The sequence below is a fragment of the Halichoerus grypus genome, chromosome 14, assembly GCF_964656455.1.
Source record: "Halichoerus grypus chromosome 14, mHalGry1.hap1.1, whole genome shotgun sequence".
Taxonomy (NCBI): Eukaryota; Metazoa; Chordata; class Mammalia; order Carnivora; family Phocidae; genus Halichoerus; species Halichoerus grypus.
Genome location: NC_135725.1, coordinates 44,253,150 through 45,296,285, shown reverse-complemented (window position 1 = coordinate 45,296,285; position 1,043,136 = coordinate 44,253,150). Strand labels below are relative to the sequence as shown.

General features: G+C 39.8%; 2 protein-coding genes and 3 pseudogenes across 3 annotated transcripts; 3 read left to right on the top strand and 2 right to left on the bottom strand.

The window, feature by feature from the left end:
* Positions 1 to 16,555: 16,555 nt before the first annotated feature.
* On the top strand, positions 16,556 to 50,267 carry SAXO1 (stabilizer of axonemal microtubules 1). The gene is made up of 3 exons (XM_036084788.2): positions 16,556 to 16,643; positions 33,758 to 33,960; positions 49,000 to 50,267. The coding sequence occupies exons 1-3, from the start codon at positions 16,621 to 16,623 to the stop codon at positions 50,004 to 50,006; spliced, it is 1,233 nt and encodes a 410-aa protein (XP_035940681.2). The 5' UTR covers positions 16,556 to 16,620; the 3' UTR covers positions 50,007 to 50,267.
* A 20,316-nt stretch (positions 50,268 to 70,583) lies between these two features.
* On the bottom strand, positions 70,584 to 974,668 carry ADAMTSL1 (ADAMTS like 1). Of its 2 annotated transcripts, XM_078061266.1 has the most exons (30): positions 974,443 to 974,668; positions 729,199 to 729,318; positions 423,479 to 423,606; positions 401,512 to 401,557; positions 355,213 to 355,449; positions 315,914 to 316,040; positions 303,088 to 303,162; positions 299,662 to 299,819; positions 294,345 to 294,456; positions 290,476 to 290,614; positions 278,600 to 278,650; positions 273,767 to 273,971; positions 272,389 to 272,536; positions 269,571 to 269,655; positions 251,940 to 252,241; positions 245,004 to 245,133; positions 213,257 to 213,467; positions 197,811 to 197,990; positions 192,402 to 192,555; positions 190,363 to 191,488; positions 169,414 to 169,541; positions 152,209 to 152,337; positions 143,644 to 143,823; positions 138,046 to 138,180; positions 99,262 to 99,474; positions 97,468 to 97,648; positions 94,433 to 94,640; positions 73,087 to 73,196; positions 72,087 to 72,307; positions 70,584 to 70,845 (listed from the first exon to the last, which is right to left on the bottom strand). In XM_078061266.1, the coding sequence occupies exons 1-30, from the start codon at positions 974,527 to 974,529 to the stop codon at positions 70,739 to 70,741; spliced, it is 5,433 nt and encodes a 1,810-aa protein (XP_077917392.1). In that variant the 5' UTR covers positions 974,530 to 974,668; the 3' UTR covers positions 70,584 to 70,738. The 2 variants fall into 2 exon arrangements, with proteins under 2 accessions (XP_077917392.1, XP_077917393.1); XM_078061267.1 differs by lacking the exons at positions 729,199 to 729,318; positions 974,443 to 974,668 and adding an exon at positions 456,264 to 456,439.
* On the bottom strand, positions 277,231 to 277,388 carry LOC118531025 (U4 spliceosomal RNA; annotated as a pseudogene).
* LOC118531020 (reactive oxygen species modulator 1 pseudogene) lies at positions 349,584 to 349,964 on the top strand (annotated as a pseudogene).
* LOC118534178 (akirin-1 pseudogene) lies at positions 673,528 to 674,103 on the top strand (annotated as a pseudogene).
* Positions 974,669 to 1,043,136: the final 68,468 nt, after the last annotated feature.

Genomic DNA, 1,043,136 nt, shown 5'->3' with positions numbered 1-1,043,136 from the left:
TCAATTTCCTTAGTGGTTATAGGTCTGTTCAGGTTTTCTCTTTCTTCCTGGTTCAGTTTTGGTAGTTGATACATCTCTAGGAATGCATCCATTTCTTCCAGGTTATCTAATTTGCTGGCATATAATTGCTCATAATATGTTCTTATAATTGTTTGTATTTCTTTGGTGTTGGTTGTGATCTCTCCTCTTTCATTCATGATTTTATTTATGTGGGTCCTTTCTCTTTTCTTTTTGGTAAGTGTGGCCAGGGGTTTATTAATCTTGTTAATTCTTTCTAAGAACCAGCTCCTAGTTTTGTTGATCTGTTCTACTGTTCTTTTGGTTTCTATTTCATTGATTTCTGCTCTGATCTTTATTATTTCTCTTCTCCTGCTGGGTATAGGCTTTATTTGCTGTTCCTTCTCTAGCTCCTTTAGGTGTAGGGTTAGGTTGTGTATTTGAGACCTTTCTTATTTCTTGAGAAAGGCTTGTATTGCTCTATACTTTCTTCTTAGGACTGCCTTTGCTGCATCCCAAAGATTTTGAACAGTTGTGTTTTCATTTTCATTGGTTTCCGTGAATTTTTTAAATTCTTCTTTAATTTCCTGGTTGACCCATTCATTCTTTAGTAGGATGCTCTTTAGCCTCCATGTATTTGAGTTCTTTCTGACTTTCCTCTTGTGATTGGGTTCTACTTTCAAAGCATTGTGGTCTGAAAATAGGCAGGGAATGATCCCAATCTTCTGGTACCGGTTGAGATCTGATTTGGGACCTAGGATATGATCTATTCTGGAGAATGTTCTATGGGCACTTGAGAAGAATGTGTATTCTGTTGCTTTGGGATGGAATGTTGTGAATATATCTGTGAAGTCCATTTGGTCCAGTGTGTCATTTAAAGTCTTTATTTCCTTGTTGATCTTTTGCTTAGATGATCTGTCGATTTCAGTGAGGGGGGTGTTAAAGTCCCCTACTATTATTGTATTGTCAATGTGTTTCTTTGCTTTTGTTATTAATTGGCTTATATAATTGGCTGCTCCCATGTTAGGGGCATAGATATTTACAATTGTTAGATCTTCTTGTTGGATAGACCCTTTAAGTAGGATATAGTGTCCTTCCTCATCTCTTATTATAGTCTTTGGTTTAAAATCTAATTTGTCTGGTATAAGGATTGCCACCCCAGCTTTCTTTTGGTGTCCATTAACATGGTAAATTGTTTTCCACCCCCTCACTTTCAATCTGGGGGTGTCTTTGGGTCTAAAGTGAGTCTCTTGCAGACAGCGTATTGATGGGTCTTGTTTTTTTTTTTTATCCAGTCTGATAGCCTGTGTCTTTTGATTGGGGCATTTAGCCCATTTACATTCGGGGTAACTATTGAAAGATGTGAATTTAGTGCCATTGTATTGCCTGTAAGGTGACTGTAACTGTATATTGTCTGTGTTCCTTTCTGGTCTATGTTGCTTTTAGGCTCTCTCTTTGCTTAGAGGACCCCTTTCAAGATTTCTTGTAGGGCTGGTTTCGTGTTTGCAAATTCCTTTAGTTTTTGTTTGTCCTGGAAGCTTTTTATCTCTCCTCCTATTTTCAGTGACAGCCTAGCTGGATATAGTATTCTTGGCTGCATATTTTTCTCTAATTTAGTGCTCTGAAGATATCATGCCAGTCCTTTCTGGCCTGCCAGGTCTCTGTGGATAGGTCTGTTGCCAATCTAATGTTTCTACATTTGTAGGTTACATATCTCTTCTCCTGAGCTGATTTCAGGATTTTCTCTTTGTCTCTGAGACACGTAAATTTTACTATTAGATGTCGGGGTGTTGACCTATTTTTATTGGTTTTGAGAGGGGTTCTCTGTGCCTCCTGGATTTTGATGCCTGTTTCCTTCCCCAAATTAGGGAAGTTCTCTGCTATAATTTGCTCCAATATACCTTCTGCCCCTCTCTCTTTCTTCTTCTGGGATCCCAATTATTCTAATGTTGTTTTGTCTTATGGTATCAGTTATCTCTCGAATTCTGCCTTCGTGATCCGGTAGTTGTTTCTCTCTCTCTTTCTCAGCTTCTTTATTTTCCATCATTTGGTCTTCTATATCACTAATTCTCTCTTCTGCCTCATTTATCCTAGCAGTTAGGGCCTCCATTTTTTATTGCACTTCATTAATAACCTTTTTGATTTCGACTTGGTTAGATTTTAGTTCTTTTATTTCTCCAGGAAGGGTTTCTCTAATATCTTCCATGCTTTTTTCAAGCCCAGCTAGTATCTTTAAAGTTGTCATTCTGAACTCTAGTTCCGACATCTTACTAATGTCCGTATTGATTAGGTCCCTGGCAGTCGGTACTGCCTCTTGTTCTTTTTGTTGAGGTGATTTTTTCCGTGTTGTTATTTTGTCCAGAGGAGAATAGATGAATGAGAGAACAAAATGCTAACAGGGTAACAACGTCCCCAGAAAATATACACTAGACAAATCAGAATAGACCTGAAACTGGGGGGCGGGGGGGTGGGAAGAAAGGGAAAGGAAAAAGAAACAAAAAAGAAAAAGAAAAAGGTAAAAACAAACCAAAACAAAACAAAAAACAGAATATGGTCAAATATGATCAGGCTGGTGCATGGATCAGTGCCACACACTAGATTTTTGGCGTATTTTGGTCTTTTAGAAGAAAGTGCCTCCCAAAATTTAAAAGAGAGAACAGATATATATATATATATGCCAAAAATAAGGGTAACTACTATGAAGGGATAGAATATGACTCTAAAAATGAAAAAATAAAAAATATTTTTTAAAAAAGGGATTGATAAGATGTTGGTTGAAAAAGGGAAAAAGAAAAATTCAGAAAAAAGTCAGTTAAAAAAAATTAAGTTTGAAAGACTAAAGAATCATGGGAAAAAAGCCATGAATTCTATGTGCAGTATTCCCCTAGCGATGGAGTTCTGTTGTTCTCATTGATCGGTAAACTTGGTCTTGGCTGGCTGTTCTCGCTGATCTTCTGGGGGAGGGGCCTGTTGCCGTGGTTCCCAAATGTCTTTGCCGGAGGCGGAATTGCCCCGCCCATGCCGGCTCTGGGCTCAATAATCTGCTTGGGTTTGCTCTTGGGAGCTTTTGTTCCCTGCAAGCTTTTGGTACAGCTTTGGAGGCCGAGAGTGAAAATGATGGCCTCCCAATCTCCGCCCAGAGGAGCCGAGAACTTGGGGCCCCGATCCTCAGTGCACCCCCAGAGAAAAGCAGTCAGTCACTCCCGTCTCCCTGCCTCTGGCCGCACCCCGTGCTCACCCGGCCTGTGACCGAGCGTTTCTATCTCTGTCACCCGACCCCGTGTGGAGTCTCCAAACCCAGCAGATCCCTGCAGTGCGCTCCTGCGCCGCTCCTCCCCGGGGAGGAAGGGGAGTCTCCCCGGATCTGCCGCTTGTTGGGTCCCTGCTGGAGGAGCAGTGGCCTGACTGTGCCGTGGATCACGGTTTATGGCAACCCTGAGCTGAGAGCCCATGTCTTGGCTCCGTCTCTGCAGCCGGCTTCCCCGCTCGGATATCTGGGAGCTCTGCCACACTCAGGCACCCCCGGTCTTTCTGTGACCCTGAGGGTCCTGAGACCACACTGTCCCAGGAGGGTTCCACCCCCCGCTTAGCCACCGGAGCGACGTCCCTCAGTGGAGCTGACTTCTAAAAGTTCTGATTTTGTGCTCTGGGGCTCTATCACTTGCCAGAAGCGGCGGATGGAGGCCCCCTCCCCCACTGTCTATCCTCCCGAATATTGCCTCGGATTCACTTCTCTGCATGTCCTACCTTCCAGAAAGTGGTCACTTTTCTGTTGAGAGAGTTGTTGCTATTCTTTTCTTCGATCTCCTGTTGAGTTCATAGGTGTTCAGAATGGTTTGATCCCTATCCAGCTGAATTCCTGGGACCAGACGAAATCCAGGTCTCCTTGCCCTCCGCCATCTTGTTCCCCAAGGTCAGAATTTTAAAGAGTATTTAGAATTGTATGTATTTGTTGGTTTGTTTCAGAATAGTTTCAGGGCCCTTGGGAAAGAGGAGCGTATCCTGCCTTGGAAGATTCTGAGTGTAGTGAAGGGGAAGGGGCAGGTCTAAGAACTGCCTAATACCTGCCTAGCAGCCAGGAAACAGGTATTTAGTACAGGCTAGCACCCCCTGAAACCACACAGTATATGGCCATGATTAAGGGCGCAGGCTTTGGAATCAGGCAGAAGATCTGGGCTTTTCGTCCTGATTTCATTGCAGTCTGGTTATGTGGCCTTGAGCAAAATAGCACCTCCTATGTCTCAGTTTCATGTTTATAAAATGGGGATAATAGTGTCTTGCTTGTAGCATTGCTGTGAGGATTAGATGGAATAACATATAAAACTCTTAGCCCATGTGGTGGATAGTAATTGCTCAATAAACAGCCTATTAATTTCAGACTGCTTGCCTTGGACTGGGCTAGGCATTTTATCTCCAGTATTTGATTTAATCCACACAATCCTACTAAGTAGAAATTATCTACAGATCTGGAAGAAATTGAAGCTCAGAAGAGTTAACTAAGGAAAAAAAATTCCTGAACATTACACAAGCAGTCAGTGACAGAGCTAAAATTGGAAACCAGATCTTCCTGCCTCCAGAGTCCCTTTCTGCCACTTGCACTGCCTCCCAGAGTGAAAGAGAGCCTTCTTCACTGCCCACACCAGGCTAAGCTTGGGGGTGGGGGGAGTCTGGAACACCATGATAGAGGCAAGAGAAGTCATTGATATCCATAGATGCTATATTGTTTACAAACAGGTTATGATCTAAAAGAGGATTAGGAGTTTCTTGGCTTGAGAAGTCCTAAGTTAGAGTACACTGGCCATTATCCATGCTGCTTGTTGGTGGCAGGAAGAATTGCCATGCTTTTCATCAGCTTTTTGCCATGATGAACATCTGTGTTTGCAGCCATGAGAACTCTTGACCTGAAAGTTTATGAGTAGATGCCCGTGCAAGGCAGTACGGAAAGTGTCCCGAAAGAGGTAGGGACACAGAGCCATGCACACTCAGAGAAGAGAGTGAGTCAAAGCCCCTGACAGTGCAGTGGTATTTTTAGTAGCTTCCTGGTTGTTGTTGTTGGTGGTGGTAGGGACGGCTTTCAAGATGGGCCTTGAAGAAGGAGGAGCATTTTAGGAATGTGGAAGAGGCAGGAAAGAGAGCAGCTCCGGAGAGCATCACAGGTGCGTGGAACTGAAGCTTGGCTCTGTGGAGTGAGAAGTAGGGAAAATTCAATTTTTTCATGTCTCTTAAGGCCTCTGTTTATGTCCCATGAAGGCAGGTCAGAGAGTCTGAGGAGGAGATAAATACGATAATAGTCAAGAAAAATATTTCTAGGTATCTTTTTCTTTATTCCACCTGCAGGGAAAACCAGCATCCAAGTGCCACCACCGCATGTGGCTACTGAGCCCTTGAAATGTGGTATTCTTTTTTTTTTTTAAAGAGTTTATTTATTTATTTATTTAGAGTGTGCATGTGTGGGTGGGGAGGGAAGGGGGCAGAGGGAGAGGCAGAATCTCAAGCAAACTCTGCGCTGAGTGTGGAGCTTGATGTGGGGCTTGATCTCACGACCCTGAGATGGTGACCTGAGCTTAAATTAGGAGCTGGATGCTTAACTGACTGAGTCACCCAGGTGCCCCGAAATGTGGTATTCCTAATTGAGATGTGCTGTCAATGTAAAACACCTATTGGATTTTGAAGATGTAGTATGAAAGTAAAATATCTTAATTTTTTTATATTGATTATATGTTGAAATGGAATATATTGGATTAAATAAGATATTAAAAATAATTTTACCTCTTTTTACCATTTTAATGTGGCTCCTAGAACATTTAAAATGATGTGTGTGGCTCTCCTACCTGGCTTGCTTTCTATCTATCAGGTGGTGCTATGCTAGAGGTACTTGTCATATCTTTAAAGTTCTTTCCTCCATTCTATGGTTCCTTGAGACCTAGATGTCAGGAAATGAATCTGGTCATTCAGATGCAAAAGAGAACTAGATGCTGTCCATGGCTGGGTCATGTATATTGTTCTCTGAGCTTCTGATTTTTTTGTCAGCATTGTAAGGACATTGGATCAGATATTCTCCATGGCTCCTTTTAAAATTTAATTTTTAAAATTCCTTGGTTCTAGCTTGGAGTCAGTGCTCAGAGTCAACTATTATTAACCTTTTCTGTGTTCTTTTTTTTTTTTTTTAGTTTTTAATTTTATTATATTATATTAGTCACCATACAGTACATCATTAGTTTTTGATGTGGTGATCCACGATCCATTGTTTTCGTATAACACCCAGTGCTCCATGCAGTATGTGCCCTCCTTAATACCCATCACTGGGCTAACCAATCCCCCCTCCCCCCTCCCCTCTAGAACCCTGTTTGTTTCTCAGGTCCATAGTCTCTCATGGTTCATCTCTCCCTCCAATGCCTCCCCCCCCATTTTTCCCTTCCTTCTCCTAATGTCCTCCATGTTATTCCTTATGTTCCACAAATAAGTGAAACCATATGATAATTGACTTTCTCTGCTTCACTTATTTCGCTTAGCATAATCTCCTCCAGTCCCATCCATGTTGATGTAAAAGTTGGGTATTCATCTTTTCTGATGGCTGAGTAATATTCCATTGTATATATGGACCACATCTTCGTTATCCATTCATCTGTTGAAGGACATCTCGGCTCTTTCCACAGTCTGGCTATTGCGGACATTGCTGCCATGAACATTGGGGTGCATATGGCCCTTCTTTTCACTACATCTGTGTCTTTGGGGTAAATACCCAGTAGTGCAATTGCTGGGTCATAGGGTAGTTCTATTTTTAAATTTTTGAGGAACCTCCACACTGTTTTCCAAAGTGGCTGTACCAACTTGCATTCCCACCAACAGTGTAAGAGGGTTCCCCTTTCTCCACAACCTCTCCAACATTTGTTGTTTCTTTCCCTGTCCATTTTGGCCATTCTAACTGGTGTAAGGTGGTATCTCAGTGTAGTTTTGATTTGGATTTCCCTGATGGCTAATGATGATGAACATTTTTTCATGTGTCTGTTAGCCATTTGTATGTCTTCTTCAGAGAAGTGTCTTTTCATATCTTCTGCCCACTTTTTGACTTGATTATTTGTCTTTTGGGTGTTGAATTTGAGAAGTTCTTTATAGATTTTGGATACCAGCCCTTTATCTGTAGTGTCATTTGCAAATATCTTCTCCCATTCTGTGGGTTGCCTCTTTGTTTTGTTGACTGTTTCCTTTGCTGTGCAGAAACTTTTTATCTTGATGAAGTCCCAAAAGTTCATTTTTGCTTTTGTTTCACTAGCTTTTGGAGATGTATCTTGAAAGAAGCTGCTGTGGGCGATGTCAAAGAGGTTACTGCCTATGTTCTCCTCTAGGATTTTGATGGATTCCTGTCTCACATTGAGGTTTTTCATCCACTTTGAGTTTATCTTTGTGAATGGTGTTAGAGAATGGTCGAGTTTCATTCTTCTGCATGTGGCTGTCCAATTTTCCCAGCACCATTTATTGAAGAGACTGTCTTTTTTCCATTGCATGATTTTTCCTGCTTTGTCAAAGATTATTTGACCATAGAGTTGAGGGTCCATATCTGGGTTCTCTATTCTGTTCCATTGGTCTGTATGTCTGTTTTTGTACCAGTACCATGCTGTCTTGGTGATCACTGATTTGTAATATAGCTTGAAATCGGGCAACGTGATGCCCCCAGCTTTGTTTTTCTTTTTCAACATCTCCTTGGCGATCGGGGTCTTTTCTGATTCCATACAAATTTTAGGATTGTTTGTTCCAGTACTTTGAAAAATGTCATTGGAATTTTGATCGGGATGGCATTGAAGGTATAGATTGCTCCGGGAGCATAGACATTTTAACAATGTTTATTCTTCCGATCCATGAGCATGGAATATTTTTCCATCTTTTTGTGTCTTCTTCAATTTCTTTCATGAGTGTTTTGTAGTTCCTAGAGTATAGATCCTTTACCTCTTTGGTTAGGTTTATTCTGAGGTGTTTTATGGTTTTTGGTGCTATTGTAAATGGAATCGTTTCTCTAATTTCTCTTTCTACAGTTGCGTTGTTAGTGTATAAGAAAGCAACTGATTTCTGTGCATTGATTTTGTATCCTGCCACATTACTGAATTGCTGGATGAGTTCTAGTAATTTGGGGGTGGAGTCTTTTGGGTTTTCCACATAAAGTATCATGTCGTCTGCGAAAAGAGAGAGTTTGACTTCTTCTTTGCCAATTTGAATACCTTTTATTTCTTTTTGTTGTCTGATTGCTGTTGCTAGGACTTCTAGTACTATGTTGAACAATAGTGGTGAGAGTGGGCATCCTTGACGTGTTCCTGATCTTAAGGGAAAGGCTCTCAGCTTTTCCCCATTGAGGATGATATTCACTGTGGGTTTTTCATAGATGGCTTTTATGAGCTTGAAGAATGTTCCCTCTATCCCTATACTCTGGAGAGTTTTAATCAGGAAAGGATGTTGTATTTTGTCAAATGCTTTTTCTGCATCAATTGAGAGGACCCTATGGTTCTTCTCTCTCCTCTTATTAATGTGTTCTATCACATTGATTGATTTGTGAATGTTGAACCACCCTTGCATCCCGGGATAAATCCCACTTGGTCGTGGTGGATGATCCTTTTAATGTATTGTTGGATCCTATTAGCTAGGATTTTGTTGAGGATTTTGGAATCCATATTCATCAGGGATATCGGTCTGAAATTCTCCTTTTTGATGGGGTCTTTGCCTGATTTGGGGATTAAGGTAACGCTGGCCTCATAGAATGAGTTTGGAAGTTTTCCTTCTGTTTCTATTTTTTGAAACAGCTTCAGTAGAATAGGTATTATTTCTTCTTTGAATGTTTGGTAGAATTCCCCAGGGAATCCATCAGGCCCTGGACTTGTTTTTTGGGAGGTTTTTGATCACTGCTTCAATCTCGTTACTGGTTATTGGCCTATTCAGGTTGTCAATTTCTTTCTGTTTCAGTCTTGGCAACTTATAGGTTTCCAGGAAGGCCTCCATTTCATCCAGATTGCTCAGTTTATTGGCATATAGTTGTTGATAATAATTTCTTTTTTTTTTTTTTAAAGATTTTATTTATTTATTTGAGAGAGAGAGTGAGAGAGAAAGAGCACAAGAGCGGGGAGTGGGAGAGGGAGAAGCAGACTCCCTGCTGAGCAGGGAGCCTGATGCGGGACTCGATCCCGGGACTCCAGGATCATGACCTGAGCTGAAGGCAGTCGCTTAACCAACTGAGCCACCCAGGCGCCCTGTTGATAATAATTTCTAATAATTGTTTCTATTTCCTTGGTGTTAGTCGTGATCTCTCCCCTTTTATTCATAATTTTATTAATTTGGGTCCTTTCTCTCTTCTTTTGGATAAGTCTGGCCAGTGGTTTATCAATCTTATTAATTCTTTCAAAGAACCAACTTCTAGTTTCGTTGATCTGATCTACTGTGTTTCTGGTTTCTAATTCATTGATTTTTTTTTTTTTTTAAAGATTTTTATTTATTTATTGAGAGAGAGAGAATGATAGAGAGCATGAGAGGGTGGAGGGTCAGAGGGAGAAGCAGACTCCCCGCTGAGCAGGGAGCCCAATGCGGGACTCGATCCTGGGACTCCAGGATCATGACCTGAGCCGAAGGCAGTTGCTTAACCAACTGAGCCACCCAGGCGCCCTCTAATTCATTGATTTCTGCTCTAATTTTAATTATTTCTCTTCTAATGCATGGCTTAGGCGTCGTTTGTTGCTTTTTCTCTAGTTCTTTAAGGTGTAGTGTTAGTTGGTGAATTCGGGATTTTTCTATTTTTTTGAGTGAGGCTTGGATGGCTATGTATTTCCCCCTTAGGATCGCCTTTGCAGTATCCCATAGGTTTTGGACCGATGTGTTTTTGTTCTCATTGATTTCCATGAATTGTTTAAGTTCTTCTTTGATTTCTTGGTTGACCCAAACATTCTTGAGCAGAGTGGTCTTTAGTTTCCAAGTGTTTGAATTTCTGCCAATTTTTTTCTTGTGATTGAGTTCCAGTTTTAAAGCATTGTGGTCTGAGAATATGCAGGGAATAATCTCAATCTTTTGGTATTGGTTGAGACCTGATTTGTGACCCAGTATGTGGTCTATTTTGGAGAAAGTTCCATGTGTGCTCGAGAAGAATGAGTATTCTGTTGTTTTAGGGTGGAATGTTCTGTAAATATCTATGAGGTCCATCTGGTCCAATGTATCATTCAAAGTTCTTGTTTCCTTGTTGATTTTCTGCTTAGATGATCTGTCCATTGCTGAGAGTGGAGTATTGAGGTCTCCTACAATTAACTTATTGTTATCAATATGACTCTTTATTTTGGTTAACAGTTGGCTTATGTAGATGGCTGCTCCCATGTTGGGGGCATAGATATTTACAATTGTTAGATCTTCTTGTTGGATAGACCCTTTAAGAATGATATAGTGTCCTGTGTCTCTTATTACAGACTTTAGTTTAAAATCTAATTTGTCTGATGTAAGAATTGCTACCCCAGCTTTCTTTTGAGGTCCGCTGGCATGGAAGATGGATCTCCATCCCTTCACTTTCAGTCTGGATGTATCTTTAGGTTCAAAATGAGTCTCTTGTAGACAGCATATGGATGGGTCCTGTCTTTTTATCCAATCTGCAACCCTGTGCCGTTTTATGGGAGCATTTAGGCCATTCATGTTGAGAGTGATTATTGAAAGATATGAATTAATTGTCATCATGTTGCCTGTGAAGACCTTGTTTTTATAGATTGTCCCTGTAAATTTCTGTTGTAGATCACCCTTGGGGTCTTTCTCCTTTTATAGAACCCCCCTTAATATTTCTTGCAGGGCCGGCTTAGTGGTCACATATTCTTTCAACTTCTGCCGGTCATGGAAGCTCTGCATCTCTCCATCCATTCTAAATGAAAGCCTTGCTGGATAAAGTATTCTTGGCTGCATGTTCTTCTCATTTAGTATTCTGAATATGTCTTGCCAGGCCTTTCTGGCTGGCCAGGTCTCTGTGGATAGGTCTGACGTTATTCTGATGTTCCTCCCTCTGTACGTAAGGAATCTCTTCCCCCTAAGTGCCCTTAAGATGGTTTCCTTGGTTCTAAGATTTGCAAGTTTTACTATTACATGCTGGGGTGTTGGCCTGTTTTCCTTGATCTTAGGAGGGGTCCTCTCTGCCTCTAGGACTCGAATGTTTGTTTCATTCCCTAGATTAGGGAAGTTCTCAGCTACGATTTGCTCAAATACAGCCCTCTCTCTCTCTCCACTCCCTCCGGGATTCCAATTATTCTGACATTGGAATGCCTCATGGTGTCACTTATTTCTCTGATTCTATTTTCATGGATTCTGAGTTGTTTTTCCCTGGCCTCCTCTTTTCCCTTTTTATCTATTATACTGTCTTCCAGATTGCTTATTCTCTCTTCTTTCTCAGTTACCCTAGCTGTTAGATTATCTAGATTGGATTGGATCTCATTGATAGCATTTTTAAGTTCTGCCAATTCACCTTTTATTTCTGCCCTTAGAGACTCTATGTTGCCATTAATTGATTTCTCCATTCTAGCCATTGTCTTCACAATTGCTAGCGTGAATTCCATCTCCGACATCTTGGTTATGTCTGCATCCATTTGTAAATCTGCAGCATAAGTCATAATCTCTGAGTCTTTTCTGTTTTGGGTGCTCCTCCTCCTAGTCATTCTGTTGATGGGTGTTTGAGGGAATGTATAGAGTCCAAATTATTGACCAGAACCCAAGCAAGATGCACCTGTTTTCTTGGGACCTTAGGGTTGCTGGCCTCTTGTTTTCCCAGCCTGTCTTCTGCGGGAGGGGCCTGCCGCACTGTTACTCAGGCAACCCTGTTTGGGCGGAGTTGCCCTGCCCCCCTGTGGTGGGGGATGGGCTCAATGGGAATCAGTCTTTGGGGCTTTTGTTCTCTGGCGCCTTTCCCTGGCGGCTTTCTGCCTCTCTTCTGCGAGTCAGAGCAGAAGAGACCGTTTCCAACCCTCTGCCTCAGAGCAGAGAGACCGCAGTCTGTTCTTCAGTGAGCTCTCCAGGCCACACTGTCTCCGTTTCTGTCCGTGCTGCTCTAAACTGCAGCGGCCTGGGTTGTGCGCCCCTCCGCAGCGCCCCCAGTCCTGCCTCCAGGTCGGGCACGTGTCTGCCCTTTGTGCTTCTAAAACCGCCAGCCGCTCCCAGTTCGCGTGCGCACGCGACACTGCTGCTTGGGGTTCTGTCCCGGGGACTGCAGTTCGTGTGCGCGCGACTCCGCTGCTCAGGGTTTCCACCCCCGGGGGTTGCAGTTCACCGGCACAACCCCGGTGCACCGGGTTTCCGTCTTGGAGGCTGCAGTTCGTGTGCGTGCGACCGTCGCTCTGGTTTCTGTTGGGGGGGCTGCAGTTCGCGTGCGCGCGACCCCGCCGGTCTGGTTTTCCACCCCGGGGGCTGCCCTAAAGTTCTTTCCCGACGCTACCGGTCTGCGAGTCTGTGCCCCATCTGCAGCGCGCGAGGCTGTCACTCACCGGCGGTGTAGGATCCCCATGTCCAGGCACCCTCCCGCCGCCGTTTATCCTTCGATATCTGCCGGCAGAATCACGGCTCTCCGCTTCGTACCTCAAAACCAACTGCCTGCGATATTCTGTTTGTAGAGATCCAGATCTTCTTACATCTCAGGCTGGTTTCGTGGGTGCTCAGAGTGGTCTGGTAGATATCCAGCTCAATTCCGGGGACCAGTTGAAATAGGGTCCCCTACTCCTCCGCCATCTTTCGCCTCCTCCCCTTTTCTGTGTTCTGTTGAAAGGTTTCCACTATTCCCTTTACCAAATATCAGAAAAAGTCAGGATTATTTCCTTTTTCCTGTGGTTATTTAGTAAATTCTGGAGTGGAAAGAAAGACTTTAGAGAGTTCTGGTAAGGACGCCTCCCTCCCCTTTGCCTTCTCTGCCTAGTGGCCCCATCTAGGCTGGTTGGAGTATGCGCTCCCAACAGGGTGGTCACGGCAGCTCCTCAGAGGATGCAAGTATCAGAGAGTTTGAAGAAGTCTCCTTTCTTTGGCTCATGACTGTCAGGCTTACTTTATTTTTTATTTTTTAAAGATTTTATTTATTTATTTGACAGAGGGAGACACAGTGAGAGAGAGAGCACAAGCAGGGGGAGTGGGAGAGGGAGAAGCAGGCTTCCCGCTGAGCAGGGAGCCCGATGTGGGGCTCAATCCCAGGACCCTGGGACCATGACCTGAGCCGAAGACAGGCACTTAATGACTGAGCCACCCAGGTGCCCCCAGGCTTACTTTAAAATACCCCAAACATGGTGATTCCACACACGTTCTTCAATCACTGACTAGGTCCGCTAAAAATTAAGAACTGAAGTGATTTCCCTTTTAGGAAAGGGGTGGGCAGACCAACAAGGAGGAGATAGGGTGCTTGGTGACTTGAGAGGGATACTTGGGGTTTGGGGTTACAGGTAAGGCAAAGGGGGTGGCCCTAGGAGCAGACAGGTAGTGAAATGTTTACTTCCAAGTAAGAGTCTTTGACACTTCCAAGTGAGATTTTAGTTAGCAATGAGTCAAATAAAACTTGCCCCCCCCCCCCCCGAGATAGATAACATTCCTCTTAAAGGAACATTGGTGTCTGGGTGGAAGCTTGTTGCAATATTAAAATCCCCTCTCATGATACCAATCACAATGTAGTATTTTGCCATGGAATTTATTTTTCTTTAGGAATAAGTCTTTATACTGTAAAGTCAAAAAAAATAACATCATGGAAGGGGGAGCTATATAAAAACAAAGTTTTACTGGTTTGCTAAACAAGGGCACCGGAGAGGGAAAACATTGCTATGCCTGTGGGGTCGATTTTATTGCAAGTGCCTGAATCAAAGTTATTATTAATAAAATCTTGACTTTTTTCTCAGAGAGTGGGTAAACAAAATAATCGGTGGAGGTATTTTTGGTAGCCGGCAGTTGTTGGCTTTTGATTTGTGGTTTGTAGGAATCCTAAAATGATAGGTTGCTAATTGGTTCAGATTGAAAACTCAGATAATTGGATGGATTGTGAACACAGAAATGGTAATAATATCTAATGTTTACATAGCATGGGGTATGGTTATTTTGTTTACTGTGCAAACACAACAATTACCTCTTGAGTGGACAGAAGATTAAAGCACTCGTCAACTTATGTACCCATGATTAGGGCATATTTTATTAAATATATAAAATGTTAAATACACAATCATCTTTGTCCATGAAATGCCAATAATGTACATTTTGAAAAAGGACAACTAAACTTTTATTAAATGTACTTAACACTGAAACTCATACCCTAAGGACAGCATATTTATGGATGATTTCCTTGTAAATAATTAGGAGAATCTAAAATATTTACCATGAATGAGTAGTACTTTAGTAATACAAAAATAAAAAGTAGAGGCGCCTGGCTGCCTCAGTTTGTGGAGCCTGCGACTCTTGATCCTTGGGGTTGTGAGTTTGAGCCCCACATTGGGTGTAGAGATTACTTAAAAATCTTAAAAAAAATAAATGTGGCAAGTTTATGCCATCTTAAGGCTTTTCTGATACACAAACTTACAAAAGAGAAAAAAATCATACAGGGATCTCCCTCTTTTTTTAAAGATTTATTTAGAGACTGAGTATGGGAGGCAGGGAGAGAGAGAGAGGGAGAGAGAGAATCTCAGACTCCCTGCTAAGCATGGATGCTTAACTGACTGAGCCACCCAGGTGCCCCACAAATAGGGATCTCTTTAAAGGTACTTGCTAATAGGCAGTGCTAGCCATATGAACCGTACTGGTGTTGATCGTTTTCTCTAGGGCCTGGGAGGTTGAAGAGAGGTATGTAGTAACAACAGTGGCAGCAGCAAGTTTTATATAGAGGGTTGAACTTACTAACAACAGGAATAGACAGCATGCTAATTGTTGCCTGGAAAATAGCTCTAGATGAACAGTGATGAATTCTCTCTCTGTTTCTCTCCTTCTCTCTCTCTCCCCCCATGTGGTGCCCCAGAATACTGGGTATTTTCGTTTCTCTAATTAAAATCAGTGTAAAAAATGTTCAGAAATATGCCATTCTGTGCTATGCCTCGATAAAAGGAAGTTGGAACTGAAGACAAGGGGTGAAGACAAGGGGTGCCCCAGCTGGGTTATAGGAATTGTGTGCGGGCATATGAATAACTGACATACTGTTTAGGTTTTGAAAGCTCCAACAGCTGTGCTTTGTCCAGCAATAAGTAGAATCATAAGGTTCATTTATTACCATGCGTGTAAAATGGGAAAACTCACCATAAATTATAACTTCAAATTTTTTTATTTTTTTATTTTTTATTTATTTATTTATTTTTAAAGATTTTTTTTATTTATTTATTTGAGAGAGAGAATGAGAGAGAGCACATGAGAGGGGGGAGGGTCAGAGGGAGAAGCAGACTCCCTGCCGAGCAGGGAGCCCGATGTGGGACTCGATCCAGGGACTCCAGGATCATGACCTGAGCCGAAGGCAGTCGCTTAACCAACTGAGCCACCCAGGTGCCCCTACTTCAAATTTTTAAAAAAATTTTTTCCTTTTTTCTTCTTTCTTTTTTTTTCAAATTATTTTCTATCATCTATTTGTGTAATGAGGCATCACATTTATTTAATAATTTATTTACGTATTTCATCATTTGTTCCGTAATTGTTTATTGACAGCCTACTATGTACCAGTCAGGATAAGGGGCTCCAGCAGTGAGCATGATAGAAAAGGTCCTGAGCTTGATAGATGAGACGGACCATGAAGAAATTCACCAGCAAACCTGCCAATGGAAGCAGTAAGCAATGGGAAAGGCATGCACTGGGATGAGAGATCCTGTGTACCAGGGTAGGGCTGGTGGGTGTATCTTAGGCAGAAGATAACCAGTGGAAGTCTTTCTATGGAGGCAACAGCTGAGGCGAGACCTGAAACATGAGCCAGACTTTCAATGTGAAACAGGTTCCCATAGTCAGTGGTGTGTAGCGTACTCAGAACTGATGTGGTTTTGCTCTGCATGATGCCACTTGTATGGAAAGGTGACATTCTGAGTTGACCCAGGAACCAGGCAACTAGGAAAGGCTTAGTGCACAGCCCTGCAGCACACTGTCAGGTCAGGTGTTGAACCCTAACTGCTGGGTGATCCGGAGACCAGCTGGGAGCATCACTCGAAGGGCTTAGGGCCACAGCGATTTACCCACTATGGTACCGGAAGTGTTTCGTATTTAAACAGGCAGTATGGCATCTGTAATGGTTGAATATTGGTCATGCTTATGTGTAATTTTGTGATTTAAGGAATTTTGATGATTAGCCAATTGCAGTTATACATCATTAAAAAAATCCTGTCCACTTCATAGTTTAGTAGAGAAAAGGAAAGTTAAGTTCCTGTTTTCAATGCTGGCAGTCTTGATTTTAAAACCTGGGGTCTCATTTTGAGGAGGTGGCATTATCAGACTGGATATGTTGTTTCCAAGAAGGTAACAGACCTAACTTCATTTCTTTTTTATAGGCGGCATCACTGTCCACATCTCCCTACCAAGATTTACGATAAAATAGAGAAACCATGTCTTCTCTCCGAATACACCGAGAACTACCCTCTCTATCACTCTTACCTGCCCAGAGAATCCTTCAAGCCCAAGCTGGAGTACCAGAAAGGGTCCATACCCATGGAAGGCCTGACCACATCAAGGTGAGCACAAGAAGAATAAATATATGAATGCACACAAATAATGTCCAGGGCTAATGTACAATATGAATATAATGTGCAGTCTTAGTGCATCAGTGTACAGAGTCAATGTATAGTATCGAAGTCTTTGATGTTAATATACTGTATCTCGGAAAGGAAATCCTACATTTGTTAGCCTGCTCAGTTTTTCCCAACCTCTTCTTACAGAGAAGGAATTGTTACAGCTGGTCTAGGGGTGAGGAAGGCTAAAATGATCTACATAGCAAAGGGTTGGAGGTTAAGTAACGTATAAAGGGATGGCACAGTTGGAGGGGAGAGGGGGATGCTGCTAGAAAGTGAGTTTTGGACTTTGACACCTAAGCTCCAGGTCAGCTTGGGCCGCGTAGTGATGGTGATAGTGATGAAAGGAAACTTGATGATACAGAGGGAGCTGTCTAGGAATTATGCCGTGGACTTTGAATTGGGATCCCTTTGAATGTTCTTCAAGAATGAACAAAGACTACAGTTGACCCTTAAACAACATGGGTTTGAACTGCATGGGTCCATTTACATGTGGATTTTGTTTTTTTCAATAAATATAGCACTGTTAATATTTTCTCTTATGATTTTCTTCCTAACTTTTTTCTAGCTTATTTTATTATAAGGATACAATATATATAATACATATCACATATAAAATATGTTAATTGACAGTTACTGGTAAGGCTTCTGGTTAACAGTAGGCTATTAGCAGTTTGTTTTTGGGGAGTCAAAAGTTATATGTGGATTTGTGACTGCATTGGAGGTCAGCATCCCTTACCTCTACATTGTTCAAAGGTCAGTGGTATTTCCTTTTAAATTGCTCTTGACCTCCAAACACAGATTCTTTATTTTATTTTATTTTTTTAAAAGATTTTATTTATTTATTTGACAGAGAGAGAGAGATAGCGAGAGCAGGAACACAAGCAGGGGGAGCGGGAGAGGGAGAAGCAGGCTCCCTGCAGAGCAGGGAGTCTGATGCGGGGCTCGATCCCAGGACCCTGGAATCATGACCTGAGCCGAAGGCAGACGCCTAACGACTGAGCCACCCAGGCACCCCAAACAAACACAGATTCTTTAGAGAATCGAGTTTTAGAGACTGAGCCACCTGGCTCAGTGTGGTAGGGTTGCAGAGGTATCTATATTGAGAGGGTGGGGAGACTGATCAATTTCAAGTCTGCTCTGCATGTTGCAAGAATCTGCCACTGACAACTTGGTTAGTGACCTCTGGGTGGTGACCTGTGATTGGTGACCCAGTGGAGTAGGAACATCTTTGAGTGCGGTTGAGCAGTGTCCCAGATTGTATACTTAGAGCCCAGATGAGACCTGAAAGAGAGATGCCTTCTCTGCCTCCGGCATTCCTCATCCCTACAGGGCAGGATTGCTGGGAGGAGATCACAGAATATGTAAATTAATGCAGCACAGAGCTTGCACATTATAGGACTCAAGACCTGGTAAATTTTCTTCCTATTGCTCCCCCTTTGCTCATAAGTTTGTGCTTTCCTAGTAAAGGTCCCAGATGATTCAGGTGAAGCAGAATAGCTCTAACTCATTCTGCCTCCAGGTTTTCCCCACGATGGGCCTGGATACATCCTCTTTTGAGATTATGACTTGAATCAGATCATCTCTTTTTCTTTCCCCCTTGGCGCCGCCCCCCCCCCGCCCCGAATCAGATCATCTTTATGCTCGACAGATCTCTTATATGATTTTTTTAAGCACAGTGTTTCTGAGTACTAAAATATATATTTTATGCAACCTTTTTTTTCAACCTATGGCTTATAAAACATGAGTTTGGGCTTCATTTTACCAAAAAAACAGCACTCTTAGATTCTAAGAGTCTAAAGACTACTAGAGATATGTACCATTCTCGAGCATTGCTTTTCCTTGTAAGAAACCATGGTCAGTGCTGATGAAGAGTCCTAGGCCTATGTATAAGAGACATGTAATGGGTAGAGAAAGATGAGAGTAGCATTGAGGAATAGCTTGTAAATATCACACTCAGCCTCTAGGTGCTGGTCTTCTCTTCATACCCAACATGCAGGAAATTGAGACAGGACAGCTTCAGTTGTTGTTATATTAGGGGTAGGTTTTCTGTCCCAGAAAGGATGCTTTGAGGGTTGGGTGTTGGCGGTTGCTCTTTATTTGTTGTCCACAAGCTTAGGAGGATGAGGACAAATCCTCTCTCTGCAGCAGGAGCCCTGCCCCATCACCTAGCTCCGAGGTCCCCAGACGGAGCCCCACACGCCTTCCTTCCTCCTGATGGTGCTTTTCAAAAACAAAAACTTCCCCTCTGACCTGTCCTCAGTTATCCTTGTCTCATGTCACTAAGAGCCATAAACCTATCACCCAGAAGTTCCCTCTGTCCCTGCCAGAGCCACAGTGACGATATCATTCATGTCAAAATGTGGCCAAAGTGGAGGACTGCAGATACTAAAAGAATTTCCAAAACAAGTTGTTCGTGACCATAAGGGCCTTAAAAGAAAAGGTGGCAGGAGCAAGGTTACCCATGGGAAGGAAGAAGAGCAGAAATGCTTCTTTATGTCCTTCCCCAGAGACAGAACCCAGGGGGAAAATGAGCAGAGGGCATGTCTTTCCTCAGCTGTACCTCGAGTTTATCATACCTCAGCCCTATGCCTGCCATGCTGGGCACTAGTTTTCATAGACGGAGAATAAAACTATGTCCCTCTCAGGATTAATTTTTTTAAGTGAGCTTTTATTGAGATAAATGAACAAAACCCAAGATTTTACCAGCCATATTTTCTGAACTGTATAAACTTAGCAGAGACTCTGGCCAGTGTACTTGTATGTACAGCACATCATTCCATGTGCAGAAATGTAGAGAAATCATCATCTGAGTGCTCCAGCAGAGGCTTCCGGGGAAGGGATGGGTCAGCCCTGTGTCTGCACACCCCTCTATCTACATGGATACAGGTCACTTCTCTGCCCTTCGAACCCTTGTTACCTGAACGTCCCACCCACTTCTCTATGTAAAGGGACCCAACTTAGTTTCTGAGATTGGACATGGGGCTGCCACCTGCTGGATGAAAAGTCACGTGGCTCAGGGCTTGGCTGAGTTTGGTGATTAAGTCCAGACACAAAAAACACCTGGTTTCTGGAAAGGTTATCATCCCAGCATGAGGCATGATTACAGCTGCACACAACTCTTACTGACTGTAAATCTTAGGGATTTACAGCAGGTGCCATGAGGGGAGTGCTTGTGATTTTTAGGCCTTCTTACTATGAAGCAGTTTCTTGCAGCCCATGGTGATTTTCTTCTATAGGATCTGCCTTTCGTTCAGATAGACGGGAGATCAATTTATGCATAAGAGGTTTGCACTTCAAGCCTCATTTCCCCTTAGGCATGTCACCATGTAAAACACTTGGGCCCCAGGGCGCCTGGGTGGCTCAGTTGTTAGGCGTCTGCCTTCGGCCCAGGTCATGATCCCCGGGTCCTGGGATCGAGCCCCACATCGGGCTCCCTGCTTGGCGGGAAGCCTGCTTCTCCCCCTCCCACTCCCCCTGCTTGTGTTCCTGCTCTTGCTATCTCTCTGTCAAATAAATAAATAAAATCTTTAAAAAAAAAACCAAACAAAAAAAAAACACTTGGGCCCCATTCTGGGACATTATTTTGTTAGTTAAGGCAGATTTCTAAGGATGGTGGAATGGATAACCTGAGAGGAAAGAAGTAAGTCTTCAAGATGGTGTTACATCTTTATCCTAAGGGGAGTGGGACCATGGGGAGAGTGAACTGGAGGCATAGGAGGGAAGATGGAATAGGGTTCTGACTTGATGGGTTTGGCTCAAGGGCAGGGGGTTGCAAGTTGGTAGCGAAAAGAGCTAAAAGGCATTTGGAATCCTCTTCAAATGCTAGGAAAAAAGCAGGAAAGTTGGTAGTGGGCCTAAGTCTTTCCCTACTCATTGAATTTCACCCATTTTCTGTTTAAATACATACTTCTCTACCCAGAGCTATACCCTTGGGGATATACCTACTCCCCTGCCCTGTAGATTGGGCCCAAGAATTAAGAAGAAATGCAGAAAGACGTCTCAGCATTAGACTTGCCTGGGCAATTTCGGAGCCTTTGATGTTGTGTGTCTTTGATTAAATTTGGGAACATCTTGACCATTATTTCTTCAAGTACTTTTTCTGTCTCTGAGACTCTGTTCATTTCTTTCTGTCAGTCCTTTTTTTCTGTTTATCAAATTGGTAGTTTCTATTCATCTGTCCTTAAGTTCACAGAGTCTCTCCTCCAGGTCTATTTTGGTATTAAGCCCATCCAGTGACTGTCTTATTTCAGATATTGTATTTTTCAGTTTTAGAAGTTACCTTTGATTATTTTTAGATAATTTCTATTTCTCTTATGAATTTCCTACATTTTAATTTATTATGACCTTATTTTGCTTTTTATAACTTAGCATAGTTAGAATAGCTGCTTTAAAAATCTTTGTTCGCTAATTGTAATATCTGGGTCTGCTTGAAGTTACCTTCAGGATTATCTTTTTTTTTTTTTTTTTCTTGAGAATGGGTCACATTTTCCTGTATGTATGTCAGTGATTTTAGATTGATCCTGTACATTGTTAAAGTTATATTGTAAAGACTCTGGATATTTTTTTACATTCCTACAAAGAGTTTATTAATATTACTGTTTTTTTAAGGCAGATAGGAGGTAATTTGATTTGATTCAAAATGTAAACTCTGTGTCTTGGGTGGCAGCTCCAATCTCAGTTCAGGTTTTGTTTTTTTTTTTTTTGAGAGCACGCAACCAGGGAGGAGCAGAAGGAAATCTTTTTTTTTTTTTAAATTCTATTATGTTATGTTAATCACCATACATTACATCATTAGTTTTTGATGTAGTGTTCCATGATTCATTGTTTGCGTAGAACACCCAGTGCTCCATTCAGTCCGTGCCCTCTTTAATACCCATCACCAGGCTAATCCATCCCCCTACCCCCATCCCCTCTAGAACCCTCAGTTTGTTTCTCGGAGTCCATAGTCTCTCATGGTTCCTCTCCCACTCCGATCTCCCCCCCTTCATTTTTCCCTTTCTGTTACCTTCTTCTCTTCTTCTTCTTTTTTTTTTTTTTTAACATATAATGTATTATTTGTTTCAGAGGTACAGGTCTGCGATTCAACAGTCTCACACAATTCACAGCACTCACCATAGCACATACCCTCCCCAGTGTCTATAACCCAGCCACCCCATCCCTCCCACCCCCTACCACTCCAGCAACCCTGTTTGTTTCTTTTTTTTTTTTTTTTAAAGATTTTATTTATTTATTTGAGAGAGAGAATGAGACAGAGCATGAGAGGGTCAGAGGGAGAAGCAGACTCCCTGCCGAGCAGGGAGCCCGATGTGGGACTCGATCCCGGGACTCCAGGATCATGACCTGAGCCGAAGGCAGTCCCTTAACCAACTGAGCCACCCAGGCGCCCCAACCCTCTTTGTTTTTTGAGACTAAGAATTCCTCATATCAGTGAGATCATGATACATGTCTTTCTCTGATTGACTTATTTAGCTCAGCATAATACCCTCCAGTTCCATCCACGTCATTGCAAATGGCAAGATCTCATTCCTTTTGATGGCTGTATAATATTCCATGGTTTATATATACCACATCTTCTTTATCCATTCATCTGTCGATGGACATCTTGGCTCTTCCCACAGTTTGGCTATTGTGGACAATCCTGCTATAAACATCGGGGTGCATGTGCCCCTTCAGATCCCTACATTTGTATCTTTGGGGTAAATACCCAGTAGTGCATTTGCTGGATCATATAGTAGCTCTATTTTCAACTTTTTGAGGAACCTCCATACTGTTTTCCAGAGTGGCTGCACCAGCTTGCATTCCCAGCAACAGTGTAGGAGGGTTCCCCTTTCTCCGCATCCCCGCCAACATCTGTCGTTTCCTGACTTGTTAATTTTAGCCATTCTGACTGGTGTGAGGTGGTATCTCATTGAGGTTTTGATTTGGATTTCCCTGATGCCGAGCGATGTTGAGCACTTTTTCATGTGTCTGTTGGCCATTTGGATGTCTTCTTTGGAAAAATGTCTGTTCATGTCTTCTGCCCATTTCTTGATTGGATCATTTGTTCTTTGGGTGCTAAGTTTGAGAAGTTCTTTATAGATTTTGGATACTAGCCCTTTATCTGATATGTCATTTGCAAATATCTTCTCCCATTCTGTCGGTTGTCTTTTGGTTTTGTTGACTGTTTCTTTTGCTGTGCAAAAGCTATTTATCTTGATGAAGTTCCAATAGTTCATTTTTGCCCTTGCTTCCCTTGCCTTTGGCGATGTTTCTAGGAAGAAGTGCTGTGGTTGAGTTCGAAGAGGTTGCTGCCTGTGTTCTCCTTTAGGATTTTGATGGACTCCTGTCTCACATTTGGAGTCTGTTTTTGTGTGTGGTGCATGGGAATGGTCCAGTTTCATTCTTCTGCATGTGGCTGTCCAATTTTCCCAACACCATTTGTTGAAGAGACTGTCTTTTTTCCACTGGACATTCTTTCCTGCTTTGTCGAAGATGAGTTGACCATAGAGTTGAGGGTCCATTTCTGGGCTCTCTATTCTGTTCCATTGATCTATGTGTCTGTTTTTGTGCCAGTACCATACTGTCTTGATGATGACAGCTTTGTAATAGAGCTGGAAGTCCGGAATTATGATGCCGCCAGCTTTGCTAATCTTTTTCAACATTCCTCTGGCTATTCGGGGTCTTTTCTGGTTCCACACAAATTTTAGGATTATTTATTCCATTTCTTTGAAAAAAGTGGATGGTATTTTGATAGGGATTGCATTAAATGTGTAGATTGCTCTAGGTAGCATTGACATCTTCACAATATTTGTTCTTCCAGTCCATGAGCATGGAATGTTTTTCCATTTCTTTGTGTCTTCCTCAATTTCTTTCATGAGTATTTTATCGTTTTCTGAGTACAGATCCTTTGCCTCTTTGGTTAGATTTATTCCTAGGTATCTTATGGTTTTGGGTGCAATTGTAAATGGGATCGCCTCCTTCATTTCTCTTTCTTCTGTCCTGGTGTATAGGAATGCGACTGATTTCTGTGCATTGATTTTATATCCTGCCACTTTACTGAATTCCTGTATGAGTTCTAGCAGTTTGGGGTGGGGTCTTTTGGGTTTTCCACATAAAGTATACTATCATCTGCAAAGAGTGAGAGTTTGACTTCTTCTTTGCCGATTTGGATGCCTTTTATTTCTTTTTGTTGTCTGATTGCTGTGGCTAGGACTTCTAATACTATGTTGAATAGCAGTGGTGATAGTGGACATCCCTGCCGCGTTCCTGATCTTAGGGGGAAAGTTCTCAGTTCTTCCCCATTGAGAATGATATTCGCTGTGGGTTTTTCATAGATGGCTTTTGTGATATTGAGGTGTATATGCTCTATCCCTATACTCTGAAGGGTTTTGATCAAGAAAGGATGCTGTACTTTGTCAAATGCTTTTTCTGCATCTGTTGAGAGGATCATATGGTTCTTGTTCTTTCTTTTATTAATGTCTTGTATCACATTGATTGCTTTGCGGATGTTGAACCAACCTTGCAGCCCAGGGATAAATCCCACTTGGTCGTGGTGAATAATCCTTTTAATGTACTGTTGGATCCTATTGGCTAGTATTTTGGTGAGAATTTTTGCATCCGTGTTCATCAAGGATATTGGTCTGTAAGTCTCCTTTTTGATGGAGTCTTTGGTTTTGGGATCAAGGTAATGGTGGCCTCCTAAAACGAGTTTGGAAGTTTTCCTTCCATTTCTATTTTTTGGAACAGTTTCAGAAGAATAGGTATTAATTCTTCTTGAAATGTTTGGTAGAATTCCACTGGGAAGCCATCTGGCCCTGGGCTTTTGTTTGTTGGGAGATTTTTGATGACTGCTTCAATTTCCTTAGTGGTTATAGGTCTGTTCAGGTTTTTCTCTTTCTTCCTGGTTCAGTTTTGGTAGTTGATACATCTCTAGGAATGCATCCATTTCTTCCAGGTTATCATCTAATTTGCTGGCATATAGTTGCTCATAATATGTTCTTATAATTGTTTGTATTTCTTTGGTATTGGTTTTGATCTCTCCTCTTTCATTCATGATTTTGTTGATTGGGTCATTTCTCTTTTCTTTTTGATAAGTCTGGCCAGGGGTTTATCAATCTTGTTAATTCTTTCAAAGAACCAGCTCCTAGTTTTGTTGATCTGTTCTACTGTTCTTTTGGTTTCTATTTCATTGATTTCTGCTCTGATCTTTATTATTTCTCTTCTCCTACTGGGTTTAGGCTTTATTTGCTGTTCTCTCTCCAGCTCCTTTAGGTGTAGGGTTAGGTTGTGTACTTTCTTGTTTCTTGAGAAAGGCTTGTATTGCTCTATACTTTCCTCTTAGGACTGCCTTTGCTGCATCCCAAAGATTTTGAACAGTTGTGTTTTCATTTTCATTGGTTTCTGTGAATTTTTAAAATTCTTCTTTAATTCCCTGGTTGACCCATTCATTCTTTAGTAGGATGCTCTTTAGCCTCCATGTATTTGAGTTCTTTCTGACTTTCCTCTTGTGATTGAGTTCTAGTTTCAAAGCATTGTGGTCTGAAAATAGGCAGGGAATGATCCCAATCTTTTGGTACCAGTTGAGACTTGATTTGTGACCTAAGATGTGATCATTCTGGAGAATGTTTCATGGGCACTTGAGAAGAATGTGTATTCTGTTGCTTTGAGATGGAATGTTCTGAATATATCTGTGAAGTCCATTGGGTCCAGTGTGTCATTTAAAGTCTTTATTTCCTTATTGATCTTTTGCTTAGATGATCTGTCAATTTCAGTGAGGGGGGTGTTAAAGTCCCCCACTATTATTGTATTGTTGTCAATGTGTTTCTTTGCTTTTGTTATTAATTGGCTTATATAATTGGCTGCTCCCATGTTAGGGGCATAGATATTTACAATTGTTAGATCTTCTTGTTGGATAGACCCTTTAAGTAGGATATAGTGTCCTTCATCATCTCTTATTATAGTCTTTGGTTTAAAATCTAATTTGTCTGATATAAGGATTGCCACCCCAACTTTCTTTTGGTGTCCATTAGCATGGTGAATCGTTTTCCACCCCCTCACTTTCAATCTGGGTGTTTCTTTGGGTCTAAAATGAGTCTCTTGCAGACAGCATATCGATGGGTCTTGTTTTTTAATCCAATCTGATAGCCTGTGTCTTTTGATTGGAGCATTTAGCCCATTTACATTCAGGGTAACTATTGAAAGATACGAATTTGGTGCCATTGTATTGCCTGTAAGGTGACTGTTATTGTATATTATCTGTGTTCCTTTCTGGTCTATGTTACTTTTAGGCTCTCTCTTTGCTTAGAGGACCCCTTTCAATATTTCTTGTAGGGCTGGTTTCGTGTTTGCAAATTCCTTTAGTTTTTGTGTGTCCTGGAAGCTTTTTATCTCTCCTATTTTCAGTGACAGCCTAGCTGGATATAGTATTCTTGGCTGCATATTTTTCTCATTTAGTGCTCTGAATATATCATGCCAGTCCTTTCTGGCCTGCCAGGTCTCTGTGGATAGGTCTGTTGCCAATCTAATGTTTCTACCATTGTAGGTTACATATCTCTTCTCCCGAGCTGCTTTCAGGATTTTCTCTTTGTCTCTGAGACTTGTAAGTTTTACTATTAGATGTCGGGGTGTTGACCTATTTTTATTGATTTATTTATTGTGGGTTCTCTGTGCCTCCTGGATTTTGATGTCTGTTTCCTTCCCCAAATTAGGGAAATTCTCTGCTATAATTTGCTCCAGTATACCTTCTGCCCCTCTCTCTCTTTCTTCTTCTTCTGGGATCCCAATTATTCTAATATTGTTTCGTCTTATGGTATCACTTATCTCTCAAAATTCTGCCCTAGTGATCCCGTAGTTGTTTCTCTCTCTTTTTCTCAGCTTCTTTATTTTCCATCATTTGGTCTTCTATATCACTAATTCTTCTGCCACATTTACCCTAGCAGTTGGAGCCTCCAATTTTTTTTTATTTTTTAAATTTTTTATTGTTATGTTAATCACCATATATTACATCATTAGTTTTTGATGTAGTGTTCCATGATTCATTGTTTGTGCATAACACCCAGTGCTCCATGCAGAACGTGCCCTCTTTAATACCCATCACCAGGATAACCCATCCTCCCACCCCCCTCCCCTCTAGAACCCTCAGTTTGTTTTTCAGAGTCCATCGTCTCTCATGGTTCATCTCCCCCTCCAATTTCCCCCCTTCATTCTTCCCCTCCTGCTATCTTCTTCTTCTTTTTTTTTTCTTAACATATATTGCATTATTTGTTTCAGAGGTACAGATCTGTGATTCAACAGTCTTGCACAATTCACAGTGCTCACCATAGCACATACCCTCCCCAATGTCTATCACCCAGCCACCCCATCCCTCCCACCCCACCCCCCACTCCAGCAACCCTCAGTTTGTTTCCTGAGATTAAGAATTCCTCATATTAGTGAGGTCATATGATACATGTCTTTCTCTGATTGACTTATTTTGCTCAGCATAACACCCTCCAGTTCCATCCACGTCATTGCAAATGGCAAGATCTCATTCCTTTTGATGGCTGCATAATATTCCATTGTATATATATACCACATCTTCTTTATCCATTCATCTGTTGATGGACATCTTGGTAGAGCCTCCATTTTTGATTGCACCTCATTAATAGCCTTTTTTATTTCGACTTGGTTAGATTTTAGTTCTTTTATTTCTCCAGGAAGGGTTTCTCTAGTATCTTCCATGCTTTTTTCAAGCCCAGCTAGTATCTTTAAAATCGTCATTCTGAACTCTAATTCTGACATCTTACGAATGTCCGTATTGATTAGGTCCCTAGCAGTCGGTGCTGCCTCTTGTTCTTTTTTTTGAGGTGATTTTTTCCATCTTGTCATTTTGTCCAGAGGAGAACAGATGAATGAGAGAACAAAATGGTAACAGGGTAACAATGACCCCAGAAAAATATACGCTAAACAAATCAGAGGAGACCTGAAACCGGGGGGAAAAGAAAGGGAAAGAAAGAAGAAAGAAAAAGAAAAAGATAAAAAAAAACCCAGAATATGATCAAATATGATCAGGCTGGTTCATAGATCAGTGCCACACAGTAGATTTTGGTGTATTTTGGTCTGTTAGAAGAAAGTGCCTCCCAAAATTTTAAATAAGGAAAAATTTATATTATGTACAAAAATAAGGGTTAATATGATGAAGGGATGGAATATGACTGTAAAGATGAAAATTATAAAAGATTTTATAAAAGGTATTGATAAGAAGTTGGTTGAAAAAAGAAAGAAGAGGATTTAAAAAAAAAAAGGGAGAGAATGTGATCAGGCAGGCCACTAGAACAAAGCCATACACTAGAGCTTTAGGGTATATTTTGGTCTGTTAGAAGAAACTGTATCCCAAAATTTTAAAGAGAGAACTATATATATATATATATATATATATATATATATATATACCAAAAATAAGGTTAACTACTCTCAAGGGATAGAATATGACTCTAAAAATGAAAAATGAAACAGATTTTTTAAAAAAGGGATTGATAAGATGTTGGTTGAAAAAGGGAAAAAGAAAAATTCAAAAAAAAAAAAAATTAAAAAAATTAACTTTGAAATACTAAAGAATCATGGGGAAAAAGCCATGGATTCTATGTGCAGTATTCCCCTAGCGATGGAGTTCTGCCGTTCTCATTGATCGGTAAACTTGGTCTTGGCTGGCTGTTCTCGCTGATCTTCTGGGGGAGGGGCCTGTTGCCGTGGTTCCCAAATGTCTTTGCTGGAGGCAGAATTGCCCCGCCCTTGCCTGGTCTGGGCTAAGTAATCTGCTCGGGTTTGCTCTCGGGAGCTTTTGTTCCCTGCAAGCTCTCTGTACAGCTTTGGAGGCCGAGAGTGAAAATGACGGCCTCCCAGTCTCCGCCCCGGAGGAGCCAAGAACTCGGGGCCCGCTCCTCATTGAGCCCCCAGAGAAAAGCAGTCAGTCACTCCCATCTCCCGGGTCTCCGGCCGTACTCAGTGCTCACCTGGCCTGTGACCGAGCGTTTCTATCTCTGGTGCACGACCCCGTGTGGAGTCTCCAAACCCAGCAGATCCCTGCGGTGCACCCCTGTGCCACTCCTCCCGGGGGAGGAAGAGGAGTCACCTCGGATCTGCCGCTTGTTGGGTCCCTGCTGGAGGAGGAGTGGCCTGACTGTGCCGAGGAGAGGGAGAATCTTAAGCAGGTGGGGCTCGATCATGACCTGAGCCAAAATCATGACCTGAGATCCTGAGATCCTGAGATCATGACCTGAGCTGAAATCAAGAGTCGGCCACTTAACTGACTGAGCCACCCAGGCGCCCCATTAGTTCAGTTCTTTATCTTTAGTGTGGTTGCTTGTGAAGTCAGCGGGAGACCTGGGTCCAGTTTATGTACAGAAGCCAGAGCTTCCTGTCTTGGGTTTTCTCCTTTCCAGGGTTTCTTCCTTACTTTCCAGCACCTGTGGTTGCCTCAGACTTGGTCCTCTGGTTCTTCAGTCAAATATGGGAGGTTTTCTGTTTACTTACAGCTTCTTGGCTTGGTGCAGATTGGAGCCTGCCTTCAGACTGGAAGCTTTGGGAAAAACAAAGATCCCACCACAAAATGGAAACTTACACAGAGGCTCATGCAGTACCAGTCCGTTCTTCTGCCTGTTGGCTTTGCTCCAGAATATGCCTATCTTGGTCGCTCTTTAGTGCTCACAGCTAGTGCTTCATATTTTTGTGCAGAGCCTATGTGAAGTGGTGACAGATGTTAGCTTCAGCTTTTGTGGGCATTGAGGAGATGAGAGAGTAGGGCAGGAGACAGATACTGTGTAACTTGAATCCTGGAGGCTGGTCCTTAGAATCCTGTCTGTCACAGCATAGGCAAGGAGGGCTCAGTGTGTCCTTATTAGGATCAGGGGCATGAATCAAGCCCTGTGAATCTGCCTCAGGATCTATCTCAGTGTGCGGGGCTGGGCTCCCAGCCTGCCCGTGATGACATAATGGTTTTCTTAGAGGTTGCCTTTTAACCCTGGGAAATGTTAGAATTATGTGTGGAAGGCGTGAAATCAAATCAACTGACAAAGAGCCAAACCCTGTGGTGTATATTGAGAGAGAGGACAAATCATGAGGAGGAGAATCACTGAAATCAAGGGGCGAGTGTTCAAAAGATGAGTCAGAGTATGGATGCTTACCGGATGTTCAGGAGGATAACGGTCTGAAGAGCAATGACTGGATTGGGAAACCTGGTGGGACTTGGGGTCCTGGGTTAGAGCGAAGGGTTAGCAGAACCTGATTGGATGGGGGGAGTGTGAGTGGGAGGCGAGGGAGGCAAGTCTCTGTGTAGTCAACGCTTCCTGGAAGAGAGAGGGGAGGGGAGGGCACGCCAGTGAGGGTTGTGTCACTTTATTTTTTTCCTTTAAAGTTGGGAAAAACTGAAGAATGTTTACTGAGAGAAAGGAGCCGGTAGGAGAAAAAGGTTAACTCACATACTAGTATATGGACCGCTTCCTGAGAAACAGGGGATTTAGGATAAGGGTGAAGAGATTGGCTTTGGGCAAGAGGAGCAACTCTTTTTAAAATGGGCTCCATTTATAATGAAGTACAATATGGTGACTAACATAACATAATAAAAAAAAAAGAAAAAAGGGTTCCATTTAATTGATTAATTGGACACACTAACAAGTACTGAAGTTTTTGGGGATAAACATCAATAGGTTAAAAAAAAGTATTACATGGTTTCTTTATCACAATGAAAATCTCCAAGGCTCAGGACCCTTGTTGGCCCTTACGATATTTCTTCCTTTGTCAGACTCCGGTCAAACATCTTTCTTTAGCTTTGCCTAACGATTGGAAGTCAAGTTGTTATGATTTTCCCAGCAGGGCCACTTTAACCTTTGCTTAACTTGGAGTTTAACTCTTGGCCTTCCATACTATATAATTTTTTATGGCTATGCACCTAAAAAAGACTTAACATCTTTGACCAATATTTTTCTTGGTTCATAGTCACAAGGGGCACAGGCACTAGGTAGGGAATGTAACACAGGAAGAAAGGGATTTTTTTTTTTTTTTTTTTTAAGATTTTATTTATTTATTTGACAGAGAGAGACACAGCGAGAGAGGGAACACAAGCAGGGGGAGTGGGAGAGGGAGAAGCAGGCTCCCCTATGAGCAGGGAGCCCGATGCGGGGCTCGATCCCAGGACCCTGGGATCACAACCTGAGCCAAAGGCAGACGCTTAACGACTGAGCCACCCAGGCGCCCCAGAAAGGGATGTGTTCTTAAAAAAAAAAAAAAAAACAACTAAATTTGAGCAATTTCTGGGAAGAAGAAAATACTTTTCTCTTACATGACCTTAAAAGCTGTTAGATTATGTGAGATTGGGGACGTGTAGTTATGTTGTGGTTAATGGTAGATTTCAGTGAATGTCCTCAACATAAAAACATAATGAGGAAACACATATATTCTGATCAAATTCACTCTTTTTTTAATTTAAATTCAATTAGACACCATATAGTAAATCATTAGTTTCAGATGTAATGTTCAATTATTCATCAGTTGCATATAACCCCCAGTCTTGATCAAATTCACTCTTCAGCCACAGTAAATACTTTTGGGCGGGGTATAAGTGAATTACACTTTAAACTTAAAACTTTGCCACTCTTCAGAAGTAGATCACTCCCCCACCCCCAACTCCTGCAAAGATCCTTTGCTTAGTTATAGCTGATCAGTAAATACAACCCTAGGTGTACTTTCACAAAGAGACTTGAATTTTGTACCAGAGAAGGAGATTCAGTTAACATTGTCATTCCCTAAATACGGTGAGCAAGGATTTTGCTGTATCAGTTTTTGTCTTTGAGTAACCAACTTCAGGATAGCTCATGAGCTGGTCAGTTTGGTTGGCATTTATCTGTTCTTTTCCTGTGGAAACAGCAGGAAATAAAGGCATTAAGCACGTTTTCATTGTCATTGAGCTTGGCGGCCCTTGAAGGAAGGTTCTGACAGCCTCTCTGAGGGGGGAGTTGGTTCCCTAACTAAAATAATGGCAGAAGAGGATGTCTCTGTGCGAAGGGTCCCAAAACATGGTGGGCCTGTGACTGGAAATCACTCCTGGCTGCTTTGGGGTTGGGAGTGTTCCATGGGGCAGCTTGGACACTCAGCTCTGTTCTTCTTTGCTTGCCCTAGATATCTCTTGCTACTCCTTCTTGCAAATGAAGAGGGCTGACCCCTTGGGTTGCCATCAATGAACATGGGTTTATGTGGGGATGTGTGGTCTCAGGCTGTCACCACCCCTTTTTGGAGTGAGGAGAGCTCACCTCCCCTTTGGAAGCACACTTTCTGCTGAAGGCCATTTTGCAGCTCTGCAGCCTAGGGCCGCCACTTCTCGTTCCCTGCTGCAGTTGGCTAAGTATTAAACAGACACCAGCATGAGGTACTTGTACACTAACGAGAGTAGAAATATGGAACTGCCCCTTGGCTTCTTGTTTAGCCTGTTCCCTCCATAAGCCCCCAGTTTATACAGAGTCAGCTTCCAGATGCATCAGGTCACTCTGCTTCCTCTTGCTATTTGCCAACATGGGGCCCTTGGGAAGGGAGCCCAGGCTGAAGACCCTATAACTGCTGCTGAGAGATATTTTTAAATGTACGCAGAGGGAGGTACTGGGAGTTCAACTGAAGCATCTCCCATTTCCCCCTTAGAGCCCTAGAGAGACCAGTTCTCCTGCTTCCTACCTGCCTCCTCCCATCCCACCAAGCGCTTTCAGGTCCCAGCTTGGGTTTATTCACAATCATGTGTATAATTCATGCAAGACAGGTTACAGTGGAGCGTGTTACCTTTGTTATTCAAGCATGGCTCAGTAATGCTGCTCCAGATTTTGGCCAGGAAGTAGGTTTTATTGGTGTTTGGGCCTGATGTTTTCCTGTCCGGAAACTTCCCCCTTCCCTTGGCGAGGTTGTTTTGGCAAGCACCGTCAGGGAAAATCTCCCTTCCACTTGTCCAGTTGGATAAATGGGTTCCAAGCAAAAACAGGCTGTTGTGTAAATCAGAAACCCTTGGGGGGAAATGTTTGCTTAAAAGAGTTTGCATTGAGCAGTGGGGAGTCAAGACTGCTCTGGCAGACATTGCGAGCCCAAGCTGAGCCCTGGTTTTGCCAGGATCATTCCTGGTGATGGTGCAGTTAGCATCCTGGCATCTCTGGAGCTGTAGGATGTTCTGGGAAGGGAGTGCTTCCTATCTAGTTGAAGACCATCATGCTTTTTCTGACCTATTGTTTCCATACTCCCTGAAATAATGGAAGCCCTGATGCCAGAGAGCTGAGAAATGAAAGACTCTGTGTCTCCATTTATTGTGCTTTTCTGCCCTCTAGGTTTTCTATAGGGTCAAGTAGAGGAAGGAGATCAGTATCTGCAGGAGAAGCTACTGAAAGCACAGAAGAGGAGGTGGTGGGTGGTACCTGAAAAATAAAAGTTAGCTCGCCAGTCAAGTGACTGGAGGGAAAGAAGCTGGAGAGGGCAGGGACAGAAGAGAGGCCTTCTGAGTGGTTCGGTGTGGTTGGAGTGGAGCGTGGGCCAGGGGTGGAGGTGGGAGATGAGGCTGGGGAGGAAGGCAGAGGCAGGTCCAGGAAAGCTTATATGCCATGCTAGAGAGTCTGGTTTTATCTGGAAGAGTTTTCAGGTGGGGAGTGAAATGATCCCATTTTGTGATCTCATTTCAGAGAGTTTACTCTGGTCACACTATGGGGATTGATGTAGAAGCGGTGGGAAATGCAGCAGCATGTCCAGGTGGTAAATTGTCACATGAGCCAAGTGAGAAATGGTCAGGGTCTGAACCAAGCGGGAAAGACAAACCAATGAGATGGGGGGGCTGCCCTTGGTGAGTGATTATCTGGAGCCGTGATGGGGTGGGTCCAGGCGGGCATCTGGGGATCTGACTTGGGTGAGAGAGAGGGGAATGGTCGTGCCTTTTGGGAAAGTGGGCAACAGAGGAGGAAGAGCAGTTAGGGGGATAGAGTAGAAGATGACTTCACAGCAAACATTTGTAGAATTGGGTTAAATGGAAACCCTTATGAGCCTTCTCCTGGGTCAATGGTGTATGCTTATTTTCCTTTCAGGAGAGATTTTGGGCCTCACAAAGTGTTACCAGTGAAGTTTTACCAGCCCGACCAGTTTGTCCCAAGTGAAGAGAACATGGATCTGCTCACAACGTATAAACAAGATTATAACCCCTACCCTGTCTGTCGAATGGACCCCATCAAGCCTCGGGACAGTAAATACCCATGTGGTGACAAGATGGAGTGTCTGCCTACTTACAAAGGTGGGAGAGTGCTTGAGGGGCAGGTTGGGGAAGGATAGGCTGAGCCTGTATGCAGGCCAAGAAATGGGTTTTGCAGGTACACCCTCGGAGTGCAGGGGTCGGGGGTACTACATCCTGTGGGCCAAATCTGGTCTGCAGCCTGTTTTTGTAGAGCTGGAGAGCTGAGAATGGTTTTAAATTTTTGAATGATTAAAAAAAATCAGACTATTATTTTAGGAAATGTGAAAATTACTTGATGTTCAAACTTTGGCATTCATAAGTACATTTTGTTGGAGCATGGCCACACTCATTTGTTTACACATTATCCGTGGCTACTTCTGTGCTAGAGCAGTGAATCCGAGTGGTTGTGATGGAGATTCTATGGCCTGCAAGGCCCAAGACATTTAATACCTGGTCTTTTATAGAAAAGATGTACCAACCCCTGCCTTAACTTGCTGTTAGAATTTTACACTGGGGAAACGTTTCAAGTTTAAGTCAAGTTTAAGTTAGGTTCCATTGCTGATTGAGTCATTGATTCATTCATCCATTTAAAAAATTATGGAAACCTAATGTACATACAGAAAAACGTACAAATCTTAATTATACAGGCCAATGAACTTTGAGTGAACACATTCCTGTAAATAGTGCCCTGATCAAGAAATAGGACACTGATCCCATCTAGGATAAACCATTATGCTGACTTTTAACACCATAAATTAGTTTTACTAGTTTTGTACTTCATATAAAAGGGATTGATTCATTCTTTTTAAAAAAGATTTATTTATGTATTTATTTGAGAGAGGGGCTTGGGGAGGGGCAGAGGGAGAGAATCTCAAGAGACTCCATGCTGTGTGGGGAATCTGACGTAGGGCTCCATCTCACAACCCATGAGATCACGACCCGAGCCGAAACCAAGAGTGAGATGCTTAACCAACTGAGCCACCCAAGCGTCCTGGTTCATTCTTTATTGAGCATCTGTTAACATCCCAGGCATGGTATTAGGAAGCATAATGATCTGCCGTGACTTAGTAGTCCTGTAGGAGAGATGGGATATGGAGTGGTAGGGACAGTGAAAGCAGTGTGGCAGTCACTCTGTGGGGCACAAGCCACAGGCTGAGACCATGGGGATGGAGGCCAGTTTATAGTCCTTAACTCTTTTGCTTCTGATGCACGTGGCCCTAGGAATATATGTTCAATTGTTCATGTCACATGTTTGTGGATCCCTAAATGACTGTGCTAATAGTTGCTTTTATTTAGTCAAGCCAGACATTTAGGCAAGTGGAGATAGGGAGGCTTGCGGGGATGTAGGAATCCTCCTGAAGCCCTTCTAGGGACTCTAAATCTATCATTCCAAAGACAACACACATGGGCGAGCTTCTCTGCTTCTTCCAAGACCCCGGACCCTTGTCATTTTGCCACCTCATCTTTAATATCTTTCTCTTCCATAGTCACCTTCTGCCAGGCTGCATTTTGGACATTTTCATACCCTGAAATGGCTCCTCCTTTATGCACCCCAATATCCAGTGCTCCCAGCTTGCTCTCTTAACTATTCCCACCAAGACAGTTTTTGGCCTCACTGGGATCCCTTGTCCACTGGGGCCTCAACCTTCCATTTCCACATCAATCCCTCCTGTGTCTGTGGCCCATGTAGCCTATTCTCTGGTATATCATTGCAGCCCATCTTTTACTCTCTCTCTCTTCTGTCCTTTCGTTGCTACCTGCCAGCAAAACCCGAATCCTGCCTTCTGCATGTCTACACCTGAGTGTATACCTGAGCATGTCTCCAATCTTGTCTGCTTTTATCCATTTTCCACAGAAAGGAACCAGGGAGATCTTTTAAAAATGGCAATATGATCTGACCCCTTCTCTGTTTAAACTCCTCAAATACTGTGGTTCTTAGGATAAAATCCCAAATCTTTACCATCTCCTCAGGTACCTTGCAGATTCTGGTGCCTCCTCCCGGTGCCCCTCTGCTCTGGCCACAAGACCTTCTTTCAGTTCCTTTCCTGCATTTCTTTTCTGTCTCAGGGCATGTTGCACATGCTACGTCCTCTTTATAGAGCCCTCCACCCTTCCTTTGTCTAGCACTCCTCTTTCAATGAGCAGCAGAAATATCACACCCTTTGAAGCCTTTCTAGACCTTCCTCCATACCAGACTATATACATCCTATTAGATGCCCTAAGAGTGCCTTGTAATCCTCTGTTTTGTAATTCAGTGTGTAATTTTTTTTTTTTTTTTGCTTAACATTTGTCTCCTTGGCCAGGCTGTAATCTCTAAGATGGCAGGGATCTGTCTTTTTCTTTGCCAGCCACAAGGCAGGCACTGTAGTAGATGCTTTACAAAGGAGTCATTACAGCCAGGTGCATTCTGGCCTCTACAGGGCTCCTTCATCTCCCTTTCCATCTAGTGTTTACAGAAGGCAAGAAAAGGGGTGCCATGGACCCTAAAAAGGTAGGAAGGAGGCACAAAACTAGAGTGAGCCCTTATCGCTGATGGGAGAAGGAGCAGGGACTCTGGTAGGGTATGTCCAGCTACAAACTCCTTTCCTTCACATGCTCCTTATGGGTCCCCTTGTTTATGAATCTTGGTGGAGTTAGAGGCTCTTCAGTACAACTGCCTGCTCAGCTCAATTCCCCCTTCCCACTTTGCCCTAGGTGCAGAGAGAGGTCTGGGAGTGAGAAATGGTTTATTCGTTGCATTACTTCCCTATGAGATAGTGGCTTCCAAAAGTGGGCCTTGATAGCCCAACATATGTATTCCCATCATTTAGCACAGAGGATGGCACAACAAAGGTATGTTTAGTGAGGAAATAAATGAATAGTCTGGACCATTGTTTACAAGGCTCCAGGTGACACAGTTTGGCATTAGATTTATGCAAACCCCCACCCAGCCTATTATTCTGTGGGTCCTGGCTAAAAGCAGGAGTGAAGCTCAGGGAAGACCCAGGACATTTACTTTCCCCTTGGGTCAGTCCTGCAAAACTTCACGCATTGTGTGAGAGGACCACACCCTTGCCTTATCACTTGGTGTATCACCTTTCCATGACTTGTCTGTCTCTTGTGGACATTTGCTTCCTTAGGAAGTCTTTTCCATAGCAACCTTCATGGTTTCATGGACATACATTGATTCTCCTCCCAAAGGAGAAGAAAAACCGAAGTCCAAGGTCATTAAATGTGTGTATTTCAACCGGTGCCATCTATATTATGTCTCTATGTTCCACTTACTGTAGTTCTACAGGAAAAATATGCAAACTTTTTTCTCCTATTATGGTCAGCACCTTTAGTGGGGTCCAGAAAACCACCCTTAAATATGCTCCAGCAGCATTTGGTTGTAATTTTGACATTTTCAAAACACTGTGCAATTGGAAAGATTGAAAGTGTAATTACTTGATGCTCAGCTTTAGGCTTAGCTAAGTTTTTTTTAAAGACATATTATTGAATGGAATCCCTTCTAAAGAGATTCTTGCCAATTACCCACATGACACCCTGGCCCTGAAGGGCTTTACTGATGGCTTTTCAGGCATGTACATAGTTTGTCATGTGGAATTCTGAGGTTTTTAGGGTCCTATGCAGGCTTTTTTGTAATACATGTTGGGTGAAGGAAGTTAGGAGGTTGGATAATAATGTGGTTTTGACTGTATTGTTGGGTATCAGAAATCACATGAGGCAACTTTCAGCCTAGGAACCTGTTTTCTTAACACTTCATCCATCACAGAAGAGGGCCAGAAAAGTCCTGTCCCACCCACCCCCAGGCACCTTGAGGCAGTGTGTAGGCATCTACAGGTAGATGCCCCCATTTTAGTGAGGGCTGAAGTCTGAAAGGGAAACATGTGGTTTATATTCAGCTAGATGGTTCCCTCTAAGGCCCCCTAATGCTTTCAAGATGCTGATAGAGCCATTAATGGCTCTCAGAGAAAGATTAGATTCTCAATTAAAATGAGGCCAATTTAAAATAAATAGTTGGTAGTATTATTGGCCTAAAATAAACTTAAAAGTGTGCCTGGGGGTGGGGATGTCAGGACTTCTGGAGGGGTGGAGTGAGGAGCTCAGTAAATCCTCTTCCTAAAAAGCAACAAAAATGGACAAAACAATAAAAACCAACCATTTTAGGGCTCTGGAAATCAACTAAAGGCACACAACAAACTGAGAAGCATTTATTCAAGAAAAATTGCTAAACCATCATTATAAAAAGTCAGAGTTTGTGGCGTTTTATCCTGGGACTCATTCCATCACCCCTCCTCCCAAGTTTGATCTGTGTGGTGGTTCTGCCTGGGTAGGCTGGGCTGTGAAAACCAGCAGCTCTGCTGCTAGTCTGGGCTAACTTGATTTGGAGTAGCGTACATACCCAGAGGTTTCAATAAAAACAATAGTGATCTCAGTAGCAAAAAACTCAGTGAAGACAACTGCAGAATTAGTTGGGGTAGGCAGCAGACCAGACAGAAATCTAACAAAGAGATCCAGAGAATAGGAAAGGCCTTGATAAGCTCATACATATTCCTTATGGCCTAGAAGACTGCATATGGGCAAGGTAGTATACAGGCTCAAGAGAGATAAGAGACGGGGCTAATGATCTACTCATCATCCTGGTTGAAGATGATGCCTGGTCCAGGTACAGAGGAGACATGAGAAATCCTGGAAGAAACTAAAAGCCAAGGCAGAGTTGTAAATGGTCTGATCTTTGACTTTGTTCCCTAACCCACACACACACATTCATTAGCAAAGGGATGAAAGCCTTACTGGCCTAAGGTGTTTAAGCATAACTTTTGATAATCATTGGCTAATTACTAAACAATGCTATCACAGGGTAACTTTCAGGAATCTTGGCTTAAAAACAATTAAAAGAAGAAACTAAGCAAAACATCAGTCGTCACACACTGCTGGGGAGAAAAGACTCCATAGAATTACTGCAGGCAAGTCACTAAACAGCAAAAACAGCTTGCAGTGGGGGTGGGAACTAGCATATTATCTGAAATGGTGAGTTCTTAGCAAAAAATTATAAGGTATAAAAAGGAACAGGGAAATGTAATCCATGAATAGGGGAACAAAGCAGTAAATAAAAACTACCTCTGAAGAGGCCCAGATATTAGACCTAGCAGACTATTTCAAAGTACTTATTATAAATATGTTCAAAGAACAACAGAAAGCAATGCTTATTTTTATTTCTTATTTATTAATTCTTTTAGAGAGAGACCATGTGCACAAATGTGCGAGACTGAGGGGAGGGGTGGGGGGTGGGATTGGGGGACAGAAGAGAGGGAGAGAGAATCTTGAGCAGGCTCCACACACAGCACAGAGCCTAATGTGGGGCTTGATCTCATGACCCTGAGATCATGACCTGAGCTGAAATCAAGAGTTAGATGCTTAGGGGCGCCTGGGTGGCTCAGTCAGTTAAGCAAGCATCTGCCTTCGGCTCAGGTCATGATCCTGGAGTCCTGGGATCGAGCCTTGTGTTGGGCTCCCTGCTCAGTGGGGTGTCTGCTTCTCCATCCTCCTCTGCTCCTCCCCCTGCTCATGCTCTCTCTGTCTCTCTCGCTCAAATAAATAAATAAAATCTTAAAAAAAAAAAGAGTTGGATACTTAACCAACTGAGCCACCCAGGCACTCCAGGAAACCATGTTTAAAGAAATAAAAATATTACAACAGTTTCCTATCAGAGAATGCCAATAAAAGGAAGCCATAAAAATTAAATGAAAACACTGTAATTGAAAGGAGAATAACAAAATAATTATAGGGACTTAACACTAGGTTTGAACTGGCAGAAGAAAGAATCAGTGAAAATGGGGATAAATCAATAAATATTACCCAATCTGAAGAACAGGAAAAAATTAAGAAAGAAACTCAGACTTGTGGGATATCATCAATTGTACAACATACTCATGATGGGAACCCCAGAAGAAGAAAAAGGCAGAAGAAATATTAATCTATATATCCAAGAAGCATAGTCCAAATGGAATAAACAGAGATCCATACTTAGTCACATAATAGTTAAACTGTTGGAAGCCAAGGCCAAAGATTTGGAAAGAAGCAAAAGAGAAAAAAATACTTATCACATACAGGGAAATGACAATAACAACTAAGTTTTCATCAGAAGGTAATTATGTAGGTAAATGTCTACTTTTTTCTATTTTAAAAAACAACCAATAATTATAAAACTGCAAGGATTGTATCAGGAATGCAAGGTTGTTTTAACATCAGAAAATAAATTAATATACCACATTTATAAAGTAAAAGACAAAGCCACATGATTAGTAGACACAGAGAAAATATTTGACAATATCTGATAACCATAAAAGCTCTCAACAAGCTACCATTAGAAGGAAACTTCCTCAGCCTGCTAAAGGGTATCCACAGAAAACCCTATAGCTAATATCATACTTAATGCAGAAAGACTGAGTGCTTTCCTCTCTAAGATTGGGAACCAGTCTAGATGTCTGCTCCTTCCCCTTCCATTGAACATTGTACCACAGGTTATAGCCGGTACATAGTGCAAGAAGAATTAAAAAAAATGCATCTAAATTAGGAAGACACAAAACTGTCTTTATTCTCAGACAACATAATCCTGTATGCAGATAATCCTAAGGAATTCACAGAGAACTACTAGAATGAATACATAAATTCAGCCAAGTATATATAATGTATATTTCTATATATTAACATTGACAATGTGAAAATGAAATTAAGAAAAAGTTCTCTTTAATAGCTTCAAAATTAATAAAATATTTGGGATAAGTTTTGAAAAAGAAGTGTAAGACTTGTACACTGAACTTTGAAAACAGTGCTGAGAGAAATATCTAAATAGATTGTGAGACAATCCATGTACATGGGTTAGAAGATACAATACTATTAACATAACATAATAAAAAAAAATAAATAAATAAAAAGACCATGAAAAAAAAAACAAAAACCAAACCAATACTATTAAGATAGAGTTGCTCCCAAACTGATCTAATGAGTCAATGCTGTTTCTATCAAAATCCCAACAGACTGTTTTTTACCCCCAGAAATTGGAAAGCTGATCCCAAATTTTATATATTAAATTGAAATAAACCAGAATAGCTAAAATTTTGTCATTTTGTCAAATGATGCTGGAAAAATTGAAGATCCACATACAAAAAGATGAACTTAGATCTTTACCTCACATCATACTCAAAAATCAGAAAGGATCAGAGACCTAGATGTAAGAGCTAAAACTATAAACCTTTTAGACTAAGACATAGGAAAAAAATTTCATCTTAAAAAAATATAAAACTTCTGTGTGCTTCAAAAGACACCATTAAGAAAATGAGACTATAAGTAATAGGAAAAAATACTTACAAATCACTTATCTGGTATAGGACTTGTATCCAGAATATGCAAATAACTCATAACTCAATAGTAAGATGACAATTAAAAAAATGGGCAAATGACTTGAGAAGACATTTTACCAAAGAAGGACATATGAATGGCTAATAAGCACATGCAGAGATATTCAACATTGTTTGTTACTTTTAAAATTTTTTAAATGTCATTTGAAATATATAGTTAACATATAATAAATTGGTTTCAGGTGTATAACAGTGATTCAACAATTATATACATTATAAAATGCTCATCATGGTAAGTATATTACACATTATGGACTCTATTCCCTACACTATACTTTTCATCCCTGTGACTTATAAATGCAAGTTTGTATTTCTTAGTCTCCCTCACCCATTTTGCCCAGCCTCCATTACCCTTTTGGCAATCACCAGTTCTTTGTATTTAAGTCTGATTTTTGTTGTTGTTGTTGTTCGTTTTGTTTTTTAGATTCCACATACATGCAAAATCATATGGTATTGGTCTTTCTCTGACTTATTTCACTTAGTGTAATATCCTCTAGGTCAATCCATGTTGTTATGCATGGTAAGATTTCATTCTTTTTACGGGTAATATTCCATTGTATACATATAACACATCTTCTTTATTCATTCATCTATAAGTGGACACTTGGGTTGCTTCCATATCTTGGCTATTGTAAGTAATGCTGCAGTAAACATAGAGATTCATATATCTTTTCAAATTAGTGTTTTTCTTTTCTTTTCTTTTTTTTTTAAAGATTTTATTTATTCATTTGACAGAGCACAAGCAGGGGGAGCAGGGAGGGAGAGGGAGAAGTAGGCTCCCCACTGAGCAGAGGGCCCGACGTGGGGCTCAATCCTAGGACCCTGGGATCACAACCCAAGCTGAAGGCAGATGCTTAACTGACTGAGCCACCCAGGTGCCCCAGTGTTTTTATTTTCTTTGGGTAAATACCCAGTAGTGGAATTATTGTATCATATGATATTTCTATTTAAAAAATTTTGAGGAACTTCCATACTGTCTTCCAGAGTGGTGGCACCAATTTATTTAACTTGGTTAAGTTCCCACCAACAGTGTATGAGGGCTCCCTTTTCTCTATATCCTCACCAACATTTGGTTTTTCTTGTATTTTTGATACTAGCCATTCTGACTGGTCTGAGGTAATATCTTATTATGGTTTTAATTTGCATTTCCCTAATGATTAGTGATGTTGAGCAACTTTTCATGTGTCTGCTGGCCATCTATATGTCTTGTTTGGAAAAATGTCTGTTAAGGTCCTCTCCCCACTTTAAAACTGAGTTGTGTTTTTTTGCTATTGAGTTGTAGGAGTTCTTTATATATTTTGGATAATAGTCCCTTATCATATATGATTTGCAAATATCTTCTCCCATTCAGTATGTCACCTTTTCCTCTTACTGATGGTTTCCTTTGCTGTACAAAAGCTTTTTAGTTTGATGTAGTCCCAATGGTTTTTTTGATTTTGTTTCCCTTGCTTGAGGAGACAGATCCAGAAAAATCATCCTAAATGTGTCCAAGAGGTTACTGCCTATACTTTAGAAGTTTTATGGTTTGAGATGTCACATTTTGGTTTTTAAACTATTTTGATTTATTTTTGTATATGGTTTAAGAAAGTGGTCTAGTTTCATTGTTTTGCATGTAGTTATCCAGTTTTTCCAGCACCATTTATTGAAGAGAGTGTCTTTTTCCCATTGCATATTCTTGGTTCCTTTGTCATAGATTGATTGATCATATATGTATATGTCTATTTCTAGGCTCTGAATTCTGTCCATTGATCTGTGAGTCTATTTTTGTGCCAGTACCATACTGTTTTGATTACTATAGCTTTGTAGTATATCTTAAAATCTGGAATTGTGATACCTCTGTTCCTTCTCAAGATTGCTTTGGCTGTTTGGGTTTGTATTGTGGTTGCCTACAAATTGTAGGATTATTTGTTCTAGTTCTATGAAAAATGCTATTGGTATTTTGATAGGGATTACACTGAATCTGTAGATTGCTTTGGGTAATATAGACATCTTAACAATATTAATTCTTCCAGTCCATGGAATATCTTTCCACTTGTGTCATTAATTTCTTTCATCAGTGTTTTATAGTTTTCAGAGTACAGGTCTTTTGTCTTCTTAGTTAAGTTTATTCTAGGTATTTTATTCTTTTTGGCACACTTGTAAATAAAATTGTTTTAATTTTTCTTTTTGCTACTTTTTTAAAAAAAGATTTTATTTATTTGAGAGAGAGAGAATGAGTGGTGGGGAGGGGCAGAGGGAGAGAGAGAGAGAAGCAGACTCCCTGCTGAGCAGAGAGCCTGATGCGGGGCTCGATCCCAGGACCCTGGGATCATGACCTGAGCCAAAGGCAGACGCTTAACTTACTGAGTCAGATGCCCCTTTTTGCTACTTTCTTACTACTGTACAGAAACACAACTGATTTCTGTGCGTTAATTTTGTATTCTATAACTGTACTCATTTATTCTAGTAGTCTTTTGGTGGAATCTTTAGGGTTTTCTCTGTATAGTATTATGTCACCTGGAAATAGTGACAACTTCTTCCTTGCTAATTTGATTTGGATGTCTGATTGCTGGGGTTAGGGCTTGCGGTACTATGTTCAATAAAAGTGGAAAGAATGGATATCCTTGTCTTGTTCCTGATCTTAGAGGTAAAGCTCTCAGTTTTTCATCATTGAGGATGATGTTAACTGTGGGTTTTTCGTATGTAGCCTTTATGATGTTGAAGAGTGTTCCCTCTAAACCCACTTTGTTGTTTTTTAATCATGAATGGATATTGAATTTTGTCAAATGCTTTTTTTTTTATACATCTATTGAGATGATTATATGGTTTTTAATCTTTTTGTTGATGTGCATATGTTGACTGATTTATGAATATTGAATCATCCTTGCATCCTTGGAATAAAGCCCAGTTGATCATGGTGAATGATCCTTTTATGTACTTTTTTTCCCAATTTTGAAAACACCACTTTATGATTTTTTATTTTATTTTATTTTTAATTTTTTTATTAACATATAATGTATTATTTGTTTCAGGGGTACATGTCTGTGATTCATCGGTCTCCTTTTATGTATTTTTGAATAAAATGGTTTGCTAATATTTTGTTGAGGATATTTGTACCTATGTTCATCAGGGATATTGGCCTGTAGTTCTCTCTCTCTCTCTCTTTTTTTTAACCTCATTATTTTATTTAAAAAAGATTTTTATTGTTATTTAATTACCATACATTACATCATTAGTTTTTGATGTAGTGTTCCATGATTCATTGTTTGCGTAGAACACCCAGTGCTCCATGCAGACCGTGCCCTCTTTAATACCCATCACCAGGCTAACCCATCCTCCCACCCCCTCCCCTCTAGAACCCTCAGTTTGTTTTTCAGAGTCCATCATCTCTCATGGTTCGTCTCCCCCTCTGATTTCCCCCCCTTCATTCTTTCCCTCCAGCTATCTTCTTCTTCTTCTTCTTCTTCTTCTTTTTTTTTTTTTTAACATATATTGTATTATTTGTTTCAGAGGTACAGATCTGTGATTCAACAGTCTTGCACAATTCACATAGTTCTCTTTTTTCATAGTGTCTTCGTCTGGTTTTGGTATCAGGGTAATGCCTCATGGAATGTATTTGGAAGCTTTCCTTCCTCTTCTATTTTTTTTGGAGTAATTTGAGGAGAATAGGTATTAACTCTAACTGTTTGGTGGAATTCACCTGTGAATCCATGTCGTGGTCCTGGACTCCACTTAGTGCCATTTTGTTAATTATTTTCTGGTTGTTTTTTTAGTTTATCTCTGTTCCTTCTTTTCTTGTGGTTTGTTCTCTTCCCTTGTGGTTTGATGGCTTTCTTTCTTTAATGCTATGCTTGGTTTCCTTTCTCTTTATTTTTTGTGTATTATAAGTTTTTGGTTTATGGTTACCATTGGGTTCATGTACAACCTCCTATGTGTATGGCAGTCTATAGGTCTATTTTAAGTTGGTGATTGCTTAAGGTTAAATACATTCTAAAAGCACTAATTTTTCCTCCCCATCTACAGTTTGTATACCTGATGTCATATTTTACATCTTTTTGTGTATCCCTTGACTAATTTTTGTAGATATAACTGGTCTTACTACTTTTGTGTTTTAACCTCCATACTGGCATCATAAGTGATTAATCTACTACCTTTACTATATGTTTCCTTTTACTTATGAAATTTTTTCCTTTCACAATTTTCTTCTAGTTGTGGGACTTTCTTTCCACTTAAAGAAGTCACTTTAACATTTCTTGTAAGTCTAGTTTAGTGGTGATGAATTCTTAACTTTTGTTTGTTTGGGAAATTCTTTCTCTCCTCCAATTCTGAATGATAGCCTTGCTGGGTAGAGTGTTCTTGGTTGTAGGTTTTTTCCTTTCAGCACCTTGAATATATCACGCCAGTCTGGCCTGCAAAGTTTCTGCTGAAAAATCAGCTCACAACCTTATGGAGTTTCCCTTGTATGTAACTGTTTTCTCCTCCTGCTCTTAAGATTCTCTCTTTATCCTTAACCTTTGTGACTTTAATTATTATATGTCTAGGTGTGGATCTCCTTGGTTCATCTTGTTAGGGGCTCTCTGTGCCTCCTGGATCTTGGCTGTTTCATTCCGTAGATTAGGAAAACTTTCAGCTATTATTTCTTCAAATAGGTTTTCTGCCCCCTTACGTCTCTTTCTTCTGGGGCCTCTATAGTGTGAATGTTATTATGCTTGATGATGTTGCAGATATCCCTTAACCTATCCTCATTTTTAAATATTCTCTTTTCTCTTTGCCTTGGTTGCTTTCATTATCCTGTCTTCCAGATTATTGACCCATTCTTCTGCATCCTCTAATCTGCTGTTGATTCCCTTGTGGTGTATTTTTAATTTCAGTTATGTATTCTGTTGTGACTGGTTCTTTTTTATATTTCCTGTCTCTTTGTTGAAGTTCTCACTGAAAACTCTTCTCTTGGGTCCATTGAGTATCTTTATGACTTCTACTTTTAATTCTCTATCTAGCATATTGCTTATCTCTGTTTTGTTTAGCTCTTTTTTTGTGTGTGTGGCTTTGTCTAGTTCTTTCATTTGGGACATATTCCTGTGTCTGCTCCTTTTGTTTAACTCTATGTTTCTTTTTATTGCCATCACGAGCTATTGGGGAAATGTAAAGTAAACTGCAATGGGATACCACTAAACACCTACTATAGTGTCTATAATTTAAAAGAAAGTGTTGGTGAAGGTATGGAGGAATTAGAACTTTCACAAATTGCTGGTGAGAATGTAAAATGGTACATCTACTTTGCCATATAACCTAGCCATTCTGCTCTTGGTATCTACCTAAGAGAAATGAAATATATATCCACACAAAGACTTGACCACGAATGTTCATAGCAGAAATTTTCCTAATAGCCAACAGGTAGAAACAACCCAAATATTCATCAGTCGATGAATGGGTAAACAAAATTTGGTATATCCATATAATGTAATACTATTCGGCAATAAAAGGAGTGAACAGATACATGCTACAACAGGGATGAATCTCAATTATGTTCCATGAAAAAAAGCCAAATGCAGAACACTATATGTTGTGTAATTCTATTTATATAAAATGTCCAGAAAAGGCACATCTATAGAGACCAAGAGCAGATAGAATGGTTGTCTGGTAATGGGAGTAAAGATAAATTGCAGATGGGCTTGATCAATATTTTTGGGGCAGAAATGTTCTATAACTGGATTTTGGTGATGGTTGCCCAGCTCTGTAAAAGTTATTGCATAATTAAAAATGTAAGATGGTGCATTTTGTGTTATACAGATTATATTTCAGTAAAAGTGTTTTTAAAAAGTGTGCCTGTGGACTCCCCTTGTATTGGCTGTATATAACCAAGGCTCCTGAGAAGCTGCTTTTGTTCTTAATGCTTTGTAAAGCTGTAAGCAGGAGAATTCCCTGTGGATTCAGAGGGTTCACTAGGATTTCATATTGGTTACTTTAGATCTGGTAATTGATGGACACAGTGGGGGCAATGTAGGACTTGGGTGTGAGCCCAGTATTATGAAAAGAATGGAACCATTATCAAGGTGTTTGAATGGTATGGTTTGCTATCCTATTTTTCTCACCTAGATTTTTTTTTTTAAAGATTTTATTTATATATTTATTTATTTGAGAGAGAATGAGAGAGAGAGAGAGCGCATGAGAAGCAGGAGAGTCAGAAGGAGAAGCAGACTCCCTGCTGAGCAGAGAGCCCGATGCGGGACTCGATCCCGGGACTCCAGGATCATGACCTGAGCCACAGGCAGTTGTTAAACCAACTGAGCCACCTAGATGCTCCTCTCACCTAGATTTTTAGTTTCAAAGCTGCCCCTAGGATTTGTGTGGGGAAGTTACTTTAAAAGCATCCTATAGTGCAATTTGAGGACAAAACTTGCTCCTCAGGATGCATGGAGGCCATCTTTAGGGCAGATTTCCTTTGGGTGCAGGCCTTGTATTATTGTGGCCATGCCAGTCCCACAGCAAAGGTTCCTCTTGAGACAGATATCCCCTAGATATGGTTGGCCTATTTTCATTCTTCAAGCATTCTGAAATTCTTCTTCTTCTGCAAATATTCTCTGATTATATTTCATTAGTCTTTCCTTAAACCTTCATTCTCTCTAGATATATTGTGCTCCTAGCTGTAGTAGAGGCTGTGGGAAGAGCATGAGTTTGGAGTCAACTGTATGGTTTAAATTCCAACTCTTAATTCCCTAGCCATATGACTTTTAGAAAAGTTTCTTAGGCTCTCTGAGACCTGATCTTGGAAATTGGTAAAATAGAGATAATTACACCATACAAAGGATTATTGTAAGATGAAACAAGGTCATGTATGGAAATCCCTGAGCACAGTTAGCTGGTACATAGTCAGTGTTCCTTGATTGTCAGAACCAGGTAGTGGAGTAGGTCCAGTGCATGGATTCTGGACCTGGATTTGCAGCCATGCTTTTTCACTTCTAGCCAAGCGACCTTGGGCAAGTTCCCTAAGTTCTCTGTGCCTCTCTTTCTGCATCTATAAAATGGGCATATCGAAAGCACCCACCTGATTAGGCCTGTCTGAAGATAAAATAAGTTAATATAGAAAGTATTTAGAATATTGCCTATCACATGATAAACTCTATGCATGCGGCAGCTGCTGTTCTCTCTCCAACCAATACAATGCCTTTATTCTCTTGGGGCAGCATATTTGATTTATGTGGATTAAATGTGTGGGTTATAGGGATGTAATCATGGTCACCCCATGGATGAGAAGGGAGATCTGCTTGGTCTGGCTGGTGGCCCACCAGCAGTGGGTTGTGACTTGCCTGTCTCACCATGCTCATCTTCCCACTCTGTGCTGATTCAGAGAGGGCCCCTTCCCCATAGAGGAACAGAACTGTTCTTGGATCAAGGTACACCAGTGGTTGCACTCCTCAGCTGGAATCAAATTCCTAGATCCTCCCACAGCTGTGGACCCTCTAAAATCCCTGCATGTAGCATTGTGGGTTATGATGAGACTCCTGTAAATTTATCTGTTCTGCATAATAACTTGCAAATACCATAAAGTTGAAATATTAAGCCCTTGGTTGAGGTAGTGGAAGAGATCTACTCTATTCTTCCTTTGTCTCAAGGATGATCTCATTGGAGACTGGTTTAAGGTTTTGGGGCCCCTTAGAATACATGTAGGTTAAGTGGACTTGATTTAAAGTAATTACCACTATTGTTTTATCTTCAGCTGATTACTTACCCTGGAACCAACCAAGACGAGAGCTCCTTCGTCCAGAACACCACTACCGGCCAGCATCAACCAGGTTTGATAGTAGAACTACACACCAGGATGACTATTCTGTAAAGGGCCAAGTGAACACCATGAGCTGTAAGCCTCTGGCCATGCCCAAGCTCTGTAACATACCCCTGGAGGACCTGACTAACTACAAGATGAGCTACGTGGCCCACCCTATGGAGAAGCGCTTTGTGTATGAAGCAGAGAAGTTCAGACCCTGTGAAATCCCCTTTGAAAGTCTTACCACCCACAAAGAATCCTACCGGGGCCTGATGGGAGAGCCAGCCAAGAGCTTGAAACCGGCAGCCAGGCCCTGTGGTTTAGACACACCTTTCTCTAACACCACTGAGTTTCGAGATAAGTACCAAGCTTGGCCAACGCCCCAGATGTTCTCCAAAATTCCTGTCACCTATGTCCCTCCTGAAGAAAAGATGGACCTTCTGACAACAGTGCAGGCCCATTACACATACCCTAAGGGTGCCCCAGCTCAGTCCTGCCGACCGGTGCTCTCAGTCAAGAAGGGTGGCAGCCGCTTTGAAGGCTCCACTACCACCAAGGACGACTATAAACAGTGGCCTGGCATGCGGCCGGAACTAGTCAAGCCTGTTCCCCAGCTGAACATTCCCACCGAGCCCTTGGATTGTCTGACCACGACTCGGGCCCACTATGTGCCCCACCCACCCATCAATACCAAAAGCTGTAAGCCTCCCTGGGCCGGCCCCCAAGGAAATATGCCTGTGGAGGGCCAGACCACATACAGCATCAGTTATACCCCCAAGGACATGGGCAGGTGCCTGGCTTCCTATGCTGAGCCCCCTGGCTACATCTTTGAGGAAACGGACGCTTTGGGGCACAGGATATACAGGCCAGTTTCCCAGACGGGCTCTCTGCGGAGCAGCCGTTCTTCTGTAGGTGACTCGGAAAACCCCAACCAGCGGCAGCTGGCAGTGTCAGCCTGATTTTTAAAAATCGTTACTTAGAAATTGCACAATACTTTTAAAAGCGGATGATTGAGAGTTATTCATTGGCCAAAAAAGAATTCCCCAAAATGGAAAAAAAAATAGTCTTCATCATCATTTCCAGGACACTTGAATAAAATGAGAATCGCTTGACTCAAGGAAAATGACATTTAATCACTGGCTAAGTATTCCCCTTAACCCTCCCTCTGCTGCCTCCCCCACTTGGGTCCTTTACCTTGTGCTGATGGAATCAAAGCTGGTCTCAAGGGTTTTTCTCTGAACCAGAAATATTTTATTAATTTAATCATTGTATGAATTGACATTGTAATTAACCCTTGCCAAATATGAAGTGCTGAAGAATAAACTTTATTTTGGGGGGAATGAATCTGCGGGTCTATGTGTTCACCCCCACGTGGTGTCTATGCAGAGGACGGGCTGTGTTCCTTGGGACCTTTGGGGAGGTTTCAGACTACAGCCCCCATTGCACTCCAGTACTCATGGGAGTGCTTTGAACTCAGTCTGGAATTTTGTGTTCGCTCTGCCCAGGGCTGCTTTACGGGGCATCTTTCTACCTTTTCACACCATGACATACTGGTAAGAATAGTGCTGTCTGAGTGGGGCTTGGGTTTTTTTAGGCACAGGAAGGGGAGAGGGGAGAAAGAGATCCTATGGCAGTCCCAGGGGAGCATGGACTTGCCAGGTCTCTCTTACCCCCAAACCAGTGCTGGCTCTGATTCCAGGGCGAGGGGGAGGCAAAGGGACCCTTGGCAACCGGGTAGTTGGCAGGCTCCCCCTGGGCTGTGAGCAGAAACTGTGGGCTCTCTAAGTACTTGGAGCCTGAAAAAATTGCCCTATGCTGGGCTGGTTCTTAGAAGGCTAGATCTGCTTTTCCTAAAATAACAGCTGTGACCAGGTGACAAAGCTTGACATAGTGATGATTTGGACCTGGCCCTGGAGAAAGGGCTGGAGGTTTCTCTTTTGGATCAAAGGCTTGATTCTAAGGCTAAGTAATTCGGTGATTTAAAAAAAATTTTTTTTAATTGGAAAGAATTGAGGAAAGATTTTGTCCAAGAGGACCTATGCCAGGTCAGATGGGTTCACGGTGTGGGTGAACCTCACTCAGAGCGATGCGGGCTGACACCAGGGACACTCACCTCCCTTCTGAGTCCACAGAACCCAAAATCTACTCCATGGTCTGAAAAAACTTAGGAACGGTGTGTGAAGGAGGAAATTTCGGCTCAAGTCTGTAGAGCTGGGTTTAGGTTCAGTGCCTGGTTCATGGGTGAGAAACCTGTATCTTTTATCTGGGGTCCTGTCTTTCCAAGGGTCTTCCTTACCTGGCCCAGACCTCTCAGGTCCCCGTGCCTTGCGGCCTCCCTATGGGGTTGGTTTGTATCACTGGGTTGGGATCAAAATCATTTAATACTCTTGTTGCTTATTTGGGGTCTGGATACCTGCCTCTATGGGGTAGAGAGGCTCAGGGAAGTTATGCACCTTGCCCAAGGCCATACAGCATGGAGAGCACCAACGACAAGATTGGAACCCAGGTGTCAGATTCAAGATCCAGTGCTCTTCCCATGGGGCCAGGTACCTCCTAGCTGCTGTGTCCCAGATCGCACGGCTCCACCAGCACATCAAACCACATTTTCTCTGCCTGAGCTCCTTCCTGGAGTGCGTTAAGCTAAAGGAGACCACTAAGGAGGGTAGATTTTATTACTTTTATTTCGTAAGTTTTACAAATCAGAGAAATATTGGCAGTTGACTTGAAAAGGCACATAGTGCTAAATGCTTATAAAAATGCAACAATCTCTTAGGCTCCAGCACCTTGGCCTCCCCCCGTTATTGCTTCCCCATAGAAGAATTTAAAATTATTTTATCTGTTTCTGCTAATATTTTCCTTTATATTCCTAAGTCCTATGCATATACTATTGTTGGTTAACTTATGGATTTTAGACATGGTCTGTTTCGGTAGATTGGGAATTTTAATTCGTTTATACTTCCTGCTTCTCTCTCCCCCTTCTCAGTGTAGTTATAGGATAGTGCTCAGTATATCAAGACTGATAAGCTTTTCTAATGTTTCTGATGAGTACAAAGAAGCTGAAGAAGGATGGATGGACCTGGCTGATTAAAGAGTGCTAGCCCTCTTGGGGTGAGGGATTTCCCCCGAGTCCTTCCTTTGTGCCATGTAGGGGTGACCTCCAGGGTGACCCCAGGCCAGATGAGCCACTTAGGGCATCCCTACCTTGCCAACTTCTCCCAGAATTAAGGAATCTGCTCTCTCCTACTACCTGTCCTTTTTTGGTCTCAAAATATCCTTATTATTGTGAAAGTGGTTAATACAGTGAAAAATACAGGAAACACAAACTACATAAAGGGGATACAGGTAGCTATTACAGGGACTAGTGGAACCCAGTGGTTAGCAACATATGTGTAAGGAGAAAGTCCAGCAGACCTGGGCTTGCTTCCTGGCCCTTGTCACCCATTGGCTAGGAGACCTTGGTCAAATTCTTTAAAATGTGAATAATAGCAGTAGTGGCCCCATGGCTTCATTGTTGGTGTCAATGATAGAATATATGTCAATCACTTAGCCCTGGCTAATGGTTAACTCTAATTTAGATATAGGTGAGGATGATAGTGAGGATGATGAGGATGATGAAGATGGCTGTTGACTTCTGCCTTGCTGAATCTACTCATGATTTTATTGGCCATTGTTTACAAGTGTGAAGGTAAGCAGGACTGCTCATGTGTTCTATTTGGCCTAATTTACAAAGGAAAATACTCACTTTTTTTCCCCATATAGTTTTTAGTTTTTCTGAGTTGGGGTTGCTCCCTGTGCTCCCTGGAAATGGCATCTTCGGAAGTAACTGGGGCCAGGAGGAGGGAAACAGGGGCTTCTTGTTAATCAGTTCTGTGTATCCAGCTTCCATGTAAGAGTTTGTGGGAAACAGCTCTATTAAAACACCCGCACACGCGTGAGCGCACTGCTGTAGCACGTGATAGTATTGTGTTCGACAAGCCCTGGCGATGGAGGACTTCAAACACGTGGTCTTCTCCAGAAAATATGGACGAATTTATAATTAAGATTGTATAATTTCTCACTTGTGAGAATGAAGTGGGAGCTTCATCACCTACCACAGCCCAGCATCTCAAAGCTTTATGCACATTAAGAAAGAAAAATTATTAGAGAGCAAAGAGAGAACACGTCTTATGGCCAAGCAGGGAACCTGCTCCAGTGGAGAACTCAGTATGCTCTGGGGATGAGATTCCGGGGAAGAAAACAGTGATAGGACTTTTGAAGCCAAAGATGGCCAACTCTTTTTTTTTTTTTTAAAGATTTTATTTATTTGAGAGAGAGCACACAAGCAGGGGGGAAGGGGCAGAGGGAGAGGGAGAAGCAGACTCCCCGCTGAGCAAGGAGCCCAATGGGGAACTCGATCCCAGGACCCTGAGATCATGACCTGAGCCAAAGGCAGACCCTTAACCGACTGAGCCACCCAGGCGCCCCCAAACTCTGTGTTATCGGAGGAAAGCAGAGTCTCCCAGTGAGGCCGATGGGCCAATGGGCTGCAGCTAGTGGGATTTGTTGGTGTGGAAGCCCTGCACTGGTTGGACATATGGTTTGAGGTATGGTGCCCAAACCATATGGTGCCATGGATATGGGATGGGATCCCACTCCCTGCCTGTGCCGTGCACAGGGCAGCCCCTATGTGGGCAGGGCAGGTCCTATCCCCTGGTTCGCTGGACGGTGGGCCACCTGCATGAGTCAAGGCCCCAGCACATCACTCTCATTTTTTGGTGATCAGGAACCCCCTCTCTACTTTGCCTCCCAATTAAGGTATAAACACAGCACTAAGAACAGGTTAAATGACCCTGCATTCTATTACTTGTTGCATGTTCACAAGGGTCAGTGTCTTGAAGGAAGAGCCTCCCTTTCTTGGCTTGGCTCTAAGGTCTTCGGCCTGGCCAGGGCTGGAGGGTGGAGATGCCATCCCCATTGTTAGCACCATTTGTCCCCCTGCTTTCTACGGTAGCTGGTGTTTCCAACTCCAAACCCTGGCCGGGCTCTGCCTTGCACACCTGCTCCCTATCAGCTCCAGCTCTCTCGGGACAGTTTTGGTTGAAGCTGCGGCTTCTCCTTCTGCACTTGTCAGCCTTCATTCTCCCATCTACGTCTTGTCTCCTTCACCTTTCCTGAAACCCCTTGTCCACTGACGACCCTCCTCCCATCTTCTTTACTACGGCATTTGATAATTTCATTATTGCTTTATTATAGCTTACTATGGTGTGTGTGAACGGGGCAGGAAGGAGACCAGCACAAACAGGTAGGCTGCCCCTTGACCTCGCATAGATGGAGCTAGGTGAAAGTGATAAAGCACAAATGGGATTTTGTTGGCATTTTCTTAACTGGACAGCGTACCTAGAGGGTGACTTTCCCCCCTGACTGGACAGAAGGGCAAACGTGGGCAGTGTAGAATAAGTACCAGGCCAACCGGTGTGTACAGGTGATGGGGGCCCTGGTGTGGGCTGTTTGCTTCTGAACCACAGGCTTTTTCTAAGCCTGTGCACATAGCATCAGACGGTGCTCCCCCACCAGCATCCTTGGCCTCAGCCGTCCTCCCTCCGACCCTTCTTAGGTATCACCAACAGTTTCACAGAGGGAGGGTCTGGGGGGCTCGGAGACAGCCCTCAACTGAGCAGAGACCCTGCAACCTGGTTGCGACATGAGGGGGAGCAGTCCTGGCCTGGGCCAGGCTCCATGCTGGGGGTGCAAGCACTCTGTCTCACGGTTTGCTTTCACGTTGTGCCCTCCGAACACCTTTCATTGCAGTCTCAATGCCATAAACATATGGGAAATAACCTACATAGTTAGAATCACTATCCTCCCCACCGCACTCCAAGCTTCTGCCTCTAAAGCAGGAGTGAAACTGACAACTCCAAAGCAATGGGACTGGCACGCCCATACCTTTCCACAGTGATGCACGTTTTTGGGATCTGGTCACTCAGGGCATAAAGATGAACTGAGGATCGGTTTCCTCGCAAAGTGCTTTTCAGTTGTGCGGTTGCCAAGAGGAAGTAAGCAGGCCAGGGGGGGTTGTGCACAGGTTCTAGCTGCAGATTAAATGGCGCCCTGGCTCCTCAGGCCTGCCCTGCCATTCCCCCAGCCCACATCTGGTCAGCAGCCTGGAAGCGGGAAGACAGAGGCCCTTCTGAGCATAAATACTGGGGGTGGCGGGCAGGCAGGGGTGTTTTCTTTGGCAGAGCAGGCTTGGAATTTCCACACGGCTGGCCTAGCAGGTGCTTGGCTCCTCCCCACTTTGGGGGTGCAACACGAGCCCTGGAGCCTGTAAACCTTCCAGAACATAAGCTCTGGATTCTGGAAAAGGCATCAGGGTAACGCTAAGCTGGGCTGTGCTTTACGTCCTACTTCTGCATCACAGGTGCCCCTGGTCCCTGTCTCTGGATCTTTGGACACTGACATGAGAAGTCCTGATGGCTTTTTCTTGTCAAGACCTGGGGTGTGGCAGCAAACCCAGGTTGATGTTAACCAAAAGGATTCAGGAACTTTCCATGCCTGTGATGGAATCTAACACTGATTTTCTTGGGCTTTTGGTGCCCAGACCAGCCTGCCTGTCCACCTGCACCCTGCCCACCTCCCCATGGCCAAGGCTATTCTTTCACTGGCAAGGGGGCAGTGGGGCTACTCCCTCACTGTCCCAATCTCCTTCCATTTCATGTCATAGGATCATAAAACAGGGGAGCCCACAAATACCGTTGAAGCAGGCAAGTAGCGACTTGAGAAACATAGGCAGACGGAATGCTTGAAAAATGACTAAAATTTGGTGTCTCTGCCAGTGAATGACTTATAAACTAAGAAATGGAATTTTGAGGATGATAGGCTCTCCCAGACTTAAAAAAACCCCACAAACCTCACTTTTCGTTTTGAAGTTCCTAAGCAGAGTTCAGTGCTTACTGTCAATTTGGAGCAGCTCTTTGTTTGGCTCGGTGTTGTAACACCTCCCATATCGAAGGCCAGTTATTTGGAAACTTCCATGTCCAAAACTGAGGCCAGAGCCTGGACACACGCTGCCTTTAAGTTGCCAAAATCCCTGACATGCGTTTCATGTATGGAAACTCAGGTACTTCATGCAGTGTGCACCCCCAATCCTGGCGCTCACTCTGCTCATACTGGCTCCTCTCCCTCATTTTTCCTTCCTTTTTTTGCTTTGCTTTTTAAAAAAATACAGTTCCAATGAGCTTCTCTTATCTGGTTTACTGGCCCTCAGAAGAGCAGCAGGGGTTTCTGCTAGAGCCAAAGACCTAACCAGAAAGGACAGCTTGGCAGTGGGGTTCGAGACCAAAATATGGTTTCAAATGTAGAACTCAACAGTATGGCAGCTCAGGAATCGTGACCCCAATGTAGCAATTAAAAAAGTGTATGTACACACACAGTTGCACGTACATTTTATGAAGTCTGGAAAAATATACCATAGTTTATGCTTATGATCCCAATTTAATACAAATGATTAATTATACACCTACATTTTTAAAGTCTGGGCAAATGAATCAACAGTGCTGGACACATGAGTTCCCATTTGTCTCATTTGTCCAGAATTATAAAGGAATGGAGCTTTGGAGTATTTGAATATGAGGTTAACCTACAGGTAATTATCTATTAGCTTTTCTGAAGGTGTTTTCTATGGAAGAGAAACTGTGATATGGTCTTCAAAAAAACTGCATTGGATACCTAAGTTTGGGAGAGGCTGCAGATTATATCACCCTGTTTGAGATTCATACTGCATAATAATATTTTGAAGGCTCTGTGAAACCCTATAGTAAAGGAACCTTGTTTCACTTTGTATAATCCAGTGCATAAGTCCGTATTCTTGCAGTTACAAGTGCTCAAGCAAAAAAGGGAATTTTTTGGTTCAGGTATTCGAACAGCCTAAGGTTTTATCTGTGGGATTCAGGCACAGCTGAATCCAGGGGCTTGAAGGAGATGTGATCAGTGCTTGGTCTTCATCTTTTGACTTTATTTTCTTCTGTACTGCCTTCTTAGGCAGGCCCTTTCCATGGGGTGGTTTCTAGTGATCCTTTCAGCTAAAGGGCTTTTCCTTCCCAGTGATTCTAGTAAAAAGCCCTGAAATGAGTCTCTCTTGCCTGGCTTGAGTCTCATGCTGCTCCCTGAACTGATTGCCATGGCCAGGGAGGAGGAAAATCCTCCTTGTCCAGGACTGAATCAGGGTCCCCTCCCCCGGACTGAGTCATATGTATGGGTGGGGTCAACCCTGTGCAGACTACAGGAACCGTGGGAGGGTTTGGGAGCGGGGTGGGTCCCCAAAGGAAGCTGAGGGATAGTTTCCAAGCAAGGGGAGGGATGAATGCTGAGCAGGCAGAAACAACAGTTCCCAACTCTGACAATAGAGCTCTTTTATTGTGTAAAACCTGTTGGAACACACATGGAGAAACCCTGCCAAGTGCTCATCATACATTTTTTTCGAATACGTTTAGAATACAGTAAAATATGCCGGCATGCGTACATGTGGTCGAAACTTTCTGTGATGATTTAGAACCCCCAGCGGATCCTGCTGTGCCTCAAGGTCAACTCTTGGGTGTTGAAACATCCTGGTCACTGACCGTTGAAATTGTTTGGCTTCTTGAGAAATGGGAGGTTCTGGCCCAGCCAGAGTGCAGGTCATAGGGAGCCTGGGAAAGTTCATTTACCAGACAGTGGACACGGGTGTGTTCTCTCCGGTGTGGAGTGCTCTCTCTCTCTCTCTCTCTCTCGCTCTGACAGCAACAGCACAGGACCTCTCACTGCATCCACACCTGCCTCCTGCTCTTGTTATCCCTCTGTTCAGGTGGGGACTGGAGGCTCAGGCAGGTTAAGTAACTTGGGGCAGTGGAGGAAATGATGTTTGTAGAACAAGTAGGGTGAACAGTGAAATGACGCTGTGGATTTGAAAGAAGGGGAAGGCTGGAGGGATGCAGGAGGCTGTTGTTGAGAGAAAAGGGTGAATTTTCAAATGCCTTTCTGGGGCCATATGGCGTACAGGTGTCTGAGCTCGGGGAATGGGAACTCTGTGTGTGGGTGATTCTCCGCTGCACCTTGTGCTCAGCACTCAGACTTACTCACTAATTGCTTCTGGATGCACACAAATAGCTACAAAATATTGATTGGGTTGCAACGGGACTTCTTTACACAATGCTAGGCTAATACATGGGAACAGATGATGATATCCAGGAGCTGAAGGTTATTTGAAGGGATCTTTAATTTTTTTTTTTTTTTTTAAGAGAGCAAGATTGTAGGCCCGAGGGGTGGGGGAAGGGGCAGAGGGAGAGAGAATCTTAAGCAGACTTCACACCCACCATGAGCCTGACCTGGGGCTTGATCTCACAACCCTGAGATGGTGACCTGAGCCAAAATCAAGAGTCGGATGCTCAACTGACTGAGCCACCCAGAAGGGATCTTTAAATTTTTAAGTTCTTCGTTAGAAATAGTTACTCACATTAAGACTAGCTTCTCTTCATTGTAGAAAAAACATCCCTTGGGTTTTTTCAAGGAAAAAGGTATTTTCATCTTGTGATTTGGTAACATGCAGTCATATCTGTTGTGTTTGTTTTACTATAATCTCTCAAATGGTGGTATTTAGGGAGATTTTGCCTCTCGGTTACCAAGCTCTTGAGGATTCCACAGCTCTAAAGATGCTGTATCTCTTACCTTTGCCATCCACCCTGGGGGCCCATCTGACTTGAGGCCATCATGGGGCCGTTTTCCAGACTCCTGGGCCTGCTGCCGTTCTAGTAAGGTCATGCTCTGGGGCCACCTCCTGAGGACCTGCCCAGATGGCCTTCAGTTGCTTTCTAGCATCTCCCTGGCTTTTATTTTCCATTACTCCATCCAAGCAGATCCTCTCCTGAGGGGTAGTGACTGTCCTCTCCTTCCACACATCCCACCTTACATGTCTCCTCCTCCTGCACCCCACAAACCCTTTCTTAGCTCTGGTCATCAGGATGATGATGACCATCCTCCTCCTCCTCTCCGTCTGTACATACATACATTTATTCATTCCTTCACAAAATCTACTTTGGGTGCCAGGCAGTCTTCTGGGTGCTTTGGACGACATCAGCAAACAGAGCACATACACGTCTTGCCCTTGTGGGGCTTACAGTCCTAGTGGAGTAGACGAACACTCCTTAATAATAAACAATGAATAATGATATATAATAATGTATGATGGATACCAAAAGTGAAATAACCAGCACGTAATAAATGAAAAGCATAGTAAGTAACTTGTGTGGTAAGTGACAAGGTGATAGGCACCATGGGAAAAGAACGGGTCAAGGTGGAGAGACCCAGGAGTTCTGGGAGGCCCGGGTGTATATAATGGGATGGTCGGGGTGGGCCTCACGGAGAAGGTGAGGTTTGAGAGTCTCGAAGGAGGAGATGACTGCAGGGAACCCACAGAGTGAAGGCCCTGAGGTGGGTATATTTCTGTGAGGGCTGTAGAGACCATGGCCGGGAATTTGGCTTTTACTCTGAGGGGGGGCCAACATGAAGCTTGCAACCGAGAAGTTCCCAGATCTGGTATATGCTACGACCATCCCTGTGGTCACCCAGGCCGCTGTGAGGTGGCTGTGGGGGGCCTGGCAGGAGGTTTACTGCCTAGAATGTGAGGCAGCCCACACTTGGCTGTAGAAGGGGGGCTGATGGGAAAAGCGTCACATCCTGGGCGTGTTCTGAAGGCAGCTGCAGGGAGTTGCTGACTGGAGGTGGGGTGAGAAGAAGTGGGAGTCAAGCGTGACTCCAGAAACTTTGGTGGCAGAGACGAGGAGGACTGAGTTTGGGGAAGCCTGGGGGGACATCTGAAGGCTGGATGGCCAGCAGGCTGTTGCTGAGAGGTGGGGTGTAGCAGGGTCTCTGAGGAGGCTCTGCACTGAGGCCAGCCTGGCCCTTCTGCTTACTGCCCTGTCCCTGTGTGGTCCCTGGGAAGGGGTGCCCAGAGCATCCTGCGATTTCTAGAAACTTCTCCTCTTTCTGTTTCCCCTTTCTGTGCTATGACCCATAGGGAGAAAAGGGTCTTCTCTGAAGTACATGAGGATGGATTTCCTGAAGTCAGGATTACCAGGAACCAGGATTAGACAAGTCACTGTCATTGTGCCGAGTGCCTTGAGGGAGGAGGAGGAGGAGGGCAGGAGTCCGCCTGGAGGGCAAGCATGGCTTCCTTGAGACTGTGACCTGCTTCTCCTTCCTTCCCTCCCCTGTCCCCTCTTCCCCAGTCTCTCCAGCCACATTCATCCAGGTCTTGTCCCTCAGGATCTCTCTGTCCTTTTATCACATCATGCAGTTTAACTTTTCCTGGTCACTTTCTTGTTTATTCCTACCCACCATCATCATTTTAGCAGAACAAAAGATGATTGTTTTGGGATCTACTTAAAAGAGTGGATATTGTATATATCTTTTCAAATAAGTGTTTTTGTTTTCTTTGGGTAAATGCCCAGTCGGGGAATTACTGAATCATATGGTAGTTCTTTCTTTAATTTTTTGAGGAGCCTCCATACTGTTTCCACAGTGGTTGCACTAATTTGCAATGCATGAGGGTTCTCTTTTCTCCACATCCTCGCCAATACTTGTTATTTCTTGTCTTTTTTTTTTTTTTTTGGAAAGATTTTATTTGTGAGAGAGAGAACACAAGCAGGGAGGAGGGGCAGAGGGAGAGGGAGAAGCAGACTCCCCGCTGAACAGGGAGCCTGATGTGGGGCTCAATCCCCAGACCCTGAGATCATGACCTGAGCCAAAGGTAGATGCTTAACCGACTAAGCCACCCAGGTGCCCCTATTTCTTGTCTTTTTAATACTGGCCATTGTGACAGGTATGAGGTGATCTCTCATTGTGGTTTTGATGTGCATTTCCCCAATAACTAGTAATATTGAGCATCTTTTCATGGGTCTGTTGGCCATTGGGATGTCTTCTTTGGAAAAATGTCTATTCAGGGCCTCTGCCCATTTTTTAATCAGAGTTTTGTGTGTGTGTGTTACAATTTTTTTTCTATTTCGGATGTTAACCTCTTATTGGATATAATTTGCAAATATCTTCTCTCATTCACTACATTGCCTTTTTGTTTTGTTGACGGTTTCCTTTTGCTGTGCAAAAGCTTTTTATTTTGGCCCCAAGAGTTTGATTTTGTTTTTGTTTCCTTTGCCTGAGGAGACATGTCCATAAATATGTTGCTAAACCCACGAGATTACCGCTTATGTTTTCTTTTAGGAGTTTTATGGTTTCAGGTCTCAAATTTAGGTCTTTAATCCATTTTGATTTATTTGTGGGTGATATAAGAAAGTGGCTCAGTTTCATTTTGCTTGTAGCTATTCAGTTGTTCCAGCACCATTTATTGAAAAGACATCTTTTCCCCATTGTATATTCTTGCCTCCTTTGTCATAGATTAATTGACCATATATGCACCCCTATGTTTATTGTAGCATTATTTACAGTAGTCAAGATATGGAAGCAACCCAAGTGTCCATTGATGAATGAATAAAGATGTGGTGTATATATGTGTGTGTACACACACACACACAATGGGTGAATATTATTCAGCCATAAAAAAGAATGAGATCTTGTCATTTGCGACAACATGGATGGACCTAGAAGGTATTATGCTAAGAGAAATAAGTCAGAGAAAACCAAATACCATATGATTTCACTCATATGTGGAATCTAAAAAACAAAATAACCCAACAGACAGACTCTTAAATACAGAGAAACACTGGTGGTTGCCAGAGGGGAGGTGGGTGGGGGGATGGGCAAAATAAAGGCAATTAAGAGGTACAAACTTCCAGGTGTAAGTTAAATAGCTCACAGAGATGAGAACAGTCTATAGTCAGTAATATTGTGATAACATTGTACGGTGACAAATGGCGACTGCACGTATCATGGTGAGCGTTGAGTAATATATAGAATTGTTGAATCGCTATGTTGTACTTTTGAAACTAATACAACATTGTGTCAATTATACTTTAGTAATAAAAAAAGCAGAGGGGATATTGTAAATAATTGTAATTTTATTCTCTTTTTCTGCCACAAGTCCAAACCTGGCCCTGCAATAAGTAGATATGTGCCATGAGGGAAGAAAAGAGGGCTAGAGGAGGGGAAGAGAGCTTTGTGAACCCAGGATTCCCTGCCTTTGACATTGACTTTGGGTCTCAGGCTGTATCCATATCTGTGGGCTGTCAAAGGGCTGAGAGGCCCAGCTGTCCAGCTTTGCTGCAGGGCAGCGGAGGAAAAAGTTGTAAAATGCAGCAATCTTTTTTTTTTTTAATTTTTTATTATGTTAATCACTGTACATTACATCATTAGTTTTTGATGTAGTGTTCCATGATTCATTGTTTGCGTAGAACACCCAGTGCTCCATTCAGTCCATGCCCTCTTTAATACCCATCACCAGGCTAAACCATCCCCCCACCCACCTCCCCTGTAGAACCCTCAGTTTGTTTTTCAGAGTCCATAGTCTCTCATGGTTCGTCTCCCCCTCCGATTTCTCCCCCTTCATTTTTCCCTTCCTGCTATCTTCTTCTCCTCCTCCTCCTTCTTCTCCTTCTTCTTTTTTTTTTTTTTTTAACATATATTGTATTATTTGTTTCAGAGGTACAGATCTGTGATTCAACAGTCTTGCACAATTCACAGCGCTCACCATAGCACATACCCTCCCCAGTGTCTATCACCCAGTCACCCCATCCCTCCCACCCCCCACCACTCCAGCAACCCTCAGTTTGTTTCCTGAGATTAAGAATTCCTCATATCAGTGAGGTCATATGATACATGTCTTTCTCTGATTGACTTATTTCGCTCAGCATAACACCCTCCAGTTCCATCCACGTCATTGCAAATGGCAAGATCTCATTCCTTTTGATGGCTGCATAATATTCCATTGTATATATATACCACATCTTCTTTATCCATTCATCTGTTGATGGACATCTTGGCTCTTTCCACAGTTTGGCTATTGTGGACATTGGTGCTATAAACATCGGGGTGCACGTACCCCTTCGGATCCCTACATTTGTATCTTTGGGGTAAATACCCAGTAGTAAAATGCAGCAATCTTGAGGAAGCGTTATGGAACAAACATTTTATAGCCTCCATATTTGTCTGTCCTGGGTCCCAAGAAAGACCTCACAAGGGGAGAGTACGTGGTGGTGGGTATGGTGGTTGGCATTCTATGGCTTCTGGGAAGGTAAGAAGGGGAAAGGGAATGGATCATGGAGCTTTCAAGGAACTGAGGCCAGTAGCCCAGAGACAGTGACCAGAGATGAGGTCAGGACATTTTAAGGAGTCCATTCCTTATCCTGACAACAGTGGGAAGGTATGGAAGGTTTTAAAACAGAGGACTGGTATAACCCAAACCATCTTTTGAGATCTCTTTGTGAATGGATTTAAGCCATTTTGGCTTATCACCGATTTCTGGGTCATCTTGGTAATACGGGTAGCTCAATGGAGGGAGGCTGGAGCTCTGTGTCTCCATCTATGCAACCTTACTCCCTAAGGTGGTGTGTTTCACTGAAAATAATCCCAGCCCAAATTGTGGCAGAGGCATAAATACTAGAAAACTGGCCCAACACAGCCCTATAACCTGCTCTTTGAACTCAAATAAGTCCTGTTGTCCAATCCTAGGCACTCTGACAGTTACTCCAAGGGGAGTGTTCCTACAGTAAGATCAACCAAAAACGTCTCTAGTCCAGTCAAGCAAACTAAGCAGGGTGGTGATGGGGGTGGGGTGGGCACAGAACCAAAGACAACTCTAGACTTGGGGCTCCAGGCTGTTGGATTCGCTGGATTCTTAGACTGTTTGTACAGGGCCACTGGTGCCGGGTACCCTTTCCAGACCTTTAGAACTGCTCATTTCACTGGTATGTAATTAATGAACTTTGTTGTAATGAACAAACCCTCTGTTGCAGACTTAGATAACAGTATTTGAAAGGCTTGCAATGGTCACTTTTGGAAGGTGAATTTATGATTGGGTAATTAAATGTGAGCTAGCCACCTCTGAGGTATAGATTTAAGGTAATTTTACACATCTGCATCAGTTTACACGATGTATTTGCAGGCAGTATAACAATAGTTCTAGCTGCCGTGCGGGGAGTGGATCAGGAGGAGAGAGTAGGAAGAGTAGATTTATTCAGTCAGGATACCTTTGCAAAGTCCCACTGAGAGAGGATGAGGAATAAAAGGAGCAATCCCTGGGTGCTGACTGTGGAAAGAACCAAATGAGGAAGAAAACTGAGCTGGAGATGTCCCCCAAACTTGGGACTTCACAGAGTAGGACATGTTGGCTTTTGTGGTGAGATACGTCTGCTTTCCTGACTGGACTCTGAGCTCCCTGAAAGCAGGGACTTGGCTTTCACCCCTGTGTCCCCAGGGCCCAGCCTGGGCCTAGCACAGAGTTGGTGCTTAGCAAGAGTTTTTCAGACTCTGAAGGAAGGAGAAGGTAAGTGATAGGAAGAAAAATCAGGGAGGAGATGAGATGAGAAAGGATAAAGCCTTATCTGGCCATGGGGGGGTGGTGGTGAGGAGGGCGGGAGGTAGAGTGAGGTCCACTAGGACCAGATGAGGACTTACTTGTTTTCCATCTCAGCAAGACCTTGGTGCAGAGGCTAGACCTTCACATTGCAGACGGAGTGGAGGATTCACATCATGGGGGGCTTGCTCTCAGGTGGTTACCGTGAGTATCTCCATTCTAATAGGAAGGGCCTGTGCAGGTGAAGAAACTCAGCTCAGGAGTGACTGGCCCATCGATCCAGCACCTGCTCTGGCCTTGGCTCTGTGACATGCTGAGCTCCAGCTCTAGGACAGAACTACCTAGATGACTGACCAAACAACTTTGTCATCCTTCAGTGACCTCAGCTAAGTCATTTCCTGGCCCCTTCATTGTTATAAAGAAATGATGGTGAGGATTGGGGAGCAGAAAATCAAGCCCATGACACATTTCATCACCATGCTCCTCGCCTTGACCATTAAATATTTCCTAGAGTTGCTCACCTGATAACTAAGTTGTTCACAGCTTGTCTTCTTTCCTTTATGGGATTTGTAACAAGGTCAACCCTGGCCATCCTAAAGACCCCGAGGAGGGCTGTTTATGTCATCTTGGAAAAGGAGGCTCGTTTCCCAGGCATGCTTTTTGGTCTGGATGCTGACCGTGCAATCTCTCAGGCCCTCCTAAGCATTCTGCTTAAACAAACATTATTTATGTTCAGCAGGAGAACCATTCCCCACTGTCTGCTTTCTCTTCACTCACATAAAACTGCACATTTAATTTCTGTTTACACATATATAAACCATATCTTTAGGAGCAGCCTGGGAAATCCTTGGTCGAAGATGGATTTTGCCTTTGGAAAACACAGAGGTGAGTGACATCTGTGTATTGTGTTATCACAAGCGTGACACATGGGGTTGATTGGGACCAGGTGCTTCACAGAACCCATCTGAGTGAAGTTGTAAACCTCTAGTTGACAGGCAAGGTGACAGCCCAGTCTGGCGAGCGAAAGCTTGAGTACCGTCTCTGCCTTCCTGGTTAGAGGTAGCAACCACCAGTGGAAAACCTTGGGGTGCTGTGAATAAGAAGCTGAGGTTCAGCCAAAGATAACAGTCTCTGATCAGCTCATCCAAATTTGACCTCTAAAAGCATCTCCCAGTGGACAGCACGGGTGCGCGGGGACAGACGATAATTTGGGGTTTATCTTAGTCTTACAGAATGGGTAGATTCATTGAGCATTCAACTCTGTACTGATGAAAGCTTGTGTCCACACCAGGACTTTCCTCCTTGGCAGTATGTGACACTGGTAGATTACCTTCCCTTATTTAACTCACAGTCAAGTGTATTCTGAGTCTGAATCCTGAAATCTTCTAAGTTGTGGCTGGCTCATTGAACAAAATGAGGGACAGAGAGAGACCAAACCAAGGGGATGTCACCTTATTTTGTTTCCTAATTTATCCTTCCTTGGGTAATTCACCCAACAGGTCAGCTTTCGTTGGGTTATTTCCAAGAGCTTCATCCTTCTCTTCACCTCACAATTCCCTTACCCTTTGTGGATGAATTTAGCTGTTTTGGGGAGGCCCACAAATAGATTATTGAGCTCTAATTTGTGTCACTTTACCTGAGAACCATTAATAAAATTGGATTGTTTTCTTTGGATTTATTGGCAGGAGGAGGTGAGGTGAGAAAGTCTACCACTCGGTAAGTGAGATATCCTTAATTTTAGCTCCTACATTACACGTATGTTTGCTCTTGAATGAACATTTCTCTGTTATTTTTAGTAAATCAAAGGAGATGGCAGCTACTTGTACATCTGGGTATTTTGAATTGAAACTAGACTGTCCCTTGCGAATACAGGACAACATCTGTTCTGGGAAGTGTTTCTGAAAGCATGTGAATATTTTGATGAGTCTTTGAGTTGGTTACCTGGGCTGTTCTGTTATTTTCCAAAATATAGATTTTGGTTCACTAAGGCCACTCTTATGGATGCTATTGTGTAGTATTGAACTGTGATGGAATGACTGATGTCCTTCCTAGTCAAAAATGAAAACATGGGGATAGTCTTTCAAAGCTGACGATGGGAATATGAAAGAGCACAAGTGTTGTCAAGCTCTGCCCCTCACCCCCCTTCTTCAAGGTAGCTTGGATGGTAAGAGTGGTTAACATCCAGTGCATGCTTCAGTGATGTGCCAGGCGATCACAGATTTCCTCACTGTGAATTAACTAGTGTTCTCACAAAAACCCTATCCTGTGAGGTATCCTCTTTTTAAAGGTGAGGAAACTGAGGCATGGATGAGCTTTGGTGATTATTGATCATTCTGGTCTGGATGAGCCCCACATTTCCTGGGCTCACCTTGTCAAAGGCCTGGAAACTTCAGAGGCTAAGCAGGGGACTCTGGTATGAGGAGTTCCAATGCTGGGACTGGCCTATGGTTAAGATTCCAAACTTTTACACTGTGTTTGGTGGCATCCTTCTAGGAATCTCTCTTTTCTCCCTGCTGAGCTCTGTGATTGTGGCTGGAAAATTTTCCATATGCTCTGTTAGAGCCCTTCCCACCGTTTGAAACTTCCTGGGTTTTTGCTCTGGCATCTCTGACTCATTCTGGCCCCTGCCCCCCCCACCCTCCCCTGGGGTCTCTGTAGGATATTATTTGGTTGCTGGTATGTGAGTATTTATAGTTCTAGCATTGGCTTTTTCTTTAAAGCAAAACCTAAAACTCCTTAGAAAATAATTGGAACTTCAGGAAGAGCTTTCTGGCTTATTTTTACACTGCTTAATAGACTGTGATGTGCTGGCGAGTTGCTGGAAGACAGACTAGAGTTGGGCTTTGAGGCTGGGGCTCCTCTCAGGCGCCTCCTACCAAGGTCTTTGTGTGGACATCCTCTGGGCCTGGGGACCTGCCGCCCTTCCACTGGAGCCAGTTGATTAAAAAAAACAACTCCACAATATGCTTTTTTTCTGCACTTCCTACCGTAGCCTTATTTCTATTAAAATGCTTTAAAAAACCAGGAGCTTGGGCCCTGGAATGCCATCAGAATTGATTGTAGGGGATGAGAAAGTGACAACTCCAGTAAAATGTCCCATTGTCCTCAAGCAGTAGGGAAGAATGGTGCCCATGAAGGTGGCCAGGCGTGGTCCGCTCCTATGCGTGGGAGCTGGAGCCGGCAGAGTGGGTGAAAAAAAGGCTCTGGCTAAAAAGCCAGGCTTCTAGGAGTTTGATCCCCGTTCCACAGGCTGGTTGACCCTGGGCTTCTCTGGGCCTCTGTCTACCCATATCCAAATGGTGATAATCCTAGGGCTCATGTGAGGATGACATGTAGTAATGATCTATAAATGTGAGCTCCTACTAATGGTGTTCATCCAAAATTTCAGCTCACACCTACTTTATATTGTGCACGCCCCTGTTGGCGGGAGCCCGGCCTGGAGGGAGGGTATCTCTGCACCCAAGTCTGCATCTGCCCCCAGAGATGCCGAGTCTTCTTTCTGAAGGTCCTGTGGCTCCCATCTTCCCACCACGCAGGGCCATAAATGAGATGATTGTCAAGGGCAGTCCTAAGCCTGAATATGAGCACGTCCACAGACATAGCTCCTTTAGGGTTGACTTACAGAGCTGGCCCTTCAGGCATGGGCCCCCAGCTTCCCAGGCAGAGCCGAAAAGTGCAATTCTTCCATGTCCGCTGAGCACACGTGAGTGGCTGGGAACCACCCTCACCCCCTTGAGCAGAACAAGACGGGAGGGCTGGGCTTAACAGAGACTCGGACGACCAGATTTAAATAAATAAGCTGTATTATCTGTACAAAAAATATAAATACAGTTTTGTGTTTTAGAGGAGGAAGTGCCTCCTTCCACATTATTTAGCCGCTCTAATCATCTTGTGCTGCTGTTGAGTCACGATTCACAGAACAAACAGTAAATGTACATTCATCTCATGCAAGGAGCATGCTACCTCTTACCCCAAACCTAGGTTCTCCAGGCTTGCTCTGAAACCCACTCCAACTGCTGCAGCCTGACACGAGGCAGAGCGGGAGGACACCTGCTATTTAGGAAACATAAATATTGGCCACTGGTTTTCCATAGCTACTGAACTAGAAATAACCAACTGCATTAGTTTGTAGTACGGAATCGGTCTTCTTCATTCCATGCATAACTACTGCCTCTTACTGCCCTGTCATCCCATGTTAGATTTACAACGTATTCTGTACACAGTGAGTGGATCTGGAGTTAAACATCAGGTTCTATTAAAAATAGGAACAATACAATAATTACCACTGAGTAATTACAGGAACACAACCGCAGGAAGTTAATCAGAAGTCCCCCAAATACTTTGTTTTCCAGATGACAATGTACAATTATTAATATTGCACTTTTTTACACAAGAAATCCTAATAAATATTCACAAAAGATATACAGACATAGAAAACATTCTCTTTTATTTTAAATAAACATGACACTGATTTTTAGTAATGTGATTTCTTAGAGCCTATTGTGGTGAGGAAGAAAGAGACCCACCTTAATTGTTCATAGCTCCCCTGGGGGGACACAGCTTAATAGCGTCTCCCCCTCCCCATCTCTGACTTCCAGGTGCCCGGGTATCAGGGGTGGCCCTGGGGCTGAGTGGCATTTTGTGAGTTCATGTGTGGGAGGTGGGGGGGCAGTTGATCCAAGGGGTGAGTGACAGTGGCCAACAGGGGGAGGTGGCCAAAACCACTCACCCAAAGCCCCTCTGCTGAAAGAGCAATTTGCCAAATAGTCCCAGAATTTCAGGTTTGCCACTAGACTGGGCCACGGCCATTTTACTGTAGCTGACGGGCCCTTCTGGAAGGGTGTGTGCTGCCTTGCTCACTGAATTCCTAAAATGGGTGGTATTCATTCTGGTAGGGTTCGTAGTATTTCATTGTGTGTGGGGAAGAGGTTGAAAAGCCTTTGAGGACCCTCTTGCAAGCTGTCGTTACCCTACGGCTTCGCCACCGCACCCCGCTACCCGCCCCAAGCTGCTGTGAGAACAGGAGGGCAGCTCTCGTGCTCCTGGAATGGCCCGCACAAGCCGGCTGTCCGGCCCCTTGTCCCCTTGTCCTGGCCAGCTCCGGAAGTGGCTCCTATGACCTGATGGATCCTCTCTGGCACACTGACCCCAATCCCTGGCCCTTAAGTGGAGCAGCATCGGCCATCGAGGCAGAAGACCCAGGCTATTCACGCTCCAAATGCCCCTGGTCCCCATCAGCAGTTAATCCTGGGTTGGGGTGGGGGTGGTGCGGAACTCGTGACTTAGGGAGAGATGCCAGGGGTGGCCTGACTGCGTAACCAGACCCCGATGTCTCACTAGCTTTGCTGGGGGTGTACAGGCAGAACGTTCGCTGAGACGGCACGGGGAAAGCAGACTCCACCCCCCCCACCCCAAGGGGAGGGTCTGTCTTCTGCCTCGCAGCATGGGCCCCCAGGGCCTGTGCCCTCTAGGAGGGCGGCAGAATTTGGAGTGTCCCTTCCCGGAGCCTCGGGCCTGCTCACTCCTCTTCATCTACCTGGCTTCCCCGCTGAGGGCCGTGCACAGGCTTCTTTTTGCTTCCGTACCCTTCCCCCCCACTTTGTAGAAGTTCTGCCGCAAGTGTGCCGTAGGCCCGCCTGGATGGTCTCCCCCCGACTGCTCTGTATGGGTGCTTTGAGTTCTCACGGCTCCGCACCGGAAGCGCAGGGTTGTGGCCTGGGTTCTGCCTCACGATGGTGTCCTCCCCTCAGGCGGAGGCGGGGGGATAGAGAGCAGCAGGACACTCCTGGGTGGACAGCGTGCTGCCAGGGAAGACACAGCTGGTTGTCCCAAGTCTGCATCGAGGCTTTCCAGACGCTGTCACCCTACCCGCCTGTCTCTCGTCCGCTCTTGGCCCTGCCTCCCTGCTGTCCCCAGGAGCTGTGCTGGCCTCTTGCTTGGTCTGTCTGGGACCCGGGCTGGGGAAGGCATCTGCTCCGCAACCTCCTTTAGACCCCTTTCCTTGTCTTTCCCCGACATCCTGTCCTCCAGCTAACAGAGAGAGAGGACATGCTGAGGCCCTCACATCTGGGGTGGGGGGAGGACGTCGGACGAGGGCGTGTGTGGTGGGGGCAGGTAGAGGGCAATAAATAAATAAACCAAGAAAGCTTAAGTTCTGTCCAAGGTGGTGGCGTGAGTCCTCTGTGTGGCCAGGGTGGAGTTCCTCCCTGGGCCCCGTCTTCACGCTTTGCCACAAGTCCCACAGCAGCGAGATTTGAACTGGCTGAGTTGGCAGAGTTTCAGCTGTTTCACCTTCTCGCAGTACCTGGTGGTATCTCTGCACTCCACTGGGAAAGGGGACAGAAGAGAGATGTGAAACAGAGCCCAAGGGCTGTGGCCACGGGGTGCTTGCTGGGGTCTGCCTCGGGCACTGGGCTCCGGGGCTGGAGGGGCCACTGCTGTCCAGCGCCTGGGGGCTGGTCTCACTCTGGTGGAACTCTGCCCCGTGCCTCCCAGGCTGCCCCCGGGGTTCCAGTGGCTGGCTGGATGATGGGGGCCCCCTCTGTTTTCTTACCCTGTCCACCTCAGCCCCTCTCCTCCTTCCCCTGACCGGGCCTGACCTGAGCACTGTGGCATGCTCGCTCAGCACTGGCACAAACGAGATGGTCCTTAAATATCGGTGCTGATTTGGGGGGTGGACATCTATGATTAACACTGTACGTCTGAACTACTTTGATTGAATTGATAGTACGGATGGTGGTGAGCTCTTGACACACAGATGGGTCGGCACCACCCAGAGAACAAAGATCCTCTCTCCCCGGTGTATAAGCAAGGGGACAGTGTGCCCACAGGCATCTGCCTCAGCCTTAGCAATCCGATGCTGGGAGAGGCCCCATTTGGGGGGAAACTGCATGGCAACGTTTTAACATTTCTTATTCTTTGCCTCATACTTTGTTTTCGTCCCCCCTCCAATTTGTTTTGGGTCCAGAGGAAGAAAAAATACCCGACCGGGATACAAATGCCAATGTCAGGCGGAGGAGGATCCAGACTCGAGGCAGGGGGGAGTGAAGGAGTATCAGATCTCGAGGGCATGGGCTCCTGCACAATTTCGGTGGGCGCCCCTGGGGCGGCAGCTCCTTGTTCCATGAGAGGCAGAGCCATGATGGGTGCAGGGCCAGCTGGGCAGGAGGCGCTCGGCATGCTCGTCTCGTGTGGGCAGTACTTTCTGTCTAGTGGCCTGGCCCCCGGGAGGCATTGTCTGGTTGTCCTCTCTGGGTCCCAGCCGAGCAACTGCAGGTGAGCTGGAGGCCGATGTCATTTAGCACCGGGCCAACAGCACCTGGCTTTGCTCGTGCCTCGGGGCACACTCAGCCATCCTTGGGGGCCTGGACATGAGCATACACCTCCTTGCACACGTCTTGGCTTGCTTGCAGGCGCCCCTCTGAAAACACCCAACTCTGGCCCCCAGCTCAGCGTCCCTGGGAAACCTGATCCAGTGGCCTAGGCTCAGGTTCGGGCCCAGGGCCTGCCCTCCGCCCCCGCTGGCCTATGGGGACCTGGCAGAAGGCTCTTTGGGGTTGGAACGTACTGTTTTCACATGGTGTGATGTTGCAGCGCTGCCAGTTGGCGGGCCGGGGCCCCCAGGAGCACAGGTGTTCGGGCACGGCCTTGTTGGTGCGGGCGTGCACACACTCCACGCGCCGGGCCTGGAAGCCGTAGTTGCCGCACGTCGCCGTGCACAGGCTCCACAGGCTGACCCTCCAGTGCACACTGCAGGCCTCTGACCAGCAGTTCTGGGTGCTCACGGGCCTGTGGGAGGAGCGCGGCAGGGTTAGGGTCTGCCGCCGCGGGGCCGGGATCGGGGATTGGGTGTGAAAACCGCGTTGCCAGCCCAAGAAGGCCGGGCCACTCTTCAAGTCTCTTGTGCTACCAGAGGTGGGTTCTGATCTCTGTTCGTTAGGGGGTGGCTGTAGGATCTCCGAAGGCCGTTTGCTCTCACTGGGCCCCTGGGTGCTCAGCTCTATAAAGTCCGTGTCACTGCGTGAGCCAAGAATGCGGTCTCTCCAGGATGGGGGCTGGTAGAGGCAGGGCCTGGGGCGCATGGTGAGCCCTCACCCCAAGGAGACATCCACAGGCCAGCAGGACCAGGAATGGGGACTGGATAGGAATGATAGGTTTAGACCCAGGGATCAGCGCCCTTATTTTAGTGTAACTTCTATTGGAGGGCCAACAAGGGTGGGGGCTGCTGGAGTCCTTGAGGTCTGGTGGCCGCCGCGTGGACCTCACATCCTGCCCACCTCGGGGCTAGTGCAGATGCCCTGCGGTATCAGGCCACCCTCAGAACAGCACCCTCTGTCATCTTGATCTCCAAAAGAGGAAAGCCCAGCCTGGCCCATTCAGTAAGTGCAAGGCCACCACGGGGCCATCTATGTCTAGGGAGAACAGGGGTCTGGGGAGAACGAGGTGAAAGGGAAGGGCATCTGACCACCAGGATTGTGGGATGTTGGAGGATAAATATCTGCTCAACACTGTCTTTCCGTGCTATTGACATAGGGCCTGGGGAAAGGAGGTCCATGGCTTTCTCTTACCTGGGAAGGGCGCTGCACTGCTCTGATGGTAAAGTGATGCCATCCCGTGTTTGGCAGAACACTTGTCTGTGTTGCACGGCTAGGTGAGGCCCGATGCAAGGCCCGTTGCACTGGGAAGCAGATAAAGGTGACACGTATAATGTTAGCCAAGTTAAGGGGGGCAGCTGCAATGCTCAGGCTGCATGGGACACAGAATCCTTCTGAGCATTTTGTCTGAGACCTTCCGATCATTCATCTTGCCCCTCCTTGCATCCACTAAAGGACATTCACTGGCACATTTTCTTTTCTTTGTGCCACGGCAGAATGGTTAGCTTTCCCGTGGTCTATCAGCATTCTGTTAGCAAACGGCTAATGGTCGTGTAGAGCCGGTCAGAGAATGTGCGCTCCCTCCCCAGATGAACCATATCAAAGGGTTTGTGGCAGAATGCACTAAGAATGTGGTGTGGTAAGCTTTAGAGCAGAAGACCTCTAAGTGCCCCTTCAGTCCACAGGGCAATTGGGTTTGTTGTTTTCTTGCTAAATTCATTCAAGTTAACAAGTCCATCATTTCTTTCCTTTCTTTGGCTTCAGTGTTTCCAGGTTAGACCCAGCGCGGCTGAACAGAAGTAGACTTAGGTATGTATAGTTAGTCCCTGCTCAGATTCTCCTGCTAGGTGCCCATAGAGATGGTTAAGCCTCTCCCTGAGTTGTCAGAGCCAGACTATCACAGGAAATACCCCATCCCAACAACAGTGTCTGTGAGCCAGCAGGCGCTTAGCCAGCATTTGCTACTTGAGTAGAGTAAGCAGACAGACATCCCTTAGAGGTCACTTTCAAAAAAAAGCTCTTGGGGGATCTTTGGACACCAAAGGTCCACAGGGGAGCTATTTTTTTTTATTTTTTTTGTTTTTATTTTTTATTATTATGTTAATCACCATACATTACGTTATTAGTTTTTGATGTAGTGTTCCATGATTCATTGTTTGTGCATAACAACCAGTGCTCCATGCAGAACGTGCCCTCTTTAATACCCATCACCAGGCTAACCCATCCTCCCACCCCCTCCCCTCTAGAACCCTCAGTTTGTTTTTCAGAGTCCATAGTCTCTCATGGTTCGTCTCCCCCTCTGATTCCCCCCCTTCATTCTTCCCCTCCTGCTATCTTCTTCTTCTTCTTCTTTTTTTTTTTTAACATAAAATGTATTAGTTTCAGAGGTACAGGTCTGTGATTCAACAGTTTTGCACAATTCACAGCGCTAACCATAGCACATACCCTCCCCAGTGTCTATCACCCAGCCACCCCATTCCTCCCACCCCCCACCACTCCAGCAACCCTCAGTTTGTTTCCTGAGATTAAGAATTCCTCATATCATTGAGGTCATATGATACATGTCTTTCTCTTTTTGACTTATTTCGCTCAGCATAACACCCTCCAGTTCCATCCACATCGTTGCAAACGGCAAGATCTCATTCCTTTTGATGGCTGCATAATATTATATATATATATACCACATCTTCTTTATCCATTCATCTGTTGATGGACATCTTGGCTCTTTCCACAGTTTGGCTATTGTGGACATTTCTGCTATAAACATCGGGGTGCATGTACCCCTTTGGATCCCTACATTTGTGTCTTTGGGGTAAATACCCAGTAGTGCAATTGCTGGATCATATGGTAGCTCTATTTTCAACTTTTTGAGGAACCTCCATACTGTTTTCCAGAGTGGCTGCACCAGCTTGCATTCCCACCAAGAGTGTAGGAGGGTTCACAGGGGAGCTATTAACTCTCAAAATGATAAGCAGAAATCTTTAAAAAAATTTTTATTTTTTCTTTTTAACCCCCTTCAACCATTTCTCTCACCCTCGAATTCCCTGTCTCTGGCAACTACTACCAATCTAGTGTGTGTGTGTGTGTGTGTGTGTGTGTGTGTGTGTGTGTGTGTGTGTGTGTGTGTGTGTGTGTATTAGATTCTAATATAGGAGAGAGCATATGGTATTTGTCTTCTTTCATTTAGCCTAATGCCCTCAAGGTCCATTTATGTTGTCACAAATGGCAAGATTTTATTTTTTTTATGTCTGAATGACATTCCATTATATATACCACATTAAATAAATCCATTATAAATTATATATATCTATATATCACACTTACTTTATCCATTCATCCACTAATGGCCATTTAGAATGTGTGCATATCTTGTTTATTATAAATAATGCAATGAATATGCGGGTACATATGTCTTTTTGAGTTAGTGTTTTCGTTTTCTTAAAGAAAAAAAGATACAGTAATCAAAACAGTATGGTATTGGCATAAAATGGAATGGTATTAATTATCAGGAAAATGCAAATCAAAACCACAATGAGATATTACTTCACACCTGTTAAAATGGTTATTATCAAAAAGACAAATAGCAACTGTTGGCAAGGATATGGAGAAAAGAGAACCCTTGTACACTATTGGTGGAAATATAAATTGGTGCAGCCACTATGGAAAACAGGAGGGATGTTCCTCAAAAAATGGAAAATAGAACCATAATATGAACCAGCAATTCCACTTCTGGGTAGAATTTATCCAAAGACCATGGAAACAGTATGGTATTGGCATAAAATGGAAAATAGAACCATAATACGAACCAGCAATTCCACTTCTGGGTAGAATTTATCCAAAGAAAACGAAAACACTAGAGACTGTCCTTTCCTCACCATATATTCTTGGCTTCTTTGTAGCAAACTAATTGACCATATATACATGAGTTTAATTCTGGGTTTCTATTTTGTTCAATTGATCAATGTCTGTTTTTATGCCAATACCATACTGTTTTGATTACTGTACCTTTTTTTTCTTTAAGATTTTATTCATTTATTTGAGAGAGAGAGAGTATAAGGGGGGGGGAGGGTCAGAAGGAGAAGCAGACTCCCCGCTGAGCAGGGAGCCCAATGTGGGACTTGATCCCGGGACTCTGGGATCATGACCTGAGCCGAAGGCAGCCAGGCGCTTAACCGACTGAGCCACCTAGGCTCCCTGTTGATTACTGTAGCTTTTTAATAGAGTTTGGAATTAGGGAGCATGGGGCCTCCAGCTTTGTTCTTCTTTCTCAAGATTGCTTTGGCTATTTGTTTTGTTTTGTTTTGTTTTGTAGTTCCATATAAATTTTAGGATTATTTGTTCTAGTTCTGTGAAAAATGCCATTGGAATTTTGATAGGTATTGCTTTTAATCTGTATATTGCTTTGGGCAACATGGACCTTCTATCAATAGCACAGGACCTTCCAATCCATAAGCACAGAATATCTTTCCATTTATTTGTGTCATCTTCAATTCTTTCATCAATGTCTTCTGGTTTTCAGTAATCACCTCCTTGGTTAAATTTATTCCTAGGTATATTTTTCATTTTGATGCAATTGTAAATGGGATTGTTTTCTTCATTTCTCTTTCTGATAGTTTGGTGATTTTTGTATATTGATGTTGTATCCTGCAACTTACTGAATTTGCTTATTATAGTTTTTTGATAGAGTCCTTAGGGTTTTCTATACATAATAGCGTGTCATTTTTGCTTTCACTTTTTAAATTTGGATGCCTTTTATTTCTTATCTAATTGCTCTAGCTAGGACTTCTTATACTATGTAAAATAAAGATGGGGAGAGTGGGCATCCTTCTCTCGTTTCTGATCTTAGAAGAAAGGCTTTCAGAGTGGTACCCTTTGTACCACTGAGGATGATGTTAGCTGTGGACTTGTCATATATGGCCTTTATTTTGCTGAGGTACAGTCCCCTTTATACCCACTTTGTTAAGAGTTTTTATCATGAATGGGTATTGAATTTTGTCAGATGCTTTTTCTGCATCTCTTGAGATATGATTTTTATCCTTCATTTTGTTGATGTGGTGTATCACATTGATTGATTTGTGGATGTTGAACTATCCTTGCATCTGAGGTAAACTTCATCTGCTCATGGTGTATGATTCTTTTAATATATTTTTGAATTTGGCTAGTGAAAATTTTGTTGATCTTTGTTTGCATCTATGTTCAGCAGGGATACCGGCCTGTAATTTTCTTGTGCCTGACTTCTTTCAGTTAATGTTTTCAAGGTTCATTTATATTGTAGCATGTATAGAATTTCATTCCTTCTGAAGGCTGGATAATACTCTATTGTAAGTATACACTACATTCTGTTTAGCCATCCGTCAGTGGACATTTGGTTGTTTGCACCTTCAGGCCATTGTGATGCTACTGTGAACATTAGTGTACATATATTTGTTCAAATCCTTGCTTTCAGTTGTTTTGAGTGTACATCCAGAAGTGGAATTGCTGGATCATATGGTAATTCTATGTTCAGTATTTTGAGAAACTGCTGTACTGGTTTCCACAGTAGCTGTACCATTCTACATCACCATCAACAGTGCACAACGGTTCCAGTTTTCCCACATTTCCACCAATGCTTAATTTTATTTTTAAAAATAATGAAGTAGTATCTCATAGTAGTTTTAATTTGCATTTCCTTAATTGCTAGTGATGTTGAACATCTTTTCATGTGTGTATTGTCCATTTGTATGTCTTCTTTGGAGAAATGTTTATTCTAGGCTTTGTGTTTTGTTGTTGAGTTGTGGTTCTCCTCTCTATATTTTGGATATCAATCCTTTATCAGATTTATTATTTGCAAGTATTTTCTTACATTCTGTGGGTTGTCTCCTCACTTTGGTGTCCTTTGATAAAGAAAAGCTTTCAATTTTGATGACATCCAGTTTATCTAATTTTTCTTTAATTGTGCTTTTAGTGTCCTATCCAAAAAATCATTGCCAATCCAGTATTATGAAGCTTCTTCCCCATGTTTCTTCTAAGAGTTTATACTTTTAACCCTTACATTTAAGTCTTTGATCCATTTTGAGTTAATTTTTGTATATAGTTAAAATAAGGATCCAGCTTCATTCTCTAGCATGTGGCTATCCAGTTTTCCCAGCACCATTTGTTGAAAGGCTATTCTTTTATCTGATCATATGTACAAATGTTTATTTCTGGGCTCTCTATTCCATTCCCTTGGATTATATGCCAGAACTACACTGTTTTGGTTATCGTAGCTTTGTTTTTTTTTTTTTAAATTTTTTTTTTTATTTATTCATGAGTGTCAGAGAGAGAGATAGAGAGAGGCAGTGGCAGAGGGAGAAGCAGGCTCCCCGCCTAGCAGGGAGCCCGATGCGGGACTTGATCCCAGGACCCTGGGATCGTGACCTGAGCCGAAGGCAGATGCTTAACCATCTGAGCCACCCAGGCGTCCCTGGTTATCGTAGCTTTGTAATAAATTTTGGTATCAGGAAATGTGAAGCCTCCAACTTTGTTCTTTTTCAAGATTTTTTTTGGATATTTAGGATCTCTTGATATTCCATCTGAATTTTAGGTTGGATTTTTCTTATTGCTGCAAAAAGTTCTTGGGATTTTGAATCTCTAGATCAATTTGAGCTGTACTGACATCTTAATAAGTTTTCTAATCCATGAACACAGGATGTCTTCTCTCTTTTTTTTTTTTTTTTGGTCTTCTTTAATTTCTCTTAGTAATGTTTTGTAGTTTTCAGTGTACAAGTCTTTGACCTCCTTGGTTAAGTTTATAAGTATTTTTGGGTGTTATTATAAGTAGAATGATACTCTTTTTTGTTTTTGGCACTTTAGAGCCAAATTTGTTCTTTAAAATTTCAATTCTAGTTAGTTGACATACAGTTCAATATTGGTAACAGGAGTAGAGTTCAGTGGTTCATCATTTACATATAACCTCCCAGTGCTCATCCTAATGAGTGCCCTCCTTAATACCCATCATCCATCTAGTCCACCCCCCACACACCTCCCTCCATCAACTCTGTTTATTTTCTATAGTTGAGTCTCTCATGATTTGTTTCCCTCTCTCTCTTTTGTTCCCCCTCTTGAATGTTCACCCGTTTTGTTTCTTAAATTCCATATATGAGTGAAATCATATGGTATTTGTCTTTCTCTGATTAATTTATTTTGCTTAGCATAATGTACTCTAGCTCCATTCACGTTGTTGTAAATGGCAATGTTTCATTCTTTTTGATGGGTGAATAGTATGATTTTCTTAATTTCCTTTTCAGATTGTTCATAATTCATGTATAGATACGCAACTGATTTCTAATTTTTGTATCTTGCAACTTTGTTGAATTTATTAGCTCCAAGAGATTTATTCTGGTGTTGGTATTGGGATTTTTTAGGGTTTTTACATATGAGATTGTGTCATCTATAACAGAGATAATTATCACTTCTTTTCTAATTTGGGTGGCTTTTCTTTCTTTTTCTTGCCTAATTGCTCTGAACTTCCAATTGTATGTTGAATGGAAGTGGTAAACATTGCATTCTTGTCGTCTTCCTCATCTTAGGGGAAAGTGTTCAGTCTTCACTACTGACTATGATAGCTATGGGGTTTTTTTAGCTGTGGATTTTTCATAAATGGTGTTTATTATTTTGAGGTAGTTTCTTTTTATTACTAGTTTGTTGAGTTCTTATCACAAAAGGATTTTGAATTTCAGCAAAGACTTTTTCTGCATCAGTTGAGATCATGTGTTTTTTTTCCTTTTATTCTGCTAATATGGTATATTATCATGGTTAATTATCATATGTTGAACCATCCTTATATTACAAGAATAAACCCTACCTGAAGGTTTGTAATCCTTTTAATATGCCACTATATTTCATTTGCTAGTATTTTGTTGAGTCTGCAGTAATGGAGAGAATGAAGTGGGGAAGGAAGCCATAACACATTCCAAAGTGGAAAAACTTAGTCCTTCCTTATCATTAATTTAAAAGGGAAAAAAACTCCCCACTTAAAAGGCAGATATTAGCTTAAAAGCTTAGATTTTGATTTTTTTTTTAACCTCTCCACAAGCGACACTGAAAGTAAAAGTAAAGTATGGAAAAAGATATTCCATGCAAAATAGTAACCAAAAGAGAGCTGCGGTGGCTATCCTAATAAGAAAATATATTGATAAAAGGCCAAGCTATAACAACTATTAACATATATGCATAAGCACCAAACCTCCAAAACGCATGAATTAAACATTGACATCTGAAGACAGAAATAGACAGTTCTACAGTAATAATTGGACACTAAAATACCCCACTTTCAATAATGGATAGGACAACCAAAAGAGCAATAAATAATTTAACAAGACTATAGTCCAGTTGGACCTAAGAGACCTATACACAAAACTCTACCCAACCAGAGCAGAATACACATTTTTTTTTCATCTTAGGCCACAAAACAAATCTTAATAAATTAAAAAAAAAAAAAGGAAATCGTATCTTTTCACCACATGAATTTCTGCATCAATAATTAAAAGGGATATTGGTCTTTAGTTTTCTTGTACTGCCTTCCTCTGGCTTTGGTATCAGAGTAATCCTGCCCTCACAGAATGAGTTAGGGATTGTTAGTATTACCTCCCTTTCAATTTTTAGGAGGAATAAATTTAGGCATAAATTCTTCTTTAAATATTAGGTAGAATTCACCAGTAAGGACATTTGGGCCAGGGCTATTCCTACTGATTGATTGAAACTCCCTATTAGTTATAGGTCTATGCGTATTTCTACTTCCTTACAATCTGGTCTTAATGGGTTGTGTGTTTCTAGGAAATTGTCTATTATATCTCGGTTATTCAATTTGTTGGTGTACTGTTGTTCATAGTATTGATGTATTACCACTTTTATTTCAGATTTTAATAATTTGAGTTTTCTGGTTTTTTTCTTAGTGTAGCTAAAAGTTGGTCCATTCTGTAGATCTTCTGGAAGAACCAACTTCTGGTTTCATTGATTTTTCTATTTATAGATATTATTTCCTTTCTTTTACCAGCTTTAGTTTGCTCTTATTGTTTTAGTTCCTTAACGCTGGAAGTTAGGTTGTTTTTTGAAGTCTTTCTTTTTTAATGTAAGCATTTATAAATATATATATTTTTTCCTCTGAGCACTGTGTTCTCTGCATCTCGTATTTTCCAATTTCCCAATATTTGTGAATTTTCCTTCTTAAATAACAGTTGAAAAAAAACCTCTCTCCCAGTTTTTGTATATACTCTGTGCCTGGGCACTCCTCCACTGATTGATTAGCTGGGTGTGCTCTGAGCCTGGGCATCAGTCTGCAATGAAAGCTTAGGATACGCTCAGGTCTTCTCTGTGAGCATATGTCTTGCCTGGGCCTTGCATGTAGTTTTCTCAATTTCCCTATATATATGTCTGCTTTCTAATGTCTTAATTTCCTAGGGTATCTCACCCCAAGTTCTCAGGGCCTTCGGTGGTCTATTTTATGTCTTTATCTGGAATCTCTTGCTCCAGGTGTCTGCAGGTCTGTAGTCCTCCTTCAGCTTTCACAAGCAGTGGCTGCTTCCCCCATTTGAGATCTTAGTTGAGACAGAGACCATTCTTTTAGGTGATTCCCTGATAGGTTAGAACATTGCAGATAGGGTTTTCTGTGCTCCCTATGGATTGAGGGAGGGAAATGGACTGCTGCTGCCTCGAGGCTGAGACTGTGCCATGCTGAGGCGAGGGTGGGGAAGGATGAATGAAAATGCCCCCAAATTTCCTACTTTCTTAAAGGTAGATTTTTATTTGGGTGTTTGTTTGCTTTGTTGTTGTAGGCTTTTACCTCTATAGGGTTAGTTCAGCCAATTTGTTTTTTGATGTTTCCATGGGGGAATGGGAACTTAGGGCTACCTAGTTTGTCATTTTGCTGATGTTCTTTGACCACAACTGGAAATTACTCACTGCTGATTTGACTTAATTGCCCATTGACATACTGAAACTGCCCTTCACAAGTTGCCAGTAACTAACTGCCTGTCACTCAGGTTCCCTTGGGTACCAGATAATATTTACCTTTTCTTGTTTGTTGCTACCCCGATCCTTCCTTCTTTCTGGAAACTCCTTTGTTACTCTCCGTGAATATACTTTCTTTTTCTACTCATTATATTATCTTTCTTCCCCCTCCTGTTTCTGCCAATTAGTGTTCCCGAAGGTTCTATCCTGTGCATCTCATGCTTTCCCTCCTCTTAGGTTACACTACCCTTTTAAGTGCCAGATCAACATCCAACTGCTGAATGAAAATATCTAATGGGATATTTCACAAATAATACTAAACAGGTTTGAAACAATTTCTTACCCAATTCACCCTCTTATTTCTGTTTTCCTACCTAGTTCAGTCCATTTATAAATGTGTCAGCTTCTTCCTCATCTGTGATATCCAAGCACTACTGAAGCCATGTGAATCAAATTTTCATAGAATCTATGAGGTCTCTCCATTGCCTTCATTTCTATCAGCACCATTTCTCCAGTAGTTTCTCTTTGTCCACTCTTGTCACTTCTCGATACTATGCTGCTAAATATATAATCTTTTAAAAGTCAAACAAGGTGGCATTCATAATAAAATCCAAACTCCTCATAGAGCATACTAGATTAGATTACTCATGATCTGGCACCTGTTTTCCAGCCACATTTATATTTCTAACATTCTGGGGCTGCTTTCAGTTTCATTCCTTCACACATGCTTGAATGGAACACATTCCCCACCCAAGACAGGTGAAAAAGAAAGTTGAATTATTACATGAAGCCAGATTGTTAGAGCTGAGAAAGTGGTCTTAGACACCAGCATGGTTTCCATAGACTTCAAAGAAGTAGGCACATGAAAGAACATATATTTGCATGACACTATTCCAAAAGGATTTTCTTGTCAGAAACCATTACCATTTTCATTCTCACAAGAGTGGAATGTGGAGGTTTGGAGGGCATCCATAGCTTGAAGCACATCCCAACACTATCACCAATAGGAAAATACCAACAGGATTGTGAGATCAAGCAGTACCCTCTAACTTGTAATACTTCAAATCTTGCTACTCTTTCTTTAAAAAAGCTTTTAGAAATCCAGCATGGATGAATAAAGATAGATCAACATTGTGAGAAACTTCAAAAAGAGATAGAAAATACCAAATAGAAGTGAAAGCTGAAGAACACAGTAACTAAAGCTGATAAATATAATAGAGGGGTTCTGAAGCAGAAGGACCAGTCATCTCAAAAATAGGCAGTGGAACTCATCCAATCACAGGAGCAAAAAGAATGAAATAACTGCCTGAAGATAGTTTACAGGACAACAGCAAATGGACCAATATTTGCTTCAAAGAGGATGCAGAAGGAACAGAGAGAAAAAGGAGAAGAAAACTTCTTAAGAAATCTAACCTGGGGAAGGAAGGAACCAGATAATCAGATCCAGGAAACCCCAAGAATTCCAAAGAAGATGAATCTTAAGAGGCCCACACCAAGACCTATTATAAATAACATGTCAAAATTTAAAGATAAGGAGACTATTAAAAGTAGTAAGAAGAAAAAAAAAAAAACCCCACAACCTGTTACATACAAGGGAACCCTGATAAGACTATCAGGGTTTTCTCCAATTTTTTTTTTTAGCAAAAACATTGAATATACTGTGTCATTGTCGTCTCACCTGCTGAAAGAAAAAAACTCCCAACTGAGAATACTCTACCTGGCAAAGTTATTATTTAGAACTGAGGGAGAGAGAAAGTTTTTCAGACAGGCCAAAGCTAGAGGAGTTCACAATTAGCCAGCCTTAAAACAAATGTTAGAAGAAGATATCATATGTCAATTATATTTCAATTAAAAAATAAAAACATCTTCAGTAGCAAAAGAAATCTCACAAGAAGATATTCAATTTTAAAAACATTTACATAAGAATGCATAATATAAACAAAAAATGTCAAAGGGTCAGCTTCACACTAAAACCAAAGGGCACTAATTAGTAACTAGAAAACATGAAAGTAAAAACTCGCTGGTAAAGATAAATATATAGAAAAGGTAGTGGATTAATACTTATAAACCTAGTATGAAGTACAAAAGACAAAAGTAAAAATAACTCAACTGCAATAATTAATTAGTTAAGGGATCACAGGAGAAAAAGATGTAAAATATCACATCAAAAACAAAATGGGGAGAGAGTAAAAAGGTAGAGCTTTAGAATGGAATCAAACAAGTTGGTATCAACTTAGAATAGATTGTTATAGGTATGTTGTTATATGTACACCTCATGGTAACCACAAAGCAAAAGCCTATGGTGGATACACACAAGATAAAGAAATCTAAGCATATCAATAAAGTCATCAAACCACAAAGGAAGAAAGGAAGAGATAGGAACTATAAAAAAAGCAGTAAGTACACACATACCAATTATGTTAAGTGTAAATCAATTATAAATGCTCTAATTAAAAGACGGAGGGTGATTTAATGGATAAAAAAAACCAAGACCTATCTAAATGCTGCCCATAAGAGCCTCACTTCAGAAGTAAAGACACACACTGGAAGTGAAGGGATGGAAAAGATAATCCATGTAAATGGAAACCAGAAGAAAGCAGGGGTAGCTATACTTAGAGCAGACAAAATACACTGTAGTACAAAGATTGGCATTACATAATGATAAAGAGGTCAATCCAGCAAGAGGATATATCATTTGTAAATACTTATACACCCAACATAGGAGTACCTAAATATATAAAGCAAATATTAACAGATCTAAAGGGAGAAATTGACAGTAATACAATAATAGTAGGGGACTTTAACACCCCACTTACATGAGTAATATGTCCTAAATGAAAGAACAAGTTGTTTCTTTGAAAAAAACAAGACAAAACCACAGATGAAAAGCTAAATGAGTTCAAAGTAATGGTGGTACAGATACTAGACTTGAGAAAAGAGTTGAGCTCAGGGAGAATTTCAACAAAAAGAAAATATAAAAAAAAAAACAACTCAAGCACTGAAATGAAAAATACACTAAAGAGAATCAACAGATTAGAAAATGCAGAATGGTTCAGAGATCTGGAAGATAGGGTAATGGAAGCAACCAAGCTGAAGAGCAATTTTAAGTGAGGATCCCAGAAGGAGGGGACAGAAAACTTCCCAGACATCTAAGTCTAGGAAGCAGATCCCCAAATAAGATGAATCTAAGGAGGTTCACACCAAGACATGCAATAATTAAAATGGCAAAGATTAAAGATAAAGAATCTTAAAAAAAGCAAGAGAAAAGCAAACTGTTATATACAAGGGAAATCTCATAAGGCTGTCAGCTGATTTTTTTAGCAGAAACTTTGCAGGTCTAAAGAGCATGGCATGATATATTCAAAGTGCTGAAAGGAAAAAAAAAATCTACAACAAAGAATACTTGGCAAGGTTATTGTTGAGAATTGAAGGAGAAAAAGAGAGTTTTCCAGGCAAAATTTAAAAGCATTCATCACCAATAAATCAGCCTTACAAGAAACACTAAAGGGAATTTTTTAAGTGGGAAGAAGGGGCCATACTAGAAAAAAACTTCAGTGGTAAAAATGAACATATAGTAAAGGTAGTAGATAATTACTTATAAAGCCAGTGTGGAGGTTAAAACATAAAAGTAGTAAAATCATAATTATCTACAAAAATTAGTCAAGGGATACACAAAATAAAAAGATGTAAAATATGATATAAAATGTGGAGGGGGAATAAAAATTTAGTGGCTTTAGGATGTGTTTGAATTTAAGCGACCATCAAATTAATATAGACTGCTATACACCTAAGATGTTATATATGAATTCAATGGTAACTACAAATTAAAAACCTAACATGTATACACAAAAAACAAAGAGGAAGGAATCCAAGCATAACACTGAATAATGCCATCAAACTATAAGGAAAGAGAGCAGAAGATGAAAGGAACAGAAAAGAACTAGAAAACCAAAATGGCAATAAGTACATACCTATCAGTTATTAAGTGTAAGAGGACTGAATGTTCCAACAGAAAGAATAGTGTGATTGAATGGATTAAAAAAAAACCTATCTATATGCTGTCTACAAGAGACTCACTTCAGACCAAAAAACATGGGCTGAAAGTGAAGGAATGGAAAAAGATATATCAGACAAAACAGACTTTAAAACAAAAAGTATAGCAAGAGACAAAGAAGGGCATTATGTAATGATAAAAGGATTAATCCAACAAGATGATGTGACAATTGTAAATATGTATTCACCCAACATAGGCGCATAAAAGTATATAAAACAAATATTAACAGACATAAAGGGAAAAATTGACAGTAATACAATAATAGTAGGGGACTTTAATACTCCACTTACCTCTATGGCTAGATTATCCAGACTGAAAATCAACAAGGAAACAATGGCTTTGAATGACATATTAGGCCAGGTGGGCTTAACAGATATACAGAACATTCCGTTCAAAAACAAAACCAAAAACAAACAAAAAACAATACACATTCAACATTCTCTAGGACAGATAACATGTTAGGCCACAAAACAAGTCTCTATAAATTTAATAAGATTAAAATCCTATCAAGCATCTTTTCCAACCACAATGGTATGAAACTAGAAATCAATTACAATAAAAAAATGGAAAAACAAAGACATGAAGGCTAAACAACATGCTACTAAACATCCAATAGGTCGATGAATAAATTAAAGAGAAAAATCAAACAAAAATAAAACAACAAAGAGGTGAATGAAAATGAAACACAACAGTCCAAAATCTCTGGGACACAGAAAATACAGTTCTAAGAGAAAGTTTATAGTAATATAGGCCTATCATGAGAAACAAGAAAAATCTCAATCTAACCTTATACCTAAAGAAACTGGGCTTTGTTCTTTTTCCAAAGTTAGTAGGAATAAGGATATAATAGAGTGGAAATAAGTGGAAATTAAAAAAAAAAAAGAAAAGATCAACAAAACCAAGAGCTGGTTCTTTGAAAAGATAAATGAAATTGATAAACTTTTACCCAGACTCATCAAGAAATAAAAGGACTCAAAATTAGAAAAAATGCAGAAACTGACACCACAGAAATGCAAAGAATTATAAAGAGAATACTATGAAAAATTAGATGCCAACAAACCTAGAAGAAATGGGTAAATTCCCAAAAATATACAGTCTTCTGAAACTGAATCAGGAAGAAATATAAAATCTGAACAGACCAATTACTAGTAATGAAATTGAATTTGGTAATCAAAAATTCCCAACAAAAAAATTCTACCCAACTTTTAAAGAAGAATTAATACCTATTCTTTTCAAATTATTCAAAAAAAAAAAAATAGAAGAAAAAGGAAAGCTTTCACACTTACTCTACAAGGCCAGCATTACTCTGGTACCAAAACCAGACAAAAGACACTACAAAAAAAGAAAACTACAGGCCAGCATTCCTGGGGAACATAGATGAAAAAAATCCTTGAAATATTAGGAAACCAAATTTAAAACTATATTAAAAAAAGATCATTCACCACAGTTTAGAGGGATTTATTCCAGAGAAGCAAGGGCAGTTCAATATTTGCAAATCACCAATGTGATACATCACAAAATCTTATGATAATCTCAATAGATGCAGGAAAAACATTTCACAAAATACAATATCCATGCATGAGAAAAACTCTCACCAAAGTGGGTTTAGAGGGAATATACGGAATGTACTTCAACATAATAAAAGCCGTGTATGAAAAACCCACAGTTAACATCATGCTCGATGGTAAAAAACTGAAAGCTCTCCCTCTAAGATAAGGAACAAGACAAAGATGTCCACTCTCACCACTTTTATTCAACCTAGTACTGGAAGTCTTAGCTGCAGCAATCAGAGAAGAAAAAGAAATAAATGGAATCTAAATTGGTAAAGAAGAAAGAAAACTCTTCACAGATGACATATAATACCATATATAGAAAACCCTAAAGATGCTACCAAAAGCTATTAGAATAAATTCATAAAGTTACAGGATACAAAATTAATACACAGAAATTGGTTGCTTTTCTATACACTGATAAAGTGGCAGAAAGAAAAATTAAGAAAACAATACCATTTACAATTTCACACACACACAAAAAATCTAGGAATAAATTTAACCAACGAAGTTAAGACCTGTACTCTAAAAACTATGACATTGATGAAAGAAACTGAAGATGACAACTGGAAAGGTATACTATGCTCACAGATTGAAAGAATATTGTTGAAATATCCATAGTACCCAAAGCAATCTACCTATTAAATATAATCCCCATCAAAATATCAATAGCATTTTCCACAGAACTAGAATATTCCTAAAATTTGTATGGAACCAAAAAAGACATTGAATATCCAAAGCAATCTTGAGAGAGAAGAACAAAGCTGGAGGTATCACAATTCCTGATTTTTTTTTTTTTAAGATTTTATTTATTTATTTGAGAGAGAGAGAGTGAGAGAGAGCATGAGAGGGGGGAGGGTGAGAGGGAGACGCAGACTCCCCACTGAGTGGGGAGCCAGATGCGGGACTCGATCCTGGGACTCCAGGATCATGACCTGAGCTGAAGGCAGTCGCTTAACCAACTGAGCCACCCAGGCGCCCTCACAATTCCTGATTTTAAGATACGCTACAAAGCTATAATAATCAAAGCAGTAAGGCACAAAAGTAAACATAAAGATCAACAGAACAGATAGAAAGGCTAGGAATAAACCCACACTTATACGGTCAATTTTCAACAAAGGATACAACAATATACAATGGGGGAAAAGAGGTTTTTTTCAATGAAGGGTGCTGGAAAAAGTGGACAGCTACATGCAAAAGAATGAAACTGGGCCACTTTCTTATATCATACACAAAAATTAACTCAAAATGGATTCAAGGCCTACATTTGAGACTTGAAACTATAAAACTCCTTAAAGAAAACAGGCAGAAATCTCTTGGACATCAACCTTAGGAAGATATTTATGAATATGTATCCTTAGTCAAGAGAAAGGAAAGCCAAAATAAATGATTGAGATTACACCAAAATAAAAAGCTTTTGCACAGTCAAGGAAACCATCAACAAAACAAAAAGGCAACCTAGTGAATGGGAGAAGACATTTGCAAATAATATATCCAATAAGGGGTTAATATCAAAAATAACTTATACAAGTCAATACATACACACAAAACCCATGAAAAAATGGGCAGAGAACCTGAATAGACATTTTGCCAAAGAAGATACACAGATGGCTAACAGACACATGTAAAGATGCTCAACATCATTAATCAGGAAAATGCAAATCAGAACCACAATGAGATATCATCTCATACCTGTCAGAATGCCTAGTATGAAAAAGATAAGAAATAACAAGTGTTGGCAAAGATGTGGAGAAAAGGGAGCCCCTTGTGCATTGCTGGTGAGAATGTAAATTGGTATAACTACTGTGGAAAACAGTATAGGAGATCTCAAAAAATTAAAAATAGAAATGCCATATGATCCAGTAATTCCACTACTGAGTATTTACCCAAAAATCATGAAAACACAAATTCAAAAAGATGTATGCACCTCTATATTTATTGCAGCATTATTTATGGTAGTTAAGATATGGAATCAACCCAAGTGTCCACTGATAGATGAATGGATAAAGATGTGGTATATACCTATACAATGGAATATAACTCAGCCATAAAAAGCAATGAAATCTTGCCATGTGCAACAACATGGACAGACCTAGAGGATATCATGCTATGCGAAACAAAGGAGACAGAGAAAGACAGATACCATATGATTTGACTTAAATGTGGAATCTGAAAAACAAACCAAACCAAACCAAAGCCAGACATTTAAATACAGAGGACAAACTGTTGATAGCCAAAGGGGAGGTAAATGGGGTGATGGGCGAAATAGATGAAAGGGATTAAGAAGTACAAACTTTCAGTTATAAAACACAAATCATGGAGATGAAAAGTACATCATAAAGGAATATAGTCAATAATATTGTAACGTATGGTGACAGCTGGTGACTGCACTTATTGTGGTGAGCATTGAGTAGTGTATAGAATTGTGGGATCACTATGTTGTACACCTGAAACTAATAGAACATTGTATGTCACTATACTTCAATAATAAAAAATAAAATAGCAAAAAAAGTAGGCATAGAGAGAATGTACCTCAACAAAATAATTCCTATGACAAGCCCATAGGTAACATACTCAAAGGTGAAAAGCTGAATGCCTTTCCTCCAAGATCAGAAACAAGACAAGGATGCCCACTTTTGCTACTTTTACTCAATATAGTATAGGCAGTCCTAGTCAGAGCAATTAGTCAAGAGAAAGAAATAAAAGGCATCCAAATTAGAAAGGAAGAAGTAAAACTGTCACTATACGTGCAGATGACATTTTATATAGAAAACCTTAAAGAGCCCCCAAAACCATTTAGAACAAACCAGTCAGTGAAGTTGTAGGATATGCAATCAATAAAAAAAGTCTATTGTATTTCTAGACTAATAACAAATTCAGAGAAATTAAAATAATCCCATTTGTAATTGTATCAAAAAGAAATATCTAGGAATAAATTTACTCAAGGAGGTAAAAGACCTGTAAACTGAAAACTATGACACGAGTGAAAGAAATTGAAGAAGATGTAAGTAGATATTCTGTGTTTGTGGATTGGATGAATCAATACTGTTAAAATGTTCATACTACTCAAAGCATCTACACATTAAATGCAATTCCTGTCAAAATTCCCATGACATTTTTCACAGAAATAGAAAAATCAATCTTAAAATTTGTATGTAACCACAAAAGACCCCAAATAGCCAAAGCAATCTTGAGAGAGAACACAAAAGCTGGAGGCATCATGCTCCCTGCTTACAAACTATTAAAAAGTTATAGTAATCAAAACAGTATGGTTTGGCATAAAACCAGACACACAGGTCAATGGAACAGAATAGAGAGCCCAGAATTAGACCCACATATATATAGTTAATTAATTTATGACAAAGGAGCCCCGAATATACAAGGGAGGAAGGACAGTCTCTTCAATAAATGGTGCTGGGAAAACTGGATAGCCAGATACAAAACAATGAAATTGGACTACTCTTACATCATACAGAAAATTTCACTCAAAATGGATTAAAGACTTGAACATAATTTTTGAAATCACAGAAATCCAAGAACACATAGGCAGTAAGCTCTTTGACATCATTCTTGGCAATTATATTTTGAATCTGACAGGAAAAGCAAAGGCAACATAAGCAAAAGTAAACAAGTGGGACTACATCGGCAAAGGAAACCATCAACAAAATGAAAAGGCAACCTACTGAATGGGAGAAGATATCTGCAAATCATATAAGGGGTTAATATCCAAAATACATAAAGAACTTTTACAACTCAATAGCAGAAAACCAAACAATGCAATTTAAAAAAGGCAGAGGATCTGAATAGACATTTTCCCTAAGAAGACATACAAATGGTCAACAGGTGCATGGAAATGTGCTCAAGGTTACCAAGCATCAGTGAAATACAAATCCAAACCACAGTGGGATATCACCTCATTCCTGTTAGAATAGCCAGTACCAAAAAGACAAGAAATAAATGTTGGTGAGGATGTGGAGAAAAGGGAACCATTATGCACTGTTGGTGAGAATGTAAATTGGTGCAGCCACTATAAAAACCAGTATGTAGGTTCCTCAAAAATTTAAAATAGACCTACCATATCAACCAGCAATTCTATTTCTGGGTATTTATAAAAAAAAAAAAATGAAAACACTAACTTGAAAGATATATGACCCTCATGTTCATTGCAGCATTATTTACAACAGTCAAGATACAGAACAACCTAAGTATCCATCAGTGGATGAATGGATAAAGGAAATGTGGTGTATACACACACACACACACACACACACACACACACACAGAGGAATATTATTTAGCCATAAAAAAGAATGACATCTTTCCATTAGTGATGGCATGTATAGACCTTGAGGGCACAAAAGTCAAATAAGGCAGACAGACAAATACTGTATAATTTCATATGTGAAATTTAAACAACAACCCCTCCCCCCAACCATAATAAATGCAGAGAATAGACTTGGTTGCCAGAGGTGGGGGGTGGGGGTAGGTGAAATATGTGGAAGGGGTCAAAAGGTACAAACTTCCAGTTATAAAGTAAACATGTCCTGGAGATGCAAGGTACAGCATGGTGACTATAGTTAATAATACTGTATTGTATATCTTAAAGTTGCTGAGACTCAATCTTAAAATCACAAGAAAAAGTTTTTTTCTAAGTATGTATGGTGATGGATGTTAGATTTATTGTGATCATTTTGCAATGTATACAAATATCAAATCATGTTATACCCCTGAAATTAATATAATGGGTATATGTCAATTATACCTCAAAAAAAAATTCATTATCTAAGGCTCTGCCCAGACCTGCCATATCAGAATTTGCATTTTTGACAAGATCCACAAGTGATTCACATTAAAGCTTGAGACATACTTGCCTAGAGGGTATTAGAAGAAAGAAGGGGATGAGAATGTTGTTTGAAGGCAAGAAAGGGGGAAGGACCTTTTTTCTCTCTTTTAGAAAAAGTAATCACTGAGAATGATCAACGTGCACGATGTATATCCCCTTTAGTCACCTCAATGATACAATGCAGAAACATCTCCCGTGTGAAGCCAGGTCTGTTCCTAATTGTAATTTCACAAACTGCCAGTAAGCCTTGAAGGCCTAGAAGCAGAGCTGCCTTGGGCAGAATGAAAGCTAGCAGAAGTGGGCTTTTCCAGGTAAGAGAAAGATGATATCCCCCAGGCATCAGAGCAAAAGGGAGCTCATGCCTCTTTGATTATGAAGCACATACATTAGGTCACTGGAAATGAGGGGGGTTGGTAAGGGTGCCAAAAAGGAGCCTTAGGCCGAGTGTGTTGATTGGCCGGTGTTGAGCATTATCCCTGGACTCACCTGGGACACAAATGGCTTATGGATTGCAAGTGAATTCTGTGGCCAGATTTCCTCCAAATAACATTTGATCTTCATTAGAGATGGCCACAGTATATTAACTTAATGGGAAGTTCCAACTGACTGTTTTTCAAAGTACACACCTCGGGGTGGGGACGGAGGAACATGAATGCAGTAATGTGTAGACAGCCAGTTCCAACATGTTTCGAGTTGCTAGCTGCCCAAGACATTCCGTCACATTAGTTTGTACAGTTACACAAAGAATCAAGGGCCTTGTGGTAGTTTTGGGCTGTCCCAGCAGGCCAAGCTTAATGGCATGTTTCAGACACCAACCAATCACAAACTATGTCTGACCAATCAGAATGGTTAGCCTAGCAATTAGTGCCAGCCTCTGACAAACAACAGATGTCACCACACCGTTGGTGGGGTGGGTACTAGCTGATTATCAGCCCTGGCAGGCAGCTCTTAGATGCTAAGTAGGTCCCCGGTAGGTTCTGAACACAGACTTTGAAGGGAACTGCGCATACGCCATTACGTCACTTCCCCCAAGCACCACACTGGATTGTTTTTTCAGTGCCAACAACATTCTAAAACAGAGAAGGGGTCAGATGAGTAGGAAAACTCCTCTCTCTCTAAACAGCCTATGTACCTGCAGTGGGGAAAGCCTAGGCCTCTAATTACAATGCGAATTCCTGACTGGTGCTCAGTCCCACCCAGCCCAGAAATGATGTGAGATCAATGGTAGGGTGACTATCGGCACCTCCCATCCCTCCGAGGCTGCTTCTGTCATGGCATAGTGTCCATCATTGCTCAGGTTTGTTCTTCCCATAGAGAATCTTTAGTTTGTGTAAATTTTTTTAAGTTATAACTAACCATAAAATTTCCTTTTCAAATGGACAGAGTCCTGTGGTTTCTTCCTATTTCCAGAAGAGGCCCCATCCCTACTGGGGTCCTATGAGCCCCCATTTCTGCTGTGTGTTGAGCAAACCTGGGACTTTTTTGGCCATCCTCTGGCTGAGAATTGAGAAAGGAGTTGGTGGTTTCAAAGTGATCCAGCTAGGCTTCAACTCTTCTTGGCTCAGAAGAGTGGTTCTCTACGCTGCCTGCATACCAGAATCTCCCGTGTAGTTTCGAAAATTGCCCATGCTCCGATCCCGCCCCTTAGCAACTGACTTAGAATCTCAGGGAGGTGCAGCCTGGACATTGGTCTTTTAAAGAAGTTTCTCCAGTTTCTAACCCAGTTGAGAACCCCTGGCCCAAAACAACCCTGCACCCCCCAGATGGATCTCACCAGAGCTTTACATCATCACCCATAGGACAACCAGTGGGAAGAGGTAGCCTGACAGAAAATGAGTCTGAAGAAGCGGTTGCTGAAGATTGGCTAATAATCTGATAAAGGGATGAGCTTGGGGCGGGGGGAGGGAAATCAATAGGGAAAGTGTAATGGCTGTGGGACGTATGTTCGTATTAGAGAAGAATCATCAGAAACACTAAGCTTTTGGAAGGACACTGGGCAGGTGAGTTGATTGACAGATGGGATGTGAAAGGTCTGATATCACAGAGGATTGGCAGTGGTGGACTTTTACTTCCTACCGTGGCAGGGTCCGCACCTTTAGATTTATCTTTCAAATAAAATCCCCTCACCTGGCCCCAGCTGGAGAAGGCCCACTCCACGCAGAGCTGTTGATTGCAGGCCTGGGTGTCTACTGGCCGTTTGGCGAGCTGTGTACACAGATCATTGGACACAGGGGTGGAGATCCCAGAGGCTTTCAGCTTCTGGCAGGTCACCCGGCGGGTCTGGACGCCTCCCCCACAGCTCCGGGTACAGGCGGACCAGGAGGTCACCATCCACCTGGGGAGAGGAAGAGCAAAGGGTCAGGCTTGGGCAGAGGAATGATGCCATATGTTCTCAGAAAAAGAGCCTGGGCATCCCCTTATTCTCACCACACAGCTACTAATCTCGGGGCATGATACACATGGAGTGGAAGGCTGAAAATGGTCCCCCAAAAGATTATCTACATCAGATCCCCGGAAGCTGGGAATGTTACCATATTTGGACAAAGGGGCTTTGCAGATATAATTAAGGACTTTGAGATGCAATTATCCTACATTATCTGCCTTCACAAATGTCCTTAGAAGAGAAAGAGAGATTAGAGGAGGAGACAGTGTGACCACCGAGGCAGAGGCTGGAGTGATGTGGCCACGAGCTGAGGGATGCCTGGAGCCACCAGAAGTTGGCAAAGGCTTGAGAAAGTGGCAAGGGGTGCAGCCCTGCTGACATCTTGATTGTGGATTTCTGGCCTTCCAAACTGTGAGAAAATAAATGTCTATTCTTTTCAGCCACCATGTTTGTGGTAATTTGCAGCCACAGAAAACAAATACCCTTTGGAAATTGACTGCAAAGGTGCATCTTGAAAGAGTGGTCTGAACATCACTTGTCTCACTCGTGACGCTGGCCCCCAAGGCTGCGAGCCTGCAGAGGGAATGCTCTGGGAAGACAGTCCTTTAGCTAGTTATGCTGCACTGTGGTTGTGGGACTTCCTGAACCGTCCAAGTGCATGGCAGAAGGGGGACAGTCTCCTAGGGAAGTCAGATCCACACTGTGTCTCTGGCTCTCCCCTGAGTCAGTGTTTTATCTGCTAGTACTCATTCTCTCTTCTACCTTCGGTAACCCATGTCTCACTGGATTTTGTTGAATCCCTGAGAAATAGGCAAAGTTCCTTCTGGCTTCGTGGAGCAGTTTCCCATGAGTCACAGCGCACAGGCCTTACACCTCCTCGAGGGCTACATATGTGGAGCATGTCCTTTCTCAGGATGTTAGGTTCTGGCCACAATTTGGATCGTCAGAAGTGAGACTGACCAGGACTGCACAAATGGCTTGTCTCATAAAGCCAAGCTGGAATTTGGGAAACATGCTGGAATCCTTGGTCCAGATACAAACCCGTAGGGGCTCTCTGCGAATGTTTACACCGTGGGCTAGTTCTCAAAGAAAAGGGGAAAGGGGGACAGTTTGGGGGAAACGGAAAAGCCTTGGGGTGTTCCAGCCATCTTATTCAATCTAGGGAAAAAGACCATTCTTGGGTTTTAATGCCTGAGACAAAGTTTATCTAAATGAAATGGCGGAACGATCACCTGGGTCAAAGCAGGACTCTCCGGCCCTGTTCAGAGACAACCAGGGCGATCCTTGTTTTGTTCAGAGAAGGCTGCTGAGGTGCCCAAGAAGCCTGGCAGGGAAACCAGTCAAAGGAGAGGCAAGTAGCAGAGACAGGGAGCAAATTCCTTTTGAATCTGGATCTGTGACTTATTTAGTTTGATGGAACCCCCCTGATCCATTGGCCCTGGAGAGAGATGACTGTGTGCAGATCTCCAACCCCCAGGAGCAGAGCCACTTAGGAAGCAGGCACGAGGTGGTGTAAAGCTCCTGGGGGCACTGAAACCCAAGCCGACATGGCCATTATTTCATTTGCAGAAGTAAATGAGCCTGATTGACTCTGACCATCACCGCAGCAAATCAAAAAGTCCTTGGCACGTCCGAAACTTCGTCTTCATTTCAAATAGCTTGGTGAGGGCAGTCTTCCAGCCCCTTATATCCCTGGTGAATGTCAGGCCTGCATTTCAATCAACTTTTATTTCCAAATATACATTTCAGCAATTTTTCAGGAGCTGGGGTGGGGGGTTTGAGAAAGGCGAGGTATGGCTATGTTATAGTTCAGGAAGGGTATAAAAGGACATTAATCATTCCCATGGAAACCTTCCCGTCAGCAAGTCAAACTGCTGATATTAATGAGCGTGTTTCATATTTCATTGAGTCTCTCCTGGTTTCAGCTGCTCCTTGTGACTCAGCTGGCAAAACACAAAGCGGGTGCCTGAGCAGTACGTGAAAGTCCCACGGACAGGTAGGAAGGGGGCATCCTGAGGCCCAGCCAAGTCCCCCCAGGCTCAGGATGCCATGCTGGTGCCAGCTCTGCACCCATCCATTATCCCTTTAGCGACTGCCTGCAAACTGGGGGAAGGGTGCTCTGTGGGACTCACAGCTTCTCAAAGCTGTAAGGGGCAGAGACGGTGGGTGTCATTCTGGGGCCAGAGGCAGAGGACGTATATCCAACATGGAGGCCACTATAGAAAAGGAAGATTTGTTTTGACTTCCGCAGGATGCAACCCCCTTCGAAGAAAAGAAAGAGCAGCAGGGAGAGGGAGAGGGAGAAGCAGGCTCCCCACTGAGCGGGGAGCCCGATGCGGGACTCGATCCCAGGACCCTGGGATCACGACTGGAGCCGGAGGCAGACACCCAATGACTGAGCCACCCAGGCGCCCCTAGGGAGCAAATTTCTTATTGCAGGATGCCAGCGAGCTCTGGCTAGGGCCTGGGATGTTCCTGCTCCTTGAACAGACCTCCTCAGGCACTTGGGATGCCCCAGGCAGTCCTCAGCCCGCTGAGTGGTGAGGGAGCAAGCTGCCGAGGGAGGAGGCCCATTCTGAGGGATATTTTCTGCAGGGTGGAGAGGCCCGGCAAGTCGGGGCCTAGAGAAAAGAACAGTGCCTTGGATGGCAGGCCCCCTCGCCCGCACTCCGTGTCTCTCCCTCCGCAGTACTGGACAGAGGCTGGCCACCGACTTGACTAAAAGCCAGGGCCCAGCGTTGGGGTCGGGGAGGCCTGAGCCCGTGCCTGCCACACTCACCGAGAAGGACAGTCTCTCCGGTTGCAGGCGACGGGCTGCACAGCAGGGCGCACCTTCCCGGCACAGTGAGTGGGGCTGACCTCTGTGCTGTTCAGGAGACACCGCAGGCGGGGCTGCTGGACGCCCCTGTTACCGCAGGAGGCCGAGCAGGCTGCCAGTCTGTCCACAGACCACCAGTAATCTGTCACAGGAGGAGCATCGGCGGTGAGGAGAGGATTGCATGCTTTAGTGCCCATGCTCTGTGCGCACGAGGAGCTCTCGAGAGTGACACTCTGTCCTTCGGTGGGCTCCCTTCCCAACTTAGGTAGCCAAGTGGCATGGCGTCTAGGAGCCTCAGTCGGCTTATCCATGAAGTGAGTACAAGACCCCTACCTTGCAAAGTTACTGTGACGACTGGATATAAGGAAAGCAAAGGGCGGAGCCCGGGGACGGGCACATACAGAGTACTTAACCAGTGGCTGTAGTCCTTATGCTTAAATACACTTCCCAAGTACTTTTTCTTCCTAGTGGGTCACCAGAAAGTGACTTTCTTTTTCAACAAAGAGATATAAAAATATCAGAGATACTTAACAATCACATTTGTACGTGCACATTTGAGTTGAACTTTGGAAATGTTACCAAAAAAACAGCCTACCCAGAGAGCACTCATTTACATGTGACAATGACGTCAGGAAGAAATTCAATTTCTGTGGATTTTCTATCTGGGGGTCTGGGACTCACTGGTAGGAAAGCTGTTAAAAGTAACTGTGGGCTGGTAAACTGTGAGTGCTTATTTGCAAGGTCGTAGATTACAAATCTTGCAGATGGGCACTGGCTTCTGGTTTCCAGCAGAGAATGGCGGGTTGGCAAGAAAATGCAACATTGACTTTCCTGTCCAGAAAGCCAAATGGCAGGGGAGGATGTTTAAGGGGGAGAACCCATTTGCTCCCTCCTCGTGTGCTACAGTGGCACAAAATTCTGGCCCTTCCCGCAGAATCCCCCATTTTAGAATGCATGCAATAGAATTTTCCTTTCCCTAAAAATAGTCACCCATGGGCCACAGGGAGAAATAGCCTATGGAAAACTTGAAAGCCTCACTTAGTTTCTATAACAAGGCCCAGTCTGGGTTTGTTTCCCACTGTTTTGGGTTCATTCACAACCTTTTCCTGGTGTAGCTAAAGCCAGGCTTCTCCCAAGGGCTTTCTGACCCGCCTGTGTTCCTGGAAGGTTAATGCACAAACCACAGGAAAGGTGCCTGCAAAACACTTAGCACATGACTGCAGCTGAAGACTCGTTAGCCCCATAAGCAGGTCCTGGCAGCGGCCTGACTCTCCCGGAGAGAAGGCAATAGCCAAGCAGTTCGGATCAAGAGGTATTTTTTTTTTTAACCAAACCAACAGAGAAAACTTGCATTAGTTTAACAGGCTACTTTGCACGCATGCATGTGTGTGCTTGCATGCATGTAGGGGTGTGTGTGTGTGTGTGTGTGTGTGTGTGTATGTGTGATTCTTATTAGTTCAGCAAGCATAAATGAAACTTTCTTGGCTTTGCTATATCATGATGTTTCCTTGGCCCTCAGTGGTAGCAACATGATGAAGCAGAAGGGCCCACTGACTTTTCCAGATTCTGCTGGGATGGAGCCTGGTGGCTCTTCTGAAGGGCCTCATTGTACGGAGACATGGTTCCGCTTTGATTTTCATGCTCTAGGAGCCACTGAGATCAGAAATCACTTTGTTTTACTAGAGAATTAGATTCTCAGGTGGACTTTCTTATTCAAGAACTAAGCCTGGCTCCAAAGCCTGAAGGGTTTCTTACCTTGGATCACCAAAGAGGCCTTCTGCACGAGCATTCCTGCCTCATTCTGAGCAAGGCAGCTGAATTCCCCTTGAGACCCGCCACTAAGGTTTGCAACCTGAAGAATCTGTCCAGCTGCCAAGATATGATGTGTCAGTCCTGGGACAGTGGCGACTGGCTGATCACCATGGAACCAGGTGATATTGGGGGTAGGGTGACCTTTGATGGGACAGCCTAGAAGGAGAGGATGAAAGAGAGAGAAGCCATTAATAAAGTGAAATGGGGATATATATCTGACAAGTTGTTTTAGTGTCTCTGTGGCTTAGAAGCCACACATACGGTGTAGTCTCCTTACCGATGGCATTTTTCTTATGTGTGCCATTTCCAGGCCAGTAGATGTTTCTACTCAGGAATTCTGGGAAGGTGACTATTATTCATTCAATTAAGGAAAAATTCTTGGAGTACACAAAGTGCCTGTTTCTATGTCCTTGTATGAACTTTTAAAAAAATGAAGCAATTAATATTCACTCATTGAACATTTTTCAAGTTAATTAGTTCCTATACTGATTTTATACTAAAGAAATCACTTCTTCAAATGCAGTGAATTGGAAAAAAAATGCTACATAGTAATAGTTAAGAATCAAATTTTAAGTGGTAAAAGTCTAATATTTGCCACTGTTTTACTGTGTATGTGGTTTTCAAGCCAAATTTTTTCAACAGAATCTAGGAAAACAATTGTAAACACTGATTTCATTTTTCTGTCAGTCAAGAACCTTGGCCTTCTAACAACTCTTACCAAGCCTGCATTGGACATGTACCTATCTATGTAGTCACTGAACATACTCTGATACATTAAAATTCTAAAATATTAAACTTAGATATTGTGTCTACCCAAGGTTTGTAGCAGAGAATTACTAAGGTAAACTGATTGCAGTTGTAAGAAAAAACCAAGTTTCTCTAAATTCAGAGTACTTGCTGAATTTGCTGTTGTGTCCTCAACAACTTAGCTTTCACAGAATTTATTTGGAAGTTTACTTTTTATTTTTTTAATTTAAATTTTAGGTAGTTAACATACAGAGCAATATTGGTTTCAGGAGTAGAATTCAGTCATTCATCACTTACATACAATACTCAGTGCTCATCATCACAAATGCCCTCCTTAATGTCCATCACCATCTAGCCCATGCACCACCCACCTCCCTCCATCAACCCTGTTTGTTTTCTATCATTAGGAGTGCCTTTTAGCTTGTTTCCCTCTCTCCTTCTTTTCTCCCTTCCCATATGTTCATCTGTTTTCTTTATTAAATTCCACATCTGAGTGAGATCCTATAGTATCTGTCTTTCTCTGACTGACTGATTTCACTTAGCATAATACACTCTAGCTCATCCATGTCGTTGCATATGGCAAGATTTCATTCTTTTTAATGGCTGAGTAATATTCCATTGTTTGTGTGTGTGAGTGTGTGTGTGTACCACCTCTTCTTTACCCATTCATCAGTGGATGGACATTTGGGCTCTCTCCATAGTTTGGCTATTGTTGATAATGCTGCTATGAACGCTGGGGTGCATGTATCCCTTCGAATCTGTGTTTTTGTATCCTTTGGGTAAATACCTAGTAAGTAGTGCAATTGATGGATCATAGGGTAGTTCTATTTTTAACATTTTGAGGAAATTCTCTACAGTGGCTGCACCAGTTTGCATTCCCACCAACAGTGCAAGAGGTTCCCCTTTCTCTGCATCCTTGTCAACATCTGTTGTTTCTTGTGTTGTAATTTTAGCCATCTTGACAGGTGTAAGATGATATCTCATAGTGGTTTTGATTTGTATTTCCCTGATGATGAGTGTTGTATCTGGTAGTTATGTGGATGTCTTTTTGGAAAAGTGTCTATTCATGTCTTCTGCCCATTTCTTAACTGGGTTATTTATTTTTTGGGTGTTGAGTTTGAGAAGTTCTTTGTAGATTTTGGATACTAACCCTTTGTTAGATATGTTGTTTGCAAATATTTTCTCCCATTCTGTAGGCTGTCTTTTAGTTTTGTTGTTTCCTTTGCTGTGCAGACGCTTTTTATCTTGATGAAGTCCCAATAGTTCATTTTTGTTTTTGTTTCCCTTGCCTGTGGTGACTTGTCTAGTAAGAAATTGCTATGGATAAGGTCAAAGAAGTTTCTGCCTTTGTTCTCCTTTAGGATTTTGATGGTTTCCTGTCTCACATTAAGGTCTTTCATCCATTTTGAATTTATTTTTGTGTATGGTATAAGAAAGTGGTCCAGCTTCATTCTTCTGCATGTTGCTGTCCAGTTTTCCCAACACCATTTGTTGAAGAGACTCTTTTTTCTATTGGATATTCTCTCCTGCTTTGTCGATGATTAGTTGACCATATAGTTGTGGGCCCATTTCTGGGTTCTCTATTCTGTTCCATTGATCTGTGTGTCTGTTTTTGTGTCAGTACCATACTATCTTGATGACTACAGCTTTGTAATATATTTGAAATCCAGAATCATGAGGCCTCCAGTTTTGTTTTCGTTTTTCAGAATTGCTTTGGCTATTTGGGATCTTTTGTGGTTCCATACAAATTTTAGGACTGTTTGTTCTAGCTCTGTGAAAAATGCTGGTGGTATTTTGATGGGGATTGCATTAAATGTGTAGATTGCTTTGGGTAGTATAGCCATTTTAACAATGTTCTTCCAATCCATGAGCATGGAATGCTTTCCCTTTCTTTGTGTCCTTTTCAATTTCTTTCATATGTGTTCTATAGTTTTCAGAGTATAGATCTTTTACTTCTTCTTTTCTTAGAATGCATCTTTCTTTTTATTATTTAAATTCAATTAGCCAACATATAGTACATCATTAGATCTTTTACTCCTTTAGTTAGAATACTTTTAGGTATATTATTATTTTGGTGCAATTGCAAATGGGATCAATTCCTTGATTTCTTTTTCTGCTGCTTTGTTATTGGTATATAAAAATGGAACAGATTTCTGCACACTGATTTTTTTTATTATGTTATGTTAATCACCATACATTACATCATTAGTTTTTGATGTACTGTTTCATGATTCATTGTTTGCGCATAACACCCAGTGCTCTATGCAGAACATGCCCTCTTTAATACCCATCACTGGGCTAACCCATCCCCCAACCCCCCTCCCCTCTAGAACCCTCAGTTTGTTTCTTAGAGTCCATAGTCTCTCATGGGTCATCTCCCCCTCCGATTCCCCCCCCCCAATTTTATATCCTATGACTTTGCTGAATTTATGTATGAGTTCTAACAATTTTTTGGTGGAGTCTTTTGCGTTTTCTACATAGAGTGTCATGTCATCTTTAGATAGATAGTGAAAGTTTGACTTCTTCTTTGCCAATTTGGATGATTTTTATTTCTTTTTGTTGTCTGATTGCTGAGGTTAAGTCTTCCCTTACTCTGTGAAATAGTAATGGTGTGAGTGGACATTCTTGTCTTGTTCCTGACCATAGGGGAAAGGCTCTCAGTTTTTTCCCACTGAGGATGATACTAGCTGAGTCTTTCATATATGGTCTTTATGATGTTGAGGTATGTTCTATCTATCCCTACTTTGTTGAGGGTTTTTATCAGGAAAGGTTGCTGTATTCTATGAAGCCAGCATTACCTTGATTCCAAAACCAGACAAAGATTCCACTAAAAAGGAGAATTACAGGCCAATATCCTTGATGAACATGGATGCAAAAATTCTCAACAAAATACTAGCAAATTGAATTCAACAGTACATTAAAAGAATTACTCACCACGATCAAGTAGGATTTATTTCTGGGATGCAAGGGTGGTTCAATATTTGCTAATCAATCAATGTGATACACCATATTAGTAAAAGGAAGAATAAGAACCATATGATCCTGTCAATATATAGATGTTTAAAACATATGATAAATCATTCAAAATTAAAGATAGTGGTGGCTTTCCCTCAATTCAGTTAAAAAATATTGATTTTGTGTCTACTGTTCTGGGATAGATAAGATAGGACTATCTTCCCTCTTGCAAGGAGATCCTAGCTGGTATTGGATAAAAAACAAAGCACACTAATAAAACTGAGATGTAAGGCAGAAAATGATGAGATCTGTGAGACAAAAGAATGGCTACCTGCATGGATGTGTGTGCCTATGGATCTGTAAGAGAAGGAATTTTCCAATGTTGGCTTGTTTTCTATTCTGGGGGAAACACTGTTAGAATTTGTATAGGATGCGGGGTTAACACAGGAAAGGTTCTTAGAGATTGTCTAGCCTAATGCCGGAGGAGGAAACTGAGGCCCAGAGATGTTAAGACGCTTTCCTAAGATCAAGTGACAGGCCTTCTGATTCCTTGCCTTGTGTTCTTTCCTCTATACCTGCTGCTTGTTCAGGTGGGCACCAGCAATTTATCTAGGCATCTTGTTATCCCCTTCCTTTGCTCATTCCTTTTGTCCCTCCGCCCCCCCCCCTTTTTTTTTTAACATTTTCACACTAATTGTTTGGTTAAAGTGCTTGAAGCAGACTACTTTGAAGGGCCCTGGAAAAATAATGCTAAAATTGACTGTAAGAAGTTCTTTATGGGATATCATTGGTACAGAACCCCGTTCTTCATTCCTCCCTGCATTGACTCATTTTGCCATATAACTTTGCAGTGGCCTTCGATGATGGGTGGGCTGTAATTTCCTACCTCCTGATTTGGGGTTTGGCCATGTAACTACTTTGGCCAATAAAATGAGTCAGATGTTACACTAATAATCTGAAAGAGAAATTAAGAAAACAATTCCATTTATAACAGTATCAAAAAGAATAAAATACTTAAGAATAAATTTAACCAAGGAGATGAAAAACGTGTACCCTGAAAACTACGAAATGTTGCTAAAAAATTTAAAACATAAATGGAAAGCTATGTCATGTTCATGGATTAGAAAACTTAATATTGTGAAGATGTTAATACCCCCAAGTGAACTATAGATTCAGTACAATCCCTATTAAAATCTCAGTGACTTTTTCTTCTTTTATTTTTTTGTAGAAATAGAAAAGTCCATCCCTAACCCTCAAGGATACTGAATAGCCAAAACAATTTTGAAAAAGAAGAACAAACTTGGGGGTTTCACACTTCCTGATTTCAAAACTTAGTACAAATCTATAGTAATTGAAACATTATAGTACTGGTATAAAGACAAACATATAGACCAATAGAATAAAATAGAAAGCCCCCAAATAAACTCTTGCTTATATGGTCAAAGGATTTCCAACATGGATGCCAGGACCATTTAATTGTGCTGGGAAAACGAGATAGCCACATGCAAGAAAATGAAGTTATAGCTTTACCTTACACCATGTACAAAAATTAATTCAAAGGGATCAAAAACTTAAACCTTAGAGTTAAATGTATAAAACTCTTAAAAGGAAACATAAGCAGAAGCTTCATGATATTGGATTTGGCAACGAGTTCTTGGATATGATCCTAAAAACCCAGGGCAACAAAGAATAAACTGACATCATCAAAATTGAAAGCTTTTGTGCATCAGAGGACACCATCACCAGAGTGAAAAGGCAACCCACAGAATGGGAGAAAATATTTGCAAATCACAGATTTGATAATGGATTAATGTCCAGAATATATAAAGAATTCCTACAACTCAACAACAAATATAAACAGCCAAACTAAAAAATGGGCAAAAGACTTCAATAGACATTTCTCTGAAGATATAAAAATGGCCAATAAGCAAATGAACAAATGCTTAACATCACTAATTGTTATAGAAACGAAATCAAAACCACAATGAGATACACATCACATCCAGTAGGATGGCTATTAAAAACAAACAAACAGAAGATAACCAGTGTTGGTGAAGATGTGGGGAAATTAGAATCCTTGGGCTTTGCTGGCGGGAATGTAAAATGGTGCAGCCAAGGTGGGAAATAGTATGGAGATTCCTCAAAAAATTAAATGTAGAATTACCATCATGATCCACTAATTCTATTTCTGTGTATATACCCAAAGGGTCAAAAGCGGGGACATGAATAGCTATTTGTACACTAATGTTCACAGCAGCAGTATTCATAATAGCCAAAAGGTGAAAACGACCTGAATGTCCATCAATAGATGGGTAGATGAACAAATGTGATATATATATGTATGATGGAATATTATTCAGCCTTAAAAAGGAATGAAATTCTGATGTGTGTGACATATGAACCCTGAACACATTTAGTGAAAGAAGCCAGATGTAAAAGGACCAATATTGTATGATTCCACTTATAGGAGGCACCTACTATAGTCCAATTTATAGAAACAGAAACCAGAATAGTGATTACCAGGGGCTGGAGGAAGGGGAGCACAGGCAGTTATTTTTTTAATGGGTACAGAGTTTCAGTTTGAGATAAAAAGTTCTGGAGATGGAAAGCATGATGGTTGCACAATGATGTGAGTGTAATTAATGCCACTAAACACTTAAAAATGTTTAAAATAGTACATTTTATGTTATGAGTATTTTACCACAATAAAAGAAATGAGACAGATGTTCTGGTATATGAGTTCCAAACCTAAACCTCAAGAGACTGTGTGTTTTTGCTTGTGCTCATGTGCCTTTGCTATCACCAGCAGAACATGCTTGGACTGGCCTGATGATCCCAAAAGGTGGGTGAGAGAACTGTGGAGAATGGCCAAGTTCACCCTAGGCAAACTCGGTTTAGATCAGCTGAACTGAAGATCAGTAAGAATAAATGATTGCTATTTTAAGCCACTGAGTCATTATTTTTTAATGTGGTGATAGATAACTGATAACACTTAGGGAGAAGGGATTTCCACAATTCCCCTAGGCCTATGGATCCAAGGCTTGGGGTAGGGCAGAGTTTCTACCTGTGTGCTGATCACCTACGTCTTCTTATTCAGATACATAGGAGGAAGCAGTTTCCCTGCATGCTCCTGGTGGCACCTAGGCATCTATATGTTTTGAATTTCATGGTGGTATCATTATACTCCTGTCTGAAATGGGGCTAAGAATGGCCTTGGGGAGAAGTGTGTAGAAATCAGTCAGCTGAGGAACAGCAGTTCTCCTGGGAACAGCAGTATTCAACCCCCTCCAGTACCAAATGCAGTCCGGAGTCAGATGCTGATTTCATTTTCTAATAAGAGGCAGGAAAACTGTACATTGATTTAGGCAAAGAGCATGATTTAAAAAGTAGAGCTTTTCAGACTTACTTAAACAGGCCAATATATGTCTCAATCACATCTGCTTTGGGGGAAAAAAAAAGGTGTCATAGACTGTTAAGATGTTGGTTCCAGGAATTATTCGGTTTGGTCAGTGGGGACAGAGCCCTCGTGAGGCTGACTATATTCTAAATTGATAAATAAGAATCTGGCTATTCCCAAGGAAACATGAGATATTTGGCAAGGAAATCGCTTATATTTAGCCCTAATCTTCAATTTTCCAACTCCATTAGGATTGGTTTTCTGAGAGAGTTTTTAAGCAGAAAAAAGAGCAGAAGCAGCCTCAGGCTTTTTCCTATGGCTGATGAAGTTACTTATCTGGGAGCCAGGAATCCTAGTCAGCTAAATAAGAGGTTCATTTGCATAATAATTTACATTTATAATCCTCCCTCCTTCTTGGAATCAGAGGCCATGGTGAGCAGCCAGGACATCTCTCTTGGCCTATCTGAGTCTTGGGTCTTGGACATGTTCCCAGGGTCTTCCAGCCCGGTGCCCCCAGTGTGAATAAGATGGGGCAGAGTTCCTTCCAAGGGCAGGCCTGAGGACTGACATGATGTGAAGTTCTTAAAACTCAACTTGAGAAAGACCCACAAGGAGCGGCAACTAAGACGGACGTCTGAGCAGCAACCTTCCTAGTAACCATGCCTCTCATTCTGAAACTTATCAGGGTCAAGATCAGTTTTGTAGAAAGTTTGAAAAAGAAAAGCAATTTGGTTACTTTCAAATGCACTGACACAGATTCATGACTCTCCAAGAGGAACTCTAGATTTTCATAGGGTTCTCTGGTTTCAGTTTTCTAATCTGTAAGTGAGAGTATTGAGTTAGTCAATGGTTTTGTAATTGATAGTTCCCTGGGGCCCTAAGGGTCTGTGGAGGTACCTGGGGAGGGGCCTTTGAGAGGAAATCTGCATAAGGTAGGGGCTTTGGGGCCTCTATTACCATTTTAATCACAAAAGAATCTATCGGGCTTCTGGTAAGGAGATTCCACTGTGGATAACCACTGAATTAGATGATTTTTAACATGCTTTTAAGATTCCTAGATTTCTCAACATCATCTCAAACTCATCATCCTCATCCCTCTTCTCCCTGCCTGGAGATAGCTAAATGCCAAGGGTAAAAGAGAATTATTCAATCTATATTGCTTAGATCAATGTGTAGTGAAACTGAACTATGCCAATGAAAAATTCATGGAAGAGATGTTATATATAAAGGTTATTTAGGATTAAGGTAAGCTGAGACCAGGGATAGAGAGTAGGAAGGGGAGGGCAGCCTAGAAGAAGCTGTGTGAGCAAAGGTACAAAGATGAGAAAACTTGTGGTGTGGCTAGAAGAAAAGACTAGTTGACTTGGCTAGAACACAGAAAACATAAATGAGGTTGGCATGGTGTGTGGGGAGTTGCAATGGGGAGGATCCTGACAGCTAGAATCTAGTCTCCTGTAGGTTTCTGAAGAGAGGGAGTGATCTGATCTAGGTTGGATTTGGAAAGATTATTAAGGTAGTTCTTTGTAAGATGCACTGGCTTAAGAGAAAGAATCTATGATATCAGTTCAGATGTGGTAAGAAATGAAATATATTTGCAAAGGTAGCTCTGACAGGATGTGAGGAGGAGAGGAATGGAGGCAATGAGGGAAAGCTAATAAGATTGGAACACTAGTGAGACTATTAACAGAAATAGGTAAGTCAGGAAGAGAAGCTATTGCTTATCTCCACCCCTGGAGATAGATTTTAGTTTTAAGCATACTGACGTTAAAGGTTGTGATGGAACCGCAGTATAGAAAAATCCATCGAGATAGCAGAGATAAAAATGGAAGTTAAGTCAGAGATTTACTAGAAACAAATTTTGGGAACCAATTTCATAGATTTATATGGATGAAGTCTTCAATGAAAGGAGATCAAGCAAGTCTCAGGACAAAACAGTGGGGGAACTCTAGTATTTAGTGGTTGAAGGAGGAAGAAGAGGTATTAAAGAAGTCTGAGAAGAAATGGTCTGAGAGACAGGAGGAAGACTGAGATTACATGATATCATGGAAATCCAGAAAGGAAAGAGATTAAAGAAACTAGTTGTTAGGAAATAACTGATTAGTAAGAATTTGTGTAATGAATGAATAGCTTCATTTGTTTATGAAAATAACTGAATAAACAAACATTTCCCCCACAGTCCTCCCACTCCCTGCCCAGGCAATGGGTAAACTCATTCTAACTAATTAGTTCTAATTAATAGAATTAGAAATAAAGGTGTCTATATGATCGATACATCCCATTCAATGCTATGCACACCCATTTATTGGGTTTAAGAGAAAATTTACCTCTGGGTGTTGAATCTTTAGAAGCGGACCAACATCCACAACCCAATAACCATGGGTTATTAAGAAGATAAAAAAAAAAAAAAGAGATGCATAGGAATGCTTCAAATGTTGCAAGACAGGAACGGAGTAGATCTTGACCAGGAAACTCTTAAAACAACTTGACTGGGGATTCTAGCTTCCAGTAATGGTGAATAACTTGGTTGGACTAACCTTCCTGCAAATAACAATCATAAAATCTAAACAACAACAACCCCCATTAAACAACTTTTTGAAAGCACTGAAGAGTGACCAAAAGTAGTGACAGAAATAGGAGGGGAGTGTATCCTAGAAACTCAGCAACTGCAACAAGTGTGATTTGTCAGCTTATAGCTTTCTACCTGGGGAAATTCCTCAAAGCCCATGTGGCTCAGGGTGGTGGCTTGAGATGTCAGAAGACAGAGCCTGGGGGCTGTCAGAACAGCTGAAAAGTTAAGGGGGAAAATCCTGGAAGAGTCATAGGGGGGGATAAACCTCAAAATCTGCATAAATCCTGCCCAAATTGTTAGAAGACAAAACCTAGGGGACCCTGTAAAAGAACAGCAGCTAGAAGCTGAAAGAAAAGGGTAGAAAATTCACTTAGTGTTCACTGCAGGGAAGACAGAGGTTGGACTTTGAGTCCAGCTAAGTTAACTGTCCATTAGAACAAGAATAAAACACTCTTTTAGGGAACATAACAATTCAGAGTCTCTACAATATCTCACGACCTCGAGATCATGACTTGAGCCAAAATCAAGAGTTGGATGCTTAACTGACTGAGCCACCCAGGCGCCCCTCTATGCTTTCTCTATGAGGGTTTAACAAATTTAAAAAATTCGCTGTTCCAGCCTTTTACTTTCAGATATTTCCTCAAATGCTTTATAATCTGCCCAACTTATAAATCCTTACTGGTAGGTTCACCTTCATTCATTTAGCCCTGTTGAAGTCAGAGATCACTTTCATTTGTATTTCTGTCATCCTTGATTCTAACAACTTTAAAGATTTTTTTTAAAAAATTTGACAGAGAGATAGCGAAATCAGGAACACAAGCAGAGGGAGTGGGAGAGGGAGAAGCAGGCTTCCCATGGAGCAGGGAGTCCGATGCGGGGCTCGATCCCAGGACTCTGGGATCATGACCTGAGCCGAAGGCAGACGCTTAACGACTGAACCACCCAGGTGCCCTGATTCCAACAACTTTAGTTCAGTTGCTCTGTATGGCAGAAACTGCTAGTGATCCCATCGTAATGGTCCTCTTCTTCTTGGAGTAAAAGAACCCCTGAATTTTAGTTAGGTATATAGCTGCCTGGAATAGAGACATTTCCCATCACCCCCTGCAATAAGGTGTAGGACATATGATTGCATTCCATGAAACGAGAGGGAAAGTGATGTGTACACTGTCTGGGATATGCTTTTAAAGGAAAGAACTTGCTCTTATTCCCCCTTCCTCCGTCCTGCTATTGAGAACATGTATGTAGAAAAAACCATCTTGGCTTAGGTGGATAAGGGCAACACTCCAGGATGTCAGAGTGATAGGAGTTTCAAAATTTTTTTGCCTGGGTCCCTAGATGACGTGGTAGGTTGTCAGACCATGCTTGGAATGCCTTCCTCTGGACTGCTATGTGAGACAGAAATACGATCTTATCCCGTTGACTGCAATTTTGGGTCTCTGTTCTAGGTTGTTGAATGTCTATCCTAACTATGACACTCGTAAATAGTCTTTCCTTGTTGAGACAGTGTCCTGCTATATATATATGTCCTTCCCATCTGTATAGTGACCAGAGAGAATGTACTTCTAGGAAGTGTTGACTACTCATTTTGAAAATGCTATTAGGAAAGTCTGCTTTCAAGAGTAAAAGCAAAGTAAAGACCGGAATAAACTAATTATAACTAAAGCAAAAGAACAAAATTACTGGCCATCTGCCTTTTCTATCACTAAACCGTCTTTCAATGCTTTTAACTGAATACATAGCTCATTCTCCTTAAAAACTTACTTTGTATCCAGAAGTCGTATCCTCCTCTGCACACATGTAGTGCAAGCCCTCTGTGCTTTTATGTACATATTTATGTGCATGTCTGTATGTGTACACAGTGGTCTCTGAGGTTTGCCCACCGCAATAGTCAAAATAAGAACTCTAACATGAATTCCCACAGTGTATGTTCCCAGTGAATAATTATCCATGTTTGACTGCTAATGAGAAAACCTGGCTTGTAACAGGGGTTCCTTTCTGTCACGGACATTTCTCATTTGTTAAAGTAAAAGAAGTATCAATCATTTCTTGAGGGTGAGCAGTCTCTCTGTGTGCCATTTACAAGGACACCAAAACCATGGGCTAACATGTTCCACACCTCCGGAGAGACCAAATGATGAACCACTCCCCTGCTCCCTCTGCTTTAGTGAGGATGTTAACCATGTCTCATGCAGGGGCTAGCATCTCCTTTTCTGTTTCCCTCCCAGCTACATGAATGTTGGCCATTTCCATCCTCCCAACCTCAATGACCACCCCAGGAAGCAGTCAATCAGCAGGGAATGACAGTGCTCTTTCCTCAGACCTCAGTTATGACAGGTCTTGAGTTGGTTAGGTGTCCGAGGAGGAGGCAGTGCTTGGGAAGGCTGCCCAGCTAATGAGAGTTCTGGCAGCACAAAGCCTCTCTCTATCAGTCCTTTGTAACCAGTGAAGGAAAATATTGCCTGTAGGCCTCCATTCCTAGGTCTACCGTGGCTCTAAATTGAGCCAAAGCCAGGTGTGATTCATACATGTGTGAGGGTTGTTTTTCTCCTAGTTTTACCTCCTGTTTTTTAAAATACATTAACTGGAGAGTGATAAAAGTTTAGAATGAGGGAGATGTGCACAACAAGAAATCAAGTTAAATATGACATTGCATCCACTGGGAGTTAGTTAGCTGGAACCTGCCACTAGTTGACATCCCTGGTTAACTCAAATTGACCTCACTGACATTCTTCATCTCTGTTTCACACTGGTTTCTGTAATGAGAGTAGCCTCACTCAGGAAAACAGGCTGATTCAACAGATGAGGGAACCATGGTGGGGGGGTGGGGGCAGAAAACTGGGAGGCCTGGTGGTCCTGGTTCCACTTCCTTGAACCCTTTGGAAGATGCTGGTGAGATAGGGCTGCCTTTGAGGCACCTCTCTAGAAAGAAGTTCCAAACTCATGATGGTCATTCCTTAGTGGGTATTTTTGTTGAACTGAAGGGCTGAAAATCAGCAGGATCTCTGGTCTGCTGAACGAGAGGCAAGCAGCTTGATTTATGGGCTTCTTTGGAAGTTAGATAAAGCTAGCTCAGGCATGTTAGCTGCTCATTGCCTGAGCGAGCCACACATCCAGAGGGGAATTCCATGAGCTCTTAGCTTTCAGCAGAGGAAGACAAGAGTTCAGGGTGCATCTTCTCCCTTCTGTCCTCCCTTTCCAGCCAAATAGCTCAGGAAAAGGCACTTGAGCTTGATGACCCAATTGTACAGAGCAAAAAAACATAAGCAGACTGAAAGAGGCCCATAAGGAAGAACGGTTTTAAATGGGGGTCCACAATCTAAAAGGGGAGGAGAAAAAAGTAGTGCTCTGGAGGGTTTCACTTATTTAACTGCTATCTCCAGGAAAAGAAAGCAGTGGCAGATTAGGACGTGCTGTGTAAAAATGTTAAAGACGTGGCATTATTACTTCATGAGCTGGCGCCAGGCCTGTCAGCATTTCTATTATAATCCTGTATTTTTCACGGAGTTACTTACTATAAAAATGATGTGTGCTGGGATGAAACTTGGCACTTGGTGTAGTCAGTCTGGGAGTCCTTGCCTTAATTTAATTTTACAAAACTGGAAAACGCTCAGCCATTTACATTTACGGAGGGACCTCCATGCTGTGCGCGGTATACATGGTGTGTACTGGCCTCACTCTAAGGCTGCGGGGTGACAGACGAGAGTAGAGAGGCTGCCCCCACTGCAGCTTCTGGCTGCTTCCCCTTTCAGGTTTGGTGTCCCCTTGACTTTGAGAGATGGTCTCTAAAGCAGCACCGAATGGGTGGGCGCTGGCACTAGGCAGCAGGCTGAGACATGATTAATTCATATCGGAAAAAACTCAGTTCCTTACTCCCCATTTGTCAGCTGGACCCCAGAAGGCTGTGGGAGAAGACACACAACTTTAATTTTCACTCCAATTTTTGGGACCTCCCAATAAGCTGGTCAAATAAGCAGGCCAAGACTATTCCCATGTACATTTGCCCAAAGAAAACTAACTTTAAAACATTCCTGGAAAAAAAGAACTCTACAAGCCCATTTTCCATTCCCCAAATGTCTTTTTACCCCTAGGGCAAGCTTTGGGTTTCCACTGGCAGGGGGTATGCGAATGTCTCCGTGCTCCTGGGCATCTGGTAGAAGAACGTGATATATTTCTCAGCATGAAAAGTAGCTCCATCCAGATTTATGACTTGATTAAAGCCTGGCCTTCTCCAAAGTGGTCTGGTTATTGCTTGGCCACTGCCCTCATCCATAACCTTCGAATCTGATTACTCTTTTACAGGTAGGGAAGATGAATGCCACTTAGGATGTCCATACATACAGAGTCTCGGCTATGAGCGCAGAATTGCACTGTCTGACTTAGAATTTGGCAGAACTGACAACATGCTTATCCAGGGTCGACTGGGCCACCTGGGGCCCTGGGGCTGGTGGTGGTGGCTCTCGGAAACTGGTCCAATTTCTTTAAATTCACGTTAGTGTTGATGGGGATTGAAAGTATCTCAAGTGGATAATACACAGAGTTCCCATGTGTCTTTCTCTGCCAGCAGGCTCTTGGCATAAAACGCACCTTTAAAAACACATCAGCATTTTTTTGAAGTTTCAAATTTCTGGGTTTATAAGTCCCTGATTGACTCTACCCTCAGGCTACTGGCAGGTGCAACCCGGCCTGCAGGAGGAGAGACTGGGGTGACCCCAGAGGAGGCCTGGCTGGAGGCTGTCTGGAGTCCACTTCAGTCCACTGATGAGATGGCCTTTTAATGAACCCCAGAATGTGGATCATGCTTGGGCCATACCATCCTCTCGAGCCGGGGCCCAAGTCAGAACTCCCCTCTCTGTGTCTGTTTAAAGGTTACACCCACCAAGTCTAGATTCTGTAAGGAATGAGACTGATGTTGCACGTTTGGCCCAAAAGGGGACAGTATTTCAGGGCTTTCAAGAAGCGCTCTGTAATAATCAAGGTGCTACCTGCTCTGAGAGAGAAAAGGCAGTTTCAGCCTCTCTGAATATTCTCTTCCCTTGAGGAATACAGCGGTCCTCACCCCCTCACTCCAGCCAACGGAGAGGCCAGCTAGAAAACATCCAGATTCGGGAAAAAAACAAAAGCCAGCAGCAGCTCAGAGCCAACATGCCTTCATGAACTCAGCCTAGGTTTGGCTCGTTTATGGGCCTGAGTCTTTGCAAAATAAATAAAAACCCACACACGCACAAGAAAAAAAAAAAAAAAGAGCCTTTGCACACAGCCCCGTACGCACCCCGTTTCAGTTCTCCTCTGCTGCACCAAAGCCACAGAACAGCAGTGGATGTGAAGAATGGCTAATATTCATAGCAGGTATCCTCAGAGGCCTGACTGGGGCACGCCACAGAGTTCAACGGCAAGTCACAGGAAGGAGCAACTGCTGAGGAGGAATTCCAGGGTGAGCGCTAGGGGTGGAGCTGCTAGGGGAGCGTGAGGACCTTGCCCGAATTTATTATTCCCATATAAGCCTCCTGGGTCTTGAGGCTCCAGAAACTCAACAAAGCAAAGAAAAGAATAAACAACGTGGGTGAGGTGAATAAGGGGAGGGTTAAGCAGGCGAGCTGAAGCGGGGCTGCGAGCCATGGGGAGCAGGCGAGGAGGGGGTCAGTGGTGAGTGTTTGCAAGGACACCGCTGGCTCACTCTGCTGGTGTCATAATACGTTCTGGCAGGTGAGCTCTGGCCTTTGGCAGCCAGGCTGGAAGAACGTGTAGTTTGTGAAGGGCCCATAAATAGAGATGTCCTATGCAGAGGCAGTCAGACACCTACAACCCGGGCTGGAAAGGCCATCACGGCAACGGGACATGGATCTGGAGAGCAGAGAGGGGCTATCCAAATAGCCCTTCTTTGTCTTGCAACATACATTTCTGGTACTGATTTGTTTTGGATTCTAATCCTTATTGCATTTGGTTCTCAGATCTGGCTATATAGTCCAGAGGCTCCCTTGGAGCCCTTAGTGGGCTCCCTGATGGCTTAAGGGAGAGGTGACAGGTTCACATCCTCTGGGCCAATTCTGACCTTGGCAAGAATCACCTGGACTTAGAGTCCCGAAAACCAGTGCACTCTCCTTAGGAAACTGGGGATTCCAGGCAAACTAGCCCTGGGTGAGGCAGAGTACATGGTGCTTTTCTGGAAACAGATAACTTCTTGATCGAATTGGTTCTTTATGGGCTTTCCCATTCCCCAAGCACTCACATCAGGTGAAGGTAGAGGGTCTAGAATGGAAGATGCATTTGGAGACAGGGCTGTTTACCTAATCTCTGTACAACTGATGGATGTGAGAACTAATGTTCCCACTGTGCTTCTCAAAGGCATTCCAAGGACAGCAGAGATATGAAAGGCTAAAGGTCCAGGCTTGGGCAGAGCAGAAACACGCAGTGTGGGGACAGGTTATGCCTGTTATTCAATAACCTCACGGGGCACCTAACTCCACATTAAAATGTACAATTAGCATTCCGCTAGAGTTTTGTTCCTAGAGCTTTCTAAAAGACTAAAGCTGGGAAGTTCCAGGAAATGGGGAAGGAATTAACTTTTCCTATAGTAATGAGACTTTTTTTCCCTCCTAAAATACATTTTTGGATTATGATTTTGCAGAGATGGGATGAAAGAAAAGTGTTTCCAATAAGGTGCTCATATATTGCTATCTCTGTCAAAATAATTTCTTAAAAACTAAGCAGTAGAAAGCTTTCTTGTCATTGTTGATAAGAAAGTCCAGAGCAAGAGTTGGCAAACTTTTTTTTTTGGTAAAAGGCCACATAATAAATATTTTGGACTTTGTGGGTCATATGGTCTCTTTCACAACTATTCAAGTCTGCCATTATAACTTGAAAGCAGCCATAGACAATATATAAATGAAAAGGGAATGAAATGAGTGTGGCTGTGCCCAGCTAAAACCTTACTTACAAATAGGCGGTCATCTAGACTTGGCCCAAGGGCCAACCCGGCTCTAGGGTATGAGATCATTAGAGTTTCTGAACACTAAGAACACACAATGTAGTAAAACCACTAAACAAATGCCCATGCAAGATGTATTTTTACCTCCAAAGGCAATGACCATTTGCACAAGAGAAGAAAGGTGAATTCAATACCTTTTTTGCTAGGTAATAGGCTCAACTTGTTGTTTTAAAAAAATCCAGTGATAATTCATGATAGATTAGAAATTCAGAAAAATATAAGAATAAAACAATCCTAATCACTATGAATGTTGTTCCTTCTAACCATACATGTGCACATGTATCACTGGATAGGTTGATAAATCTTAGATAGTCTCACCAATGAATATATAGGTCTACATCATTCTTTTAAATTGCTGCCTAAGATTCTGTATGTGACTGTAGCAGAACTTTTATTTAATCAAATCTCTATTTATAGGTAATTATGTTGTCTCTAATTTTTCACTAATATAAACTACATTATTGTAACTTTCTCAGTATATATAATCTTTGTATCCAAATATCTCCTTAGGTTACATTACTGAGGTGGCATTGCTGGATCAATAAGTATCATTTAAAGATATTGGTATGTATTGCCCAGTTGCCCCCCCCCCGAAATGTTATACTAATTTATGCTTTGGGCAACAATGCATGACAGTACATGTCAGTTGATTCTTGGATATTGTGGTTGGTAGGCAGAATAATGGTCTCCCCAAAGATAACCACATACTAATCCCTGAGACCTACAGATATGTTACTTTGCATGGCAAAAGAGACTTTTATAGATGTGATTAAGAAAGGATCTTGAGATGGAAGATTATCCTGGATTATCCAGGTGGGCACAATGTAATCATAAGAGTCCTTATAACGGGAAAGGCAGAGGGTCAAGGTCAGAGAGAGATGTGATGAAGTTGCTAGATGTTGGCCTTGCAGATAGAAGAAAGGCTAAAAGAGGTAGGTAGCTTCTAGGTGCTGGAATAGGCAAGGAAATGGATTTCCCCCCATAGAGACTCCAGAAGGAACACAGTTTGGCCAAACTTGATTTTAGCCGATAAGACCCATTTCAGACTTCAGACTTCTATAACCATAAGAGAATAAATTTGTGCTGTTTTAAGTCACTAAATTTGTGGAAATTTGTTACAGCAAATACAGATTTTGTAAATGTTTTTCATCTTTATCAGTCTCATCATATTCAATAAATACTATCTAATTCTTATTTGCATTCCTTTATTAGTAGGATTGAATCTGTTTTTGAGTTTTTAATGTATAGCAAATTGTTAATGTTGCTGGCTCATGAATCTCTTTGGGAATCTGAAGAAAATTGTGGGTTCTTGCACCTTGCACCCGAGAAATTTGTACATATGCTAGGGAGCTTACAGCCGCAAAGCTCAAGAGCCCCAGGTTAAGAGTTCTTAAAAAAAAAAAAGAAAGAAAGAAAGAAAGAAAGAAAGAAAGAAAGAAAGAAAGAAAGAAGAAAAAAAAAGAGCTCCTGTATTAGACAGCAGGGCTGGAAAGGGTACCAATGATAGATAGCACTGTCTTATTCAAAGTCAGAAACATAAAACATGCTAGCACTCCCTGGCCACATAAGACTTGATGTAAAAAGTACCTGGCTTAGAGCGCAGTAATCAGTGATCTGGCCAAGCAGATCCTTCCTGCAACACAGAACACAAAGACCGGATACTGTCCAGAGCCCACTTTTGTTCTCTACCTGTTTCACCCTCTAGCTTCTAAACCTGGAAGCAATTTGGTTTCTGTTCAGAAATTCTTACACCAGCCATTTCTTTTCCTTTTCCCTTCTTTTCATAAACAATTCAGTCTAAAAGCCAACAGGTGAAGCCAAAGGCAGCAGCATTCATGGGGGTAGGGGGAGAAGGGGTTTGGGGAGGGTAGTCATGGTAGACCAGAGTGGGGCACTGGGCCTGAGCAGGGTGAAGAGGGTGGTGATAGCTTGGTGAGGGGTATCAGAACCTGAGTGGGGTGAGGACAACTGGGGGGGGGGGGTAAGACAGTAGTGATAAGAGCTTAGTTATATTGAAAGGGTTTGATTAAATAAGTAAATCTATTAAGGACAGTGGGAGCCAGGTTTGCAATAATTGCAAATACTGAAAGGGTAAAAAATAGAATCAATCCTGTGGTGTTGGATAATAACTGGAGATGCACAGGAGGACTCATGGATCCCAGTGTATAGATATAGAAATACACCAACTATGTTTGCCCATGTGTGTATGTATATATGTGTAGATAGAGAGATAGAAAGTCTTTATTTCTCTGCACTGAGAGGGACCGAGAGCAGTGATACTCCAACAGCAGCAAACAGACCTGGTACACAGATCTTGGTTTCTCAATACTATTCTCCAAGACAAAGTTCAAGGTGAGCCAGAGAGTAATGAAGTTATCAAAGATTCATATGGACATATTAAGTGGTACAGGAGCTACCTGAAAGGAGCTCTAATGGGGGGGCGGAGCAAGCTGGCGGAGGAGTAGGAGACCTAGATTCCGTCTGGTCCCAGGAATTCAGCTGGATAGGGATCAAACCATTCTGAACACCTACAAACTCAACAGGAGATCGAAGAAAAGAAGAGCAGCAACTCTCTGAACAGAAAAGCGACCACTTTCTGGAAGATAGGACGTGCGGAGAAGTGAATCCGAGGCGATATTCGGGAGGATAGACAGCGGGGGAGGGGCCTCCGGTGGCCGCTTCTGGCAAGTGATAGAGCCACGGAGCACAAAATCGGAACTTTTAGAAGTCGGTTCCGCTGAGGGACGTCACTCCAGTGGCTAAGCGGGGCGTGGAACCCTCGTGGGACAGTGTGGTCTCAGGACCCTTGGGGTCACAGAAAGATCGGGGGTGCCTGAATGCGGCAGAGCTCCCAGGGATCAGAGCGGGGAAGTCGGCTGCAGAGACGGAGCCGAGGCGCGGGCTCTCAGCTCGGGGTTGCCATAAACCGTGATCCGCGGCACAGTCGGGCCAGTGCTCCTCCAGCAGGGACCCAACGAGCGGCAGATCGGGGGAGACTCCCCTTCCTCCCCCGGGAGGAGCGGTGCGGGAGCACACCGCAGAGATCTGCTGGGTTTGGAGACTCCACACGGGGTCGTGTGCCAGAGACAGAAACGCTCGGTCACAGGCCGGGTGAGCACAGAGTGCGGCTGGAGACCGGGGAGATGGGAGTGACTGACTGCTTTTCTCTGGGGGCTCACTGAGGAGCGGGGCCCTGAGTTCTCGGCTCCTCCGGGGCGGAGATTGGGAGGCCGCCACTTTCACTCTTGGTCTCCAAAGCTGTACGGAAAGCTTGCAGGGAACCAAAGCTCTGGAGAGCAAACCCGAGCAGATTACTTAGCCCGGACCGGGCAAGGGCGGGGCAATTCTGCCTCCCGCAAAGACATTTGGGAACCACAGCAACAGGCCCCTCCCCCAGAAGATCAGCGAGAACAGCCAGCCAAGACCAAGTTTACCGATCAATGAGAACGGCAGAACTCCAGCGCTAGGGGAATACTGCACATAGAATCCATGGCTTTTTCCCCATGATTCTTTAGTCTTTCAAAGTTGATTTTTTTTAACTGTCTTTTTTTTTTTTTGAATTTTTCTTTTTCCCTTTTCAACCATTATCTTATCAATCCCTTTTTTAAAAAACATTTTTATTTTTCATTTTTAGAGTCATATTCTATCCCTTCATAGTAGTTACCCTTATTTTTGGCATATATATATATGGCTTATATATATATATAAGTTGTTCTCTCTTTAAAATTTTGAGATACAGTTTCTTCTAACAGACCAAAATATACCCTAAATCTCTAGTGTATGGCTTTGTTCTAGTCTCCTGCCTGATCACATTCTCTTCCTTTTTTTTTTAAATCCTCTTCTTTCTTTTTTCAACCAATTTCTTATCAGTTCCTTTTATAAAATCTTTTATAATTTTCATCTTTATAGTCATATTCCATCCCTTCATCGTATTAACCCTTATTTTTGTACATATATAAGTTTTTCTTTCTTTAAAATTTTGGGAGGCACTTTCTTCTAACAGACCAAAATACACCCAAAATCTAGTGTGTGGCACTGATCTATGCACCAGCCTTATCATATTTGATCATATTCTGTTTTTTTTTTGTTTTGTTTTTGTTTGTTTTTATCTTTTTCTTTCTTTCCCCTTGGTTTCAGGTCTTTTCTGATTTGTTTAGTGTATATTTTCTGGGGACGTTGTTACCCTGTTAGCATTTTGTTCTCTCATTCATCTATTCTCCTCTGGACAAAATGACAAGACGGAAAAAATCACCTCAACAAAAAGAACAAGAGGCAGTACTGACTGCCAGGGACCTAATCAATATGGACATTAGTATGATGTCGGAACTAGAGTTCAGAATGATGATTTTAAAGATACTAGCTGGGCTTGAAAAAAGCACAGAAGTTATTAGAGAAACCCTTTCTGGAGAAATAAAAGAACTAAAATCTAACCCAGTCGAAATAAAAAAGGCTATTAATGAAGTGCAGTCAAAAATGGAGGCTGCCTGGGTGGCTCAGTTGGTTGAGCATCTGCCTTCGGCTTGGGTCGTGATCCCAGGGTCCTGGGATTGAGTCCCACATCGGGCTCCCTGCTCAGTGGGGAGTCTGCTTCTCCCTCTCCCTCTGTGTGCTCGCCCTCGCTCTCTCTCTCTAATAAACAAATAAATCTTAAAAAAGAAAATTAAAAAAAAAATGGAGGCACTGCTAGGATAAATGAGGCAGAAGAGAGAATTAGTGATATAGAAGACCAAATGATGGAAAATAAAGAAGCTGAGAAAAAGAGAGATGAACAATTACTGGATCACGAGGGCAGAATTTGAGAGATAAGCGATACCATAAGAAAAAACGACATTAGAATAATTGGGATCCCAGAAGAAGAAGAGAGAGAGGGGCAGAAGGTATATTGGAACAAATTATAGCAGAGAACTTCCCTAATTTGGGGAAGGAAACAGGCATCAAAATCCAGGAGGCACAGAGAACCCCTCTCAAAACCAATAAAAATAGGTCAACACCCCGACATCTAATAGTAAAACTTACGAGTCTCAGAGACAAGAGAAAATCCTGAAAACAGCTCGGGACAAGAGATATGTAACCTACAATGGTAGAAACATTAGATTGGCAACAGACCTATCCACAGAGACCTGGCAGGCCAGAAAGGACTGGCATGATATATTCAGAGCACTAAATGAGAAAAATATGCAGCCAAGAATACTATATCCAGCTAGGCTGTCACTGAAAATAGAAGGAGAGATAAAAAGCTTCCAGGACACACAAAAACTAAAGGAATTTGCAAACACGAAACCAGCCCTACAAGAAATATTGAAAGGGGTCCTCTAAGCAAAGAGAGAGCCTAAAAGCAACATAGACCAGAAAGGAACACAGACAATATACAGTAACAGTCACCTTACAGGCAATACAATGGCACTAAATTCATTATCTTTCAATAGTTACCCTGAATGTAAATGGGCTAAATGCCCCAATCAAAAGACACAGGCTATCAGACTGGATAAAAAAACAAGACCCATTGATATGCTGTCTGCAAGAGACTCATTTTAGACCCAAAGACACCCCCAGATTGAAAGTGAAGGGGTGGAAAATGATTCACCATGCTAATGGACACCAAAAGAAAGCCTGGGGGGCAATCCTTATATCAGACAAATTAGATTTTAAACCAAAGACTGTAATAAGAGATGAGGAAGGACACTATATCCTACTTAAAGGGTCTAGCCAACAAGAAGATCTAACAATTGTAAATATCTATGCCCCTAACATGGGAGCAGCCAATTATATAAGGCAGTTATTAACAAAAGCAAAGAAACACATTGACAACAATACAATAATAGTAGGGGACTTTAACACCCCCCTCACTGAAATCGACAGATCATCTAAGCAAAAGATCAACAAGGAAATAAAGACTTTAAATGACACACTGGGCCAAATGGACTTCACAGATATATTCAGAACATTCCATCCCAAAGCAACAGAAAACACATTCTTCTCTAGTGCCCATGGATCATTCTCCAGAATAGATCACATCCTAGGTCACAAATCAGGTCTCAACTGGTACCAAAAGGTTGGGATCATTCCCTGCCTATTTTCAGACCACAATGCTTTGAAACTAGAACTCAATCACAAGAGGAAAGTCAGAAAGAACTCAAATACATGGAGGCTAAAGAGCATCCTACTAAAGAATGAATGGGTCAGCCAGGAAATTAAAGAAGAATTAAAAAAATTCATGGAAACCAATGAAAATGAAAACACAACTGTTCAAAATCTTTGGGATACAGCAAAGGCAGTCCTAAGAGGAAAGTATATAGCAATACAAGCCTTTCTCAAGAAACAAGAAAGGTCTCAAATATGCAACCTAACCCTACACCTAAAGGAGCTGGAGAAAGAACAGCAAATAAAGCCTAAACCCAGCAGGAGAAGAGGAATAATAAAGATCAGAGCAGAAATCAATGAAATAGAAACCAAAAGAACAGTAGAACAGATCAATAAAACCAGGAGCTGGTTCTTTGAAAGAATTAACAAGATTGATAAACCGCTGGCCAGACTTATCAAAAGAAAAGAGAAATGACCCAAATCAACAAAATCATGAATGAAAGAGGAGAGATCACAACCAACACCAAAGAAATACAAACAATTATAAGAACATATTATGAGCAACTCTATGCTAGCAAATTAGATAACCTGGAAGAAATGGATGCATTCCTAGAGATGTATCAACTACCAGAACTGAACCAGGAAGCAAGAAAAAACCTGAACAGACCTATAACCACTAAGGAAATTGAAGCAGTCATCAAAAATCTCCCAACAAACAAAAGCCCAGGGCCAGACGGCTTCCCAGGGGAATTCTACCAAACATTTCAAGAAGAATTAATACCTATTCTTCTGAAACTGTTCCAAAAAATAGAAATGGAAGGAAAACTTCCAAACTCGTTTTAGGAGGCCACCATTACCTTGATCCCAAAACCAGACAAAGACCCCATCAAAAAGGAGAATTACAGACCAATATCCTTGATGAACATGGATGCAAAAATTCTCACCAAAATACTAGCCAATAGGATCCAACAGTACATTAAAAGGATTATTCACCACGACCAAGTGGGATTTATCCCTGGGCTGCAAGGTTGGTTCAACATCCGCAAATCAATCAACGTGATACAATATATTAATAAAAGAAAGAACAAGAATCATATGATCCTCTCAATAGATGCAGAAAAAGCATTTGACAAAGTACAGCATCCTTTCTTGATCAAAACTCTTCAGAGTCTAGGGATAGAGGGTACATACCTCAATATCATAAAAGCCATCTATGAAAAACCCACAGCGAATATCATTCTCAATGGGGGAAAACTGAGAGCTTTCCCCCTAAGGTCAGGAACATGGCAGGGATGTCCACTATCACCTTTGCTATTCAACATAGTATTAGAAGTCCCAGCCACAGCAATCAGACAACAAAAAGAAATAAAAGGCATCCAAATCGGCAAAGAAGAAGTCAAACTCTCACTCTTTGCAGATGATAGGATACTTTATGTGGAAAACCCAAAAGACTCCACCCCAAAACTGCTAGAACTCATACAGGAATTCAGTAAAGTGGCAGGATATAAATCAATGCACAGAACCACTCTGGAAAACAGTATGGAGGTTCCTCAAAAAGTTGAAAGTAGAGCTACCATACGATCTAGCAATTGCACTACTGGGTATTTACCCCAAAGATACAAATGTAGGGATCCGAAGGGGTACGTGCACCCTGATGTTTATAGCAGCAATGTCCACAATAGCCAAACTGTGGAAAGAGCCAAGATGTCCATTGACAGATGAATGGATAAAGAAGATGTGGTATATATATACAATGGAATATTATGTAGCCATCAAAAGGAATGAAATCTTGCCATTTGCAATGACATGGATGGAACTGGAGGGTGTTATCCTGACAGAAATAAGTCAATCAGAGAAAGACATGTATCATATGACCTCAATGATATGAGGAATTCTTTTTTTTTTTTTTATAAGATTTTATTTATTTATTTGACAGAGAGAGACAGCGAGAGAAGGAACACAAGCAGGGAGAGTGGGAGAGGGAGAAGCAGGCTTCCTGCAGAGCAGGGAGCCCGATGTGGGGCTCGATCCCAGGACCCTGGGATCATGACCTGAGCCGAAGGCAGACGCTTAACGACTGAGCCACCCAGGCGCCCCGGATATGAGGAATTCTTAATCTCAGGAAAGAAACTGAGGGTTGCTGGAGTGGTGGGGGTGGGAGGGATGGGGCGGCTGGGTGATAGACATTGGGGAGGGTATGTGCTATGTTGAGCGCTGTGAATTGTGCAAGACTGTTGAATCACAGATCTGTACCTCTGAAACAAATAATACATTATATGTTAAAAAAAAAAAAAAGAAGAAGAAGATAGCAGGAGGGGAAGAATGAAGGGGGGGAAATCGGAGGGGGAGACGAACCATGAGAGCCGATGGACTCTGAAAAACAAACTGAGGGTTCTAGAGGGGAGGGGGGTGGGAGGATGGGTTATCCTGGTGATGGGTATTAAAGAGGGCACGTTCTGCATGGAGCACTGGGTGTTATATGCAAATAATGAATCATGGAACACTACATCAAATACTAAAGATGTAATGTATGGTGATTAACATAACATAATAAAAAAAACGGAGCTCTAATGGATGAATTTGGGAAATTTCTTACATCAGAAAAGAAGATAGCCATGGATTATAGCCCATTCAGCAAGATAGGAATCTCTGAGTCCAAGCAGATATATAAATAAGTCAATGAATAAATCCAAAGTTAAATGAAGAGTGGAATATTTACCATAGTCTCAAAGCATCTCTTTTCAAAAGACATACTATAAGGGGAAAAAAGGAAAACTTTAGAATGAAAAAGCCTGGCAGATAGAACCTTAATCAAGTGATTGGAATTAACATCAACCATAATGGTATGATGGCAATTGTGATCACGTGATTGGGTATAACCAGAGGAGTCCAGCATCATTTCTGTGATGTTTCGGCCAGAGATGCATAACTTGAATCTAATCATGAGGAAGCCTGAGACAAATCCAAATTGAGGAACATATTTTAAAATAACAGGCCCATAATCTTCAAAACAGTTAAGGTCATGAAAGTCAAGGAAGCCGGAGGAATGGTTCCAGATTGAAGAAGCGTGAATAGACATGAAAGCTAAATGCAGTGTGGGATTCAGGATGGATTCTTTTGCTATTAAGGACATTCTCGGGACAACTGGCACAACTTGAAGGGAATACACACTGGGTGATGGGCTATTGTGTTGTCAACTCATTTGGATCAGGTTAGAAAAAGTTCTTTGTATTATACTTCCAATGTTTTTTGTGAACTTGAGATTATGTCAAAATAACAGTATGGTAATGAAAAAAGCAATTCTTATACCAAATCAAGAAGTAAAACATGTGTGAGAGAAAACCCTTCTCCATCTGCCAAGACCTCAGGATTTGGAGGATTGGGGGTTTGATAAACATGAGCACCCAAAGCAGTAAAATTGCTGATGGCTCAGAACATGGGGTTGCTGGAGCTTCATTTCACGTATGTTTAATCAGATTTTAAGTATTTTTAAAGATCTGAGAAAAAAAAATCATCAGCAGCATTTGAATAAAACAAAGTTATTATGTTCCAGGCTTTGATTTGTCTATAGTGTTTAATGGGCAGAATAGACATTTTCAAAGGGGAATATGGGTGGAGAAGGGAGGGAAAATCCTTCAAAAGTCATGGGACAGGATGAGTTTTTTGGTTTATTAAATATTAAAAGCTTAATGAATCATGGAACAGTACATCAAAAACTAATGATGTAATGTATGGTGATTAACATAACAATAAAATAAAATTAAAAAAAGCTCTGTAAAGACTTAACAAAAGTTTTATTTTACCTCCAATTTAACTTTTTATACTATTTTTTCTTTCATAACTACACCATCTTGCAAATGATTTCAGTGTGCCTCAAAGAAATATCTTTGCCCAAATCTTGAGGCCCTCTCTATGTCCCGGACATGCATTCAGAGCTGTGATGAGTCACTCCCTGAATTACGGCTTTGAGCAAGGATCCGAGATGCCGCGAAAGTTCATTAAAGTCGAGAACAGCAGGATTACAAGGAAAAGAATTAAGAGGCAGTCTTTATTGTTCATAGAGGAACACTGTGGTCATTTTCTTCAGGGCCTAAATTCTTTTTCTGGGCTCAGGAAGCTGGCAGGACAACAGACAGGCGTGTGCTGGCTTATCTCTCTTGATACCATTTCAAAGAGTCACACATTAGATACAGCGGTCCCCGCCACGTTCCAGAAAGGGCCTTGAATGAGTTTTTGGGCTTATCTCCTGGCAACAAAAGTTACAGGGAGCTCATTATTTCTGAGCAGGCACTACCAACAGAGAAATGGAGAATTCCATAATCATAATGGATTTTCACATAAAAAGGTTCTTGACAGAATGATGTTTTTGGAATGAAACTTGTCTTTCTACATACCTTTCAGAGATAAAGTATTAAAGATGAATGATGAAAGAGAGTTTGAACTTTTAAATAGATACAGACATATTACTAGGTTATGTTTCTAGAACTATTATCATCCTTTTTTCCCTTTGGAATACACTTTCTAAGATTGGCTCTGACAGGCTCTCGTGCCTAGGGAAGAGCAGATGGTCAACAAAATCCTTTTTAAGCTGGATAGGTTTTCAGGGACGGTGCAAATCTTCTTCTGTTTTTAGGAATGTTACTTGCGACCCTAGCATGGGGATATCCTGGCAAAACGTCCTTCCCAGAATGATCATGAAAACGCTGTAACAAAATCAAAACCCAACTTTACCAGTGTGTACCTCACTGGGATTTTAAGGGTGCTGAAATGTGATTCCAGCTCCCTGCCCTGCTCCCCTTTCTACCAGCAAATGGGAGGGTGTTTTCCCAAGTTGTTTGTCCTATGTATCCATAGAATGGGAGACCCAGACCATAGCTGAGTCAAGATGTGTAATTCTTGGCAGATAGTAGAGTTGTAAGAAATATTTGTGGAATCAAGCTAGGTTTCCAGTCCAGATTTTATTCATTTATTCTTGAATAGTTAATACATACACGTGATTCAAAATTTAAAGTGTAACTAAATGGAATGCTGTGAAATTCTCCCTCTCTTCCCCCTCCCGCCTCTTCTCCAGCTACCTGCCTACTCTCCTCACAGGGAACCAGCATTCCCAGTTTCTTGCGTACCTGGAAAGTCTTTTTTTGACATAGAAAAGGATATTAAAACTGATGCCCTGAAGAAAACTGTACCTTCTTCTTGTTTTCTTTTCAAGAGCAAAGGACAATTAAATGGACGCCTTTTTTTTTTTTTCTTAACTCTAAGAGCCTTAAGGTCTAAGGAAGCCCTCAAATTATAATGTCAAGGCCAACACCCATGGCAACAAGGAGAAGTTAAGGAGTGTAGGAGACAAAAAGGTATTATGAAGCAGAAGCTGGGTGGTAGTTCTGCCTCACAAAAGAGAGAAGAAACTGAAGCAAATTCTGGTAAAAGGTTAAACAAACTTGATTTCCATAATATTTGCCAAACTCAGCTTTTCCAAACGTTTCCTGAACACAGCAGGCGTAACACATGAAAAGATACAAGACTGCAAACCTCTACGCGTGGCAATAGGTGACTGATTCGAGACAAGATCCTGACTGAGTTTTGACTCCATTCCATTTCATTTGGTTTGCACACACAAAAAAATGAGTCCAGACGTCTGGACTCCATGGGCCAAGGCCGGCTGTGGAACAGCACCTTGTCCTCTGCTCTCACGAGGGATGCCTAACTCACACCCATGTTCCTTTCTTGGCTTGTCTAATCCCATATATCCTCCATGGTGCTGCTCAGGTCCCACTGCCCCATGAAGTCAACTCAGGTGCTGTGAGTCCTCTGTAGTTTATGAGCAACACTCTCCAGGAGAGTCAGCATCCTCTCCCCAGGTCCCTTAAAAAAACAACAATGCAATCTACATTCCAGTATGCAGTGAAGAGGAACAATAAGGAAATTACTCTTGGGTGGAAGCAAGGGGCTTCACAAGTGGTCCAGAATCTCCCCTGAGACTTTGCCTTCTCCTTGGGGTCCTAGAAATCCTACCTTTACTACCATCCTCACCTCTAGCCCCAGGATCAAGGCAACAACTAAGTTTTATAGAGTACTTTAGAGTTTACAAAATGTTTTTACATATTTAATTTCATTTGACTCTCAAATCAGTCCTGAGAGATGGGTTAGCAACCCATTTTACTAAGGAGAAAGGAAGACTCATAAAGGTTATGTGACTTGACCATTGTTCAAGTCCTATTCCCAAGTTCATGCCATTTTCATCTTTTTGGTTCAGTAGTGGGCAAAAGCCTTTTCCTTTATCTTGCTTAATTTATCTGAGAGAGGTTGAAATGGCCAAAGGGAACTTGACTAAAAAGTATGTTAATTGGTAAATATATAAAGGAAATATAGATAGCATAAAATGGGTAAGTTAGTGAAAAGGTAGGTTATCTCTGCCTTCAGGACCTGGCCTCCAAGGGGCCTTTTTCCCCCCTTTTCCAACTTTATTGAGATATAATTGACATACCCATTGTGTAAGTTTAAGGTGTACAATGTGTTTATTTGACACCCTTATTTACAGCAAAATGATTACCACCATCGCTAACACCCCCATCTCCTCACATAATTCCCATTTCTGTTTTGTGGAAGACCTGTTAAGATTTATTCTCTTAGTAACTCGCAAGTATATAATATGGTATCCCCAGGGCATCCTTAAGTTTCCTGGTTCCTCCACTTTGAGAAGGGGAAGCCTGGGGCAAGAACATGTATTGCCAAGATAGTAATGACTAGCATTAGCTGAGCATTTACTGTGTGCCAAAGCGCCATTCTAAGCACTTTATATGTATTACCTCATTTACTCCTTCCAAAAGCCCTGGAGGTATATGTAGTTATTACCTCCATTTTACAGTCAAAGGCAAAGAGAACTTCCAGAACTTGTTCAGGGTAGTAAGGCTGTTACCACACGGCCGAGCCAGGCTTTCTGACTCCAGAGTCTGCACTCCGAACCACTCTAATGTGCCTGGGAAGGGTCCCAACAAGAGCATGGGCCTTAGATGGAGAAATGGGAACAGAACTTTCAGGAGAGAACTGAAACCTTGGTCTTTTATTATAAATGCACAGAGCTGGCATTCAGTACTCTGTTTATTCTTCCTCCTCAACTTACATTGCTTTCTTACTCTTCCTTCTGTGCTGATGGTTTCTAACTAGGTAAGAAGTTCCTTGGTGTCAGGGGGCACATACATCATGCTTCTCTGTTCCTACCTAGCACCTGGCGTAGAATGAACCCTTCAGTAAGGCACCTGTCTCCTGAATGATTTTTTAGCCAGTAACTTACACTCAAAATGGCAACAAGTTCTGGTCCTATAAGGAAGAACTTGTGCCAGACACCACAGTGAAGAAGAGAATAGACTTCTTGGTTCATAGATTCAACAGGGAAGTAAGGGATGGAGGCAGGAAATTAACATCTATTAGCAACCACTTTGTACCAAGCACTAAACTGGGCAGGTTGCTTATGATATCTCATTTAGTATAATTAATTCTGCAAGATGGGCATTATTGTTATGGTCTGAATGTTAGTGTTCCCCCCCGCCCGCCCCCCCCCCATAATTCCCACCAGATTCATATGCTGAAATCCTAATGCTTGGTGTGATGGAATTAGGACATAGGACCCTAGGGAGGCGTATAGATCATAAGGTGGCACCTTCATGGCAAGGTTAGTGTTCTCCTAAAAGAGACCGCATGAAGATCCCTAGCCCTTTCCACATTGTGAGGACACAGCAAGAAGGTGCTGGCTTTGAAACAGGAAGAGGGCCTTCACCGGAATATGACTGTGCAGGCACCACAAACCTGGCCTTCCAGTTCCAGAACTATGAGAAATGCATTTCTGTTGTTGATAAGCCACCCACTCTGTACTGTTTGTTATAGCAGCCCGAACGGGCTAAGACAAATTATTTATAATAGAGGAAGCAGATGCTGAGGATTTGGAAATAGGTCTTCTAGCTGAGGTACCAGCACTGTCCCGTCCATTGTGCAAATGAGGCAGGGGCCTTAGGTCATGATCCTGTCTTCCCTTCCACCATCTGCCCCCAGGCCCTGGGACCGCCGTAAAACTGCCTCTAGCATCACACAGATGCAAGAAGGCACGGAACCGGAGTGTGTATTTTCAAAAGCCAGTGCAGGGCTGCGGAAGGATTTATTAGGTAAAGCGTAGAGTTCCTCACTTTCCCACTGATGGACTTTCAATACCTGTCTATTTCTGGGACATCCGACTCATTCACGTCATTCCCGTTAAACATGGTAGTGAGGGCAGGCGGGCCTGGGAATTGTGTCCTTGTGCCAGCAAAGGGCAGGGGCAAGTGTAAGTTTCTCAAGGTCCCCATTTCCTGACTACTTGGAGTCTTAAAATAAGCTCGTGCCTGGATGCTTGCTGTGGCTTGGGACGGTGGCTAGGCAGGGAGATTTACTGCCTCGCTTTCTGTGTCCAACTATTTTAAGTGTCACTTATGTTCTGGTGTCTTTTTAAATTTATGGATGTTCACTCCGATCTAAAGAACCACAGCCCTCCTTCCTGTGGCTTCCTCACAAATGCCCGCTGCAATCCTGATTTAGTTTTATGGTAATATGTGCTACAGAGCTTCTTGCAGGCCCCGTGGGTCTCTCTTCTCTCCTTTGGATTTTATTAAAAAGAAAAGACAAATGTGCATAAGCAGGTGCCATAAACAACGACCAAATGCCGACCTTTCTTCTTAATAGCAAAGTATATTCTTTTTGTGGGCAAAGCTATAGGAAATCAAAAGCATTTTCCTTGTGACATAAAACCTCAGGTTTTCAATATAAATGAGAAAACAGATGCCAACTCATGTCTCTTCAAAAAAGGTCAGGATAAATTTCTCTTCTTTCCCTCTCCCCCATCAAGTGTGCTAGCCCTCTCCTTTTTTTTTTTTTTTTTTGCCTTTTCTCCGCACCACTTTTCTGGCCATGTCTGCAATTTCTGATGGGATGGGTCTCCATGGTGCATTAATTTTTATCTAACTGTTGGCCATCAGAACTTGCCGTTCCCACAATGATCTTTAGAGAGGAAGCAGTGATGATCTTAGTCTTCCGAACAATCATGAAAAAGTGGCTTCCCAACAGGTGTGGCCGCGGGTACTGACTGACCTTTACTGTGTGAATTGCCTCCTAATGGGGTGCAGGAAGTGCTCGATCCAATCTGTATCAGAATAATCAGGAAGTGTACAGGGTGGGGTGAGAGTGGAAGTATGTGGAACAGATGATAAAGTTTTAATTATAGGAGAAATGAGATGGAAATGACTCAAGAGACTTTCTAAGCCAAGGTCCTGCTACCTAATCCTGTTTTAAATCACCTGAGAGTATTTATTTATTTTTTGAGAGAGAGACAGTACGTGTGAGAGGCAGAGAATCTTAAGCAGGCCCACGCTCAGCGCAGAGCCCGATACGGGGCTCAATCTCACCACCCTGAGATCATGACCTGAGCCGAAATCAAGAGTTGGATGCTTAACCGACTGAGCCACCCAGGTACCCCTCACCTGAGAATATTTATGCAGCCTCTTTTCTCCCCAGGACCTAGAATCTAGTTGGGAGACATGACATAGATGGGAGATACCTTTAATAATACAAACGGTGAGGTGCCTGGGTGGCTCAGTCATTAAGCGTCTGCCTTCAGCTCAGGTCATGATCCCAGGATTCTGGGATCAAGCCCCACATCAGGCTCCCTGCTCGGCGGGAAGCCTGCTTCTCCCTCTCCCACTCCCCCTGCTTGTGTTCCCTCTCTTGCTGTGTCTCTCTCTGTCAAATAAATAAATAAAATCTTAAAAAAAATAATCATACAAACGGTGGTCTGCTCGGTGTCCTATCAGTGGTCTAGAGCATGGGTTGACTAGCGATGGCCTGAGCGCCAAACCCGGCCTTGTTTCTGTAAATTAAGTGTTACTGGACCACAGTTCCACCCATTTGTTTCTTATTGTTCATGGCTGTTCCACTCGGCAACTGCAGAGTTGAGTCCTTGCAACAAGTACCTTGTGGCCCTAAATGTGTAAAGTGTTTCCTTCCTATCTGGTCCTTTATGGAAAAGGTTTGCCCAACCCTGGTCTGGAGTAGGTGCCTCAGGAGGTCAGCAAGGCGGGATCAGCTCAGGCTGAAGCACTACAAGAAGGCCTCACAGAATGGCTTGGACTGTGCCTTGAAGACTTCGGATTTAGCTAGAAAGGAAGGGACAGGAGGGTATTCCAGGCAAGAAAGGGTCAAAGCCATGGCAATTACTAGGGAACAGTTTGATTGGAATGGAGGAATCATTTGTGATAGGAATAAGATAGAAAGATCCGTATAGAGGCTATGTCTGAATAGCAAGGAATCTTGAAAGCCAGGCTAAATTTTTTTTAAATGATAAAGCCTACCATTTCCCCACCCCAGCCTCTATATGAATAGAAAGGGATGTGGAAGTGACTTTTAAAGTCCATTCAAGCTCTGAGAATCAGTTTTTAAAAGTACTGATGCGTACCCCCACCCCCAGAGATTCTGTCTTAATTGGTCTCAGGGGGGACTTTTCTTTTTTTAAACTTCTCAGGGGACTCTAGTGCAATTGGGAACCTCTTCCTAGATGAAGGAAATGGCCAGGCACGTGCCTGCAGAAGCCCAGCTCAGGGCCAGGTAGAGGTAGCAGGTGCCCAGCACATGTGAGTCAAATTAAGTCAGCAATATTGGCTTGTACCAGAGCCAGCCTGATAAACCTCTCTTTTACTAGAGTCAGCTATATAATATTCAGTTGGCCACATGGTTTCCAATAAAAGAAATCACTTCTGCCTGCCCCTGCCTAATCCTGGAAAAGCCCATGATGCTCAATGCGATATTGAGTCTGTTTATAAATTTGGGCATTTATAGTTCTCTCACTGCTATTTTAACATGACCATTTACAAGGCCTTACACAATTTGCCCTCAGCCTTGTTACGTCTCTGATCTTCTCTCTCCCACACACAACCCCAATGACTCCATTCCTGCCCCACTACACTAGCTTCTTTGTTGTCCCTTGAATACACTAGGCATGTCCCTGCCTCAAGGACTCCACACTGGCTCTTCCACTGCCTCCCCTCCCCTCCCCTCCCCTCCCCCCTCCTCTTATCTCTCTTCCCTTCTTCTCTTCGTCCAGACACATGCAAGGCTCAACAGTTCATGTTCAAGTCTTTGCTCAAAGATAACTTTCTTGATGAGCCCTGTCTTGCCAATCTAATTTAAAATTGCATCCTCGTTCCCACACAGGCACTATCCATCCTTCCTTCCCTGCTTTATTTTCCATAGCACTTATCTAATATACTATGCCTTCCATACCTTCTAATATACTATGTCATTTACTTCATTGTGTTTGCTTTCTAGTTCTCATAGCACAATGAAAGCTGTATGAGAGAAGGGATTTTTATTTTGTTCTCTGTTGCATCCCCAGTGCCTTCGATGGTGCCCAGAACATAGAAGTTGCTCAGTAAGTGTCTATTCCATCAGTGCTTGGAATGCTTTTACTCATCATTTAAGACTGAGTTAAAAAGTTCCTCTCTGAAGCCCACTCTGATTTTCCCTTCGCCAAAGAAAGGGGTCCTTCCTTCCCTGTTCCCTTTGGCTTTTTCTGCAACTCTTTAGAGCTTTTTCTCACACATGACTGACTTTTCTCTCTCTCCTACTGCTTCTGAGCTCCAATGCTGGGGGAGGGCACAGGACCCTGCATCTAAGGGAGACTGGACAGGTGTGTGTAAAGGAAATGAACCAGAATTTAATAACAAAATCTTTGACTATCTTTTAACAATGCTTTCTACAGTTGTATACCTAGGCAGTTCTCCATTTTATTCCAATGTGTTGACTTGAGTGGTCTGAAATGTGTCATCAGCACATAGCAGGTTCATGAGCTTTCCAGAGAATCGTATGGACGACCATTGGCCCCTGACGTTAACCTACTTACCAAGCCCTGTCGGTGTTACATCTTACAGATCCCTGAATTTGTTCACTTCTTTCCATTCTCTCCAGCTCTCTACTCTTACCCATGGTTATCTCTTACCTGAAATACTTCCTAAATGGTGGACTCTATCTAGTCTCTTCCCTGGAACCCATCCCCTGCTCAGTAGCCAGAACAGGCTTTTAATACACAAATCAGATGATGTCTCTCTCTTGCTTTTAAACCATTCAGAGACTTCCCATTGCAACTAGTGCAAAGTGTGAAAGTCTTACCAGGGCTCACAGAGTGCCAGCAACTTGCTCCTGCTTCTCTCTTTACCTTCATCTTAGGCCATTCTCCCCTTAGTTACTGCTGTGACGCTTCCTTAAATGCTCTAGGCTTTCTTGCTTCAGAACCTCTGCTGGTTCCTCTGCCTTGGAATGCTCTGGATCTCCTCTGTCTGGGATGCTCGCTCTTCACTTGGATAGCTTCCAGTCTCTCTTCTAATCTCAGCTCAAATATCTCCTCAAGAAAGCTTGCCTAAAGCTCAGGCCAAGGGTGCTGTTCTGCCATATGTCCCCAGAGCACCAGTAGTTACTATTTTGATCACAGTCTTCTTACTTGAATAACTCTCCCCATCAGACTTGAAGTGTGTACCGGAATTCAAGCCAAACAAGGGCAGGTATGTTAATCTGCTTGTGTGTCACTGTATCTTCAGATCTAGGTCAGTGCCTAATGCCTAGTAAATGCTCAATAAATTTTTCTGGACTGAATGAATGAGAGCTAGGTTTTTCTGTCGTATTTACTGTGTATCCCCACCCCAGCATAGTGTCTATATTAGGCGCTCAACAAATATTTATTCAATGAGCAAACTGATCTATCTTTGAGATATTGCCTCCTTAGGCCCTTCACCAAGGCTTTCAATTTTGAACATTAATATTTATTCAACTGTTTTCTGAAATATCCTCCTACTTTGAGGGGTTTACATGAGAACAATGACTATAAACTGCACCCTAAACTCCAGATCTGGGTCTCATACATTCCAGCCACAGTTCCCTCATCGGTGTGGTATGATTTGTCGGAACTGCATCTAGGCCAACCATGCTCTGCAGTTCTTAGGTCTTCAAATGAATAGAGAAGAAAATGTGCAGGCTGCTGGTCTCCGGTGGTCAGAAGGAAAACACTACCGCCTGGCTGTCGTGGGTGGGCCTTGGCCTCACTGCCTGGCTTCTCCAGGGCTGGAAGGGCTCTGAGAAGTGGAACTGTTCCCATGCAGGGCCCTGGAGGGCCTGCTGATGCTGCTGAGAGGCTGCTGCGTGTGCTGGCTGCGACCCTTGAGCCCCCGGCTGGGGAGAGGGGCCAGGCACAATGGCTTCTTTCATGGGAAAACTTTACTCTGCAAACCCAGGTTTGAATGCCTGAATCTCTCTCCTCTTGGTAAATCACAAGGGACGAGAAAAGGTTTGTGCTGTTTGGCTCTCTATAAGACTAGCTTGGCATGAGGTTCCAGCAGAGAAGTCAGGAGTCCCTCTGCCTGGGCATTTCAGCTTGCTTGCTCATGAAGGAGAGTTTGGGACTAAATATAGGGGGGCGGACCAAACCCTATGGATATATTCTGTGAGACATCCTAACAGGTTCTGGACCTAAATAAGATAGGCTGAGAAAAGAGATTGAACTGCTTTTCTTAAGCCACATATAATCATGTGTTTTCTTATTGGAAGCACCCAAGGTCATCTAATTTTGACAAAAATCTAGGGCCTCTCTTTCCCGACCTTCCTGAGAAAGACTTCTCCTACTATAAGTCAGGTTTGTTGGCTTGCTTTTTTCTTTCAGGCTATTTTACTTCATGGAGAAAACCTAACCTAGTGACAGCATAAAAGACAGAGTGGTACGGTGCAAAGACTGGTCCTCCTCAGAAACAAGAGATGTGTGATCACCACCATAGACCTTGGTGTTCTTTCTACATAATGAGGTGGATGGACTAGATCAGCGATTGGCAGACATTTTCTGTAAAGGACTAGAAAGGAAATACTTTAGGCTTCTGGGCCGTATGGTTTCTGTCACAAGTAGTTGACTCTGCCATCATGGCATGAAAGAAGTCACAGACAATACATAGGTAAATAAATGGGCATGGCTGCATGCCAATAAAACTTTATTTACAAAAACAAGCAGTGACCTAGATTTGGCCCAGGGACTATAGTTTGCCAACCCTGTAAGACATTATCTCTTAAAAGTGTTTATGTAATAATTCTAGAATGTGATTGCCAAATTTACTGTCAGCTGAGTCTAGGCAAATATTTAAAACATTCACATCATAAATATGTGTGTGTGTGTGTGTGTGTGTGTGTGTGTGTATGTGTTTGATTTCTATTTCCCATAGCACAATGCTGGCGAGGCATCAACATTCACCGCTAGAGTCCATGTTGCCTAAGCAGTTACGTTCAGGGAACTTATGGTTACTGACTCGCTGTCCCATTCAAATGGAACAGTCTGGATGTGAACTAGGGTATTACAGTGTCTCTCAACTGTTAGAGTTAAATACCAGTCTAAGGTAACAGAGCACTATAAACTAGCGATGGAATGCAGCAACATAAAGCACAATAAATTCTTATTGCTTATGACTACAATGAGACAAAATATTATTCCAGAATAGGGAGAAAGAAAGTAAAACTATCACGGAAAAATATGAGCAGGTTAATTTTTCCAGCATGCTGAATGGCACCTGAGTGACCCAAGAGTTACTGAACTTGAAAATAAACCATTGCTGCATACTCTGCTAGTGACTGGGCTATGATTAATAGTTATGACAATTTCTCATAGTGATGAGTCTAAAATAAAAAAAAGTTTACAATACTCACATTTAATTTGGAATACTTTTACCATTTATAAGCCAAAAGAAAGCAGTTTGAAACTTCCATGAATTCTGATTAACATGATGTGGAAAAACTCAATGCCAAGCTTGTGTAAGTTATGGGAAGCAGAATAGGGCTACTTGTCATTATATGTGTCTTATTTTTAGGATCAGATCAGAAACAGAGAAATTATAGGCTTTTTCCATATGCTCATACACTATGAGCATTCTTTGTTAATTTTAGATCATAATGAAACCTGAAGGTAATCTTTCTGTTTGTAATCCTATACCAGTCCCTGTGGCCATGTTGATAAGTCTGACTTAGCAACATGGCCAGTATGACTAGGCACCCTTTGGCCTCCTGCTCCTTGCTAGGTGGTGGGGAGGAGAAAAGAGAAACTTGCAACTTTGAGCCAAAGGAATAATTTTAGTTACCATTAGCAACATTTGGGGCCACAAAGAGTTAGCATGGTGATTTCCCCCATTTTGTAGACCTGTTTTTTTTTTCCCCCCCAGGCTTTTGAAGGCAGATAATTCTTCTCTTCCACCTTGACTTGACCCTCTCCAGAAGCCATAACGGGAGTACAGAGGTTCCTGTGGCATCTCCATGATTCTGGTGTGAAGGGTCCAGGGCCTGGATGCCCTCATAAAGCTCTCTGCTACCAGAGGGCACCAGCCATGTGGGCAATAATTGGTGAAGGTTCCCATTGACAGATGCCAGAGAAGCTATACTTGGTAAAGTTATTTAAACACTTGTTTGAGGAGTCCATCTGGGTTGGTTTCAGGCCCTACCTATAGAAGGCTAGCCTAAATAGAATTATCTAGCTTTTTCTTCTTGAAAGCTGATGATAGCTCTAGTTTAGTTATGAGGAGGTCATGGCGGCACACTGGGGTATGGTTGGCAAGGGGAGAGGAGATATAGGAGCTATTTTTACTACTCTGCTTTTTACTTACTTACTGTTCAGTGAGTCAATCTGATTGAGAGGATCTTGACTGTGGTATTAGCCCAAGAGGATTCAGAAAGGAGCCATGTTGGAATCTAGACAAGCTAGAGTCCAGACTAAGATCTGCACTCACCTCACATGGAAAGTCAGCCAAGTTTCCACTGGTGAGTCTGGATTCTGTAGGCAATTTAGTGATTTCCTGTTGGCCACCCCTCCTGCTGCCTCCCTCCCACCTGCACGCAGTCACCCATCCATAAATCCTGTCCAGCCCTGGATTTCAGCCCAGTGTTCCAGAGATTTGGACTCACCAAGGAGAGCGGAATTCCCAGGATCCAGGACCAGCTGTGCTCCCAGAGGAGATGTCAGCACTGAAGGAAGGTTCGGTCCAGTGGCTGAAAGCAAGGCCCTGATGTCTTCCAACTGTGTGGGGACTTGGGGGGGATCTGTGGGAAGGCAGATGGGGAGTCAGGCAGGTTAAAGCATAAAGGCTGTATTAAAGGGGGAAGGGAAGATGGGCATGTATTTAAGGCAGGCATTATGGTTGCCTTTTAGCATCATTTTTTTCCCACAGAGAAAGTGTACCTATCAAGGTGAGTCAGAATTTCAAGCTTAGTATTTGATGCCCAAAACAGTAAGGTCAGTAATAAGAATCAGGCATGTTGATTTTAGGAGTTCCTTACTGTATACCACTTTATACCACAGTACCACTGGGTCTCTATAAATGTGTAGGCAAATTAAACTATATTATAAAAATACTCTTAAAAAGCCAACACTTCTTCAGCATTTATTATATGCCAAGTCCTGTGTTAAATAGTTTTCATTCCTTTTTTCATTTAACTCTTACGGTATCCTTTAGAGCACTCTGTTACTGTCCCCACAGATATGGATACATCACCACAGGAATTTTTTATCTTAGAGGGAGAGCGAGAGAGTGCACACACATGTGTGTGTGGGGGGGAAAGGTAGAGGGGGAGGGAGAGAGAGAATCTTAAGCAGACTCCACACCTAGCACTGAGCCTGACACGGGGCTCAGTCTCACGACCCTGAGATCATGACCTGAGCCAAAATTGAGTCAGATGCTTAACTGACTGCACTATCCAGGTGACCCAGGAATTTATTATTTAAAAGAAGCCTACCAGTGACATTTTCTATGAAGAAAAAGGTTTATTTATGAAGTTGATAAAGTGAATTTGCTTTGTGGTCTGGATTTTTATGCCCAGGTAGGACCAGATAAGCAGGACAGGGATGATTTGTTCTTTAAAATCTTAGAAGGAGTTAGGGCTGAAGTCATCAGGGGTCTAGTTAACCAGAGCCCAAAGTGACACAAATGGGAAATAGAGTGGCTTATCATTTCCACTGGACAAATAAAGAGGAGAGCACCTATTGAAGCTGGTGGTGAGAGGACTCAAGATTCTCCGAGAAAAGAAGCAGAATCCTGTTTCCCCACTTCCTACGTCTCCCAAGGTGGACTCCCATCTTTTTCTCTAGAGCACTTGTTGGAGTCTGAAGAGAAGCAGGGGTATTTCTTTTGTAACTGATGGGTCATTTCAGCAGTGTTCAGTGAGGGCCTATTTTGTGCCTGTCACCTTGTCAGATACTTGTTAAGGGTGGCAAGTAAGTCATGATGGCTTCAGAGTCCGCTTCAGAAATATGCCTTCTGTCTACTCTGCCTTGACTGCAAAAAACCATTGCATTCAGGAAACAATGATGAGCTTGAGATTTTTATATCTGTATCTATCTCTATATATAAATTATAAAGACATTATATATGTTATATATAATTTAAAAATCTTCTTTATATGGTATAGGTGAAAACACCATGTTTGGGTTCGGGAATGCTCTATTTGAGCTGTGGCTGTCATTCACTAACTTGGGCAAGTCACTTCATTCCTCTAAGCCTTAGTTTCCTTGTCTATAAAATGGTGAGGAAACTCATCATTTCCTAGATCTCTTTTTACTCTGAAATACCAGGATTTTAGGAACTGATGGTAGTAGTTTACTCCAGCCTAGAGTCTCTTCTTCCCATCTTTTTTATTTTTTTAAACTTAAGTAATTAATTTTTAAAATTTAAATTCAAGTTAGTTAACATATAGTGCCTCCCTGGTTTCAGGAGCAGAATCCAGTGATTTACCACCCACACACAAGACCCAGTGGTCATCCCAACATGTGCCTTCCTTAATGCCCATCACCCATTTTTTAATATTCCCTTGAGGATATTGAAATTGAATACTGAATAGTCCCTCAAGAATATTAAACTCAAGGGATGCCTGGGTGGTGTAGTCAGTTAATAGTCAGCTCTTGGTTTTGGCTCAGGTCATGATCTCGGGGTCGTGGGATCCAGCCCTGTGTTGGGCTCCCTGCTCAGTGGGGAGTCTGCTTGAGTTTCTCTCCCTCCCTCTGTCCTTCCTGCTCATGCTTTCTCTCTCTCAAATAAATAAATAAATAAATAAATAAATAAATAAATCTTTAAAAAAAGAATATTAAACTCAAGAAACCTTTGCTTATTTCCTAAAAGTCAAAAAGGGAGGTTATGTCCCATCTTCAAAACCATCAGATCTTCCTGGGCCAAATGTCAGCCCCTCCTAATGCCCTTAGAACTTTTATCATATTGTTCTTCTTTGGTGCATGTCCATTTGATCTTCCGAGGGAAACCGTAAATTCTCCAAAGACAGAGGTCACCTCTTAAATTTATCCCAACGCTCGAGATGGAACTTAGAGGCAATATGTCATGAATATTCGTTCAACGGCCACAGGAATAAATGAATGAAAGTCACATTACACATCAAGTCTCCATGCTACAGGTTAAGTCACAGAGCTTGGCCTGAAAGCTCAGTTTTATACACAAAATCCCTTGTTTAAAAATTAAGCCCCATTTTTGGCTGATTAAAATAAAAAAAGAGACATTATTTCTATGTTCATAGCCACCCATACAACTAAAAATACTTGGATTAATAAACCAAGGCTTCAGATCAAGAAAAGCCCTCCGCTTAAGAGTCTACACAGTGATTTTTTTTTCTTTCCCCATCACGCTTGATTAAAATGGGAAGATGTCCTACTCATCCAGCTCCATGTTCACGGTCACACTGGTCTTCAGTCGCAATGCTGCAAGAGCTGCCTGGCAGAACACACGCCCTTCATTGGCATAGCTACTGTAGCAACCACGCATCCTAGGCTCTTCTCTGTCAGTGCAGGTGACAATCAAGGCTTATTTCGGGAGGAAAAGCCCACAGGAAGCCCCGTTAACTCAGTGTGGGGCAACCGTGCCTGGGCCCCGGGCTCCAGACTCGCAAGCAGCTCAGCCGGATGAAACCCAACACAGAACAAATGACATCTGTCACGGAGCTGCCTTCCTGTGGCTTTCTAAGATGACTGGAGGTTTATGCAGCCACTGGTGAGAGGGAAACCCGCCGGGGCCTCTCTGAAACCTGAGCGGGCAAGGGCTAGAGACCCTAGGCTTTGGTCTATCAGCAATTGGAGGTATGGAAATATGAGTATAAAGTTTAATTATTTTTCCCCAAGGAGGTCTCCAATATATGAATGTGTGTGTATGTATGTATGGTGGGTGATTCTTCATACTTCTCATAGTTTCCTTTTCTTCTTAGAACGATAGCTTTCTCTTAGTGAGAAGACTAGCATGAGGGCTCTAATCATTGCTTTTTTTTTTTTTAACTTTCTTTTTTTTTATTATTATGTTATGTTAATCACCATACATTACATCATTAGTTTTTGATGTAGTGTTCCATGATTCATTGTTTGCGTGTAACACCCAGTGCTCCATGCAGAACGTGCCCTCTTTAATAGCCAATCACCAGGCTAACCAAGTGGGATTTATCCCTGGGCTGCAAGGTTGGTTCAACATCCACAAATCAATGTGATACAATACATTAATAAAAGAAAGAACAAGAACCATATGATCCTCTCAATAGATGCAGAAAAAACATTTGACAAAGTACAGCATCCTTCCTTGATCAAAACTCTTCAGAGTATAGGGATAGAGGGTACATACCTCAATATCATAAAAGCCATCTATGAAAAACCTACAGCGAATATCATTCTCAATGGGGAAAAACTGAGAGCTTTCCCCCTAAGGTCAGGAACATGGCAGGGATGTCCACTATCACCACTGCTATTCAACATAGTACTAGAAGTCCTAGCCACAGCAATCAGACAACAAAAAGAAATAAAAGGCATCCAAATCGGCAAAGAAGAAGTCAAACTCTCACTCTTTGCAGATGATATGATACTTTATGTGGAAAACCCAAAAGACTCCACCCCAAAACTGCTAGAACTCATACAGGAATTCAGTAAAGTGGCAGGATATCAAATCAATGCACAGAAATCAGTGGCATTCCTATACACCAACAAGACAGAAGAAAGAGAAATTAAGGAGTCGATCCCATTTACAATTGCACCCAAAACCATAAGATACCTAGGAATAAATCTAACCAGAGAGGCAAAGAATCTGTACTCAGAAAACGATAAAATACTCATGAAAGAAATTGAGGAAGACACAAAGAAATGGAAAAACATTCCATGCTCGTGGATTGGAAGAACAAATATTGTGAAGATGTCAATGCTACCTAGAACAATCTACACATTCAATGCAGTCCCTATCAAAATACCATCCACTTTTTCCAAAGAAATGGAACAAATAATCCTAAAATTTGTATGGAACCAGAAAAGACCCCGCATAGCCAGAGGAATGTTGAACAAGCAAAGCAAAGCTGGCGGCATCACAATTCCGGACTTCCAGCTCTACTACAAAGCTGTCATCATCAAGACAGTATGGTACTGGCACAAAAACAGACACATAGATCAATGGAACAGAATAGAGTTTTTTTTTTTTTTTTAAAAGGTAAGACAAAAACAAACTTTTTTACTGCATCCCACCAAGTTCCAGACTCCCTGGGGCAGATAAGCCCAGGGTCCCTAGTCCAGGGGATGGAAGGATTATTGTTCACAACATGGCAGAGTCCAGCACTGGGCAACAGTGAATATTAGATGGTATCCCAGTGGCTGTTATTTCTAATATCTGTGTTATGCCAAGAACTGTGTTAGACTCTTTAGTCAGGGGTTCTTATATTTGGGGGTACTATAGTCTGAGTGTCTGTGTCCCTTCAAATTCATAGGTGAAGTACTAATCCCCCAAGGTGATGGTATTAGGTGACGGGGCCTTTGGGAGGTGAGGCGGAGCCCTCACAATGGCCGTTAGTGCCCTTATACACGAGACCCTGGAGAGCTGGCTTGTTCCTTCTGCCATGGGCGGAGACAGCAAGAAGCCAGTGGTCTAACCCAGAGAAGGGGCTTCAGCAGAACCCGACCATGTTGGCATCCTGATCCTGGACTTCCAGCCTCTAGAGGTGTGAGACATAAACTTCTGTTATTATAAGCTGCCCAGTTTGTGTTTTGTTTTAGCAGCCTGAAAGGACTAAGACACGGGGGTACCCATGTGGACTTTAGGTAGGCTGGACTATGAACTTCCTGAAATTCTATGAAAAATTTTATATGTATGAATTTTTCTGGAGGGGGTCATCAATAGTTTTCATTTGATGCTCAAAGAAGTCCTTAATGCATAAGAAATTAACAATAACTTCTTTACTTCTTGAGCCTTGGCTGACAGCCGCCTCCCCCTACATGGACAATCCCCATCGTGCATCCACATCAAGACCAGCATCTAAGGCTCAGTAAGGTAACTGAGTTGCCCAAGGTCACACAAGGTCACACACTGAATAAACAGTAGAGTCAGCATTCAAAATGATGTCTGCCTGGCCCCCGAGTCTGTGTTCTTTCTACTGGAAGGCCCTAAGGTGGGAGGAAGGGAAGGCATATTGCTTTTATGTAATTAAACGGATCAGGGATAAAGGGAGGGGGAGGGTGGGCTAGACGGTCAGCCTCGAGGTGTTTACCTAGGATCAGCAGCTGCGTGTTCTCAGTCAGCTCTCCATGGACATTGGCTGCCCTGCAGGAGTACAGGCCCTGATCCGAGGGGGACACGTCTGTGAGCAGCAAGGAGCCCTCGTGCCCATGGGGAGGGGAGCCCAGTTTGCTTTTATTCCTGAACCAAGTGACTTCAGCTTCAGGCACACCTAGGAAGAAAAAAAATAAACACATCAGCAAAACACACTCAGGTGACCCCGGAGGCAGTTACCACCGCTTGGTGGACCCTCCCAGGGGCTACTCTGCAGGAAGCATCTGCATGGGCGTCTTCTACCATCCTCTGGCCAAACTAAATAATACCTGCGACCTCTCCGTGGTCTCGAGAGCTTTAGCCTTTTAAAGCTCACACTGAAGAGGCAGGAAGAGAGAGGCCAGTTAACAGAACAGGAAGTGGGCAGCTGGTAAAGGGCACTTGCCAAGATGGAAGGAAAGTACCCAAAACTTTGTGGGTGAAAGCAGGGATAGACATAAGCCCCAAATCTATACAGCGGTGAAAGTGAATGATTGACAAGTACATGAAACAAACATTAAGTAAGAAAAGCTGGACGCAAAAGAGTACACCCTGGATGATCTCATTTCTGTAAGTGACAAACAAACCTGATAATATCAGTCTACGCTGTTAGTAGTCAGGGTGGTGGCTCCTGTGAGAGGGAGGGACAAACAAGGAGGCATTGAGACTAAGCGGGGACAAAGGGCTCGGTCGCGGGTAATTCTCTGGTTCCTGACCCGAGGGCTGGTTTGGTGGGCTTGGTACCTTTATGATATGTCTCCTTTTCTGTACAGATACTACACTTCAGTGAAAAGTTAAAAGCTATAAAATATTAGTATTTTGTCTAGTATGAACCAGACAAAAGAAAGCTGCTGGAACCTTACCAGAACTGACACTATACATGGAAAACACGCTTGTAATTTTTGGATCCTACGTATTTTCTTAGAACAAGAGAACACAGAGCTATGGCCATAGCACCCCAGAGAAAGAGACAAAAGAAAGAGACAAAAAGAAAGTACTCTGTTCTTTCTTCAGTCCAAGATTCGTGTTTGTGAGAGGGAGTTGGGGAGGGTGTGTATGAGTTAGGATGGAGTACCTGCCTTTGGAAGTTGGGCTCTGTCCTTTAGGGGCGTCACTGATTGAATGTGTTTCTCCACAAATTCATATTTTGTTACATTCTAACCACCTCCAATGTGATAGTATTTGGAGGGAATTAGGTTTAGGGGAGTGGGGTTGTCATGATGGGATTAGTGCCCTTATAAGAAGAGACCAGAGAGCGAGCCCTCTCTCCCTCCATCGTGTCAGGACGTGGTAAGATGGAGGTCTGCAATCCAGGAAAAGAGCTCTTAACAGACCTGCATGGGCTGGCGCCTTGAGCTTGGACTTCTCAGCTTCCAGTACTATGAGAAATATATTTTGGACATTTAAGCCACCTCGTCTATGGATATTTTGTAATAGCAGCCTGAGTAGGCTAAGACAAGGGGGCAGCCGTCGTGCTTTAGGAAGTTCCCTGGTGGTTGCCATGCTGGCAAGCAGGCCCCGGGCCAGGACAAGCCTTCTGAGATAGGCTGCATAGGGGGCCCCGCAGGAGGCTGAGCTCGGAGTGGGTTGGGAGACAGAAAATCTGTGGCATCAATTCACAGGTCTCTGGGGAGCAGAAAGCTCCATTCCCCGCCACTCAGCCTGCTGGCCCAGTTCAAAAAGTTTACTCAGAGCTCTTGGGTGTATATCCAGGGTATGTTAATAATGTCAAATCCCGGTCGATGGGGGTCAAAGCCAGGAAGAGTCAAAGGGCTTGATCTTTTGTCCTGTGCTTTTCTGAGTTGGGGCTACATGCTGCATTTGGGGCAAGGACAGTGTTGCCCTTAATGGGCAGCCTAGTGGTGAGGACACAGACGTCCTCAAGGGATTGCCTGTGTACCTGTTACTTGTCCTTGAATCTGCTGAACAGAATCTGCCAGCAGTCTACTCTGTAACACCCAGCTCAGTGGCCGCCCTAATTATGGCCCCCTGGGCACTTGCTGCTCCTGAGCTCCCAGCAGGAGGAAGTGGGGTGGAGGCGGGAAGGTGGTCTCACACTCCCTCAACAATGATGAACTGCCTCGTGGGAATTCACCGGTATCCTGCCTGCTCAGCTGCCTCAGGTGGGCCTGGAGCGGTGCCCCAAGGTGGTGGTCAAAGTGTCTGGCCAATCTGTAGAGCCTTCCTCCCTATTACAAGGACTAGAGGAGTGATTCTCTCGTTTTCTCTTTTCTCCCAATTACTAATAATTTAATGAAAACCACTAAGAATCACCAAACTGGCTGGAAGGAGGAGGCAGGGCTGCTGAAATGGGATAAAGACTCAGATACTGCAAGCTTGGCACATCGGGAGAGGCATACCTCATGATGCCTGATGCTCAAATGCAGGACAAGGACCAGGCTGGCCCGGCCTCAGAGTATACCTGGACAGAAGAGGCAGGTAAGGGGCAGAAAAGCTGATTTTTCATTGCAGCACCACTAGGGAGAGCAAGAGCATCATGATGTCTAGCCATGCTAGCTTGGACTTTGGACCTTGAGCTTAGTTTTTACGTAAAAAAAAAAAAAAAAATCCACAGCATTCAAGAGAAAGCCTCCGAAAGGTAAACTAAAGAAAACATTCCCTGCCATTTCTGTCCTGAAGACACAAGGAGAATCAAGGTCCTACAAATAATTTTCTGTCAGTATTTCCCTTGTTACGAAGCGCTCACATGCAGCGGGTAGGGTGGCATGTTCTTTTGAAGAGCGCTGTGGGTAGCAAGCACACAATCCCCGCTAGGACCTAAGACTGTTCTAGAGCAAGGCAGGTAGAGTAAGGGAGCTGGACTAAATGGGCCCTCGGTTCCACGAAGTCAACGGGGGAGCGAACACGCTCTCCACCACTGTGCTGATGGGAATGGTGCGTGTGTCTCCAGCGCCGACACTCCTGAGGATCTCTGCAACATGGACAATCCTGCAGCAAGTCTCGCGGCTACTCCCAGTGCATCCTTCTCTGGAAGGGCCCGTGCTCCTGCCCGACAGCCAGAGGCAGAGACACGGAGGAGAAGAGAGGAAATTGGGGGGTGTGGGGGGTGAGAAACAAGAGGCAGAGGGAGAGAACCCAGGCCCTGAGAGAGACCTGGAGCCATTTCTCACTTCCCCAGGAAGTGGGTCCAAGCCTCTTCCATTCCCTTAATCACTCTGCCTCATGCCCCCCCCCCCCCCGCCCCCATGAAATCGGAGTGTTTGCCAGCATAAGACAGGTGCTTATCAAAAGGACTGAATTCTCCAGGTAGGGTAGGGGGTGGGGGGCTCATGGGAGAAATGCAAACGTTCAGGGTAGCAAGGGGTCGCAGGAGGTTACCTCCAGTCCCTGTACAGCTAAAACCTTAGAGAAGTGATGGCTATGCCAAAGGGAGAGAAATTATGTAGGACTCGTTCTTTAATATATTTATTAGCAAATCTCTGTCAGGCTCACTCCAGCATGGACCTGCATCGAGAATTTGCTGATGGAGGAGTTGTGTCTGGTGGCACATGTTGGGGGCTTCCTGCCTGGGACTGTGGGCCTCAGGCAGAGGGTGACACCAAAAAGATACTTTAGAATCTCTTTAGTCTCTTTCACAACTGACTCTGACATCTTTCAAACATAGAAGAAAGGAAGAGGAAACATTAACGAGGCCTCAGAGAGCTTTTTTCCCTTTTTTTTTTCCCCCTCAAGAGATGATAATGAGCCTGAAGAGAACATCACCAGCCATTGTTTAAGCCAGAGTCCCTTGAAAAGGTACCAGATACACATGCCCAAGACCAACGTTCAGAATAGCTGAACACAGGGAGTGCACGACGGTCAGGGACTGTGCAAAATATCCTGAACATGTGAGAGGAGAAACAACACTTGGTGAACATTTGCTATAAGCCAAACATTTTATAAAGATAATCACATTGTTCAAAGAGATGAAAAAATCTGCCTAAAGTGATGTTAGTTTGAATCCCTGACTGATTACGTGGGGACATAGCCTCTGTCTCTCCCTACACCTCACCCCATGGCCAATCAGTGACCTACAAATGGCAGGGTGGAGATCCACACTCATCCATTTGATGCCACGGATCCCCACCTTACCCTGTGCACCACGCTGCCTGCCCCTGGACCCAACTGCCTCTTCAGAGAAGATCAGAAATGCTACGCTACTCTTTCTGAGAGCGCCGAACCCTAACCACTAGACCACCAGAGATATGCTACTCTTTCTGGATCATCAAATTCTTATTTTCTACTCTAGAATGAACCTTTCTGCTGGAGCTGTAACACCAAGATTATTGTGAGGAGGGATTTCTAGAACCCATGTGTGCTGGCTTTATTAGCTCTCTTCTTGTTGAGAAGCTGGTCAGGTTGTGGGAGACTTTTTTTTTTTTCCTAGGCTGTTGTGATGTGACCACACATTTTACCAAAAGAAATGTCTAAAAAATGACAGAAAAGATACTCTACCACAGAACACAGTCCAACGCTATGTTGTTGACAAGTTACTTGGATAGGCTCCACAGTCTGGCCTCCCTGCTATGATCTGTGTATAAAACAGAGGAGGAAAAAACCCTGCTTTGCCTTTTTCCCTTTGGTGGCATATCTTATCAACAACACAATGCTCTCCCTGTTGCTTGAAAGAATCAGTAAATGAGTCTGGTCATAATGGGTTGTAACTTGAGATGATTATAAGGATTAGTGCCTTTCATCTCCACGGGGCTGCCAGGTAGGGTGATGCTGTAATATTCTTTTTTCAATCCCACACAGGATATTCTTGCTAACCAGACCACTTGTTATATTTGGAAGGCTGCTTGCACCACACAGCCTGTCAGCATCTCGAGCTGGGGTGTCCACTGAAAGGTGCACCTTGACATGATGCCCTTGAGCAGCTTCTTCCGTGGCTTGGTGCAAGAAAAGGAAAGGATACAGTAACTAAAACGTCAGCCGTGGCAATTATTCTAAAGAACCACGGAAGTCTGGAAAGGAGGTTTTCAGCCTTCCACATTTCTCTGTACTGATTGGGGCAGACATTGATAGTGGTTCACCAAACCGGTTTCCCTCTTTTGCCTGGGTGCCCATCCAGGCCATGTTGCTCAATATCCCTTGTGGTGGGGAGTGGCCAGGTGACAAGAGGGACTGTGAGAAGTGGTAATATGTGTTGCTTCCAGGTGTGGCCCTTCAAAGCCTTCCCAACCACCCTCCATGCTTTTCTTTTCCCCCTCTTCTGGTTGACAGGTTAGAGATAACCCCTGGGGAGACCTTGAAGGGCATGTGTTAGAGCCACAAGCATTCCATGACCCTGACTGTGTGGGGCAGCCAGCTCTCTGGACTCTTATGTAAATAATAATAAACTTCTATTGTGTTTGATCCATGATATGTTTGGGGGTCTACTTATTAGCATAATCTAGCCTACCTTAATGAATATACTACCTGTCACTGATTCCTCAACTATTTATTTCTGCATCACCAGTCCTAACAATTTTATCTCTGAAGTCCTTCAAAAACTTCCTTTGTTCTTAGAAGAAAATCCCAAATTGTACCATAATCTATGAGAGCATGTAAGATCTAGCCCCTGTCTGCTCTCCCCCACCCTTCAGCCACAGGTCATGCTACTTTCTTCTCTGTTGTCTGAACTACAGCCACCCCAGCCATATTCTACTCCTTTAGAGGCAGCCTGCTCTTTCTTTTTTTTTTTTAAAGATTTTATTTATTTATTTGACAGAGAGAGACACAGCGAGAGCAGGAACACAAGCAGGGGGAGTGGGAGAGAGAGAAGCAGGCCTCCCGCAGAGCAGGGAGCCCGATGTGGGACTCGATCCCAGGACCCTGGGATCACGACCCGAGCCGAAGGCAGACGCTTAACGACTGAGCCACCCAGGCGCCCCAGCCTGCTCTTTCTACTTCAGGTCCTTTGCACATGCTGGTCCCAATGACTGAAACACTCACTCCTCCCCCAACCCTTTATCTTCTACTAGGTCTCCTGAACTTTTCTCAAGTAGAGAAAAAGTATGGGAGTGATACACTGGATTGGATCACTTTTCAAAAAGAATGCTCATCATACTCATTGCTTAATATTTGTTATGTTTAAGGGTTGGGAAGAATTTGTGAGGCTGCATCTTACAAGGTAAAGCATATATGTATAAAAAGTTATTTAATGAGAAACTGCTAACAACTCATACATAGAGGACATGAGTTACTCTACATAAATTATGTAATATTCTTAATATGGACTATAAAATAGCCATTAAAATTACACCATAAGAGAGCCATAGAGCCACTTGTATTAGTAAAGTAAAAGTCATTCCTACTGCTATTGCGCATTACAACACTCAGTATTTTGATGGGAGACTCAGCTCAAGGATGATTTCTTTGTCCAGCAAATTCACAGACCAACTGTGTAATCAAAAGCAGGCTCTTGCCCACCACTTTGAATAAATACCTTATTTAACAAAAGGCATAATGACAAAGATACACAGATTTATTTTAGTCAACCATGATTAACACACATAGTTCTATGCATAAAAATCAAAATAAAGACTGTCATGTGCAGGGCCAGGCAAAAAGTGGGCATGACAACCTGAGATCTCACGATGAGGTCACCAAGAGCGAGTCTCTGGATGAAGTCAGGGAGACAGGGCACCAAGTGGCAAGAAAGAATTGGCCAAAGCTGGTTTTAGTGTCCCTGGTTCCCCACGGTAAATGCTTCCTCACCTGGATTCTGGTTCTCTCAGTCTCCTTTAAGCGCCCACTTCCTTGTTGCATGCCCCCTTGCTCTCCATTCTCTTACTCCTACCCGTCTCATCTCTCAAGAAGAGATCTAGCATGGTCCATTATATCTCCAGTCAGTGTTGTGTCTCTGGGGCACATGTTCACAGTGGTCCGGGGTGGGGGATGATGGTTGTGCACAGCAGGCCCCCCATGCACCATCAGTCCCTGCATGAAGGCCAGCTCCTTCATGGGAAGCCCTGTCAGAGGGTTTGTCTACTCCTTATCTGGGAGGGCCAGGCCGGAAGGGATATGACTGAGGAAGGTTTCACGAGGCTGGACACACAGGCCAAGGGAAGTGTTACAAAGAGAAGCTAATGTATGATGACAGAGATAGATTTATAGTTCTGATTTCCTGGAGCTACCAGAATATTTCAGAGAAAACCAGACTGACTGTTCTTTGGAAACAACATGCTTTAATTGGGTTATGTGGCCTATAAATCACAGGCGGAGGTAAAACCTCCGATTTTGGGGTGGAGATTTAGGATCAAAGAAAGCCCCAGAGAAGGGCTGCCACCGCCTGTCCACTCTGTCCACTGAGTATGGCCAGGGAGCCCGGCTTTGGGTTTGCCACAGAAGGGGATATCTGATGAGGATGGCAATCAGGGGCTGGAGCTGGGCCCTAGAACAGCAGCTGTTCATTTCTGTGCACTGTGGGCGTGAAGACCCTTAGGGTAGATATCACCCACTAGTGGTCCAGAGGAAGGGAGAATCAGCAGCTGGGCTTTGTTTGGCTCTGTGTTGGTGTTTTTGCCTTTTTAATGGAAGGTAAATACCTTTATAAAGAACATACTACTACCCCCTATTGTCTACTCCTTCTCTGCTTCCTTCTGACTTTCTGTTCCTTATAGGCCTCTGAGTTTGCAAGGCCAACTGGAGGGCAATTCCTATATATCACAGCTCCTAATAGCACTGTTTTCGTTCATGACTCCTACCCACTTCTGATGAGAGTAAGGTCCAGATTCCTGTTGGTTTTACCTCTGCCCCCTCTCTATTGTTCCTCCACCCTTTATCTTTCCATCACCACTGCCCTGAGTTTGGGCCCCCATTATCTCTTCTCTAAACTACCAAGACAGCTTTTTTTTTTATGATTTAAGTTTTAAGTCATCTCTACACCCAACACAGGGCTTGACCTCACAAACCTGAGATCAAGGGTCACATGCTCTGCCCACTGAGCCAGCCAGGCACCCCGACTACTAAAACAGCTTCTTAACTGGCCTCTCCGTCCCAGTATTTCCTATCTTCAATCCATTTTATGCACTGCTGTTGGCTTACTCTTCTGGAAGTCTGGCTCCTTAATGCCACTCTCTGTCTGCCTTTTTCTGAACTCCTTGGCCAAGCATTTAAGGTCTTCCATGGCGCAATTGCAACCCAGCATACTAAAGCTTAAGCCCCTCCACGCCATTTCTCTACTCTGGGCCCCAGCCAGACCAAAGCACACACTGTTCGCTTACAGTCTTGGGCTTTCCTACTTCCATGAATTTTTCACACTCATTTGTTCACTTGGAACACTCTTTGCTTCCATCTTGGCACATGCAGTGTGCAAGGCTGAAATAAGAAACCACCTCCATCCCAGCCAGAATTCATCTTTCCTCCTCTAAACTTCTGTAGCATTGTCCATTTTCAGGGTGACTGAGGTTCTTGCCTTAGCTTTCCTACTAGCCCTAAGTCCCTGAGAGTAGAATCTGTATTTATCTTTGTATCCCTCAACCTAGCACAGGGTTCCATTAATATCTGAACAGATGAATTACCACATGAATGCATTTCTCACCTGCAACTTGGCAGTTAATTGTTACATTCACTCCTTGTACTGTTTTGATGGTGCTTCCCACATCAACTGTGATGGCAGGCTCCTCGGTGTTGATCACAGTCCCTCGTGATGTCTTCACTAGTGGTTTTCCTGAAGGTGGGAAGGAATGTGAGATTTTACTAGATGGTGGCTGTAGGCTTGGGGTGTTCCCTTGAAACATGGGCTGACCCACAATGAACAACTGGTATACCCAGGTTTTTCCCACTAACCATGTTTTCCTTTGAAAAAAACTGTAACTGCGTGATATGGAAACCATCCACCCACCCAACTCATCCACCATAGAATTGTCAGGAAAAGAACACAGATTGAAGAATCTGAGGATGGAGCATAGTATCTAACAAGCTGGGATGATTTGTGCATTTTATCATTAAATTTATAAATGATATTTCTCTTATTTTTTAAAGGCTTTTTTAAAAAAGATTTTATTTTTCTTTTTAATTTTATTATGTTATGTTAGTCACAATACATTACATCATTAGTTTTTGATGTAGTGTTCCATGATTCATTGTTTGCATATAACACCCAGTGCTCCATTCAGTACGTGCCCTCCTTAATACCCATCACCAGGCTAACCCATCCCCCCACCCCCCTCCCCTCTAAAACCCTCACTTTGTTTTTCAGAGGCCATAATCTCTCATGGTTCATCTCCCCCTCCGATACCCCCCCTTCATTTTTCCCTTCCTACTATCTTCTTCTTTTTTTTTTTTTTAACATGTAATGTATTATTTGTTTCAGAGGTACAGGTCTGTGATTCAACAGTCTTACACAATTCACAGCACTCACCATAGCACATACCCTCCCCAATGTCTATCACCCAGCCACCCCATCCCTCCCACTCCCACCACTCCAGCAACCCTCAGTTTGTTTCCTGAGATTAAGAATTCCTCATATCAGTGAGATCATATGATACATGTCTTTCTCTGATTGACTTATTTCGCTTAGCATAATAGCCTCTAGTTCCACCCACGTCGTTGCAAATGGCAAGATTTCCTTTTATTGATGGCTGCATAATGTTCCATTGTATATATATACCACATCTTCTTTATCCATTCATCTGTTGATGGACATCTTGGCTCTTTCCATAGTTTGGCTATTGTGGACATTGCTGCTATAAACATTGGGGTACACGTATCCCTTCGGATCACTACATTTGTATCTTTGTGGTAAATACCCAGTAGTGCAATTCCTGGGTCGTATGGTAGCTCTATTTTCAACTTTTTGAGGAATCTCCATACAGTTTTCCAGAGTGGCTGCACCAGCTTGCATTCCCACCAACAGTGTAGAGGGGTTCCCCTTTCTCCACATCCTCACCAAATCTGTCGTTTCCTGACTTATCAATTTTAGCCATTCTGACTGGTGTGAGGTGGTATCTCATTGAGGTTTTGATTTGGATTTCCCTGATGCTGAGCGATGTTGAACACTTTTTCATGGGTCTGTTGGCCATTTGGATGTCTTCTTTGGAAAAGTGTCTGTTCATGTCTTCTACCCATTTCTTGATTGGATTATTTGTTCTTTGGGTGTTGAGTTTGATAAGTTCTTTATAGATTTTGGATACTAGCCCTTTATCTGATATGTCATTTGCAAATATCTTCTCCCATTCTGTCGGTTGTCTTTTGGTTGTGTTGACTGTTTCCTTTGCTGTGCAAAAGCTTTTTGTCTTGATGAAGTCCCAATAGTTCATTTTTGCCCTTGCTTCCCTTGCCTTTGGCAATGTTTCTAGGAAGAAGTTGCTGCGGCTGAGGTTGAAGAGGTTGCTGCCTGTGAAGAACGGTAATCTTTTTTGATTTTTTTTTTTTCACTCAGAACAATTCTTTGGAGATTCTTTGGGGTCTCTCATGGTACCATGGTTGTGTGTATCAATAGTTCATTCCTTTTTACTGCTGAGTAGTATTCCAAGGTATGGATTTATTACAGTTTCTTTAGCCATTTGTTTGTTGAAGGACATCTGGGTTGTTTCCAGATTGTATCTATTCAAATAAAGCTGCTACAAACATTTTTGTACAAGTCTTTGTGTGAACATAAGTCTTCATTCATCTGGGATAAATGCCCAGGAGTGCCACTGTTAGGTCACATGGTAGTTGCATGTTTAATTTTTTAAGAAACTGCTGAATTGTTTTCCAGAGTTACTGTATCATTTTACATTCCCATCGGTAATATATGAATGATCCACTTTCTCTCCATCTTTGTCAGCATTTGGTGTTGTCATTGATTTTAATTTTAGCCATTCTGATAGGTGTGTAGTGATATCTCATTGTGGTTTGAGTTCCCATTTCCCTAATGGCTACTGATGTTGGATATTTTTTCATGTGCTTATTTGCCATTATATCCTCTCTGGTGAAATGTCTCTTACGTCCTTTGAACATTTTCTAATTGGATTATTATTTTTTTTTTCTGTTGAGTTTTGAGAGTTCTTTCTATTCTAGATATTAGTCCTTTGTCAGATATGTGGCTTGCAAAGACTTTCTCCCACTTCTGTAGCTTTTCATCTTCTTAAACAGGATCTTTCACAGAACAAAAGTTTTCTTACCTCTAGAAGTCTCATTATTGAATTTTCCTTTCATGGATCATGCTTTTGATATTAAGTCAAAACTATTTATCTAGACCTAGATCCTGAAGATTTTTTCCTATTCTTTTTTGGTAAAAGTTTCATAGTTTTACATTTTACATTGAAGTCTGTGATACATTTTGAGTTAATTTTTTTTAAAGATTTTATTTATTTATTTGACAGAGAGAGACACAGCGAGAGAGGGAACACAAGCAGGGGGAGTGGGACAGGGAGAAGCAGGCTTCCCGCGGAGCAGGGAGCCCGATGTGGGGCTCGATCCCAGGACCCTGGGATCATGACCTGAGCCAAAGGCAGATGCTTAACGACTGAGCCACCCAGGTACCCCTTGAGTTAATTTTTGTATAGGTGTGAGACTTCAATCAAACTTCACTTTTTTTTTGCCTATGGATGTACAATTGCCCCACGATCATTTATTGAACAAGCTATCTTTCTTCCATTGAACTGCTTTTGTACCTTTGTCAAAATAGGTTGGGCGTATTTTTGTGGATCTCTTTCTGGGTTCTCTCTTCTGTTCTACTGTTCTGTGCATCTATCCATCTACCAATACCACATAGTCTTAATTATTGTAACTATATAATTCATCTTGCAGTTGGGTAGGTTGATTCTTTCCACTTTATTCTTCCTTGCTATTTCAGTTTCTTTGCTTGTCTACATAAGGTTTACAATAATCTTATCAACAACCATAAAATCTTGCTGGGAATTTGATAGGAATTAAAGCACTATATCATTTTGGGGAGAATTGATATTTTTAACTCTGTTGACTCTTCCAATCCATGAACATTGTATGTCTATTTATTTAGATCTCCCTTAATTTCTTTCAGCAGAGTTTTATGATTTTCAGCATACAAATTCTGTAAACATTTTGTTAGATTTAGACCTAATTATAAATTATATTTTCAATTTCAGTGTTCATTGATAGTATATAGGTATACAGCTGATTTTTGTATATACCGTGACCTCGTTAAACTTACACGTTAATTTTAGGACTTTTCGTGGGTGGATTTTTTGGTATTTTCTAAGTAGGTGATCATTTCATCTGCAAATAGTTTTATTTCCTCCTTTCTGATCTGTATGCCTTTCATTTCCTTTTCTTGCATTATTTCACTAGATAGAACTTCCAGCACTGAGTAAGAGTGCTGAAACTGAATAAGAATGCCGGATAAGAGTGGTGAAAGTGGGTCTGGAGTATGATGAGTGATTTTCAATTGAAACCTGGACATTTTCATATTACGTTATGCAAATCTGGATCTTATTTAAGCCTACTATTTTAGCTGGCTTTCTCTGCAACCACTAAGGTGGGGGAGCAGGGAGGGGCTGCCTTGTTACTGTGGAAGTAGAGGTCCAGATTCTCCACCTGGCCTCCTCTGTCACTCAAGTCGGGGGCTCCTCATTACTGCTGAGCAGGGGTGGGACTTCTGGCTCCCCACTCAGTCTCCACTGATCCCACCACGGGAGGGCCTCATTGCTGCTAGGTGGTAGGGGAAAGTTCTGACTCCCCAAGAGGCCGACTGTCACACCACCCTAGAAAAAAGGGTAAGGAGGGTGCTGCAGGGTGAGGATGGAATTCCAGATTCCCCGTGTCCTTTCCACATTACACCCTGCATGGGTGAAATCCTTCTTTTCTGACACCACTTCTGTAGGGGCACTGAAGAACGAACGTCATTTCAGTCTGATGAGGTGGAGTCGAGGTTCCCCACGCAACTTTTGCTGGTGTGGGTGGTGATAGACCACAGTATATGGTTTTGAAGTAGAGCTTCCTAAAAGTTTTCTGTCTTGCTAGGCCACCCGTTTCCTGGTCCTTTGGCTAAAGAGAGCAGTCTTTAGTTGAGGCATTATGTGTGTGTGTGTGTGTGTGTGTGTGTGTGTGTATGTGTGTGCTCCCATTGCCTTTCCTGATGGCTGGCTTCTTCAGCTCCAAGTCTGGGAGTTAGAAGGCAAAAAGAAAACCTGAGGAAGTAACAACTGTGTAGTTCTCCTCAGTTCCCAAGGTCTCTAGCCAGTCTGCTTTTTCCTCTCCACTTTTTAGTCTTCTTCACTTTGTTCCATGGATCATCTCCATGGATTTTAGTTGTATTTAGCAAGAAAAATAGGGAAAAATGCATCTATGCCATCTTGCCAGAAGTAGAAGTTCTGTGTACATTACATTTTAATAGGCCTTTATCAGCTGGGGAGAAAAATCCAGCACTTTGTGTACCTGACCACAAAATACAACGAAAAGAATCATATATTGAGCACCTTGGGGGAAATAAGGGTCCACATGAAATCGTTTTTATATATCCTATGCTTAATTCTTTGTAAGCCAAATGGAGTTTTGTTTTAGTTTAGTTTAGTTTTGTTTTAACCATTTTATAGGCAGGACACGCTACGATGGTATTCACTCTTCTGTGCCTTCATTAACTGTGAAGAAAACCATAATTCAATTCAACCCTTTAACCTGTTTTTTATACTTTTTGTTTTCTCCCTCATCTATTTATCATTATTCCTGCTTGCCCTGTCACACAGCCTCCTGTGCCCCTCTTTCTTTTCTTCTTCCCTCTTCCCTTTTAACTGTGCTCTAGGTTATTAAGCTCATTAAAACTATGTTCAAAGGCAGAAACTTGAGTAAGGTCTGAAGATGTACATAGGCTCTCCGTATCTGTTGTGACTGTTTAGGGGTCTTTTCCCTTATTTCACCTGTATTCCATATATTTGAGACTATGTATGAGCTGATGTGAAGATGAGTGACTTGGTACTACAGTTTCTGAGAATAATGCAGGGTGAGAATAGGGGAATGCAGCTGGAATGACCCTGAGTACACCTTGGCTTATCTACCTTCCCTCCCTACCCACAGGAAGCTCTCCAGCTCGAACTCTAAATATACCCTAAATAGAAACCCTGGACCCACTCTGTCACTATGATCTGACGCTGCCACCTTCTCTGGCTGGACTGCTGCAGAGCCTAACTGGTCTCATTTCCATGTGTCTTTCACTACAGTCTCTTCTTACGTCAGCTGGAGTGATCTTTCTCAAACACGAATCAGATCATGTAACTCCTCGGATTAAATTATCCAGTGCTTTATTAGTGCGATTAGAACAAAATTTCAACCTCCTTTTCATGACCAGCCGTGTCCCCTACGTGTTCCTCTCCTCCCTCACTGAGGCCACACTCCCCATCTATCACTGTTCCAGCCATACTGGCCTTCTTTCCCTTTCTCCAAAAGATTAGCTCATTTACCACAGCTCTTCCCTTTCCCTGCCATCCTCCAGTTACAGACTTCTGCATGGCTGTCTTCTTCAGTCATTTCTCAGGGGCAAGTAGCACCTCCTAGTGGGACATTTCCTAACCACTCCATCTAAAGCATGTGCCCCTTTATTCCTGGCCAGTCACTATGTATCTCACCACCAACTTAATTTTCTTCATAAGCAAAGAACTATCAGAATATATAATTTATTTGTGTATTCTCTGTCCCCCACCGCTCACCACATAGCCTCCATAAAAGCAGGGATCACATCTCTCTTGTTCTTTTTCATTCCTACCACCGAGTCCTGACAGAGGGTAGGTCCTCAATAAACATCTAGTAAGTGAATATATGTGTGAATGTGGTGTGCTATGTGCATTATCTGAATTTGTTTTTGCTTTCATAACAAGGCAGGTAAAGTATTTCTTTTATGTAATCAAGGAACATAGGTTCAGAGAGGCTTCATGGATTGTCCAAGGCCACAGAACAGCAAGGAATAGGGCTAAACTTGACGCTAGATTTTGACCTAAAGTCCAGTGCTTCTTATAGGGGATCTCAAATCCTTGTCTGTGTATTGGCTGCCTCAGAACTCCCAGGGTACTTATTAAAAACATAATCTGTCCTGCTATACTACAAGTCACCTCACTGTGTAATAAAAAAATACTGTGCCAATGGAGGAAAGTAGGTTAGGGACCAGAGAGTTTCAGACTCACAATTACTAAGTTATTTTTCCTATAGGAATTTTAATAATAAAGGTGGTTTTTATAGCTGCAAGTGTATAGCTATAAAATTCAAATGTCACTGAATTAAATCCAGCCCTTAATTAATTATATTGAGCTTTTGCTCAAAAGTAATGGCCTTTTGTCCTGTCACCAGAGGGCTGTCATTAGCACAAGCTACTTGTATGTTTCTTATTACCTTCATGATCCACTGTTAAGACAAATCACAAAGTAACCCAAATATTTATGATCAGTGGAAATATACAATGAAAATAACGTTTCTTAACCACTCAACCTCTTACATGTATTGGAAAAAGCTTGTATATATTACTGAGTCCCATTCTAGATCCACTACATTTGAATCTCAGGTGGTTTAAAACCAGCACACAGGGCCACGACTTTGACTCAGGACACGAAGGTTCTCCCTACCCCAAGAACAAGGCAACCATGAGATGGTTTCGGGTGCCTTCTGATTTACTCCATCATGGTTGCCAAGGAGACAGTTTCATCCAGTGTGTATAACCATCCCATTCCAGTATGCACAAGCAGAGGCTTCTCCAGGACAGAGCTCAGACTGCTCATAAAGTTGTCTGTTCTGGGACAGAAGCTGTAATCTCTATTTTCAGCAAGTTCATAGGTAATTCTGATAGACAGCCAGGTTCGAGAATCAACAAATTACACTCTTCTGGTTTTTCTGTAACTGATTTCTCTGATTTCCTGGTGAGTTGGGGAGATTTCTTTTGAGAAAAGAACTACTAGTTCCCTATTTGAAATTTTCAATTTGGAGCTCTGATTTTCATGGTCAACTAACAACAATAACCAGCACAACAACAAAAAATACGAGCCTATTTTAGATCACCTGGACGATCACCTAGTAAGTTAATGCTGCTATATGATGCCATGCCTAGGTTTGTGTCTGCTTCTAGTCATACGAACGAGTCTGACTTTAATTACGGAGGTTAAGAAGAAAAAAAGTAGAGATGCAGAGAGAGTGAAATGAGAAATTATATGTTTGTGCGAAGACAGTGCTAAGAAATAAAAAGTCATGGCATGCTGTACTAAAAAAGGCTTTCATAATAGGCAAAACAGAAAAGAAATACCCTCAGCGTGGGCCGTGACCGCTGGACCTGCGCAGTGTGAGCCGTGCCTGGGCTGGCAGGCGTGTGCGCATGCGCCGCCGGCGGCTACGCCCTCCCGCGAGTGCGCTCAGCCAGCAGATCCCATGTGTGCTGCTTCCTGATGTGAACCAATAGGGCTTCTAGATGACGCTTTCGTTTAACCTGTGAATTTGTGTTACATTCGAGTAAGCTATACAGAAGGAGATTATGCCTCGTTTTATATGCCCAAGAAAAACAAGGAAATGGGAACAGAGGCAAGTGTTTCCACTTATTGGGTCTAATGTGAGGAATCAAGCTTGTCCGAGAGAGTCGTACTCAGAGACAGAAGCATTGAGAGAATCGTTTTTGCTCGGTTCAGACCTCATACCCCTTAGCTTTTGGATTATGGTTCGGGTTAGAAGTAACGCGGAACAGGGGAAACAGAGCCTCACTCGTGGTCAGCGAGGGCAGCCCCTGTCCAAAGCGTGAACGGGAGGCACGGCTAAACCTTGTGTGTCGGTACCCAGCCGTGTGCCTCCTCGTGATGCCTTTACAGCGGAGGGGCTCGGCCCCCCAGGCACTGTCCTCATCCTGCAGCACGAGCCATGGAGAAACAGGCATGGACAAATGAGCAGCCCCAGGAGCAAATGCTCAGAAATACATTCCTGTGTAGTCTGGGCTCTGGCTCATGCCTCTTTCCTGCATGTGTGACTCTGGGTAAAATCAAAACCCAATGGGAAAAAATCTGAACATATGTGCCTGAAAAATATCTTTGGCCCAGTATAAAGGTGATTGAGAGAGGAGCCAGAGGAGATGGAAGGTTTGTTTTTTGAGTGCAGCCAAGAACAGAGAGCATTGTAAGTAACTTTTTCTCAGGGCCCAAGGCCAGGCCTCTACTAATAGGAACTTTGTTTTTAACGGCATGATGCCTTCCATTCTAGAAGCCACTGCTGACACGGATTTGCTACTAACCAAACTCTTTTCTTCTTTCTGGTCACACAGCTAGGTCACTTTCCAGACTCTTTGCAATTAGGTGTGAGCAAGGTACCGAGTTCTAGCAGATGGAATGTGAGAAGAATGCCACTTCTTGACCCAATCTACAAAAACCCTTTTGAGCAATAATTTTAGACTTTATGTGAACAGGAATAATCTGTCATATTTTAGCCATCATATATTTATGGTTTTGTTTGTTACAGTAGTTAGCAAATGCTAATCCAGGCTTAGTGAATATTGGTTGACTCATTAAATGAATCAAATGGGTCTTCTTTCGATTCCAACATGAGTCACAAACATCATTTGATGGCTATTATTAGCCATCAAAAATGAATTGTACTTTAAAGGCTTGCAATTCTGACTGCGGAGCTGGGGGTAATCTATGCTAGGAAGTGCGCATGTGCATGTGTTCCCAGGCACGGTGAGACATGTTGAGGATGGCTGGGATACAGGGCAGTGACAAAAAAAGGGACTGCAGGCGGCGGGTTTGAAGACTACTAAATGGCCAGGTTTGAGATTCTGAAGTGTAAACTAGCAACTGGCAGAGTCTTTCTAGAGTACCACTCAGGTACGGATTCTGGGTTACACGCATGAGGACTGAGCAAGTTATTCTTGCTTTGGTTTTCTACTTCTATAGCTGTAGAGCTGAGGAATAAGTACATTAATGCATGTAAAGCTGTTAGAACGATTCCATAGCACAGTGTGAGGTTGGAACAAATGTTTGCGATCATCGGCATCAGCTCTGCTAAACCGGAGAGGAAATGTTATGACGGGTGTTGATGAACTAAGAAAACAGACAGAAAGGGAAAGTTTAAAGAAAAGAAAAAGGAAAAGGACAGGAAAGAGGAGCAGGATCAAATCTGTTGCTGAGAAGGAGCTCAACTGCTTCCATTTTGAAGAACTATGAAGGTTTCAGAATAATTAGGAGAAGTAATTTAAATACAATGGATTCTCCTGAAACTGCCATCAGCATCTGGACAGACACAGAGAGCTTAAACGTCACCCCAGAGAGCTTAAACATCATTGGAGACCCCAGAAAGTATCTACTTGCAGAGAAGTTGTGAGACCTGTATGCCAGGCTGATTTGCTGGGGACCCCCGCGTCACTGTTCAGGAAACCAGCTGTGATATCCACAGTGGCCCCAAATCTCAATCCGAGAGAAAGGTGAATAGGGCAGTGACACCCACTAATGAAAATATTAGAGTATACAGTGATGCGGTGTTATAAATTTCACATACTTTCAACATCTAAAACTAAACAAATTGCATTTGAGGGCGCCTGGGTGGCTCAGTTGGTTAAGCGACTGCCTCCGGCTCAGGTCATGATCCTGGAGTCCCTGGATCGAGTCCCGCATCGGGCTCCCTGCTCGGCAGGGAGTCTGCTTCTCCCTCTGACCCTCCCCCCCTCATGTGCTCTCTCTCATTCTCTCTCTCTCAAATAAATAAATAAAATCTTAAAAAAAAAAAAATAAACAAATTGCATTTGATCCAGATTTCATCAATGGATAATGCCTTGTAATAAGTGAGAATAGTAAAACAATGCCATAAGAAATGCTTGCTTCTGCAATTTATCACAGGCTTCTCACAAGGGCCACTGGAATTAAATCTGCAAAAACTCCCTGAGGTGAGAATTCCTAGTTGAAGAATTTGAGACTCATGAGTTAAATAAAGTTTAAGGGGCCACGATCAGTGTGATCCCATGAAAGCCCTTATAAAGACCAACATCATCTTATACATCTGAAATGAGTAATGACGGATGCGGATACTGACTATTACTAGTTACCATCCCATGCTGGCCAGAAACATCTCAGGATCTGGCTACCTGGCCATTTCAACAAGAGTCACTTTGTTACAGATAATAGTTATATTGAAATGCATGATTTCTTTTTTCTTGGTCTGGTTCTCCTTCCAAATGCCTTTCACATTTTATAGCTCAGGGATTTTTTAACTCCTTCCTGTCCTGCTGTCTCTCACGAGGTCTCCTTCACTTAATTTTTACCTCCTGCCTTGAGAGTTGACATCTGACCTTTCAGTCCACTCTGCTTACCTGGTACCCTTTCTCATCACCAGTCGTCTGGGAACCTTTCCTCTCACCTGTTATTTTTCCAAGACATCACTGGCAAAAGCTATAATTCTATGCTATCTAGTCTTCTAGTCTCCCAAAGATAAAGGAAGTAAATTTGTAAACGTTAGAATTTCAGGTAAGGGTAGCTCGTAGTTGTGGTGGCGGGGGGACTGCTGTTCTTGATTTGTATGTAAGAAATTCGTAGAACTCTTAGGTCTTCAAGAGACCCAAGTGTGTATCTATTTAAAACCCCTCTGTTTATAATAAGGACACAGATTTATAGTTCTAAATCTGCTTCTAAATTTTGTAATGAGGCAAATACTTTCCTTAGAATCTTACTTATTCCATTATTACAATAAGCTTCCTTTTTTGTAATAGTAAAAAATAAATGTTTCTCTTTCATCCAAATCATTACATGGTTTTAGTTAGTATAATCTAATAAAATAAATTATTACCCTTTGCGTAATACTCTGACTACACAGGGAAATGTGGTGTAATATCTGATCAGAGAATACAGGATATGGAAGATTTGACTGGAGGGTACTGGTAACCTCAAGGCTATGTTCACAGCACAGCCATGTTTAGCCTGAAAATAATTTTTTACAAGTTTGAATTAGTTGGGCTCAGTTAAAAATGGAGAGATTAAAAGTGTGTGTGTGTGTGTGTGTGTTTTGGTTTGGCTTATCTGGAAAAATTAGAAAGTCTATCTACATTAAATTTGCATTTTTCTATGGCAACAGTTTGATGAAAATGAGCTGTGCTCTTCAGACAGGGTATGGTAGGCAGAATAATGTCCCCCCCCCACCCCCCAACCCAAGGTGCCTACATGCAATCCTTGGAATCAATGTCTATGTTATGCTACATAGCAAAAGGAATCTAAGGTTGCTAATCAGCTGACCTTAAAATAGGGAGATTATTCTAGGTTATTTAGGTGGGCCCAGTCTGTCACACGAGCTCTTAAAATCAGAAGAGGGAGACACAGGAAGTTTGTCAGAGAGAAGCAACATGAGAAGGGCTCAGCCCGCCATTTCTAGCTTTGAAGAAGGCCAGATGCCAAGGAATGCAGTAGCTTCTAGAATCTGGGAATGGCACTCCATTCAGTCAGTAACAAAATAGGGACCACAGTCCTAGGTCACAAGGAACTAAGTATTGCCAACAATCCAAATGAGCAAAAAAAAGCATTCTCCCCTAGAGTTTTCAGATAGGAATGCAGCCTGTTGACACCTTGATTTTATCCTGCGAGACTATGCTAGAGTTTTGACCTACAGAACCTTAAGATTGTATATTTGTGTTGTTTTAACAAAGTTATCACTACAACAAAAAAGATATATAAATGACTAATTAGCACAAAAAAGATACTTGACATCATTAATCATTAGAGAAATAGAAATTAAAATCACAGTGAAATATGACTTCTCATTCATGAGCATGGTTATAATAAAAAAAAGGATGATAACGAGCATTATTGAGGATGTGGAGAAACTGGAACCCTCATGCATTGCTAGTGGAAATGTAAAATGGTGCAGCCACTTTGCAACACAGTTGGTAATTTCTTAAAAAGTTAAATCCAGTGCAGAATCCTTGTCAAGGGACCGCATACCTAGAACAAACATGTGATGCTGCAGCCTCTCCTAGAAACGACTAACCCAGGATATGCTATATCCCACTATCTGTCTGACCATGCATCCTCTTCCCTCATTCCTTTGGATAGAGGTGAAAATTGCCTTTTCAGAATTTGAGATGGGCTAGCTTGGATCATTGGTACTTCTTTGCTTCCTTTAGTCTACCGAGGAGCAGAGCAAGTTGGCTGGATTCTCCTGCTATATTCTTACCCATTTTATCTAAGTTCTATAAAAGCTAGGGCTCTTTAGTGGGCATGCTCCACATATGTACACATTGAACAAAACTTAAGGACGTTGATTACTCAGTATTATATCAGATAATGAAATCCCTTGATGGCAACTTGGATTAGTCAATGGCCATTACACTGTTGTTCACAGCACCACCTGAAATATAGCCAAACATGTCCACCTTTGCCTCTGATCTAATGCCCTGGAGAAAACCTTCCTTTGTCCATCTTTGTCATTGGTGACAGGACCCTCTCTGAGTCTAACTGTCTGTGAAGCAAAGTTCTCCTTTGGTTAACAGAAATGCTAGATAAAAATTTCAGAAATGCCAATCTTAAATGACTTATGTTATAAAAGCCTTAAAAAACTGCTTGTCTTTTATTGCAGCTACTAAATCATGATAGGGAAGGGGTAGAGAAAGAAGAATTTCAAGGAAAATGGTCTTTTTAAATTTTCCTTTTATTTTATTTTCTGTGATCTCTTTATTAGACACAGTATGTGTCAGCTATTCAACTCATAAAAAAGCAGAAAAGCATGCCAGGAAAGGAGAAGTATTTTCTGTCTCTCTCTTCCTGTGAAAACTTCAGATGAGCTCATCTGTATTCTCCCCTTTCAATGAAAGATACGCTCATCCCTCATCTTCTTCTCATTTTCCAGTGATGATGTCAGGCAGGCCTTAACAGTATCTCTTTTGTGATCTTATAAAATCAGTGACAACCAAAAACGTTTCCCTTATGGCTATGACCTCATCCATGGTCTACACCTGGACAGTACTCATCTGCATTGGTAAGTAGAGCTAAACTCCACTGATCCAGACTGAAGCAATTTACCAGCAAACTACTGCTTTCCTTCAAAACGCTGCCTTTGCCATTCAGATTGGAAGGTTCCTGAGCAACCTGGCTGAGTGTTGAATCTGACTAGTTGAGATGGCTCTCCCATCTTTGCGCCCATCTCTGTACACACCAGAAACTCTCCTTTATCCAGAACTGTTTATCCTGATGTAAAGTAATCAGTACTTCAAAATGTTAGGTATGTGACATTATGGGGACATTCTTATACTCCTCCCTACCCCCATTATCTTCCCATCCACAGTATAATACTGTCATCTACATTCTGAGCAGTGAAATAGGTATCCAATTAAGTCAGTTTAGGACAGAAGGGAATTTTGTGGCCCTGTGTTTACCTGGCTGTGAGCTTCCGTTCTGAACCAGGGAGGGGGACAGGGAGATGCTGGTTATCTCCATGCTGACACACACTTGCAAAGTACCCTCAAATCTCTGAGACTTACAGATAAATCAACACGTAATGGATGAGTTTGGAGAAAAGCAAAAGGATACCAAAGACATTATTTTAGAGGCCCAAAGAAGGCAGATCAAGGGAAGGGTTTGGCTGTAAGAGAATGTCTGAAGCTGAATGGTGTTTACATGTTTAAAGAAAAATTGTGTATGGAGTAGCAACGGACCTAAAATGAATCTGAGAGGCAGAATTGTCAACACAGCCAATCCAGAGGATGGGGTAACTCAGTGGAAGAGGTCTGGTTGTGGAGAGTTCATCAGGCCCATGTGAAATATTCCTTACCACAATCTATCTCCCTTGCTCTGAATCTAGGAAGTCCAGCCCTTTCCAGATGGCTAATCCAACTTCCTGGGCTGGCATGGAGACATTGAGGGTGAGGTGCCCTCCAAAGGCCTTGTGAGCATTCTACTCTCTGAAAAGGAGTCTCCTCTACTGTAAAAATAACTCGGCTTTTGTTTTATGCATTATCCTCACAATAATAATAGCTAACAAATATTGAGTGCACAATTATAAGCATTTTATATGAATGTATTTAATCTTCAAAGGAACCGTCTGAATCGAGTATTATTTTATCTATTTTTATCACATTTACAAATGAAGAAGCCAAGGCAGAGAGAGCAAAGAAGTTGCTCAAGGTTATATAGCCAGGAAGTGACAGAGCCAGGATTCCACTCCAGACTAGGAGGCTACAGAGCCCTCAGGCTTAACTGTCATACTCTGCCTGCTCTTATGAGTTACTGTGAACAAGTTTCCCTACCTCTGGTCAACTCGGGCACACTGGCAAGACCAAAGTTCATACCTTCCTTACAAAATCATGGGGACACCTGAGTATCTTGAGCCTCAAAAAGATTTTTTTTCCCCTTTTGGTCTAACATCCATGCAGAAGTCAAGGCAAAAGTCTGCAATGTTTTTGGAAGTACAGAAGCACAGAGATTTACCATGAAGATTAGACTGCATTTGAGCTGAGTCAGTTCCTAAGGCCATACTTGAAAAATTTCAGTGTGAAGACTTATAATGAAAAATACATGGAAGCCAAGTTGGACTAATGTTTTACACATTTTAGAATTGCTTTCAGGATGTGTTTCATTTTAGAAAAGCTAGAGAAAGAAAGCGAAACATTTATTGAGTGTGAACTATGTGCCTGGCATGGGGCTAAGTGCCATCTTATTTAACTCACAACGATCCTATAAGATATTATTAATTTCATTTTTATAAATGAGAATGAAAACTCGGTGAGGTTATAGACTTTGTTCAAGGTAAGCAGCATAATTGGTAAACAAATCTAGAAATGCTTGACACTCATTTTCCCCTTAAATGTAGTGTATATATTAGGGTGGTATTTTATATGTCACTACACAGGATCCTGATGCATACATTTGAAGGAAATTGTAACTATCTCTCCATTCTAGGTAGTCTGTAAGCCTTATGGAGCACAAAACTCAGGGCTTATTTATTGCTAAGTGTCCCACAATACTTGGCGGAGGGTGCGCTTAGAATAGTAGCGGGTATGCCACAGGTGTAGATGATAATCCCAGGTAAAGACACAAATCCAATCTCAAGGCATCATATTAAAACGCATTTTGAGCCTTAATTTTTAGTGGGACTATCAGATTCATCAGCAGATCTGAACAAACCCCAGTACTGAAGTATAACGACCCAGTCCCCTAGGTCCTAGGTGTGGTGTTTGTGACCTACTTCATCGGTTAGCCCTTTCCTCCCATTCCTCAGTACCTCTTAGGCTGCTCTCTCTTTTCTGGCTTTGAACACTTTGGCAGCCTCCACTAGCTTTTCTTCAAAGAGCTGAAGACAAGTCTGATGTTACAATTGCCTTACTTAATTCCAGACAGGTTTCCATTCATCGTATTAAATTCAGGTGAACAAAGGGTATTTAGTCTGTGATGGAGCTGAACCATATCTGGATAAATATAAACAAGAGACTTAATCCTGTAAGAGCCATTATTTGCCAGCAATGGGAAGGATGTCAGCAGTGCCCTTGCTAAAGGCAGGTTGGAGTGTGGAAGGCAGAAGAGCTTTTATGAGATTGGTGCTGAGCATCTGGACTCTGTATAAAGAGGGGAATAAAGATTGTAACTGGAATACATTAGGAGGAAAGCAAATGTTCTGCTCACTCAAAAAAAATAGGCATTAATAATATCAGTCTTTAATCCACTCCAGGGCAATCTTAGCTTGCCTTATTCACTGCTGACTTTCATCTTCCCTGGAAAGCCTCCTGCTAAAGGTCCCTTTCCAGATCAGCCTCAGGTCATGGGGGCAGAAATGCTGTTGCTAAACAGATATGCAAGGGAGTAGCATGTGTGACTAGAGAACAGTGTGACAACATAATCCCAGCATGGACCGATGAGGTCAGTGTGGGGTGATGTTGGCTTTTCTAGCATCTACTGAATCATCTGACAGGAGCAGCAATTGAAAAAAATAAATACAAACACATGCAACGTACCACCAAAAAGACTGCATGGCCCAGATCTGAGAAAAAGGATCCTACTTTGGTAGGATCACTGGGGAAATGGAAGGAACAATGAGCTGGGAGTCAGGAGGCCTCAGTTCCCTTCTTACCTCCACAACTAGCTGGGTGCTTACATGACCTCAGGTTACAGGACCTGGCCTCTAAGAAATGAGGGCACTGGTACAGTTGGTACCTAAGGTCTTTTTTAGTTTCAAAGGCAAGGATTTGTGTCCTATGTTAAGAGAGGTTTTTATGAAGTCCATCATGACAAGACCACAACCTTGGGAGATGCTGTACTCTGCACTGCAGTTTTCTTAAATCACCATGTGCAGAATGTTTTGCCTAACTTTATAGATAAAGGGAAAGTGTTGGCAGGTGCGTTAGAGCAAGAGGTTGAAATAAAACAGCATTGGAGAGAACAACACTCCTGCTCCAAACCATGACTGTGGAATTCCAACTGCCCGTGTGTCTTCAAGTCTTCTTTGCAACAGGTGTAACAAGGAGAAATGATGGGATCCCAAGTGAGCATTCAAGATCTCAGGTCACGACTCGTGTTCCCGAACACGTTACTTGTACACAGCTCCTTTGCTCATGTTGTTCTGTCTTCCTGGAATATTCCCCCCCATCTCTGCTTATCAAAATCCACCCATTCTGACTCTAAAACTCTCCCAGATGGAATGAATGTCCTGGCACACTCTTAGGTTATCATTTATACCACGTATTTCATTCTACCTCCTATTGTATACTTCATCTCCATTTAATTGTAATTATAGGTTATAATCTCTCTGAAGGCAGGGTTTGAATCTCATTTATCTACGTGTTCCCGGGCCTGCTTGGTACATCATAGGCATCTGCTCAAAACAGGGTCATTCCGAATGGAACCACACAGGATTTTCACATTACCTGCTAATGTGACAGCGATGGAGACAGAGTCATATCCCAAGGCATTTGTGGCGTTACAAGTGTAGAAACCCACGTCAGCTTCCACTGGTGCCAGGATCTGTAAGGAATCATCTGGCTGCAGAAGAATCCTGGAGGAAGAAATGGAGACCTGATCAGGTCAGTTGATTCCTTTTTGGCATTCAATACTGGTAAGGCAGGAAGGAACCCTGTTTTATTTCTATTTCTATTTATTTATTTAAGGTAGGCTCTATGTCCAGCATGGGGCTTCAACTCATGACCCTGAGATCAAGACCTGAGCTCAGATCAAGAGTTGGATGCTTAACCAACTGAGCCACCTCTGTGCCCCTGGAACCCTGTTTTAAAATAGAGACAAACGAGCCACAGTGACATTCAGGAACCCAGGCTCTCTTGCCACTTTGATTGATGTGATTCTGAGAGCAGCCCCAAATGAGATTTTTTTTTTTAAAGATTTTATTTATTTATTTGACAGAGAGAGACACAGCGAGAGAGGGAACACAAGCAGGGGGAGTGGGAGAGGGAGAAGCAGGCTTCCCGCTGAGCAGGGAGCCCGATGCGGGGCTTGATCCCAGGACCGCGGGATCATGACCTGAGCCGAAGGCAGACGCTTAACGACTGAGCCACCCAGGCGCCCCCCCAAATGAGATTTTTGATTGCCTATGCAGCTTGATTACTTGTTGATTACTTGATCTAAAAATACCAGTTGGAGTAGACAGCGTATGTTTGCTGAATACATATTAACACCCACATCACGGATGAGAGGGGAGGCTGGAATGAATGGTGCAGATGGGTTTGGGAAAGGCCTATTAAGGAGAAGGAAAAATCATAAAGGAGCAATAGAGCTTGGTTGGATGGTGGAAAGTAGGCAGGGCTTCCAGACATGGAGAAAGGCATCTGGAATAAAGGCTTGGAGGTGCGTGAGAGGAAGCCAAGAGTCAAATAGTGATGAGAGGATCCTGATGCATACGTTTGAAGGAAATTGTATGTCTAACTACATCTCAATTCTAGGTAGTCATACTTATATCTATTACCTTCATTAGTCTGTAAACATTATGGGGTATAAAACTCAGATCTTATTGTTTCCCATAATACTTAATAAAGGACCCTTTGTAGAGAAGGTGCCCAGTAAAATGAAGGCAAAACCTGCCCTTCAGGACAATGGTAGGAATTCCAGAATAATCACCATCTAGTTCCAACACTTTGCTTTCCCTGAAAAGAATTACAAGCATCACATTGTGAGTGCCTAGCAAGAGCTTCAAAACCCACTCCAATCTTAGTCTACCCTTTGTTCTTTTTTGGATTTATGCCATTTCTAAGGACCACTTGCTACATCATGGCAGTTAAGCAGATCAGTGACTAATGATGACTTGAAGTTTATGTCTCAGTGACTTGATGAGGTCATGACAACTGGATTGTATAGGTGGAGGTGGGAATGTAGAGGGGGCAGGGAGGAGGGGAGGACTGGAAGCTCAGAGATCCAGTGCCTGGACCTGCCTGGGCCTTAGGTCAGCAAACCATTCAATGGCACAGCAATGCCTTACAGGTGGCTTATGGGCTTCTAGAGTCAGTTATTTCCATCTTTGTGATAACTTCCACCTCCTTAGTTTCAAAAGGCCCAAAGATCTATTCACGTAATATCATGTTAACATCCACCCTCAGAACGTAGGCTGGAAACAGGGGTCATTTTTCAGGAAAGGTGGGGGGAGGGAAAGCATGCAAACGTCAGAAGAACTCATGAGACTTGGTGGTGAAATTAAGACTAGGAGTCCAACCTCCTGCCCCAGCAACATGTTCTCCCCACTATAAAATTCTTTCCTTTCTTCACTATCTCTCTGGCTGGGTCCTCTGCAGACTCTGTGTGATTGACACTTTGGCACCGCCTCTCAGCAGCTTTTAGTTATTCTGCGGTGGGCAACAAATCTGGCGATGTCACGCTTCCTCAACTCCATTTTTGGCCTTGAGCCGATTGCATTGCTTACTCTTACCTCTTGGCAGAGGGAAGGCAGGAAAGAGGAAAAGCAAGGCTTACATGTATCAGTCTTCAATCTACTTATGCAGTTCTGATAAAAATGGGGAAGGAAACAGAAAACCTCAGCTAAAGGGAAGTTTCTGGATGGTCTGTGTTTGACTCAGTGCCATTCCACACCATCACCACAATTGCTGAGGAGAGTCAAGATTTTGGGGCACTGAAATGGAACTGAAGTTTTGTGAGGGGTGGGAGAGAAGCCATGAGAGATTGTGGTAGAACTCATCCACTCATTCATTCACACATCCATTAAATGCTAAGTGACTTTTTTTTTTTTTTAAGATTTTATTTATTTATTTGACAGAGAGAGACACAGCGAGGGAGGGAACACAAGCGGGGGGGGGGGGCGGGGCGGGGCAGTGGGAGAGGGAGAAGCAGGCTTCCTGCTGAGCAGGGAGCCTGATGTGGGGCTCGATCCCAGGACCCTGGGACCACGACCCTAGCCGAAGGCAGACGCTTAACGACTGAGCCACCCAGGTTCCCCCTAAGTGAGTTTTCTCAAACAATTACATGTTAGTCTATTTCAAAGGAGCTAATAAGAGAAAGATGAGGATACACACTTATCTTTGGTAAACTAAATAATATGTAATAATGTCACTATCTTAAAAAAGAATCATAACAGAAACAACTATATTATCATTGCTAAATGCCTTCAGGTATTCAGGCTGTTTTATATTAAAAAAATTAAAAATTGATTTTATGATTTAAGTCATGATGATGTCCCAGGAACATGTATGCGTCCATAATGACTTCCAAACAGCAATAATAAAAGTAGGCTTAATCAAATTTCAATAGAACTGACTACTCATGATGATTGTGTTTAGTCCATTGTTACTCAGTTTTATTGCACTCAAAAGGCAGGGATTAGAATTTGCTAAATTCCCAAGTCCATTGGGATGGCTGTCTCCCTAAAACCGGCATCATCTCTCTCTTCCCTACAGAAAGCTTTCTTCAATTGAACATTCAGAGCAGGAGGCTAGAATACCGGTCTTCTGAACTTTATTTTGGTCCTGCTATTGTTTAAGTAGTCACCCCTGGCAAACCCCTTCACCTTCCTACATTTCAGCTTATCCACTTCTCAAACCCAGTTGAAGTAGGTTTTCCCTACTCAGCAGAGGAAGCTGTGAAAATAAGGTATGTAAGGAATTTCCAGACCATTTTTTGGCATTTCCAGTGATGCTTTTGTTGGTAATGTTGGACACTCTGAATGAAGAATTAAATGTGAGGAAGGATGGGAGTGGTAAAGATTGTCAGAAAGGAAGAGAGGGGCGCAGGCTATTGGCTAATTCTCTGTAGCTCCCAGACAATTTACTAGATCTCCATATTCAGGTCATCCCCGCCCCCCCATAGAACTACTATATCTGCCTGATCTCATGCAGGAGGTATAAAACCCACTCCCAACAGTGGGCCTGAGCCACCCATTTTTTAAGGTGGGGGGTGGTTAACTTTTGTAGCTGCACCACTCATAGGCACGGGTGCTACTGAGTGAGCCATAATGCTTTCTGAGCAGGTCTGAAGCTTGGAAAAGATTCTCACAGAGGTGATGAAGAGGAGGAGGAGAGCTTCTGGGGCTGAACTAGGATGGGAATAGTGGGAGTGAAAAGGAACGAACCTAGACCTTGAGATTTACCATTTGCATGTTCTTTTATTCCATAAAATGTATATACAAAGACAGAAGATAAAGTACTCACCTTCATAAAAACATTCTTAAATATTAACTTAGGACAAAACCTACAGGGGACAAAAGCTGAATTTGTCACTTATTGCATATGCTTACAAATTATTTAACTCATAAAACTGAACTCTTTAGCTCAAGAAGTACAGTTATTTGGTTGTAGAGTTGGAATTTGAAATAGAGATTCTTGGTCTAGCACTCTTCTTTTTCAATTTATCATGTCTTTTAGTATGTCCTCAACTTTGGTAGATGGGGGTTTGGAGGCTGCCACCAGGGGGAGCAGTAGTTCTGAAGAGGGTTCCCATGCAGGGCTCTCTAGGAAACATGACAAAGCAAAGGGCTTTGCTGTGGAGCCTGAGGTCGGCAGTAGTCTCTCTATCTAGCCTGGCATCTAGGGAGAGAGATTCCTGGGGAAAAAAAGTTTTCTTTGTATTTCAGGCGTCAGCTCTATTAATTTAACTTAATTTGTTAGTAGCTGATTTCTGCTAGCTTGTATTTTGTTTTCGGATTTGACAGGCCTATTTTAGAATGCACAGACACAGAAAACACAGAAACACAGTGCTGCTTTCCAAGCAAAACCAGAAAGATTTCTCTGGGGTTGTTTTGGAATTTAAGGAATCAGAGAATGAGAGGACATGGAATGGAGCATAATTAAGGCCTACATAGAAAATGGTCCTGTGGTCACATTAGGGATATTAATACTAGCTGCTTTACTCCCATACCCACACCCCACTTCCCTTTTGGTTTACTGAGCTAAAACTTACTGCTTTATTTCCCTGGTCATACAGTTAGCCAGAAAAGAAAGGAGTTTTGCTTTTCTGATGGCCTTTACTTGTGATCTTCTTTGTGACAGCATGTCTTCTCAAGCATTCTAGCAAAGAAGGAGTGGCTGAGAGTAAAAATAATTGTTTTAGTTACGTAAGTATGGCCCTTGTCCACCTTGTGAGTAGGATTTGGACAAAGTGCCCATGGGCCAGTTCTACCAAGTATAAGCTCCTTGAGGTGAAGTTGTTGCCTCTGCATTTGTAATGTCCTGTGAGAAAGTACTCTTAGTTGAAAAGGAGGCAGCTCTGGGTGTCTAAGAGAAAGTCTCTAGCAATTCGGTGAGCGGGATGGCATCATGTTCTGTGAGCGGGGTGGCATCATGATGCCCTCTGAATCCTTGGCTCAACCATGACCACCACTGTCTTGTGTGGGCCCGTCTCTCAAAGTGATCTCCATGAGCAACCATGTCAAGCTGCTGCAGAGAGGAAGGCTTCTGACTTTAGTCAAGAGAGACAGAGGTATGTGGATGTCTTGGGTGAGCTTTTCAACTCTGGGCCTCTACATTCTTTTGGCAAATGGAGGATAATACTGACCTCAGACAGTTCTTATGAGGACCAAATAAAGGAGTATATAGACCCATTCTTACTGTTTTCTAAGTAAAAAAAAAAAAATCAGCTTCCACATCAAATGCAGCTAACAAATTAGTATTTTTTAAAATGATGCAGGTGGTGCACACCTATGTTACCATCTTGGAACTCCTCCTTATCAAGAGGAAATCTTCAAGTTCTGTACACAGGAATACCCATCTGCTACACGGTCATGATGTTGCACCATCTCAGGCCTATCGACCTGACAAGCATGCATTCTTAAACCCACTTTAGGTCCCAGCACAGGACTGGATGCTGGAAATCATAGGTACATCCTCTCTCTTGAGAACAGTATCTTCCTCTCATCTTTGCGAATTTACCCATCCCACATCCCAACACTAACTTGTTTCTCTCATCAAGGTGGCCTCTTTGACTCTCCTTGTCATTAACTTGGGGATGAAGTCATGCTCTTTCTCCTCCCATCTATCCTTCATGATTGCAGGGTTGTAAGATCGAGCCCTGCGTTGGACTCCACGTTAGCCATTCCATTAAGAATGAGTCCCATTCTACCTCCCGTGTTACCATGGTCCATGAGAATTTCTCCCTTTCCTGATCTTCCAGAGTTGTTCTGAGCTGTACTACAAAACTCTTTCTGCTCTACAATGTCTTATTTCTTTAGTTAGATTGGAAACTAATACTGCAAGGGCTGAGACTCTTGCTTCTTTCATAGTTCCCTCCTCAGTATTCAGCACAGGGCTGGCATGCTGAATAGATACTTGTTTAGTTACCTTCAGAGCAGTGGAGCTCAAAATGATCCTACTGACAATACAGCAGAGTGGTTAAGAGCCCAGATGCTGGAGGCAAACTGCCTGGGTCCCAACCCCAGCTTTACCACTCACTTTGTAACCTTGGGCAAGTCATTTGCCTCTTAGTGTCACAGTTTCCTTATCTATAGAATGAGGAGAATTATAGTATCCATCTAGGATTGTTGTGAGTATTCTACCTGAGCTCAGGTATTTAAAGGATATAGACAATAGGTACCTGGGTGGCTCAGTCAGTTAAGCTTCTGACTCTTGGTTTTAGCTCAGGTCATGATCTCAGGGTCATGAGATCGAGCCCTGTGTTGGACTCCACATTGGGTATGGAGTCTACTTATGATTCTCTCTCATCTCCACCCCCACCCCCACTAGCATGCGCGCGCTCTCTCTCTCCCTCAAAATAAATAAATAAAGAATGTAGACAGAGTGCCTGATGTGGTAAGACCTATGGAAGCACAGGTTGTTGCTGCTGAGATTGACACGACCATCGCCATCATCATTCACTCTTCATGTCCGAGCATATTTATTCTGGATGTTGTGATGAACGGTTCTGACAAGGGTAAAGGACTGAGAAATGTAGAGCTTTCAAGGAATAACACATCAATCAGGCACACGGGGAGGGACAGGGGTCTGCTGTGTGAGTGAGCCACAGGGCCTTTACCTTAGTGGTAGCGCTGGGGACAGAGAAGAGGTGCAGAGACAGGCCGCATGGCACATAGGGTTGGCAAGCAGCTCAGTTCTACTCTTGACTCAGAAATCTCTGAGTAAGTACAACTACATATTTTCCTAACTGCTACACTATGAACCAGATACTGAAATCTTAGAACACTTAAAAAAAAAAGCCAGAATCCTGCTATTGAAAAAAAATGTATATAAATAGAGAATAAAGGAATGAAATTTGGAAAAAAAGTGAGCTTACAAGCAAATATGTGAAGTGAAAGGCAGCTGTGCAAAGAACATCAGCTCCAAATTCCTAGGAGGAGATGCTGAGGACTTTTACTTACCCTGAAATGCAGATTTTGTTTTTTTTCCTGCCTAGGAATTTTTTAGATTAGGATCATCCAATCTACCACAAAGGGACAGTGGGGCCGTTACTTATTAGACAAGTATATAAGTTTTCCATAATTTTATTCTGTCATGTGACTAGACTGATATTTTTATCGCTTTTGAGAGAGGAAGCAAAAGCTCAGAGAAGTAACTTGCTCAGCTAGTGTGCGGTGGAATCAGGAATGGGGAGTGACCTTTGACCTTTAAAAAAACTGACCATGTGCAGGCACCCGCTGGGACCTAATAGTAAGGCATGTGGTTTGGCTTTATTTTTGGTGGGGGGGTAATTTGTGCCAAGGTTTGTAGTTACTCAGGGAAATGGACAATCACTAACAAGAATATTCTGGATTTTAAATAACTGGAAGGCATGTGGTTTGGCCTCATTTTTGGTGGGGGGTAATTTATGCCAAAGTTTGCAGTTACTCAGGGAAATGGGTAATCACTAACAAGAATATTCTAGATTTTAAATAGCTTGAAGCTGGAGGGGAAAAAAACAGAATGCTGTGAGAAGACCTCCTCTGTGAGCAAGAATTTTTTTTCCGAAACCAAAAATTATCGTAGCCCAGAGACTTGCAAGGGAGAGTTTTGTTTTGCACAGATATTTTGGGGAAGAGATTTGAGGTTCATGAAGAGTTTCATATCACCACTTGGCTAGGGCAACTTTTTATAACCTTAGCTGTTTTTAATGTAATTGCCAACTCAAAGTTATTTGACGCTGGAAGCTTCACGATTGCTCCAGGTGGAAGTATAGAAAATATTCTTGGAATGGGAGAGGCCACCTGACCACACATTCTTAACCCTGTCCTAATACTTTCTGCCAAATGCTTCAACTTCTTTCTCTGCAGCAACTCATGAAACCTTGTATTTGCTAATACGTGTAGTTTTATTTGCTAGCTGGGTAATTCATTTCGAACTATCAACCTCTGCATGAAATGACTCTGACTTGATTTCCATTTACCTGGGAGGGGGATCAAACTCTGGTCAGCCACCACCTGCTTTTGTCACCAGAGTTTTACTGGAGCACCACCACGCCCAGAGAAAGTAAGTGCTTTCTATGGCCGCCTTTGGGCTACAATGGCGGAAATGAATGGTGGACATGGCCTGCTGTGCATAACATATTTATTATTTGGCCCTTTACAAGAAAAGTTTGCTGACCTGGACAAAGAACACGGACGAATTTTCCCTTCTGGTTTGTTTCGGTGCCTCACTTATATAACAATGTTAACCACTTTTTTCAGAACTCTGCCTTTTTCTAGGACCACTTTTCTAAGAAGAATAAATGAACCACGAAGGGGATCTTTGGAGAAGCCCTAAACTTTCAGGGAAGAGTCAGTGCCTCACTTGTGACACTGCTTGTCACTCTCTTGTGTCCTCTGATGCTCCTGTGACCTTTATATTGACCTTCAATCCTTTTTTTCCCCTCGAGGCCTACGTATTTACTGGGATGGCCCCTGTTCCTCCGACTTGCTATTCCAGTTTTCAACTGGGAAAAACATTGGTCATCCCCACTGCCGTTAGTTCTACAGAGGAAATAAGCCAAACCAAACTGAAACCGGTTTCTTCTCTCCCTATCTGCCTTGTGTCCAGTTTTTATGCAAACTTGGAAACTGCATTTCATGTGCTTATGACTTTTACATATAGCGTTATTCACAGCTGTGGTTCTGATATTGATGCTGGAGGCATTTCCCATTTGATTCTCTCTTCCATTCTGAGAAGTTTCCATCTGTAAATACTCTGTGTTGCCCAGGCCAAAGCCTTCCAAATAGTCCTTAATTCATCTCCTATTCAACACCACTTTGGAAAGTTGTCCAAAACTGTCTGGGAAGTATAAGCATGGAGAATATACAGATTTCTCTCTTCTACTAGACCAGAAACAATAGCAAAAAAGAAAATGTCAGAAGAATATGAGCATCCTCTCCTATTGCCTGGATTTAGGCTAATTCTCCATCACACTATGTTTTCTTAGCTACCCTTCTATCTCAACTCTTTCAACAACTGCCTAGGTTGTTCCTAGGTTCCTCAAAATGAGAATAAAGCTCCTTATTTGGTGACGTCCTGGAAGGTGGTGTGACATAATGACCTCATATCTATATGCCAGTAATTATAGATACTGACATACGAGTAACCATTGTGTGCCAGGCACTTTACAGATATTATCTGTTTTTCACACTGTTGCTCTTCTGCAGAGCAGGTGTAATTATTTTTAACTTAACTAATGAGCAGACCAAGGTTCAGAGGGATTAAAGTGGGCTCACTTCATAGGAAATGGCAGAACTGGAATTCCAGCCCAAGTTGCTCTGATTCTAGCCCTATTGTCCTTCTACCACTATGGGCTGCCCTCTATGTTAACTGATGCACCATCGGACTGCTTTTCCTAACCAAGGGGGTAGTCAGACATGACCAGCACAAATCAGGCAGCCTAGAATAGAAGGAAAACAGGGACAGGCTTAGGGGCTAAAAGGCAGAAATTCCTTGGCATTAGCCATTTCCCTAGGATTCCATGTAGATAGAATATTACCTGCCACTTTTCACCCCTAAGAAGGAATCAGTACTTTCTTCAAAGCATCTAGTTTCATATGATTCTTCATGTTCACCTGCATTCCTTTGAAAAATCCCCTTAACCTTCAGGAAAGTCTTGTTTAAATGCTTTAAGCCTTTTATTAGCTGAGCTAATGCAAATTATGTCTGACTGGCAGCTCAGTCTTGGGCCAAAGTGTTGAACAGTGAGCCCGGACTTCTCTGTCAGTGCGGGGCTATCAGCAGGATTTAGGTTTTCTCAGGGGAAGGATCCCTCTTCAGCCAGATTTTCTTCCCGATTTGGTAATCTGGCTTCCAGTGCCAATTTTAGAGAATCTGGATTTTCTTTTCTATAAGAAAGTCAGCAGTGTTCTTACAGGTGGTATTGTTTCTGGATTTGGGTTCAGACGTAGGAATATGGAATGTACATCTGTCCATATTACACGAGCCTCCTGATATTAGATGTGGGGAAGAGTTACTTGTGAGACTCTTTGGCCAGTGTTACACCCTATCCAAAGGTAAACTGGAGTTAGCTTCTGCCTGAATCTCAGCTCACTGTGGTGAAATGCAGGAGGGCCCAGTAAGTGTTCAGTATTTATGCAGAGTAACTGAAAAGCAAGGAACAGTTTAGCTTCACCTTGCTTGTGGTCTAGGTCTCTAGATGCACACGTGTACAGGCCATCAACACTGTAAACACACACAGAGATGCAAATGCATATGTCACAATTACAGTGTTTATTGAGTAGCTATTATGTGCCTAATCCTATGCATGTTGATAGCTGGAAATGTCCATGTAAAGGTAGAGTGATAGGAAATAGAAGAAAGGCTTTCCCTAACACATGTGCCAAATAAAAATGAAAGTCTCACAGATTGCAAGCCAGCTGGCTAGAAGATGGAATGTTAATTTATGCTAGATCTAACTGACCCCAGTGGCTTTTTTTGAAACAATGGCCAAGTCCATAGATTCAACTAAGGTTAAAATCAGCACAAAGAAATAGTCCCTGGAGCCAGACTTCCTTTGGTTCAAATCCCAGCTCCTCTATGTATTAAGTGTGAGACTTTGGGCAAGTTAATCTAACATCCCTGTGCTTCAATTTTCAATGTCTGGAAAATTGGGACAGTAACCTCAAAACATTATTGTAAGAATAAACGAACACCTGTAAAACACTGAGAACAGCACCTAACTCAAAGCGAATGGTCACTACATGTTAACAATAATGATGATGATGTCTTCAGTGGCCTGGGTGTGATAGGAGGTAGGATGCTACAAGGTGTTTATTCTTGCTACTTATTCATTCTCCAGTAGGGTTTTTCAAATTGTAGTTGTGTGCCACAGGACCTCAGGGTTTCCTGACACTTCTGTAATGGAGAACATGTGGGCAGGGCAGAAATGTTTCGTTGGGATCGGGTACCACTCTGGAACTCTGCCATAATTGCATATTAAATACTGTTCAGATTATGCACAACCATGCAAACTACAGTCTCCAGTAATTAGGAAACTTCCCTGCTAATCACTAGTGTTCATTCTTTTATTCATTCATCCATTAGTTTATCATCCGTTGAGTGTCTATTGTATTCCTAGAATTGTGGAGAAATTGACATACATTCTTAAACATCTGCCCTTGAGGAAGATTAATATAATTTAGAAGGTAATGCAGAAAAACAAATAGATAATTCTAACATGTAGTGGGAGGCTGGGCTGAGATAGAGTACAACGTATAGGGTACTATGTGGGTTGTGGAGGGGGTCATCTTGAGTTCAAATTACAGCTCTACTATGCCAGCTCAACCGAGCCTTGGGGATACGCTTCTGGTAAGGAAGGATAGGATGAGGCAAATCTAACGCCCCAAGCAAATTGTGTACTGCTGAAAGGCATAGCTCAGGGGGGTGAGATGGGGGGTATGGTAAGAGATCAAGCGAGTGAGAGAGACAAATGTCAGATGATAAAAGGTGTTGCAAATCATGCGAAGGCACTTGGAACTTATCCTCAAGTGACAGCAAGCCATTAAAAGAATTTTAAGCATGGGAATAGCATGGACAGGTTTGCTAGAAAGATACTCTGGCAGTAGCATGTCAAATGATCTAGAGCAGGAGTCAAAAATTTTTTTCTATAACAGGACATATAGTAAATATTTTAGTCTTTAGAGGGCCACCTATAGTATCTGTTGTCTATTTTATTTCTTGTTTTCAATAACCCTTTAAAAATGTAAAAGCCATTCTTTTAATAACCCTTCAAATAACCTGGGTTCAAATCCCAGCTCTACCACTTACCGAGTATGAGATCTTGAGCAAGTTGACTCAACAGTTCTCTCAATAACCCTTTAAAACCCCTTCTTAGTAACCCTTTAAAAAATGTAAAAGCTACTGGGTGTAATTTGCCAAGCCCTGGTCTAGAGAAGGCAAGTACAGAGTTAGGGGGCTGTTGAAATCATCTAGAGTAGACAAGGGTAAACCAAAGTAGAGGCAGTGAGAACAGAGAAAGGTGGAGGAATGAAAGCCGCTGAGGAGTAAGAACAGTCTAGAAATATTTTGGCTTGGGCAGCTGGATAGGTGGAAGTACTCCTTCCTGAGTGGGGATTGAGGAGTTTAATTTTTGATATACAGAATTGGCCTCTTTGTGACACATCTGGTAGGGATGTCCAGTAGGCAGCTGTGCATAGGAGTCAGAAGAGAGACTAGGGCTGGTGTTGGACACATGACAATCGTTAGCATCCAGGGGAAGTCTGGAACCTTGGGGGTCATTTGTGTATATAAAGTAAGACTCCCAAGAGGGTAGACAAGAGGCAGGTAGGGGAAGAGAAATGCACAAAGACTGAGAAAGAACACCAGACATGTAGGAAGCAAACCAAGTGTGTGTGGTTTCTAAAGAAGCCAGCATGTGTTTTTAGGAAGATGTGCTTAGTTTATACGGAATCCTGCTCAGAGCTCAGATTAGATAAGAAATGTTTTCAGAGACCACTTTCTTCTTTTTGAACAAACAACATTTTGGGTGGGGGGAAGAAGTTCTTTCCGAGAAGTGTATGTTGCATGCAGCCTTATAATATGAGGTAGATAGGAAACCATCAAAATCCTAGAGGAGAACACAGGCAGTAACCTCTTTGACATGGGCTGTAGCAACTTCTTACTAGATAGGTCTCCTGAGGCAAGAGAAACCAAAGCAAAAATAAACTGTTCGGACTTCATCAAAATAAAAAGCTTTTTCACAGTGAAGGAAACAATCAATAGAACCAAAAGGCAACCTATGGAATGGGAGAAGATATTTGCAAGTGACATATCAGATAAAGGATTACTATTCAAAATACATAAAAAACTTATAAAACTCAATACCCAATGGCTCAGTCAGTTAAGCACCTGACTTCAGCTCGGGTCATGATCTCAGGGTCCTGGGATGGAGCCCCGAGTGGGGCTCCATGCTCAGTGCAGGGTCTGCTTGTCCTTCTGCCCCTTCCCCCACTCATGCTCTCTGTCTCTCTCAAATAAATAAAATCTTAAAAAAAAAACAACACCCCAAAACCAAATAATCCAGTTAAAAAATAGGCAGAAGACATGAATAGACATTTTTCAAAGAGGACAAATGGATGGCTAATAGACACATGAAAAGATACTCAACATCACTCATCTCAGGGAAATACGAATCAAAACCAAAATGAGATATCAATTCATACCAGTCATAATGGCTAAAATTAACAACACGGGAAACAACAGGTGTTGGCGAGGATGCAGAGAAAGGGGAACCTTCTTACACTGTTGACAGGAATGCTAATTGGTGCGGCCACTCTGGAAAACAGTATGGAGGTTCCTCAAGAAGTTAAAAATAGAACTACCCTAAGATCCAGCAAGTAGGTATTTACCCAAAGGATACCAAAATACTGATTCGAAGGGATACATACACCCTGATATAGCACTATCAATAATAGCCCAATTATGGAAAGAGCCTAAACGTCCATCGACTGATGAATGGATGAAGAAGATGTGGTATGTATAGATAATGGAATATTACTCAACTGTAAAAAAGAATGAAATCTTGCCATTGTGGATGGAGCTAGGGAATGTTATGCTAAATGAAATGAGTCAGAGAAAGACAATACCATATGATTTCTCTCATATGTAGACTATAAGAAACAAAACAAATGAACATGGAAAAAAAAGAGAGGCAAGCAAAAAATAGACTCAACTATAGAGAACAAACTTATGGTTGCTGTAAGGCAGGTGGGTTAGGTAGGTGATGGGGATTAAAGGAGGGCACTTGTGATGAGCACTGGGTGATGTATATAAGTGATGAATCAATCACTAATTTTATACCTGAAACTAATATTACGCTGTATGTTAACTAACTGGACTTTGAATAAAAATTTGGAGAAAAAAATAAAGAAGGGACCATATATTTAACTCTTTGAACTACAAAAAAAAAAAAAAGAATATGAGGTAGACAGAGAGAAGCCAACTCTATAATAAACTGAGAGGGAATACTAGGTGGGACTTAAAAAATTCATAATTAGCAACCCTGGGGGGGCACCTAAAATAGCCTCCTATATGTGGAATATTTCCAGGGTATAGGCTGGCTACTCTAGGGCTATCATATTAATGTTTTTTTTTTTTTTTAAGATTTTTTATTTATTTATTTGACAGAGAGAGACACGGCGAGAGAGGGAACAGAAGCAGGGGGAGTGGGGAGAGGGAGAAGCAGGCTTCCCGCAGAGCAGGGAGCCGATGCGGAGCTCGATCCCAGGACCCCGGGATCATGACCTGAGCCGAAGGCAGGCGCTTAACGACTGAGCCACCCAGGTGCCCCCATATTAATGTTTTCACACCATTCAGGTACCATTAGTGCACGAGACCCATGAGATGAGACTTTAATACTTCTTTCCTGATGGACCTTGCAATATGGTGAAACCAGTCAATTACAGGTCCACAGAGCTAAGGGTTCAGCAGTGAAAGCAAAGGGAGAAGGAGGCAGAGTTCTCTTGTTTTCTAAATCAAGTGGCATCACAGCCTGTGAAAATCAGTTTCTAACCCACCCCCATGACTGTGCTGGAAAGTCCAGTTCTTTGTTCTCAGGCTGAACCAGGTGGTCACACTTGGTTATTTTAACCAGTGTGGTTAAACTAGCCAGTCCAGAATGTTTCCCGAATACTGGCAGATTTGGAGTCTGTTAATTTCCACCATGTCTGCTTCCTTCACACACAGGCACTTTGTGGTTGGCTTCAACTCCAAGGCCCGGTATGAACTCCATCTAACCCATGTGCAAGTGTGTGGGTTGGTGGGAGACTGTGAGGGAAGGCGGGGGGCAGGGAACGTGCCTGGAATTCCTAAGTGTCACTTCAGTGTGGAGTTGTATCTCCTGCCACCAGATCTTTTAACAGAACTAATAGCAAGGGCATTATTCTACTCTGAGGTCCACCTTCCTCCCCTTTTCTCTCTCAATGTGTTTCTTAATGGAGGTCCTCGAACCTCCGGCCTCAGAGTCACCTGTGGTGCTTGTAAAGTGTGAATTACGGGGCTCTGCCGTACAGAGAGTTTCTGGGGTAGGAGAGGATGTGGGAATCTTCATTTCTAACAAGTTCCTGGTAATCACTGTGCACACTGAGCTTGGGAACTCCTCCTCGACTCACTTTGAAACGTTTAGAAGTTTTAAGAGAAGTATTCTTTCCACTGGAGTTGAAAACAAACTCGGGGCCCAAGTTATTTTATTCCACGCCAGCCCTTCAGTGTTTCCTAGCTTCTGGAGAGCAGTGACTTTTATTTATTATCTCATGGTCTGGTGCCCACCGCTGTATCTAAAGCCAAGCACAGATTTGTGGAGTTGAAGGGATGACTGCAAAGGACAACTTACTAGACACCCCCCTCCCCTGCTTCCACTCATGTTCCTCTATGATCCACTGGCCACAAAGTAGCCAGTGTGAGTCTATAAAAATGGAAATCAGATCATTTTACTTTCCTAATATCCTCCAAAATCTCCCTGTGATACTCAGATTAAAAGCTAGAGTCCTTCTCTTGTCTCTGATTAGCCTCATGCCTCATGCCACATACCCTCTACCTTTTGCCAACCACAGTCCAACCAAATGAACTTCCTTTGGGGTTCCTTCAACACACCAAACTCATTTCACTTTGGGGGTTTTACACTGCTTTTCCCTTGTGCAGGGGTGCTCTTCCTCCTGATGTCAATTGCTGGACACTGGTCATCATTCACATCTTGGCTTATAGGTAACCTCCTCAGAATACCCATCTAGAGTGGTCACCAAATCACTCCCTATCACCCCTGTTTCACTGTTTTGTTCAACACTTATCACCACCTGATACTTGTGCACTTTTCTGTGTTTACTGTCTTCATTCATTCATTCATTCATTTGTATCTGTTTGGTGCCAGGCACTATTCTCAGCACTGGGAATACAGCAGTAAATAAAGTCTCTTGCCCTTATGGACAGGCAATCAACAAATATCTATCAGATGGTGGTAAAATTCTGTGAATAAAATAGCAGAGTTAAAGGGATAAAGAGGACTGCTCTTTTAGATAGTGACCAGGGAAAGCCTTTCTGATGCAGAAATTTGAGCAGAAATCTAAATGTAAACTGCAAGGGAACGCAGACTTCTTTTTCATTTACAATATTCCCAGTGACTAGTGGTGTGTGTGTGTGTTGGGGGGGCATATAATAGATAGGCTAATAAATTCTTACGGGATGAATAAATACCCATACTGATCTTTTAGCACTTCTACACTTCATTTACTTCTCTGGCTTCCAAATGAGACTTTGGGTTTCACTGACAGGGAATGAACCTTCTTTTCCTCCATCCCCAGTATCTAACGCAGGATCTGGCTCCGAGGATGCATGGGAATGTTTGTGAAATAAAGGAGAAGCAGCGATTATGATGAACCAGTCTGTCCTAATACATTCAGGAACATCCCATAAACTATTGCTTGAGAAGTTGGCATGTGCTTCTAAGAATCATGTGAATTCAACTAGTAAATTATATGTATGAGGAGATACAGTAGTAACTGACTTGATAGTGATTCTTTCATATAAGCAATTTCTTTCAGATAAAACTTTGGCATATTTAAAAGCTAAAGAAGTAGTAGACTTTTCCTTGGTTACTTTCTTCCTCTCTTGACCTATCTTTCTGGCTCAGGCTACAAAGAGTATACTTGAATACATTGCAAAGTCCTACAGACCAATAGCCAGCTGAATCTTGCAGATCCTTTCAGAAAGATGGATTTGGTACTAAGCAAAAACAGACTAACTGAACTATAACACTGGGCATTTCAGCACGTCTCTGTGTGAAAATAAATGAGCATTTCTGAACTGCTACCGGACACAGGAATGATGAAAAGCAATGAAACCCAACACAGAGGGGTCACAAACAGCCCATAGCAAAGCAGTCCCAATGGCAGCGCTGTGCAGATATATTCACTTTCTTTTCTCAAACAGGACTTGGAAAACCCTATTGAAAATGAAGCTCCAGTCATATTTCTTTTTGGTCAGCTAAGTTAAATGCAGAAATTATGCTGTTGGAGATCAGTATCCAAAAGCTCTTACTTTTCCTTACTGTGTGCCATTGACTTGCATCGGAAAGCCATGTCAAGGCTAGATCTAGAAAAATCTCGAGAGTGGCAAAAACTGTAAAGCTGTTTGCCCGTGCCCTTCATGTGCTCTTTCCCTCTTAATGCTACTCCACCCACACTCCCACCAATGTCCTGGTGACTGAAGAGCCAGGATTGGCCCTCTGCTGTCCTAGTCTAGCACCTTTAGTATCTTTATCACCTGGCTGCCATGTGTCTTTTTCTAGCAAGATTCCATGGAACCCTCTTCATCTTAAAGACATTAGGGCTAGACTCTCAATACCCAAGGAGGTGAAAATTAAAAGGTGAAAGTAATATTTCCTAAGTGGTACTTCAAGAACTCTTGGTATCCCTGAGATGACAAGGGCAAAAAACTGTTCATTGATCAAAGAACTACTTGGAAAATAACGCATCCTATATTGTTCACTTGGAAAGCCACAACACATGTTGGAATGCTTAAAGGAGTTAAAAAAAAATGGAAAAAAGCAAAATAATTTTCAATTGGGGGATAGTTAAATGTGCTCAGGAACAGTAATCAGCCATTAAAAATGGCGATGCAGATCTCTACATATTATAATGAAATGTCTCCTGGACATGTTGTTGAGTAGAAACCACGTGAAATTTCTAAACATGAGTAATATCCCATTAAAAAACCAAATCATATGTGTGTATATGTGTTTTATATATAATACAATAAAATATATAAAAATTCCAAAAGGATGTATACCAAATTATTAAGAGAGACAGACTCTGGGGAATAGATGTGGGAGGACGAGGGAGACTTGCATTTGTACTTTATAGATTTAGGTATTATTTGCATTGTTTTATAGTCCCTTTATTGCTTTTATAATAAAAATGAGAAAAAATATCAAGCACTATATTAAAGAAAGTAGAAGTAAAATCCAGCAGTAAATACATATGTTCAGCTTTAAGTGAACATGTCCCAAACTCATGCGATCAGTGAAACCCGTTTTGTGGAGCACTCAGAAACAGCTCATGCAACAGGGTTTGAAGTTGCTGGGCTCAAGGCTCTGCCCACTTCCCACCAGCATATGGGTTTTTATCTTCTGAGGCCTTTTGTAAAGGAATGAAGGAGGTAGATGGAACCTCAGAGATGAATGAAGGAGGTAGACGGGACCTCAGTCCCTTTTATGATGAAGGGACTAAGGCCACACAAAGTGAAGGGCCTTGACAAGATCAGCCTGAAGCCCTCAGTCCTCATCTGACTCCTTCTGCATCCTATCTTTAGTCACCAGGTGACCCAGATGGGCTGTGACCCTTGGACTTCATACAAAATATCTCCAGCACTCAAGGAAATGGTCAGGACCTCTGAGTAAGCCATGGGCTCAAATGTTCTCCCTGAAGTTCCAGGCACAGCAGAGTCCTGGTGACCCCTTTCCCCCTTCCCAACAGCCTGCCTTGTCCACAGCTTCTAGGAGGAAGGAGGGGAGCCTGGAAATAGCTGGTAAACAATAGCAAGGGTCTTGAGGCAAGTTGGCATCCCTAGTGAAGTACAGATGCATGGAAACATGAACTTATTCATTCACCCAAAACAGCATGGGTTTGAGTTGGGCAGAACTGGGTTTGAATCTGCCCTCTTGATTCTGTCTTTTGCTAGCTAGCTAACATCATCAAGCTCCTAAACTACTTTGGGCCACAGTTTTCTCATCTCTGAAATAGGGCTAACAGCTCCCATGTTGCACCCTGTTGTGGTCGTTAACCAAGACGATGGCTATGAAAAAGTTGCTAGCATGGAGCACTAGGTCTGTAGTTAGTCAAGAAATGCTAATTCCCATCTTTTCCTGTGCACAGCCAACTGTTACTCCCTCAATCCCAGTAGTGCAATCCTGGGCACGAGGCAAAGGAAATATGAATAAATGGTCCCTACACTTCGGAAGCTGACTGGCTGGTGGGGAAGATGACATGATTAGGTCACAGTAGGTACGAAAGGTGCACTAATAGAGTTCCAGTGCACCCCCCACCCAAGCACAAGGGCACCACTCTTAGCCTGCACCCAACATCCTGGGGGGCCCTCTGGGGCTACCTCTCATTGACTCAGTGACCTCAAGGGGATTTACTCCAACTTTAGCTTGACCCCAAAATGTGTTGTAAAGATTTCTAGAAAGACCTGCAGGAATCATAGCAATTATGTTGATCAAGGAAAGTACGAGCTAGGGAGGACCAAGGAGCACACAAGAGGAGAGGTTCTCAAGGTGTGCATTCAAAATGCCTGGCACATGACTCCTGCATTCAAACCTTGTCTCCAGTGCTTCTGTGTGGGTCCCACATCTGTGTCTCAGCCTTCTCATCATTGATGTGGTAACAATCATAGTATTTACCCCCTAAGGTTATTTTTGAAGATTAAATAAGATAATGCCTTTAAAGCAGTGACCACAGTGTCTGGCATATAGTAAGAGGACACAGGAAAAATACTTAGTATTGTTGTTATTAAAGTTATTTGGCCTATAAGTATTAAGGCTGGGCAGCAATATTTTCAAAAGGCACAAAAGATGTGGGCAGGCTGGACAGAGTCACATTTGTTCACCAAGTCTCAGGAGAGTCGACAGAACTGTGTACTCTTTGGACTCAAACTTGATATTGAATCCTTGGTCTGGCTCTTACTAAAGTGTGATCTTCTTGGGTGAGCTGCTAAGCCTTGATTTTCTATGTGAACCTGGAGCATAAGGTCAATCTTGGGGACTGACTGTTAGAATAACAAGTGCAGTTACATATAAATAAACCTGGCAAACTGCCTGGCACAATACACCCTGGCTGCTTTCTTTCCTTACCCAAAACTAGCAAGCTAGGGACGAAGATTGCCGAATAATAGTATTTAGGATTCTATTTAATGAAAAGAGCACTCTACATGGATTCTGAGCAGATAAAAATTTAAAACAAGGACCCTGGACTGGAGGACCTTACAGAGCCCTCTGTCATCCAGAGTATAGGATTCTTCCATTGACCGCCCATCCTATTTGGGTCACCTACCTTGGCTTTGCCACCTAGTGAATAAGATCTTTAGCAAGTTTCTAGGCTTTGTTTCCTCTTCCATAAAGTGTGGACAAAAACTGTACCCACCTCTCAGGGCTACTGTTAGAATTTGGTGAAATAAACCCAGAAAGACCCCATTTGCCTGGCAGATAGTCACTCCTCGATTAAGGCTAGCTATCATTGTTGTTGTCAGGGCCACCATATTGACTAAAAGAGAATGGATGGCAGGAATTATGGCACAGTTCTTGGCACACAGTGTTCAAAAATATTATCATTATAACTTCTACCACCGCTATTGATTTTACATTACGAATGGCTGTGGCCCAAGGAAGCAAGTAATACATGCTGTCATCCTGGTAACGACACATCAAAACAGAGACACCAGGAGATATTAGGATAATTAATCACAGGTCTGACTGGGAATAAAAGCTTTCTGGAACAAACAGCGTTTTTGGGCCCAGACAGAGGATGGGCTCACCCACAGGGAGCAGCAGGTGCTGCCTGCCCTCTCTCCCCAGCCCTGGGGGACCACACACATGGGGACAGCATCCTGATGTATAAGCTTTTCAGTGGTCCAGCTCACAGAGTGGTAATGTGATAATGCCTTGGCCTGGAATGATCGCTTTCTGCCAAAAGTTCAAAGCTATCTGGGGAGTATCTCATTAATCTTTGGGACCCTATGGGGATTGGGGTGGATAGGCATTGTTGCTATTACCTTATAAAGAGGACAGCATACGGTTTAGAGAAATTAAATACCTTGTCTCTGCTCCGGCAGTCCTATTGGTACTAAAAGAGGACTTGAAACTCAGGATGCCATCCCAGAGGCCCAGGGCTCTAAGCCCTACCCTTGGAACCACCTTGAAGGAAGAGGGAATCAAGCGCCCCGGGGCCAGATGTGGCCCCTTGCCCCCCCCCCGCCCTTCCCAGACCCGGTAGCAGCAAGGCTCACCTGTCACTGAACTGCACCTCTTCTCCGTTCCTGGCCCAGCTGATGGTCGGCCTTGGGTTGCCTATGGCCTCACAGTGCAGAAGCACACTCAGCGTCCCACTGGCCAGGGCCACAGTCTGCCCGAGGTGGGTGACCACCTCGGAGGCCGAGAGCTGCTGGGCAGCCGAGATCTTCCGCAAGATGGTGGGCTTGCGGTGGGGCCGGCGAGAGCCACCCCCCGCCTCCCCGGCGGCCGAGGTCCGGAGGGAGCTGCTGAAGCCAGACACGTGCTTATGAGGGGGGATGGCCACGGGGGGTCCCCGCCGCTCAGATGGCTTGAGCAGCACGTCCTGGTGCTCCAGGTGGCTGCGGAAGATCTCCTGGGCCAGCTGGGCCACCAAGTGCTTGCTGTAGACGTCTCGAAGCTCCTCGGGCTGCTGGGAGAGGTTCCGGAGGATGTCGTCCAGGCGCCTCTGCTCGGTCACCATGGTGAAGGGCAGGTGCCAGAGGGCCTGCTCGGCGTTCTGGTCCTCCTCGGAGGACGTGTTCCTCTCCGTGGAGTCCTGCACCTCCCACGAGGCGAGGAGCTCCCCGGGCCAGCCCCCCTGCTCCAGCAGCCGGGAGACAAGGTCATCGTAGCGGCTCCCCGGGTCAGCGGCGGGGCCCCGCTTCTCAGCCTTGCTGCCGTTAGAGAAGATGCCGTTCTGGTGTTTGTGCGGCTGCAGGGCCTCCTTCGGGCTGGCCTTCCTCACTGCGAGGGCCTCCTCCTCGCTCCTCAGGCTCAGGGGCCGGGCCACCAGCTTCCGGTTGCCTCCAATGAGCTTAATGACAAACTGCTCCCGGGCGGGTCCCGCGGAGCAGGTGTAGATGCCCGCGTCGGAGGGCCTGAGGCGGTGGATCTTCAGGTAGCCAAAAGGGGCCACGGTGACGTGCGCCGAGCTGATGAGGTGCTGGCCGTCCTTCTCCCAGGTGATCAGGGGCTTGCGGAAGCGCCGCGTGGGGCAGCGCAGCACCACCGCCGTCTTGGGGAGCAGGTAGGCGAACCCCCCCACGACGAAGTGCAGCTTCCTCTGCCTCCGGGTCTGGATGTAGATCTTCCTGGCGGCCTCGATGTGAGGGCTGTGCTTGGTGGATGGCCGCCCGGGCCCTGGAAGGAAGGGAATGCAAGGGAAGCCAGACAGATGGAGAAAGAGAAGGGACGGCAGAGGAAAAGGAGAGTGAACACAGGGACAAGAGAGAGGGAACAGAGAGGACGAAGAGAGAGAGGAGGGACATGAAAGGGGAGAGGGAGAGAAAGCGGCTTGAGTTTATTTTGGCCAGGGCTTTCATTTACCCCCTTAGGCTTTCCAGGGAGGAAGTGGCTACCAGCTGTGGACCATCAAGCTGCTGCAAAGCAATGCTCCAACTAATGCAGTGCACTGGGGTAGCCTGCTATTGCCCCGCTGGGGCTTTCTACCCCTAGAAGCTGAGGTGCAGGTTCTAGATTGGGGGAGGGCGGGATGCCAGGGGAAAGGCAGTATCTCTCATTAGAAGGATTAAAAAAAAAAAGAAAAAGAAAAAGAAAAAGAAAGCAAGCATCATAAAAAGAGGCAGAGGACAAAGGGAAGGAGAATCTCTCCCTTTCCACCTTTCCCCTTTGGGTTCTGCAGAGCACCAGGGCCCCAGTGTACTGGGGGAGGAGAGCCCAGAGGTGTTATAACTCTAGGGATTAATATTAAACAGAAAAAATCTGTTTGGAGCATTTTAAAACCCCAGAGTGGACAACATTAGACTTCATTAGTAATATGCTGACTCCAGCTTCCAGATCTCTCTATGCCAGAGAGTGAACTTTGCTCTACCCCCTGCAAACTGTTTTTCCAGCAGAGAAGAGAATTCCGCCTGGCCATGTGTAATTAAGATTCCTTTGCCATCTCCAGCTGAGCTCACCAGCCCGCTGCCCTCCTCGGGCTTTCCTGCCTGACGATCTCCCACCGGTCTTGGGTTTAGGGAAGGCTACTGCGTGGCCACAGCTGCTTCTGGGTGGGTCGGTCTCCCCATCCCCAGAGCTCTGACATACTCACGTGCACAGGTTGCCAGCATGCAGGGCCTGATGGATGAAGAGAAGGGCAGGGGAGGGCACAGGGAGGAATTGACGATAGCCGAGACCCCGGTTTTCAGCACCTTCCGGCAAATGGCACTTCGAGTCTGCGTGCCTTCTCCGCAGCTTGTGGAACACTGGTGAGGAGAGAAGGCCCACGTGCATGTAAATGCAGGGAACTAGAGGCTACTGGGTTTTTGTATGGACTCTCAAACTCACCAGAATGTGAGAAAAGTTGCTTGGAAAAGCAACAGTCACTAACAGAGAGAGAGAGAGAGAACTATTCTTTATGTAACATGATGGGAAGACACGTCCATATTGTAACCACATTCTAAGATTCTTCTACTCGAAAGTTTCCTGTAGACAATCTACCTGTTTTTTACTTATATGGCCTTGGCTTTAGAGTTACAGAGTCATAGAGTCCGTTCCAATCCCAGCTTAGTATTTTACCAGTTGGCAACTCAGAGTCTGTTTCCACTTCTTACACTTAGTTTGCAAGGTTGGGAATTAAATGAGATAATATATTTGAAACTTCACACACAGCAATGACACTTGGTGTGAATTTTTCCCTCCTTCCTTCACAAATATAATACTTTAATGTCAAGCATCAGATACTTGTCATACATCTATTTTGTCTGAGGCGGGGTGCTAGATACTATGGAAAAATATTTGTGCAAGGTGGTTTGTAACCTCAAGGAGCTGTCATCTCATAATGAGTGGGGCGAAATCCAAATGCATTGTTAAAATGAAATACCATATGAGGGAGACAGAAATCAAAACCACAATGAGATACCACTTTTTATCCCCTGGAATATGGCCATAATAAAAAAAGACAGTAACAAATGTTATTATAAATGTAGATGTGAAAAATTAGAACCTTCCTATATCACTGGCGGCAACATAAAATAGCATAGTCCTCTTGGCGACAGTTTGATGGTTTCTTACACAGATAAACATAAATTTTCCTTATAACCCAGCAATTTCACTTGTAGGTATCTACCCGAGAGAAGTGCAAACATCCATCCACACAAAGACTTATATGTGAATGTTCAACAGAGACAAAAAAGTGGAAACAACTCAAATGTCCACTGACTGGATGGATAAACAAAAATATGGTCTATATACAATGGAATATTATTCTACCATAAAAGTAATGTTGTTCTTTTGGATAGGTGGTAAACAGATAAACCTTGAAAACATAATGTGAAGTTGAGTTTTATAGTATGTAAATTATACCTCAATAAAGCTGTTCAAAGAATTAGATAGTAATATAAGAATTTAGTAGAGATATAAAACTACATGACAAGTGAAGTATTATAAGATTAATGCTAATGATGGTTGAATGCTGATGGTACGCTAGTGATTTCCTAGCCTAGGTATTGAAGATGGGTAGAGTCTGAATGGGTGGAGAAACCGGGGATAAGCATGGGAGGCAGGGGAATATCCAGAAGGAAGGTCAAAGAGTTCAGTGCAAAAATCCAAGGCAGGCCTGGGGGGCAGAGCTAAACCAGTTTGACTGAACAGAGGGAACAAGTCGAGAGTGTCAGGAGCTCAAGAGGTAGTTTGGGGCCAGACGTTGGAGACTTTTAATTTTCAGACAGGAGGCTTGGAATTGGTCCACAAGGCAATGAGGAGCCATTGGAGGGAGGAGTGAAATGATGAAAGAGGTGTTTTGAGAAGGTTAATCTGGCAACAGTGTCCGGGAGGGAAGGGAGTAGGAGACGTATGGCAGGCGGGGATGTCAGTTAAGGAGGCTGCCACAGTAGTCCAGGCTCGAGATGATAAAGACCTGAACTGGGGTCATGGCAGTGTGCCACGTTAACTTGAAAAATGACACTAAGACCAAAAAATATCTTATATTTTCAAGTTTTATACGCTAACCCACTGAAATGAACTATTCTATGCAAGCTCTGATATACGACACCCTGAAAGACATTTTGGATGCAAAAAATGGAGGTAAGTAACCCATTGCTTTTGTTTCCTGATGATCGTGGATTCCAGATCCCCACCCATCCCTTGTTTTATTGTAAATGACAGCACCAAGTCCCGGGATCAGGTGGGATGGAGGCAAAGAGCCTGGAAAATTTAAAAGCATGGTCCGTTTAGGGCTGCCAAGCAGAAAAATAGACTGTGTGTCCGAAGATTGGTTTATGGTTTTGGTCAAGTCTAGTTCTTTCTGGAGGCTCAATTTCCATATCTCTAAAATAACACTAAGCAGGAGTAGGGATTTTTAAACCCTGTTCGATGTTGAGGAAGTGATTCAGGGGCTTTTCAGGTGATCTGGAGATCCAGCCTATGGAGATCTGGGACCCTAACCCATTCTTCAACCAAAACAGCTCTGATTTTATCTATTTCAGATTCTTGGCTTCATGTTACATTTCATTTGAAAAAAAAGGTTCTGGGGCTTTAAGTTTTAAAAGAACAACCAGGCTATAGGATCTTCTAAGTTCCTTCTAGCTTTAAAACTGACTACTCTGACCTTAATTTCTTTTATATTTTTTAGGGGAAATGACTTTCATAAAAATATTATTTAAAAATACATAATAGCCAACTCTTTCAAAAGATGCAAGGAATTCTTTTAAAGAAGTAAGAACTTTTAAGGGGTCTTATTCTCAGAATAGAATCTGAAAGTAATTTTATTTGAAGTGTCTAAAATTTTGGCTTAATTCTGTCTCTGAGGGATTCTGTGCAGTAACTGTAAGATTGAGCCCAGATAGTTGAGGATGAAAAACACCCATAGATCATTCAGGTCTTCCTTTCTCCAAGGGGAGTCTTGGGGGCGGGGGATGTGGAATGCGTGTTTCATCTCAGTCAGAGGGCCAAGGAAAGGGCTGTTGGGATGACAGGGCCGACTAGAGCCTCCACGAACACCCCCAGAGCTCATTTGTATGGCACCAGTTTGAGTTGAATCCTAGTGAAAAGGTGATGACTTCCTACCATTCCCAGGCCCTCCCCAATGTTTGGAATTTCCATTCATCAACTGAGATAACCCAGAACCTAAGGACATTCCATGGATAAGGGCTAAGTTGTCCTATTTCCCAAAGTGTAATTTCCTCTTCCTAGGAAGACTGGTAAAGCCTGAGGGAAGCCTAGGCCATGACCCTGAGTCCAGCCAGTCAAGGTAAGCACTTTCTTTTATTTCCTCTCCTCCTGACAATGAGCAGGGTGGAAGAGAATCATAACAATAAGAGGGCTAACTTTTACTAGGCACAAAGTAGTTTATATGCATCGTTTAACTGAAGCCTCCCAAGAACCACATGAGTGGATATTATTATCTCCAGTATTCAGATACAAAAACTGAGGCCTAGAAAGCTTAAGTAATGAGCCCAAGGTTATAGAGCCAGTGGGTGGCAGAGTCAGGATTAGAACCTAAGTTTGCCTATCTGTGAGTCTAACTACTTTTGTAATCTTTTTTTTTTAGAGAGAGAGAGAGAGCGTGTGCGTGTGTGCAAGCAATGGGGGAGGGGCAGGGGGAGAGAGAGAGAGAATCTTAAGCAAATTCCACGCCCAGTGCAGAGTTCAATGCGGGGCTCCATCTCACAACCCTGAGGTCACGATCTGAGCCAAAATCAAAATCAGATGCTTAACCAACTGAGCCAACCAGGAGCCCCTGTGAGTCTAACTCCTAAGCACACATGACACTGTTCTAAAGGTCTGTGATACTTAATGGGCCCCAGAGGACCTCAATTCAGCAGTCTCCTTTTCTTAATGCCTAATCACAAGGGTCCCTGCTTCAAATCTACAGGCCTAAAAGGATTTTTTCTGAATTCTCTGTGTCCCATGTGCTCAGAGGCCACAAACTCCAGGAACATGGGAGGACAATTATAATACACAAGCCCCTTCCTCAGCATCCCACTCATGGCAACCATCACCCATAGACTTAGTGGAAGGACACCTTTTACAATATGGCCCTGGGAGGAAGTCTTCATCCAGAGCCACTCACTTGGCAACTACATTAGTGCGGTCTCCTGCTCTGTTAGTTTCGTTATGATTATTCCCATATAATACCATACCCCAAATCAACATTCCATGGAAAAACTGGCACTAACATGTGCATGCACGCACGTGTGCACGCGCAAACACACACACACATGCTGATTTTACATGCTTTAATCTTTTATCCTGCTGAAAGAAAATTGTTTCCAAAATTTGAGAAAAATAATCATACCTACTTCTGTTCTGAGACACTTGGGGTGAGACACCACCAGAAGGCAATTTTCTTGCCAAATTATAAAACCTATGATGATGTAGGTTAACTCACCCCTGCAATGCCTTAGTAGACACCATCTGAGGGAACTCTACGTGAGTTGATAAGGGGCAAGAATTCTAAGAACTGAGGTTGAAAGAGGTGGCATCTTAATTTTCAGGGGCAGCTTTTCCCTCTGTGGAAGCAAGTGTCCCTGTGCTGGGTTTCAACCCACAGCAGCCTCATCCTGTTGTGTACATACAACATACACACATACAACCATACCAAGAAGGCCATGGGTTCAGCAAGGCCCGTTCTAACGGTTCAGTGCAAGAGAGGGCAGGGTCTTGAATCTGTTTCTGACACAAAGATTTTTACTCCAGGTCTGGCGATTCCGTTCTTGGCTAAATCTGCTTAGGAGGCAATACTTTTGGGGGGACTTCTTTATGGGAGACACACATGCCTATGAAGCTGGGGGAGTTGTACGCAATTCACAGCAGGAGTATAGGGGCTGAAAACCAGTGAGAGCTGGGTGTAAATGACTTAATTTATGCTAGTGCTCGAGTAGGAATTATTTAGAAAAGTAGGTTAGTTGGGGGTATATCCCTAACTTATGAGGCAAGTCAGGAATGGTGGATGCTGATGTAATCATCCCCCCAAATGCAAGCAACAGGGGAAATCAAGTTCTCTTGCTGGGAAGTTGTTAACGTCTTGGAGCCAGGAAACTGACAGTAAAGAGGCAGGATTTCCCTGGCCTTCTTTTCTTAATAAATCATGTTCCTTATTGTCCAGTAACTTGGAAGGGAATAACCAGAGAGGCTTTGCCCTTCCTGAGTAGAGACTAAAAACATCTGGGAGGAGGAGGTGCCGGGAGGTCGGGAAGGTGGGTGTGGGGATAAAGGTAGAACAACAGGGTCTTCTGAGAAGAATTCGGGGCCAGACAAGGCCTGATTTTGTTTCATGAGGAGCCCTGTTTACAATTCCATGCTTCTGATTGTTGAATAAGGGCTGGCTGCTTACCTCAGGTCCCTGCAGCCTAGTTAATAGCTAGTTACACGTTGTGGTATAACTGGTTACAAAAACACTGTTCCATAACGCTAGGAGGGTTAGTTCGTTCTGTTCTCATCTTCTGTTTGTGTAAGTTTGGGGTGCCTTCTTTTCCTCCTTAGGTCTCTTTCAGGATCTCCTTCTGAGGAACATACATACCTCCGTCCAGTCAGAGAGGAGCCACTCGCTGGGACAGTCATCCTTCTTGCAGGCTTGCTGGGAGGCCAGTTTCGAGGCTGAACAGAAGGTCTCAGGAAGCTCCAGGAAGCTGCCGTCAGCCATGCGCTGTTTGCAAAGAACTTCACGCTTCTGGATGCCCCCTCCGCAGGTCCTGGAACACTGGGGAAGGAAGAGAAAGTCATTTTAACCTAGGACAGTGGTATGTTTGCCTGCCAATCCTTATCTTAGTCTTGGCTGAGTAAAGAGTGGAAAAAACAACAGAAGAAGAAAAACCAAGAACCGGCCCAAAGGATTTTGCTCCCTTTTCCTGAAATGAATTTTGCAGCAAGATCTACACCCTCCAATCTTAATTTCAAGTATTTAACTAGAGCATTCAGGAATTTCAAGGGCCTTTAAATCATAGAAAGTTGTTCCTCAACTATGATTTGCAGCCCCCCAAGACAACTGGTTTAAAAGGTTAGTATAATAGGGTGTTAAACATATTTACGACCCAGTGAAAGTAATCTGTGCAGCTTCCAGAAGGAACAGGAGAGGGCTCCTGCCATCAGTGTAAATCTGCAAGAATTAATCTGCACGGAAGGCAGGCCTTTCTCTCTAAGTGTAAACATCCATTCTACTCTGTTGGAGGGACATTAGATGGAAGGCCTGGTTTCCCGGAAGAACTCCCCTGGAACACTTTTCTTGTAGGACTGGTGATTTCTCAGGGCAGTGGGAGGGAACTAGAGCCATTGGAATTTGGGATATAGGAAAATAGTCTTATGTCTGTGGTTTTCAGCGGGACCCCAGTCAAGCACATTGTTGACATGTAACTTAATAGTTACAGCCCCGTTGCACGAGGGGGAAGGGGGGTGCTCTCAGGCCCAGACTGTTGGCTGTTGTCCCATAGCCCCCTCCCTTGCAATAGCAAAGGAACCCTCAATTTTTAGTTGGGCACACGACTTCCCAGCATACAGACTATATTTGTCGATCTTCCCTGAAGGTGCACCTGGCCCTGTGACTCAGAGCTGGCCAATGAGATATACATGGCAGGGTGGTGTGTAATTTCAGGGAGATGACCCTAAAACGAGGGTGACATTCCCCCCTTCCCTTTCTCCTTCTTGCTGGTTGGAATGTGAACATGAGGCCTAAAATTTAACAGCCCCCTCCCCGCCCCCCACCCCGTCTTGGACAGTGATAGGTAAAGAGATGGAAGCAGCCTATCTTCCTGATTGTGAAGCCATCACATGGACCCTGGATGGTCTGGGCTTATATGAGCGAGAAATACTTTTTTTCTCTTATTTAAGCCATTGTGACTTTGGGTTTTCTGTCATCTTTAGTTGGATCTAACTTTTCGTCATTTTTAGATCAGCAACTGATGACTGCTCTCTGCTGGGAATACTTTACTGGCAACATTCTAGGGAGTGCTCTGCTTTCTTCCAGAATAGTCCTTTCGCTTCCACCTGCTACCCTTGGTCTCGCTGGGACATGAAGCCTGGTTATACAAACCTGAGAGTTTTTGCTGGAGGAGTGGCTCCTGCTGCAGCAGTGGCCTCTCAGAACTTGTGTGTGTGTGTTTTGGGGGGTGGGGGGGTCTGTGCTCAGTGGGCTGTACTTGGAACTGCAAGGGGGATTTGCGCTCACAGGTCAAGGTTAGGATGGTGATACACTGAGTATAGTCAGAATGCAGCTGTAGCCCAGCCGTCACCCTCTCTTAGTGGTCCCAACCCTGGATGCACTTTAAAATCATTTGGGAGCTTTTCAAAAGTACTGAAGCCTAGATGGATCCCATCTCAGATCCATTAAATCAGAAACTCTGGGAGGGGGTCGCCTGGGTGGCTCAGTCAGTTAAACGTCTGCCTTCGGCTCAGGTCATGATCCCAGGGTCCTGGGATCGAGTCTGCATCAGGCTCCCTGCTCAGTGGGGAGCCTGCTTCTCCCTCTGTCTCTGCTCCTTCTCCCTGCTCGTGCCCTCAATCTCTCTCTCAAATGGATAAATAAAATGTTAAAAAAAAAAAAAGAAAAGAAACTCTGGGAGGTGAGTCCCAGGCGTCAGATTTTAAAATTAAAAAATAATAACAAATCTCCCAAGTAATTCTGTACAACCAGGTTGAGAACCATCTCTCCAAATGAACCATCTCTCTACCCCTCCACCATTTCCAATGGGAATAAAATAAACATGAGGGGCGCGTACAACCCAGGGAAGCCTCTGTTAGAACCAGTGATTCTTCGGATCCCGCCCATGCAAACCTGCCCTTTGTTTGTAGTTGTGAGTGGCTGGAGGTCACAGAACTACTGGATAATGAAGTTAAAAAAGCTGTGAACTTTGTCTAGTTAGGGCTTTTAACCCCAGAGCCTTCTGACCAAACCAGTGGCGAGCAACCTTCATTTGGATTTAAAATTTTAGAAGTTTGGTTTGAAAATAACCTTACTGAATCCCAAAGGAAAAAAAATGTCTTTTCTTATGGCTAGATTCAACTACCTAACCACTGAATAAAAAGAAGGCTAATGGTAAAGGCAAAACCATCCAATGAGGTAGATCTTATCCCCACTTTACAGATAAAGAAGCTGAGGCTGGAGAGGAGAAGTGACTCAACGAAGGCCACACAGGGGCCGGAACTGGTTTACTTCCATTCTGTGCAACATTCACCCAGCTCCTACTGAGCACCTGCTCTGGGCTGGGAGTGGCAGACCCAGCTGGAGAACGAGCCCAAGCTCAGTTTCTCTTTCCTGTGGCTGTAGGAGCTGCTCTCCATTTGCCATGGGAGGGTATTCTGGGGCTGCTTCCTGCTGAGGGTCCCAGGCCTCCTAAGCACCAAGCCAGCCAGAGCCTGGTCTCACCGCCCCCCCCCCCGCCCCCCCCCCGCCCAGCTGGAGGGTCAGTGCTTTGCAATTCAATCCTCTGCCTCCACTCCCTGACTATCCCTGATGGGCAGGAGCAGGTTGATGATCCAGGTTGGGGACCAACGTTCTCAAATAGTTCATCTACACTGGGATGGCCCTGGAAATGTGTTCTCCCTAGACCCTTTGAACTCAGAGCCAAAAGGCTACATTTGAACCTGGCTTCTAGGCTGTGCCACCAAGCTGAGTGTGGAGGTAGACCGTAGGAGGTGGTCTGCGGCCAGTTGTTACCCATCACAGATCCAAACAGTTCCTTCCAAGGGCTTGTCTAGCATGTTGTTGAGCCTTAATTGAAGAAAAATCTAGAGCCTCAGAGCTAATGATTCAAGCTGTGAGTGCGCCAGGCCTTTGGCTTCTCTGGCTCATTTCAATGGCTCCCTGGCCTTTTCGTTGATTGCAGAAGCAAACCTTAATTTTAGTTCTCGTTTAGTAGCAGTTCAATAAAGTCTCAAAGGATTTTACTTCGGCAATGCACTTTGTACCCACACTGCCTAGCAGAGTGCCTTCTGCGAATGTAAATCCTCAATAAATATTTGTGGAATTGAAGTTGGTGGTTGGGGGAGATTTAAATTAGTGGCTAAGAGTTCCATTTACTTAAAGTATGCCTTCTTGTTATACAGACAGCTAAGGTTTTAAATTTGGTTTTATAGTCTTTTGTATGACTTCTTAGGTTCAGCCTTCCCTTATTTTTGTTGAATCCTCCCTTCCAACCACCCAGTTATTCTATCATCAGATTAGTTTTAACCTTTACCATTCAGCCCTTCTTTGGGACTCCTTTATAAATTATACAACTAACCATGTGGATTGCTAATTCCTAAAATTTGCCAAACTTGGGGACTGTGTTCTCCACAATTCTTTCCATTCTATGAATTATTAAAATTTTTCCATGAACTTAATGTAATTTTGTTCAAATTGTAACTGTCTGGAAAAAACAAAGTTTATGCTGGTGAGTCAAAAATTTCAGTCTTAAGCTCTGACCTCTCCCCTCTGCTTACTCAACATGACCACTTAAATGCAAACAGGCATCTTGACCTAAATATGTCCAAAATGGAACTTTTGATCTTGCCTTTCCATCCTTGCCCCAAATCTGCTCTCCTCTTAGTCTTCCCCATCTATTTGATGGTGCCATATCCAAGCCAGAAACGTAGGAAATGTCTTGAGAGTTTCCTTTTTCCCACCACCTCTTCGCTGACACTCAATCCATGAGCAAATACTTTCAGATGTCCCTCCAAAATAAATAAGCTTTACCTCCACAACAAATAAGAAATTAGGATATCATCATCTCTTGCTTGGACTACTACAGAGCTTCCTAACCAGTCTCTAGTTTTCTCAGTTCGGTCCTAGCAGGATATAGATGGGGTACTCAATTTGAAGACAGCCTCTCTCCTGATAGCCTGCTGAAAATGCCATTGGTTGAACACAACTAGAAGCCAGAGGGTAGAGTCTATATAGGTCAGCCTCCTGAGACACAGGTGGAGAAGGGAGAGCAGATCTACAAGAGCAACGGAAGATATTCAGCATATCTATAGTATATTCTCCACACAGTAGCAAGAATGATGTTTTCAAAGCATACATCGGATCATATAATTCCCATGCTTAACAGCCTTCAATGACTTTCCCTGGTGATTAGAATAAAATCCAAACTCTTGGAACCCTGGCCTGCAAAGCCCTACACGTTCTGGTCCCTGCCCTGAAAGAACTTTTGAGACTGTCTTACTCAAATTTTAACTTCATTCGTTCATTTGACAGAAATTTATTCAATACCAAGCATGGTTCTAGGTTCTTGGGTCTAGCACTGAACAAGCAGAACCTGACACACCTCTGCAATCTTATACAATTCTCCCCTTTCCCTGCTTATTTCAGCCACATTGGTTTGTGTGTGTGTGTGTGTGTGTGTGTGTGTGTGTGTGTGTGTGTGTTGTTTCTCCCACATGCCCAGCTTGTTTCTCCCACAGGATCTTTGCACTTGCTCTTCTCGCCACCTGGCCCACTCTCCTCTTACATCTTCTCATGGCTGAGTGTTTCTAATTAGGTTTAATTCCATTCTTACCTGCTTGGAGAACCCATCCTTAAACTCCTAGGCTAGGGTAGCCAAAGTAGTCTCTATTCTATTAGCCTCCTTTTGTTTATTTATTATTTTTTATCTTTAAATAGCTCTTTTAAATAGCTCTCATCCCTCTGGAAATTATCATCCATTATCCTGTTAACTCTATGAAGAAAGGGATTTTGGTTCTTTCATTGCTCATATTAGTGTTTGAGAATTGCATTCAAAAGTTTCCCCCAGTGTGATAGTGTTACATCTCAAATGAGAGACCTTAGGATTGGATGTCTCCATCTCTAGTTTTCTTCCACACCTTCTCTAATTTTTTTCTTTTAAAATTAATGATTTTTTTTCCTAGTAAAAAAGTGATCAGGGTATGAGCTAAACAGTAGCTCATTTTATAACTGATGCTGGAGGAATACGACATTTAGGTATGGTGTATAGTACATCTACACTGTAGTGGAAGTGCAGTGTATTTTTCTTTGAGAGAAGTACTAGCTGATTCATAAAATCGTTATCCCCCTAAACCTCAAAATTACATCAAACCACTTTTCTTCTAATCCTTTGATTATAACTCACAATCAAATTCCCCATGGGTCCTGTTGAGTCTGTGAGGCATAAAGAACATGCTCTTAAAGTTTCTGTTACCTGGTGACTGACGTTTTAGGCACTTCACTAGTGATGTTGGATTTGTAGGACTACAGATCTCTTCAATGCTTGATGGCCAAAGTTTTCTTTTTCTAAATATCTAAGAAGGCACATGGGCTTCCATTCAACTTCAGTAAATGCTCCCCAAACAAGGAGCTGCATAAGAAGAGTTCTCTAATCTAAGCTGCTCAGGTAGCACTTCTTAGTGAATGTGGCAATAAGGAAAAATGCAGATTAATTTTCTCTCTCTTTCAAACTGAGGAAATAGATGAAGAAAGTCATTGGTCTTTTTAAAGGGTGGCGATGTAATAAAATTGTGCTATAGAGGGTGACCATTCATGAAACATAACCTGGTCGGGTTATCCCTTGGCAGATAGGACCTGATTTAAGGGACAGACCCTCAGGGGATTCCCCTCAGTGCCGTGCACAAGTCTGTAACCTTATGGTGACAAAGAAGCTACAACAAAATGAAGAAAATCAGCTTATTGTTTGGGAATTTGATCTACAGAGAAAACTTGTGGGAAGTTCTTAGCACCCAGGGGGTAAGGTTCAGACTCGTGAGAATGCCCCGGAGAGCGCTCACACTGGAACCCATGCTGAGCTGCCAAGCCACTGTTGCTTGCTGGCTTGCCATGGGGACAACATGCCCTTCTCTAGGCACACAGATGCCTTCTCTGCTCAGACCTTTGATCACCTTGTTCACTCTGTGAGCAGTGCCCTTTGCCTCTTTGCCTATCTAGAAACTTTTAAGACGCCTTTGAAGGCCCCATTCAAAGGCTCAAAGAATGAGTCACCACCCACCCTGCCTTAACCTGGAAGGGTACTGCGTGTTTCCTATAAGAGCTAGTTGTTTATGTGCCTGCAAACCAACCCCCCCCCCCCGCCCCGCCTCCCTGCATGCACACAGGATTATGCATCTTTTGACGAAAGGGAATGCACGCCTCTTTCTATTCCCCAGTGTCTAGTGTAGCATCTGGCAAAGAGCGTGCACTTCATAAATGTTTGTTGAATTGATGATTGGATGAACAAAAGATCCCCAAATCCAGATGTTTAAAAGACGTGACACAAACAACCAGCTGATGGGCTGAACATCCACCTTTTATCGAGCTGTTTTACCATTACCAGAAGCTGCTTCTAAGGAAGTCAGCAGTGGGTTTTAGCCAGACACTGCACGTGCTCTGTTGGGTGCTGTGACCCTCCAGGTACGGTAGACAACCCTCTAGCTAAGCGAATACTGTCAGGGAGCTGGCTCTTCAACACTTGTCTCAGCCTTGCTCAGAAAGTTCCCTTGGTGTGTTTACATTGCTGAAACGGTGTTTTTAGAAATTTTTAAAAACCATAGATAAAATTTCAAATTAATAAAGCTTCCAAAGTCTGTGACAACTCTGTGAACATGTTGAGATTACCTGACGAGGCTGATAGTTCTGAAGTGAGAAGCAGCATGCAAAGAAGAAAATTTTAAAAAGAGAACAGCAAGAGAAATTTAATAAAACTAAATGAAAAATGTTTGCCTTTATGAACCATTTAAAATGATATTGTGGTATGAAGAGGCAGATCTCTAGTAAGGGGTATTATTTTTAAATATGGGCCATAAATAGAATAAATCACAAAAAATATTATTTATGTTGCTTATCTTCGCTGCCATACATGTTTCATGATATAAGGTCATAGATTCATTAGTTTTATAAGAAAGTAAAACATATACAATAAGGGGAGCACTTAAAAGTTATGTTTCTTTTTTTATGATTCATTTATCTTGAGGGGGGAGGGGCAGAGAGAGAGGGAATCAGATTCCGTGCTGAGTGTGGGGCCCCACTCGGGGCTTGATCTCATGACCCTGAGATCATGACCTGAGCCGAACCATGAGTTGGATGCTTAACCGACTGAGCCACCCAGGTGCCCCTAAAAGTTATGTTTCTATACAAAATACAGTGGCCTAAGTGTCTTGTATTTTTAAAGATTTTCCCATGATCAGCATACTAATAAATTCGCCTGTATTGACCCCTTTGGTTTCATCTTGGTAGCTTCATTTACTGAGGGCTGAGTTCATATCTTTGGTCCCTCAAGTCACATTATTGAGCCCAATACAAAGTGACATTTATGTACTTTCTAAAGTCAACTTTCTAGTTTCAACATAAGATGCTCTGCTTGCAGTTTCTAACTCATTACATTCCTTTCTTCATTCACTCATTCATTCTTTCATCAAACACTTAGTAAGTACTTGCTGAGTGCCAGGCGCCCTATTAGGTGCTGGGGGTTTAAGATGACTATAAACTGGTTACTAATCCTCACGTAATTGCAGTCCAGTGAGGGGTTAAAATTATTATCAAATGTGATCAGCTTTACTAAAGAAGGAATACAGAGGAGAGGCAACTAAGTCTTTATAGAAAATCAGGGAAGGCTCTACGGAGGAGGGGACCCATGAGGGTTGGCCAGGGAGATGAGGAGTCCTGGCAGAGTCACAATACGTGTGCACAGGGTGTGAAGGAACATGGCATCTCTGAGGAGACCTCAGAAGGGAGAGCACAGAGTTCATGGGGAAGTTGCAGTCAGAAAATGAGATTAAGAAGCAGGGTGAGGGGCAAACTGAAGGGCCTTGGGCATATCTGGACAAAATCTCAAACGCATAGGGTGTCATTAAGGATTTTAAAGTAGGGGGTAACATGATCCAGTTTGTAGAAAATGATTCAACGAAGGCTGATGGGTTCTAGGGAGTACTACCCTGTGAGATATTAATAGGTATACCATGGAGAAAAGGTTTCCTGGTCCAGTGAATCTAAATAACACTCCATACTATCTATTTGGGGGCCCTCAGCACACGTTAATATTTTAAAGGCTCAACAGAGGGCATGTAGTAAATAACCACTGATCCCAAGTTGGGGCACAATGGATGAGAAATAAGACAACGCAGGGATACCAAGGAAAAGGCTGTTTGTAATGGTTTAGTTCATTGTGAGGACTGGAACCAAGGCAAGGGGCTAGAGAATATGCTAGAAGGTGGTGTGGCCCAGGAGGGAAGACTGGGTCTGCTGGCAAAGGTGGTGGGTAGCTGTGTTTTTGAGCTTGGTGTTAGGCCTTTGGAATTCGAGGTAACTTGGTGATATGCACGACTGAGAGGATCAAAAGACAGTTGGAGAGACAGTGGCTGGTATACAACAGAGGCCAAACTGAGCCACAGTGAATTAGGGCTCAGAGAAATAAAGAAAATGAGGACTGGAATCTGGCTCAAAATGATTAAATGAGGACAAAATTTCTACCCCAACCATTTTGTGGATTAGCATTGCCTGGAAGTACAGTGTATCTTCTGGGTTTAATATTCCTGTTACTATATGAAGCATGGGACTGCACACCCACTAAAATCCAGGGCAATTATTACAAAGAACGTTCTGCTAATAAATAAATACAAGTAAAAACACTGCACATGTGAAATTTTACTTCTAATCTCTGTTTTGCTTACATTTATTGTTAGTTCTAAAGGATCAAGTGTCCATTTTCTTATAAAACAACTACTAAAAATGAGATAAAAACATCCTAATAGGCTTTTTTCCCCTTCCCTGGATACAACACGTTAAATAAGCATGGTTTCTAAATTGTGAGGATTTATATTTTAGTCACTGGAATATAACAAAACTGATGACTCAATTGATTCTTTCTGCCAGTCTTCAGCCCTCAAATCCAGACCAAAGTCATTCTTTTCTGTGTGTGTGTGTTTTAATCTAAAAAATGAAAAAAATGAATTCTCATGCATTTGTAGTTGTCATTAAAATTCCTCTTTTTTCTTCATATTACCAGCAGGGACTCTTCTTGCATATACCTTTTTATACAGCTACACTATAGACATTTTGTATTGTAACCCTGATTTAAAAAAAATTCTATATGGAAATGGCCACATAATCACAGTTCTAAGCAAGGGAGAAAACAGGGGCCGGGGTGATTGTTTCAGTCTCTGCACAGATGTGTGCAATATGTGTGTACAGTTGGGTGGACACAATCCTAATCATAAAACATGCGTAATACAGAGAAATATAAATGATGCTTCAGAGTGTCCTCCCTAATTCATTTCAGTTAACCCTTTGAGCATCTATCTCTTTTCCTCTCATTTCTCTTTTCAATTTATTTTTTAGAATAAAAATTAATAAAGGTTGATGCATACGAAGCTCACAGAGAGTGGTGAGCAGAGTGATAGTAGAAGGCAGATTTTAATCTCAAGGATCTTGTGCCAATAGAGATTAATGCTTAGTCAGCCCATAATCTAAGTACAGACTATAGTAGGCTGAGCAGTGATATCTGTGTCCTAATCTCTGGAACCTGTGAAAATGTTATTTTACATGGTAAAAGCGACTTAGCAGATGTGATTAAGCATCTTGAGATGGGGAGATTGCCTGGATTATCCAGGTGGGCTCAGTGTCATCATAATGATCCTTGTAAGAGGGAAGAAGGAGGGCAGAGTCAGAGAGAAAGGACAGAATCAGAGGTTGGAGTGAAGCGCTTTGGAGATGGAAGAAGGGGCCGTGAGCCAAGGAAGCGAGCAGCCTCTAGAAGCTGGAAGAGGCAAGGTAATGGATTCGCCCCTAGAGCCTCCCGAAGGAACGTGGGCCTGCCAACCCCTTGATTGTAGCCAAGTAAAACTGATTTCAGACTTCTGACCTCCAGAGCTATAAGATAGTAAATTCACATTGTCGTAAGCCACTAAATGTGTGGTAATTTGTTATAGCAGCAATAGGAAACACGCAGAGATTAACTGCCCTGGATAAGGCAACAAATAGTGACTTTTATGTAAACTGCTGACTTTCGGGCTGGTGTCAGATTTCCTCACAATTTAATACTTTGGAGTAAATGGTAAAGAGGTCTCGGGAAAGCTGAATTGCATAGCGGAATAGAGAATGGGTTTTGAAGCCTCCAAGCCCCCTTTGCTTTGATTGGCTATGTGACCCGGGACAAGGACAACCTCTCTGAGCCTCCTTTCCTTGCAGGGTTGCTGTGGGGATTAGAAGAGAAAATGTGAGAACAGTAGAAAGAGTTCTGCTACATGAAGTTGGAATTCATGCTAACTTCACAGTGCTCTACGTCCCTCATCCATGGAATGGGAGGACAGTAGTAATGGTCACGTAGGATAGTGAGGGTTGAATGAGTTAAATCTGTAAAGTGCCTAGAACTGTGCTTGAAACATAGTAAGTGCTGCTCTTATTAAAAAGAGAAGGTCCTGAAATGGGGCAAGTGCTCAACAAATAGACTGGCAGACTTGTCATGCAACTTTCCAGCACTAAGCTCTATGCTTTACATACCTGCTCTAAGTGTTATGGGGTCTCACTGAGACTTGGTCTCTGTCTCATTGACCTTATGGTTTAACTCAGAAGTTACAGGAAAGTGCCCATCCAGGTAAGGTAGTATGTGACTGGTCAATGAGCAGCACTGACCATGAACATCCTGTGGCTTCAGTGCAGGAGGATAGCGGAAGAGTCCTGGTAGAGGAGGTGGGACTCCTGCCCAGTTGGACAAGCAGAGGGGAGGGGAACTGCCTGTGGGCAGGGAGAAGCATGGGCAGACAGGAATGTACATGCAGGGGTGGGAGAAGCGTGGCGGGAGATGGGCAGGAGCAGATGTGCAGAGGGATGAAGGCCCGACTAAGCCATCTGGCTTTACTGTATGGCAATGGAATGTCCCTGAAAAATGTCCTAGCCGAATACCATCATGATCAAAGTGTCTTGGATGGACTTATGACATATATCACAGTGGTTCTCAATCACGGTGCTGTACCACACCAGTGGGATATGATCCCTAGTGAGGTGTATATAAAATAACACATAGCCAGCACCAAAGATGATGATGATGATGATGAGCGTGTTTAACCAATTAGAGAAGATTCAGGATACCTATGCACTAAATATGGGTTTCAAAAGCCAACTAAACACAAACCAACAAGGTATTTAAGCTACACTGATAAAGGTAAATGAGTCATTCACACAAGACCAGAGATAAAAACCAAGGGATGCAGTATTAAGTTGTTGAACTGAAATAAAGAAGGCCCCCTAAGCCAAAGCTAGAATTTGATTTTTGTTTCATTTCTACTTGTTTCTAAAATAAAATTTTAACATATGTACCCAGACTGCACACTAGTCCTCTCCAGACCTGCAGAATGGGTAACTGTTGGCTACTTGCCAGCTGTCAGGCAAATGCTCTATAAAAGACAAGGGAGGTTGCATTTCTACCTGGCAAATGACAATTCATGTGGTTGTGCTTTTTTTTCTTCCAGGAAGAAAAGTGTACACATGAAGTCAGTGGTAGCCCCGTGTTCAAAGGGCAAGGAGAAGGAGTTACTCCCCTCAAAAGCCAATGTTCGTCACGGTACTATGTCGTCTTTCAATGAAGCATTTGACACCACATCTACTTTTCTTTCATCTGAAGAAAGACTTAAGGTGGGTGTTGAAGGATTAGAGACCTCAGCACTATCCTCTAGTAGATCCAGATAGAAAAGAGCATATGAGTGCACAGCAGGTTCCCTTGTGCTAAGAAGGACCAGGGAACCAGAGGGCTAATCAGGCAAATGGACAGTCAATAGCTGGTGTCTTTTACTAAGGGGGGGTCCTAAGACAACAGCCAATTAGCTTGGAGCCCCCCAAGTTACTCCTGACTTATGTCACCATATGGCATAAACAATGACTTCCTTTCCTTTAACAAGTGGTTGATATTAGCTGCTTTTATCAAACAAAGCTTAACTAAAAATGTAGTATTCTAGGAAATTATGTAAGAAGAATAGTCTGTTGTTTTGTCTAGGTTTAGAAAGATTCCTAAAAATGACCAAGGATTCTTAAAACAGACCCTACACACCACATGCCTAACAGGGTTTTTCTCTAGAGGATAGAATCACTTTCTATGTTCTTTATTTCTTATTGAATATATTTCACAATGACTATGTATTACGTATAAAGAAGATACTTTTAAAAAAAGATCTTAAGAAGGCGTAGTTAGTAGCTCATTGGATGAACTTCAAAGGGCTGTTTACTATTAGTTTCCTGATCTGAAAAATGAACTTAAATCTGACTCAACCTCAAAGGCCTCTCCCTAATGGAAGGAAGGAAAAAAAAATTTCAAAACAAATTTGTGTCTTAACAGGCCTAGGAGATGGAAAATGGAAGAATAATTGACTTTTTGGAAATCTGTATTAAATGGGGACATTGGGCATGGGGGTGGTGGCGGTGGTGGTGGCAATAGACCAAAAAAGGTCCTGTATATGCATGTGCTCTAAAAAGTGAGGAAAAAAAAAAGTCATAGGTCACTGCCATTATTCAGCAACATGAGTGGCTATTACAAAGAGGCTGGGGGGCGGGTCTCCCTGGGTGGCTCAGTTGGTTGAGCGTCCCACTCTTGGTTTCAGCTCAGGTCATGATCTTGAGATTGTGAGATCGAGCCCTGCATCAGTCTCTGTGCTCAGCAGAGAGTCTGCTTCAGATTCTCTCTCCCTCTCCCTTCTCCTCTGCCCCTCTCCCCGCTCTCGCATGCTCTCTCTCTCTCTCAAATGAATGAATGAATGAATGAAATCTTAAAAAAAAAAAGAGGTTGGTGTTTCATTGAGTTTCACTGCTAGGTCAATATTAGAACCCATAACCATAAGACATTATATAATATATAAAGTCAGAATTTTCAGGGCATGTGGGGCAGTATTCTTGATCTAGTCATTCATTTTGTCATTCAATAAACATTTTATCCAGAACTTACTATGTACCTAATAGAGACATGCATTAATAATCTGATGACTTAATACAGCAATGGAGGTTGATTTGGGTTGATTCCCGGTCTTGTCTTAGGGTTGGCATTAGTTAGTGGTGCAGTTTGAGGTCATGGATTTATTTTAGTTAAAGCTAACAGTATAAATATACTAGAACCAGGAGACCTGGGGTCTCAACCAGGCTTTATGATCTTGGCAAGGCCATATCTAGGCCATAGTTACATCGTGTGTAAAACAAGGGGACTCATATATAATCCCTGATGGCTCTTTAGGCCATAGTAGTCTGCAACAATGAGGTATAGGGGAAAGGATCACATAAAACTGGGTTGATGGCCAACCCTAAGTTTGCTACCTGTATGAGCCTCAGGTCTCTTAAACCTAAAATGAAGATAATACAACCGACTTTTCACTGATTGTTGTGAGGAGTAACTTCAGTTAGGTGTGTAATAATATTTCTTCTTCTTTTTTTAACAGAACGCTGGTACATAGGCATTCAAAATATATAACATCCTCTTGATTTCCACAAACTATCACATAGTAGCATGGTATTTATGAGCTTAGCCACATATATATTTAAGCTCTAAAAGGAAATAGTCAATATCTTTTTCCAGATGCTTTATATTTTAGAGTTTTGCTCACTGATTACTCTTTGATTCATTGAGTGCTTTACTAAATCCTAGTCCCAAGATGAGCAGAGAGAAGGAAGGGGCTCTGCGAAGTGATAGTGGAAAAGCATCCTTTGAGGCATGGCAGTCTAGAAACGGCAGCCCCCTCTCAGCACTAAGGCAAGGGCGTGTAAGCTGCTGTGCTCTCTCCTCAGTTGGATAACCATATAATTTATCATTTTAGTTGGGACACTTAAAAAAATTTTTTTAAGATTTATTTATTTTTAGAGAAAGAGCAAGAGTGAGTGGGGGCAGGGGCAGAGGGAGAGAATATTTAAGCAGACTCTCCACTGAGTGTGGAGCCTGACGTGGGGCTTGACAGGGGGCTCAATCCCATGACCCATGAGATCATGACCTGAGCTGAAACCAAGAGTTGGACACCTAAATGACTGAGCTACCCAGGTGCCCCAATTGGGATAATTTTGAGAGTGAAAAACTGTTTTAGTAAAACTGGGATAAGCTGGGATGCATGTCCCTCTCACCTTTCAGGCTTACTTTTTGTGACCATTGTTGTCAATTTATAGGTACCTCTGATAGCCTCATGGAGAAGAAATGAAAAATAAGGTTCTATCCAAATAATCTAAAATTTCTCTCTGTTTTTTGAAGGCATGGAAAAAATTACTTAACTGAAGTTTGATAAATACATATTAATTTTAGATAGAATATTATGATAAGATAGTTGTGTTTGTATTATTATTATGTATGCTCTTGAGGGGGGTCAGTGAAGTTTTTCTGTGAAAGGACAGAGTAAATATCTTAGGTATTGCAGGCTAAATGGTCTCTGTCATAACCATGTAGTTCTGCCCCTCCAGGGCAAAAGCAGCCATGGCCAATACATCAAAGAATGGGCATGGCTGTGTTCAAATAAAATTTCATTTATAATAACTGCTTGTGAGATGGATCTGGCTTTGGGCTGCAGTTTGTCAACCCCTGCTTTAAAACAATAGTTCCTAGACTGTTGGAATTCATAGGACCAGGAAAAATTTAAAAATTCTGGAAGTGATTTGACTTCTAATCTGTTATTTTGGCAAGTAATTATATTTAAAAGAAAAAAAAAAGAAAAGTCATTGCCTAGCACCTTGGCCTCTTAGGATTTTAAAACAGCAAAAAACTTTTAGAAAGGGCACAGATTCAGAGCAAATTTAGCTTTGTGGAAAACCAACTACATTGTCCTTATTTTTAAAAAATGTTTTCTTAGTTTGGTAAAAACTTTGTTATGAATATACTCGGTTTAACAGATGGGTCTTGAATTGCTTTGGGAGGACTCTGGTGTGGAACCATAGACAGAGCACAGTATTTATAATGAAAATATCTGGATTTGAATAAGGTTGAGAGAGTACTAAGAAGGGAGGGAGGAACAGACCTTGGACATTCCTTTCACGGGACAAAACTCCTTGAAGAGAGTGTCCCTTGCCCTGAATCAGAGTTGTATACACAAACTCTAGTATCGAGTAACTCCAGGACTCACCGGTTGCCACTGTGCAGGGTACCAGGCAGGGGGGCAGTTGAAGCGGTTACAAGCTTGCACCGTGCTGGGCTTGGGCTGACGGCACAGTTCATCGGCCAGGATTACGGTTTCATTCATCTCTCTGGAAAGGAGGTGGGAGCAGAAGACATCTCTGGTCTGCAGGCCAACCCCACAGGTGAGACTGCATGGACTCCACTTGCCAATTTCCCACCTGGGAAGAAATCAGAGAGGACGAGGACATCCTTAGTACCTGTGTAGAGAACATCATGACATCAAGTGTTGCCAATAGAGTAAAAACACATACCTGGGAATGTGGGAATTTCCAGCACAAGATTGGCTAGGAATTCTACCCCAAGCCTAGAATGCATCCTCTCCTACATGCTCTAGAATTCATTTTGAATAAACAAAGAGGGTGATAAAATGGAATGTCCATTTTTACCCACAAAATCACCAAGAATGGTCACAACCATGTCTATTTGGATGAAATATACAAACTTCATCAAAATAAGGCTACTGGTATGCTAGATATAACACAGGTTTGAGTGCAGAAAGGCTTTGGGCACTAGGTATTGAACAGCCTTTCTGCTAATCTGTCTAGTCCCCATTCTTAGCAAGACTGAAGAATTTGTGCTTGTTTTTCTTTGGCTTCAAAGTGAAAGGTCATTGGCTCCAACTTCCTTCAAACTTCCAACATAGCATAGAAATGTCTCTGTCTTATGTATAAATATCATCACTGCTTGGGACTGGAGAATGTAACAAAAGTAAAGGTTGCTAAATAGATCAGTCTTCTTGAGGGGAAATAAATGGAGAGAATGGCTCATTATCTGGAAGTAGAAGTCAAATACACACAGAGGAGTTGAGTGCATAATTGGCCATTCCGAATGGCCAAGTCTTGAGAAGTACATTTACAGTGAGCTGAAGGCCTATAAAAACAATCCTACTCCATTTCCCTGTTGATGCAGCCTCCAAAATGGGAATGATAAGGAAAAAGCTGAGTTGCTTGGGCTTGGAGTAAGAAGCGTTCTTTAATCATCAGTTTTGGAAAGTTCTATTTACAATATGAGGCACAAAAATTCTACAAACAGAAGTTAGCCAAGAAAAGCATGGCAAGTAGATCCTTCAGTAGCTAGCCTTGAAAACTGGCTTAAAAATCTTTGGCCTTCACGTTTTTCATCAGACTGCAAAACAGAGTACATACTCTCTCATTCTCTTTCTGCTACTCTGATATGTAACTACCTTACAAACCCCTATTTCCACTGCCTCCTTTCATCTATCCTGTGTTTAAGTCATATGTGTAGCAGACAATTTCATTATTCTCAACTCACGCCCCCTGGTTCTCCAGCTCTGTCTTTACTCAAGCTGTTACTCTGAATTTGGAATACGTTTTGTCCTTTCCTTGCCCATCCTTCAAAATGTCTTTATTTCTGTGTATCCCAGTTTGGTCCATGTTCAAAAGATGTGTACCTGCTTCTAGATAGTTAATGTACATGGTTAATAATTTCTTGATAAATGAGCAAATGGAAGGGACCTACCAGCACAGTGGGTGCTTTACACCCATTTAATTACCTCCAGAACAACATGAGATAGACTCTACTGATTTCTCTCATTTTATAATTGAGGAAATCTGAAAATCTAGGAGGTTGACTTGCCCAAAACCCATAATTAGTAAGTTGCGAATTCAGGATTCAGACTTGGGTGTGTTTGGCTTCAAAGCCTTAGTCTATTCTATTGTACCACGCTGTCTCCAGGAAAACTGTCCTATAAACATTCACAAAATTTTAAATCAATAGAAGAGGAGAGGCTGAATTGAATATGTATTTCTTTTAGATCGATCCTTGTGCGAATTTCTATAAATTTATTTTTAGATCCCTAGTTTGGGTAAATTCCTAGCTTTAAAATGTTGTGTTTTAAAATATATCCACACATTCTTTGCCACCTCTCCCTTCTAAAGATGAAGCCTTGAGTCTGGGCTGAACTTAGTGGCTCATTTGTAATGAATAGGATGAGGCAGAAGTGAGGGTATGTGACCTCTAAGGCTAAATCATAAAAAGGATATATTTTCATTTGGCTCTTTCTTTGCTCACTCTGGGGGAAGCCAGCTGTCATGTCATGAGCACACTCACTCAGTCTTCAGGAAAGTCCACATGCAAAGGAACTGAAGCTGTTCACCAACAGTTGGCACCAACTCGCCAGTCATGTGACTGAGCTACCTTGCAAGCCGATCCGCTGGACCCAGTCTAGCCTTCAGATGATAGCACCCTCATGAGAGACCTTGAGGCAGAATTGCCTTTCCAAGGCGTTCCCAGATTCCTCACTCATTAAATGGTGAGAGGTAAAAAACATTTATTTCTGTTGTAAGCTACTAGGATTTGGGGAAATTTGTTGTGCAACAATAGACAACTAATACAGCATACCCCTCCACTCCAATCATGCATGTGTTCATCAAAAGACATATATAAGGGGGCGCCTGGGTGGCTCAGTCGGTTAAGCGTCTGCCTTTGGCTCAGGTCATGATCCCAGGGTTCTGGGATCGAGTCCCACATCGGGCTCCCTGCTCAGGGGGAGCCTGCTTCTCTCTCTCCTCCCTGCTCATGCTCTCTTCTCACTATCTCTGTCTGTCTCTCTCTCAAAAAAAAAAAAAAAAGACATATATAAGAATATTAAAAGCAGCACTACTGATAATAGCCCAGATGGGGAACAATCCAATGTCCATAAATAGTTGAGTGGATAAAAAATTATGATATAGTCATACAAGAACACTGAACAGTGAGAATAAACTATAACAAGCAACACAGATGAATCTCACAAACATAAAATTGAGGAAAGAAAGCCACAAAAGCAAAAATTCATACTGTGCTCTCATTTATATAAAGTTCAAAACCCAAAACTAATCTATGATGTTAGAAATTGGGTTGGGGGTTACCCTTGGTGGGCAGTAACTAGAAAAGGGGGGCTGGGGGAGGAATTCTGGGATGTTATCTTGATCTGGATCCATTTTGTGAAAAATCATCAAGACATACAATGTAGGATTTGTGCACTTTTCTCTATGTTTGTTATGCTTCAAAAAGGGGTGTTCCCCCCCCCCACTTTTAAGTGAAATGTTAAAATGTGGCTGTGAAACAAAATCCAACAACCATGCTCAATGCTGGTGACCACAATGTGTGTGTCTCATAAAGGAGCTGCCTACACAGTGAATGTTGTCCAAGGTTGAAACCTGTCATATTACAGGCTCTCCACTTCCACTGCCCCCATTCCTGCCTCCACCTCTGGCAGAAATTCAGTCACTGGGACCTTGAAGCAGAGGCATTTTGGCAGCCATGAGGTCACTTCAACACTGTTCGTCAAACTCACAAAATAGACATATCTGCTTACCCATGATAAAACCACATTGCATTCCCAAGGGAGGAGGTCAGCAGAAGCTATCTGTGTATTAAGTACTTTGCTGATTGAAAGTATCTGAATCAACTTAGGCCAAAAGGAAAAAAAAAAAGGGAAAGCAGACTCCCCTCCTCCCCCCTGCCCCCCATTTCTCTGCAGACGGGCTACATTTGTGAGCCTTGGGTCTGGCTGGCTGCTGATAGAACCTTCCTGCATTCTGTGCTTTTGGCTGTTTCTTGAGGGAGTGCAACAGGCCAGGAGGGAGGAGAAAGCCTGGGGGCAGGATTGGCTGGCTCGCAGCCTGTGAGGCACTTAGAGGCCTTTCCTGGGATTCTGGGGCCTGGCTTTCCCACAAGCCCAGTGATGGGAGGGGACAGGAGCTCAGAGGATGAGGGCGTTAGTGCTTTCCCCTCTACTTTGCCTGTTTCACTTTTACTCATCTTTATGTCTTCATTGACAATGGTACTTCCTCAGGGATGAAGCCCTCAGCTTGGTAAAATTCGCCTATTATATAGTCTCACTAATACCTCCCCCTTTGGAAATTTTCAACACGTAATAAAATTACTGTGGTAAGAACACAACATAAGATACCCTCTTAACAAAATTTTAAGTGTACAATATAGTATTGTTGACTCTAGGTACAAAGAGCTCTAGAACTTACTCATCTTGCTTAACTGGAACTTTGTGCCTATTGATGAGTAACTCCTCATTTCCCCCTCCCTCTAGCCCCTGGCAAGCACCATCTATTCTTTGATTCTATGAATTTGATTGTTTCAGATATCTCATATAAGTGGAATCATGCAGCATTTGTTCTTGTGTAACTGGCTTATTTCTCTTAGCATAATGTTCCTGAGGTTCATCCACATTGTCACACATTGCAGACTTCTTTTTTAAGGCTCGATAGCCTTATGTATACACCACATTTTCTTTATCCATTCATCTGCTGAAGGACATTTAGCTTATGTCCACATACTGGCTATCGTGAATAGTGCTGCAGTGAACATGGGAGTGCTAATATCTCTTTGAGATCCTGACTTCAGTTCTTTTAGATAAATGCCCAGAAGTGGGATTACTGGATTTTATGGCAGTTCTATTTTTAATGTTTTGAGGAACCTCCATGCTGCTGCTTTCTACAGTGGCTGCACCAGTTTGCATTCCCACCAACAGTGCACAAGGGTTCCAATTTCTCCACGTCCTTGCCAACACTGTGGTCTTTTGCTTTATTGATGATAGCCATCCAGACCAGTATGAGGGGATTATCTCACTGTGGTTTTGATTTGCATTTTCTTTTATTATTTTTTATTTTTAAATTTTATTTATTTATTTATTTGGAGAGAAAGAGAGAGAGAGCAGGTGGGGAGGGGCAGAGGGAGAAAATCTCAAGCAGGCTTTGCCCAGTGCACAGCTTGATGTGGGGCTCAATCTCATGACCCCAAGATCATGACCTGAGCCAAAATCGAGAGGCGGATGCTCAACCACTAAGCCACCCAGACACCCCTGATTTGCATTTTCTGATGATTAGTGATGTGGAGAATTTTCTATATACAGTTGGCCATTGGTAGTCTTTTTTGGAGAAATGTCTTGCAAGTCTTTAGCCCATTTTTAAATCGGGTTATTAGATTTTTTGTTGTTGTTGTTATTGAGTTGTAGAAGTTCCTCCTATGTTATGCAGATAAGGTCTTTATCAGAAATATGGTTTGCAATTTTTTTCTCCCTGCTACTCTGTTGAGTGTTTTCTTTGCTGTGCTCAATGAACCTGTAATCTGACTACCCTGCTCCACTGTTACCTTGATGAAAGCATGGGTCAATGTTTATTTTGGCTTAGCACTAGTTATGGGTTCAAGTGTATCCCCCTAAAAGGTATGTTGGAGTCCTAACCCCCAATAACTCAGAATGTGACTTTATTTGGAATGGGGTTATTACAGATATAATCACTTAAGGTGAAATCATACTAGAGTAGGGTGGGCTTTTAATCCAGTATGAATGGTGTTCTTGTAAGAAAGGAGAGGACTCAGGGAGAATGTCATGTAATGACAGGGACAGAGATTGCAGTGATGCATCTACAAGCCAAGGGATGTCAAGGATTGCCGGCAGACACCAGAAGCTAGAAGAGGCAAGGAAGGATTTGCCCTCATAGGTTTCAGAAGGAGCATGGCCCTGCTGACATCTTCATGTCTGCCTCCAGAACTGTGAGAGAATGCATTTCTATTGTTTTGTGTCACCCTGTTTGTGGTACTGTGTTATGGCACCCCTGGGAAACTAGTACATCACTGTAACCTCCATACCTAGAGTGGTGCCTAGAACATAGATGCTTGGTAAGTACGAGGTAACGCAAACTGAGTAGAATCCCAGTGAACTGGGTGTGCACCTTTGGTTTAGACACTTGGCTGGTCAACCATTTCAGCTATGATCACTGAGCAACCGCCAGCAGCAATTTCAAAGTCCCCAAAGCCCTGAACACCACAAAGTTTCCTTTAGTGTGGTTCAAACTATTTGGTGACAGCACTGGACCTGAATTGACATGATGTTTTTATAGGTTGCATCCCACTTAGTGTAAATATTTACACATTTTACTGCAGCAATGTTAGACTGTTGGATTATGGCATTTTCTCCTAGAATTTACTAGGGGTAATACATAATTTATGTTACAGTAATCCTAACATACTTCTAAAGTACAAAAAATTCTGAATTCCAAAACACATCTGCCCTGATGGTTTTGGCTAAAGGATTCTGGCTCTATAGAAGGATGGCAAACATGATCACTATGTTTTCTTTCAGCTTCTAGGCTTCAGGTGTTTAGCTTCATGGTTAGGCCCTTGGCCAAAATGTTATGGAGACTGGTTCCTCCAGCATTCCCTTGCTATATTGCTTTTTTTTCTCTCTGACCTTCTTGTCCATATTCCTGTCCTTTTTGTCAAAACCTGCTTGCAGGGAAAGCTCTGGGAGCTGACAGATCACAGCTGATGCCCTGTGGCATCAGGCTGGACCCTGTCCAACTCCTGAGCAACTGACTCCTGACCAAGGGTAGACAGGAGACAGAGGGTTACCTCCCACCCCTCAAGGCTGGGATTAGTCTTCCCGTCCTCTGTTCAACATCAGATGTACTTGGGTAGGCCTGTGTTTATAATTGGATTTTAAATTTTAGCCTTGGTTTCCGAATTCCACTTTGTTTCCCTGATGGTGCTGGAGTTCTGCTCAACGTTTAGCCTACTGCACACAGAGCCTGTCACTCTGCCTGCATCTGGCCAGCCCCTTGCCTTGGCCTGGGCAGAGACCCCTGGCCACAAGCCATAAGCCATGATGAGACAGCAGTCTAGCTGACATTACACATTACTGCTAATAACAATAGTAATTCTAACATTTATACAGAGCTTACAATGAGTCAGGTACTATGCTAGTTGTTGTAAATGCGTTCTCTCTTATAATCCTCTCCACAGCCCTGTGAGGCAGGTACTATTATTTTCTGCATTTTAATAACAAGATGTGAAGCCTGGAGAAGTTAAACGATTAATTAGTCATGGCCTAGAATGCCTACCGTCAGATCTCACACAGATGTCAATGCCGCATGCATCACATCCAAGTCTAACACGACTTGGACACATGGGTGCTGAGAATGGGGTTGCTCCCTATCACGGAGGCCAGCACATGCATTTTTAAGCCCCAGCTCTGCATCATCTCAGCTTCTTTCGCAGAGGTCCTAGCAAGACTCAGGGATAAGCTCACCCAAGATGTGGGATACATATATGAACTCACTTCTTACTTGCATCAACCTATGAATAAGGTACTATAAAGTTCCCCATTTTACAGGGTGACATAACAGAGGCTTTGAAAGGTCAAGTAACTTGTCCAAAGTCACACAGCTAGTAAACAGGAAAATCAGGATTCAAACCCAGGTAGCTTGGCTCCTGCATGCCTAAATATTATATTATACTAACTTTTTGGGTGAGGATGATGAATAGAACAGTACAAAGTAGATCTGAGATGCAAATTCTAGGATCCTTGGTGGCTATAACTTCAGAAATGACAAATGGCAAAATGACAGATCTATTCTTAAATAATAGAAACCAACACAATGACGCCAGCCAAGGTTACAAATACACTCGGAGTTGTTATTTCAGTAAAGTAGCAGTGATACTTGGCAGCAAATGGGCAAAGTCTGAGTGTGGTCCCCTCAAGGATATGTTTACTTTTTGTAGAGGTGGCCATCAGAGATAATGTGGGCAATCAAGGACCCATGGTGTTTGGCACTTCTTAACAGCTTGTGTTTGTATTAGCTATATAAAAGGAGGAATTTTGGCCTTCTTTTGGACAAGGGCTCATTATGTGAGTTGCCAAGGTTTTTCTCCCCTACCCTTTCAGAGAAGGCATTGGCTGTTGCCTCCAGCAACTCATTGTTGGTTGCTGGTATAAATGCACATAATTTCTAATGGTAGACTCTCCCCATCCCAATCTATGCCCTAAGAACCTTCTGTTACCCTGGTTTTTGCAGCAAAGAAGGCTTGTTTCTTTATTCAAAATTTAAAGATGCAGTTATTGAGAGGTGAAACACCACGTAAATTTCAATTATTTGTTAGAGACATTCTTTAAACTTGTGCGTAATCCTTCAACTTGATATTTCTACCTAACATTACTAACCTGTGATTTTTTAAAGTCCCCCAAAGATATCTGTTTCCTCTAGAATGTCTCTGAGGTCAGGAGGTAGAAAGCAATCAAGCAATAATAAATCAGATACCATGGAGCATGGCCAGCTCTAGAAAGCCTAAGGTAGGATAAAGAAAACTCTCTTTCCAACTGGGACACTGTTTAGGACCAGGTGCCCCTTTAAGGTTTTATACTATTACTGGTGGCTCCCAATTTATCTCTGTATCTTCCAGTTTCCAATTTATCCACAGCCCAATGATTCCAAAATGTGAATCTGGTCACTTACTTCCTCCAATTAAAGACCTCCATTGAAGTCTGAGCTGAGCTTTCAGTGGGGTGGAGACCAGGATATCCAGTGTTCAGCTTTGGTCCAGAGCACTCACTGGGGGCGAGGGGACACTATGGTGGCTGGACCTGAACTTTCTAACTGGCTTCCCACCCCAAATTCTTTTTTTCTTCCTCTTTGTAGGAATTGAATTTTAGCCTGAGGCTTAGTGTGGAGTGGTTCACTGGCATGTGACAGGGTTTAGCACTGGGCCAGGGTACCTGGAGATCAAACATACAGGGAAGATTGAACAAATACATAAACACACGAAGGAGAATGGGAGGCAGATTTTTTACTGTTGGAGAAAGGAGTTGCAAATATGGAAAGGGGTAAGACTAGAATAAACCTTGTGGAATCGGATTGCTATTGGAAACAGTGTGAACTCATGGTTTCTAACAGATGGACAGGTATCTAGATAGACATAGTCATATCAATGGATATAAATGAATGTATGTAAATATGCATATATGCATCCAATAGTTCCTAGATCTCTCTGCTGAAAGGCCTAAAAGCAATGATATTTCAGTAAAATCAAGTACATCAAGGGCCCAGATTTTGGATTCTAAATAGCATTCTCTACTAAGGAATCAGTTCCTGTATAAATGGCTCCGGGACAGGGGAATTGAAAATAAAAAAAAATGAGCCTGGAACATCTTGCGCCAGAAAACTGGGAAGTGCTCAAAGAATAATGGGGTAAATGCCAAAAGGACACAGAAGCCAGTTTTAAGGGACTTCCACTGGCCATGTCTGGGATGATTTGATAGTAATGGATTTTAACCCTTTGAGTAAAATAGAAATTTATAAATAAATAAACAAGATGAGAAAGCTCTAACTTGAAGAATGCCTATTAATAATCTAGAAGATAATTAATAATAAAATTAATAAAATTAGATTAATAATCTAGAAGAGAATTTAGAAAGTTGCCGTTTATCAACCCTAATAATAATTGATTCAGGCAAAAGCCGTCAATGAATACTAACACTGGTCAGTAAAAGATTGATAAGGAATAGAGTATTTACTTGCTTTCAGATTATCTCCCCATAAAGATACTTTTTTGTTACTTACTAATAATAAGTGCAATGTCCTTATTATTTTTACAGTGAAAACCTGGCTGAGATCATCTTAACCATATAATGAATTAACATCATCAGAAATGAATGGGACATATCATTCATTGTCTCTTGATACCATGCACTAAGAAGAATGCAGCATACTTCCGTCAAAAATTAAAAAATCATGAAGAAACATCAAGGAAACTCAAAATGAGTGACATTTTACAAAGTAATTGCCCTATAGTCTTCAAAAATATCTAGAATATGAAAGACAAGGAAAGACTGTCCCAGATATAAGGAGTCTAAAAAGAAATGCCAACCAAATGTAACATGTAACCTTGGATTGGATCTTGGACCTATAAAGGACATTGTTGGGACAACTGGTGGATGGTGATACTGAATTAATGCCATTTCTTAGTTTTGATGGTTATACTGTGGTTATTTAGGAGAGCATCCTTGTACTTAGGTAGTAACACTGAAGGGTTAAAATGCAATGGTATGTCACCTGAAATTATTCTTAAATGGTCCCAAAATGTTAATGACTATGGAAGCAAGAGAATTGGTAAAAGAGAGCTCTGTCTACTATTTTTATAATTTTTTTTAAACTAAAATTATTTCAAAATAAAAGTTATAAAAAACATCCATTGGCTCCTGGTTACCCATAAGCCAGGGTTCAATTCCTTGGCTGGCCTGTAGTGTGCTTCACAAAGGAGTCAGAATATACCTTTCTGATTTAATCTCAGTTCCCCCCTACACTCAGCGTTGCTGAGTACGCAGCAGACAAGTACCCATCTTCTCTGGCCGGCAAACTCTTCTGACTCTCAGGTTAGATTCTTTTTTTTTTTTTTTTTTAAAGATTTTATTTATTTATTTGAGAGAGAGAGAGAGAGAGAGAAACAGCATGAGAAGGGAGAGGGTCAGAGGGAGAAGCAGGCTTCCCACTGAGCCGGGAGCCCGATGTGGGACTTGATCCCAGGACTCCGGGACCATGACCTGAGCCGAAGGCAGTCGCTTAACCAACTGAGGCACCCAGGCACCCTCTCAGGTTAGATTCTAAACATCACCCTCCTCCCAGCACTTTTCTGATATCCTTCCCGTGCGGCAGAGCTAGACCTTTCCCCTCTGCAGCATGCTACTGTCTCTTTCTTCCTAAAGGCATTCTTTTCTTCCCTCAGACTCACCTTCATTATACTGTAGGTATTTGTCTACATGTCTGTCTCTCTCACTAGACTCTGCACTCCACAAAGGCAGCAATGGCTGTGACCTATTCATCTTCATATCTCCAGCACCTTCTGCAGTGCCCAGTACATCGTAGATGCTCAAGGTGGCATTGTGGAATAATGTAGATGATTTTGGGCTCTGGAATTGTATTATCCATGAATGAACTGTACTCTGCCACTCTCTAATTGCACAGCCGTGGGTGAGTTACTTAACAATGTACTCATATTTAAAATGAGAATAATAGCAATACCGACTTCAAAGGGTTTTTATGAGGTTTAAATGAGAACATCTATGAAAAGGGCTTAAGCACAGTGGCACAGATTAAGGGCTCTCTAAATATTAGTCAATATGAACTGTTATTACTGGGTGCTCAGTAAATATTTGTTAAATGCATGGTGACTATTGTGAGGATAGAGATTAAGTAAGTAGAGTGAGACTTCTTCCTGGAGTGAATCGGGTAATGTAGCCATATGTTATGGAGACTGGGGGAAAGGATGTTTGTGACCTGCCCACATTAACTTATCATTTAAGCCTTCACTGCTCAGCACTACAACAGATCTAGGAGTGGGAAACGTGCTCATGACATTCAACATGCTTTCAGCAAAGATGGAGAGAACGAACAAATGGAGACATAGCAACCAATGTTGGGTGATAGCAATGAGCAAATTGCTAAGCCATTTGGCTGAACTACAGAATTTCAGAAGACAGGCAGCACGGAGCTCATAACCACTTACGTTTATATTGCTTATTGCAATCCACAAGGTCTGTTCATCTATGTGATCTTGCTTGATCCTCCTACCTCAGAAGTACCCAAAGCAGGCATTACTATCTCCATTTCATAGATAAGCAAGCTGAGGCTCAAAGAGACAAGTGATTTCCCCAAAGTTGGGAAGGGAACTCAGCTTAATCCTACCCTGATAAGGACAAGAAGAGGGAATTGTGAAGGTCACAGATAGGAAGATAGGCAGGATTAGAAAAAGAGTTACATGACGTTAACAGATGGATTTACCACCTTCACATACAACCTCTGTATTTTAGAAAACTCCTTAAAATGGCCTAGGAAAAGAGAAATGAAAAGATCAAAGGAGGAATTAGATAATAGAGAGTAAAAATATGTTTGAAGACCAAAAATCAACCAAAAGCATATATGAAAAATAGCACTGTGAGAATCAGGGCTCTTTGTAAAAGAGTAGCTTGCACAGCTCAGGAAACAGGAGATATAGCCATTCTTCTCTTGGAAGTCAGCTGGTTTGGCATGAGGTTTTGGCTCCATAAAAGTATTTATAGTCAGGATTACCAAACACCTGAGACGGCAAAGCACTAATCTCCACTGGAAAATAGTGTGGTCAAAGTGACTATTTTAAACAGGACAGTTTGCCTTACCTTCCAAATCATTTCTTAAAAAAAAAAAAAAAAAAAAGTTATCAACATTGCAAATAACTCTTGACAAATCTTCTTTGTTTTTTTTTTAAATTAATGAATAGTTAAAAAGTGGCATTTGTAGCAACATATAGATTTACTATCTCATTATTAGCATGCCATTTGCTTTAAACCTACCTCCTTCATGGAGCATATCAAATGGCAAATGGCACCCAAATTAGGCCCAGTTGTAGAGAGTATCTTCAGCCTTCCCTCCCATACACCTAACACCTCTATTAGGTGCCACTGTCCAAGAAATGCCCATGTGCCTATTTATCTAAAGGCATCTTGATTTAGTTAACATCTAAATTCTGCTTCCCATTTTCTTTTTTTTTTTTTTAAAGACTTTATTTGAGAGAGAGAGTGAGAGAGAGATTGAATGAGTGGGAGGAGGGGTAGAGGGAGAAGCAGACTCCCAGTGGAGCAGGGAGCCCCACACGGGTCTCGATCCCAGTACTCTTGGATCATGACCTGAGCTGAAGGCAGATGCTTAACCGACTGAGCCACTCAGGCGCCCTACTTCCCATTTTCTGATCACCCTGTCCTCTAGGTGATTGTACATTACAATGACATGGTATTTCTGCAGGCTGTTAGAGCTCAGATATGAGTTTCCTGAGAAACAGGTTGGAAGGGTAGATGATCCACAAAATCACTTCTGCCCTTGGGAGTTCGAGCTTTTAGTTGGCTTGCGTAGAATTCTAGGTGGAAATTTCCTACTAAAAATAATTGCAAGGTTGTTCTCCTTGTAATCAGATCAGAGGAGGATTTACTTAGATCATAAACACAAATGTCACTGTGTTGGTTTTCTTTTTCTTCCTCTAACCATCTTTTGGTTTTTAGTCCTATTTTTCTCTACTTTACCTTAATTGATTAGCATCCTTACCCTGAAGGTCTTCCACTAAATGAACTCCCTTCCTTTTCCATATTAACTTCCTTCAAATAGATTGAGCTTCTGCCAAGCTTAACCATGTGTTGGCTTCCCAACACACCATTTTCCCTTTTTATATCTGTGAATTTGCTTCCAACTTCTGCCGAGAATGCTGTCCATGTTCCTATCTCAAGGTCTGATTCAAGTCCTTCTTCTTCAGGGAGTTTCTGTCACCATCCCAACCTGTATTGACTGTACCCTGTTTGCAACTCTATCGAATTTACTGTCATTTGGTGCTTGTTTACATTTTACAACACTGACTACATAGTGTTGTAAGAACACTAAGGAGGTGGAACATCTTATTTGATGGAATTCTATTGGTTTAACTGTTTTTCTCTAGTTATCATCCCAAGTAGAACATAAAACTTTTAAGACCTGGGATCAGTATTTTGGAGTTAAGGGAATTGTTTGGCATCCATCAAATCAGGACATAAAGATCTCATCTATTTGTTGATTTGAAGGTGGTATTCCTCACTAAAACTCCTCAATTATGGATTTTCTCCCTATTATGGGTCAGTAATGTCCTCCCAAAAAGGTATGTTGAAATCCTAACTCCCAGTACCTCAGAATGTGACTTTATTTAGAAATAGAGTATTTACAGAGGTACTCAAGTTAAAATGAGGTCATTAGGGTGGGTGCTAATCCAATATGACTGGTATCATAAAAAGGGGAAATCTGATCACAGAGACAAGGAAAATGATGGTGTGAAGACAGAGTTAGAGATGCATCTACCAGCCAATGAACACCATTGCTATTCATTGTTCATGGTGTTCAGCATGACACCATGCTGCTGGCAAAGCACCCAAAGCTAGAAAGTGGCAAGGAAGGATCCTTCCCCTACAGGATTCAGAGAGACAGAGAGGGAGCTTGGCCCTGCCAACACCTTGATTTCAGACTTCCAGCCTCCAGAACTGTGAGAAAATAAATTTCTGCTCTTCTAAGACATCCAGCTTGTGGTACTTTGTTAGCCCAGCAAACCAATACACTCCCTCTAGTCAGTTCTTTTGAGCAGTTTTAATCCATTTATTTATGTTGTCAACAGAAACCTTTCTGGATATTTATATTCATGGGATTTATCAGCAAGTGAAATGCTTGGGAAGGTCAGTCCTTTATATCAGGATCTCAGACCTGATTCTGTTACTTCCAGCAAGATTCTGCCTCTTCTTTCCTTTCATTATACTTGTTTTGTCAGTTTTGTAGACTGAATTTTTTTCTTCCACCCATGTATTTTGCTATTCATATACGTATGTGGGCCTACAGCCATGTATTCATTTGTTGAAAATGTACCGTGTACTAAATATTATGCTGAATGATGGGGACACGGAGTTAAAAAAATTTCTTGATCTTAACAGCTTTCTGAGACAACTACAAGACACTATAATATGTGCTATTCATTTATTTATTCATTCAACTAGTGTTTATTAAGCACTTTTTGTGACCAGGTTCTATGTGAAGGAGTAGAGCAATAAATGAGATAGACACAGACTGTATTTCTGTGGGGTCCATGGGAATGCAACAGATAAACATGAGGTATTAGGGAAGTATAATAATATAGACTGGGAGTCAAGAGGGAAGAGATAGAGTCATGGAAGCTTCCTGAAGGCGGTGATAATCTGAGCTGAGGCTTGAAGAGTAAGAGGTGGCCAGGCCAAGGCAGAAGTAAAAAGAAGGTATTCCAGGCAGAACAAGGTGTGGGAAAGCACGATGCAAACTTGGGGAACTCTAATTTATCTACTTCCATGCTTGGGACTGGAAAGAATATAGAGTAGAAAGTCTAGGAAGTCCTTGGAAAACTCTGGTTCTCACCCTTGTTTTCCTTGATATAAGTATGGGATGCTTAACAGAGCCTGGGAAACAGAGGCACTGTGGGCAGCCAAAGCCCCAGTGACAAAGGTGACTTAAGCTCATTAACAGTTCAAACTCACAGCTCCTAGGATGCTGCTGAATGGCATGTGCCTTATCGTGAGGACTGGGTGCCCAGCCTGCTCCCTTCCCACCCATCCTAAGGGTTGCCAGGCTTTGGAGAATTCCAATAGGCCTCTGGCACAGGGTGACACAGACAGTGCTTCAAGCAGGCTCTCCACTGTGTTTAATCAGATCACAAATTCAATTCAAACCTAGCTTGGCAGAAGAAAACAAAAGATAGAGCCATTTCCCCCCGGAGAGATCTCTCTGTCTGTCTCCAGAGTTTGATATGTGAGGAATCAGGAGAGGAAGCAGCTAGCTATTGATGCAGGGTGTGATTCATTCCATCAGTGCTGGGACTGGGACGCAGACACACAGACACACAGACACACAGACACACACACACACATACAGACAGATGTTCCATCCACAGGACACGGAGAACAGCAGCTCATGCACTTTCCAGCCCTGAAGGCTGTTTACTTGAGGAGTAAGAGTGAGGTCTTTCACAAATGTTTTCATAAGAGACCACACAAAAATGACCTGAAATTATTTTTCAAGTTAGGTTCAAAGATCTCTTCAAGTAGAATGTATGTTTCATTCTTTGATGTTTTGTTATCTCAGGGTGAGTTAAGGGATTATTATCAGGCTAAAGTCTGAATAAATTTAAATCCGCATATTAGGATTTATATTGGCTTATTAAACCCCTCATTTGTTTTTGATTATCCACAATGCTCATTTATTGCTAGCACTTTCATCCCTGGAACACTATTTTTAAACACACTTGGATCCAAATAGTAGTGACGAATTGTCCTAAATCCCTGAGTTATGTTCATCAAGTAGGAGGCACATGAGCACGATGCCAAAGAATCAGACTGATCCAGATCTTGGATTCTAGCAGACTAGGGTTGGAATATATTTCTACCTGTGTTTTATAACCTTTTGTGAGTTACCAGTTTTGAATGCCAACTTCTTCTTCTGTAAAATGGGACAACAATGACAACAATAGCTTCCAAGAGTTCTGCGATGCTCGTTACGTACTAGGTACTGTTATAAGAACTTCATATGCTCGAACTCATTTAATCCTCATGGCAACCTAAGACACAGGTACTATTAGTACGCATATATATACACCAGGATTCAATTCTAAGTGTTCTGCCTCTAGGATTCTTAACTGTATTCTTACCTGTTAGTCTGTAGTTTGTACAGGTGGTGGGAGCAAAATAGCACCTAGCAGCTACCATCAATATTATTGTTGTCATTATTGTTATAGTATTATTTCTCATACCCAACAGAGGCCAACAGTAAGAATGAGCCTTGTGTTTCCTTGGAATTAGTGCTATTACTATATCCAAATTAGAGGAACTATTTTGCCATTTGGTTGTGCTTGCTTTATCCCACACTTAGAATAATTAAGGGTTTAGCTTCATGCAGTCCAACATTTCCCAGGCCACAGAGAACTTTCCAGCTGCCCTCACATCCTCAGAGCCTGCCACCCTATTTTCCCAGTTGGGAAAAGAGAAATAGTGGGGCAACCCAGTAACTAAATTCTGAGTAGGAACACTGGAATCCATGACTTCCAAAAGACCATGCCACATGGAGGTCAACTGAATTCCTATTTCTTGATTATTATTTATTCATACTAAATTACTAGAAAAATCCTTGTGCTCTGTAAATGCAGCTATTTTTTTCCTTCCCCAGTCATATCCCTCCTGACCCCTTAACCTCTGCTCTTCACTCTCAAAGAGGAAGGAATGGTCTTCTTATTGATTGATACGTATATCTTTGGAAAGGATAAAAGATTTTTACCTGAGGTAACTAGTATCTTCTTAGCTATATATAAAATACTCAATTCATTTCTATAGTGTTAATGAGATATAGAGAAAAAAAATTCTTCCTTAGTCTAGTTAAGAGTATATTATGTCCATCTGGGTCCCCTATTCTGTCACCTGATTCCATCTCATAGTGTATCTTTAGCACTGGAAAACTCTTATACAGTTGAATCTATTCTTCAATAACGAGGCACTCACATAAGTGCCTCAAATATATTAACCCATCAAGGTTGCACAGAACCCCTGAGGTAGGTATTATTTCATCCTCATCTTACAGATAAGGAAATGAGGATAGAGAGGGGGGTAAAGTGACTTGCTCAAGGACACAGTTAAGTAGCAGAGCCAGGATTTGAACTCAGGAAGTCTGGCTCTAGATCTAAATTCTGGACTCCACCTGTTTATGATAAACACTGAGTTCTAAGTTGGGAAACATTATTATTCAGGCTTTTAGTTTGAGCTCTGCTAGGCATGGCTACTTGGGCAAGTCACTTAATACCTTTGGCCTCACTTTCTTCATAGGTAAAATAATGGGAATTGGGCCAGGTTACATTCTGGGATTCTGTAACCCCAGTTACTGAGGGAGACTCATTTATCAAATTCTTAGATTCTAGACAAGTCTGTCAGCCCAACTCCCTGCCACTCTGGGCTTTTTAGAGTGTAAAGAATAAAGCCCTATGGTCTTTTGGTACAAATAGCGCTAACAGAACAGACTGGGAAGTGATGAGAATTTGATGTCCATCAAGTTCCTCATGTGACCATGATCTTTCAGTCACCAAAAGTGAAAGAACCCAGCTTCCAATAACTGGTTGGCAAAATTGTTGGCCACAACTAACATGGATTCCCAATGCTACTTGAGGACTGCGGACTCATGGCGAAGTCTCTTGACCCATCAGCATTATCTGCCACGGGCATGGTGATTTGGAGTGGAAACCCAACCCATGCTTCATCTTTTCAGTTGATTTTTCAGGTAGAGAGAGTTCTTTGTGAACAAAGGGATACATTTGATGCTCAGAAGACCCACCCATTTCAGACACTGGTTTGTCTATTTGGAGGTTTGAGGCTCTCAAATGTGATAGGTGGCAAACAATTAAACAATTATGGAACTGGCTGTTGGCATAGGCTTACATTTAGTGTTTACTTATGCTCAGAGAGACAATGGAAAGGCAATTTTACACATCAAGTATGAAAAGATGCAGCAATATATCATATATCATAGCCAAGTATATAAGATTTTGACACACTACTTTTCTATATGTCAGGAGAAAGGAATACAATCCATGGGCCTACTTTTTAGAACTAGATAGATACACAGCGGCAGCAAGACCATGTGTGGTGAAAAGTAGTCTACCTCTTGCCAGCGTTGTTCTGCAGAACTACCCTCTTGGAGGAGTTAAGTATGCAAGGGTGAGCTGGAAAACAGCACTTTTCTTTTCTAGATCAAGGGAGGGTTAATCCAGTCCACATGTGGTTTTACTTCACTCCACCATGGGTCAGTTATATCGTCAACCTCCATTAAATTAGGGCTAAAGTACATGACAGTGCCCATTTTCACATCAGGTGTTTCTAGGTATGTCTGGGATGTGCCTTGAGAAGGCCCATGGAAGTGCCTAATCGGTAACCTAGGATAAAGAGGAGAGAAATGGAAGCTTTCCTGGCCCCCCAACTGTCATCTTACTGTCTCCTGCCAGTTGCAAACAAATTGCCTGCCATTAGTGCAAAAAAAATACCACAAACCTGAGCTTGACAGTGGGGTGCATCTTGTGAGGAAGATCTGGCTCCACTATCAGCTTCTCCCCCACATTATAATTCTGGCATCATTTTCCTCACAAAAAGAGCATTGATAAATGGTATCTGTCTAGTTGTGGTGAATTTTACATCAATAAATACCTTGCTTATAACAGTTTCCTTCTGTGATTTTTCCACGGCTTAAAAAAGCTTAAAATTGTACACGCTGTGGGCATTGCAACCTTTGATTTTGCTGGGTTGCTAGTCTGAGGAAGGAAGTGAGGCAGGAAAAGTATGGTGGGGTGGGGGTGGGGTGGGGTGGGCAAGAGACCACCCACAGAGATTTTTTTAATTCCAGGAAATTTCCCCAGTAAATGCATCAGTGATGCGTAAGGTTCGTTTTCTATCATTAAGAACTGTAATTCAACTTCTCAAAGAGCACCCTGGGCATATTCAGCAATGGTCTACAGAGTCCTCCCACATGCACTTTTGACTCTAATAAAGGAGAAACCCATGTTTGGCATGTGGGCTTTCACCAAGTCCAGAGTATAAATTTCCATTGTGTTTACTCCTTAAATTGCAAAACAATTTGAGGGTCAGTTCCCAAACTGACGTTTCTCTGTAATGCTCTTGTCTCTGTGTGCTAAGCAAATATTCTGATGGCATCTACATAATAAGCAAGTGTTTGGAGGACCGATTGGACAGCGGGGCCCTGAAAACCAACCCTCAGAAATATCTCACATGGCAAGAGATGAAGCGGCGGCTTAAAAGAAGAATTAAAAGAGAGTAATAATTTAGTATCTTGTATTTACACAACACCAAATTGCACAGAACTCAGAGAACTTTGCAAAACTGTCTAACCCAAGAGTACTTAACCCTGAATTTACAACTGAGGGAAATGGTAGGGACTGTATGAGCCAAGTGGTCCTTCTGTTTTCCATAGTTTTCCACCACTGCCTGAAGATCCAACACAAATACAATGCCTTATGCCCTAGGTCCTCTCTCGAAAATCCTGAGCCATCGGGGCTGTTTGAGGGCAGCATGGTACCTTCGAGAGGACGTGGAACTTAGATAAATAATCAGCCTTCATGTTCCAGTATTACCCCGGGACAGAGATTCATTGAAGCTGGTAGGAAGTTAATCTGGCCTATTTTAAAAGGTTGGCATCATTGCTATTGTGTTATGTGGTTATGGGACATAAATATATCAGCTCCCTGGTAATTAATAGAGAGCAACCAGAGATACTCTTATAATACAGAGGAATCAAGCACTTTTAGGCTTATCTGAAAGACTGAAAGGGGACAGAAAGGCAGGACACAAAACTGCCCCCAAAGCCTTTGAAATACCTGCATTGGGACCTTAGAAGGAATACCCAAGTAGTACATCAATTGCATGTTTAATTGGAATTTTAGGGAAAAATACTTTAACATTTACAAGAACAAGAGACTCAGCTCAGTGGTCACCTTTTCTGGGTCCTTTCCCTGATCTGAATTAAGGAGCTCCTATCAGTGTTCCCAGACAATAGCCATTCAGTCTCTAGAACGGCCATTATGACTGCATTGTGATGATCTGTTTGGGTACTAGCCACCAACCAATGTTAGTGCCTAGCCCCAGTGTCCACGTCTTAGATGTGTTTGTTTTTTCAGACCCGACAACACAGCAAGAATTTAATGGGTATTTGCTGAACTGAGTTGGCTTTTCCCCTAACCAGCAGAAAGTGCCCACTCCCCAGGGGCTGGAGCTTATAGAATAAGATATAATCAGGTATTCGTGGCTTACACTAGGCAGCTTGTCTCTGCTTCCTTCAGGAAAAAAAAAGGTGAGAGCCCTAGTTCCCTAAAGTGCACACACAACACCAGCATCCTCCAACCCAAGCACAACTTCTTACAGAGGAAAAAACCCCCACAAAAAACACACCTAATACCTGTCACTAATTACTGAGTACTTAGTATGTGCTGAGTATTATGCTAAGCACTTAATATACATATCCTCACAACAATTACCTAAGAGTTAAAGATAAAGAAAAGGAAGTTCTGAAAAGTTAAACCATCTGCCAAGGCCAAGGAGCGAGTAAATTGTATGAACTGATATTATCTCAGATTTTACACTCCCATGCCCATGCTTTTAAGGCTGGAACGAATGACTGGGATCAGCCACTTACACTTTGGGGTGAATTAGTTTAGGTAGCTTTGCTTTCCTAATTCTTAGTTGAGTTGAACTGAATAAATGGGAGGTGGGTGGGAGAAAAAGTGTTGAAAGACTTGGGGCCCTGCACAAGTGGTAGAGAAGGGTCATCCGGAATTTGGGTAGTCAGAGGGCAAGGTAATTAGAATTAAGTCTGGGGGAAAGAAAAGAGGTGCTAGGAAAGAGTCAGAGGGGACAGTGCCATAGAAAAGGATTGCACTGGGGAAAGAGACATGCATATAAGAGACACATGTATAAGAGACCAATGGTGTTGGTCATTTACAACATGAACAGGCCATCAGCTAAGGAGAAACTAAGCCAGTGGTTGTTAGTAGCGGCAGAAGAAAGATGCAAGGCTCCAAGATAACCACTTGGCTTCCAGATTCATAAGCCCAGGCTGCATCTCTCTGGATGACTTAGTATTTCTTTATATATATATATATAAATACTTAGTATTTCTTTATATATATATATATATATATATATATATATATATATATATGTATGTATTTTTTTTTTTTAGCAATTGAGTGCTTTGCCTAATGACACAGTCTGGATTTTAAGATATTCACTTTAGGTCTGTTCAGTGTCTCTTTTAGCATGTTTCATTTCCTATATATTAGCTTTGCCCTGAGAAGTGTGTGCTGTAATAAATTTTTCACTGTCCCTTAAGCACTAGCGAGTCTACTTCTATCCTTGGCAACTGAGAGTGTGAGATGAAGGTTATCTGCTGGAGATAAAGAAACAAGAGGCTGTTAACTTGTTTGTGATCTTCACTAGGTTATAACCTTCTATGGAACTAGAGGACTGGTTCTTTTCACTGTGGTAATTCCCATGCCTAGAATAGGATAGGGGGTGGATGGATGGAGGGAGGGAGGCATGGTTAAAGGGATGGAGGGAGGGATGGAAGGACAGGATGGACGATGTATAGACATCATTAATAGAGGCAAGGACTGAACCACAAGCTCTTTAGTAATGGCTTTGGAAATAAACATAGCTTGTTCCAAATCTGAACCTGCCACCAGCTAGTTACATGATCCCTCTAAAGACTGTTTCCTCAGGTGTAAAGTTAGGATAGGAATAGTAAGTCCTCATAAAACCATGGGGGAAAATTGAACAAAATAATGTACGTAAAGTGATGAACACATTGCCTGGTATACCGTAAGCTCCCCCACCTGGAAGCTGTTAGGGAAAGCCTACCTTGCTCAAAGATGGCCTGTGAAAGTTAGCAAGGATGTGGGGACAAGATGCCCTGTACCTTATCTGTACCCTGAGTTGGAATTTACTTCTTTCCTTCACTTTTTAAAAAAATTTTCTACCTTCTTCTCTTTCCTTCCTCTCCCACAAGTATTTGAGGAGACAACTGGTTAGGAATAACACTATTTATACAAGCTTCCTGACTCAAAGGCTTTTCTGACCATAAGGACACAGCTGCTCATTTCCAAGACTCACACCTCCCTTGCACATGGGCTTGACTTTCTTCAATCATATCATATAGGATATTAACTTTTTAGGAATATTTGGACCCTATTTTTCCTGCTCCCACTTCATAATCCCATTACCGTTCTTAGAAAAAACACACCTTATTGGATTGGAATGTTCCAACATCTAATACCTTTGGTAGGTGTGGTGGAATCCATGAGAACCAGCTTCTCTGCTTCTTGTTCCAGAGCCACCTAAGAAACCCGGCTTGAAGCTAGGTTCTACCTATACCCTCCCCTTTGCTCTGCTCCTACGCTAGCTGGTTAAGAAAGTTTAGGAATAAACTGTAATGACTATAAAATAAATAGGAAAGCTTTCTTATATTACACAGTTTCCTGAACAGGGATCTAAGAGGGATGGAAGACTCCTATTTTTTTTTGAGTGTCTATTACATGAGGTAGGACCTGGCTGAGCGTTTTACACATGTGATCATCTTTACAACCCCCGTTTGTGGTTTGGACAATTATCTTGGTTTTACAGTTAAGGACAAGCCAGGCTTAGAGAGGTTAAAGTAGCCAGCCTAATGGCACAAACAAATGAGGAGGGCAACATCTGCCTGATCTCAAAACCTATGATTTCTCCCTTATTCCAGGCAGTCTTCCTCTTCCTGGCAGGGAATACTGAGTTTTGGCATCACCAAGTTTCCTTTTGGTTCTTATCCGGAAGTCAAGTTCCCTTGTTACCAAGATTCCTATTAGGAAAAATGTGGTGTCTGATTTAAAAAAATTATGCTAAGAAGATCATGAGCTACCTCTCCCAGAGGTATGTATGCCACCAAAGCAAAGCATGGCTTTGGTATGTAACACCATTACTGATAGTTGATTAAGTGTCAGATTTGATGCAACCAGGGTAGAAGGCCCTTTTTGGCTCTTCGAATCACCTGAGGATCTACCTCTGGCCAGCCAGGAAGGCAGTTATGTCCACCCACTCAGGACCCAGGGTCAATAGCTGGGAGTTACAGAGAATACACCACATTCAGCTGTTCTAGAATGGAGCCTATGGCCTGTGTCCATGTCTGTCTAGGCCTCAAGGATAGTCACTCCACAAGTGAAATAAAAAGCTCCATGAGAAAGCAATGAGCATCTGGTGGGTCTGGGAGTTCCGTTAATCCAATGATGATCATTCTAAGCTTCAATGTGTCACTAACACAAATACAGAAATTCCTTGAAGCCCCAGTAAAGATAATTAGACAAAATGATGAGGAAAAAAAGGAATGGTAAAGACAGGTTTGAGGGAAGAACAATGATTCACCACAGGAAAGGTGGCTGGGCTCTGCTCTGTGACAGATTTTTCTGTAACCATGGCAGATAACCTAACTGCCTGACCTTGGGCTGGTGCCATGACAAGAATAATGTTTTCAGAAGGATGAACTGTTTCTCAATTGTATCCCCCAGGTTATTGGGCACAATTCAGGGCATTCTTTCTCAGTCCTTCATTTTTATGTTGCTTAAATATCTCTTTTTCTCTATCTCTTTCTTAAGTCTTGTTCCCACTTCTTTTTTTCCAAGTTTAAGGAACCTAGTAACATAGCAGATTTCTAACACTAAGGTCACAGAAAAGCTCTCCATCTCAAATTGCACATGAGGTCTTTGTTCAGTTTCCAAAGAAGCCATCGGGTACACTTAGGTAGCAATAATTCTCATTTCAGGGGCGCCTGGGTGGCTCAGTTGGTTAAGCCACTGCCTTCGGCTCAGGTCATGATCCTGGAGTCCCGGGATCGAGTCCCGCATCGAGCTCCCTGCTCAGCAGGAGGCCTGCTTCTCCCTCTGACCCTCCCCCTTCTCATGCTCTCTCTCTCTATCTCATTCTCTCTCTCAAATAAATAAAACAAAATCTTTAAAAAAAAAATAAAAAAATAAACAGTTTAAAAAAAAAATAATTCTCATTTCAAGTGTTGGCCAAATTATTGCTTGCCCTTAAATTATTACTTCAGACTTTAGAAACACTGGTTTATAAGAAAAGGCAAAAAAAAAAAAAAAGTGAAAAAGATTTACTTTGGGAGTTTCCACTCTACTGCTGTTGATTGATTTGTAAGCTGGAAGGTTTGTGAACTGTAAAACTCCAATGTTTCATCACCATATCTACAACAAGGAGCTATCAGGTGGTGATATTTCCATCCTCATGGACTAACATGCAACAGGATCGATGACTGGTTCAGATACGTCAGCTCTTGGAGCAGTGAAGACCGTGGGAGGATGTTTAGTTTAATGACTATCTTTAGAAGGGCAACACTTAAAAGTAGCCATGATAAGAAATATGCAATGGCTTCTTCAGGACCATTCCCCAAACTCTGCTTCAGGGAACAAAGTGGGTATTTTCATCACTGTATCCTCAGCACAATGCCCAGCGCAAAATAGGCATTCAATAAATTTGTTTAATGGAGGTTGAATGAAGAGAAATTCTAGTTATCTTAAAGGGCACTATAAAATTCTAAACTGAAAGATGCAGAATATTTTCTATTCTTTTACACATGGACAAGCACCACTGAAATATTTTTAAAACGTTCCTCATTTCAGTGTTCCACCATCCTTGCTGCCTGAGTGTGCTTGACTACATTTTTCTTACAGAAATCTAAGTCTTGTTCCCTATAGACTTCTCATGGCTCCTTAATTTATAGTTAAGGCCAGTTCCTTTTTTTTTGACTAACAGAGATGCTTTATCTTCAAACTTAAATTTGACTGAAGGTATTTTCCTAATAGAATTAACTTTTTTGTTCTTGGAAAGCTTCAGTTCTGTGGATAATTATCATTACCTTCAAAGGATCACATAATGTGAGAGCTGGAAGGACCTTCCCCTCATTTCTTCCTTCATGGTACCCTTGCCTGGGGCTCTATCCTCCTGCCAGGTGGACAGGCTGAGTCCACACCACACTGGGCTGATTGTGGGAGCACAGAAAATGTTAACATACCCCAGGCAAGAGGACATTATTACTCTCAGGGAAAATGTGATGGTGTGGATCACACGGAGCACACTATTGTGACTCTACAGGAGAAAAAGTGCAGGTGCCGATCATAAAATACAAGCTAGCCACTGTTAGCACTTCCGTTCTGTTGGGTGAGCAGCCAGTGATCTTTCTCCAAGCACATCTGACTATCTTGCTCTCCCTGTGTAACTCCCTTCAATGGCTCTCCTCTGCCTCTAGGACATAAAGTCCAAACAATTTAACCTAGCCTATCGGGCTATCCTGAATCTGGCCCCTGCCTGCCCTCCAGTACCAGCTTCCACTCTTGCCTTTCCTTCCTGTTCATGCCTTCCTTCAGCCTGCAACATCTCTCTTCTCTCATCTTTGTCTTAGGCAACTCCTACTTATACCTTACCATTCAACACAGGCATCACCTCCTCCAGGAAGCCTTCCCTCGGCCTCATGCTCCCACAGAACCCTGTGCTTGCCTCATTCACAGCAGTTACTGTTTTGCAATCTTCCTCCTCCACTAACCGGTCACAGATTTTGTCTTCTAGTCATCTCTGAGGGCCAAATACAAGCAGACTGTTGGACCTGAAGATGCCTAGCACACTTTCATTTTTTACTAAATTGAGATATAAAACATTTTCTGCCCCCCCCTTTTTTTTTTTTTGGTGCAGAAGGTTAACTTCAGTCAGTGGTCTGTATAAGGACTTTCCCAGAGTCCAGGCAGAACTATGTGGTCTGAGGGGCCGACCAATTAGAGAGATGTTAAGAAACCAGGAAAGCTTCCCTTTCAGGACTTAATTGAAAGGATTTCCCTAAAGCTGATGTTTTTATCTTTTTAGAACAAGTCATTTGTGCTTTCAGGTGACATGACGGGGTGGTAGATTCGATCCCAGATTCATGCAATGACTAAATCTACGCACGCAAAACAATTTCTAATACCATCAAAGCTCATTTCACGGAAGTTGGAGGTTGATATAACAGATGATGTGTAACCATGGAAAGGGCTCTCTTCATAAATGGAGATTGAAGCCCTGAGGCGAACAGCCATGTGACGTTTATCCTTGTTGATGTCAAAATGCTGCTGGGAATGATTCTGATCACTGGGCCAACACATTCCTGGGAAGAGAAATAACCGAGGCTGCCATTGGGCCAATCAGGTCCAATAGTTAAGAAACAGGTCTTGGCAGGTTCCTCTGCTGTAACTTGTCCATCAGTGGAAGAAAAGAGAGAGATGGTGTAATTATGCATCTGGAATTACCAAGGAGGATGACGACAGTAATAGCATTAACTCTCCGAAGGTGCCTGAATATGGCCTCCAAATCTGGACTCAATTTCTGTGGAGCTTTGGTGTGCTTTTGCTTTAAGTGCTTACAAGTTGGTATGGACAGAGCCAAAAGGCAGCATATGGAAACTTTGGGAACACAGCAGAAGATAAACCAATATTTGGAGAGCATGTTGAAACAGTAACCCTTAAAACAAGCTGTCAAAGGGGAAGGTGCCTGCAAAACTTTGAAAGCTCCATCAAATAAATTAAAGCATGGTTGTGTAAAAAGGCAACACCTTCTGCTCTAGCCATTTTCGGCCAATATAAAAGAAAATTAGAAATTGGAAATCATTTGCGGCTAGTACGCATGGATTTTGTTAGTGTATAATAAAATAGGCATTCTGAAGTTTGCTTTTAAAGAGGAGGCTCTGTGACCTTTAAGACGTTTTTCTTAACTCTCTCGTCTCAAACAGGGATTCTCAAACTTCTTTTACAGTTCTTGTTGGTTTGAGGAGCCACCCTAGGTCTGAGAAAAGAGACTGGGGTTGGGGCGAGGGGCAGAAACCAAGTCCTGTTCCTGGAATTATGGGCTTTCCCCCCCCTTTTACTGTTTATCTATTCTGTACCACTCAGCTGTTCTCTGTTGCACAGAAATAAAAGTTTAGTTTAAAAAGTATGTTAGAACAAAGCTGCAGAAATTGCCTGGAATTTCCTTCATTTTCAGCCATCTGGCTTTCATTGCTTACTTCTTTCCCCTTCTCCACATACGTTTACCAAATCTTTTCAACACACACTGGCCAAGCTATCAAATGCTTATAATTAATAACAGTCATGCTCTTTTTTTTTTTTTTTTTTAAAGGTAGTGCTTTCTGGCTTTCCTTGGGCTGTTCATGTCATTGCTAGTATAAACCAGGGAGATGGTCAGTAAAACTTAATTATTAAGACTTAGTTGAATAAGTGAGAAAATCTAATCAAATTTAAGTCCTGAATACAAAAAATGATGTTTTATTTCAAACTAAAAGTATTTCTTGCCAAGAAATGAAAGAGAAGAAAAAGAGAATTTTTCTGAGTTCCCACTATGATCCTATCTTAGAGATGAAGAATCTGAAGATCCAAAAAGGTATATAAGTTCTTAAAGGTCATGTAGCTAAACCTAACAGAGCAGTATCTGAACACAGGTTGGAATCTATCTGCTGGTTTTTATTTTGGTGGTCTCAGGGATGGGAAAGATTTTTAGGACATATTATTAAGTGAAAAATCAAGTTGCCAAGTCATATATATATATTTATAATATGATCCAAAGGGAAGAAAATCTCATGTATTTGTTCATGTTCATATATGTATATATATTCATAGAAAAGGGTTTGGAAAGGTATGTACCAAATCACTAACATGGTTATCTCTGGGGAGAAGAAGGTTCTGGAACTGTAGAGCATGGTGTGAAAAGGGGACATATGTCTTTCTTCCTTGATTACTTCTGCTATGCTTGACTTCTAAAGAATGAGAATATTCATGTAGAACAACTTGCATAATTATAATACTCAGAAAGATTTCTTATTGGGAAAAAGAGGCCAACCTGTTTCCTAATGACTGATTTTAGTTCCTTTTTGGACATTTTTCCCTTAAACTGGCCTAACCCACCCAGGAAGGTGAGCAGGGTAGAGGGGCTTCTAGACACCAATTACTCAGATGGTGGTAAAGGTAACTAAAATAATTTTTCTTCCTTGTAATTATATAGCCTCTTGCTATCAACGTTGATGCAATATTCTCATTGTCAGCTCACAAATAAAAATGGTCCTAATTTCTTCTCACCAACTTTAGGCAAGGTTGTTAAGGGAGATATACTACTTTCCATCTCTCCCGACAAACTCCTCCCTGGGTAATGCTAACAAGTCACTCAACCTCCACTATGTCCACTCTCTCCTCTATTACAGCTTGCCCTCTTACTCTTATTTTGGGGAGACTTTGCTATCCATGGCTGCTAACATAAAGGATTACTTTTCCTAAGTCTATTTATGTTTTGAATTGGTATTTAAAGCCTTACAGTTATAGAAGGGATTCTAATAATGGCACTTTCAGCATCATCTGGTGGGTGGAAGAGAGGGGGTAGGTGGATGGACAGCAGAGATAGCACTGGTGTCTTCCCAGCTATCATCAATACTCGGATCTAAATATTACTCCTTATACATTTGGTCCTGTCCGTTATGCCCATGTATTCAATAAACACTTAATCAGCCCCTGCCTTGTGTCAAACATTATGCCAGGTGCTAGCTCCACAGAGAGGAGGATTTGGACATAGAGCTGATAGCGAGGGCTTTAAAAGATAGTCCTCGTCCATAGGTAACTACTATTTTTTTAAAACGCCCTAGAAATGGAGGCAGACCACGCTCATACACACATGCGAGTGAGCGCGCACACGCACACACACACACACACAAATTGAAACAATCAGAATACCTCCAGCTTGAAAATACCCTTGTTGCTGTGGATAGCTGGGTGGGAGACTGTATCTGTCTAAACCTGGAGAAAGTTGGACACGTGCTTGTGATACCAGCCCTGCCATCCACACAGAGTAAATCAGGAGAAGGTACATTTAATCTCGGAAAGACAGCCCAGATGGGACACGCCCTCTAGGCCTACGGCATTCTTCATGTGATCGGACAACCCTGACCACACATGAAAGAAAAAGTGGCTCCCTGACAACTGCCTGGGAAAGCTCCTGCTCTTAACCAGTGGCCACCTCTCAGAGATGTATACCCAGTTACCAAGACTAGAAACATCATTTCTGTTTGTCCCAGAGAAAATGCTATGGTGTTTTTGAACACATGGACATCAGCACAGACCAAAAGCCCATCAGAAGACTCCCTAAAATGTGCAGGGAACAGTCATCCGTGCACAATAAAAATTGTGAATTAGGGTCGCCTGGGTGGCTCAGTTGTTAAGCGTCTGCCTTCGGCTCAGGTCATGATCTCAGGGTCCTGGGATCGAGCCCTGCATCAGGCTCCCTGCTCAGCGGGAAGCCTCCTTCTCCCTCTCCCACTCCCCCTGCTTGTGTTCCCTCTCTCACTGTCTCTCTCTCTCTCTCTCTCTGTCAAATAAATAAATAAAATCTTTAAAAAAAAAAAGAGAAGAATTGTGAATTAAAGATTTAAATTACTCGCCACCTTCTAGAAGGTGCTTGGGAAAACCACAGTCTCTTATGTCCCTACCAAACCCATTTTCTCTTCCGTGTACATCTTACACCTACTTTCCGAATGAGTGATGGTTTTCCCCTGACATCATACTGAAATATCTCACAGGAGATGCACCTCCATATGTCTCTCACTTTTAAGAAGAAAATCTGACTTTGGCTCTTTAACACCAGATGAAGAGAATGAGTCATCTCAGGCCACTGTACGTTGGCCCTCTCTGTTGTTTTAATTAGCATCAGTCTACAAACACTCAGCTGTGGATGGTTGGTTCAAGAAACCCCGGCTGTGCCCTGTAAGAGCGGTCTTGCCTGTCAGTCTGACGATTGGCTGGTGGGAGATCAAAGCACTGAGTTTATCTGGAGCAAATGCAATAAGTTAAGCCTAACAAGAGTCCTTGTCTGGGAGTCAATATAAAGGTCGTAGAGTAAATTAAGCTCATCTAATTTAACTGTGCTGAGTACTTTGAGGATGGGAAGTAACACCTTGTGTCCTATTCCTTCTGCTGCCCGGGAAGAATTGGATTTAGTGGCTGCAAATCCGACAAGATCTTCAGCTGGTCCCGGGTGCTGACTCCTCAGCCCATCACAGCATTTGGATGTCATTACAACCCTGGGATGTGGTTAGACACTTAGGCTTGTTTTTAAAATCACGGTAAATAAGCGGAACAGAAATGACATCAATTATCAGCCCACAGCAGTAGCTGTCCAGTTCGTCTGCCTATAGACTAACAAAGAGTCATGGGATATTTGAGCAGGATGTGGTGACCTCAGATACAGCCTGTTCGTTTTGCAGATGTGGAAACAGAAAGGGCAGCCATCTTGCCCAATGCCACACAGCTGGTGGGTGACAAAGCTCGGAGGAGAACCTCTGGACCTCCTAGCCAAGGACCTTACAGGCTCTCCATGCCAAAAACACTCCGCTTTTTCCAATTTGGGGAGAAAGAATGTAGTCAAACCGAAGGGGTTAGTATCCCTTGCCTGGACAATTAGGCTTGCCCAACTGGAGAACGGTGAGGTTAGGTTGGAGATGTGGGACCAGGTCAAACAGGGATAGGAAAGAGGCTTCTTGGGATTCTACGCACTGGATCTAGTTTTTTCTGGGTCTAGCCCTTGACTCTATTCTACTGGTCACTGTTCTCTGGGTGGAGTGCTTCTCCAAGCAATGGCTGGCTGCTTTTCTGGATGCTATGGAGATGGCCCCGGTAGCTCTCCTCCCTTCTGCATCGGAAAGGGGACGCCAGGCCCACCATTCAGATCAATCTATGGGACATTTCTGTGACCAGCAGAAATGCCGTGATCTGGCTTATAGTCTGTACCCTTTAAGTTCCAAAGGAAGGGTATTTTGCTGACTGAGAAATAAGACAAGTCGCACCTGCAAAATACTGTCTGTTCCGCTTATTTACCGTGATTTTAAAAACAAGCCTAACTGACTTTGCGTAACACATTGCTTCTTCCATGTTACTTCACAGAAAGAGAAGAACTATCATTCAGAAACAGCATTCCCTTTCGTATCTAGGATATGACCTTATCTTATAACAGTCTTCATCCCATCCGCAGACTTGAAAGTCTGGCTCTGGTTCTTGAACATCTCCCTTTGAAACCAGAATCATCGATAAGATGGTTTAGCTTCCACAGAGATTTGTTCCAAAGAAGTCTCTGCAGGCAAGTCTCTCAAGACACCATAAAATTGTGTGGACTAAAGCAGTGATTGGATTGATTAGCTAAGACTCAAGGTTGGGTAAAAATGAGACCCAGGCAGGACCGAACAATGAAATGCTCTAATTGATTTTATGCATGTGGAATGACACACATACACTCCAGAGCATGCTATAATGAATCTGCATGCTGTGTGCATACAGATTTCACAGTGGATCCATTATACCACCCAGTCACTCCAGTTTCTTATGCCCTGCAACCCATGAGCCAATCCATTACTATGGTGTGAGGGCTTGGGACCCAGGCTAAAAGTGGCAGAGACCCTGAAGCCTGTGGTTGCTTCATGTTCCCTTCAGGAGGCAGCAGCAGTGCGGCACGTGCACGTTCCGGTCATGCCACGGGGCTCATTTCAGTGCACAGAGCCTTCTGGACCCTGAGCATGACCACTGGGCTGGAATTCCAAAGCCCTGGTTTCAATTAAATTTAAGTGGATTTGACTAAAAGTTTGAACTGATGCTAATTGGTTTTCAAAACACTGGGTTTTGAACAATAAGCGTTCTGGTCTTGCCCACAGACAGAGGCACCCCACTCTGAACACACTCCTGGGTAGTAGGGCAGGCATGGCGCCCCTTACCTGGCCGGGCAGGGATCCAAACTGCAGGACTTGAGGAGCCGTGGGGGCCGGCGGCTGGTCACACACAGGTTCTCATCAGCAGGCTCCCGTGTCTGTTTGTTCAGGCAGCTCACCACAGCCTCCTGGACACCTGCGTACAAATCACACTGTCAGGCCAGAGTGGGCGTGTGTGGGGTGATGAAGTGTAGACAAGGCAGCTGGTGGGAGGCCTCTGTGATTGGTAGGGCTCTTGCTGCATGTCAGAGATTGCAGCGTGAAGCCCGGGGCTGCCCATCTTGTCAGGCATCGCTCCATCAGGGAGAAAGTACTCGTGAGCTAGTGCCTCTGTGAAGGTGCCCCTGGAGGAGGGCAACTTCCCTCATGGGAGAGCTTGCACCAGTACTGATGAAACGCTTTAAGAAAATGTCACCAAAGTTACAGAGCTGCCAAAGCTGAGATGTGATAATTTAATGCAGGAGGAGAGCAGGGTGACAAAAAAAAAAAAAAAATGTCCCAGAGACCTTTACATGTTATGTTTTAATCAACAGGCGATTGTTGTATTTGGAAGGGAGGTCAAGAGCTACGTTTTAACATCCAATATCTTGTAAACTGCTGTTCTCTTGGGGCCTCGCAATGGGGACGCCAATCTTTGTTGGTTTCCTTTTGATTCTAGTTCATTTCTTTAGTGACCTGGGCAGCTTTGGAAATTGGAACAAAGGAAGAGAACAAGGTGTACAATGACTGTATCCATGAAACACAATCTTCTCTACATCCATGGGAAACAATGTTCCCCCTGACACTTGCATGTCTCTGATACAGAGCTAGGAAAACAGGAGTTTGAGCAGTGACTGTGGTACAGGATTACTGGCAAGTCTTTCCAGGTGGTGTGCAGGACCCCTTATGGAAACCTTCATGGAGCAAGGAAACATTTAGCTGGGTATAGTAATGACCGGACATTTCATTCTGGTGCCCACAGTCATAGCGAGTCAAAATCCACGGGTTCAAGAAGAAGAAGAAGATAGCAGGAGGGGAAGAATGAAGGGGGGGAAATCGGAGGGGTAGACGAACCATGAGAGACGATGGACTCTGAAAAACAAACTGAGGGTTCTAGAGGGGAGGGTGGTGGGAGGATGGGTTAGCCTGGTGATGGGTATTGAGGAGGGCACGTTCTGCATGGAACACTGGGTGTTATGCACAAACAATGAATCATGGAACACTACATCTAAAACTAATGATGTAATGTATGGGGATTAACATAACAATAAAAAAATAAAAATAAATAAACATTACCCAAGAATTACCAAAAAAAAAAATTCATAACTATAAGTTATAGTTGTGAAAAAATAGAACCTTTTTACATGTATGAGTATTAGGAAAGGTTAGATAAATTTAATTTTATTTGAGTATTAATTACTTATTAGGACATTGTGAAATATGATTCTAACATATTTGATTCAATTATATGGAAAAAGCAAGATACAATTTGCTTTAAATTGTTTAAAAAGCAAAAGTAATAGGGAAAAAAATGATGAAAGCATGGCAAAATACAAGTAGTCTTCCTTGGAATTTATAAAATACATTTCCATATTTAAAAAAAAAAAATCCACAGGTTGTACATTATGAGCCAGGTGCCAATGCTGAGGGCGTAACATGCACCATGCAATTCTCTCAACAGCTCCATGAGGTAAGCACTATTTTTATACCATTTTACAGAGAAGGAGACTGAGGCTTAGAAAGGTGGAGGTCATGTAGTTGACACATGGTGAGGCAGTGCCTTAGCACTGAAGCTTTTAATGGCAGCGCTCACATTGAAAAATATGAAGAGGCTGCTTATATTTGCTGGAGATCTTTGGGAATAACCTAGAAATTTGTCTGGGATCATTTCATCAAAGTCAGTACAAGGACGAGGTGAGACAGGACATTCTTGATATTCCGCTTTCAGTCATACATAGCTATGTATATAAAGATACGTGCATCTAAATATATCTATCTGGAGCTAAATATTTGTATGTGGTTTTGGCAAAGTATGTGACAACACACATAATTAGTTCAAAAATAAATATACATTCTCTTGTTCTTATTTCTGTCTTGGTTTATCAATTAGTACCTAATATAGTACAACTGCCCCACTCTTAGCCCTGCTGCTTCCCTCCTCCCATCTACTCCATGTTTCTCCAAGGAGTTATCACTCCAGTCGACAGCCTAATGCTTTGTAAGGTGATGTGACACTGACTGAGGTCACTAAGCAAGACCACCATTTCAAAAGTGACATTATAAAGATTTTATTTATTCATGAGAGACAGAGAGAGAGGCAGAGGCAGAGGGAGAAGCAGGCTCCCTGTGGAGCAGGGAGCCCAAGTGGGGACTCGATCCCAGGACCCTGGGATCATGACCGGAGCCGAAGGCAGACGCTTCACCGACTGAGCCACCCAGGCACCCTAAAAAGTGACATTTTAAAGCCAGAATCTCAATCACCTTTATTTCTTCCCAGAAGTCTGATGAATCAAACATTAAAAAAAAAAATCGGTCACAGTATTTACCTTGAGGCCATGGATGTAAATTTTCTTTTTTCTAACCTTTTTATGAGCTTCGAAATTTAAATATATCGTGGCCAGTTCAAGGTGGAGCATTTGTGATTTATACTAGACATTCAAGCTACCCCGTTGTATTCTGTAATGCTGGTGACAGGGTGTTTCTCTCTTGGTTGCAGCTGGGATGAGCCATTTGAAATTTATGGTATGATGATATAGGAAAACATTTCACAAGAAATTGTTGAAATCATCATTGACACTTCCCTCTGGAATAGTCTGGCATTATTAAGGTAATGACGACAAAGTGCTGGATGAAGCGAACTCTTCCATACAGAATCTAGAGCTGTGGTTATATTGGAAATTAAGTTTTTGATTCATTTGCCTACCTGGTAATATTCAAGAGATTGTAAATGTCGCTCTAAAATAAAGTATATATATATTTTTTCAGCTACTGAACACTTTATGAAATTGAGTCGACGACATCAGCTGGAAGTGATCATAGGTCTTGTTACCTGCCCTACTTGAAAGTGCTTCAGGTGTGGACATGTGTGAAGGAGGTGCTCTCTTTCTACTTTGTGAATCCCTTGTTCATAGAACTTAGGTCCTTCTAAGACTGCAAAGAAAGTGTCGCAAGGGCTAAAGTTTCTAGAAGGATGTCAGTATAGTCCTCTCTTAGATACGTGGGACACAAATTTATATTACCCCAAAACAATAAATCCCAGCTCAAGAGAAAAATCACCTCCGAGGTTCCGAGGTGGTTAAGTGCCAAGATTAAGCAGCATTCCAGAGTTACTAAATTTGACTCTAACATATTAATACTAGGCCTCTGACACTGTGTTAAATGGCCATTGCCATAGGGGCCAGTTGCCTAGGCATTCTTAGGTGGGGCCTGGGGTGCTGAGGTAAACTCAGGACAGGGCTCTGTCATAATTAAGGAGTATCTGGGACCAGCCCTGTGGTCAACACACAATACATTTTTGGGGCATGATGAACAAAATGCCTCAAGGGCAGGGCATTCTAAGCATAGTGCTGTTTAGGCCAGGGGAGGTGGAAGAGGGATGCCTGGGGGAAGGCGCGTGGAGGGAGGGAGCTGGGGAGTGTGGGAGTGTGGGAAGTTGCAGGAGGGAGGGCATGTGAAGACCTCACCTGTGAGGTCACAGCATACTTGGCCCAGCAGAGTGGGGCCAGGATGTGAGAAGTTAGCTCATCCAGTGTGTGCCCTTTCCAAGAAGGCTAGTATATGCACTTAGAAGGACATTTTAAAACAAGACAGAACACATTTAAGTACAGGACTTCACGATTTTGAGTTTTCCTTTCTTTTTTTAATGATTTTTTAAAAAATTTATTTATTTGACAGAGAGAGAGAGAGAGAGAGAGAGAGCACAAGCAGGGGGAGCAGCAGAGGGAGAGGGAGAAGCAAGCTCTCTGCTGAGCAGGGAGCCTGGCTTGGGGCTCGATCCCAGGATCATGATCTGAGCCGAAGGCAGATGCTTAACCAAATGAGCCACCCAGGTGCCCCAAGTTTTCCTTTCTTGACAGAAGCAAAGGAGAGAGGACTCATAAGGAAGGGGAGTGGCAGGTAAAGACTTCCCCTTTCATTCTTGCCAAAGAAAATTTCAAGTTTTCCCTCAGCTCTATTTTAATGTTGATTTTACCATCTAGGAGTTCAACATAATAAAGCTGTTCAGGTTCAAAGCCACTCTCCTTGACCACACCTATTAGCTCACATACGGGAAATTCAAATATAACAAGGAGATGATAGTGGGACGCGGGACACATATCTGAGCAGGTTGGGCTCAATCTTCGAGAAAATGGGATTTTCAGTGTTTATATCTGCCAGAATAGCATAATTGTTACATGATATTTGATGACAGCTTGGGGAAACAGCCACCAACTGTAGCCTAAATTACTAACTAGTTCCTTCTGGTTGCTACCTCTGCTAGGTGAAAGGTTACTTCTGTGTCTATCCAGTTTCTGCTCTTGAGATAGGGAAGACAATGAAATTAGCCCGACCAGCCTTACGACCCAAAATTGATTTAAAATCTGTTAATCCTACATGTTTTTGGTTGGTTTCAGCAAGAATGATTAAAATATATATATAACAGTGTGGGTTATATTTTGGTGAAAAGATCAAAGTTGATAATACAATGTTACTGCCAAACACTGACTTCAAAACGTACATGTCCCATAGAGTGAAATGATTTTTTAGTGCATATGGGTATCATATGGACCATATAACCCAAGCATATTTTCACCACTTTGGAATTTTCAACTCTAACATTTTAGGTGTAAATATATTACCTTGGCACAGTTACCTAAGTGTAGGTAAGTGTGCACAGTTGTTGACAGTTAAAGACATAAGACATTTCAGTAACTTTACCCTGCCTTGGATGTAAAGGATGTACAATTTATGTTATACAAAGACGCTCAGTTCCTACAGGCAGAGATCAATTGTATATCAAACATCCAAATCTTATTTCCCAATCAGTTATCTTCTAAAAACATTTGAAATTAAAAACATTCCACAGGCTCTCTACACTTTGAGTTTTATACCCCTGGTTGATCAGCAGAATGGTTAGACTCTTTAAAGATAAAGGTATCTGGTTATTGATTATTCCATGGCTGTGTCTAGTTTTTCCATCTGCTCATAGAGTTCCAGGCTTGACTTGTAACTGAGAATCATAAGTGAGAGACCACAAGCTTTTTTTTTTTTTTTTCCCAAAGCACATGATTTTAGACTAGAGATAATGATCGTTCCATTCAGGTGATCATGGAAATTGGGGATAAACCCACACCACCTGAACTCTTGAGTCACCCGTTATATTGGAAAAGAGGCCACTGTGGCAACTGGCTGTGGTCTTTCCACTGGATTTCTCAGCTCCTACCCGGGCTCAGAGATCACCGAAACTTATTTTACACTTCTTCCCTCGTCAGCACGGAAGAAAAGATCTCCTCAGTGTGTGTGGAGCACCCCTTTAGAACAGAGATTAGCCGAGTTCCAGGAAACTCTTCCAGAATCAGATGGAAAATTTTCAGTTTTAAAAATAACAGGGCCCTCCATTAAAACACTTAAGAATTTCACGGTTTGAAACTGGAAGACGCAGAAACAAACAAGAACCTCAAGGTCAAAACTATTAAATGCTCGCTAAAAGATCTGATGGAGAAAACGGATTCTTTGCTCCTATGTACGTGTTCCCCTACTCATTCCTTTTCAGCTGTATGTGAACATTTTGGGCACATGTACTCGTACTTTCTCAATAATGACCAAAGATGCCTTTTTAAAAGAGTTTCCAAAATGTCATGGTTTAGAAAAGAGTTTTGGAAAATAATATTTTTTTTTATACTGGCTGAGAAACTTCACTGGCAATGCAGAACCTTAATGTGCCAAAAGGGGTTTACTGATAGCCAGGGAGAGGGGGCTGGCAGGAAATTAGCCAGCATTTCCTCACCTATCAGAATCTCTCTTGGGAGCAGACGTGGGAGGCTGTGGCATTATGAATCCGATGTATTTTCTATAGTGTGAGAGAGATCGTAATCTTGAAGAATTCATTGTTGACTTAAATACCTTCCTCTCCCCCCGCCCCCAAAATCCCATTATAACACCTGAAGTAATGGCTGAATCTGTTTTTACCACTGTGGAATATCCCTAAAGAACCAGGTTAATACATGTGGACACATTTAACATTAAGTAATATCCATAAGAGGCAAGCGTCAGGAATTCTCTAATGCTTAGAGAAGTGTGATGTGCTGGAAAGACTCTAGATAGAGAAACAGATCAATAGCAAGCCTAATCCCAGCTGTCACTCACTAGCTGTGTGATTTCAAGTCACTCAGCTTCTCTGCATCTTTGTTTTCTCATCTGTAAAATGGCGGTGGGGTCAGACTTTAAAGTCCTTTCTGGTTCCAGGTAACCACGGTGTTAATTGCCCTTTTTATACCCTTTGCCCTTTATGAAGAGATACTGCTTCAGGAAATCAGCTGAGTAAATCAGGGGGACTCTAACCTATTCCGGGGAAGAGCAGAATGTTTTGTCCTCTTGGGCCTTGGTCCATACCACATGCGCTGAAGCAAGGACATAGATAAATAAAACTGAATGTTGAGAGCCTTGCCAGGTCAGCGCCAACCATGTTTCTAAGTCAGATACACTGGGATACATTGCAGAACATCAGGATGACAACTGGAAGTCAAAGCATGAGCTGTGCTGGCCACTTGCAGCTGACAGGCTGGGCGCTACTCAAGCCCAAGGAGAAATACATCTGGGTTTCATCCAGCATGCTTTACATTTAGAAGGGTTTCCTCCCGCCCTCCCCCTGCTTATCATTCCTGGACTAGAGGCCGTCACGTGACACAGTCTCCTGCAGGGAGAGAGGATAAAGAAAAAGGACAAGAAGACGGTGGGGCTCTGGGCCAGAGTCCCCCTTCTTACCTCCTCCACATGACTCGGAGCACTTGGTGAAGCCCTCATATTCCCAGTCATAGAGCTCGTCAAAATCCTGCAGGCCACCCAAGAGGCCATCTGTCTCTTCTGGGTTCAACGCAGGCACTTCCCCGTGGCATGGTCCTGCATAACAGGCACGCTGGGATGCTGGCTTGGGCCCTTCACATTCGTCCACAGGCAGGTCAGCCACGGACTGAGAGAAAGACAGGAGCACCTGGCACCTCACCGTTCGCACCTGGGTCCCCACACCACAGGTAACCGTGCAGGCCGACCAGGCTTCGGGGATGAACCTGCAGTCGGCAAGCAAACAAGAGGACAGGATGAGGAGCCCCAGGCACGAGACCGTGGGGGCTGCGGAGGGCGGCATCCCACCTGTCGCCACGGCCCAGTGCTGTCCTGGGATGCGCTCAGGACTCTGCCACCCTGTCCTGCGATGGGTGCTTCAGTTTAGTTCATGGGCTCATTTGCCAAGGTTTCTGGGTTGGTTTTTTGGTGTCATATGAACTCCCAGCTGGAAGCCACATTCCAGCGACAGACCACCTGCTTTCTCCCGGCCTTGCACCCACAGTGCTAGCTCTTCAGAGCAGGGAATCAGTGGTTTCTTCTCTCTCTCTCTCTCTCTCTAAATCCCAGCACTTGTGCCTTCTGCAAGACGCTGGTTATTCTTATAGCAGACTAATACTGATCCTAAAAACTATCACAAAATAAGCCCTTGGAGATATTTAAGGAGGGTTTTTTTTTTTTTGGTCTGGCTCTCATATTCTGTAACTTTCTTTTGCTTTTCGGCTCAATGTGCTTCTCAAGATTTATTTATATATAGAAAGGGGTTCTTTTTTGTAAGGTTCCAAGAATGGAGTGAAGTCTTGTTCCTCACACATTCTTTGAATTAGTCTGGACTACAATTCTTTTTATATCATAGAGAAAAGCCATGCTACAAATTTAAATCCACAGATGTGTCACAGTAAACGAGAGATTCTGCATTCGTACAAGTTTGTTCAACAGCCCCCTCTCCCCCACCCCCTGAGAGAAGCCACACTAATGAGAATTTGGTTTTTCTCTGAGTTTCTCTATAATGTAGGACAATATCCAAATTCCAAAAAAAGACTTTCCCTCCCACTAATCAACAACGGCCATGACTGCAATGACCTTAAGAGGGACCTGGGGAAAAAAGGCCAGAGGGAACCACTAACATTTTCAAAAAGTTAGTATAATAATCTGGAAAAAGAACTTTGGAATAAGAAGTTTTTATTTTTCCATGATCCTACGGCTTTCTCAGAGAGTCGTGCTGTGGAGGCATGCAAACCTGGTCCCCTAACCTTGACTTTGGCAGAAAACGAAAGAACTGATAAGATTATAGCATTAAATCCTAGCAAGTGCAAATGGTTCAGATCTAGTTTAAGGAAATAGAAATTCTAGCAGGAAACCAATCCAAGTTTTCAAATTGGAAGGATCATAACAAAGATGTTTCCTGGGCCTGAGCCGGGGCTGTGCGTGGAGCTGGCCAGGACGGCCAGACTTCCCTGACCCCTAACAGCTCATGCTGTCTGAGCCATGAAGAGCCATCCCCTAGGAGAGAATGAAGGTCACATACAACCCTGTCAGGAAGGTGGATGAGGGAGGAAGAGCCATCCAGAATTATTCCCAAGAAATTATCATCACAATGTTACTTCCCTCTATTGTCTTTAATGCTTGATCTATCTTCCGGCACCCAGAGAACATGGGGGGAGAACAGTACTCTAAAAAATTAAAACGTCTACTTCTCATTAAATAATGCTACCTGTAGGAGCTTTTTATAAAAATAAAACCCAACTCTGCAATCAAACTAATTGTAACCTTCTTATTTACACATTCACATATATCTGTCTGGCTCCTGGAACAAGAATTACGACAAATACACAAACACCGAGTGTTACAACCCAGGTGTAGACATAAAGGAAAATGCAAACTAAATGATTTTGTATGTAAGAAAAACCCAAAAGCAAATGAAAGGTCCGCCAACCTTGACAATAGTGTGTGAATAACGTTTCTTATTTAATAATGTGGTGAATTTTATTTTCAAACAAAAAACTGACAGGATCTCAAAAAGCACCGCACCCTATTAGCTTTTCCCATGCTGGAAGAATTATTGTTCTGTCACCTCTAACAGCCATCTTCAGAGACCATTACAAGACAACAAGGATCAGCTAGCTTTTTGGGTAAAGGGCCAGATAGAAAATATTTTAGAGTTTGTGGGCCCTGTTTGTGGGTCTTTGTTGTTGCAACAATTCAACTCTGCCAACATGCTGTGAACACAGTCATAGACAATATGTAAGCAAATGGGTGTGGCTGTGTGCCAATAAAACTTTATTTATAAAAACTAGAGGGAGGGTGGTAGGAGAAAGGTCTGAATTTGGCCTGTCAGCTGTAGTCTCCCAACTCCTGCTGTAGGACCTTGAGTGGAGATACCAAACACACCAAGATTCCTAAATGATCTTCAAACTCATTTTAAGTCTTAGTTCCCATCTTTTCCATATATATAAGTTTCTAAGAGTGGCAAGCAGTTAAATTGATGTATGTTTTATCTTCCAAAGTGAGGCCCAGATGAAAATCTAGAATATAAATGATCCACAAACCAAACCCTCAGCTCTCCTTGCCTAGCATGTCAATCACTTTGCATTTGGTCTCATTCCAGGACCAGGAAGATATATCAAAAGCACACAAAGTAGAAAGGGCACATTACTGGAGCCTCATGAACTCATTGCAATGCTTGATCCTTGTTTACTTTGAAGCAGCATTTCAATGAAAATAAAGGTGTGTGTGTGTGTGTGTGTGGGCACACACACGTGCATTTGTCTATTTTTTATTATCTGGACCTTTAGGGTTAATAGCAAAAACAATAAACATCAATTTTAGGTCTCCCAAGTGAAAGTCTTATCAAATGTCAAATAGCCTTTCTGGCTTATCTCCCAATCCACTATCCTTAGGTCTTCATCAAGTTCACACCAATTAAAAATGATTTGGCTTTTAAGCGATGCTGTCTTTTGGCAGTCATCTTAATTTCTCTAGTGCATATACTGTATGATATAATATATTCTCTCTTGTTGAAGGCAGGAGATCCTATTTCAAAAGAAAAATATCTATTAGAGCAAATGGCCAAGTGAATAATAATTGTTTTTCATACGAAACTTTCCCCCACATCCCTAGATCTCCCAACTCTGTGTTTACTATCTTGAGCTTTCTGGCCACAAGTGGGAAGAAGCAAGGTCAGTTAGAGGGCAGGCAACTGAGCTAGGACGTCTCAGTGTAAGGCTTAGGAGTCTCGGTTTGACTAGTACTTGCTGAGCTAGAATCCTTAAAGTGGGACCTTTAAAATGGAGTCAGTAGGTTTTTTTTTTTTTTTTTTTTACATCATTTTGATGTACAAATGTTTCAGTGAAAAGCTCTTACTATTGAAGTTTAATTTGGGTACTTTTAAAGTTCTTTTTGTTAGCAGCACTGTTGGGGGATGAATGCAGAATTACTGGATAAGTGAGTTCTTTCAGAGAAGGGCTCGAACTTCAGAGAAGACCGATAGCATTTCTGCATGTAGTCTTCCCATCTCCAGGAAATTAAAAAAGAAACCTGGCAAATAGATGATTTATGCTTCTGTCTGGTCTTCAATTTGCAAGCTTAATTGTTCATTTCATGAACAAAAAGCTTATCCTTTCATTGGAGTTATTACCATAGTCCCTTTTATGAAACAGAAAACAGTGATAATCAAATTCACTTGTAAAATCCCAACGTGGTTTAGTTTATATGTGGCTATTATGAAGTCAGAAGCATGGACCAAAATAATAAGAACAATCACTTTATTAATATAGTGCTAAACAGAAACCATTCACTCTTGGTTAATTAATCTCGTGTCACTGCAGATCTTAGCCAGAGTTTGGCTCCAGTTTTATGCACACATGGTCTATAACTAAGTTGTTTTTTGTTTTCTTTTAAGTAGGCTCCATGCCCAATGTGGGGCTTGAACTCACAACCCCAAGATCAAGAGTCACGTGCTCTCCCGACTGAGCCAGCCAGCCTCCCCTAAGATTTTTAGCTTTATCTTTTCTACTCTTATTTTCCTCTCCTTTCTCATATACATGTTTGTTCATTTAAAAAATCATTGGGATTATTCAAAAGAATAACTTTATAGGGGTGTTATTGTAATGCTCTTACCAGCCTCACCTCAGTCTCTAGTTTTAAAACGCAAACTAAAACTTGCAGGTAATCACATGAGAAATACTTAGGGGCACCTGGGTGGCTCAGTCAGTTAAGCATCAGCCTTTGGCTCAGGTCACGATCCCAGAATCCCAGAATCCCAGGATCGAGCCCCATATTGGGCTCTCCACTCAGTGGGGAGTCTGCTTCTCCCTCTGAACCTCCTCCCTCTTGTGCTCGCTCTCTCTCTCAAATAAATAAAATCTTTAAAAAAACTTTTTTAAATTTTATTTTGTTATGTTAGTCACCATACATCAGTAATTTTTGATGTAGTGATCCACGATTCATTGTTTTCGTATAACACCCAGTGCTCCAAATTCTTAATTTTGATTTAGTTTTCGATCTTATTAAATTTCAGCTAGATGTCAGATAGGTTTTGTGGATTTCTTTGCCCTCTTTTTTTTGGTGTATGCTTGGGTATGAGAGTGGTGGCAGGATCTCAGGGTGAGGAGAGAGGAGGGAATGAACTGAATAGTGGAGGGGAAATGATAAAAGGCTTCAACATGCACCTAGGAGGTTAGTGGGTGCCCTGTCCAGTGCCTCCTTCCTAATTACTGCAATCGTGCACTGACTGTGAGCTATTTTACCACTGTACAAATTACAGAAAATGGATAATGCACGTGATTCTTGCCCACAGAAATGCAGATTAATTGTATCTAGTGGAATGCAATTGCTGTCCTGTGGACAGACCCATTTTGCATCTACTTGTAAATCCATTCCAACATCTTATTTGCCTAAATATGTATGGTTCTTTGAAATTTCCTTTGAATTGGTCGGAACATCTTCCTGATACTCTCATTAATTAATGAGGTAGACAAAATCTTGGACAGATGTTCATTTTATAAATGTAGGAGAATCATGGCTTTTCCCCTTCTAAAATTTTATCATTCAACTAGTGGCCACAGAAGGATCTGGAAAATAGTATATTAGAAAAATAAAAATACTGTATAAGTAATTCTACCCCACATTAACCAGAGAGTCTTTTACGTAAATATATCATTTGGGGGCAAAAAAAGTCAGCATACTTTATTGGTAATGATGCTGTTTTTCTACATTGCCTCATCTATTTTGAATGCAATCTTCTTTTCTCTGTTCTTTTTCTTTAGTTTTGAAAATTTGGTTCTCCTCCTGGTTCTGAGGAACCTTGAAACATTAATGGAGTAAAATCTTTAGGAGAAGGTGGTTTCCTAAACCAAAGCTAGGCATTTTGGCATCTGAACTGAAGAGGCATCTAGAAACCCGAGCAAAAGAAATTGCTGTTGGGTGGGACAGAAACTTGGAAAATGGAACAGGAGACACCGTCTTTCATCTGTCTCAATTTTACATGAGATCAAAGATCTCATGTAAACTTCTTTAGTTATTTAGTGTCTCACAATAAAGTAAAAGATTTTTTCAAAACCCTCCAAAATAAGTCAATAAACAAAAACCTTTGGAACACTACAAAGGAAGGGCAACTCTTTAATTGAATCACTTTAGGGATTTTAGAATTAATTGTAAAACCCTTAACACCAAGACAACCTTTAAATGATTCTCTAAAAATATAGCTAGGGCACTAAAGTTTTGGGAGAACACTTACCCAAAATGGGCCTCTCCATTCCCTTAGAACCACACCTAAATCATTCCAAATAAATAACAATCTAACTTATTGTGAAAAATCTTTAGTCAAGGATACTTGACCTGAATATGGAATTATGAAAATATTTCTCAACTGCTGTTGTTCGCTTACAACTCTCTGGAACCGCAAGTAATTCATGCTAGTTATGCAACTCATATTAAAGTCTCCAAGCACAATTTTTCAAAGGTGTCGGGGACATCACTCCACAAAACATCTGATAGCACCACTTTTTTTTTTTTTCATAGGTTCCTCCAATCCTTAAGTATCACACGTGGGTTGTGAGAGTCTTTCATCAATGTAAAGTGATTCAGTAGTATAACCAAGCATAGACTGATTCCAGAAATTAAAATAACAGAACACAATGAGGATTTTGAATCAACCACCAATATACCTATTTGAGAAAAAAATTCAGTCACCGCCCCGTCTGATGCTGCTGACCAGTAACAAAGAAAGAAAGAAAGAAATATGAAGGAAGGACACAATTCCAAACAGACTAAGGCAGTACTGGGAGAGCTATATATAGTGGCCTTTTCCAAGAAGCAGACTTCATTTTCTCATGATAATGATGCCCTTTTGAGTTCTTTGAGAGGCAGCTGGCCTCTGCAAAAATGCCTCTATGACTTTCTTGCAGAAACGCTCAGTGCTAGAAGTGGGAGAAGAAAGCCTGGCTGCATTAAAGGGTGCATTCTCCTTTCAAAGAGACTTTATACTAGAAGGAAACGCTGCAGGGTATCAGAGTTCTCTGAGTTCCAATGAGTCAGAGATTAAGGGGCTCTCTCAAGGCCCACAGCCTCATACTTGAGGACTCTGTTACACTCATCTTGCAGTTCTGACCTATCTTTCTCGATATGGTTCCCGACAAGGTATGAGAAAGAGTCTTACGAAAAGGAAGGATCTTGTGGACTGTCCAGGAGTTTGTTCTTCTTTAATCGTAAGAGAAAAGCCAGCAGAAAGACAGGTAATAATCAGATTCTGAGGATCCTGGCCCTATAGTGTCTGCTCTTCCCAACAAATACACCCTCAACTATCTTGTTCCCAGTGGCATCCAACATAGCTGACCATGCCTTTTTTCTTGAATTATTTTATCCTTTTGACTTACACGACAGCAAACTCTTGGCTTTCTTTTCTTTTCTGGTCAACTCCTTCTCTGTCTCCTTTTCTAGGTCTTTCTTCTTTCCTTGAACTCTAAACGTTGCAGTACCTTGGAGCTCTGTCTGGTGCCATCTTCTGATGTGTTCAGCGATTCTTGGTTTCATACACCACCAATGTGTGGGCAACTTCGAAGTACATGATCTCTAGTCTGGACTTTTTTTTTCCCCTGAGCTTTATACCCAAACTTTTTTTTTTTTTTGTAAGTTTTGGGCTTGGGAGCCATTTTACTCTTTGAAAGGAATAAACACTAATTTAACATAATTAATTTATTTATCAAAAACTTATCCAGTGCTTATGTGCCAGGCACTACTTTAAGTGCTTTATAAATAAAAACTGTTAAATCCTAATGACAACCAGATAAGAACTATTATTACCCCCATTTAATAATTACTGTATGGATGAGGAAATTGAAGTCATTCACACAGCTAGTAGGTTTCATGCTCTTAACCACTGTACATCGCTCTCTCTCCTGACTGACCACTTTTACTTTGATATTTCAAAGGCATCTCCAGGGCACCTGGGTGGCTCAGTCGGTTAAGCGTCTGCCTTCCGCTCAGGTCATGATCCCAGGGTTCTGGGATCGAGTCCCACATCGGGCTCCTTGCTCAGCGGGGAGCCTGCTTCTCCCTCTGCCTGCCACTCCCCCTGCTTGTGCTTTCTCTCTCTCTCTCTCTAATAAATAAATAAAATCTTTAAAAAAACAAAAAACAAAACAAAACAAACCAAAAAAACAAAGGCATCTCCAACCAAAAATGCCCAAAATGGAACTCTTGATTTCCCTCCTCAGATCTTCCTCTCCTATTGCTTTTCAGACCTATGCACACAGAACATAATTTACAAGTTGGATTTTTCCTTGAGGCTAGTCTGATTATTTAAAAAGCCACATCCCAGGGACTCACATGCCATTATAGCTTACAATGCTATTAGTGCATTTGTAGTTCTCAATACCTGAATGGAGTTTTTAATGCATATCATTTTCCCTGATTTTGATAAAAATCTAAAATATTGTAAACTCAGAATACTTTCCATGAACCGTTTTTTTTTTCTTCCCATGGAGTGAAATTGGTTTATTTTGCAATTTTGTAAAGGTTTCTTTCCTTTAATTCAACAAGTTTGGCAAAGCTTTCCAATGAAAAGTTCAGTTCATTAAAAATGACCTTAATGGACTTAACATATATTGGTGGTGACAGGGTCCATACTTTATTTTGGCACACACGGATCCCATTAATTTGTCTTTGTCACTCTCTGGGGCTCAGCTGAGCAATAGTTCAGATTTAGCTTTCTCAAAGTAGCTACAGAATGAGCAATAAGTGGAGATATTGGGAGGGGCTGACAAATTTAGAACTTCTTGGTTTGCAATAAAGGCTTTTCTAATGACTACATAAAAATGGCTCTGTCTGCTCTATTGAGTTTGTTACTGATTTTTCTGTCTCGGTGCGCGTTGGGAGGAATCTATGGGGATCAACTGTATTTAACCCAGAGTTGAGAGAGGATGCTTTTCTACCCCAACATTTTCTAAACTTCCTTATTAATTTTTGCAATTCCCTATAGGTCCCTTTTTATTCAAATAAAGGTAACTAAGCTTCGTCCTTTAGAATAAACTGTGGGCTCCATTCAAAGTGTGATGCTTACAAGTGAATCTGGAAAAGGCTCTGAAGTACAGAAGAGAGGCAAGATGGTGGTGTCAGTCCGGGCACCACTGGCTGAATTTTGGGTTGAATTGTACTTTTCTCTCACATACCAGTAGATACAACATCTGCCTCAATTTCTCCATATATATATAAGTGATTATTATATGTTTTTATTCCCTTAAAGCTTCCCTAGGAAGATGCATGATGCTGGAAAAGGTCCAATCATCACCCCAGTTAACATGTATACAGACCTTCCCGCATACCGGGTACTTTATAGGTACGAACTTAATCTTTGTAATAACCCTATGTTGTAGGTACTGTTATTATGCTCATTTCGCAAATGAGGAAACTGCAGCCAAAAGGTTAAGTGACTTTCCCAGGGTTGCTAGTGGTGGATCCAAGATGAACACCAGGCTAATCTGTCACTAGAGCCCACATTTCACCACAGCTGGTGCAGGTTGCTGCCCTGCATGGAAGTCTGATCAATAACTAAACTGCTTTTTACTTTGATCCCAGCAGGGCTGTGTCCTTGTTTGAGCACACAAACACACAGGCTTACCCCTCACCAACTCACATAGTTGGCAGCATGGTGTATCGAAAAAAATTTATATTTTAGGAAATTACCTATGGTTTCTGCAGCCTGTTCTCAACATACAGGTAAGGATTGCTGAAGTACATATACTGATACAAAATACCTGGTCATTGGCTATGTGAAACATCCAATAATCCTTCCTCAAGTACTGGTTTTGGAGTGAAAGATTCAAATAAGTGCTATCACAATCTGCCGAACATCAGTTCGTATCAACATCCCCCAAATTCTTTCCATGTATATTGCATTCTTCTCTCATTTATGCTCAAATTTGTGAATTACCACGTCCTAGCTTAACTATGCTAATATTTTAATTCAGAGGAACATATGGTGGTGGAGAAAATTTGGGAATTCAGTAAATAATTCTTCTATACTTCTTTTAAATCCATAACACTATCACGCTGTGCATACCGAAACATCAAATTGCATTTTTAAAATACAGCTAGCTCATTTGTTCAATCTGTGGATAAATGACCAATATTCAGCACTTTGGACACAATCCTATTATTCCCGTGATAACACACTCAAGGTTCCTTGAAGGCAAGGACTACTGGGTTTATTTTTACAGTATTTGCAACTGGCACAAAGCTTGGCACAGAGCACGTGACTTATGAGCAAATTTAGCTTCTTTCATTAGGAGATGTGAACAATTTAGCAGGTCTATGGACTTTCCACAGTCATCTAACATACATAATCAGTCAGAGAACTTTTATTAAGCATGCTGTTGCAGAGGATATGATGGAAGAGAATGATTTGGGTAGATGGGAAGGAAGACAGAAAGGAAGGAGTTGAAAGTGAGCGAGGTCATGACTATTGTGGGGGAAGGGCTGATTCAGTCTGGCCAGTATAGGGCTTTAGCGCTGCGATGTGCCAATTCTCAAAACTGAATGCTTTTGGGTTTTTTTCATCCTGTAATTCTAACGCTCAACCCTATTCTGCTTGAACATTCCTTATGTCAGTTTAATGATCTATAGATAGTATTTAAACTGCTTGATCTTAGATGAGATGACTTTTGATTCTTAAGAAATAGATGTATATATGAGATATTCCTTTTATTTTCTGTGGCCTGAGATTCATGAAGAGAAAATAATTCAGGCACCTTGTATTGAGGATATAAACAGCAAAAGTATCTGGATCCATTACTAATGTTTGATTCCTTGAATATTCTTTGGGGGAAAATATAAAAACACATGTCACACAATTAACATTTCTAGCCACTTTTTAAAAAAAATATGAATTCACATTCTTAACCAGTGAGTTAAGCCATCCACATTCTCAGACAACTTTACTGGATATAAATATGGACTAATGTAAACATGTGCTTAAATATTATATATTTAAATACTATTTCCAACAAGGTAAACAAGGCATTTAATGACTCCAGGATCACCATGGCGACTCTTATTGGCTTTTCTTTCTGTATCTAATTCCTTGTGGGTTCTGTTCACACAGATGCATGACAGGAATTTCCCTTCGCTTCTTATTGAATCAGCCCCATCACTAAGCTGATGCCATCTGGCATCCAGATATTACCGCTGCCTTTGGCCTCCTTGTTTTCCTTTTTCTTCTTCCTTTTTTTAAAAAATGGTTTACACCGAGGTTATTTATGGCAATACATTTAAGGCCTGACTATTGTGTTGAAGCACAAAAATGTTTTCTTAACCATACAATAAAGCTGTTAACTGAAAATCCGATGAGATAACCCAAGATTTTTTAAGGGCAAGATCAAGGCATAGAGGACCACCCAATCCTGCTCTTGAGAGGATGGCACTGTGAAGGCTCTCCACCCGGGACGTGCCAATGTGTGCAGGAGGGTTGGCTGGTTAAAATGGTGGTGTTGGTCACCTAGTGTCCAAAGTAATCACCCGCTTCCTGTTGCTTGCTCAGAGCCATCCAAGCAGAACTCCTGGCAACTGAAATAAATCCGGGAGGAAATTGGCTTCCTTAGGTACCCAATTAGTCCTCCCTCCCTCTTTCTGGGATGACTTGATTCAGAGGGCAGAAAGTCTAAAAAGAGAAAGGCAGAGCATCTGGAGCATCTAGGCCATAGCTTTTTCTTATGCCGCCCTTAACAGATGACACCTTCCAGAGCACTGAGTGGCCTGTTAGTGGCCTGAAGGAGTTAAGGAAGTGAACAATTGCCTTCCTATTCCAAGTTGGATCAGGCTCGTTAGAAGGGCAGCTGATTAACTTCCTGTACAGCAACAGCAGATGCGCTGCCTTCACACGTCCTACAGGACACCACAGAATCATTTTTGTTCAAGAAATGAAGCTGTCAAAGTGGTTGCTGTGTGTACTTGGCCTCAGATGCTTGTCATGTTTCTGCATATAACTCCACAAAGTGAGTTAAATATAGGAGACGGGAAATCAAGTCAGTAATGTATTTAGCTTCTACCTGATTAATGAAGACAATTATACTACCACATTGTAGTTCTGATCCCTCAGCAAGTAAGAGTGAGATTCTGAGGGCTTAAAAAACACCTAGAAATCTATTCCCCATATATTTGTCAGTGGAAGCAACCAGCTGGACTCAATCTGACATTTAAATCCTAGACAAATCAAGAAACAGACTCTTAATTATAGAGAACAAACTGCTGGTTACCAGTGGGGAGGTGGGTGGGAGGAATGGGTGAAATAGGTGATGTGGATGAAGGTGATGAGCACCGGGTGATGCATGGAAGTGCTGAATCGCTATGTTGTATACCTGAAACTAACATAACACTGTAAAAAATAAAAGAAAACGATAAAAGAAAAATAATAACTTATGAAATCTAAAAAAAATAAGTGATGAATCCTAAATGATACTTTCATAGCTGGAGGCAAATTTAAAAAGATGCACTTCACATAACAGCAAAAGAGAATTCCCTCATTCCAGCTGCCCCTTTCTAGTGCTGGAATGGCACGGCTCTTAGCCTCACAAGAATGCAACTCAGACCAGAATCTTATTATTTTTAGAAGTCCGTCTCTAACCATAATTCCTTCTGTGTTAATTGAGTAGCATGGATTTCTATGGACTCCTTAGGCAGCATCCTCAGAGGCAAGTTCACCTTACTGTATTTATTTATAAGATTGTCTGTGCTTGATCAGCTTTCCTGGCTAAAGCCCCACATGACTTAGTCTCGGTTCAGGGCTGGATCTTGTTCACACTGTCCTGTTCAATGAGGAGAGACAAAAATACCTTGCTTAAATATTCTTGCTGCGGGTTGTCAGAAAAATCTGATAAAAACATGATCTCACTGATACGAGGAATTCTTAATCTCAGGAAACAAACTGAGGGTTGCTGGAGTGGTGGGGGGTGGGAGGGATGGGGTGGCTGGGTGATAGACATTGGGGAGGGTATGTGCTATGGTGAGCGCTGTGAATTGTGTAAGACTGTTGAATCACAAACCTGTACCTCTGAAACAAATAATACATTGTATGTTAAAAAAAAAAAAAAGAAGAAGAAGAAGATAGTAAGAGGGGAAAAATGAAGGGGGGGAATCAAAGGGGGAGACGAACCATGAGAGACTATGGACTCTGAGAAACAAACTGAGGGTTCTAGAGGGGAGGGGGGAGGAGGGATGGGTTGGCCTGGTGATGGGTATTAAAGAGGGCACGTACTGCATGGAGCACTGGGTGTTATACGCAAACAATGAATCATGGAACACTACATCAAAAACTAATGATGTAATGTATGGTGATTAACATAACATAAAAAAAAAAAAAACCAAAAAAACCAAACATGCGCCTGTGTCAAGACAAACCATGGCCACTAGTGAAAAATCAATTTAGAGGGTATGACTCTCCCAAGAAGGCTAGGAAATACTTTTTTAATATTATGAAAAGATATTCACCACAATATTCCTACCTTTGCACCGTATGAATCAAATACATCATAAATAAACCCGTCTGTTGCTAGAAAAAAAAACAGTCAACGTCTAAAAGTATTTCTGAACAAAGCTGCAGCTTTATACAATGAATTCAATATATTAAGGGCATTACCATAACGTGACCTAATCGCGATACTTATTTCAGGTATTCTTTTTAATAGGTTTTATTTATATTTATTTATGTATATATATATTTATTTTGATTTTTAAAAAGATTTTATTATTTAAAGATATTATTTATTAGAGAGAGAGTGAGAGAGAGAGAGAGAGAGAGAGAGTGCACAAGCAGGGGGGGAGGGGCAGAGGGAGAGGGAGAAGACAGACTCCCCAGTGAGCAGGGAGCTCAATGAGGGACTCGATCCCAGGACCCTGGGATCATGACCTGAGCCGAAGTCAGCGGCTTAACCAAGCCACTCATGCACCCTATTTCGGGTATTCTATGTGGCTGATATCTGCATGTGTATCTTCTGCATGGCATTTGGCTCGGTGGAACAACCATACCGGTACACGCTTCTGTTCTATAAAGTTTTAGCTATTTCTTGGAAGTTCAGTGTTTACTTTTTAATCAGAGTTTTTTTTCTAAACATACCTTAGAGTGGTTACTTTCCAACATATCTGGCCAGAGTGCTAATCAATTATTATTATTTTTTTTCATTTTGGGGTTATCACAAGCATCTAATATTCAATGACAGTATCTCCATATGCTAAAGATTTTAAGCTACTGGTTTTCCTATATTGTTTAATGAGACAGGCTGGTGATAGTATTTTTATTTTACATCAGGAGAAATAAATGATATTTACCGTTTTTACTGCAGAACTCTATTAGCTGGAGCCAAAGTGAGAGATAATAGTTCTAGACCATGATTCGTGCTTCTCCGAGCAGCTCAGAAGTGATGGCCACAGCTTCTAAACATTACTATTTAATTTAAGCAATGTGAGTCTCTTTGGTGGGGGGTAAGGAAGGACTTGCTGACAGTATATCATTTTTTCATTATACTATGGAGAGTAATTATAGGTTGCTGCATACATTTAGAAACTAGTCTATGTGGTTTAAAAAAGAAAGAATTAAGACCATGCAAAATTATGTTTTTTAAATTCAAAATCAATAAAAAAATAATGTGACATGTAGGACCTTTCCTAGGGTTCAGTGCGCTAAACATGTAAAGTGCATTAAGATGTGGAAACCATATACCTTTCATTACATTATTCTACAGCTGTCACTTATTTCATTTTGGTATAAAAGTAATTATTGTTCTGAGCATATTAGTATACATTTCCTTTACCTGGCACCAGCGCTCCAATTACAATCTACTTCAATTCAGATTAATCATGCCAAGATGGCAATTCCATTATACCAAGAGTAAAATTTAATAATCTAATATATGGCTATAGTTTCAATGGTGAAAACTATGTGGTTAACTACTTTAGGGATTTTATTAAGATTAAAGTTAAACATAATGCATCTTAATCAGACCTTTAGTGGAAAACGCTCGTTACAAAACATGGTTGACAAGGGTCTATGTAATCTTTCTGCAGGGGCATTAAACTCCACTTAATACTTTCATTTGAGAGGTATCTAATAATGGGAAAGATGTTAAGTTATTGATGTAAGATGTTTGGATTTAATTTCAACTTTATTATATGATTTAGCATCGGTTATAATGCGATACTGTATATAGGATTATGCTTTAGACCAAATGACAAAATATTGTGTACAGGAGAGCAGAGCTTATTTAAGTAGAATAATACATGTCTGGTTTTAAATGTATCTAACCTAAGAATACGTATAAGGAACAACTAGCTCCAATTACACGGCATCTTTCTGTGCCTTAAATGGGACCTTAGTGGATAAAGAGCTAATCCCCCTCCAAAATAAACTGCTTACTTCCTTTCTAGCAGCAAGGAGGCCTGTCCAGCCAGGTACTAGCAGGAGAGAAACAAAAAGCTTTAAGCCTTCATATATTCATGTAAAGGTTGCACTGTGATCTTTAAACACTGACTTTCCTCCAAAGTTCTGTGGTGGTTAATGGCTTTTTTTTTAAAGTCCTTTTTTCAAAAAGTAGAAAAAGGTGCTGTAGTAACTTCATAGTACAAAAATAATGTAGGTTTTGCTTATTGTCCTTTTAAGTCAGAAATGCATTGCCGGGTGGGAGGATGGGTTAGCCTGGTGATGGGTATTGAGGAGGGCACGTTCTGCATGGAGCACTGGGTGTTATGCACAAACAATGAATCATGGAACACTGTATCTAAAACTAATGATGTAATGTATGGGGATTAACATAACAATAAAAAAATTAAAAAAAATACTCATTCTAGAATTTAAAAAAAAAAAAAGAAAGAAATGCATTGCCTAATGTGAAACCAAGTGACTGAAAAACAAATTGCATTTCTTTACAAATGAACTTTGGTCGTACCAATCTGGATTTTGAAATTCTTTTTCAATCTTTTGCTGTTGAAGGTGTGATTCGGGGACACAATTTGTGGTCTGGCACACCATATCAGATTTAGATCCAAACAGGATGGATCTGAGAAAATTCTAAGTTGCTTTTGAATATATAGATTACATTGTTAATTTATATCTCTGATGAAATTTAAACTACGGGTTGAATTTGGAGACCATTTCATATCTTACATGCTATACTCTGAGCTCCTGGAGGGTGAGTAACATGTCTTATGCACCAATGCAGAGCACAGAGCATAGGGCTTATATTAAATAAATTAATCCAGAAAATCTTCACTCTGAGAAACTGCTTTGATCATAAATGAAACTGATCATTAAAGTGCTTTCCCTTATTTTTAAAAATGATGCAACAGATATACATAACTAGTACAATTGATATATAGTTACTAATCAATCAATCAATCAATCAATCAATGTTTGTCTTTCTTCCTTGTTTCCTCTTTTGAAGCATCTGAAAAATCCATGCCTGGTAGTCTTGCAAATTTCATGGCCTTGATAAAACTAAGCAGGTAAGGGACCGTGATCAAGTGGGGCAAAGATTGGTATCCATTTGATCTCAATTGCAGCAAGAAAGGGAGAAGAAAAGCTAATATACTTCCTTTGCCCGCAGATATATTTTATCTACGCTTTACTTTTTGTGAGTGGCTATACTGCAAAGCCGGGATATAAGGAATGTGAAAAGCTGCCCAGACTTTCACATCAAATCTATGTTACATCATCAGAGGGAGCCTGGGCCTTCTCACCTTTCGCCTCTTAGAAAAGAGGAGGTCAGATTTTGGAGAAGAGGGGGAGACGCTCCCCCTTCATTTTCTTACTTCAAAACTGAAAAGTATTTAGAGAGCAAAAATGCAATCACGTGTTTTGAGAAACACTTGGGAACTGATAAATCTCCAATGTGAGAGCCCCAAAGGCTCATTTTGACCCTTGGCAAGAGGATTACACCTGATTCAAAACCCAGGGAAGCCACATTCAGTGAGACACTACGTTCTTAAAACCAGTCAGTTTCAAAAGCAAAACATCTTGTGGTTTTAAAACTTACGAGGGCTCACACATGAAAAAGTGCTCAACATCACTTGGCATCAGGGAAATCCAAATCAAAACCTCAATGAGATACCACCTCACACCAGTCAGAATGGCTAAAATTAACAAGTCAGGAAACGACAGATGTTGGCGGGGATGCGGAGGAAGGGGAACCTTCCTACACTGTTGGTGGGAAGGCAAGCTGGTGCAACCACTCTGGAAAACAGTGTGGACGTTCCTCAAAATGTTGAAAATAGAGCTACCATACGATCCAGCAATTGCACTACTGGGTATTTACCCCAAAGATACAACTGTAGGGATCCGAAGGGGTATGTGCACCCCGATGTTTATAGCAGGATTGTCCACAATAGCCAAACTGTGGAAAGAGCCAAGATGTCCATCAACAGATGAATGGATAAAGAAGATGTGGTATATATATACAATGGAATATTATGCAGCCATCAAAAGGAATGAGATCTTGCCATTTGCAATGACGTGGATGGAACTGGAGGGTGTTATGCTGAGCAAAATAAGTCAATCAGAGAAAGACATGTATCATATGACCTCACTGATATGAGGAATTCTTCATCTCAGGAAACAAACTGAGGGTTGCTGGAGTGGTGGGGGGTGGGAGGGATGGGGTGGCTGGGTTATAGACATTGGGGAGGGTATGTGCTATGGTGAGCACTGTGAATTGTGCAAGACTGTTGAATCACAGATCTCTACCTCTGAAACAAATAATGCAATATATGTTAAGAAAAAAAAAAAGAAGAAGATGATGATAGCGGTGGGGGGGAAGAATGAAGTGGGGGAAATCAGAGGGGGAGACGAACCATGAGAGATGATGGACTCTGAAAAACAAACTGAGGGTTCTAGAGGGGAGGGGGGTGGGAGGATGGGTTAGCCTGGTGATGGATATTAAAGAGGGCACGTTCTGCATGGAGCACTGGGTGTTATGCAGAAACAATGAATCATGGAACACTATATCAAAAACTAATGATGTAATGTATGGTGATTAACATAACAATAAAAAATTAAAAAAAATAAATAAAACTTACGAGGGCTCTTCTGACACAGCGGCTCCTTCTTCTAGCTCTTGAGCTTGTTTGTACCATGGAAGCTTGGCCTCTACTGGAAGCTTCTCTGAGAATTAAGTGCATGCATATAAAAGAGAAGAGGTTAGAACCAATTTGGAATTTTAGGGAAATTCTTTAATCTCCTCACCAGTTCCTGATTTTGCACTACCTAGAAACCATGTTGATAACCACAAATGATAAGTTTTTAGGTAAATTTCTGCTTCTGATGATGGTTATATCAAGAAAAAAGAATATTTTAAAATGTTTAGTGATACCAGTCTACTAGTTTCTATGTTTCCCTTTTATTACGTGGAAGAGCAAAGGAGAGTTTTTTTATTATGAAAGTCGTAACTCTAGGAACACTGGCTTGACATGTATATGAAGAGTCATCAAAGTATCTCTTCACTATTTCCTGTTAAAAAGATAGAACAATATTTATCTTTTAAGACAAACATGAAGTGCAATAAATTATACTGTAATCCTTTAATAAATTCTGACATGTTTTTCTTTTTTCCTTTGGGTGAAGTGTGATCTACGCCATATTGTCACAAACAAACAAAACTGCCACTCTGAAATTCACAAAACACTGCTTTAGATCTCTGACTCATTCCGCACCACCCCAGGGCTCACGGACAGTCGGAATATGAGCAATGGAGGGTCCATAACCCATAATTTGACTGCGTCACCTATTTATCTAGCTTTTGGCCACACAATTCAGGACAAGCTTCCTAACTGCTTCCTGGAAAAAAAAAAAAAAAAAAAACTGTGAAGGAGAAAAAGAAAGACAGAGGTTCTAACTGCTCCTACAGAAGTAAGTGCCAAGATTCCCATTTTGACACATTTATTAGGGTCATTTATAGGCATATTTGCCTTTATAGTATGGGCCAGTGAAGCTCTATCACCATTTTATGACATATAATTGTAAAGATGAAAGAAATATGTCTCTATATGCATACACCATAGAATTATATGGCATTTTAATGATGTTTAGAGAGCCAGACTCACTACTTAGTTGTGAAAATCCAGATTTTATTCTTGATAGTTAACCACAAACTGCTTTTCTTTCTCCAAAGTGGCTTGGTAAAGACAGAGCTAATAAATAATTGACTATTTTAAGTTAGGGGCATCACTTCTTTTCTTTTAGTCAGAAAACAAAGCGAGTGAGAAACGTAATACTGCTAAGGCCAGAAGGATCTGCTAACACTTAAACACGGTGACATGGTACCCACACAAACATCATTTTACAGCTAGCCCACGTCTCCCGACTAAGTGACTCAGTCAACCTCGCCATATCTGACAGGGTGAGCCATTTCTGTTTCAGTGAGGAAGTGTTCAGCTGGTACTATTAGGCCTGCGATACTTTATTGTCTATTTGAAGCGGATCCTGTCAGAGGTACTGGTGGCCTCTTCCTCCCGCATCTGAGGATGCTGATGATAGTCAGGAGTTGAAGATCACATGTGTGGAGAACTGACTATATTCCAGGCAGTGAGCTGAGCACCCTGTCTGCACTATTTCTCATGTAATACTCACATGATCTCTGAGGTAGTTACTATTATTAGCCCCATTTTACAGATGAGGACACTGAGTCTCAGAGAGAGAGAGAGAGACGCATTTATTACAATGTATCAGGGTTTTGGGTATTTTTGTTTTTATTTCCATTATATCATTTAGATTTCATGACACCATTCACTCCCACCAAGGGCAACCTATAGTAAATAAAGAGCTACACTGTGGCTGATTTTCCGAGAAATGTAATGGTTAGAGAAATAAATTAAGAAGCAAAGGGAAGGGAGGAAATCCAAAGGGGGAGAAATCAGAGAGGGAGATGAACCATGAGAGACTATGGACCCCGAGAAACAATCGGGGGGTTTCGGGGGGGGGAGGGTGAGAGGAGGGGGTAACAGGGTGATGGGTATTGAAGAGGGCATGTGCTGTGATGAGCACTGGGTATTATACTTAACTAATGAATCACTGAACACTGTATCAGGGACTATGTACTATACAGTGGCTGACAACATAATTAAAAAAAGAAGCAAAAGGGAATCATATTTAATATTGATAATAGGATAGCTTATAATAAGGAGTTCTCTACTTCTGATTGGCTTGTGACTTTGGCATTTTCTAGTTCCTTGACATGGATGATAGCAATATCAGCAAAGAAGTCCAGTTAACATGCATGCCAATCTGAGAGACCCTGTATAATTATAATAAATCTTCCTCACTCAGTAGAAATTTTCTAAAATTCGCTTTTTATAAATTATTTGCAGTATCTGTTAAATTCTGATTTATTTCAGATTTCCATTTCAAATTATGATTCTGGAATCTAGTCTCGTATTAATGTTTTAATTTTCAATATAAGAAGCAACGCCTTTCTGTTTCAGCAATTTGAAGTATGAAGCCTCCTAATGTACTTGATGCTTCCCAAAGTAGACACTCTTGGATTCACTGCATTATTTTTAACAGCAAGAAATGTGACTAGTAAATCACACACGTATTTCTCCAACATATCTATAATATCTCCTTTTAAGCAGATGTAGCTGATACTTTTCAGCAACAGTCTTCAAACAGCTTTACGATCCAGGAGAGAATTATGTAAATATGTAGTACTTAAGAATAATTTGCAAGCAAAAGGAGTGGAAAGATTTTTAGAAAGAGTTAAGTCTGCTTAGTAGAGTCTAAGCTACACAAAAGAGTTACTAAGAACACTCGGGATATTTAAAAATATCCCAAGGAGTTTCAAACAGTCCCCGAAGACACATAACAATGAAAAGACTGGTAACAGGGCACCTGTTGAGTTACCTTTGGGTTTATAGCAGGGAGTGGGTATGACACATTCCTCTTTTATGTGGGGCTTCGTTTTGGGGCTACAACCTCCTGTGTGCATTCCACGATGGTCGATGCAGAGGACCACCCGATACCTGAGGCCCTGGCCACATGTCACCGTGCACTGGAAGGAGAATGCAAGAGAGAGGAGACTCATAGCAAAGCCTTGTTTACTTTGCCTCGTTTCTCACCTGAGACTCTTTAAAGGGCTGCTTTTAGATAAGGACTCCCGGTGGATTTGTACCATTTCTTACCATTCATGGAGTCTTTGTTCTATTTGGCTATTTAGGGTGAAGCTGGCTGAAAATTAAATCACTTTCAGTTTCTCAGATTTAGATTAGTTAGGCAACATTCCTTAAGCACCCACTGCGTGCCAAGTCCCAAACCAAGCAGCGAAAAGAAGGAGAAAAGAAACTGTAGAGTGTGCTCATTTTTGATCACTAACACTGCATTTTAATTGTATTTAGTCACTTTGCTAGCTCCCACATAGACATTAACACTTTGCAAACTGCCATCATAGTAATTTTATATTGCAGCATGGCTGATCCAATTGATTATACTGACATGGTCAAAAATGTTTCAGGGAGTTGATTCAACGGCCAGATGTAGACGGCACCTCCAGGGCTTCTAGACGCCAGGGAGCAAGTCTAGATGGAGAGAAACGTCACAGCTCTGATCCTGCTGCCCCAAAGCCACATAGTGAAGTGAGAAGTCTTTTGCCGTCTCTGTGGCTCGGGGCACAGTGGCTTACCTCCTCATCTTTCTATCTCTTTTGCCATTTCAAACCTTTTGCAGTAGCAGCCAGGAAACCCCAAGTAACATATTCTTTAAGCTGCTGCAACAGTTTTCCTAACGTTCTAGAATGTTCTGCTTTTAATTATCCTACTTCATCCTCATTCTAATTATTTTGCCATTTCCATTTCATATTTTTTTTTCCAGTGAATAATACAGATAGTTTTAATTGGAATCTACTCAAACCCTTTTTGGATGTAGACAAAGTATAAGAAATAAAAAATAAAACCAAACCGTGGTCTACTGAGCTCTATCATCAGAGCAGCTTCTGGACATTCAGGATCTGTCATTTGGCCTCAATGACTCTTGACAGACACTTGCCTCTCTTTGCCACTTGAGGGAATGTTATGAGTGATAGAGGCTTCTCGAAGTAACTTCAAGTTATGCGTATTTACTCATTTACTTTTGGCTATGCTGGATTTGGGGCGTGCCTACATCAGGAGCTAACCCGGTACACCTCAAGAGAAGTGGGGAGCTGCACAGGGTAGCCGGTGGGGTCATGATGATGAGAGGGAAGAGTGGACTTACTCTCCTAATGAACAAAGAAAGAGGGCACAGTTACCGGAGACCACTCCTGTGCCAGCCATTTAGGACAGTCAAAAATGTTGCAGGGCTGCACGATGGGCATCTTAGGGGTGTACATGCATTTCCACTCTTCCACTGAGGTGACATGCCCCTGGATGTCCTCCTCCACACAGGAAACTGCCCGGCTCTGGATGCCCCCCCCACACGAGGAGGAGCACGCGGTCCACGGGGTGGCCTCCCACCTACAGAAGCAAGGGGAGTCATCAGGGCGGACATGCACATTGCCAAACCTCCTCAGTGACCTTTCCGACCAACCCCGTTCCCAGTGCCTATTGCGGCGATCGGGTTCTGAGAGGCTACAGTCAAGAGATCCGAAAGCCGTCTAGTGCCTAAAATCTGCTGAGTGAGAGCGAAAGATTCAATGTTGGCAAAAGTGCTCTGGAAACCTTGAAGCTCTAAGCAAATGTAAGATATTACTGTTTGGAGAGCTGTCCACAGGGCTATCCGTGCTGTCTGTAACCTACTCCAAAGAGGGCTATTCAGTCCCTCTCCCTATAGTTTGAATATATATTCTGTGTATAATATTTATATTATTTCATACTTTGTAAATATATATCCTGTATCTATGTTATATATATATATATTTACTAAATCCCATTAAATATCTTTGTCAAGATTAAAACTGATTACTCACTTAATGCTAATAGTTTGCACCTGAGCCGATACTTTCTATTTTCAATGCAATACTTTATCACTTAGCTTCTGGATACTTTTACATGAGAAGCTCATGAATGATCAAGGTAAACCAAACATTCATTCCCTCTCCCCTGTTTCTACAATCATCAGCTTTGGGACTACATGGGTGTAGCACAATTCTGATGTTCAAACTAGGCCATCATTACACTAAGGAGCAAAAGTAATAATGTGAGGCATTATCTTCTCATTCCCTAACTGATGAGGGATACTGGCAGTCAGCTTTCCCCTGATAAAGAACTATTGGGATTGTGAAGAAAGTTTGGTTTTGGTTGGAAGGCCGATGGCAATGGAATCTAAAGATACAGTTACGTAAGGGAGAAAATTATAATATTATCAATAACATTTAAGAGAATTCCATCGGGTTTTTTAGATCTCTACACAGCTCTGAAGCATTTGGGACCAGATGCAGAGAGATATCTTTGCCTGATTCTTTTCTCTCCTCCTGCAGATTTAGAGAATGTAGAATTTTTAAAAATAGAAATATTGGGACTGAGCTTGTCTTTCTTGCATATATTCTGCTTGTGGATGAGGAATGCAAAGGAACTTTAAGATTTCTCTTAGAATTAGGAGAGAGATAATTTTAATGAGAGATAAACTAAATGTCACCAAGTTGATCTACTTGAAAAGTTAAATGTAAATATATTGCACGGGCATATCGTGGAGACATCAATTATTCCATAAGTAGGGTTTCATGTATATTGGGAACCTGACTTCTCTTCTGCCTGAGCCTGGATACTGTGTGTTTCCCAGTTAACAGAGGATTTTCCTCCACATCTTCTCTGCACTGTTTGAGTCTAGGCAACAACTGTTCTCTCTACTACCAACAGCTTAAACATGCTGCCAAGTACAATATTTTCCTATGCATATTTCCCCGGGAGAGACAAAAGAAAATGCTATTAGGGGGAAACTGAGGCCCTCTGTTTAGCCCTTAGGAGACTTGCTGAGCCCTTTCAAGAGAACGAAGCAGCTCTGTAGAGGGCCTCTCTTCCAAAAGGTAAGACCAATTCTCATTTATCTCCATGTAAATACCTGGAGAGCTTCCCTCTGGATATGGATAATGGGTCTGATTCCCAATGAAATCGGACTGAATATATAAGTACACATTCATGTTAGATTTGATCTGACAGTGAAGTGGGACTATGTTTTTGAATGTACATTTAATCTCTTAGAACATTAAGATGCCATAAAAAGAGCACACTTCCTAATTGGTACTCTAACGTACCTAAACTTGACCCGTCTAAAGACAGAGTGATTAATTTCTGTCTCAACATTTGGACCTGACCCATAGCGTAATTTCACAAACAGTAATAAGTATCCTTTTCAGTGTCAGTGATCACGGAAAGACAAATGATGCTAATATTATTCTAAGAATTTTTAGTATGGATCCATCTTACCATCCAACTATAGTTCTATATGTGAAAAATTATTGTGTGAATCCTGACATAATAATAGGGTTATGTGGAATTTCAAGGCAAAACATGTCTGAGTGCTTCAAAGAAAGTATAATAAAAGCTGAGAGAAGGCATCAGTTAGAATATCTTAAAACAAGGACCATGTAAGTGCTTGGTGGGGGGGTGGGGAGCGGGAAAAAAGCACATATCCAAGATTCCTCTCCTGGAAGAATAAAAAATGAGTTCATATATCACATATTTTAACTCCAATGGCCTTTAATTTTTTAAACATGTAGTGTGTTTAAGAAATTCTCAAAACTAAGAGTGATGTGGAAAATTTGTATATTTTAATTATGAATTAATAAGACTCCATTCTTCTATTAAGTTCACGTATGTGTTCCAAAGACTGAAAGCAAGAAAAAAAATCTAAAAATTCATTAACTGGGCTTTGTATCTACACTTGTGGTCTAAAACCTATTTAAATAATCAATATGTAAAGCCTTCTGCCTTGATCAGAATGTAGCTGCCATTTGAGAATCATTTTTGAGCCTCAGTTCTTAACTTTGGGTCATTTTTGAGACTCGAGTCTTCTTGTAAAAACATATTTGCAGAAATTCTTCCATTTACTAAGATTTTACCAATTAAGCAGAATATCTAACTCTAGAATTAGCTCAGTAACAGAAGTGCAAGGAGTATGAAATACAGTCTGTTTATTTGCGATTGCCCTTTTCCATTGTGATGCACGGACAGGCCAATGTGTACATTGCATAACATTAAGGATAACATTAAGGAGGCTCATTTCAATCTATCATTGAGAATACTGGGCTTTTGGCATTTGGGGGAAATCAGATGTATAAGAAATGAAGTTTAACCTAAGACAGGCATTAGTCATACCAGAGAAATATAAATAAGAGAGATCATAGATATGAAAGAAACTTAGGAGTGCTATGACAAGAAAAACATAAACTTGACGTTGCTCACCCTGACATACAACTTTGCTTTTATTGTAAAATATATGGCCTTCCCACAAACAGATACGTGTGTCCTGTGGATACTTATTCTACAGATACAAAAACTGAAATCAAATGAAATCTTGGTTCGGTTAGATTAGTCTTGTTATATTTTCATTCCATTTCTTTTTTCAAGAAGCATTTACTATAGACGTTTGGTTCTGGATCAAGCCAGCAAAATGATCTATCGGTAGCATCCTAAAGTCATTTATCACCTTTATCAATATAGTCATAGAAAAGTGGGAGGGAGCTGATTAATAAGGTAACCCCTTAGTGGAAGAACTTAAAAAATACCCCCAAACAGCTATATGGAGTATAAATCCAATGCCCCTCTCTACATGCTCCCATTAGGATGGTGAAACTTGAGTTCTCTACCAGTCACTGGAAGTATTTAAGTAGAGGCTGGATGACAGCTTGTGCTGGTGTACATATATTAATCTATTAGCAATAATCGTGCCTCGGATAAACCTCATTGGCTATGATACTGCCACTGTGCAAAGCTGTACATGTATTAATCTAAATATCTGTGTGTATACCGATGTGGGAATACATATGCACTAAATACACATATATGTATATTTGTGTAAACACATACGTGTATAAATGTAGGGTGTAAGGGTGTGATTGCTCGGAAGGAGTAGGACAGGGAAGCATTTCTGGGGAGCTGAACTCAATGACCTCAAGGGCCCCTGTTTGGATTCCATTTCATGAAGCTTTTGGAGATTTTCAATCAAACTTTGTTTTATTTTGCAGTTCAGAATAAAATTATTTTCTAGGCTTTGTTCAGTTTGAGATTCAGAAAACTACCATGGGTTATTTGCACTATTTGCGATCTGATGGAAACTCTGGGTTCCAGATAGCAGCTGATGCCCTAGAGTCCAAGTGAGCAAAGAGGACTCCCGTCCTAGAGTCCAAGTGAGCAAAGGCGTCTCCTAGCACAGGGGTTCCGTCAAGCCCGATTCTAATTTCTGCTGCCTGGGGAGCTGTTTCCAATGTGGCAGATCCTACACTCAGGAGCTAGCATATTTTTCAGCCTCTCCAATTTTCGTATGAATATATCAATAAAGAGAACAAGTTCCCTTAACAGTTCCTCACTTTCATTTTTTTTTCTAGTTAAAAAAAAAAAAAAAAGACCGTCCTTTAAAAAAGCAACACAGCACATGGAATTGGATGTTTTGGAAAAAAAAAAAAATGTCCCCCAAATGTTCTGAACAATAAGGATGGGAAAACATTGCCTTTTGGTCCACAATTATAATTTCTTTGGAACACAAAGAGGATCTTTAAAGCCCCTCTGCAGAGTAGTACGACATCTGGAATCCCACATTTGCGGTACTGTGATAATACTTCAGGCTGTGTTTGCTTAACAGTTAGCAACAGGGCTTTAATGCCTAGGGTCCTACTGCAGAGAAACAGAAGAGGACAAAGGGAGTGAAACAAAGACACAACATAACCCATACACTGTATCTAATCAGAGTCAATGACTGTGTCCGCTTCAGTGTCATAAGATCCTATCTTAAAACGGTTCTTAAATGACAAGCTTAGAGTCTGAGCAGCCCAGTACTATCCAGAAGCAGAGCTCACGATGGGTTGCAAAATATACTATCTACCATCTTACTTTTACAGAAAAACACACAATCTACATCTACATAGATATATAAAAGAAGCAGAAGGCTGATTTACTAATTCTAGCATCAGGATGGTTGATTTACGTACCGAGGAAGGGGATGGTAGAGGTCATAAGGCATGATCTGCTTGTATCCGTCACTGTTAGGAACAATAATGCCAACCCTCTGAGTAGAAGGTACACACAATAAAATAAACACTAAATGATTACATTATACAAATTTTGTTAGACAAATGCAAAACAACATTAATAAATTGTCTCTGAAAACAACACTACAACAGTTCAGTATCTTTATACTAGCATATGCGTGAGGATGGGGCAAGTTCTTTGAAAGGGCACCGTTTACTATAATTAGTTCTCTGACCAAGCAGGAAATACCACTGGGAAGGGTGGTGGCAAGAAAACTTGGCACCTCATCATTAACTATGACACAATAAGCTTGTAAATGTTCTTTAATCCCCCAAATTATACATCCTATGAGGTCATTATCATCATCATTATTAATGTTACTTCCAGATGCTCAGCAAGCAATTACAGTTACTGTCTCACTCCTGATGAAGGAGAGAGCTCTGTGTAAGAGTCTGTACCTGGGGATCGACAAAACTCTGGCATGTGCATTAGCAAATAGGTTTCTTCTCGTGGCATATCTAAAGATTTTAGTAAATATCTAGAAAGCAGTCCCTGGGTTATTGTTATAAAGGGAGGGAGAACTAGCGAATATAGTAGGCAACTAGCAACAAAAGCAAGTTTCCTACCAAAATAAAGGCAGGGCAGTTAAAATAGATAAAAAGAAATGAAAAATTGTTTTTGTGGTCTATAGTAATGTGATATTATGTTAACCGATATGACAGCAGTGGCTGTGATGGTCGTGACTGTTGTTAGTATATCTAGTGCCCTGGGAAACTCGTGAGATTCAGAGATAGAGCCTAAATGAGCCATAAGAAATGACTTTGTAGGGTGTATGGCGAATGGATTCACAAGAGATGATACTATAGGCTGTGTGGAAGTCCCCAGAGGCCTCACGGACTCTAATAAACTACACTAAACTACCTCACTGATTTCAACTAAAGCTTCCAATTGGCAAGATCTTCTTGCAGCGTCCCCTGGCTTGTGGAAGACTTATGACAAATTGGTCTCAGATAAAAGGGCTCTTATAAAAGACCCTCCACCAAGAGTGGGAGACAGAGAGAGCTCAATACACAGCTGTCACCCTGGTACAGAACATGGTAGGGCAGGAGCAGAAGATACTTATTTTGCAACTGACAGATAATAGGAAGTCTCTCTTTTGAATACGGAAGGAACTCATGTATTCTCTATGTATCCCTGGGAGAGATGGATGGGTGTATATTTATATATCCACATTTGATGTAAATGTTGATATTTATATTTAAATAAATAAATAAATAAAGGCTTCAGTTTTAATCTCATTCTCTGATATAGCATGACATAATATATTCTTTTTAGATGGCTAGCAAATCTAAGCTTTTGGGTAAAACGGGTGAGCTCGGTATACTATGGATCAGACAGATAAAAACAGCACTGACTGGAGATCATCATAAATAAGAGGGAGTGATAAAGAGGGTAGTTTCTGAAGAAATGACTGAAAGGTACGAGGATACATGAGAGAAATTAAATTTAAAAGACAATGGGAAACAAAGCTATGAAAGATAGATTTCTATTCCCAGAGAGAAAACCGTTGGCATACTAATTTACTTGTTTATCTTACGTGACTAAATTTTCTATATTTATCTGTATGATTAAAGTTTTTGTACTCATTTTCATGGCTAGATTTTCATTGTGTATGGATGGGCATTCCCATAAAATAACAATATTCATGAAACTGGATGCTGCCTTTTGAGGAAAGTCAAAATCCCACAGCTCTCACAGAAAAATGGAATGAGTGCTAATGTTAAACTTTTCTCCTTGTTTCTCCAAGTTAGAGAAACTTCCCTTCTTTTCTGCCTTCTTCTGACAGACAAACTGAAAAAGACTGATCCTATCTTTTATTATAATCATGTGATCTCTTTCCAATAATTCTTGTGTCTAGTAATTAAGGGAATTTTCTTTTTCAAAGAGCTATATTTTTAAAGAATTCCAACCTTCCAAAGTTCTTCTAATAACTTTGGATATACATCTAATAGCAGTTAATTAAGAAATCATTGAAATTGACTTTGCAGTTATATTTGAGCTAACCCTAGTATTTTTACTCATGCCTACAACCACCTTCTAAATGAAAAACAGTTTGTTGTCTTCTCTTCTGAAAAATTTTATAGCTATGATTTGTTATCCTCAATATTAGAACGAACTGTTACAGAGCTCTGCCAATTGATTTATCAGCTGATGATATTTAAAATGGAGGCAATGATATTGAAGAAAACAGGCTAGAAGAAGGGAAATAAAAGGGAGTGTATATAGAATTCAAGATGTTGGGTTTTGCTTTGGACTGATTTAGAAATTGTGTTTTTGTTTGCACAAGGAGCTTTAAACCTGGATTCAGCAAAACTATAGCTATATTTGTCTTTCTATGGCATGGGTCATGGTGAAGACTCATAAAATCATTCTATGGCACCTGTGAAAACAGAAAGATATCAAAACAATGGCGCTCTGTCCAGTCTTGTTAATGCATGCTCATGTGCATGGGCTCTGCTCTCTCTAGGGGTTCATGCCATGGCCCTGGCCTTTCACTACACTGTCACAGAAGGGTAGGAGGCACTGTGCCCTAAATGTAACTTCCTATTGCTTACCTTTAAGACACTTGGTCTTTTTCTTAGGCAAAGTGTACATATTGAAGAATGATGAAAAGGATACCATTCAGGGACTTTAAGAAGCTCTTCCCCATGTTTAGGTCGTGTGTGTGTGTGTGTGCATGCATGTGCATGTGCTTGCATTCAGACATGATAGGTGGGAAGTGGTGAAGGAGGCAAAAATAATTAAAAAAAATGATCACAAGAGAAGATGTAAAAAACAGTTGGTTTGGGGTAAAACCATGCATTCTTCATTGCCTTAACTATTCTGATCCCTCATGCACTTCTTACACTGGCCAGCGACCTGACACCATTGGATTCCCCAACATCAGGGATTGTGGTGGGAAAATGCGAAGATGAGGATGAGGTCATTCTGGACTCACGTGGTATAAGTGACATAGTACTTCATCCTCTCAAAGTACACCCCTTGATGAACTACCCAATGCTGGGAGAATGCTTCCATGTTAAGACAGGCTCATGTAATGAAATATTACGCAGTCATAAACATGAAGACTTTGAGCCATCTTTAATGACATAGAAAATATTCAAATATAATGTCAACTGAAGAAAATTCAATGCAAAGTAGAACATACCATGTGAACCACAATACTAAGAAAATTCATGTGTTCATAAATCTATATAATCATTTTTGTAGCTCATATATGTGTCTATGTATGTGTAAATACATATAAATAAGTATGTAATTATACATAAGTATAATTATGTCACAGAAATATATTAGGAAAAGACCAAAAACAGTTGTTAGTTCCTGGTGTTTGCCTTTGTATTTTTACGTTTTTCTGTTTTCTGAGTTTTCTATAATGTATAGTCACAGGAACTAGAATATTCAAGCAAGACAAAATACAAGTCTGAGAAAGTATAAGGCAGGAACATTTTAAAATATGATATAAATGGATGAAATGAGGCCATCACCTCAAATCCTAAGTGTCACTTAAAGATTATCAAGTCTGTTTTGAAATCATCTCAGAAGCTATTTTAGAATAGTATCCCTGACTTTAAATGGCTTTAAAAATCAATCCATATTCAGGCTCACACTTTTTAGTAAATCTGTCTCTCCAAGAAAAAGCCTAATGGAACTATCTCTAGGGGAGCCTATTTTGTGGGGTTCTGGGTTCTTTTTATAATGGAAATGAACCAGAACAAGTCCTTTTCATGGTGCTAAATGTCCCTTTCTACGAATCTCTGATGACCTCTTGCTTCTTCTCCTGAGCTGCAGAGCCTCATTGCTGACTTCCTGACAACTGGATATGCTCTAGCTTTGTCAAGCTCAATGTGTCCAGAGACTTCATTATCTTCCCCCGTGATCACTGTTGGTGTTCAGAGCACTACCATCCTCCCATCCGGCCAGGCTACACACCACGGGACATCTTCCAAACACCCATCGCACTAACTCCACTCATCACTTTTAAGATGCTTTTAAGTATCTACTAAGTTCTAATTATGTATAAGTTTTCTTTAGTTTAATACCATGGGACAGAATCCATATCGGTTCTCGACTGGATCTCTTGACACCATGCCCTGGGCAGAGGCAATTAGTGACTATTCACTCAGTGAAGTCATGCTGTTGGTATGCAGACAAAAAGGCAAGCAGCACCACCCAGAATTAAAGCAAACAAACAAAACCAGGTCAAAGAAACTCCCCAACAGACTGTCCCTCACTGGGGACATTTTTAGTCCCACTCCTTGCGTTCCTCTAGCTCTGCTATCTGTTTGAGGGGGCAGACGGTTTTTTTTGTGGGGGGGGGGGGTTGGCAGTTAAGGAAGGCTGCTCTGGTAGCAGAGGTGATTGGGGGATTTGGTGCGGAGAGAGGACAGCTTAATGACACCTGTGCTTCTAGCCTGCTTGGCTTACCTCTGCATCTCCTCCATTTGGTATCTCCCAGAAATAGCATGACAGCTTGAAAAGATCTCTTTCCTGTCTCCCGTGTCTTTCAGATATCCTGATGCTTTGTCACTATACAACTCTCTCTGGGCAGTGTTGGGGCCCAGAGCCTAGCTGCTTTTTCTTTGCCTTTGCCATGGCACCAAGCATCGAACCTGTACCGGTTAGGCACTCAATTAAAAAAATGAATGAAATTGTGGGTGGTGGAGGGAGCTCCGGCAGAGAAGAGAGTATCTCATCTTCTCTTGACAACTCTCGGGCAACAGAAACCAATCTCTTCCTAAGCAACAGTTTAGGATGGGGCAGGAGAGAAGTGACCAAAAATTGGAAAAGACACAAGCGTTCACTTTTTCTTGGGTCGTAGAGCACACAGGATCATGGTATAATGAGGAAAAGGACCCCCTGAGGAGCTGGGAGATGGACAGTCAGTTCTCCTGTCACTTCTTTCTGTGTGATCTTGAGTGCCTTACATTTGGACTTCTGCCACATATAAGTACTGGATGAAATCGGGAGTTTTAAGATGAAGTAGCAGTGGGGGCTTGGAAACCCATCTCATGGAGCTCTATCTTACCTCTTCTATTCCTAGTGGCTGCTGAAGGCACAACTTGCAGCTCTGTAGACCACAAATTGGAAACTACTGAACTAGGTGATCATCTCAAAATCTTTCCTACTCTAATGTTTGGTGACTTCTTAAAGCACCGTGGGCTTCCCTAAGCAAGATGCGATCCGGCAAATGAGAAAATATTCTATCAATAGGTCACAATCTTTTTTTAAACCATTGTACCTAGGTGCCTCGTTAGCGCAGTAGGTAGTGCGTCAGTCTCATAAACCATTGTACCTACTAGGCAATATTTACTTATCTTTTGGAACCAGACCAAAAGAACACTGTTTCATCATCCAGGTTTTGAAAACATTTTTAAGGCACACATTCATTTTTCTGCTATAAAACCACTGGAGAGTTTTTGATCATTTGACCCCGTATATTAATATTTCCTCACATTGCTATTTCTGTGGTTCATATTCTTGATATTAATGAATGCAATTTCTGAACTGCTTTTAAGTAAGTAGGACTAATATTTCCTTGGGCTTTGTTTATCTCTTACTCTACTTTCCCAAGTGATTGGTCACTATTTGGATTGAGTAAACATCAGTATTTATGCTTATATAAAAGAGGCTTGTCTAACTTAGGTATGTGGTCATTTCAAAGACCCAGGGGACCAAACTTCACATAGACATGTAAAGTTGTCAGTACTGTACTGGTTGTGGGGGTCTACGTTGGGCTTAAACCAGATATTACAGGGTGCTAAAGGCATCATGAAGAATAAGGTGTCTGTGGCATGAATCGGGTCACCTGAGTTTACATAGTAGAGGAGGTAGGTCTGGAACTGGAAGCACTTAGACTTACAACCTAGCTTTCTTTTGCACAATCTAACCTGGGACAGATCACTCAACCTCTTTAGCCTTCAGTTTGTTTATCTGGAAATAACAGATAATAATCTCTGTCGGCTAACCTCCCAGGGATTGTAAAACTGAATTGAGATAATGGATGTGAAAGCATTTCATCAACTTCATAAAGAAGTAACATTGGGCCAGTCATTTTACAGGTTTGGCTCTCAATTTGATAATGATAGCTGACTTCTGCTGAGTGCTTGGCACCTTGCTAAGAGCTTTATATGTATTATCTCATTTAATCCTCATAGCTACTCTCTTACAGGAATATTATACTCATTTTACAAATGGCAAAATTCGGGTCTAGAGAAGTAAAGAAGTTACTAGCTAGTAAAGCCAAAGTGATAGAGGTTAAAATGGAGGATGATGATAATACCTGTTCCATTAACTCACAAGTTAATTAAGAGAATTGCATAAATAATTACGCTTTTCAAAAGTGTAAGATGTAATGTAACAAGTGATTATTGGTAGTAATGAGCTAGTTTGGTAGAAGGACTGAATCGCCCCAATAACGGAGTTATAGCTGATTGTCTGATGATGTGTGTGTGTGTGTGGTATGACTATAAACTTGGAAGGATATGACCATGCATCCTAAAAAGAACCAGAACTCTGCTTTTTTACCTCATTATAGATAATGAATGAAAGTGGACGTGGGATTTTATGGTGATCTTTCTTATTGCTTACTCTTTCGCTTCTCAGAGCAATATATTCAAATGAGGTTGACTGAAAGGAAGTTGTTACTTTTCTAAATCATTTACCCCTTGTAACAAAACAAAAAGACTTCCAAGATTAGGAAAACATTTCATTATACTTTAATTGCTAACGAGGCGCCCATTCTCTAGTCCTTACATTGAGTTCTCCTTTTTTTGGAGACATGGCATGAATCCCATCTGAATAAAATGGCAATGTCTCACAGCTGGTTAAGTGGGGATTATTAGGCAGTTGCACACTGCGATTTATGGAGATGCTAATTATCTTAATTGCTCATGGTTGTTGTACTTTAAAAATCTGATACATGTGATTTACTTTGACGAAGATATTTTTTAGGAATTTGTGTCTCTTGCTGTTAAAACAAGAGAGAACTCCATTTCTAGACCCATAGAGAATTCCGGGGCATCTTTTCCCTTCATGGAGGAGAAAGCTGATTTCTGGAAAGTTTAGCAGTTTCTCTCTGAGGTAACATCGACATTATCATAATCATGATCTTAGTCATAATAGCTGTAGCAACTAACATTTTTGAGTGCTTATCATGTGTCAGACATTCCACTAAGCTCTTTAAATATCTTAGGGCACTTATTCCTCATGATGACTCTGTGAGGTAAGTACTGTTATTTTCCTCACTTCACAGGATAAAAGACGGAGATTTAGTGAGAACAAGTAACTGGCCAAAGGCTACTCAACCAGTAAACGGCAGAGCCAGGATCCCAAGCCAGACTCTTTGCTCCAAAACTCCCCTCCTAACCACCAGGCTGTACTGCCATTGGACTAGTTAGTCACCAAGTTAGCGTGACCAGGTTTTTACATGCCCACTATACATAATGGCTTTCGCGATGCAGATTATTTCTTTAAAGTTGCATTAAGATTCAATCTGAGATTTTTGTTTACAATTTGGATCACGGCCAGGGATGACTTATGCAATTTGCTGTCAAATTAAATGGGGCTGGACAAAAAAGTCCACTGGAACTCACCAAGAACCGCCGCTCGGGGCATACAAGTTTGGGCATTTGCTCAGGACTGTTGCTCGGAATTCCTTGAGGGAAGGGGGAATCTGGATGCAGTTTCGGCTAGAAACAGATTTGTTTGCTAATGATCGTGACCATGATAGTGTGATGAGTGAGAGCTTTTTTCACTTTTCCAACCCTTGCCAATTGAAGCCCCCTTCATTACTGCCTTGGAGGGAACACTGGAGGCCCGTGCCAGAATGAATCTGCAAAGGTGCTTCTCTGATCTTCTCACAAACAATGTCTTGCACAATTTCCCCCAGACAGCATTAACAGTCATTCCGGTCTCATGGACTGAGCTACAAAAGGCCAAATGTAGCGTAGTTTACATTGAAAGCCACTCTGAAAACACAAGGTGCTTATTAGCTGAACTAAAATGATGCCTTTTTAGTTGTTGCTGGACCATAGGCATACATTTTAGGGCTTTCTCGCCACATGATGGATTTTAGCCTTCACCTGAGAGGTAAAGATGAGACAAAGTACTGCACAAACAAACAACAACAGAAAAAGGCATTAAAAAAAAATTTCCCCGTGGTGTAAGACAGAAGCTGTAATTATGACATGGCAGGCACGAGAGAGGATTTTACATTTGATTAGATTCTAAACGTCTTAGCTACAGGGGAAAGGGTCCATACTATGGGGTGAAATGAATGCAGTGGAAAACAAATAAAACATGCAGTAGATCCCTGACTTATAGGAGGGGCATGCCTCTGGACTTCTGGGAGTACCCAAGCTGGGACCGCCACCAGAACACTGGAGAGAGCCTATGCTGGGATTAGTGATGTCATAGCTCTGAGTCACCAATGAGAAACAGTCTTAATTTTTGCTAAAAGCCGTTAAATTTTTAACTTCACTCTCTCTTTCCTTCCATTAGAAGTGTTAAGTTTTGGCTTCCTTTTTGAGACCACTTTTGGAGAGGAAACAAGGTATTTTACCACTTCATAAAAATGACTGCATAAAAGACACCAGCAGAGAGCAACAAAAGCTCTCTTGGGATGGAACTTCTGGTCGTCAGGTAGGCTCAAATGTTGGTCTAGTAGGATAAGGGACTCATATTCCTGCCTCAGTAAAATGTCAAGTTACTATATATCATGGATATTCAGGCTTGGTTTAGAATAGTGGAAACCAAGAAGGCTAAATCACTGAATTCCAAGTGTCCACTGTACACAGTATGATCTCATCTGTGTTATGAGCTATAGACAAGACTGGAAAGAAATATAGCAAAAGCATTAACACTGGTGATTTGTGGGCACTGGAGATGGTTAGTGAGGTTTATTGTTTTCATTATAGACTTTTAACTCATCGACATTTCTTAGTTAGCATTAAGCATCAGAAAAAAAAGCCATAAAAACATAAAAATTATTTTGAAACCATGGACTAGATGTCAACAATCTCTTTAGCTTCGAGAATCATTAGATGAGCCAATCCACAAACCATGTGAACCAGTGCATATTGTCAGTGAGTGAAATGAGTAAGGGATGTCATTTAGTTCACTAGTTCAACTGTAAACATTTAGTTATTAGAAAGTAAATTAATGCAAACAATGAAGCTATTTTGGTAGACGAAAAAATTGGATATCAAGGATTATGGCGAATGGTCATCATAACCAGTCTATTTCTGGTTTGTTTTGGCTTCAGATGTGTAGCAATGAGGGAATTCTTATCATCACAGAGAAGCAGATGGTAATGGTAACAGTTTTTTTACAGCTCACCCTGCAATCTCAGGATACTTATTTTTCAGCCAAATAGACATATTGAAGAACTTAAGGATGAGGGCAAAAAGTAGTTACTTTGGTGGTATAACATTTTTACAACTGTTACAACAATTCTTACAATTTAGCTGAGCTTGAATAAGTTAAAATTAGTTTAACGTGTTTGAATATATGAACTTCTTGTGAGTTCTTGTTTAAAAACACTTCAAAATATATCAAATCAAATTCAGTGAAGAAACTCTGTGGAATAACAGGTTCTGTAGGCAAAGACTGAAAACCACTAACTTAATGCAACAAACAACCCTCTCACCCCCATTTAGTGGGTGAGAAAACTGAGGTCCAGAAGGGTAAAATAATAAACCAAGGGCTCCAGACTAATAATTATTTAGTGCACCTTTTGCTGTCCATGGTACTTCCCAGGCTTGACAGGCAATAAACTTGGTATGCGAACGGGATTTTGCTTTCAAATAATAGATAATAGGCCCCAAATCCTAGTCTCATACAAGTAAAGTGAACAAATATCTCAAGGGCTAGATAAAAGAAATTTCTTTTGGAATTCAAAAATATCTGACTGTCGGTACTAAGGACGTCTACATTTTCCCTCTTGGGGGTTTCTAATTTTAGATACAAAGGCGATAGTTTACTGTCATTGTGTCACTCCTGATTTGACTATGAGGCAGTTATACCTGTAGTTAGAAAGCAGTTTCTTGAGGGTTTGACTCTGCTGTGTCTAAAGGGAGGGCAGACCTTTGTTATACAGTATCTTCTTCTCTCAGACCATCACTTCCTGTTTTCTCTTGGAATTTAGAAAAGTTGCTTTGATCCCAGGGATGCAAATAAGTGCAATGAATTTCCCAGTGATACTGAAGTATCTTAACCTTGGAGCAGCAAATCTACATTTCCTAAAGCAGTTTCCTCTTAAATCTCTCCTACTGCTAAGTCTTAATTTTTACAGCTTTGTTTAATTACCTCTGCAATAAAAAAGCAGCTTCCTGACATTTGCCTCTAACTTACTTTTTCTTTCTCTTTTCTCAGTTTTTTTTTCTTAATAGCCACCTGTCCCAACATTTATACATGTGCTGTATTAGATGTTTTAAAATAACATAGGATGCAGACAAAGCATAAATTTCACAGGCAAACCTCTTTCATTGTAACATGGCCTTTTGCTTTTGGATAATAAGAAATACGCCACAAGTATTATTCTGACAGAGAAGACAGATAAAAATCAGAAGCCAGAAAAAAATTGAGTAAATTATAAACATTTTCTTAAAATTGTTAACAGAATGCTTTTATCTCACAACTGTCTTCCATGGCCATCTCTTTATGGAAGTTTTTCCCCCAGTTGTGGGAGTGAATCCCTCATTTCTCCTAGAAATTTACACATAAATTTTCACGAAAATGTGTAAAGCCTTTCAAAGTCTTCCTCTGGCTGAGCCCACCTGTCTGAATTAGGATAACTATGCTTTTCACACACTGGTCTTCTGGTATAGATATAAAGATGTATAATAAGTAGAATAATTTAAAATTAGGGGTGAATTGCATTAGTTATAATTATCTTGTCTAAAAATGCTTCATACTCTTAATATTTCCAAAATAAAAAAAGTCCAAGCAAAATTTTAACACCTCATTCAGTTTTTAAACCATATCCAATTTTTAATACATAATTATCTGGTGTAACATGAACCTAAGTTAACTTAAACTTCACCTAAATTATATAATTACAAAATATTGATTCTTTCTGTGTCTTTAATGAAACCCTGTTACTCTGGGTTCAGTTTTATGAGCTAAGTATATGAAATAGGCAATTTTGCATCACATGTAGAATTTAGAATCCATGAATATGAGACAGACAGAGTACAAGAAAATAAACTTTAGAAAGTTAACAGCAGAAAACAAAAACTTCAAAGATAGAGCAATTTTCATGCATGTTGCTCATGTACTATTTCAACTATTTCAACTTTCATTTTTATGTACATATAATTACTAAACTATGATTTAAAAATAATATTGAGGTGCTTCTCAAAAATCCAAGGAGCTTGGGGAAGGATTTTTTATCTTTTGGTGTTCACAATTAGTTTCGTAGGAGGAGAATTTTTTTTTATATCTTCTCTCTTATGCTGAGGATAAGGAGGCTAATAAAGAGGTTTACCAGGAAGTGTTGCAACTACAAAGGCGAATGTCACACCACGAAAAGACTGCTGACCTGTACTTTTATGACTCCTCATCATCTGAGATATTTCATTTGTCAGTCTGATTCTTAAATCTAAGTGAGGGCCAATCATGGTTTCCAAAAAGCCCAAAAGTCCAAAAAGTAACAATAATGCATGATTAGGATTGGACACTGGACAGTGATGCTTATTTTTCATTAAACAATTTAAGAAGCTTAGTTGGAACTTGATTTATGTTTAGGACAAATAAACTGGTAAATTTGACTGACCTGGCTGGGCAAGGATCCAAGTTGCACTCTTGAAGTTTGGGTTTGGGTTTGATGTTCTCCGGGTAATACTGACAGTATTGATCGGCAACCACACGGTTGCTCCGAAGGTCGTAACACTCTGCCGATGTCAGCTGGTAACCTGTAGCATCAAACCATCCAGGCAAGTTTAAGACACACAAACCACGGTAAAATATAAGGCAATATATTTCTTTATGCTTTTTGGCCATCTCCCATTAACGGAAATTCTTTCCCAATGCTTCAGTAATTTCCAGGACAAAAGACAGATAAATGGAAGGTGCGTTAATTTTTGCAGACCTCAAACACTATTTTTCCACTCAAATTTTAATCATTAAATTATACTATAAGGTTTGAATCAAGAAGGGTAGAGCTAGGTGAAAAGACTCCGCTGTAAGTCCTAGTCTTGTTAATTTGCTTTGTGTCATCTGAAATTGTAACAAAAGATGATCAGTATTTATTTGCCAACCATTAAATTTTGCAAGGATGCAAAATTGCCTCTTTTGTATCTGGGGCACCAGGAAGAATAAGCTCCCAAACTGATCAATAAAATAAACTCTAACAGTGCTCCCGTTGGATGGATGGGGGACAATAGGATACAGCACAAGATCAGGTCCTGCCAGCAGCCTTGGGAACATTATCTTTGTCTACATTCAACCTGAGTAGGTTAGGCTGAGTAAATGGAGGATGAAGATCCTAACAGTAGCCACTAGGAATCCCTCCAGAACAACAACAATAATAGTACTCCCCTAATGTTCAATTTCTTCTTCACCTAAAATCCTTGGCCATTGCTCCTTAAGTCTCTAGCTGATATTTTTTAGTTTCCGTGCACACATTTCCACTGTTGAGAGAATTCTTTTAAAAAATAGCATTGCTGGGTACTACTTAGTTGCATTCATTGGAGCTTTCCCACCTGCTTCTCTCTCATCCTGGGTTTCTGGTGAGATGGTGATGAAGACTGAGATTCTTAGCGTGAAAAAGAAATGTACATAGAGAATTTTTTTTTAACTTAGGCTTTTGTATTTTCTAACCCTAACCAACCTCCAAAATATATTCTCCCTGGCAGGTGGTTAAATATTGTTATCGCTAGATACGTGTTAGCAAGTCAGAATTAGAGTAATTAAAGACTTGCAAAAGATTTTAGGAGATCAGAAGGAGGCTTATAAACCAGATTTCCTGGCTTGGGGCTGTGTTCTCAGACCACCCGCAAAAATTAATTGTTCATTAAAGTCCCAAAAAAAGACCTTTTAACAATGTTACTGTAAAGATGAAAAGCATGGAAAGTAATAGGTCAGAACATATGTTCCATTAAGCTTTTATTTTATAAGAAAATCAAAGAGAAAAATGACATTGTAAATAAGTAAGTATACTTTTATTTTTCAATTACATTATACTCTAAAGCAGATAACGTTATGATAAACTAATCATTTTATAATAAAAATTATAATTTGTAATTTTATAAGCAAATCATTTTATACTTTTTATACTTTTATAATTTTCCATATAATAATTTCTACTCAAGGACAGAATTTATCATGTAGTAAAATGTGGGCATAATCAATAAGTAAATTGTATAACTGAGATTATGATTTTTAAAAATCATAATTTGTCAGCTTACAAATGTTGTCAGGCTATCCGAGTGTGTGTGAAATGAAGGTTTAGAACAAAAATGAAATAAATGACAAGATAATTGTGTTTTCAAACATTTCACAAGGTAATTGGAGTAGAGATTGTTGGTTTACACTTAGCAAAATGTTGAATGTGGAACCAGAAATATAAAAGGGAACTCAGAGATAATTTCTTCAGTAATTTTCAAACTGTGGTCGGTACAGTGGGCGGAAGGCTGGTTTCCACATTGCTCCTATCTTCATTCTGAGCAGTACTCCTTTTATCTGGGCTTCCTAGTGAACTTTCTTTTGAAGCAAGGGTTTGATCACTCAAAACATTTGAAGACCACTAATGCTTCTACTTCTTCACTTAGACGTGAGGAAAATAAGACCGAGAGGAGTTGGAAATATATAAATCTAACATTAGTTGCCATTATATAGCAAGGCATCATCAAGGTTACTGAAATTAACCTCCAACAGCAGTTCTGTGTGAACCTGGCACAGTGGGCATATTACTGAATCGTTACTTCTCACAAAGCACGGTTTGCATTTAAAAAGAAAAGAAGAGGGGCACCTGAGTGGCTCAGTCGGTTGGGCGTCTGCCTTCGGCTCGGGTCACGATCCCAGCGTCCTGGGATCGAGCCCCGCATCGGGCTCCTTGCTCAGCAAGGGAGCCTACTTTTCCCTCTCCCTCTGCCCTTGCTTGTGTGTGCTCTCTCTCTCGCTCACTCTCTCTCAAATAAATAAATACAAATCTCAAAAAAAAATAAAAAGAATAAAAATAATTATTTGCTTGGATTTCTTTCTTCAAAACTATTTCCTATGCTAGTCATTAATAGGTGTATCAAAATTACATATTCCCAAGAAACATCAAAGTAATTGGCATCTTATTTTTAAACAAAGTAATTTTTTCTTCAGGATAGAGCAGATGGAAATACTATTTTGTTGAAATGTTAAGAATGTTGAATTAATAGTTATTTAACAACCAAGTAAAAGCACTTAGAGGTATTTTTGACTAACTGCTTTTAAGCTAAAACCTAACATTATTCTATAGAACCTCATTTTTGGTGGTGTGTTCGCATTATGCAGCTGAAGATGAATTATTTCATATGTTCTTATTGTTTAAAAAAAACAAATAGGTAATAATTTGTCTCTATTTTGAGGTACCATCCTTCTTTTCTCTTGTCAAAATAATCTAGTGATTCCCATGTGGATTAACTACTTAACACTGTCCAATTAACGGGCTTCTATGAAAGTGGAGTCAGAATTTATTTGGTGTGCTAGTTTTTAAAGGAATATACATACAATTTTATGCTCATTAAATCAGCAAAATTAAACAATTCTTATAATCCACAAATACTGGCTCAGCTGGCAATGAAACTCAACTATTCATATGCTGCTTATTACCATTCTGGAAAGAATTTTGTTAATATATGCCAATAGCCACAAAAATTCTGAAACTCACTCTTGAGAATTTATTCCAAGGAAATAATTTGAAAGAAGAAAAATACTTAGGTATTAAGTTATTCATTACATTATAATAGAAAAGTTTCAATGAACTAAATCTTCTATAGGGATATGGCTAAATAAATTATAAAATGATTTGAAGCAATTATTATGTAACCATTATAATTATCAAGGGCAGAAAATAGGAAGGGGATATCTTTTCCAGTAACACAAAATGCTGTCCATGTTGCAGATGTGACGGAGTAGAGATAGGAATTCATTTGGTGACTTTTCAGGAGAGATGTGTTTTAATGAATAAATAAGGCAAATGGCATTCCATTTACGGTGCAGATGATGGGATAGGGTTTAACAAAAACTGACTCTAAGTCTGTAGTGCAGGGACTTTTTTTTTCTTCTGGTAATAAACTATTTCCTTTAATTAAATCAACCTCTGATTCTTTTTGGACACATCATGCTAGGTAGTAGGCCTGACAAACATTCTCCATTTGTCTCCTGAATAAGTAAGTTCTCTTCAACCAGATGAGTAGTTTACTCTCAAAGGAACAGAACAGAGTCAAGACCGTTTCCACTAATGGAAATTTGCTGACAGAAAATGTTCATGCAGCATCTAGAGGGAGGTATCCGCCTTACAGGAGGGCTTCAGGATTTGGCCCCATTCAGAATAAAGAATCAGACCCATCACAGCACTCAATTTCTTCCACATTGAAACGACTATTTTCACGATAGCCAAGTCTTCCCTCACAGAAGCCAACAGTTCCAAGGGTAAGTGAACACCATTACCTCCTCCACAGGTTGCTGAGCAAGGAAAGAAATCTGTCTCCCTCCATCGGTGGATGATCGGCTGATAGAAGATGAACTGGACTGTGCTGTCAGCAGGCCCTGAGTTGTGGATCTGCAGGAGATAAAAGCAAAGAGAGAAACTGGTATGACAGGGAGGGGCTTTCTTTGTCCCTTGCAACTTGGACAAGAATGCATGGTGGCACCGATGGTCTTAGGCTGCACGAAGAACCACTCTGGGAGAGAAGTGGCCATAGCAATATCATCGATCTTACCCATCAACCATATACCATTGTGACCATCACTTTTCAGCTCTTTTGCTATGGAACAAGGGATCGCAATGTCTCTACCTGTGATTCTAGTAGGATCTTTTCCCAGGCCACTTTCTCCCTTTCCCTCCTGTATTTCCAACTTCTCTGGTACAACAGGAAAAATTATGTGGATTTTTATATGTAAAATATGTATGTGTGTATTTTTATTTTATTTATTTATTTAAAAGATTTTATTTATTTATTTGTCAGAGAGAGAGAGAGAGAGAGAGGGCACAAGCAGGGGGGAGAAGCAGGCTCCCCACTGAGCAGGGAGCCTGATGTGGGACTCGATCCCAGGACCCTGGGATCATGACCTGAGCCGAAGGCAGATGCTTAACCGACTGAGCCACCCAGGTGTCTTGTGTATGTGGATTTTTAAATGTAGGTTCCAAAGTAGACAATTTATTCTGAGGAAATTATAAATGCCACACACTGCAGAAAATGAAAGATCCTGTCTTTAGTCAAGAAAAAAGAATTAAAGAATTAAATGGCTCTGCCCACTCAGAGATGTTTCCTGGCACTTTAGTGATTCATACATTTTAATGTGCAGAGTTACCAATTGGAAGCTTGCTAAAATGCAAATTCCTGGGCTCTTGCAATGCAAGAGCAATGGAAACATTGATAGTCCAAGTACCAAACTTTGAAAAACACCAACTTACAATATAAAAGCAATGTGTACTTTGAATATACATATCCTTATGGAAATTACAACCCCATTTAATTTTAAAAAAGGGGAAGTGAGGCAATAATTCTTTAATAGTTCTTAAAAGTACAAGGTTGAGAAAATATACTCAATCTAAAAGAGAAGGAAAAAGTAGCCAATAGGAGCAGTGCCTTGATTTCACAAAGACATAATGACATGCCGTATAACACTGAGACAGTTGGGCAAGGCTTGGACTATTTATTATACTAAAGGAAGTTCCATGGACAACCAAGAGGGCCACCTCTTACTTCAAGACAGTAGAGGCATATCAGCGCATCATGTGGTCTATGTCTTTATGTTTTCAAGCCTTACCGTGGTCCCAACTGCCCTTCACCTAGGATAAGCTGATGGATTTGGCCTTAAGATTTTTAAAAAAGACAGCCTATTTTCCACTACTGAGTTGAACAACTGGATTAACAACTGGATTAAACATCTAGGAACACTGGAATGCAGGGAGTAGGTGTTAAACCCTAGACCAATTTTTGGACTTCGGATGAAAATATTGGAAATGTTCCTCAGATAATCTGCAAGAGCTGGAAAAGGAGAAAGAAGAAAGAGAGAGAGAACTATAGAATATCTCATATTATGCTGGCATTCTGACCCATGAAACATCGAGGTCTTTCTTAATTAGAATAAACAGTGATACAATCCCTTACTTTAAAGCCAAAACAGCTGAAGCAATATGGTGTGTTTCACAAAAGGGGAGCAGAGCCTACAGATTAATATTTTTCAATCCTATGTGTCAGATACAGGATACCTAATTGCTTGCTCGGGGATGTACTATTAATCACATTCTTTGGAAAGTTTTTTTTTTTTTTTTTGATTGTTTTTTTGTTTTAAGCTCACAAAAGCCTATAGCTCTCTTGGGATGTGTGGTTTCCATGCTGGAAAGGTATTAGAAGAGGACTGTCATTTAAACATCGCTCTGTGAAAAAATAAAAAGACCAGAAGATTTATTTAGGCTTAGAAGGATGGATTTTTTTTGCAGAGGTCTCTTTTGGGATGCTTGAAATTAAACTAAGTCCTAGGAAAGTGGAGGAAAAAACAAAAATGAGGAGGATATAACATCAAAATCCTTGGAGAAACCTTGTTCTAGAATATCTGTACAGTGTCTGGGCTTAGTTTTTGATCTGGTTAAAGAGGAAAAAGATGGAACACATCAAATTTTCAGCTTCCTAGAAGTTACCAGTAAAAGCACCTTATGCCTTTAGAGTAAGGAATGCATGTCAAGAAGTTTTGGTGTTAAGAGGGAGTGTGAGTAAATACTATGTTGAAGGAAAGAAAACAAGGACCTTGTTTTGATGTACATGAAATTGATGTACAATGACCATGAATGCCGAGACTGTATGCCTAAATTTGAAAAGAGATTGGAAATGAACAGGGGTATTGTTATTTCAAATAGATAAAAACAGTTGTGATGTATCCAAATCTCTGACCATACAAACCTTACTTGATTCTACACTGATAATATTCCTGGTTCTCTCTTCTCTATAAGCACCTTCTTTTAATAATAACCAACAACTACCACAGCAACGAGCACTTACTACATTCCTACCGTATGCAGGGTACATTTTATTTATATTAAATCAAATCTTAGAACTACTCTGTATTATCTTTCCACATTTACATTATGACGAGAGAGATGAGTCTCAGAGAGGTTGAGTGACTTGCTCGAGGCTACACAGCTACGGAAGAGCAGAGCTGGGATTTGAATTCAGGTCTGCCTTGGCTTGAAAGCTGCCATTCTTTTCATAGTACCAAGCAATTCTGTTAGTTAGTGTTAGTGTTGTGGAGATACAGGTATTTATCTTCAGTGGTGGCCTTGTACTGTTCTTCTCAGTATCTTAATTTTTCATTTGAAAATAGGAAAATAAAAAGGCTAACCCAATGTCTAACTTTGATGGCCTAATTGTTGCTCACAGAGATGAGCTTCCATGTTCCTTGTTTCTGGTCTTATTAATTCTGGGTGGCTGGGACTTTTGTTGTCATTAGCTCTGGAGCTTTATACACCCTAAATCCTCAGACATCAGGTTCTTATTCTCCAGGATATGCTGAAAGCTTCAGTTTGACACATTAGAATTTAGTTTTAGGGAGCTAAACACATCTGGCATATGTAATTTAGGCCTCCTTAAGTTAATAAGGAAAAAGAATGTTCTGAAACAAGCTTTTCTTCCTATAATTACAATGATTCAGTGTTTCTAATTTAATATAAGACTTCTCACACTGAAAGGAAAAGAGAAGACAAAAACTGGTCACTTTCCATAGCAACTGATCTCACTATCATGATAGAGTCCCAGGACAGGACAAGTGTGTGAGTGGGTAATAGATGAACATTAGGTCCATGTAAAATCAAAGGAATCAAGAAGACATTTCAAACGCATGAAAGACATCATCAAGTACACAAAGGATCTCCCATTTGATGCACTATGAAATGCCACACTTTTTTCTTCTCAGTTAGGAAAAGGTAATTTGTGAGCCTCAGCTGTTCCCCTACTATGTTCTTTTCTCTCCCTGGTGTTGTAGAAACTTTTGCCCCAGACAAGCCAGCAAGGGGTTGGGAGTCAGGAGTCCCCCTATGTGCCTTGGCTGCTGAGTGATGCACAGGGTGATGCTCCACGCTGTTCAGAAAGACATATGAATGCATTATCTGTGTCTAATGCTCTAATTGATGCAAATGCAAGTCACAATTTTTCTACTACTTTGGTGTCTTAGGTACTCATCAGTCACTTTTCTCTATGACGTTCTTCTGAAATTTCTAGAACGGGCACAAACTGAACAGGTACCTTAGCTGCTTTCACAAGGAGAACTAAGTTGGAAGTTTTAGGGAAGGATGGACCATCACTGAAAAAAACCCTCTTCTGGCTGAGAAAGTCAAGTTCTTTCATTGGGGCTGTAGCTTCAGAAGGATGCACATGGCATGCAGCAAGGAGGAACAAGGAAGAATGGTCTTGAGATGGTATGGAGGTAGAATGGACAAAGTTTAAGGTCTAACCGGGGGCGTATAGAAGAAGGGGAAATCAGTGTGAATCGAAGGCTTCTGATGTGGCTGGGTAAATAGCATATTATTCCACAAGATAGGAGATAAAGAAGATTAAGTAGGTTTCTGGGGCTAGACAAGTCCAGTTTCGGACACGTTGCGCTGGTTGCACCTATGGAATATCCAAGTGGTGATGTGCAGAAGGCAGCTAGATATATGAAATGCCTCAGCAATGCTGTCAACTACTGACATGTGAACAATATTACTTGAATCCAGTTCACTATTTTCAGTATGTGTATTAACTCTTGCAAGGCTACTAGGGAAATGAATACAAATGGTTTGTTCAGCAGCGCTCTAAGGGTTGCAAAAAAATAAAGACTTCTCTCACTATTGTGCTGTATTTGCATATTGAAATGAAATAACCACTCACAGCATCATTTTTCTGGTGAGCTATCTTTGCTGGTTTGTAGCTTCTCATCCACACAAAGTGGCTGGCATCTGGACTGGATTAAAAAGAGCTACCATGCAGATGGAGACAGAGAACAGTGCTCTGGAACCCTTCTTCCATCCAACCTCACTGTCTATCCCATTTTCCTATGTGCATTCTTACTTCCAGCTGCCATGGGGTCATCGAGTCTTAGCTTAAATCAAATGTCCTCTGGCTCCAGGTCCCATGATGAAAAATTTATGGAGTCTTGGACACATTACAAGTTTTACAGCTTTACAGCTGACATCCTTCAGGTCCTTCTGACCTACTGAAGGAAAAAATATGTTTTATTTTATTGTGATTTTCAAACATTCTTCTAATGTGTACATTTCTCCTACAGAATGGATATGTTGCTTCCAGCAATGTGTTTTATATTACCTTGAAGAGTAGGGAAGCTCTGATAGAAGGAAACAAGTTAGTCTTGTTGCCAGTACAAGAGAAAACAGAACTTGTAATGGGACGTATGACCAAGTCTATGGATCATTATTTTGTCTTTCTCTTTGACTGAGAACACCTTATGTGAGTCAATGACTATATCCTAACTTGTTTCAAAAACAGTTTATATCCTCCAACTAATGATGTGTTGGTCTTTGAGTCTTTTTATTAAATCATATACATATATATACACACATAAGGATTTTCTTAGGACCTTAAAAATATTATATGTTCCTGAAAAGTCCAGGATGTACCTTGACACCCCTGAATTAAACATTTCCTGGATAATAGGATTTCCAAATCTATACCCAAACCCCAACTCTCTCTCTCTCTCTCTCTCTCTCTTTAGGAGATTATAAGTCACAGTTTGGATATGGCTTGAGAACAAGGTACCTAGAGGCCCTTACCTTGACAATGAAATCTGCTGTGAGTGGTCCAGTCATTCTCAGTATCTCTTTGTCTGGAAATTTCTGGAAGTCCACACTAGAATTGTCCACAAGAAAGGTGCCTGTCGAGCTGAGACTGTTTTCACCTTTAGCCCCCTGTAGGGTTTTGGTTTCCAGATCTACATGGTCAAACACATGTAAAGGAGAGAAAGATGTTCCCAGGGCTACCACAGACCACATGCAAGCAAATTTCATGAAACAGTCTACAGCTATGGAAGGGAGAAATACCCTCCTTTATATGGCTGACACAGTTGAAATTGGGATAGAAACAAAATTTAAGGGCACCTCTGGATCACAGGAGTTTATGTTGCAAATGAAATTATTTTAAAACTCATTAGCCAAGCATTCAAGGCTCCCAGTCAAAAAATCTTTGACTCCCCAATGACCTCATTAGGGTACCCCACTTTACCACCATTCTATTCCTTTAACTAAACCATCTCCCATACATGTCTTACCGATTTCAATCTCTACGGCTGTCTAGAATACGCTCCAGTTTTCTTTTTGATCCGTGAGATCCAGGGTGCCTCGCAGAGTTCCCCTCAGCACCCGTGCGACTTCATACCCATGCATTACCTTGTGTTTATTTGTACTATCTGCTTTCTTACTGCGTGTGTGTTGCGGCTCGCCATGAAGAAACAATAGTAATGAGGATAAGGAAATCACCATTCTTTTTAGTTCTCTCTCTTTTAAAAATCCTGCTGGGTACCTAATGTAGTATTATGTACATATATGATATTAGTGCTTAAGAGAGAAGAACTTCTTGATTCTTGGAGCATTCCAATCTGAATTTGGCCAATGACAAAGGTGATGAAACATCTTTTGTTGTAGGAAATGTGAGCAAGCTGGGGATGATGGTAATTATGCCATGTATTTCAGAGCAGATTAAATTCTCATGTGATTGAGAAATGATTTAGAGTAACTGCCCACTGTATGAAGAGGGACAGACTGTCTAATGGTTTCTAAAACTTGCATAAGAATCCTTAGCTTTAGTAGTGGTTCTTCAGCAGAAGGATAGAGTGCCAGGTGAGGCTCTGGGTCTCCTACCCAACATTCAACCAGAATGACTCCCTTCTTCCATGTCTTACAGATTGGGGTCCTGGGATAATTTTAGGACCTCTGGAGGTACTAAAGTACCTGTACTAAATTATTCTACATATTGTCTACTTTAAACTGGAATATCAACAAGAATGTTGGTGTCCAGTGAAATGCCCACAACGCTGAGATGAAGTCTGTGTAGCCCTTCTTCTGGAGTAGGTCAGGCTCTATCCCCCTGCCCTAGAGGAGAGAAGTCTTCACAGGAGAACATGAGGTACATCAAGGGAGAACTGGAGGGGAAACCACAGCACAGGATCTCCTTCTGTTAGCCTTCATTTCTCAAGCTGCCTTATGTGTGTGTATGTGTACTAATTTGTAGATATAGCTCCAAGACATAAATCAACTTAGTTTTGGAAAAATCCTGGGGGTCTAAGTCTGATTTGAGCATCTGATTCAGTTTTATCACCAGGTCTCCCAGCTGTCCTTCCCAAGGTATTTCTGATTGAAGATAAGCGGGGGTTGGACCAGACTGCCTAGTGTTGTTCTGGTTTGGCCCTAAATATTTCAGATTAGTCCCATATTAGACCAGCTTCTGGGAGTTAAGTGCAAAGGGTTGCAAGTGAAACAGGGTGTCATTTATTCACATATTCATTTTATATTATATATTATATTCCAGATACACAAAACAAAAAGTTCTTAAGCTACATGTATGTTGTCAACATACATGTATGTCTGTTGGGGAAAAAAAACAAATTCCATTTTGCTTTCCATCATTTATAAATATCATCTGCCGCTTCACCTATTGAATTCTTGGGACAATTAAAGCAAACGAGGCTCATTCTTTAGCTTATTAGTGATCACATAGTTAGGAAAACTGGGAGGCTCATACATTTATAAAAATGAATTTCCTCTTCAATCTATTCCTTTGGGGTCTTTCTTCTGCATTGAGGAGGCAGTCCCCCACTTGGTGATGATCTCTGCCTGGATGTTTTATTCTGAGCAGGCCTGTCACTGCTAGAAAAATACTGTTTTTGAGTGGGGTTGTTACACGAGCAGTTACCTCTGCCCAATCCTCCAGAGGAAAAGCAAATCATTTGAATGGTGATAGTGTACACATATATATCATCCCTTGACATGTGAACATTATATTTTGGGGGGTTGTTCAGGGTTAGAAAAGACCTTGGATCCATATAAGGTGACTTATCAGCATCTTCTGGCTTTGCCTGAACTGTACCTTACTTATTCCTTTCCTTCACATGACCCTTCAAATCCCGCCTCTCCCATGAAATGTATTTATTTTTATTTTTAGAAAGACTATAGTAGGCTATCTGAACTTTCACAGGCTCCAATTTATCTTCCTCTTGTTTGTCTTTCTGGAATGATTTCATTTATAATCCAATGGCCAAAAGATAATGCTCGCTACCTAAATTGGTTTCCTAGGCATGTGTGTGGGAGGGGAGAAAGAACAGAAGATGATAGATGGTTCTTTAGGAATCCAGAAACAGTCACAGTGGAGGAGATCAGAAATGCTCAAGGGACCAGCTGAAGTGAAGTCTTTCAGTGGAACTGAATTTTGTAGAAAATACAATGTATCCTCTTATACCCCTTCCCTGGGTTATAGCCTATAATTGTCTGCTGGTAATTTACAGGTCTATGTCTAAACAATAGTAAAGGCTAATAATAAAAAAGAAACAATGTGGCTGTGTACTACTGCTTGGCAGGACTGAAGATAGCAATTCTTTCTAAATTCTAGTGGGGCCATGCTACCATTTGATCTCTAGGGTTGTGATTACCCATCAGTCCTCAATCCCAATAGCTATCTTCAGTATAGGAGGGCTTTGTATTGTCCTTAATACATGGGATGTTTAATCATACCACTATGGTTTTCTTTAAAAGTTAAGGTTGTTTGGTGCTTCTACATTCCCCTGAATCGATAAAGTAATGGAACACGGGAATAGGAAGAAAGAAAGAGTGAAGATGAGGAAGGCTGGAAAGAAGAAGGGGGGTGGGGGAAGGAGATGCGAGGTAAGAAAAAGACTGAGATTGATTGGAGAGGAAGAAGAGAGAGAAGGAGAAATAATATTCACAAAAGCATAAACATGTGCTTGACTCATGAACAACCTATTGGGAGCATCTATTTTGTATTTTTCAGGATGAGTGTGGTTAGAGATAATTACCCTGAGGTTTCTGCTATCTCATCAGGCAGCCAAAAGATAAACAGAAGCACTCAAAATATCATATTATGATAGAGGAGAAAGATTTGCACTTCCGTATTTTAATCTCTTCTGGGAACAAAAAATAATAGTGACTAAAATTCCCAATACCCAAAGGAAAACAACTGAGTTTACTTACACAAGTGATCAGGTCCTTTTAAGACGAGGCGAATATGTCTACTTCCATAGGGAATAGCAACCACAGTATCATCCACTAGAGAGAAACAAAGCGATATCTTAAAGGCACATAATTTGACACAAAATTATCGATTAGCTCCTATATAAAGGCACTGACTTATATACTCCCCCAAATGATAATCATCTTTTAAGTGTTTGAAAGAGGAACACCAACATTTGGGAATCAAAATTTCCATTTTCCTCAGAAAAAAACATGCCAGTGAAGCTGGTCACTAGTTAACTTATGGGGGACCCGGCCTTTTAAAAATATATATAAATTTTGCTAGATTGAGAAATGAATTTGCAAGTTTCCATTTCTGATTTTAAAACCTGGTTTTTACATTGCCAAATTTCTCTGGATTACAAAAATGAAAATAAATTCTAATGCTCAAAGGATGACCGTATTATATCAAGATCTGAATTTCTTTCTAGCAAAGTAACTATCTTAGACCATCAGGAAAAATAAGAATAGGAGAAGATTCATTTGTTTGTATTTGTTAAATCTCTTAAGGGCAGAAATTATGCCTCCCAGTTCTTTAATATCCTTCCTTATCTACATCTAATATTATATATAGTAAGTGTCTCAGGAATGGTTATGAACCTTTCCCCCCACATACCCTCTCTGCTTGAAAATTAAAAAAAAAATTTTTTTTGGCTGAATCACAGCCAGATTTAGAAATGGGTTACTTTCACCCTACTTGCAAATTGAGACTGAATTCACTGGAAGCAGAACCTACTTTTTTTTTTTAATTAGATTTATATTCTGTGCACCCCAAACATATCACAGGCATTCTTGCTTGTGACGTTTGTGACAACACCACCTCTCATTTACATGCCACTGAAGAGTTTCACTTTCTAAATTATACCATTTACTCCTTCACCCAAAGCTTGTGACATAGGCAAAGAGGATGCTACCATCTCTCTTTTATGATGATGAAATGAAGCCTCTGAGAAGTATAGGGAGTAGCTCATGGTCAAAAAAAGAGGAGGGCATTCCAGAAGACAAGGGAAAAAGCAGGTATTTTAAATTCACCAGCATATTCAGAAGCTCCGTGGGGATTCTTTGTTTCACACATATTTTTTTCTGATATTATACATTATCATGCACTCATTGGAAAAATTTAGTTTCAATAAGAGTAATCCTAAAAGGTACCCAATGTTCTGAAACTTAGCATCATCCCATCTTTAGGAGAATCTGATTTCCATAAATGAATCTCAGAAGTTCCCTAACTTCTCTGATCCTTAGTTTCCTCATTTGTAAGACAGGGAAAAGCACACTTACCTCACAGTATTGTTGTAAAAAGATATAGATATTGATATCCATATATAGATGTGTAGCCTGGAATGCAGGAGGCATTTTGTAAATATTACTTTCCTCCCTCTCTTCCAAATCTCCTTAAGGACAGGAACTGAAAGACTGTTTATTTTTGCTGTGTTTTTAAACCCTCCAAGGCCCCAGCGCATAGCCAGTTGAATGAGAAAGAAGAATCATATGCTATCAATTCTTTCCCTAAAGAGGTTACATTTATCAAGTTCTCTCCAATGTTGAATATTCTACTCACACTACAACCTTCTAGCGGTTTTTAATGTCATAAATTGTTGAAGAAAAGGCTGAATTTCAGAGAGCCAAGACTTTGTGGCTATAAGCACAAAACATGTAAGGAGAATACAGAAAAGGAACAAAAAATGTTCAGACTGGGCCCATAGAGCTTTAAATGTCTTGCATAAAGACATGGATTTTTAAGTTTACAAAAGAAACTCAAAGCAATTAAAACAATGGGATTTCTGGAAATAGAAAGTCTTTGTTTATCCACAGGTCAAATAAAGTGCAAGTAAAAGGGAAGCTTTCTGTTTGGCTCTGCAACGCTCGGTGGTAGACTTCTGACCCACACACGACTCAGGCGGCCTCCCTCTTGTTCTGTTGAGAAGCCACTTGCATTCCACATACTGGGGCATTGACCCTAGCTTCTGGCTGATGCATTAACCCTTGTATGCTCCCCAAGGAAGATGGGGAGAAACCCAGAAGGGTGTTGGGGAAAAGGTTAGTCAAAGAGAAATAGGGAGCCTTTCAAGCTGGTGCAAACTTGAAGAATCAGCAGCACAGGGCACAGGAAGTAGGAAGAGTCATGGTCTGTTCTTCTATGGTTCTCTCAAGGGCTGATGGACAACTGGCCCCTCATCAGGCAATCAGCAAATTAGTCCACAAATATTTTTTGAGTGTCTCCTAGTGTTAGGCCCCCTCCTAGGTACCAGAGGTTCAGTGACAAAAAAGACCAGCAAAGCAGCAGCCCCACAAAATGGTCCAAGGGGAAGGGCCCCAGATAAAATATGTGGGAAAATACCACAAGCTATACCCTGCTCGTGGAAACCCATAAAGCACATTGGTTTCTTAGAAGCCCTGAACCAAAGAGCCTCATTTCATTCTATTTAATCCAGTGCATCCCCAAAATGTTTACCCAGAGAATTTATACACACACACACACACACACACAAACACATATATATAATCTGTTAACACCAGCTGATACATCTCAAAATATAATTTAAGAAACGGTGATCTTAATTTGACAAAAAGATAGGAAAAAATTGATTTCATATTCTGCATGTTGATAAAAAGCCTCTCTTTGAGTTGGATATGTATTAATAATCGTCTTATTTGGGGATAAATTCTCAATAATTAGGGATGGGCTGGGGGATTCTTCCATTTGGCATCTATTATAAGAGTGAGCACAGAATGGTGTTTAAGACATTTGAGAATGTGTGAGCAGTCTGGCTTTATCACCCACCTCCTTAGTGATTAATTCAATAGGTTTGACTGGTGGGACAGATGGGTACACCCTCTCTCACTGGGCCTCACATTCTTGTGGGTGCCCTTTTCCACAAAGGCACACTGCTCTATGACCAAGTGCATCTGGCCTAATCTATTCTGGCTTTGTTGACAGAACTATGATGCCAATAGTCAGGACATATTTCTAGGTTATTAATCAGCAATTCTGGAAGACCTGCTTCAGAGATCAGATAACCTCTTTCTCAATTAAATTGATAAGCTCTCCATGCGAATCATAAATGCTGTCATGTCACAAATAGGGGTTGCAAATGTTCTTTCTCAAGAAAATTAATTATTCTAAAGATTGTACCTAAAATATTTCCTCAAAAAGTCTACAGCTATATGTGTATTTCACAGCTTTCTATTGAATACTTTAAACTTGTTTTACAATCTCATCATACGTGGACTTTTCTGTGTCATTCATTGCTGTATCAGAGAAAGGTCATAATGATAATTTTTGAAGAGATAGGATTTCCTATTCTGATATCTGAGCTTGCCTTATTTTTAGACCTGTTGAGGTTTATGTTTTTAAGGAGTCTTCCCTCTAAGTCTATGGGACCGGTAATTTATTTTCATTTCTTTTTTTCATTTTTTTTAATGGTAATTTTTTTTAACAAAAGAGTCATCGTTAATGTGATTGGCTACACATAAAAATAGCAGTACATACAGTCTGCCAATCTTGAGGAGGTTTTAGTAGTATATTTTTTTATCTCCATGCCAACTTCATTACTTTTACAATATATCCAATGAAATAAGGTGAAGCCGAGCATTTGAGCCCTTCAACATCTCCCCCTGAAGTTATCAGTCATTACACAGTGGAGGACGTATACCTAACAGGCGAAATAACATGGATCTTCCTCAACTGTTGGGAACTTCATCTTTACAGTCGTCCAGGCCAAAAACTTTGGAGCTATTCTTGACTTCATATATATATATATATATATATATATATATATATATATATATATAATCAGCTAGAAAATCCTATTGCCACAACAGTCAAAATACCGTATTTCATGGATTCTAAGAGGAACCGTCTCTCACATTTTAACATATGTGAAATCAGAATGCAACCCACAATCAATGGTGCATTATATCCTTTCTCACCGAGGCAGTGATCCTGCCATGGTTCTCTTTGCTTGCACAGTTGCTAACACCAAAACGACCAAATGGGAGTCAGCAGCTTGGAAGAAGATTCTAAGATAATAGTGGAACACCCTTATTTAGCCTCTCGGAACTAAATAGTTGTGGGGGCTGTAAGGAGATGAGGAATCAGAAGTGCGTAATAACATTGCCAAAGTGGGAGTCCAAAGCCAGCTCGCTGTACACAATTGAGAACCTGAGTTGAAAGTCCAGCATCAAGACTTCTGGTTCCTGACAAGATGGAATAACAGCGCCCAGACTTAGTTTTCTGCCTGGAAACCACCAAAAAGTCAGAACATTATATAAAACCCTGGCTTTCAAGGCACTGGATATCAGGCAAAGAAGGGCAGCAATTGCTGAGAATCAGGAAACAAGGTAGGTGAGCCTTAACACTGCCTGGGAGTCCTGCTTTGAAAGACTTTCCTGGCTGCAGCTCAGGAGGTGGGAACCCCAACCCCAGGAGGACTCCCTGAGTTGAGGAGACAAAGCTGAGAATCCAAGAAGATCAAGGTGGCTAGAGTTGTGAATGACAGATTACCAGAGAGAAGAGAGCTACACAGAGAGACAATTCCAGAGATTTAAGAGCATTCTCCCATCACATTGTACACCTCAAACACATACAGTGATGTATGTCAATCATTTCTCAACAAAACTGGGAAAAATATTTACATGACATAGAAAAAATACTTATGTGACTTGCTAATGATATATGCTATTATATAATTTTTTAAAAATTATTCTCTTTGGGTATCCAGCAGCATACCCATGCTAATCAGGATGTGCATATAAAGAAACTAGCTGAGGCTGGGAAAATAACCACACAAAAGAATTATAGAAATGACTATCTGGCATGCATATAGGGCTGGGAATAGTATCTTATCCCACTAGACACGCTAGAAAACTTTGTAATTCATGGGACATTGAGCAGTAGCAGGGTCTTGCCTCAGTAGCAGGGGACAATTGGCACCAGCCAAACATGGCTTTGGTCTTGCCAACCAAATTTTAAGACCCCAAAGGATCAAATTGATTCCAAGTAACTTCATTGCTTCCAGAACAAAACTGAAAAAATATTTATAGGAATACAAAAATATCTGATATCAGGTCAGAAATTACCAGGCATGCAAAGAAGCCAAAAAAATTACAGCCCATCCTGAAGAGAAAAATCAATCAATCGAAATGCAGGAGACATTAAAATATTAACTATAACCTTATTCCATATGTTCAAAAACTTACGTACATACACACAAAAATTTTCAGGCCCAGAGAATTTCAATGGTGGATGCTACCAAACATTTAAAGAAGAAATAACATCAATTTTATACTATCTTTTCCAAAAAACAGAGGAGAAATCACTTCCCAACTCATTGCATGAGGTCAGCATTACACTGCTACCAAAACTAGACAAAGGTGGTATAAGAAAAGGATCCTACAGACAACTATCTCTCATGAACATAGATTAAAAAAAAAAAAAAAAGCCTCAAACAAAACACTGCAATTCAAATCCTGTAATCTATGTAAAGAATAATACACTATGGCCAAGCAGAGTTTATCCCAGGAAAGCAAGGCTGATTCTTTGTTTGAAAATCAATCAATGTTATCCATCACAATAAAAGTCTAAGGAAGAAAAGCCATATGATCACATCATTTGAGGCAGAAAAAGCATGACAAAATTCAACATTCATTCATTATAATAACTCTCAGCACATTAGGAATAAAAAAGAACTTCCTCAGTGTGATAAAAGGGATCTTCAAAAAAACCTACAGCTAACTTCATACTCAATGGTGAGAAATTGAATGCTTTCCCTCTTAATATTGGAAATGAGGTAAGGTTATCCACTCTTTCTTCTTCTATTCAACATCATATTAGGCATCCTTGACAGTGCAATAAGGCCATAAAAATAAACACGTGATTTACAATTTGAAAAGGAAGAAGTAAAACCATCCTTATTTGTAAAACAAGATGATAGTTTATGTAGAAAATCCAAAAACTTTCAGAACTAATAAGTGTGTTAGAAGATTGCAAAATACACAGCCAACACATAAAAATAAACTAGCAATATACACCTGGAAATTGAAATAAAAAATAAAATGCCAATGCAGTAGGGTAAGAAAATAAAAGAGGTACAAATTTAACTAAGGTACAGGATATGTACGCTGAAAACCAATAAAGGCCTATGAAAGGAATGAGAGAAGACCTAAAGAAATGGATAGCCATGAAGTGCTCATAGGTTAAATGACTTAACATAGTAAAGATGTCAATTCCCCACATATCAATCTATATGAATTAACAAAATTATAAACCAAAATTTTAGCAAGATTTTTTATAGATATGGACAAGCAGATTGAAAAATTTATATGGAAAGGCAAAGAAATTAATAGAGAATAGCCAAATGAGTTTGAGAAAAAGGGTACAGTTGGAGGGATCAAACTATTTTATTGAAAGACTTCCCTTAAAGCTATAGTGACCAAGACAATGTGGTATTGGTGAAGGATTGACACATAGATCAGAATAGAGAGTCCAAGAAAAGACCCATGCAGAAATGGCCAGTGGACTTTTGACAAAGTTTTAAAGGCAATTTAAGAGAAAAAAGGATAGCTTTTCAACAAATGGGGCTGGAAGAGTTGGACATCCTTATATCAGAAAAAAATAGATATAGATATACTTTACACAAAAATTAACTGAAAATAGGTCATTGATATAAAAGCTAAAATATAAAACTGTAACACTTTTAGAAGAAAATATAGGAGAAAATTTGTGACCTGGGATTAGGCAAGGAGTTCTCATGTACAATGTTAAAGGTACAGTCCTAGTAAGAAAAAACTGATGACTGGTCTTCATCAAAATTAGAATTTTTGCTCCATGAAAGCTAATATTAAGCCAGTTTTGGGGGACAAAAAGTACCTATGGAGAAAAAAATATATATATATTTTTAAAGATTTTATTTATTTATTTGACAGAGAAAGACAAAGCAAGAGAGGGAACACAAGCAGGGGGAGTGGGAGAGGGAGAATCAGGCTTCCCACAGAGCAGGGAGCCCGATGTGGGGCTCGATCCCAGGACCCCGGGATCACAACCTGAGCTGAAGGCAGACACTTAACGACTGAGCCACCCAGGCACCCTGAAAAAGTATTTTCGAATCACACATCCGACAAAGGACTTGTACCCAGAATGCATAAAGAATTCTCAAAATTGAATGGTAGGAAATCAAACTCATTTAAAAACTGGGCAAAGGATTTGAACCAACACCACATCAAAGAAGAAATAAGCACTTCTGTAGTAGGCGGTATAATTTTACCCCCTTGCTCTGCCAAAGATGACCATGTCTTAATCCCCAGAATTTATGAATATGTTATGTTAAGGGGGAATTAATATTGCTGATAAAATTAAGACTGGTAATCAGCTGACTTTAAAATGAAGAGATTATCTTGGATTATCTGGGTGGGCCCAATGTAATCACAAGGGTTCTTTAAACTGGGAGAGAGAGATAGAAGAGGAGATTGAAGGCAGAAGAAGACCTAAAGATTTTACACTGCAGGGCTCCAAAGATGCCGAAGATACCGAGGAACATAGATAACCTAACAGAAGCTGGAAAGGCCAAATCAAAGAAAATCAATTAGCCCCTAGAACTTCCAGAGGGAACACAGTTCTGTTTAACATTGTGAATTCATCTTGGCAAGACCCATTTTAGAGTTCTGACCCTCCAGAACCATAAAATAATAAATGTGTTGCTTTGAGACACTACGTTTGTGGCAATCTGATACAGCAGCAATTGGAGACTAATACACTATGAAAAGATATTCAACATCCTTAGTCATTAGGAAAATGCAAATTAAAACAATGATGAGATACTACTATGTACCAATTAGAATGGTTAAAATAAAAAATACTGGCAATACCAAGTGATGGAAAGAATGTGGAGCAAGTGAAACTCTTACACATTGCCGGTAGAAATGCAAAATAGGTAAATTACTCTGGAAAAAAGTCTAGCAGTTTCTTAAAATGTCAAATATATATCTACCATATGATCTAGCCATTCAACTCCCAGGAATTTACCTAAGAGATATGAAAGCGTATGTCCATACAAAAATGTGTACATGAAGGTTCATAGCAGCTTTATTTATAAGACCTCCCAAGTGAAAACAACCCAAATGCCTGTCAACAGGTGAATGAATAAATAAACTGTGGTATGTCCATACACTGGAATTACTATACAGCAATAAAATAAACTGCTGATGCATGCTATATTAATGAATCTCAAAATAATTATGGTGAATGAAAGAAGCCATTTGGACAAGAGTATGTATTGTAGAATTCCATTTATATAAAATTCTAGAAAAAGTAATGAAATCTATAGTGACAAAAAGATCAGTGATTGCCAGGGGACAGGGCCAGGAGAGCGCAAAGGAAGGATTATAAGGGGCACAAGAAAACTTTCGGGATGAGGGTTATGTTTGGTTTCACAGCTGTATGCATATGTAAAAATTCACTAAGTTGAACATTACGTCATTTATACAATACAGCTGTTTAAGAAAAAAAGAGTCCAGTACCAATGGATTTTATTTCTTTTGTGAGTTCTTTTAAAAATGCTGTATTACAGGTACCCCCATGACATGTGGAAATTGAGTCTAAAATGATTAAAAAGAAATTGAAGTTTGGGGAAAAGTTTTATTTCAGTTTAATTTACCAATTTATTAATTTATTTCAGGTTTTTTGTATGTATGAGTAATACATGGCTTAAAAAAAATCCAAATCTAAAGTAGATCTCTTAAGAACTATCAAGTAAAAACTCTAAGTGGTCAGGAGGCATTGTGTCATAGTTTCTTAATCTCAGTGGCAGCTTTTCTTTCTTCCATAGTGGTGCATAAAATAATGGCCCATCTTTCAGTGAGGTCTTACATTCACAGAAATGCAGTATAGAATCACTCTTTAGCACCTCCACCACTGCTGCCATGGTCCAGGCCATCATCATTCCAGGCTTACTGTAACGGGCTTACTGTAACAGCCTCCTGACTGCTTTTCTTACTTCCATAGTTGGACCAACTATAGTCTATTCTCAACACAGTAGATAGAGTAATCCTTTTCAAAATAAATCAAGTCATTCCTCTGCTCAAAATCCTCCTGTGACTTATTTCATTCTGACTAAAAGCCAAAATCCTTACAAAATCATTCTTCACCCCGCCTTGCAACCCTCCTGCCTTCATCATTCCCAGTAGGCTTCTTTAAACTGACTTCAAGTCACATTAGCTTCTTTGCACTGCAAGAAATATGTCACGATTGTGTTTACCTCAGGGCCTTTGCACTTGCCTTTCTCTATGACTGGAATTCTCTTTCCCTTGACTTTTGTAAGGTAACCTTGGATCCTAGTTCAGATGCCATCTTATCAGTGAATCCTTTCCTTACCAATCTATTTAGTATTGCAACTCCCTGTAACACCCTTGGCTGGCAGCCCAGCCCTATCTCCTATTCTTCTTTCCTGCTTTACTTTTTCCCAAGACTCCTATCACCATATGGCAATACATTTTATTTAGTTTTTTGTTTTGTCTGTTTTTTTTGTCTGTCTGTCCTTAAGGAGTTTTGGGATATCCAGGTGATTTCAAAACACACAAATTCATATGAGAGGTTTGCAAAGCTGGAGACATTAAATTGATAGCAAATAGACTGGCTGTAGTTCTAAGTATATTGCATATACTTGGAAAATATGTAATAGGGTACAAGCCAATACAATTTGCAAGAAAGCGAGCGTTTAATTTCAAGAATCAAAAGTTAATGTTAGTTAAATTTATTCTTTTGTTGTTGTTGTTGGGCTGGGGAAATTGAAAAGAAGTGACCAGGAAAAATGGAAAGATTGAATGCTATCAGGGGACAGCCTTTTCCTTTAAAAAGGGGGAAAAGGTGCCTTGATCTAGCTCTCTTTCTTGTCTGTATTTGTATTAGGCAATTACACTGTCTTCTGATACAAAGATGGTTTCTTTTTTGTTTGCCAGCAAATGGCAGCCATTGGATGAATTCCTCCAACTTCTCTTTTTCCTTCTGGCACTTCCCGCCATGGTCTTTCTCCACTCTTCTGTTTTCTCTTTGTTCCCCCAAGGCTTGATAACATTAAAAAAAAAATCTTGGCTATCAGTTCAGAAGAAAATGAGTTCAATGTGGGGAATCCGAGTGCTAGGAGTTCGCAAAGAGCATGTGGCTGGCTTGCAGTGCCTTTTGGCAGAGCAGAGGGGAGCGAGCTGGCCCAGGTCCACCAGGCCTTCGCGGGTGGAGCGCTGCTCACCTGGCCAGCACCGTAGGCCCTGCAGAGTGGTCTAATCTTCCCTGCCTGTGAGTCACTGCGCAGTCTGTAAATATAGGGTGGAAGGTTCTTCTGGGGTGGAGAAAACATAAACGAGGCAGTTTGTTCAGCATCTGCTATAGATTGTGGTGAGGTGCATGCATATGTTGGGTTGGGCTTTATTGATATAAATCATTTTGTCATGAGGCATCATCAGTGCTAAGGTAAATGAATCAATTGCATTTTGTCATTATGGATAATCATCAGGTTGCGTATTATATAATTTACCTACTCCTCTGTCTTGAACAGAGCACTTTTCATTGAAATATCTATTTGCAGATCTGGGGATGACTTATGGCTCTTAATTCGCTTCAGTTTGTTCTTTCAGAGCTTCTCATTATTCCAGTGATTGAGGCCCCAGAGGTCCCTGATGATGCCCTCATACTGATCCAGGCAGATTGTTCAGGGAGAGGGCATGAGTGGGAATGGAGGAAGGATCCCCTCCCCCTAAGCCTGCTACATAGCAGTTACTGCACAAAAGCAAGCCATCTCCTCTTTCTGTGCCTAGCAGAAATTCCTAGATTCCTAGATAATGAGCATTGATTCAATTACATGACATAAATAATTAGAAAGAGCTGAGCTCTTCCAAGATTTCTTAAAGTGTTCTATAAAAGTGACTTTTTAAATGTAACTTCCCCCCTCCCAAATATCCCACCATGACTTCAGAGATTTACAAAAGAATTATGCCTCTATCCTCTGGTTTTCATCTTCCAAATTCTTTAATTTGTCATCGTATAGCAGAAGCTACCAACACATGAAAGAAAAAAAAAAATCTCACCTGAATGTACTATATCAATGTCTAACTTACCTCATCCTTCATTCTCTCTGCCAGAGTCTTTTCCCCCCACAGATTCACATTTTTCACTGCCAGCAGGGGTGTTAGCATGTAGAGTTCCCCAAGCTGGTACCTCCAACATTTCTTGTGTTTAAAAGTCCCTAGTCTTTCTTGCTACCACCTTTCTTCCCTAGAGCCTAGTCCTTTGGGCAAACTGCCTTTTCCTGACTTCTGGGAATAGTTCTTTATTTTTTTATTTTTTTAAAGATTTTATTTCTTTATTTGAGAGATACAGCGAGAGAGGGAACACAAGCAAAGGGAGTGTGAGAGGGAGAAGCAGGCTTCCTGCTGAGCAGGGCCCGATGCGGGGCTCGATCCCAAGACCTTGGGACCATGACCTGAGCCGAAGGCAGACGTTTAACAACTGAGCCACCCAGGCGCCCCTGGGAATAGTTCTTTAATGTCCACTGTCTTTTTTCTTGACCTACAAGTCCATTTAAAGCCACAGACCCTGACAAAGTCAATTGTTTTTTCCCAGCTAGTCAACAAATAGAACAAAACCACATTCAGTAAAAGAATTCATTCTTAGTTCCCAAGCCAGGGGAGACATGTGCAATGATACTCAATCAAAGATCTATTGAACAATTCTGGATAATGGCAAAATTTGGAGACAGTCTACTGAGCAAGGTCAAATTATTCTAAAAGTGTATGTCTTTGAGTACAAGAATTGCCTTATTTCTATCTTTTTCTGATGCAGCACCCATAGCGGTGATTGTCATAGAGGACAGTGTTTTGTAAAATGATCTGGGTCGTTGTGTGACTGAGTGGTTGTCTTAGGCATCACTAGACACGTGCCATCTACCCTAGCAAGACCCAGTCAGGCAGACATCTGAGGTACCTTGTCTTGACATCTAATTGCTTTAAATGTCCCACCATGGAAATAATCCGCAGGGTTGTGGGACAGTCCAGAGGAATGAGTAAGTGCTTAGGCAATGAAATTGGACTCTGGGCTTGAATCTTGGCTCTCCTATTTTAGAGCCGTGTGACTCTGAGCAGGTCACATGATCTGTCTCAGCTTCAGTTATCTTATTCATAACATAAGGATAAACCACGCCTTGCTATGAGGTTGTTATCAGGATAAAATGAGATGACCATGCAAAGTTGCCAGCACATACTGTATAGTAAGCACGCATTTATTGTGTTAGTATAGAGAGATTAAGACATAAGTCAATAAATGGCTTCATATAATCACTGCCTGATATTAATGCTGAAAGAAGCTGTGATCAGCACCAATCAAAGGGGTCATTTTGTAAATGAAGACAGCATGGTTGCATGGTGGTAGGAGTGAATCTGTTTAGATTTACACACTCTCCCTGCTATATCCCATCAGGCGCATCACATTACGTGCCAGGCAAGGCTTGGGTGCAGTCTGTCCTCATGTTGGGCAGCATGTCTAGGTTTGTAAATGGAGTCTATTTTGATCCAAGTGTACTTCGCTCCTGCTGCACCACAAAAGAAAGGTTTCCTTCTTGGGGTTGCAATGGGTTACTTGACTTGTTCTACCTAAACTAATACACAGAGCAGGAACATGTTCAGATTCATCTTCATTTTGGTGGTGGCCTTATTCCTAGCTGCTGAGGGGAGCCAGCACAAAACCAGAAGAGATTAATTAGCCCACAAACCCCAAAACTGCCCCATCTCTGTAGTGTCTTACATTTGGTTGCGGAGAGCTGGGATTTATACTGCCCTCGGACCAGCCGGCAGGTGGACCCATCCCCGTTGCAGACTCCACAGTTATCCTCCTTGATGGTGCTTCCCAGCTGGTGATCACAGCCGACAATCTAACAGGAAAGAAAGGTGTGTAATTCAACCAGGTGCCTATTGCAGGGATCCATCGTGAGGCCCATCACCACTCAATGACCCTCCCTTCATTTTTGAGGAAGCATAAAGCATGCTTCCCATAGAGGGGAATGAATTCAGCTGGAATTTCAATCAGGCTAAGGAAGAAACAAAAACAGCATAGACAAAGATGTTTTTACAGTTCAAATATATAAACAGAGAGAAGGTTGGGGGGAGAGAGGGAGAAAGAGAGAGAGAGAGGACGGAGGCAGGCAAAGGAGAAGGTAAGGGAGAGAGGAAGAACCTGACCTATTGATATTATAGAGACTTAATTAAAAAATCATTCCCAGTGTCAATAATTATGATTCACTACAATTACAAAAATACAACCACGAAAGGAAAAATTTCATGGAAAAACCCATGAAAGTGGATTATTTTCATGTTCCATATTGTTCCTTTGATACAAGCTGTGTAGGGTAAGGGTTTGGTATGTTAGGTCCATTGATGTATTCCAAGCAACTAGTATTGTGCTTGGCAAACTGTAAGCGCTCAACAGAAATTTGCTCAATGATAATGGCAGGCAAGAATTCTACCACGGAACCACCAAGGCTGCTGAATGATAATGAAAATGGTTCCTTTTCTAGCTAGCACTTCAACTAAGAAAAGAGAAACAATCACAGAATGAGCTGACAAAAGCAAGATTATTGTATGTATGCATGGTGGGGGAGGATGGATGTTTGGGAGGGCAGCAGAGATAACTAATACTGAGGCCCTCTTAGCCTGCCTATGTCCTACCAGGCCCAATACAGATATCTCATTAATTCTGAGAACGATCATGTAACATATCTCCATTTTATAGCTGAGGCCATGAATCTGGCCAAGGTCACTTTGCTAATAAGTAGCTGAGTTATAAGCACATCTAACAAAACATTTATGCTTGGTCCAAATCAGGCTTACCAAAATCACAAGCACTTACCACGTATGCGGGCAAACTCATTTGTACTTTTACTCTTTCTTTTTCTTACTTACTTTTAACTTTTTCAAGTTAAAAAAAATTCAAATGCAAACTGTATCAAGTTGTACTTCTATAGTTCTAGTTAGATCTAGTATCAACAGACCTATTCTACTTCCAAATGACTTCCACTATTGTCTTTGATAAAAATAAAATGAGAACTGTAGTGATATTTGAAGGGGCTTCTTTCCAGAAAGTCCACACCATTCATTCTGTCTTTCAAAAATCCAGTTATTAATATGACCTTTCTTTGAGGCTTGATTTTCCTTTTTGTACTTTTAATTAATAATTGCAAACACGTGTTTAGGCAAAGGTTTGAAAAATACAATTATTTAGCATTGCATTATATATTTGCTGCATTTTTAAATGTGGTAATGTGTATTTTTTTATACACAGGCATACAGGCATCTTTTAAAATAAACGTCAAAGCAGTAATTCCTTCAACGATTGTACATTTTCTGAAATACAAAGATGTCAAGAAAACATAGTGCCCAGCTCTTAAATGGGGAGCAAGTTGGGCTGGTTCTGTCCTTAGGGGTTCATTGTGGTCAAGCTGCAATTCACCCCAATATGTTCACAGGCTGCAGTGAAGCCAATTTGGAATTCACCCAAGCTTCATCCATGCAAAGCCAACACATGCTGGCTTAAGACTTCATTGATGTGCTTCTATGGAGATGGAGTAAGATTATTTTCAAAATTTTTATCTGTAGATGAATCCACATAGGAGCTGAGTAATTCCATATTCGCTCGTATTCTGAACACAGTGTGAAATGGGCATGCAGAAGTAACTTATTTGCCACCATCACCAAAAAAATCATTTAATCATTTAGCCAACAATGATCAAGATCTGCTATGGGCCAGGCACTGTGCTAGGAGCAAAATCCAAAGGTGAGTTTAAGTACATAAGGGCCTACCCTCATGGGACTTAGAGTCTAGTAGTGGAGGCACATATTATTCAAATCATCACACACAATAAATGTAAAATGGTGATCATGATACAAACTATAAAACACAGATACATGATACTCTGAGAACAGAAAATATGGAGAATTTGATCTGGTTAGTGAGGCCAGAGAAGACTTTCCTGAAGAAGAGTCTTTTGAGCTGAGATATGAATGAGGTTCCAGAGTTAACTAGACAAAAGGAAGGTGTTGCTGTGAGTTGTACTACACATTTTAGTCATGTGCAGATACCAGCTACTTAGAAAGTAACCCAAAACCAAAGTTGGCAAAAAACAAAAATGAAAACAAACAATGTCAGAAGACTAAATCATATGATTGCTTTAGTAGGGTCAAATCCTTTGGAAAAAAAAAAGAAAACATGGCAGTCCTAATTTCGGCAGTATTCAAAGAATCATTGACTCAGCTGTTGTTCTTTGGGGTTGGAAAGAGATGACCTTAATCTTACGAGATACTCAGCACTATGGAAGGATGATAGGCAGGGGGCATGGAAATTTACACTCACAGGTGTCTCAAATATAACTATGGTTTATTCCTTAAAGAAATTTCAGGTTTCTCAAAGGATTTAACTTTCTCTGGAAAATTCTTAATGGTCTCTGATGTCTCTAATGAAGCCAAATAGGAGATTACCATGAAAAAATCTCTCTAATCCTAAAGATTTCTTATGGCTCCAAAGCCATTTTACGAAAAGAACAATCCAACTTCACAGATCCAAAGTAACAATCTATTAGGAATAGCTAAATAGAAAGTGACATACTTTAAGGCTAACTTGACCAGACCACCAACTTAGTGCCCTTGATGTAAGTTTATGGATCTCAGGATATGAACCAAGTGAGTTCTAACTGGGCTTTGTTTAACTTCAGAATTGAAAAGACAAATATCTCCCTGACACACTTTTTCCCCCTTTGTATCAAGTCCTTTTTAAGGTGCCAAAATATTCTAACTCAATTATTTTTAAAACAGGGAATACTTTATCATCAGATAAAATGTTCTTATTTTGGTCCAAGCGGAAAACTGTTTGCAATTATATCAAGAAAATCATTATTGACATATCTCAGTCTGTCTCGATCTGTTGATGTGGAATAATAGATTAATTAAAAATTAGTTCAACTGTTATTTTGAGAGCTATTTTTTTTTAATTTTTTTATTGTTATGTTAATCCCCATACATTACATCATTAGTTTTAGATATAGTGTTCCATGATTCATTGTTTGTGCATAACACCCAGTGCTCCATGCAGAACGTGCCCTCCTCAATACCCATCACCAGGCTAACCCATCCTCCCACCCCCCTCCCCTCTAGAACCCTCAGTTTGTTTTTCAGAGTCCATCGTCTCTCATGGTTCTTCTCCCCCTCCGATTTCCCCCCCTTCGAGAGCTATTATTAATAACAAAGAAAAAACAGAAATACAGAAATGGGTTTATTTGGCAGTAATAATGACAGATCGCTCTGTGCTTTGCATATACTACTATTTCTGCCTAAAGTGCCCTTCCCCAATTCTTTACTTAGCAAACTCCTATTCATCCTTCAAATCCCAAATTGTCTCCTCCTCAAACAAGCCTTTTCTAGATTCCAGAGTTAATGGCTTTATTACTCTATGTTTCCTCAGCCATTTGTTCATAACTCCATGTGGCAGAGATTACTGGTTGCCACCCAACATCCATCTTCCCTATTTTTCTCAATAACAGAACTCCAATTTTATTTGGGGTGGCAATATGTCCTATTAAACGAATACATTTTTTCATTGGCTTTGTGACCAACTTGTAATTAGTGGAATAAAAGTGGAAGGGTTGTGTGGGACTTCTAGGAAGACTACTTAAAAGAAGCTGACTTAGATGACCCCACCTGCCCTCTACTCTCTTTCCATTCTGTTGGCTCCAGGTACTATTTTGAAAAATGAGACAATCCTGAGAACGAAAGCCTTGCAGTAAGGAGGGCGGAACAGAAAGAAAGAGCCTGGTTCTTTCACCTCACTTAGACCGATCACATCTTGACTTCTTCTTTTTTTTTTTTTTTTTTTTTTTGTGAGAGAGTAAATCCTTTATGTGCTTAAGCCATTATTACTTTGGGGTTTCTTTTATATACACCCAATTTAAGTAGTTGTATAACTTATAATGGGTTTAATCTATTGATATGTCTGTTCCTATACCAGATCTTGGGCTATTTGTTTCATTAACCTTTGTATTTCATTGAACCATGTTTCATTAACCTTTGTATTTCTGCTGTTTGGCACAGTGTTTGACATGCACAGTGAATGCTGGTGAATCAGTGAAACACACAGCAAATATAATGGTTTGTTAATGAAGTCATTGTAGGTGACAGGTAAGCAGCCTTAGACTGCAGTCATTGATGACACACATGTAGACAAAAATGTGCATATATGTGCATATGTGTGCTTATTTATTTCTGTGTACACAGAGGAACAGACATATAAATGACAACTACAGGTCAAACCCAAACCTCTGTCCTGATGTACGAACAAGAATTACAGTAAAGGGCTAGTATTTTTAAGAGACTATTTCCCAAGTGCACCTATGCTCATTATTAGTGAAATGTCATGGAAGGCAATGTTCAGGCCACTGAGTTCCCAGACCCACCCCATTCTGGACAAAACATTAAAGTGAGATAATGACCACTCATAACTTTGGCAACTACATGGAATTTTTTTGTAAAGGGTGGAAAACTAGCTCAGATTTTTGACCTAATATATTTTATTCGTATTCTGCTATTAGGTGTCAACCTGATACAGTGGTCTAACCTCCTCTGTATCCACAGGGTTGCATTTTTTTTTTTTAATAGAACTTTTATCTCAGGTGACATAAAAAGTGAAAAGCTCCAAGATGTTTTTGTTGTTTAAACACCATTAGTGGGTCATCAACTTTTGCTTTGCTATCTTGATTGTAGGCTTTTTGCATATATATACATATGTATAAACACAGACATTCAGTCCTTCATCCTATTTTTGAGTAGAACATACAGATTTAACACTGCTGCTTTTTCTTTATTCTCCTTCAGGATTTACTAAAGGGAAGGAGGGGGGAACCCTCCCTATACAAAAACTAGGATGATAATATCCAGTTATAATTGACTTACAGACTTCAAGCATGTCATGTGGATTTTAGGCATCAGGGCTATTCTGTGCGCTGATAGGAGTCTCTCCCTTAGTTTTACAGAGCTGATAGCAAGTGAAGGCAGACCACGAGACTGAAATTCTCTAGACACTGAAATACGTATAATAAAATGTCTTCACTAGGAGCCACAGGAAAAAGAAAGATTATCATCTGAATAATTTGGAAAATGTAAATAAACACAACCCATAAGCCGATACCATGCCCCAAACTGATGTGCTTAGATGGGTTCACACTGGCCACATTTCAAATGGTTTCCCATAAGGACCTCAACTTCTAGCATCAAATACTGAGCCAGTGATGTCAAGCTTTTCTTGATCCAACACCATGAGGTAAGAAACTTTTAAATCCCTTTATTCTCAGCAAGGGGAAAGACAAATATGGAAAACCAAACGCTGCAAATCTGATCACAGCTGCTCTTATTTATAATTATTTAATTCAGATAGAACTTTATGGGGAAGAGTGTGCTCTTCTATACATTATAACTCATTTACTATTTATGTTAATAGGGAAGATAATGTATCCTTAACCTTATCTTCAAAAGATTTAGATATTGATTGATTTGTTTATGCTTTACCTTTTTGCAAAAATATTTATAGCATATACATATAATACAAGACAATAAAATAAAAACAAGCCCAAATGGGAATATGGGGCAAAGAGGAAAATAAGTAAAAAAGAGGAGTTAAAGCCAGAAAGGGGAGAATTATGCAGAATACATACTGTGAAGTCCTACACATTTGCTAAATGGGGGTTACATATCTAGATATGAGCCTCCTAGAAGAGAGCAATTATAAGAATAAAACATGAGCAATTATAAGAATTACAGCATTCACTGGATCTTTTAGAAAATGTATAGGATAATGTGTTCCTTGTAGGAGACACTCAATAAATATTTATGTAATGAATGAATGACAAACTGGCTCAGGAGAATCATAATTACTCAAAGTACTGAAATCCTAGATATACACCTGCTGTGAGTTTTCTGAAAGACAATGCCATGTAACAGTGTCCCAATAACAACTCAGCAAATAAATACAAGATGTTTCAAAGAACTGGCTTTTCAATAATCTTTGATGAACCCTAATAGGGAACATTTGGTAAAAGCAAATTTTAGGGAGCCAAAACAAATTATCCAGGTACAGAGCATTGTGATGGTCAGACTTAATCTATGAACAGACTTTATAACACTTAGGGCAAGGTTGGCAAAAATGTGCACGTGCATCTATTTGTCCTGCCAGGACCCACGACAGACATTACTAATCCACTGGAGCATTCTTTGCCACTGAGATTTTATGTGGTTCCACATCTTCTATGACAGTGTACTCTAGAAGCCAAATTCAATAGACTATGGCTGTCTTTGGAGGAGACTACACCAATTTACTATTCCAGAGACAGAGAAATGAGCTGGTTGACCATCTTTTGGATGATTCACCACAAATATCTCTCTTAAAAATAGCATCTTTGAGCAGTGTGAAAGAGGTGAGAATGACCCCTGGATTGACAAGAGCCCATGTGCGGCTGCATCTCCAGGGCCTATATCCTGCTGCCATGGCCACCATGCCCAAGAGAAAGGCTGAAGGGGATGGATGCTAAAGGAGATCAAGCCAAGGTGAAGGATGAGCCACGGAGAAGATCTGCAAGCTTATCTGCTAACCCTGCTCCTCCAAAGCCAGAGCCCAAGCCTAAAAAGGCCCCTGCAGAGAAGGAAGAGAAGGTACCCAAAGGGAAAAGGGGGAAAGCTGATGCTGGCAAGGATGGGAATAACTGCGGAAAATGGAGATGCCAAATGGGACCAGGCACAGAAGCTGAAGGGGCTGGAGATGCCAAGCGAAGTGTGTACATTTTGGATAACTGGGTACTCCTGGTGACTATACAGTTTGAAATATAATTTTTTATCATACCTTTTAAATACCTTTCCCTTCTAGTTTTGAGCAACTTCCTCTTGGTTCCCAGGAGGAGGAGGGATTCCTTGATGTTGACACATTTAGTCACCTTGGCACAGATGCCTTTTGGTGTGGAAAAACTAAAATTCTTTTTTTTTTGTCTTCTTCTCCCTCTCTGCCTTTACCATAGCCTTGACCCCCTTAAACCCAGAGACCTATTGGAAACTGACGCCAAGAAATGGTTCCCAGTATGTCAGGCGATCTGGACTTTACAGTGTCTCCATGGAGATAGCATCCCCCAAAGAATTTCTTTTTTAGCTTAATAATTCAGGTTGATAATTCTGCCATTTTCATTTCATTTCAGGGTCAGCTTATGAGAAGTTGTTAAACAATATGCTACATGTGAAATGTCAACCCTCACTCTAAACTTTCCCTGTTCAGAGCTTCCAATGAAGACTTCATTGGGTTTTATAGTGGCTTTCTGACTTTGGTAGTCCATTGAAGAAGGGAGTGTGAAAGTTGTTGTATGCTGTTAATGACTGCCCATGTCCTGCCTGAAATACCATGATTGTTTATGAAAAGTATCTTTAGTAAAGCTGGATACTGTTTGGCTTGGAAAAAAATGAACATTTTCTTAAGATTTGAATGATTTCAAGTACAAATTATAACACTGAAATTCAAAGAAAATAAACAACATCCCCCAAGGTAACACAGATGGAAACTAACAAAATCAAAACTCCAACTTGAGATTTTGGACTACAGGTTATAGTAGGATGTCTGTGAACCACGATAAGACACACTATATAATATTTATTATGGCAATGGTGAATGGTGATAATGAGGTTGATCATTCTTATGAAGATCACAGCTACCAGAGCAGGACTTATGCACGGGGATGAATAGGTAGCTTCATCTGTCCCATGTGACTTGGGAACACACACAGGAAGCAAATGGGAAGGTACAACCCCCTTCTATAGTCGTGCTTCACACCTCTCCAATATGAGAAAACAAAATCCCTGGCCATTCACAAAGGTGCTAATAGTAGTCCATGAGCTATGTTTAGTATTTTCAAAGCCTAATGGAAATATATTTACCTCTATAAAACCATATAAGGTACCCCAAACCCCAACCATCTCATTATACAAATAAGCTGAATCCTGATTTTTATTGCCTTTATTTTTTACTTATACTCAGGTCTTTAAGTCATAAAATGGGGAAACAAATTATTACTTAATACATGCAGTGTTTTGAGTAGATGGAAACTTCCAAAACACAAGGCCCATAGGAAAAAAATAATAAAGAACACCTTTGTGTTACAAAGTTGGGAACCACTGGTTTAGTCCTTTGTTTGTTGTTCAAATACCCTTGGGAGGAGTAACACATAAAGTTGTTGATTATACTTAAATTAAACCGAACCAACTAAGCATAAGGCATTATGCTGGTTCTTATGGTGCTGTAGGGAATACACATAAGTAGTAGGCATGGTCCCAATCTAGGGTGAATGGGTTTAATCAGATAATTTCCTCAAAATAGGTGAGAACAAAAAAGGAGTAAGATCTCTAAGACTGAAGGTCATAGAGATATGGAGGTAGAGAAAGAAGGGAAAGCCACCTAGAGAAGAGAGAGTAAACTAGTGTTTGCTGAACACTTGCTATATATATCTTCTCACTTAATTCTTTTTTTTTAATTGAGATATAATTGATATATAACATTAGTTTCAGGTACAAAATGTAATGATTCAATATTTACATATATTGCAAAATGATCACAATAAATCTAGTTATCATTTAACTCTCCTAATATCCCTGATATTATCCTCATAATATCCCTGATGAACTATTTTACAAAATAGACAATTTTTTTTTTTTACAAAAATAAAACGGAGACTCAGAAAGGTTCAACAACTTGTCCAAGATCACATTTTTGTGAATTGATGTTGCCAGAGTTGAAATCCAAGCTGAGTAGCACTATGTCATCAAGGAGTGATTCCTCTATTCCATGATGTATTGTGTTCCTCTTGGGGGTTAGAAGGGCAATGAAGAGACAGGAAGAATGAGAATGAACATGTTTCTTTCAGCCACAGCTTGTTGCCAAAAGCAACATCAGCCTACAGATCTAAGTACTAAGATGGAGCATCAAGAAAAAAGTGGGATCTTTGCATTCAGTAGGTTTGAAAATATATTTTCAATGGGCATGATTTCTTTTTTTGAGGGAGCAATTGAATTGGTTTAAAAAAAATTAGTTGCTTTTTTTCAACAGCCACACACATGCCACAGGGAAATACTGGTAAATACCCACAGGCTATTAGGCCAAATGGATGTGGTGTAGCTCTCCTATGCTCTAAAACACCACAGTGTGAAAAAAAATATGTGAAGGTATTAATTCCCTTTCTTCCAGGCAAAGAGTTTCCAAAGGGATCATCCCAATACATGGCAGTTTCTCCTCTGGGTTTACCAATCACTGATAGGACGACCCAATTTCCTCTTGAATTCACCAGAGTCCTTACAATGGCCCACAAGCTCCTTTATCACCTGAGTTACCTCTGTGACTTCCTCTCCCTCTGGCTAACTCTCCTTGCAGTTCTGAAAACATAGCAAGCACTTTCTTGTCTTAGGGCAGCACTAGTTATCGCCTCTGACTGGAACATTCTTCTGTAGACACCTCTCAAGCCTCCTTTAAGCCTTTGCTGGAAACGTTCATCTTTTCAAGAAGCCCTACTTTGACCAGACCATTTAAAGTGGCATCCCAGACCCAAGTTCTATGCTATTCTATTTTTTTTTTTTAATTCTATGGCACTCTTTTTATAATTTATTATTAAGCTTATTGTTTATTTTCTATTTCCTACTAGAATATAACACAAGTTCCTAGTGTCCAATAATATAACAAACAACTAATAAAAATTTGTTGAATGAATGAATGAATGAATGAACGAATTCTGTATATACACAAGGCCATAGGGAAGAGGGATATATTATGGTTTCAAAAAATTTTCCTCCTTATCCCACCCTAGAACATAACAACAGCTTCTACCACTTAAACTCTCTGCTACTAGTTCCAAAGACCAAAAAAGAGCTCTCTGTTAAAAAAAAAAAAAATCTCTATGGCTACATCATTTTATAGCACTATAATCTCCACTTTAATTTCTACTTGTCACTTTGCCTGCTATGTCTCTAGTCCTTTATCCACTACTTCAAAATTGCCTTGGGGTATAAATGTTTATTATTTTCGAATGAGTCTCCCTCTTACCTCTTTTCCACTAGGCACAGTGCTCTAGGCTCCACATCCTAGCTGTGACACCAACTATGACCTGGAAGCTCACTTCGTACTTGATCTCCTGAGCACCTGATTTTTTTTGGCTCTTCCTAAGAGACTTTACCTTGGACAGTCCGAGGCCTGACTCTTCCTATTACTCTTCGTGAGCTCTAGCCCTTTGGCTGGTCATTTGGCTGGATCAGAACCATAGGCCTTCTCCACCTCCAACCTACTCATCCTCACCCTCATCAAAGAGTAGGGAGTTCAACCACCTCTGTGGTTAAAATCTAAAGGAGGACTCATTGCAATGAAATGTAACCAGGTGCTGTTTTTTAAGGGTCCTATTTCTATTTTCTTTACTATTTGAGCTAGAGGTATTCTCCTGTGCTCCTTATTAGCTTGCTTATCCTGCAGTTCTAGAGATGTTGGGCAATTGCCACTGGTTCTGTGGTGTTTATCTCTTCACATTATTAAGTAAATAGAAGAAAAAGGTATGTCCACGTTAGGGGTTCGAGACAGCTAATAGAAAGAGCGGTGAATTTATTAGATTGCAAATATTTTTAAGAGTTTTCCAGCACTGCCTTTCTTGAGATCAAGAATTTAATCTACTCAATGGCTGGATAAACACACCCTGAAAGGGAAAAAGAGAATGGCTAAATCTTATTTCCAACATTTATTAAATTTCTTAGGTGCTCCCGATCTCATTTGTTTTGCTCCTTTCTTATTTATTTCAGGGTCTGGGCCAAATGCTTGTATAAATTTATTCCTAAAAACATCTGGACTTTTTTTTCTTTGCATACCATTTTTAGTTAAATTTATTTGTCTAGTAGTCCTCAGCAGAAATTCTAAGAATTATCCTAGTATAGACATTTGCACGTACAGACACTAGAATTCATTCTCGGCACATGGTCAGTGGACTTTTCTTTAACAGGCTGTCTTCTTCCCTCCCCTGCTTCCAAAATTAGGGTGTCTGGAGAATGTGAAACAAAATTATACAAAGGCATGACCTCCGGCCTTGCTTCTGTCTCTTAGACTGTGAAGTACCCAAGAGGGAAAGTGTTGAATTTGGCCTCACTTCACATGGCATTAACTGTAATTCTTTGTGAATTGTGGTGACATCATGGTATACTTTGACATCACTGCTCAGACTCCCTTCTGCTGCTGGGCATACAATACATAGTTTTTGTTCAAACACAAGAGTCCTTTGTCGAGAAGAAAAGATAGCAGCTGGTCTTCTGCCCTGGTACAAATGTGGATCTTACTGGAATGTGTCTGTGAGGTAAGTCACCACAAAGTAACCATTCTGCCAGATGGTTAGAACTCACTCATACACATATCTCTGGGAAATTCTGTGAAATTTTACATCTAGAGAGTTCAAAATTTCAGATGTGAAATTCTGAATTCCCATATCTCTGGGAAATTCTGTGAAATTTTACATCTAGAGGTTCAAAATTTCATAATTCAACAAAATTCTGCATACAATAAAGCTCTCATTTACATGTTTGGATATGTTATCTGAAGTCAATATTCCCAAAGCAGTAGTATGCTGTTTGTATGTGTGTGTTAAGAATAGAGGTGAAGAGAAGGGAAAGGTAAAGAGAGACTTATTTTTCTCCCCAAATATTTTCTCCTCCATTGTAACTTTCCAAGCATCTCAGATCCCCAGCCAGAAGGGCCTCCACCATTCCTTGGTTCTCAAATCAGTTCCTGGTTACTTCCCAAAATATATTACATTATACTAATTTGAAGCTTCTGGATGGTGCTATTAGTATTCTGATTCAAAGTCAATCAAAAATGTCCTCAATTGATATATTTATTTCCTTTCCTTTTCCTGGGTTCTTCATTGCCATTTCTGTCCTAGAAGAAAGCCTGATAAAATTGATCAAAACAGAGTTTATATAAAAACATCATCTGTTAACCACCTCTAAACTTCTGTCCCATATGACTGTAATACTTGTACAAGGCAGAAAATTTTCAGATCAGCTTGAGAAACTAAAGGTTGTGAATCTAAGCTTATTCCCAGAGGACCAAGTCATATCACAAAGTATTTGGATGGGATAGTAAACTTCTTTTACTGAAGGAAAAAAAAAAAATGAATGTTTTACTCTCTCAATGGAACAAGAGAGCTATGACATGATGCTCAGTTCTGCCACGAAGCTTACAGTGTTTTCCCCTCTAGAAATTTTACACTGAAGACCAACAGGACCGTAGTGCCCCATCTCAGCCTTTTATCTCTGGCCATTTCTTACCCTGGAACGTCCTTACTTCTACATGTTGTATAGCCCTAAGCCATGAGAGAGGCAGCATGATATCACAGGGGGAATGAACGACTCAACCTGGATGTGACGATTTATTACTTTTGCTTGAGTATATCGCACACCTTCAGTATGAGATTCAGTTCTCTTGTGACTTATAAGAGAATAATCAGATCTACTTTATATACTTGTTGTAAAGATTTCACATGATGGCTCACATAGAAAGATCTACTACAGGGCCTACCACGTCACTACCCTGGAATTTCTGGGACAGTTCTATTCTCAACTCTTCTATTTTATAGTCCCCATAGTTATTGGGCCACGTGTGCTGATTTCCTTTGGGGGCATGTGGTCATTGTGCAAATGGGAGGTATTTGCTCCTATATGTGAAAATGTGTCCAAAGTTGGAAAGGGTGACTTTGTGAGCTGAGCACGTGTAGCCTGGTTGTCCCACAGCTCTCTCTAGGTACAGAGTCAAGTTTGTAAAAGCTCTGGTCCATTTTACTTCCTCTGGATTTGACAACAACAAATATAAAGTAAGATCACAACCCCAATCCTGTGGAAGAAATAGACTCTCCTTTAGAAGGCAGACCAGATGGAGCTTCACTGAATTTTATTTCTTTCTTTTTTAACTTCCCTCTACCTTGTGAAAGTAGTCAATGAAATAGCAGCGAGCTTGGAGAATGAGAACTGGGACTTCTTAAGGATTCTGTTAGAAATGTAAAAAGCCCCTCTGGAATTGTTATGGAGTAGCAAGTCGTGTCCTCTGCAGCCCACTCAAATGAGAGGAGAATGCTTAGGATTCTTAAAATATCCTTCCTTAGCTCTCCACTTCTAGACCACTAATCTGGTTAATTCAGGGCCACTTTCAAATATGGATAAGGGAGGTACAATCACTAAATGTATTTGTCAACACAAAAGAGATTTCTCAAGTTCAGTCTTCTAAAACCTGAAGTCTGGGAAAAATATATTTTCAGGGGGTAGAGAAAGAGTTTGGGGTCCTGTTTGCTCCATGGGAGTCTGCACCCATATGAATGTGTTAATATGATAGCTGAATATAATGAAAGAAAGTGAGTACTCAGCAAATTCAATTGGTATAAGAAATATTCAAAATCTACTTTTAATGGGGAACAAACCTTGAATATGAATGTGCAAGCCAAAACAAATCAGTTAATTTTTTTTTAAAGGAAAAGTAGCCTGCTTGAAACTGGGAATTTAAAGTGTTTCTTAATCAGAATTAGCAATAAACCAATAAAATAGCAGTCATAAAGTCCTAAGAGAAGCACGGACTTGCTGATTTTTAATGGGCCCCAGATTTCCTGAGTCTAATGGAAGGTTAGCTGCTGGATGTGGTGACTGGATTGGGTGGGAAGAAGACTGACGGTTAAGTGCTTGGCTACCCTTTCAAACTCTATCAAGGCTTGTGAGTTCATGATAACCAGTTGCATTTTGCTGAGTCATTACAGTACTGACTGAGGCAAAAACAAACTGCCCCTTCTTTCATTTTAGACAAAAACAAATTCATTCAAAGGCTCCGAGATAAAAAGAAATGACTGCATACATTTTTCCCATTGAGAAAGATTAAGAAAATTCCACTAGCCACCCACTGGCATTCACAAAAATGAACTCTTATTCTTTCCTATAATAGTCTTAAGTTAAAATCAGCTGAAACTATAAATTTCAAATCTGACAGAATTCAACACTCAGCATATGTCTAATTCAAGAAACTTAAATTCACATTTAAATTTAGAAATCTTTTAAAATCCAAGTTTTTGTGAAAGTTATAATTGGTTTTTAGTCAGTTTTCTAAAATTGCCTAAAAAAGAGCATAGAAAGCTTATCTATGTGCTATCTTCTTTTTTTTTTTAAATATTTTATTTATTTATTTGAGAGAGAGAATGAGATAGAGAGAGAGAGCATGAGAGGGGGGAGGGTCAGAGGGAGAAGCAGACTCCCTGCTGAGCAGGGAGCCCGATGCGGGACTCGATCCAGGGACTCCAGGATCATGACCTGAGCAGAAGGCAGTCGCTTAACCAACTGAGCCACCCAGGCGCCCCTAAGTGCTATCTTCTAACTTCTGTAAAGATACCCAATTACCTGTTCAGTGCCCTCACCTTATTACTTCCTGGTCCCCCGTGGGTAAAGAAGAACAGAACTTTTCATGGCTCATGCAACAATCATAATTTGGCTATACTAAACCAAGTAACATTTCTTCTGCATGTATTATGTATAAGTCATATAAATTTTGGACAATTGGTTTATATTTTTAAAATATGCAGTGTGTCCTTATCAATACATCCATGTGAATCTAAAATGGAAAAGTCCCCAAATTCTGCAAGGCTGGATCTACCAAACACCACATTTGCTAGAAAAACACGATTTAACCACTGATTTTAAGGTTTTCAAGTGCTGTCATGTCAAATGGATTCTTTGCATGGTTTTGACCTCATGCCATTTTCTACATTAAAATTCCACTTTTATTAAACTATTTTTCTGTAGGTGCAGGCATGTAGCAAGGAATCACTTACTAGGATATTTATCAAAGAGTAGATGAACACATTTGTTAGTATCAGCATGATAATTTTTATGAGCATGGTGCTGCTGAGAACATGTGGGCATTGAGTTCTCAGGTGATTTGCAACCTCGATTTTTTAAATTCCTTCTAATGAAGGTGTCAAGACCAAGGACACATGGATTTCCTTTGTTGCTTGCCTCATCAAGGTGCGGTCTTCCCAGCTGAGGTCCGTGAAGCCTCCTGTTTTTGTGGCTAGTGAATGGCAGTTGCATCAGAGTTGACAGGAAGGTAGAAAATACATCCTGTCAGCCACAATTACTCTTGAAGAGTGGGAAATTATACTAAGAAATTGTAGACTGTGCCAAAGGACACTTCTCACTTAAATCTGATGTCAAGAGGAGACAACAATAAATAACCAGCGAAGGGGGAAAGAATCACGATTCTCGGGAAGTGCCTACTGTGGGCCAGGTAGTGTCAGGTGTTTTGCTGAGTTCGTGAAACCTCACACGAACTAACTGCACAGATGACAAGCCTGGGCAACTTCTTTCATCCTTCCTTTCCTTTTCCTCTCTAGAAAATGGCAGACTTGGCGTTCCAACCTCTTTCCGAAACATCATTCCTCTTACACTGGGTCACCTGATCCACCAGAGGACTTTTAAGTCAACAGTGTGTATATTCAGAGTGCAGGGAAGCACCACACATCTGTAGCAGCTGCTTCTACGAGGGCACACTGTTTTAAGACACAATTGTTCAGCGAAGTTTGCACCACTCTGCTTCAAAACCTAGCCTACCATGCCATCAATGTTCACTCAGTTTGTTTCTTAGCCCCAGCTTAGGGTATTCAAGAGGGGAAGATGCTTCCGAAGGGCAGTCTCTAGGGAGACAAAAACTTCCAAAAAAGATTCCAAGATTTTTTCCACTAGTATGAAAATAAACCCCCTGCAAATTTATTTTCAATGCTTGCCTGTAGCTTGGCTTTGGCACTAAGTCGGCTATTACCTTAAACAGAGGGAAAAACATCTCCAGTAGCAGTTGGCAAGACAAAGGGGAAGGGAGGAGGGAGGCGGGAGGTGGGAGAGATTGGAAAGAAACTGAACTCAGCCCAAACACAGCTCACATCTGGGCGGCCTAACCCAGCAGAGACCTCCCAAGCCCTGCCAGTGGCCAGTGAGTGTGACCTCCACGTGAACTTTGGAATTGCACCACGCAGTGTCAGGAAGAAGAAAACCTGGGATGACACGCTGCCAATTCTGTAGCACCCTGGCTTGAACACCCAGTTCACACAAACGGTACCTGCCTCTGCTTCCCCCACTAGGCCCGGGGTCAGAGGCCAACGCGTGAGGCAAGAAGGATGCGTTCTTATCAAAGCACCTTTACACACAGCCCTGACCCTCTCTGTTAAAGGCAAAATAAAAAACATTTGGAAAGCATGCGAACAGAGTGTTTTCATATTAGTTTTTATTGGAGAACCTCACAGAATTCCAAAAAGTGGGAGCATTGGCAGCTTTAGCTCCAGAAATGTTCAAGATTCCTGTCACGGGGAACCGCAAGGACAAAATGAGGACCATGGGAAGCGTTAGTTAGGTGGGAAGTTGGCATCCTGCTTGTGCTTCTGAAAGAGCAGTTCTGTTTCTGGGCCTGAACCAAAAGCTGTCTACCCTATTTCTGTAAGAATTTCCTAAAGTGAGGGCAGAATATAATCATGCATTGCTTTAAAGTGTGTATACAGTCAAGGTTACATTCCGGGACCAAGTGCTTACCTGATAGTTCCACGAGTCCCACTTCTTTTGCAATGGGATTAGAACTTTCTTTTAGACATCACTGCTTTCTCAACTACAGTGCTAGCCATTGGGTCTCATTAGATCTTAAGAAAAAGGCTCCATTTTTAAGGGGTCATTTAAATTGCAGACGTGGATTCAGCCTGCCAAATGTGTACATGCTATCATAAATCAACACCCGCATACATAGCAGGCTGCAGCTCTCTGAAATACCTCATTGGTATGCAAAGAGGCACAGCTATATTTTTCTTTCTTTCCTGCAGACAGCATCTCACTATTTTCATGGTTATTCTCAGAGCTTGTAAGCAGCAGAGGGAGAAAAGGTAGGGAAGAATACAGGCTCCAGGAATTCCATGCCCAAACTTTTGTAAATTGCCTCTGAGAAGCTGAAGAAATTTCAGGGCCATGATGTCCATCACAATGAGCAAGTCCTTTACTCAGCACCCTTTATGGGTATTGTCCTAGCTGTTGGAGGGTAAGCAGCTGGAAAGTCACAGCCATGCTTTAGAAAGCTTTATAAGCTAGAAGTATGGGTAGAAGAGGAGTAGGCAGAGCTAGTGAGAATGAACAATGGTACAGCTGCTGTGGAAAGCAGTATGGATATTCCCCAATAAATGGAATATAGAATTACCACGTGATCCAGCACTTCCAGGTCTGGATATACATCTAAAAGACCTGAAAGCTAGGACTTGAACAGATATTTGTAGGTCCATGTTTGTAGCACCATCATTCCCATCCAAGTGCCCATCAGCAGATGAATGGATAAATAAAATGTGGTATATACTGTTAAATTAATTAAACAAGGAGGCCATTAGACTGAGGTGGCTCTAAATCCATGGCAGCCTACATAAGCAAACCCAAATCTAAGCCTATACATGCCTCAAGGTTACAAAATCAACACAGTAAGGATAATCAATCACTAACACGCAACTAGGCTTTAAGTTTTAGCCAATCAAATAATTTCCTTTCTTTGTTTCTGCACTTTCTTTAAATAAGTCTCTCCCCTGGCTCCTGTGGGTGAGTGTTCCCATTCATGTCCAATGTGATGCTGTCTGATTGTAACTGATAAATGCCCAAATAAACTCAATATTTTTAATACGCCTCAGTTTATCTTTTTAAACAGTTCATACCACGGGATATTATTCTAGCTATAAAAAGGAAGGAAAATCTGATACATGATATAACAGGGATGAACCCTGAAGATTTTCTGTAAGTGAAAAAAAAGACCAATATTACAAATACTGTATAATTCCTGTTATATGAGGTACCCAGAATAGTCAAATTCATAGAGACAGAAAGTGGAAAGATAGTTACCAGGGGCTGAGAGGAGGGGGAATGGGGAGTAACTGTTTAATGCGTATAGAGTTTCAGTTGGAGAAGATAAAAGCATTGGGGGGATGGATGGTGGCAACCACTATAGAGCAACGTGTATGTACTTAATACCAGTGAACTTGAACTGTAGACCTAAGAATGGTTAAAGCACTAAATTTCATAGTATGTATATTTTACCACAGACACACACACACACACACACACACACAGGAGGTAGAAAAGCGACAGGCACAAATAATTAATACAGAGATGGAACTGGGTGAAGAAATACATGCACCTAAGTGAATATGTGCTATGATGTTTGCTTGTAGTTGCTGAGAACACAACTCTGTAGTGATGTCATTACTGTAATACCAGCTGGTCCTGTTGGCCTTCTTCTATGTAGACATGGACAAAACCCCATGTGTTTGTACTCTCCGTTCTTCCATCGAGCAAATTTTATATGGACCCTACCATACCACACCGTTCAGTATAGAACAGTATAGGATAGTATAATACAGTGTAGTATAGTATAGCATAGTGTAGCAGAGTGTAGTATAGTATAGTATAGTATAGTACAGTGTAGTGTAGTAGAGTATAGCATAGTGTAGTAGAGTGTAGTATAGTATAGTATAGTACGGTGTAGTGTAGTAGAGTATAGCATAGTGTAGCAGAGTGTAGTATAGTATAGTATAGTACAGCGTAGTGTAGTAGAGTATAGCATAGTGTAGCAGAGTGTAGTATAGTATAGTATAGTACAGCGTAGTGTAGTATAGTATAGCATAGTGTAGCAGAGTGTAGTATAGTATAGTATAGTACAGCGTAGTGTAGTAGAGTATAGCATAGTGTAGCAGAGTGTAGTATAGTATAGTATAGTACAGCGTAGTGTAGTAGAGTATAGCATAGTGTAGCAGAGTGTAGTATAGTATAGTATAGTACAGCGTAGTGTAGTATAGTATAGCATAGTGTAGCAGAGTGTAGTATAGTATAGTATAGTACAGCGTAGTGTAGTATAGTATAGCATAGTGTAGCAGAGTGTAGTATAGTATAGTATAGTACAGCGTAGTGTAGTATAGTATAGCATAGTGTAGTAGAGTGTAGTATAGTATAGTATAGTACGGTGTAGTGTAGTATAGTATAGCATAGTGTAGTAGAGTGTAGAATAGTATAGTATAGTATGGTGCAGTATAGTATAGTATAGTACAGTGTAGTGTAGTATAGTATAGCATAGTGTAGCAGAGTGTAGTATAGTATAGTATAGTACAGTGTAGTGTCGTATAGTATAGCATAGTGTAGCAGAGTGTAGTATAGTATAGTATAGTACAGTGTAGTGTCGTATAGTATAGCATAGTGTAGCAGAGTGTAGTATAGTATAGTATAGTACAGTGTAGTGTAGTATAGTGAGGTGTAATGTAATGTAATGCAGTATAGTGTAATGTAGTATATAAAATAGGGTAGTATAGTGTAGCATAGGGTAGTATAGTATAGTTATGGGGCAATACAGTATAGTGTAGTATAGTATAGCATATATAGTATAGTATAGTATAATGTAATATAGTATAGTGTCGTACAGGCTAGGCTAGGCTAGTGTGGTGTAGTACAGGCTAGGCTAGGCTAGGCTAGTGTGGTGTAGTATAGAGTAGTATAATATAGTGCAGTGTAGGGTGGTATAGTATAGTGTAGTATAGTGGAGTGTAGTATATAGTGTAGAGCAGTATAGTACGGTATAGTGTAATAGTGTTGGAGCCAGATGGATCTGAATGTGAATGCAAGCTCTTACTTACTAGCTGCATGACCTTGTCCATGTTCTCACATCTCTCAGTGTCTTGGTTTCTTTTGTAACACGGTTCCAATCACACTTATAAAAGCTGTTATGAGAATTCATTACAAGAATGTAAAGCTCTTAAAGTTTACCAAAGGGAGAAACTCTTACTACCATTAATTATAATGACAAATGTGGCTGTGGAAGCTGAAGAAATGAAAAAGGCAAGAAAGTAGATACTAATGTGTGTTTTTAAAAATTATTCTCTGGGTGGCTCAGTCGTTAAGTGTCTGCCTTTGGCTCGGGTCATGATCCCAGGGTCCTGGGATTGAGCCCCATGTCAGGCTCCTTGCTCAGCAGGGAGCCTGCTTCTCCCTCTCACTCTGCCCTTCTCCCCTGCTCATGCTCTCTAATAAATAAATAAAATCTTTAAAAAAAATTATTCTCTGCTATTCTTTGAAACTCAAAAATGGAGCTCTCATTTTACATAAAAATATTATTATTCATTATTCAAGGGACTTAATTTGCCCCCTCAGAAGTTGCCCATTGGTCTAAGATAAAGAAGGAAGCTGGGATTATTCAGAGAGTAGGTATCAAAAACTCAGAGAGAATTCACCACCATGAACACATTGGTTGTGCCCTTAGTTGGCCGCCTAGTCTTGCTGTTCCTCAATGTCTGACTTACTTATCTCCATGTGTCAAACACCTCTCTGTGAGGAAGAAAAGTTTCAACAGACTAGATATAATAACAGATTCCCTACAGGAACATACTCCTTTATCAATACGGACAGCTGAGAATTGTCTGTCTCTATTTGTTTGAATGGGAGAATAAAAGGTCTTATGTACTAGCTTTGGGGTACAGGTGGGACTGGTTTCTCATCAGCCTGGGAGGGGTTGATGGAGGAGGTGAGATGTGAGCTGTGAACTCAGGAATGGCAGGAGTCCTTTGGAACAATAAAGGCAAGCTGCCAAGTCCCCCCCAAATCAGAAGCAGACTAGAAGGCTGGCCTGGGGCTTGAAGCCAGGTGGGTCCTGATTCTAGTGCTGGTACTGTGCTGGACACATTCCTCCAGGCTGCACACCAGAAACTCCTTCCTTAAAGCCCCACAGAAGTCTTGCTGGAATCCATTAAAACATTGTTTGAACCCTATACTCAAGAAGAGAGGAGGCTCATGTTTGCAGCAGAAGGTTCATCTTGTCCTAGTACAAAAAGAGTTTAGTATGAACCAAGACAGAGGTTTTCCATGGCTTGTCTATCAATATTAACTTCTGAGCATTTCCAGCCCATCAGATTCACCCACTAAAGGATGAAAGATGCACCTCACTGTCCAGGGAACAGAACAACTCAGGGGGTACCTACTCTCTCATAGACAGCAGGCAGTAGCAAAATCATATCCATTTATTAACCAGGAAGAACATTCTTTAATGCACGAGCCCACACTGTAGTACCCTGTTAGAATTACTAACCATCATGGAATACGGTAGAACTTTAATGCAACTTGCAGAACTATTGCCTTAAGAAATTATTTCCTATTAGGGGAAAAGATCTGGGATATTTCTCAGACTGAATCTCTAAACAACTAAAGTTCTAGACTTTTGAAAGTTCTAAGAGCCTTTGTCAATACTTTTACTATATCTCACAGAAGCTTCACACACTCAATAAAATCTACTTTTATGTAGATGGAATCCCTGATTTAGAAATATACAAACAAAGAAAAATTCATAAAACTGTCACCATATCCACGGTCATATATAGCATCCCTAGGAAATCCCTAGTGGCCATGACCGAATTAGCTGTTCCATCCCCTAGCCATGGCTAATCTGTTCAGTAGTAGAAACACCTAGACTAGACCTGATTGTCTTCTGGGATTTAAAAAGTGACTGGAACAGAGAAAAACAGAAGTCTTCCTCCAGATCTATGCACGTCTGTAGCTGAGGGCCTCAAAGCTGCCTTAGTTCCTATGCTTCTTAAAGTCGGGCTCTTTGGCTTGTCCTTTGATTCTAATCCCTTAGTAACTGTTTTTCTGAATAAAGAGTTGATATTCCTATCACTGATCCTATACTTTCAATAATCCCCCCTTTTGAATTTTGATTGAGCAGAATACATTTCTATTGCTTGTAACCAGAAGAACTTTAACAGAGAGATACATATTTTGCTAGGAGGGGACATTTATTTTCCTACCCTGAAACTAAGTGTATAGAAGGAAACTCTGTTAAATGTTTATTCCCAGCATTTTTAAAAGGGGAGAGAAAAAAAAATCAAAGGAGTTAAAGTTTTCGAGAAATCCCATAGAAAAGAAATGAAAGTGAAGGAAAATAATGTCAAAGGAAACCAATAGTAAATCTACAACATTCTGGATTTAAAAAGCAGTAGGCTTTAAAGACAATACAAGGCTGGAATCAAGGGGAAGAAAGATAATATAAGATATATAATTTCAAGAATGGGAAATTTCATTTTTTCCTTATTTAAAATAACCTTCAGCACAAGTTAAGTATGTATTTTCTTATATTAAGGTTTTAAAAAACTGGAGTAGGTGCTCCTTACCTGATATTCAAATGTTCTTTTTTAAAGCCTTTAATGGGACCTCAAACCAACTTAGAATAAATTTTCACAAGTGTTCCTTTTATGCAAGAGGATGGCTAATATGCATTAGCGCCTGAGCTATTCCTTAGCTGAAGGATAAAATCAGAGTAGAGGAAGCCTCACCAGTGATAACCAAGCTTCCCCCTTTGCCTCTTTCTGACAGAAGCTGGAAAACTGGTGGTCCATAGGGCCCCAAATTTTTGGCATCCGGTTGCATATTCTTATAGGCCTAAAATTCGGGAAGGGTTACTTGGGAGGGAGGTAAGATTCTGCAAGATGGTATGATAAAATGACAAGTACAAGTTTTAAAGTCTGACACATCGGTGTTCAAATCCTAACTCAGCCACTCACAAGCTATATGACCTTAGGCAAGCAAATCAACCCTTTGTGTTATAGACGGCATTCCCGTGAGGTTTGAATGATAGGTCAGGTACTTGGCACGGTGTCTGGCATGGTTCATGCTCATGTATGAGGTAGATTATCTTATTATTCTTACAATTACCGTGATGATGATGTTAATTCCTTCCCCTTGCACTAGAAACATCTAGCCTATGTATCCTTTGAGGAAGGGTCAGAGATACAGACAGCTGCAGAGTCCAGGCTGCTCAGGTAGCGAAGGAGGCTTGGAAGTGTCCACGCCACTTCAAGGCTGCACCAACTATTCAGCTTTATCGGATGGATGCCACGTTGCAGTACAGACCAAATGTTGCAGATCTGATTTTTAAAAGGATATGTTGTGAATCTGAAGTTTTATTGGGACTATATTTGCATACTGGCAACTAATTTAAATTTTTACCAAACCACAATACATGCACTGAATAAAAGTTGTCAGTGGGGGGTGTATTTGGCTGGAGGATTGCTAGCTCTCAACCTCTGCTTTAGAGTTAGGAAAATCATCTGGGGAGAAAACTAAAACTATCCTCCAAATTATAGAGAGAAACCTGGAGACTACTTGGGGAAATACCAGGCTAGATTTACATAGCCCCGATGAAACCACTCTCCATACGCACTGCCTAAGAAAGCATGTTTTAAATGAGCATAAAAATGTTTCTCTGGATTAAAAAAAAAAAAAAAAAAGCCTGTGCATGAAGAGACTCAGTGTTCCTCTGATCTGGCGGGATCCTACTCTCGTCCAAACACTCAGCTCTTCAGCCTGAGCTTCACAAGCCTGTCTCTGGGCACATGTGGGGGCAGAAAAGGGCAGGTGCCCGAAGAGTTGTGCCCAGGTCACCATTGAGTATGTCTTTGCCTTAACAAGCCAAATTGTATCCTTTTTCCAAGCAAAGCATGTCCTTGCAGTCACTACTCATAAAAAGGAGGAGAAGAAAAAAAATCCATCCCTAGCTAGGTCACATAAAAATCTAGAGTGGAAATGGTTGCACAGACATTATATCATATTACTCAATAAAAAACTGTTGCCTGAATGGGAGAATCAATGGGGAGAATCAAATTAACAAGTCTTTCTGTCGACTAACAGGAATGTTGAAGTTTCTGCCTTAGAAGCTGAGAGTTACTCGATGGGAAGAACGTCTCCCTACCAGGAGAACCCTAGGGGACAGAGAGGAGGAAGCAGTCAAGCACGCAGTAGGTGAGAGCTTGGGAAAATGATACACTGGCTACATTCTTTCATTTTAATGTGACTCATTTTAATGCCACCTCTTTCCAAGCCTCACTCACCCCCTACCACTCTTTCCCTAAAATACTTGTTTGTTTCTTTAGATCACCTGTAATTCTGCCGGCCAAGAAACTAAAGTCATATTCTAATTTGGTCATAAACCTAAGTGCACATGGGACTAGCCAGTCTCCAGGTCCTGGCCACTGTGTGATCACTCCAGCCTGCAGGTGCAATAGGCTTGCACTTGGCATTTCTGCAGGAATGGAAGCCCTGTGTGTGTGAAGTTTTTTAGGATGTTTATTGTTGGCAAGGTTTTCCACTTGTATTTTCTTTTATAGTACAACTATTTTTAAGTGAATGGAATGTTCTGTGATAATTTGGCCACAAGGGAGGGAAACTTAGCTCAGGGACTGAAATGCACTCAATAATGGTAAAAGAGACTAACAAAATGAATCCTCCAAATCAAAAGATTCCTTTAAACTCTAAAGATTCTTAAAATCACATGTACAAAAAGCACTTGCACTTAGTACAGAGTAAAGAGCGCTGGACTTGGAGCCAGAACACCTCCAAGTTTGAATCTGGGCTCCATCACTTGCTTGTTCGGAGACCTTGGGTAAGTCACCTGCCTGCTCCGAGGCTCAGTGTCTTCAGAAAGAGAATGAGGAGATTCAGCTAGTGATCTCCAAGGTTCTTTCAAAGCCACTGTTGTGTGATTAGCTTTGTGTAGAGGTTCAAAATATTTTCCAAGGCCTCGGAATTTGTCTTGGCCTTTGTGTTCTATTAACCACACTGATCATTTCTTGCCTTTCTGTCTAGATTTCTCAGATTCTTAAGTGTTCCCCTGGATCACAAATAGGCATCCCACAGCAAAAACACTTTGTACATTCTTGATTTGAGCTCCTCAAGGCAGTCTAACAAAAAAAGCGATAGAAAGGACAGGTGGGGTATATTACACTAATTTTAGGTGCCTGGGTGGATTTTCCTGAGGCTGGCAAGGAACCCTTCTTCCTAGGAGTGTTCCAGGAGGGTCTTTGGTAACCATGAGTATGTTAAAACTTGGGTAAAATTATGTTCATGGCTCAAAATCTGGAAGCTATCTGATGTTTTAAATTGTTTTTATTAAGGATTTTGACAATTAAAGTAGCTACAACATTTAAAAAAATTATACCTTTTCTTGATATTTCCTTGGAAATATGCCAATCAGCCAGTGTATAACTACTTACTAATTACCTTTCGTATTTGGATTTGATTTTTAACATTTTTAACAATTATAGGAAGTGTCTTCAGATACCCAGTTTCAAAAAGGCTTCCTGAATTTTACTTTACTACTCTAATTTAACTTTTTTTTAAAACCTAAGGCAAAGTTTCAAATCTTTCTAATTTCTCATATACTTAAACCTTGCATTTTAAGTTTCTGGGAAAACCAGCATTTTATGACCCAAAACTTAACTATATTAATTATGGAAAGAATTGAACTAATTAAAACTATGTCTGAAGATCATCTAGCTTAACCATGGAATATCCTGTAGGAGAAAACAATCTCCAGATCTGTTTTCTAATATACACTTGGGAAAGAAACTACATCACAGTGGAATCCTGATTGATATTTATGGCCTTTGGAAACCTTGCATTTTGTGAGTTTAATCCCAGGAAAGATCTAAGGGCTTCAGCAATGGGAGTTCATCCAGAGAATCTGGGTGATGTACTAAGCAAACCAACAGTTACGTTGATGGCAAAGGCTCTGGGTAGACTTGGGCCATCTCCTAAGCCATGGTAAATAAAGAATGGATGGCAGGAGACCCCAAATTCTAAAGTATTTCTAGCCTAATATCATAAAACAAAAAAAAATTAAACTCACATAAATGGACTTTGTTTCACAGCCTGAAGGAAATGAGAATAAGGCCCAAATAAAAGATAAAAAAAAAAAAGACATTTGGAATGAATAATTTTTGTGATTTAGAGAGGGCTCGGTCATCAGGAGACGAAAATAGTGAACAGAGAGATTTATTCAGTTGTTGATCTGTCCATGCAACTGTCTTATACTGAGCAAATCAATCGAAAAACACAAAGGATGAGTTGGATACGGTGTCTGCCAGTAAGGGGGTCTTAATTTAACTGGCTAGATGGTCATGAAGATTAATATAAAGACAAAGGAAACAAGAGAGTAACAGATGTGAGAGAGGGAATGAATATTAATTCCCATGGGAAGTTTCCCTGAAGGATAGTGAGTGCCAGGGAAGAGGGTAAAATGACAAGGGACATCAAGGCCTTCCAACCTCCTCAAAACTGAGTTCCACTGCTCCTCCTACCTGCTCCTTCTAGTATACTCCTAGTTTCTAGCAAGATGCCTAACATTAGATGCTTAATAAATTGAATGAATGAATCAACAATACTTAATCTCTCTAAGCCTCATTTCCCTCCCCTATAAAAATGGTAGCAACATCCTCCCCCCCCACCCCGTCCCATGGGTTCACATGAGGATTCAAGGAGATAACATACATAAAGTGCTTGTAAACTGCTCAATAAAGATCAGTTCTTATTATTAATATTAGGCATGATTACCTCTGTATAGGTGAGAAAAATGAGGCTTAAAGCACCTAATATATTATTCCATACTCACACAGATAGTAAATTTAGAAGTCAGACTTCAGACTTGTATTTGACTGAGTCCAAAACTCAAGTTCTCTCTCCCTTCACATGCTGCTGCTGATTATAGTTATTCATGTTTGAGCCTCATCCCCTTAAGACTGTAAGCCTCTTGAAGACACGATCATGACTGTCCTTATATCCCCATGGAGTCTAATTCAGGACCATGTAGCAGCCCTATTTAAAAATCTGATGGAACTTCTCTGGATATCAAACATCTTAGATGTAAAATAGGAGGATCAAACTGCAAGATTTTTAATTCCCTTTTTAGTTTTAAACTGTCTTCTGTGAAATCACACAGTGAATTAAAGAGCAGAGTTAATATCCTGCTTACAGCTAACCAAATAATGCTTTGTTGAGAATTTATTATACTAGGAAAAGACCTTCTCAAGTCCAAACTTATTTCTCTTAAAAAAAAAAAAAGGGAAGATGTACAACTTCCAGCTTGATGTCACTATCCATTCATTCAGCATATATTCATTAAAGACCCGTTGTGTGCCAGTTTCCAAATCAGTTTTAATACCTACAAATACTTAGGGTCAGAAATCACTTCTTGGAACAATAATGAATGAAGGGGACACCCATATAGACTAAGGGATTAGTCATAATAACTCTGTCCAAGAGTGAGATCCTGTTACTCTCATAGATAACAGTCTTTAGATTTGGTCCATAGATTTTTGAATCTTTGTACTACATCTAAAAAGCATCTTTCTTGAGGTATAATTCACATACCATAGAATTCACCCATTTAAAGTATACAGTTTAATGGTTTTAATACATTCAAAGAATTGTGAAACCTTCACCAAAGTCTGTTTAGAACATTCTCTTTACCCCCAAAAGAAAGCTCACACTCATTAGCAGTCATTCCCTGTTACTCTAACCCCAGCCTTAGGCAACTACTAATTTATTTTTTGTCTCAATAGAATTGCCTATTCTGGACATTTTATATAAATGGAATAATAGAATATGTGGCCTTTTGTGACTGGCTTCTTTCACTTAGCATATTGTTTTGAAAGTTCATTCATGTTATAGCATGTATCAGTACTTCATTCCTTTTTATTGGAGAATAATATTCCACATAGATGGACCACATTTTATTTATCCATTCATCAGGTGATGGACATTTGGGTTGTTTCTGCTTTTTGGCTATTATGAATAATGCTGCTATAAATAACTGAGTACAATTTTGTGTGTGTGGCATATGCTTTTATTTCTGTTGGGCATCTACCTAAGAGTGGGATTGCTTGTTCATATGGTAACTCTGTTTAACATTTTGAGGACCTGCCAGACTGTTTTCCAAGCAGCTGCACTATTCTGCACATTTCAAGACACACACACACACACACACACACACACACACACACACACACGAATAACTATTTGGTGTAAATGTTGCAGTCATTCTCATGGAATCCTTGCATAGGTAATAAGATGATTCTCCAAAGTAAGAAACAATAAATAAGGGGAAGTAGGGAATGTTTTTTTCTTTAGCTCTGATTGCCGCAGAAAGCAGACTCTGGCTCCTGGAGAGGTGGGCTTGAATCCTGATCATAGCTATATGCCCCAAGGGATAGCCTAGTAACTAATAGTGAGTATTAAATATTTTTTGAACAAATTAATAGCTCTTAAAAAATCACTGCACAGTAAAGGATAAACTTTGCCCAAAGAGAGGTGTGCTCTTACCCCTAGCTCGTGGGAGGTAATCTCTAAACCCTTGTCATTTCCTGACCAATAAGGATGGTTTTGTTTGTCTCAGGGCTGTGGGCCATGCTAGATAGTCTATGCTAACAATGTGATTTATGGTGAGGGCTTTGGGCCACATGGTATCAACTCAACCTCTGGAGAGGCTGGAGACTAAGGTCAGCCATGCAGGTGGTCAACCACGTCTATGTGATTAAACCTCAATAAGAATTCTGGACACCAAGACTTGGGTGTGTCCCTGCTTGACAATACTCCATGCATATTGTCACATATTGTTGCTAGGAGAAGCAAGCACAGTCTACACAACTCCACTGGGTGAGGAAAACTGGCAGGTCTACATGTGAACTCTTCTGAACCCTGCTTTATGCCCTTCTTCCCTTGGCTGATTTTGATCAGTATCCTTCTGCTGTAACAAACTGTAACTGTGAGTACAACAGCTTTCAGCGAGTTCTGTGGGTCCTTCTAGTGAATTATCAAGCCTGAGGGTAGTCTTGGAGATCCCAAACTTGAAGCTGGTGTGAAAAGTGAGAGTAGTCTTCGGGAATCTCAAACTTTGTAGTCACTAACAATACTGAAACACTCTTAAAGGTAACTAGGTAAAATTGAGCACATTCAGTATTTTTGCAAAGAAGTGGCCCAAAGAATCATCTGTGAAACAAAAAATAATGGGATGAATCAAGAAAGCTGCCAGATCCTGGTAGGGCTTTCATTTAATGGAACACAGAATCCCCAGGTCATGGAGTTCCTTACCTGAGCTCTCTACAGTCATACCCCTATTAACAAAGAGGTGTGCTTACTGATACTATGCTTCATTGTTAAAAAATATCTTTTCCCAGAAGACAGATGACATATAATAGAGAGAACGGGACTTGAATTGTAGCTTTGCCTTTTTCTAGTTGTATGAACTTCTATGAGCCTCAACCCCCTCAGTTATCAAATGCAAATGATAAAGATATCCCAAAGAACTGGCACAAGAAGCACATGGGGACATGCACAGTGTACTCTGCAAACTATATAGCACCAAAAAGGATAAAATTGGAAATTTGTTTTTACGTTAGATTCACTCTCTCTTCAACTACTTCACCGAATCTCTTTGGAAAAACAAAATCAATCCTGTCTTTCCTGACCCATGCTTCATTTCAATGGAAAAATTAAATGAATGTAACTTTCAAAAAAGTTTTCCTATGAAAGCTATAGGAAGAAAGGTTTCCCACGTCACAAACTGAATATCAAGATGGCAAACGTATTCCCATTTAACAAAAATGTTTTCTGTGAGTAGGCATAATACATAAATTTAAAAAAAGGACCTAATTGGGGTGGCAAGAAGGAAATATCATGAGATAAATGAGGACCTATGGAATGTCACTTTTTATATCTCTTGGCTCGTCAAAGAGAGAAGATACCTCAAGGAACTTCAAAATGCTACACACTAGGATGCCTGGGTGGCTCGGTCAGTTGGGCATCTGCCTTCAGCTCAGGTCATGATCCCAGGGTCCTGGGATCAAGTCCTACACTGGGCTCCTTGCCCAGCAAGGAGCCTGCTTCTCCCTCTGCCCATTCCCCTGCTTGTGCTCTTTCTCTCTCTGACAAACAAACAAACAATAAATAAAATCTTTTTAAAAAATGCTACACACTAGTTTGACTTCAGTTCTTCCTGAAAGAGACAAACATTTAGGTTGACTTGCCATCCAACTGGTACATGGTCATAGAAAAGGTTAACCTGGCAAATTTTTAGTCATGCATAAATAGGCCTGTGACTATGCAAACTTAATGGAAACACACCTTTCAATTAAGAAGACAGTTAAGAGGGAGGGAGAAAGGATGCAAAGTTACTAAGTGAGTATCAGATAGCAGACAGTGCACTGTCCATGCATCATCTTCTCATGCTCATCACTGCCCCAAACCAACGCCGGACTCTTTTCCTCTGTTTCGTGTCAATGAATGGCAGCACCACACATTGCTCGAACTAGAAAGCCAGGCATCATCTTCAGCTCTCAATTTTTCTCTCCTGCTGCATTTAACCAATCACCAAGTCCATGAATTCAATCTCTAATTTGTATTCAAATCTCTCCTTCTCATCCCACTACCAGTTTTTGCCCTCTTCCACTCTATTGCTCTTGCTGAAAATAGAGTACTCTTTCTGAAATACACATCTTACCTTATCTTCCATCTGCTTGAATTATTTCAAAGGCACTCTTTTGCCCTCAATATTACAAGTCCACAATCTTCTTACTAAACATTACACATCTCCTCATGACATAGGGTCTTTATCCCTCCACTCTCCTTCTTCAGTTTTAGGCACTGGTTAGAGCATTTTCAGTTTTCTTCCTCTGAGTATTCCTTGATCCCATGTCTTGGTTAAATATCCTGCCTATTTACACAGCTTAAATTTCCCCCATTGTGGCTCCTACACACTATTAAAAATATATGTATATATATGCATGTATGCGTGTGTATAGGTATATATGTATATGTTTGCATTACATATAAATAAATAGGGATGCATGCTATCGTGGGTTGAATTGTGTCTCTCAAAAAGATATGTTGAAATTCCTCCACTGCTCCCTCCCCCCATTACCTGTGAATGTGATCCTATTTGAAAAGAGCCTCTTCGTAGAAATAACCAAGTTAAGTTGAGGTCATACTCAAGTAGAATGGGCCCTGATCCAATGTCACTGGTGTTCTTAGAAGAAGAGAAACCAGAGACATCAGGAGAAAGCCATGTAAAGACAAAGATATAGGCAGAGAGGGAAGATAGCTCCTTGAAGATGAAGGCAGAGACTGACTGCCACTATTGGAAGCTAGGACAAGGCAACAAGATTCTACCCTGAGTCTCAGAGGAAGCATGGCTCTGAGGACACATTGATTTTGGACTTCTAGCTTCCAGAACTGTGATAGAATACATTTCTGTTGTTTTAAGTGACCCAGTAAAGAGACCCATTGTATAAGAAATTTGGACTTTCTTTACCCTGATGCAAAAGAGTGCAACTGAAATGATTTGAGCAGATAAGAAATGAAGCCAAATATGTATTTTACAAAGAGCACCCTGTTTACAGTGAGGAGAATATAGTCTAGTGACTTGAGTGTACTTTCTTGTATTCAGTGAGGGGCATGTAGTAGAGTGATGATAGTGTAATTTTCTTTGTATTTGTCATATCTCTCTTCAGAGCGTAAATTCAGAGACTTTTTTTTTCCTCTCCATCTATCTTCAGTATCAAGCATACACATTGGTAATTCTTAAGTAAATATTTGTTAAATGAATAATTTTTTTAAATAACTGAATTTTTCACAGTAACCCTACAAAGGTATGACTCCTGAGTGAAGAGATCTTACTTAATTTGTATCCTCAGTACCTCACGTGTAGCAGTTTTTTTGAGAGAAGAAATAAACAATGTTCAGAAACTAAGTAACTTGCCAAAATTTAACTAGTAAGGTAGTAAATGAGCTCACTTTATTTTTACTGTATCCTGCAAAGGGGGGAGAAAGAAAGAATATGCATTATAGGGGGGCCTGGGTGGCTCAGTCGGTTAAGCATCTGCCTTCGGCTCAGGTCATGATCCCAGGGTCCTGGGATCGAGCCCCACATTGGGCTCCCTGCTCCACAGGAAGCCTGCTTCTCCCTCTCTCGCTCCCGCCCTGCTTGTGTTCCCTCTCTCGCTGTCTCTCTCTGTCAAATAAATAAGTAAAATCTTAAAAAAAAATAAAATAAAATAAAGAACAAGAATATGCATTACATCTTTTAAGCAACACCATGCTTCCACATAGAAGTGGATTACAAAACACAGAAGGAAAAGGGCTAACTCCTTGTTCCTGACATCACCACCTTTAGAATAACTGGTAGACATTTGATACTAGTGACTTAGGTCACAGACAGAGATGGAGAAATAATCATTCCACTTAATTTATTTCTAACTACTCACCACAGGAGTTATTAAAAATGGAAAGAACTTCTTTGTTAGAAGCACGGTTCATTGTAAGGTTGCCATAATATAAATGTCAAAACTCCATGATCCAATTTACAGCTTGTTCTTTAATTGTATTATTCATGTTAAAACAATATTCTATAAGGCATTAATTAAAAGAAAGTCTTCTCTTCCTTTTTGAAATGGTTTATTTTCTAAAATAGCCATAAGCAATATTATAAATATGTAGATTCATTACAAAAGAGCTGGTTTATAGTGACACTTTGTCTTTCTGATATACATATATTAGGTATCAACTGATGAATTTCATTAATTATAGATATAAAGCACAGTTTTCTGAATTTGACTTCAAAATAACCTCAAAATTATTTTTAACAGCAGCACATGTTCTATCTGTAAATTTATGCTACTTGCTTTTATATATTTAAAACAGAAACCAGCTTTGTGCTTTATAGCAAATATAAATGGGGTAATTTGGATAATGAAAATAAATGAATAACAGCAGTACTAATAGAGCTGATCCTATTTGTGATGGCTCATTAACTCTGGACAGGATGCAATTCACTACCCTGGATCAGGAGTTGATAATGGTACAATGTGGAGCTATTAGTAAAAGAAGGTTGCAATAGGAAATTAACAGAAGGTCTGTTCATTCACTGGGATGTCAGTATCCCCTTTTGTATGTATAACTGCATTAAACCATGCACTCGAAAAGAGAAAAAGTCAATGGCAAGAAGTAATTTGGGTGCTACTACTACTACAGGCTAGTATTTATCAAGCTTATAGTAAGCACTTTAAACATTCAATTACTTAATCCTCATAGCAATCCTATCAGGGTAGTTACAGATCTTAGCCTCATTTTGCAGATGAGGAAGCTGAGGTGTAGGAACTTGCTCCAAGTCCCATACCAATGAGTGGTAGAGCCTACATTGGAAACAGGCAGTCTGACTATTCGCAGGATGACGAATGCTGCCCTCCCTCCACTCCACCCCACTCCCGCCCCAGCTCTGCCTTATCTCCAACTTCATCTGATCTTGAATGACAACAAGCAAATAAAAATCCCAGTATTTCTCAGTTTGAGATGCAAGGTGGGGGAGAGACACCAACACAGTGACCTGCCAGGAACAATGATCAGATTCTAGGGTGGGAGGGAAAGGGAGGAATGGTTTGAAAAGATATATTCACTAAACCTGTTGTTTTCATGTATAAATGATAGCGTTAAAACTGAACAAGGTTCTGTGTGAGACGTAGAGTTGAGCGGCCGAAGCCGCGAACGAGATGCCGGTGGCCGTGGGGCCCTACGGACAGTCTCAGCCAAGCTGCTTCGACCGCGTGAAGATGGGCTTTGCGATGGGCTGCGCAGTGGGCATGGCGGCCGGGGCGCTCTTCTACACCTTTTCCTGTCTCAGGATCGGAATGCGGGGTCGGGAGCTGATGGGCGGCATCGGGAAAACCATGATGCAGAGTGGCGGCACATTTGGCACATTCATGGCCATCGGGATGGGCATCCGATGCTGATAAGGGCAGTGGTTGCCCAGTACAGCTACTCCTTCCCACCAGTCCCAGCTCATGTACTATAATAAAACAAGTCTTTGAGTAGTCAAAAAAAAAAAAAAAAAAACTGAACAAAATCTTGGCCCGTGGGATATGCTGATGAAATTACACAGGGAGCATAGTAAAAAATGTTGCTAAACATTGACATCCTCTGACCTCCAGCCTGCCATTAAGGAGCTGTAAGATCCTGGGAAAATCATACCTAGTAGCAATATTTCTCTGGGCTGGACTAGATCTTAAAAACAGTGTTTTGAATGCTGGTCTGTGAAGCACTGTAACAATTTCTGCACTCTGGATGCAAAAAAAACAAAAACAAAAACAAAAAAACTAAGTACAGGGTAGCAACTTTCTCATAAGGCAAAGTATATTCGAATTAAAGTATTGTCCTTGATTCTGAAATCAGGTTCTTACTATGTCCTTGTTATTAACATTTCAGTTATGAAATGATGACGGTGAAGTACATGACGAAAGTTCTCCTTTTCTTTTTTAATGTTCTTAGCAGAATAAGAAGTTTCTTACTTTATCTCCTTCTAGAAACTTTTTTGAATTGTTACCAGGTTATGACATGTCACACAGGGAACCACAACTTTTATGTATTTTGCAAGTTAAAATGTTCAGAGTTCTCTGCATTTCCATAGCACTTGACAGTTACGCATTTTCACGTGAATTTTCTCACTTGGTGTTCGATAGTCTGTGAGACAATCTTATTTCCCACAGATTGAAAAACAGAATTCAGGAAGGCTGATAAAGACTATGAAAGAAGAGCCAATTCTAAGCCATGTCCTTTGACTTCAAATCCTGTCTGCTTTTCAACCTATAAGTGGTCCATAAATCTGGTCAAACAACAGGATCATAAGGAGAGCGCTCTATAGAGAACTAATAAATCTGAGTTTCTGGGGGATGGGTACTAACAGCTGCCTCTTTTAAGAGCTCTCCAAGTGATTCTGGTATGCAGTCTAGTTTGGGAGCCATTCCTGAACATCAGATGGTTCCTGTCTCTATCCACTCAGCCTCACCAGAGGAGTTGGAGCTTCAAGTCAGACAGAACTTGGTGTCTCCGGGCTGGTGCTGTAACTGAGCCTCAGTTCCTCATCTGTGAAATGAAGATAATGCTGCCTAATACGGAGAGTTGTAAATACAGTTGACCCTGGAACAATTTGAGGTTTAGAGGTGCCCACCCACTGTGCAGTTGAAAATCCACATATGACTTTTGACTCTCCAAAACCTTAACTACTTACAGCCTACCGTTGACTGGAAGCCTTACCAATAACATAAACAGTTGATTAATAAATATTTCATGTGTTATATGTATTATGGACTATATTCTTATAATAAAGTAAGCTAGAGAAAAGAAAATGTTAAGGAAATCATAAGGAAAATACATTTTCAATACCGTACTGCATTTATCAATACAGTAGGTTTGTCACCTGTTTACAAGATGAAACGTCTCCATCAATATTACTTTACCGATACAAAACACTGTAGGAGATGTAGGTATTACTAACACTCAACAGCAAAAATGCAGAGATATTGTACAATCTGTGTTTGTGTGTGTTTTGGTAAGTTTTAACTTTTTATAATAGATTTGTGTGTGTCTTAGGTTAGTAAATGATAAAATAGACTGCATCTACATATATTTCATGAGTTCATGACATAACAAACTTTTTCTTAATTTTTTTTTTGATATTTCTAGGCTACCTAGTTCATATGTTTTTTCAAATTGTTGCAAATCTCCAATTTTTTTTCTAATGTATTTATTGAAAAAAAAAATCCATATATAAATGGACCCACAAAGTTTGAACCCATGCTGTTCAAGGGTCAATTGTATTAGAAAAAATAAACATAAAATGCCTAGATATGGTAGTCATTCAAAAATGGAATCTACTTTATGATTAATATTACTGCTACTACTAGAGCGAGTATACTGCCTAATAGGATGCTCTAATATTACTAAGAATCAGGCATTATTATAAATGGAAATGATTCTAGAATTTTCCTGAAGCAAACCCACAACAAATACAGACAACCCACTCAAGGTCATGACCTTGGGACAGTTTCCAGTCTCCGTTTCCTTCTCTATGGATTGCTAAGGTATCTCCTGGCTTGGAAGAGTTAAGACTCCACAGCTGTATTTAATAGTTTAATAGTTGTATTTAATAGTTTAATAGTTAAAGGCCCAGTCTGAGGAATTGGTTCTTACTTGAGCATTAAACAGGTATAACTGAAACAATTAGTACTTATAAATGACAAGTCTCTGTAGTTATGCTGTCATTTTCTATCAAAGCAAGGCTATGTCCAAAGCTAGATATTTGCTTCTTTATACTTATAATTTATATCTTTCAAGCATCAAAAATATTTGAAACCGCTTGCCAAGAAAGTTATAATAAGGCAGAAAGAAAGCCAGAGAAAGAGCTAAGAATCCCCAACAAATGTGGTAGAAATGAGGGAAAAGAGAGCAGAGAAGATGATTTTTTTTTCTCCAGGAAACTAGGAGAAGCTGTTCAAGTGAAAAATTACATATTTAAGTTAGCATTGAGCCTTTTGACAGTTTTAAAAATTATGAAAACATGGCTTTTTCTTAATGTTTCTTACCAAAGACTGAAAATATGAATACAGAGATACAAGCTAAATAAAGGAATTTTTTCTAAGTAGAATAGAATTTATGTATTTAAACTCTTGGAGGTAGTAGTGAGTGCTTTTCTTATAGTGACTGACTTTACTCTTGTCCTTCTAAAAATGTATACACTGCATTTAAATATTCCATCTTTATTCCTCTATCATCTTGCTACTGTCTGTCCCTTTCCTCTTTTTTTATAAAACTGAAGTAGGCTTTAATCAGGAAAATGCAGGCTATTATGGTAATGGTAGCAAGGATCCAAAATTATATCCATTACAAATTCATATTAAGTTGTAGTTTTTGATCCCCTGAGCATGATTAATTTGATTTATTGCTTTCTACCCTCTATACTAGTTTTAATCAAAATGAAAACTCCTTCCTGGTTTTAAGCTTAGTTTTCTTACTATTTCCTTGCTGTCACTGCCCTGACCCAGGCTCATACTTCGCCTCACCTTGGCTGCTCTAAGAGCCCCCTTTCAGCTGGATTCCTTGGCTTTAGGGCCTTGCACTTCAAAGTCCGACAACTGCAGCTATATTAATCTTTCTAAGGCAGAACTATGATTATGCCTTTTCTCCACCAAAACACTGTCTTGGCCACCCACTGTTCACAGAGTCCTGTCCGTGTGCCACGCACGTATCCATGATTTTCTCACAAACTACCTCTCTGTATTCTTACTATAGAGCTGAGGGGTGCCCTGCTCTCCAGCCAAACTGCATGTGAGTGCCTAAATGCAATCTGAGTTATTTCATCTCCTTTACTATGTTATTGTCCCTTTCAGATATTCTTTTCAGATACTCTATAATTTACATTTGCCACCCCCCCAAATCTAGAAAGTCAAACTCATAGGAATTGAACTGAAGGAGGTGAACGTCCAGCACTATTACTCCATATTTACTAAATATAAAATTCATACTTTCACTGCTGAGATAGGATTCCCTTTCAGTTGCCAACATATATGAGGCCAGCTGGCAGGATTAGTTTAGGAAAGAAAGAGGCCACGTTGAACTCCCATGCCACAGAAATAAATGAAACCTAATTTGCTGACCTGTCTTGTTTATTTTGGTCCATTCATCAGTGTAATACAGTACAGACAGCTTTGGACTAGGTATCAGGAGACTGGGAATTTAGTCCCATTTTACGATCAATCATATAACTTTCAGAAAATCATGTAATTATTCTGTTTTTTTTTTTCATTTGCAAAATGGAAATCTCCCTGGCTTTACTCCAATAGGAAACACACATAAGGAATTATTATTATTTTATTTGCCATTCCCTACAACATAGCCTCTTTTCTATATGCATTCACTTTACAATTCTCTATTATTCCCAAAGCTACAGATTTCATAATTCCATTTCAACACCAGTGAAAATCCCAGAGAAGGAAGCAAGCACCAAATATCACAAGCAATATTCAAATCTATGGCTTTTTAGGATATTGAGTAGATAATCTTAGGCTTTTCCTATCTCTAAAATTGAAATATTCTATATTCAAATTTGTATCTTAAATTCACATATCTCTTGTATATAAGGTAACCTGCAGACACGTATGCATCATCTCCATCCTCCTACCTGAGAAATGCTTGCACATGCCACAATTTCCCTGTCTCATGATTTTAAATTTTATGAAGGCTTAGCATGTCTGTCTCCCCTCTCATATACAGAAAATCATGCAGGACCTCTCACATTTCTTTAGTAATTCACACTATAGTTACTTCTCTTATATCTAAATATAGGTTTAGGTTTTAAACAAACATGTGAATTTGAAATGACAAATTACTGAGACATACTTCATGCTTATTCTTACTTTGCCAGCTGAGATATTAGAGATCCTGAAGAGAGAAAAATTTCAACCAATATTGTCTTTGGAGAAGCAAAGAGTCTCAAAATGTTTACTTAGTAAAATATAAAAATATATGGTCAAGTATAGCACACAGGAAATTATAGCAACTGCATGCTCCAAAAACTAGGCTGGTCATCCTAATCCAGAGTTGATTTTCATATAAAGATGGCAAATACATCGCAAACATATTAACTACTAACTTTCTCTCTTCTTACTAACTCTCCACCCAATTGATAAATTGACACCAGAAATCAAACCTCTTTATTATCCCTATTTTAAAGAACTTGCCTGGATGAAATCTGACTGAGCTCGCACTGCCATGCCTTTCAGGAGTTTGCCTGAGCTTTCAACAAAATTACAGCTGTAAGAATGAAGAAATAAATTTGCCCAGAGTTTACTTGAAAACTTTAATCTTACCCAGGTAATTCCGAAGCTCTAAGTAAATGAAAATCGATGCCTCCAAATACACACAGACACACAGACACACAGACACACACACACACACAGACACACACACACCACATATGCACATACAAATACTTTTCAGGGACAACCAAGGTAGAGGCAATTTTGGATCTAATACCAAAGGGACACACATATTCAAGAACTTTCAGCCTTTCAAATTCAGCTGAGACTCAAAGAAAGTAAAAATATTCCAGCCCTCTTTTCCTTAACACAAACTACAACATTTGTAGTTTCAACTGAAATTAAACCTCAACTTTCAAATCTGTCATCCTGTATAAACTCTAGAAAAAGTAACACTGAATGATTGAGAGGGCAGGACTATACAAAAGCTATTTACACAGAGACACTAAAAAAAGGAGCTGGCACTTACTTGGCACAAACCACTGATGCACATATCCAAAGATTCTGTGTAGCAACGGGTCCCATCTAAGACTTTAGGTGCTAGTTCCACAACCAGGGTTGTTCCTTTGGCCTGGCATTTGAGTGAACATGGGTTGTCGGGGTCATTAGACACAGGCAGCCATTCATAAAACTGGCCATGGTGCTTGACATCATTGTGAGCGGAGCATTGCTGAGCCCGGAAGTCGCCTGCTTCTGGTGGGCAGTCCTGGAGAAGAGAGGTGGGAGGGACACACAGGTGAAAAGGGCAGCCCAAACAGAAAACAGCGTGTGCAGCATGTGGTCTGTCAAAGTCTTAGAAAACAACACATATGTCCTGGCTGTTACAGATGGACACTCCCGTATCATCTGAGAGGTCATATGATTCTTTGGCCTTGAAAAACATAAAGCTTTGAGAAAGTAATCACCTGGAAATATATTTTTGGATTTAAGCTAAATGGACAAGTAATCAACTTGAGATCGACCTGATTGATATTGGTCGGGAAAGTTGTCACCCTGAAATCTATTTTCTGAAAGATGTTGATTGATCCATGGATCCCCCCACAATGAAATACCATTTCGATTTCCTGGTAACTTCAGCAGAACTTACTGAAGTCAGAGGGCTAGTCAAAAAACATGTCTGTTGCTTTCAGTTCTAATAATGAGAGCTAAGACAATACTGTGGCAGTTTGCAGCACAAAGTTGTGATAATTTCATTCAAACCTTCTTTGTGGAGTTTGTAAGTTTTTCTAAAACTTAGGCTGCAGAGTATCTAGAATTAAATATGGGGAAGAAAGAAAGAGAAAAGAGCATTTATATCTGAATTTCCTTAGCTTAAGGCAACACAGCAGAGTGGAAAGGTTTGGACTTCTCAGATGGGAGCAAGGCTACGATACAGTGGGTCTCTCTGAGACTAGGTTTCCTTTTGTTTAAACAGAAGCAATAATACTAAGCCCTCAAGGTCACTGTGAGAATTTCAGGGGCTTATGTCAGCCAAATACTGGCACGAGGAAGACAGTGCATGGTAGCTATTACTATGATTATTCAATGAAGCCACTGAAGAGAAAAAGCTGGAGAATTATGAGATCCTCTGAATTTGAATTTTAAATCACATTGGCAGAGACCAGTGGAAAATAAGAATGTTTTAAATGTATATCTTATAGAGGGCATTTTAAAATTAAGACTATAACTCATGGCTATTATCTAAAACACGATACATTTTAGTGAAAGCAAATGATATTCAACTTTAAAAAGGCAAGAATCACCTATCCCTCGGAAAGGCTTATGGATATATTTATTTCATTCTCCATGTGTTCAGATTAGGATTTAGTATGGAAGATTATAGAATATCCATTTGTTGGGGGTGCCTGCGTGGCTCAATTAAGCATCTGCCTTCAGCCTTCAGGTCATGATCCCAGGGTCCTGGGATGGAGCCCCCCTTTGGGCTTCCTGCTCAGTGGGTCTGCTTCTTCCTCCTCCTCTGTCCCTCCCCCATGCTGGTGCTTTCTCTCTTTCTCTTTCTCAGATAAATAAATAAAATCTAAAAAAAAAAAAAAGGATATCCATTTGTTGAAAGGCTTTTACTATAATTTTTAAAAATCTCAAATAGGGGTTTGCATATGGCCTTTAGCAGGTCTTGGTTACCACATCATCATTTTTGAGGATTCTTCTTATACAAGGTTTCTTTGAAAATCTCTTTACATGTAAAGAAGCATTGTGAGAATAGCATTACTCTATTTCATAAAATGGAATTCCTGACTCTTTTTTCAAACTTTAGTGGTACTATTAAGTAGCATATAAGGTTTTAATATTTGGAGCAGCATAAATTCTTTCTAGGCAAGATGGTAGATAAACACTTAAACACTTATTTAAGATGAACACAAAATAGCTTAAAATGCTATATGAAATCTCAAAGGTATTTTACTTATAGTATTATATATGTTCTTGGAGTGAATAACACATAGTATTAAAGGAAAAATAATTTATATAATATATAAAATTTGCTAATTTTTGCTGTTTCACTTAACATATAAGTGCCATATATATACCAAAAATATATAGGTATAGACACGTAGGTACCCAATGAAGCTTAAGTGATTTCAAATATTGTCTGAGAAAAGTATGAAGTATAAAATTCATTACTTATTAATTTTGTAAATGATAGGCTACAATTTAAAAAATTTTTAAGTTCTATCAATTAATCAATAAGCATGTTATACTTTGTCTCTTGTCTTTGTTCCTCGTGAGAACTAAAACAAAAACCACACCCTACAAAACTATGCTATGAGACACAAAACAGGTAAGTTGTATGATTGTAACACAAATTGTCTGAACTTAAATGTTTTAATGCTAGCTCCTTTCAGACCATGTGTTCCAAAATAAAAGCAAAAACGGATTTTAACAGTCACTCTTCATGGGCTCACGTTAAAAACAAGACCACAACTTGTTTACAAATCCTACCAGTCTTTGCTTAGACCTCACTCACTAGCTTCTGTCCTGCGATAACCCTATGACTGAACATTGCCCCCCAGTCTACACATCCTCTTCCTAAACTTCCCCCATTTGAGATACAACTGAGACTGTTAATAAAACCTGCTCTCTATGATCAACAAGTTTCCCTGGTGGCCACTGCATGTGAGCTCCCATAGCAGAACTGATAGTTTAGTTAATAATGTTTATTTTATTTTATTTTTATTTATTTATTTTTTGAGAGCGAGAGAGCACGAGTGGGGGAGGGACAGAGGGAGAGAGAATCTCAAGCAGACTCCCTGCTGAGTGCAGAACCCAACAGGGAACTTGATCTCATGACCCTGAGATCATGACCTGAGCTGAATTCAAGAGTCGAATGCTCGACTGAGCCACCCAGGTGTCCCTTATTAATTATGTTTAAATTAAGTGTTTTCAGTTGCATAATATCTGCCATCCCAAGAATCACTTGATTTCTCAGCAGTACAAAAGAAATATTGAGGTGGGCTCAAGAAAGCACAGTGTTGGGGAAATTGTTTAGAATGGTCACAAGCCCCTCTCATAATTAACCTTTACCTCTTTTTTCTAGAAATGAAAGTGAATCAGCTGTAAGGGAATTACAGGGTCAGGCTGAATCACCTCTGCATTAAAGTAATGAGGGTAATATATAATTAAGAGACCCCTTAGTATGAACCAGAGATAATTTTCTGCATTTATCCAATTCCGAGAAAAGTGTCAGTTATGTTTTTAAATTGATGTTACCTCATCCGCAGTCTCTTAGAGTCCCTTCTATTCAACCAAATGTGTTGAGTCTTCCCATCTTCACTAAATAAGTAAGACTCAAAGGCATTCAAAGGTAAAATAAGTAAAAAGTTAAAATATTAACACTTTTAGGTTTTCTTTTCTGTGATGAAAACAGTAAATAGAGAATCAAGGAGCAGACTGATGTTCCTATTCTCAACTCACTTGTATCTAATCGCTGCAAGTGTGTCTGTTGCAGGTTTTGTGAACTTTCACAACTGGAGAAATGTCTCTAAGAATAATAATGCTTGGGAATACCTTTACTCACTTTTATCATTACTGTCTTTTCTTCCACCCATATTTCTGTAGGGGTGGGAAAATACATTTTGCTAAATTGAGAATGTACTTAAAACCTGGAATTGAGAGTTGGAAACTGGAACTTGAACCTTTTTAACGTTTTAGTTTATTTGTACTTGGCAAAATGCAACTTCCTGTTTTAAGAAAAAGGACTTAAGAGGACTTATAAAACAGGTTCAGAAAGATTCTTGGACATCAAATAGCTCTTACAAAATAACATTTTGATGATTTAAGTGTAAATGAATCAGAAACATATGAATCAAATTTCCCTTGAAATACACATGTTTAAAAATTAAGGGAAGAAGGATTTGGCAAAAGCTTCTTTGTTGAACCCAAAACATCTCAAGCATAGTTCAAGACCCTCATTGAACCCCTGATATATCTGGGATCACCCAGCTGCAGGAGTGAAAACTCAAGCAAAGCCATCATAGCTTCTTGTCCCACCAGGATGATCATAATAATTGCAACAGAACAGCTCTCATTTGCATAGAGATTCACCATGTACAAAGTTTTAAATTATAATTTGGTTCATGAGACCACTATCCTTCCTAATCCTCCTAGAAATCAGATTTAGAAACTGATGCCCTAATTGCTTTGAAAAATATTTAATATCTTATTCTGGGCATCACCTTCGAAATATTAGCTTCTGGAGAGATGCCTTATGATACCACATGTCATCAGTTCTGCCCACGAGACGTGGTTTTCCTTAGGTTATACTGAATGTAGAATGTACTGGATATATACAATGTGATTTTGGTTCTCATAAAATCTTAGTAGTAGGAATCATGAGTTTTCAGTGGGGATAATTAAAACGAAGAAGAAAACAAATGAATTATTTATGTATTTATGCACTGAATTATTTATATATTTATGCACTGAACCTCCCTCATAGGTAGTAATGATGAAAACAATTAAGATTATTGAAAAGTCTAGTGGCTATTTGAACAAACACATCCCTCACCAAGAACCTGGCAAAAAACATGGTGTAGGAAGAATGCGCTGGATTAAAGGTCCCCAACTTCCAGCCTCTCTTATGTCTCTAGAAACACCATCAAGTAGAAATGGAGCAAGAAAGAGCAATCTAACACTTTCCTTGGCCTTCTATTCTCAACTAACTGTAATATGCCTGTGGATTGGCAACTCTGTGTCAGGTTACTGACTTAGGACTTCCTCACTCTGAAAAAAAAAATGTATTCTATTTAAAATAGTCAGATGATCCCACGAATTACTGTATTTAGCCATTAATACAATATAATAGTTTTTCTCTCCAATTTTTAAGCACTCGATCCGAACGGCAACAGAATTTTCTTTAAAAGCACAGAAATAAAATCTGACTTTTTATTTGCTCCCATTATAATTCATAAAGTCCGTGGAGTTCTGCCATATATGAATCCAATTCAAAACACTTTCTGGTTAATCAACTAGCCAGTGGGAAAGATAAGATGGATCCCAGATGTCCCCTGATGCTGAGAGGTGGATCAGATTACATTGTGGGATAAAAGAGTGTTAGGCTTTCCAGAGTTTACTCACTGGGTGAAATGTAAAAGATGATATCTCAGCAGCTAAGGTGGGAGCATCTGAAAGGCCTTTAAAATGGTTTTGAAAAAATATACAGAAAATAGATTCAGGGTCAGGAGAAGCATGCCTTTTTCTTTATTTTCTCTCTTCTTAAAGAAGACATTTTCTTTCCAGAGGGACATCTCTCTGCTTTACCTCTGTCATTCAGTGGTTGGCTTTTTCTGCTAATTTTTGCTGTTTCACTTAACATATTATATGAGTGCCGTATTCTGATTCTATGGTTTTATTTACAGAGTCACTATTAATACCTGATACTATCAAGAAAACACCAGAAAGTGTATTTAGGTGGCCACATGAACTGTAGTAATGGAAGAAATCTATGCTTCCCACTCTACTTCCCTATCTTGCAACTGTTCTTCTGAATTTCTTTATCTCCCCTTCGTCCTGCCCTAACCACTCATTCTTTATAAATGTTACCATGCAAGAAAACAGAGTTGCTTAGTAAGCATTCGCTCTATTTGCTGGCAATTTGGCATTGCTACTTCATGATAAAAACATATAGAAATTTATCAACTACTTGATGACTTTAGAAAACCTTACTAGTTCTCAGTTTTATCCTCAGAATATTAGGAATCCTCAATGTAGTGATGGTAAAATAGGAAAAGGTTACAAGTTTCCTTCACAATAAATGGATAGAGGCTCTGGAAAATATACCCCTAAAGCTCTCAAATCTTTTAGCACACTGAAGTAGATGGCAGGCTGCCTCATTTATATATTTTTGTCTCCATTACTTGGCTTTCTGCTTCTTTTATTCAAAATTAAGGTGATCATGGTATCTCCCCTGCCAGGTAAGTATGGAGAGAGCCCAAACGTCCATTGACTGATGAATGGATAAAGAAGAAGTGGTGTACACACACACACACACACAATGGAATATTACTCAGCCATTAAAAAGAATGAAATCTTGCCACTTGCAATGACGTGGGTGGAGCTGGAGGGTATTATGCTAAGTGAAATAAGTCAGAGAAAGACAAATACAATATGACCTCACTCATATGTAGAATTTAAGAAAGAAAACAGATGAACATATGGGAAGGGGGAAAAGAAAACAAGGAGAGAGGGAAACAAGCCATAAGTGACTCTTTATGATAGAGAACAAACTGAGGGTTGATGGAGGGAGGTTGGTGGGGGATGAGCTAGATGGATGATGGGTATTAAAGAGGGCACTTATTGTGATGAGCACTGGGTATTGTACGTAAGTGATGAATCACTGAGTTCTACTCCAGAAACCAATATTGCACTGCATGTTAACTAACAAAATTTAAATAAAATAAAATATAAAAAAATAAAATTATAAAGATAATATAAAAAAAGAACCCAAAGTTAAGGTGAAACTACTAAACAGCAAATATCCACTGACACAACCCATCTAATATCGTATTTAATTCTCAGAAACATAGCCAATGTTTCAATTTCTATTTCCAACTCAGCCTCCTCTCCTGAACTTCAGACTTTGATATACAAGGGCTTCCTCCCCATCTGGATGTCTGAGACATCACAACTCATCATGTCTAAACCTGAACCCCCAATCCTTTCCCTCTCCCTGGATCTGTTCCCTCCCCAGATCCTTCCCAGTCACAGTCAACTCCATCCTTTTCAAGCAGTGGTTCTCAAACTTGAGGATGTATCGGAGTCACCTGGAAGACTTGTGAAAAATACAAGATTGCTGAGGCCCCACCCTCCAGAGTTTCTGATTCAGTAGATCTGGGGTGAGGTCCAAGAATATGCATTTCTGACAAGTTCCCTGACGATTCTAACGCTGCTAGTTTGGTGACCACACTTTATGAACCACTGCCTTAGAGTCATCCTTGACTCCCACATCTAATCCATTGGGAAAGATTGGTTTTATAGGCAAAGTATGCAGAATCTGACCACAACCTCCTCTGAGCCACCATTAGGTCACCTGCATTACTGCCATAGTCTCCTAACCGATCATCTGTTTTCTGCCCTTGCTCTCCTAGAGACTTTTGTCACTGCAGCAGCCAGAATGAGCTTATGAAAGCATAAAGCAAATTGTGTAAACTTCCTGCTACCACTTTGCAATGGCTCCCCACTTCACTCAGATAAAGACCAAAATCTTCATCTCAGATGGAGGTAAAAATCTGGCCCCATCACCTCCTATTATCTCCATTATTCACACGGGATTCCCAGCTCTCTCTTGAACACTACAGGAATGCTCTTACCATAGGACACAAGCTTTATCTAGTCTCTCTGCCTGGAATTCTCTTTGCTCAGATTCCAAGTAGCTAATTACCTCACCTCCATCAAGTTTTTGCTCAAAAATCACCTTCTCAAAAAGACCTACCCTGAGTACTCTCTGTAAAATTGCAATATCCACTCCCACTACTGATTCCTCTTGATCCTCTAAACTTTTCCTTTTTCCCCAACACACTTATTCACCTTCAAGTATACCATATAATTTACTCCTTTATCATGCTCATTTTTACTTGTCTGTCTTCTTCCACTAAAGCTTAAGTTCCAGGAGGACAGGAATCTTTCACTGGCTTGCTCTTACATACTAGTACTCAAGTATTTGTTAAAAGAATGGTGACTAACACATTAAATAAATGAAACAGAGGTGCTATTTTTCATTGTAGAAAACTCCAATTCTATTTTCTCAAATTTTGCAGGAAATCTATATCTTGATAGCTTTCTCATTGATGGGACATCGAAATTTCCTTTCTTTAAAATACAGATATACAAGAATACTTGTACATTTTGGACAACTAGGAAAAGTGAGTAGGGATTCTTGCCTGCTTTCTGAATAGGCAGATTGATATTTCCTCCTCCACATAAACAAATTTAACAGGGTAATATTAAGAAACATAAAATGTGCTGAAATTATTTATTATTCCATAAATAGCCAGACATTTGTAAAGTTTATATAGCACTCCGTGTTATATGCATACACTATAAAGTGCTAATGTTAAGGTATCAAGCTTTATCTCAAAAATTGTGGCCACCTGCTTATAGTAACATCAACATCATCATCAAAAGCATTTATTTGTAAAAGACTGTTAGCTGCTACATAAAATGAAATTAAACAGACATCCCTGCCCTGTCTAGACAGTCTGTATGGAGACAATTCTATTATATTTCAAGAGCATAGTATTTAAATCTCTAACACATCATTGTGAGTGCAAAGAACAGAAAATGGGGTCCATTCTGGAGGGTGGTGCTACAGTAGGTAGAGGCCATTCTTGGCTCATTCTTCCTCCTTTTTGAAAATGCCAACAGGCTTTCCTGGGACACTACATTTTCATATACAAGATATATTTAAAAGTCCTTGTTTTTGTTCTCTTTTTTCCTGGTGTAAAAGATTTGCAGATTTTCTTTATTCTCCTTCCAAACTGTCAACACGTTTGGAAAATAACATCATTAAGGGAAATAAGTCCCTAAAAAATTAATCATTAACCATTTTAATGCCCTACTCTGGATCAGGTTTATGCTCAATAAAAGAACATCTTTACAGATTTGTGACCCCGTAAAATAATATGGAACTCTCTAGTTTATTCAAGCTTTGGGTGTGCCCTACTCTGTGCCTACTAAGTGCACACTGGTTACAGGTATATTAAACAGCTCTAAACCATTCCAGTGTGTTATTCAGGTCCAGACATAAGAGGTTAAAAATGTATGACATAATAAATCATTAACCACACCCTACTTACTCGATTAGAGCTTGTTATCTGAAAACAAATGCTTTGCCCGGCTAGTTTTTAATGACTCCAGGCATCTGAGGGCTGATCTAAGTAAAAACATTTAAAACATTTAGTTTTAAAAGTTCATTTTTTTTCCCCCTTTGGGTAGCTTTTATTTCAGTGCTTTTATTTTTTCTCCTTTGAACAATGCAGACTCTTGGAATCCAATTCCCCAGAGGTATTTGTAGGACTGGTTGTAGTTTGTCATGTTAGACTCTTAAATTCTCTCAATTTTGAAAATATTCATTCCTTGAGGCCTTTTATTATTTTTAGTCCCTTTCTTTGAATTAGCTCCAATTTCACAGTATCTTTTCTTAAATCAGCATTTCTCCCTTTTTACTATTTTTTATAGTTTAAAATAAATGTTTTCCTCTCCCCTTCCAAATTAGCATATTTGAAGTGGTCATTTGTAATCTTTTTTGGGACATGGCATACAATTTCATTTTATAAGCACACAATTACGTAGTTTTTTTTGGTTGTTGTTGTTTTCAGACTGCATTTACCAAAATATTTGTGACGGAGAGTCAGATTAGAGGAAAGATTAGTACAAGGGGAACATTTTAGCAGGTGAATACTTAAGCTGTTACTACTGCATAATAATTTCACTGTGTTTCTATTTATTGGGAAAGGGTAATAGAGCTTGACATATTACAAAGGAGCAAATATGAAGACTGAAATTGTCTTCTGGAACGTGTGGTGCTTATGCCAGTCACTTGAAAGAAAAATGGAAAAGGACACTGTCTAGAGCAATTCAAAGATAAATACCATGTTAGATAATGGAGAGGAGACCCCAGCATTCTTGCTTCACCTTCTCCCCATCACAGTCTATCACAAATCACCCGATGTGGCCTGCAAGCTTACTTCATTTTGGCTGCTACTGAATCCTGATAGCTGTCTGTTTTCCTGACACTGTATCTAATCAATGCTCCTTTTTGGAGGCAGGTGATATAGTACTGTGAATGACCTGAAATAATCCCTCGGCACTCTTGGGGTAAGGACCTAGAAGTTGTTTGCTATCTTTTCCCAGTTCCCTTTCTAAATTTCCTTCCTTTTTCCCTTTCTTTTCTTCCTAGGGGCCTAGGATCTACATGCGTCACTAATCATATCTCTGCCTTTTCTCTCATTCGAGACTCCTTTTTGTCCTGCCCAGGACAGGTCCCTCACCTGGGACCTTTAATGCTTCTTTAGCCAGCTTCCAGTTAACAGCTGTCTATTGGACCTTTGGGTGCCATTTTCAGAACCAGTGAAAGGAGTCAGCTCCTCAACAAAAGGGAAAGGTCTATCCCTGCCTAGGGTCTCAAGATTTACCCTGGTCAAAAGGTAGCTGGTACTGTCCTATGGTAGCTTTGTGGGCAAACGGAACATAAATGGGTTAGTATAAGTTTGAATCCATACGGGCATGTGGTAAGTACTCAACAAATGTATGGTATTGCTATTATTCCAATACCATGGAGGGAGGAGTGATTTCATGAGCTACACAGCTTAGGGGGACATCAGAGGGACCTCAGACTGGGCTTTTTTCATCCAGGTTTGCCTTCCCCATTGCCTCGCTGCCTCTAGAACTACTTTATTTAGTTGTTTAAACATTATTTTAATTAAAGTGACTTATCTCAATGCCTTAACATATGAATCTAATCAAACAATATAATGTGCCAAATGTACTGGGTCATAAGTTTAATGGATGACAACGCTCAACTTTGTTCCTATGTGCTCATACTTCTTAGTTTGTTGATCTTGGACCATGGACATATTTTAAGAAACCAAAAAGGAATTAGAGAAATATATTTTCTGACCCCTAAAACCCAGTGTTTTCAGGTTTCCTTTGAAACTTAAAGCATGGCCTCTGAGCTCCAGCCTCATCATGAAGAACATGTTGCTCCAAAGTTGATTTTCCTGTCCTCTGCCTGTAAACCTTCTATTTCCTCAGTGGGCAGCAGGAGGCAAAAGTAAAGAGGGATGCAACTGGATTCAACTTATCTAGAGTCAGCTTTGGATGAATAGTAATGCTTTCTACTTACTCCCAATAACTGTTAATTACATATGTTCAAAAAACAGAGACACTTGCCAAATACCAGGCTATGGGGACAAGTCAGATATGCTCCCTGTCTTTGTGATGCTTACCATTTAAAGGAGGAGCATAGGTATTGAGGCCATATATCAAGGTATAGGATTACAGGGCAAGTGGCAGATAATTTGAAATTAGAAGATAACTTTTGGACAGAGACGACCTCTCTTCCTATTTTGTTTCCCTTTAAGTCTGAATCTGGACAAGTTGGTGAAGGAAAGAGCCATGAGGCACACTGTCAGTATTACTGAGAGCTGTTTCAACCTGTTTTTCCTGTTCAGTGTGGTGTGGCAATGTGACAAATACCTCAGCAGGTTTCTGCAGGAGCTGACCATGCTTCACTGTTCTAGAGGCTCAGTTCTCCAGACTTCTCTCCAACCTCCCCACACTTTACATTAGAATATCTGCCATTCCCTCAATGCTGAGTTCCTCTGGCTGATTTTATCCAATATGGCTTCCATATTCACCGGGCTGATTCCTTAAAGCTTAGGTATCACTTCCTGGTCATCTTCTCTGACAACTCCCTATCCTCAGCCTGTGCAAGGCAACTCCCTCCGAGATGCCATAGCACCCTGTACTTACTTTCATCCTTGGACTTACCACCCTGTATTCTATTCTTGGTTTACTAAGGGCCTACAGTAAGCCTGGCACAGACTTCATGCCAGGTAAGTATCTGTTACTTAATCCAATCAAGGATTGGATGAAGGGACTTCTAGATACAACAACATGTAGGACTAGATACTTTGAGGAAGCTTCCTACTACAGAACACCTAAAAACACTACAATTCATAAAAATGAAATAAAATAAATGGACAGCTGAGTTGGCAAGGAGTTTTCCTCAGAGACAAAAGGAATGAGAAAGCACGAATCCAGAGAGGAAATTGATGGGTATCCTAAAGGGATCTGCTGGTTTCCTGGTGGTTTAGACCTTTCCATTTTCATAGCCCCTAAGAGCAAATTACAAGGGATAACATCTATGGATGGCAAGTTGCGGAAGAGGATCAAGATCCCCCTCCTAATGCCAAGACCCTAAGACAAAACCCTCAGAGAAGACTAGGAAAAGAGGGGAAAAACCCACTCTGTTTCTACAAAAGGCCAAACTATGGAGATAGTAAGATTAGTGGTTTCTTGGTTATGAAGAAGGGAGTGATAGATAGTGCATGAGGTTTTTCCTGCACTGTAACTTCTCTGTATGATTCAATGGTGGACATATGAAACTGTCCATCTGTCCAAACCCATAGAATATACAACACCAAGATGGAGCCATAATGTAAGCTATGGACTTTGGGTGATTATATGTTAATGTAGGTCAATTGATTTAATAAGTGCTAAATAAATAAATAAATAAATAGTAATAAATGCATCCCCACTCCAGTGGGGGATGCTGATAGTCGGGAAGGCTGTGCTTGTGGTGGGCATAGGCACATGGGAAGTCTCTGTAGTTTCTGCTTAATTTTGCTGTGAACCTAAAACTTCTGTGAAGAACAGAGTTTATTTAAAAAAATAAAATGGGATGACATCAGCAAAATAAAAGCACTCAGCTTCACAGAGAAAACTATAAGGAAACTTGCCAGTGAGCAATGGGGCAAAAATCTCCTTTGGAATTCCTAATAACAGGACTCAGGAGAATTTGGGACACAATTCACACAAAGTAGACAGTGAAGAACTTTGTTTAAAGTGGTCTTGATTCGTGCTGATCACCACCCCATCCCAACATTATCTCCCCCAAAAGCAAATGTAAGTTCTCTCAGAAAGTACACACACTAACTCAAGCTACAAGGAAAGCAGTCTTAAATTCCAATAATCGTGAAAGCACATAGAAATATCACAAAACATATGAGGAAACAAGGTGGCATGGAAAGGAGACAGTAGAAATAAGGAAACACAAAGAATTCATATAGGAAAATTATCAGACACACAGTACAAAATAAAATTAAAATGCTTAGGAAAATTCTTAACAAGAATGTTAAAAAGGAATGTAGGCAAATGAAATATACAGAAAGGCTTTAGAAACCTAATAGATGGGGAGACATACCATGAGAGACTCTTGACTCTGGGAAACAAACAGGGTTGAGAAAGGTGAGGTGGGTGGGGGATGGGGTAACCGGGTGATGGGCATTAAGGAGGGCATTAGGCAGTAAAATGGAAGGAAGAGTTGAAGAAATTACAGAAGACACAATACAGAGAAGCAAAGATATAGAAAACATGAGAAAATTATTTTCAAGAGTTTTCTTGGAAAAATAATTAAAAATAATTAAAGACACAAGTCCCACACCAGAAAGTCCAATGAAAATCAAACAGGATAAATAAGTGATCTGTTCCTACACAGATCATAGCTAACTGCAGAATGCCAGTAATAAAGATAAAATCATAAAAGAAGTAACAGAAAAGACAAAGGAAAAACAATTAGAATGACGGTTTCTCAACAGCAACAGTGGGAATTAGAAGTCAATGTACACCTCTTCAAAGTGTTAAGAGAACATAATTATTTTCACAGTAAAAGTAATAATTAAGAGAACTAAATATAGATATTTTACACAAACAACAAGAAAACTAAGAGCACTTATTTCTATTGAACCCTCACTGAAAGAACTTCTAAAGGATGTACTCCAGACAGAAAAAAATGAGCCTTGAATATCTAGGATTTAAGAAAGAATAGGGATCAAAAAAAATGGAATATTTCAAGTATAGCTAAATAAACATTGACTATATAAAGTTTCTAATCTGTGGGGTTAATAAAGATGAGCTGACTATATAAAGCATTGACTATATAAAACATCTAATCTGTGGGGTTAATAAAAATAGAGCCCAAACACTTGACAACAAAGGCATAGAAGTTTGCAGGAGGGTAATTAGAGTTAAAATGTTTTAAAAGACTTGAATTGTTTGATGGGCTGGTATAGATACTACTTAACTTTAGCCTTTCAGTATGCATATTGAGATTTAGAGTAACCACTGAAAGAATAGCAATGGATTTATAACTTTAAAACCAATGGAAGGGGAGCAAGATGGCGGAGGAGTAGGAGACCTGGATTTCGTCTGGTCAGGAATTCAGCTGGATAGGGATCAAACCATTCTGAACACCTACGAACTCAACAGGAGATCGAAGAAAAGAATAGCAGCAACTCTCTGAGCAGAAAAGCGACCACTTTCTGGAAGGTAGGACCTGTGGAGAAGTGAATCCGAGGTGATATTTGGGAGGATAGACGGCGGGGGAGGGGCCTCCGTGGGCCTCTTCTGGCAAGTGATAGAACAGCAGAGCACAAAATCGGAACTTTTAGAAGTCGGTTCCACTGAGGGACGTCACTCCGGTGGCTAAGCGGGGGGTGGAACCCTCGTGGGACAGTGTGGTCTCAGGACCCTCGGGGTCACAGAAAGACCAGGACTACCTGAGTGTGGCAGAGCTCCCAGGTATCAGAGCAGGGAAGCCGGCTGCAGAGTCGGAGCCCAGCTGTGGACTCTCAGCTCGGGGTTGCCATAAACCGTGATCCGCGGCACAGTCAGGCCACTGCTCCTCCAGCAGGGACCCAACAAGTGGCAGATCCGGAGAGACTCCCCCTCCTCCCCCGGGAGGAGCGGCGCCGGAGCGCACCGCAGGGATCTGCTGGGTTTGGAGACTCCACACGGGGTCGGGTGCCAGAGATAGAAATGCTCGGTCACAGGCCGGGTGAGCACGGAGTGCGGCCGGAGACCGGGGAGATGGGAGTGACTGGTGGCTTTTCTCTGGGGGCGCACTGAGGAGCGGGGCCCCGAGTTCTCGGCTCCTCCCGGGCGGAGATTGGGAAGCCACCATCTTCACTCTCCTCCTCCAAAGCTGGACGGAAAGCTTGCAGGGAACAAAAGCTCCGGAGAGCAAACCGGAGCAGATTACTTAGCCCGGACCGGGCAAGGGTGGGGCAATTCCACCTCCAGCAAAGACATTTGGGAACCACGGCAACAGGCCCCTCCCCCAGAAGATCAGCGAGAACAGCCAGCCAAGACCAAGTTTACAGATCAATGAGAATGGCAGAACTCCAGCGCTAGGGGAATACTGCACATAGAATCCATGGCTTTTTTACCATGATTCTGTAGTCTTTCAAAGTTAATTTTTTTTTAACTGTCTTTTTTTTTTTTTTTGAATTTTTCTTTTTCCCTTTTTCAACCAACATCTTATCAATCCCTTTTTTAAAAAACATTTTTATTTTTCATTTTTAGAGTCATATTCTATCCCTTCATAGTAGTTACCCGTATTTTTGGCATATATATATAAGTTGTTCTCTCTTTAAAATTTTGAGATAGTTTCTTCTAACAGATCAAAATATACCCTAAATCTCTAGTGTGTGGTTTTTTTCTACTCGCCTGCCTGATCACATTCTCTCCCCTTTTTTTTCTTTTTTCTTTTTTTTTTAAATCCTCTTCTTTCTTTTTTCAAACAACTTATCAATTCCTTTTATAAAATTTTTTATAATTTTCATCTTTACAGTCATATTCCATCACTTCATCATATCAACCCTTATTTTTGTACATATATAAGTTTTCCTTTAAAATTTTGGGAGGCACTTTCTTTAACAGACCAAAATACACCCCAAATCTAGTGTGTGGCATTGATCTATGTACCAGCCTGATCATATTTGATCATATTCTGTTTTTTTTCTTTTGTTTTGTTCTGTTTTTGTTTGTTTTTATCTTTTTCTTTTTTCTCTCTTTCCCTTTTTTTTCCCCCTGCTTCAGGTCTTATCTGATTTGTTTAGAGTATATTTTCTGGGGACGTTGTTACCCTGTTAGCACTTTGTTCTCTCATTAATCTATTCTCCTCTGGACAAAATGACAAGATGGAAGAAATCACCTCAACAAAAAGAACAAGAGGCAGTACCGACTGCCGGGGACCTACTCAATACGGACATTAGTACGATGTCGGATCTAGAGTTCAGAATCATCACTTTAAAGATACTAGCTGGGCTTGAAAAAAGCATGGAAGTTGTTAGAGAAACCCTTTCTGGAGAAATAAAAGAACTAAAATCGAACCAAGTTGAAATCAAAAAGGCTATTAATGAGGTGCAATAAAAAATGGGGGCACTAACTGCAAGGATAAATGAGGCAGAAGAGAGAATCAGTAATATAGAAGATCAAATGATGGAAAATAAAGAAGCTGAGAAAAAGAGAGATAAACAACTACTGGATCACGAGGGCAGAATTCGAGAGATAAGCGATATCATAAGACAAAACAACATTAGAATAATTGGGATCCCAGAAGAGGAAGAAAGAGAGAGAGGGGCAGAAGGTATATTGGAGCAAATTATAGCAGAGAACTTCCCTAATTTGGGGAAGGAAACAGGCATCAAAATGCAGGAAGCACAGAGAACCCCTCTCAAAACCAATAAAAATAGGTCAACACCCCGACATCTAATAGTAAAATTTACATGTCTCAGAGACAAAGAGAAAATCCTGAAAGCAGCTCGGGACAAGAGATATGTAACCTACAATGGTAGAGACATTAGATTGGCAACAGACCTATCCACAGAGACCTGGCAGGCCAGAAAGGACTGGCAGGATATATTCAGAGCACTAAATGAGAAAAATATGCAGCCAAGAATACTATATCCAGCTAGGCTGTCATTGAAAATAGAAGGAGAGATAAAAATCTTCCAGGACACACAAAAACTAAAGGAATTTGCAAACACAAAACCAGCCCTACAAGAAATCTTGAAAGGGGTCCTCTAAGCAAAGAGAGAGCCTAAAAGCAACATAGACCAGAAAGGAACACAGACAATATACAGTAACAGTCACCTTACAGGCAATACAATGGCACTAAATTCATATCTTTCAATAGTTACCCTGAATGTAAATGGGCTAAATGCCCCAATCAAAAGACACAGACTATCAGATTGGATTAAAAAACAAGACCCATCGATATGCTGTCTGCAAGAGACTCATTTTAGACCCAAAGACACCTCCAGATTGAAAGTGAGGGGGTGGACAACCATTTACCATGCTAATGGACACCAAAAGAAAGCTGGGGTGGCAATCCTTATATCAGACAAATTAGATTTTAAACCAAAGACTGTAATAAGAGATGAGGAAGGACACTATATCCTACTTAAAGGGTCTATCCAACAAGAAGATCTAAGAATTGTAAATATCTATGCCCCTAACATGGGAGCAGCCCATTATACAAGCCAATTGATAACAAAAGCAAAGAAACACATCAACAACAATACAATAATAGTGGGAGACTTTAACACCCCCCTCACTGAAATGGACAGATCATCTAAGCAAAAGATCAACAAGGAAATAAAGACTTTAAATGACACACTGGACCAAATGGACTTCACAGACATATTCAGATCATTCCATCCCAAAGCAACAGAATACACATTCTTCTCGAGTGCCCATGGAACATTCTCCAGAATCGATCACATCCTAGGTCATAAATCAGGTCTCAACCAGTACCAAAAGATTGGGATCATTCCCTGCCTATTTTCAGACCACAATGCTTTGAAACTAGAACTCAATCACAAGAGGAAAGTTGGAAAGAACTCAAATACATGGAGGCTAAAGAGCATCCTACTAAAGAATGAATGGGTCAGCCAGGAAATTAAAGAAGAATTAAAAAAATTCATGGAAACCAATGAAAATGAAAACACAACTGTTCAAAATCTTTGGGATGCAGCAAAGGCAGTCCTAAGAGGAAATTATATAGCAATACAAGCCTTTCACAAAAAACAAGAAAGGTCTCAAGTACACAACCTAACCCTACACCTAAAGGAGCTCGAGAAAAAACAGCAAATAAAGCCTAAACCCAGCAGGAGAAGAGAAATAATAAAGATCAGAGTAGAAATCAATGAAATAGAAACTAGAAGAACAGTAGAACAGATCAACGAAACTAGGAGCTGGTTCTTTGAAAGAATTAACAAGATGGATAAACCCCTGGCCAGACTTATCAAAAAGAAAAGAGAAATGACCCAAATCAACAAAATCATGAATGAAAGAGTAGAGATCACAACCAACACCAAAGAAATACAAACAATTATAAGAACATATTATGAGCAACTCTATGCCAGCAAATTAGATAACCTGGAAGAAATGGATGCATTCCTAGAGATGTATCAACTACCAAAACTGAACCAGGAAGAAAGAGAAAACCTGAACAGACCTATAACCACTAAGGAAATTGAAGCAGTCATCAAAAATCTCCCAACAAACAAAAGCCCAGGGCCAGATGGCTTCCCAGGGGAATTCTACCAAACATTTCAAGAAGAATTAATACCTATTCTTCTGAAACTGTTCCAAAAAATAGAAATGGAAGGAAAACTCCCAAACTCATTTTAGGAGGCCACCATTACCTTGATCCCAAAACCAGACAAAGACCCCATCAAAAAGGAGAATTACAGACCAATATCCCTGATGAACATGGATGCAAAACTTCTCACCAAAATACTAGCCAATAGGATCCAACAGTACATTAAAAGGATTATTCACCACGACCAAGTGGGATTTATCCCTGGGCTGCAAGGTTGGTTCAACATCTGCAAATCAATCAACGTGATACAATACATTAACAAAAGAAAGAACAAGTTTCATATGATCCTCTCAATAGATGCAGAAAAAGCATTTGACAAAGTACAGCACCCTTTCTTGATTAAAACTCTTCAGAGTATAGGGATAGAGGGAACATACCTCAATATCATAAAAGCCATCTATGAAAAACCCACAGCGAATATCATTCTCAATGGGGAAAAACTGAGAGCTTTCCCCCTAAGGTCAGGAACGCGGCAGGGATGTCCACTATCACCACTGCTAGTCAACATAGTATTAGAAGTCCTAGCCACAGCAATCAGACAACAAAAAGAAATCAAAGGCATCCAAATCGACAAAGAAGAAGTCAAACTCTCACTCTTTGCAGATGATAGGATACTTTATGTGGAAAACCCAAAAGACTCCACTCCAAAACTGCTAGAACTCATACAAGAATTCAGTCAAGTGGCAGGATATAAAATCAATGCACAGAAATCAGTGGCATTCCTATACACCAACAACAAGACAGAAGAAAGAGAAATTAAGGAGTCGATCCCATTTACAGTTGCACCCAAAACCATAAGATTCCTAGGAATAAATCTAACCAAAGAGGCAAAGGATCTGTACTCAGAAAACTATAAAATACTCATGAAAGAAATTGAGGAAGACACAAAGAAATGGAAAAACGTTCCATGCTCATGGATTGGAAGAACAAATATTGTGAAGATGTCAATGCTACCTAGAGCAATCTACACATTCAGTGCAATCCCCATCAAAATACCATCCACTTTTTTCCAAGAAATGGAACAAATAATCCTAAAATTTGTATGGAACCAGAAAAGACCCCGAATAGCCAGAGGAATGTTGAAAAAGAAAAGCAAAGCTGGCGGCATCACAATTCCGGACTTCAAGCTCTATTACAAAGCTGTAATCCTCAAGACAGTATGGTACTGGCACAAAAACAGACACGTAGATCAATGGAACAGAGTAGAGAGCCTAGAAATGGACCCTCTACTCCATGGTCAACTAATCTTTGACAAAGCAGGAAAGAATGTCCAATGGAAAAAAGACAGTCTCTTCAACAAATGGTGTTGGGAAAATTGGACAGCCACGTGCAGAAGAATGAAACCGGTCCATTTCCTTACACCACACACAAAAATAGACTCCAAATGGTTGAAAGACCTCAATGTGAGACAGGAGTCCATCAAAATCCTAAAGGAGAACACAGGCAGCAACCTCTTCGACCTCAGCCACAGCAACTTCTTCCTAGAAACATCGCCAAAGGCAAGGGAAGCAAGGGCAAAAATGAACTATTGGGACTTCATCAAGATAAAAAGCTTTTGCACAGCAAAAGAAACAGTCAACAAAACCAAAAGACAACCGACAGAATGGGAGAAGATATTTGCAAATGACATATCAGATAAAGGGCTAATATCCAAAATCTATAAAGAACTTATCAAACTCAACACCCAAAGAACAAATGATCCAATCAAGAAATGGGCAGAAGACATGAACAGACATTTTTCCAAAGAAGACATCCAAATGACCAACAGACACATGAAAAAGGGTTCAAAATCGCTCAGCATCAGGGAAATCCAAATCAAAAGCTCAATGAGATATCACCTCACACCAGTCAGAATGGCTAAAATTAACAAGTCAGGAAATGACAGATGTTGGCAGGGATGCGGAGAAAGGGGAACCCTCCTACACTGTTGGTGGGAATGCAAGCTGGTGCAGCCACTCTGGAAAACAGGATGGAGGTTCCTCAAAAAGTTGAAAATAGAGCTACCATACGATCCAGCAATTGCACTACTGGGTATTTACCCCAAAGTTACAAATGTAGGGATCCAAAGGGGTACGTGCACCCAGATGTTTATAGCAGCAATGTCCACAATAGCCAAACTGTGGAAAGAGCCAAGATGTCCATTGACTGATGAATGGATAAAGAAGAGGTGGTATGTATATACAATGGAATATTATGGAGCCATCAAAAGGAATGAGATCTTGCCATTTGCAATGACGTGGATGGAACTGGAGGGTATTATGCTGAGTGAAATAAGTCAAAAAGAGAAAGACATGTATCATATGACCCCACTGATATGAGGAATTCTTAATCTCAGGAAACAAACTGAGTGTTGCTGGAGTGGGGGGTGGGGTGGGAGGGATTGGGTGACTGGGTGATAGACACCGGGGAGGGTATGTGCTCTGGTAAGCGCTGTGAATTGTGCAAGACTGTTGAATCACAGATCTGTACCTCTGAAACAAATAATGCAGTATATGTTAAGGAAAAAAAAAAAGAAGATAGCAGGAGGGGAAGAATGAAGGGGGGGGAATCAGAGGGGTAGACAAACCATGAGAGATGATGGACTCTGAAAAACAAACTGAGGGTTCTAGAGGGGAGGGGGGTGGGAGGATGGGTTAGCCTGGTGATGGGTATTAAAGAGGGCACATTCTGCATGGAGCACTGGGTGTTATGCACAAACAATGAATCATGGAACACTACATCTAAAACTAATGATGTAATGTATGGTGATTAACATAACAATAAAAAATTAAAAAAAAAACCAATGGAAGGAAAAGTGTAATAGAAAAGTCTCAATAGTTCAAAGGAGGCAAAAAAGGAAAAAAAGAAATATTGAAGTAGGAACTAGAGATCCCAAAATCAGTTGGTAGAAGTAATTCCAATTTTATCAGTAATCATAGTAAATGCAAACAGAGTGAAGAAAGCAAAGATGAACAGATTGCAATTAAAAAAAAAGTTTACATGAGGTACTCATAAACTCAGATACATTGAAAGTAAAAGAATAGAAAATGATATAGGAGATACATCTAACATAATGAAAGGTAGACTAGCTATAATAATATCAGACAAAACAGATTTTGAGGCAAAAAACATTACTACTGATAAATATGGTCACTACGTTATGAATAAAGGATAAATTCCGCAGGAAGATAAAACCTTTTTAAAATGCATATCCAGGTAATAGGACATGTTTGAAAGAGTCCAAACAGATCACAAGGTGAGACTGGCAAATTAACCAACAAAGTAGAATATTTCAAAAATCCTTCTTTCCAGCAGGTTAAAAAAATCATTGAAGTAAGAGATTTGAAAAGCATATTTAAAATGCTTGATATACTCACATATAGAAGCTTACACCTCTGGATCAGGGACTGCATGTTCTCTCCAACAACTCATGGATATTATGTCATAAAGCAAATCTTAACAAACTTCAAAGAAATTGAGTAAAAAAAAAAAAAAATCACTTTTAACAAAATTACAATATAATTGTTAGAGACCAATAAAGATGATTTGAAAACTGCCATATATTTGGGAGTTAGAAGACTTGTAAATAACTTCCAAATTTCCATTATTTTTGCTTCAAGTTATAAATACCTAGAACTGAATAATGACATTCCCTTTATCGTACTGTGGGAAGCAACCAAAGCAGTATTTGGTTGAACATTTATATGGGAAAACAAGAGAGTCTGAAACTTAATACACTGAGCATCAGAGCTAAGGAATTAGGGAAAGTACAATAAAATAAATCCAAAGAAAACAGATGAAATATAAATGATACAAATGCAAATAATACAAAGATCAATGAAAGAAAATACAGAAACCATAGACTCAACAAAGCCAAAGACTGGTCACTTGAAAAGACTAATAAAATAGATGAACTTCTGAAAATGTTATTAAATGGTAAGATGAAGAAAACAGAAATCCCAAATAAGCACTATTAATTGACGCAAAAGGAACACAGAACTAGAGTTAAAAAGATAGTAACAGAGAAGCAAGACCAGCTTCATGCCAATACATTTGAAAATTTAGTCTAGGCAAAAACTATTCAAGAGGAAAAAAATATTCAAGAAGAAACAGAAACAACAACAATAAAAATAAATGTTTACGTAGTATTTACTATGAGCCGAGCACTGCCCTACAAGGGTTACATACATCAACTCATTTAGTCCTCATGACACAAGTATGTGTCTCATTTTAAGCTGGGACAACTGACACACCATGAGGTTAAATGACTTTTACACAGTTAATAACTCAACATTCAGACTGAACATGGACAGTGCGGCCCCAGATTTCATTCTTTTTACTACAATGCTCTACTTCATATAGCTGTTAAAGAAATTCAATCAGTAATTAAAAATCTTCCCACAAAGAAAAAAATCTTGCTCATGACTTTACAAGCAAAGTCTACTACACATGAAAGGATCAGACAATCACAATCTAAAATAAACTCTTCGAAAGACTAGAAAAAGAGAGAATGCTTCCTAATTCATTTTATCAAAACCAGATAAAGATCGTATATGAAAGAAAATTACTCATAAACATACATGCAAAAGACCTGAACAAAACATTAGCAAATCCAAACCAGACATATGAAAAAGTATAATATATGTGACCAAGTTGGGTATATTCCAGGAATACACCCACAAAATTAGACAAAAGTTAGTCATATAATATCAAGCATTGGCAAGGATATGAAACCAAGAGAATATATATAATTTTTGTGGGGCTGAGAATAGAAACAATCACTATGGAAAACTGGAATTGCTTTGTTAAGTTTGAACAACCACTATCTTATTTTGTATTTTCTGTTTACTCTGGCTTTTCCTTACTACCTTTTTCTTTCTTCCTGAACTCTATTAAGTTGGCAAGATTCTCTTTGTTTCCTAGTATTTCTTCTGCTTGTTTGGAAATTATAGGTTGCATTTCCATTCTTTTAGTGGATACTTTAAAAGTTTTAATAACCAACTTGAATTTTGTAAAAATCTCACTGTATTTGGTGTTTCTATCCTCTTCTCACACACAACAAAGGTCTTAATATATACTAAACACTGCAATGCTGTTAATATACAAACATTAAATGAGAACAAAGTTGTGTTCAACAGTTGGTTTACTGACTGTATTCAATTTCTCTCTCTTTTTTTTGAGACTTTACTTATTTGAGAGAGAGAGAGAGAGAGCGCACTAGCGAGTGGGCGGGAGGGGCAGAGGAAGAGGGAGAAGCAGACTCCCCACTGAACAGGGAGCCCTACATCAGGGCTCTATCCCAGGACTCCAGGATCATGACCTGAACCAAAGGCACAGGCTTAACCGACTGAGCCACCCGGGGGCCCCATGACTGTATTCGGTTTCTATTGCTACCTTAACCATTACCATAAACGTAGGTGTTTAAAACACAAACTGATTATCTTACAATTCTGGAAGACAGAAGTCCAGGTAGAATGTGGCTGATGGGGTCCCTGGCTTCCTTAGAGTTTCTTCCTTGAGGCCCAAAGCAAGGTGTTGGAAAGGCTAAGTTACTTTCTAGAGCCAGGAGATGAATCCACTTCTAAGTTCATTCAGGTTTTTGGCCAAATTCAGTTCTTTGGGGTTGTAGGACAGAAGTCCCTCTTTCCTTGCCAGTTGTCAGGGGCCAACATGCTCCTAGAGGTCTCTCTCTGGTCCTTGACCGTGGCCGCCTCCGTTTCAGAGCCAGTAACAGGGCACGAAAGCCTTCTTGTGTGGCAGTCTCTCTGATTCTTTTGTCCTATCTTTTCTGCCTCCAGCTGTTGAAAGTTCTTTGCTTTTAAGGCGTCACATGATTAGATTAGGCCCACCTGGATAATTCAGGCTACTCTTCCCGTCTTAAGGTCTATAACCTTAATTACTTCGGTAAATTCCTTTTGCCCTGCAATGTAATATATATTCACAAATTACAGGGATTACGGCATGGGTATATTTGGGGGGACCCTTCTGCCTACCACCACCTTAATTACAGCTGTCAGCATAGGTTAGGTGATTCTTTTTTTTTTTTTTTTAAGATTTTATTTATTTGAGAGAGAGCACGAATGAGCATGAGTGGGGTGGGGTGGGAGAGGGGCGGGGGGAGAGAGGGAATCTCAAGCAGGCTCCCCACTGAGCAGGGAGCTCTACTCAGGGCTCCATCCCAGGACCCTGAGATCATGACCTGAGCCGAAGGCAGACGCTTAACTGAGCCACCCAGGTGCCCCAGGTTAGGTGATTCTGAAAATGCAAACTATCTCCAAAATCTATTTGGCTTAATTCAGCAAAGATTTATTTCATACTCATAGAATCTCTGATTCTCTACAGCAGCTGTTATCTGTGGAGTAACTCAGTGACCCAAATTAAGAGAGGATGTATTATCTGATAGAACAGTGCTTCTCAAACTTTAATGTACAGATGAGTCATCTGAGGATCTCGTTACAATGACAATTCTGATTCTACAGACCTGGAACGGAACCCGAGACTCTTCCAGTTCTCACATGAGCCCAGCTGATACTGATGCTGCTGATCCCAAACCACCCTTTGAGAAGCAAGGTTTTGGAACACATGGTCTCCTTGGTCACTACTACAAGGGAAAAGAGCATGGACACTATGAAACTGACCTTTTATTGCTTCCTCCTGAAAATAATATACATCATTTCAACTCACATTTCAGTGGCAAAACCACTCATATATATGGTCCTGCCTAACTTGGTTAGAAAAGTTCAGTACTCCCATATGCTCATTAGGAATGGAGAACCAGGAATATTAGTAATGAAACATACATGCATACACAGACACACTCTCACATCCCTTTGGGCTCATCATTGTTTTCCTGTATGCTTCTATGGTTTCTTAGAGTCCACCTTTTTCTTTCTGAAATTCATCGTGTAATAATTATTTTAGTGAAAATCTGTGGGTAGTGAACTCTCTTGTCTTTGTGTATCAGAACACATTTTGGTTTTTGCCTATACTCTCAATTGATAGTTGAGGGTACCAAATTCTACACTGACACTTCCATTTCATTAGCACTTTGAAGATATTAACTCATTATCTTCTGGACTCTATGTGATGAAGAAGTTTCTGTCATTAGTCTAATTTTTATTCCTTTATGGGTGATCTGTTGTTTCTCTGATAGCTTTTAATATTTTCCCCTTTTTCTTTCATGTCGGACTATTTTCTGACGTTGGAGACTATGACATGTATTTTATTTTTTAATAAAAAATAAACATATATTTTATTTTTTCTCTTCAGCACTTACATCACAATTCTAGTCTGAGGACTCTTATCCTCAGAATTTCCCTTCTGGAATATTCGAAATGTCACATCCCCCATTTCCTTCTTTGGAAGCTCCTCTTCCACATAGAGAGTGAATATTTTATTTGTTCTCTATCTCTTAAAGGCTCTGTCATATCAGGTATCTGGAATTTTGAGCTGTATTTTGGGTAAATTTCTATGTTATCTTCAAATCACTAGTTCTCTCTTTGTGTCCAGTAGGGAACTTAACTCATTTAATGAGATTTTTGTTTCAATTACAACATTCTTTTACTGTAAAATTTCTAATAGTTTATTTTCTTTGTTCATCAATCTATTACTTCATCATTGCCTGGTTTCCCCTCTCATTTACTGTTTATTTTCAATAGTTACTTTTTTTCCCAGTGTGTTTCTTTTAAACACATAGTCAATTCTCATTATTCATGGTGGTTATTTTCTATCAAGTCACCATAAACACTGAATTAGAAAATGCTATCATTGCTCACAGTTCCAATGAGTCTCATACTTTGGCCAACCAACCAATACATAATCTTGTTTTATGTGTGTTTCTGTTTAAAGACACCTTATTTAATATCTTTTGATTCATTAACATTGAACTTATAGCCAAGAGCATTATAATTCATGCCTGAAAAGCTTATGTAACAAACATTTTCTCCATAAGGCACAACACAGACTTCTTGTGCTTAGAAATACCAGACAGTACTTCAGCACTATGCTTGGGGGTCATTTTAAAAATCACCATTAAAAAAGCACAAAAATGTAAAAAATTTGCATTACGTAGATTGTGAAAAGGACACTTGTTTATACTATGAGAGCTGAAACAAGAAGGCACCACCTCATCTGGGAATGTGCTGGCTGGACAACTGAAATTTTTTGCCACTCTGCATGTCTGCAAATGGCCAGGGATAAATTTCTGGAGAAATGGTGAATTCATGATAATTGGAATCCACAAATAATAAGGACCAACTGTATCAATTTTAAAGTCTTTGTCAAAATGCTATATTTGTCTAATTTTATCTGGGGTGAATATTAATTTTTTTTAAATTTTATTTTATGTTAATTACCATACATTACATCATTAGTTTTTGATGTAGTGTTCCATGATTCATTGTTTGCATATAACACCCAGTGCTTCATTCAATACATGCCCTCTTTAATACCCATCACCAGGTTAACCCATCACCCCAACCCCCTCCCTTCTAGAACCCTCAGTTTGTTTCTCAGAGTCTATAGTCTCTCATGGTTCACCTCCCCCTCTGATTTCCCCCTCTTCATTTTTCCCTTCCTACTATCTTTTTTTTTTTTTTTAACATATAACGTATTATTTGTTTCAGAGGTACAGGTCTGTGATTCATCAGTCTTACCCAACTCACAGCACTCACTGTAGCACATACCTTCCCCAATGCCCATCACCCAGCTATCTCATCCCTCCCACCCCCTACCACTCCAGCAACCCTCAGTTTCTTCTCTGAGATTAAGAATACCTCATATCAGTGAGATCATATGATACATGTCCTTCTCTGATTGACTTATTTCGCTTAGCATAATACCCTCTAGTTCCATCCACGTCATTGCAAATGGCAAGATTTCGTTTGTTTGTTTGTTTTTTTTTTGATGGCTGCATAATATTCCAATGTTTATATATACCACATCTTCTTTATCCATTCATCTGTCAATGTACATCTTGGCTCTTTCAATAGTTTGGCTATTGTGGACATCGTTGCTATAAACATTGGGGTGCACATACCCCTTCAGATCACTACATTTGTATCTTTGGGGTAAATACCCAATAGTGCTATTGCTGGGTTGTACAGTTGCTCTATTTTCAACTTTTTGAGGAATCTCCATCCTGTTTTCCAGAGTGGCTGCACCAGCTTGCATTCCCACCAACAGTGTAGGAGCGTTCCCCTTTCTCCGCATCCCTGCCAACATCTGTCATTTCCTGACTTGTTAATTTTAGCCATTCTGACTGGTGTGAGGTGGTATCTCATTGAGCTTTTGATTTGGATTTCCCTGATGCTGAGTGATTTTGAGCACTTTTTCATGTGTCTGTTGGCCATTTGGATGTCTTCTTTGGAAAAATGTCTGTTCATGTCTTCTGCCCATTTCTTGATTGGATTATTTGTTCTTTCGGTGTTGAGTTTGATGAGTTCTTTATAGATTTTGGATACTAGCCCTTTATCTGATTTGTCATTTGCAAATATCTTCTACCATTCTGTCGGTTGTCTTTTGGTTTTGTTGACTGTTTCTTTTGCTGTGCAAAAGCTTTTTATCTTGATGAAGTCCCAATAGTTCATTTTTGCCCTTGCTTCCCTTGCCTTTGGCGATGTTTCTAGGAAGAAGTTGCTGTGGCTGAGGTCGAAGAGGTTGCTGCCTGTGTTCTCCTTTAGGATTTTGATGGACTCCTGTCTCACACTGAGGTCTTTCAACCATTTGGAGTCTATTTTTGTGTGTGGTGTAAGGAAATGGACCAGTTTCATTCTTCTGCACGTGGCTGTCCAATTTTCCCAACACCATTTGTTGAAGAGACTGTCTTTTTTCCATTGGACATTCTTTCCTGCTTTGTCAAAGATTAGTTGACCATGGAGTAGAGGGTCCATTTCTGGGCTCTCTACTCTGTTCCATTGATCTATGTGTCTGTTTTTGTGCCAGTACCATACTGTCTTGAGGATTACAGCTTTGTAATAGAGCTGGAAGTCCAGAATTGTGATGCCGCCAGCTTTGCTTTTCTTTTTCAACATTCCTCTGGCTATTCGGGGTCTTTTCTGGTTCCATACAAATTTTAGGATTATTTGTTCCATTTCTTGGAAAAAAGTGGATGGTATTTTGATGGGGATTGCACTGAATGTGTAGATTGCTCTAGGTAGCATTGACATCTTCACAATATTTGTTCTTCCAATCCATGAGCATGGAACGTTTTTCCATTTCTTTGTGTCTTCCTCAGTTTCTTTCATGAGTATTTTATAGTTTTCTGAGTACAGATCCTTTGCCTCTTTGGTTAGATTTATTCCTAGGTTTCTTATAGTTTTGGGTGCAACTGTAAATGGGATCGACTCCCTAATTTCTCTTTCTTCTATCTTGTTGTTGATGTATAGGAATGCCACTGATTTCTGTGCATTGATTTTATATCCTGCCACTTTACTGAATTCCTGTATGAGTTCTAGCAGTTTTGGGGTGGGGTCTTTTGGGTTTTCCACATAAAGTATCCTATCATCTGCAAAGATTGAGAGTTTGACTTCTTCTTTGCTGATTTGGATGCCTTTTATTTCTTTTTGTTGTCTGATTGCTGTGGCTAGGACTTCTAATACTATGTTGACTAGCAGTGGTGATAGTGGACATCCCTGCCGCATTCCTGACCTTAGGGGGAAAGCTCTCAGTTTTTCCCCATTGAGAATGATATTCGCTGTGGGTTTTTCATAGATGGCTTTTATGATATTAAGGTATGTTCCCTCTATCCCTAGACTCTGAAGAGTTTTAATCAAGAAAGGATGCTGTACTTTGTCAAATGCTTTTTCTGCATCTATTGAGAAGATCCTATGGTTCTTGTTCTTTCTTTTGTTAATGTATTATATCACGTTGATTGATTTGCGGATATTGAACCAACCTTGCAGCCCAGGGATAAATCCCAGTTGGTCATGGTGAATAATCCTTTTAATGTGCTGTTGGATCCTATTGGCTAGTGTTTTGGTGAGAATTTTTGCATCTGTGTTCATCAAGGATATTGGTCTGTAATTCTCCTTTTTGATGGGGTCTTTGTCTGGTTTTGGGATCAAGGTAATGCTGGCCTCATAAAATGAGTTTGGAAGTTTTCCTTCCATTTCTATTTTTTGGAACAGTTTCAGAAGAATAGGTATTAATTCTTCTTGAAATGTTTGGTAGAATTCCCCTGGGAAGCCATCTGGCCCTGGGCTTTTGTTTGTTGGGAGATTTTTGATGACTGTTTCAATTTCCTTAGTGGTTATAGGTCTGATCAGGTTTTCTCTTCCTGGTTCAGTTTTGGTAGTTGATACATCTCTAGGAATGCATCCATTTCTTCCAGGTTATCTAATTTGCTGGCATATAGTTGCTCATAATATGTTCGTATAATTGTTTGTATTTCTTTGGTGTTGGTTGTGATCTCTTTTCTTTTTGATAAGTCTGGCCAAGGGTTTATCAATCTTATTAATTCTTCTTATTAGTTCTTTCAAAGAACCAGCTCCTAGTTTCGTTGATCTGTTCTACTGTTCTTTTGATTTCTATTTCATTGATTTCTGCTCTGATCTTGATTATTTCTCTTCTCCTGCTGGGTTTAGGCTTTATTTGCTGTTCTTTCTCCAGCTCCTTTAGGTGTAGGGTTAGGTTGTGTATTTGCGACCTTTCTTGTTTCTTGAGAAAGGCTTCTATTGCTCTGTACTTTCCTCTTAGGACTGCCTTTGCTGCATCCCAAAGATTTTGAACAGTTGTGTTTTCATTTTCATTGGTTTCCATGAAATTTTTTAATTCTTCTTTAATTTCCTGGTTGACCCATTCATTCTTTAATAAGATGCTCTTTAGCCTCCATGTATTTGAGTTCTTTCCAACTTCTTCTTGTGATTGAGTTCTAGTTTCAAAGCATTGTGGTCTGAAAATAGGCAGGGAATTATCCCAGTCTTTTGGTACCGGTTGAGACCTGATTTGTGACCTAGCATGTGATCTATTCTGGAGAATGTTCCATGGGCACCAGAGAAGAATGTGTATTCTGTTGCTTTGGGATGGAATGTTCTGAATATATCTGTGAAGTCCATTTGGTCCAGTGTGTCATTTAAAGTCTTTATTTCCTTGTTGATCTTTTGCTTAGATGATCTGTCCATTTCAGTGAGGGGGGTGTTAAAGTCCCCCACTATTATTGTATTGTTGTCGATGTGTTTCTTTGCTTTTGTTATCAATCGGCTTGTATAATGGGCTGCTCCCATGTTAGGGGCATAGATATTTACAATTCTTAGATCTTCTTGTTGGATAGACCCTTTAAGTAGGAAATAGTGTCCTTCCTCATCTCTTATTATAGTCTTTGGTTTAAAATCTAATTTGTCTGATATAAGGATTGCCACCCCAGCTTTCTTTTGGTGTCCATTAGCATGGTAAATGGTTGTCCACCCCCTCACTTACAATCTGGGGGTGTCTTTGGGTCTAAAATGAGTCTCTTGCAGACAGCATATCGATGGGTCTTGTTTTTTAATCCAATCTGATAATCTGTGTCTTTTGATTGGGGCATTTAGCCCATTTACATTCAGGGTAACTATTGAAAGATAGGAATTTAGTGCCATTGTATTGCCTGTAAGGTGACTGTTACTGTATATTGTCTGTGTTCCTTTCTGGTCTATGTTGCTTTTAGGCTCTCTCTTTGCTTAGAGGACCCCTTTCAAGATTTCTTGTAGGGCTGGTTTTGTGTTTGCAAATTCCTTTAGTTTTTGTGTGTCCTGGAAGATTTTTATCTCTCCTTCTATTTTCAATGACAGCCTAGCTGTATATAGTATTCTTGGCTGCATATTTTTCTCATTTAGTGCTCTGAATATATCCTGCCAGTCCTTTCTGGCCTGCCAGGTCTCTGTGGATAGGTCTGTTGCCAATCTAATGTTTCTACCATTGTAGGTTACATATCTCTTGTCCCGAGCTGCTTTCAGGATTTTCTCTTTGTCTCTGAGACTCGTAAGTTTTACTATTAGATGTCGGGGTGTTGACTTATTTTTATTGATTTTCAGAGGGGTTCTCTGTGCCTCCTGGATTTTGATGCCTGTTTCCTTCCCCAAATTAGGGAAGTTCTCTGCTATAATTTGCTCCAATATACCTTCTGCTCCTCTCTCTCTTTCTTCCTCTTCTGGGACCCCAATTATTCTAATGTTGTTTCATCTTATGGTATCACTTATCTCTCAAATTCTGCCCTCGTGATCCAGTAGTTGTTTATCTCTCTTTTTCTCAGCTTCTTTGGAGCTGATGGAGACATCATTTGGTCTTCTATATCACTAATTCTCTCTTCTGCCTCATTTATCCTAGCAGTTAGAGCCTCCATTTTTTATTGCACCTCATTAATAGCCTTTTTGATTTCGACTTGGTTAGATTTTAGCTCTTTTATTTCTCCAGAAAGGGTTTCTCTAGTATCTTCCATGCCTTTTTCAAGCCCAGCTAGTATCTTTAAAGTTGTCATTCTGAACTCTAGTTCCGACATCTTACTAATGTCCGTATTGATTAGGTCCCTGGCAGTCAGTACTGCCTCTTGTTCTTTTTTTTTGAGGTGAGTTTTTCCATCTTGTCATTTTGTCCAGAGGAGAATAGACAAATGAGAGAACAAAAAGCTAACAGGGTAACAACGACCCCAGAAAAATATACACTAAACAAATCAGAAGAGACCTGAAACCAGGGGAAAAGAAGGGGAAAGAAAGAAAAAAGAAGAAGGAGAAGAAAAAGAATATGATCACATATGATCAGGCTGGCGAATAGATCAGTGCCACACAGTAGATTTGGGGCATATTTTGGTCTGTTAGAAGAAAGTGCCTCCCAAAATTTTAAAGAAAGAAAAATTTATATATGTACAAAAATAAGGGTAAATACGATGGGATGGAATATGACTGTAAAGATGAAAATTATAAAAGATTTTATAAAAGGATTTGATAAGAAGTTGGTTGAAAAAAGAAAGAAGAGAAATTAAAAAAAAAAAAGGGAGAGAATGTGATCAGGCAGGAGACTAGAACAAAGCCATACACTAGAGATTTAGGGTATATTTTGGTCTGTTAGAAGAAACTGTATCCCAAAATTTTAAAGAGAGAACAACTTATATATATACCAAAAATAAGGTTAACTACAATGAACAGATAGAATATGACTCTAAAAATGAAAAATAAAAAAGATATTTAAAAAAGGCATTGATAAGATGTTGGCTGAAAAGGGGAAAAAGAATAGAAAAAGAAATAAAAGAAAATAAAAAAATTAACTTTGAAAGACTAAAGAATCATACGGAAAAAAAAGCCATGGATTCTATGTGCAGTATTCCCCTAGCGCTGGAGTTCTGCCGTTCTCATTGATCGGTAAACTTGGTCTTGGCTGGCTGTTCTTGCTGATCTTCTGGGGGAGGGGCCTGTTGCCGTGGTTCCCAAATGTCTTTCCCGGAGGCAGAATTGCCCCGCCCTTGCCGGTCCGCTCGGGTTTGCTCTCGGGAGCTTTTGTTCCCTGCAAGCTTTCCGTCCAGCTTTGGAGGCCGAGAGTGAAAATGGCAGCCTCCCAATCTCCACCACAGAGGATACGAGAACTCGGGACCCCGCTCCTCAGTGCGCCCCCAGAGAAAAGCCGCCAGTCACTTCCATCTCCCCGGTCTCCGGCCACACTCCGTGCTCACCCGGCCTGTGACCGAGCGTTTCTATCTCTGGCACATGACCCCGTGTGGAGTCTCCAAACCCAGCAGATCCCTGCGGTGCGCTCCCGCGCTGCTCCTCCCAGGGGAGGAAGGGGAGTCTCCCCAGATCTGCCGCTTGTTGGGTCCCTGCTGGAGGAGCAGTGGCCCGACTGTGCCACGGATCACGGTTTATGGCAACCCTGAGCTGAGAGCCCGCGCCTGGGCTCCGTCTCTGCAGCCGGCTTCCCTGCTCTGATACCTGGGAGCTCTGCCGCACTCAGGCACCCCTGGTCTTTCTGTGACCCCCAGGGTCCTGAGACCACACTGCCCTGCGAGGGTTCCACCCCCGCTTAGCCACCGGAGTGACGTCCCTCAGCAGAGCAGACTTGTACAAGTTCCGATTTTGTGCTCTGCGGCTCTATCACTTGCCGGAAGCAGCCAACAGAGGCCCCCTCCCCCGCCGTCCATCCTCCCAAATATCGCCTCGGATTCACTTCTCCGCACGTTCTACCTTCCAGAAAGTGGCCGCTTTTCTGTTCAGAGAGTTGCTGCTATTCTTTTCTTTGATCTCCTGTTGAGTTCGTAGGTGTTCAGAATGGTTTGATCCCTATCCAGCTGAATTCCTGGGACCAGACGAAATTTCGGTCTCCCACTCCTCTGCCATCTTGCTCCTCCTCCATGAATATTAATTTTGTTGACTTTCTTGATACAGTTATTTACTGTGTTTGGAATTTTTTTGAAAATTGGAAATTTGAAATATTTGTAGACTTATTTTCAATGGAAAGAGTTTGCTTGTCCTTTTTTTCTCTTTGTCCCCATCTGCTCTAAAAGTTTTGTGATTATCTCCATGTGGTTCATACAGCTCCCAGTTCAGAATTAAATTGCTATGCTGGAATTTTGGGTTTTATTTATTTTATTTCATTTTTAAAAAAAATTTTTAATTTATTCATTTAAGAGAGAAAGACAGAGAGAGCACAAGGAGGGGGAGAGACAGAGGGAGAGGATGAAGCAGACTCCCTGCTGAGCTGGGAGCACAATGCTGGGCTCGATCCCAGGATCTGGAGATCATGACCTGAGCCAGAGGCAGGTACTTAACCATCTGAGCCATCCGGGTGCCCCTGGAATTTGGGGTTTTATCCATAATGAGGAAGCTGCAAATTCAGCCACAGAGCCAAAGTGTCCTTTGGTAATTTCAGTCCATGATGTCTACCATCCTCTCTAGACCCACCGTTTCAGATAAAGCTCTCATCCCAGGCAAAACATCATTATTTAAAACCAAACCAAACCAAACTTCAGCTACTGTCTACACAAAGAGCCCATCCAGGTTTCTGACATGAAGTTCTCTACCTGGCTTAGGGGCTCCTTCTCATGTGCAAGTAAATTTAGCCCTGGTAATCCCTTAGGAGTTGAGCTGGGACTAATCTTTGCTTACTTCTAGTCATGGAGCCCAAAAGCCTGTGACCATCAGCACTGCTCACCATCTTGTATGTATGCTCCATTTTTGGTCTACGGACATTTTAATCTTGCTTTTGAACTTGGCTGTGTCATTGGTTTTATCATTTTATAATTTACCTGACATTGCTGCTTGTTTGGAAACAGAGGGAATACCAGATCTGAAATTCTCTTAGCTATTTCCTTATACTTTTCTTTCACATCTTATTTTGCATGGGATTGTAAATATCTGTATCTTTGGCTCCCTTGTCTTCCTGCCTCCAATTTCAAAACATTTGAGAGTAGACTATCTTGAACAAATCTTTTTGTTGTCATTTGCTCCTAGCATAATGCCGTGTACAGAGTCAATAACTAAAGTTCAATGAAAGTCATAGGAAAGTACACATCAGCTTATAAGAAACGCTCTCTTGCAATTAGCCTTGTACACAAATATATATAAGGTGGATACATTTCTTCCCTAGAAATAATCAGACAGAAACTAGAAGACATTTTAGGAGGGATATTACAAAGCAGGGGGTTTCATACTCTTATTTTGTTGCAGAGATACTTCCACCCTCCTCCCAAAGAATCTTAGGCAGGATGCTAATCAATAAAGCAGGTAAGAGCAGAGCCCTTCTGGACACAATAGGGGTGATGTTCATAGAAACCTGGCTGCTTAGCCTTCACCACCCAGCAATGAGGTCAAGGTGGCTCCACAGAAAGTTGTCTGAAAACTGATTTCCAAACTCCAGTTCTAGAAGTATCGAGAGGTTTGTCCAAGTTGCATTTCAGGATCTATAAGCATTCAAAGTAAATAATTCCCAGCAGTATTTTGAAGGAAGAAAAAGAAAAATTAAAAAGTCATAAATTCCACTTTGTGAAATGTAGTGATATATCATTTAAAATCTTCTGTTTGGGGAGGGCAGGAGTTTTTGTAATGAATATATTGTTTGGGAAAAGGAGAATGGTCCATTATAGGTCAAATGTGCTCTGACACACATTTGCTTGGCAAAGATTTGAAGGCAAAGACACCTAAATAATGCTTCCCTTCCCCATCCTTCTGTGATGACCATATTTCATTCAGGACTCCAAACAGAATTTGAAGCCCCAACTAAATACATCCTCAGAGCCATGGGTAGCTTTGCTCATCATAAGATTGTAAAGAAAAAAAATACAGCCAAACCTCCAAGATAGCCTCTTTAAATTTCACAGTTTCCTCCGAAAAGGAGGAGGATGTTGAAAATGCAGAGAAAAACATATGAAGAAAAGATTCCTAGAAGTACAATACAGTACGAAAGTGGGCTAATTAAACAATGGCCTTAGCTCAGAAGGCTCCGCACAGAGGTCTGGGAGTGATCTCTTAGAGGAAAAAGCATAGGAATTGATGTTGCCTGAGTTTCAACACATCTTGGTGTTAATTGGAAGATTTGATGCCGCTTATCATTTCGAGTCTCACGGAGAGCAGGCTGAGCACAGACAAGTATTTGCACGTTAGCAACCTATGCATGGCAGCTTGTTTAGTTTCATTCCACAAGGCACTCTGCCAAGGGAAGAACTGCAGTAGTAATTTCTTTCAAAGTCACTGTCAAATCCCCACTTTGAGCTTCTATCTGGGTCACTGGAGGCCAGCATGCATTTTGTGTAATTCAGAAACTAGGACTTGAGAGAGTAAGTTTTGAGAAGTATTGACTCAGTAAATTTATATCCTCTTGACAGGAGGAGAAGCTCAAAGGAGAGGGAATTTGGGATGTTTTCAGCAAGGATGCTTAGATTTGCCTTTGCTGCTGCATTTGAATTGCACATTTAAAATCCTCAGCAGTTCATATACTTCTAGCCTTGAAGGATTATAATTGCTATAGTAAACTTATTTGAATATCTCTTTTCCTTAAAAAAAAAAGCGTCTGTTGTAAAAATGCTTGAGGCTTAATCTTTTTGTATTGTAGTTTTGTTATTTGCTAAATGAGTCAGCCTAGATCATTGATACACCCTCTTGCATTATGCTGAGATGAACATGGGGTTTTGGCCTTATACAAACCTAGCAACACCACTAGAACCACTAGGTAAAGTATTTTATCTCTTTAAATGTCCAGATTTCTTTATCTGTAAAATCAGGGTAATACCTCTCAAGGTGGTGTGAGAATTAAATGAGTTAGTCACTAGCCCTCGGCCTGGCACCTGGCAGATAACCAAAACAAATGAGTTCCTTTCTAATTCTGATCTTCTGTAGATCTATGACTTTGCCAGGATCCCTTTGAGGTGTACGATCCGTGTTCCAGTCATTTTCTATAGAGATGCCAACACAGAGAGGAGAAAGATGCGTGCCTGTGGTCATGGAGCTAGCTGGGAGAGAGACTCACGCCAGCTTTTCTAGTCCGATAAATCCCAACACTCTAAGGAAATGATAGACAATCCTTCAATCCCCTTCATCAGGTGAATCAATGAAGGGTTTTTCTTCCCTTCAAAAATCTATCAAGCCTGGACTGGACCATTAACAGCAAGATGCACACCTGCAAAAGGTCTAGCTGACCTTTTTCCTCAGAGAGTTTCAATAATGGCAAGTGATCATGACGATACTGAAGGAAACAAATTCTGAGTTGACCATGTAGGCATTCCTGTTCGTACTAACAGCCTTAGGAAAGCAGTTGCTTGACAGTTAGCTATCAATCCACAGGAAAAGAACGTAGCTGCTATGTGAGGCACTCAGTTCTTATCATTTAGCACTACATGCGTGAACTAGAACATGTGACTACAGGGAGGCCAGCTCGTATCACTCAAAGGCTATTTACAAGTATTGTCAACCTTCCCTCTGATAGTCTCCATGGGATGTCGCTGGCTTAGAATAAACTGTGACCAACTTGGGGGGGGGGGGCAATTCCCCTATAGCCTTTAAATATACCAGAAGGATGCCAATCAGCAGAAATTAGTCATAACAATATATTTCCTTTTGTATTTTCCCCAACGATTTGGAGTTCTTCATATTATCCTGAGTGAGGGATGAGGGCAAAATCATCCTCAGCGGGGGAATTTAGCTCTTTTGGAAGACCATCCCTTACCTGTCTTTGCCAATCTAAGGTGGCAGAAGGAACGAAAATTCATTGCGGGTCTCCCATGTAGTTACATCATTGCATGGATTTTTGCAGAGGGGTACTGTGAGGTGAACATGCCCCTCATTTCCACTCATAATTGAGAAAACTGAGGCTGTGGGCAGTCCGAAGAGCTTGCCCAACCACAGGGGGGCAACGGCAGAGCAGCCCAGCCTGGGTTCTCTCCATGGAGTCATGTTCACGTCACACCCCTCCCAGAGAGTAAAAAGCTGAGGCAGAGGATAAGAAACACATCAAGAGAACACATTAAGGCGGAAGGAAAAGTAGAGAGACTTCGGAGGGGTCCAATAAAGACATGTCAGAAGAAGCATTAAAAAGAAAAGAAATGTGTGCTGCAGTCAAAAGAAGGCCTAGGGGAGAAGAAAAGCAGAAGGGCCCAACCCGCTGGGGAGGAAAAATCCCTAAAAACTTGGCTGGCTGCCTAGCAATAAGCACTGCAGAGAGATCTATATCCACCAGATCCACCAAATGAAGGAATCTGTGAATCATTAAAAAAATGTTTATTTCTTTATGCCACAAATGATAAAACAGTTAGTCATAAAATATGAGGGCTTTTTATTTTTTTTTCCCGGAGTAATTGCTGCAGATATTTTCAACCATTTATTCTAAAGGCTCGGTGTTTAACTATTGGAAGAGAAATGATGTGTTTTGAACCAAAATCAACCTCCAGTTATCCACATGGCATGCTGTATACTTGCACTTAGAGATTAATTCATTTGCAGGATGGTCAAAGCTTGCTTAGCGCTGGTGCTAACAGAGGTTCGAACAGGGACTCTGTCCGCAGGGAAACAATACAAGTCACTTAGCACTTCTTGCCCCCTAAATATTATTTTCCTTTGTTATTAATTTCAGCATAAATAGAAAGAATTATGGTCCAAGTCAGGAAAATCAAGATGTTCCTGAAAATGTGTTCCCTAAAGAAGATCCTTTTGTTTCAGCAATAGTGATTCTCAATGTTGAAAGGGAAAAACATACACACACAGAAACCACAAAGCCCTACAAGTAGTTAAGTCACCATTCTACATTCATTCTAGCTTTGTGGGAAGTTAGACTCGTTAGGGGGGGGATATTGATTGGTCCCCTGGGATATGTTCCTGAGAATATATAACAATTCCAACCAAGCATTCGTCTGGCCAAAGAAAGCCAAGCCATAAGGCTGCCAGAGACCTAACTGTTCAGCCTACGGAGTATAGTATAGAAAGTCTGTTTTCCGGGGCGCCTGGGTGGTTCAGTTAGTTAAGCATCAGACTCTTGATTTCGGCTCAGGTCATGATCTCAGGGTCCTGAGACCGAGCCCTGTGTGGGGCTCCCTGCTCAGCAGGGAGTCTGCTGGAGATTCTCTCCCACCCTCTGCCCCTCCCCCTGTGTTCTCTTTCTCTCTCTCTCTCTCTCTCTCAAATAAATAAATAAATAAATAAATCTTAAAAAAGAGTCTGTTTTCCTATACTTCATCCAAAGGAAGGGGCATTATAAGCCTGCAGTTCTGCCAGAGATGAGGACTAATATTCTTGTTCCAGAATACCTGGAACCTGTTTATTTGGCAAAATAATCAAGAAAAGTTCTCCATGATGTCACACAGTAAGGCTGACCATCAGGAATTTAAAGTGATCTAATTTTCACTTTTATAAATAGTGTATTCTCCTGGAAAGAGTACTTCACCGCAGAAAGGGGGAGTAGAAGAAAGGGACTGAGGGAGGGCACAGCCAACATTACTGAGCATGCTCACAGCCTTTTAGATGTTTCCCCATGTAATCCTCGGAAAAACTGTGAATTTTTTTCCTCAAACTTTCAAAAATAAATATATATATTCAATGACTTTCAAACTATTTTGCCCCGACCTCATTTTCTTTTTTATATTTTTAAATTTATACCTGTAATAGAAGAATACATATGATCATTGTAAAAAATCAAAAGTACTACAAAAGTATACAGAATACAAAAAGGAAAGTCCTTTTTCAGTTACTCAAAATCTCTCTCTGCACAACATCATCACTGTGATCAATTTGATATGTGTCCTTCAAGACCGTGTGGTATGCCACACACCCAGACAGACCTCAGTTTGGGGATTTTTAAAAACTGACTGAGATCATATTAAAGACATTACTCTACAACCTGCTTCTTTCACACTTGATATGTCTTGGAAAAACTCTACAGGCTTGGACATACAGATCCGACTTACTCTTTTTAATGACTGTATAGTCTCCATGGTATGGACGTACCACAGTTTATTTAACCAGCCCCTTTCCATTTGTTTCCAATTTTTCAACTACCATAAACACCGTATTAACATTCTTTGGATATATATATAAGAAGGGCATTTTTACAGGTAAGAAAACAGAGATTAAGGAATTTTGTTTCAAAAGCATGTAACTACTAAGTGGCAGCCCACTTAGAGATTACGGTTTTTCTAGTCCTTCATGTCCATGGGGTTGAAAAATGAAGTGTGTCCTTTAGATCACTCTCAGCTCCTAGCCACACATCTTGATGGCCCCTCAGAGATGGCCATTACAAGGCTAAATGCACATGGGTAAGGATAGGAGAGGCTGGCCCCAATTTTGTTATATTAACTTACAATTCAAGTCCTAATAAAGTTACTTGGGAGAGACATGTGCTGTCAGAGTTTAAAATGAGAGTGCTCTCTTTCTCAAGGAAGATTACAGTATAAGGAAAATTCCTGCTCTTCAGCTGGATGGGTCATTAATGAGGGAATTATGAATGGATCCAGCAGGAAGAACAGTTCTTAGGTCCAGTACTCCTGAGTCTAGTCAGCCTTGGGGAGGACCACTCTGGATGCCCAGGGTGCCCTCTGGAAGCTCCGTGGAGTAGGGGGAGGGTTTTGAACATTATTAGGAAGAAACCAACATTCTTTCCCTCAGAATTTCTTTCTCAGGTAAGAAACATGTTACTTGAGGTTAAGAAAACCTCCCACTGCCTTTCATATATTTCAGTCTGAGACTGACCGGCTCTGGGCCTAGAAGAGAAATGCACAGAAAGGGGTGATTAGAGCAATCCCCTTGCTGTCAGCCTTCTGGTCCTCTTGCAAATAATGCCCATCGCCCTTAGTCAGAGGCTATGAATGCCCCTTACGAATGACACTTGGGGGTATATTCAGACTCCTCAGTACGGATAAAATACCGTACCTCATAAAATGACCTACCAGTGCCTCGAGAAGCTGGGTTAGTTCATGCCTCCCCCTTCACATATACTAATGGGGCCCCAAGGTCATGTCAGAGAGAATTTTCTGACCACCCCATACACAGTAGCTTCCCCCATGTCAGTCTTTATGCCTGCTTGATTTCCCTCAGAATTGTTCACTCCAAAATTGTCACACTCCTCTTTATTTGTTTATAATCTGCTTTCTCTCACTAGAGAGTAAGTTTCATTAGAGCAGGGCCTTACCTTTCTCTGTAGCTATGATACCCCATTGCCTAGAGAAAGTGCCTGGGACACAGTAGGTCACAGCAGAAATTGTTCAACAAATTCCATTTCCATTTTTTATAACACTCTCTCATTGTAGCCTGGAAAAATTCCTATCATTTTGAAAGGCTCCACTCAAATATTACCTTATTTAGGATTTCATTCATTCATTCATTCATTCATTCGTCATATGTGTTGAAAGCCTACCACGTGATAGAGGTTGCTAAGCTTCATCTGTTCATAGCCCCTGTCATATCTCAGTAATTTTTTATAGCACCCTAGGCCAAAAGGAATACCTAACAGTTCCATTGATTAAGTCTAGGTCCAAACAACTCAATAGGTATTTGCATCTTAACGACTTAGTAGCTATTTAACGACTTAGTAGCTATTTGAAAAAAATATATAGTAGCTTTTATTTCATTCATAAATAACCAGGTTTACCTACTCATGGTAAGTTTGCACTTGTTGAGTACTGCAAAACTTCTTAATGTATGAAATCGGATTGGACAATTGCCACCCTCATCTCCGGTCCTACGTTGATTTCCTCACAGTACTCGCTTTTTTTTTTTTAAGATTTTATTTATTTATTTTGACAGAGAGAGAGAGGGAGCAAGTACAAGCAGGGGGAGTGGCAGGCAGAGGGAGAGGGAGAAGCAGGTTCCCCAAGGAGCAGGGAGCCCAATGTGGGGCTCGATCCCAGGACCCTGGGATCATGACCTGAGCTGGAGGTAGATGCTTAATGGACTGAGCTACCCAGGTGCCCCTCACAGTACTTGTTTTTAATCAAAGCTTCAGGAGAACTGGGTTTGTTGCTTATTCACCAACTTAGCAAAGATGTCACAGAAAGGAATATAGCATGATCTAGTAGTTTGCATAGTGCCCAACACATGTCAAGGATCGCTGTGGTTCCTTTGAATATTTAAAATATCCCAGGGCAGACCTGTCAGGTGGCTGTGTTCCCTGACACACTGTTTCAGAAGCTGTTGTTAGACAATTCGTGCTAGACACTGGATGTACGCTGGTGAGAAAATCAGACATGGACCTTCCGTGACCTCTTAGCACAGAATTCCCTGCCTACTCAACTCTGGAAGAGTTCTAGAAGAGATACAGAAATGTGGCTTCCAAACTCTTGTGAAGGTTAAGGATGGTGACAAAGAAACAGTTTATAAGTAACACGATATTAGTCTAAACACTTTGAAAGTAAATTTAAAATGCCTACTTAAGATCAAGGGGCCCAGATTTGAGGTCTAATTTGAATAAGCATGAAGATGTGACCTAAGGAAACCTTTTTGAGGAGTCCCAGGGATGATCTGAGACCTAAATGACCCACTTGAGTGGTTTGCTAGTTGACACCTATTGTTTTTCCCAATAGTATTCTTAGCCTTTCCTTGCAGATTGAGAGGGGCCTGCCACTTTCCTACATAGGAGCAGGGACTGTGAAATGGGAAAGGTTGAATGCACTATGTCCTTAGAAATGAAAATAGTCTACTTGGACCAGCTAGAAATAGTAGAAGAAGGTAGCATGGGGGTGCCTGGGTGGCTCAGTTGGTTAAGCATCTGCCTTCGGCTCAAGTCATGATTTCAGGGTCCCGGGATCAAGCCCCGCATTGGGCTCCCTGCTCAGTGGGGAGCTTGTTTCTCCCTCTCCCTCTGCCCCACCCCCTGCTCATGCTTTCTCTCTCTCAAATAAATAAATAAAATCTTAAAAAAAAAAAAAAGAAAGTAGCATGACTATGAGAACTAGGCAAACATCATGGGAACTTCCTTTATTGATATCCCCCTGTCTGTAGAGTGATTGACAAGAAAACCATAAAAGCATGTGAGCTGATTTTTCAGGCAATGCAGAAAAATTAGAAAAGTGAGGAGATACTTTCTCCTCCTCAGCCTCGGAGAATAAGAACCTAAAGAAATGTCATATGCGGCACCTATGAAGAATAGAAAAAGAGGGTGAATCTGTGGAGAAGAGGTTCAGAAGAGCCTCAGGAAGCTGTCAGGGATTAAGGACTGACCCTGGACACTTAGCTAACAAGAGACCCTTGAGTTCTTCCAAAACAGGTATTTAAAAGGGGAATATTTAACTTAATTGCCCTGAACTTCTTAGTTTGAGAAACTGGAATGTGATTATGAAAAGATTCTTTCTTATGAGATTTTTCATTTGTGTTTTGGCAATGTTGCTTCTGTCGTGGCCAAAAGCCAGAAAAAAAAAAAAAAAGCTTCAAATGATTTGAAGACTTTAGATTCTCATAAAAAACTCAGGGTCAGTTTGATTCTGCAAGCTGTAAAGAATTGGCTCAGGTAACACTGTGGGTTTTAAATAAAATTAGGTCTGAGTCTTAGCCTACATCTGTCCACAAAAGTGCTCATAATGATAGCAAGGAAATTGTGGGCTGTTTCTGAAGAGCTTTAAGGAAAGGGTAGGCAGACATCTGCTCATGATGCTTTAGGCATTCATCTACTCAGGAGAGTTTGGACCCTTTCCACTATTTTAAAAGCTTTTATAAAGAACCAGAATGGACATTATGGAGATTCTTAAATAACATCATGGTAGTTAAAAAAAAAATAACCCTGATATACAAGATATCACTACTTTAAAAGGGATAGTAAAGAAAACCAATGAGCTAAAGTATATTTCCATTAAACATTTTTTATACCGTTTCTAAAACAAACTCTGTCAATACCATTTTTTCAAAATTCAAGAACTACAGATTTGATTCTTCTAACCAATCGGCAGTTAAACCTATGTGGCACCTAGTGTTCTCAGTGGAAATAAGGAAATGAACTAGGCAAAATTTTCCACTGAACAATAACTCTGATTCCTAAAGATCATGTCTTCTAGTTGCGTGCACTCTCCCTGGTCGGGGGTTAAAAATATAAATACTTTTCGTTCATCTTGGTCTCTCTTGGCTCATCTCATCTGTACTCTGGCAGCAGGTCACCTCTAATGCCAGTTTTCTCTATTCCTGCCCCAGTGCACCACTGGACTAAGTCCTAACACCCTTCTCCCCTTGTTCTCTGTCAGATCAAGCTTTTTGGCCTCAGCTGAAGCCCCTCTTGGCCACCTAACAATTCCCTATTTTGCTTTGCTGGCTTCCACATGATTCCCCCGGTGGCTGTTGTAGATCTTCCTGCTCACTTCGTCAAGTTCAACTCACCTCCTTCATTTTCAGCAGGTGACAGAGAAAACTCTACAGGGAAGCTTGAGCCTGTGTATCCTGAGCAGCCTCAACTTTTCTTCAAAATCTTTCTAGTTCCTCATCCTTCCTCTCTCAGTTTACTTCTATTTTCTCAGAGTGAAGCATATGGCCTTTTCCTTTACCAAGATTCCTCTTCTTGTCACCCACTGTGTCCCCTCACCTCATATCATCAATCTCTCCTTTTAGATCAACTTATTTCTCAAGGTTTACTCATTGCAAACAGACCAACTACCCACCTACCTTTATGTGACTCCACAGATGATGAAATACCTCTGTTAATATTTAATAAGAATAGCTTATACCCATCGACTCCATTTTCTCATTGATATTCATTTTTACCCCCTGTTATCTTGATTTTTGTTCCTAGTACACCATATAAACCATTGCCCAGCAGGCTTTTTTTTCAGTGTTCAACCTATTGGCAACATTTATCCTACTGAACACCTTTAGGAATTCTTATTTCTTCTGCTACTTCTCTCATGGTGCCTTTTGTGGTTTACCTGGCACTCTTGTTCTTTCTCTCTGAATACAGACATTTACCAAAGTTCTGAGCTTTTTTCCTCTTATGATTCTACATGCTCTACCTAAGGAACTGCTTCCCAATCTTCAAATTTTATACATCTTATTTGTGTTCCTATGGCTCATGCCTTGATCCCTTTCCCGAGATCAAATCCCCATTGCACAGTTGAATATACCACCTACAAGTCCAGCCTGCATGCCAAACTCCATAGTGTCCTTAAATCAAATTTCTCATTTCTCTCTCCCAAACTTCCTCCCAATGTTCCTAGTTTTGATGATGGTATCCACCATTCTTTCAGAAGCCTGAGTATTCATTTAAATTCAGCAAATTTCTATCATGTGCTTAATAGGTGTGAGTCAACAGTTCCAGGCATGGGGGGATAAAGGGGAGAACATGATGCATGAGGTTCCTATCCTCATGGAGTTTACATTCTAGAGTGGGAAAACAGAAAACAAACAAGTAATCAAAGAATATAAATTTTGGTAGAGATTAGTTCTATGAAGAAAGTCAAAGTACTATAAAGGAAGCAAGATTGTTCTGAGAGTTGGGATTGGGCAGTGGGACAAGCACATCAGATAAGATGGTCAAGGAAACCTCTCTGAGGACGTGGCATTTGAGATGACTGGAATAAGGAAAATGCCAATCATGTAGATAGTGAGGAAAGAGCTACTCTAACAGAGGATGGGCCAGTGCAAGAGCTCTAAATATGTACACACCTCTCTGTTTCCTTAACTCTCACTTCAGTTCATCATTCTAATTTAAATTGCTTGTTAGGTCTTGCAAAAGGACCTTAATTTTTATATCTTCTGAGATAAAAGCGCTGGTTTAAGCGCTGATTGTGTCTTGCTCCCCATTGATTTCCTGTTCCACAGCATCCCTCATATCATGACAGAATTAATCTTCCTGAAGTGAAAGAAACTATAATATCATCCCCTTGCTCCAAAGCCTCTAGTGATCCCCCATCATTCACTGAAATAATATAAGCTTGGAAGACTAACATTCAAATCTGTTCAACGTGTAACCTCAAAATATTTTTCAGTCCTTTTCTTCCATACTGCTAGGCACAATCCTATCCAAATTCATATGCAGAGCACACCTTAAACATTTCTGCATCCAAAGTTGCCCATCGTGTCCCCTTTACTTGGACTGAGTGTCACTCCCTCATACTCATTGTGGATCAGTCACAGCTCTCCTGGTCCTCAAGCTCCATCTAAAACACTTTTTCCTTGACGACCCTTCAGATGTCTCTCCATTTTTAACCCACAAACAATTTTATCCCTTTCTTCGAGCATTTGTCATACTTTGTGCTAGAATGTGGTTATGTGCACATCTATCTTCTCTCTCTGCATCTCTTACTTTATCACAGTTGTTTCCAGACAGTGACCACATGTTATTTTTCCCTGTACTAGTGCAGTGCCTCACACATAGTTGGCATGGAACAGTATTTGTTGAATGAATGAATGAATTTGTCAAATCTGAGTTTGATTAACTAATATTTATTTCACAAGACCCCAGTGGTTTCCCTTTTATCATTCCTCTTATTGGTTCTCAAGGGACTTAGATGTGAAAAGTCAGAAAGCAGAGAAGTACAGAACAGAGTCCCTATTTTGAAATAGTCTAGTTAGTTTCAATCTGGCCAATTGATTAAAAGTTTATATTGAGGAACATTAAAATATCTATTTTTTTACGGTTGCACCGTCACTATAGGGTGAGATGAATAACTCTTACTGAAACACTAATTGATTTCTTGTTCAGGATACATAAAACTGCTTAGCATTATTCAGTTCTTAAAAAAATACATTATCACAATCACAGAAGCTCAATACTTACCACATTACTGCATGTTCTATATCGGATATTTCTTCCCTCACAGCTCCTAGGTGATAAAAAGAAAAACAAACTCATTACTACCTGTGAAAGGCTCAAAATTGAAACTATTTGCTTGTAAAAACAAGTTTCTCTTAATACTAATAAGAGTCTTTCTTTTCTTCTGAGTATCAATGTTCTCAGAGAAGTTCCTATCAAATACTAAACAGCGTTATCTTAAGAAGTCATGCATGGAAACGGATTTCTCTATGAGGGAGGAAACTAAGCATTCATTTTGCTTCCAAAAATTTTCAAAATAAGTATTTACAGTTGGTGCTTATTTAGCCAAATAAATATTAATGCAAGGTTTTCTGTAAATGAATCCTGTCTTCCTAATTATTTCAGGTATAAGACTGAAGAGATATTTCACTGAGAAAATGTAGATCTAGCATAAGGTAAAAATGGGACTTAATATTCAACATGTCTTAAAATTACACATCTAAGGACAGGAAAACTCAGTACTTAAAGAATTATTTTTACTTCTAAAATACATGCTCATTGTAGAGGTTTTGGGAAAGGAAGACTACAAAAACAAAATCTCCCAGAGTTGCCTCACCTAAGGATAATCACTATTATTTTGATTTTATTGATTTCTTCTCAGTGTGGAGGAAATCACATCACCTATACCATTTTGTAGTTTGTTTTTTTTTTTTCACTTAAAAATTTTTGGAAGCATTTTCCCACACTGTTAAATAACTTTGAAGACATAGCTTTGAGAGCTACATAATATTCCATTAAATGAGATAACATAATATTTGTAATCATTCTTCCATGACTTGTCATTTAAGTAATTTCCAATTAGGGGTTTGATAAATGATAGTGTGATAAACTATGTCCATGTGTATGTTTTGTTTAAGTTTCTGACTATGGCTGTAGGATAGATAAATTTCTAGAAGGGAAATTACTGGACTAAAGGGAATGAACTTTTATAAGGCTTTTGATAAATATTGCCAAATCGCATTCCATAAATTTGTACCATTCTGTACTCCCATCAGCACTACATGGGAGTTTCCATTTTACTGAATTTCTGTGAACAAAAACAATTTTTGATTAAATATTCAGTGATGACACTTAAAGCAAGGACAGCAGTACTCTGCTCTTTGCAAAATGAGTCATACTTTTTACAAAACAAGTAAAAATATAATATAAAATGCTGAGAGAATGATTATACTAATAACTAATAGTTATGAAATCCCAGGTACGTTTCTAAGTTTGTTATACATATTAATTTATTTAATCTTTTCAAGAACCCTGGGAGATAGGGTACTATTATTATACCCATTTTATAGATGAGAAAACTGAAGCTCAGGTAAGTAATTTGTCCAAATCCCACAAGTGTTAAGGAGTAGAGCTGAGATTTGAAGCAAGGCCATCCAGCTTCAGAGCTTACACTCATAATCACGATGATTTACCACCACCTAATTTACTTGTTTGTTCAGCAAATGTCCATTGAGCTCCTATTATGTGCTGGGCAATGCATTTACTTCTGGGAATACAAAGAAGAATGAATATGATTTTGTCCTTGGTATTAAGAAAATGTCGTTATAATTCAGTGTAGGAAAAGCTAGATAGTATTTGTATTAGGTCTTGAGGATGTTATCAAAAAGAGAATAGCATCCGAAAATATAATTACACAAAAGCTGTCCTAAAGAAATAGAAAGGTACCAGGCCAGAAGACCTGACTGTGACCAGTTTGACACATTAACATGCATTAACAATAGAATGTGGGAAAGGAAAGGAAGGGCTGGCAGGTGTTACAATCATAGAAAAGAAGAGAATGATGGAGATATATGGTTGTCAGTGGCCAGCCCAGCAATGTCCCAGGCCAAAGGCCAATGAACTGCATATCCTCCAGGTCCCATTGGCAAGGCTGTTGCTATCATGATATAGATGCCCCATGCTAATTTAGTGGATGCCAACAAATGTCTGTTCATCCCAGGAATACCCCTTGTTACTATGCCATGTTGACCAAACAACTTGCCAAGAGTGATCTGGTTTCTCAGGACTGCTGAGAGGCAGACTGAGCTTGTCATGCTGATGTGGGTATTTTGGTCCATATGGTAGTCCTATTTTTCACTGTAAGTTAATAAATAAACTCGCATTCTAGTTTGAAACATTAATCTCATGGACCAAGTCATTGTGAGTCTACCTCCAAGAAAAGGATCTGTTCTTTGTATGATTGCTGAAAAATACCAGATTTCTGAGTCTAAAAAGATGATGACTAGGCTCCAGTTGATGGTAAATTTGCAAGGTAATGAATTCTATAACCCAGAGGCCTCAGGTAGCATGCCATTTAGACATTGGTCTTGGCTGAATGTGGTAAGTTTTTCAGTTTTAAAATTCTGAGTACATAGGTGACATGGTGTAATGGTCCAGAGTACCCACTTTGAAACCAAAATCCTCTTTCTGGAATCTTGACCACTTCTGCAGTTTTAATATCTCAGTTTTATCATCTGTAAAATGGGATAATATTACTTATCTCTTGGGATTATCATGAAGATTAACTGTGTTAATATTTGTGAAACACTTCCAAAAGTACCTAGCACACAGTAAGCATTAGGTAGACATTTGATAAATTAATTGCAGAACAGCTATAAAAAGATAATAGATATTGAAAGAGGGTTAAGAGTATGTAGAGAATAAACCACAGGCAAAGGCATAGAGGTATAAAAAGATACGGCTTGGTTTTGCTGGAGTTTGGGATTTATATGGGGAACTGTAGATGAGAGAAATACCTTCTAATTTTGAACTTGGCAATAGACAAAGGGGAACCACCAAATGTTTTAAAACCAAAGAGATATAATGACTTCTTGCTTTAAAAAAGTGAATTCTGGTGTTAATCATTAAGATCTTAAGGCTCTATGCTTTTCACCTCCTTTTATTTTCCTTTCCTAGCCTTATCCCCAAAAGGAATAATGAAAACAACTCTAAATTAGGAGTTTGAAGATGTAGGTCATAGACTTTGCTCTTCTCCTTGCATAAGCCTCTTGCCCTCTCGGGATCTTACCCTTCTCATCAGTCCAATGTATGTTGGGACGGTGGGACACCAAGTTGTGATCACTAACTGAGATAATTTACAAAAGCTCTGTTCAAATGCCAAGGGGTTATTATCAAGATATCATTTACTAAAAATCAAACCAAAACAAGCAGAAAAAAACCTGCTTCATTAACTTAAATGAGCCTTACCCCATATATTTCCAACCACAAACACACATTTTAAAAGCATCCTTGAAAAATAGGAGATTAAGGCACATAATATAAAAGACTGATTTAAATCCTTCTTACTTAGCAAAAACAAAAACAACCACAAAACAAGGAGAAACACTTGCTGCAATTTCCAAAGAATATCCGATAATTGTCTAACACCTCATATTGATTTACAAATAATTTAATTTTTCCCCTGAATTAAGCCTTCCCTTTACTAGATAGTATTATTTTATTTAGTGAGAGCTTATTTCATTTAATTGACTGAAATATGATATTAAAGTGGTAATGCTGGATTTTGGAAAGGTCCTCGTTACTGAAAGACATTATAAAATTATGGATAACAATAGTAATTCTAGCCTTTATTGAGTGTTCTAGAGGTATCCAGCCAAGGTTACATATTCTGTGTACATTATCAATAAGCTTCCGACAACTTTGCAAGGTTTTATTATTCCCATTTAATAGATGAGAGAATTGAGAAAAGAGAGAACCAGTGACTGGAACTCAGATTTATCTAACTCCGGAGCATGTAAAACAATAAAAAAAGGAACAAGATGTGCATAAGGTGTGTAAAATATTGGGGTGCCTGGGTGGCTCAGTCATTAAGTGTCTGCCTTCGGCTCAGGTCATGATCCAGGGGCCCTGGGATCAACTCCCGCATCGGGCTCCCTGCTCCGCGGGAAGCCTGCTTCTCCCTCTCCCACTCTCCCTGCTTGTGTTCCCTCTCTCGTTCTCTCTCTCTCTCTAACAAATAACTAAATAAAATCTTAAAAAAAAAAAGATGTGTAAAATATTAATACTAGATGAAATCTGGGAAACCAAGCAGAGTTGGCTGGGGGTTAACTGCACCTTATTGTTACCGTATCAATTTATCAGCTGCTCTTCAGTTCTTAAATTCACTTTTAGTAAGTAAAGGATACCTAGACACACATTGTACATCGGGAACATCTCCAAGAGAACCACACTCCTCTATAAAATGTAACATGAAAGAACTTCAGTGCAGAGAAGCTTTTACTTTTTAAAAGTTCAAATTTATTAAACCTGAATATAAATTTTATTTAAGTTAATGAAGTGACTATTCCACCACAAGGATTTAATTCGTGCCAAGTGTGAATTTCTTCCTCCAAGGCATTTATCTGGGCACAAAAGCCTCATTTGAGGGTCAAGCAGTAAAAAATATTTTCTTCCTTTCTTTAACAGTTCATTAACATAAAACAGCCAAGTGGTTTCCTTCACATTTAAGCAAAATAAAATTCACCTCTGGGAATGAAATAAAACAGAAATTTCAATCCAAAATGGTTTCCAAAGCAAGTTATAGTCCACTGATAACAGAGATTTTAAGTAAATGCCTCCTTTTGATGTAAACTATAGAATAGTTTCAGCACTGCGTTTAGTGAGCTAAGGACTGTACCAATTAAGGACTTGGAACTGGTTCAATATGAAAGAACAAAATAGAAATATTCAAATATATTCCAAACCAGATTTGTAATGGAAAGTTCCTTATTTATTTATTTATTTTAGCACTTTACTCCTAGCCGGCCATTTCTTAATTTTGACTTAATTCCTTCTCTCAAAAATGGAAATCATCTCAATCACAAGCTATTATTTCTGAATTAGTCAGACTTTAATTCACTTATAATGAGATTAGTGCAAGCTTGAGGCACATTTTATTGGTCTCTCATTAACACACAAAAAGCCATCCAAACTCTTCCAATTCTTAAAATCCTGATATCTTAGTTTCAATTACCATAATTTGACAACCATAGAAGAGATGAATTACCATGGAAAATTAAAGCTCTCTTTCCAGGCTTTAGCAACTTGTTGGCCCCCTACTTCCCCACCCTCCCTCTTACATAACTTTAGTCTTTAAAAGAGGGAGGCATATTCAACTATCTCTCACTAAGAATAAAAAAAAAATGGATAAAATACATCAATTTTTATCTCAAAATTCTTCTCATTTCTTCCCTAAGCAAACAGATTCTTCTGGGGACATAACCAGAGTCATCCTTGGTGTCAGTAAAGAGTTTCAGGAAAGTATGGTAACTGTGTGTTTAAGACTCTAGGATTTTTTTTTTTTTAAGATTTTATTTATTTATTTGAGACAGAGAGAGAGAGAGAGAGTGCATGAGAGGGGTGAAGGGCAGAGGGAGAAGCAGATTCCCCACTGAGTGGGGAGCCTGATTTGGGGCTCGATCCTGGGACTCCGGGATCATGACCTGAGCTGAAGGCAGCTGCTTAACCGACTGAGCCACCCAGGCACCCTAAGACTCCAGGATTCTTAAATACTGCTCATGAAGCTTTGCCTTCGATTTCCAAAAAGCAAAGAGTGCTGCTCAGTCAGAACAGGTATTTCTTGGAACACCTGCTGGCTTTCAAATATGGACTCATGGGCAAAGAACTGTAAAATATGACTGTTCATCTGCTTATCTCTCTCTTTTTAGTTATCTGGATGGAAACCATGAGCTCTTCACAAAAGAACAAGTATAAAACCATATCAGCTGTTCAAGCTGATGGAAGGACTCTGGGTCCTTTAGACTGTGGATCCTAAAATGAGCATAGATTAGACAAGATAAGCAGACTTACAGCTGGAACCAGGATTTTGTGTAGTGTTGGTGCATGGTTTTCCTCCCTTTCTTCAATTTGAACATTGCAGTATTCACTGGAACTATCTTGCAGGAGGATGTCCCCAAGGAACCAGTTAAAGCACTTCTACATTTCTGGGATTTTTTTTTTTTTTTTTTACAAAGACCTCAAGAGAATAACAAATTCTGAGAACACTTAAGAGGACCAAGTGCAAATGCATCATTGGGCTGCTTTTCATTTTCCACAGACACATTACTGTAAGAGGTTCTTTCAAGGAAACAACACTTGATACCAATCAACTTAGTCATTAAGAAGGAAGTTACATGAACCTCTGGACTCTGTGTATAAAGCTATCCTCAGATGCTCACTGTCCTCATCCACAGGTCAAACCTGATGATAAAAACATAGGGTTTAGAAGAACTGGAGTCTGTGCATCACAGATGGGTAATGGTGATCTTGCCTTGCATGTGGGAGAAAAAGGAGTTAGAGGACATGTTAGTGGTGGGTGTCCTAAATCCCATGTTCTCTTCTTTCCTTTAGCTCTGTTTCACTCTTTTGCTTAAGAAAAGTAAGTCTTTAATGTTCTGCATTTTAGTCCATGTTTAAATAATTATCATTTAATTCTAATTTAGAATGTCTTTCATGAGAATCAAAATGAGCCTGGTTCATTTGGAAACTTTATGTGTGTGGGGCTTGGTCCCAGCAAAAGGAGCAAGTTCAGCACCACCCCTTCTTCAGAAAGTATCTACCTAAGAACAGAATAGAATGGTAGTTATCAGGGACTGGGTGTGTATGTGTGTGGAGGAATTGGGGAGATGTAGTTTAAGGGTACAAACTTACAACTAGTAGATAAATAAGTCTTGGAAATCTAATGCACAGCATAGTGATTGTAGATAAAAACACTGTATCATAAACTTCAAAGTTTCTAAGAGAGATCTTAATTGTTCCCACCACAGAAAAGAAATGATAACTATGTGACATGTTAGAGGTGTTAGCTAATACAAAAGTGGCAATCATATTGCAATATGTAGATGCATCAAATCAACATGTTGTACGCCTTAAAATTTTTATTATATATCTTATAAGGGGTTAATATCCAAAATATATGAAGAAATTATACAACTCAACACCAAAAAGAAGACAGAAAGAAAAAAAAAAGAAAAAAAAAAACCATTCTGACTAAAACATGGGCAGAGAACCTGAATAGACGTTTTTCCAAAGAAGACATCCAGATGGCCAACAGTCACATGAAAAGATGCTCAACATCACTCATCATCAGAAAAATGCAAATCAAAACTGCAATGAGATATCACCTCACAACCATCAGAACGGCTAAAATAAAAAAGATAAGAAATAACAAGTATTGGTGAGGGTGTGGAGAAAAAAGAACCCTTGTGCACTGTTGGTGGGAATGTAATTGGTGCAGCCACTGTGGAAAATAGTAGGAAGTTTCCTCAAAAAATTAAAATAGAAATACCATATGATCCAATAATTCCACTACTGGGTATTTACTCAAAGAAAATGAAAACACTAATTTGAAAAGATATAGGCATTCCTATGTTTTTTGCAGCATTATTTACAATAGCCAAGATACAGAAGCATCCTAAGTGTCCACTGACTGGTGAATGGATAAAGAAGATATGAGATATATATATATATATATATATATATATATATGCAATGGAATATTATGCAGTCATAACAAAGAATGAGATCTTGCTATTTGGAACAACATGGATGGACCTAGAAGGTATTATGTTAAGAAAAATAAGTCAGACTGAGAAGAGCAAATACCATATGATTTCACTCATATGTGGAATCTAAAAAACAAAACAAATGAATAAACAAACAAATAATAGAAGCAGACCTACAAATACAGAGAATGAGCTGATGATTGCAAAGAGAAGGGGGGCTAGGGGATGAGAAAAATGGGAAAAAAACCCACCAAATCAACACATTGTATATCTTGAACCTGTACAATGTTATATGTCAATTATATCTCAATAAAAAAAGTATCTACAGATAACCATGTTTATATTATATATTCATTTAATACTATATCTCTGAATAATTGGAGATGTCCTAGTATGCATCCCCAGTGACTGCTTTATTAACATTAATAGATTTGAAATTTTTTTTTTTTTTTGAGAGAGAAAGAGCAAGAGTGGGGGAGGGGCAGAGGAGAGGGAGAGAGAGACTCTCAAGCCCTGATTCACGACCCTGACATCATGACCTAGGCCAAAATCAAGAGTCAGATGCTTAACTTACTGAGCCACCCAGGCACCCCTAGATTTGAAATATTTTTAACAAACATTTAATGAGTACATGTTTACTCCGGACAAAGACTTTGAATCTCTCTCTACCCACCTCCAACAGCCATGAGCTCCCAGACAACCACCTATCTCTCTCTTTTTTTTTTAAAGATTTTATTTATTTATTTGACAGAGAGAGACACAGTGAGAGAGGGAACACAAGCAGGGGGAGTGGGAGAGGGAGAAGCAGGCTTCCCACCTAGCAGGGAGCCCGATGCGGGGCTCGATCCCAGGACCCTGGGACCATGACCTGAGCCGAAGGCAGACGATTAACGACTGAGCCACCCAGGCGCTCCAACCACCTATCTCAAGTAATAAGAAACTTGTTTACAAGATTCTCCATAACAAGTAATGTTTAGGGCACCTGGATGGCTTAGTCGGTTAAGCATCTGCCTTTGGCTCAGATCATAATCTCAGGGTCCTGGGATCGAGCCCCACATCGGGCTCCCTGCTCAGCAGGGAGTCTGCTTCTCCCTCTCCCTCTGCTCCCTACCCACATGCTTGTGCTCAGTCTCTCTCTCAAATAAATAAATATAATCTTAAAAAACAAACAAACAAGCAATGCTTAATCTGGTGACACTTGCCAATGAAAAACCGATCTTAAACATTAAACGGTGTCTTTGACCTTCTTTGTGGCAAACTTCAATGTTTTTCCTCCTTGAGGTTAAACCTCCTTCCTTCAACAAAGTCACCAAAATTCTAGAAATAATGCATCTGCAACACATACAACCAGCAACGGAAAAGTACCCTTGAAACAAGGGAAAGAGAGGTCTTTGGTGCTATGGGACTTTCAAATGCATGCATAAAAAATATCTCTTCTTTTAGGCATTTATTTGAAAGGTCCCCACATTCACGCAGAATGCCCTATTCATTCTGGACTGCCTCTTCTTCATGTGATGCATCACGTGCCTTGAACAGATTAACGCTAAGGGAGAGATTTATTTTTTTTCTGAGTAGATAGATATACAAGCCAAACTATTATGACAACTTGATAAATGTAGCTTTTGAAAACGCTTTCTGTCGTAATAATACAACAAACAACAAGGAGGCATGCTGCCAGGCATCATCCATCAGTAGGTGAGCTGGCCGGGAACAGACACAGCCCTAATGTCACACTAGCTCTTCTCAGTCTGCCAGAGGTTCTAACGCGGCCAAAGAAGCCAAAACAACAGTTGGCCTAAAAGCTGCATTTTCAAAGCAATTTTAAACAGGACGGGGGGTAGCAGAGGCCCAAATTTTAAAAGTGCCATAAATCGAGGCCTTGACTTAAAAGTGTTTCTTTGGCATAGGTAAGATATTTTTGTAACCTTAGTTTTATAATTCAACACTTCTGCTCTATACTAATCTCTCATTATAAAAACATTCTGAATTTTGTACCAGCTTGGAGACCCTGGTTCATGTATACAGAGAGGGTTACTAAAACTTCATGTAGAGAACAAATTCAACATGAATGGAAACGATGTAGGTTTGGAGAAGACATTCTGAGAAGACATTCCTTCTGCTTGTTTGATCTTTTCTCTACCACAGGAAAGTCAGGAAATTTCTCGAACTTTGACAGATTCTCTAGCAGCAGCTAAGAGGCTGCAGAGCTGTTAAATTAAAATTTAGACTCACGTGAGGATACTGTAGACTGAATTTTGGAGTTTGTCCTCTGAGTTTCAAATTGGTTTATTTGCTATTATGAGTGTTTGGTATGTTCTAAATTACAACTAGAAAAATCCCTGCCAAGTTTTTTTCCCAAACAAGTATGATTTTACATATCTCTGCCTGTTCTTCAAAGACAGACATGCTACAACAAGGCATTTCATTCTCACAAGTATGGGCTGAGGTTATGAAAATGAGGAGTAGCCTCATGCAATCAAAAAAGCAAAAAGCAAGAACAACGACAATGTAAACCATAATGATCACGCCCAACTTCTAATGAAGCCAGAAACAGCTCCAAGCATACTTCTCCGAAAATCTAATGAGAAAATGTACAGTAAGCAGTCTGACAGGGAAAATGAGCCCTCGTGCAGGGTTTCTGGCTGACAAGCTTTTGTATCATGCTTTAAGATTTATAGTCCCTTTGCACCTCTGTTGAGCTTCCAGTCTGAACTAGTACTATGCAAGGCACTGAGAAAGACAGGAAAATGATGATCTTTCTGACTCTTTCGAAGTTATAATTTCATTGGAAAAAATCCACACCGGTCCACATAAAACACACAACAGTCTACTTCATAGTCAACAACTAGTGGGTGTGGTCTGGATACTAAATACAAAAGGAGTTGGAGAGAGAAGTATTTAAGAAGATAGTATCTTAGGTGTGATGTCCCATATGGGCCCATGTATCCCAAGAGTGTGATGGGAGAAAGGGTTACTCAGAAACAGCCCTACAGCAGGTTCCTGGCCCTAATATTCTATTCAGTAAATTCATCCAACATTGAATCGGACAGGTACCTACACTGTGCAAGGCAGGAAGATATAAAGACAAGCAAGATAAAACCTGTGCCCATAAGCTGATCGTAGGTATAGTGGGAGAGAGGGCCATACATATAACTATAACACGGGCCAGTTTATAGAAAGGTAACTCAAAGCCGTGTGAACAAAAATGACTTTTAAGTACAGCAAAGTGAGACTAAGGGACATTGCGTAGGATGCAACTTAAAATAACATTAAGAATTTTGCTAGCTGGGCATGGGCGTGGAGGGACGGTAGGTAAGAGGTTCACTAGAAGAAGAGGCCAAGAGATGACAAACAATGTGGTCAGCATTTTAAAGGACCAGGACAGTCCTCTAGCTGTCTGGGACTGTTTTCACTTTAAAAAAAACCCATATTTTTGGTTTCTTTTATTTGCTTTTCTCCCCCTGCCGTCTATGTTTTGATCTCTGAGCCCCAGTACTTAGCAAAGTGCCTGGTGTATAGTTAGCACTCCACAAAGCATTTCTTGAGAAAAGAAAAGAAGGAAGGAGGGTGGGAGGAAGGACAGGAAGGAAGAAAGGGCAAATGGGTCAAAGGAAGAGAGACGATGTAGAACAGAAGGAAATGCTATCAGGAGGTCATGGAGAACTTTTGGTTTAATATTTGCTCTAAGTTTTGAACCCTGAAACCTGATTGGAATCTTTCTATAATAAAATGAAGATGAAAATGTAACATGAAACAAAATAGCTACCAGAGGAAAGAAGCTGGCTTTTTTTTTTTTTTTAACAGACTCTGTTTATTTTCACCTATTTACTCTAAATTGTATTTGTCACTGCGATGCATTTTTTTCTCTGAAAGATGGTGGGGTGTGGGGTAGGGGGATTGCTGCCTTTGGCTCGAGATCCACTAGCAGGAAGGACATGCACTTTATTATACATACACACATGCCATAAGGTTTGCAAATGATCTTACATTTGCTCAGTAGCCAAAAGAGGCAAAGAATGAGAATAAAAACAAATGTGTTTTAGCAACATCAAGTCCAACTTTTCCATCTTCCCCATGAGGAAAATGTATATTATGAAACTCTAGGACTCTCACAACCTCACCCGATACAACCCTGGAGCTGGGAATTTATGAATTATTTTGGCTAGAGACAAAAGTTCTTCAATCCGCCCATATCACCCAGATGTCCGTTGCAAGATGGGGGCCTGGAGAATAACATTTTTCTTTAAAACCATTCATATTAAGAGCAGCTTTTGTTCCTCTTCCTATCTGGCAGCAAAATGGGTTTTGACTGCATATGTGGAGAAGAAAAGCTCTCTGTCTCAGGGTCGCACATTCAATTTTAGAGTTGAAGGACACCTTAGACATTCGTTGGATATAAATACTTACTGAACACCTATTCCATCCCAGGCACTGCCGACTTGACACCATAGATGAGCAAACGAAATCCCAGAAAAACTAAAAGCCCAATCCAGTGTCACATAGCTAGAACATAGTGAGGCCAAGATTCAAAAATAGCTTGATAAAAGAAAAATTAAAGGGGATCGTCTACAAAATAGGTGAAAGATTCTCACAGAGACTGTGAAAAACACTATTAAGAGAGCCAGGTTCCCAAAGTGGTGACTCTCTCCCACTAGGAAAAGATCTCAGTCTTGACCAGTGAGTCCTACCCCAAAGCCCAGAGGTAGGGATTGGCTGCACAGCTACTTAAGGTTGGCATATGTAGATATGGGTTTCAGCTGCTGACCGCACATGAATATTATGTTACTTAGTATTCTATATTTATTCTTTTTGCCTCCAGGTAAAGCATCTTTCCCCCAGTGTATGCAATTCTGATATCCCTTGTCTTTAGCTCATAATATCTGGTGTCCCTTTAATTCCTATCAATCTGTCTCTCTTTCCATTTATCTTTCCCCCACCTCCCCCCCTCCTTCTTGCCAACCCCCTCTCCCCCAGTGGTTGAAACTAAGCAAAGCAGTTAGGGTTAGATAAACTCCTCTTTTCTATTGCACAAATTGGGCCCCAACAGAGATAACAGAATTTGAGTACTATTAGGAAGCCTATTTAGGGGTAATGATAGATGCTGAATTGAAGGTAGATAGTTAAACTCCATTCTACGGATAAGAAATTTAATGAATTGAAGGGAGGTGGATCCCAGCAAATTTGCATAAAATACCCCAGTCACTGGTTATTAACTTAGTCATTCACTAACAATCTGGAGGCATAAAGAGTCATACTTGTAAGCTTAATAATGGAATGGAAGAAAACTTGAGAAATTGCTTAGTCCCTTTGCCAATTTGGGCAAGGTTGACCTTGACTAATACTAGACAAAGGTATAATTACTCAGAATATTTATTCCCTTGGCTTGCAGAAGTGTAGGAACAATCACTACTTCTATGTCCTGATATGCTGGTGCCCAGGACTTTCCCCCCATGTTACAGATTGGATCACTTCATGGAAACTTGAGTGAGGAATGTGAACATATACAAATTTACTTATCAGAAAATCTCTTCCTTTCTTTATTATCCCAATCTCTAAATTCCCAGAAGGCTGAATCATTTTACTATCATCTCCTTCAAAAGAGCAGCACTTTTAACCCTGGATATACATTAAAATTATTTGGAGAGCTTTTTATGTATTTTTTATTTTTTAAAAGATTTATTTATTTATTTGACAAAGAGAGACACAGCGAGAGAGGGAACACAAGCAGGGGGAGTGGGAGAGGGAGAAGCAGGCTTCTCACCAAGCAGGGAGCCCGATGTAGGACTCAGTCCCAGGACCCTGGGATCATGATCTGAGCCAAAGGCAGACGCTTAACAACTGAGCCACCCAGGCGCCCCTGGAGAGCTTTTTAAAAATTTATTGAAATTAGGGTTCTACCCATGGAGATTCGAATTTAATTGGTTTTCAGCGGGGCCCATATATATATATTTTTTTAAGATTTCCAGGTGATTATTTTTTATTTTATTTTATTTTATTTTTATTTATTTTTTTATTATGTTATGTTAATCACCATACATTACATCATTAGTTCTTGATGTAGTGTTCCATGATTCATTGTTTGCGTATAACACCCAATGCTCCATGCAGTACGTGCCCTCTTTAATACCCATCACCAGGCTAACTCATCCCCCCACCCCCCTCCCCTCTAGAACCCTCAGTTTGTTTCTCAGAGTCCATAGTCTCTCATGGTTCGTCTCCCCCTCCGATTTCCCCCCTTCATTCTTCCCTTCCTGCAGGTGATTCTAACGTACAGCTAGGGTTAAGACCATTGCTACATATGTATTACCTATTTATAGAACTGGGTGAAATTCTCTTCTTAAAATATTTTGCAACTACAATCAGTAGAAACTCAAGTAGGAACTTAATAATTTGGTAAATCCCCCAAAGGAGATGCTTGACCATTGGGCCTTTTATCCTTAGTTATACCTAGCAACTTGCCTATACATGGTAGATGTTCATAAAGATTTATTAACTGAATGAATGAAAATTGAGGAGATTCACTTTTAGAAGGTTATACGTTTTCAGGAATTTACCCATTTCTTCTAGGTTATCCAGTTTGTTGGTATGTAATTGTTCATAATAGTCCCTTATGGTCTTTTTAATTTCTGAGGCATCTATTGTAATGCCTTCTCTTTCATTTCTGATTTTATTTGCATCTTCTCTCTTTTTCCCTTAGTCCAGCCAAAAGTTTGTTGATTTTGTTTATCTTTCAAAAAACCCCAACTCTTAGTTTAGTTGAATTTTTTCTATGGTTTTTCTCAGCTCTATTTGATTCATTTCTGACCTCATATTTATTATTTCCTTCTTTTCTGATAACTGTGGACTTAAGTTTGTCCTTTTTCTAGCTCGGACCAATAACAAATAAGAAGATTGAATCAATAATCAAATACCTCCCAACAAAGAAAAGCCAGGACCTAATGGTTTCACTGATGAATTCTACTAAACATTAAAAAATAATAATATCAATTCTTCTTAAGCTCTTCCAAAAAGTAGAAGAAGAGGGAACACTTCCAAACTAATCTTATGAGACTAGTATCACTTTGATACCAAAGCCAGACAAAGACACTGCAAGTAAAGAAAACTATAGGTCAATATCCCTAATGAACACGGTTGCAAAAATCATCAATACAATTCTAGCCAACTGAATTCAACAGCACATTAGAAGGATTATACACCGTGACCAAGCAGGACTTATCTGTGGGATGCAAGGGTGGTATAACATATGCGAATCAATCAAAGTCATACACCACATTAACAGAATAAAAGATAGAAACCACATGGTTATCTCAGCAGATGCAGGAAAAAGAGTTACAAAATTCAATATCTGTTCATGATTAAAAAAAAACAACAAACCTTTAAAAATAGGTGTAAAAGGAACTTACCCCAAAACAATGAAGGTTGTATTTGAACAACCCACAGCTAACATAATCAATGGGGAAAAACTGAAAGCCTTTCCTCTAAGATCCAATATAAGCAAGAATGTCCATTCTATTTAACATAATACCAAAAGTCCTAGTTGAAGCAATTGGACATGAAATAAGAGGCATCCAAATTGGAAAAGAAGAAACAAAATGATCTTTGCAGATGGCATGATCATATTTGTAGAAAAATTTAAAGATTCAACAACAAAAACTATTATAATTAAAAAATTCAATAAAGTTTCAGGATACAAAGTCAACATAAAAATTAATGGCATTTCTACACATTAATAACAAACTACCTGAAGAGCAAATTTAGAAAATCCCATTTACAACTGCATCAAAAAGAATAAAATGCTTAGGAATAAACTTAACCAGTTAGGTTAAAGACTTATACCCTGAAAACTATAAAACAACGATGAAAGAAATTAAAGACATATATACATGGAAAGATAACCCATGCTCACAGATTAGAAGAATATCCATATTGTTAAAATGTCCTTAATACCTAAAGTCGTCTATAGATTCAATGCACTCCCTCTCAAAATCCCAATGGCATTCTTTACAGAAATAGAGAAACAAACCTATAATTCATGTGGAACTTCAAAAGATCCCAAATAGCCAAAGAAATCCTGAGAAAGAAGAACAAAGCCAGAGGCACCATACTTTCTCATTTCAAACTATACTGCAAAGTTATAGTAAACAAAGCAGTCTGGCACTGCATGAAAACAGACATTTAGACCAATGGAACAAAACAAAGAGCTCCAATATGCTCACACATATTGGAGGGTCACCTTTGACAAGGGTACCAAGAACTCACAATGGGGAAAAGATAGTCTCTTCATTAAATGATGTTAGGAAAACTGGATATCCACATGCACAAGAAAGAAATTGGACCCTTATTCTCACAGTGAATACAAAAACCAACTCAAAATAGATGACAGACTTAAATGTAAGACCTGAAACTGTAAAATTGCTGGAAGAAAATAGGGAAAAAGCTTCTTGACATTGTTGTAGCAATGATTTTTGTCATGACACCAAAACCACATGCAGCAAAAACAATAATAGGTAAGTGGGACTAGATGAAACTAAAAAGCTTCTGTACAGCAAAGGAAGCAATCAACAAAGTTAAAAGGCAATCTACATAATAGGAGAAGATATTTGCAAACCACATATCTGATAAGGGGTTAATATCCAAAATACATTAGAAACTCCCACAATCAATTGTAAAAGACCACATAATCCAACTAAAAAATGGGCAAAAAACCTGAATAGACATTTCTCAAAAGAAGATATACAAATGGCCATCAGGCACATGAAAAGGTACTCAACATCACTAAACACCTGGGAAATGCAAATCAAAACCACAATGAGACATCAGCTCATACCTGTTAGAATGGTTATTATCAAAAAGACAAAAGTAACAAGTTTGGTGAGATGTAAAGAAAAGGGAACCTTTGTACACCGTGGGTAGGAAGCAAATTGGTAAATTGGTAAAACTACTATGGAAGAGTATGGAGGTTCCTCAAATAATTAAAAATACAACTACTATATGGTCCAGCAATTGCACTCCTAAGTATATATATCCAAAGGAAATGAAATCTGGATCTTGAAAAGATATCTGCACCCATTTTCATGGCAACATTATTCATAATAGCCAAAACATGGGAACAATCTAAATGTCCATTAACAGAGGAATGGGTGAAGAAAATGCATTATATACATGCAATGGAATATTATTTAGTCTTAACAAAGAAGGAAGTCCTGCCATTTCTAACAACATGGAAGAATCTGGGGGATATTCTGCTAACTGAAATAAGCCAGACACAGAAAGAGAAACACTGCATGATCTCACTTATAAGTGGAATCTAAAATAGTGAAACCCATAAAAGCAGAGAGTAAGTATAGTTTTACCAGGAGCAGAGGAGAGGGGGAAATGAGGGGATGTTGGTCAAAGGGTACAAAGTTTCTGTTATGCAAGATGAATGAGTTTGGGAGATTTAATGTATAGCATGGTGGTAACAGTTAACAATACTGTATTATATACTTGAAAGTTGAAAGAGGATACCTCTTAAATCTTCTCAACATATACGTACACATTCAGTAACTATGTAGGTGTGATGGATAAAGTATTTAGTGTATTGTAGTGATCTTTTCACAATGTATAAATATACTGAAACATTAAGTTGTACACCTTAAATATATGTTCTTTTTACATGTCAAAGATATCTCAATAAAGTAGTTTAAAAAAAAAAAGAAAATTGAGGAGAAATAAAAACTTCACATGGGCTATTGAACTAACCAAATAAAGAATTTTTAAATAAACAGAAAAAAGACAGCCAAGAGTTACAAATTCCCAATATGGCTAGTAGGGGTTATGGACACCAAACACATTTCCAACCATTTTTTATTCTAACAAACAGGTTTATGGGATAAAATAGGCCATAAATTGGTTCCAAACATTCAGTATTCTCTTTCTGAAAGGAGATCAGATCTTAGAGGGGGGAAAAAAACATCCCTCTAAGGTATATGATCTGGACTATTAGAGGACTATTAGAAGTCCTGGTAACATATTTAGATTAGGCTTTAACCCAGAAAGTAAAAGGAAGGCAACCACAAACTCTTAAACATCCTAAAATGTGAAATCTTCCCTAACACAATGAAAAGACCATCTCATATAAATGACAGAGTAGTCAGACGCATTCTGAACTTGTATATCTTTCTTTTAAACAAAAACTCAAGCATTTCCAATGAAAACAAGGCTGGTAACATACAACACTAGATGAAGAATAACAGATAAATCTTGCTTTGGGGCTCATTTTAGCTGAAAGTTCTAAAACCTCTTAAAACAAGTCCTGTGACCCTTAATTGGATGTTATGATAGAGATGAGATGACTTTAAAAGAAAAAAATATTTGTTTAAGAACCCAAATCTTAATGTTAAAATTTTGCTTTTGGTATTTATTATTATATGGTGTAGAAATTACTTGCTAACTAAAGCTTATATTACTGTAAGTATCAATATTTTTATGGGAGAAAAATTATGTTTGCAATTAAAAAATCAGAGGAGTTAGCTTACTCTCCCTTAGCACAATTATTATGAAATGACAAGTTTGAATGATCTTCCCCATTTCTGTGAGATAAGACTTCTTGAGGATGTTTATTTTAATTTTTCTGTATTTATATTGACAACATTCTGGCAGCCACATCCCTTTGGAATAATATCATAATATTCTTCTTTTAGGCACCTCCACAGTGTGATGATTTTATTTCTTGTTCATCTAATAATTTTATTCAGCTCCAAAAAATTCTATTGAACCCAAAAATTCAATACAAAATTTATTAACTTTAAAAAAATGCTTTCATCCTTTATAAGCAAGCCATTTTTTTTGCTATTTGGGTATATATAAATTTGACAAGCCCTTCATTTAATTAGTTGGGATTTAACAAAATATTCTTACTCTTAATGTATTAATCTATTATTCCATACTATTTATTAGTCTGGAGATTAATTTGGCATTTCAGAAAGTAAAAAATGTCTTAAAAGATCTTTAAGTCTTCTTCAGGCACCAATATAAAGGTTGACACCACACTTAAAAGCATCCAGCTATCTGACTCATTGCCATTTCAAATGAACTGCCATTTACCCCTTTGACCTTGGTCTTGGCAGAGACCTAATACAGTGGTACATATGACATTACGCACAGTATTCTTAAGTGCCTTATGCATCTGGAATTCCTTATGGGAAAACTTAAATTAACTGGCTGAAGACAAAGCTAGAGCTCTCAGAGACAGATCCTTAGTATCAAATTTAAAACTATATGCTTAAGTAATTTAGGTTGAAGAAAGATAGTTTCCACTAAACAAGACACACTACTAGATCAGTCAGAAAAATGCATTTGTAAAAAATATTATTTCGGAGTATTTGGTGGGGGAAAGTGAAGAATCTGAGAGAAGCAGCAGCTTCTCAAGGTAGTTGGTACACTGTTTAATTCACTTAAAATAAAGAATCATCATAAAGTACAAGTAGGTATATCTTGTTTTCTAATTAGAAAAAACAAAAACAAAAGCAGACATCATGATGCAAAAATGAAAGCCGACTTAGTGAGGCAAAATTAGCAATAGTCGTGTTATCAACTGGGTGTTGTATGTGAGTGATGGATCACGAAATTCTACTCCTGAAACCAATATTACACTACATGTTAACTAACTAGAATTTAAATAAAAATTTGGAGAGAAAAAAGTAGCTGCATTATCAGAGTTACTCAATGAAATTTAACATAATCATATAGAAATTAGTAAAGGTTGTAGAAAAAAGTTTATATGGTACCTTCCCTTATTGCTCAAACCAGGGTTGCAAGTAAAGGCAATTATCAATACTCCAATATCAGAAATTGGGAAAATTAAGCACGGCTTACTTTCTGTGAGCCTAGAAAAAAAGGATGGGGGAGAAACCAAAGCAAAGATTCTGCTCAGTATCTCCCTGGGTCCAGGCTTTTTCTCCAGGGTCAAGCACTGGTGGTGAGAATGAAGGATTTTATATTTAATACTTGTCCATATTGTCCCTCTGCTTTCCCTCCACTGATTTTTATTTTCCTGGACTCTTCAAAAGATCACTCAGAGAAAGATGTTCTCAAACTCAGAAAGTTAACCAAGCCTCTTCACAAGCTCCCCATCCATCACAGAACATAATTAACTCCAGAAGTTGAGTAGTTGTCCTTTATTCCATAAAAGCTGAGTATTTTAACTGCTGTTACAGTTCTCTCGTATTTGGAATAGAATAATTATTAGCTGATAGACTTAAAAATATCAGAGCTAAAAGTGATCTGTGAGAACATATCACCAGGCCTGGAAAATCGGTCAGGCAAATTAATTCAACAGGTGGATAGGATTTATTTGGGCTGGATTTGTATGCTTACCAGTAGACTACAATACATATTCTACTGAGCCTCTAAGGACATATACATTCATGACCTCTGATCTTTCTCAAGAGTATAAGGTGATCAAATTAAATTCGGATGTCTAAATGTGGAGTGGAGATGAGAGAAAATCCATTAAGTTGATTAGCTATTCAAAATGAATAAAAAGACCACAGATGACCATCCATGGTAGGTTCGTGGTCTGCCCCTCCCCCCATTGTTTTAGCTTCCTATCCAGCCCAGTATGAGTTTACTTAATGTATTTTTTTTCAATATTTGAAAGTCAAATAGGGACATACAGCCTATGTGTTTATATTTTTAGAATTTACATTTTACTTTTCCAATTCATTGTGAGTAGATGACAACTGATATCCTCTTTAGTATCTTAATAAAATGCTAACAATTGGAGTCTTAATTTACTAGGTGACAAAAGTGGTAATTGTGAATTTCACATAATATCAATATTTGATGCTTTGCCAAATGATAGAGTTCTACCTGTGGTTGTAATTTATCCCTTAAGTTGCTCATCAGTCTCTTACTCAAGACAAGTACAAGATTCTCACACTGTAGCATTCATATCAGTGAGCCAGTGTGAAAGTTCCCATACACTCCTTACCAGCCTTGTGAGACATGTTTTGGCTCACCCCTATAGGATATTCAGGCGCAGTAATCTAAGAAAACTGCATAACAGGAACATTTAAAATGTGCACATTTTGGCTTTACTGATGTATGTTTGTTATCAGTTGTATCTCATGGTGCTATCACCATGCAGCATCATGCAGTGCAGATGTAGGAAGTTTTTGATATTTAAGACGAAGAGAAGAGATGAATCATAAAAATGAAAGGTCTGTTTTTCCTAATCAGTTCAGGGATCTGTTTTGATATGAAGCTGGCCTCCAAAGATGACAAACAAACATGCTGGTGGATGCAATCCAATAGCTCCATCTTCAGAGTAGACCCAAACACCAGTGTGGCTAAATACCAGAATTGATCTAGTTTCTTGCAGGATATGCCCTTTGGCCAGGTTCCCCAGGGTACATCATTTCTACTCGGATCTGCCTAGAACCAAAATGGCCTCCAGTTGTCAGTGGATTCAGTGAAGGAACACCTATCTATCAGACCATGTGCAAGCCTGGGGAACACAGAAAGGAGTAAGACTTGGATTTTGATTTCAAGAAAGTCTTACTCATTAGAGTAAGTTGACATTTTTCTGAACCTACATCTTACTACTTTCTGCTGTTTATGAAAAGTCTACAAGAATCAGCAGATATATATTTTTTTCATTCTTCTGTTTCATGTTTTATAATATATAGTAATTTCAATCAAACCTCTTACTTGTCACATGTAACACTTTTCACTGTCAAATAAAAATCTTTCATTAAAAAATATTACTACTGTACTTTAGATTTTATATTTTGGAGAAAAATCTATCATAGACCACACAGCTCAAGATACAGTTCAGAATTATTATTATTCCAAGTAGACTTTCATTCTAATGCCTCAGGCCTTTACTTACAGCTTAGAACCCATTAGCCACTTTCCACCTTCCCCACTGCTCTCACTCCCATGCCCAATTCCCACAGCAGTTTCTGTTCTCCCAAATCTCCTTATATGCAAACTTCATCATTCATTGAACTGAATCACCTTAGGGAACTTCCAGCCATTATGACATCTAAAACACCAAACCAACACATCACTCATTTGCAAAGTGCTTGATGGCACTGGAATCTAACATAAACTGAATATGCTGTCAACGTTAATATTGTTGCTAGTCTTGCCACTATAATTAAGCTGATTAAAAAAGGATATTATGGAGCTTAATATACTAGGTCCATTTCTAATCATAAATTCTTCTTCCAGTTCTAACAGGAGAACAGACAAAATTTGCTTGGTAAATGAGATAATATTGCTTATCATATAAAAGTATATAAATAACCTAGCTGTAGATGCACAGATTTAATTCTTGGCACCTTCCTTCCATCTGGATTTGTGTGCAACCAAATGCTCTGCATACCCCCAACCACAAAAGTATGCATTGAACCTACTACCGCTGGGCCTTACAAACTCCCACCCCTCTGGGGTGCAGGACTTACTTGCTGCTGAGGCAGCGTCTCAGTGAGTAGGAGGCCCCTCCACCGCAGGTGCGTGAGCACTCGCTCCATGGGCCCCAAGCATCCCACAGGCCATCCCGGTCCTCCTCAGAGCGTGCTGTTCTGGAGCTCTGTGAGAAAAAAAAAGATGGTCAGTATCATGTCCCCACTGAACCCTAAAACATGTGTCCTGAAGTGTGGGTATTCTGTATGTCTGTCTATGGTAGCCTTGCTGGAGATGAAAACATGAATCAGATTCTTTCCAATTTAAAAATGTGTATATGTTTGGGGAGAGGGGTATTTGAGTTTAGGGATCTGGGCCATGACTGAAAGGGACAAGAGACTGTGCAATGGAGCAACTAGAAAAGGGGGCAAGAAATAGGAATCTGGAGGAGGAAAAGATAAATCGAAGTTACATTTTGCATTGAAGTCACAATTTTGCCCTGGGCTCATAAGTCTTCTCGTCTACTACCTCTCTGTGAAAACAGAGAAACTGCTCTCAGAGATGTTTCTGCTCTGAGAAGCTTCAAATGTGCTTAGCAGCACGACCTTCCAGAATTTAACACTTCATACAATTGACTTTTTTTTTTTTTAAATGGAGGAACATCATTTCCAGATTTCAGACTTGTTAATTAGAATAACTGCATGAAGTAACCTCGGTAATGCAGGATGGCCTCTTGACAGACAGATTTGCTTGTCATTGACAGGCTTCTAGTGAAATATGCACCTACTATATAGAAAATTGTTATGTGCTGGTCTCCATGTTGAGACTTACTTTTCTCCTAAGAGTCAAAGATAAAATTTGTGCCATAGTTAATAGAATAGGCTCTGGAGTTAGAAACCGCCTGGGTTGGATATGGATTCTGTTTTTACTAAGTGTCCTTGAACAATTAAATTGCCATCTGCCTACGCTACAATTTCCCTTTCTATAAAATGGGGATAATATTATAACCATACTATTACGTGCACACACATGCACAGACACACTATGTAAGAAGATTAGCTAAATGAACTCAGCCTAGGACTAGTTTCAGAGTAAAGCACTAATAAATATTGCCCATAATTATGTTATTATAAATCGAGAATGTCATATACGTGCCACGCAGTTGTATTAGTCAGCTTAAGCTGTCATCGCAAAATACCAGACTGGGTGGCTTAAACAATAAAAACGTATTTTCGCATAGTTCTGGAAGCTGAAAGTCAGAGAACAGGGTGCCAGCATGGGTGGCTCCCGATGAGGGCTTTCCCCCTGGGTTGCAGAAGGCAACCTTCTCACTGTGTGCTCTCATGGCCTCTGCTTTGTATGAGCATGGCGAGAGAGAGAGAGAGAGAGAGAAAGAGAGAGACGACAGAGCAAGCTCTCTGGTGTCTTTTCTTCCAAGGACACTAATCCCATTATGAGGGCCCCACTTTCATGAGCTTATCTAAACTAATCACCTTCCGAAGGCCGCGTCTCCATATACCATCACATGGGAGGTTAGGACTTCAACATATGACTTGGGGTGGGCACGATTCAGTCCATAGCAATGGTTCTACAAATAGCTAATGTAAACTGAGGTCAAATTATTTTGAGTAAATTAAAGACGATATCCTAACATTAAAGATGGTATCTTCTCATATCAATCAAGAACATACTTATGAAAAACATAACAATTTCAAAACTATTTAAATTTGGGAAAAAGCAAACCCTAAGGAAAATATACATGTTAGACAAAAATGACGATTTCATCTTTGGTTTTCCCTCTGAGGAGAGAGCACAGGCGGTGTGCACTACTGTTAAAGGATGGGACATGGAGGCGACAGGAGGGTTACCTCTTACGAAGCACTGCGGGAACCTGAGGTAATGTAAGTAAAGTGACCAGTGCATAGTAGGTCTACAAGTGGTAACTTGTATTGTTATTGATGTTGTTGTTATTTTTATTTTTAATCCCTTTCTCATGGCCTACCTAGTTCTATTCAGGGTGTTATCATCCACACAGGAGGGGGTCCTGAAAAAGAAAAGAACATCCTCTAGCCCCTCAGAAAACTGTCTGTTTTGCAGTAATGGGCTTCTTTACAGATCAGTTGCTATGCAGCTCTGTGGTCAAACTGACCACTCCTTGGACCTCTTAAAACCTGGACGAGCGATGTCAGAAACCTCACCTCAGAGTGTTGTATCAGGCTTGTCTAATGCAAGCTTTATTTAGAGTCATAAATCATTTGCAAAGGGCTAGCCCAAGCGAGCATATTGCATATCGGTTAGGAGCGGGGACTGACGGACCTACTCAGCCTGGAGTAGAATCCTGTCCCCAGAGCTGCTTAGCTGTGACCTCTTGATGCTTCAGTTTCTGATCAGAAAATAAGGATAATAAAGACTAGGATTGTGAGAATTAAAACAGTTAATATATAAAAATCACATAAGGTTGAAAACAACCTGAATGCCCATCAGTGGATGAGGGGATAACTCAGAGGTGACATATACACACAACAGAATATTATTCTGCCATAAAAGGGAGGACATTCTGACACATGCTCCAACATGGATGAACCCCAGAGACATTATGCTAAAAGAAATAAGCCAGACATGAAAAGACAAAAAGATAAAAATTGTATGAGGCTCCCCGAGGAGTCAGATCCACAGAGACAGAAAGAATGGTGGTCGCCAGGGGCAGGGGCATGGGAGGAATGGGCAACTATCTTTTAATGAGTCCACAGTTCCAGTTTGGGAAAATGAAGAGAATTCTGGAGATGGATGGTGCTGATGGTCATACAGCAAAGTGAATGTACTTAATCACTGAATAGTATACCTAAACATGATTAAAATGGTAAATTTTATACATTTTATCACAATAAAATATATATACATACATACATTTTTTAGAAGTTAATAGGGCTTAAATTAACATGATATAAGCATTTGCCACTTTTATTAACATTATTTATTGCTACCATCATTTATAAACACATATGTACTCTGAAAGATTGGAGGAGGTGCTCTGGGAAGGTACTAGTGTTTTTTCCTGCTGGGTTTAGCTGAGACATTCTACTCCTAAGGCATCATGTCTCTGAAAACCCTGATGTTCCCACAGCAGAACCTCCCAGCCACCTGCCACATTGCATTTGCCTGGTGACATGATCTGTCAGTAGTTTGAGGACCCTATAAAATGTGGGATAGAATGGGTAACAGAAACACACTGGTTACCCCAAAGTCTGTTCTTTCTAAAGGAAGTATTTAACTGAGCTCCAAAGCCTGGTTTTTAGGATTAATAAAATCAATTTCTAATCAAGGCAATATGGGACTCTCAGTTTCCAGAGTTTAATTATATACCGAGGGAGAAAAGACTCTTTGGCAATGAACTATACATTGTCCATATACTCAATAAATTCATTCCTCAGATTTTTAACGAGTTTATTGTGCATCTTATGGCCCCGTTTTAGTTTGTTCTGTGGGACTGGAAGAAGTTCTGTCGAGAGTTGTGGTATTTGCTGGATGCAGTAACTATTTGTGTGACAAACATACATTTGTACAATGCGATGTCCCTCATTTTATTCAAATTAAACAAGTCTGAGATGAAAACCAACATCACAAATGCTAGGATTCATGAAATCATTAAAATGAGTAAGATGAGTGATTACAAATTGCGATACTCTCCAATTATTACAACTGCAAAAAAATAAATATTCACACGCAACATTCACATGTGAATCCCATTTCCATGTGAGATAAGAACACCAGAATGCCAAATCTTTGGGAGGTTTCCCTCTGGCTGCTCTTTGGGTAAGATATTTTGGAAATAATGTATAGTTGAGATTTTGTTTTTCTAGAGAAACAAATTGTTTCAAACTCTGTGCTGAAGTTGCTTGTTTTTTTGTTTTTTTTTTCATGTACCTTGTCTAAAGCAGCCCCCAAAGGGCTCTCCGGTGACGCTGTACTGACTAAATCTCTTACCTCATTACAGGTTACAAGTTTTGGCACAACTAGACACGTGAAGTGCCCACGTTGCCCCGAAAGAGATCACACGGGAACCCAGAAGTAAGTCGTGGGCCTGTTTCTCAAACTGGAACAATCTCCAAGTTGTCTTTTAGCAAGTGGAATAAACATAATTCATGTCAACTGAATCTGTGTTTAATGTTAGAGAAGGTAAAGTGATTTTCCTGCTCCTTACCTGCCAGATTTTTACATCTACAACCGGAAACGCCAATGCAGCAATGCCTTGCAGGTCATTTAAAACCCACCAGCATTTGCTTATTACAGTTTTTAAGAGGGTCTTCAGTATAAACAACTTTTGTGCCTGGTCCAGATGGGACTGGAGCTTTCTCTGTCTTGGGACCTTTCTCTGTCTCTGTCTCTGTCTTGTCTGTTTGGGATGTGCATTGATCTTCACCACAGTAGCATTATTTTTTTAAGTGTTAATGTTGAATTGCATCTAGCAAGAGAAACTGAGGCAGAAAAATATAAGGACTAGATGATGAGTTGCCTAAAAGCAATGATGATTGCCTCTGAAACCAAAAGTCTAAGCTTTTAAAATAGACCCCGGCCAATGCTTTCCAATTTGATTTCTGTCATATAAATGTAATATTGTAATCTCGGTATCTCAGAAACAAGGTCATGGATGCTGTAAAGCACAGTCACCAAGAGATCACCCCTGACCCCACTGCAGGGCATTTCAGCAACAGTGTCAGGTGAGTTGGTGAGCGTTTACTACGAAATAACCAAGAACTAAATGGCAACCTCTAATTTCTGTACATAAGACCAATGTTTCACCAGTTGATTTATCCAAAAATGTCAAAACTGCATCTGATATTAAACTTGAGGGACAAGTCCATTACAAATACTAGCCTTATTACAGCACTTATTTTACTTTGTAGTCGTTGGATGGGTTAAAATAGACAATGGGCACCTTTTTTGAGCCAACATTTCAGAAATCCAGTAAACATTGAGAGAAGAAAGGCCTGAATCTTGGTTCTAAAATATTTGAAAATTGAGTATTTGTCTTGAGTTATTCAGTTTAGAAAAAGTCTAGCTATTTTTATTTTATTTTATTTTATTTTAAAGATTTTATTTATTCATTTGCGAGAGAGACAGAGAGAGAACAAGCACGGGGGGAGGCAGAGGGAGAGGGAGAAGCAGACTCCCTGCTGAGCAAGGAGCCCGATGTGGGACTTGATCCCAGGACCCTGGGATCGTGACCTGAGCCAAAGGCAGACGCTTAACCATCTGAGCCACCCAGGCGCCCGAAAAAGTCTAGCTATTTTTAGATCTGTGTTGCCACATGATGGCCTTTGAAGGTAGCACTGATGATGACTACTAAATCAACTCCTTTCTTGTACAAAAACTCAGCAATGGACTCCCCGGGTCCATCCATCCATTGCTCTGGCCAGTTAAGAGGTGCTAAGCCTCAGTCAATGACGGCTGCATGGAACGTAGGCTGTGGCCACAGATCGTCATGTACGTCCTAGGAATATTAGAAGAAGATCGATCGGAATAGCCTCCCTAAATCCCTCAACCTCAGGATAGTGTCATTTCCTCACCATTGCTGGTTTACCTAAACGTGGTTTTCACCTGATAGTTTTACAGTGGGTCTCAGAGCCAATTGCTCTAAAATCAATAACCAAGTCTCAGGGGAGCAGCTTTAAGCCTGACAGCTACAAGCAGTTAAGCACTTGGAGTAATCACGTGAAGCAAGAGTTCCCTGCACCCCACTGCCCAATAGACACTGAATCTTAGCATCACCTCCTATGGACCACTTTATCCAGAAGACTCTTTCTCGGGACAGGTTATGCCGGACTTATGAAAAACTTTGTAGGGTGAAGCACAAATGAGCAATAAAAAGACTCTGGAGCTCTATTCACTATGGATACAGAGGGCTTGGATTTTTTCCAAACGTTGGAACAAGAGGTCAAGCTGTATGGAACTCAATATAAATGGAAGAAGGCGCTGAGGGAATGGGGGATAGGCTTTTGTAAAATGGAAGTCACAGAACCGATGAAGTTACGTTCTGAGCAAACTGTTTTTCAAACACCAACAGATCTTCAAATGTAACGGGAGGAGGCAGAGAGCCATTCTTACTATTTCGAGATCAGCAAACACGCACCTGAGTCTCTGGTTTTCCTCTCCTCCAAGACAACATTTCACTTAAGCCATCTGGAGCCATGCATGGACGATGTCAACGTCCCTCTAAATTAGAAAGACGGGCAACCCCCCGGTGATGAGAGGACCCTTTTTCTGTGGCGAGCCCATGCCGAGCAGAGAAATCCACCCACACACACTGCCTGTCCCTGTACCAAGCTTTGAAAATGAATCCGCAGGTTCCATTTGTAACTCTCCTACACCTCTCAGGTCTCTATAAACCTTATCTAATCTTCGGCTTCGTTAACAATTTGGAATCCTGGTTCTGCCACCAACGTCATGTGGGAGGGGCTGAGATTCCCTGATCTGAGAGCTTACAGACCTTAAGCTGTAACTGGGCTCTTGTAAAAGTCCATTAGCTTTTTGATGTCCTTTTGTAAGAGCAGAGCGTGTGGATACCGAGGCATGGCACTTTCCCAGATATTTGCTGCTGGCTTTGCTTAGGAAATTCAGGTCATCTGGTTCTTATCACAGCTGCGCTGCTGGGGGAGATGATGAACTGCCAGAGACACAGTGCATGGTCTTTCAGAGGCCACTGCATGAAGCCTGTCCCTTGCTACCGAGGAGAAAAGTCAGTTCGGTAACCTGGTGTCAGAGCTATGCAGGCCTCAGAAAGGCTTTTGGGTACCTGTCTTCCTTTCTCTTCCGCTGTACCTGTTCATGCACGCAGCCGAGCATACACCTGTCCCATTCCCATCAGGGCGCCTAAGGACACCTAAGCCTGGAGGGTTGCTGGTAAGGCAAAAATGCTGGGGTTTCCTCAGTACCCATGGGCCAGGAAGTACGCCAGGATTATCATATTTAACCCTCACAATGAGCCACGGCAGGTTGGATTTTTTTCCCCCCTTATTTTACTAACAAGAACATTGAGGCTCAGAGAGGCTGAACAACCTACATCATCGTGTAGGAGAAAGAGCTCGGCTGTGGGTCTCAGACTGACTTTACCAGTCACGTACTAGTCAACTTGCCTTCGGCATGTTATCACGTCTCTTTGAGCCGAGTTTCTTCATCTGTAAAAGGAGAACATTGATACTTGCCTTACTAGGGTGAAGGTTAACCATGAGAACATACGTAAAGTACTGGATGTCCTTTCTGGCATGTTAGTGAATTATTTCATCTCTGCCACGAATATACACATCCCTCCCTGGACAAGTCACACGGTTAGTACCTGGTTGAGCCAGGTTTTATACCTGTTATCTGACAAACTTTTGTTCTGCCTAGCTTCAAATTTTGACCTTCCTTTCCATTTTAAACAGCATTTATCAGTATATATATTTATTTATAGAACGACAAGAACTAATGCTGCTTTTCTTTAAAAAAAATTATTTTGGGGGCACCTGGGTGGCGCAGTCGGTTAAGCAACCGACTCTAGGTTTCAGCTTAGATTGTGATCTCTGGGTCACGGGTTGGAGCCCCACATTGGGCTCTGAGATCAGCACAGAATCTGCTTAAGACTCTCTCTGGGGCTTCTGGGTGGCTCAGTCGGTTAAGCGTCTGCCTTCGGCTCAGGTCACGATCTCAGGATCCTGGGATTGAGCCCCGAATCAGGCTCCCTGCTCAGCAGGGAGTCTGCTTCTCCTTCTGCTCCTCCCCCTGCTTGTGCTCTCTGTTTCTCTCTTTCAAATAAATAAATAAAAAATCTTAAAAAAAAAAAAAGACTCTCTCCCTCTCCCTTTCGCTCCCTCCCCCACTCTCTCGCTCTCAAATAAATAAATAAATCTTTTAAAAAATTATTTTGTACTCAGGATTCTTTCTCAAACTGGGAATAACAACTTGGAGATGGAATTAAGACAGCTTCGTTACTTTTTAGGAAACAAAAACCTGACTCTGCTCGATGTCAAATGCTTCAGTAAGATTTTCATTTCAGTGCTATGGTAACTTGATTTTTTTTTGTGTTCTTTCCAAGGACAAGGCTGGATTACAGCTCATCTAAAAAACTGCTGAGAAACCTCTGGGCATTTTGGAGAGCTCCACCAGAACACAATTTCACAGCCAGCTGAATTAAAATCAATAATTGCTGATGTGAGCAAAGATCAGTGTTCAGGAAATTTGGAACTGGTCGTTAAGTATTTTGAGTCAGCTTATCTCGAGGAAAAGCATAGTAAAATATTCTATCACTGTCAGTTTCTATTATTTTAAATGCATAAACTTAGCAAATAGAAATACTCTATTTTAATACTGATAGAAGATTAATATAAATATTATTATGCATTCTTTCTGATGAAGACCGCAAACTCTAAGTTTGGATGAAAACCTTGTATATGTATATGTAGTGTATACACAAACAGGTATGTATACTGTATATGTAGATACACGTGTATGCATATTCATATATATGTCTTCTAGACTATAATCTTCCAGACCAAACATGTGTATAAAGAGATTTTCTAGGGGGCGCCTGGGTGGCTCAGTCCTTAAGCGTCTGCCTTCGGCTCAGGTCATGGTCCCAGGGTCCTGGGATCGAGCCCCGCATCGGGCTCCCTGCTCAGCGGGAAGCCTGCTTCTCCCTCTCCCACTCCCCCTGCTTGTGTTCCCTCTCTGGCTGTCTTTCTCTCTGTCAAATAAATAAAACCTTAAAAAAAAAAAATAAAAAAAAAATAAAGAGATTTTCTACTAGAAAGACCCTGTCAGTCTAGTTTTCTTTTTCCACTATAATAATTTGCTTTAATTTAATAGTTTGCTCCTGAACCTGGGGTCTGCGCAATTAGGAGCAGAAGGCTGAAACCAAAAACTCCATTTCTTTCACAAAGGAAAATTGGACAATAGGAGAATTGTATCCTCTACAAACTGTAGCAGTTTTAAAAAATCATTTATTTCTGGGGCGCCTGCGTGGCTCAGTCAGTTAAGCGTCTGACTCTTGATTTTGGCTCAGGTCATGATCTCGGTGTTGTGAGATTTAGACCCGTGTCAGGCTCTGCGCTCAGTGCAGAACCTGCTTGTCCCTCTTCCTCTGCTCCTCCCCCGCCCCCCACTGCTCTCTCTCTCAAATAAATAAATAAATAATTTTTTTAAAAAAAGATTTATTTCCATATTTGTGCCAACAGTCATCATGTTCTTGGCCCTTTGCACTTGCAGGGATAATTCGGCGCCCTTACAGTATGTCACAAGTGTGAAAAAAGCCATTTTACCTGGAGTTCTGAAAATGAAGCTGCTCATCTCGGTTGCTGTTTTTTCTATACTTAGAAAATAAAAGTCCCCAGTGGAAAATAATATGCAGGCCAAGCACCAAGGAAAACAGTGAAGAATCATCCCTGGGGGCTTCCACACCCCTCCACTCCCCCAAACAGGCATGTTTGGAACACCCCCCTGAAATGAAATTCCTTCCTCTCTCTTCTTGTGAATTCCTGACTTCCTGGTGAGCCAGTTAGAAGTTTTGGTTTCCGGTTCCATCTCATCTAACACGAGCCCTGTCCAAACTGTGACTCCAATCAGCCATAGATTCTCTCTGCAGCCCTGGCAAATTCTGCTGGAATGCATTTACAAAACATCTGTAGAACTAACGAAACATCTGAGGCTCTGGAAAGCACATGTTGGGGTTTGGAATCACAGAGAAACAATTCCTGACAGAGAAAAGGCTCACTTTGTGACTCGTTGAGGAAACTGGAAAGTTTAGAAGTTAATATGGCTTGGAGTCTGATGGACAAAAACTCAAACTGTAGTTGACAATAGAGAAGTTGCAAAAAAAAAATCACCAGTGAACTTCCTGCCACTATCAACACTCCGATTTTAGAACTTTCCCAACTCTTCCTGGTGTTGACCATGGTGTCATCTGGGCCAAGAAAAAAAAAATGTGCTGCCTTGATTCTGAATGAAGCTTCATAGGACCTGGGGTATAATTGAGGTTCTGTTCCTATGCTTGTGATCGGGGGCTTTCTCTCTCAAGTGCCATTTGGACTTTGCGGGATGAATGTTTGGAATTGAAATCTAAAACATTCTCCTTGACTCAATATTATATATATTTTTTCTTTTCTACATTCTTGATTCTACTTTTGCTTGCATTCAATTCCCCATACCCAGAAAAAGTAAAAGAATAATAAGCTCTCCACTATTTCAATATCCTGCTTCATCTGCAATTAATTGATATTCCATCCAGGCATTTTCAATTTGCAAGAATTAGTATCGAATGAGCTACATTTAAAACAAGACATTGTAGCTCTTCAGGATTATCATTTTACACACCAGTTATCTTCCCAACTAGACTGCAAATTCTTTGAGGGCAGGGATTATGCTTGCTTTTTTGAGCTACCTCAGTGATCAGTGAAATAATTATTATGCATGTCATTTAGAAGAAAGTATAAAAGGCGAAAGATTTATGCGACCTGAAGAGAAACCAGAGTAAGACATTTGGACAAATGTTTAATAGACAGTGAAAGATTTTGGAAGTATGTTCTGTTTCAAATCCTAGATTACTTGTTTACTTGTCATTTGTTTCTCAAAAACATACATTGGACATGGCATAAGCATGAGGTGGGGTTGGGGGGGACAAGAGAAGGGGAACAGAGATGGGGGCAGAGAATCTAGTTACTTAAAATTTCCAAGGGGTGTTGAATTCTGGGACTTCTTTTCTCCAGTTCAAATATGTGCCACCAACCCCCCTCTTCCACACAAGGAAATGAATTTTGTCAAAAGCACTACACCTGTAATGCAGATACATGTTTTAAAAAGCAATAGGTATCTCAGCTACCATATCTCATCATCTTCAATAGATAACATTCCCCTCTGGTTTTAACCTGCAGCTAGAGGTAGGCAGCTTGAATAATTGGAATAGTTTCACAAGTTTTGCCGTTTGAAAGTAAATCAAATTGAGGGGCTACTTATGGTCCTGATAATATTTTTCCACAGCCAATGTAAAGCAAACCAACCAAGCGTGCCAGGAATCCAGAAGCATTGTAATTGCTTAATATAGACTCAAGCTGATAGTCAACAGATTTCTTCTGCGTTTATACCCCACTAGATGCTCTGGGGCCAGAAACTCTTGTAAGTAAGGCACAGATGACAACCAGCAAGTTACCTGTTGCTCTGACATGATTGTTTGCCATCCAGATGAACAATTTCAACAGGTCCTTATTCGATTCTCAGTGTCTACTAGCAACTGTCCATCAGCCCCAGAGCATACTACCCCATAGACCATAGACCCTCTGCCTCTTAGATGGTGGAGGGACTTGTTTTTCCCATGAATATTAAGTTTTAACCCTAAATGCTTATGTCTCTGCTTCTGCTCACTCCCAGGTCCAGCCTGGTGCAGCAACACCTTTCAGAAATTTGTAATTTAGTGGGGAAGAGAAACACAAACAATAACAAAATATTTGACGCTCAACATCCTCTACCTTTAACCAGGCCTTATCAATTCCAATTCTGAAATGCCTTTCCCTTCTATTCCTACTCTCCCCATCCTTTCTTGCACTGTCTTCATTCTGGTTCTAGGGCCTCATCCCTGGCATGTTGCAATAGGCTTCTCATCTGATTTTTTAACCGCCCACCAGTCTGTCCTCCCCACTGCTGCCAGTTGTCTTTCTAGAAGACAGAGTTAGACTGTTTACTCCCTGCTAAGAGACTTTCTAGGGTTCTGTATCTATAGCTGGTGGCATCCAGTAATGGATTCCAGATGTGCTACGAGGACTCAGAAACCGTATTTTGGGTGTACGTGTGTCATTATCATACTTTTGGAAAGAGGATCCATAGCTTTCGTTGGATTCTTCAAAAAGGGTTAAGAACCACTGGGTATAGGATAAAGGCCAAATTATTAGTGTGGCACACAACACGTTTCCTAACCTGACCCTAAGTCAACGTGCCAGACTCATGTCAGCTGCTCCTGATCACCTGTGTCCTCTGCACTCCGGGGACTAAGCATTGCTGCTCTATCAGACGAGCTGCTTGGGATCGCTGATACTCCATTCGTGGTCCAGCTATGGCCTCGACCGCCCTCCTCTCCATCTTCCTCACATCTTCTTGCTTTCTCCAACGTGCGCATGCCTGTTCCAGCTTTGAGACGCAGCTCTGGTGCCATCTTCCAGTGAAACGTTCTCTGATCTCCAGTAGAATCAATGGCGGCCTTCGCCTGTGTTAATTGCAGCATGTTGCTAGGACTTTATACACGTGGCTGTTTTAGCATTTATCAGCCACTGCGATGTAGTGACTTGTTTACACATCCATCCCCAGGAAGGGATTGTGTGTTTCTTAAGGGCCCTGACAGAGATGAATATGCCTTTATACTCCCAGTACACCGGATATGTAATCGGGCTCAGTGCATATTCGTTGAATGAATAATTAACACAAGACAGGCTAGGACAAGTTGTAGTTGAGCATCTAATTCATAACGGCTGTCAGCTTTTGCTCTCATTCATATACATTCAGATTCTTTAAAGACAGAAGGGGAAATATATATATATGTGTGTGTGTGTACAAAAGCTGCAGATAGGCAAGGAAATGGAAGAGGAAAAAAATGAATGTGACCCATGGAAAAAAAAAAAGACAGTCACATTTCTGCTGACTCATATGTCTTTTGAGGCCAACTTTAAATTTATCCAAAATGTGTAAAGCTGAAAGATGATTAACCTGTCACATCTTGCCTTAATCTGGCCTAACCCAAGTCCTTGATAGCTATCTGCCCAAGCACCCTCATCACTGAGTACACATTATTTTAGGGCCCTCCTGCAGGACCTGGAAGCAGTGCTTTGTGGAGGAGTGTGCCCGGAGGAGGAGGGAGGGGGGGAATGGTGGGTGAGGGGGTCCTGACTTAAAGGCATAGGCTTTTACCTGTAGAAAAGTAAAGACTGTTTATTAAGTCATATTTTAATGAAGGTAAAACTTAGCACACTACAGATAACCATAGATCCCAGAAAAATGTAATGTTGACCAGCATTAATCAGGAAAAATGATTTGACAGGAGCAGGTTTTGATATAAGTTTTAAAGTAAGGGTTCCAGACTGGGGAGATATATTTCCATTAGATTCCATATCAAAATCAATCTAAACATCGAAATCATAGAGCTCTGATGTTTAAAACAAATTAACAGAGGCAAAATACGGAAATGAACTCTTGAAGGTAGGGAGTGTGTGATATTCAGCCTAGTCTCCCCCTAATGTCTAACACAGGGCTTGATGAAGATGTCCACGTTCAGTGGGTGTTCAGTGTTTCACTGATTTTTTTGGTGAGCGCTAAAATAGTTCAGAGGATGGATGTGAACAATACTGATGACAAAACTTCTAAAGAGGGCCACAGGCTGGGATTCAGGACTTGGCCATTGTGCTACTTTGGACATGCTTTGACTTTGCCATTGTGGTATTTTAGGCAACTTATCTCTCTGTGCCACTTACACGAGAAGAAATTTTGGCCACTTTCTAAGACATGCCTAGCCTGAAAAACGTCTGTGATTCGCAAAATTAGACTATCTCATTTAAGTAGATTTACAAATCAATTTTCTAACCTGTAAAATGAGACATAAACATTTGCTCGATTCAACTCATAGAGTTGCTGTCAAATTATTTTTAAAACAAAAGTGCTAAAGTCTGAAAGTGTTGACCAGTACAATTGCTAAAGGAAATTCAAGCAGAGATGATCCTATTGCTTCAGCTATAAGATTGTTTTATAACAAAGTAATTAATCCTTGAAACAGAGAATCTCTATGTGGGACTCCTTTTCTTTGCTAATACCTTTATTAGCACCCGGAACCTATGCCAAATCCTTAAATGACTTCTCAATAATAAAAGAAATGTTAACTTATACTCTGTACTTTTTATTAATAAATGTGTACTAGTTTTTAAAAAATCAATAAATACACGTAAGCGAAAGTTTCCCAAATGATGAGATAAAAGTTTGTAGTTTCTGTATTGACTTATTCCTCATCCAAGTACTAGGGAATAATGTTTTCTTCTTATAATATTTCTAGTATAATGGCTAACTTGGCAATTTTTCATGACATAGTTTGTATTAGAATAAAAACTCTCTTATTGTGGTTCTCTACTGCTATAACTCAGAGTGGTTATTTTTTTTAAGTATTTAGATTTACAGATATATTTTCAACACATTAGGTTCTTTATCAAAGCAACAGGGAGTCAGTTGCTACGGCCTTGGTATAGTTTTTGTTGTAACTACAGCAATCAGGATGAGCATTCTCTAGTTAAATAATCATGTATTTTATAAACATAATAGCCTGTGATTTTTCTTTCATATTGTGCATAGTAAATTGATTGCAGAAGTTCCTTATTTTAAGTCACTGTAAGAAAGACTTTTGTTTTCTAAAAGGATTTGTCTTTGTCAATTTTAATTTGTCCTTATTATCTGTAAATGGTACAGATCTACTTGTATTGAGATGGAAAATAATATTGGTGATTAGAGACATTTATGCCAGTTGTCTCTTCCTATCTCCCAGTCAAGTTGGTGAAAGGTATTTATAGTTTTGAGCCGGCTAAATTCCCTGTCCTGTTAGCATTTTAAAATCATAATTGAAAACTATCATTCAGTATTATACATATGGGAAATAATACAATCTTCCATTCATTTGTAAATTAAATGACAGTGTCAAGGAGTCCTTAGCAAAGCCACTTATTAAAGGTTTATTAGCATATGGGACACAATACATTATTTTGTGATTCTTGTGAGCCCCTCTCTGACCCTCAAGGCTTAATAAAGCAAGAGCAAAAACTGTTTCTCTGAGAATCTGTTAAGCTTATTTTTTTTGCTTTCAATGCGCAAGCATTCTGAGTCTGTCATCTTTTGGTTTGCGGCAAGAATAATTCTTTCTCCTTCAGCACCATTCAATATTACTTACTGATAGAAATACCATGTCTATGCATTGCATTAACCATGTTTAGCAATGTGAAAAGTTAATAGATGGCTGTCTAAAGTAATGTTCTAATAGCTAAAATGCCTCAGGAATATATTAAAATGGATCTTGGCCACAGACAATATCAAGATTGCTGAGACGCACCACAGGCATCTTTTTTAAAGCCTGTTTTGTAATAAGCACAGAAAGTGAAGGTGCTAAATCATGGTTTACTACCCCATTTGCCGCACAGCCTCCCTGTCTCTGCTGCTGGGCCTCAGAAATCAATTTCACACACGGCTGCTATCAGCATTCTTTGAGCCATCAGACTAAAGCACTTTCTCCTTTTTTTTATTAAAACCGAGCTCACTTTTATCTCACGGCTCCCACTTTTTGTTTTCTGCCTTTCCTTTCCACTGTGTCAGTGGTGAGAGTTCAACTGTCTCCTGCCTCCTTCCCTTTCACTTCGAAACTTCTTGAAAGGCTAATCCACGTCCACTGCACCCACTTCCTCAATACCCCCAAATTCCTTAATGCTTTGCGATCTGGCGTCTGCCCCACCACTTGAGTGACGTTGCTCCTCTGAAATTCATCAGGATCCAGTAATTCACCACATCCCTTGGCCTTCTCTCAGACCTTGCTGGGGGATATGCTCCCCTGGCTTCTTTGGCAGTGACTATTGGCCTGTTCCTCCCCTGCCTTTTCTTACTCATCCTGACTAGTAAATGCTGATATCCTCAAGGTTCTTTTCTCTCTCCTCTCCTGCTGATCTCACCCACTTTCCCTCCCTTGAACGGTCTTCTCTTTGTAGAGGATACACAAAAACCCCTCTACCTAGTCTCCAGGATTCTACTTCCCCTTAGTCTGGATGCCTTGTCAACATGTCCAAAATTAAACTCAGTATCTCAGTCCTCCATCCTTTCTCTTAATAAACTTATAAACATTTCTTTTTTTTGGGGGGGGGACATCCTAGTACCAATTATTTGTTTTTATTATTAAGGATGATTTCTTTTTTATTTTAATTACCATTTTTTTTTTTATTATGTTCAGTTAAAGATTTTATTTATTTATCAGAGAGAGAGAGAGAGAGAGAGAAGGCACAAATGGGGGGAGGAGCAGAGAGAGAAGCGGGCTCCCCGCTGAACAAGGAGCCCAATATGGGACTCCATCCCAGGACCCTCGGATCATGACCTGAGCCGAAGGCAGACGCTTAACCAACTGAGCCACCCAGGCGTCCCTATAAACGTTTCTATACAACATTTCCCCTCCCTCCAACCTCTCCACGCTTCCCCTCATCCCACCCCACCCATGCACACACACACACATACCCAAACAATTGCTTGTACTATATATTTTACTTCGGCCATGTATCTCCTTTCTGTTCCCTCTTTCCCATTCCATCGGCTTGTACCCTAAATCGAACGTGTCTTACCATCATCTATATGATACATAACTGGTGTCTCAGTCTGATTCCAGCTCAGTTCCTCTGTAGCATTGCTGTCAGTGAGTCAAAACAGCTGTAGGTAAGGCTGGAGTGATGGTCTGGGATGGGGCCTTGAGTCCCAGGTGAGGGATTGGTCCTTGAGGAGGCTGACAGCTAAGCCAGGGAAGGCTTTCAAGCAGGGCCTGCTATGATTGGAGTTTTACATGTTCAAAGTCGGTACACATATTCATTTGATCCTCATAATACTCTGATGAGGCACAGAAGGTTTGTGGGCATCTTAGAAAAAAAGGAACGACTAGGGTTGGTGGATGGAGAGTTGCTGTCAAAAGGACTAGAAAGAAATCCACCTTACATCCACTTTCCCAATGTTTAAGAGGAATTTAGAATCTTCATGTCTAATTAAGTGGGATAAGGATGGGTAAGTCATCCAGACAGGCGTTAAACTTGGCTGTTAGGAGAGCAATGGAAATAAGACCAAATACTTGATCTAACACAATGGCCATCCAGAAAAAGGAAAATAGAGAAAATAAAAAATTAGATGACTAGTATATGCAGAATACGAACTATCCTTTGAGTACCTGTTTTATTTTGTTTCTTCAAATTGGACTCAGAAAGGTTCTAATTTCTGTCTTGTATAAAATGTTTATGGTTCCTATTTTTGAATAGTTTATACATTCAAATGGCTGGTAAGTGATCCTTCGGATTACACTACATCCTTTTACCCAGGGGAGTTCCGGGTCCCTCTTCGAAATCTATGTAACATAACAGGATAATCATCTTCACATTATGCATCATAATTCTCTCTCCCTCTCGCTCTCCCACACACATATTTACAATTTACAGGGGGCATTCACATCAACTATATGAGTTCTTTGAACTGGTATAGCATCCCTATTTTACGGAAAAGGGGCTGCTAAGTTTTATTTTGGGTAGGGAGGTTTCCATAAAGCATCTTCCTTTTCTTTTTAAATATTTTATTTATTTATTTGACAGCGATCAAGAGAGAGATTATACGAGCAGGGGGAGGGGTAGAGGGAGAAGCAGACTCCCTGCTGAGCAGGGAGCCCAATGCTGTACTCCATCCCAGGACCCTGGGATCATAAACTGAGCTGAAGGCAGACGCTTAACCAACGGAGCCACCCAGGCGCCCACAAAACATCTTCAAAGATCAGAGACAAATCCCCCAACAGGTACGAAGTGTTTAGAACCTTTAAAATATTCAATTAGATCAGAGGTTATCAACTCTGGCTACATGTTTAAATTACCTGGGAACTGAAGAAAAAATTGCTGGTGTCTCAGCCCCTTTCCAGACCAACTGAATCTGAATCTCTTGGGGGAGAGAGGCTGGTGGCCACCCAGCCATTTTTGGTTCCAAGTTCCTATGGTGACTTTAAGGCAGAGGAGGGTTGGAATCCTGAATTAGACAAGCATTTATGAGTGAATTCACAGGGTGACTTTCTGGAATCAACCTTTATCTTTTTTCTGTTTTAGATTCCCTGGCTTCAGTGGGCTTCAGACCACTCACTCTTACCCCCCAACTAAGAGGGATCCCAGTTTTTTTCTCAGCCTCTTTCTTTGAGGTTGCATGGGAGACTAGTTACCAGGCAAAGCTGTCGGTTGCCTTGAATCCAGGAAAAGATGAGAATAGTTTCTGGGAGGGAGATAGAGGAATTTCAGCCAGTAGGAAGAAAGTAGTCATCACTGCTGACGTTTACTGGGCACTTGCTATATGTTTGAGGTCTGGTGCTAAGTATGGTGCACGAAATGTTTTCTTAAACATCACGATAATCCTTTGAGGTAGATGCTACTGTTGATGACTATTTTGCGGACAAGGAAATTGAGACAACGAAACAAAACAAAACAAAACAGAAAGGTCATGCTGGTGGAACCAGGATTTGAAACCAAGCAGTCCGGCTCAAGAGTTCCTGCTGTTCACAACGACACCAGTTGTCTCAAACTGGTGTATATCAGAATCACCTGGAGAGCTAATAAAGCACACGGGAGCCCAGGCTCACTGAAGGAGGAGGAGTCTGGGCCTTCATAACTTTAACAAGTGCTCAGCTGCTTCTGATACTGACCAAACATTGGGAACTGTTATTGCCTTGAGCGGACTGCTTACAGAGAAGACCGAGGCCGATGCACATCAAGAAGGAAGGAAGACCTAGCCAGGAGGTGGTTGTCCTGGGTATGGAATAGAATAGAAGCGAGCTAGCTTAATATACAAACTCTCACGTCTTTAGGCTGGCAAGCAAAGACAGGAATTCTCTGTCTTTGGTGAATGGATGGTGAAGGGGAGGAAGGAGGGGAGGGAGGGGTCTGTAATCCTATTTCTGCATCTGAATCTCCAGCCTAGCTTTGCTCCCCTCAGTTAAATATTGGAACTACCCTGACAGAGTATTCCATCGGATCCAACATACTATCTATCGCTTGAAGTCACATGATTATTTTATGTACCATTTAGAATTAAAAAAAGCCACTCATGAAACTGTTAACTGTTATCAATTATGAGACGCAACTAAGTTTCTAAAATCAGAAAAGAATGGTGTATCTTAGGATCGATGAAATACAGTACAGGCAATGAACTCTAATGAACTTGGTTCTGAAGCTGGAAATCACTCAGCACGCTGGGGAGGCTCCTGCTGACAGAGTCCAAATGACAGAGTTCCAACAACATGGAAAATAGTCTGAACTGCAGATTTTAATAGGATTTATTTGCTATAAGAATTGAATACACATACACCAAAAGCAGAGGAGTTCAAACCACTCTTTAGGGTTTCGTACTCACATTTTTTATCTGTGAAATGGGTTGTGGTGAGGCTTATCTGAGGTAAGGTGTGTCAACAAATTGCATAGTACTTGGCACCTAGGAGGAGACTGAAAATCCCATTTTTTCCCCTTTGCTAAGTCTGAAGAGATTTTTATGTTGTTTGCAGTCAGTTTTGAGAGAAGGAAGGAAAGCAAAAGTGGTAGATGTCCAAAATTAGAATGAAAGTCAGAAGGGCCGTATGATTTAAAACAAATACCTGTTTGATGCTGTTCCAACGCAAATCTACTTTATGAGGTGAGGCCAAGCTATAATCAATTTTGTACTAATACTGAGTAAAGAGCTGTGTGCACACAGGAGACTCTTCATAATTAGGAGAAGAAGTTATAGCCCCACAGGATTCCAATGCCTGATTAAAAATCCGACGCCTTAGCAATTGGATTCATAAAGAAAAAAGATCAAGAATTTATGTGACATTTAACTCACACTCTCTTTAATAAAACTTGTGGGTTATTTTTTTCTTCAGTCACATTGTGTTTTTGGTATGAAAGGATGAGTTTATGAATTTCAGATATGGATTTTCTGAGCGGTCGTCACTGTGAGTAGCGGAGGAGTGCAGATTCTGAAGACCACAGTTAATATTTAATCAGAGCAGATAACTTAAATGCAGATCCTTAATGCTGCACCTTTTACTGAAGGTTCACCTGAATCCAAAGGGAACTCCCCGTGTGGGGCCCATATTCGATAATGTGGGGAGCTACAAGAATTAGGGCAAAGGTATTTGCTGGCTTCTCACAGAGATTCGTAATTGTGACATGAATCTGAAGAGTGGAATGGGGCACTGTTTGGTGAGAAAACAGGTAAATACCCACCCCCGGGGAAATACTGCAGTCTCTCACCACAATAATCACCCAAGGTACACAAGTGATGCCATGTTAGGGGCTTTGTGCTATGTGAGGGCCACAGAGCTTTCGAAAAGCCACGAGTGCCCCCTTATTTGGAAAGCTACACTGAGACATATAAAGGGTTAAGTCACCACCGTGGAGCAATCTCTGCGGAGAGGCTGGGCCTACATGTCACTCTTCCCTGAGAGAGTGATGGAACGTTCTTAAGGTTTTGGGATACTGATACATTTGTTGCTCTGGAAGGCCTTCCATAATCTGGGGGAAAAGAATCTCTGACTGTAGGGCAGAATTTTGAAAGCAGGGAGGCCTTGAATAAAATGGTTCACTCCTTCAACATTCATTCAGCACACATTGAAGCACCTAGCCAGTGCCAGGCTACGGGCTGTCTGCTGAGCCGTGGGAGCTAAAGAGCCCTAGCATGCAGCTGGGGCCTTAAGGACCTCTGAGGCCTCAAGATGTAAGGTGAAGGGAGGTCACGGTTTCATCCCCCTCTTTTCTACCCCTGCTGCCGCCTTCACGGGCCTCTCTCCAGGAGAGAAGCAACAGTCTTCTGCAGGCCTTTGGGCCAGGCCTCACCACTCCTTGTGGCGGCCACCGGTGTCTTCCAAAAGCACAAATTTGAGTCAACCCTCCTGGCCCTGGCCTGCAAGGCCCCGCATGAGCTGGTGATGCTCCAGCCATGGGAATTTACTCACGAATCCTATACCTCACCTCCTTCTTCCTTCCCCTGTGTTTCTGCCCACCCAGTTCCCTCTGCCTGAAATGCCCCCTTTCCTTCTTGTGTCTGCCTGATGAACTTCCACTGATCCCTTAAGACTCACTTTTGATGTCTCTTCTATTTTTTAAAGATTTTATTTATTTATTTATTTATTTATTTATTTATTTAGAGGGTAGGAGCAGGGGGAGGGGCAGAGGGAGAGAGAGAATCCCAAGCAGACTCCCCACTGAGCGTGGATCCAATGCGGGGCTCGATCCCAGGACTCTTGAGATCATGATCTGAGTCGAAATCAAGAGTTGGATGCTTAACCGGCTGAGCCACCCAGGCGCCCCTCGATGTCCTTCTTTCACGTCCCCCTCACTGACCCTCAAAGCCGAGTGCCTGTCTGCCTCGCACAGAGCCTGGGAACTACAGAGGATAAATGTCAGCATCCTTGCCCGGTTTCCTTCTTTGTGCTACCGCAGCACCTTATACCCTCCGCTCAGCCTCCGTCTTATCATTTTAGAATTTTGTCTAGAATCTGTGAGTTTTCGGGGGGTGGGGAGGGGAGGTAGTATGACTGTGTCTTGTTTATCTTTGTGTCCCAAGGAAAGTGTCTGGCACCCAGCAGGCCAGGCCATTAGAAAGTTTTCACTGGTACGAAGAATTAGAAAAGATAAATCAGGACACTGGTTAGCTTTCCATAAAGCTAAACGTGTTTAGTTAGATTTTCTTCTGAAAGTCTGTACTTGGCACTTCTGGCTTATTCCAAGAACCTTTAACTTCTTGCACCGCTGAGACGGCATGGCGGGGTTGGTACAGGAATGAACTCTGCCTGAGTTCGAATCTGCACTCCGCCGCTACTCACAGTGACGACCGCTCTGTGCCCTGTTGCCTCACCTGGAAAATGGGGACAATAATCGTAACCAGTCCATAAGATTGTTATGAGTGTTAGAAAATTAGATATGTATAAGTGTTTCTCACCCTGAAGCAAGCACTCTCCTCATTTATGAAGCTAAGGTAAGAGAGCTTTATTTTACTGATGTCTTTACTTAACAAAATAAAAAAAATTAGAAACGTTGTATTTGTTTCCTATACTTCCTACCTACCTGCAAACACACCTTTATTTACTTTTGAAATTTTAGTCGTCTGTGAAATCCCAAAGTCTGGGAACCATTGTTTTTGGTGATCTAGAACTGGAAAACGGACACAAAGCACTGGGTGGGTTTCTTAAAATCAAGATCCTGGAATCTAGGGGCAAAAGCGTCCCACTGATGTGAGTCCCAGCTCCACCAAACTGAACTTAGCCAGGGGGAACTGTCAGGGGTAAGAAGGGCTGCCTTGGATTCAGGCAGGTTGGGGCTGGTAACAGGGACACGACAAAAGTATCGGGAAATCAGAACCCCTCCTCACAGAGAGCTGAGAACATGCAGATTGGTCACCAGCGTGATGCCTCAAGATTCATAAAGTTCCTGCATACAAATGGTTTCCGCAGAGCAAGCCAAACCTTTTGAGGAAAAAATCTACTGTCATTAGTGCTCTCTGTGGCACTGATTGGCTTTTTATTCACCTTAATGAGAGCCTACTTTAAGCGTAGCTCTAACGTGGAGAAGACAGGTGTTTATGTATCAATAAACACAGAGATAAAGTATACCTGCATTAGGCTTATTTCAGTATGACTAAAAAAGAGGATTCCAGAAAGTAAAAAAAGCAGAACTCAAAGAAGTGACCTTAAATATAAATCTTTAGAGTTTTAGAATTTTTCCTACACATTCTTTCTTGAATCACAATAAATAATGAATTAATGTGTCTGTTTCTTTAGGCAGAGACCCCCCTTACATCAGCAATAGTTCAATACACAGTTTAAAGAAAATTATATCATGACAGCAACATAAAACCAGTGGAAAGTACTGGCCAATTAATTCCTGCCCTCCCTGCTCCCCATCTCAATCCTTTCTGACATTATATTGGGCAAGACCCATCTTTAGAACCATGTCTGTTTTGTTCAACACAGTAGACCCAGTACTTAGCACAGTGCCTGATACACAGCAGGCTCTAATGAATATGCTAATTTGCACCGAGGGAAGGGAAGGGACTAACATTTCTCGGTGACTTACTATGAGCAAGGTCCCACATGAAGTTATTTTCACATAGACATCACCAAATTTTTCACATTTTTCGTTGATACGGAAAGCAAGAGAAATGGAATCTACTGATAGGACACGGGTTTAGGGCAAGCGACAAGTCTTACAGACCCCATTCCCCATCTTTATTGCCAGGTTATCTCGACGTTTAATAACCAACGATGATCCTTAAGTTTTTACTCAAGATGATTTTCTGGCAGCTTCATTGATTCCTTGGTTTCTTCCGCTTATGACATTTCAACATTTCAACCCCTCTCTACCAAGGCCAGCTTGGCTGGCTCTTATTTAAAGGTCCCAGAAGATATAACAGAAAGAGAATGAAGTCTTTTTTTAAAGCAGTACAGACTCGGGGCCCCTGGGTGGCTCAATTGGTTAAGCAACTGACTCTTGATTTTGGCTCAGATCATGATTTTAGGGTCATGAGATCAAGGCCGGCGAGGAGCCCTGTGTTGGGCTCTGAGCTGAGCTCAGATTCCCTCTCTCCCTCTCTTCTGCCCCTCCTCCCCTAAAGCCCCACCTTGCGCTCTCTCACAACGAAACAAAAACGAGGGAGCACAGACTCAAAGAAAAGAGATCCAGATTCCAGGATCTGGATCCCACCTACTAGGTTTTCCTGGCAAATGTGTCTCAAATCTCTTTGCAAACATTTATATTTTACATTCCATTATTGGCAAAATGAAAGGGCCGGGATAGGTGATTAATTCATTTATTCAAACAACAAACTTACATCAAACACTTTGTATATATATATCAAACTCTTTGTCTGGTGTGGGGGGTATAAATATATCCAAGACAAAATTAAACCAAACTCCTGCCTTCAAAGAGATCCCAGTCAATTAAGGTCACATTTTATGCCATCTTAAAGATTTCTTTTAGTTCTAAAATGCTGTGTATTTATGTCCTGGGGATCCAAATATCAGTGAAACTCCCTCTGTAACGGTAATATCAAAGCATGTTTGTTACCTCAGACTGGCTAGAAGCCGCAAAGTCAGAATAAAAGTGTGTGGCACGTCAGGGAAATTATATTTGGTTTCAACGACAAACGGTTGTAACAACAATAATGAAAAAACAGACTATTTAAAAAAAAAACAACAAAAAACACCTTTCCCTGAAATCTCACTCCAGCACCTGAACAGTAGGGGTTCTTATTGTTTCCATTGTACTTTTTCATTTCTGGGTCTGCGGGTGAAGTACAATATTTGCACAATGCTCTGGCACACTTCATATGGTGACTGAGACGCCGCGGGCAGAGTAGGCTGAGAAACTGGACACCCTGCCATACCTTGCGATGGGAACCAAGTGAGGTATATTTATTTTATTGGACAGTTTGAATTTATTATAGGTTGCTCATAATTTCCTGTCTCATTTCTTTAGTGCTCTTGGAATTTATGTCAGGATGTCTTAGGTTATCATACTCTTTCCCTCTTTTGTCCCAACATTTATGCCAACAGACTGAATTGACTTAGAGAAAGTCCCCGGACAAAAATTGAAGGGGAAAATACCCAAAGCTTTAGTTGGAGAATGGCAGAAGCTTTGGAAAAAAACCTGAAAAAGCAATGAAGATGAAAATGGAAACTCTGTGAAAATTAATGTAGTGTAGAATTGGCCAACATACCACTTATTTCTTTAAACAAATAGAAGAAAGAACCCGCTTATGAGGTGCACCCAAATAATTCACAGGTGGTGAAACTATTAGAGTCTTGCAATTTCTTGCCTCAGAAGTGGAATAAATCTCCTATATTATAAATGGTGTATGCTCCCACATGTGATTTTTCTGCTAGTCCCTTTATTTCAACTGTCCCCCTTTCTGTGCACCAGGCCTTTTTGGTTTTATTATAATTAATTTGTTTTAGTAAGAATTGTAGAGAAAAATCTAGTGAAGCAGGAAGATGCAACCTATTAAAGCAAAAGCACTTACAGAAATATGATTCCAAATGGATTATGCTTGTTTTTTACATGGATTTTTTGGCTATTATAAAGTAAGCACAACGTAGTAGAAACTACATCAGATCGAAGTCTGCCAACATGATGCCCCAATCATAGTGGGGCAGAGGAAAACGCCGTAGCTGCTGGTCACCCCTAAAAAACGGTAATTCTCGCAATGATAAGAATTTGTTTTGAGGAAAGTTTCTCCCTAAGGAATTTATCTTAACTAAAAAACTCTTCTAGTGTGTTCTGTGACACAAATTGATATTCTGAACTATAGAAATTGGAAACAGGGCGCCTGGGTGGCTCAGTTGGTTGAGCGACTGCCTTCAGCTCGGGTCATGGTCCTGGAGTCCTGGGATCGAGTCCCGCATCGGGCTCCCTGCTCGGCGGAAAGTCTGCTTTTCCCTCTGACCCTCCCCCCCTCATGCTCTCTCTCTCTCGAATAAATAAATAAAATCTTTAAAAAAAAAAAAAAGAAATTGGAAACAAATTTTAATGTCTGAAGTTAAATACTGTCTGATAATATCCATAGAGATAATATATATCAATAATATAATTGATATATTATATCAATTTGCCGTAATTTGCATTTATACACGGATAGGATTAAACAGAAAGTGTCTACGCAGGTACAAAAGAGTTCCTTACAACATAAGCCAGCGTGTGGGGCAACTGAAAATAGTAATGCCCTTCACAGAACCATTCTCTACAGAAGAGTGTTCTGAAAAATTTTTAAAACTAACTCGACAACAAAATGTCCAGTGAACTACCAAGCTCCTCATTGCAAGGACTGTGTCTTTATCTTCCGAGGAGCTGGACTCTGTGTTGGGTATACAGTTGCTGACAGATAAATGCCATGAATGAAAGTAATCACTTGAAGTTTTATAATACTCTGGAGTTTCCACAACACTTCCACATTTAGTGCCGCCTTTGTCTCTCATGACATCCTGGGGAGTTAGGCGGGACGGGCAGCCGCAGCACCTGAACGAGGAGACAGCTGAAGCGAGTTCCGTGACTACAGAACAAGATCACAGAGGTGGAATCCTTGCTACGGCCCAGAGGGTTGTACTCTAAAACCAGGGCTCTTTCATGACACCTGAGGCGGCTGCAAGAAAAATGTATCAGAGATAGTTGCGACTAGGTATCCTCAAGATATGTGTTTCACTTTGTGCGTTGCTGTGTGAAACATTGGGGAATTTTGCCTTTATGAGTCTGACCCCTTCCTGTCACTTGTTCACTCCTTCATCTACTAACATTCTGTCTGGAGAGCAGCACTGGTGGTATGCCTCGGTTTCTGCTTCTCCATATCTCTTTCCGTTTTCTTGGCCTTCCCTTTGGGTCTGCATGGTTCTATGTCCTTGGCTGCGTTGGTTGGTCCTGCTCTGCTCCGGGAGATTCCAGCTGTTTATCGCAGCCCTGCGTCTCTTGGTTCTTTTTCCTGGTTTCTTACTGTGCCACTAATTCCTGGATTCTGTTTGAAAAAGGAGCATGGCCCCATTTTCCTATTTTTCCTGCAGTCTTTGTGGTGTGCTACTTACTGCATACCTGGAGCGTGTTAAGTACCCAGGGGTATGCAGTGAGTTGCACACCACAGAGATTAAACCATCATGAGGATGACATGGCATCTTCCCATTTCAATTTTTCCATATAATAAATGGAAAGTAGAATTAATACTGACTTATAAGTGAGTACTAGCATGCATGACATCTAAATTTCCAGCATGTCTTAATTTAAGAGATTTCCAGTATAACTTGCAACATCTTTCCTCAAAGGTAAACAAAAGTTTACAAAGGTTTATTTCTTGGTAGTGGGTAAATGAGCGTTCAGAAATGGAATTCTGTGAGAGTGGCAGTGTGGGGTTCTGCTCCAGGAAGTCATTCGGGGACGCAGGCCTTCCACTTGGTGGCTCTGTCATTCCCTGAGGCCTTGAAGTTCCCTACCAGAGTCTCTGCTTCCAGGAGGCAGGTAAAGAGAGACAGAATGCTGAGTGCTGGGAGGATTACATGGCAGATGTGAGTCCTAGAAGTGCCACCTGTCACTTCTAACTCTATTCCACTGACTAAAACTCAATCTCATTGCACCATCCAATCACAGAGAAGGCTGAGAAATACAGTTTATCTTTGCATCCAGTCATAAAAACAAATGACTTGGTGAGTCCATAGCGTTATCTCTGCCAAACTGAGACTTTATAGCTACCTTCCAGTTTTATAAGACTGTGCCAAATACAAGTATCATTTTCTTCCTGAGGGCAAATTTCATAAAAGGAAAAATATTTGGGATCCAAATGGGTTAAACAAGACACGAAACATGCAAAATTCATTCTACTTATCAACAGCAAAAGGGATTGTTACTCACTTGTTGTCCATTGTATGAATGTACATGTTTAAGAAAGAGAAAAGAGAAACAAAATATTTATCTTCTCTTTAGTATTCATTAGGTTGTTGACTTGGTCTTACCCAAGCCAGAATTAGTGAAATGCTTCACAGGTAAAATGGATGTTCACATTTTCCCTTCCTGTTTGTACTTTACCATCTTCTCAACTTTTCTTGCCAAGTCATTCTTACCCATCCTTTTATTCATCCATTCAACAACATTCACTGAGATCTAATTACCAGGCATCCTGACAGGTGGGAGGGATGAGTCACTCCTGCTGTCACCCACAATTTCGTGGAGTGGACAGGAAGCACAGTAGGAGAAGTACAATGACAGAGATAAATGCAAGGGAGCCCAAGAACTAGAAGAAATGACATCTTAACATATAGTAGATTACAGTTTTCTGTGCCTCGGACCAACAATTACTAAATGTTATCCATACATCGGGAGGATTTGGGGTGGGGGTGTCAAACAGACATTATGGTATTTCTTCTAGAGAAGGTTGCAGTAGTTCATGAGAAAAGATATATGTCCATGACTGAGATAGAGACCATTAGTAAATGTAGGAAAATATCCACGCTAATTTATAAACACCGAGCCTCTGGAAAACCAACAAATAGCAAGCCAGAGGTCACTGGTGGCTACAGACCACTACCATCGGGACAGCTTCTTGACTGACATGGCCAGAAAATTCCTAACTGCCCTCCACATGCTGGGTGCTCCAGTTAGCTAAATCCCCGGGAGGGGAAACCACAACAGTTAAGCTTTATTCAATGTAGGTTTTAATCTTGAAGTTCGGGAATTGGGGAGAATTAGTCATTTATTTTCGAGCTCATGGAAAGAAGGGGTTGATAGCAACAGCTTACCCCAGTTAGCAGGCAGGCTCCCCACACAGCTGTGCTGGCCTATTTCACTTAGGATCCTTTAGGACTGACATCACCTCTGGTATGCCAGTCCTAAGCCGCTCATGAGCCAGTACTGCCAGTCAAGCCAAAATTCAACCACATGGCATGGTTTTTATGATGGACACAGAAAATGACATGAACTTGTCTCATTCTGGTGAAAACACAAAGTTGGAAGCCAGCTCTCTAGAAGAAGAAAATTAGTAAAAACAGCAAGCCTGAAAAACTTGATTTAGACACATTTTCCTGTGATTATCTCAACGCACTTAACTGGTAGGTTATTCATGATGATTCAAGGAATGCTCTCTCTCAAGAAAAGACGAGGGCACTCATGCTAGGCGAGGTCACTTCTGGGTTGCTCTACTCATGAGACCACAAGAAACAGGAGAATATGCAGAATGAGGGAAGGGTACAGTGAAACCACGAGATGTGAGAAACTTAAATAATTAGACCTAGAACCTGAGCTAGACATATTAAAAGCAGAGTTGTCACTTGACCAGAGAAGCTGGACTATACACATGAAGGAAACGCCACGTATGTGGAGAATTAGTGAGCCCGGTAGTAGCTTCTGTGAGTCCTTTCCTCCCTGAAGTTAGTTCACAAATAGCCCTGAAGTCTGTGTGTAAAAGGCACTCTATTAGGTGCTGCACAAAATGCAAACATTCAGAGGACACTATATTTTTCCCGAAAGAGTCTAAAATTATATTTTGATCAAACTATAATAAAGGGGAGAACCAAATGACCAGACCGTGTCTCCTCCAAACAATTCCTGTGCAAAATGCAACAACACAAATGGGGTTTTTTGTTTTTTTGTTTTGTTTTGTTTTAAATGAGTAACAGGTACAGTGGTTAACCACACTTTACTGATTAAAACTATACAAACACTGACCTTAATTTTGTTATTATTTGAACTTTGTGCGGCATCTGAGTTTGAGGACTAGCTTATGCCTGGATGTGCTAGAGGACCGCTTTCCACCTTATTCATACACATTAGTAAAGCAGAATCAATATGTGTTAGCACTCCTATAAATGCACAAACAAATATGTTCACGAGTTCATTTTCTCTCTTTTTCTCCAAAGTTTTTAATATCCATGTGGTCTTTCAAGGAAAACTTCCCTGGTGTAACAGAATTCTTTGGTAGTTCACTAGTGACCACTATTGGACATACTTCCCTCCATTTATATGAAGCGATAACACTGGTTCATATAAAAATAAGAAGGGGGCCAGAAAGTGGTCCTGAACAGACTGAAACACTACAAACAGGAGTTCGGGGAAGGAAAACTGTAGCTGACCATGTCTAGACAAGAATTCATGAAAACATGAAGAAAATAATGTATAAATAAATGCCTCGCTATGTTCTGTAGATTCGGGTGAAAAATCCTTCAACTTGATTTAAAGACAATCTAGGCAGGAGAATAAGAAATAGATGTAGAGTGAACAGTTATAGAAAGGTACACACGTGGACACACACCACACTCATTGCAGCAGCCCACAATTTGCTGTAAATAAGGGATTTAACATTCATTCCACAAGCTAATGGTGCTTTTCGCCATCCAAGATAGATCCACTTAGATAATAGTGGAGGACAGTGCCAGAGCGACCGAAGGGAATGGGCTATTGTGTTTGACTAGTTTCCATGTATAAATTAGTGCAGAAGAGAAAAAGAAATTCAACAGAAAAACACATGTACTTTATTATAATTCTGAGTGTTACTCTTGCAACTCCCACAATAGCAGGCGAAAAAGCTTAAAACCACTTAAAAGAAACAAAAAGCAAATGCAAATTTGATTAAATGCCTTTCTGACAAGAAGTGATTTGACTTCAAGTTTGGATGGACACATATGTCAATGGCCGGTCATGGTTTTTGCCACATTCCTTTTGAGCTACACAGTTGGGACAAAGGAGGGAGAATGAAAGAGGAGAACAGGGTGGGAAGAGCGGGGAAGGTGGGTGATGTGACTTCATCTGACCCGAATATCAGGATGAAATCTCTTGATCGGAATATCCCGTTGTGTGTCGAGAATACAAAAGAAGTCTGTGATATATGAGCTTTGCAGGAAAATATGATACAACAGACACGGGGACCTCATTCTTTCAGGAAGCATGCTCCAAGGGGAAAGGATTTTCACAAAACTGAGGGTGAACAATATTCGATATTCGCACACCCTCAAGAACCAAGCCATAATACAGATGATGCGGCTGTCGGTGATAATGAACGCTGTTTTGGAGTAGAAACCGGACTCACCACTAAACAAACAGGATGTTTTCCAATTAAGTTAAAGGGATCTTCAAAAGTTACATAAATTAATTCTAAGAGTAGATAGACTCTTCTAATGTTTAAAATGGTTATGGGAAAAACAAGCCAACTAGTTCAATTTTTCCATCCAGACCGAAGGTTGAGCTGACACCGTCACACTTCTAGGTCTAAGTCAACTGCTGATGAGGCTCCAGGTCACTTTCTTTTAGGCCCATCATTTAATTTTGGTTATGGAGCCAAAGGGGGCAGTGCATGAGCCAATGTAACAAATGCCCATAACATTGTACGTCACTTTAGTGGTCAAGATGAGGCAAAAACCCTAAATGTCTCCAACAAAGACTGGGGACCAACTTACGTCATTGCTTCCATCACTGCTAAACATTTTACAACCATAGTACAAAGCAACCAAGTTATTTTCTCTCCATTATTTTACCTTTGCTTTCAAATATAAGCTTGTTTCCCTATCTGCGAAATAGGTTTAAAAATGCCTGTTTGCAAGATGATTGTGCAGATTCCTTGTAATGCTTTTCAAACAACTGGTCTGGTGTTTGGTACATTCAGACCCACAATCTGTGGAAGGTATTACCAATGCTGTTATTACTCCGCACAGGGATATCTCTTGGCGTTCACCAGTTAGTTCTTGTGATTCTCAGAATCCCAATTTGTCTAAATACAGACCTAAACCAAACCTGGGTTTGATTTCATTTTATCCTCAGAATACAATTATTGTGATTTAAACAAAGTATGTTTTGTGTTTTAAATCTGATATAAACAAACACTTCTTTTTTTTCCACATAAGTCTAATTATATGCTCAAATACCGATACGAACATTCAAGATATCAAAGAGGGATATAATGCAGTTACCAAATGGGTAGCACAACAGTCTATCCGTGAATGGGACAGTTTTGCCAAAACATAATGAGATCATATTTCCATATGAAGATACCGAAAAAGCAATGTGTACTGGTAATTGGCTTTATGATGCAATTAAATGGGGGAAATAACACACACTTTTTAAAAAAATCACAAAGAAGGAAAGATGAGGCAAACTAATGGTGTGTATATAAGTAACACGTCCCATATGGAAAAAATGAGACACCTTTCATAAATTGCTTGCTCCCCTGGTCATAAAGCACACCTAAACATTCTGCTTTTCATATTCCTCCCAACAGCTAAAACTTAGTCTATTCCTGCTTAAAATTCAGTTTGCCTTTAAGTGTCTTTGAAAATCTGAAAATATACTTCTATATTTATAGCATTTGCAGTGCAGCATTATAATTTCTTGGCTACAATGATGCAAATAAGAAGTGGGAATGTATAAAATATTTAAACACTGTCTGATTACTCTATCTGATGAATCTTTGTGGAGTTCTTCAATTTGTACCAAATGGCTTGCTTCCTTTCTTCAAAATTATAGCGCAGATCAAATTTGTCAGAGTCTAATCAGAACAAAACATCCCTTTAGCATCAACGAATCAGTGCAAACTATACGTTCGTTACGTTTTTACATTGCTCCCTTCTTGCCTTATTACCTTCTGAGCGAGGGTTGGCATGCCGTAAATGTGACAAGGAGAGCTACAATCACGCTTGTTTGGAATCGGTGTGTGCAAATTTTGGAATCGAACCTTCAGATGAGGTTTATGAAGCTGCCTGCCCAGAACACTCTGGTTTAAAAAAATGTGCATTGCTATTAATATTTTGAGTGTAGATTTTTTTTGGACAGTCCATGTTCATTTTCTGCCCATAAAACCAAGTATGAGTCACAACGGAACATTTACTTTGAGTCAAAAATGCAGTGTGTGCTGATGTTCTAGAGCAGAGCATCTTATCACTGTGACTATGGAAAGCAGCCGCACAAAAAAGGCAGCCTTTTCTTCTTCTTTCAAAGCAGATCTGAGATCAAAGACCCTAATCCTCGATTCATAAATACTAGCATTAACTTGTATCCATAGAGGACTTACAGTAATTACGAGCTGTAATCTGGGTTGGCTGCAAACAGGCTCTCGTTCCCTCTTTTACCTGGTCCCCTAGCACGTGTGCAGAGAGGAAGAGGATTCATAAAAGGCAGTGGGGGAAAGCCCCTTAAAGCCCATCCTTCAAAAATTCCAGGAACACCCCAGTGAGTGAGTTTGATTTCAGGACGTCTGTTACCCAAATTCCAAGCATACACACCACCATTTATCCGGTCCGCAGCTCACGGAACTCTATGCAGCATACCCTAAAGCTCGAGTCTCGATATGATTATATACCTCTCACTCTCCCACAAAGTCGATCAGACTTTATTTTGCTTGGGAAGCTGGGGTTAAAGTTCTGAAAGAAGTTTTTCCTTTTTTTTTTTTTTTTTTAAATCGTGTAAATTATATTACCTGGTGTTTGAAGATCAAGATACACACACACACACACACACACACACACACACACGGACACACAGACACACTACCACAACAGCACCCGGACTAAGTGGCAAGAGCAACGTATTGAAATGAAAAGGCATTTACCAGGAGCAGGAAAGCCAGAAAGAGGAGCGGTGTGCCAGGAGTTGCCCGACGACGGCAGCATTCCATGCTTGGATCCTTGCCGGAATCCGAATCGGACACTGAATAAGCGGCTAAGTGCCCTTCTGCCTGCTGTCACATCCAGTACTGGTGCTAACACTCCAGCCCTGCCTATCAGCTTCCATCAGCCCCGCTCACATTTCCTGACCGAGGGTGGGTGGGTGGGTGGATGGGTGGGGGGTAAGCTGAATGGAATCTCTCTCGGAGCAGGCAGCCAGCCAATCAGGCTCCTGCTAATCAGACATGCTGAATAACAAAGCCGGGGGACAGAGAAAGTGTAACAGTGTGAGCAAAAGAGGGTGAACGGGACGAAAAAGAAAGGAGAGCAGAGCGCGCCGGCTGCAGCGAGAAGAGAAATGCAAAAGATGCCGAGCTGCCAAAGATGAAGCAAAGCCCTCTCCTTTTAACTAACCTGGTTGGTTCTTTGTGGGATACCTTTCTGTTGGCCATTTGCTTGTGCGGGTGCCTGTTGCTTTGTAAAGTACAGTAGCTCCCTGTGACTTTGTATTGTTCCATTCAGGAGAGAAACTTAATCCCTGTCAATATATAACATATGCCATAAAGGGAAAGAACCATAGACAAAAACTGACTTAATGTGCCGTTTAAACGTGTTCTGTACAACCGCTTTATTCCTTTTCCGTCAAGTTCCTCTATTTTCTCCCTTGACTTGGAAAAGGGAGGCTCTATAAGTTTTCGGAAGTTCCTTACTAAACCTAAATGGTGACATAAGTTAACTTCGGGTATTAATGACTTGATCTGTGGGGGGCGGCGCGGGGGAGCAAGTTGCTTCTTTGTAAAGTGACAATTTAAAATATCTAAGGTTTACTACAGTAAAGGTACAATTAGAAATTTAGATCCCTCTGGTTTCAAAAAAAAAAAAGCCCTTTAACAAAGACTGGGATAAGTGGGGCTGAAATTTGGGGTTGAGGAAACGCCTGGTTTTGACACACTGCCAACTCTCAACTATCTGCTTTGGCAGCAGGAGGGAAAGAAAGGATGAATTAAATCCTCAGTTAATCCCCAAACCTTTTAACCAACCGTCTCAGCCTCCTCCTTATCCAAGTCCTTTATCAAAGCAGCTACAACACAGCAGCAGAAAGGGCTGAAGTGAGTCTACCTCCTCTTCCCTTCTACTGTTGCAAGAGGCTTGGACGGGAGAGGCTCAGGAGGAAGTAAGTGCTAATGAGCAATGAAATGAGGACAAGGCCAGGAACAGCAAAGAGAAGGTCAGAAAGCTTCTATGTCTGGCTAATCCACCGGCAATCAAGATTTGACTCTACCAGAGGAGGATTTTATTACAGCTTTAGGACAGTGTCAAGTGTCAAACAGGGACATCTTTCCCCTTATCTGCTAAAAAAATCATTGAGTGTTTGAAAGAATGAAATAGCAAACTTGACCTTCCATTTCCATAGCTGTGTCACCAGGAAGTTTTTCCTTTGTAGACTTCCCGATAGCCCAGAAGTACACATGGTGGAGGTAGAAGACGTTCCTCTCGTTAATAAGAAATACTGACAACAGTCGGGAAACACACACAACTATGGAAAACCTGATCAAGCCATAATGGGCATGTGAACACAGGCAGGTCTGCCCATATACATACCTGCAGCACTGCTTCTCAGAAAGGTGAAGAAAAGCAGCTTGTTCAACGTCAGGTTACTTACTTCACATGGTCTATCAATTAAAGACAGAAGAGCTTTAAAATTCCCATTTTCAACCTGTTAGAAAAGTCAGAAGCATAGGAGGATCCACCTTGCCCTCAACCTTAAGTCAGGCCCTCAACCTTCCGTTCAATGCCCAGAGGACGCCCACCACAATATCTCCTGCTTCTGGTCCCAGGGCTCCTAGCATCTCCTTTCCTGTTGGGGATGCCCAGGGAAACTAGGAAAAGCAATTGTATGGTCAAACAGTACACAGTGCAGGGCAAACTCCAAGCTCACTGTAATTTTAGAAATGGGAGAACAAAATCAAGTTGGGGGAGGGTGATTGGGGTAAGTTTTGGGGATGAGCTAATTTCGATAATTACCGAAGTTTATGTCATCTCTGACGGCTGCAAATGGTTTTACACCCACAATCTCATTTGACCTTTATGACTATTCTTGTGAAGTCAGTTAAGTACTCACCCAATTTTATATACGTGGAAGCTGAAGCTCAGAGGGCTTAATTGACTTGCCTTGGGCCCCACTGGCTAGAACTGGCCTTTGAATAGGACCTTCTGACCCTGAATCACTCTTCTCTCGTATACGCATATCTACATATGTGTGTGCGTATATCTTCCTATCTCTCCGTGTGTGTGCATACACCTGCCCACCCACACGCACACTTTCAGATGCTGGCCGCGCTGTCATACGGGTGGGATGGCGATGCCTACAGTGAAGGTAAAGGGGCAGAAGGCAGGCTACCCAGGTTTTAGTCTGGGTCTATGGTACCTGACAGTGGAACGTATCTTATTTTAATCTACAGTTTCTCTGTCTCCCACCTTTGTCATTTCTTTTTTTTTTTTAAAGATTTTATTTACTTATTTGACAGAGAGAGACACAGTGAGAGAGGGAGGACAAGCAGGGGGAGCGGGAGAAGCAGGCTTCCCGGGGAGCAGGGAGCCCGATGCGGGGCTCGATCCCAGGACCCTGGGATCATGACCTGAGCCGAAGGCAGACACTTAACGACTGAGCCACCCAGGTGCCCCCCACCTTTGTCATTTCTAAGACTTTTTCTAGTGCCAAGGAAAAATAACAGAAAATCCGAGGTCATCTAGATCCTTACCCACGGCAGCCCTGGGGAATGCCCCTTACAGCCTGGGAGCAGGGCGTTGGCCAAGCTCCTTCTCCCTCTTCAGGTATCTACATTAAAGCCGCCTGCCAGGGTCTGAGTAGCGGGAGTCACCACAGCTGCCATAATACTGGTTACTGGCTCCCTGTGCAATAGATTAGGTGACATGAAAGCAGAAGCAAGAGACAGAGTGTCAGGGCTGTCTGAAGCATCATTCCAAATGGTATGGATTTAACAATACTTAATTTAAAAAACACCAGCTTGGACAGGAGCAAGCTGTTAACATTCAGTGTACTTTATGGCAGGAAAGAGTGAGCTAAACTCTCAGAATTTCTCTCCCTGGGGAGAATGCATTACAGCATTCACGCCAGAGCCACCTGTCTCTTCCTGAGGTTGGGCCTCCTTGCTTGGCCCTCCAGTGGCAGTCCCTGGAGTGGAGAGGGCAGAGAGCCTTCTGGAAAGAATGCAGGGGTGGGGGGGCCTTGACGAGCTGAGCAGGACCTTATCTCCCCTCTTGCAGGAGGTGGTAATGACAGTGCCTGAACCTTACTATCCTCATAGGCATGCGTGGAAGTTGTTTAATTTCCCTGGCTAATTCTGAAAATTAAGAAGAGGAAAACATGGTGTGGGGATGCATAAGGTAAAACTACAGGAAGCCCACTGCTACTCTCAGGGGCAGAGCTGGAATTGGATCTCTCCAGTTCACCTAATATCCATTTAACACCAAAGCGATTGGAACGTTCGTTACAGCTCCCAAATCATCTTTCACGCGGGACCTCATGTGACATGAGCAGAAATTCTGTAAGGTAGCGAGTGGTTATTATCCTCAATTTATAGTTAGCAAAACTGGTGCTCTTATATGGTAAGTGGATTCATCAACATTACTTATCAGCAGGTGGGAATTTGGAGCTATATCTAAGGTCTTCCACCTGGACAACTCCCCCAGAGACGTTGACTGATGAAAATAGCTGCATTTACTGAGAGTCTCCCGTGTGCCGGGCACTGTACTAAGTACTTTATTATTTCATATAATCCTCACAACAACCCGACGGGGGAGGTACTTTTATTATCTTCAAATGGATGTGATTTATGGTTGATTAGCAGTCAACATTTGTCCCAGCTAGTACCTTCTTGAGACGCAGAAGCCAGAAACCTAGAAACTACATTTCCCAGGCTCCCTTGCAGATAGGGTACCAGATGTATTTTAGATCTGGCTGCCCAGGAGTGCGCCCATAAGGTTTAAAAGAAGAAATGAGGCAGAGACCACGCTTTGCTTTCTCTGCTTGTTAAAATAGCCTAGAGCAATGCAGTTTACCTGCAACCATCCCAACTTGTCACTACCTTTGTGGGTGACTAGAGGCAAGTTTCCATGCAGTATATCAGCCGGATCAGAGAGGGTGGGCAGCCATGTTGCAGACCTTGCATTTCCAGTCAGCTGGTGGTTTACTGGTTATTGAAGAGGCAGAGCTCCTGTGGTGATCTGTTACTGCAGAGTAGCATGGAAGTCTTCAGAAAGCTCCAACTAGAGTCTTTTTTTGTTGTCAATTCTAACTTCTAGTGAGTTAGTTAATTCCGTTATAATATAGCACTTTCTACTTCAATTAGCAGGAGGAAATTCAATTCTATGAAACAGAATCCTTGACTGATATATCCCCTTTACCAGAGGAGAAAACTGAGGCATGGAGAAGTCAATAATTTTCCAAGATCACATATCCACGAGGGGGAAGGGCCAGGATCTCAGGGGCCATCGGTGTTCTGAATCACTAAGCTCCACTACCTCTTTGTAGAGCAGAGGGCTGTGGGAGTTCAGAGAAGGGAGAGATTATTGCTAGTTTGAGGACTCAGTAAGGAGGACCGGAATGGAAGAAGCAGAAATTGAAAAACACCTTGAGATATACAGAGACTTTTAAGAGATGCTAAGGAAGGCGGAAAAGCTTTGCAGGTGAGGAGGACAGGGTAAGCAGAGAGAAAGCAGGAACATGTAAGGCCAAGGCTTTTACTCACCCTGACCCACTATTTTAGGCTGCTTAAAAAGGAAGAAAAAAGTTTTTTAATTCTTTGTCTCACAATCTCAAATCATATCCTCAGCGATCTATCTCTCCCTATAAAGTGTCTAGGCCTGCATGTTACATAGGGAAGGAACTCAGCAGATTTTAAAATTTGATTTGATTCATCTTGAGTTGCCTAAAGCCCTAAGAGCCTCAGCTTACATTTCTTTTTATTGCCTACAATGTTTAATTCAGGGCTTCTCACACTGTAGATACTCAGAACGTGTGACCCTGACCAGTAGCAGAGAGGGATTCTGGAGGCTACTTAGTGCAGTGGAAAGAACCCAGATTTTGGAACCAGAGAGTTCAAATTCTAGCCATTCCCCTTATTACCGGGAGGGCTTTAAGGATATAAATTGCTGAAAGTCACTGAGCCCAGTTTTTTGTCTGTTTTGGTTTTAAGCGGTTATATGACAAGAATGATGGTCAGCACCACAGAGCAGCTGCTGGCAGTGGGGCGAAGGGTTTGCAGAGCATAGCTCAGTACAAGGTAAGAGATGAATTAATATTACCAAGCTAGTTGGTGGGCATATGAGTATCCACTGTACATGTCTTTCAAACTTTCTGGGTGTTTGAAAATTCTAATCAAATCCCGGGGAAAAAAAGCATTATCATAATTTAGATTCTAATTCTAGGACTCTCTTCCCCTGCCCCGAGCAAGCAAACAAACATACAAACTCATAACAGAGCACTGAACCACATGGGGAGGATAGGATTATTCACCACTTCCAAACTGGTGGTCCTTCTTCCTCCCTTTTCTACATTGCTGGGGCTGTGTCCTTGATCACAGAGGTTTGTTACTGAATTAGATTCAACAAACACTCACTGAGCACCTACTGTGTGCAATGCTTGATAAATATTGTGGAAGCAGATAAACCATCTCTTGTAGCCTTTTTTGACACAGAGAGACACCAGTGTAATTGCTGAGGTTTGAATTATGGTTGTAATATCCATATGTTAAACCCAAGTATAATATATAAATCTGGGGCCCTTGGTTCTTAGTTCAGTACTATTTCCATGACATCATTCTTCACAGATAAAATAATTATCCCGGAGCCAGACAATAAGGCGAAGGAGTGTTAACAGATTTATAGACAATACAGAGAAAGGAGTGGAAGTACAAGGCAAAAGCCAAATTCCTCAGCTTGGCATTCAAGGACCTCCCTGATCAGCTTCTGGTCCCAGGATAATAGAAAGTCATGCTCCAGCCCAATTGAAATACCTGATATTACCCCAACGCTCCAAGTACTTCCACTTCTGTGTATTTGTTCATCCTGTCCCTTCTGCCTGGAAGGTCCTCCCTGCCATTCCTGTCTTGCTCAAATCCTTGTTAACCTTTAAGGTATAGCTCAGAGAAATTGGCACTAGATAAATACTTGTCAAATTGACATGTGAGTTGATGAACATATGCTATGTGTACCAGATATGGTGTCAGGAAAAAAAGAAAAGAGGAAACAAAAGCAAGCAGGAGAATTGCAAAAGAACACCTGGTCTCCGAAAACTAAGTGAAAATGTAGACTAAAGGTAAAATAAAATTTTAATTTCAGAATAGCAGTTAAACCACGGAAAATCAGAGTCCTCTTCCTCTAAAATAAAATAGATCATCATGTAGTCTTCAATTTTATTCCTGTTGTATGCTGGTTATATTTGCTCATACCAGCTAGATGAATGGCCTCTCTATTAAGTCAGAAAGATTCTCTCATATCACAATTATAAACATAGTCAAAGAAGTATCAAAAACTACCAAATAAAGGAATGCTGAAAAAGAACCTATAATTAAAAATAATTTATAGTATAGTTTATTTTTCAAGTTTCTGAAAAGGACATGGAGTTTGTGGGTAAAGTTGGATGTTTTATCTTTCCTACTTCAAATGTGGTGAGCCTTTCTTTTTTTTATTTAAAATCAATTAACATATAGTGTATTATTAGTTTTAGAGGTAGAGTTTAGTGATTCATCAGTTGCATATAACACCCAGTGCTCATTACATCACGTGCCCTCCTCGATGCCCGTCATCCAGTTACCCCATCCCCCCTCCCACCTCCCCTCCAGCAACCCTCAGTTTGTTTCCTATAGTTAAGAGTCTCTTATGGTTTGTCTCCCTCTCTGATTTTGTCTTATTTTATTTTTGCCTCCCTTCCCCTATGTTCATCTGTTTTGTTTCTTAAATTCCACATATGAGTGAAATTACATATTTGTCTTCCTCTGGCTTATTTCGCTTAGCATAATACCCTCTAGTTCCATCCACATCATTGCAAATGGCAAGATTTCATTTTTTTGATGGCTGACTAGTATTCCAGTGTGTGTGTGTGTGTGTGTGTGTGTGTGTGTGTGTGTGTGTACACCACCTCTTTTTTTATCTACTCATCTGTCGCTGGACATCTGGGCTCTTTCCACAGTTTGGTTATTGTGGACATTGCTGCTATAAACATCGGGGTGCAGGTGCCCCTTTGAATCACTATGTTTGTATCCTGTGGTTGGCCTTTCTTTTGAAAATACTTTATGAAGGAATTTGGATCTTGGTAAATATGGCAAAAAGAGAAAACATTATATTGGGTAACAACATAGGGAATTGAATACAAGCCAACAACAACAAAAAGTTACCCATCAGCAGGTGCCCTGTGGGGGAAATATGGAGTGCAATTGGAAGAAATAGGTAAAAGAATCCAGAGATTTATCTTTTTTACACACGCATTTCCTAGAAGTTAAAATCCCACATTGGTTTCCCAGCACAGAAACTAGTAGTTACAGACAGTGTAGGATTCCAAGGATAAAGGAGAGAACCCCCATTCCTTAGATATGACTGTAGGGTGGGAGCTAATCACAAAAGCCTTTGGGAGCAGCTGGAGGAGAAATGAGTCCTAGCTTTGAGGTTTCTTGCATTTAAGGCTAGCAAGATACATTTGCTGCCTGTCACTTGATCATACCTCTAGGAGGACTGTAGGTGGGGGCATGACTGGGGTGCGCAAAATAAAGAGGCGGTAAGGTCCAAGGCTCACTACTTTGAGGATTTGGGCAAGGTCTCTTTTAGAGAGGCACATTCTTGTCTGAATGGTCAAAGAGGCCTAGCTTTTGGTTTGTGAGTTCGGTTACATATTTTCCCTTGGCCACTACCCCCGCCCCACCTCACCCTCTATGTCCCCATTCTTTCCTAGCACTCAGACTCTGATAAAAAAATGCTCTTGTCAGCCTCAGATGGCCTTGTAAGTAGAATGTTTACTGTAACCATATGCATCTACTTTTTCTCTCAATACATTGGTTTTTAAGGTCACGCCTACATGTTATGGGACAAAAATTTTAAATAGCATACCTGTGGCAGAAATATTAGCTACCTCTCGATATGTGTTACTATTTCGCTGCCTTGCTAACAAACATACATGCCCAACCAGAATAGAGACATTTCCTGGCCTTCCTTGCAGCTATCTGTGACCATGTGACAAGATTCTCACTAAGGAAATATAAGTAAATATAAAAAAATATATATAATATAAAAAATATATATATATAAATATATAAGGAAATATAAGTAAATAAAAAAAAAAAAAAGGTAGTGGATGTAATTCCAAGTAATGTCCTTAAAAAGAGGGGCATACCCTGCTTTACCCTTTCCTCCTCTGTCTGATGGGAATGATGATGTGAAGACTGGAAGCCATCTTGGACCATGAGGTAATCTGGAGGTGATACTATGCACCAGAAAAAGGGCCCCTGGCTGCCTGAAACTCTGGAGTATCATCGTGCTCCTAGACTGCCTACCTTCATACTTTCATGAGAGAAAGAAATGTGTTTAATACATGTATGTTTTAACATAATATCCTGGTGGCAGGATTATGCAAAACTACTAAATAAATAGGCCAAGCTGTATAGTCTTCTGTCAGCTTAGGATCTATAAACAAACATCATTTCTCTGGCTTTGACTAATGGCCACTATAGAAATGTGTATATGTAACACTCCTGAGATCTAAAATTATCTAGGACAATTTTGCTTATGTAGTTCAGTTATATAAGAATCCCCCTGGCAAATCCTTAGAATTATGGTCAAATACAGGGGCACCTGGGTGGCTCAGTCGGTTAAGTGTCTGCCTTCAGCGCAGGTCATGATCCCAGGGTCCTGGGATCGAGCCCCGCATCGGGCTCCCTGCTCCGCGGGAAGCCTGCTTCTCCCTCTCCTACTCCCCCTGCTTGTGTTCCCTCTCTCGCTGTGTCTCTCTCTGTCAAATAAATAAACAAAATCTTAAAAAAAAAAAAAAGAATTATGGTCAAATACAAAAAGCATGTCTTTGATAGGTGCATATGTTTCACTTTTTAGATAATGAGAGCTATATAACTCCCTGAGTTTCTATCTTTGTTTTGGCTACTAGGAATCTCAGAACAAAAGTTTGTGCTCAATAGTTAGATCTTTCCTCAGCCTATGGTTTTAAAAAATTTCATCACTCTTCCTTGATTTTTATATTCTGTTATTCCATGTAAGTGGTTTGGTATTTTTTGCATTGCAATTTTACTTTAAACAACATTTTGATTTGTTTGGAAGAAGGTGGGGTATAAGGATTTAAAATAAAACATTGTGATTGTGAAAAGGAAGCCATCTATGGAGCACTTCGAAAGAAATGATGGAATAAGAGAGTGATTTCATGCTGATGAAAACAATGTTTTTCTTTATCCTTAAACTCATTTTTGTCGCCTCTATGATTTATCAAACTTTCCAAGGCTATCCTACCCTTTCTAAGGTTCACATTTTGTTATCTTTAGTTATTTGGAAAAACTTCAAAATTATTTAAGAAAATTTATTCACACTGGATTATTATTTCTTATATGTTACTTCCACTGGTAGAATGCCATTCAAATGGAAAAATTTGTTCCCCCGTAATCAAATTTAATACCTTAGTAGAATTCATAAAATACTACTACATTTCATTTGTACAGGTTCCATTAATCTAATTTCTGATATAGCTGAAATGGTTTTCTCTTGAAGCTACTATTACAGATGATATATATGGGGGAGGGGTTGGCAATGTCCTGAGTCACCTGACATATGGGACAATGTACTATTTCCATCTGGTTCTAGTTACCTAAGTTGCTCAAAGCCTCAAGTTAGTGAAGCCTGGGGTCATGAGGGCACTTTTGCCATATACTGTACAAATATATTACTGGTCTTAAGAAGCCTGGGAAGGAGAGTTAATGCATCAACTGCAAATCATTACCACCATCAAAAGAACAACAGCAAACTACTCAAACGTTAGACTGTCAGCCTTGAAGGCAGTTTTTGTGTCTTGTCTGTTCATTCCCAACTTTTGGCATAGCTACCTGGCATACGGGAGGAATCCACTAAGTACTTGTTGAATGTACAAATTATAAAAGCACAAGCTTGATTCCTCAAAAAAATTAAACAGAATTATCATAGGATCCAGCAACGCAACTTCGGAATATATACCCCAAAGAAATGAAAACAGAGACTCAACCAGATATCTGTATACCCATGTTCACAGCAGCATTATTCACAACAGCCAAGAGGTGTAAGCAATGCAGGTTTCTACTGACAGATGAATAGAGAAGTACACAGCATATATGCATACAATGGAATATGATTCAGCCTTAAAAAAACAAAAAAGGAAATTCTGGCTCATGCTACAACATGGAGGAAACTTGAAGATACGTGCGCTTCCACTTACACGAGGCACATAGAGCAGTTAAATTCATGGAGACAAAGTAGAATAGTCGTGTGGGGGGATATAGGGAATTCATGTTTAACGGGTATAGAGTTTCACGTGGGAAAGATGAAAAAGTCTGAAGATGGGTGATAGACACGAATGCACAATAATGTGAATGTACCTAATGACACGGAACTGTATTGTTACAAATATTTAAAATGGTAAATTTTCTGTGACATATATCTACTATTATAAAACACTTTTGAAGAAGAGAAAAAATAATATGAAATATTTATTGAAATCTGGACATTTATGTATTATGTTTCTTAACGATAAGATTTATTTTGCTTCTTTTTTACGTAACTTTCTTGTGTTCACAGTATTCCCTTTGGAGACGAGGTGTGGGAAAATAATCAGGACTTGCTTTAAAAGTTACACTTATTAAAAATTAAATCAGACACATGTATTTAATTTTCCATGCCAAATGACAATGTTTTGATATCTTTAAATGGCCAATGTTACTGCTCACATGCCAATATAAGGGTTTTATGAAGAGTCAGCAAAAGTAATCTGTGGTGCCATTTGCTTTAGGATTCTGTAAGTATTTCCCCTTCTTTTGGAGGGGTGATTTCTACTGAAATGTGAGTTTGCACATTATAGACAGGGATGTCATCCACTGTGCGTGTTACAAGAGAATAGGTCCACTGTGTGGACTTCAGAAGTGTTATCCTGGAGACTTCTTGTGGATGGCCCAACAGAGTATTTTCACAGGTCTGTTCAAGGCAGAACTTACTTTTACGAAGAATGAGAGCCATGAAAAGAAGCTGGGGGTAGCGATAGTACCCTGGTGTAAAACCTGCATGTACACCTAGTAAAATTTGGAAATTGAATTCACTCTGCTTCAGATTTCATTTTCCCCCCTATTAAATCAGAGTACGACACAGGCATCACAAAATCTGCCATAAATAATTCTTCACAACCGTCTGCTTCACTTTGAGTGCCCTGGACTCTCTCCAGCCATAAAACCTGGATCTACTTTTACCACTAAAGAGGATAGTCCCCGCCTTGGTTGGTTGGGGCTGAAGACGCTGAGATTGAAAAGAAGCTTGCTGTTCAAGCAGTTACTCTGCAAGCTACATCTTATACAGCAAACAAACAGGGGTTTTGCCATGGAGCTAGGCAAGTCCTTGAAAATCTTGACAAGATTTATAAATAAGATGTGTTGTTTATTTATTATTTTAAAAAAACTTTCCATTGTGTTCTTCTTGGTAATGTAACATGATATATATTTTTGCCAAGAATAGGGTGTGGTTGCTCCAAGGCTTAGCCGATCATGAAATGTCATGCTTAAGACTTGAGTCAGAACATCAAAACAATGCAATTCTGGAAAAAGATTGCCAACAGTTTCCCCACTTCTGCTAGATTCAACTCTATTTGAGTTGTGAGCATTAGTAGGTTTTCTTGTGACTGTGCGTAGTCATGACTCTGAAAATATTATTGGCAAATCTTGAATTTTATACTTGCTTGCTTCATTCTGAGGCAGCCTGACCTCCTCTCACATTCCTTCTATCCCTATCATTCCTTCTCATTTCTTTGTCAACTGTTGTTGGTTAATAATAATGTACTTGCAGGGATTAAAATCAAATGGAAGAATCTTACTTAGGGATTGTACTTCAAAACACCCAGCAATGTGAGCTAATGAGCTCACAACTTTTTAAATAACCTAATGAATCCAACTTCGTAAACATTTGTCTCCTTAGTGCTACTGATGCTTTGGAAATCAATTTTTGTAATATTTGACATAGTTCAATACTTTCCCAAAGAGTCTGGTTAATTAAGCCAGACTGGGGGTTTCTCTGCTCATGATGGGCCCCTTTGGTATGTTAAGTTCCCTGAGTGCAGAGACTTGATCTTTCCTGTACATGTCTGTAGCTCCAGTGTCTAGAATAGTGCTTGATACATCTAAGGTATTCAACAAATACTTATTAATGAATAAAATAACTAGTGAGATAGGGTCCTGAGTACAACAGAGGGCTTGAAATCAAAAGATCTAGGTCCATACGAAGAAATTAGGATCCAGAGCGGTAGATCAAATATGTCCAATAAAGTACCAGTAAAGTCTGACCAACGAAATACACATTGTTTACAATGTATTGTTTCCTGGATAACATCATTTGTAGTATAAAAACCAAGCATTTTATTTTACTATAAGATGCCTGACAGCAGATACTAGGTTCTCAAGTACTATCTGTTGAATGTCTGAATAATGGCAAAATTCATGCCCATAGGACAACTATTTCAGACAGATGTGTGGATCATAAAGCTTCTACAATTCAGTTATTATGGTGACTTCTAAAATATAGAGCAAAGACGTTAACCTCCACCTCCTTTTAAATACTAGAAATAATACTTCCAGTGTTTCTATAATATTGAAAAACTTTAGTCCTGTGTTATTTCTGAAAACATAAGAGTTCTGTTTGTTCAAAATATATCTGCTCATGGCAGCAAATACTGTTTTTTAAAATATTGTTGATAAGGGAACAAGACCCAGGCTCTGAACTTCTCAGAACGTGCATGGGAATATTTTTGTCATAAAATCAAAGGGCTGGACTAGATTTGCTAAAGTCTCTTTGAGCTCTAAAGTTTTATAACTCTGACTTTAAAAACAAATTACCCATAGGGAAATAGTGTCTTTGTAACATACTCAGAATTTTCATTGTCATTGGACAGAGACTCCTCACTGATTCAGCATATTCTGGCTCCAGTCTTGTTTATAGTGTATTAGCCTTGATCAAGTCTTTTTCTTTTAAGGATGCTCTGAAAATCTTGTGGAAGCCACAGAGAGCCTATCATGATCCATAACTGAGTTTGGAGATTGATACCCCAATGAGACAAGACACTAAATGTCACGGAAGGTTAGGACAAAACCAGGTAAAGTGCTCAGATCTCATATTTGCCATTCTGTGGAATGGCTAAAGCATTATTGTTCAACTGTGGGTAGTGATCCACCAGTAGGTCATGAAATCAACATAGTGTGTAAAAACCAGCATTAAAAATAAAAGGAGAAAAAAAGAATAGTTCAGAAGAGAATAGAAAATATTTAATATAGCTCATATAGTTAGGGTAAATATTGTTTGATGAAACTTATTTCAGGAGCGTGTGTGTGTTTCAGTGGTATGTAAACTGGGTCACCATGTACAGCATATTTCTTCCTGTGGGGCACGTTAAAAAAGTTTGAAAACCATTGGTTTAAATGAAAACAGCCGTTCAAAGACCTTTCAAATTCTGTAATTACCTCTATGAAATCCTGAAGATCTCATGAGCATCCTAAGCAATTGTAGCAAAGAGGTAGGGTGTAAATGGAAAGGTTTCTTTCCTCAAAGAAAAGCAGCACCAAACTCACTCATTGATTCCGAACACCAGAAGCCGAGATCACTGAACCTGACCTCTTCTGTCTAATGGATTTGATTGGAGACAGAGGCAGATCCCTGTTCTGTCCCTGGTGGAGGGTGGATGTCAGCTACGCCTCACTGTGATTATATGCGAGCTCAGACAGAATATAGGCCAGCCAAGGGATTCTTCAAAAAACCCTTCTATTGACACGTATTCTGCACACAGAAAAGTGTAACTGGGAATTCTCTTTTCATCCTGAGGGGAAAAGAAAGGCATTGTAGCTTTCTTCAGCTCTTCCTTCTCCTTTGGCATGCTGTATTTCTGTCTACGATTTCTCAGAGCCCATTGTGGCTCCTGGAGGACAGGGAGGGATATTCTAGAAGTGAAAACACCTCATGCAGAAATTTCTCTCTTCATCTTGGTGTATATCTACAAAACTTTCCTATAATTTGTTTTACTTTAACTGATGAGTCAGTATTTCCATCTCCTTTTATTGATCAGAACATATTTTTGGTGTTTTTTTAAAGTAAAACCTCAAAGTTAGCTCAATAACTGGACAGTCCACAGCACTTTAACATAATAGGCAATTATGTACATAAAGTACCTGGAAAAGTAGAAGTTTTTCATAAGGACATGGAGTTTAATGATTGTGAAGTGTGATACATGCGGGTGAGACAGTTTCTTTTAAGACACACACACACACAGGGCGCCTGGGTGGCTCAGTTGGTTAAGCGACTGCCTTCGGCTCAGGTCATGATCCTGGAGTCCTGGGATCGAGTCCCGCATCGGGCTCCCTGCTCAGCGGGGGGTCTGCTTCTCCCTCTGACCCTCTTCCCTCTCATGCTCTCTGTCTCTCATTCTCTCTCTCAAATAAATAAATAAAATCTTAAAAAAAAAAAAAAAAGACACACAACATGTATACATTTACTGTGGGGCTGGCATATGTCAGGGACTGTTCTACATGCTACAGGAATGAATGAGACAACCAGGTGAGATTCCTGATTTTGTGGTGCTTACCCTAGTCAGGGGAAAAGGTACGAAAAAAAATTAAACAGATAAACGAACAGGGTAATTTCAGATAGTGGTAAGTGCTATGACAAAGAGAAAACAGGAGCGACTTCATGGTGGATTTGGGGTACAAATTGAATTTGGAGGGGTCACTGAGGGGGTGACCTTTGAACTCAGCTACCTCCCAGTGAATAGGGAGGTAGCTGGGGTTTCCAGGGAGATTAAAGCAAGTAGGTGTGAGTACTGGTATTCAGTTAGCGGTACTAGAAAATCTCCCTAACTTGAAAAGAAAATGAAATAGAGACGTGTTAACTGAAGAAAAGAAATCAGGTAGTAAAAGTTTTTCATAGGTTATTTTAAATGGATCATGGATCCATTAGGGCCTCCCTTCACCTTGTTCAGGCTGTAAATAATGCCCCCAGAGTTCTGGAAATGGCCCGCCTGAATAGTGTAGCTCACAACCTTGGCGGCCATGTTAAGAGATATCCTGTTTCCCAAAAGGAAAATCTAGTAGATCAAGCAATCAAGAGTACCACTGATGAAATTTGCAACAATTTGTTAGCTTAGAATTTCCAACATGGCAAGAAAAGGGTGCATCCACCACACTCAGGATAGTGGGTTACGCAAGGCTTGTTAAGTACCAAGGCCATTCACATAGACCTTCGCTACAGTCTGAGGAATAATTATAGGCTCAACAATCTCAGAGGAGTATGGAAAACTTGAAGACTATTCAGAGGAAGTCAACAAAGATGATTAAGAATTGAATAATGGGGCCTCTGAGAAAAGGTATAGCCAAACTGGAATTACTTAGCTGGGATTATTTATCTTGGTAAGGGACACATCCAAGGTGTGGCTTAATATGGCTTTAAGAATATGAAAGGTAATGGTGACTAGCTGTTTTTTATGATCTCTATGAAGAGAACAAGTTGAAATGGGAGGGCTTTTAGTTAAAGATAAGAATTTTTGGAGTATAAAGTATCCAAAACAGAGCAAGTTACCTAGCAAGCATTTGGGGTCTCTTTCTTTAAACTTTAAAATAGAAGCTATTAAAGATCTTTGAACCCCTTCCACAGGGATGGATTTGGCGATCTTTGCCAAGTTCAATGCAACATTTTGTGGGTATATGTACACTCATGTATTTTTTTTTTTTCTGGGAAGAGGATCGACAACTATTATTAGGTTGGGTTCATGCCTAAAAATGCTTAAAAATCACTGCTTTTGGAAAACTAATTATATTCTCTTTTGTTTGGATCGGCTGAAGAACACTTTGGTCTGAAAAAAGGAGAGTTGACTAGATGTCCTTTCAAATTTGCCTAGCATCTTACAAGCTGCTTACGAGACATGGATGGCTGCTCTAAAGATTAAACATTAAAAAAAAAAAAAAAAAAGATTAGGAGACTAATGTTAGGTTTTAAAAAATTACATTTAAGTGAAAAATGCATTTATGAATATATATAGGGATACTTGCCATAAAACTGGAGGGTAAGCGGTACTCCTTGGGAATAGTACCAGCTTAAAAAACGTTTGCAACATACGAACAAATGGGAGAAAGGTATTCCATGGAATATTTAAAACATATGGTTTTTGTTTGTATTTCTTCCAAATGTTTGAGAAACATGAACAACTTGTACCTGTATACAGTCATGACTATGAATGCGCTATTCTGTTTTAACAAAAAATGTATTTATAAGCAAGCAGTAAAACACTGAAAGAAATTATAATGTTAATAAGTAGGAGGCTATCAGGTTCCATATTAAATTTCTCATACCTAGAGCTTACGTTGCAATGAACAGTAATTTTAACTGGATGGATTAAACAGTTTTCAATATAGTATAAATTTCAGAGATCCACAGGAAGTGGTGTAATAAAAATCCTAATCAATTGGGCATATAGATAGCGTGACACGCGACCACTTCCTATGAATTGTGCAAAGGGGCAAAATTGCAGCATTAGTGAAATAGGTTAAACACAAAATTCTATTTTGTTCTTACCACCACGTTTGAAGCATGAATAAAAGAAAGTTTAGGAGGCCTAAAAAGCTTATATGTATCTTTGAATACACAATTGGGTAAATGTGCTTGATTTTACATTAAGTTTGACATCATTTTCCTTATTTGTTCATCAGTAATCAATTTTCATCAAATTTCCATTTTTTGTGTGTGTAAAGTAGTTATTTTATAAAATACAATGAAATCTTAAAATTTCATGAGCTCTGGCTCCATTATTTGAAAAGGAAGGGAAACAGTACAAGGTAGTCCAAAAACCAAAAACCAGAGATAATGAGAGATAAAATAGGATTAGAACATTTTTATCTCGATTCCTGGCCTGGTAGCACAAACTGTAAGCTAGAGTGGTCACTGGGAGGGCTAGGTGTATAGCCCTGGGATGTGTTTGGGACACTGACATCAAATCACTGGTCTCCCATTTTTATAGACTTGCTTGAAAAATTGCATGCAATGAAACAACAAGTCCAGATATAGTAAATTAATAACACATGGAGCTGAAATTTGTAAGGTTTCTTTTCCGGGGTAGCTAGATAAACAAATATCTTTACACAAGAGCTGTTTGAGTCATACAAATTTTCAGCTGGTACTTATGTAAGTGGCAATAGCTTTACTGAAACTTACTCAAATCATGGTTTTAGTAATGTAACTGCTGTTTTCTAACCGTTCATATCAAGAACCTCATTTAGACAAGTAAAGCTGCATTTCATTTTCCAGGTGTAAAATGAAAGGGAAAGTACAGACCTAAAATCATCTCTGAACTGATGATGAGCTCGGTTAAATATATATATTTACACAGCATATAACGACAGCAGGTTATTATATGTGGTTCTCCTACCATAAAAGTCGATGTATGAGTTTGATCTTCATATTAAGTATGCATGAAGGTACCCAAAGCTTTTCCAGGGATTATGTAAACATGATTGTTTTAAGAGGAAGAATTTCCATATTCTCAACTTCCACATATACTTTTTCCTAAAACTGAACTGCAGGAAAATGCACATACAGTTATGGTGTCCTAATAGCCTCCTATCCCAGCTCCCCATTTGAAAGCACATTTCTTTGACTTCTCAAAAGTACCTGAAACTTACATTGGTGTGTTACCCCAGGGTATAAAACTAGGAGCACCAAACAAAAGAATGATTCAAAATATTGGTTTCAGTGAAACCTCCTTTAATGAAAGTACCATAAACCCATACTTAAGAGTTCATGTCTTTCCCTGTTTTGTGCAATTTTCTGCAAAGACAAAGTACAACTTTAAAAACAGGAGATTTTGGTCTATGTAAAGCTATTCTGAATCCAGATGTATTGCATATCGGGCAATGGGAATCATGACAATTTTCATTTAACCATATTGTCTCTTCCATTCTCCAACTATTGTCAAAGAACGAATCACTTCAGAGGGCGTCGAGTGAGAGCAAAGCAAAGAGAGTTTGGTAATACCAAAGTATTTGGTAAAACCAAAGAGTTTTGTTATCATACAGGCATTAACTTTATCCAGGTCATAGGAAATTCTCCACGGTATGTTTGTATGTATGCAAGTATGTATGGGTGTATGTATGAATGAATGAATATATGTAATAATCTGTCCTCTTAGAATTAAACAGTGTTATGTACCTAAGTATTAACACATCCATTTCCATTAAAAAATGAAGTCAGACTTTCTCTGACCGACTTTGCTGATTAAATCATATGGCAAGTATTTTTACATTAATTGAGTTAAATCTGCAGCTACAAAATGGTTTAGTTTTTTGGTTCTTGTTTTTACAAATAAGGTCTATAGAGGTGTAATTTGTATATAGTAAAACCTACCCATTTTAGGTATACAATTCTGTTATTTTTGACATATATAAGTTGTGAAACCACCATGACAATCAAGACATAGGATTATTTCCATCACCTTAGAATGTTCCCTTGTGTCCCTTTGTAGTTCATCTTCTCCCCTTTTTATCACTGAATATACATCCATTGTATAGTTGGAACATGATTTGTTTATCCATTCACTGCTTGGTGGACATCTGGGTTATTTCCAGTTTTGGGTGATTATAAATAAAGCTGCTACAAACATTCCTATATGTATAATTGCCTGGAGATACAGTTTCATTTCTTGTAAATACCTAGCAATGGGATTGGTGGGTTTTATGATGTGTTTATTTTAATTTCATATAAACAACTGCCAAACTGTTTTTCAAAGTGCCCGTCCCATTTTGCATTCCCACAATAAGGTAAGAGAGTTTCAGTTTCTCTGCATTCTTGTCAGCACTTGGTATTGTCAGTTTTTAGAATGTTAGCGATTTTACTGGGCATGAAGTAGTATATCAGTATGGTTTTACTTATGCTGTTGAATATCTTTTCATGTGCAGATTTGGTATTTATTCTCTGGTAAAATGTCTGTTTAGATCTTTTGTCCAATTTTTATTGGGTTTTTTTTTTTTTCTTGTTACTGCCTTCTGAGAGGTTCTCATATATTCTCATATACACAGGTCCTTTATCAGATATGTATTTTGCAATTATAAGGTTTTGATAATAATATACTTAAGACATGGGATGTGATAATACCATTTTATCAAAATATATTGTATTAGCAAAGCTATATTAAATTAACTATCTTTCAATTTTCCTAACTCTTCCTGAATTTATTAAGTTAAACAAGGTGCCTCTAAGAAAAAGAACAACAGGTATAATTAGTAATCATTGGGTAAGTCTTGGTAAAGCAGAAACTGAGAAGGTAATTGGCTCTAGAGTTACAAATTATTTTGCCAGTCGAGCCATTTATAATTCTTTGCTTTTAAATGATATAATTGAGTTGTTATCTGATAAAATATTAAATATAAGTTTTGATGGCTAATTACGAAGTGATTTTTGGCATCTAACTCAGAAGGAGTACAAAGAATTGAGTCATGTTATTTACAAAATTCCTTCGACTCTCAAATTCATACCTTTTGTGTAATCAATGTTCTTTAGCACTGATGTGAATAAATGTGAATATTAGAAATAGGATTTAGGAGTAACCCCATCTCATTCTAGCAGTAAATGATGGTTATCCTCTTCTAGATGAATTATTTGGGAAAAGAAAAAGTCCTATATATCCCGTTTAGAGAAGTGTTTTCAATGAAGCATATTACTTACCAAAATTTGTATTATTTGCATTATTGTTGGAGTACTGCTAATAATGGAAAAATGTCATCACCCAGAAAAAACTTTTTCAAACCTTAGAGACTTGGAAACATAGAAAATTAAAAAAAAAAAAGAATTCTATTTTGTATACATATTTCTGTTTTTGGAGAAAATATGATTATTGGTGATCACACCAATAATTCTTTTACATTTTGTATTAAGGGGAAAACTTTCAATCATAAAATCTATTATGTTAGGATAATATGAGCTGAGAGAGAAAAGGGAATGAAATACATGGCCAGCATATATTTTTAATGGATAATTATGAGTCTAATTGGTATAGTATGAAGAGTCCGGTGGAAACATCTAGAGTTGTCAATATTTATAACTCTCCAGATATTATAACTTTTGCAACTATTTTAGCTGACAATGACCAATTTTAAATATTAACTTAAAAATGTGCCCGTGGTAGGTAATTTTTCTAAATTCTTTTAGGTAGTTGAAAGTAAAAATTTTGAAAGATGGGTCATGACCTTTATAATTCTTTCTTTTTTCTCCCTGGCAGTTCTGACATTTGGCCCTGGTCTCATTGTTCTAGTTTTCAAGCTTCTCCGTTTGTGATTACAATAGCAATAATTTTCCCCCGGCCACTGAGTGGATGACTAGCTCATTCAGGGCCCTGTGTCCTTCCCACGTTGGTTGGCAGCAGGGCCTTAGCTGTCCACGCCAAACTTCTCTCTCCAAGGCTCAGTCTTGACATTCTTCCCAAGCAGCTCAACAAAAGCATCATAAAAGAACAAAACACCCGGAGTGATTCTTAACTGGGTATTCAGAAATTTATAAAAGGATTTATTATTGAGGCTTCGGGTTTTGTTTATCAATTGATGTTGGTTCTCTCTTATTTTCTGGTCAAACAAATACTTCGTGTACATGGGAGGGAGGGAAGGAGACAGAGAGGGGAGGAGGAAGAGAGAGAGAGAAAGAGAGAGAGAGAGAAAGAAAGAGAGAGCGAAAGAGAGAATGTAAAACTTCTTGTTTTTGCTGGAGTCTCAAAAAGTGTTTTCCAAAGTTTTCAGAGCTTTCGGTGGAAAGCTATAAACCGAACTGACATGCTCACATCCCACAAGAGCATGATCGTGTGTACCTGACACCTGCCATTTTTTTTATACATCAAAGCTTGGGCTCTTCTGCATTGAAAGGGCTCCTGTCATCAGGCCCCTGAGGGGCATGCATGTAGAGAAAGGAAGCCAACTCATTTGGCAGAGAGGTGTGTCAGACTCTGAGAAGGAAGGTACTCTCTTTCAAGAGAGAATGGACAGAAAGACTTTCAGAGAGCGCCATGAGGGCACATCCACTCTGTGTCCCGCTGGGCCTCTAAACAAACACTTAAAATTGTGGGACATTTTGTTTCACATCAGGTGAAACAAACAGCCCGATTCCCTTGTTAATGGTCCTCGGGACAATGTCCTTGCTTTGCTTTCTGTTAAATACTGAACTGAGGTCTGTGTGGCGTCTCCCCACCTCCTTTCCTCCCCATAGGTTTGGCACTCATTTCCCCCATTATTTCAATGAGTAATGACACCAAGGGCATGAAGCCAATCCTACTGGCGCTTTACACTTTCGCCTTCCTACAGAATAAAGGAGAACCAAACCAAACAGGCCATAGCATTCGGCTTTGGGGGATTGTGACTAATTTCTCAGCTCTCTTTGCTCTGTTGTAAAATGCTGGCTGTCATTCGACATTTGGCTTTTTTTTCACAGAGCCCTTGAGCAAACTTTATTTACAGTGCACGCTGACTTTTATTACTACATAATACAGAAAATATTTGCTTCATTATGAAGCCAACTGAATATTTATTTTGATTTCTGTTACTTGTGGTAAACAGAGTTCAAAACACTCTCTACTACCATTGTTCCAAACTGGGCAAAAACTATGTAAACAATCAGCACAGTGATTGTGTGGCCCAGACCCTGTGATTGCCTCACCTCCCCTTGCAGCAAAAGGAAAGTTTTGTTTTGTTTAAAAAAAAAAAAAAAAAAAAAAACTCATGTAAATTTTAAATTTTAAAGCAACTTTCACCCTTCAGGATTGTCTTTATAGTCCATCCTGTTGGTTGCCTTCTGTGGGAAGTCACCTCGCAACGAAGTCTCTTTAGGGTAGTTTTAACTAAAACTTCTCTTCGGATAAAGTCCAAGGTAGGCCTGATTCTAAGACAAACATTATTGCCCCGAACATCAAGAGCGCTATATTTTGAGATGACATAGGTTAGAATCTGAGTTGTTGGAAATATATGTCTGTACTCAGATGCATTTTGACTATATTTAGATACGTGATACGGGCTTGGCTGATTGCATTCACTTCCAGAACCAACCTGCCTGGTTTACTTCAATGGGCTTTGAATGATTGTCCAGACTTGAAATGGACCCATTTGGCCTTCTCTGTGGTCTGGTGTCTTCATATTCACATTATGATAAACATATCGGTCCGTACTGTCTGCATCTGCATCCTTGCTCATGGACTTTTTGTGATTCAGTAGACTTTTGAATGATTTAAAGTCCCACTTTTAACCCCCATACCAGTTTATTGTTTTGCATTTTAAAGAAAGAAGAATAAATCCAGAGTAGCAGAACATTTTTAGTTCATATCTGTAAGTGCTGAGAAAATCATATATGCTAGCACGAATCCAGACTAATATTTATGTCAACATTTTTGCAACCCTGGATATACCTTCCCACTGAGAATTTGGGAGTGAGATTTCGTTTCTGTCTCTTACACTTAAGCCCACATCTAGAGTTTCTGAGCTTCAATCCTAACAGATCACTTTGGAGTTGCTTTTTCCTTTCTGTACTTTATAGGACATTTATAAAACTTCTGCCTTCTTGCTGGAGGTGCTCACACAATTGGGCCAATGGGAATGTTGTACCAGAAAAGAAAAAAACTTGTGCTCTGGGATCAGATCTGGAATCAAACCTTGGCTCTATTTCCTCCTGGATGTATGATCTTGAGCAAGTGACTAATCTCCCCAAACCACAGTTTCTTCTTTAAAATAAGGGAAATAATACCTACATCATAAGATTACTATTAAGGTTAAACATCATAATGCCTGAAAAGCATTTGACACAGTGTTATGTGTATAGTAAACATTGGCTCATTATTTGTAGAAAATTATTCTGACTATTCCAATAAGAGTAACTTTTTAAAATGTAGGTTTTGAAAAGTACTGGACTTTCTACACACATACAAATTAAGTCAATCAAGGATGTTTTATAAAACTTTAGCTGATGTGAAAAATTTCCAGGATTATCTCCAAGTAGGGCATCAAATACTTTCAGTTTTTTGTATATGAGTCTCAACTAGTATTTTCTTCTTTGTTATCATTTGGTAAATGGTGTTTATAGCAAATCTTTTAAATCTTCAGTTTTCCCATCAATAAAATGGAATAACAAAACTTGGAAACCTTAAAATAAAGGAAATACCAGAGATTACTATTAAATGCCCATTTTGTAAATAACAGGATGTTGAAGAACTGTTTGGTATATACTGTGATTAAAAGATGCACCACAAGGTTACCATTTTTATATTTAGGAATGTAGATGAACAATGAAGATTTCATCTTATCAAGTCCAACATTCAATTTATTTTTGCATGCTTGAGAAGCATGGTCAAAGCCATTATTATTGATGATCTTAATTCATTTTTCCTGAAGATAAAACATATCTTTGATGCATGATGATAGTGACAGATTGGTGAGCTTTGGAACCAAAGTTTATATTTTTAGGGGCCACCAACCTGAGCCAGTGAAGAGAGAATCTGGTTATCACCATCAGAATAATCCCCTAAGAATGTCAATCTTGAGAAGGAAGCATCCCTACCATGGAAAAATGAGTCCATACATTTAGCTTATTGAAGAACATCATAGGGTTTAAGAAGTTGAACTTTGGAATCTGATTGGGTATGAATCCTGGATCCAGAACATTCTATTTAACCTTAGGCAAGTTACCTAAACTCTCTGCATTTCAGTTTCCTCACCTGTAAAAGGAGGTTAATCATAGTACCTACCCTACTGAATTATTTTGAGAAAATTAAATAAGACTAGTAAAGGATGTAGAGAAGTACCTGGCATAAAGAAAGTGCTTGATAACACTAGTGGTTGCTGGTGTTATTAGTATCTTGGTAAATTTGCAGACTTTTTTTTAATTGGTAAGAGGCATGACATTAAATATGGCACTTTTGCATTTGGGTAAAAATTTTAAGGATGTTTGTCTACCCTCACACCTGAGTGCACAATTTGGCCCCCATCACAATACTATTATCACCTGCATCTGTTATCCTTTTGCCAGTTATTTAAGGTAAAGCAAAAGACCTAACCTTGTCCTCAAGAAGTGAATATTCTCTCAATAGAGAAAAGGAATGCACAGCTGAAATATTGGGAATCTGTTTGAAAGCTAATCCCGGAGCTTGCTTTTCTATCTTTTAAGGCTGAAATTCAAAATAGTGAAGACTGGTAGAATCCTACATACACATAATATGCATTTTCCCCCTTTTGTTTGCATTCAAGTCAACATTGGAGGAGCATGGATTTTGGAATCTGAAAGACCTGAGTTCACAAACCATCTCCACCATTCAGTAGCTGCATGAACTTGGGCAAGTTCATTAGCCACTCTGAGCTCTAATTTCCTCATCCGCAAAATGAAAATAATACCTATTAGCTCAAATAATCAGTGCAAGGATGAAAAGGACTGGCATTTGCGAAGCACCTAGCATAGGGCCAGTTGGTTCATAATTTTCCTTCTCTCATTAACTGCAGTAAAAGGGACATTCTAAAACTTCTCTAAAGCCATGTAGCTATTCTCATGTTTTCTTGATTCCATGGCAAACCCCTGTAAGCTTTCTTTAGTCCATTTTTACTTCCACATGAAATGGCTTCCAGGTACACGCCCCCCAGAACAATATCGGATCTATAGTAGAGGCCACACAATTCTTCTTTAAATTTGAAAATAATCTACGTCTTCGTCATTAGAACACAAAATGACCTCCCGTTCACAACCATTTATTTCTACTCCACAATTAATTAATGAATAGAAGGGTTTGCTATTTTATACTTTAGATCCATTTCCATTAGAGATAAACTCTTCAAATAAATTCTGGTAGTATTTAAAAATCCATACACAGCTTTTTCCCTCTAAGATAGGAGTTTCTCCACTCTGATGATACGGAGCTGTAAGCCATGCACATTGAATCCGCGAGTTGGGCCACAAGTATACGGCAGCTCTTCCCATACCTTAGCAAGAAATGAAAAATCAGTACACACCTAGGCTGAAAAAGAACTTCAAATTAACCAGACCCTTGATTCACCCCAAACTGATGTATGAAGTCATTTGCTCTCCCATAATCTCCAGCCTTCATCAGTTTACCTACCCTCCCTCCAGCCCACCTGGCAACTTCCACCTCCCTATCACCCCCACGGCTGATTATGGAGCCAAAGATAAAACCCTGGAAAGAATACCTCCCTGGCTTTGCCTTTCAATCCACTTCTAAGAAGATTCCGTTTTCTTTCGCAGATAATTCTACATTTCTATAAGCACTGGTATTCATTATACACTGAAGGAGAAAGACAAAAGCAATGTACGTTCAGCTAGATCATAAAAGGTTGTCAGCTCATCAGTGACTTCCTATGATGTCATCAGCAACAGTTAAGCTACCCAAATACTGAAGATGAAATTACAACTTCAGTATTGACTCAGTTATGCAGCCTAGTGTGTACAGCAGAGCTGACTTTAATATATGTTTCCTTATCCCTATAAAATACATCAAAGGCCAGATTTTCAAAGCCCTGCATGGCTGGCCATTTGGAAAGAGGTATATCCAGGCCCCCAGAGCCTTCATTCTAAGCAGATGGCAGGCGCAGTGGCGAGGATAGAAATTGCAAGCACAGGCATGTCAAGACACTGTTTAACACCAGCCCCGGCAAGGGAGGGGCTGACATGCAGGGAGCTGGAACCGCCACCCGGTTCTATAAAACCAGGTATTGTGCTGACTGTGGCAGGTAGTAGAAGACCTAGTAGAAACTCAGTTCCTATTTGCTTTTCCCTGGACCTGGCCTGCGCTCTCCTGGCCGATACCACCAACCAAACGACTGGCATGCCACTAGGTGGCGCTATCTTATACTACCGACTTCCTATGTGATGGCAAAGCCACCTGTCAGGAGCTCCATATTATTAAAAGGTTTAAAGCAAAAAGAATAGAGTATCAGGTTCTCCTCCTTATCACAGCAGCTGGAGGTAAATTATTAAACCCGTTTTGGAATCCTGTAGTTAGGCTCTTCCTCTGAGAATGTAAAAACAAATATCTAGCACATTTGAAAGATTTAATATATATTAAAAGAAAATGATAACAAAATTGAGAATTTTTCTTCTTTTCCAGAGTGCACAAGACATACATTCAGCTGAGCTGCTAATGTCTGGGGTCATTTGAAAAGGCAGCGTCTCCCAACTTTGAATTTTAGTGATTCCTTTTGAAAATCTCTGTAGAAGTTATGACTTAAGCCTTTAATAATTGCTTGGCACAATTTCAGAGAATGGCAAGTTATATTTGTTTTCTCTCTCTCATGTTTTCCTCAAACTTTGGAGATCTTACTACAGGAAGAGTGAGGCTTGGAGTCTGCTATGTAGATAAAAATACACATTGATTACACATCTTAACAGGTATAATGTTCTCTGTAAAACCTAAACCAAGCTCTTGGGTACAATGGTTCTTTTAGAATAAGACTCTAGCTTATGTCTTCAGAAGATATTTTGAGTCCTATGTGTGAAGGGCGTTAAGAAAGGGGACACTTTTAATTCCCAAGGCCACAGTGTAAAGCCAGCCCCTCTTTTCCTATAGCCAAAACTTTATTCACAATTGGTGTGTATTTCAGCATAATATCCAGTATTGCTCAGCCACTCCAAAGTAGCCATTTGCCCTATTCAGTTTTTTTTTTTTGGCATCAAAATTTATTATTCTATTTTATTTTTTGACTTTTAAATATTTGCATACTTGTGTAGCACCAAAAACTTGGTTAAAAATTGAACTGAGGACCTTTTGTTCCAGGTACCATAACTCAAAACTTTATGTCCAACCATTTGGAGAAACTGTATTTCAAAATGTTATCCCTCCCAGGCTGAGATCATTACGTTCTAAGCCTCGAGGGACACACATATCTCAAGTTTTTTGTCTCCCTCGCATTTCCTACTATAGAAAAAAAAAAAAAGGATTCCTTTCACAAACTCAGCAGGCCTTTGAAGAGGCATCATGCCATTCTTCATCTTCTGGCATGACACAGGAGGCTTTAGCTTTGTTTGTATTTTCTGTGGTGAATTCTTTTCCTTCTCATGCCAGTCCATGGTGAATTTCCCAGATCTTCCTTTTTATCCCCAACAGAAGGAAAACACTGGATCTGAAATCCTGTCTTATTTAAAAACTGATTAGAAGTAAGACATGTATAGTAGCCTTGTGAGTGAGAACCAGTATTTGCCAGCTCACATGAATCTCTCACTGATCTGAATTTCTCTGCAGAAGTTCAGCTAATTGGAAGAATGAAGGGAGTCAGCATTTCCCTTTTTTTTTTTTTTTGCTTAAATAGAGATATAATACACATACCATAAGATCCACTCTCTTAAAGTGTACAATTCAGTAGTTTTGCCTATGTTCACAAAGTCGTGCAACCATCGCCACCATCAAATTCCAGAACATTTCCATCGCCCCAGAAAGAAGCCTCATATGCATAAACTCCCCATTCCTTCCTCCTCCCAGCTCCTTATATCCATTGATCCACTCTTTGTCTCTATGGATTTGCATTTTGTGGACAGGAAATATAAATGGGATCACATAATGTGTTGCTTTTTATGCCTGGTTTCTTTAGCATGTTATCAGGGTTCACCTGTTTTTGTAGCATAATCAGCACTGCATTTCTTTTTAGTGCTAAATAATATTCCAACATATTCATTTCTAATTGGCCACGATAAATAATTGCTCACCTTGGATGAGTAGCTAATTTGGGTCTTTGGTCATAAAGCTAAACTATTTACAAATAAATATCTATAAACCTAAAATATTATAGTGTAGTCAAATAGATTTTGAAGTCAAGAAATTCCTGGTATTCTGGTAAACAAAAATAAAACAAAAGTCCTTTTGATTTCCCCCTCTCCTGTTTTCACTTCTCAATAGTGACTGCTGGAAAAATCTCTAAAATATGATCATCTCTTCAAGGTGGTAGGCATAATACTCAGTTTGGGACAATATTAAGGAAAGCCTACATATAAGATAAGAAAGAAACATTTGGCTTTGGAATCAGGAGACATACATTTGAAACAGTCTATTGTTTACTAAAAGGAAATGTCACTTTTATTTACCCCCAAATTTAACCTAGAATCATTTTTGTGAAGTAAGCCGGTTAGACTGATAACTGTACCCTAGTTCTCAGTGTGGTGCCTGGCCCATAGTAGGTGCTTGTTGAATAAATGCACAGATGGATGGACGGTAATGACTCAAAAACCAAACGGTATCATTTTCTAGCATTGAGTAATATTTAGTACTAATATGGTATACATTCCATCATGACTTACAGGTTTATTGTAATTAACACTATACATAAAATCTGAAGCTAAAGGATATATATGAAAAATACACCACGCTAACTCTTCTATACCTTCTGAAGCAAGGACCCAAATGTTTATCAGAGACAGTTATATAAATTATATATGGTAACATCTATATATACATGTATATGTGTGTGTCATTTGATGAGAGAGGGAAATGCAAACTGATATGATTTGGAAAGGTGGTAAGGGCCAGGCACTCTAAATAAGGAAAGGGTTAAGCACCGGGGATGGTGAAAGAGTAAGATAGGTTCTTCGCTTCTCTAATTCTTCAATCTCTTTCTGGAGGAAGAGTTCTGCCCTACCACGTGTTCATGTACTGCAAAGCGGTGCATATGTGATTGGCGGAGGAATGATGTCAGAATCAGAAGGAGGTTGGCTGGCTGACACGTGATTTCCCCAACCCTTGCTCTGTGCAGGGTGTGCTAACACAGCTGTACTGGGCCGGTGGTGGAGGACTGCGGTTGCGTGCCCTCCCACTATTCACTCATCTCCTTCCTCTCGGCTACTGGGCCATGTGCTCTGCCCAGAAGTGTTTGTTCCTCCTTCTCCCTCCTTGGTGCATTGTCTTCTTCTCTATTACTCAGCAGGCTCCACCCTTCCTTAACTCCCCTTCCATTAAGCTACTTTTACTTTGTGTTTTAAAGGTAAAGTCCTATAGTTTTAGTAGTATTTGTTAGGAATCTAACACATCTTTTAAACGGGGCTAGTGTTTTTACAGGTTTGTTATTGTTTTGGGGGGGTGTTCTGCTCACAAAGTTCCATGGGTGTTGACTGGCCCGCCCTGATCTATTTTTCTTACAAATCCTGTTAGTTTTAGTGTGTGTTCTCCAGGATGCAAGGTTTTCAGAAATGCCTATTGCACTATGGTAGAATTGCCTGTATGTGTAAACAAAACAAAACAAAACAAAAACAACAACAAAAAACAAAAGAAAACAAAACAAACATAATAACAAGTACAATGGATGGCAGGCTACTTGAAAATGTTATAAGCAAAAGAATTCTAAGCCTGACCTGTAGTGGCTAGCTAGCCAATGCTACAGTGATGGTCTCTCAGGGTTTGAGGGAAGATTTAAAATTGAATACGAATGGCAAGTTACTGGGTGGTATGCAGCAAGACAGAGTAATGATGAAGAGGCGAGGCTCAAGCCACACTGGGGGTCAAAGGATCAACCACTTTCTTATTATAGGACCCTGGGCACACAAATTATCCTCTCTACATCTCCATTTCATTATCAACCAAATGATAGAACTGTAAGGGGCTGAAATGTGATAATAATGTAAAGTGTTTAGCATGTTGCCTGGCATTCATTCAGTGAGTACTGATTAAGCGTCTGGGAGCCAGGCACTACTTGAGAGTCTGCGGATACAGCTGCAAACCAAGTACAACGTAAATATTCCATTTTTTTTTAAAGTTAGCTATTATGATGGTGTTTCTCATTTACTTATATTTGCCATATATTTCTAAAAAACTGAGTATCTTCAGTAAGGAATAACAATGAGCAAAATCAGTCATTAGGAAGTTATGTATTCTCCACTGCCTTGCTGGAACCTATCTCTAAGGGAGAATGAAGACGAAGGCACCAGGGGTGACCATGTTGCCAGAAGGACATGGGATTTACCGATGCTGGACTTGCAAGTCCCTGGCAGAGTGGTTGGTCATGACCTCGTGAAGAAGGCACGGGGCTTTCCGCATGTGATGCTCAGGGAGCTTCTAAATGGAACTTTGCAGAAAACCAATATGGATCCATTTAAAAAGGACAAAGCAGAAAGAAGGAAAAGACCTGCCAATCCCTCAGCACGTGCAGCAGGGGAGTGAGACTAGATGGGGGAGGAGGGCACAAGGGCTCAGGAAAGGAGCTATGGCAGCTTCGCCATACACTTGGTGAAATGTACACATGGGATTGAAAATGCAGAAGTGGAGGTGGGGGGGGGGGCGTGCTGCCCTGTGTGTACAGCCTCTCTCGGCGCTGGCTTGTCTGTTTGCGTAAGCCGAGAGCAGGGTCCTCCCTGGCTGCCAAGGAGCTGGCGCCGGGCAGGGGACTCGCAGCCAACAACAGCAAATGGTGGCGGCAAGGAGGAAGCCTGCGGTGCTGCAGCCCCCTCTAGGGTAACATTGAGGAGCTCAAGAAGAAAGCGAATGCAAGAAGGCAGCTCGGAAGGGACAAGCTTGAAACCTGAGCGAGGGGATGGGACTGGTGGGGGAGAGGAGGAGGAAGCCAGCCTCAGTTCCAAAATATTGCCCTCAGGTCCTGCTGACACCAAAGCAAAAACATCCCTCACCACCCCAGGCGCTGGGAGGGCGGGTTCAGCTGTCCATGGTTGGGGGGGGGGAGCTGCCCTGGCGGTGTTGGGCTCCTAGCAAAAGATCAAAAGGGGAGCTTGCTACTCTTAAAGCAGAACTTGGCGCACACCTTTCAGAGAGGGGCTCTGGTTTCATCAGAAGTTATTTTTCAAAAATAACAAGCTTGGGGTGATAGTCTCTCCCTCCCTCCATTTCTCGCATCATTCATATTCTCTCCCTCCTCCTCCTTCTGTTTCTGCCCCCAAGATTAAGACCAGAAATGTGCAATGAATGCTTTCCTGTCACATAAGACCAACGAAGAGAGTTTATATTCTGCCTGATGTTATCTGGCCTGCTGTGGAGAATCCACAAAACACAGCACCCCACCACCAGACACATGGTGGCAAGAGTGACCACTGCCCTCACTGTCTTGAGGGTGACCTTGCTCCTCTCCTTTCCATGCCAGCATGCAGCCAGGATTAGCAAGCAGGGTTGCGTAAGTGCCCAGGGAATGGGGCCTGGTCTTGGCACCGAGAATGTATCAGTGTTAACAGCTGGGTGCATAAGTCATGCTCAATAAGGATTTAGTGGCAACATTTGGTCTCAGATTAGCCCAGCTAGTGGGCAGGGGCTGTCTTCTTGCCAAGCCTGGCCAGCTCAAAAGGTCACGTGACCCCCGGGGATTAATACTGGCATTTAATGAAATGCCTTGCTTATCACTGCTCTGGGCCAAGGGCTTTGTTTCTGACTGAGAAGAAATTACTTCCAAATAGAATATGATCTGTCTAGTGTTGTGGGTTGCCTTCCTAAACTCACAAGAATTGTCTCTATAAGTCAGACTCTGGAGAGCCAGTTAGCTAAGAACAAGTATTGGGTGACATCCTAAGGAGCTCGGACTTGACCCTGGAGCGGTCAGAAGGCAGTTAAAAAAATTTAAGCTTTGACCGCAACAGAGGAATAGGACTGTAGGCTACTCTGACTGGAAGAGGAGGTCCTAGTGGGAGAAGAGGGAGAGATGAGTGTTGGACCAAAGTAGCAACAGCGGAAATGGAGAGAAGGGGATGATGCAAAAGATGTTAATGAGGTAAAACTTACAGGACACGGAGGCTATCTGGAATTGCGACCTGAAGAGGAGACTGTCTCTGGCCCTAGTAAACCACCTGCAAGGAGGTTGCTGCCACTAACAAAGATGGGGAATTAAGAAGTAAGTTTGCAAGAGGATTGGAGTGGAGGTAGTGAGCTCAGTTTCAATGTGCTGAGTGTGAGGTGCCCATAACAGCCAACATCCCACTTTGGGAATCCCTGTCGACCACAGGGAATTGCCTTACTCATGATCACAACCTTCCCAGATGGTGGCCCCCAGCCAATGACGGGCTGATGCCCAGATACAAAGGCCCAGCCACAGGGCTGCAATGTGGGACAAGGTTGAAGAGTCTAGCTCCAGAGCTCTCTCAGGCTTGGCTATAGCCTCACTGTGGGTCAGCTTTTTTCTTTGCCCACTCCCACCTTCCTCTCTTTCTTACAGATGTACCTCCCAAGGATTCTCCCCAACAAACCTTCTTCAGGCAGCTCTCCAACCCACAGCCTGCTTCCAGAAAATACTGTGTAAGAGAGCGTAGTTGGAGGAAAAGGACTCCATGAGGATGGCTGAGGAAATAGAAAAGATGGGGCTCTGAAAACTAACAGAGGAGGAAGTTTCTGGGAGCAGGGAGGAGTCAATAGTCAAGATGTATAGTAACATAAGGGCTGAAACATCTCATCCTGGTGTGCTGAACAACCAAGAGGTAACCTCAGTAAGAACTGTTCAAGGAAGTAGTAGTGTAGAAGACAGTTAGCAGTGGGTTGATGCCTTCAAGAGCAACATGGGGAAGTGCAGTCAGTGTAGACTACTGCTTGAAGAAGCTTCTCTGCGGAGATGAAGAGAGAGACAAGGTGGTAGAAGTTCAGTTAAGTGTCTCCTGAGCAGAAAAGACCCAAGCTGCAGTGCAAGAGCCAAAGGCAGGAAAGAAAGAGGATGATGGGGGTGCCTGGGTGGCTCAGTTGGTTAAGCGTACGGCTCTTGATTCTGGCTCAGGTCATGATCCCAGGGTCCTGGGATCGAGCCCTGTGTTGGGCTCCACACTCAGCAGGGAGTCTGCTTGGAATTCTCTCTCCCTCTACCTGCCCCCCTCTCGTGTGCACACTCTCTCTCAAATAAATAAATAATAAATAAATAAATCTTTTAAAAAAAGAGGATGATGATACGGGGTAAAGAGCAGAACAGTAAGGGGATGAAGTACTTCGGGAACTGGGGTGGGGTGATTGGGGCCATGTCCTTCTCTGACACTGGCTGCAGGGAGGTATGGAAGTGATAGAAGAGGCTACCATCTCTACATCTCTACCATCTCCTACATCAATCCCTCTCTTAGCACTCAAGATCCTGCCCAATCTTCTTCAACCTCCTTTTGCCCTTATTTGTCACTAATCTCCTTCAGACTTTTAATCCTCAAACCAATCCAGACCACTACAAGCCCTCCAAGTTTCCCTAAATTCTATTAAAAATTCTATTATTCTAGTACTAAATTCTATTACCTTTTATTGCCATTTTGTTGGCCTATCCTTCTGGATTTAACCAGGGTTCTCAATTTTAAATTTTCTACCTATTCTTTAAAGTAGGAGGTCAAATATTATTGAAGACATTCCTCTTTGCTTTCTGTCCTGGCCTCACAGAGTTCCTCTCAGGTTGAAGTTCCCTTCCATGTCTGCCTAGGATAACTCTCCCCCAGCACCCTTCCTTAGACTTCAATTCTCCTTGCTAACCAAACAGATCAAATCCCCCAATCCCAACCCCTATTACATGTTCTCATAGCAGTGTGTTTCTTCCACAACACATACCACTCTAGCAGTTATATATTTGAATATTTGACTAAGTCTGCTTTCCCTAGTAGACCACAACTTTGTAAAGTCAGGGACTCACTGTGGAGTGGTGCCGGGCACATTTATTTGGTTGGATAAATAAATGAATACTTGCTAGAGTCTACTTTTATCTCATTTATGAAAAGACTAAAGGAGATATAAATTCCATAAGGACAGAGGCCATGCATTTTTATCTTTTTATTTCCTAAAACATCTAGTACAGGTCTCTGTATATAGTAGGTACTCAATATGCCTTAGCTGAGTAAGCAATCAACAGCTTTTTCTTTTAACCATAAAAAGAATCATTTGATTGCCCAACCATGGAACTGGCCAGTATCAAGAACTACTGTGTCACAGTATCTGAGATCCGTTGCTCTACTCTCTCAATGTATTCATGCATTCCAAACATGTATTTAGCAGCTACCACGTAGTAGAAGTTGTGTCAGGTGATGGGGTGGGGAGCAAAGCCAGGTATGGCTCCTGTCTTCATGGAGTTCCCAGTCTAGTAATGGACTCAGACTCCAATCAAAGAGTCATGCAAATAGATAAAAGAGTTCGATCTATCTTCGGGGAGGAGAATGGATTAGCGATGAGACCCCTCTTACAGAGTCTCCTGACTATTCCCCTCAATCTGCAGGAACTTCTCAGGCACTCCATAGTATCACCCTGGTTTATCTTCATCAGAATCTTTATCACTGGTGAACATTTTCTTTTCTTCCAATTTTCTGTTCTCATCTATCCCACGCTACTTCTCCAATAGAACATAGGCTCCATGGAGGCCAAGAATCTTGTCTTCTTATTCTTTACTATGGAATAGTTCTCGATACATTGTTTAAGTGTCCATAAAAATTTGCCAAAACTGACTTTAAATTTTGATTGTTGGGAAGTGGGACAGAAGGAATGTGTGCTTGGGCTTCCAGGAATAGTATCATTTCTTCTTTACCAACTTAGGATGGCCTCCATGAAAATGATTTTATAGGACCTTGCCCAAGGTTTGTATGACACCAAACTCTTTTAAACAAGGGGATTTTGAAAACCTCCTAATAGCTCTCTGTCTTGATGGAACAAAAACAAGGGCTAAATATAAAAGTGTACCCCTCCCTATGATTGCTCTTTTCTAAGCCACTGAAGCTAGGATCTACCAACTACCTTTCCTGAATTTGGAAGGCTACATAAAGGTTCAACATTTCCTTGCCAGACAACTTGTCATCATAACCAACCTGTGTGAAACATTAAAATTTATAGTTTCTAACAGTTCTTTGGATTGGGGAAAGACATGAGAATTGCAATTAACATTCCCCTAAACAGCAAAAGCATTATGTGGACACATTCGTGTTGAATCCAGTGGAAATTCCATGTTCTATAAGTCAGGACATACACAAATTATGGACCAGGTCTGTTAGAGTTTTATGAGTTACTCTGTTGAAACTTGTGGAACTATTTGAAAGTTCTTCTAGTCTATTGTTAAGTGTGTAGTTTAGATTCTAGCCAGTACTTAGGCTTAATTAGCTTTGTGTGAATAAACTGAGTTTTCTGTCTAGATCTCTGGGATTAATATAAAACTGGTTATAAAATCATGGCTTCCTTCTCAAATTGTACCTTTAATTTGACCTGTATGAGTGGTTGCCCAGTTTTTTCTGAGGTGTATTACCATCTTTTCATACATCCAGATCAAGTCTATTAAAAGTGATTTGGCTTCCCTAATTTCAGGGCCATCAGGGAAGTTCAAAAAAAAAATTTTTTTTAATGGCAGGATTAAATGAAATCAATTCATTGCAGGCCCTGAGAAATTCCAATAATTTATATTATAGTCCATGTGTAAAATTCTCCAGTCCAGGCTGGAGAGAATAACAAATATTTCTGTTATGTTTCATTTCATAAATGTATTTGTCCTTTCAGGGGAAAGAAATACAAACACTGATACCATTTTGATTATAATGGACTTTCAACAGAGTGTATATGAAGAATCAATTTGTGGTCATTAAAATTGTTCATAATCTTTAAGTGGCGAAGCATACAAATGAAGTTTTTTGGTTTTGTTTTCCAGTTGTAGCTAGCATGGTAAGGGCCTATAAGGGCCTACTCAGTTATTCTCGTTTTGCATGATTTGTTCTTTCTTCTTTTTAAAATAAAATTACCAGAAGGTGTGTTGCTTAAAAAAAATCTAGCCAAAATTATTTTAAAGATTTCAAATAGTGTATGTGTCCACAGTAGATGAGATGGAAATGTTTTATTTGAATTCTGCTGCCGTCTAAATAGTGTTGCGTGTTTTGAGGAGACACACAAAAACCCTGAATTTTCCAGTATAGTGCAGGTACCTAAAGCTTTGTCAAAGTTGGAAACAAAGAAGGCAGGGACTTCCGGTGGTCTCTGAAGACACCAAAGCCCCAAACTGAAGATCTTGGCATTAGTGAGAGCTCACAGAAGAACCATGGGTTGAAAATGCTGCAGATGATGAGCAGCACCAGCAGAGACAAGAAATAAGATGCTCTTCCTAGTATCGCTCCTGCAATTTTGTACACACTTTAATTGTCAGCCTCACCACCTGCTTTTTAAAAAAAGTAATGAAATTGATGGAGGACTCATGAGAAGAAAAGCTTTCGAATTAGAATGAGAGTTGTGGAATAAATACCAGCTAGCTCCAGACCCAGAATGATTGCCTCTGAGACTCCTTTATGAGCACGTAGAAAAATAAAGTGCTGATCATTAGCACCCACTATGCTTCATTAAGGACAAGTGATGTTAAACTAATCATACTTTTTTCTTAACCTAGGCAATATCAGACGGACTAGTAAGTAGATGAGAGGAATGATGTAACATAATTATGAGCCCTAATATTTGCATAGCTAGGACTTGGTAATTTATAGATTATCTTCACATATTTTATTACATTTGCTCTTTATAATAGTTGTATGGGTACCCGGGCAGATAATAGTAATTCCTATGTAGAAACAGAGACTAGGGCCACAGCAAACAAGTACTAGAATTTGGGTCTACTTATTCATTCTAGTACTCATTTCTAATATATGACTGTTTGATTTCAGTGAAGTCTTTGATAATCTTTGGTGATGTGTAATGGGCAAGATAGAACAATATGAGCCACATGAGATTCTAGGTGAAGCAGACACAGATGGCTGAAAACCTGTACAGTCAATTCAACAAGTATTTATTGAGCAATTGTTATGTGCTGGGCTCTCTGCCAGGTCTAGTGAAACTAGTAAATCAATGCCAGTATAAAGAGGGATGTGAAAGACTCGGTCATCTTTGACATTTTCATTAATGATTTAAGATAGGGAAGATTTTTTTTTTTTTTTAATGTAATCTGTGGCTAGTACCTAGTTAAGATGAGCAGCTAAAAAAAAAAAAAATCTAGAACAACAGACCAAAGCTAATGAGCTGGCCTCCTTCAAGGGATATAAGTTAGATTCTAAATTTAGATTAAAAGGAAAAATCTATTATCCAATATTGAATAAGGAAGACCAGTGTTTTGCCATTCATTGTTTATGTGGAAGCATATGGATTTTTGTTTGTTTGTTTTCTGTAAGCTCAGTAAAAGCAGGATCATATGGCTGGTGGCAAAAAATTTGCAATTTTATGCCACATGAATAAAAATAAAACTCCAGTTTACCAAGACAATAGTTCCGCATCAGCACTGGATTTGATCACTTTACTACTATGTTCAGTTCTGGGGATCATGGTTTTTGGGTGCTGATAATCTGCTCATTTGGACAGGTAAGGGTTGGGTCTTGAGAATACAAGGAAGAGGGACTGAGGCTATTAAATTGAAGCAGAGATTCAATAATTTGGGGCAGCTGAGAGGTTTTCTTCATCATGGTGGAAGAAGGTGAAGATTTGTCCTTTATAGTTCCATAGAACAGAAATTGGACCATAGGGTAGAAATTGAGGAAGGGCAAGTTTGGGCTCTGTATTTGTGAGAATGTTTTAACACTTGGAGTTATTATTAGGGGCTGCATTGTCTCGAAAAGAGGTATGTTTCCCATCCCTGGAAATGTTGAGGCAGAGGCCGGATGACCATCTGCCAAGGAACGTGGCAGAGAGAATTCCAGCTTTGAGTGGGAGTTTGGACTAATGACCTGTGATGTTGCTTCCAATTCTAAGATTTGGAGTTTCTAGTATAGTGTCCCATACACAAATTCTTACATCCAGTGAAATTTGTTCCAAATCTTAGGAATCTGGGGCTTTAAACTTCTCAGAGGATGCTTATAATTGTCTCTGAATGAACACACAAGCTTAGTCCAAAAGAGACTTGTAAATAACAGGCCACATCAGCACACTTTTACCTTCTTCCACAAATGGGATATTTTATGGGATTTGTCTCTGACAGTGCTGGATTCTTGCAAGTCATGTAACCAGCGCTCCTTTGCGTTTTGTATTCTGGACTTATAAACTCAACATCTCAATGAATAAAAATACCTCCGGGGCATTTCTGAACCTGAGCTTGTCCCCTACGATTGTCTTCATTGAAATCTATTTCCTTGATATCATCCGGTAGGTGACTAGTGGCTGGTGGCACAGGTGTGGTGCAGGTTATACCTGGTGGAGTACAGGTGATAATCGTTCTGCATAGCTGGCCCACACAGTCTGTCTGCCATTCAATAATTAGTAGTGCACCCACCTTGACAGTTGGCACCATTTCCCACCATCTCTGTGGGAACCTAGAATATGCAAATGTGACATGACCCATTCAGCCTGCTAGTTGATGTCTGGATAGATGATTTATGGCTAAACCATACAGGGCTATTTGAAACCCCCCCCCCAACACCACCACCCAGCCCCAACTAATAGTCCTTACAAATATTGGTTAGTGGTACAAAGCACATCGCCTTCTTGCTCCTCTTATTCAAGCACATTCAACAAAACTTTCCCCCTTTGAGATGCACAATTTTCCTTCCACCTGGAAGGGCCTGCACCTGGTGCAAGGGGGTTTTGGGGGGACTATGACAGCCATTGTCCTGGTATTGGCCTTGTCTCAGTATCTCTGGGAGAAAGGAGTTCACAGAGCTGCTTTTAGTTCTATGATGCTTGGCGGTCAGTGAAATAGTAGAGGTCAGTTTGGGATGAGACTGCAGGGTTCACATTAAACTCACTTAAACGTATGTATCTAAAGCATGTTTTAGTTTTCTGCACATAGCTACAACATTTTCAAAGTCTGTACAACACTCATGGGGAGAATGGTTAGAACCCGATCAGCTCCCATGCCCTAAAAGGTTTCCTGGGGGCATTCCTCAGGATTGGCAACCTCTACGTAAGCAACTTGGAGGAAGAAACGCTGTACTTGGTGTGAGAAGGAGAACTCGGGCAAATATACCATAGGAAGCCAGTGTGGTTCACAGAAGAACAATGCTATTGATGAACTCTTGCAATAATATATGCTTATAAGATTTTAAAACCTTGGTGTTCAGAGTGTCATCCTGCAGCAGAGATGCATCACCTGACAATTGTTAAAAATGTAGAACCTCAGGCTTCACTCCAGAATCAGTATGCACGGTTCAGCAACATCCCCAGGGGATTCCTATGTATATAAAATTTTAAGAAGCCCTGCTTTAAAACGTATTACAGTTGGATCAATAGAGAGTTAAAATGAAATTTCACTTAATGAAGGAAAAAAAAAAACCCCAAAAAACCTTTGCAATTTGAAAACAGAAACACAACTTTTCGATCCCCTCCCCCTAAAGGGGAATGATGAATTAGTAAGAGAATTACTTATGCCTAATGAATAAAATTAATGATGTTCTGCATTTTAAATTAATGTTAATCTTTTTTCCAGCGTAGAGGGACCCCTGAAAGCATTGTTCTGGGTGATTCAGCTGTAATTTAATTAGTGACTGGAGAAGCAATAGAGTCAAAATTTCAGTTTAATTTAAAAACGCTCCTTTATGTAACCTCCTAGATTATCCACTCACACACCAGCACACAAAACACGTCAGCCACATCATGATCCCAACACCAAAGAGAAACCCAAAGCATTTTTTAGGGTATGTCGTGAGAAGTCACTTTTTTTTTTTTTTCTCTTAACCACACAGAGCTCTTTTGCAATCACAGTAAGGTTTTGCAAAAGCATGGGGTGAAAGCTATAAAAGTTATGAAGTCATATTTAGATTGACTAAGAGGTTATGATTTCCAAGTAAAGAGAGTAATGTTTCCAAAAATAGTGCAGCTGATCTAGTGGCAAAGAATATGCCATTATGAAATGTAGAATTTATAGATGCAAATACACATGTGCATGCATGTATATTTATGTATATCTAAAAATGTTATGAACTAATGAAAATAGCAATCAGTGGTGGGGTTTGCTAAAATGCTATAATTCAGACACACACCATTAAAAAACTCATTGATAAATCATTGGAACTTATAGCTGACTTCTGATTTATTTTTACGCCAACTGCAGTTGTGACCCGAGGGAGATGTTTATACACCGACAATTTCAGTGAGGAGCAGCAATAGCTAATCTGCTCAGTTTTTGCGCTCTGAGAGTTATGCTTTGAATTAAAGGAGATTTATGGAGGGAGCAATGGCCTTTTATGGATTACACGCTAAAGATCAGAATGAGTAAGAAAGAAGGCATTCAAAAGAACTGAGGCTTTTTATTTATGCACATTAAAGAAAAATACAGTTGAAACGGTCAAAGTCATGTCTGTTGCCTCATTTTTATATATAGCATAATTTACCTTCTCCCATTTACATGCTACTGTTTCATTGTGTTCTGACTCAGGATGTCTTGCAATTGTTGTATAGGGATGATTTTGGTTTTCCTGAAAATAAGAGAGATCCTTACTATCTTTAGTAACCATGTTACCTATCATTTGTCTTCTCTTCAGTGCCAAGTACAATGCCAGGTAAATAACAGATTTCATAAAAGGCAGTTGAATTTTGTGCAAAAATTATATAATGGTCTAAAATTGCTTTACCATGCTTGGAAGACTATAAAATGCTGAAAACAAAAGGTAACCATCAAGAAATAATGTACCGGGGTGGAGGGCAGAGTAGGAGGAATAGGAGGGTGGCAAACTGCCTGACGGTTCCAGCGCTGCAGAACTTTGCAACATGAGACATCAAAGACCTGGACTAGGCACAGAAAAAAGGATGGGGGCTCTACTCTCTGCCACATACAGAGCGCAGACCACATCCACCTGAACACAGTCATGGAAAGTAAGAGGGGACCGAATGCATTTCATCAGCTGTGAATTCATTTTGAATGGCATGGTAGGCCCTGTCCCTGCTTGAGAAAGAGAACCAACACTTAGCCACAAGCTTAAGCAAACTTTTTAGCTAATTGAAAGGTTTTGGGAAATGTAACCTGGACAGCTTCGTGCTTACTCTGAAGCTTCAAGCCTCAAGGCAGGTTCTGGGCTCCTGCCTGAGCATGAACATCTGAGATTTTAAGAGAGCAAGAGAAGAAGGTGGGCAAAGCCAGTTAGTTACTCTAGTTTAAAGTTAAATTGTACTAAAAAAAACAGGTTTATAATCCAACAGGCACACAATTGTGGAGGTTTTTAAAAACCATATTTCTTTTTGCTGTATACTGTTGTAGAAATGTCTCTGGGCCTCAGTTTCCTCACAGGATGAGTATAAGAGTCCTGGGCTCAGAGCTGTATACTAATTATCACTATGACCCTTGGTGGGTTACCTAAACTCTCATCATTTAAGAGGTTATTACCTCAGAAGCAGAAAGTGTGCTTACATGCTTAGAAAAACTCCTAACCATAGTAAGAAATAATAGTAGCTGTTACTAGTAGATAGTTTCACAATTACAGTTGCCACTAAGAAGTCAAGAAGCTGAACTCAAAACGCAAAACAAATATTGAGTTTTGCATACCCCTTTGACATGGTATTTTCTAATACTTAGGAAATTATTTGCCAATCTAACTTAAGTTGAACATGTGGGTATTCTGTGAGGGAGGGCAAAGAACTTGGATGCAAGATGAAAAGTTGCTATCTGACACGTCATCTTCTACCCAGGCTCTTCACTGTCATGGGTCATGGAGATTTCCCAGATACGACATCACCAGCCTGTGGACTGACCGCCTTGGCAAGGATTCTCCCTCTCATCCCTGGGCTTTTGTTCTTACCCAAGTAGTGCCATGAATAAGGTCATCTCATCTGGTCTGTTTATGATTCTGAGAACTTTCGGGGTCAATGCCCCTCCACCAAAGAGTTCTAATTAGGAATTCGGTAGCCACACCTTTGCTGGAATAAATGGAGTATATTAAGGGAAAGATACATGCACTATACATGTGATGCTGAAGTTCCATCTATCTCAGGTGGGTAAACATTTTCCTGGGAAATTTTTCATTGAAGGTCTCCTGTTTCAGTACTAACACCTTTCCCCTGCCCCCTTTTTAATTTGATTCTATAAAGTTTTCTTTTTTAACCCACTCAGAAATATTGCTGTGAAACTAAGAACTATACTCAACTAGTGACAGGGCCGTAGTGAAGTAAGAAGCTGGCATGCATGTATGCATATATGTATGTATGTATGTATGTATGTATGTATTTTTGCCAAATTCTCTCAAGATTTGGAAGTTCTCTTGGATATCTTAGCAATGGTTGGGGATTAGTAAACTTCTGATGCTTGTTCAAGAGTATATTTTTGGGAGGCGTGTTGGCAGAGCAAAAACTCTTAGGGTAACAAATTTGGTTAAGAAGTGGCAGTGATAAGGTTGAACATGTGCATTTTATGCACATCCTCCCATGTTGCTCCACTCTGGAATGGGAACTCCCATGACTCCAGTCATGTTACAATTCTTTTTTAGGTGAGGAGAGGAACAGAGGGAAGGAGGAAGGAAAGGAGCACACATGTCAACCCCTCTAGCCAAGTTGTAAAGCAGGTGTAATCAATTCCTGATTCCAGCCCCCATAACTCCTCTTAGCACTTTCAGTAGTGTTTTTAAAGGTTGCAATTCTTCTTTTTAGGAATTTAGAATTGTTTTAAGGCAGTTGCCAACTAATATCCAAACCATAGCGGTCAACCAAATACTTTCTGAGGGCTATTTGGATAAGGGGTCAACTGAAGACCAAGGAATAAACTTTGAACGGTGGAGAATGATGGAGTTTCGACTGCCATGACAGTGTTAAAGTATGGTGGGTCAGGAAGGGGTGTTTCAGAAGACCTCTTAAAAATCTCAAGATTCCACTTGAAAATAAGGCTCGCCCCGCCTATACAGGAGCCTCCGTAGGTACATCCAAATGGCTCAACAAAAACCACCACCAGAAAGAGCATCTAAATCTTCTCTTTCTAGGCTGAGTGAATTATCTTAGTTCTTTGTAATAAGCAGGACAATGTGGGTAGGGTTTTCTTCTCGTCATACATGTATGGTGTTTTGATTCTCCTATTTTTTCCAACTTTAAGGTTCATTATTCAATATCAGATGCCATCATTTCTACGCAAGTTTTCCCAGAGAACTGCCTGCTCCACAGTAATTGTGTCACTTTTCTTACGAGCTTAAGTTAGGTCTTGATTTATGGTAATGGATGCCCATTCCTGCCCCACTAAGCTACGTATGCTCTCCCAGGGACTGTACGAGATTCGTCTTTCCAGTCCCTTAGCTTAGCACAGCGCTTAGCCAAGAGTATGCACTCACTGTCGCTGGGCACTGCATGACTTTTCTCACAGCACGAGTTCAACAGGGCGACTGTTTTCCAGACTCACTTGCTTGTGCTTTCATTGGCTGGGAGGGTCATCAGAGAGTCTTGAAATGGGAGGTCATTAATAGCTTAGCTCTTGTTCACTCCTTCACCATTAAGCAAGGCCATATCTAAAACATCCCAGGCTGAAGGAAATTGATCTTATTTTAGAAGACATGCAGAGATACCAATGAAGTAATAATTTCTTTGAGGTTAAATTTAGCATATCTGAATAAGTAGCTCAAATGTTCTCATGTTGAGCTACATTTTTGCCCTTTTCTCAGCAGTATTATCAACATACTGAAACTGTACCTCATTAATAGCCTGTGGGATCAAGACGTGGAGGACAAATGTTATTAAAGGATATGTTTATCTTAACCTTATACTGGAAAACTGAAGATATGAAATTTGTACATTTTAAATCTTCAAATTCTTTTAAAAAGCCACGGAAACCATCCTATTTTGTCCCAGCATTGCAAATAAGACACAGATTTTTTACTCATTTTGTAAGAAGATTTGGTTTCAACATCCAATTTTTTACCATGCAGCTCAGGCAAATGTGCCTTTCTCTACCTTGAACTCCAAAAGCACATCCCTGTACTTCTCATAGGCATAGCACCTTTTAAAATCTTGTTTTAGAAATGTTTCTTATTTTGCTGACTGTGACTCTATTGTCCCTCAAGGAACTGCATCCCTCTAAGTGCCTAGTACAGTGCTTACCTCTAACAGGTTTTCAATTAATATTTGGTGAATGAATAAAAAATGCATTTGTGTCAGCTACTTCTCCCTCAAGATATGTCAAAGAAAGAGGGAAAGTGAGTGCATGTATTTACATGCTTAATTATTAATGGGGATGGGAGTGAGGATCTAAGGGGGTATCAATTGGACCAGAGCCTACAGGGTAATCAAGTCTTTGTCGGCATATCTTAAAATGCCCATTTCCTACACAGGTGATCTATGCCATACAACAAGTGTAAAGTCTTCTTTCCTAGGTTCTGGTTAATTTATGATTTTTTCCATTATTATCTCAAACATACACAGAAAGAAAATCCAGTTTAAATTGTCCAGAAAGTAATTTCTCTCCCTGAAGCAATAAACCATTTTTAGGCTCAAAGCCAGGTTAGTTCCTACACACGTAATCCCTTGGGGCCTTTAGGTCACTAGCAAAAGAACTTGGAAAATTTAATTAAAGAGATTTCCGGGAAGGGGAAAGAAATTAAAGAAATTGGCCACCACAACATGAAGGAGTTTTTATATCCTATACAAATGTCTTAGACACAGGACACACCAAAGTCTGGAAGTCACAAGTGGGATCATCCAGAAGGTTCTACAATCAACCCTATTTAATAAGTCAGTGCTCTTGTTAACCTTGAGAGAAAACTTTAGAGGGCAAGGAATTTCACTTGTTCACTCACTAGCATTTAAATATTGTCTGTTCTGTGTAAGATGCTGACATAGGTGTTAGGAATACAAAAAAGAAGCAAGAGGAAGTCTTTATCCACAGGGGATTAGGGAAGGGAAGATAGACAAGAAAGCAATCAGTTACCCAACAATACAAGGGCTGTGAGAGAGGCTGTGCCAGACACTGTGGGAACAGAGACGAGGAATGAGTGAATCCTTCGATGAACACCCAGGAAGGCTTTCCAGGGGATGCCTCAGTTGTCTTTCACGTAGACAAGGAAAGATATTCTTTGTAGCAGAGCAAAATGGGAAATGGCACAGAGGAAAAAGGGGGTGCCCTGCATGCGAGTTGCAAGTAGCTGCGGTAGCAGGAGCACAGCAGACATGTGGATGAGAAATGAGCTTCAGGAAAGCGGGAGCAAGAGTATGGCTTCTTTTGCTAAAAAGAGGGATGATACAGACACCACAGAAATACCACAGAAAGGATGGGTCTGAATGCCATAGAAACATGGCTTAGCATTATTCAGAGAGAAGTTGATGTATATTTTCCCATCTATTTGAAGGGGATTCAGTGATATGTATGAAAAACTCACAGGACACAGGAGATGCTACATGATTAGATCAGAGAAACAGAGAGTGTTCTGATGTGACTGAAAATTTTAGGGACCTCACCAAAACTCAGAAATTGGCAAATATTCTAAATGTATTTCCCAATGGTTAAGGTTGCTTGCATGTGTATAAGATTTCATGCAATAGCCAGAATATATGGCATTTCTACTTAAAGAAAACCACCAGGGAGAGTTTATAGGAAACGAGGGAGGAATGAAATGGAGATGAGCCAGATGCAGCTACAAGTTGTCAGTTTTATGACATTGTTTAACAGATATAGGCAGTATAACCCTTAAATGGCTACCATCATTCTACTTAGTTCTGTATCACAAAGCTATTGCCAGTTTCAGCATTTGGCTAATTAACACTAAAATTACTCTGCTGGTATTATGCAGTGAAGTCTGCTGAAAGAAACATCTTGCAAATATTACATCCTGAAATCCTTGACCATTTAAAATAGTCTACTTCCATAATAAATAGCCCATTAATATTGCATTTGAGCAACTGCAATACTTGTAATAACTACCATTTATTAAACACCCATTTTATTGCACACTTCATTTGTATTACTGTGAAATTCTTCTAAGTTATCATTCTATTCTTAAAGATGAGAAGAGCCAAGGTGGGGAAGAGCAAGATGGCAGAGGAGTAGGAGACCTAAATTTCGTCTGGTCTCAGGAATTCAGCTGGATAGGGATCAAACCATTCTGAACACCTACAAACTCAACAGGAGATCAAAGAAAAGAATAGCAGCAACTCTCTGAACAGAAAAGCGACCACTTTCTGGAAGGTAGGACGTGCGGAGAAGTGAATCCGAGGCGATATTCGGGAGGATAGACGGCAGGGGAGGGGCCTCCATCCGCCGCTTCTGGCAAGTGATAGAGCCGCAGAGCACAAAATCGGAACTTCTAGAAGTCGGCTCCACTGAGGGAGGTCGCTCCAGTGGCTAAGTGGGGGTGGAACCCTCATGGGACAGTGTGGTCTCAGGACCCTCAGGGTCACAGAAAGACCGGGGGTGCCTGAGTGTGGCAGAGCTCCCAGGGATCGGAGCAGGGAAGCTGGCTGCAGAGACGGAGCCGAGGCACGGGCTCTCAGCTTGGGGTTGCCATAAACCGTGATCCGCGGCACAGTCGGGCCACTGCTCCTCCAGCAGGGACCCAACAAGCGGCAGATCCAGGGAGACTCCCCTTCCTCCCCCGGGAGAAGCGGTGCGGGAGCGCACCACAGGGATCTGCTGGGTTTGGAGACTCCACACGGGGTCGGGTGCCAGAGAGAGAAACGCTGGGTCACAGGCTGGGTGAGCACGGAGTGCGGCCAGAGACCGGGGAGACGGGAGTGACTGACTGCTTTTCTCTGGGGGCGCACTGAGGAGTGGGGCCCCGAGTTCTCGGCTCCTCCGGGGCGGAGATTGGGAGGCCGTCATTTTCACTCTTGTCCTTCAAAGCTGTAGGGAGAGCTTGCAGGGAACAAAAGCTCCCGAGAGCAAACCCGAGCGGATTACTTAGCCAGGACCGGCAAGGGCGGGGCAATTCTGCCTCCGGCAAAGACATTTGGGAACCACGGCAACAGGCCCCTCCCCCAGAAGATCAGCGAGAACAGCCAGCCAAGACCAAGTTTACTATCAGTGAGAACGGCAGAACGCCAGCACTAAGGGGAAAACAGCACACAGAATTCATGGCTTTTTTCCCCATGATTCTTTAGTCTTTCAAAGTTAATTTTTTCAATTTTCCTTTTTTTTGAATTATTTTTCCCTTTTTCAACCAACATCTTATCAATCCCTTTTTAAAAAATCTTTCCTATTTTTCATTTTTAGAGTCATATTCTATTCCTTCATTGTAGTTAACCTTATTTTTGGTGTATATATATATATATATAAGTTGTTTTCTCTTTAAAATTTTGGGATACAGTTTCTTCTAACAGACCAAAATATACCCTAAATCTCTAGTGTATGGCTTTGTTCTAGTCTCCTGCCTGATCACATTCTCTCCCTTTTTTTTTTTTAATTTCTCTTCTTTCTTTTTTAAACCAACTTCTTATCAATTTCTTTATAATTTTCATCTTTACAGTCATATTCTGTCCCTTCATTGTATTTACCCTTATTTTTGTACATATAAGTTTTTCTTTCTTTAAAATTTTGGGAGGCAGTTTCTTCTAACAGACCAAAATACACCCAAAATCTAGTGTGTGGAACTGATCTATTCACCAGCGTAATCATATTTGATCATATTCTCTTTTATTCTTTTTCTTTTTTTCTTTTTTCTTTCTTTCCCTTTCTTTTCCTCTGGTTTCAGGTCTCTTCTGATTTGTTTAGTGTATATTTTTCTGGGGCCGTTGTTACCCTGTTAGTATTTTGTTCTCTCATTCATCTGTTCTCCTCTGGACAAAATGACAAGATGGAAAAACTCACCTCAAAAAAAAGAACAAGAGGCAGTACCGACTGCCAGGGACCTGATCAATACGGACATTAGTAAGATGTCAGAACTAGAGTTCAGAATGACGATTATAAAGATACTAGCTGGGCTTGAAAAAAGCATGGAAGATACTAGAGAAACCCTTTCTGGAAAAATAAAAGAGCTAAAATCTAACCAAGTCGAAGTCAAAAAAGGCTATTAATGAGGTGCAATAAAAAACGGAGGCTCTAACTGCTAGGATAAATGAGGCAGAAGAAAGAATTAGTGATATAGAAGACCAAATGATGGAGAATAAAGAAGCTTAGAAAAAGAGAGATAAACAACTACTGGATCATGAGGACAAAATTCGACAGATAAGTGAAACCATAAGATGAAACAACATTAGAATAATTGGGATCCCAGAAGAAGAAGAAAGAGAGAGAGGGGCGGAAGATATATTGGAGCAAATTATAGCAGAGAACTTCCCTAATTTGGGGAAGGAAACAGGCATCAAAATCCAGGAGGCACAGAGAACCCCCCTCAAAATCAATAAAAATAGGTCAACACACCGACATCTAATAGTAAAACCTATAAGTCTCAGAGACAAAGAAAAAATCCTGAAAGCAGCTTGGGACAAGGGGTCTGTAACCTACAACGGGAGAAACATTAGATTGGCAACAGACCTATCCACAGAGACCTGGCAGGCCAGAAAGGACTGGCAGGATATATGCAGAGCACTAAATGAGAAAAATATGCAGCCAAGAATACTATATCCAGCTAGGCTGTCATTGAAAATAGAAGGAAAGATAAAAAGCTTCCAGGAAAACAAAAACTAAAGGAACTTGCAAACATGAAACCAGCCCTACAAGAAATCTTGAAAGGGGTCCTCTAAGCAAAGAGAGAGCCTAAAAGTAACATAGACCAGAAAGGAACACAGACAATATACAGTAACAGTCGCCTTACAGGCAATACAATGGCACTAAATTCATATCTTTCAATAGTTACCCTGAATGTAAATGGACTAAGTGCCCCAATCAAAAGACAGAGGGTATCAGATTGGATAAAAAAACAAGACCCATTGATACGCTGTCTGCAAGAGACTCATTTTAGACCCAAAGACACCTCCAGATTGAAAGTGAGGGGATGGAAAACAATTTACCATGTTAATGTACATCAAAAGAAAGCTGGGGTGGCAATCCTTATATCAGACAAATTAGATTTTAAACCAAAGACTATAATAAGAGATGAGGAAGGGCACTATATCCTACTTAAAGGGTCTATCCAACAAGAAGATCTAAGAATTGTAAATATCTATGCCCCTAACATGGGAGCAGCCAATTATATAAGCCGATTGATAACAAAAGCAAAGAAACACATCAACAACAATACAATAATAGTAGGGGACATTACACCCCCCTCACTGAAATGGACAGATCATCTAAGCAAAAGATCAACAAGGAAATAAAGTCTTTAAATGACACACTGGACCAAATGGACTTCACAGATATATTCAGAACATTCCATCCCAAAGCAACAGAACACACATTCTTCTCGAGTGCCCATGGAACATTCTCCAGAATAGATCACATCCTAGGTCAAAAATCAGGTCTCAACCGGTACCAAAAGATAGGGATCATTCCCTGCATATTTTGGACCACAATGCTAGTTTCATAGAACTCAATCACAAGAGGAAAGTCGGAAGGAACTCAAATACATGGAGGCTAAAGAGCATCTTACTAAAGAATGAATGGGTTAACCAGGAAATTAAAGAAGAATTAAAAAAATTCATGGAAACAAATGAAAATCAAAACACAACTGTTTAAAATCTTTGGGATGCAGCAAAAGCGGTCCTAAGAGGAAAGTATAGAGCAATACAAGCCTTTCTCAAGAAATAAGAAAGATCTCAAATACACAACCTAACCCGACACCTAAAGGAGCTGGAGAAAGAACAGCAAATAAAGCCTAAACCCAGCAGGAGAAGAGAAATAATCAAGATCAGAGCAGAAATCAATGAAATAAAAACCAAAAGAACAGTAGAACAGATCAACGAAACTAGGAGTTGGTTCTTTGAATGAATTAATAAGATTGATAAAACCCTGGCCAGACTTATCAAAAAGAAAAGAGAAATGACCCAAATCAACAAAATCATGAATGAAAGAGGAGAGATCACAACCAACACCAAAGAAATACAAACAATTATAAGAACATATTATGAGCAACTCTATGCCAGCAAATTAGATAATCTGGAAGAAATGGATGCATTCCTAGAGATGTATCAACTACGAAAACTGAACCAGGAAGAAATAGAAAACCTGAACAGACCTATAACCACTGAGGAAATTGAAGCAGTCATCAAAAATCTCCCAACAAACAAGAGTCCAGGGCCAGATGGCTTCCCAGGGGAATTCTACCAAACATTTAAATAAGAATTAATATCTATTCTTCTGAGAGTGTTCCAAAAAATAGAAATGGAAGGAAAACTTCCAAACTCATTTTATGAGGCCAGTATTACCTGGATCCCAAAACCAGATAAAGACCCCATCAAAAAGGAGAATTACAGACCAATATCCCTGATGAACATGGATGCCAAAATTCTTACCAAAATACTAGCCAATAGGATCCAACAGTACAGTAAAAGGATTATTCACCATGACCAAGTGGGATTTATTCCTGGGCTGCAAGGCTGGTTCAACATCTGCAAATTAATCAATGTGATATAATACATTAATAAAAGAAAGTACAAGAACCATATGATCCTCTCAATAGATGCAAAAAAAGCATTTGACAAAGCACAGCATCCTTTCTTGATTAAAACTCTTCAGAGTCTAGGGATAGAGGGTACATACCTCAATATCATAAAAGCCATCTATGAAAACCCACAGCAAATATCATTCTCAATGGGGAAAAACTGAGAGCTTTCCCCCTAAGGTCAGGAACATGGCAGGGATGTCCACTCTCACCACTGCTATTCAACATAGTATTAGAAGTCCTAGCCACAGCAATCAGACAACAAAAAGAAATAAAAGGCATTCGAATTGGCAAAGAAGAAGTCAAACTCACTCTTTGCAGATGATATGATACTTTATGTGGAAAACCCAAAAGACTCCACCCCAAAACTCCTAGAACTCATACAGGAATTCAGTAAAGTGGCAGGATATCAAATCAATGCACAGAAATCAGTTGCAATTATATACACCAACAAGACAGAAGAAAGAGAAATGAAGGAGTTGATCCCATTTACAATTGCACCGAAAACCATAAGATACCTAGGAATAAATCTAACCAAAGAGGCAAAGGATCTGTACTCAGAAAAGTATAAAATACTCATGAAAGAAACTGAGGAAGACACAAAGAAATGGAAAAACGTTCCACGCTCATGGATTGGAAGAACAAATATTGTGAAGATGTCAATGCTACCTAGAACAATCTACACATTTAATGCAATCCCTATCAAAATACCATCCATTTTTTCCAAAGAAATGGAACAAATAATCCTAAAATTTGTATGGAACCAGAAAAGACCCCGAATAGCCAGAGGAATGTTGAAAAAGAAAAGCAAAGCTGGTGGCATCACAGTTCCAGACTTCAAGCTCTATTACAAAGCTGTCATCATCAAGACAGTATGGTACTGGCACAAAAACAGACACATAGATCAATGGAACAGAATAGAGAGCCCAGAAATGGACCCTCAACTCTATGGTCAACTCATCTTTGACAAAGCAGGAACGAATGTCCAGTGGAAAAAAGACAGTCTCTTCAACAAATGGTGTTGGGAAAATTGGACAGCCACATGCAGAAGAATGAAACTGGACCATTTCCTTACACCACACACAAAAATAGACTCCAAATGGATGAAAGACCTAAATTTGAGACAGGAGTCCATCAAAATCCTAAAGGAGAACACAGGCAGCAACCTCTTCGACCTCAACCGCAGCAACTTCTTCCTAGAAACATGGCCAAAGGCAAGGGAAGCAAGGGCAAAAATGAACTATTGGGACTTCATCAAGATAAAAAGTTTTGCACAGCAAAAGAAACAGTCAACAAAACCAAAAGACAACCAACAGAATGGGAGAAAATATTTGCAAATGACATATCAGATGAAGGGCTAGTATCCAAAATCTATAAAGAACTTCTTAAACTCAACACCCAAAGAACAAATGATCCAATCAAGAAATGGGCAGAGGACATGAACAGACATCTTTCCAAAGAAATCCAAATGGCTAACAGACACATGAAAAAGTGCTCAACATCGCTCGGCATAAGGGAAATCCAAATCAAAACCTCAATGAGATACCACCTCACACCAGTCAGAATGGCTAAAATTAACAAGTCAGGAAATGACAGATGTTGGCGGGGATGCGGAGAAAGGGGAACCCTCCTACACTGTTGGTGGGAATGCAAGCTGGTGCAGCCACTCTGGAAAACAGGATGGAGGTTCCTCAAAAAGTTGAAAATAGAGCTACCATATGAGCCAGCAATTGTACTACCGGGTATTTATCCCAAACATACATGTAGTGATCCAAAGGGGTACGTGCACCCCAATGGTTATAGCAGCAATGTCCACAATAGCCAAACTATGGAAAGAGCCAAGATGTCCATAGACAGATGAATGGATAAAGAAGATGTGGTGTATATATATACAAGGGACTATTATGCAGCCATCAAAAAACCCGAAATCTTGGGGCGCCTGGGTGGCTCAGTCGTTAAGTGTCTGCCTTCAGCTCAGGTCATGATCCCAGGGTCCTGAGATTGAGCCCTGCATCGGGCTCCCTGCTCGGTGGGAAGCCTGCTTCTCCCTCTCCCACTCCCCCTGCTTGTGTTCCCTCTCTCACTGTGTCTCTCTCTGTCAAATAAATAAATAAAATCTTAAAAAAAAAAAAGAACTTTAAAAAAAAAAAAACCCGAAATCTTGCCATTTGCAACGACGTGGATGGAACTAGAGGGTATTATGCTAAGTGAAATAAGTCAATCAGCGAAAGACATGTATCATATGATCTCACTGATATGAGGAATTCTTCATCTCAGGAAACAAACTGAGGGTTGCTGGAGTGGTAGGGGGTGGGTGGGATGGGGTGGCTGGGTGATAGACATTGGGGAGGGTATGTGCTATGGTGAGTGCTGTGAATTGTGTAAGACTGATGAATCACAGAGCTGTACCTCTGAAAGAAATAATACATTATATGTTAAAAAAAAAAAAAGAAAAGATAGTAGGACGGGAAAAATGAAGGGGGCGAAATCGGAGGGGGTGACAAACCATGAGAGACTATGGACTCTGAGAAACAAACTGAGGGTTCTAGAGGGGAGGGGGTGGGAGGATGGGTTAGCCTGGTGATGGGTATTAAAGAGGGCATGTATTGAATGGAGCACTGGGTGTACATGCAAACAATGAATCATGGAACACTACATCAAAAACTAATGATGTAATGTATGGTGATTAATATAACATAATAAAATTAAAAAAAAAAAAGATGAGAAGAGCCACCTGAAAGATTAAGTTGTCCAATATCACACAGCTAGTAAGTAATAGTGCCAGGATTCAAACCCAGTACTGCAAAATTCATATACTCTCTGTGTTATCAATGGCAATCTGTACTCATAATATTAAACGTGTGCACATAAAAGAAATAAAATAGTGACAGCCATGCTTCCCACCCAGCCCTATGGAAAGGTGGCTGGGAATTAAGAGAGGGAGCCAGGGAAGGAGTTCAGTAATGTGTGACCTCTCTCTCCACATTTCCGCTCCCGGGTGCTCATCCTTCTGGAAAGTTCCAGCTTTCACCTCTGCTGGTAAAGTCCCAGTTCCCATCTGACCTCTTCCCCACCTTGGCTTACCCTCCTTGTTTCTTTAAGAATGTGAAATAAATGGGATCATACAGTGTGTAAGTTTTTGAAACTGACTCCTTTAACCCAGCATAATGCTTTTGATATCCACCAGAGTTGTTACATGAATCAGTAGTTTGTCTCTTTTCACTTCCGATTAATATTCCATGGTACTGGAATATTCCAGATGTACTGGTCTGTTTATTCCTCTGTTGAAGGTATCCTGAGCAATTTGGGGTAAGTATGAACAGCTGCTATAAATATTCTTGTACAGGTTTTTGTGCAAACATAAGTTTCTATTTCTTTAAATACTCAGCAGTTCTATTGGGACTATGAGAGCAACACATTTTAATTTTAATTAAGTCCAATTTATTAATCTTTATTTTTAATAGATTGTGCTTTCGGTATCATGTCTAAGCACTCTTTGCTTAATCATAGGTTACAGGATTTTCTCCTGCTTTCTTTTGAAAGTTTCATAGTTTTACATTTTACATTGAGATAGATAATCCATTTGTGAGTTAATTTTTATATAAGGCATAAGGCTTAGGTTAAGGGTTTTTTTAATATAAGTGTCCAATTTTTTTTCCAACAGAATGTGTTGAAAAGCTTATTCTTTCTTCACTAAATTGCTTTGCAATTTTGTAAAAAATCAATTGGCCCTATTTGTATAGGTCTAATTTTAGACTTTGCATTCTGTTCCATTGATGTATGTGTCTCTCTCTTTGCCAATACCACACTGTCTTGATTACTGCAGCTTTATAGTAAGTATTAAAACCAGGTAATGTAATTTTTTCAACTTCTTTTTCAAGCTGTTTTAGCTGTTCTAATTCCTTTGCCTTTCCACGTACATATTAAAGTCATCTCTGTCCATATAGTCAAGAAATCCTCCTTGGATTATGACTGAAATTGCATAGAACCTGTGGATCAATTTGAGAAGAATTAACATCTTTACTATGTTAAATATTCCCTTCCATGAACAAGCTATGCCACTCCATCTGTTTAGGTCTCACTTGATTTCTTTCATTGAAATTTTTTAGTTTTTAGCAAAAAGATGCTGTACATATTTTGTTAGACTTAGCCTTTTTCATTTTTCCCCATCAAAAAAATATTATTAGTTTTCAATTTCAATTTCCAATTTACACGGCTGGTATATGGAGTCACTATTAATTTTTGTGTGCTTCTCTTGTGTCCTGCGATCTTGCTAAGCTCACTTAAACTTCTAGAAATTTTTTGCTAATTTTGGGGGGGATTTTCTATACAGATGATTATAATTGTATATTCTGCAAATAGAGTTAGTTTTGTTGCTTCCTTTCTACTCTGTATGCTTTTTTAAAATTTCTTTTCCTTGCTTTATCACACCAGCTAGGACTGCCCGTGTAATACTGAATAAGAGTGGTGAGAATGGACATTCTTGCCTTGTTCCCAGTGTTAAGGAGAAAGCATTCAACCTTTCACATTAAGTATATATGTCTTTTTTGTTGATGCCCTTTATCAGGTAGATGTTCTCTTTTATTCCTAGTTTGCTGAGAGATTCTATCATGAATGGATGTTGAATTTTGTTAAATGCTTTTTCTGCACCAATTGACATTCTTTCTTCTTTAAACTATTAAGGCCAATTAAAAAAAAAAAATGATGAATCAACTCTGCATTTCCAGGATAAGCTGTAGTTGGTTGTATTATTCTTTTTCTGTATTGCTGAGTTTGATTTGGTAATAGTTTGCTGAAGATTTTTGTGTTCTTTAGTGTTCTTTTTTATTTTACTATCTTTATCTGGTTTTGGTATCAGGTTCATTTTGGCTTTATAAAATGAATTGGGAAGTTTTCTCTCCTTTTGATCTGCTGGAAGAGATTGTGTAGAATTGGTGTTTTGTTTTTTTTTTTTTTCCTTTAAATGCTTGGTAGAAATTTCCAGGTAAGCCATCTGGGCCTGGAGATTCCCTTTTGACAGTATTTTAACTAAAAATTCTATTTCTTTAATAGTTTAATAGTTACAGGACTACTCAGGTTATCTATTTCATGTTGGATGAGTTTAAGTTGTTTGGGATTTTCTAGGAATTGTCCATTTTATCTCTGTTGTTGCATTTAAAGGAGCAAAGTTTTTTATAGTATTCCCTTATCCTTTTAATTTTTGTGCAGTATGATATGGTAATTTAACACTTCTCTCTTTCTTTTGTCAATATTGTCAGACATTTGTCCGTGTTATTTTTGTATTCTTTTTATTGATTTTTCTCTATTGTTCTTGCCTTTAATTTAAATTAATTTCTGCTCTGATCTTATTTCCTTTCCTCTGCTTCTTTTAGGTCTCATCTAGTGTTAAGTTTGTTTCTAGCTTAAAGTGAAAGCTGAGGTCATTGACTTAAGACCTTTCCTCTTTTCCAACATATGCATGCTGTGCTATAAATTTCTCCTCCCAATTAATGTTTTAGCATCATTCCACAGATTTTATTATGTTGTGTTTTTGCTTTCATTCAGTTAAAAAAACTTTGTAATTTCCCTTGATTTCTCTTTGACCAATGGCTTACTTAGCAATGGTTATTTCATTTTCAAACATTTTGAGAATTATGCAGAGATCTTTTTGTTATTCATTTCTAATTTAATCACATGCTAATCAGAAAACACACCTTGTGGACTTGAACCTTTTTCACATTTATTAAGACTTGTCTTATGGCCCAGAATATGGTCTATCTTGGTAATTGTTTCATCTACACCCAAAAAGAATGTGTATTCTGATGGAGTATTCTATAAATGGCAATTAGTCAAGTTAGTTGATTATGTTGTTCCAATCTTCTTTATCTTGATGATTTTCTGTCTGCTGGTTCTATCAATTATTGAGGGAGGAGGTATTTAAATCTCTGACTATAATTTTGGATTTGTCTATTTCTCCTGTAGTTTTATCCCATTTTTGTTTCATGCATTTTGAAGATCTTTTTTAATTAGGTGAATTATTAGGATTGTTATGTCCTCCTAATAAATTTATTCCTTCATCATTAGGAAATGACATTAATTATTCCTGGTAATACTTCTTATTGTGAAATCTCTTTGTCTGTTCTTCTGCCTAAACATATCACTTTCTTCTGGCTGTATTTAAGATTTTCTGTTTAACTCTGATTTTTAATAATTTGATTATTATGTGCCTTGGTGTAGCTTCCTTCATGTTGTTTATGCTCAGGGCTTGGTGAGATTCTTGGATATATGGTTTTTGTTTGTTTGTTTTTACTCAAATTTGGATAATTTCTAGTTATTGGTTCTTCAAATAGTATTTCCTCTCCACCCCAACCCATCATCAAGAATTCAAACTACATGTATATTAGGCCATTTAAAGTTGTTTCACACCAACTGATGTTTTGTCTTTTTATTTTTAAAATTCTGTATTTCTCTGTATTTGATTTTGGATCTTTCCATTAATGTATTTTAAGTTGACTAATCTTTTCTTCTGCAATATCTAATCTGTTACTAATCCCATCCAGGGGACCTTTTATCTTGGATATTACAGTTTTTATCTTTAGAAATCTGATTTGGTTCTTTTTATCTTCCATATCTCTACTTAATTTTTTGAACACATGAAATATAATTATAAAAAATTTTAATATTGTTGTCTACTAATTCTAACATCTGTGTTGATTCTGAGTTGGTTTTGATTGATTTTGTTCCTTTTTTTGATGGGTGTTTACCTCCTTCTTTCCATAGCTGCTCGTTTTTGATTGGATACCAGACATTGTGACTTTCACCTTGTTGGTCACTGGAAATTTTTGTATTTATGTAAACATTCTTAAGCTTTGTTCTAGGTTGCAGTTAAGTTACTTGGAATCTGTTTGACCCTTCTGGGTCTTGCTTTCAAGATTGTTAGTCAGGACCAGAGCTGTGCTTAGACTAGGGCTAATTATTCTCTGTTACTAAGGTAAGACTTTTCTAGCACTCTACCCAAGGCCAACAAGTTCTGAGGTTTTCCAGTCTGGCTTGTGGGAATAGGCACAATTTCCCACTCTGCAGGAGTGCCAGGTGTTCAGGTTTTCTTCTCTCTAATCCTTTCAGGGAGTTCTTTTCCTGCCAATGATTAGTTTTCTCACATGCAGGCACTGATCATTACTTTGCTGGATACTCAGAGGGGACCCTCTGCAGGTCTCTGGAGTTCTTTCTCTGTGCAGATTTCTCTTCCCTGGTACTCTGTCCTGTGAACTAAGTCTTGGTCTTCCCAATTCAAAGATCATCTTATCAATTCAGGGAACTTGCCAGGTTTCGCCCAGGTTCCTACTCCTTGCACCACAGGCTAGAAACTCTCTCAAGGAGGTAAACTGGAGCACTCACAGAACTTACTTGGTTTGCCATCACTGAGAGGTCACTGCCCTTCATTTTCTGATATCCAGTGTCTTGAAAACTGCTGTTTCATATATTTTGTTTATTTGGGGTTGTTTTAGGTATGAGAGTAACTTGGCCTCTGTAACCCCATCTTTGCAGAAGTGGAAGACTTTATTTCTTTTAAAAAATTATTAGTAGAAGCTGTTTATATTGCAAAAAACAATCTATTATCTGAATATAATGAACACATTCTCATTTTATCAAAAGGCTATGTTTCCAGTATAGTGACTTTTTAGAACCAATCAATAGGGAGAACATTCTATGTATGCCAGATGTTGATAAATGCCATTAATCAGGATATTTTATGTGAAATCTCGAGTTAGTTTCTTTGAGGCATAAACCTCTTTTGAAGAATTAGAATTTAAAATTGATGAAGTGACAGAATTTTATGATACAAGTGTTAGAGACTTTACTGAACTTGTATTTGAATAGTCAGCTGCTGAGAAAATATCTTTTGTAGAACCAGTTAAAAATACCAACTGTACCAAACATCTCACTGCCCTTACTCAACTGGCAACTCCCTTTGCTTTTTTTGCTACTCACTATAATGCACCAACAATTCAGATTCTGTAATTTTATAAAAGATTTGGTAGGTTAAGACAGAATTGTGCCATTTTTTAAATCAGTGTCTGAGAAACAAACAAACAAACAAATTAGCCAGGATATCATACTGTGGCCAATCTTCTATTTTAAAGCTCCGCTGGAAATCCCATAAACATGTCTTAAATAATTCTGCCATGATGGAAACTAAGAAAAATGGGATGGGAAGTTGTGTGAGGAAAGAGACTTTACAACTAATACTTTGAAGCCACAACAATTCAACAATAAAAGGGAATGAAGAGTTAGGCTCTGGGGTAATTGAAATTTTTTCTTCCATCTATACCTCACTTAAAAAAAAAAAATCATGAGTTAATATATCGTACCAGATGTGCTGAGATAACTCTCCCAGTAGAAAACATCTAAAAATGTTATATAATATATTAAAAATTACTTTTTTAATTTAAATAGCAGTTGAGGTGGTGGCAAACTAATTATTTAAAAAATAGAATCAGTAAATAAACACGTTTTCATGAAGAAATCACCATCCTGAGAAGGTTTATAAGGTAAATACACAAAACACTTAAATAATGGGTAGTCCCACTCTTATACAAATTCTTTCAGACTATAGAGAAAAAGAGAAATCACTCCTTAAATTTTCTGTGAGGCTTCTACATCACAACACAACAAGACAAGGCAATGCATGTTTGTGTGTTTGTGTATGTGCTTGTGTTTGTAAAAGATCAATTTTACTCTTGAACATAGATGCAAAAATTACATACAAAATATTAACACATCTTACCTCATAAGAGGAATCAAAGCTTCTTAGAAAAATGGCTAATTTCATGTCTTGTGAAGGAAATAAATAAGCTTAGCCTGGGAAATCCTGTCATGTTAGAAAGTAAAAAGGCTTTTAAAGATTAATGGAATCATGTCAAAGGGCAGAGGATAAAATGTGAAGGGGCTCCTGCTGGCATAATATGGAATGATTTGAGAACAAAAACAATAACTATATTTGGCTAAAACACCTCAAAACTATAAAATCCAGAAGACCATAGTAACCCTAAAAACAACTAAACCAAAGCAAAAATACCGCATCGGCCATCAAAAGTGGTTGCAAAGACAAAAATTCATAGCTTGAAAATGAATAAAGGGAAGAAATGAATATTTAGCCTGGCATTCCTATGTGAATTGTATTTCATTGTACCTTAAAGGTTGATGAAAGTTCTATGAAAAATAATTTAGTTAACAAATACAAAATGAAGGACATATTAGATCATCATTATTTTGAAACTCGATATGAAATCATACATATGGACAATAATCATGAATGTATGAGAAAACCATTAGGTAAAGGATGATGGAGAACTTGACAACAGAGGAATTAGGCTGACTCCACCTGAGTCCACTGATCAATCTTAACATCATTAAGTTTGAGACAATCGGATATTTTATACCTCACAATGTGACACAATAGGAAGGACACAGCACCACCTCTGAAGTATTCCTGACTAAAATATTGAACCTAAGTTCAATAGTGCTTATAAATCTCAATTTCAGTTAACTGGAAAAGTGGGGGCTAGAAGAGTAAGTGAAATGACACCATGAAGAAGCAATGAGCCAAATTCAGAATGCAGAACATTCTAGGACAAATAACCCAAATTTCCTAACACATCCACACCCTGAAAGAGGAGAGAGAGTATGTGTGTGTGTGTGTGTGTGTGTGGAACTGTTATAGAACAGAGAAGACTTATGAGACGTAATCATGATATACAATTTGTAATGTATGGGTCTTATTTAAATAATAATTTGGAAGGGAACACAATAATGTAAAAAGACACTTTTGAGAATCTGCTGGCAATATGAATATAAAATAGGTGCTAGCTTATAAAAGAATTCCCATTAATTCTGTTGGATGCCCCTTTTAGAGGGGAGGGGGGTGGGAGGATAGGTTAGCCTGGTGATGGGTATTAAAGAGGGCACGTTCTGCATGGAGTACTGGGTATTATACGCAAACAGTGAATCATGGAACACTACATCAAAAACTAATGATATAATGTATGGTGATTAACATAATAAAAAAACCCCCAAAACAAAAAACTAATGATGTAATGTATGGTGATTAACATAACATAATAATAAAAAAAATAATAATAGAAATAGATCAAGGTAATAAAAAAAATTCTGTTGGATGCAATAATGGAATAGTTGTTATATGTTTTAACGATACCTTATCATTAATGATGCACACTGAAATATTTAGGGGTGAAATGACATGATGGCTGATATTTGCTTTTAAGAATCCACTCTAAGAAAACAAATTGGTGTTGAGAGAGGATAAATAAAACAAGAATAGCAAAATGTTCATAATTGTTGAAGCTAAGCGGTGATAACATTGGGATATATTTTACTATTCTCTCATCTTAGTGATATTTGACCCTTCTTGTAGTAAGTCCAGAAATTTTAAAAGGTAGTATAATCAAATTGAACTGACTAAAAAATTATAAGGTTTGATCAATTTTGGAAAATCTACCAGTGTAATTTAGTACATGAATAGATGAAAAGATTCAAATATCTCATTAGATCCAGGTATAATCATTTAAAAAATTCAACAGCTATTCACAATAAAATACCTCAACTACGGATAGAAGGAAAATTGTCTAATGTAATAAAGGGCAGCTATAAAAAGGTACATTAGCCATCAAACTCATTATTGAAATATTAAAAGTATTGCATTTAAACTCAGGAGGATACCATAAGTACTTTTATTATAATATATGTTCTAGCCAGTAAAATTTGAAAAGAGTAAAAGAAGCTACATACAGGAATTGGAAAGAAACAAATCCTCATTGTTTATATGTATATGATATCTCTCTCTGCTTAGAAAACCTTAAAATTGGCCTCAGGTACTGAGAGTACAGGAAAAAAACATGTTTAAACTGGCATGTTGCAGAAAATTGGTAATAAATTTTTAACCCTGTATTGTAAATATCTTTCTGTTTCATTAAACATTAATCTATAGATTAATGGCTGCAAAACATGCAAATGGAAGTATTTGATTAGGCTTGCAATTTTAAAAATTAGGTTTGTGGGATCTTAGGCAAGTTCCTTGTTTCTCTGACTCTTAAGTCTCCCTATCTGTAAAATAAATTTATGTATTACCTGATCATTAGGATCCTTATAGTTCTAACTTCTTGTGATCCTAATTAATTAAAAGAATTAAAAATGTACGTTTTGCGTGTATCACAGCAAACCCATAGTACTCCTACAAAAAGTGCTTTATCACTCATTTAAACTTATTATATGTGATCCTTTATTATATTCTACTCTTGAAAGGTTTAAGTTCAGTTTGCACAATTAGGTATAAGCTGCATTGTGGTAGAAATGTATGTCTGCCAAATTCTTGTTTCTTCTTATGCCTAGCCAATTACCTGACAACATTCAATGCCTAGTACATGGCTGTTGGAATAAAATTAAAAAGCGTTTTGGGTAGTAATGAAGATGGTTGTGACATTTGAAAGTTGAAAGGTGGAAACATGAGGTTGCATATCTAGGAAAGAACTGAACACAATTATGTTCCAATAATTTTTTAATAATTTTTTCTTTGGTATCTTTCTCTTCCATTGGACTGTAAGTTTGAGCATGGCAGGGACCATGATTACCTCACCCGCACTGTATTACAGGACCTAGTATGATGACTGGTACATAGTAGATACTCAATATACTTCTTAAATGAAAGGATGTATTCCCCCGTGTTTCTAGAATTTATTTTCCAGCCATATCCTGTGAAAAGTACACTCACATTTTAATTGATAAAACCACCAAGATGTACTTTGTAGAAATTCAACATATATCCTATATATGTGTAAAATATAAAAACAGGTTCCAGTCTTTTTCATCTGAACTGAGAAGTTCCCTACAATAGTTTTGTCTTCCCCAGTTATAGTTGGCTCTTTTCATAGCCTAGTTGCTGGAAATAGTCAACATTCCCTAATACCCTTGATACCTTGATTATTCTTCTCTGGCATCCTTTTCTCTTCTCCTCTTCTCAGCCACAGGGGAGCAAATGCTACTTTCACTCCCTGACTTCCTATTCACACCCAAAAACTTTATAATAATGTTTCCACTTCTCTTTATTGATCCTCACTAAAGTTATTAAGGATCTCTGGGTTTTGAATCCAGTGGATATATTTCAGTCTTTTTCTTACTTGATCTCTTAGCTGTATTTGACACTGTAGCCACTCCTTCTTCCTGAAATTCTTTCCTCCATTAATTTCTAAAACATTAATTTCCTCTGGTTTTCCATCTACTTCTGGGCTGCACTTCTCATTCTCCTTCATGAGTTTTTCATCCGTAATCTCTCCAAAACCACCCTTAGTTCTCATCTTCTCTCACCCTATTCTGCATTCAATTGTTTCCTTTATAATAAAAATGGCTATATCTATCCTTCCAGCTCAGCTCTTTTCCTTCAGTTCTAGATTATAAATGTGCCATGTTCTCTCATACTTTTGTGTCTGCACACATTCTCTTTCTTCTCCCTGGATCAATTCCCTCTGTTTGTTCATTTGGCAAATTTTTATTCATCCTTCAAGTAAGCCAAAGGCTTATCTCCTCTGTGAAGCTCTTCTCCACTTTCTTAGGCAGGTTTGAATTTCTTCCTCTGCCCTTCCTGTACTTTGTATACACTTTAATTAAAGCAATTATCTTCTAGTTTAACTGTTTTGATATGGCCTCTCCTGGGTGGCAAAGTGCCATTGAGATGGGTTTCAATTTCCATCTTTGTAGTCTCACTACTTCAGGCAAAGCTTGATACCTAGTAGGAACTCAATAACTATGTTTGTTGGGTGAATAAAGAAATCTTTTGTTGTTTTAAACCTGTTTTTCACATTCATTCTCAAATTCAATCCTCACAGCCTTCTGAAGGCTGTATGACTCCTATTTTACAAATGATGAAAAACAAAATGTTTTCATGAGCACACCATTATTAAATGGCAGACTAAGGACATGAACCCAAACCTTCACGCTATGTTTAGGGGTGTAGGCACTGTATTGGGGCAAAATGCAATTAAATAGTTAGAGTAGAATACATCTGATACTAATGTTAACAACACTGATTATTTAATCAGTTAAACACTATTAATTAATGGTAACAGGTGAATAGTTTTCCATCGAAGTGGAAAACGTTCCTAATAACAATGAGGCACACCATTTTACTTTTACTTTGGTGAGCAAGTTCTTTGAACAGGGTATTCTTCACCCAAAGCTACAAGATTTCTTTTTGTCATACTTTTGGAAATGTAAAACGGGATCGTGCTTAAGACCTGAACCTTCATGAGTTGGCAAAGAAGAGATGTATTTGTGGGGGAGTATCTAAAACACGGTTGGATTGTTTTCAATCTGCATGTCTTGCCAATTTGATAATGGATATATAATTTGTTCAAAATTTAACATTGCAAACAAGAGCTAAATAATCTGGTTTAAAGATATTTATGATAAATTAGTTGGGTAACTTCTCTGTAAGTTTCTCGGCTTATAATCCCTTAAAGAAAGCAGAAACATTTTCCAAAAGTTGTTGTTTTTCAAAAAGAATTAGAGCCAAACCAAGTTATTCAGGGTCATGAAACTGTCAGGCAAGGAGGAGTACCCACAAGATTACGTTAATTGATATGAGTGTTATTTTGCCTTTCTGGTCACTCCCTTTAGAGTTTCCTTTATCTGAAACTTTAGTCACTGCTAGAAATGATCTTTAAAGTAGCTAATACCATTATGCTGCTTTTCCATAAAATTGAGCCATATGTAACTCTTTTCGCATTTTTAAAATTTTTCCAAGTTTTCTCCTTTCTCCCTCCCAGAAGGAATACTTGCAGGGACACAAGGGTGGCATGACCCTTTCACTTCATCTGAGAAGGATCTTCTCTTCTCACCCCAGCTTTTGTTTGGTCTGACTAGAATTTGCAATGCCAGCATACAGGTGGCCCAAAGCCAAATCTGTAATTCTGGAATTTAAACTGTAGGTGTTCACAGAGGTTTGGAAAATGCCCCTGCCATCTGCTGCCTGATTTTCCTTTGTCATCATTATCATCTCCCATTTCCATCCTCTCATGAACCTCAGGGTTTGAAGACAACTGAGTTGCCACCTATCTAAGTGAATGGAGAAAACACAGAAGTGTGTGGAAGGTGAGGAAGACGCTGAAGGGTAGGGAATAGAAGGAGTTTGCTATGGGTAATGTGATTGGAAAGTCAAGTGATTCTTTGCCTTTAGAAAAAAAAGATTTGTTTTCTGTTGCTGTTTGAATATAGTTGGAACTGTATTGTATCATAAGAAAAAAATGGAATCATGAAAATTGAGCCTTAAACCTAATATCATGAGGCTGGAGAGAGGCAAACATTAGAGGTACATAGGGGCCAGGGGGGAAGTTGGGCTCTGGAAATAAAGGAAGAGGGAGAATCCAGGAAAGTCTCGTTAAGAAATTTGCTGGCCAGACATGATGGAAGACTAAATCCAGGGACCAAAGGGAGAGGAGGAGAGAGATGAATCAAAGGAAATGGGAAGTGGGGTATGTGGAGCGATGGGAAACAATCTGGAAAAGGGGGAATGGAATAAAGAGTAAGTAATGGTTTTCCAATCAAGGGAGTCAGGAATGCTGAAAACACCTAGTTTGTTTAGCTTCTGTAATGGGAGACTTTGCAACTCTCAATGGTGGCACCTAGAAATCTAATGGAAATCCCACTGATGAGCTTACATGAAAATTTGCTGTCTTTTCCTCCACTAGGCACAATGCCAGGGTCCTGACAGGAGAGGTGACCAGAGGAGAAAAAGTGATTAAGATACTCAGACTATTTGCTGAAAGACACTTAGGTGGGTTGAGAGAAATGTAGCTGAAAAGGAAAGTCTGGGTGAATTCATCATCTGGCCATTCTGAAAGAGATCAAGATTAACAAGGCACCTCCTCAGAGGGTGATAGAAACCTGGTAAACAAAACTGTGATATGATTTAGACCTGCGTTCCTGTGGGTTCAAAGCAGCTAGAAAACATTAAATCTGCATTCTTTGAGCTATGGGAGAATGGTGCTCCTTAGATTCAAATATTCATAAAATCCTTCACAACTATTAGTTGCCATGATTATACATCATTGTTTAATGAAAAAAGGAGAAAGCCTTTGAAGTATTCAAGAGTTAATTACACCAATTAAAAAATGAAGGATGAAGCAAAAAGATAAAAAGTTTCTATAAAGTGATGACTTAAAAAGGCATAAATTCATCTCAGATACTCAAAATAAAAGTTAGTTGATTTAGATTTAGAGAAGCTAGGCTGTGTTGGAGTAGAATAGTATCCTTGAAAGACGTTCCTATGAGAAAAGACAGAATAAATAACTTCACCTCTGTGAAAATTATATAGCATCATTTTATTGTAGCCCATAAAATGATGGAACAGGAGGCCATAACCTCATCTTTATTTCTTTCTATTGATCTTTTCATGTAGAGCTACATTTGAGAAATTCCTTGAAAGTTTATTTTTACATGAAAGGCTCATATATTACAACCACCCTCCACCTAAAGAAAAACACTCAATGTTAATACATGTAAAAAAGCATAATAAAAATATTAATTAAAATTTTTTGAGTAACATAATAAATGTTCTTAAACTGTCAAGAAAGTAAAATGTCTGAAGCAACTCAAGGGCAAGATTGTGCTAGTTGACAAAGAAACAGATATCTGAGATGGAGGGGACAAGTGTGGTAAGAAGAGACAAAATGCACCTACTATAGGTCTCTACATCCAATAAATCAATATTATTAGAATAGAATGCTAAAGTCATTATTTCATTAATTTATTTTTCACCACTCAGTTTCACCACTAAACACATTTTTAGTAGTAGCTTTCAATGTCTTAGGCACTGGCGAGACAGAGAAATTAGGCACACTCTCTTCTCTTGAGGATCCAGATCAAAGTAAGAAGTTTGCAAGTTGCCATTCCATCCTAACAAGTAAAAAGCTGAACAAAGTGAAAAATCAACAACTCTTCTCAGATCCGTAAGAGAAATTCAGTCATAGGGCAAACTGCTGTCTGCCAAATTGAAGAGACAGACAGGTGGATACAGAGAATCACAACTCACTGGGACAGAAATCCATGCGCAGAAACATCCATGGAAACCAGTGACAGGGTGGGGAGACCTAAACTGTAACTGACAAATTGCTAGAGGCTTCATGTGAATGACTCTGACAGTCAAAAACTCCAAGAGGACCTAGTGACAGGGTGATCCCCACACTTTTGTGAGTTTTACCTTTAGGAGCTTAATTGGGTACTTACAGTGAATAGCAGAAATACCTCCTCATGCTTTTGGCAGGGGGAAGGAAAAAGAAACCATTTTGAAATACACTAGAGTATTCTGTTCTTCTTAACAAGGTCTGCCTTCGGAAGAAACTATTTAACCAGAGCCAAACCTGCTGGGGTTTTATCAGAGCCTAGCTGACCTGGAGGAGGGCAATACCCAACTCAGCCCACTGTAGCATCCTGTCCCATGAAGTGGGGGAGAACTAAGAAGCACTTGTGGAATTCACAGTTCAGAGGCACAGACTCACTGAAAGACTTAGACCTCATCCTAAGACTACTGAATGCCTTCTCCCCCTTACATCTTCCAACATTAACTAAATACCTATTTACTGTAGTCCCTTTCACCCAGTCCATCATATCTACCTAACAACAAAAAATTACAAGGCATACTAAGAGGCAAAAACACAGTTTGAAGAGACAGAGCAAGTATCGGGACCAGACTGGATATGGTCAGTTCCCTTGAGTAAAGAGAAAAGGAAAATATAGGTCAGAAGCTCAGTGTGGTACAGGTATAGACCAATGAAAGCACAGAGAATTCAGAAATGAATCCACATAAACACGGTCAAGTGATCTTTGGCCAAGGAGCAAAGGCAATACAATGGAGCAAAGATTGTTCATTTAACAAATGGTGCTGGAAAAACTGGACATCTACATGCAAAAAAATGAATCCAGAACAGACCTTACACCCTTTGCAAAAATTAACTCAAAGTGAATTGCAGGCCTGCATGTAAAAACACAAAATTATTAAATTCCTAGAAGATAACAGGAGAAAATCTAGATGACCTTGGGTTTAGTGATGATTTTTTAGATATGACACCAAAGAAAGAAAGAACTGATAAGCTGGACTTCATTAAAATTAAAAAGTTCTGCTCTGTGAAAGATAATGTCAAGAGAATGAAAAGAAAAGCCATGTACTGGGAGAAAATATTTGCAAAAATCATATCTGATAAAGGATTGTTATACAAAATACATAAAGAACACTTAAAACTCAACAATAAGAAAACAAACAACTAAAAATAGGCCAAAGACCTTAGCAGACACCTCACTAAAGGAGCTATATGGATAGCAATTAAGCATATGAAAAGATGCTTCAAATCATATGTCATTAGGGAAATACAAATTAAAACAACAGTGAGGTACCCTTACACATCTATTGGAATGGCCATGAAGAGTAACACAAACTATTATTTATTGCTGGTGGCAATGCAAAATGGTACAGCCACTTTGAAAAACAGTTTGGCAGCTTCTTACAAAACTGAATATATTCTTACCATATGATCCAGCAATGATGCCCAAAGGAACTGAAAACTTACAACCACGCAAAAGCCTGCACACAGATTTTTATAGGAGCTTTATTCATAATTGTCAAAATTTGGAAGCATCCAAGATGTCCTTCAGTAGGTAAATGGATGTACTGCGGTACATCAAAACAATGAAATATCATTTATTACTAAAAAGAATGAGCTATCAAGCCTTGAAAAGACGTGGTGAAATGTAAATGCATATGACTAAGTGAAAGAAACTGATCTTAAAAGGCTATCTACCATATGGTTACAACTATATGACATTCTGGAAAAGGTACAGCTATGGAGACAGTAAAAAGATTAGTGTTTGCCAGGATTAAGGAGTGGAAGGAATGAGTAGGCAGAGCATAGAGGATTTTTAGGACAGTAAAACTATTCTGTATGATAATATGATGGTGAATACATGTCATTAGACATTTCTCCAAACCCATAGGATGTACAAAATCAAGAGTGAACCCTAAGGTAAACTATGGAATTTGGGTGACAATGATGTGTCAATGTAGGTTTATCAGTTGTAACAAATGTACCACTCTGGTGGAAAATGTTGATAATGGGGGAGTTATGCATGTGTGGGGGCAGAGGGTATATAGGAAATCTCTGTACTTTCCCCTCAATTTTGCTATGAATCTAAAACTTCTCTAAAAAAATAAACTGCTCTGCTATAAAAACTTTTAAGATGATTACAAGAAAGTGTGATAAATGGGCAGCAGTTAGGCTGAACTTAACAGCATTAGCTTTGGAATCCACTAGATCGACCCAGGCTAAAATCACAGTTCTGCCACATACTGCTTACTAGTGGTGTCATGTTGGTCAAGTTCATTAATCTCACAAAGCCCCAGCTTCCTCCCCTATAAATTATAAATTAATGAAGTCAATCTTATAACATTTTGTGAAGATTAAGGATGAATGTATATCAAGTACAGACACTAGCATCCAGTAAGTGTCTACTTATTACTGACAATAGTAACAGCAATTCTGCTAGTGATTATAGCCTAATGGCAGCCGTGGTACAGGTGAGCATAGGGTAGGTTGGGAATCTCTAATTTAGACTACTGGGTGGGGCCTGATGTCAGGGTAGGCTTTCTGGAAGGGATAGCACCTGAGCGGAGGAATGGAGGACAAGAAGGTGTTTCAGGAGGGGATATCCAAAAAATGCAAAGACCTAGGAGAAGAAAGAGCATAGCCTATTTAATGGACTGAGAGGTATTAAGAATGGGTGGAGAATGTTGGTAAGTAAGGGATTAAAATTATCCTAGGGATAACTAAAATGTTTGAACTTCATCCTGAGAAATTCTTTTTTTGTTTTGTTTTTATTTATTTATTTTCCTTCCTTTATTTTTTTTTATTATTTTATTAGGTTCAGTTAGCCTGAGAAATTCTAAGCAGAGAAAGGATAAGAAGAGATCTGTGATACAGAGAGATGATTTAGGTAGTGATTTAAAAAGTTTAGACCAGAAATGAGGGAGGTAAAATGGGTGGTAGAGAGCTGATGCGTTATTTAGAGCTGATGCCTTATTTTATCAGGAAACAATGAAGGCCATGTTAGTGACAGTGGCAGTGAGATGGAAAAAAGTGAATGGGTTTGGGAGATAATCAAGTGTAGAACTGATACATTTTATTGACCAATTAAATGAGAAGGACAATGTACAAGTCAAGTTTAAAGGGCTTCTTCTTTCTCTTGGGCAGTGGGCATGGAAGAAAAGTGGTGGTTTTCACTGTGAGAATAAATAACGGAGCAAAGGCAGATTTGGAGTAAGCATGGTTTTAGATGAATGAGTCTTCTGGATAATTGCATGGAAAGCTCAGAGGAGGAAGATCTGGGTGCTAGCAAGGATTTGGGAGGTGATCTACATGGGAATGAGAAGAGTGAGAAGAAAATAAACTTACATATCACCAGACAGCTTGCAATAATACTGTTTTCACTTAGATGTAACCAACTCTGAAAAATGAGGAATCCTATATTCCATATGCACAAGTATTTAAATATTTACTTGTACTAGAAATGCAAGTCATGGATCCTACGTGCCCCCATGCCCCTCTATGTGAGAATGATCTTTCCATACCTTTCATTAAAGGGAAGCCCTCAGAAGCACAGCTGAGGTCAGAGAAGCAGTTTCCTCTCCCTGAATACATTTTCCCAAAGTGCTGTATTTATAAGCATTTCAAATGTAGTCTATCACTATTGTGATGAAAAAGATTCATTGTGATGGAAAGACTGTGGGAAACATAGTCATCAAGAGGTGGTATTCCTTTAAATGCTCTCTCTCCACCACTAACCCAGAGTGGCAGATATTACCACCCTGCCAGCCTAGTTCATGGACTCACTGTCCTTCTTTACCGATGTTAGAACCTGGTGATGCCTTGGGGCAGTCCTATTCAGAGCCCATGACACTGTCTTCCACTCTCCCCTAGCCCTGTCATAGGCAACCGTTCCAGACATGGGTACTTAAACCAAAAGCAACCACTTTTGGAGGGAAAAGAAGTGAACAGTGAGACATAAAGGCTGACAGGCTGCAGTAAAAGAAGTTTGAAGGTAGGACTGGACTCCATGGGAGTCAACCGAAACTGAGCAAGAGGAAAGCAAGCAATAGAAAACGGTATAGTGTGGATAGAAAAAGCCTAAGTCAGTTGAAAACAAGAGAAAAATGAAAGTCAGAGGTAGAAAGCTGACGAAACTCAAGCTTCAGATTTGTCAACTATAAGAAGCCCCAAGACCCTGGACCCATATGTGTTCATAAGAGCATAAGTTTTACAAAACATTGCAAGAATAAAATATTTAAACCACAGTTCGTTATGCCTGCTGTCTCTCTCCACTTCAAATTCTTTTTCATTATACTTTCTCTGGTTGAGTTTCACCAGAGTGATCAAGAGCATTTGTGAGATCCAGCTAAGAGGGAGTTGAAATTGAAGTAGATTTAGTTTGTACTTAATGAGGTGTATTTATGTTGTTTACTCTTCACTTTTTGCTAGCTGCCCTGGTATATGAATGGCTTCCAGGCATCCTCAGACTACTCACTCTATTGACTTACTCAGTGTCATGACAAGAAGTGCAGGGCCAGAGGTCCTCTGAGATTTACTCTGATGTAAGGGACACTTAGCACCAGAAGTGTGTGGATAATGAGTAGAAACAAGTTTTGGAATATATGGAACCAGAAGCTAGTCTGTGGAAAATTCTTCCATTCATTAGACACATAAAAATTTTAAGCGGAGGATTTGGTTTTCATTGACACCAAGTCAAGATGGAAATTCACTCCTGTTAGAAATATATTCTATATACAATGATAAATGCATCATACATTTTTATGGGAAGTACAAAACAGAATCTAGGAATTCCCATGTCTGGAGACCACAAACCTATAGCAGTACTACAAACATCAAGTATTCTGTAAGAGCACATTATGAAAGAAACTTGATGATGTTTTTCCAAATTTGACAGCAATCCTAAAAGTCTTCATGACATTACCAATACTGAGAACTGAAGTTAAAAGAATACCAGTAAAAACTGTTTCTATTAACCATACTGAAGGAAAGACTGAATTATGTTTCTATGTTTGCTATAAAAATGATATTACCAATTTGTTGAAATACAATAGAGTGATCAAAGAATATACAGCCCCACACACTTAGGAAAAAGTCTTATAGAAGTATGTCAATAATTAATAAAGATGTTATTTCTGTCATAGAAAAACTAGGTTATAACTCAAAAGGCTTTGAAAAGAGGGAGTTGCTAGGGTTAGATTTAAGTACAAGAACATAGTGGAAGAAACCATCTTGAGTCCCAGTAGCTAAAAAACACATTCCCAAGTAAAGCATTCTTATTTTATTTATTTATACTTTTAACTTCAGATGTGCTTTTTTTTTTTTTTTAAAGCATTCTCATTGATGACCACTAACTTAGAGTGTTACAGTGCATCTAATTAGATTATTTGGGTTGTTGTTATTTCTGATTATTGCAGGAACAGGGATTTTTCCCCAAGTTAACTCCTAGAATAAGGGAGTTTATTGTAAGAACCTATGTGCACTGGAACCCAAACTAGGAATCTGTCAGGAACCAAGGCAATCCCAGGAAATCTTGGTCTCTGTCATTGAGCAGGCCAACTCCATGGCCATGGCTTATTTAAATTTTCCTTTTATGCTTTTTAAATAATCTTTTGTAATAAAATACATTATTTTCTAAAGCTATAGCATAATATATTCTAAAATATGAACTTAAAAATAGTATATTGATTGCTAGAGAAATTTACAGTCTCCTTCAATCCTTAAGTTTATTAATTCTCTCAGGGCAATGAAGAGACTGTTCTGCTTTCTTCAGTTCTTGATCTACAAATGTTTCTGACACTTGGCACGAAATGATGTGGGTTTACTCATGAGCTTAGAGGCTCCCCAGCAGCCTGGAAAGTAGTAGATCCATCTTTGTAATTCCAGGAGAGAACAGCTATGTAGCACCAAAGTGGTACTACAGTGGATGTGTGTTGAATTGAATTTCCCTACTGCGACATTTCTCCAACATATTGTCTTAAGCTTCTGACCCTGGGGATGATCATCATCTTATCAGTTTATGTTTTACCATCTACTCTACCAATCAAGTCTCACTCTTCAGCATCTAACACAATGCCTGGTATATAAGAGACACTCATTAAATATTTGCTGAAAGAATGAGTAAATGAGGCATATCGATTAGATAACTCCCTTATAGAAAACCCTTCAGTGGCTTTCCATTAAAACAGCCCATAACGTCCCACCTAATCTGCCTCCTATCTGTCTCTAATCATTGTTAATAGGGTCAAAATGAATGATGGTGATCTAGATCAGCATCTTAAACTGTGTAATGCAAAGTGAGAATAGGTTTTATGTGAAAGACATGGTTTCATGGTAAAATGACTGTAAAAAGTTGACTAGTTTTCCTTACTGTAGGGCTTCTCAGAGCATGTAATACTGAATTGTGTATTGTGATTTTTTTAAGCAGGGAACAAAGTGTGTAGAATTTTCCAAATTTAATTAACACTAATCACTAGACTAATGCTTTAGAGTAGAAAAACCTGATCTAGACCAAAGTAGAGAAAAATCTGCATACATCTAGTATCTGATGGATACAAAAGTTTCCAGGTCATTCTTAGAATAAAGAGGAACATTTTTAAGTTGTTTTAATTCAATATGATCTCATACTTCTATTTTATCATAATGACATTATTTTTTCTGATACCATGGGAGGACATATGGGTCAGTAATAAAGTAATTCAACTGCACATATGTCACATGAAGCATCAGGGTATTTCTTGAGAGTCAACCATTCAATGTGAATGAGGAGTCTGATCCCACTTAATTTGAGAAAATTAGTAAGATGATAGTCTATTGTGTATCTGATGGAAAGAGAGTGTTGAAAATCAATACCATAAAGCCAGCTGTTAGACTGAATATATTTTCAGTGTCATTTTACATCTGACAATTGCATCTTGATGTACACTGCTCTGAGCAAGACAATATTGCATTGCTCCAGGGGTCTTTCAAATATACACACCTCATTATGGACATTAGCCTCTAAAATGTTCCATCTTTATGGAAGCTGGGAGAAAACATCAAGTTGAACCCAGAGAGGTTTATCCAGTGATAAATGACCTTAAGACATCTGGAAATCCAGTTTGGAGTAGAACAATGAGGTAAAGATGCTTACTCAAATCTTTTAGAAGTTAAGAAAATATAGGCAAATCTATAAACAACACCAACCTCTAGGCAATTTAAATTCATTCCTTTTATTAATTCGAAAACAAATTTTTTAAAACACATTTCAACATCTCTGAAATTGAGATAGGGCTTATAAATTCAATAATGAGTTACAATTATTTTTGTGAATTCAGACTGCAAACCTGTGTTTGTATTGGGTTTTAGTTCAAATAACCGGGAAGACTTTTTTTTCTTCCTCTGCTCAGTGCTAATATTGAGAAATATAAGTTTTCTGACTGGCTGTCCTTTCCTACATGGTGGTTCTGTTGATTTGCTTATCTTTTTGTTTACTCATAGAGTAAGGATGTAGCTCTCATTTGCAATAAGCTCTCTTATGTTATTAGGTTCTCCTAGATTATTAGACTACCCTATTATTAAAGTCCTTGTCTTGAGCCTTTTTCTTTTCAGGATGCATGTAAAATAATGGTGTATCTTTCATCAAGGCATCATGGACTCATGAAATAAGATACTTATTAAGCTCAGAGAATTTGCCACTTTCTCCTGGAAAAGGTGATACCGAAAGGCAGGATTTCCTTTTGGAATGATAATATCATACCGGAAAGGAAGCAAGGCAATCTCAACTCAGGCTAAGTTCATAACTTAACTTCATAGACCACTGGGAAATCATTCAAGAACACCATTTGTGGATAAGAGTAAAAGAGTGGGGAGAGAGGGGAAATAAATACTGGATAAGAAATCTAAATAAACTTGAACCTAGTGATAATGTTTAATTTATACATATGGGTTGAAAACTAGGAGATCCCAGGCTCACAGTGAATGGCATGGCATGGAGAATAAACATTACCAACAGGGATTCTGTTAGAAACTACAAGAGCTAGATCAATATCAATATACAAATAGTTCATATAGAACCAATACATGCATTTCTTAGGGCCCCTCTTTAGGATTGTGCTGGGTTCTGATGCCTACAGTTTAAAAATGACAAAGTGAATTAAACGAGGGTTTGAAAAATGTGAGAGAGTGATTAAACCTTGCCAATTAAGACCATCCCAGAACAAACAAAGGTCTATTTTTGTGTAGGGAGCACAATTTTTAAGTAAAGGCTTGTATTCTATTTGCACTGAACAATGTTAAAACAAAACAAACAACTGCAGCATAAGGGACTTGGGTTCAAGGAGTAATAACAAACTTCAAGGAGTAATAACAAAGTCAGAATCTAATTTTGTGTTGGGTTAGTCCAGGGACTAACTCTAACATTCCAGGATTCAGTCAACCTTTTGACCACTTCCATGTGGAGTTAAATTTTCTCAGCCATGAGAACCAACTGTGGTAGCATCACCTGGGACTGTGCAAGGGTAGAAGCACCTGAGACACAGGACAGCAGCTTAAGGAGAAGGACAGGAGTGCTTTCAGCACAAAGGACAATCCTGCCTGCCTCAAGGGTTCCAGCAAATGACCTATGAAAGGCCTTCTCAGAGGCAAGATCTGGCCTCAGGAATTGTCAGCCTCAAAGCTCTGATTCAAATGCTGATTAGCATCAATAGTTTCCTTCTAGAGAAAGGCCAGTATAAAAGGGAGTCATTTCCGAGACCTCTGGAGAAGCAAGACAGTTTATTGGGATCTTGCATTTCCTTTTTCAGGTACACATGATCTCTCCAGAGAAATGGAGCATTTGTAAATTTTAGTATAGCTTCTAGCACACTATTCATTCAACAGGCATCTGTGTCACAACCACTAAAAACACCTAAAGTGTGGCCCACTTAAACCAGGCTGAATCAAGACTAGTTAAATTACACTTCCCTCCCTTGTTCTAGTCTAGATACACAGGCTCAGAGCCCTTGGCTCTCCGGCAGTTGAGAAGTACAGATCTGGGCAAATCCAATTCTGGATTTGTAATTTGCTCTAGAGCTGCTCCAGAAACTCCAGAAATGATTCTGCATTGCCTCTCCAACTATCCATTTATTTATCTTTGCAAACAAAAGCCCTGTCAGAAGATGGGTCCGTTTCCATTCTGTCACTTTAAGGGCAAATTCCAAAGTCTTTTTTTTGTTCTTTGTTTTTTTTTTTTTTTTTGAAGAGGAAGAGATACAATCCACAAATCCTGTTACTAAATAATCTTATTGCTCAGTGGATGGGATTTCTGAATAAAGCATGGGAATTTAATTCTATCCTGAATGCTACACACCTCAGGTCAAGATCTGGCCTTGCAACAAGCTATACTCATGTTTTTCATTTCTTCACCTCTGGTGGAAAAGGTAGGATTTAAAGCCACCACTGGTCAAACACATACTTCATGTTTTTAAACCTAAGTAAATTTGCTCTGACTTCCTGAAAGTACTATTTTGAAATACAGTTTACAAATCTTATTGTAAGATTTACAAATCTTTTCCATGACATAATTCAGGCAATCTGAAATAATCTCACACACCTGGAAATGGCTTACAGATAACGCGGGAGTGAAGAGAGAGGAAGAGGGAATTACCTGATGGACCTCCCTGAAAAACGAACTCTTTACCAAGCTCCTATAGCAAACCTTAGACTAAGTGATAAACAGAACTACTTACGACCAACTTTTCAAAAGTCTGTGAGTTACTCTTTCTGACCAATGCTGACTCAGTACCACTTTATGAAACAACCACCATCAACAGACACAGGTCCACATCCTTTCGGTTTGCAGATATTTTTCGCACAGCCCTCTTTATAACTTAACAAAATGGGAAGTTCTCCTTTGGCAAAAAAGCTTATTAAGTGTTCCATTTAATAGTGTAATGTAAAGAATGCTTTCTTTTGCTTCAGACCTGCTGTTATCATATTGTCTCATGCTGTCTAAAATGGAGATTTGCAAAGCATTTTCTAGGTTGTTTTGCCTTTGTGATGAATGTAATCCGGAGAGAGAGAATGACTAATTAAAGTCATGTTGAATTTCTAATCAACTTTCTTATATCTACACTCAAGGCCATTATTTTATCCTATTGTCTTGAGAAGAGAAAATGGACTTTCCATATAAGCTTAAAGCAGAATAGTTTATAACAAATTTCTCTCTCTCTTTCTCTCACCTGCTCTCATATCTCGAGAGTGTACTTCTGCCTTAATAAACTTTCCCACTTGTGTTACTCATCTGCTGAGCTGTGTGTCTATCCTTGAAATCCTTCTCATAACAAGAACAAGAACCTTTGGTGACTCCTTTGGGTCCTGCTGGGTCGAGGCCTCTGGGCTGTGGTCTCTCCAGTTCACCTGGCAACATTTCTACAAGTATACTATAAGCACTCTAAGAGGGAATATATGTGTCTCTTACATAGAGCATTATGCCTGGAATGTGACAAGTGCTCAGTAAATATTGCCCTGATTTGAGGAGCCAAATGTAGATAAAGATTAACCATCTTCTTGCCTTGAGTAGCATGTGAACCAGCCCAGATGTAGCCTAAGACTGGCAGAGACAAAATTTTTCTTTCTATTGGAAAAACTATTGGAAGTGGTTTGCTATTGGAAAAAGGAAGGAGTCAGGCATCAAGGCGCGGATAGGTATAAAAAAAAAAAGGAAAGAAGGCTATTTCTCATTTTGACCCATAATTAAGAACATTAATTTATTTCTTGTATACAGTATCCTTTAAAGTAAAAAATGTGTCGTGCTTGCTTCGGCAGCACATATACTAAAGTAAAAAATGTGGAAATAAATTGTTTTGCATCACTTTACAAGTTATATGATGCTTGAATTCAATTAGCCTACAATTTTTTTTTTTCCTTATGTTGTAACTTTGTTTTGACATGTCAGCGCTAGTGGGATGAAGGAGAAGCTCAGAATGCAGGGGCCAAGGATAGAAGTTTCAAAACTAGTGAATAGCAGGGATGAAGATAAAGTCTATCAGCGTGGATAACTGTTGTCAGCATATCAAGCAAAATCAAGAAAAGTGAAATGAGTAGTTTTTGCAGGGCATACCTGACCACACCAAAGTGTAGGGTTAAGCAAAGTGATGCTGGTTTGAGAGCAGGTGCTAGGATGTCATTGTTTGCATGCTAAGTTGCAGACCTCCTCTAGGAGGTTTTCTTAAACAGTACATACATGGCTTTTTTTTTTCTTGGTACCAGAAAGCTGAGCTACTGAGTGCCCCCTTACAAACTACATGCTACTCATAGCAACATGTTGACAGCATTATATAGCTTAAATGTTTTCACACCCATCACATCACTTTGGTCCTTATAACAACACTGCAAGGTACTGGGACCAGTGTTAACATATTTTTAACAGATAAAGAAACTGAGACTCAGAGTTTAGGGGACTTGTCCCCTAAGCTAGGAAGTAGCTGATCCAGGACTTACACCCAAATCATCTGAGTCTTCAGTCACTGTCTTTTTTGCTGAACCATACTCTCTTTCCAATTAGAGGTTCTTTGTAAAAACTAAAGAAAATTGGTTTTTAAAACACAAATGTACTTCTAAACATTGATTTTGGAAGAGGTATGAAGTATTAAGCATGTGAGTAATTCCTGTGCCAATGAATATCATGGCCAGAGAAGCCCATATTTCATTTATATCTGACTTTTTAATATGGTTGTCTTGCCAGAAAGTTCCAAACATTCTCATTCAAGCCATCCAAGGATGACTTTTCTATTTGGAAATTTGAGTAAAATCTTGTTAGTATTGAAGTTTGGGAAGGAAATGAAATATTTCCAAGAAAACAGTTCTACTTTTGCTAAAGAAAAAGAGAGCTGGAATTTTAAGCTTCTTTCTCAAAGAGAGTGTGCACTTCTCTAAAGGGCCGTCAAGTCAAAACGTCTAGTAGAACTGGTATGCTGAAAGTTTTCAGTGGCCAGTTCCAGTATATACACAGTGAAATGCTTTCTATTTGTTTTGTGAAGGTAACTCAATTAAAGTTTCATTATAATCATAATAGTAATATGTGAAAGAAATATCTTGTTAGTAATGCCGAATATACCAAATGTAAATTAAATATTAACATTGAATCATGTAAAAATGATGAGCAAGAATAATTTCTCATAGGGAGTTAAGAAAACCACACTCAGGCTCTCTGCCGGAAAAAAAAAAAAAGAAAAAGACTATACTCTGTAACGTCTTGCTCAATACTAATAATTTTAACAACAGAATTCTAGAGTAAATAAATATAATTAACAAAATTTAGCAAACTGGTAAAAAGGATGTTATTCCCAATTTAAAAAAAATCTCTGCTGATTTTGATAACAATTACACTGAAAAGGTTTTTAAAATCTGGAAGGGCAAAGAAAGCAGATTTTAAAATATTAAAGTTCTGACAGGAAAAGTATTCAGAAAAATGAGTCTCATGTCAAAAGTGCCCACCATATTTCAGAACCAATAAAATAAATGAGATCCTAATCTGCAGAGCATGGTTTTGCTGTTATTAATTAGAAATGGTGTGGATCCGCAAGAGACCCAGCTCGCTCGTGACTGCCAGGAAGAAGGGCTCATGTAGATTACTCATTTTACAGCCAAAGCAATCATTTTCACTAGATGACCCCAACATCTAGCCTATAGTTAACAACTATAAACAAATTAACACCTCCAGTTATCTCAGCATACATTACGCAACCCTGTTTATCTTGGAGAGCTCCCTGAGACAGGATTACTTATATTAGTAAAGGTTAAAGTTCTGGGGGTGCTTCACTGTGAATTTTTTGAGGTTTTTATATATTTATCTGTGTGCTAAAGTGAGCTCCAACTTGCATCCTGGGAAAGCGTTGGTCCTGAACACAGGTATCTTGGTTTTCCTCAATGGGGGAGTGAGGAAGACGTCTCCTTAGGCACTCTTGTTGGGAGTTTGTCAACACTTCCGAGAAGATGTTGGCCAGACCCAGTGCAGCTGATTGTTACAGCGTGTGGTTCTGCACTATCACTAACAGGGAGGACTAGCTGCGCTCCAGATGCTTACCATGGGGTAAAGAATCTCATGCTTACTGCTGTGCAGTACGTAAGCAAAGGCCGACGGAGAGAAATATTTAGGTTGCCTGAAGGATATTCCAACAAATTCAGATTACTTTAGAACTCAATACTGCAGACTGCCTTTGTTGATTTATGACGCCACTTGTCTACACTGAAAACCCCTGTGCATCTCATCACAGAATTTACTGTGCTAGTTGTTGAGATTATTGTGCCCTACATTTCAGTGCTTCATGATTGCCCAGAGGGAAAATTACTTTCTAGTCTCCGTGCCAGAAATGCTATGTTTATCCTGAGCAATTTAAAAAAAAAATCTCATAGACACTATGAATCATACGATGATCCCCTCACTCCCCATCTGCATTAGCTGTTCGGAAGTCTAGAGACACATTTGTATCCCATCTCCAAAAAAATTAATACACAGGACATCATGGCAAATATTTTGCTAAATTCTGACTTATATTAAATACTCTAATTTTTAACTTACCCAAGCTTCATTACCTGCTTATTTATAATTTCTTTTATCTCACTGCACATATTCCTTTATATTCTTTTTTAAAAGCCCTTTCTGGAACAAGGCAAACTACACCTGAATGGAATATCAGAGCTATTGCTGTAAAGAAGCTATTTGTGCCTCTCTGTGGGAGTCTTCAGCTATATCTGTCTCTAAATATATGCTTTTACAAACTATTTAAGATGATAATTTCAATTATTTTTTATGGCATTTACTTTTTATCCTAATCATACTATGGTGCTCATCTATATCTGTATGTGCAAAGTGCTCACTGAAAATTAACTCCTGAGTTCAGAAGTTAATATATTGATGAGAATGTATAATGTGGAATATTTTTTATATGAATGGGCTTGTCAAAGTTTTCTCCCTATATATTGCACATGCACCACCCAGACTTAGGGTCTAGGACACAGGTGGAACCATAAGAATTGTGGATCTTAAATTCCTAATAAGAAATATAATTCAATTGGCTGAGCTAAGTCAGGGTGAAATTATTTCAGTAATTAGAATGTAGGACAGCTATTTTGGTAAGATAGAAGAGAAAACCAGGTCAGGGCTTCCTTATATACCTCAGTACACTTGGTTCAATTCTGGAAATATACTTGATGCTCAATCCAAATTTTTAATTTGGTGACTGGATTGAAATTAGTTTATATATGTTAACCAGTTTACATCTTCTAGAAGATACATAGAAAGCAATTCTTGGAATAATTTATTGTTGATAATGGCCAATATATAGCCTGGAAGAGGCCTTCAGTAATTAAGCAAGGAATTTGAAACTCTGTTCAATTTCTTCAAAAATAAAACAAAACAAAAGGAAGTAGAGGTAGAAGTGATTGGGGTAAAAATTCTAAATTATTTTTGTTGCTTGGTTAAAGTGTAGAAATATTAATTGTAAACTGACTGAAATCAAATATAGGTGCTAACATCTAATGTTATGCAACAAAAAACTGAGACAGAATATTTAACTTCCAAACTAGTGGGGGGGTGGGGAGGAGAATAATGAAAATATAAAGAAAGAAAAAAAAAGAAGAAACAGTAAAGTCTGTTATATATAAAACTATAAAGCTCAAATTAAGAATGTACAAATACATACAAGTCATTAATAAAAATAAATGTAAAGACTAATCTATTAAATAGATGAAAATTATTAAATTAGGTAAATACAGTAAAATATCAATATCTGTTCATAAGAAACATATGTGAAACTCAGGAACGTAAAAAGGTTGAAAGTATAGAGATGAAAAGCTAATTGGTAAATATTGTCCAAAATAAAACAGGCCTACTTATGTTAAATATTAGACAAGTTAAACTTAAAGCAAAGAGGATTAATGGGCATGAACAAAATCACTGCATATGAAAAAAGTACAAGTGCTTCAGAAAAATACAGCAATTCTGAATGTTTAGTATGTAATAATAGAGATTCAAAATCCATAAAGCCAAAAATTCCCAGAATTATAAGAAAAAATTTTTAAAAATTAGGGGAAAATTTTAAAAAACATGTCATTAGTAGGTAGATCAAATAAAAATATTAGAAGAGAGAAAATGTGAAAAACCAATTCATACCCCTGAACCCACCTGCTAGACTTTGAATAGATATTTTCAAATCTACATTAGACAGTCACAAAAATGACCATGAAATAAGACTCAAAAAAAAAGCTAAAGTATCATTATCATATAGATAATGTTCTCTGACCATAATGCAATCAAATCCAAAATCAATTATAAAAAGACCATATAAAACACATATGAAGTATAACCAAAAATATACTGAAAAATAAGTCAAATGCTTATCAAGGGGAGAATTGATATATCATTAATGTATATTTATACATTAGAATATTATATTGCAATGAAAATACATGGACTAGAATTACCTGTGTCAACATGGATAGATCTCAAAAATATGATTTTAAGAGAAAAAAAGCAAGTTGTGAATGTTATGTACTAAGTAAAACAATTTAAATAAAATTTAAATTGTATAATACTACATATGATCTATAGATACCTATATGTTGGGTAATAATTTAGAAACAACGCATGAGAATGATCAACACATGATAGCCCCCAGGTGGAGAAGGAAGGGGAACAAGGTAGAAGAAGTTTGTACAGGCAGTTTCAGTGATATCATTGCTATATATCTTTTATTTATTTATTTTTATTTTTTAAAGATTTTATTTATTTATTTGACAGAGAGAGACGCAGCGAGAGAAAGAACACAAGCAGCAGGGGTGGGAGAAGGAGAAGCAGGCTTCCCGCCGAACAAGGAGCCCGATGCGAGGCTCGATCCCAGACTCTGGGATCATAATCTGAGCCGAAGGCAGACGCTTAATGACTGAGCCATCCAGGCGCCCCTCATTGCTATATATCTTTTAAAATGTGTGTCCAATAAATATAGTCAAACAGTAAAGCTAAAGAAACTTGAAAGTGGGCAACAGGTGTGTAACCATTATATTATTCAATTATTTATATTGTTTTACCTATACATTTTATATGTTTAAAGTATTTCACAATATAATTATTTTTTATGCTGAGATCTATCCTTACAGCATTTTCTTTTTATATGTTACATTCAAAATATAAAATATGTAATATGCTCTATGCAAATACATAAAAATGGTACCCTGCTGTAAATGTTAATTTCAGAAAATTATTTCTTCATCTACAATATTTCCTGAACATCCTTTCCACATCAATAAATATATGTCTTCCACATCATTTCTAAGATCTGGGATGTATGCTGACAAAATTGCTCTTTTGGACACCTTGATTTTTGCCCATGGAAGCACAGAAAATTTGAGTAACTATGCAATGGAAGGAATTTGGGGCTTAAAAGCAAAGAAAATGAATACTAAAAACATTATTTTAAAGAAACTTGGCTCAATAGGATCCAACAGTACATTAAAAGGATTATTCATCACAACCAAGTGGGATTTATTCCTGGGCTGCAAGGTTGGTTCAACATCTGCAAATTAATCAATGTGATACAATACATTAATAAAAGAAAGTACAAGAACCATATGATCCTCTCAATAGATGCAAAAAAAGCATTTGACAAAGCACAGCATCCTTTCTTGATTAAAACTCTTCAGAGTCTAGGGATAGAGGGTACATACCTCAATATCATAAAAGCCATCTATGAAAACCCACAGCAAATATCATTCTCAATGGGGAAAAACTGAGAGCTTTCCCCCTAAGGTCAGGAACATGGCAGGGATGTCCACTCTCACCACTGCTATTCAACATAGTATTAGAAGTCCTAGCCACAGCAATCAGACAACAAAAAGAAATAAAAGGCATTCGAATTGGCAAAGAAGAAGTCAAACTCACTCTTTGCAGATGATATGATACTTTATGTGGAAAACCCAAAAGACTCCACCCCAAAACTCCTAGAACTCATACAGGAATTCAGTAAAGTGGCAGGATATCAAATCAATGCACAGAAATCAGTTGCAATTATATACACCAACAAGACAGAAGAAAGAGAAATGAAGGAGTCGATCCCATTTACAATTGCACCCAAAACCATAAGATACCTAGGAATAAATCTAACCAGAGAGGCAAAGAATCTGTACTCAGAAAAGTATAAAATACTCATGAAAGAAACTGAGGAAGACACAAAGAAATGGAAAAACGTTCCATGCTCCTGCATTGGAAGAACAAACATTGTGAAGATGTCAATGCTACCTAGAGCAATCTACACATTTAATGCAATCCCTATCAAAATACCATCCACTTTTTCCAAAGAAATGGAACAAATAATCCTAAAATTTGTATGGAACCAGAAAAGACCCCGAATAGCCAGAGGAATGTTGAAAAGGAAAGCAAAGCTGGTGGCATCACAGTTCCAGACTTCAAGCCCTATTACAAAGCTGTCATCATCAGGACAGTATGGTACTGGCACAAAAACAGACACATAGATCCATGGAACAGAATAGAGAGCCCAGAAATGGACCCTCAACTCTATGGTCAACTAATCTTCGACAAAGCAGGAAAGAATATCCAGTGGCAAAAAGTCTCTTCAACAAATGGTGTTGGGAAAATTGGACAGCCACATGCAGAAGAATGAAACTGGACCATTTCCTTATACCACACACAAAAATAGACTCAAAATGGTTGAAAGACCTCAATGTGAGACAGGAGTCCATCAAAATCCTAAAGGAGAACACAGGCAGCAACCTCTTCGACCTCAGCCGCAGCAACTTCTTCCTAGAAACATCGCCAAAGGCAAGGGAAGCAAGGGCAAAAATGAACTATTGGGACTTCATCAAGAGAAAAAGCTTTTGCACAGCAAAAGAAACAGTCAACAAAACCAAAAGACAACCAACAGAATGGGAGAAAATATTTGCAAATGACATATCAGATAAAGGGCTAGTATCCAAAACCTATAGAGAACTTCTTAAACTCAACACCCAAAGAACAAATGCTCCAATCAAGAAATGGGCAGAAGACATGAACAGACATTTTTCCAAAGAAGACATCCAAATGGCCAACAGACACATGAAAAAGTGCTCAACATCACTCAGCATCAGGGAAATCCAAATCAAAACCTCAATGAGATACCACTTCATACCAGTCAGGATGGCTAAAATTAACAAGTCAGGAAATGACAGATGTTGGCGGGGATGTGGAGAAAGGGGAACCCTCCTACGCTGTTGGTGGGAATGCAAGTTGAAAATAGAGCTACCATACAACCAGCAATTGCACTACCGGGTATTTACCCCAAAGGTACAAATGTAGTGATCGAAGGGGTATGTGCACCCTGATGTTTATATCAGCAATGTCCACAACAGCCAAACTGTGGAAAGAGCCAAGATGTCCATCGACAGATGAATGGATAAAGAAGAGGGGGTATATATATACAACGAAATATTATGCAGTCATCAAAAGGAATGAAATTTTGCCATTTGCAACAACGTGGATAGAACTGGAGGGTGTTATGCCGAGCGAAATAAGTCAATCAGAGAAAGACATGTATCATATGATCTCACTGATATGAGGAATTCTTCATCTCAGGAAACAAACTGAGGGTTGCTAGAGTGGTGGGGGCTGGGAGGGATGGGGTGACTGGGTGGTAGACATTGGGGAGGGTATGTGCTATGGTGAGCGCTGTGAATTGTGTAGGACTCTTCAATCACAGACCTGTACCTTTGAAACAAATAATACATTATATGTTAAAAAAAAAAGAAGAAGATAGTAGGAAGGGAAAAATGAAGGCGGGGAAATCGGAGGGGGAGACGAACCATGAGAGACTATGGACTCTGAGAAACAAACTGAGGGTTCTAGATGGGAGGGGGGTGGTGGATGGGTTAGCCTGGTGATGGGTATTAAAGAGGGCATGTATTGAATGGAGCACTGGGTATTATATGCAAACAATGAATCATGGAACACTACATCAAAAACTAATGATGTAATGTATGGTGAGTAACATAACATAATAAAATAAAAAAATAAAGAAACTTGGCTCATCATAGTCAAGAATAAGTGAAAAAGACTGGTGAGAAGAAATGTGAAATAGTAAAGAAATCCTGTGAAGTCAGTTTAAAGAGGACTAAAATGTTGAAAGAAGGGGCGCCTGGGTGGCTCAGTCATTAAGCGTCTGCCTTCGGCTCAGGTCATGATCCCAGGGTCCTGCTCAGCGGGAAGCCTGCTTCTCCCTCTCCCACTCCCCCTGCTTGTGTTCCTCTCTCACTGTCTCTCTCTCTGTCAAATAAATAAATAAAATCTTTAAAAAAATAAAATAAAATAAAATAAAATAAAATAAAATGTTGAAAGAAAATATAAAAGGAGATAGAATGCATGTAGAACACACTATAATTCAAAGTAAAATGCCACAAGGTGAGGAAGAAATGTTGAATTGGATCAGATTATGGGCTAAGCCTATAAGAAATAAAAGCAATTTTAGATAAGGTTGGGAAAGGAAAGGGAAGGAAAGGAAAGGAAAGGAAAGGAAAGAAAAGGAAAGGAAAGGAAAGGAAGAGGAAGAGGATAGGAAAGAAAGGGAGGGAGGGAGGGAGGGAAGGAAGGAAAGAAGGAAGGGAAGAAGGGAGGAAGGAAAGAAGGAAGAAGGGAGGTGGAAGGAAGGAAAGAAGGGAGGGAGGAAAGAAGAAGGGAGGAGAGGGCGCCTGGGTGGCTCAGTTGGTTAAGCGACTGCCTTCGGCTCAGGTCATGATCCTGGAGTCCCAGGATCGAGTCCCGCATCGGGCTCCCTGCTCAGCAGGGAGTCTGCTTCTCCCTCTGACCCTCCCCCCTCTCATGTGCTCTCTCTCTCAAATAAATAAATAAAATCTTTAAAAAAAAAAAAAAAGAATTTAAAAAAAAAAAAAAAGAAGAAGGGAGGAGAGAGGAGGGAGGGAGAATGGAAGGAAAGATGGAAGGAAGGATGGAAGGAAGGGAGGGAGGGAGAAAGAGAGGAGGGAGAACGGAAGGAAGGGAGGGAGGAAGGAAGGGAAGAGGGAGGAAGGAAGGAAGATGAAGTCCCTATTAAATCAGGAAAATGTAAAGATTCACTGAAAGGAGAGAAATATTTTTAAATTTTGCATGAGGAAGTCTGATAGCAAACTTGTGGGGAGGCACACAGCTACCTTGGAACAGAGAAATAATCTAAACCCCAGTATCCCAGGGTCTTTAATGTGATATAGTCCCTAATTATGCCTGGCTCCAGTAATTACCTCACCACTAACCATCATGGTTGAGAAATCATGGAGGGCTAAAAGGCTGAACCATATCAAATCGAAGGTTCAACACTCAGCAATTTGTAATTTTGTTGCCATTATTTTGCAATGGTAGAACTAGTGATCATTTTCCATAAACCAACAGTATATTTTCAACTTTGTTTAAAATAATATTTTTCAGCACTCTTTATCAAACAACTATTTTAGACAACGAATCTTGAAAGAAGACTATTCCTACAACAAAAAAGAAAGCAGTTTGAACCAAACTAATAATTTTTCACTGATTTAAAAAAAAATAGTAGTTAAGCACAGATATTATGAATTAATGGCTTTCGGATACTTGTTTTATTATACATTTTTTGACTTCACTGGCATTTATGTGCTGCCATAAAATTATTATTATCATTCTAGCTTGGAATAGAGAGGATGCAGGTGGGGGAAAGCTACTTGAGAAACAAGAATGAGTAACGGACATTCTCACATCATTTAAAACAAATCCTGCCACCAATTGCCTATAACTCCCTTCCTGCACCATGTGTTGCTAGTTTGGGACTATAAATGTGACAAGCATACAGTGAAACGTCAGCCAAATAGTACTGGAGTATGGAAAACCACAATTCATCATGTATCGAGAATTTAAAAATTAATTTTGTGTTTTTCAAAAAGATGACTAAAATTTTAAAGGTGGATAATTATTCTTTTCAAAGTTGAAATTAAAACTTAACATTCATTTTACAGTTAACATTACTAAAAGCTTTTGGGACTCTTACATGTAAAAGGTATTGTAAAAGGAAGGGCTAGAAAGGAGTATTTTTATTATTGCATATTGTTCAAATTAAAGGTAAATCAACACACAACACTTTTTATAAAAGCATTATAACTAATTTATAATTCAAACTAAATTGAAGGAGTAACATAAAAGTAAAGCAAAATCTTTAAACTCATAAGAAGTAAATTTCTCATTACTTACAGAGGAGACACTTGATTCATTTCACCATGGAATGAGTCATACCATCTTTACCCTCAATTGATATCTGGCAACACTACATCTTGGAGGCGAACGTGGGAATCTGGATAGATGATAAAGCCAGAGGCCCCGGGAATTTTGTCCAAGAAACGCAGGCAAGAGGTCAATTCTGAGGAAGGATTTAGGTGGAAAATTTGTTGGGTCATATTTTCTACAGTGGGTAAAAGAGAAAAATAACTCAGTGTCTCCACAATAGCATCACTTAAATGCCTTGCCCCTCCAAATTTTGCCTGCAGCCTGTCTCCATTGACTATGTGCTCCTAGAGGGCAAGATTTATGTCTGTATTCTCAGTAAGTTTGGCACAGTAGGAATTTAATAAAACTACCACCGAGTAGACAAAAAAATTGGGAGATAAAGGCCCAAAGCATAGATTTAGAAGATGTACATAGAGGTGGTTCTCTGCAAAATGGTTTCAAGGAGTGTAGGAAGGGATTGGGAGGTGGTAGAGAAGATGAAGAGAATAAAGTGCATATCCAGGCGATCTGTAAGCAGCATCAGGAGAACTCCATAAGCAGAACAATGGATAGAGAATGTTTCCAGAGTAAAGAAGTGGCTGATAGTGACAAATGGAGCAGAAATATTAAGAAGAGGGAAAACTGGAAAAAATAATACTGTTGGGTTTGACCAGAAGGACAACAGAGATCCGAGCAGATCAGAGAATGGCTGATGTGGTCATGAGATGTCAGGGGGTGAAGAAGGAACATGTCCCAGTGGTGGAGGAAACTCATACCTGATGGATTTGAGGACATTTGGAGAGTCAAATCTCTTCCTGTTAAGACTTCCTGGCAAACAGTGAATGAGATGAAGTTACAGCGGGAGGAAGGAAGCCAACATCAGTTAAGTATCTACCATGATCAGGTATCAAGCATTAGTAACGTAAAGCCTTACTACTCAAAGCACGGGCCACTGAGCAGTGGCACCCATATTTCCTGGCTATATGTTAGAAATGCAGAATCTGGAGCATGACCTAGAGATCTAGACCTACTGAATCAACATCTGCATTTAGCCAGATGATTCGTACCCACACTAAAGTTTGAGGAGCACCGTTTTAAATTTGCATTGAAAGATATTCAACTGTATGGGAATGTAGTTTTCTTTATTGCTCCATACCTGAACTCAGGCTCATAACAAGCCCTTGTGTTCCCTCCAGTGGGAACAATGACTACTTTACATGGGTAATTTCCAGTGGGGACAACATCATTCTGTTGAAAACTGTCTTTCTGGGACAAGTATTTCATTAATTCAAAATTCAACCTTAGTCCAATGAGACAATCAGGGCAGTTCCACTGTCCCGGAAGTCTCCTATCTGTTATTTATTGCTCAGTGTAAATGATCCTGATGCTCAGTGACTTAAAAATAGCTATCACTTTCTATAGTTTTCTGATAATTTTCTGGTTCAGCCGGGTAGTTCTGGCTGAGGCTGGCTTGACCGATCTCTGTGGCCAGCTGGTGGCTGCAAGTTCAAAGAAGCATTTCTCTCTCCTGGGCCTAGCTCTTGCAAAGGAAAGTCAGAATTTCAATAGGTAGTCAAACATGTAGTCAACGTAGAAAAAGTCTTTGTTCTGGCATGGTTATGCCCTCTGACCCAGGGTTATGTCCTCTCATTAGCCCTCCCCAGAACTCTTTAGCCAAAACCAGTTGGTAGAGAAGTTCCCTGATGAGTGAGTGAGAGAAAATGGACAGAAGAAAGTATGGAAGAATAGCAACATTTAAAATATTTAAAATTTTCCATTGCATTTGTAACTTAACATAAGTTATTTAAGGCTCACACACATGGAAAAACTCCACAACCCTGTAATATAGGTATTAACAGGTGAAGAAAATTCATCTCTGTATTTAAGTAACTTCCCACAGGGATAGTATGTACATGGTGGGCCCAGAAATGGAATCTTCTCTGGCTGTCCCTTCCTACCTCATTTATGGAGATGTGTAAGGGTAGAGCACGGTATTATTATTCCATATTCACCCTCAGCTATGCTCTATTCCTTGACATGCTGTTTCCAGTATAGACCTGTTGTAGTTTTCACATCTCCCTCTGTGTATTTGCCATCGTTTTATTTGGCATCACATTGTCCTTTGGAAAGCCATCCTACAAAGACAGTCAGCCTAGCAGAGCTGTGTTATGATGAGCAGTGTTCATCATCACTTGGAACTTGGTTAGTGGGGATCTCTTCCCACTAGATGTTCAGCAGGGTTGGGAGGTAATTTCAAGGAAACCACAAGAAGTACACTGTGATGTTGTTCATAATCCAATCTCGCACATATTTAGGATATATCCTGAAGCACTGGTCTCCTTCCTGCCATTAACATATCCCTAAACAGGCTCCGGGTTTTATGGCTCCTTTGTTTCTTTGGAGATACTGATATTTCTTTCCTTTCTGTACTGTAAGATTCCATGTGCCTGTAGAGGTTCTCCAAAACAAACATTCCTCCTACTCTTCCCAATCTAAAGCAGTTCTTGCTATTAAAAAAGGGAAAAAAAAGTCATCTCACCACAGTTGAAAGGGAAAGTAGCTAAATTTAGACAGTGAGCTTTGGAGTCATCTCTCCCGCCAGGATTCTGGCAAAGTTAAATTTTCCAAGCCATTGTGAATTAGAAAGTCACATGTGAGAAGACCGAGATATGTGGCAGGATGTTTAGCAACTGGTAATGTGAGCATCACTGGAGTTCACAGCAGGAAGATATCTTCTTCACAAGCTTTTTAAAGACAGCAGATCCCCGTATCTGAGCTACTCTTGCCAGCCTTGAAAACACATGCATAATCATGGAAAGGTCTTTGTTTTAATAGCCAGTTATTTTCCAAGCCACTTTGCAAGGAAGAGCAAAAACTACCTGCCACTTGTCCAGTTTCTCTAGTGGTAGGCTGGGAATCTATGCAATCATTGCATGAATCTGGTTTATCACCTTTGTATGCCAGCAGTCACTGAAAAAGCAGAAGCCCTCAGGAAGGAGCCAAGATATAGTACAGGAAAAATATTTCATTGAGCTGTCTAGAAACAGTGTTTTACAGGCTATGGAAGGGAAAAAGGAAACAACTAAAACCACTACATTTTAAATAAAAGGTGCAAACATTGGTGTTTTTTCTTTCATCCTTTGGCTGTCTTTAAAATGATTCTTGCTGATTATGGTAAAATACTTCACCAAGAGAATGGGAAGAGAGTCAAAATCCAATTCTCTCCTCCCCTACTCCAAATAAGCTCTCAGTGATCTACAGTTTTTAAAATGGTCTCAGTTTCTTTCCCTTCTTCCTTACAGAGCCAATGACACCATGGGCTCTCATCAAGTATAAATTCCAGATTTCTGCACGCATTTCATTAAAGGAAACTTCTCATTCTCTGTGGAAGTGAAGAATATTCTTTCTTTGGCCTGGTCCTCCCACTATTACCAGACAGCATTAAGTGGAAGAATCAGAATGTCCTGGGTTCAAATATGGCTTCACTCCAAATAGGCATGTGACCTTGGGCGAGAACCTGAGCTTGTCCAAGTTCCAGCTTCATAATTTCTAAAATAGGGCTAATAGAACTGAACATAAAATATCCAAAACAGGACCTGGCACAAAGTAAGTACTAAGTAATTGGTAGCTGTTATTAATACTACTATTGTACCTTAAAAAACAGATACAAAGACCTATTAATTTTTCACAACAGGAACAAAATAAATCTTTAAACTTGAGGGAAAAAAAAAAAGGACAAACCAAAATAATAATTTATTAGTTAGCCTAAATGCCTTCTCCATTCTTTTTATCTATTAAAACCACTTATGTGAAGGTCTAATTTGCCTTGGGTCAGCTGCTGGCCTGCAGGCCAAGCACGAGAGAGAGTCTAACCACGTTAAACTCAGTGTAAGCTTTCATTATTTGAGTCAAACATATGAACATTATCATTTCACTCAAATTATTTCCACCCATTCAAATGCATTCCAGTTGAATGATTTCAGTCAGGAGAACTGAGTGGTCTAGAGAAAACAAGAGAAAACCAAATAAATACTTAAATATGCTAACACACCTTGTGGGACAAAGGAGCTGGGCTAGTAGAAACCACATGCTGTCCACATGAGTTTCCCATCAAGTCCGATGGGGATGTTTCTAGCTGTTTCAGAACAAAGGGTTCTCCTTGGTGGAAATGGGCAACCCCTCTCACTCCATTTTGTAATGGCCCATGCTGCATTTGTTTGTGGTATGTATTCACCTGAAGCACTGTATTAAGTGAGGAAAATAGGATGGATAGAAATGGAGGTGAATTCAGCCTTAATGAGAAAAACATGAGAATTCTTTTTTTAAAAAATGAAACACTAATATATAAAATGTGAACTCTCCAGATTGACTGAGTCATTTGGAATTTTATTCATGAAAATGTGCACTTTCTTCCTTCCCCAAGTTTTTCATTAAACTGCTCTTTGCCTAATGTAAAAAGTAGCAACTTTTTATGCTCTTTTCCCAGAAGGGATGACCAGAAGAGTAAAGTCAACAGGCAAAAAATTATTTATAACTCAAAAATACCTCTTAGGGCTATTGGTGGGGGATGGAGGGAAGGCATACAAAACCTAAATTTGCTTTATATTATCTATTTAAACTATACATATTCCTTAATTTTCTCATTCCCTTATTTCCTCAATATTTTTATTTCTACATTTATTTCATTTCTTCTATTCATTCTGCTTCTCTCCCAATTATTATGTACCCTCTGTTTTATAAATTGTGTATTCATTCTAAAACTTTCAATTTCTCAGTCTGTTTCTTTTCTGTCTTTTGTAATCCTTCTTCCCCCACATTCTTCTTTCTGAATTCCTATACTAACAAATTCAAGTAAAAAGAGAAGCTCAAGGAATGAATAAATGGAGGAAAGGCTGTTAACAGAAATAAATAGTGAGAAATCTTAAAACAGATTCAATGGATAAAGAAAAACATACAAGGGAAAGGAGACAGCAAAGATTAAAATAAAGAATGAGAAAAATGAGAAAGTTAAGCAATGGTCAATATTTCTTAACAGCCCCTGGGTACCCCCAAAATTAGCTGTCTCATTCAGTATGTGCTTGATTTCTTTTTCCCTGTGGCATGGAAAAACAGGAAGGGGGACTTTAATGAAAGCATGTAATCCCCAGTGGGATGATGGAGTAAAGGAAATGGCCCAGGAACACAAATATGGGCAATGCTGCTCATTTCCTAACTTCCTCATTCACATTTACACTGCCTTGTAGTAATCATGCCTTTTCTTTGTTGTTCCATGACATAATTTCTTTTTTTGCCTTTATCCCATATCCATCATTTTTAAAATGTTTTTATCTTCTCATCCCTCATAAAATCAATTTTTCCCTTTTCCTATTCTTGAACTTTTGAGGCAGCCCATGGATTCCTCAGCAGCCCCATCAGCTTCCTCTCCCATGCTACCCATGGTTGTCCTGTTACTTCATCTCATTCCCATCCAGCCCCTCACCCCAGTGACCACCATCCTTACTCCCAGAAGATGGCCCTCTCTCTTTCTTCACAGAAAAAACTAAAGGCATTGGTCAGGAGCTCCCTCAAGGTCTTGACCCTCTCATTACCATCTGCCACGCCACTTACTTTCTGCTTCTCTCTAGTCTTAGAGGAATCAAGTGTTGTGCGACCCAAAGCTTGTTCCTTCACCTGGACTCTCAATCCCACCCTTCTCAAGGACCATGCTACATAATTATTTTTACCTCCACCCTTGTCTTGATCCTACTAGGCTTTGGGATGAAAAAAAATAATTATGAATACGCGATTGGTTAGAGGATGACATGACTGGAGAGGAAGAAGAAGGAAGGACTTAATGAATAAGAGATGAAGGTAATGTACATAATAAAGAACTAGGGTGAGGTAAAGGGGAGAGAAGAAAGAGGGAGGAAAAGTCTTGAGGGAAGGTAAAGTAGGAGAGAGGTTTGTTCTGAAGAGGCTGGGGATTAAGAAATGAGATGGTGCTAGGGGGTTGATTTAATGTGTTTTAGCATCGGAAAAGATGTCAGTAAAGATACATTTTTCTGTTTGGGTGTGTTTCTTTTATTGTCACACAAAATAAGAAAATTGTCAGTTGTGAGATGTGACTTCAATCAAGTTAGATCTTCCCAGCTTTAAAATAAAAGCAAAAACCAACAAGTAAAATTTTAAAAGCCCCCTCAATCCTACATCCCCCTCCGGCTCTATTGCCAAGATTCTTGAAAGATTTCTTTATTCAAGGTCTCTACTTGCTCACTCTCATTATACTTTTGAAAAAAACCAGCTCAAAATAGTTACCATTTATTGAGTGTTTACTACGTGCCAGACACCTGAGCTTCATATACAGTATTTCCTTCAGTCCTCAAATAACAGTCCTTGCATTTTAATTTGGTTAAAGACTTCTTCTCTAGGCCAAAGGCAGAACCGAAAGCAGCTCCCTTCCCCTTTAATTTCTGGCCTTACACAGATATTGCCAGCAGAAATGAGTTAAAAAAAAGCAATCTTTACTGCCTGCTCCAACCTCTCTTAGAAAGAGGGAAGAAAGAAGGTGTTTTCCCTCAGGGAAGAGTCATGCTCTGGCGAGTCAGGAGGCTCATTGCAGATTGAGCACCGACATGCCTGCAGCAGGACCCCTTGCAGCCTCCAGGATGCTAAGAAATACCTTGTCTACCTCATTTCATGAGCTCAGGGATGGAATTCATGGCTAGGGTGTCCTTGCATGCCTTGGTATGGCAATGGAGTTGGGAGGAGTGCTGGATTTAGACCTCCAAACTCACCCTTGATTCTAGAAGCTTTCCTGTTGGCAATGCTGAGGCGACTAACTAATGGAAGATTATTATAGAGGACAATGGGAGCCCAAGAATCAGCTTGCAGATTTCTGACTTTTCTGCTTGCCTCCCAAAGGCAGAGCTAAACCACCCTGAATGTAGATAATTATTTTGAGAAGAAAAGGAGAGAAGACCTGAAAGGACTGTTGTAAGCTAAAAGGAGATGGTTGGGATATTATAAGGCAAGTACAAATTTCTCCACTATCTGTCCAGTAGTGAGGGACTTACTATCAAGGTGAAATAATTTCCTAAAATAATACTACACATCCTTTGCATGTGTATACTAGGTTGAATTCCAGAACCCACAAAAATGGAAAGCTCTTTGGCTAGTGCTTAGCCTAGAGTAAATTCTCAATAAATGGCAGCTGAGACAATTAATTCAGAAGTCTTCTTGTGACATAATGATTAATGATCATAATTCTGGGGACTGGGAGGCTCAACTCAGAGTAATGGGATCCTTGAGTTGGATGGGAAGGGATTCTAGAAATAATCCACTGTAAAAAAAAATAATAATAATCCACTGTAATCCTATAATTTTAGAAGTCACAGCAGCAAGTTCCAGAAGACAAAGGATCCCCTGAGGATCACGGAGATAGCCTTCTTTAGGCCTTTACTGACTGTCAGGTCCACTGTCTCCTGAGGAGCCCCAACATGCCCAGGGCAGGATCCTGTTTATGACGTGCTCCCAGCTTGAGCACGTGAATAAGTAAGTGAGATGGTTCCATTGTTTGTTGCTTTGTCCCATTTTGTTGTTTTTTTTATGGTTATGATTTTATTGTGATTTGTCTGATATTTCAATCTGGAATCAGGAAGTGGCTGTGTGTACAGAAAGCATATATTTTAGAGAGCCCGACATGTAACCAAACCCTTCAATACTGTATTATATCTATAATAGATGGGAGCAAGCCTTCAATTAAGACCCAAACCGAAAGACCTTGATGATAGAGCTTAGAATGTTTTTTTTATAGTGTTGGTGAACATGCATTAAATATAGGAAAATGAGACTTATGAAATCTGGAATTTGGATGTGTGGTAGGGAAAAGGTCCTGAACTTGGGGTCTGAAGACCTCCATTCAAGTCTACTACTAAGACCTTGAGCCAGCTGGTCTTCCCTCTTTCTATCTCAGCTTTTTCTCAGCAATAAAATATAGATTATTCCTGTTCTACTTCTCATAAGGTGATCATGGCACTCACATGAGATACTTACTTGAAGGGGTTTTGTAAGCTGCCACAGCCATTCACATGTGCAATGTTATTAGTCCAAAAGAGCATGAGCCATGACATGCTACTTATCCTAATTATCCATCAGTATCCTTCCCTGTGTCTCTTCTCTCTTCCTCTAAACTTTTGTGATTACATGTAATGATTTCCTTGCTGGCACTACTTAGTCCTGAGAGCTGCCATCTCTAAGTCAGTTTCCAGATTATTTTATTGTTTTAGATGCTGCATTGAAAACAAATCTTATTTTGCGACTTCCACGAACCCAGCTTTAGCTCTCTAAGTCAGTCCCTGGGGAAGTACAGTTCAAGGATTCCTTATTGATCTTTAAGTTGCTTTCTTGTCCAGGCCTATTCTTGCATTGATACAAATTCCCATTGTCTACAGTGTATAAACAATTTGCCTACGTTACAATTACCTAGAAACTCATCCCCACTATGGTGCCTAATGGTGAGAATGGATCACGTACATTCAGGGATCTACTATCAGAGCTGCGCCTAGAGCAGGAACTTAGGGAACTTAGCTTTATTTATACTTGTAGGGAAGGAACTTAGCTTTATTTATACAACATATCTACTCTTCAGATTCTGGGTTTCATCAAAACTGCATTTGGCTCCAGAGAGAAATTTTAAACTAGAGTAAGATTTGCTCCTTACCTTCTAATGCCCACATTTATTTGTGATTGTGAAATATATTTTCTAAAATTCAGAACCTCATATAAAAAATGTTGATAAATTTTATAGTGTCACATATTTCATGATTTGAAAACCTTGTTTAATATAATTTTACTCTCCTTTCATGTATAACAATATATGTTCAAAGAACTACAAAAACCTATCACAGCAATAAAACTATTACACTTTAGCGAATATGTATTTATAAAGCAAATAAAAATACCCAGTAAACCTAAGAGTAACAACTCAGATAATACCAGATTCCATTAAAAGGAAAAACCTCCCTCTTGTGCCTAATGTGTTTTTAAGGTTTGGCAATATATGCTGTTTGCAATGCGATATAAGTTTCAGATGCACTCCACCCTTATTAAAATACCAACTGACAGAGAAAGACATTTGGTGTATAATCAGAAAGTATTATTCTAATGATGGAATGCATGATAGTTATGCTGAGTTTTATATCAAAAAGCAAACCTAAATCGAGATCTTTGAACAAGGTCAGAATGGATAATACATATATACGTAAGGCATAAGAACATGAATCAAAATTCTATGAGAACTGCAAAGTCAAGGACCTTATTCTGAGACATGTATTGCTTAAAGCAAAGAATTATTTCTTAATTCTGATAGGTTGTTACCCAAGTATAGAAAATAAAAAAAGAATCATACAAAAAAAATCAATCAGAAATTCCCATAAAAAGCATTTAGTGTCTTAAGCAATGTCTGTGGTATTTTGTACCAAATAGAACATATGCCAACACCTATTAAAATGGCTCTATCTAGAATATTTACATTCTAAAAATCTCCCTCAACTCATATGCTAATTTTCTGACTTGACATAATCACTTGAGATTACTATACCTCAATTTCTCCGCCATAAAAAAAAAAAAAAAGGCAAGAGCAATATCCAAAAAGACAAGAGCAATATCCTTTGCCTCCATCTACATCCAATTAGTTAGGAAATCGTGCCTGGCTCACACTGGCATTGCTGAATTCAATGTGAAAGTGCTGTACTCTCCTTAAAATAAAGATGTTACACACAACTAATGAATTGTTGAACACTAAAAAAAAAAAAAAATTAAAAAAATTAAAATGTTCTATAAACACGCTTATATCGGCAATACACATACACAAAAAACCCAATAGAGGGAAATATTTTAGATACATAGCAATGCTAAATAAAATGAAGACTACAGCAATTTGTGTTATTAATGTGAATATGAACTGCTATTATTTATTGAGCTCTCAGCATGTATGAGGTACCATGCTAAGTGCTTTATATGGGTTATACCATTTAATACAACAACCCTATGACAACCATACTATTACTATATTCATTTCACAGATGAGAAAATTAAGTTTAATTACTTTGCTCAAGATCTCATGAACAGTAAGTGATAGAGTTGAGAGTTCAAGCACGGCAGTCTGATTCAAGAGCCCAAGCTAACTACCTAGTGAATAGAACATGAACTTTTCCTAAAATGTGAACTCTCCCTTAAAAAAATACTAAATTTAGCAAATTCCTTTTTCTATATAGATACTACAGTTATTCAATCAGTTTCTAAATTATTCTATAACATTACAGTTGCAAATCCTCTCATTGTCATACTTAGATAATTTTTCCAACTGAAGAACAAAAACTCTAGAATGAGATTTTTTGGGGGGTATAAACCAAGTTAATCAAGAGCAAAGTACAAGGAAGACATAACAGTTTGAACCATTAGTGAAATATTGCTTTGTGCTTTCTCTGCAAAACCTTGGACCAAATAGTAATACCCTACGGTCTCAGTAGTAGTTATTTTTTCATCCTGTTCAAAGTCTACAATTTTATTATATCTGTACTAAATTTTATTATATCTGTTGCTGAAATGATCACAGCATGGGCTTATACACTGATCTCTAATTGACTCAAATACATTTATCATCCAGAATTTCTCGTTGTATCCACAGGCCTGACCCACCACAGAAGGCAGCACGTACGTAGGTGGGCATAGAGTACAAACTTTGGTGGTAACCAGTTCTGTATTCCAACAAATCCTGCCTCTGCCACCTTAAGAGTTGTGAGACACTGGGCAAATCTCTTAGCCTTTCTGGGTCTCAATTTCCTCTTGCATAAAATGGTGATGATAAAATCTACCTAAATAAAATATGGAGAAAAATGGTTCCACTGCCAGGTATGTTGTGCTTATACAACAGAGATGAGTTCCATGGACCTTTTCCCCTTGTCATGGACTGCAGTTGTCTCCATAAGGACATACCCCATACCACAGCAGACAGCATGGGACCAGGAGACCCTTCCCATTTTACTACCCCTGAGAGCATCACTATGATCCAACATTGTGTAAGTAGCATGCTCATGGTGATAGTCCTGTCAATGAAAGATTAACTGATGTTTCATATCTATGAGGCAGAAATGCATATAATTCAAATCTATGCCCACTTTTCTGCCCGTCCATCCATCCATCTATCCATCCATCCATCCATCACCTGATTTCAAAACATGGCTTTGACACTAAATGTGCAACTCTGTGTCTAGGAAAGTTATGTACTCTCTTTGTGCCTCAATTTCTGCCTCTGTTCAAGCTGGGGGTAATAACAGAACTCTTAGGGTCATTTTGAGGATTAAGAATTAATATATGTAAAGTGCCCAGAACAACAGTGGCTGCTACCCTGTAGCTGTTCATTAAATTGTTAATATTTTAAAGTTAATGGTAATGTTTTAAAATAACATTTATTATTAGAGATTTAGAAACAGATTCAGATATTACAATTTTCCCAGAGTTTCACAGCTAGTAAATGACAACCCTACAGCTTCAACCCAGGTAGGTTTTTTCATGCCAGATTCCATTTCTTTCTATTATGTAATGTCATTTCTCTGAAAAAAAAGTCTCATCTGCTATTATCTGAAAGATTCACTTTTCCAAAAATACTTTCATTCCAATAACTAAATCATTACGGTTCATTATAAATGAATAAGCTTGAACTTCATGCATTCCTGGAGACTATATATTAGATCTGTCTTTTTTAAACAAAATCCTATATTCATATGTTTATAACCCAAGTATTATATCCCCTCCCCCCCCCTTTTTTTTGGCTGTTACCTTTGTCAGTTTGGACATTGGTAGAAACCTTGAAATAAGCACATTACATCAGTAGGTGAAAAGATAAAGATTTTCCAAGTAGAATAAACAGAGGGTTAAAGAGGAAAATGTCAAAAAACAAGGACTGCTTACATGAGGAAATGGTATCATTTTAATACTCAGTGAATGCTAGGGAAGGGGACATGTATTTGTCTGCACTTGAATCAGACAAAGGGAAAAGAGTTAATTATTGATTTTCTTATTTTTTCCACTCTAAATGGTTGTTAGTTTAAGAAACATCATCAATTTAAAAACACATTTTCTGGAGTATTTTTTTTTTTTTTTTAGAGGAGAGAGTACTATACTACAACTAAAATGTGTGTTAATTATGCAATGCCACCAACTGAAGTTATAATATGAAAAACCTGTGTGTCTCAGAAATGAGGAAATAATACGTGTTAATACTCAGGATGTACATAAAAATGAGATTTTAGTGCATAGGAATAATGAGGAAAGATAATAGAAATGGATTTAAAAAAAAGAACATGATGAACTGGGGAAGCATAGTGATGATGACTTCAGTCTTGTAACTCATGGAGGTTCGATTTTTTCCTACCATGAAATACCTATTCGAAGACAATAAAGGAAGGCTATAATCCATATAGTTTTGAACTGTCTTATTTCTTGATTGGTTGCACTCAAGGAAACTTCACTCTGGCATCCAAAATTAAATAAAAAGTAGATTACATTATTATTACTATCTCTCAAGAAAATGCCAAAGGGAAATTACATTCCAAATGCATAGCAATACTCTAAATCAACCTGGATTCTCTCTCTCTCATTCATTTCCCACTTTAAGACTCTCAAATTCTTCCTCTAACTCAGCCTAAATCTTGTTTCTCTTGCCTCTTTCTTCTAATTGCTATTTGCATTTGCTTATTATTGTGAAATTACCATGCACCCAAAGAATGTATACAATGTGCATATATGATTTGAATACAGTTTAAATACTGAACACCTCTGTGCCTCCACTCAGGCTTATAGGATTCTCCAAGATTTTCTTCCACTACACTGAATTTTGTGTTGATCCGCTGTTTTTTTTTTTTAAATAAATGTATGAATGCATTCTTAAATAATGTTCTGCTTTTTAAATTTATATTAATAAAAACACGCTTGATACAGTTTTCTATGACTTGCCTTTTTGCCTCAATGTTTTTGATATATAATCTTGTTGATAAGCATAACTATAATTCATTAATTTTTAGGAGCTCTGACTGTAAGTATTTCACTGAATAAATATATATCACACTTCACTTTTTTAGTCTATTATTGATGGAAGAGTTAGGTTGATTCCAGTTTGGAGATAGTAAGAAAATTGCTGCTATTAATATCCTGTTACATATATCCTGGGGGAACATGCCAGTGCCAATCTGGAGTATATCTGGGTCATAGAATATGGGCATGTTATTCCATATAATTCCAATCTTTGTAGGCTTTGAAGGTCTGTTTACATAGTTCATTGTTTTTGCTTATTATACTTCATGAAGGCATATCTGGGTTTAGTGAGCTTTGGTTGTAAACTCATACTCCTTGGAATTTTCTCTCTGGGAATTCTTTAAGGTCAGAGATTAAACTTTATTAAGAGAGTTTAGGCTTGTTTCCATTCCTGAGGCATTATCAGTATGGACCCACCTTAACCCAAATTGTTACCTGAGCCTTATTTGGGGCCCCATGCTTGTGTTTATGAGTAGACATCTCTCTCTCTCTCTCTCTCACACACACACACACAGTAGAAATAATTCCTTTTCCCCATGCTATTCAGAGTCAAGGTAAAGACAAGAAGAATTCAAGTATCGCTCTGCCAAGTGATTTTTCCTACTGAAGGTACTGCCATTTAGGTGGGTGGGGGGTTTCCTGGATTTGTGTCAGAGTCTCTACGCCCACCCCCTGCTCTTCTCTGGCTCTTGGGCTTCGTCTGTCTCTTGTCCCAGTAAATATATAACCATTAGGACTTGGCAAATGGCTCCAGTCCATGATTTCCTCTCTGGTTTCACACTTTCTCTTCAGTTTTGGCCTGTAAGAATGTCTTTACATTCCAGCTCAGATATGCTTTAAAAAGCTTGATTTTAATATTTTAGTATCTTCAAGAGTTCTGTGTCTAGGACGTCTAGACCACAGTGCTGCTAGAAACTATGATTCTTCTTCTATTTTCAGTGGTTTTAACTTTGTTTCTCCAGAGGACATCTCTGTACTCCATTTTGTATTTTGCATTTCTTCACTTATTCCTTCTTTAATTTCCCTTTCTCATTAGCCCTTGAACCAATGGGGCTAGGTATTACCTGGAGCTGTAACATGTTAGAAAGGAGAAGCTGTCAGCTCTGATTTCCTCCTTCCTCAAGCATTAATCAGAATGACTTTGTTATGATTTGCCTTACCTATCACACAGATTCGCCACAGGTACCATAGCAAGATTCTAAAGATCATCTGTAGTAATTGCAACTGTGTGCCAAAGTTCTATGTTAAGTGGTTCAGAAGCATTCCTTACTAAAACATGAGGAACTGTCTATTATTATTTTACAAATGAATAAACGAAACCACAAAAGCTTAGGTAATTTAAAATCACACAGCTTGAAAGAGGCAAATCAAAACTGAATGTCAGTCTGATTTCTAAGGCTGGGTTCTTTATATGCTGTCTCCCAAAGAATTAATTAATTCCTATATATGTTGGTCGGCTTAAAATAGGCTAATAAGAAATTGGATTGCCTGCACAACTGAGTTTTATGATCGTTTACTTAGGAGAGACCCAGAAGAATCACAGTAGCTATTGCCAACAATTTGTGGCAGGATGCCTGACAAGTGTGTTGGTGGGAGTGTGTCAGTCCCTCAGTCAACACCTCATTGAGACAGGAAGGGTGCTGACTTCCCTGGGAAAGATGGCTAGAGCTCCTACTCAGTCAACGGCTTTGGGATATTCTTGATGGGATAGTCCCATCATCATTCGCTTTGTGTCCAATAACACTTTGAGGTGTGAGGCTGGAGAGGAAGTTCTGTTATCAACCTATGCACCCCTGGTTAGCTTGAGTCCTTTTGTTCTTAAAGAAAGACAATGTGTTTAATACCCATGGTAGAGTAAGAGCTGAAATGTCAACATCATGCTTATTTGGGTTATTTTCCTCTGGCTACCTGGCTGGATTTCTTTGCTTATATATATATTTTTTAATTTTTTTTATTGTTCTGTTAATCCCCATACATTACATCATTAGTTTTAGATGTAGTGTTCCATGATTCATTGTTTGTGCAGAACACCCAGTGCTCCATGCAGAACGTGCCCTCTTTAATACCCATCACCAGGCTAACCCATCCTCCCCACCCCCCCAGAACCCTCAGTTTGTTTTTCAGAGTCCATCGTCTCCCATGGTTCGTCTACCCCTCCGATTTCCCCCCCTTCATTCTTCCCCTCCTGCTATCTTCTTCTTTTTTTTTTTTCCTTAACATATATTGCATTATTTGTTTCAGAGATACAGATCTGAGATTCAACAGTCTTGCACAATTCACAGCGCTTACCAGAGCACATACCCTCCCCAGTGTCTATCACCCAGTCAGCCCATCCCTCCCACCCCACCCCCCACTGCAGCAACCCTCAGTTTGTTTCCTAAGATTAAGAATTCCTCATATCAGTGAGTTCACATGATACATGTCTTTCTCTGATTGACTTATTTCGCTCAGCATAATACCCTCCAGTTCCATCCACGTTGTTGCAAATGGCAAGATCTCATTCCTTTTGATGGCTGCATAATATTCCATTGTATATATATACCACTTCTTCTTTATCCATTCATCTGTCGATGGACATCTTGGCTCTTTCCACACTTTGGCTATTGTTCATTGCTGCTATAAACATCGGGGTGCACATACCCTTTCTGATCCCTACTTTTGTATCTTTGGGGTAAATACCCAGTAGTGCAATTGCTGGATCATATGGTAGCTCTATTTTCAACTTTTTGAGGAACCTCCATACTGTTTTCCAGAGTGGCTGCACCAGCTTGCATTCCCACCAACAGTGTAGGAGCGTTCCCCTTTCTCTGCATCCCCGCCAACATCTGTCCTTTCCTGACTTATTAATTTTAGCCATTCTGACTGGTGTGAGGTGGTATCTCATTGAGGTTTTGATTTGGATTTCCCTGATGCTGAGCGATGTTGAGCACTTTTTCATGTGTCTGTTGGCCCTTTGGATGTCTTCTTTGGAAAAATGTCTGTTCATGTCTTCTGCCCATTTCTTGATTGGATCATTTGTTCTTTGGGTGTTGAGTTTGATAAGTTCTTTATATATTTTGGATACTAGCCCTTTATCTGCTATGTCATTTGCAAATATCTTCTCCCATTCTGTCGGTTGTCTTTTGGTTTTGTTGACTGTTTCTTTTGCTGTGCAAAAGCTTTTTCTCTTGATGAAGTCCCAATAGTTCATTTTTGCCCTTGCTTCCCTTGCCTTTGGCCATGTTTCTAGGAAGAAGTTGCTGCGGCTGAGGTCGAAGAGGTTGCTGCCTGTGTTCTCCTTTAGGATTTTGATGGACTCCTGTCTCACATTGAGGTCTTTCAACCATTTGGAGTCTATTTTTGTGTGTGGTATAAGGAAATGGTCCAGTTTCATTCTTCTGCATGTGGCTGTCCAGTTTTCCCAACACCATTTGTTGAAGAGACTGTCTTTTTTCCATTGGACATTCTTTCATGCTTTGTCAAAGATTAGTTGACCATAGAGTGGAGGGTCCATTTCTGGGCTCTCTATTCTGTTCCATTGATCTATGTGTCTGTTTTTGTGCCAGTACCATACTGTCTTGAGGATGACAGCTTTGTAATAGAGCTGGAAGACCGGAATTGTGATGCCACCAGCTTTGCTTTTCTTTTTCAACATTCCTCTGGCTATTTGGGGTCTTTTCTGGTTCCATACAAATTTTAGGATTATTTGTTCCATTTCTTTGAAAAAAGTGGATGGTATTTTGATGGGGATTGCATTTAATGTGTAGATTGCTCTAGGTAGCATTGACATCTTCACAATGTTTGTTCTTCCAATGCAGGAGCATGGAACGTTTTTCCATTTCTTTGTGTCTTCCTCAGTTTCTTTCATGAGTATTTTATACTTTTCTGAGTACAGATTCTTTGCCTCTCTGGTTAGATTTATTCCTAGGTATCTTATGGTTTTGGGTGCAATTGTAAATGGGATCGACTCCTTCATTTCTCTTTCTTCTGTCTTGTTGGTGTATATAATTGCAAATGATTTCTGTGCATTGATTTGATATCCTGCCACTTTACTGAATTCCTATATGAGTTCTAGGAGTTTTGGGGTGGAGTCTTTTAGGTTTTCCACATAAAGTATCCTATCATCTGCAAAGAGTGAGTTTGACTTCTTCTTTGCCAATTCGAATGCCTTTTATTTCTTTTTGTTGTCTAATTGCTGTGGCTAGGACTTCTAATACTATGTTGAATAGCAGTGGTGATAGTGGACATCCCTGCCATGTTCCTGACCTTAGGGGGAAAGCTCTCAGTTTTTCCCCATTGAGAATGATATTTGCTGTCGGTTTTTCATAGATGACTTTTATGATATTGAGGTATGTACCCTCTATGCTTATACTCTGAAGAGTTTTGATCAAGAAAGGATGCTGTACTTTGTCAAATGCTTTTTCTGCATCTATTGAGAGGATCATATGATTCTTGTTCTTTCTTTTGTTAATGTATCACGTTGATTGATTTGCGGATGTTGAACCAAACTTGCAGCCCAGGGATAAATCCCACTTGGTCGTGGTGAATAATCTTTTTAATGTACTGTTGGATCCTATTGGCTAGTATTTTGGTGAGAATTTTGGCATCCATGTTCATCAGGGATATTGGTCTGTAATTCTCCTTTTTGATGGGGTCTTTGTCTGGTTTTGGGATCAAGGTAATGGTGGCCTCATAAAATGAGTTTGGGAGTTTTCCTTCCATTTCTATTTTTTGGAACAGTTTCAGAAGACTAGGTATTAATTCTTCTTTAAATGTTTGGTAGAATTCCCCTGGGAAGCCATCTGGCCCTGGGCTTTTGTTTGTTGGGAGATTTTTGATGACTGCTTCAATTTCCTTTGTGGTTATAGGTCTGTTCAGGTGTTCTATTTCTTCCTGGTTCAGTTTTGGTAGTTGATACATCTCTAGGAATGCATCCATTTCTTCCAGGTTATCTAATTTGCTGGCATAGAGTTGCTCATAATATGTTCTTATAATTGTTTGTATTTCTTTGGTGTTGGTTGTGATCTCTCCTCTTTCATTCATGATTTTGTTGATTTGGGTCATTTCTCTTTTCTTTTTGATAAGTCTGGCCAGGGGTTTATCAATCTTGTTAATTCTTTCAAAGAACCAGCTCCTAGTTTCGTTGATCTGTTCTACTGTTCTTTTGGTTTCTATTTCATTGATTTCTGCTCTGATCTTGATTATTTCTCTTCTCCTGCTGGGTTTAGGCTTAATTTGCTGTTCTTTCTCCAGCTCCTTTAGGTGTAGGGTTAGGTTGTGTACTTGAGACCTTTCTTGTTTCTTGAGAAAGGCTTGTATTGCTATATACTTTCCTCTTAGGACTGCCTTTGCTGCATCCCAAAGATTTTGAACAGTTGTGTTTTCATTTTCATTGGTTTCCATGAATTTTTAAAATTCTTCTTTAATTTCCTGGTTGACCCATTCATTCTTTAGTAGGATGCTCTTTAGCCTCCATGTATTTGAGTTCTTTCCGACTTTCCTCTTGTGATTGAGTTCTAGTTTCAAAGCATTGTGGTCTGAAAATAGGCAGGGAATGATCCCAATCTTTTGGTACCAGTTGAGACCTGATTTATGACCTAGGATGTGATCGATTCTGGAGAATGTTCCATGGGCACTAGAGAAGAATGTGTATTCCGTTGCTTTGGGATGGAATGTTCTGAATATATATGTGAAGTCCATTTGGTCCAGTGTGTCATTTGAAGTCTTTATTTCCTTGTTGATCTTTTGCTTAGACGATCTGTCCATTTCAGTGAGGGGGGTGTTAAAGTCCCCCACTATTATTGTATTGTTGTCAATGTGTTTCTTTGCTTTTGTTATTAATTGCCTTATATAATTGGCTGCTCCCATGTTAGGGGCATAGATATTTACAATTGTTAGATCTTCTTGTTGGATAGACCCTTTAAGTAGGATATAGTGTCCTTCCTCATCTCTTATTACAGTCTTTGGTTTAAAATCTAATTTGTCTGATATAAGGATTGCCACCCCAGCTTTCTTTTGGTGTCCATTAGCATGGTAAATGGTTTTCCACCCCCTCACTTTCAATCTGGGGGTGTCTTTGGGTCTAAAATGAGTCTCTTGCAGACAGCATATCGATGGGTCTTGTTTTTTAATCCACTCTGATAGCCTGTGTCTTTTGATTGGGGCATTTAGCCCATTGACATTCAGGGTAACTATTGAAAGATAGGAATTTAGTGCCATTGTATTGCCTGTAAGGTGACTGTTACTCTATATTGTCTGTGTTCCTTTCTGGTCTATGTTGCTTTTAGGCTCTCTCTTTGCTTAGAGGACCCCTTTCAAGATTTCTTTTTTTTCTTTTTTTTTTTTTTAAAGATTTTATTTATTTATTTGAGAGAGAGAGCACAAGAGGGGAGAGCGGGAGAGGGAGAAGCAGACTCCCTGCTGAGCAGGGAGCCCGATGCGGGACTCGATCCCGGGACTCCAGGATCATGACCTGAGCCGAAGGCAGTCGCTTAACCAACTGAGCCACCCAGGCGCCCGACCCCTTTCAAGATTTCTTGTAGGGCTGGTTTCGTGTTTGCAAATTCCTTTAGTTTTTGTTTGTCCTGGAAGCTTTTTATCTCCCCTTCTATTTTCAATGACAGCCTAGCTGGATACAGTATTCTTGGCTGCATATTTTTCTCATTTAGTGCTCTGAATATATCCTGCCAGTCCTTTCTGGCCTGCCAGGTCTCTGTGGATAGGTCTGTTGCCAATCTAATGTTTCTACCATTGTAGGTTACATATCTCTTCTCCCGAGCTGCTTTCAGGATTTTCTCTTTATCTCTGAGACTCGTAAGTTTTACTATTAGACGTCGGGGTATTGACCTATTTTTATTGATTTTGAGAGGGGTTCTCTGTGATTCCTGGATTTTGATGCCTGTTTCCTTCCCCAAATTAGGGCAGTTCTCTGCTATAATTTGCTCCATTATACCTTCTGCCCCTCTTTCTCTTTCTTCTTCTTCTGGGATCCCAATTATTCTAATGTTGTTTCGTCTTATGGTATCGCTTATCTATTGAATTCTGCCCTCGTGATCCAGTAGTTGTTTATCTCTCTTTTTCTCAGCTTCTTTATTTTCCATCATTTGGTCTTCTATATCACTAATTCTTTCTTCTGCCTCATTTATCCTAGCAGTTAGCACCCCCATATTTGATTGCACCTCATTAATAGCTTTTTGATTTTGACTTGGTTAGATTTTAGTTCTTTTACTTCTCCAGAAAGGGTTTCTCTAATAACTTCCATGTTTTTTTCAAGCCCAGCTAGTATCTTTAAAGTGATGATTCTGAACTCTAGATCCGACATCGTACTAATGTCTGTATTGAGTAGGTCCCTGGCAGTCGGTACTACCTCTTGTTCTTTTTGTTGAGGTGATTTTTTCTGTCTTGTCATTTTGTGTAGAGGAGAATAGCTTAATGAGAGAACAAAATGCTAACAGGGTAACAACGTCCCCAGAAAATAGACTGTAAACAAATCAGAAAAGACCTGAAGCGGTGGGAAAAGAAAGGGAAAGAGAGAAAAAAGGAAAAAGAAAGAAAAAAAAGAAAAAGATAAAGATAAAAACAAACAAAAACAGAACAAAACAAAAAAAAAAAACAGAATATGATCAAATATGATCAGGCTGGTATATAGATCAGTGCCACACACTAGATTTTGGGTGTATTTGGTCTGTTAGAAGAAAGTGCCTCCCAAAATTTTAAAGAAAGAAAAACTTATATATGTACAAAAATAAGGGTTGATATGATGAAGGGTTGGAATATGACTGTAAAGATGGAAATTATAAAAAATTTTATAAAAGGAATTGATAAGAAGTTGTTTGAAAAAAGAAAGAAGAGGATTTAAAAAAAAAAAGAAAAAGGAGAGAATGTGATCAGGCAGGGGAGTAGAAAAAAACCATACACTAGAGATTTAGGGTATATTTTGATCTGTTAGAAGAAACTATCTCAAAATTTTAAAGAGAGAACAACTTATATATATATGCCAAAAATACGGGTAACTACTATGAAGGGATAGAATATAACTCTAAAAATGAAAAATAAAAATGTTTTTTTAAAAAAGGGATTGATAAGATGTTGGTTGAAAAAGGGAAAAAGAAAAATTAAAAAAAAAGACAGTTAAAAAAAAATTAACTTTGAAAGACTACAGAATCATGGTAAAAAAGCCATGGCTTCTATGTGCAGTATTTCCTTAGCTCTGGAGTTCTGCTGTTCTCATTGATCGGTAAACTTGGTCTTGGCTGGCTGTTCTTGCTGATCTTCTGGGGGAGGGGCCTGTTGCTGTGGTTCCCAAATGTCTTTGCCAGAGGCAGAATTGCCCTGCCCTTGCCCGGTCCGGGCTAAGTAATCTGCTCGGGTTTGCTCTCTGGAGCTTTTGTTCCCTGCAAGCTCTCCGTACAGCTTTGGAGGCGGAGAGTGAAAATGGCAGCCTCCCAATCTCCGCCCCGGAGGAGCTGAGAATTCGGGGCCCCGCTCCTCAGTGCGCCCCCAGAGAAAAGCAGTCAGTCACTCCCGTCTCCCCGGTCTCCGGCGCCACACTCCGTGCTCACCCGGCCTGTGACCGAGCATTTCTATCTCTGGTGCACGACCCCGTGTGGAGTCTCCAAACCCAGCAGATCCCTGCGGTGCGCTCCCGCGCCACTCCTCCCAGGGGAGGAAGGGGAGTCTCCCCGGATCTGCCGCTTGTTGGGTCCCTGCTGGAGGAGCAGTGGCCCGACTGTGCCACGGATGACAGTTTATGACAACCCCGAGCTGAGAGCCCGCACCTTGGCTCCATCTCTGCAGCCAGCTTCCCTGCTCCAATCCCTGGGAGCTCTGCCGCACTCAGGCACCCCTGGTCTTTCTGTGACCCCGAGAGTCCTGAGACCACACTGTCCCACGAGGGTTCCACCCCCCGCTTAGCCACCGGAGTGACGTCCCTCAGCGGAGCCGACTTCTAAAAGTTCCGATTTTGTGCTCCGGGGCTCTATCACTTGCCAGAAGTGGCCGACGGAGGCCCCTCCCCCGCCGTATATCCTCCCGAATATCGCCTCAGATTCACTTCTCCGCACGTCCTACCTTCCAGAAAGTGGTCGCTTTTCTGTTCAGAGAGTTGTTGCTCTTCTTTTCTTCGATCTCCTGTTGAGTTTGTAGGTGTACAGAATGGTTTGATCCCTATCCAGCTGAATTCCTGAGACCAGATGAAATCCAGGTCTCCTACTCCTCTGCCATCTTGCTCCGCCCCCCTTTCTTTGCTTATATTAATCAACAGTTTGTTGGGTTTCATTATTTAAGTTCTAATTACTGATAATGCCATAAGCAGGGGACTATTTAAGGTTATGTCCAACTACCAACAAACTCTAGGTCCAGTATTTTGGTTAATCTAGCCACTGATGCAGGACTCTGATTCGGAGAAGGAAATATCAATTTATCGATAGCACAACTCCCAGGCTAGCTTTACCTTACCACCCAGACCTAAGTAATGATGGACCCTCACAGCCCAATCTCTAATTACAGATTACAATTATTTGTTCAGGAATCTAATTATTTAGTCTTACACATAGTGAACTTGCCTGCAAAATGCCAACTCCTTAAGAAGAAGAACACAAAGCAAGGAATATTTTGCTGTTCAGCATTCTTCTCTCCAAATAATTACAACAAATCCAAGTTGAATATGTGGAATGTAAGAGAAGTGGACCTCTTTTTTCTATGGAAAGAAAAGTTAATTGCTTGAATTTTCATTTCCTGAGTTGGCCTATGTTCAATCAAACAATTGTGCGTTGCTGCAATACTAAAAATATTTGAGATTTTTAGAGATTCATAATATATCTGTTCCAACTTATTAGGCACCTCATCAAATCTGTGAATTTTTTCCCCAACTACCTTCTAAACTGATTTTGCATCCTTCCCTATGTTCCTGTGTTAGGCGAGTAGAAAAATTTCATGAATCTTAACTCACCTGTGCCAATTATAGCTTGGAGAGAATCAGTGCCCATCAGTGTTGGAATTATCAAAATTTTCTGTTTGAATAAAAGACTTTTAGAGTGAGGAATGTCAAAAGGTAAATACGGTTGACCTCTAATCCCCACTTATTCCTAGATTCTTTGTGCTTGACAATACTTCTACCCCATCTCTTTCTATATGTAACATAACTTTGACCTAAGAGAATTGCTCCCTCTAGGTACAAGTATTTTTTTTTTCTCCCCTTCAGTCACAAACAGAGGGCCTCTCCTAAGCAGGAATAGGAAACTGTGCCAAATTGCACATAATTGTGCATAATGAATTTGTAATGCAGGCTAAAACTTGCTGGAAATGCAGCTGAGACCACCAAAATCATCTAGTTGGGTTTGGTTGGAGGCCAGTGCTTTATTCGCTAAGCTACAAAGTTTCTGGAGCTTTTATTTGCTCACAGAAATATCTAAATCCAGCACTAGAATCTTTCTCTGCACGAAAACTAAATCAGTTTGATGTTGGTTTTCAGAGTTACACTCCTTGAAGTACTCTAGGGGATTAAAAGTTGGAAAAAAGAAGTAGCTTTGGAGTGAAACACAAACAACTCTAGATGTTGAAGAATTAAATTTCCCTTATTATTTGCTTCAAGGAGTGACACGTTGTTAAGTTCAAAGTCATTTAAATGGAAGAATCTATAATATCCCCACCTCCCAAAGCCTACAGCCACAGATATTTATAAAAAAAAAATAACTTCAAATTTCAAAAGGAATCATATAAATATTAGATTTAATGTTCAGTGCAAAACATCCTTTGTCAAAAACTGAGAATATATCAAGTAAGAAAACACTAAAAGGAAATACACCAACATTTTAATAGTGGTTATTTTGGGAGTGGAATGATTATAGATGATTTTTCTGTTCTTTTCTCTATTTTCCAAATTTTCTATAATGTGACTCTAATATTCTTTATAATAGAAAAATACATATTGGAAAATAAGCCTAGATACATTATAGATGATTTTGTTTCTTCTCATGCCATTCACACACTGCTGTAAAATGTAAACCTGTCAACAGTGTGATGTGGATAGGCATCCAAATTCAGAGGAAAAAACAACACCATCTTGCATTTTATGAAACTCAAAATACATTTAAAGAGCCTCATTTCATAACTCCAATTAGTACTTTTTCTGAGTTATGTTTCTTAGCAACTATTTACTCCGGAGATTTACTGAGATTAAGATTTATTCATTTATCTGGTGGCACAGAAAGCAGAATATGGGAAATTAAAAAACAGTATTTTCTTATCCATTTTTCCATAGGGAAAACGGAAAGTTCAGGATTATGCCCAAGATTTGATAGTCACAGAACATAGGGAGGGAAATCTGTCTCCGGCCACTCAAATCCACTTATTTATCAGGGGGCATTAGTGTGACTTTTTCATGTTAGATGTTAGATATTTCAAAACATATTTATAAGGTGCAGTGTTTCTCAACAACAATGCTATTGGCATTTTGGATAAGACAATTCTCTGCTGTATGGGGCTGTCTCACATTGTGGAGTGTTGAGGGTCCCTGTTGCTACACCTTAAATTAGTCAGTAGTGCCCCTACCCCCATCACCAGAATAATCAAAATCTTTCCATTAATTTTATAGTTGTCTCCCTTTGCTCATCATTGATATTGAACGCATCACCTATTTATTCCCAAACGTGAAGTAGTTAGTGCCAAAGCCTTCTAGAAGTGGAACCTGAAGAGGATCAGTGAGTTTGAGAACCCTGCTCCGACTCTTCTACCCAGAACTGGCAGAACCAGACTGGAGCCCAGGTGTCCGACTTCCTACAGCCCAGTACATAGAAACCATGACAGGACTTTTGAAATTGGTTCCTTATTCCCTCAACATGTTTTTGTGTAGCTCCTAGATCCTATGCCTTCAAGTAACCATTGTTTCAACTTTGCTTTATTTTTTTTTTTAAGATTTATTTATTTATTTATTTGACAGAGAGAGAGAGAGAGCACCAGCAGGGGGAATGGCAGGCAGAGGGAGAAGCAGGCTCCCTGCCGAGCAAGGAGCCTGATGTGGGATTCCATCCCAGGATCCTGGGATCATGACCTGAGCTGAAGGCAGACGGTCGACTGAGCCACCAAGGCATCCCTCAACTTTGTTTTAAATTCAACTCAATTCAGTCTGGAGTTAAAAGCTATAGAGCGAAATAAGCAGACAAATGCAGCAGCTTGGGAATGGGGAGGGCAGAGCATATCCTACGAAAGCTGCAGCAGACACCTGAGCCATCCATGGATAGGTAGGGCCTAGGACACCACAATCTGGCTTTCCCTCACTGAAAATCACAGTAATAATGAAAGTTGCTGTTTACTGAGCACTAATCAAGTACGAGATACTTTGCTAGATGCTTGAATCTCTAACCCTCATAATAATTCTGGAGGATTTATATTATTATGATAATGGCTTTAGAGCTGAGGAAACAGGTTCAGAGCCGTGAATTAACTTTTTCAAGGTTACACAACAAGGCTTGGGCCCAGGTGTCAATGCAGGATGTATGTGTGTGTGTGTGTGTGTGTGTGTGTGTGTGTGTGTGTGTGTGCGTGTCTGTGTGTTTGTGTGGTGGGGGGAATATTAATCTTGCTAGGTGGGAACTTTTGGTATAATGCCAACACTTTAATGAAGATCACCCTTAGAAAGTTTAAAAATAGTATGAATTGTGCTTAATCTGTATCATACATGATCAAAATAGCTAAATGTAGAGAAAAGATGGAAAAAGACCTAAAAACACAATTTTGGTGCATAAGAAAGCAAAGGATATAGTCACCTCACTGAAGAAGAGCTGTGAACAGTAAGTAAGGACCCTGATCCAAGTATCTCCCTGGTGAGTAAAATGCCATCATTAGTAACCATTTCTGTGTTGGGCATTATCCTTATTCTTTGTTTTCCCCTAGCACATGTTGAACCATAGATTACCAATGAATGATTTAATCACAAAACTTCATCAAAGATACGGAGGTCAAACATTCTTAGGGCAGCATCTGATTGTGGGTGTGGAGGTATGGAAAAGATGAGGGATGAAGGAATCAGAAAGGCCCAGCTGGAAGAGAAGGCGTTATCATCACATACAAAACTCCTTAACATCTCACCCCAGGACCAGCCTTATTTAGAACTAGAAAAGTCACTAGAGTTCAGTGCGCACAGTATATGTGTTTGTATGTGTGATATATAATTGTATATAGTTATTTCAAAAATGGAACGATTGAGCTGAAATCAACAAAAGTTCATTGATTAATTGCATGGCCGTGTATCTGCTTGTGACAATACTCTAAAACAGGAGAAGGGACCAAACTTTCTTATTCTCAGAACTTTAATACATCCTTGTGACTCTGAATGTCTTCTTTAGACAATGACAACCATCTCTACTACCCAGCTTGTGATAGGGAAGCAAATTCTTAAAGGTTCCAATTTAAAACATGTTTCACACAACACTTGTGCATGAATGCTCATAGTAGCATTATTCATAATAGTTAAGACATGGAACAACTCAAATGTCCACCAAATGATGACTAGAAAAATGTAGTATATGCATACAATGGAATATTATTCGGGCATAAAAAAGAATGGAGTACTGATACATGCTCTCATGATGATCCTTGAAATCATTATGCTAAATGAAAAAAGCCAGATAAAAATGGCCACATATTGTCTGATTCTATTTATATGAGATGTCTAAAATAGGCAAGCCCACAGACACAGAAAATAGATTGGTGGTTGCCAGGGAATTGGGGGAGGGGAGGAATTGCTTAATGGTTACAGGTTTCTTTTTGGGCTGATGAAAATGCTCTGGAATTAGTTAGTGGTGAGATTATGCAACATTGTGAATATACTAAAAACCACTGCATTTTACACTTTAAGATGGTGAGTTTTAGGTTTTGTGAATTTAATCTCTATAAAAATTGCAAAAAAAAAAAAATTTTTTTTTTTTTTTAAAGATTTTTTATTTATTTATTGGACAGAGAGAGAGACAGCGAGAGAGGGAACACAAGCAGGGGGAGTGGGAGAGGGAGAAGCAGTCTTCCCGCTGAGCAGGGAGCCCGATGCGGGGCTCGATCCCAGGACCCTGGGATCATGACCTGGGCCAAAGGCAGACGCTTAACGACTGAGCCGCCCAGGCGCCCCCCCCCCCAAAAAAAAAAAAAAATTCTTAAGGGCCCTAATTATCCCATGGAGGGAACAAAGTACAGAAAAACCATTGAAGCCAACCATCATTTCTTCCATATTCTATTCAATATGTGGGGAAAATAGTTCTGAGGTTAATTAGCATTCATTTACTGTTTCTTATGCCAGGCATTATAATGTACCTAATACATTCTCATTTCTTTCTCATAACAACCTTAATTGTGTTCTTGGTATTCTCGCTGTACAGACGAGAAAACTGATTAACTGATTTGACCAAGGTCATATGTTTAGTAAATGGAAGAGCCAGCATTTGAACTGTTTAGGTCTGTTTAATCCAAAGTCTAATGCTCTCATCCACTATTCAATATAGCTTCCTTGGAAAACAGGGTGAGAGGGAGCTTTAAACTGAGCAACAATGAAGTAAAACGTATTCTCCTTTGGCATCTAATCTTTTGTGAGGGGAAAGGGGTGGGTCATGGGTAGGGTTTAGGGTCTAAATGATAGCAGTATCATTTTACTAGAATATTAACTTTAGAGATGAAGTTTGCAAGATTGTAATGATAACTCTTCATTTTCATGTTTTCCTATTCTAGGTTATGGAAAAACAAATAAAATACATATCCTATCTTGTAGCTGGTGATACTTAGACTATTGAGTTTTTGGCATCATATTTGACTATACTTAGGAACAAATACATAACTAAGGAATAAAATTCAGATGAAGAAAGAGGAATTAGATTGAGATTCTGAAATGTTATCCTTATGGAAAGTTGAAATAGTGAAAAACTCCTGCAATGTCACAGGAACACTTAAAGCTAATCTCTGGTTACAAAATACCCCCCAAAGAACTCTAAGAAGCATTTGAAGCATTCTCTGGTTAATAAAACCCTGATCTAGAACTCCTTGCCCTCTGGGAATCCATGGGCCATGGGAACTCAGTCTTTATCCTTTTTCAATTTTCTGTTAAAGTACAATGGAATGTTAATAATGCTTCTACCAAAGGGATTACCAATTGTTGGTAATATCAGCATATTTTTAATTAAAGTTCTTAATCAAAACTTTCATTTTTTCAACAGGGTTCTTCTGAATTAACGGAAAAAAACAACTCTGGGTGGCCCTATTCATATATTCAATCAAGAGCCTCCAAAGGAGGTTTCTGATAAGGGCATATATTCTCCTGCCCTTTCTATTAAAAAAGCATTCCCTTACACGTTTCACCCAGTAATTTTCTGTAAATTAAGACAGAAAATGTCCTGGTATGGCTGACATGTAGTCTTGAGAGATGGAGTCAAGGACAAATTTAAGGTCTCTCAGCCTTGATAATTTTGTTTAATACATATTCAAAGAGCTCCATTACTAAGCAATTGATATAGGAATCACCAGGGCGATTTGTGCTGGGAGTGATAGATTTTTAAACTCAGAGTAGATCTTAGCACAGATGTCTGCAACGTGCATAGTATGTGAAAATTTTATGCTTTCTGGAACATGAATTAATGGACCACAGATCTTTCTTTCTCTGTGAAGCCAATTAGTAGCTTTGTACTAAATTCTTCATTCACTTAGATACCCTCTTGCTGCCTTATCCTTCTGACATTGGAGCTTATTCTCTACAGCCTAATCCTGAAATGTGTCAACTTTATTGATTCACTTTAACACCTTTTGGAAAGTAGTGCAAAGTGAAGTACAGAAGATTTTTTGTAAGGGAAAGTATGAATTGAGTAGATGCATGATATTTTTAGGGTAGAGATAATAAAATGTTTTAGTAGGAATCATTACTTAGTATAGTTAGGGAAATCTAAAAAAAAATTAAGCTTGATCCAAACAACCCTTTTAAAGTCTGGTGCTACAAGATGAACTGACAGTGGAAACTTGAAGATTTATTGAATAAGCTTAGGAATGCATCCCTTTTTGTGGGAATATTCATAGACTGGTCTAAAGTAAAATGGAGTTTGGGATACTATATGCATTTCTTATCAGTGTCTTTCCCTAACTACAAAAATATATCAAAATAGCTTTAGAAACACACTCTCATTTCTATTTGAAAAGGGGTTTTACGATTTTAGTGATCTTTCCTTTTATGGAATGACAAACAAGATGGATGCAAACACCACCTCTATTTTTTTTTAATTTTTATTTTATTCTGTTAGTCACCATACAACACATCATTAGTTTTTGATGTAGTGATCCATGATTCATTGCTTTCGTATAACACTGCTCCATGCAGTACCTGCCCTCCCTAATACCCATCACCGGACCCCCTCTAATTTTTGAGCCAGCTTAACGTTCTACTGGCACTCTTAAAATATACATATTAAGACAGAATGAGTCATTTGATTAAATTATTTTAGGCTTTTAAAATTTATATATATACATACATACATACACACACACATACACACTTTACATTATACTTTTCTACCATTAAAACATTGCTTCTAGAAGTTCAGGTTTCTTCAAACAATGTGTTTGGTTCATTTTTTCATGGCACCACCTGAGAAAGTTGGCAAAGTGCTACCATATTACAAAGAGGGAAGCAGTGTCAAAGATGTGAAATAAGCAGGATTGAGGGACTTCATTCATCAGTGAGGGTCTCTGAAGCCTGGCCTCTAAACAAGGCATTTCCAAACCTGGTCTTCCTGGAGCTCTGTGGAATCCAGCATGGAGACAGGGGCAATATCAAGGTGTTTTGTCTCTTTTCTTACTCTAAATATCTGTTTATAACCCATAATCAACTAGACACACACCACTTACACCTTCTAGATCTGTGTTGCCTCCTCTTTGCTCTAATATCTCTTCAAAAATGGAGGAAAATTGAAATCTTGAATATGACAATACGTCAATGATCTCATTGTGTCAGCAGGAATGGATTCTCATTTAAAATAAAAAGAAGTGACCATTTATCATAGCAGCAAAATTCCTGAACTATCTCTCCATATGAAGATATAAATTTGCTCATAGAATATGTGGTTGTTAGTTGTTGAAGAATCTAACAACTAACCAGAGATACAGATAAAAATGTATGCATACTAATATTTATTTATATTATCAAAACCCTTATGTTTAAAAGTGTATCAGTAGATGATTAGTTAAATTATGGTATATCCATAAGAGGGAACATGATACAATTATTTTAAAAGGTAATGTAAATACTTATTTACAACAGGAACAGTTATACATGATGTATTGTGGAAGGAAAAGTATGTAGAATGTGATCTCATTTTAGCAAAAGAAGTAAAACAATATTTATAGGGTATATACATTTATAGAAAAAGTCTCGAAGGATATACACCAAACTGTTAACAATGATTTCCATTCTTGTGAGGTTAGATTATGACTGTTTTTCAGTATTTCTTTACAAGAAATCTAAGTTTTCCTGCAATAGGCATATATTACTTTTATAATAAGGAAAAATAAGGCTATTCTCATTTTGGAAGAAAAGGACACTGAATCTCTCTCTCTCTCTCTCTCTCTCTCTCACACACACACACACACACACACAAACACACACACGCACACAAAGATGGTAACCACTGAGTTTATGCCTATAACCTATGAAAACTGAAACTTTGACTATGACCTTCCATTGCCCCCTGGTGGAACAATGTAGAATTTTATGGGCGTCCTTACCGGCTAAATTTAACCCATGAAATATTTGAATCCAAAGTCAGCTAAATTCCAGCTTTAAGATGGAGGGCATGCTTGCCCATTTTCATCCTAAGCTAATCTGACGGATTGAGCCAAGGAACATCGCCTTACCGTCAATAAATAATTATGGATGTCCATGAACTTACTTAAAACTCATGTAAAGCTATCAATCCCGTTTACTTGGGGGTAAATTCCTCATAGCAAGTTATGTTAGGCCTTCAGGTCTGCTCCAGGTTTGGTCACTAAAGAGAAGGAACACTTGAGTCCAGGTTTAAGTTTGATTTTTACTTTAGCTTAAATGTCTTAAAAAGTAAGTACTTGGAATCATGTTTGGTACCTAGTGAGTGCTTTGTAAGTATTAATCATTTTACTACTACTACTATGTTTACCTCTGTGCTAAAGAAGCACTACAGAGGATATACATGAGATAAGAATATAAAGGAGTTGAGTTCCTTAGTGCCTCCTTGTTCCCCTATGTAGGCATGTGTGATATTCTGTGGTTAGGGGTGGCCACATAAAGTGAGGTATCACTACATCAGAGGAATCCAGAATGGACGATTTGCTTTTCTGTGAATGCCTGGTAGACACATCATGCTAATACTCAAGAGTCTGTCTTCTACCATAGAAGGAATTTTCTGCTTGTTGTATTTTTATTTCTCGCAGCATTAAGGGCCCATGGTGGACTTGGTCATAGCCTACCAAATACACGTATTTGTTTATGTGCATATAAAATATCTCTGAGAGATATTCATAAGAAATAAGATATTCAGCAGAGGTTGCATCTTGCTAGGGAGGTTAGGTGACTGGAGGATGAGGGGATATTTTTTCCTATGTATCCTTTTATAACTTTTACTTTTTGTACCCTGTGTATTTATTACCAATCAAAAATAAAAAACCTTTGATGGTTTCCTATAGGGAATAAAAAATTGAAACTGCTTAATATGGAATGGTACGTTTTATTATTATTATTTTTTTTTAGAGAGGGAGAGAGAGGGGGACAGTGGGAGAGGGAGAGACAGAATCTTAAGCAGGCTCCACACCCAGCATGGAGCCTGACGCAGGGCTCGATCTCATGACCTGGAGATGATGACCTGAGCCAAAATCAAGAGTCAGATGCTTAACCAACTGAGCCACCCAGGCACCCCTTGAAATAGTACATTTTTAGATATGGTTGGCAAATAGAATAACGTATTACCAAAGTACAAAGACAAAGGGACATGAACACTTACACATAAAATTATCTTGAGTACTGGGCTATAAAGAAAATTTAAACATAATCCCTAACCTAAAAAAGTTATCAGTCCAGAGAGAAGGCAGACACTGTTAGGGTAATATAACACATGACAAGGCCAAGAGCAGAATGGCACTGGCAGAACAGATGAGCAAGCACCTGACTTAGCACATGTTCTCTGGATATGGGTCTGTGACTTAGACAGAAGGAAGAAACAGAACAATATCCTTATAAGTAGAGCATTTATAAATCATTTCAAAATCTTTATCTATCTACCTTTTGAGCCATTTCTCCCACATGATCAGTCAAATCTGTAATCTCGTAAAGCTCACTGTGCATTTCCTCTTCCACTTTTTACAATATTGAGATTGCTGTTAGCATCAGTCTCTATAGTATGCTATTTGTTTCTCTATTCAAATGTACTAAAGATAATATCACCGGAGATACAACTCTATTTTAAAATCAGAATAGAGGATAAATCCATTTTATATATATTTAACTTGAGATTAAAGAAAAATTTTGTTGGGTCTTTTTTCCTCCCCATTCAGCCTCTCTCTGTCTTTTGATGGGGAGCCTAATCCACTTACGATAAAAATAATTATTGATAAGGTTAGTGGTTCTGGGAAAACTGGACAGCTACATGCAAAAGAATGAAATAGGACCCCTTGCTTACAGCATACACAAAAATCAACTCAAAATGGATTAAACCCCTAAATATAAGACCTAAAACTGTAAAACTCCTAGAAGAAAGTACAGGGGGAAAGCTTCATGACATTGGTCTTGGCAATGATTTCATAGATATGTCACCAAAGGCACAAACAATGAAGACAATTGGGACTACCTCAAAATAAAAAGTTTCTGTCCAGTATGGGAAATAATCAACAGGGTATAAAGGCAACTTCCAGAATGGGGGAAATATTTGTAAAACATATATCTGATAAGGCTTTTAATCTTCAATATATATTTTATTTTACAATATTTCATAAAATATATATTTTAATCTCCAAAATACATTACGAACTACACCTCAATAGCAAAAAACTGATAACCTGATTTAAAAATGGGCTGGAATAGACTTTTCTCCAAAAAAGACATACAAATGGGTAACAAGTACATGAAAAGATGCTCAGTGTCACTAATCACCAGAAATGTAAATCGAAACCACAATGAGTCATTAAATCATATCACACCTCTCAGGGTGACTATTACCAAAAAAAAGGCAAATGTTGGTGAGGATGTGGGGCAATTGGAACCCTTGTACATTACTGATGGGAATGGAAAATAGTGCAACTACTATGGAAAACAGAAAAAATGTTCATCAAAAAATTAAAAATAAACTGCCATATGATCTAGCAATCGCACTTCTGCATATTTATCCAAAAGAACTGAAATCAAGATCTTAAAGTGATGTTAGCATTTCCCATATTCATTGCAGTAGTATTCACAATAGCCAAGATGTATAAACAACCCAAATGTCCAGTGATGAAGGAATGGATGAAGAAAATGTAGTATATCCTTAAATTGGAATACTTACTCTTCAGTCTTAAAAAAAAAAAAAGGAAATTCTGCAATATACAACAACATGGATGAGCTTGAGGACAGTGAGCCTTGAGGATATGATGCCATGTGAAATTAGCCAGTGACAGAAGACAAGTATTGTGTGATTCCACTTACATGCAGTCCCTAAAATAGCTGAGTTCATAGAATCCAAGAGTAGCATAGTGGTTTCCAGGGGCTGGGAGAAGGAGAAATGAGGACCAATGGGCATAAAGTTTCAGGTAAGGAACATGCATATGTTCTAGAGCTCTGCTGTACAACATTGTACCTGTAGTCAACAATACTGTATTGTACACTACAAAATTTTTATGAGGGTAGATCTCATGTTAAGTGTTCTTATCATCATAATAATCAAAAAAAGTTGTTAAATCCTACCCACTATATAGGTGCTAGGACAAGAAATCCCAACCATTATTTCTCACAGCTCTCAAAGAAGCTGCAAATTCGGAGTGATTATCATTGAACGAACAACTAAGTGATCCTTGACATTTGAAACTATTGCCTATGGCCCCTAACTACCAAGAGAAATACAAAAAAATATTTATAGAAATTTTCTTCTTTAAAGAGTCTTTCTTGTGACAAAATTACCCTTATACTACATTGGCTGCTTCAAAGAACGTGGTTCTGGAAGATCAGTGCACATATTTTTAAAGGACAACAAATATAGCAAAGAATTCTCTTTAGAAGATTTGTCTGAGGCACAGGTTAAGTAAGTCTTGTCCAGTAGACCCATTGCAAGTCTAGAACTAGAAGAAGCAGACAAGGAAGAAGATCAAATTTAAGCTATCTGGGAGGTCCGACCTGTTCTAGCCAGACTTCCCCCCCCCTTTTTGGTCTAAACTCACTAAGTATTTATAAATATATTTTAAAAGTATAATATGCTGTTACAAGCCAACACCCCCTTGCCCCTGCTTGAGGACAGGCATTATTAAGTGTACCCTCTCTCATCACATTTCCCAATACTATTAGAATCAAACACCAATAATAAAGAAAAGTTCTTATTTATGTGTTCCTCATATGGTCAAAGATATGATGAATCACGCCTTGCAAGTCAGTCATTAAAACTTTAAGAAAACTATCACCACACAGTTTAAACACCTTTGGCAAATTGTTAAAAAAAAGAAGGGTTTGGACCACACACAGGTCTTTCATCTTGAAAGTTATTTTTCTCTTCTCCCAAGGAACCTGACCTGCTTTAAATCTTCTTTTGCCAGATGATGTAGTGTCTTGCGTCACCTTATTAATCTAGATGCAAGGGCATTTATTTCAAACTTGAAAATCTGTGTTTAGGCAGACTACTTCTTATTTAATGTTTTTTGTTTTGTTTTGTTTTTACAATTTTAGTTATTTCAAGGCAATGAGTTTACAAATGGATTAACAAGTCCCATCTCATGGATGTGAGATACAATTTGTTTCTCCATTGCTAAAAGTTGCATATAAGAAACTTAATTTTACATATTACATATATGCCCTATATGTATGGAATTATTTATATATGTGTGTGTGTGTGTGTGTGTATATGTATGTATATATATATATATATATATATATATATATATAAAATACAGTGCTCTGCCAGTTCTTCTCAGACAAAATTCTATGAAGTTCTCGCCACCTTTCTCCTTATAGAAAAAATTGAGAATATCACAGACTGCATTTTGCCTTGAGACTAGTAAAGTTTTCCTGCCAATTCCATAAAAGAATGAGGTAGAAAACTGTTCTTTCCAATTCACTCGTGTCTCTAATAATGTGAGGTCTCTGTCTGGCCAAAGTAACATATATACCCTCTTCAGGTGAAGGAAAAGTAGAAATTCCAGAATTTACCATCTTGTTATGATGGTTTCCAATGTGAGATAATTAACGCCAAAATAAACTCTCCAGAGCTTTCTTTATTCCTCCAAATCCAGATGTGGAAGATGGAATCCCAACTTTCCGTTCTGGCAACTGTCTTGTATTTCTAGACATAAACTCTTGAGTTTTTGAAGACAGAAGTTTTCTCCCTGCTCCTCTCCTTTCTCAAGATGCAGCCAATTTACCTGGACATTTATTTCAGGCTTGGGGTTACAGGTTGGGGGGACAAGAGGGAAGGAAGGACTGGCTTCACACTTTCCCAGGGGGATTTCTTCCTACTTTCTGATTTTTTTTCCATTGGAACCAAACTCCTCGAAGTACACCATTTCTTTCTTTTCTTTTCTTTTCTTTCTTTCTTTTCTTTCTTTTCTTTCTTTCTTCTTACTTCCTTTCTTTCCTTGCCTCTTGCAACAGAGCTCCTTCTGCACTCAGACCTCTCCTCGGGCACCTGAAAGAATAAAGCCATTGTTCGAGGTGCACAGCCCGGCTTCCCCTGCACGAGTCTGGTCCACAGAAGCAGCACGGGCGGCATGTTGTGGTTCCGACACACCTGGGGACCAGGTGGGGATGTATCAAAACAAACTAGGAGAGGAGAGCACGTGACGGACCATTTGCCACACTAGTTAAAACTCTTTTCAAATGTTCTCCCCTTCTTCCAGCTCTTTGGGGGTATTTTCCATTTCTGGTTGTGCTGGGGCCCACATGACTGCAGGCTAACACCCACGTTGTGCTTTTTTGTCTTCAGAAGTCTAGGCTCCAAGAAAGGTAGAAAGCTTCTCTCAGACTGAATTTGGGCCCAGCGTTCCTCTGAAAGCCGAATGTAGCAAGGAGGTTGTGGGCAGCAATTCTACTTGTTATGTCAGCCAGTGAGTGGCTCAGGGCCTGCAGTTCTGTGAATAGGGCCTATGTCCCAGGGCCGATGGAGGAAAAACTGAATTTTACTATGAATATATTCCAACCTGAAAGAAATGTGTAAATGTGTCATATGCGAGGTGTAATTTTCTAAAGCTGCTAGAGAAAACTAGAAAAGTGTATCAAATCGTTACTATCTGTACTTTCCACTAAGGCAGAGGCCTTCTTGGGGGGACCTCTGACACACCCGGTAATTGCATTTAGCCGTATTAAATTCAGGCAATAATACCTTGAGAGTTATCATTATTTTATCTTTTTAAAGATTTATTTACTTGAGAGAGAGATTGCGTGGAGGGACAGGGTGGAGAAGGGCAGCGGGAGAGGGAGAGAGAAAGAGAGAAGCAGACTCCATGCTGAGCACAGAGCCCCATGTGAGATCACGACCTGAGCCAAAACCAAGAGTCGGAGGCTTAAGTAACTGGGCTACCCAGGAGACCTGAGAGTCATCATTCTTCATCTTTTTTTTTTAGATTTTATTTATTTGAAAGAGAGAGAGAGAGAGCATGCACGAAGTGGGGGAGGGGCAAAGGGAAAGGGAGAAGCAGACTCCCCACTGAGCAAGGAGCCCGATGTGGGGCTCCATCCCAGGACCCTGAGATCATGACTCGAGCTGAAGGCAGATGCTTAACTGACTGAGCCACTCAGGCGCCCAAGAATCATCATTCTTATTTCACAAAATAAGTAAGGGGGCTCAGCAAGGGTAAAGACACAAGGTTAGCCTCCTAGAAAGACATAGAGGTGAGATTTGAATACAGAGCTTCTGACATCTGAATTCATGATTTTCCTTACGAGCTATAGCTACCCATATTACTCTGGGCAGACATTTAAATAAATCCATCCATCGTGATGAACAGGTTGTGGCTGTCCAAGTTTACTGTTCTTTGCAACGTGGTCTCATTTTGTTTCAAGTCACCTATGGGAGACAAGGGTGATAACTATCCACCTGTGTCTCATTTACTCAGGACAGTTACTGAGGTGTGGTCCGCATGGTGGTGAAGAGAGCTGACTGCTGCATTCTGACCCTGTTTCTGCCACTGGGAAATATAGGACTTTGGCAAATTATTTAAACTCCCTGTGCTTAGCTTTCCTCAACTGTGAAAGACAGGTGTCATAGTAGTACTTACCACGTAAAGTCATCATGAGGATTAAATGAGATAATATATGTAAGGATTTAGTAGAATGAGTGGCAAACAGTAGATACTTCATAAGACGGTTATTATTTTATAGAGCTGTTATATACACAGCAATAATATTGTATATTTTATATAGCTATAAAATGATTATTTTGTAGTAAATTTAAAATAGCCTTATCTATTTATACAGAGGGGCTTCACTGATGAGAAGACAAAGACCTGGGTTCTTACCTTGGCTCTGCAACTTACGGGCCCCATGATACTGAGAGAGACATCCTACCTTATCTCAGTTTTTTTTATCATGTGTAAAGTGAAGTAGCAGTTGGACTTGATACCACTTCCAGATCTTTCTAAAGACATGCAACTTAGTGTGTCAATGACTTATAGAATTTATTTACTATATTGCAAGCATTATACTTTATATCCATTTGCCTTCTTAAATGTCATAAAAACATTCCCATTTGATAGATGACAATGGTGAGGTGTAGGTGGGGGGATATTACAGCCAAAGTTCCCAAGTGGCTAGGAGTGCTACGAGTTGTGTTCGGATCTGACCGACTTCGTGTGCTGGCCCCAGTCGTTGTGTTCTACTCCCAGTCTGCGTGGCTAGGGACCCATTAATAAAATAATAACCATGGTCTCTGTTTTAACCATCCAAGTAAGTAAAAGTCCATTATGAACAGAAAATACTAAATCAGTTCCCTATTAGCAACAATGGCCATTTTCACTCCTAAAAAGATTAATATGTGTGAGAAGCTCAATTTAAATCTACAATTGGCCAGAGATTAAACTAACACAGGTCTGTTTTGGAAGGAAGCTTTTAAAAGGCCAGAACTCAACTTTTCAAGTTAACGGGATTCAAGCTTTCAATGCTTTCCTTTCTCCTTCCCTTTAACTAAATTCAACTTTGTATTTTTCATCTTGTTTTTGGAGTCTTTCCAGGTCACCTCTGTTAAGAAACACAAGGCCCTTGGCACTGAACTTTTGGGAACGTGCCCACATCTGCCTCTGAATGTCTGCTTGCTTACCTCTGATGTTGCATTCAACACCTAGTTTAAAACAAAGCAGGGCTTGAAACAAAAAGCTACTCAGAGTATGATGGGTCCACTTCACCAATCAGTGGCCCCAATGATAGATATCATGAGCAAAAGGGCCTGAAAACCCCCCAATAGTTCAATATTTCAAGGCAGGGCCATCCAATTTTCATTCAGGGGAGGAAAAAGAATAGTGCTACATTAGAGAGGAAGAAAGGAATAAATGATGGTGACAGCTATGCTGATTCATTGTTTTTTTAAATAATTCTGAAGCATTCTAACTATGTCGGTGTCCTGTAGATCCTTCCCAGAGCTAAAGAATAAATATTGTTATATATATATTATATTATATATATTATATATATATTATATATGCTTTTATTTATAATAAGGTTTTCATTTTGACATGATACTCCATTTAAAATGTGAAATTCTTCTTCACTTTAGTTCCTTAGAATCAAATATGTCATTCATCATCTCGGTGGTCCCAGTAAAATGTCCTGAAATTCTCATCCCAGTTTTCAATAGTTACACATTCATCCATATGGTAACAATATCACCATGGCCAAAATGTCTGCTACCAGACACATCAAATAGTCCAACTTCAGCCCCACACCCAGGAATATTTTCTTGTATCGAAGAAGTAATTTTCAATCTCTCTATTATCAAGAGCGAACAAATGTGATATAAGCTAACATAATATGTCCTATCAAATGTACCCTATTGCCCTAGAAGAGAGGAGTAACCGCTTGCACACACACGACAAAAAGAGACTGGGGTGTGTTTCTGTTTTAAACGAGATGACCTTCTACAAAGCTTGGAAGAATTGAGTCAAGAAACCACTGCGGCTGTAAGCAGGCTGCTTGCTGCAGAGGGGCTTTGTGTGTTTGCCTCTGAACAATAGCTTTCTTATTCTAGAAACCTGAAGGGAGAGATCTGAGATGAGGAGCTGCTTCTACTGGAAAATGAATAGAAGTAGAAGAATGTCTCTGTTCTGACAGATGATCTCCAGTGTCGGGCTTTGTCAGGGTTAAGTTGAGCCCCTCCAGCACATCAGCAATAGCAGAGGGTGGTAGTGTGTGAAGACTCAGGGAGGAATCAGGTAGCCTCAGTTCTGGAACCCTGTTCTCTTGTTAATTAGCTAGACAACTTTGAGAAAGTCTAAAGCTTTCCTGGTACACTTTCCTTATTCAAAAAAAACAACCAAACAAACAAATAAACAAAAAAAGAAAGAGAGAGAGGAAAGGAAGGGAAGGGAAGGGGAAGGGAGGGGGGGAGGGGAGGGGAAGGGAAGGGAGGGGAAAGGAGGGGAGGGGAAGGGAGGGGAAGGGAAGGGAGGGGAAGGGAGGGGAAGGGAAGGGAGGGGAGGGGAGGGGAAGGGAAGGGAAGGGAAGGGAGGGAGGGGAAGGGAGGGGAGGGGAGGGGAAGGGAGGGGAAGGGAAGGGAGGGAGGGGAAGAGAAGGGAAGGGAAGGGAGGGAGGGGAAGGGAAGGGAAGGGAGGGGAGGGGAAGGGAGGGGAGGGGAAGGGAAGGGAAGGGAAGGGAGGGGAGGGGAAGGGAGGGGAAGGGAAGGGAAGGGAGGGGAAGGGAAGGGAAGAAAAGAATAAATTACCCAAAACCTCAGGTCACTTTCACTTCTCAAGTTTCTCCTAGGTACAATTTAACAAAACAGAAGGACTTCTACACTTTTAAGGGAATCAGAAAGAATAACAGTAGCTATCATTTCCTAGATGTTATTTGTTCCAGCACCTGTGCTAGACTTTTCCCTCTGTGGTTTCTAAATCCCCTCCATAACCCTCCAAGACAGATGTGATTCCTGTTTTACAGATGAGAAAACCCTAACATGCCTGGAGTCCCTCAGCTACTAAGTGGCAGACCTGGGATGAACACCCAAGGTGCTCAGCTCTAAGAGCTCATGTTCTGCTGCTGCTACACAATGATCACCGTCTACCCTGCTCGGAGGAAGCCACTGACAAGGTACTGATAATGCTGACTCTGGCCACACCATGTCCCCCGTGAGCTGGCCACGTGCTGGGTCTGGGAACATGAAGACCCACAAGTAAGGACAAACTCATTTAGAAAGTGGGGTAGCAACAGGGTCGCCTCTTAAATGTGGAAGTTAATATTTGTAATGTAGTTAGACCGGGATGGCACATGATAATAAGTACAAATGTGTTTGTTCAATTAGATCAAATAAATAAGAACCCCATGAAGTAGAAAGCTAATGGATGTGCAGTCTTCAAGAGCTAAAGGCAAGGTCCATATTGGAGGGGATTGGAAGGTGGGTGGGGCCAGGAATGGGGCAGGAATAGGAGCTACAATAGGAGCAGAGTGAGAGGGCCAGGCCAACTGTCATCAAGTGGTCTGAAGTCCCTGAGTTGTGTTGTGTTGTAGTGTAGTGTAGTATAGGGTCTTATATTGTATTTTTTGTTGTACATGTAGTATTTGGATGGTATCCTTGCTTCTTTCCTCATCACCGATTTGGGGTCTCACTTGCTCCGGGGTTTATGGTAAGGGGCCAATTCTGCTGCTCATGGTTCTGTGTAGTGACAATGACATCTGCAATGTGGAGCCCAATGGTAGTCGCTACAGAAGCAGATCATCTCACTTCTGAGATGCATGTTCACTAACTTGTGTGTCCTCCTTATTTAGGGGGGTCAATACGCTGTCTAACCTGTGAATATGCATGACAGGGACCTGGTCCATATAGGGAGCTAGGTCGGAGTGAAGCTGTACGTGAGGAACGAGCAGACTAACCTCCAGGGACAGGAGAGGAAGGTCTGAGTTACCTGGCTACTCTCGTCATGTCTGTCAAGGAGCTAAGAGCTTAGTAGAGGTATGTCCACATCAACAAAACCTATTTGTAAGTCTCACATGCTCATCATCTCCATAACAGGTTCCAAATTTAAAAGACACATACAGACATGATCCAGGAGATGTCATAGAAATAATTAAAATGGTACAAAACAGCAGAAGTCAAGAAAAGTTAGATATACTCCTTTAAGGATCTAAAGTATTATTATGAGAAGGATGCAGGGAACAAATGAAAAATAAATCATTAGAGCCTAAGATATTTTAGACAAACAAAAAAAATTCAGTATGTAGGGGGAAAATCCTGAGTTAATACATTTTCCACTCTCATGACAAGGAGGGTGGGTTCTAGATTTCATAGACATGCTTTAAGACAACTGTTCAATGTTTCCTTGAAATAGATGAAGTAATTCTGGGGAGAATGTGATAATTTAGTACTCTGTACCAAAGGTGAAAAAATAAAGTTGGACACCAGCAAAAAGCCTTCTGTTGGACCTCAGCAGAGAATTCCATACAGAGAATAATGAACTTGATTCCCAAGAAAGCCAACATGCCTGTCACATTCTTCAGAGGGAAAGTTGTTTTTGTGATAGATTGAACTTGGAGTACCTGCATTAGAGTCAAGGACTCAGTAAATGGAAATTATTTTCAAACCTAAATGCACAGGGATCCTGGGCTAGATCAAATGCATCAGTTTATGACATCTTCTAAGACAAATTCTAAGAAGCTTACGGAGCTCAGATGGTGTTACCTATTCACTACTGTAACAAAGCTTTGAAATAAGCTTTCATCTCCTCATTCTTTACCCAAACTGTTTACCTGCGGCATAGACATGTGAGAAGGTAAAGTCCAAGGGAGGATTTAGAATGAAGAACTTTTTACTTCAATTGCACTGACTACCCATGACACAAATATGTTCCCTGGGAGTAATCAATCAGGATTATGTATTCTCTTGGTTTACCGACGAAGGTTGATTTTAAGCCAAACTGGCTCCTGCTGGATGAGTGCTTGTAATTGATACTCACTTCATTGATCACTGCTGGGGTTCAGATGCAGGAGAAGGAAACCTCAGTTTTCGATACTAACATGCAAAGGAGACAGGGAGAAAAAGGGCGAAGGAAAGCAAAGAAGTAAGACGTAGGACCAGGTTTGAGAAATGAAAGGGAGGGAAACTTCTTTGGACATCTAGACAGAGGAAGCTTTCCTAAAAGAGAACTAAAAAGACCTACAAAATCATCCCCCCAGCTGATGTACATATTAAAGCAGAAGCACCATTTGAAAAGAATGAGAAATGTTTAGAATAGTGAGAATTATGCTCTCACTTCCATTAAGCTCAAAGTATAGCTTATTATCTGTGCTCCAGTGGCCATATTATAGGAGGTATTGGTATGCTAGGGCTTGTTGGTAGGGAGAAGTCCAGAGATCAGAAGCTAGGATAAAATGTTCGTGGGGTCCAATTCCTTTCAGAAACTCAGGACAGGGAGAGATGTGACCTTCAGTTGATACTGGATACAGTGCTAGGGACAGAAAATGCTGAAATGGAACAGCCCCTTCTCTCAAGCTCTGCCTTTCTCAGTGCTGGAATATCTGAATGTCAAAGGATTGAGAAAATCTTAAGTATTTTAACTTCAAACAAATGACGGATCAGGAAAAAAAAAAAGTACACGCATTTTCAAAATTCTCAACTTCTCCAAACATGCAAAAACCACTTGGGAAAAGGATGGTTGGGCAGGACTGGCCATGTTTGCCATCTCCTCCCTCTACAAAGTAGCTTACTAAACCATAAGCAGCTTTGTTAAAGTTTAAAAGATAAAAGGGCAAAGGCTGAAAGCTTAAAGTAAATGCATATAATTTGTTAAGTAAAAAGTGGTGGTGTTTTCTCATATAAATATCTAAGTCAGAGAGATGCAACTAAACTGAGATGCGTTCCAAAACTAATAGACCCTCCCATCTTGGTCCCTTTTGTCATACTATTCTGGTTCTTCCTTACCATTTCTGTAGTCCTAATGGATACCACCATTTGATGTGATGTTTGTGAACAGTGTCTGAAACTTACTAAACCAAGTCATGAGATAAAGAGAAGGAATGATCTACACTCTGCCTGAACAGTTCTGAAACTTGCTTAAAGGAAGATCAAGAAAAAGAATCCCGATCTTCCCAAGTTATAATTAGCTTGTAATTTCAGTGTGCCCGTGGCTTCTCTCTTCTTGGCGTTGGGGAGTTGCCTTCGGAATAGATACTGGAGTAAGAAGACTTATGTAGGATGGGAGGGAATGGGAGTAAAATTGGGCTTGGGCAGCAAGGGGAAAAGTGTGGCAGCATGGAATTTTAGTTAATTCATTATTTTGTCATACAGTATATATTTCACACTAAAGAGTTCAGCACAGAGAGAACGCAACATCATATGGTCTTATGCTCAATAAATATTAACTGAACCAAAATGAACATCAACAAAGTGTATACTTTACCAAAATAATTCCCTCACATCCATAGGTATTTTTTTCATTTGACATAATACTTTGTTTTTATGCACACTTAGTTCAGCTCTTTCTCCCTCTCTGTCTTTGGTATATTTTGTTCTATATCTCCATAAGCCGTAGGAGAAATAATGAATAATTATTCATTAAGGTCCACTGAACTACAAAGTGAAGTTATGCAAAACTGCAATGGATTTAGGATTTTTAGGTGGTGGATGACAGGTTTAACTGACTTGATTTCTAAAATAATCAGAGAAAATATAAGATGTTATTATTTATTTTACCCTAGTAAGTATTTATTAAATACTTATAAATCATTCAAGCCTGATGAAACAGTGTGATAAGTGCTATTATATGAGAATTCAAAAGGGTTATGAAAGGCCATTTATTCTGGATGTGGAAGGCCAGAAAATGCTCTCCAAAGGAAGTCATTTAGAATCTGGACCCTGGAGGATGAATGAGAGGAAGACAGTATGGGGGAGAGCATTGCAGAGGCAAAGGGAAAATCAGACGTAGTAGTTCAGATAAGAGAAACAGAATGCAACTTTCAAAGATGGAAAGATTTTAAGTATGACTGGACCATTGAACCTGAGAAAGGAGTACTGAGAATGAGAAGTGGGGAGATGATCAGGAATTTGCTCATGAAGAGCCTTGCAAATCAGGGAAGGAATCCAGGTTTAATCTAGAGGACAATTTGGAGCTGCTATAATGTTTGAAATGGGAACTGGAATAACTATTTCTGTATTTCAGACAGATCATCCTGGCAGAAGAACTGGAACAGACTCTAAGCACAGCAGACTGGTCAGGAGACTGTAGTGGTCAGATATTTGAGAGATGGTTGGAGTCTGGTGTGGATTAGCAGAGGCGGTGGGTATGAAGACAAAGTCAACACATTTGAGTAACAGATAAGTAGACTTGATATCTTTTGGTGAATACCTGGGGAAAAGGAAATGCAGGAAGGGGAAAAGGTTTTAAAAAAATAAGAGAAGATTATGAGTATGGTTTAGGATGTGCAAGTTTGAAGTACCCAGAACTGTGAGACAGTTGGACATATGCTTAGATTTGTAATTCAGATCAATATCTGAATCAAAGACATAGATTCAAAAATGATAAGCACACAGATAATAATGAAAGCCTTGATAAAAGTGACATGAAGAAAATGTGCGCAGTGAGAAGAGAAGGTACCCTACTCAGAAATCTGAGCAACGCTGGTATTCCAGAAATGGGCAAAGAAAAATGTATCTGCCAAAAAGATGAGAAAAAAAGCAACCAGAAAGCCAGAATACAATCAGGAAATCGGTGGTGTTGGGGAAGGCTAAAACTTCCTGCCGTTGACTCTATTCTCCCAGGTCACTAATATATTTCAGGAAGGAAGTGATCAACAAATGAAGGGAAGATGAGTAACAACAGCACTGAAGTGCTCACGGGGTTTATCAACTGGGAGGGCACTGTAGACCTAGCTCAGAGGATTTCTGTAATGTGGGAGGGAGAAAATCCAGACCGGAAGGTGTTGCTGAAAGACTGCAAGTGGGGGAGCAGAGATAGTAGGTAGGACAACTCTCTGAAGATGTTTGATTATAGAGGAGAAACATGGGGCAGGAGACTGGGAAGGATGTGACTTGAAAGGAGCGATGGCTTCTTAAATGATGATAGGGTCTTAAACATTATTACATGCTGGTGGGAAGGAGCCAGAGGAGGATAGAGATGGAAGATAGAACAAGGGGATTATCTGTTACATGAGGTGTCTGGGAAGGCAGGAAGGAGGAGCATCCTGAATGGAAGTAGAAAGCCAGGTGCTGATAGGAGGAGGGCCACTGAGGCAGGAAAGGAGCCATGGTAGACGTTTATGCAGGAAATGCGTGGCTTGGTGTTGAGAAACCAAGGGATTTTCTGGATGATGGCTACTTTCTCTGTGCAGAAAGTGAGGTGGACAAGTTGGCGTCAGTGGTTTGAAGAGATCAGAAAAAGAACAAAGTATTCACTGTGGAATGCCAGGGAGGGAAAAACAACTATGAAAAACGGAAGAGTAACTAAATAGCATTGAGGGCCCTGTTGAGGTAGTCAACCAGGCATTTATAGTAAAAATAACTGCACAATTGTATGGTTTTCACCACTGGGCCTCAGTATCCTGGAGAATCTTTCCTCTTGTGCCTTCATCTTTGCCCCACTCCCAAACCCATCCCAGGCTTGTCCATCCCTACACTTATCCGAGCTTCTAGAACCCAGCTCCAGTGGATTACACCTTCCCATTTCGCTGGGAAGGAGTTTGGCCATTTTCCAAGGTTCAAAAATATATTCAGCACTTCTACCAGTCTTCGTGATTATGTCTTCAGATGCCTCTCTAAGATATAGTCACAGCAGATCATCCAGAGGGAAGGTATTCTATGAACTGCAGCACCAGTGATTAGTACCATACTAAAACCTATTTGTTAAATATATTCATCCTATAAAGCAAAGAGTCTAAACTTTGGCTCATAGTGTGGTAGTTAAGCATGCAGTGGACTCTAGAATTTGCTTGACTGATTCTAAATCTTTTTTTTTTTTTTTTTTTTAACCACTTTCTAGCAGTGGGATCTTGGGTTAACTATATAATCTCACTGTGCCTCAATTTCCAGAACTATAAAATGAAGACAGATAATGGGGACACTAACTCCTGCATTAACTCGTACTTTATAAAAATAAAGGGCTTGGAATAGTGCCTGGTACACAGTGACATTTATGTAAGTGGTGGTGTTATCAGTATTAGGGCTTCTGCCGCTCCTACATATTCCTGACAAAATGGACATCTCTACAAATACAGTCATATTTATTTATGAACAGACAAAAACAGAAATCTAATTTCTAGTCCAATAGTTACATTAACTTGCAAGTCTGGTCAAATCACCTCACCTATCTGTAAAACTAGATCTCAGGCTACATTAAAAATTAAAAGGTCTACCGTGTAAAAGACTATAGCATCTGCAGAATTTGATATAAACCACATGGTTCTGCTTTTAAATATTTAACCCTGCAGATCATTTCTTAAATATGGTACTGTTTTTCTCTGACACTTCTACAGCAATTTTATTACACTTAGAAAAAAGAAATACCTAAGTATCTTTCTTGAGTAACTTCAAATATTCACACCATTGTCCCCCCACTTCCTCTTAGATTTATTCATGTGCACAAGGCTGATAGTTCTTTAGGCAGAAAAACTGTTGCCTGTGGTTAAAAAAAAAAAAGTGAAATTATTACTTCCTTTTAAAAGCAAAATGTTTCAAGATCATGATAATCCTTGCAAGCTGCTTACAATTTGTTACAGCCTGTTGTACAGACAAAGCAAAACAATACCTCTCCAAAGGCAGCTCTGAGTTCTTTCTTAGGTCCAGCTATCTAGAGCACAAATTCTTTAGGCATATCACCAGAATTTATTTAAACTCTATGGCATAAATTTTGAGACAACGTTTAGGTAAATTGTTCAATTCCACTTAATCATGCTGTGCATAATGCAAAACCACCTGAACTTGTCTACTTATCTGAGACTGAGCTTTGGAGACTTGCTTCAGTTCCCCTCCATTAATGCTAGGTTCATTAGTCTCCCCCATAGACTAAGATCTGCAGTCAATTTAGCCATTCCTACAGATGCTAACATCAGGGATCGAGAATTTTCTTTTCCCTTTGTGGAAAAATTTCTGTAACTTCCCAAATTCAGTTGGGCAAACCTTCAAATCTTCAACTATCTTGTTACTCTATGAAAGCCTGAAGGCACTGACAATTTTTTTTAAAAATATGGCAGACATCCAAATACTTTGAAAATCTAACAGCATTAACATATTTTTAATACCGCTTCACATAGGTATGGCACACATAGTTCAGATTTTCATTTTTGAAGGTTTGTTTTTGGAATAGTTGGTTCTAAAGTGAGAAAGTATGAGGTTATTTAATAGTGACAGTGAATAATAGTAAGATTGTCTTGCAGTGGGCTTTACAACGTGTGAAGTGCCTAGGAGGGGTCCAGAATCTGTTCTCTTTATTATAGGGTCATCTATCCTCAGAAAATTTGGATACATTAACCAAACCCACATAATGGCTCTACGTAGATTACAGTGAGAGGCAACTCCATTAGGCGGATTGGAATATGCCGCCTTCCCAGTTTCAGTGGCCAGTAGGTTGTCAGTAAACAAAGAACCAGAGCAAAATGAGCTGAATATCTGCTTAGAATATTTTCACTGTGCTGTAGTAGTCTGTCTTAACAACTTTAGGGATATGTTCAAAGCAAAAAAACCAAGTATGCTCCTTTCCCATTAGAACCAGAGTCCCATGGATAAGAATATTTTTTCCACAGGTCTGTTAAGGCGACCCCCCCTTTGATTGTCATTATACTGAGATGCTGACATATTTTCACAATGTGTTATACAATCTCCAAGCTATTAAGGGATCTGAATCATCGAAAGCTTTTATTATATATAATATATAAATAATTACTTACAAACTATAGATGGTTATATGCACGAAGATTTGTCTTGGCTAATGGAACAATAGAAAATATTCTATTCTATATAAACAATCAGAGAAGAAAACACTTAGTGGTAGTAGCTTTAAATAAAAATAAAATAAATAAGAATAAATAAAAAAATAAATAAAAGAAGTCATATAATTCTATTGAATTTCTACCAAGCCTCAGTCTTGTGACCTAAATTGATAACAGACTTTGTTAAAGATTATTCTGTCTGCCATGTGAATTTGGAAGAAATGCAGAATAGAGCTGGATGAACTGATTTATTTGGAAAATGATTTGTAAGGATGTTAAATGTTGAACAAACAAACAACATATTGACTGGATGACACCATTAGGACTGAGAACTTCGAATTTACAAACTAGCCAATGAAGTAGGATATAATTTCAGAATTAAAGTGGAAACAGCAACACTTTAAACAGGCATGGTAGGAATTATTTTTTTTTTATGATTATGAAGTAATATACCAGGACTAATCCTGTGTGGGGGGGAGCACATATGTATGTATGTGTGTGCATGTATTTGCACAAGCATCTGTTAAGGAGGTGGTAGATCACAAGCATCTCTCCTGAGGGATCTCCAACAGAAGAATGCTTGGAGCCTGAATCAGGGGTTTATAACACACATTGGTATTGTGCTTAGAAGTTAAATGCCAGGGCCCTTCTGGGACCAGAGGCAGACCATTTAGGCATTATCCCCTCCCTTTATGAAACATTTTATTCCATTAAATGCTTACTAACACTCCAAGAAGTAAAGTGTTCGTTATTTCCTTTTTTTTTTTTTTTTTTTTTTTTTAGTTCTTTCACTTTTTATAATGATTTGAGAGCTTAAGCAAACTTGCCCAAGGCTTCAGGGGATAGGAGGTAGCAGAGCTGGGTCTGAGCCTGCGTTGGTTTCACTTCAAAGCCTGAGAAATCTCCACTCAACCACGGTGTCTTCCCGAGGCTGGTGAGGAAGTGAGTTGATCTTAGAGTTAAGGCCTCCAATCTGGGATCTGCATAGACCCTGCATACATCCTGCTGCCCTGGCCAGGCCTAACTATACTACTTGGGGTCTCAGGAGCCTGATTTAAGAAAATCACCTATCATATTAAAATCAATAGTGCCTCGGGCTCCTGGGTGGCTCAGTTGGTTAAGCGACTGCCTTCGGCTCAGGTCATGATCCTGGAGTCCCTGGATCGAGTCCCGCATCGGGCTCCCTGCTCGGCAGGGAGTCTGCTTCTCCCTCTGACCCTCCCCCCTCTCATGTGCTTGCTCTCTCTCATTCTCTCTCTCTCAAATAAATAAATAAAAAATCTTAAAAAAAAAAAAATCAATAGTGCCTCTAAATAGTCCCAGTAAAAGTACCCAAATAAGAACATTTTTTGAATACCAGGCAAAATTGTCTCCTCGTATAAATTGTCATCTTTCCATTTTTCTTGTAATGGAAGCTACATGTAATAGAAATTTCCAAGGATTTCTCTGGCCAATGTTATACTCAGTTACAGCAACTGGGTTAGAATATTTGGTCCCTGTTTCCTTATCTTTTTCTATTATCGTTTTATCAAGCTTAGTGCATTTATCTTATTTGAAAAGCTGTCCTGTATCATTTTTGCAAAAGTGGCATGGTATAAATAGATGGCAACATTAAAAAAAAAAAGCACACTAGAAGCCATTTAAAAACCTTAGTAACCAGATCCTCTGTTGGATAATTTTTGACATAGGTTTCCTGGCATTTTGTTCGCTCCATGCACAGATAATTATATTCTAAGGTGGAAAAGAGAAAAGAAGATAGGGGAAAAGAACATAATCTTGAGCTCCTGCTAGGTGCCATTAATGGGGGCTTCACAAACATAACCTCATTTTATTCATCCCATCCTCACAGATGATGAGAGATTCAGATACTCACCAAGCTCATGCAGCATCTAAGTGCCAGAGTTGGGCTCTTAAATTCAAGTGTGTCTGGTTCCCAAGCTTGTGTTTTTTTCACTCCGCCAGCAGCCTCCTCAGAGTCGCCCTGAAAGGTCTTCCAATGGACCAGGCCATACAATGCCTTCTAGCTTCGTCTACGGGACTAGCTACGTAGGTTCTCATTTTAAATGACTTTACTTACACATGTGTAGTCCCCAGCAAACCCCGCTCGTGCTGTATGCTTACATGGCAGCAAATATTTTTTTGGCAAAGAAGAATCGGACTGATACTTATAAAAAAATGACAGCCAGAGCAAAATTATGTGCTATCAGGGGACACACAGTTTTTACTGACACTTGGTTTTGGAGAATTTCAGAATCAGCATCCCTGTAAGTAACGCACTCATCCTTACATAAAAAAACATGAAAACTTTATAGGGCTCCCACCCTTCTCCCCAAATATTGTTTGAAGTGTATGTTTACACCTATATAAGATACATGGGCTGGATGAGATCCAGTCAAGAGCATAAAAGTACAGTGAGGAGTGTGCCTTTCGTAGTTATATAATATATTGACTTTGGGCTTGTGTTAGAAGAATTGTTCCTTGCCTCCAGCTCCTGAATTTACTATAACTGCCAAACACTTCCAAAACTTCTCAGTCTCAATCCCAGGCCTAGAGAAATTCCACAGCACTAGGAGATCAAGTTTCGCATCAATATTTTTGTGGGCTCCTTGCCAATGCCTTATCAAGGAAAAATATAATTATAGGCGAGACTACAGCAAGCTGATTCTATAATATTCTCCCCTCCTGTCTCAGCTGCTAAAATATAATGTAATAAAAGTGATATAAGATACTGCATCTGCCCTTTCCATAATTTTATTTTCATTTTCATTCCATTGCTGGATTGAGGAAGATTCCAAGCCATGCCAGAGCTACTGATGGTTAGCTCCTAAAACTCTAGTGTCTGATTTAGGAAAGTTATAGTTCAAAATAGAACTCATGGTAGAAAAAATGGCAGTGGGGAAGCAAATGTGGGGTTTTTGTGGCAAGTGTGGCTTTCTTGGTTTTCTTCCTAGAACTGCTTTAATGGACAGTTCAATTTCTACATCATAGATAAAATTAGTATAGGGACTTTGATAATTCATTCATACTGTTTACAGTTCCTTGGGGGTGCATTCTTTATCACCACGTGTAGTACATTATAACCCCAAGCCATGTTTCAGGACTAAGTTCCATTGTTCATTCGGACTGGGTTATACCAAGGTTTGACCTATGACAGGTCCAGGAGAAAGGCATGATTGTTCTGTGGTATCTTAGAAACCGTAAGCCAACACAATGGGGTTAAATGACACACAGAGTCCTTGTTTCATTTTTATCTTTTCTAGCCTTAATGAGATCTAACCGACATGTAACATTGTATCAGTTTAAGGAGTACAGCATGATGATTAGATATCTGTATATATTGTGAAATGATTACCACAATGAGGTTAGTTAACATCTCCATCACCAGAGTCATTATTCTAGAACACAGACTTTTTAGGGCTGCCCACTGGTTATAGGCTCACTTCCAGATGCTTCAGTATGGCATCAAAGAACTTCTATCATCTCGACTCACCCCAACTCTCTTAGGCTCATCTCTCGTTTCTCTCCATGAATATTTTGTTCTATCTAGCCACATTCCTTCTTGCGGTCTTATCAAATAACTCCTATAGTCTCACACTTTTGTCAGCTTGTCATGCTGTTTACTTTATTTTTTATGGACCTCTCCTCTCTCTGCCTATATAGCACGCTCCACCAAACCTACATGGAAAATAGGCCCTGACTATGCCATCCTCTATCCAGACTTAACTAACAGCTTATTCCTTGTGTTCGTGATCACCTGTCTATTCTCCCTACGTCTTCTTCCTCGTTTACGTGAGCGCCTTTGGGCAAGATCATGCTTCTCCATCTGTGCATGGTGAGCATCAAGAATAGTCACTGGCATGCAATTGGTGCTTGATAAATATTGGTTAATCACTGATTTTACGAATTTGCTTCTAGGAAAACCACACATTTCTTACAACATAGTCCCTAACAATTTGCTTGCTTAGTGCTACACCTAAGGGCTGTATTTCTTTACGACTGAAATTTACCTTGTCTGTAGGGAGTCACTAGATATTGGATTCAGTAGAAAGAGTTCAGCTCCTTGTTTCATTACTTTCTACTGTGTGATATGGGGATAATATTCCACCTGTCTCTAAAATGGCGGGGGGAAAGTATTTACCTTGCAGGACTATTGTCGGGATAAAATACCTAGCACACACTTGATACTCCACAAATGAATAACAGAGTTCATTCCTGGGATGATACATTAGGCCTCCAGCACCCACACAGAAAGCAGGACCCCAAGGGGATGGTATGAGAGACACGGGTTTTCACTGGTGCAAACAAGGCTACCGTGGACTCTGGGATGCTACCTGGGAAGGCACATCAGGACTACGGGCTGCAGGTGGTGACTGTAAGGCCAGGAAGTGGCTAACTAGATGCAGGGAGTGGCAGAATCCCAGAGCAGAGAGGGAGGTAGAAGGGGGAAATCCAGGAAAGCTAAAAGTCCTGGAACCTGATTCTGGAAGAGCTCAGGATCCTGAAAATATCAGCCAGCATTTATTCAAGACTGAGCTGAGTCAGCTGGTTTACAAACTCTCTCGGATCCACAAAAGTACTCTGCAAGGCAGGCATGAGATGCTTCTTCTTAGAGATGAAAAAATTGAGGCCCAAGGAGGTTATATAAGTTGCCCAAGAGACTTGGCTAGTATGTGGTGATGTCTGAAATGAAATTTAGATGTCAGTCTTTGAAAGCCAGGCTCTTCGCACCATCCCAGACTGCCTCCTAAAAGCCAGGGAACAGTCAACTGCTCCAGTTGCCGTCATGATGTTTCTGTTAATTGACCAAATGACAGCATTCTGATTAAGTTTTTACACTTGGAAAGAGGACTTCATGTACATTAAGCCTCATTTCATCATGTAAGAAAGGCCAGGCCAGTATTTAACCCTGTTTACAGATGAGAAAACAGGACTTAGCAATCAAGTACACTAAGACATACAGTTATATGCTGACACCACTAGGCTGTAAATTGCGGGAGGTCATGGTCTGAGCTTTTGGGCTCCCCACCGTGTACCCCTTTCTCTGTGCCAGTCCTGGCAAACAGGAAGAAAAGACAGTAAGGTTTCTAAATGAAGGAATATATACATAAACAAGAAAATAAACGAATGAATGAACAACATATTCAAAGGAAAGGCACAAAGCCTTGGTTTGGGCCAGAACCCTTGGGGTGAGTATTGCTGATAAAGATGGGCCACTGGGGTGCCTGGGTGGCTCAGTCATTAAGCGTCTGCCTTCGGCTCAGGTCATGATCCCGTCGTCCTGGGATCGAGCCCCGCATCGGGCTCCCTGCTCAGCGGGAAGCCTGCTTCTCCCTCTCCCACTCCCCCTGCTTGTGTTCCCTCTCTCGCTGTGTCTCTCTCTGTCAAATAAATAAATAAAATCTTTAAAAAAAAAAAAAAAAAAGATGGGCCACTGCCTATTTTAGTGAGCGGTTTCAAGCACTGCCTTCATTTTGAGTACTGTTTAACTTCCTACGAGAGAAAAATAAAGAAATCTGTAAATGACAGTTACTTTATACAATTTAGAAGTGTAAGCTCTATAGACTTGTAGCAGATGCATTTTAAGGGATTGCTTCGCCACACCCCATACCCTGGGAATGTGTCTCTTTTCTACTCCTAGGACATTTTCTTTCCTTTGTACCCATGAGACTTCTCTTAATACACTTAATACTTGAGCGAGTTTGAGGGATTTCTGTTTATTGCAAAGAGCTTTGACTAGACAATCACCCATGCTAAAATGTAGGCTGTAGCTATAGGAGGGAACAGAGGAGGGACTAAAAGCCTAAGACATCCATGGATTGGGGACACACTGCCATTTCTGGGGGGACATCTCTGTGTTGTGTATCCTTTAGGCTCAAATGACTCTTTCTGGAGTTACTCCATTAATGTTTACAATATTGCTGATATACTTTGTCAGAAAATTTACAATTACACAAATTACTCATCATCCATGTGCTCATCTAGCCAGTGATACTATATCAACCATATTTTAGGCACCAATGATACTAGGTAAGATGTGGTACAGTGTAGGGATCAACACAGGAGCTTTAGAGCCAGACTCCTGTTGTCATATCCCAGGTCTGCTGCAAATACCTTCTGGGTATATTTCTCAAGCTCACCAAACTTAGTCCCCTCATCTGTAAACATGGGGATAATACCTATGTTATCAGGTTATTAGGAGGACTAGATGAATTAATATATAGAAAGTTCCTGAGATTTAAAACGATACCTGGCATATAATAAGCTTAGTAAGTGTTGGTTATTAGTGTCCTCAGGGTCACAGAGTAGAGAAAGAGAGACAAATAGGAAAATAACTGATTACAATCCAACTGTGATCAGTTACAATAGGTAGTTCTGTCGGTTAGACATACACATTCTCAGTAAGAATCACAGCTCATTATAAACTGAGAGCATACACGTGCTCTCCACGGAAGTGAAAACCAGCACATGGGTGCTAGTCACTGGTTCAGCTGACAGCCAGTCAAGCACTTGCTGAAGACAAGATTCAATTTTTCTTAGCTATTCAATTTTCTTCTCAAATTTTGCAAGATCATCTTAATGACGATCTTTTGCAAATTTATTGAGTTGTAACACCTCTTTTACAGAAGTGTTCTGTTATTTGAGCCTTAGACTATTATTTAATTCAAGTTTTCCAGTGTATGTATCTTGTACTTATATCTAGATTATAAATTACTTTAAAATGGGAAAATCATCTCAAATATCTTTAAACTCCCACAATCTAAAGCCATGCTAAAAATCTTTGTTAAAGAATGAATGAGAAGCTGACATAGCTAGCTTGGTAAGCAAGTTATATTTCTTCTTAACACGCATTTACCTAATTGGATTGCTTTTGAGTTATTTGAACTCAAAGTGTATCTCTTTCCCCTTATCTTTTAATCACAAGGTCAGAACTTTTTATAATGGTTTTAACATTAGCCCAAAGGCACTCATATCAACAGATTAAAATCTATTTGCCTAGAAAAATGAACATTAAAAACCCAAGCAGGTATAATTGTTGCCTATCTCTGCCTCACTCTGTGGTCTTAGAACCCCCTCCCTACTGGTCTGCTCCTTAGGATGTTCATCAATAAATGAGAAGACAATCCCTGACATATTGTTACTAACCCTAGATAGGGCAGGGTGGGGGGCGGGAATGCTTGCATGCTCTGATGGACTTTTAGGTCTGCGGAGGAAAGAACCCTTGAAAGTCCCCTGCTTTGAGTCGGAGGGTCAGTTTCTAAATCCCCAAAAGAAAAAGAGAAAGTATGCCCACGGGGGCTGACTCTACATGGGGTCATTAACGGGTCTCTTCAGTTCATTCATTGCAACAGGTCATTTAAGTCAAGAATAACACAACCACACCATGACATCATGCCAAACACCCATAAGTCTAATTCTATTTATGCTTCAGTTGATTTTGTAAAATGCAATTCCAGAAGAGCAAAGGTTTTTGCCCAGTCAGTTATTACAGAAACAGGAGCGTCACTGCTGTTTAGAGAGAAGTTGCATTAAAAATGACCTACTGTGAAACTCAATAAAAGTAAGGATCAGTCATTTGAAGTGTTTCTCAGCTTTTACTGTTTTCTCTCAACTCCAAACCAAATAACCATTCTTTGTTTGCTAAACAGATTTTAAATATATAATTTTGTTGGCTCTTTCTTTTCCTTGGTATTGGCAAAAATAAGGCTTTTGGAAAAAAATATTTAACTCCTCTCGATTTTTTGCTCAAGGTTAACTTTGCATTGAAATCTGACTGCAAGCAACAGGTCATATTTCACTTAAATAATGGCAGGTAGCCCTATATTAGAGACATTCTAACATAAAAGTTTCACATTAGGAAAAATGCATTCTGGGAAATAATCAACTACATAAAGGGGTCAAGTACATGGAAAGTGGAGCTCTGATCTGCAAACCAGACCCAAGAGCTTTCATTTACTAAGGCAGAAGGGATGAGTGGAACCATGCAGGGCAAATGTGTGAATGCATTACTCAGAAGGAATGTGCTAACACTTGAATGTTTCTAAATCAATTTTTGATTAATATATAAGATGCCTTATTTATATTAAATATCCAATATATAATAAAATGTATTTTATTAGTGTCCATAAAATTCAGAGCACATTATGACCTTTTAAAAAATAATCTAGTGACCAGTCTCAAATTGTTGCTTCCCCTTTTTTTTGATGTAAAAAATTTCATATAGAAAAAATGCATGCATATTTAGTATACAATGAATTTTGATTAAAAAAAAGATGAGTTTCGAAAAAAAATATACCCATATAACCATCACCAAAACTGAAACATTTCCATCACCCCAGAAGATTCTCCAGAGCCTCCTTCTTTTTAAGCCCTGTTCTGATTTCTATTACTATAGATAAGATTTGTTTATTCTTGCAAGCATAGTAGATACTACTTTGTGTCTGACTTCTTTCACTCAACATAATGCTTGAGATTTGTCCATATTGTTGTATGTACTATTAGTTCTTTTTAAAATTGCCAAGTACAATTGCAAAGTATGAATAGATCAGAATTTGGTTATCAATTTTACTATTGATGGACATTTGGGGTGATTCGATATTAGGTGAGCTTGAATAAAATTGGTATGAACATTCTTGTACATGTCTTTTTGTGGATATTATGTTTTCATTTCTCTTGGGTCAATACACAGAAGTAGAATTGCTGGGTCATACTGTAGGTGTATGTTTGATTTCATAAGAAAACCATCACCTTTTCCAAAGTGGTTGTACTGATTCACACAGTCATCATCAAAAGATGATGATTTGGGTTGCTCCACATTCTTGCCAACTCGTGGTGTCATCAAAGTCTTTCATTTTATTCTTTTACTGAGGGTGTAGTATATTTTATTATGATTGTAATTCACATCTTCCTCAAAAATAATGATGTTGAGAACTTTGTATGCTTGTTGGCCATTTGTGTATCATCCTCTGTAAAGTGTCTGTTCAAGTCTAGTTGCCCATTTCAAAAAAAATGAGTTGCCTCTTTATTATTGACTTGTGGGAATTCTCTAGATGTTTTAGATACAAGGCTTTTGACAGATATGTTTTGCAAATATTTCCTCCTGGTATGTGGCTTGCTTTAACATTTTCTTAATGATGTCTTTTGATGAGGATAAATTATAAATTTTGATAAACTATAGGTTATTATTTTTTTTAACATTTAATACTGTTTGTGTTAGAGGGTCTAAGAAATCTTTGCCTTCTCCAGGCCATAAAGACATTCAAGATTTTCTCTCATGTTGTTACTAGAAGCTTTATGCTTTTAGCTTTTAAGGTTAGCTCTATTATTCATTTTGGGAATTAATTTTTGTGTGTATTGTGAGGTAAAGATTAAAGTTTATTTCTTCTGTATTTATCTAGGTATTTCAGCACACCTGTTAAAAAGACTTTCCTTACCCCATTTCATTGCCTTGGCAATGTTATCAGAAGTCAGTGTATGTGTGGGTCTATTTCTGGTCCCAATTCTGTTTCATTCATCTGTTTGTCTATCTTCATGGCCATACTATACTTTGTTATTGTGGCCTTAATGTAAGTCTTGAAATCAGGTAGTTTGAGTCCTATTTAATTTTTCTCAGCTCTTTCAAAATTCTTTGGGCCCTTTAGGGCTCTTTGCATTTTTATGTAAATTTCAGAATGACCTTGTCACTATCTACAAAGAAGCCTGCTGCAATTTTAAATGGAATTGCATTGAATGTATAACTCAGTTTGGAGAAAGTTGGCATCTTTAACAATATTTAATCTTCCAATCCATGCACATGGCATTTCTTTTCACTTTTTTAGGCCTTATTTGATTTCTCTGAGCAATGTGTGTGGTTTTCAGTGCATAGGTTTTGCACATATTTTGTTAAAAATATCCTTTATGCACTTCATATATTTAATGCTATATAAAAAAGTATTTTTCAAATTTCAATTTCCAATTGTTTGTTACTGGTATATAGCAATAAACTCAATTTTTGTATATTGAATTTGTATCCTGTGACATTGCTAAATTCACTTATGAGTTATTCTGTAGTGTTTCATAGATTCTTTAGGATAAACATCTATGTTGCCTGTGAATAAAAAGAATTTTACTTCTTCCTTTCCAATTTTTATGTCTTTTTTTCCCTTTTTATATTGTACTGAATAGATTATATAGTAAAATACTATATATAGAGGTGTAGAGATCCTTGATTTGTTCCTGATCTAAAGAGGAAAAAAAATTAATATTTCATGCTTAACAGTGCTGTTAATTTTCAGTTTCTTATAGATGCCCTTTATCAGATTAAGGAAGTATCCTTTCTTTCCAATTTGCTGAAAGTTTTTATCATGAATGGATGTTATATGTTGTCAAATGCTCTTTATGAAACTGTTGAGCTGATAATACAGTTTTTCTCTCTTATTCTGTTATTGTGGTGTATTACACTGAATGAGCTTAAATGTCTAACCAACCTGGCATTCCTACGATAAATTTTCCTCCTAATATCACATTAATCTTTTCATATGTTACTGGATTTGATAGGCTAATAAATTGTCAGAGAATTTTACATCACTATTTATGAGACATTTATTTGTAATTTCCTTTTCTTATAATTTTTTTCAGGTTTTGGTATCAGGGTTATGCTGGTCTTGAAATAAATTGGGACAAGGAGTGATGTCATCAAGATGGCAACATATGTCATTCCTGACTTTGATCCCCTTCACAAGAAGAACAACTAATAACTGTTCAAGAATAAGACATCACTTAGAGAATCCTAAAACATAGGGGGAGAAGCTGAAGCACCCCCCTGCAGCTCAGAGACAGACCAAGACAGACTGCATTAGAAGGGTGAGAGGAGTGGTTATAGGTTGACCGCCTTGCCCCTCCCCCCAGGGTAGCACAGCACCACTCAGAGAGGTCTCCCTTGAGCCACCGTTTCCTCCAGTGGGAACAGAGAGCCCAGGGGAGATAACCAGCATCCCCCCAAAATGGGGTCATTTTGTAGGAGACTCTACTCTGATCTGACACCACGAGGATTACAGGGGAACACGTGGGGCTGAACCACTGGGAATCTGGCTGTGATAGAGAAGGTATGGGGGAGCTGGTAACAACCATCACATGGATCTTGGCAGATAGAGTTCATACCTACAGTGCCCAAGGAGTAATCCGAACCCGTGGCTGTACTCATCTACAGAACCAAGTCAAGGGTGCATTCTGACCAGGGACTTCAGTGGGAGGCACATCTGCCTGATTTGGATCCTCAAATGAGGAGTTTTACTGGCTCTAGAGCATGATTTGTCCACACCCAAGCAAGGTGCTGCATCCCAGCCCCTACCCACTGTGGAGAGTGTCTTCATGCCCCATCTGACCGGGAGAGCTGGTGACAACTAGAAGCTGTGCAGCCCAGGGGCACTTGAGCTGAGAGAAGGGTGGGCAGAGCTGATAGGCTGTTTGGCCAGGGAACTGGGGATGCAAATCAGCTTGAGTTAAAACAATAAACAGAACACGGCATAAAAATAGCTAACGCTGACTGAATCACTTGCTGCATGCTTTTCATTGTGAGATGTGCTTTATATCAATCTCATCGAAACTTCACAATTACCCCACGAGGTATCCATTCGACAGAGAAACAGAGGCTCAGTTCAGGCTAAATAACATGTCCAGTGTCCACGGCTGGTAAGTGGCAGAACCAAGGCTGCCCTCTGCTCTGCTGTAGTAGGAATCACAGAAAACAAAACAGTTTTACTCATTCTTCAGAAACTGACTGAGTCCTCTTGTCGAGGCACTGGGATTCCGAGAAAACTCAGACCTGGTGTCTGTCCTCAAGAGGTTTGCTCTCTCACAGGAGAAAGTGCTAAAAACCCCATGATTGCAAGCGTTGTACCAGTTGTTTTGATAGGATTATCAATTCTGCAGAGAAGCGCTTCACCCCTCCTGGGGGTGGAGGTGCAAGGGAGGGCTTCCTCAGGAGGGGATTTGGGCTGGGTGCTAGAGAAACTAGTTGGGTAAAGAAGGGGCTAAAGGCCTTCTAAACAGGCTTTCAGCCAAACCCTGGATACACATGGAAAATACCTGGGGGGCTTTTTTTTTTTTTTTTTTAGAAAGAGCATGAGTGGAGTGGGGGCAGTAGAGGCAGGGAGAGAGAGAGAGAGAATCATAAGCAGGCTCCACGCCCAGCACGGAGCCCAACATGGGGCTTGATCTCCCAACCCTGAGGTCATGACCTGAGCCAAAATCAAGAGTCGGACACTTAACTGACTGAGCCACCCAGGGGCCCCCTGGGGGGCTTTTAAAAACACAGATAGCTGGGCTTAATTTGACCAGTTGCATCAGAATCTCTGGGAGTATGACCCACGGATCAGCCCTTTAAAAAGCTCACCAAGTGATTCTAATATGCATCCAAAGTTGAGAACCATTGCTCTAAATGATTGCTAAATAAATTGTTAGACATAACGATCATGTAACTCAACTGGGGTGAGTTGTTAACAGGCTTGCCTAAATTTCCCTGATGACTGGAATCACCCGGGCACTTGGGGGGCAGGGGTCAAAGAATCAACGTCTGAGGGCCTCTCCCTTGAAGAATTTGTTTCAGCAGGTCAGGTAAATTTGGGATATAAGATGAATGGTTTGCAAAGTGTTGTCCAGGGGATGCAGCAGCAATGCCTGAGAGCTTGCTAAAAATGCAAATTCTTGGGCCCTGTGCCGGACCCCCTGAATCAGAAGTTCTGGGAGTGTAGCGCAGCAATCTGCATTTTAAAGAGTTCATAGGATTCCGATACACACCAAAAATTTGAGAACTACTGGAGAGCGAGCTGGGTGGGGTCAAAGTCAGGGGGTTAATCTGTATAAAACAAGTTCCTCTACCATGCCTGCTGCTAGAGATTATACGTTTAATCCAGGCCCATGTTCAAAGGCAGTGGAATGAATCAGTGCCCTTTATTAGTACTCTAAAGAACCCAAGGGCATGCTTTGGTGGGTGGTGGCCAGAAGCAGCATCTCGTTCAGTTGGTTAAGCGACTGCCTTCGGCTCAGGTCATGATCCTGGAGTCCCTGGATCAAGTCCCGCATCGGGCTCCCTGCTTGGCAGGGAGCCTGCTTCTCCCTCTGACCCTCTCTGTCTCAAATAAATAAAATCTTTAAAAAAAAAAAAATAAAATAAATAAATAAATATCATTAAAAACTCTGTTTCTGCTGGAGACTAAGCTATTAGAGTGACTGCCATTAAAAAAAAAAAAAAATCAATCGTCCTTGCAGAAAGTTGTACGTGGGGACATGGGGCACCTTCCAGAAACTTCAAGACAGTGGGCAAGGGTTAGGCAAGAGTCAACAGACTTGATTCCTCTTTTCAAACTAAGGGTGAAAAATGTGTTCCCAAATTACACATTTTCAGGCTGTGCACAGAAGCCTTGTTTTGCTCCAGGAAAGTTTAAAGTACCCAGTGGGAACATCTTGGCATAGCGTTTGCTGTTATCCATCTGGCTACCTCAGGTGAAGCCATGTGCGTGCTTCAAGTCACTGGCAGGCAGCAGGAATTCAGGTTCAAGTCCAAGGCCAGTGCACAGGGCCACAACTTTGCAGGCTTTTCCTGTGACTCCTGCTCTCCCTTCAATTTTTCTCCTCTTCAAATCCTCTTACAAGCAATAGTGTAGCATTTTCATACATACCCAACAGAGGACATGGAATCAGCTCATGCACTTGGCCTCAAGCAAATGCCAGGATGAACACTGTCGCACTTTTAGACACAACACGTGGTTTTATTTTGTCCATAGGAAGTCATAATCCATCCTGCCCTCCAGAGGCGAAACTGGTTGACAAGCCATGACAACCCACCTTACAGGTTAAAGTTCAAATTCCTAAATTTGTCCTCCAAGTCCCTTGCGTTGGAAACCAGTATCCCCAGCCTCATCTTCACCACTTCCCCTCATTGACACGAAACCGTAGGCCATTAACCGGACGCTGCACATTCTCTCATCATACTAGGATGTGAGTTTCATGGGAACTGGGCCTGGGTTTTAATTGCCGCTTTATCCTTAGTGCCCAGGACAGCGTGTAATGGGTATTTAAACAATATGTAACTTTCTGTGTCTCTCCACACTCTGTTCTGTCCCTGGGATGTTCTGTGCTCACTCATACACTTGGCAAATGCCTCCCTGGCTGGTAGGTCACAGTTATAACCCATCGTAGGCAGAGAAATTTCTTTATTGCAGCCCTCGTAATGCTGTATTGTATTCACCTTTCAACCTCCCCTGCTATACTGGGAAGATCCTGAGGGCAGGGACCAACTCTTTATTAATATGTTGCCTTCAGTGAATAATTCCAACATGGGATCCCATTAGGATTTCATGACCTTTCCAGGACTTCAGGCCAATTCTTAACTGGCTCTGACATTCAGCAGCGCGGGTCTGGGGAAACATGGAGGGAATGGGTCGATACTAGATAAACACGGTGAAGCTGGGTTGGGTCTGAAGTGAAGGGACGGGCAAGAGTGACTACTGGTTCTAACATGTTACTAGATGTTAGCAAGTATCTACTGTTTTCAGGCATCGTGACAGCCACCATACTGGTCACCTCCTGAGGTCCAGTACTCTGGGTGAGTAAACATACAAACAGGACTCCACTAGTTCCGAAAGGAAAAGAGAATAATAAAACTATATCACTCTGGGAGATTACACTTTTTAAGTATGTAACTTATGAGGCATGAAAGAGAATTTTCTCCATCTTTTTGTATAAATGTAATTTGCAGTAAAACTTCACTAATTTAGACTCACGAGAGAGTCATTTTGAATTAATGCAACAATAAATTACAGAATATACCTAAAATCCATATGAGTAACACAGGACATTTTTTGAATCATACTATTTGTTAGAAAGAAAAAAATAAAGATTCATAATTAGCATCCTAAAGAGTCCCCCTCCCTGAAACACACAAAAGGTGTGTTACCAAGCTTGTCCAAATTAGCAGCACCAACTGTGTTTACAAGTAGTTTCTTCTCTCATGTAGGTGGGTTTTTGAGGAAATTCTTTGCTTCACTAATAGTACAAGGTAAACTGGAGCCTGACCCCTTGGGAAGGATTATTGATTCTGAATTTCTATTGAGGTTTCACTGTATTAGTATCACCTGACAAGCAGCCCTGGGCATAGCACAGGGGAAATAAATAGACCCTTGCAGCATTCGGGAGTCACAAGGTTTTCTTTTCTAAAAAAGTAGCTTTTACAAAACTCTGCTCCTGGAGGCCCCTCAGGCCTGCGAGAGGTAGGGGTGGGAGAGGGAGAAGTGGGCCAACACCTACAGGCCTTCTTCCTACCATCACTTCAAAGATTGCCCAGGTTCACGTTGCTTTACAGACACACCGGGTTCCACGTGAGAACAAGTTTGAGCGAAGTATTCTATAAGACAGAAAAAAAATTGAAAGCCACTGTTTTACCACAATGACAAGACACATAGAGGACATCTAGACAGGGAAATAAAAATATTACACTGATACATAAATAGACCCTGAAAGATTTACATCTCCCGCACACCAAGGTTAAATGCATTTTATTGGTATGGAGCAATGTAACTGTCTAAATGGGTAGAGGGCTGTGGGGACACAGCTGTCGGCCCGGCCTGTGGGTCTCCCCTAGAAGGCCTTGCAGGCGAAGGAGAACTGAAAGGCTGTGGGATGAAAGGAAAGCCGCTTGGCAGGGGGCGGGAGAGGAGAGCAGGCTATTCCAAGCCCAGGTCAAAACTGCAAATGGACTCCATGATTATGAAAAAGTGAAATCTTACTGCTAAATTCATTAATGGTCATAAAAACGTCATCATTCTCCTCATTAGACAGGGCTGTCCTTTATTCTCTTTGGTTTCAGCAATGTCAGCTATTTCACACCCACCGAACTGCCTCTCTTGCGCTCTTTCTCTCCCGACATTCCTTCTGCTCTTCGCTCCTCTTTCCCTTAGGGCTCCCTTGCGCCCTCAGCTGGCTGTGTCAGGAAGTACAAAGAGGTGCTTAACCGTGAGACCTACTCAGGGGTGACTCTGTTGACCTTCACGGTAGCTGAGGAAGCCTGCCCAGGGCCTCGGGGCTGAGCTGAGTAGCTTGGACCATGGCCGTACGTGTGGCAAAAAGGAACAGCCAATGTTCCCAGTTCCCAGGGGAGCATCCCAAACTGAGGAGGCCATGGGGAGGTTTGTGAGGGAAAGAAGGCCTATATCATCCCTAGCAAAGGCTGGAAGGCCAGACAAGCTCTGCTTCCTGAGAGGAGTGAAAGTCTAGAGAAAAGTCTTTAAGGTAAGCAATTCAAGTTGAGGTCGGAATCCTCTCCCAAAAGAAGAAATTAGCACATTTTTTAATCTTCAGTTTTTTACTTTGTACATGAGTGTTTTTTGATTGTTTCTTGATTACTTTAAATGTCAGACCTCTTGCTGGGCATCTAAAGTGCCAATGGACTACCCAGACCATGCTAGACGCTTCCTAGACATGGTCCTTTTTCACTGTTTGAGGATATTTGATGAATGGAAACAACAAAAGTGTGAATTTCTATGTTATCTGTCCTTATGTATTAAATTACCCTTGTTAAGTGAATTTTTAAAAAATTTTTAAAGATTTTATTTATTTGAGAGAGAGAAAGAGCATGCGCAGGGGGGAGGGGCAGAGGGAGAGGGAGAAGTTGATTCCCGCCTAAGCAGGGAGCCCAACGTGGGGGACTCGATCCCAGGACCCTGAGATCATGACCTGAGCTGAAGGCAGACGCTTAACAGACTGAGCCACTCAGGTTCCCTAACTTTCTTTTATGGGAATGGTATTCAGATAACTTCAAGCCCAAGATATCTCATTAATGTGGATCTATCTCCTTAATATATACAACATACCCTCAACTACAAAAGTGAGAACAAAATAGAAACATTTGGTAAGATTTTAATGTTAAAAATTAAATTGCCTTGTTTCAAAGAACATTCTCTCATTATAAACCTTCCAAGCACAGGATTTTAAAAACACCTATAAATCTATGCCAACTTTAATTATTAGTAAGAAACTTATACAAAGGCATTAAAAGACAAAATGAGAAATAATTATTAGACTGTTAGGTGTGTAGTTAACCTACCTCAGCCTTAAGCAAAGAAAAGGGTTTAAATCATATTAAAATCTACCAGCAAATAATTATATAGTGTACCTGCTCTCTGCATGCCTAGCACTCTGTTTAGCACCAGAACATTAGGAGTCTGGGCTCACAAATACTTTCTTTTGCTGCAGAGGCAAACACCAATCATGGAAAAAGAAAAAAAAAAAAGTTTCCTATTCATATAGCTAAATAGGAAACCCATATAATGATGGGAGAAGTAATACTACTTGAATGACAGTAGTAATTGAATGACAGAAATATTGAATGACAGAAAGAAAAATATTTCTTCCACAACATACTAAAGGAATATGAAATTCTTCCATCAGTAACCATGGCAATGGCTCAGGGCATTGATGGGATGGGGCAAGTGGAGTGGGATGGGGTGGGATAGGGGGAGCATTTCCTCTTAGCAAAGTATCGATATCTCATTAAGTCAGCGTTAGGTGAAGTTGCTCCACAGGGGACCAGAGGGCCTCTACCAGCAGGGTGTGCTTCCTCTCCCTTTGCCCAAACTCTGCTATCCCAGGTTCTGGAGAGTTCATGGAACGGTTGAAGAAGTACAATAGGAACTCAGGAAAGGAGGAGCTCATATAAATCAGACCTTTTGACAAACTTTAATGAAATGGGACTTCCACTGAACCTTTAAAGATGGTACAGCCTTAATTCTTGGAAATAAATACAATCTTTCATACTGTTCCTTTGGAATACGATCCGAGGCCTCTATAATCATGTATCTAAAGTTTAGAGGACTTGCCAGTAGCACAGAGGAAGAATTTTTTTTCAGGTATGTGGAGTATGAAACAGTTAAAATTTAAATAATTTTAATTTTTATCGAAATAATGTATGCTAACCATTTAAAAAGACAAAAAATACTCAAGGACTTATAACCAAGACCAGCAGACTCTATCAGATAGTTTCCCTCCATCCTCTACTCCACCAAAATAAAGCAACCACTTTTTTTTTTTAGCAATTTCGTCCAATATTTGCTCTTCTTTATTTTTATTTTTTTTTTTTTTATTTGCTCTTCTTTAAATGATATGTGGGTTTTCAATCTCTTGATTTATCAAATTAAAATAATATATATTGGCTTCTCATCATGTCAGATTAGGAATTTAGTTCTTTTATACTGCTAGCTCAGTATTCTAATAAACCATATTTCATCAATTCTAACTTCTGCTGTTTTATGCATTTTAGTCTCTCTGAAATTGATATGCACTTTACAATGAATGTGTGTCATATTTTTTTCTTTCTTACTGGCATATAAGATAATGGTGCATCTTACAGTTAAAGGTGCCTTAGGTTAATTTTGTCTGAAAACCATGTTCCATGCTTCATTATTATGACTACTATGGAGTTAACTTCATAGTGACTGATTACATTTTCTTTCATCTAGAATTTTTCACCTCCATTGAAATAATTGTCCGTTTTTTTATTAAAAATGTTTTCACCTATAGCTAATTCATCCCAAACATCTGTAAAATGCCTCTCAATATCATTTCTTCCACAGCCCCAAACTGTCAGGTAATCATTGGTTTAAATTTGTGTAAACTTCTTGCTTGCACACTTCCGCTCTGCTGGGCTGAGTGCTGTAGGCTTTCTGTTTGGCTGCCAGCCTGGGATTCCTTCCTCTTTGCCTCATCTTAAAAATCTCCTTTGCTTTTCTCCTATATTGGTCACCTGCTCACTGGATCTCATGCTGTTTTTATGGTGTATATCCACAAAGAGCTTCCATAGAAATCATTTTCACTTAGAATTTTGGAAGCACTGTTCCCCTGCCTTCTAGCTTCTAATGTTGCTAATGAGAAGACCGATCTAATTCTGATTCCAAGTTCTCTGGAATCCTTGAGGATTGTCCCAATGTCCCTGGCATTTGAAGTTTCACCAGACACCGTGCTTTGGTGTGGATCTTTTTTCATTTCGTGGGTTTCAGATTTTTGTTCCTCTCTGGCCATTATTGGCCTGGCTCTGGGTCCATGGACCTGTTTTTGCAGCTTCCAGGCATCTGTGACCCCTGCAGATTCTCACACCTGGGCTCTGTTCTATCACCCAGGCTGCCAATTTTGATGCAAGCTAAGAGTTCCCAGATTTGAAAAGAGTAGTACGTACCATGGTCCCATGACTGCCGTCCCCAGAAGGAACACAGCAGTACTCAGAATCAAGTCAGTTTCTTACGCTCTGTTCCTGAGATCCCTCTTCCATCCTGGAGTTCAGTTCTAAGCGATAACTTAATTAATAACAAGACTATTAATACTTTTATCTACACAGCAATAGTAGCTGCCATTGCAATTGATAATAGGAGTTGTTTTATGGCACCTATTTAAAACCTCACTAATTTTAGACATAACAGATGTTTTTTACTAAGTCATTTTCCCTACCAATGGAGAAGGTACAGACGGACGTTGAGGGGGAAGAAGCTCACATGTATACAGTAAAAACTACACAGGGAGGCAGAAGTGTGGCAGCTCCGAGGCCTAGCACTGCAGTGAGACCTCTTGGGTTTGAATCCTGGTGCTCACCCTTGCTCGCTGCAGGATCTTGTGAAACTTACCTAACTCCTCCAAGCCTCCGTTTCCCCGTCTGTAACATGGTGATAATCATAGTGCTAATGTCACACAGTGTGAGGATTTAAACAAGGTGAGTATACAGGTTGCCTAGCAGAATGGGGGCTGTGACTCTTGTCCTTGGCTGTCCTTGATACTAAGTCACCCCTAGGACACCCCTATTCTTATTTTTAATCCTCAGTGAGAATCCTTCATAGGGTGACTTCAAAGAACAAATGTTTAAAGGATCATAAAGCACCTGCGGAGGGCCTGCACCCAGTAAGCACTTAATAAAAGTTAGTTAGTTATACACACACGCCACGGGCATCACTCTGTAGTCAAATATTTTGAGCTGACTGACCCCGGTCTTCTGGGTCACAGTTCAGTGCCTCGTGCCCCACGGTTACTGCTACTGGACTCAGAGAAGCTCTCTACTCCTTTTATTTTAGACATTTCCTTTTCGTCATTTGATTCTGTTTTCTGGTATCACTTTCAATTAAGAAAGAAGACTCTCTTGACGACTCAGGGACCATATTTTTTATTTTTACACCACACTGGTCTTGGGCAACTTTAGTGTTTGGTCTCTGGTTCCCTGCGTGTCATTGCTGAATTCCATGCCCTTCCCTTAATTCTAGCCTTGCAGGAGTTTACGTGTTAGCCTAATTCTCACCCTCATCCCACGTGTTAAGTCCCCTCCCGTTGCTGCCCTGGGAGTGCATCCTGGCACAGAGAACCTGGGCCCCCTTGGAGCAGACTCCGATTGAGAAACGATGGCTTAGCTGAGTGGAGGCTGAGTCAGACCTGCAGGTCTGTTTTTATGATGCTACTTTATCATACCCCGTTAAAGAAAAAGGTAAAATAGGAAGTGGGACTGAATGATAAATGCTACCAATAAAACAATAGCATCAAGTCCCTTGCTCCAAAAGGATACCAAATGACCCCCGAAAGACTTTTACTGAGGTTCAAAGAGTTCCCATTTCTGAAACACTAGGTACGGTATTTTTTAACAGAGTAAATAGAGCCCAAGAGATAGTAAGTCATTTAAACACTTCTCTCCCTTTCCCTTCAGTTAAGAGGAGCCAACTTAATATATTTTTCTTCCAATTGAGCTCAGGGGACCCTATTCACTACTGGGGGGGCGGCTATAAAAGGCATTTAGAAGGCTAACCAACAGCAAAAGACAGATGGCAGTTTCCGCAGCAACCACAGGTTCATCTGAGGGATGCTTATTAAGCCCGTGCCATTTTCCAGGGCCTTTTGACACACATCCCTTTTGAATTTGACCCCTTTAATTTTCGTGTGGCAACTTGCAGCTCATGATACCTTGGGGCTAGTTATAATAAGTTCATGTCTGAGATTACACATCTGATATTTATAAAAACACAAATACTCCAGAACTTTCTCTAGGCAGGAAATGACAAATCTTTGGTAAGCTATTTTCAGGACTTAAAAAAAAAAAAAAGAAAAAGAAAAAAGCTGGTGATGAACTAACCATTGAGAGTAAAATGATGTTGCCTTACTGCATATTGAAACCAGTCCCTTCTAACAAAAATGCCAAAAGCCATTATCTGTACAATTTAATACTGTGCAGTAAGTCCTTGGCAATCCCCAGTAACCTGCAGCATTACATAGTACTGCACCGGGTGGGACATGAGATAATACGGGCTGACTTAATTAGACTTGGGGATGCCGGCAAATCATGACTCTGTTAAGTCCAACTTTGTTAGTTCTCAATGAATTCCAGTTGGAAAATATGATCTCAGGTGATAACATTTCCTTAACTTTTTTGTATCTCCTTTTATTACATCAGAGAAGCCTGGTGGTGGTGGTGGTAGAGATGGTGGCCAGTGGCAGTTCTGGTATGTTTTCTCTTAAAAAGTATTCAACTTCAGTGTTGAATGCCAGAAAGCGTTACTTAAGCCTCAGAGATACAAAGTCTCCCAAAGCAATGCTGCTTTTTTAGTTTAAGGTACAGATGCTTAATCACATTTACCTCTAGTATGAATGAGAGAAACAAAAAGCTTCACTATGATTTCTTGGTCAATGGTGACCTGTTATAAAATGCTCAGTGTTGGCCCTGTAAATTATTCAGAACCAGGCAGCCCAGCAAAAAATCTGAAGTTGATAAAATGCATGACTAAAAACACAACTTTTTATGCCATAGTTAAAAAAGAGTTTACTTTTAATTCATTTTTTCTATTTTTATTTTGAGGATTTCAAACATACAGAAAAATTGAAAGAATGATACAGTGCAACATTAAGTTTCTGTCATATGTACTTCGTATTTATATACATCCATGTAGACACATATGTATAAAATATATATTATAAAATATATACTATATACTTATATATTAAATACCATTATCACACCTGAGAAAAATAACTCCTCAATATCATCTAAAATCTAGCTCATGTTAAATATTTGTTAATTGTTATCCGAAACCCTTTTTTATAGCTTGTTTATTTGAACCATAATACGGTTAAGGTTCGCATTCCACATTTGATTGTTATGTTCATATAATTTCTTTTAATCTAGAATAGTCTTCCCAGCTGTTTTGTTTTTATTTTTGTTTTAAAGGTCTTGACCATCTCAAAAGACCAAACTAGTTGCTTTTTGTAATGTTTCACATTTTGAATTTGTCTTATTGTTTCCTTAAAATAAGTATCATTTAACTTGTTTTTTTTTTTTTAATTTCCTGAATTTTCTGTCAGTTAGAAGTTAGGCCCAAAGACTTGTTTAGATGTAAGTCAGGATACTTCACCAACTATGAATTTAACTTTATATTGCATCAGTATTAGGAGATGTATAATGTCAGGTTGGCCCACTGTTGGTAATGCTAAGTTTAATCACTTAATTAAGGTGATTAGGGACAGATCTCTTCATGGTAAAACATATTTTCTCCTTTTTATTACTACGTTAAAAAAATCTATAGCAATTTTGATGTTACTTAATATGTTGTGCTTAAATCATTATAGATTCATCTCATTCAAGAATTAACCTCAGATCCATGAGTGAGTTTGGAGAGTATACATGAACTCTTTAAAGTTGCTTGCATAATGTTATATATATGCATATACAGAGAGAAGATGAAATCAATGAAGTTTTCAAAAGAGATGAAGCACAAAAGTGACTAAGAACAATGGTTGCAGGTCAAAATGTTCATTCTTGAATTCTATTTTAAAGATTTTATTTTATCTTTTTAAAGATTTATTTTAGAGAGAGTGCAAGCGGGGGGGGGGGGGGTAGAGGGAGAGAGAGAATCCTCAAGCAGACTCCCTACTGAGTGGGAAACCAATGCGGGGCTCAATCCCGGGACCCTGATGAGATCATGACCTGAGCTGAAACGAAGAGTCAGACATTCAACCGACTCAGCTACCCAGGTGCCCCTAAAGATTTTATTTTTAAGTAACCTCTACATCCAATGTGGGGCTCAAACTCACAACCCCGAGATTAAGAGTTGCATGCTCTAATGACTGAGCCAGTCAGGTGCCTTCTTGAATTTTATTTTAATGCCATCCATTTTGCTCTCTCCTTACTCTGGCAATTTGGGGCTCCCCATCCTGGGGCCCCTCAATAAAGCTAAGGATTTACAGACATGTGGCCTCACTGCCACAATTAATGAACTCATCACATTTGAATGGTAAAGCTATATGCATGACCCATTCTTATTGTGACAACAACATTTAAAAAGCACTGGGTATTATACACAAACAATGAATCATGGAACAGTACATCAAAAACTAATGATGTAATGTATGGTGATTAACATAACATAAAAAAATGTGGAGAAAAAAAGCTTTATTGAAACAGGAGCATGGCATACACACGTAGCAAAGGGAACAAGTGCATGAGAGGAGGTGTGGCAGGGAGAGAGTCAGCCACACCTGTGATCTAAGCAGATCTTGGCGCGATAAGAGGGAGGGAGAAGAGAAGGTAGAAGGGGAAAGGGGGAGGAGGGAGGAGAAAAGAAGGACATAGAAATCTAAAATCAACAAGTGAGAAGTAGCATGGCAAGCCTTCTTCCTTCTCTTACAACCCATGGGAATTCGCATAAAACATTTGCTTAGCCAGCCTCCTCCCATTATTAGTATTCTATTGGGTCTTATTTATCACTTGGCTTCATTCTGCAAGTTTCTGCTCTTGGGATAGGGGAGAAGGGGGTACAGAGCTCAGCTCAGATTGCCCTCCGCACCCTGCTGACTCTTGGGAGATTTCTCTAGAAAGGTCCCAAACACTGCCACAGTGTTCTTCCTTACCAACAAGTCCGAGAATGGGCCCAGTCTTTCAGCGCTGCCACTAGGCAGCGCCACCACTAGACTACGTGGCCCCTTTTGTGCAAATGTGAGAAAGGCAACCTGTCTGGGCAGGTGAATAAGACAAAGTACCCACCCTGGTCAGACACTCCCAGCTTGGCCCCCAGAGCCTGGCAGGATCTTGGCACTCCTCAACCACATGGATGGGCACTATTACTCTTACCTTTAGCACATTAAACAAAAGACCACAATAAGTAGATTCAGGGAAAACAATTCAAGGAAGAACCTCCCTTTCCTTCTGTTTCCAATATTAGAGAAAACCTGAAGAATCCAAGTTTATAAACATACTCCTGCTAAGTAACCCACTCCACTAATAAAGTGGATTCTTTTTGAACTTTAAGAAAAACCACTCCACATCAATCTGGGATTCAGATGATTTTTGGCGTGAAATTTCAGGTTGGCAATTACAGGTATTTCATTCATATTGGTTCATTTATCCCCAATAATGCCTCTGTGTTTTATAATGAAAACCTCAGTGCAGGAACTCTCCCTGGAAGCCCATGCAGCTGGATGACAGCTTAGATTCATGGTTCTGAGTCTGGTAACTGATTTTTCCTATTAGCTTTAAGGAAATATTTTCCCTGTTATTTCAAGTTTAGTACAGTTTAATACGGCTATTACAATATATCACCTCCTCCTCCAGTCTACTCCCAACCCACTTTTGGCCGATTAGAAGCACCATATTCCTTATTTAGTACTTGCAAATCCTTCAGTTGTATAGTCTATGTAAGTAACTCATGCAGTGTCTAGAACTAAGGCCACTCTCTGGGCAGAAGGTAATGCATCCTGACAATAACTAGTTAAGCAGAAGTTTATTTTTCTTCCTCTGTGGGCCAGAGCCCATATTACAATCCTGCAGAGGAGAAAAAAAGACCAAATATCAAATGAGGTTCTCAGTATCTGATTTTCCCCATGATTCTTCCTTTGCTCACTCTGGCACAGCCTGAGAATAACTGTGAGGTCAGCAGAGTTCATCTTCATAACCACAGAGCTCTTTATGTGTGCCTCTCAGTGTTTTCCTCTGAACCAGGCACCTGGGGTTCCCTTGTTACCAGGAGCCCCACTCCACTGGCCTGGCCCAGGAAACCTTGTTTTTAAGATGATGGTTGCCTGCCTAGTCAATTAACATGATTTTACAAGTTAACAAATCTCGAGTTATTAAATACATCTGCCTCCTCCGTGGTAGACACTATGTATTTTCTAGACGAGGAGATTGTAAACTATAACCTGTGGACCAAATCCAAATTGCAGCTCTTTTTCTTTTTGAATAAAGTTTTATTAGAACACCCATTTATCTGTAAACTGTCTATGGCTACTTTCACGTTACAAAGGCATGGATGAGGAGTTGTGTCAGACGCTGTATCATATGGCCTGTAAAGCCTAGAATATCTACTTTCTGGCCATTAACAAAAAAGAAATTGCCAACCCTGATCTAAACAATAGCCATCTCCCTCTTCCTTTTTGGTGTACAGAATCCTAGCCATTTGGCATTTTGTTACTGGTATATCTTCTCTATTAACATATCTGGGCACCACCTGCCATATCCCAACACAAAGGAGTGATTCCACGGGTAGAAAGTGTAGTCATCCTTTAAGGCTTCCCTGATAACCTGACTATAATAACCTGCCTGCTTTCTGGCCATACAGTCCTGTGAACTTATCTACAGTGAGTATGATCCAGTCCAGATGCCCTTTGCATCCACATAGAATCCACAGGATAGTTATTTCCTGTTTTCATCTTTTTGCAGAATGAAGAAGTGGGGAAAATTGGTTCTTCAGAAAGACCAGAATTTTCTTCCAGGCTCTATAATTTCTGGCTTTGTGACTTTTGGCTCATTCCTAAAGAAAGTGCTTGGCACATAGTTGTGCCATGTTTGAGGAAGAATGTGAAGACAGAAGATCTCACCTTCTTTAAGGAGTTGCTGAGAGATAAGGTGAGGTAAGTCAGGAGGGAACATCCAGCACTTAGTAGCACTTACTACTCTCTCAGTAAATATGTTTTTTCTTCTCTTCCCAGCTGGTTCTACTCTAGTCCTGAAACCTCCAATTCCTCAATAACCATGGCTGGCCTTGAATCCCTAGGCTGAGAACATGCCTGCTACCCTAGTTTCCTATTAACAGCTTTGCTTACCATTTGATCACACTGATATATACCCTACTTCTTTCAGGGAATTCTACCCCTAAGATGGCACACTGGACCAGACTTCTGCTGATTACTTGCTGTTCACATGCTCTAGTCCTGTCTAGGACCTGAACTTGGTCTAAATATTTCAGTTAATGGTTCTTGGGAGATACCTGAACCTTTATTTAGGGATTTGGGTTAATATCCCATTTATCAAATGACCAGTTTCTGACTTAGGTGGTGCTTCAGCCAGCTGACACTGGCCTGACCCAGGCTGGTTCATCTATGGCCAACCAAGCTCTGCTTCTAGTCTCAGCCCTATTGTTCTCTTCCATTTGTTCCTGTTTCCCTGGTCCCACAAACTCTAAAAAGTAAGACAGTGGTGGAACTATATTGCTGTATTGCTTTGTGCCCTGCTTTGCTCATACAGTAATAAACACACATCTACTACTCTATACCATTTACTTATACTGTCAGCATGGCATTTCATTTTATAGATATGCTAAAACCCTATTGTTGGGCATTTGGTTTCCTTCCCATTTTCCACTGTTATAAATACTACTTCGACGAGTATGTCTGTACTTGTAATTTTGGTCACGTTTCTAATTATTCTTTAGGATAATTCCTGGAAGTAGAATAGTAGAATAGCTAGGTCAAAGGGTATTTGCAATTTAAAGTTCATCAAAGTCATGTACAATGGTAACTGTTTACCCAAGTTCTCATCCACAGTAGGTATGTGTCTAATGATTATCTAAGAATATCAAGGAAAGGATAAGCTTACTTTAATTTACTTCATGTTATAAAATAGATCTAGGTCCAGACTCTGGGAATGGACACTGCAAAGAATCTGAGCAACTTCTCTCAATGGAAAATAAGTATAAAACTATATGAAATTATGCAAAACAGCCAATTTAGGGACTGGGAATAGCCTAAGCTGGCAATAGTTTGATAAATTTTTATTCATGAAAAACTGCTACTGTATTTGAATAAGAACTGTGATTTTATAGCCTTTTTATGTGAGTGTGTTCCCATCCCCTGCAAGCTTGAGTGGCAAAAACCCACAGCTTTATCAGTTGAAGATGATGAATTTGACTTGGGGCAAGTGGCAGAACAGCTAGAAATATAAGGGAGAGAGGATTTTAGAAGTCAGAGAGTTACAGAAGTGCTGTGATAATAAATTCTCCATGTATGCCTGGCTGACTGTTAACCCAAATGTGCCTGACAAAAAGTAAAAGCCTGAGGACACATAAGAATATGTTGTGCCATTGAGTGTGTTCTGAACCCACACACAGAATAATAACAAGAATGGAAACTTTACTGATTTGACTGTGTGAGCATACCCTACGCCCTATTTTTGTTTGGCTGGCCACTAAGTTACACAGATGCCAGGAAGATGCTTACGAAGGCATACAAAAAAAAAATAATAATAATAAAAGGAGGAAAAAAATTGAACAGAGGGCAGCAGCTGCATATTATGAGGGAAACAGATTTCATTTCAGACACATTTCAATACAGGAAATTTACTTCCCTACAAAGCAAAGGAAAACTGCCACCACCACTAGCCTCCTAAATAAAATAGAATTAGGAATTGCTGCAGCATATTATCTACAATGTCCACATTTCAACCAAAAATTACTAGATATTAAAAGAAAACATAAAGATCATACTCATTAAAAAAAATATATTCAATAGAAAAGGACTTCAAGCTGGCCCATGTGTTGCATTTAGCAAAAACTTTAAAGCAGCTATTATAAATATGTTCAAAGATGTAAAGAAAAATATGCTCAAATACTTAAAGAAAAAATGTACTACAAAGGAATAGAAATTATAAAAATAATCTAACGAAACCATAAACTTGAACCTAAAAGGACTCAACAACAGATTTAAGAAGAAATAAGAACCAGGAAACTTGAAGGTAGAGCAATATCTAAGTATTCAACTTGAAGAACACAAAGAAAAAAATATTAAAGAAAAATGAACATAGGCCTGAGGCATTTCAACATGCATGTCATTGGAATCTCAAAAGGAGAAGAGATATAAAATGGGGCAGAACAATAATTGAAGAAATAATGTCTAAAACTTACCAAATTTATTATAAAATATTAACCAATTTAACTAATTTAAAATTAACCAATTAAATTAACCAATATTAATTAACTGGCTAGGTTAATTAATATTACCTAAGATGCTCAACAGACCCCAAGGAGGACATATCAAAGAAAAACACAGTTTGATATATCAGTTAAAATGCTGAAAGCAAAAATTATGTAATGGTTCTTGAAAGCATCAAGGGAAGAACAACATATCATATACAAGAAACAAGGACATAACTAACAGCTCACTCTTCATCAGACACAAGAGGCCAAAGACACCAGTATTATGCACTCCAAGTGCTTAAAAATAAAACAACTATCAACCAGGAATTCTATATTCCCTGAATCTATTCTAGAAAGTGGAAGGTGAAGTATAGACATTTTGGAGATAAGAGAATTTGTGACTAGCAGACCTATGCTACAAGAAATGTTGAAGAGATTTCTCAAAATGGAAGGAAATGACAACAGATTGTAACTTAGATTCACCAGTAAGAACAAAGAGCACCAGAAATGGTGTGTTTGTATGTGTATGTATGTGTGTGTGAATGTGAGTGTACCCTACGTATTATGTGTGTGTGTGTGTATATTTATATAATATCTGCTTCTTTCAATTACTTTAAAAGATATGTTTCTGTTTAAACTAATAGTTGTAACACTGTATTGGGCTTTATTATTACATATTACATATATTATATGTATTTATTACATCTGTTATTATAGATGTAAAGAATGACAAAATAACACAAAGTGAGGTAAAGAGCTATACTGATAAATAGTTCCTATATTTTAATAGAAATCAGTTAACCTCAAGCAGATTATGATAAGTGAAGGATGATAACTTTAATTCCTAGAGCAACCATACAAACTAAATCAAAGAAATATAGCCAATGTCATTCTTAACTCTAATCATACCAATAACAACATTAAAATGGGAATTGACTAAACACTCCAACCAAAAAGTAGAGATTATTAGGTTAGATTTTTAAAAAGCAAGATCTAAAAAAACAAAAACAAAAACAAACCCCCAAGATCTAAGTATATATGGGGTCTACAACAGATGTAGTATAAATATTTTAAAAGATATGTTTTAAGTAATAAGATGGAAAATATACCACGTAAATGATAAGCACAAGATAGCTGAGAAGCCATATTAGCAACATACAAAATAGGCATTAATACAAAAAATACTGCTAGAGAAAAGAGGAATATCTTGTAAAGATAAAAGAATCGACCAGAGATATACTAATTATAAATGTGCCTAACAATAGAACGCCAAAGCAGCTAAAGCCAAAATCAGAATTTGAAAACAAAAATAGACAAGTCAATAATTATAGATGAAGATTTAAATTCTCTATAAGTAATTATTAGGACAAGAAGATAGAAAATTGGGAAAACTACAGAAATCTTTAAAACTCATTAAGCACCTGCCCAAACTGCCATCTATAGAGAACTCCAGGTAACAAGAAAATAGATGTTCTTGTCAAGAGCATATGGCGCATTCACCAGCACAGACCATACACTAGGTCATAAAATAAGCCTGAATATATTTAAAAGAGTTGAGAATAGCTGTAACAACAACAGAATTTAATTAGAAATCAATGACAGAAATAAATTTAAGAAATGTCCACATAGTCTCACAATTAAAAATAACCCCGGGGTGAAAGAATAAATAATAAAATATATTAAATTGACAGAAAATAGGACATCAAATCAAAATTTGTGGGTCATGAGACTCCTCCTATATATTTATACAAGAGAAATGAAAACACGCCTGCCTAAAGACCTGTATACGAACAGGTACAGCAGTTTTATTAGTAACAGTCCCAAACTGGAAACAGCTTCGAATGCCCGTGATTTATAAATGGATTAACAAATTCTGGTACACTCATACAAGGGAATACTACTCCGCAGTTAAAAGGAATGGACTACTGATACACACAAGAACACGGATGGCCTCCAAAAACATCATGCTACGTGAAAGAAGACAGACAGAGACACAAGAAATCATATATCATCTGGTTCTACTTACTTAAAATTCTATAAAAGACAAATCTGTAGTGACAGAAAGAAGAGCAGTAGTTGCTTAGGGCTGGGGTAGGACCGGGGTGTAAGAAACAACTGCAAATGGACTGAGAGCAGTTTTTATGGTGAGGAAATTGTTCTGAAATTTGACTGTGGCTGGGGGTAGTTGGAAGACTACATACCTTTACCAAAACTCATAGAAGGATATACTTAAGATGGGTCAATTTTATTTGTATGTAAATTATACATCGAAAAAACCTGTAAAATAGATGGGTATGAAATTAAGCCAGAGTGCCATGAAGAACCGTTTTTATAAATAGCTATAAAGTAATGTGCACAATAATGGGAGTAAGTGAATAAGCTCTCTCGCACTCTAATTTTGCCGCTTTTAACTTCATTGTTAGAGGCAATGACTAAGAGGTCTTTTGAAATTAGTTTTTACTCTTTCTCTAAATACTCCCAACTGAATAGTATTGGTTCCTTCATATAAAATACCAAATACAAATTCTGCCCAGATGGACAAAAGATGTATTGTCTTCAGACCACTGGGTTGGCGCTCTTATACTTAACTTTTACTTCAGATATCCAAGTTTAAAAGCAACCAGATGAAGTTTTATGGAATTTTGTAAAGGGAGGGGGAAAAAAGAAGACAGCGATGAAGAAGAAATAATGAAAACAACTTTTGCTCATGGGAGGAAACTTTCTGTGCCAACTTTTAGTCCAGAATGATCTTTTGTTGGCCAAGTTCCAAATTCCTCTAAGTACAGGCTTATAATGGAAGTGTTGACACAATCTCAAATGTAGCGCTGCGAACAGGATGATATAATAAATGACAGGTAAATCTACTTACTATCTTTTATGATAGTCTTCCTTTGCACCAATTCAACTCCTTTTCATTTTTGTTGTTATTGCAGCATTATACTAGAAAAGTGGCTGAAAATCACATCTTTTCCAAAATCTTTTTTTTATGCACTCATTATCTAATAAAAATTAACCTTGGTACTGAAATTTTTCGGACTTTTTTTTTCTGCCAACATTGCTATAATAGTTGTTTTTTTTGCATCAAGTACAAGCTTGCTTGTTCATTTCACCCATTTCTGTTGTCTTATTAAAGAATTCAAACATTGCAGAATTCTTGGTAAACTACTAGTTCCTTCTATGAAGATATCATCAATTTCTGTAATTGAAAAGAATCTAGATGAATAACTGTTACTTCTTTCGAGGAAAGAAATATTAACCCAGTTTGCACATGTGTGCTTTTGTATTCTATATTTCATGCTATATGAAGAATTGGCCAACCAAACAATGCTGCATTATTACCATATGTTAATCTGAAGCTTAATGTGTAAGAGGAAAGAACACTAGATATCATGTACTATTTTTTCAAATGTCTCAAATAAATCATGTCTAGAGATTCGGTTAATGATTCAAGCTTTTCCATAACCACTTGGAATAATTGGACTAAACAGCTTGCAAGAGAATTCATAGTTTTTACTTTCGCAATGCGAGTGTGAGATACCTAAAACTCTCCATTCAGAGTTTCTCATCCGTGGCTTCATCTCGAACTCACCCTCCAAATTATTTAAGCCTTAATGTTAAACAGCTCTTTCAAATTATGATTTGTGTGCACACAAGGGGCATGACTTACATTGTTAAGAGAAGCATACCTGAGAATTTCCTGAATTTAGTGCATATAAAAATCTCTAAGGGTCTTTGTGCACAGTTGACAATGATTAAGATGCAGACATTCGATACTCAACTGTGGAGGACTGATCACTCAGAATTGGGTAACAGGCTGTGGAGCCCTCACATTACATTTTGTCCATTGAAATCTAGGTCCCATCCAAGGAACTGGATGGAGTTTACCACATGGCTGGCACCACGGGTGGAATGAATCTGGTTTCAACTTTCAGGTGGGCTCAGCATGTAAAACCTGAAATCCTAATGGTGCTGCCATTGACTCACTGGTAGAGTAAGAATGATGCCAAGGACTAAATCAGATAAAAATACGTTCTTAAATTTGGAAGATGACTATGACCAGAAGGGCCTGCATAGCCAAAATTAGTAAAGATGCCAGCATTACTCCTGACCATTTTCCACTTCTTTGCTTATTAATAAATGTCTTAATTTTTGTGGGAAAGTAAAAGGCCCAGTGGCTGCGATGTCCCTTCTGGTATATAATATTAACAAGTGTTCATGTAGAGGTCAATACCACAGTTAGGCATATGTCTTGGAACCTTTTGTCCCTCCCTGTAATCATCTCAGTATAGATGAAAGGATAAGTGTGTTTATTTCCAGTATCCTAATCCCATTTCCTTAAAAAAATTTCTCTGTCCCTCCATTACTTTACAGTTCAGACAAATGATGCCTTTACTCATTAAAAACAATCATGTAGGTGCTCTCACTGGGCAGCATATGAGGTACTACAAAAATTTGTACAAATTTTAAATGCTTTGAGCTCAAAAAAAGAAATAAGCCCTTTAGTGGTAAGCTTCATGGAGGAGATGGAACTGGGTGGGAAAATGGGTAGGAGAGGGACGGGTAGATTAAAGAGACATGAGCATTGAGGATGGCCTTCATGACGACCAGGAAAACCATTTTCTGGGAAGAGGTAGATAGGGATGGGTCAGCATTCAGGGAGTGCATGTGCCTTCTACATCTATAAATCCTGCAGTTTTAATATGACTCTCAAAAGATGCTTTCACTTATATAAATTCTAAACATTTAGCATCAAGAGAGAAAAGGAACAAATCTGCCATTTTACAATGACCTCTGTTTGGTACATTTTTATTTACCTCCTATATTTGTTAAAGTGATGCTAGGTGCTGGAACAGATAAGCTCCCCAAAATTCCATTAACATAATAAACATTTATGTCTTGTTCATAATATGGACTACTATAGATGTTCCCAGTTGGGGGGCCTTTCACTTCCCTACCACAGAGTCATTCTAAAACTTGGGGTCCTTCAGTGTTGTGGTCACCCCCCTCTCTAGGGTCTTGGAGATCTCCTCACTCAGAAGAACAGGGAAAGAGACCATAGGGAAGATACATCTGCCTCTTCAGGACTTCCCAGAAGGACATGCACCACTTCCCCTCATATTTCCTTTCACTAACCAGTCAGTGTCCTAATTAGATACAAGGAGGCTGGAGAACCTGGTCCCTCCCTAGACAGTTACTTCCCCACGATGACTCAACATTGTGGAAGGGAAACGTGAAATTCTGATGGTCACCTACCTGTCCCTACCACACCTCGAAACAGTATATATGTTTTAGGTCATTATGTCTAAATAATCTTGCATTTTTTAATAAAAGGCCCAATAAGGCAGTTTGTCAACTGGATTATGACAAATATTAATAAGGCTTACCTAGGAGTCACTCATCCTTAGATTAATACTCATATTTCTCAGCTGGCTTTCATTCCATTCAATTATTATCACCCTATAAGGACTTTATCAGGGAGTCAGCTCCCCAACAAAGACTTCCTGGCTCTAGGAAAGGATAATAAGATAATTTCGTCTTTGTGGAAGTTAATTTTCCAGCTTAATCGTCCCGTTGGAAGTCCTTTTGGCTTCTTATGGGAAGGAATCTAGTACAGATGGCACCAGGATATAAACCTCCCAAAAGCTGCTGTTCCAAAATCCTGGTCCCTGAGATTCACTGTGCAGAGCCAGAAGCATATCCATGAGAAGAAGGTAGGATACATCTAAATAAGCAGCGGGGAGACACAAATAAAAAAAATAAAAGATGAAGCGGAAACAATCTCTCCTCCGAGTTTCCCCACTTTGGTTTGTGGTAGCACTTCCCATTTGTTTCAAGTTCTGGGAAAGGTTTAGGGTTTGGCCTTGAACAGCACCCAAACAAAACTGCAAGGGGCTTGTCCACACTATTTTCCAAGGAAATGGCCCTCTATGCTTCACCACATTTTTTCAAGTAGGTCAGTTATAAAATGAAAAGAGACATTTTTGCAAAACCAATTAGTGACCAAGATGATCATGCTCTAATTATTTCTATGTTTTAAAGGAAAATTATTGCCAAGTTTATCAATAATGAGATCAAATTATCTGTTCTTAGAAAACCATTATATATTCTCCCCCCCCTCTTTTTTACTTGTGTTTAATTGTCAGGTATTTTTATTTGATGTTTTATGTACTTTCACAGGACTCCAAGTTTCAAGTTTATTTGAAGAACCAATAGAGAAGGTCTCAAGAAGTCCATGCAGAAGTATCCTACAATATTATTTCTTCGTTTGGTATGTGTTTATTGAGCACTTATGACATAGAGACCCTATGCTAAGTTCTTTGAAGTATACAATAGCGAATTGATCGCTTTTCTCAAGGGATTTATAATATAGCTACAGAGATGATATTTATATAAATAACTAAACCAAGAGTCCAAAAACTGTATTTGGCATGATATCACATCACATTACCTCATTCTATAGAATACTTTCCATAGCATGAGAAGGGATTATTTATCATTGTTATACAAATGTTGACCAAAAACATTTTAATACATATCTGGTTTTCTCTCTCTTTTGTAGTTATGTGATAATACAGACAGACTAGGATATATACAATGCCTTATACAGAATCTCAGAACTATAAGAAACACCATTTTGTAGGTGGGATATCTTCTCACTATAGGGTCCTTTGAAATTTTAAATACTCCTGAAAGTTTAGCTTATTGAAGGATATAGGTTCATTTTTGAAAGACCTCAATACTCAATTTTATATACCACAGCAGAAAAATGATGTGAGAAAATATCCAATGAACTATCACCCAATTGCCTTGCTTTCCAATATCAAGAATAGACAAAAGATCTTACTAGGAAAGGAATCACCATGTGCTATTTAGAAAGACTCTATTTCAGCTTTCCTCCTTTTAAAATACACACTGACAATGAGTTGGTCTGTCAGCTGAAAAGGTATGTGGTGATTTACTGAGGACTCTACTGCCTTTCTCTCTTCCTCTTTCTCTCTGGCCAATCCACACTGCTAGAAGAGAGGAAGAACATATTCCCCAGGGCCTAGTGAAATGAATGGAGGCATTGTCAGCCCAGAGAGGGCAGGAATGCTTCACCCATGTGTCATAGTGTTCTTGCCAATGTCCTCTCCTCTTTCTTCCCCTAAATATTTTTAAACGACTAGTATCTTATCAAATGACATAAAAGAGCAATTCTGGAATCTCATCACATGTATTTCTGTGGAGATACTATAATTTTGTGAGTCAAAATTGACAATTAAATCAAAAGAAAGAAACTAGAAGAGGGAAAAAAAAAATCAGTGATCTCGGGACTAATACGCACCAAAAGGAGGCTACTTTGTTCACAAGTGATGTGGTTGCAATCGATACAGGTACCAGTGACTCCAACCACAAACTCCCGAATAGAGATGACAGGAAACAAGAGATACTGAAATAAACACAGTGCCCGAAGCACCTAGCAAACTGCATTCCAAATATTTAGCATAGTATTCAGCTTCCAAAGCTTATGCTAAGAGACACATAATCTAATGTGGCTAGTTATAGCAACAGAAGGTTCATATCTTTTTGGCTTTTTTTGAAAATTTAATAAAAATATCTTTTCTGTTTAAATAAATTTTAGTTCTCAGCACACTTAAATGTTTTAAATCTACGCATTTATTTTGTAAAATACAACTTAGAAATTGATAGATCTAAATGTTTAAAAATAAAGTTGATTCCAGAATTTATGCTGACAGAGAGGAGTGAAATGATGAGAAATTAGATCTCAGAATAGGCAGACATCTAAGGAATCTTTCATTCAAAGAGGAATGCGTGTATCAAAGGCATCACAAGAAAATATCTTGGCTTCTGGATGCAGTGTCTTACTTTTCTAAGATTAAGACTTTTTTTTTTTAAACAGGGTAAATAGCCTCTGAGTAATCCGAGAAAGGCAAAAGTGCTTATTAGTCATAACTTGATTTCCTACTACTTCTCTAAACTTAAGATAAAAAAAAAAACCATACTCAGAAAGATGGTTTAAGAATTGAGTTCTTTATATCTAGAACATTTATAGATTGAATTTTGTCTGTTCTTTTCTTTAGTTTTCATAGAGTGCTTGCCTCTTAACTAAGAACTCCTGTGGACCTGAATACAATGACAGGTTCATTTCTGTAAGCCATGCGCTGAAGCATGGTAATGCACAAATTTTACATTTCCTGCCATTTGTCCTCTCTTCTGGTGGCAAGAAAAATGTGTTTCTGATAAATTTCTGAGTACGAACTAATCTGAATTCAATTTGGCCACTTGCAAGACTCAGGTCTTCTGTCTACCAGCTCTCTCACCTGTAAGAACTATAAAAGATAAAAGCTCAAAATGTTACCTTTTAAATACCATCTGGAACTGAGCTTGGCTGATACCCATACTATGAGGTAAGAAATCACAGCATGACTGACTATACTGCTTCTGAAAATAGTCCCCAAATGACACTGCACCTAACTTGGCCCTGGGAACCCAGACATGATTCAAAATAGCTTCAATGCACTTGGGAGAAGAGTAGTATAAAGTGATGTCACAAGGTCCTGCATGGTAGGCCAGCTAGATGCCATTGCAATTCTTTAAAGCACATAGAAGTCAGATCAAATCAAGTAGTGGCAAGATACTGTGGCCTGCAATACACCGTCTACCCAAGCACATGCATTCCTGCTGTGCAGTGTCTGCAGGTTAGGAACTGAAAAGTTTAGAGGCAATCCAATTCTATTGGTGAGGACCCAGAAGTAGTCATCTCAAGGAGCTTGGGCCTGGAATGTGATTGCAATTTGGCAAACTCAAGCCCGACCAACTGTATTTCACTTGTCCAGAGAAAGGCTTAAAAGGAAAAAAAAAAAATGAACCACTGATGTGAAGCGTAGAAATAAAAGAAGTCCAAAGAGCAAGAGGTTGGTCGTGTTTACTCAATGGCCACTAGGGTTAATCACTATGGTCTCTGAAGTGAGACCATCACCATAGTGAAGATGATGGTCACCTTCAGGGAAGGTGACACCCGGATTAGAGACACCTGGATTCTTCTGTTCTGGCTTTATTTATGTAAAAACTCAACAAACAAAACCTCTGATTCTAATTTTAACATTCCCTGAGCTCACCCATAGGGAGGAGAGAGTGCCTGACAATTCCTTGACAATTTATATGGCACCAGGAACTCATGAAGTATCATTCTTTATTATGAGTGAATATCCATATTCATATGTACTTAAATCCGTTTGGCTGGTAAGTCTCATTCAGTCAATCAATTGTCAGTCTCTCAGACAACTGATTCTGGATATAAAACCATAGTTGCTTTTGGACAGATGACCAGACCCTGGTCCAGGGTGACTCCACCAAGGTGATGGCCCCCTAGACCAGACCCATCCCCTTGCTATAATAACCTGCCCACCAAACCACAATTTGCTTAGGTGGAAAAGTTGTGTTAGCAAAGAAATAAAAATGAGAAAATAATCAATGTTTTCTAGGCAGAAGACGAGACCATTAGAAGTGCACAATTAGAGGAGCGGCTTTCACTGTCCTTGTAAATTGTATGTTCAGGATATCAATGCCTAATAAGAATAATGTTACAAGCCAGGCTGTTCTTTTTTAAATTTGATTGTTTTCTTAATGATGAAATTTGTATATTATTTTTGCTTTCAATTTTAATTGTTTTTTTATTTTAAATTTAAATTATTTCACTTTAATGTCTAAAATATTGCTCTAAAAACATAGTGAGTTCCCCAGTGTCCTTGCTGGCAGCCGTCGGGTCTATCTTTCACAGCACGGGTTTTCCTTCTGGGTGATGGTTATGGTTCAGGTAACACAGTTGGTTCTGTGCCATATCTGAAAACTTACAATAATAACTGGTAGCTTAACACGGTTTTCCCATAATTTCACTTTTTAAACATTTAAGTGTCCTCCTTCCTTTTAGAATTGTACACCATAGGTGCAAAACCATTCTATTTTAGGTTATTTTAATAAGGCATTTTTGCAAAAATCTGTCAATGCTCTTATAAACACAATAACTAGTATATTCTTTCTATTTTTTAAATAGTCAACACTTTTATCTTAGCAGATTGTTAAATGAACATACCATGTTCATAGATTACACAGCATTATGTTGAATATTTTATGATAGCTTGTTGATTTAGTCATTCAATAAATATTTACTGAAAATCTATTAGTGCTAGGGAACAAAATATACAAAACTCTCTGGTTTCAGGTAGTGGAAGAAAGAGACAAAGAATGAGTAACTAAAATAAACAGTGTGCTATTAATAAGCGTTAAAAAGAAGGCATGAATCATCAAGAGGGATATAAAGCTTTGGTGCTGGGTGCGGTGTTACTGAAATCCAGATGAGATGGTCAGGGCAGGCCTCACTGGGAAAGTGAGTCTTGAGTAGAGACCTGGACGAAGAAAGAGCACAAGATGCAGACATCTGACAGCAGAGAGTCCAGGAGGAAGGAACAGCAAGAGGAAAGGCCCTGAGGTAGGACGTGCCTGGCATATTCAAGGAGCGAGAGGAAGCCAGCATGTCTAGAGCTGTAGAATTCTAAAGTGCTTTTCGTTAACACCTTACCAAAAAATTCCTTAGAAAATACTACTATTGTGGCTACTGCTAATACCAGCATAAACATTTACTGAGTACTTACTATCAGCCAGGCACTATGCTAAGCACTTTATCTTACTTAGTCCTTATGACAACTTTGTAAAGCAAGTCACAAACTATTATCTAACCATTTAACAGAGAAGCAAAGGTTTGGCAAAATAGTCACTTGCCTGAGGTCACATGGTAGGTCGTGGAGCCAGAATTTAAATCTAGAGTCTGAATCTAAATCCAGAGCCTCCAATATGAATCAATATCTTATACTTCAGTGTGTGTGTGTATTTGTGTGTGTATACTTTTGTGTGTGTGTGTGTGTGAGAGAGAGAGGTTCTTCAAAATTTGCCTATTTCCACCATTTGTATGCCAAGGCCAATTTTGGTATGGATGTTCGCTAATCATGAGGAAAAAAAACTATGATAAACATTAAGTATATGTCCATCAGTGGATGAATGGATAAAGACAATGTGGTAATACATATAATGGAATACTACTGAGCCTTAAAAAAGAAGAAAATTCTGCAATATGCAACAACATGGATGAACTATGAGAACATTATGCTAACTGAAATAAGCAAGTCACAGAAAGACAAATACTGCATGATTCCACTTACATGAGCTATCTAAAATAGTCACATTCAGAGAATCAAAGGATGGAACAGTGGTTTCCAGGGGCTGGGGGAAGGGAAAATGAGGAGTTTCTAATAAAAAGGTAAGAATTTCAGTTAAGCAAGATGAGTAAGCTGTAGAGCTCCACTGTACAACATCGTACCTATAGTCAACAATACTGTATTGTACACTTCAATATTTGTCAAGAGGGTAGATCTCATGTTAAGTTTCTTATCATTATAAAATACACTTTTTAAAAAAGAGATGTTTGCCAGGAATTTTACTTACTTGAAATTAAAAAAAAAATTACTAACATTAAAAAACTGTCATTAAATTAGAAATGGAAAATCCCCATGCCACTCAAATGCCATACTTTCTAATGTCCTTCACCTCACACCCAGGGGCTAACAACTGGGGAATGTCCAGCTTCCTCAGGGTGCTTGGTGAGGGAACTTCTCAGACAGTGCTCCTGGCTTTTGACTTCCTCCGTATCCTTTTGTGGACATCTGTTCCCACCCCTGCAGATTCTTCTGGATGGCATGCCTCTTCCGCTGAGGTTTTCCTATGCTGCATCAAGGAATTTAGACTCGTCTAGAAATGCAAGGGTTTGAATGAGGACTGGCATATGATCGGAAGTTTCAGAACGGTAACTCTAAAGCAAGGTACAAGATGAACTTAAGTCTAGAGGGAATGGTACTTGGAGGTCAATTTAGAGAAATCTCAGGCAAAAATTGATGAGATCCTGAAATATAGATGGGGAATCTCCAGGTGGCATAGCAAAATACCACAGCCTGGGTGGCTTCAACAATAGACATTTATTTTCTCATAGTTGCTGAGTCTAGCAGTCCATGATCAAGGTGCCAGCAAATTTGGTTTCTGGTGAGAGTTCTCTTTCTGAGTTGTAGGCAGCCACCATCTCACTATGTTCTCACATGGCTTTTCCTTCAGGTGTGCACAGAGAGAAAGACAGAGGCAGAGACTCTGGATTCTCTTCTTAGACTGACACTAATCTTATCAGATCAGGGACTCACCTTTATGACCTCATTTAACCTTAATTACTTCCTTCGAGTTTCCATCTCCAAATACAGCCACATTGATGTTAGGACTTCAAAATATGAATTGGGCAGGGGGGTGGACACACCCATTCAGTCCATAACAGTAACTGGAAATTTTATTTTGGAATTGAGTTCAGGCTGGAAAGTGGGGATGTCAACACATAAATGAGAGCTGAGCCAGTGTTGATGAGATTACTGAAGAACACTGTAGAGAGAACTCTACCACTCCAGGTAGCACCAACATTGAAGAAGCATGCAGAGGAAGCAGCAGAAGCCAGTAATTTACATTAAGGCGGGAGGGGGGAATCCCAGAAAGGGAAAGGTAAGATCAGGAAAGAGGGATACTAAGAGATTCAAGGAGGGGATAACTGGAGATGGAATAATGTTAAAACTCCTCCTCTGAGTAGTATGTGCACTGAGAAGTAGTCATTAAATTTGGTACCAGATGGGTCATTCCTCACCTGTGTCCCCTTGAGCATATCACGTGTTATCATGTGGTTATGGTTTCCAACATACTGAGCAACCATTTATTCACTGAACTTCTCATGTGCCAACCACCGTGCAAGGGGTAGTGATGTAAAAGATAAATAACACATGCCTTCAAAGATCTTAAGAGCGAAACAACACTTCACCAATGTCCAAAAGCTCTGAGTTCCAAGTCCTGTGCGTACTGGTGCCCAGCCTCTTTCATTTAACTATCCTGGCACAGCCTAACTCATTAATCAGATGTGTAACAGGCTGTTACTTATATCTCACTTGTTACTTGCCCGTTCCAACTTTTGCTCTTAACCTGCTCAAATATGGCGTTCTTTCAGTGTGGATCCCAGGTGTGCGCAAGTTGAAAATACTCTCTGTAGTCACCTGAATATTCCATGTGGTCTCTCGCTCTCCTACCTGTCCAACCCAACCAAGACCACATACCCTGATTAACTCTCCTGGGTTTCCTTTTGGTTTCCTTTCTTCTCCTGTTAGAAATCCTTTTGTTAGACTTGTTATCTGTGAGTCAATGTCCTGTTCTGGTCGGTGTCATGTGCGAATCTCTGGCTTGTACCAAATCACCCCACACCTTCCCTGGTTCTCAGATTCTCTGCTAACTCCCCCTAAAAGCTCCTGTGTTTCATCGCATAAATCGTCACCTTTAAGAGTTAAAAAAAATTTCACAGGCAGTCTGTTCGTTGAATGTGTCTTATAGAATATGCTTTCTTTGGCTAACACAGTGTTGTAAATTTTTAAAAATTTGTTTCTAAGATTTTAATATTGGGATATTTACCTAAAAATCAGGATTTCCATGTTCTCTTAAAAAAAAAATCAGACCATCTGACCACACCATGCCTTAATTCTGCCTGAGGAGAGTTGGTTAGAGCTGCGGGCAGGGTACCCTTTATAAGGATTATAGGTACTTTAGTTTCCCACAGTTCTCACCCTTCCCTCACACATGGCTCATGGCTCCTTCCTACCCCACCAGCCACTGCTCTCATTTTGTTTCTTATCAGGCTCTTCAACTAGTTCGGATTTTGACCCTTCCTCTAGAAAGATCCATCTAGAATGAAGTTGTAGGGTTTGCTCTACTGCATCTATCATACGACTCATTAGTCAAATTCTCAGTTTTTACAAATTCTGGCATGTCTAAAACTACCACATTTATTATAACTGCATCTTTCAAGCCAGATGGGAAACTCACATTTTTCAGAGGATGAGTTTCATAGACATTATGTTAGAGACTCATTAACCCATGTTTCTTTCATGGAGCATTCACATCTACCCATCATGGGCAAGCTGTTTTATCATCACGCTTTGAAAGGTATTTTTCCTGTGCTTTGAGTTCCTTTCTTGATTCAGGGCTCCTCCAGAAAACACATCTTCAAGGACTGCCAACTCTCAGGGCTCCCTTTTGGCTTTTGGTAAAAATGTGTTCTGCAGGGACTGCGGCATAGGCCCCCTGGAGAAGCAGGACAGATGCTATTCAACCACAGCTATGTACTGATAGACGGCAGACTTTGGTCGAAAGCACTGTTAAGCCAGCACCTTTCACTGATGAAGGTTAGGAGATTGTTCCACCCTAAATCTCCCCAGAATCAAATATTTACTTGAAAAACATATGTGTAGAATTGTAGAGTAAATAGAGACTGGGCGATTGTGGCCAGGGGTGCAAGGTCCGAGACGAGAATTCACGTGTTGTGTCCCTAGATGTGTCTTTAGCTTCCTGAGGGGTGTCAGGAAAATCACTTAACTCCCCTAATTCAGCTGCAGAAATAGCACTGTTGTTATTTATCTGCCTTACACTATATATCTCTGCAAAGCCGTAGACATGGCAAGATGCAAAAGAGAGCCCCATGACTTTCTGAGGATCTTCAAATATGCCAAGCAAAACGGAGCACAAAGGGCCTCTCTCAAGCAACCAGAGGTCTGTTTTCCCAAAGAAATGTAAGATCAGGAGGACATCTGTCCTGTGGCCATGTAAGTGGGCTTCTCCCTACCCCCGTGTTAGCAGACAGGCTGCCACTGTTCCCCTTACTTTCTGTTCTAGTCAAACATCAGGTCTCTCTATCTTCACCCCCACCTTCCTCCCCCATTTAATAAGAAACACATTCTCTTTCCTTAGGACTCACACACACACACACACACACACACACACAGAAAAATAAAGAGATTTAAGTAGAACAGCAGAATCTCTACCTACATACAACTTGCTAAATATATAGAGCTGAAAATAGCCAGAGCTGAGAGCAAGGGAAAAAAAAGAAGAGTGTTTTAACAGTAAAGTAAAACCACAACTAATGACTTCAGGAGACAGGAGCTAGGTGGACAAGCAAAGCATTACAGTTTTAAATATATGGGATTTGGCCTCACCTCCCCAGTAAGTGGCCTGGCACCAATTCAAATAGGCTGGTCTGGTACGCTAGTGCCTCTGAAAGGGACCACACTGGCGGATGGAAACAACCACAAAAGCCACAGAAAAAGTGCAGGCTTCCAAAGGCAACAAGGAGGCAACCAGACTGGCAGCGAAAGCAATGCCAAGGTCCCAGCATCAGCAGGGAGGGGCCCGCCTCGCCAAGGGGGCTTTGCTCTCTCCTTACACCAGGATGGCCAACAGTCGGCCCAGTTGGTGGCAGGATGGGCAGAGAGCAAGCAGGCACCATGGAGGGCTCTGGAGCCAGGTAGCCCAACGTGGGGACAGAGCAGAGAATGCCACCCTGGAGGAGGAAAGGACCTTCTCGTCTGGGTGCCCTGCTGCAGAAAGCCGAGAGTCATGCTCGCAAAACATTTCTGTGTACCAAAGAGAAGGTGATAATCTTTATGGGCTTCGAGTTCTGGAAAATATTTTGCTATACAAACAGTTGTTTCTCATGCCATCAAAGACTGCCAAATGATTTGGTCCTTGAAGCATTCTTGCTTTGCCCTGCGTGAAAGAGTAAGGAATCTAATTCAGTGGGTGGAAGACTCAGCAGGGGGCTTTAATTGGCCAGTCACATTTTTAGCAACCATGGTGGTGTCTACACAATGCCGGCATTGCTAGCTGGGAAGCTGAGATGGAATTAAAGCTCTACCCGAGGCTAAACAATACATAATAGTGGGACTTTTGGCCCGGAATTGGCTGATTCCTTTGATAACTGCCAGCCTCAGTTTTCTCAATTGTAAAACATGGATCAAAAATTGATTTCCAAGATTTCCAGAGGGGGTAGGATGAACAAATGAGTTCCAGCTCCTTGAAGAGTTAAAAATGCCAAGTAGTCACCAAAGATATCTTGTTCTTTCAGTAACTACAAAACAACTATAATTATGGAGTTGATATCATCGCTCTGCTTTCCGTTCTTGACCCAAGTAGACCAGTGTGACTAATAATGAAGTGATGATAATAACAACTGCAATATTTCCCACTTTCCTAAGCATTTCACATTTTGTTGCATCCTATAAAACTATATGGGTTAGGCGCTGGTAGGCTCCATTTACTGAGAAAACTAGGGTTTGGTGCATTTGGGATTCAGAAAGGACATGGTAGCAGAAACCCAGTGAGGCAAAAGGTTGGGCAGAAAGGGTAGGGCTGTGCTCACTGAGTCTTGTAAGCTGCATTCCAGGAGCACCCTGAGTTTGTGATGCTGGCTGAGGAATTTAAGTAGGGATGGGTAGGGATGCCTAGGTGGCTCAGTCAGTTACTTGTCTGCCTTTGGCTCAGGTCAGGATCCCAGAGTCCTGGGATCGAGTCCTGCATTGTTCTCCTTGCTCAGTGGGGAGTCTTTTTCTCCCTCTGCCTCCCACTCTCCCTGCTTGTGTGCTCACTCGCTCTCTCGCGTGCACGCTCGCTCTCTCTGACAAATAAATAAAATCTTAAAAAAAAATAAATAGAGATGGGTAGTAGGCAGTTTGCCTAATGGGTCTCCTATTCTAAAGCAACATTTGGGCTGGGGTTATGACTTTGGTAGGCATATAGATGGTATTTTAAGCCATGAGGGGGTGAATTACCTACAAGGTGAATATAGAGAGAAGACGACATGATACTGAGCCAGGAGAAAGGTGCAGAAAACAGAAACCAGCAACAAGACAGACTGAAGGGCAGCTTTACTGGAAGCTAAGGACAGAGAATCTTTCAAGAAGGGAGTCATCAATCGTGTTGGCTGTTCTTGGCAATTCCGATAAGGATTCAGAAGTGTTCACTGGGCTTAGTGAGAGGACGGTCATTGCTGACCTGGGCAGTAGTAGTAATTCCATTGAATAACCAGGAGAGAAACCAGTTTAGAAGAAATTAAGTGCTGCATGAAAAATTAAGGAAGTGTAGATGGCAAGTGAAGATGTGTGGTGATGAAGGGGAGGAGAGAGAGGGGAGAGACAACCAGGGGCGTAGAGGACGAGGAAGGATTTGTTCATTGGTTGATTTGAAAGAACAGTCTGAGCACACTTCAATGCTGTTGGAAGAACACAGGAACCAGGGAGAGATTGATGATGTGGAGAGGATCACTGGGAGTCCAAGGTCCTAAGGAAGGTGTGTGGACATCCAGGGCACACGTGAAACATTTTTGTCTTTGCCGGGGGGGATCTCTGCATTAGATGGCAAGAGGCAAGGGTGGGCAGATAAAGGGAAGAGCAAAGAACACCAGGAAAGCTGCAGATGAAAAGCTTACTTGGCAAATCTCTCCCTGCATTTCCCAACCCCATTCTTTTGCTTGGATATCTGGCACAGGACCCACCTCCTCCACAGTGTTCTTTTGTTGTCTCTAGCTTATTTTCTTTCTCTTCTTTCAGATAATTACTAATTTACCTCATTTTGCATAATAGCTTACTGCCTTGTCTTTTCATTTAATTTTTTCTTAGGTATGCATTTTGTTTGGGAAAGAACTCTTGCCTTTTAAAAAAAAATTGTGGTGAAATATACATAATGTGAAATTTACAATTGTAACCACTTTTAAGTATACAGTTCGGTGACAGTGAGTACCTTCATTCACAGTATTGTACAACCATCACCACTGCATATTTTCAGAAATTGTCATCACTGCAAATGGAAACTCTGTGCCAAATGAACAATAATCCCTCCCCCCCCAACCCCAGCCCTAATAACCTTAATTCTACTTTCTATCTCTCTGAATTTGGCTAATCTAGATACTTCGTATAAGTGGACTCACATTTGTCCTTTCATATCTGGCTTATTTTACTTAGCATATTTTAAAAATTCATCCACATTATAGCATGCATCAAAAATTCATTTCTTTTTATGGCCAAATAATATTTCATTGTATGCATATACCACATTTTGTTTTTCTATCTGTTGATGGACACACAGGGTGTTGTCACCTGTCAACTACTGTGACTATTGCTGCTGTAAATGTGGATGTACATCTGTTTGAATCCCTGCTTTCAGTTCTTTTGGGTATATACTTAGGAGGGGAACAGCTCGATCCTATGGTAACTCTATGCTTAACTTTCTGAGAAACTGCTAAACTAGTCTTCATAGTAGCTCACCATTTTACATTCTCAGCAGCAATGCATGAGTGTTCCAATTTCTCCGCATTCTCACCAAACCTGTTATATTATTATTATTATTATTATTATTATATTATTAATACTTGTTTTGGATAATACCCATAACAATGAGTGTGAAATGGTATCTCACTGTGGTTTTGATTTGCATTTCTCTAATGACTAATGGTGTTGAGCATCTTTTCATGTGCTTATTGGCCAGTTGCATATCTTCTTTGAAGAAATGTCTATTCAAGTCCATTGCCCATTTTTGAACTGAGTTGTTTGGTTTTTTGGGTTTTTTTTATGGAATTCCTTGCCTTTTGCATTATCTTTTTAGATCCCCTTTAGTCCACGGCAAGGTGCTCTTGATAAATGTAAGAATTAAGAAATGAGGGCACCTGGGTGGCTCAGTCAGTTAAGCGTCTGCCTTCAGCTCAGGTCATGATCCTGGTGTCCTGGGATCAAGCCCCTGCATCAGGCTCCCTCCTCAGTGGGGAGTCTGCTCCTCCCTCTCCTTCTGCCCCTCCTCCAGCCTGCGCTCTCTCTCACTCACTCTCTCTCTCAAGTAAATAAATAAAATCTTAAAAAAAAAAGAACTAAGAAATGATTTTTTGTTGTTTTTCAAACACGTGATTATGGAAAATTTCAAATATTCAGTAAAGTTGAAGGAATTACATTGTGAACATCACTAAACCTAAAACCAAGTTTCCGTACTTAATAATGTATTATATTTGAGTTATCTCATACCTATCCATCATCTAGCCAACCTTCTCCCTGTCTATCAGTCATGTTTATTCTATGGGTGTATTTCAAAATAAGCTGCAGATATTAAGAAATGATTTTTCAATGAATAAAAAATGCAGTCTCATAAAATGTATAAGTAAGGTTGGGGCGGAGGTATGGCTGTCTCTGGGACTTCTCTGGCAGATAAAGTGTAAGAGCAGAAGAGGCCTCAAAGTCAGTAGGGGGTTAGCTTCCTTACTTTGAACTTGCCTTAATGAAATTTCTTGGGAAAATGAATCAAAGGAAAGGTTCCCAGGGAACAGGCGGTGCTGACAGGGGGATGTCACCATCGCAGCGCCCAGGCTGTATATTACTATGCTGGGCAACACTGCTGTCTCATCTGGTACACGTGTAAGCAATGAATCCTGGGGCTAGAAGTAAAACTGCCTGAGGCTAGTAGCTTCCAGAATTAGCTCTAACCTTCTCTGTCCCTCTCCTTCTACTGCATCAACTTTCTGGTCTTCCTCTATTCATTTCATTACCCACCATTTTTTTCCCATTATACTACCCTCCTCTAGAATAGTGTTTTAGACAGAGCACATCTAAAAAGTGAACTTTTGGAAACCTCCTCAAGCACCTCTATACTCCAACCCTAGGAACCATTAGACCTTGCCCTTGGCTTTCTTTTCTGTATTCACCTCTGAAGAACTCCATGCAACCCTGTCAAGACCTCAAGGGTCCACATGGCTCCTCCTTATTACAGCCAATCCATTGTCTGCCTAGCATCTTCCAGCTTTATCAAATTCCTCATGCTTAGCTAAAACTCCTGGCCTACACGCTGCCCTTTGACCTCCTCCCAGCACAACAAAAACCATCTCGAGGCCCCTCATGATGTATCATGGAAGTTGGGGAAGGTTGAAAGGGGATGGGACCTTCAGCACAAAGGTGCAGAAATGTAGACTATGCTCAGAGAAGTATAGCGTCAGCAAAGAAGTATTAAGAAATGAAATCTCATGATAAAAGCAAGAGAAATTATACTTTGGCTGGAAGCATATTTTAGGATAGTGAACAAGGAAAACAGCCAAATACAATGTTACAGTCATGCAGACATGAAAAATCAAAAATAGGGCCCTTTGATGAAGCAAAAGTCGGTGGCATCTGAGAAACAAGACCACGAGTGCATTTGGAAACAGATTATAACCTCTCCTGCTCAGTTTCATTGTAAAAGAGACTCCGTGGGTCTTCTGGCAAATAGGGTAGAGGCTAAGACTTACCAAGGGTCCGCTGGAAATCAGGAAAGATGCAAGGAGGTGGGAGAATGGGCAGGGAAACGGTGGGATTTTTGACAGAACGATGAATTGCATCCAAATAAATAAGATTTAATAACAGAGTATGAAAAGACAAAGTCCTCATTTTCACCTGTCTCTGGATTTGCAAACATAGATATTTCCTTTAGAGAGGAAACCACGGTATTTATGATTGGTTCATATTTCACACCTTTATTCATACATATCCTGTGATGTAAAAGCCCTATTTCTTATTACATAGGAAATGCTAAATGCACTGGGGATTCACAGAAAAGCTCAAAGCTTTTCTAGGAGAAGTTAACGTAAGTAGTTAGTCACAGGAGTACAACCTAAAAAACAAAGCCTTCTTTCTGACTCTGCAGAAATTAAGTACTGACATGTGAAACCTGCTGAGAGTTTCATCTGTTTTTACTCTGAAAGCCTCATTCTTTTTGTCTAAGTATGTGCATACACACATTATGCTTTAAGCTGAAGGATGCTAGCCAACTCCGTCTGACACTCCTGGCACTGGTTAAAGCATGTAGCAGCGCCCCCTAGTGCTCACTCACTCCAGTTACAGTCCACAAAGGTGCAAGTGAATGGGACCCTTTAGTTTTTGTCCTGAGATGGCCAGAACACCAAAATACCAAAAGCCTGGATTTGTTGATGTTATAATTCCCAATCAAGCTTCCAACAGTGTGAAGTTCTATTAGAAGTAAAAATTAACACAAGCCAGAAATATGAACTTTCAGTCAAGAATTTAAAAACAACTTTTACTATTGCAATGAAGATCAATGCAATGTCACTTGCAAGTACAGCAAGGTTACACTTGGAATACAAAACCATATATACCTATTCCAAGGTAATATTAATACTCAATGTCCATCCTTCCACTACCTTCTCTATACCCATACATATATGCATACTCACATATCAGGGGAAGGTAAGTTGGCTTTTGAAAATTGGCTCCCTGGTTCCAGGATAAGGGGAGCTGACTAATTTAATTCTTGTTCTGCATAATGTGATAAATTTAGCTCCTTTATATTGGATTTAAATGTATTAAAGGCAGATCAAGCTTTCCCCTTCTTGTCACAGAGCTGAAGCAGTCTATCTTCCAAGTGGCTTGTTTTTGTTTTTTAAAGTGAGGCACGCTGATAGATTATAAAATGCTGCTCTTGTTTCTCTTCTTTCTGTTCTTTCTTCTTATTGCAAGACCATTAATCGGAGTGTCAAGCATAGGTCCACAGATACGGCTGTTTAAGGTACTAGCAAAAGAAAAGCTGACTACTTCTCAATGAAAGCAGCCCTCAGATGATGATGATGATGATGATGATGATGATGATGATGATGACGACGACGACGACGACGACGACGACGACGACGACTAACATATCATCCATCAAGAGTTCTATAGAGATTATCTCATGACAGACCAGTGATACAGGCATTATTATCTATCCCATTTTACAGTGCAGGAAACTGAGTCTAAGGCCACACAGCTCCTGGGGGTAGCTGAGATAAGATTCAGACCTAGGGAGGCAGACTCTGGAGCTCAAGCTCTGAATCAGTCCGGGATATGCTTCCACCCCAATGCAATAATGCCCAGAGGGTCTCCAGGAGAAAGGTATACAGATGGGTGAGCACAGGATGGGTGTGTGACTATGTTGCCAAGGACCCACGATGGGAATAGTAATGTGTTTGAAAGGTTGTATATGAACACTGACCTAGAAAAGGGGGTGCCGTTATGCATCCTAATGCTTTGCTGCATGCTGTCACCTAGGAACCAGAGCTGTGATTCTTCCCCTAACACTCTGCTTGAAGGAGAGATTCTGGTGGACTGGTTACTGAAGGGAAGATCTCTGTGTAAATTTGGGGGCTGCTCCCCTCAGCTGGCATTTTTTCAAAGCATATAATTGGGTTAAAATGAAAATCCTGAACAGTAGTTCCGACTAGCAATAAGACAGCTGGAGCCATGTTGAGAAGACTGGAGCTCTAACTATAGAAAGGCTTGACAGCCTCTGGAAACAAGCATTTTCTCTGGATTGACCACAGAGCAGTCAGAGACAATGGCCCAGATCATTGAGGATATACTTATTATTATTATTATTATTATTATTTTTGGTAAGCCACTTCTGTTCTTGGGATTTAGAAAGAAATCAGGGACAGTTCCCTTAGTAATGGAGAGAGTGAGAGCCTCAGCTTTAGTTTCAGAAAATACAGGTCTAGCTTTTATTATAATTTTTATAAAATTGTTTTATTAGTTTTATTTATTTTAATTTTTTTATTACTCAACTCATACATGGCATCGTTATCAGTAAAATCATCAAAAGATGTATAAAGGAAAGTGAGTTATCTCCATTCACCCAGACTCCCTTTTATTCCAAGGTAATATTAACAGTGTCCATCCTTCCACTATTACCCATACAGACATGCATACTCACTTACAGCCATATGCAAAAATCTCATTTTTTGAAAATGAAATGTACTGTACATACCATCCCTGCAACTTGGTTTTCTTGCTTATCACTGCATCATGGACACCTCTCCAAGTTGGCAGAGAGCAATAAAATACTTTCTTAAATAGCTGCACAGTATTCCCTAGTATGGATGCGACATAATTAATCTCTCCCTGATGGCCAAAGCTGACTTGGTTTCCAGTTTAGAGCACTGGAAGACACTGAGGCAAATGAGCTGAAACATGTGTCTTTACCTCCCGATGCTCGCTTTCCAGAGATTCTCCAAAACTGGATGGCTAAGTCACACCAAATGTATATTTTAAATTTTATTTGCTATTGCAAGACGACTTTCAATAATCGTGGCAACCGGATATCCAGCCAGCGATGTGTAGGACTGCCCATTTCCTAACATTCTTACTAGTAATGGATACTTTTATTCTTTAAGTTTTGTCAGTGTGATGGATTTTAAAATATCTCATTTTAAATTTAATTTGTATTTTTTCTAATGACTAGTAAATGAAGTTGAGCATGTGCATGTCTAGAGGAAATTTGGATTCCACTTCTGTATCCTTTGCCCATTTTTCTATTGAGTTATATGTTCTTTTTTAAAATTCAAGAAATTCTTTTAGTATTGGGAGTATTATCCTTTTGTCTTTCGTCTGCATTGCAGCTTTTGCCCCAGTCTCTCATTTTTTTTTCTTTTTATAGTATCTTTTAACATCCAATTTAAAAAGTTACAGTTTAATGTGTTTTTTTTCTTTTGGCTTCATGGTTTCCTGTCTTGGATATTTTTTTCTAATATTTTTATTATTTCATATTTTATATTTATACCATTAATTGATCTGGAATTCATTTGGTAATATGGACTGACATTTAGCTTTGTTTTCTCCTATGTTGGATAGTCAATTATGTCAGCAATGCTATCCAATTTTGTCTAGCTGAACCAAACTTTTCCCACTGAACTGCAATTCCATCTTTGTCAAAAATAATTTCTCACATATGTTTGCATCTATTTCTGGACATTTACTACGTTGCACTAACGTCTCTGTCTGTGCCAGTTTTATTCTTTGGGTTTTCAGTAGCTTTGTAGAAACATTTAATGTCCAGTAAGGCAACTTTCCTCACACGGTTCTTTTCTCATCATTTTCTTGGCTCTTCGCACACCCTTTTTCCTTTATGTGAGCTTTGATATCCTGTTATCCAGTCCCTTCCTACAAACAAAACCAAACCCCAATTGATATTCTACTAGAAAATGCATTCAATTTAAACAATAATTTTAAAAGGATAAGTGCTTATAAAAATCTCCCACCATAAAGGAACATATCTCTTGTTAGTAACGGGCGATTTCTGTTTGGACAATTGTAAGAATTTTTTCACCCCTCTTGGAGTTTAGAAAGTTATTAGGAAGCATCAAAATGTATGTCTTCTCTCATGACTCCATCAACCTCTAGTCTGGAAACAAAATGTTCAAAATGCTGAAGCTCAGGAAAAATTCTTTTTTCTATGATAACTTCTCCTTCTATACTCCTGTCCCCATTTTTTTTTTTTTTTTTTTATGTCTCCTAAATATGTCCTCCAGTCTGCTATCTGTTTTCTCCCAACTTTAGTTTCCTTCACTCCCTATTGGGATATTTCTGCCTCTTGGTCTCCGGCATCACAAATTCAGCTCCCTGCAATGACCATTCTCCTGATGAGGTTATTTGTTTTTGATGATAAACTCTGCTTTAGTTTAGTTTAATAGTGTCCTAGTTACATCTTCCTGATGGTTCTCTGACGTTTCTTGGTGAGATCCTCTCCTATTTCTGCCATCAGTTCTACTTCACTGAGACCTGCTGTTCTGAGATGTTCCTATGGGTTCCGTCTCAAGATTACCTTTCTCTGTAGTGACTCATTATTCTCTCCTGACAACGGTTTTCTATCCCTTCAGCACTTACACAACTTAGGTTTTTAAAATCTCTTGAGCAGTGGCAAAGCAGGCAAGGGTGGTAGACTTCTTCTACTATCTGCCAGTGAATTGGTTTGCGGACTGATAGCCTCTGGGAAGCATGCAGAACAGCCATTCAACTTTCTGGCCTCCCTGGGACAGGAAGCCATGTTTTCCATTAGCAACGCCTGGGGCCACGTCTGCCTTCCCTCAGGAGTCATGGAGCAGGTCACATGGAGCAACGGGGTAGCGGAGGATCCTCCTTGAGGGGAGGGGTCCCTAGGCTTCCTAAAGTTCACAAGGTAGTTTCTAAGGCTGGGTCTGTGCTTTTCCTTGGAAAAGGAAAATCTTTTCTGCTCAGGCTCTCCCAGGGCACCAGGAACAACCATGCCCCTACTTGCTTAGTCCCTGGAGATCCCAAGAGAACTGTACCCTCATAGGTGTCCTCCAGCCCCTCCTGAAGAGAGGTAAGGGCAGGCATTCAATTGTTTCCCCACACGTCCCATTATTAGATTTGAAGGAGCACAGAGTACACATTTGTGCTTATTTGTCTGAAACTTATAGAGAGGATCTGAATGATAATTTATGTAGGCTGAGCTGTTAACATTTTTCTACTTCGTGATTATTGTGCACTTCTATACAATGGGATAGAAGATTGGATAGTAAGTACTTAATGTAAATAAATATAGGTATGTCATTTTATTTGCAACAATATAGGTATGTCATTTTATTTGCAGCAAGAATATATTTTTGAAAAGCCTCCCAATCAATGATTCCATCAGGAAATAGATCAGGGATTCCAAATAGCTCAGCAACTGCCCCTGAGAGAATCCCATCCCTGATCGTGAATCACATCCTCGTCAACCACTGAGTCCAGGCCAACCTTTCTGCCCTGAGCTAGTCCTTCCAAAGAATATTTCAGCCTAATAGTTTCTGAAGCATGCGTTTTGGTTTTGGCTTTTGGTTAAGGGTAACATGAGGAGCCTTGAGAGCTATGCATCCTTAGGGTTTTCAAGAAATATCATGTTTGATTACTCTTGATTCATACTGCTTTAGCAATACCACATAAGAATTTCCACTAAATATAAAATCTAACTAGGCAGGAAACATTAGCAGTAGGCCAAACTAGCCTAATTTTTTTTTTCTTAAAATCTTGACCTATTAGAAAAAGAACACCTAAAGTAAATATGCTAAAATGCTGAGATTCATTAAATTTAGGGATGGACACATTGATTTTTTTAAAAAATTTTTTATTGTTATGTTAATCACCATACATTACATCATTAGTTTTAGATGTAGTGTTCCATGATTCATTGTTTGTGCATAACACCCAGTGCTCCATGCAGAACGTGGACACACTGATTTTTGTAATGTCCCTTTATATCATTCCATACATTTGAAGTATTTTGTGTTAAACTCAAAAGACTCTTGATAACAGAAGTTATGCCTTTCTGTAGACTCTGGTAAAAATCTGAGGATCAGACAGTTTAAAAAAATGCATTTATAAGCCATTAATTTCCACTCGGCAAGTCTAGAATGTGCATTTGTGATTTGCGCAAATGGGGATATTTTTAGTATCCTCACTCTACTCCATCATTTCCATTTTTTTGTTTGTTTGTTTGTTTATAACTTACTCTTTTTACCTCAGGATTAATGAAACGATCACTTGGTTGACCTCCTTGTTCCATGTCTGAAGTGAAGAGGGTAAAGTAAGACTCTCTCCCACAACAGGCCTCTCCAGGGGAACAAACTTTTTCCTTAAAATATCCAAGATTCCTTATGATAGTCCATTATTTCTCAATCCACACTGAACTATCCAGAAACTGATGATATAAGTGTTCAGACTGTGTACATAAAGATGACACATTCTTGATTTTTCCTTCCTGTGTCACATGGTACTCTGTTTTCTTTATCCAAATGTTGCGAATTATGCAACCATGTAGGAAAGATACATACACATAACATATTCTTAACTAATCCATTTTTCAATGAGAAAGAGGGAGATACTGAAAGAGAAAGAAACTGAAGGGGAGAGAGAGACTATGTCACTCTTTATGGAGACAAGGCACACAGACCAAAGCAGGGTTATGAGGCCCCCTAATGGACGATGTTTTTACTGCGGCTCAGGAACTTCGTTGAAAGAGTCCAAGTCTTGTAGTGGCTCTGAAGTTTTCTGCTTGTGATATTTACATCATACTGCTCTACCTTTTTTGCTCTCCTTTTCTTTGATTCAAGAGTTTAATTGCCACCAAGTCCTTTTTATACTAAAGGTCAACGTTGTCAGATAATCAGGTCTCATTACTTAATGTTCAGACTTAGCATTTTCAATATAAGAGAGAATAGTGTTTTGGAAACTGCCCGGATGCTTCTGGACGGGTTGGATACACCTTGGCCTCCTAGTCCCACTGCAGTAGCCTGGAGTAGCAAAAGTGGGTAGCTGAGCTTTTTATAGACTTATGTAATCCAGGCCCAGGGTCTCTGACCACCTGATGCTGCTTTCGGAAAGAAGAGGTGGGGTACAGTGCCAGGCCCCCCTCCTCCCTGCTGTTACCACGAGAGCTTTCGTGTTGCACTGCCTTCATAGAGAGTAGCGTTAAGTGCTCAGATTTGCTACTTTTGAAAATATTGAAATTATGGCATCTAGAGATGTTTAAAGTTGCATCCCTCAAAGTTTATACTCAATTAAAATAAAGCTTAAATAAAGGAGATTCTTACTTGTGGCCAAAATGCACTCAGCCGCTGTACAAAGGAGAAAACTTTGAAATGATCCACTTATCATATCAAAGCAAATCAGCTTTGGAATATCTTCCCCAGTCCATGGAAAAGGAAAATAATTATCTAGTCTGACAGGTCAAGTCACTCTTCTGCACAAGACACTCTATCCCCTTCCAGACCTTCCCAAACCACCACCTCAAAACCATCACTCTTGTCCCATTTTTATTAAGAGCAGTTCCCACCAAATATGTATTAGGTGTTTATTTCCCTTACTTGTCCCTTCTCTCAAGGTCAACTCCACAAGAGAAGGGAACTCAGAGCATTGCTGTGTCCAAAACACCCAGAACGTTAGTACTTGATATATTTATTTGTGCAACAAATGAAATAAATACTGTTGGAAAAAAATGGATGAATAAATGACATTTTGTTCCCCTTTCTTCAAAACTTAAGTCAATATGATCATTAATATATCCTGCTTCTCATTAGGGTATCTTAATGCATTTTATAAATGTCATAAATGGATAACTACTTTAGCTACAGATGCTATAATTGCTCTTATGGGTTACTATTAATATTAGAACATGGGATGATTGATGTGTTTTGTTGTTCATGAAGAAAATACAGGGCATCTCATGATCCCAACACTCTCTGGTCTTTATGCTTATCAATATAGCTGTTCTTTTTTTTTATTATTATGTTATGCTAATCACCATACATTACATCACTAGTTTTTGATGTAGAGTCCCATGATTCATTGTTTGTGTATAACACCCAGTGCTCCATGCAGAATATAGCTGTTCTTAACTTGGGTTTTCATGTATCTCTTTGAGATCATGATTAACTGTGATTAAATCTATGGGATCCCATACCCAGAAAAATACATACATGCCTAAATTCTTCTTCTTTTTTTTTTTATGTTGCTTAAAGTTTATAATTGAACATAATAAGTGTCAAACATATAACCAGTACTCAATAAACAATGGTTGCTGCTATGGTCTTAATGTTTGTGCTTTCCCCCTCCCCATTCATATATTGAAATCCTAACGCCCAATATGATAGTCTTAGGAGGTGGGGCCTTTGGGAAGTACTTAGGTCAGGATGGTGGAGCCCTCATAATGGGATTAGTGTTCTTTTTTTTTTTTTTAATTTTTTTATTGTTATGTTAATCCCCATACATTACATCATTAGTTTTAGAGGTAGTGTTCCATGATTCATTGTTTGTGCATAACACCCAGTGCTCCATGCAGAACGTGCCCTCCTCAATACCCATCACCAGGCTAACCCATCCTCCCAACCCCCTCCCCTACATGCCTAAATTCTTTAGAAAATCTGTGCATTTGTGAATGCTTCTAAGCTTAACCCCATTCTAGGTAAGAAGTTTCTATTGTTGAGGTTTAGAAAGAGCTATGTACATATTGTCTGGCAGCATTATCAGTTAGAAAGTCTCCATCCACAACCAAACATTTTTAACACAGGACCTACTGAATTACTCATTCCTTTACTGGAGGTATTTACCTTAATTTTGATGCGGTTGATGGTGGTGGTGGTGGTGGTGGTGTGTGTGTGTGTGTGTGTGTTCCTACTAGGACTCACGTAGTAAAACATATAAAAAGTAATGGGAGACCTTGGTTGGCATGTCAATTATGTCATCTCGCAGCTGTCAAAATGCAGGCAAGTCATTTAATTTCTCTCTGATTCATTTTCCTTACCTTTAAAAAGAGGAAAGTAACATACATATAATTTAGAGGACTGTCACAAAAATTCAATAAGAAGACACAGGTAAAATCTCTTTGGTGCAGCAAACCTGGCATAGGTAAGCTCACAAGAAACAGTAACTATCAGTATTTTGTTTGGATACCAATTTTCTTTTAGCTGATGGTTTCCTCTCCCTCTATTTGGGTACCCTAAGACCAGTCTACCAGATGAACATATTTTAAAAATCGTTTTGAGTTTCCATATAGTAATACACATTGGCCTCTGAGTGTACTTTTTTGTGACTGTTTTTCTAAAAATGGAACTAATTCAGAATTTATTGTGGTTCACACAGAATGAAAGATTAAATCACTGTTGGATTACATGCAGAAATTAACCCAATTATTTTTCAAAATGGCAATATATTTGCTGTATAACATCAGTATCATCAAGCAAGAATAGAAATTACATTACTCTAAATATACACCAGATGGCTCTAGGGAGACACGGTTATTAAAAAAATAAAAGTCCTGATTGTTTACAGTTTCCCCAAGGGCAAAATCTGTGTCTCATCTGCGTCTGTAACTTATCCACAGCAGCCAATTGAGGGACACAGGACTGAACTATATTTTAATTTATGGTAAAGGCAACAACGTGTGTTCTTTTTAAGAACAAAATTCTCTGCTAATTATCTAAAAAGATTTGAAGATTTCAATGGAAACAAAACGAATGGTGACACTGGCATTTCTAAGGTGGGAACTAAACGATGTCAAAGGATAAGAAAGAAATGAAATCTTGCTTGCAGGTGCTCAGTTTATTTATTTATTTTTTTTAAAGATTTTATTTATTTATTTGAGACAGAGAGAGAGAGCACATGAGATGGGGGAGGGTCAGAGGGAGAAGCAGGCTCCCTGCCGAGCAGGGAGCCCGATGCGGGACTCGATCCAGGGACTCCAGGATCATGACCTGAGCCGAAGGCAGTCGCTTAACCAACTGAGCCACCCAGGCGCCCTGCAGGTGCTCAGTTTAAAGTTTAAAAACTCAGAGGGGCAAATCATGCTGCTCCTCCAAATATGGTCTGAGTAAGAACTCCAGACATATTCTTTGCTTCCTCTCTCTCTTTTCTTAAGATTCTATTTAGTTATTTGACAGAGACAGAGAGAGAGAGAGAGAGGGAGAGAGAGAGAGCACAAGCAGGGAGAGCGGCAGGCAGAGGGAGAAGCAGGCTCCCCACTGAGCAGAGAGCCCGATGAGGGACTTGATCCCTGAACCCTGGGATCAGGACGTGAGCTGAAGGCAGACGCTTAACTGAAGACACCCAGGTGCCCCATATTCTTTGCTCTTTAATCTCATTTCTTTAATAAAAAAACTAAAAATAAATAATAATTTTTTAAAGAAAGATTGTGCTCTGATTTGTGCCTGACACTGTTCTAGCTCCTGGGGACTCAATGAAGAACAAAACAGACATGGTCTGCCCTCATGGAGGTTATGTTGTCTGTTCCCCTGCAGAGGAGGAGGTAGAAGGCAGAGAGGGATATTTGTGAGCAAAAATGAAGGATTTGTTTTCCAATTCCCTTAATGAGATTTTACTCTTATAGTCATATATAAACATGTATCTGCAACAAAATAAGTGACTTAAGCACAAATATAAATCCCTCCTTTTTTTGTTTAAGTAAGTGCTACACCCAACATGGGGCTTAGACTCACAACCCCAAGATCAAGAGTTACATGTTCTACTGACTGAGCCAGCCAGGCAACCCATAAATCCTTCTTTTAAAATTCAACCAACCTGGGATGCCTGGGTGGCTCTGTTGGTTAAGCGTCTACCTTCGACTTGGGTCATGGTCCCAGGGTCCTGGGATCCATCCCTCCTCAGGCTCCTTGATCAGCAGGGAGCCTGCTTCTCCCTCTTTCTGCCGCTCCCCCCTGCTTGTGTACTCTCTCTCTCTCTGACAAATAAATAAAATCTTTTAAAAAATAAAATAAAATAAAATTCAACCGATCAGCCAAACATTTGACCAAGTGTCCTTGTAAAGATCCTTTGTTCTAAGTTCCCACAAACCCTTTAAATGATCACCTACTGAATTTATTTTTTTATTTTTTATTTTTTTTAAAGATTTTATTTATTTATTTGACAGAGAGAGACACAGCGAGAGAGGGAACACAAGCAGGGGGAGTGGGAGAGGGAGAAGCAGGCCTCCCGCGGAGCAGGGAGCCCGATGCGGGGCTCGATCCCAGGACCCTGGGATCATGACCTGAGCCGAAGGCAGACGCTTAACGACTGAGCCACCCAGGCGCCCCATCACCTACTGAATTTAACCTTCTACTAAAAGGTAGGTGCTGCCATACTCATGAGCCTGAGACTTTGGAATCAGTGCTTCGGGTTGGTTTTGTTTCTTGGCTCTCAAAATTTGAATGAGCTGCTTATGTGGTCACCATACCAATTCTGGAACAAACTGTTTAGCAGATGCTAAGCCTGAGCCTGTGAGGTCCCACTCACTCCTCCCACTCTGATTTCCCAACTGGGATGCCAGTTATATCCTGACCCATTTTGTTCTCATCCCTATAATTCTCGGATTCAGAGTTCTGAACTCCAGCTTCTGTATGAACCTAGAGTGCCTTTGGTTGGGTGATATCCTAGACCAGCAATGCCCAATAATGTAGGCGTAAGCCACATGGGGCCATGGAGCACTTGACATATGACTAGTCCAAGTGAAGATGTGCTGTGAGTATAAAATCCACACTAGATTTCTAAGATTTACTATGACAAAAAGAATATAAAACATCTCATAATACTTCTGTATAATGATTAAATGTCAAAGCGATATTATTAATATACTAGGTTAAGTAGAATCTATTAAAATTAATTTCACCTCTTTCTTTTTACTTTTTAAAACCACGCCAACTAGAAAATTTTAAATTACATATATGGCTTGCACTGTATTTCCATTGCACAGTACTGTGCTAGGCTCCCTTAATGATGTTTTGGATTTCAGCTTTCCATATAGTTTAAGGCCATTTGCTTCCCTGTTAGGAACTCCCTGATTCAACTCCTGCCATGCAGGGGTTCACCTGACCTCAGCTTTTTGCCCCTACCTTGATGGTCAGGCCTTTTGCCAGATATAAGCTCAATTTCAGAACTTCTAAATGAGATGCAAATAAAAAGCAATGGACAGCACTATTTTATAACAGTTATGACAGCTCAATCCGATTCCATTATGCAGTAAACTATGCAAGGAAGATTGCAAGGAAGCAAGCGAAGTACAGATGCAATGAGCTACTGGCAATGAGCTGACAGTCCAGTGGAAGGGGCAAGTGAGCGGAGCCATGAGAGAGAAGGGGGGGCATGACTCAGTAGGAAGGGGCTGACAAGTTCCCTGGGTGCCTCGGTTCTCACACGGCACCCCAGTTCATCATCACTGCTTGTCTATATCAGAAAGTTATAATGCGCCACAGGGATTTAGAAATGAGAGAAAAAATCCAGATAGGTGGAGAAATCAGCAAAAGTCTCAAGAAAAAAAATGATAAATGAATTCATGTTTGAAGACTGAGGCAGAAAAATGAAGGATCCTATATTTTGAGTAAAGTGAAGGAGGCAGGGAGGGGAAGGATGAGTAATTGAGTTTGGCTGCAGCAAAGGGGCCAAAAGCCTGGAGGGGTAGATGCAAGTTGGGGCACAGAATGTGAGAACACTGGATTCCGGGCCAGGGAGTTTTTACTTAACGTGGTAGACAATGGTGAGCCGTCACAGCTATGCTTTAGGAAGAATAAGCATAATGGTGTATAGTTGCAATGAAATGAAGGAGATGCTGGAAGTGAAAGGACCAGTTAGAAAACTCTTGGAGTGGTCTATGCCAGAGAGACTGTCATTCTCCCTTCTATACTCCTGGTAAATATCGCCACCTGATCATGGCATTCTTTCCCAAATGCAATCTCTGAATTCTTAACACTGTGTTTGCAGGAAGCTATACACTGGCACATGCAAGAAAGTTTATTTTCTATTTTTTTATTTAGCCAAAGTGTTAGGACCCTTAATCAGGATGGCATCAACACTGGCAGAGGGAAAAAATACCGCATCATCTCAGAGGTTGAATACTTACATCTGGCGTGTCATTGGAGAGGGAATATGATTGCACTAGGCATCCAGGCTTGCTTGATTAGGATAGTGCTGGTGCTACTGAGAAGCTCAGCAAGACTATGGTCTTCCTTTGGAAGATGATGAGTTTCACTGCAAGCATGCTGCTTATGAACCCCTGGTGGAGAATTTGGGGAGAAAAGCCCAGGAAGGCTTGGAATGTGCAGGCCTGGGGCTATGGATAGAGGATGGGTCAGGAGGTCTTGATGGGAAATTCTTCCACCCAGAAGTCATAGTTGAAGACCTGGGCTTAAGTTTAGAGGATGGTGTGGAAAGGTGTGAGGAGAGAATTTTAGAGCATGCTTATATTTGTGTGGCAAGAGGAAGGAGAGGGCCTAGTGTACATATGGCCACAGAAGCCCAATGAGAGCAAAGCTAATGCAGTGCCATAGACATTGAAGGAGGAGAGAATTTTAAGAAGGCCTGTGTTTTGCATCAGAGTGGTTAAAGCTGATAAAAAAAAGATCATCTAATTTGTTAATTGGGGATCACTAGTAATCTTTGAGAGGGTCCTCAAAATTAGAGATGGTGCAGATGGAAGCAAGTCTGCAATGAAATGAGCTGATCATCAACAACACAGAAGCACTCTGCATAGGAAAGAACAGCAGAAGAAGGAATACAATTTCTAATGAATTGCAAGAGAGAAGGAATGCATTTTGATTCATGCAAGCTAGAGAAAACTTGAAATGGATATATTAATAGGTGAAAAGAAAGTTTGCCACAAAAAGAGCAAAATTACTATAACCTGGAAAAGATATCACTCATGAAACAAAACAGGAAGCTTAAGAAAAATGTGATCAAGGGCACAGGTAGGGTGAAATTAGGAGGGGCCAGAAGATGGGACTTGTGAGCCAGGAGTGAAGAAAGAGAGGGTGAATAAAAACATAGGAATATTTATCAACTCAGGGAAGGTAAGTAACTTACCACCAGTCACTGCATCAGTTAGGGAGCCAAGATTCTAGCCCAGGCCTGCCTGGCTTCAAAGCCCAGGGTCATGGCCATTACCCTCAGTCCTTAGGGGTTTAAAGTGCATCCTCTGTCACAGAGCCTGACAGACAGATTGCAGGATACATAAATGAGTGAGTGACCAAATCACTGTATCAGTTACTACCATGCAATACTTTAGATGTAGAAGCTCTAAGAAAATGTGCAACATGTTTATTGGTCACTAGAAATACCATTCTCTGATAGTTTCTCACTCTAGCACCCCAAAATGCCAGCCTTTCAGTCTGGCTCAGGGCTCCAGTCCGATTCAGGCTCTCATGTGGGAACACACATCCACGGGTCAGCCAGCACTCCAGAACACAGCCAGGTTGAAGAGACTTTCTGGCAAGCACAGGCATGTGTGACACAGGCTTTCAAGGGTGCGGGGTGGGGGGGGAGGGGGAGGGGAGAGATATACTAGTATATTGAGTGAAAGAATGCCTGTGATATTGAAGTATGGTCTATAACATGAAATAGTAACTTAGAAAAAAAGACTCGATATTCACCACATCTGTGGTCTATCCTTCATCACTATATTTACTTTGCCAGCTTATTTTAATATTAGTAACTACCCAAGTTTTCATGCCAACACCACTGTTATATAGTAGCTCAGAAAAGGAGAAGTGGTGAAATGAAAATTTATGACTTAAAAAGTCTTTTCAAAGCTGCTTATTTAAAACAACAGAATAAAGCCTTCTCTACAATTCTCCCATTTTCTATTTACAAAAAGTATTGGGATACAACATCTTCTCTTAGCAAAAACAATAAAATTCACTGGCGATAAAGACATTACTTAGTATGTACCTTGTCAAGTCTAGGGAAGAGAAATTATTTGCAACATTTTTACAAGTAAAAACAGACAATTTACATGGAGCTGATTCTGTTTCTCTACAACCCATTCTGAATTTGGTATCTTGATGTCTTTATCTCTTTTGATCTATTTCTCTTCTTTTTTTTAAAAGATGTATTTATTTATTTGAGAGAGAGAGAGTGCACATGCGGGGGGGGAGGGGCAGAGGGAGAGGTAGAGAGAGAATCTCAAGCAGACACCCCACTGAGCACGGAGCTGGATGAGGGGCTCGATCCCAGAACCCTGAGATTATGACCTGAGCTGAAATCAAGAGACGGTGCCCTTATTTCTCTTCTGTACCACTTGCAATTCCAATCTCCCTTTGTACAAGAAAGTGAGTTGGAAAAAAAACCTTACCAACAGTAACACCTACATTAGTTTAATAATGCCCACTAGTATTGCTTCATTTTTAATGTATGCTAAAAAGAGACAATTCTGGGCATGATTCTCTAATATAAATAACTCTTACACCTAAGGTGGGGAGATAATAGGAAAAAGAGGCCCTATCCAGTCTTCTTCAAATCTATAAGGATCACTAAATAAAATAAAATAAAATAAAATAAAATCTACAGGGATCACCACTTACTCCATTAGGGCTCAAGGCAGTCTTAACCAACTTTATTATAACTGCTTGGCTCCTCTAGAGAACAGAGAACATACTTGTCTATTTATTTAAGATTTTATTTATTTATTTATTTGAGAGAGAGAGAGAGAGCATGAAAGTGGGGGGAGGAGGCAGAGGGAGAAGCAGACTCCCCACTGAGCAGGGAACCTGACATGGGACTCGATCCCAGAACCCTGGGATCATGACCTGAGCGAAAGGCAAACGCTTAACCAACTGAGCCACCCAGGCGCCCCGAGAACATATTCGTCTATTAAAAAATGCTAACATTATTACCAAGTTATTACCAATGTTCTAAATGTTTCCCTAAATTCAAGAAGAATATTCCTCTATACTTCCTTTATGTTAGGCTATTAAGGTTTATTCCTATCTGAAGTTATCTCTATCAAGAATTAAAGTGAATTGTGTTAAAGTTTTGGTCAATTAAGAAACCCCTCCCAAAAAGTATTCCTTAATTACTATTTGAATAGTTCAGAAACTCAAGCAAGTCATTAGGAACCACTATTGATATACCACATGTATCTATAACAAATGTTTTCTATCACTCAAGGGGATCACAACCTTTGCCAAATACTGGCTTCTTGCTGGAAACTTTTAGTCCTTGTAATCTCAAGAAAAAAATTTTATGGTTTCTCCTCAATAGGGAGCTTTATCAATTGTTTTTCTTTTACTCTTCCCTTCTTTGTATAATATGAGAGAAGGGATGAATTATCCATTTTTTGGTACCTGTTACAAGTCAAGCACTGTGCTAATACCATCTAACATTCCTGGTAATCCCACTCCATCCCCATTTTACAGGTGAAGAAACACACTCGGAGAGACTGAGTAACAGCTAGAGAGCAGAGGCAAGATTTGAACCCAAGGATGGCCCCAAAGCCCAGCTCCCCCCGCTGTCCTGGGCGGCCGGCACAAAGGAGTTTGGTTCCAACTAAGCATGTCCTCCTCCCTGAGTTATAAATGAGTCACTCACTCACTGAAAACCATAGAAATGGAATCACTGTAAGTGCACTAGTTCTTTTTTTCTCTATTAAAATTTACCCCATTTTAAAATTTTATGTGAGAATCTTGACCATCTCAGAGAACTGCCACACAATCATAAGAATAACTCATTTAAGATTTCTTTATTTTTTTATTTTTTTATTTTAAAGATTCTTATTTATTTATTTGAGACAGAGAGAATGAGAGAGAGAGCACATGAGAGGGGGGAGGGTCAGAGGGAGAAGCAGGCTCCCTGCTGAGCAGGGAGCCCAATGCGGGACTCGATCCTGGGACTCCAGGATCATGACCTAAGCCGAAGGCAGTCGCCCAACCAACTGAGCCACCCAGGCGCCCCTCATTTAAGATTTCTTAAAGAAAGCTGTGTGGCCATTATTCCCGTGGAGGGCTATAGTCAACGTCTCCTAGAACTGTGAATCAAAATCAGAACTGTAGAATTAACGTGGCTTTTTTCAGAGAAATAGTTCTTCAGAGAAGGTGATCGAAGCTCCTTCTTTTGGTCTCTAGAGGGCGATAAAGTGTGAGCAATGGCTGAATCCCGGCATTCTGCCTACTTCCCAGGCATGTTCTAGTGTGCCTGGCTCATGGCCTGGTACATGAAAGGTTCAAGGAATGAATGAAAAAAACAATCATAACTTTTAGTAGAACAATTAAATTTAATCTTGCTCTGTCTTAACCAAAAGATGCATCAAATAAAAGTTTAAAATAAAAATTTGACAAAGGGAGAACCATTTACTATTTAGTATAGTATTGTATAGTATTTAGTATAATGTATCATTAAGTATTCATGCTCTATGTAAAACAGAACAATTTATCAGGGTTACAAAATCTTTTCAAATGCAGCAGAGTACAACAAAAAAAGATTCAGTTGATTACTTAAATTTCTCTACATAACCACATTTCATTTATATGACATAGAAATAAATCAAATATATGTATCTCAGAGGTAGTCTGTATTAGGTTTCTGTACAAGAGGATATTTTAGTTTTATAAGATTTAGATAGTGATTTTCCTCTGAAGAGCTCAAAGTGCTTTTTCCGTAACATATATATAAAAAGTACCAAACACTTCCCAAAATGCCAAAAGCAACTCAGGTAAACAGTAGAACATGGAATATGAGAATAGTGGGAAAATAAGAACAGAAATGTTGATGTAAATGGATCTAAAAGTGTCAGCATAGAGTAAATCAATCCTTTCCGCACACAGTATCTTTTTTTTTTTTTAATTTTCTGTTTGTTTTCTTTTCTTTTTTTTTTTTTTAAAGATTTTATTTATTTATTTGAGAGAGAGAGAATGAGAGAGAGCGAGCACATGAGAGGGGGGAGGGTCAGAGGGAGAAGCAGACTCCCTGCCGAGCAGGGAGCCTGATGCGGGACTCGATCCAGGGACTCCAGGATCATGACCTGAGCCGAAGGCAGTCGCTCAACCAACTGAGCCACCCAGGCGCCCAAATTTTTTTTTTTTTTTTTTAGATTTTATTTATTATTTTTTTTGAGAGAGAGAGACAGAGATAGTGAGAGAGAGGACAAGTGGGGAGGAGAGGGAGAAGCAGGCTCCCCGCAGAGCAAGGAGCCCAATGTGGGACTCGATCCCAGGACCCTGGGATCATGACCCGAGCCGAAGGCAGACGCTTAACCAACTGAGCCACCCAGGCGCCCTTGCACACAGTATCTTTAAATGCCACTGTCATGTTGTCACTCCTGAGCTAGTAAACAGATATGCCAAGTCAGATCACTCCAGTTGGGTACATGGTGACACAGGGCAAAGGATGCTAATTCCAGGGATGGAATTCCTGGGTGGCCCATCTCCCACATTGAAGGGATCATGGTCTGCTGTGGAGGACATACCTTCTGACACGTGACATCTTTTTAGAAATATGAGGGATATAAAATTAAAGATTGACCATCTCAGAGAATTGCCACACAATCATAGGAATTACTCATTTAAGATCTCTTAAAGAAAGCAGTGTGGCAGTTATCCCCATGGAGGGCTATAGTCAATGTCAGTCAATGTCTAGTCAGAGTGATATTTGTTTATTTTCTGGGTCTGCTTTCACTTGGAGACATAAAAGTGTGACTAAATATTTAGTAGGCCATTTGAAAATTTGTAAGACAAGAGTCAGCCTCTGGAAGAAAGACTATCTGTGTAAAGATTCTGCTTCTCACACTGGAGTAGATATGAAAATTTTAACAATGTGCCATTGACTCTGTAATTGGAGATGCACATAAATATGAAATTTTCATAACCATATCCTTTATGATTCTTTAAGATAAAAGATGTATTACACATTATGGGAAACTGAATAGCCCTGGAATGTCAAGAATATCAATGGCTTCTATTGCATTTTGCATTTTCCAAAAGAATATATATGAATGATATGTATATTTTTCTTCATAGTCTTCCGAAAATATATCAAAGCTTTAATTTAATTTCTGTACTTCTGAAATAAATTAACTTGATAGATCTAATCTTGGCTGTATGAATACATACCGAATTTAGGACACAGACTTGTAGCTTCTTATCTCTTTTAGCAACCTAAAAATAACAATTGGATGGAATTTCTCCCCAACTTTGATGAAAAGTGCAAGCACACATTTTCCATCATTATCACAGGAAGGGTAAGTAGGTCTGAGTACTGCTAAGGATGAAATAGCATTTGATGTGAACAGTATGAGCCTTTTCATTGAGAGACATTCAACCTGGCCCTGGAATCTGACATGTATGGGTGTAGCTACACACAACAGTGTGTCAGTGGCACAAACACCGCTGAATAATGTGGGGTGAGGGTGCTGATTACTTGGAGTATAAGCAGAAAAACAGCAATCACTATGAGGCTTCAAAAAATCATTTCCATTAGAATCTGAAGAGATCAAAGACTCTGGACTTCTTTTCCAAGAGTTGAAACCTGGCAAAAGTACCATCCTACCCACAAATACACTTCTTCCTTAGTTGTTGTGGTCATCAACAACGAATGCTAAAAGCAAGGGGAACAGAGAACTAAACACCAAAGACAGGGAGAAATTCCCAGAAGGTGGATGACCAAGTCCTCAGGGCCCTCAGCTTGGCCTTTCTGCTCTGTCGTGAGCTCTGCAGAGATCAAGCAGCAGGCAGAGCATGGGGTCAGCTCCACCCTTGACAGGTGGGCATAGAATCACGCTGCCTGGAGGGGACAGCTGTGCAACTGGAGGCAAGTTATGTAATGTCTCAGCCTGGGTAGGTTTTTTTCCCCTCACATATAAAATGGAGATATTATGACACATGGGGCTGTTTCAAGGTAATTGGCAAGTATACTCAATATGCTATTCATTGTCAAAATGAATACCTGTGTAGGTACAATATGTCAGCTCTAGAAGCACCTGAAGGAAATCCCTGACATTTAAAATATGACCCATGAGATGGAGGTAGTAACTTTACAGTGAAGACATCTGGCAAGTACTACCTCAGCCTAGTGATCAAAGTCAACATCACGATTAATGTCTTATCAATAGCAGGTACCTGTGACATGAGGTGAAGGGGAGGGCACACCCCTCTGTAGTGTTCCTCCCACGAACCCTAACACCAGGCTAGCTATGATCAAATCACCAGACAAACTGAAATTGCAGAAATTCCACAAAATACCTGACTCATACTCTTCAACACCATCAAGGTCATGAAAAACAAGGAAAATCTGAGAATCTCTCTGAGCCAAAAGGATCCTAAGGATACATGATGCCTAAATATAATGTAGTATCTTGGATGGACTTCTGGACCAATGAAAGGTATTAGGGGAAACCCTGTGAACCAGAATCACGTTTAGAATTTAATGAGTAATAATGGACTAATGTCGGTTCCTTATTTCTGACAAATGTACCATAGTCATATAAGATGTTAGCCACAGGGGAATCTAGGTGTGGGGTATATATGGGAACTCTGTACTAACTTTACAAAGTTTTCATGAATCTAAAACTATGTAAAAATAAAACATTTATTTAAAAATATGCTCCATGGAAAATTTGGTGCTTGAGGTGTTGTGGCAACATGGTTGATACATTTCATGAAGACTGGGAAGTGAGGTGATGGGACTGTCTGAGGACAAATCTAGTTCTCGATCATGCACAGGCAGACATTTTATAATTTGCTGTATTAAGATCTTATTTATTTATTTGACAGAGAGAGAGAGCACAAGCAGGGGGAACAGGAGAAAGAGAAGCAGGCTTCCTGCTGAGCAGGGAGCCCGATGCGGAACTTGATCCCGGGACCCTGGGATCATGACCTGAGCCAAAAGCAGATGCTTAACCCACTGAGCCACTCAGGCGCCCCTAATTTGCTGTATTAAATGAGGAAGTGTACTGCTATATTCTTAAATGCTCCTAAAGCATGGTTAATTGATTGTCCATCTAGCCACGTCTAGCTCAGTTAAATGTTAATCAAATGGGAACAACTGTCAGTCTTGGTGGGTGGAAACTGGATTTTGGAGCCAGGCAAAGGAGGATTCAAGTCTTGGCCTTGTAGTCCCACTAGTCACATTTAGGGTCACTCTGATTTTTGGTTTCTCTATTAAACGGGCTTACTTATGCCTGGGGAATGTTAAACCACATACACGCAGTATCTAAGTCTTACAAATGCTCAAGAAATGTCAGTTTCCTCCCTTTCTACTTCTATTTTCAACTGCTACCATCGAACTACCTCTCCAACATCTCTGCCTGGATGTCTTCCAAATATCTCAAATTTAACAGGTTTCAAACCACACTCCTGATTCATCTTACACCCCCTTCTCACGCTCCTTCTCCTGCCAACATGTTTTTCTCCCAGACTTCCCCAGTTCAGTAAATGGCATCGCCAGCCCACCAGACACCCAGTTGCTCATGCCAGAAATGTAGAAGTCATCCTTGTTTCCTTCCTTTCTCTCACTCTCGCCCTCCCCATCCATCCCTTCAGCAAGTCTTGTCCTCTCCACCTGTGAGATAGTTGTCAGGTCTGTCCACCTCTCTCCATCAGCCTTGCCATCAGCCTATTCCAAGCCATTAGTGCCGTGAACGGGTCTTCTCACTTCTGCCCATCACAGTCAAGTACAGTTTTAAAAGCATTCACTGGGGCATGTCATTTCCATTCTTAACAGATTTCAAGGACTTCTCACAATTTTTAGAATAAAGTCAAATCCCTACAGCATGGTACACCACTCTTTTTTTTTTTTTAAATGATTTTCTTTATTTATTGGAGAGAGAGAGAGAGAAATGGAGATAGCAAGAGAGAGCAGGAGCAGGGAGGAGAGGGAGAAGCAGGCTTCCCACTGAGCAGGGAGCCCGATGCGGGGCTCGATCCTGGGACCCTGGGATCATGACCTGAGCCGAAGGCAGACGCTTAACCAACTGAGCCCCCCAGGTGCCCCATGACACACCACTCTTCCTCTCAATGGCCATCCAGGGCCATACAGACTTTTCTCAATCTCTTGTGCAGTTCCCTCTTTTGGGAATGCTATTTCCCTAGCATATCCCATAACTGGCTACTTCCCAACCTTTAGGGATTGATGGCTTCTCTCTCTCATCATCCTTTCTCATAATATTTTCAAGGGCTGTTTTTCCTCTCTCATCATTCCTTATTCATTTTCTTCATAGCAGCTCACATTTTGCAATGCTTTCTCTCTTTGTTTGCTGTCCGTCTCACCTCACAATTTTGTTAGATTTCAGAGGGAAGAGAATAAGTCTTTTTATTCATGAAACAAACCCAGTGTCTAGAAAACTCCCTGGCATATAGCGGGTACCCAATTTATTGAATGAATGAATCAGTAAATAAGGTATCTTTCAATTCTCTGGAAAAGCCCCATAAAAATGTAGACTCGTAGCATGATCCTAATTTTATTTAAGTAAATCATATGATAAATACATAGAAATAAGACAAAATTCACCAAAATGTTTATGGCTATTACCTTTTACTGATGGAGGTAGAGGTTACTTTAATTTTTTCATATTTCTGTATTTTCCAATTTCTCTACCATGAATATTACCCTGATGCTACAGAAGAAATTTTATTTTATGCTAAAATACAGAACAGTGAATTCATGACAAAAAGAATAAGGTGCTCTCTAGGTAAGTAAACCTTTGTGTGTGTGTATGCTGCCATCTAAGGAGGTTCTTGTTATTTTATTCTGTTAAAAATACATAGTTTCTACAGGCTGAAGTCATTGTTTTAATTTTAGCACTGACCAGCTCTGTGTTCGACAAACAGAAACCTCATAGAGTTTCCCTGGATGGGACACAGAGATGGCAATCATAATGCCTGCCCTACCTTTGTCTTTGGGTAACTATAAAATACCATAAAAATTTAGTTGTCATGATCCTCCTCAAGTCCCATCTGTATGCTACCAGAACCTTCCAGAAGAGATGCACGTATTCTGTTTATAAAATATATTAATATATGGAAACACGAAAGCCGGTTTTCTCCGTAACCAGAGTGGCTGTTCTAACAGGTCCTACTGTACACTTGAGCAAGATGCTGTTTCTCTAAATAAAGATGACAAAAAATATTGGGATAATAGTGACACTGCTGTCATATAAATTCAGAAAGAAAAAGAGGCCTGGTGACTCAAACATTGTATTTGACAGGATGATTCAGAGTGGAAACAGAAGGTGAGTGAGTCAAACCCTAGAGGTCTGAGTATAAATATGTATTCCGTCCAATTCACTCATTCAACCAACAAATATTTAGTGAGCTTCGACTATGCACTAGACACTTTCCTGGACCCTACATATACAGCAGTGGGGAAAAAAAAAAAGGACAAACATAATACCTTTATGGAATGAACAAGATAACTGAATAAATGATAGAGAAGTGATAAATGGTGACATATAAAACAAGCAAAGGAGATGGAGAGTTGCAACCCAGAATAGGAAGTTGTGATTTAATAGAGCCATCAGAGAGGGCCAAAAAGTCAAAAAGGCAACTTACCAAAGAGCATTTGAGTTGGGCAAGGGGGCAACCTATGTGGATATCTGGGGAAAAGTAGTCCAAGTAGAGAGAACAGCAAGTTCAAAGGACCAGGCAGGCATATTTGGGGACTATTAAAGAAACCAGTGGGGCCAGAGCAGAGCGAGCTGGGGAAGAAGAGAAGAGAAAAAAGTCAGGGAGGAAACAGGAGACTGGCTTCCATAGGGCCCTATAGCCACTGCTCCAACTTTGGCTTTTACTTTGAATGAAACGGAGAGCCGAGGGGTGACATGATCTGACTTGTGTTTTGACAATATCACTCTATTATACTCTGACTACTGTCTTGAGAACAAGCTCTAGGGGCAAAGGTGAGGATGGAGGCATGGAAAACCATTAGGAGACTATTGCCTCCTGGCCAGAGTGCTATCGGCTTAGACCAGAATGGTAGTAGTATGGGTAAAGGGGGCAAGATTTAGGATATATTTTGAAGGTAGAACCAAAAGAATTTGCTGTAGGCCTGGCCAAGATGAATCAAATATGACTTGAAGGTTTTTGGCTTGAGTAACTGGAAGGATAGAGTGGCCACAAACTGGCATGGGGAGAAGGTCAAGAGATCCCTCATAGATATCCAAGTGGAGCTATCAGGTAAGCAGGTGGATACACCAGTTGGGAATTTAGGGGAGAGGTTCAGAGCAGAAGGAAATTTTACTAGTCTCACTGGATTAATCATATTTCAAGCCACAAGACTGACTGAGATCCCAAAGGCATGCAAGTAAATAAAGAAACAATCCAAGTTTTGAGCTCTGGATGTGAGAAGGAACAAGAAAAAAAAAAAAAGTTAGAACAGCCAGAGAAGTAGAAGGAAAGCCAAGAGAATGGTTATTCTGGAAGCTAAGTGCAAAAAGAATCTAGGGAGGATTATTGGTCAATAGGTCAAATGCTACTGCCAGGTCACGGAATAGGCAACTGGCCATAGGGCTTAACAATATGGAAACCACTGGTAAGAGACCTTGACAAGGATAGTTTTAGTGGAATGGTGAGGCTGAAAGCCTAACTAAAATGAGATTAAGAGAGAAAGAGATGAGTGAAAATGGAAATAGTGATAGAGAACATGTTTGGAAGATTTGATATCAGAGAGTACAGAGAAGTAGACAGTAGAAAGAGTGGGCAATGGTTATTTCTAAGTAGTTCTCCTGAGAGAAAAGCAGAAAAATGGCCTGGGGTTACAAAAAAGACATCAAGGAAGATAGAGCTGGTGCTGACAAGTCCAGTGTGAGAAAGCTTTGTCCAGTCTGGTGAGGAGGTACAAGAAAGGATGTGGTACACTAACACAGAGTTAAACAAAATTGATAAATGGTGTCTGGTTGGAGAATAGGAAAATGCCCCAGAGGAAGAGAGTATTAGACATGAGTGTGTATTCCAGATTAGTGACTTTCATCAACATACAAAAATCAATTGATGTGATATACCACATTAACAGACAGAAGGATAAAAACCACACAATTATCACAATAGATGCAGAAAAGGCACTTGACAAAATTCAACACCTCTTCATCATAAAGACTCTCAACAAACTAGGTATAGAAGGAAATTAGTAAATTTCAGCCTTTTAATTAGAATTTAATACAAACTATATTCCCAGCCACTTGCATGAGAATACATGTAATTTTAACATCTATTGCCTACAATTTATGACAAAAGGCTACATGAGTTCAGTAATCCTTTTATTTGAACTTGTGTTTTATGAACTAATCATAATACTGTTTGACAAAAAAGTATGCATATATGTTTGAAACATTCTGTATTATCTTTCCAGTCCGCAGATGACATCTGATATGCATATGGCTCTACTGATCCCTCTTACAATAACTCCTCTCTAGATTTTAGGGAAGATGGATTTGATGGTACATCTCTCTTCAGTCTTGTTCATATGTTCATATATTCATATTTACTGAGCACCTATATGTGCCAGGACACTATTCATCTCTGTTTTCCCCTTTGGATTCTATGTTCCTGTCAGGTGAGGGCACTTCCTCAAGTATGCCATGATCTCTCTGGCTTCCAGATCTTTCCTCACATTGTTCTTTGCCCCAAGGGGCCCTTTCTCCTCATTTCTCCCAGTCAGCTTCCAACTGTCATTCTGAACTCCATGGAGATATCACTATCTCTAGAAAGTTTCATTTAGGATGACAGTATTTGCCCTTGGCATGAAGAAAAATGCATGTGTAAACCAACAAGAGGCTCTGGTCTCCATCAGCTACTCCTTTGAAAGCCCTGGAGTTCGTTCTGGTCCTTATATTCATATGTGCCCATTACCAACTTTTCTAGAGTTTGAGATCTAGACCATATTAAGTGTTAAGATCTGGAAGACATTACAAAGACAATGTGGAATACTGTAAGTGCTGTAGATGAATGTAAAGCAGATGGGAGGTCAAAAGGTACAGATCCCCAGTTACAAAATAAATAAGTCCTAGAGATATAATGTACAGCCTGGCGACTAGAATTAATAATACTGTACTGTATATTTGAAAGTTGCTAAGAGAGTCTTAGAAGTTCTCATCGCAAGGAAAAAAATTGTAACTGTGTGGTGATGGATAACCAGACTTATTGTGGTGATTATTTCACAATATATACAAATAATGAATCATGTTATACACCTGGAACTAATATAATATTGTATGCCAATTATATTTCAAGAAAAATAAATAGATAGATAGATAGATACATACATACATAAAGCAGATGAGGGATTAGAGAAGGCTTGGGGGGGAAACTGAGATTTGTCCTGGAAGCTGACAATTTTTTTGTGCTTTGATGTGAAATTAAATGAGATGATACATTTGAAACACTTTGCAAAGCACTGGCAACTAGTATGGATGTCATGAATGGCAGCTTTCTGATGATGATGCCAACCAGGACATACTGGCATGAGAGGCAGTGGTGAATTTAAATACCAAAAGGCCCTTTAGAAAGATCGAAGGAAGGATTGATAATCAAGGATGAATATAAAAAATAGACAGGATCTGTAAGCACAGAAGGATTGTTAAGATTTGCACACAAACGTGCTATGAATACTAAGGGTAGTTTGTTAGGCTGAGACCAAGGAAGTAGCCTAGTAAGGAGGCAAACACTTGCTGTTTAAAGCCAATGATTGAATCTTAAGGGAAACAGAGAAATAAACAATGGAACTATTCAATCCCAACTCTACATCTATTTCCTGAGAGAGATATGAGAATAGAAAGAGTAGAATTTGCCTTTACATGAGAACACAGATTCAGGCAGGCTAAGAGGACTTGGCCTTTGCCTTGGTCAGGAGTGGTAGTGAGGGTTGGGGATAGGATTTTTTTTTTTTTAAATAAATGAGTTTCTAGTCGCACCATTTCCTTCAAGGCTCTATTTTTCTGGTCCTTTTATATCCATATGCCTATAGCCAACCTTTTTAGAGTTTGGAATCCAAGCCATACAGGTACCATCATCAGATCTTAAGGTCTGGAAGACTTTTCTCCCACTTCCACCAGCCAGCCAAAGCCAATATCCTCTCTCCAAGAAAGAAGGATTTGTTATATACTCCACTCATATTTTGAATAACTTCTGCATAGAAACATTATTACCCAACCCATGGCTTTTAGGTGGAACAGGTCTATTGGATTTTATTTCATTTGTGCTATTGGTTAGTCATTTGCAAGCTGGACTAGAAGAGTTAACTCCTTGTACAGTGTTTCTATGGTAAAATGGAAAAATATGTTCTGAGTTCCAAAAAACTGACTTCATTATTCTTTCAGTGACTTAATTAATAAACATGCCTTGAAACCCTTCTATAGGCCAGGCTCTGTGACTCAAAAATGAAGGAAGACATAGTATCCTCAAGAAATTACCAACCATACCTTTTACTGTCTCATTCTGAAACAATTATAATATATTATATGATATAATACATGCCATCTAAACATCCAATGGAATGGAGGAGATAGAGTGATCATTGTTGCCTGGGGTGTTAGGGAAGGTTTCAAAAGACACTTTCAAGCTAAGTTTTTAATAGGCAGCAGAGAAACCTAAAGAGCATTTTAGGCATACCATTGAGATGAGAACCCATTGAGAATTGGGTGTTTTATTCCTCTTAGACTCCCCCTGTATAAAGCCTGATACATAGTAGGTGTTCAGTAAATCATTGCTGAGTTAAAAAATGGATGACAATGTAAAATACGTGATTTAGGATAGATATAAAATAGATGGAAGGTAGGGAAGATGAGGGAAAAATAGCTATTTGTGCTTTTAAGTTTGGGTACAGTTTTCTTAGGAAAAACTGGATGGGTTAAGTCTATGACTTCTAGGTACAGAGAATAACAGTGATGAAAACAAGAAAGCATGAATGGTGTGTGAGGAACATGAGAAATCTAATGGGGCCAGAATTTAATGTATGCAAACAGGGATGCATTATTGTTTTCATGGCCTTAGGCACTTTTGCACTTGTGGACCCATTCCTCCATTAGAAACCATATTAAAAATTATATTTTACAGCTGTGTTGGTATAAAGCTAAATATATTCAGTCTGAATTCATGATTATTATTACCATTATATTCATTTTTTCTTCTAATTTTATAATTCATTAAAATTATAATATTGTCATGAACCCCAAAGAGCATTTTGGGCCCTAGGTACTGTGCTATCATACCTGGTAGATAAATTGGCCCTATGGATAAACCAAGCAGGAGGAGATAGGTCTGGAAAGACAGGTGAAGGCTGAATGAGGAGAGCCTCACAGGCTATGCTAAGGCAGGTGAAGATTAACGAGTAGGGGAAAGACATGGTTAGAATCCTTATAAGAAAGAACAGAAAAAAAATGTTCAGAAAGAGATGGGAGGCTCTTAAAACCAAAGACTAACCAGGATATGATTGCAACCATCTAGGAAAGATGGAGAAGACCCTTAGCTGGTAGAAAGCATGAGGATGATGAACTGAAGCAGCTATAAGAACTGAAGCCAGACTGAATGGGGGGGGGGGTGGCAGAAAAGAACTGTCATTTCCAACCTGGGTGACCAGAAGAACAGCAAGGCCAGGAGAAGAAGGGCAGGAGGGGAAGTGGATTTGGTAGAGACGGGCTACGAGGGTGAAGGGTATGAATATCTTTTCACGATCAGAAACACTATTAAACATAAAGTTACCTCAAAAATTACAATTTCTGGACTAGAGGGTGCTATGCTAAGTGAAATAAGCCACACAGAGAAAGATAAATACCATATAATTTCATTTATTTGTGGAATCTAAAAAATATGAACAAACAAAACAGAAAGAGACTCATAAACACAGACAACAAATTGGTTGTAGCCACAGGGGAGTGAGGTGGGAGAATGGGCAAATAGGGGAAGGGGATTCAAAGGTACAAACTTCTAGTTATAAAATAAATGAGTCATGGGAATGCAACATGCAGCACAGGGAATAGAGACAATAATATTGTAACAACTTTGTATGGAGACAGGTGGTAGTTAGATTTATAGTGGCGATCACTTCCCAATGTATATAAGTGTCAAATCACTATGTTGTACCCCTGAAATTAAGATAATTTTGCATGTCAACTACAAAAAAAGAAAATATGCTCTCTTTAACTCTCTGCTGCTACTTTGACCTCACTACCACTCTCTTTATAAAAGGCAGGTACAACTAAAGAAAACATTAGCTGTGTGCCTACCAAACACAAACCTTTATTCTTAAAACATAAATTTTACTATGAAATCAATACCCACCTATCTGGTGTAGCAAATAATTATAGAGAGAAAAAGAAGATCAATCAGACATAAACATAACCAAAACATATGCCTTCAGTTCACAAATAGATATTTTAATATATACCTTAGGCAAGAATAAAGTATGCTAAGTATCTAGGGATTTTAGCTAAACTGTGCAAAATAATAATTATTCCATAAATGATCATATTTAATTTTAACTGGCCAGGAGCCAAACTCATTTTTTTTCTTTTCTGCATTAATTATTCTTAGCATTATTAAAAATGTTTCTGAGCAAAGCAACATTTTTACTGAGTAAATACTATAGAAACTCAGTAATTAGAATAATTGAGGATCATCTGAAGGGGTCATAGTTTAGCATTTTTTAATATTTTAGAAAAATGTGATTTTATTGCTTTCAAATACAAAGAATAATTCATACTGTGCTAACAAGGAATTGCCCAGTAGAAGGTTTTTATCAAAGATACATCTAATGGATAAATATATACTTTTTGTAAACATTAAGCTTTAAAAAGGCTTACATTATTTATTTCCATTATGGAGATGCCTGTTAGGACAAAGTAAGTTTTTGCCTAGCATAATGATACATAAATAATGACTCAATGGGATCTTCACGAATGAGGTTTTACTTTATGCCTATGCCTCTTCCAAACCACATTAACAATTTGAGCTATGAAATGTCTTTTGCTTTTCACACAGGTCTATAGCAATTGGTGCCTCATTTCGGGGGAAGGCATTTATTAAACCACACTCAACACGTGGACCAGTGTGGAAGTAGGGTTGGGGGCTGAGGAGTAGGGGTGGAGGAGATGGGACACAATAGGCTTTTCTGACATCAAAATTTCACGAAGTCCTGACGGGCAGGATGAATATATAAAATCTATAAAGAACTTATCAAACTCAACACCCAAAAAACAAAAAATCAGCCAAGAAATGGGCAGAAGACATGAACAGACATTTCTCCAAAGAAGACATACAAATGGCCAATAGACACATGAAAAAATGCTCAACATCACTCATCATCAGGGAAATACAAATCAAAATTACAATGAGATACTACCTCACACTGGTCAGAATGGCTAAAATGAACAACTCAGGAAACAACAGATGTCAGCAAGGATGTGGAGAAAGGGGAACCCTCTTACACTGTTGGTGGGAATGCAGATTGGTGCAGCCACTCTGGAAAACAATATGAAGGTTCTTTAAAAAGTTAAAAACAGAACTACCCTATGACCCAGCAATTGCACTACTAGGGATTTATCCAAAGGATACAAAAATAGTGATTCGAAGGGGCACATGCACCCCAATGTTTATGGAAGCAATGTCCACCATAGCCAAAATATGGAAAGAGCCCAGATGTCCATCAACAGATGAATAGATAAAAAAAATGTGGGGTGTATACACACACACACACACACACAAATCACGCAATGGAATATTACTCAGCAATCAAAAAGAATGAAATCTTGCCATTGCAATGACATGGATGGAACTAGAGGGTATTATGCTAAGCAAAATAAGTCAGTCAAAGATAAACAAATACCACATGATTTCACTTGTATGTGGAATTTAAGAAACAAAACATGAACATAGGGGAAGGGAAGGAAAAATAAAGTAAGATAAAAACAGAGAGGGAGGCAAACCATAAGAGACTCTTAACTACAGAAAACAAACTGAGTGTTGCTGGAGGGGAAGTAGGTGGGGGGATGGAGTAATTGGGTGATGGGCACTTGATGTAATGAGCACTGGGTGTTATATGCAACTGATGAATCACTAAATCCTACCCCTGAAACTAAATTTAATTTAAATTAAAAAAGCTAAGAGGAAAGCAAAAAAGAAGTCACAAACTGACTTGAATTTAATCCATGAATTTAATCTTTCTTCAGAGCCTATTGACTTTTAACTTAGCTTTACTTCTAACAACCTTATTTATCAAATTTCTTACTCCAGGGCAGTTTAGAAGCAGCAAATGAGTAGTTTATAGGAACAGATTTATGTACTTTAAAAAGATCGGAAATGTAGAAAAAGCTTTATGCATGAAGATGTTCATAATGAGGTATTTGCAACAGTAAAATATTGGGGAAAATTCAACAGAAAAATACTGGAAAATAAATCACAGAACAGCAATATGACAGAATGCTGTACATTTATTAAAATAATTATATGGTAATAGTCTTATGTCCTATGTTATTTAATGAAAAAGTAGGATATAAGATTGTCAGTATAGTAAACTCTCAACTGTATCCAGGGTCCAACAGTAGAAATGTGATAATACATGCACTTTATACCCATTTATGGTCATAGTATTAAAATGAGAAAATCTATAAGCAAATGAGGAAATAATTAGAGGGATGGCCCCTTATGTCCTAGATAGCCTACTGTATGGGAAGATCTGAGAAGTTTATGTACACTACAAAGAAAGATGTAATGAAGCTCGAGAGCTTGAATTAAATATAAAATATACTTTAAAGTCTGACAGCATGAGTCTGCTCCTGACTGAATTTTATTTATTTTTTGTCACTGATAAATTCTATGACAATAATAAACAATGCAGTTGTTTAACTGAGTCATTCTTATATCAGCATTGCTTTCTGGGAAGAACCATAGTTTCAGAAAGGGAAAAGCTCCATCTGCTCCATGCCCTTTGTCAGCTGACAGGAGCTCTGAGGAATCTCTTCAGCCTGCTGGGTAAAGTGCTCTCTCTTCCCTTTTACTGGCGCATGAGGGCAATCTCAGATAGATGGGACACACACAGACAAAAAGGCAAGAGGGAATTGTTAGAGTCTGAATAGTGATTATATCTGGGAGATGGGATTTCAAGTGCTACCTATTTTCTTCTTTTCAAAATATGTTACTTTTACAAGTAGAATAGAAGGCGATTTTAAACACATTCTAGGGGAAAAGTTGGTAAATGTTAGAGTCAGGAAGTGAGGTGTTCCTTTAGGTAGGCACAAGAAAGGAAGCTTGATGACTGAGAGGGAGACAAAAAAATAATATGAGCACCAAAAATCATAGAAATATGGGACAATGTAATATAGGGAAAGTAGCTTTATGTAAATATATCAACCTTGTGACTATCATTTATTCAGCTGTCATTTACTGTGCACCTACTAAGTGTTGGGTGCCTCACTGTATTTGATTCAATACAATAACGGATATATATATTGGTAACCATGAGTCCATGTGCACAAAAAATCAAGTGGTGTTTAGCAATTCTATTTATGAGAGTAGAGGTTTCCCTTCCCAATAATTTGGTGGACATGATGCTCAGAGAAATCGTCCTAGTACAGCAAACCTGAAAATACTAGACAAATACAAGTGAAAAAAAAGTTTTTTTCATTGTTTGGCTGACTGGCCTAAAAAAAAGAGAATTTCCCAGAAACCAAATACTTCAGAAAGCACAACTAAGAGGAGTAAGTGAGGGCTAGGCTTGCGAGCTCCGCGTCGGAGCTGGAGGTTGGGCCGCAGTTACCTCCGCGTCAGCTCCCGGTCCCTGGCCCCTCAGCAGCATGGTGTGCAGGGCGACGTCGAAGCGGCCCATGGAGTTCGAGGCGGCTCTGCTGAGCCCTGGTTCCCGGAAGCCGCGGCGCTGCGCCCCTCTGCCCAGCCCCACTCTGGGCCTCAGGCCCCCAGACGCCAAGCCTCCACTGCTTCTCCAGACGCAGACCCCACCGCCAACTCTGCAGCAGCCCGCCCCGCCCGGCAGCAAGCGGCGCCTTCCAACACCGAACAAATTTTTCTGAACATAAAACAAGAATACAGTCGTTATCAAAGGTGGAGACATTTAGAAGTTGTTCTTAATCAGAGTGAAGCTTGTACTTTGGAAAGTCAGCCTCATTCCTCAACACTCACAGCATCTACTTCTCCAGGTTCCTCCTGGATAAAGAAGGACCAGCCCACCTTTACCCTCTGAGAAGTTGGAATAATATGTGAGCGTCTCTTAAAAGACCATGAAGATAAAATTCGGGAAGAGTATGAGCAAATCCTCGATACCAAACTAGCAGAATATGAATCTTTTGTGAAATTCACACATGATCAGATTATGCAACGATATGGGACAAGGCCAACAAGCTATGTATCCTGAAGCTTTCTTGCATATTTGGTACCAGGTTTGACCTCAAGAGATGGCTGCTGTACCCTTTTTGCAACTGGTTTGATATCACATTGCAGCACCAACTTTGCATCCTGAGAACACTTAAATGTTTCTGCAGGTCCATTTTATACAACTTGAAAGACCTTAAAACTTTCTGGTTGCCACAAGCATATTTTTCTTTTCTGCTCATCCAATAAACAGCTGTGCCCTACTGTGATAGATTTTCCAAACAAAAATACCTGGAGCAGCAGTTTAGCAAAATATGCCCTCAGTGGCACTCAACAAACGGAGTTTCCCCAAGCAGAGTTCTATAAGAAATGAAATGGAACAAATAATCCTAAAATTTGTATGGAACCAGAAAAGACCCCGAATAGCCAGAGGAATGTTGAAAAAGAAAAGCAAAGCTGGTGGCATCACAATTCCAGACTTCAAGCTCTATTACAAAGCTGTAATCATCAAGACAGTACGGTACTGTCACAAAAATAGACACATACGTCAATGGAACAGAATAGAGAGCCCAGAAATGGACCCTCAGCTCTATGGTCAACTAATCTTCAACAAAGCAGGAGAGACTATCCAATGGAAAAAAGACAGTCTGTTCAACAGATGGTGTTGGGAAAATTGGACAGCCACATGCAGAAGAATGAAACTGGACCATTTCCTTACACCACATGCAAAAATAGACTCAAAATGGATGAAAGACCTAAATGTGAGACAGGAATCCATCAAAATCCTAAAGGAGAACACAGGCAGCAACCTCTTCGACCTCAGCCACAGCAACTTCTTCCTAGAAACATCGCCAAAGTCAAGGGAAGCAAGGGCAAAGATGAACTATTGGGACTTCATCAAGATAAAAAGCTTTTGCACACGAAAAGAAACAGTCAACAAAACCAAAAAACAACCGACAGAATGGGAGAAGATATTTGAAAATGACAGATCAAAAGCGCTAGTATCCAAAATCTATAAATAACTTATCAAACTCAACACCCAAAGAACAATGGTCCAATCAAGAAATGGGCAGAAGACATGAACTGACATTTTTCCAAAGAAGACATCCAAATGGCCAACAGACACATGAGAAAGTGTTCAACATCGCTCGGCATCAGAGAAATCCAAATCAAAACCTCAATGAGATACCACCTCACACCACTCAGAATGGCTAAAATTAACAAGTCAGGAAACGACAGATGTTGGCGGGGATGCGGAGAAAGAGGAACCCTCCTACACTGTTGGTGGGAATGCAAGCTGGTGCAGCCACTCTGGAAAACAGTATGGAGGTTCCTCAAAAAGTTGAAAATAGAGCTACTGTAAAACCTAGCAATTGCACTACTGGGTATTTACCCCAAAGATACAAATGTAGTGATCGAAGGGGTATGTGCACCCCAATGTTTATAGCAGCAATGTCCACAATAGCCAAACTATGGAAAGAGCCAAGATGCCCATCAACAGATGAATGGATAAAGAAAATGTGGTATATATAAACCATGGAATATTATGCAGCCATCAAAAGGAATGAAATCTCGCCATTTGCAACGACGTGGTTGGAACTGGAGGGTATTATGCTGAGTGAAATAAGTCTATCAGAGAAAGACATGTATCATTTAATCTCACTGATATGAGGAATTCTTAATCTCAGGAAACAAACTGAGGGTTGCTAGAGTGGGGGGTGGGAGGGATGGGGTGGTTGGGTGATGGACACTGGGGAGGGTATGTGCTATGGTGAGCACTGTGAATTGTGTAAGACTGATGAATCACAGACCTGTACCTCTGAAACAAATAATACGTTATATGTTAAAAAAAAAAAAAAAAAGAAGATAGTAGGAAGGGAAAAATGAAGGGGGGAAATCGGAATGGGAGACAAACCATGAGAGACTATAGACTCTGAGAAACAAACTGAGGGTTCTAGAGGGGAGGGGGGTGGGGGGATGGGTTAGCCTGGTGATGGGTATTAAAGAGGGTACGTACTGCACGGAGCACTGGGTGCTATACGCAAACAATGAATCATGGAACACTACATCAAAACCTAATGATGTAATGTATGGTGATTAACATAACATAATAAAAAAAGGGGGGGAAGTGAGTTTTGAAGCTGGTATTTACTGTGGAGGTATCTGCTAGTAGCCTGAGGTTCTGTGTGTGTGTGTGTGTGTTGTTGTTGTTGTTGTTGTTGTTGTTGTTTATTTGAGCTGTTCATTCTGGTAACAGAAGGCTAAACTATAGGCCCAAGGAAAATAAACTGGAGAACTGGAGAATCTCACATAAGTCCAGGGTCCCCAGACGGCTACTTGCTCAACAGATGAACCAGGAAAAAACTCTGACTTCTGAGAAGTGGGTGGGATATGTTCAAAACTCAGCCCTGGCTCTGGAAGATTGGGAAAAAGAAAAAGAAGACCATAGTTTTTACTCATATTGGTTTGGAAGCTGGATTAATAAGAATCTATGTGGTTACAAAATTAACCCAAAAAAATCCTGGGTTAGTAATGCTCCTAGATGCCTAGTAGAAGCAAACATAAAACCACTATGGAGGAACACACTTTAAACCTAGGCTTCAAAAATTTACCACAGAAAAATTTAAAAGAAAATTAACTCACAATGGGGAAAAAAAAAATCACCGAACCCATGAGGAAATAGGCTACCATGGATGAGAGTCAGCAGAAGCAACATATATAGAATTTGAGCTAGATGAGCTGCATATATTAGAATTTTCAGGTACAAAGTATAATAGGCATGTTTAATATATTTAAAAGTATTCTTTTAACTAAAATTCTTGGAGGTATTAAGTAACAAGACATTTCAGAATTGAACAAGCATATATGAAAAATAACCAAATAGGACTTCTGGAGATAAAGTGAATAACTATTTAAAGTTACAACTCAGACTATAGATAAAAGAGCAGAATTAATGAACTGAAATAGAGATAAATGTATATTAAATCAAATGCTGCAAAAAGAAAGAAAAACATGGTAAAGAAACATGGAGAATAAAGTGAAAAGTTCTGACCTATATACTCACAGTTCTTAAAGGATATCAGGGGAAGAGGTAAGTTTTGATGATATATTGGCTGGAAATTTTCCAGAACTAATGAAAGACAATGATCCTCAAATACAGAAAGTACAAAAAAAACTTCACAAAGAATGAATAAAAATGAAATCTATACCTAGATACATCACAGAGGGACTACAAAGCAACAATGACAAAGAGAAAACAAAAGTGGAAAGAAAAGAGGTCAATTAAAATGGCAGCTGTATTCTCAATAGTTATAATGGGAGATTATACATTGTAGTATATTTTGGAGAGTACAAAGAGAAAATAACAGTTGACCCACAACTCTCTATCAAGGAAAACTACTTTTTAGGAATTGGGGTGTATCATAAACCTTTGCAGGCAAACTCGTAAGGAAAGTATTTATTTCCTATACCTATTCAATACATGAAATTCTAAACTATTTCATGGAGAATGAAAATGATTCCAGAATTAAGGTTTGAGATGAAGGAAGAAAGAGGGAGAAAAAATGGTACATGAGCATGCTGAAACAAACACTGACTGCAGTATATACAATGCCAATAATAATTAATTCATGGAGTAAAAATAAAATCAAGATAGACTAGGACTGAGGACAAAAACAGAAAACAATTTCGAAGAGGATGCTTGGGGGTAATTCATTTCAAATGGCCTTGTTTGTGAGGTGATTAAAGATATTTAGTAACTCTCAACACTGGGAACTGAAATATGCATGTTACAATTTTCAAGATAACTACAAAATGAAGAGAAACTTTAAGTTCCAAACTGTTGAAGGAAGCTACAGTTTGGGGCACCTGGCTGGCTCAGTTGGTGGAGAGTGCAACTCTTCATCTCAGGATTGTGAGTTTGAGGCCCATGTTGGGTGTAAAGATTAGTTAAAAATAAAAAATCTTGAAGGAAGACACAGAATGAAGCAAATAAGAAGATAAAGCATGAGAAAAAGAATATAAAGTAATAGGAAAAGAGAAATTATAAAATATAAATGAATGAAAATGACAATAATAATAATATAAAGAGACTAATAGCTAAAAAAAAGTTGATCAGACTAGATAAAATAAAAAAGCAAAAACAAAATTATATATAAGAGACACATTTAACACATAAGGAAACAAAATGTTGAAAGTTAAAGGATGTAAAAGTTTAACAGGAAAATACTACTAAAAGAAATCATAGATAGCTATTTTAATGGGAAATAAAGTAGACTTCAAGATAAAATTATTACTAGTGGTAAAGAGGGTAGAGAATACTTAGACAAGTCTTAAGATACAATTTTAAACTTGTACGCATTTAATAATATGGCCCAAAATATAAAAAGAAAACACTGAACAAAATTTGAAAAAGGAAATTACAAATTTTTCATCATGATAGGAGATTCTTCCCTGAATGAACGAATTGATAGACAAAAATAAAACAAGGGTATAAATATAGAAACAATACCAATTATAAAATAATATTAATCTAAAGGACATATATAGAACACTGCACCAACAACTAGATAACAGACATAACTGACCTTGTACTAGAACACTAACAAAAAGATAAATATATTTGGAAATTTATAAACTTCTAAATAAGAAGTAATGAAAATCAGAGAATACTTAGAATCAAATGATAATAAAAAAACATCACATATCGGGGCACTTGGACTCAGTCCGTTAAGCATCTGCCTTCGGCTCAGGTCATGATCTCAGGGTCCTGGGATCAAGCCACATGTTAGGCTCCCTGCCCAGTGGGGAATCTGCTTTTCTCTCTCCCTCTGCCACCCGCCCCCACTTGGGCGTGCTCTCTCTCAAATAAATAAATACAATTTTTTAAAAAATCGCATATCAAAACATATAGGATGTAACAAAAAATTATTAAAGAGAAATCTATAGACAACTCTGATATTAAAAAAGATAAACCTAGGGGCACCTGGGTGGCTCAGCCATTAAGCGTCTGCCTTCAGCTCAGGTCATGATCCCAGGACCCTGGGATCGAGTCCTGCATCAGGCTCCCTGCTCGGTGGGAAGCCTGCTTCTCCCTCTCCCACTACCCCTGCTTGTGTTCCCTCTCTTGCTGTCTCTCTCTCTGCCAAATAAACAAATCTTTTTTTAAAAAAAAGATAAACCTAAAAGCAAATGCACAAAACATTCAGCTTACTGTAGTACAGTGAAATAAAAATAAGGAAAATATGCAAATTAGGTTAAAATATGTGAAAGATAAATAAGACATATGAACACACATCTAGTAGGAACCCTAGAATAAGAGAATAGAATGAGGAAGACAATATTTGAACACATAATGGCTGATATTTCCCCAGAATTGAAAAAATTATGGAATCCTCATATTGAAGAAACACACAAATCTTCAAAAGATTAAATAAATTTACAGCTGTTCACATCGTTGTGTACAGCAACAGCAAGAATTGTGTCCAATTTGGGAAGTTTAAAAACAAAGTACAACTAAAAAAACTAAACAGTGATGAGGCTAAAACTAAGGCACTCTAAGGCTTTTTTAAGAAGAGGGCATGGTATTTACTAAATTAGATTTTCTTTGAAGAGGTATGCATGCCTAAAATGAAAGAGAAACTACTGAAAGGTTGAAGTAGAACATATTGCTGAAAAACAATTAGCAGGCAAAGATGGGTAAGGAAAAGTTGATCAACACAATAACAGATAAGAAAGAAAATGCATAAAAAATAGGAAGTACAAAATAAGATGGAAAAAATAAATCAAAATGTTAGTATTCACAAATGTAACCCAACTAATTTCACCACTTTAAGAATAGAAGATTCTCCTATTTGATTTAAAAACAACAGTAAAATAATACAATATGGTGTCTAGAAATGAGACACATAGGGACACTAAATGGTGAAAGTAGAGTATTGAAAATTATATCTTATTAACTGAAAACTGAAAAGCTGGTATAGCTATATAAATATCAGACAGTATAGAGTTTAAGGAAAACAACTATCAGGATAATGAGAGTCACTACTTAGTAGTAAAAAGAACAGTCTATCATGAAGATAAAAAATTCTGAACCTCTGAACATCATGAAGATAAAAAATTCTGAATTTACAGTTAAAAACAAACAAAAAACCACAAAGCAAATTCTGAATATAGAGGAAAAGAGTCTTAGAAAAAGAAATCAATAAATCCATCATCATAAGGGAAAATATTATCAGACCTTAACCAAAAACTGATTGATCAAGCAGATGAAATATTAGTAAAGTTATAGAGGATTTCATCGTGACAAATAGTGATATGAAACATTTTAACCTAACAAATGCTCAGAAAACAACTACTTAATGCGAAAATGTTAAAAGCATTCCCATTAAAATAATAAAGGAGGCCAATATGGCTGGTGGCCCTAACCAATGAAATGAAAATGAACTACAAAACTAAAGACTGAAAAGGAAGATACAAAACTGTCCTTATTTTCAGTCATCATGCTTATCCTTATAGAAAATCTAAGCAATATATAGAAACAAAAAACTAACAGAGTTTAACAGGATTGCTAGATCTAAGGTCAGTATAGCCAAAATATCAACTGTGGTCCTATTTACCATCAAACAATAAAATTTTAAGAACATAGTTTTATAATAATATTACAAGTTACAAAGAACCTTGGCATAAAACTAACAAGATATTCAAAATCATTATGGGAAAAATTAAGAAACTTTAATAAAAGATATAACATTATTTTAACTAGCAGGACATATATGCTAAGTTAATAGATAGGAGGATAAAATATCATGAAGATATAAATTATCCATATCTTCATCTATAAAGCCAATGCCATACTAATTTCAGCAGGGTTTTTTTAAAAAGCCAAATCTAATCCATATTGAACAGTGAAGTGATGAGACAAGTTTGAGAAATGATAATATAGCAGGATTCAATAAACCTATAGCAAATTAGAGAAATGTAATATTGACACAAATATAAACCAACAGAGTAATGAAACTAAATAGAGTAATGAAACTAAATGGAGAATATATCTGGTTTTTGACAGATATAGCATTATAAATCAATATGGACAAGAAGATAGAAAATTTGGTAATCCATATTAGAAAAGAGAAAATTAGATCTTTATATCAAATTATTCATTAAATAAATTCCAGATTAATCGAACATCTAATGTAAAACCACTACTTTAAAGTGTTAGAAGAAAATTTTTGGACTATATGTTTACAAACTAAAGAAAGAAAGAAAAGGATTTTTTTAAGTAAGACATAAAAGCACAAATCAGAATAGAAAAGACTGACAAATTGAATACATCAAAGTTAAAAATATTTATATAACCAAATGCTACAAAGGCAAGAATAAAAAATAAGCCACAGCCTAAAAGAAGATATCTCCATATGTAGACAAATGATTGGTTTCCAGAATATATAAAGAGTGCATGCAAATAAATACAATAAAGACAATCAACCTAATAGAAAATAGGCAAGATTCAAACTAGCAATCAACAGAAAAGGAAATCAAAATGGTAAATAAATATATATAAAGATTACCAACATCAATTGTAATCAAAGAAAGTCTTCATAGCTGTACATTTCATATCATTCTATAACTTTTTCTAAATGGCAGGAAGGATGAACTTCATCATAAAAAATTAACAAGTGCTCATTATATTTGTGACCGAAAAACATTTACAATAAAAATTAGTGGCTAAATAGCATGGACTTAATATCCGAAATTAACTTACATGAAATGCCTTTCTCAAGATGATGCCAGATAAATTATGTATGTGATTATAAGAGAGGTACTGATATTTGGTAGGACTTACTGTATTTTCTGTAGAGTTGGATATGTCAGAAAAAAATGAGGAAATAGCTTTTATGATTTGTATCTTCAGCCTATGATTCACTTTATGAACATGACTGTTAGCTGTAACTAGAGAGATTTAAATAAAAAAAAGCATTTGTTTTCCACTTACACTAAGCAAGCACTTTGAAAATGTCAAGAGTCAAGATTAAACTTTCTTATTTTTTAATATTTCTTCAAATTATCTTCCTTCTCCCACTTTAATTATAATAGCTGATTCTGATTTAACTTGTGGGATGCTAAAAAGAACTTCAAATTCTAGCCATTAGCAATTATGCCCCCCTGAAGTTGCAGTTCTTCATATTTCTCAGCACTGTACATTCTTAGGATACAAGAAAGAAAAACCTTCCTGTGTCTAAATCAAGAGAAGTTTTTCCTGTGGTGAAGAATTCAGCCAACAGCCGCATTTTTCTGGAAATCCCACCTTTTCTAGTGAGGCCATCATCCATTTTGGCTAAGATCATGGGGCACAATGACCAAAGGGTCAGGTGCAAATGGCTTTTGGAATTAATAGGAGAGATGATGGGGCAAGAAAGAGAGAGTTGAATGCGTATGAACCAAAACTACACTTCAGACATCCCCAGTCATGTCTATGATTGTCCACACATCTCGTTAGAGAGAGATACATGGTGGTGAGAAGAGGAGAGTGGAGATCAACTAGCTAAGTCTTTTGGAAAGAGCAAGACTTTCAGGTTCTAGGAAGTAGGAAATCCAAGATCCTAAGATGTCTAGAGCAAGAGACGGTGGGGAGGAGAGTAAAGGTGGTACCATCCCTCAGAGCTTCAAGAAGCATTTGCATGAGAGCCATCCAGAATGAGTCATGGTGATGTCACAGAAACAACACATGAGCAAAACAATGAACTTCTCTGAGCCTGTTTCCTCATCTAAATCTCACAGGACTGTGACGAGGAACACATGGTATAAAGATACAATACGTAAAAGCACCTTAATAACTAGCATTACTGTGGAGCACAGTGACTAACTTTCTAATAGGGAAAAAAAATCAGGCAATGTGACATGAATGCCTCTCAGGACAGATTTCCTACTAGCCCCTTCTGTATTCCTTTAGGGCCCAGATTAAATGCCATTTCCCTAGAGAACCCTCCCTGGTCACCTACCTAGAGTAAGTATCTGTTGGATTTTTATTGGTTTTCCTCATAGCCCTATCTCAAATCTCAACAACCTAATGAGGTGGCATTAATAGTACTCCCATTTTATTTTATTTTTTTTTAAAGATTTTATTTATTTGTCAGAGAGAGAGATCACAAGCAGGGGGAGTGGCAGGCAGAGGGAGAGGGAGAAGCAGGCTTCCCGCTGAGCAGGGAGCCTGATGTGGGGCTCGATCCCAGGACGCTGGGATCATGACCTGAGCTGAAGACAGACGCTTAACCGACTGAGCCACCCAGGCATCCCAGTACTCCCATTTTAGAGATGAGAAGGTGGAGTCCAAGAAAAATTTAGGCCACCCACCCAGATAATAGGGGATAAAGCCAAGTATGAACAAAGCCATCGTGGTCCCAGCATCCTTGCTCTTAACTCCCATGCCACACTATATAATCTAAAATTTCAATGATAAAAAATGAAATTAACAAAGACAAAAATGTTAATATCTGGATTCATCATTCACCAAGAGGGTGGGGTAGAAGAGAGTGATAAAAGACTAAAGGAAAAAGCAAGAGAATTATGAAATGTTTGTCTTCTTGAAAAAATAAATAAATAAAAGGAGGGCAGGAAGGATTACCACCTGAGGGCATAAGTAATGTGTTACTGCCGCGTGCCCAAATCAGTCTGGGGAAGTACTGGCTTGTTCTGCCTTCACTCTCTTAGCTTAGGGGCTTACCTGTCAGAGTGAGCTTGATGTTGCTGCCAACCTCCTAACAGGGTAGTGTTTGCTCCCGTCATACCTCATGCCCAAATTCTTCTCTTGTTAATACTCTTACATGTGTTTCTTTTGGAGGCATCCAATGCAAGTGTAAAAGAATTAGTCTTGATGAAAGCCATCCAATCAACAGCTATAACCTGGCAGAATTTCTACTTCCAGTCATACCTGCAAATTGCTTAAAATGAAATACTACGACTACACCTCATGTTCTGCTTCAACCTCAGATTAAAGTCAACCTTTCCCTCCAAATCGGGACACACCTGAGGGTGTGTAAGGAGTCCTGAAAAGGAACGACAAAAGTTGGATCTCATTTTTTCACTTAGCACAAGCGGAGTACATATATACATTTTTTTTTTTTTGACGCAGTTGTATTGAGGATCCTTTTATTAAAAAGAGACATACCTTGGTTCAAGTAATCAATGAAATGCGTGGAAAAAAATTTATTTAAAAATAAATTAGGATGTCTTCCCAGGAGTAGTCTTATTACAAGAGGAGCTATCACAGGACTTCACCACAGGATCTTACCCAGTATCTATGAAGGTTTGAGATCCTAACTCTGTTCTCATGAATGACTCTCTCAGGAATAAGAGGATTCACAACCCTGAACATCCAGTGAGTTGACAAAACTAACCTGCATCTCACTCTTGCAGCAGCTGACCTGACTGATACGGACAAATCAGAATTCTCGGTGGGGACAGCAGGTGCTCGTGCCCCTGCCTTGGGGTCCTGCCCAGAGGCTCCCTCTGCAGGTCAACCCTAGCACCTGCAAGAGCAGGAGCAAGGGAAACACATGGGGACTTCTCACACCACAAATCTACTTAAAAGGTTATAAATCAAGCTAATAAACCATTAAATAAAATATTCTACCTTCCCACCTTGATGAATAAACCTCCATGACAGTAAAATTGAAAAAGGGTAAAGCTATGGGTTTTTCATGAATGATAATCAGTGAGACATCAAAGATGGCTAATGTTAATTATTACTGTGTATGTCTCAGGGTTCTGTTGATAGACCAGCAATGTTTAGATGAGTCATAAAATAAACACATAAATATTTCATAGATATTATGTCTATTCCATAACATTTAATTTTCCTCGCCTTCATTTTGTAAAATAATGGTTATTATAGTTGAGATTTTCACATAGATTTTCTTAGATTGACAACAATGCTGAATTGGATAATCTCTTATAGTTCTTATAATTTGTCATTAATTTTAATTTAGATAAACTTCTTTTTGTTGAGGCAATAACCACTCAAACTGTCAATAAAATTCTTAAAGAAAAACAAATTTAAAAGTGGCTCCTTAGTTTTATATATTACTTTAATGTTCAAATGCTTGATGTTTAATTACTTTAATGGTATCATATAATTTTTTATCTCTGTAGAAAACAGAACAATATTTTGATCTCATCATTCAAGCCACCATCTCATATTTAACTTTCACTATCCCTTGAAGCAATATCTATACCTATAAAGCATTTAGGTTTTCTTCTTTCAAATTTTTCAATGCAGAGCTATTATATAGAAAACCAAAACCAGCAGTATGTTGTTCAATTTGTTAAAATCTCTCAGTCCAGACTATTCCTTGATCCATGGTAGCCAGAAAATAATGTCTCTAGAAATTACTTTCAGGGTTAGATATATATAAATCTTCCTCTCTACAATGTTCACGACATTTTTCATGGAACGTCACTTTTCTTGTGTTGCTTCTAAGTTGCTTCTTATTTAGTAAAACCGTTTTCTCTGAAATGTTTTAAAATAGTTTTAAGTCCTTTCAAATAAAATAAACAAACTTTGATATTTCTGGGTTTTTATGAAATAAAAGTTTTGTGAACATCATTAATAGCCAGCAATAGTTCACATCAAATGGCCATGGATAGCACAAATTCAAAATACATTTCTGCAAAAGACCATGACTCACTTCATTTATGGATCTTTTGTGATGTCACATAACTGTTCTAATGTATTTTTTAAATTAATCTAAATATTTTAATAACACTGAATTGGCATTTCCACCATCAGGTGTCCAAAATTGGCTATGAGGTGAACTCTGGTATCACCAAAATTTTGTTCCATCAAGATGTTCCATATTGGAACAGAACCAAAAAACATAATGTTTGAATTGTTCAAAAGGATGTTATTGCTATGAGCACATTAGAAGCTACACCCCCTAATAACAAATACCTTAAGTGATTTCCAGAAAGATACCTGAAAATAAACCACACTTGATTTTGGAATATCTTTTATGAAAACATGTAGCATAACTACGCATAATGTGATTTTTCATTTAAAAAAGGGAAAAATTTAAATCTACTTCATCAGTATGATTCTCGGTTGATAGATGAACATAGTAGAGAAATATGGTTGTTAGAGAAGAAGGAAATATGGGGTGATGATTTGACAATGAGAATTTAGCCTATAGATCACTAAGAGCTAAGTGTGTGTTTTAAAACATTATCTAAATATATTACATAAATGAAATTTTTAAAATTACAATTAAATTTCTTTGGACCCAGAGTCTGTCTTTTACATCTTTCAGGTACAACCGGTTTCCTCTCTAAGTTCCAGCAGAGACAGAGTGAAGAGTGTGTTTTGCTTATTAGAATCCCCAAAAAAGTGGACACAGAATACCCTCATTTTCTAGTTACGGATATGGAGTAGCAGAACATAAAAAGACACCCATATGCTTTATTATCAAATCGATGGACCCAAGAGTTCCATTCTGTTTCCTTTTCTGCAAGCATCTTAGAGCAGAAGCTTCAGTGCGGGCTGAGTGCCCGGGGAAAGTAACACTAGAGGGCACTAGCAGTTTGCTACTTAAAGACTTCCCAGCCAGCAACGCCCAGTTTCTGTCTGACAGACATCCACTCGAATTCAGTCCCTGAAAATGTCCCTCACCATCACGGCTCCAGCGAAACAAGATCATGAACCTGTAAATGTGTTTTGGCTGAAGTCAGAAGGAGAGAGAAGAAACCTGGCTGGCCCAGGCAGTCTCATAGTTGATCATCTAACCAGGTGGAAAAGATATTAAGTAGATTCCAATGATAGCTTTGGGGCAAGAACCAAGCTTGTAGTTGACAGTTTGTTTTGTTTAATGCATGCAAATTAATGAATTTTTGGTGTGGTGAGTGTGTGTGTGAGAGTTTCTGCCAAAATATCAAACACTCACTTACCCTTAAAAACATTTGCAAATGGTCATATACTACATTATTTAAAGTCAGGCTGAGTTGATGTTTTGAGCTACTGTTAGCATAAATATACAGGATTCCATTAAAATAATATCTCTAAGGTCAGGGAATGTGCATTTAGGACCATCAGCTACAAATTTTATTAAAAAGGCAATATTAAAGTATGACTTTCAGATGTCATTCTGTCCTAAATCATTTTAGCTTTATGACTAATGTGAAAAAAAAATTTGGGGGGGGGGCGGTAGGGGGAATGTTGAAGCATGTCTCACTTGGTTTCAGCATTCATTGTCTGACTGAGGGACATCATCCATATGACAAAGCTGAAACTCGCTCCACAGCCAGAGGTTGTCTTGCCTTTAGATGGGAGACAATTCAAACTCTAACTACATATTATAGAAACTGTGTAATTTAGTAGATTCTGGGACTTTTGATCTCTACACATTTTTTTAAAAGACTAACATCAATTTGCATATGTATTTTCTCTTGTATACGGAATTACAAAGACTGTACTAAGCGATTAGACGAGATTGGGCGTGTTCAGGGTGGGATGGCCGTAGACTGTACTAAGCGATTAGAGTAACAACTTTTTAAATTACATTTCAGCCTGATCAATCCATTCTTCGTCAAGACCAGCAGGATGAATCTGCTATTTGACAAAACCGGTAAGTAAAATATTACTTCTATGAAGGTTTTTTTTTTTTTTGGTTGGTTAACATGAGCTAGTCATAAATACAATTGCCAAGCATTATCTATGCTCATTTTAAAATCATAGGCACAGTTGGAAGTTAGCCATGTCACACAAGAAACCTTGGTCCAGGAGGTCGAATCATGGCTTCAACACATAGAAATGCCATCATAGAAGGGTGAAAATTATTATTGACAATTTTTTAATTCTTGCCCCAAGCCCTACTTGTCCTGCCCAATATCAGACTGATGTGATCTATGTATCATTCATTCATTTGCTCAACAATATCCATGGTCACCCTGTTAAGAGGTGAATAGTGGTACAGCCCACTTCTATTTTTAAGCTCCTGCATCTATTTTCAAAAATGAAGAAACGAGAAAAGAATAATGCCAAAACTGGTACATTTTAAGTCTTTACATTTTAGAAGTGAAAAATGTGAAAACATAATACAATACGTCTGTGCTATTTGTAGATAATGATGGAATACATGAAAAAAATTAATTTATAGCACATTATAGGCCATATGACCTAGTAAAAAAACAAAGATCTACAGATACAAACGAGCATCTTTTAGTTCTCTTAGTGTATTTCTGAGGCTGTATATAGAACTTCCTAGTTGAGGATGATATCTTTTGAAGCTCTTTGATCATGTGAGGGTTGGACCAAGAGGCCTTCATCCCACCCCACTCTCCCATGATAGTAGGAGATAGATTTGATTCTTGCCCTCAGGAATCTTAAATTCTTAGCAGGGAGACAACTTGCCCACAGACATTTAGGTACAAAATTAAGGTGGTCCTGAGGGCCATAGCTATCATAATAGGGCAGAACAAGCATCAGAGAGGGACCCCCAAGTCTTGCTGGGAGAGTCTTCTGGGCTGGAACTCCAAGGATGGAGTAGGAGTTGTCCAGAGGAATAACAGGTAGAGAGGGTACGGGAGACCGGAAAGGCATGTCCAAACGCACAAGCATTTGAATAAACATGGAATACTTGGGAACTAAAGCTAAGTTTAGATATTTGGTCTCAGGGTATAGAACTGTGACACGTACTTGAATGTTTGGTTTGGAAATCCAGGCTGGACCTTCACAGAAAAAGGATCAAGAGGTTCTCAATCCCTGAACCAGAGGACAGAGTTCAGGATAGGATTCTAAAGGCGTTTCTGTTTCATTTGCCACTTTTTAATAAGACATTGTACGACAGAGATACTAAAGCTAAGTAAATAAAACTTCTGGTTTTAAAGCAGTACTTTTCAAATTTTAGATGGCTGCCCATTTGGCTTATGAAATCAATCAAGCGGGTCATGAGACTGGCATCTTTAGAATGAAATAAAACAGGAAAGAAAAACAAAACAGAAAATAGCTGAAGAATATCCCTTGTATTAAGGGTGTTACTTTATGAAATAACTATTTTAGTTTTTGCATACGGAGGGCAGAAGGAACAATGTGTTTCTTACTATGTGGGTGGTCATGATCACAAATTTTTTGAATAAACGCTGACCCAGAAGTTAACAACAACAACAACAACAAAAAAGCTACACAATTAGAAAGTTGAAGACATTTGAAGAATAAAGAAATATTGGTGACATCAACAATTCACTGCTTGGGAGAAAAGGAGATAAAAGATGAATTGAAGAGGATTTAAAAATGGGGGACCATCAAATAGTATTGATTTAAGTAGTCTGTGAAGCTGGGAAGTTGCCCTGTCTGTCTCTGCACAGCCAGCTCTGGGTAATCCTAAGCATGGCTCCGATATCCTTCCTCAGACCTCCCTTGTTGCTCCTCTTGTTATAATTTTTCACCTTGCACCTTGCACCTTTCCTTTATAGCACTTACCACAGTGTGTAATTAGATATTTATTTGTGTCTCTCTGTTTCTCTGTTTCAAAATGGTTTTAAACTCTATGGTGGCAGGTTTTTCTTCTGTGGTTAATTGTGACATAATGCCTGGCCAGGCACTCGATTCATATTTAAGGAACAGAGTATCAGGAGAAATTGGGAAAGAATTTACAAAGGACATGAAGACTCCCGAGTGTCCTGTCTAGTGTACCCTTCCGGGTTATCTGAGCAGTTCACGGAGTTATTTTCAATTCTGCAAATTGTAGAAAATGGACAGTAATGCAAATTATTTTTATCCACAGAAATGCAAATGGTTTTGGTGAATATGCAATTGATTATTACCCAATGGATACTGACGAATTTTGCATCTATTAATAAATTCATCTCGGCATTCCTGGTTGCCTCTTTGTGTATATTCTTTGGGTTCTCTCTCTCTTTTTTTAATATTTTATTTATTTGAGGTAGAGAGAGAGAGCATGAGTGGGGGTGGGGGTGGTAAGGGCAGAGGAAGAGGGAGAAGCAGACTCCCTGCTGAGCAGAGAGCCCAACTGGGGGCTCGATCCCAGGACCCTGAGCTCATGACCTGAGCTGAAGGCAGACACTTAACCAGCTGAGACACTCAGCCACCCCAAAACAGAATTTGTTTTGAAGAGAGACATAAACATAAATATAACATGTGGAAACCAATATGTGTTCCTTCCATATATTCTGTACTGGAAAGGCATTTCCATATTTAAGATCCACAGCCTAGAGAAGCTGATACGGGTTCAGAGAGATGATTAGGAGCAGTTATAATTTTTCCACCGTCTACATGCAAGTTGGTAGATATCCTATGTAGTTCCCCTCAAAACTACCAACTAACAAAAATAACTAATTATCCATTATGCTATGTCACTCAAATAGAGCAAAGGGGGAGGTAAGAGAGAGAAAAGTCAGTATTATCTGGCAAAAAGCAACCGGAAGTGTGTTTAAATGAACAAGGGTATCTTTCAATAAGAACAGTTACCAAAAAAAAAAAAAGAAGAACAGTTATATCAGCAAAGCTAAAACTCACTTTCTTAAAGATCACCAACCTATTGATTAGAATGGATTAAAATAATTAAATTGAATTCAGGTTCTTTATTTAGATGCAAGAATTAAGTTAATTGGGGCTTCCCTATATCTTTATAAAATTAAGTTCTATTTACTAAATCTGTACACAGAGTTTGAGCAGAGTTTGGTTTTGGTTCCATGGTCTAAATATTTATAAAAGTCTCAAATGAATGCTCTCATAACTCTGATAACAGGTACTGATTCTATAACAAAAAGGCCTGACGCTACACATTTCAGCAGTAACATAAAATGCATAAATGTGCCATATTCAGCAGAACAACAGAGAAGTTTCTCATGACGATGTACGTACTGCATAATAATAAACCCAAGTGGTTTCTTTCAGTCATCACAATCAAGTCTGTCTGGTATGAATTTTATATGACTTTCCATCACAAGGATTTTTTCCAACTGTAGAGCAAACAACAAACATTTCAAAAAGGAAAAAAAGGAACATGTACAATGTTGCTACAAGTTGGTACAATGCAGATTTGAATCTGCAGCGCGCGCGCACACACACACATGTGCGCAAACACCTTGGAATAATATAAGCCTAAATTAGAAGCAGTAAGTAATTCTTCCCTTTGTACAGCGTGTCACAATTCACAAAACATCTTTGAATACATTATCTTCCTAACACCCTTGTAAGGTTATTCATTTTTTTTTTAGAGATTTTATTTATTCATTTGTCAGAGAGAGAGAGAGAGCACAAGCAGGGGGAGAGACAGGCAGAGGGAGAAGCAGACTCCCCGCTGAGCAGGGAGCCCGATGCGGGACTCCATCCCAGGATCCTGAGATCATGATCTGAGCCGAAGGCAGCCGATTAACTGACTGAGTCACCCAGGCATCCCATGTCATTCATTTTTATCATCCCCATTTAATGGATGAGGAAATCAAGGTGCGTTTGTGGCCAAAGACACAAAGTTAAACATCAGTCAAGTTCTTCTGTTTCTAATTTTCGTGTTTCATCCTCTGAACATAACATAACTTATCCAGGTGACATAAAAATTATTATGATATGTTATTCATTTATTGTAATGAAAACAATTCCTACTGCCTGGTTTCAAGTCCCAACTCCACCATTTACTGATCTTAGTCAAGTTACTGAACCTCTCTGTGCCTGTTTCAACGGCTATAAATTTGGGCTAATAATATCACCTCTCTCCTAGCACTGTCATAAGGATTAGGACATTTGTGAAGCCCTTAAAACAGTGTCTGGCGCACAGTAAATTAAATTCTTCAAATTTCGGCTTCACAAAGTAACACATTGGCCCTGAGGGCTGACCGCCTGGACACTTGGTAAAGGCCCACGTACCTGACGATCCACGGGCTGCAGATGCGCAGGCGCCACCCCCCCCTTTCAGTGAGATGAGCTTCCAGCTTCAATGTCCACCAGTCCTGCTGCCAAGGGGCTGGGAGCTCCCTTCTCTACATTTTGTTAAGCAATTTCCCTGCCACTTGGAACTCATAGCCTCTTTCTAACCGGAGTAATAATCATATCTTGTATTTAAAGAAGTTTTATATTTTATATTTCCATTTATTGTAAATAAGAGCAACTGTCATTTACTGAGCATCTCTTAGATGTATAACACTGTGCTAAGTGCTTTCCGTTTTTGTACTCCTTGCCAAGTTCATAAATGGGACGCTGAGGAGTTAATTTACCCAAAGACACACAGCAAGTTGCAAAACCAGCCTTTAGCTGGTTCACAGGTGCCGTCTGATTCAGAAACCTATGCCCATGACATCATACAGTGCTTCCTCCTGGGGCCAAATCATGCGATATTTATTTATCCTACCTCATATTATCCTGAAACAGAACCAAATTATCCTATTTTGTTTTATACTTGGTATGGTTTCAGAATGGCCTGAGACTCCTTATGCAAATATTTAAACTGAACAGAAATTTTCAAAGAGGATGAAAATCAGAAAAGAGAATGCAGAGCTGAGGCCAGATAAAAAAATTCGCGTATGAAACCCATGCTATCAGGGTATGAATGCAACTTCTCATCAGACTATGAATGCAACTTCTCATCAGCATTAAGGAGGTTAACTTCTTATCCTCTACTGTGGGAGAATCATGCAATATTCGGATTATGCAGGGCATATGTAGGCACACACTAGTTACTCTTGAATAGAGTGGTATGGAACTATCTAATCACAATTTGGCCACTAGCTGGGTCATTTTAGGCCAGTTACTGAATGCGAGGCTTAGTTTTTACATCTGTAAAATAGTACTTAAGTCACACGCAGTGACCGAGAATACTGAATGAGCTACTGTCCTGTATACTGTGACAAATAACCTAGCAAGAACCCAATAATTGATAGCTATGTGATTATGACAATATTCTTGCAATCTTTTTATTTCTTTTATTCCTCTCCTCTCCTTCTTTTTCCTCTTTCCCCCTTCCCACCTTCTCCCTTTCCCTTCCTTTTGCTTCCCGGCTAATTACCTCCAGGATTAATTTCCATTCCATCCAGGTCAAGAGATTTCTAGATACTTCAGGGATAAACTCCAAATTACTATCTTAGATATCCAAGTACCAGCTAAGGAAAAGATAGGGTACAAAATAGGTAAATATGACTTCTGTTTTTAAGGAATTCATATTCTTAACAAAGAATAGACAAATATATTTTTAATGTCTACAGGCTGGGGATATGAGAATGGATAAAGCAGGTTAAAGGGAAGCACTGGTAAGGAGATCATTCTGACTCTATATGGTGAATGCAGGACTATAAGTGTACACATTGTTTTAGGAGCATGGAGATGAAAGGGACAACATGAAATAATTAGAAAATACAATATTTGAACTTGATGAAACCAAAGAGAGCAAAGAAGAGGTTGTTTTACTGAGAGCTTCACTAAAGGGAAGCAGCTTGAGAAAGGAGGAGAAAGGAAATTGAGATAGGAAAAAAAGAGGGTAATACAGGACTCAGCCAGCAAACACAGTCCAGGACACCCAGCAAACTTGGCTCCGTGTCAATCACCTGCACAGCTCTGAGAAAGTAAATTGAATAGTATACCCGGCAAATGCCTCAAATCAAAGAAGGCAGGAGTCAAGGACAAAAAGTATATCAGCCTCTAATGGACACCTTCCTGGCCTGAGGTTCCAACTTTTGGCTTCTGCAATGAAAGATGATCCTTAGTGAGCAATAAGATATCACAAACCTAATGCTGGGATGTTTCCATGTAAAAATCTGAGAACTTGGCTTTTGTGAAGAAGCCTCCTGATCCCAAATCTCACGAGACTTACAATTTCAGAAGAAGATGCTAGTATTTACTTGCTCTGGAAAATGTGAATGAATTCACAGGACAGAAGAATATGGAGTATGGGGAGAGAGCAGACTTTGGAACCAGAGAGATCTTTATCTGTTTTTCCCTGTGGGACCTTCACCAGGTTTCCATACCTCTCTCTGCCCTAGATCCCTCAAAGCTGACATAAGAATTAAGCCCCTAAATTTAACCAAGGAGGTGAAAGACCTGTACTCTAAGAACTTTAAGACTTTTGATGAAAGAAATTGAAGATGACACAAATAAAAGGAGAGAGATTACTGTGCTCATGAATTGGAAGAATTGAATTGAATATTGCTGAATATTGCCCATACCACCCAAAACAATCTATAGATTCAATGCAATTGCCAACAAAATACCTATGGTATTTTTCACACAACCAGAACAAAGAATTCTAAAATTTGTATGGAACCACAAAAGACCCCAAAGAGCCAAAGAAATTGTGAGAAAGAAGAACAAAGCTGGAGGCATCACACTTCCTGATTTCAAACTATACTACAAAGCTATAGTTATCAAAACAGTATAGTACTAGCGTGAAAACAGACACATAGATCAGTGGAACAGCATTGGGAGCCCAGAAATAGATCCACGTATGTATGGTCAATCAATCTATGACAAAGGAGGCAAGAATGGGGATCTATTTTTTATAATTTTTAATAAACGGTGCTGGGAAAATGGGATACCTACATGCAAAAGACTTTTGCTACATGGGCCACTTTCTTATACTTTGCATTTTGAGAAGGAATGTAAATTGGTAAATTCAATTACAAAAAAAAATAAAAATAAAAATAGAACTACCATACAATCCAGAAATTCTACTTCTGGGTATTTATCCAAAGCAAACAAAAACACCAATTCAAAGAGATATATGCATACCTATGTTCATTGAAGCATTATTTATAATAGTCTAGATATGGAAGCAACCTAAGTATCCATCAATGGATGCACTGATAAAGAAGATGTGGTATATGTACACAATGGAACATTACTCAGCCATAAAAAAAGAATGACATCTTGCCATTTGTGACAACATGGATGGATCTGGAGGTTATTATGCTAAGTGAAATAAGCCTGAAAAGACAAATACCATATGATTTCACTTATATGTGGAATCTAAAAAACAAAACAAATAAGCAAAACAGAAACAGACTCACAGATGTAAGAAACAAACTGTTAGTTACCAGAGGCAGGTCAGGGTGGGGAGGGGGGCAGGCAAACTAAGGGATTAAGAGGTACAAACTTCCACTTACAAAATAAATTAAGTCATGGGGATGTAATGTACAGCATAAGGAACATAGTCAATAATATTATAATAAATTTAATAATTTTGAAAATAATTAAGCCTAGTAATTGTAAAACATGTAATAGAGATGAAATATAAGTGACACTGGAACATTTTTTTGAGGCTAACTCGAAACAGAATGAGAGGACATAAATCCATTATTGTATTTATTTAAAAGTAATAACAATGAAAGATAAGTTTGTTTTGGAAACACAAATTCTGAGAACTGTAAAATCATATCCTAAGAAATTACTGTGTATTTTCATTTTCACCTTTCTTAGTTCTGAGATCAATTAAACTGGTAAATCGTATTTCTAAGAGTACTATAGTGTATATAATTATAACTGATGCTTAAAGTCTTTTGATGACTTTTTAATTGTTTTAAAAGAGTAAAATCAGTGTGTATATAGCACCCTAGGCAATAATTCTGTCAGATCTCATTAACAAAACAACACTGAGCTTGATCTCTTTTTGGAAGAGAGCCCTGTGACGAGATGCAAGGTGTGTCCACAACTCACGTTGGTGGTTCCACTGTGGATTTGGTTCCACTCTCCTCCTTATCTGTGGGAACCTTATGAAATGATTTTGGTATAACGATGCTTGTCGCATTTTGTCTGTTGTAATGCCCAATTCCAGTATCAACCCAATCACACTCCTTACCCCAGTGCTACAACATATAGTGGATAAAAATGAACAGAGATGTTCTCACCACTTATTCTAGAACAAACAAACAAGTCTGAACAGACGGTGACTCTCAAGTCCTGTGTTAGAGTTATCATCCGGGACAGTCAGATTGCTGGCTTTGGAGACCACTTGCTTTACCATAGCCAATAGATTCTCCTCCCTTGTAAATTTCTGGTTAAACCCAAACACATCATGCTCTGCAATAGAAGACTTCTGGCAAATCAATCTTTAGATGTTCAGACGGGTCTATCTGGAAGCAGTATGATATGATTGTAAGTAAGGAGGCTTGGGAGTTTTACATCTGTGTACATCTGCTTGCTAGGCATAGAAGTCACTGGACTTCTCAATTTTCTCAAGTGCATATTTTATCCACTACAGAGCATTGTTTGAGGAATACATGACAAAATTCCGAACAGCAGTTAGCCTGCAGGAGACACTAAATAGCATTATTAATATTGCTATGCGTTCTTATTAAAAGATTCAGAGATGATATTTAGCATCCAGCTCAAGATGGTAGGACCTCAGATTCTCCTGTTTACATCTATAGAATAATTCAGTAAGTTCAGTTTTTCCTCTTTCCTCCCTCCCCCACAAAATCACTTCTCAGTGTTTCTTTTGGTTATGTGGAAGCCATGGAGGACAAAGAGGTCTTCTTTTCTTCTCAGTGCTATTTCTAACATATAAATGTAGGGCAAAGACTCTTTTTTGACCAGATTCTTTCACTGAGAATGTTTGCGAAGCTTGAGCCAAATCTGAGACACACTTGCATTAACCACCTCTGATCTTGTGGCCTACTTCATTCTCATTTCCCCTAGACTAACCCTTCAGGAAGTCTGTACTTTCCCTGCCCTAGATTTTCTCTTATATTTTTCTATCTTCTTATAGGTGAACTTGTGAGTTGCCTCATATCTTTTTTTAAATATATATGTGCATAAAGATATAATCAGGTGTGTTTTATTCTCTTGAGGGCTTAGCTCTAGGACCTTATGTTTTATGAATTCCAGTGCTGAAATTTCTGTCCTAGTCTAGTGTTTATTCTGAGCCTAGGCTTTTTGGTATGGTTACCTGCCTGCATTTACAAACTCTTCAATTAATAGACCCTACATTCTTTAATTATCACTTAATAGACTTATGCTTTTGTCAAATCAACTTTCTGTCCTGAAAGGAACCTGGAGAAAGCACCAACAGCATCACTTGATACAGCCTGGAACTCATGTCCAGGAAGAAGTGTTGGCAGGTGAATGCAGTCCCTCCCTCATTCTCTCAGCATCCCCCGAGAGGCATCCTAGGGATGAGGTGCAGCTGGATGCACTAGGAGTGCTAGATTTTAACAGTAAGCCTCCAGCAAAGTTCACTGTCCTTTCTTTATAGAGCAAGAGTGGGCATGGCCTTGTGGGTTTCATGGACAGCTTGGAAACAAAGTCTGAACTCAGGTAGAACCTGGTCAGGGGCGAGCTGGGAAAGGATGCTACCTGCCACCTGGAGACCTTGGCAGTTGAGAGCTTAGTATCCCATGAAAATTGAGTTTGTGTATAACCACTGCTAATGGGAGGCAGCATTCCTTGTTCCATTTAGCTAATTTTTAGGTACTCTAGAAGGAGCTTTTGGGTCATTTATCCAACAATATGTTTATTTCTCTTATCCATCCATCCATCCATCCACCCACCCACTCAACCCATTCAACCAACTCAACAAAAAATTGAATGTTTACTCTGTGCCAAGCACTGGTAACAAAACAGATGAACAAACAGACAAAACAAAACTAGACAAGATATGATCCTGGCCTCCAAGGAGTGCAATTAGTCTTAAAGAGAGAAGCATATACACAAATGAATAAGGGGACAAAAGTGTTACAAGTGCTAATTTGCAATGTGTTCAAGTTATGGTGGAGACATGGTGGTATGGAAGAGGACTCATCCATTCCATTGGCAGTCAGGAAAGCTTTTGTCTGGCTCCTGACAAAGGAGAGAGTATCTTCACATTGGGCATGAAGACAGGTTTGGGAGACAGAATAACATTCTGGTGGACAGATGCGCTTAAAGCAATAGATGAAGTCCAATGATGAGACCAATGTGAAAGATAAGTAAAATATTTCAGGGATCATCATTTGTAGGACTGTGTACTAGTTCCACAGAAGACTGAGTGGATATATTGAAAGGATATTGACATTAACTGAGTTCTATATGAAGTCCCAAACACTAGTTTAAGTATTTAACATACATTGCCTTCAAAACAGTTCTTTTACCTTTATATAGCTTTATCTTTTATGTCCAATTAAATTAAAGAAACCAAGAAAAGAGTTTAATTAAATTTCTCTTGGTCAAACAGGTTTAATATCTTAGAAGTAAAATCTTAAGCCAGTTCTAGCTGAATCAACACTAACATTTTTCCTCTATAGCGTCAGGTTGGTCTGGAAAGTGCATGAATTTCATCTATTTATTTATAACCTACTTATTTCATCTATCATAACAATCACTATCACAATCCTGAGTAATATGGTCACAGCAAGTCATACTGAATGAATTTCTTATAAAATAGCCTATTTAGGAAGTGTATCAATTTTATACATGAAATTTGAAAAGAAAACATCCACTTTTGATTAATTAATACATGTCAGATATTACTAAGTACTTCATCTATATTTTCCACAGCAAATTCTTGAAACAAAACAATGATATGGATATTATTAATCTTATTTCACAGATGGAGAAGCTAAAGGTAAGTACATTTTATAATATAACCAGAAACATAAAGACAATACGTTGCAGAGCCAGGATTCATATGGAGATCTTCAAGATCCCAAGCCCCATGTGCTTACATATTATATATAATAAGAACAAGACTAAAGTAGGGTAAAACTGTATTCTTCCCATTACTTAAAGTTTTCATACATACAAAATTATACTTACTTAAAGTTTTCATACATAAAGCCCTGGCTAGTCCCTTAAATTCTTGTTCTTACCTCGATAAAACAAGATGAAAGGTTTTTGAGTCCATTTTTCCTTCTAAGGACATAATATTGTATAGTCTTTAGTAGGGAAAGAAGGGGCAGAGAAAAAGTGAAAGAGGAATGTTCTTAGGAACCTTCCAAAAATGTTTGGCAAAATCCAAGTTGACTCTTATTATTAATGTGAGAATATCAGGAGAATACATTAAAGCAGCTAAAAAATGAATAATGATGAAAGCAACTTAGCATAACGAAGCATGTTCCCCTTAATCAGAGATAACTCAACATTATCCAACACAGTAGACACACTGGAAGGTACATGCCTAAATCATCAAATTTATTGCTTAAGGAGATTCCCAAATGGATACAGCCAAGCATTTCCTTTAAAAAGCCAATGTGCTGAATTCATTCCTGGACCAAATTTGACTCTCTGTGGGAAATCAATTTCTTTTCTGAAACTCCATAACACCGTTTGATAAACTGTCTATGCTTTCAGTTAAAAAAAACCTGACATCTTAAGCTCAAGTATACCAAGCAACACAGATGAATTTTCAGAGGGACATAATCAGGATTTTCTCCAGATTGAATATTTCAGAGCCGTAATAAGCTTCTCAGTGTTGTAAAAGGTCAGCAGTGGTGAGGACTAGAAGTCCAGCATCAGATGGTATAAATTTGTTTCTAATTCATGCAAATTATGTAGTTCTGAGGGTCACCATGTTTATTTCTGGAAAATAAGAAAAGCACATTGAAAGAGGACATCATGACTGTTCCTCCTTAATTAGTTTTTCTGTCTTATCTACCTTCTGTTTCTATCGCTAGGATCACATGAAGAAGAGGAAAAAGAGGTGATTATTGAACCTATTACTTTTCAGCTTAAACATAACTCATTTGGGAATTCTTAATCTCAGGAAACAAACTGAGGGTTGCTGGAGTGGGGGGTGGGAGGGATGGGGTGACTGGGTGATGGACACTGGGGAGGGTATGTGTTCTGGTAAGCGCTGTGAATTGTGCAAGACTGTTGAATCTCAGATCTGTACCTCTAAAACAAATAATGCAATATATGTTAAGAAAGAAAAAAAGAAGAAGAATGTAGCAGGAGGGGAAGAATGAAGGGGGGGAAATCGGAGGGGGAGAACCATGAGAGACGATGGACTCTGAAAAACAAACTGAGGGTTCTAGAGGGGAGGGGGGTGGGAGGATGGGTTAGCCTGGTGATGGGTATTGAGGAGGGCACGTTCTGCATGGAGCACTGGGTGTTATGCACAAACAATGAATCATGGAACACTATATCTAAAACTAATGATGTAATGTATGGGGATTAACATAACAATAAAAAAATTTAAAAAAAAAGAAATAAAGCAAATAGGGCAAAAAAAATCACAATCAGTAAATCTTGGTAAAGGTATACAGGTGCTTATTATTCTATTCTTGCAGCTTTTTTGTAGTTTTGTGATTTTTCAAAATAAAAAGGTAAAAGAAAAAAAAAAAACATAACTCATTTGGAAACTGTACCCTGAGGCAATACTCTATTAATTTGTTGCATTGTTTCCCTGACGAGTAAAAGCATGAGAGGTCTAATACATTACCTGAATAAACAATTACTAAAGCATACCATTCAAAGTCAAATGATGTGTACAATAATCCATGTTTGGTACTTCTAAGTTAAGTGACAGTACAGACCAACAAAGGACTTGCTTTCCTTGGTATAACTTTTAGAGGTTTTGGATCATTATATCTTAGGGTAGATGCCTTCCCAGCATAAAATTACCATGTATTATAATATATGAATACTAACCAATATTTCAAGGATACTCTGCAGACTTTTTAAAGGGAGCAATTAAAGAGATGTTGACCATTGAAGAAATTGAAGATAAACATACACTTATGTTTTGTAATAAGATTTAGCAAAAGCATCTCTAAATCACTCATGCAGATATTTTCCATAATCTCAGATTTCTGCATCCCTGCCCTACCTGGTTGTTTTCTCTAAAATTTTACCAAGGAATCTCTAAGGTGGCCCATCTATTCTCGTGGGCTTCAATGGCTGGGTTTCTACAACTGAGCTTGAATACATCTATTCCATTAATATCTCTGAGCTTTCCCAGATATCTAATTTCAGGAACTCATCTTTTATAATGAGGCAAAGAATAAAACATACATGTGCACATGCACACACCTCAAAATACAAATAAGCTCACATTATTTCTTAAGCTACTCAAATCAGTAGCTCATCTACTTCCCAGCCAAATGGATTTGTCTTGGGAGGGGTTATGTGAAAGGAAGAATGCAAATCTGGAGAACTCTAACTTGACACAAGACGTAACGGAACTAAAACTCTATGCTGTAGGTGAATGGCAAAGTCCCTGGGATTTCAGTTTTGTTACAAAACTTGGACCCAGAGCAGGTTATATTTAATGTCCTAAAATACACAAATGTATTTGACTGGTCCTAAATAGAAAATGGAAAGTGATACAGGAATTGCTTTTTTCTCCTGAAGTTCAAAAATGTGGTTTCACTTTTCATGAGACAATAGGAATCGGCTCAAATAGTTTCCAAGAATAAAAAGAGAAATGTATGGAGAAAATCACCCTAGATGGACATTTAACTCATAGTTTGTTAAACATCTTACCAAATGAACATATGACTTCCATTTTAACAAAGAAAATAGAAATACCCTTAAAGGGCATTGAGATAAACAAGTTTTCAAGTGTGAAGCTAATGTCTTATGCCCATTACAAATGAGACTTATGGCTCATAAATTGTTTTACAGTGATGGATTTAATGATCAAATAAAGACAACAATTATTAGCTGTTTTGAAATTATAAGGCCAAAGAAAACACCCCTGAAAGACACATCTCTGTGCAAAGGCATCATTACTTCTTCAGAACCAATTTTTCAACTTTCAACCACATCCCTAGTCATAGTGAGACTTGGACTCAGACAAGTTGTGTTTGTTCCCAATCCTGCTACTTACTAGCCTGTCACTTAGCCCTTCGACCCTAGTTGCTCATCCCTAAAATGAGGTGGTGGTGACCTGTTTTTCAGGTTGTTGGGAGGATGAAATGAAATGCAGGCTGGCATATGGAGGGTGCTCCCAGAGGCAGTCTTGATCCTTAACCACCGAAGGCAAGGCTCTACGGAGGAATAGCCCTGGAGACCTCACCACTTGGCACTTGAATGCTGTCTGTTCCACAGAAAGAAGGAGACACAAGCTCCTGGAGGGTAGAGCCACTCCAGTGGTGAAGCACTGGTGAACTCAAGTATGCGGACTATATATTTTATTCGTTGATGGACATTGGTGGCTAAAACCCCATCTCTCCAAAAATCAACAACATAAAAAATACAAGTGATAACAGCTAACTTTTATTGAGTGCTTACTATATGCCAGGCATCATATTAAGTGTTTGTATGTATTATTTAATTTAATCCTCACAATTTATAGGTACTATTATTTTAAAAGGATTAACGGGTTATAAGTTTTCCATGAATTCTTAACTTGGACATTATGAAGAGGTAGCGATGTCAGTAACTCCTGAGAAGATTAGGTTTATGTGTCACCCACTTCTTAGTATCAAGTATTTGAATCAGATGACTCCCTCATTGAGGGAATCATAGAAAATGCGGACTTGGCACGAAGTAAACAGAATACAAACTGGAGAATCCGGATATAAGGCAAGTCTGAGTGAGCAGCACGGAATGGGGGGGGGTTGGAGGAGGGAAGAGTGAAGAAGCAGATTAGAGAAGTATTGTTTTTCCTTTGCCATTTGGCTCAGGTGCTGGGGCTACAGTAACATTACTTGTGCACAGTCCCTGACACCTGGGGCATGAGGTATGTACACTGTCAGGACTGACTGAAAAACATGGAGAAGAAAGAGGATGCGGATGGTGACCTCTGTGGCAGGGAAAGCAAGATTATTGCTCTTCAGAACTCTGAGATCCCCTTGAACTCAATGCTGCTTAGACTTTCATCAGGCCCCATCCACTTGGGGTCGGGGTAGGGGAAGGGGTAGTTGGGGTTGGGTGGGAAAGCAAGACAGGCCAACCTTATTACCAGCCCCAGTAGGGGGATCCGTAGAGGGGACCATGAGGTAGGTGGGGTCAGAGGGAGAGAATAGTACCTTAGAGGGTGCACTTGTTGATTTTGCTAAATTTCTATTCTGTTCACCTCCTTCTATGATAACTATTTGCTCCCCTGCCGACATTTTGAATGTCTCCTCTAGGATACCTTCTGCCTTATAATATGTTGAAATCTCTTATTGGAAAAATCATCTGACTCTGCCACTCCTTTTCTGTGACAGGGTTTATTTCACTTTTTTCCTTGGCCTAAGGAGGAGCCTAAGGTCATCATTTCAGTACCTAAGTTCAAATGAATAGTCTTCTTTTTTCTTCCCAAACACCTCACTTCTTAGCACCTTTTTTTTTTCCAATTACAATTTAATTACTTCACCCATTATCCTCTTCACTAGGTTTATCAATCACATTTTTTTCTAGCCAAATCCAATAGCTCTTCTCCGCTGTGATTATGGCTGTTGTTATGATCCATAGCAATAACTAGCTAATTGTAGAATACTATTCAATGCAGTGTATTGAGTAAAGGGGACAAGTAGGGAATTATGAAGCATACTCTCCATCCTCACAGAAAAAAGATGGTAAAGGCTAAGTGAGTGCAAATAATTTTAATAGAGCGATTGAAACAGTAAGGGGTTGGTGGAAAAGGAGAGTGATATTTAGTCCTCCTCACAAAACCCCCAGGGTTATGGCACAGAGAGAGCTGCTTTTCAAATCCCATACTGGGAGTCTCAGTCAATGGTAAAAAAAATTGTGTTCGTTGTTACAGAAGAGGCTGTCCAAACAGACCTGCTCCTTCTTTTGATGTGTGTGGCAAAGTGTAACTCTGAGTTTTCCTTTCATTTATCTTTTCACCCTTCTATTTTTTTTTGAGCCTCTTCCTTTTAGTTCCTCCCAACAACATTTGGACATCTGAAATCTAGTAGGAAAATAAAAGGAACAGGAGTGGGGTGTAGGAGTGGAGGAGGACCTTCGTCCGAGGCCAAGAAATTTCTCCCAGCAGCTCCATTGCTGGCGAAGGCACATCACCCCTCCTGGGGGTCAGCAAACTGGAACTGCTCATCACTATTCCTTCCATTCTTCATAGTCTAGGTCCCCATGTCCCCTTGCTTTGTCTGCCATGACACTGATTCTGCGAGTCTTCTGCAATATCCTCACCCACCTGAGACAGGTCATTGTGAATTCCTAGTTATCTGTCTTCATCTCACAACTCACAAGATCACCTTCTAAAAATCATTTTCAACAACTGAAAACCAAATTCACCTTATAATGAATGGATAAATCTACACTAACTCTTGAGGTTCAAATACAGTCTTGAGAATAGCTTGAATCTGCTGGGAATGTGCTCTGAGAAAAATAGAAAACTCCAACTACAGCAGCTTTATTTATTTTGCCCAACAAGAAACCCTGGAAAAGGCAATCCAGATCTGGCACAACGACTCCCTGGCCACTGATCTTATTCTTCCTTAATTTCTTTGACACATGTGGTCTAAATATTCATTACATCTTTCCGTTCCATGGCTAGGTAATTCCTGTGCATATTACATCTAAAATTAAAATAGGAATTATAGAAAGCAGGAATTTAGTGTTTATGTTTAGTACAGTGCTTGAGGTAAACGCTGCTTAAGAAATTCATGCTGAATAAATGAAACCTCTTAGGAACAGGGGTACATAAATGGTCTAAGTTGGCCAAGCTTTTTCTACATTTCTTTAAAACCATACAATGAGTACTCTTCTTTGTTTTCATATTTTCTTCTGTATCAATTCTTCAACACAGTCCTCTAAATGCATTTTTAGCCTAGTAAACACGTAGCGCTGAACATTTGTTAAGTGATCCATAAATTATACAAGTGAAAGGATTTTAAAAATGTCTTCTCCAAGGACCATAGGTCACTATCATTTACCATAGAAGAGCTTTGGAGAATACTATAGCTTCCAAAATCTTACCTCTTTTCTCCAAAAAAAAATTATAAAAATCAAGTCATGAAGGATCAGAAAGCTCCATACTCTCCACATTAGACACACATGATAGGATGAATTTCTAGGCACCGCCCCCATCATATGTTTGAGTTGTATAACATTTGACCTGTTAATAATCATAATTCAGACAGTCAACTTGGTATCATTTTAGTGCACTCGAGGAAACTGAAATATAAACAGTTCTTGCTCACATCAGAGCAACTCAATTTAGAATCTAGTCTTCCAAGTAGTGGACTTTTTCTCTCTTTTCTTTTCTTTCTTTTTTTAAGATTTTGTTTATTTATTTGAGAGAGAGAGAGCACGCACAAGTATGAGTGGGGCGGGGAGGAGCAAAGGGAGAGGGACAAGCAGACTCTGCGCTGAGCACGGAATCCCACTTGGGGCTTGATCTCACAACCGTGAGATCATGACCTGAGCCTAAATCAAGAGTTGGACCCTTCACCAACTGAGCCACCCAGGTACCCCCAAGTGGTGGCCTTTTCAATAACAAAGTGTGAGGAAACAGGTCTTACAGAAACACCGTTATAGATTTATTAAAATATAGAAGGATGAAATAGAATAAGTCATTGTAAGAGTAGAAAGGGCAGCAACCAAGAACCCAAGTATTCCTATTAGAAATGTTAAACAGACTTAATTAAACACAAAGACAGCAAGATGAGAAAACAAAATGACCATGAAAAGTACACCATTTTCAGTAAAGACAAACTGTCAACATTAAACATCATGACTCTAATACCCAGTTCCCCTCATCACAAGTGGATCTTAATTGCATTTATCATGGGGTCAGTTGTGCAATTATGACTCAAATAACAAAGTTTCCATTGCAAGATCCTAAGGATCTGTTTTATAACTGTCTTCTTTCAAAGCCTCCCTTCAAATGTGGTATTATAACTTCAAGAAATGGAGAGAGAATATGGGTATAATAAAATATTTCAAGAAAGACAAGTCTCTGGAATAATAATCTTCACAAAGCCCTCTAAGAATGGATGCCAGTTACCACAATTATTTGCAGTCTTAAGTGACATCTTAATAAGCAGGCCTGGAAATTCATGGGAGCTGGTTCTCTGTGTTGGCAATTGCATTTGGAGCTGGTAATTAGATTCAACGAAGAGGTCTTCCTGCCAAGGCTGGAGCCTTTAAAAACTTTTCTGAACTGAGGGTTGTGATGTACAGCTAAGAGGCCCTGTCCTGTCGCAGGTAACAGGCCACTTTCTCCAGCCTGTGAGCTGAACCTGCCAGCCCCCCTTACTGAGGTTTGTATCTCCAGGGATTAAGGAAAAGAGTGGGCCAGGCTGGGTGCTCTCGGTTGGCAGAGATGACACTGGTCTTCAGGCCACATTGTCTGGGCTTCCGAGGAAAAGCAGGCCTGTCCTCCTCAGCCTGGATGGAAGGAGAGGGCCTGAGAACAGCAGGGACTCTGGACCTCTGAGGCACATCCACAGGAGCTCCTACTGGCAATTTTCTGAGGGTCATGGGAGGGAGGGACAAGCATAGAAGCTGATTTCTTTTTCCCCTCATCCCCATCTGTCAGGCCAGATGAGCGCCTGGCAGGCAGCCACCCAGGCAAAATATGAAGGCATATTCATAAGCATTCCTCACTGAACCCAGTCCTCAACTGCCACCTTCCAGCAGAAATATATGATCTAAATATTTCTTTTGGAGTCCTTTCCTGTTCCCTTTACCACTGTAAAAACTATTATAAGAGGATAATTTTCATCTGCTTATTTGTAACATCAGCCCAGATTTCATGTGGAAATCTGGATTATTTTGACACCTGCAGGCAGGTTAACAAAACGCATGGGCTCGGTTGCCTTAGGGCTAAGTGAGAGCGCAACCCACTACCCTGGAATGACAAAGACCCAGCGCCACCTTGTGGTGGATGGTCAGAGCCAGTCTTCCCAGTCTTCCCGGTCTTCCATTTAGGAACACTAATGAGAAGAACGAGCAGTTTTCTAAAACCAGAGAGATGGGTTGGGGAAAACCAAATAAGATAAATTCATTAAAAAAGTTAACATGATATAAAAATTCTTTGGGTCAAATTTCAAATAAGGACTGCAATTCTTCAGCAGTATCCTCATGATTTATTTATTTTTTTATTTTTATTATTATGTTATGTTAATCACCATACATTACATCATTAGTTTTTGATGTAGTGTTCCATGGGCTCAAATCTAGGGAATGCTGTCGCAGACTCAGGGCCAGCAATTAATTCTTGTCTTGTAAATAGCTGAATTCTCTCCCTGTTTGGGAACAATCAATGAAAGCCTGGCTTGAAATCTGGCCGAAATAGCCACTCTAATGAACAAAATAAAGGACAAAATTCAGACAGGAATAATAACATCACTCTGTGTGAAGTGCAAGAGTGTGTGGTCGCAATGACAGCTCCTAATCTCCCCGGTGAAAAGTGACTTCCATGGAATAAAGTCAGCTTAGATGGATTTTCCATTTAAATGGTTCAAGGATTAAAAGGAGTCGGTGGGGCAAGCGTAACTCATTCATATAACATTCCACTTAAAATACACATACACATCATGATATCCTTATGAAAATAAGCTGTCTTCTTCACTGGAATTTAAAAGCAAAAGCTGACACTAAACCATTTTGATTAATATATGACAGAGTTGGAAGACTATACTGCACTTCATTTTCCTGAACTTCTGAGCTTCTGTGACTATGATATCACGTTAGGCAATTTGCAGCGCTGGATCCCCTCAGAGGTTACTTATACAAAAACAGACATTTCATTTGAAACCTGACCGGGCTCATTCCTATTCTAGCTAAATTCATTATGACAACTTTTAATTGGGCACACTGCCAAAATGCAGCCAGTTTAATAGGGTTGTTTAAATATAACACATAGACTAATACGCTTATTTGACATAGTCGTTGAGAGTGATTTATTGAATAATACTTGATAGAGAGAGGGTACAAAACCTTTCAAAGGGTGGTTCTCGGAAAGCTTAAAAGTCCACCAAATAGCCTGCTTAAAAAAAGAAGCTTGAGAAGTTAAGAAAATTCATATCTTGCCAAACAGTTCTATAATAGAGTAGAAGCCATGTATAATTCTGAGGATTTAAAGAGTTACATCCTAACAGAAATTAGTTGATATCAGGCTTTTACTCTGTACAGTCATAGGAAGCTGTGTACGTGGGGAATGAGAAAGATATATCTATATATATCATATCTATAACTTGTTTTATTGATTTAAAAGAATAAAATTAGAAGAAAAAAGACATCCAATCCTGCCCTTTGATGTTACATAAAAAAGACTTCTTCGGTTTGCAGGACTCGGTTCGATAGAAAGACTTGTATTTGGTTGACAGTTTTCTTAAGAAAAATATTATCTAGACATCACCTCACCTACTTAGAGCAAGCTGAAGTCAATGGGGAAGTCTGATGCTTTGTAAATTACAATAGCAAAATTTACCTAATAATTATGCTTTGTAAGTTAATGAAATATTAAATCAATCTTCAATATGGCCATTCACAGCCATGTCAAGAGCCATTTCCTCCAGGATCTCAATCAGAACAATGTTCTTGTGCCACTCACCCACTGCCTCTGTTAGAGGCAGTACACAGCCCAGCCTGGCCACTGTGGAGTGGAACTAATTCCTTCCTCTTAACGCCTGTCTCCAATTAGCTGTAGGAAATAGAAATGATTTACTTAAGAGACAGCTTTTCCTACTTATTCAAACCTATTACCATTCTCATCCAAGCATCACTCAGCTGCTAATTGTCTTGGGAAGCTGTACTGTGCAGGGGTAAAGGGCACAAAGTTGCTAACATAGTGATGTAAGCAAGTTACTTAACCTTCCTATGCCTCAGTTTCCTTACTTGTCAAATAGAGTTCCTTTCTGCTTTATACTCTTATTGCAAAGAATAAGTGCAAAAAGCATGTTAACAGCACATAGGGCTGCCTGGCTCATAGCAGCATCCAGTGAATTAATCATCATCGTGTAATAGGCAAATAAACAGATAAATAATTATAAAACAATGTCATAAAGCAATCCTAAAGGGTAGGTAGAAGATACAGTGAAAGCACCAAGGAGGGTTAACCCATGAATCGCCTCTATAATATCCCTGACAATTTGTCACCAGAGTCCACTAGGACAGCTTTGGCAAAAAAAAAAAAGAACACACACTTCATGGGGCAGATCTAATTATTGCAATATTTTTCCCTTGAAAATGAGTCTTTAAATTTTCTAAAACTTGCCTGCCACTGACTTTCACCCATTCATCCCCTTTCTCCTCCAAGGTTAAATTCATCTTCATGTTTTCATGGCCAATGAGAAATGAACAGAAAGACCCCATAGGCTTCAAGTTCCCCGGAAGTGTAATTCTACTACTGACACAACGCCCATGCCAACCAGTCCCCAGTGCCTGTTCATGCCTAGGGTTGAGAGCGAACCTGAAGGATGTTCTCTCAGTAGCCAAGAATAACACAAGTAGAGACTTCTACAAGGGGGGTGGGGGGGAGTGAGGGATGGCAGAAGTGATAGGAGTGCCAACTATTGACCATCCCTGGTAAACAAGTTATGAGCTCTCCTAGGTCTTTTTAATTTTTTGTTGGGATCATATTGTGTTCACCCTGTGCCCCCTTGCACCTGGCTGTAAGAACTTATAATTGAATGGCTTTATCCTACATTATACACACTCTACAGTATCCATCAAAATTTCGTGTTCTTTCATGTCAGTAAAAAGCAATAGGTATCTCAGAAATGTATAAATGGCATTTAAACAAATTTATTGAAGTACAGGATGAACACACTGCTTGATTATGTACAATATATTCTTATGTCTTTCATAATGACAAACAAGATAAATTATTTCTATGAGCTAAGCAAATGAGCTCCAGGTCAGCTGTAGAATGATGGCTCATTTTCCATCCTTCCTCCCTTTTTCATTTCCTTTCATCCATATTTCTTATTTTATATTTATTGGATAATTTTAAATTACAAAGTTACTCTTCGATCCTCATTACAAGTGAAAAAAACTCCAGATATATAAAAAAAGAAGTCAGAAAGTTCCAACTTTTCTCATGTACTAGCCTCTTCTTTCATGTTTCTCTGTTTATATAAATGTACACAGATATTTAAATTTATTTTTATTTTTGGTCCAACACAGGGGTCATATTATAAACATTTTTGTGTAAACTTATTATTTTATTATATTTAGATATTTAAATGCTTCAGATCTTTAAAGAATTTTAAAAATGAATAATCCCCAATATGAACATATGGGCAGGTCATGTTTAAATTTTGTTCTTTGTTTAGAATCTAATAGCTTTTCAGAGAGTAACCATATTTTACATGTGAGTTAATTAGCTTCGGGGCTCCAGAGACAAGGATAAAGATCATGTTTGTACCATTTTCTATGAGGAATGGACTCCACTCATAGGAGTTACTAGAAAGATGATGACAAGGGTTGCCTTGCTTACCTACAACTCTGCATGGGCAGAGAGCAGTTCGCTAGGTCTGCGAGGGAGTTGAAACATCACTTCAGATGTGAGTCCCTAAGTAGGAACATGACACAGCTGCTGATGAAAAGGCAGTGTGGTGACTCAGAAGCAGCTTTCCTCTTGGGAGAGGACTACTTCTGCTTCTAAGTAAGTGATATCCTTCCATCAAGGTACTCCAGAGTTAGAATGGGATTTAGTCAAAAGTCTGGTCCACAATAGCCAAACTGTGGAAAGAGCCAAGATGTCCATCAACAGATAAATGGATAAAGAAGATGTGGTTTATATATACAATAGAATATTATGCAGCTATCAAAAGGAATGAAATCTTGCCATTTGCAATGACGTGGATAGAACTAGAGGGTATTAAGCTGAGTGAAATAAGTCAATCAGAGAAAGACATGTATCATATGACCTCACTGATATGAGGAATTCTTAATCTCAGGAAACAAACTGAGGGTTGCTGGAGTGGTGAGGGGGGGGAGGGATGGGGTGGCTGGGTGATAGACATTGGGGAGGGTATGTGCTATGGTGAGTGCTGTGAATTGTGTAAGACTGATGAATCACAGACCTGTACCTCTGAAACAAATAATACACTATATGTAAAAAAAAAAAAAGAAGAAGAAGATAGCAGGAAGGGAGGAATGAAGAGGGGGAAATCGGAGGGGGAGATGAACCATGAGAGACTATGGACTCTGAGAAACAAACTGAGGGTTCTAGAGGGGATGGGGGTGGGGGATGGGTTAGCCTGGTGATGGGTATTAAAGAGGGCACGTACTGAATGGAGCACTGGGTGTTATACGCAAACAATGAATCATGGAACACTACATCAAAAACTAATGATGTAATGTATGGTGATTAACATAACATAATTAAAAAAAAAAAGTCTGGTCTCAGTCCCGGTTCCACCATTCACCAGTTATGGGACACTGGGCAACATTGTCGTTCAATAATCCATAATGTTGGGGCGGGGGCACGCACATGCGCACATTACAAAGCAATAAGAATTACTGCTGATATGACATGTTGATGATACCTACCTCCCAGGATAACTAAGAAGATCAAATGATCATCTGCCATGAAAAGTGCTTTTATAAACTGAAATGTAATCCCACATCCAAATTATATAAAGAGATTCTTCTCAAAACGTTTCATCTTATGGGCTTCATAAACCTTTTAGACAGGTTCTTCTTCTTTCTTTCTTTTTTTTTTAATTGACACCATTTACAAAATTACTGCAACAAAATTTTCCTACAAAGAGTCTGTCAAAGGGGTGGATGGTATATAATCTACTTTTATGCAGAGATTATTATCCCCATTTTACAGCTGGTTACACTAAATCCCAGACAGATACATGACTGTTATGTGTTTGAGCTGGAACTAGCCTCCAATTTCTGCACAATCCAGGGCATTTCCAACATTTACTCACACCACCTCTTCCTACTCCAAACCACATGAGATGTAGAGAAGACCATGAAAAATAAACCTCAAGTGGATTTATGGCATGGTTATATAAATATGTCTCAAGTTAGGGCCTTATAAGTAAGTATTAGATAGTAGTTTTTTCCCTTACTATCTCTTTCCATAGACAAAGGAACCCTCCCTCTCATATCCTATATGCCAAAGGGAAGACCAACCTGTGGTCCACCACCATAATCAGCATTCTTTATTGTTTCTAATTCCAGCTTGGAAACAGAGGCCACGCTGTCCACAGGCAACATGGAAATAAGTGCTACTCGAATTTTAAGCTCAAGTATTTATTTGTAACTTAAAATGCTCACTTCATATTCTATGAGCATTCTGGCATATCATATTGTGAGAAAGGCACATGTAACTCTTTGTAAGTATTTTGTTATTTTCTGATCTCTTTGCATTAATCCTAGGATAAATATCAAATTCTCAAATAATTCCAGGATCCGTGGTCAAACACATCCAATGCTATATCAATGATTATGAAATTTGTTTCACCACTGTATTACATAGATCTCTACCTTCTCCAACAGAATGTATTTTACATGATACACTGTTGCTTGTGGACTCACAGTCCACACTATGAATGCCATTTAGAGATTATACTGGTGTATGAGGCTACTAGTTTCTATGCTATATTGGTTCAGACAGCAATACGATTTTGGAGGGCTCATATCTTTTGTTCTTATATTTTGTAAGTTTAATGTTCTTGTATCTTTTGTCTCCTTGCTTGTCAGTTGTCTCTTCTCTTGTTGCCTATCAATATCTCAGTCAAGTAGCAATATCTCTCTTTTATAGTTTAAGTATAAAAACTCTCTTTTATAGTTTTGCTGCATAACAAACTACCACAAAATTAAAGGCTACACACAACACAAATTCATTATCTCATGGTTCCTATGCATCAGGGGTCTGAGCATAGCTTAGCTGGGTCTTCTGCAAGGCTACAAAGTGCCAACCAGGGCTGGGTTCTCAGCTGGAGGCTCACTTGGGAAAGGGTTCACTTCAGAGCTTTTTAAGTTGTTAGAAGAATTCACTTCCTGTGTCTGTAAGACTCACGGTAGCTTGTCTCTTCAAATCCAACAGGAAGGAGAGCAAACCTCTCAAGTAAGTCTTTTAGCAAGATAGAGTCGTATGTAACATAATCACAGGAATGACATCCTATCACATTTGCCATATTCTGACCAACGGGTCAGAAGCAAGTCACTGGTCCTGCCCAAACTCAAGGGAAAGGAATTATATGAGGTCATAAACACCCAGGAGGTGGGGGTCATGGGGGCTACCCTAGAACCTGTCAGCCATAGCAATACCAGTTAATCCACTAGGAATCAAATGCAAAGTTAAAGTAACACAGCCATAATGAGAGGCCAGAAGGGCCTTTGTGAGTTAACTGTAACAACTTTTATGACTTCCATTTTAATTACTTTCTGAATCTTGAGCATGTTCTGGACACCCCGGCTATTCAATATGTGATTTTTACATATATGGATGAGTTCTCAAGCTGGAAATGGTGACTTTCAAGAAATACCACTGCTACCTCCTATATTCTTTCTTCTCAAGATAGGTTGTAAAAATACTGGCCGGTTCACTGTCATTATTACATGAAAACAGTTTGTTACTGAGTAGGCTGAGTCTGTTTCTGTCTGACTCCTGCTCAGTTACTAAAGACTGCCTAACCCCCACAGTAGGTCAGGGCCAGGCATTTGCTATGGTGAAAGTCCCATAACAGGAGGCCAAGTGAAAGTGAATGTCTTCCTTCTCCTGTGACTCCTGGAAAACAGGAAGGTTAGCCTCTGAAGTCTTGTGCTGTTCGACTGCCTATAGAATATTTTGTTATTGGTAATTTAAAAAAATCCATGTGAAAGTCCTCTGTAGAAAATACTTGAACAATCTTAGATTAACTTGAACAAAATTGCTAACACTTCCACTATACCCAGGAGTCTGGAACTTGTTTAAATTAGCTTTTTCCTCCAGGCTAAAAGGTCAGATCTTTGTACCTTCTTTTGTACCATGAAGTAGAGATCATTGGCATCATTTTTAGTGTGCATAACTATTTTTTTAGAGGGGGGAGGGGGGAGAGAGAAGAAGGGCAGAGGGAGAGGGAGAGAGAGAATCTTAAGCAGGCTCCACACCCAACACAAAGCCTGACATGGGGCTCAATCTCATGACCCTGAGATCATGACCTGAGCCAAAATCAAGTCAGACGCTCAACTGACTGAGCCACTCAGGCATCCCATGCAGAACTATTTTAAACCAAAGTTGTTATTAGACTTTAAACTCTTTTTGAGCAGTTATTCAGAGAACAAGAAACGTAGGTAGCAAGTAGAATGACCTTTAGAATTCGTTCAAAGAAAATCAAATGCCTGCCACTTCTGCCAGCATCCATTACATTGAGGAATTATTCATTGGATGATGAATAATCTCTCCCTGTTGTAGACACCCCTGGAAACACAAGGCAACAGGGCAAGTTTGTGACTAAATCCTATCTGAAAAACAGTATCTCTTATTTTAAATCACAATTAAATTGTTTTTTCCCACCTAGTCAAGGTATTTAATTAGCTTGTGCTGGTTACAACTATGTAAAATGTAATTCTATAGTGCAAATTCCAAATAATAGAAAGTTTCATAGTACAGGAGTCTTTAAAACTGTACCTGGAGCAATGAAATTATGCACAAAATCAACCAATCTGTAAATAAGGCAGGCTTATTCATTTTTGTATGGTTTACTGAGTGTTCCACATAAGTTATTGTGGTAGAATAAATATTTGAGATATTAATTGATTTTTCTTCATCTTCTCCACAAGATACAGGGTCACCATTAATCCCAAGTGAGAGATTATCAGACCAGGCTGGAGAACAAAGGTGTGGAATTACTGAGTTCTAAATTCAAATGCTGATGCTCAGGTTAAAAGTCAAATATTTGATAATAGATATGATTTAGCTTATTATTTTTTCCCCATGCACCCTTCCTCCAACTAACTCCATATGATGAGAACCTTCTATAGAAGCTAAGAAGGTAGAGTATGGAGAGAATTCAAGATAGACGTGCCTGGAAATTGTCTGCCCTTCTTGACCACCAAAAAGTCTCGCTTGGGAAAGAGGGTAGCGTGTACCCCCACTTTAATTTTTAAGCTTGGGGATCTTAGAAAAGACATTGCCCACTTTGTCTCAGTGGAAAGGGCATATCAGGCTTCAGAGAAAAGTCCTCATGCCACCCTGTGGCCAGAGTAGAAATGGTGATGGATCTAGGAATGAAAGAGACTCCAAACTCTCAGGTCCACACCCTCAATTCTGGTGTCCCTTAGATCTAGAGTAGCATCTAAAATACCCTATGGATTCCAGAGGGTCTCAGGGATTGTCAGAGAAAGAGGACATGATGGCCAAAATGTTCATCACTGATAATGCTTGGTGAGATGGGCAGGGCTGGGCAGTTCTCACAGTGAATTTGACAGATGAGGCTCCTTCTTGGAGGGTAGTTAGTAGCAAGGATCCAGAGCTCGATCAGCAATGGCAGGAGATCTAAGCTGCCTTTCCCTTCACCTCAAGTCTTCTTTTGAGTGGCCACAAACCTCATCTATGCCAAGAACAAGTAGGATGAGTAAGACCCTGAGTAAGGAGCCAGATTACAACCACACTCATTTCCCCTCTTTTCTGCGGTGGCCTGTGTATATGCTTCCCAGAGAATGGGGGTGAGGTGATGGGCACAGACAACAGAGACAATCCTGGACCCAAATCACTAACTTGTACTAAATTTACCTTCTACATCAGGACCTTCTAATGTAGTGGAGGGCAGTATAAAACACAAAATAAAATGAAATTTGATTACAAAAAGCAACCAAAGTCACTCTTTTGGAAACCTGAGTGTGTGACTGTCCCATTTATACCCACCACATCCACATTTTAGTAGGCAAAATTATAAATTCTGAAATACACATGTTCAAAAATAGTTTTCAAAATGTATAATAGTGGTTCTATTTCTTGGGAGATAATGGGTATTCACTAAGCTTTAAGAAGCCAGGTAAGATTCTTACTGTCTTCCCATTAAAACTATCCTTTCACTATATTTCTATTGAGATCACATGTCCCTATGTGTGATTTTGATATTGCAATTAAGAGATTTAGACAGGGATGATTGGGTGGCTCAGTTGGTTAAGGGTCTGTCTTTGGCTCAGGTCATGATCCCAGGGTCCTGGGATAGGGTCCTCTATCAGGCTCTCTGCTTAGCGGGGAGCCTGCTTCTCCCTCCGCCTGATGCTCCCCTTGCTTGTGTGCTGTCTCTCTCTCTCTCTCTGACAAATACATAAATAAAATCTTTTTAAAAAAGAGATCTGGACAATTTCTGTCCTAATGTTTGCCCTAACATAAAGTAAAATGGTGATGTAGAATCAGATATTCTATAAGTACACAAAAACATCCTATATCATAGGTATAAGGCAGCACCCATCTAAAGAGGAAACTCTGTCAAATTTAGACTTCTATAAATGTGTAAATTTCTCCAAGTTTGAGTATGTATTGCGTATCATGTACCCTGATTACATACAGAAGAGCTCCATGTACATACATTTTGAAGGAGAGTATTTCTGTTCCAAGGTAGGGACTGCCCAAGCTTTGAACTGCCTCAAAAATAAACTCTTCAGGTTTTCATACATTGTTTAGTTATAGAAATAAGAGTACAATAAACATCCAGACCCCAAATGGTCAGAAAACTGAAAACAACTTCGATTTTTTATAAAGCTGCTTTGCCTTTCAAAAGCAAGCCATACACTTACAAGGACCATATGGGATCATATGGAAGAAAAGAAAAATTAAAGAAATTTGTCTTATTGCATCACATTAGGTTTGACAAAGGAAATGTGTGCTTTAAATATCTAATTAAAAACAAGCCTGGTCTAGTAGGTCACCTTCTTCAGCTGTGTGTGTGCGTCTTGATAATTGACCTCATATTCCTAATTAGTTCAGGAGAGCACTGAATATGAAAATGCATGAAGCAGTCCTGAGACAGAAGATATCCCGTGCTAATTCATAAAATACCTTGGATAACTATAATCAAATTTAATTTTAAATATATATTATAAAAAATCACAAAATCCATAAAAGAAGGGGACTTCTCCCTTAAAATAGGAGGGATCACTTTTGATAGTAGGAGAAAGCCTTGAAGGGTTTTGTAGCAGTTAGGAGCATGAACCATGGAGCCAGACTATTGGATTTGAAACCAGGTTCTACTACGTACCACGGGTGTGACCTTGACAAGTTAGTTAACCAAGATGTGCCTCAGTTTTCCCATGAGGATTATCCTGATATTATCTGGAGTTTTCACCATTTTAATTATTGCATATATGACACATTTAGCCACTATCTGATAGACAAATGTTTGCTGTTGCCATACTCATCACTGTCACCATCACCACTAGCTGCTCCAAAGTTCAACCAGTTCTGCATGTCCCTTATACTCCAGCATCAGGTAGAAGGTACCAGTGTGGGGGCGGTTCCCCTTCTATCAAAGAGAACCACTGAGCCATGTTGGCATAGCCTTTGCTCTTTCTTTGGAGCTACCCTCCTTACACTCTGGGAAATAAAGATTTTTGCGTCTGTATCCATTCCTCTTAGACTGAAACTTTACAGGCCACAGAGTTGTTTTTTGTTTTTTGTTTTTGTTTTTTTAATTGAGATGTGATTCATATACCATGAAATCCACCCTTCTGAAGTAGACACTTCAGTGGCTCTTAGGATACTATACAACCATCACCACTAGCTAATTCCAGAACAATTTCATTATCCCCGCCCCAAATCTTGAAGCCACTGCGAAATGAATAAATTAGGGATTTAGTTCCATTATCATCCCACCTAGTGTATTGCTGTGGGAAAGTCCACTGGCTTCTCACTCCAAAATTTATTTTCCCTTCCTCCTTAAACTAGGTATATAGCCACCCAGTATGAAGACTGCATGACCCTGAATCCCCTGCCCCTAGGCAGGGCTATGTAGCTAAGTTCATGCCAGTGAGCTATTCAGAGGAAATAGGAAATAGCAGCTTCTGGAAAAGCCTTTGGGAGCCAGATGGTATATACCTTTTTCTCCATTAGCATCTTATTGTCTATTCCTTTCTCCATCTTATTGCCTGGAACATGAGTGGCTGGAGCTCTGGGAGCCATTTTTGGATCACAAGATGTCTTCAAGAATAGGAGGCAGAAGCTAAGATGATTTAGGAGAAAATGGAATGAGCCTGGGTCCCTAGCACCTTTGTTCATACTGGCCCTGAAATTTCTATCCTTGGAAAATTTCTTTCACATAGAAGAGAAACAAGTATCTATGCTTATACCACCATTTGGGGATATTCCAGTCACATGCAGTGGGTCATATATTAAATGACACGATCTTTTAGCCAAATTCCCATCGGTGGCATAAATTTTGAGTTGCCAAGAAGGTAAGGCACTTGAAAAGCTAAGACCATTTTTTCTGCCCTTAAGATTTCTATCAAATTGGAGTTCAGCACAGAACACCATCATTTCCAGCAATTTGTTTAACACAGCTTGGAAGCTATATTCTCCACACACTCACTCATTCATACGGTGAGGCTAATATGTAATACATGAAGATCGATTGTCTCTGTAGAAATCTGGAACACTAACCAGCAACGGTAATGGGTCATACTTTCAAACCAATCTACTTAAATTGTACTTTCAAACTGGAGGCAAGCAGCCATCTGAACATACATCCACTCAAAGCCATTAAAGAGCAATGGAGTGTGCAAAGCAATAACTCTACAAGGGAATCTAATTCAAACTAAAATAAAGTCCACCTGAAATTTAGTGTGTTCAGCAGCTCCTTTGAACCTGTTTCATATATAATCAAGTCCAACCCTTTAAAAAAAAAAAAAAAAGCAAAATAAATCAAGTGCTATTTCTGAAGACTTTCCTATTAAAAGGATGAGGTATTCTAAAATGATATTCATAACTACTCTGCCATTACCCTGATGACCTTCCCCCAAAACAAAAGCATTTCAACAGTTAGAATTAAAGTGTTGATAGTGTCAACTCCTAGAGAGTAAGGACTGCTTAACTCACCTTTATGTTCCCTGGTAGCACTAGACTAGTATGTTAAATAGAGCAGGTGCTCAGTAAATAGTTGTTGAGATGAATCTGTATTCTTTAAATGTGTATTACTTTCATCATTAAAGTGACAAATCAGTTTTGTGACCTTGAGAAAGTTACTTTTCTTTTTCATTTCTTCACCTGTTAGGAGGGGATAGCACTCTCTTCCGAAGATTAATGAGGTACGTATGCAAAGTGCTTTAGACGGCACCTGGTAGAGAAGGTGTAGACAATAAATGATGGTATTCTCATTATCGTTATTTTTATTATCATTATGTCATTATTATTATTACTCCGCTTTAGATTCTATTCTGTGTGCTGGGCAAACCAAGTATTGTAAAACATAGTCCTTGCTTAAAAGATTTGCAGGGCAGATGGTCTATACATATGAAAACATAAATGGAGATGCAAAGTTGGAGGGATGCTACAACCAATGGACAATATTCTTGGGATGGGATCCCAGAATTAACTCCTAGTCTGAATTTTCTGATTGCTTTGTGCCCCACTGCACCTCTAGCCAAACTTCCACTTGCCTTTCCCCTTCCCGCTGTCCCTCTACCATACTTTATCCACTGAGATTTCACGATTTTCTGCTTCTTTTCCTAGACTTGCACTAATATTCCCCTCTGGGCAGATCATTCCTGCAGATTAAGATCCTGACAATGGACTGTCCTGAGGCCTGAGCCAAGGACTCTCCACATCTGTGTAGGGTCCTCTGGTCAGCCTGAGATCGTGAATGCTGTAGGTATTTGGAGACACAAGCCCATCCTGAGAGCCAGTTTCCTGGAGCAAGTGAGACTTGAGTTGGGTTACTAAAGAAAGGTCTAGAGAAGAGGGGAAAAAGGACATACCAGGCAGAAGAGGCTCTATGAGCAAAGCACTGAGCTGATAGTTGCATATGGCAATGAAGTGTGGTCTCAGCAAGCTGCAGTGAAGAAAATCTTAAATGGATGTTGTCAGAAACAAGGTTAAAGTTAAGTAGGGAGCACACTAAGAGGTTTTGTCATTAAACTGTGTTTGAGGAACTCAACTTTCCTGAAACATATAATTGGCTTTGACATATAAGTACTCATTACGCGAAGGGCAGAGTGGAGCTTTTGAAATATTATGTTGGTAAAGGTACATGTAGAATGCACAGGCAGACCTTGGGTATTTGTGGACAACTGGGAAGGAAGATGAATCTATTATAGGTAGGAAGACCTGACTCTAGAAACACAAAACTGGTTCTGACATAAAAGATAATTGGAGTGGTAATCAAAAAAATCACCAAAAAACAACTGTAAGAATTTGAAAATATCACCAAAAAGCAACTGTAAGGAATTTGAAGTTTCCATTAAATATCTAATTTGAAACACAGTATTCTAGAGCAGCAAAGCTATCCAGAGTATATTTTATCTTAAAGGTCAGGAAAACGAGGTTCAGGAAGATATATGACTTGCCTCAAGTCTCAGAGCCATATGGAAATTAAGCCTCAACCCAACAACACAAACCTTCCTCAGTTTTTAGGCTTTGTAAGTGACACTTTTACATCAAAGCCCACATTTTTAGTTTTGGTAAAATAATTTAATTGCAGGTAAAGATCTTTTCACTTAGCAAAAGGTACATGGGTATATTTAAGTAATATAAATAAGAGATCTTTATTTTTTTTTTTAGTATTCCTTTTGCTCTTTGTCAATATCAAGTTGAAATCAAACTTAATAAAGTAACACAAAGGAAAACTAAAATGTGCTCCTTTCAAAACTTTTCATTGAGCAATAATGCTGTTATTTTTTAAGCCAAACGAAAACATGACCATGACCTTCTTCTTACTTAAAAGTTACTACTAACAAAGGTAAAATGGTATACAGAATTTTAAAATCAACATTTAGACATCATATCTATTCAATAATATCATGCAGTAAATAATGCCCTTTTAATGTTTTGCTTCAATTGGTCAACCCAATTATAATCTCAGTGTAAAGGCCCAAATTTCTACCTACTCTGCAATAGCACCTACTTAAAAAAAATCATGTCTATCCAATTACAAGATTATATAAACTCTGAGAGGATGCGCGGCATCAAAGGGTCATTTTGCCCCTGCCCACAACCCACAGTATTCTGTCATATTTTCTTAAATTCAAGTGACAGAATTTGGACTCTCAGTTACAAGATTCCATTAGGCTGTCCTCTGACTTCTCCGATTCTACTCAGCACCTCCCTATGCAGATGTCTGGTGCCAAGTGACCCTGTCCAGCTGCTGGCGGAGCCGGCCACTTCCCCCCTCTAGCTGCCTTCAACTACTGACGGACAGCACATCCACACACGAGTAGGTCATCAATGGTCTGGTAGAGACAGGCATTGGAACTCCTCCTACAGGCTGACGGTTTGAGCACTACCTTAGAAGCTGCTAAGGAACTCCTTTGAAAGTTGTCTTTTCATGAGATGAATTAGCTCTTTATATTAAGGAAGCAATAAATTATTCTTTGGTGCCCCAAGTGATTTTCTGAGAACCAATTTAAATCACAGTCCTTAGTTAGTTTATGCTTATTAGCGAAGTTCCAAAGTAAAGCAGCAAGGAGTCAGCTCCTCACATTTATAACTTTTACTTAAGATATTTGATATTCATTTCAAAGTACCCTAGCTTACTTTCGGATACCTGGAAGTGGAGACTATCTCAGGAATTTGAATGCTCTTTTAAAGGAACAACATTGGAGTGAATGAGGAAGAATTTATTTAATACTGACAAGTTTCTTTGGGAAGGATCTCACAGTGTGAGACCTGAAAATGTACTCGAACAGAGTCCTCAAATTCACACATATTACTTATATATTTCTAACTAAAGTTAAATTTTTTTAACAGAATTATGTTTTATTTGAGAGGTTGTTTGGTCTTAAAAATCTGCTTGCATGAGAGTTGGGATTTATAATGCTTCACATTTTATTACTTCCAGTGTCTTTTAGATAATTGATCTTGATATCTATTTGTTGTTTGGAGTAAATGACAGAATCCTAGCAAATGGTGGTTATCTCATAAACAACAGATAGGAACTGTATAAGCTGTAAGGAAATTAGAAACTGAAAAAGAAAAAAAAACTTTCCCCCCAAGGATAATGGTTTTTTTCAGTTAATTCCAAAGGTCAAGTGTAAAGAAGTAGTCCCTCTTCTTAAATACTGAGATTCATCATCCTGACATTATTTACTAGAGTTGCAGTTCATGAACTGATAGGAGGTCCCATGATCTTGTATTCTGTTGTCATACATTTAACTACTCCTTAATTATACTGTAAGGCAAAAATGTGAATGGTGTATATGTTAAATGAGCTTTGTCACATTATGTTTCAATGACTTGCCAGTTCAACCACTACTAATAAAAACAGGATTCATTTTGTGCTGATTTTTGCCAGACATTATCCTGAAGGTTTTATTATGCATGTATTTAAAAATATTCCAGTCATAAAAAGTGCAGGGAATAATAAACTTTTTTGCAACCACTAGCCATTTAAACATACACTAATATCTTATCATGTTCTTTTTTGAAAAATAAAATATTATAGATATGGTTAAAGTGTACCACGCACATGCTCCCAACCTGATCCCCTTCTTTTCTCCCTATGCAGAGAGTACCCAACATTACAAAGTTGGAGCAAATTTTTCCCACCCTTGTTTTTATACATAATCATTTTCTCTAAACATTATCTAATAAATATTTATGTGATACTAAAATTAATATAAATTGTATATTATAAAGGAGTATCATTTCCCCTCAACATTATATTTTTGATTGACCCAATGCACATAGATCTCGTTATTTATTTTAACTGCTTCTATAGTGTTTTATTTTATGAATAAACCACAAGTAGTTCATCCATTTACCTTCTAATGAATATTTAAGGTTTTCTTTCAATTTTAGGCTATAACATTCAATACTTCCTTGAACATCTGTGTAAGTGTTTCTCTAGGGTAGATTTCTAAAGTGAAATTGGTGGGATTTAGAATATGCATATGCTCAAGTTGCTCTTTAAAGTGGCTCTATGGATTCGTACTCCAACAGCAATATAGAAGTGTTTCTTACTACTTTCTTCCTTGCTGATACTGCCTTTGTCAGTTCTTTTCATTTTTTGCCAATATGATAGGCATCAAATGCTGTATTTTTGTTGTTTTAATTTGTAAATCCCTGATGACTAGTAACATTGAAAATAGATCTTTAATGAGTATTAACATGCCATTAATAAACTGTTCATCTTTGAGTCATTCACTGATATTCCATTCAGGTTTTTCTTTTTCAGACTTTTGTTCTTATAGTTTTTTTTTTTAAGACTTTATTTATTTATTTGAGAGAGAGAGAGCATAAGCAGGGGGAGCAGGCAGAGGGAGAGGGAGAAGCAGGCTTCCCACTGAGCAGGGAGCCCTATGTGGGACTCGATCCCAGGACCCTGGGATCATGACCTGAGCCTAAGGCAGACGCTTAACCGACTGAGCAACCCAGGTGCCCCTGTTCTTATAGTTTTATTACAATTATGAGTGGTATCTTTCAAAAATTACATTTCCAATTGGTCATTACTACTGCTAAATGGAGCTATTATTGCCTATCTTAAGTTGTTCTGAGAAATTTGTATAAACTCCTTAAAGTGCTTGAGGCATATGTGGCCTTCCCCAAGCTTCCTCTGCCTTCACAGAAATACAGAAATGATGTAGAGTACTAGTTTAGAATACCAAACAATAACCAGAAAATGTGAAGTTATATAAAATATTCATATGCTGAAGTTAAAGTATTTTTTTTTCAATAGTTCATGACCGGTAGAGTCAGGATGCATTAGATAAGTCTTGCAAACGTAGGCAAATAAAATATTTAAAACCCTCACAGGGTGACATATTATATATACTTTGTAGGGTGTTCTGATTTTTTCTCGGTGATCTCATATTATATAACTTGAAGTAGCAAATGTACTAGAAACCAAATCTAGTCTTCCTGTCTCAGTATATTTTCCCACAGGATAGCCAATTCAAGTTACACCTATAAGCGTGCTGCAAAAATTACAGATTGAATTGGAACGCACTTCCACTTTTAAAATACCTGGCTCCTTCAATATCACGGCACATTTCTTCCCCGTGTAAAATCAGGTAAGAAAAAACGCACTGGTCACTAATCAATAAGGCTTTATGAAGCTGTGTGCCACTTTGAGTGTGTGTGTTTGCAATTAAAAGTTAATTCCTGCTTCTCCTTATTCCACAAACATTGAGGGGGGGACAGATAGATCCAACTGCAGTTTTGGGAAAAGACAACTCTGTCTAGAGGGTGCAGAATCAGTGCAGGTAGGAAGATGCTAGTGAGAGGTCAACAAAGTGAGTCATTGCTCATGTTCAGTAACTTAAATGCTCTTGACACATGGCTATTTCCTTGTGTTTTAAGTCCACTAAATACTCAAAAAATAGTAGCCGGACATTGCTGCTATAAACATTGGGGTGCACGTACCGCTATGACCTCACTAATATGAGGAATTCTTAATCTCAGGAAACAAACTGAGGGTTGCTGGAGTGGTGGGGGGTGGGAGGGATGGGGTGGCTGGGTGATAGACATGGCGGAGGGTATGTGCTATGGTGAGCGCTGTGAATTGTGCAAGACTGTTGAATCACAGACCTGTACCTCTGAAACAAATAATACATTATATGTTAAAAAAAAAAAAAAAAGAAGAAGAAGAAGAAGAAGATAGCAGGAGGGGAGGAATGAAGGGGGGGAATCGGAGGGGGGAGGAACCATGAGAGACTATGGACTCTGAGAAACAAACTGAGGGTTCTGGAGGGGAGGAGGGTGGGGGGATCGGTTAGCCTGGTGATGGGTATTAAAGAGGGCACGTTCTGCATGGAGCAGTGGGTGTTATACACAAACAATGAATCATGGAACACTACATCAAAAACTAATGATGTAATGTATGGTGATTAACATAACAATAAAAAATTTTAAAAAATTAAAAAAAATAGTAGGGGTTAGAAGTACAATTAAGCAAATTAAGTTATTATCTTCAGATGTTAGCAGTTAAATCCCACTGTTTCCTCTTCCTTGGCAGGTTGGGGAGGAGGTTGGTGAACACCTTGAGAACATATGGAACTGGTTATATTCCATTTCATGTGTTTATGTGTTGGTTGAACTCATTTTTCAGTTCATAGAAATAATACTTGTCCCCACCAGTTCCCCTACCCCAATCGAGGAAGAAAAAAAAAATTTACTTTAAAGCAGAACCATTTTTAATCAATTGCATTTTTTATTTCAGTTGAGCTTCAGAGAATTACTGACTTGACCTTAAAAACAAACTCCCTTTTCACACTTGATTATTAAAAAATAGGCCTTTTTGAGGATCCCCTCCTGACAGCTCTCCTCTATTTTCCCAGTCATTAAAGGAACACTCTACCCTCGATTGAAATAACTTATGATTTATTTTATAATAAATTATTATTAAATAAGAAATTACTTAATGACTTTCATTTTCTATGACGGTAAAAGAGTGGCTTAAATAACTGCCTTGTGAACCACAAAGCTACAAGCAGATGAGGTTTGCACTAAATTACATACTGAAGGAAATCTCATTTTGTAGTGAATTTCATGTTAATTATCATCCTAATTTTGTATCCAGCTGACAACCAAAGCCAACATGACCTGTTTCTCGACTATTCCAATAATGAGTAACAGATTTTGACAAACATCCTATTTCTGCAAACAATGCAAATCACCTACATGCAGAGTTTCAGACAAGGATTAGAAGTTTAGTGGCCCTGCTGTAGATTGTAGACAAATGGCTCATTTACACTGCTTTTCGAAGTGTGGGTAGTGGAATTACCCCTCGGAGAGAAAGCTAACTAGAAAGTTTTCCTAATGCAATGTAAAAGGCAATTTGTGCCAAAAGGCCTTAGTTGAGGAAGTGTCACTTTAAGGTCAAAAATGACCAAAATAAGCTTTTAGGCAAAAGAGTTCCACAAATCAGTTAAGTCAGGCTGTTCTGGTTTTCAAAAATTATTTGAAAGAATAAAGAAAGGGCATGGGAGAAGAAAAATTAAAGACTTAAAATGAGGATAGCAATAATTTTACGCAACAGTGTGACAAGGTGTTTCTTATACTTAATGCCACTTCTGTCCAAAATGTTAAACATATTGGGGATAAATTTGTTACTTCCACAACTATAAATTTTCAATCTCCCTGCATTCATATTCTTTATTATAAACCTATATACTGGCTTGAAAGAGCATCATGGAAGATAATCCCAAATGTTCTTTCATCACCTCATTAAAAACTGAAGTCATTCATGCCATTTTAACAAGAATACTTTGCATTTAGAAGGATTTTCACATTTATTTTTTTTTAAGATTTTATTTCTTACTTATTTTAGAGATAATGAGAGAGAGAGAGAGAGCAGGGGGAGGGGACAAACAGATTCCATACTGAGCACAGAGCCTGACTCAGGGCTCGATCCCAGGACCCTGAGATCATGACCTGAATTGAAATCAAGAGTTGGACAATTAACCAACTGAGCCACCCAGGCGCCCCGGATTTTCACATTTATAAGGCCCTTTTCATGCATAGCCTGTGATGGAAGTCTCACCATGTTTTCAATATAAAAATGCTAACAACAGGGCAATAGAGAATAGTCATGGTGGGTTTTCTCCATCAACACTTAACACAACTGGGCATTCATCACATGCAAGTGCAGGGGTGGGTTCTAGGGAGGTGAGTGTGAGCATGAATCCCGATCTCAAGGAGCAGAGCTGCTAATCCGGTAGGAGCAGTGAAATATGAGCATGACTGTCATTGGGCTACTAAGGAAGACTTACTTGTAAGCAGATAGAATTGGACAAACAGATAATGGCTCAACCATTTTTTCTCTCACCTACTTGCCTTCGTGAAGTGGTTTTTGTGACCTATACCAGGAAGTCTTCTCATCGATGATTCTCCCATTCTGCCTTAGAGCCTCCGCATGATGTAGTAGAATCTCATACATGGGGGCCACAAAAGGAGTTTCAGTGTTCTGGCTATTGATACAAGTAACAATTCATGTTTGAACTCTTCCCCTTAGACAAACACAGAGAGTGTGGTGATTCATCTTTTAATGCCTATTTAGAACATAAAGTTACACTTTAAAAGTTTTATATCCTGGGTGCCTGGGTGGTTCAGTTGGTTAAGCGACTGCCTTCGGCTCAGGTCATGATCCTGGAGTCCCAAGATCGAGTCCTGCATCAGGCAGGGAGTCTGCTTCTCCCTCTGACCCTCCTCCCTCTCATGCTCTCTGTCTCTCATTCTCTCTCTCTCAAATAAATAAATAAAATCTTAAAAAAAAAAAAAGTTTTATATCCTATGAGCCAAAAGAAGTCCTCAGATAGAGAGACATACCTTCCAAAGAAACTGTTAGAATTTCACAAATTTATTAGGAAACTGGATTAGCTTCTGGTATTCAGGAAGCTTTGATCTTTTCTCTTCCCTCCCATTTTCTTGTACAACCCCAGTTCTGACTTTTTGTGCTGGTAGGTAATTCTTCTTTCAGGTTAAATCTTCTACCCTCTCAATTACTTATGACCTCAGTGGGTTTGAGAAAACTCCACAGCATGAACAGCTTTCATTATGATGTAAATCAATGTAATAGTATGTAACAATAATGTTCGTGACACCCCTCAGAGCTTGCCAAGTGACAAAAATTGTTTTTAGTGGCACCACTATGACAATTCCATTATGTTCATAATTAGTTCATATTATTCAATTTCCTTTATGGTGTAAATTATGTAATAATTAGACTTGCTTATAAGGTTTGCATATGGTATCCATGTAGCAGTACTTACCAGGGCTTTTCATAAACCAAATCCAAAGTGAGCTAACATATTTCAGATTTTGCATAACATCAAGTGGGACAAAATTAAAATATAATTACAAGATAATGTTCTGAGAGAGAAGTAATAAAACTTAGGTGGCAATGTGTGTGTACCCTAGTAGATCATACAAAATAAGCCTTGAGCAAACAATAAAAGTTTAAAAGGCAGGCTCTGCATTTTCTGAGTTTACTGAAAAATATATATATATACGTGTGTGTGTGTGTGTGTGTGTGTGTGTATAAACCTTATGAAAATTAATTATAGTACCCTTGGGAACCTTTACCACAGTTCTTGCCCATGCTGGGGCACAAGCTTTGAGAAGAATGTGAACGTCTGTCACAGAGAAGATGGAAATGACAGAAACAGTAAGCGGTGGCCGACAGTGGCCACCAAGAAAACTGATTATTCAGTACCTAGAAGAGAAGTTTATGAGATAAATGTGCCCAAAACACCCTCTTGAGAGAGACTGTAGGAGGCAGGGTAGAGGAGGTAGAAAGAAAGCCACTTGTGTGTTTGCTTTGGACATGTTCAAAGTCATTCTTTTTTTTTTTTTTTTTTAAGATTGATTTATTTATTTGTCAGAGAGAGAGGGGGAGAGCGCACAAGCAGGGGGAGCAGCAGGCAGAGGGAGAAGTAGTCTCCCTGCGAGCAAGGAGTCCGATGTGGGATTCGATCCCAGGACCCTGGGATCATGACCTGAGCCAAAGGCAGATGCTCAACCAACTGAGCCACCCAGGTGCCCCTCTAAGTCATTATTTTCTGAGTGCACAAGAAATCCACTGGGCTCATCTAATTCCAGTGTGAGCACTTCGGAGCAGAAGGTCACCACCATGAAGAGCTACACCTAAAACTTTCAAAACTTTCAGAAGTTATCTGCCCAATTCTCACCATAAAGTACAGATGACAAATTACAGCTTGATTTGCAAGTAGAGAGGACCCTGACTCTTGACATCGCCAGTCAGCTATGCTACTTGTTTTCATTTCAGAGCTCATTTTGGAGACTTCCAATTTTTTGTTTTTTTCAAAACCACCACCAGAGAAACAAACTTTCATAAAATAAATATGACTAACACTTTGAAGTAAAAATATCCACAAAGAAACCAGTATGGGAAGATGGCGGAATTTCCATTGACTCATAAAACAGTTTACATATAAATCTCCTTTTTTCTTCTTCACTCATTTAAATTATTACCATTTCTTGTTCAGACTCGCTGGCAAAACATCAGTGATTTTCATGTGAGTCTTTCACATGCTGCCCCAAACAAACTTTAACGCTTGAGTAAAAGGTTTGCAGCTGGCCAGACCCAGGAGAGGGTAGAAAGGTGCCCCACACAGTCTGTCCACTGCACTATCACTTTGCTTCCCTCTCGTCACGGATATGAGAAAATACCCTTCAAACCTCTTCACATTTGCTACAACCAACCACCACCGCAAGTCAGAATTGGCAAATGAACTTCAGTGTTTCCAAGAATAAATAAAAGAGACACTCTACCGGGTCTTCAGTTTTGTGACTATTCAAGAGGTCAGACAGGAAATCTTCATGAAAGCTCTCTCTCCGAATTAGCGTAAATTCCCTCAGGAAAACAGCCCCTTGGCTTTGGTCTCCGCATACCTAGGGAGATAAGATAGCCAATTAAGCCTTCAGACAGAGCCTGGAGGGAGGGGACACTGAGGAATTAATGTCTCTGAGTTGAAGAAACTTCTTGGATGCATTTCAAGTCCGATTAGAGCAATCAAAAACAACGCAGGCAAATACATATTAATGCGAGAACCACTAGAATATTCTGGCATGTGGCTCCTTGGATAGATGCCAGGAAAGTCCACTACTAAGTTGGCAGCTCTTAATTGATTGGTGTACGATGCTGAATTCGGAGACTGTAAGTTATCTTTGAGGCCAGGTCAAGCATAGATTTATTCTATTGGGCTATCCCTATGTATGCGCCACCCAGGTATCTTGGACCTACAGGGATCAATCCCTATTTCCATGGGTCTGAGCATCTAGGTGGATTCTGATGTCCTGTTAAATATCTACCAGATAAGGAGAAGCTGGCCTGAACCCATAACTGACTTCCTGAGTTATTCAAGTACTTAAGAACCAGATGCACTTTAGCTACTCTGAAGGGAGGTATTGGAGAACTTTTATCTAGAGCTTATCACATACCAGGTTCTTTACACATGTTATCTTGCACCAGCCCCAGGAGGTGTCTGTTATTAGCCACACTTTACAAATTAGGAACTGGAGGCAACAGGGTTTCAGGAATTTGGCAAGTTAGTAAAGTGTTGAAATGAGGACTCAAATACAGGTCTGACTCTAAAACCCCTTTCTTTTCATTATCACATTGTGCTACTGAGCTACTCAAACCTCTGGCAGAGGACTCATTGTTGAGTGACTCCTATAAATGCAAGGGGCAGTGAATTCACTCAGGCTTCCCACTACCTCTCTGAACCTCATTTTACGCATGGTAAGACAGGAATGGTATCAGGGTGATTGAGTTGCTGAGAAGACAGGAGCTAATACATGTAAAGTACTTAGTACAGTGACTGACCTAGAGGAAGCATTCAACAAAGAACAGCCATAGTTATTATCAAAAGCACATTCTGCTCAAGGAACAATTAAAAATTTAAGCTTTTAGCATACATGAAATTCTTTGACCATATTTATAATGTCTGTGATGGATACAGTATTGGGTTGGGTATTGTATTATCTTCATATTAATTTAACATTTAATTTTTTTTTAAGATTTTATTCATTTATTTGAGAGAGAGAGAGAGCATGAGAAGGGGGGAGGGTCAGAGGGAGAAGCAGACTCCCCCCTGAGCTGGGAGCCCGACGTGGGACTCGATCCTGTGACTCCAGGATCATGACCTGAGCCAAAGGCAGTCACTTAACCAACTGAGCCAACCAGGCGCCCAACATTTAATTTTTATACATTTTCAATTGTATACCTTTTTATGGTATCAGTAATATCATTAGGAATACGAGGGGGTTCATATTATTAATTTATGCCTTCTTCAATGTCTGTAGTAATTCATAATAAATTCAAATAATTTTAATCCCTAAACCCTTTGGGAAGGAATAGAATTTCCTGTAATTTATATGTAAATGGCTTCTGTTACATAGCATAGTCAGTATCATTGGGGTAGACAGAATTTGGGCCCCTTTACTCCCTAGTATCCTATCTGTGATTATATTGCTTAACATGGCAAAGGGACTTTGCAGATGTAATTAAGTTTACTTTTTAGCTGACTTCAAAATAGGGTTAGTATCCTGGATTATCCAAGTGGGCCCAATGTAATCATAGGAGGCCTTAAAAACAGAACGTTCTCTGGGCTGAGGGCAAGAGAGAATGTCAAAAAGATTCAAAGTGTTAACAAGGACGTGACCTGCCATTTTTGGCTTGAAGATCAAGGCGGGGGGGGGGTGGGGGGAGGGGGGCACATGGGAAGCATGAGAGGAAAATATATTCTGCCAACAATGGAGAGCTTGGAAAAGGACCTTTGCCCTAGAGGAGAACTACATCTTTGGCCAATACTTTGATTTTAGCCCAGTGAGACTCTGACTGGAGAATCCAGCCATGCCTGCCAGACTTCTGACGTATAGAAATTGTGAGATAATACTTATGTATTGTTTTCAGCCATTAAATCTGTGGTAATTTGTTATGGCAGCAATCGAAAATTGATATAATCATCAAGAGGCAGGGTCGATGAGAGGTTATCTTGTTTCTTTGCCTACACCGTTTCGTAAGAATTAGCCAGTACTGAATAAGCAGAGGTAGAATTGCAGACTAATTCTTGGAAATGTATCCTTCTGGGTAACCTAACTTATTCCTGTTACACTTAAAATTAAATTTCTCGTTTCTTTTCTCATCAGGGTCAATCATTCCTTGAGTCTGTAGTTACATACACTTCAAAACCTGTCTTGACCCTGTATCTTCCCTGATCAGAAGCTTTCAGGGATTCTCCACTTCCTGTTGGGCGCATTCCAAATTCGTGGGCCCTGTGTTCAGGACTGCTCACAGCTCTTCAAGTTCCAGACAAAGAATAGCCACATTTGTGCAGCTTTTTCTCAAAAAGATCAGAACCTGAGTTTAAAGTGACCTAGAATTGATGTGTTTTCATGTCACTGTTTGCAAAAGGACTAAAGTATGCTGATCACTACTAAAGTTCACATTTCATTAATCATTTCTCCAACAATCCGAGGCTATTTTGAATTCTAACTCCGTTATTCAAAATGGTGGCCACCTTGTCATGCAATGTCATAGTCTTTAAAAGCTAAAATCTGAAGAGACTAATCAACTTATGTGCATTTTCTTTGGGAGAAGTTTTGTGCCTATGAAAAACATGTTTCTTTTGTTAAACTGATAAAGAGACAAAAATGAGTCAAATATCCTCCAAAATAGAGAGCAAGATGTCAAATATAAAGCCTGAAAATGCAATGCTACAAAAAGGAAGGATGATCAGCAAACACTTAGTCCACTTGGTTTATGCTTTAATTCTCAATCATAGCTGTGTATTTGTTTTAGAAAGCATTTCTGCCTGTTAGTATTTCCCAAGAATGTTGACATTTATAAAACTCACAATTCTTACCAAGATGTTCAATTTCCCCAATACTTTTATGTGATACTAAGGCAGAAGGTCTTAATTAAACTAAAATTCAATTTAATATTGAGAATAGATAAGAACATACAAGTTAGATGAATGTAATTATGACACTTTCTCCCTATAGATATCGTGTGCATATCTGTTTCTAATTTAATATCTATTCATGAACACTATTACTAATTAGGCAATTTAAAGTACTCAAATTAATTTGATCATTATTAAATTAGTTTTGAATACCTGTATCTATCAAACCATGGATAATAATTATTATATTCTGTGTGTTTTAGAAATACTGTTACAATGAAGGAGATGTACAAATATATAAAGATACATAAATATGTAAATCTTAGACTTCTATTTCAAACTGGTTTTCAAAATGATTATTTAAACTCCAAATGAGTATCTTTTGCTCATTTTTTTTTCATTCATTCATATGTACACATATTTACTCAAGTACTATCAAGTGCCAGGAGCTTTATTATAGGACATATTTCTTCCTTTCAGGGCACTATCCTTCTAATGAGTACATGGATGTGACAGAGTCTACTAGATGCTCACCAAAGCTACCATCTTTTCATCATCACTGATACACCTAAAGCACATTTCCTAGCCTCCTTTGCAGTGAAGGTGGCCAAGACTGAGTTTTAGCTGGTAGAAGTGATTGGTGATATATGAGGCCTGGTCATAAAAATCTCCCACATTCCTTCCTCCATGCTCTGTTGCCCTCAGCTCTGCCTGGAATGGAGACAGCCTCAGGGAAATCTTGATGTCAATTGCTAAAGGTGTCAGAGGTTCCCTGGCTCCCTGACTGATTGTATGCAGGAAGACCTTCCCAGGACCTGCTCGCTTACCTCATATTGTAACATGATCAAGAAGTAACAGTCTACTGGGTTGGGAGGTGCCCATGTTAGAGACTATTTGTTACTATGGCTAACCTGCTCTAATTAATATAATGAAAAAATTTTAGGTAAGCACAGGATGCCAGGAGAATACAGAGCAAGGGTGATTACCTCTCCCAAGAAGGATTATGAAAGACTTTAAAGCAGGGCTAAAGGAAGATTGGGGATTTACTAGCCTGACAAGGGGAATGGGAGTGGGGAAGGGGCGGTTCTTGTTCCAGAAAGAGGGAAGAGCCTGGGGAAAGGCATTAAGGCTTGAGATACCTTGTTTGTGTTTTATGTTAATCTAGCATGGCAAGAGTATGGGGTCTAGATTCAGTATACTGAATACTGTGCAGGGGCCAGATTATGAATCATGCTCACTGAAAGACGGAAGCAGCCAGTCTTGCTTGAGCTTATGAGTTTGGAAGTGCGTTCTGGTAGTCTTGAGAAGGTAAGACTGGAGATGAAGTGATTAGTTTCCCATCACTGCAATTACTCTGATGAGAACTCATGAAGACATGAGGGGCTGGGAGGAAAGGAAAGGGCCAGAAAATTTTGTGGCCAGCTGAATGCAAGTGATAAGTCTCAGGTTATATCTATATTTTCTGCCTGGATTTGAGCATAAGAGCAGAGTGGATAGTAGCCCTTACAACAAAGAGGAAGTACATCAGGAGGAGCAGTTATGTGAGTTAGATGCGAAGTTTCATTCCAGAAAAGTGGAGCCTGAGGGGCCTTTGGCCAAGGAAGCTGAGCTTTGTGCACTGGAAGGAGACTGGTCCGGAGATGATACATAAGTGTTGGCATCATGTGGGGAGTAGGTGATACTTTGGCATGAATGAGCTTGCCAAGGGAAAATATGGCGAATGCAAAGGTATGAGCGCTGAGATAAGAACCGTCTGGGGAGAACCGACACCTAACATGCAACATGGATCCATCTCTAATGGTCTAGTTATGCCGACAGAAATTATTAACAAGGACAATCCAAACATACTGCATTTCATCATTTTTAGGCATTCTTCTATTGGTTTTCCATGAAAATACATTCATGACATTACATTCAACTTATTACAATTAGTTTCTTAAGAACATCCTATGGTTCTTTGGGCTATCAATCCCCAGCTCCTGAATTCAACTAAATGTTGACGGAAACTTGAAAATTTCCAGGATAACTCACTTTTTAAAAATTCTATTTCCCATGGTTAGACCAGATCTCCTGAGTTTTGGTTTGGAAAATACAGTTACTTTACACCTGATATGTCAAAACTCCCCTTGCAGTTATCAGGTAGTTAGCATATTATAAAAAATGCATCAAAACTGGCACCCCATTATGTTTTAGATTCAGTGCTGTTACTTTTGCAGCTAGAAAACAGACATGTGAGAAGTGGAGGAATTTTACACATGGCCAGTGGTCATGTTAGGATTAGGAATCAGAGACAGTGTCTCTAAAAAACTCAAGTCTCTGCTGGAGTCAAATCTGGCTATTCACCTACAGGAATAGGACAAGAAACAAGTAATCATGACTGAGTCACCTATCTGTTTCTGCAGGATTTCTAGACTCCTGCGGACTGCTCCTCAGGAAGCACAAAGACTGACATGTGCTAGAATTTGTACCCTGTGATGAAGATTGCTTCTCCAATTACAGTCTCATTTCCTGCTTTAAACATTGACTCCTCTTTCTGATCATTGGCACACCAGAGTACTCCTTAGAGAACCCAGGAATGTAGAAATACCAGCTCCCAGAATAGAGTCTCATTAGATCCAGGAAGGAATGGAAGCAATTTATTGTTGTGGTTTACGTTCTCTCGAAGGCGGCTGAGCGATCAAACATAAAGAGAGTTTAGGGAGGGACGTAGGTAAATACAGGAAACAAGGGAGGCTTTCAAGTAACTCTCTATTCTCTACCCCCTGAGAGGGAAAAGGAGGTAAAGATAGTTTAAAACGAAAAACCAAAGTCACTGAATAATAACAAAAGGTTTTGCATTTGGCTTTAGGATACAGTCAGAAACTCAAACTATGTCTACTTTTGTCTTCTACTTCACGCTCACTCCTATCATAACCTGGCACCAAACATTCCCCTGCTTGACCTGACTCTCGGTGGCTCCAGAGAATACTGGTTAGTATTCGGACTCAACAGTTGTCAACTGTCCGCTCACAATTAACGTGGCTGATGGAAGAAAAGATAATAATCTCCCCCTCAGAATGTCCTACTTCTTACAAGTTTGCTCTCTGGGTTGTGACTAGAATTTGGAAGGTTAAAACACAGAGCAACTGGTTCACATTTTGGAATCTCCACCATCATTAAGGAAGAGCCGAAATTTCTATAGAAATTGCAATGTTGATGGTAGGAGTGGATTATGGCCAGAGCTTTGAAGCAGCTATAATGTTCTTACAACTCTGGGGGAGGCATCCATTGACTTCCAGGCTGGGAAAAAGGGATGTGGAAATAAAAGAAGTTTAAACATACAAAGATGCCCTCAAATTATTAGGTTACCATTCTTCTTTCTTCATTTAGTTTTTCTGTGAAAACTGAAATGTAGCCAAGTTCATGTCCTATGGGTTGGACTTATGTTTCAATACTACTTACAAAGTATAGCCCTGAAAACCACACTGTTACATTTTTTTTCTACCAAAAGGATTTTGTGACATCTATTTATGCCCATATTTTGGTTCGTAGTTTACTAAGAATTAAGATAGTGAAGCTGAAAATTCTCATTAGATTAGAATAATCATCTAAACAACTTAGGGAACTAGCTCCTGTGTTGTCTGAATACACACCTATATTTAAATGCCAATGGACAGTGAAATGATTGGTGCCAGGTTTATGAGTTTTTGGCACAAGGGGGACACTTAAATGCTTATTGAATTAATAACTGAATAGGAAGTTTTCTTGGACGCCCCCAAATCTCTAGCTCCAGTTCTGAGAATCCCTACCAAGTAATAGGAAGAAATAAGAATTCATATGGACTCAAAGAACTACTCAAAGGTAGTTCTGCCACCCAATGTCAGTACCATCTGATCCTCAAAATCAAAGTGACTCAGAGACCAAGGGAAGGAAGAGAAAAATCTGTGCCCAGTATAAAAGTATGATTAAGGGGCACCTGGGTGGCTCAGTCATTAAGCGTCTGCCTGTGGCTCAGGTCATGATCCCAGGGTCCTGGGATCCAGCCCCGCATCAGGCTCCCTGCTCAGTGGGAAGCCTGCTTCTTCCTCTCCCACTCCCCCTGCTTGTGTTCCCTCTCTCGCTATCTCTCTCTCTCTGTCAAATAAATAAATAAAATCTTTTTTTTTTTAAAGTATGATTAACTTCTGGTTTGAAGGAAATCAAGCCAAAGGATGAACATCCTATCACTAGCCCTTAAAATATTGATATACTAAGCTAAAAATGAGAATAGGTCCCAAATGAAATTTGGGGACTAAATATACTAAGAAGTAGATTCTAAATAAAAATAAATATAGATGTGTCTAACTTTATTAAAGGTCCTGACATTTGGTAGCAAATTGAGTTTGCCTGACATTAGTAAATTCCACTTGGAAATAAACAATGGTCCCTGATTTGGGAAAGGAAATTAATCATTTTACAGCCTATTCCTGTTAGGGCTATTCTAATGGACCCAAATACAATGAAAAAAATCCAGTCTAATTTCAATGGCTCCCCTTCCATTAATCCCTATAACTTCATTCCTGGTAGGAATATTCTGATATAGTAAGATGGGGGAATGAGTAAACAGTAATTTGAATGTAAAAAAGAAAAAAATTATGGGCATATAATCTTACTAAAGAAATTTCCTCATTATAATGCAGAAAAAGTATTTCAGAGACTTATGAGAATATGTCCCAAAATAATGGTATTTATAAATGTCTCCAAATTCACAGTCACCAGTCAGAAAAGGCTCAACCAGCTTATGCTGACATCAGCAACTGTGTGTTCACATGTTCACAAATGTGTCTGGAGAGTGGGGAGACAGTGTCACTGAATAAAGTGCTTTCCTTGTTGTAAGTGCCCACTTAGAAAATCATCTGCTTATCTCTCAAAGTATTGTTGGTTGTTTTGTTGTGGGGTGACTCAATCTCCTTAGACAGACACTTTGAGATGCCAACATACCTATCCACACCTACTGCCACAGAAGGCTTGTCTGTGAAAATAAAAAGGTTCTTGAAGTGGCTTCAGGTGTCCCCAGCTAATGGCTGCCAACTATGTGAGCTGATTAGCGGTGTTATACTCCCTCAAGGAAAGGCTAAATATGATCCCCAAGAAGATCGGTGGGGGTAGTTAATAAAAGCATTCTTATAACCATATTTAAGCCACTGACATTTATATACCTGGTGTTTGGAGCTTAAAAACATTTCAGTATTCTGTTTGTTCTTTTACCAACTTTAATTACCATTTCTAAGGATTGTAAAGATAATTGCTAAACAGTTAAAGCAGGAAGAAGTGAGATGGAACATACTGGTCCAAATTGTTCAGCTGGGCCTCATAATTCCTGGTACAGATGTTCATGCTTAGTTCAGGTCTGATTTAGAGTAACAGCTATAATATGGTTTGAGGCAAGGTGACCAGATGTAGCTGAATTTAAAGATCTGTCCCAGAATGTCAATGAAAAGAAACTCCATTACCCTAGCAAAATAACCTTTACACTGTGGGGTAGGAGGGAGTAATGCTCAAAAAGGTCCACTTTATCTTTAAGGTAGATGGATAGCTACCTTGACAAGGCAAGGAGTCATTAAAACAACAACAACAACAAAATAAGAAATGAACAAAAACATATGGAGAAATTTACCCTCACAGAAGAATGGGTAAAAAAAAGTAGCAGCAGAAGGAATTCCATCAAAGGGTATACATACACTATGTATAACGTGGGCTTGATCTATAGGTAAGCTGTGGCATTTCCATAACTGATTATAAGCATGAGTGCTGACAGGAAAGTGCTAGAAAGAATTTTGGAGACCCTCTTCACCAGCCTCTTATCTTTTCAGATGAGGGGAACGATCCATTGCCTTCTTAGGCCTTAGGTAGAGAAAACATGTGGGTTTTGAGACATAGCCCGTGACACACATAAGATGGCAGAACAGCCAAATTACTCAAAGAAAGCACCGACTTTACCAAGATATGGAGTGAATTCTCTTCTTCCTTATCTTCCTCAAATGTTTTAAGACACATTATACCCCATTCCTACCAAGAGGGGAACAGAGTACAATTTCCAAAATTAGGATACTCAACTTGAGAAAGCTGGTAAGAGCTGTGATTCAGATCTACACTTAGACAATGAAAGAACATACAAAACAGAAAAGGCGGAATTCCCTGTGTTCTACTCCTAAGTAGAAGGGCACATTATTGTCACATCTTCTAAGGACAAGGAGAGATAGATATGGATTTAAAATTGCTCCCGTGTGCTTAGGTGTATGCTTTAAATCTTACATGTAAAATGGAACACTCATTAATGCAAGAATTAAGAAAGTTGAGCAGTTAGAGGAGAATTTTAAGATAAAAAAAAGGAAGAACATAAAGGTGTCTACATACACACTATAGTGGTAGAAATCAATCTTTTTTAGTTGTATATTTGGCAGTGTTTATTTAGATCAACATTATTATCCAGGTTTTTCTAAAGTTGCTTAGCTGAAAGGAGTTGAAAGTCATGGTATCTCTCATATTCTGAATCAAAATGAAGATTAATTAGGGCAGAAATTCTTTCTTTGCCCTTGCTTAGTTTACATTAACTCCTTTGGAGGCCATAAAGATGTGCCACTCAGATCTCCTGCTGCAGAGAGCTTAATCGAAAGATGGCCCAAATGTACTCTGAATCCACCTCCTTGTGGCCCACGGGCTGCTCTCAGCCCTGGGCTGAGCACAGCAGATACCAAAGCAGCTCTATGCCCAAGAGATGTGGAGGTCCTCTGACAGATGACTTCTGCTCTAGGACTTCCTAATGGCTGGTCAAACCCTCCTCAGCACTGCACTGTGGTCTGAGACTCTTCCTATCCAACCTTTCTGTTTTCTCTTTCCTCCACTGGGGACAGCTAAGTTGCAGTCATTGATGGCTCTTCTGACGCCTCTGCCTCCCTCATCTTTCCCCCATTAATCCTCTTGCATTCTTAATCCTGTCTTGGCACCTGTTTCTGGATTTCAACTAACACAGCTTTTCCTCTGACCCAAGTGCTATTGGACTGGAACTAATGTTTCCAATTCACCATCCCTATCTACAGCAAAAAGGCCACCTGGTCTCCATGATGCCAAAGAAGTGGTGAGAACACTGTTAGGGTTTCTTTTCACTCTCTCTGCATTGAAGTCTTAGTTTCTCTACAGTACTGGGAAACAATGATCAGAATTGGTGGATAAGAGACAGCTCTGATGGGTGCCTGGGTGGCTCAGTTGGTTAAGCGACTGCCTTCAGCTCAGGTCATGATCCTGGAGTCCCCGGATCGAGTCCCGCATCAGGCTCCCTGCTCAGCGGGGAGTCTGCTTCTCCCTCTGACCCTCCCCCCTCTCATGTGTTCTCTCTCTCTCTCTCTCATTCTCTCTCTCAAATAAATAAATAAAATCTTTAAAAAAAAAAAAAAAGAGACAGCTCTGGTTCTGCCTCCTGGATCCTCACCCAGACTGCCTATACCCAGCTCCAAGTTCACCCCTATTCTAGCATGCTACTTTGTCCCACTACTGAAATGTAAGATAGTACATCCAATACTCGTTGTATTCAATTGGCCCAATGGCTTTAATTACACACAAAAGTGTCAAGGTGATAAGTTAAAGCATTTCCTGGGAAAATCAGCTTTTATTGTTTCATGAACTCTAGAAGCTTCTCTATCCCTGGCTAGAAGTCTTATCAACATGTGCCAATATTTTACAGAAAAAAATAGGATAGTATAGACCCATGTAGATTTATTCCCCTTTTAAAGAAATATTCAAGCACAGTTCTACAGATAATGCTTTAATAGTAGTAATAGTGTAACTCAGATACATGTGAGTTCACCACACCCTCTCCACCCTGCACACACATACCCCATGGCCCAGTCTCTAAGAAATGTAAACACAAAAAATTGGGAGAAATGTATATCAGTATTTAAATTGTATATGTAACTTAAAGAATTTCAAATATTTACTCAGTATCTCAAGAAAATGACCAAGAAATGGGGAGGTTTACACTTAACGCATAGCAAGCGTTCTTTAAATGTCCACTCTTCCCTCCTCACCCTTATCTGTCATTCTCAATGTACTTCACACAGATGGCCGCTGGTTCTTCAAAACTCTTGTCTCTCAACTCCCAAGTTATTTCTGAAATTCAGCCCATGTACTTCTTGGGAAAAGAAAAGTGGAATGCTGAATATATTTGTCATACAAATGTATTATTACTTTGTCATATATTAGTAATAGTTTGTTCCTACTAAAGAAGCATAATCTTTGTAAGGAAATGAAAGCATTTAATAGGCATATATGCATGTGATATTTATGTATGAATGTTTATATGTGCATGTGTGTTGCAAAAATCTCAATGTGACCCAAAAATAGGAGACCCAAGCACCTGATAGATGATGGGTCTATTTGAATGAGGTATGGAGGAGCCTCTTGGAAGAGAATTCATTTCAGCTTGGTCTGGACTCAGAGCCTTGGATATTAAAGAAAAAAAGAACAATTCTACACACAACATAGTGATTATTATTACTCAGATTTCTTCAGTGCAGGGAGCCTTTAAGTAAAAAAGTTGGCACTAAAAACCAAGCATGAAAGCTAACAGACCATGGAAGCCTGCTTTCCCATTTGACAGGTAGGAGCTCTGGCCCCTCCAGACTTAGAACATGAGTGGCATGAACCAGCAAGAGTGCCCAGCAAGGACAGGGACTATACCAGGGGAGACCACAGCACCTGCAGAAGGGACAGGGATACCCAGGTGAAAGGGGTGGGTTGTGGCAGGAAGTGGATCAGCTGTGACCACTGCAGACAGTTACATGGTGCTTCCACTCAGCTTCTCAGGCATGGAAGTCTTGACAGGGGATATCACCATAAAGGCTGGAACAGGAAAAGAAAGAAAATGGTGGCCTTTCCATGGTAGTAAACAGTGCTTGTTCATAGTTATCACTCATGGAAGCAGCCCAAAAGGACAAGGGCTTGCAAGGATCTCAAAGGTCTACAGTGAAAAGTAGGGCAAAATTGTCATATTCACCATTTAAGCTAATGATAATGTGAATCTTGTATAAATCGTTCACTGGAATAGCCTTGGCATCACCAATTATATGCCCCCCCCCACACACACACACTACCTTTCTTCTCGACCATGAAATTATTATTATATGTGTTGCCAAAGCAAGCACTTGACTACAAAATTATTAAAAATAATTTTTTACTGCCAATTTTCACAATCCACATTTGGGTTTATACTAAAAGAAAAATCAATAGAAAGCCAGCAATCAAATACTTTTTCTTGTTTTCTATTCTATGAAAAATGAGCTCAGTGGAGCCAGGTCATGTTCAACTGGGTCTAGTTCTTGATGTTGGTGTCCATTTTCTTTTTTTTTTTTTTAAAGATTTTATTTGTTTGAAAGAGAGAGAATGAGAGAGAGAGAGAGCACATGAGAGGGGGGAGGGTCAGAGGGAGAAGCAGACTCCCTGCTGAGCAGGGAGCCCGATGCGGGACTTGATCCCAGGACTCCAGGATCATGACCTGAGCTGAAGGCAGTCGCTTAACCAACTAAACCACTCAGGTGCCCCAGTGTCCATTTTCAATACTTCTCAAGTGGGAACTATTTTCCAAAATGGTCCCAATTGAACCATGCCTCCTAGAATTAATGAATATGTATAGTGTCTCCCCCACTTCCTTCCCCCCCCTCACATACACACTAAATCTGGGTTGGCTCTGTGACTTGCTTTAACCAACAGAATAAGGTAGAAGTGGCATCATGACAGTTTAGGGCATGAGCGTTGAGGCCTAGCAGCTTTCACTTTTGTATTTTGGGAAGTTCTGGGTTACCAAATATGAAGTCCAGGCACCCAGCTAAAGAGGCTATGTGAAGTGACCAAATGGAGAGGGCTGCATGGAATAGGAAACCTCTTAAGACTATGTGGAGAGACACAGATATTCCAGTGTCCTAGTTGAGCCCAGCCTTCTATTTGTCCCCACTAAGGTACAAGATATGTGACTAAACCATCCTGGACATTCTAGTCCAATTAAGCTTCCGGATGAGTGCAATCTCAGCTGATGTCACATGGAGTAGAAGAAACATCCAGTATAGCCCCTTTAATCCATGAAATTATGGGAGGTAATAATGACATAGTTATTGATTTAAACCACTGAGTTTGGGGTTAATTTATTACATAGCAATAGGTAATTGAAATACCATAGTAGCATACAATGAAGGGGGAAAGGAGAAATTTATCTTCATAGCCCATGTTTGCTTTCAGAAGCACACAAAGTGGGGAGGGGCAGTTTTCCTTCTAGATTGTCCATATCTGTTGAAAATTGGAATCTTAAGACTGTCATAGGAATTGACCTACAGTTGACATTCCGGGAAAAAATAATGATCTTTCAGTAGGCCCCTCTGATTTTGTGACCCATCCTACAAATTTCAAGATTACCTGCTGCTAGAAATTTCTTGTATGCTTCATCAATTTTATGTTTAGGGTAGATAACATCAAAGCAAGCTAATGATATTGCCATATCATGGATGGTGTTGTTATCAACATCATCTTCTTCAGTATAAGTGGCTGTAGTTCCTGTAAAGACCAGGTCCTTGGAAAAAGTTTCAGTGTAATACACTTCTAGTCTGCTGTTCACTGTGTTATTCCCAGATAATTTTGATAACTGTGAAATGACATAAAATGATTACTTCTTGGTATAATGCTAAATGTAGGGACTCTATTCTTCATATTTTAAAGATTTTATTTATTTATTTATTTTAGAGAGAGAGAGCAAGCAGAGGGAGGGGCAGAGGGAGAGGGACAAGCAGACTCCCTGCTGAGTGTGGAGCAGGGCTCTATTGGAGGACACTGAGATCGTGAGCTGAGCCAAAGTCAGATGCTTAATGGACTGAGCCACCCAGGTGCCCCTCAATTCTTCATTTTGCATTTTGAAAGTCTCCAAGGCCACTGCCCTTCCAGACACCTTTTGGCAGGTAATAATTTGAAAGAATTATCTGGGTCTTTGCTCTTCATCCATTCTTCCCTGCATTTTACCAAGTACTTTTCTGCCTCAAAATGTCACATGAGTCTGTAAGCCCCAGTGATCAGAACTACTCTCTCTCTCTATATGTTGAGTTCTATAAATATCTGAGTAGTAAATCAATGAAGGCATTTTATCAATTGTTAATTTTAGAATTTTTAGAGGTAGAAAGAGGCTTAAAAATCATCCAATCTAGCTCTCTCTGGAGCCCAGAGAGAAGATAATTGACTTTCCCAAGAGCATATATTTGATGTGTCAAAGTCCAGGCTACAATGTAGATTTCTGGATGCCAGTCCCATGCTCTCTCCACCCCAGGGCTCCAATGTCCATCTCCCCTGTTTGGGCTGTCTCTCCAAATAGTTGGCAAGTACAGGATGTGGATGACATGGAATCAACGGACTGCAAGCCCAATGAATCAACAGTGAAATGTGGCTAATTGAAATGTGGGCTGCTTTTAAAAGCACAGTGTAAGAAACAAAACATGTAATAGCTTTCTTCTACTCTATGCTCAACTGACCATGAACATGGGGTGCAGAGTTAATTTCTAGATGCCAAACTTTAAGGACAACTGACAAACCAACAATTTCTAAATAAGAAAATAAAATGGTGACTATCTGGAAAGCATATGATAATCAGTGGAATTAATTAATGGCATTTTGCCTGATAAAGGGAAGAAGATTTGAGAGCTGTCTTCAAATACTTGAAGGGCCACTTTTGAGAGAGAGGGTCCTCCATACCCCTTCCTGATCTTCATTCCCTTCCCATATACTTGTTCCTTACATTTGGACTTCTGTTGTCACTCCTCTGCCCTCTCCAAGCTCACCAAGGCTGGTCTTTCATCCACTTGTCTTCTGTCATCATCCTTAATGATCATATGCTCTCTCTTGAAAGCCTCTCCCCCATGGTTTATATAGCAACTGGGAATGATCATAACTCTTTGGTCATTTCTTTGGTGGTTCCTCCTGTACTTCCAACCCACTAACCACAGGTGATCTCCGGGCTCCATCCATGAGCATCTTTTCTCTATTTTTTTCTTGCCCTGAGATTTTTATTAGCTCTCGGAGAGTCAGCCCTCTCTTCTGAACAGATGATTCTCAAACCCATATGTGGAACCTTGGCTCTTTCATGATCATATCCTGCACTTCTTGTATCCACAATTTGAATTTTGCCATGCTCTCCACCTAGAAAGGCTTCCTTCTATTTCCTCCTACTTAAATTGCATCAATCCTTAAAGACTTTATATGTCCTCCCCATACCCTTAAGCACCCATAATTTCTCCTCCACTGAATCCAGAGGTCTTGTTCTTCTAATTGAGATCTGGAGTCATGTGACCTGGATAGCATAGCTCACCTCTTCCCTGTTGGGTGATTTGGGTAAATTAGTTAAACTGAGTCTTAGGTCCTTCATGTGTAAATGTGGGAGAATATTGCTATTTGCCTTACAGAGTTGTTGTGATGATTACATGGATTAATATATGAAAAGTGATTTGCAAACTATAAAGTGCTATATAAACAGAGTTTGGTAGTAACAGTACTACCAGTGAGGTTTTTTCTTTTTTCTTTTTTTTTTCAACAGTATGAGCTAGCAGAATATGTTCATGTTCAGTCAAGATGGAAATGCTAATTTCCATTTCCAAAATTAGCATTTCCATCTTGACTGACTCACTTGGCTGGAAAAACATGTGGACATTCCAATGTAAACAGGATTGGGGAGGAGGTGTAGGAGACACATGTCATAATTTATTGAGATATGAATCCTGGCACCTCATTTTTAAACAAAAAAGCACAACATATTATTACTTCGCTAATGGCATGTATTTTCATCTCTCTTGTGGTTATTTGGGAACTTGTTTACCTCCCCAACTGGTCTATAAAGATACCAAAGTCAGAGACCCTGACCTATTGATCATCCTGGAATTCCAAGAATAATACCTTAAACTTAGTATGTGTACAACATTTGCTGAATGAAAATAAATTTGGCACATCTAGTTTAAGGGAAGTGGAATTCAGCCATAACCTATCCCGATAAAATAGTTCTCAGACAATTAAATATGGTGTCTTGAGATGAAGTTGGCTAATTAGTAGGTAATGAAGATTCTGGCACTATAAGCATTTGCACAGGACCTGAAGGAAGCATTTATATAAATTCTGAGAGTCTTTCTAACTCCAAATCTGTAGATTAATTAGCTAAATTTATTGCTATTATTTCCACTGTCATTCCCCACTTCCTCTATAAATAGTAGACAAAAAATAGATGTCCAGCAACTGGTGCCAACATTTATTTCCTTGACACCATAGTCATGCAACGGTCTTTTTGCTCGTTTGGGGCATCTTTGGAGCACTTTCTAGTTCTTAGGCATCTGAATAATGGCCTCTTCAATCATGCATTAGAATCACAGATGATAGATTATTCACACACATTTGAATCTGCTTACTCATCAAATAGATGGACTAGATAAAGCAGAAACTACCAAAATACACTTTCTAGACTCAAACAATCTAAGTTGAGTAATTTTAAATATAGCCCCTTAAAACCCCCCACCCCCACCCCCAACTGCATTCCCAGTCAGCTTTTCCTCTCATTCTCTCTTAGCGCTCCCATTTCTACTAGCAGCTTTCCCTTCTTTGTGAATATCATTGTCTCCTATTTCACAGAAAAAATTAAGTCCCTTAAATGTGATTATTCTAAAATGACCACCTTTCCAAAATTACATGCCCCTGTCCCCATGCTTCCCTTAGCCTCACACACTGACATGTCTTTTCTCTGGCCTAAGGCAAACATCCTCCACCTGTACTCTGAATTCGATTCACTAATGTTACTGTAGTAATCTCGTTCCATTAGTTATTACTATCTCCTCCCTACCTACCCACATATTGTCATTATTTATCTACGGTTGACCATTTTCTATGTTTACCTCTTCATATTTAAAAGAAAAAGGGAGAGGGGGACCTGGGTGGCTCAGTCAGCTAAGCATCCGATTCTTGATTTCGGCTCAGGTCATGATCTCAGGGTCGTGAGATCTAGCCCCATGTTGGGCTCCCAGCTCAGGGGGGAACCTGTTTGTCCCTCTCCTTCTGCCCCTCCCCTGATCTCTCTTTATCTCTCTCTCAAATAAACAAATAAATAAATAAAATCTTTAAAAAATTTAAAAAATAAAAGAAAAAGAGAAAGAGGAGGGAGAGGAATGAGAGAGAGAGAGAGAAAATATAACTTTTTTTTTTTTATTCTATGCTTCTGTATCCAACATTTTTCCTTCCTCTCAGCCACTTCTCTAGAAATAAGTCTTCAGGGGGGCCAGTGGCACAATGGATAACGCGTCTGACTACGGATCAGAAGATTCTAGAAATAAGTCTTCACTACACTTAGTGGCACCACAAGCTTGACCAATAACAACGATGCATTTTGATATCATCATCCAACAAAAATTTCTCTGGCTATGGTCATCAACGACTTCCTAGCTACCTTGTCCAGTTTTCATCTAACATCCTCAAATCATGACTTGGTTAGCTACTATCTTTTGCTTGAAATTATCTTCTGTTTGCCTTTCCATGATGCCACTCCCTTTGAGTTTTTCTCAATCTCTCTCATGGTTTCATATTCATCTGTCCATCCCTTAAATGCTGGTGTTCTTTGTGCTCCATCCTTACACAACTTGTGTCTTATTCTACAATTTATTCCTGGAAACTTTTTCCCTGACCATGGATTTAGACAGCATTGATAAGATTAGAACTTGTGAAAATATGTATCTCTAGCCCAAACTCCAGATACATGCACCCAGTTACCTATTAAGCATCCACAACCAAATGTCCCATAGGTACCTCCAAATGAATACTTCAATATTTCATCATGTCCACCCTTTACAAATATGCTCCTCCTCCTGCAGACTTTATCTATATTGGCAACACATCTTTCCATGTGTCCCAAGGTAGAAATCTTTTAGTCTGCTTAGAATTTTTTATCTTTCCCCTACACAAACTGCCAAATTTTGACATGGCTGTCTTCTAAATGTCTTTCCTACTTTACATCTCCAGATGTGGTCAGTTATCCCTTAGACTACCACAGCACTGGTCTTAGCAGTCTCTCTGTTTTTTATCTTATCCTTTCTTTGGTCCAACACCTGCATTGCTGCTGGAGTGAGCTTTAAAAAAAAAAAAAAAATTCCAGTTATGTCTCTCTCTAGCATGACGTGCTTTAACAATTCTTTTCATTTTTAGGCAGTCCCTCACATTTTAATGTACATCAAAGTCAACTGGGTCTCATTATAATGCAGATTCTGATTTAGGAGGTCTGGGTTTGGGCCTGAGATTCTGCATTTCTAACACATTTCCTTATGATGCTGATGCTGTGGTCCAGCAACCATGCTTTTACGCTCTAGGGATTATAACCCAACCTCCTTTTAAAGGCCCCCAAAACCGGGATGCCTGGGTGGCAAAGTCAGTTAAGCGTCCAACTCTTGATTTCAGCTCAGGTAATGATCTCAGGGTCATGAAATCAAGCCCTGTATTAGGCTCTGTGCTCAGTATGGAGTCTGCTTGAGGTTCTATCCCTCTGCCTCTGCCCCTCCCTGTGCTTGTGCACACTCACTCTCTCTCAAAATAAATCGGTAAAATTATTAAAGGCCCCAAAACCTTTTTTGTTGGTCCTCCACTTAATCACTGCATCCTCTTCTCCAACTCTTTCCTCCTTTGCTCTTAATGCTCCAGCATCACTGAATAGCTTGTGGATGTCCAAACACATAGTGATCATTGCTCCTCTATGCCTATACACTTTCAGTTCCATCTGCCTTGCATGCCCACCTACAGAAGTCTATTGGTTAACTCCTACTCAGCTCAACTCTGTCTTGGCAAGTCTGTCTCCCCACCCCCCCCACCCCCCCGCCCCAGACCATTAGCTCCTTTAAGGAAGAGTCTGGTTGATCTCCAAGGTCCTAACCAAGTAGAGTACCCTGGCCCAGAGGAGCTAGTCTCCAAAGTTTGGTGAACTGGTAGTTGATCTATTTGTCTACAGCATAAGTCCCTTAAAAAAATTCCTATTGCTCCTTAAACACTTCCTGGTGAGGAACATGCTGGCTGATAATCATAAAACAAAAATTCCAGTGAAATAAATATAGATGATTTTTCCTTTTCGAGATAAAACACATACTACATTGGGAGTAGATAAGGAAAAGATATATAATGTAAGCACATATTACATATAGAGTTGTATCTTTTATTTAATCAACTGGAATTTAGGCAAATTTATCACTAATAAAAAATGTTTTCATGTTTTTCAAATTGCTTCACCAAACTCTTTCATTTAAATGTGTCCCCTGAGTACATTACTAAATGTGTTAAATGTGTCACCAATTACAAAATGTGTCACCAATCACAATTAGCTAATAATGAGGATTAGCTAATGAATCATTAATTTTTATAGCCTCACTGCCTGGAATCTAATCATCAAGTGTTATCAATACCCTGGGGAAAGTGAAACAATTAAGATAAATATTTATTTACTTATTAAAGGTAAGATTTCTTAAACTTTTTAATTTCCCTTCTTGTCTTTCCTAGACAGAGGATACTTCCAACATTCTGCTCATTCTTCATGCATGTTGCAGATTTTAATCATATTTTTGCAAATTCCTATTTGACTCAACTTTAGCATCTTTAAACTTGACTTTAAAAGACATTTCTATTTTATAGCTACCAAATAAACTCCTATAGTCTGTTAATATTTTTTTTTCTGTCAGTGAAGTATAGGTAACGGAATGTTAAACTTTCTTTTTCAAATCCAAGCTGAAAATAGGATGTACAATTTGTTTATACTATGTAAACATTAAAAAATGCGAGTTTTCTCTTTTATTAAAAAAAAAAAAAATCCCACTCCTTCCACTTCCAAAACTATATTTTTTAACTCTAAAAGTTTGTCAGGTTTTCTGTTGTAAAAAAATTACTAAGTTTCTAATGTTTTTAAGCCTTTGGCCTTTTATTACCTTCTTTTATTTCAACAAATATTTATTTAGCTTCTACTATATTGAAAGAGCTGTGCTGGAGGGAGTGGGCGCAAAAGTAAATATGGCCCCTGGACTTCACGATCTTCTAGTAGAAGAAAGAGAATGGTAGATAACCATAATAGGTAGCTGCCTGGTGGTACTTTATTGGTTTTAATTTGCATCTCCTTAAGGTATAGTAGTAACAAATTGTCAAAATGTAGTATCTGCTATACGGAGATACAAGCAGCATGCCTTGGATCCATAAAAAGTAGTGGAATAGAGAGGTTGCTCCAAGAATAATGACATGTGCTCTAAGAACTGCAAACCACTCATGTTCATTTTCAAGCCTGCTAATGTGTATGCCTGAAGCCCCTAGCTAACAATTTCCTTCGTTGCCTTGGTCTTTTGGACCAATCTCAGGAATGGATCAATCAACAATTAGCAACTGAGTCTCCGCTGTGTGCAAGACTATATGGAAAGTCGTATTCCACTTGCTGGGTGGTTGTGAAAATGAGACCTATAAAAAAAGTCAAGCACATCCACTTCTTGGGTATTTTCACCAGTGTTAACAGTAGCTACGAAGAGGGAATTCCCAACAATTATACCCTTTCTATAATAATGCAGATAGACTGGCTGCAACTCGCTTTCAGACAATGAATGGGCTGATGGAAACTAAGACTATGCCAAACAGGTGCTGAATGATGAGTCATGCCACCTCCTCTCCTTACCATCTACCATCTTTCTTTCTTGTTCTGGTTACTGAGCCTTTTTTTCTTCCTGAGTAAATCAAATAGTTTGGCATCTCTTTTTATCAATCAGTAGCTATTACTTTCTTCAAGACCATTTATTGATTCCTAACGTATATCAGGAATTGGTCTGAGGGCTTTACAGTAGAATCTTTTCAAATGCTCACCAATTAGCAAGACAAATTCAGTATTATTTTCATCTCATAGTTGATGAAACTACATTTCAGAGAGATTACGTATCTTGCCCAATAGTAGAGCTGGAATTTGAATTCAGGACTATGTTTTCTTAGAAATTAAAACATTCACTTAACTAAATATTATTGGGCACCTTCCTTCATGAGCAACACTGTAAGCAGGAGCTATAAACAACTCAAAGATAAGATCTCTGCCCTCAAAGAATTAGAATCTAAAAGGAGAGAGGGAAATGGAGGGGTGTTAACCACTTAGAAATATAGACCAGAATAAAGCACCATAAAAAGCTACACAAGAAATTTTATGTGTTTATATATGTATATAATATACAAATACATTCTTATAAATTGTTTTCATTAATATAGAAGCAGATAGCATGTATAATGAAAGTCTCCTAACCCCTTGAATTCTAAATCTTTATAGGAGCACACTACCACACTCACTGAAGACCTAAGTGTGCAATTAAATATTTTTTGAGGGGCGCCTGGGTGGCTCAGTCGTTAAGCGTCTGCCTTCGGCTCAGGTCATGATCCCGGGGTCCTGGGATCGAGCCCCGCATCCGGCTCCCTGCTCTGCGGGAAGCCTGCTTCTCCCTCTCCCACTCCCCCTGCTTGTGTTCCCTCTCTCGATGTCTCTCTCTCTGTCAAATAAATAAATAAAATCTTTAAAAAAAAAAATAAATATTTTTTGAGCACATGCTTTGCAGATAGTATGTGCTTAAAAAATATTTGTTCTTAGTGTAATGTATACACCATTATAGTATCACATAAAAACCACAACCCTAAATTATCACCTGTACTTCACTTAATTCCACCCTTCTGCCTCCTCCTGGCAACCACTGATAAGTCTATGGTCTTCATAGTTTTGCCTTTTAGAGAATTTCATAAAATTGGAATCATATAGTAAGTAACCTTTTCAGATTAACTTTTTTTACTTAGCAATATACATTTAAGATTCATCAGTGTTTTTGCATGGCTTGATAGCTCTCTTTTTTTAATTGCTGAATATTTTGCATTCCCACTTGCAGTGAAGAAGAGTTCCTGATGCCTTGCTTTCTCCTCAGCAACTCGTATTGTCAGAATTTTAGATTTTAGTCCTTTTAGAGGATTCTCTCCATCTTTTTAGTTCTTTCATTGTATCTTTTTGTTTTTTGCTTTTGTTTCTATGCCTTTTTTTATTTGTATTTTTTCCTTATTCATTTTTTCACTGTTTCTCTCTTTTCCCTTTTATTTTTTCCTCATTTTCTCTCTGTATCCTATCTTTTTTTCTTTCTCCCTTAGCTGGTCATAATGTACAACTGAATAATTTTTTTTTATGTAGTTGATACACAATGTTACATTAGTTTCAGTTGTATATCACAGTGACTCTACATTATACATTATGCTGTGCTCTCACCACAGGTGTAGCTCCCATCTGTCACCATGCCACCCCATTTCAATACCATTCACTGTATTCCCTATGCTGTACATTTTATTCCAATGACTTATTCATTTCATAACTCAAAGCCTGTATCTCCTACTCCCCTTCACCTTTTTTGCCCATCCCCCTCACCCCCCTACATAGTCATTCCAATAGGTGTGTAGTGGTAACTCATTTGCTTTCATTTGCATCTCCCCAGTGATAAATAATGTTGAACATCTTCTCATATGTTTATTTGCCATTTGTATATCTTTTTTGGTGAGGTATCTGTTCAGAGCTTTTGCCCATTTATTGGTTTTCGTATTGTTGAGTTTTAAGTGCTCTTTGCATGTTTTAGATATAAGTCCTTTTTTATCAGATATGTCTTGCAAATATTTTCCCTCACTCTGTGGCTTTTTTTTTTTTCCATTCTTTTAACAGGGTCTTTTGCAGAGCTGAAGATTTTCATTTTAATAAAATCCGTTTATCAATTTTTTCTTTCATGGGTTATGCTTTTAGTGCTATATCTAAAAACTCATCACCAAACACAAGATTACACAGATTTTTCGGTACGTTTTCGTTTAAAACTTTAATAGTTTTACATGTTATTTAGGTCTATGATCCATTTTTTTACTTAATTTTTGCAAAAGATGTAAGGTCTGTATCAGGGTTTGTTGTGTTGCTTGTGGTCAGTTGTTCCAGCACCATAATCATGCAATTTATTATCACTAGAATGAGTGGACTGTTGTAAGTTATATGCAGCTATTAATGGATTAATACATAAAATTAACATGATGATTAAAATGCCTTTGACCTCACACCTGTTAGAATGGCTACCCTCAAAAAGACAAGAGATAACAAATGCTGGCGTGGGTGTGCAAAAAAAGGGAACTTGGTGGAACTGTAAAGTGGCACAACTGGTATGAAAAACAGTATAGAAAATCCTCACAAAATTAAAAATAGAACTACCATATGATCCAGCAGTTCTAATTCTGGGACTATATCCAAAGGAAACAAAAACACTTACTCAAAAATATATCTGTATCTCCCATGTCCACAGTAGCATTATTTATAATAGCCCAAGACATGGAAACAACCTAAGTGTCCATTGATGGCTAAATGGATAAAGAAATACACACACACACAAGAATATTTTTGAGCCATAAAAAAAAGAAATCTTACCATTTATGATAACATGGATAGATCTTGAAGGCATTATGCTAAGTGAAATAAATCAGAGAAAGATAAATTCATTCCCATAGGTATATGATCTCACATATATGTAGAATCAAAGAGAACCGAAAAATTAGGGGGGTGGAGAGAAGTGGAATTGGAGGAAGGTGGTCAAAAGGTACAAACCTTCAATTATAAGATCAGTAAGTACTAAGTATGTAATGTACAACATAATGACTATAGCTAATGCTGCTGTATAATATATAGGAAATTTGTTAAAAGAGTAAATCCTGAGTGCTCATCACAAGGAAATTTTTTTTCCTTTCTGTTTCTTTTTATTTTGTCTATACAAGAAGATGGAGATTAGCTGAATTTATTGTGGTAATAATTTCACAGTAGATATAAATTAGACCATCATGCTGTTCACCTGAAATTAATACAGTGATGTATGCCACTTATTTCTCTAAAAAATGCTTCTCACTTTGTAAAGTGTTAATAGTCATTAACATGAGCCATTTAGAAGAAACTAAGGCTCAGCAGATGTAGTCATGTGCTAAAGGCAATCACTGAAAATAAATGATGGTAGTAATTATGCACAATACACACCCCCCACAGAGTATTATTCAAGAAGGCTCAACTCTTTTGTTACTACTACACCTTTATGGCTTTTCTTTTCTTTTTGGCTTCTGGAGTCTTTTCTGTCTTCAACAGCCTGCTTTTAACATACACATACCACTGAGAGTGGTTTCACCTCTTCAGTTGTTAGCATTATCAGGTTCCACCTAAACAACACAGCACCGCAGACCCTTAGCTAGAATGATGCTCACCTCCTCCCTTCCTGGAACAGCTGCTCTTACAGCCTCAGTTCGGACTCCCCGGCTATCCACGGGTTTGCATCTCCCTGAGGCAGCCTGCTGACCTCCTGACAGCTCTAAACATTAGGGGAGAAATGTCTCCATCATCATACTGAGTCAGAGTTTGTTTCCCTGTCGTGCCACAAAAGTCCCATCATTTTGAACATAGAGAATATCCTCCATCTGGTGTCTTGGAAGGAACCCTGACCACAACAAAAGATACTGAGGTACCAGTCTGAGCTGGGTGTTTCTGGGCCAGACATCTCATTCCCATAGGTATTCATTCTCTCATTTCAGTAAAGTTTGCAAATTCTCTGCTACTAAAAAAAGCTAATAAATTTGCAAGAATTAGTTTTAATTCAACTAAAAATGAAAGTAAGTCATGGGAAAGTACCCGGGGAACCATAGGAAGGATGAAAGGGGCGTTGAACTAGCAGAAAGAGGGTTTCGATAGCCAACTTTGTGTAGGTTCAGCCACAAAGAGATGTTCAGTATTATGAACATGTTAAGTAGCTTTCACAGAAATGCCATTCTCAAAATGTGTCTAGTAAGTTTTAGCTCTCAAAAACAGGAGGAATTCTACTCTTCATCTGCTCTGAAGATAATAAGAAACTGCCCCAGAAACACAGATCCAAATCGCACTGTCTTTCCCCAGGGAATGTTTTACTCAGTTGTTAAATGTTCCCACCAGAAATCTTTTCGAAAGTCTTAAAACATATTTCATCCCCCCTCCCCATTTTCCTACAGAAACAAAATTAATTGTTCCCTCAATGGCAGTTCCCTCACTTCTTTTAAAACTTTGTGAAGGAAATGTGGCTTTGTGCAGATTATTTTCATTCCTCTAACATCTATAATGAAAGAGTCTGTTTAATGTGTTCATTGAAAGAATTATTTAAGCTCCAGTTCAGCCCTTCATTATTGCCAGGGATAAAAGAAACAAAAGGTGATTTGCACTTGAGAATTTGCAGCATGAAGTGTCTGTTAAACAAAACCAGCCACAACCATCCTCTTGAGCAGGCACCAGGCAGGAACGGGGACCCTTCTATAAAGCACACACACGCCTACACTTGACCCATGGGGTTCTGACAAGGGAGAACGCCAATATGATTCCATCGGACAGAGTGACAAAAACCCTGCCTTGAAGAAACACAAAAGCACATGGCAGCTCTTAGATTCGCTGCTAAGCAACACTGTCCCGCTTCTCCAGCTCCTACCCCCAACCGCCATAAAACATAAAGCGAAGTGGAAGTTGCTGGCTGTGGGAAAGGAGGATGTACTCAGGCTGGAGAAGCTGCAGACCCACTCTTTAAAATCCTTCAGTTAGAGCCAGTTGACCTGAGCTTATCAGTAACTGCTAGGTGAAGGAGAAGGGAACTTGTTCCAGAAGCCTCCTGGGGTTCCTCTGAGCATGCCCTTTACTGGGCACAGGCCAATGGCAGTATTAAAATGATGAGGGTGTCCTTGTGCCTCTGGTTCCATTCACCTACAAGGCAGCGGAGAGTAGGTGGTTGTTAAACCCTCTGATTGCAAATTTGATTAACTTCACTCAGTCCTACTTTATCCAGGCTCAATGTTTCCCAGTCAGGCGTGGAGTCAAGCTGCCACTTGCAGACCATCATCGTCCTCATCACAGCTAACACCTACTGAGCTCCTCCTAGATGGCAGAACAGACCAGTGCTTCATGTACCGTATCTCCTTTAATCCTCAAAATCATACCAGAAGGAAGCATGACTCACCCAATTTTATGGATGAGAAAACAGCTCAGAAAGATTAGGGTAAAAGTAACAGGGGCTGGATTTGAACTCACGCCTGTCTCATTCCAAAGTTTGCAGTTTTTTACACTCTCATACACTCTAGCGCATACACATGGCTTTGGTCACTTGTTAGGGAGGTGACTTTGGGATGTGACCCTCTTATGGTTTCCTGTTGAAGGGCCATTCTTCCTTTTAGAGATGCACTACAGTGTCATGGACAAGCACATAGACTCCAGACCTCCTTGTTGCAAATCCTAGCTCTGTCTCTTGCTAGCTGAGGAATTCTGGCAAGCTATTGACCTTCTCCGGGCCTCACTTTGCTCAGCTGCGCCTCCTTCATAAGTTGTACACGAGGCTGGACTGGATTGCCAGATGCGAAGCTAGGGGAGGGTTAGTTGGCATGAAGAAGGCACACGGGAAGTGTTTACTATTCTGTTTGCCTTAGATAGGAGTTTGATGAGGAAGGGACATGTCATAGCAAAGCATAGAAAATCACTCCTGACATTCATGGTTGTTTGAGAGAGAAGCATAATGTACTACAAATAAGCATAGGTTTTATAGAGAAAGTTGGAAAATGCCAGCATCAGCTCTTGGTCCTGTCATGTCATTGCTCTTAAGGTCTGATGGTTCTGAGCTGTGCTTGTGGACAGAGCCAATCAATTTGGAGTCAGTCAACTGTCCTGCCAATTTTTTTTATGTTGTTGTTAAAACATCTGTTAGTCAAAAATTATTATACAAGAGGTGGAGAAGCGTTCCTGAGAACAAGAGGTTAAGTAACTTGCTCAGAGGTTAAATCAATAGTTAGACTAAACACAACCCATAATTCCCAATTCTCAGTCCACTCCTCTGCTCTTGAGTCATGCTTTTCTTTTTGACTGCATTCCTGGCTATGTTTAAGAAGTCATTCATTCTTCAAACCTTGGGGGGAATAAAAGACAACTTTCACATAGAAATATATCTGTTGAGTCAGGATGAACCAAAAGCATGTCACGTCAGTTTGTTATTTTTTTTTAATATCATAACCAGGATAAATGTGCATCTATCCTCACAAGCATTACCAGTTTGGCTTTCTAACTTAGTCCTTGTTTCCCCAAAACCTCCTCACCAAACAACAACTGTGATTACTCAGAACCATGCTTAAGGATCCAACCTGCTCCTCAAGGTTGAATAAAGAACCATTGCAGGGGAAATCAGCTAGGACTGTGCCGTTTGTTAACACCCCTGATCATGGAAGAGCTGGTTGTGTGGGCAGCAAGTGGGGAAACAACTCTCCAGTCTGTCAGGATGAGGGCCAAACTGTATCATAAGAGAATGCCCTAGTTCTAGTTTCAGTGTAGAAGAGAGGAATGTGCCAACAATGGCAAGGGCAGCAAAAGATGCCTCCAGAAAAAAGAAGGCCACCACCTGGAAATGGAGGGCTCCCTGAAGGGGGTGCTGGCCATATTTTTGTGGTTGGGCCTCCAGGCACCACTGGGCTGCCTCTTGCTGGCTTCTTGGACTGGACTGAGAGGACTCCCCAGTATTTCCAACTATGGGACCGGTATTGGTTTCAACTGCTTTAACCGCAGGACTCATGACTCTGTGTCCTAGAAAGACTGGTCTGGCATTCCAGGACACAGCATAGCACGTTGATGGAGTCAACTGTTTTGATCCAGAGCTGTTTTGTCAGAGCCCTCATTTCCAGCCCAGAGTTCCCTGGGCTATAAAAGGCACTACTTCTCCGGGGGACCACATTACCCCATAACTGATGAGAAATCAAACCTTCCCCATCTGAGCTTCCCCTTCTCCCTGAGTGCAGCACCACAGAGCTGATGTTAAGGAAGTGGACTCTGCCATCTCGTGAGCATGGTGAGGTCAGGAACCTGCTCTGACTGAGTAATGCTAGGTGTGTTTGGCACAAAACGTTCAGCGAAAAATTGGGAATGTCTAAATGAAATCTCATTCTGACTTTAGGGTCCTGACTCATATGATAGATGTAAATGAATAAGTGGTCTTCACTCCTTCATTTAGAGCTCACCATATACTCTATAGAGATGCAAAAAATGAAAAGATGAATGATATGATTACATGGAACCCTACCTCCTTTTGAATGTGTGCCAAGTAGCCCAATTTGGGCCACCTCTAGTCTACTAATGGTAAGTTAATTACTCTGGGACCTTTTTTCCATTATTACTTTTTTGGATAATTTTTTGATGGTATACAAAAAATAATCTACCAGCCCAAACGCTCCTATCCTTTGAAAAGCCTGCTTACAATGTTGGTCCTCCACCGGCATCTGGGAACTTGGATTTGGGGAAGAATTCCCACCATTCCCAGAACTGATAAAGAAGAGCTCACTATGCCTCAAATGTTTGTACAAACAATATGACTTATACTGTACACCTGCTTTCCTTCTGGGAGTCTGGAATTCTGGAACATGCGAGGAAGAGGGTCCCTATATGACCAGCACCCCAACCAAATCCTTTGGTGCTGAGTATCAGCTGGGCTTCCCTGGAAGACAACATTTCACACATGTTTCCATAACTTGTTGCTGGAGGAATTCAGTTCATCTTGTGTGACGCTACTGGGAGAGAGGACTCTTAGAAGCTTGCTCCTGGTGTTCTCTGGACTTTGCCACATACACTTTTTCCCTTTGATTTTACTTTGTATCACAGCCGTGAGTATGACTACATGCTGAGTTCTGTGAGTTCCAGCAAATCATTAAACATGAGGGTGGTCTTGGGGACCCCTACACATAGGGTAAAGGAAAAAAGACAGCTTTTATAAAATCTTAGAAATCTTTCCTGCCTCAGCTCTTTTTACTTTGTATTTTGGTCCTTTTTGCTCAAATCTAACTTCCCTATTGGGCTGTTAATTCTTTAAGAATAGTCCACAACTTAATTCAGCTCTGTGTCATGCAGTGCAGTGCCTTATACAAAGAATGTACCTAGTAAATAGTTGGTATATGAATGGATGAATGCCACTTAGATATTTCTCTCAACTACAATGCCTGGTTCAAAATATTGTATACTTTTATTTGGCCTGTTTGAATGTGGGATCATTAGCATCTCCTAAACTTCCAGAACCTAAAAATTCCATATGTCTGTAGAGACAGAGGCAGATACAATCTCTTGGGATTGATTGAGGATCAGAAGAAACAGAAAAGGAAGGATCACATTCCCATTTGGAGGAAGGAGTGCAGGATATATTTTTTAAATTTTCTAAGGTAGAATTTTAAACATCAGTAGCTCAGTATCAGTGGGCAAAATTGTGATTTCATATGTGTAGCTTGTGTTGACTTGTAAAGTTTATAAGATTAAAGTATACCCCACACAGCAATCACATAGAATGGCTATGTGTATCATTTTGTGCAAAGGTCATGTAACATGGCATATATTCAGGATCTATTAATCCGTGATTTTCTGGCCAACTGAAAGTTGGATGGAACTTGTTTTCTTGGGAGGATTCTAATCTGAATTTAGAATAAAAATACCATAAATTCCAAGGCTTTCTGAATTAATCAATGAGTCAGTTGGTTACAAGACCATAAAATGTTAGAGCATCTTATCCTGCCCTCTATCTTTCATGTGGGAGAAATGAGATTCAGGTAGGTGAGATGATTTCCCTCAAGTTCTCTGAGTTCCTCAGTGACAGACAGAGTAAGATCCATGTCTCCTGATTTCCAGTCTTCCTACTGCATGTACTTTGATGCATATATACATAAACATGCATTGTCAGCTGTACACGTACCATACTCATGGGGACATATGAGGCTCTTGGCTATGGTGCAACTCATGGGAAGCAGAGCATTAGATCTAGCTCTTGACAATTCGACTGCCCAAGACGAAATCTATTTTAAACTTCCTAAATAATCTAAGCAGAATCCTAGACTCCATCAGAAGTTAACAAAGATGCTACAAAAAGCACCATCCCGTCCTCCTTTTTTATTTGGGATTCCTAGAACTGGCTCACTGTGTCTCTGTAGTGCATCCGTTTTCATCTGGGTATTTTAAGAACACTCCTAATATGAGAACACTTGTTTTCATAATTGATTTTCCACAGGTAGAACACCACAGCAGAAACTATGGTTCATCTTAGTAGCCAGACACCATGGTAACATACCAGCTTCTATATATACTGCAGCACTGGAAGTTATTAATTGTGTAAACAATTGCAAATAGCTCATTTTGAAAATGCAAACCATGCAAACCTAGAGCCTCCTTACATTCATTATTCCCTAAACTTAGCATACCTGCCTTAAAACTGTTAGCTGTTGGCCACACAGGTGAAGAAGAAATAATCAGGGAAATAGCTATCTAGAAAAAACTTGCAAGATAAAATAAAGCCAAGTTGTGTTTATGTATGTAACAAAGTCCTAAAACTGTAATAATTACAATTATGTAAGTCTTTCTAACTTACAAGGCAATCTGAACACATATTTATTAGTTTTGACAATATTCCCATTAGGTGAGTTTTATCATCCCTATCTTACAGAGAAGGAAAATGAGATTCAGTAAATCTAAGTTGGTTGCCTAGGAAAATGCAGCCAACAGGGCGCACAACAGGGACCCAAACCAGGTTCTAAGGGATTACAAGACAGAGCCAAAGGTTTTGCAAGTCAGGACCTGATTGGTGGCTCAGCTCTCCAGTAGGTGATCCCTACCTCAAGAAATCCTCCAGCCAGGAAGAACAATCCTTCCTGTCTGTACTTACTTGATGGAGTCTTAGGCCCAGGACACCTCTTTTGAATGCTTCTCTCCCCAATTTGGAAAAAGTTACTGCTTTCTGCCAATGGAATTCGTAGCACCCTAGAATGAAGTGCTTCAAGATGGAAATTCTGGTTGCTAATGGGGTCCTTTATTTATTAAATAGATAGTGAAAGAAAATACAGAACTCTACAACTAGAGGCATTCCATCATTTCAGGTGGGAATTCTTTATAATTTTTTTTTCTTCCACTGGGTTTTATTTTATACATTGTTTTAGCTTTCTCCAAAGTCATTATATAAACCCCAGTGGAAAAATTCATCTATTGCAGAGCCGTAAAATGTTTTCTTAAAAATTCCATCACCCATTTTATTACTGGAAAGCAACTACAGAAAGACTTACATGTTAAGAGATTTAAGTTTGACCAGTGGGACTAATGGAGCTGGTGCTTTCAACATTAGTCTATCAGAAAACATTTAAAAAGTTTTTTTTTTTTTTTAAAGATCCCCATGTGTTTTTCAAAGATGAATATGGAAGGCCCAAGGCTTCCACCAATCCCAATTTAGCATGAATAAAATAATAAAAACCATACTTCTCTTTCTATAAATATAATTATTTCAAGAATAAAATTATTTTTTCACCTGCCTTCAAACTGACATTAATTTATTTTCTATTTAAAATGATGGACTGTGCCAGAAAAATAGAAAGAAAACCTAGGATTAGACTGAGCCCTCTAGGAACCACAGATGTTCCCCCAGAAAGCTGGGCTACCATCACTGTCTGTAGGAATCTAGAAATTGCAGTCTCTTCCCTGACTCCTTGCTTCCACCCATCCAGTTTGTTCTCCCAGATGTGTGGCATCAACTCCTTCCCTTTTCTCTACACTCATTTACACTGCCCTATTGCTTAGCCTCTCCCTGGTATCCATCTCTCTCCCTCCAACCTCACTCCCTTCAACCAGCCCCACACTTCAGCCATAGGCATCTTTTTCAGAGGCAGCCCTTCACTGCCTTATTTCAATATGCCAGGGATCACTGATCACTACACAAGTGCATGAGACCAGCCACACCAATACCTCTAAGCTGCTGCCCAAATACCTGCTTTCCTTGTTTCACAACCTTTGATCTCACAACCTCCTACTTGGAATGCCATCCTTCCTTTCTTTTTTTTCCTTTGTAGAGACAATGCAAAGTTCCACTTACATGTTATAACCCCTCTGCAAAGCCTTGGCTGGCTTCCACAAATAGAAGTTGTCCTCTCTTTCCTGTGCCATATTGGCGTGATGGTCTAGTCTACCTCTAAGAAAGCACTTTACCTGTGCTCTCTGGCTTACCAATCTGTCTCCCCTAACCTACTATCATGTCAGGGCTGTTTTCAGTATTCATGCTATATCCCTAATACCTACCTACGTTAGAAAATGCAGCCTCTTCTCACCTAAATGCGCTGTGCTGACATGTATTACCTAATTGAGTGGTTTCTGAATGCTGTGTTGACCATCTACATCAGAATCACCTGGGAGCAACTACGAGAATGATTTCCAAGGTGTACCCTTGACTTCCTTTTTTAAAAAAATTTGAGTGTAGTTGACACACAATTTACATTAGTTTCAGGTGTACAACATAGTGATTCAACATCCCTGTACCTTATGCTGTGCTCACCACAGTGTAGCTACCACCTGCCACCATACAACACTACAATATCATTGACTCTATTCCCTATGCTGTGCCTTTTATTCCCATGACTTATTCGTTCCATAACTGGAAGCCTGTATCTCCCATTCCCCTTCACCATTTTGCTCATCCCCCCAACCCCCTCCCTCTGGCAACCATCAGTTTGTTCAGTGTATTTATATGTCTCATTCTGCTTTTTGTTTGTTCATTTGTATTGTTTTTTAAATTCCACATATGAGTAAAATCATATGGTATTTGTTTTTCTCTGTCTGATTTATTTCAGTTAGCATAAGCTCAGCTGGTAGAGCAGAGGACCCTAGGCGCTACATGATGGCCAAATGTTGACCTCCTTAATCAGCCTCTCGAAGGGTATTCCTTGAAAATCTTTATTTTTAATAAGCTTCCCACGTAATTCTGATGTGCAGCCAGATCTGGGGACCCGTGTACAACTTACCTGACTTACTGTCTTATTACTACCTTCTTCCCCAATAGCAGTATATGACTGAGAGGGAAGCTGTGTAGGGCATGGTTGTGAAGTGAGACAATTTGAAGCTTGTTGCTACATCCTAGCGACATGATCATGTGGGTAAATAAATGAACTAAACAAACTAAGCTTTGTCTTAGGTTTCTTATTTTAAGTGAGAGAAATGCTATGTTTCTTAGGGGACTGTTTCTTTTTCTTTTTAGATTTTATTTATTTATTTATTTAACAGAGAGAGAGAGTACAAGCAGGGGGAGCGGCAGGCAGAAGGAGAGGGAGAAGCAGACTCCCTGCTGAGCAGGGAGCCCGACGTAGGACTTGATCTCAGGACACTGGGATAATGACCTGAACCAAAAGCAGACGCTCAACCGATTGAGCCACCCAGGCACCCCTAGGGCACTGCTTCTGAGGGGTATTCTGTATAAAGCACCCCATGAATGGAGGACACTGCTTGAGTAGGAGCTGAGATGAGGAAATTGGCCCCTCCTGAAGAAGACGGCACCACATGTCCAAAGTTAGGGAAAGAGAGTGGAAGTCATAGCAAAACAATATACCCTTAACATTTTAATGGAGACAAATATGGTAACCCTTTTCAAATGTATTAAATTATCACAGTTTGCAGATAACCTTTTAGAAATGTGCTGTTGAATTCATTTCCCTGTATTCTACAATGACTTTGGTAAATCTCAGGCTGTTTGTTTACTTTAAGGAAAAAGCACCACACCCACTGGCAAGTTTTGAGCACATTACATAGAACAGTACTTCTTCAGTGTCAAATGTGTTCTTAAGTTAAATGTCTGGGGCTATGGGAAGAATCTGTAAATGTCAAACATTAGGATAATTACCACTTAACTCATCTCAACAAATTATATAACTGTACTTTTTACAGGGTCCTTAGAGACATTATCCTCTGAGGGCCTCTTTCTTGCAGCAAAGTCCATCTCGGCTCCCATCCCACAATTTGTCAATAACCAGAATTGAATGTGAAGCCAAAATAGGATAATGGCTACGCTCCCAAGCCATCAGCTTGATGATATTAATAATCAAATGGTACCCATGACTTGCAGCAACAACAGACTGGCCTCTGCAGAAGTTCAAACAAGTAGCAGCACACTGGACGTCCTTGTCAGTTCTCACATTCAGATCACTCACAAATCTTTACACTAAAACCCTTCAGGTCATAGTCCCTATTTCCTTCCACTATGGATACTTACTTCCATATGTTGTGTTCCTATTGAATGATCAGAATTGTACCGTGCCAAATTAGGCTTGCAAAGATATGGTTTAATGGGAGTTTATTTCAATAATTGCTTGCAAATGTAGGTTACTCAAAGAATCACATGCCCCATTTTCATTCCTTAATATTCAATAATACAGTGTTGTTACTGTTCCATATTCTCCCAACACTTTTCAACATGCCACCCTGCCCACAAATGCCTTTTTATCAATGGATGACGAAATCATGCATTTGTTGAATCAGACCTAAAGAGATGTAATATTGCAGCATGGCTAAGGCCATGTTTTCAATTTGGGGTTATTTTCATTGATTTATTTTTTTTAAAAAAAGATTTATTTGTTTATTTTTGAAAGAGTGTGCCAGTGTGAGTGGGGGGAGGGGCAAACGGAGAGAATCTTCAAGCAGCCTCCCCACCGAGCGCGGAGCCTGACAATGAACTCGATCCCATGACTCATGAGATCATGACCTGAGCCAAAACCAAGAGTCAGACGCTTAACCGACTGAGCCATCCTTGTGCCCCTATTTCTTTTTAAAAATATTATAGTTACTTCTTACCCTACCCCCCCATCAAAATTTCCCTATAATGCAATTTTTACAGATTCATAGGTGACTCTGCTCCACAACTAGGGTTGAGAACTCTGAGGTAAGAGCTTGGGTTCTGAACTCCCAGTGGCTTGGGCTTGAATGCAAGTTTCACCATTTACTGGCTGCATGACCTTGAATAAGTAACACTGCTTCTGGGTCTCATCCCAGACAAACAGAATCAAAAGCCTAAGGGCTAAAGCCTGAACATTAGTACTTTTTAATAGCACCCTAGGTGATTCTAATGTGCAGCCAGGATTGAAAATCACTAGTTTAATACTTAGTTGTTGGATTTGTAAAATACAGATAAATATGAGAAGTCAATGAAATACAGTATGTAAAGGTTAGCTTAGGCCCTGGCCCACACAAGTCAATAATGCTGGTAGTTACTGTTGCTAAGGCAGAAGATAGAGAAGGAGCAGTGACCAGAGTTGGACTGGCCACCTGGAGCTAGAGCAAAGCTAACAGAGGTGGCCCCTCACTACTGATCTTAGTCACTACCTCACTGCATCAGATAGGCCCTCTGGGAGTGAATCTGAATCCTAGCTCTATAATCCTGGGCTATTTCCTGAACATGTCTGAATCTCCAAGGGACGAAAAATAAACATAACCACCAAAACGTGTGTGTGTGTGCGCATTTTGTGTGTGTGTGTGTGTGTGTGTGTGTGTGTGTGGCAGAAGCAAGTGGGTCACCAACCTGACATAGTAGAAAATATGCAACAAAAAGGATGGGAAATTGATATTTGAGTGAACTATGACTGTGAACCTTCTGGTTTCTGAGCAGGAGGTAGAAGGAAAAAAATAAAAGGAGATTCAGTCTGAAGTAATATATGTGATAGATGGGAAATTGGAGTTGTCAGAGCCAAAGAAGCAAGGTAGGAGAATGGCAATATAATACAGAACTACTAGGATGAAGGTGAGTACATGGTGTAACCCATCTGACCTGTCAAATAAAGGGTTATTGTAGATGATCTTGAAGTACTTAGCTCTGATATTCAAAGATACTCTATCATGCCATTTAAGCGTAGGCATGACGATATTGTTTAACGAAGACAGAGTTTCAGTTTGGGATGATGGAAAAGTTCTGGAGCTGGAGGTGGTGATGGCCGCAGACAATGTGGATGAACGTAATGCCAATGAACCATATCTTATAAAGGGTGAAAATAGTAAATTCCGTGCTGTGTAAATTTTACCACACACATACACACACACACACACACACACACACACACACACACACAGCAGACAGGAAGAAATAAACACAAACACATGAGATACTTTAAGAGAAAATATGGCAGACTAAGTGACTGACAGCTGTAGACAGTAAAGAAGGGATCCAAAGAGACAATAATTTAGGCCTGGGTTCCCAGGGAGAGCTCTTTTAGAAAACAGGGACTGAAGCAGATCTTGTTTGGTGGGAAGATTACAATTGCAAGGGTGGGTATTTTGCATTTGGGGGCTGGAAGTACCCATAAGGAAAAATGACTGATCTTTAGTGGATAGAAATGTAGACCAAACTTGAGTGACAATCAGAAGTGATTCTATAAATTGAGAAATTATCACTGATGTTACAAAATGGAAGTCTAGAGTTGAGGTGCTTTACTTTCCTTCTGAAGACTCACTACTATGATCACGTGATCTCACCAGCTCTTTTTACTGATGGAGAAACCAAGCCCTAGGGAAGTGAGGTGGCTCCTACAAGGTCACCCAGAGAGTGAGCTAGGCTTTCTGAAATGCACCCCAATGGTCATTCCATTTCATTTTACTTATCTAGGAGTGATCATCCTAGATTGGGTAAGAACATAAATCCCTTGGGAAAGATGACTAAAAGAAAGGATGAGAGAGGTGATGGTTACTCTGCAGAATGGCCATAGTCAATAGGGCCCAGTGGAGGATAAGAAGAAATAAGAAGCCCTGGAGAGCCTACGAGTAGGAACTAGGAGAGAGAAATTCAAGCAGAGAGTGAACTTGGAAGCTCAAAGTGAAAGCTCAGAAAAGAACCTCTGGACTCATTTCTACTGACCCTCTGAGTCACTTCATGCTTGCATCCCACAAGACTGACCTTCTCCAAAAAGCCTTCACAAATAGTAACTACACCTCTGCCTAAGGATCCCACAACACTCACAGAACGTTTAGTCCAATAATGTTGTGCTCATGTTCTTGGAGATGTCAACTTTATTTAAAACAATATTATACAGAGACAAATTTCCCAAAGACATATTGGTATAACTTCGGGGTTTGTTCCCAGAGAATCCCCAAATGATCTACTATACCATAAGATGTGGAGAGAAAAGTTAAAATATCAAAACTTTCATAAATGACTTAGTCAAAATAAATAAGACCCAAAGATAGCCAGTGACACCAAAACTTATGCCTTAGGTAGAGTGGTATTGTGGGAAGAACACAGGCTTTGAGCCAAAGGAGGGCTTTTCTCGAGGTCAGCAGGGTGCCAGGCCAAACTCCCTTCCTAAGACATTTCTACTTCTAGGATTGGTTACACCTTGGACACACTGGTTTCTCTGGCTTCTTAACATGCTCTTGAGGCTTCCAGGCCACCCAGGCTTTAGTTTCTGACGGAACTGAGTAAAACCACAAGCCAGGAATGACAGCTACTTTTCAAGAAAATCCAGAAAAGTTGATGATGGAGACATAAGCTGCCAAACCATAGGGGGACTGCCCTCACTTCTGCTGTCTCTGCTCATGTTCTGAGGTTGTGGCAGAGAAACTGATTATTCATTGTACCCTAAGGGATTTAGAGGAGACCACTGTCTGTTTGAAGAAAAATATTCCTACATGTCTGGTGGTAATGTTGGGTTTTAGATCTTACTCAGTAGTCTGTATTCCTAATTTGCTCTAAATATTTTAATAATGTATTTTCCCATCCATCTAAAATACTAAATCAGTGTTTTTTAAAAACTTACTAGCTTTTCTCTGTGGAGATAAATCGTGATATAGGAGAAGTCATGCAATCAGACCTATTAAAGTCTTGACCCTCATTTGACAATGGAACGAACGGCTCTATTCTAGTACCTGCCTGTTTGATTCTATTCCAGTTTGATTCTACCCAGGAAGGCATGACAAATGTGCATATCCAGTTGGTCAGGCTTTCATAAGAAACATCAGGATGACAACTGGTTGAAAGGATCAAGGAACTAAAAGTTGCAAAATAAGAAAATGCAGGGGCAGCACTTGTTAAATATTAAATATTAATTTGTTTGTTTGCCGTGAAATACTTCCTTTCCCCACTTCAAGAAGATGCCTTGATGGCCATGGTACTTCCTGCTCTCCCAGAAAAGGTGAAGTAAAGTAAAAATACACCTGCAGCAGAGGGAGGCCAATGGAACAAAAAGAGAAAGCAGCAGCAGAGGTCACTGTCATGGTGAGAAGTTGGCAGGAGGTGAGAAGTTCCACAGGAGCTGGTGCCCTGTGGTAGGATGTGGGTGACTGCACCCTCGGAACACACTGCCTTGCCAAAGACCATAGTGTGTGAGACCCGAAGAGGCCAATGTGGGCTGGCAACAAGCAACTCAGAGGAAGGAGTGTGGGAAAAGAACCAGTGACTAGAATCCTCTCCCTAGATAAACATTCCCTTCCTTTCCCTGTTTCCCTGGGGGAAAGAAACAATTTTTTGCCCTCAAACTACTTCCTGTTTTCTACGAAGCACATAGGGCTGCCATTCCATACTCTCGCCATTTTGCAGTTCTGAGTCGGAATTACAGAATCTCAGGGCTGACGAGAAGTTCAATTGTCATCCACACTCTATTGTAAAAAGCCGGCATTACATGAAGGACAAATACTCTTCTGTTTATGATGTACTTAATGTTTTGTTATTTTATTGTCAGTATGATTAACTTTATAAAAATATAAGTTTAAAAAAACATATCCATCCTTACGTCTTTTTGCTCATAGGCTCACACCTCATCTATGGATTGATACAAAGATAGACACCCACAGAAAGGGATGAGATTGAAAAGATAATGAGAGAAACAAGGTGAAGAGAGAAGGTCTTGTTGTGGGGGGGCCTTTCAGTTCTTTCAGGAAATTGGTGTCCGATCCCCAGTTCTGCCCCCAATAAACCGTGCCCTAGGACAAGCCCTTGTTTCCCTCTGGACTGCAATGTTCTCATCTTTCAAAGAGACATAGTGCAAAAATGCTTCAAATCCTGCCCCAGCTCTGTAAGTCTCTGATTCTGACTCTCACTCCTGTGATAATAGGAACTTCCAGGAAGCACATTTGCTTTCAAGAGGTTTTAAGGCTTTTACATTTCAACATCACTAAGAATTGTGTGCAGAGGGAAAGATATATTTAGCAGGTGGGCTTTCTGTCTCCTTTAATCATTATATTGTATTAGGCTGACCATAGTTTATTCTCCCCAGACATAGATACAAAACAGATTATATTGCTGCTAAAAGAATGCATTATTAAAATCAGAAATTTCTGCACATTTGGAAAAAACAATAGGGAGATATATTTATAATTTATGATCTTTGTACAAAAGACTTAATAGACTATGGGGTTTGTTTTTTTGTGTTTGTTTTTTTTTTTTGTAATGCATATAACACATAGCTTCTTCCTTTTTAAAAGGTAATAATTTGGGGCCTTGGTATTCTTTCAGTAAGGCCCACGAAACCCTTCTCTGGTTGCCTTCCTTCTGCTGTGGTTTGTTAGGGTTATCTGTGTGTTAGGGTTATCCTCTAGCCTAAATACCTACTTTCTTAGGTATTTGCTGGGGCCCGAATAAGAAAGGGAGGATGGGAACTGGAGGTGGGAAGAAATCGTTAATTTTTCCTCATTTGAATTGATAAGTTTATAAAATCCCGGTGATTCCATATTTCATTAAAGGTGGTTATTCATGTATCATGTTCAATATTTTAGTTCAAATTGTACAACCAACACAGAAGGCATCCCAAAAGACTGTAGCTGGTGCTTTGTTTATAAATGCAAATCTCACTATCCTGGAAGCCCATTAATAGCTTAAGGGGAAATACAAAGCAATTTTCTGATTTTCCACAATCACATCCCTCTAAAATCAGAGTCTAAGAGAATTCTCCCCAAATTTAAACTGTATCTGAGACTCTGTATGCTTAGATGTCTTTCTACCTAACTAAAACTCTCCCATGACACAAACCATTTGACCACTTTATATAGCAAGTCATCTGATAGACTAAAATTGTACTAAAACTCGGCAACCATAAGGCGACTTGCCACTTCTTAATGAAAGACATCTAAAATTGACCATCTCCTTAAGCTGTAATGTATTTGCAGACGCCTCTTCTAAACAAAGGTAAAGGTCCAGTCTTCATATACTGCATTGCCACACTATTGTCATAGAAACATGAGGGAAACATATCTTAAGATTCCTGCCGTGTGGGGAAAAAAAAAAAATGAAATGGTAACATGCTTGTAGTCTTTGCTTGAAACAGCACTTCTGCGACCATGGTGAGTTTCCTGGTGACCATTTCCTACTCTTTGTGTACAGCCAAACTGACAGGCCCCTCTCCTTTCTCCCCACCCACTCCCAGGGTCACTAACCTGCTCAGCGCTGACAGCAAAGACTCTTTAAAACCAGGATGACAAAACGTGAAAACTTTTCCACGTGCAGCATGCCAAGCGTCTAAACGAGCTGTATTACTTTTCAAGCCCACCAAGCTAGAGGAACATTTTGGCTCTGGCGAAAATGTTTGTGTTCTCCTTGCACTAAAATATGCATGCACCTGCCCAGGCACCCCATACACGTCCGCACACCCCATTTGTTAACAATTCCCTTTAATTTTTTCTTCAATCCACTCCCACTCCATTCAGATACACCCACACCCATTTTACATTGCTATGACATCAGAAAATACTATCTCAGGGATGCAGGACAGCAAAATCCTCTGGCAGCCGAGACAGTGAATCACAAAGTGATTTCCCCATGCTGTGAAGGAAAATGGCTTTATCACCTGTTTTCCTCCTACTAGCAGTACAGGCTTCTCTTCGGGTCTAAATGGTCTGGTTCCACCACACGCTTTCCCACTAGCTCACCCTGCCTGGCACCAAACCCTCGCAGCTGTGCCATGTGTCACACATTATTAACAAGGAGTCCTGGTTACACACTGAATTGCCGTCTTTACAACTTCTAGATGCTTCCCTTATGGTTGTGCTGCACTTGGGGGATACACGGTTTAAAAGATCTCCCTTGTCACTTCTCCTTCCCCACCCAGGTTGGCAAAAGACACTGGCTGCGATCATGCGTGCTGCTGACGATAAACTGAAATAGCCCGTGTAGGAAACTCCCTCTCTCGTCTCACACGGCAACTATGTGTTGCAATCTGGGTTTTCAGCACACTGTTTTTGCACCCAGAGGCATGACCACGGACACAGTTTTCAAAGATGCAGCGATAACTAATTAAAACCCACATGGAGTTTGTTTGGATGACTGCTTAATACTACATTTGCCCAAAGCATGAGTTCACCCAGCCTTCTTCCATTTCTGTGTTATTCCTCCAGACTGCCATTACTTTAAGTTTTCTAAAATATTATAATAGCTTGAAATGAAATAGTTTTTGTTTCCACGGGCTCAAAATGACATCAGGTGATTTAATTCCCCAAGTGTTTATTGAATGTCTACTCTAGGTGGTAGGGATGCTGCTGTGTGTGGTGGATTCACCAATGAGCAGGGGAGACAATTGCAAGAGGTGAGTACAGTACAGTGTGGTAGAGACTGTGTAAAGGATCTTTGGAAGCACATAGCAAGATACTGCGCTCAAGAGGGGCTTCCAGGGAGAAGGTCGTGCTGGAAACAGATCTTTACAGGTCCTGGCTACATCTAGGGAAGAGTGATAGAAGCAGTGATAAGAAGGGGTTTGTGGGGGAGATTCTGGGGTGCTTGATCTGGGTGGTGGTTAACGAGTGTGTTCACGTGGATTTAGTTCATCACACTTATTGTTACAACTTGTGCATCTTTCTGGAAGTATTTTATGTTTCAGAAAAAAAAATTGTAAAGATCACTGGAGTGTCTTATACAATTTAACATTAATCAGAACCTTATGAAATAGTTACAGTAATCTCCATTTTGTGATAAGGAAATTGCGGTTCATTCACCATTGAATGAATATTTTCTGAACGTGGCAATGTATCAGGCTCTGCGATGGTGCTGGGCTTCTGGTAGTGATCAAGTCAGGCAAGGTCCCTAACTGTGTGAGGTACACACTCTAGTTGTAACTGAGTAATTTGTTCCAGGTCACACTTTGATTAAAAGGCAGAGCAAGATTCAAAACTGTGTGTATTCCACAGCTCCTGCCCTTCCTACCACATTGCACATGGCCAGATTTGATCTTTTTCTTATAACCCATGGAAGCCACTGAAGATATTTCAATATCAGGAAAACATGATCAAATCTACCATTTGCACCAGTTATTGCATGGAAGTGTAGAATCACTATATTTTACACCTGAAACTAATATTACATTGTATGATAACTAACTGGAATTTAAATAAAAACTTAAAAATAAATCTACAGTTTAGAATGACCACTGACAACAGCATAGAGAAAAGATTCAATAGAGAAAAGCTCCTTACATTTATGGACAACTGATTTTCAACAAAGGCGTCAAGACAATTAAATGGGGGTAAGAATAGTCTTTTCAACAAATGTCATTGGGACAACTGGATATCCCCATGCAAAAGAATGAATTTGTACCCTTATACTATCATATAGAAAATTTAACTCAAAAATGATCTAATATCTAAACTATAAAACTCTTAGAAGAAAACATAGGTATAAATCTTCATGACCTTAAATTAAGCAATGATTTATTAGATAGAATGCCTAAGCACAAGCAACCAAAGAAATAATCAGTTGCACTTCTATTAATATTTTTAAACAAAAGATGGAACCTACTCTAAGAATGTGAAACATTTTCCTCTCCAAGTAATGCAAAACTAAGTGAATGAGTCCTTCCAACAGATTCATAAGAAAGGAGGAGATTCTACTTCTTATCTTTGTTCAACAGTGTTTCTGGCATTGGATACTAGGAGTTTCAAATATATTCAATTCAAAGGACTAAATATGTATACACATATATATACACACACATATACATTCAATATATTCAACATATAGATTCAATGTATTCAAAGGAGAAAATATCGAGGCCGAGAAGTGAAGACCAGAAAATTATCTTTTGAAAGCATCAGGAAATGTCTGAACCTACTAAATTGCCTTTTGCATTGCAGAAGAGTCAATAAGTCTTGCTTAAAATGGCTTTCCATCTTTTTTCTCTGAAATAACACATCTAGAGCACTCAGAAATTCTATTTAAATAATTACTTTGAATGGCCTGTTTGAGTATGAACTTCATTTTATGTACATGTATGGTTGTGATCCATATGCTATTTCACATACGTCAGGCATATTCAGTTGAAATTCCTCAAAACTGCACTTCATCAAAATCTATAGCTTAGATATGTTTGTGAAAAGGACATTATCAACAAAGTGAAAAGACAGCCCACAGAATAGAATAAAATATGTGCAAATCACTTAACTGATAAGGGGCTTGTATTCAGAATGTATGGAGAACTATTACAATTCCACAATAAAAAGGCAGATAAAATTGGCCAAAAGGTTTGAATAGACATTTTCCCAATGAAAACATATAAATGGCCAATAAGCACATGAAAAAAATGCTCAACATCATTAGTCATTAGAAAAATGCAAATGCAAATCAAAACCATAATGAGATACTACTTCACACTCAGCAGAATAGCTAAAATGAGAAAGACAATAACAAGTCTTGGCAAGAATGTGGAGAAAGAGGAACCTCCATACAGTACTGTAAGGTATGCAGAGTTGTGCAGTCACTTTGGAAAACAGTTTGGCAGTTTCTTAGAAAGTTAAAGATGGAGAGGTGCCTGGCTGGCTCAGTCAGTAGAGCATGAGACTCTTGATCTCGGGGTTGTAAGTTCGAGCCCCACATTGGATGTAGAGATTACTTAAAATAAAATCTTTAAAAAAAAAGTTACGTATGGAGTTTAACATGGAGTCTATGTAAACATAGTTTAATTATGATGCTTAATTAGTTACACTTCTAGGTATATACACAAAAGAATTAAAACATATGTCCATACCAAAACTTGTACATGAATGTTCATAGCATTATTATTTATAATACCCAGAAAAATAAAACAATCCGTATGTCCATGAACTCATAAATGGATACACAAAATGTGGTACAGCCATACAATGGTATACTATTCAGCCATAAAGAGGAATGAAGTATTGATTCATGATACAATGTGGGTGAACCTTGAAGACATTATGCTAAGTGAAAGGAACCTAACACAAAAGACAATATATCATGTGATTCTATTAACATGAAATGTCTAGAATAGGCAAATCCACAGAGACAGAAAGTAGGTTAGTGGTTACTTGGAGCTGGCGGGGTGGGGGGTATGGTGGATGACTGCTAATTGGTATGGGGTTTCTTTTGGAGGTGGCAAAAATATTCTAAAAAGCTCTAACACTGATATGGTTGCAAACACTGTGTGTAAAGTCAGTTTGGTATCCAGATGGCAGGAAATGGTCACCAGTTTCAGAAGTTCTGTTTATATTGTAAAAATATACTATTTCTTTTTCTTTTTCCTCATAGCAGGAATCTTACGCATTTCCCTCTTGTATGATATGTGTATGTCATCTGTATGGTATACATATATATGAGGATTACATAGAAAAAGACTGTAAGGAATAGCTCAAAATATTAATTGAAGCTCTCTCTTTTTAAAGTAGTTATCTTTCAGTGGGATTTCAAATAACTTTTATTTTCCTTATAGGTTTTTTTTTTTTTTTTTGGTATTTCTCAGATGTTCTCCAATGAATTTGTATTACTCTTTTAATTAGAGAAAAATACATTCTAATGGTTGGTTTAATAAGCTGCATGCAGCATAACTGCTTTTACTACAAGGCTTTCCCCCTCAGGACTGACCCTGTAATGAAAATAGTGAGTGGGTATGAATCCCAATGCCAACAAGACCAACACAAATTCATTAATACCACAAAAACAAATTAGTTTAAGTTTTTGTCTGCACAACTGTCATGGCACTTCAAGCTGTCTTGTAAGAATGGAATTATTTCAAACACATGGCTGAATTTTATACATAGGCTTTCTCTTTATGTAGAATTGTCTGTATTCATTTTAGGCGAGGGGAAAAGAAAGTCCCTGATGACATTTTGCAAATACCAGTTGATGATTTTCAAAACTATTTCTTTTTCCTAGAGCCAACTGTATCCTTTGGAAGTCTATTCCCATCTGCCATCAATAAAAACAATCCTTATCTCAAAACATGGTTTTTTTGAAATGTCATTGCAGTACTCCACCTATTTTCTTGTGAGGCAAAAAAAAAAAAAAAAAAAGCTTTGGTTGATGTTCACATTCTGGAGGGGCAGACGGTATTTCTGTGTCGAGTGTGTGTAGGAAAGGAACTGGGGTTGGGGGTGGGGCAGAGAGAATAGAGAGCTTCAGTAACAAACATTAATTGAATAGTTAATTTTGTTAGCTCCATTCCATTATTAATTTTCAGGATATATCAGGTTTTATGTTCGAAAAAGTTTAAAATATATCCTATACTAGTGTTGCTCAAACAATGTGCATATTAACTATCCGAGGGTTTGGTCAAAAAGTAGATTCTGACCTGTAAGTCTGGGCAGGGCTAATATTCTGCATTTCTAATGTATGTGTATACTGTACCTCTGATACAGTAATGTTATATATAGAGATAGATAAAATTACAATGTTTAATGAAGAATACATGCTTTTAGATATATAACTTTTGTCCTTTTATTTTTTATAAGTAAATTCTACACCCTATGTAGCGCTTGAACTTAAGATCTTGAGATCAAGAATTGCATCCTCTACCTACTGAGCCAGCCAGGCGTCCCTTGTCATTTTATTTTTAACTCAGACTATTTTATGGCTATAGCTTTATTCATAAAAAGAAGATGTAAATTCCCCTTAAAAAGCTCAATATGGATGTGGTAGCCAGTCTCCAAGATAGTGCCCCAGTGATCCCTGCCTCTGGTACTTACATGTCCAGTAATCCCCTCCCATATTATACCAGAGATGGTATGTGATCAATAGAATTGAACAAAACTGATGCTATGTCACTTCTGATATTAAGTTATAAAAGAGTCACTTCCATCTTGGGCTCGCTTGCGTGCTTTCTGGATCACGCACTCTGGAGACAGCCAACTGCCATAATGTGAGCAGCCCTATGGAGAGGTCCACATGGTAAGGAACTGAGTGAGATCTACTTCCAAGAGCCATGTGAGTAAACCTGGAAGGGGGTCCTTCAGGCCAGTCAAGTTTTCAGATGACTACAGCCTCAGCCTACAACTTGGCTATGACCTTAGAGTAGCTAAGCTACTCCACGATTGTTGACCCTCAGAAACTGTGAGTTCATAAAAGTTTGTTTTAAGCTGCCGACTTTGGGAGTACATACATAAACATAGATAACAAATACATGGGCAAAAATGATATATATATAAAAGTGAATCCATGGAAAAGTGGTCTGTTTCTAGAACTCATGAAATTTTTCTAATAGGATTTGTTATCTCTCACAGCTAAAAGAACACACTGTACAATGGTCTAGAATGCCTTATCATGCTCTGAGAGAGCAATGTTAAAAGCAGGTGGGAGTGCAGCTGGTCCCTCCTCATGCACACAGGCCCTGAACTCCACACCTGGCAACAGCATCACTGCACATTTTCCCAGTTCAGCAGCCTAGCCTGGACCCCTCTGGAAACCAGTGATGTAAAGTAGCAGGAAGTAGCACCCATCCTCATCTGTTTTCCTTCCTTGGTGTGATATGTTACAATCTTTTCTTTTTTTTAATTATGTTCTGTTAGCCACTGTATAGTACATAATTAGTTTTTGATGTAGTGTTCATTGATTCATTAATTAACACCCAGTGCTCACCGCAGCACGTGCCCTGCTCAATACTCATCCCTCTGTTACCCCCTCTCCCCAACCTCCTCCCCTCTGAAACCCCCAGATTGTTTCTCGGGGTCCACAGTCTCTCATGGTTCATCTCCCTCTCTGATTTCTCCCCCTTTGGATTCCCCTCCCTTCCCCTATGGTCCTCCATGCTATTGCTTATGTTCCACATATGAGCAAAACCATATGATAATTGTTTTTCTCTGCTTGACTTACTTCATTTAACATAACCGCCTCCAGTTCCATCCATGTTGATGCAAATGGTGGGTATTCAGCATTTTTGATGGCTGAATAATATTCCATTGTGTATATGTACCACATCTTCTTTATCCACTCATCTGTTGAAGGGCATCTCAGCTCCTTCCACAGTTTGACTATTGTGGACATTGCTTCTATGAACATTGGGGTGCACGTGCCCCTTCTTTTCACTACGTCTGTATCTTTGGGGTAAGTACCTAGTAGTGCAATTGCTGGGTTGTAGGGTAGCTCTATTCTTAAAATCTTGAGGAACCTCCATACTGTTTTCCAGAGTGGCTGTACCAACTTCATTCCCACCAACAGTGTAAGAGGGTTCCCCTTTCTCCACATCCTCACCAACATTTGTTGTTTCCTGTTTTGTTAATTTTTGCCATTCTAACTGGTATAAGGTGGTATCTCATTGTGGTTTTGATTTGTATTTCTCTGATGGCTAGTGATATTGAGCATTTTTTCATGTGTCTGTTAGCCATTTGTATGTCTTTTTTGGAGAAGTGTCGGTTCATGTCTTCTGCCCATTTTTTGACTAGGTTATTAGTTTTTGAGTGTTGAGTTTGAGAAGTTCTTTATAGATCTTAGATATCAGCCCTTTATCTGTAATGTCATTTGCAATTATCTTCTCCCATTTCGTGGGCTGCCTCTTAGTTTTGTTGACTGTTTCCTTTGCTGTGCAGAAGTTTTTATCTTGATGAAGTCCCAAAAGTTCATTTTTGCTTTTGTTTCACTTGCCTTTGGAGACGTGTCTTGAAAGAAGTTACTGTGGCTGATGTCGAAGAGGTAACTGCCTATGTTCTCCTCTAGGATTTTGATGGATTCCTGTCTCACATTGAGGTCTTTCATCCATTTTGAGTTTATCTTTGTTTATGGTGTAAGGGAATGGTCCAGTGTCATTCTTCTATATGTAGTTGTTACAATCTTATGTTAAGGATATTCAGAAAGGCAAGAACTAGTTCTTAGGTACAAATAATAATGTCTAGCCTACATCAAAATTAACAGCATCTTGATGACAATAGTTGTTCATTGGAATAAAAGCAAATGCTTATATAATGTTTATTATTATATAATAATAATAAACTGCCCCCTTTTTATATATTAACTCATGTCATTCTCATGAATTCATGAAGTAGGCATAGTGATTACTCCCATTTTACAGACGAAAAAATTATAAGTTAAGTAACTTGCTCAGAGTCAAACAGCCAGTTTTGTGATGGGACCAGACTGGCTCCAGAGTCCATGCTCTCAACCCCTTGATACTTGTCCTCATAAATAACAAATACGTTTACTATATTAAAATACTGTTAATTTAAAAATCGAGGAACTGGCAGGGTGGAAATAACATACTTTATACTATTTACTCTCATAGTTATGAAATAGGGGGATTCTAGACAACCTGGGAACAGTGCTACCTTCAAATCAACTACAATTTTGAATAAAGGCTTATGAGTGTAGGGGGCTTTGGGAGCGATGGTCTCTACTCAGTCAGACCGACAGGGGAGATGACACTGCACCCTTCAGGGTCCCATCTAATCCTAATTGCTGATTATAGAAAGATAAAAATGTCCCATCTGCATTTTGTGATTTTAACACTTGGCCATGCTGTTTCTATGTTTATCTTTGTTTTCTGCCTCTTAGTTCCAAAGTTTTCTCCCTCTCCCCCATTAAAGGCGATCTCAGCCTGAAAGCTGGCTGGCCTACTTCTCTAAGCATACCAATCGGATCATGAGTAATGACCGGGCACTTTCATTTAGGGACGTTCCTAACAACAGGATTGAGTCCAGCTGCCATGTGTTGCCTAAACTGAACATTCAAACAAGGTGGAAAACACTAGATCTGTGTCCTTGGATACTGGTAGCTTCAAGGACTGTTTATTGCTTAACATCTTAAATCAAAATAGAAGGAGATTTCACACCGGGTCCTCTGATTCCAGTGCACATCTCCTCAGGCAAGGTTGGAATCCTTTTGTAGAAAATCTGTTTTGTAGTAAGAATCACTGAGTTAACCAAAATTGTTGTTCATCTGCATTTTCAAATAACATCAATAATTTCTTCTTTTTCTTTTTTTTAATCAAGAGGCAAGTGATCACTTTTTGACTCTCAGAATAGAAAGGCAATTTATGAAACTCATGAAATGATAGCAACTCTAGCCCTAGTTGCCAGGTGTCTCTCTAGGAGTTTATTTTTGTGTTTTAGATAATGATACATTCATGATGGATTTAATTAAAATGATGGATGCGATTTTTAGGACTGTGTTGTAAGGGGGTATGTTAAATGAAAGTTTAAAGAATATGAAGTTTTAAATAGTCAAGTATTAAAGCAAAATATCCAGTTAGTACAAATTTGTAACACTTGTGGCTAACTATGAGGAAATGAAAAAGCAAGATAGCCAAGGACGGATTCATTGGAGAGGTCTCATGTAACACACATTTTTAAGCTAATTCTTTTGTGTGTTCAGCAAATATTTATTGAGCATCTACTCTGTGTTAGATGCTATTCTAGACACTTGGGATGTTTCATTGAACGAAGCAAACAAAGATCCCTGGCCCTGAGGAATATACTTTCTAAATAAGGGAGATAGACACTAAAAGATAAATGTTATAAGTAAACTCTACCATTTGCTAAGTGAGAAGTGCCACAGGAAAACAAAAGGGGGGAGAGGACTGGGAGAAATGGTAGTCCTATTTTAAATAAGATGGCCAAGGTGAAACCTCTTTAGAAAGTGACATTTCAGGTAAGATTCAAAAGAAGCTGAGGGAATTCATCATGGGTATATCTGTGAGAAGAGCCTTCCAGTTAGTGGAAGCAGCCAAAACAAAGGCTCCAAGGTTGAAGCGTGCCCGACATCTGAGAAGCAGCAGTGAGCAACATGGCTGGAGCAGAGAAGCAAGGGTGAAAGTAGTTAGAGAAGAGGTAACAAAGGCCATTTAAAGGACTTCAAGGGAGTGCCTGGGTGGCTCAGTCAGTTAAGCGTCTGCCTTCAGCTCAGGTCATGATCCCGGGGTCCTGGGATCGAGTCCCGCATCAGGCTCCCTGCTCAGTGGGGACTCTGCTTCTCCCTCTCCTTCTGCCCCTCCCCCCACTCATGCTCTCTCACTCTCACTCTCAAATAAATAAGATTTTTTTAAAAAAATAAAGGACTTCAAGTACCACTCTGAAGGAGGACCTACTACAGGGTTTTTTTGTTTTTGTTTTATACTACAGGGTTTTTAGCAGAATGGTGACATTTGTCAACATATTTTTACTGGATCACTTTGGCTGCTGTAGAGGGACAAGAGGAGAAGCACAGAGACCATTAAACAGACTACTTCAGTGATCCAAGTAGGAAAAGATGGTGGTTCAAACAGGTGGTAGCCTGAGGTAGAAAAGAACTGATTGGATGTTGGACATATTCTAAAGATAGAATCAGGATTTGTTACTGGGTTGGATGACGGGTGTGAGAAAAAGAGAGATGTCAAGATGCCTCTAAACTTTAACTTGAAGAATAGAATTCCCTTCAACTAAGATGGAGAAGGCTGCAGGTAAGAGAATGGTCATTTTAGAGTTCTTAAATTTGAGATATCAATCAGAAGTCTGAGCGGAGATCATGAATAGACAGTTGGATACCAGAGTCTGAGGAGAGAAGTTTAGACTGATATATTTTTAATAAGAATGCCCTATTCTTTTGACTATTAAATAAGATACCTACTATGTAAAATGCAAGCTCCCTCCATAATGAACCACATGACTCTTGGGAAAAATATGATTGGCTGAAAAGAATTGATAGGGAGACTTCATGATAACACATGAAGAACCTCATTTCCAAGCACTGTGTCAATCAAATGGACAGAAATTTGTACAAAACAAAAACCTAGTAACCAAGAGTCTTCATGTCAGAAACACAATCTTTCCCCCCCCAATTCTACTGAGAAATAATTGACATACATCCCTGTAGAAGTCTAAGGCATCCAGCATGATGGTTTGATCTACATATATTGTAAAATGATTACCACAATAGGTTTAGCTGATATCCATGTTCTCATATAGATATAATAAAAATAAAGAATAAAAAAATAATTTTCTTCTTGTGATGAGAACTCTTAGGATTTACTCTCTTAATTTCTCTTAATTTCCCCTCTTACACAGCATGTAGCTATAGTCTTCATGTTGTACATTACAGCCTTAGTACTTACTGGTCTCAGGAAGTTTGTACTTTTGACCACTTCCTTCCAATTCCCCCTTCCCCCACCTCTTGCCTCTGGTAACCGTAAATCTGATCTCTTTTCCTATAGCTTTTTTTTTTTTTTTTTAAGATTCCACATATAAGTGAGATCATATAGTATTTGTCTTTCTCTGAGTTATTTCACTTAGCATAATGCCTTCAAGGTCCATCCATGTTATTGCAAATGGTAGCATTCCTCATTTTTTATGGCTAAATAATATTCCTGTGTGTGTGTGTGTGTGTGTGTGTGTGTGTGACAACTGCTTTATTCATTCACCCGTCTATGGACACATAGGCTGTTGCCATGCCTTGCCTATTGTAAATAGTGCCACCATGAACATGAGGGTGCAGATATCTTCTTAAGTGGGTGAGAGATGTGGTGATTTTGTTCTAAAAAATGTAGGTCTCAAGAGAAGAATCCTTTACAGAAGCTATTTACACATTTTCCCTTCTCAGCTTCTGCTTCTCACAATTTCTTGAAGCTAATAATTCTCTGAAGACAATCCCTCAGAACTATGTAGTCTATAAATTTTCCATCAAGTCTGTGTTCACAGTTTATGCAGTGGAAATTATTCCTATTTATAATCTTTCAACATGTGCTAGAGTGGAGATCTCAACTGCACTGAGAAGGAAACCAGCATCACCCACTCTTTAAGAGCACCGATGTTGTGCCCTCTGCTTCCTCTAACAATGCTGGTATGGCTTAAGAGATGGCTAGCTCCGCAATACTGAAAAAAGTTTGATAAGGCGCAATGTTGTATAACTAGAATTAAGGGGAAGCCACCATGTGGGAAAGTCATTCTGAGTATTAGAGATAACAGGTTGTTTCTTTTGCTTTCCTCTGGAGCCAGACTCCCCGAGTCTAAATCCCAGCTCAGTACCAGCTGTATGACCACGAGGAAGCTACGTACCCTCTCTGTGTCATATCACTGCTCCTACAAAATGAGGATGATCACAGTACGCACCTGCTAAGGGTTATCAAGAATATTAAATGTGTTAATACAGATACGGTCACTAGAAAAGTACCTGGAACATAGTAAAACCTATGGGAAGTGTTTGGTAAGTGAATAAAATGCTGATTTTTCTGTTTTAGAGTGTACCTCCTTCTGCTTACTTCTGCCATCGGTGCATGGTTTTCATATTTTTTATAACTTTTCAGAAACTGCTGTCAGCAGTTAAATATTTTTGAGTTTTATTCTTATAATTGTAGATTCGTTCTTGTCTAAAGCTCATCTCTGAGGTAGTTTCTGAGGCATGCTGGGTCCCCCTGCCTGCCTTCCAGAAATTGCCTACAGCATGCCTGGTGGGGTTCCAAGTTCTCCACAGTCAGCCAAGTTAGGTTTAGTGTTATTTTTCATCACCTTGACGTCAATGAGAAATATCACTAAATTAATGCAAAAAAGATGTTCAATAGGATTTCATGAATAACTCAAAGCCCACTGCAAATACAGGATTGTCCATGATGTTTTGAATTGATGAAAATCTATCTAGGGATTTCCAGCAATTCATAAACCAATTTCAGCTGACCGATTTAAAGCTTTGTTTTTTAAAATCTGGCAAGTCAGAATGAAAGGAGAGTCTCTCCCAGGCAAACACCCTGAACTGATTCAATTATCATTGACAACTAATGAATTCACTACAGGTATCAGCAACAGTCCCTTACAGAGAGCGTTGACCACAGCAGCTTATGTCCAAACACTCCTGACTTACCTTAAAACATGACCGAGGAAAGAATTGTCTCCACCTCATTAGGCCTGCCTACACTGATTTCTAACTCCCACATTCAGCCTTCACCACTGTCTTTGGACATGCTTTTTCCTGCATGTGCAAAAGTCATTCCACTTGTACTCTGAGCTTGAGAACTTTCTCCCACATGTTTCTTGTAGGCTGCCAATATCCATCAGCAAGGGATTTAACATGAATCCTCTTTTTATTCTTGATATTTTGAGCTCCAAAGTCTGATTTAACACTTTTATTTCTTCATGTATGAACAATATCAAAAGCAAATAATTTGGGTCTCAAAAAATAATAATTTTGAGAACATCCTTATGGGTTATGAAATCAATTTTCATATTTTACTGCGTTTCTGGATTCAGGTTTTCCCTTTTTTCCTCCTTCTTTCCTTTTTTGGCATTATTGCTGCCTAAAGCTTGCCCATTTGGGTATCAGGGTAGGTAGCTGCAGCCTCCAGAAAATCTAGCTCACCTTAAATTTCCTCAGATAATATTTGCTGCATGAACATGTCAGTTTAAACTCATTCTCTGAATGGATTCCTTTAGCTTGGTTAAGCTGTTTGTTCTTTATAGCTTTGCCCATAGCTTTTTCCCAACCTCAGAGATTATTTGAGTTGGATGACCAATTGGCATCATTTCATTAAAACTGCTGTCATTAGTGACTTTTCCCCACGTGAAATCCAATGAATATCTTCTAGGCTTCTTGTTGCTTGCTCTCTCAATGACATGGGACCCAAGTAAAATCTTCTCCTTTCCAATCTCCTAAATTTCCACCTTTTCTTAAAATTCCTCTTTCCTCCCATAAGGGGTCTTAATCGATCTTGAGCTCCAATTCCATTCCTTGCAGTTGTGACACTTGTCTTTTCTTTCTCTGTTCACACAACTGAGTGGTTCCAGCTCCAGCAGTCACTAGCTGTATGAGTGTGAGAAAGTTATTTAGCTCTTTTGTGTCTAAGTTTCCTCCTCTACAAAGTGGAATAACAGTATCTATCTCATAAGGTTGTTGAGTTAGATGCTGAGTTAATATTTACTATCTTTAACAGTTAAGAATGGTTATCAAGAGTAGTTATTTAATATCAGTATTCTTAGTATTAGGTATACTGAATAGTTAAATAGAGTTAATATTTATAAGTACTCAGAACAGGGATTGGCATATGGTAAGCATGATTTAAATGTTTAATTTTTTTTCCATTAACCCTCATGGCTTCAAATTATCACCCACATACAGACCTGTACCTCCAGACCTACACTTCCAACAAAGGTTTCTCTCTAGAACCCAGATATCCCCACCTGGATGGTGTACCTTGAGATATATCAGCTCTCATAATACTAGGTTCTTACCCGCTCCATCTCATCAGCCAGGTGCCCATGCCAAGACATGGACCTTAACTCTTTCTTCCAGCTCAGCCTACACATCTCACTATCAATCTTGTTAATTAACTTTCCTAAACATAGTTGGAATCCATTCTGCTATCTCCAGTCTTGCCCAATCCCATCTATTCTCCTCACTGCAGAGGAGAAAACTTAGAGTTTTTTTCCTAAGATGTAATCAAATATTGCCACCAATGAAAACTCTTCCGTAAAACTGTTGCCCTACCACCATCACCACCACCACCACCACCACCATCATTAGTCAGTGGGAGCCCAAATGCCTTAGCATGGCCTACTATGTCTTCCTGCTTGACCATGACTTATTTATCACCCTTCATCTCTGTTTTTCCAGCCAACGTTCACATGTTACAATCCAATCATATTTAAAAGGTTTGTTTCCCCAAGTATACTATAATTGCTCAGAATTCAGCTTTAATACATACTATCCCACTTCCTAATCCCTATAACATTCCAGCCAACTCTTTATCCTTTTAAAGTAGGTTGGGGAAACCCCTGAACTAGACATTAGAACATGTGTGATTGAGTATCATTACTGATTGCCTGACTTTACAAGTTATGTACCCTTCTAAACCTCAGATTTTACTCTGGCAAGGAAGGATCATCCATTTCAACAAATATGTGTTAAGATCTTCTATGCCAGACCTGTGCTTGGCTCTAAGGATACAGCAGCAAATAAATGGTACCCTTGCCTTCATAAGGTTTACACTATAGGGGTGGGGGATGTTGAATCTCTACCAAAAGAAATAACTGGTCAGTGTTCTACTACTGCCTCCTCCTACTAGGCATACTTCTGTTACATTTCATATCATTATATTGCAACTTCTCATATTCTGTTTTTTTTGTGTGTTTTTTTGTTGTTTTTGTTTGTTTGTTTGTTTGTTTTGCAACTCCGGGTATTCTTTGCTCATAAGCTTAGGTTCCTTCCAAAATGAAATAATAAGACAAGAACTCAGATGCAGGTGGTTTATTTTCTGGATGATCTCAAAATCACAGATGAGGAAAAGTGAGACAAGAAAAACAAACCCAGTAAGGGGTATGTTAAAGAGTAGATGGTGGCTATGGGCAACTGGGTCTCAATCCCTCTCAAATGACTGGAAAACTGTGTGGAATGTATCTAAGAATCATCATGTCAGATGGTATTGGAGCTGAAGTACCCCATCTATTGATGGAGTAGCCCCTGGGGGACATTAACTCCACTGAACATCCAGGTTGCACTTAGGTGAGGATTAATTCAGATGGGCCAAGGCAAGAATGGACAAGACCTCAATAACATCTACTACACTGTCCAATTGCCCTACCAGCCTGAGCATCACCATAAGAATGCATTACCCATCTTCCTGTTCATGGGCCTTAACAGAGTGCCTGAGGTAGAGTGCCCACTCAATAAGCATGCTAAGTAAATGGACAACTCCCCACAACATCAACAAGATGAAAGAAATACTTTTTTTTCTTTTATTATGTTACATTAGTCACCATACAACACATCATTAGTGTTTTGATGTAGTGATCCACGATTCATTGTTTTCATATAACACCCAGGGCTCCATGCAGTACGTGCCCTCCTTAATACCCCACTTTCAACAGGATCCTGTTGGTTTGAAACACTGAAGGTTAAATGGGAACAGGTGAGGAGGAAAACTCACAAAACTACTGGGGAAATAATCTCCTTGGTGAAGTACCAAATTTGAAACTCAATGATTAGATGCCTAAAAAGGTTTCTTTCTCTCTTCCTCATCATTGAACACTATCATGGACTGAATGGTTTTGTCTCCCACATCTCCTAATTGATATGTTGAAGCCTCAACCCTCAATGTGACTATATCTAGAGAGAGAGGGCCTTTATGGAGGTAATGAAGTTTAAATAAGGTTATAAGGTTGGGGGGCCGGGGGGAGGCTCTGATCCAATAGGATTAATAGCCTTTTATGAAGAGACACCAGAGCACTCACTCTTACCTGTACATGCATTCACTCTCATCCTCTCTCTCTCTCTCTCTCTCTCTCATTCCACACCATGTGAGGATACAGTGAGAAAGCAGCTGTCTGAAAACCAGGAAAAGTCCTCACCAGAAACCAACCCTTCCATACCTTGGTCTTAGACTTGCCAGCCTCCAGAACTGTGAGGAATAAACTTCTGTTGTTTAAGCCACCCTATGGTATTCGCTATGGCAGCCCGAGCAAGCTAAGAGAACCACATTTAAAGAGATGCACAGTACTGGTGAGGTGGGTTCACCAATGCAAGGACTGCATGGAAATAGCCAGTGTTTGACTTTCCTTGGGCTCAATACTTGACATATATCCTTATGAAGACCCTGACTCCAAATTCTTTGTATATACAAGGCTGTATTTAACTAAAAAAGCCCCTGAACACACAAGACAGTTTGAAGAGAACAGATATAGGTATTAAATTGATTGGCCTGGAACTATTCAGAAATTCCTTGCCCAGATTTTTAAATCAATCTTGAAATTTTAGGGATAAATATTTATTGACAGTGATGGTGACAGGCTTTGCGTAGTTTACTTTTTTTTGGCATAAAATAACTTCCCATTTCATAGGCATATAAAATAAGCACGTAAAATGGTTAAAAGGGGTTCTTGGACATCAAATAACTCATACTCAACATACTGATGAGTTAAGTGTAAATAAATGAGAAACACATGGATAAAATTTTCCTTAAATACATAAAGCTTTAGCCATTAAGTGAAAAAGAGACTGACAAAACACATCTGGGGTTTTGCCCACTGCAAAAATTATTTTTAGTTTAGGATATTAAAACAAATTACAATTCAATGTGTCTAACTTGAGTATAAGCTCTTGATTTATAAAACAACTCTTGTCACATAATGATTGGGAAGATAGTACAGATAGTTATGAGAACTTGGCCCTGACCAAGGATGGAGAAAATTCTTCAATCTCATTTAAAGGCAAAATGGTCATTTTTCTTGCTGTTTTATTTTTTTTAAGCAAGGAAAGCTTGAAGAAACAATTTCGGCGCTTCACTCTGAAGAATGAACACATGGAAACAGCATCATTTTAGAGAATAAAATTGTTGCTACTTTTTTCACATCAACTAATTTCAGGTTATGATTTAGAGGTAGATGAGAGGAGTATTTGCTTTACTTCAGTTTATTAAACAAAGCTGATCAAAAACTAAATTTTTATTCCCCCTCCTTCAACTCAACTGATCATGGGAGGAATGGGTTGGATTAACTTATAATGTTCAAGTGTGGCCAGATTCAGTTTGCTCCTTAATTACCACCTACAAGTGGGCAGAGGAAAGTAAGAACCTAAGTGTTTTTTGCGTAAACTGGTAGCTTTTCCTAGTAAGCAAAAAGGGCCAATTTTCATTGAGCCTAGAGTCCTCATGCCTGAACTCAAGCTCTGTAGTTACCATGAAAAACATGGCCACTCCCACAATTTCATTCTACTAGTATTTCTCCTGCAAGAGACAGACAGTGAATTACTGGCTCAAATCTGGACCCCTAAAAGCTTCTGGCTCAGGATATTCCAGTTGGGATTTGTGGCTCTTTCAAAAGATGGCATAAAGGAAGGAGGTCCCAGGAAATCATCTATCTTTGGGCTTCATCCCTTGAACTGAGTATCTTGATTTTAATCCTGGACTCTGGTGGCTGGAATGCTCAGAGATTCTCTAAGTCTCTCCAGTCCTCTACCTCCCCTACCCACAGGATTCCCTGGGCCACAGTTCTCAGAGCCAGTGCCTTCTGGTGGATCCCTTGATCTACCCGGAATCAACATGAATTGAATGCCCCTTGATCATCAGTAAGTCTTGAACAGTCATAAGATGCCTGATAGCTGAGAACTAGAAAGTCCATAGCCAACTGCCCTCAGATCCAGGTCAGGAATGAACAACAGTTGCCTCTGGAAAATATTCAGCGAAATGAAGCCCTCCCCCACCATTGGGGAGGAACACAATTCAAGGAAAACTGAGTGACTGAATGTAGTCTTTAGGGAAAGAGCGAAGCAAAATATTACTGAATAAAGAAAGGGCGTCCCAGGGCTTATTGTCTGCTTCAAGTGGCTGGGCGTGGGGAGTTTAACCTCCTTCCCTGCCCATGTTCCTCCTTTCTTCCTTCTAGATCTCTCTACTCCTTTCACAAAACAATTTGTACATAACAGTGAAAAGCAATACTGTTAATGACAGAAAATAAGGTATCTGTTTGTCTCTCTCTCTCTGCTCTTCAGTTTTATGGGCAGGGGCAAGTGGCAGCAGGAGTATAACTATAAATTACTCCCACATAGAAGCAGAGGACCGCGGGCAAACAGCTCAGAGTTCTCTGGGAGGGGCGCCTAGGTGGCTCAGTGGGTTAAGCGTCTGCCTTTCGGCTCAAGTCATGATCTCAGGGTCCTGGGATCAAGTCTCGCATCGGGCTCCCTGCTCTGCGGGGAGCCTGCCTCTCCCTCTGCCTCTCCCCCAGCTCATATTCTCTCTCTCTAATAAATAAATAAAATCTTTAAAAAAAATAATCATCCCTTTCATTCATATCTGTTTATTCCTGTCTTATAACCTCTTTTGTGTTTTCTCTTTTCCTTTGTCATTGTAAAGAGATTGGGGATTCTGCAGATGTGCAGTGATGAGAGAGAGGCTCTTGTGCTCTAGAAAGCACTGCTGGGAATCACTCAGAACTATTCTGGTGTTTTCTCCTATACCAGGCCATCCAGGAAGAGTATGGACCCTGTGCACGTTAGCCCGGGGCACAGTTGACTGCAGTGCTTCTTTGGAACACATGCTCGGCCAGTTTAGGGACATTTTCAAGAATGCAGGCTCCCCAGGCAATGAATCACCCTCCTGCCTTCTATCATCCAACTTCAGCTTAGGACTGACATATTTCCTAGGACCCTGGGATCATGCCCTGAGCTGAAGGCAGACACTTAACCAACTGAGCCACCCAGGTGCCCCAGAAGGGATGATTATAATGAGACTTTATTTTTTCCAACAAAATGCAAATTATGTAAGGGATAGAAATTTGTGCAAAGAAATTTTGTATTCAATGTACCAAACTTCTGGTATCTGCATATGCAGCTGAAAAGAGTCTTTCATGATACCTTCTCTAGCGTCATTTTCTGAACGCCATGGTGGGCCATGAAAAAGCTGCAAGACTGGCTAATGCCTATCAATTCATTATGGCCCCACATTTTTACCAATTCTATATCACTGTCAGGGAAAACAATAAAATGTGCCCCCTTTCTCCTTGTACTCACCATTGCTCTCATGGGGAAATGCTGGTGAATTTAAAACTGCAAATTCATTCTTACAATTTTTATTTTAATACCGAAAAGAGTTTCACTTCAAGAGATAAATAGCTATACAATGAAAAAGAAAAAAAAATCTAGATAATCCTCTCCTCTAAAGTCCATGACAGAGGACATTAAATGGTTTATCCCACTGTCTTACTTATTAATCTCCAAGTAGATCCTAAGGATAAAATTAAAAACAGTTCTAAATACCAAATTTTATATTGAAGATGTAGTTTTTTTTTGTCTTTTTTTTTTAAGTAAATGCAAGAAGCTGGAATAGAACTAACTCTGGGGGCTCTGCCACCTCCTACTTACTAAACGTGAACCAGTATTTTTTATTTTAACATTCTCCATGATCTGGCCTCCAACAATCATTAAGATCACCATATTCCAACTTTTGTCTTTAATAGTTAATGTGAATACATTTGCCACTTCTCTCAAATTTAAGATTCTTGGGCCTTGAAGGAATGTAAACACCACAAATTCTTTCTTCAAAAGAGGCTTTAGCTCTGGAAATCCTTTGCTCTAGTCTAATAAAGACCTATTTTCTAAAACCACTAAGTATAAAGCCACTCCCTCTTTGTTTAAAGACAGGGTTCTTTCAGGCACTGTTTTATTCTATTTGCCCACCAGGAATCAGCAGTGGTTTGGTGGCAGGAAACTGCACTTAGAGGCTTGGTGTTGTGGACGTGAAGAGCTGGGCTAGTCCAGACTCACCCTTTGGTCAGCATTTAACACCTGGTGGTGGAACTTTCTAATCTAGACCTGCCTTCCAGTTAATGTCTTAAGGCATGCAGTTGACATCAGATTCACAATGATGATTTAATGTTTGGGAAAAGGGCAGCACATGAAACAGTCTGGACCTCATGAATCTTTCTGATATGAAGCTCAAGGAAATGGATATTTTTCTTTCTCTCTCTCTCTCTTTTTTTTTTTCCTAAATTTTTTTCAAGTCTCCAAACTTCGTCCGTCCGTCCGTCCTTCCTTCCTTCCTTCCTTCCTTCCTTCCTTCCTTCCTTCCTTCCTTCCTTTCTTTATGGGAAGGGGGTGGGGAGGCCTATATTTTTCTCAAACCCCAAAGTTTGACTATAAAACTCATATTATTTCCATTTTCATCCAGAACTTCAGTGCCTTGTTGCCCAAAGTACTGTCATGTTCAGCACTACAACTAAATATTCACATTTAATGGTGTCCCTCACAGTGGATTTCTACTCAGGAAGTTTTGTTTCAGCTTTATGCATTTGAGGAAATGCTTCTTTTTTTTTTAAGTCTATTTATTTTTTAATATTTTATTTATTTGTCAGAGAGAGAGAGTGAGAGAGAGAGAGAGGCAGGCAGAGGGAGATGCAGGCTCCCCGCTGAGCAAGGAGCCCCACGCAGAACTCGATCCCAGGACTCTAGGATCATGACCTGAGTTGAAGGCAGATGCTTAACCGACTGAGCCAACCAGTCATCTCATTTTTTTCAAGATTTTATTTATTTATTTGAGAGAGACAGCATAAGCAGTGGGGTAGCGGCAGAGGGAGAGGGAGAAGCAGACTCCCCGCTGAGCAGGGAGCCTGACACGGGGCTGGATCCCATGACCCTGAGATCATGACCTGAGCTGAAGGCAGACACTTAACCGACTGAGCCACCCAGGCGCCCTGAGGAAATGCTTCTAATGCAGAACTTAGAGGTAAATTCTGGTACTAATATAATTAAAATCTGCATTAATGTCCTAGAAATTACAAAATTTATATACATGAAATCAATGTAAAACTGCTGGATTAGAAGCCATCCAGCCCACACACAGATCATGAAGGGAGATGAAAACTAACATAGCCTTATATGTGGATCAATTCTATCTCCAAATCACAAGAATAACTTACAAATATTGTATCCAGCCTCTTCATGGCCCTAGGATAGGTGTGGTGCCACAGGTATGCAAGAAAGATTAGGTATGGAGTTAATAAAAGAAGAATAGGAAAAGAGAAGATTGGAGAATGCAGAAGGATAACGAACAAAAATGAAATTTTACTCAGAAATGGCTGGAAGAAGTTGCATTTAAAAAAATCCCAAATCTATGTAGTCTACAATGTATTCTTGTTAGTCTATCAAGAAAGTTTTAATGTGGGGATTGCCGGATCTTTGTGAAATTTCCTCCTTTTAAAAATGACCATGGCAATATTCACAGTCCGTGTGATTATATCTGAATTGGACATCCAGACCCATTCTTATTATCTAGACTTAGACCACTTTTCCTATTGGCTAGAACCTCATCCCAAAACTCAAAAGTACAATTGTTGCTACTTGTAGGCTGCTCTGTTGCAAATAATGAAACAAGCGAAGGTGAGGGTGGCATTTTCAATGTCAAAAAGAGATTATGTGGATTCCATTTTAATTTGCCTACACTCTGTCTTTTGATCACAGGTAATTGTGAATTGGCTCTAGTTCAAAGACAGACAGCGATTTTAAACTCATGCAGTCTTTACAACATTCACAATAGTATGCCCTGCTTATTGGGGCCTTTTCTCCTTAGCACAATAAATGTGTGCTAGGCAGAGTTGAAACTTGTCCTGAAAAACTCATGGCCTCGGGGGTTCCATTGAGAAATGCTGTGTGGGCAAACAAAGCTCTCTCTTTGCAGCTTTACAAATGATAGGTTTTCACTTTATAAGATGTTTTCACTGCATTCTTAAAGCATCTGCTGATGCAAAACAGCATGAGCCAGCAATCCCAGTTTAGCATTGTATGTGAAAACAAATGTCTATTCATGTGAGATTCACTCTCTCTCCTGGTTAGCTGCCTTCATTGAGAAGCTGGAAGAACAGGATGCAGAATAAGGGGGCAAAAGGGAGATGCTAGCCTTAAGCAGTGTGCCCCCACTTTCCTCCAAGCACCCCCCTCTCATTACTGGCCCGACTAGGGATAGACAGGATAGCTTCCACCAAACACTGCACAAAGCTTCCAGGGAAGAGAGGAGGTGATGAGAGTCACCCTGGGAGTTCAAAGATAAGAAATATCTGTACAGAGGATAAACAAGGAACCTCCTGACTGTTTTTGCAGAGTTGAGCATGAGTCTGGTTACAGAACTGAGCATCCAGCTGCTATCACTAAACCTGTCTCCCAGCCAATTTGTTTGGTGAGCTTCCCTAATTTTTAGAACCCTGACATGGTCCAGAGGGCCTATGTTTTTTGTTCTACTCTCCAGGGAGGATTACTTGACTAATTATTCAGGATGGTTTTCCTAAAGGGAGAAATGGCTATGCTGTATAAAATGTCACAAACTTAAATAGAGTTATGTCTATGTATACATTCTAATGGGTTGTATCTTTCTACAACATCTTCCCCATGGAAACAGCCCATGTCCTTTATTGCATTTGGCATTACGGGTGAGGTCTGCAAAGAACTCTTTGGGAGGCCAGTTTACTTTCTGCTTTCTTGTTGCTATGTGATTCCTCTAGTAGAGTAATACTCTTTCAAGTACCATTTTTTTTCCTCTAGGCTAGACGTCTCCAAAAATTAAGAATACTGTGCCTTATAAAATGAAAGGCTTAAAAATACACTCTCGCAAACAATAAGGTGATTTTTATTTTGCAATATTAAGTGAAATAAAGTGCGTAGCTTGGAAGGTGGTAAAAACATGAACAAGGATTCTGCCTTTCCTTCTCTTTCCAAGCCATTCCATCAAGATGCTGTCAGTCTAAACAAGTGTAGCCTAATCTTGATTATCCTTAGCAATCAAGGTCATGGACAATTAACACTCACAGATCATAGACTCATATAAAGTTAGAGCTAGAAACGAAGTCAGAGAACACTTAGTCCAATTCATTTGTTTTACAGGTGAGGTAATCAAGTCAGAGAAGTTAAGTGTCTTGAAGAAATCCACACACCTAATAAGGGGTAGAGCCTAGAACTGAGTTTCTGACTCAGAGTTCCCTTCTCTCTTTGCATTCTTTCCCATGGATTATTTCTACAGGCTTTATTCTTTTTATTTATCTATTTTAACATATAACCTTGACCTCTTTTCCCAAAATAAAAGTTCTTAGAGACATAAGTGCTGAGTAAACCCTAACTCACCCTTTTAAGGTGAAATCACCCTTCCCTACTTTGCTCCTGTTTACCCTCAGTTTGGAGCATCATCAGGAAAGTGATAAAATGACAAACAGGCCCCAGAGGATAAAGAAAGCATGGGGTGCTGGTGATTGACAAATGGAATATGCAAAACATGAATAATCCCATTTCAGCAATTACAGGAGCCATCCAATACCTCGACTGCAGCAGCATGCAGGACACAGGAAGCACAGGTGGAATCAAAATGGAGATGATAGAGACTCCAGTCCCTTTAGTGCTAAGCACTATAGAACCTTCGTAATTAGGACAGTTACTTGTCCCTGGCTTCACCTTTCTATTTCTATGAAAAGTTTTATCAGTAGAGGAAAAGTGAATAGTAACCAGGGGGAAAAAGAAATGGATAATTACAACAATGCTAATGGTATATCACATGTGGATCATGGAGATCACTGAAAAGAGAAGTGGGATTATGGGAATCGGGAAATATGGTCCATAGCTCTGTGAAGAGCCGTGTGAACTAGAGAGTGAATAAAACTCCCTCAGTCTCAGTTCCCCATAAAATGAAGAGACTGAACAATTACTTTCCTAAAGCATCTTCTAAATAACGTGAGTTCCACAGGGTGTTAATTTATTGAATGTGCACACACGTGATATGCATACACACACGATCAAGTAAGTTTGAGAAACTTTGGGTTAGAAAAAGTCAAACCAACTTCATCACTAGGAAAATCCAGAGCCTTCAATATGCTAATAAGCATGTGCATCTCCAAAGTAAGGGGGATGGCATACAGCCCTAAAAAATTCTCATTTACAGACTACCTGTGGGACTAGTGATTCACAGGGCACATATTCAGAACACTGTCCTAAGAGATAGTTTATGCTCCCTCTAGCTCTTAATTTTTTCAATATGATTCTGTGGAATATAGGTTAAAGGATCCAAATTAAACTTCAAAAAAGTTGCCCAGTTCACATTCATTGCTCTTTCTATAGCAGGCACTCAAATGTTACTATAAACCTATAATGACAGATATTTTATAGCTGGTAAGCCTAAAATATGCATTCTCACACTATAAAATTATTGATCAAGCAGGGAGTGTAATCCTGTAAAGCTTACTTGCCATAGGCACTTGAGATGATTTTGTATCTATTTTTCAGAAATTCATAGTGCTGGCCTGAGGGGAAAGAGAAAAAAAGTTGAGCTCTATTCTCTTGCTTAGATTATTTCTTAAGATACGTTCATGTTCTTGACATCATAAAAATCCTCAGAAAAGATTATCATCTCTTGAGAGAACATAGTTATAGGTAACCAACTCTGATTTTAAAAATATATGTAGCATGTAATGAGCTTAGAAAGTCATAAGTTTGACTGCAAATTGTCCCTAAAATTATCAGCTAGGTTAGTCCTAAGCATTTAAAATATTTACAATGAAAAACCCAGATGTCTTTAATTTTCAAAGAAAAAAAAAGTGTTTTCCTGACCTTCCACAATCTAATTTGTTACATATCATTAAAGATCTCTTTATCCTGGAAATTTTTGGCATCTCTGCTTATTATGAAATAGCCCAGAAATACAGAGAAATCATTTCTCACTACACAATCTACTTTTCAGACAACAGACACAAAAGTGACATGTGTACACATACACAGGGAGAAGAGAACGCTAATAGTGAAGGGCATCAGTTCAAATTTAAACAAAACCAATCAGCTTTGTCATGATCAAGTTCAAAAGTGTCATAACTGAGGGCTCCAGAGCTCTGTACTCTATCCTCTTTGTCCCACCTTGCACACACAGTTATCTTCTAGCTCTGATCACATAAATCTATTATTTGAAAACTTCCGAAAGATCTTAATCTATAAAATTAAGTACAGATTCCTCTACCTGCCATTCACCCACTGATAATATGTAAAAGCTTTCTAGACTAATTCTCACAACTTCTTTACACACGTCACATATTCTAGCCAAACTGCTCATTTGATATTGCCTAAGCAAGGTACATTTGGTACCTTTGTTCAAGCCAGTCACTCCTGCTGGAAGGTCTGCTCTGTTCTTTCTTCATTCCCCACTAACATATCCTGCTGGTCAAAATCATATTAATCATCTAAGACATTGCTCACTTCTAACTCTTCCATTAATCATTCTGTTTCCTTCATGCAGATGTGACCACCAACTAACTGAACCAATACTTCCTCCCTACTTTAAACACTTTTATGGAGCATTTATCATCTGCCATGTTTGTATATGATGTATAGGAAAAAGACCATGATGTATCATGGCTTTATCTGAGGCACTTGGTAAATAATATTTTCAGAAATAAATGAATTTCAAGACTTGTGTATCAAATAAAGGACATACATAAACACTTTAAGAAATCTGAATATGTAAAAAATCAACTTAAGTTAGAAGGTAGCAAATGCATTCATAAGGATTTAGAATGGCATCCTTTTAATGAGTTCATTCAGTGTGTTTTTAAAAATGATATATATTTTTAAAAATATTAAGTAACACCTTTCCTAAAAGGCACTCAATGAGCAGGAAGAGAAACCTAAAAATACACTTCCACATATTTTGAGGTTAAATGAAAATTTCTATCCCTACCCGAAATACAGTAAGTTTTGCTGATGTGCCCCTGACCTCTCTATCACTACCATCTAATCCATACATAGAACCAACCTTTTTACCAGGAAGAACACTAATATGAGACAAGGAGCCCCACCCTCTGATCTAGAATCAGGATATATAGCCTTTCATATCATCACAAGAGCTAAGGGCCAGCTAGTCCTTCCTTTCTTTTTCTGATCAGGTAGATTCTCAAGTATGCTTTCTTACTTGAACATAGCACATTTGTTTACTCCAACCTAAAATAACTGTCTGCCTTGCCTTATCTCTGAATCTCTTAAACCTCTACTCCCTGCCCTTACATCCAAGTTCAGGGTGATTCTCCTTCCCAGGACCTATGCTGGACCAGAACAAGAGCCCTGAGAAGAGGCTCAACTAGCAGATATTTTGATAAGATTGTGCTATCTAGGGCAAGTGTTTTTCAAACTTTTCAAGGAACATTGTTTACATTTCTCTGTATTTGATTTCCCTTAGAATCCATTTTTATTTATTTTTTAAGTTTTTTTTATTTATTTGACAGAGACGGGGAGAGAGAGAGAGTACAAGCAGGGGCAGCCACAGGCAGAGGGAGAGGGAGAAGCAGGCTCCCTGCTCAGCAGGGAGCCCAATGTGGGGCTCGATCCCAGGACCCTGGGATCATGACCTGAGCCAAAGGCAGATGTTTAACAGTCTGAGCCACCCAGGTTCCTCTAGAATCCATTTTTAAAAACTGTACTATATAAGAACTCTAGAAAGTAAAGAAACCATGGTGGTCTTAAAAAGCCAATACATCTAGATGGAAGAAAAGAAGGGAAGGAGAGAGGGAGGAAGGAAGGAGAAAAGAAATCACATAGACAACATATATATCAAAAGTAGGTAACAAGGTATCCCCATGATTTCCCAACTATGGTCAGATAAGGATAAGCCAACAACAGTAAACAGAAACAAAACAAAACGAAATCTGGCATGGTATCAATGTTTGTGTAGGAGACAGCACAAAAGAAAAATGGGATATTTCAAACGCCACAGAAGAGAAGAATCCCAAAATATCCAACAGGTATTTAAAAGCTGAAGCTGAGAAGGGTATGGCCAATCCATTAACACGTGAGTACAAGGGGCTCATGATAAGGTCTTAGGGAGTAGAGCAGGCTGGCCCCTGTGGACATTCAAAACTAAGCAGCCAGGACTCCCTCCCAGGACAGTGCCTCACACTGAAAAGAAACTACTGTGAGTGGAATCAAAATTGACCAGGAAAAGGGAAACAAAAGTGAAGGAAAGAGAAGGTCACAGAAGAAAATGGAGGAGGGCAATATAAAGAATCAGGAAATTTCAGAAAGCAAATTGCTATCTTTATTTTTTAAATTAGGCATCTTTCAATATATGTTTATTGGCCTTAACTGCAAGTCTATTCTTTATGTATTTTTTTCTTCTTTTCCTCATACCGCAGAGGATGAAAAATCCCTTCATTTCCTGTTTCCTTTGTTTCTCACTTATCTCCTCTCTTTAGCATCTTCAGTTTTCCTCTTTTCACAGATTTTTTTTTCCTCTTGGCTTTCAAACATGAGCAGATTGCAACTATCTTGGAAAAAAAAGATTTTATTCAACTCCACCATTCACATTGACTCCTCCCTCATTCTCTCTACCCCTACACTTGTCAGATAAGGGTTTCATACCTGTTACTATCACTTCCTCTAAGCAACCGCATCAGTGATTTTACTGAGCCCTAATTTCACTAACTTGCTTTACATCATTTTAAATCCTGTTGCCATCTCTGTTTAGTCACAATTTTCTCTTAACTCCCAAGGCACCATCCCATTTCTCCTCTTAAATCTAGGACTAACTTCTTCTTTCTCAAGTTTTCTTTTTTTTTTTTTTTTTTTTCCATCTTTAGCCAGAAAGTATGGATTTTCAGCAATTTCTGTTTTGGGACATTTGTTCTTTTTCTTCACTTGTTCCTTTGGAAAGCTCATCCATCCCAAATATTTCAGCTATTGCCTCCATGTAAATAACTCCCAAATCAATTTCACTGGTAAAGATGTCTCATTTAAAAACCGGTCTTTCACCTATACTTTTGCCATATTCCTTAATAGCACATAAAAACCAACAGAAAATGGAACTCTGTAAAGTCAGAAAAACTACCTTGATGCTCCTTCTAAAAGTCCAGGGAAACAAATTTGACATAAAAATGAGTAACATAAAAATATTGAGATCAACTCCCATGCAGTTATTGAAAAAAGAAAAGAAAGAAAGTGAATGACTCTACTACAGAGAAAGAAAATATACCTAAAAAACATATCCACAGAACAGTTTAAAACTGTAACATTCTATTTAACTAACTAGGCTATCTATTTAACTAGGCTAAAGCATATTAAGAAAATAGTACAACACACAAAGGACAACATAAATGAGAATTAGGAAAACTCAGAAATGAAATAATTATATCAGAAGAGAATTAGAATTATAAGAAAAATTATATCAGAAATAAAACTAAATTAGAAGGAATACAAACTTATGATGACAAGAGATAAGATCTTAATATAAAGGCAAGGTAAAAAGGAGACAACGTTTAAAATGAAAAAGGAAGGAGGAAAGAAAGAAAAGGGATTCAAGAGAAAGTGACAAATATTGAAGACAGGCAAAGAAAATCCAAAATGTGGATGAATCTCTGAAGAAAACCACAAGAGAATGAAAAAAAAAAAAAAAACAACTAAAACAATGTATTTTTTTAAAAGTTCCTGAAATTAAAGGAAACTATGGAAGCTTCCTAGTAAAAGAACATAACCCATATTAGACATTATTAATCTTCAGAATGAACAAGACATATTCTATTGAGATTATTGGATTTTACGTTTAAAAACAATCCACTTAGCATTGAATAAAAAAGTCAGTAACTTATATGGGAAAGAAAACTAAATTATCATCAGACTTCTTCAAGAGAAGCATTTTTAAATACTCAAGGACAGAAAATGTGAGCTGAGGATTTCATATCCAGCAAAACTGACTTTCAAACATAAAAGGCACACATACACAAAATTGTCATCAACTTGCAAAAACTCATGGAATGCGCTTCAACTTCCAGGCATGATGAAATAAATGAATTAGTCCTTCTAGTTTAAATGATAAAACTGAACAAAATATGTCAGGCAACTTTTTCAGATATTAATCAACAAACAGCATACCACTGTGATCCCTGAGGTAAGGGAAGCTCACAAAGTGAGCCCTAGAACTGACCTGATCCTTACACAGAAGCATTTCTCAATTCCCTAATACAGTTCAGCGAGTTGGAGTCCAGCAGAGCACTGTGGTCCTGCAGAGATTAGGAGGCATGGATCAGAGTTCAAAGTAGGCAAATTGGCTGGAATCTGCAGGGCAGAACACCAGAGAAAAGAGAGGCACAAAGAAGGTATCCAGAATTCTGTGAGAATGTGTGTGTGTGTGTGTGTGTGTGTGTGGAGGGGGGGTTGTGGGGGATGTGTCCCTGTTGAGTTCCTGGCAAAGGGCTAGACTGTGCAGGAGCAGAGAGAGACTATAGGAGCTTTGCCCAGGAAAGTATACCAGAATAGACCATATGCTGAATCCTAAAATGAGTCTTAATACATTCTCTGATCACAAAAAAAAATTAAATTAGAAATCAATAAAAATAAGGTATTTAGAAAATGTTCAAATGTCTGGAAATTAAATAACATACTTTCTACCATGGGTCAAAGCAGAATTCACAAGAGACATTTGAAATTATTTCAAACTTAATGAAAATGGAAAATACCAAGATTTATGAGACAAAGCTAACACAGTGTGTAGGAAAAATTACTGTTTTAAATACTTATATTAGAAAAGAAAGTTTAAAATCAATGATCTCCATGTCCACTTTTAAAATTTCTAGCTTAGAAAGACAGAGAGTAAATTTAAAGATCAAAATATGACCAAAATAAGAATGAAAGAAATAATAAAGAGAACTCAATGAAATGGAAAACAATGGAGAAACTTAGCAAAACACAAAGTGGGTTACTTGAAAATATTTAAAAATTAATGATCCTTAGCAAGATTAACCAAGAAAGAAAGAGAGAAAACACAAAATACGTTTAAAAATATCAAGAACCCTGTCTACTCAAGAAATCAAATTCACAATCAAAGAGTTCCCTCCAAAAAATCCGGGTCCAGATTACTCCACTGGTGAATTTGATAAAATATTTTTTATGTAAACTCTTTCAGAGAATAGAGAAGGAGGGGGATGCATCCTAATTCATTTTATGAGGGTAGGAAAACCCCCATACCAAAACCTGAAAAGGATTACTATAAAAAAGGGAAAACAATATTTCTCATGAACATCACTGCAAAAATATCCTGAAAAATTAGTAAACTGAATTCAGCTATATATAAACAGGATAATCTATCATGACCAAATGTGATCTGTCTCAGGAATTCCCTTAAAGTAATTAAAAATTAAGATAATTTGTCATATTACCAAAGTACAAAATAATGTCCTTCACAGTTACAGAGGAAAAAATGTAACCAAACTCAATGCCTATTTATGAAAAATATTTCAGCAAACTAGGAATAGATGGAAACTTCCTATATCCTTTTAAGTCTACAAAGAAACCAACAACTTATGCCATACTTGATGAAATCCTGCATTCACCTAAAATAAAGAACAAAGCAAGAATATCTACTTTCCCTGCAATCATGCTACATTATACTCTGAAGGTTCTAACTAATGCAATAGGGCGAGATACATAAATAAAAGGCTCACAGATTTTTTAAAAAAATTTTTAAACACTGTTTGCTGATAACATCATTGTCAACATAAATAACACTAAGGAATCTACCAAAATAAGTTATTAGATTTAATAACTTAATTTAGCAAGACTGCATGATATAAGGTCAATATATACAAAAATGACATGTCTCCAGCATGTAAATCTGAAAAATTCAACTTAAAACACAATACCACTTAAAATAATATTTAAAAAGACAAATAATCAAGAACGAATTTATCAAAATATATCTAACTTGTCTATACTTAAAACTACAAAATAATCCTGTGAAAAAAATTAAAAGAATATCTAAATTAAAGGATAGATATATCATGTTCATGAATTGAAAGACCCAGAAGTGTTAAGATTTCCTTTCCCTCTAAATTGATCAATAAATTCAACACAATTCAAATTATAATCTTAAGACTTTTGCATAAATTGATAAATTGATTCTAAACCTCATGAAAATGCAAAGAATTTAGAATAGTCAAAATAATCTTGTGAAGGGAAGAACAAAGTTGAAGGACTTACAGTACCTCATTTCAAGACTTACTATAAGGTAATAGTGATCAAGTCAGTGTTGTATTAGAATAAAGATAAACAGAACAAAACAAATTCCAGAAATGACCCACAGAATTAATTTCTGACAAAGGTACTAAAATAATTCAGTGGGAGACTGAATCATCTTTCTAATTAATGTTGCTATAAAAATTGGCTATCAATCAGGAGAAAAAATAAACCTCAACCTCTCTCTACATCACATACAAAAATTAATTGAAAATGGATCACAGACCTAAACCTAAAAGGTAAAACTGTAAAACTTCTGGAAAAAGCATAAGAGAAATTCTTCACCACTGTGGGAGTATGCAGAGATTTCTCAGTATACAAAAAAATGCAGTAACCTTAAAAAATAATAATAAACTGTAAAAATATATTTTGATGAAGGATCATATCCAGAATATATAAAGAACTCTTAAAACTTAGTAATAGGAAGGCAAAAACTAAATTTATAAAGTCTGTAAAAGACATAAATGGCAAAACTCACGTGAAAAGATGCTCAACATCATTAGTCTGGAAAATGCCAACTAAAACCACAATGATATACCACAACATGCACAGAAAAAAGACATAAATGGCAAAACTCACGTGAAAAGATGCTCAACATCATTAGTCTGGAAAATGCCAACTAAAACCACAGTGATATACCACAACATGCACATTAGATTGGCCAAAATTTGAAAAAAAAAAAAATACAGATTGTTAGTAAGGACGTGGGGCAACCAAACTTTTATGCATTTCTGATAGAAGTATAAAATGACAATCACTTTGAAAAACAGTCTGGAAGTTTCTTCTAAAGTGAAATATACAGTCATCATCAGACAACACCAATTGAATTTCTAAGTATTTACCCAAAAGAAATGAAAATATATAACTAACAAAATATTGTACACTGAAGTTTATTAACATTGCTACTCATAATAGACAAAAACTAGAAATAACACAAATATCTATCAACAGGTGAATGGATCAACAAATCATGATAAATACCTACACTGGAAGGCTCATAGAAATACTGATACACATAACATTCAAAAACGTTATGCTGTATCAAAGAAGCCAGGCCCAAATGAGTATGTATCATGTTACTGCATTTATATCAAACTCTAGAAAAGACAACTCTAACATAGAGAGACACAGCATATCAGGGTTTGCTTAGAGTAGGGATCGGTTACTGACTAAGAAGGTGGACAAGGGAGTATTTTTTGATAATGGAAATGTTGTATATCTTGATAGTATACCTGATACACAGGTGTATATATTCATCAAAACTCGTCAAAATGTATAGTTAAAATGGGTGCTTTTTATTATATATACAGTAAACCTCAACAAAGTTTATTAAAAAACATGCTGAGTAAAACATACTGACATAAAAGGAGTATATACCATATTATTCCATTTACATGAAGTTCTAGAACTGGTAAAATTAATTGATAAAGATAGAAATCAGATCAATGGTTATTTGGAGCAGGGGTAAGAAAGAATTAATTGGCAAGGAGCAACTTGGGAAGTTTCTGGAGTGACAAAAATATTCTAACCTTTGAACTGGGCGGTGATTATATAATATATACATTTGTCAAAACCCATTAAATTTTTAATGTGTTCATTTTATATGAATTATACTTCAGATAAAGATGATTTCTTTAAAAAATTTTAGCAACTATTGTTCCCATGAGCAATAGTGAAGATTCAAATAAATAAAATCAGAAATGAAAGAGAAGACGTTACAACTGACACCACAGAAATACAAAGGATCATGAACAATTATATGTCAACAAATTAGATCCTATTTATTTGTGTCTTTTTCAATTTCTTTCATCAATGTCCTATAGTTTTCAGTGTACAAATCTATCACCTCCTTAGTTAAGAAATAGATTCCTAGAAGAAATAAATTCTTGGAAACCTACAACTGGCACAACTGAATCATGAAGAAATAGAAAATCAGACCACTAACTAGTAAGGAGATTGAATCAGTAATCAAAAACCTCCCAACAAAGAAAAACCCAGGACAAGATGTTTTTACTGGTGAATTGTTTTTTTAAAAATTTTTTATTGTTATGTTAATCACCATACATTACATCATTAGTTTTTGACGTAGTGTTCCATGATTCATTGTTTGTGTATAACACCCAGTGCTCCATGCAGAACGTGCCCTCTTTAATACCCATCACCGGGTTAACCCATCCTCCCACCCCCCTCCCCTCTAGAACCCTCAGTTTGTTTTTCAGAGTCCATCGTCTCTCATGGTTCGTCTCCCCCTCCGATTTCCCCGCCTTCATTCTTCCCCTCCTGCTAACTTCTTCTTCTTTTTTTTTTTTTTAACATATATTGTATTATTTGTTTCAGAGGTACAGATCTGTGATTCAACAGTCTTGCACAATTCACAGCGCTCAACATAGCACATACTGTTCCCAATGTCTATCACTCAGCCACCCCATCCCTCCGACCCCCCACCACTCCAGCAACCCTCAGTTTGTTTCCTGAGATTAAGAATTCCTCATATCAGTGAGGTCATATGATACATGTCTTTCTCTGTTTGACTTATTTCGCTCAGCATAACACCCTCCAGTTCCATCCACGTCATTGCAAATGGCGAGATTTCATTCCTTTTGATGGCTGCATAATATTCCATGGTTTATATATACCACATCTTCTTTATCCATTCATCTGTCGATGGACATCTTGGCTCTTTCCACAGTTTGGCTATTGTGGACATTGCTGCTATAAACATCAGGGTGCACGTACCCCTTCGGATCCCTACATTTGTATCTTTGGGGTAAATACACAGCAGTGCAATTGCTGGATCGTATGGGAGCTCTATTTTCAGCTTTTTGAGGAACCTCCATACTGTTTTCCAGAGTGGCTGCACCAGCTTGCATTCCCACCAACAGTGTAGGAGGGTTCCCCTTTCTCCGCATCCCTGCCAACATCTGTCGTTTCCTGACTTATTAATTGAGGCAATTCTGACTGGTGTGAGGTGATATCTCATTGAGCTTTTGATTTGGATTTCCCTGATGCCGAGCGATGTTGAGCACTTTTTCATGTGTCTGTTGGCCATCTGGATGTCTTCTTTGGAAAAATGTCTGTTCAAGTCTTCTGCCCATTTCTTGATTGGATCAGTTGAGCTTGATAAGTTCTTTATACATTTTGGATACTAGCCCTTTATCTGATATGTCATTTGCAAATACCTTCTCCCATTCTGTCAGTTGTCTTTTGGTTTTGTTGACTGTTTCTTTTGCTGTGCAAAAGCTTTTTATCTTGATGAAGTCCCAGTAGTTCATTTTTGCCCTTGCTTCCCTTGCCTTTGGCCATGTTTCTAGAAAGAAGTTGCTGTGGCTGAGGTCGAAGAGGTTGCTGCCTGTGTTCTCCTTTAGGATTTTGATGGACTCCTGTCTCACATTGAGGTCTTTCAACCATTTGGAGTCTATTTTTGTGTGTGGTGTAAGGAAATGGTCCAGTTTCATTCTTCTGCATGTGGCTGTCCAATTTTCCCAACACCATTTGTTGAAGAGACTGTCTTTTTTCCATTGGACATTCTTTCATGCTTTGTCGAAGATGAGTTGACCATGGAATTGAGGGTCCATTTCTGGGCTCTCTATTCTCTTCCATGGATCTATGTGTCTGTTTTTGTGCCAGTACCATACTGTCTTGATGATGAGAGCTTTGTAATAGAGCTGGAAGACCGGAATTGTGATGCCGCCAGCTTTGCTTTTCTTTTTCAACATTCCTCTAGCTATTCGGGGTCTTTTCTGGTTCCATACAAATTTTAGGGCTATTTGTTCCATTTCTTTGAAAAAAGTGGATGGTATTTTGATGGGGATGGCATTGTATGTGTAGATTGCTCTAGGTAGCATTGACATCTTCACAATATTTGTTCTTCCAATCCATGAGCATGGAACGTTTTTCCATTTCTTTGTATCTTCCTCAATTTCTTTCATGAGTATTTTATAGTTTTCTGAGTACAGATCCTTTGCCTCTTTGGTTAGATTTATTCCTAGGTATCTTATGGTTTTGGGTGCAATTGTAAATGAGATCGACTCCTTAATTTCTCTTTCTTCTGTCTTGTTGTTGGTGTATAGGAATGCCACTGATTTCTGTGCATTGATTTTATATCCTGCCACTTTACTGAATTCCTGTATGAGTTCTAGCAGTTCTGGGGTGGAGTATTTTGGGTTTCCACATAAAGTATCCTATCATCTGCAAAGAGTGAGAGTTTGACTTCTTCCTTGCCGATTTGGATGCCTTTTATTTCTTTTTGTTGTCTGATTGCTGTGGCTATAACTTCTAATACTATGTTGAATAGCAGTGGTGATAGTGGACATCCCTGCCGCGTTCCTGACCTTAGGGGGAAAGCTCTCAGTTTTTCCCCATTGAGAATGATATTCACTGTAGGTTTTTCACAGATGGCTTTTATGCTATTGAGGTATGTACCCTCTATCCCTATACTCTGAAGAGTTTTGATCAAGAAAGCATGCTGTACTTTGTCAAATGCTTTTTCTGCATCTGTTGAGAGGATCATATGATTCTTATTCTTTCTTTTGTTAATGTATTGTATCACGTTGATTGATTTGTGGATGTTGAACCAACCTTGCAGCCCAGGGATAAATCCTACTTGGTCTTGGTGAATAATCCTTTTAATGTACTGTTGGACCCTATTGGCTAGTATTTTGGTGAGAATTTTTGCATCCATGTTCATCAAGGATATTGGTCGGTAAGTCTCCTTTTTGATGGGGTCTTTGTCTGGTTTTGGGATCAAGGTAATGGTGGCCTCCTAAAACGAGTTTGGAAGTTTTCCTTCTGTTTCTATTTTTTGGAACAGTTTCAGAAGAATAGGTATTAATTCTTCTTGAAATGTTTGGTAGAATTCCCCTGGGAAGCCATCTGGCCCTGGGCTTTTGTTTGTTGGGAGATTTTTGATGAGTGCTTCAATTTCCTTAATGGTTATAGGTCTGTTCAGGTTTTCTATTTCTTCCTGGTTCAGTTTTGGTAGTTGATACATCTCTAGGAATGCATCCATTTCTTCCAGGTTATCATCTAATTTGCTGGCATATAGTTGCTCATAATATGTTCTTATAATTGTTTGTATTTCTTGGTGTTGGTTTTGATCTCTCCTCTTTCATTCATGAATTTGTTGATTTGGGTCATTTCTCTTTTCTTTTTGAGAAGTCTGGCCAGGGGTTTATCAATCTTGTTAATTCTTTCAAAGAACCAGCTCCTAGTTTCGTTGATCTGTTCTACTGTTCTTTTGGTTTCTATTTCATTGATTTCTGCTCTGATCTTGATTATTTCTCTTCTCCTGCTGGGTTTAGGCTTTATTTGCTGTTCTTTCTCCAGCTCCTTTAGGTGTAGGGTTAGGTTGTGTATTTGAGACCTTTTTTGTTTCTTGAGAAAGGCTTATATTGCTCTATACTTTCCTCTTAGGACTGCCTCTGCTGCATCCCAAAGATTCTGAACAGTTGTGTTTTCATTTTCATTGGTTTCCATGAATTTTTTTAATTCTTCTTTAATTTCCTGGTTGACCCATTCATTCTTTAGTAGGATGCTCTTTAGCCTCCATATATTTGAGTTCTTTCCGACTTTCCTCTTGTGATTGAGTTCTAGTTTCAAAGCATTGTGGTCTGAAAATAGGCAAGGAATGATCCCAATCTTTTGGTACCAGTTGAGACCTGATTTATGACCTAGGATGTGATCGATTCTGGAGAATGTTCCATGGGCACTAGAGAAGAATGTGTATTCCATTGCTTTGGGATGGAATGTTCTGAATATGTCTGTGAAGTCCATTTTGTCCAGTGTGTCATTTAAAGTCTTTATTTCCTTGTTGATCTTTTGCTTAGATGATCTGTCCATTTCAGTGAGGGGGGTGTTAAAGTCCCCCACTATTATTGTATTGTTGTCGATGTGTTTCTTTGCTTTTGTTATTAATTGCCTTATGTAATTGGCTGCTCCCATGTTAGGGGCATAGATATTTACAATTGTTAGATCTTCTTGTTGGATAGACACTTTAAGTAGGATATAGTGTCCTTCCTCATCTCTTATTACAGTCTTTGGTTTAAAATCTAATTTGTCTGATATAAGGATTGTCACCCCAGCTTTCTTTTGGTGTCCATTAGCATGGTAAATGGTTTTCCACCCCCTCACTTGCAATCTGGGGGTGTCTTTGGGTCTAAAATGAGTCTCTTGCAGACAGCATATCGATGGGTCTTGTTTTTTAATCCAATCTGATAGCCTGTGTCTTTTGATTGGGGCATTTAGCCCATTTACATTCAGGGTAACTATTGAAAGATAGGAATTTAGTGCCATTGTATTGCCTGTAAGGCGACTGTTACTGTATATTGTCTGTGTTCCTTTCTGGTCTATGTTGCTTTTAGGCTCTCTCTTTGCTTAGAGGACCCCTTTCAAGATTTCTTGTAGGGCTGGTTTTGTGTTTGCAAATTCCTTTAGTTTTTGTTTGTCCTGGAAGCTTTTTATCTCTCCTTCTATTTTCTTTTTTTTTTTTTTTTTTTTTTTAAAGATTTTATTTATTTATTTGACAGAGAGAGAGACAGCGAGAGAGGGAACACAAGCAGGGGGAGTGGGAAAGGGAGAAGCAGGCTTCCTGCCGAGCCGGGAGCCCGATGTGGGACTCGATCCCGGGACTCCAGGATCATGACCTGAGCCGAAGGCAGTCGCTTAACCAACTGAGCCACCCAGGCGCCCCTCTCCTTCTATTTTCAATGACAGCCTAGCTGGATATAGTATTCTTGGCTGCATATTTTTCTCATTTAGTGCTCTGAATATATCATGTCAGTCCTTTCTGGCCTGCCAGGTCTCTGTGGATAGGTCTGTTGCCAATCTAATGTTTCTAACATTGTAGGTTACATATCTCTTCTCCTGAGCTGCTTTCAGGATTTTCTCTTTGTCTCTGAGACTCGTAAATTTTTCTATTAGATGTCAGGGTGTTGACCTATTTTTATTGATTTTGAGAGGGGTTCTCTGTGCTTCCTGGATTTTGATGCCTGTTTCCTTCCCCACATTAGGGAAGTTCTCTGCTATAATTTGCTCCAATATACCTTCTGCCCCCCTCTCTCTTTCTTCTTCTTTTGGGATCCCAATTATTCTAATGTTGTTTCGTCTTATATTATCGCTTATCTCTCGAATTCTGCCCTTGTGATCCAGTAGTTGTTTATCTCTCTTTTTCTCAGCTTCTTTATTTTCCATCATTTGGTCTTCTATCTCACTGATTCTCTCTTCTGCCTCATTTATCCTAGCAGTTAGCACCCCCATTTTTGATTGCACCTCATTAATAGCCTTTTTGGTTTCGACTTGGTTAGATTTTAGTTCTTTTATTTCTCCAGAAAGGTTTCTCTAATAACTTCCATGCTTTTTTCAAGCCCAGCTAGTATCTTTAAAATCATCATTCTGAACTCTAGGTCTGATATCGTACTAATGTCTGTATTGAGTAGGTCCCTGGCAGTAGGTACTGCCTCTTATTCTTTTTGTTGAGGTGATTTTTTCCATCTTGTCATTTTGTCCAGAGGAGAACAGATGAATGAGAGAATAAAATGCTAACAGGGTAACAATGTCCCCAGAAAAATATACTCTAAACAAATCAGAAAAGACCTGAAACCGGGGGAAAAGAAAGGGAAAGAAAGAAAAAAGAAAAAGAAAAAGATTTAAAAAAAAACAAAATATGATCAAATATGATCAGGCTGGTGCATAGATCAGTGCCACACACTATATTTTGGCTGTATTTTGGTCTGTTAGAAGGAAGTGCCTCCCAAAATTTTAAAGAAAGAAAAACTTATATTATGTACAAAAATAAGGGTTGATACGATGAAGGGATGGAATATGACTGTAAAGATGAAAATTATAAAAAATTTTATAAAAGGAATTGATAAGATAAGAAGTTATTTTAAAAAAGAAAGAAGAGGATTTAAAAAGAAAAAAAGGAAAAAAAAGGGAGAGAACGTGATCAGGCAGGAGACTAGAATAAAGCCATACACTAGAGATTTAGGGTATATTTTGATCTGTTAGAAGAAACTGTATCTCAAAATTTTAAAGAGAGAACAACTTATATATATATGCCAAAAATAAGGGTAACTATTATGAAGGGATAGAATATGACTCTAAAAATGAAAAATAAAACAGATTTTTTAAAAAAGGGATTGATAAGATGTTGGTTGAAAAAGGGAAAAAGGGGGCGCCTGGGTGGCTCAGTTGGTTAAGCGACTGCCTTCAGCTCAGGTCATGATCTCAGGGTCCTGGGATTGAGCCCCGCATCGGGCTCCCTGCTTGGCGGGAAGCCTGCTTCTCCCTCTGACCCTTTCCCTGCTTGTGTTCCCTCTCTCGGTGTCTCTCTCTCTCTGTCAAATAAATAAATAAAATCTTTAAAAAAAAAAAAAGAAAAAGGGAAAAAGAAAAATTCAAAAAAAAAAAAAGACAGTTAAAAAAAATTAACTTCGAAAGACTAAAGAATCATGGGGAAAAAGCCATGGATTCTACGTGCAGTATTCTCCTAGCTCTGGAGTTCTGCCGTTCTCCTTGATTGGTAAATTTGGTCTTGGCTGGCTGTTCTCGCTGATCTTCTGGGGGAGGGGCCTGTTGCCGTGGTTCCCAAATGTCTTTGCCGGAGGCGGAATTGCCCCGCCCTTGCGGGTCTGGCCTAAGTAATCTGCTCGAGTTTGCTCTCGGGAGCTTTTGTTCCCTGCAAGCTTTCCGTACAGCTGTGGAGGACGAGAGTGAAAATGGCAGCCTCCCAATCTCCGCCCCGGAGGAGCTGAGAACTTGGGGGCCCCACTCCTCAGTGCGCCCCCAGAGAAAAGCAGTCAGTCACTCCCGTCTCTCCGGTCTCCGGCCGCACTCCGTGCTCACCCGGCCTGTGACCGAGCATTTCTATCTCTGGCACCCGACCCTGTGTGGAGTCTCCAAACCCAGCAGATCCCCGTGGTGCGCTCCCACGCTGCTCCTCCCGGGGGAGGAAAGGGAGTCTTTCCGGATCGGCGCTTGTTGGGTCCCTGCTGGAGGAGCAGTGGCCCGACTGTGCCGCGGATCATGGTTTATGGCAATCGCAAGCTGAGAGCCCGCACCTCGGCTCCGTCTCTGCAGCCGGCTTCCCCGCTCCGATACCTGGGAGCTCTGCCGCTCTCAGGCACCCCCAGTCTTTCTGTGACCCTGAGGGTCCTGAGACCACACTGTCCTGTGAGGGTTCCAGCCCCTGCTTAGCCACTGGAGTGACGTCCCTCAGCGGACCCAACTTCTAAAAGTTCCGATTTTGTGCTCTGCGGCTCTATCACTTGCCAGAAGTGGCGGATAGAGGCCCCCTCCCCCGCTATCTATCCTCCTGAATATTGCCTCAGATTCACTTCTCCGCACGTCCTACCTTCCAGAAAGTGGTCGCTTTTGTGTTCAGAGAGTTGCTGCTATTCTTTTCTTCGATCTCCTGTTGAGTTTGTAGGTGTTCAGAATGGTTTGATCCCTATCCAGCTATATTCCTGAGACCAGACGAAATCCAGGTCTCGTACTCCTCCGCCATCTTGCTCCACCCCCTGTTTTTTTTTTTTAAGGTTTTTTTTTTTATTTGAGAGAGAGAGAGAGAGAGCATGACCCAGGGAGAGGCAGAGAGAGAGAAGGAGAAGCAGATTCCCCACTGAGCAGGGAGCCGGACACAGGGTTTGATCCCAGGACCCTGAGATCATGACCTGAACTGAAGGCAGATGCTTAACAGACTGAGCCACCCACGCACCCCTTTACTGGTGAATTCTATCAAACACGTAAAGAAAAATTAATGCCAATCCTTTTCAAACTCATCCAAAAAATTTAAAAGCACAAGTACTCCCAAACTCATTTTGCAAGGCTAGCATTACCGTGATACCAAAGCCAGATAAGAAAAGAAACTACAGACCAATATTCCTGGTGAGTATAAATGCAAAAGCTCTCAACAAAATGCTAGCACACCCAATTTAACATCACATTAAAAGGATCATACAGCATAATCAAGTGGCCTTTATTCCTGGCATGCAAGAATGACTCAACATACACAAATCAGTAAATGTGATACACCACATTAATGGAATGAAGGATGAAAATTATATGATCATCTCAATAGATGAAGAAAAAGCATTTGACAAAATTCACTATGATTAAAAACTCTCAATAAATTGGGTACAGAAGGAATATACCTCAACATAGTAAAGGTTATGTATGACAACCCACAGCTAACATCATACTCAATGGTGTACTAAGTTGTACACTTGAAACTAATGTAACATTGTGTGTCAACTATATTACAAAAAATTTTTTAAAGAAGGCCATCCCATTAACAATAGCACAAAAACAATAAACTATCTAGGAATGAAGATAACTAAGGAGGTGAAAGACCTGCACACTGAAAACTAGGACACTCATGAAACAAATTGAAAAAGACACAAATAAATGGAAAGATAACCCATGTTCATGGATCAGAAGAATTAATATTATTAAAATACACATACTACCCAAAGCCACGTATAGACTCATTACAATTCCTATCAAAATTCCATTGGCATTTTTTTTTTTACAGAAATAGAAAAAAAACAATTTAAAAATTTGTATAAAACCAAAGACCCCCAATAGTCAAAGTAATCCTGAGATAGAAGAACAAAGCTGGAGGCATCACATTTCCTGATTTCAAACTATATACAAGACTATAGTAATCAAAACAATTTGGCTCTGACATAAAGATAGACCTATAGACCAGTGGAAGAGAATCAAGAATCCAGAAATAATCCCCCACACAGTCACAAACAATATTTATAAAGGAGCCAAAAATATTCACTGGGGAAAAGATAGTCTCTTCAATAAATGTAAACACTGGATATTCACACACACACACACACACACACACACACACACACACACAATGAAATTGGACCCCTATCTTACACCCCTCACAAAAATTAACTCAAAATGGATTAAAGACTTAAATGCAAACGGGAGACCATAAAACTCCTCAAAAAAACACAGGGGAAAAGTTTTTTGACACCGGTCTTTTCAACAGTTTTTTTTTTATATATAACACCAAAAGTACAAGCAACACAAGCAAAAACCAAAACAAAAAACAAACAAGCAAAAAAAGTAGAAGTACACCAAACTAAAACACTTCTGCACAGCAATAATCAACAAAATGAAAAGGCAGCTTATGGAATGGAAGAAAGTATTTACAAACCACGTATCTGATGAAGGTTAATATCCAAAATATATAAGAAATCCATACAACTCAATAACAAATAAATGTAAATAAATAAATACACAAACAAAAGCTGAAAAATAGGCAAAGGAGTTGAATAGACATTTTTCCAAAGAAGACATACAAATGGCCAACAGAGATATGAAAATGTGCTCAGTGTTACTAATCATCAGCAAATGCAATCTAAAACCACAATAAGCTATCACCTCACACCCGTTGGAATATCTATTTTCAAAATGCCAAGAGATAAAAGGTGTAAATATTTATACATCCAACATAGGAACACCCAAATATATAAAACAATAAATAGAAAGGAACTAATTGATAATAATACAATAGTAGTAGGGGACTTTAATGCCCCCACTTACATCAATGGACAGATTATAAACAAACAAGGAAACAATGGCTTTTAATAACACACTGGACCACATGGACTTAACAGATATATTCAGAACATTACATCATAAAACAGCAGAATACATATTCTTTTCAAGTCCACATGGGATATTCTCCAGAATAGATCACATGTTAGGCCACAAATCAGGCTTCAACAAACACAAAAAGATTGAAATCATACCATGCATCTTTTCTGACCACAATGCTATGAAACTAGCAGTCAACTTAAGGAATAATTTGGAAAGACCACAAATACATGAAAGTTAAACAACATGTTACTAAACAATGAATGGGTCAACCAGGAAATCAAAGAAGAAATCTAAAAATACATGGAAACAAATGAAAATGAAAACACAATGGTCCAAAACATTTGAGATGCAGCAAAAGTAGTCCTAAGAGGGAAGTATGTAGCAATCCAGGCATACCTCAAGAAGAGAAAAACAAACAAACAAACAAAACAAAACAAAAAAACCCCAACTAACCTAACAGCTAAAGAAGCTAGAAAAAGAACAACAAAGCCTGAAGCCAGCAGAAGGAAGGAAATAATAAAGATTAGAGCAGAAATAAATGATATAGAAACTAAAAAAAAAAAAAAATTAAAAAGAAGTGTTGGCAAGGATGTGGAGAAAAAGGCAACCCTTGTACACAGTTGGTGGGATTGATTGTAAATTGGTATAACCAGTATGAAAACCAGCATGGAAGTTCCTCAAATAATTAAAAATAGAACTACCAAATGATCCAGCAATTCCACTTCTGAGTATATATCTGAAGGAAATTAATTCACTTTCCTGAAAAGATATCTGCATTCTCATGTTTACTGCAGCATTATTTAAAATAGCCAAGACATGAAACAACCTAAATGTCCATCAAGGATGAATGGTTAAAGAACATGTGGTGTATGTATATATATATATATATACATATATATATGTATACATATATGTATGTATACATATATATATATATATATATATATGATGGAATACTATTTAGCCATAAAAAGAAAATGTTCTGCCATTTGTGACAACATGGGTGGACCTAGATGGTATTATGCTGAGTGAAATAAGTCAGACAGAGAAAAACAAATGCTGTATGATCTCCCTTACATGTGAAACCTAAAAAGCTGAGCTCATAGAAACAGAGAGTAGAATGGTGGTTGCCAGAGGCTGGGGAGTAGAGTAAATGGGGAGATACTGATCAAAGGGTACAAACTTACAGTTACAAGATCAATAAATTCTGGGAATATAATGTACAGCAGGGTGACTATAGTTAACAATACTATATTATATACTTGAAATTTGCTAAGACAGTGGATCCTAAATGTTCTCACCATACACACACACACAAAAGGTAATTACGTGAGGTGATGGGAGTATTAACCAACCTTATCATGGTAACCATTTCACAATATATAAGTGTATTAAATTACTGCATAGTACACTTTAAATTTACACAATGTTATTTATCAATATATCTCAGTAAAACTGGAAAAAAATCAGATGGACAATAAATGCATAGGTGAAGGGTGTATGGGGGAAGATAGAAGTAGAGAACCATATTACCAAGCACATAACTAAGAAGTTCATATATTGGTAGGATATTTGGTGGTCAGGGGAATGGTGATGAAATCAGATAAACCTGGCTAGTCTCAGCCTGTCACCTACCAACTGAGTGACCGTACACCTTAATTTTGTTCATCTGTAAAATCTAGATAAATTCTTTAAAGCAGTTTTAAATGGCTTCCAAATTTTGTCTCACAGTGAGTGATATTTACTAGGTAATCAAAAATGGAAGCTATTACTCGTAGGTTTCCTGGCCTCAGTTTCTAACTTCTGAAATCTACTCCGGCTATGTTATCAAATGAAAACTACCCTCTTAATGTTTTCCAAATGTCTGACAATTTAAAATACTACATCAACTTCCAAACCTGGATTCCATCTGGGACCTTCTCACCTTTCCATCTACGCTATACAATTTATAATTACATACCTTTTTTTCTTTCCTCTTGGAGTTGTCCCATTGCACAATTACCTTCCCATATTTCTCCCCCTAGTGAACCCCATCATCACCCAATCCCAAGCTTCCAAACACCACCTTCTCCAAGAAGCCTTCTGTGATCTCTTCCTCACTGAAAAGTAATTTCTTTCTCTTCCAAGACCAAAGCTCAAATACCATACTCTTTGCAAAGTCTTATGATACCATTTCCAGGAATGGTTAAAAACTTGACAGCATCTAAGGAATTTGATTAGATTTTTAGTTATATTTGTCACTAGGAAACTTTGAGTGACAATATTTACATCTTTTTTATATCCTTTTAGCCTACTGATGTTAGGAGCAGAAGCTTAGAAACATGAGGAAAGAACTAATAAAAATTTCATAAACCTAAAAGAATAGTTGAAACTGATTAATTTTTAGAATTATTTTGAATGCTGCCTTGTATCATCTGAACATACCTTGTTAATCTTCAATTACTGGTTTGAACACAGAGTATATTCTATTCAAAACCGCATCGCTACTATAAATTTAAATTAGATATCTATCAGTCAATTAGTTCAACCAGCAAAAGAGCTAACTGAAGAACACAGATAAGATAGAGAAAATTAAGAACAGAGAATACAAAGAAAATTTTCTTATTTTTAATTCTCTCCTTTGAAAAATGCTATAGAATTTCACCTTTACTATCTTTCTTCTAAATAGCATAACTCCCCCATTGGCATTTACCAAGAAAAATCAGTTACAGGAATGCATTTTTCTGTACTTATGATCCACTACTTATGCAGTTCCATTATGAATGCTCATTAGCTGCCAATCTCAGCATTATTACCATAAGGCCTCTACAAACACTGTCCCATTGGTCAGTCTTAAAAAATGGCACAGCTGCAAAACAATGTCAGTTATGATTCAGCCTTAATTTTCCCTGTCAACGGCCTTGTTCAACTTCCCAGATATTCCTACTTGTTGCCAAGTCCATTTTGTAAACGAAATCTGCTTTTTGAAAATCACCATATGAATATGTCAACAGGTCATGAAATATTTTCATTACAAATCTTAAAGAAAAACTTAGCTCTAAAGAAACAGTTTGGAAAATGTCTATTTCATTAAGTTCAAGTGTGAAATCTTGATGGAAAACATTTATTTTGGCAACTTGCGATTCTGTTGGTGGCCCTAAAGTATCCTGACCAGACCATCTTTGTGGGAGGTGGAAATGGGGGATTCTAGAGCAAATGAAAAATTCCTTATGAGGAGCCCCTTGGACCATGAGCATCGGGGAAAGCCTGGAAAAATCTAAAGTGCGAGTGCCAGGCATAAAAGCTTATTCTAAAAGCTCCTATGTCATTAGAGTTGTTTCTCAGTCATCCACAGGAAGAATAAAGAAGTAGTGGTATAGACCAAGGACAGCAGATAATCCCCAAATTATTCCTGTTGGACTTTGGAACACATGTACACAGGTGTGCATGTGCGCGCATGCATACACACACATTTCCCTTTCTCAACTGTACTGATCCTGCCACTGTCATCTGTCTGACAAAGTCCACTCATCCTTCATGACCCAAAACAAATGCCACTTCCTCTGTGAAGCCTTCCCTGCCCTCCCCTGGGAGATATTCTCTGTCTTCTGTGCTTTCACATATATTATGGCATGTGTTATGTTGACCTGGAATTGTCTCTTTATGTGTTGGTCTCTCCCAAATGTCTCAGAAGATTCATGGGGTAAAGCCAATGTCTTATTCATTTCATAGTCCCTATATCCAAGCCCCAAGCACAGACAATACCCAGAAAACATTTTCAATTGCTTGAAATCTCAAACTAATTGAGGAAGAGGTATCCAAGAAACATCTATAGATGAACAAAAATATCAGGTGAAATAGCAAATTGGGATTGGAAACTGACATAGACCATTCCCAAAGAACTCAATCAGGAGAGGATTTCAAGAGATACTTTTCTTGGACCTTTATGATTTTTTTTTTTTAACCTCTCCAGCACTCACTATTCACACTACTCACAGTACTCTGTGACTTCTGTTTTATCCTTTATTACTTAAGGCACAAGAATTGTCTCTGTACTAGGTGGATGGGGCCGTGCATGGGGCAGAAGGAGAGGGAGAGAATCTCAAGCAGACTCCCTGCTGAGCACAGAGCCCACCGGGGCATGATCTCATGACACTGAGATCATGACCAGAGCCAAAATCACCAGTTGGGTGCTCAACCGACTGAGCCACCCAGGCATCCCTATAATGTTCTTTTAATCTTTAATATCACATTGTGTTTGCAAATTACTATTAATTAGTCAGTTCTATAAGCTCATTGTGGCTGCTATCTTCATTTGCAAATGTAAAAATGAAGAATCAAGAAAAGTGTTTGTATGAAGTTACACAGCTAATAAATGACACTAGGATCGTGACTGAAATATCTGTGATTCTCTGATAACTTCAATAGTGTCCTCAACACTGTCAGATGATGCTATACCTTATCCTTATAGTATAAGGAAGACTCTGATTTGCAGAGAGAAAATCTCAGGATGAGATAAGTTAAATGGGTGCATTCAAAGATCTTCAGGAAGCACAGCTAGAGGCAGGGCAGGCGCAAGGCTCCATGTAGGTTTATTAATTCAAAGACTCACATCCTTGATGATCCTTTTTTTAAAAAAACAAAAATATGAATGATAATTTACTATCACAACACTTCGGTATGACCCTTTACAAAAAATAGATAATGCTAACCACAAGAAGATAGGTAAGACACCATTTATACATTACAGAAGCAACCGGTTTTAAAGCGAAGAATTATGTCTGATACCAAATAAATGGTTTTAAAAAACAGTATATTGGGGAGAATGGTCGCTGATCAATTATGTTCACTCAGCTGACTGTTTTTACGTTAGGTACACACACACACAGAGTGCTACCTACTTAAGAGAATCTTTCCGGCTGGTTTCCAGCTGGAGAGAAAAGCTTAATGGAGAAGATGTCATTGGGCAGAACCTGGAAAGGTAGATAGGAGGGCAAAGGGACATGAAGGGCATTCCAGGTATACCAAAGCAGGAGAAGAGTGAGGTGGTTATGAAGAACAGCAGGAAAACATCTTCACTTCCCAGGGACATGAAGGATAGAAGATAAAGTTGGAAAGAATGTTAAATGTCAAGTGGAGTAGAGTGGAGTAGGTTTTATTTTACAGGTAACTGTTTTTTATTGTGGTTAAATATACATGACACAAAATTTACCATTTTAGTCATTTTTAAGTGCACAGTTTTGTGGCATTAAGTACATTCACATTGTTGGGCAACCATCACCACCATCCATCTTCAGAATTCTTTTCATCTTCTCCAACTAAATGATGTGCCTATTGAATACTAACTCCCCAAGTCCTTTTCTCCCCAGCGCCTGACAACCACCATTCCGCCATTCTACTGTGTCTATGAATTTGACCATTCCAGGCACCTCATCTAAGTAGACTCATATGATATTTGTCATTTTTATCTGGCTTGTTTCACCTAGCATACTGTCTTCAAGTTTCATCCATGTTGTAAAGTGAACCAGAATTTCCTTTCTTTTTAAGGCTGAATAATATCCCATTGTATGTATATACTGTATTTTTTTAATCCATTCATCCATCAACAGATACTGGGTTGACTCCACATTTTGGCTACTGTAATTAATGCTGCTGTGAACATGGGTGTGTGTACAAATATCTGAGACCCTGCTTTCAATTTTTTGGGGTATATACCCAGAAGTAGAATTGTTAGATCATATGGTAATTCTATGTTTAATTTTTTGATGACCCACCATACCATTTTTCAAAGCAGCTATACCATTTTACATTCCCACCAACAATTCATGGGGTTCCAGTTTTTCCACATCCCTGCCAACGTTTTTTTTCTTTATAATAGCAATCCTAATGGGTGCTAACAAGTAATTTTTAATAACCGAGCATTCAAACTGAAGATTAAAGTACTAATGTTAAAAACACTATAAAAATTTCCTAACTATATTTCATCCTTAATTTCTATAGGCTAATTATTTTATGTAAATAACAGGGCCCAAAGAGATCAGGACTAGATGGACAATCATCTTCCATCCCATCCTTAAAGGACAGACCACAGCTGACACTATTTGCATTTTCTACAACTTCTCATCACAAAAGACCAAGAACATTAGGAAATGAGATACGATACTGATACAAATTGCCTCGTTTCTTTTACTTGAAAGTGAAATTTGTGTTCTTCCCTCTGCTATTTACAGAAAACCCAGAATATATTGTCAAGAAAATTACGTAAACATCCATTATCTCACCTCTCCCAAAATGATCTCTGTTAAATTGCTATTTAACTTTCTATATCCTAAACTCAAACATGTCTACTAATAGAAAACTCTAAATTTTTTATCATAAAATGAAAGTCCAAAATGACATGGCAACAAGGCTCTAGATCTATCAATAAGAAAGTATGTTTTAGGGGCGCCTGGGTGGCTCAGTCGGTTAAGCGGCTGCCTTCGGCTCGGGTCATGATCCCAGGGTCCTGGGATCGAGCCCCGCATCGGGCTCCCTGCTCAGTGGGGAGCCTGCTTCTCCCTCTCCCTCTACCTGCCTCTCTGCGTACTTGTTCTCTCTCTCTCTCAAATAAATAAATAAAATCTTTAAAAAAAAAAAAAAAGAAAGTATGTTTTATGGAGAGATATGTAAAAAAATTAACTTATGAGTGTATGGGCTGATTTGTAGAACTCACCACTTTCATATTATTTGACTTTAAATGACCCAGATGGGCATCTGGATGGCTCAGTTGGTTGACTCTTGGGTTCGGCTCAGGTCATGATCTCAGGGTTGTGGGATCGAGTCCCACATCGGGCTCTGCAGAGTCTGCTTGAGATTCTCTCCTTCTCCCTTTGCCCCTCTCCCTGCTCTATTATATAATAAATAAATAAATAAATAAACAACCAACCAACCAACCCAGAATTCCTCATTAAAATCTAGCTAAACTTATGGATATTATTTCCAATTTATGGTCCATCAATTCAAGTATTATCTATGCACAAAACTTACTTGCTTTAAAAATGGACAGTTTACTTCCTCTGTAAAATGTACCCATTGCTAATATATTTTGCTAAAACTTTCAAGAAGATAGTGCTTTGATATGAAATTAAGCATGAAAAATTTCTGGCCAAAAGCTTCCACCCCTTCTTTTTTTTAAGTATTCAGGAAGGGGATAAAAAGAGAGTTATGCCTGAAATTAACTCTAGTATGTGCTAAATGAGAAAAACAAAAGCAAGAAAAAACAAAGTTTATACAACGAAGTGGTTATCTAACCCAAGTCAAGCAAAGCAAGAATTAAATGTCTAATAACACAATTAACTCAACCCCATGAGATTTCTGATTGGGAGATACCTTTACAGAAAGGACTGACTGTGGAGTTAGATAATAGGTCAGTGTTTGAGTCCTCTTCAAATTGCAAGCAATCAGCAATCATAAGTCATCAAAATCAGAACTCCTGAATATGGAAAGCATAAAATATAAGAAATACACACTCTTTTCAAAGTAACTGAAATAAAAACGACAAAGCTAACACATGTAAAATTAAAATATAACAGTGGCCTTAATCAAGGACCAATGCTCAGCTTTATGCCAAAATTATCATGAGCAGAATTTTAATCAACTATAGCCATCCTTGTCATATAAAATTTAAAAGCTTTCTAAAGTACACTTAAATCAATTAAACAAAGCAACGCAGTCACCAGTCACTTAAGATTGTATTTAATATGCTGTATCAGAGTGTACAGTCCAAGTTCTTATCTTCCCGCTTAATAATATCTTTTATTTTTACGACAATAAATCAGAAGGTAGAAGAATGTTGTTATCATAGTCATGGAATTCAGAGAGGCAGCACTGGGGAGATTCCCATCTAACTTTTAAGAAGATTTAGGATTTTGTGATGGCTCTTAAACTGATTTGGGCTGTTTATTTTGCTTTTTTTTTTTATTATTCATTATAAATTCCTTTGAATGAAGCACAGGCAAGAGATTTCAAGTCACTGGTCATTCAGTTTTATTTCAAGTTAGGTTCTATTCCTTCAAACTGTAATTGTAACTGCCAAATGCCTGCAAGCTTCCCCCCTCTATTTGATATATCACTTTCTCTGGAGAGGTCTGCTTTCCCTATAGTCTGGACTCTCTCTAATGCCTGCTTTGCTCTAGAACAAAGGCAGTATCTGCCTAGCCAATGCCACTCAGATGACCAAGGGGCACATCAAATTTAATAGGCCTAAAAACAGAATTTCTCATTTTCAAAAAAAAAAAAAATTTCTTCACACATATTCTTCCTCCCTTTTGGTAAATGACAATGTGCTGAGGGCAAAATCCTAGGAGTCCTCCTTGACTCTCCTCTTCTCTCACACGTCACATCTGGTCAGACAGCTGATCTTGTTGATTCTACTTTCCAAATAGATCTATAATCTGACATTTCTCACCACCTCCACTGCTCTGCCCTGCTCTGATCCACTATTACGTCTTGCCTGCATTACACAGATAGTCCCCACAGTGCTATCCCTGCTCCCATCCCTGAGCCTGCTAGGGTCATTTCACCAAAACAGCAGAATGAGACTTCCAATGGCCAACCAGCCAGTTAGCACATATAAAGTTCCTTAGCCACCAGCCACTGTATGAAGCGCTTTGCTTACAGTAAGTCACTTTATCATCACAACCTTAGGAAGGTCCAATTATCATCCCTATTTACAGAGGAGGTAACTGAGGCCCAGAAAGGTTAAGTATTGTGCTCAAGGTCACACAGCAGGTAGGTGGCAAAGGTGGGATTTAAATCCAGACAGTCTGGCCATTAGTTCCTCTGTTGTTTCCAGAGGGCTCCATCTTCAGAGTAAAATCAAAGTCTACAAGGCCCTATATAATCTGGCCCTCTCCTATCATGTCTGCTATTGTTTCCTTTCTCCTTCTGCTCCAGTCTCACACCTCCTTGCTCTCTCTCAAACACATCAGCATTCTCATGGTTCAGCATATGGACACTTGCTGTTTCCCCAGCTTTGAATACTCTTCCTCCAGATACCCACGTGGTTTGCTCAAATGTCAGATTGTTAGCAGAGTCTTACCTAACGATCCCATTTAAGATTGCAGTCCTTGTCTCCCTTCATTCATCTCCCCTGCCTGCTTTATGTTTATCCCCAACATGCAGCATCATCTGACAAGACATATATGTTAATTGTGTATATTTCTGCCTCACCCCACTCTAATGCACATTACATGATGGTAAGAATTTTTTTTTTTTAAGATTTTATTTATTTATTTGACAGAGAGAGACAGAGCGAGAGAGAGAGGGAGAAGCAGGCTTCCCGCGGAGCAGAGAGCCTGATGCGGGGCTCGATCCCAGGACCCTGAGCCAAAGGCAGACGCTTAACGACTGAGCCACCCAGGCGCCCGATGGTAAAGATTTTTGTCTGTTTTTTTCACTCTTGGTCTTCAACACAAAAGGGAGGGTGGGTGGGAGGGAGTCAGCTTGAATCGTATATTGTCATCGATTGGTTTACCTCACAGCTTCAGATATAACTATGAACTGAGCACTAATGAGAAGCTAGGAGAATTCCATCACCACATCCTAATCTGACTGCAAAGAGCAGACCACACTTACCTAATTGGTATGGGAAACAGTATCCCAAGATAAGAGTCTTGAGTTTCACTATGGCAAGGAATTGGAGCTCACTCTGTGAAGTGGCTTGGGAAGTAGGAAAGTTTGTATACAGTGGGAAACAGGAAGATAGAAGTCTTCTTTTTAAGAATCAAAACAAATATTCTTTTCCATTTTGAATATTTTAATTGTCCTCCCTTAATTTTCAGGATGCTTTATCTCATCTTTACTGACTCCTATCTAGAATTCTCTGAGTATGCAGAAAGCAGGACTATGGCTTTGGTTGAGGTCTTATAGAAATGAGAATTGGGGCAAAGGGTTTTCTAGGGTAGTAATCCTAAGGGGAAAAAAAAGAATAATAACCCAATTTTTAGGGCTAGAGCAAGAATGCCGTGTTGAAAGTGGGGGAAATAAGCTAACATTAATGTCAGGAATTATATTTACAAGTTATACAGAATATCCAGAACCATTGTTTAAAATTAATGTCTTATGGACAAGGTTATTTACACAATTCCGAATAGCAGGCACAAAAGAGCAAATTGTTCCTCATAAAGAGCCCTGGTTGCACCAGGTTTAGAATTAGAATTCCAGATGACTGCAGGTCTGTCTTTCATATAACTCTTAAGTGCTCTGAGATTTTTCAGAGCTTTACACAAGTGAGGGTTTAAGCCTGAAATTACCTACAGCATTTGAACCTAGCCAAAGGCTAAATATCAACATTAAAACCAGACATAGATTTTTCTTGGGTGATGTATGCCATAGTCAAGCTTATGGGCATTTTTATCCAGAAAAGCCTAGTCTCATTGGCATTGAAAGATTTCCTAACACAATAACTTTCTTCTTCAATGACTTTAGCCAATGTTAGATAAATATCTTGAGCTATCATTTCAGCGTTACAGAGTTCTAACCTTCAGACTTGAAGTTATATAAGAAAAATCTGCTTTCAAAGTGCCTGAACCTACACTTAACCACTGATTTTCCAATTCCCCTAGATTTCTCAGACTACCACTGCTCCAGTGGCCCTAAAGACCTCACAAATTGACCTAAATAGTAGTCAAACCTAAAGACACAAAATATAATGTTTGGCCCCAAATCCTTAAAAAAAAAAAAAAAAGCTTTTTTTTTTTTTTTTTTAAAGATTTTATTTATTTATTTCACAGAGAGAGACACAGCGAGAGAGGGAACGCAAGCAGGGGCAGAAGGAGAGGGAGAAGCAGGCTTCCCGCGGAGCAGGGAGCCTGATCTGATGCGGGGCTCGATCCCAGGACTCTGAGATCATGACCTGAGCCGAAGGCAGACGCTTAACGACTGAGCCACCCAGGCGCCCCCCAAAAAAGCTTTTTAATTGGTCTCAAATCTTACATTTCATATGTTGGTCCATAACGCTATTACAATAGATATGCTTTTAATTTCTCCATTTATTTAATCCTCATCTAACAACATTTTGCTTAGTAATTGATTACATCAGAGTTCCTAGCAACGTAAGTTGTGGCATATTGTTTTCACTTGCAATTGGTCACCTTGGTGTTCACTTCTAATTATGGGCTTTTCTACCTTTCTTATCAATTTTCTCATGTCCTTTGTCACATAACGATATTTAGACAATAAGGCCAGACACTCTTTCTTAGTCCCTTGACCTCTTTTACTTTTTCCTTCTTTACCTCTTCCTCTTGTCAGCTCTTCCTCCTTCTGCAAGGTCCTTCACAGCAGCTAAGCAGAGGGATACTGGAGGACAAGCCCAATATCTGTCTGAGACTATACCAGGAGATCATCTAGAGACAGGCCAGAGGTGCAGGGATTCATGGACAGCTCTGGGGGTGCCATCTGGTTTGGGGAGGCTTTACAAGTGGGCATGTGAAGGGTGGTATGTGCCTCAGGCGTCCTTTAGGGGCTAAAAATGGGGGGTTGGTCTAGGTAAAAAGCAATCAAATTGCAAATCCCCACCATAGTTTACCTTTTCTACTCCTTCAAAACTTACTATGGGCACATATTTAATATGACCCTCTTTATGCTGTATATGTTATTTGACAAAATAAAGGTAGTGGTATGCCCTTAAAGAAGTCTGCTGCCCTAAAAAGTGTGAATTCAATGTTCAGCATTACAGATAACTGTAGTTGCAAACGTGCTTACTCAGGTTTTGTTTTTATTTTAAAAAAATTACTCCAACAGATGCATTCCAAAAAAAATGATTTATATCATAAGAAATTAAAAGCACTTTAATACATATTAAGCTACCGTTTAATAACCTTTATCATATAATATCCTTCAATAATCTTAACATAGTACTTATGCCCTAAGTGCATCTAAAGAGTTTATTCAGTTTATCTATGACAAGCATATTCTTGTTTCTTCACAGATATACAGATTTTTCTTCAATGTATTAAGACAATTGGTTAAAATAATGCCAATACCATTTACATATTCTATCAAAATTTTTAAAAAGCTAAATCTTAAAATTACATAAAAAATGCAAATAAACAAAAATTGGGGATTGTACTTTTGTTTTTCAATATGGTATGAATGAACTGAGAAAATCACTTTCTCAGTCTTAAAATTCTATGCCTGGTCTTAGTTTCTTCAAGAAGGTGAGATTGACCAAACAACAAAATCACTGGATTTATGAAAATATATAAAAATGTATCATTCAGATAGACTGATTTTAAAGAGTTTTGCTCTGATCCATGTGCATACAATTTTCATCAAGTCTTGTTAAATGTTTAATAGGACTACTGTGTACTCTCGTGTGCAAGGTCAGTTGTGGGATGGTTAACTATTCTTAAAGATTGGGAATGTTTTATAAAGTGAGAGTAATACAAGGCAGAAAAAACAAATGGAAATGATACGGAAAAGAGTTATCTGTGTTACAAGCTTGAAAAAAAAGATATTCTTTCACAGTAGAGCATGACTAAATGTGAAAAAAATAGTAATAAATACACTAGGCACACACAGCTTAGGCACTAGATTGGCTGGCATCTTAGTGATCTTCATTCTCTGTCTACTAAATCTGATAGACTGGACTTCTGAAAGTCCTTCACAACACAAAGCTGCAAGCAGCAGAAATATTAGCAAACTGTACAAGTTTTCCTATTTCCAGGAGAATGATCGGTTCAAGATATCAAGTAATCTTCCTCTGGGATGCACAACTAGAAATATTTTTTGGTTTAAATGTATGTATGATATTGGCAGATAAACCATTAATATAAAAAGACTGACTCACAAATACATAAAATATTAATAGTTTTCAATTTCAGTTAAAAGTATTTTCAAGGCTGACATAGTAGGAGAGAAGTTTGGTTTTTTTTTTTCCAACTTAAAATACAAATTTTATTGATCTAAATGGGCATTGTTGTGTCTAGAGTGAAAACAGACAGGATGACTATAGAGTAGAAATGAATGGCACATGACTTGGAACAGATTAGATACACTCAAGTCCAACCCTGCTGTTTGGGCAAATCACTTAATGCTACTGGGCCTCAGTTTCCTAATTGCAAAAAGGGTAAGATAAAGTGTATCACATAGGGTAGTTATCCCTATAAAATGAGAACTTGATTACAGAAGTGCTTTTTAGCTGCTGTTTCAGTGCAGGGTTTTGGCATTGAGGGTGAGGCGATCCCACAGATCCCACAGCCAGTTATTTGTAGAAACAGCATAACTTGTAGTAATCTAGTTTCCTGGCTGCTGACTGTGCCCTTTCTAATACAGTGTACCTTTCTCTCTTGTGTTGTACACCTATTCTCAGAAAAAGGGATATGACCATAACATGTAATGCAGAAGGCATCTTAAAATTTGGATTCAGAGGCATCTTGTGTCTTTCCGGCTTGCCCCTTTCACGTCTGCATCATGCCTCCGCTTCAGTCTTACAAAAACCACTGCTCCTTTAAGCCTCACACCATCTAAGTTCTCTACTCTCCAACCCCTATCTCTTTGGCATTTCTACCTACTTTGTGGTCACTATGCCTTGTTCACTCAGGACTTTTACTTCTGGTCTGTCTTCCCACCTACTACCAATCCAGGCAGCAGTCACAGACTAGACCATCCTGAAGATGCGCCATCCATCACGCCGTCTTCTCATTATTTGACCAACAATGACCTTGTCCTCCATTCTATCTTTTCCATGCTCTCCTATGGCCATCCTTTGACCCTTGCCATCATCAGTAAATAGTCTATTCTAACCACCATTTCCTCCCTGTCCAGCTCATCTGGTCAGGTACCTCCACTACAACATTCTTCAACCTCATTGTGACCTTCAATCCAACCACTTCCTCACTATCCATCAGTCTTTTTCTGTCTTCAGTTATTCTTATGGTCCAGCTGTAACTCTAAGGTCCTTCAATAAAACCATGCCTTTGGGATCACATCCAACTTTCATTTGTCTATACTACTTGCCTGAAAAAACTAAATCTAGATGTCTTCCACAATGGTGCTCCTCAGATATGTATCAAGGTTCGTTTAAATATGCAAATGGGTTAAAGGATATCAAATTAGAACTTTGACTTGAGGTATCAGAAAATGATAAACATAAAATTCCAATGTCAAGTATTAACCAGAATGCGAAGTTTCAAAGAAAAAGAGTAAAAGTGATTCCATGACATTTACAAATTCCTCATCTCTGAGGATGGCAGTAAAAGGCTCAGGATGAATTTTGAGAAGAGGAGGCTTTGTTTAGTGGGAACTGCTAAAATGCTGAATCTAGTACCCACCACCAAAAGAAGGGGTATCTAGGGATACCCACTCCCTAAAGTCAACACTAGCCAGGGATGTTTCTAAGGGACAAATCAGAGCTCAATACACCACACTTGTGGATGAGGGATCGGGGACAACAGTTAAGACCCCTGTCTCAGAAATCTTGAGGACAAGAGAGATGGGCTGGTAAACTGCTTTGATGTGGGAGCCAAGGAGAGGTGACTACATGGAGTCCACAACCCTGCAATTTATTAGAGTAAAGGAAGCACTGTTGTTTCCTGAGGCCAGAGATGGCCCATGAAGGAGAGCACCAGTCTAAAGCCTATTTAGCTTGTAGGTATGAGGACTAACCGGGAAGCTAATGGGATTACCACCAAATATATTCGTGGACTGGACTTCCGAAAAACTAGGAGCTGAGAGAGAGGTAGTCATGGGAATGGATATCCCATATCACAGGAGCTGCACTTGGAGGGGCTTATAAGGGGATTCTAGGAAAACCCATAAAGAAGTCAGAAAATGATACAGACTTAAATATATGCCAGGCCCAAAAATATCTATCCATTTACAAGGGCATCGGTCAAGCAGAATAGAAATCGTCTGTGCTTCCTTTCCACCTGAGAACCAACCCAGGATGAGCTTGAAAGTCAGAGTCAACATGGCCCTGGCTGGGAGTGGGAATAAAGGTGTGGAAAGAAAAGAAACCTTACCTTTGAATGAAGATTGAAGGCTGAAATACTGACAAATATGTAGAACTCGACATTCTAATTTCTGAATCTAGAGTGTTTTTCAACTTATTATACCTGTAGGACCTTCTATTCCCTAGGAGACATATGGATTGTCTAGCTTTTTATTTGAGGCAGAGAGAAAACTTCTCCCACTGCACAACTATAAAAGGGACAATGGGAGAGAAAAATAAAAAATATAAAAATTTTTAAAAAATTATCCTTATTCTCTATCATGAGTCATGCTTGTATATACTGGTTTTACTTTAACTTCATATTCACAAGCCCTACATGAGCTCTCAGCACAACCTAGCAATGCTACTGTTTTTACTTCTCTAGTAGGCTTGCATTCCCCTTATTCTCCTATATAACTGTTTGATATCTTCTCTCTCAGTTCAAATCTTCTACCTCTACCCCTTCCCACCACTTTATCTTTAGATGAATACATCCTATATTTCATTTGGAGCCAGAAGTTCCAAGAAGGTGATGCCCAAACTTCTCACCCATGAGATTGCCTAAATTGGCCATATCTTCTCAGGCTACATTCCAAGAAGACTCTTTTCAAAGAAACTAATCCCTCTCAATCCCTTCTCAGCTCCTGGGATTATTCCCTTCTCCCCTGAGCAACCTCTCCCTCCTACTATCAGCATACACATATTTTTAAGGCTTTTTTAAGAGCAGTTTAGGTTTACAATAAAATTGAGGGAAAGGTACAGAGTTTTCCATATACCTCCTGCCACAGCACATGCGTAGCCCTTCACCAAAATGGTACATTTTTACCAAGGATGAACCTACACTGATACATCATAATCATCCAAAACCCATGATTTACCTTAGGGTTCACTCTTGGTGTTGTACATCCTATGAGTTTGGACAAATGCACCATGACATATATTGATCATTATTAAGATAAAACATTTATTTTCACTGCCTAAACATCCCTTGTGCTCCACCTAGTCATCTCTTTTCCCCAGCCCCAACCCTCCCACACAACCACTGACCTTTTTACTGTCTTTATAGTTTTGTCTTTTCTAGAATGTCATATAGTTGGAACCAGACAGTATGTATCTTTCTCAGCTTGGCTTCTTTCACCCAGTAATAAACATTTAAAGTTCCTCCCAGTCGTTTCAAGTCTCGATGGTTCATTTCTTTTTATGGATGAAAAATATTCCATTGTCTGGATGTACCATAGTTTATTTATTCATCCACCTACTGAAGGCAAGCACACATTTTAAAAATCTTCCTTGGGTCCCATAGTACTTCTCAGCTATTCTTCCATTTCTTGGCTTTTCTTCACAGTTCATTCTCATTTATGTAGCATTTACTTGATGCCTACACTTCTCAACCTGCCCTTTACTCCTCAGCTACTCCACTGTGGCTTGTGACCACCATTCCCTTCTTTGAATCTCTCAACAAAGTCACTAGGGACTTAACATTGTTAACTCTGGGGGACTCTTTTTCAGGCATGGAACTCATTATCTCATTATCTCACTGACTACCATACCATCACTCACTTCTCCTTTCCCTCACTCTCTGGCAGCAGCTTCTGTCTCCTCCCCTTCTATCTGACCTCTTAATATGCTTCTGGGCCTTCATATCTTTGTCCTTTGGCCTCTTTTTCTCTCCGTGGCTAACAGATGTGGCTAACTACCACATTTATATTTCCAGCCAAAGTTTCTCCTGGAAAGTTCAGATTTTTATATCCAACTCCTCATTTCCATTTGAACATTTCACAAGCATGTGGAATTCTACTTGTCCAAAATAGACCACTCAACCTCCACCCTCCTCCTCCTCCCAGACTGTTTTGCTTTCACACTTCCCATCTCAGTAAATGTCAACATCATGGGATGTCATTCTGTATCCCTCCATATGCCTTTTCTCCCATAGCCAACCTACTAAATGGTAATCCCAAGTATATGTTGAACCACCCATCTCCATCACTACCGCCATCAAAGGGCTCACCTAGACTAGTGCAAAAACCTCCTCACTAGCCCATATTTCTCCTACTCTCTGCCAACCCACATTCCACATATTATGAAAAATTATATTCCAACAATGTACGTATCATCCCCAACTCCTCTTCACACACATAAAGACTCTCAGATCACTCAACAAAATTCTGTCCCTCAACCACTAACTCCAAAGCCTTGTAGTGAGGCGCGGGAGGCAGTAACCCTGGCCAACCTTAGCTGCCTGTACAAGCCTCTAAGAGGTCTTGAAATGCTCTGTTCTTCCTGACTGGAATACTCTTCAAAGCACTTCTATCCAAACACAGGGTGCTTCTAGTTCTTTCTCAAGACTCAGTTTAATGCTCAGCTCCTCAGGCAGTTCTTTCCTGATCACCTCAGCAAGGCCTTATTTTTATCACTGTGTCCTCATCATTTCTGCCATAGCACTTGTAACCACTTCTAACCATGCTTGTGTTTGCTTATGTACCTTTTTCTGCAAGTATTAAGTTCTTTAAAGATACGAACCATGTCAGTGTTGTTTACTTGTGTCCACCCAAGAAGGAAGACAATATCTGGCCTACAGAAGGATCTCAATAATATTTGCAGAATAATATATTAATCTGGTAGCATGTCAACATGGCCATGGCCTAAATGTCATAAAATATTCCAGGTATTTCCTGTATTGAGCAATGGTTTTATTGGGGCTCAGCTATCCACACAGAGAAAGTGAACAAAATAAAAGGCCAAACCACAGGAACAGACCTTTGTTTCAAAGGATTTGAGGAAGTTACAATTATTAAATGCCACATTGTGTAGGACAACCAAACAAGAACCTAATAAAAGAGAAAACTAATACCCCCCCCCCCCTTGAATTGGGCATTCAATGTGAGATGTTTAAATTGTGCAACATTTTTAGTTGCTCATGACTTTGGTGAGTTTATTTATATAAACACTATACTACTTCCTTTGGAATTCAGATGGATTGAATGCCAGTTTGGGGTTCTTGGGATTTAATTAATAGCTTATCAACAAATATTCAGTCAACACCCTTTACATGCACAGACTGCCTTCAGCAGGAACTTCCCAAGATTAGCTCAGCTCTCAGTGAAGAAATGGCCCAAAGGCTGGGCCAGCTCTAAGGAACTGAGGCCTCCCGCTGGGGTCACACAGCCTTCCCAGGGTGGGCTCAGGCCAGGATATTACTCTCCCTCCCTAATTCATTTTCTGATACTGGCTATGATTTTGTTGCCCTTTTTTCCTTTAGAAATGAAACCGTTTTCCTTCCTGGATAAATCAATGCAGTCAGTCCAGGTATATGCCAAAACTAAATGATTTTGGTGTGCTATAAAGCACTGTAGTTGACATATACAAGACCTTTATACTGAAACTGACTTCATCAAAGTATATATATTAAACTCATTTTATTTACATAGTAATCAAAGTACTGCCTCAGAAGAGTGAAGTAGGGTGGAATGAGTCCTGAGAATCCTTAGTGGCTCCCATACAGGTTAAACTACCATGGCTTCTTTGCTTCAAATAAAACCTTTAGACATTGACTGTGACCTCAGATTAGGTGCTTAGTTTTTAAAAATGCATATAAGTATACCTTACATACTTCATGTTATTGGAGGTTTAATAACCTGAGTAATTGCTATTGCAGTATTTTCATTAGAATAAGAAATGATACAAATGTCAATTACCATTATAACATTATAGTAAAGAAATCTGCATCAGGGCTCAGAGGGAAGTAATTTATGTTCCCCCTCATAGAACTTGTATAAAAGAAGAAAGGAAGGGAGAACAGAGGGAGAGAAATGAGGAGAGGGATGGGAAGAGGAAGAAAGAAAAAGAAGGAAAGAGGGAGGGAGGCAGGGAGGGAGAGAAGTAAGGAATGTACATTCATTTCAAATAAATTTGTTCTGCATGGCTGAACAGCATCCCTTTTTGAATATGAAGAACTCAAAGTTGAGAAATAAATTTGCCAAAGAAAGAATGGCCAAAGTGAGAGGCAAAAGAAGCCTTACAGAAGTAGGAAGCTACTGCCATCCTTGAATATTTCTTGTGCAAACACAGCAGACACATAGAGACCCTTGGGGATTTCTAAGCTTTATGCAATGCAAGCCCCAGAGCAGGAAACTCCAGAGCTCGCCTCCCTGAACCATTCCAGGGATGAACTACAGAGCATACAAGGTCAAGGGCAGTGCATGAGACAAGGCCTCTGAAAAGTCAACAGCCCCCTTCTCCCCACTTCTACAACTGCTGCTGAGCCCTCTCCTCTGTGGCCACTGAGAACATACAACACCCCCTTTTATCTCTGCTATGTCACATCTATTTGCAGGCATCTCCATCCCAAGCATCACATTCTTTGGCAATGCCTGGACATCCTGGATGGAGTTTCCTGCATTGTGTTTACAGTTTTATAAAAGGAAATGACCCTAGAAGCTCTAAAAGATGTTCGTTAAGCCAAGGGGAAGCCTGAGTTGCCTGTCATTAGAGCAGATGTGGCATGCGTCAGCTGGTGAGCACTTTGGGCCAGAACCACAGCAGAAGGATATGATTTTTAATCTCCTGTCCCCAGCTCAAACTTTAGGGAATTCTGAGGTGCTCCAAAAAATGAGAAATGAATCTAACATCTTATACCATTCACCAAAAAATAAACTTGCTCCCTTTTGCACCTTCACCCCCTTTAATGTGAGAAATTCAGAGTTTTATGAGCCAAGCATAAAACAGGCCAGGGATCTTCTGCACAAAGTCATCTCTTAGAGCATTAACCTAAAACAGGGCTTGAGGATGCTGACATAGAATTCCTATTCCCCAAGTATATTCTGAAGTTATACCTAGTACCACCTTATTTAGCAAATGATGGTACCCCGTCCCCAGATGCTAGGTGATTTTTCTCAAGGTCACTCACTTAGTGGGAATCAGAACCCATTATTTTTAATTCCTTGCCAGGGCTCCTTCAAGTTGACTCTCATCTCCATACAGTTCCACGGGTATCAAAAATGCATGCATGTTTTTAAAATGTAACAGCATGATTTAGTTGTGGGTGAAAGAGGCCATTCTGTGCTCCTTCTAGACATGCATGATGGCCCTATCAATGGGCCTTCACCAATGCCCAGTTGCAAATACCACTCTGGCATGTAATCTCCCCTACAAATGTGTAAATACAAATGAAAACCAGACATAACCCCTTTAGATCCTGATGGTTCTATAAATATCACCTACGTTGATTTATAGAGCAGCTCTTTACAAGAGTTCAAGTGACCAAGTAGAAGGCATCAAAACCAGTTGAGATGTGATGCTCATCAGGCTGGGTGCCCATTTGGACTCAATTACTCATCTCCATGCAGACTTCTCCTCCCAGTGCACACAATTCAAGTTCTGAATTGCCATGTATCATGGACTTTGGGGGTTACCTTTAAGAGTTGACAGTGGGTATATTTGATCCATGAATTCCAAGGAATTCCAAGGAATCCTGGAATTTGGAAGAAAGGAAAATGTGATGGGCATGGTGTACTTATTCTGTGCCTTATGTAATGTCCTGAACTTAAGTGTGATTCATTGATGAAGATAACAATGACCATGATAACAATTCTATTAATCTACCCAAAGGGAAACTATCTACATATCACCTTCATTATCTCAATTTCTAACAGGGAACCAACCTTGAACTGAATACCACACAAATTAGCCATACTACTGCCCCTAAGCTGCAAATGCATAACAGATAAAATCCCTACTAGCAAGGAACCATATCATTTTATCTTTGGGAAAGAGAAGAGATGTTGTCTAAGCCAGCAGGTGGTTTTATATGTCAGTTCCTGGTACAGTGAACTGGGGAATTGAGCCATCCATCACCCTTCTCAGGGCTCAGTAGGTGCAGAAAATTGTCAGCCTAACAGCTACTAACCCTTTGAAGAGAAATGGACCTTACATAAACATGTTGATAAAAATTACAAGTAATCTGTGTTGTGTTTTTTTTTTCCTGTCTGAGCAATGCCAACTCTGAGATATCTGCTGATGACCAATCTTTGGCAATACCAATGTTTGAGGCACATTATTTGTAAGGTAGAAAATAACATTCTCTACTTTAAAAACAAAACACACTAGGGGCACCTGAGTGGCTCAGTTGTTAAGCGTCTGCCTTCAGCTCAGGTCATGATCCCAGGGTCCTGGCATCGAGCCCCACATCAGGCTTCCTGCTTGGCGGGGAGCCTGCTTCTCCCTCTACCGCTCCCCCTGCTTGTGTTCCCTCTCTCAACGTCTCTCTCTGTCAAATAAATAAATAAAATCTTTAAAAATAATAATAAAAATAAAAAATAAAAAATAAAAAAAACAACAACACTATAGCTGAGTTCCCATACACAGTTCAAATGGTGTACTAGCAAAATATGTTTGTTCTGAAGGATGGGTCAAGATCTGTAGGACTTAACTTTCCCAAATCTTTACAAGCTGTGGACAACTCTCTAGCTGTGGGTTGTTTTATCCTGACTCACATTTGAGGGTCACATTTACTTTCTTCCAACTGTTGCACATCCAGCAACATGACCATCACATAAAATCATGCTTTGCAAAACAGTAGTAAGAAACATAAAAGCCAACATTTGCCCCTGAAAGTAACGAAAAATACTCAGAGAGGCCTTCAATCTGTCCATTTTGTGCTTTTGCAACTATCATTTCCCTGAAGACAAGAAAAAAATGACAAATACCATCCAAAAGTAGGATCCCCAAGGCCCTTGGCTTTTGGACCACTCAGAAAACACAAGCTTGGCCACATAGAGGGCAATGTTCTTGTTCTAACAGTTGCCAGAATAGCTAAGAGCCTTAGAAAGTTTCTGGCACAGTCAAGGGCTTGGAACTGTTAGGCTTTTTCTATATTAAAACAGAACTCAGAGTCCTTTTTCTCAAATGGGGATAGAGTCGAGGATCATGTTCTAGCAAGGGGTACACAGAAAGTGGGGCTGATGAATCTCATTATTCAGCACCCTTCACTGGATCTCTCTAGCACTGACATCCAAGCTCCCCAAATTGAGTCATCCTGGAACACACAGTATATCAAATAACACACTGGCTGCACTCTGAGGTGTTGGCACGTGCCTACAACAGTTATCTCCTTTTTTAAGAAAACACCCTGATACAGGAAACTGGTCAATCGGACATATTCTTTTCATGTATTCGCTTATGCTCTGCTAGGTGTATGCATAAAAGTGGAACGCCATTGACAAATATCATCTCATTTGTGCCTGAAATCAGCTTGAACACTACTGTCCTCTGGATTATATTAGCATTCCTTACATTTTTATCATATCCTAATAATTTACAGAGCATTTGTCACAATTGAGAATTTGTCAAAATAATATAACCAATTACTAATCTTTTAACTGAATCCTGAACTACACTAAACTATTTCTTCACCATGGAGATCCTTTTGTGTAAGGCAGGAATCCCCAACATTCCAAGTATCTGGACAGACTGGGGAACACGCAAATGCGTACATAAATTTCTCCTTGTTATCCAAATAAATTCTAAAGTGCTTACATGGATATTCTCCTGAATGACCAAATTTTTAAATATTTTAGACCTGAAAACATCCAATAACAAACAAAAAAAAATAGTTTTGTAACTTGAATTACACTTCCCTATCCTGCTCACTTGTTTTCAGGGGATTATGATCAACTGGAGTACATGCCATTCTGCACAAAGCCTCTATCTCAGAAAACTGATCTTAAAAGCTTAAGCCCTGACCACAGTCTCCTTTCCCTTCTTTCTCCTTCCTCTTCTATTCCAAATCCACTTGATCTTTGACCTCATTAAGTTCCTTACTCCTTTGACTCCTCCTCTCTTCTTGCTTTGCTTTTCTTCTTGCCCTGTTTAGCTCAGGTTCTAAAGCTCTGGCATGACTCTGATCCTGGATCTACCCACCACCTTTCTTCCTCGCACCCTGGACCCAGGCTGATGAGTGCTGCTGCTGAAGGGCGTATCCTGTGTATCTAGCGCCACCAGCTTGTACAGAGTGTCTAATCTCCCGGGGGCTGGGGTGGGGGAGGGGTCCTTCTATTCTGCTCAGCAACTCATCACACGTCCCCACAACCCTCATTCTCCCCCATTCTCCCCATTTAGTCCTATCCCATCACTCTTCATTCCATGGCTTCTGGTTCAGCTGTAAGATCTCTTTATCTCCTGAGGGAATTTTTTTTTTTTCCATGAAACTCTCTCATGATTTTGTCTTCAAATTCTCTCTCTCCATTGGCTCATTTAGCTTAGCTTATAAGGATACTCAAATCTTTTCCTTCTTAAAATTTAAAAAAACAAAAAAAATCCAATGGCCAGAACACTTGCTCAAGGTTGTGCCCTCCGTTTTCTGCTCTTCATTCATCTATTCATGCATTCTTATTCCAAGATCTCTTTCTCACCTTTCCTTAATCTCACATTCCCTCCCCAAGCAAAATTCTTGAAAAACTGTATACAGTGTATCATCTCTGTTCTTTTTCAGATAGTTTTTCACCCAACTTCAGTATCCTAAGCCTCTGTGGAACCATCTTTTATGAACAGCTTCCAAGATAAATCAGACCAGCTTTTCCCAGCATTTGACTCTCTGTAGAATGACTAGCTGTCCACTCCTCCTGACACTCTAACCTTCCCTGGCTTCACTAGATCATGTTCTCCTACCCTGTCCTTTTCTGTGGCTCTTCTGGCTTTTCACATGTTCGTATTTCTCAGAATTCAGTCCTCTTCTCTACTCTCTTTTCATTCCACACACTGTTCTTGGGTTCTCCCATTTATACCTGCAGTCTCACATCTAAGCTAAACACTGATGACTTTGCCCAATGGCTCATTCTACATATCATGCAGACATCTTCAATCAATATGTCTAGACCAGAACTCCTTACCTTCCCCAAACTGGCTCTTTGTGTATTCCTTATCACTGCAGATGGCACCACCTCCATCTTGTCACTCAAACCAGAAACGAAAGTCTATAGACTCTTACACTCTCCCCTCTCACATCTGATCGCCCACCAAATCCTATTCATATACCTTCTAACTAGCTTTTCTCTTCATTTTCACCACCTTTTTATTGATTCTCTTCTCTTTACTGTTAATGCCATGGCTATAGCTTAGAGCCTCCTGATCTTTCTCATTGATCACTTATGATTTCAACTCCATGTCTGCATTCTGGTTATTTCCTCACTTCTACCCAATCCACCTTAAACATGTGAATAGAGTCTAAAGATAAATCCAGTAGTATTCACAGTACTGAAAGAAAAGCCCTTCAGCAACTAAAGGACAAAGCCCAGATTGGTTGATAAGATTGTATTTTAGCATTTTTAAAACAGTTATGACCCATTAGTTGATTAGTGGATTTTGGAATCAATTTAATGGGTTTCAACCAGCAATGAAAGAATATGAAATAGAATAGAATAGAGCAAGCATGGGAGTAAACTTGTAAACTTTTTGTTTCCATTTCTATTATGTGTATGTTTATGTATGCTTATATGTGTGTGTGTGTGTGTGTGTGTGTGTGTGTATATGTATGTATGTAATAAGTTGCACATATTATATACTTTATACTGTGAATTGCAAATAAAATTTCTAAATCTCCTGCTCTACAGTAATCTAATCTATGAATACTTCACCTTCACCCCCCACCCTTTGCCTCACTTCCAGCAGAACTTTCTATTCTAGACCAGAGCATGCCAGCAGAAACATAATGTAAACCACCAATGTGAGCCATATATATAATGTAAATCTTTCTAGTAACCACATCAAAAAAAAAAAAAAGTAATACGAAGTAGGTGAAATTAGCTTTAATGACATATTTTAAACTCTATATGTCTATAATATCATTTCAACATGTAATACATAAAAAATTATAGTGAAATACAATCTTTTTTGTGCTCATCTTTGACATCTTTGTCTGTATGTTACACTCAAAGCATATTTTAATTCAGATACCACATTTCAAGTATGTCTTGCTAGCCACATGTGGTTAATGACTACTGTACTGGTAGAGCAGTTCTAGACATATAGTTAATTACCTAAATAATCCATTCTTCCTTATACCTTCATGTCTTCGCACATGCTGTTCCCTATGCCTGGAATCTCCTTAAGTTTTATTCTCTTGTTTTGAAATTCATCTGGTAAATCCTATTCATCATTTTAGATTTATATCAAGGGCCATATCCATTGGAAATTTCCTTGACCCAACAAGGCCAAGTTAGACACTCTCCTCTAGGGTCTCAGAGCAAAATGCTCCTAAGGCAACATTATACTGCACTGTAATTGTTTTTTTACATCCTGCCTTACCTAGTTAGAGCGTGAGCTTCTCGAAGGCAAAGAATATGTCTTACTTATTTTTATATCCTTAGAACTTAGCACAGTTACTACCACACAGTGTGTTCAGTGAAAATTTGTTAAATATATTGACATTTCTAGATTGACAACTCAGAAAACTTACAGAAGGATCCAGGGGGACACACAGTCAGAGCTCAAGCTGAGAGCCTTTGGACCCAAGACTGAAATGTTTGTGTTTCTACTTAATAAACCTAGATTGCAGTCCTTCCTGGTAGGCTCTTCTATTGGGGGCTACTTACATTTGTGCTGATGGAAAGAGTTGTTATCTTAATAACGTAGCTATTTCTGAGAGTCGGGCAGGCCAGTCCTTTACTGATTTGTAGAAGGTAACTTCTACAGCTAAACACCCCACTCCTATGCCTCAAGGCAGGACCAGATCAAACCACTTCAAATGATTATTACTAAAACCTCTAGAAAAATCTAGGGGCATTAAAAAAATGCCCCTGTTGAAAAGCTTTTCTTACCTACCCTAAATCCTTTGTGCTGCACTGTCAGCCCACCTCCTCCTGTTTGGATCTCGGGAGAACTACAGAAGAGCTTTCCATGAGACTCTAAAAAAGAACACTCTTACGCTTCAATAACAGCACTAAATCACCCTTAAGTCTTCTCTTCTCCAGGGTAAACAATCCAAATTTCTTTAGCCTTCCCCCATAGATCTTATTTTACAAGCTTTTAATCACTGTGGTGGCACACCTCCAAACTAGATTCTCCAAGTTCCTAAGTCCTACTGCTGTTGTAAAGCTTCGCACTGCCGACAGTTCTATGTGCTGAGTATTATGCCAGCCTTCCTATGAATAATATCCCCTTCCTATTGTGTAATGGCCTCAGGAAGACTTGAAGTAGCATGACAGTAATTCTGAAACTCAGGACCTTTTTATGTTTCACCTAAGTTGTCCACTACTTCCACTCAACTACAATATAAAATGGGATGATTTGTTCTTTGGGTGCTGAGTTTGGTAAGTTCTCTAGAGATTTTGGATACTAGCCCTTTATCTGATATGTCACTTGCAAATATCTTCTCCCATTCTGTCGGTTGTCTTTTGGTTTTGTTGACTGTTTCTTTTGCTGTGCAAAAGCTTTTTATCTTGATGAGGTCCCAATAGTTCATTTTTGCCCTTGCTTCCCTTGCCTTTGGCCATGTTTCTAGGAAGAAGTTGCTGCGGCTGAGGTCGAAGAGGTTACTGCCTGTGTTCTCCTTTAGGATTTTGATGGACTCCTGTCTCACATTGAGGTCTTTCAACCATTTGGAGTCTATTTTTGTCTGTGGTGTAAGGAAATGGTCCAGTTTCATTCTTCTGCATGTGGCTGTCCAATTTTCCCAACACCATTTGTTGAAGAGACTGTCTTTTTTCCATTGGACAGTCTTTCCTGCTTTGTTGAAGATTAATTGACCACAGCATTGAGAGTCCATTTCTGGGCCAAAAACTAATGATGTAATGTATGGTGATTAACATAACATAATAATAAAAAAAAAGAAAAGAAAAAAAAAAAACTAATGATGTAATGTATGGTGATTAACATAACATAATAATAAAAAAATGGGATCTTAAAAAATATATATAAAATGGGATGAGACAATGATTATGGTTTCAAGGTAGTTGGGTGGCATTTGATGCTTTTGTATTTATCTAGTATTAGGGCCAAAGGTCATCTAGGGTCATCAGTAGTGGTAGGAATGTCAGCTAATGATTTTGAATCTTTACTGCAGGTGAGGTATTGTTCTACACATTATACACCTATATTAACCTTTTAAGTAAAACAAATGAGGTAGACACTCTTATTATTATTGTCACGTTACCAGTGAAAAACCAGGCACAAAAAGATGAAGTAACTTGACCAAAGTTACATGGATAGTAAACTGTAGAGCTGGGATTACAGTCCAAAGAGTCTGACATACTCTTAACCACTTTGGTTTCTAATCTTTTTTTTTTTTTTAAGATTTTATTTATTTATTGGCAGCGAGAGAGGGAACACAAGCCGAGGGAGTGGGAGACGGAGAAGCAGACTTCCCGCGGAGCAGGGAGCCGGATGCGAGGCTCAATCCCAGGACCCTGGGATCCTGACCTGAGCCGAAGGCAGCCGCTTAACAACTGAGCCACCCAGGCACCCCCACTTTGGTTTCTAATCTAACAGCTTGTTTCCTGAACTCACTGTAACTATCTTTATCAGAACTCCACAGCTATAATTTTTTTAAATTGCTGATGGAGTTAAAAGAATAAACACCAACAAAATATTTCAAGAAGGATAGTAGTCATTCATTACCTAAAAATATAGGAACAGCCTTTCAGTAAAGAGTTAGTCTCATCATAATCATATGCATTCCGTACATCTAGGTACATACTACATAAAGGGACCATATATTAGTTTCAAGAGGGTTGGAGTACAGATACATAAAAAAATAAGAATAAAATCATTATTTTAGGTGTTTTAAAGCCATCTTAAAGTTAACCAGCCTTAAATAAACTGACCTTCTGAATCTTAAGTTTATGAACATTTATAAGTACCTTTCCTTGTGTAACTCAAACTCGTTAGTTAACTGATGAGACTAGCATCCCAGTAATATGAGCAATATACACTCAGTCACTTTGTTATTGCTCCTTCAGTTTCTGTGCTGAAAGCCTTACTTTATTATAAGGTAGTGTTCCCTGAGATGTGGGATGCCTCACTACTGATGGTACCCAGGATTTTAGGTACATTGAAATTGTTTTCCAGAATATGCAAGATGATCTAAAAGAACATAGTTACACTGTATCAAATAACGTCATAAGGTCAACAAGCTTATTTCCTTTGGCATCTCTTTCAGTCATTCTGATTAAGTGAAGGAGAATGGATCATTGTGGTGGTCCTATACTTTAACTATTCTTTCGAAGACTTGATAATCTCCCATTTAACAAGGAGTGAACAAACCTCAAGCACAGACACTTAGCAGTGTATAGAATATAACAACACTGTTTTGTTTTCTTTGTGTGTATGGTTTAGTTACCTTTGGCCCATGGCCCGTGTCATTGACTTTACATTTATGGTTGTGATATCAAGTTTACTTTTAAGTTAATTGAAGTTCAAAGTGATCCGATTTAATGAAATACACGAAGATGACAATGGTACATGAAAATGGCACTAATTATAAAGCGGACATACAAATGAGTGAACTTGGTGAAAGGAATGATGAGGCACCATGGGTCAACCCACTGTAATTAAAGACGAAAACCTAAATCCTTAAAGACATGCAGTCTCCTTACTCTATGATTAGAAATTGCCAGCAAAGGCAATGTGGTTCCATCTCTGTGTACAGGAAATCCTTGCAGTCACATCTCAACAGAGTTGGGAATCTGTCCCTCTGGGTAAGATATGAGTCAGTACAGTGTATAAAGCCAAGCTTCATACTTTGGAGTTAACCATGAAAAAGGTTTTATAGGAATTTACTTTCCCAGCTGCAGATAAGCTCTTGGAAGTTTGAAATTGCTTTTCCCCATCGTACGGAATGCTTCAAAGATATTTACTAGAAATTCATATCTTTATCAATCCTCTCCTTGTTGCCAGATTTATTCTGAGCCCACCAAAAAAAAAATCTACAGCAAATAACGTTTTATGAATCTATATTTGAATACCTGCATAATTCTGTTGGGGATGAGCAACAATTCTGCTTGTTATTTCTTTCCAACTTCATGACTCAAAGATATCTCCAGAAAATACGAGCCTACCTGATGTCTACAACGTTTTCAAAAATACATATGAAATTTGAAAGTTAGCATTTACAAACCCCCAAAATGAGCATACACCTATAAATTAAAAGAAGCAAAGAAGCTGTCTAGTCATTGATCATTAATTTTAAACTATGTGCAATAATCCTTTCATTGACACATCTATCCATTCATAAACATTCACAGTACTAGTTTTATGCCATAGGACACGTAAAAACAGAAGAGTCCCTACTCTCAAAGATCTTATATCTGTATTAATAGACTAGATTCTGAAACATGAATACAGAATTATGGATCAAGGAGATGATCATAGAACTTTGACTTTATGTTCCTACAGATAGCCTTTTGGAATTAGTTCTGATGAAATGGGACTCCTAAATTGTGAATAGCAAAAGAAACAGCCAGAAAGTTCATCTAATCCTGACTTCTCAAATTTCAAGTGTCTCTAGGATGCTACTGTCAACTTAAAACTCAACAGGCTGAGAATCATCTGGGATGGTAGAGATGAACATTTTGCAGATTTTTCCCTGCATGTCCCTACAGACTACATTGATCATTCCGCTGCATGCACACCACCCCCAACATACATATCCTTCTTCTTTGCTCTTTTGAATTAAGAATCCCATCCAGCTGCACATTCCCAGAGGGAAAAGCTCGAGACAGACAGCTCAATGCACTTCTTAGATCTACAACTCGCTCATGTAGAAAGTGGGTTTCCATATGGAGTTACAACAGGAGCAACTGTGTTTACCTATTGCTTTCTATTAACTTTGAAAATGGGAAGGGATTCATAAAAATATACATGATAATAGTGTGTGTGTGTGTGTGTGTGTGGTGTGTGTGTGTGTGTGTATGATGCCATAAATGAAGGGAGAGAAAGGAGGCAATGGAGGGATAAAATGAGAGTCCTTTGCTGGCTGATTCTGAACCAGGATGGAAATCGGAGTCCTGGCTCTGGTATAGAACACTATCTCATAAAGGAGGTGTGGAGCCAAATGTCCCTGCAGCAGCAAGAGGCAGAAGCTGTGAGAAAAGAGGGTGTTTTGGGACAACGAAACCACTCAGCCCAAAAATGTTATGCATGGGCAGATACCCAAAAGATGGAGTCTGGTTTACTTTTTCCAATTATTTTTCTAAATTTTTTATTTTTTCCAATTATTTTATGAAATGAATGAAATCAAAGCATGCCATCCATGAGCTCTTTCCTGTGGCACAATGACTGAGGACTCCTGTTCTGTCCTGCGTGATGCCCCCACCATTCTGATGTGTCCCACTCAACTTGACCCTTTCCCTGAATTGGCTTCGCTAACAGAAAAAGAGCCCTGGAATTATCCCTGTTTTGAACACTTTGTATCCCTGTGGTCTCAGCCAGGACTGAAAGTGAATGCTTCGCAAACACAACAGATAAAAGAGAACATGTACTTAAGTTATTCATTTCATAACAGAATATTTTCCTCCTGGTTACTAGAGACTGCCCTTGGTTAACTCTTCCAAAGTAAAAGGGTGGATACCAACTTATGAAGTCTTGTGTAATAGCAATACAGTATGTTAGTTGAATTTACTTAATAAAGTGACTTCTTTTCTTGGCATAATATGCTATGCAAAATAGTTTCTTTTCAACAGCCTAAGGAACAAAATGATATGAAATTTAAGGAAATTTAAGGAGGAAGTAACGTTAGCAAGTATCTGTTAACAGGAGGTTTCATCAAAGTATCTGGTCACAAATCACAGGAAAAATAGAAAAATAATTTTTAACTTGAATTTTGAAAAGCATTAGAATTGTTTTTCAATGCCATCACTAAACCCCACAGATTGAATGGATAAAATACAATTATTAAATTAGGCATTATACATTTTTAGAATCTTGTTTAATTCCTTAATTCCAAATATTTATGCTGTGACTCTTCTCCTTACAGACTGCTCAAAATGATATCCCATTCCTCATAAATTTCTGATTTTCTTCCTTAGCTCATTTACAGTTAAGGATAGATGGTTTAAGACACATTAGTTAGCTTATAGATGGTAACGTGTAATAAGTATTTACTGAATAAAAGCATAATTGATTATTGCACAACTTCCCTTATTATAAATATTATTTACTCAATAACATCAACAGCATTCAAATATATTCTGTGATATTTTGCAAGCTAGTTTAATGTACACTACCTTGATACAGTACCTTGATAATTCAATGTTAAATTCTGATTTGAATTTATCTGAAAAGACTAGCATAAAATGAACATATTCCCTAACATTCATACACAAGTCTATCATGACATTTTTCATTCAGGAAAAAAAAAAATAGTATAAACCTGAAGTGTTCCAGAAATGGAGTCATTGACTGAAATATTCAGAAAATAAAGATGAAATATTTTAGGTTATCCTAAATTGCTAGCTTTTCTCTAGGCCTGTCTCAGCCATGTCTCTTGAGGGAACCTAGGTGCTTCACAAAATGCCCACTCTTTTTTTATTAATCTGCCACTGCGCACGAAGATGCCCCTACAGCAGTGATTTGGATTGCTGTGTGCTGCCTGGTGCCTGGCCCCAACTCACTGGACAGTAACTTGTACTTCTCAGTCCTGTCTCGTGGGAAATGAGGAAGCAAATATTGTGCAGCCTTTTCCTAGCCTTCAGAGTCTGTGCACAAGTGATCGGTCATTTTTCCATTGAAAATTAAAGAAGAATTACCTGTGGATAATTCAAAGCATTTCTATTACCCGAGGCTCTGAAACCGCCAATGCATTTTATCCATTGCACAGAAAACTAGACTGACCGCAAACTAGTATTCCTTGAAATACCAAAAAAAAAAAAAAAAAAAAAAAAAGAGAGCGAAAGAATGACTTGTAAGAGACTGTAAACTGGAATTGGTTTTCAAATGATTGCTAGAACACCAACTTCTGACAAATTCATTTCTTTTTTTTTTTTTTTTTAAGATTTTATTTATTTATTTGTCAGAGAGAGAGAGAGAGCACAGGCAGGGGGAGAAGCAGGCTCCCCGCTGAGCAAGGAGCCCGATGCGGGGCTCGATTCCAGGAACCTGGGATCATGACCTGAGCCAAAGACAGACGCTAAACGGACTGAGCCACCCATGCGTCCCTCGGACAAGTTCATTTCCAAGGGGAGTGGATGCAGTGAGTACCCGGCGCGTATAGCGCAGTTCCATCCAGCTGCTCGGGAGCTGCCCGATCTGATACTCATGGAGGAAACAGGAGTGACTCATGTGAAGCAATCAGAGCACAGATCCAGAGCACATGTAAGGAAACAGTATACTAATTATTCTATATCTGCAGATACTTCGTAGTATCTCACGTATAGTATCCTTGTTTGATCTCCACAGCAGTGCTGTGGGAGAGTCAGAGAAAGGATGAGGAGCACAGCTTTACGGTTTACAGAGGAGCCCAAACTGAGGCTCCCACGATTTGCGCCAATAAATGTAACAAGACATCAGAAAAATGAGAAATCGATGGGAAGCAAATGAAGACTACATGGAAGTAAACATGACCTCTCTTGCTCAGAGGGGTTGATGATGCCATCATCAGAGATGCTGAGTGGCTTGTCTCATGTCACAGAACGAGTTAAGTGCAACTATTTGGATTGGAACAAGACTTCTGATAAGTCATTGTTCTTTCTTCTATTACTCCCACTCCCTGCCTTAGAAGTACATAATTTGGATTGTCTGAACTGAAAAAGAAAAAAAAAGAAAGAAAGAAAGAAAGGCCAAAGTCCACTCTTAGAATACATGATACTAAGCATCTCATTGCAAAGGAGTTTGAGCCACAGAATTATTATTATCACCATTCACAGGCAGAATTCTGCTCTAGTCCAGTTTGAGTCCTTAGGTGACACAGCTCCTTTTTAACTTCTGAGGTAAAGAAATGACAAAGAGGCAAGGGAAATATGTTTTCTCATCGCTGACATTTTCTGGTCCAGCAAGGACAAGCCAAAAAGTTAATAGGTAATGTGCGAATATACTAAAGTTATTAGGTAACGTGCACATATACTCAGTGTGTGGGAGGACAGCACTGGGATTCTAAGCAAGTAAACACAGGACCTGAGAATTTCTGAAAGTTGGGGTGGGGGTGGTGAGAAGTATTAGCGACTGAAATCAGTAGGGTAGACATGTCAGAGCAAAAATAAAAGATATTTTTTAAGGAGGTAGAATTTAATAACAAATAAACGATAGGCATTTCTTGTTTCTTTGCCAAATTTCTACAGGCAGCTTACTAAAGTAGTTTTGTGTTTCATCTTGCCCAACATGTCAGAAACTGAAGCTGGTAATAAGGATAATCACAGAGACTGTGACCCTCAATGGACAGCAGCCAGAGTCTTATCCATTTTTGAAATAAAGCAAGCAAAATATTGCAGGTATTGCTCAGTCCATAGGGTCATTTTACAGATTATCTGAATTACGGACAACAGTAACTGAACAGACTTGCAACAGATATTCACATGAACCCACAAATGGAAAGTCACTGTAATACAAATATTTGACCCAGGTTAAAGAAAGGATTGGACATACACTCTAAAGTGAAAACAGGTGCAAAGTAAGGTATATGGTATGCTACCACTTGCATTTAAAAAAATACACACACACAAAACACACATATGTATGTGTAAGCATATATAAGTATAAACCAACTCTGGAAAGATACATAAGTCACAGTTGATAGTGATTAATTCCAAAGAGCTAAACTGGGTGGCTGGGGGTCAGAGGAAAAGAGACTTTAAAATTTTAGAGTATTTTGTGCCATGTGACTGTATTACTTATTCAATAAATAAAATTGAACTTTTTTTAAAAGAAAGATTTGTTAACGACTTTTAGGAGAAAAAACACACATAAAGAGAACTTAAAATGGTACCAAAGTAAGATTTATAATACAGGCTGAAAAATCAAGCCAAATTCTGTAGTTTTATTTAATTCCAAACTGTAATATTTCAAAATTTAATGAGGTGAGGTAGAAACCCACTTTTATAGCTTAGAAAGTATAAAAACAGGATACACAAACATCCCTCACTAAGATTTTACAAGGTCAAGAGCAATCATTCAAGAGTAGACCTTGTATTTGCTTTTATACAGAGTCCCTAAACCTAATGTCATGTTCATGTGTGTCTGTGCATAAAACTATCCACTTCTTTATCAGTGTCTATGAGAAAAAAATTCTATGTCTCACTAAAGCCTATTAAAGTCATACCATACATCGGATTGTAATATAGGCCACATACATCACAATGTTACTAAGTTTGAATATACTTGCTTGCATATCACCACCCCACCATATTAAGAGGTGGCAGTTTTATACACATTTCAAAATGTTTACAAAAGAGGGACATAAAATTAGTCCCATTAATAACAACAACAACAAAAGATACTCAGTTTAGCTTAATTCTACAAACATTAACTAAGCATCCTCAAGACACCAGTCACCGTACAGCATTGAGAGGTACAAAGGTCACATGCGTCCTCTCTGTTCAAGGAGCTAACAGTCCCATAGGAGAATTAACTTACTCAGGGGAGACTATGTGATGAGTGTGACTTTTGACACCGAGAGTTTGTGTTTGTGATACTCGCCAAGACAATGAGGTGCTGATTTTAACGGAAAACTGGGGACCTTTGTGAAGAAAGGCAAGATAGTAGACGGGGACAAAGTAGCAGAGGTTAGTCTTCAGTAAACATTAAATGCCACGATTCCTTAGGTTTAAATAAGAACATGATTTTATCATTGGCAAAGTTCATCCCAAAGCTAAAATGCGGGAATCTCAATAAAATTTCCAAGTATTGCAAGCTTTCAACTTGGAAGCTCACGTGGGGCTGGCAGAGTAACTTGTTAGAAATTTAAAACTGGCAGTTACATCTGAACAAGAATCAATGAGATCCATTGCATGGGTCAAAGGTGTGGGATTTTACATAGTTTTCCTTAAGTAAGCGATGCCAGTATTTATATGGTACCAGTAGAAGTCCATTCATCTCAAAATCCTCATTTATAGTTATATTCATTAAAAGAGGAGCATGTTCACAATATTCACAATACTGGAGCATTACTTTTGGAAATACAACAAATGGCATACATCAAATGAGAGGGAGTATTTTCTCTTCAATGGTTAGTCTTATGATCGGACAATGACTGAAGTTAATAGGCCTGTTAGATATTAAACAAAGACTCCCCCCCCCCAAAAAAAAGACTCCCAGGAAGGCAATGCCCATTTGGTCTCTTCTTTTTGTAGAAAGGCTTTTTTCAGCCTCCCAGATGATAGATGATCCATCTCCTGATTTTTAATTAAGGTCATTGAAGTCAGACTACTAATTAGGTAGAAACAAAGAAATTATTCTAGGTCACTATTTTAAGCACCCTTGCATTCTTTCAACCATTCTTCCATTCATCTATTCTTCCAACCATCCATTCTTCCACCTATCCATTTTTCTACTCATCCATTGCAGCAAAAATGTACTTAGATACGTCTAGGTACCATACTCTGTGCTGAGTGCTGAAGACACAGTGATGAACATGGATGAAGAGGAGGCTTCCTTGCACTTATAACTTAGAGTCTAGCCAAGCCATGGAGACAACGAAAAACAACCATCCAGATGGCCATGCATTCATAGTTGAGATAAATGCTCTAAAAAAGAAATACTGTAGGGGATGCCTGGGTGGCTCAGTCATTAAGCATCTGCCTTCAGCTCAGGTCATGATCCCAGAGTCCTGGGATCGAGCCCGCATTGGGCTCCCTTCTCCGCGGGGAGCCTGCTTCTCCCTCTCCCACTCCCCCTGCTTGTGTTCCCTCTCTCACTGTGTCTCTCTCTGTCAAATAAATAAAAAATCTTAAAAAAAAAAAAAGAAATACTGTAGGCAATTAATATGGATAATGGGAGGGAGGTAAACAAGACTAGGGGTTCAAAGAAGATGGCCAGCTGGAAAAAAAAAATGACATTAAAACTCAGCACTCAGGAGTGAGGAAAAATTCAGTAGATCCAGAGTGGCTGAGAAGACCTTCAGGGCCAGAGGGAACAGCATGGGTAAAGGATCTGAGATAGAGAGGAACTTAGTGGGTTCAGCAGGTAGGACTGGAGGCCAGAGAACATGGTGGTGGTGGCAAGGCATGATTACAGACTGGGTCTGGGTGACCCAGGATCTGTAGACCATTTTAAAAAGATCACCCCCACTGCTCTGTCCAGAAACTAGGTACTGAATTCGCTTATATGATTTCTCCCTCGTTTTTAACACTTGAGTCACAAATACCTATCAGCTGAGGTAGGGAATTTATGAATGCACCTGTAGCCAACTCTCCCTGGGTCTTCAGAGGCATTTTAGAAACATGCTTCTAGCCATCATCTTGGGTGAACAGAATGATCTTTGCACTTTTAAAAAAATCTATTTCTTTCTTCATCCATGATGTCTGTGAAACCATTCCTTAGACTAGCACCACATAACCAATCCCAAAAATGACTTTGACAGGGAAACAGTTAAGTCTCCTATTCTGGTATTTCTAAAAGATTTTCCATGATGGGGGGAAAAGTCATCTGATCCAATACTGTGCATCAGTTCCACACACAGGAAAAGTAAGCGCAGAGTCATTCTTTATGTGGAGAATGCAGTCTGTGGTCTCTGCAGCTCTCAGAAAGACGGCCTTCTAGAGGCCACTACCTGCCTACTGGGGGGTGAGGGGTGGGGGGGGGTCTCTCCTTTCATGGATGTGAAAGCTCTCCTCCATGAGGACCATGTGAGGCCTAGCTGGATATTTCCAGATGCCCCTTAAGCTGTTATGAGAGATTCCTGGATGATGAAAGGGAGAATCGTGCACATCAAAAAGAAATGTTATATTTAGGTTAGCCTCCAGTCTTCCAAGAAGCACATACGGGAGACAAATGAAAAGAGGAGAAGAGACCCTGGAGCAAGAGCCAGGAATGACAGCACGGGCAGAAAGGCCAAGAAGAAACCCAGAAGGGTTCCTCTGTGAGGTCTAGAGAACGTGCTAGGTGAAACGCAGCAGGACATTTCCCCTGCTGAAGATCCACCTGGAGGGTCTCGGAGATGAGACGTGTGTTTGTGCACTTAAGATTCCTTGGCCAGCTACCATGCTCTGAACTGCTTGCCATGTTGAGATTTGTAGTTTTCAGCTATCTAAGTCTCTTTTTATTGCCTCTGCTTTGGCTCCTTACCTCCCACAGAAATATACCTCGCCAACAAATACCCCGCTGCGTGCGCATTGTTTATACTGAGAACGTGTGAGGAAGTGTCACCCTCCGAAGGTGGGATTACTCATCTGCTCTCCACCGCAGGGCTGGGGCTCATGTTAACTTCTAGGTAGGCTGCTGCCGGAGGGCAAACTCTGTGGGAGCCAAAGCCAGAGTCGAGGTCGGAAATCAGCCCTTGACCAGGCAGTTACGCACTCACGGACCCAAGCCTGCCTCCATATTCATGATGGCAGACATTCAGAGTTCCTCTCGAAAAATCCTCCTTCTGTATCAACATTTCATAACTTAAAAAAAAAAACTTTTTAAGTGTAAGAGACGGTTTTATGACGTTGGTATTTTAGAAGAAGGGCAAAGGATGAGAAAGGGTTTTGCTTTTGCTGACAGGAAAATAATGTCACCACTCTAAATATCTGCCCGTTCCTCAGGCCCCTCTCCCCTTACAGGGAGAAAGGTACGGCAGAGGCCCGCTACCTGTACGGCCAACACTGGGAAAGTGCTTCTGCCATCATTATCTGGTTAATAGCTCAGACAGTGAAATTTTCAAAAACTGGATGTTGCAATAGCAGCAATTCAAATTAACGAGTGTATTTTTAAACTCCTCAAGAACGAAGCATGAAAGCACCGTTGATATCTGATTACCCTCAGAAGGACTCCTATCTTGAGTCTTAAACCTTGTCAGGATGGCCAAAGAATGCTTGGACTTGTAAAATCTAGGAAATTTAAAACCAAAGCCAGAGCTCCAGCCTAATTTACCTTGTTATTGTTCTTGGTCATAAATATTCTGAACTGCCTGAGACTCGTGTGGTTTCCGTGATTTTAGGCACAGCATGCTCTAAGACACAACGCCACAACGATTAGGTGACATCCAGATGAAGCATGCATCTAGAATTCCTTGTGGTTGTAACTTTGAAAGACTTTGTGGAATTTCAGGAGGAAACCCTAGAAAAGCAAAAATCACTTTGGTCTCTGCACCTACATTAAGCATTTAATGGATAGTCATTCAAGTAGGTCTTAGGGGCTTATTTTATAGTCTATGGAAGGGTTTTTAGATGAGCCTTTATAGTTTCCATGAGAAAACTTTAATCCACAAAAGCACAATGAGATTGACCCTACTTTTCCACACTTCCTTTGGCTGGGGTGTGGGAGCACTTACCACATGGGGGAAAGGTAATACAAGAAGGATGGTTATAAGCAAGTGCTTTGAAAACAGAACCAATGAAGCTGGCCTGTGACTGTGAGGCCCAAAGGCTTCTGTTTTACAACTCAAGTTTGTAAGAAGACCTACGCAACTGTTCTGACTAAACTGACGAAGCATAGGTGCCAAAATGGGCACTGTTCCTGCTGTAGCATCTTGTTGAGATACCAAGTCCTGTCATTTTACCCGGCTTTTTAGGAAAACTACCCAGTGGAGACAGTGTGCTGCAATCCATTCAAAGGATGCGTGATACTGAGTCTGAGGCCTCAGACAGGGAGCGACAGGCCGCCCCACTGGGGTGCGGTGCCTCGCGTGCCAGAAATCCACTCCCTTCTCTCCAGCGGGGCCAGGTGGGACGGGGCACATGCCCTAGTGTCAAAATAAATGTCCTTCGGAACTTCATCAGAAGTTCCAAGTAAACAGTTGGGCCAGTTCATTTATGTTACAGAAGGATTTTTTTTTTAACGCTTTTTGAAATAAAAGGAAGCAAAGAAAAAGCTTCACATCTTACAAAGCAGACCCCCACTACCACCCTTGACCCCCAACCAGGACAATGTCAATTTCTTTCTTTTTCTTTCTTTCTTTCTTTCTTTCTTTCTTTCTTTCTTTCTTTCTTTCTTTCTTTCTTTCTTTCTTTCTTTTTTTTGAGAGAGAGAGAACGCACACATGCCCATGCATGGGGGGCAGGCAGAGAGAGAGGAAGAGGATCTTAAGCAGGCTGCATGCTCCATCTCACCACTCCTGAGATCATGACCTTGAGACCATGACCTGAGCCAAAATCAAGAGTTGGACACTTAACTGACTGAGCTGCCCAGGCGCCCCAACAATGTCACTTTCTAAATTTAGCTCATCCTGCCAAGTATCTAGATACATAAGGATCTATCTGGATAACACAGTCAGCTCTGATAGAAAGCGTTTTATAAAATATTCTTTGTGGGGCGCCTGGGTGGCTCAGTCTTTAAGCGTCTGCCTTCGGCTCAGGTCATGATCCCAGGGTCCTGGGATCGAGCCCCGCATTGGGTTCCCTGCTCCGCGGGAAGCCTTCTTCTCCCTCTCCCGCTCCTCCTGCTTGTGTTCCCTCTCTCGCTGTGTCTCTCTCTGTCAAAAAAATAAATAAAATCTTTAAAAATAAATAAATAAAATATTTTTTGTGTGTATGCAACCCCACCTCTTAAGAGCTGAGAGATCATGGGTAAGTCAGAGCCTCCTTATCTGTAAATTGGACATAACACTGTTTCCCCACCTCCAAAGGCAGTTATAATTCAATGAGAAAATGTGTATACCTAGCATAATAGCACCTAGAATATAAGACTCAAAAATATTACTTCCACTCTCCAACACCCATATACCACATATATGTAGAATAAAACATGTAAGACCATAATCCAAAATATTAACAGAGGTTATCTGTTGGATGTAGGCTTGCAGGTAATTTTATTCCTTGGGCTTTTCCATGGTTTCTCGATTTCCTACAATGGGTATGTATATACATGTATACAATATATACACACATACATTTATAGATAAAATATATCTTGCATAATCAGAAAAATACACTGTGTAAAAGATGTGGACAAATAGTTTCCATTATAAATAAATATCTCTGTCCTTTTATGTCTGGAGGCATGCAGGCCACTGAAACACTGTGAAAAAAGAAAGTGTAGGCCCTCATTCCACACTTTTAACACCATCAGAATGTTGACCAGCATGTCATGGTGAAGCTGAACACCAACAGTTAAAGAAAAAATAAAAGACACCTGCACTTCAAAAACACCCTGTCTGATAACTGTTATGGCTTGCAAGACACAGACCAGAGTAACCAGAGTCTTGCCCAGGTTTTATCCGTGAAGCTTGCTTGAGCCTGGTACGTTGTAAGTGCTCAGTAAATATTTGTTCAAAGAACTAATAAATGAATATAGCATGGGAGTGATGGATAATCATAATGGCTTTCATGGTTTCTATTTTGTTTTGTTCTTTCTTGGTAACAAAAAGACCTGGACAAGCAATGTTCAAAGAAATATATTCAGAATGAGACAAGAATCATTGACAAGAAGGTGGAGCACACTGTACGATTACTGCATATACAACTTCTCATGAAACCAGAAAATACCCCCACGTTCTTAAAAATTAAGACAGTGTCACACATGAAACATGCTGAACCAATTTTCTTATACTTTCTGGAAACACATTCATGTCTTCACTGAAAGAGCATGAAAAATTCTAATTCCGAAGAGGACTTCTGAGAAAAAAAAGGGCAATATGAGGAGCAATGAAATAGATGTCTCCTCCCTCTCCTGCTCTCTTCATCTCATTGTAAGTTCTAGGATAAAATTCAGAGCAGACGCTGTGTTCCCACCCGCAGGCCCTTCTCCATGAAGGTTAGCCTGCCCACCCAGGCAACACGTCCTTGCGCTCTGAGATGCCATTTCCACACAGAAGTGTAAGAACAGCATTGCATACTTGGTGTTTCCTTAGCTTTATGGGTTTTGGTTTTCAGTGAGTACTACCAAGGCAAGAATCAATGAAATAAAAAGATTACCTAAAATTTACTTGAAAGATTGAAGAAACAGAAGGGATAGAACTTGAGGAAAGATAACCCCATTTCTCAGTTAGATTCCCACATTCAAACCTGTAAGTCCTGAAAAGATGGGAGCATGACAGGGTAGTGAAGACGATCTTTCTTTGGTTTGGGCTAATAGTTTTCTAAATGTACAGAGGATTTCCTGTTCTGACTTCCAAAAGGTGACCCCCCTAAACCCTTTAGTAGAAAACACAACTGGATTAACTAAAAAACAACATAAAAAGACTGCTCAGAAGGTAAACTAATAAAACTAATGACAACAAGGGTGATGCTAATAGAGCTTCTACTGAGAACAACTGTTTTTTGTGGTCATCTTTAATCTCCAGGACAACCCTGCTAGGAGGTATTGTTGGCTCCTCACATTTCAGCTGAAGCAACTGAGACCCAGAGAAAGCAGATAACCCAATGGATGTCCCAGAGCTGCTGAACACAGACCCAGAACCGAAAGTCTAGCCCAGGCTCCTCTGAGCCAGAATCTCTTAAAACCACTACATTTGTCTCCCTCAGGCACTTTGCACACAATGCATCCTCTGGGTGGAACATTCTCCCCCCCAATCTCTCCAAAACTCTTACTCGTCCTTTTATGTCCAGCTTAAATGTCATTGCCTCAGAAAAACCTTACCTGTCCATTCAACCCAAAGTAGGTACCTGCTAGTGTCTTGCTTGGCATCTTGTCCTTTTCCTCTAGGGCATTTACATCAGGGTGACATATGTATTCACTTGTGTGCTTATGTATTCAGTGCCTGCTTTCAGATCCAGACTGTAAGCAACAGACCAGCAAGGGCCATGTCTGCAAATGTAATTATTAAATAAATATTTGTTGGCTGACTGATTCACTGGCTGAAATGACCAAGTATGACAATGATTTCCAAAAGATGGTGGTGAAGGCATTTGCACTCTGCCTGTTCTAAACACAGGAGCTTTATGTTCATCTGTTTATATCATCCGTTTATATCTTCAACTACCTCATAAGGTATTTAGACAAAGGGTTGTTAAAAGAAAAAACTGGAAATGATGCTACTCTTCCATGATGCTTCCCTCTATCAACAGACACAGACAACCAAAGAGGTTTGAGAAAATCTGCTGAGTCCACCCAGCATCTGGTGAAGCAGACAAAGTATCTTTTCTCATCTAGTTTATTTATGTCATTTGTACCATACTATATAGATATTGACTGATAGGGATATACCATTTAAATAGAAAATATAAAATGAATAGCCTAACTGTAACTGAAGAATGACAACTTAATCCAGTTCCCTGTGGATAAAAGACACTCCAAAAGTTGTCTGTATCCTTCCATCTTTCTCACTGTCCAGAGAGAACCCAATTCTGGGACAGAAGCCATGTACCCCAAGAGGACACATGCCACTGAAATGGTTAGTTGGGTTCTACCACTGGCCAGATGTTCCAAAGGATTCCTACCTTTCCCTTCATTGATGACTCCCTCCCATGAGATCCATCAGCTTCTAACCTAGAGTAAATGTTCACCAGTCTTTATAGTCTGGATATTTAAGGGATTCAGTAAAGTGATTTCACTGATTAGAATGATTTTTTTTAAAGATTTTATTTATTATTTATTTATTTATTTGAGAGAAAGAGAGAGAGTGTGTGAGCGAGGAGGAGCAGAGGGAGAGGGAGAAAGAATCTGAAGCAGACTCCGCACTGAGCAGAGCCCGATGCGGGGCTCAATCCCATGACCCAGAGAACATGACCTGAGCCCAAACCAAGAGTCAGAAGCTTAACCAACTGAGCCACCCAGGCACCCCTAGAATGATTTTTAAAAGCAGTAAAATTTCAATGTGTATAAAGTAATGACATACCATATCAGCAATGATCATATAAAACAATTTCCTTATTTTACTAAAACAAACTCTTTGACATGGAAACATGGTACCCCAATCATTTTGCTATGGTAACACAGCCCTCACCCCTCATTCTCCCCCTCATACGGAGGTGAGTTGGGCTCCCAACCTATGTCACTTGTGACAATGTCCCTTTAGATCTTCCTCTGGGCCTCAATAGGAGTGACACATCACAAAAAAGTTCACACCAATAAAATCAGTAACAAAATCAAATCAGTAAATAATATCAATAAAATCAGTAATAGAAAACAATCAGCCTGAACATCAAAATAAATAGGTAAAATCGGCCCGAAAATTAGACTTAGATATATGAAAGTCTAGACTTCCCAAAGGATGTTTTGCAACAATTTGACTTAAAACACATTTTAAGATCCAATATTATTTCACAGAGGCCTTATTTTGATGAAATAAGATTCTCTAATGTGGAAGCAACCATATCCATTTAAGATTTGTCACCTGAATTAATGCTAGAATTTTTAGATAATAAAATTTTTTTAATTCTCCTTGTATGGGAGTTCTTATTAGAAAGGCACTTTTGGAAGGTGGCAGATTATTGACTCCCAGCCCAAGTACTCAAAAATTTGACACAGACACGTGAAATTCAAGTGAAGTAGTTTACTAATCTCTATACTTGCTTTTAGAAAGGATTATGCACTTGTCAGAAAATTGAAAAGTAAATTTAAAGTATTTGTTATATCAAAATCTACTAGTTAATGCTTAAGAGACCGTATTTTCCTTTAATTTGAATAATTTAAGGATATTTTATATTTTCTATATAATGAGATTTTAACTCCTTACAATTTAATTTTTATTCAGTGTCATACTAGGCTGTGAGAAAACTTGAACACAATCTAAAATTTTCCACTGGATGACAGACCATTATATTTTCTTTTGAGAAATATGTAAACATAGATAATGTATCTGTTGCACTTCCTTTGCCTTTAAGTGGCAGAGGCCCCCAAGTCAAATGCCTTATAAAATAAAGACATTTTTGGGGTGCCCGGGTGGCTCAGTCTGTCATGATCTCAGTGTCTTGAGATGGAGCCCTCGGTCAGCTCCACACCCAGCACGAAGTCGGATAGAGATTCTCTCTTTCTGCCCCTCTCCCTGCTCACTCACTTTAAATAAATAAGTATATAAATAAATAAAATCTTTAAAAAAAAATTAAGTGTGAAAATAGGAGGCTTCAAGTGTACATGGGTTCCTGAGGCTTTAACTTTGTTTCTTTCTGACTCTTGGCTCTGCCCTTCTCTATACACTGGCTTTATCATTAGTAAAATCCCCACATACACATAAAATAACTGTGTAGTTCCAGTCATTATATCTAGACACACCAATGTCCTCCTACTGCCTGCTGCATGACTCCACGTGGAGGTCAACAATCTAAAAACTGAACTCATATTTTTTCCCATATCAAGTGGTTAGGGAAATACTTCTCTCAGTATGAGCAAGACTGAACATTAGACCACAAAGCCATTTTTCATTCCTCTTTTCCTGCACCCCACATCTGATTATATACCAGTATGCCTATTTTGTCTCTGCTCAGCTGGATCCAGTTTACAGTTTCTTAAGCACTTAGCCTCATCCTCCCCCCACAACCCTGTGCCTTTAGGCCATGAGCACCAGCTGACCTGGGGTCCCTCCTCAGAGGTCTATGTCAGCACCACAAGGCCCGTTCTCCTAAATTTCAATAATGCCAGTCACTTCCCTTTATTTCTGAAGCCATAGGGATGGGGTGGTAGCTGCTTCCTGTGGTCATTACCACTCCATACCTCAAAGCAGGGTTTCTCGACCTCAGCAATACTGACATTTCAGGTTAGATACTTCTTTGTTATTGAGGTTTGTTCTGTACATTTTAAGATGTGTAGCAGCATTTCTGACCTCTACACTCTAGAAGCCAATGACTTCTCCCCACAAGTTCCCCACCATCAAGAACATCTCCAGACATTGCCAAACATCTTGGGGGATGGGCAAAATCACCCTGGGTTGAGGACCACTATCTTAGACTTTGCTTTTTATCCTTTTTGCTACCTAGTTAGTAGTTTCATACCTAGTTAACATTTCTCATAGGCAATTCTCATTCAGGTAGGCAGTGTAGTTTCTGTCTTCTGCCTGGACCCTACAGTGTTGTCTAATAACATCTCCTGCATGAGTCCTGCATTTTTGTTTTCACCCTTGTCAGTTTGATCTAAGGGCCCATGATCCTACATAGTCAGCTCCTAAGCCATTCCCCTGCCTTCCATTCCTCCACTTTGCCATCCATCTTGACCTCCAAACACATTTCTCATCTAATTTTCATCAAGTTTTCTTCAATTGCTGTACATCCTACAGAAGAAAATCCAACCTCTTCATCTTGGCCTTCTGAGATCTCCAGAAATCAGAGAATTTTCCTATAATTCCAAAGATGTTGTTCTAGCTATGCATTTTGGGGCACATTGATTATTTTTTTCTGAGCCTCAGTTTTTTTCTCTATAAGATAACTGCTTAACTTGTAGAGTTGTTGGAAGATGAGATATAATGTAAGTAATGAAGCTGTGTGGTTCAGTAAATGGTAGATTTTATTTCTATTATTATTGTTTCTATCATAATTATTTATGTAAATAGCTAAGTGCACAAAACAGGGCTTTGAATAAACTTTATCTCCTGTGACAGAGACTGTAGTTATTCTTTTCTTGCATACTAACAACTTTTAGCTGTGCACATGGCCACCAAGCTGAAGACTACATATCCTAGCCTCTCTTCCAGCAAGATGTGAGCATGTCACTAGGTTCCAGCCAACTGGATGAGAATAGAAGTACTAGTGCAACGTATGGGTCATGTGCTTAACAAGAAAGAGCTTGCCTACCTCTTTCTTTTTCTACTTCCTGCTGACTGACGTGTGTATGTGATGTCTTGAGCAGGAACAACCATCTTGAACCGCTACATGAAAGCCATGCATGATGGCAGATCAACAAGATTAAAAAAAAAAAAAAAGCTTATGTCCCTCAAGATTGCAGCACCACCACAGAAGTCTGGGACCATCTAGCCAGACTCATATGGAAGACTTAAATAAAATTGATATCTTGGGGTGCCTGGGTGGCTCAGTCGTTTAGCGTCTGCCTTCGGCTCAGGTCATGTTGGGTCGAGCCCCACATCAGGCTCCTTGCTCAGAGGGGAAGCCTGCTTCTCCCCCTCTCATTCCCCTTGTGTTCCCTCTATCTCTGTCTGTCAAATAAATAAAAATCTTTAAAAAATTTAAAAATTGATATCTTATATAACTCACTATTGTTTTAGAGTCTCTTCATCACAGCAGCCAAATCTTTATCGTAACAAGTACATTTCCTTTATGATATACACCTCCCATAATTTAGCCTCAGCTTGCCATTTCCTTTAAAATCCTTTGTGGTTTTGTTTTGATGGATTTGAACACTGGGAAAAAATTATCCAGGACCCCTCAGCCAGGAACAAGATGATTCTCTCCACAATGGATATGACAGATATTTTCCCCGTGAGGTTGTAGTACTCTATAATATAAATTACAAATGGCTTCTCTGATATCTATCTCTTTTTTTTTTCTTGTTCTCTTCTCTTTAGAATAGGGACTTTTTGGCTCCAAAACTGTTGTGTGAGATGAGAATGTTAACAAACTTGAACTTACTTATGTCAATATCACACAGAAAATCAAGATGTCAGTGAGTGTCTAAAAAATAAAGGTGCCAGAAACGTGTTAGAACCTAGAGTAGGAAAGGCCTAGGCAACCTGAAGAAAATAATCCAAGGCTTAAAAACCAACAACAGATAGCCTGATCCATGAAAAATGAGTACTACAATGCATGAGGGTAATGTAGAGTTAAATTCACTGTAGAAAGCTGCGACCTATCACTATACATGAGAATTTCTATGGAAGGGCAATGCTTTTGTATTTGGGCAATGAAATTCCCTCTGGGACCTCCCCATTCATCTAATTTAATAAGCATTCATTAATCATGAATGGGTATCTTTGTGGACAGAGTTAAAGCAAAATGCCAAGTTTTAGTCAAAACCATCTCTGCAGATTTTCTCTTTCTTGCTGAATTTGCCCAGAGTCAGCAAAAGAAGGCAAAATCACTTTCTTTGTGCTAAGACTCCAGAGCTACAGTCATTGGTGCCCATTCACTAATGCCAACTCCAACTGCTGATTTAAGAAACACTTGACAAGTAGAATAACCCACCACATCAGTGTACATTTAGCGAGAGAATAAATCTTGCAATTCAAACTATATATACTCAGTCACGACACAACCCAACTTTCTGGCAAGTGACACTTCCAACATGAAAAGAAAAATGAAATTCAGAGTAAATAAAGACAGCACTTTAGTGCCCTTCTAATAGAATCTTCTTTCTTTGCAGATGAGAACCCGGGGCCCACAAAGGTCTCAGAACTTGTGTCGGGAGGCAGAAGGCAGAAGAGCCTGCTGTGGAACGAAGAGTTTTGCTCACAGCTGGGCCCCCACCTCTGTTCTCCACTGCTTTACATTCAAGACCAAGAATGAAGTCTAAGGAGTAAAAATGAGTTGGAATCTTTCAAATTAGTTTGGCAGTTGAAAAAAGGAACATAATTTCCTCATATAGCAGGGCTGAGGAAAGGCACACTTTTCAGAGGAAAGAGCTTTGAAATGAGAGCCAGTCGATCCCTGTTCCAGGCATGACTTTGCTAATAACTTTCGGAGATGACTTAGATGAATTCAGATAATGAAAAATGAGGGGATTGATTAATATTCTTAAAGGTTCCTTCCGTGCTCTGCTTCTAGGATCCTAGGACTGGGAGAAAGATCACTGAACATCCTGACTTGCCTTGGCATTTTGAAATCAAATTTATCCATCTTCCCTGTCTCTTAATCTTTTCACAATTGGTAATAAGATGTGAAGGAAGTACTGGAGAAGTAAAAAGCCAATACAAGCAGCTACATAAATTATTAATATTGTCTTCCACCTTAAACTCCCTGAACCAAAACAGAGGTCAAAACTATAAAGCCTACTCCTAATATTCTAGCTCAGAAGAGCTAAAGAGAAACAATAAAGCCACCCTACCACCTGGTCTATTCATTTCTTCATAGAGAACCATCAATGTCCCCGCTTCGTGGTCTTTGCTGAATACCTCTTCATTTCTAACAACTAAAGTCTTGGTATTTCCTTCAAGACCCAACTTGAGCCCCAGCTACTCCATGTAGCATCTGCCTACTCCTTTGCAATGACTTTTTTTCTGACCATCTGTTTGATCCGTAGCCACTTGGCACTTGGTTTCAGTGAATGCCCTGTCACAAAACTAGATCAAAGTCCTCTCTCTACAGGAAATGACTTGGACCTATTTTTATACCTCATGCACTAGCCTACACATAGCAGGTGCCTAATAAATATTTGTAGTTGGTCATGATGACAGCAATGGTTCCCAAGGGTGACAAAGGTAGGAAATGGTAGAAAGTAAGTTACTGGGTGGGGGTGGGGGTGGGGCATGCATTACATGAGAATAGGCATAATACAGTTGTAAAAATTCACTAGAAACGGGATGAAGGAGGATGAAGGAAGGGGATAACCATCAGGTTACTCAGTATTGATGCCAGTAAAATTGTTCACCATCAATAAATGATATTCTACCATCCTAATGTGTACTTTAGGAGAATTCACTACAATCTGGAATTATTCTTATTTACCCAAATTATCTTCACTTGCTCTAGCACAAGAGGTAAAAATAACTTGAATTGCCTAGTTAGTCCAGAAAGTTTCTCTGGTTTTAATTATCTCAAAAATCTACACACAATTTTTTTAAAGGAACTCAACTACTTCCTCAGGGTAATTTTTTTCCAGCTAATCAAAGTGCAGCAGCTTCCTATTGCTTGAGAGTATTCTGGCCTAGTAGTTCCTAATCCTGGTTGATCAAAGAATCACCTTGGAAGCTCTTAATAATATGCATGGATCCCACTGCCAGAAATTCAGATACAGTCCTTCTCCGTGGGGCATATGAACATGTATTATTTTAAGAGTCCCAGGTAATTCTGATATATGACATATTTTAAAAAGATTGGCCTACATCACACTGTTTCAGCCAATCAGGTTTTCTACACTACATATGTTCTTATCCATGGCTTTCTTTCCCCCTAATTTTTGCCTTGCAGAAAAAAATCCTCATTTAATTACCCAGCTATAAATGTTGGCTTTACCACAAAACACTTCCACTGGTTCCTTGTGGGTTTTTTCCTGTGGAAGTCTTGATCACCACAAACTTGGAAGGATATCACCTCACAATCTCTCCCTTCTGTATTACATATTAGCCATGACTTAAACTGAGCTGCAATACTTTTAAGGATATCTTACTAATTATTCCTTTAACAACTGAGTAGAAATAACTCCAGGCTTTCACGAGTCTAATATTCCCAAAATATAACTTTCCATTTCACTTGGCTTGCAGAAAGAAACATAAACTAAATAAAAGCTGTAACAATGAACCACTGGGGTTGTAAGATCTCTCTTTGATATGATCCCCAATACACAGAGGCAGTAGAAAGTAGTAGTGAAGGGTGGTGCTTTCTTATCAAGCATATCTGGTTTCAGACCCCACAAATTAGTGATGATCTTGAATAAGTTACTTGGCTACTCTACCCCATGTGTCTTTAACCAGAAAAGAGATCATTTTAATTCATCTCATAGAGTTGTCATGAGGATTTAATGAGATTGTCCATGAAAAGTCGCTGGCATATAAAGAACACTCAGTGATGTTCTTTTTTAGTTTCCTCCGGTAGAAATTTATTGATTTTGTGAAATTCAGGCAGAATTAGAATCCTAATGTTTGTAGTATTTGCTATATTAAGCAATTTTCCCTAAGTCAAGCTCAGCAGACTTCTGCATATGAACTGTAACTATTTCTGTGATCTATAATTTGCACATCATTTAAGATTTCATGGTTTAATTTGTTCCGCACCTTCCATATTTATGGAGAAATAAATTTCAATGTCTTACTGTTTGCAAGCTTTTCCCCCCAATAGTTGCAATTCACTAGAAGCTTTGGAGGTAAAAAATTTAGCCCTTTATTTCTTAAATAATTTGGTCAAAGACTTTACCCAACTAATTTTAACCAACATGTAACCAAAATTTAGAATCATCCATTACAGAAAAATTTCAATGTCATTATAGGACACTGAGGGTGATATGCAGAGAGTCTTCAAAGTTTTAAACATTCCTAAAACTTGATTTGTGGAAAGCTAAGAGAAAAAGCACGTACTACCACACTGAAGTGTTTTGTTCTGTTCTTATATTCAACATCATTTGACTTGGTGTATCAATCATCTGAAATCTGTACATACAAGATATTTATAAATTTTGAAAGTTATAATCTCTGTCAATTGGGCAAATATCACAGTTGGTAGAATATCAGCTTGTTTGGACATAATCATGACTTGTATACACACCCAACTCATTTCAAGTGATTTTTGCTCTATAGGCTTAATTTAACAAGGCCATTTTGAAGATGAATCAGTCCTCCACCAACATGTATAATTGTATTGTTATGGCAAAAAAAAAAAACTCACATTATGCTTGAATTTTTAACAGAATCTACCATAGCACTTATAATATTGTCAAGTGTTTCATCTTCAACAAAATTAACTTTCAAACATTTACCATTATTCCATAAACTGAATGGAAATAATCAAGGCATTATTGGAATTAGCTTAATTGATTTTTCTATTTGAAGCAGCTGATGACATTGATATAAAATTTACACCATTTAATATTTGCAAAACTTTTCTCCTCCTAGCAAAATCAATACATTAACAACTCTTCTTGCTTCATTTTTTGCACAAGATAATTTGAAATGAAGCAGCTAAATTAACTCAGGAAAACAGCCATTTATTCTAAATGAAGGGGCAGAGTGGTGATAAAAGCACTTTCTGCAGCTCTATGTGCTAAATCATCTTTTTCACATACAATCTCTTCAACATAATCAGTAGTTTCTGAAATAGCTCCTGACACTCCTTCCGATTTGTATCTTTGGTTTTCATGCAGTTACTAATATCACTCCCGCCCCCCTAGTGATGTATACTTAAAACTCATTAGGGTCAAATGGGTTTACTGAAATTTTTTTAATAAAAGTGCTACAAAACAATAGCACAAATGGTAACTTGAACCAAACCTCAAACTTCTGGGATATCTTATTGGACACTAAAGAGAAATGACATCTCCAGACTTACATAAATCTAATCTCCCCCAAATTAATTCTCTATTTCACCTGGCTTCCAGAAAGGAACCAGTAAAACAGTGAATGATTTGGCTTGCAAGAGCTCGCCCTGATGACTCTGCCATAATTCTCACTACCTGGGTAACATAGGCATGGATTTGTACCAGACAGTACATGATGAAATCGCTACAGCAGAAGTACTTAGATTTGTCTCTATATGCATCGTGATAGGACTGCTCGACCTCTATTTCCCCACACATATTTCATGTACTCCTAATGTATAATTTACTGTTTCCCACTAGTGCTGCATACTAGCAGCCCGTAAGGTGTATACCCTTTGTGGCCAGGACCACAGCCCAACTAGCTGGAAAACCAAGTGGCCAGCAGGGACAGCAGTATCAAGAACTTCTTCCATCACAACTTAAGACCATAAGTAGTTAACTCTCCCTCTCTACTGAAGTCCAGGAGGGTTTATTTTTATCAGAGAGCATGCAGCCTTTGAAAGGGAGCTATTACTTACCTTGCTTCTGGAAAGGATTGGGAAAAAGAAGCAGGTCATCACCAGTTGGCTTTCAGATTTAATCACAATTTAAAGGGAGAACTCTGTTCACTGCAAATGCATCTCATGCACAACTGAATGAGATCGTGGTAAAACAACATGGTTTATTTTTAATATGACATTAATGATATCACTTAGTTAAAAAATAAAATACTAGATACATGCTAAACCAGACAGAACGTCAAGACATAAGACATAAATCATGTCTGCCCTGGGGAAAAAAAGGATATATGGTAACCCTACCCTTTACATGTATATTTTGTCATAGTGATGTATAGTAGCATATGCCTAAAAAGGAAAATTGCCTATTTCCACATGCCAAGGAGGGAGACAAATCAGATTCAAACATCTGATTAGCTAGTCTAATATATAAACATCCACAGAATCAACCTGACTTCCTTCCCTAATCTTTACCTGACTCAGGAACAAAGTTAATTTTTTTTAAATGGGCACCATAAAATCCTAATTCTAACACCACCATTTGATCTACGGTAGTCATTAAGAGAAACAGGATGAAACAATCAAGTTTCGGGAAGAGGTGTTTATGTATGCATGTCTCTATAGGGTTAACTTGACAGTTTTCCCAGTCTAAATTTTTTAAATTCCCTCCAGTGAAAACCTTGGAAACTAACTCACTTAGTTCACTCAATGCATTGTGAGTATAAAAGCTCCTTGTGTGAAATATTTGTTCTACAGAAAGAAACTCCATCCCATAACAAGAAAAGTTCATAAAATAATAATATACTCATGTTAATTCTTGAGCCCACCAAAATTACTAGAAGACTCTCTTGACTTATTTGATTCTTTGAGAAAGGAGCTATTTTTTTTTTTAAATAACCTATAGGAAGACATTTTTCATCATTAAGAATAAACTATAGTAATATCCCATTAATCTGTCAATGTGATGTTCCACATGGTGATTTTTCTAGATAAATAAAGATAACTATATATGTCTCCAAATCTTAATCACTTCATGGTATTATATTATAAAAGATATATGCCGAACATAATTCAGTCTTCTCTTAATGGCACAAGACAGCCATTCTGTTGAGTTTAGCAACACAGTTTGTTCCTAAAATAATGACCCAGACAGCTTAGTGTCATATTTTTTTCTGTGAAGTTCTGCCTTAGCTGGTGCTAGCTTTTTCTTGTTGCTGGGATCCCTGAGGTCTTAGGATTCCATTTTCTTTTCATAAATAGCTGGTTAGGCTCTAGGGTTAGTGCTTTTCTATTCCTCTGAAGAGAACTATATGACTTTTATAACAGAGGACCCATCCATTTTTTTTTAACTTACTTATGTTATGAATTCACAGCTTTGTCAGTTAATTGCTGTCAAATCTGACCTTTAGCTATGAGGGAAGTTATGGTATCAGTAAATTTTAGCCAATGGTCTCTCCTTAATGTTTTTATTCCTTTGCAAAAGTGGAACAAACATGTATTCTGAACCTAGTTAGGTGTTTTATGTTCATTATCCAAATCAAAATCCGTATGCAAATTAGTGGTCACTTTTTAAAGTCAGACAGATAGTGGAGCTGGGATTCAAACCCATGTCAAGCAGACTCCAAGCTAGTTCTGTCCTCTAGGTCATGCTACTTCATCTAGCTGATTTCTCTACTCTCTGTCTTTTCTCTATCCCTCTTTGAAATCCTGTAGGCAAGATATCAAAGTTACAGGTTGAGATAAAACATTAAATTTCCATTAGTTGAAAGCTATTATGATTACCAATGTATTTAACACTTCTGAAATCAGACTTATTTTAAGTGAAAAAAGTCTTTCTTTCCACATTGATCTTTCAAGGAGATTAGGGCCTTCTTGATTTCGTAATTAATTGAAATGCTGGCAGGAATAGTTTTGGTTTTGATTTTGGTTTTGGCTTTGGAGTATGGGGAGAATGGACTATTCTAAGATCCCCAGAGGCCCAGGGGGGCAACAGACAAAAATGCCACTTTGAAACATCCCCAAGATGCTGTCCCATTAATAGCCACCCTGGAATGAACAACCATGACTCACACGGGCAAGTAGCATGAGCAGATGGTCTACCTGATGACAGAGGTGCGCCTGACACTTCCAGTGATGGATGGGCATAATTAATGGTCATGGTGGCAGCAGCCCAGCAGTGGGGTCAGGCCAGGTCACTGACACCCATGGATACTGCCTCTTGTTGGGCCAGGTTTTGAATCACACTCTCCTGAGTGCCCTTTGATTTCACATATCATGATCACTAAAATAAAAGATTGCATCACCCTAAAATACTTTAGATTCTTGGTATGTATGCCAGGCCAGACAAATCCAAAAGTAGAGTCAGCGTTTTGAGGCCTGCTAGAGACATTTTTCCTGGGGAACATGCCTATTTTAATTGGGCACCATTTGTTTTCTTTCTGTAATAAATCTTCAGATGCTATTTCTGTACATTCTATTAGGAGAAGATATATTTCTCTTCTATGGAACAATTTTACTTCAGTCAAGTAAGAAGTTATAACTGTGAGTTCTAGTTAAACAAATAAAAATATAAGCCCTTAAAATTTTATGCATCAGTATTTGAGCTGCAATAAGCTGGAATTCTTCATTTGAACAGCCACCCTAAATCACATACAAATAAAATCTTTGGAACTCTAAAAGGAAGCCTTTAAATACCATCTCCTATTTGTGTACACTTTATAGTTCTGAAATACTTTGATAATCATTTAATACTTATCTGATATGTTGTGGAAAGAAGTACATTTTAGAAAAGGAGGAAAAATAAACAAGCCTCCAAGAAGCTAGGCAACATACCAGTTTCTGTGACTATCAGTAACCAGAGATCCTCTACCTATAATACTAATGTGTTTGCTCTACACTACTAAGCAGCTTCACCCCAAATAGGGCACTCTGTCTCAAACAGGAGACAGTAAAGCTCTTGTGAAGTTTTATCATCAAGATAGATTCCATTGGAAAGGAGTTCCATTGGAAAGGATAAAACAGGAGTTTTATCATCCAGATAGATTCCATTGGAAACTGACAGGCTTTAGAAATAGACCAAGTATCAGACATGTAAGGATCGAATTCAAGGGATTACATGTCCCACTGTGTATTCTTATTTTTTCTTTAGAAACAAGATTTCTCCAACTCAGCTGCACTGAAGCTTGTTTCATGAGTACAAACTGATTTAATGCCTCCTTCATCATTTATAATGCAAATACTTCCAAGAGATCTAATAGTCATAAAAGTAGCAGAATGAATTAGCATTATTAGAGATTAGTTAGCAAATCACCTAGGAAAACCCATAAGGAATAGGAGAGAGAAGGGGTAAGTTGTGAGGCTGTCGGTGGTAAAGAGCAGAAACTGGTTAGGTGAACAACCAATAATGCCACATAATAACAGGGGTAGAGTGTCCCTCTAGGTAAGCAGAAAGTTGTGGGACGTTCATGTGTCCATAGGGAACTCTAAAAGGAGAGAGAGAGGAACTAAAGGGAGAGAATTAAGAGAAAGTTTAAAACAAACCTCTACCCATGTTAATAACATGGTCTGGGCTTTGGCCTATATACTGAAAGCAGGATTTTAACACATCTTAATTAGAGGAGACCTATATCACAGTGGGTTTTACTAAGAAAGATATCTAATACCTCCTAAAACTATTTTCTTTCCTTTCCCAATATGTGTCACTAATCTGATTACTCTGGAGAATAACATTAAACTGTGCTGTGCTGTTTTAAGCAAAATGTGAATATTACTTAAACAACAAGCTGTTGGCTAATGCCAAACCAAACATTCCACGGTCGGAATTGTGGCTGCCCTATAGCCACAAACACTAAAAATAAAAAAGTGATATTATACCTGTTACACTCTGTCCAAATGCATGCTTCTTTACAAAATATTTTTCCAATCCATTGAGCAGCAAAGTCAACTGGAAGACATTCATACTCTGAAATGCATTCTATTCCACGAGCTAATGGAGTGTGTACAGAGAGACCACTGGCCTTTGGGAAAAGTGCAAACTCCTTTGAAGGACTTAAAAAGACCTCTCTGACCTCTTACCTGCTTCTCTTCCCAACACCAGCTTTCCACTTTCTACAGGCTAGCCATGTGACTTCTTGCAATTCCTTGAACTAGTAATGTTTAAGTATGATGGAAGAAACCTCTTCCTTCTCATTCTTTATTTGGTCAACTCATAATCATCCTCAGTTCTCAGCTTGGTCATCATTTGTTCAGGGAAGCTTTAATGACATCCTGCAAATGGTCCCTTGTGTAGCTCAATGTTCTCAGAGCAAAACACTCATCCATTTCATTGTAATGTTGGCATAGGTTTTCTTGACAAGACTATTAGGTAGACGAGGGCAAGGACCAACTCTGTTTTATTTTCCACTGTAGGTCCCCATAATCAGAGTAGTTCTTAGCATGACAAAAATTATTTGTTGAATAATTTCTTCCTCAATTCAACACATATTTACTGAGCACCTACTATGTGTCAGACATCATTCGAAGAGCATTACAATAATAAAACAGTCAATGACACCTGTCCTCATATAGCTTAAAGACTAGCAGGGATAACAGACAATGAATCTAATAAACAACTATAAGGAATGTTAGAAGGTGGGGAGCTCTATGGGGTAAAAAAAAGGGGGAAAAAGAGTACTCAAAGGGAAAAAGGATATAATTTCAAATAAGATGACCAAGATGGGCCTCATTGAGAAGGTGGTCATTTGAAGAGACTTGACAACATAGTGGGGGAGTAAATTATACAAATAACTGGACATTTCAGACAAAATAAATGGACTGCCTTCCCTGGGACAACTTATGCTACTACATTTCCTCCCTCCCTATACCTCCTCCCCACTACTACAATCCCTACAGTACAGGGACACAATATGGCCTTTTTGCTACTCCACTTGACTGCCAAAAGGAAAAGATAGGCCCAGCGCAACTGAAGCATACCATTTTTCCTTCCCTTGTCTAAGCTGAGAACCTTGGAACAATAAGAATAGCTTTGGGAAATTTAAAGTCCTCTTCTTTCACAGTCCTTTATTTATTAACATGTTAATTTTTAAAGATTTTATTTATTTATTTATTTATTTGAGAGAGAGAGATAGCAACAGAGATAGTGAGAGAGAGCACAACCAGGGAGAAGAGGGAGAAGCAGGCTCCTCATTGAGCAGGGAGCCCGATGCTGGCCCGATTCCCAGGACCCTGGGATCATGACCTGAGCCAAAGGCAGACACTTAACTGGCTGAGCCACCCAGGCACCCCTATTAACATGCTAATTTAAACATAATTTTTCTTTGATAAAATGTTAATGTTTTTAATTATTAAAATAATTTTAATCACTGTAAATCCCTAAAAGAAACATCCTATATAGTCTAGGAAAACCAACAGGTCTCTGGGATCAAACCTGAAACAATAACAGGGTACATGGTTAGAACATAGAATATGGACTAGATATCACAGGACAGGCAAGTTACGACTAGAACATTCTAATTACCAGACCAACAAGTTTAAAATTTACTTGTTATGGGGCGCCTGGGTGACTCAGTCAGTTAAGCATCTGCCTTTGGCTCAGCTCATGATTCTGGAGTCCTGGGATTGAGCCCCACATCAGGCTCCCTGCTCATTGGAGACTCTGCTTCTCCCTCTGCCCCTCACCCTGCTCATGTTTGCTCTATCTCTCTCAAATAAATAAATAAAAATCTTTACAAAAAATAAAAAATAAAATAAAATTTACTTGTTTGGACATGAGGAAAGACTGACATGTTCAGAGCAGCAAAGAATACAACTTTTGTGTTGTTTTATTAAAATAAGACTAGAAGTCTTCAGGATGGCTCAAATGGGTAGAAAATGGAGAAAAACAAAGACAAAATGACCCATGCAATCTTGGTAGCAATAGTTCAAGTATGAGTTAGGGAGGGACTGAGCCAGGGTGGAGAGAGTACAAGTGAAAATGAAGACATGAGTGACAGAAGAACTATCAGGACTTGAAGATCTGGATGAATAAGAGGAAATTATCAAAGACGGTACCTTAAGTTTCAAGCTAAAGTCAAGGAAAGATGGCTTTCTTCACAGTTGTATAGAAATCAAAGGAAAAACTGGTTTGAGAGAAGGAAAAGAAACTGATGAGTTTATATTTAAATATGCTTAAGTTAAAATCCAGGTGAGGGGTGCCTGGGTGGCTCAGTCAGTTAGAGGTCTAACTCTTGGTTTTGGCTCAGGTCATGATCTCAGGGTCGTGAGATGACTCCACACTGGGTGTGGAGCCTGTTTAAGATCCTCTCCCTCCCTCTCCCTCTGCCCCTCCTCCTTCTCTCCTTCCCTCTCTCTTTTTCCCTCTCTAAAAAAAAATAATAATAAAAAATAAAAAGAAGTAAAATAAAATAAAATCCAGGTGAGAAACGCAAATATATATTTCTAGGGGCCAGATAGAAACATGGATCAGGAGCTTGGTAGAAAATTGTGGGACTGAGATAAAGATGTTGGAGTTACTTGTATAAAAGTGAAAGTTGAATCATGTGAGCAGATGAAATGAATAGAAGAAAGAAAGTGGAAAACAAATAGCAGAAGTGGACAGGACAAGAAGCTTGGAGCATATCCACATTTAAATAACAGAAAGAAGAGGTGACAATGACTCAAAGATGGAATGGTCTATAGAGATAGGATAATTCAAAACAGGAATACAGATGGCTCTGTGCCAGGGAAGACAATAGGGGAGAGTGTGAAGAAAAACAGAAGATGGCTTAAGAGGGTACAGCTTGGGAATTAGTAAGTCAAGAGTAATGTTCACAAAGAGGAGTTTCAGTGGAGCTATGTGGCAGATTCTGAGGTGCAAGATGGTCAGGAAGTGAATGGAAGGTGCTAAGAAAGGGGCATCTGTCTTCTCCAGAAGGTCGATAGCGAAAGGGATAAAAATAAGAGTGCTCACTCAAAGGGTTAGCGATTCAAAGAAAAGTTTCTGTGGTTGTTTCAAGATGGGAGAGAGAAAAGTTTATGGGGGGGGGGAAAGGGCAATAAGGAAGCAACTGAAGAAGCAGGAAATATAATAAAGTACTAGAAACAGATTCTTCAAGTAAGAGGTACTAGCTTTGATTTGTATCCTATAACTCAGAGAGCAAAGGAAGGAAGAAAAATGCAAGGAGTGAGAACATAGACAAAACATGAGTTAGAGAGGAAGAGTTTTTGATTATCTGCATTGAAGTAAAAAGATGAAACCAACCAACAAAATCATATTGAGTTCTTATTTTGTTGTGTTACATGGAGAATACAGACATATGTTAAAGACAGTCTCTCTCTTTAATGGAACTTGGGCTAATGAGTATATTCAAGAGATACAAATGGTAAATGCTTATTCCAATACAAAGGGCAAAGTTGGAACTAAGGTCAATAGATGGTGAGAGTAAGAGCTAACTGTGGACTATATATGAAACCTGGTTGTCTCAAAGTTTAAAATGGAGACACCTCTTGAGAGATTTTTTTTCCATTTCTATTTCAGTAGATAGCTACCATTAGTCATACTTACAGCGTTGTGTCTAGGAAACAAGCAAGAAAGTGGGGGCCTTTCTTAAAACCTCTTTTTTTCATAGATTAGTATCTCTATTTGAAGTAGACTTTGAACAACTAAAAGAGCTTTGAAAGGAAGTATAAATTTTGTGCCAAAATTACATTTACAGCATTTAGCAAACTTTAGCAAGTCATTTCTTTTTTATTTTTAAGATATATGTGTTTATTTGAGAGAGAGAGAGAATGCAGGGGGGACGGGCAAAAGGAGAAGGAGAGAGCGTCTTAAGCAGACTCCACGGTGAATGTGGAGCCTGATGCAGGGCTTGATCTCAAGAACCTGACATCACGACCTGAGTCGGATGCTTAACCAACTGCACCACCCAGGTGCCCCTAGCAAGTCATTTCTTACCTTTAATGTGGTACCATAAGAATAAATCTATCTTGCTACCAAACCATCGCCAAGCTCAAGAGAAGAGTATACTAACTCAATCTGGAATATTATTCACTAATTTTGTAAAGTAACTAGTGATTGTCCTTGGTGGAGGGGTCAGATGGAGAATGGAGAGATTTATTTATTATAGGCTATTAGGGTCAAGAATGAGGAAACGATACTGTTCATACAAATTTAAAATGCTATTTTTCCTTTAATTTTAACAAAATCATTTTGTTTTAATGACCATAGAAACAATAAAATATTTATCATTATCAAAACAAAGAATACTATCAATTCATTTTTGGCAATAAAAATTAAGCATTAAGCTATATTAAAGAAGGTGATTAAGATGTAACCAGAAGCAAAATGATAATTCAAAACAGGAAAGAAGGGAAGGAGTATTAAATAAATACTGACAAAGGAAAAAGTATTTTAATTGAATATTTTAGCATTTTTAAAAGTAAATATTTTCATTTTTCTTCCTGAACATGACCATTGAATAACTTGAGATATCTTTAACAATTAAATTTTACCAAACTACTTTCTCCTGAAGTCTCTACATTACTACATATTTGAATACCCAGATCATTTAGCAAATTTCCTGTTTGCTTTCATTGCCAAAGATTAAAATAGTTTTTGAAGAGGCATACGAATAGTTATTTGGAATTTTCACACAAAGAAATAGAAAAAGTACACAAGCATCCTAAACTGGAATATTATGCACAAATGGCCACAATCTCCCCAGCAGAATTTTGAAGAGAAGATATATTGTAATACTACTCCATTCCCACCCAGTGAAAATCAAATCCCTTAGCCAATAGCCACCCTGGCTCCATCAACAGGAATGTACATTTAAGTGTTAATGAGCCAGATACAGGGCATTTCCTGTAGATTAAGGGCAGTCTGGAGAGAGTGGAAGATCCTCAGGTTCTTAACCCCATCTGGTCTTTCATCCCCAGAAAATACCCTACCACGGGTTTTTCTTCTTTAATTATTCCACAAAGAGAGACACATGAAAAAATGGTCCCTAAAACAATGTCCTAAGTCAGTAGTTCGCAAAGTGTGGTTCCAGGACTAGCAGCATCGGTATCAGCTGGAGCGTTATTTGAGAGCCAAATTCTGGAGCCCTTCTCTAGACCTACTAATCAGGTACTCTGGGAGTGGGACCCAGCAATCTGTGGTTTAACACACCCTCCGGGTGGTCCCAATGCATTCCACAACTTGAAATCCACTGTGCTAGGTAAATTACCATCTTATATACACATAGTAAATTGTCCTGACATAGAGATCTAGAAATCCATGAATGTAAGAAGTATTTTCAGGAAGCAGCCATTTTAGAATGACTTTCAAACCGGTCATACCATTGAGTGACTCGGTTACATGAAAAACGTTAAGAACACAGAGAGAGGGAGAAGAAGGGAAAGAGGACCAGAAAAGGGGAACAGGAAAAGGGAGAGGAGGCTAGGGAGGAAGACGATGAGCTGGTGAGCTTGATCAAGGTCTACTGACCACCAGGGAGAGGCATGAAACTGTGCAAGATAGTACCAGCATCAAAATGGTCAAATAGTAGGGGCTCAAAAAGTATTTCAGGGGCGCCTGGTGGCTCAGGCGTTAAGCGTCTGCCTTCGGCTCAGGTCATGATCCCAGGGTCCTGGGATCGAGCCCCGCATCGGGCTCCCTGCTCGGCGGGAAGCCTGCTTCTCCCTCTCCCACTCCCCCTGCTTGTGTTCCCTCTCTCACTGTGTCTCTCTCTGTCAAATAAATAAATAAAATCTTAAAAAAAAAAAATATTTTCAGAGTACATATGACTAGAGGAGACAATTCTTGTTCATGTTCACAATGGAAAAACATCCCTAGACTCTGAAATACGAGAAGAGCAAAACAAGGGAAGAATGAGTACTGCGACTCATGGAGGCCATGGAGAACCCTCCTCTCTTGAGGGTTCTCCCCCACCTCCCCCACTTCCCCCACCCCGTGCCTTTTATCACCACTTTATGGAGCTGTAGGTCTATGCCGATGAGCACTCGTTATGAACATTCTTCAGAACCGTCCCTGATGACCACCTCTGACCTGTTCATTAACTACCAAGCCAGTTCCTGATTACAGTTTGTCAGAAATGTTTATTATCTTCTTGTTCTGAAGAGACAGGAGAGATTAAGAATGTTCCAGCCTTGACATGAGGTTCTACATCTGCAATAAGCTTAAAATAGTATATAAATGGCAGAATAATTTCCTGGCACAGTTCAACTGACAATTAATGAGAAGACCCCCAGATAGATTAAGAGATATCCATCTTCCTTTAAACAGTGTCATCTGAGAAGTTATATAACTAAGTAACTTTTTATCTATAATAAATGGTTATTAGAGCTTGTTAATAATTGTTTTCTAACAACACTGAAAGTTTATGTTTGTCCCATGGAACCATGACAACAATCACTTGTTTTGTAAAGAAAGGATTTAAGGGTAGACATTTCAGTTCTAACACAAATTTAAATTCTGAAGCTGTTACAATTAGCCAAGTTAGCAGCATTTTTTAAATGAAAAGAAAAATTAATCTCTAGACCGTCAAAATTTACAGGAGGGTCCACAGAGAAAAGGAGTTATAGGAGCATCCACTTGTTCCATTAAGGCTTTTTCCCCCTTTTAAAAGATTTCTTACAAACTGCATTTCAAATATCACTGCTACACAGAAGAAAAATAAGGCGTTAAGAAAAAACTTGTACTGTAAACAAAATAACTCTCACCAGAAGAGCTGAAAATATTATACAGGTACCCCCTGCTTTCCCAAGGTTCTTGTTACATCCCTTTGCTTTTAGGAAAGACCTATACTGCTATCTGTTTTTGCCAACCAAAAGAAATCCCAAAGACGATTTTTGCTTTTATGAAAAAAGCCATTACCATACTAATATAGGCCTTTCGTAAAAGTAAAGGGGTAATGCAAACTTTCAGAAAGCAGTGGATACTCTTCACTTTAGTTTATGAAAGGTTTCATAGGAAAGCTCTACTTTTGGATAGCAGGGGAAACCTGTATTTCAGATTTCAGAAAACTGTGACAGTGTTAATCACACCTATAGTTCAGTCTTAACAAGTTTTTTCTCAAACTTTGGTGTATAAAAATTGACAATTAAAGCACAGCTTGCTGGGGCTGGCCCCCGAGATCCTGACTAATTACAGCTGGATGGCGCTTGAGTATGTATAGCTTTAACAAGCTCACAGGTGAAATGGACATTACCAGTGGACAGACTCCCTTTCGAGTGGCACTGGAACCATCCCCTCATCACTAGCCATTTTGAGAAGAAAAGCTGGGTTGAAGTCATACTGCAGGAGCATCTGTCTCTTTCTCTTGGACATAATCATGGCTTTAGAAAAGTGACAGCACCAGTAAGTTCAAAGTCATTGAGGCTTTGCTCACGCTTTCACTAGTAGTTGATCACCAGGCAAAAAATGACATCTCAGGAGCAACAATGAGGTGGACACACATTTCAAGATGTCTGATCTACGGCAGTCAACACTTCCTCTAAGGAACCCAAGAAAACAAGCTGACAACCGACAGATGTTTTTAACAAAACACAGAAGTCTGACAGGAACAGCCTTCCATCACTGGAAGCCATACACCCCCTTACTCCATGTCCCCAAATCCTGCCACCCGCACCTCAACCCCTTGAGAAGAAAAGAAGTAAAGCTGTCACTACTTACTGAGCTGTGTCTCCAAAACCTTGGTCTCTGGTAGCATTTTTGAACACAGAATGTGCAAATAAAAATAGTGAGGTTTGTTAAATTCTTCAAACTGAAGTTATCACCTAGCAATTTATTGCAGCTCTGGAACCAAAGAGAATAGATGTGTCCCCAGCATATTAATACCTGATGAACTGACTGAATTGCTTCTATGTGACGGCACCATTGGAGGTTTTTCAGTGAGAACTTGGTGATTTGACTTTTAAAAGGTATTAGTTGGAGGCTATGCATGTGCGGTGGGGGAGGGGCCAGGGAATATAAAGGAAATCTCTGTAGCTCCATTTTTGCCATGAATCTAAAATTGCTTTAAAAAACAAAGTCTCGGGGCGCCATGGTGGCGCAGTCAGTTAGGCATCCGACTCTTGATTTTGGCTCCGGTCATGAACTCAGGGTCCTGGAATCGAGCCCTGCATCAGTCTCCGCACTAAGTGTGAAGTCGGCTTCAGGATTCTTTCTCTCTCTCTCCCTCTGCCCCTCCCCCCATTCCACACTCCCACTCACTTGTGCGTCTCTCTCTCTCTAAAATAAATCTTTAAAAATAAATTAAATAAAGTCTATTAATAAGATATTTTAAAGGTATTAAACATAAAAGTGAATAATGCCATGGCTTCTTTTTCTAAGCAGGTCATGCCACATCACAACAACCATCCTTTGCTTGTGCCAAAGTTAGTTAAATAAATAGTTTGAAACCCACTTCTTACTCATAATGTGTACAATGTTATAAACATTAATGGAAGGGGAAACTCGGCTGTAGGACTTATTTCATTGCTAAATTCTCCCTAAATTTTGAGTACTTGAGACCAAAGACTGTTTCAGAAACTCCCAGATTGCTGCAGAATGCTAGTCTGGACTTTCAGTAAATATTACTTGACAGAAAAGAACTATTTTAAAAATATATGCTTGTACCCAGCACCACCTGGCAATAAAGTTCCCAGAAGGCACCATCCCTGCTTTCCAAGAATGTTAATGGCGAATATATCTGTGCATACGTGTGCTTATAAACCCATATACCCACACCAGCAAAGGGACTCTAAATGCTTACAAACCCTATTCACTCATTTAAGAAATATACATTCTCGGGGCGCCTGGGTGGCTCAGTCGTTAAGCGTCTGCCTTCAGCTCAGGTCATGATCCCAGGGTCCTGGGATCGAGCCCCGCATCGGGCTCCCTGCTCTGCGGGAAGCCTGCTTCTCCCTCTCGCACTCCCCCTGCTTGTGTTCCCTCTCTCGCTGTGTCTCTGTCAAATAAATAAATAAAATCTTAAAAAAAAAAAAAAAGAAATATACATTCTCATCTATTTTACTTCGGTCTCTTTATGATCTTTGTGATTCAAAGTGCAGAATCTGGATCCAGATTGCCTGAGTTCAAATCTGAGCTCCACCCCTCATTAGCAGTATGGCACTAAATACTATTCTATATCTCAATTTCTTTCATAAAATGTAGGTAATATGTTAATCACCATACATTACATCACTAGTTTTTGATGTAGTGTTCCATGATTCATAATATAAATAAATAAATAAATAAATAAATAAATAAAATGCTCTCAGGCAATTAAAAAAAATGTAGGTAATAGCTGTACCTATCTGTATTAGTTATTTATTGGTATGTAACAAATTATCCCAAAATTTAGCAGTTAAAAACAACAAATATTTGTTATCTCACAATTTCTTTTTGTCAGAAATCCAGTTGTGGTCAGCTTAGCCTCTAGCTCATGGTTTCTCAGCAGTCAAACTGTTGGCCTGGGATACAGTCTTATCTGAAGGATCACCTGAGGGAGGGGAAGATCTGATTCTAGACTCACTCACATGGTTGTTGGCAGACTTCAGTCGCTCTCACATCTTCCTCACACTATCTGGCTTTCCCCAGAGCAAGCAATGCAAAAGAGAGTAACAGGAGAGCACCCAGGATAGCAGCCACAATCTTTTTTGTAATTTATGATTGGAAGTCACATTCTATCACTTCTGCAACAGTACATTTGTTAAAAATGAGTCACTGAATCTTCTTTGCACTCAAGAATATGAACCCCAGTAGATGGGGACTCTCTTAGAAACTGCCTATCAGTCTTCTATTTGACAGCGCCCCCCAGAGTGACTCACATCCCTTCTACATGGAAAACAGATTCACCCCCTCCCAAGGTTCCTAAAAGATTCATCCAATGACAGCATCAACTCAAGTCCAGAATCTTGTTATGTAAGTCAGGTCCAGTTGCAGAGGACTCTCCTCACATGTAGTTCCTGAGTATAGCTCTTCAGATGAAGATTCTAGACTTGTGAAACCAAAAATTTCCCTTTCCTACACACACCTAAAATACAGTAGTGAGACAGCATAGGATAACCACTATCCACATTCCCATTCACTGGGGGTAAAGGGAGGCACAAGGGAGTCACGGTCCATGGGAATTCTAAAATCTCGCCAGGAAAATGTTGAAAGCTCCCTGGTTAGGTCTCAAGGCCTGAGAATAATTCTCCATGGCTCTCAACTATGTCTGCTGGGCTTTTGGCTGTTTTCTGAGTCATCTTTCCTTTTACTAATGAAAAGTAGCACATGTTTGCAGCCGAACAGCTCTCCCAGCCTGCTTCCGGACAGAATTCTGAGTGTACAAAGACGTATCTTCCTTCTGCCCTGTCCTGGTTCCCCTCCCTTCAAGCTTTCATGTTTCTATATATGTAACAGTTCTAAGACCTTAGTGGGTCTTCTATGAATCTACTTGAGTTCACTCCATTAAACAAAAGTCACATCTACAAATCTCTTCCAAGTGGTCCTTCTCTACCTCGGGCTCCTGCTGACATGTCTGAGAATCAACAGCCTTAGACTTCCCAGAGGTCCTGCTGTGTCATAGGGAGGACGTATGAGGTACACCCTCAAGTGCTTCAAAGGGCCTTTTGGATGGCTAACCAGCATACCAAGGCACTACATTTTCTCTTTCTGAGTCCGTAAGAGCAGGTTCACAGTCACACCTTCAGCTTCATCTTTAGATTATGTTTTCCTGACAGTACCTTCTATTTGATCTTTGCCTAGAAGCTATTTTTTATTTTAGCCTCATTTGTCATTCATAGAGAATAATTTTCAAAACCACCAAGTCCAGGCTCCTTTTTGTTTCTCTCTCAATATCTCTCTCTCCTCTCTCAGTTTACTGTTACCAGGAAGAAGAAATGAGGCAGCATCCTCAACACTTTGCTTGTAAATCAGCCAGTTCATTCGCCCCATTTTCTATTTTCCACATAAGTACAGGCCAAAGTGTTGCTAATTTTTCTGCCACGGAGAAAGATTCCCTTTATCTCATATTCTTCACTTTCCTGCAGTATGTCACCCTCAGTGTCCTTAAACCCCCTAGTTCTCTTAATGTGTTCAAGGTACTCTAGGCTTTCATTAACGTCCTCCTAAAAATCTTACATCCTCTCTAGCTTTTCTCACTACCCAGTTTTAAAGCCACTCCACATTTTATGTATTTGGCATGGCGATATCTCTACTTCCAGGTGCCAGCATCTGTATTTACCTGTTAAAACCCAACAGCTTACACAAAAACTCAGGACAATATCTATAATCTCAGTTTCTATGGGTCAGGAATCTGTATATGTGGCAGTATATGTGGCTGTCTCTGGTTCAACATCTCTTACAAGGTCTCTCAGGCAAGTTGTTGGCTGGGGGTGTGGTCTCATCTGAAGTCTCAATTGTGGTGTGGGGGTGGGAGGGTGCTCCCTAGTTCATACATGGGTTTAATTAGCAGGCTTCAGTCACTTACTACATGGGCATCCCTACATGGCATCTGATTTCTTCCATGGCAACCATGAGATGGAGAAGAAGAAGGAGAGGCAGGGAAGGGGAGAGGAAGTGGGATGAAAGGGAGGGTGTGAGAGCCCAAGAGAAGATCCAAGAAAGAAGCTACAGTCTGTCATCTAATCTCAGTAATATCTCATAATCATATTCTATATCCCATGCCATATTCTGTTAGAAGGAAATAACTATTCATTAGAAAGGAGTCTCTAAATACAGCCCATACATAAGGGGAAGGGGTCACACAAGAGTGTGAATGCCAGAGGGGGGATTATCGGGTAAAGTCTTAAAGTTTTCCTACCACACTATCTCACAGAGTCTCTATGAAGATTAACTGAGTTAAAACATGAAGAATGCTTAAAACATTATATAGTAAGCACTATCTAGTGGGCTCTTATTCATACTATCACTATTATTATGATCATCTTAAGCAGGACTCAGCAAACTTATTCTGTAAAAGGCAAGTTACAAAACATTGTAGACCTCACAGGCCACATAGAGTCTGTGTTGCATATTCTTGTTCATGTATGGAGCTTTGGGTTTTGTTGTTGTAGTTGTTTTACAATGTTTTAAAAATGTTGAACCCATTTTTAGCTCAAGAGCTGTACAAAAAGAGGCTACAGACTGTATGTAGCCCATGAATCACTGTGTGCTGATTCTTGATAAGTAAGGCACAATTTTGAGGGCAACAAAGATTGGTATTTCTTATATTATAAAGCATCCAGTAACCTGTGTGCTGATCTAACAAGCATGATGCCAATTAGCAAAGGGACATTATTTCACATGCGAGGTAAAGGCAGCCTGCTCCTATAAGGAATGCCACAATCTTTCCTTTAATGGGGGCAAGTAAAGAAAGAGAACCATATAAACTAAGTTGGAATTTGGGAGGTTGGGTATAATTACTTAAGTTGAAACCCTATCCAGTACCCAGGGAGATCACACGACCTACTAGACTCAAGAGAAAATTGGATCATGATTTCATGTTCAATTATAAAGATAGGACTCCCAACAAAAATGCTTGCAGCCCATGTGGCTTTGGATGTGGCTTTGGTGCCAAATGGAAGAGAAGAGCAAGAGGTACCACAGATAGGACTCCATCAGTTGTGGAGAAATTGAGCTCTAATTCCCTTGATGGTCAAACCTGTAAGGCCTAATGTGACTTTTCCCAATAGGCTCCTCCAATCTGGGGGGATTATAAAATAAACTGTCAGCACTGGAACTAAGCAGGTGTTAAAAGCAGGGTCTAGGAAAGCAGGATACTCCCCCTGCTGGATTTAGGAACATGGAAGCATGTTAAAAAAAAAAAAAAAAAAAAGCAAAACAGGTTGTAGCATTTATCTATCATCCAAAAGGAATATGAGGAATTCTGCCATTTTTATATAATCACCTCCACCTTATAAACTATAGGGCTTTTAACTTTGCAAACAGCAACATTAACAAGGTAACAAGCATGAATATTATTTGTAAACTATAATTTGCTATAAAAGGTTTTATCTTTCGTGCCAAATCTGATCTATTGGTAATCGCTGCATAGGTTACAGTGTTAATAATGTTTCTTTCTTTCTTTTTTTTTTTTTTAAAGATTTTATTTATTTGACAGAGAGAGACACAGTGAGAGCGGGAACACAAGCAGGGGGAGTGGGAGAGGGAGAAGCAGGCTTCCCGTTGAGCAGGGAGCCCGATGTGGGGCTCGATCACAGGACCCTGGGATCATGACCTGAGCCGAAGGCAGATGCTTAACGACTGAGCCACCCAGGCGCCCCTGTTAATAATGTTTCTGAGTACATGACTGTGCCTAAGCAGAGAAAGAGGAGATAAAGTATCATGATCAACCAGGAATGTCCTGCAGAGACATGGGAGCATGCTAAGGATCTGCCATCCAACAAGTATGCAAATATGCACATTATCTCTTCCAAGGTATTCATGTTTTAAAAAATATTTTTACCATTTCAGTCACAAATTCTACCATAAAGCCAGCTTCCACAGTTTGAGTATACTGATTTTAAACTTGACACAGAACACTGACAACTTAAACTCAGAACACATTCTGCTAGCCATCTACCAATTTGAAGTTAAATTTAACATCACAATTACCAACACCAATCATTAGAAACTTTTTTTTTTTTTAACATGATACCTTTTGGGGACTTGAAAGAATCATCTCAGGAAATCTTTTTAAACATAGCTGAGTCTCTTACTTCTGAACCAGTTTTATCCCCCAATTTTTTAAATCATTTACTATGTGTCTAGAGTTGAGAAGGGGGGTCAGGGTGGGAAGGAAGAAATAGAAGAAATACTGTAACCACAGAGTCTCTTTAGTCATGGACCTTGCAAATGTTGCTGGGAGAAATTATCTACCCATAGGATCCTTCATTCTATTATTCCATGAGTCTCAAGTAAAACAGAGTTCATGCCATGCCATGCTGACCACCGTTTTGCAGAAGGAAGACTGATTCTGGGAACTATAACAAGAATTATCTGTGCTTATTCCATCAAGAGTACGGGCCCACTGATGCAAGAGTCCAGGACAATGACAAGAGTTTTCTTCTCAGTCTGCCAAAGGCTCTTGTAAGACTTCCTGGGGACCGGGTACTCTGATATTCATAGGGACATAAGTCCTGAACACAATGGTTACTAATTCCACTTCTGTATCTACTAGAAAAATGAAGCAGCTATCAGGGTGGATAGACATTCACTGTACCTCTTCTGACTCTCCTTATGTTCACCCCATACCAGGAAAATTCCTGCCTACTCAAATCCTTACAAATTTAACAGATAATATCAGCTATCAGATACTATTTACCTGGCATATAAGGCTATGCAGCAGAGATTAGATCTGTCATAGTAGCTAAAAAAAACAAAAAAACAAAATAAAAAAGAACATCTAATCATTCAGTCATTGTGCTGTTTAAAGAGATTATTATATTCCATAAACTAGCTTAATCAGTGGCTACGTATGGTGATGGTTCTCAATCTTGAACACTTATTAGAATCCTTTGAGGAGCTTTTGGAAAATACTGAGGCCCAGGTCCTCCTTCATCGTGAGATTCTTTTTGATTGGTCTGGGGAGGGACCCAGGCATTTTTATTTTTTGAAGTACTAGCTGTTTCTAATGAGTAGCCTGGGATGAGAAACACAGGTCATGTCCTGTGGGAAGATTGTCAGAGTAAAGCAGCCTTCAGTTCTTATGCCATTTCAGCACTTAATGGATGTAGGATATTGGGAGTATTACTTAAACCTTCTGAAACTATTTTTTTTTGTATCAACAGCAAAATGGGAATACTACCCACATTGCTGTGTCATAGTGAGGCTCACAGCAATAAAACATGCCAAGGGAGTGTCATAGTCCTTGGGCCACCAGCAGTTTGGAATAAATGGCACTAAATAAAACATGCTCTAGTATCAAAAAATCTCTGCCCCAATGGTTAATATCCAAGCTTTGGGAGACCCCAAGGCAGTGGCAGGAATAGGAGTTAAAGAGGGCTATTAATTGCTGGAAGCTAAAATTTAATTTTCATCATCAAATGAAATGGAATCATCATGGATCTCATTTCTCAACTTCCTCCATGTTGCTTACCAGCCTTTGGTTAGACTGCTCCCAGCAAGAAAGAGAGTGAGAGAACATGAGCTGACTGTTGAGCTGTCCAACCCTGACTGTTGAGCTCACTGGCATATGTCCTGGAGCAACCTGCTTCTCTTCTCCCAGGCTCACATCCTTAATTCTATAAAATCAGAATATTAATACCTACTTCCATATGGATGTTGTGAGAAATGAATGACATCTCAACATATATTCTTCAGTGAAGTAAACATTCAATGTATGCTACTTATGTTACCGTGGATATTATTTCCATTAACATCTACAGACTGTTCCTGATGTCTACACTTTAGATTAATTTTATCACAGTTTTTCTTCATGTTCATTTTACTCAGGTTTTAGCCATTAAAAATATAACAGAGAAGCGAAGGCCCTACTGAGTGGTTAATTTTCCACAAGCTCCATACACTCCTAGAAATGATTCTGAAACTGAGTAAATGGTTCTGGTGTATTTGGGTGCATCAGCTGATGCCATTCTGGATGATTCAGACCCAAGCCATCATCAGCCTCCACTGTCTTGGCCTCTCTGTTAGTCCTCTGCAAGCAATTCCCACTGATCCAACACGGTCCTTCAGCATTCACAACTTTGCTTTGAAACCTACAGTTTAAAAGACTTTACATGCAGAGATGGTTGCATTAAGATTTCAGCCTGCAATTTTCTGGGCCTTTCACAAATACCTGGCTTGCATTAAAATTGCTGAGTTTTGAATGCATCAGGTGTAAGCTCTCAGTGAATTCATTTCTAGTTGGCTATTTTAATATTTTAAATGATGGAATAATTCTAGGTTCTGAGTTCTCTCACCAGAGGATTTAAATGGATGCCCTTTAGGAAATTCAGGGAGTGAACAAGAGCCTACATTTACATTAACATTTTCTACAGAAGCAGGGCTTCCATTCCCAAATTATGCTTTGATAGGACTGTGAATCCATCCTATGAGGTTATTGAAACAGCACTGAATTTCCACATAGCATTGGATTTCAGGCTCTGTGCGTGATTTGTTAGCACCACATCTCACCAGCAGAGCAAAAGTCCTGCTGAGAAATGACATCCTTGAAGTGATTCTTAAGTGGCCCTGCAGGCACAGGTCCTGGGTGGAGGAGGGGTGATAGCATAAATAGGATGTGAAGAAGTGGATTTAATAAACCTCTTATTTTTAGAATACAATCTTCCATGCAGTTTTACCAAACATGCTTGACCATTGTCCTTGACTGACGGTAATCTGTGGAAGAGGACCTGAGCAAACTCTCTTGGGGCATCAATCTCAAACCCTTGGGGAACGTGTCTCCCAGTTTCTTGATTTTCCCATAGACACGGACTAATGAAAAGTGACCTTTCAAACCTTGGCTTCTAATTCTTAACTGTTTCGTATATGGAGAACTTTATCTCTTAAATCCTAATTAACAGCATCTCAGTAACTCTGTGCTCAAGTGGCAAGATAAGAGACGGTCCCCCACTAGAAATGAGTACTATGCTTTGAACAGCTATAATTAAATGCTCACCTCCCAACTCTTTTAATTATTATTATGGAAGCATGGAATTCTGTCATGGGAAGTGTTATGGACTGAACGTTTGTGTCCTCCCAAAATGTATATGTTGAAATCCTACCCCCTAAAATGATGGTATTAGGAGGTACATCTTTAGCCTCGAGGAAGTGATTAGGTCAGGAGGGTTGGAGCCCTCACGTATGGGATTAGTGTCCTTATAATAGAGACCCCATAGAGCTCTTTTGCCCCTTCCACCAAGTGATAACACAGTGAGAAGATGAAAATCTGTGAACCATAGTCCTCACCAGACACCAAATCTGCTAGCACCTTGATCTTGGACTTCCTAGCCTCTAAAACTATGAGAAATCATTTTTGTTGTTTAAGCCACCCAGTGTACAGTATTTTTGTTATAGCAGCATGCACAGACTAAGACAGGAATTGACAGATGCACCATTTGGTTCAAGCCCATCATTTTTCAGATGGGGAAGATCGGAGTTAAGTGGTTTGAATAAAGATATACTGCTTGTGGCACCAAAAACAGGGATCAAAAAACTAATTTCAAGAATTTCCTCATTTAAGGCTTTAGAGTCCCTTTGATTGGTTTGGTTTGGCTTAGTTTTGAATTAGTCTTTACCATTATAGAGCTTCTTCATTTAAAAATTTACAAAAGTTTGCTGTTGCCCTGAAATTTTGCTTAACTAAACACTGAAGGCAAGACTGTACATACCTCCATTTCTCATGATGTATACATATAAAACTAGCAACTTTGGTCAGTCAATTCTCTGATCTGATTGAACACATTGTTTTGAAATCTAGATATCCTCTTAACCTTTAAGAAAGCATCTGGTTTGGAGTCAGAAGACCTGGGCTGGAATCAAATTTCCATCAGTTATTAGTTGAGAGCCTAAGGGCAAGTGCTTCCAATGAGGTTCGATTTTCTCAAAGGGAACCATCCATCTCCACAGGTTTAGTCAAATTTTGCAATGATACAATATATGTGAGAGTGCTTTGCAAGCCACATACAGAATGCTGCAAATGTACAATTGTTATTATAATTATAATCATCACTGGCAATTATTGCCATATTAATATCATTGCTTCTGGTCTTTCAATAAGTACAATTCCAAGGGCTGAATGGATCATGGAATAAAACCCTTAAGGTACTTAGAATCTAAGAGTAACAGAAACAATAAAATGGAAAATTATAAGGTAATATGCCCTAAGATGATACCTGTGTGGGTAGATGATGATGGTGGTAGATCAGAAAGAAAGAGAACTCTCTTGGATTCCAAGTCCTAACTGGAAAGATCCATTTCTGCAAATACCATTTCAGAGTAAAACTTATATTATGCACAGTAAGTTTCTGTCATTCTTTTTTCCTTTCTTCCTGGGCACAGAAAATACATGCAACAACAAGAAAAACAAAGCCCTCACACTTCATGGCATTTCTTCAATCAGCTGTGGAAGATGCTATGAAGGATCAAACTATCTCAGAGATCTCTCAGTCTCTTGGACAAAGCCCATACCCCCACACCTTTCCTCTTAATACCCACCACAGCTCAAGGACCGGGTCTTCTGCCACCTGCTTCAGCATCCCCTATGAATCTATGACTATTCTCTTTCCTCGTGCTTTTAAATTCCTTAGTTGGAAAGCAATGTTCACATATGAGACTTGGGCCCCAGTACAAGCCCAACCCAGGGACACAGGAGGAGGGAAGTAGACTCCACTGACATGGGCTCACCCAAGCACTGCTTCCAGACCCTCAGCTCATGCTTCATGAAAGAGAGATTTCAGTGACTCAGTTTGCTGATTGTTTGCCTAGAGGCCATGACCTAAGTGTATTTCTGGTTCCAAGTTCTCCAGATGTTCTTGATCCTGTTTGGAACGCACATGCCAGAAACCCTGGAAAGCGGCAGCCTTTTCATAAAAGTGATTCTGACTTGGTGGTCAGATGGGAGCCATCTGTTAGAAGGTACCACCCTTCCCAAAGCCACCCTTCTTACTAGCCAAAGAGGCCTGCAGGCTACCCTTCCATGGGGGCGCAGTTCCCTCTGACAAACCAAAGCAAGCTTTTCTGAATGTGGTCCCACAAAGAGCCCCTGCAATCTTTAGACCCTTACCCAGCAAACTTGGTTTTTCTCTCCTTTTCTTTTTTTTTTTTCCCCTCTAGAAAAGAACCTTCTTACCCTGACAGCTGAGGATCCCAATGGGTATTTTATATTTCTAAATGTTAACACTGGGGACATTTTCTCTAGAATAACCCCTTTGTCTTAAAGGGAGCATTTTGCCAAAGCCACATACCTAAATCTCCCTTCAATTGCCGCCCCACCCTTGTAATTCTAGGCTCCTTTCTCCAGATGACTCATGTGTTGTGTTGTGTCATGGAAAATACACTGGGCTAGAAGTCAAGAGTCTGGCTTTTGTGTTACTCACTTGTTGTGTGAGCTTGGGCAAGTCACAGAACCCCTTTTGGCCTCAGGTTTCCCATCTGTAAAATGAAAGAGTTAGGCTCAGTGACCTTTACTGCTCCTGTGAGCTCTGAACACTGATTTTTAGATGCCTTATCATGCACTTCATCTAGACCTGCCTTTTCTAGTTCTGAGAACCTAAGTTCCAAGAGTGGGGGCAGCTGCCTGCCCTCTTCCACTCTTTCTCAGGGACACAAGAGTGACCTGCACACCTTGCAGGGAGTAAATACACCATTCTGACCACTGGGCATAACAGTCACCCTTCCCACTCCTTGGCTCAATAAGAATTTATTTAAGTTGTTTTGTTAAACATTTAAGTTGTTTTGTTAAACATTTTTCTGTTAAAATCCTTAGATAATATTTGACAGAGATGATGATTATATTGTGACAATAACTCAAACAAAAGTTAGCTATTATTTTTCATAAATAATTAGCTCCAAAATTACCTTCAACTTAACTTCACCACTGGGAAAAATCTTTTCTGACTTCTATCTCTTTTGTCCCAAAATCAAACATTAGTTCTAGGCTATCTATAAAGTCTTGAGAACTTTTCAGCACTTTTGTGTCATTTTTGGAAGTTTTTCCATTATTATTCTCATACACTTACCATTCTTAAAATACCTGACACTAGATTATAAAAAAAATTATAGTTGTCATTCCACACATGTTCCATGTCTTCAAGAAACTGATTACCTATAGAAATTATAAAATAATCTAAACAAATGTGGTACACAAAAGTAAATATATATCAAGATACAATGATCACATAAAATTCATGAGCAAAATTAATTTGTGTGTTATATGTATAACATAAAAAGTTGAAAGTATTTGGGTACCTTACAAAATGGTGTTTGGATTTGGTAATTATGTAAAGAACCCCCTTAGGTCTTGGATTACACTGACCAAATGGAACAAAGCTCAGTCTGGGAGTCCTCTGTGGCTAAGCTAGCTCTCCCACTCTGTTGAGGCTGCGTGCATTTCCTGGGCTGAGAAAGCAGAGAAGCAGCACTGAAGATACCCAGGGTTTTCTCTTCCCCAGCGTCCCATGGAATTGACACCTATCCTTCATAAGATGTTAAGTTTGGGCCTCACAATTTATTCACTGTGGTTCACTCTTCATCTCTCCTAGTGCTGGTTCTGAAGAAAACCAATACAGGTCCTCATAATCTGAGTCAAGTATTTTACAGAATTAGACTGTTTGTTTTTGAATCCTTTCTTTGGATATATTCTTTTTCCATGAAATTATTTTCCCTGGTGTTTAACGTTCTAGTAACAATTTCCTCAGGCTTTAAAGTATATAATATATTGTAAATAATTTGTGTGTGTGTGTGTGTGTAGTACGAGAACTTTCTTTCTGCTTATATGCTATTATCTCCGTGGTTTTCTGGCAATTTTTCTACATAAAGTTCAGAGCTAATCCCTAATGCTTAACCTTTAAGAATATGCCTTAACAATTGTGTTAATTCTTAGAGTTGCTTGAGCTTCATCTGAGAAACTCGGCAAGTCGTGGGGCAGAATTTGATTAGGCCAATGTACAGGGACTGGTGTTCTCAACTGTCCCCTTGGGTTACTTCACCACACACTATCAATTGTGGAATGAGAAATAAAATTAGTCTTACTTTAAGTTTAAATTTCCCATAGGACTGATGCAGAGGTTGAAACTTTCTTTTGAAGATTGTGAAGTGAAAAGCAAGAAAAATCTGTACTGTCTCTTCCTCTATTTTCTAAGTTTTCAGAGAAGGAAAATAATGTATTTAAAGAAAGTTGACATGTTTGTGTTGAGGAGCTGTATTTGCAAGGCTGGATTCTAAGAACAAGCAGAACTGTTTGGTGACTTTATGTTCTTAAGGGTCTGGTAAGCTAGAATATTTTACTTTGAACTTAAACTCCATCTTACATGCTGCCATTCAACCTCATTTATGACACCACTAGCTTCAGTAGCTAGTTATATTCTCAGCCACTTGAAAATCTAAAATTCATTTTCTGAATTGTCCTCATCAAATAAACCAACAGACCCATAGTTGGCTCATTTTTTAAACTAAATCCAACAGTCTGAAAACTAGAGTATAAAAAAATTTCTCATATCCGTAATGATGCTAAGCTCTTCACTATAAAGAATCTCTTGTAACTAATTCACTGAAACAGCAAATATTAATTGCTTATTCACTGACTCTCTGCCAGGCACTATGCAAGGTACTTGGAGTACAACAGTAAATTAGAAATGCTTATTTACCCTTCTCCAAGACAGAGATAGATAAAAAAGCATGTACAATGCAGTGTGCTATGGTTTATGTTAGAGACCAGAGAAAGGACTGGTAAGCCAGCTTTGTGTGGTGCAGAGAGAAGCCTCCTTAACGAGGCTATGGAAAAACTGAGTTATAAAGGAAGAGGGAAGAGGAAGGGAAGAAGAGGAAGAATATTCTGAGCCTCAGTGCAAAGTGGAGGAGGAGGAAGGAGGAGAGAGGAATGAATGAAAGAATTGCATGGGTGAATTGGCAGGGTGAACAGATCTAGTGACGAGATGAAGGGCATGAACAGCTCAATGGATGATGTTTTAATGACATCTGGAGTGTAGTTCTGTAGAGGAGAGTCAACAGCAAGATAGCTGAAGCTTGTGGCCGTCACTAGTGCTGCCCAGCGGTATCTAAGCCCCTCTCTGCTTCTGGACACATAGCAGGCTCTCTTGTGATCAGATGAGACCCTACAACTGGTATGGCTATGAGTTGTGAGCACAAGTGTCACTTCAAGGTCAGAGCACCTAGTTGCTGAGGTGCGACTTTCCAGAGCTCTTTTTTCCTCTAATAGGACAACCAGCAGCATTCAAGGTGGAGATGCCCAGGTAGCCCGAGTGCCCGAGTGGATTACAATGAGCAAATCCTTGCCGCTGACCTGAGTTGTTCTTGGTGCCTGAGGAATCTGTGCTGTGCTAAAACCCTGAGAGTTGTGTGATACCACGGAACAACCAAAAACCAAAGTAAAGCGCATCCTAACTTACTCAAGAGGAGAGTGGCAGACAAGAGTCATAGCATGTCGGGTCTCCCAGCTGAGGAGTTTGTATCTGACGCTCAGAGCATTGGGATGTTTTAAGGGATTTAAGGAAAGTTTTAATCAGATTTGCATACTAATATTGATCACTCTGACCACAAAGTACAGAATAGACTGGGGGGGGGGGCAACATGAAAATCCCAAATTCTTGAAACAGCCAAGACTTATTTAACCATTCCCCCGCCCCCACCCTACCATTAAACATCTGTTCGAGACCTATTTCCTAAGGGTTGAGAGATCCGTAATGCCTCAGAAAAGTTGAAAAGTTCTGTGGAGACATTTGCACATATTCTAAAAATATGTTAAAATCTCATGTCTAACATAACCTGCGTGTCTTATAATATAGTGAAAGTGTCAACCCAGTTTTAAATGTCTTCTTAATCTTTCTGATAAGAGCAAAACATACTTCTTTGAATTTTAAGCTAAAGAATGAAGGGCTAATTTCTTTGAAATCTGATTACCTTAGAGTCTGCGTAAGATGGTCTGAGGCCAAATTATTATGGAAAGAGCAAGTAAATTGAGCCAGGATACTTCATAATTTTCCTTCATTAGCAAGTTTTGCAGGCTTCATTGAATTTAATGAAAGAAGTCCCATGTAAATCAAGTCTATTCTCCCAGGGGAAAAATTGTTTTAAGTTCTCTTGGACCTAAGTGTGGTTGAGTGTGTCAACATTCAAACCTCAGAACATTTAGATTAATTAAACTCCTCTCTGGTCCCCCCCCCCCTCCTTTACTTCTCTGAATGTATTTAAGGTTCTAGCACCATAATCCTCCCCATTGCCAGGGCTCCCTGTGACATGGCTAACAGTATAAATCCTGCACGCTGGGGTGTATCTAATCCACCTGCCTCATTTTACAAATAAGATAAATCAGGTGGCAAGTTATACTGGATAAAGTCAGGAAATCTGAAAGAGGAAAAGGTCTTAGTCTTTCTACATTTACTTTGAGATTACTCTAACATACCATCTGTTTTGCTTTTTATTACAGATCAGGTTCATGGATTTGGTAGTATAACACCTAGAAAGGTAGAATTCTAAATTAATCATTGAACACATGAAACTTCGAAATTATAAATTATTCAGCACATATAAACAAGTAATAAAACCATTTATTTCTGGTCCAATTCATGGCTAGTTATCACAGAAGCATCAAGAGCAGCATTTTCCAAACTGGGTTTCATGGAAGACCAGTGTCCCATGAGGTATTACTGTGTTTTATAGGGGAAAGAGTTTCTAGGATCAGATGAGTTTCAGAAAAATGACTTAAACTATGTTAAAGGTGTTATCTTTAGTGTTTACTAAAAGTAAATGCTTGGTAAAATTAATCTTAAGCTCATAGCTCCAAAGAGTTAGCATTTAAGCTTTATTAAACATCTGAAAGCGAGGACCTTCTGGTTTTCTTCTTCCTATCACTTAAACAGAGTTTTTCACTAAATCCAAACGTGTATGAGCTACAAGACGATGCCCTACTAAAGCAAATCTAGACAAATGTTCTAATGATTCAGTAGTAAACAGAAGCGAATTAAGTAGTCTTCATCTCTATTCAAGACAAAGTAAGTTCTGAACCTCCTATTCACTCAGTGCTTATGTCCTAAATGAGGTAGTTCTAATGTCATCACAATGCAAGCATACAGGTAAGAAAACGTTGGCATAAGCACCGAATTCACTTCTGGTCATGAGAACATGTAGAATGTGAGAGCTGTAGGGAGCCTAAGGTCAGCCAAAATCATGCAAGCCCCTTGCTTCCAGATGAAGGAACTGACACCAAGAGAGGCTATGGGATAGATCCAAGGTCTCTTTCATATTACAACAGCAACTTGGTTTTCCATTTACATGTATTCTTTATTAATTATTATTATTATTCATTAATTGATGATCCAAACATATTCTGAGCTCCAGGCTGTATATTGAGCACTGAAAACACAATGACGGGCACAAAGAGGTTCCTGCCTTAGACGCTCATCATTCAGTGGTGTGTGCGGGAGCCAGCTGTCACCGGCTCAGAAGGGCCAACTGTTAAATTCTTAGGAATTCTGTGAGCCAATTGTTAAACACACCCATTATTAAAAATTGAGTGATATAAACTTGCAATTAAATAAATTATATTGATCTTAAAGGCGGCAAGCACTCAAAACACAGTACTTGCTAATTATCTTGCTACACTGCGATGCGGTTGAGGCTCTTGGCATCTGGTGTACGTACGTGAGCACGGGAAAACCAGACAACGCAACCCTCTGACACAGCTCCTCAAAGTCCTCACTCAGTAACATCACATTGCTAGCCTGAAACCAGGGGAGCATTTTCCCTACGGAAACTGGCAAATGCTCCAAATTAGCAATTTCTTTCCCCTGAGAACTGGCTGTTCATTTACCACCTCACCCCTGTGCTCAACTGATATATATGGAGTGCTCTTTACTGTAGCGTGTAGTTTACAGCAGGACTAGGAACTGACATATACATGATCTCACACACTCTACCAAGCAAGTCTGTGAGACAGATTTTTACAGCTTGTAGAAGACACGGACCAGTACAAAACTAACTATAATCAAAAGAAGTCCTATAGCCCCGAGATGAACGGAGCAGGAAGCAATGAATTCTGAATTCAGTATGAGTACAAGAAAAAGCAGTGTGACCTGGATTTCATAAATGCACCTCAACATTAAGTGATACATGGGAGCTCCAAGGAAAGTAAGACCTTGGCTTCCAGTACATTCCTGTCCTTTTGCTTCTTATCTCATACACTCCATATACTGATTACTCATGCGGTGAGCGACTATGTACCAGATGTGAAACCTTTCCACAATAAAGATTCAGTATTATTTAAAGGTTAAGACCTATTTGGTTTGTGGTTTAAATAGCCATCTTTGGGAAATAGGTTATTTTTCTCTAAGTCCGCGGGAAGCGCAAAGGCTAAGGGACAGCCATGGTGGAGGCGGGGTTCTAGATGGGGTTGGCACTAAGCTGTGTGTGCCTGGCCAAGTGACTTATTTGCTCTGCAATTCTTTCTTCTTCATCTGTGAAATGAAGGCAACATCTGTCATACTGAAGTTTAAATCTGATAAGTTATGTAAAGCACATGGCTCATAGTGGGTACTCGAATCCTTCGGCTGGCTTCCTTCGGCAGCAGTGTCTACCTCTTCTGCCAACTTCCCTTGTGAGCTGTGCAGGCCTTTGGGCATCCTCCAGGTCTCAGTCAGTCTTCCAGGCATGCTTGTGTTTGCCTGGCTATCTTTTCTCCTTCAGTTATCAGTGAAGTGTCACGTCTCCCAAGAAGCCATCCATGATGCACTCTAAGCTCAGTCAGGGGCTCTTGCTCTTTGTCTCATTATAGTGTGATCTTCCATCAGAACGCAGATAAACTTCACTGCCAACACTTGTCTATTCGTCTGAACCCTCCACAAGGTCAGCAACTATCTTCCTTGCCATGGTATGTGAAGAGCCCAGCACCCGTGCTTAGCACGTATTAGGTGTTTTGAAAATATTTGCTAAGTAGATGAATGGTTTTACAAAATCTTTTCAGACAGTGGGTTACATTTTTGCATCTCTTCACTTCTTTGCCACCCAAGTTTCTATTTAATTGTTTTTCTTCAGTCCACACATTTGTAAGCCCTGTTGTCTCAATACTTCTTCTTCTAACAAATGATACTCATTTCCCATGTTTTCCAAGAAAATATAAGTACCAAGTTCTTATCTTTAATTATACCACAGAATCCACCAGAAGGACCATTCCACAGCCCCTCTGAGATGGATGAACATCAAAATTCCCACTGGTGATAGAGGGGATGTTGAAGACTCCTAAGGCTCCAGGTTAGTAAATTTGGCTCAAAATGGACATTTGTCCTATGGTTTTGAGATAACTGAGTGTAAGATAAACTGTGTGGCACCCATATGGTTTACCGCTGCGCATCTTTCTGCTCTCTTCTTGGCCTGAAGCAGGTCCCCTGCTCTGCTCCCCCATCATTTTGTGCCTTCACTTGCCCTGTGTTTTGTGAGGTTCACACCCATGTGTCAGTGGCCCTGGCTATCTGTAAGGGTCACTTTATCACTTACGGGAGCAGCCAAGGATCTAAAACGAAGCCCCTCCAGAGAGCACCCTCTTCCCCACTCTCCTCTCCTTTTTGTCCTTCCTGCACATCCCTGTTTAGCACTTCTGATGCTTAGGGTTTTCTTTTTCGCTTCCCTCCAAATCCTTCCCATACTGTAAAACCATTTCATTTGTATATAAAACCCTTTTATTCCTAGCTGAAATAAAACATTTCCTCAGCAGTTGAACTAAAACTGCCCTTCCTTAAAACATTAGTGAATTCACTGGTCTCTATGAACCCTTTCTTTGGTATATTAATGATTACATTAACACTCATTAAAAGAAATATTTTCTTTTTAGGTGTCCAAATATTGACATTCTGCAGCTTAATTGTTTTAAAACACTATTGGAATTCTCCTTGCAATCTCTAATGTTTGACTCGTTAAGTCCATGAAGTGGAAATACATTTTGAATGTAAAACCTAAGTGTATTTAATTTAAATAAAACCTGACCCCAAAGAACCTCATTTCTAAATATGGAGAATCTGCTTTTTACATACATTTTCTTTTATATGGTAAAGCCGGATTGCACAGAAGGCCCGTTCTGTCTCCTAACCCTGTTACGAAGAACAAGGGTAATCTGAAATCTTTGGATTTGATGTTTAAATACATCTGTCTGCCACACCAAGACACATCAAAGAGGTCGCCATGTTATTGAACGTTTGGAACTGCCATTCCCATCAGACTTGCTACAAGAGCAGAGACAGGGTCAGACTTTTATCATCATCTGTACTACAATCCAAATGGCAAGTCTTTGGGTGTTTCCAATGTGCTGACTCGAACTGCAGTAAAACCACCAGCCATGCTCATGAGAAAGAAATGCAGCCACAGGTAGGTAGAACATGCTCACATGAGCAGCATCTCTGGAACTGGCCAGATTTCTTTCACTGCATTCACAGACACAAATGTGACACTTAGTAGGTGTTACGGGATCTTTTCTCTCTCTTAAGTATTTGTGACCTCCATCATGCACTTGTAGGACAACTCTTGGGTGAATCAAATTTATGTTTACCCTTGGGCTTTTTCACCTACATACAGATTGCCCATAGTAGCTGGAGCTTCAGCAGCAGGTCACAAAGGCAGAACAAAAAGTTGGTTGGCTAGACCCAAGGATGAGCCTGGGAGCTAATGGTCAAGAAGAACTGACAGAGTACGTGATGATGAACAATCAAGAACATGGGTGAGCAGGTACTAAAGGTCAAAGGTAGGCAGTGGGTCAAAAGTCATAGTTCATGCCTGGTGGATAAAATGTAGAGAGCCAGGGAATCTGGGTCTTAGGCCCACTCTGCCATTTGTTAGATATCTAGCTCTGGGTAAGCCATTTAACTCTTCTGCACTTTGAGGCCCTCCCTTACAAAATACAGACGACAATATATATGGAAGGGCGCTGTTTGGGAACTTAAATAAAAACCAGAATACCAATAATAGAACCCTGAGTGTTTTAGATGAATTAATGTATTTAATCTTTACAATAACCCTATGAGGTAAGTACTATTATTATCCCCAAGGTCACACAGCAGATAAGTGGCAGAGCTGGGGCTCACTGGCTCCAGACTCTACTCTTAAACAGGGGATCATGTATATTATAAAGTAACTCATTAATACTATGTTTGTACATATTGACACAACTACTAATAGATACCATTATTAAGTCCTTACGAGGTGTCAGTGACAATACTCAGTGTTTTCATTTTGAGGTAGGTTCTTCAATGCCTCCTTTCTATAAATGGGAAAACTGAGGCTTAGAGTGATTAAGCAGCTTTCCAGAGGTCACTGGGCTTTTATATTGTGGAACCAGATTTTGACCCTAGGTTTTCTTTTAATTCCCAAGTATGCCTTGTGTCCTCTTGTGGCTATCCATGAAAGCCTCCCTCAATGTCCTCATCCTCCCAGCCACAGACTTCCATAGATTGACACCTGTTCCTATGTCCTGATCCCCAGTATCAGAGGATAAGTCATCTCTTCCACATAAGGCCAACATTCTTTCCTGTTACTCTGATCTATACATGCTCCTCTCCCTGTGTATCCTCAGTCTCTTCCCCTCTACCAACCTCATCCTTGCAGCATGGAAGAGTACAGACATCGCTGCTCAGTCCCCATCAGCTGTGAGTCAGTCTGTCTTTGTTCCTTTCTCTCCATCTCTCTCCACAGTAGCCTCCTTCCCTCCTTTCCCATGAACCTCCAGTTCCCTCCTCAGCACCACATCTGGGTTCTGCCTGCCCTGTTCTACTCACTGCCCTCTCCCACCTCATCACCAGCTTCCTACCTACCAAACCAGCATGCATTTTCCACTCCTCATGCTACTGGCCCTCTCTAATATGTTTCTCGATGCCTCCAACTCTGCTCCCTCAAATTCCTTCTCCACACAGTCGCCATATATGTTTTACGCTCATGCTGTTTCTGTCCTCCAGCTAGTCTCTCTTCCTAGAATGCCCTTCTCACCACTGCACCATTCTGTCTACCACAGAATCAGCCCACCCTATGATTAGGTACACCTTCTCTGTGTCCCCATAGCAATAGCTTTCTATATTGTCTCAAAATTCCTTCTTCCTACATCAGACCCCCCACTGACCAGATGCTCTTGAGCACAGGTATTTGTCCACCTTGGACTGGCTCCAGACTCTTATCATCTCATTGGGACAAGACAGTGTGATCAGCCATAATTCATGTTTCCACAGTTATAGTTCTTCATCTTGGAAAAGGGACTATTTCTCTTTATGTATCTCATGGTATGTGTACATACATCTGTTCATCTTTGGACTCATTTTCACAAATTGACATTCAATTCTACCACTTTTATCCTACTTTTCCTTTTAGTAAATGTTAGTCTTACTTTATTCGTCTAGTCTCAAGGCTGGCATGGTGGCTGCCAGATATATTGCAGGTGATACTGCCTAGCTATTATTTTGATCTGATACCTGTTCTCATTCTCCTAGCAGTGGCATCTTAAAGCTACTCCTCCCATACTGAATGCAGTTCCAGTGAGACTGTCAGTCTGGATTTACTACCCTTCTCAGGTCTACAGATGCGAGTGTGTCCCAAACCAATCAGTCACTCCTTGGAATTTCAATTTGAGGAAGAGTGACATAGAGGCTGAGAATGGTTAAAGGTGATTCATCCAAGAAGAGATTTTTCTGTAGTCTTTGCCACCTGGATCCTCCTGAATTGTTCTGGCCTATGTCATCTCCAAGGCCCGATCCTTCAACTTTTCCATCCATTTTATGGTTACCTCATAGCCTTCCAATACATTCCTTCTTTGTTCGAGGTAACCAGATGTTTCAGTTGCTTGCAAATACCCAACACTAAGTGATACATAGGCATTCAACAAATGTTCACTGAAAGATGACGAATGAATATTTGAATCAAAGGAATGTTTTTCCCAACTTAAAAGGGACCTATAAATTCCTAGAAGCATGGAGTTTGGGGAGGAAGTAAATTCTCCACAAAGATGATGAACATAGGAAGACCCCTGGGGCAGGAAGAAAGAGGATCTTAGTGGTGGGTGACAAAGGGACTCGGCCCAGGCAAGAGACACCCTTCCCCTTTGGTTCTGAGTTCATAGAAGAGATAGATGAACCTAAAGAGTAGATGAGGGTGGCCAGCCTAGATGACTTTGATTTTTATTAGAGAAGGAGATAATTCTGTGCAGGGAGGAACACAAGGGGTTTTTAGGAGACAGGCAAACTATCTGAAATGGCTAGGGAGGACACTAAGAAATCAAAGATGATAAAGATGCTGGGCAGCTTGAAGACAAGTATCAATACATCATAATCATATTAAAACATCAGTGGTAAATCTTTACCACTGCAAGTATAACAAAGACACTACAAGGACTAGCAAAAGTCTTAGCAATAACTAGTAAAAGTATTCTTTGAGAAAAGCAAAGCTATTCTCTTGTATTTCTTAGGGAGGTCTCACAATTTGCAACTAACCTATTAAATCCTAGAGAGAGAAACCTTCATGGTGGCCTCTGCTGCAATAGACTGAACTAGTTCTAGACTCTGACCCCAACACAGTGACAAGACTATAAGACTTAGCCATAGTTCCTATTTTAGACAGTTGTAAAACACTTTCAAAGGACAGCTTCTCCTAGCTTAATGCTATCTATACAGTATGTGTAAGATTTTTGTGTTCATTATTATAATCACATATTCAAATCTAGTTCTTTTATCTTTTTTTTTTTTTTTTTCGTTTTAGGGCTCTTCAGTCAATGTTGCTTTTCTTTATTCATCATACATAATAAAGATGCTATGCAAGGGACAAAAAAGCAGCAGAATGTTTTCCCCAAAGAGTGGGCTTTTCAGATGTGCTCTGTAATTTGTCATCCAGAGGAAAGAGCGTATCATCACCACTTTAAAAAAATAAATGAATTACATCTACTTGATGAACAGCAGGCTCACAGATTTCATGGGGCCTTTGTATTGCACATATGCTTGCTCTCTGTTGTCTCCTCTCAGATTATTCTAGGCATCCAGGAGATAAAACAGGCAGGAAAGCAGTGGACGTCACAGCAAATAGCCCGATAGGTCACCTCACTCGTAAGATACAAAGTCAGAAACCTACCTCCTAGACAGGAAATTAAATACTTAGAAAGAATCCACCAACCCATTCCACAGTCTGACTTTCTAAGACAATTTTTCCCTCATTATCACTTCCTTTTTCAAAGCATTTCCTTCCCCAGATGACCTGGTAATATCCGATTATTAAAAGAAAAATATATAGCTAAACAACTCCGATGCTATGGAGATCCTCCCAACATACAGAAGTGAGGAATCCTCACTTCCTTCTTTCTTTCAAAAAAGGCCTCTTCATCAATTTAGCCTTATCTGTGAGCCTATTACCATTCCTACATGTTCTTGATATCACAGACCTGCAGCCTGGAGTTACTTTCATGAAGAGCTACTCACTATTTCTTCAGTCTTTCCTCTGTGTACCTAGTTATGCCTCCCAGCCCCCTGACTCCCTTATCATTTCTTTACATGTGTACACTAACCATATTCTTTCCAACTTTTCTCATCTTTACTACTCTCTGTTTTAGGACTATGCTTTGCCTTCTCTGGAGGCATTGGTTTCCATTAATAAATGACATGGTACTTGAATTTCCACAAGCATACATATGTGTGGACATATGTGGACATATATTCATAAGCATATGTGCATATGTTAAATATGTATTCTTTTAACATGTATCTGTTTCTACTTATTGGGTTAAATTGGCTTTTTTTTTTTAAACTTGTTAAGAATGGAAAGGCTAAGATTAGATGAGATGCCTGAAAGGTCCAATTTTCATTAATGGAAAATGGCCCAATTTTTTTAATGATTTTTTTTTTAGATTTTTATTTATTTGAGAGAGAGACAGAGACAGAGATAGTGACAGAGACAGTGAGAGAGAGCAGGAATGGGGAGGAGAGGGAGAAGCAGACTTCCCGTTGAGCAGGGAGCCCAAAGCGGGACTCGATCCCAGGACCCTGGGATCATGACCTGAGCCGAAGACAGATGCTTAACCCACTGAGCCACCCAGGCGCCCCCCTCCCCCTTTTTTTAAAGGAGACAGGAGTTTACTGACTACACTGCAGGGGAGGCAGCGGCAGGACAGTGTAGGAGAGGCTGTCTGAAAATGGCCCAGTTTTTCTTACTGATGAATATTATTTTCATTTTTATTAATGGAGGATCCAGTGGTGCCAGTCATTCCGGGTAACATTAAGACAGAGCTGTTAGTGTGGCCTTTCAGTAGGAGATAGCTGGAGGTGGCAGCCAACGTGGAGTATCAGGAGCTTAAAGACAAGAGATCCAGCATGAAGGATGCGATTTTTCCACACGTCTCCATTTTTACAGAAAAAATGTTTTCTTAAAATACTAAGCGCCATTTGTGAAATGCTAACATCTACCTCCTATTGCATGTATGATCTTCAAAAAGAAGCCTTCAGGTTAGGCATTAGCACTTTTGTCTTCCTCTGTGCAGAACAGTCACATGTTAATTCAAGAGCCAGCACTTACTCATAAAGCTCAGGGAGACACAGGCATCACTGAGCTGAGAACTCTGCCGAGAAATAGTTTTCTTTCCAAATAGATACTTGTCTTTAATAAAAGTAGAGCGATTTACATAGAAGGAACAAGTAATAAACATTACCAACATATGTGTAAATAAGATTTCCAACGAATTAACTTCCTGGCTAGAATATTTAGGAGGGACAAGTGTTCTGATTTATAATAGGATACACATGTATTCCTTCACCCATATATATGACATAATACTTCTTCATCACAACCCATGTCAGTCCATTCTTTGTTCCACAAGATAACTGGGCTCTATAAACTTGTAACCAACACCCTAATTTGCTAGAGTTCATATCAAAATGCAAGAAGGGTCCTTAACCAAAAACTTCATATTCTATTTGGGGAATCTATTTTTAGACCGATTGGCTTGATTTAATTTTTTTTTTCTTTGATACTTGGTACAAGTTGCAGTGAGACTCTAACTGATTGGGATGCATCCAGATCAGTATGCTACTTTTCACCACACACACAAAAGGCTAAGGTGCTGTGGAATGCACAATTGCCCCAAGACTCACTACCACAGGGTCAATTTTTAGGCAAAATGCCTGCTCAGCTGAAAGCTTGGGTAGATTCTTTATCTGAAGTAGCAAGGAGGTTACATCAGAAAGCAGCCTAAGCTATCTCCAATTAAATGGAATTATGAATATATTGTTTGTAAATAAGGGGATACTCACCATATTTCTCTGGCTTAAGTTACCAAAAAGATATGCAGACACAAATGTGCATTACCCCTGTGGGCTCACGTTGCACAATTATTGTATTTACCATAAAAAATGCAACAGGGAGTGGTGACTAGAGGGAAGTAGGGAATGAGATGTGGAGCACAAAGACCTAGAAGGGGAAAGTAGAGGAAATGGGTGGGGGAGTGAGGAAGGGAAAGGAATACAAAATGTAGAAAATGGAGGGGGGGCGGGGAAGGGTTGGCAGCTACAAGCCGCTGAAAGCACTTTGGGATTCAATATGGAAAACAAAACCCACTACACTAAGAATATTAAATAGCACCGTGATGACCTTTCAAAACTGTGGTGCAGTGTGTTGTAAAGTTCTCCAGGAATGCATTCTGCCTTACCCAAGGATCCCCGTGTTTTTATCTTCCCCTCTGTGCACATTGTGAACAAGTAACCGAAGAGGCAGTTACTTTACCTGAAAATAACATTGGGATGCAATCAGTTTCATCTTCACCTTTGACTAAAAGGGTCTCTTCTATCCCCAAACCCATCTTGTCTAACATCTTGGTTTGTGTGCCAGGGAAGTAAAAGCCATCCAGTGAAAAACAAGTCAAGGTCTGTACTCATCATTATTAAGCCAGTGCTGGGTCCCTTAATGAAGGCTGGGGGTGGGAGAGGGGCGGGGGGGGCACCAGTGGGTGGGGAGTTGGGATGGAACACAATGGGAAGCTTGCAAAGAATTTTGTTTAAAAATAAAAACAAAAACACCCTGAAACACACTCTGGACACTGGAAATTTAAATTGTGATCACTTAATATAGATGAGCTGGAAGTTTACCCAGGAGAAAGGAACAGATAAAAATATTAGCAATATAAAAGGAATGATGCTAACTGAGTAGTTACAAGTGACATGGCTAGAGCACCAGCTTTGGGTTGGCCGCGATTCTGAGGCACTTATATTACTTTAGTCCTCACCCCATCCTTGTGCCGTTGCTACACATACTGTATCAATTTAGGGATGAGGAAAAGAGGCAGAGACAGGCGGAGTCAGCGTTTCAAGTCCACTAGTGGGGGGGGGGGGTAGAGAACCAGGCTTTAAACCTGGATTATCTGATTCCAGAACCAGCACCTCCATCCACATGCCATACCTAATATGGTATGTTTAAGTTTCTAGCATTCTAACTCCTATCATATACACATACCACTAATTTTAAATGTATCTCTTCTACTAAGTTAAGTCATCTTGGCAAGCCTTTTCTTGCATCCTTTCTCTGATGAAACAATGTGACAAGGAATTAGCAGAATAAAAGGTTAGAATTAAAACAAATTACTATGATCTTTAAAAGAATAAAGATGAAGTTACTTAAAATTTTATCTTCAGTCTTTTCATTCCTGCAGGCCAAACTATTCCAAATTAATCAAAAATGAAAGGGTTTTCTAACACTACTAGAACACGTAAGCACTTAACTTCCGTTTGGGCAAAAATGTAAGTTCCTCCTTAGTGAAGCTTTAGGTTCATTTTAACTTGTCACTCCAACCTACCTGCCTTGCATTTCTCTAGCTGCCTTTCTTTCTCCAGCAGAGAAGAATGCAGCGTTTTTTTCTTACCATCTCTCTGGTCAAAGCAAATACTCAAAGTTATTCTGTGAGTGTCTTTCTATTTCCCATTAGAAATATGATTTCCTGGGGCGCCTGGGTGGCTCAGTCAGTTAAGTGTCTGACTCTTGGTTTTGACTCAGGTCATAATCTCAGGGTCTTGAGATAGAGCCCTGCAACCTCAACTGGTTCCACACTCTGTGGGGAGTCTGCTTGAGGATTTTCTCTCTCACTCTCCCCTCCCTCTCCCTCTCTTAAATAAATTTAATTTAATTAATAAATAAAATTAAATATATATATATATATATAAAATTTCCCATGCCTTGGCTGGTCCTAACAGAGAATGATGTGATCACAGTGTTTCTCAACTTCCCTTTCTTTGCTCTTCAGAAAGAAGGTTTAGAAAGAAGCTGAGTCCTGCAGCTTAATGAAGAAAAGGGAGATATATACATTAATATGAAATGTAGCTAAAAGAAAAGAAACGGCTGGCCCCTAACTTCTGCCTCCCTTTCTCTGTTATATAAGGAAGAAACTGGATGGAGAAAGCTCGCGACCCCCTAGGCAGTGCTAAGCAACACATTCTGACTATGAGAAAGGATCGCTGGTATAAGAAAGGAATAAACATACAGATTACATGCCTCTTTAAAAAGAGCAAAATCTCTTTCTCTCAGCCTGCTTTCAGCTAAAGGGAATTCTGGTCCTGCAAACAGGGTGAGGTCTCATCTATTTCCTTTTTAATTGTGTAATCTCTCAAGGATCTCACGTGCATACAAAAAATACTGACACATCTACTTTAACAAATCACTTTAAAATATTTAAATAAACATTCCTGTCTACCTAGAAGAGCCCATGCCTGGACTCCAGAGGAACATGAAAAATCAGGATTATAAATGAAATGTTTCTTTTGAATCTTTATCCTGGGTTTACCACTGACCTGACAGCACTTAGATTTAATCTCCCTGCTTTGTTAACTTTATCTTAAATACAGCAGAGTTAACTCTCCTACATCATGTACAAGTGCTGGGAATTAATATTTGTGAAGTATGTTGCATTTGCAGAAGATGAAACAAGGGTAGAACTGGATTCACAAAAATCTCTGAATTGCATTGAAGCATCTAATGATTATAGGTCCACATGAAAAGGACATGGAAGCGATTTTCTAATTGCTCTTTCATCAGGGTCATTTTCAACGATGATCGCAATGGTCTCTCTGTCAACATTTCCATGATCTATGATACTGACTGTGTGGTTAGTAAAAAGCAAAAAGACAAAAAAGTTATTCAAGACGGATGCTCAACAAATACCCCTGACCAGCAATCACTCAACCGGAGAGCATGGACCCAGCCACCCCAGCCATTTACAGCAGTTCAGATTGAACTGAGCTGGGGTTCAGATTGGCCAGAGCCTTTGGTGAAACAGTGGCTAAATATTCTGAGTATCCCTTATACCAACTACATACAATGACAAATTTTTTAGAGGGCTATTCCTGCCAAGGTGGAAAATAACCTGTAATGAGAAGAAGCATAAAAAGTAGGACTGAGGGTCTTAAAAAAAAAAAAAAAACTCCTCAAACATTAATTAGTTTCTGAAGACCTCGGATATCTCAAGAAATACACAAAGGTAAGTAAGACAAGGAAGTATGATTCCTAACAATGTGGAGATCCAGATCTTAAGGATTATCTTAGATTTAACCGTTCTTCAACAGAGGTATACCCAAATTCCACAAGATGGGGGTGCACAATTTCAGTCATGAAGTTCAAGACAATTGCAAATTTGAAAATGCTACAGAAAACAAGAATTTGCAGAATGTAATAGTCAATTTCATTAATAAAAGTGGGATCCAAATAGCATTCTGATTTAGAAAAACTTCAGGGATTAACCACCCTCCAACTTAAAACCATTAGTAAGCATAACCATGAAATTTCTCCAAGAAAAGTAACTAAGAGCAAAGATAATGGTGACCACATTGAGATCACTGACAATGACAAAATCTTACCAATTTTCATTAGATTAGAACAGGTTTACCCAAAAATGGAAATTTATGACCAATAGACATGAATGTAAACACTTTCCCAATAACCAAAGGATTTCTATTTGAATTCTGTGAGCTGTGACAGACTCCTATTATATTATTTATGGACAATCTGAAAGGCATGACCTTCAGCCATTACTTCCATAATAAATATCCATTTATTCTAGAAAACATACAATGAGAAAAATCTTAAAAATGAAAGAAAAAGTCATGACAAAATATGTAATTTCACATGTTGAATAGAAGTGAATGTCACACTTTCCCCAACTTCATAAAAGGCCAGATGTGTGCTACACCCTTCTGCATGATTTCATAATTCTTACAACCCCACCCGACGAGATAACCTACCAGTGTTTTTATGATCGTTCTCTTCCATGAAGAGCCGCCATGTAAATCTCTAGAGAAATAGATCCCATGCTGGTAAGAATGTATTATTTGCCTCTGTCATCTTTTGAATACAGTATCGGGATAGATTACTTCTAACCCATAAATTGGCTAGTCACTTTAGTAAACTTCACACTATATATGAATTCATGTAAATGAATATTCCTCTCTCCACATTTACCCTTTTCCATTCAGTTTGATTTTCAAATTCAATAAAGAGTCATTGATAATGTGGAAAGCAGCATGGATAATGTACCATGTGTTCTTTTAGAAATTACACAAACCTGGTTTTTAATCTCATCTTTACTCCCTACTTCTGTGACCTCTCGGTCCTCTACATCGTGAGAGATAGGACACTAACATGTATTTCCCACAGGTTAAAGAGACCAAGTGCAAGTATTTTTCTGTAAAGAAACAAAATTAACAAAACCATCATTGGTGAAATTTTCTAAATCATTTAGAACCAATGGGATAGCTGAGATTGAACAATATGAATGGCATTAAATACATTTTACAAGCAACAACATACTGGAAGGCACGCACTTCTAAAACATGAGAATTGCAGACAACATAGCAAGTAGGAATAAACTTTCACAGGATGCTGGCCTCCAGAAAGGTGCCCACTCCAGTTATGAACTCTGCTCCCCCCCAACCTCTCCATGGGGGTCTGATATATAACCAGGGAAGGTTGAATGTGTGTAAGAAATGGGTCTTCCTTGCTACTTGCTATGCCCACCCTGTATGCCCGTGAGCAAGTGGGGTCTCATACTGCAGAAGGGGCAAGAATAAGCATCAGTTAAGTGGGATGGGAAGCTGGGCAGAGAAAAGCAACACATGTCCTTGACCTCTTGTGGAGAGAGAGATCAAGCATGGAGCCCTTGGTGGTTGAGGGTCTCCATTCAAAGGAGATAAGTGGCAAGGAGAGGGGAGCAAAGAGATGGTGCAGGGGACTGGGGATACAGAGACCTGCCTGTGCTCCCAGAGAAGCACATCCAAAGAGGACGCAAGAAATGTCCATGAGTTAGTCAAATCATTCATTAGACTACATTTCACTTAGTAAAGGAAGTGGGATGAAAGGCAGACATGCATATCTAACAGTCTAACCAGGAAATCTGAGGAGTACCCAAATATGAAAGCACCTGGCACAGGAAGATTTGATGAACTTGGAGTGTTCTTCCCTTCCATCACAGGCCAGGTTCGGACTCTGACATGATGCAAAGCTAACTAGCAGAAGTCACACAGGTACGCATGGGTCGGGGGGTGGGCGGAGAAGGGGAAGACAATCACAAAACTCAGAGGGAGCTGATGAAGGCTTTCCCAGCTTTCGTACAAGAGTGAAATCGTATTCCCAGAAATCAAAGCATTCTGGGTTGCTATTCGAGTCCTCCTGTAAGGGTCTCGGGCACTGCAGTGGGAAAATTGGAGTTACTGAAACAGGGGCCACCTGGAGAGGGATCTGGGTGACAGGAGCTTTACCTGAGAAGACTGGCTTGTCAGCGTCTGAGAAAAGGTTAAGGTACTCGGGACTGGGTTATCCATAGCAGTTCACGGGCTCCTGTGGTGCTCACTGTCTTGTCCCTGAATCAGAGACTTAGCACCCTTTCTCCAGGCACTTCTCAGACCCACCTGCTGACATATGGAACTATGTGGTGTTTATCAGTGCTTTTCTAAGAATACTATGTTTCTGTATGTTTACATATACGGTCCTGGAAAGGGCAAAGGACTGTGGTAACATCAACACTGCTTCCAGACCAGTCACAAGCTCATGGGGGAGCTTTGGTTCCCTCACATTTTAAATAGGGGTTATAATATTGTTGTGAGGATAGAATGTACTCAGCCAACTCCCAGAACAGTGTTTGTCCACATGTGATTTCCATACAACCTTTGCCTATATCCTGTATTATATTTTAGTATCAAGTATTGGCAAAAGTATGTGGATTTTCTGTCCAAAGTTAATGTGTCTTTGTTTTTAATGTATTATCATCTACTTTATTACTGAGATTTTTGATAAAAGAATCCTAGCCATAAAGGGCCTGTATCTTTCTACCTACAACCTGCTTACGAGCTAAAGTTGATGTAGCAGTTAATATCTTGTATGCCAAAGAGTGAAGAACTGATGTCATGGTTTTGGACAAAAATACTACAATCAGCAGTCCTTTGATAACATGTCACTTCAAACAAACAAACAGCCTTATCCAGAAACATAGCTCAGCTTAGAAATAAGCAATGATTTGAGGTCATTTCTCAATATTTTATTTTAAAAAATCATCTGACTTTTTGAGTTCTTTTTGTTGTTGAAAACAGACAAGAAATATGTGGGGAAAAGGGAACCCTCACATGCACTATTGGTAGAAATGGAAATTGGTACAGTCACTATGGAAGACAGTAGTTTCCTCAGATAATTAAACATAGAAATAACATACGATCCAGTAATTTCATCTCTGGGTATTTATATGAAGAAAACAAAACACTAATTTAGAATGATACATGCGCCCCTATGTTTATTACAACATTATTTACAATAGCCAAGATATGGGAGGAACCTAAGTGTCCATCAATAGATGAATAAAGATGTGGTATATATACATATGATAGAATATTACTCACCCATAAAAAAAGAGAATGAAATCTTGCTATTCATGACAATATGGATGGCTATGTGAAATAAGCCAAAGATGAGTACATATGATTTCATATATACGTAGAATCTAAAAACAAAAAACAAATAAACAACAACAATCCTAGATCTTGAAGTTCCTCTTGTGAAGTAATAGTTGACAGCCACTAAGAGTCTTAGCATAAATTAGTTACTGAGTTGATCTAATTCATTGAATCAACAAAGAGAAAAAAAACAAAATGAAAGAAGTCCAAGCATCCCAATGATGAAGTATGTGAACTTGCAAAAATCAATGAGGTGGATTAAATTTCATAAATGGTCATCTACAAAAGCACTGAAACAGAACTATTTCTCTAATTCTTCAAAAGGCCAAGCCTGTCACATAAGAAGTAGGCTTACAGATACATGACTCTCTGTACCATGTTAACAAATTACAAGATGTCTTCTCCTTTGAGAAAGATTACGTATTTTAATAAACCCTAAATCTGTAGGTCATCCCTGCTTGATCCTCCTAATCTTCTCCTGCCCCAAAAAAGGCTCTGTTTAAATACTACTCCTTTTCATTTAACAAGTCTATGTCTTAAATACAAATATTTGTTTTGCCCTAACATAAACTTACATTCAGGAACTGCTTTTCTTTTTACACTGACCTTGTACAAAGCTGAAGAAAAAATCAGATGCTAATTTTTTAAGTTAGAAAAAGACTAACAAAATACAAATAAGCAGTAAATACATGAAAATACAAACCACCCTTCTAGAAATAAAGGGAAACCTACTAAAACAGCGGTTGTGCCCATCAAAATGGGAAATACTTTAAAAAGTGATAATACTTTCCGTTGTTTAAGTTGTAAGAAAATGAGCAATCTCAATTACTGCTGGTAGGAATGGAAACTGGTACAAGATTCTTGCAAAAAGACTTTGTTGTGTACATGGATTTTAATTCTCCTCCTGAAAATGTTAAGCGGTTAATGTGCAAAAAGTTTTAGTTAGAAAAGAAGTGCAGTGACTTTTTAAATGATTTTCAATCATGCAATGATTTTTAAAACAACCAAAATGTCAAATAATATGGTGTTGGTTAAATAAATTATGACAAATCGATGCAACAGGAAGTCAGTAAAAATGATGTTGTAAGAGTCTATTTTTGGTCTAAAAAAAGGTATTTACAGAATATTATTAAACGAATAAAGCAAGTTACAAAACATTATATATGGTATAGTTTTTTTGTTTGTCTAAGATACTAAACACACAACATATCAAGATAAGGATTTGCAAGTAGGTACATCAAAGTTATCAATGACTATCTGGTTGGATGGGTTCATGTAAATTTTTGCATTTTCATTTTTCTGGACTGAACATAAATTATTTTATAATGAATAAGAAAATTTTAAAAATTACTTTATTATACCTAAGTTCATTTCAAATAAACCATGCATTTTCAATGAGGGTCTCACTACCAAGAGGGTGAAAATTCAGTCTTGGGACTGTGTAAAACACCCTACCCAATAAAATCTTCTTATTCTTAGTATTTAATTTCAGGTGGGGTAAAGGAGAACAATTAGAGAAAATAATGTCTAAAAATAAGCTCCTTAGAGGGCAATAGAAAAAAAAATTAAGTAACAATGAAGTATACCAAAATAAAATTTTTACCGTGATTCATAGAAAGTATAGTCATAATTTATAATGAAAACCAAAATCATTTTTCTAATATATTATCTATGTATATTCTCTTCCTCTGTCAAGAGGCAGAGATCTCACCGATAATTAAAAGCAGTAACACACTCACACTGACCTCAGCAGGAGAAAGTTAAATCATTAACAGACCTAATGTCAAATTGGCTACTCTTGGCAGGTGAAGTCAGATATTTTCCTTGAAAATGATGGTACTCGTGGCCACCACCTCCAATAAATTGATTTTTTAAAAGACCAATAAGGGATTTTATAAAAGAATTATGTAACTAAAAACACATGGAATGGTGTGAACGCTTGTGATTTTTCACATCAGTGTAATAATCCCTAGGGACACTTAAAATCTATTCACTTAAGAACCATCTGATCTCTAATTCTGCATTAACTGGTTACTGTTCGTTGTGGGAAAGCATGATTATGAAGGTTAATATTTGAAACCCCATGTTATATTTGTGACGTAGAGTATAGCATATGAACTCAGAATCAGGTCACACGGTTAACAGGCTTGAATGTGTCGGGCCTCCCAATTTAGTATTTATTTCACCTTCTGAAAGGAATCTCGAAGAATAAAACATTGCCAATGAAGGTTCACTTTACTCTTCTCTTGTAGCTGCCAACTCCTGGTTACCACCACACCTGGTTTCCAAGGTGAAACGCCACATAAATGCCAGAAGAGTGATAGCGGCAATCAACAACAGGCAACACAAAATGAAAAGTCACACACTGAAAGAAGAATGATTTTTGCAATTACTATTTTAGTAGACCGAAACGTATTTGTCATACAACCCATGTAATTGAAAGAAAGAGGCAGAAATAGGCTGGGATCCTGGGGAGGGGGTCTCAGCAAAGACAAACGTGCATACCCTGCATTGTCACAGAAAGATTAACAAGAATCCAAGGACTCTTTCAAGGGCCACTGCCTCCAACTCCTGATGACTGAGCCCACACTTGACTCCAACAAGTCAAGCAACACACTTAGGGAACTTGATTCTGCTGCCCTTTGAAAGAGAGACAGGGAAAGTTTTCAACAGCTCCAAAGCAAAGCCAGGACATTTGGGACCATCACAACATGTTGCTGGCAGACTTCCACAAGGATTTCAGGGCTAACCAATTCTTTCATCACTAGATGTGTCTAGAGGCACACTTCAGGTCATTTCATTGGCCAAGATAGGCTCCCCCCTCCCAGCCCTTTAAAAAAGGCTGCTTAGTAACCTATTAGAAACATGCTAATTCTATATGTCCAAAAGAATCCAAATAGTCCCTCATCCAATAAATATTTCTTTTAAACCCTCTTTGCTTTCATGGTACAGATCAGATCTACATGTCATTTTTCAACCCATGTCCTGTGACACTGAGGTCAGATTGCTATGGCATTTCATTCCCCTTCCCCACATTCTGTTGCTGATCCTCACGAAACGGCATCCATTGTTCTCTGTGTTCTGCTTCCTGGGTGATAACCATCCCATAGTACAGACTGTCCTCTCTGCTCTGCCTCCTCGGTCCTCCAAAACAAGTACGATACGGAGCTTTCCCTCTGGGGACCTACCATCAGGATGGGGAAACATGACATGAACACAGTGACAAAAACCCCAGTCTCTGTCACCTGCCCTGGTGCCTGCCCTCACTACCGCCATTGCTTTAGATCTTTCCATGCAAAAAGACAGTCAACCTTTGCCCGTCATTAAAATTTACAGAGACTGGGAAAGCTCTAAAAGAGACATGACATTAAAGAAGCTGTTCTCCCGAAGTCCACGAAAGAGACCGTGAGGATCAAATATTTGAGGGATTAGTGGGAACTGTTCCCCTAACAAGCTGTAAATCTGTACCTAATTTCAGGATTTCTATTATCTGACTCATAAAACCCTGAAATGGTTATAACAAGAAAACCCAATTTGCTAAAGAAATAGCGCACGTTTACATTTTAGCACATTTTTATTTACCTTTATAATCTCCCCCCACAAACTGTGCTAGTGTCAAATGGAGTATGAGGTAATGTTTGCACCTAGTCAACAGTCTTCCATTCCAGACATCTGTAATAAATTTTTTTAAGGCCAAATACCAGTCCTGCAGACACACCTGGAGTTTGAAGTACGTTATTGTGCTGAGAGGCGGACTCTCGGTTTGGGTTTGCAGTGCAGGCCAGGGAGAGGGCTCATCTGACACCTCACACCTTCCTCGAGGACAGCGAGTTAAAGGGATCCCCTGATCTAGTCTCTTTCAATTCAACACAGTCTTCCCGCAGGCGTGCATCTTACATCTGACAAGGGCAGGGGACAGAGAAAGGAGGAGACCTAAAAACATGGATTGACACAATCATAGGCTTTCTGATCATTGTTCACATTGAATTTGCCACTTCTGTCCATGCTTTTTACTCATGTATATACTCAGAACTATTTCTTTTGGTTTACTCCTTCTAAAGTTTCTGGACTTGCACCATGCAGACAGGTGCGTGAACGGGTCCACCTTTACATAGACAACTAGAGAACTGAGTCCCTAGCGACAGCGGTCACTGTGTCTGGGCAGTGAAAACAATATGTGTATTCTAATGGCCAATTTATCTTGGGTAGAAATACTTGGGAACATGGGACTGGCATCCTAATATTCCTTAAACTACACCCCTGAAAACCTTTCTGCACTCATGAACTCGGAGCCTCCGAAAAATATCCAAGGATCAACAAAACTGTCCGCAAACAACGGATTGCTATTTGTTGACCAATCGCTTTCCCACTTGAATTGATTTTGAATTTTCCTTCAGATATTGAAAAGTTTCAGGCTGATAAATAAAACCATTTATTATTCCTGCCTTTTCAGCATGTGTGTTGATCAGTGTTACGGGATCCCCCGGCCTGGATCCTGGTTTATCACTGTCATTTCAGATTCTCCAGCTATCAGTCGCCTCTTGCAGAAAATGAACACATTTTTTTCTGCAATTCATTCAAACAAAAACTCCAGGAGCTTCTTTTTAAAGAAATCAAATATACATTAGAGCCTTCCTGAATCTCATTTTGCTCATTTGTAAAATGAAGGAATTGAACTATATGCTAAGTTTGTTTCCTAAGTGATACTTACGGATTGAAGGATCCCATAAACAATTATGCAATTGATGCCGTGTTGCTCATTCAGAGGAAAAATTCTTTTCACTAAGTTGCATCTACTCAAACTCAATCAGGCAAATGTTTTTGCATTCATTTTCTCCTTGTTTTATATACTGAAAACTAATTCTCACCTTTGTGTCTCAGCCCAAATACCTCTTTGTATAATCCTCAGAACTACACAGTGTTTATGGAGACTTTATTTTCCCTGTGATTAAATCCGTCCACTTAAATTTTATGATATGGATAGGAAAAGAGACATTGTTGTAGCTATTTTAAATGGACTTGCTAGTTATCTCTTCAAAGGAAGTTTTAATGTTGTGACAATATATTTCAGTCATGAATAACACATAAGAAGCTTCTGTACTAAACAGGATGATTGCATCATTCTTTTGAAAATTTTAGTAAATATCAGCCACTCGGAAAGAGATGTCAGAGTGAAGTCTCAAGCAAGAGCTGAAAAATTAAATTGTGCCCCATCTCTTATGAAATTCAAAGAGTGAAGTTTGGTCCTAGGAGGGACCAAGTGAATTTCAATTTTTTTATGTCCAGGTAGAGAGAAAATAAATACATCCTGGGCTCTTCCTGTGTGTTAGGCTCCAATCTCCTACTTTCACACAATTATTCTCTCTCGGAATTGCTTTAGTAAATATTATCTCCATTACAAAATGAGAAAATTGAGAATTTAAGTGACAATTAAAATACCAAAGGTAGATGGGGTGGGTTAAGGCTAGGATTTTGATCCAGCCATCCAAACTCTTCCCACTACTATTAACCTAAATCAGAACTAGAGTAAAACCACCAACGCATTTCAAAAGAAGGAAAAGGCATGAATTATCTGAAAATGCCCAACTGCCCTCAGAAGAACTGGTTTATTTCTCTGAATCTTGCAGGCCTGGGAATCTTCTAGAGGCCAATTGGTAATACATCCCAAAATCCATAACTCAGAGCAGTTTGTACTTCTAGAAATGATTCCTCTGGAAATAGTCACACAATTGCCTGAAGGTAAAAACTCAGATATGTTCTTCACAGTATTGTTTATAATGGAAAATTTGGAAAATGACTTAATAAGTGGTAAAATGCTCATATAAACTATGGTAAATCCCTATAATGAATACAAGGCAATCCTTAGAGTTAAAAGTTATAAGGACAAATGGTCAAAAGAGACTATCAAAAAGTTTATAAAGGAGCACATGTAATATCATTCTATTTAGTCAAATATTAAGGTGATAATTATTAAATAAATATTAGATGACAGAAAGATAAAGATACATAGATCAGTTAAACCTATCAATCAGGCAGCCAGTTGTTAAAGGATATCGCAAACTGCTAACCACTGCGATCAGGTGCTACGAATGTGTTCCCCTTCATTCCTTGCACCTTACTGCACTCTGAATTGTGTGTCACCTTTATAAATAGGAAAAAAAATCTATTTTTATTTTGGGAAGGAAAAAGAAAAATCACAATTGTCAAAGTAAGTTTTTGGTATTCTTGAGAATTGTTCTTGAACATGAAAAAAAAAAAAGACCACTGTGACTACTTTGAAAATATTCAATTAACAAAATTGTAAATAACAATTCTAGTATTCCTCAAGCAATTACATTGAACTTATAAATTTCATTATCTATTTGTAAACCAAATAACATATTTAAAATCACCTTCAAGAGAAAATTTGATTAATATTTGGTCTCATTTACAAAATTAGATTATTAAGCCCCATAAACATTTCAAACTGCATTTTAAAATTTAATATGTGGGATTTTCTTTTCAAAAACCTTCAAAAGTCTGAATAACAAACAAAACATTCCGTGGTTATTAATCCTAATAAATCTAGTCAGATGTAAAAATGGTCTCCCTCAAGCTCTTTTAATAGTCCAATTAGGTCTATAAATTTAGCCAAATTGCCTTATTACATTTCAAGATCCCATATCCTAAAACTAATTACACATCTTAGAATGGAATCATAAAGCTAGTCAATTAACATCAAATTCTCTTGAACATTAACAAAAACCTTCAATACTAACCACATACAGAGCCTATTGTCAAATGCAATGCAAACTTTTAATACAATGTATTTTTTATCTTTATATTCTATATTAAACTTTTAAGGGTTAAAGGACATGCATATCACTAAGGAAGAGGTCCTCAATCCTGGCTATGCATTGAAACCACCAAGGATCCTTTAAAGGAAAAAATAAGATGATTAAAGCCTAGCTTCAATCTAACCCACTTAGAATTTCTGGGGATGAGTCCCCCCACCCCACCCCCGGCAAAGTTGTTCAGGTGATGGAAATATGCAGCCTGAATAGAGAATCTCTGTTGTAAGGAAATAATTATACCAAGCAAGACCTGGCTTTACTATCTCAATGGCAAATGGCAATCTCTTGACACTGCTTATTCTGATGGAGTTTTAGGGGCCATGACCTTGAATGCCCCTGAAATTTACACAGATGAGTCCCTTTAAATATTTTATTTCCTACAAATGGAATGGTTTGATCAGCAGGCTACATGTTAACTGATTCTGCCATTTGAATTGAGTCTGCAATTCTATACACAGCTTGATTCTTACTTCTGTTCATAGTCTTCATGTCTGGTAGGGCCACAACTCTTATTAGATATTTAAATTATTTGCTGCATGATTTTCATGGCTTTGTGACAAAACTAATGTCAGGTCATGCCATGTCAACAGTGAATATGTATTCACCAAAAGCTGACTAGTACTGAAATTGTAGAATCATAGGTATAGGAAATACATAAGCAAGTAGTGTGCCTTTTCTCTTTCTTAGGAGCATCTGGCCACTTCCATCCCCAGGGCTTATACTCATATTTCACCCTTTAGCCTTTGTTTCTTGACCTGTAGAAGCCAAGGCCCACCCATTGTGGAAGTCTTACACACTAAGTAAGTGCTCCAGTGGCTACATCCTCTGGTAAAAGTGACCTAGAACCAACCTCCACACCACCCCCCTCTGCCTCCAGGGACTGGAGAGATGCCCCGGTGCCAAACAGAACAAAAGAAAAAGGACAAAAAGAGCCTCTATCTAGGCATGTGTGGTCACAGACTGGACCTCGAGTAGATCTGCACCTGGAGTGCTAGCCGCCTAAGTGGACCAAAAAACTCAACTATAAATATACAGGTGCTTTGTCGAGATAGCGCCCTCAGGTGGCTGGCAGAAGAAAATGCAAAGCACCTCTGAAGGACACATTCATCCTAGACCAAAAAGTTAGCTCACACAAAGAATTTCCAAGGTTGACGGCAAGCAAGCAGTGAAAATTAATGAGGAGTACAGGAAACAAGGCAACGTGAGTAAAAACAAGCACAAACAACAAACAGAAAGAGCCCTGTAGAGACTTTAGATATTAAAATTACCAAAGTCACTGTGAGTGCTATGTTTAATGAAGTAAATGACAAGCTTGAAAATATCTCCGGGGAACAGGGAAGCATAGAAAGTGACATAGATGATTTGAAAAAAAAAAAAAAAAATCAAGTGAAACTAGTAGAAATGAAAGATTTAACTACCAAAATTAAAATCCAATGGGCATGTTTGGTAACAGAAGAATTAATGAATCAAAAGGTAAAAAAGGAAAAAAAAAAAATACTCTCCAGAATGTGACATAGAGAAATGGAAAGATGGAAAATATAGAATAGAGGTACTGAGGGTTTAGGGAAAAGGTCTAACCTAATTCTGATTAAAATCCCAGAAGGATAATGCACCAATGGTGTGCTTTCAATTAGTTTTCTTTCCCCATAAAGTAAACAACAAAAAGAATGACTTTCTCCTGATCGATGGTCACATTTAAGCAGTTAAAATTATCGTTTGGATAGGCATATTCAAGTGTGCAGGCAGAAAAATCACTAAAACATAAATAAATTTTAGAAAATAAAATCAAATAAAAGCCCCCATTGAAATTTGTAGAGCTACTTAATTTTGGCCACACTTTAAAAACAGCTGTTGACATGGAAAAAATTACTTTAATAAATATAGTCATGTACTGAACATACATGTTTACCTTTCCACTTACAGCATAGCTATTTTATGGATTAAGGATTTTTCTTTTTTAATTTCATACTCATTGGTTAATTTAATGATAGACCAATTCTAAGACTCCTAAGACCTCTAATTAGCTAGGACCATGTGTACCTTAGATTTAAAAGCCCCTTTAAAATCAGAGTTAAATGAGCATTGATAATAATCGCGCATTTGGAGGTTACCAAGCCAAAACAAATTTAAGGCACATAACTATTCACTGGTTTGGAGATCCTAAGGAATTTGCTCTTGTCAGATGAGAAGACAAGGAATTCTTCTTCAAAGCCACAAGCTGGCTCCAGAAAAGAAGATTGTTTTAATGTTCAAATGATACTTGGCAGTTTGTTTGACTACATTTTTTTGTATCTTTACCCCATCCCCCCAAAACTCAACTGAAGAAAATAGCATTCTGATGGTACATTTCATTTTCTTATACCTGATTGCCTTTCACAAAACAAACAGCATTAAGGCCATCTTTCAAAAATCAAAGTCTTGGTATACAAACAGAATTAGTTATTACAGGTATACGTGCATGTGTGCAAAAAGATATACAGGTACCAATAACCAAACTTACTAACCAGCAAATAGAGGCACCTGGGTGGCTCAATTGGTTAAGCCTCCAACTCTTGATTTTGGCTCAGGTCATGATCTCAGGGTTGTGAGATCAAGCACTAGCTCTCTCAAAAAAATAATAAAAAATATAAATAAAAATAAACAAACAGCAAATATATATAAATGTTTAAGGAAACAGCTATTAATCAAAGCTTGGCATACTTATAATTGTATATATAATTCAAATCATCATTTTCTATGCTCCAGGAACTGTACAAAACACACTAGACTTGATTTCAACCCTCGAAAAGCATGGAGTTTCATGGGGAAGATACACAGCAGATAATTTTTGATAAATGCAACGCCAGAGGTATACCCAGGTGATCGCAAAGACAGGAGTAAGCACATGGTGTCAGGGGAGTACAGAAGCACCCAGTCTGAGTGGTGGAAGGGATTAGAACCAGAGGCAACATCCTGTAGGAGAGGACGCAGGAGCTGAGACTTGAAGGGTGAGAAGCAGTGTGTCGGGGAGAGAAGGAGACTGTCATTCTGTTCATTGGAAACATCACTGGCACAGAAGGGAGGTCAGTGTGGTAGCTTCAACATCCACACAGCTCAGAATCACAAAGCATAACGTTAAAGCATGAGGGGAAGGAAATGAGTTGTCCAGAGGCTCGGGAAAGGTCACCACGAGGTCTGTGCTCCATGGCTACCCGGAGGACAGTGGTCAGTCACTGAAGAGTTGTAAACAGGAAAATGGTGTAGGTGTGAATAATTTGGCCAGGTGAAGAGGATATCGTCCTGTTCAGAAAAACAGCTAACAAGGCAGTCAGGGTAGAATGGAGGAGATGGTTTTGAGGTCTTGTTGGTAAGATATAACGTGTTCACATAGGAAGAGGCTAAGATGGCTCCCATGATGTTTGTTGAGGTAAGTGGATAGATGGTAGAATATAAACTGGAGTAGGAAATACTGATGGTCTAAAACAGGAGCTGGGCAAAGACCATGAGGTCACATTAAATAAGAAAAATCAGTCCTGAAACCCAAGTGGAAATGTCCAGCAGGCATCTGAATACCCTATTTGAAGATTAGCCACGAAATGAAGGCTGAGCGGGGCGCCTGGGTGGCTCAGTCATTAAGTGTCTGCCTTCAGCTCAGGTCATGATCCCAGGGTCCTGGGATTGAGCCCCACATCGGGCTGTCTGCTCAGCAGCGAGTCTGCTTCTCCCTCTCCCACTCCCCCGCTTGTGTTTCCTCTCTCGCTGTGTTTCTCTCTCTGTCAAATAAATAAATAAAATCTTTAAAAAAAAAAAAAAAAAGAAAGAAAGAAAGAAATGAAGGCTGAGGAACAAGGTCAGCCCAGAATTGCAGGGTTAGGTTACTCTGGTGACCTATGATCATCCCAGTTTTTTCACTAGGTAGGCAGGTAGGTAGGTAAAAAGGAAGAACTTAAATTTATACTTTAAAAGAATGAGCCACCAGTACCAGACACAGGGACATTTGATACTGAAACCAAGTTAAACCTTAGTGGGCCCTAGAACCTATTGATGTAACTCAGCAACTAAAACACAGCCTGGCCTAATTGATCGTGAGAAATACTGTCGCTATGTCATCAACCCTACGTGTAAACCACTTCCAGAACATATGAGAGAAATGTGTGAAAAATGTCTTTACATTGCCCTCCTTGTAGCCAAGAAAATAAATTTTCAAGAGGACTTAACATCTATTGTATTAGTACAATGTCACATAGGATAATGCCAAGTCACTCAATTTGTTTATATGAAGCTACATATAAATATAGACACACATTCTTACATACAGTCTACATGAAAATCCCAGTTATGTGTCCTTTGTTTTTACACGCTTCCCTGAGCCTTCAATTCATTACATGCAGGAGAGCTACGTGTTTTTATTTTGTATACTCATTCTGTGGACACTCTAAGTAAGTCCTTGAATTTAGATAACATTTCTAAACAGAGGGCATTAAAGAGGACATCTGTGAAAAGAGAAAACCAGTTTTCTATTTTAAGTAAATGTATGTCTATTCCAAGTACTTTAAAATAGTGTAATACAGCATAATATGATACTATTCTATCATTTTATATTTTCAAAAGCGCACACACGAAAGTTTATATGATTGTGCCTTATTTCAAAAAACAAAACTGGGGTCCTGATTGAATTCTATCTGAAATTATGTAAATTGTCCATGAGGTGAAGCATGTATATTATTTTATATACTGATACACAGTATCATATCTTTTCATGTTAGTGTTGTGCTGTATGAATTATTTTCATGATTTTACTTTTACCAAGAATTTTATTACAGACTTTTTAATATAGCAAGTAATAAAGACTCAACATCAACAAAAGTTTGCACATGGCTAAAACAACTTCTTCCTTTAGAAGATAACTTTCTACTTAACTACTGTTAAGTTACAAATATTAGACTTCAAAAATTATCTACAACCAGTTTATTAAAAACTTTATGAATAACTTCATGTGTAGATAAGACATATGTTTTTAATCTACAACTAGGTTTTCTACCTCATTTCTACCTCAAATATTTCTTGTGATCTCCTTTTTAGACAATAAACAGCATTTAATATGACAGAATTTCATGTATATTTCCTTAGCTCTGGATAAAAAGGTAAGATGTGGAAAGGAAAGATTATTACTGCATAAGACCTTAAGTCCTTCCAAAGGTGTTGATTTACTGACTATGACTCCTTGTTTATTAGAATATGGCTGAACGATGTGTCTGAAACCAGATACCTCATGAAGGCAAAGTCGGCCTCCTCTATCTCAGGTTTTCCTTGCTCATAACTCGTTCTCATTTACTATTCCAGAAAACAGTTTCTTCCTTGCTGAGGAAAGATAAAAATTTCCCCCAAAATATCATTCCCTAATATTACACGTCCTTCCTATTTCCTATAAAACTTACTTTTCTCACTATAAAGGAGAAATTTGATTTTACCTGGAAATGTAATTAAACACTCCATTTCTGTTCTATTTCTTCTTTGATGTTTATGCAGAGTTGATATCTATGCAAATTATCAAAATTAGACTCACTATATACATGGAAAGAAAAAAAATTTAGGCAGTGAGTAGTATAATTTAATTGTGAAGCTATTGGAAGAGGAACAGACTTTTATCATACAGAATTCCTTAAGCAGAATTCAGAAAGAGGTTTCAAAAGAAACAACTGGTGAATTACATCAAAAATATCTTAAGGGTCAGTTCAATTAAAAGCCAGTACTAAGAGTATGTAGAACAGGAAAAAATCCTGTATAAAATGTCACTAAGTCATTCATCACTCTGCATTTAAAGAAATTATGTTTGAAACCTCAGTGAAGGACTGTCAACATGTCAAAAGTCTTCCAAAAATAACTGCTAATCAAAATGCATTTATGGATGTTAGTTTGAAAATGGCCTGGTGCTACCTAGTGTATAACACAGCACACGCACGCGCACGCGCACGCACACGAGCACACACAGGAGAAAGGAACCACTAGCGACACACGTGTTCTGGAAGGTGTGGAATCAAGATGTACAGTACCATGAGATGGTGGAGGACACAGAGATGATGAACCCAGGACACGCTAAGGTATGTAGTCTTTGAGGTAATTAATCAGTTTCAGCGAAATGGAAAGAGAGTAAGAGAAGATTCCTCCTCAAACAATTAAACATTAAACAAATGTTCAACAACTATTACAGCAAAAGTGGTACATAGCAACTTGCCCTCTAGCTGTGTAACAGAAAATGAGATCTGACAGTCCACAAGTGGTCAGTGAGCAAGGCCGAGAGCAAGCTGCACACTCAGTCTGTTGGCAAATGCCAAGTCTGCATAGATTTTTTTATTGTCCCAGGGTGAATAAATAGGAAAAAAAAAAAAAAACAACCTTGGGCAAAATAAGAAATGTTAGACAATATTTGGAGAAAATGGAGAAAAGTGTATACATTTAAAAATTATTTATTACAGGAACCAAAAGAATATTTCAGAAAAAGCTGACAGCCTCAATAGGACACAAAAAGACCTTTGTAAAAAAAAAAAAAAAAAAAAAAAGCAGAGATTTTTTTAAAAAAAAGGTAAACTAAATCAGGTAAAATATGATAAGAAACCTAAAAATTAGAATATTAAAAATTCAATTATAGATTTATTGGAAGTACTTAACTTCCCTACATCTCATTTTCATCATTTAGAAAGTCAGTATGTGCCTACCTAATTGGGTTGCTTTGAGGACTGAGTGTAAAGTGCTATGTAGAGTGTCTGATTCACAATAGTTGATTAAGAAATGTTAGTTGTTACTGTTATTACTATTATTGCCCATCTTTAAAAACAACTACAAATATACTAAGCAACTTAGAGAAAAATCTAAATTAAGAACATAGAACAGCAAATCATGGCAAATTGGATTGGCAAAAAGAGTGAAACTAGTTAACCATAAAATTATAAATAATGTGGCAGTAGAAATAAAGGTTAGTATAAGTTATCTGGAAAGAATATGGTGTATACACACACACACACACACACACACACACACACACACACACACACACACACACACACACACACACACACACACCAAGAACTGTAAAGGGGAATATACCAGGAATTCCCAGAAATTTCTATTCTAGGAATGAATTCATACATGTGTTTTTGTTAATTTCCTATTTATGTCTACTGAAAGTCCTAAAGACAATGATTAACCTCATAGCCATAAGCTTCCTTTAGGGCCCATATTATCATTCTGAAATATTATTCTCACAAAAAGTAATCATGGTTTTGGAGAAATACCTGAATTAAGTCATTCTGAACTTCAATAATAAAAACTCCTATGGACTGAAACCCATCTACCTTTAAATCCATGAGTTCATAATGGTATTTTAAAATAGTGGTCACTTTCAAACGATGATTGAAAACTGTCATTATCTTGGTAACTATTAAATGAAATGAAAACTAAGCACTTATTTTTTTTCTTACATGAACTGTACCACTACATGATCAAATAGGACAAGGGGAAATATCTCTTTAAAATGCAATCCAACCAATAAATGAAAAAGAAATGCTAGAATTAGAACACCACCATTTCAACCCTCCATGGATAAAGAGATATAAGCATTAAGTATCAACATTTGCTAAAATCACAAAAAAGGCAACAAGACTTGGGTGCTTTTCACCTGTAATTCATTAAGCTATATATTTTATTTCTGTGATTTTTTTGTATCTGTGTTTTATTTTCTAGTAAAATGTTAAAACAAAAAATTAGCAAATCAGTAAATAAACATACCTCTTCCATCATAGCACTCCAACATGGCAATGATTATAATTATTCATTCCTTCTCTGTCTTCCCTACAGACTTGTTTCCTAAAGCAGAAACTGTGCCTTGAGGTGTTCATTTCATATATTCAGAAGGTCTCCTGGGCCCATCTTTATCTGGATCTATCCTATAAACTCTTGATGGGCCTCTGCATTCCTAAAAGGTGTAGATTTTAAACTAGAATTACAACAATGTTAACAAACAGCTTTTGTTCCACTAAATGGATACTCAGTAATAGGAAATTAATTTGCTTCTTTTCACGTGTTCAAACTTTGGCCGGAGAAGAACAAAAGACACAATGATTGGACAGGCAGCAGTCCCTGGCTAGTAGATGTGCAGTCATAAGCAAAAAAAAAAAAAAAAGAAAGAAAAGAAAAGAAAAGAAAAAGAAGAAGAAAAAATGCTGCTGGCTTTACTTCTGGGGTGTAGAATTGGCTCCTCCAGAGGACTGGGATATCTGAGAGTTCTGAGCAGACCAAAGCTATGTAGCATTCCCATAGCCTGGAGAAGCAGTCAACCACATGTACTTGGATGGGTAGTTGCATACCCTTGGGGCCTCCACCTCTTACAGAACCAATTTTTCAAGCCCCACTGAACTGAAATTCTAAAAATAATTTCCTTTTAGTTGTAGAAATTGTCAAAACCCTTAATACCTCAATTAATTATATCTAATGGAATTTTAAGGATACCATAGCAATCTTTACCAGGATTCAGTTGGTTTGCTTTGTCTTCAATGATTAGATAAATTATAAATAATAAGGTGTGATTGCCTCAATTTAAAAAAAAAAAAATCAGTCTATATCCAGCACACCAGTTAGTTATTAACATTGATGGAATATTTTTTATTCCATGATACCAAATATTCAGCATTTAATCAATGAGAAATCAATATGCATGCCTTTATGGTCTATAATAATTCATTGCTCTTTAATATAAGTATATTCTCTACAGACACAAAGTACAAAATATGCTATATTTCAGTTGTATCATATTTCTTCTTTCTAAAAAGTCATTCACTTCCATTCTGGTATAAAATTATTTTCTTCTGTGAAATGTTCATAAGAAAGAAATTGAGACCATCCTACCGAAATATCCATCAGAAAATAGATATAAAATAAAAACTGCCATGAGATTTTTAAAAATTAAGTTTTACATATTGTGATTTCAATTCATTCCAAGTTGTCTGATATATATCATTGTAATTGTAAAAATGCTAGATGGAAAAAAAGCTAGATGAAATGAATGTGTGAAGTCTGTTTTTAAACAGAATTATTTCTCCCAAAAGAAAGTCATTGAATAAAATTTCTTAAACTTATTTTTAGATTATAGATTCATATGCAGTTGTATGAAATAATACAGATATCCTATATACCCTTCACTCAGTTTATCTTAATGGGAACATATCAATGTAACAGTAGTACCATATCATAATCAGGATATTAATATTGATACAATCCACCTATTTTTTTCAGATCTCCACAGGTGTACTTATACTTACTTGTGTGTATGGACATGTTTAGTTCTGGGCAATTTTGTCCTGTGTGTATGTTCATGTATCTACCACTGTAGATACATGTATCAAGACACAGAAGAGTTTCATCACCACACAGGATCAGTTGTGTTACCCTTTTTATAACCATACCCACCTCCTGCCTCTTTCCCTCTTCCTAGCTTCTTTTTTTTTTTTTTAAAGATTTTATTTATTTGAGAGAGAGAATGAGTGAGAGAGAGTGCACATGAGAGGGGAGGGTCAGAGGGAGAAGCAGACTCCCCGCTGAGCAGGGAAGGGAGCCCGATGCGGGACTCGATCCCGGGACTCCAGGATCATGACCTGAGCCGAAGGCAGTCGCTGAACCAACTGAGCCACCCAGGCGTCCCTCTTCCTAGCTTCTTGAAAGCATTTATCCATTCTCCATGTCTATGATCTTACCAAGAATGTTATATAAATGGAATCATGCAATTGGAATATTCTTTTTAGATTTTGAAGAATGTATGGTTCCAGGAAATAGTTTTAAAGGCAAAAAATCTAAGGGAGGAAAGCATAGTGATGACATTTTTTAAAATTTTATTTAGTTTTGATAGAGAGAAAGAGCATGCATTTGCGAGCAGGCAGATGGGCAGAGGGAGAGGGAGAGAGAATCCCAAGCAGACTCCCAAGGGAAGCATGGAGTCAGACATGGGACTCCATCCCACGACCCTGATATCACGTGATGTGAGCTGAAATCAAGAGTCAGACGTTCAACCCAATGACCCACCCAGGTGCCCCACAGTGATAACATTTTCTGAACAAGACAGCAGCCATTTTTAACTAAAGCCACCCAGAGCATACAGTGTTACATCAAGAGACCAACTACCTTAGAAAGAGCTATTTTTCCATGCATAATGTGTTACTAATAATTAACGTTGTAAACTTTTTAATCAATTCTCAAAGATCAGGGTGGTTGAGGGGACATGCTTTTCTCACTTTTCAATTTTTTTTCATGCTTTGTAAAAGTTTGACTAATTTTTATGCTATATGTTTGACTAAACTAAAAAAAATAATTTATGGGACATAAACCTATTTGATGTCACTAAGGGGAATTGAAAAGTGGGAGCCAGCATGACTATTCAGGTTATCACTGAGGATTTTTTTTTTAAATTTGGCTCTTAAGTAGGAAAATGAGGAGATGGGGTATAGAATTCTGTTATTCCTGGGAATCTTTCAACAATAAAATTGAAGGGATCTTCTAACAAAGATTTCTGTTAGGCCAGAGGAATAAAAGGCCATAGGAGTTTTAGTGTCCTTCAGTTTGGATCTCAGTCTGGACTACTTGATGTTACATAATGAAATGACTCATTAAAAAGCAGGAAGTCACTAGAATTTCACTTCCTGAATTGAATGTCCATCCCTTTGTAGTCAAAAATATGCAGGCATCAGAATACACAGAGGTCAATAAAACCGTTGCCACATTACTTGAACAATAATTATCTTTAAGACACTCTTTCTATAATAAACTATCTTCTTGAAGAACTCATAGCCATGCTCTAATTTTCCCCTAAAATGTCCAGGCATCTATAGTCTACAGTTGGCCTTCTTTGGTATCTGCTGATGCTTAAAAATTCCATCCATATAAGGGGATGGATGAATAAATGTGACAAAGCAAACACAGCAAAATGCAGAGGTATATGGATTGTCATAGTATACTCTCGTATGTTTGACTTCTCTATCTTTGAAATTTTTCACAATAAAAAGGGAAAAAGAACTTCAGCCTCAGAAAGGGAGCTGGATAGAATTGGAAAAATCATCATAAATAATAAATCAAAAAGTACATTCATGGAATTGTTCAAACAGACCTCTTAATCTCATGTACTTATCTCAAGGGCATTTTGCCAAAAGGTAGCTAATTGCACATTTCTGGACCCTGAAGGTCAAAGGGAATCCTATCTTCTGGACCCCTGCCCTGACACAGGGTGACATCATGAGAAATAGTTTCAATTGATGTGGGTTCTTAAATACCAACCGACAATTACTTCACCAGGAAACTTGGCAACGAGGCTGTGTACTTTGAGTATGACGTCACTGTTGAGCCAATTAAATAACTACATGCTCTGCATGGTTGTCTTCAAAGGGGGGAAAAAAAAACATTTCTTAAGAAAAATAGATGAAAACATACAAGTATGTTTTGAAATTTGAATTTTGAAAAATATACAACTCTATCAGGAATCATTTTTTTAATATTTAAAAATATCATATGGAGAAAATTATGTAAGTGTCCAAGGAAACTCCATAAAGAAGATCATAAGCGGATCTAGAACTTGAAATTTCTGAACATTAAGCATTGCTTTTGCCAAGATCTCTTATTTTCCTGCTGTGTCACAATTATAGCCATTAATGATTCAGATAACATGCTATAGAGGAGGTTTTCTCTACACACATTCAGCTGGTCCTGGATTTGGGCTCTAACGTTGGATGTATAAGGGAAAGCATATTACCGAGATGGGAGATGTCAGAAAACTCACTCTAACCAGGGCTTATTTCTACAAAGATCATAACACTTGATACAGGGGTGAAAGACCAGGATGAAAAATGTAAAAAGACTGACAGGAAAGTATGCAGAAGATATCCTGTGATACACACAGTGAAGTAAATTCATAGTGAAGAGTACATTTCTAGGTCAAGCTTCCCTTGCCCTCCCAGTCCTAGAGTGCGGTCTCCTGATAGGTCTTCAGGTGTCCCCTGAGTCTGGTAAGATCTTGCCAGGATTGTAGCTCCCACTCTCGTTTGCCAGGAGAAGATCAAGACACACCTAATAAAAAAAGGAACTGGGAATGAGGACACCTGGATCCAATCCCCAGCTCTGCCCTTTAGTTGTTTTGTGACCTCTGGCTAGCTCAGCTTCTACAAAACTCAAGTGTTGTCATCTGTGTGGTAAAGATAACCAGTCTCCCTGCTGCAAAAGGCCATGTTCTTGCACAATGAAGGTCTGTGTAAAAATGAGTTACTGTGTGTCTAGGATTGGCATGGGAACTCTACTTCTGATTAATCTTCTGTGCCCAGAGTCCTGGAAAGAAAACCCAGATTCATGGGGTTCTCAGGATGGGCTAGAGCCAGGCAACCACCCCCATGCTGCTCCATCCTACAACTCCCTGACACTGGCCAGAAATGGGCCAGCCCCCAGACTAAAGGGTCACAGGCAGATAGAGTAAGTTCCCATGGCATGCTCCTTTCTACCACTGGTGCTTCACACAAAGGTAAAGGATGCTTGAGATCAAAATGCATCTGAGGCTGAAATCAAATAAGCCAATTTAATGCAATCATTTAAGAACTGCTGGGACAAAAACAAAAAAGTGACAAGTGTAGCACCACCATCCTTCACTATCTCCTTATAAGTAGTTGCAAAATTCATGAAGAGTTATTATTATACCTATCAGAAAGATGAAAAAAACAGGCTCGGAGAAATTAAAAATTTGTCCAAGTTCACATACTGAAAATTAGCAGAGCCTAAGTACATACTTAGAACCAAATAATGCACAAATGGCTAACAGACACATGAAACAATGCTCAATATCACTCAGCATCAGGGAAATACAAATCAAAACCACAGTGAGATACCACCTCACACCTGTCAGAATGGCTAAAATGAACAACTCAGGAAACAACAGATGTGGGCGAGGATGCGGAGAAAGGGGAACCCTCTTACACTGTTGGTGGGAATGCAAGCTGGTGCAGCCACTCTGGAAAACAATATGGAGGTTCCTCAGAAAGTTAAAAATAGAACTAACCTATGACCCAGCAATTGCACTACTGGGTATTTATCCCAACGACACAAAAATAGTGACCCGAAGGGGCACCTGCATCCCAATGTTTATAGCAGCAATGTCCACAATAGCCAAACTGGAAAGAGCCCAGATGTCCATCGACAGATGAATGGCTAAAGAAGATGTGGATAGACACACACACACACACACACACACACACACACACACACACACACACAGGAATATTACTCAGCCATCAAAAAGAATGAACTCTTGCCATTTGCAGCAATAGTGGATGGAACTAAAGGGTATTATGCCAAGCAAAATAAGTCAGTCAGAGAAAGACAAATACCATATGACTTCATTCATATGTGGAATTTAAGAAACAAAACAGATGAATATAGGGGAAGGGAAGGAAAAATGAAATAAGATAAAAACAGAGGGAGGCAATCCATAAAAGACTCTTAACCATAGGGAACAAACTGAAGGTTGCTGGAGGGGAGGTGGCAGGGGGGGATGGGGTAACTGGGTGATGGGCATTAAGGAGGGCACTTATACGCAACTGATGAATCACTAAATTCTACCCCTGAAACTAATAATGCACTATATGTTAACTAAATTGAATTTAAATAAAAAACAAAAAAATAATAAAAGTTATGTTAACTGACTTGAATTTAAAATCTAAAAAATAAAATAAAAATTAAAATAATAAAGAACCAAATGATGCCAAAGTCCTTTTGATGCATTATGCTAAGTTGCCTGAAAACTAAATTTCCAAGGTACTTAGGACATACATGGGAAAAGGAAAGTTAAATTTTTTAAATAAAAAATTTAAAAAGTGAAATGATTTAAGGTATACTTTCAAACCATTTTCTAGCCTGACTGAACTATTCTTTTCCAGAATGATATTAACGTAGTAAAGACTTCTACAAGTGAGCCATCATTATGTTAATGCAGGATCAGGAGAGGAAAAGGGTGACAGTGCAGAAGCCTGACATGGCTCCTGGTCGTTGAGCGTTTACTGCAGGCCAGGCACTGTGCAAGGTGCTGAAGTGGAACAGAAAGGGCGCTGTGAGAATGCACAGGAGTCTGTAAGGTAGGTGAAGGTGGCGGGGCATCGCCAGGCAAGATGTTAAAAAGTCTGAGGTGAGCACAGAAAAGGAGGGAAAAGAACATCTCTCCCATCTATTAGATTCTTAGTCCTTGAAGAAAATGACAATGTTACGTGCTTTCCTATCCACTCCATACTGAGTACGGTGCTCTACAAATTAAATGAATTAATTTTGTAAATTAATGTTTACAAAATAAATGAAGATTAGAAACTGAGATCCAGAGTGGGTGTCTTAGAGAAGGTCCCACAGTCAGTGGCAGAGTTTGAGCCCTTCCCTAAGGCTTCTTGACTTTTCTTTCTGTAACAGTGACCAAGACTGCTGGTTATTCCTTTTATTCTTTCTCCCCTTCTTTCTCAGTAATAGAACCCCAAGTACCTCACTGGGCAGATATCAATAGCTGGGCAAATAGCTACCTGGAATAAAGACCCTATTTCCATATCTTCCTCAGTTAGGTGTGTCCCTGTGACAAGGTTTGGGCCAATAAGGTGCAAGCAGATTGATACATACAGCTTCCAGTAAGTGTCTGTCATGGGAGGGGCAATACCCTCCTTTATCCCTGTGTCCCTTCTCTCAGGATGGAATGTAGCCATGATAGGGGAGCAGGAGTAGCCATCTTGGACCTAAACCAAAAACTGTGTTGAAGACAATACAATGGAGACTCAAGAAAAAGAGCCAAGGATCCTGAAGCCAGAAACCAGCCTGGACCATCAATGCTTGATGAGGAAGAGAAATGGATTTGTACATTTTTTTCAAGGCACTGTAATACTTTGGGTGCTCTATCACAGCTGAACTTCACCTTCACAAATATGCTACACTTCCTCTCAGTGACTCCTGAAATAGACCTGAAAGTTAAGCAGGACCCAAACCACTGCAAGCAGATGGTCATAGAGACCCATTTTATGGGTAAGTCAGATCAGACTTGGAAAATCAAACTGAAAACATTACACTCTTGAACAGGATGCAGAGGTCAGGGCAGAAGAAAGAGGAAAATATAGGAAAGGCTGAGCGAAATAAGTCAAACAGAGAAAGACATGTATCATATGACCTCACTGATATGAGGAATTCTTAATCTCAGGAAACAAACTGAGGGTTGCTGGAGTGGTGGGTGGGGTGGGAGAGATGGGGTGACTGGGTGATGGACACTGGGGAGGGTATGTGTTCTGGTAAGCGCTGTGAATTGTGCAAGACTGTTGAATCTCAGATCTGTACCTCTGAAACAAATAATGCAATATATGTTAAGAAAGAAAAAAAAGAAGAAGAATGTAGCAGGAGGGGAAGAAGGAAGGGGGGGAAATCGGAGGGGGAGAAGAACCATGAGAGACAATGGACTCTGAAAAACAAACTGAGGGTTCTAGAGGGGAGGGGGGTGGGAGGATGGGTTAGCCTCGTGATGGGTATTGAGGAGGGCACGTTCTGCATGGAGCACTGGGTGTTATGCACAAACAATGAATCATGGAACACTATATCTAAAACTAATGATGTAATGTATGGGAATTAACAGAACAATAAAAAAATTAAAAAAAAAAAAATTTAACCAAGACTGTAATGTATTTCAAATACTCAGTGAAGTTGTAGGTGAGGAGAGAAGGGTTACCACTATCACCTATTTCTACAGCGTTAATTAAATAATCATACAGAAAAGCCTAGAGTAACAGACCGTGAAGGTAGTAGATGAGGGAAAAAGTATGACGTTAGGTCCTATACTAAATGAAAAATGGCATTAATCACATAACCAAAAGTCTAAAACTCTGTTTGGCAAAATCCTAGGCACAAAATCAACTTTCCTTTCCCTTCTTTGAGAACTTAAACACATTCAAGATATTTAGAAGTCCTTTCAAGTTTTTCACATTTTAAACCACATACAGAATTTTTGTCGGCATTTGAAATTATAATGTATTAAAGGAGTAATTATTTTTTAAAAAGATTTATTTTAAAGAGAGAGGGGAGAGGGGCAGAAGGAGAAGGAGAAGGAGAGAATCCCAAGAAGACTCCCTGCTCAACATGGAGCCGGATGTGGGGCTCAATCTAACAACCCTGAGATCACGACCTGAGCCGAAATCAAGAGTCTGTTGCTCGACTGACTGAGCCACCCAGGCACCCCCACAGGAGGAATTATTTTGAGTGAGTTAATATTTCTATGACAAAGTGGGCGCCTGGTGGCTCAGTCCGTTAAGCGTCTGCCTTCAGCTCAGGTCATGATCCCAGGGTCCTGGGATGGAGCCCGGCGTCGGGCTCCCTGCTCAGTTCTACTGAGTTTCTCTCCCTCTGCTGCTCCCCTCCAGGCTCGTGCTCTCTCTCTCTCATTCTGTGTGTCAAATAAATAAATAAAATCTTAAAAAAAAAAAAGTATTCCTATGACAGAAAACTTTAAAATAATTTAAGAAAAGATACTGATTCAGAAAAATACTTGTAAGGTACTCAACTCAATACTTTCAGTGTTCTGGTAAAATTAAAAAAAAAAAAAACAAAACTATAATTCTGCTGAGTCAGAATTTGGTTTAGCTCTGATTTTAAGTATGACAGTATTAATACCAAGCTGATACAGGCTTTCTCAACTTCTGCCCAGAATTATGACAAATCCAAGTTCCTCATGGAATTTAACAGGGCTATCTTTCTATAATAGGACATATTGTTTATTTCAGCCAAGATCTCACATGTTCTCAAATGTAATTTCTAAGGCTTACTTTCCTTTTCATTGGCATGGGAGAAATGTGGGTTTGGGTTTGGTTTTGGATTTTGGGTTTTGATACACAAATCCAATTTTTAAATCACCTTACTTGAACTGCCCTGGAATGTGTTATGCACAAAACATACAATGCCACAGAAATTGCAGCTAATTAATGTAATTAAGGACAAATAAAGGAAAAGAACATTTTGTCCGATGCCCAATTAATGAGCCATTCTTCATCTAAGGATAAGCAAATTATTTTGGCTCAGGATCCAGCCTAAGACATTGTTAGTACTCCATGAATTTTACTTGGAAGGAAAAATGTCCGCTGAAATAATCTTCCTGGTACAAAAATTAATGTGATAAACTTGCTCACAAAACTTGAGCCTTTAATAAACAAGACTGCATTTCCCAAGATAGAGGGAATGTTTCTACAAGTTGCTTCTTTTCCCCATTATCTCATCTGAGTGTCTAATGGAAAAACAGATCTTAACACTATTTATCGTAGCTGTATTGTCTATGGGGCTGTTCATAGGAACGAGGAAGGGGGTTTGGTGTGAAATGATGGCTTGTTTGCATTCTACAGCTAAAACTTACCCATCCCTTCTGAAATAGTGGAGTAAACCAGAAAGAGGTCAAAGGACTCGAGACACAAAAAGGAAAAACAAAGGAAGAGACATTTAGAAGGAAGACTAAAGAGAAAAGCAGCTAGAGAAAAGGGAGATAAAGGGTAAGATCAGTATGTTTTGGTAGGTGGGTGTATTCATTTCCCAAGGCTGCCATAATTACCATAAAACCTGGGAGGCTTACAACAACAGAAATTTATTTCTGCCACAGTTTTAGTGGCTAGAAGCTCCAAAATCAAGGTGTCACCAGGGCAATACACCCTCTGAAGGATCTGGGGGTGGGGGGAGATCGTTCCTTGCCTCTTCCTAGCTTCTGGTGGTTCTCAGCAGCTGGGGTTCCTTGGCTCATAGCTGCATCACTCCCATCTCTGCCCCCTTCTTCACATGGACTTTCCCTCTTCTTATAGACCCCAGTCAGTGGATTTAGGACCCCCCTAATTCAGTATGGTCTCATCTTAATGACATTGCCAAATATGGTCCCATTCTGAGGTTCTAGGTGGACATGAATTTGACGGGATGCTAATCAACCTACTACAGTGGGAAACAAAGGCCAAATCGGAGTTCTGGCTTCCCCTACCTTTGGAGATCGACCTACGGAGAGACAAAAATTAGGCTGCCAAGAGAGCAGTAGAGATGAAGAGACAGTTTGAAGACGGAGGTGTCAGAAGCCCAAAAGGCTATAAAGCCAATAATGGCAGCCTTGAAGCCTTGCCCTGCTGGCCGTATCCGTCAGAGTCCATTGGTGCCAAAGACAGGCTGATCAGCAAAAATAACCAGTGGGGATTAAAGAGAAGAAGCACCAGCAGTATCTGGAAGGCAGAAAGGGATGGAGGACAGAATTCTAAGGAGACGGCAGTGGGCTCCTCTAGGCTCTAATTCTCCAGCAGTGTTTCTTGAAATGAGGGTTTTTGGGTCTGTAAGTTCCTGTGGAACATTTATTTTTATATGTTTAAAATACAGAGCTATAGATACAGATATATCTTAAACACATATATATTTTTAACATGCACGTTTGTCTACATAGACATATATTTGATCCATGTTTGAATTCTGATCAGTCTTTCTAACACTAGTTTCCTTGAGAACACTGCAGCATGTTTTCTGTTTTTGTTTTCATGAAAATCTAAAAAAATACAAGATATGGTCCAGGGGATCCGATAGCTCTGCCATTTTAGCATGCATGTTAGTGGTAACTAGTAAAGAGGCACCTGAGCAGGATGATTTTAATTGTTACAAGCTAATGAGAAAAGAAAAGCAGTGACCTCCATACCTAATTTTCCAGTTCAAGCCAAGAAAAGGAACATGGAATCACCCTACAGATGCGCAGGCCCACCCGCACCTAAACCCACTAAAAACTGGAAAAACAGATCTTAACACTATTTATCGTAGCTGTATTGTCTATGGGGCTGTTCATAGGAACGAGGAAGGGGGTTTGGTGTGAAATGATGGCTTGTTTGCATTCTACAGCTACTTTAAAAAAAAAAAAGTATTCCTATGACAGAAAACTTTAAAATAATTTAAGAAAGCAGAAGTTGCTTGACTCTGAAACTTTATTTTCAAATCTTTTTTTTTTGCTTAACTCATATAAAACCTCACCAGAGTTTCTAATTGTTTTGTCAAAAGAAGAGCACACTGCCAACAATATTGCCAATTCTACAATACTACCGATAATCTATATTACCATCAAGACTATCAATAGTCTATTACTAGCAAGACTATTTGTATCAAGCAACATAGCCCAACAAACAAATGAGGTCAGAATTCTGTGTTCAAACTAGTTTTTATATGTAGGGTAATTGATTTGAAGACTTAGTTCATCTCTCTGAGAAACACTGGATGGCATGTGTCTCCAAGGAAAGTATTATAATCTCTCCAAAAAGTGCTAAAAGGTAAAATGGGTTCGTGAAAAATGCAACTTTCTGTTCAATAAAATATTTGATTTGCATAATTTTAGTCTCATGGATAACTGTGCCTATTTGGATTAAAAAATGAAATATTCAGATTTTTCCATGGTATTTGGTTGTCATTTATAAGAACTTCGGCCAATATTTTAAAAATTCTTTTCTCCTTTGAAAGCTTTCAAATTAAAAAATATATTTCCTAAAATAAAAAATAGAATAAAGAAACATAAAATTAGAAGCCCAAAAGACATTATAACCACAATCCTAAATGTGGAATTTTTTAAGAGTCATGCCTCAGCAAACCAAGCAAATTTAAAAAGCAAAAGTCTTCCTTTCCTTTTGCTGATGGTATAGCCGGAAGAGTCTCTTATTCCAGGTCCCAGGAAAGGAGGAGACATTTTGGTCACTCAACAGCCTGACAGGTTGCCAAGCACTAGAGGGTCACAGGAAACAGGCTTCCCAGTCACATGGGAGGTGGGCTCTCCTGGATGATTAAGAGAAAGTCATGGCATATATGTGCAAGATGGCAGATGAAATCTTTCTCGCACTGTGCATTACCTTTGTCTTCATGATTTTGAACTGAGCTCACACCCATTTGCACCTAACCCCCGTCTTCCCAGCTGGATGCTAGTTCTACTTCCTAAGGGGCCTCAGGAGTTCAAGAGCAGCCCAGGACCTTTTCACCTTTGGCTTGACAGACTCCAGGTCCAGCCCCATCAAATGGCTAAACTGGAAGGAGTGGGAATTCAGGAAGTTTAGGGGAAACATGAACCTTTCCTGTACAGAGTGATTTCCACTTTAAGCAAAAACCCTAAACAGACCTAACTGTGTTTAATTTTTTTTTCCCTTCTAGAACTTAAGATTGTTAACTTAGACTAAAACCCTGGCCCTCTACTTCCCCTATTCTCAGGATCTAACCCTTTTATTTGTGCAAGAGAGCAAATGCTTTGTGGGCACACTGAGGGATGATTTAAAAAGTTGAGCACAGCACAATTCTATATACCTCCTGAGCTTGTAATGAATAACTATGTTTGGGGCTGATTTTTAATTAAAAAGGTCATACAGGTAGAATTTTTTTTTCAAATTAAACCATTCTGAAAAAAATGAAAGTCTCCCTAATATCCCATACCCTTTGAGTCCCTCTCCAAAGTCAATTACTATTAACAAACATCTTATATAACTGAGTCTAGATATATAAACTAAGGTAAAGACTATCTTTAACCTACCTTAAAAATAGATTTAAGAATGGGCACCTGAGTGGCTCAGTCCGTTAAGCATCTGCCTTCGGCTCAGGTCATGATCCCTGGGTCCTGGGATCGAGCCCCACATTGAGCCCAGCATTGGGCAACCTGCTCCGCAGGGAGCCTGCTTCTCCCTCTCCCTCTGCCCCTACCCCCCAGCTCATTTTTTCTCTCTCACTCTCTCTCAAATAAATAAATAAAATCTTTAAAAAGAAATTGATTTATGCGGTGCCTGGGTGGCTCAGTTTTTAAGCGTCTGCCTTCTGCTCGGGTCATGGTCCCAGGGTCCTGGGATCAAACCCCACATCGGGCTCCCTGCTCAGCGGGAAGCCTGCTTCTCCCTCTCCCACTCCCCCTGCTTGTGTTCCCTCTCTCACTATGTCTCTCCCTGTCAAATAAATAAATAAAATCTTAAAAAAAAAAAAAGAAATTGATTTATGATCACTTAATAAAAGGTGAAAATTCTGTGCTCTTCCACCATCGAGAAGTGGTATCCCATTTTTAGAATTTGGGCTGGTTTTAATGACTTGCATAAGGAATAGAATGTGACAGAAGTAATGTTCTGGAACCTCAAAGGCCAGGTTATAAGAAGCCTTGCAGCTTCCACCTGGGCCTTTCAGAATGCTCACCGTGGGAGGAGCCAGCTGCCTTATTAGAAGTCTTCCTACTCCGAGATTGCCAGGCTGTGAGGAAGCCCATGCTTCCTACAGGGAGATGCCCCTTGGGGGGAAGTGGGAGGGGACAGAGAGAGACCCCTCTGGCTAGCCCTTGATCTTCCAACTACCCCAGCCTAGGCACCAGACTTGTGAGTGAAGAAGCCATATTAAATATGGATGTGGAAATGAACCAAGAAACCCAACCAACAGCCAGACAGATGGCCCCTTCAAGCCATCCAGCCAACTCCAGTCATTCACTCTACCTCAGCGGAGACCCCAGTTATCTGGAGAAGCTGGAAGCCTTCCCAGGTTTATCTTGCCCAGATTTTTCATGCACAAAGTCAGGAGCATAAAATCTTGGTTGTTTTGAACCACTAAGCTTTGGAGGGGTTTGTTTCACAATAGATAACTAAAACTGTATCTTTCCAGAATTTTTCTATGCACATATAAGCATATCCTTTTTCTTTCTATATGTGTTATTCTGAGATTTGAAGGGTTTGTTTTCAAATTTAATGTTCTATCTTTCTAAATCAGTGCATACAGACTTCCTTTTGTTAAAATTTGCAAACTATCACAGTACTCCCATATGGATATTTTTTTTCTTTGAGACATCTTTGTAGGGTTTATTTCATAAAAATTAAATAAGAATTAAATGCCACGCAAATTTCTGTTTTTATACTTAAATGAAAAGCTGTATAATATATACTTCATTTTTTTTAAGATTTTAAAGTAATCTCTACACCCAAGGTGGGGCTCAAACTTACAACTCCAAGATCAAGAATTGCCTGCTCTATATGAGCCAGCCAGGCACCTCTTTAGTTTGATTTTTTCTTTCTTTTTTTAAATTTAATTTTATTTAAATTCAATTAATTAACATAGAATGTATTATTAGTTTCAGAGGTAGAGTTCAGTGATTGATCAGTGGTATATAACACCCAGTGCTCATTACATCACATGCCACCATAATGGACACTTAAACAGTTTTCATTATTTTGATTTTACAAACAATATTGAATGAAGTAAATCATATACCTCTGTAGGACAAATTACTATAAGTGAAATTTCTAGATCAAAAACACTTTGCTTTTGTAAAGACAGTTTTTCATTCTCCTCTTGGGAACTTTATCTATCCTTTAATAAACAAGGCCAAACTCAATTGTTGCCTTCTCTGTGAACTCTCTCAAGATTCTTCCAGGTAGGATGAATTACTCTTCTTCCCTCCTCTCCCTGAACACAATGCATTTAACTATTTCCACTAAGACTATGAACTGCCCAAGAGTAGGGTGTCTACCACAGTTACCATACCACCTACCCCACCCCATAGAGTGCCTTAAGCATGCCCTTGTTCAATCAAAGGTTGTAGGATGAATAAATGAAGGAATGGACAAAGGTGCTTGTGTACATTGTAACAAATATACTGCTAAGCAGCAATAGCAGCAGTAAGAACAACCAGAACTTCCAGCAATGTTGTCACTTACGTGACAAAGCTTTCTCCTAAGAGCAGCTCTGGTTTGTTGGCCAAATCGCCATGCAGCTCGGTGTTATAAAGGGTACAATCAAAGCAGATGCTGAAGCTCCAATATACAATTAAGGAAAACACTAAAGTTCACCAGGGATGTCTTTCCGGCGTGCTGAGGGAAAGCAGCTCAGTCGAGGGGAAGAGAGGGCTTGAGTACCCAAGGAGGTTCAAAGGCTTCAGAGGAGATGTTGGAGTAACCTGTGTCCACTTAGGTGTTCTGTCAGCCAGTTATGGGCACTCACACCAGAGTCCTGGGGAGAAGGGGCACAATAAAAGGTCCATCTCTTTTAATACTGTTGTGATGCGTAGACTGTCAGAGTTCTAATACTTTGTCTTTAACTTTTCTAATGGAGAGTTCAGCAAAGTTACTGGGTTCATTTATTCCCTCATTCAACAAGTATTTATTAAGAGCCTATCGTGTGTCAACACTGTTCTAGGTACTGAAGAGACAACAGTAAGTCAAACAAAGCCCCCATTGTTGTAGAGCTAACTTAGAGTGCGGGGAGGCAGGAAGAGAACCAAGAAATAACAAAATGCCAGTTAGTAATAAGACCTAAGAAGAAAAAGTATGGTAAAGGAGAAAATGATGAGGCAGAGGGTGTTATATTATACAGATTCATAAAGGGAGCAGGGGAACCAAGGTAAGAGATAAACCCAAAAAGGGGTCATGAGACCAGATCACAGTGGGGCTACACGAGTCACCATAATGACTGTGGATATTACACTAACTCCGACGGAAAGCCTGTGGAAGACTCTGAGCAAAGAATAACATAATCTGATATAAAAGTAATAAATGAAATATATAACATTTCTCCATAGTAATTGCATAACATTCCTTCACACTGATAACAACCAATTAGAAAATATAATGGGAGAAAAAGATCTCATCCTAATAACCAGGAAGTAACAATGAGGCAATTAGAAAGAAATCCAACCAAAGACATACAAGACCTTTCTGAGAAAATTACAAAATTTGATCAAAGGGCATGGAAGACCTTAAGTGGAGAGATATACCAAATTCAAGAATGGAAGGATTTAATATCATAAAGATTTTATTTCTACCCAAATGAGTGTAGGCAATCAGTGTAATTCCAATCAAAAATTTATGAAAATTGACAAGTTGATAATAAAATTCATGTGAAAGAGTCAAGGTTTGAATGCAGCTAAGACATTCTGAAGAAGAAAGGAGGAGGAGGCAGCAGAGTGGGGAGAAGGGGAATTGCCTTCCAGGTAACAGAACTTATCACATTATAGCATATTAAACTGTAGTAATTAAAGATTTTTTTTAATTAATTAATTTTTTTTTTGAGAGAGTGGGAGAGAGAGAGAGTGGGCGGGAGGGGCAGAGGGAGAGGCAGACTCCCCACTGAGCAGGGAGCCTGGATGTGGGGCTGGATCCCAGGACCCTGAGATCATGACCTGGGCTGAAGGCAGATGCTTAACCAACTGAGCCACCCAGGTGCCCCTAAATCACAGTAATTAAAACATGGTTGTATCTATGCAGGAATATTCAAAAATAATGATGCAGTAGAATAGAAAGCCCAGACACAATCCTATACTTGTAAGAGAAATGGTGTGAGAGAGAAGGCATCATAAATAGGAGAAAAATATTAGTCAGTAAATTGTGTTGGAGTAGTTGAATTTTCCAAGCGAAAAAAGTTGGATGTCTATCTCACAGTAAACAAAAAGAAATTCCAAATGGATTAAAGACCTACAAGAAAAGGTAAAACTTTAATGAAAATAAAAGAATATTTTTTATGATCTCAGGGTCAGAAAGTTGTGCATAAACAGAACGTAAATATATTTAACACAGAAAAAAATGAATAACTTCATAGAAATGCAAAATATTAGAAGATTATAAACAAAATTAAAGGATAAGCCACATATTAGGAGATATTTGCAACATACATAAGAAGTGAAGGATTAGAATCCATATTACATAAACAATTCTTACAGATCAATAAGGACTAACAACTCAATAGAAAAATGGGCAATAGCTATGAATAGTAAAACACAGGAAAAGAAACTAGAATATCTAATAAAAACAGGCAAAGGTAATCAAGCCACACAGAGAATCAAGAAAAGGTATGTTAAAAATCCATGCTGTAATACCATTTCAAACTCACCATTTTGGCAAAGATAAAACGTCGAGTGCCAGTGAGGACATGGGAAAAGGAATTTGTGAAATTCGTGGTGAAAATACAATTACTTTGGAGGGGGGGAAATATGCATAAAGTGAAAAATCTGCAATTCTTTTTTTTTTTTAAGATTTTATTTTTTTATTTGACAGAGAGAGAGACACAGCGAGAGAGGGAACACAAGCAGGGAGAGAGGGAGATGGAGAAGCGCTTCCCGCAGAGCAGGAGTCCGATGCGATGCGGGGCTCGATCCCAGTACTCTGGGATCGTGACCTGAATCGAAGGCAGACACTTAATGACTGAGCCACCCAGGTGCCCCAAAAATCTGCGATTCTTAAGACTAAGCAACTCCAGGGCCGCCTGGGTGGTTCAGTGGGTTCAGGATCTGCCTTCAGCTCAGGTCGTGATCCCAGGCTCCTAGGATTGAGCCCCATCTCGGGCTCCCTGCTCAGCAAAGAGTCTGCTTCTTCCTCTTCCTCTGTCTTCCCCCACACATACCACTTGTGCTCTCTCTCTATCTCTGTTCTCTCTCAAATAAATAAATAAATAAAATCTTTAGGGGAAAAAAAAAGGCTAATCAACTCCATTGCTATACGTACACCCTGGAGAAACTCTAGAAAGGTGAATATGGATGCAGGACAAAGATGGCCCCTGAAGTACTGTGTGCAGTAACAAACTATATGAAACAGTGGTGTGCTGCCTAGCTCCTCTTTACCCTCCCAGAGCCAGAATCCACCCTTCTCCACAATGCTATGCCCAGGGAAGCTAATCTTCAAGGACTACAGCAATGACTCCATTGGCCTTTTCTCTTCCAGTTGAGAGCATCCAATGGGGAATCCCAAGAAGTCAGAGGAAGAAAAGAGAATGCAGTCAAGGTGTCCACTCTCTTTCTGAGGGATCACAAGGAAACATGTGGCTGCATCTCTGTGAAGGATACAGCTCATGCCAGGTCTCTGTGGAAAGTTTTCTTTCTCTCTGGGAACAAGAGCCTTGTGTCCGGCATGGGGTGGTCATAGGTATACTGTTGCTTTTACGGGATACTGTACCCTCCCTTGTTGTATTCCAAAACATTGCTCACATAGTTGTAAACAAACCCTTTATTAAATTGTCCTCAGTGACCCATTATTAAATGGCCCTCAAACCCAGATGAGTGTGCCATCTCTTTTCTGTTGTGACCCTGATAGATATAAACCTGTATGTTTATCAACAGAAATGTGTGAACTCTGATATATTCATAGAATGGAAATATTTAACAGCGATTAAAATTATGACTAGATCACAAAAGCATAGTGTGGCGTAAAATAGTTAGGTTGCTTCATGAAGTAGAACATATATAATTTATATAAATATTTAGAATTTTAAAATCCATCCATCCATATGTGGTTAAAAGTGTAAAAACGGATGAGGGAACTGATGAAATTCATGGTAGCAGATGTCTCTAGGGAAGAATGGAACTAGGATTAGGAAAAAAGATACCAAGAAGACTTCACTGCTATCTGTAATATTTAATTCTTTCATAAAGTGAGAAGAAATGTGACAAAATACAATGCACATTCATTTTAGGTGGTAGGTACATGAGTATGTTTTATAGTATTATTGTTTTCCTGTTTTTTAAAGTGTCTCAAAAAAAAAAAAATCCAACACAAACACTATGGTGGTAGCATGTAACAAAATTTGGGGTGGTCATTGGTTTTCCATTTTTTGGTCTCAAAACAAGGAGTGGTGACATGTCAGAAGCATTTCAGGGAATGAAATGCCACACGCTGGCTGGGAGTGCTAGTGTGGAGAGCGCACAAGATATATCTGGACACTGAGCAGATCAGTCCCAGAGAAGAGAGATGAGCCAGGCCTTCAGGTTTCCACTAGCCTGCCCAAGAGGAGTAAGACAGAAACATTCCATCTGTCCATGTACTTCATTGAGAGCTAGGCTATGATAGTTTAGAGTAGCTGGGATTCCAAACAAATGAATAAGGGTCTTAAAGAGTTACGATATTTGATTAATGAAAAGGAAACACAGAAACACCAATCAGCCAGCCCTCTTCTTAGGGCCCTGGGATGTTCTCCCCACTGAACTATAAATATAAGACTTTCACTCTCGTTCAAAGCTCTGCTTAATGATCAAAATCACCTAATTCATTTTTCCTTGACCAATTGACCTGCCTTTCAATTCCTGCTGAGAAAACAATTATGCTAAGCACTCTCTATCCCCTCACTGAGCTCTTTACACCGGGGCTTGGCTCCCTGGTAGAACACATTCCTCACTTGCACCACCGGCTCTCAGCACCCTGAAGTCTTCTCTGGAAAAGTGGTCGTAATTTAACCTCTCATGCAACCTTCTTGTACTCAATATAAAGGTTTCATAAGTATGTGTATTTTTAATGTTTAATACAAGTATATTCTTTAACATCGTACCCCTTCATTGTATACTTAAGGTCATCAGATACTAAAATGGCAGCAATTTCTAGCAGGATAAGAATTCGGAATCATACAGATGTGACTAACTAGCTATATGATCCTGGATAAGATGCTTCAACTGCCTGAGCCTCAGTTTCTTCCCGTGTTAAATGGGGGTAATAGTACCAGCCTTGTAGAGGATTACATTACAGTCATGGTCTACATCTATTGTCCTGGTATACCATCCAGCAGAGCATTTGTCCTACTGTTGTTGCTAATTTTGTTTTAAAATATTTTTATTAATGTTTGCATTAAATTAAACCAAAATTGGGGTGCCTGGGTGGCTCAGCTGGTTAAGCATCTGACTCTTGATTTTGCCTCAGGGCTTGATCTCATAACCCTGACCTACATTGGGCTCCATGCTCAGTGGGGAGTCTGCTTGAGATTCTCTCCCCTCTTCCCTCTGCCCTTCCCCACACACACACTCACGAGCTCTCTCTCTCCCTCTTTCTCTAAAATAAATAAATCTTATAATTTAATTAATTAAACCAAAATCTTTTAACTAGTTTCTAGTTTCTTCTAATATTACAGTAGACCACATTGTACTTCAAGTTTCTGCCCTGGTCTTACTCTACTAATATGTGAGACCCTTGTGCAGTCAAGAATTCTCACTGTTTTGGGGCACCTGGGTGGCTCAGTCAGTTAAGCGTCTACCTTCAGCTCAGGGCATAATCCCAGGGTTCTGGGATCGGGCCCCACATCGGGCTTCCTGCTCAGCAAGGAGCCTGCTTCTCCCTCTCCTACTCCCCCTGCTTGTGCCCTGTCAAATAAATAAATAAAATCTTAAAAAAAAAAAAAGGAATTCTCACTGTTTTACTTATAATAACCAAAAACCAGAAACAACCCTGATGCCCATTAACAGGTGAAAAGTTAAACCCATTGTGATATATCCATATGATAGAATATTCCTAAGCAATAGAAAGGAATGAAGTCATGATACACCTAACAAGGGTGAATCTTAAAATAATTATGCTGAATGCAAAACAAAAGGCATACTGTAGGATTCCATTTTTATGAAACCCTAGAAAATGCAAACAGATCTATGGTTACAGAAAGCAGATCAATGTGGTTGCCTCAGGCAGAGTGGGGGAAGGTGGGAGGGTCAACAGAGAGAGTTACCTAGGGGTACAAGGAAACTTCTAGGGGGTGATGAGTATGTTCATTATCTTGATTGTGGTGATAATGTCACATGTGCACATTTGTCAAAATATATCAATTTTTATCTGCACATTCTTGAAACATGTGCAGTTCATTATTTGTCAATTATACCTCAATAAAGCTGTTTTTAAAAAAAAAAAGGAAAAGAGTTCTCACTATAACATGGGGTTAAATCTAGAGTCACCCAGTGTTCAACTTATGCTGTTTTCTAGATAATTTCCTGTCTTGACACAAATTATACTTCACTTACAAGGAGTGTATCCACGGCACTCCCTAGTACTGTTGGCTTGGGACAGCTACTCCTGGTCTCAGACAGTGGTGGGAATATTCTACACTGCTATTCCAGCCAACCACTTGATAGGCTAATCAGCTGGGTTATAGTCCATGCCTTACCCTGTGAAAGGAACAGAGCTGCTAGCTCACCAGTCAGCTGGGGTGATGGGAAAAGGGGGGAAGTACAAATTAGTTATTTATGGAATGTGTATAGGATATAAAGGCTGAGCGGTCCTCCTGGAGAGCACACTGGGTGTAGTCTGAATACTCTGGTTATAGTGGTTTCATCATTTATTGTAGTGAAAAGCTGCAACTATTTACTTTTTTGGTAATACTTTGTAATATTGCTATGAACCCTTTTGACAGCAGTGAGCTCAAAGAAATTAAAAATACATAGTAAGAAACAAAGTAAACTTCCATTTCAAAAGAAAATTGAGGAGGAATAAGTAAATGGAACAGAATGCTTTTCAACACCTCCCACCATGAGGAGTCTTTGACCATGTGAACACCAGAGACCTCAATGTGCCTCAACAGCATCGACATCTATTTCAAAAATGGATTATTTCCTGAAGATCATACCTGAGGATGATGGTGCAGCATGTGCAGCTACATAAAGTATTTACGCATTGCTCTGTGATATATAACTTTGAAGCAAAATAGTTGTTCTTCTACTCACTTATTTCAATTCCAAGTTTTCTTGCCCAAGTAAGAAAAACAAAGCAATACAATTAACTGAATGCTCCACTGATTGGCATTGATTTGCAAACAGTTAAGTGATCACTGTCAAAGATGCTTCAAAGGGAAGTCAGTTCAGTGAATACCAATAATCATTTGACTCCTCATATACTTCCTGGGAAAGAAGCTTTTGGGAAGCTTACTCTGTCTTAAGTGAAATAGCTGAGAATAGTTTGGTGATTGCTATGTAGGGCAAATTCAGTTAAAAGGCCATTGTTGAAGATAAAAGTATTTATTTTCAGGATGTAAATATAAACACAAATTTAGTAGAACATAGCATACTGGCAAAAACAATGTTCTTACAAAATTAAAAAATATAGAGCAGAAATATACTTGAAATACTTTAGAATTGTGCCCTGGGGCACCTGGGTGGTTCTATCAGTTAAGCATCTGACTCTTGATTAGGGCTCAGGTCAGGATCTCAGGGCCATGAGATGGAGCCCTGCCATTGGGCTCTGTGCTAATCATGGAGCCTGCTTAAGATTCTCTCTCTCCCTCTCCTTCTGTCCCTTCCCCCTAGCTCATGCGCATGCTCTCTCTCAAAAAATAAATAAAACAAAATAAAATAAAATGCCCAAACTGTTTTGTTCAGCCAATCGAAATAGCTGTAATTTACAAAATTCCCAAATGTAGTGTATGTATATGCATGTGTGTTATAAGGACAATGCCTTATAATTTTTAGTTAACTAGTTTATATGTATGCACACACATGTAGGTGTGTATATATACATACACATATACGTATATAGTTACATATATAAAGTATACATATATAACATATATGTATACATATATACATATAGTTACATGCATAGTTACACGTATAAAGTTACATGTGTAAAAATATATATACAAAAAATTTATATGTAACTATTTAATATATATGTGTATAGTTTTATAGTTAAGTAATGTAATTATATAGTTTATATATATGTGTACACACAGGCAAAGTAACTACAAGCAAAATTTTCATGGCAGACCTGATGTTGCTTACACACACTTCTGGACGGCAGTATGTCTTTTCTCCTTGCTCTCAGTCATTAATCAGATTTTAGAAAACTTGCAGAACTATTTCATAAGTCAACCCCTAAGTGTCCTACAATGGTATTGACCTATTTTTGTAAACAAATCCCCTAAATTTTATTGCATTCTGCTAAAAATCTATGAGAGATCTTTAATGAAGTAATCAAAGTGTCAATGAAATGCCAAAAGAGTTAGATTTTTGAAGCTTTTAACAAAGTGCTATTGTAAAAGCAAAGCTTTTAAACAAGAAGACATTAAAATTAATTCCTACAAAAGGAAGCAACTGAAATCATTAAACAAGCTCCTCAGATAGTGTGCAAGATTTAATTTGAAATTCTCTAATTGCACTTTGTATTAGCTTCACTGGTAGGAAGAATCTTTTGAAGGAATTCCAGAGTTGCTATTTACAAAATTACTAATGAAAATTTACATTAGATAGAATGAAAAAAAGTTTAGAAGGTCTCAAATTTCACAGCATCTAAATTTAGCAAAATATTTATAAAAAGATCATAGTGGCAAAGAATTTGGTGAATTTAACTTTTAAACATATTTGTGAAAGAAAAGTCTTCTAAATGGAGACTCAAAGAGGATAAGCTCATTTAAGCTGAAATAATTATAAATTATTAAAAAATATAAAATTGAGAATATATTCTATTTATCAGAATGTTCTCTGACTTACCAGGTACCTGAGTACAAACTGACAAAGTATTTTTTTTTTTTCAAAATATTTTTTCTATCAAAAATATTAAGGTCTACAGAGAAGAGACATTTGAAGGAGACCATCATTTGAAATTTATTAAGAATACAAATTCAAAGAAGTTTGGAGGCAACTATTTATATATAAAAACCATACTTTAAAAATAGAATCTTCAGAAGAATATGGAAGATACTTTATTAGAGAAAGAAATGCCAATGTAATTGATTAAGTTGTGCATATATATTACTTGGACAGTCATTCTACTATTTGAGAATCAACATAAAGAAATTTAAAATTTTTAAGTTAATATAAAATAATATGAGTTTTGTTACTTAGATTTTTGGAATATTTTTAAATACCATATTTTATATATAATAAAGCTGATCTGTTGATTAATGTTTTTCAGAGAAGTCTATCATTTTACTATTTACTGCCCACTTTCACTCACATAAGTTCATCTACTTGAACATTACATTTTAGAACCACCCTTGCAAGAATTTATGTAAAAAGCCTAACGTAATACCTGGCTCAATAAATGGTAACTATTATCAACTGGGCCATGTTGATTTGGCTGTCACAGTTGATTTGAACAAGTAGTTAATAAATTAGTGACGCTACTTCATTCCATTCTCCTTGTCCACATATACACTGAGCTCATCTTTCAGTACAAAGAATTATAAACACACATAAAAGTTATCTGTGGTAGAAGCAGATTTTCTAAAGGATGCCAATGAAGTTTAATGCAAAATAGCACAAATGAGAATCTATATTTATAAACCATGATGAAGGTCTCTAGGGAATGACCTGAGGTGCTTTTACACCATTTTCATATTTCTGAAATGGTTCAAAGAAAGAAGAGGCAAAATAAGTACATCTGTGTCCAAATAAAACAATGAAATAATTTAAACAGCAATCCTGCCACTACCTCCCTATGAGGTTCAGGGAACGATTACTTTGGGGGGGGGGGGGCGGAATCTCTGCATTAAACCAATAGCAATACCTTTGAACTACCCAAAACCCAAGACTTCAACATGCCATCTAGGTCAAATCCAGGCATAATATGTCAAGCTCCAAGAAATAAACCATCATAATCTACTCAGTGAACACTATTCTTATAAACTTTCTTATATAAAGCACCTTGTAGTAAATAACCAAAGTTGACATTCCGAGGGAAAGGACTGGTGGTAAACATGGTGAAATACTTCCGTACCAGTTGGTAAAAAGAAATCCTTCACTGAGACTACAAGCTACCTAACAATGTCAGCCATAGAGCAGGAAATGGGCCTCAGAATGGTGCCAGAATGGGTCACTCCAGTGGCTGCCGAAATGTCCTAGGAGATGGTGGCATAAGGACATGCATGCCTCAGTGTGTGTGAGGGGTTACCATGGGTGGGTTGGTAGCAACATTCTCCGTGGAGGTCAAAGTACAGATTGTTTCCAGGCCATGTGGGAAAGACTGGCTTCTACGCGCACGTCAGCCAGTCATCTCGGTTATAACAAAGCACCCGTGCCAGGCACCTATCTGACCATTGATTTAATGGGGAACTTGGAAGAGTTTGATGCGGTGTCCTGTGTCACATCAGAGCTCAAACTAAGACATCATTTACCAAAAGAAGACCACACTGATAATTTCCAAGCATCAACACATAACTTGGATATTATTATACCAATTTGATGAATAAGTTGAGCTACATCAGTAGGCAATTTTATGATGTGTATTTCGACTTTATCTGGAGAATGCAAGACTTTTTTTTTTTTACTGAAGTATAATTAACATACATTACTAGTTGCAGGTGTACAGCATATTGATTCAACAATTCTATACATAGTGCTCACCGTGGTAAATGCAGTCACCATCTGTCGCCATACATTATTACAATATTATTGACTATATTCTCTATGCCATACTTTTCATCTCCATGACTTATTTATTTTATAACTGAAAGTTTGTACCTCTTAATTCCCTTTATCTATTTCACTTATTCCCCCACCCACCCCCCCTTCTGGTAACCACTAGTTCTCTGTATTTGTCATTTTTTTATTTATGTTTTTTTCTTTAGATCCCACATCTAAGTAAAATCATATGGTATTTGTCTTTGTCTGACATATTTCACCTAGCATAATACCCTCTACATCCATCCATGTTAAGTTGTGGGGTGTGTGTGTGTGTGTGTGTGTGTGTGTGTGTAAAATGAAATATTACTCGGCCATAAAAAAGAATGAGATCTTGCCACTGTGACAAGGCAATATTTTTAAGAGCACAATCAGTGTCATTAAGTATATTCACCATGTTGGGGCGCCTGGGTGGCTCAGTTGGTTAAGCAACTGCCTTCGGCTCAGGTCATGATCCTGGAGTCCCGGAATCGAGTCCCGCATCAGGCTCCCTGCTCGGCAGGGAGTCTGCTTCTCCCTCTGACCCTCCTCCCTCTCATGCTCTCTGTCTCTCATTCTCTCTCTCAAATAAATAAATAAAATCTTTAAAAAAAAAAAAAGTATATTCACCATGTTGTACAGCCATCATCACTGTCCATTTCCAGAACCTTTCCATCATCCCAAACAGAAACTCAGTACCCATTAAACAGTAACTCTCCATTCCTTTAGCCCCTTAGTAACTTACAGTTTTCCATCTTTATGAATTTGTCTGTCATATACCTCATATAGGTGGGTGGAATCATTCAATATCTGTAGGCAGTATATTTTAAATAAACATAAACATTTATATATTACTATATATACTAGTTATTGATATTATTCCTGACTATCTTGAAATCTCAGGATCTTTGAAAAATGAAGTCTGATATGTTTGATATTCTCCCCATTGATGGGATAAACGTTGGAGATTGCATCAACTAAGAAAATGTATTGATTCTATATGAAATTGCATATGAAGTTGTTTCTTCAATTAGGGAATAAATTACAAGTATTCAAAAACTAGATCAATGCTTGAAGCCTTTTTAAGTAACGCTTTCTAACTACCACACTGGTTGTTTTGGTTGGAAATCAAAACATAAATTTCTATTACTACAAATTGAAAATCACAGACTTTGAGAGTTTCCAGTTTGCCCAATGAGATAAGGAGAAGAATGGGAAGATTTCCAAGAGACAACAGCTGTGAAATCACCTGCCTATAATGTCTAAGCCAAGAGAAATACGCTTGGCTTCTTCTTTTTATGATACAAAGACATGGTTGGCCAAAGAACTGCAATTTGAAAATGGAATAAAAAAATACAATTGTTATCACTCCAAAAGGTCTGAAGTTAAAGCCAAAAATAATAACTTATTTTTAAAAAATGAACCAACATCAAAACCTAGAGCCACAGAGGAGATAATAATGGAACAATTTGTCAAGAGAATGTGAAAATGGCTAAGAGAAGAGTCATGTGAGCATTAGCAGCGCTGTCCTAGAGAACTTTAAGTGTCCAGGTAAGCCTTGAACAACATGGGGTTGAGGGGCTGTGGGTCCACTTACAAAGACTTTTTTTAAAAATACAGTGAAGTGCTGTAAATGTATTTTCTCTTGTGATTTTCTCACTTTTGCTAGCTTAATTTATTGTAAGAATACAGTAGAGAATACATATAGCATACAAAATATGTGCTAATCAACTATTTTTGGTAAGGCTTCCAGTCAACAGTAGGCTCTTAGTAATTAAGTGTTGGAGGAGTCAAAAGTTATATGTGGATTTTTTTACTATGGGGGAAGGGAGCCAGTGCCCCTAACCCCCATGTGGTTCAAGGGTCGACTGTATATATAGAGTACTACTGTGCAGGCCACGGAGATCTAAGGACATGACAGGTTGCTATTTCTAATGCCCCCTCCCTCTTTTGCACACCCACCTTGCATCTCCAAATGCCTACCAGGCAGCTTTACTTGATGTCTCCCAACCAATTCCAACTCAACAATCTAACACTTTTATCTACCCGCCCCAAATAGGAATACAGAAAAAGAGCTGGTCTCACTACACTGCACTGTCATCCACACAAGCAGTGCAGCTCAGGGTCATCAGCTGCTTCTCCCACTCTACCTGGCCCTGAATTCAGTCTGCTACCAAATTCTATTCAAGGACTTTGTCCTTCTTTCCATCCTACTGCCACAGCCTCTGCCCAAGCCATCGTTTTCTCTCAACCCAAATCCTTGGAATACTTAAGCCAACTCATCGCCCCAGTTGATCTTTTCTCTTCCCAAATCCTTCCTCCACAATGGTCTAAGGGTTAAATCTTAAAAACAAATTAGATCATTTCATTATACTGAAACACATATACACACACACACGCACACACACACACACACACACACAAAGCATGAAACAACCTCCAATAACTCTGGGTTAACATCAAACTCCTTATTAATGTGCAAAGATTTTTCACAAATCTGGTCTAACCTGCCACCCTGCCCCATGTCCTGTTATTGATCCTACCACAGTCTACATTTTAACTATGCTTACTGCTTTATTCTTGCCCCCACCCCCACCTCACACTTCTTTTTCATGCCTTTGCAATATTCTTCTCTATCAATACTCTTATTCCCCCCATTCTTCCACTCAGCCAAGAAGACTCAAGTCTGATGTCCCTTAATCCGTCACACTATCCCTTTCTTGAACTGACCTTATGACTCCCTCCTCCATGTGCCCACAGGACTCAGTTAAAACAATCATCAAAGTATATACAGTCTACTGTACTGTAACTTATACATGCCTGTCTTGCTCCGATTATGTGCTTTCCAAGTAACATGTTATTCATATTTGTATCTCCAGTGCCTAATGAGAATATGGTGTATGTTCAATATATGGGCTTTAAGTAAGTAAATGAATGAATGATGCAGAACATTAAACAACAGCTGAAAAAATAGAAAGCCCAGCTAGATTCATTATGATCATTATGACCATTCTTTCATTAAGTGAACCACAGCTACCCTTGAGGTGGAATTTTATATATCAGTAGTCATTCATCATTGTTATCAGCCAAGTATACATTATTTTTAAAGAGAACTTGAAGATTTTTGAATGACATGAAGAACTGATGGGGTGAAAAGGTATTTTAGATATTGAAGACGGCATAGAACATAATTCACAAGTAAGAAAAGACATGAATGGGGACTCAAGAAGAGACTAGTTTGAAAAAGAACAAAAGAAACTAACTGGAAACTAGATGGTGACTATAAGAATTAAAAAAAAAAATCTAGTGAAGAAAGGCTTTGCAAGATTAAGAAATACCACACTTATGCTGAAAGAAATAATTTGCCAGAAAAAGGGAATGGACCAGGTAAGAAACAAAAATGGTTTGGAATTGTAGAATTTTCTAGATATTGAAGGAAAGTAAGGCAGTATTTGTGAAACCAGATGACTAAAAGACATACAGAAGTACCAGGCTATAAAAATGGAGAGTAAAAGTGGGAACTGATGGCTTTTGTGAGAAAGAAAAGGAAAGATGTGATAGGAGTTCAGTGTGGAGCAAGCATAAGTGTAAGGAGGGATATTTTCCCTCCTAACAGGAACAGAGGCATTAAACAGAAAAGCTGTTTAATGATTTGCCAAAAAAATGGGTCTTCTCCATGTCTAACTTAAGATGGGGTCAATATACCCAGCCAGAAATATCAGGAGAAGGCAGTGCATCTCTTTGGGATAAATAGCTTCATCACTTGGAAAAGCATGCTCTCAAAAGTCACCATTACCACAGTTCCTCAAAGATCCCACAACAAAGTACTCCAGTCAGCGAAGGACCTGATCAAAGGAAGATGACTGGGTGATCTCTTCTAGAACTCAGCTCTTGCTAGTCAGGGGGATTTCCTGATACCCAGCCAACACCTTTCAGAAGTTTGCCAGCTTAGGGTAAAGTCAAAGTTAAGTCCACATCCATAGGAACACCTGCAGCTAGAACAAATAATAGGGAATACTGGCTTCAATCAAACCTGAAACAATGACCAAAGAAAGTAAAGGAGAATCAGTTGAGCACAAGGTCATGGAGATGACACTCCACCCTTGGCAGGAGGATGGAGAGTAAAGATGCCCAGCACAGCACCTGGAGATATCGCTTTGAAACTGTTTCCACTTTCACACACAAAGATTGAGGTAAACCTTATGAAATTTTCAAGAATCAAATTACATGAAATTCATGTTACTCAATACCCAAGAAGCCATGTGAAACGAGTTTGCACATAAGGCCCTTGTGCCTTATGTCATTTTACAGGACTCTTACGCCTCCCTGACAGCAGCTCCACAGAATAGTTTAAATGCTCGACTTATGCACACACCCCATCTCAATTAGAGATGAGTGCACACAACTACTTGCTGGAACCTATGAAAATCTTAAATTATATTTCAAACATTTGGGCTTTAACAAAGAACGTTTTTTTCCAAGCATATTTTCCCTTGGTTTTTAAACCCTTGTGTATTTTAAGGGGAAAAAAATCCATCTGTTTCTGATTCATTTATGCTTAACTCATCAGGATATCACTGGAGAAGAGTTATCGGGTGTCCACGTCACTTTCCTCCCTCCTTCTATTACTTCTCCTCTTAAAAGCAAGCAGGTGTACCTTGTCACAATTAAACAGATAGGAATTGTAAAACACTATCACTGTTATTCAAACCTCAAGATCCATGTGTTTTAAAAGAAAGCATTAGTCTCCCCCTTCTCCTAGTTTCTAGTTCTATGATTTTGTTGGTAGGGGTGTTTTTTTTTTTTTTTTTTTTTTAAGCAGGAAAGAGATGAGGAAACATAATACGGCCAACAATTTTAGTAGGCCAATTGTCAACTAACCTCGATTATCTTCATCTTTTATTAGAAGAGGTGCTTGAGTAATGATCAAACAATGGAACTTAAATCAACAAGTAAAACAATTCCCTTAAACCACAAAGGGTTAATATTACCAAAGTTTCTAAGTTTGTTTAAAAATAAGAATTCTTTTTTTTCCCCATAAAATAACTGATACACAATAAAAGATCTGGAGAGCTGGTCAACCCATCCGAATCTAATTAACTATAAGAGATCTAAGTCTAGCACTGACTACATTTAAGAGGCAGGGTAGAGTAGTACAGAGAACATGCACTGTGAAGTCACAAAGGTCTGAGTCCCAATTTAGCTCAACCTTTTACTGCTTGCTAATTAACACCTAGGTCACTTTCATCATTCCTAACATGGATCTAAAGCCACTCCTGGAAGGGCGATTATGAGCGTTAAAGGTAAGGCCAACCCAGAACCTGGCTCATGGCAATGTGCTTGTTTGGTTACCTTTCATCACTACCTACAACATTTTAGGGAAAATGCTTCCCAAGGCTTGATTCTGGTTTCTAAGCTGAGTAGTCCAAGCCCCCCCTTAGCAGCAGCCATGTGTGACACACAAATAATGACAGACAGGCTAGCAATGGTTACAGCTGCAGAGGCAGAAGTCAGCACGTCCCAAGGTGAGCAGAGGGCCAGAGGAACAAGGAGCTCTCCTACCACAGTTTCCTGCATGGCCAGCAGGTGTAAACCATGATCACAGGAAAACCATCAATACAGCCCAACCAAACACACTGTCCTCACACCAAAAGTCACATGGAAAACATCAAAAAATAATTATAAAACTCACTGCCAGTACCACTGGCAGCTCCTCACTCTTCAAGAGAGTACTTTCAAGTTTATTTGTAGAAGGGGACTAAAGCGAGCCAATTTCTAGCAAAAGCCCATTGGGGCAGGCAGTGGTTGGGGTGGGGAGATATTTGGCAGTCAGCAGGGGTGGTACCTGCCTGGAAGTCCTTTGCCTCTGGTGTTCCTGTTTGGTGGAAAATTTTAACATGAACGCCGGCAAAGAGCAGGTAGGAAAGGGGAGAGACCTCAATATAATTTAGCAGGTATTTATGACCCGAGTGGTACTCCTGCCCACATTCACAGATTGTTAAGGCTGAAAAAGGTCCCGGAGATCAATCCCTCTGATTCAATCCCTTTCTCTTTACAGATGGGAAGCAAAGACTCACAGAGGTTATGGGGTTTGTCTGAGGTCACACCACCAGTTGTGTGGTTGAGCCAGCACCCAGCCTGTGTTCTTTCCCTCACAGGCTCTGGATCAGAGAAGACTTGGTCATTAACATGTCGCCTGACATCTGTGAACTTCTACTTATGGTAGGGGTGCCTCTGTCTTCTTCTGCTAGGTCTATGGCGCCAATGAGTATTGAATATACCCCCAAGAGTTAAAGATAAAAGAATCATAATTAAGAAGTGAGCCACAGTGATTTTCAAAAGTGCATAAGACAATGAGCATTTCAACTATTTTGTTGCAAAGGGGAGAGATAAGTCTAAGAATGACACAAAGCACAAGAGTCTCAGATGTAAATTCATCTGACATAGAAATAGTTTTTTATTTAGCAAATAGCAAGGAAATTATGCTTAGAAAAACCCGATATCAACACTCATATTTGTTCCCAAATCCGGGAAGTAAAACTGAGCATAAAGACATTGTTTTTATGTTATTTTTCTAAACAGGTAAATATGAAATGCAAAGCCTTGAGGTAGCGCACGCCTGGCATGTCGAGGAACAGCCTGAAGATCAATGTGGCTGGAGCACAGTAAGGAAGTGGGAGACTGGTGTGAGGGAAGAAGATCAGAGAGGTGGCCAGATTTAGAGGGCACTGTAACCCATTTTAAATCTTTAGCACTTGCTCTCAGGGAGATGGGAGGGCACTGGAAGGTATTAAGTAGAGGAGTACATGACCTGGCCTAACAGGCTCACTGGGTGCTGCACTGACAAGTGACTAAGGCAGGTAACAGCAGAAGCTGAGACCTGGTGGACAGCACTTTCCCAATAACCCAGGCAAACAGTTCATAGTTACGTCAAAGATTTAAGAAGTGGCTTTCTTCTGCACTTATAGGAGGAGGAGCTCAGAGCATTGCTAATGTGTGTGCAGTGTTACAGAAATAGAAGAGTCAAGAACAACCCCAAGGATTTTAACCTGAGAAAATGACAGAGTTGTGTTAGCTTCCAATAAGATGGGGATGTCTATGGGAGAAGCAGCATGTTTTGCTTTATTATGGGATTTTTTTTGAGGGGGGGAGATCAGAAGCTCAGTTTTACATGTTATGTTTGAGATGCCTATTAAGTATCCGTGTAGGAATGCTAAGTAGGTGGTGAATATAGGAGGATGAAGTTTAGGAAAGTTAAAGACTACAGGTACAAATCTGGATATCAGAATCCAATTAGTAATTAAAGCCATGGTACTGAGTAAGATTACCAAGAAGTGAATGTGGGGAGAAAAGAGTCCAAGAACTGATCCTTGAGAAGCGGGGAGACAGAAGAGGAGCAAATCCATAGGAAGAAGAAAAGGAGAAAGTATTGTTCTGGAGGCCAGTTGATAAAAGTCTTCATGGGAAGAGGGAGTGATCATTGGTGTTAAGTGTTAAGGTGGTAAGTCAAAATGTAAAATGAGGACTAAGAAATGTCCACTGGATTTGGAATGAAGTCTATTGATGCCTTTATAAAAAACAGTTTCAGGGGCGCTTGGGTGGCTCAGTCTTTAAGTGTCTGCCTTCGGCTCAGGTCATGATCCCAGGGTCCTGGGATCGAGCCCCGCATTGGGATCCCTGCTCCGCGGGAAGCCTGCTTCTCCCTCTCCCTCTGCTTGTGTTCCCTCTCTCGCTGTGTCTCTCTGTCAAATAAATAAATAAAATCTTAAAAAAAAAAAAGTTTCAGAGAAGTAACAGCATGAAATCTTGACCACAATGTAGTCAAGAGATATTACAGCAAATATAGACAACTCTTTCAAAGTTTTAATGTACAAGAAAGTGGAGACAAGGAGTGGGAAATGAAGATGCAAGTAGGATCAAGAGAAAGCTTTAAAAAATATGGCAGAAGTAGCAGGATGTTTGTGGGCTGGTGGGAAAAGTCTAGCAAATAAGTAAAAAAAAAAGGAAGAAAAAGAAGAACAACAGAAGAAATAGAATGCAGAAAAGAGGAAAATTAGAGCTATCTTTGAATAGGCAAATGGGGGTGAGATCTGGACACCAAGTGGAAAGACGGCCTTTATTAGGAAAATGGATGGTTTACCCATTATAACCGAAGAGAAGGCAGAGTGTGTGAACTAGATGCAGGTAGGTGGGGAAATGTGGAAGTTTTCTTCTGATGGCTTTTATTTTCCCAATTAAAGAAGCTATGAGTGGGGATAAGGAAGATATTGTGAGAGGTCTGATCAGAGAAAAGAACAAAATGTGCATCTGAGGGAGTGGGGCAGGGGAATACAGTGTAACTGCTGGTCACTTGAAGCAATCCCACCCAGCTGTGTAGGTCTAATGAACTTGGATGAAGGTTTAGTCAAGTGAGTGCATCAAAGAGAGGAGAAAGAAATTGAGGGAGTGGTTATGATGATTGGCCAAGGTATTTAAGCTGGCCCAGGAGGGAAGTAAGGTGAGTGAGGTACAGTGAAAGGGTGGTAGGAGTAAGGGGTTGCAGGTCCCGGTAAAGTTGAAGAATTATGGGGTTGGGCATTCTAGAGGAAGCAAATTCAAGAGATAGGAGTAAAGCTTAGAAAGTGAGATGCTTGACACTGAGATTATGGAGAAATTAAATTTATTGTTAATAGCAAAACTTTGATGCCATCTCACCAACAAATGCACAATAACCCTGCTCAGGATACCACACTCAGCTTTTCATTAGTTTTAATGGTAATGGCTGCAATGCCTTGCCCTCAGTCCCAAACAGCATGTAAGACTCACTATTAATGGCACAGACGGTCAAGACCAAAGCCATTCCTACTGCAGGGAAAGCAATTTTCACTGCAAATAATATCTTAAAGACAAAAGAATAAAGAACAAGATGATATGAAAACGGAAATGACTTGAGGCAAACAGTTCATCAAAAATAACAAAGAAGCAAATATCCTTGAGGTTAAGTGCTTCAGATGAAGATCCAATAACTGGCCGGCCACCAGATTCTGCAGAAACCATCCAAGGGTGTGGTAGCCTGACAATGGCTCCCAAAGATAGGTCATGACCAGTGAGTGGGGAAAGGGTCTTTGCAGATACGCAGTTAAGTTAAAGATTTTGAGATGAGAAGACCATGCCATCACAAGAGAGAGGCAGAGAGCAAGTTTGACATGTGCAAAGGAGAAGATGATATAAAGACAAAGGCAGGCAGTGGAGCGATGCAGCCGCAAGCCAAGGAATACCACGGAAGGCCAGCAACCAGCAGAAGTTAGAAGAGGCGAGGAACGGATTCACCCCCCAGTGTCTCTGGAGGGAACATGGCCTGCTGACACCCTGATTTGGTGTTTCTTGCCTCCAAAACTGTGAGAGAATAAATTTCTCTTATTTTTTTAAGCATCTTAGTGTGTCGTCATTTATCATAGCAGCCAAAAAAACATGGACAACTTAATCTACCGAGTGTCTAAGAGGCTTGATACTAGGTTGGGCACCCTGGGAAGATCCAAGATGCATAGGACTTAGTTATTTTCTTGAAGGTTTTAACAATCTAGTTTGATCCGGAAAAAAAAAAAAAAAGTCAATCAAATCCAGAAAATAAGAAGTCAAGCCACTTGAAGAAATGTGTCTTGAAATGTGGGAAGAAGATCCTATGTTAGGTCACAATACAAGAAGAGTTATCCAGATTATGGATTGGTAAATAAATTCCAAAAAGATTTGCACTTTAGATTTGTTTCCAAAAAAATACAACATGGAGAGTAGTCTGTTATAATAACCTGATTACTTAGATCACTGTATTCAAAATGCAAACATTTTCTGGAATAGCCCACACAAAAGGGAACCTACCAAACACAGAACAGACTTACAACATGAATGAAATAATTTAGCGTCATCTGTCCCCAAGTCTCAGCTTCAGAAATCACCCAAGAAACTAATGACTCTACATAGGAGGCACCTTAAAATTCAGAGCGATGAGGGTTCTAGAGGGGAGGGGGGTGGGGAATGGGTTAGCCTGGTGATGGGTATTAAAGAGGGCACATTCTGCATGGAGCACTGGGTGTTATACACAAACAATGAATCATGGAACACTACATCAAAAACTAATGATGTAATGTATGGTGATTAACATAACATAATAAAAAAATATATAAATAAATAAAATGAAAACATAAAAAAATAAATTAATTAATTAAATAAATAAATAAAAAATAAAATTCAGAACGAGAACTCTTCCACACCTTCGACCAAAAGCAAGCTTACCCCTAAGAAAACCCTCTAACCTAAACAAGAGCAACCAGGACATCAAAAAAACTTGAGAGGTATACACTGTAACTGGCAAGTCACTCAATGTCAATTTCAATCATTTTCTCTTTCCCCCTCAAAAACAGCTTCAAAGAACCACATGCACAGTATTCAGGGTTATCTGTTCCACATGCAGGACCCTCTTTGCAGCAACTGATGGGAAGGTGGCGGACCGCCCTGGACGTGCCAGCCCAGCTCCCGGCAGATGCTGCTTCGGCCTCATTAACAGTGGCAGCTAAAGACATAATCGAGTCCAGCTGCAGGCAGAGAGAACTGCTTGAGCTCATGGTTGGCTGGCAGGCTCCCGAATTCCCACTCAATAAGCAGTCATCATCTACTCACGGGATGACCTAGAACAAAATCCAGCAGTGAATGGCCTGTTCCCAAACACCAGGACACGTCACACTCATCACAGGCAGATTCAAATGAGATGTAACTCCAATACCCCTGCTATTGCAGGGATCCCACAGAGCCGTTTCTGCCCAGCTTCTACATGGCTGTCTTGCTCTAAATGAGACCATTTGGGGTAATATCCGGGAGGAGATGAGTATCCGCCAACTTGCTGCATGTCGGCACTGCGGTGAAGTTGTACCAAGCTGGGAATCCTTGGGTTGGGAGGTCCCCTGTCCAGCTCTGGTCCTGGCTGGAACTTCAACACAAACCTCTTTATTAATCCTACTGAGGCACCAGGAATGATGCCCGTGTGACCTCACCAGCCTGCTTCGGCCCCAACTTTCTGATAATGCCAAACACTTTCCAGCTTCAACAGGAGCATAGAAAGCAGGACAACAGGGGCGCCTGGGTGGCTCAGTCGGTTAAGTGTCTGACTTTTGATTTTGACTCAGGTCATGATCTCGGGCTTGTGGGATCAAGCCCTGCCTCGGGCTCTCGCTGGGCATGAAGGCTGCTTGGGATTCTCTCTCTCCCTCTCCCTCTGCCCCTCCCCCTGCTCTCTCACGCATGAGCATACTCTCTCATGCCCGCTCACTCTCTCACGCACTCTCTCTCTCTTAAAAAAAAAAAAAAGAAAGAAAAAACAAGCAGGACAACACTGATCTGAACCTGCACCAGATGCAGGCTAGAGGAAAAGGAAAAACAAAAAATCTAAAAGAAGCAAGAGGTGGAAAATGTTTACACTTGTTAAAAAACATCCAATTTGCCAAATAACTTGTTTGAAATCTTAGAATTTAAAATGTAAACGTTCTTCTATTTGGAGGTCAGAGTTGGCCTCCAAATGCTGCTTTTCCTCCCAACTTTTCTAAAGGAAGAGCTAGGTTATGGAGTTAGATGGGTGACAAAGGGAAGGATAAGAGCAAGCCTCAAAAGCTCCACAATACAGCCAAACAAGGAATAGGGCAGCCCACCTAACCAACCACGCTCTGAATCCATTCATTCTTTTCTTTCTTTCTGCCAAGGACAGGAGTTGGGAGAGGCTCACAACCTATGCGCAAAAGAAACACTCAGGCTCGTGTTTCTGCTCCCATTGCATGGCATGGGGAAGAATTGTAAACCTGAGGGATGGCCCGGTAACCTGTGGCCCAGATTAAAGTACAGTATCACGATTTCATAGATCAATTACAAATGCCTTGTAGTCTTAACCAGACATGCAATATGCCTTTTTTTTTTTCTTTAAACAAACAGCACTATTTGATTAACAGCCCCCATGGAATGGGGAACTCGTTTTTATTTGTAGTTCATCAAAAGAATAGGACTTATCAGGTGATTGAGGAACTGAAAACAGTCTACTGGTAAAAAGGCTCCCTTTTATTAAGGACAATGCAGCCAGCAGCCAGCTAGAACCCCACCTGGGCTGACATTCAGCTGACAAGATGCTAATCTGCACTATCAGGAACACAGCTGTGCAAGAGCGCCTGGGAAGGTCAGTCGTTGTATGGCAATAAATTTCATTCTGTTGAATTTCTATAGTGCTTTTTAAGATTTTATTTCTTTATTTGACAGAGAGAGAGACAGCGAGAGAGGGAACACAAGCAGGGGGAGTGGGAGAGGGAGAAGCAGACTTCCCGCTGAGCAGGGAGCCCGATGTGGGGCTCGATCCCAGGACCCTGGGATTACGACCTGAGCTGAAGGCAGACGCTTAACGACTGAGCCACCCAGGTCCCCTGTAGTGTCTTTCTAACCCATAGCCGATTTCCCCCTTCCACACCCCCAGTCCGGCATATCTCACCTTATAATTTTGAAAATGCTGGAGCAAAAACTTCTCCTAAAATAAAACTCACATACTCCTATTTTTAGTGGTTCCCTTTCTCTGGGTCTTGGACTCCAAGGCCCCTAAGTTACTGACAATGATTTGTAAATCCACATACATCTAGACGTCAACTACACACTTGCCCATATGTGTGTGGCTTTCTGAGGGCATTGTGGCAAAGGCCAGCTTGCGTTACCCCCCCGAGGTCACAGCTGTCCCCCCACCCTCCCTGGCTATGCGGTGTAGCCATGTGACTGACTGGATTCTTTGGTGGGATCATAGGGATTGGGACCCTACTGGAGATTTGAGTCTCATCAGGAACACAAAAAAATGGACATGGGCAGAAGTGATACATTCCACTCCTAAGATTACCCCAAGAAAACCTCCCATGCAGTTCTCAGCATTGTCTTCCCCCTCGGTCACCCAGACACAGGCACCAGGGTGACCTCGGAAGCCATGCGTTAAAGACAGCCCCGCCTGCATCAGACCAGTCCCTGAATGACTGCGGGCAGCAGACCCCCCCAACCCCATTTCAACCCTGCCAGTTGGACTTTATGTGAACAACAACAACAAAGCACTATTTTGTCAAAACACGGAGATTTCAGGATTTTACTATTACAGCCGCTAATGCTTCTTTAACTAATACACATACATAGGTGCTACTGTGATTCACAATGGTATACATTCAATTTCTTTTTCATTTTGGTAAGGGCACTTAACAGGAGTGTATACATTCATTTAAAAAGCAATACCCAGGGGCGCCTGGGTGGCTCAGTCGTTAAGCGTCTGCCTTCGGCTCAGGTCATGATCCCAGGGTCCTGGGATCGAGCCCCGCATCGGGCTCTCTGCTCAGCGGGGAGGGAAGCCTGCTTCTCCCTCTCCCTCTCCCCCTGCTTGTGTTCCAGCTCTCTCTGTGTCTCTCTCTGTCAAATAACTAATAAAATCTTTAAAAAAGAAAAAAAAGCAATACCCAGCTCACAGGTGTTTTTTTCCCTCACTGTATATTTGCTTGAAAAACACTTCATTAATGTTTTCAACAATTCCAGGCACTGAGCTAGATGTGACATATACGGAGGGAAATAAGTCAGTCTATGGCCTCAAGCTTACAGCATATTGGGATAGCAGACATATCCTAAAAATACGAAGAAGTGCATCATTACACATTACAAGTGCTTGAAGCAAACAGGGCACTGTGAGTCACAGAAGAGACCTAAGAGACTAGAGCAGGGGGAGTGGAGGGACAGCTCTTTCTGGGGAAGGGACATTTAAGCTGGAGAACAGATGCATGAGTGTAAACTAATTAATTAAAAATAAAGAAAGAGGGGCACCTGGGTGGTTCAGTCAGTTAAGCGTCTGCCTTCGGCTCAGGTCATGATCCCAGGGGCCTGGGATCAAGCCCCGTACCGGGCTCCTTGCTCAGCAGGGAGCATTTTTCTCCCTCCCCTCCCTGCTTCTCTCTTTCTTTCTCTCTCTCTCTCTCTCTAGACAGCCCCTCCCCACTGCTTGTTCTCAATCTCTCTCAAATAAATAAATAAATCTTTAAAAAAATAAAGCATATATTTCAATGGGGATGATAATACCCCCAAGCAGATGAAAAATTGGGTTCTTGAATGGGGGAGAAGAGGATACCTCCCAATAGCAATGGTTTGAAGATCCATTCAAAGGGCCACAGTACATGTAAATAGATTATTTATTTATGGCATTAAAATTTCATGGGGGTGGTGGGGGGATTAAGAGGAAAGATCTTAAAATGTCTAAAAAGGGAGGTGATAATAAAAAAACAGTCTCAGAAACACAGGTCTAAAGCCAACAGGAATCTACTGAAGGTGTTAGCAAGGGAGTGCCACGACCTGATGTGCATTTCTAAAAACCCCGTCAGTTATTAATATTTTTGTGCTAAAAAAATCATATTAGAAAAGTTTAGAAACCTTTGTTCATTTTAGAAGTTACGGTTAAGTGGTATTAACCCACCAAAACCATATAATCCAAACTCTTCATTGTAGAGATTCAAAAGGAAAATGAAACTCAGAAAGGCTCTGTACCTAGTGTGTTGAAAATCATGCAATTGGCAAGCAGCAAGCAAAGTTTGAATCCTGTTCTACTTCCTTCAGCACTGTTCCCCAAATTCTACACTACCCCGCACACATCTACGCTGTCCATGCAATTATTTGCATGGCTACGTTCTACATATTGATTCATATTTGACCACCCTTTACACAATATTTGAGTCAGATGTACAGAAAGGAAGAAAAGGTAAATTTTTGCCATGCTTCTAGATTTTTAGAGGAAAAATAATGTCCGAGCCTCATGCTGTCACCTATCTTGAAGACTGTCAAGATTTGCAGGTTACTAAACACAAGAATCCATTAGCTCTGTTGCTTCAGTCAAACATGTAGGGGATAGTCACTGGCAGAAGATTCTCAAAGTGAGCATTTAGTCTAAATTTAAATAGCTGTTCCCTGGGTCTGAATAGTAAACTGGAGGTCTGAAGAAGAAGACATTGCTTCTCTTTTATAGAGAAAAAGAAGCACACTTGAAACAAAATGGAACATGAGTGTTCACAGCGGCACCATTCACAAGGACCAAATGTGGAAGCAACTCAAGTGTCCATTGGTAGATGAATGGATAAACAAAATGTGCCACCTTCATAAAATGGCTTAGTATTCAGCCTTAAAAAGGACATTCTGACACCTGCTACAACATGGATGAGTCTTGAGGACATCACACTAAGAGAAATAGCCAATGACAAAAAGAGAGAACTGAAGTCACTTAGTGTGAAGTCACTATGATCTGGGGGTGGTTTGTTAACCACGGCATAATCTAGCCCATCCAGACTAATACGGAGTTTTCTAAGGAGCAATAGAATATGAGAATTTGAATTTCAGATCATATCAACAAATGTTCTTTAATTGTAAAAAAAACAAAAAAAAACAAAAAAAAACCCTTTATTTCTCTGTAACTGATTTCTGAAAGAAAATACACAATTAGCACTCTTCCCAAAATGTACAAGACGTTTGACAACGACTATTAGCAGTACGGGAAACTTCCTTCTTTCCACACATAGAACTACATCATAGACTATGCACGACTCAGTGGACAGTCTGTGTATATTTTGTTTGGCTGGTTTGTGATAGAGATGGGGAGAACATCCTAAATAATAGGCACATGAAACATTTCCTTCCTCTCTTCCAAGAACGTAGCAACAGTTGCTACATCACACTTGGGTAGAGAAGGTGTTCAGCAGCATGTACTCTCCCTTTCATCGAGTGTCAAGTTCCTGGAGGCTGCGGACGATTTTCCAAATAAGTATCTGTTAATCTTCCAGGGGCATGATGACTCGAGGAGAAAATACACAGAAGCCAGTCTCCAGCAGGTTATGTGAGGGGGTGAAGACGGAGGGTTCCCCCCAGACCCCTTCCTCCCCATCATTCCTCACTGTAGGCAGAGTGACTGCGACCTGAAGCTGTTCTCAAACATCTGAAAACCATTTATAAAAAACTGAGGTTACTACAAATAAAGACACTTTAAGCTGGTGGTTCGTATCTTTAGTTCATGATGTAACTAGACACTAAAATAATAGCATATGCTCTGGTGGGAAAAATCACCAGAGTTAGGAGACGTGTGGTCCACTCCACCTCTCCCACTAACAAACTGGGAGATGTCGCTCAAATTCCTAGGACCTTATTTCTCTCATCCGTAAATAGGAGAGATCAAATCAGTGTTTCCCAAAATATGGTCTTTGGTCCAACTATGTGCGAATCCTCTGTGGGTATGTGCGTGAGGGGGACGGGTCCCTCACAACTGCAGACTCCTAGGACCTACCCTTTTCCCACTGAATGAGATTCTGAGAGTGAGGCCCAGGAATCTGCATTTTAAAGCTTCCAGGCTTTTAGTTGCATGGCTCTAGTCTTTGGTGACCTTTTGAATTGCACGATACAGCCAAACTGACTAATGCATGATGAAGTGTGTGACCCATACATAATACTGAAGAATCCCTAAGTCTTCTTCTGGCTATATAATCCCATAGTCACGAGCAGAGCTGAAAACAAGTATGTAGCTCCAGCCCCACCCATTCCATCCCCCCCCAAAAATGCATAACGCTCGAGTTCATCCCAGTGTAAATCAAATATTACAACTGATCGGGTATTACTCACTACTGAACATGATTTCCCCGTTTGTTTCACTTCATCGCCATACTCTACCCCAAGAGAGTCCAAGTCCAATCACACCCTAGAGAACACATGTTAATACCACATGGGATATTTTAGGGCCAGATCTTTACACCATGTTAACTCCATGTTTTCTCATAAAATGGTCTCCAAACATCAAAATTTGTAAAACAAAATATTTCTGTGCTGCATCTGTAGGCAAATAGGTGCAACTATATATACTTAAGCAGAGAAGGGACAGTAAATAGTTGTTGAAAGATTAAAAACTACAACATAAACATGGGAATGGAGAGAGTACCTGTGATCGTGTTTGACAACTGGCAGGCAGTGAGCACTAATGTCCTTCCCTGAAGAAGTCGGACTCCTAGTTACACAGACACTCAGTAAATTCAGAACTAGCACCTGCATCTTTAGACCTCAGGTCCACTATCTTTTTTGTAACACTGACCAAAATTTCATGCACACTGGGAAAATGTAGGAGTCTCTAAAAAGTGTGCACAATAACCAGAATGAGCTCTAATGGGGTTTGGAGGTGGAGTGGGACAGGAAAATAGAAACAATGAAAGAGGAAAAATAGTGCTAACTTTCAGTTAAACATGGTAGATTGAACACCGTATTTTCTCTCTTCCCTCCCAAATGTCCACTAAAATAACAAAAAATAAATAAAGATGACAAGAGAACTGGAAAGGAGACAACAGCAGACAAAAGATGCCAATAAATTTTTGGAATATGGAAAATGGATGGAAGAATTGTTACTGACTTAACAGTATTGTGCTCGCAAAGGGATACAGTGATGAGAAGCAAAACCATTTGGGCTGTAAAACTCCAGAAAGGCTTCAGACTTGGAGGCATCAGGTGCTGCAAAAAGGTCGGGAGTGAAGCTTTGGCTATAACTATGAATACCAGTTGAAAGCTTACCTAAAGACAACTTTGTTGAAAAATAAAATTGAGAAAATCTTTTGAAAGTGTAAAAAAAGAGGGCACCTGGGTGGCACAGTTGGTTAAGTGTCTGCCTTCTGCTCAGGTCCTGATCCCGGGGCCCTGGGATGGAGCCCCACATCAGGCTCCCTGCTCAGTGAGGAACCTGCTTCTCCCTTTCCCTCTGCCTCTCCCCCTGCTCGTGCATGGACTCTCTAATAAATAAATAAAATCTTAAAAAAAAAGTATTAGAAAAGGTAACAATAAAGACAAGAGAAAAGATTTTTAAGAAATAGATGGTTGATCCAGAAGATTTAATAATTAACAGGAGTTTCACAAAAATCAAATACATAAGGTGCCAGCAAAGAAATTATCAAAGAAATATGAAAATACATATTCCCCAAAGTGAAGAGCATTGATCTATTCAAGGTCTGTGGAAAACATGGCACACTGAATTTAAATAGCCCACAGCGAAGCACAGTATCGTGACACTTTGGCTCAGTAACTGGCGAACTATGGTCCATGGTCCAAATCTGGCCCACTGTCTGTTTGGGTAAATAGTTTACTGGAACACAAGCAGGTTCATTCATTTCTATATTGTCTACTGCTGCTTTCATGCTATGGTAGCAGAGTTTTGACAGAGACGGTGTGCCTACAAAGCCGGAAATACTTTCCTAAGAGAAATGAAAACATGTCCACACAAAAACTTGCACATGTATGCTCATTAGCAGCATTACTCATCATAGCCAAAAGGTAGAAATAACCCAAATCTATAGCCACAGACAAATCAATAAACAAAATATGGTATTTCTATACAATAGAATATTTTTCGGCTATAAAGGAATGAAGTACTGATATATGCTACCACTTGGATAAACAGTAAAAACATGCTAAGTGAAAGAAGCCAATCCCAAAAGCTTATATATTATGTGATTTCATTCATATGAAAATCCAGAGTAACAAAATCTACAGAGAAAGAAAATAGATTACTGGTTGCTTGGGGAGGAAGGGGGTGGGTGGAAAGTAGGGGTGTGATAGTTAAAGGGTACAAAGTTTCTTTTGAGTTGACAAGAATTTCTAAAATTGACTCAGGTGATGGTTGCACATCTAACAATTTAAAAATCCACTGAACTGTGCACTTTAAATGGGCGAGTTGTGTGATATGTGAAGTATATCTCAATAAAGCTGGTTTTTAAAAAAGGAAATGTACTAGAAAAAATAGAATAAGAAGATACTACTTGGCCCACTATGCCCATTCTAATATATTAATACTGACCATTAGTACTGATCATTCCCATTTATTAATACTGACAATACTGACTCAATGTCATATTAATAAAATGTAAAATGTGATAAAAGATCATGAAAGAATGATGAACATAGAATATGAAAGAGAATTAAGAAATCATACCATAATGGGATCTTAATGGAATATGAAAAAATCACATTAAAGGTATAAGAACTATGGAGGTGACTATCATATGAAAAATCTCAAAGAATTAAAAATAGTTATCTAATATAGGGGCGCCTGAGTGGCTCAGTTGGTTAAGCGACTGCCTTTGGCTCAGGTCATGATCCTGGAGTCCCAGGATTGAGTCCCGCATCAAGCTCCCTGCTCAGCAGGGAGTCTGCTTCTCCCTCAGACCCTCCCCCATCTCATGCTCTTGTGCTCTCTCTTTCTCTCTCTCTCTCTCTCATTCTCTCTCAAATAAATAAAATCTTAAAAAATAAAAAAATAGTTATCTAATAATACAGCCAAAAGCAAAGTGGATTTTAGAGCATAGTCTATTATTAGGGATAGAGAGGTCATTTATTAATGAAAAAGCGGTCAATTCACCAAAAAGACATAATAATTCTAAGTATTTATGCACCCAATTATAGAGTTTCAAAATAAATGAAAGAAAAATTGATAGAACCACAAAAAGAAATAGACAAATCCACAATAGCAGATGGAAACTGTAATATCCCTCTCTAAATAATTGATATACTACATATATAAAAAAATCAGTAAAGATACAGAATATACTCCCAACCAACTTGATCTAATTGACATTTATAGAGCAGTCAACCCAACATCATCTTAGACTGATTAGGGAAACTTAGAAGACACAAATTTGTAGAAAGATTAATTCCTTCTGAATACACATAGAACATTTACCAAGACAGACCATATTCTGGGCCATAAAACAATGGTCAATAAACCTAAAAGGATCCAAGTTATATCAAGTGTGTGCTCTTAACCACATTGAAATGAGAAATTGTTAACAATGATATCTGGAAAATCTCCAAATATTTATAAACGAAACAACTCATTTCAAAATACATATAAGTTAAAGAAGAAATCAAAGAGAAATTAGAAAATATTTTGAAGAAAAATGAAAACACGTTTATGGTATGCCAATAAAACACCACTGAGGAAAAATTCAGGTCACTAAACACCTATATTTGAAAACATAAAAAGTCTATCGATGGCCCTAGAATTCACCTAATGAAACTAGAAAAATAGGACCAAACAAAATACAAAATAGAAGAAAGTATATAATAAAGATGAGAGAAGAAAGGAGTAAAATAGAAAAAAATAGAGAAAATCTGTGAAACCAAGCCTGGTTCTTTAAGAACATCTATAAAATAAACAAGCCACTAAGCAGATTGACCAGGAAAAAAGAAAGAATAAATAAATAACCATTATCAGGAATAACAGAGGATATACCTCCATGTTCTAATCATAGTTTTAAAATAGTAAGGGAGCATTATGAACTACTTTATGCCAATAAATTCAACAACTTAGATGAAATAGACAAATTTGTGAAAAACACAAACTACCAAAGCTAACTCAAGATAAAATAGATTACTTGGAGAGCCCTCTATCTATTCAAGAATTTAAATTTGTAGTTAATCTTTACACTAAGCCAACTCCAAGTCCAGGTGGCTTCACTGTTGAATTCTACAAAACATTTAATGAAGAAATCAGACACAAACTCTTCCAGAAAAGAGGAATATTGAAGAAGGAATATTTTCCAACTTATTCTGAGGCCAGCATTACATTGATACTAAAAACAAAGACATCACAAGAAAACTACAGACCAGTATCTTTCATGGACACAGATGCAAAAATTTGAATCAAAATTTAGTAAACTGAATTTAACATTTTTTTTTCTTTTGAGAGAGAGAGATTGAGCAGGGCAGGGAGGGGGAGAGGGAGAGAGAGAATCTTAAGCAGACTCCACTGCTCAGCATGGAGCCCAACTCGGGGCTCACTGTCACCACCCTGAAATCATGGCCTGAGCCAAAATCACAAGTCTGACGCTTAACTGACTGGGCCACCCAGGCACCCGTTTATTTTGATAATTTTTTTTTTCTTAGAGAGGGGAAGAGAGAGAGGTACTAGGGAGGGGCAGAAGGAGAGGAAGAGAGAGAATCCCAAGCAGACTCCTGCTGAACATGGAGCCAGACGTGGGGCTCGATCTCATGACCCTGAGATCATGACCTGAGCTGAAATCAAGAGTTGGACACTTAACCAACTGAGGCACCCAGGCATGCCTAGCAATAGTTTTAAAAAGGATAATATATTAATCACTAAACCAAGTTTCCCAGGAATGCAAGGTGGTTAACATCTGAAAAATCAATGTAATTCATATTAATAAACAACAAAGGAAAATCCATGTGCTAATTAGACACAGAAAAAGCATCTGACAAAAATCCAACATTCATTTCTAATAAAAACTCTCAGCAAATGGAAGAATAAAAAGAACTTCCTCCAAACTGATAAAGGGCATCTACAAAAAACTTAACACCTAACATCAGAATTAATGGTAAAACATCAAATTATTTTTCCTAAAATCAGGAAAAGGCCATCAGTGTTCTAACCAGTATTATTAAACAAGAAATTTAAAACATCCAGACTGGTAAGGAAGAACAGTCTTTATTTTCATGACATGATCACATGTGCAGAAAGTGTGATGGGATATAACAAAAAGCTACTGTAACTAATAAGCAGGTTTGGTAATTTTGCAGACTATGCAAAATTCAATTGTTTTTATATACTAACAAGGAATAATCAGACACAATTTTTTAAAAACAGTGCCATTTAAAAGAGTACCAAAAATGTGAAATACTTAGTATAATTTGACAAAAATATGTAAAATCTATACACAGAAAACTACCAAATATTGCTTAGAGAAATTAAAGACTGAAATAGAGAGGGATCATAAAATTTAATATTGTTAGGAGGTTAATTCTCTCATAACAGAATAGCTTAGGAAACCCTTGCAAATCAAATCCCTGCATTATTTTTTAACTGGCAAGTTGATTCTAAAATTCATATGGGGTCAACATTCTTGAGAATGAAGGACAAAGCTAGAAAAATCATGCTTTCTCCGTTCAAGACTTACTGTAAAGCTACAGTACTAAAGATAGTGTGGTACTGGCATGGCAAGAAACATATAGTTCCCCAAAATAGAGTAGAGAATCCAAAAGATAGACCTACTTATATATGGACAACTGATTTTCCAGATAATTGCAAAGGCAATTCAGTGGAGAAAGGAGTGTCTTTGAAAAAATCATGCTAGAGGGACACCTGAGTGGCTCAGTCGGTTTAGCAGCTGACTCTTGACTTCCACTCAGGTCATGATCTCAGGGTGGGGAGATGGAGCCCCCTCTCGGTTCTGCACTCAGCAGGAGTCTGCTTGAGATTCTCTCCTTCTGCCCCTCCCCCCCCACCCTGCAATCTGTGCACACTCACTCACTCTCTCTCTAAAATAAATAAATGAGTTTTAAAAAAATCATGTTAGAAAAATTGAATATCCATAGGCAAAAAAAAAAAAAATGAACTTGGGTCCTCATCTTGTACACATACAAAAATTAACTCAAAATGGAACACAGACCTAATGTAAAACATAAAACCACAGACTTCTGGGGGAAAACCTCTATGACCTTGGGTTAGGCAAATATTTCTTTAAAACAAGAGAAAACATACAATCTACCAAGAAACAATGCAATAACTTCAGCTTCATCAAAATTAAAATGTCTACACATCAAAAAACACTGACAAGAAAGCGAAGACAAGCCATAGACCAGGAGAGAATATCTGCAAATGATACACTGATAAAAGACTGATAGCCACAAAATATAAACAATGCTCAAAATTCAGTACGAAAACAACCCAGTAAGAAGTGGGCAAAATGTCTGAATAGAAATTTTGCCGGAGAAGATATATGGATTTTAAATAAGCCCATGAGAAAATGTTCATCATCATTTATCATTAGGGAACTGCAATTCAAACCCAAACTCCTACTATACCTACTTGCATGGCTAAAATACAAGACTGACCTCGCCAGGTGTGGGCAAGGATGCAGAGAAACTGGAACTTGCGCATAGTGCTAGTAAGAATGGAAAATGGTACAACCTTCTGCAAAACTGACATTTTCCTAAAAACTTAAACATACACCTACCAATGATTCAGCCATTCCATTCCTAAGTATTTACCTAAGACAGATGAAACCACACGTCCAAAGACTTGCATACAAATCTTCATAGCAACCTTGTGACAGCCAAAAACTGGAAACATATTGTCCAACTCTAGGTGAAAGCTGATTGGCAACAAACTATGGTATATAGAAGCAACCTACTACTACACATTATTGATGCACCCTACGGCATGGACAATCTCCAAATAATTAGGCTGAATGAAAAAAAGCCAGATCAAAAAAAGTGGGGGAGAGGGGTGCCTACTATATGATTACATTGGCATAAAATTCTAGAAAATGCAAACTAATCTATATTAACACAAAGCACATCACAGTTTGCTTGGTGATGTTGGGTGCGAGGAAGAGTGGCAGGGAGGGATTGCAAAAGGTAATGAGGACTCTTTGGGGTGATGACGTCATGGGTGTATACATATGTCAAAACTTAAAATTGCATACTTTAAATATGTGCAGTTTATTGTAGGTCAATGATAACTCAAAATAATACAAAACTAACAAAAAATTTGCTTTGGGGCCATGAGATCTGAGGTGAAGAGAAAGAGTAGAACAAGAATTTGCTGTGTTTTCTTATAAGCCCATAATTATGTTGTTTTTTCTTTAACCATGCAGAATCATGGTAAAAATGCAAATAAAAATAAAACAAGAGCAAGAACTGTAAGAGGATAACAAAAGAGACAAGAAAGACTTTTCTTTAAGGGCTTTAGTTGAAAATCAGGTGCTCATAAAGGCACAAATTCTTTCCAGCCACCCTGGAACTATTACTTGATTACTGAATTCCTAATAAGGATGCACTTTAGACTATCACAGTAAATGAAAATATTCCATTTTAACGTTTGAATGAGCTATCCCCGATATGCCACCAAAAGAACATGAACTGCTACTAAGTGACATTTTTAAGCCATAGTAATGGATTTGTGCTGATCTAGCCACAACCCTCTCCAACAACCTTGTTTATTTTTACAGCGGCTTGCTACAGGTGGGTTGTAGAAATCATTAAGTAGTTGATAACCCCTACCGGTTTAAACCATTAATTATCTACTTCCTTACCTGGGAGCAATTTGAGCAATGGGATGAATTTGGGTTCAGCTGATGAAATTGATATCAGTAAAATAATCAGTTTCAGAAGAGCCTAGAGTGAGCTACCTTCCAATTACACAGGGAAAGAAAAGAATCTTGCAAGTTAGGAGAGTAATTCAGTTAGAACAGAAGCAAAGGAAAATAACCCCGGAAAGCAGAAATTCAGTGAGGGAAAAAAAATGGAGAAATTGTGGTGTTTCAAATAATTTGATGCACATTAAGATTGTTCTTTGGACTTGGGGGAAACATGGCTCAGGTGTAATTCAGTTTAGGGAGCCAGAAGCTCTTGAACACAGACCCTCCTTCTACTAGGGCCACAATTTGTACAAAGACCTCTGATAACTCTGATAGGCATGCTTTCGTGTACTGAGGGCTTTGATTTGAAAACAGCTTAAAGAATGTATACATTCCAAACAATGTTCAAATCATTTGGCCCCGGCTATGGTTTGTAGAATGATTTCTTCTTGATATTAAATAACCTCAAGGTTCTGGTCTGCTTAATTCACTGATTAGAAATAATGTCCATGTGGTGAAGTGAGGACATTAAGCCATGTTGCAAGATGAGCTGCTTCTGCCTGTCACCTAGGTTTGCTCTATAGAGGATTGCATTCCACCAGGATCCAGAACCCAGCTACCACTTTAAACTCTTTTCTATCCCTTCTCTGACAAATTTAGTCAGGCTTCTCACATGTGGAGAGCAGCCCTGCCAAACGCAACAAGAAAAACTCACTAGGAATTAAACAACAAACCACTTCCAATACACACAAAAGGCTCAAGTCTGCTTTTATCATCTTTATCCAGAAGAAAGTTGGTTGAGAAGTGGAGCAAGGAAGAACAGGTATGTAATGCTAGGAAAAATCAGTTTGCCCTGAACATCAAGCACTGAATGAATGATTTGGAAGAAGGAGAAAACAGTATACGCACAAATCCTACAGTACACATCTTAGCATGTTCTTTAGCAACCTCACTGGGTTCAAATATTATCAGATACATTACCCGAATCTCAAGGATAAGGTAGAATTACTATACCCCTGTGATGACTTAGAAATAAGATAGAAGGCTTTCTGTCTTGGTTTGGCTTAGGTGCCAACCTGTCTGGTGTTGTTGAGGCTGGTGGGTACCTTGGAGAACAGAGACCAACACCCTCATTTTGCAGATGAGGAAATAGAAGGTTAAGGGCCTTAACCAAAATGACACAGAGACGCAGCCAGGACTGGATGCTAGGCGTTAAGACCCTCTCCTTAGCCACTCTTAGGCCCTTTACTGGTCTCCTTTGACTTTCCTTTTGGGGTCATGATTCTGCCAGAAGAGGTCACAGTACGGCAGTCATTTTTACACAGCGGTTTTCAATCCAGCTAAACAATGGAATCACCTGGAAGCCACATATATTCTGACGCTGGGGCTTCAACCCTCCCCCAAGGATTCTGATGTAATCCAGCTGGGGTGTGGCCCGAGCAGGGGAGTTTCAAGAGCTCCCTTGGGCAATCCTAACGTGCAGCCATCTCTGAGAAACCTTGCCATGGAGCAAAGCTTTTTGGAAATGAAACGTGCTAATAATTAAGACAAGCTTTTGCAATGGGTTTTCATACTCCAAACTAGGCAGGTGTTCCTTGTTGAAAATTTCTATCGCTTAGTAGGGTCTTCCCTGCTCCTCAGGTTCTAGCCCGCTCTGTGCCCCTCTTAACCATCGTTGTTGGGTCCCCTCGGCCTCTAAAAGCTCACCACTGCCATCAAAATGACCATTAAAAGAGAGACCTGAAAACAAGTTTCAAAACGTTCAGTAAAAGCGAGGGAAGGAAATCCCCCGATTTGGACAAGTCTCCATAAGCAAAACAGAGGAAAGGGAGGCTATCTGGCCATAATTCCGGCCAAGAGTGTTTGGGCATTTTCCCAGAATTACCCAAGTAATCCCGTGAAAAGCGAATCTATGTAGGCTACATTATGTACAAACTGCCTAACTCGTGAGTTTTAATCAAAAGTTACCTGACTCCGGAAAGCGTTAATGCCAAAGACACCACATGCATCATAGGTTTGACTGGCCCCTGACCCCTTCCCTAAGCATCTCCCTCTAGGGTTTTGCAGTAATAAACCAGAACCAAGCAGACTGTGAATTAAACACTCTGCTCTGCGTTGGGACCTGAGCCACCCACTCCGGAGAACGCCCCAATGCCTACACCCTTCTAGCTCAAGAGAAAAACCCTAGGAGTATTCGAGGGGGCGTGGTGAGGACGAGTCCCAGAGCGCCGTCCAGAACCTCCTTTTCTTCACCGCAGAGGCTCCGCAGAGGCTCCGGGAGCCCCCTTGTCCTGCGTCTGCACACCTTACAACGCTCCGCCCCCGACGCAGGTGGCCCTAGGACTAGGGTGTCAGAAGTTCACTGGGTCCCGGGAAGGACGGAAGTGAGGAGGAATGTCCCGGAGGCCGAGCCTCCCCCGCGCCGCCCGAGCCTCCACCGGGAAGCAGGGTCTACGCGAAGGACTGTCCGGAAGAGGTGCGGGGTCGCGGACTCCCTGGAAGAGGACCGCGTCCTGGCTCAGGCGCCGCCTCCTCCCCGCGACTCTGTCCGGCTGGAGGCAGGACCCCGGCGCGAGCCGGACGCCGGGACGGGTCCCAGGAGGCTGGGCTGAGGCTCAGCGCGGGATTTGACCCCGGCAGCCAGGAGCTCGCCACGAGGGGCCGCCTTAGCCCCAGGCCGTGCCACCTGTCCTGGCCGGGGTGGCAGCGCAGCCCCAGGACAGGCCCCTGGCTACAGCTCTCCCCGCTCTAGCCGACTAGAAGAAAAGTCCTGGGGGGGTGGGGGAACGCCAGGCGCGGAGACCGCCTCACCTGTCCGGCGACGTAGAGCAGGCACCAGGTGCCGCCGAGGATGCAAGCCAGGAGCCTCGAGTGCCAGGGCGCAGCCAGCCGTGCCATGGTCCCCCAGCAGGGAGGGAGGGGAGTCCGGGCGAGACCCCTCCCTGGAAGCGGCAGCCGCCTCCCGCGCGGGCTGCAGGGCTCCGCCGCGGCCGCAGCAGCCGGCGGGCGGACTGGGGCGTGCGCCTGCGGGGCAGGGCTGCGCTCGGCTCGGCCGCGCGTCCTCTGTGCCGCCCTGCGGCCGCCGAGCCCGGCTGCTTTGAATGGGAGCGCGTGCGCTGGGGGTGGGGGCGTTATTTGTGAATGTGCTGCTTGTCTTGGCTCGGGATGGTTCGCGCTCCAACTCCCCCCCCCCCCCCCAGCACCCCCTCCGGCTCCTGCTCCTCCCCTCCTGTGTCAGCCCAGCAAAGGCGGGGAGCGCAGACACCCAGCCGCCCGGGCAGCGACTGCGTGCGCCTTTCGGGAAACCGGAGCGGGGCTAAGCGCTGGCTGGATTCTATTTATTTATTCTTTTTAAAGGGAGGGTCTCGCACTGCACACCTTGGACGCGTTTGGAATCCGACCCTGCCTGCCCTGGGAGAACACTGGATGAGAAGGAGAGGCTCCTTTCCCCGGAACGAGTCCCCAGGGCCATTCCCCGCGCGCTATCCCTAGAGCTTGGCGCGCTGCAGCCGCGCTGGGAACCACGCAAGGCCCTCCAGGGACCGGGGAAGAGGGGGCGATGATTAAGAAACTACTGCACACAATGCGCAGAACTGAACGTAATGGTTTGCGTTCAGTCCTACCCGTGGAGACCCATCCTCTGGGTAGGCAGAGAGATTGTCCCGCGGGGTTACTGTTTTGCAACCAGGGTCTGGGGGAAGAGGACTTCGCTCGAGAGCCGCGGGGACCCACGACAGCCGGGTTGGGACGCAGTGAACCAAGAGCCAGCGTCACCCATAAGTGACCCAAAGTGAGGCTGACTTTGCTTGTCTTCTTGTGCCAGTGGTTTTCTGGGGCAAGCCAGAGCACTCCCTTGTCCAGTGTGGGCCGTGTTCTTATTAATTAGACTTGAGGCTTTCAGGCTTTCTCTGTAACAGAAAGCAAACTTCGTGCCCTTTGGAGCTCTTTGCCATGGGGACCCAGGTTCATTTCTCCCTGAAAACCTGGCGCTGCAGAGCCAGTCTCCCAAAGCATATTTATGAGAAAGTAAATCCCCCACCCTTCTCCCAACCGTCTTGCAGGCCACTCCACCCCTCTCGAACCTTGGCAGTGAAGCCAACAGAGGCGGGGAGCTGGCCCCACTTCAGTAAACTCTACGATAAGAGGATTCAGCGCAGCGCTCCTGAAACAACTTTTGTGAAGTTCCCACGTGCGCGCACTGGGATGAGCCCAGCATAAAATGAAGACGCCGCCATACTCCCTAGCAACCATTCATTCAAGCCATGTATTCTTAAAGCCAAGCGCTGTACTTAAGCGCTGTAGCCCATCAGTGACCTAGACAGATTTGGATCTTGCCCATTTTAATTGCATAAACAGACTGGACGCAAACTGTCTGCTAACCACAAGAGGCATAGTTAGGGCAGAAACGCCTATAGGAAGTGAATGTTTAAAACGTGCCAGCATGAGGGTTTGTGTCCAGAATACGGTGATTTTTTTTTCTAGTATAGAGTCAAGGAGCTGCTTCTCAGAATTCATCTGTTTACTCATTATGAGTGTATTTGAGTTCTCAAGAAAATCAGAGGTGGAAAAGAAAAATAAAATCCCTCTTTGAACTTAGAATCCCAGAAAGTCAAAGCTTGAAGTTCAAAACCTTGACATTTGTCTTCAGGGTTGCAGGCCTGTTTTTCAACTTCAATTGGTAAAGAGGAAAGGGTAGGATGTTTAAAGACAAGATACCAAACACAAAAAGGAACAGAGACCACAGAGGCTGGAAACAGGAAAGTGTTCTGTGGAGGATTGCAAATGGCTTATCTTGCTAGGATGTTTGAGCCACAGGTTGAGCAGAAAAAGGCTAGATGCTTTGCTTGGTGCGGTGGTGGTCCTAACATGATGGGGTGGGAGAAGGTAAAGCACCAGGCTGGAAGATAAAAAGGAACCCACACTGGTGTACCAGGCAACATTAACTGAATTAAATCTTTAAACAGCCCTCCAGATAGGTGCATTTATAACAACTGGACATATGAGAATCCTATAACTCAATGGCTATACTGTTGGGATTGGAGCCAGACCTGGAGGGGTATACAGTAACAGAATTTTCAACATTGGAAGGGAACTCTAGCCCAACTACATAGCCAAATCCCAAAGAGCTTGGCCATCTAGCTCAATAGGCACATTTTTATTTAGTTAAAGAAACTAAGACCCAGAAAAGTTAAGTGACTTCTCCATGTCTCATTTAAGAGGCATATGAATTTATTCTCACCTCAATGTGGTAAAAAAAAAAAAAAAGAAAGAAAAAGAAAAAAGGAGCTTCTATTTCTTGAACAATGAGGTAACAGAAGGAAACAGGAATTTAAATTAATAGGCCAATTAGGTGTAAGGTAAAAAGAGGGTAGTTAGACCAAAAGGAGGGAGACCAGCTAAGAGGATGCTGCTGGAACCACCCACAGGTGATGAAGGCTTCCATTACTAAGATGCACTCCAGCTACCAGAGAACAAAGTTGGTGTTTGGAAAGCCACACAAGAGAAGGAAAGCATTCTTAGTTCTCTATGTGAAGATGGCACTTCCATACCAGAGGTTCAACTCCAGATCCTTGACACCAGACTCAAATGTTAAAAAATAGTCTGATTTTGTTGACTGTCCATCATTTGCTTAAAAATCTATAGATTCTTAAACTACTTTCCAACCAATATCACTGATAGTATAAGAAATAACTGAGGGAATCATTATCCACTGAAGATCAAGTTTCCTTGATACTGTGTAAAACACAGGGAGGATGTTTTAAAACAGATGTCTTTGCTTAATATTTTAATGACCTCACTGTAACAAAAGAACTGAGAACTGTCACATTCCTCAGGTATTGGAATCCACAGGGACTATCCAAAGACCCCCTGCCACCACCGATGGCTCTTCATCTCACCCTGGCCCCCGTCTTCCCAGAGCCTCTGCTCTGGGCCACGAGCCTTCTCATCTGGGACTTGCAGCAGGACATGTGTTTTGGCATCACTGGTCAGACCTCTCAAAGAATCATTCCATTGGAACACTCGAATACACAATTCTGAGACAGACTGTAGTCTACCTGTTGATCTCCAGGGCACTTCTACTCCACTGTCTGCTCATTATGTCCCAGTTCCTTCTGCAGCCCACTCTTTTCTTCCTGTCCCTTTTTATCCAGCATACTTTTTTCCCCCAGAGCTCATCATTTCCAATACCCCCAACTCCCTTGCCTCTTGGTCTTTTCTTCACATCCCAATTCAAAACAAACTCAGTTACCTGCTTTCTTGGTGCCTGCCCTACAGAAGTCAACCCCTACAGGTGACAGCCACAGAATAGGACGGATGAGTGGCACCACAGCATCATCTCACCAACCTCAATGCGCTCAGCACTGCCCATCGATCCTCCTGGATCATTCACTCTAGTACCATCCCGCCCCTTACAATGACTATTTCAAACCTTCCCTTTCTCCAAACCTGCAGCCAGTTCCTCTTTCACCTCTCTCCCTTTCAAGATATGCAGAGCTCCAGATTTTCAGAGAGAACCAAATCAGTCAAATGGGAACAACTTCTACCTTTACCCTTTTCCACCAAATCTGCTTATATCCATAACCATCTTATTTACCTCTGTTTTCTTTCTGAGGCCAATCCTTCCATAGTGTTCTTGGTCTCATTCCCCCCTTGCCTTCAACTAGTAAGGAAACTTACTATAAATTTTCCCTTCTCTCTGTGGTATATTCAACAATGCCCTAAAAACTGTATCCTATATTTATTTTTTTCTTAAGATTTTATTTACTTATTTGACAGAGAGAGAGACAACGAGAGAAGGAACACAAGCAGGGCGAGTGGGAGAGGGAGAAGCAGGCTTCCCGCTGAGCAGGGAGCCCGATGTGGGGCTTGATCCCAGGACCCTGGGACCATGACCTGAGCTGAAGGCAGACGCTTAGCGACTGAGCCACCCAGGCACCCCTGTATCCTATCTTTATTTATTTATTTATTTATTTATTTATTTATAGATTTTTATTTATTTATTTGAGAGAGAGAGAATGAGAGAGAGAGAGCACATGAGGGGGGGGGAGGGTCAGAGGGAGAAGCAGACTCCCCGCCGAGCAGGGAGCCCGATGCAGGACTCAATCCAGGGACTCCAGGATCATGACCTGAGCCAAAGGCAGTTGCTTAACCAACTGAGCCACCCAGGCGCCCTGTATCCTATCTTTAAATATGGTGCAGCCTCTGCCATGTATAACAAAAAATATATTCACTCTCAACCCACCCCATACCTTTTCTTCGTGACCTTACTTATTGAAGGTTTTATTTACACTGTTTATTGCCTTCTTCCCTTTCTATTTAATCCTCAAACCATTCCAGTCAAAATTCAGCCACCATCACTGTAGATACAGAACCTGCTCCAGTCACCAGTTACATCCATGAGGTCAAATCCAGTGAATGTTTTCTGGTCCTCTTCCTACTTGTCCTCACAAAACCATATGGCATGTCCAATCATTCTTTCCTTCTTGGGTATTCCTCAGATATTAGCATAGTACTTCTAAGAATATATTTTTTGTCGGGGCATCCCTTTCCCTCCCCATCCCTTTATCTAGTTACCTCATTACTAAGCCCATCCCACATCTGGGTTGGATTCCTTATTTATATGTACTGTATATATCTGTATTACTTTCCTTCATAGAATTTATTCTAATTTGTAATTATACTTTTAGTAGTGTGATCAATTGACCAAAATGCGTCTTTCCCTTCCCACGAGGTTATAAATTCTATAGGAGCAATTTACCATGTGGTTACAATGCCTACCAGTCCAAATTCCTAGCAAGTCATGTTTGACAAAAATAAAAATTAAATTAACAAATAAATTAACAAACTTCCCACCTTTCAGTGACCTGACCTGGAAATGTAACCATCAAGTAAAGCACAAACTGCAAGCTCCTTAAGGACAGACATTATATGCTATTGACCTTTATCCCAGTACCTACAAAAGTCCTAGGAACATAATAGATAAGAAAGAGAGACAGACAGACAGAGAGACAGAGACAAAGAGAGAAAGACAGAAAGAAAAAAGCCTGGTTAAGTGAATGAACAGACTCCACTAACAGAATGGGAAACTACCTAGGCAAACTCCAAATAAAAATCCATAGGCCATATAATTCTTGAGTAGATAAAACTTTCCAACTACACTTCATTCTTCTAAAAAATAAAATAAAGTTTGGTACCGAGCCAATTGTGTTTCTTATCATCACCTTGAAGTTTCCCCAATAGGGAGAAAACAAAAAGTAAATAATTTAAATAATAGATACAGAGTATCCACCAGAATGCAAATTACATTTCTTACTAAATACTTCGAAGCAGTAGGAAGGGGGAGGTGCACATTCTATTACCCAGAGTTAAGATTTATCTAAATTATTTCTAGTTAGTATATCGTGTACATTATAAAATGTTCAGCAAGAAAGGAATTTTCTGATAACTGGCTCAAATCCTGCTTCATTCCCCTCTTGTTCTTTAACTAGCTGGAAATGCCCTTCTTGTCAGCCTTTATTTGCCTCGGTAGACAAGCAAAACACAGAGCAAAGCTGTTCAGTCCAGCAAAATGTTCATTTTTGACAAGTTGAACGTCACACACTTTGTTCAAAGAAAATATACATACCTGAATTATACAGTTAAAAGTCTCCTCACTTGAGTGAAGCTGTTTCAACAATATTCCAGTCCATAGAGACATGTGGCTTCAACTATTACAAACTGTTAAATTATGTGCATAATAAAAAAAAAATGATAGGAAACACAAAGTAGTATGTTTATATCTCACAGAAATGACTCAAAACCATCTTTCAAGAAAGTAAACACTGGAAACTAGCAGTTTTACTTATTCTCTGCCCTAATTTAATCTCCGGTCTGATTTTGTCTTTTAGAGGAACATACAGATTTTTCTTTCTTTTTTAAGCTACCGTGTTTGTGGATTTTTAAATTAAAAGCATAAAGATTAGCTGAAACCAGACAAACATAGTTATGTGAATTAACATGCAGATCAAAATATTTTAAATTACCTCTGCTTCCTTCTGAGAGGAAAACGCAGTGTCCCGGGAGGGCTATGACTTATCGGCAGCCTTATCTTTCCGTTCTGTAGCACCGACTGACTGCGGAGTGCCTGAGGTCGCAGGGCGGGCCTGGCATCCATTTACACTGCCGCCATGACAGGACAGTGTGTTAGTAATGCGCGTACTTAATCTCTCCATGTTGGCTTGTGGGAGTCTCAAATATAAAATGTGACAGCATTTGTTTTTCTTACCACATAAAAAATGACATCACAAACTGTTAAGAGGTTAAACCATATATTATGGCTTCATTCCAGAGTCACTGTTTGCGTCATATGACGGCCCAACAGGGGCCGAATCTAACACACTTAACATTCCTAAGGCTAGGAACATATATAAGCTCCGCTGGGTGAGGCCCATTGGGTGTGGTTCTATCAGGCAGAAAATCTTATATAATAACAGTCTTCGCAAAAAATTGTCATTCTTGCTCCATGTGTTGAAGGATTTCTCCAAATAACACAGCAAAGGACAGCAGAGATTATAAAGGAATCAAAAAATTACATTTAGAAACAGACATTAAGTCCTTTCATCGTCTCTGGAGACCTCAGAAACTGTTTACCTGAACTTGGCAACAATTTTTCCATATTTCAGTCAGTCTGTCAACAACAATATTCAGTTTCCGTTTTGTACTAGCCATTATGAAACTATGTAAAAGTAGTAAAAAATATCAGCCCTGTTCTTTCAGAAGTCACAATTAAGTTTCACAAAATACATTTATGAGAGAAATGTGTATCTCCAAAATATTTGTTCATTATTTCAGAAGCGCTTTGCAAGCATGGTATCCTGTTGCAGACCGTTTTGTATCCTCAACAATGACCGCACCACAGACCCTCAAATGTTTGATAAACTGCACTGAATACTTATTCTAGTGCAAACCACATCAATGAGCACTGTGAGGTGCAAACAGGAATTCTGTATTTTGGACTAGCTTCGTAAAGCCCCATCAGAGTATATCAGTGATCAGAAACCTTATTTCTCTCAAATGCTGATATGGTGAGCTCCAACATAGAATTTAAACTATTATAGAGAAAGTACTAGTGGTTTAGTAGATAGTTCTCAGTCAGCTAGTTCAACATTTTATTATAAGGGTTTGTTCTTGTATAAAAGAATACCATTTTCAAATCTGAGTATTTTGTATGTTTTGCTTCATTACAACATCACCCAGCACCGTAGCTGTTCATGCTCTCTCTGGTCCTGGGCACACCAGGCATACCAGAAAGCTGGTGGATGAAGTATAGTACTTATTCCAAACTCGGCATCTGAAGTTTCTTGACTATGTCACAAGACTTCCAAAATAAGTCCCAGGAGCTGGGTTTCTCTGTCACAAGATTGCTTTACCCAGTGTAACGAAAGCAAAATACTGTCTTCTATGTGCCTGAGGAACATTCCACTTTTCAGTTGTTGCCTATGACTGGATATCAAGGGTTTCTGCTTATTATTATTATTATTACCTTTTCTTCTTTATTTGAAAGCAGTGTTCAAGCAAAAGGAAAATGGACCCCTTTCTTTTGAACTAAGATCTATCCTCAGTTTCTCTAGTGGTATCAATAAAAGGCAACAGCGTAAGTCCCACCCCTGTTTGGTTTATTCTGAAAGAAATATCAGTGTAGGGATACCTGGGTGGCTCAGTCAGTTAAGCGTCTGCCTTCAGCTCTGGTCATGATCCCAGGGTCTTGGAATCGAGTCCCGCATGGGCTCCCTGCTGAGCTTCTCCCTCTGCCTGCCGCTTCCCCTGCTTGTGTTCCCTCTCTCTCTCTCTTTCTCTCTCTGGCAAATAAATAAATAAAAATCTTTAGAAAAAAGAAAAGAAATATCAGTGTATATGTGGACACAATCCCCTTCAGTTTTGCTAGAAAGAGAAATCAGAAAATCAACAGTCTCTGGATAGTTCCAGAAAAATCACACAATACATGGGAACACCTGATATTGTTTGCTTTTCATTAAAAACTTAGTAAAAATAATTCCTCATAGAATCATAAGTAAAACAAATTGGAATATGAAATAGAATTTGAAAGCAATTGTTACTTTTGACCCCCAGTATACCACTGATATATTTTTAACTGTTCTACTCTTCTGTGTATTCTTATGTTGTCCTTCCTATTCTAAGATGCAAGTACCAATGATGTCACTACCCACTGGGAAGAATAGGAACATAAAGTCTGAAGCATGACATAGTTTTTTCTGAATTGGATACACTGGCCAAGAAAAAAAAAATGCACTGGCAAGAAAATGAAATTCAGCCAAATCAATGCGATTTTTGGCAATGATAAACATGTTTTAGAAGATACAGCTGATCTTTGCTTATAAGATTAAATGAACTAAAGCTTGTGAAAGTGCTCTGTAGATTGTAAAGCACTATTACCAGCACCTTTATTCATTATTTAGAGGTGTTAAAAACCAAATTCAACTAAGTTTGAACATCTAACTGGCTTTATTTAATGATTCATGAATCACGCAGCATCCCACCTTAACAGATAGAAAGGAGCTCCAAGAAGCTGTACAAAAGGGAAGGCTTTTATAGGCAGGTGGAGGTGGGGCGAGGAAGTCCTAGCAAAGAGTAGATTGTTTGAGGCAAAGTCACCTACATTTAAAAAAAGGCGAGGGTCTGTCAGGCAGATTATCTCACTGGTGCTGACCAGGGAATTCTAGATTGACTAGTAAAAGGTTACATTCCTGGGAGAGGGTGAAACTGCAATTAGGTTAGATACTACGTCTTGGTTTGCTGACTTGGGACTTAGCACAAGTGACTCTATTTAAGGTCTGTTGTTTCTTCTTAACAGTGGTACACTGCTGTGCTCGAGAAGAATTAAAGACACCTTATAAAGACATTTGTTTAAACAAAATGTCAAGCTATCTAATTAAAGGTAGGTCGAGAACATTGACATTCTCAGGGGATAAGGGTCAGGGTGGGATCCTTGGGATATTTCGGGTTCTACTTTGCTTTTCAAAATTCGTTGAACATTGTTGCTTGGAGCATGAATTGACTTCATAATGGAACAATAAAGATATTTCCATTTGGAAAAAAATTAGATGGGAAACAACAACAACAAAAAAGAATATGGTCTTAAAGCAGAGCCAGAGATGAAGATAATATAAATTCAGATTCCATAAAGAGCCATAGCCACAGAGTTGGCTCTCAACTTTCAAGCAGTCATGAAATCTAATAAATTACAGTGCCTGTATTGAGGGGGAATCCAGCTATTGCATAGACTTACTACAGGCCTTGACAAAATTCAGAAAAGTTCCATAATTGTTTTTTATCCTGTCTCATCTAATTTTACCACACATGCCCTTAGGTTTATGAGCCCATAGTTCTTAGCAGAAAATGATACAGTAATATAACTGATAAAGGAAACTATAATTGTGATTTATAGTGTTTACCTCTCATAGCAGAATTTCTTGAACATGTATTTTCCTCTTTAAATTGTACATTTAAACTTTTCAAAGGTAAGTCAAGACATAAAAAGGGACACTGGAGAAAATTCAGGATTGAAGTCTGGAGAAAGTAAGTTAAATAAGTAACACAAATTCTTACTTTGATCAAAGAGCAGGTAATGGAGAGGAGGGGGAAGCAAGGCTCTTAGAACTCATCCAGGATTTCCAGAGGGTTCAGCCTCAGAGGCTGAATATGAATCAAGGGATGGGTAACAGTAACTGCTGTGATAGATAAAGCCCTAAATCTCAATGGCTTAACACAATAGCTGTTTGAGATAAATAAGTAAAGTTTGGCCAATAGTTTGGTGGCTGGATTATGTGAGAAATCTTATCAGAAGGTCAAGGGAACTTTCAGAAATCTATCATTATAAAGTGCAAGGAATGACGATGCCATTTGGAGTTAAAAGACTGATTCCCTGACCTCTGGAGACGTGTCTAGCAAGAAGTTGCTGTGGCCGATGTCAAAGAGGTGTTCAATCTCTGTTCTCCTCTAGGATTTTGATGGTTTCCTGTTTTACATTTAGGTCCTTCATCCATTTTGAATTTATTTTTGTGTATGGTGTAAGAAAGTGGTCCAGTTTTATCTCATGTTCCTTTCCAGTTTTCCCAATACCATTTGTTGAAGAAACTGTCTTTTTTCCATTGGATATTCTTTCCTGCTTTGTCAAAGATTAGTTGACCGCATAGTTGTGCGTAAAAACTTGAAGCAAACCAAAACAAAACAAAACAAGACTGAAATGGTCCTAAATTAACAACCACCTAATGGAGATTCTCCAGGAAACCTTATTTGACCTCTCTTCCCCTCCCACTCAACTCATACTTCCCCTCCTATGCTCTCCCTATCATTGTGCCCATCACAGGCCATATTGCAACTGTTTAGTTATTTTACCCTCACTAGGCTGTAAACCCCCAGGAGAACAAAAGTTGTATCTTCTCACCCTGCAGCCCAGGTGCTCAGAGAGTGTCTGGTACATAGTAGGTGATTAATCACATTCATTGAAGGAATGGATGGAGGCAAAGAGAAAAGGAGAAATGGAGAGGAGAAGCACAAGAACTCAGAAAGTTGTAAAACCCTACAAGATAAAGACTAGCTGTAATCTTCTAGTTGCATAAGAAAGTAAATTGATTAGAAAGTAAATCACAGAAATGTAATCAATTTAAATTTGTAAGTGCCTTTAGGCTGGGGGAAAAAAATAGGACAGACTCGATTCCATTTTTGCTTTTAAGCTTTTCTATTATGGGCCATTAGGTGAAAATAATTTTAAAATCTAGGGAAGAAACATTAGGATTAAATGGCCAATCTTAATTTATTTAACTGTAACATGTAAAGACTTTACTTTGGGAGAAAATGCTATTTGTGCCTCATTCCATCCTTTTTAAAAAGTAAAAAATACATAAATAAATAAATTTGTGGACAAAGATACAGAGCAAACAGCATCTCCTGAAACCCTTGTGTCTCGCATACTGCTACTTAAGAGTACATGAATGTGTTCCCCAGGCTACATGTACCAGTTATGGTGCTGGCTGTGCAAACAAGGGCACATTACATTACTCACTGCTGGAGCCACAGATGGGATCTTTCCAAAGTCTGTGCCAGTCTTATCGGAGATTGTAAAGCTCCCTACTAACAGTCACTGTAAGTGGATTCGAGACGTATTTGAGAAAATAAAGTCTGAGACTTACAGGGATACTTATAAAAGGGTAAAGGTTGTAAATTATTGCAGGAATTTGTTCATTTATGCAACATTTGCACTTTTCTAAATATTTCCACATACTTTTTTAGCAGGATTCCATTTTCCTCTTGAACTCGATCCTTAAGATATGAAACAAAATTAATACACAAACTGTAGAGCAAAATCTACAAAGAAATGCCTACTATTTATAATTCACCATATTAATATCATGTATATTTAAAACTCCAGCCTTTAGTGACCTTGATAAGGACAATTTTTACACTATTTTAATTTATGTATCTTTAGGATGTAGTTTTATTTAGCATGACCGATACAAGTTTCACAGAAGTATAAATACATGATCTTGAAATACTCTGCCTAATTTGCCAACTCTATATTTACATTTCTGTAAGTGATTTTTACATAATCCACTATATCCCTTAAATTTCATTAGAGGTAATATATTTCTTTGTTCTAACTCACATTCCCAATTACTTTCCTGTGTTCTTTTTCTATTGATAAAACCCTGAATTAAGTCGTGTTTCAATAAACTGATTTTTCCTTTTTGAATTTTTGTGCCCTTGAAACATTAACACCCAAAGAACTTTACATTGATCTCAGTAGTGAACTTGGATTGATTATCCGGTTGATGAACGGAAGATCCATTTGCTTCTCTTCCTTGTTCAAGTGAAGAAATTCTTTCTGTCAGGGTATAGAGATTTGGGAAGTTGTTGGAATCGATGGCTAAAAGGAGAGTTCTGAATTATTGGCAGATTTATATTACCTGGGGCCCTTGTAATCAAGAATAATTGCAGGTTCACAGTGGAAAGTTTGCAGATATATTTCAGGTGAATAAAGTCTTAGTGCTTCTCAAGGTGTGGTCTGGGGACCATCTGCAACAGACTCACCTGACATGCTTGTTAAAAATGCATATTCCCAGGTCTCAGAGTCTCCCTTCTGTGTTTTAATATTTTTGAGACAAAAGAGTAACAATTTGAATAAAAATGGATTATCTGGTCAACATAGATCATAGATAATTCTACACCTCTCCAATTAGTTCAGTCTAAGAATAATTCTCCCAAATGAGACCAGCAGGGTTCACTGTTTGGGATTCCACTGAAGGATGGGAAGGTCTAGGTCTTCCCTAATGTCATCTGCATTGCCCCCAGAGGCTTATTAGAAAGGAATCTGAAATGGGCTTTCCGGGAAGAGGGTGTGGAATCTGAAATCTTGTTTCTTTCCAAGATCAGGGTGGCTGCCCAGAGGAAATCCCTCACTTTCTGGGATTACATTCCAGTTTCTAAATGTTTGGAAAACATCAGAGTTGACTAGCAAGATGGAGAGTTAGAGAGAAAATGAAGAGGATCTGAACCATGAAGGATTCAGCTAGTTGATTTGGGCCCCGTGCCTGGCTTGAAAGGCAATTGCTTTATTACTTGGCAAAATTCCCATCGCATGTCACTCCTTATAGCTTGCATTTCCTAGTTCTTTCATATAAGTCAATTTTGTTAGGCCTCACATTCCTTTCTCCCATTCAAGGACTAAAGACAGACTTTACAGGTCTACAAAAGAAGTTCCCTCCCTGTATGTAGGAATGAATGGGAAATTCTAGGATTTCTTAAGGGTTCCTTGTATGAACTTATTATTGGTTCCTACTGACTTCTAAGTTGGAAATGTTAGAAATCTCTGATAGCAGCCTAATACCTGTCCAGGTGATTGTTTTGTTTTGTTTTGTTTTGTTTTTCTTCAGTTATGCTTATAAAACCAGAATGGCAAACACTGATAGCTTCAATGGCCAGAAAAGGAATTTGAGTGAACAAGCCATTTTAAGATAGTAGGAAGTGGTAAAACCTATGGCAAAGTGGAGAATTGATGTCCAGCCTGAAGGAATTCTTAAAAATTGTACAAACCAAATAAAACACTGGGTTTTAAATACTCCTGGCATGTATCCCTGAAAATGCTTTCCTAAACTTCTCCCTAAAATACCTACAGTGATTCGGAAGGAGAAAAAAAAAAAAAGCCAAAAACCAACAACTATGGTGAAAAACAGTACTATCACTCAAGCTATTTGAAAAGAACCTCCACTTACAAGATAGATGGAGCTAGACGGCAGAATAATGTGCTATGCCTACCTGAGGCTCTGTAAGAGAATCCTTTTCACTGTTAGTCCACTCTAAAGCCTATTCCAAGCACAACATTGAGGAACCATCCTTGTTCCAAGTGGTTATTTTTTTGTGGGAAGGAGAAGAGTCTATGTTTGATTCCCCTAAGTACATCTCTACCAACCAAAGACTACAGCTCCTAGAAAGCTCATGGGCAGGAAGTAGAAAGGAGCATTGTGAAAAGCTCTCCCAAGCCAGGAAGAGGTTGGTCCATCATCAGACACTCCATGCATTGCACCTGGTGGAGAACCATACAGTAATGGTAGAAGAAGATTCTGTCTCACTCCTAGAGAGACTGTAAAGAGATTAGGAGCATTCCACTTCAAACTGCCTAATATTCCAACCTGTGAATGTACCATAATGATTTAAACTATTTTCCATTCTATGAGCATTGCATATATATTTTTAAAATCCATTTCTATGATAAATAAGCCTGTGATGAACAGCCTTACAGCTAAATCTTTTTCCAAATCCTTTTCCCTTCCATATTAAAAACTTCTTTCAATATAATAATCTACTTCTTTTATTTTTTCTTCTTTATATAGACACAGCCCTCTTGTTATACCTCCAATTTCATCTGTTTTGTTGTTAAATAATTGTTTAGTCTCCCTTTACTAAATGTGAGTTCCTCTGGGGATGAAAGATGATGGTTTGGATAACAAGGCTAAAATAGTGCCTCAGATACATGGACAACCAATGAATATTCATTGAATGAATGAATGAATGAATGAGAGCAAAGTGTAGAAAAGGAGAGTTAGTGGAGAGTCTTGATGGCCAATTTTGTTAGTTAGGAGATGGCACTTTGTAATCAAGCATCAGCAAAAGGTCTTGAGCTCAGAAACAATTTAAGAGGAATTGCTGGAGGAGTGGTGAGGGGCTCTGTGTGCCAAGGTCAGTGGGACTGGCGTGAGGCTGAGGGCCTGGCTGACCACGAGTGCATATAGTGCCGCTCTAGCAATCTAAATTGTCTTCTAAGGTGCCCAACTGTGCACATTTAAATCCTATAAATGAACATTTTACATAATTAAACAGCAAATTCCATAATGAAGGCTTTTCAGGTCCCCTGTGAAAAACAGAAAAAAAAAAAAGAAAAGTTTCTTCTCAAAGAAGAAGCCAACAGAAGCCCAGGGTGCCTGTTCTATTTCTATTCAGGGAAAGGTACTTATTTTTAATGTGAAGTTCAATGGATTGTGCCATTGTGGATCTAGTAAAGAGAGTCTTTAAATCTGGATTCTTTTGCCATTTTCCTACCTGGACTTTTTGTGTGTGATATTCGGCTCTCTCCTTTCATCAGGGTCTTTATTTGTCAAATGGATATCATAGCTTCCACCCCCCCCCCCACCATAGGAGTAGTAGGAAAATTAATGAGAAAATAATAGGGAAGCACTGAGGTGCTGAGGCATTTAATCCAATGACTCCATTTAAACACTATGGATTACTATTGCTGTAGCGCATCATATCATGCATTTTAATGTGGTCATTAACCTGTGACCTAAATAAGGCATATGTTCTTACACACAGTGAGATAGAATGAAGAATAGCTCTTTATTCATCCATGAAATGAGTGGGAAGGTGGGTGACAAAGGGAGAGTCGCTGCTAATGTTCTGTTGGTCTATTTGTCAACATTTCATCCCACCCTGTTAGCTCCTGGAAGTCTCTCTCCCTTTCACCTCCCCCAGGACAACTGCTATTGTGTGATGTGAGTACAATTTAGAAAGTTCTCAGACATCCCTAGTCTCTAAACCACTTGTTTAACTGAAGCTTTGATTATTTGAACTGTTCTGGTCGACATGGACTTTTTTTTTTTTTTAATCTTAAAATTATTGCCCTGTCTCTGTATCTGAATAAAATTTATGATTTTTTTTTAGGTCATGGGCACAACACTGACATTCCCTGAAAAGAAATAATTCTTTTATAATGTTCATTGAAATAGAATTAAACTTACCTTCATGAGAAACAGACCATAATTTCTATCCATGTGCACAATGGAAAAAGCCAGAATCCAGTCAAAGTGAGGACATGCAATATAACAGTCATACAGTTATGACATTATAAAAGGGATAAAAATCATACTTATTAAGTAATTCCATCAGGATTAGCATTAACAGTAATCTGGGCAGGAGTTTTTAATACCCAAATAGTTGGCTCTCTGAAGTTATCAAACACGAGAGAACTTTGTATTGCAGGCAGATTTACAGCCATCTCCTGGGCATTAGGACCAAAATTCCTGCTAAAATATTTATGTGTCAATTTATCAAATCAAATTTTTAATTTGCAGCATACTTCCATACTTGACTAGAGTTCAAAAAGGGCCTTTTTTAGTAAATAATAAATATTCTCGTATCTATTTTAAAGCTTTAAGAAATTATTGCATTTATTTCTTTTCTTTTGAGGATAATTTAGAAGGAAGTTGAATTTGATTTGCTTGATTAAACCATTCTAAATTACTATAAACTTTTATAAATTAAGAGATATTTACATCGTTTAAAAAGTCTCAACTTGGCAAGGAGATGACATGCTAGGGAAAAAGAAACAAGTGCATTATTTTAGCAGATATAATAGTTTTGAAAGAGTAGAAACCTAAGATACCAATACCAAATTGTACTGGCTTTCTTCGTAATCAGTCTGCCATATTCTACATTGCAGAAAAGCTAACTCATTATTAGCCTGGTGGAGACTATTTACCAATAAGCTTTAAAATAAACTCCATTGTGAGAGGGAAGAAAGGTAATGATGATATCTCTATGTAGGAACGGATCATAGCAAACCTGGAAATTTGGCCTTAAACACTGATACATCTTGGATCACTGAAGTCCTTTTGATACTGGGAAAAACCTTCCAACATCTCAAACTTCATCATAATGGCATCTATTTGTTGTGCTGAAACTGTGAACTCATGATCTGTCCAGATATCTAAAATATGAGATGAGCTCTGAATAACTCCATTTTCCATGTCACAAAAATTTTGGATATTTTCTAGCTCTGTTTGCCATTGATTAGTAAGGTGGTTTGTATTTGACCTAGGACATGGTCTCATCAGAGCCCCATTTTCATGTCTGTCTTGATCAGGGTTAGAATTTTGATTTCAGCATTTGGATTACCAAAATCGGTTCTTCCTTGCCAAACAAAAAAAAAAGAGAGAGAGAGAGAGAGGACATAATGAGAACGTTATCTCTTAAAGTTCAACCCCCATAACCTTGCATCAGCAAAAATGGCATCAGCAATATCATTAGTATTGTTTCAATAGCATTAAACTTCTCTAAAATACTATATAATTTGGTAGCAAAAATATTTCTGAATTTAATAAAGACTGTTTTCTCAATGCCTGTTTTTAACAGGTGTCATGATCAGGACTTTCTTAGAAGTTTCAATTCTGCTTTTAAGGTAAACTTATCAAATATCTCTCTATGCTCTTCACTCATTTTTAAGTGCTTACTTTATGTATGCCAGACACCGTTATAAGGCCTGAGGATTGAGTGGTGATCAAGTCAAAGTCCTTGCTCCAATGAAACTTATATTCTAACACTGAGATAGGCAATAAACAAATAAGCTAACAAATAGAGAACACTACGTGTAACAATGCCAGGAGTGCTAAGTGGAATGAAGACAAATAGGCAGTGATAGGAGGGGGAGGGGTTGGCTATTTTAGATAGAACAATCAGGGAAGGCTGCCAGAGGAGGTAACATTTGGGCAGAAACCTAATGAAATGAGGGAAGGAGTCATGGAAGATATAGGGCAGAATGTTCCAGGCAAAGGGAAAAGCAATTCTAAAGGTCCTGGAATGCAACCTTACTTGGCAACATAATGGAAAAGGAAAAAGGCCAATGTAGCTGGAGCACAATGAGGAAAGAGGATATTGGTGGGAAATGAGATCAGAGCGGTAGCCAGGTACCAAGTCATGCAGGGCCTTGAGCTCATGGTGAGGAATCTGGATTTTATTCAGTGTCATGACAAATCCTGGGTGCATCCCACACAGAGTGACATGGCCTGATTTACATTAAAACACTCACTGTGGCTACAGTGATAGAGTTAACTTCGTGGAATGAGGAGAGCAGCTAGGTGCTATTGCAGAGATCCAGGCAAAAGATGGAGGTGGCTTGGACCAAGATGACTGCAGGGGAGGCAGTGAGAAGTGGTCTGATGCAGATTATATTTTAATGGCAGAACCTATAAGATTTGCTCCTGTACTGTACGTGCAGTCTGAGGGAAGGAGAGGCATCAAGGATCATTCTAGTTTTTAGGCATGAGCATCTTACTGAGAGGAGGAAAGGAAAATGTAGAATCGTGGAAAGAAGTCAAAAGTTCTTTTTGGTTATGCGAAGTGTGAGATTCTTCCTCCCCATTGACGTAGAGAAGTAAATTTGGCACTTGGTGTATGTGTTTTCTATTGCTGTGTAACAAATTACCGCGAATTTAGCAGCTGAAAACAACATCCACTTATTATCTCTCAGTTTCTGTAAATCAGAATTCTAATTATGGGTTAGCAGGGCCATTTGCTTAGGGTCTCAACCAGGATGAAGTAAAGGTGTCGGCCAGGGCTGTGATTCTCATCTGAGGCTTGGGATGCTCTTCCAAGCTCGCTGGTTGTTGGCAGAATTCATTTCCTTGCAGCTGTATTACTGAGGTCCCCATTCTCTTGCTGGCTGTCGGACAGGGATTGCTCTTAGCAACTGGTGGCTGCTCTCAGCTCCTTGCTGTGTAGCTCCCATGGGCAGTTCACACCATCGCTGTTTGCTGTCTTCCAGGCCAGCAGGAGTGCACCTCTCTGATGCCTCATCTTCTTTTAAAGGCTCACCTGATTAGGTGTGACCCAGTCAAGATAATCTCCCTTTTGATTGTCTCAAGGTCAACTGATTATTATCCTAATAACAGGAGGGATATCATATCATATTCACAGGATCCACCCACATGTGGGGGGCGGGGTGGGGGGGGTTATACAGCATGTATATACCAAGGGACAGGAACCTTAGGGTCCATCTTAGAATCCTGCCTACACAGTTGAATCTATGATGGTTGTATGAGTTTGGGGCTGAGAGGCAGTTCAGGGTTGTTAAAGCCATGGGATTGGATAAAATCACCTACAGAGAGATTGCGGATGAGAAAAAAATGGAATTACTACAAAAATAACTATATCTAATATTTGCCAAGTGCATTCTATGTGCCAGGCACCATTCTAAGTTCTTGACACATATTACTCATTTAACTCTCACAGCAAAGCTTTGAGGTACCTACAATCCTCATTTCACAAATAAGGATACTGAGGCATGGCACTGAGAGGTTAATTTACCTGTCCAAACTCATGCTGCTATTTAAGTAGTGGAGCTAGTTCAAGAATCTACACACCTAATCACTATTCAATATTGCATCTTCTGTGGGAAGAGATGGGGAACTGAACTGAGACCCGAAGCTCCAACCTTTACATCCAGAAGTAAGAGGGGCTAGTAAAGGAGATGGTGATGGAGCAGCCCTTAAGGTAAAAGGTTAATTCAAAAGCACACGGCCTCCTAAAAGCCAAATGTAGAAAGCATCATGAGAAGAAAAGAATAATCAGCTGGGTCAAGCGTTAATTTAGGGAAAAAATAACGCAGGTTCTCATTCATAAAAGTGTACCAAAATGATTTCATCATCAATTCATTCACTCAGTAAATATGTATTTGTTGACTCTGTGCCTACGAGGACAGCAGGGACCAAGACAGACAAGTCCTCTCTTTGTGGAGTTTATATTGTAAAAGGGAGAAGGGGATGGCCAAAAACATGTAAACAAATGCTTAATTTATGTCATTTCATGAGTATTGGGACAAAAATAAGACTGAGTTCAGCACTAGAGATAATTAGGATTGACCCCATGCAACATTTGCTTCATTCTTTGTCTTAGTCAGTGAGGGCCGTCACAATATATCACAGACTGGTTGGCTTCAATAGGGATTTACCCTCTCTCAGCTCTGGAGCTGGAAGTCCATGATCAAGATGCCCTCAAGGTTGGTTTCTTATGAGACTGCTCTTCCTGGCTGTAGATGGTTATCTTCTTCTTGTGTCCTCACAGTCTCTCTTAGATGGGTATCTTCTTGCTGTGTCCTCACAGTCTCTCTTCTGTGTGTGCATGCAGAAAGAAAGAGAACTCTGGTGTCTCTTCCTCTTCCAACAAGGATACCAGTCTATCAGATTAGGTCCCCACATTTACGACTTCATTTAACCTTAATGTCTCCCTAGAGACCTTATCTCCAAATACAGTCATATTGTGTGTGACTGTATGAACACACCCAACACAGGAATTTGGGGATGGGGGACACAATTCAGCCTATAACAGTCTTCGACCTCTTAAAGAATTTCATAACATGGTGGGGGGAGAAAAAATAAGTCCTTCTATAGGAACATTAGAGAAAATAGCAAAAACACAGAAACCCAGTTCTCCTATAATATTAAAGAATATGGTTGGTTAAAATAAGTTCTTAAAAATATAGAAATTTTACTAATTGGTATTCATTGGAGAATCTGTGAAATGTTTGAATCTGAATAAGCAAGTTACTGGGGTTTTTTTTCAATTATTAGTTTAAAAGAATGGAACATATCTACATTTATTTATATATACTTACCTGGAAGTTACAAGTATTTGTTTTCCATACCAGAGTAGGCAATTTTTAGATTTAAAAAATCATAGGGCTTTCCATGTTCCCAGGTTCTCCTAAATGGCGAATCCTCCTCCCTGGCCTTTAGATGGCCAGCTGTAAGCCACATGAGTCTAAGACCCAGCCATTACAGGGTAAGGTAGCAAGCCAAAGACAAACAATCTGAAAGCCTGTCAGACACACATGAGGTCATCTGAGGTGAAAGGCTGAGCTGGTCCAACCTGATTCCCTCTTGCAGGAAATGGAAATGAGCCATGGGAACTGAAGTTCAAAGACAGCATAGGGACTATGAAGCAGAATCAAGGGTGACAGTTGTTATGCCAAGTTGTTTTGATAAATTAATAACCATAAGTATGCAGAATCTCTGAGTCAGAGAAATTGCATTGAGAAGATAAGGAGGCAAAGTCAGAAGCAAGAAGACACTGAAGCAGTTTAGGGAGAAACATACATGTAAGTCACAAGGAAAGTACTAAATTCCCCATGTGTCTTAATGTAATCAGGCATGGTGCCCCTTAACTCAGAGATAAGGAGTACGGAGGGGAGGAAGAACAGTTAGGAAAAAAAAAAAAAAAAAGGCCTGACTAATTGGTTAGCTAATAACTCTCTTTGCATGCCCCACTGATGGAAGCATCCAATCCATCCATTAGAGGGAAGGTACATCACCTCTCACCCTGCTCGCCCCTTTCCATGTCTTTGTATGCATGAGAAAACAGGTCAGGTCAGGCAGACACATACAAAGCCCCCAAATCTAGACTAGTGATTCCTTACTTCAGCATCAAATGATAAAATTGAGCCTACACAGAGTTGGGAAGGTAGGGAGAAGTCAGATCTGATGCTCCTGTTCTTTCTACAACTGGGGATCCTAGTTCCAGAGCTCAGGTTACCCCACATGGCCACTCCTTAAGCAGGGTAGAGAACTTCTCCCTTGGGCCCTCTTCATAACCCTTGTTCTTTTTCAGCACTTATCCTTCCCATGAAGTATACACCTTCTAAGCTGTAAGTCCTGCTTACCCTGTGTGCTCCATTTCTATTGCTAGAATGGGAATGCTTTTATTCCTAAGGATGGAGAGAAAAGGACAGACATTAAGGCACTCTCTCTCAGAATGAGATATCTAAAGAAAAACAGGACATTCCACCAAGAGAAGCTAATCTCCTTCCTACATTGTACTAAAAGTTCTTCCTTCTTTCTCAAACTTGAACTAAGTAACAAAGAGCCCTCTTAAGAATATGGCCACCAGACTTGGATTATGCTAGCTTTGCACATTCATGCAAGCAAACTCCTTTTCTTTTCTTTTAGGTTAATGGTAAACTTTTCTGTTCTCTGCAATTCAAAAAGACCAACTAAACCAAGGTTTTCAATAATTGTTTAAATAAAAAAATATAAATATTATAGATAACATATGAGTGAATGGATGCTGTTAATAGATTTTCAGTAGAATTTCCTAAGTATATGAATATTCTGTTTATTAATAATTTTCTTGATAAAGCCTTTCTTTATAACTAACACAAAAAGTCAATATCCAAATTATCATTAGGTTTGAGTGTAGCATAGTCTGAGTTATTGAGATTCTACTATGTTCTCAAATACCACTCAACTTCTGCTGACACTATGTGTTAAAAGCATACTTGGACGACTGAATAACCACATGCAAAAGAATGAAGTTAGACCCCTATCTCATGCCACATACAAAAATTAACTCAAAGTGGATTAAAACCTAAACTTAAGAGAGGAGACTATACAAATCTTAGAAGAAAACATATGTGACCATTTTGACTTTGAATTAGATACCAGTTTCTTAAATATGACAATAAAGCATAGGCAGCCAAAGGAAAATACAGATACATTGGACTTCATCAAAATTAGGAACTGATGTGCTTCAAAGGTCACCATCAAAAGAGTGAAAGGAAAACCCAACAATTGGGAGAAAATATTTTAAAATCATTTATCTCATAAAGAACTTGTATCCAGAATATATAAAGAACTCTTAAAACTAAACAATAAAAGGAAAAATAACCCAATTTAAAAATGGGCAAAAGATTTGAATACACATTTCTCCAAAGAAGATATACAAATAGCCAATAAGTAGATAAAAAGATGCTCAACATCATTAGTCACCAGGGAAATGCAAATCAAAACCACAATGAGATACCATTTCATATACAGTAGGGTGGCTAAAATCAAAAAGACAGATAATACCAAGTATCGGTGAGGATGGGGAAAAATTTAAATCTTCATACACTGTGGGATTGTAAAATGGTGCAGTCACTTTGGAAAGCAGCTTGGCACTTCCTGCAAAAGTTAAAGAGAGAGAGAGCTACCATTTGACCCAGTAATTACCAGAATTACTGGGTATATACCCAAGAGAACTGAAAAATATATGTTCACACAAAAACTTGTACATGAATGTTTATAGCAGCATTATTCATAATGGCCACAAAGCAGAAACAACCAAAATGTCCATGAACTGATGAATGGATATGTCCATACAATGATCTATTATTCAGCCATAAAAAGGTATGAAATATTGATTCATGGTACAGCATGGATAAACCTTGAAAACATTATGCTGACTGGAAGGAACATGACACAAAAAACCCACATATCATATGATTCTAATTATATAAAATATCCAGAAGAGCAAATCCACAGAGACAGAAAGTAAACTAGTGATTTACTAGTGGTTGCTAGGGCCTAAAGGGAGATGGGTTTGGAAACCAAACACTAACGGGTACAGGACTTCTTTTTGAGATGATGAAAATGCTCTAAATTTAGAGAGTACTGATAATTGCACAACATTTGTAAATACACTCAAAACCACTGAATTGTCTATTTTTATAAGGTAAATTTTATTATATGTGAATTATATCTCAATAAAGCTGTTTTTAAAGCTATTTAGACATTGGGTGCCTGGGTGGCTCAGTCATTAAGCATCTGCCTTCGGCTCAGGTCATGATCCCAGGGTCCTGGGATCGAGCCCCGCATCGGGCTCCCTGCTCAGCCGGAAGCCTGCTTCTCCCTCTCCCTCGGCCTGCTGCTCCCCCTGCTTATGCTCTCTCTTTCTCTCTCTCACTCTCTCTCTGGCAAATAAATAAATAAAATCTTAAAAAAAAACCAAACTATTTAGACATCGTAATGGGTTGACATAATTATTCAGCCATATTTAAAATATTACATGACCTTTTATTATTCATTTAGTTATTCAAAAATCATGAATTAAGAGCCTGCTATTTATTAGGCAATCTTCTAGGTACTGGGAATAGAGAGTTGTACATGATAGAGTGCCCTAAGGAACGAATACATTAGTCGGGCTAACAGAAACATTGACATGTAGTTATAATAGTATATGATATGTGCCATAAGCCATAATAATCACATGTATAGAACACTGGCTAAGATTCTAACCTATGACAAAAGAGTACCTTGAAATTAATTCTTTTGCCTTACTCTTTGGAGATCAAGCAATCAAATGTCAGGAAATTGCAGAGACAAACGAGAAACAGGAAGCCAAGAAGCCTACTTTTCCCAGATCCTCGTGGTGGTCATGAGGATTGCATACAAACTGCTGGTTGTAGGCCACATAAGCTACTTCTTTTACCTTATAGAATAGTACAGCTTGTCAGGCATTTTTATCCAGTGAGCTTTACTTTCAGTCTTGATTTAAATTCATATTTTGACATCAAGACGCACATCCCATGATTTCCTTACAATCATCATATCTAGCAGCTGATGGAATTGGTGTAACATTTCCACCAAAGCAGCTTAGACATGTGTCTATTGGGTTTTTTAAAATATTTTTTTAAAGATTGATTTATTTATTTGAGAGAGAGAGCGCACAGGGGGAGGGTCAGAGGGAGAGAGAGAGAATCACAAGCCGACTCCCCACCGAGCATGGAGCCTGACCTGGAGCGGGGGGTGGTATTTGATCCCAAGACCCTGAGATCATGACCTGAGCTGAAATCAAGAGTTGGCTGCTTAACATACTGAGCCACCCAGGTGCCCCTATTGGTTTTATTGAAGGCAACAATAGTTATTTACCAAAAATTCCTAAAACGCTCATCTGCTTATCATCATCCATCTATAAATCCCAGTCATACTATTAGATCAGTAAGATGTACCTAATTCTCACTGACTGATTCCCAGAAGCCTGCCTAAGTCCAAGTTGAGTCCGAGAGAAATCAATGAACTGACCACAGCATCTTTAAAAAGCACATCCTACACCCAGGGAGCAGACTATTCCAGTATAACTTGGTTGTGTATGTTTTCAGAGGAACACTGACAATCAACAAATATCTGCCAGTAAAAATTACTCTGAAGTGGCTGGCAACTTTAACTGTAGTCATTTCCCATTTATTTAACCTTAGAAACATTTCCAAAGATTTAAACCATTTCCTGTGCTTCATGGTATGGCTTCCCACACCCGAACGACTTTACATCATCGAAGGAGAATGCACAATGGGGAATGGTCAGAATCTAACGAAGAACAGTTTTATTTCAGCACAGTTGTATGGGTGGCTATTTTTTACTCCCTCCTCTCTTTATTTCATGAGCTAAAAGAGCAACCCTTTGATGACCATGTTCCAAGGAGCTACATTCCCGACAAAGCAGTGAAGCATCTAGGTAAGGAAATGCCTTCTACATTCCCAAGTAACTCACACTGGGCTCTCTTGATACGGGACCATTCTCTTTACTGCAGGCTGATTGTGTTCCAGCAGCAAAAGTTGTGTATATCTGATTCAAAAATAAACCCTGGGACGTTTCTGGATTAAAAGTCATTAAGAATGTGTAATAATTACCTCTTTGTTTGTATCTTTTCTGGCCCACTTGCCTTGGTCCAAATGATCTTACTAGCGCTCCATGGCTGAAGCTGGCTTTTCTAAGGTAACTTGTTGGCCCATATTGTCTTTAAGTTTCCTTTTCTCAATTTTGATGCAAAGGCAATGAGAGCTGCTCCAGCTAACAATCCCTGACATGACTCACAACAAAGGCTCCTCTTAAGAAAGAAAATAGAACCGTCACCTGTTTCCGGAAACCCCATTCAAAGATAAACTGCTCAGGCCAAGGGAATGCCGGCAGTATCTACCCCAGCATGTGTGCACACACACACACACACAACCACATTAAAATCATTGCATGCACATGATATTAGAAATACAAAAGGAAAAAAAGCCCTCCCAGCACAACTTGCCAGAGCACCTGTAAGCCAGCTGCCTTGTGCCAAGTCACTGCAGCACATGTGGTCTTATAATAATGTTACTTACATTCCATATTCATTCTGTCCTCGTGGGAAAACAAAGAAGAGTACTTCCACCAAGACTTTATCCTACAGCATTACCCTTCATTACAGAGTTATGTGGCACCATCTGTGTTAGGGGACACTCTGGGATTTTTTTTCTTTTGGTTGTCGTAACATGTTATTTTGTGTATATAAATAGATCTGGATCAGAATAGAAAATGATCTGAGTAAATTTAAAAATTAAAAGTTCAAGTAGGGGTGCCTTGGTGGTTCAGTCAGTTAAGCGGCTCAGGTCATGGTCTCAGGGTCGTGAGATCGAACCCGGGTGGAGCCTGCTTAAGATTCTCTTTCTCCCTCTTCCTCTGCTCCTCACCCCCACTCAAGCACACACATGCACACTCTCTCTTTAAAAAAAAAAAAAAAATTATATTCAAGTGCTATCTTCATCTTTTTGGTTAAGTTGCAGATTCCATAGACTACTGGATTATAATTTTTTAAATTATTTATTTCTTAAGTTTTTATTTTAATCACCCAGTGCTCATCACAAGCACACTCCTTAATCCCCATCACCTATTTCACCCACACCCCCAAACTCTACCCCTCTGGTCACCATCCATTTGTTCTCTATAGTTAAGAGCCTGTTCCTTGGTTTGCCTCTCTTTCTTTCTTTCTGTTTTTTCCCCTTTATTCATGTGTTTTGTTTCTTAAATTCCACATATGAGTGAAATCAAATAGTATTTCTTTCTCTGACTGCCTTACTTCACTTAGCATTATACTCTCTAGCTCCATCCATGATGCACATGGCAAGATTTCATTCTTTTTTATGTTTGAATAAAATTCCATTGTATATATATCAGAAGATATATATATATATATATATATATATATATATATATATATATATATACATCTTTTTTTATCCATTCATCAGTCAATGGACACTTGGGCTGCTTCCACATCTTGGCTATTATAAATAATTCTGCTATAAATTTAGGAGTACATGTGTCCCTTTGAATTAGTATTTTTGTGTTCTTAGGGTAAATACCCAGTAGTGAGATTCCTGGTTCACAGCATAGTTCTGTTTTTAAATTTTAAGGAAACCTCATACTGCTTTCCACAGTGGCTGCACCAATTTGCTTTCCTACTAACAGTACACAAGGGTTCCTTTTTCTCCACATCCTCACCAACACCTGTTGTTTCTTGTGTTGTTGATTTTAGCCATTCTGACAGGTGTGAGGTGATATCTCATTGTAGTTTTGATTTGCATTTCCCCGATGATATGTGATGATGAGCATCTTTTCATGCATCTGTTGGCCATCTGTATGTCTTCTTTGGAGAAATATCTATTCATGCCTCCTGCCCATTTTTTAATTTGATTATTTCTTTTTTGGATGTTGGGTTGTATAAGTTCTTTATATATTTTGAATACTAACTCTTTATCAGATATGTCATTTGCAAATATCTTCCTGCATTCCATAGTTTGCCTTTTAGTTTTGTTGATTATTTCCTTCACTGTGTGGGAGCTTTGTATTTTGATGTAGTCCCCATAGTTTATTTTTGCTTTTGTTTCCCTTGCCTCAAGAGACATAGCTAGAAAGAAGTTGCTACAGATGATGTCAAAGAAGTTACTGCCTACATTCTCCTCTACAATTTTTATGGTTTCAGGTTTCACATTTAGGTCTTTCATCCATTTTGAATTTATTTTTGTGTATGGTGTAAGAAAGCGGTCCAGTTTCATTCTTTTGCATGTAGCTGTCCAGTTTTCCCAACACCAATTGTTGAGGAAATGGTCTTTTTTTCCACTAGATATGCTTTCCTGCTTTGTTGAAGATTAATTGACCATGTAATTGTTATTTCTGTATTTTCTATTCTGTTCCGTTGAACTACGTGTTTATTTTTGTGCCAGTACCACACTGTTTTGATAACTACAGCTTTGTAATATAACTTGAAGTCTAGAATTGTGATGCCTGAATTATAATTTTTTTAGATCTGAGTTTTTATCTTATAAACTGCTTCTTCAATAAATATATGGTATCATATTCAAGTAGTTATAGGTAATTAATAAAACAATTGCATTCAGCTGTATGTTTTAGACAGCTTGAGTTATTCTCCTATATTGTCATTTATAGTTAGGAAGTCCTTCAAACTTGTATGTTCTGTCTTTATTGAGTGTTCATCCCATTCCCACCTTTGATTTATTAGCCCTATAGACATGAAGCTGAAGTCCTTAGTCAACCCACATGTCAGGGGAGGTAGAGCCTCCTATGTCAGGTCAGTTCTCCCTTCTTTCTGAGTGGATACCTAGAATAAACCACAGATTCCCTAGAATAATCACTGAGGTTTTATTGATTTGGTCCTAAGACAGTAAAAAGATTAGTGACTTTCCAAGCTATTAACACAGACAAAATGACGGTTTTAGAATCCAAATTACAGTACTTCCCAAGAGAGGCTAAGCTAAAGCAAATTCATTTCAAGGAAGATATGAAAGTACTTTGAAAGAAAAAAAGTCAACTCCTGTGAAAAAACAATTGGTTGCTTAATATTCTCATTACAAACCTGAACAGTTTCTAAGGGCTTCCTTCTAGAATGTTCTTTTAATGTACAATTTCCTTTAAAGCCAAAATACCAGCCAGAGCCTTATGACTAGTTACAGCGATAGGGCCTTTAACCTCCACCTATACGTCTATGTCTGCTGCTAAAGTGTACAAAGATTGACTATACATTTGACATTTCTACTTTATCCTTTTCTTTTTTTATATGGCAGTTAAACTGATCATCAGCTAATCACTTTTCAAAGTTAATTTGGACTCAGGAACAAACATCACCGGGAGATAATGGATTCCAAGAGCCTTGGCCCTGTGACATGACTTTGCATGCATTAGCTGGAAGGGATTATGGGTTGCTACCCCCAGGAATGGGGAAATTATATTAGTAGTTGTGTATGAGAAGACTGACCCATCTTAGGCAGAGGTAACAATGGATGGAAGAATAGACACAAAATTGTATATAATATCTACCCCTAGAAAAGGGAGAAGTAGTTCAGGGTTATAAAATGATTTCTAAGAGGGACTTTTATTTTCTTTGAATGAATGAATGGGTGAATTAACTGATTTACCGAGGAATTTATTTCATGCATTATTTATGTAACAAAACATTAAACAATTAGAGGCTAAATATGTCATCTGGCCTAGGGAAAGCTAATGATAGGCCCAGAAGATCTGTCTTTAAGGACTGCAATATTTACAACTGAACAGCTAAGCACAGAGCCCCTCAGCCAGACTGACCAGGCTCATGTGCCAACTCTGTCACTGACAAGTTACTCAGCCCCTCAACATGTCATTTTCCTCAGCTATAAAATGGAGGAAATAATTGTAATCTAACTCCCAGGAGGTAAGGAATAAATAAGTTAATATTCAAAGACCAATATGTAAAACCACTGAAATAGTGTCTCGTGCATGTTATACTATATGTTTTAATTCATATTATTGAGTGTTACCATTATTTTTATTTTTAACAAGTTCTCATAAGGGTTTCTTCCTTCAGCAAGTAGTATAGAAGTTGGAAAGTCCCTACTGTCTATCAAACTCAAAGTCAGAGGGATTCTGTCCAAACTGGTGGATGAGGGGAAGAGGAAGGCATTCCCAGGAATGTCACGTAATCAAAGGATGAGTTGCTGAAGTGGATAGAGAGGTTAACATGAGATGCCAGCTCTCTTGGATCAAGGGAGCGGCCATATGCTCACCCGCTTGTCCATCTCAGAAAACAAGCAAGTTTCATGCTCTCCAAACCAACACAGACTACAACTTGCCTTTGTGCCAGGCTCTATGCTAGATGCTGAGGGTGTTGAAAAAGAACCAAATATTAGCCTCATTTCCTAGGGACCATATCCTCTTAAACAGAAGCCCAGATGAGGATTCAAATCTATTGCTCAGCTGACCCCACCACGGCCTTATGGCCCTAAATAAAGCACTGACATGGTTTTTGCCAAAATGAATGCCTCCTTTGTGGAGGTTTATTCTTTATGTCTCAAGAGGAAATGGCCCTTGTCCTTATGGAGCTTATATTTTACTCTCAACAGACAATAAACTGGCCATCAACTTGACCTGCAGAGTAATTATATTTTATGATAAGCTATATGAAGGAAATATACAGACTACTACGATAAAGAATTATGAAACAAGAGGATCCCTTTAGATAAAACAGCTGAGAAAAGGGTCTCTGAGGAGGCCCCCGTGAAGGAGCAAGGAGCCAGGTATGCAGGAGGAAGAGAGTTCCAGTCAAACCAAGGCTATGACCTTGGTACATCCAGGAAAATATCAGAAGCCAGTATGGCTAAAATGGGATAAGCCAAAGGGAAATAAAATCATAGAGGTAAGCAGTGGCTGGGTGATGTTGATTCAATGTGAAATATGAGATTCTTGGGGCACCTGGGTGGCTCAGTCTGTTAAGTGACTGCCTTCAGCTCAGGTCATGATCCTGGAGTCCCGGGATCGAGTCCCACATCGGGCTCCCTGCTCGGCGGGGAGTCTGCTTCTCCCTCTGACCCTCCCCCTTCTCATGCTCTCTCTCTCTCTCTCTTTCTCTCTCTCTCTCTCAAATAAATAAAATCTTTTTTTAAAAAAAAGAAATGTGAGATTCTTTAAGGGTTTTAAGATGCCAGCAACAGGATATGATGACATTTCTCCACTCTCCCCTATATTTGTGAGAGTAAAGGAATGGCTAGCTAGGATATTTGTCTGAAGACATGCTAGAGGACAGTGTGTTTCAAGCCAACAATGCAGCAAAGACAGGCACTTTACAATTTACAAATAGCTTTCACATGAATTTGTCCTTTGTTCGTAGTATAATTTTATTTGAACTGCTAACATTTTAAGGCATCCTTATTGCCATTATACAGATAAGGGGAAAAAAGGCTCACAAAAGTTTGGGGGGCTTGTTCAAGGTGACCTAGTGAGTATGTGACCAAGCCAGGCATATAAGCCAGATTTTATGGCTCTTATCTTCCTTCTGCTAAACTAGACCAAGAAGGACAGGATGGGGTCCCGGGATGTCTGCCTCACTAATGTCTGTCTGGAAGACATCAGGGCTGAGGGAGAGGAGAGGCCCGTGTTCCTGAGATGGAAAAGTAAGTGTGGCATATGCAGTGGAGAGAATGTCTTACCCCAAATGGAGGGAAAAAAATACGAAAACTGCAGCCCCCCAAGCACTGCCAAATTCCATTTGGCCTGGTCTGATCAACTGTGTAATTGCTGAAGTTGCAATAGAAAGACTCTGTCCACCATTCCAGCTCACTCCTGCAACTGCACACAATTTGAAGGATTCATGTCCTGTGTTCAATTGGGCTGTGTCTTCCTCAGTCTCTAGATTGTCATGTTACTTAGGATATGCAAGAATTTGGCAAATTTACCTAAATCAACACTAAATTCCAGGAGTTTGAATGCTGACATAAGACCTCTTCAAAAAAAAAAGGGGGGGGGGTTCTTTTTAAGTGTTCTTCATTCAAGAAAAGTATTAGCAAGCAGTGACTGAGAGGGGCTGCCCTTGTGAGGGAGTGTTCAAAACAGTTCAAGAAACTATGCTCCTTTTCCAAATTACACATATCTACTAGCTCTCAGGAGACTTTATTAAAGACTGATGCTTAATAACATCATAGATCAGCAAGGAACCAAGTTTCTGGAATCTTTCCACCATCGCTGCTATGCTGGTTCATGGTCATGCTGCTTAACCCATGCCTCATTGAAGCAAGCTAACAGTCGCCGACTGAAAATTTTCCTAAATGCTGAATGAAGTATGGCTAGGTTTCCCAAAATACTGATGGGCATCATTGATAGTTTGTAAAGTAAGTTAGGGGGAGGAGGCATGTGGAAGAATAATTTTAGTGAATATGATCTTATCTTAATTCATATTCAAAAATATAATTAGTATATCAAACTTGTGATTTTTATAAACATACTTGCTCAGAGAGAGGTTGAAGCCAGTAACAACATCATAATTTGCCTTATACTAACCCCCAAAATCACATGTGTGGTGATAGGATGTTATAATAAAAAGTCATGATGGTGATGTACTAATAGCCGGTAATCGGGAAATAACAAGTTAGCACAAAGAACACAAAATTGAGAATGATTAACATCAGCCAACTGAGTTGGTTAAGCAGGAATAATAGTGTCCCTGAAGATAGGGACGGTGTCTTAACTAAAGTTATATTAGTTTCCCATTGCTGCTCTACCAAATAACCACAAACTTAGTGGCTTAAAGCAACACCAATCTATTATCTCACAGTTCTGGAAGAAAGAGTCAGAAATAGATTTTACGGGGTGAAAATCATGGTGTTGGCAAAGCTGTATTCCTGCTGTTGGCTCTAGGGGTGAATCTGTTACTTGTCTTTTCCAGCTTCTAGAAGTTGCCCGCATTCCTTTGCTCATGACCATATCACTCCAACCTCTGCTTCCATCATATCTCTCTTTTTTACTCTCTCTTATCTTCCTCTTGCACACCTGTGCCTACACTGGTCCCACCTGGATAACCCAGGATAATCTCTTCATCTCAAGAGCCTGGGCTCAATCACAGCTGCAAAGTCTCTTTGGCCACGTAAAGTAACATATTCATAGAGTCTGAGGACTAAGATGTGGACATCTTTGCGGGCCATTTTTTTACCTTCCACAAAAATTGTATCTCTAGTATGAAACATAGTGCCTGGTGCAACACAAACTCTCAACAAAAGTGTGTTATATACATTTTATTTTATTTTATTTTTAAAGATTTTATTTACCCATTTATTTCAGAGAAGGAGAGAGAGAGAGCACAAGTGGGGAGAGGGAGAGGGACAAACAGACTCTGTGCTGACAGTGTCCAGCACGGGGTCCGATCCCAGGACCCTGAGATCACAACCCGAGCAGAAACCAAAAGTTGGTCGATCAACCAACCGAGCTACCCAGGCGCCCCTGTTTAATGCATTTAAATGATAGTTTTGTTGTTATAGTTGTCTAAGATTTCAAGACTTCATTAGCTACTTTTCATGCCCATTCCTTCTGACCCAAATGAAGCAGCTAAAAACTTGAGAGGTTATATGACATCACTAAGTTCAAATGAGTAGTCAGTTGTGGAGTCAAGAAACAAGCACAGGTCTGTAATGATCTCAGAGCCTTTGCTTTGCCACTACTTTATTCTATTTCATTTAACCACTCCAAGCTTCATTTTCCCCATCAACAAAAATAGAGGAATAGAGTAGGTGATCTCTGAGGTCCTTTCCAGTTTGAGGAACCATTCTTTTTATACCTTTATTTTCTTATTATTTTTTTAATCTTTTTGTACCTTTAAATAGACTTTTAAAACATGAAACTGTAGGTTGGTATTACCTCCAAAGTCATCTTCAGAGTCACTAAAGTTATCACAGGTAGTGACAAGCAAAAATGGAAAAATTATGTTATTTCCCTTGGGCATGCCTTCTCTAAGTCCTTCCTAACTCCTAAAATGTTATCAAAGTTGAAAAACAATGGTTTGGTTTATATAACACCATATATGCCTTTTTTCTACAAATTCCCCTTGCCAAGTTCCAACTTGATGCTCTTTAAGATGGCAGAACAACATTTAGACATTTCATGAGAAGTACCTACTATAAAGTAGAATTCTAGCTAATTAAATGCAGGACAAATGATAGAATTTAAAAAATTATGATTTATGATCCTAATGAAATAATGTCATATATCACAAATGCCAAATGCCAAAGCTATTAGTTAAAAGGGAATTTTTTGATTGGTAGAATTTATATGACCAGAATGGACTGGTTATATCTGAACTCAATGACCCATCTAAGCATTACTGAAAGTTGGAAAGCCAAATGTTATTTGCTTCACAATGTAATGCATTAGGAGTGTACATAGTACCAATGAAGTATTATTGCCTGAAAACTTTCACCTGAATCATTGAGTCTCTATATCTAACTACAGTTCTCCAGAAACAGAGACAAGTTAAATGACAACACTAAGAAGAAATCAGTCAAATCCAGAATGTCAAAGTACAACTATCCAGTTTATCTAAGAAATAAAGGGCATAAAAAAAAAGAGGGGATGAGTTATAGAACAAGAGATTTTTACAGACAAAACTTCTTTATGTAATACGTGAACCTTTTTTAGGTCCCGATTCAAGCAAACTAACTGTAAAAAGATTTATTTGAGAAGGTCTACTTCCAACTCTGAAGAAGTAGCAAAGATTTGATTTACGTTCCCCAAATAGATAACCAGAAAACAAGATGAGGGTGAGGGGTGGGGAACGAAACAGCTGCTTTCAGTCATTGGCCAATGGGCACATCAGGATTCTGATCCCTGAGAGATGAGAAACAAAAGAGATGATTCCTAGTCATGCTTACTTTCTGCCAAAAGGCATACTGCAGTCCCAACCAGAGCATCACAGACTTGTTAAATACAGAAAACAGAGATCCAACTTCTGGAAGAGTGAGATGATTAGAAGCCGCAGGGCAAAGTTCTAAGAGCAGAAAAATAGCTTCAGAAATCTTCACTTGGGTAAGCTGGAGTCTCTGCTGAAATACTAAGATCTGCATGCATAGGGTAAAAATTCAGGCATCTAGGAAAGTTGCACCTTAGGAGCTATGGACGGACTGGTTCACAGAGCTCACACAGGGCTGGGAGATGTTCTATTTCTAACCATATGAGGTGGTGAGTCTTGTTTTATCACTTCGGGTACTCAGTAGAAACCCAAGAAAGGCTACATATTAGAAGGGGTTAAAATATTCCTAAAGTATAGGATACTCTAGAACCATCTTAAGGAAGGTTTTTAAAAGTCTCACGAGGATCAAAATGAACAGCAAACTGAACTAAACACCAGGAGAAAAGCTAACACTCTTTAAAGGATGACAATGAAATCCAGACCCTTGATAATATAATATTCCCGAAGTCCAGCAATGTAACAACAAAATTATTAGACATTCCAAGAAGGAAGAAAATGTACCCATAACCAAGATTAAAATTTTTCTATAGAAACAGACCAACAAATGACTGTTTCAGTGACCTGTGAGACGATAGCAAGTGGCCTAACATATGCATATTTGGAGTCCTAGAGAGGACTGGGGTGACAGAATAAAAATGTTGGAAGGTATAACTGCTGAAATTTTTCTAAATTTGATGATACACAAAGCCCAATTAACCCAAAGAAGGATTTTTTAAAAGAGAGAAAAAAACAAAGCACACAATAATCAAATTTCTGAAGATACATTACTTAAGTAGAACTACGGTAAGAAAAAGGTTTCTTGTCCTTTAACCATGTGAGCCAGAAAACAATGGAACATCTTCTAAGTTCTAAAGGGAGGTTGGGGGTAGGAAAGCCTATCAACGTAAAATTCTAAATCCAGCAAAAATATCTTTCAAAATGAAGGAAAAATCAAGATTGTTCAGAGAAGCAAAATTTCAGAGATAACTTCATTTCAGCATTACATGATTTGTTAAAGTTAGGAAGGAAATGAAAGGAAAATGAAAGAGATAGGAACTGGGATCTTCACAAACGAATGAAGCACACCAGCAATGATAAAAATATAGATAAATATTTAAAAGTGTTCCATTTTTGTTTTATTTAAGAGATAAAGAAAAACTAGCAACAATGTATTATGGAATTAATAACATATGTACGTTTAAAGCAAAAATAATCACTATGTATTGTGGGTTTATAATACGCATGAACACAATAGCGAAACAGGACAGGATAATAGAAATGAATATAGATTGTTGTAAGTTTCTTTCATTATACAAGAAATGCTATAATATTTTTAAATAGAATGTGAAAAGTTAAGGAGAAGTACTGTAAACTGAGAGCAACCGCTAAAAGCCAAATCAACAAGGTCTACTTACATAAGCTTTTAAGCCAATAATGGCCATAAAATGATATCATGAAAAATTCCCAGTCCCAAAGAAGGAAAGAAAAAAAGGAGAACAAGGAACAAAGAGAAATAAAAACAAATAACAAAATGGTTAACTTAAATCGGACTAGACCAATAATCACCTTAAGTGTGAAGAATGCAAATTATAATAAAAGCAGAGATCTTCATAATGAATAAAAAAGCAAGTACAAGTAAGCATTGTCTATAGACAAGAGATAAATCTGAATATAAAAGGATGGAAAATATCCGCCACAGAAACGTTAATCTTGATCATGACAGCAAACAGCTTATTGTATTTTCTTTCTTGTTTTTTATATGAGGTGCTGCTGTGCAATAACTTCCAGAACAAAATGGGTCTAACAAATGTGCATGTGACACCTTTAAAACTGAGGAACAGAGGGGTGCCCAGGTGGCTCAGTCGGTTAAGTGTCCAACTGTTGATTTTGGCCCAGGTCATGATCTCAGGGTTGTGAGATCAAGTCCCGAGTCAGGCTCCGTGCTGGGTATGGAGCCTGCTTGGGATTCTTTCTCTCCCCCCTCCGTCTGCCCCTCCCCTCTCAAACACACTCTCTCTCTCAAAACAAACAAACAAAAAAACAGAAAAACAAAACCAAGATATCTGGGAAAAAAACAACAACTGAGGAACAGAGAATGCTAGCTGGTATCAGATTGAGAGTTTATAAGAGAGACAGGCAGAGGTTTGCATCTGATTTGAGATAGAATTCAAGCAAAACAAAGCATTTTGATGAAGTTCAAAGCAGGGCCCACTGCCTGTTAGGCTGGGTCGCCTTTGAAGCAGTTTGAGTTCTCATCTGTTTATGAAGCATGTATAGTTTCAGGCCTCCTCCTCAGCAACAGAGAGCCTGTCCAAAAAACGTTAACCAAGAATTAGAAAGAGTAGGCCAGGGACATTCTAAACAATGATTTCATACTTTGGGTTTATCCTGGGTTTCCCTGAGTTGCCAGGGTAACGATTTATTGTAAAGTCTTGGCATCTTTTGGGTTAAGTTATAGGGCAAAATCCTATAAAATTAGTGGAGCAGAGCTCTTTTGAGGTCTTTGAGTCTATCAAGCAGCCCAAGCCAAGGTCTGGCTTTAGGACCACATCTAGCTTCTCTACTCCCAGGCTCTCCACCCTCTCTGTGATTCCTCTGGAATGGAGAGGCAGTGGAGTAGCAAAGGTTTCCCTGAATCTTCAGAATGTATTTCACCACTAGGGATTGGCTAGTATAGAGAGGAATAGAAGGAAAACCCCATTTGCAAATCCTGATATTAATTCATACCACTTTAGCAAAGACCACAAGGAGGAAGTTAATCTGGAAATCTTACTTGGGAAGTCTAGGATGAGGAGTTTGGGGACCAGGAAAGTTATGTCCTTGAGGGCATCTAGACAAGGACAGTGAAGGGTACTTCAGCAGAAATGCTGATAATCCTCATTCCACCCCCTCTCCTCACTCCCCACTCTGAAGAAAGAGTGAGGAAGACTCTTCCTCACAATGATAAAGGCCCTTGAACAAAGAAAGGCAGAGTCAACCTTTGCCAGCTCCTGAGGGGAAGGTCCCTGAGAAACAAATCAGCTATACTGAGGCATAGGATTATTGAGTCCATCTCGGAATAGAGATGAAGCTAGACACAGTAATTATGTATCCCAGGCTGACAGGCACTATTACCCAGCCTCTAAGGATGGACTCCTCAATAGCAAGAGAGACATACAGACATAATCTACTTACAAACTTCCAACTTACGTACTTCCAAATCATAAACAAATGATCCCCTAAAGCAAAAGACTATAAACTCTGCCTGCCCCCACAGATGCTGTCATTGGTCATGTTGGTCATTTTAGACTCCACCAATCTTTGGTTTGTTAGTCCACACTGTGATTTCTCCTATTTCCATCATTACTGATAAGTGTTTAATTTCTGGTGAGCACAAAAGGTACTGAGAACTTTGAAAGCGCAACTAATAAAAGGTTATGATGCCAATGAAAACAAAAATCAAAACTTCAAAAAAATTGAAAGTGGCAAGAAGATGACGAATGTCCAGAGATTCATGGGCTGAGTCATTCATCAGTGGGAACAGTTTTGAAGAACAAAAAGCAAATCATGCAAAGTAAAAACCTCTGAGTATACGCAAAAGGCAGTAGTCAGCAAGAGACAAGTAAAAATGATCAATGAAATGGAATATTAAGCCTTAACATCAAAAGTCTGTTAGCCTAATATTAATTCAGGAGAAAGCTAAGAGGGTGTTGAAGAACTTAACTATGAAAGTCTGTTGCACAAACCTTTTGTCTCAATGTTTCCTATGATTCCATTGTTTCCAGGCCCGTTCAAGTCTGCACAACATCAGAGTGAGTGTTGATAAGGCTGCTGTGTGAATCACTTGCAGAGGTCATGGGGTAAGGTAAGACTGGGCAGAAATGGAGGGGGGTCATGCTGCAATAGCAGTTCAGTATGGTTAAAAGTGGTTTACTTTTTCAAAAAGATGCCCAAAAGGACACATATCGGCAAAAAAGAAAATAACATGCCTGGTTTTAACACTTAAATCCTTAATCATGAAGGACTTAGGAACAAATGGATCCATAACAGACTTTTAAAGCCCACCCTTTGTGAAAGTAGAGGTGTTTGGGATGGATTAAAATTCTCTTGGGGTGCTCTAATAGAGGTGTCATCACTGGAGATGGCCCACTGCAGGGAGATGTCAATCCCAACTGGGATGAGAACAAGTGGCAGTTCTAAGTAGAATATTTGCCCCCCCCACACCCCGTCTTGGCAGTAGCAAGGCAGAGGGAACAGGGAGCTAAAAGGGCAAGAGAAGGAGTCTCTTGTAATCACGAGGAGATTTTAGGGAAAGAGTTGAAAAGAAGGGCCTATGCATTCTTCTTAATTCTACCTTTTAGCAGAGAAGGAGAGTGATTTGGCAGAGGAGAAATTCCGGGGCCTCCATGATTCCATTTCCAGCTCTGGTGTGCTTCAATGAGAAAGGGCCATCGATCTTATATTCCCACAGAGGGAGTGGAGAAGGGCTTAACGTGCACAAAAGGTACTTTTATTGACTGAGTGATTGGTGTGCATTGAAGCACTGAAATGAAGTGAGAATTCACTAAACATAGTTATTTCACCCTTGCTAAATAAGAGAATTCCTTCGAGGGAAAGAACCATCTTTGTTTAGGCTTAATGGAGTTTTTGGGGGGATGAAGTTAAAGATAAACTAAGATGGTAACTGAGACACAGAGATCAGTTAAACTGATCTCTATATCAACGTGAATAGGAATTTAAGGGGAAGTGAACGAATAAATGAGCTGGAGAGGAGAAGGAACAACAAAGATTGAGTTGGAGACAGAGGGCAACATAGGGGAGGAAAGTTCCTGGTTTCAGGAATTGCCACAATATTTTAAGAGGAGGAATGTCAAGTTTCCATTTTGGATTTTTATATCATACATTCCTAGTCCCAAAACTGTAGTTAAGACTGCCATACACAGCCTTGGGTTCATGCACTTTGGACAAGCAGGGATTAGGATTGTGCTCTATGGGATGATATGATCCTGTGAAGGAACAGGAGTAAAAATCCAAGATGGCCCAAAGACTTCATTGCACATACAAATTCAGAGTCAGAGCTTACTAAGAGAAAGCGTCACTGCCACAACCACCACCACCACCACCATCACCATTTATCATCATCACCATCAAGAACCTCCAGATATGCTAGAAAACACACCAGATATACCATTATATATCTCATGGGGTTCAAACAAATTGTACCTAAATCTTACAGGGCAAAGTAGCGCAAGCAATTGGAGGTCTTGGACACAGCCAGAAGCAGCTGAAATCTGGGTCTACACGCTGAGGTAAATAAATAGAGCACCCTGAACCCTCACTGTCACTCTAACAACAGAACAGTTCCAAATCCTAGGTGTTTAGGGTTTCGTTTTTTGTTTTTTTCCATTCCCCTTAATACCTTCCAGGGATTTCTCAGAAATGAGAAGAAAAGTCTCAGAAGAAAATACCAGGTAAATCGCAGGTCTTGAGCAAACAACCTCTCTCTATTAAGAGAGATCCCTGCGCAATTTTCCAATGCCTTGGGGAGAAACTTCCATCGCTTCTAGTTCTTCAGTCAGGATCACTATACATGTAAATATATTTACTTCCCATTCCATTAGCATGGGAATAGGATGTGGAAGTCTTCTGCTACAACTGCTCATCTTCAGAGCCTCTGACATGTCAGATAACTTAAAATATCTGTAAGTCAAGGTAAGGGTGTGTTGGAGGTCTTTGAGATATCAAATTGCAACAAACTCTTCATTATTAGAGACAAATTCTTTATCTAAAGGGAGTATCTGATATTCCTTCAGGACTTGTAATTTTAATTTTTTTTTGCTTTAGTTTTTTGCTTAAGCTCAAATGGAATGTAGAATCTGATAAGGAATCTAACAAGGAGGGCTAAACCCTACAACTTTGGTGTCATCTGGATTTTCTGTTTAGGATGTGCAACTACATCATTTTCATGATCAAAATACCTCATTATGTGTACAGACCAGACATCAGATTGACAGACTCAACCACATGGAGCTGTTTCTTCAGCTTTTCTCAAGACAGCCTATAATTCTTATCTTATTCATAAACTGTAGACAAGAACTTTGTGTTTATATCCTAACTATTTTCCAACATGGCATCTTTTTGTCCTAATACTTTTGCAAAGTACCTTGCTTTTCACAATATGTTGACTACTGAAAAAGCAGTATACCCATTAGGTGTTTGCAAATCAAACAAGTATTAACTGTAACCAGGAAACTTACACTTTATGGAAATCTAAGCAAAAAAGCAAAGAAATTTTGTAATGTAAAAAATAGTCCCTTATTCATTAGTTCTGTAAGTTTGTATGTAAGCAGGCTTTCTTAAAGTCAATGATATCTATATACTTTAAAATATGATGTTATTTTTGTTATCAAAGAACTAGTAAACTACTCATGATCTCTCTTTTTTTCTCCGATCCCAATTACACTAGAAATCTACAATTCTGCAGCAAATCTTAGTCACACTGCACAATGGTGTCCCACTGACACTTCTTTTCCTAATGGAATGACTTTCTAATTGGCTTAAATATAGAATAATTGTGTCACAAAAGAAAAATGCCCATTACCATTAAACCCATGCTCAGAGAAGGAGGAGGGGTTGAGGAAGACTGACTCCTCCAAACCCCTAGCCTAAGATTAAATGTGTACTAATCTATCACTGTATCAGTCTATAAAAGCATTCTGCTGCTGCCTCAGCCTTCACACCGCACAGAATCAGTTCATATATATTTCCCATTTGGGGTTTTGGGCAAAGTTCCATTGAGGTCTGGTCCAGGAAAGTCCCCCAGGGCTTTCAGGGTCATAAGTCCTGCAGGTTTATGATGGTTTGGTTTTAACTTCTGACTACACTGGGCAAGATTTTACATACCTGATGATAGCAAGCCTTACTGTGGGCCAAAAAGTTCTGCAATTCAATTGGTGGTAAGTCTTGCTAATTCCCTAAAGCCTAGCAAGGAAGCTGAGAAGAAGGATAAAACACACAAAAAATAGAATTGTTGCTAGGCATACGGAATCTGGCCCTCTGAAAGTGTTAGAGGATTGACTTGCGAAAATGTACGCTTGTGAATTTTTATGTAGGGAGTGTGTCTTGTGAATTCTATGGCCACGCTGCACTTGACAATGATGTCCCCTAAAATTATTGTGCAAATCTTAGGGAATCAAAGACTTGAATCGGTGAAGTCATATCCAATAAGAAGAAACCGGAGGACCAGCAAGAGCTCCTTGACTTTTGACGTGCTTGCATCTCCCATGAAGAATTTCCTAATCTTTCTTTCTCCCCCCAAGCCTACCCCACACTTCCAATGGGGTAAAAGTTCTTAAATGTTTAGAAATTCACTTTCTGAGAAATATCTTTGGATGGTGTTTATATTTCTGGTTAATGATCTCAACCCTATATTTGTTTTGCTTCCCAGACAAAGAGGAAGAAGCTCAGCAAGTTCATTTATCTTTATTTCTTCTTTTCTTCTTTTTTTTTTTTTTAAGATTTTATTTATTTATTTGACAGAGAGAGACAGAGGGAGAGAGGGAACACAAGCAGGGGGAGTAGGAGAGGGAGAAGCAGGCTTCCCGCAGAGCAGGGAGCCTGATGCAGGGCTTGATCCCAGGACCCTGGGATCATGACCTGAGTCGAAGGCAGACGCTTAACGGCTGAGCCACCCAGGCGCCCCTTTTTCTTCTTTTCTTTTCAGATTATATTTGGACCCAAGCATCAACCAACAGATTAGGAGAAGCTCCTTTTGCAAAGAGAACCAAGAGCTTTCTAATAGGATTTGTTACATTCCAACATACTCTCAAAATGTCGCTTCTCCAATGGCCTCCCCCTACCAGCAATAACCTGTAGACACCCTCATAATTACCAAGATATCCACATTTCTTCTGGGAAATGAAGTAAGGAGATGAGTTTCAATCACATCTGATGCAATGTTTCACGTGGCAGAATGAGTTCACAGACAGACAGATTCTGCTACCACCAGAGTTTTTTGTTTGCTTTTGTTTTTTAATATTTTTCTCTACATGCTGAAAACACTGTTGTTAAACGGTTGACATTTTGGATTCACCCTACTGGTCATGGTGGTGGTACTTTTTAAACCCTCACCTGAGTAATTAATCAACAAATATTTCTTGAATTCTCACCAAGTATTCATCTTGTGCTATGAGTTGTAGAAGATATACAAGCCAGGGAAAATATGTTTGTTCCCCCTCAAGAAGCTCATAATTAAGTTAGGAAAAGAAGGCTAACAGCATGAAGCAATAACCAGCATACAAGATGATATATCATGATGGTTGAGTTATCCAGTTCATCTAGTATCAATGGCCCAGAACCTCTCCTGGGTCCAGCAGCACTTTGAAGTTCAGGTAAAGGCTTTTCAGTTTCTCCCCAGAAATATGCATATAGTTCATACACACATAATTTCACATAATTTCACATAATTTCTCCTTTCTCCAAAGGAGAGGACAATGGTCCATGAACTTCCTCAAATCCATTAATGAATGCAGAAGTAGTTTATGAATCACTCCCCTAAGAACTATAGAAGTTCAGAGGAGAAGGAGCTCATTTAATGCAGAGAAACCTAAAGGGGTTTAGGGAAGGCATGGGGGTTTACAATTTATCTTGGATGGTGGATGAAATTTAGTAGAAAGGAAAGGAAATGAATCTTTATGAGAGACGTAAGTAATTCATATGTCATTTAATTTCATCTACACAGCAATTCAGTGAAGGAGTTACTGTGTTCTCCATGAGAGAGAAATGGAGATCAGAGAAGCTTAATAAATTGCCCAAGATCCCTCTCAGCTATTTAATTCCTAAGCTGGATTGAAACTCATGTTTTTATGAAAATAGTTCCCAGCTACTTCCTCTACACACTATTGAAGAGGAGAGATGATAAATCTTCTGTAATCTAGTGACTATGTCTTCTAATGCACATACATGATCTGATAGAGAATTTGGGGGTGAGGATAATAGAAGAACTCTTCTAGCTCTCTAGCAAAATTAAGTTAAATGAGGCCATGATTGAGATTGGCACTCTACTGTTAATATGTTACCTATGAACTAAGGACATATAGTAAATTTGGTGTGAATTCTGAATTTTTTTCCAGGCCCTTATATACAGTTGGTGTGGTGGGACAGGATTATTGTTTTCACCTTTTTGTTCTGTCCCTGTAATAACATAATATGATTTTTCATGTGATTTGCCCATATGTCCTAGCAGGCAGAGTACACATCGCCACCCCATTGACCTTGGATTTGGCCTTGTGAATTAATTGCTCTGACCAATGGAGTGTGGATGGAAGTGTCAGTATGACAGTTTGGAGCAGAGTCTTCTAGGAGGGGTGTGTTCTCTTCCTCCTTCTGATCTTCTGCTCTCCTCCATAACGTCACAGACAGTAGCTGGCCCCATCAGCCTGAACTGTAGAATGAGAAGATACGTGGAGCAGATAGGGACTCAGTCTGTAGCCTGGAGGCAATTTCAGCTGAGCCCAGTTAAACCAGCAGAGCTGGAGCTGACTTGTAGAAGTCAGAAGTGTATGAGTCAGAAGTGAATATTGATTGTAGTAACTAATCGAGATTTTGAAGTTGTTAGCACAGAAAATACTGGCTTTTGATAGTTGGTCCAGCATGGCCTCAAGATTTTAAAACGAACCAAGAGTCTAAGTCTCACCAGAGAAATTCAAATAACATCAGAGATAATTCTAGAACTAACCTGAAGTAACTGGTGTTTCCAGTCAGGAATAATAACATGTACAAATAGGATTCTTAGCCTCTTATTTCCCCATCCTGTCAGCATAGGCCCCAGCCTCCAGGGAGATGGTAGGAGGCTAAACATCATTTGAGGACTTAGCTCTGGATTAGAGCTAGAAATTCTCACTGATAGAAATCAACTCAAGCATTCAGCTGTGGGTTTTCCCTTCTCTTCCTTGTTCTCAATGTAGAGGAGGGAGGTAAGATGGATATAAGACAGAAACATATAGGAAAATGACAAGCTCTTAGGCAGTTCACAAAGTTGACAACTAGACTCCGAATAACTGAGAACATGTTGTATTTTTAGAATCCATATATACATATAGAAACGAGCATATGCATTTTTGCTCTTTACCAATCATTTGTGTGAGAACATTGCTTCAGTTATAGGCTGCACAATCTCAACGCCAATCCTGACGTGGTCTAATTAGCATTCTCTCATAGGTTAATTCTCTACTGAGAGTTGTGTAGATGACAGAGCACCCGTGAGCAGACAGATGACCACCAGCTCCTCATTAGCACACCCCAACACCTAATTACTTTAATGCATTCAAATATCAGTCTGCAGCTTCAGCAAAAAGACTTTTAAAGATATTTCATACCCTTGATTTGATCCTGCCTCTCAGCCATGCTGTTCTACTAAAACTACAGATGGCCAGGCTCAGAGCCCTTGAGTTCTGGTGAGAAAGAAGCAGGACAACAGAAACAAATCCACTCGCACACTATCTTTCTATTCCACCCAACCGAACACATCCTGAGGCCCTGAAGGGAAATCACCAGTGTGCAGGGCAGTCCATCAAACAGAGTCTAGACTGACACTTGTTAAATTCGGGTTTTGTAAAGCAAGCTGTGAGGACTCTGCAGTTTTGGCTCCAGGACTTTGCTGGGCTCCAGCAGTTCCAGTGTTGGAGCCCAAGCCCCGTTCCAGTGCCAAACATTTGTCCACACGCTGTTCCCATGCAGCAAAGACTCAGCTCTGTCAACATCCCTGTGACTGGAGGAAGGTACTCCTCCTCCCATCCCACATGTGGGAAGTGTCCCCTGGTAATGAAGTCATCGACGGCTGGATGCACATGCTCAAAATGATCTGCAGTGCTGATCCTCGGGGGAGACAGGGAAATTGGTCTGCCTCCCACAGTAACTGACCCCTGAGCGGGGAGAACACAATCTGCTCTCGGGGTTGTGTGGCTTTCTCATTCAGGTGTTTCTAAGCTCTGCTATTAGATCATTATAATTTACAGAATCTCTCCAACATAAGGTGAATGGGTTAAAAGATCAGATGGTTTCATCAATGTAGTCTTTCTGTCAATGCCGTCTCCCCAGACAATGAGAAACTTTGTTATGGGAAACCTACTCCTCAATTAGAAGTCTCCCTGTCTTAGCGAACTAGTCCCAACTGAATAGACCTTTCTTTCCTGTCAGGTACATGATGAGTTATCTACAAGGATATCAACATAACCATATTTTGGACTAAAGGGCTTTTTTTTACTTTTAAGAAATGAAGACTGGGGGAAAGTTGGGTTTAAAATGGCATTTGGCTTAAAGGCCCTTATTCAGCCTCTCCCAACAATTCAACAAAATACCCATGTCTTTAACATAGAAAAAAATGCAAACTCAGGCCATCACCAAAACCGGAACTAAACAACTTCTTTTCAGAATCTTGGATCAATCTCCATTAACTGGCAAAATGAGATTAAAAACACAATTCATGATTTCCTGTGCTATAACCACTGGAAACAGAGCTTCCTTTCTTCCCCTCCCATCCTGAAACTAGATGGGAGGTGGGTAAGAAGTCCCTGCCCCCTCTTAATATCCGATGCCTGGCTCACAAATGTAAGATATGTCCTAACTGGATAACTGAGGCCATCTCTCTATGTGGGGGATGCTCCCAGAAGCCTGATGCCCTCCTCTGTTCACTTTCTATCCTGGCCCGGATCTGTTTCCTATATCCAGTCATAGAGGGGAACGCCAGAAAGTGCACCAAAGCAAATCCCCACAGGTGAGGTTGCTTCCCAGAAGCAGTCCCAGCAGCAGCACATACTGGGAATTACAGCCCTTTAGGATTTCCATCAGGATCAGTGTCTGGCGGTGGGAATGAGTTGTGAGGAAATGTCAACATCACAGGAGCACTTGAGATTCCTCAGCCTAGAGTGGGTCTAGAAGCTGTACATGTTAGCATGCTATTCAGCTGCTCATTTGAGGGATAAGCTAAAGCAAACCACAAACTTTGTTTTTGGAAAATATTGCATCTCTCCTTCTTTAAAAATAAGAAAAGAGGAAAAAATACTAACATCAGGCCTACACACGTGTCAGACCAAAAAAAAAAAAGAAGGTGGGGGGGGGGTCCTAAACTCTAAAGACTTATAGGATGAACCACAATTTGAAAATGATGATAGCAACCAAAAGGAAATTTTAGAAAACCATCTCTCAGCCTCAGTAACAAGATACAGAGAAGCAAAACACTTTGTGAAAACGGGCTCAAGTGACAAGCTAGCAAATGAGAGAAAATGTATGGTGAGTAGGTAGAGACTGCCAAAACAGTAAACATGGAAGAACAGAATTTCACTCTGGATAGGAAATAAAGAAAAAGGTTGAGAATAGCCCCAAATTAAAATAGTTTAAGACAGTATCATACAATAAGAGCCCAATAGATATTTGTTGGAAATGCAACAGAGAGGTCTACAAGAAGGCTGACAGAGCTGATGGAGCCTCCACACAGCTAGAGTGATGGGAGGAAGTGGCTGGAGGACAGAGGAACATTACATAAAGGCTCATGGCAGGGGAGAGAGAAGGTAAGAAACAAATTGGTGTGCAAACAGGATGACTAGACCTGACACACAGTTCTTTAAGCTAGGGCCTCAGGTGTCCTGAGATCAGGTCTGCACGCGTTTCCCCAGGGCCAGGTGGAAATGAGGGTGTGCATCGACAGAGGATTTATTTTGCATCGAGGCAGCACATTTTTACCAGGGAGTAGACAGCAGCACCTTACCACAGTTCTCTTAGCAAATAATGAGGGATGGGAACCCAAATGGTGATTCCCACTTTTGTGGTTCTAAAAGAAAAAGACTTCTGGGATGTCAATGAACATCTGGAGAGTCAGGCAGCTCAAGGAGACTGAGAATTTGCAGGGATAGCTGTGTTCCTGGGTGGGCAACTACACATTCCATGGTGTTAAGCATCTAAATTTAGTCACTGGTTTCATGTTAGATATGATTTATTCTGAATTCCTTATTATGCCTCTCCCACAAAGCAAACCATGCTACAGTACACACTTAACTAGGGCTGAAATTCTTCCAAACATGTTTGGTGCTTGTTAACTTCCTCTTTATTCGAGGTTAACCAAAAGACAAGGATAAAAATGTTCAGCACCAGCCATCTAAGGAGAAATAGATGAAGTGTTAAAACAATAACACCCACTGTTAGAACTGTAACAAATATCATCCATCAGCCCACTGCAGGCCGGCCCCACTTCCAGCTGTGAGGCTGTCAGGCCTCAGAATCTCAGCAGGGCTGGGCTGGAGCAGAGGGTCAAAGGCAAGCTTCCTGAGAGAGCCAAACCACTGACTCACTGGTTGGTCCTCTTCCCCTTCAGTTAGGTTTCAGCACACGCATGACCAGGAAGCTGGGGCTGCTGGGGTGGCCTCACACTGGTAGCTGTCCTGCCTGCCCCACCAGAGAGAGGCTTCCAAGTCAGTGGATGGGGGTGTGGGCATGGGTATGACGAGGTTGAAAGAAGATGAAGGACTTAGGAGTTACACTCCTGGTCAATTCTGGTCTGCCACTTGTGAGCTGTGTGATTTAATTTCCCCCAACCTCTGTTACTTTGACTGTAAAATGAGACTACTAGTAGTTGCCTTGCCGAGTTGTTGAGAGGAATAAACAAGACAAAGAAAACAAGCACTTAGGGCTATAGTCAATGTCAAAACCCCTTGGAGCGGGGGAGAACCTAGGACTGGCTGCCTGGGGGATAGCCCAGCAAATAAATAATTAGTGAAACAGGGGTACTTAGAGAATCAGAACACTGCTGTTGGACTCTTACACACTTGGATTCAAACTCTGGCTTGTCTGATTAGTAGCTCTGTGAGCACAGGGAAGACACTTAAGGCACCACACACAGACGCGCGCGCGCGCACACACACACACACACACACACACACACACATGCATGCACGTACACAGCCGACTGCCCCCTCTATAAAGCAAGAATAACAGTAGCACCTACTATTGATGTAGGATTAAATGAAATCACATTTGCAAAATGCTTTGTGTAATACCCATTATAAAGACAAATCTCCATAAATCAGCCATAATATTTTAAATGATTAGTAAATAATGATTGTTTTCATTAATATACTAATATATACTTTATTCAGCACATGAATATATAACGTAATTACTTAACATAATATATAACATAATAATATATTTCACCCCATACATAATATTATTGTATTTACTTCCTATAAACTGTTGAAAAATGCAATCCTACATAGTTGGTTTAAGAAATATTCTACACATGTTTCATTTTGGTTAACTTATTAAGTGGTTAAAGTAACTAATAAATATATTTGAACATACAGACATATACATTTATTACATTAACTTTCCAAAAATCCTTGTTTATTTTCATTTTTGAACATTTAGTATGTGTCAGAAACTATGCTATGTACTTTGCATACATTATTTTAAATTAATCCTCACATAATCCCACTCATCAGGATGAAATCCTGGCTTGGGATTTCAGTTATTTAATTATACTAATAATTATTATTAGAATCAAAGGGAGAATGGGCCAGACCTCAGGCCTTGAGCTTATTCCATCTCCATCCCCTCACATAAAATATATTTGCCCAGAAATATTACCCATGGTGGAATGAGCTACTCACTTACTGATGATACCAAGAGGGCATGGAATTTTTTTTCAGGAATCATTAACCCAGAGTCATGATCTTGTTGATTTTACCTGGCATGACACAAAACTACCCTTTAAGAGAACGGAGCCTTAGACACAAAATGATGTCGTGTGACTATATTTTCTATTTAAACCTGACCAGGTCACCAGATCTGCCTGGGAGAATTCTCAAAAACCACAGGGGACAGGTGAGTGGCTAGATACCCAAAGCCCTTTTCCTTACTGGCTCCAAGCACCAATCCGGGACCTCTAGATCCCCTATCACAGAGAGACAAGAATGCCACTGAAATTCAAGTTCTTGGCAGAATCAATCTTCAGGGGGTAAAACTAACACAATATTGCCTGTGCAGTCATCCAGGTCAACCAGGGGAGTCTCAAACTGCAGTCAAGTGAAGTGATGAAGGGATCTCTGAAAGGCAATCCCAGAAGAGCAGATGTGATGGGCACCAGCCTGGCAAGCCCCAGACAGCGCCAGCAGAGCAAGCCATGTGGGATCTGAGATTGCCCAGGACTCTATGTAAATTTTTAGGACTCTGAGTCTTTTCCAGCATGTTCCAAATTTAATTATTTATGATCCCCAAAGGTGTAGATAATTCAGACATGGTAGATCACCGAACTATAGTATAATTTTTCTCACATATCAGAAAAGATTTTTAACATTTCATTCTGGATCAGTGTGAAAATGTTGCTGCTCTTTGGCATTTGTGATATTTTAGTTGTAAGTGAATGAGCTCTTCTATGAGTCAAAAGCACCTTCTTATTTTCTTGTTTGTGAGACATCTAGATCCGAACATCACAGATCATTTAAGAGACTAAGACAAGGCCTGTCAAGTGGTTAAAATAATTGATAAAAATGGTATATACTCACATACAAATGGAACAATGCAATAATGTTCAAAAGAGATCTAGTTCTCCTGTGTTCATACTGCTTTAAAATTTCTCACGGAATTGGACCTGGATTGAGCAGAACTAAAGATTCCAAAGAGGGGGGCAAGAGCAGAGGAGGCAGATGTGAGAGGAAGAGAAGGCAGTTGGGTGAACAAAACAGAACCAGGACAAGCAGATAATCTAGCTTGTCCTCACTCCTTCCCACAGAGGAGCCCACCGCATTCCCAGCCTCCCAGGGGCACCTGCCCCATGCCTCAGCCAGCTAAATAACTGCCCCAACTACTCCAGTGCCTGAGGCTAAACTTCTTCTAAACTTCTTCCCGTCCTCACTCGCTCTTCAAGTTTCCCCGTCAATAGAAGTCAAAAGAAAATTGGGGTTTCAGATATCAGTGAGGAAAATGAAAACTATAGACCCTCTTTCTATCCATTGGTAGAGAGGGTGCAAGGTTCTCTGAAATTCACAGCAAGTAAACAGTGTAAGGTCAGGGTAGCTGACACAAGCTCTAACAAGCATCCTCTTGATGCTAATGAGCCTCAGCTTGCTTCTCCTTAGAAGACAGGTGAAGCTCTTCAGCCCTGGAGCAGAAATTCAAATGATATATTAGATTTCAGGAAAAGACAGCAGAACAAATTCTGATTACAAGATCTTCTTCTGGTATCCAACAAAACACATTAAAATTAATAAACAAATAAACAAAAACAGCCAAAAAAAGAAAGTTAAGCTTCATGACATGAATGTTAAGAAAATGTCAGGCAAAGAAAGACAACAAAAGATTCCTTTGTGGCTTGCTTTCTAACCCTACCCTTCCAGAAAGTATACTAAAGAAAGAAGGATTGATAAAATTCTGTACTTCTTAGAAATACATCCCAATTTGAACATAGGCAGATTATGGGAGAGAGTACGCAACTCAAAAGAAAATCAAGGGGAAGACTTAAAGCTCCTACATGCCTGAAGGATCCAACTCCCAGGTGAAAGGCATTGCTTGGGATCTGGGCTTACTGGGGAAACAACCAAAAAGGATGGGAGAGGGGTATAGTCCTGAAGAAATGGGTCCTATTACATGGCACTTAATGGACTCTTAAAACAGAGAGAATTCAAGTCCTTTAACAAAGATTACATCCAGCTCATTTCTCCCTCCTTCCCACAATGCTTTAGGCTATAGAAAAATGAACAGAAATCTACACTTATTCTTCAAACTGCAGCTGAGAGAGGAAGAAATGTAGGCTTAGAAAAAGAAGGGAGGGTGGTGAGGAGTATGTACTCATAATCTCTCAGCACAAAGAGAAGACTGGTTAAAGATGCCTACATTATACATTACATATAAACAAGAAGAGAAGTGGCCTGGCAACTCTACACACATGCTAGAAGGAAAAAAAGAAAAGAAAAAGAAATAAAGAATCAGAGCACACAAAAGACAGATGAACCTGGTCTCAAAGAAAATCTATCCCAAAAAAACAGAATGATACTCCTTGGAAATTTGTTAAAATTGTTAACTTTTTAAAAAAATATCTGAATTCAATAAAGGAAGATTGTAAAACTATCAAATGTGTTAGAAATGCATGCTGCCAAGCTAAGGAGACTAATGGATTACCAAAACAAGAGCATAACATATCTAAAAAGTAAATAAGAGCAAAGAAAAAAAATAGATGTGGCTGAATTCATTAATTTGAAAGAAAGATTTGAAGTAATCAGAATGAATGTAGATGAGAATGACAAAGAGTTTATAGCAAATAAAGCAGAGACGCTATATAGAGAGAATAAGTCAAGAATGACTCACCACTTCATATTATAAAAACAAGCAAACAAAAAAACCCAGAAAACAGCAAGTGTTGACAGGGATATGGAAAAAATAGAAATCATTGTAAATTGTTAGTGGAGTGTAAAATGGTCAAGCTGATATGGAAAATGGCATGGCAGTTTCTCAAAAAATTAGAATTACCATATGATCCAGCAATTCCACTCCTGGGTACATACCCAAAAGAAGTGAAAGCAGAGACTTGAACAGATATTTGTGTAAAAGCATGTTTGTGTTGATAGATATTTGTGTTTATAGCAGCATGATTCACAATAATCAGAAGGTGGAAGCAACCGAAGTATTCATCAACAGATGAATAAATAAACAAAACGTGATATATACAAGCAACAAAATACTATTCAGCCTTAAAAAAGAAGGAAATTGTGACACATGACACATACAACACAGATGAATTTTGAGGCCATTATGCTAAGTGAAAGAAGCCAGTCACAAAAGGACAAATACTGTATGAGTCTGCTTATATGAGGTACCTAGAGTTGTCATATTCACAGAGACAAAGTAGAATGGTATTTGCAAGGGGTAGGTGGAGGAAGGAATAGGGCGTTATTGTTTAATGAGTAGAGAGTTGCACTTTTGTGAGATGAAAAATTTCTGAGATGGAGAGTGTTTATGTTGGTATGACAATGTGAATGTACTTCATGTCACTGAATTATACACTTAAAAATGGATAAAAGGTGGGGCGCCTGGGTGGCTCTGTCAGTTAAGCATCTGCCTTCAGCTCAGGTCATGATCTCGGGGTCCTGGGGTGGAGCCCCACATCTGGCTCCCTGCTCAGCATGGAGTCTGCTTCTCTCTCGCCCTCTGCCCCTCCCCCTTGCTCGTGTTCTCTTTCTCTCTCTCAAATGACTAAATATAATCTTTTAAAAAATGGATAAAAGGCTACATTTCCTGTTATGCATATTTTACCACAACTTTTAAAAATTAAAACTTAAAAAAAGAAATGATCTATTACATAGATAATTTGAAATAGAGAATCTAACAAATCAAACAAAAAAAATTCAAGCTATAATAAAGGAGTTTCCATAACATGAAAAACCTGAAAATAGAAAAGAATCTAAAAACCTTGATATATAATGATCCATATAGAGACATATTCTGGTTGTTTAACTGAACTTCAAATGAACAAACAAACAAGAAGTTACTTATAGGGAGACAAACATCAGCCTGGCCTTGGAATGTTTTTATCACATCATTCCACTTACTGGTTTAATTCTTTTGACATTATGGTCAAAACTCTAAGGTCAAGAAATTATAATATGAGAATATTATACCCCAGCTAAGTTGGTATTCAAGTAGAGAAGGGCCACAAGAAAGTATCTACAAACTTGAAAAAATTCACAAAATATGGCAATCATGAACTCTTCTAGAAACCACTTGATAATGAAATCAAGGTGACTCGAGAGAGGAATCAAAACAAATCACACAGAAATAGAGGAGCCTTAGTAGTAGAATCGGTACTCAACACTAAACCATTTAAACATTACACTAACAATTGGAGTAATTGCGTTTATAGGACAGAATATAAATCTATAAAGTTTTTAAAATTAGTTACCACTTTTGATGCTGTAACATACAGACTCAGTATCCTACGGGCTTACATTAACGTTTATATTTCGCTCGCATTAGGTAAGGGTGGGGGCTGAGTTGCGGCTCTGCTGGACCCATCTCCACATGTTCTCCCCTTGCTGAAACCCCACTGACCAGGCAGCCCTTCTTGAGCACATGCCATTTGCATTGTGGAGGGCCGAAGCAAGATGTCTCAAACCAAAGCACACATTCCCATTAAAACCTTTGGCTTAGGGGCGCCTGGGTGGCTCAGTCGGTTAAGGGTACGACTCTTGATTTCAGCTCAGGGAATGAGCTCAGGGTCCTGGGATTAGCCCCATGTCCCTCTCTGTGCTCAGTGGGGAGCCTGCTTGAGATTCTCTCCCTCTCCCTCTGACCCTCCCCCCACCCCACACGTTATGCACATTCTCTCTAAAATTACTAAATAAAATCTTAAAAAAAAAAAAAAGCCACCTTTGGCTTAGAAGAGGCAAACGTCATGTTCCATCACAATATATTGGCAAAGCTGGTCATGTGGCCAAGCCCAAAGTCACTGAGACTGGATTTTAACTAAATGTGGAACCTGGGGGCAGTGGAGTGGGAGGAAATGCAAAAACACGAATCTCATGTTTTCTCTCAGGAACCAATTGATACTTCATAAAATCAAAAGGTGTTGTTATAAACAAAACATAATGATTTCAACCTCTTCATGTTTTTTCCCCCTTGACTTTCAAAGAATCGTATATGAACTAGTATCTCATGTGGTAAAGAAACAATTATGTGAAGTACAGCAAATCCTTTAGTTTAGTTTTACTATCATTTTCCATACGTTAAATTCATGTAAAATTAAGTATAATCCTCCTTATTTAAATATAGCACACATAATAGGATTCCATTTTAAAAAATAATTTCTATTTATCTATCTATTCATCTTTTTATCTGTGATTACCCATAGAGATATATCTAGAATGAAGTTCACCAACTGTCAATACAGGTTATCTCTGTGGGATGGTTTTTTGTTTTTTTTTTCTTTTTTTCTTTGTCTATTAATTTTTTTTGTCATAAGGATTTATCACTTTTATAAATTGAAATCACTGTTGTAAAAGTGCAACAAAATGCCAAATATGAACATATTAAGTATATATATTTCATAAATCTCTTTAAAATTTTTTAAACTTTGGGACACCTGGGTGGCTCAGTTGGTTAAGCATCTGCCTTTGGCTCAGGTTATGATCCCGGGGTCCTGGGATAGAGCCCCGCATCGAGCTCCTTGCTCCTTGGGGAGCCTGCTTCTCCCTCTGCCTGCCGCTCCCCCTGCTTGTGCTTACTCTCTGTCTCTCTCTCCCTCTCTCTCTGACAAATAAATAAAAAAATAAATAAATAAAATCTTTAAAAATAAATAAATAAAAATTTTAAAACTTTTTAAACACAGTTTAATGTATTTCCCAGGCTCCCATAATTTCAGGAACGTGGGCTGACATAATAGGGGAGTATTTGTATGGGGGTTGGGGGGAGGGAGGGGTCGATCATCTGATCCTCAATTCATCTCTCCGTGCCAGTTGTCCTGACGCAGCCTGTGTTCACGTCCACATGGCCCATGTCATCTGATGGCGTTCTCCTCTTCCCCCACTCTACATCTGAGCCACACAGCCGTCAGTGAGGCTGACCATGGCATTACCTGCCTAAAAGCGTCAAGGAACAGTTCCCTCCCTGGTGTCTTGGCAGCTCCCTGGGACGGTACTCAGAAGCAGGAAACCAGGCCAGGTGGGCCTATGGAGAAGCCCCAGCATGCTCCGATACAGACGAAGCTAAACACAGGCAAACAGTAATGCGAGGCCCGAGTCCCCTCTTGCTCCCAGCCCTGAGCATAGATCAGGAAACTGCAGAGCTCTGGTAACAGCATCCCTCTGTCGCCAGCCCCACCCTAATTCCTGGCGGTATTTTCTTATCTAGGGACACCAGGAGGAAGGAAGCCACTGTTTCTTGAGGCAGAGATCAGTGAAGTTACTCTCTGAGACTCCGGAATGATGCAGCCCTTCCTCTCAGAGGCATCTGGCATAAACTGGTTAATGTGCTTAGGTGTCTGGACTGCCGAGCCAGGAGAGCTTCCAGTCCCACTGCAACCCTCCTCTAAGGTCATCTGCTTGTTGCGTGGAAGTGAGGGAAAGGGAGAGAACACCTAAAGCAAGGTTGGAGAAATAACTCAGAACTGCCGCTTTGCTTTCTTAACACCGAATTCAAAAACTCTGTGATCTCAATCAAGAAGGTAGCGTAACTGCCACGTTACAGGCTATTATGTTTGCTTTAGGAAAGGAGATGCTCACAGTGGGTGACTAAGAGGTTGAGGGTGAAACCGATTTGCTGGAAGACTGTCCTCCGATTACTTCCAAAACAAAGACAAGCACATTTTGTCTTGGTCTCCAACAAGCCAAGTGCTCTGCAGACCAAAAGAATGCTGGGAAGGGTCTGAAATATTGCAGAGGGAGAGTGAGCAGGATATTCGAGGAGGGCAACAAGAGGATTTGTGGCTAGTGGGATACCACAGCCAGACAGACCCTCGTCCAGAGAGAAAGCAAAAGGAAGAAAAGAAGAACAACAACACAGCAAAAGGGGAAAAGGAAATGTGGTAATAAAAGGAAAGAAATAAAAAAGGCAATTACAGGTCTGAACTTAACTTGAGGAAATCCTTCTGGACTAACAAGGGTACATGATGCAGGATAAATCAAATAATTTCCAGGTCTTTCCTGAGACTTAAAGGTATACATACATGATGCGTGCAGGATGACTCATCCAATGTGTATAAAATTTTGAAAACACCTTTGCTTTCTACTGGAACATTAATCATAAGACCATTTAAAATGAAGAGAACATCTGCTCAAATACACGTGTGTCCAAAATCATCCATGGAGGGCTTATGTGCCCCAGATGACACATCTTCCTGCTTAACTACTGGGGACATTGTCTATATTTCTATAGGGAATCACTATAGCATATCACACTTCCCAAACAACTAATGTCCTTTTTAATTCAGTTGAAGTAGGAAAGATTGTAAGAGAAAAAAATCTCGTAAGTAAACAAAGCTTATAAATAAGTAAAAATCTAGAAACATTATCAAAGGTTTTCTGAAAACTAATTTTATTTTTGAAACAAAAATCTTTGCTCAATTATGCCCAAGTATTTTATTAAATTGTGCCAATGCTCCACCTCATTCCAAAAGAATCTGATGCATGTGATATGCACAATTAAATAGTTGTGACATAAACACTGGCAACCTCCCATGATATAGGTCTTACTCTTTTCCTTGATATTCATAACCAGAGGGTGAAGTTTCCAAAATCAATAACCACTACTAACTGAATGAAGGACTTCTGTAGTCGGAAGGAAGACTGTTGAAATGTATCTTGCCATTGATACTGTCTTTTCTGAACATCAATTATCCAATGGTAAGTGGCTAAATTATGTACAAAGAGTAAAAGAAATTAAAGCTTTGTCTGCCTTTGGAAGAAAAATGGCATAGCAACTATCTCCCCATTATTTCTGATCCATTCTTCCCAGAACTTCCTGTAGGTTCAGAGCAACACTGATAATCTATGTCAAATGCCTTTAATCTCTAACTTCCAGGCAAAAGAATTTTAGTATATCACTTAGGACTAGTGTCATCTAACATTTACAAAGGACCAAATGCTAACTTTCCTAAATAAATTTAATCTTGAACCAGGAGCTCATACATTTTATATAGCCAATTATCACCAACATTATCGGTTACCTTTAAAAAAAAAATCTATCTCTAAAAGGGGCTCTTTTCTTTCTCAAACATTGCCATACTGTTTTATGCTTTATATATCCTCCATTCTAAAGGGCAGGGGTTACTTTATTAGAAGCATGCTGCATATAATGATCTTAGGGAATTTAGAAAATTTGATGCCCAGAGTAAATGCCCTAGATAGAGTATAAGCATGTGGTTTAATAGTTACATTGTTCCTTGTTGATGCTATGAAAGTGTTCCAGTTTTCCTAGAACTCCCATAAGGATATGATCTTTGGAGTTCATCTTGGCATTTATAAAAAAGTGGTACCTGGTTTATAACTGTGATCTTCATGGAGCAGAACATACACTGCTCCATGATTCTGCTCTTAAATGCACTTGATGCCTAAGTTAGACTCTACTGCTAAAAATAAGGTGCCTCCCTTGCTTCCATTTTGAAAAGTTCATAGCATATGCTATAAAATGCCACTAATTGTTAATCAACCCTAAACTGTTCACTGGTTTTATCCACTACATAAGAATGAGAGTTTGTTTCTTGGTACATAGCTGTCCAACCTCCTGAACACATTTCCTAATGAAATCCTCATGTTTTGCTCATAGATGCACTTTATATCTGGGTCAGGACAATCTCCCCAGAGTTCAAGTCTGAGGTCACAGGCCTCTTTTTAAACCATAAGGACCAAGAGCCTGGCAGGAGTTGGGGAAATGAACATTGAGCCACAGGTATTTAGGGAGTTGGGGCTGCCTTCTTGTCCCCATGATTTTCATGTTCCATTTGACACTACAGGGAGCTTTTTGAAGAATGAACAATGTTAGTTCCTGATACATATATATCAGCTGCTGAGAATTTGCCATGATTCTTGGTTGAGAATGAAAACACGGATCCATAAGTATGTACGACTAATAGTAAAATTGGTTTTCCCAGGGGCTGGAAAAAGGAACACTGTAATTGGGAACATTGCAGCGGTGTATAAGATGAGCATTCTACACTGGAAAGCATTAAGTAAGGGGTTTTACAGCACGTGAAATTCAGCACGGTTTTTACTTTATGCTCCTTCATGGAGAAAGAAACTGTTACATCATTCTCCCTGGGGACAAATCACCCATTTGGGCAAAAGGAGCCACACCGTGAATGAGGGGGCAAGAGAGGCTTTATCAACACAGATGTCTTTTTTTGAACTAAAGGGAAATGCTTTTCTTCAATAAAAGTGTGCTTTGAGATCTAATCTTTCAAGGGGTCATTTCTTGCTTATAACTTATAGGACCTAAAGACTTTTGAATTCTCACATTATGAAAGGAACATTACCAAATGCACACTTGATTCTCAAGGAGATATGGGACACTGACTCTGAAAAAGAACCAGTGAACAGAATTCCCTTCCCAGCCCATAGGCAAGAGAGAGGCTTGCTAATGAGGTTGGAGCCGTTTGTCGGCAGGTGTGAGCCAATTTCCCAATAGGGAAGTTCCACATCAGAGACCCCAGCATCACACCTGGAACTAATTGGCCTCCTTTTTGGCAAATTCAAAAACTAGGCCAAAGATTAAATAGACCTTGGAGACCGTATAACCACTTCCGTTTCTAAGTGCCGTCAACCCCAGAGCAGGAAGGAGGGATGCTGGGGAGGTGGCCCAGAGAAAGGGCTGCCCCCACTGGCCCTGCACCTGCACCAGGAACAGGTTAAACACACTTCAGTTTTCAAAGCCCCCAATTGAAATGTTTGTGCATTATTCTGATCATTTCTTTCAGGATGCCGAGTTACATTTTTCTGCACTCTGTCCTGGAAATATTCACTTTTAAAGGCGGGTATGTATACAAATACAAAATACTACTTTCAATAACATCACATACTCCGGAGGCGGTAGAATGTAAAATATGAAATTGTTTAATTAGTAAGAGGAGTTATTTTAAAATAACTTGTATTTCCTTCGTTTTAGAAGATTACTGCATTTTCCTTTCAATTTATTCACACAAAATGAATACATTTGTTAAAATGATATTGATTCAGGATCTTTTCAGCCAGGCTTTCCTCTGCAAGTCCCCCCCCCCCAAGACTGAGCATACCAACAATACATAAAAAGACCTTGTCTACAGGAACGCACAGTCTGATGGATGAGAAAGACTAATAAGCAGACAATTAAAATGAAGTGTTATAATTACATAATTGGCAAAGGAAAACAGAGGGTCATCTTTGAATGCAGAAGGGGGATGAGGAAGGAAGAAGCAGAAGCTGCGTCATTTGTGTGTTTGGTTTGGAGTCTGAAGACTCTCCGGTCAGGAGGGCCCCTCACTCTCCACACTCCCCTCTCTGGAAGTCCTGGTTAAGGAACCAGGTGAAGGGTCTTGGGAGGGTGTGGAGAATTGCAGAGCCAGTGGGTGGAACCCTGAGTCCAGGGGAGAAGCTATTAGAGATAAGGCTGCAGAGTTCAGGGGAAGTCAGATCTTAAGAGCTGCATATGCTACGCAAAAGAGGTAGGGCTGACCCTGGAGGAAATGAGAAGACTCTGAAGTCTTTTAATCCAGGGAGTGCCATTAGCAGTTTTGTGTGTTGGCAACACCCTCTCGCTATAGTGGGAAGGATGATTTGGAGGGTGAGGACCTAAAGTCAAGGAAAACAGGCACGAGGCTGCTGTGGCTATCCCCTGGTGAAGGATGATGTGGATGTGGGCTGGGGTGAGGGCAGAGATCTGGGGACTGCATTCAGAGACATCCAGTAGGTAGAACTAAGTGAACAATACTGAATGTTGGGGAAAGGAAAGACAAGGTTGCATCCAAGATTTTTGGCTTGGTTTATCTAGGGCAGTTTAAAATCTACTGCCTAAAATTACCTGTTCTCATGGGAAATGTCATGATTCATTCAGTCATTCCTTCATTCATTCATCTACCAACAAACATGGACTGAGTATGCCAGGCCTTGTCGAAGATGCTGGGGATACAGCACTGAACAAAGTCATAAAAATCCCTGCCCGGGGGAGGTTACATTCCAGTAAAGAGAGAAGGGTAGTAGACAAATAGATTAAAATGTGTCGGATGATGATATCTGATAAGGAAAACATGGGGGTTGCCGGAGAGTGATGGAGGAGTGCTAGCTAACACAGGCTGGTGTGACAAGACGACCCTCAAGCAGAGCCCTACACAAAGTGAAAAAGGGAAGGGAAAGAATGTACCTGGCAGAGAGAACTGCTAGTGCAAAGGTTTGAGGCCAGGGCTGATGCGGTTAGGAACAATCCTTACCCAACACGGAGGCTGCCATTGCCCAAATGCAGCTCCTATGACAAGGCCTCCCTGAGGCTGTATTCTGTCCCTACTCCCCCCCCCCTCCCCCAGGCAAATACTGCAATTCTCTCTGAAAGAAATGCTTGAGACCTCAGAGCAAAACATCCTGTGCTTGTTGGACTGGAGAACTCTCAAGTCGTGGGAAGCAGCAGGGTTGTTACCATCAAGGAGTGGACAATGAAAGAGACTACATTTACTCCTGCAAGAAGCTGTGGGATGGGAAAGGCAGGATCAAAGGTGTGCTTAGGCAAAGAGAGGTCTCCCAGAGCACGGAGACCCCATGCCAGCACTCCCTACCATCATTTATAGAGCAAATAGAGGGTGCAGCACTCCCTAGACAAGAAGTACCCTCCTGCAACCTGCTTTCCATCAGAAGGCTAAAGAGGCATGTATCTAAGCACCAGTTTCCAGAGGAACAAAGAAGAAACTCTAAAGGGCTGGAAGGCAGATGCAAAGGACATGTCTCATGGTCTCTAAGTCCTTGGAGGAGGATGCAGTTAGTAAAGAGAGCCACAGGTGGAACCCAAGGCAACAGCAACCTCAAAAGTATGTCCAGAGGTGGACGAGCTCACTAAGGGGGCCAACAAATGGTCAGAGAAGTAGAAGGAAACCCAGGAGAGCCTGAGCCAGAGGAGGAGAGAGCTTTAAGAGGCCACAGGTCAAGAAGAGCAAATCCTGCTGGGAGGTCAAGGGAGACATGCCCACTGGATTCAAAAGCCAAAATGGAAGGGGTTGGGAGTGAAGACCAGATGAGTATGCTCCTCTTTCAAAAGTGTCATGGAGGATAGAGATAGAAGTGGACATACAATTAGGCAGGAATTTTGTTGAGTTTTTGTTTGTAAGTCTGTATTGATGGGGATGTTAAAAGATACACTGAAGTATATTAAAAATTTTAAGAGTTTCTTTGAGCAAAAATCTATTCAAATTGGGCAGTGACAAGCCAGAGTGGTTAGGAGTGCTCCACTGGCAAGAGCTAGAGGCAAGACTTTTATAGAGAAGATGTGGAAGCAAAACAAGGAAATTATTTGGCCAAATCTTAAGCAGTTGCCTTATTTGGGAAAGACTCCTTGGCTGTTTGTATTTGTCTTTAGGTTTTGATTTCTTAACCTTGAGGCATTACAGGCTTAGGTTTGGTTTGCTATGTAGGATGCTAAGTCATTAGAAGCACCTCAGTCTAATGACTTCTTTGTTAAATTTAACAGGGAAAACATAAAGGTGGTTAAATGTTGAGGATACAGAGCCGGTAAAAAGGGAGACACTGCCATTCGGGAAGAGAATGAGAGGCAAGGCCAGACTGGAGCAGAGTTCTGATGATAGGGAACGCGAGAGCCAGGTATGAGTGTGCAGATATAGGGACAGGAAGTTTCAATGTCAACTTTTTTAAAACATCTTGTTTTATTGGGCGCTTGGGTGGCTCAGTTGGTTAAGCGACTGCCTTCGGCTCAGGTCATGATCCCGGAGTCCTGGGATTGAGTCCCGCATCGGGCTCTCGGCTCAGTGGGGAGCCTGCTTCTCCCTCTGACCGTCTCCCCTCTCATGCTCTTTCTCTCTCTCTAATAAATAAAATAAATAAATAAAATCTTTAAAAAAAAAATCTGTTTTATTTATCTTCCTCTACCTGCCTATAAATGGCTTTCTATACCCACAATCCTCAGTGAAAAAACTCAGCTCTCAGCTTCAAGACAGAGTTCCTCAAGTCCCTGGTAACGCATGTGTGAAAGCTGAGTGTTCTCCCATCCAAGTACGAACCAGGCCCGACCCTGCTTAGCTTCTGAGATCAGATGAGATTGGGCACGTTCAGGGTGGTATGGCCATAGACTGAAAGCTGAGTGTTTTTGATTTGTAAGAGCTGGGGCTTGTTGAAAGAAAAAAGCCAAGGCTGGACCGTGCAAGGCAGACCTGGAGATGACAGCATAGGCCTATGAAATTAGCCATAGGGTGGCAGGAGGAAGCCATAGGAAGGAGGCAGAATATGTTAATTTTCCCATTACCCAGGAAGGAGATAAAAACCCTTTCTTGGCTGAGAGGAAATCTCAAAGAGATTAAGAGAGGAGAGCCCAAAGGTGGGCCTGCTCTGTGCCTCACCCCTCAAGGTCAAAACCAGCAAGGGGATGGAGACAGGACAGAAATACCCAGATAGACTTAGAGAACAGCAGTACTTCACAGTGTGCCTCAGTCACCACGGTAGAGAAAAATGGGGCAATAGCAATGGCATAATAGGCAGGGAGGGCCTGAAATAGCTCCCCTCCACCCACCCCATAAGTATTCCTGGCCTCCAGTAGGGCATGGGAAAAACTGTGAAAAAAAAAAAATCCTATAACAAAGAGCCCTAAAATTTAAGAAACTTAACAAATTTTTATATTTCTTTAATTTTTTTATTACAGTAAACTCTACCCCCAACATGGGGACCAAACTCACGATCCTGAAATCAAGAATCACATGCTCTATTGACTGAGCCAGCTAGGCACTCCTCAGATTTGTATATTTTTGAGCACACTACACAACCATCACTAGTTGGCAGAGACGTCATCTCGTCTTTGACACTCAGGGCCCAGGGCAATGGATCAATAGCCATCTTGGATACAGCTGGGTGGTCTGGCAGAGGAAAGAGTATTTGGGAGGCTCTTGCCCAGACAATTAAATGTTTACCTTGACTCACCTCATTTTTGCTAGTTGGTCAAATGAACCACACGGCTCCAGCCACCCATAGGGGGCCCAGAAAGAATAATTCAGAGATATTTGGGGAGTAACACTAATGATGGTCACGTCTTCCATGGGAAAAGGGAGCACTCTACCAGCTAGAACAGTGGGTGGCTCAGGGTGCAGAGGTAATCATGAGAAGCTAATGGAAGAAAAGGCGAGTCTCAGGGTTACTGGGCAGAGGTGTTGCTGGGCAGGGGTGGCATGGGGTCCAGGAGATCCATTCACTACACCACCCACCAGTCCTTCAGCAGAGGATGCAAAAAAGCACCGGGGCCACAGCCCAGGCCTGGGGGCAGGGGAAGGCAGAGCAATGGTCAGTAAAGAAAGAACAACACATGGACAGCCACCATGGTCCAGGAAAGCTACCAAGAATTTAAACTGAATTGAAAGAGTTAAATGCAGCATTGACTTATCTAAAACTATAAGTGAGTCATCTTGAAGTAGCAAAAGAAGTGTATGTCACCATTGGAGGAAAAGGGGAACTGTGAGAAATTCTGGTCCAGTCATAGAGTAATAAATAATGACAAGTATAGGACTGTCCATGTAAGCTGTGATTGGGACTTTTCTGCTATGACAAGTAGACATGTGGTGGAGTAAGAGGGCAGAGATTAGTAGCACCCTACAGACCAGGATGTTCATGTGCAAAGGCCTCTATTTTCTTTGCAAATGAAAAGAGGTCATCTAGGACTGTGTTCTGAATGACCAAACCCCTGGAAACATGATGGTGACCCAAGAGCCAGTAAGCCTGAGTGATATCCACCCCAGGGAGCACCAGCACTATCAGATACCAGTGTTCCCCACCCCCCACCCCAGGGTAGGAACTTGGCATTCTGAGCCTGGATAGAGGGGAGAAGAGAGTATAACACAAGTGCATAGCCAGGCAGCACATATTTGGTTCAATGATGGCCATGCACTGCTGGAGAGAAGTCACAGAATGACCCCTGCCTCAGAGAAGGGTGGGAGGGGCAACTGTCCCATTCATCCTGCACATGGGGTGGCTCTGTGTATCTTGACTCTAATGAGTGAAACATTGGAATCAGACGGAGGTTCAAGTCCTGGCTCTTCCAGCCACCTTCAAAGTACAATCTCTCTGAATCAGTTTTCCCGTCTCTAAAATGGGGAGAAATGCAACTCCCCTGGGTGTTTGAATGAGGATCAGATGAAATATTCATGGATAGTCCCTCAAACATAGGAAGCATTTATAAAATAAGATTCCCCACTCACATTTCTGTCTACTAGTGACCCATCTGGTATTCAAAGAACGTACATCTTGCCATCCTTCATGCTGTGAAGTATTCTCTAGTAGTCCCAGTAAATCATTTGAAAAATCAAATTCAAAAGCATTCTGGACAAGTCAGAAGTATAAATGTCAGTAATGAACTACACGAACAGTAATTGAGCTTTGACAATCCTCACTCCCCACCCTCTCCCCAGCAGACCTGTTCTGTTGCATTATGTCACAACATGGGCGTGAAAGGCTGATAAGGATTTTTTTTTTTACAGCTCCAATCATTCACTGCCCTTCAACCTAATGACAACAAAATTTAATTCAGCAGCCAGTGATCCTCTCTGGGTTTGGAAACTTTTTCATTTATTTTTGTGTATGGGAGGTTGGAAATATTTCTGCATTAGCACTAGGTACTATGAGATATTAAGTGAATTAGCATATTAACTCACTATGGTTATCTTTTGCAGCATAACAAATTTCCCAACACTGTGGCTTAAAACAACAATTTCGTTTTCTTTCTTATGTTTCTGGGTTTGATATACTCAAATGAGCAGTGCTCACTTGGGGCCTCTCCACGCGGCTGTGGTCAGATGGTACGCTGGGGCTGGTGTTCTCTGCAGGCTGGCTAGGACCTGGGTGGGATGGCTGGTGACTGGGTGAGCATCTCTCACCCACGGGGGCTTCTCCTTTCTCAAAGAAAATGGTAGGATTTCTTTTTAAGCTTGACAATTCATTTCCCTGGAGGAAGCAATAGATGATTTAGGGTAATTGTAACACTTAACTTGGATGAAAGGTGGGTGGGGCAGTATAGGAGGCAGGCCTGAGAAGGTCCAATAGAGGCATTAGGGCATAGCAGTTAAGAACAGAGGCTTTAGAGATGGAGGCCTTAGGCTCTGTTGACCTCTTTGCTACTTTGTCAGCTCTCCAACCCACTAGTTGTGTGGCTTTGGAGCAGATTTATCTTCTCTGAGCTTCATATCTGCCATCTCTAAAAGAGGCTAAAATAATGCCTACCTTGCATGGTATCTGTGAAGATGGAACAAGATAATAAAGTGCAACGCCCTGTGTTTAGAGGATGCTTATTAGGTGTTCAATAGTGACAGGAGGAAGTGTCTTAGGAGCCACGCCTAGAAGCAGTCCAACGAATGAGAAATCCCCGTGCTAAGAAATTTGGTTGGTTCCAGAATCTCTGGCAATGACTAGAATCAAACATTCCCTGCAGTATTTTAATCCAAGAAGGAAAAACATACTTTTGATGAGCAAACTTGCTTATAGTTACTTGTTTTTACATGCATCAATATCCTTGTAGGGAGTCCCCAGAAGAAAACTATGGTGTGGCTTATTCTGGTGCCTTGTAAATGGGGTTGTTTTTTATTACATAGGTTGTGTTTGGCTCTGGGGAAAGGGGAAGCTCAGATCACAGCATGTTCTGAGTGGGTGTGTGCTGGGAATGCCCACTGCTGGTCCTTTGTACCTAGCACCTCTCCCATAAACTGTCAGATCTCTCCGTGACAGCTAAATACATGCTTTAGACATGTGTTAAAAATCAGGCATGCCAGGCCCAGCTCAGATTTCATCTCACTGAATCACCTTCTGCGTAGGACCTTAGGAAGAAGGCAACAACCTCAAACAGAGCTTAAGTTGCTCTCAGGTAGAATTACAGGACAGGGGCCTCGCTGGGGAAATGTTCCTACGATTTAAGGGCATCATAGAGGACCCTACTGCTTGAGTGCTTCAAGAACTGCAGAAATTGTCAAGCATTTTGCTGCTTCTGCTTCTTCTTCTTCTTCTTCTTCTTCTTCTTTTTTTTTGAATCTTTGCGGGACTGTAAAACTCAACTCTAAGTGCCAGTTCAAAACTGGATAGGCAACAATAATTTCTATCTCCATCAATATTAATGCTAGGGACAAGCCCTCCACCCAAGTGACAGGAAAGCATCCAGAACCAATTTGAATCCCCAGGCAGATTTAGAAAATTATTATGCCTCAACAGGGGGTAGGGTTGAATCTATCTGCTTCGACCCACTTTGGAAGATGATCTCTTCCCACTACAAATAAACAGATGATGGAAAATGCAGGCCAGGGGTAGAGAAAGCCTGACTAGGTAATTTTAGCCATTGACACAGAGACATTCTTGCTGCTCAACAAGATCAAGGCTAAACTTGGAGTGGGCAGAGCTCCTCAACATTTTCTGTGGTCAAATATGCAGCTTGGCAATCAGTCAGGAAAGGAATGAACACAGAGGATTCATCGCCTTCAGCTCAGCCGCACGGCTTAGCCAGACTCTTCACAGCAAGAAGGTTCTATTTGTTTCTTCCTCCTCTAAAGGAAAGGACAGTTTTTCAAAGGACCAGAAAAAAACCTTTGGCCAAATTTGGATTATGAGATCAAGAAATAAAATTATCAGGAAGCTTAAGTAGACATAGAGTCAATTAATCTGAAATTAGATGACGTGAATACATAAGGCATTTAACAAGTATTTCTTGAAGCCCAAACCAAGTACTCAGCTGTAATTTCTAAATCTATTTTATTTGAACCATATACAGATGAAAATTGACTTCCTGAAGTAACTAACCAAATAATGTGAAGTATAGAAACTAGAAAGAGGAAGCAATGTTATTATTTCTTTCTGTGCTGTAAGTTTTCCACCACATTTTAAGAGGGGGTCATGATGACCTGGGGCATGTCCAAGAGAGAGAAACCAAGGTAGAAGGGAAATGCAAAACCCTGTCACATAGAGACTGTTCAAGGACTGGGACCACTGAGGGGGAGGAGTTCTCAAGGGGCAAAGGGACACGATGCTTTGTTTGATTTTTTTGTTTTCATTTTGAAAGGCAGTGTTGAGGTCATAACATATTTGTGTAGAAGTTCAGGACAAAATACTGGGTATGAGCTGCAGAAGGGCACTCAAGTATGGAATGGGTGCCCCAGTGGTAGCAGTTTCCTTGCCATGCTTAAGATGGATGGTTTGTTGACAGTGGTATGGAAGAGGGTATTTGAACATAGGGATGACACTGGATTGGGATGAGATAGAATTCAGGGGCAGGATGGTGCTGGGTTGCATTAAGAGCTCAGTTCTAGAAACAGACTTATTTGGGAGTCTCAATCACTGAACACTCGGCGTAACTTCTCCGAGCTTTGGTTGTTTCACAAGGAAATGGAGATAACGGTGCCTGTCCCATGAGGTTGTTTTGAGAAATAAATGCCTTATGCGTACATAGAGCTTCACATTCTGCTTGACACACAATGCTTAATAAACAGCAGCTCATGAGTACTGGGGTTTTTATTACCCTGATAGTCAAATGTAAACTTTCCAAATTCTCCAGATTCAAGTAACTTCACCTACAACACAACTACAAGATGGCAGACAGATTGGCACCTTAATTCATGCTCTGGGATCTAGCTTGGAGGTGAGGAGCCATAAGAAAGCAGTCAACAGTGAAAAGGGAGAGAGAAATGAACCTGGACCCACATGCTCACAGCCAGAAACACAGCAGGGCGGGACCTGTGAAATTAGGCCATGAATTTACAGGGAGTTTACTATACTCTGATTTTTATATGATTACTTTTTTGTTTGACTTTTATAGGAATAAAGTATCGGTTGAATAACGAATAGGGGTTTTCCTGGAAGCTGATGCTTATGGTGACCTTACTCAGTGGCAGAGAGACAAGTGGAAAAAGATGGTAGAAAAGGGAGGTATGTGTTAACTGTTGTGTAAGGAAGATACTGGACATATATACAGCAACATCCTTCCCACTGTCCTCAGACCCAGACTCACATCTACCTGCATGAAGATATAAATCACATGTACAGGCACAGTCCTTTCTTGCCTACTTGTCCTCCAAGATTACCTCCCGCCAACTCCTAGAAAAAGAAATATAAAAGGACAGCTTTCCTTTGGGAAAGGACATTGACTTAGGGGCCAGTATGTGGATTCTCATCCTGGCCAGGCTGCTTAAGCAGCTGGTTTGGCTTGAACATCCCTTACTCTGTTCTCACTCACATGGTGAAGGTGTAACCTAGCCCTAATTGAGCTCCAACAGGTCCTCCCATCCTATTAGTCTCCTACTCTCTAAAGCACAGAGTAACACCTTTTTTTTGAAACGACCATCTATTCCTCTGTGACCTAGCCTATGTGCCACAATTCACATGAAAGCACACAGATGCACACAATGTCAGAAGAACTGGAGAAACTTTAGAAATCAAATATCCTTGCCCCTTCAGTTTATGGATGAAGAAACTGAGATTCAGAGTAACATTTTTTTCTATTTCTAGTTTATTGAAAGTTTTTATCATGAATGGGTGTTACATTTGTCAAATGCTTTTTGTGATCATCTATCATCTATTGAGATGATCATATGGGCTTGCCCTTTATTCGTATTATTCAATTGATATGATATTACATTGATTTTGAGATATTAAGCCAACCTTATACTCCTGGGAGAAATCCTACTTGGTCATGGTGTATAATCCTTTTTATATGTAGATGGATTCATTTTGATATTTCGTTGAGGATTTTTGCATCTAGATTCATGAGGGATATTGGTCTATGGTTTTCTTGTGATGTCTTCTGGCTTTGGTATTAGGGTAATACTAGCCTTTTGGAATTAGTTAGGAAGTGTTCTCGCTTAGGGTTTATGGAAAAGTTTCTGAAGAGTTGGTATTTTTTTTCTTTGACTATTTTACTTATTTATTTATTTTTTAGGAAACACACAGGCAGTTTTATTTTTTAATTTATTTTTTGATGTAGTGTTCCATGACTCATTGTTCATTGCAATATGTGCCCTCCTTAATACCCATCACCTGGCTACCCCATCCTCTCACCTCCCTCCCCTCTGAAACCCTCAGTTTGTTTCCCGGGGTCCATAGTCTCTCATGGTTCATCTCCCCCTCTGATTGCCCCCCATCATTGTTCCCTTCCTTCTCCTAATGTCTTCATGCTATTCCTTATGTTCCACATATAAGTGATGAA

Excerpts from the sequence above, each read along its gene's own strand:
- SAXO1 (XM_036084788.2), top strand. The coding sequence starts at position 16,621 with ATGGAAGGCCTGACCACATCAAG. Across the intron at positions 16,644-33,757 it reads GAAGGCCTGACCACATCAAG|GAGAGATTTTGGGCCTCACA; the intron begins GTGAGCACAAGA and ends TTTTCCTTTCAG. Across the intron at positions 33,961-48,999 it reads GTGTCTGCCTACTTACAAAG|CTGATTACTTACCCTGGAAC; the intron begins GTGGGAGAGTGC and ends TTTTATCTTCAG.
- ADAMTSL1 (XM_078061266.1), bottom strand. The coding sequence starts at position 974,529 with ATGGCACGGCTGGCTGCGCCCTGGCACTCGAGGCTCCTGGCTTGCATC. Across the intron at positions 269,656-272,388 it reads TCCCTGCTATAAACCCAAAG|AGAAGCTTCCAGTAGAGGCC; the intron begins GTAACTCAACAG and ends CTTAATTCTCAG. Across the intron at positions 138,181-143,643 it reads CACGCAGCTGCTGATCCTAG|ATCCCCCCCAAGTCCCCACA; the intron begins GTAAACACCTCG and ends GCCTTCCCACAG.